The sequence below is a fragment of the Gopherus evgoodei genome, chromosome 2 (assembly GCF_007399415.2).
Source record: "Gopherus evgoodei ecotype Sinaloan lineage chromosome 2, rGopEvg1_v1.p, whole genome shotgun sequence".
Lineage (NCBI taxonomy): Eukaryota > Metazoa > Chordata > Testudines > Testudinidae > Gopherus > Gopherus evgoodei.
The window spans coordinates 52286405-53385932 of NC_044323.1; the positions used below are offsets into that span (position 1 = coordinate 52286405).

The 1099528-nt window shown below is 41.9% G+C and overlaps 3 protein-coding genes, 1 non-coding gene and 1 pseudogene across 9 annotated transcripts; 4 read left to right on the forward strand and 1 right to left on the reverse strand.

Moving 5' to 3' along the window:
• Nucleotides 1-125529: 125529 nt before the first annotated feature.
• Nucleotides 125530-712446, reverse strand: THSD7A (thrombospondin type 1 domain containing 7A). 6 transcript variants are annotated; one of them, XM_030550671.1, is made up of 31 exons: nt 712348-712446; nt 611105-611239; nt 524721-525240; nt 366592-367423; nt 331114-331362; nt 329246-329427; nt 326914-326982; nt 320613-320768; nt 310441-310653; nt 278082-278273; nt 264720-264954; nt 260436-260551; nt 255913-256045; nt 251610-251713; nt 231206-231400; nt 228420-228683; nt 204823-205001; nt 201211-201216; nt 200374-200507; nt 192880-193033; nt 191551-191692; nt 190507-190622; nt 185370-185487; nt 170035-170180; nt 165717-165891; nt 162535-162708; nt 139693-139788; nt 135779-135861; nt 135172-135382; nt 131755-131842; nt 125530-130044 (listed from the first exon to the last, which is right to left on the reverse strand). In XM_030550671.1, exons 3-31 carry the CDS (start codon nt 524878-524880, stop codon nt 129960-129962), a joined length of 5007 nt encoding a protein of 1668 aa, XP_030406531.1. In that variant the 5' UTR covers nt 524881-525240; nt 611105-611239; nt 712348-712446; the 3' UTR covers nt 125530-129959. The 6 variants fall into 6 exon arrangements, with proteins under 6 accessions (XP_030406531.1, XP_030406532.1, XP_030406533.1 ...); XM_030550672.1 differs by lacking the exon at nt 712348-712446 and adding an exon at nt 712130-712201; XM_030550673.1 differs by lacking the exon at nt 712348-712446 and adding an exon at nt 711709-711763.
• Nucleotides 712447-811059: 98613 nt separating this feature from the next.
• On the forward strand, nt 811060-838433 carry TMEM106B (transmembrane protein 106B). Its single transcript, XM_030550677.1, has 8 exons — nt 811060-811193; nt 816457-816678; nt 823983-824046; nt 828102-828261; nt 830145-830285; nt 830376-830425; nt 832180-832233; nt 833207-838433. Exons 2-8 carry the CDS (start codon nt 816459-816461, stop codon nt 833343-833345), a joined length of 828 nt encoding a protein of 275 aa, XP_030406537.1. The 5' UTR covers nt 811060-811193; nt 816457-816458; the 3' UTR covers nt 833346-838433.
• A 1290-nt stretch (nt 838434-839723) lies between these two features.
• TRNAK-CUU lies at nt 839724-839796 on the forward strand. The gene has a single exon. It is a non-coding gene; the product is annotated as a tRNA-Lys (tRNA).
• Nucleotides 839797-903167: 63371 nt separating this feature from the next.
• Nucleotides 903168-912204, forward strand: LOC115644817 (annotated as a pseudogene).
• A 151822-nt stretch (nt 912205-1064026) lies between these two features.
• LOC115644852 lies at nt 1064027-1082251 on the forward strand. Its single transcript, XM_030549306.1, has 7 exons — nt 1064027-1064054; nt 1068404-1068513; nt 1069427-1069905; nt 1075483-1075567; nt 1076815-1076954; nt 1078012-1078092; nt 1082199-1082251. Exons 3-7 carry the CDS (start codon nt 1069459-1069461, stop codon nt 1082214-1082216), a joined length of 771 nt encoding a protein of 256 aa, XP_030405166.1. The 5' UTR covers nt 1064027-1064054; nt 1068404-1068513; nt 1069427-1069458; the 3' UTR covers nt 1082217-1082251.
• The last annotated feature ends 17277 nt before the right edge of the window (nt 1082252-1099528 follow it).

Sequence of the window (1099528 nt, forward strand, 5' to 3'; positions counted from 1 at the left end):
GCTGATGAGGACTGAGTAATTGGAGACATACTGCCATAACTTTAGTCCCAGATTTGGACCTTAGCGTCCAAAATATGGGGGTTAGCATGAAAACCTCCAAGCTTAGTTACCAGCTTGGACCTGGTACTTGCTGCCACCACCCAAAAAATTAGAGTGTTTTGGGGCACTCTGGTCCCCCTGAAAAACCTTCCCTGGGGACCCCAAGACCCAAATCCCTTGAGTCTCACAACAAAGGGAAATAATCCTTTTTCCCTTCCCCCCTCCAGATGCTCCTGGAGAGATACACAGACACGAGCTCTGTGAATCCAAACAGAGTGACTCCCCCTCTCCGTTTCCAGTCCTGGAAACAAAAGCACTTTCCTCTTCACCCAGAGGAAATGCAAAATCAGGCTAGCAAATTCAACACACACAGATCTCCCCCCTGATTTCTTCCTCCCACCAATTCCCTGGTGAGTACAGACTCAATTTCCCTGAAGTAAAGAAAAACTCCAACAGGTCTTAAAAGAAAGCTTTATATAAAAAGAAAGAAAAATACATACAAATGGTCTCTCTGTATTAAGGTGGCGAATACAGGGTCAATTGCTTAAAAGAATATTGAATAAACAGCCTTATTCAAAAAGAATACAAATCAAAGCACTCCAGCACTTATATTCATGCAAATACCAAAGAAAAGAAACCATATAACTTACTATCTGATCTCTTTGTCCTTACACTTAGAAACAGAAGATTAGAAAACAGAACTACTTCTCCAAAGCTCAGAGAAAGCAGGCAGCCAGAAAACAAAGACTTCAGACACAAAATTCCCTCCACCCAAAGTTGAAAAAATCCGGTTTCCTGATTGGTCCTCTGGTCAGGTGCTTCAGGTGAAAGAGACATTAACCCTTAGCTATCTGTTTATGACACATACATATAAAGCTCTGAGACTTAAGAGGGAAGATAGACTGTCTGGGGCATAGTCAAGAGAAGCAAAGTGTTCTGTAGCTGAAACTGTAAGGGGAGAGACCTTTAAGAGAGAGTGATTTCTCCAGTGCTGCTCTCTACAAGTGGCTGAAATCTATCAGCCACCATACATTTCTGCAGCCCACTGTCTACCACAGTTCTGCATGTCTGGTTTGCTCCCTTCCACTCTGCAGCTCATGCAAGTGGATCAGTGTTTTGGAGCTGCATGCTCTGGCCACATCCCTGCTGCTATTACTTGCCACCAGATTTGCTGTCTCTGTGGCAGCAGGCAGTTGGCAATTTGATTGTTTCTGCCTTCATTTCTTCAGTTTTCTTTTCAGCTCCTGCTCGTCCTAACACTCCTGCAGTTTAACCCACTATGAGCTTCTGTACAATGTCTCCCTGCCAAGTTATCTGCCCCTAAACAGGCATGGCAGAGCAGCCAACAAAGCATTGGGTCAAATCAAGCAGTGTTCTATTTGTGAGGCGTGGCAGATGGTGAGTTGTACCAAGCCAGCTGACCCTAGTTCTGTTAGCACCCAGGGCCATGAGATGGAAAGGCATGTAGGGCTCCCTTTCCACCAAAGCAGCTGCAACTCCAATGTGGGGAAATGGTCCAGGAACCCTAGTACAGAGCAGGGAGAGACTCCAAAGGTGCACAGACCTCAGGCAGTCAACTTAGGGTGTGAGTCCCAATAGTCCCCCTCAGCCCAAGTCTTGAAATGGGTCCTGTGTGTCCTGGAGAAAGAAGCAGGGCTCCTAATCATCCCCCCTCCCTCTGATTTGACCTGGAGAGCTCTTAACAATGAGTCCTCCCCCTGATCACCACCACAGAGGCAATGGGACCCAGCACGAGACGATTCAGAGACAGATCTCTCAAGAGAGCTTCAGGCCCTAATGAAAGCAAGCTGCAAAAGGTCTCACCAAAGCTGAAGCGCAGTTTCTGTGCTCCCAAAGCATGGAAAAAGAGCTAGAAAATCAAAGAAGGCAAAAAAAGGAAGAAAAAGTATAGAAAATCCAGGAGATATGAGTCCTCCTCCTCTTCTTGCCTCTCCTCCACTGAGAAAGGTGAGCTGTCAGACTTTGAATCCAAACAGGACTTGGAGAAAAAATAGAACAGAGATTTTAATCCCTGAAGAATTTCAGACTGTGCAGTAAGATTGTCTTTGTGATTCAAATTCAACCTGAACAGACGCCTGAGAGTAAGTCTCAAAGTAAATTTGTCTCACCAAAGTCTTCTCCTGTGGCTGTGATATCCGTTCACTCCTGCTTTGAGAAAGTTCTTACGAATGAATGAAACAAGTCTGATAAGAGCAGGCATATTAACAAGAGCAACCTCAGGCAGTATAACATTGAGGAACCAAAGGGGTCTATTGTTGAAGTATCCAGGGTCGATGCTGCTGTAGTGTCCTTTGTGAAGGGTATTGCTATTCCCTCAGAGGGGGAGTTCTAACCTAAAGAACCCATGGATAGAAGCCATTCTCAAAAAGGACTTTGAGGCCTTCTCTGCCATCTTCAGGGCAACCCTAACAGTTATCTACTTTGCATCTATCTCCTGGCTTGAAGATTTTAGAGCCCTTAAGGACAGACTTTGGTTCCATTTTAAAGAACGTCTGTCTAGCAACAGCATTTTTAGCTGATGCCTCAGTGAATGCAATGAGGTTCTCAGCCTGAGCCCTGGCTTCCAGATCAGTAGCCAGGCACCGCCTATGGCTCTGACCCTGAAAGATGGATACGCACTCTAAACAGGTCCTGTTCTTGGCCAAGCTTACAGGTTCCCTCCATTTTGGAGAAAAGCTGGATAAGGTGGATAATGCTGCAAAATCCAAAAAGTCTTTCCCCTCACCACTAAGTGCCCTCATGGGAGAATATAGACCAGCCTTCAGACAGCGGCATTTGTTTCTGCCTTTGTCTTCACAGAAGTACCAGTGAAGGGACAACAGATTCTCCAAAGGAAAAAAATGGAAGGTCCAGCGGGAATGCAAACCCCCACCCACAATCTACTTTATGACAAAGACCTCATAGCCTCCACCTAGAACTGAAGCTAGGGGACAGAATTTCCCACTTCCTAGAGCAGTGGTTTACGTTGACCACGGACAAGTGGGCCAAGGAGATAGGGAGCCTGGGATACTCCCTTGGGTGCAGGCTCCACCCCATCCATTCTGCATCCAGTCTTCCATTTCCGTAAAGTGCTGTTTGATCCAGAATGAAATATCTCATTTTCTGGATTCTACTCCATTGTGCAGAAGCACATGGGAAGGGAAGGGTGATATCAGAGAGCCAGTCTTAGGCTCAACAAAAGGATGAAGAAAATGAAGTTTCAAATGCAGATTATGGCCTCTACAGTGTTATCCCTGTCTCGTTGGACCTCTTTACTTCAGTGGATCTGTTGGCTTAATACATCCTCATTACCTCATCAGACCATGCCACTCACAGCCTTGCAAGGTTTGCCTATTGCAGGAACATTATCGGTACCCAACACTCCCATTTGGCCTTTCCTGGACGATATCCTGATCAGAGCTCCATCACAGTCAGCAACTCACAGAGCCATGTCTGGGACACTGAATCTCTTGCAGGCTCATGGTTTCATCATCAATATCAAGAAAAGTTCCTTGATTCCATCCACCAGAGTAACTCACCTGGGGGCAGAAATAGACACCTTGGTAGCAAAGATCTTCCCATCATTAGAAAAGTTCAGAAAATCTAGGATCTTATCATCTTGCTCCAGAGCTACAGGAGGCTTACCATAGTACTATGCCTCCAACTACTAGGCCTCCCTGGTGTCATGTAGAGGGATTCCTCAATGAGCAGCACAGTCACACATCAGAGGCCTTCAAGCCTTCATCCTAAAGGTCTGGGACCCACTCTCCGGAATGCATGAAAGATCAAGTACAGGTTCCAACACAGGCACGCAACTTCCTGTACTAATGGTCAGCCCACAACAATGTCCACAAAGGCATGTCTGTCTGCCTTCCAGATCCCCTAGTTCTCACAACTGACACCACAAATTCACCTCACTGGCTCATCCCAGAGTGTTATAGTCAGCCCTCTGCATAGTGGTGTGATCAATTGCACAGGAGGAGAGTGGCGTGACCTTTTTTTTTTTTTTCCAGGTCAGCCCCCAAAATGTTAAGGCCAGTTCTGGCTGCTTGAAACTTGAAGGAGTGTGGGAGGAGGGGCAGGAGTTTCCTGGCAAAGAACCAGAATAGCTTCACGCTGAACCTGAGTACCCAATTGACTTCTGAGAAAAGGTGAGCAGAGAGAATGATGCCAAGTTAGGGAGTATGGAGAGGATCTTAATACAGTTGACATAGACAAAGTAGAGCACGGTTGCTTGCTGGAATGGGGTTTGGGACCCCTCAAGATGCCTACGATGAGTTTATCTATACTCAGTGCAATTGAGGGACTATTGTCCCTGTCTTGAAAAATAATCTACTTCCACTCAGTCCCATAGAAATTGATGGACTGTTTTTGAGGAGGTAAAGTCTGTGCTAACCTATACTTGTTGGTAGCTTAATAAAGGTTATATTTCATGTGAACTTCCAATTTTTGCTTGAAAAGTTACTTGGCTCTCAGCCATGTAGTTCAGAGGTTGAGGGGGTATGGATATTCATAAGCTATTGAAACCTGACATATGAAATGTAGGTGAGCTGAAGAGGCATGTTTCTATATCTTTTAAATTATATTTTCTAAAATGTACTAAAATATAATTAAATAAACAAGGCTTTCAGTAACTGCTTTCACCAAAAACCCACACAATACTTATCAACAATTAAATCCACTGCAGAATATAATATATATATAGAATATACAAATATTAGGGTTGATACCAGATAAAAATCAAACCAAAGAGTTAAAAAATATTCAATTTCAAAAATAGTAACACATCAGAAATAAGATGTCAGTTACAAAGAAAATAATCAGCTGGGTCTAAGTGGAAATATAGCAGATATGTGAAGGAGTATAGGTCAAAAATCAATCCTAGTTTTCACCCAGTGACAACCTCTTCCACGAAAATGGAAGGGAGCCACACAAAAAAACATTTTTTTCACTATGTAGAAAATCCTTTGTTGCACATAAAACAAAAATATAGATACAATTATTGGAACATATAGGTTTCATTCCTGATACCAATAATTTCAACTCTCAGACTGAATAAGCTTCACAGACTGTCTTGACTGATGTATACCTACCTTAGGATTCATAAGGATAACATACTGTTATGCATCCAACATTCTTGCCCAAGATGGGGTTTCTTCATGTCTTTGCACCCATCAAAATGAGGCCTTCTTCATAAATTGGACGTGGCTTAGTCAGCAGGACTAAAGCCTTTTGGGTTCCTTTCCAGCTTTGTTTGACACCACACATTTGGTCAAGCTGGCTCTGAAAGAGCCATGCCTAAATGGCTGTCAAACTGCGTTTCTCAATGTTACTCCTTATCAGGCCTAAGCCTTCAAGTGCTTGTTCAAATCACTGTGGCTTGGACTGAGTGTCTCAGCATGAAGTCTAGGTTTGGCCTGTTTCTATCTATACATACTGGAAATACATCCACAAAAGAAATGCTTTGGCTATGCTGAAGGGCTATCTCTGGAGGAGGGAGGAGCAGAAGAGATCTAAGGTGCTTTTTATATATCTGTATCTCTATACAGTACGTTTATATATGTCTAGATCTAGCTACCTGTCTAGTTTGCCTTATTGTGTCCTGCTTATTTCTGTTCACTCTCATTTGTATGCTGTCATTGCATTTCAGAATAAATATTATATGTTGCTCTGAAATTCTGGATACAGGACAGTAATTTTCCACACTTCCTCCAGCACCTCTTTGCACAAGACGGTGAAGCAGTGTTATCCTGTTGAGAATTGCCCAATTCTCCCATTCCTTAGCTATTTTGGGGTGGTTTTTAGGAGCGCTATGCTTTTCCTGTTTGAGAGAGAGCTGTCACACTCTTCATATTCAAGCCAACTTGTTGCACTCTGTGCTATTTGTATTGGGTTTTTGTTATTTACACTTCCATGTTTGCAACATTTGATATTACTTAGCAATTTCACAGATGTCCATAAAACTTTTTAGATACCAAAACTGGGAGCTCCATTATACATGATTTCTTTGGAGAAAAATATTTTTTTTACTCAATTACTGTAATTCATGTTCTCAGACAGTGGTTAATGAGAACAGATTCCCTGCTCTATATCCATCTGTCCAGGAAGAGTTGAGGAATTGGGTTATGTCTATTTTACCATTTATCTGAGGAAAGTGATTGTTATAGGCAATTACTGCCCTTGATACTTCGTGAGAACTCAGGTATCCACCGCTCACTCATGTAGAACGTTCAAGAGTGGGAACGTTGTAATATTGGAGTTCTGTTGCTCACATACAGTGTGCAGCTTCCCACACTCTGGAAAGTACATTGTATGTTTCATTCCTAGACATTGATGCGGAGTTGCTTATACTTTCTCCCCATCTACTAGACCCTTACATCAATATACTTAATGAACAGGTAGTAAGTGTGAGTTAACAGATTTCTCAGCATAAAATGCCTGGCATGTGCACCAAAAAAATCACACCTGTATAGATAAATAATGATAGCCATCTCCAAAAATTCACACCTGTATAGATATATAATAATAGCCGTCTCTTATATAGTGATTTTCATCCATAGATCTCAAAGCACTTTATAAAGGAGGTAAGCATCACTGTTCCCATTTTGCAGATGAGGAAACTGAGGTACATGCTCAATGTCATGCAGCAGGCCAGTGGCAGAGATGGGAATACCCTTTCTGTAGAATATTTAAATCATCTTATATAATTTAATAGAGAATTGCATTTTTCATAGAATTCTATAGGTGGCTTAAAAACTCTAAGAACAGACTTCAAATTGTGTGGGACTTATCAAAAAGGTTGAAAAGATTATACAATTAAATCTATGCAGTTATATTTATACTACTATGTGTCTAAGTTATTAATTATTATATATTATAAACCTAGAGTTAAAATGCTTATGTCTGGATAATACTGATATTCTAGTTTTAATGTCAACTGTAAAATTCCTTTTATGAGCTAACTAAACAGATTAAAGCTACTATTAAGTGTTCCTTTTACAGTACTGTTACAGTAGTTGGTATTTTGTCTGTAGCTCAACAATCACTGAGATTTTACATGTGTCTAAAAGTGCTGTGCAGATCATTTAAATCCAGACCTCTTTTGGTCTATTAATCTCAATGCTTGTGTAACTTCTTGCTCATTAAGATGATAATGTACTGTATACTGAGATGTTTGCCATCTTACTGTTAATTGCTTGGAATGTGATATTAGTATATTAGATGTATATTGCTCACTTGTGGTTTTCCTTCTGAATAGTTATTGATAACAATGCATTATCTCTAATAATGATGGCTTCAGGAGTTCGAAATATAGATTTACACATTCTTGAAATAATTTTTCTTTTCTGCTAGTTCTAAAGTGTTTTTAGACTCTAAAATGATCCACAAATAATAAGTTTTCTGAGGCAACAATGATTTTAAATGACCCACAAATAATATATCTGCTGAGGCAACTTAATATTTATGCACATACAACTTTAGAGGAAAAAACACACAGAGGCACAAATATCAATTAATCGCTGCCTCTTTCTTTTGTGCTCTTGGTTACTGCAGTCCTATAAGATACCTGCCAGTTGGTTGTTCACTCTGCATCAGGCTGAGGAGACTAACTCTTCCTGACATTAGGCTGAATAGGTTTCACTCTATGAAAAGTGAAGGTTGATTAGAAGCTGACTCTATTTCACATGACCTAAAGAAAACAATTTTTACATAGCAATGAATGAGCAAGTTCTATCACCTATCCAAGACTACAGTGTGCAATCATTGCAGGTAATAAATGTTTCCCCATGGTGAGTTCCATGTGGATTCTATGGCTGTGTTATCTGGAAAAGGAAGTAAAATGCTAAAGGCAACAGCATGAAAATGCATGCAACTATGGCATAATTCTGATTTGTTTTAGAAGAACTATTAATTTCCTTGTTACAAAGCCAAGTAAGAGCAACCCTTTAAAACTATTGAACCATGAAAGCCATTTCCTTAAGAGTTTTAAATTTGGGAACAGACTCATGAAATTTATAGCTTTGATGAGATATTCTTTGCCTGCAGTCAAATCGAGAGCCAGATCATTGGTTTCCCAGCATGACACCTATGTATTCTTGTGTGCAGTAGATATCATTAGGCTCATAATAACACAGCTATCATCACATTAACGTCTGAAAGGTTCACTTTTGACGCTTGGTTTAAGCCTTTCATTTATACCTACAGCATACTAAATAGCTGCATGAAAAGAAAAGACATACAGTACCTATATTCTACTGTGCTTCTGTAATTTAACAGAATACAATAGTTTTATTCCCGATCAATTTTTTCCCCATATCACATCGCTTTCAAAAAATGGTTATAGCAAGTACCAATAAATGAACTAGCAGGATATTGTGAATACAGCAGCAGGTGACAACACAATGACAACAATTTTTTCTAATTCACGCACAAAGGACAATGGTGTGCATTGGATGCAAAATGGTCTAATAATTGTGATTTTTTTTTACTTACTATTTAAAGTTTATGTACTATGTCCAGAACTATTACAGTGACTGATGAAGATGACTGTGTTAGAAAAAAGTAGGTAGTTGTTTCACTGTCTAAAGCCTTTCATATAAAGAAATGCATACTTTAGGGTTTTAACTAAACATCACTCATGATACACCACATCACAAAATAATTAAAGTAACCAACAATTATTTTTCGTAACTCTCAAATCTATGTATAGCTATATCCGTACACATAAATGCATTCTCCCTGGGAGCAAAAAAAACATATTCCCTTAACAACACTTCTTTCCTGATTATTGTAAGTTAGTTAACTTTCAGTTTTCATACCAATGTCAGGTGCTGCACTGTAAAGTGATTTGGCCTTGGAAAGAATGTCACTGTTCTTTGTCATAAACATCAGATAAGTGCTTGGGGTGAAAAGAAAAAAAAAAGACTTCTTAGACATTCATTTGTTCCCAGAATGTTTCCTGCCCTGCTCTTAAACCAGCATAGCCCTGATAATAAGCAGCAATTCTAACCACCCTTTTTCCAACCTACATTGATCATCTTAAGGAAATGCTCCTTTAATTGCTAAGGAGCCTCCTTAACTAAACCCTAGTAAGTTATTTTAAGAATCCTCTGTGTTCTGTTAGGCCAGACTGCTGATACACACTTTTTCTTGTGGGATTATTTGCTGATACAAAGCTCAGATTTTCCTCCCTAGTAAGCTCCTAGTACAGTCTGGCACCTTGACCTTTTCCCTTTACTTCTGATTGTTCAACAGTTTGGATCTAATCTCAACACTAAGGGCAGATCTATGCTAAAGCTGTAAATCAGCCCAAGTTACACTACTTCAGTTGCATAAGATACGTGACTGAAGTCGATGTAATTTAGGTCGACTTACAGCAGCGTCTACACCATGCTATATTGATGGGAGACGCTCTCCCACTGACTTAACTTGCGCCTCTCGGGAAGATGAAGTACAGACATCGATGGGAAAGAGCTCTGCCATTGACTTAGCTTGTCTTCACCAGAGCTGCTGAATCGACACTGCTGCATCAATCGCAGCAGTGCCTACTTAGCCAGAAGTATAGACAAGCCCTAAATAACAGATATGGCTGTAAATGAAGGTCTTTTGGACCGACTAATAAGTCAGAATCTCTCCAGAAAGTAAAAAATTGATTGTGAATTTAGCCCTTCAATTCCAAACAGTTTAGCAAATTCTTCTAACCACATAACCTCCCTGGAAAATGGTTGCAGACATTTCTTTGGAATTGCATATGTAGTTCATCAGTATGCATCTGTTCATCAGTACACACTATAGAACCTATTGTCATGTGAAGAGCCATGAACATGTGAGGAAAGAGTTGCTACAGTAAACCTATGCTTTACAAGCCTTCATCCCACCCCATTAATCATAATAAGAGATGTTTTCAGAAACATACTAGATCTATCAGCTGATCAGAAGATGGTGGTCAGTCACCTGCAGACCCTGGCAGGGGTAGATGAGACTGCTCTTCTGTGGCTTCATTCATTTCTCTTAGAGAGATGCCAGTAAGATCAGACCAGATTATCACAATTGTCCTTTCTGCCCTTGGAATCTGTTAAAGGGCAGTTGTGGGCAATTGCTCCTCTTCTGTAAGAGCTCTGAAGAGCAGGGTACCACAGGGTGCCATTCTTTAACCCCTTCTGTTTTATGTGTATGTGGAGCCATTAGGAGGGTTAATAAGGAGTCATGGGGGTGGGTGTTTTCAGTACAGTAACTCCTCACTTAACATCCCCTCACTTAACGTTGTTTCGAAGTAACATCGCTGCTCCATTAGGGAACATACTTGTTTAAAGTTGTGCAATGCTCCCTTATAACATTGTTTGGCTGACTTTACAACAAGGCTGGCTGCAGGCATGAGCGCAGCCAACAGGTGCTTGGGGTGGCCAACAGAAAGGGGTGGCACGTCTGGCTCTTTGGCAGCAATTCGGGGGCAGGTCCCTCAGTCCCTCTCGGAGGGAAGAACCTGCCACCGAATTGCCGCCTAAGGATGAAGCGGCAGTGGTAGAGCTCCCGCTGCAGTGCTGCCTATCGCAGTTTTTTTTTTCCGTCCGCTTGGGGTGGCAAAAACGCTGGAACTGGCCCTGCTTTACAAGGGAGCATTGCACAAGTTCCTCTTCTCTGCCTCCTCCCCTTCCCTTCCTCCCTCCCTCCCTCTCAGCGCTTCCCCTGCCACCAAACAGCTGTTTGACAGAGCTTAGGACTTTCTGGAAGGGAGGGAGGGAGCAAGTGGGGAAGCTGCCCCCCTCTCCTGGCAAGCAGAGCCACCTGGAATGCAGGGGCTTTAGGGGCTGCAGGGCCCTGGACTAAGGGGGCCCCAGGGCTCTGGCCTGCAGCTCTAAGGCTCCTTTTGGAATGAGGCCCTGCAAGCATGGGCTGGAGGTCTCAGGAGGAGCAGGGGTAACCATGCAGCCAGCGGCCAGAGAGAAGCAGCGCTTTCCCCTAAAGTCCCTGCATTCCGGGTGGCCCTGCCTGCTCGGGGGAGAGCAGCTCCCAGAATCACGGCTCCCAGAATCACGGCCATGGGGGTGGTGCCGCACTGCACAGAGCCACCTGCACACCCCCTGCACCAAACGGAAGCTGCCCCAGCTAAGTGCTCAGCACCTCCTGCCTTCCCCAGCCCTGAGCCTCCCCCTGCACTCCCACCCTGAGTGCCCTCATACACTCTAACTCCCTCCCAGGCCCCGCACTCCACCGTGAGCACCCTCCCGCACCCTAACTCCCTCCCAGATCCTGCACCCCCAACTGTGAGCCCCAGGGATAAGCCAGGGGCACCTCCCCACCACAGTGCAGTTCTGTACAGTATATAATGCCTTTTGTCTGGCCCAAAAAAATTTCCTTGGGACCTAACCCCCTGCATTTACATTAAATCTTATGGGAAAATTGGATTCATTTAACATCGTTTCACTTGAAGTTACATTTTTCAGGAACATAACTACAACATTAAGTGAGGAGTTAATGTATCCTGATGACATTCAACAGAATTGCTCTGTCTCATCTAACTTCATGCAGTTCAGTGTCTCAGACATGATCTAGTCAAGATTGCGAGCAAGCTGACTGAAGATCAACCCGGATAAGACTGACATGAAAAAGATGGGTTGAGGGAAGCCGCTGGAAGAGATGACAGAGGTAATATCTGCTCCATTGATTGAAGGAGTACATCCAACATTAGTTACTAGGGTTTGCAATTTGGGACTGTTTTAAACCTCCAGCTGCTGGTGGATGGTCATATTACATGAGTGACCCAGCCAGATTTTTACCATTGCATCTGGCTAGGAAGTTGAAACCTTCCTTTTGGATGCAGATCTTGCTAACCTCAAAATTAGACTATTGTAGTGTGGTCTACTTGGAGCTATGCCTTAAAGCCATTCAGAGACTGAAGCTGGTGCAGAATGCAGCAGCTCACTGACTGAGTGGGACAACTCACAGGAAACATGTAACACTGGTCTTCTGGATACCTAGAGCTTTGGATAGGAATCTATTAAAATATATTTTATAACTAAATATGTAAATAAAGTACATACATAGAACCATACTGAAGATGTTTGATTACATATTGGCATAATATAGATCAGTGCCAGGCCTTTCATGCTGCTTCAAATGGTGAATTGATGGTCAAATTTGTTCAATATCACCCATTTCATAGTACAGTGCATCAGAGCTCATTTCATTGTTATTTTATTATTTGTTGGGGTTGTAGTAGCACCCGGAGGCCTTAATCATGAACTTTGCTAGGCACAGTGCAAACTTAACAAAAAAATGATCCTCTATCCCGAATCCAAAACTCACGTGTGAACTCAACAGGAGCTGCTTTCAACGAACTTAGGATCAGGTCCATACGTTTTCTGACAAAGCTGTTGTATTTATTTCCATGTAATAGATGTCCATGTTACAGGTAAGAATATAATATGCCCAGGTCTGATCCTGCAAATTACTAGTGTCACTAGGAACTGAGAATGCTCAGCACCTTGCAGGATCAGTCGTAACATGTTAAAGATTGCTGATTATGCCTGTACTGGTGACAAAAAAGAAAGTGGCTTCAGAAAGATTAAGCTATCTTCAGGGACTAAGTCAGCAAATGGGGAAAAATACAAAGCACTTTAATATAGATACATGGAAAACAGCAAATTTTAAGGCAACAGATCAAACTAGAGAGCACACAGTACCAGAACAGTGAGGCAGTATTGTAATCGGGAAAGGAAGGTAGAAATTGTACAAAATCTCTGAACTTAACCACCCACTGTGTGACTGCTTTCCAAACATGCAAGCAGCATATTAATGCTGCATCAGTAGAGGGATATAGTACAAAGCACAGGAGTTTCAGTTAGTACATACAACTCCAGTTAAATATTGGGTAACATTTTCAGAAGCGACTGTGATGTGGGTGTCCAAGTCCCATTTTCAAAAGTGATTTAGACACTTATGAGTTTAACTGAAAGTCACTGCTTTTGAAAACTTTACCCTGTATGTCTAATATTGCTATGAGTTTTGGTAACCTTTAGGTCAGGGAGGATATACAGGGATATTAGGTTATACATTGATGTATTCAGAATGCTTGTTTTAAATTAACTGTGAAAGAGATTGAGTGCAAGGGCTTATGAGTAATCAAAATTCCTCAGAAAGGATCTGGAGAAAGGCAGAATAGATCTCAGAAGGTAACATCATGCAGATCTGAACACAAGCAAGCCATTGATTTCAGTTCATTTTTAGTGAATTTCAGTGGGATTTCTCTTGAATAAAATGACTGTGAGATTTGGCCTTAAATTAGTATATTAAGATCCAGTTTATTAATACAAAGTTTGATACTTTGATATCAGTAAAGAGGAGATTGAAAAATGTAAGGATAAAGCAGAGAGGAACTGAGAAAAACTTAAATATGTAAATGGTAGGGTAACCAGTTGTTCTGTTTTTAAAGGGGCAGTCCCATTTTTTGGGACTTTTTCTTATATTGGTGCCTATTACCTCCCACCCTCTCTCCCATTTTTTCATAGTTGTTATCTGGTCACCCTAGTAAGTGGCCATAACCTATCTCTCTAGCACTTCTTAGTCCTCATGCTTTCTATTGTTATAACTTTTTCGAAAATGCAGGGAAAGCTGATTTGCATAACTCAAGACCCCCATCTTCCCTCAACTCCTCTCTCTCTCCCTCGTCTCAAAGGTTTTTGAAAGTTTAGAGATGCTTATTTAAGGCCCACCACAGCCACCCACCTGACACTATGCCATTCTTTAGATGTGATGGCAAGTAATTTTTGTAAGGGAACAGCTGACCTTCCAGCAAAGACTGTCTCTTTTTTAGGGGTCAAGTGGCCCACTCCCTAACCTTTTGATCTTTTGCAGCAGAACCCATTAATATAATAATTTAATAAAAATAAATAATAAAAAACAGGCTTTTCAGACTTGTGTCAAATACTTTATTAATATTTAAGTCCTTTTAATTAAGGCTGTATTTGCCTCATTGCCATTTGATCAGAGAGAAACTATATTTTATAACTTTTATTTAAAAGCATAAAATACTGTAAGGTTAACTAATTTCTTATACATCCCTAAAGTACTAAACAATATGAAAATTAGATTGAAATCACAATGTGAATCAAGGTAGTAAATTCAAGGAGTTCTAATTTACATTATTGTTAACTTAAAAAAGAAAACAATTTATGTTTTACTTAATCTCTGGTTTATTTAGCAGTTTATACTTTCCCTTGTGAAAACAATGGGTTAGTGTTTGAATCTTTGTATACCCCACGTAGCTTGTAGAGATCTATGGTTAGGTTGCTTTGAATATAGGTTAATTAATGCCCCACTGTAATTTGCATTATGGACTTATATGCATGTCCTATTATGTGTATATAATCAGTAGTGATCTATGGTTAGGTTTGCTTTGAATGTTGATTAACTAATGCACAATGTAATTTTCACTTTGGTCTTATATGCACCTGTTGTTACTGGACAGATGGACACACACAAATATACACACTGTGTGTGGGACCTGGCAGGCATCCCAGCAGGCATTCAGATGACCTGTTAAAGAAAGAGAAGAGAAAAAAGAAATATGATCTGTGCTTCAGCTTGCTTGATCTGTAGAGCCTCAGAATTAGTCAGGAACTGCAGTTTTGGGAACCAGGCAATGTGTTCTGGCCAGTCAACTAGCTGGTCTGTATGTCTTTGTCTCTACTTTCCTTGGAGTATCAGCCATCTGGTTGTTGCTGTGGTGATTTCAGGAGGAGCACAAATTCTTCCTCATTTACCTTGTCTTTTATGGGTGAAACCCAGGCTGGTACTGTCCCACAGGACCTCCCTGGTGATCTTCTGATTGAACCAGGGATCATAGGTTTCTCACCTGAACTATGTTGTCCAATCCTCGTCAAGTGATCTGGTCAGTATGATTTTTGGTCCAGTCTTGTGGCTCTGGTTCCGAGGATGTTTGTTCTTTGTCATGAGTTTTCCTCAAGCAAGCAATATTAAGCAAATAACAGGAACAGTGATTCCACCAAAATTATCTCAACCCTCCTTAAGTGGCCGAATAGGGTTCTTGACTGATAGGGTCTAATACCTTCTTGGTACTTCTGACACATTGTCCTTTGACTTAGAAAAGTTGTTTCCTACCCACTCGCACATCTCATGCTTACACTTTCTCAAGGCTTACAGAGCCTCATGACCAAAGTAAGAAATTACAGAACGATTGCACCATCTAGGACCATGGGGACCTGGATGAAAGTTTATTTCACGCTATCAAAGCTCAAAGCCAAGCTGCTTCAAAGTTACTTGTTAAATCCATTAACATGAAAGTACCTCCATTAACTTATTAAAATATGACAAATTAAAGTTTATACTTACGGGCCTATACAGACATTATGTCCAACACTCCTCTACAGGGGATGCTGCACTTCTTGTGCTTAAAAAATATTGCCATTCAGACACCTCAGCACAATTTATGTCCCCATCTGATTGTAAAATCCTGATAGTGCAACATCTTCCTTCCATTTCTGCCTGATTAGTGGTTCTTCTGAGCTAAGAAAGGAGGATGTTATAAATTCACAGTTTTATAGTTTTATGGAGCACTCTGCATTTGATGACATGGGAATGAGTTAATTGAATGTTCATTATGGAGCAGTCCATTGCAATTCCGTAGTTGGGGTTGAATTGAATTTTAATTGAGTGACTAAATTTGGTCAGCGTTAGTTCACACCTCTGACCTGCTTTTTACCACTGGAATGTTTAGCTGTGATTCATTACGGTATTATCTGAAGGTTTGAAATAAGTCAGATCAAATTCCAGCCCTAGAAGCTGCTGAGAACCAGCGGTATAATCTCAGCATGCCACAGAAGACCATTTCTAGTAATTTCTTTGTATTTGTGATTCTTTTCAATGATACCACACCTACATTTAACATTAATCACAAGCACTTTTAACAGAGTTCACACTGCAAAAGTTCCTGACACCAGAGTTCTGGTTTGTGAATGATTTGTCTATCTTCTTACATGATCTGCAGAAGAGCAATTAAAAAAAATGAAAAATAAGCGAAGGAGAAGAAATTCATTGTGAAAATATTTTCCCCCAAAGGGAATAAATAGGTATGGGTTAAAACAAATTAAAAACAAAAAGTGTGAAAGTAAATGAACAAAATAAAAATAGAAAGGTACATCTGTTAAAGATAAATAGACCTATATCAAAATAAAAAGGAAGACAGGTTTCAAATATTTGGATCAGAAAGATCTAATATTTGAAAATAGACAATGTTTAAAAGATAGTTTTTTATTTAAAAAAAAGACTGAGCAATGGCAAGGGTGATCTTTGGGGATGTCGTGTGTGTGTGTGTATAAAATAGCGTGTAAATGACTTTAACAAAATTAAGTATTGGAAATAATCAGATGTGCCCCAATCACCATCCTGCCCACTTTGTTCACATGGCATGTCTCTTCCCCAACTCTTCATCTGTTTTCTGGTCCTTTTTAAGTTATTCAGGGCAGAGACTGGATCTTCCTGGATGTTTGTGCAGGACCTGGAATTAAAGCTGGTAAACAGCACAAAAATTATTCACCATTTTTTTCAATATGACACTTTTGATTGAATTTTTCAAAAATTGACACATTTTGACCATTTCTACCAACCAAGTTTGGAGGCACAGCTATAATACATATCATCATTATCAATAGTGCAACTAAAAGCTGTGGAAATGCAGAAAGAAAGGGTTCCAGTGTTTGGGGTAAAGGAGAGGAGAAGTGGTGATATCCTGTTCTCAAGCCTTGCTTCCCATGCCCGCAATCCCAGAATTCTACACACCACACTCTGTGCCAGGACTCAGCACCCGCAAGCTGCTGTTTCATGTGTGAGCATAGCAGTAAAGTGAAGTTGAGAAGATCTTTAAAGCACATGTTTCTCTGCTCAAACATGCAGTGGTGCAGAATGTAGAAAAAGCACTTCTGTGAGTCATCATAATGTGAAGGGCATGTTTTATTACTTAACCTATGTCAGCCCATTGACCTTTTATTACCAATGGCAAAGAGCATTACCGTGGAAGCTGAACTTTACAGTGGTTCAATATCTTGTGACTGGACCGCACCATTTCTTGGTATAAAACAATTCCAAAATGAAATTGGTAAATGATGTATCTTTATCTCCACTTTAAAACCTAGGCAGTACAGTTCACGTTATTTCCAAACAGAAGAATGAGACACAGTACCAAGTGATCTTATGGGACCTGTTTAGACTTGTGTGACCGGGCTCCCAGGGGAGCCAGCTGAGGTCACTCAATTAGGGTGAACTGCAAAGAATGGGGCAGACAATCCCAAAGCTGGTGAATATTCCAATACTTAGATTTACCAAACCAGCACAAACCAGCTTCCTATTACCTCACTGGTTTCCCAGAAGCCAACAAAACAGTTCCCTTAAAGTAACCCAGCCTAAGGCCTTCACCCAGATCATCATTCTTGACTTGGGTAAGATTACTGAAAATCCTTTTCATCATATAAAAGAAAAGGTTCTACCAATCCCAAAGGTTTAGACACATTATCTCTCAGGTTACTGAATATTCCAGATTTTACCCAAATACTCGCTAACAGCCAATTCTTATTAATTAAACTAAAATGTATTAAAAATGAGAGAGAGAGAGAGTATGGTTAAAAGACCAATATACATACAGACATGAGTTCAGTTCTGGAGGTTCAGATTCATAGCAGAGATGGTGAGCTTTGTAGCTGCAAAGAGTTCTTTTAGAATTTTGTCCATAGATTATAGTCCAATGTCCAAATATCATATTTAGGGTGTACCAACTTAACTTGTATCTCAGTCTGGCGACTCAAACTTCCCCTGATGAAGCCTAAGCAGATCTGAGATTTAAAAATTGGGACCTAGGGATCTTTTATACAATTTCAAGCCTTCTTTGACAAGTTGGAGTCCCTTGGCTTACAATAGGTAATTAGGGCAACTTTGAAGTAGGTCCATCACTGGTACTTAGCCATACTAATTAACATAAGGCAATTGCCTGTTTCTCCACCATTCACAGATGATTTGCTATACATTTCAAAGAGAGAGATGAATATAGTGATATCCCTTGTTTACAATTCATTTAAATGCTAGGATGTTCTTTTGATCTCTGAATTAACAGAAAACAGCATAGACAGGGACTGTTGATTACATTGTTGACTGCTACCCATATATATGTAAATATACAAAAACACAAACATTATCTCTCAATATGTCTTTAAGGGTTGAATTTGAGTAATTTATCCTGTAGGACGTTTAACCCTTTCTGGTCATGCATCACAACTTGGATAAAAGAAGTGGGTTTTTAAAAAAATTGCTAGGTATAAGTTCTGGCATAGACATTTTAACACCATCCCATTTGAGCGTAAGGGCCCAAACAGGGACACACATATCCTGGAGATAAAGTCATGGCTATGCAACTAGTGTCAACAAGAGGGCCTCCTTGACCATGGGATGTTGTTCTGGGAAAAATTGGTGTGCTGGGAAGACATGGAGTCCACCTGCCCAAGAAAGAGAAGAGCATCTTTGTGTACCAACTCACCAACCTAGTGAGCAGAGCTTTACACTGGGGTCAGTGGAAGCAGGTGGCAAAAGCCCACAGGTAAGCATGGAAAAGGCAACCTTAACACAGGGTTAGATGTCGGGATGGGAGACATGGAAAATTACTATAGGTTCAGAAGAGCAACAAAAGGAAAATCAGTGGGGGAAGCTGCTCAACAACATAGATGTTCAGACACAAACGCAAGGAGTATGGGGAATACATCAGAAGAACTCAAAGTGTTAGTACATAAGCTAAATTATGACTTAATTGGCATCACAGTGGAATAAGTCTCACAACTGGAATATTGGTATTGTCCAGGAAGGACAGGCAGGGAAAAAAGATGGGAGGTGTTGCATTATACATAAAAAATATATACACTTGTTCTCAGGTCCAGAAAGTAAGAGGCTGAGCAGTTGAGAGTACAGATAAAAGAGGTAAAACATAGGAGCCATGTCATGGTAGGAGTCTATCAAATCAGGCAGACCACAAAATCAGGAAGAGGAGGTGAATGAGGCATTTCAAGAGCAAAAAATATAGAAATCTACTAAAACAAGACCTAATAATAATGAGGAAATGTAACTACCCAGGCATTTGTTGAAAAGTAATACATTAAAACACAATGTTTCCAATAAGTTATTAGACTGTATTAGGATCAAGAGCAGTTTGATCAAGTTTATATACAGGGAGGCAGAGTGGAGAGTAGAAAACCTCTTCAGAGGAGAACAAAGGGACCATAGCAGAGAAACAGAGGCAAAGACTTTTTGAGTGAGAGGGGATGTTTTTGACTTTGACTGGTCACTCAGTCAAAGGAAGCTGACTGGGACTGGGGGGTGGGTCTCAGCTCTCAGACGAGAGTAGTAGGCAGAGGATCTTCACCCTGAAGTCAATGTCTGGATGGGGCCTGTTTCCGATCCTCTGTCCATTCACGCATTTGGGCAGAGTTCCTCTGGGCGGCATCCACTGGCTCCCTTGATGCCTTCAAGGAGCAGTGGGCGCTGTCTGGGGTTCTCTGCTTGGTGTCCCAGCCAGGTTCCCTTCCTTTGACCCTTTGACCACACACCTGTCCCTGTTACTTCATTTGTTGTCCCCCGGAATCACTTCACTCCCAGGTCCTGTGGATCCTCCCCTTAGGCTGTGGGGAGGTCCTTTAGCAGTGGGATCAGTCAATGCCTGGACTGTACTCAGACTCTGGAAGCTTAAAACACCTGGGTCTGACATCTTAGGACTCAAGCACAGCAGCAAGAAGGGGCGCTCTACTAGGTTTGTAATGCCCACCCAAAAGGGGAGTGGGGAATTGAAAATGACCAGCAAATGCTTTCTCATCCTTTATGGTTGCTTAACACAAGTTGCTAAGCACATAGTGTTAATTAATTGATAGATATCATTAGGAAAACAGCTGGACATGCAGTCAGAAGAGTTTGCATTTAAGGTATCAAGGAGACAAAGATCTTAAATGGGAATCTGAACTAAAATTAGAATTGTTTGTAAAAGAAGCGGATGAAGGTCATCTTTGTCTTTCTGTGCTGTAGATAAAACAATGCTGTTAAAAGCAACTGGAATGTAATTCACAAGGGAACCATAAGTTAGTTGTTAAATTAATTTGTCTTTCTGATGGCACTGTGCTCATGATGAGAAAGTAAATTTAACATGTGTTAGCTGCTCAGTATTTAACATGTGAGCACTAGGGTTCACCTTGATCAGCTAACAGATAGAATCACAGAATCATAAATAGGTAGGGCTGGAAGGGACCCTGAGAGGTCATCCAGCACAGCCCCCTGCACTGAAGCAGAGCCAATTAATCCTAGACCAGCCCAACAGGTGTTTGTCCAACTTGTTCTTAAAAACCTCCAATGACAGGGATTCAACAATCTCCCTTAGAAGCCTATTCCAGGATTATTGTTAGACAGTTTTTCCCAGTATCTAACATAAATCACCCTGACTGCAGATTAAGCACATTACTTCTTATGGAGGACATGGAGAACAACTGATTCTTTTAAACATATTTGAAGACTGTTATCAGGTTCCCCCCTCAGTCTTCTTTTTTCAAAACTGATCATGCCCAGTTTCTTTAACCTTTCTTTCTAGTCAATGTGCCATACCAGGGTGAAATCCAGACTAATGAGTAGCTGTGTCTCCCTTGCCCTGTAGCCTGGGGAGCCCTGTACAATACTTTGCTACTGTAGTTTCCAACCTGGACTTTTCACAAAGAGCCTCCAGCATGTAACTCACTCCCAGCCATGTCTTTCTGTGTGTTGCAAACAGACAGCCACACCTGGGCTCTTACCAGCCTTAAAAATCACCATAGGGGTCACCCAGCACACTCCCAGTCCCAAAATGTCCCCCAGAAATGTGTGTCCTGTACTGCCCAGCCCGATCCTGGACAGTACGAATATATTAAATCCATTATTCCCTTAAGAGAATAATATGCACAGAACTTGTTACCCTAAATGGAGTTACCAAGACACTTCAGTTTGAACACACTGGAATAGATTAAAAAAATCAAATATGTTTATTAACTAGAGAGTGATTTTAAGTGAGTACAAGTCGTGAGGCATAAAAGTCAGAAAGACAGATAAAGATAAAACATTTACTGGAGCCTAACTTAACAAACTATATTAGATTCAATGCAAAGTTTTCTCATCATATGCTTTCAGCAGTGTTACTGACCAAACTCTTAAGGTCAGGTTCTCTCCTCCAGGGTCCAACTGCTGCTTCTTTTGTCTCTTCAGGTGCAGTGAATACAATGGGCAGGAAGATAGAGCAGGATGGCTTGGGGTGTTTGTCCCTCAGTTTTATAATTTCAGTCCCTCCTCTTGAAAAACATTTCCAGCTGAGAACCCATAGCCAAAGAGTCTATGTGGGAGGTTATTCCCTGCTGGTTTTTTCAACTGTTTGAATTTCCTTTGTCTTCCTGCTTGATGACTCTTATAATGTCACATACAATGTTGCCACACATATTTTACCAGAACAATACTGACCAGCAAATTATGGGTTTTCAAATGATGCCTTACGAGTCATACTTTGTGCAAAGGTTATTACAATAGTGTGTAGGGTGCGAATACAGAGGTATATCCTGTCACAGGGTTTCAATATCTTTTATCATGTTTTGTTCCTCTCCTCTGGACTTTCTCCCCACATCTTTCCTAAAGTGTGGCACCCAGAAATGAGACCTCACCAGTGTTGAGTAGAATGGGACAATTACCTCTATGTCTCACATACAATACTCCTATTAATACACCAGAATATTAGTCTTTTTTCACTACTGCTTCACATTGCTGACTAATATTCAATTTCTGACTCACTATAACCCCCAGATCACTTACAGAAAAACTATCACCTAGCCAGTTATTTCCCATTTTGTAGTTGTGTGTTTGGTTTTTCCTTCCTAAGTGAAGTACTTTATACTTATCTCTATTGAATTTCATCTTGTTGAATTCAAACAATTCTCCAATTTGTCAAGGTCATTTTGAATGCTAAATCCTATATTCCAAAGTGCTTGCAACCACTCCCAGCTTGGTGTCATCTACAAATTTTATAAGCATACTCTACTCCATTATCCAAGTTATTAATGAAAATATTGAATAGTACTTGACCCACTAGAGAAACCTCCCAGTTTGACAATGAATTGTTGATAACTACTCTTTGAGTTCAGTCTTTCAACCAGTTGTACACCCACCTTATTCTAATTCCATCTAGACCACATATCCCTAGTTTGCTTATGAGTGTATCATGTAAGACTGCATCAAGCACCTTACTTAGGTCAAGATATGTCATGTCTACGGCTTCCGCCATAAGGCCAGTAACTCTGTCAAACAAAGAAATTAGGTTGGTTTGCTGTGATTTGTTTTTGACAGATCTATGCTGGCTATTCCTTATAACCCTATTATTCTCTAGATGATTACAAATGGATTGTTTAATAATTTGTTCCAGGATTTTTCCAGCTATCAAAGTTATGCTGACCAATCTATAATTCCCTGGGTTTCTTTGTTCCCCCTTTTAAAGATAGGTACTATGTTTGCCCTTCTCCAGTCTCACCCATCCTCTAGAAGTTCTCACAGATAATTGCTAACAGTTCCAAGATTGCTTCAGCTAGTTAAGTACCCTAGAATAAATTTAATCAGGCCTTGTTGACTTGAATACATCTAAATTATTTAAAATTCTTTAATCTGTTTTTCCCCTATTTTGGCTTTCCCCTTGTTGTTAATATTAATTGTGTTGAGTATCTCGTCACCATTAACCTTTTTAGTGAAGACTGAAGCAAAATAGGCATTAAACACCTCCTCTTGGCATTTTGATGTGATCAGTTATTAGCTCTCCATCACCACTAATCAGAGGACCTACACTTTCCTTCATCTTTTTCTTGCTCCTAAAGTATTTAAATAACCTCTCCTTTTATGTCCCTGGAAAGGTGTAATTCACTTTGTGCCTTAGCCATTCTGATTTTGTTCTTACATGTTTATGCTATTCTTTTGCACTCTTCCTTAGCAATTTGTTCCATGTTTCCACGTTTTGAACATAAGAACACAAGAACCACCATACTGGGTCAGACCAAAGGTCCATCTAGCCCAGTATCCTATCTTTGACAGTGGCCGATGCCAGGTGCCCCAGAGGGAAAGAACAGAACAGGCAATCAGCAAGTGATCTATCCCCTGATGCCCATTCCCAGCTTCTGGCAAACAGAGGCTAGGGACACCATCCCTGCCCATCCTGGCTAACAGCCATTGATGGACCTATCATCCAGGACTGTATCTAGTTCTTTTCTGAATCCTGTTATGGTTTTGACCTTCATAACATCCTCTGGCAAAGAGTTCCACAGACTAACTGTGCATTTTGTGAAAAAAAATACTTCTTTTTGTTTGTTTTAAACCTGCTGCCTATTAATTTCATTTGCTGATGCCTAGTTTTTGTGTTATGAGAAGTAGTAAATAACACTTCCTTATTTACTTTCTCCACACCAGTCATGATTTTATAGACTTCAATCATATCCCCCCTTAGTTGTCTCTTTTCCAAGCTGAAAAATCCTAGTCTTATTAATTTTTCCTCATGTGGAAGCTGTTCCATACCCCTCATCATTTTTCTTGCTCTTTTCTGAACCTTTTCCAGTTTCAGTATATCTTTTTTGAGATGGGGCAACCACAACTGCACATAGTATCAAGATGTGGGCATGCCATGGATTTATATAGAGGCAATATGATATTTTCTGTCTGATTATCTATCCCACTCTTAATGATTCCCAACTTTCTGCTCACTTTTTTGACTGCCGCTGCACATTGAGTGGATGTTTTCAGAGAACTATCCACAAAGACTTTAAGATATTTCTTGAGTGTTAACAGCTAATTTAGACCCCATCATTTTATTTGTATAGTTGGGATTATGTTTTCCAACATGCATCACTTTACATTTATCAATGTTGAATTTCATCTGCCACTTTGTTGCCCAGTCACCCGGTTTTGAGAGATCCTCTTGTAGCTCTTTGCAATCTGTTTGGGACTTAACTATCTTGAATAGTTTTGTATCATCTGCAAATTTTGCCTCCTCACTGCTTATCACTTTTTCCAGATCATATATGAATATGCTGAATAGGACTGATCCCAGTATAGACCCCTCGGGGACACCACTATTTAGCTCTTTCCATTCTGAAACTTGATCATTTATTCCTACCCTTTGTTTCCTATCTTTTAACCAGTTACCAACGAATGAGAGGACCTTCCCTCTTATCCCATGACAGCTTACTTTGCTTAAGAACCTTTAATGAGGGACCTTGTCAAAGGCTTTCTGAAAATCTAAGTATACTATATATCCACTGAATCACCCTTGTCCACATGCTTGTTAACCCCTCAAAGAATTCTAGTAGATTGGTGAGGCATGATTTCACTTTACAAAAACCATGTTGACTCTTCTCCAACAAATTATGTTCATCTATGTGTCTGACAATTTTGTTCTAGTTTCAAGCAGTTTCAAGCCCAGTACTGAAGTCAGACTTACCGGCCTGCAATTGCCAAGATCACCTCTGGAGCCCTTTTTAAAAATTGGCATCACATTAGTATCCTCCAATCATTTGGTACAGAAGCTGATTTAAATGATAAGTTACAGACTACAGTTACTAGTTCCACAATTTCACATATGAGTTCCTTCAGAACTCTTGGGTGAATACCATCTGGTCCTGGTGACTTATTAATGTTAAGTTTATCAATTTGTTCCAAAACCTCCTCTAAGGACACCTCAGTCTGGGACAGTTCCTCAGATATGTCGCCTAAAAAGAATTGCTCAGGTTTGGGAATCTCCCTCACACCCTCACCTGTGAAGACCAGTGCAAAGAATTTATTTATTTTCTCCACAATGGCCATATCGTCCTTGAGTGCTCCTTTAGCATCTCGATTGTCCAGTCAGTGGCCTCACTGGTTGTTTAGTGGGCTTCCTGCTTCCGAAGTTCTTAAAAAAATTTTTGCTATTACTTTTTGAATCTTTGGCTAGCTGTTCTTCAAATTCTTTTTTTGCCTTCCTAATTATATTTTTTACACTTAATTTGCCAGAGTTTATGCTCCTTTCTATTTTCCTCACAAGGATTTAACTTCCACTTTTTAAACAATGCCTTTTTGTCTTACACTGCTTCTTTTACTTTGTTGTTTAGCCATGGCACTTTTTTGATTCTCTTACTATGTTTTTTAATTTGGGGTATACATTTAAGTTGAGTCTCTATTATGATGTTTTTAAAAAGTTTCCATGCAGCTTTCAGGGATTTCACTTTTTGCGGTGTACCTTTTAATTTCTGTTTAACTAACCTCCTCATTTTTGTGTAGCTCCCATTCTGAAATAAATGCTTCAGTATTGGGCTGCAGTGGTGTTTTCCCTGCCACAGGGACGTTAAATTTAATTATATTATGGTCACTATTACCAAGCGGTCCAGCTGTATTCACCTCTTCAACTAAATACTGTGCTCCACTTAGGATTAAATCAAGAATTGCCTCTCTTCTTGTGGGTTCTAGGACTACTTGCTCCATGAAGCAGTCATTTAAGGTGTCAAGAAACTTTATCTCTGCATCCCATCCTGAGGTGACATGTACCCAGTCAATATGGGGATAGCTGAAGTCGCCCATTATTATTGAGTTTTTTTTATTTTAATAGCCTCTCTAATCTCCCTGAGCATTTCACAGTCACTATCACCATCCTGGTCAGGTAGTTGGTAATAAATCCATACTGCTATATTATTATTATTAGAAGCATGGAATTACTATCCACAGAGACTCTATGGTACAGTTTGGTTCATTTAAGATTTTTACTTCATTTGATTCTACGCTTTCTTTCACATATCATGCCACTCCCCCATCAGCATAACCTGTTCTGTCCTTCCGATATATTTTGTACCCTGGTATTACTGTGTCCCATTGATTATCCTCCTTTCACCAAGTTTCTGTGATGCCTACTATATCAATATCCTCATTTAATATGTGGCACTCTAATTCACCCACCTTATTATTTAGACTTTTAGCATTTGTATATAAGCCTTTTAAAAACTTGTCACTTTTTAGCTGTCTGCCATTCCATGATGTAATTGAATGGGACTTTTTTTCATTTGATTGTTTCTCATCAGATCCTACCTGTATTTTATCATCTTCCATCCTCTCCTTCTTACTAGGCCATAGAGAATCTCCACTAACAGATCCTCCCCTAAGTGATGTCTCTGTCCAAACCAGCACTTGTCAACTTTCCCCCAGCCATTAGTTTAAAAACTGCTCTATCACCTTTTAAATTTGAAGTGCCAGGATTCCTTTTCTAAATGTAGGATTTTTAAGTTTAAGCTTTCTTTTTGATTTTTCAGGTCATTAAAGAGCTCCTGATGGAGCTGTATTGACCGCTTCCCATTCTTCCTGTCTCTCTTTCGCATCATCATAGTTTGCAGTTGTGCCTTTAATATGGTTTCCTTGAGAATCAGTCAGCTCTCCTGAACACCTTTTTCCCTTAGATTTTCCTCCCATGGGATCTTACCTTCCGGTTCTCTGAGTCTGTTAAAGTATGCTTTTTTGAAGCCCATTGTTCTCATTTTTCTGTTCTTGCTCTTTGTTTTTTTTAGAATTATGAAACCTATGATTTTATGGTTACTTTTACCCAAATTGTCTTCCACCTTCAGATTCACTACCAGTTCCTCCCTGTTGACTGGAATCAAGTTTAAAATGGTTGTCCTCCTGTTTATTTCTTCCACTTTCTGAAATAAAAAGTTCTTCCAGTTCAGGCACCCTCCTTAGCATATCCATTTTGTATTGCCCGGTTTGACCTATTCAAAACTCAATGCGTTTTTTTTACCCAATCCTGACATGGCTATGTACCACACACTGGTTGCCCATTGCCCATTCCCCACTCCCAGTGAATGTCTCTGGAAAGAAGTTCACCCCTGGAGGTCAGGTAACAAGCAGCCCAGGATTAAACAGGTAAACTGAGTCACATAATATTTTAGAAAAATAAGGCAGAAATCTCCAACAAGCTCTACAGAAAGGAATAATATGGTGACCCTATAACCAGTTTACAGAGGAAATTGATATGGGGCATGTGTGTGTATATATAATGTGGAATTCATGATGCAGTCACTTAAAGTGATATATTTTTAACAAGGCGCTATTATCTGATAACTACTGATGAAAAGGGATATGTCTTTTAAACTACACTCTATCCATGCTAGCAGGAACACCGTGGGAAAATGGTAACTGTCTTGCCTATTATTTTGCTAAAATGAGGTCATACCTCCTAAAAAAAGACAATTGGTATGTATGTTTTTACACAGCAAGGGCAGTCTCCTGTCTAAAAACAGTTGTATCAGTCTGCTAGCAGAGACGCCTGCACCCATGCTGTGTCCTAGTGAAATCAATGGAATTGAGCACAGTCACAAGGTTCCATGCTAGCAACTGTCCTTGAAAGATCAGAGCTGAGGGTTTTCTAGTGGTTACTAACAAGCTGCTCCATGAATTCTGTGTAAGCCAAAATTATCTATCTATAATTAGGGATAAATATATTCCTGTCTAAACTGTTCCTATGAAAACTTCTGAAATAACTGGTTTTGAGGAAGCAAGAAACTAAAAGGACAATGAGGTATACAGTTATGGAACCATATGTTGTTGCTATTTATTTTTTGTATTACCATAGTGCCAAAGAGCTGCAGTCATGGATCAGGACTCCATTGTACTGGATGATGTAAAGACACAAAACAAAGAGATGGTCCCTGCCTGAAGAACTGTGTGTGTGGGGGGGTGCGCGCTTATGACGAAAGAGAGATTATTCCAAGAGATATCCTATATATTGTTCTTTGCTACTGGAATATGCTTTGCCTTTACCACTATGCATCACAACACACTCGTAACATGCATAACACCATATCATCACAGCCTGCAGTTAGTATTTTTAAGTAAATAATTCAACACCAATCTGGGTGTACAATAGTAACCTTCTCCAGTGGTAACCTGGCGAAATCTGATTCAGCAGAGACTTCATGGCATCTTTGTCCTGTGCCGAGTCAACTGAAACTAAAAGCATTGCAAAAGTGACATATGCAGGGCCCTTGAAGATTGAGCTGACACTTGTTTACTACCTTTTGCTGCCTACCTTATATCTGAAGTGCTATTGATTACTTCATGAGAAGGAGGCTGTATATTTTACCCCTCCAGCCAAAGGCAAAGTGAGTTATTTGGGTATAGGTAATGGAAGCAGAGGTGTTCAGGGAAAATAGGGCTACAAATGAAGTAACTTACCACAGACACTATGCTGTCTGGAAAGCTCTGTGATTAAAAAAAAAAAAAAGGGTGTGTGGGGTTGGAATCAGAGTAGCCGTGCACTCATCAAAGTACAACCTACTCTAATGTGGCAAGCATCTGAACCATTCAGATGACATATTTTTATAGAAACTCTCTTGTTTTGCCTTTCTAAGTTATTCTGCATCTGTGTCTTATGAACAAGCAGATTTACTGTGACATCGCAAGTACATCATCAAGGTGGAGCAGTTCTAAGGAATTGTTGGTCATACGTCTTTTTGCTGGTTTTAGCTATCAAGCTGCTCCTTTACTGCAACCTGCAGGGCAACTACATGGTCATGGAATACATGTAACAGTATATTTAAAATATAATGGAAATATAATGCTTACGAAGAGTCTCATCTACACTAAGAAAATGACTGTGGCTGTCAGCAAAGGGTGGCCCTGGGCCCCTCTGAAATGGTATAATTATTCAACATTGTTAAAAAAAGAGGCTTGAGACCATTGTCTCAGGTGTATTTTTTTCATCTCCACTTTAGAGGAAATCAGGAGGACCTGTTGCTGACAACTATTTCCAGCACTAGGTCATTTTCCTTATTTAGAAGACTAATAGCACTTAGTACAGTAGCCATGAAGCAGCCATGGTGCTTTATGCACGAGTAGTCCGTTAATTTCAATAGATCTACTCACGTTCTTAAAGCTAGGCATGTGCTTACGTGCCTTACTGATGGAAGGCCAAGGTGTGCTAGACTTGTACAATCATCCCCACAGAATAGGGTTGCCAGGTGCCTATTTTTTTGTCAGAACGCCTGGTTGAAGAGGGACCCTGTCACCTCCGGTCTGAACTGCCGACTGAGCTGCAAAAAGTCCAGTTGTCAGCAGCAGCTGGCTCCATGCTGCTCCCGGAAGTGTCTGGCATGTCCCTATGCCTTCTAAGTGCAGGGGCGGCCAGGGGAGCTCTGCACACTGCCCCTGACCATGTCACAGGTGCCACTCTGAGTGCCAGCTCTGCAGCTCCCATTGGCCAGAAAGCGTGGCCAATGGGAGCTGCAGGGATGGTGCTTGCTAACAGAGCCCCTTAGCCTCCCCTATGCATAGAAGCTGGAGGGACATGTTGCTGCTTCCAGGAGCTGCCTGAGGTAAGTGCCGTCCTGAGTCCGTACCCCTCCTCACCTCCTCAACCTCCTGCCTCAGCCCTGAGCCCCCTCCCTCACTCTGAACCTCTTGGCCCCAGCCCAGACTCCCTTCCTGCACCTCAGCCCCTCATCCTTGACCCCACTTGGAGCCCTCACTGGAGGCCTCACCCCCTGCACACCAAGCCCCTACCCCAGCCTGGAGCCCCCTCACACACTCTGAACTCCTCAGTCCCAGCCCAGAGCCCTCACCTGCACTGCAAACCTCTCATCCCCAATCCCATCCCAGAGCCCGCACTCCCAGCCAGAGCCATCCCCCACTCCTGTCTCCCCAACCCCCTTCCTCAGCCTGGTGAAAATGAGAGAGTGAGAGATGGTGGCAGAGGAGGGAGGATGGAGTGAGTGGGAGAGGGACCTTGGAGAAGGGGGTGGGGCTGAGGCAGGGGCAGGGCCTGGGGGAAGGGGCGGAGCAGGTTCTGGGTTTTCTGCAATCAGAAAGTTGGCAATCTTATCACAGAACTCTGCCATAGCACTAACCAGTAATGACTCTTCTGTTTCTGACCTGGGCTCCTTTTAAGCAGAGGTGCATTATTTTAAATGGTGCTAAATTAGTGCATGGTTTCTAATGCTGGCAAATGTACACAATGGCTTAAGATAAAACAATTAAACTTTTTGTCAACTTGATATGAAAGTAGGAATTAAACATAGGTCTCCTGAAGTAAAAGGCCACTGCACTATATCACTTAATATTAAAATTCATATATCTATCTTTATAGATATATGAAAAGTATGCTCTATTATCATACTGTTACTTATTTATACTATGAGAAATATTCTTATACTCTGTTGGGGGAGGTTTTCGAAGCCACAAATGGGAGCTAGTGGACAATTCTTTGGGTCCCAGACTGCTTTTGAAAATCTTCTTAGTTTATTATTAGGCAGTCTCTATTTGTGAATACAAGGAAATATCTCACTGTCTAGTATTCTCTTGTGGGCTGATAATGTCCTATCAAATACTTATGCACATTAAAGTTAGCTTAAAATGTAGTCAAACTGCATTTGTGTCATGCATCCAAGTTGTATTATGATAGGATTCTAATCAAATCACAATTATTTCTATTTAGCGCAACAATACATCTCTAAGTCTTCTTGTGTAGCTATTTAACGTTGCTAATTGAGGAACATGGTTTGTGTGTTTTTCACAGGGCATAAAGAGCATTTTTGAATTGTCACCTAATTTTTTAAAAGATATTTACAAGGTAAAGTTTAATAGCCATCAAAGGATAAACAACAGAGTGATTTTGTTGTGTTAAAGGCCACTGCTTTAATTTCTTTCCTCATGCAAAAACTGATTTATTCAATACTTGCTGATTCAATTTCCTTGTAATTACACCACACTGAATAAATCAAAGAAACCGAAAACAATTTATCTTAGTGTGCTAATTATGCAGAGGCAGAGAAAGACATGCAGAAGATTAAGGGCAGAATGTATTGGCTTCCATTATGTATTGTGTGTGTTTGCTTTTGTTACCCCTGCCCACATTCATATTACAGAATAATAGGGTCACTCTTATGAGAAATGAAGGCAAGTATTTGGAGCAAGCAGGGCTTCCAAAGAAGAAAGCAGCACGGTAGAGCTGCCGCTGAAGTGCCGTTGAAACTTCACAGCCTACAAGTCCACTCAGGCCTACTTCCTGTTCAGCCAATCGCTAAGACAAACAAGTTTGTTTACATTTACAGAAAATAATGCTGCCTTCTTTTTATTTACAGTGTCACCAGAAAGTGAGAACAGGCATTTGCATGGCAGATATGCTACACTGTTGCATGGCCCTTCATGTTTTGGCCATCATTCCAGAGAACATGCTTCCATGCTGATGACACTTATTTAAAAAAATGGCATTAATTAAATTTGTGACAGAACTTCTTGGAGGAAAATTGTATGTCCCCTGCTCTGTTTTACCCATGTTCTGCCATATATTTCATGTTATAGTAGTCTCAGATGATGACCCAGCACATGTTGTTCATTTTAAGAATACTTTCTCTGTAGATTTCACAAAATGCAAAGAAGGAATCAGTGTGAGATTTTTGACTGACCCAAGGTTTAAGAATCTGAAGTGCCTTCCAAAATCTGAGAGGGGCAGGGTATAGAGCATGCTTTCAGAAGTCTTAAAAGAACAACACTCCAATGTAGAAACTACAGAATCCGAACCACCAAAAAAGAAAATCGATCTTTTGCTGGTGGTATCTGACTCAGTTGATGAAAATGAGCATGCGTCAGTCCACACTGCTTTGGATCGTTATTGAGCAGAACCCATCATCAGTATGGATGCATGTCCACTGAAATAGTGGTTGAAGTATGAAGCGACATGACTCTTTAGCGCATCTGGCACATAAATACCTTTTGATGCTGGCTACAACAGTGGCATGTGAACACCAGTTCTCACTTTCAGGTGACATTGTAAACAAGAAGTGGGGAGCATTATCTCCTGCAAATGTAAACAAACTTGTTTGACTTAGCAATTGGCTGAATAAGAAGTAGGACTGAGTGGACTTGCAGGCTCTAAAATTTTACATTGTTTTATTTTTGAATGCATTTTTTTGTACATAATTCTACATTTCTAAGTTCAACTTTCATGGTATAGAGACTGTATAAAGTGAATTGAAAAAAAATTTTTTTTACAGTGCAAACACTTGTAATCAAAAATAAATATAAAGTGAGCACTGTACACTTCGTATTCTGTTGTAATTTAAATCAATATATTTGTAAATGTAGAAAACATCCAAAATATTTAAATAAATGGTATTCTATTATTGTTTAACAGTGTGATTAATCATGTGATTAATTTTTTTAATTGCTTGACAGCCCCAGTTCAGATAGTTTTTTAGAATTTTGTTTTGGTTGGTTGCCACCAGTAGCATGTTGTTTTGCATTTTCCCCATTAACTCTTAATGAGTTTAAGCTGATCATCCAGTGGTTGTGTCTTACCACCTTAAAGTCAGTCTGAATGACTTTTCTCCCCTGCAACTCTGGGAGAAGAGTCCATCTGTGGATCTGTGCCTCTCTGCTTAGCTTTGCCTCAGGGTTTGCTTGCCCTATGAAGTCAGAATATTTTGTTCAGGGTTATTTTATTTTTAGGAGAACAGCTGCTACCCCTGTAACAGAGGTTAAAAGCAGAAAAGCAAGGACTTTTCTGGGGCTGTGGTGTGTGTTAAATTTGGGGCTTGTTGATATTGGCATCTGGTGGTAGCTCACCCATTCCTTATGAATAGGGCTGATGAGATTCTCCAGATGTATGTTCACCTATGGGAAGCTTTTCTCTAGAGGAAGTCTGTAGAATGAGAGATGTAACTCAGTCTTCTCAAAAGGTGGGAAGGCTGCCTTTTGTGCCCTTATTGATTGATAATAGGAGGAGCTAGATGGAAAATTCCACTTGGGTGAGCCTCTGAGTCTGTTGCCAAGAGAAGGTAGTGTTATAAAAGAAGACATAACTTTCGAAAGCTGATGGGCTAACCCTGTTATATGGAAGCTAGAGGGGAGTAAGTATGCACTAATAAAGCTCACATATACTGTCGCTCTAGTCCTGGGATGCTAGCAGTACCCACAGAAAATAATGGCTTATTGTACACTAATGAGTTTAAGAATTGTCCATGCATATAATGCTTTAATTCCTGCACTTTCAGTTTAGTCCCACCAATAAATCATGCTTTACCTAAAATTAAATAAATAAAATAAAAGAGCTTGACCACCTAATTCCCTCTTGCACTAGAATATTCCCACCAACCCATTTGTGCTTCATTAATCACTGGCTGACACAACTATTAATAGGCTTGATGGATATTTGAAGGAGAGTTCTTGTTGACATTGCCAATCTTCCACTCTTCAAACAACCAGTTTCTACCTTGTTTGAAGATGGCTGGACTTACTCCAGTTCTTTATAACAAAACAAAAAAATAAACCAACCCATACCATTCGCCTTCAATCCAAATGTGTATGAAAAGGTGGTAACTACAAACTGTTGAGGTGTGAGACTCATTATCTTTGGATGTCTGAGTATGGATATCTTTAATTTAATTCTTCTCATATCTTTCCTCTGCTTTTGGCAGTGAATTGACCCCTGAGGATTATTATTTTTAATTCCCAGTAACTTTTGCATTGCTTTGTCTGGTACTATGGGTATTATTTAGGCTGGCTTTGTTCCCATATACTTAACTCATGGCTTTGAGGGATTTTTTTTCGTGATTAGACCCTAAGCATCTTCATAAACCCTAAAATAGGCAGCATTTTCATCTTCACTTAATTCTAGAACTTCCCAGAGTTCCTATTGTGTCTACATTTCTATATTCTTAGGCGCATCCTGGCTCACAATCCCAGGCACTGGTATGAGTGCAGATATCACCTGATACACCCACATGCGCATATATACACAGACATGTGTCTTGCTGTTCCTGCAGGGAATAGGTTGTGTGACATAGACTTCTGGATATTTGGAGGCAGATTGCTATTCCTTTGTATATCTCCAAGTCATTATTATCATTCTGTATCTTAAAGATTATATGTATCGATACATTAAATTCCGCTAGGTATGAAACAACTTTGTCTGGGGACTATGGCCACAGATCCAATCAACCTTTAAGCATGTGAGTAACGTTACTCATGTGAATAGTTTCATTTAACATTTTGGAGCTGATCCTGCAATTGGACCCAACTAGGTGGCTCTTTGTATATACCTGGAGCCTTGCTGAAGTCAATGGACTGCCTCTATGGGTTTAATTTCGGTATCAGTGTGCAGAGGGTTATTCATTTGAGTAAATGTATGCAGTAATTTATTGTTTGCAGGCTTAGGGTTTCTACTGGCATTTTAATTTTAAGGTTTCCTAGACAGCTAATTAATGTAATTGTGGTTTAAAAAATTGTACTATTGTTTACAGTATATTGATTTTGTACAACATGCTTGTATAAAGAATGTGATTTAATTACACATACTTCATAGACACAAGCCTTGAAAGATGATAAAGCTAGAGGAAGCAAGGAAAGCTGTGTTTCAAAACAACAATGGCACAAAAAGAGTGAGGGATTACTGCAAATGGTACTGCCAAGATCACTTCAACAGCATGAAACTGCTGATAAACACAGAGGAAAAAAAACTGAAGTCCCCTGTTCAGTGAGGCCTGCTTGTCCAGATAGGCTTGGATGGCTGCCAGTGGGTGAATCAGATGTCACTGGGGTTTGCACTAGAAGAGACAATCGGTTCCAGCAGCACTCGTGCCTGAAAAGAAGGAATGAATCAATATGAAGAGGTTCCCATACACCATGTCGTTTTAATTTTACCAGGAGAGCCTGCTTTATGCCAAATTACTGTGAAATCAGTATTGTGCCATTTACCTTATTGGAAAGCAATAATTATCCTTTATCAGGCATTACAGTACTCATTTTTATTCCTGTCTTTGCATTAAAGAAAGGGGTATGGGTTCTCTGGGAATACTATTGAACTGGTTTTCATTCTGCTATATTTTTGCTCTGAGGACATATACATCAAACTGTGTATCTTGTTGATAAATTGAATTTACAGGCACTTATAGTACTGTCATTTTCATGATCAGGAGGCTTTCAAGTTACCTTTTGAATCAGGTGACGTTTTAGGGACAGGTTCAGTTCTACCTTTGAGGCACTGCCTACCCCACTAAGAAACTACTACATTAATTCAAAGTAAAATAAATGTACTCTCATCCCAATTCCATGCTTTGAGGCTTCATTCTCCCTCTGTATGACCCCATTCTCACTGGTCCTTTTGGAGGGCTGAGGACCTGCAAATGACCCAGATCGTATAAAAAGGAAGGCTGGAGCCCTCATGCGTTTTTGATTATTCTCATTTTCTTCGTCTTCTTCCCAGCTCCAGCACTCCCTTTTAGGTGGGTTTCAGGATCTATAGTAATGTCCTATTTACCTTCATTCCCCTCATGAGGTGATTGGGCTGTACACATTATGGAGAACAGATGAGTGTACTGCAATACTCTTTTACTAAGGTAAGCCACTTGTCTTCACTGCCTTCTTGGACCAGATCTTGGAGCCTTTAGCACCCTTACTTCATGCTGTGAGCTCTCTTCAGCAAGTCCATCTGAGTTGGACACCTGAAAGACACTTGCATTCCCAAAGGGAGCAATGTACCCCCACTTTCACAGTCTGAAGTGACTCTCAGCTAGCATTGTAAAAGCAGTAGGATTTATCAGATGTCTGGAACACAGTGTAGAAAGTCCTTGGTTAGCATAGAGAAAAGAAAGTTACAGCACAGGTCCATTCTGGTTACCCAAAGCCCCAGCCAAGCGGTGTACATCCTTGGCTCCCACTCTGTCCTCTTTATCAGATTTCTGGGCCAGTCCCTCCTCAGTCCTTTGTGGTCAAACAGCTGGTCAAACATGGCTGGCTTCCTGCAGAGGGGTGGGACCTCCATGGTTGTTAGATGCTAGGTAGTAAATGTCTAAATGTTTGGGCTTTACCATTGTCTTCATGGACTTTCCAATGACAGGGGGCCAGGCCCCAGACAGGCAGGCATCAGTCACGTCTGTATGGTAGCCTGCCCAAAAGTAAACAGCCATTTGCCACCCACTAAATGAGAAATCCTGCATATGGAGGAAACTGAGGCTCACACAGTATTAATACAAAATATTTACAGAAAATTCCTACTCTGTCATAGTGCCAGACCAGAATTAACTTTTAAAGTTAAGTGGGTTTACCAGGAAATCTCTAGGAGAAGGTGTATGCAAATGTTCCCCCTTCAGTTATTAAAGAACTCAGCAATTTGATGCTTTGCCCTAAGAAGATGACCTTTTTCTGCTGATGACATGAGGACAAGATCAGAGGCCCAATTGTATAGAGGAGTGACTTTCAGATTCAGGATGTGCTTATTCTGAGCCAAGGTGGTTATGAACTTGTAACCACAGAAAAAAAAACCTTGGTGGGCTTTGAAGCACGGAATCCTGCCAGAACACTTGGTGGCAGTAGGGGAGATGTCTGGTAAGCTTAGTAGCATGTGTATAGGTTCTTTTATTATTTTAATATATTTTCTCTCTAATACTTTCACCTTAAGAATTAATGTGCTTGCTTAGGAAAAGCTGTGTGGTAATTTGTAACCGTGGGCAATTACTTGTAATTATGGGCAATGCTTTTTCAAGCCTCTGATGAGAAAAACAAATCAGGCTTGCTTAGGCAGTCTGACTTGCTGGGAATTTCACAGTATAGGCAGGGAACTTTGCAGCCTGGAAATACCCTAGTCAGGAGAGAGAGGAATATATACCCCCACCCAAGATAGGTGACAACTGGGGAGCTGGAAGTCTGAGCGTGGGTGCCCCTGGTGGACCAAAGAGGGTAAATACATGTGTAGCTGTGACAAAGGAAGCATCAACATTGTGTCCTGTCAGGTCTCTAATATTTAGTGTCACCACCATGCTCCCTTGTTTGCTTCATGTGTTATCAACTAAACATGTTGCTTTGGATTGTTTATTTACCAGTACAAGTGACATTACCAGGGCAGAAGATGGCAGTGGTGCGCAGGAGGAAGGAAGCAAAGCGTAAATCCCTATACCTCTGTTGCAAAATGTTCACTGCTTTTCCTCACAATGTCGATGCTTCACCATCTTCTTAGTGTGTGTGTGGCTCTCCACCATTCAATAAGTTGTTCCTCTTGCCAGGAGGTGATGGACCCCCACTCCCTCCATTTCCCCAAATGTATCAGGAGGGTTCATTATGCTACTTACCCTTTCTTTACTGAGGCTTTCTTAGATTTAAACCAAAAATATTTCAAAAGTGTCAAACTTAAATATAAAATCTATATTGATATATTTACTGATATATTTCTATATTAAGAAACCTGTCTGAAATGGCTACTCAAACAAGCTACAGTAATTGATTATTTAATGAAGATGGTCTTTTAATAGAAGTATATCCAAATTTTTATTATAACCAACATTTGGGGATATTTTGGGGTGCTTCTTAAGACAGGAAATTGCCTAATAAGGGCGGGTAGTCTTTGGTACAGATTTCATTATACAGTGTGTGATGGATTCACAGGTGCATCGGTGGGTGGATTTATAGTGAGCAGCACATGGCTGTTGTTGCACCCAACCTAGTCATGTTTACAGTTGCTGGTTGCGGTCTGGGCTTTTCCCAAGGGCAATCAAACCCCTTTACTATAATGATACCATGTATAGTGTAACTTCTGTAAAGCAGAGTACAGTACCTGGTGGGGCTGGAGGTGCTCCAGCTTTGAGCTGCAGTACACCTGTCTGTGACTGAGGGACTTTTGGCCCTGCAACACAGAGAAGGGAATCAGTAGCACCAGAATGGGGGTGGAGGGCAAGGAGGCTATGGCCATCCCACTTTTTGAAAGTGGACAGGCCTCATCCATCCAGTTTTTGGCAGGGGCCCTGCTCCTGCCCCCATCCCTGCCCTCCTCTTCCCCCTTAGGCCCCACCTCCCAGCCAGGCTGGCAGTGGGAGCTTGGCTGGGGAGCCTGGGCAGCTGTGCGGTGCCACCTGCCCAGGGTGGGGGGGGGAGTCAAGAGCAGTCTCCAGCCCGTCTCCCCACCTTGCAGCACCCCTGTCCCACAGAGGGCAGGTGGAGGATCCACAGCACAGCTCCCCGAGTGGCTCTTACCTGGACTCAGCTCCACCTGGGGGCCACAGCCTAGCCAGGGTAAGAGCCACACAGGCAGTTGTGGGGAGCTGTGCTGTGGACCCTCCACCTGCCCTGGGCATAGGGTTGCCAGGCATCTGGTATTCGATCGGAATGCCCGGTCAAAAAGGGACCTTGGTGGCTCCGGTCAGTGCAGCTGACTGGGCTGTTAAAAGTCCAATTGGATGTGCAGCAGAGCTAAGGCAGGATCCCTGCCTGATCTGGCTCCTTGCAGCTCCCAGAAGTGGCTGGCATGTCCCTGTGATCCGTAGATGCAGGTGCAATCAGGGAAGCTCTTTGCGCTGCCCCTGCCCCAAGCACAGCCTCCACAGCTCTCATTGGCAAGAAACCGCAGCCAATGGGAGATGTAGGGGCAGCACACACCGCACAGAGTTGCCTGGCCATGCCTCCACCTAAGGTTGGATATGGTGGTCACTTCAGGGAGCAACGCGGAGACACGGCAGGCAGGGAGCCTGCATTACCTCGCTGCACCGCCAACCAGAAACTGCCTGAGGTAAGTGCTGCCTGGCCAGAGCCTATTCCCCAACCTCCTGCCACAGGTCAGAACCCCCTCCCGCACCCAAGCACCATCCCAGAGCCCGCATCCCTTCATGCACCCCAATCCCACACCCTGAATCCCTCATTTCTGGCCCTACCCCAGAGCCCACAGCCCCAGCTGGGGCCCTCATCCCTACCCACATCCCAACACCTGCCCCAGTCCAGTGAAAATGAGTAAGGGTGGGGGAGAGTGAGTGACAGAGGGAGGGGAGCTGGAGTGAGGGAGGATAGGGCCTCAGAGAAGGGGCAGGACAGGGACAGGGACAGGGCCCACAGGGCGGGGGCCGGTTTTGACCCCCTCACCCCAGCCTGGTAGAGGTTCTGCGGCACGGCTCCCCACTCGGCTCTTACCATGGCCAGGATGCTGCCTCCCAGTTGAAGCTGGGTCCAGGTAAGAGCTGTGTGGGCAGCTGTGTGGAACCGTGGACCCTCTTGCCCTTGATGAGGCAGGAACACAGGCCATGGGCTGCTTTTGACCCCTCGTCCTGGGCAAGTGGAGAGTCCACAGCTCCTGGCCCACTCCGGCTTCTGGCTTGGCCAGGGGCCCCTGGGCTGTGGGCAGAAGAGGAGGGGTGGGGATGAGAGGCTCTGGCCCCTGCCCCCCCAACACACTTTTGGGCAGGCTCTGCCACCCTTGCAGGGAATACAGGGTTAGCTCTACAGAGGTAGAGTACACGGGGCTCCATGAAGCCTCCATACCCTGAATTTCCTGCTGTATATGCTCTCTGTTGTCTTAGCTACTGCTTCTCCAGACACAGCAAACCGTTAATTAAGCACATGACTGTAGGTTATTTGAGGGAGTTCTCTATCATAGCTGCATTTTTGGTTGGTTGTTTTTTGGGGGTGATTTTGGTTTCCCCCCATTAAAAATACAAAGTGGGTTTTTCAGCCAGGCTCAGGCTGGAGTGTTAAAATGTGAAAAAGGGTGAAATGTTTGGTGCTGGGGTGCTAGTGTGGTGGTGCCTAAAATGAAATGCTGTGGTGCGTGCTGGAGGAGTGAATTGCCTGGCGAGTGGTGCTAAAAATGCTGGAGGGATGAAGCAGATTGGAGATCATATGGGAGAATGATGAAATGGCTGGAGGTGAAATGCCTAGAGAGGGTGCTAAACATGAAGTGTTGGTAGGTGGAATGCTGGGGGCAGGGGTGCTAGCAAGGTAAAATGCTTAGAAGAGAGTGCTAAATATAAAATGCCAGGAATGGGGTAGGAGTTTAGAATTAAATACTGGGGTATCCTGCTCTGTCCCCTTCACTCCTTTCTGGCTTTATGTATGCAAATTCCCAGTCTACTGTTTTTTAGGGATGTTGGCAGGTATGCACTAGCCAGAGTGGTTCTGCCCTGTAAAGTTACTCTCCAAGAATAGCACAGTGAGTTCCATATATTCTGTCTCACCGATTCCATATCAAATGTGCTCAGCTTGCCAGTAAAAAGAATTTTCTTTACTTAACTGCCAGCTCTGCAAGCTCAGCCTGGATTAACTCCAGTTTGTGCATCATTCCCAGTAATGAAGAGCAGGTAGGCCATATTATGCCTTGAATGACAGCTGTGCAGCCCCATTGTCTACAAATTATGCCCTCTGGGACACCTTTGGAAACCAATGTAAGTCTAATGGGCCTGCACAGGTGTAGCTGAGGATATATGGATCTGAGGCTTGCAGAATCTTTATCACTAGTGGAAAGAACTCAGCTTGACTCTCTGGAGCACAGGGTAAGTTTGTGGGACTTACAGTTGGGGAGGGAGAGAAGGACTACTACTTTTTACTTGCCAAACTAGGAATATTTGAAATGGAAATCAGTGAAACAGTGGCTATGGAGCCACCCTAAGCCATTTTTCTAGAGTCACAATTTCTGAAATACTTTGTTTAAAAGGCGAAGATGGACTTAAGTTTACCTCTTGCTTGTGGATGAATTGCACCCACTTTCAAGGACTTTGAGGACTAAACATTTATATCTGAAAGCCCGTAGAACAGGGGCAGTTGAGAAGGTGTCATGTAAAAGGTGGTAATGCACTCTGATGATGATGATAAATTATCATCACTGACATGCTTCACAATGAGCTGAACTCTGAGCAGGGCTTACTGAAATTTTCTGTGCATAAAATACCTCAGTTGGGTTAATGTATTGTACTTTCTCAATTAGTTGTAATGAGATCTACTTAACTGTATTAGTGGAAACTTAATATAATTATTGGCTGTTGTATTGGAAAATGCATAGTAATTTGAAGTTGCTTTCAGCATTTAATGAGATTTCCCCTTTCATTCATTCAATGGCAACAGGGCTCAGTACATGTTGAAATGTGTTGGTATGAAATACTTTCTTTAAAAAAAAAATGCTATGAGAGCCCCAAGCTGTGTCTCTCAATTGCCCCTGATCTTTAGGGACAAGCTTTATTTGGTCTTTATTTTCTCCCGTTTAATCACAACATGTGGCCTGTCATAAATGATAACATTGAATTTCTTCTCCTGCTGTCAAAATGTCACCTAACATATTGCTGAGGATGTCTCTGAAAATGATATATGTTGTATATGAGAGCTCATGCTCTTTTTATACAGATTTAAAAAAACAAATGAAAAGCCACTGTGAATTTTTCTTGTACAGAGTCATATATTTGGAATTTAATTGTGGTTTGTGAACAGGTGTCCTGACCTATTACAGACTGTTTAGTGGCCCCTTAGATTAGAGGGCTATATTTTAGTAGCCACTAGCAAAAATATATTTATAGAAACATGTCACCTCTAACAAGTGCCACATTTGATGAATAAAACTGAGGTCTTCTCTTTCTGGACTGCACTTCTTAGTGACCTTTGTCTTTTAGTGAAACTTCTGAAAGTAATTGTTTTTATGTTGTATAATATGACCCAAATATTGTATTTTTTGTCAGCATGTCTAATAGGTTGCTCAATACCCTTGTTCTCTACAGGTCATTGGGCCCATTTGTGTTCAGTGATATACAGCATGAATGTTCATGGGTAGTTTGATACATCTCTAATAGAAAGTGAGTGAAATGGCACAAGTCTATTTGTGACCTTCAAGAAGTGCATCCCAGCAGAGGTGAATTGCACGTTAAATCTGATCAATGAAAAGAGAAATTCTGGAGAAGGAAGTTTATTTGCAGCAATTAAACATTTGCAAGAGTTGGATAGTCATTTCCTGTTAATTAACATTATAAAGCAGATACGTTATTGGTCAAAGTGAAAGGTCACCACAAGCATTTTTTTTTTTAAAAGGAAAACTTCTGAATAGTGTATTAGCTTATAGTTCTTCAGTTGCCTCTTCTCTGCCCTCTGTACAAAGATCTCTGAATAAGTGACTCTGCTCAGGGCCTTTGCCTATGAATATGTAGAAGAAATTAAAATATTTGATCATGGTGACAAGTAAAACTATATTGAAAATTGAACATTATGGATTCTTAGCAACTTAGAAGTGGATAAATTTGTTTTTAAAAGCTCATAATTCAGTCTGTGACTTCATGAAGAAAAAGTAATCTTGAGATAAGTGTTCTCCAGTCAATAAAATTTATATAATAGTAACCTGAAAGGGCAAAAAGGGTGGGATTCAAGAGTAAGGAAACACTGTAAGAAGTTACCAGTATCTAAGCAAGGGGAAAGTAATTTTTCCGCTTTGAACACATCATTTTGGATCTACCTGTCCAGAGCTCATTCAGGATCAGGGCCTTTCTTTCCAGCATGCATGTGGAGGCTTTGTATTGTGATTAGAACACAGGTCTTTCTAGCTATTCCAAGGAGTTTGTGTCTGTAAGCAAACTAATTAACCTCTTTGTACCTCAGTGTCCTCTATAAAACTAGATGCAAAACATACATCACCTACATGTTCTGAGAGTAGAATATTTTTAGGTCCTCAGATGATAGGCACTGTGGAAGTACAAAGTACTGTTAAAGATTTCTCATCAGTAGTACTTTGATTGTGCTCTACTGCCATGTAAGAATAAATATGGAGTTTTCAATGCTTATGGTGCAGCAAGCTTTTGGTTTTAGTATCAATGCCTTTATTGGAAGAGTGACTCGATGGACTTTTGTGGCACTGTGTGTGTAAATATAAGTAAATGGATGGGGTGGTAGCTCTTTTTTTAATTTTAAAAAAGCCAAGTTTTGGTGTCTCACTTTAATTTGTCTGCCTTCGATTAAATGGTAACTGACAACTGGGTGTCAGAGATTGTAACATTGAGAAAACTGTCTAATGGGCAGTTCTGTGGCTGGACTGATGCAAACTGAATGCTGATGTTTTCCTTTTATGAGAAATAAGGAAGGGTGGGCAGGAAGGAAAGTGCAGTAGAAAAACCATAATTCAAAAGCTGCACTGAGAATGCCAGACAACACTTAAGGGACAAAATGACCAGCTTTTATAAATAAGTGTTTAGAGCACAACTTTCCCTATTAAAATGTCTCAGATGTTTAGAGATCAAATAATAACAGTTCACTTTAAAATGCCTCATTTCCATGTTTTCAGATCTCTTACCATGAGGCCATTGGAAAGATTTATACTTGGATGTATACCCTGTAGTTCTAAATGTATTTGCACTTCTTTGATTTCAATCCCTTTTTAAAATGAATTTCTCTTAAACTCAGGGTTGTCCAGAGGATTCAGGGGGCCTGGGGCAAAGCAATTTTTGGGGCTCCTTCCATAAAAAAATGTTGCAATGCTATAGAATACTATATTCTCTTGGGGGGCCCTGTGGGGCCCAGGGCCCGGGGCAAATTGCCTCACTCCCCCCCCCCCCCCAGCCCTGGGCAGCCCTGCTTAAACTAGGGTCTTTTTTATTTTTACTCAATGATGACTTGATTAATTATGCCACGGTACATTGTAAGGTTTATATCTTGCTATGCACAGGCCAATGTTTGCTAAATTAGTCTTGTGGGTATTTGTATTAGGACTTTAAAAAACCTGAAGACAGAAGTTGAACCAGGGATTTGGCAGTCTATTTTCTGTTGCAGTCCTAAATTTAATCTCCTATTGTACGAAGCTAGTATTCATTAGAAACCTATCTACTGGTGTACTGTATGCTTGACAGTTACATAAAGATTGTCAGTTTATCAATAAAGTACAGCCAGAAAGAGAATAGTGCAGTTAACTGACAATGTACAAGTAGAAGGTGAAACAGATTAAAAGTTCCAGGACCAGGAATGAAATCCTGCTCCCATTGATTCCAGTGGGGTCAGATTTCACTCCAGGACAGGAGCCAGTGGCAATGCTGAGACCCTTATGAGAAGCAGGTGGGAGGGAGATGGCTAACGACTGCACATCCAGTTTCTGAGGGAGACAAAAATTGCCAGGGAGTGCTAGGAAAAAAGTATAGCAATGGGAATAGAAAAGAAGTAACAGGATATAAATCACCTTTTGCAATACAAAGGATTAAACAGTTTGGCGATAAGAATCCTTGAACGGATCATGGATAGCAGAATCAGGAAAGCTGCAGATGCAAGAAGTAGTGATAAGCAGTTCAACTTTAGGCATGAAGTGTCTCACTGACCTGCGGTAAAACATGAAGGAACAAATTTACATCACCTGTCATATCACTTGCTTAAATAAGGTTCCAAGGCATGTACATCAGTTCACTGCTTGGGTCACTGCCTAATACTTAGTGGAAAAACAAGGGTACTAATGTAATGTTAATTCTTTTTGTTTCTGGATGCTGATTTTGATTTAGGGACCCTTTCTTTCACATACGCAAAACCACATGATCATTAAATAAATGTCAGAATTTTTTTCTCTCCCGCCTGCCATTTATTTTTATTTTACAAGACAGTTTTGGTTGGCCACGTGCTGGGTCTCTTCACCCTTTGTAGCACTTAGTGAGAATGCTGTGGCAGAAAGATCAGGCTTATGAATTTATTTTCAGCATGTTCAAACATCTACATCATGGCTTTGTGCTGGACAAGTTGGAATTAAAATAAACACATTGCAGCTCAGCAGGAGTAATCTTGCAAAGTTACAGCTGAATACAAGAATTACATATTAGATTTTTAGGTCAGGGTAATCAAGCTGTAGGGTTTCTTTTTTCTAAGGCCTCTTGTCTTTAATGAAAGATGGTATTCCTGCCATTTTACAGACATCCTAAGAGTTATCAGCAAATAGCACTAAAATTGGCAAACCTGACCAACAGGTGTATGTGTGTGTTTTAGTGTGAGGCAAAGCTTCACCTGGATGGTGTGTGTGTGTGTTGAAAGGTTTGTGAGGACCAAAGATGGCTGAAAGTCAGTCCAGAGCTTCCCACCCCCAGTTACTGCAAGTTATACTAGAAGGTGGTCTAGTCAGCTCACTAAGCAGGGCACAAGCCTGGTTGTGATGAGGGGTTAAGGGTGTATTAAGTGAAAGGCAATATAAAAGTCAGGCACTGGGTGGATGTTGCAAGTTGTAGAATGCAGGGCCGGCACCAGCCCAGCAAGCTTGGGGCGGCCAACGATGAGGGACGGCATGTCCAGGTCTTCGGCGCCAATTCTCTGGGAGCGAAGAACCAGCTGCCGAACTGCCACCGGCAGTGGTAGAGCTGCAGATTGCAATGGTGGCTGCTTCTTTTTTTTCTGTTTGGGGCAGCAAAAACCCTGGAGCTGCCCCGGGAGAATGTGCAGGAGATAAATGAGTTGGCTCAGCTAGTTTCTTTAATTCCCTTTTCCATACACCTAATGTCCTAAGTATAAGGCCCTTCTTTCTCACCTAGGTTACATGGTGATGTCAGAAGGAATCTGACTCAAGTGTCAAATTTTTCAGCTCATTAAAGATGTTTTGAAGTGGGTTGTGTTGGGAAAGAGAGGGCAGGGACTGGAGAGCAGGAGTGGCCTTTCATTGACTTTTCTTTATTCCAAACAAACCATGGAAACCTGCTGCCAGATGCCTCAGTGCTGAATGTTTCTACTGCAATTCAATATTTGCCAAATGTTCTTCCTCCTGCAAGTTGGTAACTGGATGGCCCAGTCTTCTACAAACTAACACTGCACGCTAGGAGCCTGCAGCTGCAGAAAAGCTGTCAGGTGCTTCAGTGTCTGTAGTGGGATCAGCTGCCTAGGAGCACGTTGACTAAGCTACCTGGTGATGGTGATTAATGTTTTGTTACTTACATGGCAGTAGTGCCTAACGAGCTCAACCATATTTGAACGATGTTGCTCTAGGCACTGTACACACATGAAGTAAATACAGTTGCTGTCCCAAAGAACTCAGTCTAAAAGATCAAAGTTAAATGAGTTGATTGCAGAGTGTTTTGTGATCCTGATGGCATTTATTGGAGAAAAATCAGATCCTAGGTGAAGTTTGCATGTGCTAGGTGGCACAGCCTTGCCCTTGGTTTCAGGGCAATGACTTGGTCTTCACAGAACCAAAATGCAAGACAAGCAATTAGTGTCCAAGGATTATAGTTGTTGCCAAGCAGCAAACAGATTTGGCCTTTTAATGCATTGGTTTAAAATCTGATTGTCTTTTATTTGAAAAGTTTTCTTCTATTTCATAGACTCTAGGACTGGAAGGGACCTTGACAGGTCATCAAGTCCAGTCTCCTCCCCTCATGGCAGGACCAAATACTGTCTAGACCATCCCTCATAGACATTTATCTAACCTACTCTTAAATATCTCCAGAGATGGAGATTCCACAACCTCCCTAGGCAATTTATTCCGGTATTTAACTACCCTGACAGTTAGGAACTTTTTCCTAATGTCCAACCTAAATCTCCCTTGCTGCAGTTTAAGCCCGTTGCTTCTTGTTCTATCATTAGAGGCTAAGGTGAACAAGTTTTCTCCCTCCTCTTGATGACACCCTTTTAGATACCTGAAAACTGCTATCATGTCCCCTCTCAGTCTTCTCTTTTCCAAACTAAATAAAACCGATTCTTTCAGCCTTCCTTCATAGGTCATGTTCTCAAGACCTTTAATCATTCTTGTTGCTCTTCTCTAGACCCTCTCCAATTTCTTCATCTTTCTAGAAATGCAGTGCCCAGAACTGGACACACTATACCAGTTGAGGCCTAATCAGCACAGAGTAGAGCAGAAGAATGACTTCTCATGTCTTGTTCACAACACACCTGTTAATGCATCCCAGAATCACGTTTGCTGCTTTTTTTTTTGCAACAGTATCACACTGTTGACTCATATTTAGCTTGTGGTCCACTATGACCCCTAGATCTTTTTCTGCCATACTCCTTCCTAAACAGTCTCTTCTCATTCTGTATGTGTGAAACTGATTGTTCCTTCCTAAGTGGAGCACTTTGCATTTATCTTTATTGAACTTCATCCGGTTTACCTCAAACCTCTCCAATTTGTCCAGATCATTTTGAATTTTGACCCTGTCCTCCAAAGCCGTTGCAATCCCTCCCAGTTTGGTATCGTCCGCAAACTTAATAAGCGTACTTTCTATGCCAACATCTAAGTCGTTGATGCAGATATTGAACAGAGCCGGTCCCAAAACAGACCCCTGCAGAACCCCACTTGTTATACCTTTCCAGGAGGACTGGGAGCCATTAATAACTACTCTCTGAGTACGGTTATCCAGCCAGTTATGCACCGACCTTATAGTAGCCCCATCTAAATTGTATTTGCCTAGTTTATCGATAAAATATCATGTGAGACTGTATCAAATGCCTTACTAAAGTCTAGGTATACCACATCCACCACTTCTCCCTTATCCACAAGACTCGTTATCCTATCAAAGAAAGCTATCAGATTGGTTTGACACAATTTGTTCTTTACAATTCCATGCTGGCTATTCCCTATCACCTGTCCACCTTCCAAGTGTTTGCAGATGATTTCTTTAATTACTTGCTCCATTATCTTCCCTGGCACAGAAGTTAAACTAACTGGTCTGTGGTTTCCTGGGTTGTTGTTATTTCTCTTTTTATAGATGGGCACTATATTTGCCCTTTTCCAGTCTTCTGGAATCTCTCCCATGACTTTCCAAAGATAATAGCTAGAGCTCAGATACCTCCTCTATTAACTCCTTGAGTATTCTAGGATGCATTTCATCAGGCCCTGGTGACTTGCAGGCATCTAACTTTTCTAAGTGATTTTTAACTTGCTCTTTTTTTATTTTATTTTCTAAACCTACCTCCGTCCCATAAGCATTCACTGTTAGACATTCCTTCAGACTTCTCGGTGAAGACTGAAACAAAGAAGTCATTAAGCATCTCTGCCATTTCCAAGTTTCCTGTTACTGTTTCTCCCTCCTCACTGAGCAGTGGGCCTACCCTGTCCTTGGTCTTCCTCTTGCTTCTAATGTATTGATAAAAAGTCGTCTTGTTTCCCTTTATTCTCATAGCTAGTTTGAGCTCATTTTGTGCCTTTGCCTTTCTAATCATGCCCCTGCATTCCTGTGTTGTTTGCCTGTATTCATCCTTTGTAATCTGACCTGGTTTCCATTTTTTTATATGACTCCTTTTTATTTTGTAGGTCATGCAAGATCTTGTGGTTAAGCCAAGGTGGTCTTTTGCCACATTTTCTATCTTTCCTACCCATCGGAATAGCTTGCTTTTGGGCCCTTAATAGTGTCCCTTTGAAAAACTGCCAACTCTCAGTTGTTTTTCCCCTCAGTCTTGATTCCCATGGGACCTTACCTATCAGCTCTCTGAGCTTACCAAAATCTGCCTTCCTGAAATCCATTGTCTCTATTTTGCTGTACTCCCTTCTACCCTTCCTTAGAATTGCAAACTCTATGATTTCATGATCACTTTCACCCAAGCTTCCTTCTCCTTTCAAATTCTCAACGAGTTCCTCCCTATTTGTTAAAATCAAGTCTAGAACAGCTTCCCCCCCCAGTAGCTTTTTCAACCTTTTGAAATAAAAAGTTGTCTGCAATGCAGTCCAGGAACTTCTTGGATGGACTGTGCCCCGCGGTGTTATTTTCCCAACATATATCTGGATAGTTGAAGTCCCCCATCACCACCAAATCTTGGGCTTTGGATGACTTTGTTAGCTGTTTAAAAAAAGCCTCATCCACCTGGTTAGGTGGCCTGTAGTAGACTCCTAGCACTACATCACTCTTGTTTTTTACCCCTTTTATCCTAATCCAGAGACTCTCAACACTTCCGTCTCCTATGTCCGTCTCCACCTCAGTCCAAGTGTGTACATTTTTAATATATAAGGCAACACCTCCTCCCTTTTTCCCCGTCTATCCTTCCTGAGCAAACTATACCCATCCACACCAACATTCCAATCATGTGTATTATCCCACCAAGTTTCAGTGATGCCAACAATGTCATAGTTGTATGTATTTATTTATTAGCACTTCCAGTTCTTCCTGCTTATTACCCATACTTCTATATAGGCATCTAAGATACTGGTTTGATCTTGCCTCCCAGTTTTGCCCTGACCCTCCTTTCTCTCTGCTATTATAGCCCACACTCCCTCTTGTTTCCGACCATCTCCCAGGTCTTCATGTTCCCCACTTACCTGTGGGCTTTGCTCACCTGTCCCTGTCGAACCTAGTTTAAAGCCCTCCTCGCTAGGTTAGCCAGTCTGTGTGCAGACTGGAAACAGAGAGAAAGGGGAGGACTCTTACCTTTCACCTTTGCTCTAAGCTGATCCTTTCCTGTAGCAACCCAGAGTTACTGACTCTGACTTTTGGGGGGTAAAAGTTGGGAAACTGAGTCAAAAGTCCACCCAATTTAGGCTTAATCAATTTCACTTTTATACAATTTCAGGCAGAATAATTGTCTCACATAGTGTCTGAACATGTATCGAAGACAGACGAATAATAACAGATAAAACAGATTTGATAAATGGGCCCTAGTTACCACATTCTGGGGCACCAGGAAATTCTTTCACCTTCCATGATGATTGCTGCCTTCTCTGATCCACTGATCTGGTCCTTTGGTCCCATTCTTCAGTTTCTGGTCCAGAGTTTCTTCAGTCTGGGCCAACAGTCACTTGGGTCTTTTATACATTTCTACACTACAGATTACTTCACCTTTATCCAATTTGGCTTTTTGCACATCATCACTTTGGATTTTAGGTAACCTGTACATCAGTGGGTCTCTGGCTTTTTTTTTTCTACTGGTGACCCCTTTCACATCACAAGCCTCTGAGTGAGACCCCCCCCAATAAATTAAACACTCTTTTAATATTTAACCCTATTATAAATGCTGGAGGCAAAGTGGGGTTTGGGGTGGAGGTAGACAGCTTGCTACCCCCCATGTAATAACCTCCTGACCCCCAGTTTGAGAACCTCTCCTGTACATTATTCATGCACAAGCTTCAGTTACCCAACTTCTGTCTTTTTCCAGCTTGGTTTTGCAGTTTCTGGGTCATGTCATTTTATGTCAACCTGCCCTGGCTCTTCCCAGAAAAAGGGCAGTGGATACATGTAATGATATCATTTACTGTACTTATTTTTTCAAACACATATTATCTTTGTTCTGTCATCAATAACATTTTAAGCAGATTAGCAATTCCGTGCAGAAGAAGAATTGGCAAAACCACATTTAGGCCAACAAGGACTTGGCATAAGTGTTACCTCATCTGTACTCATTCAATATACTTTGTTACAAATAATTGAAATATAGCTAAGAAGGCTTTTAATTATACCATTTATCAGTCCTTCATTTATATTTCAAGGTTATAAGTCAGTATATGTGTATTATGCCCTTCTACTCTTGAATCTATTGAGGGCGAGGGGAATTATAGAAGACATTCTTTAATGTCAACGTTTCTTATATTAAAACTTTTTTTTTTATTTATTTGTTTGAATCATTATAAAGAAGCTTAATTAGAATTTTTCCCATACCTGCATTTTGAGGGATGCCTCAGTTTTAGGGTCTCGATATTTAGTTGCTTTTAATGGTACCCCAATGCCGGCCATCACTTCTTTACAAGGTGAGGGGTGGTAATGGAACAAAACTTTTGTGTGCTTAACTGTGTAAACTTAAAGTCAGCAAATGTGAGGATTAAGTTTGAACATACAGCCTTTATTATTTAACCCCTTCATCTTTTCTTACATATGCACATGTAAAAAAATGCTGTGTGCATTCTTGAACTACAATTTAAGTGCTCATTGCATTGTTAAAGTCAAAGCAATTTGTTTGAAAACAAGCAAACACACAAGTCCTCAGTTATGACAGTGTGTCACATTTCTTTCAGATATACTTGGATTTCAAGTTCTTTGGGACAGCACTGTCTTTTTGTTCTGTGGTTGTACAACACCTAAAACAATGAAGTGGGGTTCTTGGGTGCTATGGTAATACAAGTAGTAAATAATATATTTCTAACTTCAACAGTGGTGTTAGTAGCTACCAGTGTGGTGCTCTGCTTTTGTTCGATGATAACAGTTGGCTGTGTGCATGTTCCCTCTGTGTGCTGCCTCAGCTCTGCGCAGATAGCTGACACAGCAAACCCCGAGAGAACCCCCAAAGACCACAGATTCTAGTAAGGTATGAAGCAACCTGAGCTAGGTTTATTGTCACATGAAGCACAGTAATAGTTTCCTATAGACTCTACAGGACATACTACGAATTTGTGCCCCTTGGCAATGGGCACAGCTCAGTGTCGGGACTTTCCACTGCGCCCTAGGCTGAACAAAGAGATGCACTTTGGGAGCTACTTTTATGCAGTTACAGGACAGATTTCTCATCTCTACTGATGTATTGAGGTACAGCCTCTTGGTTCATTAGGGTGCTGTCTCTCCTTTGATCATGTTGTTTCAAACATATAGATCTATCCATCATGCTGTCCTGTCTTTAAGATGCACCTGCCTGTTCCTTGTTATGTCTATGGAGTGTCCTGACATCATCTCGGCACAAGTTCCTCTTCTCGCCACTTCTGTGAGTGAGGTCTGCCTCTGGCTTACAGCCCAGCTTTTGCTTAGCAATGCCTGGAAGTACTTTGGTTCAGGCTTTAGGCCTCTAACACGAGTTTGTTTCAGGGCCTCATCTTACTACAAGCAGTTTTTGTCATAGCTTGCTCTTTAAAAAAGTGTGGGTGGAACATCTTTCAAAAATGAATGTGTTTTTGTTTCCACCCCCAATGAATTCAGATGGATTTTGTTTAAGCTTTCTGGAAAAAAATAATTTTAGATCAGAAACGAAGCATGGAAAACTTCATCAGAAATATGATTATGTGAAAATGGCAGGGGGGGTTATAGTGGAAACCAGCTTGCAATCCACATTCATACTAAGTGTGTATGCATGTCCATATTTGTTGGACACTTTAAAATATTTATGAATTGATTTCTCTTCCCCCATTGTTCATAATATTTTCTAAAAAGCCTGAAATGAAATGAAATGAAATAAAAAACAAGAAATTTTTCTCTTAGCTGGTATCAGAAATGTGATTGAGCAATCACTTCCACATTTCCTGTCTGCGAAAGCTTCTAAAAATCAGATGGCAGGACAAAGTGCCCGATACTGAAGTCCTTACCAGAGTCAGTCTGCCTTCAGTTCACACACTGCTGATGGGAGCCCAGACCAGATGGGCCGGACATGTCGGAGAATGTCAGACGAGCGCATTCCTAAACAGCTCTTCTATGGAGAACTCACCCAGGGAAAACACTCCCATGGAGGACAAAAGAAGCAGTTTAAGGACACGCTGAAGACCTCTCTGAAGTCCCTTGAGATCAACATCGCAACATGGGAAACCCTCGCACTGAATCATCCAGCATGGCGCAGCTTCATTCACACAGGCAGTAATATCTCTGAGGAGAGGTGTACTGCTGAGGCTGAAAGAAAGCATGAGCTGCGCAAATCCAGGGTTGCCTGCACATCATCAACAGTGCCATCACGTCTGCCCGACGCGTGACAGGTTGTTCCACACCCAAATCGGACTGATCAGTCATCTTTGGACGCACAGAGCCCAGTCATCGAACGAATGAGTTGTTGAGGTCTTCGTCGACAATGATGGACGAACAGCAACAGCAGCAGCAGCAGCAAATAGGTCTGTGTAGCCTGAGAGTCGAAAGGCTTGTTGCCTATCTATTTTCCTTTCAGTGTTTGGCATTTTACCCATAGTATTCTCTGATCTGAGAGGCAACATCTGTATTCTATCCATACTTGAATTAAAAAATTGGGAGGAATAAACATAGATTAGGTAAAATTGAACTCTTTCATGAAGTTTTGTAACGTGTGTGAATAATTTCTGGGGAGCCATAAAATGTCCTCCAGGCTTAACATTTGGCATAGAATCATAGGAATGTACGGCTGCAAAGGACCTCTAGAAGTCATCAAGTCTGGCCCCCTGCGCTAATGCGGGATCAAGTAACCCTAGACCATCACTGAATATAAGAATGGCCGTACTAGGTCAGACCAAAGGTCCATCTAGCTCAGTATCCTGTCTACCAACAGTGGCCAATGCCAGGTGCCCCAGAGGGAGCGAACCCAACAGGCAATGATCAAGTGATCTCTCTCCTGCCATCCATCTCCACCCTCTGACAAACAGAGGCTAGGGACACCTTTCCTTACCCATCCTGGCTAATAGCCATTAATGGACTTAGAACTGGATAAATTCATGGAGGTTCTTTTAAATGCTGTTATAATCCTAGCCTTCACAACCTCCTCAGGCAAGGAGTTCCACAAGTTGACTGTGCGCTGTGTGAAGAAGAACTTCCTTGTATTTATTTTAAACCTACTACCTATTAATTTCATTTGGTGGCCCCTAGTTCTTGTATTATGGGAACAAGTAAATAACTTTTTTCCTTATTTACTTTCTCTACATCACTACATGATATACCTCTATCATATTTTCCCTTAGTCTCCTCTTTTCCAAGCTGAAAAGTCCTAGCTTCTTTAATCTCTCCTCATATGGGACCTGTTCCAAACTCTTAATCACTTCAGTTGCCCTTCTCTGAACCTTTTCTGATGCCAGTATATCTTTTTTGAGATGCGATGACCACATCTGTATGCAGTATTCAAGATGTGGGCATACCATCGATTTATACAAGGGCAATAAGATACTCTATCTTATTTTCTATCCCCTTTTTAATGATTCCTAACATCCTGGTTGCTTTTTTGACTGCCACTGCACACTGCTTAAATGTCTTCAGACTCCAAGATGACTCCAAGATCTTTTTCCTGATTCGTTGAAGTGAAATTAGCCCGCATCAAATTGTATGTATAGTTGGAGTTATTTCTTCCAATGTGCATCACTTTACATTTATCCACATTAAATTTCATTTGCCATTTTGTTGCCCAATCACTTAGTTTTGTGCAATCTTTTTGAAGTTCTTCCGTCTGCTTTGGTCTTAACTACCTTGAGCAGTTTAGTATCATCTGCAAACTTTGCTACCTCACTTTTTATCCCTTTCTCCAGATCATTTATGAATAAGTTGAATAGGATTGGTCCTAGGACTGATCCTTGGGGGACACCAGTTGTTACACCTCTCTATTCTGAGAATTTACCATTTATTCCTACCATTTGTTCCCTGTCTTTTAACCAGTTCTCAATCCATGAAAGGACCTTCCCTCTGGTCCCATGGCAACTTAATTTACATAAGAGCCTTTGGTGAGGGACCTTGTCAAAGGCTTTCTGGAAATCTAAGTACACTATGTCTACTGGATTCCTCCTTGTCCACATGTTTGACCCTTTCAAAGAACTCTAATAGATTAAGACACGATTTCCCTTTACAGAAACCATGTTGACTTTTGCCCAACAATTTATGATGTTCTATGTGTCTGACAATTTTATTCTTTACTAGTGTTTCAACTAATTTGCCTGGTACTGATGTTAGACTTACTGGTCTGTAATTGCTGGGATCACCTTTAAAGCCTTTTTAAAATATTGGTGTTACATTAGCTATCTTCCAGTCATTGGGTACAGAAGCTGATTTAAAGGACAGGTTACAAACCATAGTTAATAGTTCCGCAACTTCACATTTGAGTTTTGTGGCCTGGTCTACACTGGGGGGGAGGGTGTCGATGTAAGATACGCAACTTCAGCTACGGGAATAGCGTAGCTGACATTGCGTATCTTATTTCAGTTTACCTCCCATCCTCACGGCATGGAAACAATGGCTGCAGCTCCCCCGTTGACTCCGTTTCCACCGCTCGCCCTGCTGGAGTTCCAGAGTCAACGGGGAGCAAGTTCGGGGATCGCTATCCTCCGATCTGGTGGGTGGTCTGGACGTACTCTTTCAGAACTCTTGGGTGAGTGCTATCTGGTCCTGGTAACTTGTTACTGTTAAGTTTATCAATTAATTCCAAAATCTCCTCTAGTGACACCTTAGTCTGTGACAGTTCTTCAGATTTGTCACCTACAAAAGCCAGATCAGGTTTGGGAATCTCCCTAACATCCACAGCCATGAAGACTGAAGCAAAGAATCCATTTAGTTTCTCTGCAATAACTTTATCGTCTTTAAGCACTCCTTTTGTATCTCGATTATGCAGGGGCCCCAGTGGTGGTTTAGCAGGCTTCCTGCTTCTGATGTACTTCAAAAACATTTTACTACCTTTTGAGTTTTTAACTAGCCATTCTTCAAACTCCTCTTCGGCTTTTCTTATTACATTTTTACACTTAATTAGGCAGTGCTTATTCCTTTTTATTTACCTCACTAGGATTTGACTTCCACTTTTTAAAAGATGCCTTTTTATCTCTCACTGCTTTTTTTACATGGTGGTTAAGCCATGGTGGCTCTTTTTTAGATCTTTTCTGTGGTTTTTAATTTGGGATATACATTTAAGTTGAGCCTCTATTATGGTGTCTTTGAAAAGCGTCCATGCAGCTTGCAGGGATTTCACTTTAGTCACTGTACCTTTTAATTTCTGTTTAACTAACCCCCTCATTTTTGCATAGTTCCCCTTTTTTAAATTAAATGTCAGTGTTGGGCTGTTAAGGTGTTTTTCCCACCACTGGGATGTTAAATGTTGTTATATTATGGTCAAAAAGAGAGACCCACACCCAAAATAGCCAGTAGCTCATTGCTTAGGGAACTCATCTTGTATGTGGAATTCCCTGCTTTGCCTGATTCAGGACACTCACCTGGGTCTTGCACATCCCTGGGCTATTCTGGAATGGGCCTCTCTGGCTGACCAGAAATTCCATTGTGGGCTGAGAAACCTTCCCTACAAGATGTTCATAGAAACCAATATGTTTCTGTGAAAACTTGTTTGACAAATTAGCATTTTCTGACAAAAAATGTTTAATATAAAATTCCAAACCATTTCTAGTGCTGATCTACAAAAGCTAATCTTTGATCTGCAATAGGACAGAGAGGGATACGAGTGGCATAATCTCAGCTGCAGAATCATAGCAAAATGACTCATTTCCTGTTCTGGTGGCAGTTTACTAACAAACTAACAAAAAAAAAAAGTGAAGTTATTGAAAATAGAGAGAGACTTAACCATAATAATGTGAAAGTTATTGCAGAAGGAGAGGGAAAAGGGTGATATTTTAAAGTAGTTGAAATATTTTTCACAGCACCCTGGAAGATTCAGAAAATGTCTTTTAAGATTAATTGAGTACATAAAGCCCTGTTTTTTGCATCTTCATCCCTCCAACTGTGAAACATCTGGCTTTGCAATATTGGAGAACATAACTGTGCTGATAAAGAGAAGATTCTAAGAGCAGCAAAGATTTATTTAACATTTGGCATAAGGATGTAAATTGTCTGTCTTTGATAATATTTCAACTTTGACAATTAAAAAAGGGGAATAGTTTAAACAGATAATAGAGGTAAGAAAGTTTGAAATACAGACAGTGATTTCCTTTCAAGTTCTTCAGTTACAAAGGGCAAACTCTGACCATTAAATTATGTGAAGATGGGCAAGAAACTTTTTTTTATATCTAAATATCTGAAACAATCTAAGTATTTCAAACTGCTGAGCCCATCTGAGGGCAGTAGCAAAGAAAGTAGGAACGATTAGATGCAGATAAAGCCAAACTGGATCCCAGAAATTCAGCAGAATCCTTGAAGGTACCAGAAATTATTTTCAGCTAAGATTTTACCTCCAGTCTTTTAGAGAGAGACATATTTATTCTTCTATACAGTCACTCTGTTATGGTCTATCTCAGGGGTTGGCAATCTTTCAGAAGTGCTGTGCCGAGTCTTCATTTATTCACTCTAATTTAAGGTTTTGCATGTCAGTAATACATTTTAACATTTTTAGAAGATTTCTATAATATATAACTAAACTATTGTTGTATGTAAAGTAAATAAGGTTTTTAAAATGTTTAAGAAGTTTCATTTAAAATTAAATTAAAATGCAGAGCCCACTGGACCAGTGGCCAGGACCCAAGCATTGTGAGTGCCATTGAAAATCAGCATGCATGCCATCTTTCAGCATGAGTGCCATAGGTTGCCTACCGCTGGTCTATCTTAAGGCTAATATGAAGTTATTTCTCTCTCATGTAAATCATAATGTGGAAAGAGTTTTTATATTGCTCCGAGCTTCATAATATGTAACATGGATTTTATATTGCATTATGGAGACACTATCAGGAAGAGACTTAAAAGGACAATAAATATCTTCTTGAATTATAATTGATGTTAGAAAGGAGGGGGGACATCAATACCACATTTTCCTTTGCATATTGGCTTGGACTAGCCAATACATAAACTTTAGTTACATTATTTTAAGATGTGTGTAGGAGCCAAACATGTCTACGTCTCTTCCCTTGTATTCATATTGATAGAAGTACATGTCTAGATCACTGGAAACTCATCTTCCTTCAGCGTCATGCCATGTGTTGAGTTTGTAGATCATTCTTTATGTAGAGATCCTCTAATTAGTAATTTCAAAATATTCTGTAAAAATTTGAATGGGATTAACTCTACTCCAAATGTTAGTTTACATGATTTATGGAGTGATACTAAATCTATATTCCAAAATAATGTAAAATCTGTGTTGTTGAATAGCATGGCTCTCATTTGGGATGACCTGCATAACTCCTCCTTAGCATCATTTCTCATGCGCAATGGGAATATTTCAAAATTATGCTACACTGTTATGTATTCTCCTTTGAGAAGATAATATAGACATAATTAAGTATATAAAGAAAAACTGGTCTTGTAAACTTGTATGAAATGACTTGGTGTAGTGCTAAATGCTAAAATCTAATGTAAATGAACTCCTAAGGCTGAACTATCACACACTCAAAAGGCAGTACATTGCTGTCTTAACACACCCTATACTTCATTATTCACAGAGCAGTGTGCATGGGGTAAGGCTAAGGACAATCTTTGTGACTAATTTCACATGTCTATTCAGGTACTGAGAAAAGGGCTCCTTGCCAGGAACCTTAGTGTGTCATCTCTACTGGAAATGATGCACAGATACCAACGTTGCTTTGATCGCTCAACTGTGGTAGTGTCATTACACCTTCTTATTAGAGGTGTAGAGTGACTGCCATTGTGTCAGGATGTGGGGTGTGGCTGCAGATGCTCAGGAGGCTGAACCTCAGCCTCTGTTTGGAAGGCAGGGCTCTGGATGGCAGAACAGACTGGCCAGGATTTCGCTTGAGCTGATTGGGGAGGGGGGGAGTCCTGATGGGGTATGAGAGTTTTCCCCTTATACTTGGTGGGGTCAGCTGGTCCTGATGTTCAGGGCGTCTGGAAACCCTTTCAGTTCTTAAGTCTCTCAGGGTCAGTAGGTGAGCCCAGGGCCACCCGCTCCACTGTGTTCCAGCTCAGGGCCCATAATCCAGCCAAGCAGAATCTGGCCTCAGCAACTCCACCTGTGCACTGAGTAATTTCCTATCTCCCTTGGTTCTTGTAGACCTGATTGTCCTGTCTCAGGGTGCCATTTCTGGACAACTTCTCAGCAGCTTGCTGGCAGGAGTTTCCTTCTCCAGTGCTTGCTCTTTTGGCAGCCACCCTGCCCCTCTGCTTCCCAGCTGTTTTATTCTTGCAGCTGTTGAGGCTACCAATCAGCACAGGTCAGCAATACCTGCATTTACCTCTTGGTTGCCAGGCCAGTATGGAGAATATACATGCACAGCTTGATCTTCCGGTATAACCAGGTACCAGTATACCTATGGGAAGAGTCAGAAAACAGCAACAGGCAAGGGAGCTCAGGTTTCGAAGTAGGGTAGGAGAATTCAGAGATGGGGCGAGTCATAGATATAGTCTACTGTAGACTAATTATGTCCCTGCCTGCCAGTGACTAGAAATTCTCCCTCGATACCTTTTGAGGAGCGGTGGATGCTGTCCGGCGTCCTCTGCTCAGTGTCCCCTTTAGGTTTCCTATTTTTGACCCTTTGAACCTCCTTTGGTATTTTTTCTGTTGTGTCCTGGGCTCAGCGGATCCTCCCCACAGGCTGGGGAAGGGTTCTTTAGCCATGGGCAGGCTTGCATCTGCCCACTTCCCAGAACCCAGCAAGACTAGAAATCCTCACTAATACCCAGAACAGTGCCCTGTAGGCTGGTTACATGCCTTTGTGTCATGTTTTGTGTTAGATTGTTGAGTTGCTGCTTTCATTAATATCTTTCTGGAGACCACGTAGTGTAGACGTTGGCACAGCACAATTTATTTAGGTATATGTACTCTTTCTTAAGAACATGTTATGCTCTTCCCACTGCAAGGCAATTCCTAGTGACTGAATCCAAGCACTTAGTAGTGATTTCATACTGCCAGCCCCAAATATTCACAACAATGAGTCAAATCCCCCCAAAATTGAGTTAAATCTGCCAAATTTGAGAGAGTGGCTTAGAAACCATGAGGGTTTATTTTTAAGAAACAATTTTGGTTCTTTGTTTGCCTTCTGAATTTTGAATCTTTAATACACAGTTAGGTCGTGTTCTCAAGGTTTTTATTTTGTTAAATTAAAGCTGAGATTTGCACAAATTAACATCACTCCAAGAACTGAGATTTTAAGAAAAACACCAAAAACTGGGGGATGCACAATAAATTGTGAGGGTTGGCAACATCCATATTTTTCATTTTTACATCTGCCATTATTAACATTTGCTATCTTATGCTTCATTTTAAATATAAACACAAGGTCATCCATTTGGCATGTAACTGGGGCATGTGGCTCTACAGTTTTCAGTTAGCATCTGGCAGTTCTCCTCTTTCTTAAACTGTCATTAGTGCCATGACATGGGCACACTGTGTCTTGACTTCCCCTTGCCAGCAGGATCCCTGTTTAAATAACGAACTACTAGTGGTCATCATATAATGAAAGTCTCTGCAACTATATGTGCAGGTAAACAAAAAAGAAAAACTCTAACCGAAGAAGACAGCCTTATGTGTAGACCGAGGAATTAGAAAGATTGAGAGAGAACAATAAAGGGAAGAGAAAAAGAGAGAATGGAGAACTAAACAGGAAAGAAACTTTTTAAATTCATTTATTTATTTTTTTGGGAAAACAGATGACTTCTAATATATATTTTTTATATTAATACAGAAGGAAAATTGATGGTATCTAGCCTTTTTAATTACTTCTCAAGATATTGTGTCAGTGGTTTTTTTGTGTATCTGTTGTTGTTGCTGTTTACTTTTTCTACTGCTTTCCAGCTGGTTGTAGCTTTGGAGGTGACTAAGTTTTATAGCCTTTCACTACTTTCTTGTCACTGTCATATTACTGTACTGAAACAATTAGTATATGCTTTTTGTAACATCCAGTCCCACTTTAGTGCTTTTTTAAAAAAAAAGTATTCAGTGCCTCAAGTGTGGCAGACACTTCACTGAATAAACGAGTCTCCATTCCACGAAGTTTGCCATCTAAGGCCCCAAACCTTCAATTGACTATCTGTGCACAATCAATGGTAGGATTGGGGCCAAATTTTTAGACATAACTCAGTGAGTGGGAGTAATGGGAAGAAAGGAATGAAGGTTGAATGAAAGTTGCACTAAAAATATATGGCTATTTATGATCATTATATGCAAATTAACAGTACCATTGTTTCTTTCTTTTCAAAGTTCTTTCACTCACTGCTTTCCCTTTTACACTGAGGTAGAAAGAAAATAGCCCTGTTCATAGGCCTCACAGAAGGATTTGGACAAGATAAGGAAAGAGAAACGGTCTAGAGCACTGGGACTGAAATCTTATTCCAAGTATGGAGGGCAGCATGGAAAAAAGTGTAGAGAGAGAAGTCAAAAGGATGTGAAAGGGCGATGGTGAGGTGGACTTAATCTTTTGATATTTCTGATTGTATATACATCACTACTGAATGAACATGTTTATACTGGCAATTTTTACTATTTCTGTTTAATGCTAATTACAATGCTTGCTTTTACTGTTGAGACTATGTTGCAGACAGTATGTGTGCAACATTATACATTTTTTAAAATCTACAGCATCACAAAATATTATACCTCTAAAAATCAATTTTATTATAGCTATTTGAAGCTTCCACCAGGGAATTTTCTGCCAGACATCTCAAAGAAGTTCTGTTTGTTCTGCCTTGTTTAGCTTTTCTCTCTGTTTTGCTGGATAAAATTAAGACTAACTTTTAAAAAAAAAAATCACAAATCTTCTACAAAAATAAAACCAGTGGTTTCAGTTATTCCTGTGGCAGCTGGCATCTCGGAGAACAATGCAGCAATTATAAAGGACACTAATACACTATCTAATGGCTTCTGATAAGTCCTATCCAGAATTCCCTTTTCTTTTAATACCAAGGGAATTGCTTGACAAGAAGGGAGAAGAGCTGTGTGTGTTTGAGAGAGAAATAGATGTCTACCTGCATACAGGGCTCCAGCATGTGAGTGCAGGAGAGGGGATCCAGAAACTATCATAATGTATTAGTCTATAGGCATTTTTACAGCCTTTGTCACCATAATATAAGAACAAAGAACTGAACCTCATCAAAAATATTGGCAGTTCTTTGACTCATTTGAAAATCTGATTAATTTACCACATTATGCTATGGAAGTCTCATGGTCAACAATTCTGATAACAGTATGATAGACAAGAAGGCTATGATTTTTAGAAGTGACTAGTGATTTTATGTGCCTTAGTTTTTGGGCACCCAACTTGAGAAATCTTCAGGGAAGGCACTGATATTCAGAGTGTGGGTGGCGGGGAATCTAGTTTCTGACAGCTTCACCTAAAATCTGACAGAGGCATTGAAATCACTAGTCAATGTCTTGTTCTAAAGACCAAGGGGAGAAAAACTTGAAAATTATGGCCCTAAGCCTGCAATCATATCAGTGTGGGCAGACTCCTTGTACCTGTGTGGGCCTCACTGAAGTCAAAAGGGCTCCTCATGGTTGCAGGGGGATCTGAGCGCGTATATCTGATCACAAGCTCATGGGTTAAAGGGCCTATTTTGTGTCCTAAATTACATGGCTACAGCAGCTTCATTGAAGTCAATGTAATTTAGGTGAGAAGTAGGCCGGATTTGTCTTTCAACATAATGATATATTTTATAAAACGGAAGCTAGAGTACACACAAATGGCATTTGAAAACAGTGCTTGTGGATGGCAAACTAAAAGGTGCCTGAGCACAAAGTCAATTTATCAAAACATTTGGATAAATAAGTTGGGAATTATTTTGCAATATTTTCCCAATGCTAATCACTATACTTTACTTTCTGCATTGGACAATAGTCTTATTAATGGACTGAATCCTTTAGCATTGATAACTACACGTTAACAGGGCCCTGACTGAAAGATGATGATGGTGAAGGGACCATTGTATTAATCTAATCTGACCTTTGCATAACACAAGCCATAGAGTTTTGTCCTGTAATTTCTGTATTAACCACAACTAATTGAGGCTGAACTAGAGCTTTTAGAAAGACACTTAATCGTGATTTAAAGATTTTAAATGATATAGAACCTGATAAATTGTTTGAATGAAGAATTTCCATCGCTGTTTAAAAATGTGTACTCTGTTTCTGGCTTGAATTTGTCAAGTTTAGACTCCCAGCCATTGGGTCTTGTTATGCCTTTGCCTGCTTGATAGTAGAAGGCTCTCTTACCTGAGATTCTTTTTTCTTGTGTAGGTATTTACAGACAATTATCAAAAGTCACCTCTTAAACTTCTCTTTGATCAATTTAATAGACTGAGCTCATACACTGAGAGATTCTAAAATGTTTTCCAGTCCTCAAATTGTTCTCATGGTTCTCTGAATCCTGTCCAATTTTTCAATCTCTTTTTCTGAAGTGTGGGCACCAGGACTGGAAATGGTATGTCGGTAGTCTTACTAATGATATATACAAATGTAATACCTCCTCCCTACTCCTATTTGATCTTGCCCTGTTTATGCATTCAAGGATTGCAATTTTGCCCTTTTTAGCTACATCATAGCATTGGGAGTTCATATGCAGTTGATTACCCACCATGACCCCGGAGTCCATTTGAGTCATTGCTTTTCAGCAGGGCTGGTGCAAGGATGTTTCGTGTCCTAGGTGAAACTTCCACCTTGCACCCTCCCCCATCCCTGAGCCCCTGCCCTGAGGCGCCCCCCTCGTAGCGCCCACTCTCGTGGCAGCTCCCCACCCTGAGGCACCCCCCCCCGCCCCAGGTCACCCCTGCCCCACCTCGACCCCGAGCATGCCGTCACTGCTTCACTTCTCCGTGCCTCCTAGGTTTGTGGTGCCTAAGCTGATTGGCTGCAAGCCTGGGAGGCAGGAGAAGTGAAGCAGCCACGGCGTACTCAGGGAGGAGGCGGGGCAAGGGTGAGCTGGGGCGGGGAGTTCCCCTGCATGCCACAAATCCCCCTTACTTGCTGCAGGTGGCCCTCCCTGCGCTCCTCTGCCTAAATGCTGGTGACAACTGGGGCGGCCAAAGATCCGGCCGCCACAGTCACTACAGAAGAAAATGCCCCCCCCCCCCCCCAAAATCCTAGCACCCTAGGCGACTACCTAGGTCACCTAAATGGTTGCACCGGCCCTGCTTTCCAGGACACTATGTTCCATCCTATAAGTGTTACCTACATTCTTTGCTTCTAAATGTTTTACTTTGTATTTGGCCATATTAAAATGTATGTTTGTTTGCATCCAGCTTACCAAGCAATGCAGATAGCTTGGAGAGAGTGACCTTATTTATTCATTCCCCATTCTAACTTTTTTGGAATCTTCAAATGTTATAAGCAATGATTTTATATTTTCTTTTAAATTTGATAAAAATGTTAAATAGCTTTGGGTCAAAAGACACTAACCTTGCAGGTCTCCAATAGAACCTCCAAAGTCACTTAATGCGGATTCCCCATTAACAATCATGTTTTGAAATCTATCGGCCATTTTAAAATCTACTTAACATGCATTATTGATTTTTAGTAATGCTAGTTTTTAAATGAAAATGTCGCCATGCAGCACAGAGTCAAATGCCACATAGAAGTCCAAGTATATTATATCAGCACAGTTATCTTTATCAACCAAACTTGATAAACTTGGAACATCATTGAAAATTTTGTTTAGCAAGATCCTTGCATTTGGCTGAGTTGTGAATGGCACCAGACTTCAGGATAATTTGGGTTAAACGGAGCTTCACACTAGTCAATCTCCATGCCTCGCTGCTCATATAGGATCAGGCCTATCCAGGACAAGAATGGGTTTTGTTACAAATTACCATGCCATGATTTTCCTCCTACATGAGGGGCTATGAAGGAGAGTAGCATTGGGTGCACTTTGGAGGCTCTATTCCACCAGTGGATTCCTTGCTGAAGGAATCCTCCTTTTGGTAGTTTAAGCTAGTACTGTGTCCCCTTTGCACTGTTGGATCATCTCAAAGGGGTCCATAGAGGGCTGAGGGTTTGGGTCCAGATTTCTAAAGACAAAGTTTTTGCATTCACTCCCATTTTACGAATCAACTGTATATTTAAAAAAAAAAAGCTGGATGTATGCAAACTGCATCTTTAAAATCTGGTCCCATATTACTCATCTCCTTTACACAGCAAGAACATGGTCAAGTAGAGAGAGTTCAAAACTGAAATAATTTATTTGAATCCTATTGGAATGTGGGGGTTTGGATAAAGCACCTGAAACACACTCTAGTTTTATTTCTGTGTACGTGTGCACACACACGTACGTGTGTGTGTGTGTATGTAAGTAAGTAAAATTTAAACCACATCCCATGGTCATGCCTGTTTTTCCTGAAAAGTCTTTCTATTGCTTTCAGATCTGATAATCTCCATCATCAGGCATGTATACAAGGAGAGCACATAACTGTCAGTGAAAGATGCAATGACCACAGCTATGCAAAGACATCCTCTTCAGTACATTACTTGAGTGTGAACAAAGTGCAGTCCCAGCCTTCCTGGGTTAAATGAGCCACATGCCGCAGTACCTTTTAGAACCTAAAACACTTAAACTTACAGAAGTACATCATAAGCTTTTAGGACATTGAAGACAATAGAGTTGCACTTGCGTATGTCAAACCATTGTGTTAAAGAGTTGTCTGACATGAATCATAACTCCAAGTACCTTGATACTCAATACGAGGCAGGTGTATGTAACTTGCCAAAAATGATCTTTGAAAGACTACATAGGATTGCCTGCCTTGGATAAATAGGGTGAAAAAGCCCAGGTTTCATTATGTTGAGGGTTTTGGCAGAATGACTCAAGGAACAAACACCAAAGAGAACTTGTTCAGGATGAAATGTTAAATGGGCATAGTGAGTTTTAAAATATTATGGTGTAAACTAGCACATCTCCGTACTTATATTATTGATAACACCTTATTACTAAAAGTGAAAGATTTAAAAACAAAAACACAGTTTACTGATCTCTATTTATGAGCTTTGTTTTCATTTAGCATTCTGGATAATGAAAATCAATGATGGCAGCTGTCCTTTCAGGTCCTTATTGCTGCAACCTTTGGGATCCAAATACAGCAGCAGAATATTTATTTGTTTAAAACAAATTGTCTTCAATAATCCAATGAAAGAAAAAAGCTGAAATAACTTTGTTGATCTTAATGTCACTCTGATAGCTACTGTAATAAAACCTCAGGGAAATAACTAGGTTCTATAAAAGCTATTAAAGGGTCCCTTTAATGACTGGCCAGACAAGACAAGCCTACTGAAAGCCTATGAGATAAGAAACTGAGAAGTAATGTGTTCAGAACTTGGCTTAATATTTTTAACTTCATTCATTACAGTTAATTTTCTGTGAACAATGATGTACAAAAATAATCCCAGGACACTCTACTGCAGATTACACTCTCTCCAGACAAATACAATTTAAATTATATGTCTGCAGATCTACTCATGTGATCAATTGTACTTGCTTTAGTTTTAGGGGATAAATCGGGTACAATCGGTACATTTCAGGGAGAATGAGCAACGAGGAATCTGAAAAGCTCGAAGTAAATATTGATTACCCCCTTCCCCATCACCACTAAAGAAAGTGTTAAAAGCTTTAAACAAGGAATGAGATACTACATGTAATATGGGATTTAAAAACAGTTAAACTCAGAAAAACAAAGGTATCATAGAGAAAATTAGGAGAGTCTATAGAACTGATTCCCCCTGCTTTTTTTTTTTTCAATCCAATGCTAGTATTTTGAGGAACATATGTAGTGTTTAGAAATATTTGTCTAAACTGGTTCACACTTTCCTGCTTTGGGACTCGCATTCTGAGAGAAGACTAGAAGTGTGATATCCTGGGCACTTGGTGAAATCTCATTGACACATCCCATATTATTCATAGTTGTCTGATTATGATCTGATTATGACATAATTGAGGCAATTTGTACAAGATGAGTCATTTGAGGTGTCATTGGAAAAGTTATTTCTGAATATGAATATCCTATTTGTGTGCATGTATCATTTTTGTATCTGAAGTTATGAATATTGACTAGCTATCTGTTTTTCAAATGTTCTTTGTCTGGGAACACTCAGAACTAGCCTTTAAGGTACAACAATGAAAGAGCTAGACAGTTTTGATGGCCCATCAGCAAAGACAATGGGCTATGGAAAAGTTAAGTTTCCAGTGAATCTTTGACCCAGCCTGTATGTTATGGCTGCTATGACTCAGCAAGGGCATGTGACCAGACCACATGATACTAAACTCCATTTTGAATACCTATATTTTTCCAGAAACTAGGCTCTGAACCCTTTTTGGGACAAAGGGTTCCTGCCATATGTTGAAGCTATATAAGGTGAGGTGTTACATCATTTAGTGGCCTCATTCCCCACACAAGGCATTCCTGGAAACACCTGAGGAACAAAGACTGAAGTGGGGGAAGTGCTGGTCCCAGGCTAAAAGGATTTCTTGCTGCATATGGAAACCTGGTGAACTGCTTGTATCATCAGCAACTTCTCACCATACTAATTCATAACCAATCTATTTAGTATGTTAGGCTTAGTTTGCGTCTTTGTTTATTTACTAATCTAAATTTAATCTACTAATTTGTTAATCTGCTTAGATCTGTTTGCTATCACTTACACTCACTTAAACCAAAAAACAAGATTAACTATAGAAAGATAAATTTTATCTAAGCCAGTGGAGTGTCTGGGGAAAAATCTCAGCTTGGTTCATACCGACTTGTTGTATATCTTTCCCACATTGAGGCGAGAGCTAACTATTTATGAGCTTACATTGTACAGATCCCTGTGCAGTGCAAGATGGTATAATGTTGTGTTTATACTCCAACGGGGGGCAAGGGGGAGAGTGCATGCTTGTGGAGCTGGGAATTGGCTGGTGTCTGCTGTTTGTATGTGGGTGTCTTAGGTACAGCACTCAGGTAGCTGAGTTTGGGTGAGTGGCATCTCCTGCTGTTGGATGATAACAGGGCCTTGTGAGGCTGGCTGTGTCTCCAAGCAAACTGTGTGGAAAAAGGGCCAGACCAGCTGGGTGGTTAAAGGGGCACAGCAGTTCCCATGGCTCCCAGAGTGCATCTCAGGGAGGACCACCTGTCACAGGCATAACAGGATAAATGTAGGCAGCAGTTGAGCTCCTTTTGGAATAAAGTCGCTGAAACAATAGAGGCAACTGCCTAAAAGATTGGCCTCCTGCAAGGCCAGTCATAAGCTAAGCTATGTGGGCTGAATACAGGAGCTGGATATTGTTTTGATATGGGAGGGGGGAGAGTAGAAACAGTTGAAATGCCACAGAAGCAACACAGAAGGCAGCAGAAAACCAAGGACAACCAGAGAAGCACTTGTAGCATGATTCTGAGAGAAAGCTAAGAGGAGGGGCTTTTTTGAGTAGAGTTCTTTCTGGAGAAAAAGGCTTGGAAGATTGAGCAATGAAACTATCTCCTGTTTGATTCTACTATGTTCAGGAAAACAGGGCTTTGATGCAACCCTGTTTTTTATAAGGAATACCTGACTACATTAGGAAGAGAAACCGATGATGAAACAACCCGCAAGACTCCAAACGGGCTAACTGCTTGGGTCAAATAGGGTGTCCAGTGTGCACATTAGAAAAAGAACTGGAAATCAGATGTTGGCAGAGTGACCACAAATGGTCAGATTTTCAAAGCAGACACTCATCATTGCGTGTATATACATGTGCATGCCAAGCTTATTAATGCAAATACAAGATGTGAGTGTGCCAATCAGTTATTTGCAAGCTCAGATGGCCAATCATCTGTACAGATGAGCCTGAGAAATAACCAATTTGTACACCCATATCTACTGTGTGTGCGCACAAATTAGGCACATGAAGAGTTACAATCTACACAGAATGTTTAAGGCTAGATTTTAAAATCCAGACAAAATTTCTTTAGTGAATGTTTGGCTTAGCAATTTTTTTTTCTGATGATGATTAAAAAAATGTTTACGTGGAAAAATGCAACACTTCATTAATGTCTTATCTGAACTTTATATAAACATTACATGAAGAGTGCTCATACTATTAATCTCATAAGAAAAGATATAATTTATTGCCGTACATTACAATCTCACCTGCTGGTGAATTCTATAACTATTTAGCAGTTTTGATGTTAGTTTTTTCTGCCTTGTAAGGCAATTAAGTCAGTTGTATACTCTTTCTGTCTGACATCCCAGATACAAAGGTCACTAATGAATTCTATAAGGTGTCATCAAACACCAGGATTAAAAGTTGACCTCATAAGTGGCACCAAACCCTTGGCAGTATCCTCAGTAGCAGGTGTTGAACAGTTTGCAGCACATTCACAAATGACATCATGCTGTCAGCTTCTGAAGCCACATTTAAAAATCTTCATAAAAGAAGGTTCCATCAGTTTTTTACCTCAGTTTAATATATTCACTGTAATTGATATATTTGAGTGTCGGTATCTTTGAGAATTTCCTGACTGAATTGGAGACCATTTTAGTTCTCCCCATGACCCATCAAAGATAAAGAACTTGTTTACTGTAAATGCACCCCACTCCCTCATATACGCCATCTGCCACACTTAGCCATGGAGTCCTACAGTTTTCTAATAACTCTTTTAATTTTAAGAAAAATAATCTGAGATGTTCATGCTACATGCTAGGGTGTAAATTTACAATTTTCATTTTAACTTTTCATGTAACTTCATCCCTACAAAAAGTTGTAGTTCAATGTCAATCCATCATTTTATGATGGTAACTTAGTTTCCTTAATCAAAGCTCTATCATCTTGGGAAAGCAAGGAATCAGATGTTAGTTCTGCCCCCAGATCTGGCACAAATCTATTGAGCTGTATATCTAGCCCTCATCACCCTAGTGTAAGTGCCTCGTCATTAATGTGTCTGTTTTCACTCCACCCTTTGATGTAGGAGAGCATGTCCTATTTTTACAGATGGGGAAAATGAGAAATGGAGAGACTTAGGTTGTAGCCCACAAAAGCTTATGCTCAAATAAGTTGTTTGTTTGTTTGTTTGTTTTTTGTTAGTCTCTAAGGTGCCACAAGTACTCCTGTTCTTTTTGCGGATACAGACTAACACGGCAGCTACTCTGAAACTTAGCTTGTAGTGTAAATGTAGCCTAAGAGTGTGATTCCCAGCTTGTGCATACATACCCACACTAGCTCTCATTAACCTAGTACAGGTACAAAAAGTAGTGTAGCTGCAATAGCTTGGGCAGTGGCAGAGGAGGCATGGCTTAGCCATGCCAAGTACAAACCAGTCTGAACCAGTGGGTACGTATTCTGCATGGCTAAGCTGTGCTGCTGTGCATGCTACCCTACCATGTATACCCAAGTTAGCTTAATGAGAGCACGAGTATGTGTATGTGAACTGAAAATCACAGCCCTAGCTTATAGTATAGATGGAGTCTTGTGTGTCCTTGAGCAAGTCTGGGTGAGCCAAGAACTGAACCTGAGTCTGTCCTGTTCCCTTACGACTAGATCATCCTTTCTACCTTGATGGGTCATTATAGGCACACAGAGGTTTGTAGTTTTTCCCGCATACAAAATGTTGTTGACAAAACCATTGCACTGGAAGGTGATGTGAGACTTTATATATGACTTTAAAGCATTTTGTGGTGATTGAATGTACTAGCCATTGTGCCACAAGCCCATTGGTACCACCTGACAAAGGGCTCAGTGTTCTGTAATAGCAACTCTTAACAGGCCTGATAGACTCACTATACCCAGTGTGCCACTTTCATAGTATTTGTCTGTAAAGAATGTCACCTAAGGTCTCTAATAAAAGCTTGTCAGACTGATCCTTATACTCATTCTGTGATATATGTAAGGATTATATTTGAGTTGTATATACATACCGAATATATATTTTTAAAGTCTGTCACCAATCAAAGGGAAAAAACAGGCTTTTTCAGACAGGAGTTAGGACAGGGATCGGCAACCTTTCGGAAGTGCTGTGCCGAGTCTTCATTTATTTACTCTGATTTAAGGTTTCACGTGCCAGTAGTACATTGTAATGTTTTTAGAAAGTCTCTTTCTGTAAGTCTATAATATATAACTAAACTGTTGTAAGTAAAGTAAATAAGGTTTCTAAAATGTTTTAAGAAGCTTCAATTAAAATTAAACTAAAATGCAGATCCCCCCAGACTGGTGGCCAGGACCCGGGCAGTGTGAGTGCCACTGAAAATCAGCTCATGTGCCATCTTCGGCACTTGTGCCATAGGTTGTCTACCCCTGAGTTAGGATATATAGTCACCTGTCTATCTTGGTGCACACATAAATTAAGCATTCTATGCCAACACAACGAGAGCCCAATTTATATATGAAATCAACAAGAGGACAGGAAGACCCAGGAGATCAGGTTATCCTCTCTGGGGCAAAAAATCAACTTTGAAGAATGTGAGTAGAATATAAGGAGACACTTTGTAATCCATTCACCCTGGAAAATCTCTGATGGAAGAAGGGTGCCCAAAGAATGGTTGGGTCCTGTTTTGTCTGAAATCAGCTAACTCTGCAAAAGACTAAACCTTTGGGGAAAAATCTCCCTTTATTATATAGGAAAGGCAATGATCGAGAAGTGTAGATCCAGGCTTGTGTTTTATGGTGTGTGTGTGTGTATATATATAACCATTTTGTTTCTACTCATCCTTGCTCTTAAATATTAATCTTTTTGACAAAATTATGGAGGTTTTGTTGTTTCTGGTGGTGGTGGTGGTGGTGGTTTTTTACTATGACTGTACAATTACAATATCTGTATTATGATGTTAAATAGGAGTTGATCCTTGGCTGAATCAAATAATCTAGTATGTTCACTGTCCCTCTGGGGATAGCAAATCTGGTAATTTCTGTGTGTGTCCAGTGATGGGCTGGTCACTAAAGGGGAATGCTTCAAGGGGACTGGAGTGCACCTCTTATCAACTGCAAGGCAAAATAAGGGCTGGCATAGCCCTGAGAAGGTTGACATCACCACTGTTAGCTACCCAAACAGAGTGACATCCAGTTAAGCACCAGCAAGTCTGTCATCTTCTTACCCCCCTACACCGAGAGGAAATCAGTCCTGGAAACCCCAAGGAAGTGTCATAGCCATGTTTTGTTCAAGCAAATAATTTGCTGCCCACTTCTAACTGTGGGTTAAAAAATGAAAATGGGAGTCTGTCCACTGACTTTACTGGCACTTGGATCAGGCTCTATCTTTATAGAGAAGCTCATTCAAATAATATCAAACGTATGTAAACTCCCCATCACCATCTACACACTTCTCAGGATAAATAGGTGGGTCTTCATCCTTCACCATTCCTGTTTTGTCTAGGTACTACAGAGTATTAAAGACTGGATGATCCTATATGGCACTATGATGCAGAATTTACCCCTAGACTTAAGGGGACAGAGACTGACCTGAGGGAATCACAAAATCCAGAACTATAAGCTTTCAGAAAATAATTTTCAACTCTCCATTAACCCTGTATTTTTAAGTCTATAAATAGTTGGCCTAATTGAACAGTGGCTTAAATAACTCCCCTAAAGTCACTGAAGTTATACCTGTGCTGAATTAAGTCCCTGTTTGTTAATTATTTTAAATCTGAATCAGCCATCCCATTCAATTAGTTTTAAATACTGTACATGTTTTACCTAAAAATTCTCAAGAGACATTCAGAATTTTTAAAACATCTCCCAGCCTTCTCTGGATTCTTCTCCCCAATTTAATTCTACACCAATTTATTCAAAATCTCAGTGAACTAAAAAGGTATAGAATTATTTTCTTTGAAGAGTTTTTTTGCTCCCCTCCCCACTCTACCAGTAATTGTTCTTTCTCCATTTCCTTTTTGCGGTCTGCTCATATAGTCACTATGCTCTAGTAATCAGGAGAATATTGCAAAGCATTTTGGGTGCTCTAGTTCACTGAGCACATTTCCTTTATTTATATGCCTGCACTCCTAAGGCAGTTATTTCATGTATCTTTTTGCTTCACATTGTATAGGACTTTGATTTTTTCTGTGCATCACACCTTCATTGGAAGTAATTTAATTTCAGTGGTTGTGTCATGAAAGAGGTTTTTCTGTATGTCTAGTCTCTTTTTCTGTGTAGTGAAAGCATTTTGATTGTTCAGCAAATCCACCTCTCAGTATTTTAGCATGCTTGAGGACTTATTCCTTTTACCTTTTTGGCATATTTTGTGTCTGAAAAAACATTAATTTATATGCTCACAATGGACTATTTTAATGTGTTGTTTGCAGGATTCTGTTTTCCTATTGTATCTGGTCAGTATGAATGACATACGAATAGAACTTGTATCAATAATGGAATTTTATGTATGTGGTATTTATTTTCTTTTGTATTTCAGGGCCATCAGAAGCTGTAAACACCTAAAAACTTGGCTGTTTCAAGGTAAAAATGCAATTTAAGCTGTAGTGCATCTCGTATATCTTCAAGAGTCTGCTAGCTAGACATTATGATATAGGATGCCAGAGATAGAAAAGGATGTGATTTCCCAGTTTTATTGTTTTTAAATAATTATTTTATTATATGTATTTTTAGAGTACCTATCATCATAGTTTCAAACTTAGGGCCTGCTTTTGAATAGTCTACCATTGACCTCATCTCCTGCCACTTCAGGGCTGGGTAGGGCTTCTGATTCTGAATATCAAACTTAACCTGAACCTAAATGTCATGAGAGAGCATGTTACACAGGTTAGGTTGAGAACTCAACATAGGGAGGGATTGTAGGATGGGGCCCTTAAAGTTAGACCATTCTTCCTCTAAAAGGCAAACTCTTTCACCCACTTATTCTAAGCCACTTTATTACAGAAAGTTGTGTTGGTTTTCTTATGTCACTGCTGTCTGGTGAAAATGCCTGCTTGAACTAGTGCCTCTGGCAAAGTGATCTAAAGGTGGTGAAATTCTTCTTATGTATAGTATATCTAGTTGTGCTAGGCACTGTACGCATATATCATGTCCCTACCCCAAAGATCTTACAATCTAAATAGTCAAGACAGAAAGTATGTGGAGAAGGAGAGGCAAAAGTGACTTGCCGAAGAACAACCATGAGATTAATAGTAGAATTGAGTATAGAACCCAGACCTCCTGAGACCCGGTCTAATGACCTGTGCACTAGATGATGCTGGATTCATCTTGCTCTGTAATGAAAATGAACCTTAGAATCACAACATCTCCATTGGGAATGCCTGGCTTGTCACAAGTTCAAAGATGGGCTTGTCAGTAGGTGTGTTTAAGGTGAACCCAACCAGTAGGGGGAGAGATGTGGTCACTTAACCCATTCTTTCTTTGGGGATGGGTCCATAAATTCAGCAGTCCTTCATCCTGTAGGCGGCAGATGGGTGGGTTGACTCTCCAGATAACTCTTCCTACAGAAGAGCTCCTCCATATTTTTTTTTCTGCTTCCAAAAGTGATGAGTCACATTCTCTGCAGACTATCTGGCTTTTTGGACTCTCTGCTCAGACCCTATGCTACCAGCACTCCTAGCTATCTTCAAGACACCACCGACTTCCTGAGGAAACTACAATGTGTGGCTTATATTCCTGAAAATATCATCCTGGCCACCATGGATGTAGAAGCTCTTTACACCAATATTCCACACAAGGCTGGACTACAGGCTGTCAGGAACAGTATCCCTGATGAGGCTATGGCACACCTTGTGGCTGAGCTTTATGACTTTGTCCTCACCCACAGCCATTTCAGATTTGGGGACAACTTATACCTTCAAGTCAGTGGCACTGCTATAGGTACCCGCATGGCCCCACTTTATGAGAACATTTTTATGGCTGACTTAGAACAATGCTTCCTCCACTTCCGTACCCAAGCACTCATCCTCTACTTGCACTACATTGATGACATCTTCATCATATGGACCCATGGAAAGGAGGTCCTGGAAGAATTCCACCTGGATTTCAACAATTTCCACCCCACCATCAACCTCAGCCTGGACCAGTCCACCCAAGAGATCCACTTCTAGGACTCTACAGGGCAAATAAGTGATGGTCACATAAACATCACCCTATACCGGACACCTACTGACCGCTATTCTTACCTACATGTCTCCAGCTTCCATCCAGGACACCTCACACAATCCATTGTCTACAGCCAAGCCCTAACATACAACTGCATTTGCTCCAATCCCTCAGACAGAGACAAACACCTTCAAGATCTTTATCAAGCATTCTTAAAACTACAGTACCCATCTGGGGAAGTGAGGAAACAGATTGACAGAGTGAGACGGGGTACACAGAAGTCACCTACTACAGGACAGGCCCAACAAGGAAAATAACAGAACATCACTGGCCATCATGTACAGCGCTCAACTGAAACCTCTCCAGCACATCATCAACAATCTACAACCTATCCTGGAAAACAATCCCTCTCTCTCACAGACCTTGGGAGGCAGGCAGTCTTCACTTACAGACAGCCCCCCAACCAGAAGCAAATACTCACCAGCAACTACACACCACACCACAGAAACACTAACCCAGGAACCAATCCCTGTAACAAAACCCGTTGCCTACTCTGTCCCCATATCTACTCTAGTGATGCCAGCATAGGACCCAGCCACACCATCAGGGGCTCATTCACCTGCACAACTACTAATGTGATATGTGCCAGCAATGCCCCTCTGCCATGTACATTGGCCAAACTGGACAGTCTCTACCTAAAAGAATAAATGAACACAAATCAGATATTTGGAATGGTAATATACAAAAGCCAGTAGGAGAACACTTGAATGTCCAGGGAGATTTAAAAGTAGCCATCCTACAACCAAAAAACTTCAGAAACAGACTTCAAAGAGAAACTGCAGAGCTACAATTCATTTGCAAACTTAACACCATTAATTTGGACTTGAATAGGGACTGGGAGTGACTGGCTCACTACAAAAGCAATTTTCCCTCTCTTGGTATTGACACCTCACCAATTATTGAGAGTGGACCACAAACCAACCTGACTGAATTGGCCTTGTCATCACTGGTTCTCCACTTGCAAGGTAACTCTCTTCTCTTCATGTGCCAGTATATTTATGCTTGTATCTGTAATTTTCACTCCATGCCTCTGAAGTTGTTTTTTACCCATGGAAGCTTATGCACAGATAAATCTGTTAGCCTTTAAGGTGTCACCGGACTTCTCATTGTTTTTGTGGATACAGTCTAAGACAGCTACCCTTCTGATACTTGTCCATAACCTTATTAATATTTTCTTCATATTGCCTTTTTTTCTAGGTTCTGTTTCCTTAGCTCTCCACTTTTTTAGTGTGGGGTTACTGGATGTTTAAGGGCCATTAAAATTTACCTTTATGGAGCTCTGAATTGCAGGGACTTTTACCAACCTCCCTCTCCCTGCATCTACCTCCAAAATTAGACCTGCTAGTGGCTAAGAAAGCATAAAAGGAGGGTGAGACCAAGGGCATTGTCATCTGTGGCCAATTGTATTGAAGGGGAAAAGTGTTCCTTTTGCTTCCGCAACATCACTGCTATCACAGGTTAAAAAGAAGGCTGCTGACCTGTCCCACAGGACAGTATGGCAGTGGCCTCAGGCAAACAAGTGCTGAAGAAAGTGCCCAGGATATCAGGATCCAATTTGTGGTCACAGACACAGACTGGGTCCCATCATCTGGTGTCCCATCCCAGGAGGGTGCACTTTTAAAAGCCTCCAGGAGACAAAGGACCCAGGACATGGGCCCAATATGTGGCACTGATGCAGACCGAACCACATTGCCAGGTGTCCCACACCCGAAGCATTCACTGTGGAGCCCCCAGGAGCCCCAGTCAACACAACTGGTGCATGGTAAAGCCCCAGGTCCCCAGTCTTTCCCCTCTCCTCCACCAGCCCAGGCAGAGCAGAGGGCTACATATGTTGCCAGGACCACCAGAGGGCATACTGCACTCAGGACACTCCCTCCATTCCTCAGGTGTCCTGAGAGCTGCCAGCAGCACAGATACATTTAGTTTTCCTGCCTCTATCCCTTCTATCCCTTCTTCTGTTTCTAGTGGTCATTTTGGAGTCGGGGACTCATGTGCCATTGGCAGCCATTTTAGAAAAGGCCTTTGGTCTGCTTCTTGGCAGCTATCTTAGAGTCTTCTCCAGTGGAAAAGCATAGGCTTCCCTCCCAAGAGTCTTATGACTCCAAATCCTCAGCCCTCTCTCTTACTAGTCTTCCCTCTAGGCAGAATAAGGATCACAAATGCAGACCTAAAGTGTCAAAAAAAAAAAAAAAAAAACACAAACCAACCCAACAACCCCAGAGAATCCCCAGGAATCTCTGCAGTTTTTTTAAGTGTGTCTGAGTAAGGTTCTTCCTGTTTTGGGGTATCTCTCTCCTGAGCATTCACACACAAAGGATTGAAAAAGGGATGAGGAGGAGGTGGAGGTCAGAAACATAAAACCACACACACACACACACACACACACACACACACACACACACACACACACACACACACACACACACACACACACACACACACACACACTTTCCAGTGGGCTCTAAAACTGAACCTTACATTTCCATCGTGGCTTTCCTGTCTTTACAGCCTGAAGCAGAATGGTAAACCCAGCAAAGACAAAGCATCTGAGTTTATTTAATTTAAAAAAAAATAAACCTACCCAGGTTTGTACTGACAGAAGGGTGGAATCAACTCTCCGCAGAGTCAGTCTCGACAGCTGTCAGAGCTTCAGTGGAGACCATTTTTTCCCCACAAGAGCAGAACTTGCTTATATGGAGTTCCTGCTCTGACATTTCCCCCCCAAAAGAGAGAAGGACCAAAGCAGTAGAATCCTGCTTAAAGAAAAATTCCTTAACATCTGCTCTAGTTTAGAGGCTTTGTTTGAAGCTTTCAGGTCCTTCATCAGGTTGAGTCCATACAACGTGATAGCAAGAGGCATCTGTAGCTATAGCCATGGAAGGCGGATACTTCCACAAGACAGGTTTTTGGTAGCAAACCTATACTTAGGGGGGAGAATTTTTTCAGAGAACCAATAGAAAAAGTTGCATCCAATCTCATCTCTGTTAATGATACATTTTTGTTTTTCTGCTGTAGGCAGTGGTTTGGGAGTTATGACACTTAGTACAGACGTGGTAGGAGAGACAATGGATTAACTACGAATAGATGGAAGAAAACCAGGCCCATTAAACCCAGAAATGACTCATTCTCCAGGAATGCTCCTCAGAGGAATCAATTACTGCTTCCTGCCCTCCAACAGTCCCTTGGAGGAGGGGCACCTATCTCTTTCCAAGGCTGATGCTACAGAATTCAAGAGGACTTCCTCAACCCATCCAGAGGAAAGCTATGCTCAGGCAAATCAACCACCTTCTTCAAACCTTATACTCTATACTGTTCCAAGTTCTGAAGATATCAAAGGAGAACAGAGGTGTCCTGGATTTAAAGACACTCAATAATTTGATCCATTTCTGCAAGCTAAAAATGGACATGGCTCATAGCCACTATGGTAGCTATAACCCAGGGGAATTTCTTAACTTCTGTTGACTTGAAGGAGGCATATCTCCACATTCCCATGTACAGGCAGTATCTAAGGTTTGCTTATGGCACTCTGTACATACAGTACAAAGCCCTTCTTTTTGGTATTACCATTATCCTAGGATAGTGATAGGAGTAATATGGGCATCTCTATGTCAGAGAAGGGTACATCTGTACCTTTTTTTTTTTTCTTGATGACTTTCTGATAAGCACTCTCTTTCTATAGAAGCTGGTCTGAAACAACTGGAAGTACACACCCTTCAACAACCATAGGTTTACAATCAGTCTAGTGAAAAGGCAGTTTGTCCCTGTCCAGACAACAGAAAACATGGGAGTTTGACTGAATATCACACTCTGCAGAGCCTTCCTCTCCAGAAACAGTCAAGCATGGATTCTGGAGAAAACACGTAAGAGTCTTCCTCGTGCACACTCCTGCATGAAGGTCTTACTATGACTTCAAGGCATGCTCATTTCAGGCATATATCTACTCTGATGGGAAAAAATTCATCTCTGGTGCCTGCAGTACTACCTACTGAGCTTCCCTACTCAGACTCACAGTTCCAATTCTCACACTGCAAGACTTCCTTCCACAGTAAAATGTCTCTCCAATGGTGGTTACATCTGACAAAATTCATGGATGGTATCCACTTACTAGAACTGCTGAGAGATACCGTAATGACTGATGCCAGCTTGGAAGAATGGGGAGCTCTTACATCACAACATGCGGTACAAGAGCAGTGGTTATGAGCGGAATCCTCAGTGCATCATAAACTGTTTGGAAAAGCAAGAAATTCACATAATTCTTCAGGCACTTCTCCCCACCTTAAACTCAAGACACAAACTTGTGTGAGCAGTCAGGATGATCAACAGACAGGGATACTTAGCTGAGCTTGTTACAAGCAGAAGCAACAACCTTCAGGTGAGCTGGGAGTCAGTTCTAAGCATCTCTGGCTGCTGCAGCATTGAGCACTCAATAGGCTGTTGCGTGGCCGTGCAGCTTAGAGGGAATTTACATGGGCAAGTTTTTTTCATTTGATACTCTGTTAGGAAACTCCTTTCTCCATATCAGCATTCACATAGACTCTTGGATACTCAAATATCTGATTTAGGCAACTTGCTCTTTCTTTATAAATGGCTTACTCTGAATATTTTCATAATTTATGTTTAATAAGCATGTAGATCTGCCAAAGCATAAAAACCACTTTGCAATGTTATGTGGATATTCAAAATTTCATGATTGAAATCCATAAAAAGTAGTTTGTGGCCAACCATCATATGCATGAATGGTACTAGCTAGTTAGTTGGATGAGACGAGATGTCTTTAGGATATAACCTTCGTAGTTGGATCCCAACTAGTTGAGATTCATATTTCTTCTGCTGCTTTTGCCATTTATGTAGAGAAGAAAGTACTAGGAAAGCATTTTGTTTCTGGCTGATGTAAAATATCTAGAAATGACTTGGCTGTATTTATGTACTATAAACAGAGCAGTATTAGCATATATGGTTAAAATATGCCTACCACTTTTCTTCATCATCTTTTTTTTCTGTTGCTTAAACTTAAAAGTTTGTCTAACATTCAGGCTGAAATTTTCTGTGTTTGGTCTCTGACTTAAGACAAAAATGGATCAATCGGGGGTTTATCCAGTTCTAAAAGTGGGAGAAAAATAGGTAGTTTAACCACTGTGAAATAATTTTGACTGTGTTCATTTTATTTTAAACAGTTCAGTGCCTAAGGGTATTGAGAAGGAACTTGAAATTTGGCAGGGGATAGCTTTGGAGTTTGAGGAGCCTTTTAATGTTCCCATGACAATCCAAAAACAGATTTACCTCAGTTATAAGACAGAGAAAATCACATTTTGTGTGTGCTCAATAGAGCTGTTTCAATATTTGTCTCCATTTTCTGAGTGTCCCAACTGCACTTCACAGTCTCTGGAGCCTATTGCCATGTATGCAACTGCCTGCTGCAGTATATGCCTACTACCAGAGGGGACACAGGCAAAACAGAGGCCCCGCTCCTCCTGCTACTTTCCTTTGTCAAAATTTCCACTACATGCATCCAACAAAGTAGGTATTCACCCGCGAAAGCTCATGCTCCAAAACATCTGTAAGGTGCCACAGGACTCTTTGATGCTTAGTCACTAGAGCTGGAAACACATGTTAAACATTTTCTGAGTGTATTGCAAGCTTTGCAACAAAGATTTAAGGGTGAGAGTACATATATAGAGTATAAGGGCTTGTCTAAACTTGGAAAAATATTGGAATAGCTAATTGGAACAGTTATTTTGTTATAAACCCCTTTGTAGACAGTCTGATTCTGAAATAAGTGTCCACATGGGGAGTTATTTTGGAAGAAGTATTCTAGAATTGCTATTTCAATACATTTCCAAGCATAGGCAAGGCATGAGGTTCTGTGCTGTGCCTCACACCCCAGGGGGACTTAAGGCTATGGTAGATTTAAGCCACTTTTGTGCTCGCCCAGTCCTGGCCTGCTCTGTCTAAATGATGGCAGCCTCCCCAGGCACAGGCTGCCCACAATTTCAGCCCTGCAATGCTTCTTGAACCCACACCTTGCTCCTAATATGCTCCCTATGGCAGGGCTTTTGAAGGGGTCCTTGGAAGGAAGCCTGTAGCTGTCTGCCTCAGTTACTGTGGCAGGGAATCCTCACCCAACTATCTACGGGGGTTTTAGGACCCCTTTTCATTATGCTGGCCCTTTTACCTGGCATAAAGGAATTGGAGTAGGGGGTGATCTCATAAACATATATACAATGGAATGTATGTTTACAGGGGGGAGGGATAGCTCAGTGGTTTGAGCATTGGCCTGCTAAACCCAGGGTTGTGAGTACAATCCCTGAGAGGGCCATTTAGGGATCTGGGGCAAAAATCAGTACTTGGTCCTGCTAGTGAAGGCCAGGGGACTGGATTCAATGACCTTTCAGGATCCCTTCCAGCTCTATGAGAGAGGTATATCTCCATTTATTATTACATTAGTAAATACCAAATAGAAGTTCCCAGTAGAGTCAGGTATATGTGTGATGACCTGTCATCTCAGCTGATACCAGGGACTGAACTGGGGATATTCAGAGGTAAAATCATTAGCCTCTGCAGCTGAAACTAAAGTACCACATCCTGTAGCAGAGAACTATAATTGACTCTCATCTCCTGTGGATAGGGTGACCAGATGTCCTGATTTTATAGGGACAGTCCCAATTTTGGGGTGTTTGTCTTATATAGGCTCCTATTACTCACCACCCTCATCCCAATTTTTCACACTTGCTGTCTGGTTATACCCTACCTGTGGACCAGGCACTATGGAAGATAGGTGACACCCACTGAGCAGTGGGTTACATATACAGAGCCTTTGTAGTTAAATGGAGAGATCATATGGTCCAAGGTCAGTTAGGGTTTTTTTCTCTGTCCATTTGTACTAATGGAAAGAATGTTGTTTTGCATGAAAACCCTACATCTGGTGAATCTATTTTACTTTGCATGAAAAGGTGAGTTAATATAATTGCATGCAAATATTTATGTAATTGAACAACAAAATTGCCTCTTCTTCCTTCCCCCAACCTCAAAATTCTAGTCGTAGAATCCCTCAAACACACACTGCTTATTTTTTTTACTGTTAAGTATAGAAATAATCAACCAAACCAATAGGTATAAGGCTAGTTGCTTAAATATTCACCTACCCCAGAACAGACTGAGATAATCTTTTATTTTTAATCCACTTTCTATTGAGCTCAGCCAAGTCCCTTTCATTTTGTGTTTATCAGCCATACTCCCACCAGATTAATTCTGACCTTGACTTCCTTCTTATCACCATTTCTAATTGACTTGGTTTTTATGGATTGTAAACACTAATCCTTGCTGACTTTAAATTTAATTAGGTAGAGTCTAATGTCAAATGTAAAAATTCATTGTTTACTCTAAATCTAACCCATTCAAATACAGACTCATTCTGGGTTTAATGGCAAAAAAGGAAATCATAGTCTTGTGGATTGGGACCCTGGTCAATAAGACTACATAGAATCTTCTACTTTCTAACTGAGTGCCCAATCCTTGAGCTATTGTATATACACAATTGCAACACATGTTTTGTGTCACTTGGCAGTATGCTCATTGGTCTGTGCGGCTTCATATTTCCTCTAAAATTGGGTGTTTGTGCTGTAATAAATAAATAAATCTTATATAAAAATCATAAATGCCCTTCTCCTGCAAAGGCTTACACAGGTGCTTAACTTTACACACTGCAAGTAGTGTCACTGAAGTCTATCACTTAGGACTAATTACAGAACATGAAGTTAAGCATGCACATTAGTCTTTGCAGGGAATAGTACTTTTTGAATATTTACTATCAAAATTAGAGGAATATTCTTTAAAGAATATCTACTATTTTTAGTAGATTGGGGGGGGGGGGAAATCCAACGAGGAAAGGCTGTACAGAAGGTCCCTACTATATGGTAATTCTAAAAATTAGTGACAAAACGGTCCAAATCCAAGTGTTGTTTTTTACAACAGAATAGAAACGCTTGACTGGATTCATTCAAGGAACAACACACACATCTTATTTGCTGTGAGATCTACTCATGCAAAGCACTATGAAACAGCTAGGTAGTAGTAGTATTTATATTATTTTCATTCAACTGTTCTTATTTTGTCAATTTTTTCTACACCTGTGTTAATCTGGAAGCTTTTCTGTAGTTATAAAAAAAACTGGCATGTACTGTAACAGATACAAATGATAGCCATACTGATACCTTTAAAAAATTAAAATGAATTTAGTGCTGCTGAAGAGTGCTATTTCACATCTTAGGCGAAAAAAGCCTTCTATTCAGAGGACAAGTGGAGTACCACGGCAGTGCAAGCTTTTCCATAATATCCTGTTAACATGCCTCAACTATGATCAGGAGGGACCACTTCAGGGGGAAAATCATACTATCTAGCTAGCTAGCTAGATAAAGATGGGAAATACTGATTACATCATCCCATCTGTCTCCCTGCCATCATAGAGGTGACAGCACATTTTCAAGTGTTTTGTCCAGGCTAGCTTATTAATGCCTCCAAGCAATGGGGCTTTGCCATTTCCTACTGACCTAGTAAATCTCACTGTCTCCATGTTTTCCCAGACAGCCTAAATTTTCTTTCTCTTAATTTCATCCATTTCACCTAGTTATAACAACCTCTCATACCACAGGTTCTTTCTTTCTCTACTTGGATTCACGTACATCAGAAATATATAGACTTATTATCATGTTCTCTCTTAGTTGTTTCTTAGCCATCCTACCCATATTTAAATCTTTTTTAAAAATCATTTCTTCTAAATGAGCCCCTGCCACTGCCCAGTCATGTCTGTTGTTCCCTGAACTTATTCCAGCTTGTCGTGAGGCTCCTAGAGTTCATCAGTGCACCCTTCCGTATTTCGCTATAGGCGACATTAATCTTTTGTGAGACATGAGACTAAGTTAATTGTTTGAGATGCTCAGATATTATGCTGACGAAAATTGTAGAAAGCCTATAAAGAAATACAAAAATAAACGTAAATAAAGTGCCGTCACATGACAACTATATATAGTAAGAAGGGACTATCACTTTCCTGCACTGTGACATGATACATCTGCATTACAAACTATCAAATTATAAGTATATTGGCCTTTTTTTTTTTCCAGGAATATTTCACTGCAAATTCCTGTCCACTATTACCCCTACATCTCACACTATTATATTTGTGCTTCCCATTGACTACCAATGTTTCAGTTTGTTTCTCCTTAGGTGCACTAGCTTCAATTTTTGAACCTAATCTCATTGTTCTATTCTGTCCATGTTTCTAATCTCCCTAGCATCTTACTTGGGTGTATTCTGTTCCTATATACAGGAATTATCTCGGCTTGTTTACTATGGCAACCTCTCCCCAGTTTTAAAATACATTGGGACGTAAGAACACAGGAATAGTTGGCCTGGATCTGAGCCATGGTCATCTAGTCCAGTATCCTATTTATGACTGTGACTAGCACCAGATGCTTTAGAAAAAGGTGAAGGACAACCTGAAGTAGGCAGATGTGGGATAATCTGTGTTCTCTTCCGCCCCCAAAAAGTCTCATCCTAATTCCCAACACTGAGAAATTTAAACCATGATCCATGAGAATTTAAATCCCTTCCAACATTGTTAGCACTGACGATATTAATTATGGATATTCTTGTTAACAGTTTAAATGTCCAATCCAGTCCTCCTTTGACTCTTGTTAAGTTCTTGGCAATGAGTCCCGCAGTTTATTTACACAGGTGAAAAAACGTATTTGCTTTTATCAGTAGTGATTTTGCCACCTTTCATTTCACCAGATGCCCTCTTGTTCTTATATTATTAGACAGGGAGAAGAGAAGCTCCTAATCTGCCTTCTCTAGACCATTCATTATTTTGTATACTGTAATGTCCCCTCTTACTCAATTCTCCTTTCTAAGGTAAACAATCCTATGTTTTCAATCTCTTACGTGACAGTTTTTCCATGCATGTACTCATTTTTGTTTCCCTTCTCTGAGCGTCCTCTAAGGCAAGACCTTTCTGAGATGGGGTGGCCAGTACTGTTATAGCATTTCTAGATAAGGATATACCACTACATAATAGCATTATAATCTTTTCTATGATGTTCTCCATTTCATTCTTTACTCATCCTAACATCTTGTTTGCCTTTTTTTTTAGCCATAGTATATATTGAGAAAAGGTCACTGAGCTGTCCACAATGATGGCCAAGTCCTTTCCCTGAGGCAACTATTTTGAGTCACCATTGTCATTACTTTAAACCTCTATTTCAGAACTGATTACACAGATTTTTTTTAAATTAATGTTTCTTTCACTTACAGTTCTGTCAAGCACTGTTGGTTGGCTTATCCCTCAACAGTCACAGTAAAACAAGATGCTGCTTCTCATGAGGGTATTGCAATGAACAAACTAAACACAAATGGCATAAAAATTGTGTGAGGAGTTTTGGATAAATATTAACAATTTTTATTTTATTTCAACAGTTTCTGAAAGAAAGTGAATTATATAGATATTTCCAAAAATAGTGTGACTTACGTTATGCTGCTCATTAGGTTTGATTCACAAAGAACCTTTGAACAGAAGCTGGCCAATGCTTATGCCAACATACTGATTTGAAAGAGGTGCTTTGCCCATAATTCTCACCGCCTAGTGTAGATCAGCAGGGAATACTGAAAGAATTTAAAACTTAGTCTCTTTAAAAGTCAGATCTGATAAAGGCAGACTTAATCAAAAACACATTTTGTAAAATGAAATGAAGGCATTCACTGATATGAAGCAATGTACAAAAGAATATTGTCCTACTGTTATAGTATATTTTTATATCCTATTAATTGCACTTTTATATTTAACAGTTTTTTACTGTTTTTGCTGATAAAAAACTAAATATGCATCTAACAAACCAGAAGTCAGATCTAGATTCATTTTAGCTTCATTTTAACCATATCAAATGAATGCTACATGCAGGCCGGATTTCTAATTAGGCACAGGAGCAAAGTGGTCAGGGCGCCGGTGTTTTAAGGTTGCCTAGAAGTGAAAAGCGGGTAAAAAGTTTCATTTTATGTGGAAAACACAAAGGTCGACTGTAGGCGAGGGGTGCTAAAGATGCTGTGCCTAGGGGTGCGTAAGGTGTAAATCTGGCCCTGGCTACAGGATAGTAAAAAGGCTGGGTAACTGGAAAAAAGATGAGGAGAAATGACCTTGTGATTTTGGAGATCTGTATTCTATTTTCAGCCTTCACATAAACATCCTTTGTGACCCAGGACATGTCAATTAACCTGTATGTAAATCAGTGTCACTACCTGTAAATGGGATTATAAACTGGTGTGTATTGATTTTAATTTATTAGTGTTGCAAACTGCTTTGAGATCCTTGGATGAGGGATGTTGTACATGAAGATGTGCTATCAGTGGAACACTGTCTTTGGGCAGTCACTTGTTCCTGATTGTACTGTAAGTAGTGATAGATGGCAGAGATGCCAACAGTTGTCCCTTTCCCCTCCCAATGGGTAATCGCTCACTGACATTTTGTCTTTACAATGTGTTTATGAAGAAGAAAATCCCTGCAACCAGATTTATGTAATTTGAAAGAGTTACAGAAGAGGAAGGTTTTCTCTGGATTTGAGCAAAGGTCTATTTCTCCTCTTATGCCTCCCACAAATTTTTCCTCTTTTTATAAGCAAATAGTAAAGAGAAGGAAGTGTGAAAGAGGCGGGAAGTGGATGTGACAGAGTTCAACCGAGCCTACTCCCCTCCCCTTTCATATTCCTGTGTGTCTATTATTTGTTTATGAAGAAGACATTTTTTATGGGCGGAAGAGCAGGAGAAGTCGTCTACTGATGTCAGATCCTTAAGGCTCTAACTTGTACCTAGGGCGGGCAGCTCAGGATCACTGATAACACTTCTTCTTGGACAGTCAGGAATCTGGCCTTCTATGATTACATATAGGAGATAATTGGCAGGGGATTTCGTAGGCCTTCAGATATGCATATCTGCATTGATCTCTTACTGGCATAATTTTACTAAAAGTCAATATTTATATTCTCATGACAACTAGGGGGTTCTCTCTGTACCACATCTGAACTATGGATGATTTTATGCAATTTTATCATGAAATTACTGTGTCTTGGAAAGTCTCTATATGTATGTGGGAAAGTCTATATGTATGTGGCTCCACTATGAGTTAGCAGGGCTGTGTCATGTCTCTGCCAGGCCAGAGACAATGGTGAGCGGTCAGCACAGTTTGGAGATTATCTATTGAAAGTAAAACATCTTGGAATGACGGGTTTGCTCTAGCTGGGAGAAGATACTTCCTCCTTTTGTCTGAAAGGGGGGTTGGATTTAATGGAAAGTTACCTGAGCAGAACAAAGGAAGCAGATGACCCCAGCAGGAGTACATAAAGACTCTCTCCCCACAGTTCACCCCTGAGCCATTTAGTACCATTAAGATGAGGCAGGTTGCTGCAGGGGGAATTGGATCCTAACTGACAGAACATTCATGATATCCCAAGGGAAGAGTGAGTTAGTGAGGTACATTTTGTTTAGGATGTTTCATTATTTCATATCATCTGTAATCACCTGTGCTTTACGTGATTTAGGGTAAAAGAGCATAATGGTGTTAGACTGTACAACATATGTGTTTCATGACTACTGTGTGCCCCTGAGAGGGTTAAACCGTAAACCAGAAATCTCTAACCTTTTGGGTGTCTCTGGGGGCAGGGGGGATGTTTTTAAATACTGGAAAGTCTGAAAGGTCAGCGCTGTGCCCAGAGGGACATACAGTAGGGAAGTCTGAAGGACAGTCTGATGCATTTGGAGTAGGTAGCTTTGGAAAGGGTGTCCTAGGAAAGAGTCATTCATAGGTGCGGCAGAATTAAGGTTGACGTGTATGTTCATCGATGAACAGTAGATGTGGACATGGTAAGGTGTGTGGCTGGGGGAGGAAGAGTAGAGTGTTTGTATCGTTACATGTCTTATATTTTTATTTCCTTGGTTTTGTATTAGGTATCTTGCGTAACTGTAACTGTTTCACAATTAAGGTTTTGGGTTTTTTTAATTAAATTTAGTATGTGATAGGCACTCTTGTACTTATCACATACTATCAGAGATTAGATAGAAATTATGTATGTAGGCAGATTTGGAGAATCTGGCTGTAGAAATGATGAATTCTTGTTGATATTGTGAAATTATGAAATTGCTGTATCACGAGAAGATGGATGATCAAGAAAATGGATCCCAGAAGAACAACCTAGCTCTTCATAGGACTGCTATAGTGTTCAAGCGAGGGAGGAATTTATTGAATAATTACTCTTCCCCCCCGCCCCCCAGAAAAAATGAAGGACTGCAGCCTCATGGCTGAAATGAGCACAGGGTGTGCAGGCCCAGCATCCACTTTCTGATGACTTTGACCTTTTTAGATGCCAAAATTTCAGAGAGAGTTAACATTTCCTCTTAGTAAGACAGCAACCATATTTATGTTGTTGTTCAACTAAAATCTCCTTATACACTTTTTATAGTGTAGATATACTACACTGAGGGAAAGGAAAGTATTTCTCAAAAATAAAGCCAATTATGTATGATCACAATGTAAAATTTGCTGTTATTTCCACCAAAACTCAGCATTAACTTTTATATGGATCGGTACATTTATTTTCACATCTGTAGGAATGGCTGAATCTTGCGGAAAAGCAAAAATAGTCTCTCCAAAAGACATGACAACAGATATCAATAATTCCATATATACATTCAGTTGGGTGTCAACTAGGAAATGTTTGATTTAACATCTGTGTTATGTTAAGTTGTATGTTTGCTTTTCAAATGATTGCATATGTCCTTTTACTCTAGGTGTATGCACGGCTTGTTCACTGGTTTCGAAGAGTTTTCCCTAAAAGTACCTGTGGACATAGCCATGCCTGTGCCCTGGCATTCCTTTTGTTCCAAGCTAAGCATCTAAAGGATGCAGCTTTCCTGGCCATCCTTCAGTTCCTCCTTACTGTCCATGGTCACAGCATGCCATCAGCTCATTCCTCCTGGGAATTTGTTGTTAGTGGTACTCATTTTAGTCCCTTGATCCCACTATTCTTTTTCATTTTCCTTATTGGCAATAGTTTAATGGGCTCTGAACTCTGCTTGGTACTGGGGGAGCCCATGCCAAGGTTCTCTGGTTTGGCAGCCCTGCTCTGGATGTTGCAAGCTGATGCCCTTGATTGATTTGAAGTGTTTGGGTTAGGGTCATGTCAGGAACAATTGTCTGAGATCCTGGGCCTCAAGACTGGAACAAAGGTGCAAAGAGAAAAACATCTCAGATACATCCGCATAGAAGTTGCCCTTTGCTTTGCATCAGAGAAGGCTTAGTCAGATCGAGGAAGTTCTTTGACCACTCCTAGTTGCTTTGACCACTCCTCCTAAGAGTACTTCCCTAATCTCACCTGTGACCAAAAAAAAGAGGAGATTCCCCTTCACCAGGGACGTCCTCAAATAAGCGTAAGTACTCAGAGCATCCTTGGCCTCTGAAGCCTAAGAGGAGGACAACTTCAACTTCATCAAAGTCCTCCTTATCGGATTCCTTGACTGCAAAAGTTAGACCCTCTGGTACTGGAGGTAGACCATGTCCTGGCACTGCAATTTACTGGCACTCATAGAGCAGAGCCATTTACATGCAGCTCAGCATAGAAACGGCATGTCTGCAGCTCTGCATCGGACCATCTGCTTGCTGCTTTAGTTTTCTAGTTTGCTTGTCTGAGCTCCTTAACTTTACGTGGCACTGTAGTGAGTCCCTATTGTGGCCTCTCTCTGTCATGGCCTTGGAGACTTTTTCAAACGTTTTGGCATTCCATCTTTTGGAACGGAGTTATGTTAGCACGCGATCATCTCCCCATATAGCGATCAGATCCAGTACCTCCCATATGGTCCATGCTGGAGCTCTTTTTCGATTCTCTGACTGCATGGTCACCTGTGCTGATCAGCTCTCCACGCTGGGCAAACAGGAAATGCAATTCAGAAGTTCCCCAGGGCTTTTCCTGTTTACCTGGCCAGTACATCCGAGTTCAGATTGCTGTCCAGAGCGATCACAATGGTGCACTATGAGATAGCTCCCGGAGGCCAATACTGTCAAATTGTGTCCACACTAACCCTAATTCGAACCAGCAATGTCAATTTCAGCGCTACTCCCCTTATAGGGGAGAAGTGCAGAAATTTGATTTTAAGAGCCCTTTATGTCAAAGTAAATGGCTTTGTTGTGTGGACGGGTGCAGGGTTAATTCGATTTAGAGCTGCTAAATTCAACCTAAACTCGTATTGTTGACCAGGCCTGTTTCCTTCTAGGGATTCAGGATTCTTCACTGCAGAGATGAGATTAGAAAATGTTAGTTTGGCTGATACTTGATCTTAATAATGGACCTAAGCCATTCAAGTATTTTGATAGTGAATTAGGAATGAAAACTCTGGTAGTTAGCAAAACTCTGGTAGTCCTGCAGGAGCAAATTGCCAATGAAAGCATCAGGCCACTGTGTCTGCTTCAGTACAAAACCAAAAGGGAACCCTATTTTCAACCTGAAGGCTCGTCAAGGCCTCTTCACCAAGAACAGGCAAGTTAAAGTGCTATAGATTGGGAGGGAAAGCCCTCCTGCCTCAGAAGGGAGATATAATTAATTAAAGCTTAACCTGGTCTTTCTACCTCATTGCCACAGAAACAGAGATGTATTCCCTGAAGTTTACATAAGCATAGTAAGGAAATGTTATAGTTCTTAAGAAATTCTCTTCTGCTTTCTTGCCGAGGGCCACAGATATAGTACTTCTCAGAGCACAAATACAAAGTTCTAACTTACTTTAGATGTTTTAACTTTCTGTAAATCCAGATGTGCAGAATTACTGAAGTTTGTTCATATCCACTGTACAAAGCACCTCATTAATGCATGTCTATAAAACAACTGTCTCAGTTCAGGGTAACTACATCCATATTCTCCCTTTGAGTTCACCCACTCCAGGCTTCTTTTATTTTTTTTTTCCAGCCATCAGCTCTTCAGCTGAGACTTGCATTACTCTTGATCGTGATTTATCGAGGCTGCACTGTTCCTGGCCTACATGTGATATTCCTGCAAGCCAGACTTCCTAAACAGGGCAGCATCTATGCTTTGCTTTCTCTCTGAAGGCTGATTGCCCACAGTCACAAGTTACCACACAGCTCTTTATAAGCAAGCACATTTATTCTTAAGGTGAAAGGATTATAGAGAAAACATATTAAAAACAGTAAAAGAACCTTCATACATGCTAATAAGATTACGAGATATTACCCCTCAATTCCAACATGGGCTCTGATAGAAGCCAGTTCTTCAAACCTTGTAAAGGGAGTTTTCTGTGGTTACAAGTTCATGACAGTCTTAATTTGATAACTAGCATCCCCATTAATAGATTAGTCTTTCCTTTATACAACTTGGACCTTTGATCTCGTGACTCTGGGCACAGGGGATAAGTAGCTAACAGTGCTCTCTTCAGGGTGTAGCTTCAAAAGGCTTGGTTTTTTCATTACTGGAGGTGGGGGATTTGTATTCACTTCCCACTAGAGTCCCCAGGCAAATCACTTGACTTCTTTGTCCCAAAAGTCCATTCATGTCTGACACATTGTTCAATACTCTGAAGTTCATAAAACTTTCCAGGGTTCACTTCACATGTTCCCCATTGAGAGGTTACATACAGTCCTGGCCCATGATAACACATAATATTTGCATTTTAATACAATGGACTCCAAAGATACTTAAACTTAACACAGGTTTTTCAAGAAAACTGCAGGAAATTGCCATAGCTGTCCCGTCTCCTATTTCCAGGGATTTATAAACTAGCTGTAAGAAGTCCTCTCTCTAATAAGAATGGAGGGGGGGGAACTATGAGGGGAAAAAACCTAATAACAAAACAAACACTACCACCACCTTAGTATGGAAATTTGATTGTTTATTTTTTTTAAAAAGCCTTTTTTTTTGCACAAAAGAACAAGCATGACGTTTTAAGTTATTTTAATTTATATTTTGGGAGTAGCTGATACAAATTAAAAATAATGAAAACTAGGCAATTTTCCTATGAGTTTAACAGAAAAAGGGGGTGTTTTGTTTTCATTCTTAACCTTTGAAGTATAGCTAACTAAATTACCTGTGAAAATAAGGCTATATTTTTACATACCTAAATATGGATTTAAGGAACTAAGGTTTGAAAAATTTGGCACTCTAATATATTGTTAGTGAACAGATAGAAATTGTTTCCCCATTTTGCAAGTAAATATGCATTTAATCATTCAAGGGGGTAAAACACATGCAATAACATTTTAATACCCCCCTCCAAATAATTATTTTCCTTTTGTTCCATATAACTATTTTGCACTTATCCTGTCTGGCATGTCATAGCAGTCTCTGTTTGCAGAACATGGCTTTCGTGTTTCTGTTTACTGACTGTCTGGACTTGTTTGCATTCATCAGCTATTTTCAATGAACTGATAATGAAGGGTGTGGGGGGAGGGAACAAACAGCAGAAAGTGAAAATGAACGGGTCTGGGTCATTCCTATTTCAAAACTAAGCTTATACTGCTCTCTTGTGGATCTACACAGCAATCACCAGTACTAGACAAGGACTGGATATTTTTGTTTTTGTTTTCCCTGTTCAATATTGCTGTAAACACATTTAAAATCCAGGAGATAAGATTGTAAAAAAGCAACAATATCTCTGACTATTCTCAGTAGATTGATATGATCACATTTTTGTTTGCTATTCATTGCGTGTATTGAGAGAGTGACTGTTGGATGCAGATCCACAGCCTGTTCTTGGCTTGATCTTGGATACACATTAGCTTGTAAAATAATGTGTATTTGTCAACATCAGCCATTTGGCTCTTCTTTATCCTGGATGACACTGAGAGTCATGTTTGTGGCTTGCTCTGTCTTTCCGCTAATTAGTTTCAGCAAGAAAACATCTCAGTTAAACAAACAGACAGACTGTCTCTCTTCCCATGCCCCCCTCCCCCCAAGTGTTTGTCCTCTTTTTTGTGTGCTGCATGTTAATTAGGCCCAAACCTTTCGGTAAATCTTATCAAAGTCAGTGCTGAGTGAATTGTCTAGACAAACATCAAGAGGAACACAAGCACTGCACCAACAAAATAAACAGCTACCCAGTTAATGGGCAATGAGAGTCTACTCCTATCTACCCCAGCACTATTCTCACAAACAATACCACCAAATATTTATAATCTCTTTTAGCACCTTTCATCCAGGAGGATCCCAAAGTGCTTTACAAACTGAAGCTAAAATTCTGCTTTCTGGCTCACTCTATAGATCTTCTAACATTTGTTCTGTGTCTAAAAATGTTATGGATGTTCATTCCGAGAGGTTCCACGTACAGAATGTTCAATCGAGATCGAACAGCAGATTGGAGAGGAATGTTGCATCGTTTCAATGTATAACACTTGTGATGGGATGTGAAGAATCCAGTTAAACGCTGTGGAGAATTTTAGGAAGGCAGAATTTACCCAAGTTTGAATTTGGCCAGGATTTTGGGACTGGTGCCTTTTAATATTTGGGTGGGTGGGGAAATAAACAAGACCACCTGTCATAAACAGATAGCTAAGGGTTAATGTTCTTTTACCTGTAAAGGGGTAACCAGTAACCTGAAACACCTGACCAGAGGACCAATCAGGAAACAAGACTTTTTCAAATCTGGGTGGAGGGAAGTTTGTGTGTGAGTTCTTTGTTCTTTGTCTTGTGTCTGTACCCTCTTGGCTCTGAGAGTGATCTTTCTGTCTCCTGGCTTTCTAATCTTCTGTTTCCAAGTTGTAAGTACAAAAATAGTAAGAAATAAGGTTTATATTGTTTTCTTTTGTATTTACATGTGTGTAGTTGCTGGAATGTATTAAATTGTATTCTTTTTGGATAAGGCTGTTTATTCATTTTTTTCTTTTAAGCAAATGACCCTGTATTTGTCACCTTAATACAGAGAGACCATTTTTATGTCCTTTTCTTTCTTTTTTATATAAAGCCGCCTTCTTAAGACTTGTTGGAGTTTTTCTTTAGTGGGGACTACAGGGAATTGAGTCTGCAGCTCACCAGGGAATTGGTGGGAGGAAGAAGTCAGGGGGGGAAATCTCTTTGTGTTAGATTTACTAAGCCTGACTTTGCATACCCTCTGGGTGAGGGGGGGGAAGTATTTGTGTTTTCCAGGACTGGAAACAGGGAGGGTGGAGTCCCTCTGTTTAGATTCACGGAGCTTGCTTCTGTATATATCTCCAGGAACCCAGGGAGGGAACACCTGGAGGGGGGAAGGGAAATGGTTTATTCCCCTTTGTTGTGAGACTCAAGGAATCTGAGTCTGGGGGTCCCCCAGGGAAGGTTTTGGGGAGACCACAGTGCGCCAGGCACTGTATAGATTCCTGGCTGGTGGCAGCTTTACCAGGTCCAAGCTGGTAACTAAGCTTGGAGGTTTTCATGCTAACACCCATATTTTGGACGCTAAGGTCCAGATCTGGGAAAAATGTTATGACACCACCCCTGTCTCATCCCCTAACAAACAAACAAAAAACCCAACCACTCCACAACTGTTATGGAGTCTTTAGTGATTATTTACATTCAGGTTCTTAATTTTACTTATCTAAAAGATGGCACCTCCAATGCCCCTGTGGTCTTTTAACACCTTGCTGAGGGAGCATTGGCTTGTGGGATGTGTAGTAGTTAGACTAATTGAATTCTACTACTGGCAGATGGAGTATTCTGTGGCAAAAAGAGGGGGTCAAAAGAACTGAGCAATAATTAGTGTGGCTTTTGTGAGCCCTGTGAAATACAGTGGGAGAATTAGAAAGGAAAAACAAGTGGAGTTTGAGTATATAATATTTCGGGAGAGATTAGGAGAGGGCATTTTTACAATATTCTATTATGTCTCCTCTTTAGAAAGGGATGCAGCTAGGGCCAGAGGACTGCCTTCCTAAAGTGCTATTTGTTCACAGGATGGATAGGAACTGACAACCACACCATCAGAATTACTTCTTTGTCCTCAGAATTCCAAGTGTCTTAACAGTGCAGATGAGACCAAAATAACTTAGCTTGTCACTACCTGAAAGTTTGGATGTATTCAACATTTTATAAACCCTAGTGTCTCTCTTTCTCTCTCTTTTTTCCTTCTGGTTTACAATCTGGTAAAACCAGACAGTCAGAACAGTTGTTCTAGTACAGCTCCTTCTCAGAGACATAGTTTGGGTGCAAATGTTTGCTGTAGAGGTGATTCCAAAACACTGGTCTTGGTCCTGTGGTTTTACAGTCAATTCTTGGAGAAGTTCTTGAGTCAAACCAACAAAGAAAAAATATCTACTAATTTTAATGGGTCTGAGATGCAGACAATTTCTTTTTCCTTTTGTTCCTTTGTCAATTTTATTTATTTTAGACTAGCTAGATACACAGCAGCCACAGTGGCCACTTCTCACAATAAGGTAAGAAAAATCTCTACACTGGTACTGACCTGTTTTATACCTATTTTGCTTCAGTCTTAACTAAAAGGTAAATTATGACCAGATACTTAACACAACTATTAACACAAAGGGGAAGGAATGCAAAGCACAATAGAGAAAGGAAAAACAAATTAAAGAATATATATTTAAATAAGTTAGATGAATTCAAGTCGGCAGGGCCTGATGAAATTCACCCTAGAGTACTTAAGGAAGTACTGAAGCAATCTTGAAACCATTAGCGATTATCTTTGAGAACTCATGAAGGATGAGTGAGTTCCCAGAGGAGAAAGGCAAACACAGTATCTATATTTAAAATAAGAACAAAAAAGATTTGGGGAATTATAGACCAGTCAGCCTAACTTTGGTACAATCAATTTGTAAACACTTAGAGAACAATAGGGTTATAAAGAATAGCCAGAATAGATTGGTCAAGAACAAATCATGTTAAACCAAGGCAAAGGAGAAAATTAGATTACTTGCCTAGTGGATAAGATGGAAGTGGTAAACATTATATACGTTGCATTTTAATAAAGCTTTTGACACAGTCCGAAATGACATTCTCATAAGCCAACCAGGGAAATAAGGTCTAGATGAAATTACTATAAAATGAGTGCACAGCTGATTGGGGCAGAAAGGAGCATTGCAGAGATTTGCAGCAGGGGGAAAAAGGAGTTGACATTTTTGAGTTCTAACCGCAGTTCTTGGGGATCTTGCTTTGAGGTCTTGGTGAGCTGTCTTCCACATTCTTTTGCCTCAGTTTGTTTCTAATTCTTTCTCCCTCAATATTCACATCCTCTGCTCCCTCTCATATGGATTTTCTCTTTGTCTCAGTCCAGCCCCAGCTGCTTCAAAATTACTCCAGCTCCCACATTATCTCTCAAAGTGCAGATTCCTGACTCTCAATAAGTTAGCTGTTGGAATGAAAGAAACCATTGGGAAGTTTTAATCCTGAGTTCAAAGCAACTTTTTTTCCTGAGCAAGAAATGTAATGAGAGGAAGAATTTGTTTAGGGTTCAAGTGTGTGGTGTTTTGGTTTCGCACTATGGCATTAGCAGTATTGTTTGTCCCAAGTGTTAAAAATCATGTATCAGGTCCCCAAAATCATTAGAGTGGCTTAAAAAATCATTTTAAAAAATTGATATTTTTATTTGACTTCTTGTTTCTGAGCCTTTAGGGTTCAAGTTCTTAGGCTTTTCTTGCAGCCATGAGAGCAAGAAACTTTTTTTAAAAAAAAAAAATCTGAATTTCTCATGTGTGCGCATGAATCTAGGAGCTGGAGCTTTTAAGAAAAGGACCAAATATCGTGAGACTCTCAATAAAAATCACTGCTTAGTATACCACCATTGCTGATTGGGCTGCTTCCCTGGTGGCAGGCATGATGAGTAACTGTGCACATCTGAGTAAATGCACCTGGACAAATGTAATTTTCCCCTTACTCTGCCCAGCACAATTATTTAGAGGGTTCTGTGACTCTAAAATTTGAATTGTTCACATGGGGACCTCAGGCTCTCAGGAACAGCCAGGCAGAAGGTAGATTAATGTACTCCATTGTAGGAACTAACCCAAAGGACTAAAATGTTTATGGAAACCTATTTCCAGGCCTCTTTGAGTCTCCTCCTGTACTTAAGAAACTACTGCAATATTGTGCAGTAATTGCCCCAAACATGTCAGTATCAGTAATGTAAGATGTGAAGTGCTTTAGGCCACTTTTGTAGAATACTGGAGTACATTCTTTATCTGGGCTCTGTTGTTTTTATCTGTCCATTTCAAGTCCTTTTTTCTTCTCTCCCCTCTGTTTTTACTTCCTCTCTCTCCCTTTTAACATGTGTCAATAATTTTGCAGTCCTTGTTTGCAGTTGCTGCATGTCTACTGGGCCCCTGTGTGCTGTGCTGATTTTACGGAAAGGTTGTATTTACTTAGTTTGCATTTATGGGGGCACTGTTTCCAGCAGGACTGATTTTACTAGTATGGGTGATCAAAGGGCTGTGGTGGCAGGAGAGGTAAAAAGAACAGTTACAAATGAATGCAGTTGTGGATTGTCTGATATACTGCAGTCGACAGTGCAGTGCTATATTGAGAGATCAGCTGTCATCACGAGAGTAATTGAACCAAATTTGTTTCCCAACTTGTACACTCCCTCAATATTCTGTTTGTCGCCCTTGATGTTTTTCTGGTCTTGCCAGTTACAATCTGCAGATGTTTCTGGAGGATTTGAATTCTTCACTTTTAAATATATATAACACCTTTTTGTTTTTCAAAATATGTTGCTTTGTTTTCTTCTTCTTAGCACAGAAAATGGAATTTGAGTTTTTAAACTCCCTATCCTAACAATAGGGCTTCCAAACAACTCTACATTTCAGAGTAGCAGCCGTGTTAGTCTGTATCCACAAAAAGAACAAGAGTACTTGTGGCACCTTAGAGACTAACAAATTTATTTCAGCATGTATCTCACGAAAGCTCATGTTGAAATAAATTTGTTAGTCTCTAAGGTGCCACAAACAACTCTAGAAATTTTGCAAATCTGCCACCTTGTGGGGAAAAGTGGACACAATACTTCATGTTTCACTGGAAGCTGTGCATTGTAACACAAGCTACTTTGTTGCTATGAATTGCTTCTATTTCAGTATTTGCAGACTGCTTCTTTTGTGATTTTGATTGCTAGTATTCATAGAAACTGTAAGTGGTTTCTGCTGTAGTCAATGGTACTCAGAGGTACCAACAAGCAATCGATATTTTAAAGGTGACATAGGATTTGTTTAACATTGGTGTTTTGGTTTATGTTCATGTGGAATTTAACTCTTTTGTGGCTACTTTGCCAGTTCATTGCTAATCAATATATTGTCTTGTTTGTCTCCCCATTATGGCTTGATTATTTTTCTCTGTATCTTACACTATTATCAAGCCGATTCCAGAAAACTCTGATTGCTTTGTTCACCTTCTTATTAAAGCTGTAGTGAAACACATTCCTCATGCTTATCGCTAGGTCTATACTTCTTATTGGCACTACAGAAGCACTCCTCAAAGAATATGAAAAGAGTGATGCTCTGGACACAGCAAAATCACTAATCGAGTCATTGAACTCTGCCCTCCTGAAGAGATTGAGTGAGTCAGTGGAAGGTCTTGACTTCATTCATTCCAGGCACAATGCCTGGACACTCCTCCATAAGCTTGGAGCTGCTGACTTAGTAAAATGCTCTTAACCAAAAGTGACAGCTGGTGCTGTCACTTCACACTTTCTCCATAATGCAAAGACCAATACTGACAACCTGATTAGAAAGAAGAATTATTTCTAAATGTCTGACAAAGCCCGGGCACTTCACTGCTATCACTCCCATATACTACAGAAGAAATGAACAAGAACCTTATGACCACTAAAATTGGAAAAGTAGCTAGTAAGGATGATTTTTGCCCCAAATTTTTAAGTAATTTGGGATAAGTGAGACTAGCATGGCTGGCAGACCTACTCATTACCATGCATTCAATGGGGAAGTTTTTGAAAAGCTGGTATGAGGAGATAGTTGTTCTCCTCAAACATGGGAAACTACCAAATGATGCTACTGGCTATCATCCAATGTCACTTCTCTCCACAACTCATAAGTTACCTGATGGGGTGAGACAGACCAGTAAAACCTTATCTTTGAGACCATCCTTCCAAATGAAAAGGCCTGTTTTAGCCTGGGCCAAAGTTGCTGTTACTGTTTACATGGAGGCTGGCTGAAACAGCATTTATGGATTTAGCCACTGCCTGTAACACAGTATGAAGATAAGAGCTAGTGCTCAAGGCATAAAAGGTTATCAAATCCTATAGTACTATGTGACTCCTGGCCACAATGTTGAGATGCTGCATCCTCTTGAATGGGCAGATTAGTAAAGCATGGAACCTCAATAATGCTTTACCTTAAGGATCTGGGCTGACTCTTTGACTATTCAACATTTATATTAGTGACTTACCTGACACAATTTCATGTAAGTTAACTTTTATGCTGATTACGTTGTTGTTGAGGTACAAGGCAAAGACTTCACCACCATTGGTGACACTGTCTTCACTAACCTCAAGATAATGGCAGAATACTTTCAATATTGGAATTTCCAGCCCAGTGCCTTCAAAACCTTGGCACTAGTCTTTCACTTAAACAATAAAGCCACCAAGGAAGCACTTAATGTCACTTTTTGAGGTCAACAGGTCCAAAATGAGCCCTTTCCAAAGTACTTGGGTATAACTTTGGATAGAAGCTTAACTTTTAAAGCTGATCTGGAAAAGACATGCAAAAAGTTAAAAGCAATAACTTGCCTCATTCAAAAACTCACAAGCACAACATGGGGTGCACACACGTCAGATAGCAACTCTAGCACTCAATAGTCAATTGCTGAATATTGTGCACCAGTCTGGGTGGAGAGCTCACATATCAAATCTCTCTATGTGCAGCTTAATGCTGCAATGACAATTACAACAGGAATGTTAAAATCAACACCTGTTAAATGGTTGTCCACTCTGGCGCACATACCCACACCCAAGAACCAGAGAGACATAAAACTCATGACTACAAGCAGTCACAGTCAACTTGAACTTATCAATTCATTAGAACCCCTCTTCCCCCACCGTTCCTTCCAAAGACGTGACTGAAATCTCACAAGCCTTTTTGGGATTGGGCTAAAATTCTTAAAGCATCATCATGCAATCTTGGCACAGTGGAAAAAACTCTAGGATAATCCCAGTGTCCCAAACAAACATCTGATTGAAGCCTGGAAGTTCTTTTCTAGGGTTGGCAATCTACCCTGGACACACTGATCTACATTGAATTGTTTCAGAATGTTGCATGGCAGATGCTGTCATCTCTCTTACCTCTGGAAGATGAGATACAATGTGACTGTGGACACCAGTCACAAGTTATCGACAATGTTGTAAATCAGTGCCCACTTCAGTTATTTGCTGGTGTCATCCCAGGTTTACACCAAGCCACTTCCAAAGTCATTTACTAGTCTGGAGTTGGCTATCTACATGTTGCAAATCACTTCTCTTGCCCTTCAAAAGAAGAACCACCACCTCCCATAGTTAGGTATTGTAGTAAAATTGCCTGCAGATAGAAGAAAATTTTGTACTCCTCATTCCTAGGATGTCCATTTCATGCTCCTGCAGATGATGATGGTGAAAATTTTAAATCATGGAGTATAATGAACACATTCTTTATTTTGATGCTTGGCACTTAAATGGCTAATATTCTTAAAAATACAAACCTAAAATCAGGTTCCTAAAATTCATACGTTAATTCCATAAAATCCAATTCAGACACCTAAATAAGTGGCCTGATTTTCAAAAGTATTGGGCACACATTAAATCTTTCTAAAGTCCTGGTCCATTGGAAAGGCTGGGAAGCTGCTGGCCAGGCCACAATGGCCTAGCAATTTCTCCCCCTCCTGGGGAGTAGGCTCAATCTCATCCTTTACCTGTGTCACTGCAGCAAGTAACTGTTCCCTGAAGATCCTTGAATAAGTAGGTTGAGAGGGAAGTAGGACTACCTTGCTATGACCCTGAAAATTTGAGATAGAGAAATGGACCAGTTGGCTGACCCCTAAAGAGCAAGTTGAAGGCACCTACTTCTTATCAGGGTGGCAGATGCCCTGCAGATGACAGCCCAGGGGCAGAGGACTTTTTTGGGGTGTGGGAGATGAGTTGAGAGCCTTCCTCTCAGGAAGATAGTTAAAAGTAAGTTAAGTTCTAGCCCTGCTGATCGGGAGGTGATATCCACATAATTATCTAGGCTATCCTCAGAGAATCTACATAATCATATTTGAGAGTTTCCATATCATTCAGGTAATAGAGCCCTCTAATATAAATCATCATATCCAAATATTAGTGTACTTGCACAATACTAGAGTTCATCTCAGGTCTGTTTTTTCACACCTTTCTTGACCAAAAAACCAAGATGATAAATTGTTTAGATATCTATTTAGCTTTGTCTCTTGATGTTTTTTTTTAAGTCCTTTGCATTAGTTTTATTAATAAGTGCTAAATACTTCCCCTGTTCCAATTTAAGTCAATTGCACACTTCACAGTCAGTGCTGCTAGGCATAACTAGCTCGGCAAAGTTTATCTCAACAGGCATTTGCTGTAATTTGTGATGGAGATTGGAGACACTTCAGTTGTTTGACAGCTGCTCTGCAGTCAATCAGAAATAGAGCAATAATTTAATTCCCTGTTGATCCCACTAGAGAAGTACTTTTATACGCAGTCATATAAAGAGATAATGGGTCTTATAGCAGCAGCAAGCATGGAATTGGACAGACCTTTCAGTAGGGTAGACTTTATTTGATCTTGTGGCTTGCCTGTGAAGGCCTCGTCTCCGGTTTGGTACAGAACATCAATTATTCATCTGTTGTATAGAAGGGAAGTTTCTATAGCCACTGTAGTCATGTAGGAAATAAGGACTATGTAATGGCTTGTGGCTATCCCTTCCCGTCAGTCTCAGAGGGGGGGCCACTCCCCTCACTACATTGTGTCTATAAGTGAACAGCTTAATAGGGGAATTTGCAGTCTAAGCGCTGTGGCCTCTGGGCAGGGCAGAGCAATAGACAAATGCAGGCCATCCAGCCTAAGATGGGTAGGCTGCCATACCAGAGATGAGGTTGGCAGCAGAGGGTAGGGGGACCCGGGCCCACTCTGCTCCACCTAGTCCCATCATAGGGCCCTGATAGTAACAGAGGATTCTCCCACTGGGTCAGCAGAGATCCCACCAAAACAAAATGACCTAGCCTCTGGCAACAGAACCGGACTAATGTCTGGTGCCCCTGGGCTACTTCCTATTGCCCCATCTGAGTGTACCTCCATCTCCTGGGGTTTCTCTGTTTTCTTGAGGTACTGGCAAGTCAGCAGTCCCAGCACCTCCTATGCTCCTTGGTGCTGTAGAGCTCCATCTTGGATGCCGGGCTCGGCAGCAGGCGAGAGATGTTGGCTTTTTTTCCTGGCTTTCTCATGACTGAGCTGCCTTTTAAACGGCCTGTCCCACCCCTCTGTTTCCAGTGTGGGAGCCATGGCTTGCCTTGCTGCACCCATCAGGGAGTGGAGAGTGGTTCCTCCCCATCAATCTCAGAGGGGCCCCAGGCCAACTCACTGCTGGCTGCTATTGTATTATTTTACATCATAAATATTTGTAAATTTCATATGCAAAAATAAAGTAAGGATTAGTTTTCTGAAGAAATTTTCAAAGTTATTGTCCCATACATATATTTGATGTAGTCCCCAGGGTACAACCTGGACTGTGGGACTGCTAAGCCCTCCCAGACCCACTAATCTGGGTTGCCTCTCATATGTGGTGCTAATGTCAAGCTACAAACCTCTGGTAGGTACTGCACTTACACAGGCAGGTACACATCCAACTGAGTTACATGAATATTCTCCCAGATGCTCATGAACCAACAATAGAGAGTTTCCCGTCAATTCCCTCCAGCTCCTCAGTCTTGCACCCTAGAACTATACAGTCTTGGCCAGTGCAAGTTTTTCACTTCTTCCAAGGAAAGTGGACATACACCAGCCTTCGTGAGCTCAGATTTCCCAAGCACTTCAAGCAAAACACACTGTTTTAGGTAAAATATAAAACATATTTATTAACCACAGAGAGAGATTTCAGGTGATTATAAGTAGCAGGCATAGAGATCAGAGCTGGTTACTTAAACTGTGAATTTATTTGTTTTCTCTTATGTTCTACAAACTAAACAGGATTTGAATTAAGCTGTCTCTCACCCTGACAGATGGTACAAGCAGGTTATAGATCCTCAATACACAGCCTGGGACTGCCCTCCCCAATTCAAGTCTTTGTCCTCCAGATGTGTTTCCAGGTGTTAAGTTGTGGGAGTAGTGAGGCCAAGTGATGATGTCACTTCCCCTCTTTTATATGCTCTTCCAGCTTGCTGGAAAGATTTTTGCTGCAACATGGGGATCAAGCAGTTCCCATTGGTCGGGGAGTCTCCACTGCATATGTGCTGTCTCTGAGAAGTCTCTGGGATGGCCATCAGGAGAGTGGATTCCTTTTAATGAGCCATTGGCACATCTGGCTGGTCCTTTGCTGCAATTGAAAGGTTGGCTGTGGGTATCTCCCAACCTCACAGCATATTTCAATAACAATGCTTCATAACTTCACGTACAATAATAGTACATACAATCCACCAGGATATTAATATTCAACATGACTTTAAAATACCTCACAAGGTATACTTTGTGCAAAACATATCATAATTATATGATATTGGTGAATATGGAGGGTGCCAGGGTGCTGTTTTGAGGTATGGAGTGTCACAATATGTTTATGCTGAAAACTTAGTTAATTACTCAGTTGGTCATATCTTTTAGCAGAGCTCATTAAGACCTCACCACCTCATCTTGCTTGTTCTCGCTCAACCTCCAGCAAAACAGCTGTCTACCCAGCAGCCTTTGGAAAGCAATCTCTAAACACGACTCCTGGCCGTGTGGCAGCCGTTAAGTAAGGAAATTCAATGCTGGAGCATTTTACAAGGTGGAGGAGAGGAGGTCGCTCTTTGTTTCTGCCTTTTTAAAACTGCAACACATGCAGCTTTTCAGTGTATCCATCCAATCTGCTCATTCAAAGCTTTTATTTGTTGATGGTGTGCTATACCATTTTCTTAAATTATATCAACAGTAAAGTCTGAGAGGCAAAATATTTCTTAATAATAATAACTACTTTGTACCAGGGTGCCTAATCTATGGCCCATGGGCCATAACTGGACTCTCAGATCATTCCATAAGGCCCACGGCCTGCTTCAACACAATATACTAATAGCCAATTCATTAGCATATTGTTATGTTTACATCATTTCAGTTTATGCAAGTGTGTAAATAGGTTGTTTCTTTGTACAGTATTGTCTGTCTAAATACATACAAAACAAGATGAACTTAAAATATAAATCAAAACAGGTGACTTTAAATCTTATTAAAATATGTAGAATCTATTCAGCCCACATAAGTTTGTGCTTAGGTTCATGTGGCCCTCCTGTGTAATAAGATTTGGCACCACTGCTTTATATACTTCTGAGAAAAAAGTTATATTATCACACTAGTGAAAGTACACGAAGCCAACTGATTGTACAGTACGTAGAGCTAGTTGCTGTATGCATGCCCACTAGCAGAAATTTAGACACTTAAGGGATCTTACCAGTGGAAACACAGGTGCATAGGGAATTTAGGCCCCTGCAGTTGAATAGAGTTTTTGAGGATCTAAATTTTGGAGTTTGGTGCATAAAGGGGCTTTGTGGATCTAGCACTTAGTCTTTACTGCAGTCACACTCTCTTCTTCCTTCAGAAGTGCTTGGGTTATTTTTGTTACCATCCTGCCAGTATATGGGGGCCAGATTGTCAAGAGGTCAGCTACAGACAGGTCCCTTTTAAACCTCCAGATGAAATGACCAGCTTTCAAATGTTTTTGGCAAAAACAGTTACCTACCTGTAGCTGTTGTTCCTTGGGATGTGAGGCAGACCATATTCTACTTAGGAGTGTGTTCATCTAGCATGCTAGAGCCAGGGAACTTTACCTAGCCATACCTATGGGGCAGTACTCGACCCCTGTGGCCCTAGCCCTTTCGCTGGCCACATAAAGGTGGCACCGCTCCAACTCCCTCAGTTCCTTCACAGTGAACATCTGAAGTAAGAATCTGATGCACAAGGGATGGAGGGTGGATTGTGGAATACATGTCTGCATCATTTCTCAAAGAACAGCCGTTTCAGGTACTTTGAGTAGATGCGGTCATGTGTTCTACTTACATGACTTACTTAGGAGGTGGGGCTCAAAGTCTATTTAAACATAGACTGTCTTCCCAAAGTTTGCACCTGATCTGAATGCGGAAATCACTGCATGGTGGTTTGTAAAAGCATGCACAGAGGACCAAATGGCAGTCTTGCAAATGTCTAACACAGGAATGTCATTTAGAAAAGCCATTGTTGCCTGGGCTCTCGTGGAATTACCTCATGCCCTTTGAGGAGGGATAGTTATCCACCTGGAAATTGTCAGCCACATTTGAAAAGGACAAAGAAGCAATCTGGCAAATTGAGCTACTTGTATGCATGCAGCCATATGGGCCATTAACTTTAGGCATACATCGGCTATGGTTGAGATTTAAAACTGCAGTTCAAGACATAGGCGGTGAATCACGTGGAATTGGTAGGTTGGCAGAAATGCTCTTGAATGTTTAGATTCTATCAGGACATCAATGAACTCAATTGTTTGCGTTGGAACCAATGTTTACTTCCACTGCACTGATATGCTGCCTGCATGGAGACAGTTGTCACTGGCACCAACGTCATCAGTACCAGACTGGATGGTCAACCCATGGCTGGAACCAGAGTTGATGGTATGGGCTCTTGCTGATCTTAGCATGCTACTGGGGAAAAGTAGGATGGTTCTGTTCCATCCCATGTACTAAAGGGAGTACAGTGCCAGTCAGAACTCCTCTGTTTAAAAAAGAGTCTCCCTGAGCCTTGGAATGGTCCCAGTTTGTTTTATGAGACCTCTTCCTCTCCATGCCACAGAAGGATGAATGATTCCTCTTCCTCTTGGAGGAAATGCCAGAGCCTGAACACTGGGTGGCATCACTTGCTGGATCCAAAGGAGACAACTGATCAGATAAGGGCCCTAGTGTCAAAACAGTACTCATGGCCTGCTCTAAGAGGTGCTGCTTCAGTGGCTCATTTCTTGCTATTTGAGTCCTCTTTGTAAAAGACTTGCAGATGGAGCCTCACTCTTCAGTATGTGCTTCACTGAGACACAATAAGCACTTCATGTAGAAATCACTCTTGGGGATGGTTCCCCAACACAATGGCCAATACTTGAACCCTGGTGAGGCCATCACAAAGGATAGCCAACTACTCTAACTAATACTATACTAACAGTAAACTTAACCCAAGATACTACTCACTACAATATACAAGAAAAAGTACACAGAAACCATGAATGAAAGTGTGAGGTGAAAACACCACTTAGAGCTCTGCCTCTAGCCACAGGTGGCAAGAAGGAACTGAAGGGGTCAGAGCAGCTCCTCCCTTCTATGGGCAGGTGACGGGCCAAGGCCATAGGCTGTGAGTGCTACCCCTATGGGTGTCCAACAAATTAGAATCTCATTAGACAAGTCAACTTGATTTGATATACTCATATGATAGTTAATGTTTTGCAAGCTGGAATTGATTATCAGCCAATAAACCCCACAGATCTAAAAGCAAAACCTTCAATGATGCAATATACTCATAATGGTCTATTTAATCTTGGTTATCAGGAGTCTAAAGCTTATATGTTATGTTTTGGATCATGCTCTCATTGCTTCTGGGATCAACACTACTTAAAATGAGTAATTCTGTCTGCATCAGAAGTGGGTATATAAATGATTCCACAGATTTTGATTTCTCTGCTGAAAAGCGTGGCAATGGATCACTTATAAAGGAGGTATAGAATTGTCTACGAAGGGTTTTATCATTTTCCTGCATCGGTTTCCTGATCATTCTTGAACACTGTTTGGGCTTAGGTCAGAGTCCTCTAAGTAGTCCAGGATCCACTGCCTCAACACACAGCTCTCTGCACATGGTTTCTCCCCCAAATCATAGTCTGTGTGTGTGTCTGTGTCTCTCTCTCTCTCTCTCTCTCTCTCTCTCCCTTCTCTTGTTCAGCTAGTTTACTACTTCCTTTGCTGGTCAAACACTTGAACAGAACCTCTCTGCTGTGAAAGCATGCTCTCTCTTTTCTTTCCCTTGCGCAAGCTTCTTGTGTCTCTTTGAATTCCTCCAAGTCACCACTCAGTCTCCTAGGTCCTGAAGTTTTTAAGACCAACATTAATAACTAGTCTCTTTGTTCACCTGTTTGGGAATCTTCAATTCACCAAACCCCAGGTCCTGCAGCTAGGTTGAAGAAAACTGTTTTCATCTAGAATATGGCCATCCCATTGTCCCAAGAGGCTTCTATTTGCATGGCAGCCATAAAGATTTAACAAGATTCTACTGTCCCAGAGGCATTTAATGATGCAGCAATTTCATAAGATCAACCAAAATTCGTAAGTTGTACATAAACAGATTCCTTGAATTGTCGCAACTACATTAAAAGAGCATTAAGATTGCAAAATCAAGCCCTGAAAATGAAGGAAATGTCAGAATTAAGGTTGACTGTAACTTTTTAATTCATTCCTTTTGTGAGTGGATGAATTCTGATCTAGTCTTTTTAATTACATGATCACATACTATTTTTTTTCAACAAGATTCCGTCCTCATTCAGTGCATAGGATGGACTGCTTCAGTCCACTTTTCTGTTTCTATCTGCCTGTCCTGCTCCCGCTGCTCCTGCCACTCTTCTCTGCTCGCTCTTATCCCCCTACTCATTCTTCTGCCCCACTTTTTATTGTTTAGTGTAAATGGAATCCTAGAAAATTTAGCTGCCAAACTCCCAATTCTCTATTGAGCATCTGTGAACTGATATTTTTGGAGGCTTTATAACTTGACCAAACTTGGATAGATTTTTCATAAAATTGGGGAAGAAGTACATTCCTGACACAAGGGCAAATCTCTAGCCAAATTTCAAGCCCTGCTCCAAAGCAGGGAGGCACAAGAACATCTCAGTGAAATTGCTGCAAGATTTTTTTATACAGCAAAGCAACATATATTTTCCCTAACCTTGTTCTGAGAAATAGTTAAACCCTTTCAGCTGAAACTTTTCAAAACAATTCAGCCTGAGGTAAAATTCTGGCATACAGAATTTCAGCCTGAATGGTTAAAGTTTGCCAAAATTATAAACAGCTGAAAACAAGGGCTTATGATAGAAGTCTTGAACAACCTTAATTGTAGGTAATTCTATTTATAACACCTATAATAGTGTGTTATAACTAAAGAAGTATAGAAATGAAGGACTAAAAATGCTCTTTTCCCCAACCAATAGGATTCTTCTGTACAGTGTATTCTCTAGAGCTATGTCCAGTTCATTTTAAATGATTCAACAGTACTAGTTTCCCAGACAGGTTATTCTACAATCTAATAACATTTATGAATATTCAATCTGAAGGTGACTCTGCTAAATTCCATCCTGTTATTTCAAGGCCACTTCCTTGGACTATTCTAAATTCTTTTTGAACTTCTCTTGAATTACTTGTTCTTGATTACCTCATTTCCCCTTAGACAGTATTTGAGTAACTGGATATACTGGAATTTAACTGTATTCTATCTAGGTTCTTATACCACCTTCTTCATCAAGGTATTTTAGCACTTCCCCCATCAGGGAGATTGTTTGTTTGTGAAGTGGAGTGTTTTGATAGTGGGTGGTGGTTTTAATAACCACATTACTATGTGTTTATATTGGAGGAGGCAGGTTGAAGAAATGTGCATTTCTTAAATTCATTTGATCTTTCCTCATGTTTTTTGAATTAATTCCCTTCCATCTCTTGTTCATTTTTGTCTTTAAATTTCTTACACTTTAGCATCTTTCTGGGCAGAGTTGTCCTTAAGAAGAGAGACTATAATACTATGTGATTCTCTACTTATGCAACCCAAAATATCATTGCCCTTTTTGGGAGGCCTCCATATCAGATTGCAAGTTCATAGGTAGTGTGGAGTCCTCTTACCTCTCAGTTCAGATTGCATCTTTAGTGAAAAGCACTAGACCAAGTATTTTACAATTCTGTGATCCTATCAGATTTCATGGTGGCTCAGCATTTTCTAGCATATTTTCCTTTGTCCATTGTTACTACCTTGCAGTGTTCTATAGTGAGTTAATGTCACATTTTATTCACTCTAGGCACTTTTTTGTTTCAGTTACTTAGAATTTGACTTCTTTCTTCCTTTGCGTTGACTGACTGCTTAACTATTCCTTACCATTCAATTTTTTTTCATTAGAAATTCTGTCTACTTACTGCACATTTTTACCAGGTAATTGATATATAATGTGAACAAAATTAGTGCAACTGCTTATCCTTCTGACACTTCATCTGTCATCTTCATCCAGATCAAACTGCTACCTGTGATAATACATCAAATACCTTCTAATTCTAATGCCCCTGTTAGATTTTTCTTCCTAGTTCATTGTTCTATACAGGAAATACACAACACATACAATGCACAGTTTGGTAAATTGGTGGCATTTGAGGTTTTTTTGCACAGTACTGTATTAAGATTACCTGGAAGTGGTTTGAGGAGCATAGGCAGCTGGGAACACACAAAGACTCCTGATCACACCATCATCACCCCAACTGCCAAAGCTATGCTGGAAAGGACCCTGAAAGACTCCATCCACTGCCACTATGCTGAGAACCTCAAGCGAAAGCTGGACCAGGGCAAGGTGTTTGAGGTGTCCAGTAAGTGGGATGCCAGCAACCACTTCCTCCCCAGGGGCAGCTGCACCAGGTTCACTGGCTGGCAGTTCATCCACAGGGCCCGACTCAATTGCGTTCCCCTCAACAGAGCCATCCGCCACGGCAACCGGGACAATCACTGCAGGAAGTGCAGCTACACAAACAAGACCCTGTCCCATATTCTGTGTGGATGCAAACAGCGCTCCAGGGCCTGGCGGCACTGCTACAATGCCATCCAAAGCCGGCTGGTGAAAACCATCCCACCATCTCCGGGGAAGATCATCCTCAACTCAGCCAGCCCCAGGACAGACAGCAGACTGTGACCCAATGTCGTCGTGCCGGACGCAGAAAAGAAGAAGGTATGGTAGATGTCACTGGGCTTCCACAAGTCCCGAGCCTGGAAGGCATCGAAGTACACCCCACGGGGTGAGATCCTGAGAGCTCCAGGCTACAAGCTCCAGATACACGCCCTGATCATGGGAGCCCTGGGCTTGTGGGACCCCCACAACGAGCCGGTTCTGACAGCGTGTGGAGTCGGTCGATGCTATGCCTGGCTCATGAGAAGCTCATGGTGTCCGACGCCATCAAGTGGTCCAGAGACATTTATATGGAACACCTCACAGGACACCGTCAATACCACACTGAGTAATTGAGACCATCGGCCAGGGAAATAACCCACTTCCTTCCCTGATGAACCAAAGGATGCACCCACCTATGTACTCATTCGCTACACCAATACTGGCTTGGACTCCTTCAACATTCCATGGGTGGCATACCCTAGCCCACTTATCCACTGACACTAAAAACTCTTGCACCCCAATCTGGGTCTATGCCTGTTATGTGATATTTATGTATCTCTTCACCCTTGCAACCTATACCTGTAACCTCTCAGAACTCAAGCCTGACCCCAGATGTACAATACCTTCTCTCTTAACTTGTGTCTATTTAATTTTAAACATTATGTTAGAAATTTTGTTAAAGTTAAATAGTGCTTCTCTCTCTCCCATCACTCGCTTCCCCCAAAGTCGTTCACTCTCCCCTCTACTGTGACTTATGTGCTACCTGCAGAGCTGGGATGAGAGGAGCTGATGTGGAGTCTGCCAGCCTGCCCAATCGGGGCACAGCAGGGTGGGGGGAGGGGGTCAGTCTCTGGAGAGAGGGGCCCAAGAAAGCCAAGACCCTGGGAGGCTGAGAAGCAGAATGGGCTACCGGCCCTACTTCTTAAATACCATGCACTGTCAGGATCCCTCTTCCTCCAGCAGCAGCTGCTCTTCCTGTTCTCCTGGCGGTGGAGGTCGATTGTGATTTCTGCAGCAACTGGACCTTTTGGTGTCTGGTCAGTAGTACTGACTGGACACTGCACAGGTTTCCTTTTGACTGAACTTTCTGGTTGAAAACTAGATGCCTGGCAACCCTAAAAGGGGCCCATTTGTAGTCTTGCATCCATTAATTTTTGCCCTGGCAGCTTCAACAGTACAGCTATAGAATGAGACTGGAGAGCCAGTTTCTCACTGGCAATTAAAACATCTTTCTTGTGCTGGCAAAGCATGGTTTTATGTCTCTGCAAGACTGAATGAATGACTGCTGCTAATGTTTTGCTCGTTAACTGGTAAGTGGAGGCCATCACAGGCAGAAATGTAGGCTTTAGCTCCAGCGGCTGTTTCTAATGTTGCAGAAAGCTCTCTGCGGTTCATTAAATTCAACTTCAGGCAATTGCAAAAACTGCTGGCTAATTATTTCTTTTTCTTTCCTCTTAAATCTAACCTCATGTCACCACCATCCCCTAGCAGGCTGGAGCTGCACAATTTTCTTTCATACTTCTTTCTTGGGGAACTGGAAAAAAACAAAAGCTATGGGAAGGAGATTGCGTGATAAAGTGTGCTGTTAAAAATAATAGAATACCATTTATTTAAATATTTTTGGATGTTTTCTACATTTTCAAAAATATTGATTTCAACTACAACACAGCCTACAGTGATCACTTTATATTTATTACAAATATTTGCACTGTAAAAACCAAAAGAAATAGTATTTTTGAATTCACCTAATACAAATACAATAGTGCAATCTCTTTTTATCATGAAAGTTGAACTTACAAATGTGGAATTATGTCCCCCCCCCCAAAAAAAAAACCTTGCACTCAATAACAATGTAAAACTTAAAAGCCATTCAGTCCTACTTCTTGTTCAGCCAATTGCTCAGACAAACAAGTTTTTTTAAATTTCCAGGAGATAATGCTTCCTGCTTCTTGTTTACAATGTCATCTGAAAGTGAGAACAGGTGTTTGCATGGCACTGTTGTAGCTGGCATTGCAAGATATTTACGTGCCAGATGCGCTAAAGATTCATGTGTCCCTTCATGCTTCAACCACTATTCTAGAGGACATCCGTCCGTGCTGATTATAGGTTCTGCTTGATAATGATCCAAAGCACTGTGGACCGATACGTTCAGTTTTATCATCTGAGTCAGATGCCACCAACATAAGGTTGATTTTCTTTTTTTGGTGGTTTGGGTTCTGTAGTTTCTGCATCAGTGTGTTGCTCTTTTAAGACTTCTGAAAGCATGCTCCACACCTTGTCCCACAAAGATTTTGGAAGGCACTTCAGATTCTTAAACCTTGGGCTGAGTGCTGTAGCTATCTTTAGAAATCTGATAGTGGAACTTTCTTTGTGTTTTGTCAAATCTGTAGTGAAAGTGTTCTTAAATCAAACAACATATGCTGAGTCGTCATCTATCATAACCCAAAATATGTGCTAGAATGTGGGTAAAACCATGGAGCAGGAGACATACAGTTCTCCTCCAAGGAGTTCAGTCACAAATTTAATTAACACATTTTTTTAAAAAGCGTCATCAGCATGGAAGCATGTCCTCTGGAATGGTGGTCGAAGCATGAAGAGACATATGAATGTTGAGCATATCTGGCGTGTAAATACCTTGCAGTGTTGGTGACAAAAGTGCCATGTGAACACCTTTTCTTACATTCAGGTGACATTGTAAATAAGAAGTGGGCAGCATTATCTCCTGTAAATGTAAACAAACTTGTTTGTCTGATTGGCTGAACAAGAAGTAGGACTGAGTGGACCTGTAGGCTGTAAAGTTTTACATTGTTTTGTTATTGAGTCTAGTTATGTAACAAAAAATCTACATTTGTAAGTTACACTTTCACGCTAATGAGATTGCACTACAGTACTTGTATGAGATGAATTGAAAAATACTATTTTTTATCATTTTCCAATATTTGTACTCAAATCTAATATAACATGAGCACTGTACACTTTGTATTCGGTGTTGTAATTGAAATCAATATATTTGAAAATATAGGAAAACATCCCAAATATTTAATAAATTTCAACTGGTATTCTGTTCAACTGTGTGATTAATTGTGATATTTTTTATCATGATACATTTTTTTGAGTTAATCATGTGAGTTAACTGCTATTAATTGACAGCCCTAGAAATTAGAAAAGTAGAATGTGATGAATGAGGGAGCAATGAGTAACAGTGACTGAAATTAGTTATACATTTGATTTTTCACATATTTTCTATAACCATAGCACTGTCACAGTGGATAGATAGCTACATTAAAAAAAAATCAGGGGAGTGAATATTTTAAAAGACTACCTCATGCTGTGAAATACTAGGGTTAGAAGAATGGGAGGTGCAGTTGGTGTAAAGGAGGACCTCTCTCAAACCACAGAAACAGAAAGGAAAAGTTCCTGAGATTGTGGCATGTTCCTCTCCTCCCCTGCCCATTTCCTACTCTGAACGGGCATTGCAGTATTTCTGTGGACCATTAACTTCCTGCTATGTGTCAGTGTTGGTAGGCTGATCTCTGCATTACAGGAAACTCAAATATTTTCATAAAGTGGCCCGCACCATCATGGCAAGATTGCTATCTGGTCACATCCTCTCCCACTCCCACTGCATGGCATCACCATGGCAATTTTGTGAAAAGCTATATTAGCCAAGCATTGGTGTAATTGTCTGTATGGGGCCGAGTGTGGTGCTTTTTAAAAAAAGTTAATCATGCTGTTTGCTTGTGTGCTCTTGATTTCCCCACTCCCGTCTATTCTGTTTCTCTTAGATGGAAACTGAGGGGAAAGCCATTGCCATGCAGCCTGGTAGCATCCTGCACCACTCTGAGCTATAAGATTATATATCAATTTACTGAATTTGTAGAGCATGTGGGATTCTTTCTGGATAGAAAGTGCTATGTAAGTACAAACTATAATTAGCGTTATTTATTAAAACAGCAATGGATTTAAAAACAATAGCATTAGTCGGTGTGGAATCTCTATATCTTTTACTGCACAGTCATTAAAAATGTGTAAGTAAGTACTTCTGCAAGGAAGAAGAGTGTAAGGGACTGCTGTTGAGATCTAGTCTGTCACTGCCCTGTAATACAACTTTAGATTACATCCCTTTACCTCTTTCTGCCTCAGATTCCCCATTGTGAATAATTTCTGAAACTCTCCTTCATAACCTTAATCAGGAGTTAAAAGATGCAAGTTAGGATCTTGACAAAAAGAGGTGAAATGGCCAGTTATAAATATAAATACTTTGAACATCAACAAAAGCATCTTTTTCATAAAACAGATGCTGAAATTTGCTTCAGGAATCCCATGTATTTATTGGAGCCATTGATTTAAAACAAATTAACTGATGAGAAAAATCAGGGTTGGCCTGTTTTTTTGTGGGAAATAAGTGTTGAAGTAGTAAAGTCTAAAGGTTGAAATATATAATTGTTCAGGCAAGCTGTAGTATACAAATGCATTAAACATGGGATTATTTTATATTCCAGTCACCTGTTTCAGATACATTGATGTAACTGAAAGCAGAATTTGGGGATGGTACTTTTTATATCCATTAAGTGTTAATGTTGTCTGTTTGAAGTCAGCATATATATTGGCCAAAGAAGGCACCTCTAGTTCTGCATTTCTCCATCACGTAGAGCAGGGTTAGGCAACCTATGGCACTTGTGCCGAAGGCAGCACGCAAGCTGATTTTCAGTGGCACTCACACTGCCTGGATCCTGGCCACCGGTCCGGGGGACTCTGCATTTTAATTTAATTTTTAAATGAAGCTTCTTAAACATTTTAAAAACCTTATTTACTTTACATACAATAGTTTAGTGTTATAATATAGACTTATAGAAAGAGACCTTCTAAAAACGTTAATGTATTACTGGCATGCGAAACCTTAAATTAGAGTGAATAAATGAAGATGCGGCACACCACTTTTGAGAAGTTGCCGATCCCTGATGTACAGCCTTCATGTTTCAGGTTTGTGCAAACACTGAGAGCTGAGCTATGTTTTTAAAAGGAGGAATGTTGGGGTTGAAACTTAAGCAAGTCACTCTTTATAAAGATAAGTATTGACAGAGACTGACTATTGCAAGGGATTGGTAATGTGAAACAAAGCCTCTCACTTCTAAACAACTGGCCTGAATCCCACCCAGGTTGCTGATGACTGAACAAGTGGAACAGTTGATGGCTACCTGGTCTATGTAAAATGCATTCGTGGTTTCATTTCTGTTCCTAATGGTTAGTTTCACAAGAGAAACAAACACTGCAGCTCGCATTCCTGTTAGCAGACTCCCTAAACAAGCTAATGACTGTATACATGCTCATAAATTCATGGGCATTCTCAAGCCCTCAGAGGGAAGTGTGACCTCTAAGTTGTCATTGAGGTATTCCAACTGCCTAGTCTTGTGGAAGCTTCTACTGCCACAACAGTGTGTGTTCTATGGATAAAAAAGCACTTCATTCTGAGTCTGTCCTTGACATCCTTAATGAGCATTGATCGCTCACACAATTACATTAGAACACAGTTAGTCTTTCAGTGATTTCATCTCAAAATTCTAATCGATGGAGGAAAATAGTTGACAGAAGAGTTTTTCTCTTATAATATATATCTTCTTGTATAGCTTATCTCAAGTTATAGTTTGAATAATAAAATAATCATCAGGACACCCATGTAAAATACAAGTATGAAAAGGAAATAGGCTTGAATGTGAACATATACAGGGCTGAGGACTACAGTAACTAATATAAGATGGGGGGGGGAAGAGGGAGTCACCCAAGTTTCCCTGGAAACTTTTAAAAGCACCATAATAGATGCTCAAATTAAATTATGTCCCAAATTAAAAAACAGAGTAAGAGGACCAAAAAAGTGCCACTATGGCTAAACAACAAAGTAAAAGAAGCTGGAAGAGGCAAATGGGCATCCTTTCAATTTTTAAAGTTAAATCCTAGTGAGGAAAACAGAAGGGAGCATAAACTCTGGCAAGGCAAGTGTAAAAGTATATGCAAAAAAAGTGAGGGTTTCTGGCAGGTTGCTCTAACAGCAAAAATTTCTTTAGGCACACCAGCAGCAAGAAGCCTGCCAAACTATCAGTGGGGCCACTAGATAGCTGAGTTGCTAAAGGAGCACTGGAGGAAGGTAGAGCTATTGGGGTGAAGCTTAATGAATTCTTTGCATCAGTCTTCACTGTAGAGACTATGGGGAAGAGTCCCACACCAGTGTCATTCGTTTTAGCTGACAAATCTGACCAACTGCCCTAGATTGAGATGGCAATAGAGGAGGTTTTGGAACAAACTGATTGATTAACTAGTAATCAGTCACCAGGACTAAATGGTATTCACCCAAGAATTTTGAAAAAAACCTCAAATACAAGGACTGGAGGATAATTAATGTGACCTCAATTTAAAAAAACAAACAAACTGCAGAGGTGATCCAGGCAATTACAGGCTGGTAAGCCTGTAACTTCAGTGCTAGGCAAATTGGTTGAAACTACAGTAAAGAACAGAATAATTAGCCACATAGATGAACACAATTTGTTGGGGAAGTCAGCATAGCTGTCGTAAAGGGAAATCATCTCTCCCCAGAGTCAACAAACATATGGATAAGGGTGATCTAGTGGATAGTGTACTTGGACTTTCAGAAAGCCTTTGACAAGGTCCCTTACCAAAGGCTCTTAAGCAAAGTAAGTTGTCATGGGGTAAGAGGGAAGGTCCTCTCAGGGATCAGTAACTGGTTAAAAGACAGGAAAAAAGGGGTAGAAATAAATGGTCATTGTTCACAGTGGAAAGAGGTAAATACTGGCATCCCCCAAGGACTTGTAGTGGGACCAGTGCTATTCAACATATTCATAAAGGGGTAAACAGTGAGGAGGCAAAATTTGAAGATGATACAAAATTACTCAATATAGTTAACTCCAAAGCAGACTGTGAACAGTTACAAAGGGATATCACAAAACTGGATAACAAAATGGCAGATGAAATTCAACATCGCTACATACAGAGTAATACACATTGGCAAAATATAACCCCAACATTACATACAAAATGATGGGTTCTAAATTAGCTCAAGTAAAAGATCTTGGAGTCACTGTGCACTGTTCTCTGAAAACACCAGCTCAATGTACAGTGGCAGTTAAAAAAAACTAACAAGGTTAGGCACCATTAGGAAAGGAATAGATAATAAAACAGAAAATATAATACCACTATATAAATTCCAGGTATACCCACACCTTGGATACTGAGTGCAGTTCTGGTCACCCCATCTCAAAAACATATATTAGAATTTGAAAAGATACAGAGACTGGCAACAAAAATGATTAAGGCGGTGGAACAGAGTCAAATGAGGAAAGATTAAAAAGAATGTGACTTTTCAGCTTGGAACAGAGACAATGACAGAGGAGATATGATAGAGGGCTATAAAATAGTGACTGGTGTGGATAACAAGAATAAGAAGTGTTATTCACTCCTTCACATAACACAAGAACCAGTGGTCACCTAATGAAATTAATAGGCAGATGGTTTAAAACATACGAAAAGAATTACTTCACACAACACACAGTCAGCCTGTGGAACTTGTTGCCAGGCGACGTTGTGAAGGCCAAAACTGTAACAGGGTTCAATAAAAGAACTACATAAGTTCATGGAGAATGGGCCTATTAATGGCTATTAGCCAAGATGGTCAGGGATGCAACCCCATGCCCTAGGACTCCATAGCATCTGTTTGCCAGAACCTCAGAGTGGACAAAAAGAGGGTGGGATCACTTGATGATTACCTGTTTTGTTCATTCCCTCTAAAGCATCTGGCATTGGCCACTGTTAGAAGAAAGGCTATTGGGCTGGATGGACCATTGGTCTGATGCAGTATGGCTGATCTTATGTTCAGTATGTAATAAAAACTAATGGGGTGTGTTACCTTTTTGACATAGAATAATTCTTCCTCTATTGGGACTTGAAGTGTTTGGAACATCTAAACTTTATCTATTAACCTTACAGGTAGGAATTCAAAGGGTGAGTGTCATCTCAACTGAGATTTTTAGGGGGGATTTCCCAGCATCATATGGAGGGAGAATCAGTTTCTAATATGAACAAGTAAACTGATAGCAAAGTTGAGCTTTTGAAATATCTAGCAGGATGACATATTTATATCTTTTAAACTATCCTTGGCACCCCAGTTGTCATATTATGTTCTCAGAAGCAGATTAAACCTTCCTACATTTTTTGAAATTCAAGAAATGCCAACCATGCCTAAATGGTTTTCAAATGCAGTCTGCTCTAAAGAGCAGGGCCTTTGGCCCTCAAAAGAGTTCCTGGTAAAATAATGATTTTGCTCTTAGTAGGGCCTGGAATTGGAACAAGATTGTAAAGCTCCTGCCAATACTAATTTTGGAGAAAAATTGTCATAAGTTATTCTTATTATCCTCAAGAGCCTTTCCCATCTTGCTCATTTTTTATATAGCAATCTCCTGCCCAGAAAAGAGAAAGTTCTAGAATTGATGTAGAAGGCAGGTAGGGAGGTGAATGAGAGTGTGAAACTCACCCTCTGTTTTCAGTGAAATGATTTATTCTACATATGTTGTTTTAGAGATCATTATTTCAAATGATAACCACATATGAAGAAATCCCACAAACATTTTGTATATTGTAAATTGGTACATCTTGCTGAAGTATCAGGTGTCAGTCATTGCTAGAGGCAAGTTTCAGAGCTAGATATCTCAATAATCTCATCTGGTATCCTGTGTTTCAGACAGTTATCACCTTATTCTACAAAATGTTTACTAAAGTTCATTAAAATTGGCAGAACATAAGACTGGCCATACTCGGTTAGACCAAAGGTCCATCTAGCCCAGTATCTGTCTACCGACAGTGGCCAATGCCAGGTGCCCCAGAGGGAGTGAAGCTAACAGGCAATGATGAAGTGATCTCTCTCCTGCCATCCATTTTCATCCTCTGATGAACAGAGGCTAGGGATACCATTCTTTACCCTTCCTGGCTAATAGCCATTTATGGACTTAGCCACCATGAATTTATCCAGTTCCCTTTTAAACATTGTTATAGTCCCAGCCTTCACAATCTCCTCAGGTACGGAGTTCCACAAGTTGACTGTGCGCTGTGTGAATAAGAGCTTCCTTTTATTTGTTTTAAACCTGCTACCTATTAATTTCATTTGGTGACCCCTAGTTCTTGTATTATGGGAATAAGTAAATAACTTTTCCTTATCCACTTTCTCCACATCACTCATGATTTATATACCTCCATCATATCCCCCCTTAGTCTCCTCTTTTCCAAGCTGAAGAGGCCTAGCCTCTTTAATCTTTCTTCATATGGGACCCCTCTGCAAACCCTTAATCAATCATTTTAGTTCCCCTTTTCTGAACCTTTTCTAGTGCTAGAATATCTTTTTTTGAGGTGAGGAGACCACATCTGTACACAATATTTGAGATGTGGGCATACCATGGATTTATATAAGGGCAATAATATATTCTCAGTCTTATTCTCTGTCCCCTTTTTAATTATTCCTAACATCGTTTTCTTTTTTGACCACCTCTGCACACTGTGTGGACATTTTCAGAGAACTATCCACAATGACGCAAAGATCTTTTTCCTGACTCGTAGCTAAATTAGCCCCCATCATATTGTATGTATAGTTGGGGTTATTTTTTTCCAATGTGCATTACTTTACATTTATCCACATTAAATTTCATTTGCCGTTTTGTTGCCCAATCACTTAGTTTTGTGAGATCTTTTTGAAGTTCTTCACAATCTGCTTTGGTCTTAACTATCTTGAGTAGTTTAGTATCATCTGCAAACTTTGCCACCTCACTGTTTACCCCTTTCTCCAGATCATTTATGAATAAATTGAATAGGATTGGTCCTAGGACTGACCCTTGGGGAACACCACTAGTTACCCCTCTCCATTCTGAGAATTTACCATTAATTCCTACCCTTTGTTCCCTGTCTTTTAGCCAGTTCTCAATCCATGAAAGGACCTTCCCTTTTATCCCATGACAGCTTAATTTATGTAAGAGCCTTTGGTGAGGGACCTTGTCAAAGGCTTTCTGGCAATCTAAGTACACTATGTCCACTGGATCCCTCTTGTCCACATGTTTGTTGATCCCTTCAAAGAACTCTAATAGATTAGTAAGACACGATTTCCCTTTACAGAAACCATGTGGACTATTGCTCAACAGTTTGCATCTTTCTATGTGTCTGAGAATTTTATTCTTAACTATTGTTTCGACTGATTTGCCCGGTACCGATGTTAGACTTACCGGTCTGTTATTGCCGGAATCACCTCTAGAGCCCTTTTTAAATATTGGTATTACATTAGCTAACTTCCAGTCATTGGGTACTGAAGCTGATTTAAAGGACAGGTTACAAACCTAGTTCTGCAACTTCATATTTGAGTTCTTTCAGAACTCTTGGGTGAATGCCATCTGGTCCTGGTGACTTGTTAATGTTGAGCTTATCAATTCCAAAACCTCCTCTAGTGACACTTCAATCTGTGACAGTTCCTCAGATTTGTCACCTACAAAAGCCAGTTCAGGTGTGGGAATCACCCTAACATCCTCAGCCGTGAAGACTGAAGCAAAGAATCCATTTAGTTTCTCTGCAATGACTATCGTCTTTAAGCACTCCTTTTGTATCTTGATCGTCAAGGGGCCCCACTGGTTGTTTAGCAGACTTCCTGCTTCTGATGTACTTAAAAAAAATTTTATTACCACCTTTGGAGTTTTTGGCTAGCTGTTCTTCAATCTCCTCTTTTGCTTTTCTTATTACACTTTGCACTTAACAAAACATCATCAATACACAGCAAGTATAATATATGTAACAGTAAATGACAGATTTTAGTTTCATGGAATAAAACAATTTTAATAAAATATGAGGTGCATGTAGGAGGGAAAGAGGAGGTTATTTACCTGTAACTGGAGGTTCTTTGAGATGTATGGCTCCTATTTGTATTCCAAATGCAGGCGTATATGTGCATCATGCATGGGAACTAGACATTTTTCAGCAGCAGAGTCCGTTGACCTACTTGCATGGTCATCTTACATGGCCACGTGCTCCATGCAAAGTTATAAGAGGCCATGCGGGACAACGCACCCTCAGTCTACCTCTTACCACTGCACAGAGAGTCCAAAGCAGAGGGGAAGGTGGGCAAGTATTGGAATACAAATAGAGACCGCACATTTCAAAGAACTTCCTGTTATAGGTAAGTAACCTCCTATTCTTCTTCAAGTGATGGTCCCTATATGTAATCCAAATGTGGGTGAGTATGGAACAGTGATCAGCTTGGAGGTGGGTATGAAGATGTGGTCGGTAAGGTCTGCTGCAAGATTGTACATCCTACAGTCATATTATTGGCATAGTGCACTGTAAAAGCATGAACAGGGTGCCTTGTTGCTGCCCAGCCAATCTGGTGCCAGGGCTTGTACGCCAGGGAAATGGAGGTGGGCGCATGCACCTACGTGGAGTGCTCAGTGATCTTGCCCTTAGAGATCCAATTGGATATGCATTGCAAGGAAAGTGCCGGCCTTCTCAACCATTATTCAATGGCTACAAAGTGGCATGGGGAGGCATGAAATGCATGAGTCCTGTCCAAGTAGAAGGCTAGTGCTCTGCACATGTCCGAGGAGTGCAGCATCCTGTCTGTGGAAGTGGTTTAGGATGGAAGACTGAAAGGTGGATGGACTGGTTGAGATGAAACTCTGAAACAACCTTTGGGAAGAACATAGGATGAAGGTGCCAGGACACCTTGTCTTTATGGAAAACTGTACATGTGAGGTCAGCCATCATGGCCAACAATTTATTGACCCACTAGGTAGAAGTGATGACCATCAGGAAGAGGACTTTCATGGATAGGTGGGCAAGGCCGCATGTGGCCAGTAGTTTGAATGGAGGCCGTATGAGGGCAGACAGCAGGAGGTTGAGGTCCCGTGAGAGAGGGGTAAGGACTGGTGGGGAGCAGTTCCTCAGAAACCGGGTAGTGGTAGGTCTGGTTAAACATCAATTGGCCATCCATTGGAGGAGAAAGGCACTGAGGGCTGCGAGGTGGATCCGGATCAAGTTGAGTGTGAGGGCTAAGTTCTTGAGCTCCAGGAGGTAGTTTAGGACAATAGGCATAGAGATGGGCATGGAGGGGGAGGTTGTGGTGTTGTGCTCAGGAGATGAAGTGTGCCGCATGCCCTCATGGACTCCTGCCTACTGTGTGTAAGGATACAGCTGATAAGTGATGAACAGGTGCTGTCTACACATGAGCCCCATCCAAAAACCAGGACATCAGTTGGAGTGGGCCTGGGTTGGGGTGGTGAACCATGCCGTTGTCCTGGATGAAAAGTTCCCGCAAGGTGGGGAGTCTGATCGGTAGGTGGGCCAACAGTCTGAGTAAACCAGAACTGTCTGGGACAGCGCAGAGCTATCAAGATGACCCTGGCTTAGTCTTGGCAAATCTTGCAGAGGACCTGGGGAAGGGGGGGAACAAGTGTACCGAAGGCCATTGTGCCATGGAAGGAGGGCCTGGATCTTGGAGTCCTGATTCCTGGCCCACCTGAAGCAGTGAAGGGGGAACTTGCAGTTTGCAGAGGTGGCAAAGAGGTCCTGAAGGGGGCTTGCCCCAGGCTCAGCAGATGGAGCAGAGTGTGGGGTCATGGAGTTTCCATTTGGGGTTGAGGTCCTGCTGAGTGTATCTGCCAGGAAGTTCTGCACCCCCAGGAGGTACACTGCATGGGGCACAATGTTGATGTGGGGGAGACACCAGTTTCAGAGGTGGATGGCCTCTGTATAGAGTGACTGGGATCTGGTGCCACCCTGTCTATGTACACCACAGTGGTGGTGGTGTCCAAGAGGATCCGGACATATTGGTTGCAGAGCAGAGGCAGGAACACATGGCAGGCCTGGCAGACCATGCGCAGCTCTAGTGTGTTGACTGCATGCCGCCTCCCTGTGAGTCCATTTCCCCTGTGGCCAAGTGTGTGCCTGTCATAACCTATTCCCAGATTTGGACCTTAGCGTCCAAAATATGGGGGCTAGCATGAAAACCTCCAAGCTTAGTTACCAGCTTGGATCTGGTAAAGCTGCCACCACCCAAAAAATTAGAGTGTTTTGGGGCACTCTGGTCCCCCAAAAAACCTTCCCTGGGGACCCCAAGACCCAAATTCCTTGAGTCTCACAACAAAGGGGAATAAACCATTTCCCTTCCCTTCTCCCTTCCAGGTGTTCCCTCCCTGGGTTCCTGGAGAGATACACAGAAGCTGCGTGAATCTAAACAGAGGGATTCCACCCTCTCTATTTCCAGTCCTGGAAACAGAAGTACTTCCCTCTTCACCCAGAGGGTATGCAAAGTCAGGCTAATAAATCTAACACACACAGATTTCCCCGACTTTTTCCTCCCACCAATTCCCTGGTGAGCTACAGACTCAATTCCCTGGAGTACCCCACCAAAGAAAAACTCCAACAGGTCTTAAAAAAGAAAGCTTTATAAGAAGAAAGAAAAATACATAAAAATGGTCTCTCTGTATTAAGGTGACAAATACAGGATCATTTGCTTAAAAGAAATATGAATAAACAGCCTTATCCAAGAAGAATACAATTTAACACATTCCAGCAACTATACCCCTGTAAATACAAAAGAAAACAATAGAAACCTATGGTCTTCCTATCTTTGTACTTACAACTTGGAAACAGAAGATTAGAAAGCCAGGAGACAGAAAAATCCTTCTCATAGCCGAGACGGAGTACAGGCAGAAGACAAGAACTAAGGACTCACACACAACTTCCCTCCACCCACATTTGAAAAAGTCTTGTTTCCTGATTTGGTCCTCTGGTCAGGTGTTTCAGGTTACTCCTTTCCAGGTAAAAGAACATTAACCCTTAGCTATCTGTTTATGACAGTGCCTGCTAGGGAGGCATCTGTGGTGAGGGTGGTCATGGGGATGGGGTGCCTTGGAGCACTTTGGTAGGATTGGTCCACCAGGTAAAAGAGGAGCAGACCGAGCTGGTGACAGTCAAGGACAAGTCCAGGTGGGTGATGCGGGGCCTGCAGACTGAGAGAAGCCACAGTTATAGGCAGCGCATAGGGAGACGCACATTCAGTGTTGCATAGGTGCAAGCTGCCATGTGGCCAAGGAGGCAGAGACAACAGTACAGGCGTGTTCAGATGGGCACCTGCTGAGGTGTTCATGAGAATGCTTTTAGTTCTTCTTGTAAGCCTTCTCATGTCTCAGTGGTGTTGATTGATCTGGGCGTGAAGCCGAGGTGGAGCGCTCACCACTGGTGAGGGGTGGCGCACAATTGGCACTGATGGTCCAAGATCAGAGTCTGCACGAAGCTGGAGTGGCTCCACCATGAGGAACTTGCGGAGGAGCAGAAGTCAAGCACCGTGGGTCCTTGATGGGAAGGACTTGCAGATATCGCAAGGTGACAAGGTGCATCTCGCCTAGACAGTAGAGACAACACGTGTGCTCATAGCTCACAGAGAATGAGCAAGGACACGAGGTGCACTTCTTGAACCCCAGGAGATGAGTCATAATCCCCCAAAGGGGACGGGGAGGCCCCAGATGGTGCTACTATATAACTAACTTAATCCTGCTGCTGCTTCTTCCTTATGTAAATATCTATCTAGAATGAATTGTTGTTCTCATAGCGGCAACGAGCCTGAAGAGAGGATTCCGACTCTGACCATGTGGTTAGAGGGAACTGAGGGCATCGCCCCTCACAGCCTCTTATTACCTTCCATGCAGCATGGTGTTGACATAAGACACTGTGCGGGTCAGTGGACACTCCTGCTGAAAAACTCCCAGCTCCCGCACATGGTGTGCATGTGCACCCGTCTCTGGAATACAGATAGGAACCCTCACTTGAAGAACTGGTGTTTCAACATTTCAGAAAGAAATTTTTGCCAAGGATCACATTTTAAATATCAGGTAGTCCTTCTGAGTGTGGCCCTGAAGCAAACGGCTCTTGCACCAGTACTGGTAAGCTCAGATTCATTCACCAGTATATCTTATTGAGAACCAAAGAAAAGAATCGTCCCAGAGGTTCCTTATTTGCCTTGAAATCAACCAGCTGCTATAAAATATGAAATGACTTGCAATTTCTATGAGAAAATTTCAGATTGGCTGATTGGAGAAGGCTCTGCAGACAAACAGGACTGCAGTCATCGCTTGAGGAAGGAGTTTGCCAAAAAGACAAAGCAAGGTGTCTGCAAAAGGACAGTTAAGTGGGTTAGATACGTCTAATATCAACTTGGTTATGGTCCTTTGGTTTGTGACAACAAAAAAAGATTTTTCCAAAGCATGAGTATTGCATTCTGTAAATGGTTTTGGAGGGATACTTTAGGTAGTGTTAATCTTCTGGGCATTGTGACTGTTGCTATTACAAAGAAAAAAACAGAGAGATGATGGGGAGAGAGTTGCAATAAAGACCAGGAGAGCTGCAACAACGAGGTAAGGGGACCATAGACTTATCTGCAGAGCTCTCGTAGGGAACAACAAAGTCCTTTAAAGGGGAAAGAAGCTGTAGAATGATCATGTAGGTTCTTCTCTAATGCATCCCCAGCATTATATCTCCTACAAAATATACTGATTTATGTTTTTAATCAAAATTGCGCTTACCTTCATGGTCTCTCAAAGGAAGTCTTCCTCAGGAAGAGGTATGTATCCTGGTTTCAAACTGAATTACTAGTTACAGTGTGGCTTACAAATTGAGATGGAGCAAGTAGCTTCCTATCTATGAAATGTATTAACATGTCTTTGGGCTTGTCTATGTGGTGCATTAGTCTGCAGCAGACGGATGTAAATTCTAGTGCACACTAACTGGCCTGTATGGGCCCTGCTGCTGCACACTAAAAGTTCCCCAGTGCACATTAATATCCTTTTGTTTCAAACAGTACTATATTCATGTGCACTAGGGAACTTTTACTGGGCACCAGCAGGGTCCACACAGGCCAGTTAGTGCACACTAGAATTTGCACACCTTTAGTGCAGACTAATGCACTGTGTGTAAATGTTTCACCAGTTGTTTAAAGTGGAGGCATGTTAGAACACTGAAAATGGGAGCACAGCTCTTTCTACTATAAACAGAATACACCCTGAGGAATAGTCACAGTGCAACATATGACAATTTTATTAAAAAAAAGTACATTTTTTATTTTATACAGTATGTAGTGCAGCTAGCAACACATCTTGGTTTTGACAAATCCTATGGACATACAGGACTGAATTTTTAAAAATGGTCTTTGATTTTGCAATACTATTTCACTGCAATCTGAAACTAAACAGATAGACACCATGGTGGGGCATGGGGGGGAGACACTTTTTATAAAGTAGGCCTGTAATGCTGGAGGCAGGTATATACTGAACCAGTGGATAAAAATATACCTCAGAAATGGTCATTAAAAAAATAATAATTGAACTATTTTGGGGAACATACAGACAATCTCCAGAAAACTTCAGAGTCTCTTCTAAACCCTAGAAATCTGTAGTGGATTTGCTGGGAAGAAAAGATTGGGATTATTTTGGCCATCATGCATTTAACACCCACACTGCACATGACAAAGTAGTAAGCCATTATGGTGTGGGGTTTTGTTTCTGTTTTGGTCTTTTACTCAACACAGTGCCAGATCCAGTGAAATCAATGGGAATCTTTTAGTGGAAGTTGGATCTGTCCCAATATTTTTATAAATGACTTTTCCACTGACATTTCTTTATAAGAACCAAGTTTTGAGTTCAGAAAAGGAGCAGCAGAATTTGACATTGTAATATAAACTATCTATTCATACTCAGAGAGGTCCTGACACTGCAGTTTTTTCTTGAGTCATTGCACAGTTTTGCCTAAATAAGGACTTCAGGAATGGGCCTAGATGTCTGTCTTGTGAGAGTAAACAATTTCCTCTTTATTTTTTGAAGGAATAGCTTTGCAGTTTACTTTCATGTAAAAATAATATTTCAAAGATGGCAATATTTTAGGGATATGGACTTTTATTAGCATCTTCCTCCACCACAGCCAAAATCATTTAAAAACAGACACGTGAAAATGATTGTGTTTATATTTATTGTCAGCAATACATCAGTTACATAAAAAGAACCCATATGAAAATGTAAGCCTTGTTACATTTTCACATGCCATCTATATTAACTGAATAAAGCTTAGTGACAATATACACAAATTTGCAGTAGTTGTACGTAAACATTTTGTGCATTAAAAAGAATATACATAATTTTAAAAATAAAAATGCATTACACAATTTACAAATTAACATTAACCAAAAAAAAAAAAGTAAACATTCCTCAGACAGCTGCCTCTTTATTCTACAAAATAAATATTCAAGTAAATTAAGTTAGTTAGGCAAAATAAACTCTTAATTTGGGTGAGCACAATTTACATAAAGGTAAAAGACAGATTTCAGTTTCATCCAAGGTATATTTTACAGTGATTTATACAAAGTATTTAAGTGGGTCTTTTCAGATTGTTACATTGGAAAATGGACTTTATTACACTTTGGTGGCAGAAAGGGAATTTTAAAATGGGTGCATTGTAGCAAACATACAGAAGCTTGTGCAGTATCAGCAAAGCTTTGAAAAGAAACTGCTCCAGGACTCAAAGCAGACACAGTAATCTAGAAACTACAGATTTTAAAGGAAATTACAAACCACCACACCAACAAGAAAATATCTACTCAACTATTTTCTGAATGGTTTAGAGACACTTGATCACTGGAAACATTACTTTCACAAACTAACAAACTACGTAGTGGCTGCTTTAGGCACTGGATTTGTAGAAGCACTCTGTTTTTTAAAGCAAATTACTCTTCATTCTATACGAAACTTGCTTTATTTATTTTACTGTTTCATACTTATAGGACTTGACCTCCTTTTGTAACTTTTAGATTTAAAGACTTACAACTCTCCTCATGGCCGAAACATCTTTTAAAAAAAAAATGCTTTTCTTCATAAAGAAAGAATAGGCTACTCTGGCTCCAGTTTTATGAAACACAGAATTTAATACAATTGCTGATCTGTACCAGCTCTTGATTTTCTTATCTCATAAAATACTTGTATAGATTGTAAAAGCCAAACACTCATTCTTTGTCTGTGTTTTAGCAATAGTAATGGGAGCAACAGATGATAGCAAACCTTTAATTTGGAAATTTTGGGTGTTCAGGTCACACAGGCTTCACGGTGAGCAGTACAGTGGTGCTCCTGCTAAAAGACTAGCCCATGTAATTAATAGTGGTAACTTGTTGCGAGTTTAAAGAACCCTCCACACTGACAGAGATGTTAGCCTGAAACAATTCAACACCCAGAAATGGGCTTCCAAAGGTAATTATATAATCCATGACCAAGTTTCATCATCATCTTTTTAAAGTTTATTTGCAATTTGATAACTTTCCCACTGTGCATTTTTTTGTCTGTCTGATAAAGTAAGAACTAACTTTTTATTTTTTTCTCATTCAAACACTTCAAAGAACTTAACTTTGTACATAATTTTTTTTTGCCCTAAAGTCTGTATGAAATGATGTAAAATTATAGCCTCAATCTTGCAACTTGGTGTATGTAAGTGAACTACTGCTGCAGCAAGGAGCCATAGTGAGTTCTGTGGAGTGTTGGGCAGGTCTGGCAGTCCACCAACAAGTTGCAGGATTGGGGTGTAAGGTGTGAAATTGAACCTGCGCAAATGCCTATTGCTAATTGACACACTCATCTGTTCTCTTCTTACCTATGCGTTAGGAGAAGATGATCAATATCATAGTGATCAAAACACCGGTATTACCATAGTCTACTTTTGATTTTTGAACAAAATGCACTGATTTCAATGATAATTTGACATGGAATAAGGACTCATGCTGCCCATTGATTTCGGTGGACATGCGAGCCAGCCCAAAGTTGGCAAGTGTGTAGTTTTACAGGCTGTACAAAAACTGGTGCACAGGAATAGTGGAGGTTATTAAAAGACCTGAGAAACTAATACTGAACTTTAGACATTTTTTTTTAAAGGTTGCGTGATAAAGTCTTGACATTATATTGCTTGGTAATAGCACAGTCATTTACATTTTTCTTTTAGGCTACACCTAGAAGCCATTCTGATAGAGTAAGCCCTCTCAGGTCATGAGTCTTGTATGTGACAGGTGTAGACAGCTACAATGGTAGTCCATCATGCTTCATTTTGGAAGCATAACAGTGAAAAGCTCTAGGGATGTACTAGAGTAAAGAAATGAGTGGCAATGAACTGTTATACTACCAGAGTTGAGAAAAAGTTATCTGACTGTTTAGTGAGGCAAATATTTTGATATCCTTCATTAACCAGTACTTTTAAGAGTTTAGCTGAATAATTAAAGGTGAAGATTACATCCAGTTATCCTAACTAAATGGAAGGTTTTGCATTGACAGCTACAATGGCAATTATTTTGCTAGTGAGAGGAAAAATAAGCAACACATTTTCTTCTTTTTAGCTGAACAAATCAGAATATTTCATGCAAGATGAGAGGGCAACCACTTTTCTTTTTTTTTTTTTAACAAAGTTAACAAATATAAAAAATCTAGTCATAAACAGCCTTCAAAGTACAATTAGAAACCAACTGGAGAATCTACATTTGTATAAGTAGATGGGGCAAGAAACTAGACACTTATATTACTGCCATGATATAGACTACAAAATGGCTGCTGTGATGAGAAACAGTGTATACAGTACATGTATTAGCTGATTCCATCCAGTCACAGTCCAAGCTGAACTCTACTCTCTTCAGGATTCAAGAACTTAAATGCCTACTTGACACTCCTGGCACAAGATGCATCGTCATCCTTTTTGAAAAGAGGCAGTTTCTATGGCAATACTAGTTAAGTGCATATCATGCTGCACTAATATAGTGCAAAAATTTGCCTTACATGTAGCAAAAAAGATGCAGGCAACAGTTTGAGACTTAGAGAAAGTAGAAACATATTGTAACATTTACACCAGGTATTCATTTTTCCAGGCAGTAACCCTATAAAATACTGAATCTGAGGATGTTTTCTTCCTAGATACTTTGGAGTGATAATAGAACAGTCTTGCAAGAGAATTTTTGCCCTCTGAAATGCAGGTTAACACAAGCTACACAATTGCCAAGATCCTGAACTTGTTCAATCTTCTCAGTTAACATCTTATTAAGCATTAAAATGCTCTTTAACAAGAATATAATTTGACAGAATAATACATATGCATCAACTGAGTATATATATTATGCTTGAATAAAAAGAGTTATAGACAGCTTGGTACAAACTCTTCATGCTCAGTGATTATACTTGGTTAATGGTGAAGGTAAGTCTGGCATCAGGGCTCTCAACTGTGAATACTAAGTCAGCCACAGTGGTTTGGAGACTAGGGTGGTTTTGACAGTTTCAAAAAACCACATTGATGTTTCCAATCTGCCAGAATTCTCTGTGCTCATGGTTTAGAGAAAAGCAATAATGCCTTGAATATCCATGGGCATTGTGAAAGCCATTCTTCTTTGTTTTATGGTGCAGTTCTTAAAAAACAAACAAAAACACCTAAAATCCACTCTGTAGCATGCCCCTGTGCCTTTGAATACCCTCTGATTTCAACACAGTAATGTAGAATCCAGTTGTTGCAATGGAAAATTATATTTTACATATCTGCATCTCCGTCATAAGCCAGTGTTAAAGGTTTCAGTCGATTGTTCTGCCTTCTCTGGGGTTTCTTTGGCTTTTTGCTGAAACAATTAATAAAGTTATGAGAAAATAAATTCAGCTTTTAAAACCAACCTCTCTCTGTAAATGAAAAACTAATGTGGTATAGTAATTATTTATAAACTAGATGGATTGTTTGTAGGTAAAATCTAAGTATATAAGTCCTCAGGTTCATCTGAAATAACCCCTTTAAACATCCCAAAGCCAGTCTCTTTAAATACCAAATTCTCAGAGAGAGGCTGAATGTTTGAATCAAGATTAGATTTTGGTTCTGGTATATGACTATACCAAAACCATGAATGTGGTGGGAAATTTTGCAAGATGGCACTATGGTGAGAAATGCCCAACATTTTGAATAGTATTTTGTTTTCTGTGCAAAATGTTGGCTGCATCAAAACCACAACCAGGCTCCTTCCAGTTGTAGATTTGATCTGGAACCTAAATATCTTAACTTCCCTTGAAATTTTAAGGGGTTCAGATTAGAGGCTCTGGCCCATCACCGGTGGTATTCTTTCATCATTAACTTGATCTGAATATGGTGCCTGAAATTAATCATTTACATTATTGAGTTAAATACCTGTTGCTGTAACATACTATCTCCAACAAGAACTTCTTGACTAGTGCATCTTGGTACATCCTCCAAAATACATATACTGGCAGCAGTGAATAGATTAATTCTAAATGGTATCATCAGCCAGGGAATGCCTATACTGCGTGGGTACCCACACTCTAGTTATCTTTAATTTCGATTTTAATTTAATAGTGTTTTAAATACACTCGACACACATGTAACTATCTAAAATGCACAAACAAAATGTACTTCATTCTCCCGCACTGGTAATCTTAGATTAATATATATAAACTCTAACTGTTAGCTTCACTTGGGCAGGGCATGAAGATATATTTAAACCACTCTTATACCATCCCATCCCAGCTCTGAAGTTCAATTTAGAGTTGCTTGAGGGCTATGCAAAATTGCTTCATCTACCTATGTCCCCAAAAGGAGTCATTCCAGTGGTTGAGAATTGTTTGTGTTCTGGCCAAACACTCTTTTCCCTGGCCATGTCACCTTCACACTGGTGGGATCACACAGAAGCTGCTATATTGGTCCTAACCAAACCCAGTGATTCCTCCATACTGCAGGAATCCACAGGCAGCTAGATCTACAAGCTTTGCATTAGTCTTGGCACAAAGCAACCACAGAGGCTAAGATCTGGCCCATAGCATGTATGCATAATATGTACAGGCATATTATACCTCAGGCTCCTGGTAAGTTGCTATGTCAGCATTTGGTCACAAAATTTGGGCACCCCGATATACCTCTTGTACCATTCACAGGGAACAAACTTTAGATTGGCCTTACCTGGCCACGTTTTTGAGGGGGGAGGATTGTTACACCTCCAAAAACACAGCTGCGGGGGTATTATTCTGGGTGTTAATACAGTAATTCTTAATGGAGACAAACTGAATGTCTCCAATGTAACTGCCTTTAAGTGCACACAACTACTAAAGACATCTTTAACATGGCTCATTTGTAAAACAGTATTTTCCAGGCCTCAAGAAAGTTGTTAATCCACTGAAAAAGTACATATAAGTAGCAATTGCCAGTATGCACACCAAACTCTGAAGACTGCATACTCGATGTAGTTCCCATATCTGAATCAGATTCAGTGAAATGCTCAATCCACAGTCCATGTGACACTAGTTCGTTTAGGAATAATTAAAAAACTCACCAGGCTAGATAGATCATAGAAACAATAAAGATGAGTAAAACAAATGCACCAGCAGCTACACCATAAACCCAGGTCTTCAGCCTCCCATCTAAAAGGAATGAATGTTAGTCATTAGTTTACAGATTAGTCTTGTTGCATTGCAGGCTTGAATAGCAATAATAATTGTCTGCACAGGCAGCATTAAAGTATAATATGTATAAGGGTTATTAGATTACTCAGTTATAGGTTTGGTTAAAAACATTCTCAAGATGACAAGGCTGAATGTTAGAGCAGTTTTGGTTTGATTTACAAGTGAGCACTGCCAGTCGTGAGCAGGACAACCACCCAAAAGGCCCAGAATCTTGTTTCATCTTGCACTGAGTGTGCACTCATGCTGTTCTTTTTAATAGGCCGCCTGCTTATCAGGACTGAGCAGGTGGACACGGGAGAAACTGGGTGATGTGAACTGTGTTAGTTCGTAGGGGGTAACCCTGCAGAATGAGTACAATTTTAAGTGTTGTACTCCTCACTCAGGAGAAATGGGAAACACTTTAAGTGCAACTTTTATTTTGGCAAACTAATCTACATGTTCTCATTTTCACATTAATTTTTCTCTTTTCAGATAGCATTAGTGACCAATCTAGTGTCTGATATAGTCTGTACGTTGTCTTCAGTACAACAGTTTTCCTTGCTGCATACCTAGACAATGATCTTCTGATTCCTTCCTTTTTAATTGCATTGTTGGAACATCTTCCTTCCTCTCCCCACCCCTCAAACTTATTGTTGGCCTCTAGTCTAAGGAAAAGCAGAAGTATAGTCTGCTGTTATCAAGGATCTTATATCTTCACAGCTCGGTTTTACATGCCTATAATTACAAGACATATCACATCCTCCTCTTTTCCCCTGACATCAAACAGGCTCTAACAGCCCCAAATGAACACCCCTCTCTTCTGTGGAGAAAGAGGGAGAAAGCTGCTCTAACTCTCTAGTGGGTTTTGGCTGAATGCTTGGAATAAATCTTTCATAATCTGGGGTTCCCTGTTGAAGATTGAAAGTGTTCATAATGCACTGTCCCTATTTGACTTTGGGGAAACTTTGCAACTCCTGAAATGTGAAGATGGAAACTGACCCAGCAAAGATTCTGTGACCTGCTGAGCCCCAAGATGGATTTCAGAAAAGGTTAGAGAGAAGGAAGTATTTATTCACATGTCCTTTTTAAAAATAGGTTTAGGTTTGAACTGGTTTGACATTGCACTAGCTCAGAAAAAATATGTCCCACCTGTCCCTAAAGCGAATCTAATATTTGAAAACAAATTCTTATGCAGCAGGCTGACTAGAACATATATACCCACATGAATTTTCTTGTCAATGCACATGTGATATATCCCAATCACATTTGTGTGACTTATTTTACACACAAGGGGTCAAATTGTGCCTTGACTATACCATATACATCCCCAGTACTGTCAATAGGATGGTATAGGGTGTAATGTATGTTAGGGCAAAATATGCCCATGGAGGGTAGAACAAACCACTCTCTGTTCATGTGGCGTTGTTTTCAATATCATACCTAGCAAGTATAGGTGAAATTGTGAGCTTCAAGCCAACCCTTTATAGTACTTTGATAACTTTACAGAACCAAAAAGCTATTTCAGTGAAGGTTACAATGGAGCTTTTTACAGCTAAATAATGATAAATGTAGTCACACCGAGTTTGCTTCCTAAACTTCCCAGGAGCCTTCCCTGCTGCTGCATAGGTAGGTACACAGGTTTTATACTATCTAACAACCCAGGGATAGCAGTCATGCAGACTACTTGATTTAGATTAATTAACAGAAAAGCATTTTTGCTGAATTAATGTAATGGAGCTAATAAAACTTAATAACCTGAAGCAATGAAACAACTGATCCATTAAAGATGGACTGAGGCAGTAGATTTGCCCTGATTTATCCAATATTGGAAGTGATAGCAATTCAGATTTCATTATGATTAAAGTGTTCAATGTCTTCCTTACAGGGTTACTTATATTCAGCAAGGTGGTGAGGTTTTTTGGGGTGGGAGGCAGCGGGGGAAAGGAGGAAGGATCATTTACAATTTCTGATCTTTTTGTTAATCTACAACTAAAGCCAAAGTTCAAGTTGTATAATGTTATCTGGAAATTTTCAAAAAACTGTCTACGATGATTCTTTCAGAACTAGGTGGAATAATTTTTAGAGATGGGAATATTGGTTTAGATAAAATTAAGAATGATCTAAATGTTCAATCAAAATTGGAACTGAATCAAGTAAACCTATTCAGAATTCAAAACATTTGCTTGCTTTTTACTTTTGCTCCCACCTTCCTGGTTTTCACCGAAAGTGGAATGACTGAAACTACAGAGACTGTTTCCGTGCTATTCATGTTTCACTTGCGGTAACTGGTATTTCCATTTTAGCTGAAATCAGGAAGTACTGGAAATTTTGTAGGGATGAACATCCAAGTGTCTAGATGTTTATTTGAATGGAATTCTCTCTCGCTTTGGGGTAATGCTAGCTATTAGTTGAGATTTTAGGTCAGGTCAGTTAGAATTACAGGGATAGCATGTAAAAAATATGAGGCGCTTGTTTAGGGAAGCATGGTGTTTTGATTAAAGTTCTTTTCATGGTGGAGCAGTACTTAAAAGTACCGACTCTTTGGGGCAGGGACTATACCTTTTTTCTGTTGTACAGTGCCTAGCACAATGGGGTCCTGGTGCCTGACTGGGGTTACTTGGTACTACCACAATACAAACAACTACTATTGTGGAGCTCTTAAAAGATCAGGCTAGAAACGTAGTTGCATCAGATCAAGACAATCTGTTCATCCAACATGTTTCTATAGTTCTCATCACTGTAGCATTTCAGTGGTGATGCAGATACTTTTAGCTGAGATGTTTGAGAACGTTAGAAGTATAATAAAACTTTCAGATGAAAACCTGACCTGCTAAAATGTTTACATCTTCTACAAACCACAACCATACCAGTGGTATCAGTGGGGAAAAAAGGCATCCAGGTCCTTGTAGTCTTTAGAGTGTTTCGGCCTCCTGACAGTTTTATCAGTCATATTTTTTACCTCAATTGCCTAATCTGATATCCAGTAAGTGCTGCAAACTGTCACTATTTCCCAGGCCTTTCACAGTATTTTTCCTCTACAGTATTTCCAGTTCTTCTCATTGGAAAATTTCAAACAAGAAATATAAGGGAAGAAAATTCTATCCCTTCTGTAATATACAGTTTAATTAAATATACTGATGCAGCAGCAGCGAAGGGTGGAGTTACTTATGCCTCTTCCTTTTTGTTCAATCCTTGCAGATGACTGCCTCCTTAAATAAACGTTTAATGACTTTTGGCATCAGAGCAGCTTAAATGCCAAATGCTGTGGCAGTACTTAGCATCATTAACTGCTCATGTAATAACTTCACCTGGTCCGAAAGGCTGCAGAAACCAGGTCCTTCCTCGTCCTGACTGGTTACTGGATGGCTGGGTGGGGTTCACAGCTCGACTGGTTTTCACATCTCCCTTTTTGTCCTCCATAGTGGGGATCACTACCACAGGGATGAGTGTGCACTCCTCGAGTGTGCCATCAGAGGACATTACTTCAGTGTACCCTTCTTCACAACCACATGTTCTGGTCTGTAGGAAACAAGTGTTTTACACTGTGTAGCAGAAAAACACAGCTCTCCGAGTGCTATAAATCAGGACAACATTGATGACTGGAAGAGAAGATTGTTTTGATGCGCAATAGCCTGGAGGGCACCTCTTGATGTATTTGTGTGGCATCTTCTATTGAATCAAAGCAGTGCAGTTTACATATTTAATGGTAAAGGTTAATGATCTGAGGTTGATTAAAAAAATTAAACACTAGTGAGAGCTCTGAAAATGCTTCAGTAATCATGATTCTATTGTGCAAAATATTTTGAAAACTAATGAGAAGCTATGTACTATTTTTCATTTAGCCTTCATTGTTTTTGTGTTGCAGCGTACAGTAAGAGTATTGAAACAACGCCGTTCCAATGCAGTGACACGTACCTCGCTACAGTAAGAATGGGGTTGACTGCACGGCGGGTTACATGACCTGTCAGCATCTGGTTGGCGCATCACTAAACAGCCCCCTGTAGGACACAAAATCAGATTTTGACACAATAGCACCTCACCTCCAATGAAATTACTGACTTCAGCCGTGAAATGGTAATTGATACAGCATATCACAAGTGACCCTTTCTTTTTTTTAAATCACAAGGAACTTTCTTGCTTGTGTGAATTTAGGATGATATTACTGTACCAAAGCAGCAGGAAGATGTCTTTCTTAGTCCTGTATGAAATCTTTTAGGCAGATTTATTTGTATTGATCTGCACTTTAGAAGAAGGTGCTCAACATGCCAAATACTTTTATGTACCTTTTATGGATTGCTCAAGCCATAGTTAATGCTTGTGTGTGTGTTTGGGAGGGGGCCATTTTGTTTTTCAGGGGGTAATCATATTCTTGTATTCATGACTCTAACTGGTACTTACAACAGCCATGAGAAAGATTATGTAATTTTTGTACAGGGTGCTTTATATGGGGAAACATTAAAGCTCTTTTTTTTCATCGCATATTTTGTCTTTCTCCATTAATTTATCTAAACGGTCAAACTGATCTCCCAATTTGTCATTGGCTATTTGGTTTCTACCACTCCCTAATTTTCTAAACACTGGGTGGGGGGGCGGGGAGGAAGACAGAGTCACTATGTATTTGGTGCTCCCTTGCCAGTTATAAAGCAGCTGTTATGGGACAGGTTTCCTGAGGAGGAAAATGTCCTAAAGGAGTAAGGACTGAGAGCAACATAAATATTGAGCCTTTGACATCAAGAGCTCAGCTTTCCCAGTCCTTTGCTCTTAATGGAAATCTTCACTCTTATTGCTACAGGCTTATGTATAGTGCAGAGTTATTGTTATGGACCAATATACACGATCAGGCTTTCAGTATCATTTCAGCCACAACCCTTTGACTTTATTCAGAATAAATGGCTATTAGATAGCTTCCTTCTGTCCTGGAAAAGAGGGCAGCATACCAAGCAGTTTAAAATTTTTACATTTAGAGGCCACCCATTGCAACCTGCCTGCACTATGTCCTAAATCTCCCAAAGTAATTACACCCTTCTATTGGTGCAGGGGCGGCTCTAGACATTTTGCCACTCTAAGCATTGCGGCATGCCACGGGCCGCTCTGCCGGTCGCCAGGCCTGCATCTCCGGTGGACCTCCCGCAGGCGTGCCTGTGGACGGTCTGCTGGTCCCACGGCTCCACCGAAGCCACGGGACCAGCAGACCTTCCGCAGGAATGCCGCCGAAGGCTGCCTGCCTGCCGCCCTCCCGGCAACCGGCAGAGCGCCCCCTGCGGCATGCTGCCCCAAGCACCCGCTTGGCGTGCTGGGGCCTGGAGCCGCCCCTGTATTGGTGTGAAATGATGATGAAATCCTGATAAGTGACTATGGCCACTCCCACAGAAGACGCAGTTAGATGCAGTTATATAAAGCCAGGTGTTAACAGGAGGGCTGATGATGAATAAAGGAAACTTTGCCATGAGAAATGTTGTCCACCCATAAGAAATAAAATTTTACACTTTGGTGTGTGTACCAGGCACATGTCTGCAAGCACCCATGTAACAAAGTATCAGTCATCCTGAGAGCTGCAGAAGAAAAGAGCTGCCTCACTACCCATTTCAATTTGAGTTAATGAATCTGTGAAAACACCATCCTAAATGAATAAAAAACAAACAACTATTCAGAAATATATTGTGACAAACTAAATAAAATCTGAGTAAATAAATACAAATGGAAATATAATTTACCAGGCAACATTTGAATATATATGAATAAAAATAAACTATTTCAGAACCAACCAAGCAATATGGCAGCTGCAAAGAAATACAATACCAAGAACAGGTTGACACCAAGCCACATTCTGTCCTTACAAGAACATATGCAATCCTACTGAAATCAAGGCCAAGAGCAATGTCTGTATCTGAGAGCAGTTTTGATCTCTTAATGAGATCTATGGATGGTACTGCAAAGCATACCCAACACTTTGAACATATATTTGGTGGACCTAAAAGTTCCCTAACTGATCCTTAGTCTTCTGTGTTCAATGCATAAGAGGCCCTCTGGGGAAACTACTTAAGCATTCCTGAAGTACCATTGGTCAACCATACAAGTGCTTTGTTCCATCAAGGCCAGAAGCCCATATAAGAGTTTATTTAGAGCTGGGTGGAGAAAAGTGACCCAGTTTTGGACGACTTCTGTATTTCCAAATTTGGAACAAAGCTTTCTAACTATAAGGATAATTAAGTACAGGACTTGGTTAGTAAGAGAGGTTACGTAATCCCTGGCAATGGAGGTTCTTAAGAACCAGTTAGACAAACAGCTGTCAGGGATGGTCTAGGTCCTGCCTCAAGGCAGGGGGATGGCCTAAATGACCTCTCAGGGTCCCTTCCAGCTCTATGTTTCTATGATAAAACTCAAAGCATTCAGAAAGTTTCTGTGAAAGGGAACACAGCCCTGGCCCTGGGGCAGTCTGCCCCAGAGCCATGAACTTTGGAAGCCCCGTGGCTCCTGACTCCAAGACAGGCCAGCACGCAGACTACCCACAGCTTTTGACCCACAAGCCTGGGAGCTAAGCAGGTCAGCTGGGAGGAAACCAGGCAGATAATCATCATTAGCACCAGAATAAACCAAATCAAAATAATAAGATGTGCTCCCAAAAGACTTTTTTTTACAACCTTACAGCTCTGAAATGGATTCAGTTTTACAAAGCACTTTATAAGTATCCAAGGATACTAGTGCATGGCATAAATTAAGGAAAAATGTACATGACCAAATTACTGAGATTAAAAATTGCTTGACCCTAGTAGGTGCTAACACAATTTTGTATGGATTTGTAATATGCATACAGACAGGGTCTGCAATAGCCAGTGTGAAGAGGATGCATTTTTACAAATGCGAATTGACACTTACACAAGAGACTTGATGACTCCAAAACGATTATTAAGCATCTTGTGGTGACAATACACAAATTAGCGTTCCAGTGACATGACAAACAGTAACAGTTACTTCAGAATCATTCAGATCTGTCATGTCAACGATCCATGGATTAAAGTTCCATTTGTATGCATTCAGTTGACTGACACTGATCATGTGCTTATGAAATCATATAAATAGTTAAAAAAATTAAGACTAAGTAAAGCTCTGAATCTGATGTACCCACAGAAAGAAAAAAGACTACATTTTTCTTCAAGTCAGAGACCTCAGAACATTCCTTAATTTACCCTTTTGTACCTGGTTATTAAACCACAAATAGCAAAATACACACAGTAATGTTTCTCATACTACTTTAGCACCGTTGTGCAAAAGAATGAATTAAACTCATTAATTTAACTCACGGGCCTTATCTCAGATTCTTATTATTTTAACATCTTATAGACCATGAAGCTGTCTTTCTCCCTCTGTTCATGCATATATATTGCATGCATATATGCTATACATATTTGTATTAAAAGATCTTTGTGTAATATGGAAACCATTGAGATTTGAAATCCTAAAGCTGGTGGAGGATAAACATTTTGGACAAGAAGAATGTAAAATAGTCAGTCTGCAATGAGGAAGACATTATTTTATAGTTACCCTCTAGCAGTAGGTTTTGAATAGTGTCATCAGTCGAGTCTTGGAAAAAGGTCTTTCAAGTACTTCCAGCCATGGAATAATATAATGACTTGAAATAAAACTATGCCAAATAAAATCATAAAATAGTAATAATACTGAATTTTTAGTTACTTTTTATTGTTATTGGAAAATATAATATCTGATAATTATTTGCAAATCCTTTTACAAGAGCAGCAATGTCTCCACTCCTTTTTATTCTTTTATGGCCTGATTGAGTTTTGTGTAAGAAAAATAAAAATAATAGTTACCTGTAACATTTAATCCATCTGATCTTTGGCACCATACTGTCCGAGAAGATCCCTTCCATGGGCTAGCCATCCACTTGTATTCGTGACACTGACCATCTGCATGTAAAACATGACACTAACAGAAATACTGTACAAAGCCCCGGGAAAATGCAATGTTACTTAGTGCTGACAGACATGTCTACCAGCAGATCAGATATGTAAATAAAACTACAATCCAGAGAGAAAAAACTGTTTTGTTATATGCAGATCTTATTTTTATGCAGCATTGGAGACAGTTCAAATAAAACAATACATCAAATATGCTTCTGAAACTATTGTAACTTTGTTCTCCTTTCTCTCTGTTTTCGAATAGCTATCTCTATTGCAATAAATCTATCTACAAAAGAAGTATCTAGCACTATAAAAGTGTATTGGTTCTATTCTTGGATAATTTTAATTAATGCTAATGGGAGTTACATGAGCGCAAAGCAGAAATGGATTACAAATGTATGACTGTGTTCTGATTACTTAGGGCCACGGTATTGTCCTTGAACTGAGTGCACATAAGTACTGTTCACTGCCCCCAGGAAGTGCTGCACATGGCTCAAGGGCAGTAAATGGCACTTAGGATATGTCTACATTAGAGCTAGAAGGTGTAAATTCCAGATGTACACTTCTAGCTCGGACAGAGCTAGTGCACAGATGTCTCCTGGAGCTGACATGTACACCTTCCAGCTCTAGTGTAGCCATGTCCTTAGTGTTTTTAAACACTCCATACACATTTACTATAAATATCGTGCAAAGAGATTGACTCTCTTTAACCTATAGACCTGATACTCCTTACATTTGAAAATATCTATGATGATTAACTGAAATAAAGCACTTGTGAGAAATGAGAAAATGACCCTAAGGACTGCTGAGCCCTAACCTTTGTTTAAAGGAGAGATCACTGGACTGGAAGTCAGGAGCCCTCGTGGGTGAGCTTGGCCAAAAGTTACTTCATTTCTCAGTGCCTCTCTGTTTCCTTGCTCACCCTTTGCCTATTTAGGCTGTGAGCTCTTTGACACTGGGACTGTCTCTTACAATGTGTGTGTACAGTGCTTAGACAATGGGGTTCCATCTTCAGTGCGGCCTTTAGGGACTACTGTAGTAGAAATAGTCTTTAAATTAAATAGCAGCCCACAGTAATTATTTAAGTAGGGAACAAGCCATTATTTCCCTTTTAGATGCAAAATCCAGTGCTAAGTAGGTAGAAGGGCAAGAGTGACCAGTAGATGGGTGGGATGTGTGATTTTGCTTGCCCACTAAGGGTGACATATATAGTGTTTCTAAACTTGCAGCACGTACTAGTAGTAGTGATAGAAACCAAATAACTATTAGGACTCCATCAGTCATTTCAGGCTCTATCCTTCAATGTGCTCAGCACTCTGGCCCTGACCCAGCTAAGCTCTTAAGAATGTAATTAACTCTAACGCTCTCATTTGCACATGTCTATGGAGCGATAAGAAGTTGTACTCTTACTCTAATGAGGTTGATAGGTTACTCCTGAAAAAGATGGATTTATGGTTTAGGCATTGGACTGGAACTCAGGAGTAGAGCTGGGCCAATAAAGGAAGGTTATTTACCTTACAGTAACTAAGTTCTTCAAGATGTGTGATTCCTATGGGTATTCACTGGGGTGCACATGCGCTCAATGCATCTGAGACCAAAAAACTCTTCAATAGCAAAAAGAACAAGCAGCACTTGTGGCACCTTAGAGACTAACAAATTTATTTGGGCATAAGCTTTTGTGAGCTTATGCCCAAATAAATTTATTAGTCCCTAAGGTGCCACAAGTGCTCCTCGTTCTTTTTGCTGATACAAACTAACATGGCTACCACTCTTCAGTAGCAGTGTCTGTTGGCCTATGCCTGCACCCTTATACCTCCTGGTGCTCTGAACTGAGGGCGTAAGGCACATCGTGGACTGGCCATCTCTTTAGTCCCTACTCTACTCTACCACAAACAACGAGAGGATATGAGCAGAAGGGAAGGAGGATGGGTCGTGGAATACTCATAGGGACCACACGTCTTGAAGAACTCCAGTTACTATGAGGTAAGTAATCTCTCTTTGGTCCTTATGGATATTCACTGTGGGTGACTCTCAAGCAGTGCTCATTGAGGAGAAGGGTGCAAGGAAATGTTCTGCACCACAGATCGCTGGATCACTGAATCAAAAGAAACACCCTCTGCAGAAGCCTGAACCAGGGTATAATGCTTAGTGAAAGCGTGAATGGAGCCCCAAGTCACTGCCCTGCAGATCTTGTAGGAATGCCAACAAGACAGCTTGGGCTATGGTTGAATGAATCCTGAAAATCAAAGTGGCGGGGCATCAATATGTTCATAGTAAAGGAAGACGCAACTGGAAATCCATTTAGAGAGGTTTGGGAAGAGGTTGCTCTCCTCCTCATTTTCTCAGCTATGGAAATGAAGAACCTCAGAGGCTCCCTAAAGGGCCTAGTCTGGTGCAAGTAGAAGGCTAGAACCCTGTGTATATCCAGGGAGAGTTGCTGCTTGTCCTTCCTGTTATTATCGGCTTTGGGTAGAAGTTTAGGCAGGTGATACGTTTGATTCAGGTGAAGTTAAGAAGGAATCTTTGTGATGAAATTGAGATGCAACTTCAAGAATACTTTATGCCTATGAAACACCATGTAAGGAAGATTTGCCACAAAGGACTCAAGCTCACCAACTCTCCTAGTAGAGATGATTACAGTTAGGAAAGCAACTTTCATAGACAAGTATAGGAGGGAGCAGGGCTGCCCGGGGGGGGGCAAGTGGGGCAATTTGCCCCAGGCCCCGGGATCCACAGGGGCCCCCACGAGAACGGCTGAGGATCCAGCCCCAGCCTGACCTGACCCCGTCTCCACCCCTCTCCTGGAGCCTCAGTGCATCCAGGAGCTTCCCGGGACAGCTGCAGCATGGCTCCAGCGGGGCCCCTGATCCCCACTCTGCTCAGAGCCATGTGGTCAGGGGCCAGGGCTGTGAGCTCCGGGCTGAGCTCAGTTCCCTCCGCTCGGCCCGGAGCTCCCAGCCCTACCCCCTTACCACGTGGCTCTGAGCGGGGAGGGGCTCAGGCCCTGCCGGAGCCATGCTGCAGCTGTCGAGCGAAGCTCCTGGATGTGTTGAGGCTCCGGGAGAAGGGGGAGCCGGGGGTAAGGGTCCGGGGCCAGGGAGGTTGGCTAAGGGGCAGGAAGTCCCAGGGACAGTCAGGGGACATAGAGGAGGCAGAGGTTGGGGGGCCAGTCAGGGGACAGGGAAGGGGGGGTTGGGTTCTGGGGGTCTGTCAGGACTCAGCAGGGGGGTGGATAGGGGTTGGGGCAGTCAGGGAACAGAAAGCAGGGGTGGGGTGTCTCTGGGGGACGGTGAGGGGACAAGGAGCAGGATGGGTCGGGGATGCTGAGGGGGGTGGGCAGTTGGGGGGCAGGAAGTGGGTTGAGGTCAGATAGGGGGCAGGGCCAGGCTGTTTCGGAGGCACAGCCTTCCCTACCCTAAAGCTCATTCAGCAGTTTGAGGCTTGCAGAAGAGCCAAGCTGTTAGCTTTTCCATTAGGGCTACCATCTCTTTCACTTCTCAAATGCCAAATTATAGTCTATATTTAATTTCAGTGCCATAGGGAGATTCATGTCAGGGGAGAGTAGCTTCATTTAAAATTAGCCACTGGGGGAGGGATCACATGAGTGTCTGTTACAGCTATCCCCTATTCCATTTTGTTTCTTACAGCTGTCCCCAGACTCCATTTTGTTTTCTGTTCTCCTGTGGCCGCCCTTCCCTGGCTGTTAAGTTGTTTACCAGAGCCACTGCCCTTCTCAAAGGGAGGGCCCCTTAAGTTGTTTAACAGGAGCCATTGCCCTTCTCAAAGGGATGGCCACTTGTGCTGCGTGCTAAGTGGGACCACTGCCCTGTTCAAAGGGTTAGTCCTGTTATCACCTCGTTGAGCCTGGGCTTTGTGTAGGGAAGCAATGTCCAGAGCTGCAAGACCTAATGTGTTTTTAAGATCCTGGGCATGAGTCATAGGCCTCATGTGCTCTGGAATCACCTATTGCACAGGACTATGTCCAGGCATGTCTCTGGGCTTACCTTCAGTTTTTTCCCTGTGTCCCCTCCCCTGTGACAGAGGGAGCCTATCAGGATTACTGGTGGGAAACTGCCCAAGTTTGCCTTTAAAACCAGACATTTTTGAAACACACCTCAGAAAGGTTCCTGCATTGCTGCCTGGTCTGATCAGCAAGGGGTTCTGGGGGGTCCTTTCTCCACTCTCGTTTTATTTTTGAGCATACCCCCGGTTTTTTAACCCCCCTCCCACGAAAAACGAATTGCTACCTGAGAGATCTCCTGATTATTGAGACTGTACCGAGCCCTCCTTGCCTCTTCTGATGTTGCTGCTGCTTCTGCCTTTGCTGCTCCCTTGGGGACTGGTAAGAATCCCTCTGTAAAACTTTCTATACTTTTATTTTATTATTTTAGCTGCTGGCTCTGTTTCCCCAGCACACAGACTCAAGCTAAACCTTGGTCTGTGTCTTAAAACCTCTCAAACTCCAGGACTCTTTGCCGCTAAAAATAAGTTTGTGCCGCTGCTAAGCTCTGCTCCTGTGGGCTTTGCCTTGGGGCTGTCTGCTTTCAGCTGTATCCACCGCTGTAGCCACCATCCCTTGGCTTCCTTGGGAGCTGGGTCCTGGACACATACCACTCTGCCCTCTGTAACCTCCCCACAGCATAAGGTGCACCATATGTCTTGTTTTTTTTAGTTTAATAAGTCATAGTTTGTTAAGATTGTAGAGCTTGTAAGTTTCAACTGCCTTGTTATAGTTTACTGTTTTGTTGCTCCGTATAGTTGCTTGTTATAGCTTTGCTTAGAATTGTGATATTTGTTGTTTTGCCTAGTCGTTGGTTAAGATAGATAAGGTTGTTTGCTGCTTAAATTCACCTTCCTGCTGTCCCGATCTCTCCCTGAACTTTCCCGTGTCTGTTTTTCCCCCGCTCCAATCTCCCCCTCTGTGTGCTCCTCCATATCTCCCTGTTATAACCCTTTGCTGCTTTTCCCCCTCATCTGCACTCTCTCCGAACTTCCCAACCCCTTGCTGCTCCCCCCCCCCCGCGTCTGCATCACCCTCCGAACTTCCCAAACCCCTTGCTGCTTCTCCCCCTGTGAAACTTCCCAAACCCTTTGCTGTTTTTTTTTTCCTTTGTTTTTGGTCTCCGCTTGTTGCTTAAACCTCTCTCTAGCCCTTCTTTACACTTCTCCGCTGCCCCTCCCCCACTGAAGATCAGCATCACGCTGCTCCGTTGTCCTTACCCTGCAGGGCTTCAGAGTCTCTCGCTGCTTCCAGCCGCTCATCTGCATACCACTAATCACTCACCCCCCCCCCGTTTCTTGACCCAGCCTTTATATTGATATTGTATTGTTGTACTGTAACTCACATTTTACTTGTAATTATAACACCCCATTGGTTGCCTCCACTTTTCTGATATACTTTGTATTTACATTGATGCCACTGTGTTACATTGTGTATCTAGCTATTAACTCATATAGAAGCTACCATTTTATCTTGCATTTCTTTTGGGTACGCTTTGCATTTCCACACTGTATCTAGAGTTGCTTATTGACTGTACTGTATCCCATTGTGCTGAACCCCACTTGCTGTAGCCCACTATTAGAACTCCCTACACTGTTCAATAAGAAGAACCCCCCCCATCATTGTCTATTGTAAACACCCTATACACCCCATCCCATCCTATTTCATTATTAAATTCCCACCACTTCCTTTTTTTTCCCTTTAATAAAGAAATTAATTGGAACCCCAGCTGTGTGGTAATTGCTCCCCAAGATCCCATATACCTGCAGGCAGGGACAATGAGAAGAGCAATATCCTTCCCAACCCTATCAAGGGAGACCCCGCCCCCTACATTCCCTGAGGCTCCAGAGGGGTTAATTCAGTGGTTCTCAAACTTTTATAGTGGTGATCCCTTTCACATAGTAAACCTCTGAGTGCGACCCCCCCCCTTATAAATTGAAAACACTTTTTTATATATTTAACACTATTATAAATGCTGGAGGCAAAACAGGATTTGAGGTGGAGGCTGACAGCTCGCAACCCCCAGTAATAACCTTGTGACCCCCTGAGGGGTCCTGACCCCCAGTTTGAGACCGCCTGGGTTAATTTAATTTTAGCACCCTGTGTCCATTCACATGCATGTGCTAATTTGAGCATTTCAGTTTTCACAACATAGACTCATCCCAGATTCTGGAACAAGCTCAAATACTCAGTTCATGGAATATGTACATAAGCTATACTAAAGACAAACCCACAGTAACTGTCTCCAGTTTGTGAGGCACCCCATGGAGCCAGTCTCTAGGAAACAGATAAATGCATGGAGGTTAAGTCCATTAATGGCTATTAGCCAGGATGGGTAAGGAATGGTGTCCCTAGCCTCTGTTTGTCAGAGAGTGGAGATGGATGGCAGGAGAGAGATCACTTGATCATTGCCTGTTAAGTTCACTTCCTCTGGGGCACTTGGCATTGGCCACCGTCGGTAAACAAAATACTGGGCTGGATGGACCTTTGGTTTGACCCAGTATGGCTGTTCTTATGTTCTAAGCTCAATTAACCCAAAGTTATGGAGACAGATATGAATCAAGGAAGCCAGCAGAGTATCAGAAACCTGGAAAAATCTCTGACTGGATGGGCTCAGGCGTTTGGTCACAAGCTGAGGTGGTTCAAAGTTTTGGATCTTTTTAAGCAGAATTTTTTTATTGTTTCTTTAAACAATCAAACACAGCAAATAGCAAATATTTGGCCACACACTTCTGAAACCCCAAACCATATTCAGGTTTTGGCAGACTAATTTCAGCTTTTCAATTAAGAAAACCACAACAAACTTTGAAGGAAAGCAGACATTATCTGTGATTTTTTTCTGCTTTTTAAAAACCCCTAGTTTTCAATCCAGAAAAAGTTTTGATGGAAAATATTTGTCCAACCCTTTTAATGAGCGTTAGTGCCTTTTAACACTAGCTGATACTGAGAACCAGTGATACCTTGTTTTCTCAAAACTGGGTTTGTGCTGCGATGCAGGTGGTTTATTTTTCCCAAGGCCGCCTGTGGGGCACGGGGAGAGCAGGTGGGGCAATTTGCACTAAGCCCCATGGGGCCCCCATGAGAATATAGTATTTTATAGTATTGCAATTTTTTTATGGAAGGGGCCCCCTAAATCCTCTGGGTGGCCCTGGGAGGGAGCAAGAGGCCAAGGGGTCAAATGGCAGGTTCACAAGAACTGATACCACCAAGTTCAGGTCCCAGATAGGAGCAAGTTTTAATAGCGGTGGGAATGTTCTGATAATGCCTTTTAGAAACTTTATGCTCGGGATAGTGGAAAACCAAGCCGTTTTCCACTGGAGGATGAAAGAAATTAACAGCTGAAAAATGTACATGCAGTGAACTGATGGATAGGCCCAATTTCTTAAAGGAGAGAAGACAACACAGGATAAGAGGGACCCCAGACTCCCTGTGGGGGTAAGTGATGCTGCTGACACAAAATGGAGAATTGCTTTCATTTGGCAATCCATGTAGAGAGTTTCCTGATATTATTAAGGATGAACTGGACCTCTTGTGAGCACAATTTCTCTAAATTCATTGTCCATCCAGAAACCAGGCTACCAGATGGAGTGACACCAGGTTGGAATGAATGGTCCTTTCTCTGTTCTGAGACAGGAGACCCGGATGTGCTACTCCCCCACCCTCATTTCTGCAAATGCAGAGCTACCCAGCTCGGAGGCTGTGTCTGGGGCTCCATTGACTCTGCAGCTGAATGCAGCACTACCAATAGGGTAATCTGATGCGGGATGCACCAATTCCAGGTTGACTGCAGAGTGGAGCAAATTTTTCTCCCCTTTATTTAAGTAATAAACTAGTCACAATGTCCGACCTGATCCAGAAGTGCATAGACTGGATGAAGGACAATATCTTGCATGCTTCAGACACTTCCCAAACTTCAAGAAGACTGATATGTAGTGTAGACTCTTGTGGAGTCTAGAAACCCTGAGCTGTATTCTTCTTCAAATGTGCTCTCCATCCCATTAGGGAGGCATCCACAATGAGTGTTTCTGTGGGCAATGCAGGAATAAAGGCAACCCTACATAGACATTGTCCTTGGTTTCCCACCAGGTGAGTGACATCAGGACACTCAGAGGAAGTGTGACTTGTTTGTCCAGGAAGTTCCTGCTCAGAGCATAGACTATCCACAACCGTGCCTGGAAGCATCACATGCAAAACCTTGTGAAGGGGGTCACGTAGGTGCATGAGACCATATGGATTGGAAGTACCAGGCAGAACCAGACTGTTAGCTGGGGGCTGAGTCAAAGTTGGGTGATGAGATCCCTCATTGGAAAGAATCTGTCTTGAGGTAAGCTAACTTTGGGTGTTATGTTCAGATTTGCGCCAATACATTCTAAAACTTGTGCGAGGGTTAAACTGGACTTGTTTGGATTTACCTGAAGTCCCAATCAGTGAAAGAGATTGAGTAAAGAGGTAACTGTTGCCTGCACTTCCTGATACAACTGCTCTGTGAGGGGCCAATTGTCCAGGTAGGAAAAATTGGGCTGCCTCATTGACACAGGTATGCATGGACAGTACCTTTGTAAAAACCCTCAGGGCTGTCAAGAGACCAGAGGGAAGCACTCTGTATTGGAAGTGCTTTAGGTCCATTGCAACCCACAGGAGTATCCTGGGCACTGGTTGAAGGTCTATATGAAAATTGGAATCCTTCACAATGAGGATCAACTTCATTTAGGGAGGGGATTATTAGGCCCAATATAATTATCCTGAATCTTGAATGGTGAAGGAAGATATTTAGCTGTTTTAGGTTGGGTCTCCAGTCCCCCTTCTTTTGGAGAGATGAAGAAATATTTGGAGTAAAAGCCCTTCCCCTTGCGTTGTGGGGGTACAGGCTTCATTGCTCCTACCTGGGTTAGGGAGTCCACTTTCTGTCTGAGAATCCCCTGAGAACAGATGGGAAGGGAGGTTTGGAGAAGGAGCAACAAGGAATTTTATTGGATAGCTGGTTCAAGATGATGTCTGAGACTGATTAGTCTGGTGTGATATGCTGTCAACATTGGGAGGAAACAGGCCAGGTGGACACTGAAGTGGGGATGGTACAGGGAGAGATGGTGCTCAAGTGTCCCATCAAAGTGTCTTCTTGGTAGCTAGATAGGACTGAAGAGGATATGGCAGGGATGCTGTTTGTCTTCTATGCTGCATCTGCGGGTACCTCTTAAGAGTCTCGGGGCTCGTCTACACTGGCAAGTTTTGTCACCAAAAACTGCCTTTTGGCAACAAAACAGCCAGAGTATACACACTACAATGGGACTCACAGAACTACTCATGATGCTGCTCTCAGCAGCTGAGGAGGCTGTGGGAGAACTGAGAGAGAATCCCAAGATGCACAGCGATCAGCCCTTCCTTTCCACAACACTGCACTGTGGGATACATACCCATGGTGCATTGCTCACCCTGTTGATGATGGTGTGCCCAGTGAGGACATGAACTGTCAACAGAGGGAGCAAGCATGAACACCCTTTGGTGATTTTTGTTTTGTCAACTTTTGGGTGTCAACATAAGTTTTGTCAACAAAACTTGGTAGTGTAGACAAGCTCTCATAGGCTTTCAGATGATAAAAGGCTAAGGGGTCAGACAGTACCTATGAGGAAATGCCCTACACTATTTCCTACAGGTTGCCAAGGTGTATATCCTGATGAGCAGAATTTTGCAGCAGAATCCTTAAAGCAGTGATCTGTTTTCTCACTAAACAGGTTGCTGTCCTCAAAAGAGAGGTCTTCTATCTTCTTGGGGAATCCTGAAGACTGCTACCAGGAAGACTGCCTTACAACCACCAAGGTTGTCAGGGATCGGGTGCACTACATCGTGTGACACCTGGAGCCATGATCTGGCAACCAGTTTCCTTTCATACAGGATTGCCTGGAATTGGGGACTACATTTCTGTGGCAGTTTATCAGCTAATTCTGGCAGTTTACACTAATTAATAAAATCACATTTGAATATTAATGTCTGGTAATTGCTATGTGGAACAGTAGGTTGGCTGATGAAAAGTTCCTTCTGCTAAGGAGATCTAGTTTCTTTGCATATTTGCCTGAAGGGGTGGATCTAGGCTGAGGTAACCTGTTTCACTCCATAACTTTCTGGACTATTAGAGAGTGCCAGTTAGGGTGGGAAAACAAATATTCTGTCCTCCTGGAGTGAAGAAAATATTTTTTCAGTCCTCTTCAGGGTCAGGCACAGGTAGCTGGTGTGTGCCAAATTGTCTAAGGTACAACTACACAGCCACAGCAACAAGCCTCCCAGTCCAGATCGGCAGACTAGGGCTCACACTATCATACTAAAAATAATTATGTAAATACTGTGATTCAAGCTGGAACTCAGGTTCTGAAGCCCACCTGCCCCTCTAGGCTTCAGAGCTTGAGCTCCAGCCCTAGCTGCAACTTTAGCTCGGTCTACACAGGTTTTTTCTTAGCTTGGTAGTGCAAGCCTGGGTCTGTCCACCCAGGCTGCTGCATGACATGCAACACACCCTTAGTCAGCTCCAGTATGGTCTCATTAATAGGTAATGCCACCTTGGCGGCAGCTGTAGTCTGGAGAATATCCAGGAGTCTATAAGTAGGGATCTTGAATCTCTGAGTGGAATCTGAAGAATTTCTGCAATTGAACTCAAGAAGTTCTGATACTGCCGATAATCATCTAGTGGCAAGAGAGCAGCTGGTGTAGCTGACACATCTGGGGAGGAAGAAGAAAGCACTGCCAGTGGATCCAGCAGTACTGGCTGTTCTGGTTTAACAAAATGCTCTGGGGAGGACTGAGGTTCCTCTCTGGGAGGTGATCTTTGTTGAGAGCAATGCCCAGGATCCTTGTTGTGTGAGGCCCATAAGTATGAGGTGCCATTGGTTCCTAGCCAAATAGTGCGGGTTGTGAGGATGCGGAGGCCCTCTGGAAGCCCTGTCTGGGATGAGGTCTTGTTTCTGAACTGTCAGAGGAACCATTGTTACTGCTCCTGTTCATCTGAAGAGTGGGAGTCATGTCTTGTGAGAGTCTGAATTGAGGCAGGAACCAGCAACAGTGCGCCAGTGGTGTCAGAGCATCTACGGCATGTCTGGTGCTCATGATTGTCAATGATGTGCCAATGGCATACAGGTGTCCATTGACAGGATTGGATCCAAAAGGATTGGTGTAAATTGCCAGGTCCTGAAGAAGAACATATCAAGACCAACGTTCCCTCTAAGTTTTTCCATCCATGTGAGGAAAAAATTTTGTTATGTGCACTGACGTATGTGAGGATGGGCACCACCAGTAGGAACACAAAAACTAGAAATATATATTTTAAAAGTTATCATAGGGATAATTACTCCATCCAGGACAGGTTAGGCATTTTAGAACTCACTACCCAAAGAATTAAGTGTAAGAGAAATAAAGATTATGAAATGTATAGACCTGTCAAAACACTAAAATAACACTTTGAAAGAATAAAATTACAGAAAATATATGTGCATTGCAGGAAGTACCAAGAAAAAAAACCCAACAATAATAATACATGTATGTGTTGGGAGGTGAGTGTGAAAGAGAGAGAGGGTGTGTGTGTGACACAGAGACAGTGCATGTACTGGCTGCTGGGGAAAGCCATGTGCTGTCTTTTTAAGACACTCACTGAAAGCTCTTCTGCTCTGTTGTCTCCCTTCCCTGGCTCTAAGGAGATGGTGAGGGGGGGGAGGAGAGAGAGAGAGAGAGAGAGAGAGAGAGAGAGAGAGTTGGCTGCTGGGGAAATCACAGAAACAGTGCACTGTCTCTTTAAGAAAGGCACTCAGCCACTCACCATTCAGGCCTCAGCAGCTCTGAGTCCGCCTGAGCCAGGCTGTCCCCTCTGCCCTTCTCTGTGGAGATGGGATACAGAGGCGAGGGGAGGGGGACCCCCTGACATCAGCTCCCTGCTCTCCCACCCCCTGCCCCAGTCTGCCAGCCAGCAGGAGGGTCCCAGGAGCAGCTGCAGAATGGAGCAACATGGGAGGATGGGCACCTGAACATAAGCTGCCAGCTGTGCGCACTCTGCTAATCATCTGGGCAGCACTTGAATCTCTCCTGCATGGCTGCCCAAGCACACAGCTTACAGAGAACACAGATCAAGGCCTAGCAGGAGGAAATCTGGCAGGAGTCTCTGCTAGCTGCCTGGGAGTTTGGACATGACTGCCCTCTTATGGTATGGTACCCTCAGTGCTGAGGGTGAATGCTTCCTTCTGTCCCTGTGTGATGCAGATGTCAATCCTGCTCCTTTCACAGTTTCAGAATTGTGGTAGCTTTCAGTACTGTCAGGACTAGCCCATGCTCCCAGCGAGCTCTGGACACATCTGTCCTGGGGCCCAGAGCCTCCGCTGAAGGGAGAAAAACCGTCTTTTCTTAGAAGACTCATGAGGCAATTTGTTCTTCTTTTTCTGCCTCCATTTAATCAAGTTGTTGGCCTTGCTGGAGGAGTCCAAAGCTAGAGAGTGCCAGCTTTGGAGAGATGCCACTTGGAGGCTCAGGCTGGTGAGATGAGGAGCGGAGTGGTCCAGGATCAGATTGGGGCCTCAGAGAGAGCTCAGTTAAATGTCTCTGGAACCTGAACTCCTGAGACTGCCTAGTACAAGGGCGTAAGGAGCAGCAGCTATCACATTTCAGAGGAATGTTTGATTCCCCAAGGTCTTACAAACAGCTCTCATGAGTGTCACTAACTGGGAAGACCAGGGGACAGCACAAAGGATTTGAAGCCTGGAATGTTGGGCATACTAGGTTCCTCCCTGAAAGTGAAGGAACAAGGCAAGAAATCCCTCCAAACTATCTGTCTAGACCAGCTAAAGCAAACTATCTACAAAAAACTATTTAAGTCTGAGAGAGACCACTGGAAAGGCTACGGACAAACTGGGTTCTGTCCCAGACAGCAAACAGTAAACTGGTGAGGTGATTGGTCCATGCTGCTCCTTATACCTTCAGCTTAGACCAGCTTAGAGTAGGGTGCCGGCATGGACCAACAGACATTGCTTTTGAAGAATCTTCTGGTCTCATGGAGAGCATGCGTACCCACAGCATGTAGGCATAGGGACCAGTACTCTAACAAAATCTGATCTTTCAGTCTTCTGTCAGTTTCAAAAAGTAAAAAATAAACAAACAAAACATTTGGTACAAACCAAAACAAATCGTTTTGCTTTCAAGCTTTTTTAATTTTTATACAATTGAAGGAAATTTTGATATGAAAAATTGTTTTGGCTTGAAAAATCAAACATTTTATTCCAAAAGTGTTGAAATGTTTGGCAAATTCAGCAGAATTCATGAAATGCTTCAGCTGACTTGAATCTCCATTTTTTGTCAGAAAGCTTAGTTAAAAAAAATTTGCCCAGCTCTACTCAGCAGATCTGGGCTGAAACCCCACCTATGCCACAAATTTCCTATGTGACCTTGGACATGTCACTTAATCTTTCAATTCCTCTTTGTCTCTCCATTACTCATCTGTAATACTTCCTTTCTCTCTCCTTTCTCTGACCCGATATTTCGGTAACAGTTTATGGCGACCCCAGACAGGACTCTCCTAGCTCGGACATTGGATTCCGGATGGCTGAGGCGAACTAGAAGCGGCACCACCGAGGTATTTAGCCCCTCTTCCTTGCTTCACTGTGGCCCCTGGGGTTCATGCTCCGATAAGGTGAGCCCTAAAAGGATAAGGAAACGCTATCTATTTGGTTCTGGTTCTGTTCTGTTTAATTAACCGGTTACTGTTTTTCTGCTCTGTACATTTGGACGTTAGGTCTGTGGGCGGAACTGAACCTCTCGTTCGTAATTCCTCAGGATGGAAGCTATAGCGTGCGATGAAGCGCTGAGGTCAAATTGAGATCCTTCTGCCCTGTCCCCTGTAGCAGTCAGTGTAACAGAGGTAGAAAATTCTGGATTAGACCATAATTCCCTCTGCTCTCTGTGTAATTCTCTGTTTGAGTGTCAGGAGACAGATGGGTGGGTCTCTGGGTAAACCCTCTAAAGATAACATATAATCCAAAGGGCTAAGTAAATGGCCCCTACCCGGTGTTCAAAAAGGGATGTCAAGGAAGCGCTTTTTACAACTTTGCACCCAGGATTGGCCAGCCCTGGGAACTGCATGGCCCAAGTTTGGCTCCTTTGATATTCCGACTCATTAAACCTCTTTGCGCCTGATATTGGAGAATCAGGCGCCAGGTCAAATGAACTATTGGTTTTTGTGGGACGATGAGGCTCATCGTCACTTGAAGAAGGTACAAATCCAAGCCCCTCTATTCCCGAAAGTCTCTGCCCCTCGCGAAGCCGATTGTTGGGAGGAGACCCCCCCCATGTATTGTCCTAGACCGCAGCCACCCCCGGCAGTAATACCACCGGCTGTGGTGGACCTGGTTCCCTCCTCTACAGGGCCTGAGACAGCGGCCCTGACACCGAAAACTGAGAAAGCCACAATTCAAGTTGATGAATCAACTAGTGGAGCGACGGGTAGTGGGTACACTTCTTCTCTGTCCACCATCATTAGTCCGTCCCATACGAGAAAGGGAGCATTCTATGGGGAAGAAATAATTAATATCCAGGCACCCCTCTGGACCATCCCAGTTCCCACAAAGGATGGGAATATGGTAGACCGTTATGTCCATGTCCCTTTTACTACTGCAGATCTTATGAACTGGCAAACCACTACGCCTCGCCTTAGAGACGAACCGGACGTCGTTCATAGGCGATTCCGTGCCATTTTCAGTCTCATAATCCTGATTGGCAAGACGTGGGCCAACATTTAGACTATTACGTACGGAGGAGAAAGAACGGGTCCTAAGGGAGGCCCAGGAGGCTGCGGAAGCTGCCGGTGACGGGCGTGATATTATAGCTCTCACTAACCCTACTCAATAGAACCCGAATAATTCAACCCACCAGGAAAATCTTAAGAAATTCCTAAACTATATTTTGACAGGTATAAAACAAGCAGGAGAAAGAACTTTAGATTGGTCTAAGGTCCATAATATTATACAAGGGAAAGAAGAACACGCCTCCGACTTTTATGAGATACTTTGTTAAGCATTTTGTACTTATACTAACATAGACCCCAAGGCTACGGACACACAGTCCACTGTCAGGCTTGTTTATATCTCTCAGTCAGCCCCGGGCATTAAGAAGCAGTTGCAGCAGCTCGAGGGCGCTGAGGGAAAATCCCTGGAGGAACTGGTAAGCGTGGCCACCCGTGTGTATCACACAAGAGGTAAAGTACAAGAGACCAAACAGGTGAGGATGCTAGCAGCCCTTGTAAACACTGGGAGTGAGAAACAAGGGGGGAGGTGGGGACCCTCCAGGTGGCAACCGAAAGAGGATCACAGGGAGGCCCCAAGCCGTGCTAATGAGATATGTCATTAGTGTAAGCAGCTTGGTCACTGGAAAAGAGAGTGCCCAAACCGACGTACCGGACGACAGCCCCGACCTGAACACCAGATGGCTGTGGAAAGAACAAACGCTGTCAATAATGAGGAATGACGGTGACCTGGGGGTCCACTTGTTACCTATTCAAATGACTCTACCACTTATGTTTGTTCCTCCACAGACCCCCAGGTCCGTTTAACTTTGGAAGGAACCGCTTATTCTTGTCTTTTGGACTCAGGGGCTGCCTCTCTACTGTTACTGCCAAGCCAAAGAAAGGAAACCTCACAGATAAAAGCATTCCGGTAATGGGTATAGGCGGTAAGCCATTTGACTGTCCTGTACTGCAGGAGGCTGCTGTAGAAATCTCTGGTGTTTCAGCCTCCCACGCCTTTCTGCTAGCTCCTGATTCCCCAGTTAACCTTCTGGGCAGAGACCTGCTGTTTAAATTACGTGCTCAGATTTTCTTTTCAGATGATAAAATCATTCTTTGGTTGCCTCAGAATCAGCTCCCCCAGCTACGTGCCACATTAACCCAGGCTACTGAGGACCCAATTCTGCCTGCGGGCCCGATGAACCTGCCTGAACAATTCAGATGAGAGGTACACGCCTCCCAGTGGGTCACTTCAAAAGCAGACTTGGGCACTCTCCGGACAGTGTCGGTATGAATAACCCTGAAGCCAGACATTGACATTCCTCAAATTCGTCAGTATCCCATCCCCCGAGAAGATCTGTTGGGCTTCCAGAATCTTATCAACACATTCCTAGGGTTGGGAGTGTTGGTTTGCACTGAGTCCCCCTTCAACATCCCCATCCTGCCTGTTAGAAAACCTGACCTGGATCCAGAGGGAAAACCGGTATACCGATTTGTCCAGGACTTGTGTGCAGTGAATAAAGTCGTCCAGGCTAGACACAATGTGGTGCCTAATCCCCACACTATTCTTACTGCCATTCCAGCAGGTACTGCTTGCTATTCAGTAATAGACTTGTGTAATGCCTTTTTCAGTATTCTCCTAGATCGAGACAGCTGGGATATCTTTGCCTTTACATGGACGGACCCAGAGACTGGGAGGGAGAACAACTGACCTGGACTCGGCTACCCCAGGGATATGTTGAGACCCCAACTATTTTCTCCTCCATCCTGGCACATGATTTGGCTGACATCAACTTACCGGGTGGGTCTATGTATCTTTTGTATGTGGATAACGTCCTGGTTTGTTCCCCGGATCAGGTAACATGTGAAACGGATACTATTTGCCTGCTAAACTGCTTGGCAGAGAAGGGACATAAAGTATCTCCTTCTAAGCTTCAGTTTGCTAAAGATAGGGTCACCTATCTTGGTCATGTGCTCACTCCGGGGCATCGGGCATTATCCAGCCTCTGTATCCAGTCAATCCTCAATATTCCCCGACCAGACACAAAACGTGAAATGCGGGGATTTCTAGGCCTTGCAGGATTCTGCCATTCCTGGATTCCAGGCTTTGGGGAGATGGCAAAACCCCTCTTTGAACTGATCCCTCATGATGCCGAGGAACCCCTACATTGGGATCTGGGGCTATAAAAGCCTTCCAGGGAATTAAAACAGCTTTGGCCTCAGCCCCAGCCCTTGGACTCCCTGATTATCGAAAGCCTTTTGTTCTTTATGTACATGAGCGGCTAGGGGTGGCCTCCGATGTCCTCACACAGACCTTTGGGCCTAAGGAACGACCTGTGGCTTATTATTCCCAAAAATTGGATGCTGTAGCACAAGGCTTTCCTGGCTGCCTCTGAGCAGTGGTCACTGCTGGTCTACTGGTACCCCAAACAGAAAAGATTACCTTGGGCCATCCGATGACCCTACAGACCCCACATGCAGCCCAACAGCTGTTGGTTCAAAAAGGCACTCAGCATTTAACCAGTCAGAGACTAACACACTTGGAAATTTCTTTATTATCTAGGACCAAATTGAAAATTGAACATTGCCATACCTTGAACCCTGCGACCCTGTTGCCTTTCTCGGACAACGAGCATGAGCCCTCACATGATTGCCTTCAGGTAGTACAACATCAAGAAAAACCTCGCTTAGATCTTTCAGATGTGCCCATTCCGAATGCTGAACTGGAGCTGTACGCAGATGGCTCTGCACGGCTCGTGGAGGGCCAGCGAGTATCTGGATTCCCAGCTACTACTCAGTTTGAGGTATTGCAGTCTGCTCCACTGAGACCCTCCACCTCAGCCCAGGCGGCAGAATTGATAGCCCTCACCTGAGCATCTGAGTTGGCAGCAGGTCAGTCGGTAAACATATTCACTGACTCGAAATATGCCTTTGGTGTTTGCCATGACACAGGCCAACTGTGGGCAGAATGCGGGTTTATCACCTCCAGTGGCACTAAGGTAGCACATGGGCCCTTGATCCTGAAATTATTGGAAGCTATTCATTTGCCATCTAAGATTGCTATCGTCCATGTCCGGGCCCATCAGAAAGGAGATGATCCTACCATCTGTGGCAACAGACTGGCCAGTTCAGCTTCAAGAGTGGCTTCTCTACAGCCTTATGTTGCCCACCAGATGGCACTCATGTCCTCTCTTCCACCAACTCCAGTCCTGGTCCCTTTTACCCCTGAGCCATTAGAAGTTAAGCACTGGGAGAGTATGGGGGCCACTAAAACGCCAAGGGGGGAGTGACAACTACCAGATGGAAGAAGGGCGTTGCCCCGAGCTGCTTTGCGGCCTGACCTACTTAAACTACACCAGGAAACACACGGTGGAGCAGAAGCTATGGCAGCTACCGTAAATAGACTTTGGTATGCTCCTGGAGTATTTCAGGAAGCTAAACGGGTCCTTGCTACCTGTGACATCTGTGCAAAATTCAGTCCACGGGGAGAACCTAAAGGTCCCCCCGGAGCCAGGTTATGGGCATACACGCCCTTTGAACAACTCCAAATTGACTATTTTGAGATGCCTAAGTGCCAAGGCTACAAATACCTTCTTGTAATCGTGTGCCAACTGACTGGTTGGATCGAAGCATTCCCGATTAGCAACCTTGGAAGTGGGGAAAACCCTATTGAACCATATCATTCCTAGGTTTGGCCCTCCTAGGTCTATTGACTCAGACTGTCATAAACAGATAGTTAAGGGTTAATAGAACAGGAGTACTTCATGTCTCTTTTGCCTGTAAAGGGTTAACAAGATCAGTGAGCCTGGCTGTCACCTGACCAGAGGACCAATCAGGGGGCAGGATACTTTCAAATCTTGAGGGAGGGAAGTCTTTGTGTGTGCTGTTAGACTTTGGTTGTTGTTCTCTCTGGGTTTTGAGAGTGACCAGACGTGCAACCAGGTTTCTCTCCAATCTCCCAATATAGGTTCTTATAGATTCAAAATAGTAAGTACTAGGTGATAAGGCGACTTAGGCTTATGTTTGTTTTCTTTATTTGCAAATGTGTATTTGGCTGGGAGGAGTTCAAATGTGTATTTGGCTGGAAGGAGTTCAAATGTGTATTTTGCTGAAAGGATTTTAATTTGTACTTGTATACTTAGGCTGGGAGGGTATTCCCAGTGTCTATAGCTGAAAGACCCTGTAACATATTCCATCTTATATTTACAAAGATAATTTTTACTGTTTTTTCTTTTTTAATTAAAAGCTTTTCTTGTTTAAGAACCTGATTGTTTTTTAATTCTGGTGAGACCCCAGGGGACTGGGTCTGGATCCACCAGGGAATTGGTGGGGAGAAAGGAGGGAAGAGGGAGAGAAAGGTTAATTTCTCTCTGTGTTAAGATTACTTTCTCTCTCAGGGAGAGTCTGGGAGAGGGAGAGTGAAGGAGGGGGAAAGGTGAATTTTCCTCTCTGTTTTAAGATTCAAGGAGTTTGAATCACAGTGATCTTCCAGGGTAACCCAGGGAGGGGAAGCCTGGGAGAGGCAACGGTGAGGGAAAGGGTTTACTTTCCTTGTGTTAAGATCCAGAGGGTCTGGGTCTTGGGGGTCCCTGGGCAAGGTTTTGGGGGGACCAGAGTGTACCAGGCACTGGAATTCCTGGTTGGTGGCAGCGCTACAAGTACTAAGCTGGTAATTGGGCTTAGAGGAATTCATGCTGGTACCCCATCTTTTGGATGCTAAGGTTCAGAGTGGGGGGTTATACCATGACACAGACCAAGGAACTCATTTCACTGCCCAGGTTATTCAGGCCCTTGCAAAGGCCCTGGGTATTACCTGGCTTTTACACACCCCTTGGAGACCTCCATCTTTGGAACAAGTGGAAAGAATGAATCAGACTTTGAAACGTAAACTCTCTAAACTGTGCACTCAGACTGGGCTAAAATGGCTTCAGGCCCTGCCTCTGGCCCTTCTGGCAGTTTGAACTGCCCCCAGAGGCTGGCTCCATCTCTCACCCTTTGAATTTTTATTTGGCAGGCCATACACCGGATTTGCTGATCCAGGACCTGTGACTGATTTAGCCACTTGGGGTGATGAGGAACTAACCCGATATGTTGTTTACCTCTAAACTACCCTCAACTCTCTCTCTCTTTCTGGGTGGTGGTACAATGGTTATTTGCTTTTAGTTTGCCCTTTGTACATTCCAACCCCCACCCAGCGGTTGTATCTTTACAGCGACTGGCCACACCGGGACACCTGTCTGATTGCTGGCTGTGCCACCAAACTCGTTCTGAAGAAGGAATAGGGTTGTGGGCTGTTCCTGCAAATCTCTCCGAAGTACTCTCCTTGCAGGTAGTACGAAAAACTGAATGGGCGTGGGTAGGGGAATACCAGTCTGATAAATACGGGAAGGTGTCTGAAGTTTGGCATTATTACTGGGAGGCTAAGGGGGTCCCTCTTTTTGATATTCTTGGAATTGGATATAACCTGCCCCTTTGTTTGGAAAACACTAAAGGAATTGGGAAAGAGGTAGGCTACCTTCCCCTTGAGGCCTGTGATCAAACCCTTTGATTTGATGTCGGAACCGGAACCTTTTCCCCTTTAAATACTTTTGAGAATGCCCATATGCCCCACATGGGGTTTTTACTGTAAGATCAACAGGCATTCTTTATCAAGGGAAATGGTTCCCCTCATTCCTCCCACTGGGCCCCATGAATAGCACATATACGTTTTATATGGATTTTTACGCTGGTGTTGTGTTGCCTCACCCATCCCTTGAAAAGGTGTCTGGATGCCCATAACCCATGGGATCGCTTGCAAGTTTTACAGCTAATTTGTTTGCTGTTATGTATTGGGGGGGTATCCTAAATGCCACCCATGCCCTGGGACACTTAAATATCTCCCATTGGAGGTGCCAGGACTGTATAATAGGTACCCCCAAGCAGTGGGATGTGTTAGTGACCCGATGCCACTGAGTCGGGGTTAATACCCTTACCCTCTATTTGGAGACCCCTGGCTTGTATTTTATTTGTGACCATAGCGCCTACAAGGGTCTCCCTCCCGGCTGGCAGGGTCGGTGTGGTGTGGCCCGGGTGTTGCCTGATGTCCAAATTAACAACACATTAGATTCTAGTCAGATCCTCAACCTGGGAAGCTATTCTCACAAGCTTTTTGCCCCCTCCATAAGGACTAGAACCAAGCATGCCAAGAATCCCTTAGTTGTCAGGCAGACAGGATTCCATTCCTTTGTTCGTGTGCTCATTCCTGGGATGGGGGAAGCTGAACTAGAAAAAGCAATTTTAAACATTTCTGCAGAGCTTGAAAAAACAGCTAATGCATCAATAGACGCTTTTCAAAAGTTGCAACGAGAGATTGATGAAGTAGCAGAAATGGCTATGCAAAATAGACGTATGCTAGATGCCATGAATGCTGAATTAGTTGGGGCTTGTGCTTGCATTGGGGAAAAATGCTGTTTTTATGTTAATCACTCTGGCTTAATTGAAAAGGATTTACAAGCTATTAAGAATGCTGCTGTTGTTTTCCATGCTGTGTCTCTTGATCACACTTTTAGTTTTGAGGACCTCTTCCCAGACCTTGGGTCATGGTTTACTGGCCTCTTCCGTACAACTGTTAAATGGATTATTTTTTTCCTGTTCTTCCTATGTATTTTTTGGGTAGTAATGCACTGTGCAAAATGTCTGTGTAATGCTGTAACCAAAGGCTCTGCTGTTCGTAAGAAAACCCAGTATCTGTCTCTTCAGCTTGATCGCAAATTACGTAACGGGCCTGACAATTTGGGTTTGTCAGGCCCGAAGGGGGGGACTGTGAAAGTTACTAGTAACCCTCCTAACAACTATCGGTTTGCCATTAGGGAGAAGCAGAAGCCTCATGTACACAGTAACCTGAACTTTTGAACTATCTTTTCTCTTCTGCCTCAAAGCAGAGAAAACTTGCTTCAAACCAGTTTTTACTAACCAGATAACAGAGTGCGGGATTTGACACCTACCAATTAAGTGTTAACACGCAAGGGTCTTTGTCTGAAAGTGTATAAAAAGTTTGTGAAATTTGTGTGAGGCAGAGTCTTTTGTACTAAGGTACAGGGCTCTCCTTTCTTCTGCAGAATAAAGCATCTTTTCCTTATCCCTGTCAGGCTGTTATTGGCTCTCAGCTAGGCAGACCCGATATTTCGGTAACAGTACAACACAAAACAAATCCTTTTGCTTTCAAGCTTTTTTAATTTTTATAAAATTGAAGGAAATTTTGATATGAAAAATTGTTTTGGCTTGAAAAAAATCAAACATTTTATTCCAAAAGTGTTGAAATGTTTGGCAAATTCAGCAGAATTCATGAAATGCTTCAGCTGACTTGAATCTCCATTTTTTGTCAGAAGCTTAGTTAAAAAAATTTGCCCAGCTCTACTCAGCAGATCTGGGCTGAAACCCCACCTATGCCACAAATTTCCTGTGTGACCTTGGACATGTAACTTAATCTTTCAATTCTTCTTTGTGTCTCCATTACTCATCTGTAATGCTTCCTTTTGCTCTCCTCTCTCTGTTTTGTCTATTTAGATTGACAGCTCTGTGGGCAGGGAATGACTCCTGCTATGAATGGGAAAAGCACCAAGCACAGTTGGGACCCACTGGTGTTATTGTCAGATAATTAATAAAATAAATAATAGTACAAAGAATGAGAGAATATAGTGAATTTTGGTTTTGTCACTTCTGTTAAACACTGAGGCAGAAATATACTGGTTAATAAGTTTTGCTATAATGAAAGTCAATTATTGAGGAAAAAGAATTAAAGACATTTTGAAAAAAATTATCATGAAATTTAAGAATTGACTCTAGAATTAAAACGTAATAGGAGATTGGCATATATTTGTGAAGTTTTTTGGGTGGTATTACAAAGCAGCTGTCTATGCAATTATTAATATTTGCAACGTTTTTCAACCTCACAACCAAAATTTGGCCAAGAAAAAATCTTATTCATCTTACATTAAAATAGTGATCACCTATTTTCTGTTTTGGTACTCACCATTACATGATCTTGTTTCCAAAGCTTGTTCTGGACAGAGGTGTTGGTTCTCTAATTCCTGAATGATCACTGCCCGGGATCGGACTTGTATCCCTCCAAAGCCAAGATCTTCTCCATTAACACAGGTCAGCTGACAAAGGCTCCATTCTGACCACTCTTTCAAGTAACAATCACCTGTCCAACAACAATGATGTAACAAAGCTGAAGAGGTAATAGAAGGGGAGTTCTGAATACTATCTGTAAAGACCATAGAAAGTTCTGATCCAAATAATACCCTTTAACTCTGCCTCATTAATAAGTAAAGAACATTTCTCCTTTCAGACCAATACTTACCTTCATCTTCTGAAAATACAGGTGACAGAACATTCAATTTATTTTAACTTCTGTACAAAAGAAATGATTCTTCAAGGAAATTGAAGTGTTACAAAACCCTATTTATGCCAAAACATCCAAGCAACTGTAGTATTTCCATAGTATTACTAAGTTGCTCTCATTTTCAGTCTCTGACAAAAACTGCATTCAATATTTGGCTTTCACAAGTGGAAAGGCACTCTATGCTGTGCTCCAACCTAATTTTCTATATTATCTTCATGATAAACTTTACTTTCTATAACCTTAGAAGAAGCCAATGTATATATAGCCAGTTGGAAAGTAAAGGTTAATTCTTGCTCATTCTGCTCCACTTGTAGTAAACAGGCCATTATTTAAACGTATTAGAGAAGTAGACTGGAAAAAAGCTCTTACTGTGGGGAACATTTCTTGTCAGAAATGAGATTGGCAGAGGTGATTTAAAATATCTTCTCTAGGTTCTGTGATGGTAGGAACCTACACTGTATTATCTTATGGTTCAAGACTAAGGAATAAAATCACACTAACAAACATTAATTCTCACAACAGCCTTGCGAATATTTTAAGGAAGTCTGAAGCATGGTGTAAAGACGATTTTGCTAATATTGCTGTGTAAAAGATGTCTAGAAAATTAAAACACAAACAGACTCATAAATTAGCCTCTTTAGCTTTAATTATTTCAGCAAAAAAAAATTAAAAAATCATGTTACCTTACATTATGCTGACAACAAATATAATAAGCACCATGTTGACCGGATGCCTAATTAATGAAGGAATTTTATTTGCTGATATTAAGAAATCGTGTAAAGAAATGAATTATTGAAGAACTGATGTATGTATAATAGGAGAGCAGGAAGTGATTGTTGGAAAACTTAGTTAGAGTGTATCATTAGCACATCCCCACAGGGTAGTTATTGTCCTTGGCTAAATGTGAGGTTGCTCAAACAAAGATCATTGTTCAGCAAAATGCAAAGGCTGAGCAATGAACAGCTGTTTCTTAAATGTAACTAACAAAATCAACCAATTACAAAATGGAGAATCTTATACCACTTTAGTCTTCTGATTTTCTATTAGAAAGCAGAACTGTGTGTTGACAGTTCACAATTTGTTAATTAAAATATTTATTAAATTTGGGGAAACCATAGCTGTGTCTACACTGTATTGACATTAACAAGACTTGTAGTAAGACTAGTGATGTCCTTAGTCAAAATCTCTCCCTTTCACATTACTGAGTGGAGTGCTCTGTATCACTGGTTCTCAAGCTTTCCAGACTACTGTGCCCCTTTCAGGAGTTTGATTTGCCTTGCTTACTACAAGTTTCACCTCACTAAAACACTCAGGCTTTGGCTTCAGCCCTACACAGTAGGGCTTGGGCCCCAGCTTTCTGCCTTGGGCCTCAGAGACTCTAATGCCGGTCCTGGTGACCCCATTAAAATGAACTTGCCCACAGTTTGAGAACTGCAGATACAGTATATAAATCAGTATAAATGAGTCATTGTCTGTATGAAATTTTAGTTTGCACTGACTTTGCTAGTGCTTTTTATGTAGCCTGTTGTAAAACTAGGCAAATAGTTGATGTACCCCAGGGCTACATATACCCCTGGTTGAGAACCATTGCTCTATATCAGCTCTCTGCTTGCTCTCATTCAAGTGAATGGGACTTTTGCTCATGGTTTCAAACTCATAGTTTGTGAAGTGGTGCAGGACTCTTTGGGATAGAAAGTGCTATGTCAATGAAATAGCTAACTGCACTTTTAGATGAGTGCAAAATGTAGACACACCACACATCTATAACTCAAATAGCTCAACAAATTTCTAGAAAATTGCACCTTTGGACTGTTGCTAAGACATTAAATTTCAGTCCAAAAGGAATGGTTTGAAAGAGTTGTGAAGGAAGGAAAATACAGGCTTGGTATGGAATGGCTAGTTGTGATGAGACTTGCTTTGGCAGAGAAAACAGGAAATCCATATCTGAAATTTCTTGGGAACGGAAGGAGCTAATCAATACTTCCAATAATACAGCACTAATTACTTTATTAACAGCAGCTACCCTTCCCCCACCTTTGGAACTTACAAACAGGTTTTTAATTTTCAGCAAAACCTTTGCAGTTCATCTTTAACAGCTGTTATGGTCTCCTTGTCTTAATCCTTCTTAGTATGAGGCTCACAGACCTGACAAACCACAACAGTGCCTTTAGATACAGTCTGTTGGGTCAATGTGAGTGTCATGCATTTGTTGCTAGTGGAGGGCTAAGAATGATATTTTCTAAGGAAAATATTCCTTGGCCCCCAGTGTGACCTTATTTAAACCAGCACTAAACCTCCTTGATCTATTTCCTCAATTCCATTAAAAACAAACAAAAGTATTAGATTGTGATTCAGTTTAATAATAAAAGCTGTTCACATGCTTAAAAAGAACATTTAAACACCAAACCCTCTATTTTTTTGGACAGTCTATTATTTAAATATCCATGAAATGGATTCTTCTCATATTCAAATTAACACTTTGTTTCTTGTGTGGTAAAGTAACATTTATGATTTTTATGCCAATTGTTCAAAAGTAAAATTCCTAATGGGGTAGTCTATGCCAAACATTATTTTTAAAACATTTGTAAATGCATATATTCCTTTCCCTAGTAACCATTTTATTAGTATCACAAAGTATGGTCACTTTTGTGAAACTACTGGTGAAAAGTAATTCTTTCCGTTCAATAGGTGAATGTGGTAAAGACTTCACAGCCCGTTGCTAATCATCTTTTTTTCTTTGTTCTGTAGGCCATCTCAGGTTGACCAATCTTGAAATGCAACAACATATATCTGAAAAAGTTTGTTACCTGGACAAGGAAGGGTGCAGGTTTCCTCAAGTATCATCTTCTTATTGCCATCAACAACAGGCTCAATTTCCCCACAGAATTCCTCATCTACTATTTTGCCAGCATCTTCAGTGGATCCATCATAGACCACACATGAAATGTTCCTGACTCTTGTCCCCTCTCCACATTGAGCATCCTGGAAAGGGAGAGGATGCACAAATGTTGGAGAGAAAAAAAAGGGTTCAATGGCTAAGTTAAAGCTGATCTTACCTTCTGATTATTGTTACTTTCTTTTATGCTGAAGGCTTGAAAAATAAAACCAATTTAGGTCCTGTAGCATTCAGTGCTTCAGACCAGGAAAGAAACTTAGTCACTTCTATATGGAAGCACAGTGGATGTCATTAAAAGAATAATCAATATTTGCCCAATTATTTCAATTGAAATAATAATAACAATTAATAATAAATAATAATTATTATTATTTAAAGCAGCAGTCCCCTACAAGGAATAACCTCCAGCAGAATGACTTATTCACACACAACAAAATGAAATTAACCAGCCAGTAAATCAAAACAAGATAAAAATACTTTATCTCCTTGGGACAAAATGCACCTGTATTCACTCCCTACACAATACTGTAGTATGCTTTGTACAAGGTACGCCTTGTGTGGTATCATCTGAAAATTCATAACTTGCTGAGCAGTAATATAATGGCATAATGCATGAAGCATTTTTATGTATAAAGTTATACATTTCCCCTGTATGATGTTAAAATACATATTCAGACTCACATAGCACCAAAGTGGTCAAACAGCCCTGTCTTGAACAAAGGAGTGTATGCTTGTATTAATTTGCATTTAAGCAGTAAACAGAGTCATCAAGCAGAAAGGGGGATGGGAAAATATACAGCTCACACGGGCGAAAAAGCCCAACAGGGAACATCCTTCCTCCAGCAGACTGCCTGTCTCCTGGTTCTCAGCTGGAAATGGTTTTCAAAGAGGGACTAAAGAACAATAAAAAGAAGAGGCAAACACCCCAGGACCCTCCCCACCTCATTCTCTGCACCTGAGACAACAAAGGAAACAGCTGTCACACTCCGAGGGACGGATCCTGACCTGAGCAGTTTGATCAGTAATGCTGCTAGAAGCATGTGGCGAGAAACTTTGCTTGAATCTAATACAATTTAAGTTAGGCACTAGAAAGCATTTTATCTTTATTCTTCTTGTAGCTATTTCTGACTTCTATGTCTCATTACTTGTACTCACTTAAAATCTCACCCTTTCTAATTAATAAACTTGTTTTATTATTTTATATAATCCAATGTGTTTAATTTAACTGTCTGGGTAACTCTATTTGAGATAACAGACTAGTGTATATTATTTCCTTAAAGGAATAATGGACTCTGTATATTTGGACTGTGCAGGAGAGGGCTGGGCAGCACAAGACACCCATTTCTGGGGAAAAAAAAAAAAACTGCGACTGAGAGCATGTTGGTGTCATCCTGCAGTATAAAAGCCAAGTGTAAATGTTAAAAGCCAAGTGTAATCCAAGTGTGGCTGGTAGGTTGCACTTACACATAGGGTACGTCTACACTACGGGATTATTCCGATTTTACATAAACCAGTTTTATAAAACAGATTGTATAAAGTCGAGTGCACGCGGCCACACTAAGCACATTAATTCGGCAGCGTGCGTCCATGGTCTGAGGCTAGCGTCAATTTCCAGAGCGTTGCACTGTGGGTAGCTATTCCGTAGCTATCCCATAGTTCCGGCAGTCTCCCCCGCCCCTTAGAATTCTGGGTTGAGAGCCCAGTGGCTGATGGGGCAAAAAACATTGTCACGGGTGGTTCTGGGTAAATGTCATCAGTCATTCCTTCCTCCGGGAAAGCAACTGCAGACAATCATTTCACACTCTTTTCCCCTGGATTGCCCTGGCAGACGCCATAGCACGGCAACCATGGAGCCCGTTCAGCATTTTTTTTTTTTTTTTTTTTTACAGTCACCGTATGTGTACTGGATGCCGCTGACAGAGGCGATACTCCAGCGCTACATAGCAGCATTCATTTGCTTTTGCATGATAGCAGAAACGGTTATCAGTCGTTCTGTACCGTCTGCTGCCGGTGTAAATCGGCAAAGAGATGATGGTTATCTGTCGTCCTGTACTGTCTGCTGCTATCATGGGTGCCCCTGGCTGAGGTCGGCCGGGGGCACAAAGGCAAAAACGGGAATAACTCCCCGAGTCAATCCCTCCTTTATGGTTTCTAAAAATAGAGTCAGTCCTGCCTAGAATATGGGGCAAGAGTGCTAGAGAACCAGTGTATCAGAGAGCACAGCTGCTCCGTGCCAGATCCTGCAGAAATGATGAGCTGCATGCCATTCACGGGGGGTGCCCCTGCAACAACCCCACCCGTTGCTTCCCTCCTCCCGCAACCTTCCTGGGCTACAGTGGCAGTGTCTCCCCCATTTGTGTCATGAAGTTATAAAGAATGCAGGAATAAGAAACAGTGACTTGTTAGTGAGACAAAATGAGGGGGAGGCAGCCTCCAGCTGCTATGATAGTCCAGGCAGGACATTAAGCGGTGCAGGGGAGAGGAACCCAGCATGCCGCTGCTATGACAGTCCAGGCAGGACAGAACCTTTTCTTTACACAGGAAAGGGAGGGGGCTGATGGAGCTCAGCCCCCAGTTGCTATGATGAGGATGGTTACCAGCCGTTCTGTACCATCTACTGGGAATGACCGAGAATCATTCCTATTTTCACCCAAGTGCCCCCGGCCAGCCTCACCTGAAGCCAGCCAGGAGCACTCACGAGTTGACAATAAGGACTGTTACCAGTCCTACTGCACCGTCTGCCACCAGGCAGGGGAGAGGAGTGGATACTGCTCTTCACTGCTGCAGCATCGCGTCTACCAGCAGCATTCAGTAGACATAGGGTGACATTGAAAGAAGTCAAGAAACGATTTCTTTCCCTTTTCTTTCACATGTGTGGGGGAGTAAATTGACGAACTATTCCCTGAACCACGCCAGACAATGTGTTTGAACCTACAGGCATTGGGAGCTCAGCCAAGAACGCAAATACTTTTTGGAGACTGCTGTGGACTGTGGGATAGCTGGAGTCCTCAGTACCCCCTTCCTCCCTCCACGAGCATCCATTTGAGTCTCTGGCTTCCCGTTACGCTTGTCACGCAGCACTGTTTAGCCTGTAGATTTTTTTTCAAACGCTTTGGCATTTCGTCTTCTGTAACGGAGTTCTGATAGAATAGATTTGTTTCCTCATACAGCGATCAGATCCAGTATCTCCCGTACGGTCCATGCTGGAGCTCTTTTTGGATTTGGGACTGCATTGCCACCCATGCTGATTAGAGCTCCACGCTGAGCAAACAGGAAATGAAAATCAAAATTTCGTGGGGCTTTTCCTGGCCACTGCATCGGAGTTCAGATTGCTGTCCAGAGTGGTCAGAGTGGGATACCGCCCGGAGCCCAATACCGTCAATTTGCGGCCACACTAACCCTAATCCGATATGGTAATACCGATTTTAGCGCTACTCCTCTTGTCGGGGAGGAGTACAGAAACCGATTTAAAGAGCCCTTTATATCGATATAAAGGGCCTCGTAGTGTGGACGGGTACAGCGTTAAATTGGTTTAAAGCTGCTAAAATCGGTTTAAACGCGTAGTGTAGACCAAGCCATAGACACACTGGGTGTGGCCTGCATGCTGAAAGGCTGTTTGTGAGTGGCCCAGGTGGGAGCTACTTCAGCAAAACATTGTAAGACACCCAAGGTTGAAAAGCAGGGGTAACAGAGGTCCCCACTTCTGCTCTGGATTGTACCCCAGCATGACAAACTCACCCACAAACCCCCCCATCAGTGCCCTTCCCAACTCCCAGCAAGAAGACAACAATCATTCAAACTATTTCAGGGGAACAAGTGCCAGAGCCATAGTGCCTTCACAGACAATGCCCTGCTGGTTCCCTTCTTTTTAGGACCAGGGAGCTAAAATCTGAGCATTTATACTGACTAAAATTGTGGCAGTATCATAAGTGAAAACCCTTTATGGACAGAGCACTCTCTCAGATAGGCTGCTGTCAAACCATTTAAGTTACCATCGAGTTATATCTCAGATATCAGAATTTTACTCTATACTTAGGTAGGAATAACTAGTAAAAACTGTGGTACTGGTTGGCATATATGGTGTCCAATGGCAACCACTTTATGATGTTCCTGAACTGAAAGATTTGAATAAAATGACTAAAACATTTTGTACGTTATATATGTGCATATCACAAATATCCCTGGATGCATTCAACAGAATAATTGCAGATCTCCTTTGCAGCTTTTACCTCAACTTTGCATTCAGCCCAATGGCCATACTGCCATCGATAACAAGGTTTTACCGGGCAGGGTTTGAATTGCTCTATCTGAGATGGACAAGGTCTCCCATCACCCTGGAAAGGCTGATTTACTGTCCTTCTTCGTATCATCTTTCCTTTAAAAGAGAGGGAGACAGAGAAAGAGAGAAAGCAACTTTGAGATGGTCATATATATTGCCTCATCAAGATGGTTCTGTTTCAGTCTGTGATAAGCTTTATGTTAGCAATATTCTTATCTAATACAGTGGACTGCACAGCAGACCTGTTGTGACCTGTTTGATATGTGGATTGTAAATTCTCTGAGATATGTACTTTCTTTTTTTCTTATTTGCGTGGCGTGTACTATGCCTAGCACAATGAGACCCTTGATGAGAGAATCAAGTTGCTACTATAATATAAATAAATAATGCTTTTCTAGTTGAGACGCCTGGGGAAAATACAGGTGCCCTTTCCTGATCTGGTATTTTGTTCTTGGCATCCCTGTTGAGAGATGAAAAGACGGTTACTCACCTTTGTAACTGTTGTTCTTCGAGATGTGTTGCTCATATCCATTCCAGTTAGGTGTACGCGCCGCGCGTGCACATTCGTCGGAAAACTTTTACCCTAGCCACTCAGTGGGCCGGCAGGTCGCCCCCTAGAGTGGCGCCACCATGGCGCTCCATATATACTCCTGCCGGCCCACCCGCTCCTCAGTTCCTTCTTGCCGGCTACTCCGACAGTGGGGAAGGAGGGCGGGTGCGGAATGGATATGAGCAACACATCTCGAAGAACAACAGTTACAAAGGTGAGTAACCGTCTTTTCTTCTTCGAGTGATTGCTCATATCCATTCCAGTTAGGTGAATCCCAAGCCTTACAAAGGCGGTGGGGTCGGAGTGAAATATGGCAGAATAAAACTGCCGAGCCAGAGGCTACAGCCTCCCTTGACTGCTGAACCAGGGCATACTGCGAAGCAAAGGTAAGGACCGAGGACCAATGGAGCTTCGCGACAGGTCTCGTGGGGAGAAACACGAGCCAGCAAGGCGGCAGATGAAGCCTGAGCCCTGGTAGAATGCACGGTGATGTGGCTTGGTGAAATATGAGCCAAATCAGAACAAGTGGGGATGTCCGCCATCACCCCAGATGAGATCCTCTGAGAGGAAAACAAGCAAGCCCTCCCTTTGGCCCGCTACCGGGGCAGAGCTGGGGCACCTTAGGAAATGATTCTGTCAGCACAAGATAATGCGAGCACTCCACAGACGTCCAAGGAGTGCAAAGGTTATGCCCATTGCGTTGAGCTGTGGGTAACATGAAAAGCCAAAACACCTTAGGGAGGAAAGCCGGGTGCGGTCACAACTGCACCTTGTCTTTGTGGAACCTTCGTAAGAGCTCTGATCTCAGAGACCCGTCTGGCCAAGACTAGGTTGAGGCCCCAGGGCGGGGCTGGGCGGCGCACCTGAGGGTGCAAGCGCTCCAAGCCCTTGAGGGACCTCGAACCCATAGAGCGTGGGACACTGAACGTCCATCTAAGCCTGCTGGAAGGTAGGGACGGCTGCTGAGAGTATCCTCAGTGATGATACCGCCAGATCCTGCCGCTGAAGGCCAGAGGCAGGCCAGATAGAGGGGATCGAGACCTCAGCAGGAGCAAGATCGAGCGTACTGCAGCTGTAAAGGAAACGCTTCCACCTGGCTCGGTACGTTGACCAGGTGGAAGGCTGCCTGTCACCCCAACTCAGGTACGCAGGAGCCACCGTGAGGCGAAGAGGCTGCAGGTCCGAGTGACGAAGCCTGTCATTGCCCTGAGTGATGAGGTCTGGGCTGACAGGCCGAGCAACGTGGTATGTCAGTGCTGCCTGGACCACTCTGGAGTGATCATGATGACGCACGCTCCGCCCCTGCGGAATTTTAGCAGGACGTAACGAACCAGTGGGAACAGCGGGAAGGCATAATGCAGTTGGCCGTTCCACGGTAGCAGGAATGCGTCCAAGATCGATTCCGAGGAGAGACCTTGGAAGGAGCAGGACACCTGGCATTTCCTGCACTCGCGGTGAGCGAACAGGTCTGTGTGAGGAACCATTTCCACTTCCGGAAAGCGGGACGCCTCACATGGGGCAGAGTGATGACTCGTAAGACAGGAAAGACCTGCTGAGTCAAAGAGATAAGACGTTCCGAGCGCCTGGGAGAAAGGACGTCGCCAGCTCCATCGAGCGGGCCATGCAAAAGACCCGGAAATGGATGGCCTCCTGACAAAAAAGGGGGGAGGACTATGTCCCCCCTGAATGCTTATGAAGCACCTGGCCATTGTGTTGGCTGTAAACACCGAGATACAACGGCCTCGCAGCTGCCGCTGGAACCCCTGACACGCCAGGCGGACTACTCTGATTTTTGGGGCATTAATGAGGAATGCCAGCTCTCTAGAAGACCGAAGGCCTTAAGCTCGGAGGTGACCATGAGCACTCGAGCAGAGAGATGATGCGTCCGCCGTCAGGGGCAGTGAGGGCTGGGGCGGATGAAACCGCATCCTGTCCACACCAAGGAGGGGGTTAGCCACCACTCTAGGGAGCCTAAGGCGTTCGAGGGAACGGTGACTACCATGACCATTGGCTCCCTGTCCAAGCGGTACGCCGAGGTGGGCCAGACTTGGAGAGGACGGAGGCGGAGCTTGGCGTGTTTGGTTACAAACTTGCGGGCAACCATGGACCCAGGAGACTGAGACAAGAACGAGCTGAGGTCGTTGGGAAAGCCTTCAGACCTCAGATGATTGATGCCATTGCCTAAAACCGCAGTTGCGATAAGCAGGCTCCGGCTAGGTAGGAGACCAAGATAGCCCCTAGGAAGCCCAACCTCTGCGTGGGAACCAGAGTGGATTGCTCTATAGTAATCATCAGGCCTTGATCTGTGAATAAGACCGTGACGATGCCCACGGCTGAGTGGGTTGTGTGTCAGAGTCTCCTCGGATAAGCGAATCGTCCCAATACGGAAAAACGCATATCCGACATAGCTACGGTAGGCGGCGACTATGGCCGTAAACCGGGAGTATTCACCGCTGGCTATAAAGCGGAGGCATCTCCCATGCGGAGGGAAGATGGCATTGCAAAAGTACGCGTCCTTCCTATCCAGGGCGGCATAGTAGCCCCCCGGAGGCAAGGATGGAATAATGGTTCCCAGGGATACCATGCAGAACTTCAACCTTATCCCAAACCGGTTGAGTCCATGCAGGACCAGGAAGGTCTGACCTGTGGTCGAGTGGGGGACTAGGGCATAACGGGAGTAAAACCGCTAGCCCCTTTTGTCCGCTGAAGGGGGACAGGGCTGGAGCAATTTTAAGGTGGTACCTATGCTCCATCGTGCGCAGGACCCAGCGACCTAAAAGTAACTGGGGCCATGCCAGGAGAAAGCGGGATCAGGATCCCGTCCTGCGACTGGTACACCGCCCTCCGGTGAACCTTGGAAGGTCCGTCTTTGGTCCCAGTGGTAATTGCGAGGGACCTCGACTTTGGCTTTTTTAGGGGGCCTGACGTTTGTCTGCGACCACCTTGGCCTTGCCGTTTTCCAGAGTTCTGCCTCTGGCTAGGCACAGAGTATGGCGGCTGGGGCCATAAAGGCCTGCGTTTGGTCGCAGGCGTATACATGCTGAGACGCATTAGGACCCTATTGTCCAGCAGGCTTCGCAGTCTGGGGCTGTCTCTGCCGCGAAGATGCCTTTACCAACAAAGGGTAAATCCTTTCCCCCGTCCTCCAAGACGGCAGCGAACTCTAGGTGGGAGGTTCGAGGGAGAAACTCCTCCACCCAGGTGCTATAAGTATCGCAGCTAAGCAAGGCTTGTTGCTTCGCACCCCAGAGGCGCAGGGCCCCTGCAGAATACACCTTGCATTCGCCAAGGCTCTTTCCGCTTCGGGGCTGGCGCCCGCTGGCCATGATATCAGGATCGTGGTCCTGAGCATAAAATCCGCGCATATGGGGTGACACGGATGCGTGTCCGGACGGCCATGGAGGTACTAAAAGAGGGCACGGGCCGAGTCCCTGACTCACTCGGACCTTGCCCAACTCGGCACCGGGGACCGGCATCGGGAGGCGTATCGGTACCTGGAACGAGATCCAGACCCGCAACCAGAACGGTGTCGGGAGGTCGACCGAGATCTCGAGGCTCGGAGAAGAGCTACAGGAGTCAAGGTACCTGCCCCGGTGCCAGATGTCGGAACGGTGCCGATAGCGGGTCGGCGAACGGGATACCGACCGGTGCAGTGAGTGTGACCCGTACCGAGGAAAACAGTACCGGGACTGCCAGTGGTGTCCGGTGTGCCGACAGGACTTGGCGCGTCTGCGGGACCGTGATCATAGACGGTGCCGCTCTGCTGTACTGACAGGGGACAGTCCCTTGAAGAGACTGTATTACCCGTACCGGCGGTGCCCGGGTCAGGCAGCACTGACTCCGTCATGGCACTGAGAGCCCTCGCCGTTGGTAACATCTCCGGCGCGCAGGGAACAGCAGGCTCAACCACAGTGCGTACTGGGGAGCTGTCAGGCACCGGATTCGACGGCCCTCGTGGGGCCGGGATCCATGGTACCGAGGTCATCAGAGCTTCGGTAGGTGCCGGTGCCGGGAGAACCGAGTTAGATAAGCCGTCTGGCTGGGGTGCCGTCAGCACTGAAGCAGCGGGAGTAATACGCTCAACCACGGCGCGTGCCGGGGAGCCGTCGGACACCGGATTCTACGGCCCTTGCGGGACCGGGATCGACGGTGCCGAAGCAGGTGTCGGTGCCGGGCGATCCGACTTAGACTAGCCCTCTGGCCGCGGTGCGGTGGGCACGGAAGCAGCCGAAGAAGTAGCTCGACCACGGCGCGCGCCGGGGAGCTGTCAGGCACCGGATACTATGGCCCTTGCGGGACCGGGATCGACGGTGCCGACGTCATCGGTGCCGCAGCAGGTGTCGGTGCCGGGCGATCCGACGTAGACGAGCTCTGGCTGCGGTGCCGTTGGCACGGAAGCAGCCGGAGCAATACGCTCCACCACGGCGCGTGCCGGGGAGCCGTCAGGCACCGGATACTACGGCCCTTGCGGGACCGGGATCGACGGTGCCGACGTCATCGGTGCCGCAGCAGGTGTCGGTGCCGGGCGATCCGACGTAGACGAGCTCTGGCTGCGGTGCCGTTGGCACGGAAGCAGCCGGAGCAATACGCTCAACCACGGCGCGTGCCGGGGAGCCGTCAGGCACCGGATTCTACGGCCCGTGTGGGACCGGGATCGACGGTGCCGACGCCATCGGTGCCGCAGCAGGTGTCGGTGCCGGGCGATCCGACGTAGACGAGCCCTCAGGCTGCGGTGCCGTTGGCACAGAAGCAGCCGGAGCAAACGCTCAACCACGGCGCGTGCCGGGGAGCCGTCAGGCACCGGATTCCACGGCCCTTGTGGGACCGGGATCGACGGTGACGACGTCATCGGTGCCGGAGCAGGCGTCGGCGCCAGGCGATCCGACTAGACGAGCTCTCTGGCTGCGGTGCCGCTGGCACGGAAGCAGCAGGAGCAATACGCTCAACCACGGCGCGTGCCGGGGAGCCGTCAGGCACCGGATTCTACGGCCCTTATGGGACCGGGATCGACGGTGACGACGTCATCGGTGCCGTAGTAGGTGTCAGCGCATGGCGATCCGACTAGACGAGCTCTCTGGCTGCGGTGCCGCTGGCACGGAAGCAGCAGGAGCAATACGCTCAACCACGGCGCGTGCCGGGGAGCCGTCAGGCACCGGATTCTACGGCCCTCGTGGGACCGGGATCGACGGTGCCGACGTCGTCGGCGCCGGGCGAGCCATCTTAGACGAGCTGTCTAGCTGTGGTGCAGCTGACACAGAAGCAGCAGGAGCAGTAAGCTCTACCACGGCGCGAGCCGGGGAGCTGCCAGGCACCGGATTCCCTGGTCCTGGGGGACTGGAATCGACGGAGCCGAAGTCATCGGTGCCTCTGCAGGCCGGATAACGCAACTGAGGCGAGCTCTCTGGCTGCGATGCAGGTGGCACGGAAGTAGCGGGAGCAGGGGGCTCAACCACGGCGCGTGCCGGGGAGCCGCCAGGCACCAGCAGGAATCGTAGAATCTCTCGACCTCGGACGAAGGGAACGGTGCCGAGTCGACATCGGTGCCGGCGACGGTCGGTGCCGGAAGGCCTTGGTGGTACCGGCGGGGTCCGGTGCCGAGGAGGCGCTTCTGCCCGCCGCTTGAACATCGCTCCGCGCCCAAGGTGGAGGGGCAAGTGAAAGTCCCGCACCTTTTTGTTCTCGGCTTAAAAGCCTTGCAAATGGGGCACTTATCTGTCAAGTGTGATTCTTCAAACAGGAGTCATGTAGATCTCTCTTCGGCCGCGGCTTCTGGTAAGCCGGGCCCCTTTTGAAAATCTGGTGAGCCATGCATGGCTCCGGCACTGGGCTCATGGAAGGGCTACTTCCTGAACCCCGCTAACTAAACTAACCATGTTAGCAAAGGAAAAACGTATAACCATACAAATATATATATATAAAAGTGTTATAACTGCATAATTATATACGAGAAAACGAGTAGCTAGGGAAGTGGAGGTCAGCTAAGCCGCGCTCCACTGTTCCAACGACCGACACGGGCGGTAAGAAGGAACTGAGGAGCGGGTGGGCCGGCAGGAGTATATATGGAGCGCCATGGTGGCGCCACTCTAGGGGGCGACCTGCCGGCCCACTGAGTGGCTAGGGTAAAAGTTTTCCGACGAATGTGCACGCGCGGCGCGTACACCTAACTGGAATGGATATGAGCAATCACTCGAAGAAGAACTTTGGTTCTCCACTGTTTTGGAGTTGTGCTGCTAGGAGGGAATGATATGGGTATCTAATCCACAAAATTTTCCTTGTATTAAATTTAGAAACGTATCAGATTCACAAGATGCTAGTTGTCTAAATTCAGAAAGCAGAAGGAGCTTGCCACTTATCTTCTTCGTCTCCCTGGGCTTTATTATAATGGAGAATTTTCAAGGGACAGAGGATATTTCACCCAGATCTACAGAAAATTAAAATATAATAGGTTTAACTGACATTAATCTTCTGTTCAGCTGAGGGTAACACACTACCCCGGCCTGTTTGGGGACTAGATTCTATTTCAAGCAGTTATATAATGGGACAAAGAAGAGATTTTGTATTTAGTCATCCTTCGGGGTGATTCTGTTTCCTTCCTCTTAGTTGAATATCAGACTATTGGATTTTATTTCTGAGACAGACGATACAGTGAAGCCACAAGAACTTTTTTATGTGAAATGCAGTGCCGGGTAGTAGCCCCTCTATAGATAGATAGGGATTTCCAAAGAGTTCTATTAAACCCACATTTCTGTGGGGTTTTAACTTCAATGCGAATAAATACATGCACTGAGCCAAAATGTGTCAGACTATAAAAACAAGTAAATAACAACCAAGCAAAAAGAGCACAACATTCAAATCAAGTATCCAATATATTCAGATTTATAATGTGCTGCAATGAATTACACTGACCTACCTCCATAACCTCACAGTATTAAAGGGGCCACCCCCTTTCACCTATCTGTCTATTTTTAATTACATTTGTTACTATGAATTTGGAATTAAGTACCCTTAACTATCGAGAGACAAATCCTGCTCTCAGAGTAACTGGACTATGCTATGAACTGTAGCAAACCTCCCCATCCAGGCCACAAAGTGAGAACAGAGCTGCATAACTAAGTTTCTTTGGAAAATGCCAATTCGTCAGAATGAAATGCTTAGTCAAATCTAGTACAAATTAAATGAAACTAGGGCTGTAAAGTGTTTTAAAAAATTAATCGCAATTAATCACACTGTTAAACAATAATAAAATGCCATTTATTTAAATATTTTTGGATGTTTTCTACATTTTCAAATATATTAATTTCAGCTACAACCCAGAATACAAAGTGTACAGTGCTCATTTTATATTTATTTTTGATTACTAATATTTGCACTCTAAAAACAAAATAAATTGCATTATTCAATTCACCTAACAGAAGTACTGTAGTGTAATATCTTTATGATAAAAGTTGAATTTACAAGTGTAGAATTATGTACAAAAATAACTGCGTTCAAAAATAAAACAATGTAAAACTGTAGAGACTACTAGTTCACTCAGTCCTACTTGTTCAGCCAATCGCTCAGACAAACAAGTTTGTTTACATTTGCAGGAGATAATGCTGCCCTCTTCTTGTTTACAACATCACCCGAAAGTGAGAACAGGCATTTGCATGGCACTGTTATAGCCAGCATCACAAGATGTGCTAAAGATTCACATGTTCCTTTACGCTTCAACCACCATTCCAGAGGACATGCACCCATGCTGATGATGGGTTCTGCTCAATAACAATCCAAAGCTGTGCAGACTGATGCATGTTCCTTTTCATCATCTGAGTCAGATGCCACCAACAGAAGGTTGTTTTTCTTTTTTTGGTGATTCGGGTTCTCTAGTTTCCAAAGCAGAGTGTGCTTTTTTAAGACTTCTGAAAACATGCTCCACACCTCATCTCTCAGATTTTGGAAGGCATTTCAGATTCTTAAACCTTGGGTCGAGTGCTGTAGCTATCTTTAGAAATCTCACACTGGTACCTTCTTTGTGTTTTGCCAAATCTGCAGTGAAAGTGTTCTTTAAGCAAACAATATGTTCTGGGTTATCATTCGAGACTGCTATAACATGAAATATATGGCAGAATGTGGGTAAAACAGAATAGAAGACATACAATTCTCCCCCAGGGAACTGAGTCACAAATTTAACTAACACATTATTTTTTTTAACACGCATCCTCAGCATGGAAGCATGTCCTCTTGAATGGTGGCCAAAGCATGAAGGGGCATATGAATGTTTAGCATACCTGGTACGTAAATGCCTTGCAGTGGCAGCTACAAAATTGCCATAAGAACACTTGTTCTCACTTTCAGGTGACATTTAGAGAAGAAGCGGGCAGCATTATCTCCCGTAATTGTAAACAAACTTGTTTGTATTACCAATTGGCTGAACAAGAAGTAGGCCTGAGTAGACTTATAGGCTCTAAAGCAGGGGTAGGTAACCTATGGCACGCATCCCGAAGGCGGCACACGAGCTGATTTTCAGTGGCACCCACTGCTGGGTCCTGGCCACCGGGCTGGGAGGCCTCTGCATTTTAATTTAATTTTAAATGAAGCTTCTTAAGCATTTAAAAAGCCTTATTTACTTTACACACAACAATAGTTCAGTTATATATTAGAAGCCTCCTACTGCAAGACAAATCCAAGAAAGAAACCAACAGGACTCCACTGGCCATCACATACAGCCCCCAGCTAAAACCCCTCCAACGCATCATCAAGGATCTACAACCCATCCTGGACAATGATCCCACACTTTCACAGGCCTTGGGTGGCAGGCCAGTCCTTGCCCACAGACAACCTGCCAACCTGAAACATATTCTCACCAGTAACTGCACACCGCACCATAATAACTCTAGCTCAGGAACCAATCCATGCAACAAACCTCGATGCCAACTCTGCCCACATATCTACACCAGCAACACCATCACAGGACCTAACCAGATCAGCCACACCATCACTGGTTCATTCACCTGCACATCCAACAATGTAATATACGCCATCATATGCCACCAATGCCCCTCTGCTATGTACATCGGCCAAACTGGACAGTCTCTACGGAAAAGGATAAATGGACACAAATCAGACATTAGGAATGGCAATATACAAAAACCTGTAGGAGAGCATTTCAACCTCCCTGGCCACACTATAGCAGACTTTAAGGTGGCCATCCTGCAGCAAAAAAACTTCAGGACCAGACTTCAAAGAGAAACTGCTGAGCTTCAGTTCATCTGCAAATTTGACACCATCAGCTCAGGATTGAACAAAGACTGTGAATGGCTTGCCAACTACAGAACCAGTTTCTCCTCTCTTGGTTTTCACACCTCAACTGCTAGAACAGGGCCTCATCCTCCCTGATTGAACTGACCTCATTATCTCTAGCTTGCTTGCTAGCATATATATACCTGCCTCTGGAAATTTCCACTACATGCATCTGAGGAAGTGGGTATTCACCCACGAAAGCTCATGCTCCAAAACGTCTGTTAGTCTATAAGGTGCCACAGGATTCTTTGCTGCTTTTACAGATCCAGACTAACACGGCTACCCCTCGAATATTATTTAAAAATCTCTCTTGAAGTTTCATTGTTTTTTTATGAATCTTGAAGTTCCTAAATATGTCTATTTGATGTTGCTAATAGAGAGGAAGTTGATTTGGACAGGGGAGAAAAATTTGTTCTGTATTAAAAATAATATCAATTTTAGGTAGGTTTCCATATAGTAACAAAGCCTGGAACGTAGCAGGCTGATTAGCTTTTCTTCCATCCATTCTAATGTAGGTTGGTATGCTTTTGGAATGGTTTTGCACATAGCAATTGCATCTTGTGTTGGGTTTTCAACTCATTACCCTAAGGTCAGAGTTCACTTTCTTTTCTCTGTGGTGCTCCAACTGCAGGAGCTATGGATGCAAAACTATGAGGATCCACTTGACAAACCTTTTCCCACCTACTTACAGTGAACATAGGAGTAGAAAGGCCAAAACGGGGGCTCCCTTTCTGCAAAAATTGTTGAGTTATTGAGATAAAGTTTTGTCCTGAAGTGGGACAAAATATCAAAGCCCCATACATTTTCACAGAAAGGGATTTAAAAGACAAGTTACATTTTGGAAGAGCTGAAGTGCAATTTATCAACTTCCCAGCTGTCTTCAGGGAAAACACTTGTTAATTGACAAGTTGGCAAGAGGATTGCAGCCCAGCTACCCGAGAGGCAGAGTCCAGCTACTCCACCTCACAACAATCCCTACCCTCTCCCCTTCAGCCAAGGCCAGGAGCTAGAGATATCCTGCCCATCCTCAGGAGCTAGGGAGAGACGGGGACACAGAGTACCCTGATGCTATCTCAATATCCCCTGGATCTAGAGGGAAAGCAGGATTTGACAAAAGTTTCATCTAGGGCTGTTGATTAATCGCAGTTAACTCATGTGATTAACTCAAAAAATTAATTGCAATTTTAAAAATTAATCACCTTTAATTGCAGTTTTAATTGCACTGTTAAACAATAGAATGCCAATGGAAATGTATTAAATATTTTTGGATGTTTTCTACATTTTCAAATGTATTCATTTCAGTTACAGCACAGAATACAAAGTGTACAGTGCTCACTTTATATTATTATTTTTATTACAAATATTTGCAGCATAAAAATGATAAAAGAAATAGTATTTTTTCAGTTCACCTCATACAAGTACTGGAGTGTAATCTCTTTATCCTGCATTGTAAGTGCAACTTACAAATGTAAAGGTTTTTTTTTGTTACATAACTGCACTCAAAAACAAAACAATGTAAAACTTTAGAGAAGGGATCAGCAACCTTTCAGAAGTGCTGTGCCAAGTCTTAATTTATTCACTCTAATTTAAGGTTTTGCGTGCCAGTAATACATTTTAACATTTTTAGAAGGTCTCTTTCTATAACTCTATAATATATAACTGAACTATTGTTGTGTGTAAAGTAAATAAGGCTTTTTAAATGCTTAAGAAGCTTCATTTAAAATTAAATTAAAATGCAGAGGCCTCCCAGCCCGGTGGCCAGGACCCAGCAGTGGGTGCCACTGAAAATCAGCTCGTGTGCCGCCTTCGGGATGCGTGCCATAGGTTACCTACCCCTGCTTTAGAGCCTATAAGTCTACTCAGGCCTACTTCTTGTTCAGCCAATTGGTAATACAAACAAGTTTGTTTACAATTACGGGAGATAATGCTGCCCGCTTCTTCTCTAAATGTCACCTGAAAGTGAGAACAAGTGTTCTTATGGCAATTTTGTAGCTGCCACTGCAAGGCATTTACGTACCAGGTATGCTAAACATTCATATGCCCCTTCATGCTTTGGCCACCATTCAAGAGGACATGCTTCCATGCTGAGGATGCGTGTTAAAAAAAATAATGTGTTAGTTAAATTTGTGACTCAGTTCCCTGGGGGAGAATTGTATGTCTTCTATTCTGTTTTACCCACATTCTGCCATATATTTCATGTTATAGCAGTCTCGAATGATAACCCAGAACATATTGTTTGCTTAAAGAACACTTTCACTGCAGATTTGGCAAAACACAAAGAAGGTACCAGTGTGAGATTTCTAAAGATAGCTACAGCACTCGACCCAAGGTTTAAGAATCTGAAATGCCTTCCAAAATCTGAGAGATGAGGTGTGGAGCATGTTTTCAGAAGTCTTAAAAAAGCACACTCTGCTTTGGAAACTAGAGAACCCGAATCACCAAAAAAAGAAAAACAACCTTCTGTTGGTGGCATCTGACTCAGATGATGAAAAGGAACATGCATCAGTCTGCACAGCTTTGGATTGTTATTGAGCTGAGGATCCCTAACCCTAACGCTCCCACCCCCCAGCTCCAAGTGTAGACATATCCCATGTTTAATAGCAAAACACTGAAATTCCCCTAGATACTTGTGACCAATTTTTCAGCAGAGCTCAGCAACCATAAGCTCCAACTCAGAACAATGGGAGGTTCTGGGTACTCAGTGCTTTTTAAAATCTGGCCACTCCATTTAGGAGTCTACATGGGAGCTGAGCTCTCGAAAATCTGGCCCCAGTTGTGGCTGCTGAGCACTTTTGAAAATCTGCTCTCCATCTCTAACTCATTCTGTTTATGTCTAAGTAATGAAAAACTCTCCAAGAACTTCTACTGTGAATCCTACAATTTGTATGTGAAGGGCTCAGACACTGTGGTGATGAGCACAATAGAAATGCCTTCAAATAATTAAATACCACAGTAGCAAATTATTAACTATGTTATCGGGAATTTTTTAAAATAACATTAATTGTATGCTTTTTCTATTTACATTATAAGCTCTTTGGGGCACAAATCATCTTTTAGTTATATGTGTGTACAGTGCCTAGGACAATGGGGTTCTAATTCCTGATTGGGGCATCCAGGTGCTACTTCAATACAAATAAATAATGATAACAATAATTATTTCCCCCTAGTAATAACATACCACTAATCTACATACAGCAAGATTCAGAAATGAATGGAAGAAGAATAGTTTCAACTTAATCCCCTAGGTTTTTCTTAAATCTTTTTTTTCTTTTAATACTGGCGATTTGCATTTCAAATATGCAAAAAAATAACTAATTTAGGTGTTAACATTTGTCCTCATTTTCCCAAATTTGTTTCTATAAATATGGATTACATAGCAAAAGAAATTTGCAGGGATGTAGAGAGGTAGAGTCTCCTCCCTCTACCCTTACCGGGGAGAACAGAAATATCCAAAATGATTATCTGCCCAAGACTGATTTATATCATTAGCCTATTGCTTTTCAAGGCCTCTCCCTTGCTTTTTGCTCAAATAAATGGGCAATTTATATGGGATAAAAAATGGCAAGACTTGTCACATAAGATCCTTAAAACATCCTGGGCAACTATGTGGTTGCCAGATTTGTATCTACATTATCTAGCCTTCCAAATTTGGCCTGTTGTAAGGCGGTTTCTTTCCAGTAGCTCTGTATAGACACCAACCTGGCTTGAGACTGAAGAAAGTTTAGCTATGCTCTTTGCTTCCCTCTCTCTTCTTTTATATATTTTGAGAGGCTACCCATACCCTGAAGGAAAAAATCCAGTCTTTGTATCTGCATGAGGCATCCTGCAACACGTTAAGATGATTACAGCACCCGATCTTACTAATTCTCCTCTTGTACCACTATGGATTAAGGCCAACTCCACGCTTGAGACAATTTGGATAGAAAAAGGATTAATAAAAATTAATGATACAATACAAGATGATAAGACTGTCCTCGTTAGATTATGTATGTAACAAATATCAGCTACCACTGTCTCACAGTTCCTTCTTTCAGCAGCTATGCTCAAGGATTCATGCAAGGATAGGGGACAACTGGTCTGTTTCAACTCTCTCACTTCTAGAAGAACATGTTAAGAAACATGGAAACAAAACCTTGTAGAAATTATTTATAGGTGGCTTAATGTTTGCATTACCCTCTCATTCTCAGTCTTGAAAAAAGAACAGGGAAAAGAATTCAGCCTTATCATCAGAACAGAAACTTGAGAGGATATCTGGTTTAATGTGAAAGATACTTCAAGTTCTTTAATATCTTTTTCTGGAAGAAGTGCAAGGATAAACAGTACTATTGGACTCCAGAATGTTTGTTTAAGGCCTGATTGGTAACACACAGTTAATGCTGGAGATGCAAATGGCCATATGACAACCTTTCACATGTCTGTCAAAAATGGACGTGTTCTGGAATGCCATGGTCACTGCTCTCTCAATAACTTTTAAGTGTTGCTATCTTTCTTTCTACAAGCTTATATATTTTAGGGCTGCTAGAGGAGTTGGTATTACCAGTTAACATTAAGAAATGGATGCGGTAACTATTTTAGAGGACAAGAGAGATCATTTTAGAAAATGTAAATCTGCAATTCCTCCCTCACACACACCTTAGTGAGGTCTCTACTATTCCATTAATGGAAAAAAGACTCTGTTTAATAGAAGCTATGGAAAAAATATGAGCATGTCTGGTCTCACTATTGCATACTTTTGCAGTTTAGTATATATTAGTCCCCAATACTCATAGGTTATGTTCTCACTTATTTGTCTATTTAGTCACTTTAATAATTGATGCCCTGCATGACCTCTTTGGGTTCAGGTTTGTTTTTTTGTTTTGTTCTCCAGGTTTTGCAAACAATGGACACTGTATTTTGTTATTTATATGCTATTTCCATCATGTGCACGTATGTATATGTGATTTGTTTCATTGTGTGTTTAAATTCTATATAAAGTTAAAATATTACCCATTTGAAAGCAAAAGCTCCTATTTTCTGTTTATAAAAAAGAGGACGTGTGTGATGACTGTTATTATGGTGGGTTAAACTTTCAAGAGCCATGTCTTATGATTTAGCTTTTCTTATCTCAATAATATTAATGAGAGTTGTAAAGCTAAATCTCCCATTGCTGGGACATCTATGACTAATATGTCCAGTATGGTCAATCTCCTCTGGCAAAGTCAAGTATCATTTGTCAGATCTCATATCTATTTATTGAGTCAGAAATTTTTTTCAGTGTGGGCCAAATCCTTTTCATTTTAACCTCAATATAGCCTCAATGAAACCTACTATTTGTCTGAGAAAGTTAAGCCAGATTTAGGCCCCCCATCATTCTCTCTCTAATTAACTACTCTTCAAATTCCTGGGAAACTATTCGTTTTGTCGGATTTAAAAAAAAAATGCTCAGCCACAAAGATATTCCAAGAACAGTGACTAACCTGTAAGGCCACATGTTTGAGAACACTCAGACCATGGAGACCAGTCAGAAAGCTGACAGTTCACAGGACATTCCACCACACAGGAGGTATTCATCTGCCACGTCTTCTCCAAGCCAAGCTAAAAGAGGAGACAATTGTCAGCATGTGACGTGTGGTCTGTCCCACTAGCCTAGCCTGTACTACTGAGAACAGGGTGAATTTGAACTAATCACATTGGATTAAATATTTAATAATTATTAAAGAGAAAGAAAACTTCAGAATATATTGGCCTCACTGGGGCCCCAATTCAGAAGAGCACTTAAGCTTGTGCTTAACTCCCAAGTTAATGCTTAAATCCCATATTCTCCAGGGGGATTTAAGCAAGTGCTTAAACACACTTCAAAAACAGGGACGATTTCCTGAATCAGGGCCCAAAAATGGCAGAATACAGCTCTGTAATTTTAATTAATAGATTTGCCAAAATTAAAAGAATAAGGAAGCAGTATTATGGAGCTACTAGATAGATAAACAGAATATAGGGGATAGTACACATCCTACAAAGCTCCAACATTAGTGAAAGGGACAGGTCCAGCATAGGGAGCAGATGTGGAATCTGACAGGAAATCGTATGAATATCAAACAGGTCTGCAACTTCCAGTTGTGACAAGGTCTTTCCTTTATTGGCACTATGCAGTGGACTGAATTTTATCTATGGCTTTCAGGTCCAGATCCACAAAGATATTTAGGAGCCTAACTTTCATTTAAATCAATGGAAGTTAACAGGCTAAATACCTTTGAGGATCTGGGCCTTGGTGACCAGAAGGCTGCAGATAGGGATCTATCCATCTGAAGCTATATGATTAAAAAACATACAGAATCTCTTTCCAAGATACCTAGACAATGTTAAAACACATTAGAATAATGACTGCAAAGGACAAGAACATAAACCCAGTAATTAGACTTTAAATGGAAATAAAAACACTCTTTCCCACTCAAACCTAGCATGGACCAGCATTTAGGCCCATTCATGAGCACTCTATAAATATACGGCACATATGATAGCTTTCTGACCCTGACATACTGGCAGGATTAGACTTACATGTGTGGTGTCATTTACTGAGACAAATGAGGTAGGAGACCTTTGTTCTGTTTTATGGATCAACCAATGCATTCCTAGTTTTTCTCTGTTGTACAGTGTAAACTTGATTATTCAAAGCTCTCAGGGGACACCTGAAACCCTTTTGATAATCAAGGGTTGGATAATCAGGAAACCAGGCAATAGGCTTTGAAGTCTGCTCTCAGGGTCAGCTCTTCTGAGCACAGATTTCAAAGCCCACTGAGCCGATTCCATGCAATTACAGAGAACTGGCTGGCTTCCCCAAGTCTGGCCTGCTCAGCAGGACTTCAGCAGCTGGAGAAAGAGAAGTCCTGGAGGGAAGCAAAGGGTGAACAGGAGAGGCACATCCCAGATTACAGAGTGCTGGCTGGCTTCCCCACGCCTGGTGTGCTGAAATGCTGCAGACCCAGATTTGGGGAAGCCAAATAGATCACTTTAATCAGGACTCCAACTCTCTCTCATTTATCCATTGTTCCTCTCCCTTTTCTCTGGTATAAGAAGTCCCTCTGAGCTTCCTGGCCTTGGAAACCATGGCTGACTAAGCATTTGGAAAAATATATAAACTTCCCTGATCTGGAAACTGAAATGGACACGGCCTTGTGTTGGATAACAGGTGGTTTCTGATTAGTGATTTTCAAATACTGAAGTTGTACTGAACATGTAAAAGTTAAGCATTCTGTATTCTTGACTGTACCTGGCAGGGGACAGCAGCCTGCCAGACAAACTTCCTCTGCGAACTCTGTTACTTTGTGTCCATAGACACACACCTGCATGTCTGCAAGTACATCTGTAACTCTAGAAGAGATCTTTGTCTACCCTCAGCTGGAGATTTATCGTGTGAGGCTGACCAACAGAGTCAGGGCCAGCTCCACGGTTTTTGCCACCCCATGCGTCTAGGGGGAGGGAGCCATGATTGTGATTGGCAGCACTTAGGCAGCAGCTCCACCGCACCGCTTTCTTCTTCAGCACTTCGGCGGCAGGTCCTTCCCTCTGAGAGGGAACGAGGGACCCTCCGCTGAGTTTCTGCCAAACAGCCGGACATGCTGCCCCCTTCCATGGGCTGCCCCAAGCACCTGCTTGCTGCGCTGGTGCCTGGAGCTGGCCCTGGTACTATTAAAGTAGTGAAGCTTGCTGTACGATACAGACAAAACTCGTTTTCAAATTCTTCTGATTTGTAAACGCAAGTAAATGAATAACAATAAATTCACAGGTATTTGCAGGGGGTCAGGTGGGGGCAGCATCCTGAATTAGGTGGTTTGAATTTTAAAGAGCCCAAGTAAAAGGCAGGAAGAGTTCTGCGATGTGTTAATTTTACAAAAGGCAGCAACCAAGTGATCCCCTATTAATGCTCCCTGAGAGTTTACACAGAAATATATTACTTGGAAAAGAAGCTCTGGAAATTGATTTATCCTGGCAGTAATCAGGATGATTGGATAACTTCTTTAGCCGATTGACTGAAACCAATGTCAAATCCTATAGACTGCATCAGGACAGTAACCACTGGTATAGCATCAGGATGGAATTTTAGAATTTTACTGGGCTTAAGCTTGCATCTGGATATAATGATGATAACTCTGCAGAGTGTAAGGTACAGTTTTATTGTTCTCTTGGATAATGTAATGTAGTTATAACATTTTGGCTGATGATATCGCTACTTATTAAGAATTCAGATTAGGGGTGGCTATTCTGATCTCTGTTCTCTTCATCTACCTTAAGTAAAAACAATGACAGTTACCAATTTTGATGTATCTGTAAATAAACGTAGAATGAGTTTTGTGTAACTAATGAAACTGTAATATTATTTAGACACAGAAGTCTGTCTGTTTGTAATGCACCACCACACTGCAAATACGTAAAAGGAATGAGATTAAAAAGGGTTTACTACAATGCACATAGTACATATAAAAATATAAAGAGAATACTTTTAGTCAGATTAGCAAAAAGTGCATAGTACATAAAAAAGTTTGTCATGTCTTAAATCCGACTTCTTCTGATGACTTGGAACTTCAGAGTTCACTTTCACTCCCCAGAATGAAAGGTGTTTTAAGATTCCAAGACCCTGGCTTTTTTGTTAATCAAGTAAACAGGTCTTACTCTACAGTTATCGGATTAGTCTCTGACCTTGCTGTGTCACTTCTTACATCCATAAAACGATAACAAATAGAAGGGCTTGAATGGTAAGACTGTTAGTGGATCAAGGCTTTGTATCTGCAGACTACGTGAATACTCTCTGTGGTCTTGAATTAAAAACCTAGTGGATCATTATATGCTGTCCCCCCAAAGTAGGACTATATTGTTGCAGTCACTTGTAAATGGTGGTGTTGCTGCCAGGACTTCTGGCTGGCTAGCCCCTCAAGGCCAGAAGTTTTTGAAATGGTTGCTCCGCTGCCTCCACTGTCCTCACTGTCTAACCAGCCAAATACCCACTCCTTAATTAGGGAAAAGCTGCTCAAGGCTTCTGCAGTGAGATCTCCATTTACAAAGTAACAATAATTTGCCCTGTATACTTCCCAAATTCACAGTTTGTAGAGACATAATAAATGATTAATATATATGGGATGAACTGCTACAGCTTTACAGAGAAAAAACCTATCGTTACTTATTGTTTCATGAAAGGCATTCATTCTGTTGACATGTCCACGTGTACAGACCATAACTTAAACAATGTCTCATTATATAATACTCTATACGGTAATCTCCTAAAAATAGCTTGAGCACGAAATTCTGTCTTTTAATGCACAAGACAGCTCCCATTAACTTCAGTGGAGTTTGCTGGCAGGGATCCAAGGGCTGATTTTTTGCCCTGAGACTTTAGAAATGTAAATGGTCATATTAATAGGCCTGATCATACTCTCAAGATCCATGTGTAGAGGAAAACTTGTGTGCTCAGAAGAGAGGACATGTTAGTGCAGCATCCTTTGCTCAGAACATGTGGATTCAGGATTCCACATGGGTATTGAGTGAGTTGAGAAAGGAGTGGGTAGAACAGGAGGGACACAAATAGCACCAGCTTGACAGAATTTCTCTCAAATATAACACTGCCCAGTAGGTGTTATCTTTTCATAGCTCCCTCCACCACTGGCAACCTTCCCTTCCTTAAAGAAGAGTCCTGAGAAGCAGCTGCCAGCAAGGGAAGTCCATTGGAGAGTGGGGAAGGGATGCTGCTCAAATTGAGCTATTGTGGAGGGCACATGGTCTCTATGCATGTGATTCCAGTCTCCTGCTTTCCAGGTGATTTAATGTCTGTTCTGTTAGGGGGCTGAGGCAATCTCAGCCAGTTTCCATTGGCACAACTAGGGAGACTTCTCTGTAATGCAAACTTTGGTGTACTCTTCTCCATAGTCCTTCATGGTATGATCTGCACAGCATCAATCATTAATAGATACAGTCTCCTTTAACAGACCCATGACATGACCAAAGCAATAGTATTATCTGCCTTGAGCAGTCATTTAAAAACAGATTCATAAAACAGTTACATAAAATTAAGGTGATCCATCTGCTGAATATTACTCCCACTGAACATGCTTATGTAAGAAGCTCCACTTCCCTGTTAATGCAGCAAATTTTTCACACAGCTTGGATGTTTCTCATCTTACACAGCTGGGTACAAGAAGCTAGCACTCAGCCTGGCTGCAGAATGGCACATGACACACATTTAGCAACACACTGAATAAATGATTGATATCGGCAGCTGTTCAAGGTACTACACAGAAATCACATCAAATTGGAATGATTTGCATTCTGATTAAGATCTATTACCTTTATTCACCATGATTGATTATTGTTCCCAAATCATTTCCTTTAGCATATAATAATCAGCACCCTTTTGTGGGTGCGCACACAAGCTACCAGAGGAAATTTTATGAAGAAATCACAGGTGATGACACAGCCTCATTTCAAAGGGTACTTAACAGTTCATGAATAATGTTGAGAAACATCTGTCAGCGATGGGTTACGTGCAGGGCAGGTCAGTTAGCTCAGCATGAATTAAAGCTTTTAGGAAGAGTTTTCTTACAAAAGAAAAAGATCCCCCCCACTCACCACTTCACAATACTTCAGGTCAACTGATTTGCCATCACTGCGAACACAATCTAGCATTCTTGTTTTGATGCCATTACCACAGACTGCTTTCTCGCTGAGCTGACACGTACTCCAGTCTGGAAATAAGGATGACCATAAGGACAGCATGCCAATGAAACTGATGTCTGATGAAGCTTTGATTACTTGAATAATAGATTTAATTCAAACGGCCTAAAAATAAACCTAAGAATCAATTTTTACACATTCAAAAGCTCATGAAACCCATTAGCTAGACATATTGGAAATAACCATATTTCTGAAAAGTCAAATATTGTGTTTATCTGGATTTCTGGGGGCAAGTCTCTCTCTCTCTCTCTCTCTCTCTCTCACACACACACACACACACACACACACACACACACACACACACACACACACTTCGATGATTCAGAGAAAATGCAAGACTATCGAAGTCATATGATTCTCAAATTACACAGTTTCTCAAGAGCATTTTCTCTGAATCATCAAAGTGTTTCACTCTATTTTCACTACAGACTGTACAGATCACATTAGATAATACAAGAAAGCAGAAAGACCTATATTTTGAGTACAATGGATGCCTGTTATCCATTTTATTTCTTCGTACACACAACCCCCCTTCACTATTAACACCGTTTCAATACAAAAGGAGAGGGCCTAACTAACAAGAGAAACATCTTGGATATGGTGGCAGACAGGGGGTTATAGTTAGTTGCAGGGAGGTGTAGGGGCTTCTGCAAGGCCATAACTTAAACTCTAGGGGGAAGCAGCTGTAGCATAGCCAACTCAACTCTGCTTTACTACCTGCTGACAGCAACTTTAGCAAGACTGAGTGAAAGGGGTACCTCTAGCGTACTTCTCTTGGATCAGAAATAAAGGATCATGAGCCCTGGTTTAAAGCCAAGTGCTAATTGGGCAAACTTGACTCACACATTAATTTTTAGTTGTATGTAGAACTAAATTGTGAAAATAGGTTGAGCTCTTATATTTTTATAGCCTGTTATTAGATTGTAAGAACACTAATACCTGTCACATTGTAATCATAGTGGTAACAGTTTTTGTTCAGACTGCAAGGTTCTGTCTCAGTGGAGGTAGGACAAGCCTTTCCTTCATCTGGTTGTCTTAGGTGCTCCGCTGACCTTTCACGTACATTACTTCCATTGCAGGGCTTGAAAAGGAAAACAGAAACAATTGTTTTTGATATATTCAGTCACTTTACCTACAAACATAACAGCCTTGTAAGCATCCTTTTTACAAAATGCTAATGTAAAACAATGACATTGTACTTTGCCTAGAAGGGACTCTTTCCTTGTTACTTTATGGGAGGATTTAGTCTGCTATTTTATCTTGGTAATAATACCTAGGAATTAATAATACCTAACTACCTTGGTAATGCCTTAATAATTCCCTATCTAGTTCACATTTTATTGATACTGCCTTAAAGTAACTGAGCATCTGAACTTCCAGATTATGAGCTGACTCTCTAAAATCTGCAGTGCACCTACTCAGATGCTGAGGAAAAAACCCTATTTCCCCAAGCTTCTGAAATTGAGAACCCCATTTTTAGCCTCACTGGTTTTACCTTCACACCTGAGGCTCCAGACAGCCAACAACACAGGGCCGATGGAGTAAGCTATATTTAATTTCATCTAAGTCTTTTACTTGCTCTTTACAGATGATAATTCTCTCACTAAAGAACACCCAGGCCAAGTCTACACTATAAAATTACATTGGCATAACTACGTCACTCAGGGGTGTGTAAACTCCACATCTCTGAGCGACATAATTATAACGATCTAACCCACTGTGCAGATAGCACTATGTCGATGGAGGGCTTCTCCCATTGACATAGCTACCCGCCTCTCGCAGAGGTGGAGTACCTATGCCAGTGGGAGAAGCCCTCCCATCAGCGAAGGCAGTATCTTCACTGAAGCGTTACAGCAGCACAGCTGCAGAGTTTGAGTGTAGACCTGCCCCTACTGGTGTTTTTACAGAGCGCTATAAAGCCAGATTGAACAGGATCTAAGAAATGTGGGGTCTTCAGATATTACCAAAGCAGACTCATCTGAAATTAACCTTCCCTAAAAATGGAGGGCAACAGCTCATGAAAGTATAAGCCTTAAGAGGTGATTTCTTGAACAATTGCTTTTAATGAAGAAATGCTGACACACTGCTCTCTTGATGAGATTGTTGACAATCTGCTGTTGCCAATAATGTAGTTGACAGGAACTTATAATCATTTGCATCTGTGTCTATTGTTAAGTGTAGCATCTCTGCATAGTAACTTGAGGCTTACTTTTTAAAAATAAAATAGTCTCGAAACCTTAAATGTCAAGTTGTTAACATGTTTCTTACCAAGGAACACCTAGACCACTGGCCCCATTCAGACATAACACAGTCTTCAGGGCATGGCAATGTGCATCTTCTAGCACCAAGAGGCATCTCTTCAGGGTCACACAGGTAGTCCTCAACAGTGTCAGAAGGACCATCCACTGTGTTTTGCATGCATCTGGGAAAATATAAGGTTATACTTAAAACATATTTGCCATGGATTTCCTACAATAACTGCATCCACTACATTAACATAACATGACATTTTATCAGTTTGACCACAAGCAATATACAAACAGAAAAAACTAGAACATTTTTGATGTAACCCAAATAATGAACTATAAAATACCAATGAGAATTTGAAAAAGTCAAAATATCCCCCGTTTTTTTCTGCTGCAGACAGCAGTGCAGTATATCGGCTGAAGCTCAGGGCTAGGGGTGAGAAGCTCCTGAGTTCTAATCTTGCACAGCCATTGCCTTGCTGAGAGAATGTGCACAGATTCTCTGCATCATTTTACCCATCAGTAAACTGGAATTGCACAACTTCTTATGTCTGAGAGTTATGAAGATAATTCTGTTAATACTTATAAATCTCCTTCAAAATTCTAAGCCGTTTGGAATTGTTTCTTCGGTTACATGCCTCTTTTTTTACTGATCTCTTCAAAGCCTTTTGCTTTGCTTACATTAGCATCCAGAGTCCCCTATCAAGATGGGAGCTCAACTGTTCTTGATGCTTTACATCCAATATGGAACACAATCCTTGTTCCAAAGAATTTTCAATCTAAATAGGTCTACTCTTCCCAGCCCTCACAGCTCCTGCCAGAATAGGGGGCATGGCAAGGGTCAATTAACATAGCCTGGAGTTGAGTCACAACACAGTAGGGGAAGAGTCCATATGACCATTAAACCAGGGATGGCCTTACCATGAGGCAAAACAAGGTAGCCGCGTCAGGGCTAGCCAGACTGTGGGGTGGGCAGGGAAGGGGAGGGCAGAAGATGTCACTAGGACCCAAAGTGTAGAAAAATTGTGTCTGCTGCTGGTGCATATGTATTCTCTCTGCTCTAGATGCACAGAGATGGTGGAGTGCTGTGCTGGAGGAAGGAGGGCACAAGAAACATAACAGGCAGGCAGGAGAAAAAGTGAAGGGGAATAACAGAAAGCAGCAGGAGCTGCAGGGAGAGAGAGGAGGAGAAGCCTCTTATGTACCTCTTTAGCACCCCCAGGAGCCTGGACTGATTAACACCAGCTTCTCAGGAAGCTTCCTATTTCCTACTGCTTCCCTGAACCCACTTGAGGAGAACAGAAAGTCAACTGAAGTAGTGAAAGCCAGTTAGGCCCTTAAGACGCTGATATCTTCCCTCACTCAGGCCCTGCTACCAGCCTGCTTATTTGTCCCCTTCAATTGAGTGTTGAGAGCCACTATAGCTGGCACAGAACAGCAGTCATGAATGAAAGAAGAAAATGCCCCTCTGGGACAGCATTCAGAAAAAGCAAGCAAGCAAAGGAAACTTTTCTATCTTAGCAGGAAGGAGCTCTCCTGAGATACATAGATACAAATACTCATGGTGAGCCTTCCGGCCCCAGTGAGGATGTGAGTGGTGAGGAGATTCCTGATCTTCCAGTTAGTCAGAGTGCAGATGACCTGGCAGCTACTGCAGCAGCCATATCTCCATCTCAAATGGATCTAACCATGCACATTCCTGAAGAAAAGTGTAGATCAGAGAAGCATGTGGTGGAGGCACAGGAAACAGCTGCTGCTGAGTTTAGTTCCTTAAGTCTAGATGCTACAGGACTGTGGACCCACTTGAGCAGCAGCCTAAGGGACTTCCTTGTACGCATGGGCCACAGCAAGTGAAAAACTCCATGTTCTCCAAAGACAATAAAAATAGAAGTTTCCATGCAACACATTACTGGCGTGAAATCCCCAATGGTGACAAAATGGAGAGGCCATGGCTTATGTACTTAAAAACCCAGAATGCTGCATACTGTTTTTGTTGCAAATTCTTCCAGTCTAATGTTCCAGCCTGTCATAACTCTCCTACTCAGATCTGAACCTTAGAGTTCAGAACATGAGAAGCTAGCATGAAACCTCCAAACTTAATTACCAGCTTGGATCTGATATCGCTGCCACCAGCCAGAATTCCAGTGTCTGGCTCACTCTGGCCTCCCCAAAACCTTCCCTGGGGAACCCCAAGACTCAGATGCCCTGAGTCTCACCACGAAGGGAAATAACCCACTTCCCTTCTCCCTCTTTACCTCCTCCCAGATTTCCCCGCCCTGGGTACTCTAGGATATTCCCTGCTTCAAGTCCTTGAAACACAAGTACCGAGAGATCAATCTGCATACCCTCTGGGTGAGGGGAGAGAGAAAGTCAGGCTTAGTAAATCTAACACAAAGAGATTCTCTCTTCCCCCCTGTCTTCTTCCTCCCACCAATTCTCTGGTGAGCTGCAGACTCAATCCCCTTGAGCCCCCACTAAAAAAAAAAAATCCACAGGTCTTAAAAAGAAAGCTTTATATAAAAAGGAAGAAAAAGACATAAAAATGGTCTCTGTATCAAGGTGACAATATACAGGGTCAATTGCTTAAAAGAAAAGATGAATAAACAGCCTTAGCCAAAAAGAATACAATTTAACACATTACAGCAACTACACACATGTAAATACAAAAAAAAACCAATATAAACCTATTGTCTTACTATCCTTGTACTTACAACTTGGAAACAGAAGATTAGAAAACCTGGAGATAGAAAGATCACTCTCAGAGCCGAGAGGGTCATCGAACCAAGACAATGAACAAAGAACTCACACCCAAACTTCCCTCCATCCAGATCTGAAAAAGTCTTGTTTCCTGATTGGTCCTCTGGTCAGGTGTTTGGTTCCCTTTGTTAACCCTTTACAAGTAAGAGAAGATTAACCCTTAGCTATCTGTTTATGACACAGCCACATTTGGGTTCTACAGGAACAAAGAACTGGAAAAATCTGGCTAGAAATCTGGCATGCCACGAGAAGGCAGCAAATCACCAGAGAGCATTCCATAGGTGGAAAGAGCCTGAGATGAGACTAAAGTTAAAGGCCACCACAGATGATCAGTGTCAAAAAAAGATTGCATGACAGTCTGTCTACTGGCAAAGTGTTCTGAAAAGGCTCATTGCCATTGTGAGAATGCTTGCTACTCAAACCTAGCTCTGTGTGGCACTTCAGATCAGCTGTATGTGCCAAACAATGGAAACTTCCTTAAAATTGTGGAGCTGAGAGCTGAGTTTGATGCTGTACTCCAGGAATATCTAAGAAGAGTCACCACCCAAGAAATGTACACACAACACTACCTTGGAAAAACAATCAAAATGAGATCAGACAGTTACTGGCAACAAAAGTCAAATAGAAGATTGTGGCAGATCTAAAGTCAGCAAGATATTTATCTGTTATTCTGGATTGCACACCTGACATCATCCATATGGAACAAATGACTAATTGTGCATTTTGTAACAACAACAGAACCTAGTGAAAATGTCCCTGCAATGGTGACTGTCAGAGTTTTTTCTAGAATTTCTTGACACTGATGATACTACAGGAGCTGGTATGACAAATTTCCTTCCTAAAAAGCTGGACAATATAGGAATTGCGGTAGCTGACATGAGAGGTTAGGTCTACGATAATGGTGCCAACATGAGAGGAAAGAACAGAGGAGTGCAGACACGGATCTGAGAGTTAAACCCTCAAGCTTTTTTTGACCCATGCAGTTCTCATTCATTGAACTTCCTGGTGTGATGCAATGTCAGCTTCTAGTGAGACTGCTGATTTTTTTAACGAAATTCAAAGCATCTATGTATTTTTCTCTGCATCAACTCATCAACGGCAGATTTTGAAGCAACATCTGGGAACATCCTCTCTGACACTGAAACTGCTGAGTGCCACACGATGAGAAAGTCAAGTGGAGGTGATAAAGCCTTTCAAACACCAAATGAGGAAGATAGATGATGCCATAGTTGCCATTATGGGGGATAATGTTATGACAGGAACTGTTCGTGGAAGAACAGTGGCAGAGGGAAATGGAATCACTAGAAACATATATAACTTCAAATTTCTTTGTAGCTTAGTGTTGTGGCATGACATTTTCTTTGAAATAAATGTTGTAAGCAAGAGACTCCAAGGTGTTGACCTTGATATATCTGGAACAATGGAACAACTGGACAAAGCAAAGTCATACCTACAGTTTTACCAGTCAGATGAGGGATTCCAAAATGTTCTGAAGAGTGCACAGAAGTTGGCAGAGGAACTTCTCACTGAAGCTATTTTCCCACCCATTCAAGAATACAAGAGTCACCGAAGAAGACGACATTTTGATTGCGAGGCACAGGTTAATCCCATAAGAGACCCCAAATAACAATTTAAAGTTGAATTCTTTAACCAGGTGCTAGATTGTGCAATACAGGCAGTTGGAGAACATTTCATGAAGCTCAAGGAACACAGCAGTATATTTGGGATGTTGTATGATATTCCAAAACTCCTCACTGTAGCTGAAGACGACCTACACCACCAATGCAGGGCACTAGAGACAATGTTGACACATGATGACATGCGCAATATTGATGCGAGTAATTTAGGTGATGAACTGAAAGCCCTTTCAAGATACATTTCAGCAGGCTCAACTCCAAAGGCTGTTCTGGAATATGTGCACAAATAAGATGACCACCCTCTTACCAAATGCTTTTTTTGCTCTGCGTATACTTTAACACTTCCTGTAACAGTTGCCAGTGGAGAACGCAGCTTCTCCAAGCTGAAGTTAATAACACATCTACGCTCCACAATGACACAGGAGAGGCTGGTCGGCCTTGCAACCATCTCAATAGAGCATGAGCTGGCCACACTGTGGACCCTCAGGAAGCAGTTCAAATCTTTGCAACCAAGAAGGCATGGAAAGCACCACTTGGACTATTCAAACAGATAAAAATGACAGTGTTTACTATGCAGAGAAGAAAGGTTACATTTGCTGTTCAGGTGTTTGAAAGTTAAGTGTTACTTAAAATTTTTGAACAAGGCATTTTAAGTTGTTAGTTCTCCTTTATTGAGGTAGATAGCAGAGCAGTACCATGAGAAGAGCAGAACAGGAAGAAGACAGAATTGAGACCTTTCAAAGTTTTGGCCCAAGCAAGAGAGGATGGGGGCATCATTTGAGCTCCCCGCCTCAGGTGCCAAAATGTTGTGGGCCAGCCCTGCATTAAACCTTCACTTTCATTGCAATATTTTAAAACTATACCATTTTATTACGTTACCAAGTCCTATATGCCTGAAGATCTCATGCTGTCAGTCTGAAAACATTATTGTAAATGAACACAACCAACAGAGATACTGTATCTGAAAAAATTTGGTGGAATTAGTTATCCAATGAGAGTTAGTTGAACGGCAAAAAGGAAGGTAGTTTTTTTGTGTTCATCTCAAAGGTTTGAAATTCCTTTCTTTGGCATAAATAATATATCTTCTTCTCTAGCTTTGATGGTAGTGTGAAAAGCTGTGTACCTCTGGAGAGAGCCTAAAGCACCACCACCACCACCATCATCACATATTTCTTTTTTAAAAAAAGAATAAACTCTTGGTGGGACTTCCAAAATCTATTTTGGTTGCTGTTATATTAGAGTAAATTATGCACACTTTAATATTTGTGATAAGTGAAAACTAAAAATCTGACCTTCAAATAAATTGTTAAATTCAAAATGTGCTTCTATTTTAAACATAATCTTGTCAAATCTAGCAATTGCCAGAGTACTTGTGGTACCTTAAAGAGAATCTTTGGCAATTAATATAGCTGGTCCTCAAATAGGTTCTGTAGACTGAATTCATTAACTCCAAATGAACTGATTAACTCAAAATATTTGATCAGAAATGAACTGCCAGGAGTAGCTCTGTGAATTATTTTTCAGGGGGAAAATATGCTAAAGTCATCATTGGGATTTAAAGTTCAACCACCTGACACTCATAGAAGCAGTATAATCATAAAATATGGTCAAGGTGAATAGTCTCAGTCCATTTCCTAGTAAACAAGTATGCACCACCACAACTGGACTCAACTGACAACCTTGTTAGTAAACTTGATGAAGAGGTCAGGGATTGAATGATCATGGACACTGAACTACGCTTTTATCCTCAGAGATAGTCGCTCTGGATCAGTGTTCTAGTAAATTAAAGGGACAGTCCAGAGACTCTTGCACAGCATCATCCTGTGCTTAATGTGCTCTGTGCGCACAGGATTTCAGTCTCTGCACTGTAAATCTGGCATCTTTCACCAGAACTAAATGCAACTAAACAATTAAAAATATATCCTACTCCATGTGAATTTATAATGAAACTATCAAACTATTTAACTCCATAAGAATCATGCTGTAATCATGATACAGTCAGCTGAGCAGAATTGTTCTCCCTCTGGAGTTGATTAGTTTCCAGATTCAGGAAGTGTCTGAATTTGTTGTCAGGAGTTTGTTCTACTGTAGTGTGTCAGAAATATTACAGCCATGTTGGAAAACTGGCACTTCAAATCCAGTGTCCACACTGGCTGATTTAGCACACCTAGAGGACCGCTAGAGAAACAAAAAGGTGTTGAAAACCAGCACCAGATATAGGGCCAAATTCTCTTCTCTGATGCTGTGCCCATTTAATATGGAGCAGAGATTTTCACCCATTATTTTATGTTTAGAGCTTTCTAGACCAAAATACGTTCCAAATTTAAAATATGGTTAAGGACTTCCATAGCTTTTCTTTATCATTCCAAGAACTGTGGACACAGGATAGCTATTCCTACTGTTCTTTACTACACTGATATAGAGTTCTTTATTACTTATGTATAAAACTCAGAAATAGAAGGAGCATCACTAATGATAACATAAGACTCCCCACAGTACATTAATCTGTCTTTGGGCTGAGAAGCAAGTCTGAGGCACTGACCACCTGTGGTAAAGTTTTCTCAGGATTTTTAATTAACAGGGCTATTAACCACAAGCCCCAGCCAAATTCAAACTGGCGCAATTACATTCTGAATACCTGAATTCACTGTGTTTTCAGTTGGATGTGGCATCCTTCATCTTTTGCACCAAACTGTGCAGTATTGCTGTGCATTGTAAAATGGGTTGCCATGTTTCATCCCAGAGGTGGTTGCATTTTACTGATAAGTGAGAATTGATCTCTATATTAAATTTATAAAGAACTGGGGGATTATCTTGAAAGGCACTATATAAATGTAAGTTACAGTTTTATTTTTATAAAGTATAATTAATATTTAAAAAAATAAAAAACAGAAACAAAGGGCTAGATCCTGAACTGTGTAAACTGGTTTAGCGCCACTGAGTTCAATCTACACAGATTTACACCAGCTGAGGTTCTGGTCTAACGTTCCTTAGACAAACTTTTGTGAAAATGCCTTTGTCAAAATACTCTTCTATAGAATTTTGCTTCTTTAATCCCATCATAATTTAAAGGTGAGGGTTTCTGGTTTTGTTTTTTAAGAGAAGGATTACATTCTGTTTACCTCACTTTCCTGGTTTGCACACCTTCTCCACAGTTCTCCTTTAAGTCAACATTGGTCACTTTGCAGACGCTCCAGGGTTCTGTAACCCATATGTACTGGCTGCAGTCGCTGTGGCATGGGACCACCTCATATACCTGGAATCCACACAGAGTGTAAGTTTGCTGCACACAGTATGCAATTATGACAAGTATGCAGGAGCTGTCATTCTGACATAGCAGCAACACAAACATTATTGCTATTTTGTAAAGATTACAAATATATTTAATCTGAATACATGTACAAGTAGGTTGTGAGACAGTTGCTGTTACAATAGACATAAAACACCTCACATCAAAGCAAGGAAATGAAAAGTTAAATCCCTAACAGTATAAACTCTCTTCTGCACCAGTACGCATGCACTTTACCATTACCACTAACACACTCAACACACTCAACAGCCTTAACTTTGCTCTAATAGGGAAGCCAGCCTGCTCCTCAGTCTTTCCTTTTATGCTCTAAACTCCCTCACCTAATATTATTAGTTGTGGATGTTTGGTGTGTTTGGGGAGGGTGGATTCTAATGGTATCACTCCCTAAATTACACCAATGTATATCAGAGCATAATCTGGCCCCTCAACTTAAACTATTTTTAACTGCGAAGCCTTAAAGTTGTTATATCATGCTAAGATTGGAATGTTATATATAGACAGTCTGAGGTACATTAAAAATGGCATCCTATGTACCATCACATATATCTTTTTAAAGAACAATTACAGAAAAGGCCAAACAGTGCATACATTATAGAACTTGGTCAGGAAGCACATTATAAGGTTAGGTATCTATTTTAGAAACTCTTACCTGAGCCTGGAGCAGGTATTTGCCATGAACCCAAGGGAACAACCGAAGATAAATAGAAACACTAGTTAGTGAGTGAAACACAGATATTTGAATGGTGTACATTTAGTGCTTCGTTGGTTAAAAACAATCTTCTGTGCTCTCTACCAAAGCCTCACCACGTAGGCCAGATAAGATATAGCTTTCCCTCTTGTATCTCTACTAACACATTCCGCAGGAAGTCAGCATTTAAGAGAAAAAAATTTGTTTGCACATCACCTTGATGGAGAACTAGTGCAAATATGCTCACCTCTTCCTCACACTGTTTATAACATGTGGTTAAACTATTTTATTCTCTGCCTACCATGGGTATCAATTCTTTACAGGCTGGAGAGTTCAATTTCTCCAAGACTGAAGAAATGTCTGATATATCTGTTATCAGAAAGCTAAAGCCAACATTACTAGGTAATCTAAAGGAGAATCTCAATATGGAACTCTCTAGTTGTCAGCAGTGCACTTGTCAGCCAAGACAGAGCCCATGCCTGCGTTCCAGGTGTTAGTGGAGTTCTCTCGACAATATGACTGTCACTGATAGCAAGCACTCAGAGCTCAACATAGTCATGGACTCCATGCCTGCCTAGGTAGAGAATCACTGAAGCCGAAGAGAAGGTAGATGTTATTTTCCCCAGGAAACTGGGATCTGCCTCTAGCAGAAACTCTCTGAAAGCCAGAGAGACAATTTTTCAGTGAATTGGACCCAGAATTATCACCTGAAAACCTGCACTATAGCAGTGCAGATCATGTTATTTTTTTTAACTATAGATGCTTAGGGAGAAGAGAATAAATCTTCAAAAGTTAATTTCAATAATTTCCTGCTCCACAGGTAATTTAAGATATTTGCTTATCCATATATCACACTTTTCTCCGTGAACGAATTTGCTCTGCATACATCTCTGCCAATATCAGAATGTCATAAATAAGGATATTCAAGGAAAAAGAAATAGTGACACACCTTTTAGCCCCAAATGAGATACTTTAAGATGGAGAGAGTAGAAAAACAATTAATGGTTTTATTACATTTGCCCTTTAAATGGGACAGTTGACATGTATGGATATATTTGCAAATAATTTAAATTAGAAAATAACATCATTTATTAATGAAAATAGGTTTAGATTAAGGGCCAGATTGTGATCAGTTCCTGAGTGGACGTGCCAGAGGGAAGAGGCAAGGAGCCCTTCCCCAACCTTGCAACATGGGTGTGGAGTCCAGGCCCCACCTTTTGTAGTCACAACCCTGTGTGTGCCAGCTACTTGAAAGAGTGGGTGTTGAGAGTCGGAATCTGGCATGGAGAACTGAGCATGTTGCATTCTCTCCAAGGATGGTGTAGCTATGGGTATGTTTTCTGGGAGACAACGGTGGAAATTCCTGCTGAACCATCTCCAACTGTAGCATGGTCCTCTGCACACTGGGAGGTACCAATGGCAAAATCTAACCCTTACATTTTATATTACAAAATACTATTTACAAATGGCTATGCCTTTCATTCTGAAGTGTTGATATGATAATGTGCTAGTTTGCTCTGTTGATTTTCTTTGAGCTGCGGATCAGGTGTGGATTAAACAAATAGCCTTGGGCAGCTGTTTGGTCATTGTCACAGGATGGGTTTGTGGGATTTCCACACTTAAGGATTTACAGTGAAGTGTATTTAATATTAAGGAATACAAACTTTTAGTTTTATGGATGGCATAGCCTCTTCCCCATGTATTATCAGACTGCAATTTTATCTTTATTATAGTAATTTAATATTTGAATTTTTAGCAGCTATAAAGCTGCAGCAAATAAGATCCTAGGTTATATACCAGTAGAGGGCAGCAGTGCTATATACAAAAATGAGTTCTCTAATACAAATATAGCAACTTCTCCTCTGACATCCTGAAGATCTTATTATGAAATCTTGTGCCACATGAATATTACAAGCAGGAAGAGATTTTTTTCACAAACTTTTTCATAATTTATTCCTATTATAATGTATTTTCTGTAATTTCAAACAGATTTAATATGCTCCGCCAAACCAACACAGCCTTCATTGAAACTGGCATTTTGTGTTCCAGTGAACTATAAACATAGTTTATTAGCTATAGTTTAAACACTTTATAAACTAGAACTAATTATATACCCTTAAGTAGAAACATTAAATCAACACACCATTTCATTCTGTGTTGACAAAATGTCAATAAGATGGTATTAATAACATGCACCTTCTTCGAATATGCATGGCCAGATTTTTCCCCCCTGTGAATATTTATAGAAATGAATATGGGGCCATTTAACATGCTATCCACAAATGCAAATTAAATCAAATGCGAGATGAATATAAATCAAATTTGAAGAGAGATAAGAAAGCTGAAAAGGCAGGTTTTACTACTAAAAACTGCCCAACCAAACAACTTTACATGCAGCAGGTCTTACATGCCTGGCAAGGCCAGAACTTATTTTTAAAAACTTCTGTTGAGAGCCTCCTCCTTTGTGTCAGTGTTTTGTGTCCAGACACCTATAGTTTCATGAAACCCTAGTGAGGCACCCCTAAGATCAGTTTGGCTGACTGCTGCCCTGGGAAGGATTCTAACACCCAGGCAGCTAAACATTCAAGTTTCAGTCTCAATCAATTGTTTTTGAAACAAGTGCACCTGGAAGGCCAAAAAGCATGTGGATGCCAATTTTGGCTATAGGATGCTAAGGAGGACATAAGCATCACACTGTGGATTCTCTGAATGTTTCTGGTGTTTAGTTTTGATTTTGTTTTGTTTGTTTTTTGTGGTGGTGATGGGGGAGGTGGTGAAAAGGAAGACGGGCCAACACAATGATTTCACTGATTGCATGGAGTATCTACAAGAAAAAAAGGCAGAACTGGAGGAGTGCCCCCAGTCCCTTTAAAGGGTCTTTGGGGGGATTATTTTATTTCTTAGGCTCAGAATTATAACATTTATCAGTCTCACAAGGAGTTTGGGTCCCATGATATTTTTACAATGGAGAGCAATTTCCTCCTTAGTGAAGAAGTGGCAGTTTTTTTTAATATTTAGCTCCAGGTATTAATATTATACCAAAATATCTGCTTCAATGCACAGCTCTCATGATGATGTATTCAAATAGAGGAGGAAGAGACCGAACAGAATGAATTGATGTTCTTCATGGGCTGCTTATTTTGCATGTACTTTATCTATAATATATGGCAGCGTTTGAATTAAGGAGGGGAATTTCCTGTACTGTGTAGTTCAACCTCCCTCTCTGAATAATGAGAACTTCATCTCTTTTTCTTAAACGTACTCCTGAAGAGCTGATCTTGCAAGGTGATGAGTGTCTGCAGTTGATGGTAATCAAGGCAGAATTGGGCCTTGCAAGTTTTGGCTTTGTAATACAGCATAGTGCATGGACTTTTTAAAAAAAAATCCACAAGAGAAAAACCCTCACCCTAATTTTGCATATAAGGATTTTCTGTGCCAGTCCATATTACTCAATTCAAACAGCATGTGAAGTACATAGAAGGGAAGGATTCTTCACTGACTTTATATATGTAATACAAATTGTCAACACAGAAATAAAGGAATATATCAGCAAAGAAAAGTAACCAGATTTACCTGATTGACATGATCCAGCTTGGGGCAGGGTCTTCCACCATTGTAGGGTTTTTCACGGAGCCATTTGGACCTAACCTTTACTCCACTTCCACAGGATTTACTACAGCGAGACCAGTTGGACCATTCACTGAGCTTGCAGTCTGAAGGACATGGAATAATGCAGGCTTCTTCAATGTAACCTGAGAGAATGGAAATGAAAGCAAAATCTCTTCAGCATGTTGCTCTGCCACTTCTCTCTGGTGTCTCAGTCTAGTTTATTTCAAGCGTCCAAAGTCTGACTTGACAGAAGCGGGTGAATGCAGATATTTCTTTATCATTTGGGCTAAATTAAATTCTGCAGGAAATTGACACACACCCCCACTGATTGTGTTAAAACAACAGTGAGCATCCTCAATATTATCTGATTAGAATTTGTTCTCACTAGATTTCCACAGTCTGACGTTCTAACAGCTGCTAGAGTGTAATTGATGTTGCGTTAGTGTCATGCTGCAGAAATGATGGATAGACAGATGTGTTAAAAAATCCTGCCACACAGATGAGTTACAAACCTTTACATAGTTGCATCAAGCAAGTCTGCTGTAGTTATATGTATGTTAACAGTTTAAAAAATACTAACTCTAGGAGTATCAGAGGGTAGCCGTGTTAGTCTGGATCTGTAAATTTGCAGACCTTAAGGTGGCCATCCTGCAGCAAAAAAACTTCAGGACCAGACTTAAAAGAGAAACTGCTGAGCTTCAGTTCATCTGCAAATTTGACACCATCAGCTCAGGATTGAACAAAGACTGTGAATGGCTTGCCAACTACAGAACCAGTTTCTCCTCTCTTGGTTTTCACACCTCAACTGCTAGAACAGGGCCTCATCCTCCCTGATTGAACTGACCTCGTTATCTCTAGCTTGCTTGCTAGCACACATATATATACCTGCCCCTGGATATTTCCATTACATGCATCTGAGGAAGTGGGTATTCACCCACGAAAGCTCATGCTCCAAAACGTCTGTTAGTCTATAAGGTGCCACAGGATTCTTTGCTGCTTTAACTCTAGGAGGTGTGGACTGTCTCATTCATCTCTAAAGGGGCTAACTCAGGTGACAAATGATAATTTAAATGTCAACACTTATCTATTTCACTGCTCATCAAACCACATAAGGAAGGAGAGGGACTTTCTTATGATGATGAAATGTGCAATACATTCATTTTAATACTACAATTGAGTGGCACTTGAGATACACTTACTTTGTTTGCAGTTTGACCTATGAAGCCAAAATGGCAGAGGGGAACAGTGGAACCTATGGGACATTTAAGACCCACCAGAGCAGAAGGGGCTTGGCCTGTTCTGGATCACCTCATCCTGCTTCTAGAGGATGCAGTGAGACACTATGTGCAGACCCAAGTAAACATCAATACATTGGTCACACTTAGGTCATGTTTTCAAGTTTTCTTACAACCATGACCAAAAAAAACAAAACAACCTCCCCCCTCACAAAAAAAACCCTCTTAGAGTCTGACGTCATGTCACGTGATTCTGGGGGCCACGTGCTTTATTCCACCTCTGCCCCTAGATGCATCCAAACCCAGTGAGAGGGAGCCAAGCCTCAACAGCCAAGCAAAGCATGCTCATGATCACACTGTGAGCAACTGGACAATCTACTGTCAGTAACATTCATTTTAGCTTGTCTTGTAGGTAGAGCCGGGCTTGTGAGCAAAAAACCAACCAGACAACACACTACTTTTTTCCATTTCCAATTTGGGTCTGGATAAGAGTGACCAGAACTGCACACAATATTCCAAGCAACAGTACACTATTTATCTACATAATTGCATTGTAATATTTTAGTATTAATTTCCCTCCCATTCCTTTTGCATCGTAGCAGTTTCTTTGCTTTTTTGTCCACCTCCGCATGCTCTGACGTTAGCAACTCTGTTTAAAAAATTGAACTCTGAGTGAACTGTCTTCTGCCGAGATCTTTTCTGAAGGCAACTAACACCAAACAATTATGTGCAATATAAAAATGCAGAAACGTTTGATACATTTTATTTCCAAATGTATTTGTAGACACTTTCCAGCAATGTATGTTAAGCACAAGGCGCAGTAGAAAAAAAAACCTGTACAATTGGAATATGCACATTTTATCGGTACACTCAGATAAACTCTGAATTCTGTCTCTAGTTTTCTATCGCTTGCATCTGCTTGGAACTGCTGGCTGGTTAAATATCTATACAGAGTATGTCTTGAATTTGATCTATGTAGAACTGTCGTTCAGAGAATGTATCATCTTTAAGATGTCAACTACTTCACAGAAATGAATTATGATCTTGTTTATTAAGTAACTTTTGACACTGAACTGATTGACTGACCAAATGATTCTTTATGAAAGGCACATTGTTTTAGACATATTTTTGAAAATCGTATGATATGCAGTGGTATGGATTGCCATGCAGCAGAATGGGTGACATCGATTATGGATCACGTCTGACCTCAAAGCTCCATCCTACACTAAATGTTAATGCATAAAATCAAATTGTTAATCTTCTACAGGATGCAATGAGCACTTTAAGATGCCAAGTATCAGAGGGGTAGCCGTGTTAGTCTGGATCTGTAAAAGCAGCAAAGAATCCTGTGGCACCTTATAGACTGACAGACGTTTTGGAGCATGAGCTTTCATGGGTGAATACCCACTTGGCCGGATGCATGTAGCGGAAATTTCCAGGGGCTGGTATATATACGCAAGCAAGCTAGAGATAACGAGGTCAGTTCAATCAGGGAAGATGAGGCCCTGTTCTAGCAGTTGAGGTGTGAAAACCAAGGGAGGAGAAACTGGTTTTGTAGTTGGCAAGCCATTCACAGTCTTTGTTTAATCCTGCACTCCTACACTATAGCAGATTTTAAGGTGGCCGTCCTGCAGCAAAAAAACTTCAGGACCAGACTTCAAAGAGAAACTGCTGAGCTTCAGTTCATCTGCAAATTCGACACCATCAGCTCAGGATTACACAAAGACTGTGAATGGCTTGCCAACTACAAAACCAGTTTCTCCTCCCTTGGTTTTCACACCCCAACTGCTAGAACAGGGCCTCATCCTCCCTGATTGAACTAACCTTGTTATCTCTAGCTTGCTTGCATATATATACCTGCCCCTGGAAATTTCCGCTACATGCATCCGACAAAGTGAGTATTCACCCACGAAAGCTCATGCTCCAAAACGTCTGTTAGTCTATAAGGTTCCACAGGTTTCATTGCCACTTTAAGATGGAATGTAAAGCCAGACATCTGATTTCCATATTTTGGAATATTGCAATTTGAAATGAATCATGACAAGGAAGTTAAGAGAGAACAGAAAATAACTGTCTAGCAGGATTTTTTGGCTCATTATTAAAACATGAGGAGGTGTTTTATACCTCTAAGGTTGAATTTATTGACATTCTAATCTACTGGATGCAAACTTTTATCTACACTAGTTTCAACATTACTTTTACATAATTTTGCCCACATAAAACTATTTCTATTTTTATCAGTAACACTCAGTTTTAGTGTTTGTTAAGTTTCTCTCTCTCCCCAGTTAAAATCTGGAAGAAACAACTTCATCTCATTTTGGATAAATTATTCACTTTTTTCAGCAGATAACTTCAATCAATCAATCTAGAGTAGTTCAACTAGCTTATTTATTGAGACTCTAGGATAAGCCTCCAAAATACTTTAGCTTTGCCTGATTGTAACTCAAGGGATTCAATTTCTTACCATCTGTCTCAGTCATAGATTCAGGAACTTTCAAATGCGAGTGCCACAAAATACCAGTAGAAGATTGGGGGTTTGTGTGTGGAGCGGTTACTGGAATAAGAAAAGGAAACTTCTGGGAACACATTTTCCTAAATGACCTACCAGATTACCACATATTTAGCTTTGTTTCCCCTGTTTGTGTACAAAATAAGAAAATAAAGAATTCTTCTAGTGGTATAATATATGGAATACATTGTATGTATGTAGCTAAAAAAACAAGAAGTGCGCTTTCAATTTTACACTTAGATGGCACATCAGACAAAAACATTCTATGGAAGTCAGACATTTTAATTACTTTCAACTGTATTTAAAAAGTATAATAATCCCCTAAAATGGCAAATGAATCTGTACCATAATAGCCTGTAATGATGTAACATGTAGTAAAAATCTCCATATGCTTGCACCATTCAACATGAAATGTTTTAAATCACAATGCAATAAAGCCATAATTGTATCTAATACCTGAAATGCTTTACTATATTTTCACAGAGGATTCAGTAGGCAAATTACCATATTAGCACTATGTAAAAAGTTTGTGTAATCAAAGCACTACAATTCTTTACACTTCTTAGTCCGTCTTCCACTCAGAGGACACCCTTTCCTGGCTAGTTAAGTCCACGGTGCTGATGGAGACTTCTCTACAAGAGTTGCCTCTATTCTGCCTCCCTATCAGCAATGGCACCAGCACCCACAAATCTCTTGGAACAATTGGATAGTGGGGACTTTTGAACAAGAGCTGAAGGTAGAGAATAAGAGGGGACTCTTAGCCATTGGAGATATGGGAGAAGGAGGGTTTTTGTTGTCACCAGAGGGTAGAGGAGAAAAGCAGGGAGTCACCAGGGAGGAAATACTATCAAGAGAGGAAGGGAACAAGTGAGTGAAGACTTCCAGCCACTGGTGGGAGATAGAAGAGCATTTGATGGAATATAGGTCCCCAGCATTAGCAGAAAGAGGGGAAAGGAAGGAGCATTCCAGGTGCAAAGAGTTCTCTAAAGGGAACAGGGAGACTGAAGGCCTTTCCAAGGAATGAATGGAGTTTATGTTCAGGTAAAAGAGGCAAAGTGACTGCAGAGGCGAGAAACAACATAGGAGATATTAAAGGGAAAAGACGGACAGAGGAGGGAAGACAGAAACAAACAGACAGGGATGAAAGGAAGAGGGAAGGAGAGCAGACAAAGGAGGGCAGAAGGTGGGTGTGATACTTTCTCAGGGTACCAGAACTGTAAGTTACCTTGTTACCTCTCTGCCTCAGAGAGAGACAGATTTGCTGAGGCTAGACTGTGTGACAGCTCCTGATACTCCAGTGCATTAGCCAGTCCAACAAACTCTTCAGGACTCTGCCAGCCCCTGTTTAATCTTGCAGATAACACTTGGCACACTTCAGTTTCTGACTCCCCTTGTAGAACATTGCCCTGCAGTATCCAGCTCCTGTCACTGGACACTCACAGAAATTACCAACTCCACTGTCTCCAAAGAGACAAGACACTCACCAGCCTGTTGGCTTCGTGGATGATGCACACTCTTACATGGCAGTGAAAGCTCACCCTTCGGCAATAAGAGAGCTCAGAGGACAGACTGAATGGGGAAAGACAGACATGAGATAGGAAAGAAAAACAGAAAGAGAAGAAGTGGAAACAGAAGAAGAAAGAAATGGAGACAACACATCCTGCCAGAAACAGCATTTTCTGCAAAGCACACACAGAAAATGACGCCTCAAGAGCTGATTCAGGTATCTCATGATCTAAAGTAGGGAAATAAACAAAAGAACCTCCTTCCCACCTAAAAATAAAAGACAAAGAGAAGTAAGTATGGGGAGGCCATCACATTGTTTGGTATTACAGTTTTTGTAAATTGTGTCAATTTACAAAAATATTTAAGAGGAAAATCACAGGTCTCCAATTAAATTTGGATCTGAAAGTCTTTGCTGAACTAATTTGGTCTCTTTGGCATCTTTCCTTCCTCTCAGTTCTTTCTCTATTTCATCTTGAATCATCAGCTGACTCAGTGTCTAGCCAGGGCTAAGCCACCGGATCTTTGGAACCTATGCAGGAGCAGCCGTTAACATCATGATCTCCTCCAGCTCCCCTCAACTTGCTTCTGCAGAGCTCCATTCCACCTCTTGGCATCCCCCTCCTGCTGGCCTGCACATTATCATCAGATTTATCTTGCACACTCATCACAGCTCATATTCAGAACACTAGCAGAGAATAATTTGTGATTAATCCATGCTGTAAAATAAATAAATAAAAATGTTGAAAAAATGATTACAAATAATAAATTCAAGGAAACTGTAATCTGCTTGCAGATATTCATGTGACCAGAGAAGATTAAATTAGATAAATTGCCTGTAGAAAATGATTCATTTTACTCTATTCTCCAGTCTTCTTATGCCACTTTTCATCAAATGCATCTCTGAAGGCATGTCATCACCACCTACACATTTTTGCATGTTTCACATAGACATGTGCTTTCACATGTTGCTCAGGCACATCTATCTCTTCCTCCTCCCTTCTTTACTTCATTGGTACAAATATATTCAATGTAATGCAAGCAAAAAAAAACCAAAACAAAACCCAAAACAAACAAACAAACAAAACAAACAGCCACACCTTATGAAGCCAAAGAGATAACAGGTCTCCTACATTTGGAATATCCCAATGTTAGCTACCTAGTTTATAAAAGGACAATTTTAAACTTGGGTCTAGGCAACTAATTCCATATTTAAACACCTAAACAAGATCCTGTTTCAGCAAAATATTTTTGTGACGTCAATAAGACTACTCATATGCTGAAAATTAGGCATGAGCTTTGCTGAATTAGGCCTGAAGTGGATGATTTCCAGAGATGCAGAGCACCGAGGACTCCCACTTTAAGGCTATGTCTACACTTGGAGGTGGCAGTATGATTCCAAGCTTGAGTAGAAGTACTCAGGCTAGCTTTCATTGAGCTAGTGCATTAAAACTATTAAGGATGTAGCCACAGTAGCATGGTCAGTGGTGGCATGGGCTAGCTGCCATTAGCATGTATCCATGGGGTTCAGGTGGATTTCTAGTTAGAGCGACTAGCCTGTGCCACTGCTCACTGATCCCCGAGCTACTGCAGCTACAATCTTACTATTTTTAGTGTGCTAGCTCAATGAGAGCTAGCACAAGTATGTCTACTTAAGATGGGGATTACACCCACAGCTCCAAGTGCAGACATACTTTGTGTCAATCAGAACGGATGATGCTCAGCACCTTTGAAAAAACTGTGGTTTGTTGCCTAGTTTTAGTCACTCATGTTTGCAAATTTTCACCATGCTGTAAAAATATCAGAAAATGAGGAGAAGATAACTGATGCTGATTAGAGATATGGAGAACTTATATGTAGAGAGGGCTGGAAAGTAACATGTAGATTCTTCTCAGAAAAGGGCAACTGGAACTGAGAAGAGATCTAATCATGCAGCAAATTCTGATCATGAGTTTATGAAGTGGACATCCATCTACTATGAACTGCACTGAAATTACTAAACAACTTCATGTTCACGACTGAACCAACATCAACTAGCAATGTCCTTCAGCCACTACCAACCTGGATTCAAATTAGGGGTGATAGTTTGCCCCATGACCAAATCCCCAAGCCACTTAGACCACCAAGTAAAAGGTCACTTGAGGATATGATGGACAATTGTTACAACAGACTTAAGTGGACTTCATCCCTTGCCTGATGACAATGCAGTTGAAGTAGATGGACTTCAGATTCTTTCTATTTACAAAGTGCTGATGTCTGCATGTAAAGTCTGAGTCCAACTGGGTTGAGTTTGTTGCGCTGTAGCTTGGAATCATCATGGATGTCTTAAAAACTTAGTATTTGGAGATTAACACAGCAGCTAGCTAGGTATTACCCCACACATGAGAACAGTACAACTATCCTGCTTCTTACTTGCAAGTACTGCCCTCTGCTTCCAAAAGATAAATTGTGGCACCAGAGTTTTTTATGCTATATAATATGTAGAAGTATACCTTTCTTGGAATTGCTCATCCAGGACTGAGAGAAGAGCACAGCTGTCTACATTTCTCCTGGTTCTAAAAGGTATTTGTTCTTTGTCCAGGAGTGCTTATATTTGTGACTCTGTCACAATATCCAATGGAATGATAAATTGGACTACAGCATGTCCTTTTTCTTATTTTCAGGATTACCTTTCAAGACTTCAATGCCAAAGAACAACTGTTAATACTTAGCAATCTTCTGCATCAGCAGTTCTCTCTTTGGAGGACTAAATACAGGCTTCATGTGCTCTCTGGGTTAATGGATGTCTCAGTCTGACCCATTGACAGAAAGAGTATCTTGGCACCAGCAGCAGTGGTGGCAGAGGATGAGAAGGTAGCAAGGTGTATGAGCAAGAACAATCTATCCCATGACTGTTCTCTTGCCTAGTACTTGCCAAATTGCTGCTGGCTACAACATACTGTTGGCAGCTATTTTTAGACTTACAATCAAATACAGTGTCAAGGGCAATGTCTATACCGGTATTTGAGCTAAAGCTAAAGGATAATGCTTCCATCTGCCCTAAGGTATAATTCAGGTACATTTATTCAAACCATACTTACTAAGCACCTCTTTTTGAATTTCTTGATGATGACTACAGCATCAACTCAACAATATGCCTGCCTGGCCACAAAGATGTTCACATAGAAAATGTTGCAAATGCATAGGCAACATATTCCAACATAGCACACAAATTGTATCAAATACAGTACCTTACATATACCATAAGGAAAAGTAAAATACATGCCCTAATAGTGTTTATAATAGACTAAGTGCTAAGATGCAAGTACACTCGCATTGTATTAGATAGAGACTTAGATTAGAGATTGCCACGGAAAGAACATAATGTGTTTTATAAAGGTATGGTTAATGAAAAACAACAAACTTTTCATCTTTATTTCTATGTTCTTTATTTCCCTTTCATAGATTTATATTGCCCTAGAGTAGTTTAAAAAGGAAAAGACAAAGAGAAAAAGAATTGATAGAAGTGGACACAGCAAGTTATAAGCTTATGTCTGAGACCACATGGACACTTTTATAACATTTGAAATTTGGCTATCAGGCACATGAGCAGTTCAATAAGAAATTCCTTGCTTCACACAGATACTCTCAACAGATGCTGGAAAAGATATTCACTGATACACAAATATTCCTCTATAATCCCTTGCATAAACCTTGTAGCCATAGACTGCTTTGTGGAGTCAGCACAAATCAATGCATCTCATTTAATTAATGCTAAAGGGGGAAATAATCTCACACTAATAAGGCAGCAGACAAACTATCCAGGACTGGTTGATTGTGCCTAAGGTCTTAACAATAAACTGACATGAATTAAGAAGGTTAATACGACCTATATAAAAAAAATGTACAACAATTTGCCATGCTAGCATGTTGACTCCCTACATAAGAGAACATGTCTCAGTTTATGTGGATAAGGAATCATAATTACCACATGAAGGAGACAAACTAAATACTGTTGAATAAATAAAGTGATTCACATGCAGTACAGTAGCTCTTTGCTTTTCATGATCAAGATACAAATACGTGTGCGTGTGTGTGTGTGGAGAAAGTGAATAAGGAAAAGTTATTTACTTGTTCCTATAATATAAAAACTAGGGGCCACCAAATGAAATTAATGGGCAGCAGGTTTAAGAAAAATAAAAGGAAGTTCTTCTTCACACTGTACACAGTCAACCTGTGGAACTCCTTACTGAGGAGGTTGTAAAGGCTAGGATGATAACAGGGTTTAAAAGAGAACTAGATAAATTCATGGAGGTTAAATCCATTAATGGCTATTAGCCAGGATGGGTAAGGAATGGTGTCCCTAGCCTCTGTTGGTCAGAGGGTGGAGATGGATGGCAGGAGACAGATCACTTGATCATTACCTGTTAGGTTCACTCCCTCTAGGGCACCTGGCACTGGTCACTGTTGGCAGACAGGATACTGGGCTGGATGGACCTTGGGTCTGACCCAGTATGGCCATTCTTATCTTGTTCTTACAAGTTTTTTGTTCCTACAGCAATTATAATTTAAACTTTAAAGGAGTCACACAGGGATTTTGCATTTGCTATTTACTGTGTTAAATAAACCATAATAATACTTTGGTAAAAAAGTGTTCAGTTGTTGATGATGTTATTTCCTCAAACTAAAACGCACACCAAAGATGACAGAGAGGCTACAAAAACCAATTGTGTGTTTTGTAAAGAAAAGGCTGCAGTTCAACTGTGCTTTATATTTTCCTACTTTCCCAGTAAATTACTGGAACCAATATAGAAACCAAGTAGAGATCAGAGAACTAGAAAATGGAGGGTCTAAGTCCACAGTGAGAGAATTGGAAAAATCTCTCTTCTCTCTCTCTACACACACACACACACACACACACACACACACACACACACACACACACACACACACACACACACACACACACACACACACACTGATCTACAGTAAGCATTGTGAACACAGCACTTTCATGAGTGACCATAACTTACTACCTCGACCCCATAAATTTACCCTTACTCAAAGCCTTTACTCAACACCATGCTTCCCTGGTCCTTCTTTTCATGTCAACTTAGACCCCTCAATCTGAGCCACCTGGATTAAAGTATGTCCAGTCAATGGCTTCTAATAAAGAGATGAGAACTGAGAAAACGACTGCACCACAACTAAAGGTGCGGCAGAATTTGTGTGGGCTTACCCAAAGGACAGCTCTGCTTTGTGGTTTGGGGTGGGTGGGGAGAGAGGAAGGTCAGAAACTGCTGCAAGAGGTGCTTAGTGGTCAACTTTGCAGCAATGATTCACACCCCCCACACCCCCAGGAATGTGCACAAAGGCACAAAACCTGGGTGGGGCAAGTCTCTATGTGAAAGCAGCGAGGAAGCCAGCACCCACCCTCCCTCCCCTAGTAGCCAGGAAGTGGAGGTGAATGGCAGGCTGGATTTGGACCTGCTGTGGGCATTACACTAGTTGCCCCTTTTAAAGGGGGGCTGGGAAGGAATTTTTCCCAAACCACCAGAATTGGCTTCGGTGGGGTGTGAGGATGGACCTTTTCTGGTGAACAGAATAGGTCACATGTCACAACTTATTTTGTAATATTGGGCGGATGTTCAGTGCAGGTACTCCACAGGGAGGGCAGCCAGTGACCAGATAAATGGCCTGGTAAAGGACTTTAAAGGAGATACCGGATAAAGAAACAGAATGGGGGAGGGGGTTCAAGGACTCTGATGACCGGTACAGCAGGGAGAACCCCCCCCCCAGTTCTCATAGCCCTCCTTAAGCCTTTTACGAGCTGGTTGATGGTAAGGTCCAAGCCCTGGGTCGGCTGGGGGACCTGGATGGAAACAAAGGGGGGCTGGTGGAAGCCCCGCAGAATTGATGTGAATAAGCATGGATTTGCCTGCACTGTACACTTTATCTGCTGGGTAGTCCCAGACATTGATAAAATAAAGTTGGGGCCTGATTAAAACCCTTAACAAGTCTCCTCTCCTTCTTGTGGTATATCCAGACAATTAGACTCTCTTTGCTCTCCTCTTCTCCCTTCCCCAAAATATAAGCTGCACTTTCCTACCTGCTCCTGGCTCCCTGAGTCCTCCTCCCATCTCCAAGGAGAGACCTGTCCTACCTCTCCTGCCCACCCTAAGAAGTGCTAAATGGGGCTTCCTCTTCACAAAGAATGGATAGTTCTCCTGGTCCTCCCTGTAGCTTACTACTTCCTGCTCAGGGCATGAGGACACTTCCAATTTTTCCTAACTTACTCACTCCATGCCTCCTCGTCCCCTCCTGTTTCTTGGCCTGATGGAGAGGATGAGACTCACTAGGTGAGAAGACATACAAGCCATCAGTGTCACAACCTAACCCTTCTCAGAAACATCTCACTTTGCCTGGCACAGCAAGATGTAAAACACCCTTAGATTTATCAGTTTCCATACATTTTTTCTTCTCAAGAAAACATTCAGAAGTTCCTTACACGATAAACAGACTGGAATATTCTAGTGAAATAAAGAAGGGTACAATATAAGATTCTATGCAGAACTGAGCACAGAATTTGGATGTCCTACCTATATCCTCTGTTACTGAAATTTAACCAAAAATTATAATTTAATTGTCAGTGAAGTACTGTATTATTGCAAAGGAGATAACAGAATCACAAGCAAACATGGGGCTTATAAAAAGCAAATAATGCCAGACAAACCTGGTAGCTTTTTTGACTGAATTACAAAATAAGTGGATAAAGATAATGTGAAATGTGTCCCATATTTAGAGTTCAGTAAAGTATTTGATACACTACCTAAAAAAACCTACCTGTACAGGAAAAAAAATAGCTCAAATCAGTTTGAAATAGAACAAATGGGTCAAAATAGAACAAAAGTTGAAGAACTACAAAGAATCATGAGAAGATGCAGTGTATATTAAGCTGATGAGTACTGCCCAATGGGATGCCACAGGGCTCACTTAGATTTGGTGTCATTTAGCATCTTTATTCATGCTCTGGAAAAAGGAGTAAACAGCACATTAAAATTCACAGATGATACTAAATTGCAAGGCTTTGTCAATTCCACAGAGGACATGAGAACTATATCATGGGACTTAAGGGAAATCGGAAATATAGGCAACACATAAAATGAGATTCAACCTCAAAAGCACTAGCTAAAACACCTAGGGAAAAATAAACCAAAACACTGCAACATAAAATGCTAATTCAACACAGATATTCAATAGAAGTGACAAACATATATAGTAATTAGAGATGGAACAGGCCTACTAAAGTTTATTTTATCCTCTTGTAAGTGCAGGAATATAGCAGTGTATTTGCTAGTGGTACACACTGAGGAAAAAAGTAAGGCTGAAAGTAGACAATAAATTATGTAAGTCCTTAGGAAAAAGAACAGTCTCTTCCTATGCGTATGTACAGTGCCTAACACAATGGGATCGCGAAGGCACTAGTTTAAGATAAATAGTAGTAGTAGTAGCAGTCGTCCAGGGAAGCCTACAGTGCAAATACTTAATTTCTTGCACACCTGAAACTCCCAGTGAGGTCACTGGAAATTCTAGTTGCACAAGTAATGCAGGGTTAGCTCCAGCGTGATTCTCTCCTGCTTCTGTCAATGCATCACATCACTAAGATAATGATAATGCAGCTTTTAAATAAAGCTGGAGAGACCTGACCACACATAGGATTCAGCATACAGTTTGGGGCCTTTCCGTAGTAGAAGGATGTAAACCAGAGGTGGGCAAACTACAGTCCGGGGGTCACATCCAGCCCACGGGACTGTTCTGCCCGGCCCCTGAGCTCCCGTCCGAGGAGGTTAGCCCCTGGTCCCTCCCCTGTTCTTCTGTCCCCCTGCAGCTATGCCCAACCCTGATGTAAACACACTAGAGAGAATTCAGAGAAGAGCAGTCGGATTAATGAAAGCCAAGAGACATTGATTTATGAAGAAAGAAAAAAAGAACTGAAAGCAAACATGCAGGTTTGCCAGCTAACAATTGAGGCACATGATAAAGATCCACAAGTATTTCAAGGCTGTGAACACAAAAGAGGGATTCCAAATCTGTAGTAAGAGTAACAGGATGAAATTGAGAAAAGAAAAAAACATGCTGAATGTCAAGAGCATTCGGTCAATGGTAAAATCTATTAAGTGGGAAATCATGGGAGATGGGGGAGATTCCAGAAGACTGGAAGGGGGCAAATATAGTGCCCATCTATAAAAAGGGAAATAAAAACAACCCAGGAAACTACAGACCAGTTAGTTTAACTTCTGTGCCAGGGAAGATAATGGAGCAGGTAATTAAAGAAATCATCTGCAAACACTTGGAAGATGGTAAGGTGATAGGGAATAGCCAGCATGGATTTGTAAAGAACAAATCGTGTCAAACTAATCTGATAGCGTTCTTTGATAGGATAACGAGTCTTGTGGATAAGGGAGAAGCGGTGGATGTGATATACCTAGACTTTAGTAAGGCATTTGATACGGTCTCGCATGATATTCTTATAGATAAACTAGGGAAGTACAATTTAGATGGGGCTACTATAAGGTGGGTGCATAACTGGCTGGATAACCATACTCAGAGAGTAGTTATTAATGGCTCCCAATCCTGCTGGAAAGGTATAACCAGTGGGGTTCCGCAGGGGTCTGTTTTGGGACCGGCTCTGTTCAATATCTTCATCAACGATTTAGATGTTGGCATAGAAAGTACGCTTATTAAGTTTGCGGACGATACCAAACTGGGAGGGATTGCAACTGCTTTGGAGGACAGGGTCAAAATTCAAAATGATCTGGACAAATTGGAGAAATGGTCTGAGGTAAACAGGATAAAGTTCAATAAAGATAAATGCAAAGTGCTCCACTTAGGAAGGAACAATCAGTTTCACACATACAGAATGGGAAGAGACTGTCTAGGAAGGAGTATGGCAGAAAGAGATCTAGGGGTCATAGTAGACCACAAACTTAATATGAGTCAACAGTGTGATACTGTTGCAAAAAAAGCCAACGTGATTCTGGGATGCATTAACAGGTGTGTTGTAAACAAGACACGAGAAGTCATTCTTCCGCTTTACTCTGCGCTGGTTAGGCCTCAACTGGAGTATTGTGTCCAGTTCTGGGCACCGCATTTCAAGAAAGATGTGGAGAAATTGGAGAGGGTCCAGAGAAGAGCAACAAGAATGATTAAAGGTCTTGAGAACATGACCTATGAAGGAAGGCTGAAGGAACTGGGTTTGTTTAGTTTGGAAAAGAGAAGACTGAGAGGGGACATGATAGCAGTTTTCAGGTATCTAAAAAGGTGTCATCAGGAGGAGGGAGAAAACTTGTTCACCTTAGCCTCCACTGATAGAACAAGAAGCAATGGGCTTAAACTGCAGCAAGGGAGATTTAGGTTGGACATTAGGAAAAAGTTCCTAACTGTCAAGGTAGTTAAACACTGGAATAGATTGCCTAGGGAAGTTGTGGAATCTCCATCTCTGGAGATATTTAAGAGTAGGTTAGATAAATGACTATTAGGGATGGTCTAGACAGTATTTGGTCCTGCCATGAGGGCAGGGGACTGGACTCGATGACCTCTCGAGGTCCCTTCCAGTCCTAGAGTCTATGAGTCTATAAGCTAGAACAGCTTCTTAAGGGATGTTTTGCAAGGGATGAATATCTTGAATAATTGCAACTAGGCAAGACAAACCAGTTGAGAACAGGTTGAGGATAAGTCTTTTCCAGTTTTTAATTCCCGTGATTCCATGAAAATGTTTAATAAAGCTTTGATGTGGTATTAAACTTATTGCAATAAGAAACAATGCCATGGGCTGTAACTGTTTCATAATGAACATTTTCAAAAGAAAGCAGTATATTCGATTATGAAAACAAATATCTCTGCCATCAATTACTGTGTATAATACAAAGACACAAGACCCTTTGTGTTAGAGAGCTTATTCCTTCACTCGCACTCTTCCCTGGTCCTTCTCGCATGAACAGAGAGCAACAATACCCGAAGTCTGAAGGTGCAAACAATTCGATGTTTATTGGGGTGAACTTCCAGCGAGCTTAAATTCAAGTTCCTTTTCCTTATTTTTCGAATCCCAACTTACTTCCTGTTTGCCCCTAATTTATATAGTAATATTTTCAGCTATACCTTAACCAATCATTCTACTAAAATTTACCTAACCAATCCTAATGTATTGTAACATGATTAGCTAACCAATTATATCCCACCACCTTAATTAGTTTACACCTAGCAAAATTAATTATACAGCAGACATAAATAATCACAGAACCAGATAGAGAACATGCAAATAAACATACAAAACAATACAGAAGTAAGGATTTCACAACTACATCTATACAGACATAAGGGTTCTCCAGCTGTGTCTATTGATAAGTGAGTTCTTGCCAGACAGGATGTGATCAAACTAAGTTTCCTTTTACATCTTCTAGGCTCTTCCCTTTCTCTGGAGGTGATAGATCGAATCATCTTCCTAACATTCCCAGATTGCCTTATTTTAATATGACTAGTTTGGAATGTGAGGACGTGACCATACATTTCCCAGTTTATGGCTGCTAAAGAACCAGGCCTCAGACTGTCACAGTAAGAGAAGGCCACTACACAGACAGTGATTTTTAATTCTTTCTTTTATACCGCTATAACTAGCTAAGTGATAAGAATACACCTAAAGTCTTAAAGTATAGGCCTTTGCAGACAGGCCTGAATATCTATATCCTAACACTGTGTACTCAAAATGACAGTACCAAATGGAAAATTGTGTTCGGCAGGGGAACCTAGCCTCTTGAGAAAATTCTGAATTGGACCTGAAAAGCAGTGGTGTGAGGGGAATGATGTGAGAGGGAGACAGAGGAGCTAGGGGCCAGAGGGAGAACTGGCACTGGCTGGGCTAAGAGACTAGGACAAAGAACTGGGGGATGGGGAGATAAAGAAATCAGTTGAGGTGACCAGGGAGGGAAATTGGAAGAAGGAGCCAGGGGAAAGGGAAATGTGGGCAGGTAGGGGGTTGGGAGAGGCCAAGACAGGGAGAGAGAGACAGATGATGGAATTGCCAGATGTAGGACTGAACTGGGACTGACTGGTTCAAGTATACAGGAACCTGGAAGTCCAGAGGCGTGAGACTAGGGCTTGCTGGGCAAACATACTGGGACTGGTGTGGAGAATGGAACTGAGCTGAGGAGCCAGGGATGGGGAAAAAGAGGCGTGGGACAAGGACAGATTAGTGGAGAGAGGGCAGAAGGGTTAACATTTTGGGAGGAAATTGTGGAACAATGTGCCAACTGGAGCACACTCTCCTCCAAAGCCTGGAACGGAACTCAAGATTCCTGGCACTCACCATTCCTCTGCTGTCAGCAAAGAGCTGTAAAACCCACCGGAAAACTGTAGAGCTGGGGGAATAATGGATTTTTCACTTACCTGGTTATTCTGAAATTGAAAAAAAGCATAATTCATTTAGGATCAAACCAAAAATGAAATTGTTTTGAGATTTCCAGGAAAATGAAAAAGTCAAAAAAAATTGTGTTTCCAAAATTTTCAATTGAATTGTGGGCTTTTTGACAAAAACAAGGGAGGACTAGATTTACAAAATAGCTTGAGCGGGGGGCGGGGGGGGAGGAGGTGACCTTCCTTATAACTTTTAGCTCAGTGGTTAGGGAATTCACCCAGGATGTGGGAGACTCTGATTTAATTTCCCCATCTGTGTGATGAGGAGAAGTGATTTAAATATGGATTTCCCACCTTTCAGGTGAGTGGCCTAGCCACTGGGCTATAGAGTCAGTCTCATTCTATCTCTATCCCAATGCATAAACACAATGGAACAGCTTCAACAAGAGAGACATAGAGTGACCTACAGCAGAATACCTCAGAGTCCACATTTCCAAAACATTTTGATTTGTTCAGTTTGGTGAAACTATTTGGCAAACTTGACACAAATTCACAAATAGTTTCATATCAACCAAAACTGCATAGTTTATTTTCTGAAAATGTTTTGCCCAGCTTCAGCAAAATGTCCCATTCCTCTCTAGTGCTGGTCACATAGAGGTTGACAACTTACTACTGCTATCAGTGAACTCCATTAGCTCAAGTGTAAGAAGTCTCTATAGTGGATCCTAAAGGATCCAATCCTACTGAAGACCCATGTGGGTGTCAAAATTATGCTGCATTATGGAACTTCTGTTTATTCAGGACGCTTTATTTTGGTTTTAACTTAGGAAACAACCTGCTAAACTATGTTAAAAGAACATTTTTAAGGTTGTCAAGTCAACTCTCAAAAGTTAGGATGCCTGTTCAATATTATTCAAAGGCTGCTCTAGATTATTAATTTGTTCACAGGATTTTCTATGACACACATCACTATAGTATTTGAGTGCTTCACAACAGTAATGAATTCATTTTCAAGAACACCCCTATGAGATGTACAGGTATTACCACATTTTATAAATGGGGAATAGAGGCACAGTGAAATTAAGGCCAAAAGTATGCACTACTTTTGGGTGCCCAATGTGAGATACCTAGGACCTGGTTTTTCAGAGTACTTAGCATTAAATAACACGTCATAATTCAAAGCACAGAGGTGTCTTTAGGACTATCAAACTGGAACCTTTCTTAAGCACTGAACTGTTTAAAAAAATATATTATATATTTTTTTCACCATAATAAGATGGCAGCTGGGTTGATGAGGAGCCACCTTTATTCAAGAAACCAGAGAGAATCAGAAAACGGTACACGCATAACTTGGAGAGCAACTTTTACCTCAAAGTGAGTTCTGTCACTCTTAAAGTTTGCAAAATACTTTCAGAGTCTTGGATGAAAAGCATTATTTATAAGTGCAAATTATTTTTATTAAATGTAATTAACAAAACGTAAGGGGACTAAAATCAAATTAATAAAACAACCATGTAAAAGATTTGAAGGTACTTGGCCCAACCATGAAAGCTGATAAGTAGGCCACATATTCCTATTAGCTGTTCCATCTCCCTGCATTAATTTACAATGAATTTGTAACATGATATGGATAGACCTTGAGATATTTTTATCCAAGTGATGCTGTTGCTGTTCCTGTGCTACCAATGTAGATCTAGCTTCTTAAATGAAAAACAATGAGTGCTCAGCAATGTCAGCTCAAAATTGAAGTCTACAACACAATGATTAAATCCTCTGAGCATGAATCTAATGGTACCACACAGACACTTCACAGCTTACTTTATTTTGACTGAAAGATGAGAATATGAAGGCCAAGCTTGAGATCACAAATTGTTGCTGTCAAGGTTATGGGATGAACTGCATCTCAGACTCCTTTTAAGTCCCTCTTGAGTGCACCCTGTACCCAGGCCTGGCTTACTGAACCTCATTCTGGGAGGAGCCATGTTGTCCAACCATTCTCAGACTGGATCTCTGGATCGCAGCCCTCCTTGTTTCTCTACTGTATGAGAATGTCAGGTTCAACCGCATTTGGCTGCTGTAAGCCCTTTCACTCTGGGGACCTGTGACCAGCAAGCTGATTATAGTGACTCAAAAGCAGCATCTTCAGGCTGGTCCACACTACGCTGTTAAACCGATTTTAACAGCGTTAAATCGATTTAACGCTGTACCTGTCCACACTACAATGCACTTTAAATCGATTTAAAGGGCTCTTAAAATCGATTTCTGTACTCCTCCCCAACGAGAGGAGTAACACTAAAATCGATATTAACATATCGATTTAGGGTTAGTGTGGCTGCAAATCGAAGTTATTGGCTGGATAGTTATAGTGATAGCTACCCACAGTGCAATGCTCCGGAAATCGATGCTAGCCTCGGACCATGGACGCACACCGCCGAATTAATGTGCCTAGTGTGGACGCGTGCAATCAACTTTATAATATCTGTTTAATAAAACCAGTTTAAGTTAATTCGAAATTATCCTGTAGTGTAGACGTACCCTTCAAAACCATTCATCCCTCCAGAGGTACAAAAGACACAGAGCAAGGGGTAAAAATAATAAAATCTTTCACTGCAAGTTTTATTAGTTCCCCTCAGCCAACTTAACCCCCATCTCTAGATGGGAGAAACAGAGAGCATGCTGTGAGCAGGACAGTATAGTTTGCGTGTGATCCCTGACCAGCTTTGCAGCTTCCACAGACACTCTTTGTGCAGCGTCTGGCCACTCACTCAATCCTCACCCTTTTCTAGACTATGGGGTTGGGGGTTCTCTGATGTCTTATTGTTCTCTTCTCTTCTCAGCATTGGCAAAGCAGCTGTGTTGAGGCCGGAAGTTGCCTCTTCACTGCTATAAACCTGGCTGTTATGTTTGTGTGTTTGTCGGGATGCTTCTTTTTTTGGCATTGTTTTACTTTTCCTGCTTGATTTTCCTCTAACAACCCATTTTGGTCTAATTCCATAGAAAGAAATCGAACATAAGCAAAATCATCATATTTATAAAAAAAAATACAGATATTTCCTACTTTGTCACAGTTGCCAAAAGACTTACTAAGATGTTTTATATGTTAAAGAGACATTTTCAACTTGAAATATCACATTTCTGGATCACATTTTTAGCCAACTATACTTACAAGTAATCCCCTACAATTATCATAACTAAAAGAAGCCAGAGAAAAATATTTGAACCTCAGTATATTACTCTGTGCTTTTGATAGGAATAGTCAGTTACATTATTTCATTGAGAGTCATTTTCACTTCCTGACTCCTGCACTAGCATGATCACTATGGAACACTGGTCGGGGGTGGAGGGGATCACACACATGCTCCTCCCCAGAGGCAGCAGAGAGCTACCGTTGATTCTAAATGAGGGGACAAGAGGAGCAGAGAAGTAACAGGATCTGGGAACAAGGTGGTGTTAGACGGGTTTCCCCACCTAAGTCCCTAGATGGCCTTTGCATGTTGTTAGGAGGTAATGTCAGCATGCAGTAGCAAAGGGCCCCTTCTGTTAGGGCACGAACTGGGGTAACGGAAACAGGAAGGGTGTGATCAGATATTTTCTCTCTGGAACATTTTCATAGTTCCCAGGGAGCAGTGGGTGGCAGGCTTAAGGTGGGGAAGAAGGAGAGATGTCTCCACTCCCTGTGAGCCTTCTGAGACTTCCTTCCCCTGAACTGCACCCTCCCAGCCTACTCCAGAGCGCCACACACTCATTGAGGAATACAAGGAGGTGAACACTTCCCACTGAAGAGAACTTTATGGACTAACACAGTGGGAGTGTAATCTTCTCTCATTCAGACCATGGAGGAGTCCTAGGGAGAAGCTGTAGCCTGGCTATGAAGAATGTGGGTAGGGATGGACCTGGAAAAAGATCTTGATTCATAGAATCCATCAGAGAATCTGCAGCCCAACCAGGGGAGAGTGAGGAAATGAAGGATTTGTTTTTACTCCCCAGAACATGGACAAGTCCCAGTGAATAGCTATTGCCCAAATGGGGATGAAGTAGGTAGGGACCAGAAAGGAATCTTCAAGAGGCTAGTAAGCAGTGAGTGCACAAAGAGAAGGGGCAGTAGGGGCAAAAGAGAAGATGATCTCAGTTCATTTGGTATCGTGCCTCTTGGGCTTGATTTGCAATCCACTACCAAAAAGCCCTTTAAAAGAACAAGGAAACAAGTGCAAACATTGAAAAAAAAAAAAGAACCCCAAACCTCTGCCCATGCTACTGAAATGCTGCACTACTAGAAAATGGAAATGTCTGAAACTAGTCAATTTCTAAAAATTCAAGATGAGGATTTCCTAATAAGAATATTTTGGGCCCTGGTCTTTCACCACACTGTGAAGCAGCGGAAGAAGAGAAAATATGAGCAACAGAGGCAGGGCGCGTTGACACATGCTCTTTTTCCCCCCAGGCATATGGGCAAAGGAGTGTGGGTGGTGTATGGAGGGGAGTCAGTGGTGGGCCAATTTAAGTCAAATCCTGCCCCTACTTCACCCAAATATAGTGAAGAACAAATTTATTCCTAGTCTGTACCAAGATTAATCGAAGAGCCTCACTTCAAGCACCTGCTAGTGCATAAAATTCTGAGCTAGTTTCCCCATTTGTACCAGGGCAGCAAGCCCTGATTTCTGCAAGTGCAGGGTTGGGACCTTTCCCTACACTAGAGACAGCTGAATACCATCCTATTCTGTCCCTTTCTTTGCCAGTTATATCAATCATGTTTCCAAGCATTCATTGCATCTACAGATTATAGAATAACTCCTGCATCCTGTGCAAATTTTCTTTTCTAACAGTTTATAGACAACTTGACAGTATCCATCCTTCAATTCAACGATGATTGGCATGAGACCCCTCTGGCTTCTCCTGGACTCAAGATCTTTTATTGTTTTATACTTTACACTGAATAAGGTCTCTAAAGGCTCAGAGGTTTTTTATGTTTTAAGAATACCTACTTCTTAGGTTGGGTTTTTCAAGCTCTCTCAGCTTTAATTAACAGATCAGAAATAAACACATAGATCTGTGAAAATCTTTTGCAGGGTCACAGATGATGTTGAAAATAAATAATCAACTAGTGACTTGCTATGCATAACGGCCACAACAAATTAAAAACGTGACCTAACGCATCAGTAGCTGAGTAGAAAATGGAAGAATTGCACTGAGGTTAAGTCTCAATTTTATAATTTTCTAAAGATGGCTTCATGGTCAATTAAATGCTACTTCTCTCCCTCCTAAGTAAACAGACAGAAACATTCAGATAATTGGCCTAATGTGAAGAGAAGCTGAGTGCTTCCAGCAAAGTGCCAAGTGCTCTCAACTCTTTGTTAATTCAAAGAGAATTAAAAGCAGTCAGAACCCACCAGGCTCAAGCATCTCCATTTGCCACCTTTCTGCCTGACATAGCCAGGAGTTTATAATTTATCATGGGTGAAGTTTGACACAGGAAGGTATACAAATAATTATAATCTCTTTCATTCATTTAATTTTGTTGATTAGCTACTTTAAGTATCTTTCAGTAATTAAATCTATGATATTTTTGATAGCCCAGTTCTACTGTACAAACTAGAATACACAGCATAAGCTCAACCAATGTTGACATTCAAAAGAAATGCTATACCTACATTCAATCTATAGGATTTATATACTAGAATGTATATAATCCCACACTTAAATGTAGAACAAAGTACTCTTTAGCCAATGTAAATCAACACTGCTCCACTGAAGTCATGCAGTCTGATTTACACCAGCTCAGAATCTGGCCATAACACTACATATGTACAGACATTAGGCCAGCAACAATTTTGGAACAAATCCTGCCCTCGCCACACATTCAAGTGGGCAGTGTGCAAAGCAAGCAGGACACAGGAAGTCTGTGCCCCATAATGCCCTGTCTGTCACAATGAGATGTGTTGCGAAAGGAGCAGTGTATGGTGTGCACAGTTGAGCATAGCCACCTGATAAACTCCCTGTGAAGGAAAGTGGGTAAAGGATTTGGCTCTTCAGGAGATTACTACTATTTTAAGGGTCTATGATCAGGGGAAAGAATTCCATTCTTTGCAGAGCACTTTTGCACCAAGTCTTATTTGCTGAGGATTTGGCCCTTTGTAAACATTCCTCAATGCAAATTAAATTTGCGGTTGTGCATAAAATGAAATTGGCAAACTTTTAAGATACACTTGACTATATCAGATAAAGCCCAAATGATATCTGGTAACTCAGCATAATTTTTCTTGTAAACATTACACCGTAGAACCTCAGAGTTATGAACACCAGAATTACAAACTGACTGGTCAACTGCACATCTCATTTGGAACTGAAAGTACACAATCAGGCAGCAGCAGAGACCAAAAAAGAAAAAGCAAATACAGTACAGTACTGTGTTAAATATAAATTACTAAAATATAAAGGGAAAGTTTAAAAAAAGATTTGACAAAGTAAGGAAACTGTTTCTGTGCTTGTTTCAATTAAATTAAGATGGTTAAAAGCAGTATTTTTCTTCTGCACAGTAAAATTTCAAAGCTGTATTAATTCAATGTGCGGTTGTAAACTTTGGAAAGAACCACCATAACATTTTGTTCAGTTATCTCCATTCCCGAGGTCTTTGCAACTCTGAGGTTTTACTGTATTATAACAGTCACTAATCCTGGAATCTTAGTTACTTTATGAGTCAGAACAAGTTCTCAGGTAACTGAGTGTTACTCAACGTAAGTTTGGTTAGGAGATACCTCTGGGGCAATGTTCCATGTTCCGCAGCAGTTTCCTGTACTTTGTCCAACCAATAAATATTCGTTTCCTAATTCTGTCTGTACCTGTGACCAACAGAGTCTCAAGAGTTACATTTAAAGAAAACAACAAATAAATAAATGACGAAAGAAGAAAGAAAAGCTGTCTCTAAATACCGTGACTGTTGCATCGCGCTGTTTCCACAAGCCGACTATTCTGATCATAGCATGCCATGGCCTGGTAACGATAGCCTTGCCCACATTCCTTGATATCTCCTTGTACTTTCATTCCGAGTAATACTTCCACTTTGCCCTCTGGTAAAATGCAGTCTGACCAGTTCCCCACAGGCTGAGCATTGTACTTGTCACAAGGACAAAACTGAGTCTCGAGCAGAGGATACAACTGGGAATTTTTGCACTTGTCCCTCCTCTTACTTTTTCCTGCAGGGAGAAAATAATTGTTTAGAAAGCACTTTCCATCACTGTACACAAAAGCAGGCAATTTTATTTAATGATCTATAACTGTGCAAAAATTTCTCCAAGAAGCACATAACTTAAGGCCAAAATGTTCAGATTCAGAGGTGCCTAGAGTTAGGCACCCAAATCCATACTTAATCACTTAAGAAAGTGGCCTTATTTTCAAAGGTGCTATGCATCTACAGTTCTTGCTGTTCTTACCATCTTTGAAAATGAAGCCATCTATTTAAATTTATAATTTTAAATACTTAGCTTGAAACATCTGAGTTTGAAAATTCAGTGTTGTGCAATTTAATAGTTATTATGTCATACTCATTCCATGCACAACATGTGCAAGGTGGTTTTTCTGGGTTTTTTAAAAAATTCTTTTGGTATCAAGGGAGAAAAGCTACTGTCTGCTTCTGTTACACTATTTCAAATTATCAAAATCCTCAAATTTTATCAATCATGTTATTGCACCATTAGTTAAGAATCACTTTTCTTGCCCTCTGATGGAATAAGCTCCTTCTTTTTATTAATTCTAGAACATTGCTGCGTTTTTTTCAAATCTCTCCTAACAACTAATTTATTTTCCCCAACTATTTAGCACTCATTTTCTCCAATTTGCATTTTTTAATCTCCTCTGTAAAGTTTGTTTTTGTTTAATTTTTTGTTATTTGCTCTCATATTTCATTTGGTTGTCCCATTTTTAGAAACTAAAGAGCCTTGGCAAAATCCATGTTGTAAAGTAATTATCTGTCAATTAGATGATAATATAAATGAATACATTGTACTATTTTCCTTGAATTTCAAACATGTTACTAACAGAAAATGAAAGCACTAGGCAGGACATTATAGCACACAGCAATTACACTTAATACTGTTTTAGTGTAGTACAGAGACAATGTACTGTAGTAAGGGGATTTCTCATTCAGCGGCTTCATACTGAAAATGTGTGAGTTAATCCCTCTTTTTCCACATCTTTTCCCCATGAATGATTAGGGCCTTTATTCTCAACTGTGCAGATTGGGTTGGATAAGTTTGCAGTGTAGAAGAATTGATTCACCAAGGGCCAAACCATCCCCCCAGCACCAAGTTTGAGTAGATGAACTTGGCATAAGGAGATCCACAGGGACCTGTCAATGCCAAGGCTGGTTGCCAGTTCCGTTTTTCTTGTTTCTGGCTTTAAGGTAAATTTCTAGCCATTTTCTTTGTGGAAGTAACACTGATGTAAACTGTTCGCCAGAAGTATAAGATGGTCCCTGCCTGTCTTCCTGAAGATGGAGAGTTATTCGCAGTCCCTCCTACAGCCACCCAAGTGTGGCCCTTTGGGACCCATGACACCCATGGCTGTAGGCCTTCTGATTTTGGATGGTTCCTATCTCAATGGGAGGTGCTGGTGCCTACGTTGCTATTGAGCACCCTCTCTTCTGGGTTAGAGAGTCCCAGCTTAGCTAACGCCACTATGAGGCAGAGAATGTGGCTTCCAGTCACAAAAGGGGAATACTTGATAACATAACAGAAAGTTTGATGTAATGGATTAAACATGACTGTGTGTATTAAGATTCTCGCACTGACACTGACTCCATCCAGGGAACTAAATCAGTCATTTAACCTTTTCTCTTTAGTTTCCCCACCTGACAATGAACAGAGTACTCCTCACCTACCTAACTGAGCTGTTTTGACTGATTAGTTATAATGTTTGTGCAAATTTTTAGCCACAAAGAAATTTCAACAAAAAGCAGGAAAAAGTGTTTGTAAAAATGTTCATGAAAAACATTTTGCAACCATCTGTAATAACCATAAAAACTCCAGTTTTTACTGGGCTAGTAACCCCCAAGGACTCTGATTTACTTTATGTTTGTTCTGTGCATAGCACAATGGGGCATCAACTCCCTTGACAACCTTCAGGCACTAATGCAGTGAAAATAGTAAACAATAATGACAGCAGACATTATCTGTGACAATTGAGGCATTTGGAGACAAGCTGTAGAATTACCTTTTGGAAAATGGTCAATAATTCAATGATTATGCCCATTTTGGCTGGAGGGGATGATTTAGGGGCTGAACAAAAGTTCATGGAAGAACTGCCATTGACTTACAGGCCCCAGTAGGTTAACACATTGCTTTAAATATTTCAACTCTGTGGAACCTCAGATAGTGTTGACTCAGCCCTTCAAAAAGATAAATGGTCTACTATGGAGTTTATTGTGTATCGATCTTATAGAAGAGACCATGATTTCATCGGTAATTCCATGTTACTTTTCTTATGACCTAGAGTTTTCTGTAATGCTCTTTACTGATATTTTTCCCCCTCAGACCCTGCAGTATTGTGTAGTGCACACCAATTATCTGCCTGGTTGTTGCCCTGGACCCCAGAGCTGCCTGCTTGTCAATGATGTATGCATTTGGGTATCCTTCAGACTGACAGGCACTGTATAAAAGTTTAAAATAAAATAAATAGTAGTTAATAATAAACAATGTTTCAGTATTCCTTTGACTCTTACCAACAAGAGAGCGCTTTCTCGTCCTGACTGCTCCACAGTCCCCATTGCAGGAAGAAAACTTTGACCAGATTGTGAACTGACAGTCATCTTGGCAAGGAATCTGGCAGGCCTGTGTTAACGTTGGTAAAGGGCCGGCATATTTAAGGCACTCACTGATGTCAGCCAGTCCTCCATCTTGTCTGCGACAAGTAATTGCTGGAAACAAATACGTTTGGAGTTTATAAAGAGCTGTCACGCTTTTAACTAGTCTAGAACAGTAGTTCTCAACCAGGGTTACATGTACTCTTGTGGGTATGCAGAGGTCTTCCAGGGGGTACATCAACTCATCTATATATTTGCCTAGTTTTACAACAGGCTATATAAAAAGCACTGGCAAAGTCAGAATAAACTAAAATTTCATATGACTTGTTAATACTGCTCTATCTACTATACATTGACATGTAAGTACAATATTTATATTCTATTTGATTTACTTTATAATCATATGGTAAAAGTGAGAACTTAAGCAATTATTCAGTAATACGGTACCGTGACACTTTTGTATTTTTATGTCTGATTTTGCATGTAAATAGTTTTTAAGTGAGGTGAAACTTGGGGGGTACGCAAGAGTCATGAAAGGGGTACAATAGTTTGGAAAGTCTGAGAGCAATTAGGCAGGAATGCCCACATTTCAGACTTCTGCTACTAAATCATAGATAAACCCAGAACAGCCATGTGTAACACAATGGCCTAATATTTACAGATGTCTGTACACTATAGCTAATGTGTAGATTTGAAATTTCTGAGATGCTTTACTCTATTTAAATTATTTCTTTATTGATGTTTACAAACCTAAAATATTAAAAGGCAACCTCAACTGTGATATAACATTACAGCAGTAAGTCCTGTTAGGAATTGTCACCCCTCATAAATTTTCACAAAATCAAGTTATGCTAAATTTTTCCTTTCGAGATGGACCCAAACTTAGAAATGACAGTGTGTGTGCACTTTAAGAACATGGACAGAATTCATGGATTCCAAGACCAAAAGACACCACTGTGATCATCTAGTCTGACCTTCTGTATAACACAGGGTAATAGAGCTTCCCGAAAATAATCCCTACAGCAAAGCTTTTAGAAAAATATCCAATCTTGATTTAAAAATTATCAGGACAGAAAATGCAGCATGATCCCTCGTAAATTGTTCCAATGCTTAATTATTTCCACTGGTAAAAATATCCATCCTATTTCCAGTCTGAATTTGTCTAGCTTCAGCTTCCAGCCATTGAATCATATTATATATTTATCTGCTAGACTCAAGAGCCCATTTTAGAATTGTTGTTCCCTTACAAACTTTGTACTTACAAATTGTGATCAAATCACCCTTAACTTTCTCTTTGTTAAGCTAAAAAGACAGAGCTACTTGAACTTATCACTGTAAGGCATGTTTTTTCATCTTTCAATCATTCTCATGGCCCTTTTCCAAACCATCTTCAATGTATCAATATCCCATTCTTCTTGAATTATGGGCACAGAACTGTACACAGTATTCTAGCAGCAGTCACACCATTGCCAAACATAGAGGTAAAATAACCTAACTCCTACTCGAAATTCCACTGTTTATGCATCTCAGGATTGCATTCACTCTTTTGGCTACAATGCCATACTGGGAGCTTTATGTTCAGCTGATTATCCACCATGACCCTCAAACCTACATTAGTTGTTTCTAGATTTACACATTAACATTCAGCAATGTCAAAATACATGTTGTTTGCTTGTGCCCAGCTTACAAAGCAATCCAGATCACTCTACATCTAGGACCTGTCCTCTTCATTATTTACCACTCCCCGAATTTTTGTGTTGTCTGCAAACTTTATCAGCGATGATTTTATGTTTCTTAAAGGTCTTTGTAAGGATGTGGACTCACTCCTGTGGTGTCTCCTGCTGGTCGTCTCCGGGAATTAGCTCTCCAGCCGTTGGAGCACCCTCTGCAGGCCAGTGTCCTACTGCCGCTTGGCCTCCGTGTCCCTCCCAGACCAGGGTGTTCCTTTACCTGGGTGCTGACCTCTAGTAGTATCCCTACAGTTCTGGGTCTCCCCCTCACAGGGGAAGCCCCACCCACTATCCCCACTTTGCCTCAGTCTTGGCTACTGCCCAGTCTCCATCTAGCCTCCATTCACTGGGGCAGACTGCAGTATAAGCCACTCATCACATGCAAAGGCGTTTGGACCTGCTGCCTCTGGCTACCTGTGGGCTGCCCCCTGCAACCCAGTACCTAATAGGCCTGGGGCTTTCCTAGGCCAGAACTCCCCAGCTCTCTTGGCCTTTCCCCAGCCCTGATCCACTCCAGATACCTGGTTAACCTCCCTGCAGCCAGGCCATTCTCTCTCTGAATGCAGAGAGAGATTGTTGAGTTTCTGGCTCCCAGCTGAGGCCTGATTGGGGCATGGCCCAGATGTGGCTGCTTCCCCAATCAGCCTAGTAGCTGCTTTCCCTGCCCCAGCCCTCTCCCAGGGCTGTTTTCAGCCCTTCAGGGCAAGAGTGGGGTAAGCATCCCGCTACAGTATTTGATAAAGATGTTTAATAGCGTAGGGCCAAGAATCAATCTCTGTGGGCATGGATGGCCAGTGACTCAGCCGTTGGAGGAAGTTAGCCCCTGGCCACTCCCCTTCTTCCCCTCCCTCCTCCACAGGAACCCAGAGAACCTTCCCTGTGGCCCCCGGCCCCAGCGCCAGGTGGCAAGGCCCCCGCCCAAAGCTCTGGACAGTGCGGCCAGTCCTGATGTGCTGGGCAGCAGTGCTCCCGGCCCCGGTACTCTGGGTGGTGAGGCCAGCCCCAGTGCACTGTGCAGCAGCAGTCCTGGCTCCAGTGCTCCTGGCAGCCAGGTGCGACGGCCGACCCCACAGGACCAGCTGCCCTGACTCCCTGTGTGAGGCTCGCTAGCCAGCCCAGGCCAGCCAACCAAGGCAGAGCACTCTGGGAACCGCAGGATGGGTCCTGGCCTGGCCTGGGGGTGGAGTGGGGGCAGGGTCACACTAGGCTGTTTGGGAATACACAGCCTACCCCAGCCTGCAATACCCGCTGCCCATGCCAGTGGGCATAGGTGCTGGAACTAAAGGTGCTGGGGTGCTGGCACACCCTTTGGCTTGACATAGTTTCCATTATATACAGAGTTTACAGTTTGGTTCAATGGATCTCAGCACCTCCCCTATAAAAATTGTTCCAGCACCTCTGCCTGCAGGGTCCCATTGGGGGAACCCCTGTAGGATCCCACTCACTGAAAACTACCAAGTTTGAATATGGGTTTCAATACAACACATTACTGAGAAGGGTCAACACAAAGTAAGACTCCGGCTCTGGGGTCTGATTCTGAGAGCTGCAAAGTTTGGAGTGATTAGAATGAGTCATTGACTCCTCACACATGTATTGTAACATCGTTGCCTGAAAACTTACAAGCAGCTTTGGCCTTGAACAATAGTTGGTATAAAACACATTAGCTGTGTGATGAGAGTGAGATGGGTGTACATTTTACATGAGGGTAACAGTATGTTGGAACTAACATTTTGTACTTAAAAATCTGTATATTTTGATTAAATTACATGCAAAAAAAAGGGAATTTTCAGATGTACCAAAAAGAAGTTCCTGGGACACCAGAACATGATATTGAAAACCAGCTCTATCCCATGAACACCAGTATGTACGGCAACTTTATATATAATCTCCCCACTGTACCTCCTTTTCAGAATTGCTGAATGCCACTTCTTTACCACGGCCTTTTCCACCTGAATTTAAACAGGTATATCACATGCAAACATCCAATTTACTATTATGTGTTGACAGAATTATAGCATTAGTCTAAATACAGTAACCATAATAAAATACATCTCACTTCCTTTTATCCCAAGATAATTCCAATATTATTACAAGTCAATTCTATTGAAAACATGTAGCCGTGTTGTTTTCAATGGGAACAATGGCATGTTAATGTTTCTTGGTTTATGACAGCACACAATATGGCACAATATCTCACAACTGCGAAAGTAATTTGGGTTACCAATTGATAGTAGTAACATAGTATATAAACAGAATACAGTCCAGTAAAAATGTGAAGAAATAACAGAAAGCTTTATATTACATTTTACTGAATAATTCAGCAGCAATGTTTTTATGCTAACAACAATGGTTTTACTGGAGGGTGAATTGAAAAAGAAAAACTTCAATTTTGCTGCACAAAGTATGGCATAATTATGTTCAGCTGCTGACAGGGAACCATAAATAGTTTTAGATGCAAAGTTTCTAAAGCAGTACAAGTATCTATGAGAAACTAGTTCCTTCGAAAAGAAAAGGAATGAATAAACATTTGGAAAATAAACCATTCGGTCCTGCCTAATATATCTTTAGATACTTAAAAAACAAGAACAACAACAAGAAGAAATCACAGGACTGCTTTGGTAAGATGGCTTACAAAAGAAACAATAGACTGTATTTAAAATGCTCTTGACTATACAAGTAGAAATTCGTGTCTCTGTAAATTATGAGTATTTTGTTTTTAATTTAAATTTAGAGTGGTGTTATTTTATTTTTCCTGAGACCATACAATACAATTGAAGTTTCTGACTGATAATTCTGTACTACCTTAAAATATTATTAGAAGGCCCTAATGAAAAAAAAGGAACTGGGCTGAATCTTGAGCTGCACTGAGCTTCTGCATGGTGCTGCTTCAGGGGGAACAGAGGAGAATAATAATGAAAAGCTGCTGTAAGCAACCTTTACAATTCCCCTTGATCCTTGGCTCAATGAGGGGATTGAAACACCCACTCGTGACATAAACAGACTCAGTACTGCTCTGAGCTGTGCTGACTACTCATCTACTGACTTCTATGCTATCCAAGGATTACCCTCTGCTTCTTCAGGCATTAGTGTGCTCATTTTTGATGCACTTAGTTGTCTCTCTCATACACACCATTTTCCTCTTTGAAGGAAACAGTGTGAGGTTGATGAGGTCTTGTGTCTTGTCAGATTTAGATTATGAATCTGAGCTATAGGGCTAGTTCCTGAATTTGTCTACATTACACACTGTTCCTTTAGCTATCTTTTACCTAACCCTCCCACCAACAGTCATCTCTTCCTTAGTCCTCTGGTATCTCCCCAGGCATTTGCTCATCACCACCTTTTGTAACACACTTTGCAGGAAGTTAAGATATCTGTCCTTGCTTTATTGATCAAGGTGACAGTTAGGAGAGGTTTAGGATTCAGAACCTCTTTCTTGTCCTATATGTCTCTTTTGAGTTTACAGCGTGCCTTTGCTCCTTGAGGAAAGATTAGGAGAACCTTCACTGCACACAATAGCAGATTTCTTAATCAGAACGTTTGTTAAAAACAGAAAGAAAATGGAGTAAAAACAAAAAAACAGGTTGCTTACCACATCTACATTTACACTTTGCAAACGTTAAACTATGGAAGACAGTTTCAGTTACAGAAGGAAACACAAATGCTTATGGGGTTCCAATAAGTGATTAATGGCTCTCACCCCAATGTCAGGGTTCAAGCTCCCATATTGTCCTAAAAGATAAATAGATAGAGGGAGCATGTCTCTCTCACCGTATCCAGGGATCCCTCTCCTCTGCTGCCATCTTCCTAGACATAGCTCCCATTATCAAGGGCACTCAAGTCATCCCTATTCTTCAAATCAGACTTCCTCAGTTACATACCCCCACCACATGGTTTTGGACTGGCTGCTTTCTCTGGATCGGTCTGTACTACAGGCTTACATTGGTATAACTACATAGCTCAGCAGTGTGAAAAAGCCACATCCCCGAGTGATGTAATTATACCAACCTAACCCCTCAGTGTAGACAGTGCTATGTTGGTGGGAGTGCTTCTCCTGTTGATATAGGTACTACTTCTCAGGGAAGTGATTATCTATGCCAATGTCAGCAGAGGGCATCTTCAGTAAAGCACTACAGCATCACAACTGTATCCATATGCACAGACAGTGTTTTAAGTATAGACCTGCCTTCTAAGGCCATGTCTACCCTTGAAACACTACAGTGGCACAGATGCAGCACTGCAGCTGCACCACTGTAGTGCTTCAGTGTAAAGACATATTAGAGTGATGGGAGAGGTTCTCCTGTTACTGTAGGTAATCCACCTCCCCAAGAGGTGATAACTTATTCTTCCGCTGGCCTAGCGCTGTCTGCAAGATGTGTTAGGTCAGCTTAACTTTTTCTCCCAGTGTGTGTGTGTCGATTCTTTACACCTGTGAGACACGCAGGTATTCCTTTAGGGTACATCTACACTACCCACCAGATTGGCAGGTTGTGATCAATCTAGCGGGATCGATTTATTGTGTCTATCATTGATGCGATAAATTGATCCCCGATTGCTCTGTCGTCGACTCTGGAACTCCACCAGGGCAAGAGGTGGAAGCAGAGTTGACGGGGGAGCGGCAGCCATAGATCCTGTGCCACGAGGATGTGAAGTAAGTGATTCTAAGTCGATCTAAGATATGTTGACTTCAGCTATGCTATTCTCGTAGCTGAAGTTTAGATCGATCCCCCACCCAGTGTAGAGCAGGCCTTAGACTTTGTCTAGCTGAGGCTTAAAAGATGACCAGTTGACATCACCCAATGACCTTTAATAGTCCCTTTTCAAGGACTTAACTATCCACCTCAGAGCAGGGGCAGCTCCAGGCCCCAGCATGCCAAGCACGTGCTTGGGATGGCAAGTCATGGGGGGCGCTCTGCTGGTCCCCGGGAGGGCGGCAGCCAGCCAGCCTTCGGCGGCATGCCTGCGGAGGGTCCTCTGGTCCTGCGGCTCTGGTGGACCTCCTGCAGGCGTGCCTGCAGAGGGTCTGCTGGTCCCGCGGCTTCGATGGAGCCGCGGGACCAGTGGACCCTTCGCAGACACGCCTGTGGGAGGTCCACTGGAGCCGCGGGACCAGCAACCGGCAGAGCGCCCCCCGCGGCATTCCGCCGTGCTTGGGGTGGCTAAATGTCTAGACCTGCCCCTGCCTCAGAGACTGTATTTCAAAGACGAGTCTGCCCATCTAGTAAAGTGGTTTCTGTCTGGCCCTACACACTGTTCATTGAGGAAGGCAGTTTCACCAGTATGGTGGAGTTTTCTAAAACCAACTCTCTCTTGGCTACTAAACATGACTTTTCTTACAGACATCTCCAGCCTGTCACACCCTCTTTCGGAACCTTATGTTGTTTATGCATCTAACTTTTATCCAGCAGACAGAGATGAGAAGCTCCCTCTGGAGCTAATACCTCTGCTTTTTCAAGGATCAGCTGTCAGTTGTGTATTGAAGCAACCAAAGCAGGAGAGAGCTTCATCCTTGAAAACTAAAGATTTCAGCCCCATGACAATACAATATACAATGTAGGTTGTGGTACCGAATCTGCTCCTGACATTGACTCCTCCAGCATCCATAACAACGCACCATTCCATGCCACTAGGTGCAGATGACTGGCTTTTGATTCAAATGCACTGTGTTACACTACTGATTTAGGTACCTCTTTCAAAATTTATATTTAATGCTTACGAGTGGCTAAACAGTGGTTAGTTTTTCCGCTGCTGACAATACAGGGCGTTGACAACTGTGTAATTTATTGATACGGTACCTTGGCCAAGTAATAATCCACGTCCAGCTACACTTTTGCATTGCTTTTAGTATTTAAGAAGTTGTTAGAATGTCAGTCACATTTTTTTCACATAGGGTCTAATCTGGGCATTCACAGCTCTAGTTCAATTCAATGGGAGCTTCAGGTGCTCAGCACATCTGACCAAGCCCATAGCTCTTTAATTATACTCTATAAATGCCAGCTAAGATCTATGATCAACCTTCATCACAAGCAATGTTTTCAACTGCTCTAAAGGCATTCAGTGCCTGGCTAATAATCAATCTACCCAACCACATCAAATTGATTATACACATTAGCAGCGAGAGGAAGGGATTGTGCTTGTTCTGTTACTGGATTAAACACAAGTGATTGTGAAGTGTACACATAAAACACAAGAGTACAGTTAACAGAAAAATCAAATGTAAAGTGGATACAATTCACTTAAGAAATTGTTTCCCTATTTAACAATTATCATCTCCCAGAAGAGAAGTTTGAAATAAACTGCGCTCTAAATTTTCTAGACAAAGGACTTAGATGTTTGATGTAATTAAAGATTTGTCTGATAGTGCCACTTGAACTAAGCCACAAGGGGCCATGAGCGAACATGTTTTGTTGTTGTAATTAAATACGATTGGTGTATTTCAGTAAGTCTGTTGTTACGGGTAGGTCAAAACAAAATACCATTTTTGTTTCCTTCCATGTTTTTTGTTTATTTTTTAGTGAATTACTTAAGCTGCAATGGCCAACCAGCATAACAATACATTTAAAAAGTTTATAAATGAAATGGCTTTGGGAACCCTTTGCTTTACAAAGGACTTTCATTCATTTATTTATTAAATGGAACAAAACTTTGTTAATTCAGAATTAAGGTTGCCCAGTGATCTCTTATTCAGAAAAAACTCAAAATGCAGGAAATACAGAATTAAGGTAAAAAAAGGTGCAATTTTAACTCGCCCCCCCGGAGTTGGAAATAGTCACTGGGAATTATATACATTCACTCCAGCTGCATTCTCTTTCTTAGGAGTAGCTGTACTGAATGGTGGAGGAGTAAATGGAAGAGCTGTGATTGTAATATGAGAAGATCTGAGTATGAGCCCTGTCCTCCCATGTGTGTTATCAAAGGAAGGAGGTGCATAGATACCTTGAGGTTCCAGTCTGCATCATTTCATTACAGAACTGTGTAGGTTTGGTCATTATCAGGTCATTCAGGTCTACGTACCATGGGTATTGTCAGTAGTGTGGTGGGATACAAAACCAGTCTGTGGATTTAATGATAGGGAGGGGAAAGTGTAATGGTATCTTGTGGGCAAGTGTGATGTGGTTATAAAAGAGTATGAAGTTATGTTAAATTTTACAAGTGCAGTGTTATGTCAGGGGAGTAGGCTCCCTGAGCATAGTGCAAGTGGCACGTGTCCATTACAGTGAAGAGAGAGAGAGAGACAGACGGGCATTGCTCAAAGAGGGAAGAGTTGAGGTTGGTTGGCATTTACCTTATCTCTGTATGTCCTGGTTTTCAGAAGTTTGAGTATAGCTGAACTTGAGGTTCTAGAAGGGCACAAGCTATTACTGGGCAACCTTAACTCTGTGTTAACAAGGTTTCTTCCCATTTAATTTCCTAGGTTATTTTTTAAAACAGATAGAGAAATATTTGTTCGTAGGAGTTTGTGGCCAGACAGCTGAATCCTCATCTTAGTTTTCAGCTGATATGCTACTGTGGCTAAGGCCATGTCTACACTTACAGTTTTGCAGCGCTGGTAGTTACAGCTGTGTTAGTACAGCTGTATAGGGCCAGCGCTGCAGAGTGGCCACACTTACAGCAACCAGCACTGCAGTGTGGCCACATTTACAGCACTTGCAGCGCTGTTGGGAGTGGTGCATTGTGGGCAGCTATCCCACAGAGCACCTCATCCCATTTCGGCGCTGTGGCTTGTGGGAAGGGGAAGGAAGTGTGAGTGTCTTTCCGCTTCCTGTTCCAACGCCCCGTGGTGCTTTGCTACACATTCTGAGCAGTTTGGCGGCATTGTGATTCTACAGCGCTTTTTCTGCGATTTTTGTTATAAATGGAGCCTGAGCAGCTGACGACCTTATTGATGAATGTTGCCAGCACATCACGCATGGCATTGGAGCTATTCCTTCAGCTGCAAAGTGAGAGTGACAGTGACAGTGAGGAGTCAGACGATGATATTGAATCGCCTCACTGTGAAGACAGTAAATTGCTTGTGGCAGTAACAGACGTGCTCAGCTCCGTGGACCGGCGCGTTTGGGCTCGGGAAACCAGCACTCAGTGGTGGGATCACATCGTCCTGCAATCCTGGGATGACGAGCAGTGGCTGCAGAACTTTCGGATGAGAAAAGCCACTTTCATGGTACTGTGTGCTGAGCTCGCCCCTATCCTGCGGCGCAGGGACACGAGATTGAGAGCTTCCCTGCCAGTGGAGAAGTGGGTGGCTATTGCAATCTGGAAGCTGGCAACTCCAGACTGCTTCAGATCGGTGGCGAACCAGTTTGGAGTGGGAAAGTCTACAGTTGGAATGGTGCTGATGCAAGTTTGCACAGCCATTAATCGCACCCTGCTAAGAAGAACCGTGACTCTTGGGAACGTGCAGGACATTGTGGATGGCTTTGCAGAAATGGGGTTCCCTAACTGTGGAGGGGTAATAGATGGGACGCATATTCCTATTCTGTCACCACCCCACCTGGCATCAGAGTACGTTAATCGCAAGGGGTATTTCTCCGTGGTTCTGCAAGTGCTTGTGGATCACCATGGGCGTTTCACTGACATTTACTCAGGATGGCCTGGAAAGGTGCACGATGCACGCATCTTTAGGAACAGTTCCCTGTTCAGGAGGCTGAGGGCCGGGACTTTTTTCGCAGACCGCAAGATCACAGTAGGGGACATCGAAATGCCCACTGTGATCCTTGGAGACCCCGCTTACCCCTTAATGCCCTGGCTCATGAAACCATATACAGGGAAGCTTGACAGGAGCAAGGACAGGTTCAACTACAGGCTGAGCCAGTGCAGAATGACTGTGGAGTGTGCTTTTGGCCATTTGAAAGCCCGCTGGCGCTGTCTTTATGGGAAGCTAGATTTGGTGGAAAGCAGCATCACCGCTGTTATATCCGTGTGCTGTACCCTCCATAATATTTGTGAAGGGAAGGGTGAAAGATTCAGTGAGGAATGGACCTCCGAGGTTCGACGCCTAGAGGATGAGTTTGCTCAGCCAGAGAGCAGGGCTAATAGGGAGGCCCAGGAAAGGGCCTCAAGGATTAGGGATGCTTTAAGGGAGCAATTTGATGCTGAGAGCCAACAGTAATGTTTGATGCATTTGATGTGCTTTGCTTTACCTTGGTGTATATTACTTACCACTTCCAGCAATAATATAAAGTAGTGAAAAAGAAAAAAAACCTTTATTCAACATACAGTACATAACAGGCAAGGGGGTTGGGGTGGTGGACTGTACATTCACAGGTTTGAATATGTCCTATTTTGATCACTATTCAATGTCTGCTGCACTTCAGGATTACTATGCTGCAGAATAATGGGGGTGGAGTGAACAGGGTAAGAATTATAGTTATCAGGGCTGGTAGGTGATCGTACAGGTGTTGGGGGCAGCTGGGGATAATAAGGAACTGGCTGCTGGAGAAAGTTGTTTTGTGGAAATACTGGGGAACAAGGAAGACGGTTTTGGGAGGGCTGTGGGTTACAATGGTACATATTTGTCTGCATGGCTACAAAAGACTTGAAAGACTCAGTTTGGCGAGCCAGGAGGCTTATCATCTGCTTTGTGGTTTTTTTGGCAGACAATTCCTTTCTCCTGCTTTCTGTTTGCCTCCATTCATGTACACTCTGTCTCCATTCATACATCTTCTCTCTCCATTCCTGTGTCTTCCTACTTTCTCTGTTGTAGTGGCTCATAACAGATTTGATCAATTCCTCTTTTGATTTTCTAGGATTCCGTCTCAAGTTCTGCAACCTACATGAGGCCGGTGATCTGGCTGCAGTAGTCAAGGTCACTAGAAAAAAGAGAGATAGAACCATGAAATACACAGAGGCTACATTGTTTATTATCACACAGTGAAGGATTTTTTAGACTTTTGGTAGCATCCTTCTCACATACCTCACATAACACAGAGAGGGCAGGGAAGCTAAATCATGGCGAGCAATGGGGTGAGTGGTTTTGCCCCGATTTCCCCTTTGGAATGGGAGTGAGCATTGACCAATGGGTCACTGGGGTTTATCAGCAATGGGTACAGGAGGTAGCTGGTGTCCTGAAGAGGGGACAGTAGTGAACAGGAAGGTGGTGAGCTGCTTGGGGGATTGCGGGTTGTTCTTTGGTCCGCGCTCACGCCGTTCTGCTGGTGGGGGGGGGAAGCACCGCGGTGCTGGATGCCTGCTTGGAGGGGGGGTTGGGAACACCGGAGCGCACCGCGGTGCTGGATGCCTGCTTGGAGGGGGGGGTGGGGAACACAGGAGCGCACCGTGGTGCTGGATGCCTGCTTGGAGGGGGGTGCATAACACCAGAGCACACCGCATGGATGCTTACGTGCTGGGAGGGGGGGTGAGGAACACCGGAGCACACCGCGTGGATGCTTACGCGCTGGGAGGCGGGGGTTGGGAACACCGGAGCGCACCGCGGTGCTGGATGCCTGCTTGGAGGGGGGGTGGGGAACACAGGAGCACACCGCAGTGCTGGATGTCTGCTTGGAGCGGGGGTGGGGAACACAGGAGCACACCGCGGTGCTGGATGCCTGCTTGGAGGGGGGTGCATAACACCGGAGCACACCACGTGGATGCTTACGTGCTGGGAGGGGGGGGTTGGGAACACCGGAGCGCACCGCAGTGCTGGATGCCTGCTTGGAGGAGGGGTGGGGAACACAGGAGCACACCGCGGTGCTGGATGCCTGCTTGGAGGGGGGGTGGGGAACACAGGAGCACACCGCGGTGCTGGATGCCTGCTTGGAGGGGGGTGCATAACACCGGAGCACACTGCGTGGATGCTTACGTGCTGGGAGGGGGGGTGGGGAACACCGGAGCGCACCGCGGTGCTGGATGCCTGCTTGGAGAGGGGTGCATAACACCGGAGCACACCGCGTGGATGCTTACGTGCTGGGAGGGGGGGTGGGGAACACCGGAGCACACCGTGTGGCTGGCTACGTGCTGGGAGGGGGGGGGTTAACAACAGAGCGCCATGGGCTGGGGAAACGCGAACCTGGCGCCCTGCACTCAAGTATCCCTAAACTCTCAACAGGGTTTCCTACTGCCAGACATATCGCTGCTGCGTGTTACCTGGAAGAGAGGGAGGGTCTTCTACATGAATGTGGATACCGCCCTGGCCCCTATGCAGCTTGCCTGTGTGCAGCCATGGTCCCCCCATCCCTCGCTGCACAGTGGATTGGACGAGTTAGCCTGACCGGGACAGGGACCACGGTGGCTCTCCCGATCAACTTGAGAAAGCAAATTGCAAACGCTCTTGCTGCAACTTTTCAAGAGATTACTGAGGCAGATTACAGAGACGTGATAGAGAAAATCAATGGGCTATTCCACGTTTAGGCATGCATGCAGGCAGCCATAACCCAAACCCTCCTCTCCCAAAACATAAAAATCTACTTACCCCGAGCACGATCCTCAGTTTCTTCCTCACCATCAACTTCCAGCTGCTGCGACTGGCTAGCCTCCTCCTGGCTTGAGAAGAGCTCCTGGCTGCATGTGTACTGGGACTCCGGGGTGTCTCCCTCCACGCCAGTAGCCTCACTGTCGCCGTCCTCTACAACCTCCCCCACTTCTCCCTGCTCTGAACTCTCCATCGTGCTCCTAGGATTGGCAGTAGGGTCACACTCAAGTATGGCATCCAGCTCCTGGTAAAAACGGCAGGTCGTGGTGGCAGCTCCTGAGTGGCGATTTCCCTCACGAGCTTTGCAGTAAGCACTCCTCAGCTCTTTAATTTTGACCCTGCACTGCAACGCGTCCCATTCATGGCCCCTTCTCATAAAGGACTGCGATATCTGCCCATAGGTATCATAATTTCTCCTTCTGGAGCGCAGCTGTGCTTGCACAGCCTCCTCTCCCCAAACACTTATGAGGTCCTGCAGCTCTGCATTGGTCCATGCTGGGGCTCGTTTGGTGCGTGGAGGCATGGTCGCTGAGTGATTGATTGATTAATTGCACTCCACACCTGGCTGAGCAAACAGGAAGGGGATTTTTGAAACTCCCGGGGCATTTAAAGGAGGGGTCAGGTGAGCCCAGGCCAGTGGAGTTTGCATGATTATCAGAGAGGCTTCTAAGGTATGCTGGGATACCTGCTTATGCCACGGAGGTCAATAAAAATGCTGGTGGGTGTCTACACTTGCTGACCAGCGCTGGATCCTCTACACCTGAGGCTCGACCGGGTGTACAGCCAGCGCTGCAACCAGGGAGTTGCAGCGCTGGCCGTGCTGTGCAAGTGTGTACACCACCTAAGTTGCAGTGCTGTAACCCCCTCACCAGCGCTGCAACTCTGTAGTGTAGACAAGGCCTTAGTAATACTCAAAAGACCTAGATTCCCATCAGCATATCTCAGATAACTTTACATCCCTTTCCTCATTTTACAGATGGGAAACAGACACAGAGAGGTGATGTGACTAGCCCAATGTCACCCAGCAAGCTGGTGGCAGAACTACAAATAGCGTTAGTTCAATTTAATCCCTTTAGTTTGTCATTTTAAAGAGCCACACAAAGGAGCTGAGCAGCTACTCTAGGAGATGCTCCCTTGAGAATAAGAATACCTTTTAACAATGATTAATAGCTGTCTTTCAAGTACCTAGTTCAAACAGAGCATTTCACAGATCGTTTTGTCTGCCTGTGCCCAATTTATCTAGGCTTCTGTTTAAACTTTTTTTCCCTTTCAAAATCAGCTTTTTCTTGCCAAAAAATATAACTTTTTGACAAAATCCACATTTGCTGTCACATTTCTCTGGGTTTTTTTTTTAAATTCTTGTGGAACATTTTAGGTGCCATGTGTAGCAGGCTCTGCATCCTCCTATAAGAGTCTTGAATATGTCACAAGGACAACCTCTTGCCTGAGAGCATGTCTTCTTGTCCACTGTGATGCAATTGGTCCATTACAGATTTGTTACCAGAGGTTTTATTCTGACATTCAACTAAATACATCCTTTGATATGCGAGATTTTTGGCCTAGTTAATAAGTTTAATGGCATCTACGGCTTTCATATACTGTTCAAATTAATGCTGAAATCTCTTCCAGGCATTCTTAGATATACTCATAATATTTTAAGTGGGATTCATATTTTGCCATCAGATGGGCTCTGAAGATTTTTATTTTACCATTGTAGTCAGCATCACCTTCATCAAACATTTTCAGTCTGGTTTTATCAAACACTTCCAGTTTGCTCTTTTCCCCAATTTGGGAACACTCCATGCCTTCCAGATAATATTTTAATGACGACTGAAGAAGGCTTTAGGGTAACAAAAGGAAGTATGGCAACTTTAACCTTCTTTTTGAAACACATGTATTACCTTCTGCTACAGCACGCACAAGCATAATTCAAAAGTTTTCAGTTATGTGCTGATGGAGAGCAAGAGGCTATAGGGCATTTACACTGTTTTTCACTGGTGTAAGATTAGAAGGGAATTTTACCACAAGTGAAATGATGATGGTGGTCAGTCCCTACTGGAAGCTTACATACATCACAGGATAACACTGTCTGGCACGATTACCCATATTTGTTCAAGACAGACCCGTGGCCAAAATATCAATTATTTTGCAGGTCAGGCATGAAATGTTTTGGAACATCTGTATCAAGAGAAGCCAAGCCTGCACTATGTTTTGTTTTACTTAGGAACATCAGTCCATCACTTTACATCACCACTGAAGTTCATTATTTTTTTCTCTTAAAAATACATGTTGAAAGAAACGCAATTTTGTTAACAAAATAAAAAAGTCATTTCTTGTCTTTTCTCCACACCAAACTCAAGCTCAAAAATTGTGACATGCTCATTTACAGTGACATGATTTGTAATAAAAGCGTCATTATACAGTACAGCTAGAAGCAGAACTGTCTTGAAGGATGAATTATGTTAGGAGGATGATGATTCACCCTGGTACCTTTACTGTCAACTAAACCCAATGTAATAAAATAGCTGAAAAATGAATATTAGGGTTACAATATTAGGGAAGGTCATTCTAACTGTACTCATGGACTGTCAGGCCCATCCTCCTCACCATTTGTTTTTAACGCTCTCTCTCCTCATTCTTCCTTCCAGATTTAATTACTTTTTCTGACTAATGTGTATTCACAGTATAAATAGTACAGAATATTTTGTGTGAAAGAAACTGCTAATCAAACTGTACACATGGGATCTGTCCATTCTGTGACATGTGTTCCTTTGGCTTTAACATCATTGGTGCTAAATTGTATGTGATGCTGACTGCGTGTAGGCAATGAAGGCCAGAGCTGGATAGTTCTAATAATATTGGGAAACAACATCTCTTAACAGTGCAAATGAAAAACTTTCAAATTGAGGACATTTCTTGTAAATTGGAAAAACAGTTCTTGTAAACAGGAAACTGAAGTGCTGAGATTTCTTCTGTATGATGATCAGTGCATATCACTATAATAGGAAAATTATCACCAAGCAACCAAAGGATGGTGAAATTTAACACTCATGCCAATGTGTTAGAAGCTATTTAATACTAAGAACAAATATCCATCTTAAAGTCTCATTTACTCACAGATGAGAATTTTTTTCCACCAAGAGGATATCTATACACACACACACACACACACACACACACACACACACACACACAAAAAGTGAAAACCAACAAACATTTGGGCATCTTTAAATACACTATCCAAAATATCTATGATGAAATCAGTAATTGTTCTGTAAATTCATATAAACAAATATTACACTAAGAGGATCTTAAATTTGAAGGTGCAGCTTTTCCTGATTTAAGTGCTTAAAGGTAAGATTCCTTGCAAAACAGTAACCCTCCCTCTTCATAAATGTGCATTACAAAACAGTCTAACTAAATGATCACATACTACAGTAATTCTAAGATCATGTAATATCTTTCTACAACTTGTGGAACCTGGGGCTCCTTGCCTGCACACCAAGCAACTTGTGCAGCAGCTCTCCTTGACCGTCACAACTTACTGAGTCAATAGGGACAGAGCCAAAATCTCCAGTAGAGCTCTTGCTTCAGTCCATTCAAATCTGGACAATAGTTTTCAGTACAAAGCCAAATTAGCCAGACGTTTGTGTATTGTGCAGTATCCTTAGCTCAGGGATCAGCAACCTTTGGCACGTGGCTCACCAGGGTAAGCACTCTGGCAGGCCGGGTTGGTTTATTTACCTGCTGCATCCACAGGTTCACCACTCCAGGTCAATGGGGGTGGCGGGAAGTGGCAGCCAGCACATCTCTCAGCCTGCGCGACTTCCCGTAGCCCCCACTGGCCTGGAGCTACGAACCTTGGCCAATGGAAGCAGTGATCAGCATAACCTGCAGACGTGGCAGATAAACAAACTGGCCCGGCCTGCCTGGGCACTTACCCTGGCAAGCCGCATGCCAACAGGTTGCCAATCCCTGCCTTAGCTGCATACTTGGCATGAACTTTACTCCTGTGCAGAGGACCAGAACCACTTAAGTTCCTCTTAAGCCCTATTTTCAAGACTAAAATTAAAGCTTAAGGGGCGTATATGTTAACCTTCTGGAAAGAAGTGACTATCACCCTATAAGAAACTCGTGAAAACTGTGCACTGTGCATACTCAGTATGCAATTTTCAGAAGTACAAAACTCAGTTAAATTTGAACTAATTTTCTCCAGAATTCACAAAGATACTTCTACACAAATTGGGCTATTTCTGTATCAATGTTCAACTTCCAGTTCCTAGTCATTTTGTCTGTAGAGGTGTTCAAAGAATGGAAAACGTCTATTTATTTCACTCTTTAATGCCTCTAGAAGAGCTGGTGTGATTTTGCTCAAATTTGCCAATAGTTCATTGCCAGGCAGAAAAGCCTCAAATTAGTCTTTCCCATTCCTGTTAGAATATAGTACATCTGCTAATTTCACAGAGCAGGTAAGTAAAAGTTATTTTTACTCTGTTCTGCATTAATATTTTGCAGATTATTAATCCATGCAGTGATAGCTGATCTGTGAATGCACAACAGAAACAAACAAAAAAACCCAGCCCCAAAACAACAAAAAACCTCCTATGTAATTTACATAGCTTCATATCACAGGATTAACAGTTGCTTATGTGAAGCTTCTAAAGAGGTTTCCAATAAATCCATCTTCTAAACAAAACACTTGTAATGTTCTCGGACTGAGCTGATGATGCTGACTACAAAAAAGTAAACAACAGCAAAACTAAATTCCATCATATTCCTATTCTTTTTTTTCCAATTGTCAGCTGCAGCACTCACAGAACTACCACAACTGAGCCCCATTTGAATCAGAGGCAGAAAATAGATTGATCAACTTGTATCTGAGTTAGCATTGTATATGCACCAGAGATTAAAAGAAATGAGACTTGCATACATACGGTCCCATCCTATGCACAGTTTTGTCATTTACCTAAAAGGGAGAAGCCAACACTGGGCTCAGGCCTGACGGTCAGATGTGCTGAGCAGCCATAATTTCCATTGCCTAAACTGGACACTCAATTCCCATATTTGGGCAGTCATATCAGCACACAGACAGTTCCAGGGTTCCCATCTGAGAGTCCAGAGAGGGAACTGGGCCTCCACCTCAAAAGTGAGCCATTATCTTTCCCAATCTGCTCTAAAACTAAGTTTGCACACTACGTAGAATGAAACTTCATCCCTTTCCTGGAGTTCAGCTCCATTAATATACTGTAGTTCAAGCCTTCTCCTCAGGCTTGGCTACTCCTAGGATTCCTAACTCAAGACTATTCTCCGTGCTTAATTTGTGCAAGGGCTTGTCAGGGCTGAGCCCTGGCACCTCTAGGCTTGGCAATTCATAGCTCCGGCATTTCTAAACTTGCTGCATCAGTTACAAATGTAAAAAAAAATTGCTTGATGTCTGGCACTTCTTTCATTGCAAATTAAGCACTGCTGTTCTCCCACACTCCAGGTCTTCTCTCTCTCTCCAGAGAACCACTCATATCTGGCCAGGGTAACAGGCTTCTGACTTAACTGAGTTTGGAGAACCCACCTAACTTTCCTCAGACAATTCAAAACCTGCTAGCTCAGTGTGGTGTTTCAGGGAAACACAGTTATGCCAAGTTTGAAAAATGTGCCCACAGCATTTCCAAAACTATGTATTACTGTTTGTGTATATACAGTATGTAAATGGAGTTACAGGACACTAAATAAGGAGAGCTCAGCAAAACCTTCATGGTTCATTCAATATAGAAAATCTGTGCGCTACGATAATTTAGGGTGTGCTTCAGGCTACAGTACTGATGATGAGACAAAAGTTGTAACTATCCTGCAGATTTAGATGCTGTTTCTACCATGACAATACAAATGAGGAGGCAACATTTTGTACTGTCCTGAATTGCTGCCATCAAAGAGAGAAATCTTATTTTCTAGGTGCATAATCTGATTGTTTCCTCAAGAAGCTGCAGGGTCCAGAAATAGATTGGGCTAGTGGTACATCATGAGAATTACACACAGTCAGAAGATTTTTGTACTAGCAGGCAATACATTCAAGATTCATTTCATGGTACACCTTAAATTCATTTTTGTAAGATCTTTAGAATCATCTGTGGAAGCTACTAGGTAAAGATTTACTCTACAGAAAACCTAAAAGAATATCATAACCTGCTTTGACATTGCATGTAAGCTAATAACCAGAACACCTCACTTATGCTGCCAGCAACATCCCTTGCTCAGGAAGCTCTTCTGCATTCTACTGAGTCAATACTGTTACAATGGATCAGAGTTTCAATTAAAAAGCAACAGAAAAATATCCTGCAATGTGCAGGAAGTCAGACTAGATGATCATGATGGTTCCTTCTGGCCTTAGAGTCTATGAGTCTGGGAGAAAAATATCCTGAAGTTTAGGGTTCACTGGTCATTCAGAACAATTCCATTATCACAATACAGTAAGTGGGAATTACAACTACAATTTTCACACTGATTTCATTTAATACTCCTCAAAAATATCACTTAATCTATGCAATGCAGTCACATTTAGATGAATATTTTATCACAAAAAATTATCAGTAAAACAGGTGACACTGAAACCAGGCTTTTGGCTACTAAAATTATTTGCTATCATATGGAAAATGTACAGAAGCCAGATTCTCAGATCTATGCATAATGGGCATGCCCCAAAAATGTGTGCATACATGCAAAACACTATATATGTATAAGCAACTCAGCATTTTCACTGTAGAGAAGGTAAGTATGTAAGCATCCAACTATTTATAAGTCTAAAAACATAGGCTTTTCAGAGTGTAGTTACTACACCCATGTTTGAAAACTTGGCCCAGATAATGAGAATAAATTTTAGATTCTTATCTTTCTTGGCAAAAGAAAAAAGGTGAGAATAGTTCAACAAGGAGCAGCATTAACCTTAGTCACACACTGCAACAATATTTAAATAAATACTTTAAACAGATATTTTATGAACAAATATATAACTCCTGCCAGGCTGGTAATCTAGTAATTTCCCCTGATGGCTTTCATTTGTTTTAATAAAACATTAAGTCTCTAGTCTTTATGGTTGCAATGATAACCTTTAATGTGGGAGAGGTACAACTACTTCTCCCTCCCCACCAATTTAGCCATTGACTCTTAGGAAATAAAGGACAGAAATAAAGTCTCTCACCTCTTGCTTGTAGTCCAGGCCCACACGTCTCATGGGCACCTGGGCTGTCCTGGCGAACATACCATGGTACCAGTTGGCATCTGCGCCATTTGTGGGTCTTCCACCTGCAACAAGGAAAAGGATAAATTAGAAACAATACATCTAAATGATATCTGTCAAAACGTAAGTGAGGAAAATATGCTTGATTACTCCAGAAACAATAACAAATGATTACTTATTATTAGCCAAACACAGATTATCCACAACAAAAATTAACAATGGCATGAATCATGTTGAGTTCTCTTTTTTATCATCATTTTTTTTGCCATGCTCTGCCTATAGCTCCTATTAACTTAGCAGGAGTTGCAGGTGCTAAAGAGCACCAAATTGGCAGTTTTGATTCTCATCTTCATCAGCTGCTCTATATTAAGTGGCAGGACAAGATAAGAAATTAGGATAATCAAAGCTGAACCCAGAAACTGTCTCCATCACCACTAGTTCAGTTTTCTTGAAACAGACATATTATTAGGATGGAAGACCAATCAACTCCTGACCATGTTTACTAAGGAATGTCACTACATTGCCAGCAATACAGTGTTGCCAAAAGCTTTGATAGCGAGATAGGGTTTCCAATGATGCACAAAAACTGAATATCCTGGCAGACCACTTTAAGGCCCTAGGTAGAGATTGATCTGGGTGGTGCTCAATCTTTTTGAATTTGCAGTAAGATGATGGAACAGGGCCATTGTCTTCCTTCATGTATTTTAAAATACCAAGCACTCTACTAGTTTTCAACGAATAAATAATGAATATAACAGCTGTAATAATACTGTTGCCAGGATTTGTGTATCTGTGTCTTGTATACTACTTTGACATTTCACCTCAAATTTTGCAGTACTAATATGTTTAAACACTTTCTTTATAATCTGATTTTGATTACTATGACTCCGAGCATATTTTATATTTTTCATAATAAACAAGTGACTGGATTAGTGTACAATTATCCATTTAATGAAAGGGCCCCTTCACTGTGTTTATGTGTTGAGGGCATTTTAAAATTAGTCAACAAAAGCCTACTGCATATTGAAAATGTGGCTGTGATGGAGTGAGTTACGTCTGAGTCAAATTATGAACCCTGTCTTGTTTTGTGTGTGGAAATGTTGGACACTGTGATTGCACAAGCCTGACCGTGCCAAAGGCAACCTGTTGCACTGCATTACAGACAACTGCCCTGGGACAAGTGCTTGACATCTCACTGAAGGATTCTCATTGAGAAGCCATCAAGACAGCAATATGGAACCACCAACTTTGAATGACTTTCAACAACTGACCCATTCCCATGGAACAATAGTTTTCCTTATAAATGGATGAGGCATGACTTGTGGGGAGAAGGCTGGAGTGTCCCAAGTTAAGAGCATGACAAAGAGGAGACACTCTACTTAAAAGAGGGGTTCTGATCTGTGTGTGCAGGTGAGGGAGGACATTGTGCAGTAGAGGGAGAGCAGGAGGGACTCTGGCTAGCCTGAAACATCAGCAAAAGTGTGAAGTCCGACCAGTGGAGGGAGTATCAGAGGATTTTTGTTTTGTTTTAAAAGATCTATGACACTTGAGTGCTTTAAGAATAAAGGTTCTGGGGTTAAGAAATTCCTTTGCTAAGTCCATGTTCCTTGCTTTCCCACCATATTATTCCAGAAGGGGTTAAACTAAAAGTTCAGAGTGCCCTCAGACTAGGTGGAGCGCTGAGGGCATGTAAGTGACTTGGGATGCGGCTCAGAAGGTCTCAGACACTGATTTCCAGGTCTAGGATGGCTGGGCAGTAACATCCCACATCCCAAAGAAGGATGCCCACACAAGAGATTTGAGCCAGGGAGTGTATAGTCCCAGATCTGGAAACAGTGGATTAGACTCCTGCCAGATCCTGTTGGCTTGGAAACACATGGGACCCAGAAATTGGAATCACTTCCAACAGATTAGTGACTTTATAGTGGGACCTGGGACCAGGTTGTTAACGGTGGGGAAAATATAATTTAATCAAAATAAACAACAGGGATGAGGAATTTCTAGAAGATGAAATAAATGAATACTGTACGGATTGGATTATTCATATTACTCATTGCATATTTACGTCAGTTATAAACATCTATTTTAAAAAATTCTGAAGCTGCTACAAAATGTCAACCATAATACTGTAGAAGTTAGGTGTAGATTGCCCCAGAATACACAGGGCCTTGAATACAGCAAAACTTATGCAGGATGGCTGTTCTCATCCTGCTGTAATCTCAACTGAATTGAGTCAAGTGAAAAAATAAAATAAAATGCATACATAATTCATACCACCCACGTGCCGTGGCCATCAGCTGTGGTACTACAGTGATCCATCAAGGTGTGGTTTCATGTGAGACCCTCTCTTCCTTTATAACCCCAGCTTTCAGTGTAACCTGCCTTCCTTGTGCTGCCCTCTGAACTGAGGAAGGAGTAGTGAGCTGTCTGTGTGTGTGTGTCATACTATGTGCTCAGGCCAGAGAAGAAGGGTGCTAGAGGGAGTAGAGGGAAGGGTGTTTAACACTAGTCCCTTCCAAGAAAGTTAAGCTGCCCTGCCTACCACTGCTAGAAACCCAGTGTTCTCCAGCACACAGCATCCTGCATACACCAGTGGCTCAGATGAAACTCCAGGGAAATCACCTGGTTTTGAAGGTGTTAAACAGCTGAGCAACAGCCAAGTTTAAGGGATAAAATGATTAAGCTGACACTGCAAAGGAACACTTTAAAATTATATTTGGAGTGCTGCGTTTTGGTAGCTTCAAGCACTATAATCATATCCTCATATACGATTCAATTAGATATGTTGTAATCTCCTAATGGATCAGAAGTGATAATTCTCTGACACAGGATCAAGGCAATACATTAATAACCTCCATTTGTTTTCCATTCTGTGGTTGCCAAAGGAAAGGACGTTCATCAGGATCATTACGACAGAGCAGTAGCATTTAGGAGAAACAACAGGTGTTCTTTGCTACCAGGGAAGAAACAGGATATTACTTTATGAATCAACCATGTCTTTCCATTAAAAATAATATTTATATAGTACTGTCAATTAAATTCAACTAGTTTCCCATTACTGGAAAGGTCTAAACATCGGGGCCACACCTGGACTGCTTTGTGCTGCTTCGGTAGCAGCTCCTAATGTGGTTTCACCTTCTACTTCAGAATGCACTCACCTAGGGGTTCCCATGCAGTCATACTTATAGCCCAATCGTGTGGGACGCGGAGTCAGGTTACCCTTATATCCTGGTAATCCTTTCCTGCTGGAATGGTCTTTTGGGTCCTCTGGTGAAGATTACAGCAGCCATGAGGATGCTCTAATCCAGGGATCAGTAACCTTTGGCATGAGGCTCGCCAGGGCTCGCCTGATGGCGTGGACCGGTTTGTTTACCTGCCACGTCCACAGGTTTGGCTGATTGTGGCTCCCACTGGCTGTGGTTCGCTGCTCCCACTGACCGGTTCGCCGGTCCAGGCCAATGGGAGTGGCAGGAAGTGGCACGGGCCAAGGGATGCGCTGGCCGCCATTTCCCGCTGCCCCCGTTGACCTGGAACAGTGAACTGCAGCCAGTAGGAACTGTGATCGGCCAAACCTGTGGATGCGGCAGGTAAACAAACCAGCACAGCCCGCCAGGGTGCTTATCTGGGCAAGCTGCATGCCAGAGGTTGCCGATCCCTGCTCTAATCTATGAGAAGATGGACTGTTGGATAGTTGATGGATAGTTTTGGGGTTGGATTGGATTGGATGCAGGGATAGTTTAAAGCCACTTGTGTGCAAAATTTCCTGAGCTGTGGCAAAATGTCCTTTATTCTCAGAGGCTGTCATCCCCCAATATAGGAGATGACTGCATTTCAGTAATACTACATGTATTTAATTTACGAAGCACTTTTAGAACATTTAGAAAGAAAGCTTTTACATTTGACTGCTCTCACACAGTGCTCCGAAAAACTTGCTAAGAGATAATTATTCAAACATTTGAAAGTTAACCACCAAAGAGTTGATGTTGTGACGTGTATGACATTTATATCTGCAGAGGTCAAATATGAGTAATTAGAAGCAAAACACTGGAACTCTGGCTGGAATCCAGATGTAAATCCAACAGAATGTTAACACAATTGGCCAAATATGGGCCTCATGTAAATGGGTGTTACTCCATTTGAATCAATTGAATTGCACCTGCTTTTACCAGGCCTGATTTGGCTCTGTACCCTATTTTCCCTTGCACTTTACAGGAGGTGAGAGCTGAAGAGACATGAATAATTTATCATAATTTATTTGGGTTACCTGTAAGTATAGCACACAGGAGGAGCCTCACATTCCTTTTCCTCATATAACGTGTCTGGGCAGTCACGGCCACCATTTGCAGGGAGCTGGAGGATGACTCGATGGCGAGACTGTTGCTTTACTGTGACATCCCCTACCAAGAGTACAACAGTGTGTTTATTTCCCCCCCACACACAGATGATTTCTAGAATTAGGATTATACTGGGACTGTAGTATATTACATAATTGATTCTGTTGCTGTACAAGACTAAGTTATTTTGCCCATAACAGAAAATTAATGATATTAACCTAATATTACACTTGATCTCAGCCAAAGTGTGAAAAATAAGCATTGTACAGAAAGCATTTCTGTCAATAACAATATCAATACATACACGGAATGATTGAGTGATTCATAGACTTTAGGGTCAGAAGGGACCAATGTGATCATCTAGTCTGACCTCCTGCACAAAGCAGGCCACAGAACCCTACCCATCCACTTCTATAACAAACCCCTAACCTATGTCTGAGTTATTGAAGTCTTCAAATTGTGGTTTGAAGACCTCAAGCTGCAGAGAGTCCACCAGCAAGTGACCCATGCCCCACGCTGCAGAGGAAGGCGAAAAACCTCCAGGGACTCTGCCAATCTGCCCCGGAGGAAAATTCCTTCCCGATCCCAAATATGGCGATCAGCTAAACCCTGAGCATGTGGGCAAGACTCACCAGCCAGGACTCAGGAAAGAATTCTCTGCAGTAACTCAGATCCCATCCCATCCAACATCCCATCAACGACCACTGGGCACACTTATCTGCTGGTAATCAAAGATCAATTGCCAAAATTAAGCTCTCTCATCATACCATCCCTTCCATAAACTTATCAAGCTTAGTCTTAAAGCCAGATATGTCTTTTGCCCCCACTACTCCCCTTGGAAGGCTGTTCCAGAACTTCACTCCTCTAAAAGTTAGAAACCTTCGTCTAATTTCAAGTCTAAACTTCCTAGTGTCCAGTTTATACCCATTCGTTCGTGTGTCTACATTGGTACTAAGCTTAAATAATTCCTCTCCCTCCCTAATATTAATCCCTCTGATATATTTATAAAGAGCAAGCATATCCCCCCTCAGCCTTCTTTTGGCTAGACTAAACAAGCCAAGCTCTTTGAGTCTCCTTTCATATGACAAGTTTTCCATTCCTCGGATCATCCTAGTAGCCCGTCTCTGAACCTGTTCCAGTTTGAATTCATCCTTCTCAAACATGGGAGACCAGAACTGCACACAGTATTCCAGGTGAGGTCTCACCAGCGCCTTATGTAACGGTACTACCACCTCCTTATGTTTGCTGGAAATACCTCACCTGATGCATCCTAAAACCGCATTAGCTTTTTTAACAGCCATATCACATTGGCGGCTCATAGTCATCCTGTGATCAACCAATACTCCAAGGTCCTTCTCCTCCTCTGTTGCTTCCAACTGATGTGTCCCCAGTATATATCTAAAATTCTTACTATTAATCCCTAAGTGCATGACCTTGCACTTTTCACTAATAAATTTCATCCTATTACTATTACTCCAGTTTACAAGGTCATCCAGATCTTCCTGTATGATATCCCGGTCCTTCTCTGTTAGCAATACCCCTCAGCTTTGTGTCATCCACAAACTTTATTAGCACATTCCTGCTTTTTGTGCCAAGGTCAGTAATAAAAAGGTTAAATAAGATTGGTCCCAAAACCGATCCTTGAGGAACTTCACTAGTAACCTCCTTCCAGCCTGACAGTTCACCCTTCAGTACGACCCGTTGTAGTCTCCCCTTTAACCAGTTCCTTATCCATCTTTCAATTTTCATATTGGTCCCCATCTTTTCCAATTTGACTAATAATTCCCCATGTGGAACCGTGTCAAATGCCTTACTGAAATCGAGGTAAATTAGGTCTACTGCATTTCCTTTGTCTAAATAATCTGTCACCTTCTCAAAGAAGGAGATCAGGTTGGTTTGGCATGAGTGATATGCTAGATGGGTCTGATATGCTACGATGCTGTATGGCTTCATAGATTTTATCCTTAAAATTAAAACATATAAGCAGAAATGTACATAATGCAGTGAATAATAAAGCTCCATTCCCTAAAGAGCCCAATAACAAAACCTAATTCTTTTATCTCCACACTCAGGAGGTGTGTGGCAGATTTAATTTATGAATTAGTCTTTATCCAAGATTTATTTTAACTACATCTGTGTTTCCCATATGGGACTCTGACTACCCTACAATCGACTACCTTCCTCAAGAGCATGCATCATGTTTAAATGTGAAGTTTTATTTCCCTGCTATGACTTAATTTACTGGTCACACATTTTTCATTATTATAGACATTTAGTATTGATGATAAATAGTAAATTATTTCAGTAAAAATTAGATTGTGGTCATATTCAAAAAGTCCGAGCTCTGGGCAAAAAAAAAATTTGAGTGGAACCATAACTCTGTAGTCATTCCACAGCCCACAGTATTGATTTGCTTTTAAAGCTACCACAGTCTAGAAGTTTTAAGTTAAAAGTAGACATTTTTGTAAAAAATAGCCTTAAAAACCTAGTATGGATAATCGTGGCAATCTGGTCCTAAACTGCAAAGAAGAGCTTCATTTAGGGCATTAGTGTTGCTCCAAGCCATGCTGAGTGGGCTGGGAATAGCTTCCAAAAGGTCACTGCAGCATCTGGGCAGCCAGGGCTCGTAGTCAATGCTCCAACATCAGTGGCTGAGAGGTGAACAACGCAAGAACTACTACACCAGACTACACCACCTCAGTATTCTTCAAAACAGGAGGAATTCTCCGGTAGTCAGTAAAGGAGCCAGAGCAAGAGCCAGGACCTGTCTCAAGGCACAAAGCAGAAGAGACTCCCAGAGATGCTTCTGACAGAAGCAGCAGGAACAGGTGACTATTGTAAACTGAACATTGTTGCAAAGATATTGAGATAACATTTGGCTACTGAGTAGAAATGATATTCATTCCACTAATCCATTTACTATCTGATTTGCCCCTCTGTATTATTTTGTTTATAATCAGCGTGTTTCAATTTGCAGTACATGGTTCCTGAGGATACACTCAAATTATTAAGAACCTTTTTTAAAATAAAATAAAACAAGACAGTTTTGCACCCTTGCCAGACCCCACAGAAGCATCTCAATGAGAAAATTATAATATTATCCTGAAATTATAGTACAATAGAAGTGATTCTAGGGTTTCATAGTAATATTATGGTGATTATGAAATAATTCATTCCAAGTTTTAAGTAGCATACTCAACACCGTGTACTATCAAATTCAGTGGTACCAGCTATCACATTTTTAAGGTTATACATTTAATCTCCCTAATTCTTTATTAGTTGTTGTATGCTCCAATAACTAATTGGAATTACTGTAAAAGTGACTTTTTGTGTCCTTTGTAAAGCATAGTGAATTGACTTTGATGTTTAAAAGGTATTTATTTGATGCAACAGTCTCATTTTTTTATATAATAAGTGACAATGAGTAATCACCATGTTCCATGAGGGAATTAACACATATGAACAGGGAATTACATTATTGACTATGCCTATAATAGTGCATATTAGAAGAATATATCCTGTTAAGCTTAAAAGAGAAAAAGTGATAAGGCAGAAATGTCGGGGCAACAGTAATTTTTTCAATGCTTCTGCTGTAATGATGATTTCAAAGCAATAAAAATTCAAATACATCTATGCTGTGTAACTTCTTTTAAAAGCTGTGACAGGTGCATTAAAAAGACTTTGCAGTGGGCGTTTAATTCAGAACCTTAATATTAATTGGAATGTTGGTTATTTTTGTGGTTTATTTTCTTATAATTCTGAAGGTAGTATAAAAGGGAATGGACAAAAATGAAAGAGAATGACTTCTGTTAGACTTTAGGACTCACATGATAGAGACTTTTAACCTTTGTTGGGCCTATTACAATTATACACATTTGTTAAAACAAGCACAGAACCAAATTTTGCCCTAGGATACTTGCTCAGGTTTTCCAGTGAAGTCAAACGGAGCGGTATGCAAGGACAAATCTGACTGCATTTAAAATGTTTTTCTAGTTGTACAACTGCATTGCAATCTTCAATGGTGTTAGAGTATTCATGTCTATGTGACTAATGAGGTATTTGTAAAATGTCAGATCCAACAAAGAGTTTGCAATACAAAAGTAGGCAGAGTGGGGAAAAAAGCTATTACAAAATATACATAATTAAGTAATAAAGAAAATTTAGAGTGTCTGCACACAGTCCACTGGAAACAGGCAGCTGTAAGGACAGTGTTATAATGGGTTCTAGAAGGATTTGTGCAATTACTTTATGTTGTTTTAATATTCAATAAAAATAATCATTCACCATAGCAACTGCTAGGTCACAGTGGCCTCTCTCTGAAATACAAGTGCACCATCTAAGAGAAAAAACGTTGCCAATACCAATCTGTCAGAAGAAGCCTACATAGTAACTAACTAAGTGTATGGTTTATTTTTAAATAATCTGTCCTCTAATACACAGTGAATTCTATTACCTTCTTGACATGGGGAAGAACACAATGTCCAGTCACTGTATGGAGTCACTATACAGTCTTTCCTACAAGGAAGCAAACAAGGCCTCACTGTTTCTGGTCGAAGCCTTTCAGGACATCTAGAAAAAAAAGGAACATTATAAAATGAATGATCATTCTATGACCATGTTAACTCCTGAGGGATGCTGAGCGCCTGCAGCTGATCAGCACTGCCCATGACTGAGCTATGATTGGATTTTTTTTTAAATCATTTAAATGCTATCCTCTATATTTTCAAATGTTGCACAAGGTGCTAAGTGTATGAATACATTTAATGGGAGTTATATTATAATCCCTCCCCGCCTCCCGCACTGCTTTTCAGTTTAAGGATAAGGATTCCAGCTGCCATTTTCAGGAAAGCATGCCCGGCAGTTGAGATGCAAGTAATCTTGATCAACATGAGACAGAACAATCATTGAGAGAAGGTGGAAAAACTAGGGCAAGAAGCCTTTGTTATCTGTACTTCTGAAGAGCTTAAGAAAAATGATATAAAGAGACTTCTTAGGAAGGTTATTTAAATCCAGCAGTTTAGATGTTGCTTATTTTTAGGCCTTGTCTACGCTAGAAAGGGTCTTCAAGATAGTTATACCGGCACTCCCTCCTAGTGGAGACACAGCTTATACCCGCAAAAAAGCTCTTTAAACCGGGATAGCTTATTTTGTTCGGTGAACTGGTAAAAGTTATACTGATTTAAAGAACTCTTTAAAGAACCAGTTCCCCAAACAAAAGATGCTATGATGGCAAAAGCATTTTTTATTTTTATTTTTTTGCTGGTAAAACTGCATTTACAGTAGAGTGAATTTTTGCTATGTTTGCAAAACATTTTCGTATAGACCAGACCACATTTAGCACAGTTCTTCACAATATATATCAATAACTAATCTGCATTCATGCACATTATGGTTCTCTAGGATTTTAGACATCTGGGTGATTCAAATTGGCTATATGCATTCATAAACCAATACATATTTGACATGAATTAAGGAACACAGCCACTTGATTCAGAAAAGGCCATTTAGATCATCCAGTTTTCTCCCCTACGAATGCAGGATTGTTTCCTGAATTTATTTTGTCATGGAAAGGATCTTGTGCATTATGTGCAAGTGTTTATTTATGCAAAGACATTACATATTATGACCCTGATTTCCACTACGGCCAAACTATGCTTGGATGAACCGGAGTGGCAGCCGCAGGAAGCTGGCTGCACCTTCCTGATTCTCAGGTACCCAGCCCCGATGGATGTAAGAGTAGCAGGGAACCTGTTCTGTCTTCCATTATTATTATATGGGCTGCAGCAGCACATGCCACCACCTCCTGCCCACAGGAGACTCTTGACACACCCTCTCCCTCCTCTTACACCAGAGGTAGTGGGTGTGATTGAAGCACCTCTGCTAGCTTTCAACTGGCAGAAATTTCTTCTCTAAAAGAGGAGCTCTCGCCAACTATTCTGACCCTTTCAAGTTCATATTGTGTCACTTACATGGCACAAAGTAGCCTCAGCAGACTGGAGAATCAGAGAGCAAGTGAGTGTGTGCGCGCGTGCGTAATCAAATACAGTTGCCAGTTATAAAGAGTATTTGACAACAGTTACCACACAGTGACTACGTTTTCAGATTTCAGAGTGGTAGCTGTGTTAGTCTGTATCAGCAAAAAGAATAAGGAGTACTTGTGGCATCTTAGAGACTAACAAATTTAGAGACTAGTCACAATACTCCAACAAAAAAACTTCAAAAACAGACTCCAATGAGAAACTGCTGAATTAGAATTAATTTGCAAACTGGACACCATTAAATTAGGCTTGAATAAAGACTGAGAGTGGATGGGTCATTACAGAAAATAAAACTATTTCCCCATGCTAATTTTCCCACCTACTGTTACTCTCACCTTCTTGTCAACTGTTGGAAACGGGCCATCCTGATTATCACTACAAAATTTTTTTTCTCTTGCTGATAATAGCCCACCTTAATTGATTATTCTTGTTATAGTTGGTATGGCAACACTCATTTTTTCATATTCTCTGTGTATATATATCTTCCTAATGTATTTTTCACTGCATGCATCCGATGAAGTGGGTTTTAGCCCACAAAAGCTTATGTCCAAATACATTTCTTAACATTTTCAGAGTTTTTCCTGTTGTTAAAATAGGAGATATCTTTGGTAACTGTATGATAATGTTTGGCAAATACTGACTTCCTAATGACTTTTTTTTAACATAAAGATGTGTATACACACACCACAACATTTACATTGACAAAATCAAGATTATATGCAATTTGACTAATTGAGGGCTTCATTTTTCATGAAGACAGCAGGTTCCAGCCCTTACGCAGAGGCCTTTTGATGAGGCAATTGGTTCAATTAAAAAGCCACTTCTATGCTTATTAATGTTTCTGTTTGGTATATGTAGCTTAATGCAGGCTATTGATTTTCTTTCCCAACCCTTATTCAACGTGAAATGAAACAGAAGTGATATGAGCTGACGTTTGTTACTTGTAAGGTAGATAAGGCCAATAATATTGATTTTATCATATCACAGTAATCGGTTTTATTAAGGGAAGTTTAAAATGAGGTTCCTATTTACATTTTCATGTCGAATCTATGCTATTTAAAAATGATTTAATGAATTTAACATGACAGTTTGAAAGATAACCAGTGCCTTTTTGTTCTCATTTCACAGGATTTGTCTATGACAAGATACAATAGACCTGTTTTCAAAATGTTAAGGTCAAATCAAAGGCAAGCACTCTAATGGCTGATTTAAAAATCAAAGGAAAACTCTCTGTAGAATGATTTTTTTAAAATGTAAAATGGTTGCCCACTAACATTGCATGGAATGCCTATTAACAGCATTTTAATGTGGTTGCATGTGTACACATTTTAAAATGTGATGTGCTAACTATCACATATATGAGTTTTCCTCCTCCACTCTTCCTTTTAAAGTGAATTTAAAATGAGTGCCATGCTTTTGAAAGCAAGACATTGGTGGCATTGGGCAAAGGTGCAGTGCAAGTGCAGCTGTTTAAACTTTCTTAAAGAGCTCTGGTAAGCCACTTTGTTCTTGTCCTGCAAAACACCAGCAATTCCATCTCTGGACCTCTCCTGACCAGGATACATTGACCATACTAAAGAGTGACAGACTGTACAGTGATTGTGTGAGATACCATCAAACTCATTTCACTCACAGTTAATTTGTTTTCGAACCATTGTCTTACACCAAACTGGGCAATTAAACTACTGGGCCACATAGACCCCTTAAAATCTTGGTTACATTAAAAACACCTAACCCGTATACAAACTAAGATCTCTATCCTGGCCCTTCCTGGTTCCATGGTGAGAAGTCTAGTAAACAAAGATCTACAGCTGCAGAATAATACTTGGATCTTGAGGGGCAAACCGCTACCAGCCCCTCAGGGGCAGTAACATAGCAACTAAATGGCATTCAATCCTGAACCCCTCTCCAGTGGCAAAATGTGTGATCTACCTTCCCACTCCCTCAAAAATCTTGACTGCCATATATGGCAATCAGTGCTGAGGAGTGAATGAGGTGAAACAATGCCTCCCCAAGACCCAGGAGCAGCGCCAGAGTTTCTGGCACCCTAGGCCATGGGGGGCGGCATTTTGTGCACTCCCCATGGGGTGTGCAGGAGTTTCCGGTTCCACTCCCATCGCGACGCCGAAGACGGACCCTCTGTCGAAAAGCCACAGGCGACAGCGATAATCATTGAGCTGCTCAATTGCCTGCCGCTGTTTTCCGTGGCACGTCGGCAGAAGGTCCTTCTTCGGCGGCGTGATGGGAGAGGAACCAGAAGCTCCCGTGCGCCCCGTGGGGAGCGCACAAAATGCCACCCCCTCAAATCCTGGAGCCCTAGGCAACAGCCTAGGGTTGCCTAATGGAAGTGCCGGCCCTGCCAAGACCCCATGGAAGGCACAGGGTAATTCCTGGCTGAGAAGATGGATTGGACCAAGATGCTTGGAGTCGGTGTCTCTGATTGACAATTCTGAAATGAAGCGGTCAGCAGAGTCCATTGTAGTGGAGCTTTCCCATTGCGATCACCTACTCTTTGCTCTACAGTTCTGCTAGCATTTTAGATTTTGTGCTTTTTAAACATTATTTACTCATCAGAGCAGACTTGACCATCAGTTGAATTATTTCCCTTTGCAAATAAGTCCATACTGATTACCTGCATCTTAAAAAAGCAAAATAATAATAATAATTAACTAAATAAAGAATAGTTCAAAGATCTTTACTTTTTTGGTCCCACTTGTCCCACGTTGACCCTCACACAGATGATTTTTCTTGTTTGCATCCCAACAGCACAGGTGGCCTCCCCATTCCAACTGGTAGATGAGTTGAAAGTGGACACAGAGACATCTTCTATACACTGGCCCCAGGGCCCAGTCTGCCAGTGGTACACAGTGCAAGAGTGTTCATTACAGCTGCGTGCTTCCTGAAGTGCACTACTGTTTGGGCACTGAATGCCTCCTAGAACAACAGAGCAGTGCATATGTTCATACAGTGGAAAAAAATAAATTATAAATATATTTGAGATTCATATTAAATACATATTGGAATATGTGTCCTTCTAAACTCTTCCTTGCCCCTTATTCAAGTTATTAAATAGTAATGAAAAAACATACAGCATAGATCATGAACAGAAAATGAAATATACATGAGGGCAATGTTCAAATGATTAGATTGTACATCATACGGTATCTTAATCTGCTGGGAATAATGAATAACCTGTTTTTAGTTTGAGATTTGCCACCATGGAGACTATGTTAAATAGCATTTTGGTGAGGAGAGGAAGGTTGTAAGTGGAAAACAAGGTTAAATTCACTAGATATACCCCTCTGGAGACCACTGTTTATATCCAGTCCAGGGAACTACTGAAAATGAGTTTGGAGATCTTGTCCTAGATTCCAACTGATATTTTTCCACATCACATAATCACCAAAGAATTCGGTACAGTTGGAGATTTCAGCTCCAGCTTGCAATTGCAGAGATGTTGCAGTTCAAGATTAAAGTGCAGTGATATGCCAGTAATTATGTGGAAAAACTGAGATAATGCTATTATCATTATATTCAGCTCTATTTAGTGCTACCAAACCCACCTAACCTCCTTACCCTAAACAAGTAAAGGAGTGTCCTTTCTCATTAAGATTAGATCACAGCAGAAAAAGCCATGATTTAAGCATACATTTAATCATTCATGGTTTAAGTACAGAATAATGGGCCCTTCTCTGGATCTGCTTTAACTGCACATCTTCACAGGTTGAAAAAAACAACACCCTGCCCTGGTAGGAGACCATCCTGGGTGATGGAAGAAGTGAAGTGGTGCGGTTGCATATTAGTTACACAAGGAACACCTTGCTTTTCCTCTGATATCACTGCAATTATCAGCTTAATAGGATTCAGACTTTACGTGTCTAGGGGAGACGCTGTTCTAAATTTGATTTAGACAAATAGGGAGGAACTGGTTGAGAATTTGAAAGTGGAAGGTAGCTTGGGTAAAAGTGATCTTGAAATGATAGCATTCATAATTCTAAGGAATGCTATGAGAGAAAACAGCAGAATAAAAATAATGGATTACAAGAAGGCAGACTTTAGCAAACTCAGGGATTCGGTAGGTAAGATCCCATGGGAAGCAAGTTTAAGGGAAAAACAATTTGAAAGAGTTGGCAGTTTTTCAGAGACATTATTATGGGAACAAGAGCAAACTATTCCACTGTGTAGGAAAGACAGGAAGTAGGGCAAAAGACCATCCTGGTTCAACCAGAAGAAATCGCTTCAATGATCTGAAACTCAAAACAAAAAATCCCACAAAGAATGAAAACTATGTTAGATTAGGAAGCATTAATATAAAAAATAACACAAACATATAGGGACAAAATTAGAAAGGCCAAGGCACAAAGTGAGATTAAACTAGCTAGAGGGTAACAAGAAAACATTCTACAAATACAGGAGAAGGAAGAGGACGACCAACAACAGAGTAGGCCTATTACTCAATGACGGGAGAAGACAATAACAGAAAATGTGGAAATGGCAAGAGTGCAAAATTATGTTTTTCTTTCAGTTTTCACCAGAAAGGTTAATAGAGATGAGACATCTAACATAGTGAACACAAGTGAAAATGAGGTAGGATCTGAGGCTAAAACAAGGAAAGAATAAATGTCTTTAAGTTGAAAGGCCTGATGAAATACATCCTAAAATACTCAAGGAGCTGACCTAGAAGATATCTGAGACATTAGTGATTATCTTCAAAAACTCATGGAAGACAGGAGAGATTCCAGAAGACTGGAAGAGGGCAAATATAGTGTCAATCTATGAAAAGGGAAATAAGGACAACCTGGGGAATTACAGACCAGCCAGCTGAACTTCTGTACCCGGAAAGATAATGGACAAAATAATCAAGCAATCAATTTGCAAACACCTAGACAATAATAAGGTGATAGGCACCAGTCAACATGGATTAATCAATAACAAATCATGTCATACAAACTGTCATGGTATAATTCCCCACTCTGAACCTTAGCGTCCAAAAGATGGGGTACCAGCATGAATTCCTCTAAGCTCAATCACTAGCTTAGAACCTGTAGCGCTGCGACCAACCAGGAATTCCAGTGCCTGGTACACTCTGGTCCCCCCAAAACCTGGCTCGGGGACCCCCAAGACCCAGACCCTCTGGATCTTAACACAAGGAAAGTAAACCCTTTCCCTCACCGTTGCCTCTCCCAGACTTCCCCTCCCTGGGTTACCCTGGAAGATCACTGTGTGATTCAAACGCCTTGAATCACAAAACAGAGAGGACAATTCACCTTCCTCCCTCCTTCTCTTTTCCCCTCCCAGATTCTCCCTGAGAGAGACAGTAATCCTAACACAGAGAGACTTTAGCCTCTCTCTCCCTCTTCCCTCCTTTCTCCCCACCAATTCCCTGGTGAATCCAGACCCAGTCCCCTGGGGTCTCACCAGAATAAAAAAAAATTAGGTTCTTAAACAAGAAAAGCTTTTAATTAAAGAAAGAAAAAACAGTAAAAATTATCTTTGTAAATTAAAAAAAAAATGGAATAGGTACAGGGTGTTTCAGCTATAGACACTGGGAATACTCTCCCAGCCTAAGTGTACAAGTACAAATTAAAATCTTTTCAGCAAAAATACCAATTTGAACTCCTTTCAGCCAAATACACATTTGAACTTCTTCCAACTAAATACACATTTGCAAATAAAGAAAACAAACATAAGCCTAACTCGCTTTATCTACCTAGTACTTACTATTTTGAATCTATAAGAACCTGTATCAGGGAGATTGGAGAGAAACCTGGTTGCACGTCTGGTCCCTCTGAGTCCCCAGAGTGAACAACAACCAAAACTAACAGCACAGCACAAAAACTTCCCTCCCTCAAGATTTGAAAGTATCCTGTCCTCTGATTGGTCCCCTGGTCAGGTGACAGCCAGGCTTACTGAACTTGTTAACCCTTTACAGTCAAAGAGATATAAAGTACTTCTGTGCTATTAACTTTTTTTATCTGTTTATGACACAAACCTATTAGCTTTCACTCACAGGGTAACAAGCCTTGTGGATAGTGGGGAAGTGGTAGATGCGGTATAGATTGACTTTAGTAAAGCTTTTGATACTGTCTTGTGTGATCTTCTCATAAACAACTGAGGGAAATATTGCCTTGAGGGAGTTACTATAAGATGGGGGCCTAGCTGGTGGGAAAACCATTTCAAGAGACTAGTTATGAGTGATTCAGTCAAGCTGGAAGGGCATATCAGGTGGGGTCCACAGGGATTGGTTCTGTTAAATGTGTTTATAAATGACTTAGATAATGACATAGTGTCAAGGTTCCTTCCCCACTCTGAACTTTAGGGTACAGATTTGGGGACCTACATGGACACTTCTAAGCTTAATTACTAGCTTAGATCTGATATCGCCGCCACCTCCCCCAAGTACCACCTTTTTTCCTGGGTAGTCTTGAGAGACTTCACCAATTTCCTGGTGAACACAGATCCAAACCCCTTCGATCTTAAAACAAGGAGAAATTAACCATCCTCCTCCCTTTCTCCCACCAACTCCTGGTGGATCCAGATCCAACTCCCTTGGATCTAAAAAACAAGGAAAAATCAATCCAGTATTAAGAAAAAGGCTTTTAATTAAAGAAAAGAAAGGTAAAAGAAAACCCTCTGGGAGAGATTAGCAATACCAGCTACTCTCACAGACAACAGATTTAAAACACAGAGGATGTTCCCCTGGGCACAAATTTAGTTATACAAAAAAATACCCAAATACCCAATTTTGATAATTCCCTAATGGTACCAAGACAAGTTACAAAGAAAATAAACATAAACCTATTTATCCGTTTCTAAAACTTACTACTCTGATAAGAGGCTGGTTCCTTGATCTTTTTCACTCCGGCTGAAACTGAAACTTTCAACAAAGGAAAACTTCCCTCCTTCCTTTTGAAATATCTTGTTCCCCCATCGGTTCCTCTGGTCAGGTGTCAGCTAGGCTAGGTGAACTTCTTAACTCTTTACAGGTAAAAGAGGCATTAACCCTTAACTATCTGTTTATGATACACAGAGAGTACACTTATAAAGTTTGTGGATAATATAGAGATGGGAAGGATTGCGAGTGCTTTGGAGGACAGGACTGAAATTCAAAATGATCTGGACAAACCAGAGAAATGGTCTGAAGTAAATAAGATGGAATTCAATAAGAACAAATGCACTTCCACTTAGGAAGGAACAATCAATGCACACATACAAAATGGGAAATTACTGCAAAGGAAGGAAGTACTGTAGAAAGGGATCTGGGGGTTATGATGGATCACAAGCTAAACATGTCAACAGTGTAACACTGTTGCAAAAACACCCAAATATAATTCTGGGATGTATCTGCAGTAGTATTGTAAGCAAGACACGAGAAGAAATTCTCCATTCTACTCCATGCTGATAAAGCCTCAGATGGAATATCATGTCTAGTTCTGGGTGCTGTATTTCAGGAAAGATGTGGACAAATTGAAGAAAGTCCAGAGAAGAGCACCAAAAATGATTAAACGTCTAAAAAACATGGCGAGGAAAGATTGAAAAAATTCAATTTATTTAGTCTGGAGAAGAGAAGATTGAGGTGGGACATAACAGTTTTCAAAGGCATAAAGAGTTGATAGAAGGAAGAGGGTGAAAATTTGTTCTCAACCTCTGAGGACAGGCAGGCAGCAATGGGCTTAAATTGTGGCATGGGAGATTTAGGTTGGACGTCAGGAAAAACTTCCTGTCAGAGTAGTTAAGCACTGGAACAAATTGCCTAGAGAGGTTGTGGAATCTCTGTCATTGGAGGTTTTTAAGAACAGGTTAGACAAACTTCTGTCAGGGATGGTCTAGTTATTATGTAGTCCTGCTTTGAGTGAGGTCCCTCCCAGCCCTGTACTTCTATGATATGCATAAGCAGAAGATTCATATTTACTTTAGAGGAGATAAAAAAATGAAAGATATAAGCCATCCTATGTCATTAAAACAAAATTAAATAATAAAACAGTAACAACAATAGTATTTCAGGGCATAAGCCAATTATCTGTCTGGTGTTGGAAAGAAATGTCTTGTAACTATCTGGTTATTCCATAACTATCCACTAAGGGGATTCTTGCACCTTCCTCTGAAGTATGTAGTATTGGCCACTGTCAGACACAGAATACTGGACCAGTGAGACCTCTGATCTGATCCAACATATGCTTTAGCTAAATACAAACACAAGTTATTGGGCTCAATTCAGGAGTAAATGGCTGAAATTTAATGGTGTGCAATATAAAGAAGTTCTAACTAGATAACCTAATCTTGTCCCTTCTGGCCTTAAATTCTGAATCCCACATTAAAAGCTTGCTTCCCAACGCCATGCTCCGACCACTAGATAAGGGTCTGGCCAATAGTGTGGCATCTTATTCTCCCCTCCCTAGATCATATTTCTTATTTCAGATTTTTCCCCCCATGTTGCCATGTGTTTTTTTTTTCAATCTCTGTATTTTTCCCCAACCCAGCAGTACCATGTTTGTACCACAACAGATATAAAGGAAAACACCTGTAGCATCTGCATTATGCTTCGAAGAACTGCCACAGTAGTTGTGAAGTATTTAGATACATGTTATATTTGTTTCTTCACTCCCATGAGACCATAGCAACAAGGTTTAAGTTTGAGGTTAAGACCTATGCAAAACCAATCCTCAGTGCATGCTTCCTAATTACAGCTAATTTATGGGAAGGATTATGGCAAGGGAAAAAAACCCCAAAACTGCAGCCCTACATGGCACACAAAGAGAGTGTTGTTGTATATATTAAAATTGGGTATGTGTAACAGCTGTGATATGTGTAAGGTCACAGCATCATGTCCTTTACTGTCGTTTTAGATTTTCAGATAATGATTTTCCTGGGTTTCTTGTTGCACAGTGAAGATGAGTTTGGAAACACAACTGAGGTACTGCCAGGCTCACAGAAAGGAAACTTTGTAAATTCCCTTCAAGCCAGATGAGGAAAATGATTCCAGAAAAGATACATACAAATGACTGCGGAACATCTCATACTACACACAAAAATCTGTGTCTCTCTGAGTAGATTTAAACAAATCCAGCCACTACTTCCTTAGCCACTTGGGTCCTCTGGCAGTATAACTGGTGTGGTTCAGCTACTTAAGGTGGATGTAGTCCTAGATAAGGTGGTGCATACAAGAGTATGTGCACCCTGGCCAGATTCTCAGTTCTAGCAGAAGTCTGCTCAGTGCAGGAATGGACATGATGAGAAGGAAGAGTTTTATTCTGTCTCTGTGTTTCCTCATACTCAGCATAGACTTATGGGCTGTTCCTGCAGACAAAAATAAATAAGAATAGCCGGAGAGCAGCAATACACTGGCTAGTCCCCTACCTGAGACACACTCCCTACATCAGGAGCTATGAAAGGGGCCAGGAAAAAAAAAGGCTGTTACATGCATATTTTAAGCCAATTCAGTGACCCCTACTACACCAGGGGTACTTCCTGGAGGCTAATTCCACTGGTTTTATGACCTTTTTATACAGAGGCGTAGCGAGCGCCCTCCGTACCCTCCGATCGGAGGGGGCCCCACAAGGAAGGGGGCCCCTAAAAGTGGCAAAAAAATGTAAGGTATAACTAGGTAAGTGACATTTATTGACGCTATTGCACAATCCATGTCGGTTTTACTGACAAAACCATGAAGTCATTATGATACATCATAATGCTACTGGCTACATCAGTTGTCTGTTGGTCAGTTTCGAATTTTAGTGTCACCCATTCAAACAATGTGTATTTGCGTTCATAATGGCGGTCGGCGGATAAATGTTATTAATTTAGTTGTTTAGTTTTTTATCGTTTCCAACGCAGAAGTCTAAGAGAATGTATAAGAGTGGAGCTAGTAAACGAAAGGCAGAAAAAGAGTAGGAACTTGAGAAAATTCCAAAGTTGTCAATGTATTTTGCCCTGCAATCCAATGTACAGGTACAGGCACATGAAACGGACAGCGCTAGCAGCGACGAATCATATCCAGAAGTATCCAGAAGTGCTTCAAGTGAGGTCGAAGGTGAAGCCAGTTGTTCTACCAACAAACTGTGACAGATATTCCAGCTGCTGCCAGGAAAGAAGTATCTGAATCAGAACCACTGACTGATGATCCAGGAGATTGGCCGTCTATAATAGCGGACAGGCAAGTGTGTGACATTGTTGCACGTGGCCCACCGCAGCAGAATGAAAGTTACGAATTTCTATTTAACGAGGAAAGACGGAGGTTCACAAGTACTCATTTCTATCGAACCATGGCAAATGGCAAGAAAATAAGATGTTCATGGTTAATGTACTCAGTTCAGAAAGATGCCATTTTTTGTTTTTCTTGTAAATTATATGGCACTGGCGACATACCGCTACGTCGTGGAACATCTGCTTGGAAAGCACTGTCAAAAAGACTTCAGCAGCATGAAACAGGCAAAGGTCATCAAGACTGTATGGTGAAATGGTTTGACCTTCGGTCAGGCATAGTAAACCATACATCTATTGACCAACTCGAATTGCAGGCTTTTCTGAAAGAAAGAGATTTCTGGAGAAATGTTGTCAAACGCATGGTTGATGTCGTTATTTTCTTGTCCAAAAGAAACTTGGCATTTCGAGGAAGTAATGAAAAGCGCGCCGATCCTTCGAATGGCAACTTTTTGGGACTGTTTGAATTGCTTGCAAAGTATGATAATGTCCTCAGCAAACTTTTACAAAGGATTAAAAGGCAGAGACACCTGTTCAGTACCTCAGTCCACAGATCCAAAACGAGCTGATTCAACTTGTTGCCAGTAACATTCAAGAGGCCAACATAGCGCAGCTTAAAAAAGCAAAATATTATTCAGTTAATTTGGACTGTACACCTGACGTGTCACATGAAGAACACATGTCTGTGGTGTTATGCTTTGTTGAATGCAACGGTGAAGATGGTGTCAATATTTGTGAAGTGTTTGTTGATTTTCTTAATGTTCATGATACAACTGGTGAGGGCTTATTGGAAGCATTTCTTGAAAAGGCAAACAACTTAGGAATAGACATTGCTGACATGAGAGGTCAAGCTTATGATAACGGCGCAAATATGAGAGGAAAGAATAAAGGAGTTCAAGCCCGCATGCTAGAAATAAATGACCGTGCCTTGTATGTACCATGTGGAGCTCACACTTGGAATCTTGTGATCTCAGATGCGGCAAAGTCATCGAAATATGCCGTTGACTTTTTCGGTCTGATTAACAGAATATATGTTATCTTTTCTTCTTCACCTTCACTTTGGGATATACTTCAAGAACATATGCCAATATCTGTTAAAGGGTTATCGGACACTCGTTGGGAGTCGAGAATTGATGCTGTGAAGCCATTGCTTTATCACCTTGAAGAATTGTGCAATGCTTTGTCATCTTTGCGCGAATATGCGCTCGAAAAGAAAGATGGCAATACAGCAACAGAAGCCGGTGCACTTTTAGACCATGTTACTGCATGGCCTTTTGTTCTGACTGTGTACACGTGGTACGATATACTATTTCATGTCAATAAAACCTGCAAATTAATTCAGTCACCAGATGTGTCAATTGATGTACTGCAGGCAGAAGCTGGTGCTACAATGAAGTTTTTGGAAGACTATCGAAATATAGGCTATAACTCTGTGGTCACAAATGCATGTGAAATAGCAGAGCATATGGGTATTGAGCAGGTGTTTCCAGAAACCAGGGTGCGAATAAGAAGAGAATGTTTGATTACGAATGTGCTGATGATTCGAGTCATCTTTCTGCTAAAGAAAAATTCAAATCGCAGTTCTTTCTTGTTCTCACTGATCAGGCCATATCTTCTGTTTCGTTGTGATTTGACCAACTCGTGGAGTGGTATAAGTTGTTTGGATTTCTGTACAACGCTAACAGCCTGAAGCAGTGTCACAGAGAAAATGAACTGGAGAATCACAGCAAAAATTTTGAAAGAAAAATGGGAGACATTGATGCCAACGAACTCATAATGGAATTGAATCGTTTTATTTATGTCATCGAGAAAGAGAGAGGACTTGTCACTGCAAACAATTTTTTAATGTACATATACAAGAACAGCCTTCAGGAGATATATCGACTCTTTGCATTTGCATCAGAATTCTTCTGACCACACCAGTTACTGTCACTGGTGCTGAACAGAGCTTCAGTAGAATGAAACTGATCAAGAATATCATGCGCTCAACCACGACAGATGACAGGCTTTCTGCGCTTGCAGTTATCTCAATCGAAAACAAGATTGCCAGATCTCTGGACTATGATGCATTGATTAACCAATTTGCGGAGAACAAGGCTCAAAAGAAGCGCTTTGCGTAAATACGGAATATATGTACACTGTAGGCCTATGTATACATAATATGAACCCTGTATATTGTATAAAATAAATACTGCATTCCAGTTTCTGCATTGTAAGGGGCCCCGGACATATGTTCGGAAGGAGCCACGTTCTTTGTTGCTACAGCCCTGTTTTTATACAACATGAGCAGCATACGAAGAGGATGCAATACAATGAAGAACTGAAACCCATAAATAGAAGAGTCTAGTTCCATGAGAGTTGCATGTACAGCAGAGCACAGGCCAATGTTACAAATCCAGTTAAATTCAGGTTTCCTGGATGTCAAAATAATATACCACTATTCATAATCAGAGTGACAGGATATGATTTTCACTTTCTTTCAAAAAGAGAGAGTGAATGAGAGAGAGATCACAGATGATGAAGTAATAAGAAGCAAATTCAGGCCTGTATCCAAAAAGGTAGTTGCACAGGCTTAAGTACCTTCCATCAATTTCAACAGGATTACTTGCATGCTTGAACTTCAACTATGCATAAGTACCTTGCTGAATCAGAGTAAAGCACTGATGCTACTTTGAAGGACTGCAATATTATCTGAATTTATAATAATTGGATTGCATGGTTATTGTCAGAATCTCAGGATCCTAGAATTGAACTATCCAGGACCAGCTGCAACGTGCTTTTAGTCAGAGGCCCACATATATAAATCATAAATTTGTGTCTCTAAATCATCTGATGCTTTTCCAGTGTGAAGAGCATTGTCTACAGAAATAATGATGCAATCAATTCTGGAAGCATAGCTAAACCTTTGTTGTGTATTTCTTAAGGTGAAAAGTCACTAATTATTTGTCAAACAAGAAGTGACTAAGGGGTATAGTGGATTTACTGTCAGGAAAATAACAACCAATCTAATTTTAGTGAAGCCTAAAAGTTATAATCTGAAATGATATAGTTTAATCCAAGAAAAGGTGAAAACTATACTTTAGCTACCGTGGAATGGTATTTCAGTTCTGCAAGGTTATATTTTATTCATAAATCATATTTACTCTCTGTGGCCTTCATTCCACAACCACATAGTTAACTTTAAGTATGAATAATCCCACCCCTATTCAGCAAAGCATATGTTTAGGTGCTTTGGGACCTGATCCAGACCCCGTTGTCTCCAATCAGTGCCGAATCAGGATAGATTTACTTCCATGCTTACTGTTTGACTGAATCAGGGCCTCAAGTATGATCCTTGGAGGGGCTGAGCAGCAGCAACTCCCACTGGGATCGGATATCCGCTTTTTAGAAGGAAATTTAAAATTGTGGTGGAATTTTGGTAGATATTTGCTTACTGTTTTTTGTTTTACTGTTGCACACCCTGACTCCCAATGGTAGTCAGTGTCTCCTAAAATCAGGTTTATATTCTGTGGCATACATTCAAGATTTGCAGCAGTAAAGGGTGGTAATATCTGTTTCCTGTAATGCTGAATAAGCAATTAAAAGCAATTAAAAGCAAATGTCTTGAGTTACACATGAAAGCCAACAGCCCATGAAAATTTCATTTTTTGGGGGGAGATTATTAGATAATTGTCTTTTCAAAATCTAGCTGTTGTGATTTTTGAGATGTTGGAATAGGGCAAGAGAAAGGGATAACTCATTTTTAAACAGCATTTCTCTTTTCTCATGTAGATCTATCTATGTATGGCAACTACTTATTATATGAGTATTAAAAATCATCCTTTGTACTTCCAATAGAGCTGTTCAGAAGGGTAAATGTCAAAAGTGTCAGCTCTGCTAAATCTTCCCCATTTTTCTTGAATCTCCTGGAGGTTACCCTGCCAGAACTCTGCAGGACTTTTGTGGGGGAGTCAAGGGTGCAACACTGCTTGTCCCTCTTCCTTCAGATGAATCCTCCTTCAAGTGAAGATGGCCAGGATGCTTCAGTGCAGTAATGTGTAAGGTTCTTGGGACAGTTTTTTAAAGGTATCTAAGCACCCGAAGATGCAGATAAAATCCCATTAGGTACCCATCTAACATGTTTAGATGTCTGAATACTTTAAAAATCTGTCCCTCTGATGTTGTATTGATTGGATAAAAATAGCAGACTGTCTTTGATTTTGTATTCTTTAATATTCAAAAGTGGATAACAAATGAATGGTGGCAGTGATAATTACTCAAATTCTCTGTATAGACAATGCCTCTATTGATTTGATTGATGAAGCGCTTGTTTTTCTGTAAAATATAGATATTTGGCAGTGCCTATTTTCCGACAGTAAAATATTAACAAATACTGTAGGATTGCCACTTTTGTTAACACGTAATACCTACATGTTTTCGCTTTTTGAATGTGGTGTAATGTGACACGACTTGAGTTGCAATAGTACAATTCCTGATTGCTCTGGTGTTTTTTTTTTTTAAATGAGAAAATTGAACATGACATTACTTCATAGAACAATATCATTTGGAGCACAGGGTTTGGCGATACTATTGCTTAATCAAAAGCTCAAGTATGCTGCTCAATACAGCTTGCACAACTCCTATAAAATGCTGTATGTTCATGAAGCGGAGTTCTGGTGATTTTGCTGATACTATGAACTAATACATCTAAAAGGAGTAGGATATTAGATATAATTATTTTCCAGAGTCACTTTTTTTAGGCATGCTTGTGTATGTATGGTGTATTGGGAATTCAGTCTCAGACATTGTACGTTTGGGGGTTCACTGAATAAAGTTCTTTCTGGATACTGTTTGATCAGTAAATATGTCCACAACCCAGAAAATGCTGCTGCCTGACCAGTTGAGATTAGCTATTTCCTTTGCACAGTCATTTCACACAGGCTTAATCATAGCTCTAGAGATACCCATGATGGTTGGAAGGAAATCTAATGTGTCCTTAAAATTAAGTTTAATCTAATTTGGGACCACAAACACTATTGTACATAAAACATAGTTGTATGGTTATTGTACAGCATCACTCCTAGTTGGAGTTAAGGTATTTTAACTGAATATTTAACTGAATATTTCCAAATCTGTGCATGTTTGGTTGGATTTCTCTTAAGTTTAACCTTAACTCAAAATTTCTTGGATATGTAATGCTTAGTTTTGACATAATTACAACAACCTCATAATACTTTTACCCCAAGACACTGAGATGGAGTCTCAAACTTAGCTCCACTTTAATTTAGATTTTATCTGAGATATACAATAAAGGTTTGTGCCAGCATTGTTGGCCCAAATTTCCCCTGACCATCCAACTTTGTGTAGCATGTGGTTTGCCACTTAGATGCCTTGACTGTGGATATGGAAAAGCAATTTATCTGTTGTACCCACTAAAACTGTGATCCACGTACTCTCATGCTTAAGTATTTGCAGGATAGGGGTTTAAGTCAGGAGTAATGCAGGACTACAAAAGACCTGTACATCTCTTCCATTGGAGTCTGTTTATGGTAAATAATTTCCCTGGTTTAATGCAGAATAGCAAAAAAGCGCATTTAAAATAAGAAAAGAAAGAAACACTTTTACAAAATCAAAAAGACTAACTAATATTACTTAAAGAAAAGAAAAACACCAAATAACCATTTCATTAAAATAGTAGAAAGAAAAAATACCTGTACTAAAAATTAACATTATAGACTTTTCTAATTAAATAATAATGGATTTTATTTTAAAAGAAAGGATGCACTGTACTAATCTGTTCTCTGATCATGGAATTATTTCAGCATTGTTAAGTTAATTAACAATTCAGAACCAAATACAAAGACTGCTGAAGTATGCAACCTTACCTTCACCCGCATATGCCAGAATAGAGCGGGCTCGCATCTGTTTTCCTTCTGTGGTTTTGCCTGAGCAGGTGTGAGAGCAGGAGGACCATCCAGACCACATGCTGAGTACACAATCCTTTGGGCATGGAACTTCACAGACAATGGGAATTGGATAGATAGCATCTCTACACAGCTGTCTGTCAACCTCTTCTCCTGGGAAAGAAAAGGCCAGTAGCAGTCTATCATTGTTAAATTAACTTAAAATGAGCAATCTAGCCCAGATGGGGGCACAAATAAATTAGATTCTGTTGTGTAAAAACAAAGTAAATAGATTACTCATCAGAATGACTGTCTTCTATGGCCTGTTGTTAAAAGAACATGCCACAATTCTCAAATGTACTTATGTAGCAGAATTTGAACTCTGCTGAAATGGATATGGGTGTGGGTGGCTATTGTTATGTTTTCACTTGTCATAGCTACTGCAAACAAATAATGAATATGAGATACACATGAACAAAATATATAATATACCCAAACAATGTAAGTATATTAGAGCCAGGCAAGTGAGCAGAGGTTTCGGGGAAAAAAAAATCTTAATTTTCAGTTCATGTAATTTTCTCAACCCCTGAATTTTAATATCCACAACTCAGTCAAAAAACAAAAACAAAAACAAAACAAAAACCTTTGCATTTCAGTTGGGTGTCAGAATGTGTAAAGGGTTAAGCAGGATGGGAACAAAGCTTCTCATTTGGTTCTAAAAGTTCTTTGTTAATAAGCAGGGCCAACATCTGTCTCTGGCTAGGCCACAGATGTTTTGGGGTTCTCTTGGGTCAAGTGGAGATGCACGTCTAATTATATACAAAGAGCCTCATTAATGGATTTTTTTTTTCAAGGAAGTAGGGACTGGAGGGCCAATACCAGGATTACATTTAATGTCAGCTGCAGTTACAACTAGGAATCTAAAACTACACAATGGACAAAACACTAGTTAATTTACAATGTGGAACACTGCAACAAATAATTGGGTCGAAGATCTATCTAGAATGATCTTATTCTAGATCTAGATTCTCTATCATTACTTCCATGTAAGATTTGTAAACAAATCCTTCATTGGAGGTCTTTCAGTGAACTTGAAAGGAAGGGGCTTCCCTGCATAGCCCTGTACGCTGAACCAGGTATTGAGAAGAAGTCCAACTTTACCACTGAAGAAAACACAGAAGCTATTTGGGCAAAGGACAGTACAGAGAGGTGTTAATGGATGGAGGCTCCTGATTCTGCAATGTTGTGGAGGGTGAAGTCCAGGGAAAAGGTACATGAATACTGCCAAATGAGTAAACGGGCACCAAAAGATTTCACTAACAGTGACAGAAGCACATTTCTCCTGAGGGTAGATCCTGTATAGCAGAGGAAAACCAGGAATTAAGCAGTTTGGAGCCAAAATGAGTCTTCTAGAGAGATGATCTTGTCACCATAATGTGCATGCATCAAAGAATGAGAACCTAGTTATAGAAATCACTTTCAATAATTCTGGGGACTACACAGGACAGATTTCTGAGGTTCCATTTACCATTTATAACACTTAAAAATCATAGCCTGTCAATGCCACTTTAACGTACTACAGTTTGCTTCTTTCATTTCTTTTGTTTTTACTGTGCTCAACATTTTAAAATAGCTGTCTCAGAATCCCTGTAATATCAAATATCAGCATAGAAAAAACTCTACTGCATTATGATTCATCCATTGAGATCTCACTGAAATATGTACACTCTCAATGGAACTCCATGAGAGTCCATTACAGTCCATTGCATCAAACGTTTAATAGCTAATGTCAATGAAATAATTTCCCATCAAGATTTCCTATTAATTTAGTCCTTGATACAGCAAAATATTTGGTAAAAAATAGTTACTGTGCTCTTTATGTCTCAGCAGTGAAGACTCCAGTTAATATTAATAACAGATGACCTTATTGTCAAAGGTTAAGTCAGTAGGAGCTGTGGGTACTGATAATCACAAGTCTACAAAAAATTGCTTTCTCCCAAGCACAAAGTTAGCCTTTTATTACTAAAATAGAATAAAAATAATCTGAACCATTAAGAATCCATCTAAATAGAGACAACATGAATTCTGTGCAAATCGTACAGAATCTTAAAGCCTCTCTGTCACAGGCCAGGAACGTACACATCAAGTTCCAAACTTTACAAAAAAAAATTTGTGAGAAAAAATAAATTCCTGAAAATCAATTTTTACAATGGTACTGACATGTTGTTACTCTCAGCATTGTTAATGTAATGCTACAATATGACATAGAGTTAAAAATAGATTCCTGCTAAAATGGGGCAGTGAAGGGGGCTTGTTTTGATTTGAGTGCACTATTGTTTCCGAACTTCATCCCTGTCAAATCTTTTATTCACACTTGTTCTTGAGTCACAACAGGCAAAACCTCAAAACTCTCCTTGACTGAGTTAGTGATGTGCAAAGTTCTAACGCTCATTTTGTATAACTATCCTAAAGGTTGGGTGCTTATCTAAATTATCTGAACCTTAGAAATCAACCCATCAGACCTCACACAATGCTCTCTTACCCCACAACCTCCCTCAGTGAGCTCTGGCTCCTCCCCTCTACAGCTCCTTTTAAATTATGAAGGGCTAACATGGATGGTCACTGCTGTAATAGCATTGGAAATCTGGATTCCTGTTTGCCTCATCAAGATGAAATCTGATTGGGTCAAAAGGGAAGGAGTGGACAAGCATTCCCTGAAGAGGCTCAGTGTCAGAGTAAGGATACATACTATTCTCGTATTGCTCCATCTCAAGGCAAGACTCAATGCTGGAAAGTTCCAGGGCATCCCCTATATTCGAAAAAAGCGCCTACTGTCACAATAAAGATTAGAGTGGAAAAGCATAGGGCTATGTTAAAATTGCCTCATCTCTGCTCTCTTGGGGAAGTATTTAAATAGAAACTCAAAACAAGTTTGATTTCACTGTGAGAGATGAAGTTAATTACAGGATTAGTTTGGTCCATATTTAAACCAGAAAAGTTCACCCTTACAAATTAGAGTTATTTGTATGTTAACTGTCTATTATAACAGATCATGGCTCTGGGTTATCCCATTCTTTTATTGAAAAGTATTCAGGAAACTGGATACATTTAGCAAATTAAGATCCAGAAGTTGTCAAAAGTCCAATTTTTATCCCACTGGTGGCAAAAGAATGGAGAACAGTTAGAAGAAAATATTTTATTATGGATATTTCATGTATTTGGAGGTTTATTATATGCAGACTAAATTGTTTCTAACATTTCACCAATGCTTTTTTGAGCAGCCAGACTTTTGTTGCTACCTTTTTTGAAGAGCATAATATATTCAACTACCAGAAATCATTGACCATATGTTAGGAACAATGATCAGAGTAAAGACCATACCCATTTGGAAGAAATCTTACCAGACCAAAGTTGTCACCAATAGTGTAAAGTTTTATTTTTATACTACTATATTTATATGGCATGGCAGTCAAGGAAAGTCCTTTGCAGAGCACTTACCATCTAAACAGATGAAATAACAGAAAAAAAACGGTAGGCAGATTGGAATATTTTGTCAGGGCTGGGACATAGGTGGTCTGATCTAACAGTTCATGTAGAGTGGCGGACCAGGTCCCCACACCAGCCAGAGTTCAGAACCAGAAAATCAGGAGCCAAGGTCAGGAACTGAGAGTAAGATTTCAGGAATTAGTCCAGGTCAAGAAATCAAGAGATCAGGATCAGGTTATGACCCAGAGATCAGGAACCATAAATCAGACACAAGGAACCAGGCCAAGTCAGGAAATCAAGAGATCGGGACCAGGAGACAATAGTTGGTAGCATTGCATGAGAAGTCCAAAGCAGGGTATAGCTCAGTTGTATAGACAACTTCCAGTTCCTCCTTCTGGTTTAAAAAGGTGGAGCAGACTGATCAGGAGCTCGGGCGTTCTGCCAGTTGGGGGTCAGGAGTGAAGCCTCCGATTTGAGCTTGGCTTCAAATAGTCTTGGTTCTAGCTGATGTCAGTAAGCTATCAGGTGGAGGGTTGGTGCATTATGTCTCCCCTGCAGATCTGGTTTAGGACTCATGGGTTATGACACTTTTTTCTTCCCTAAATTCTACTTTTATATTTGTGTGAATCATTTACTATTTCTTCTTGTATTTTTGTTTTAATATCTCTTTCCAAACTTACTTTCCTATATTTTCAACTTTTCTATTTTCCTTTAAGGTTATTCCTTTATCTGCATGATACTTAAACTGTCATAAATTAGATGACATCCATTAAAATTCAGTTCTGAGTGAGAGCTCTTATTTTTTAAAAAGTGTCTACCTAGTTGGGCAATATTTCTATGATACAATGTATAATGCAGATGCCAAGCTAGGTTCATTTTCTGGTGCAGGGAGGTGCAAACTGCACATGCGAGAGCTGCTCTGCACAGGAGGGATTCACTCCTTACCACAGGAAAGGCAGGCTGTGTTCTTCAAGGGTTCCACAAGTGTCAAGAGCAGATTTAGTCTTTTCTTGGGCTCTACAGATATCCCATCAGTGGTCTTCCTAACCTCAACCTCACCCTCTTCCCCAGGCAATGTCATGCCAGCTCCCAGTGGAAGAGTGACTGATGACATCACTACAAGGTTTCTCTGGGCATAATTTCTGCTACTGACACACTCCATTTGTGTATGTGCCAACACCACAACTGAAGCTGGCCCAACTGGCAAGAAGCACTTTTTTTTTTAGACCAACAAGTCAGACTTCTACAGATCAATTGCACCCTGCAAACGGTAAACTCTTGCTACAACACAATAGGCTGCATGCTCATAAGTATCAGAGTAAATTTCCATGTGATGTTATTCAGCACAACAATCCCTTTTCCTGCACTCCCAAAGCAGGCCATAAATGAGGACACTGAAGACAATACAATAAAACCAGCTCTATTAAGGCAGCATATGCCTAGGTGCATTATAAAAATTGCTTATGTGAAGCAAATGGGGTGGCAAGTAAAGGAACATTTGGCTCTTTATTTTTAAAGTCCAAATGTAAAGTAAAACTTTATTGGACTCAATAAGCCGCACAAGACAACTGAACTTTCCTCTAAAATTAAAGTATAATAGGAACAGAAGCATTCCACAGGGAAAATGAAAACCTTAGTCTTGGCCCCATGTCTAACAATCAACCAGAGTCCCTGAATGGCTATAACCTAACAACTTGATGTGTACAGTCAAAAAGTCACTGCAATAAAGCTCTCCAGAAATTTCATCCAGTTTAAATGTGAACAGAACAATTTTTATTTATCACATAATTTAATCATACGGTAATAAATACTGTAGACTGTGGAAGCCTCAGATCTGCAAGAATCTGTGTGGCCGTGTTCTGAAGTTCAAACAAAAATTTATACAATCCAGCCTAGAAATTAACATTGTACACATTTTTGCCTTGGCACCGGTTAGAATCCAAGTAGGTGGAAGTCAGTCCTAATGTTTATACTGGTGCTTCTGAGGCTGTAAAACAAGAAATGTCCAAGTGGCAAATTATGGTGGTATCTTCAGATTTCTACACTTCTAGGAAATGTCATATGATGGCCTCTTCTGAGGTACAACAGATGCGATTGTTAAGTAGATCACAGGAAACATGGGCTAGATACAAAAACTGCTATTTCTTACTTAATAAAAAAATTGAGACTAAACAAATGTAATTAATATTAAAATAGGAAGGTTGATTAGGGTCACAATGCTACGGCTGGAAATCTGATGTATTAAATGCACAAACACCTCATACAAGCACTTTAAGACTATATTTAAAATCATAAGAAATCAGGAAATGCAAAATTAAGGATTCAGAAACAATGCTAATTCAAAAGCACTACATATGCTGGATGAGTTATGGCATACATTTTGGACATACAATGCAACATACTTCACTACACATATAGGTCCCAATCCTTGGGAATGCCAAACTTGCACTCATTGCAGGATCTGGTGGGAGAGAGGAACAGAGATGTCAAAGGCAACTTTATACCATCTTTGCCCTCCCACAATTTCCAGTCAACCTAAGGACTACTATAAAAGTACAGTCACCTTCAGTGCCCCCCCCCCCCCCGCCCCAGGCCATTGCAACAGCTAGCAATTGCTGGAGTGGAGCAGATGCCAATCAAACTCTCTCCAAAAATGCTTCAGGAGGAGCGATATCTGGAATTTTCTCTGTGGCACCTGGGGATTCAGCTATGCCAGGAAATCTTCAGTTGGCCACTTAGGACAACTTTAAAGCTGCTTTGTGCTGCTGGAGTGAGAATATAGCCTCTACAGAATATGTGTACAGTCCGTGAGCTATACAAAGTATATCTACACAAAGCCACTGAATTAGCATTCCTGTTGGAAACTTAGCTTTTGCATTTTCTAATTTTTTGTTATGCCAACTCTACAGGTGTAGTTAAGTATTAATATAGATTTTGCATAAAATGTTTTATGGACATTTTAAAGAAAAGATGAGAAGAGAAGAAAAAGGAAGGAAAATAGAAGCTTTAGAAGTATTCAGCTCATAGAATTTACAATCTCCTCAGGCTTTGCAGGTGGAGCTGTTAGCGCTCTATTCTTCAGTTATCTGGCTTGCAGCGCAAACAAGCTTTATTGGTGGAGTTATTAATTCATACAACTAGACACTTAAGGTATGTCTGCACAGGGATAAAAAACCTGCGGCTGGCATGGATCAGCTGACTTGGGCTTGAGGTCCTTGGGCTTCGGGACTGAAAAATCACTGTGCAGATGTTCAGGCTCCAGCCCAAAACCAAATATCTACACTGCGATTTTTAGCCTTGCCAGCCCGAGTCCATGACTCGGGCCAGCTATGGCCCTGAGTCTTTTATCTTTGTGTAGGCGTACCCTTAGGGTACACCTTCACTGAAATGTAAGCTCAGGGTTCAAACTCAGGCTCAAGCCTAACCTCCCTTCCATCTACACATAATTCGTGCTAACCCAGGGCTTGGCCAGGGCACCAGAATCCCATAGTTGTGAAAGGTCCAAGCTTGAGTCAAGCTGGAACTCTGGGTTCAAGCCCTCTTGGGTATGTCTATACTGCAATTAAAAACCTGCCGCCAGCCCATGCCCACTGACTCAGGCATATGGGGCTCAGGCTTGCGTAGATATTTAAACAGGGTGGAAAAACCCAGTATGTCTAGTACTGGAAATCATAAAACTCTGGCTTTGTATTTACAACTGAAAGCTTGTCTAGACTTGAATTGTTACAGTGGCATAGTTGCAGCGTTGTAGCTGTGCCCCTGTAGTGCTTCCGTGTAGACAGGACGGTTCTCCATCTCCTTGAGAGGTATGTGTGGTGTTGACAGAATTCTTCTGTTGATGTTGTACTGCCTACACTGGGGGTTAGGTAGGCCTACTTATGTTGCTCAAGGGTGTGGATCTTCCACATACCCAAGCGACATAGCAGGGTCAACCTAACATTTAAGTATAGACCAGGGCCTCACACTAACCTTTCCCTCCAAAACATGCTGTTGTAGCCAATAATGTTGAACAGGGAAGAGAGAGAGGTACATTACAATTCTGACAGAAATGCATTGTAAAGAACAGAAATCCATAATTTTTGCACATTAAAAATGATTTCTGCCCTTTTATGAACCTGAGAGCTGCTAGAGTCAGAAACACTTTGCTATCTCTTTTATCTCTCATTTTACTCTGACTTTCATTCTAGATTCTCATTCAGTGCACCAGAGAAACATACCTCACACTGAGACTGAAGGTTCCTTAGTAAATTCACCTTTTTTCTTATATTATTGACTGAGGAAGGCACTCACTCTCTCATTATATGCGTCTAATTAAAATCTATGCACTACCAGCGGAAGCTGACCCAGTTTTCATTCTGCAAGGGGTAGTAGAGAAGTTAATCACTGGAAACCTAATCAAACAAACCATTGTAGACAAAAGACATTTACCTGCAATTTGTCATTATTTATAGTCCTCTTGAACAGACCAGCCTTTTAAGAAGGAGTTTTGGAGGTAAAACAGCACATGAAGCAAAGTCTGAACTTTTGCTCTTACTAATTTGATATTTTCCTTGTAGTAAATATTTTTGGTTGTCGTAGAAAAAACTATACAATCTTCTGGTTACCTCAGCACCATTTATAAGTGCTGGACAATATTTGTTCCTATTTTTCTGCCTAAAGAACAGAGACTTTAAGGCAGCTTTAAAGTTAATTAAACAAAATTGGAGAGTCCTATTTACAGTAGCAAAACTATTCTTTTTCTCTGTGAAATTCTTTTCTATTACAGTTCTTGAATGATCACTTGTATGACATGGAAGAATCTCTCTCTCTGATATGCACTGACAATTTTCAACAATTTTGTGGATCATTGACTAAAGTATATATCTTCTATACATTATACTCTGATTTCCGCCTTGGTTTTCAACTATCCCTGGATGAGAAGTTAGTGGATATTATTTCTTTGTATTTTTTCCATAAGTTGAAAATTAGCGTCCTTTAAAACTTCTCCATAGTAATACATCAGAAACATCATTTTGATACTATTCTGTACAAATATATGCAAAAAGGGAAAGGGAAAGTCACAGCTAAACTGGGACAACACATTTCAAGTGGAAGATGAGTAAAATCTATCAACAACCTAGTATAGTTATAATGGGTGTCCATTCCCAAATGTCAGCATGATTTGGAGCATGGCCAGAGTTTTACTCATAGGAGTTTTACTAGCTAATAAGAAACTGATTCATTTTAGTTTTCTTTATCACAGGAATCATATTATTTAATGGCTTTCCTGAATTGATTTCTTAATACAATTCTTTGAGGATCTTTAAGGTGTGGCATTACATAGCAATTTACAAAACAGCTACAGTGCATTTGCAATCACTATCAGCTACAATAGTTCTTGCATTCCAATTTATTGCTTAGGCGATGATGTTAGCTGTGTGTATTACATCAGTTACTAATTCCCTAACCACAAACCTCTCCCTCAATTACTTTTGTTAAGTAGTATCTGCATTTAATAATGTCTTAATTAGTTGATAGTTAATATTCGTGAAGTCTTTGTCTTTTAAGAAGCCTAAGTAGAAATGGGACTGATTTCAATGAAGACAAATATTCAAATGTCTCTCGCATCTGTTGGTGACACTGAGGTTTAAGAATGTTTCTCTAATAGATTAAATGAAAAGAAAAGATTATTGTATTGAGATCAGCTGGTTTAATGGTTTATTTGCAACTTACTCTGTTATTTCAAAACAGAACTTAACACTATTAGAGTAGTCCTTTACTTTTTAAAAATGCATGTGTTTTGATAAAAGACAATAGCAATGCAAAATAAGAAATATGATACTTTGGGACACTACTTGCATAACACCAATTTAATAAAGTGAATAGAGATTAATGTTTTTAAGTAGAAGAATTGTGCACACAAACACACATGAAACTGTATCCAGTGCATCTTGTGCACACAGTTACCATGACTGTCCAAGCAAACCAGGAACTGCATATAGAAATGACCGCACAGTCACTTAACTTTCCCTTTACATGTGCAAATAACAGACTACATGCACAACTGTTGGACCTCCTACTGTTTTTAAAATGTAACTGTAGAAAATCAGATATGGTTGTTTTTGCCTTTTTAAAATAAATATTCATAATTACAGTATAATGCCTATCTGGGGCAGCCTGGAAAGAGTCAGACAAAGACCCCTTTCCTTTTCTATGATACTGGATTCGAGGACCAGGCAGAAATAACTGAAAAGCAAAGGTAGGTAGAGCTCAAAACTTACCACAGCTGGCTGCTTTCTAAGGAAGAAGCAGGGCTCACTATGGAAGAAGCAGGGCTCACTATGGAAGAAGCTTCACTAAACACAGGAGCAGGTGGTTGTGTGTTGTTGTTGAGAAGGTTTTCTTGTTAGTTAGGGAGCTGTGAAAGAGATGTGGTCTTGCAAAACCCAAGAATCTATGTGGAAATCTATCCCTAACTCAGAGATATCTACCAGAACCATTGTTCTTTTCTCCAGCCTCTCCACAGTAACCCTACTGTCCTCACCTCAGTCCCAGCTAGGGTGACCAGATAGCAAGTGTGAGAAATCGGGACAAGGGGTTGGAGTATGACGCACCTATATAAGACACATCCCTAAATATCAGGATGGTCTCTATAAAATTGGGACATCTGTTCACCCTAGTCCCAGCTGACAGAATAGCTTCTTTTTGCCAACCTCCTCACATTGCTGCACATCAGCAGCTACAGAGGGAAGCCATAAGGAGTTATCCCATCCCAGATAGTTGATTAGAAATTTACTGAGTCTGAAGTACAGTATGCCAGAGAGATAGACTACTCCATAGCTCCACCTTCTGCTTCCTCTTCCTTGAATCACCACAAAGTTCTGATCCTGGGATACTCAGGAAGAGGGGCTACTGAGAGGTATAATGGAGAACCAGAAGAGTATTCTATAAAGATGGTGTTCTCCATAATAACTATTCTCTCCCTACTGCACTAGCTCTGGATTCCCTCTATGCATAATAGTTACAGGAACAAACAGGTCCAAAGAAAAATATCTTCTCAGAAAGATGAAATCATGAAAGCAATATGGGAGGAATCTTAAAAATGCATCAGGAACACATTTAAAAACTCATATTTCCTCATAAAATTGTTGAAAATGAGAGGACTAAATTTCAATGTATACTTAGGCTATAACTGGTTAAAAATAATGAACCCACACTTTGGGGTACAATATTAATGCTTCCTGTAATCCCATTGTAATGTTTGGTAACGGGATAACATATGTATCTCCATTTATATTACAGCCATCTATCAGGATTACAGTGATGTAGATACAGCCTCTAACTTGACACAGAGGGATAAAAACAGGGAGAGAAATAGTATCTCCCCATCCAAATAGTTATTTTTAGATGTAAAATGCAGTGCCATCTGTCACATACGTAGGGAGGGCAGATTAAACAACAACAAGAAAAAAATATTTCCCATAACTATGTTAACTCAGAAATGTATTTTAAAAATGCAATATCCTCAGGTATTCAGCTGGGGGCAGGAGGGACTAAATTTTTCCCCTTGAAAATGCAAACACCTAATTCATCCTTCAATTCTCCCCTCTGAAGGAAGAGGAAAATGTTCTGTTCCTTTTCTCTTGTTACCAGTAAGAACACCAGGACATTTTTTCCATTGTTAAACAACATTTATTTTTTACTAATTAATCCAATCTCTTATTTTTCACTGTCACTTTCTAACTGTACCCTACTTCTGCCCAGACCGTAGTACGAGTTGAAAACTTAACACAGCTTTTGGAGATCATGCAGATGCCTCTTAGAAAAAAGAATGTTTCAGCTCTACTGATGTGCCATGATAACTGCCCTCTCTATCTTATAAACATGCACACACTGAGTGACCATATTGTACATGCTGAGGGCACATTTTAGCACTGCTATCACATGACCTGATGTCACTTACATTGTAGCACAGCCAATTTAATAATTGGCATGGCGGCTGACATGCCACCTTAATCGAGTAAGAAAACACAGTGTAGATATTACAAAAGGAAAACAGCAACAACAAAATGGAAAATTCCTCTTTTTATCCTGGATGTTACATTTACTGACCTTTTTCACTCATTTCGCTATCGCCTAATATTCACTGACATAAAATATATTTGATAAAAAATTTAGTCAATAGAAAATATTTAGAATTTGAATTTACTATTACAGTGGATATTGTTAAAATGTAAAAAAATACTAAAATGTTGTAATGACTTTGCCACAGTACTTCTTATAATCAAAATGTATACCACAGTACATTTAATACGGTATCATCACAAATGTTTTCCCAGAAAGTACCCACTGCACTGTAACAGCACAGCATTTCCTGCCAAATAGCAGTAGGTTTCTGCAGCACAGTTTGACAGGTAGTTTGAACATTTTCAGGGTTCATTTGTTAATGTAGTCATACTGAGAATGATAAGGACCAGTGAACACAAATGTATTGATCATAACCAAGCACAGTTGCCTTCTACAATTAAATAAACCAATCATGTCATCTTGGTTAAAAAAGAAAGTTTGATGACAGTTCCATTGAGAGTAAAATCAATTTTAGGCATGGGACTAAGTCAGATCAATATATCAGGCCAATAGGCCACTTTTAAACAGAATGAGGTGAGGGAAGATAAAGTGCTGATGGTGCTATAAGGAAACAAAAGACACAGTGCTGCTCTAAAGGGTTATATCACTTGAAAATTTCTAATATATTTATAAAAAATGTTTGACAAAAACACTAAAGTTATTTTATAAGGTGCCTCAAATTCTGATGCAAGAGATTTAAACAATATCCTAGTGACAACAGGTTTTGCCAAACCAAAATACTCTACAGAATTTCTATGAGAAAAATATATTAAAGAATATTTTATAGATAAAGACTTACTCCAATTAGTTTCTATAAAATGTTATAGAAATTCCTTAAAATATAACAGCGATTGCATAAAACTTGCTTTGACCAAAATTAGGAAAATTCTTACATGATTTTGAAAAATAGCAACTATGCCAGACATATTTTATAGATCATTCCTTTGAAAATGCAATCTGTTTTTTTTTAATTTGATGGAGGACTATAACCATATTATTTTTTCATTATTGGTATTCACCTAGCTTTTAAATCCATCAGATATAGGCAACCAGCGCAGCTGCTGGAACAAAAAATGTTCACATGCCTCTTTACTGTAACTATTGACTGGGTGCAAGGTTTCAAGTATTTTTTTCTCTACAATAAACCCCAAATCCCTCACATCAGTGGGATAACAGAACCAAGGAATGGTCATGGAGTGTCACTGAATTTAAACCAGGTTTAACTAATTCCTAGGGATGTGCCTGAAGTCTGATATTTGGATTTGAACTAGATTTGGACTAAGGATCCTGATAGTCAGGGTTATTCAAATTTGAGGAAAAATGTATAAAGGAAATAACAGGGAAGATCAGAACAAAGTTAGCCATTGGAGAGCAGCTCCCAAAATGCTGGCAGTATTCCACTAATTTCTACAGACGACGTTTCAATCAAGTGCCTAAAGTTAGGTTCTTAAATTCACATTTAGGCTGGTGAGCCGCATGCCAAAGGTTGCCGATCCCTGATCTAACCCTTTCCCACGTCACTCCTATACATAGAAAAATCCTTCCTGAACTGGGTTGCAAAGCCTTGATCCAGTGAAGGACTGAAACACATGTGTAACTCTGAGCATACAGGTATTCCCATTGAAGTCATGTGCTTAAGTGCTTAGCTAGATTAATTAGACAAGGTGGATGAGGTAATATCTGTCATTGGACCAACATCAGTTGATGAAAGAGAGAAGCTCTTGAGCTTAGTGTCTAAGGTGGCTGTCATCACTTCATTCACGTCCCTCCTGAAGATCCATTATCATGACATACACAAGAAGTGAACCAATAAGACATTTTTCATTATTGTGTATTCATATTTAGTTATGTTTACTTAAGAAACCCAAATTACTTCCAAATTACATGCAGATTACTTCAAGTAACCATATAGTATTTTTGCTGTTTGCCTACTGTTTTATAACTCTCCTTTAATGCCTCAAGTTGTTTCAGCAGAAACTCAGAACTACGAACACCAGCGTTACAAACTGACTTGTCAACCACACACCTCATTTGGAGATGGAAGTACACAGTCAGGCAGCAACAGAACCCCCGGAAATGCAAATTCACAACTGTATTAAAGGTAAATTACTAAAAAAAAAAAAAATAAAGATTTAATTTTTTGACAAGGCAAGAAAACTGTTTCTGTGTTCATTTCATGTAAATGAAGATGGCTGAAACCAGCATTTTTCTTGCATAGTAAAGTTTCAAAGCTATAGTAAGTCAATATTCAGTTGTAAACTTCTGAAAGAACAACCAGAACATTTTGTTCAGAGTTACAAACAACCTCAAAATCCCGAGGTGTTGGTAACTGAGGTTCTACTGCAGGGGCAGGAAAACTTTTTGGCCTGAGGGCCGCACAGGTTTCTGAAATTGTATGGAGGGCGGTTAGAGGTTGATGTGCCTCCCCAAACAGCCACATGTGGCCTGGCCCCAGCCCAGAATCCGACCCCCGTCCCGCTTCTCATCCCCTGGTACCCCCCCAGGACTCCTGCCCCGTCCAACCCCCCCTGCTCCCTGATGCCCACCCCCCAGCTCTCTGTCCCTTGACCATCCCTGGACTTCCGCTCCTAACTGCCCCCCGCCACCCCATCCAACCCCCCACTCCTTCCTGACTGCACCCCTGCCCAACCCAACCACCCTTTCTCCCTGTTCCCTGACTGCCCCTGGAACCTCTGCCCCTGACTGCCCCCTGCCAACCCATCCAACCCCTCCTCACATTCCTAATGCCCCCCCTGGGACTCCTGCCCCATCCACACCCTCCTCTGTCCCCTGACCACTCCTAGCTGCCCCCTGCCACCCCATCCAACCTGCCCTCTCTTTCCTGATCCCCTGGGACCCTTGCCCCCATTCAATCCCCTGGTTCCCCACCCTCTGACTGCCCCAACCCCTATCCACCCCTTCACCCCCTGACCACCACCACCGTGAACTCCCCTACCTTTTGTCCAACACCCTCACTCCCTGCCCCTTTACCATGCTCCCTGGAGAACCAGTGGCTAGTGGTGCGGCTGCACCAGGACAAGCAGTGGCGCAGTGAGCCGAGGCTGTGGAAGAGGGAGAACAGTACGGGAGGGGCCTGGGGGAGCCTCACAGACCAGGAGGGTCCTGCGGGTTGGATGTGGCCCACGGGCCGCAGTTTGCCCACCTCTGATCTACTGTATGTTGTAAGATTTTGGTAGGGGATTTTGTCCTATCTGTACTTTGAGGCATTTACCTCAACTGTGTGTCATGGAAGAAGCAGCAGCAGAAGAAATTGATAAATAGTGCATGTTATTCCAAACATCCCAGCTATTCAGTACAGTAAAAACACAAAAAAACTGACTAGATGTTTGCGCTTTACTATTTTTTTTTGTTTAATTTTACCTTTCCTTCCTTGGAAATAGTTTATAAATTCCTGCAAGTTTTCTACAGGCTTTCCTACTTTAAACTAGTCATTACAATCAGTATATCATTTAGAACTGGTCTCCTGTTTTCCTTTTGGGACTTTAATATCCAAAGAGCACTTCATGACTCAGGTCTGTTGTGATTACAATACCACCATTATGAAATGATGTATATTATTTTAGGGATTTTCAAGTTACCACTACAGTGGTCATCTTACGAAATCAGTTATTTCCTGGCAGATAAAGAAAGACATTACACTAATCAGAACTCAACACAAATTATAATCTGAAAGAAAGTTGTCTGTTACAGCTATCCCCCTATTCCGTTTTGTTTCTTACAGCTGTCCCCATACTCCATTTTGTTTTTGTTCTCCTCTTGTGGCCGCCCTTCCCTGGCTGTTAAGTTGTTTACCAGGGCCACTGCCCTTCTCAAAGTGATGGCCACTTGTGCTGCGTGCTAAGTGGGACCACTGCCCTGTTCAAAAGGTTAGTGCTGTTATCATCTTGTTGAACCTGGGCTTGGTGTAGGGCAGGCAATGTCCAGAGCTGTAAGACCTATTGTGTTTTTAAGATCCTGGGCATGAGTCATAGGCCTCATGTGCTTTTGAGTCACCTATTGCACAGGACTCTGCTCAGGCACGTCTCTGTCCTCACCTGCAGTTTTTTCCCTGTGCCTCCTCCCCTGTGACAGAGGGAGCCTATCAGGATTACTGGCGGGAAACTGCCTAAATTTGCCTTTAAAAACAGACATTTTTGAAACAAACATCAGAAAGGTTTCTGCATTGCTGCCTGGTCTGATCAGCCAGGGGTTTTGGGGGGTCCTTTATCCGCTCTCGTTTTATTTTTGAGCATACCCCCGGTTTTTAAACCCCCACCCCATGAAGAACGAATTGCTGCCTGACAGATCTCCTGATTATCAAGACCGTACCAAGCCCTCCTTGCTTCTTCTGATGTTGTTGCTGCTTCTGCCTTTGCTGCTGCCTTGGGGACTGGTAAGAATCCCTCTGTGAAACTTTCCATACTTTTATATATTACTTTAGCTGCTGGCTCTGTTTTGCTAGCACACAGACTCAAGCTAAACCTTGGTCTGTGTCTTAAAACCTCTTTTAAACTCTGTGGCGCTTTGCTGCTAAAAATAAGCTCGTGCCGCTGCTAAGCTGTGCTCCCTGCTTTCAGCTGTATCCACTGCTGCAGCCACCATCCCTTGGCTTCCTTGGGGGCTGCCTTGGGAGTTGTATCCTGGGCACATACCACTCTGCCCTCTGTAACTTCCCCATAGCATAAGGTGCACCGTAGGTTTTGCTTTTTAGTTTAATAAGTCATAGTTTGCTAAGATTGTAGAGCTTGTAAGTTTCACCTGCCTTGTTATAGTTTGCTGTTTTGTTGCTCTGTATAGTTGCTTGTTATAGTTTGCTTAGAATTGTGATATTTATTGTTTTGCCTAGTCGTTGATTAAGATAGATTTAAAAAAGCCATTGCCTGGTTGTATTCTGTACCTGTTTTATTACTTTGTATAAGCTGCTTGTAATTTATATAAGTTTGATTAAGTTAGAGGATAGATAAGGTTTTTACTGCTTGAATTCGTCTTCCCGCTGTCCCTGAACTTTCCCGTGTCTGTTTTTCCCCCGCTCCAATCTCCCCCTCTGTGTACTTCTCCATGTCTCCCTATTGTAACCCCTTGCTGCTCCACCCCCTTGCGTAACTTCCCAAACCCTTTGCCGCTTCATTCCTTTTTTTGGGGTGTCCCTCTAGCCCTTCTTTACACCTCTCTGCTGCCTCTCCCTGTATCCCCTGTATTCGTGCTCCCGCTCCTCCGCTGCCCCTCCCCTACCAAAGATCACCATCACACTGCTCCGTTTGTCTTCACTCCACTGTCTGCAACTTCCCTGAAGTGCTCTCCACTGCTGCAGCCTGTTTCTTCCCTCAGCCATCTCCCCCATTCTCCACGTGCCTTCCCATCGCTTACACATTCAACGCCCTCCTCTCTCGCTGCTCCCCTTAAGTGCGCTCCAGCTGCTCTTGTCTCCCGTACCTCCAGCCCGCAGGCTCCTGAAGACTGCTGCTCTGGGCTTCAGTCTCTCGCTGCTTGCAGTTGCACTCTCCTCTCGTCAGATACCACTAATCACTCACTCCCCTCCCTCCTCCTGTTTCTTGACCCAGCTTTTAGGTACACTCTTGCTATCACAGTCTCACAAATTAAGTCAGTAATTTTCTACATTGCATAATTTCACTTATCACCCATACTGTATTATTGCACTGTGACTCACATTTTACTTGTGGTTATAACACCCCATTAGTTGCCTCCATTTTTCTAATATACTTTGTATACCATTTTTATATAGAAGCTACGAGTTTATTTTGCATTTTCTTTTGGGTACGTTTTGCATTCCACACTGTATCTAGAGTTGTTCCCATATAAAGTTAAGTTGCTTATTGACTGTACTGTATCCCATTAAGCTGAACCCCACTTACTGTACCCCACTGTTAAAACTCCCTACACTGTTCAGTAAGAAGAACTCCCCCATCATTGTCTATTGTAAACACCTTATACATCCCATCCCATCGTATTTCATTGTTAAATTCCCACCACTTCCTTTTCCCTTTAATAAAGAAATTAATTGGCACCCCATCTGTGTGGTAATTGCTCCCCAAGATCCCATATACCTACAGGCAGGGACAAAAGTAAGGTCAGACAATCAAAAGTTTAAGGCTGGAAAAATGAGAAGAACATTTCAATTACATCAAGCCAGAAGAAATAACAGGATGCTTTGATATTCTCCATCTATCTGCATATTATTTTCACAGGTTCATAGCTCAACAACACCTAAAACAATTTAACTTAATACAGTCTGCCATAACAACATAAACACAGCATATGCCAAATGAAATAGAGCAGCTTTTCTCCAACTAGGGTTCGCGGAATCCTGGAGGTCTCCAAATGTACTTCAAGGGGTCCATGGACTCCGCTGATCAACTTAACTCCTCCCCCTCCCTCTATCTCCTGGAGGCTACTGAAGCCATGACAGGAGATTTTAGGCACTAAAACTCCACCAGTGCAGCGGGGTTAAGGCAGGTTCCCTGCCTGCCCTGGCCCTACGCCGATCCCAGAAGCGGTTGGCACAACCCTGCGGCCCCAGGGCTGGGCAGTGAGTCTCTGTGCACTGTCCCCACCCCAAGCACTGACTCCGCAGCTTCCATTGGCCTGGAACTGCAGCCAATGGGAGCTGCAGAGGCAGTGCCTGCAGGTAGGGACAGCATGTGGAGACCCCCTGGCCCCTTGCCTAGAAGCCACTGCCAGATAGACGTGCCAGCTGCTTTCAGGAGCTGCCCGACGTAAACGCCGTCCAGCCAGAGCCCACATCCTCACCCTTCCCACACCCAAACTCCCTCCCAGAGCACACACTTCTCACCCTGTCCTGCACCTCAAACCCCTGCCCCAGCCTGGTGAAAGTGAGTGGGGGAGAGTGAGCGACAGAGGGAGGGGGGATGAGTAAGTGGGCGGATGGGCTAGGGGAAGGGTGGGGCCTTGAGGGAAGGGGTGGTGTGGGGGTGGGGCCTGGGGCTGAGAGAGGTCTTAGAGGTCCTCCAAAATTTTAAATCAAAATGGGGGTCCTTGGGTTGCTACAGTTTCAGAGGTGCTGAAATAGAATGATATATAAGTACATAGCACCGACATAAATCTCTTTGTGTCTGTACACATATTTTCCTCTGAATACACATAAATTATTCTCATTGCCTCTAATGAGAAAATATCACCCCGAACAATTTAGCATGAGGTTTCAAAACTGATTAGTATTTAATTCCCAAATGAATACATTTAAATATCTTTCTTGCATACATTTTGTATAAATTTGTACTTTAAGTACTCATTCTAGTTATTTCACTAACATTTGTAGAAAAGAAGAAGTAAAAGAGATTTAAAATGCACACCCAAAAGCAAGGAATTTCAGCAATAAGGCTGTAAATCCAGCTTTATGATTCATTCTTAAATCATGCTATTATGTCTTTTTCACTTGTTTTCACAATGGCATGATTTAAAGTGACAATGGAAAGGTTGAAAAGCATCAAATCAACTATCTTTAAAAATGAAGGTTTTAAAGAATTCTCCACAATTGCTACTGTTTTTTTATTAGGATGGAGCCTAGAAGCCACACTCAGGACCAGGTCCCCATTTTGGTGGGCATTACACAATCACAGAACTAAAGATGGTCCTTGCGTCAATCAGGAAATACTGATCAGCTCTGCCTAAAACAAGCATGATCTGCAAATGTGGGTTATCTCATCAAAAACATATGCAGGATGTTTGGTGTGTCCATAATGGGAACCTCACAGTTAAACTCTTTGTGCTTTGATAGAAAAGACAAGAATATTGTTGCTTTACCCCCCAAAAAGCATAGAAGTCCTAGGCCAGTGCAAATACATCCAGTTATCTCTGCAAAGCCATATGATGGAGAGCTCCCACCCTATATTTTTTGAAAAGCACATACTTAATGCTTGAAACCAGGTAACCAATTCCCCACCCACGACTTGTGACCCTGCAGCCAAAGATGGGACAATACTCTAAATGTCATTATACACTTTCTCAACATTAATTCTGTATGTAGGCAAAAAGCATATTCTCAATTAACTGCAACTCTGTCTCCAAAAGCATTTGATAAATTAGAAGCAAAGGTCCACTACAACGTGATCCATAGTTGATTGCAGTGGTTTCCAAACTTTTTTCTAAGGTAACCCACTAACTGCATGTTCTCTTTATTTGCAACTCATCTAGGGTCCAAATTCAAGGGGGGTGTCCAGAATTATAGGCCAGTATCCTTTTCCTCTTCTGCTTTTGTTTCCTCCTCAGCTTGCTGAGGGGACACCACCACATTCCATCTAGCACCACAATTCTAATCCCACCACCTTCCACCCTAATCCTAATCCCAGCATCAATGCACAGGGGAAATTCAGAGAGCGAGTCACAGCAGTGGCTCCTATTGCATGGGACTGAGCCAGGCTCCCAGCTCCAGCCGTTGCAGCCTGGCACTCAGGGTCACAGCACCACTCAGGTCATGATAGAGGGGTGGCCAGGCCAAACCTGAGGGTGTTGCGACCCCATGCACTAGACTGCAAATTCCAGAATAGGGAGCCATGACTAGCCCAATGGCACAGGAGCCGCACGGTGGGGGAGCTCAGTCTCCAACATTTCCCTGCCTCACTCCCTGAGGCTTCCCCTCCACACCAGGTCTGCAATCCATCTAGAATCTTCCTGGACAAAACACTGATTTATTGCATCACACAGATGTAGCTTTAATTTAATTTCATTTTTTTTAAACAGAAATCAGTGTATTACTCTTCCAGATCAACTGAGAGGTGATGAGACACACAGTATTTTAAATCAGTCCACCAAAAGAAACTATATTATGGCATACAAATGCAAAGGCATCCGTTCTATTCCAGGTTTTATTGAGGATGTTCACTCTCCTAATGCTAAGCTGAAAAACAAGAAGAATTGGGTTGACTGAATTAAAAAGGATCTTTAATCAGCATAAAAATAAACAAATTTTAATCTGTTTTATATCAGTTCTATAATCACAAAGCTTAAAACAGCACTGTCCATTGAATTACTACAATCCTTAAATAAAAAGATAATATATATAGCAAAACTTGTTACCTACAAATGCTTTCACAATCCAGTACTATGAAATTTTTATTGCCATTTGTTATCATATTTAAGAGCTTTCAAAATACTATATTATCCCATCAATGCTTCCAGTAACAAATCCTTAATTACACCAAATGTCCCATAGAGAGAATCAATAACTCCATGCGGGTAGATAAATCAAGTATTTGGTTACAACTATCATGTCGTATGTGTTTTCCTTTAGAGAACCCAACCAAACAATGTTTCAGCAGCGTTCTGTATTAATGCAACTTTAAATGCAGCATGGCAGTCAGCCAAAAGCTGTCAGCCAGAAGAGAACATTCTTAATCAATTCCTTAATGATTTTACCTAGGAAACTTATCTCCAGAAACAATGACTAATGTGCACATAATCTCAGTTCCTGTAAGTCAAGGGTAGCAACCTATGGCAGGAGCTAATTTTCAGTGGCACTCACAATGCCTGTGTCCTGGCCACCGGTCTGGGGCAGGGGGCTCTGCATTTTAATTTAATTTTAATTGAAGCTTCTTAAACATTTTAAAAACCTTATTTACTTTATATGCATACAATAGTTCAGTTATATACTATAGACTTATGGAAAGAGACCTTCCAAAAATGTTAAAATGTATTACTGGCACGCAAAACCTTAAATTAGAATGAATAAATGAAGACTCGGCACACCACTTCTGAAAGTTTGCCAACCCCTGCTGTAAGTAGACCCCTCCTGTAAGTAGCTCCCTGCTGTAAGCTGAAGGTAACTGTCATTAGTTCCTGAAGTTTTCTACAGTTCGACTGGAGACTGTAGGCCAGGTTCTGATATGAGTTCACTTACACTACTAGTACAGAAAAATCTCAGTAATTCTGTGTAAATGAGCTCTGAATCTGACCCAGGGAAACTTTATAAAAATGACAATTCAAATTTCTATAAGATGGATGTTTTCTTCTTCTTTTCTTTTTAAATAACCAGCATGAACAAAACCACACATTACTTATTTTTTCATTCTATAATGCTGGGCCAATATGTATGATTGTCTGAATGACAAAATGTAGAAGCAGCAGCAGAGTCTTCATACACTAAGCACGCTTACAAAGCTTCTGCCTATTTTACTATTATTCCCCATTATGGAACTAAACCAATGCTCATTGAAATCAGTGGAAGTCTTTCCATTGATTTCAATGGGATTTAGATCAAGCCCTAAATGTATAGGAGCTAAAAAGGTTTCAAACCAGTAAAAATATTTTAAATGTAATCAATATAGTACCACTTGCATACAAAAAGGATTAATGGTCACCATAAAGAAGCATTTCACATCCCTTTAAAAGAAAACTAACTGGAAATGGTACAAAGTAAATGGTAATAGATTCAGACAAAAGGCAGAAATCAGTCATGAAGTAATAGTAAAAATAAAACAACAATACAATGAAAATTTAAGTTTGTGTATGCCTTATCTTACTATCAAAGAAAGTACCATACAATGTCATGAATAGAAACTAAATACATCAGAGAAATCATTACATTAAAAAAGTGGATTTAAAGAGTAAAATAAGAAAAAAAGTTTAAATATTTAGAACTGTCATGTAGCTTAGGCTTGTGACGAGTTCAGTCACAGAGACCTCCTTGGGACTGTCACCTGATGTGCTGAAACTACCTCTGAGCCCAGTTTCTTTGCCAGCTTGGGACTCCAGAACCCTGTTTTGTTGAGCCAGACACACAAGCCTGCTGCAATACAGACCCAGGGTCTGAACCAAGCCCCCAAAGCTGCAGACTTAACTGAAAACAGCTCAGTAAGTACTCCTGTCTCCAGCACCCAGACACCCAGCTCCCAATGGGATCCAACCCCAAATAAATCCATTTTACTTTGTATAAAGTTTATACAGGATAAACTCATACATTGTCCACCCTCTATAACACTGCTAGAGAGATAAGCACAGCTGTTTGCTCCCCCAGGTATTAATCACTTACTTTGGGTTAATTAATAAACAAAAGTGATTTTATTAAGTACAAAAAGAAGGATTCAAGTGGTTTCAAGCAATAACAGACAGAACAAAGTAAGTTACCAAGCAAAATAAAACAAAACACGCAAGTCTAAGCCTAATACATTTAAGAAACTGAAAGAAAATTGACCTGAGTTCAAATATAAATACTATCAAAATTCCTTCACATTAATGTTGTATACATAAATATCTGAGCAAATGGAATTTGATAGGGCAATTCTGCAGATGCATATAGTAAGATACTAAACTTTTCACCTCTAGCTCACTTGTAGGTCTAGCTTATATAAGTTTTTATTGAAAGTGGCCTGGGTAAAATGAGCAGGCAATTTCAGTCAGTGGCCAGGAGCACATCACAGAGATCATCACCATAACTGGTACCCAAGCGGCCAGTTTCAGTAGAAACTCCAAGGACTGAATGGACACTATAAATAAACTGCTCTTTTTCTACTATTTGGATGTATCTATGCTAGGGAATTTTGTAGCCATTTTTCAGCACTGAGGCCAGCAATGATGGAAACTCTAGTACAGACCTACAAGGTATGACAACATGATGGTAAAACTGATTGTGCCCTATTTACACTAGAATTATGCCATTAATAGCACTGGTGCATCTGCACTTGTACCAAAAAAGGCAGCAATTTTTCTAGTGTAGACAAAGCTTTCACAGGCTAAAGAAACATTTGATGGAAAAGGTTGTATTGACTGTGCTGTGCCTGATCTGTGGATAAATATAGAGGAATTCACTTTACACCACTGTCACACTGGCTCTTATCAACTGCATTAAATCCAGTTAAAATTAAATGCATATCTATTTTAAGAGTAAAAAAAGATAATCTACAATAATATTATTTAATCTCTGCACACAAGTTTAACATTTAAGTAACTTTGCTGTTCATAAAGGTCAATATCCAGCACAGAAAATTCTTCACCCCTCACCACAGACATCTAGCAAAATAACCCATATGAGATAAAATTTTCAATCAGTCTTGATCTAATTTTGCTGCTCTTGCATGAGAAAACAGTTTTCCTGAAGCAACTCTTTTATAAGTAGCACTGATACAAAGTCTGAGAACCCAAGATAAATATTTTGAAAGCGTTCCTTGTGACAGAAAAGGGCTGAAATTCCATTTTTATAATACAGTACATCAAAGTTCATTATAATCCACACAGTGACAGCCTGGAGTACTGATTGTCAGATTTTTTCAGCCTGAATGAAAATTTTGATTACTGCAATCCACTGTGGAAAGAGAATGACAATCACAGGCCTCCATCAGTAACACCCAGTGATAATCTATTGTCTTGTATTGTCTCAAAGGCTGTAATGACTCCTATCTTTGCAACAAATGGAATAAACTCATCCTAATTATATGAAACACTCCCACAAACACTGCTATTTGCTTCTAATTGTAAAATAAGAGCCCTCAAGTTGAAACATGATATTCCAGCTAATTGTATTGCATACACATTTAATGATGCAAGAATCAACAAAAAGAGAAGATACTGATATGTTTTATGGTATGGTTTATGATAAAACCATGATCTTACCATGCAACACATGTTCCTAAATCTAAAATATCAGCTCCTTTCACTGTGTAATGCAGAAGCCTAAAGAGAAATATATTTACATTTTAAAGTACTTAAGCCCCTTTGACCAATTCCTCTATTGCAGAGGTTGATTTAAGCTTTGGCTGTTTAATTTGAGTTTGTCACATTCAGCTTCAGATGGGGAAAGCTGGATGGAAATCATTAAAGAAGAGTAAGAATTTTTAAGCAAAAGGTTTTGGTTCCAGGCTGAAAACTTTGATATTGATTTAATATTTTTCCTAACGTTGTTTCTTCTCCATTTTGTCATTCATAGCTGCAAAGTTTTTTAAAGCTCAGTGTGCGCTTTTTAGGTTACATAAGAGCTAGGCAGCTAATTCACAAACAACCATGAACTTCCATTGATGTAGTCAATGCACACTTCCCCAAGCAGTGTGAGAAAATGTGTAGGGCATGGAGCTGGTTCTAGAGGCATCCACCATAGTTAGGTGATGGGTGGGGCGGACTGGAAGCCTCAGAGGACGTGGAGGTGTGGGGGAGAGGGGAAGGTATCTGCAGGCTGCTTAGGGTGGCAGGATGGGGGATATCTGGGAGAGGCTAGGTCCAGCAGTGGGCCCCTCACCTTCTGTTATAGCCTCCACTTGTTGCTTTGCCACCTCTGTTCTTCCCCTACCCTTCTACCAGAAAGGGAGGTAGAGAAGCTCCTTGCATAGAAGGCACCACAGCAGCCACTGGTGGCCAGGAGGAGCAGCTGCAAGCAATTTCTGCAACCCACCTGAATGCACAACATTTCAGGCGGATGCAGGCAGGCTGCATTACAGATCCACTTGGGAGAGTATCACAGGAGATGCATGATACTTGACAGTCTTGGTCATTACATCATGCTGCTTTACTGTAGTCACACAATTTAAAAAAAAATATGTACAAAATTGAACTAATTCTCAGGACCAAAGTGATGCAGTGTATCTTGGTGGATAAACATCATTAAACATGTAAAGCATGAGAATGGCTACTACTGAATACTGAGGAGAAATATTCATAAAACTTCAAGTACGTACATTAGGTATCAGCATGGACATTACAATTAACCCTTACCAGGAGAGCAACATGCAGCATATAAGAGGAATCAGAAAACCACAGCAAAGAGGTAGTTCCAAACAGCTGTTACCTAAGCAGAAGAAAGTCAGCGCTGGAGTACAATAACTGGGGAAAACTCCCAAGTAGCCCACCACGGTAGCATTTAATTTCCGAAAGGAGAAGTACACGCAAATGAGGAAGTTAGTTAAACAGAAATTAAAAAGTACAGTGCCAAAAGTGAAATCTCCGCTAGCTTCATGGAAACTTTTTAAAGACATCGTAATAGAGGCTCAATTTAAATGTACACCACAAATTAAAAAAATATATAGTAAGAGAACCAAAAAAGAGTGCCACCGTGCCTAAACAATAAAGTAAAAGAAGCAGTTAGTGATAAAAGGCATCCTTTAAAAACGGAAGTGAAATCCTAGTGAGGAAAATAGAAAGGAGCATAAACTCTGGCAAGTGAAGCATAAAACTATAATTAGGAAGGCCAAAAAAGAATTTGAAGAACAGCTAACCAAAGACTCAAAGTAACAGGAAACATTTTTTTTTAAGTACATCAGAAGCAGGAAGCCTGCTAAACAACTAGTGGGGCCACAGGTCGATTGAGATGCTAAAGGAGCACTCAAGGACAATAAGGCCATTGCGGAGAAACTAAATGAATTTTTTGCATCGGTCTTCATGGCTGAGAATGTGAGGACGATTCCTAAATCTGAGCCATTCTTTTTAGGTGACAAATCTGAGGAATTGTCCCAGATTGAGATGTCTGCAGATGGGGTTTGGGAACAAATTGATAAATTAAATAGTAATAAGTCACCAGGATCAGATGGTATTCACCCCAGAGTTCTGAAGGAAGTCAAATGTGAAATTGCAGAACTACTAACTGTGTCATGTAACCTATCATTTAAATCAGCTTCTGTACCAGATGACTGGAGGATAGCTAATGTGATGCCAATTTTAAAAAAAGGCTCAGAACCCATCCTGGTAATTATAGGCCAGTAAGCCTAACTTCTACACCAGGCAAATTGGTTAAAACTATAGTAAAGAATAAAATTATCAGAGGCATAGGGGAAGAGTCAACATGGTTTTTGTAAAGGAAAATCATGCCTCACTAATCTACTAGAATTCTTTAAAGGAGTTAACAAGCAGGTGGACAAGGGTGAGCCAATGGATATAGTTTACTTAGGTTTTCAGAAAGTCTTTGCCAAGATCCATCACCAACGGCTCTTAAGCAAGCTGTCGTGGGATAAGAGGGAAGGTTCTCTCATGAATCAGTAACTGGTTCAAACATAGGAAACATATGGTAGGAATAAATGGTCAGTTTTCAGAATGGACAGAGGTAAATAGTGGTGTCCCCCAGGGGTCTGTAATGTGACCAGTCCTATCCAACATATTCATAAATGATATGGAAAAAGAGGTAAACAGTGAGGTGGCAAAATTTGCAGATGATACAAAACTGCTCAAGATAGTTAAGTCCAAAGCAGACTGTGAAGAGTTACAAAGGGATCTCACAAAACTGGGTGACTAAGCAACAAAATGGTAAATGAAGTTAAGTGTTGATAAATGCAAAGGAATGCATATTGGAAAACATAATCCCAACTATACATATAAAATGATGAGGTCTAAATTAGCTGTTACCACTCAAGAAAGAGTTCTTGGAGTCATTGCAGATACTTCTCTGAAAACATTCATTCAATGTGCAGCGGCAGTCAAAAAAGCTAACAAAATGTTGGGAATCATTAGGAAAGGGCTAGATAATAAGACAGAAAATAACATATTGCCTCTATATAAATCCATGGTATGCCTACATCTTGAATATTCCATGCAGATGTGGTTGCCCCATCTCAAAAAAAATATATTGTAATTGGAAAAGGTACAATTGGAAAAGGTACAAAAATTGGGAACAAAATGGTTAGGTGTATGGAACAGGTTCTGTATGAGGAGAGATTAATAAGACTGGGACTTTTCAGCTTGGAAAAAAGATGACTAAGGAGGGATATGATAGCGGTCTACATGACTGATGTGGAGAAAGTAAATAAGTAAGTTTTATTTACTCTGTCTCATAACACATGAACTAGGGGTTACCAAATTAAATTAATAGGCAGCAGGTTTAAATCAAACAAAAGTATTTCTTCACACAATGCACAGTCAACCTGTGGAACTCCTTGTCAGAGGATGTTGTGAAAGCCAAGACACTAACAGGATTCAAAAAATAACTAGATAAATTCATACAGGACAGGTCCATCAAGAGCTATTAGCGTCCCTAGCCTCTGTTTGCCAGAAGCTGGGAATGGGCAATAGGATTGGACTACTTGATGATTACCTGTTCTGTTCATTCCCTCTGAAGCACCTGGCATTGGCCCCTGTCAGAAGACAGAGTACTGGGCTAGATGGACCATTACTCTGAACCAGTATGGATGTTCTAATGGTAAACTTTCCATCAGAGCTGGTCTTAAAGACATGTCGTGCAAACGATGGCTTGGACCCCTACTCTATTTGTGGCACAGCTGCAATTTCCTGGCTGCCCCTATGCTTTCTTACCAGCAGCAGCACTTGAGGAGAAAAATTCTGACTGTGGAAACCTGAGGCTTTGCTCTAGGTTCTGACTCCTGATTGCCATCTTTTCTGATGCTAAATATTGCATACAGTGTAAAATGTGTGTAAACTTGAATGCCACTGTGGGTGTTAATTAGAACTGTTGGAAATATCCATGAGCTTTCTGGGACCCATTTCAGATGGACTACAAGTCATATTTCTAATATTTTCCAAATTTTAAGTAGACTATTTTAATCCTTTTTTTTAAAAATTTTTTTTGAAAAATAAACTTTTTGACTTTGAAGAAAGTTTTCATTTTCAGAAATAAAATGTTAAGAAAATAAGGGTTCTCATCATTTTGAGTGCTTGGTGGACTGGTTAGACAGGGAGAGAGACAGAAAGGGGAAGAAGGAAAAAGGATAGAAACATTTGTTAAAACCAAATATTACTAGTGGAGAAGGGGATTGAACATGTAAGCACTCCTTGGATCTATAGAAGAAAGAGGGTAAATGGAGCAGGAGAACCAGAGAGAGCTGCCAGTGCCAAAGGAGAAGGAGCAGCAATGACAGAAGTGCAGGAGGAGCAGAGCTGGAGGAATTAACTTGTAAACAGTATGTAAAGTTCCTGGGAAGCCACATATTGTTACCTGCCACCTCTGAAGGTGGTGATGCAGGGACATGGCTCCTGTGGAGTCACCCTCAGTAACAGTGCCAAGTTTAAAGCTCCTCAGCTGTGGCTCAGGTCCCTCCTGATAAACAAGAGGAGTAGAAGCTACTGCATCCACCTCCTGGTTTCTCAACCACACCTGTAAGCTGCACCATGGAGGAGCTCACTTCAGAGAAGGTGAGGAGGCCTTTCAGGAGGCGGAGATGGCCACTGAGCAGTTGAAGGCAGCCCTGAAGGAGAAGGAGAAGGCAATGACAGAGAAAAACAGAGTGGTGTCCAAGTAGGAGAATCTGGTTACCAGGGAGCAGGCATCCTTCCAATGGATAGCAAGATGCAGGGCTACCCTTTCTCCTCTGGATTCTCCGGGATTCTCTTCTACAGCATCAGGACTGTCACTGAGCCTCACACAGGAGGCACGTCTTATTGATCACGAGGACAGTAGGGAGAAGGAGATCTGCTCCTGCACCATCTCCTTTTCTTCCTCTTTGGAGGAGGAAACTTCTGGGAGGTGGAGGTGGTGAATAATGTAGTAAAATGAAGTAATTAGATGATTTAAGAATCTCTCTTCTGTACTGTGTCTTATTTATAGATTTAAAAAAATTGAAAAAAAAGAGTTTGAATGACTATAGGCTGTTATAACACTACATTTACATTTATTTAGTGACATCATGCCATTTTAGACCATTTCTGTATTGACCTGTTACAGTCAAGTATCCCTCATACAAATTCCTTCTCCTATTCTGACATGGAATGTGATTGACTTTGGGTGCCTGACTGTTTCTATTAAACACGCACATCTACAAGAAGAAGCAGTCACCCCTGCTCATCTGTAGAACCATTCTCAGCTGGACACATACCATCGATACTCTGGCAAACCTGAATGTGGTTGAAATGCACACTTGTCATAGTATCTTTCCCCAATCTGAACCTTAGAGTCCAAAAGTTGGGGTACTAGCATGAATTCCTCTAAGCTTAATGACCTGCTTAGATCTGATAAGCAGCCACCAATCAGGAATTCCAGTGCCTGATACACTCTGGTCCCCCCAAAACCTTCCCTGGGGACCCTAAGACCCAAATTCCTTGAGTCTCACAACACAGGGGAATAAACCATTTCCCTCCCCTTCTCCTCCCCTCCAGGTGTTCCCTCCCTGGGCTCCTGGAGAGATATACAGATTCAAGCTCCATGAATCTAGAACAAAGGGATCTCACCCTTCTCCCTCCCTGTTAAGTACAGACTCAATTCCCTTGAGCCTCAACAAGGGGAAAAAATCAAATAGGTCTTAAAAGCAAAACTTTTAATAAAAGAAACAAAGAATAAAGAAAATCACTGTAAATTCAAGATGGAATATTACAGGGTCTGTCAGCTTCTAGAAACTGGAGAAAAAGCCTCCTCCAGCAGAAATACAATTTAAAATACTTCCAGCCAAATACACATTGGACCTCTACCAGCCAGATACACATTTGCAAATAAAGAAAACCAATTAAAAAGACTAAACCGCCTTTCTACTTGCACTTACTACTTGAACAGAAAATTAGAGTCTGTAGTACGTCCAGTCACTCTCAGATCCCAGAGAGAACAAAGCCAAACCCAAAAAACACAAACAAAGGCTTCCCTCCACCGAGATTTGAAAGTATCTTGTCTCCTGATTGGTCCCCTGGTCAGGTGTTTGGTTCCCTGTTTGTTAACCCTTTACAGGTAAAAGAGACATTAACCCTTAACTATCTGTTTATGATAACATTAGCATGCATTCTGTTGCACTTATTGTAAAGCCTGCATTAGGCCTCAAAACACACACACATTTGCTGGGCCTGATCCATGGCCAATTACATTATCATTTAGTGATAACATGCTTTCACAAATCTGTATCGCACACCTGGCAGACATTATCCTGTGACAGCCAAGAAGCACTCAAAAAACTTCTTCTCCCAGTGCTTCCTCTTCACCTCACAAAATATACAATTTCCCTCTCTCTTTCTTTGGAACATACACAACTACAGCAATGAGTAATCACCACTCCCCTCACTCAGAAGCAGTGTCTGTGCCCACTGTTCAGCCTCTACCACAAAGACCAACACAGAAGTCAGACTACTCACCGGTAATAAGAAAAATGCACTCACATCAGCAAACTATAAGTGTACACTATTTATCAACAAACTAAGCTGATCCGCAACAATTTAGAAAGGTTCAGAGAAAAATAACAGGGTTAATATCTGAAAACAAATAACCCCAACTCTCCCAACTTAAATTCTGTCCTAAGTCCCTCACAAAGGACCTGATCCAAAGCTCATTCAAGCCAGTAGGAAGAAACCCATTGACTGCAGTGGCCCTTGGAACAGGGTTAAACAGAGCAGAACTGCCCTCTCTGTAAAAGGTTAAGGTTAAGTGATACTTGCTCCCAGATATATTATAGTTACAATAATCTAGTTAGGGGACAGGAAAAGTTACACTGTTTAATCACATACTAAACTGATCAAAAGTTACAGAGTAGCAAACAAACTCTACCCTCTGCCCACAAAGAAAAGAAAAGAAAAACAAACAAACAAACCTAAAATCCAATAAAATGAAAACCAGGCTACTTTTTTTTTTGCATATTCTACTGATTTAAAAAAAAATAATAGAAAACATCAACATCAGAATTGTTAAGCAAAAATGTTAATTTCTGACAAAATTTCACCAGAAATTTTTTCATACAAAACATCTTAAACAGTTCTACCATTATTGTCAAGTAAAGGCAGAAAGGGCGTATCTTGGATGAAGGAGTGTTGCTGTGCAAGGAAGATAAGATGTAAATCATGTTTTTCTGTCATGCTACATTATTAATCTCTCATCCTGGGACATAAAAACTGTTAGGAACTAAACATGCACACTAAAATAAAAGTTACACTTTAATTCTTAGTTTTCCCAGTTGAGCCCCAAATTCAACTATGAAACAAAATCTAGGGCCAACGCTCAAACCCAGATACAGAGTCTGTATAACTAAACAACTCTAATTCCCCATGCCCAGTATAATTACAAAACTACATTTGATGCAGCTGCTAAACACTTAACAGGTGACCTCTTGGTTAATCCTATATATGGTACTTACAGGTCTCTGCTCTACTGTAGCCAGTACAATTATTTTTAATGTATATGAAGCTCTGAGTAGACTACAACATTACTAACAGATAACAAACGCTATCCCAACATTCATATGAGAGCCTTTTGTAGATTAAAATATTTTAGCTTTCAAAGTGAGTTGTTAAGACTTAATGCTATGCAAAGTTATTTTTTTCTTTCTTTCATAAAAGATAATTGAATAATAGTGGTATTCTTCTTGCCTGCTGTAATTTATTATAGCTAGAAGGGCAAGCGAAATGAGGCAGGCTGATGCATGTCATAGGCTGTCAAACTAACTTCATAGCACACATCATACTTTGTTTTTTAATATAAAGAGATTATCTAGCTCCTAGATATTTCCAGTGGCAATGCACTTTACTTTGCTCACCCTTAATATTTATTTGTATTTGGACTCAGTGGGACAAATTTATCAGTGGAATTACATAAGGGAATTCAATGAAGTTACAATGGGAAGAATTTGACCCACCAGGCAATAACTCCCTGTCTTCCTGTTCATTTTTTGTTTACTGTTTATTTTCAGCTTCCTTTTCTCAGGAGGCCACTCAAGAAGCTTCATCTGAAAAAAATCTATGGAAAGAAGAGCCCAGTGCTACATCAGTTGGTAGCCACAACATATGTGGCCTGTGTAAAGAGCAATCAATTCTAATCAAAAGGCTTTGTCTCAAAGATTGACTAACCTGAGAGAAATAAGCAATGTTACCTTTTCACTCTGAATCTGTCTCCTCAGAACAAGTGAGTGACTTAAACCATACATTTGTTGAGCAAACATCTTACCATCGCTGTTGATGCAGACCACCTCTGGAACTTGAGTACCAGGCCCACATTGCTTCTCATTGTCTGGTATGCACTCTTCTAGTCTCACTATTCGCCATTCATAGCAAGAGGGCTCCTCACATGGGATAGCTTCAAGCAAATGAGGGCAATTTCCTGTCCCTCCAGTGCCTCCTGTAGGTTCATTTGTGATGGACCGCTTCCTTAATTTAAAACCTGAAGTGAGAGTAAAACCAAAAAGATAAAAAATATAGTAATTAAATATAAAAGGTAAAATGAAAGCATTTGTATTTGCCAAAAGCTGAGTGAAGGGTTCTGTCTTTCTTCTGTAACAATCAACAACATATTTAAAGCAATAAAGGAAGCTGCGTTCTTTAAGTTGCGAAGATAGTAGATGTCACCAGCTGTAGGAAACAGTTCACTGAAACGGGGGCTTGGAATGTGTCATGGTTACAAGACTAGCTGTGCTTTCGACCCCTTTTTGTCCCTTTGAAGTGCATCCCTTAGGTATCAGGCCTGGGTTCCGGCACCTCACTCTGACTGGACCATGTGGTCCAACCACGCTTTCTTAGGTTGGGTCTCTTGGCTAACCCCCCCGGCCAAAAACACACTTTTTCCCCAGCCTGTATTAATTTAGCAGGCTCAAATGAGTTTGACACCTGCAAGCCTCCAGAAGTCCACAACAGTGGTTGATTACAAAAACAACAAGGAGTCCGGTGGCACCTTAGAGACTAACAGATTGACTTGAGCATAAGCTTTTGTGGGTAAAAAAACGCTGAAGAAGTACTTTTTATCCATGAAAGCTTATGCTCAAATAAATCTGTTAGTCTTTAAAGGTGCCACGGGACTCCTTGTTGTTTTTATGGATACAGACTAACACGGCTATCCCCTGATACTCGAGTGGTTGATTAGTGACTCAAAACAGCTTCTTCAAATCAAAGCACTTGTTGTATCACACAAAGGTACCAACCATGCATAACAAAAGGTTACAACAACCAATAGTCCTATATGCACATTTCCCTTTACCTACACCTTACATCTTTCCTTGCAAGTATTTGTAAGTTCCCCTCAGGCCAACTAACCCCCATCTCCAGTTGGGAGCAAGAGTGCGCTCCTCATAGCATGGTCTCTCTGTCTCCATGTGTCTCAGTCAGCCTGGGTGTCAGTCTCAGTCTGCTGACAACCTGCTTCTCCAGTTCTTTAGGCCAACTTCATTAAGCTTCTACTATTCCCTGTTATCCTGGGTTTTTGACCCCTCAAACCCAATCCCAGGCCATGGCTACACTAGGGAGTTGCAGCGCTGGTGAGGGGGTTACAGCGCTGCAACTTAGGATGTGGCCACACTTGCAAAGCACGGCCAGCGCTGCAACTCCCTGGTTGCAGCGCTGGCTGTACACCCGGTCGTGCCTCGGGTGTAGCGATTCCAGCACTGGTGATCCAGCGCTGGTCAGCAAGTGTGGACCCCACCAGCGCTTTTATTGACCTCCGGGGTATAAGGAGGTATCCCAGCATACATTTTAAGCCTCTCTGGTAATCCTGCACACTCCACTGCCCTGGGCTCAGCTGATCCCACCTTTAAATGCCCCGGGAATTTTAAAAATCCCCTTCCTGTTTGCTCAGCCAAGTGTGGAGTGCAATCAGTCAATCAATCAATCAGCAACCATGCCTCCACGCACCAAACGAGCCCCAGCATGGACCAATGCAGAGCTGCAGGACCTCATAAGTGTTTGGGGAGAGGAGGCTGTGCAAGCACAGCTGCGCTCCAGAAGGAGAAATTATGATACCTATGGGCAGATATCGCAGTCCTTTATGAGAAGGGGCCATGAACGGGACGCGTTGCAGTGCAGGGTAAAAATTAAGGAGCTGCGCAGTGCTTACTGCAAAGCCCGTGAGGGAAATCACCGCTCAGGAGCTGGCCCCACGACCTGCCGTTTTTACAAGGAGCTGGATGCCATACTTGGGTGTGATCCCACTGCCAATCCGAGGAGCACGATGGAGAGTTCAGAGCAGGGAGAAGTGGGGGAGGGTGTAGAGGAAGCCGAGAGTGAGGATACTGGGGTGGAGGGAGACACCCCAGAGTCCCAGGAGGCATGCAGCCAGGAGCTCTTCTCAAGCCAGGAGGAGGCTAGCCAGTCGCAGCAGCGGGAAGTTGCTGGTGAAGAAGAAGCAGAGGAGCGTGCTCAGGGTAAGCAGATTTTATGTTTTGGGAGAGGAGGGTTTGGGTTATGGCTGCCTGCATGCATGCCTAAACGTGGAATAGCCCATTGATTTGCTCTATCACGTCTCTGTAATCGGCCTCGGAAATCTCTTGAAAAGTTGCAGCCAGAGTGCGGGCAATGTGCTTTTGCAAGTTCATAGGGAGAGCCACCGTGGTCCTTGTCCCGGTCAGGCTAACTCGTCCGATCCACTGTGCAGCGAGGGTGGGGGGGACCATGGCTGCACACAGGCAAGCTGCATAAGGACCAGGGCGGAATTCACATTGCTGTAGAAGACCCTCCCTCTCTTCCCAGGTAACACGCAGCAGTGATATATCTGGCAGTAGGAAACCCTGTTGAGAATTTAGGGATACTTCAGTGCAGGGCGCCAGGTTTGCGGTCCCCCCCCACCCTTCCAGCAGGAAGCCAGCACCATGGTGCGTTCCGGTCTCCCACCCCTCTGCAAGCAGGGAGCCAGCACCGCGGTGCGTTCCGGTCTCCCCACCCCCTTCCAGCAGGTAGCCAGCACCACGGTGCGTTCCGGTCTCCCCACCCCCCTTCCAGCAGGGAGCCAGCACCGTGGTGCATTCCGGTCTCCTCACCCCCCTGCCAGCAGGGAGCCAGCACAACGGTGCGTTCCGGTCTCCCCACTCCCCTGCCAGCAGGGAGCCAGCACCACGGTGCGTTCCAGTCTCCCCACCCCCCTGCCAGCAGGGAGCCAGCACCACGGTGTGTTCCGGTCTCCCCACCCCCCTTCCAGCAGGTAGCCAGCACTGCTGTGTGTTCCACACACCCCCGCAGCAGGCTGGCAGTTCCGCGGACCGCTCCCCCCCCCCCGCCCGCCAGCAGCTCGGCAGCTTCATGTTCCCTACTGTCCCCTGTGCAGGCCACCAGCTACCTCCTCTACCCAGTGCAGATAAACCCCAGTGAGCCATCAGTCAGTTCCCCCTCCCAGGTGAAGTTGGGGCAGAAACACTCACCCCATTGCTCGCCATGCCTTCGCTTCCCTGGCCTCTCTGGGTTATGTTAGGTATGTGGGAATGATGCTACAAAAAGTCTACAAACTCCTTCACTGTGTGATAATAAACAATGTCGCCTCTGTGTATTACATGTTTCTATCAATTTTTTTTTTAGTGACCTTGACTTCTGTAGCCCGATCACCGGCCTCACGTCGGTTGCAGAACTTTAGAAAAAATCCGCGAAAATCAAAAGAAGAATTGATCAAAGCAGTTATGAATCACTACAACAGAGAAAGTAGGAAGACGCAGGAATGGGGAGAGAAAATGTATGAGTGGAGGCAAACACAAAGCAGGAGAAAGGAATTGGCTACCAAAAAACCCTCAAAGCACATGATAAGCCTCCTGGCTTGCCAAACTGACTCTTTCGAGTCTCTCGTAGCCATGCAGACAGATCTGTACCGTGGTAACCCACAACCCTCCCAACGCTCTCTTGTTCCCCAGTATTTGCACAAAACACCTTTCTCCAGCAGCGAGTTTCTTATTACCCCCAGCTGCCCCCAACACCTGTACAATCACCTACCAGCCCTGATAACTACAATCCTTACCCTGTGCACTCCACCCCCATTACTCTGCAGCATAGTAATCCTGAAGTGCAGCAGACATGGAACAGCAATCCAAACAGGACATATTCAAACCTCTGAATGTACAGTCCACCACCCTAACCCGCCTGGCCTTTTATGTACTGTACTTTGAATAAAGGATTTTATGGCTTTTACAATACTTTTTATTATTGCAGAAAGTGGTAAATACTGTACCCCAAGGTGGAAAGGAGCACAGCAAAGGCACCAAACATTACTGTTGGCTCTCAGCATCAAATTGCTCCCTTAAGGTATCCCTAATCCTTGAAGCCCTTTCCTGGGCCTCTCTAGTAGCCCTGCTCTCTGGCTGTGCAAATTCAGCCTCTAGGCGTCGAACCTCGGAGGTCCATTCCTCACTGAATCTTTCACCCTTCCATTCACAAATATTATGGAGGGTACAGCACGCGGATATAACAGCGGAGATGCTGCTTTCCCCCAAATCTAGCTTCCCATAAAGACACCTCCAACGGGCTTTCAAACAGCCAAAAGCACACTCCACAGTCATTCTGCACCGGCTCAGCCTGTAGTTGAACCGGTCCTTGCTCCTGTCAAGCTTCCCTGTATACGGTTTCATGAGCCAAGGCATTAAGGGGTAAGCGGGGTCTCCAAGGATCACAGTGGGCATTTCGATGTCCCCTACTGTGATCTTGCGGTCTGGGAAAAAAGTCCCGGCCCTCAGCTTCCTGAACAGGGAACTGTTCCGAAAGATGCGTGCATCATACACCTTTCCAGGCCATCCTGAGTAAATGTCAGTGAAACACCCACAGTGATCCACAAGCGCTTGCAGAACCACGGAGAAATACCCCTTGCGATTAACGTACTCTGATGCCAGGTGGGGTGGTGACAGAATAGGAATATGCGTCCCATCTATTACCCCTCCACAGTTAGGGAAACCCATTTGTGCAAAGCCATCCACAATGTCCTGCACGTTCCCCAGAGTCACAGTTCTTAGCAGAGTGCGATTAATGGCTGTGCAAACTTGCATCAGCACCATTCCAACGGTGGACTTTCCCACTCCAAACTGGTTCGCCACCGATCGGTAGCTGTCTGGAGTTCCCAGCTTCCAGATTGCAATAGCCACCCACTTCTCCACTGGCAGGGCAGCTCTCAATCTCATGTCCCTGCGCCGCAGGGTAGGGGCGAGCTCAGCACACAGTCCTATGAAAATGGCTTTTCTCATCCGAAAGTTCTGCAGCCACTGCTCGTCATCCCAGACTTGCAGGACGATGTGATCCCACCACTCAGTGCTGGTTTCCCGAGCCCAAAGGCGCCGTTCCACGGTGCTGAGCACGTCTGTTACTGCCACAAGCAATTGAGTGTCTTGAGCATCAGGCATTTCAATATCATCGTCTGACTCCTCACTGTCACTTTGCAGCTGAAGAAATAGCTCCACTGCCATGCGTGATGTGCTGGAAACATTCATCAGCAAGGTCCTCAGCAGTTCAGGCTCCATTTGTAACAGAAATCTCAGAAATCGCGCTGCAGACTCACAATGCCACCAAAATGCTCGGAATGAGTAGCAAAGCACCACGGGGCGTTGGAACAGGAAGCGGAAAGACCCGCACACTTCCTTCCCCTTCCCACAAGCCACAGCACCAAAATGGGACGAGGTGCTCTGTGGGATAGCTGCCCACAATGCACCACTCCCAACAGCGCTGCAAGTGCTGCAAATGTGGTCACACTGCAGCGCTGGTAGCTGTCAGTGTGGCCACACTGCAGCGCTGGCCCTACACAGCTGTACGAACACAGCTGTAACTACCAGCGCTGTAGAACTGTAAGTGGAGCCATGGCCCCAGACTGGCTGCATCCAGCCATTCTCCCAATTAATGGTTTTCCCATTAATTTCTTAAGGAGTCTTAGTATACTATATCATAGCACCTTAACTTTCTTGTTTCTTTTCTTGTTGGTTTCTCTATTACAGCTTACTTTGATTTAAGTGTCTGCCTTCAGGCAGGATAACAGCACACTGGGCATATGATCTTTATAAAAAAAATACTACGTATAACTCCCTCACTCTCCACAACATGTAAATCAAGAAGGAAACTGTTTTCAAATATGTTTATTTGTAAATGTTAATTCCACACAGATAATTTGGGTTCAACAAAGAAGTTTTTTTAATTTATCATGATTAATTAATTAATTTAAAAACAATGTATTTCAGTTCATCTTTATATTTTCTAAGATTGCTTCTGGAGTTGTGCATGATTTGTGTCCTAAAGAGGCATAGAGCTTCTGCAACAGAGGCCCTCTGGTTTGACAAAAATGTTCAGAGGAGTTTTCTACAAGTGTAGCTACTGGAGGCAACTGACAATACAACCGGTGATTCTCTAACTACTGAAAGCCCATGACTGAAATGTGTGTAGAGGAGCCTGTTCCCACTTCTGACAGTGTATCACGCAGATAAGGAGATGTGGCCTCTCTGAAGAACTGAATTGGCTTTGAGTTAGCAGGATGTCTAGTAAAAATAGCAAGAGATGCCTGAGGAGGAAGAATCTCTGACAAGAGAGCTGAGAGAGGAGGAAAAAGCAAAGAATGAACAGTGGGGTAGGAAGAAAATGAAGCAGCAAGGGGGAAGGTTAGAGATGAAACAGGAAGGGAAGATGAGGCAATATGGAAGGGAAAAGCAAGAAGCAGAAATAGGAGGAGAAGGGGAAAGGAAAAGGCTGGCAAAGGCACATATATGATTAGACACAGGAGAAGAAAAAAGGGTATGCAAACTGTAAAATAGAAAGCAGGGGAGATATGAATAGATAAGAGAGTGAATGAGGGGTGAAGAGGAAAAAAGAAGGGGAAATATGGGACTAGGAGTGACACAGTGACAAAAGGGTGAGAAAAAAGCCTTGTTTGCTTTCTACTCATGAATTCATAACACTATAATGCACAAATATTTCAATCCAAGCAGCATATGCATCTAAGTAAAAACAACAAGGAGTCCGGTGGCACCTTAAAGACTAACAGATTTATTTGGGCATAAGCTTTCATGGGTAAAAAAAATCTCACTTCTTCTTCAGATGGAAGTGAGGTTTTTTACCCATGAAAGCTTATGCCCAAATAAATCCGTAAGTCTTTAAGGTGCACCCGGACTCCTTGTTGTTTTTGTGGATACAGACTAACACAGCTACCCCCGATACTATGCATCTAAGTGTTTCCTAAAGAAGCACATATGGAAAGCAATAAGTACAAGAGAACTGGTGAAGGGGAACCTAGGATTTACAAGTTCACAATGTAATGCCTGGATTCCTCTCATTTCACTGTCAAGGTGCCTTTGCTTATTCCAATGAGATATCCATTCCTGCTATCCAGTGAATGTATGTCAGAGGGAAGGAAAGAAGAAATCCCTGTCACATTCATGGGTGAACTTGCATACAGTCCTGCATTTGACCACTGAATAGTACTAGAAATGGGTGTGATTAAGTGGAAGATCCAGGTTATTTTAAATTTGCAATGCTTGAGTTCCCTTAAATGCAGCTCTGCTTCTGACACTAACAGAAGGAAAGTTGCAGTCACATAGGGGTTAACTAGAGGAAAAAAGAGTAAGACAAAAGTAGATTATAAATATTGATACGGGAAATTAAAACACCAAACAGCACATTGCTGCTTATGCTTGAACTAATACACAAAATAAACGATCATATAGGAAAACAAGATGGGCAAATATGAACATATGAGAGATACCTCCATGTGTATAGCTGTTTACTATAGAAGGAAGTGTAGCACTTCTCCGAGTCTATGGCTGACCTATTCAGTTATTACAGATCAATTCAAGACACTAAAACAAATCGCATGAGGTAGCAAATTACAGGTCTAGAAATGGGCAGTTTATGTCATGAGACCATAGCTATCTGGGAGAAGCATAAAATGACTTACGTAGAACTTTTTTTTCTCTTTTTTTTCAGATTTGACTTTATACCTCATCCTACCACAGAATCATCAAAGATCAGTTTTTTTTAATCAGATTTTCCCACTTCAGCATTATCCACACCAGGACAAACTGGGCAGAAATACTGCAATCCACATCCACATTTGAAAATGTATGGCAAAGATTTTGAAAATAAAACAAACAGACTAAAGGGACAAATTGCCTCTCTCTATCCATCTCTAAATTGCAGCAGAAAAGTTAAATCATATCACATAAGACAAAAACAGGAAGCAGAATTCCAGAATACCAGAGAAGCTGATTTTGGGCTGATATTTTCCAAAGAGCACAAACTGCCATCCCTTCACTACAACAAAGTCATTTCAGGTTTTTTCTACACAACAGTAATCACGACCAATAAACTCAACCAACTCCAATCTCCAATGGAGAAGCTGTGGGAAATCAGATCACCATATGGTCTGATCTTCCCACCAAGAGCATCTGTGCAGGGGAAGGCCAACTCCTGTCCCTCCCCAGTCTGGCCAGACTAACAGATAGGAGCCCCTTGCTCCCAGCAGCACTGGGAGATCAGATTTCATGGGGCAGGGCTTATTTCATGGTCCATGACACATTTTCCACGGCTGTGAAATTAGTAGGATCCTAATGATCAATCCCAAGAGTAAACCCTATAATTACAATGTAGCTATACAAAACAATAAATAAGAATTATGGAACAGACTGCAGCTCAGTTCATACAAGCAGCTATTTGTAACAATTTCATGCTAAAACTATTGAACTCCACTGATCAGTGCTTCTCAAGCTATCTGATGCAGGGGACCAGCAATTTTTTTTTCCAGTGTGCCAGGGGCCGGTGCAATATTATTATCCTATTCGACGTTCTTATGAGGAAACTCGCCACGGACCAGCAGCTGATGGCTCGTGGACCGGCACCGGTCCATGGACCACCATTTTGAGAAGCACTGTTATAGATGTCATTTATCTGCTGAATAACACCTATGTACCTATGAGGGAGGAAGGGATGGAGCTGTTCCCTAGAAAGGTTTGCACATTCTCCAGAAGTATTAAAACACTTCCACGGAGCTAAGAGCCTGGTCTGTATCTGCCAATCTTACCACCCCTTAGAGCTTTTCTGTGTTGAAACTTTAATTTCCATGTATTTTAATGTATGTTGTCAAAGTGTAAGTTTCCTGATATCCATGTCTTCAGGTTAAAAAATGCCATAAAGTGAGCTGGTGGCCTCAATGTATTTTTAGCAGGCAAGTGTCCAAATCAATCTGGAACACAGACATATCCACAAACATCTAGCAAACATTTGGATGGTATAAAATACATAAATAACAAAAATAGCTGCACTAAGAGTAATAGGCAACCTGACTGTTAGCTTCAAAAGAGAAGTCCAGGAGTGAATGGACATGGAAACCGAATTGTTCTGTCACCCTTAGAAATGATCAAGGCTGAGTCATATAAACAGGAGGCAGCATTGTTTAGCTTGTACTACCCGCCTTTTTGTGCTGCGTTTGTACAGTGCCTAGCACAGCTGAGTGTTGGTCTGTGAATGGGGCTCCTATGTGCTACAGTAATACAAAGAAGTACTACCACTATCTGTGCACAGACTGAAGTGATGCTGGTTGGAGAGACAAAACAGCACTAAAATATGGTGAGGATTATGGCCGTCCCTTTAAGTGACTATGTGTGCCTGGCATTTGTTATGAGAGTTTGCAATCAAGAGGGTACAACTGGATCCTCTCTGGTGTTAGCTGATCACACAGCAACAGTGACTCGGATTTCTCTTCTCATCTCTGGATGCGAGGTGGCAGTCTCTTGTTTGGATGTGGACTTTGCTGTTGTGATTCATGCCTTTGATACCTGGAGATCTGATTACTCCAGTATGCACTGCATGGGGCTACACTTTAAATACCCTGGGAAACTGAAACTGGCACAGAATGCATCAGTCTGCCAGTTAAGGAAGGTCTGAAGGGTACTCTGCAAATGAAGCTCCTGCTCTAAGATTTGCAGTGGTTGCCTAATAGTCTACTGGTCAATTTTTAAGGTGATCTTGACTTGTAAATCCCTGAATGGCTTGAGAAGTTCCTACTTCAGAGATTGCTGTTCTCTCTTTATGTGACACAGCCACAGCTGTGATCTGGAAAGAGATTCATGCTGGAACCCCCTCAATTTAAAAGGAGGCACTCAGCTTTGTAATTGTCCTAAATTAACGCAGATTTGTTGACCTACAGAACTCACTAGAAAGTCCATCTCTTTCCCAAGGCTTCTGAGGAGGAAGGAGAATGCTGAGAGATGGTACTTCTGGGTGGGTTTTTTTGGCTGGTTATTTTCTGATTCTTGAAGGCCGTTGCATGCACTCTTGCTGATATAAGTATGAATATGTCAGTATTCTCAAAGATCCCTAGAGTCTTGCAAATATTTTTTTCAAGTATTGTGTAAAAACTAAGTAAAATAAAAATGTTTTTTGAAAAAGAGGAATTTAAAATGTGTACATACATACCCTTTTTGGCTTGCTGGTCTTCACAGCTTTCATAGGTGCATGGTCCCCAAGCTGACCAAGTTGACACTTCACATTCTATTGGACAAGGGATATGGCACAATTGGGTGGTACTAGGTACAGGTCCCGTGCACAGTTTCCGATCCACAGGCTTGGAGGCTGTATACAATAAAGACAACATATTTTTAATACTTGCATAATGTTTTGCTGCAAGTTGACACCACTACCCTTCAGCCAGAAAATCTTCTGTCTCATCATTTTAATCTGATGAAGTAAGTGTAAAACTATTCTCTCTAAAAATAAATCTAATGAACTCACTGCATGGACTGAGTCAAACCAGATTATGTGGAATCAGGAAGATTCCACAAATATTGCAGTATTCTCTAGGACCTTGCTCTTGCAGTTAATGAATGGAGAATATTATTACTGTAGTTCTTCACATTGGCCCCCATGCAAATCAATGTTCTGCTCTCTTATTGAGTACATCTTGACTGGAACAATTGAACCAACAGAAGTGTAAATTTTCATTCACCTTAATAGGGTATTGTAACTTCAAAGCCTAGTTATAATCTCATAAATGCTAACACTTCAGCTGCACACAAAATTAGAGATACTGCATTTAAATCACTGAAATAATGATGACAGAGTCTATTTGCTTTCCTTTAACAATAAAGCCCTTCCAAACACACAGAAAAGCACCCACCTACAAAAGCTGTGTAGTGGTAGCGTTAGTTGGTTCAAGGAAAACTGTATTTAACATGTATTCTGTGCACAGTTTTTTAATCTAGTACATAGGTATAATTGTTTTAATATATTACTTCCAGCAGTGTGTAATCAGTCGACATGGAAGGTATCTGTGCAGGCAGAAACCCTGTTTCTTGTGGACCAGGGAAGGCCCATAAGAGAGCAGAACCACCCTGTTCTCCTACACTGAGAGCCAGGATACAGCCTTCAGTACACTACAGCTCAAGCTCTATTATCCTCCGGGCAGCTAGGCGCAATGGGATACCTTTCCTAGCATGTTGGATATGTGTATGCATCTGTCTCCAACCAACAAATGCATTACTTTATTGCAATCCACTTTTACCAATAACTCTCCAGAGAAGTATCAGAGGGGTAGCCGTGTTAGTCTGGATCTGTAAAAAGTAACAAAGAGTCCTTTGGCACCTTAAAGACTAACAGATGCTCCAATACATCTGCTAGTCTTTAAGGTGCTACAGGACTCTTTGTTGCTTTTCTCAAGAGAAGACCTTTCAAAATTCAGCTCCTCACAAAATTCTTAAAACTAAGCACAGAATATAGATCAGCCATTCAAATTACCTCTGTCCAATTGAACAAAAAGATGTGATTCCCTAAAGTTAAACATCATGACTGCTCCTTCAGAACTGTGCTTTCAAAACAAGAGTTTAATTAAATAGAAATCTGTTCTGCTACCGTTACTCAACGTAGGTAATACTTTATGCTGCATATAGTCCCATTGATTACAACTATCTTTACAGCAAGATACTACCCAGAGGGAGTACAGGTGACAGAATCAGGCTCTTGAGGATCACAGTAACACAGCAATAACAACATAGGTTTGATGAATGAGCTGCATGCTATTGTTAAGGTAGTGGAGTCTCTTATTCACATGTATGTGTGTTGCATGCACCTGACCCTTCAGGTAATGCACATCCCTTTTAGCCACAGGCCCACTAGCGGGCGACTGGAAGCTACATTTTGAGAGGGAGGGAATGAGAAGGCGGCATCCCGTGGAACTGTCCTTCCCATCCTGATACTTTGTGCCTGGCTTTGTACTGCTTTGCTCCATGAAGCAAAGCTGCAGTGCGGAGAGGGCAAATACCTGTTAAACATACTCCAGAACTCCCATTTTCTAACAAAAGATGACAACGCTGGAAAGAAGTATTCTAACATATGCACAGTGCTATAGTGGGACCTAAACCTTAAGACACTGAAGGCTGCACTGGCAATTTTCCAGAAGCCTGAAGTCTGTTCCTAATGTGCATGATCATCTGCATAAAGTGCATAACTTGTAGCAAAAATAAAAGTAAACAAACACATAATTTGCATTAATTGTATCTTTATTGGATAGCATTTAATAAAAGCAGGAGTTAGCAAGTCATCATCACTTCTTTGTAGCCTTTATCTTGAATCTTGAGGTCCTTACATAGCTCTTACTCAACCTGCCTTTGAATTCATTGGAAGCTTGCATAAGTAACGGCGGAGTAAAAAGAAAGAGACATTTGTAACTTTAAGGCGCAGCCACACTATGGGGGCCTTGTGGAGCCCCAATAGGGCAAAGGGAAGAATACCTCCTAGAGCCTTTTGAGGCACAAAGGCAAGGTACCCACTGCTGCGTTCCTTCATAGCGTGCAACATACTCCCTCCGGTGCACCAGTCCTCCTCCTCACTTCGAAATATAAACTATTTCTTTCTCTTTAGGAATAAAGAGGAAACCATTCCTGGACTTCCACAACACCAAAAGACAGCAACTGTGTCTGGCCAGAAGGCTGTTTGAACCCTCTCCCACTGGACACCTATATGAAGACCAGACATGGTATAGCCCTGAGTAAAGACTTCAGCTTCTCTTCCATGAAGAAAATCATGTATACTATTCATATAAAACCTGTTGAAATATCAGCCACTTCAGACATTCATCTATAAGGTACCTTAAGCAAGAAATGCTTCAGGAGTATGTAAATAGTACAAATAACTCTCTCTCTCAATACAACACAATTTTATGCTATCTTGTTTACTATCCTTCAGTGTAACATTAAGTATAAACTTGTTATGAATGACCATGTCTGCTACTCATTCAGTTTTATTGAAGTTAGCCTGAGACACAAAAAAAAAAAAAAAAAAAAAAAAAAAGTATTGCAATGGTGGGTAAGAATAATTATTTGGAAATGTTTCCTGTATTTTAAGATTCAGAGTGTGCATTGCACTGCATTATTCAGAATTTCTTTTTCAGATGACATTAAATTAAGCAAATTTATCCCCATGGAATTTTGGTCTTATTTCCTTTGTAGCGATACTGTAGCACAAAGCACATTACAGTCATGCACAGTACAAATATACTGCTTATTCAGTCACTCCAACTTCACTTAGTCAAATTGCTCCTCACATGGAAGTACGAAAAAATTCCAGGTAAAAACTTTTTCTCTTTTGTGCTCAAAATGCAAATTTGGGTCGACCGAAACATTTTGCAAATTTGCATCAATTCTGGTCAATTGTTCTTTACATTAAATTAAATCCTCCCCCTCATTTTGGTTCATCAAAAATTCCAAAATATTTGGATTTTGGTTAAACCTGAATCTATTTATTATTCAAAACTGTCAGCAAATTGAAAAAAGCAGTTCTTTGCATAGCTCTGACTCCTAGTGTCCACCCCTAAAACACCGTTTTAGCTAAAAACTCATCGACAGTAATAGTTACTGACTGCAAGAAACTTGTCTGGGCTTGATCAGCTTCTCTGATACATCTCAAATAAATGTTGTGAGGAGAGTATACGGCAAATGGCACAATGCATCTCTGTGCCCATGACAAAGGGGCATTTCTCTTCAGCCATCATATCCCCAGTAATTCCATCAAGTCCCTGTGCCTATCTAAAGCCTATTTCAGTGCTGCCAAAGTCTCAGCAGAGAGTGAGTGTTGAAAAACCATCTGATAGTAGCAAGTCTCAAAAAGCAAAAAAAAAAAAACCAAACAAACAAACAGGAAAGGATTTTTTTGTTACTATTACCTTCTCATGCATGATGTGATCTCTGTTTTATATATATCACTTTTCATCCAGAGACCTCCCAAACCACTTTGCTAAATACATATCTAGGATTCATTTCAACCAGAGGTGCTAGAGTATGATAAAGATTATTTATTTTCTTTACAGTAAATTGCTGAGTTGTGGCAAGCCTAGACCTCCTATTAACATCTCAACGCCTTTAACTTCAGTGGTTTTCCTCCAGATTTACACCAGTGTAAATGAGTTCAGCATCTGACCCCTTATTGTTTGACTTGAGATGATCTGAAAGAAGAAGCTACTGGATACAGAAGTTCACAGTCAAATGATGTTTCCCCTCTTATTGCTGCCCCTTTCATATTTTCTTTTCGTGCATTTGTGGTAGAGGTTGCGAATGAGGATGCTTGGTTATTTCATTCCCTGTCAGTGGTGCTGAACATTGCGTCAATAATGTTTAATAATACAAGCTCTGTGTGGTTTTCAGATATTTTGCTCAAATTCTGGACACAAATGAGAACAAAACAGAATGTGTTTTGCTAACAAGCTCTTACTTTCCCCCTGCCAAACCAGAAAATTAGGTTCAGGTTTGGAATGGCTTTCAAGTTAGGGCTGGGAGATTAAACCAAAACAAAAAACCCAAACAAAAACACACTCACACAAAAACACCATCATTCTCTGCTGAACTGGGAACCTCTCTCTTACTGTGTTCTAAAAATCTAGAACTTCCCTTTCCTCCTAAAGTGGGATAAAAATCAAACAAACAAACTCAAAGTGCTTTTCTGTGCCCACTTATGGGCTGCTACCTCAGTGTGTCTAGTCCCAAAGAATACTATCTACTAGCAAGTGCCTGGAAAATAATTAGCTATAACCCAAGGAACCCTCTCCTGAGCGCTATACTGTCTAGACAAGTCACTGGAAAATTTCATACAGTAAGGTAGACGCCTACCAGCATGAGGACTGTAGAGTAGCTACATTTTAAAAATTATCACCACAAAAAGCACAGACTCGCCTCTCTTGGTAAACAGTGGGCTAAATTCACCAAGGATGTGCACCAGCTCCTCCTCTGGCAGAGAATCTCAGCTGACCAGTGTGGCCTCAAAGTGGCCATCATGCGGTCACAGCCAGAGTGGTGCGGGGGATGAGGTAATTCATTGCATTCTCTGGGCTGCTTCTGCCAACAGGGCCACAGTGTCACAGGAAAAGCATCTGTACATCCATGCCCCAGCAAGAGCTCACCATTTTTTTCAGGACACTAGTTGCTCTACTTTCCCAAAAGCAGAACAAATGAGCATTTTTAAAAAGCCACACTAACAAAATGGATGAAAGAGAACATCACGAGTTTCCTTCCCAGTTTTCTGTAATGTATGTGCTAAAGTTTATTGCCAAACTGTAAAACTACTAATTTACACTCTGATCCTGCAAACACTTAGGGCTTGTCCTCACTGCCAGGGAGATCGACGCTGCTGCAATCAATGCAGCAGGTGTTGTTTTAGCGGGTCTAGTGAAGATCCTCTAAATTGATGGCAGAGCTCTCTCGGTTGACTCCAGTACTCCAGCTCCCCAAGAGGACTAAGGTAAGTCGGCTGGAGAGCATCTACCATCAATGCAGTGCAGTGAAGACACCAGGGTAAGTCAACTGAAGCTACATAGCTGGAGTAGCTTAACTTAGGTCGACTTACCCTGGTAGTGAAGACAAGGCCTTACACACCTATGTATGTCTATGCATGTAAGTAGTGTCTTTCAGTTCTATGGTTAGGTACACAGTTATATCCATTTTGTAGATGGGTAAAGAGAGGCAAGGAGAAGTTAAGTGATTTGCCTAAAGTACACAGCAAGTGAGTGACAGAACACAGAACCTAGTAATCCTTAATTTTCGTTCCCTGTCCTAACTGCTACACACAATATTCCTGCTCAAATGTAAACTTGTAATTTCTGAAATGAAGATAGTAAATTTCTGAACTTGGCTTATAGGGATGTATCAATCCCAAAAGGCTGGAAGTTTCAGTTTAGATAAACATTCAAAGTTCAAATTCTTATCTTAATTGTAAAAATATCCTGAATCAGCAAAACAGATCTGGAAATAGGGCTGCCAGCCCTCCAAGATTGTTCTAGACTCTCAAGGAATTAAAGATGAATCTTTAATAAAAGGTTATGTCATGTGATGAAAGCTCCAGGAATACGTCCAACCAAAATTGACACCCTAGCTGGAAATAGCAGAGGAAAGTGGAAATTTTGGAAGACCAAAGAAATTCCCAGCACTTTAGGCCAGGATGGGAAATAGAAGTGAAAGATATTTATCAGAACATTTCAAAAAATGGATAAAGGTTTGGTTTGAATCTGTGCTACTAGTTTGTATTTCAGGTCTGATACTTGATGTCTAAGTATTTTGCCCTCATTTCTTTTATTATCTTGAAAATTATGAATGAGAGCTCACAGGTACAGTAAGAGAAACTATTTTAGAGAGAAATATACTTTTTTATATATAGACAACATAGTTCTCCCAAAGGGGACAGCACCTCCTGGCACACTTTTGATTGAAATGTCAGGTAGAAGGCCTTAATTACCTACCTGTTATTTCAAAAGTGATTGATAGAAGTGGTGCAGCACTAGACTTCGACGTGCTCTGTGACTGACTTTCTGAAATAATAGGGAAACACCACTATGAATATGTGAGAATGGAAGTTTCCAAAACAGCCTTACTGAACTGTTTATGAACACAGAGCTACATTGTAAGAAGGGGTTTCCCACTGCTAGGGTTGGTGGGATTTTTTCCCCTCCACTTCTTGAATCATTGCCTGGTTTTAAATCACACCATTTAATCACGCCAAATTGCTGTTTCTAGGGGTGCCCAGAAGCTGCTTTAAAAAAAACCCACAACACTTTTTTTAATCTGTCTCCAAAAATGGAAACATCCTCAGAGCTTTTTAAATTAAAACTCACTTCACTCCTAATTTGAGCTCTTGAAAAAAGTGTTCTCATGTTTATGCATCCAAAGACTAGTTACATTTTAAACAGCCTTATGGGGCCTACAGAGATTACCTCCTGATGGGCTCTGCATATTCCTGTCACATTATGATAAGACAGATTTCACACCAACCTAAGCCAGCAAGACTTCAGTCTACCCAAATCCTGATCATCATTCTGAACAGTAAGCTGCTGCCGATTTTATTGTTGCCTCTCTTTAGCTGAGAGTTTGTCACCCTTTACTTCTAAGACAGGGGCATCTAAACTTGGTCCTAGAGGAAATTGGCCAGGTGCCCCGGAGCTGCAACTAATTTGTATTAAATGAAGCAGACTGAAGATTCCCTCCCTCATAAACATGCAGGTGCAACCGATGGCGCATACAAATCTCAGCAAACAATGCTCCATCTTAATCTAAGATGATGTATTAAAATGGATGCTGAGACTGGTAGTCTCCACAAACTGCAGTGCCCAGATTAAAGTTGCCTCACGCTAGAGAACTCTGTAGGCTAAAATGTGGCCACCTCTGTCCTAAATGTTTAGCTATGCATGCCCAAGTCAAGGATATCCTTTCTCCTGGAGAGTGTGGTTGTATTTCTTTGTGGCAATACAAATTTGTACCATACAGCTGCATAATGCATAAAAATAAATGTCATCAGAATTGTGGGCTAAATGCACTTAGTATAATTTACTGTCTTGAAGGAATTCTAAATTACCAATGGATAAGGCGTTCCTTTCAAGTTACTTTTTGCTGCTGGGGACTAATGTATGTTAATGTAAATTACTCACTGAGGTTTTGTTCTTCAAAAATGCATATAATAATATAGTTGAACTCACTAGAAAAGTATTTTATGTTAACTATATAGAGCTTGGTGCTTATAAGACCCCAATCAATACATCAACTATTCAACTCATTAACACTATATCTGTTAAGCATGGAATTTCTATTATACACATTCTGCAGATGGAAACTTTTTCCAAGGTCACATATGAAGTCTGTGGCAAAACCAGGAATTGAACCCAAATCCCATTCCAAATGCCTTAACCACAAGATCATCCTCCCACTTTCATCTCCAGAATATTTTTGTATCCAGGACACCCTTTGTCAAGGTAAGTATTCCCATGATACCAGGAAAATAACTTCTTTCTTTGGAAAAGGCTAGGGGCCTGATTCTTCACTCACTTACACTGGTGTAAATCGAGAGTCACTTCAATGACGTTAATGCAGTTCACTTACACATATGTAAGTGAAAGGAGACCAGGGGATAAGCTTTCCTCTCTCTCTCTTCTTAAGGAACTGTAGAGGCTACAATTATGAGAAACTTGATGTTTTTAGTTTGCAGAGATTCTCTTCATATAAACCATTTTTTCCTGTTTCAATTTTGAGAATACAAATCCACACAAGTATCAAGCTGAGTTACAGTTTTACACAAAAACAAGAACTCTACATGAAAGTCAGCCAAAATCATCACCTTTTGCCTGGTTTCAAGAAAAAGCCAAGTTTAGTGCTCTTTTTGAACCTGTAAACTCATTTCACATATATATTTCCACAGTGCATTTACTTTTTTCTTTTTCTAGGTGCAACCTATAGAAGCACAGAGAAGTTAAAATAACTTGCACAAGGTCACACAGAAAATCTCTGGCAGAACTGGGACTAGAACCCAGAGTTCGTGATTCCCAGTCTTGTATCTTTCTTACCACAAGACCATCCTACAGTTAAGGAAGCCTTCAGGAAGTCTTATGAAAAACCAGTTCAGAGTAAGATACGGACATTTGCAGAATAAAGAACGAACTCATCCCTCCTGGAATTAAATATTTCCATTTAAATTAGATTTTAAAAAATAGATCTTGTGACAGAAGACAATGGAGGTCAAAAAGCTCCGGCATGCTGAAGTGTTCAGTTTTCACACAAATTCAATTGCAAGTAAATGAAATGTACCTTCTTTTTCCTTGAGGGTATTTAAATAGGAGAGGAGATTTTCATTAGCTTGCACACAGTACACCTCACGGGTTTGAATTCCGCCCCCACACAAAGCTGTCTGATTCCCTCGTCTTTTGTCCTGTTGGCTAAGTAAAGGGTCAACACGACATTCTGTCCACTCTGTGGTTCTCCAGCCATACCTAAATCAAAGTAATTGCAAATTGAGTTAATTAGTTCTTTAAAACATGTAAAGCCACACAAGGTAATATTTGATTATACAAGACAAAGTGCCCTAATATTGCTGACTCATTATCTAGAAGGATTGGCTCCCCAAAAATCTTTATCTTACAGATATGCATGAGGTTTGGTATTCTACACTGATTAAACTATTTTTCTTGTTATTTCATTTTTGAAAAGGTTACATCAGGAAGATCTTTATTTAAGTTTAATCAGTGGAATTTATTATTTTACTGCAAGGAAGAACAATAATGTTGCATGGAAAGAAATTGAGTTGTATGCTCAAAACTGCCAATCCCCAGGTTTGTGACTCTTATCACTTGTTTAGAACTAGACAGCTAGAATAAAGCAACACACAACAAAAATCAAAGAAATGTGCACACTGAGAAACATAAGACCCAGAAGAAAAAAGAAAAGGAAAAGCCTCCAATTTACCTTTGATAAGAAGCATGAATGCTCCTCCTGCATATCAAGTCAAAACTATAATTGTACTTCTTTTTTCAAAAAATTATTTCGGTGAGTTCTTTTTTCACCGTCAAGAGTAAGATGGCTTCTCTGCAGTGCTCAAGCCCCCCTGCTGAGTACTAACGAATGAAGAGAAGCTGTGAGCTTTCTCATCAGCGAGTGCATAAGAAAGAAGGTCTATGACTCCAACTTAAAACCCCAGTCAGACTTATGAATTGAAAGATATGTCACAGGCTTCTCTGCCCAACAAGTACTTTAAGGCAATATCAAGGGAATCATTTCCCGATGCTGCTGAAGATGGAGAATGATGATATTTCTCCTCTTTAAGGAAAATGATGTTCCATAGTCAAAACGCGCAGATGCAAAATGGCATAACATCAAATGCTATTTCCCCAACAGTTCTTTCCAGGCAGATAAAGAAAAAGCACAGTTGTGACTGTTAATATTCATCTCAATTAGATGCTAATGATGAAAGCAATCTCCTGAATCTAAAGTGCTTGCTTGCAGTCAAACTTCCTACACTCTAAACAGGACTAATTTATTTACTACCACTTTTAGCCTCTTCCCCGCTGATTTAGGGCTCAGTCTTGCTTTCTTTCATCAGCCTAAACTCCCAGTGAAGTCAGATAGGAGTTTGGCTGCTCAACATTTGGGTATTGGTCCTGCCTTGAGCAGGGGGTTGAACTAGATGACCTCTTGAAGTCCTTTCCAACCCTATGAATCTATGAATGCATACCAGCTTCTTACTGTGTAAGACACTTGGTATGTGATTGTGTGCCCTGTACTTCAAACAAACAATGATGGATTCTAGAACAAAGGGTCTTTTGGAAAAATCACCACTGAATCAATAAATTTCTTTTACTATGACCTTAAAGCTGGTTCAAAGTAGTGCACATAAGTGTTTCAGTGTGTACACACACGTTCACATTTTAGAAGTCAGCATTTACAAAGTCACATAAGTTATTTCTCTATATTTAGAGTTGAAGTAACTTCAGTACAACTGTAACTACATGCAAATGTTAGCTTTTAGTGGGATAGCAGAATATGCACACACATAAACCAAATCGTAATATTTTCTTTTAAATGTACTTGTATTGTCAGACAAATCATTATCAACATGCTGCACTCTCCCACAGGAAGTATAGTATTCATTTTCATGGGGTGGGTTACACATTAACACTTACGTAACACATGGTGCCACACCATCTCCTTGAGAGCTACATTGCTCTATTTCTTCTAGCTCTGGGCATTCACTTTCACTGCCAATAGGAAACAGCTTAATGGTCCGTGTTCTTGTACGATTTCCTTTAGGGGATGTCATATCAAAACATGTTTTGGAACAGGGGTTCCACTCAGACCACTCCGACACCTGGCACTCCTTAGTGATCACACAGGACTGGAAGGTAATTGGCAACTTGTCTTGTTGGCAAAAGCTGTAAAAAGAGTAATAAGATTTTAACTACCTGTGTTCACAAGCAGTTATGAATCCCTATATGAATATGCTATTCCCTGAACTGAACAATGAACACACTTAGGAAGCATTTATTTCTGCTGAGAACTGCGGATTATTCTGAGGATGTGTTAGGCCACATCTTGCAAGTCCTCACTCACACAAAGCTTCCTCTGACTTTGTCTACATAAGAGTTGGGTGAGTAAGAACTTCTGGATATGGCCAGTCAAATATAGTATAGCACACTGCTTTTTAGGGAAGGAAAAAGCAATAACCTTTTAAAGAAATACTAGGGTTGAATGTTAAATATACATTTTTACCTACCTGTCTTCCCTGTATGATAATACAATAAATGAAAATGAATCACAGTTTGCATCACTTTTTTTGTTTTTAATTCCTCCTTGGTTTGTTTGGCATTGTTTGAAAAAAGGAATTATCAGCATCAGAGATGCTCACAGTGTGAAAACGACTGGTCAGACAGTGCTGGCTCCTCCTCAGTGGCAGCGGATCAATTACTTTAAAACACAGCTACAAATATATTAAATACTTTTCCATGTAAGCAATTGATATAGTTGCCGCAGAGATGTAACATAATCTGTAGGAGTCTGAAGGGAGTTGTGGTGGCTGTATCAAGATATAGCCCACACTATGAAATGGAGCATAAATGTGGTCTTAGATTGCCTTAGGAAAAGGGAATTAATCTGCTTCAACTCTATATGAGCTTGGCTTTCCTCACAACAGGCTCTCAGGGAGTTACGTAGGCTCTCAGGGAGACTTATGTTCTTAAGTGCCTACATAACTTTTGAAAAGGGGACTTCTGCACTTTTGAAAACATTTATTCTACAAAAGAAAAGTTCTGCACTTTTGAAAACATTTATTCTACAAAAGAAAAGTTCTGCACTTTTGAAAACATTTATTCTACAAAAGAAAAGTTAACCCATTTGCTTTATAGTTTGATTCACAAAAACAAAAAAAAATCTACAGCAAAACTCAAGTAAAACAGCATCTTGACTAGACTTGTCATAATACCAACTCTTTAATTATTGTTACAATAATTCATATTTGTCATACTTGTTCTAATATAGGCTACTGTAATCAGTCAGGAAAAAGATCTACACGTCATTGTAGATTGTTCAGTGTAACATAACACTCTGCTCAGTGTATATCAGCAGTCAAAAAAGCAAACAAATGTTTTAATGTATTTAGAATGGTATAGAAAATAATACTGAAAATATCCTTCCCAGGAATAGTGTGTTCATTGCTGGTTATTTTATTTAACAAAGGATATAGCAGAAAAAGAAGGAGGGGTGTCTCAACTGAGGCCAAGATCTTAGCATGATTTTAAAAAAGATAGGACATTTACGATGGCTACGTTAGGAATGAACACATTTTATATGAATGTGCTTCTGCTTCAGCATAGAAGACAACTACTAACTGATGGGGGAATATGAAAAACTTCCCTTGAGGAAAGATTATTCTATAATGGACCATTATGAGATTTCTTGCACATTCCTTTGAAGTATCAGGCACTGAACTATATGGATCACTGGTCAGATCGGGTATGACAATTTCTATGTTCCTAACAGCAGATACATATATATTGATTCTGAATGGAAACACTTTTTAATGACTGTGAACAAGAGCCATATTCCATGTGGATTCTTATATGTGCAGTGTTTGTGAATTCTTCTGGATGAAAGGTGCTAGACTACCATTCCCCTCCTGAGTTCCCTACAGATATTTATGGGACTTTTCTTGCAAATATTAGAGTGGAAAGTATGCATAAAAGAGAATACAAACAAATATACGCTTCAGCCATGTTTGATCATAGGCGAATTTATTTAGGGGCCTAGGTTGTCATGGTTTCCTGCACAGAATTGCTGTTTAATTACACAGCAGCTTTGGTGTTGGTCAGTGGCAGGATATGATCTAATAATGTGGGAGAACAAAAGATAGACCTAAATCATATGGCTAGGATTCAGTGTTGCATCTCTACAGGGGCAAGCAGGATAAAGGTAGATTTAAGTCACGTTTTTACCTGATTATTATGGGCTTCTCCAGGAGCTGGTGTAACCTATAATAATCAGGTGTAGCTCCTAGAGTTGGGTAGAGCAGACAGAAATTGTTCTACTTCATGAATTCTCTCTTCATTCCACCACTCAAAGCTGCCTATGGGCTGATCTACAGCCCAGGACATCCAAGAATCCCCGGAGTAGTATACGCTATGAGTACTCCTCTTCTGTCCCCTTTCCGCCCATGGCACACCCTCTAAACCAGGCTTGCGGGGGGAGAGGGGAAAGAGGTCTGCATAGTTCTAGTTTCAGTGCCCTATGCAGTACCTGAGGAGGGCAGTTCTATCCCACCAGGCTTTAGGGCTTTCACAGCACCTGTATACTTCCACAGGAGCCATACAGGGGCTGTAGCATGGTCCAAAATCCTACCATATGAATGTATCATTTCAGATAGGACCCTGGACAGAGTTACACATGAGAGAGAGAGGAAAAAAATGTGAGAGAAGTATAAATATATTAAGGGTGAACTGTAAGGCTAAAGTGAAAACTGAGCTGAGCCCAGACATATATCGTGAAAGCCTATACTAAGCAGGTAGCTGGGAGAAATCAGCATCAGCAAAGAAGCGTTTTTCAGAAAGTATTTTTCTACTTTGTAAAATCATCCGGTATTTTTTAGTTCACCAAAAACCTCCCTAGAATGCATTGTCCCAGGACATCCCTGAAAACAGGTGCTTGTAAATGCACCAAGTGTCCTACTAAAATCAAGTAGTTTGGTTCATCTTTTGTTCTTCCATATTAATAAGCCAGATCCTGACACTGACCTTCATCCAAAACTTCCATAAAGTTGGAAATTGTTCACATGAGAGCGTGGCAGCAGAGGGCCCTTAACTAACTTCCCTTCTGACTGCAAGGTGAATGAACAGCAAGTTTCATACAAATGAAGTTGAATGTTTACAATAATTTTCCTCTCTGGAGAAGTGATTGTCCCTTTCTAAACAACTGAATATTACAATCCTTAGATTTGTCTTCTCTATTGTTTCACTACATTTGTTATAGCTTGGCTCCAGCTGTCATGTTGCGTGAAATGTTTCCTCTTGTGGTGATGCCAACATCAGTATCTGAACTGATCAGAGGAGGAAGCCTAAATGTACCCACAATGCATTGGCAGAATAAATAGCCTGAGCCTCTTATGGGTCTTTCAGTTGGCTTTGCAGATGAGCACCAACCCTTCCAAAATGTGAACATTTGCTTTAGAGAAAAAATATGGGAAACGTAATATCTTTTACTTGACATATTTTTGTTGGTGAGACAGACAAGTTTTCGAACTTACACAGAGCTGTTCTTCAGGTCCCCCTTCTTCAGGTCACCTGAAAAGAGCTTTGTAAGTGTTAAAGCTTAGAAGCTGGTCCACTAAAAAGATATTATCTCACCACCTTCTCTCTCTAATATCCCGGTACCAAAATGGCTACAACAACACTGCATACAACATTTGCTTTAGTGTGTTAACTTGTAATGCATATAACTGACTTTGTTAAACTACTCAAAATGTTAGCTGTCAAATCCCATATACTTTAAAATCGGAGGGAAGAATATTGTGCACTAACCCAACATATATATATATATATATATAAAACTACTGTTATATTAAACACGTTTAAAATTAGAGCTGAGAAAACTTCAGAATTTCCATCCCATCAGACATTTCAACATGTTTTTGTCTCAAACCAAGACAAAAAGTTGCATTTTTGATTTATGTTATGAAATGGAAATTCTGAAAAATTTCAGATTGGAAATAGCAAACATTTATTTCAACATTTTCAATTGAAACAAAACTTTTTGACATTCCCAAAGTCGAAATGTTTCATTTTATTTCGTTGAAATGACCCAATACGCACAGTTTCAAGTTATTTCAACATCAAGCCACGTTCTTCTACTTCAGCACATTGCCTTATGGGAGCTGTAGATCAGTAGCCTGATGCCTCAATTCTTCCCAATAGGCCAGGCACCATGGACCAGACAACTACTCACCATATAGCATATTGCATTATGGGAAATGTAGTTCCCAAGGGAACTCAGCAGAACAGACTCCACATGGGGATCTGAACCTCCTATAAAGCAATGCGCTGACAGGGAAATGCAATTTAATGTTTTACTGACCTGATTTAAAACAAAATGTTTTGGTCAGTTTAACAAAACAAAATATTCTAATTTGGGTTGAACTGATGTGAAATTAAATATTTCATACACATCTACCCAATGGAAAAAAATTTTTTTAGATTTTCCATCAGAAAAAAAGTGATTGAGCAGAAACTGGATTTTATCCTGGAAAAAGTTTCAGACAGGAAATTCCCAACCAGCTCAATTTAAAATTAAGCACTTGTTTAGGACGAAGAACTGAATCCAATGAAGAATCCATTCCCACAAGATTTCATTGAGATCCATTGCATTAAACACTGTTGACAGATCTAAGAGAATGGATATTGTACCCTTGTCCACTTCCAGGAGAAGATCAAACACTATTGACACAAATATTCTCATTTCCATATCCAGAACATGACCCTGACTGACGCAGATGAAAATATAGCTGAAGATGGCTCAACTGTAATTCTGATTCTTTTCTGAATAGACAATAGTAAGTGCATGAATAGCAGGGCTAAATGACAAGCAAGGGGTTAAGAAGAATATAAAAGGAATCTATTTTTTATAATAATTGTAAAACAGATTAGTCCTCCATTTTAATTGGCCACAGTACAAGCATCGTCAAAATTATACTGTAAGCCAACAGACAAAACTGAGAGCTTTGTACAGGCTGCTAATATTATTTAGCTAGATTTAAGAACTAAAAGCAAGCTGACTTACTAACCATTCTGTTATTTATTTACATACTAACACCCTTCTCGATTTACAAGGCTAATTACTGACAAATAACTGCAAGCATCATAAATCATGGACAGGAAATCTTTTTATTGTCAAATAAGCCATTACCTTTTGCAAGGCACTGGAGCCTGTAACAATTAGTAAAAGAAGTAGGATAAAAGCAAATTAACTGGAGTATCTTGTTTCAACATTTGCTTTTCGTTGAGCAAATTAGATAGACTATTAGAGCTAATTACAAATTGCCATTATCAAGAGTTTTTTTTCATTCTGCAAGCAGCAGGAAAAGACATATTGGATTTCAAGAACTATAGGTCTCAGTACTGGATTCTGACTGAAGGTGGGACTAATGGAGCAACATATTTAAACTTCCAAGGTCATGTAATTTTTTAAATAAGACTCAGTCCAAAACACATGTGATTGTGAAGGAGCTCTAGTCCCTCTGGAGTTAGAGCTGAAACCAGACTGAAAGACTGTTTTCAGCTTTCCACCTTCCATACACAAACATCCCAAATTAACTGAAAACAGATTACAGTAACTCCTTGCTTAACCTTGCAGTTATATTCCTGAAAAATGCAACTTTAAGTGAAACGATGTTAAGCAAGTACAATTTCCCCAAGAATTAATGTAAATAGGGGGGTGGAGGGGGATAGGTTCCAGGAAATTTTTTTTTGCCAGACAAGACATGTTTTTTTTTATATATATACACATGCACACATATATACATACACATATATACATATATATATACACACACACACACACGGTATAAGTTTTAACCAAACAATTTAATACTGTACACAGAAATGATGATTTGAAGCTTGGTTGAGGTGGCAGTGTCAGAGGTTGGGATATTTCCCAGGGAATGCCTTTCTGCTAAATGATTAATTAGTATTCGTCTGAGCCCTCAAGGGTTAACACATTGTTGTTAATGTAGCCTCACACTCTACAGGGCAGCAAGAATGGAGGGGGGAGACACAGCATGGCAGAGACAGAGAGAGAGACACACACACCCCCTGTGTGTGTGAGAGAGAGACGTGCATTGCCCCTTTAAGTACGCTGACCCCACTCTAGGTACATTGCCTTTTTTAGTAGATTAGCAAATTGATACAGCAGCTGCTGCCAGCAAGCTCCCTCCGTCCTGTCCTGAGCCCTGTCATGTTCCCCTCTACTGTGAAGATTGGGTACAGGAGTGGGGGGAGCAGGACACCCTAACATTAGCACCCCTTTTCCTCCACCCCTTATCTGCACAGCAAGCAGGAGGCCCCTGGAAGCAGCTCCAAGGCTGAGGGCAGGAGCAACACATGGTAGTTGGGGAGAAGGGACAGCTAAACTGATGGGTAATTGATAGCCTGCTGGGAGGCTGCTGCACAGGGAACTTAGGGGAGCTGATGGGGGGCTGCAGGTCCACCCTGGTTCCAAGCCCTCACCAGCTAGCTCCAACGGGCTCTCTTTCTGCAAGCAGTGGACAAGGCAGGTGACAGCCAAACAATGTTATAAAGGGAGCATTGTGCAACTTTAAACGAGCATGTTCTTTAACTGATCAGCAACATAACAACGAAACAACATTAACCGGGAGGATGTTAAGTGAGGAGTTATTGTACCTTAAATTTCATATGTTACATCTCTCTCAATCTCCATTTTCCTGGAGAATGAGCTACCACCACTGAAGAGTCAGAATTTCTCTGTCATTTGTTTTTCAAACATTTTTCTAGTACTTTTTTTTTGGTCCTTTCATAGCTCTAAAACAGATTGGCAAAGGAACTTCAAACTCTTCTCCTCTGAGAGACTTGATTGAGTAGATGTGCCTTTCATAAGATTTTGAGGGACTTATAAATATATACACACAGAGACACTTAAAAATAGCATGTATTGTACATATACATATATACACACTTCTATAGGACTGTGTATCTTTTTTAAGAGTGCTGAATATGTAATACCCAGGCCTGCTATATGTAACTATGTCACCTTCTTGCATCTGGTCTGAGAAACCACACAGCCTGCTACATAGAGATCTCAAAGGAGTTTCTTTTATTTCAACATTTACAGGCTTGTGTCATTGGTGCTGCAAATGCCAGATTTGGTCTCCACTGATGACTCATAATGAGGCTGCATTTAAGTTTATGTAACACATACATGAGTGTGTTTACACTTTGCCAAATGCTCATAGCCCAAATTTGGTTAGCCAGGATTGGATTACTGCTTGATAGGAAATAACAAAGAGTGCAGATAGATTCAGCAGTGAAGGAGTAGAAGAAAAAAAATCCATGTGGGAAGAAAGGGATTTGGTATGGAGAAATGTGAAGATGTAGGTTGCATATGCAGGCAAATAGCCTTCTGAGAGGGAAAAAAAATCAGTGTAGTCCCTATGTGGTTTCAGGCTCAACAGGGACTCCTATTTGTGAGAGATTGAACAAGAAATTCACAGGTAAAAAACCTGGAATCAAGATTGAAATAATCCATCCCTTATTTCAGGCTAAAAGCACTTTAGAGACATTTGTTTTCTCAACAGACATGAATGCTAGAAAGTTCTGAGTTAAATTTCTATTAAAAATTCAAAAGCATGCAAAGATACCTTTAAAATCACAAAACAACCTTAACTCTGCCTGTTTGACCCCACCTGAATCACTGGAAACTCTGACTCAATCACATACTCGTCAACCTCAGAAATTCATTAGCATTAAGGCCTAGAATTGTACCTAAGGGCCAGAGAGGAAGAAAAAACCTTCCTCCTGCAAGCCCCACCCCCGCTCAGCCTTGCTAGCACTGCCTAGACCATGGTGCTAGGAGCTATGGGGAGAACATGGATTGTATTGTAGATGCACACAATGAGCAACAGAGCTGGCTGGACAGTTAAGGGGCATGGGGACAGTATAATGTTGGGTCTAAACTTTTGGTGAACTTTGGAGCCAAAAAACACCCAGACTGGCCGTCTCTGCATAATCCTTTCTGAACCTTTTTTTGAACAAAGCACTGACCTGCAAACTACTCATGACACCCCCTTCCTCAAGTAGCCATTAGCCTTTTTATCTCTATGCATTTACTTGTTAAACTTGCTCTTCCTGTAAAATCTTGATTGATTATGCATGACCATTATCTTTTATTAATCACTTTGTTTACTTCTGTGTATAAATATTGATGCTCACCCCTAATAAAGGGGCCACACTTATTCTAAAGCTTTGGGGTTAGTGTGAGCCCGTTGATCAACGCATTTGTGTCTGGTCTCTGACAGAATTGTGGGCCCATATTCCAACTCCGCACAACCTCGGGTGTTGGAGAGGTGAGTGAGGACTTGCTTTATTACCTAACAATTTGGGGGCTCGTCCGGGATTCCTTCTGGTGCGGTACCTCTGTCCAGTGGTCGGACCACTCATATATGAATTGGCAAGGCGCCACAGGAGATTTCTCCTAGCCAATTCAATATTGAGGGGTCGTGTATTGGACAGCAGGGTAAACGCCAGTTGGAGGGCTCCTGTCAGACACCATGGGTCAAGGGACTAGCGTGCCTCTTGAGAGTCCGTTGGGGATTGTAAATAAGTTATGGAATGAAGGGAAACTCCCAGTACAGACAGGAATGTCTAGGAAGAAGTTGTACACACTATGTGTAAGGAATTGGACTGGGTATACCGCGGTATTGGCCGACTCGGAGATGAGGTGGCCTTCGTATGGCTCTTTCGAACAGGCTGCCTTAAGAGGAGTAAAGAGCCAGATCGAAAAAGACCATCCGGGACAGTTATGTTACTGGTTTTGTTGGGACACAGCAGCAGAGCTGTGGAAATCTTTAAAAATTATGGCAGTCAGGTACTCTCCCGAGAGTGAACCCCCTCCAGGTTATTTCGATGAAGGGTGTAGACCACGGCGTGTTTTGACTCGTCAGCTGGTCCCCTCTGCACCTGCCCCTATTCCTCCGCAGGGGAACTCTCTCCTTGTAGCAGAGGGGAATCTGCAGGATCCCAGATTGGAATTTGTGCAGAAGGATGAGGAGGAATTGGACGGGCAAACCTCGGGAGGAGTAGTTACTAGGCTTAGGTCCAAGCAGGTACAGCAGGGTGCATGCCCCCCCCCTGAGGATAGCCCAGAGGATGTCTCTGTCAAATCTCTTGCGAATAATAAAAGTATGGTTATAGAAATGCCTTTACAGGTGCACGATCAACCTTATATGAGCAATGATGGACGATTGCAACATGCTAGTATTGTGGAATATAAAGGATGGCTAGAATGGGATTTGAAAGAGTGGGGACAGTTGTCAGGGTCTTTTGGGGAAAATCCCCGAAAGATCATAGAACTTCTAGAAAGATTGTTTTTAAGTTATAATCCTACTTATACGGATGTGGATCAGTTGTTAAGTAGAGTTTTGACTGGAGAAGAACGTAGTAGATTGTGTATGGCAGAAAGGACATGGGGAGATAGCAATGCAGCTAATGTTACTTGGATGGATAGGCGGGATCTGGCCGCTGGCTGGAATCCCCTAGACTGGACTCAGCTAAGGCTGACTCAGCTGCGAACAGATAGAGAGCGATTGTTAGAGAGACTCAAGGAAATGGCTCGCCGCTCGCCTAATCAGGCTAAGTTCATGCAGATTCGGCAGGAATCTGATGAGCCGCCCAGAAAGTTCTGGTCGAGGCTATTGGAGGGGGCCCGAATGTTCACTCAGATGGATCCTGAGAGAGAAGCAGACCACCCTACTCTTATTTCATTTTTTGTGAATCAGTCGGTGCCCCCTGTAAGGGATTACTTCTTAAAGTTTCGCCCTGGTTGGGGAGGTGAGTCAGTCACTTCAGTGTTGGAAGTAGCTGATTTTGCCTGGGAGAAAGAAAGGGAAAGTAGTAAAAGAAAGAGAAAAAGGAAGAATATAAGCTGATGGCTTTAGCTTTTCACGGTGGTGTTCGAGGCAAAGGCCGTGGCCGTGGCAGGGGATTCCAGGGTGCCCGGGGAAGAGGGTCCTGGCGACCCCAGCCATCAGGAAATTGTTTTCAGTGCGGACAGCCTGGTCACTTTAAACGTGAATGCCCCTGGGGACGCCCAGAGGGTCTGGTTGCATCCGCAGATGCTTATACAAGTGAGGAATACACCCCTGCACCACCAGCTCAGCCCATCCCCCAGGCCTGGATCAACTACGGGAAACAGCAGCAGCCGCAGCAAACTCAGCCTCCTCAATGACGGTACCCCGGGGGCGAAGGCAAACAATGTGATGGTCTTATTTCCTTAATGTCTTTAGCCGGCTCCTTTCTCACTTTCTGCCCTCCCAGCAAAGAGCCTCGTTTAACCCTTTCAGTCCAGGGACTGCCTGTCTCTTTCCTCATTGATACTGGGGCTACTTTCTCTCTTTTAAATCATGCCCCCTCTCCCTGGCTATCCTCTGAGGTTAAAACTGCGACTGGGGTGGAGGGCAACCCACAGTCTCTGGGACTCACTTTGCCTTTGAATGTTATTTATGCTGATAAATGTTTTTCTCACCGTTTTCTTTTTTCCCCAGCTTGTCCGATCCCTTTGATGGGCCGGGATTTACTCTGTAAGCTTGAGGCTACTTTAACCTGCACTCCTGAAGGGGTAGGATTATTGATGACAGTATTAGGAGATTCGGCCCCTACTCAGGGTAATTGGGAAACACCTCTCTCTCTCTCCCCTGACCTCACTGACTTGCCTTCAACCCTCTGGGGAATTTCTGACACTGATGTTGGCCTGCTCCTTTCGGCAGAGCCCGTAAGGATTCAGGTAAAGCCTTCCTTAACCCCCCCGTCAGTCCCTCAATACCCCCTGTCGCTGGAAGCCCGGGAGGGCATCCGCCCCATTATCGAGGGATTCATTGCGCAAAAGCTAGTCCGCCCTCAGCGCACTCCCTGTAACACCCCTATACTGCCTGTCAAAAAGCCTCCTAAAAAGGACGGAGACCCTGTTCGTTGGCGCTTTGTACAGGATCTACGAGTTGTTAATCAGTATGTGGTCCCTCTTCATGCAGTAGTTCCTGACCCAGCTACTATCATCAGCCAAATCCCTTGGGATGCTGAGTGGTTCACTGTTATTGACTTAAAATCAGCTTTTTTCAGCATTCCTGTGCACCCAGACTCTCAGTATCTCTTTGGTTTCACCTGGGAGGGACAAAGTTATGTCTGGCAACGACTTCCTCAAGGCTACAGAGACAGCCCCACGATTTTCAGCCAGTGCCTCCGCCACGACTTGGAAGGTTTCACCAGTCCGCAGGGATCCACATTGGTCCTATACGTAGATGACATCCTATTAGGTAATCGCGAAGAAGCTGCCCTCCGCATCGATGGTAAGGCACTTTTATTATACCTACACACCAGAGGCCACAAGGTAGACCCTAAAAAGATTCAGTGGGTCTCACAGAAGGTCCGATATCTGGGCTTCCTGTTAACCCCAGAAGGAAGACAGATGGACCCAGCCCGCATAAAGACTATTCAAAACTGCCCTCTACCGAACACCAAGAAACAACTTCGAGGTTTCTTGGATTAATTGGCTTCTGTCGCCCCTGGTTGCCGTCCTGCGGGGAGTTAAGCAAACCGCTCCACCGACTCACTGCTAACCTTGCTCCTGACCCTTTGCAGTGGTCCCCGGACACTATTCAAGCCTTTCAGTTACTCAAGGACAGTGTGGCCTCCTCCATGTCTCTCCGCCCCCCCAATTACAGCAAACCCTTTCACCTTTTTGTCCACGAGAGGGGCGGAATTGCTAGTGGTGTCCTTACCCAGCTGAGCGGGCCCCACCATTTCCCGCTTGCTTTTTACTCTCAGCAAATCGACCCTGTCGCTCAGGGAACCCCATCCTGCACCCGGACTCTGGCAGCAGCTGCCCTGCTGATCACAAAGGCAAAGAGCCTAACCCTGGGTCATTTTACCACGGTTTGGACCTCTCATGCCTTGTCAGCCCTTCTGCGCAGGGGCACAACCCAAGTCTTTTCGGCCCATCGTCAGCAACAGCTAGAGGCCGAACTCTTAGAAGACACTAACCTACTTTTTGAAAGGTGTGGACCCCTTAATCCAGCTACCTTGCTTCCTGACCTGCCAGTCCCCCAGGACCAGCACGACTGTGTGGAAGTAGTTTACAGCATCTTACAGATAAGAGACAACCTGTTTGACGTGCCACTGGACAACCCCGATTGCATCCTCTTCTCGGACGGAAGCTCCTTCTATGTTGATGGCAAGCGTTTCACTGGTTATGCTGTCACCTCTGAATGGGACATTCAAGAGGCCGCCTCACTGCCAGGCAACTGGGGAGCCCAAGCCGCTGAACTCTATGCCCTGGCCCGAGCTTGCCAGTTGGCCGCTGGTAAGACCGTTACCATTTTTACTGATAGCAAATATGCTTTTGGAGTTGTGCATTGTCATATCCACCTCTGGAAGTTTCGAGGTTTCCAGACAGCTGCCGGTAAACCCATTCAGCACCTCCCCCTCATCCACAAGCTTTTGGACGCCCTCCAAAAACCCTCCGTCCTGGCTGTAGTTCACTGCCGGGCCCATACTAAAGATAGCAGCCCCGTTACCCGTGGGAATGCCCTGGCTGACGCCTCCGCCAAGAAGGCTGCCACCTTACCTTTAGCCATGCCCACATTGGCTATTGCAACCTCCTCCTTTACTCCACCGCACCCCGTACCAGTACCCGCTGCTGAACTAAAATCATGGGAAAGCCTCGGGGCCACTCTGGTCAAAGGGACCTGGCTTATGCCAGATGGCCGAGCCTGCCTCCCTCGCTCCACATACCCTGTGGCAGTTCGCTGGCACCATGATAAAGGGGGTCACTACGGCACGCACGCCCTCGTGGACACTATCGCTCGCTTTTGGTATGCTCCAGGCATTCAACCCTATTGCCTATCAATAGTGAAAGCATGCAGCACATGTCAGCGTAATGGACCTGCTCCACCTCTTAACAAAATTAAGGGTGGAAGACCTCCGCCTGCTGCTCCATTTCAACATCTTCAAATTGATTTTGTAGATATGCCAAAGGCTTTTGGGAAAAAGCACCTCCTTGTTTTGGTTTGCCCTCTGACTTCCTGGGTCGAAGCTTTTCCTACTGCTAATTGTACTGCTGCCACAGTGGCGAAGATTCTCCTTAGAGATATTGTACCCCGTTTTGGCATCCCTCTTGTGCTCGACTCAGATCGCGGACCTCACTTTACTGGTCATGTCCTTGGCCATTTAGAACAAGGACTGGGCATTTCACACTCCTTTCATACACCCTACCACCCCCAGTCTAGCGGGAAAGTTGAGCGTATGAATAGGGAACTTAAGTTTACATTGGCTAAATACTGTCAGGAAACAGGATTAAAGTGGCCTCAGGTACTTCCCTTGGTCCTGTTTCACCTTCGTACTCGCCCAACCCGCGCATTGGGATTATCCCCCTTTGAACTGCTCTATGGACACCCCCCTTTCAAAGGCGGGGCGCTACCACGTGCTGATGTTTCACTATTGGGAGGGGATCATATGACTGCGTGTCAGTTTCTCTCCCTACAGGCTCGCCTCCGTACCCTTTGGAAAGCCTCGCAGTTTTCCCAGACCGTGCCGCTGGAGGAACAAATCCACCCGTTCCAACCAGGGGACTTCGTCTGGGCCAAAAAGTTCGTTCGTGACGACACCCTCCAGCCAAGGTTTACTGGACCCCACCAGGTTCTTTTGACAACCCAGACTGCAGTGTTCCTGGAAGGACGCAAATCTTGGATCCACCACTCCCATGTCAAGCCAGCCGTAGTGGACCACAGTGACGGACCAGCAGCTCTTGTCACCACTGAGGACACTGCCTTCGACCAGTGGACCAGCTTACCTCTCTCAGACATTAGACTTAAATTAACTCGAAAAAAATGAGAGGACCCTTTATTCTGACAACTGTATGTTTTTTATGCTTTTTCAGTTTATTTTCTGCTTATGAAGATAATGCTTTTATTAGATATTCCCACGAGGTTAAAACTCGTATTTTAGGAAATAGAAGTGATTGCTGGGTATGTACTCAATTTCCAGTAAATGCAGCACAGGGACTCCCCTTCACACCCATTCCCCTAACCACTGCTAATATGACTTGGATGCCACCGACTAGAATAAAAGATCCAGTCCAACCCAATCTTACATGGGACAAAACAGAAGTGCCAATTAACAAATATCTCAGGGTAACCAATCAAGCAGGATCACTGTGTTTTGTTAAAGAAAAAGGGTCAACTTTTGTGGGAACAAGTAAATGCAACATATATTTTAATGGCACCGCCTTTAGTAAAAATCTTGGCTTCAAGCCTTGCGCATCCCACTTATTCCATATGTGGATCCCTCACCCCGATCCAACCTTTTCAACTTTTTCATGGAGGGGCAGGTTTTCAGAGTCAGTTTTTAAAAAGCCCTGCTCAGATCTCGAAGGTGTCCAACTAATTGTTAAAGGATACACAATTGCCTTCTACAACTGCTCAAGCAGTACTACACTGCCCTTTGAGGACAACACTACCAAATTGTGCCTCTGCAGTTCACACAACGATCCCTCTGCGTTACCAGGGGAACAGTGGTACAACGGGTGGTGGGTTACCTCCTACTTTGAAAAATGGAATACCCAAAACGCATTATATGGAACATACTGGGTGTGCGGGCCCAAGGCTTATTATTTTCTCTCCCCTGATTGGGCAGGGTCATGTTATTTGGCATGGCTAGCACCGCCTTCTCGGATCTCCCTCACTCCCCCTCATTTTCCCCACGTTCGTAACATCCGTGAAACTGACAGAGATATTAATCTCCGTGATGGTTTGTCCTGGCAGCGGTGGGCTGGTCACACTAGCTTGAAGGGTGCCATCATCCGTCTACAGGGACTATTAGAATCTTTGACCAATGAAACTGCAACCCTATTTGAGAACCAGGCCGGGGAAATGTCCCAGCTGCGCCAGTTGGCTTTGCAAAACAGAATGGCTTTAGATATGATGTTAGCAGCCCAGGGAGGAACTTGCGCCCTCATAAATGAAGAATGCTGTGTTTTTGTAAATGACACCTACTCTGACACTTTTCAACGTACCAAACACCTAAGGGAAATGGCTAAAAACTACTCCTCTGGCCAGCCACCTTATGATTGGTGGGGAGCCTTATGGAATTGGCTGCCCGGATTTGGGTGGGTTAAAAACCTCTTGGTGGGTGTTGTTGGGGCCATGGTAGTCCTTATAATACTGTGTTGCTGTATTCAGTGTGTCCCCTCCCTCATAAACTCATGTAAGTCAGTTTATTCTTTTCCCACTTCAGCTAAAAGCCTTACTCTCTTCGAATTGGCCCAGGCTGAAATTGCCAAGCGGCCCTTGAGATCTTGAAATAGGGTGTAGCTTTTTGATTAATAGTTATCTCAAAGCTACAAATGGAGGAATGTTGGGTCTAAACTTTTGGTGAACTTTGGAGCCAAAAAACACCCAGACTGGCCGTCTCTGCATAATCCTTTCTGAACCTTTTTTTGAACAAAGCACTGACCTGCAAACTACTCATGACACCCCCTTCCTCAAGTAGCCATTAGCCTTTTTATCTCTATGCATTTACTTGTTAAACTTGCTCTTCCTGTAAAATCTTGATTGATTATGCATGACCATTATCTTTTATTAATCACTTTGTTTACTTCTGTGTATAAATATTGATGCTCACCCCTAATAAAGGGGCCACACTTATTCTAAAGCTTTGGGGTTAGTGTGAGCCCGTTGATCAACGCATTTGTGTCTGGTCTCTGACAGAATTGTGGGCCCATATTCCAACTCCGCACAACCTCGGGTGTTGGAGAGGTGAGTGAGGACTTGCTTTATTACCTAACACTAGCACTGCCTAGACCATGGTGCTAGGAGCTATGGGGAGAACATGGATTGTATTGTAGATGCACACAATGAGCAACAGAGCTGGCTGGACAGTTAAGGGGCATGGGGACAGTATAATGCACTCTTTTAAGGGATGAAGTAATTTAGTCTCTGTCTCCACTCAGCAAGTGTCTTTGATGCATAATATTTCCTGATGCTTACCCTGAATTAAAAGTATTGCAGGGACAGGGGGGAATTAAGCTAAAACACAGATATAAAGCATGTTGTACACTTACACAAATAAATAGCCTGATGGGGCTCTCATGTTACTTACTGAACTATTTGAAGTACAGCAGAAAAAGATTAGTCGTATAATTACGGGATTTTACATGTTTTACTGGGGTTTTCTTCACACTGTACTGAACCCAACACCAATAACGAGCGGGAATAGGAAGGAAGAGTAATGAAATGGCTTTGCAGGCTGCCTAGCCAGTTCTACTGAAACCAGAACTAGAACATTAAAACTGGCCAGGATATTGGGGCTGCCTTTTAAAACTGTATTTTTGTTCTGTACCTAGCACACTGGGGTCCTGGCCCAGGCTTGGAGGTCCTAGGCACAACAAGAATACAGATAAATAAATAAATTAATAATAATAAACCTAGGACAGTTCCTGCACAATTAGGATATCTGGCCAATCTAGAAAGCAAAACTAACAGAAATGTGAGCTTCACACCAGGACATCTTTTAGCATATTCTGAGACATCATTCCACAAAATAAACATTTAATTCTGGACTATTTTCCATCACACCAACTGCCTTTTATGTTCAAATACAGGAAGGCAATGACATGGGGTTTACAAGTCTAATACGAGATTTCACAGCGGAGTACACGTCATTCACAATAAACTCAATGTATTTATCAGAGTTCAGATTTAACAAGAACTATTATTTGCTACTTCTACACACACAGAATAGCAAGATGCCTATTAAATAAAGTAAATGCAAGTCAAGCCATCTCTTTGGTTAGTGTTTTTCTCCCTCCCTCCCCCCGTCCTTTCTCCTCTTCCTATATTGCCTCTTATCAGCTTTGACTTCTTGTCATTTTTTCCCTTTTATGGCACTTTCTCACCTATTATTCCCTACTTTAATTCCCAACATACTAGAGGTCTGTTATGTTTATTTTCCCTCTAGGTGATTTCCCTTTTGATTACATTCAAATTTTTCCATTGTTCTGAAATGAATAGCATGGCTACAATTCAGCAGGGAGACTGCTGCCAAAAACTCTGGGCACTTAGGAAAAACAAAAATAGTGGAAAACTGAGTTGTTATTTCCAGCTCTTAATTCAGTAAAGCCTCCTATGTATTAAAAAGGACATTAATAATCACTAAGAAATACCAAATAAGCTATTCAGATATACAGATCTAACTGTGTATGAAACAGTGATCGCTTGGAGGAAGAACAGACACAGGGAATGTCTACCATGGCAAAAAGAAAAGTCCCGGAGGCAACAAGTCTCAGAGCCTAGGTCTACAGACTCAGGCTTGTGGGGCTTTGTACTACGGCACTAAAAACTGCTGTGTAGATGTTCCAGCTCCAGCTAGAGCTTGCGCTCTGAAGCCCAACCCACTCCCTGGGCTTCAGAGCCAGAGCTGTTATATCTACGCAATTCGTTTTATTACTTTAACACTAACCCAAGTCTGTAGACCTGGGCTCGGAAACTTGCTGCTGTGAGGGCTTTTTTTTTCTCTTTTTTTTTTACACCATGTAGACATGAAGAGACGACAGTTATTTATATTTTGCAGTATACTGGCAAATAATGTGATGCATTTTAAACTTTTATTGGTGTTAGTTTTTCCTCACTGGTTTCTCTTTCACTTAAGATTTGTTGGTTTTATTTTTTGATTGACTTCTGGGGCAAGATCCTAACTCCTGCTCCAGCCCTTTTATACACCATGAAAGGACTGGAGCAGCAGAAAAGCTTCTGCACAGCTGGTAGAGGATTCCTCCAATGCAAGAACTGTGGAAGAGCACCTCACAAGCATAGGTGTAGGCCCAGAGCTAGCTATGTTATGCTGGAGGCCCTCTAGCCCCCATAACAGCCTAGTGTTGGGAGAATAGCCCTGCTCACCTGCAAGTTCTACTCTGTGCCTCTTAGGGCTTGAAGTGTAATTTCCAATTTGGGCAGATATACCTGCAGTAGCTTTTATCAAGCTAGCATGCTAAAAATAGCAGTGTAAGTATAAGGATGGGTTGCCATCTGAAACCCTAGGTACATTCTCCTGTGGCTAGTCCATCCAACTGCTTGTATCCCTGCAGCTACACTTCCATTGTTAGTGTGCTAGCTCAGGGTTACAGTGGGCATGTCTACCTGAGTTGGAAGTTACATCTCTAGTGCAGACATACCCTCACACTAGCTACTTTGTGCTGCCTCTCTATGGATATGTCTGCCTTTACACCACTACAGCAGCACAGGTGCAACATTGCAGCTGTGCTGCTGTATATCACTTCAATGTAGACACTACCTATGCTGACACGAGGGGTTCTCCCTTCAGCATACAAAATCCATCTCCCTGAGAGGTGACAGGTAGGTCAACAGAAGAATTCCTCCATCAACCTAATACTATCTAAACACTAGGGGCTAGGCTGGCATAGTTCTGTATCTCAGAGGTGTAGATTTTTCGCACAACTGAGAGACATAGCTATCCCAGTGCAAGTTCCCAGTGCAGACCAGCCCTGAAATTCTACATTACATTAAGGATGATAAAGAGAGGCTGATCTACGAACTTAGTTCTTTACCATTTCTTGAAGTTGGCATTTTAGGGTTATCTATATGAATAGGTTGCCTTATTTTACCTAAGAAACCAAAGAGATATTGATACAGAGGAACTTTCATACTGGATCAGACCCCAGGTGCTTCAGTGAAAATGCAAGAACCATACAGTAGGCAGATGTGGGATAATCTGCCTCCATCAGGAAGGTGTTATCCTCATTTCTAATAGTTAGAAATTGGTTTAAGGCTGAAACATGAGTTTTTTATCCCTTCCAACACTTTTTTTTCCCCGTTAACTAGCACAGCTCTGGTTAGTCATGTTATCCATATATATTTGCAATTCTTAGCCTCAACAAATCCTGTGCAATGACTTTCATGATCTAATTATGTACTGAGTGATTTTTTTTTCCTTTTATCAATTTTGAATCTGCCACCTCTCTCTTTTATTGAATAACCCATTGTTCTTGTGTTGAGAGACAGAGAAAACAGAAGGTCCCAATCTACCTTCTCTATTTATTCACCTTCTCAAATCCTTTGTTGTTTTGATCTATTTTATCATGACCCCTCTTAAAATTCTCCTTTCTAAAGTAATCCCAGTCTTTCAATCTCTTTTTATGTAAGCATTTTCCTCTGCTCCTCATAATTCTCATTGCTCTTCTCTGAACCTCCTCTCTGTGGTAACCTTTTTTTAAAATGGGTGACTAATACTGCATACAGTTTATACTAGATGAGGCTGCACTATTGAATTATATGCAGGCTTTCACATTTTCTGTATTTTTCTCCCTATTGTTCCTCATGCATCTGAACCTCGATAGCTTTTTTGAATCAGAGCTGCATAGTGAGCAGAGGTCTCCATTGAGCTGTCCATGATTACAGCCAGGTCTCTCTTCTGAGTTGACAAAATTAATGTAGAACCCTGTAAGGGGTATAAGTAGTTCAGTTTCTTTCATTCCAATGTGCATTATTTTACATGCATCTTCTCTGGACTACATAAATGTGTCATGTACAAACGTTGGTATCTTGCTGCTCACCCCTCTCCCTTTACAAATAATTAACAAATATATTAAACAACCCAGAACCAGGTATGGAACCTTGAGGCAACCTGCTGTTAACCTTGCCAATGATGAAAACTGGCCCTTTACTCTTACTCTTTGTTTCCTGTCCCTTGGTCAGTTAACAATACTTTATCTCTTACCCTTGATTCCTGTGGCAGATCTCAATGGCTTCTAAAGGGCCATTCTTAGGGGAGTTTAAGAAATTGGGATTTTTTTTTAAGTTCTGTAAAACCTAAAAGTCTTACGGTACATTAATATAAAAATATATTTATGAAATTGAAAATAAATAAATACAAACTAGACCCAACTTAAAATGACAAATATATCCTGCAACATTTCCAACTGAAACATTGTGTCATTGTTCTAGTATAGAATAAATGGAAGGTGAAAACAACTTGAAAGAAAAGTGAAATTCTATTTTTATTTTCCAAGGCTGAATGAAATGCAAAACAACAAAACGATACCATAAATAGTGAAAAAGAAAAAAAGAGTTTTTTAAAAACATGTTTTAAACAAAAAAAAATTCTGCCTGGTTTATTAACCTACCCCATTAATGAATTAATAAGTAGGGAGAATAAAAAAAAGAAACACTTTAACCCCAGAAAACCCATATTTTGTCTGTGATGGGAACTGGATCAAAAATATAGTAAAAATAAACAAAACAAAAAAAAATGGAGAAAGCACCTTCTAGATGATGATAAAAAAATGTAAAACAGAATCATCCACATATTGATGACAACAAGCCAAAACCCTTTAATACCATCCCAGTGACCTCATATAAACATTGAAAAGGAGACCTGACAACAGAATCTTTCAGAACGAGAGAACATCTGGAGTATGAGAGCCATCACTCAACATTACTGCTGGATTCAGAACCACTCAAACATCATCCTGGGTCTGTAGTTCTGTTACCAATATTTCATGGCCAACTTCATCTAAAGTAGCACATAGATCTTAAAGCAGAAGGATGGGTATATGTAGTTTGTACCATAGCCAGAAGGGGCCAGGAAACATAAGGACTCTAGATAATGTGAGGTCTTCTGTCACAATTTTCACAATAACCCTCCCCGCAAAAAGAGGAAGTTAGAGGCCGGGGAGAGGGGTGTAATGGCAAAATTATTTGCATTATGTGACAGCTGTTTGAGCAACAATAGACAGACACAAATTACTTGAGTTTTTCCAGAAAGCTCATCCACAAAGCAAAACCTGCCAAAGATCAGCGAGGGAAGATGTTACATTTATTCTCACCCCCCATAACAGAGCTGCCACCAGTAAAGCAGCCAATCTGCTCTAAGTCTCAAACAATTTTATCTTCAGAAAAAACAGAGTATGCATCTGAGTATAAAGCAACCATGATTCACCAAGTGGTTGAACCATCTACTGATTGAACCTTCAGTAATACTCTGCTATATGGGAAAAAACGACAAAAACATTCTTTGCCTCAGATTTAAGCAATTATTTATGTCACTTGATCAAATTCAGGGCATTATTTCCACACTCTAGCTTCCCTCCTTTATTTTTCTCCTGACTATTAAGGAGCCTTTAAGTATGCCCCACCCATGGAGGGGTGATTTTGGAGCTAATGGATGAGAAGACAGCAAATCAATGTCCTAGCTGACTGTTAACAGCCTATTCCATCTGTCATATAGTGTTCTCCCTCATGGAGCTCTTAAAACCTACTAGGTCCATTAATTTCCAAGAGTGGACAATGAAATGCCATGTCATTCTTGAAGCAAAGGCACATATGGGCTGTGAAGTAAATTAGCATGAAAGGATCTGTATAAAGGTAAAATATTTAATGTTGTTCTTAATAAAAATAACAGGAGTTGTAAACAAATTCTCTCCCCAGGTTTGAGCTACTGTTTTAGAATTGGGTGTCAGAACACACACATGGTGGAACACTGGGCGGGATCTAGAGCCTAATCTAACCATTAATATCTCCCCAGGAGTGATGATTTGCTGGCTGGCATATATGCTTGTTTATTTAAGGAGGTTAATGAAAGCCCACTTGTTTTTCTTCCCAGAGACAAATGTCACAGTATTCATCATGAGATGGTCATGATTAATTTTTGCTACAGCTGCACTGTTTGTTATCATTCATATTGTATATTGTGCAGAAACTCTTTAGTACCTTGTAGTACAATGGGAGGTTATATTCAACAATGCCTCTTTCATTCATTTACAAATTGAGTATTGTCTAGATAAATGCTTTTCACAAGACTACTCTCCCATGATCATGACATTTAAATTATTTCTGCCAGCAACAAAGAACAACAGCCAAAATATTTTTTTGTGGGGAGAGGGAAAGCTGTCCTAATATTACTGTGGGAAGAAGTGGGGAAGAAAAAGAAAATTTCTAAACATACTAAGGAATAGATACAACAAAGAACACGGCCAAAACAACAGCAAGTACAGGGACTATTCATTTGGATTCAATAGGATACATGCACATCCAAACAAAGTGATGGGTAATCTGCCATGCCAGATCTAAAAACACTTAGAAATATTCTAAGATGATTTATTAACTTCCTGATCTCATGCTTTTCTCTGCCAATAGGAATACTTTCTTCCTGTTTTAAACCATGTCATTATAATTCTGATCTTTAATTTAAGACGACAAGAAAACATTATGCTACCATCAGAAAATTAATAGAGCACCTGGCAAAGAAAAACAATGTCTGAAACTTTGATGATAATTATCCAGTTCAAAGGTTAATGCCTCTCTGTACAAATCAGTGTAAAATGAAAGCAGAGGATACTTACTGCATTGACAATATCATGGTATTGAATCTAACAGAAGAAAGCTCTCACGCTCTCTCTGTCATTCTCTCTCTTTTTTAAGAAAACAGGATGGGAGACAGTCAAAGTTTCTAAAGAGATCTCTAGCTACAAGTGAAAACAAAACACAACTTGTGTCTCTGTATATGTAAGGATTTATTTACAAGGGTATATATGTATTTACTATGTAAAGAAGCATGTGTGTACATAGTTGTTATATGCACTTAAGTAAACCTATGTGGAAATAGTATACAAACTGTCTAGGCCCAATATTGTAGCAAGTAACTGAACAAACTTATTACAAACACTGCTACAAAAATGTTACAGAATTTAACAGAATTCTAAATCAGTTATATAAGGAATATTTATTGTTTGAAACATTTCATGAGCAAAATGGCAAAACTTGTCCAAGACTCAAGTTAAAAAAACCTATGAAAATGATTTTCATCCTGCTAGTGTATGAAAATGATTTTCATCCTGCTAGTGGATGGTTTGTATATTACTTGTAAAGTAGTAGTCCATATATTCAGTGATGAGCTGCCAAAATCTTAACAACCAGTTCCCTATAAATAGTTCTGATTTAAAGGATGTGCCACAGTATGTATTTTTTGTACCAGTAGGGTTACCATGTGTCCATATTTTCCCGGGAGGAATTTTTCCTTCTGGATGGCAATTTAAGAACCAAAAAGCCTGACATCTCTGGGAAAATACAGATGTATGTTAACCCCATCTAAAGTCCTTTTTTAAAAAGATGGGCCTGAACTAGAAATGAGCTCTGTTTCACATGTGTGGGTTCCCGTCACTCCCTGGGGGTGTGCTAGGGTGACCAGATGTCCCAATTTTATAGGGACAGTCCCGATTTTGGGGTCTTTTTCTTATGTAGGCTCCTATTACCCCCCACCCCAGTCCTGATTTGTCACACTTGCTGTCTGGTCACCCTAGGGTGTGCACATGTGTGGGTCCCAGCTTCTTCCTGCCCTTCTCATTGAAGCAGGTGTGCAGGGTTACTGCCCTGGGAACTGCAGGGTACCAGTGGATGTGGGGCCGGCTGCAGACAGGGGTGTGGGGCAGAGCTAGCTGGAGGCAGGGGGTGCAGGGCTGGCTGTGGGCAGGGCAGGAGGTGCAGAGCTGACTGGAGACAGGAGGGTGTGGAGTTGGCTGGAGGCAGGGCAGGGGCTGGCTGGAGAGGGGTGTGTGGGACTGGCTGGCTTCGGGCAGGGTCACAGGGGTGTGTGGCAGGGGTTGGCTGGAGACAGGGCAGGGGGTGTGCAGGGGCTGGCTGCGGGCAGGGCAGGGGGTGCGGCAGGGGCTGGCTGCAGGCAGGGTGGCAGGTACTTACGGGGAGAGTGGCTTAGAGCAGCCCAAGCAGCAGGACGCAGCCCAGGCACTGCAGAGCAGCCAGGGACCCACCAGGCAGCAGCGGGAGCCCCAAGTCCAGGGGTCAAGGGAGCAGCAGCAACAGGGCCAGGCAGCGGCCCACATGGCTCCTGCAGTGCAGCACCCTCAGTGGCCAGAGGAGGCATTACATTACTTCCTGGCCGGAGCCCATCAAAGCTGCAGGGCCCCCTCGCAGGGAAGCGGGTTAACAACCGGTTCTAAAACTGCTTCAAATTTTAACAACCGGTTCATGTGAACCAGTGCGAACTGGCTCCAGCTCACTCTGCATATATGTTAACACATATTTGTGTCAACATGAACAGTGTAAGAGTGAGTCTACATGTGCAATAGGAAAAGGGTTAAACATTAAAAGCTACATTGAGAGTTTACTCTTGGTCCATAGTAAGAGGAGTGGATGGTTATGCTGCCATTCCCCACCTCTGCCTGTCCATTCCCTGACCCCTGCACAGAAGTGGGAGAAGCAGTCCTGAAGAAGCTATGCACCTAAATGTGCACTGAACACATTGATACTTGTGGCACAGATGGTTGTTCCTCCCCTTCTGGGTTGGAGGGAGGCCACATCACCTCACTGCACTCCTGAGCAGTACTTCTTCTGGAAAGCTGCGACTTCAGAGTCGGGTCAGTTACAGATGACAGTACCATGGAGCTGAAGATGGCATCAGAGGCGAAGTCTACATTGATCACATAACGTTCTGTAAACATTCTGTAGAAAAATGTGGACTGATGTCCATGTTGCCACTCTACAGATCTCTGAGTTAGGAACATTCTTGAAGAAGGCTACAGACGAGGAGTGTGTATGGATCTTGTAGAGTGTGTATGGCTCGAGTCTGGAGGGGTCACACTGCGAATTTGATAGCACTTTCTGATGCAATTCAAGACCACTTAGACAGTCTTTGGGTTGATATTGCTGAACTCTTGGATTTTTCTGCAACAGAAAGAAAAAGTCTAGGGGACTTCCTGAAGGCCCTTGTCCTATCAATGTAGAAGACCAGGTCCCTCCTGACATCTAGGGCATGAAGTATAGCCTCCCTGTTGTCTTGGGGAGGCTTGGGTAGATGACTGGAAAGTGAATCAACTGATTCATGTGAACCAGGGAAGTTACTTTAGGGATGAATTTTGGATGTGGCCTGAGCATAACCTTGTCTGAAAAGAATACTGTGTAAGGGGGATGTACCATCAGAGCTGCTCTCTCCCCTATTCTTCTGGTTGAGGAAGTTGCTATCAAGAAGGCCATTTTCATTGATAGGTATGTTAGTGGACAGGTGGCCATGGGTTCAAAAGGAGGCCTAGTCAGCCCTTTCAGTACCAGGTTTAAGTCCTACATAGGAGTAGGAAGTCAAGGTTGAAGGAAGAGGCTTATTATACCCTTAAGGAACCATTTAGTGGTTGGGTATGACAGCACCTGAGTATCAGATTGGTGAAAGACTGCTATAGCTGCTAGATGGACCCTAAGAGAGTTTAGGAATAATCCTAACTTTTAAGGGTCAAAGCATAGTCTAGGATGTGTAGAAGAGTTGCTGACATTGGTGAGATTTGTTGAGATGTGCATCAAGTCTGAAACCTGGACCATTTCTTCACGTAAGTACAATGTGTGGAGGACTTTCTACTGTGTAACTGAACCTCTTGTCCATTCTTTGAGCATGAACTTTATAGGTTGAAACCAAGCAGGAGCCATGCTTTGAGATGGAGAATTCCCAAGTTGGGATGTAGGGTACACCCTTTGTCCTGCGAGAAGAGGTGTGGAATGGCTGAGAGGGAGATCGGTGGCCACATCACGAGCTGTGTCAAGTGAGGGTACCTGCTCTGTCTCAGCCAGGTACAGGCAATCAAGATGATGTGAGCTCCCTTCCCTTTTTATTTTTGGCAGGACCTTCAGCAGTAGAGGAAATGGAGGAAAGGTGTAAAGAAGGTCTTTGTACAGGGGAGAAGAGCATCACCAGAGAGTGCTATCCCATCTCTGCCGTTGAGCAGTAGCGTAGACATTTTTTGTTCTGGTAAATGGCAAACAGGTCTGTAGATGGTGTTCCCTACCATGTGAATAAGTCATTGCGTCATGAGGCGGTTTAAATGCGTGCCCCATAATATGAGTGATGCGTCGATGGTAACGAGCGACGATGATGATGTTTGAGAGAAAGGGATCCCTTTGCACACATTGACTCAGTCCTTTCATCAGTTTAAGGAGTTTTTGATCCCGGTGGCCAGTGACAGTGATTTCTCCAGCCTGTCCCTGTTAAGTCTGTAAACCGAACTGAACCATAGTTGGAGGCATTGCATGTGGGTCTGGCATGTGGTATATTAGCTGTGTTTATTGCCATATGTCCCAAAAGTTGGAGGCAGAGTCTGGCTGGTATCTGTAGACTGCACTGCATGGTGTCTATGAGTGAAACCCGGGATAGGAATCTGTGTTGAGGTAGGAGGGCTTTGGTCTGTCGGGTGTTTGGTCATCCCCTATGAATTCCAGCCATTGCACTGGAGTGAGGGTTAACTTCTGGGTATTGATCTGTAAAGCCAGTTCTGTGAACAAGTGTATTGTAGTGTTGACAGCTTGTTCATCCTCCTGCAGAGATTGGGCTCTGAGGAGAGTTATTCAGGTATGGGTAAATCATTATTCCCTGAGAGTGTACATGAGCGGCTACTACTGAGAGAACTTTGGAAAATACTCCTGGGGCTCATGAGAGCCTGAAGGGGATGACTCTGTGAAGCTGAGAAGTTGCCTGTGAGCTGGTAGGATTGAGATGTGAAAGTATGCGTCCTGAAGGTCAACGGCCAAAAACCAATCTCTCTGTTCCAATGTTGGAATAATCACTGATAAGGTGACCATCTTGAACTTCTGATCCTTGACAAACATGTTAAGAGCTTGGAGGTCCAGTATGGGTTTTCAACCTCCCTTTCTTTGGGTATTAGGAAGTAAGGAGAATAGATCCCTGGCCTCGTAGATGTTGAGGTACTGGTTCTATGGCTCCTAGCTGGGGGAGGTGAGCTATCTGCTACCATAGTAAACTCTCATGAGAAGGGTCCCTGAAGAAGGATGGAGTGTGTTGTGGAGAGGGTATGGAGGTGAAACGGATGGAATACCTGGACTGGACAATCTCTATGAATCATCATTATGTGTTTCCAGGCACTGTGGAATACAGCCAATTGGTATACAACCATGGTCACTTGTGTCAGTCATGGGAAGTGGTCTTGTAGTGCCTCGACCTTCCTGTCAAAAGTGGTTCTTAAATGCAGGGGGTTGGGATGAGATTTGCAAACCAGATAGCTTATGCTTCAGGAATTTTCTCTTTCTTCCTTTTTGGTTCATAACGATGCTGAAGTTGGTATAGAGCTGAGTACAGCCTATGCTAGGATTAGAGACTAAAACGTCTCGTTTGCCCGAGTGTATAGATTCCCAGCAACCTGAGGGTAGCACTGGAATCCTTTAGGGTATGAAGGGAGACATCAGCCTTTTCAGCAAAGAGCTTTGCACCCTCAGAAAGGTGTTCCACCATGGACTGCATCTCTTTCAGGAATCCCGACAAGTGAAGCCATGATGCCAGTCACATCACCACCACCATGGATATGGACCTAGTTGCCATGTTGGCAGTGTTGAGGGTCAATTGTAGCAATATTTTTGCTACTAATTGCCCCTCCTGTATGATGGCCTTAAAGGACTCCCAATGCGCCTCTCACATTTTTTCAATAAAATCAATGTTTGTTGTCATTCGTATCGTCATATTTGGCCGTGCGAGCCTGATAGTTACAATACAGAACTGAAAGGTGGCTGAGGAATATGCCTTTTCTGCCAAAGAGATCAAGGCGCTTCCAATTCCTATCATAAGGTGTAGCCCTGGACCGGTGATGTTGACTGTGGGAATTGACAGCATCCACCATGATGGAATTGGGTGGCAAGAAGGAAAAAAGGAACTCCAGTTCCTTTGTAGAGGCATAATATTTTTTGGAACACTGTTTTGGCTGGTTCTAAAATGGCCTAATTACTTGGAAGGGCAATCCTTGAGGATGAAGAAGAGTAGAAGATATCAAGGAGCTGATAGAGGAGGTCAAAGACATGCACTAACGGTATGTGGAGGATGTCCGCCACCTTCTTTGCCAGCTTCTGGAAAAGGCGAAAGTCATCTGCCGGGGATGAGGGAGAAGGCATGATGGCTTCAGAGGAAGAGCATATGGTCTTTGGTGTTATATCCTCCTCTGTACCAGATTTCTCCATCTCCTGAGGTGGTTCTAAGGCCTAGGTGCTGTCGCTAAGGTAGTATGCCTAGAGGGCTCTCAGGCAAGGCTTGAAGCCTGTGAGGCAGGCTGTCGGTGTGCTGCCCAAGGATTCCAATACTGCCATTGTGACATAGGGCCTCATGGGGGTGCCCACAGGTGGCCGTACCAAGATGGAGGTGGTGGAGGAGGCATCTGTGGGTATGTTCTTGGACCCGCTCATAGTGATTCTTATATGGAGCTTGGGAGGAGTACTGTGACACAACCTCCTCTGGTTCACTGTCCAAACACTCACTAGATAGCAGAGGGGCATGACTGGCTGGGGGGATATCCCCTGTGCCCAGTAAAGGCTTGGAGCCACTATGTCAGTACTGAGAAGTGGGGGCTGGGGTGCATCCCATATGCCAAGGTCTCTGGTGTGATGGAAATCCGCTAGTACTGAACGTCCCCGTGTTGGTGGCGGTGCTGAGCGGGACAGAGCCCTTGTCTGTACCGGTCTCTCTGGTGCTGGGGGAGCTGCCACTGGCTGTACCCAGGTGGATTCACATACTGGGAGCATCTTCTTTTGCTTGCTCTTGTCTCTTGGTATTGAAGAGTCAAAGCCCATGCCTATAGGGTCCATGGGTCTGTCGGCGGTACCTGTAGCCAACAGCGATCATGCATCGGTGCCAGACTGTGGTCTCCATGCCAGCGGTGTGGAGGATACTGAGTGAGATGGTGATCGCTTGCGATTGTCTCTAGGCTCCCTTAGGGGACTTCTCACACTCTTCTTGGAGGTCTTGTGAGAGGAGTCCCTAGTCTGTTTCTTCTACTCATTTTCCTTAGAAGTCGAAGGTTGTGGGGACAACTCACATCCGCTAGGAGACTGAGGTCAGAGACCTGTCTTCCTGAAGATAATCTGGCAAAACTCTCTGTCCTTGTGGGATCTTGGCCAGAGCTGCTAGCAGAGGGTGCACTTTGTTGTATGTGGCCCTCACCGAGGCAGTGAATGCACTGAGAGTGCTTACACGTGACTAGGATCGACCTGTTGCAAGTGCAGCATTTCTCGAAGCCTGGGGAGCTGAATGTACCCTGCTAAGGAGAAGGGTCCCTGGTGGGAAAAAAGGTAGGAGAAAAATAGTATTTTTTAAGGGTAGAAAAAGAAAGAAAGAACAGAAGAACAACAACTAAACTACAGCTAGGGAAAAACTACGTAACTGTGAAAATCAAACAGAAGAGCAGTAGCATTAACAGACTGCTAATGGCTCCGTCTCTAGCCAGGGGTGGTTGAGAAGGAACTAAGGAGAGTTAGCCCGTGTATGCACTGACTAGCCTTGTGATGCAGAATGAGGAAAGACAGCACTTGTGGGCCCAACGGACACTGCTACTGAAGTTATCCAATCAGCAGTGCAGGGATGCAGACACACAGAGTGGAGCACCCACAGGGACACTGCTCAAAGAAGAAGCAGAAGTTACACGAATAGTTACAGAGTAGTTACATGGCATAAATACAATAAATTCTAAATCTTAGATAGAATCTCACTCTAAAATTCTTGAATTATTTAAATGTTCAGCACTCTTGTTAAGACAGGTTGATAGAAATTCTCTGGTGATATATTAAAAAAGATGCTTGAAAGGGTGGTGTGGAAAAATCTGTGCTAAAGATCCTAGGGCCCAGTCCTGTGTATTGCTGAGGATCCTCATCTTATGTTGAAGTTAAGAGAGCACTAGGTACTCAACATTCATAGGGTTTAAGGCCAGAAGGGACTATTAGATCATCTAGTCTAACCTCCTGTATAGCACAGACCATTAAATTTACAGTTACTCATGCACTGAGACCAATAATTTGCATTTGGCTAAAGCATATCTTCCATAAAGGCATTTGGTCTTGATTTGTTTGGGCACAAATGTGACCATACATTCAAAGAACAAAACATTATTTCAGCATTTGAAAAGTCTTAAACAAATAGGATGTTGGGGGGAGAGAAGGTTCAGTGCTAGTGTTTCAGTTATTCAATGCAGAGTGTACATTTCCATCTTAAGTCCAGACTTGGGTGTGATTTGTCAAGACTTCAGTAATATTGACAGGCTGGTGTCATAACTGCAGCCTCAGTATAATGACGAAGCTGGTACTTAAAACAGAAATGAACTCCAACTGAATAACGCTATGGGCATCCACGCTTATTAAAAATATATAGGCTATGTCAGACCCTCAAATGCAAGGAAATTCACCATTGCAGATTAGACATAATGCAGAACAACAGAAAAACAGTTGATTGAATCTATGGGTTGATACTACATTATTCAAAAGGTGCCAAATGGTGTGGCATATAAACAAGTCTGGGGGTTTTCTAAGGCAAAATAATTGGTGAACGTGCATGTAAATAGAACTCAGCTGCTTTGGTGGCAAATAATAAATAACACAACATCCTGCACCAGCCCAAAGTAAGCACCTCAACCATACAATCTTTTTTTTATTTTATAAAAAGGTACTCTACAGAAACTGTTGAGCCAGAAGGGACACAGTAGTAGCCATACTAGGTGGCATAGAAGTTGGGGTCTCCCTATAAAATTCAACAAACATTAAGGAATGAAACATTAAAATTAACTAACTAATATCTATAAATACTATAATTAATTTATTAAATAATATCTATGTTTCTCAGGCAATTGAGTGCAGCATATATGGTAACAAATTTATGATGCAACTAATGCATGGAATAAAAGAAATAAAATAGGTGGAACGGTCAAGGTTATTAAACAGCACACTTATCTGAACCACACTACTGGAAAAATAAATTCGTAATATTGGGAAAGAAAATTTGCAATTTGTGAGGCTAGAAGATTCTGGACCTTGGGCACCCCATACAATTATAATTCAACTATGACAATAATGATTGTTGTTCGTGGATGGACAGGTAATCCTAGAGAACTGGTATGTTAACAGTATAGGTAAAATAAAGTATTGGACCTATAAACAGTATTATCTCAGTGTGAAAATGGCAACACAAGGAGGAGATGAAATAAACACAGTCTGCTGTAAATGAATCTAGCACAGATGGTTCTGTGAGTGCTCAGCCCAACTGAACCTGACCACAGTAGAGGGAGGTTGGGCACGACTGGTCTTTAAAGAGAGAGTGAAGGAGACAATACGGTGTGTGTACACAGTATGTGCTCTGGAATATCACAGTTTTTTGGTGGGGACACCTTGCCGGGGAACCTGGATGGGGTTTGTTTGAACTTCACCTCTCTGACTCAGATTGGGACCCATGTCCTATGGCCAAGCGCGCAGATGAGGGAGAACATGACAGAGACTGTGACAGACAACAATGAATGGAAAACATTGGTGACCCATCTCTTTGCACCCGTACATCCTCATCTGTTAACACCACTGATTTGATACAAAGGAAAATAGAGCAATTGGTGTCCATTGCCTAACAAACCGCCAAGCACTAAGCAATTGGGAATGATATTGTTCAGGCAGTGGAAACACCATGGTGGGCTATACCAGACGAGGTGAGCTTGCATCACACTGGTTTGTACTTTAAGCATAATATCAAGGGCGGTTCAAATGATTACCATCACTGTGGTCTTGGGAATGTGCTTTTGGGTAATAAACTTGAAAAAGAAAGCACAGAAAGACAGGGATATGATGCAAATGAAACAAATGCGAATATAAAAAGAAAGAGGGAAGCAGAGGCAAGTAGCTCAGCCCTGACCCAACATGAGTAATTAACACATGGAGGGAGGTCTCATTTTTTGGAAGACAGAATTAGGGAAGGAAATGATCAGGCTGAAAACAGAATGTTTGTGCTAAATAAGGTAAGGAAATAGGTCATTAGGCTACGAAGACAGAATGTCTGAGGGAGAATACCGTGGAACTATTTGCTACGAACTAGACAACAAGGGACACAATAAATTAAGAATGTAGAGATGAGATAAAGAGAAAGTCGAAGCATGAATAGTGCATGCTGCATATGGATTCGTTCCTGCAAACTAATCAGCCAATCAAAAAATGTGTGATGCAATGTATAGTAAATGCAATGACGTGTAATGTGTATAAAGGGAGCAGGTTTCTGTTTAACTTTGGAGCTGTAATTTACCCTACATCCACCCCCACTATGTTTGAGTCTGATCAACTCAGCATAACCCTGCTGTATGCCAAATAAAAATACTTGAGTGATGAAGGCTGGAGTCAAACAGAGTTCCTAGGAAGCCAAGTGGAAAGAGGTCTTGGAGGGAATCCCAGCACTAAAGTAGATAAGGTCCTAAACAGACAAATGCTTAACAGTATTCACTGTAAACTAAAATACTCAGCTAGACTAAAACCCTCCACAATAGTATGTAACATAACCAATCTGGGTCATGTCATGATGTTTCTGACCTCCTGTACGTGACAGGCCGCAACCACCCCCTAGCACCAACACTAAACTCAAAAACCAAAATTACACCAAAATATTACAGCCCTCAGGAGACTAAACTATAGTGGATGCCGCTTAACAGCAATCCCAGTAGCAGCTTAATACACTTAATAGCAACATCTTGCTGCAAAATGATCCCATCCTATTGACTTTAATGTGAATGGGATTCAGATATTGGCAACAGACATTACACTTAGTAACAATTTTTTATTGGAAGAAAGGCCTCGACTGCAAGGAGGTTTGCAGCGCTGCATCCAGGGAAGGAAGCTCTAGGATGTGCCGTTCCTGACTGCAGCTCGAGAAACCTGCCTGTGGCTGGTGCTCAGCATGTTCCAGTTCCTTCTTCCCTGGATGCAGCCCCACAAATCTGCCTGCATCCCAGGACCTGCTCTGCCAGAGTCCCAGTACTGTGGTCTGGGAAGGGAGGTTGGGAAGGGAGACTGTGAGCAGGGCAGCAGCAGGGAGGGGACTGCAGACCAGATACTGGGGCTTTCCATAGGGAACAAGGCACTGGGGGCCCAGAGAGCTGCATATTATCTCTACTTGCATTCTCCGGGCTGCATCCTACCCTGGCACTGGGGGCGCGGGTGGAGCACAACCAGGGGTGAAAGTAAGTTAAAGGATTTACTGGTACTCCGGAGTCCTGAGCAGGGGCGTGGCCTCAACCAGAAGAGGCGGGCCTTTAAATCAAGGTTTAAAGGCCCTGGGGCTCCGGCTGTGGCCATACTGTTTGCTCCTACATACATATCTTTACATTTGACAATATTAAAAACAGCCACAAAACTGTTATGTAATGCTAAGTAGTAGTAATAGGAATGATGGACCATATTATTCTAACTAATATTTGGGAGGGTTCTTGTAACTTGACATGGATATAAGGTAATAAAGAATTGATTTAAAATATTTTTTGAACTTTTGTGTTAACTGTCTCAAAACTCTACATAATTGGAAGGGTGGTATTAAATGCTGCCCTGACGGAATGGTTGAACTAATTAGACTTTTAAATACTGAATGAAGAGTTAAATGACAAAATGAAAATTCAAAATGAAATATCCACAGTACAAGTTAATCTAATGGCAGTGGGTGACAAGTTAATTCAGATAGCAGGGTCATTCATATAACAGTGGGAGTCATATTAGTTAATCACCTGCTATACTTGAGGGAAGAAAGAGGGGAGGATCAGATGACAGAAAGCAAAAAATAGAAGAGATCATGGAGGGAAGGGAGAATTAAAATGAAGGGAAACATGCTGGGGGACTTGGGAAGGGAAAGTTCCAATTGGAGAGGGAGGCCTAGGAGGTAGAACAGCATGGAAGGGAATCCAGTGAGAAGAAGGAATGGTCAAAATCTGGGAGGGTGCAGAATCAGAGTGAAGATCTCTAAGAGAGAAAGCAATGTAACCTTGAAGGAGGAAAAAATCACAGAAAAAAGAAAGAGGATAGATTTATAGATTATAAGGCCAAAAGGGACAATTGTGATCATCTAGTCTGAACTCCTGTACAACACAGGTCATAGGACTTCCCTGAATTAATTCCTCTTTGAACTAGAGCATAACTTTTAGGAAAACATCCAATCTTGATTTAAGAATTAATAGTGGTCAAGAATCTACCACAATTTTTGATAAGTTGTTCCAGTGGTTAATTACTCTCACTGTTAAAAATGTGCACCTTATTTCAAGTCTGAATTTGTCTAGCTTCAACTTCCAGCCATCGGATTTCATTAAACCCTTGTCTGATAGACTGAAGAGGCTATTTTACAATGTTTGTTCCCCATATAAGTGCTTACAAACTGTGATGCCTTCACCTTCTTCTCTGATAAGCTAAATAGATTGAGTTCCTAGAATCTATCACTATAAGGCATGTTTTCTAATCCTTTAGTTGTTCTCATGACTCTTCTCAGTCTCTCCAATTTATAAACATCCTTCTTGAATTGTGGACATCAGAACAAAAACAGAAATCCAACAGCAGTTGCACCAGTGTCAAATGCAGAGATGGTAATAGAACCTCCCAACTTCTAGTTGATATTCCCATATTTATACATCCAAAGATTTCATTAGTTCTGTTGGCCACACCATTAAACCCGAAACTCATGTTTAGCTGATTATTTGGCAAAACCTGAACATCTTTTTCAGGGTCACTGCTTCCATCCTCATCTTTCCATCTTCCACCCATCACCGATATGTAGGAGCAAACAATACAGGTCTGTAACTGTGGCCCGTACTGTTTGCTCCTACATACATATCTTTACATTTGACTATATTAAAATGCATCGTTTTTGTGCCCAGAAATATAGAAGAAAGATGCAAAAGGAAGAAAGAGAGAATAAAAACATTTGGAAGTAAAATACACATTTTTCATAGAAGTATCTTTTCGGAAGCTTAGCCATAGGAAACAAAATCAGTAACAGAAACCAGTTGTGTAAAGAGCAGCAGTACTTCACATATTTGCATTTCAAATACAAAAAATCTGGAATAGATGTATGTTGACTTTTTTCAGATTCTTTTTCTAGCGTCTGTCATACACATCCCCACCAGCCCTACTACTGTGTGCGCCCAAAGCTTTAAATACAATAATGCAGACACACCTGTTCTCAAGCATGCTTCACTTGTTATGGAGGAAAAAGGTGCCAAAATGCTAGAGAAACAGAACACACATTTGATGAATAACCTCAGGCTTTCAGTGAGCCTTCTGGGATACATATTTAGACCAAAAAAGGCTGGATGGTGTATAATGCTTAATAGGGCATGTGTAAGTGATATTTAGTACAATCAACATCACTTGTGCTATATTTTTTCAAATGTATTATGGAAAAATCTTAAACTTGACAGGGTAAGACAGAGTTAGAAAGAGATCATGTTATGCTGATATAAAAGTGCATACAACAGTACAATTATAAGGAGATTATTCATTCTTTTCTTAAAGTTCCAACTATACAGACACACAGATGTTCAAGTTAATAAACAGTGATTACCTCAAGGCAGCAGTTTTTCCATTTTTGTGAGTACATGTAACCTGCCGGGTCTGATATCCAATCTGTATGTCCCAATATTTGTTCTCTTGTCTGTTCTGTCTATTCCGATTCCTCTTTTTCTTAATAAGCTCCCGAGCTTCAGGATCCCGTACTCCTTTTTCTCGGTCCTTCTCCTTTTCTTTGTTCTTCCCTCGTTTCCTTGCTTGCCTTATATGTCTTGAGTGGGGCACTGAGCATGTACTCCAGGGTCCCACATTCAGGCTATGGATGCTTTCTTCAGTAGTACATGGGGTAGAGTGACAGATCTGAAATTCAGTCAGGTTAGGGCAGGCAGAGCCACCAAACTGAGATGGAGCAACAATGTGACGAGTTCGATGCTGAAGCCCATTGCCACAAGTCTTGGAACATTCTGACCAGGAGGAGAACTCTGCCACAATACAGTCCTGGTGGCAAGGGATGAGGCATGCCTGTTCCAGGAGTGGCTTTGGTTCAAAGTACTCGCATATGACATCCTCAGCAGAAACCCCATTTGATTTTTGGACACAAGTTACGTCTCTCATCTGGATTCCTTCTTCTCCTTTGATGCATTCCACTGTTTTCTCAAGATTCCTTGAAATAACTGGCTGGCACTGATTCCAGTTGCCCAACTGCCAATCATACAGTTCTTTGTGCCAGTCACAAACCCTGAAACAGTTCTGTTGGTTCTCAGGCCTCTCTATCTGTTTACAATTTGTGGGCAGCGTTGTCCATCCTTCCACATGAGCACACCATACTGCTCGTGTTTGGATACCACCTGGACCACAATCATCTCCCATACATCTTCCCCATGGACCTAGGAAACAAGATGAAAGCCACTGTCATATTTTACATTTAATTTCTGCTTAATTATTAAACTCAAGATACAGCGAGAAAGCACAAGACTCAAGAGCGTATTCTTTTACAATAGCCCTACAAAGTAGGATCTTTGTATGATCTGTGGGAAAGAAAAAAGTTATTGATTTTCACCTATTACAGAGTACAATCTCAGAGAGCCTATATAATAGAACAAGTGAGGGACTATCCATCTGTTTTCTGGTCTTTTTTGTGAATTTAAATGGATTTTACTACATAGTTTTCCCTTTTTATGTTGAGTAATTAGAATATTTATGCTCCTGGAGTTCATCAGGGATTGATCACAGCAGAATTACGACATTAAACAATTAATTTGTCAAGATTTGTTTTGCCAGCAAAATTGGAGAAAGGCTTCCCCACGATGTGTAAATAATCTCAGCTCCAACCTACAGGCAAACTCTTTTGGAGATCAGATTTTGGTTTTCTGTCTAGCTTTTCCAAAGCAACCCAACTTCATAGTCACATGCTACATAGTTCTCATTTTTCTAAATTGTGTCAAATAAAGAAAATAATATAAAAAAAAATCTGAAAAACAGTGGTCATTGCAGGTGATGAGAGACCTATTTTGCCAACTTTTAAATCCTCCCCATACTACTAAAAAATAAAGGAAGCAGAGTAAGTAAGCCAGTGTTTCTCAAACTGGGGCTGCCGCTTGTGTAGGGAAAGCACCTGGTGGACCGGGCCAGTTTGTTTACCTGTCCGGTCTGTAGGTCCGGCCGATCGTGGCTCGCACTGGCCATGCTTCGCTGCTCCAGGCCAATGGGAGCTGCTAGAGGCGGCAGCCAGTAAGACCGTTGGCCTGTGCCACTTCCAGCAGCCCCCATTGGCCTGGAGCAGTGAACCGCAGCCAATGGGAGCTGCGATAGGCTGGACCTGCGGATGGGGCAGGTAAGCAAACCGGCCCGGTCCACCAGGGGCTTTCCCTACACAAGCGGCGGCCCCAGTTTGAGAAACAATGAAGTATGCCTTTGTTCTGAGTAACTCATGAAGAGTCCTAGTGAAATGTATATTCAGAGATGAAATCTTACCAGTTCACGGAAATTTACAGAACGATAGAAATAAGTGATGAAAAAGAGATAGTAGGTCTACATTGGGCATACTTGTTTAGACTAATAACAAAACCATTAGAATTATCATGGATTTGAAAGCTTACAATATAAACAGTTTCTGTGGTTTTAAAAAAAGGCACAATATCCAACAGGGCAAATTCACAAATATCCACAAGTTACATAATGGGAGGACTGTCACTGTGTTTATTATGAAAGCTACTGCCTGTTATTTTCCTGAGTTTTGACAAATTGATCAAAAGTGAAAAGATGCCATTTCTGTCTGCCGAAATTGCAAATCTGAACTAAGGGTAAAATGTTATGATATTCAGGTATATAAAATCTCAGCTATGACGTTATTGTTACAGTCACAAACTGAAAGTCAGACTTTTTGCATAGATGTCTTGCTAAAACAAAGTATGAAATATGCACAAGATTATATTACAACTAAAAAATAAACCTGTGCTGACTTTAGTGTTCTCTATTAAAACATTCATGCCCAGTTACTCTACCCTGGAGAGCAAAGAAAGAAAATATAATCCTGCTAACTTTCTGTTGAAAAGCTGAAATAATACTGACCTTAATGTGAATTTACTTATGTTCTCATAAGTTATCCTATGTACTAAGTAAAACTTGTTTTTTTTAATGTTTGTTTCACTCCACCGTGGAAGAGGAGAAAGTAGCAAAATTACAAACACAATTTCTCCATAGTACAAATATCCACCACCAAACACAAATCTTATAAAACCAGATGACTATCTAAAAAGTCCTTTCTTTGACAGAGAAGTTCCAATGTCCATGCACACAATGGAGGCCAGACAATGCAATCTTTATTTATCTGAATGACCCCACTGATCATAATGAGACTATTTGCATGAGTAAAGTTATAGGATTTGCAAGGTTGAGCCCTTGTGACAGCAATAAAGAATTTTAAACTTTTTTTTTCATTTAGTGACTGGCAGGAGTTTGGAGACCTCCTATCACTGACTCCCACAGACTTCAAAAATTTCCATTGGGAATGTTGCCTGTGACTCTAATATTAACTTCAGTGGGAGCGTTGGGAGCAGATTTATGGTAAGATATGACACTTAGTCTCTGTAGCCCTTGCTAGTGTACTTTTGAACAGCCTCTCGATTACAATACAATGCACTGTAGTTGAACAGTTTGCTTATGGATATTAAAACCTGAGCATTACATATATGATAGCAATGCCAGCTGGCAGCCAGATTCAGCACATGAAAACTCCTGTACTGTTTTCTGCAGATTAAGTTTGAATTAGGGTTTCCAAGGTTTAGCCAGATACCCAGAAAAATAAATGCATGTTTTAAGTACAAATACATTTCTGTTCCCATTTCAGTAAGATTACCCTAGTTTATCTCTAACCAGCCTTCCACAAATGACATAATCATCGTTGTATTCATTTTATTCTAAGTATATTTACACTGAGCATAAAGTGATTGCATTTCCTCAGAAAATTGCATGGAGTTCTATTTAGAACACCAACCAAGTCTAAAGGAAAAGAATAAAAACCAACTAAAGCAAGGATAGTAATACAATCACAACTGAACATAAAGCTAACTCATTCAACTTGCAGACTGGAAAGTCCTGTCTTATCACATTACTGCACCTTGTATATACACCATACATATACAATTAAGAGAGACTCTTTTAAAGATCAGATCTTTGTCACTAAACTTCAGATGAAGGGTGAAATAATCAAGTATTTAAGAGAGAGTGCACCATATCTAAAAATTGTTCTTGACAGCTGAGCATTGCTGGCCCAAATAAATCTCATGTTCATACTAATCTAAATGCTAAAAATTGTAGTTAGGACATTAAATGCAAACCGCAGTAATGTAAATGCGAAAAATGGTAAAAATGCTGTCTTAGAAGGTGATAAATGGGCTCTGCATTTATCTGTGGAACAGTATGAACTAACGCCACAATTTCAACTGCACCTTCTACCACTGCTATGCTGTCAATGGTTTTAATGCAGCCAAAAAATCTGCTGTTGGATAAAAGATGGCACAAAAGGAGTTAGAATAAAAGAATATTAAGACAAAACAAAAACAACACAATACCTTGTCTATTTTTAAAAGTTCTAAGCATAGAAGACAAATGGAAAATGTATTAGTTCTATGTGGGGTTTTTTTGGAGGTGGAGGGAGAGGTATAAAATTTAAAATGGCTTCCTCTTAAAAACGAATATTTGAAAGTTTTAACTTCATCAAGTGGGTGAGAACCAAAAGGGACAACTCACATACATCAAGGGAAGCACAGCACAATGTTTGCAAGAGTGGGACCCTTGTAAATTTCATCTCCTAAACATTCAACTGCATGGGCCAGTATTTCTACAAGCTTTCATGAAAATGTATTATTAATTTGGCTAAGGAAAAAATGTTGTAATTTGTTGCAAATGATTGTATCTCAGGGCAACTGCCCTCAAAACTTCCTACATCTGTAAATATCCATGACAAGAAGTTTCACAAATTTTCTTGGGGTGAAATGATGACTTTTCACTCATGTTTATCTACCTATTAATCTTAGGCCTTAATTATGTCCAAAGGGGAAGAAAAGTACAAAATCTCAATAGAATGGGAGAGAGAAGAATCATATGAACAAAAATCATGAATCAGGTCCTCCAAATCATGAGATTTAAAAATAATAAATTTGGGTCTCTGGTTTATAAGCCTTTAAAAATTCACATATACAAGTTTTACAACCATGAGAGCTTGATATATAGTGTTTTTTATTAATATTTTTTGAAATTACCGGCTCATATACCATTATGATCATTGAGTCTGACCTCCTGTACATTGCAGGCCACAGATCCTTGCGCTCACACTCCTGTAATACACCTATAACCTCTGGCTTAGCTACTGAAGTCCTCAAATCATGATTTAAAGACTACATGTTACAGAGAATCCACCATTTACACTAGTTTAAACCTGCAAGTGATTCATGCTTTATGCTGCAGAGGAAGACGGAAAAAACCCAGGGTATCTGCAAATCTGAACTCGGGAAAATTCCCTGCCACCCCAAAATATGATGATCAGTTAAACCCTGAGCATATGGGCAAGACCCTCCAGCCAGACACCTGGGAAAGAATTATCGTAGTAACTCGGAGCCCTCCCCATCTACTGTACCATCACAGGCCATTGGAGATATCTGCTAGCAGTCACAGACTGGCCATATGCCATTGTAGGCAGTCTGATCATACTATCCTCTCCGTAAATTTATCAAGTTCGGTCTTGAAGCCACTTATGTTTCTTTGCATCCCACTGCTCTCCTTGGAAGGGCTGTTCCAGAACTTTACTCCTCTGATGGTTAGAAAGCTTCATCTAATTTCAAGAATAAACTTGTTGATGGCCATTTTACAGCCATTTGTTCTTGTGTCCACATAGGTGCTTAATTTAAATAACTCCTCTCCCACCCCAGAATCATAGACTATCAGGGTTGGAAGGGACCTCGGGAGTCATCTAGTCCAACCCTCTGCTCAAAGCAGGACCAATCCCCAACTAAATCATTCCTCTGATGTATTTATAGAGAGCAATCATATCCCCTCAGCCTTCTTTTGGTTAGGCTAAACAGGCAAGCTCCTCAAAATCTCATCCTATAAGGTAGGTTTTCCATCATTCTAGTAATTTCCAGTTTGAATTCATCTTTCTTAAACAATGGAGACCAGAATTCCACACAGTATTCCAGATGAAATCTGACCAGTGCCTTGTATAAAAATACTAATACTTCCCTGTCTCTATTGGAAATACCTCGCCTGATGCATCCGAGGGTTACGTTAGCCTTTTCCACAGACACATCATGTTGGCGGCTCATAGTCATCCTGTGATCAACCAAAACTCCCAAAGAGATTCTCCAGGAACAAGGACTTTAAAGAAAAACACCAAATATCACAAAACACATGCTAAAATCATTAAACTGGCAACACTACTTGCCATTCTGGAAGTCCATGAATCCTTCTTCTGTTAAAGGAATGTCCAATGGCTTAAATATTACTAAACTAGGCTGAAATGACTGCTGCTTCATTATATTATAATGTGACTACTTGGTGAAAGAACACCTAGAGAATCGGTGGCATGAAGATAGAACACCCCAGAGCTGAGGTTTTCTTTGATATTTTCTTCAAGTTTAGATTCGTGAGGCCTCTCAGAGTTTAATCCACAAAACATTATTGTGATGGGTTCGGTCACAGGGACTCCTTTGGAACTGTTACCTAATGTGCTGAAACTACCTCTGAGTCCATTTTCCCTGCCAGCTTGGGACTCCAGAACCCTGCCTCACTGAGCCAGACATGCTAGTCTGCTGCAACAGAGACCCAAGTCTGGTCCACGCCCCCAAAGCTGTAGCCTTTAACCAAAAACTGCTCAGCAAGTCACCAATCGCCAGCACCCAGACACCCAGCTCCCAATGGGATCCAACCCCAAAATAAATCTGTTTTACTATGTATAAAGCTTATACAGGGTAAACTCAAATTGTTTGCCCTCTATAACACTGATAGAGAGAGATGCACAGCTGTTTGCTCCCCCAGATATTAATCACTTACTCTGGGTTAATTAATAAACAAAAGTGATTTTATTAAGTATAAAAAGCAGAATTTAAGTGGTTTCAAGTAATAATAGACAAAACAAAGTAAGTTACCAAACAACATAAAACAAAAAACACACAAGTCTAAGCCTAATATATTTAAGAAACTGAATACAGATAAATCTCCCCTCAGAGATGTTCCAATAAGCTTCTTTCACAGACTAGACTCCTTCTTAGTCTGTGCTCAATCCTTTCCCCATGGTACAGTTCTTGTTAGTTCCAGCTCAGGTGGTAACTAGGGGATTTCTCATGACTGGCAACTCCCTTTGTTCTGTTCCACCCCCTTTTATATATTTGGCACCAGGCAGGAATCCTCTCTCTCTCGGTTCCCATCCTTCCTTCTAAACGGAAAAGCATCAGATTTAAGATGGATTTCAGTATCATGTAACATGTTTACATGTCCTGTGAAACTTCATTACTCACTGCCTGGCACCTAGGTATACAGGAAAGCTTACAAGTAAACAGAGCCATTTAAAACCAATTGTTCCAGTTAATGGGAGTCATCAAGATTCTAAGCCACCATTAATGGCCCACACTTTGCATAATTACAATTGGACCTCAGAGTAATACTTCATATTTCTAGCTTTAGATACAAGAATGATACTTTCATACAAATAGGATGAACACACTCAGTAGATTATAAGCTTTGTAGTGATACCTTACAAGAGACCTTTTGCATGAAGCATATTCCAATTATATCATATTTACACTTACAAACATATTTCCATAAAACATATGGAATGCAACTTCACAATTATATTTCATTGTGGGGGTGGGGGGGAAGTATTCCTTTGTCTTATATTTATTATATTTTCTGTTTGTATGATGTTGACCTTCAAGTCAAGCTCCAAGTATGCCATCCTCTACAGGAGGAAGGCTCCTTCCAGACCCCACCCCTCCAGTAATCATCTTACATCTTGAAGCATGAGTTTTAGCACAATACTATTCCAATATATAATGTAAATCTATCCACTTATTATTTATGCTTACCAAATACAGTTCTGTGAACTTCAAAGCCACTTCTTCTGCAGGAAGGAGTCTCCCCCTCCCCCCACGGAATTCACCCTGCAAGGTAAGAAATTCCCTGAGAACAGATGAAATATTGCTCCACACTAGTACTGTGAACTTCTGTGGGTTCCAAAGCCTTATTCTGTCGATTTATAATTCTACCTTTTACTCCACCTACCTCCAAAATAATTTCAAAACAGAGCTTTTCTTTTTGTAAAAGCCTGCTTGTCCCTTTCTTGTTCCGGTGGGTGGTTTTAGCACCAACAAATGAGCCGTGTAAAAAAGAAACACTATAAAATAGTTCCAAAACCAAATTATGCAAACAATAACTACTAGACATTCATGCCTACCTCCTAAAATAAGCTTGACTATAAAATATGTCTACATCCTTTAAATAAGCTCCTTTGTTTTCCCCTACTGGATTAAAAGAGGGTTGTTTATAGAACTGAAAATCCCCAGCGCAAAAGAACCATGAGCTGCACAAACCAATAACTTGGTAATGTACTGTAGCCTATTTGCTGAACTGCACTTTTCTGCTTTCATTCTGAAGTAACATACAATTTTATAAATTGATTGCTGGTGAATACCAACCAATCATATTTATGTGAACCGCTGAGAAGAACTGCTTTTGAGTGTGTTTTGGATCATAAAGTCAAAGGACATTTAAGAATGGTGACAAATTAGACCTATGTGTTTTACTTGCATCTGTTAGCAAAGTTCATGGAATTCTTTATACATTTAAAAAAAAGATTGCAGTAGAAAAAACAAACACACTCTAAAATCACAAACTTGTGTGGTTTTTGTGATAGATTGAAATTTAAAAACAGAAATAGTTTTCATGACATAGATTTCAAAGAACTGTCTCAAACAAGAGTGAGAAAATAACATTTAAATGTTAGACTAGTTTAATCTTCGGTGTAACACCATTGGCTTTAATAGAATTATTCCAGAGATGAATTTGGGTCATTTTACCAATGTTCTTTTGCACCAGGATGCAATAATGTATAGAACAAAAAAGGATACATAGCACAAGGTTGGTTGAAAAAAAACCACACTTATATGCACTTAATGTTCACACATAGGACATTTATGACTAAGTTTACTGAAAATATTGGCACCACAGATTAACAATAAATGCAAGGTAACAATGATCCATATCAGGGGAACATCTTGTAGAGAACATGTGCCTGCTGAAACATGGTTGTATAATAAATAGATCAATACTGAAGTTAATATTGCAGATTATTGGTTTAAAACATGTATACATTAATATACATTTTATATATTAGTATGTTTTGAACAAATGTGATCTTGAGTGCTGTTTTGCATAAAGGTACCAAATTTCAATAGGGTAATGGGTCAGAAAATGCTCTGTGTGGGGGAATCTCATTTAAGTGAATAGTAAATTTGTTTGTGGAGCCCCACAGGACAGTGCTAGGTTGGGAGAGGCAATCAGCACATTGCCGTTGAAAGTGCACCTAATTTATATAGGTCTGATAATTTCCATCCCTACACTGGCTGGCTGGCTCCCACTCCAATTTTATGCCCCAACACATACCACAGTGTGATGTTACAGCTGCTACGAAAATCTCTTGGAGCATGTAAATGACTCATGAGGGAATCAGGTAAATGCTTAATGTATGTATGGTACCCCCCACCCCGGTTTACTACACTGTAAATAAATAATTCACTAATACAGCACTTTGCACTCATAGATCTGAAAACACTTTAGGAGGGGCTGTACCATCAACCCCACTTTACAGAGGATGAAGCTGTGGGATAGGAAATTGAAGTGATTTGAAATTTTGTTATTAATCTTTTCAAATCAGGGTGCCTGAATGGTGCATCCAATTAGATGGATGGATCTGGCCCATGAGGAGTTCCCCTGAGTTGGAGAATCCTCTGCTGGCAAAAATCTGTGTTCTTATGCTATGATTCTGGCACCCAGCATAGGGGAAGCGTCAGGGGAGAAAAAGGGCTTGAATAAATGTGTTTCTATGCTGTGGCAGCCTCCAAATGCTGGAATAATTCCTGGGATTACTAGCTGGTGATGTAATTTAGAGCATCTCCAAGGCTGCTCTAATCTATCTGAGGGACCATCTCCAGGATTGGGAAGGGAGGTTGGAAAGGGCTTCTATGCACTTCCCCTTCTCTCGTTAAAATTCAGAATCTGCAACAGGGAGTCAGGCTTTCCCAGCATGATGTCTACTGGCAGCAACAAAAACATGAAATCCCCAAAATTCCTAGAAATCTTTATGCGTAAGTACTGCATTTGGGATGCTATATAAAAGAACCAAGAGTTTAAATGATCGAAGGGCAAAGACTATTATTTAAAGTATGAATTTTTGTGACTTCTGAAGTTTTCATGCTCCTTGTCAATGGAACGTGTAGAAAACTAAAGGCATTTGTGTAACAAATCAATGTCTAAAATTTCTATTCCTATTTGAAAATGTAAGGGATTAATGGTATGTAACTAGAGGAATGTATGTGAAAGTTATTTTTTTTTAATTACAATTAATGTACAGACTGCCTGCTATCTACATAGATATTTTTGAAAACCTGCATTTAGACATATTCTGACGTAAATTTGTCTTAGAGAGTATTACCAACCTTTGGAAACCTTTACAATCGCTCATAAATATGTAGTTAGTTTTATTTAAACAAAAATTATATCATTTTATTTATTACACAGACCACATTGGATATTAGACATTTTAGTTTTGGAATAGCTTTAATAAATAATAACCACAAATAATGTATTCTGAGGTCCTGAACCTGAATGACTTCAGAGGTCCTCTATGCTAGCGTAAGGGATCTGCCAGGGCACAGCTCACTGCAGGACGAGAGCCAAAGAAAGCAAACCTGTGCACTACTCATCTGCCTGGAATGTGAAGTGTATGATATATGTTCATTTGCCAGCTGAAATTGCCACTTTGTTGTACATCCATGGGAACTAAAGGATACAAACTTGATAGCTCATAATAGCAAAACATTCCTCTTTTGGTCTGTGAAAAGAAAACCTATTTTAAATACAGTAAGTTTCCTAATCATTAGTAAATTTAACAGGTAGTATTAATTTAGAGCTAGGTGAACTTCAACCAGATGACTCATCTCACAAGCATTTACCGACCATGACTTAATGAGAGTTACTACAAAGTTAGTTTTACAGTTAATCCTGAAAATTTGGTATTTCATTGGATGTAAGTTTAGTAGTTAATTTTTAAACTCAAACTTAATGTAGAAGAAATCATTTCAAATACATTTCTAACCTTATAAGGAATTGTGTGGCAGAAACAATTATGGGAAAATAATAAAACAGTACTTTTCTTTTGAAAATAATTTCTGGGTACCTGCCTTACTTCAGCACACTGATCTATTTTCAGTTATATGCTATTTTGGTATTTTGAGTGTCTTCAGTAACTCAAAACTTGCTTCTAAATGTGTACTTTTAATTCTGTGTGACTAATACCTCATATTAGCACACGCAAATAGAATCTGTAGATGTACAATTCTGTAAATAACAGGTAAACCACATTTTGGGCATGCAAAAGTTTGAAGGAATGTAAATGTAGAGTTTGTTTTTTTAGAAAATTGTCTCATAAGATGAAAGAGAATGAATTAATTTACTTCATCACACCTATGGGGCTTCTAAGTCAAGATCTCATAGTCAGAGTATCATAGTGATGACTTAACTAGAAATACCAACACCGCAGATAGAAAAAATTGATAAAATGTGCATATTTTGTTATAATTTTATAACATGATACATATGCTCTGGTAACCATTCTGATATGCATTATTCACAATGTGTCATAATATATTATTGTATCTGGCAAGTGTCATAACGAATGACTAGTTGTGCTATAACTGTTTTATTCACATTATACTTAAGGCAACCTTGGTTATCTTGCCATCCTTCTTGGAAACCAGAGCAGCAGATAATATTCCTGTCACTTGAATGAAGACCATATTAAAGCTGAATTGTCAATTTACAGCAGTGGGAATAAACTTTAATAATGTATGAAAAAGCCTGATAGAACAGCTCTATAACCATATTCATCACAGTAAGGGAACAAAAGCCAAACAGATGGTGAGAGGTAAAAAAAGTGAGCATCTGACTATTTAGAAGGCCACATGCATTTAATTCAAATATTGCTGGTCTGTTAGCTATGGCAACCTACTCCTGGTAACGGGATGCAAAGCATTTATGTTTTAGGATTACAGGTTAAAATCTAATAATGTATTTTTTATTTATGTAACTACTAATCTAATTGTATAATATATGCAAGAGAGAACGACATTACAAAAATAACTTCATTCAAATAACTTTATTAAGGATGTAAAGCCAAGCTAATAAATGCCAGAATTAACACCAAGCCAAAGAGACTGAAGAGATAGCACATAAAGTGCATACTATAGCATTTCTTTGCATGATGAGCCAAGCAACACTGCAGGTACCTTTACATGGGAGGAGGAGGAAGACAAAGAAAATTTAGCAGAGACTGTGAATTAACCTCAGTAGTACTATAGCTCCAGTAAAAAAAAAAAAAAAAGTATGCGAGGTCTTTGTAATCATAATCAAAGGCAATAATGCTGCATACTGCATGTGACTGATTTCATGTTGTAAGATGAAACATGAATAAGGAGGACTGCAATATAAAATGAACAAGTGATATACAAACAGATGCAGGAAACTAATTTAGCTTTAAAATAAGTGATAGACATTTGTAGAAAAATGAAATTGGTAAAATATAGCTCTATGCTAATTAATCCAACAGGAGCTAGACCATGTGGTATCATTTAAAACGAAACCTAGAAATGAAAGCAACCAAAGCAACAATTTAAATGGGAGTCCAGACTCCTGCTCAGAACAAGTTCAGATATTATAGTGATTAAAATGCTAGGAAACTGGTCTAGAGCTGCCACCATTGCTATGACCTGGAACAACAACAGTGGTGGGGAATTTTAAGAAAATATGTCTAGCATAGCCAACCTTCAGAGAACATTGTCCTACATGCTATTGGAGCTGCTCTTCGTGTACATTCTTTGGGCACTCTATGCCCTGCTGAAGTGGTATGGGGTAGCTGTCCAGATTGCACTGATCATGGTTGAGGCAATGTGCTGTTTGTGGACAAAAACATTTTTGTATTGGGGAAAAAATTGCTGCTTTTGGACACACTTCAACCACAGTTGTTTTACCGCATGGAGATGAGCATGTCATGAACAGGTCACAAAAGCACAGCTGTACTTGTGGCACTAATGTGCCCTAATTTGTTATGCAATCAGTTCATTTCATGTTGTAAATCGAGAATCAGACAGGAGATTAATAGGATTTATTTACGTGAAACTCTTCATTGTAACTGTAGTGATTTTACAATGTAATTTGTCATTTGTGATGCTTTGTTTGTTTTTTTTACAGTAATCTCTGCAGAAGACAATAGTTAAAATTCTCTCTAAGCTGTGGGAAGATTAATATTTATTTTTGTTAGGGAAGAGGGAGTTAGGTGAATTAACCATTAATGGGAGTTTATTCTGAACTTTTAGGGAACTGTTACAATAAGGACAAAGCTCAAAGATAAAGACACCCCAGGCTGACAGCAAAATGATTTGTAGACACATAACAAATTATTGTATTTCCCTAATGCTTTGGGATTGTGTTTTCCAGGTTGCGTAGATTGACATGCACTACCTTGGCATGAGCTATCGCGCTAATACGGCAGTATAACTGGAGGAAGAATGGGCAGCATCTTGGGTGAGCTACCCGAGTACAAACCTGCCTAGACCTCTGGGTATGTACCCAAGCAGATGGCCCGACCCACCATCTGCACTAGCTGCAGCTACAATGCAGTTTGTAGCACGCTAGCTTGAGCAGAGCTCATGCTTGTCTGTCAACCTGAGCTGAGACGCATGCTTCCAGCCAGTGTAGAGTCTAGTCATGACATTAGGGTGAGAATGGCATTCACAACTCCTGAAAACAGAGCAAACTACTACATTCCTTACCCTGCTTTAGGTGTTAATGTGATCAGAAATTAAAGGAGAAACACGGACCCACAAACTCAAATCCTGGATAATAAGTGCAGATGGATAAAAGGCTTTCAGATGCTTCTCCTTTCTTTAGAAAAATGTGTACATCTTTTCTGTAGTTTGTAAATCTTAAAGTATAGGGCCTAATCTTATTCCTATTCAGATGAATGAAAATTTTGCCACTGACTTCAATGGGAACAGGTTTGGACGCATACTCTGTTTTTGATTAGGGATCTCATTTTATCATCAGAAACTGAAATCTTGATGAACAAGATAGCGAGCAGCCTAGTTATTATTTAATTTTTAGTATTTAAAGAGGAATGTATTTAGTGAGCCTCTGGAAGACAGATTAGTAGAAATCTACTTTCCTTGAGTTTAGAGGGAAGTGACTATGAACCTTAAAAAAAATTGCAAAAAAAATATCATCCAAAGCCCAAGATTTGGTGGTGATGCGGGACTGCAACTATCCAGATATATGTTGGGAAAAGAACACCACGGGGCACAGACTATCCAATAAGTTCCTGGACTACATTGCAGACAAATTTTTATTTCAGAAAGTTGAAAAAGCTACTAGGGGGGAAGCTGTTCTAGACTTGATTTTAACAAATAGGGAAGAATTCGTTGAGAATTTGAAAGTCGAAGGAAGCTTGGGTGAAAGTGATCATGAAATCATAGAGTTTGCAATTCTAAGGAAGGGTAGAAGGGAGTACAGCAAAAGAGAGACAATGGATTTCAGGAAGGCGGATTTTGGTAAGCTCAGAGAGCTGACAGGTAAGGTCCCATGGGAATCAAGACTGAGGGGAAAAACAACTGAGGAGAGTTGGCAGTTTTTCAAAGGGACGCTATTAAGGGCCCAAAAGCAAGCTATTCCAATGGTTAGGAAAGATAGAAAATGTGGCAAAAGACCACCTTGGCTTAACCACAAGATCTAGCGTGACCTACAAAATAAAAAGGCGTCATATAAAAAATGGAAACTAGGTCAGATTACAAAGGATGAATATAGGCAAATAACACAGGAATGCAGAGGCAAGATTAGAAAGGCAAAGGCACAAAATGAGCTCAAACTAGCTATGGGAATAAAGGGAAACAAGACGACTTTTTATCAATACATTAGAAGCAAGAGGAAGACCAAGGACAGGGTAGGCCCACTGCTCAGTGAGGAGGGGAAATGGCAGAGATGCTTAATGACTTCTTTGTTTCGGTCTTCACTGAGAAGTCTGAAGGAATGTCTAATATAGTGAATGCTTACAGGAAGAGGGTAGGTTTAGAAGATAAAATAAAAAAAGAGCAAGTAAAAAATCACTTAGAAAAGTTAGATGCCTGCAAGTCACCAGGGCCTGATGAAATGCATCCTAGAATACTCAAGGAGTTAATAGAGGAGGTATCTGAGCCTCTAGCTATTATCTTTGGGAAATCATGGGAGACGGGGGAGATTCCAGAAGACTGGAAGGGGGCAAATATAGTGCCCATCTATAAAAAGGGAAATAAAAACAACCCAGGAAACTACAGAACAGTTAGTTTAACTTCTGTGCCAGGGAAGATAATGGAGCAAGTAATTAAAGAAATCATCTGCAAACACTTGGAAGGTGGTAAGGTGATGGGGAATAGCCAGCATGGATTTGTAAAGAACAAATCGTGTCAAACTAATCTGATAGCATTCTTTGATAGGATAACGAGCCTTGTGGATAAGGGAGAAGCGGTGGATGTGATATACCTAGACTTTAGTAAGGCATTTGATACGGTCTCGCATGATATTCTTATAGATAAACTAGGAAAGTACAATTTAGATGGGGCTACTATAAGGTGGGTGCATAACTGGCTGGATAACCGTACTCAGAGAGTAGTTATTAATGGCTCCCAATCCTGCTGGAAAGGTATAACAAGTGGGGTTCAGCAGGGGTCTGTTTTGGGACCGGCTCTGTTCAATATCTTCATCAACGATTTAGATGTTGGCATAGAAAGGATACTTATTAAGTTTGCGGACGATACCAAACTGGGAGGGATTGCAACTGCTTTGGAGGACAGGGTCAAAATTCAAAATGATCTGGACAAATTGGAGAAATGGTCTGAGGTAAACAGGATGAAGTTCAATAAAGCACAGTGCTCCACTTAGGAAGGAACAATCAGTTTCACACATACAGAATGGGAAGAGACTGTCTAGGAAGGAGTATGGCAGAAAGAGATCTAGGGGTCATAGTGGACCACAAGCTTAATATGAGTCAACAGTGTGATACTGTTGCAAAAAAAGCCAACGTGATTCTGGGATGCATTAACAGGTGTGTTGTAAACAAGACACGAGAAGTCATTCTTCCGCTTTACTCTGCACTGGTTAGGCCTCAACTGGAGTATTGTGTCCAGTTCTGGGCACCGCATTTCAAGAAAGATGTGGAGAAATTGGAGAGGGTCCAGAGAAGAGCAACAAGAATGATTAAAGGTCTTGAGAACATGACCTATGAAGGAAGGCTGAAGGAATTGGGTTTGTTTAGTTTGGAAAAGAGAAGACTGAGAGGGGACATGATAGCAGTTTTCAGGTATCTAAAAGGATGTCATCAGGAGAAGGGAAAAAGCTTGTTCACCTTAGCCTCCACTGATAGAACAAGAAGCAATGGGCTTAAACTGCAGCAAGGGAGATTTAGGTTGGACATTAGGAAAAAGTTCCTAACTGTTAGGGTAGTTAAACACTGGAATAGATTGCCAAGGGAAGTTGTGGAATCTCCATCTCTGGAGATATTTAAGAGTAGGTTAGATAAATGTCTATTAGGGATGGTCTAGACAGTATTTGGTCCTGCCATGAGGGCAGGGGACTGGACTCGATGACCTCTCGAGGTCCCTTCCAGTCCTAGAGTCTATGAGTCTATGAGACTTAGACAATTATTAGCTTTATGGGAAGCCTGAAGAGAAGGTTAAAGAGATGGGGTAGATTAAGGTGAGGCAGGGGTGGGCTAGGTAAAGTCAGAAAGATCCAGGACAAAAGTCACAGGTTACAATTCTAGGCCGAGCAGCAAATCTCAGAGGAGTCAAAAAGCCACAGATCAAGGAGTCGCTAGAGGACTCGAGAGACAAAATTCAGAATATAAAGTGCAGCCCCTGATAGCTGAACCATTCAAGCAGCAGAATAAAACAGCAGGCAGCAGAGAATGAAATACCTAGTGTCAGAGCAGCAGCCAAATCAGGTATAGATCTGGTATGTGAAGCTGTAGTAAAGTAAGCATGAGTATATTGTGGTGTATTTATACTATCTGTATTTACTTTAAATATTTGTGGGGATAATGAAGAATGAATGTTATTTGGGGCCAAGAATTTGTGTGACATTAGCAGAATGTGAAAGATGAAAAAGGAAAAGCTCCTGGGTATCAACAATGTATGTACACTGCATACTGCAATACGATGAGGGATGCTAGCAAAATGCCTAAATGCTGGATATATTCTTGATAGTTCATTTACACAAAATTTACCGTGTTGCCAAAATGAGCACAGCAGAGTAATGTTGTGACAAATATAAGGGTGCTGTCTAATAAAAGTTAATGCTGTTTGGGGATCTCTCACTAGCTGGTGTTTCTGTACAACTTTTTTGATTAAGTGCTCTCCAATAAGGGACCGTCTGGAATGGTCCAGGCAGGAACATGAAGATGGCTAATTATGGTTACCTACCAGCTTCCACTTAAGGGAAGTTAAGAGGCACTGCCAGAACTATTAGCTCTCACGACACTGGCTCAGTCACCCAGACAGCCCTCTGCAGTGGTTTGACCAGGAGAGACCAAAGCCACTAACACTTGAAGAAGACCGCAGGAAAAGAAAGAACACGTGCCAGCTTTAAAAGGATACTTTCTAGAGGATGTGGGGGGAGAACCAGACAGACACAGAGATACAGGAACACTCAGGGGTGTCAGAAAGAGACAAGTATGTCCAGGTCACCATTACGGGACAGCAGAACTTTTGGTTAAAAAAGAGATACGTGTACAGGTTGTTTTAACGTCTTTTTTACACTAATTCCTTGTTCCAGTGGAGATATATAAATATTTTAAGAATTTTATTGGTCAATAAATTGCTGGTAACAGGTTCCGGAAGGGAGGAAACACTGGTGCCTGAAACCTACTCAGATGTGCAGGATGATTGGTATACCAGGGATGGTGCAGCAAGGTCCTGGTCTAAGAAATGGAGAAGTGTGAGATCAACCCTCATACAAGTAGGGTAAGAGGCCTAACACCTGAGAGTGCTACATTTAGAAAGACCAGAAAGGGTTCAGAGATACCACTAGCCCTGTAATAGTGCTAGATATATTTTCATTATATATATTTAGGTGTGTATTTTTTAAGCATTTGTATTGTTCAATTCCACTGGAGACTCCTACAGCACATTTTTAACATGGCATCTAAGAAACCTGCTATAATGAAAGTCCAGGCAATAAGGCCCAATTGATAGATGAATGTTTACTTTTTTGCATCTCTCTCATCCTTCTCAGAATCCCTTGGATACACCATCATTTGCCGAATGTATTGTGTTTGCACATTGACACTCCATTCACCAGACATACTCCCTTACAACGGTGCCATGGATCACCTTGAGAATATCTTTTCTTTGTAACACTTCTGTCTTTCTTATCTCTCTTTCTCGTCACAGCAGACAAGATAGTGTCAACATCAAAGAAAATGGATGTAAAGCACAGGAAAAAAGGGCAAAAAGAAAGGGATTTCCAGAGTATTAAAAAGGTGGTCAGCAATTAGTAACTGAAAGCAGAATAATGCACAACTAAATATATAAATAATAATGATTTTCCTTCTAGGTCAGACACTTATTTACTGATGTGAGGTTGAGGATGCAATCAATGTTACTTTTTAAATTATTCTAAAACTTGAAGAATACAATGATCCTGTTTCTCTAGATGACAAAGAAAAAGTGATTGAAAACTAGTTCAGATAAAGATGCTGCAGCTGTTGATTTAGTTGGCCCTCCAAACTGACCATTCCTTGGATTCTAAGGGCTATATTTTTTGAAGAGTCTGACCAAGCTGTCAATGGAAAACAACGTGTGTGAAATTGCACAACTAAATGAGTATGCACATACAAAAGGTCATGTAGATTTTTTAACTAGTCACATGTGCATGCACTTTTCCACATGGAACTTACCTCTTCACTTTTAAAATTTGGGCCAAAAGAGTCTTCTAATGTTCTCTGGGTATATATATTCCTGATCCTACTGATCCTGATCCCATTGAGCCTATTAATTGTCAGACTTGTCTGTGGAACTCTTCTGACCACCCTCCCACCCCAGAATGCTACATAAAATATATATATATATATATAAAGTAATTGTTAAAATTTGACATAAAACCAAAGATGTTCTCAGATAATGTTTCCCATACTAAGTACCTCCACTAATTCCACTAAGCACCTAACTACTGGAGCAGCAATGGGCCCATATTTTCAGGACTGGCCCACAACATTTTGGCACCTGAGGCGGGCAGCTCAAATGATGCCCCCATGCCTCCTCACTTTGGACAATACTTAGGAAGAAGGCAGAACTGAGACCTTTCAGTTCTACTCCTCTGCTATCTACCCCAATGAAGGAGAACTAACAACTTAAAATGCCTTGTTCAAAAATTTTAAGTAACAGTTAACTTTCAAACACCTGAACAGCAAGTGTAACTTTTTTGGTCTGCATATAGTAAACATTGGCATTTTTATCTGTTTGAATAATCAAAGTGGTGCTTTCCATGCCTTCTTGGTGGCAAAGATTTGAACTGCTTCCTGAAAGTCCACAGTCTGGGCCAGCTCATGCTCTATTGAGATGGTTGCAGGGCCGACCAGCCTCTCCTGTGTCATTGTGGAGCGTAGATGTGTTTTTATTAACTTCAGCTTGGAGAAGCTGCGTTCTCCATTGGCAACTGTTACAGGAAGTGTTAGAAGTATGCACAGAGCAACAAAAGCATTTGGAAAGAGTGTAGTCATCTTATTTGTGCACATATATTCCAGAAAGCCTTTGGAGTTGAGCCTGTTGAAATGTATCTTGAAAGGGCTTTCAGTTCATCACCTAAATCGCGCATCAATATTGCACATGTAATTGTGTGTCAACACTGTCTCTAGCGCTCTGCATTGCTGGTATAGGTCTTCTTCAGGCATAGTGAGGAGTTTTGGAATATCATACAACATCCCAAATATACTGCTGTGTTCCTTGAGGTGCATGAAACGTTCTCCAACTGACTGGTATTGCACAATCTAGCACCTGGTTAAAGAATTCAACTTTGAATTGTTGTTTGGAGTCTCTCATGGAATTATCCTGTGCCTCGTAATTAACATGTCATCTTCTTCAGTGACTCTTGTATTCTTGAATGGGTGGGAAAATAGTTTCAGTGTGAAGGTCCTCTGTCAACTTCTGTACACTCTTCAGAATGTTTTGAAATCCCTCATCTGACCTGTAAGACTGTAGGTATGACTTTGCTTTGTCCAGTTGTTCCATTGCTCCAGATATATCAAGGTCAACACCTTGGAGTCCCTTGCTTACAACATTTATTTCGAAGAATATGTCATGCCACAACACTAAGCCACACAGAAATTTGAAGTTATGAATGTTTCCGGTGATTCTCTTTCCCTCTGCCACTGTTCTCCCACGAACAGTTCTTGTCATAGCATTATCCTCCATAATGGCAACTATGGCATCATCTATCCTCCCAATTTGGTATTTGATAGGCTTTATCGTCTCCACTAGACTTTCCCATCGTGTGGCACTCAGTGATTTCAGTGTCAGAAAGGATGTTCCCAGATGTTGCTTCAAAATCTGCCATCGATGAGTTGATGTAGAGAAAAATACATAGCTGCTTTGAATTACATAAAAAATTCAGCAGCCTCACTAAAAGCTGATGCTGCATCACTGACCACCAAGTTCAATGAATGAGAACGGCATGGGACAAAAAAAGTTCAAGGGTTTAACTCTCGGATCCCTATCGGCACTCCTCTGTTCTTTCCTCTCATGTTGGCACCATTATCGTAGCCCTGACTTCTCATGTCAGCTATCACAATTCCTGTATCTTCCAGCTTTTTAAGAAGCACATTTGTCATACCAGCTCCTGTAGTATCATCAATGTCAATAAATTCTAGAAAAAAACTCTGACAGTGACCACTGCAGGGACATTTTCACTAGGTTCTGCTGTTGTTACAAAATGCACCATGAAAGTCATTTGTTCCGTATGGATGATGTCAGATGTGCAATCCAGAATAACAGAAAAGTATCTTGCTGACTTCAGATCTGCCACAATCTTCTGTTTGACTTTTGTTGCCAGTAACTGTCTGATCTCATTTTGAATTGTTTTTCCAAGATAGTGGTGTGTGTACATTTCTTGGGTGGTGACTCTTATTAGATGCTCCTGGAGTACAGCATCAAACTCAGCCCTCAGCTCCACAATTTTAAGGAAGTTTCCATTGTTTGGCATACACAGCTGATCTGAAATGCCACGCAGTGCTATGTTTTGGGCAGCAAGCACTCTCACAGTGGCAATGAGCCTTTTCAGAACATTTTGCCAGTAAAGAGACTCTAATGCAATCTTCTCTTGATGTTGATCATCTACGGTGGCCTTTAATCTTAGTCTCATCTCAAGCTCTTTCCACCTATGGAATGCTTTCTGGTGATTTGCTGACTTCTCATGGCATGCCAGATTTTTCCAGTCCTTTGTTCCTGTAGAACCCAATGTGGCTGAAACAGACTGAAAGAATTTGCAACAAAAACAGTATGCAACATTCTGGGGTTTTGAGTACATAAGCCATGACCTCTCCACTTTGTCACCATTGGGGATTTCATGCCAGTAATGTGTTGGATGGAAATTTCTATTTTCATTGTCTTTGGGGAACATGAAGTTTTTCACTTGCTGTGGCCCATGCAGTACAAGGAAGTCCCTCAGGCTGCTGCTCAAGTGGGTCCACAGTCCTGTAGCATCTAGACTTAAGGAACTAAACACAGCAGCAGCTGTTCCTTGCTCCTCCACCACACTCTTCTCTGGTCTACACTTTTCTTCAGGCATGTGCATGGTTAGATCCATTTGAGATAGAGATATGGATGCTGCAGTAGCTGCCAGATCACCTGCACTCTGACTAACTGGAAGATCAGGCATCTCCTCACCATTCACATCCTCAATGGGGCCAGAAGGCTCACTGTGAACATTTGTGTCTATTTATTTCAGGAGAGCTCCTTCCTGCTTAGATAGAAAAGCTTCCTTTGCTTTCTTTCTTTTTCTGAATGCTGCCCCAGAGGGGCATTTTCTTCTTTCACTCATGACTGCTGTTCTGTGCCAGCTATAATAGCTCTCAACACTCAATTGAAGGGGACAAATAAGCAGGCTGGTAGCAGGGCCTGAGCGAGGGAAGATATCAGCGTCTTAAGGGCCTAACTGACTCCTACTACTTCAGTTGACTGCCTGTTCTCCTCAAGTGGGTTCAGGGAAGCAGCAGGAAACAGGAAGCTCCCTGAGAAGCTGGTGTTAATCAGTCCAGGCTCCTGGGGGTGCTAGAGAGGTGCATAAGAGGCTCCTCCTTCTCTCTCTCCCTGCAGCTCCTGCCGCTTTCTGTTATTCCATCTCATCTTTTCTCCTGCCTGCCTGTTATGTCTTTTGTGCCCTCCTTCCTCCAGCACAGCACTCCACCATCTCTGTGCATCTAGAGCAGAGAGAATACATATGCATCAGCAGCAGACACAATTTTCTACAATCTGGGTCCTACTGGCACCACTCTCCTCCCCCCCCACAGAGTCTGGCACCTGAGGCGGCAACCTCAGTTTGCTTCATGGTCACGCCAGCCCTGCATATTTTGCTCACCTAACGCATGAGTAACCCTTCTGTTTTTAATTGGACCACTTGTGTGAATAAGGCAAGGAAAATGTGTCCCATGAAACATAACTTATAGTTAAAATATTCCCCAATGGAGAATCATCACTGCTGCTGTACCTAGGCGCACACTGCTCTATTGTCTCAAAGTGTAAGAGAGCTTTATCTCTCATCTTATAACATCTTATGTTTAATTTCCTTCACTGATTAAATGGTATAGTAACTTACACTGATATTACTTTACATGGGCTCTGATTCTCTCATTGATTACAAGTTTTGACAGAGTGTGGAGTGTATAATCTGTACAGTATAAAATACAGAAAGTAATCTGCATGCTTAATAATTCTTTTAAAATATAATTCCAATTCCTTTGTTCCTCTGCCTACAAAATCTGAAAACTAACTGGTTCAGAACTTGGGGGGAGGAGGAGAAGAGCATCTAAGCTCCTTACAAGTTTATATATTTGTTGTTGTTTATAATTTTTATGTCACTCCTTTGGTTGAACTGATTGCAATTTTTAAACAAACTACATCAGAACTGACAATTTGTATATCACATTTCTGCCAACTGTAATTTGAATTTACAGAGATATAAAACTGTGATGATAAGTATTTATAGTGAAAACACTGACAGCCTCCAGAATGGCTGGTACAATACTGTAATTTAGTGTATTTGCTACTGTGTATATATACAAACAAAAGACTGACAGCTCATTGTGAAAAATGATGAGGCTTAGCATTTTTGTCACAACCTGTTACACAATCTTTTCCTTTTGGTTTGCTGTAACATAAGCTGGTTTTCAATAAAAATAATATTCAGCTTTTTAAACATTCCTTCCTCAAAAGCTTTTTTTTAGTATGAATTTGTATCCTCTAACTACATATATTTCCTACCATAAAATGTAGCCTAGGAGTAGCAGCCAAAATGAATACTGAATGCATACAAGAAAGGAATACTTAAGTTGAGTGTATAGTTTAAAAAGAGACCAAGCTTTCTAAATTTTGAAAAGCAATTACATAGCTTTGAGTTTCTGGTTATATTGTAATAAATACTCTTGATTTGTGAGATACTGAAAAAACATATTTTTCTCTTTTGGTCTGCTTTCACAGACCAAAAGCTAAATACAAATATTTTTTGGTTTAGTTAGAGATGGTGTTAAAACATATTAATGTATTAATAAAGTGCCCCTCTTCTTCATCTTTTACATTGAAAGTTGACTGAAAAAGACACAAATTTCTCTAAAAAAAAAAAAAGTTGCTTCCAGTGCACAGTAGACACCTTTGAGAAGTTACTAACTAGGCTGTAGGGCTTTATTACCCCAGTTGAATTATTATTCACTTGCTTTGCTTGAATCCCCTTCTCCCACCCTTCATCTGATTTTATCGTTTCTAAGTGTCAACACTCTGAAGCAGTGGCTGTCTCCTCCTAACGTAATACAGCACCTTGAACATTTTAGGCCAGTGGTGGGCAATAATTTTTGCAGGGGGCCACTCACAAATTTTGGTGAGTTGTTACAGGCTGCACATCTCTACTATATTAATTGAGCGGATGCGGGGTCTTGGAGGGAGTTTGGTGCAGAAGGGGGCTCTCAGAAGGGGCAGGGGATTGGAGTGCAAGAGATTGGTGGGAGGGAGTTTGGGTGCAGGAGGGGTTGGGGTGCACAACAGTGCACCCGCAAGCACTGCCCCCAAAGCTCCCATTGGTGGGTTTCCAGCCAATGCTAGCTGTGAGCACAGTGCACTGAGCCACCTGCCCACCAGCAGAGGCATGCAGAGACATGCCAGCAGCAGCTGGCTGCTTCTGGGAGTGGCATGGGACCACAGCAGGCGGGCAGCCTACTTGAGTGTCCCACCGTGCCACAGGATGTTTAGCAGACTGGACATCGCGAGAGGGCAGCCAAAGAGCCTGGTAAGCCGGACAGAAATGTTAGATGGGCTGGATCTGGCCCGTGGGCTGTATTTTGCCCATCCCTGTTTTAGGCTGTCATATATAGGTAAATAATTAATAATTATATATCAACATTACTATTAAGGTCAACTTTAGAAACATTAGAAACTCATTAGTTTGATGACAGCCAGATCTCTTTGCAGGGCTACTGAGAACAAAGACTGAATACTATGCTATGAGATGTAACAATTTTTCTTTAGTACTGCAAAGGTGGAACAAAGTTACTTTGGTTATCTGAGCCTATTTATGCACGTTTGTAATAATGATGACAGTTCTGATCTTGGCTAAGCAGTTGCAGTTTCAATTAAAGCTCCATTACAATAATAATTCTTAGCAGTGAGAAAAAAAAACCCTTATCCCAATACAATGTTGTTGGCAGCAGAACTAAAGTAGTTTGCTGCTGTAAAGGAGGGAAAGTTTTGGAAAGCCCTGTTCAAGACCCACTGTGCATCACAGAGGCTATGATTTGCTTTGCAGGTGAACTTTTTTCTTGGTATTGAGTCATATGTTTTCACTCCCCTCAACCATGAATTTTGTATTCAAACTAACTCACGAACCTCAAAGCAAAATTCAGTAGAAAGTTTCAAATTACACCAGATTTCCATAATAGAAAACCAATGATTTTGCATAATTTCCATTTAATCAGGCCTGATACACTGCAAACTGGTTCCAGATAGATCAAGATGTTCATGAGTAGAGATGCCAGGTGTCCATTTTTTTACTGGAATGCCTGGTCGACTCTGGTGGCTACAGTCAGCACCACCGACTGGACCATTAAAAGTCCAGACAGCAATGCAGTTGGGAACCAGGACTAAGGTAGGATGCCTGCCTGCTCTGGCTCCATGCGGCTCCTGAAGTGGCCTCCAGGTCCCTGTGGCCCCTAGGTGCATGGGTGGCCAGAGAAGGCCTGCGTGCTGCCCCCGCCCTGAGTGCCGGCTTCGCATTTCCCACTGGCCAGGACCTGTAACCAACGGGAGCTGTGGGGGCAGCGCCTGCGAGTACAAGGGCAGTGCACGGAGCCTCCCTTTCCACCCATGCATCTAGGGGCTGCAGGGACCTGGCAGCCACTTTCTGGGAGCTGTGGTAAGCACCACTGGGACCCTGTATCCTGAAACCCATCCTGCACTTGCTCCAACCCAGAACCCTGTCCTGCAACCCAAACCCTTCATCTCTGTCCCCACCCCAAACCCCACACCCCCCAGCTGGAGCCTGCACTCAGAACCCCTTGGCCCCAGCCTGGAGCCCCCTCCTCCACCCCAAAACCCCTTATCCCCGACCCCACCCCACAGCCAGATCCCTCATCCCCCGCCCCAAGTCCCTGCCCCAGCTTGGAGCCCTCTCCCACATCCTGAACCCCTCATTTCTGGCCCCACTCAGAGCCTGCACCCCATCCCAGAACCCATACTCCCGTGTGCACCCCAACACACTGCCTCACCCCAGAGCCCTCACCACCCTCCCACAACCCAACCCCCAGTCCCAGCCCAGTGAAAGTGATGGGGGGTGGTAGAGCAAGCAATGGTGGGAGGGCAAATGGAGCGATGGGTGGGGCCTTGGAGAAGGGTGGGGCCTCAGGAAAGGAGCAGGGTAGGGGTGTTCGGTTTTGTGTGATTAGCAAGTTGGCAACCCTATTCATGAACCAGAGATCTTGTTTACAACTGGGAAAACCCAAATTTACCAAACAGTGACCAGACATCGTAGAAGCTGCACTGGTGCTGATCTCTATGAGTATACAAGAACATGCAAGTGTTTGTACTAATTCAGCTAACGTGTATTCAGGGTAAACCCAAATTAGCTCAATTGGTTTGTGCAGCTACACTAATTGCTGGTCACTGTTTCTGAATTGGGGCTAATTGGTATTCAGTGTACTCAGCCTTGTTGTCCATCTTGTAATGAAACCTAAACCCATATGAATTTCCTTGGTTTTATGGTTCATTGTTAAAATGTTGCACATTTTCAGCTACTACTCATCTTGAAGAATATTTTGTGACTTTATGATATGCTAATCATGATCATCTTAAAAAAGTAAAAACAGCCCAATATATTGAATAAAGAAGAGAAAATACTTGTCTCAATTAGAAACAAACTCTTCAGATGAGTGTTTTTTATTTTCGTGCCTCTGTCCAGTTTTCGGTGCTTGCATTTCTTTCCTTCCTGTCCACCCAATTCCTTGCTGATAGCAATAACTGCTAGCTATTGCAAGAGTGATGCTACAACAGGGTACATCAGTCAACACAAACAACTCTTCCATAATGCCCATGCCAGCCTAATGGTTTATAATCCCAGTCTCTGTGTTTACATAAACCCATGATCAAACAAGTCATAAACAGTCTCAGCTGAAATATCAAGAAATTCACTACTACAGCTTTTACGATAGTATTCAAATAGCCTGGTAATGCCAAACATTCAATTCATGAGCAGTATCTTTGTGCACTAGAATTAAGGGTCAGATTTACTACTGTTAGTAGTAGTACTCAGTGCCCTGTTTCATCTCCCTTCCCAGCACATATTTTCCTCACACAGTCTTTTCCTTGGTATTTTCTGCAGCGGACCAGAAATTCACCCAACTCCCACATGTGCCAAAATGAACATTGGAACAAGGGAGCAGGAGACCTGGACAAGACCTGTCCCTAATTGTCAACATGGTAAAACATTGCACCTTTATACTCATTGATGCCTAAAGCCTCTTCCCATCTCCCCTCCTGTTTTCCTGAGGAGGGAAGACAGACCTTCAAGAATCAGCAGCAGTTAAGAGGTAGAAAGGAGTAAATGCTTTGTGGTTGGTTCTCTGAGGCCTCCGGCATAAAAATCTTCAAAGGAAGACTGGAACCTAATGAACATAGCGTTGATAAAAATCTGGAACTGCCCTGGTCCTTTCTAGTAGTTTATCTGAACAGAGAGAGTGCTTTCTACCTTACTTGCCAGTTTTGTAAAATTGCTTATTCTGATTATGGAACATTAAATAAAGCTGAAATTTTTTTTTATCATTTACTGCTAAATATTTCATTACTGAAATTGTCTAAGTGTTACACTGAAATAACATTCCAGTCATAAATCTTTTGAAGTACACTAAGACTTTATATCTTGCTGAGAAACATTCTCCCAAGCACATCCTCCATTCATATATTATTTACAAGCATCTCCAGTTTGCCGAATTCCTGTGAAACCCATTTTCAGTTTTTCGATGACAACTTTCCACCTAAAATCATGCTGTTTTCATCATATAGAGATAGTACTCTAATTGAAGAGATGGAAAGGAAAGGCCTCTAATCCATGCTAGAATATACAAATAGAGGCATCACAGTGGCTCAGACTAGGATAGATTTACATTAATTTTGAGGTCTTATCAGGACAACAGTGTAAAGCCATTCACTGTATCGTATGTAATAATTTCATATGAGTACTGGATAAACACATATTTTAATTCCAGGCATAACTGAGATAAGGAATTAGCTCAATAAATTCCATTACATTGCTCTTTTCCTTCTGATGAACATATAATAATGATATTAACATGAGAGAGAATATAAGTATTATTTTGTCTAATTTTTGATGGCATGAATAAAAATAGACCTGTTTATTTCATCTTTTTTTGCAAAAGAGCTTATTTTGTTTTATAAAAAAGTCAAAAATATTAATGTGCCAGCTGTCTTGACATCTTAGCCTATATCTTCATACCAGTTTTTAAACAGAACTGTCTATTAGCCTTCACTGTCGTTCTGCTTAAAAATGGATGGCGTGATCTGGTCCTTCATTATCAATTTTGGTTTTATTACAAGAGTCAGGAAGACTAATTAAAAGGAGACTACTAGGTCATCAACAAAACTACAAATACAGGACATTTCAATGTGCACCATTACAGGAATACTTAGATCTGAGAAACCTCTTGGAGGTAACTTGTAATTTCTTTAAAAGAGAATCAGAGCAACCTACTTCTGATTTATTCTTTCCTATTAGCCTAGGGAAAGTGTATGTTTCATTGTTAGTACTAACTTTGGCCTTAATCTTAAGGGCCTAACTGGTTCCTACTACTTCAGTTGACTGCCTGTTCTCAAGTGGGTTCAGGGAAGCAGCAGGAAACAGGAAGCTCCTTGAGAAGCTGGTGTTAATCAATCCGGGCTCCTGGGGGTGCTAGAGAGGTACATAAGAGGCTCCTCCTCCTCTCTCTCCCTGCAGCTCCTTCTACTTTCTGCTATTCCCTCTCACCTTTTCTCCTACCTGCCTGTTATGTCTCTTGTGCCCTTCTTCCTCCAGCATAGCACTCCACCATCTCTGTGCATCTAGAGCACAGAGAATACATATGCACCAGCAGCAGACACAATTTTCTACACTCTGGGTCTTAGTGGCGCCCCCCCCCCCCCCACAGTCTGGCACCTGAGGCAGCCACCTCAGTTCGCCTCAAGGTAAGGCCAGTCCTGGGAGGTCTGACTGAGCTGCTAGCTGCTGTGGAGGCAGAAAAACTGGAGGGAATATCAAGAAGTGGGCATTTCCCTACTGCAAGGGACGGACAGGTCTAGTTGTGCCTCCAAACTGCCAGCTGGTTGAAGTATTTGTAACAGACCTGTGGATCTTAGCATGTAGAAGAAACTAAAATATGGCAACAAGCAGCAAGGAGTGCCTTCGTGGTGCTCATTGGTACAGTAGGGATAAGCCGGGAAGAAGCTACCCACTTATTGGCCCCTTCACCCTCTAGATAACCATCCAGGATTTGAAGATAGTTGAGGCTCTACCTGCTAACCCCTTAAAGACACTGGAAGGGAGAATAGGTTGTCCATCAAAACGTGTGTGGAAGGGGACTGTTTAGGGACAGAGGGTCTTTGTTGTAATTAAGGCTAAGATTTTGTCATGAATATTTTTAGTAAAAGTCACGGACAATAAAGAAAAATTCATGGAAGCCCATGACCTGTCCCTGACTTTTACTAAGAATATACCTGACAAAATGGGGAGCTCAGCTGCGGGGTCCCACATTGCCTGCAGAGGTTGCATAGCTATGGGGCCTGCTCCAAGCTCTGGGAACTGCCACCGCCTGTGGGAACTTGGAGTGCCAGGGTTTCCTGGCTCAGAACTCTGGGATATCCCCATCACCAGCAGTGGCCAGGAGCTTTGGAGGTCCCGCTACCCTCAGCAACTCAGAGTTCTGGAGTACCTCTGCCCCCCACGGCAGCTGGGAGGCCCCTGCTGCCCGCAGAGCTGTGGCTGGCCCCTGCTGCGGCCAGGAGCTGTGGTCCTGCCACCCGCATCCACGGCTTCTGTGGGGGGGGGGGCCCCACCACCCACTGCAGCCAGGAAGTGCGGCCCCACTGCCCATGGTGGCCGGGAATTCTCGGGGGGGAACCCAGCACCTGTGGCCACGGGGAACTTCAGGGTCCCCCCACCACCCACTGCAGCCAGGAACTGTGGCCTCACTGCACGTGGCATCTAGGAACTCCAGGGGGCCCTTGGCACCCGTTGCCACTGGGACCCTGCAGCTTCTGGGCAACATGGCTGAATTCACAGAGGTTGCTCGAAGTCACAGATTCCATGATTTCTGCGACCTCTGTGAAAAAATCATAACCTTAATTATAACATGGTAATGAACATAAACACAAAACCACAATTAGATAGTAAAACATCTGCATTAGTGTAGGGCAGTGGTTTCCAAACTTAAACAACCTGTGAACCTCTTTCACTAAAATGTCAAGTCTTGCAAACTCCCTCCTAAAAATGAATATTTCCAGGGATTTTCTCCTTTACCTGAGTATAAACTATAAAAGCCGTGATCTTGGAAATATATTTTTTATGACATGCTTATAACACACTATTATTAATTATTATTCCTCATTACAGTATTTTATTACATTATGAAAATGACAACACTCTTCCAACATCTCACTTTCATAGCTTGTATCACTTTGAATAAGCCTGTTATAAGACAAGGCTCCTATAGATTCATAGACTCTAGGACTGGAAGAGACCTCGAGAGGTCATCGAGTCCAGTTCCCTGCCCTCATGGCAGGACCAAATACTGTCTAGACCATCCCTAACAGACATTTATCTAACCTACTCTTAAATATCTCCAGAGATGGAGATTCCACAACCTCCCTAGGCAATTTATTCCAGTGTTTAACCACCCTAACAGTTAGGAACTTTTTCCTAATGTCCAACATAAACCTCCCTGGCTGCAGTTTAAGCCCACTGTTTCTTGTTCTATCCTCAGAGGTTAAGATGAACAAGTTTTCTCCCTCCTCCGTATGAGACCCTTTTAGATTCCTGAAAACTACTATCATGTCCCCTCTCAGTCTTCTCTTTTCCAGGTTAAACAAACCCAATTATTTCAGCCTTCCTTCATAGGTCATGTTCTCTAGACCTTTAATCATTCTTGTTGCACTTCTCTGGACCCTCTCCAATTTCTCCACATCTTTCTTGAAATGCAGTGCCCAGAACTGGACACAATACTCCAGTTGAGATCTAACCAGCGCAGAGTAGAGCAGAAGAATGACTTCTCGTGTCTTGCTCACAACACACCTGTTAATGCATCCCAGAATCACGTTTGTTTTTTTTGCAACAGCATCACACTGTTGACTCATATTCAGCTTGTGATCCACTATAAACCCTAGATCCCTTTCTGCCGTACTCCTTCCTAGACAGTCTCTTCCCATTCTGTGTGTGTGAAACTGATTGTTCCTTCCTAAGTGGAGCACTGTGCATTTATCTTTATTGAACTTCATCCTGTTTACCTCAGACCATTTCTCCAATTTGTCCAGATCATTTTGAATTATGACCCTGTCCTCCAAAACAGTTGCAATCCCTCCCAGTTTGGTATCACCTGCTAAGTGTACTTTCTATGCCAATATCTAAGTCGTTGATGAAGATATTGAACTGAGACGGTCCCAAAACAGACCACTGTGGAACCCCACTTGTTATACCTTTCCAGCAGGATTGGGAACCATTTATAACTACTCTCTGAGTACGGTTATCCAGCCAGTTATGCACCCACCTTATAGTAGCCCCATTTAAGTTGTATTTTCCTAGTTTATTGATCAGAATATCATGCAAGACCATATCAAATGCCTTACTAAAGTCTAGGTATACCACATCTACTTCTTCTCCCTTATCCACAAGACTCATTATCCTATCAAAGAAAGCTATCAGATTGGTTTGACACAATTTGTTCTTTACAAATCCATGCTGGCTATTCCCTATCACTTTACCACCTTCCAAGTGTTTGCAGAGGATTTCCTTAATTACCTGCTCCATTATCTTCCCTGGCACAGAAGTTTAACTAACTGGTCTGTAGTTTCCTGGATTGTTTTTGTTTTCCTTTTTGTAGATGGGCACTATGTTTGCCCTTTTCCAGTCTTCTGGAATCTCTCCTGTCTCCCATGATATTCCAAAGATAATAGCTAGAGGCACAGATACCTCTTCTGTTAGCTTCTTGAGTATTCTAGGATGCATTTCATCAGATCCTGGTGACTGCAGGCATCTAACTTTTCTAAGAGATTTTTAACTTGTTCTTTTTTTATTTTATTTTCTAAACCTACCCCCTTCCCATTAGCATTCACTATGTTTGGCATTCTTTCAGACTTCTCAGTGAAGTAATTAAGCATCTTCACCATTTCCAAGTTGCCTGATACTGTTTCTCCCTCCTCACTGAGCAGCGGGCCTACCTTGTTCTTGCTCTTCCTCTTGCTTCTAATGTATTGATAAAAAGGCTTCTTGTTTCTCTTTATTCCTGTAGCTAGTCATTTTGTGCATTTGCCTTTCTAATCTTGCCCCAGCATTCCTGTGTTGTTTGCCTATATTCATCCTTTGTAATTTGTTCTAGTTTTCATTTTTTATGACTCCTTTTTTATTTTTTAGATTATGCAAGATCTCGTAGTTAAGCCACCGTGGTCTTTTGCCACATTTTCTATCTTTCCTACCCAGCAGAATAGCTTGCTTTTGGGCCCTTAATAGAGTCCCTTTGAAAAACTGCCAACGTTCCTCAGTTGTTTTTCCCCTCAGTCTTGATTCCCATGGGACCTTACCTATCATCTCTCTAAGCTTACCAAAATCTGCCTTCCTGAAATACACTGTCTCTATTTTGCTGTATTCCCTTCTACCCTTCCTTAGAACTGTGAACTCTATGATTTCATGATCACTTTCACCCAAGCTGCCTTCCACTTTCAAATTCTCAATGAGTTCCTTCCTATTTGTTAAAATCAAATCTCGAACAGCTTCCCCCCAGTAGCTTTTTCAAGCTTCTGAAATAAAAAGTTGTCTGCAAGGCAGTCCAATAACTTATTGGATAGTCTGTGCCCCACTGTATTATTTTCCCAACATATATCGGGATAGCTGAAGTCTCCCATCACCACCAAATCTTGGACTTTGGATGATTTTGTTAGTTGATTTAAAAAAGCCTCATCCACCTCTTCCACCTGGTTAGGTGGCCTGTATTAGATTCCTAGCATGACATCACCCTTGTATTTTTTTTTATCCTTTTTAGCCTAACCCAGAGACTCTCAACACTTTCGTCTCCTATGTCCATCTCCACCTCAGTCCAAATGTGCACATTTTTAATGTATAAGGCAACATCTGCTCCTTTTTCCCTGTCTATCCTTCCTGAGCAAGCTGTACCCATCCATACCAACATTCCAATCATGTGTATTATCCCACCCCATTTTGGTGATGCCAACAATGTCATAGTTGTATTTATTTGTTAGCACTTCCAGTTCTTCCTGCTTATTATCCATACTTCTTGCATTTGTATATAGGCATCTAAGATATGGATCTGATCTTGTCTCCCAGTTTTGCCCTGACCCTCCTTTCTCTCCACCATTATAGCCCACGCTCCCTCCTATTTCCCACCCATCTCCCAGGTCTCCATGTTCTCCACTTACCTGTGAGTTTTGCTCACCTGTCCCCATCGAACCTAGTTTAAAGACTATGTTTCATCAAGGAGTATCAGATATTAAACAGCATGAAGGTATTTAAGAAGCCAACTTAAAGAGTTCCTCCTACACAAGCATTCAGGTCTTGGGCAGTCCAGGCAAGCAATGCGTGTTACAACAAAGCTTAAATTTATTGTTTTTAAAATTATTATGAAGAACACTAGCTGCCCATTTAATTTTAAAAACAGCAAAAAGTATCCACTTCCCTTTCCATTTCATACAAGGAGTCTTGAAGTTTAAATCTCCTCAGCGTGATAGATATCCTTGCTTAATCTGCTTAGCTCTTGGAAGTCCAATGATTCTGGGCTGCTGGCCCTATGGGGTCCCTATGGACAGCTCTGTCCACCATTAGGGAATTTTTTTTCCCCAAGAATCTCCTGTAACATTTCACTAACCTCCAGGGTTTGGGAACCACTGGTGTAGGGGCTTTCATCTCACAGGTCCCAGAGCCCTTTACAAACTATTAGCTAACTCTAATACTCTGACAAAATACTCACTGATGACAAAATAACTGACAAAATACTCATTGATGTCAGCCATTTAGGAACATCATGAAATACAGCCTTCTCTTGTACTGACCAGTACAACATTTTACCATGGAACACTAACAAAAAATAGTACAGAATAGCCGTGAAGAATATAGTGTCTACTTGCAACAGGAAAGGAAATTTAAATATAACAAATACTACTTGGAGCTGAGCTAGGATATGAGGGGTTTATTACAAATTGTCCAGGTTCTCAGTTGGTTTTCCAAAGTTAACTCCCTCAACTACACAAAGCACTATAACTGCACTATTATCTAGAAATTGATCAGACAAGGACTGAAAGATTTTATATATGAGCTTACAAGTTGGTGGAATCTTTGGGAGAAGACAACAAGGGTTTGTTTGTTTGTTTGCTAAGGATTTAGATTAATAAAATATGTCATTCAACACAATGTTCATACCTTTCCAGGATAATCAAGACATAAAAAATAAGGAAAAAATAGGGAATAAACTTTTAATTTCATGCCTGAAATTCTGCACCGCTATTAACAGGAAGTATAATTGCTTGTGGAACTGATTGATAGGATTTACTAACTTATCTACTAAACCAGGGGTCGGCAACCTCTGGCATGCAGCTCGTCAGGGTAAGCACCCTGGAGGGCTGGGCCAGTTTGTTTACCTACCTCTCACTGGCCGTGGTTCGCCATCCCTGACCAATGGAGGCAGCGGGAAGTGGCACAGGTAAAGGAATGAGCTGGCTGCGGCTTCCTGCCACCCCCATTGGCCTGGAGCAGCGAATGGTGGCCAATGGTAGCTGCAATCGGCCGAACCTGCCAACGCGGCAGGTAAACAAACTGGCCCGGCCCGCCAGGGTATGCCAGAGGTTGTTGACCCCTCTACTAGACTGTGCCCATAAGCCTAAAATACATAGTCTTTACAATATTTATTGGTGCAAACTATCATTTAGATCATTGGATTCATAAAGCAAAATTAACTGCAGGATCAAACATAGCAGTTATTTTTTTTAATAAGGTAGAGAGAATATAGGGAATGACTTGTTTTGCTAATTGAGACTGATAAATTCCCACCAAACTTTGTTCTTGCTCTTTAAAATTTTATTTTCATAAACGAATACATACAGTGCTCGATGCTTAGTATTTCTTCACCTTTGAGATACACTTACCAGTTAAACTTAGACTTCTGTTCCACACCCAGAAAGGACAGATCTTTTCTACAGTATTTTAATTTCAGTTAGAGGAATGTCTATGGAAAGAGATATACACATCTGAGCAGGGGAACTGGTCATTTATTAGCACTGACACAGCAATAAGCTGAGGACACTGAACATGTACAAAGATGCTTCAGTGGCTGGAGTTAGAAAGGAAACAATTTATTTGAAAAACTGTCTACAGAGAAATTAGGAACAATTGATGAAAACTGCTGAAATGTCAGTTGTGATGTCAGTCTAACAGACTAAATGAGTGTCTCATGAAGTTATGTACAATAAAGCAAATGTTTCATGTCCATCAATTTCCCTGATTTGACTGGATCTGAATTACTGGAATCTAAATTTACAGAGGAATTTAAACAAGATTTGACAGTATCACCTTGGTGGTTTTACAACATTCATTAAGGAAAGAACTCAGAAAGCCTCCTGCAAATGAGTGAAGAACCATCACTCCTTGATTCATATTATAGAGGTAAAAGGAGGATTTTTGTTCTCACTAGACTAAACAGGAAAAGTTATCATTTTTTACAAAACAAAAGCTAGCATTGTAGTTCTTCTGAGGCAGCTTCTTTGGCTACATCATTTAAGATATTAGAAATGTCATTCTCTGTTTCAATTCTCCTTCAGGCAAGAAGGTTAACTCACTGGCAAGGAAATTGTAAGAGGTCAGATCCTTCAAAATCAATAGTGAATTGGGCTTTCAGGAAGGGACGAGATATCTTTCAGAAGGGATGAGTTCAATTAAAACAACCCTCAACACTGATAATAAGGAGAAAGGCAAGGTTAGTGATGGACAAAGAAACATCAGCCCTTCTTGCCAAATAAGTGATTCAAAGATCCATATCAGCATGAATTATACTGAAAATTTTCAATTTAACAAGAGAGTCTAAAAAATTGAAAGGTCACTTTGTTTCAAGAAGACTCTCTAGTGAAAGAGAGAAAAGAGAGAGGCTTGAAAATCATTTCTAATAATTTCTGTAATTCACCAGCATGAAAATATTCCCTGCGTTTAGTGAGCAGTAAAAAGAAAGAATAAGGATTATTGGGCTTTCAATGGCACCAAGGACATTTACAGTGCTCACTGCATCTGGGAGCAATCTTCCCAGCTTGGGTCCACAGACTTGTGTTAGTACATTAAAAATAACTATAGACGTTGCTTTGATATTGTGACTTGGGTTGGAGCTCAGGAACTCACTGCCCCGCCTCCCCGCCCTCATGCACATAACCCTTCCCCAGGCTTGAAAGCTACACTATTCACACATAGGGTGATTAGATGTCCTAATTTTATAGGGACAGTCCCGATTTTTGGGTTTTTTTCTTATATAGGCTCCTATTACCTCCCCAACCCGCCCCGATTTTTTACATTTGCTATCTGGTCATCCTATTCACACAGCTATTTTTTGCATGCTAGTGTAAGCCCCACCAACACATATCTATAGCCCTGGACTGGCAGGCTCTCTCCCAGAAGCAATGTACCCTTAGAGCTACTGGTCATTCTGAAGAGCTTGACATAAGTATTATTTATTTACTCAGACTATAATTGAATATCAAAAGCCCAAGACATATTGTTTTCTCCATCTTGGACCAATACTTTGGACCAACTTTTGCCCTAGGATGGGCATGCATACATCCTTCAACTTTATACCAAAAAGGAAAATGTGGTTCCTATTATTTGACTTCTATCATTTAATTTGACCATAAATCTGGAAACGTTAGTGCTTGTGCCCCCTTAAAATGTGGATGGATGGAAGTTATTTGCACCAAACTTAAAAATAACCAAAGGGAAATCAACTGTACTAAATCAGATTCAGTGGTTCACATTGGTCATGCTTACAGCAATCTTTATTACTGAACCATTGTCACCTCTGTTTCTTTCCTTTCCTTAAGCTACTTACAAGAAATCTCTTATATAGGAGTCAAAAATATCCACAGTCACATCAATGACACCACCAAAAGAAAAAAGCCAGATGTATGGAATAACAATAAAATGTACATCCAACTGCATGTACTCCATTATTCTATGCAAATCCCTTTGCTTTTTGACTAATTAGTAATCTCTGCATTTTTTATTCCCATCTAACTTTTATAAGAGAAAGCACTGTGCTAGAGTAGGAGATTACAGCAGGAAGAAAACTGATTTCTTGCCAGCTGATCAGAATTTCTCAAGAGCCAGGCAAGATGATCTTACCATTACCAAATAAGAGTGGTTTAAAATACAGTAACTCCTCACTTAATGTTATAATTATGTTCCCGAAAAGTGCAACTTAAATGAAACGATGTTAAATGAATCCAATTTTCCCATAAGATTTAATGTAAATAGGGGGGTTAGATTCCAAGGAAATTTGTATGGGGCAGACAAAAGGCATTATATACTGTACAGTACTGTACTGTAGTGTGGTTGGGAAGTGCCCCTGGCTTACCCCACACAGGCACAGCCCGCTGCAGGCAAGGACATTATGAGGCACCTTTGCAGCAGCAGCGGCAGCTTCCCCAGAGAAGAACAGGCGCTGACTTTGCCAGAGAATGCTCCAGACCCGCCTCTTCCCATCTCCACTCCACTCCAGGCCCACCTCTTCCCACCCTCACTCCACCTCTTCTCCAGCCCACATCACATCCCCACTCCTCCCCCCCACCCCCAGAAAGTCCTAAGTTTGGCAGTGCTTAGGACTTTCTGGGAGGGAGCGGGAGGAGTGGAGATGCAGTGCTTCCCCGCTCCTCCCCCTCCCTCCCAGAAAGTCCTAAGAGCCCCCAGACAGCTGTTTGGCAGTGGGGGAAGTGCTAGGAGGGAGGGGGAGGAGGCGGAGAAGAGGAACTTGTGTAATGCTCCCTTGTAAAGTTGCTGCTCTTCCACAGAATCTTACAAGCAGTGGACAGGGCAGGCAGCCAAACGAGCGTGTTCCCTAATTGAGCAGTGATGTTAACTTTTAAACAACATTAAGCAGGCAGACATTAAGTGAGGAGTAGTAAAGAATCCTGGTTATAAAATATCTGTTGAGATGGTAATATTTTACCAAGAGTCAATGCTGGAAGATAAAGCCAGACAAATTCAAATAAGAAATAATGCATTTTTTAAAATAAAATAGTGAGAGTGGTTAGCCACAGGAACAAACCACTGTGGGAAATGATGAATTCTCAATCTGTTGATGTCTTCACATCAAAACTGGATGCATTTCTGGATGGTACATTTTTTGGCCAAATACACGTTATGGGGTTCAATAAAACAGTGACTGAGTGGAATTCTTTGGCCCATGTTACACAGGAGGTCAGACTAGATGATCTAGTAGTTTTTCTGACCTTACAAAATCTATGAACATCTCAGCATACTAAAATGTTGGCTGTGAGAATTGCTAAGCAGCCAATCTTTGTAGAATCTTGGATTTAGAAATCATCAAATTAAGGGCCAAGCTTTCAAAGTGTAAATTCTTTTGACATGCAATTCTGCAAATACTACAAGCTCTGCATTCACATGAAAACGTTTTCAAACAGGCAGCATTTGTGCCCACTAATGCAATTTTAATGATCAGATTTTCTCTCAATGCATATAGTGTTGTTCATGCAAATAACTGTGCATCCTGACCAGAGCATTCACAAATTTAGAGGGCCAGGTTGAAGGTCCTTAAATTTTAGCCCTAAAAGTAAAAAGGATTACAGTATTAACTAGATGGGGAGTACCTTGAAGCCTCAATTTCAACCAGAATATTCTAATGTCACTAAATGACAAAAAGCTGTTACAGCATATGTTTAAAAGATGGATAATTGTAGAGTGAAATCAAACTCAAAAGTGTTGGGGAAAGATCACACAGCTAACTTTTGGGATTTTTTCTGTATACATATGCAACAGAGGGAATGTGATAGCATGTTCTGTTTAAGAATCACTTGCATTGGAAAAGAACTTCATAAAACATTATTTTACTATGTAAAATAATTGTGTGCATGTATACTGCCTAATATATTTGATTTTGTATATTTATATAGGAATTTTGTGGGGTTCTTTTACAAAGATTTGTTTTAGTTTTAAAAAAATCAGATGAAATACACGAATTAAAGAATGGGATTTCAGAAAACCTATTATATGCTCTTTCCTTTTACAATAATTCAAACTGTAATAGCTAACCCCTGCAACAGAAGCTCAGACAGTGACTCTACAACTCCCTTGGTGGCCTTTAATTTCAGTCACTTGGTTTCAGTCACTAATCCAGATGCTAACAGATTTTCCTCTGTTATTGGGAACAATATCAGAAGCTTTCATAATTCCTCTGGAGAAAGTGAAACACTTATCCCTTCATGCAGCGGCAATTCCATTTGAACTCTGCACATTACTGTATTAATAATTATGTGTGTAATGTGTAGTGCAGCCTCCTTTCTTTTAAAATTTGAAAAGATTGATCTAAAATCTCTCTTTACTCAATGTAAAATGAGTACATGAGAACATAAGAAAGCCCATACGGAGTCAGACCAAAGGTTAACCTAGTCCAGCATCCTGTCATCTGATAGTAGCCAATGCCGGGTGCTTCAGAGAGAATGAACAGAACAGGTAGCCATCAAGTGATCCATCCGCTGTCACATATTCCCAGCATCTGGCACACAGAGGCTAGGGACACCATACCTGCCCATTCTGGCTAATAGCCATTGATGGACTTATCCTCCATAATGAGTAATAGTGGAGCAAGATTACTTCTGATACTCCTAAATACACACAGTCTCTTTGTAATCTAGTGGTCCTTAACACCTCCCTGTTTAAACCACTCCTTGTAATATAATGTAAGGAGATTACTTACAGACCTTCTATCCCACTCACCACCATGTCATCAGAACATTTGACAAATATCAAATTTAACCTCACAACACTCATGTGAGGTAGGGAAATGTTACTGCCTCCATTTTAAAGACAGAGAACTTGGTTATACAGATGTTAATAATTTCACTAAGGTCACATAAGAAGTCTACGTATGAACCATAGGGTACTCGAGTTCCAGTTCAGGGCATCCTTGAATCCTAGAAGGTAACACATACCCTACCATGCCTAGTATATTTGCCATAACATTTCCAAAACATTTATAGTACAGAAAATAAAATGCAAAGACTCAGTTTGTCCATATTCAGAAAACGTACTTCTAGTCTCTTGCAAATGTAACCTTCCTCACACACATTTTTAATTAAAGAAAAATCATTCACCTATTATAAATACAATTACATTACCACAAATCCTGGCTAAAATGCTAAATCATGGCATTAAGCCAATGGCCACAGTAAGGTGTATGCATGCTATGAAAAGTGCCAGGGCGTGCACACATATGGCTGTTATCCTCTCTCATGCTGGCCCAACTACACTAGTTGATGGAAATAGGAAGCAGATCATGGATGTACCCTTGTCCTAGCACGGCTTCTGTTGAAGCTAGAGTCCCCCTTGCCTTGTTTTTGTGCCTCCTCATGAAAGGTTCAAGATGCTGGCTAACTAATGCCTGGCATGGGGTGGTGGTGCCTTGCTCTCTGTGCAGACTTATGCTCTTGCACAGCTCTAATAACCAGCTAGCACAATATGTGATAATGATTCCCTCAAATTGCTTCCCAGCTGTAAAGTTATTTTATAGATGTACATCTTGAAAATCATTTGTTAAATATACAGAATAGTTGTGCAAATTAAAAAAAATAATAATAAAAGTTTAGGTTCTGTTCAGATAAGCCTCAAAAGGACTCATTCAAATTGTCCAGTTTTCTTCAGTCTGAAAAACTGGGTTTATATCAGACAGATTTTTTTTTATCTCATCTAATGCAACTGTGAATGTTCTCATTATCCATATAAATATCTAGTCCTTTGAATCCTACTAAGCTCTTGGTCTCAACTATTAACAAGCTAACCCTCGGAGCTGCTTCAAACTATCACTGTTCTTTAGCACAGTCTGACAGCTGCAGTGGCATAGGAGCCAGCAAACAGATCTGTAAACAACAGAGTCTGAGTGGGAGTTTACAGGGGCAGTTTGGGTGAAGATTAAGAGAGGCAGGGAGAAGAACACACAGATTACTGAAGGGAGTGTGCAGTGTTTTAGCAGAGTCTTGGTGCTTGTTGGGGGTTTGTTTTGCTGTGGGTGGTGGGGTTTTGGGTTGGTTTGTGTTTTCCAGATTTACAGATTTAGGTGCGAAGCCTATGACAGATACAGAGGCAGCAATTGTAGTGACCCAAGCAGTGGAAGACACAATGAAGATGACTGGATGTGGAAGCTGCGGCATGTACATGATCCTGGAGTGAGTACCTGAAAAGAGTTTTGTTTGCATGAAGTGCCGCCTGATAGAGCTGATGGAAGAAAAGATCCGAGGATTGGAGATGCAGGTGGAAACTCTGGTCGAGTTTACAAGGGGGTTTGAGCGGATGATGGGAGCAAAGACATGACGAGGCTGAAGGGAAAAGCTCTGACTTGCAGATGGAAGCAGGACCAAAGAACTCTGAGGGAGATACTGCTGGGTGAGGAAAGTGGACAGTGGAAGCATGTGACTAAGTGAACCAGGCAGAGGAAAAGATGGCTAGTGAAGGAGCAATAGAGCTCAGGAACAGGTTTGTGGAGTTGGAAAATGAAGAAGAGGCACAGCAAGTGGTCGCTGAAGGTGAGAGGGCAAGGAAGAAGAGAAGAGCAGCTAGCCCTATAGAGAGAGGGGACAAGTCAATGGAGATGACACCAAACTTGAGCCCCAGGAGGATACAGGATGGGTTGCCGAGGATTGCAAGGGTGAACAGGAATCTAGAGGACTTTCAGCCAGAGAGAACAGGGGATAGACCGGAGAATTGCACTGTCACCAGGAAAAGGCAGGTCTACGTGATTGGGGATTCCTTATTGAGAAGAATAGACAGGCCTGTAACCAGAGCTGATCCAGAGAACAGAAGGGTGTGCTGTCTGCTGAGTGCTAAGATACGGGATGTGGACCTGAGGCTCAAGAGGATCCTAACGGGAGCAGGAAAGAATCCTTTGATTGTCTTTCATGTGGGAACGAATGATATGGCTAGATTCTTGCTGGGAATGTATCAAGGGAGACTATGCCAGGCTGGGGAAGACACTTAAGGAAATCAAGGCTCAGGTGATCTTTAGTGGGATTCTGCCTGTTTCTAGAGAAGGGCGACAAGGGTGTGATAAGATTATGGCGATCAACAGATGGCTCAGGCAGTGGTGCTATAAGAAGGGCTTTGGGATGTATGGCCACTGGGAGGCATTCATGAACAGAGGACTGTTCTCCCAGGATGGACTTCACCTGAGTAGGGAGGGAAATAGACTTCTAGGATGGAGGCTAGCACAACTGATTAAGAGAGCTTTAAACTAGGAATTGGGGAGAGATGGTTGGGAGACGTCCAGGTAATCTCCACACCAGATTTTAACAATGAGAGGGAAGAAAACAAAGCAAGAAAGGATACTGTAATGGGTACGAGAATGGACATACAAAAGGAAGGGTAATGTAGATACAATTCTAATAGGTGATGCTGGTGGTAGAACGTCTGGGCCTAATCGGGTAAAGAATGTGAGTGAAGCCAAACAACAAGAACTAAGATGTTTGTGCACCAATGAGAGATGCCTAGGTAACAAAATGGAGGAACTAGAGTTACTGGTGCAGGAAGTGAAACCGGATATTATAGGGATAACAGAAACATGGTGGAATAGTAGTAATGATTGGAGTACAGATATTGAATGGTATGTGCTGTTTAGGAAAGACAGAAATAAAGGCAAAGGTAGTGGAGTAGTACTGTATATCAATGATGAGGTAGACTATAAAGAAATAACAAGTGATGGAATGGATAAGACAGTCTGTCTGGGCAAAAATCACATTGAGGAAGAAAGTTACTAGAGCCTCCCCTGAGCTAGTGCTTGGGGTGTGCTATAGACTGCTGGGATCTGATTTGGATATGGATAGAGACCTTTATAATGAAAGTAAATACTATGGGAATTGTGTGATCATGGGAGACTGACTTCCCAGATAGAGACTGGAGGACAAGTGCTAGTAATAATAATAGGGCTCAGATTTTCCTAGATGTGATAGCTGATGGATTCCTTCACCAAGTAGTTGCTGAACCAACAAGAGGGGATACCATTTTTAGTGAGGACCTCATAGAAGAAATGGTTGTAGGGGACAACCTTGGTTTGAGCAATCACGAGCTAATTCAGTTTAAACTAAATGGAAGGATAAACAAAAATAGATCTGTGACTAGCGTTTTTTATTTCAAAAGGGCTAACTTTAAAGAATTAAGGAAATTAGTCAAAACCAGTAGTAAAAGTTTCTCTAGCCATATAAAGAAGAAGAAAACAAAGAAAGAAGAAGTGGGACCACTAAACACTGAGGATGGAATGGAGGTTAAGGATAATCTAGGCATCACCCAATACTTTGCCTGAGTCTTTAATTAGGCTAATGAGGAGCTTAGGGATAACGGTAGGATGACACATAAGAATGAGGATATGGAGGTAGATATTACCACATCCGAGGCAGAAGCCAAACTCAAACAGCTTAATGCGATGAAATCAGGGGGCCCAGATAATCTTCATCCAAGAATATTAAAGGAATTGGCACATGAAATTGCAAGCCCATTAGCAAGAATTTTTAATGAAACTGTAAACTCAGGGGTTGTACCATAAGACTGGAGAATTGCTAACATAGTTCCTATCTTTAAGAAAGGGGAAAAATGGGATCCGAGCAACTATAGGCCTGTCAGTTTGACATCTGTAGTATGCAAGGTCTTGGAAAAAATTTTGAAGGAAAAAGTAGTCAAGGACATTGAGGTCAATGGTAATTGGGACAAAATACAATATGGTTTTACAAAAGGTAGATCATGCCAAAACAACCTGATCTCCTTCTTTGAGAAGGTAACAGATTTTTTAGACGAAGGAAATGCAGCGCATCTAATTTACCTCAGTTTCAGTAAGGCATTTGATACGGTTCCCATGGTGAATTATTAGTTAAATTGGAAAAGATGGGGATCAATATGAAAACTGAAAGGTGGATAAGGAGGGGAGACTATAACGGGTCATACTGTCAGGCTGGAGGGAGGCTACTAGTGAAATTCCTCAGAGATCGGTTTTGGGACCAATCTTAATCAATCTTTTTATTACTGACCTTGGCACAAAAAGTGGGAATGTGCTAATAAAGTTTGAGGATGACACAAAGCTGGGAAGTATTGCCAATACAGAGAAGGACCGGGAAGTCATACAGGAAGATCTGGATGACCTTGTAAACTGGAGTAATAGTAACAGGATGAAATTTAATAGTGAAAAGTGCAAGGTCATGCATTTAGGGATTAATAAAAAGAAATATTGTTATAAGCTGGGGAGACATCAGTTGGAAGTAACAGAGGAGGAGAAGGACCTCGGAGTATTGGTTGATCACAGGATGACTATGAGCCACCAAGATGATATGGCTCTGAAAAAAGCTAATGCGGTCTTGGGATGCATCAGGCGAGGTATTTCCAGTAGAGATAAGGAGGTGTTAGTACAGTTATACAAGGCACTGATGAGACCTCATCTGGAATACTGTGTGCAGTTCTAGTCTCCCATGTTTAAGAAGGATGAATTCAAACTAGAACAGGTTCAGAGAAGGCCTACTAGGACGATCCAAGGAATGGAAAACCTGTCATATGAAAGGAGACTCAAAGAGCTTGGCTTGTTTAGCCTAACCAAAAGAAGGCTGAGGGGAGATATGATTGCTCTATATATCCTCTATAAATATATCAGAGGAATAAATATCATGGAGGGAGAAGAATTATTTAAGCTCAGTACCAATGTGGACACAAGAACAAATGGATATAAACTGGCTATCAGGAAGTTTAGACTTGAAATTAGACAACGGTTTCTAACCATCAGAGGAGTGAAGTTCCGGAACAGCCTTCCAAGGGGAGTAGTGGGGGCAAAAGACATATCTGGCTTAAAGATTAAGCTTGATAAGTTTATGGAGGGGATGGTATAATGGGATAGCCTAATTTTGGCAATTAATTCGTCTTTGACTACTAGCTACTACTACAATGGCTTGTGATGGGATGTTAGATGTTAGATGGGGTGGGATCTGAGTTACTACAGAGAATTCTTTCCCGGGTGTCTGACTGGTGAGTCTTGCCCACATGCTCAGGGTTTAGCTGATCGCTATATTTGGGGTAGGGAAGGAATTTTCCTCCAGAGCAGATTGGCAGAAGCCCTAGAGTTTTTTCCTCCTTCCTCTGCAGTGTGGGGCACAGGTCACTTGCTGGAAGGTTCTCTGCACCTTGAAGTCTTTAAACCATCATTTGAGGACTTCAATGGCTCAGACACAGGTTTGATACAGGAGTGGGTGGGTGAGATTCTGTGGCCTGCATTGTGCAGGAGGTCAGACTAGATGATCATAATGGTCCCTTCTGACCTTAAAGTCTATGATTCTATGACAAAAATATATTTTTTTCATTCCAACATATGGATTTTCTCCTGCAAAAATTACATAGGTCTGAAGTGCAGGCTGGGCAACCACCAGTACTGCACTAGTGACAGGTTAAAGATTTCAAATCTCATGACACTGCAGAGCTAGAAACGAAAGCTAGATACCACTGCAAACACGATTCTCAGCTTTCCAATGTTAGAGGCCATCTATCCCGAAAAGACCCCAAGATATTGGACCATAAAATTATGACAATTTTGTATATAGAATAGCTATATAAGATTACTTAGAGGTTTTCCAATAGCTTCTTCTGATCCCTGTAGATGTTGATTATTTATAACTAAATTTACAATCAGAGAGAGAAGAAATAAATGAAAATAAAAATGAAAACTCATGGCAAGTGTATATATAACATATGTGGGATACATAGATAAGATGGAGAAAAGTGATAGTAAGCCGGTTACTGGCACTCCCTTGGAATAACCTGCATAACTCATACACAACTTGCCACATAGAAACAAATACAGATTCCAAATTCATGCTGACAATTATATTCTTCCCAAACCATCATGTATGCATTTACACTGTCCAGCATCTAACTCAGCCCTGTACAGTGCATTCTGAAAGCTGCCTATAATAGAGCAATTCCTGATGTCCAGAATAGAAGCATTCTGGGACTGGTGGTTCCCAAGGCACATTGGAACTGTAGGTCTTACAGCAGTGCATGCGGGGAAAGGAGGAAAGGATATATGTTTTATTAATGTGATGAGAAGGTGGAGGGAGAGAAGCTGCTTGAATCAGGAGATAGAGAGAGAAAACCTGGTGGAAGGTCTTACTAGTAAAGAGAAGAGAGATTGGGAAAGAAGCCAGAGCAGTTGTGGGCCTCCATAAAGAGTTTTGGACAGGTTGGTAAACCACAGCTGAAGGGAATGCCTGGAATGGGAGTAGTTTTCTCTACAGTTGTATGAGAGCCTAACACATACTCCATGGCAGGTAAGAATGTGACTTCACAGCACGGTTTGTTTAAATTAAAACTCAAATGTTATCTCTAATACAACTCTCATCCACCCACCCACCCACAAAGTCTCTAGTTCGAGTTAAGTGGCTCTTTAAACTCCAGCTACCTAGTAATGCAGTTTAAATGGGCGACCTAGGGTATGTCTACACTTGCAGTATCAAATTTCAGACCCTGGGTCAATTGACTCAGGGTTGTGGGGCTCAGGCTGTGGGGCTAAAAATAGCAACATAGGCGTTCCCGCTTGGGCTGGAGCCTAGTCTCTGAGACATTCCATCCTCTCTAGGTTTCAGATCACAGACTCCAGCCCAAGCCCGAGCATCTACACTGCCACTTTTAGCCCTGTGAGCCATAGTCCTTTGACTTGGGCTCAGAGACTTGGTGCCATGGGTTTTTCCTGCAGTGTAGATATACCCCTGCTAGTTTTATTGTCATTGAGTCAGACTGTAGGAGGGGCAAGAATTGTATGGAGTAGGCTGGGAAGTACTACTCACACTGACAAAGGCTTTAGGCTCCCAAAGTTTGGGTGCATTTGCAATATATTACTTCTATATGCACACACATATGAAGTGGTTTAATAGCCACTGATGATTTTTTAACAAATAGGGGTGGGGGGGGGGGAGAGGAAATCAGCCAATACAGCCAACTTTTGTTCCACAGCCAATCTACTCAATGGCAGAGAGTAGAAGGATGTTACAAAATCATAGCAAAACAATATTGGGAAACAGATTCAGATCTACCTAGAGTCAGATATCTGTTTTAAGACTCCATAACATGATAAGCACTCTAACATAAAATTGCATTTCCTGAGAAAATACAAAAAATGCTCAAGGATCAAAACCCTTAAAACAAATAAAATAAAATTTGAGGAAAATAAGCCTTCCATTTTATGAAAACAAGAACTCACTGCAGAATGTGCTAACTGACTGCACACCTCATGGGTGCTAAAAGTATTTGGCCTTTCATTTCACACCGGACTTTGCACTTGAGCATGAGGTTATCACATAAGCAGTAACACACACACACACACACACACACACACACACTAGAGTCTGATTAATGTAACTAACCTGCGATTACAAAGTGACTGCAATCCACTTTGACTGGAATGCCAGTGCAAAGTTCTTGTGATGTGCAATGCCATAATACATTTTTGTCCATTACATTTAAAGAAATTGACACAGATCCTGAAAAATCAGAACTTTTCAGTTTGAATGGCAGTGCCATTTTATGACTGTTCTTTTCTAGCTAAAGGGAATATTCACTTTAGGTTTTCATTTGTGTATACATGATTATTCTTCACTAGCTTTATGATGGCATAGATAGAACTACTTTTCAGTTAGGACTTCTTCTTGAATAGTGTGTAAAAAAGAACAAACCATGAAGTTAAGGTTGATGATAAATATTTAATGAGAGATTCTCAAGTGCTAAAGCAGGTCATAATGATTTCATATGATTTCAACATACAGAAGATGCAAAGGATGCTGGCTGAAAGGCAGCAGGAAGAACACACACTTGTGATGTGTCTGGCTGTAACAATTAATGTAGACTGACCTGAGGAAGATAATAGAGGCTAAGGACTATCTTCTACACCACTAGAAACAGGAAGCACTACAGACATAAAACGTAAAGATAAAAAAAATCACCCCAAAACCAGAGAATTAAAGTCAGACAACCATGTGTGTGAAGCCTGGGCATGAGTTCAGGAGCATGAGTTGTGTGCACACTGAAACATCCAGATGGGGTGCACTGAACATTCCAATTCTTAATCCATGCAACTTGTTTTGAAGAGTGAAAATGTACACTATTGTACATCATCCTGAAAACTGACAGGAAGAAATCAGTTTTAGCAAGTATCTTTGGAATTCTTTGTGTCTAAGTATATAGATTTAAAAATATATATTGACAGTGCACCTCTACCAATTTAAAAGTCCCTGTCTAATAAAATATTATACGCAAAATTCTGTCCTTTTTTACACCATGCAATCTATTTGATGTTAATGGGATTGTATAATGTAACAGAAGGCAACATTTGGCCCTAGAATTAATTTTGTTTTTTTGTTTGGTTTTTGTTTAGTGAGAGTTGCATTAAACATAAAAAACTTTGTATTAAATAAAACTAATAATTTTGGCAGAGACAATTTGCTATGCTGCTCCACGAGCTTGGTTATTACAATAAATGAAATTGAGGGGAAAAATCTGAAGAATTAAATTTTACTAGCAACTGCAGATGAAGAACCGTATTCTTGCCTCTTACAGATGCTTCTGACACTCAGGCAATGCTAAGTGGTGTGTAGAAGAGAATCTGAGCCATACAGCACAGAAAGTAAATTAAAACTTAAAACTCTCCATTGCAGTAAAGCCTACTAAAAACCTAGCACTGATAAGGATGCTGAGGTGATGAGACCACAACCTATCATGCTGCCCATTATTGTCTCCTTGGTTCCTTGTACTGCCCCATCTGTCTGTTTTTTGTTTTATACTTAGATTGACAGCTTCTGGGGGAAGGGACCCATCTTTTTGTTGTGTTTGCACAGTGTCTAGCACACTGGTGTCCTGTTCCATGACTGGGGCTCCAAGGTGCTATTGCAATACAAATCACAACAACACGCTTTATATGGATTGTAATGTAAACGTCATAACAATTCCTCTCCAGAATTATGATACAACTGGTTGGTGAATATCTACTGTGGTTGAAAATATTTCCTTGGAGGTCACAATACCTGTCAAACTGCAATGGAGGAATGTCATCACTATGAGGCTGTGAATAAGAATTTATATTACACAATTACCATAACTCTTGCACAAAGTATATCATGTAAGGTATCAAAAAATAAATTATGAATAGCTAAGTATAGAATCATAGAACTGGAAGGGACTTTGAGAGGTCATATAGTCCAGTCCCTTGCACTCAAGGCAGGAGTAAGTGTTATCCAGACCAGAGGCAGGCAAACTTTTTGGCCTGAGGGTCGCATCGGGTTTTGGAAATTGTATGGAGGGCGGGCCATGCCTGGCTGTGCCTCCCCAAACAGCCAGGCATGGCTCGCCTCTCCCCCCCCCCCCCGCTTCTTGCCACCCCAGGACTCCTGCCTCATCCGACCCCCGTTCCCTGATGGCACCCCACCATGACTCCTGCCCCATCCCCCCCACCCCGGCTCCCTGCCCTCTGACCAGCCCTAGAACCTCCACCTCTGACTTCCCCCCACTGCCCCATCCAACTCCTCCTCTCATTTCTGAATGCCTGCCCCCCTAGACCCCTGCCCCACTCACTCACCCTTTCTGCATGACCGCCCCCGGAATCCCTTCCCCTGACTGCCCCCCACTGCCCCATTCAACCCCCTCTCCTTCCTGACTGTCCCCTGGGAACCCTGTACCCATTCAACCCCCCCGTTCCCCACCCTCTGATCGCCTCAACCTCTATTCACACCCCCGACTACCACCCCGAACTCCCCTGCCCTCTATCCAACCCCTACTGCTCCCTGCCCCCTTCCTGCACTGCCGCAGCACTGGTGGCTGGCGGTGCAGCTGTGGCTGGAGCCAGCCATGCCACCACACAGTACAGAGCACAGGGTCAGGCCGCTGCTCTGCAACTGCGCTGCCTGGCTGCCCAGAGCATTGCGCTGGCAGTGCGGCGCGTAGAGGCTGCAGGGGGGGAGGGGCCGGGGGCAGGCCTCCCAGGCCAGGAGCTCAGGGTCTGGGCAGGTGGGTCCTGCGGGCCAGATATGGCCGTAGATTTCCCACCTCTGATCTAGACCATCCCTGACAGGTGTTTGTCCAACCTAGTCTTAAAAATCCCAAGTGATGGAGATTCCATAACCTCTGTAGGCAATTTATTTCAGTGCTTAACCACTCTGACAGTTAGGAAGTGTTTCCTAATGTCCAACCTAAACCGCTCTTGTTGCAATTTAAACCCATTACTTCTTGTCCTATCCTCAGAGGTTACAAAGAACAATTTTTTTCCCTCCTCCTTGTAACAACCTTTTATGTACTTGAAAACTGTTATGTCCTCTCTCACTCTTCTTTTTCAGACTAAACAAACTCCATTTTTTCAATCTTTCCTCATAAGTCATGTTTTCTAGACCTTTAATCATTTTTATTGCTCTTCTCTGAACTTTTTCCAATTTTCCACATCTTTCCTGAAATGTGGTGCCCAGAACTGGACACAATACTCCAGTTGAGGTCTAGTCAATCAGAGTAGAGTGAAATAATTACTTCTCATGTCTTGCTTACAATACTCCTGCTAATACATCCCAGAATGATTTCTTTTTTTGCAACAGCTTTACACTGTTGACTCATATTTAGCTTGTGATCCACTATGAGCCCCAGATCCCTTTCTGCAGTACTCTTAGCTAGGCAGTCATTTCCCACTGTGTATGCGTGCAACGGATTGTCCCTTCCTAAGTGGATGTACTTTGCTTTTGTCCTATTTCATCCTATTTACTTCAGACCATTTCTCCAGTTTGTCGAGATCATTTTGACCCTCCAAAGCACATGCAACCCCTCCCAGCTTGGTATCATCCGCAAACTTTATAAGTGTATTCTCTATGCCTTTATCTAAATCACTGATGAAGATATTGAACAGAACTGGACCTAGAACCCATCCCTGTGGGACCTCACACGTTATACCCTTCCAGCATGATTGTGAACCACCGAAAACTACTCTCTGGGAATGATTTTCCAACTAGTTATGCATCCACTTTATAGTAGCTCCATCTAGTTTGTATTTCCCTAGTTTGTTTATGAGAAGGTCATGCGAGACAGTATCAAAAGCCTTACTAAAGTCCAGATACACCACATCTACCACTTCCGTCCTATCTACAAGGCTTGTTAACCCTATCAAAGAAAGCTATCAGGTTGATTTGACACAATTTGTTCTTGACAAAGCCTTGCTGATTGATATCTATCACCTTATTATCTTATAGGTGTTTGCAAATTGATTGCTTAATTATTTGTGCCATTATCTTTCCGGGGACAGAAGTTAAGCTGACTGGTCTGTAATTTCCCGGGTTGTTCTTATTCCCCTTTTTATAGATGGGCCCTATATCTGCCCTTTTCCAGTCTTCTGGAATGTCTCCCATCTTCCATGATTTGTCAAAGATAATTGCTAATGGCTCAGGTATCTCCTCAGTCAGCTCCTTGAGCATTCTAGGATGCATTTCATCAGGCCCTGGTGATTTGAAGACATCTAACTTGTTTAAGTAATTTTTGACTTGTTCTTTCCCTATTTTAGACCATGATCTTACCTCATTTTCACTGGCATTCACTGTGTTAGACATCCAGTTACCACCAACCTTCTTGGTGAAAACAGAAACAAAGAAGTTATTAAGCACCTCTGCCATTTTCATATTTTCTGTTATCATCTTTCCCCCTCTTTGAGTAACGGGCCTACTCTGTCTGTGGTCTTCCTCTTGCTTCTAATGTATTTGCAGAATGTTTTCTTGTTTCCCTTTATGTCCCTAGCTAGTTTGATCTCATTTTGTGCCTTGGCTTTTCTAATTTTGCCCCTACATACTTGTGTTATTTGTTTATATTCATCCTTTGTAATTTGACCAAGTTTCCACTTTTTGTAGGACTTTTTTTTTTAATTTTAGATTATTGAAGATCTCCTGGTTAAGGCAGCATGGTCTCTTGCCATACATCCTGTCTTTCCTATGCAGTGGGATAGTTTGCTCTTCTGCCTTTAATAATGTGTCTCTTTTAAAAACTGCCAACTGTCTTCAATTGTTTTGCCTTTAGAGTTGCTTCCCATGGAATTTTACCCACCACCTTCCCGAGTTTGCTAAATTCTGCCTTCTTGAAATCCATTGTCTCTATTGTGCTGTTCTCCCTCCGACCATTCCTTTGAATCATGAACTCTATCATTTCATGATCACTTTCACCCAAGTTGCCTTCCACTTTCAAATTCTCAACAAGTTCCTCCCTCTTTATTTTATTTAAATGTATGGATCATCTTTGTATCTGAAGTTATAAATATTGGCTATGTACTTGTATCTTAAACATATGTGGTGTGCCTGAGTGACAACCCCCAGACAGATTTACAACAGGGCTAGATAGCTAAGTATTGATGGCCCATTAAGGACACTCCACTCTCACAATGAAGAAACTCATCCTGACCAGTAGGTCATCCTGTGGATGCTTCAGACAGCCAAAAGCAAATGGTCAGCCCCTGTGATTCAGCAAAACATGTAAGGGCATGTGATGTGGACATATGACCCTGGACTCCACTTTGGGCTTTGTTTGGGATTGTAACTTTCCATGCACAGGACAGAGGATATAAAAAGATACCTGAAACATCTCCATTTTGCCTCTTTCCTACTCCAAATTCTCTGGACTGTGAACTAAAAGTAGTATATTGAACTATGGACTGAGGACCTTCTAATCTTTTGGAAGTTACCAGAGAGACTTTTGAAAGCCAGCAGTCTGTTCTATCACTGATATAAGGACTTTGCTATACCATTTATAACTCTCTTTTCTTTTATTAATACATCTTTAAGGCAGGGGTTGGCAACCTTTCAGAAGTGGTGTGCCGAGTTTTCATTTATTCACTCTAATTTAAGGTTTCGCGTGCTAGTAATACATTTTAACATTTTTAGAAGGTCTCTTTCTATAAGTATATAATATATTATTAAACTATTGTTGTATGTAAAGTAAATAAGGTTTTTAAAATGTTTAACAAGCTTCATTTAAAATTAAATTAAAATGCAGAGCCCCCTGGACCGGTGGCCAGGACCTGCACAGTGTGAGTGCCACTGAAAATTAGCTCGCTTGTCACCTTTGGCACGCGTGCCATAGGTTGCCTACGCCTGAGTTAGTGTATTAAGGATTGGCTGACAGCATAGTATTTGGGTAAGACCTGAGATACATATTTATCTAGGGGTAAGTGGCTGATCCTTTGGTATTAGTAAGAACCTCACATATGGCGAAATGGGTTTTCAATAACCTCTCACTATATTAGACCTGTTTGTCCAGATGGGAGTCAAGGGCTGGAATGCCTACAGGGGACTGTGTTTGGTTTCTTGTTAACCAGTGTAGCACCGCAGAAGGTCTTTCGGTACTGGCTTGGTGAATCTAATTACAGAATAAACCACCAATTTGGGGGATTGTCTGCCCTATTTCTTCCAGTATGGCCTTAGTGTGGTCCATCTCAGGCACCTGTTTTCCAGTTTTATAAACAATGAGAAAATGTTTAAACTTCAAACATTTTCAAAACACATTCAAACATATTTAGCAGCAGCAGTGATAGGAATAAGAGTGGAGTGAGTGACTAACTCCAAAGGGAGATTTTTATTCCCTGGTCAATGGCTGTGCCAGACATTAACTTTATAAAGCTCTCTGATCAAAGCTTCTATTGCCTGGATCTTACTCTTGACACTGTTGTCAAAATGGTTTATTTAATCAGTTTCCACTGAATTCAAGATTGTTTGGTGTTCTCTGTGACAAAGCAGAAGCAGATGACAATAAGCAGTTTCTGTTTCATCCTGAAGAAGAGAGACCTGGACTTCTCTTGCATCTAATTCCAATCACTTCTTAGTCCAAATAGTCTCTGAAGCATTTTTCATTGAGAGCTCAATTCTGTAGTCTTTACTGAAGCAGGGAGTTCTGCCTGAGTAACAACTACAATTTGGCCATGAATGAAAAGTGCTTTGGAGAGTATTTAAACTAAGACACGGGAGTTTGACACAAGAGAAGACTACAGTACAATATATGTTTTTGTCGATGCTGTAAGAGGCAAGTCCAATACTCAACACCCTGCTGGTGTATCTTGGCTGGGCAGCGAAGAGAGGAAGAATCTTCACTCTATGGGTACACAACAACAGTGGTGCCAATCCAAGGGAAATGCTCCAGTCTAATAGCATGCTCCCTCCTCACAGAGCAAGGAGGATTCAAACAGCATCAGACCCTCCAATTCTGCCCTTGCCATGGTCTGCCCTCAAATAACTTTTTACTTGGATAACAAGAAAAAAACCCAACACCAGGCTCTGTGCCTAAGTATGAATCTCTAAATGCCATCCTCCCTCAAGCAGCACCAGAATCACATGAGAATATCTGTACAGGTCAATACTGAACTAACAGCATTTTGGGGACAGAATGTACAATATTAGCAAGAAGTACTCAGACATGTTTTGGGTATGGAAATGCAAATATAGTGTTTGCAAGGTGGTCATTTGAGACCTTTAATTAATAAATAGAGATGGCTGGAATTTTCCAAATCCTGAGTTTTTGATATTAAAAAAAAAAGTTTCTGCACAACTATTCTCCCCCTCCACAACCCAAATTTTTGACACATTTTCAGGTTTTTCAATCAGTTGCATTAATGAACGAGGTCATCAAGGAGTTCTGGTGACATCAAAAACAAAATCCTAGGATGGGTTTTTATGCTAAGACATTGGTGTAGAGATATTAATTTTATATCTATTCTATGCAAAAAGCTAAAATAAAATTATACTTCAAAATGCCAACACCAGAAGAGATAGATAATATTACCATAAGATGTCATGCTAATGCCACCATAACTGTGTCATATTACTGGTCCGCAAGTTCTATGGGAAAGTTTAGAAGTTACATTTTACACTTTTTTTTCCCCCCAAAGATAGTCCAGGAGTCAGAACAGTGGTACTTACACTGCTCTAAAGTATAACACAAAATTATGGTAAGTATAAGTATTTAACCTAATACCTCTTTCTTCTTTCTATTCTTACACAAATGCAGAATGTTATTTCCAGGATTAGAGTTATTTTGAAGAGTATTTTAAGGAATTACATTGATGCTTGTTGCTGTCTTCAGAATAATAATAATTTACCAGACTTGGAAGCCTCTAATAGCATCTGATCTTTTATGATCTCATCAAATCTTACGTTGACATTTTCATACAGCTATTTAGAAACAAAATAGTATCACCCACCCACCTTGCCTCTCAGTATATGCTGGATCAGTCAAATCACCATTTATTTTTTGTGCCTAGAAAGATGGTCATTTCATTCACTGAGCTGACACTTGTCTTTGCCATAAATATGTTAAATTTAGATACATACTTATTTTAAATAGGAAGAAAATTGATTAAATTTTCACCAGTAAGGCATTTCATTTTAGAACAAACACATTTACTTTTGGCCTTTGAATTCATATTTATCGAACTACACCTCTACCCCGATAGAACGCTGTCCTCGGGAACCAAAAAATCTTACCGTATTATAAGTGAAACCGCATTATATTGAACTTGCTGTGATCCGCTAGAGCGCACGGCCCAGCCCTTCCCACCCCACCCCCGAGCGCTGCTTTACTGCGTTATATCCAAATTTGTGTTATATCGGGTCGTGTTATATCGGTGTAGAGATGTATTATTTTGCGTGCCAGCTTTCTTATTAGAGATCTGAAGTGTCGTTGAAATAAAAAAGGTACATTGATAACATACTCTTATTTATTTTGGTTATTGGAAGAAAAGGGAAGCTGAAACATAAGAAATTCTGTGAAATTCATATCGACCTCTTTTCTTCACACTATTTTTTAAAAAGAGCACTTCATGTAATGGCTTTTGACAGTGAAAAGGAACTAATTGGGCTATAATTGGCAATAGTCAGAGACTAGAAGAGCAAACAAAACAGATTTCAGAATGCATTAGCTTATCACTTAATTAGTGGTGGCTTTGAACCATAAAACAATCTTGATATTTAATCTGGGCACAACTATTTAGGGGGAAGTCTGGATGAAGCTCCTTTTAATTTATAAAGCTGCTTAAGCCTGTTGACACAAAGAATTCTATCCACAAAACTTTTTATATGCTTAACTCTGTTCAGACTATTACTTAAAAACCACAAATAACAGAGGTGATTTTTTTCATATGACAGTTAGTTCTTGTTGTTATGCAACCTGAAGTTAGACATATAACCTCAAGAGCCTTTAATTGTAATAACTGGAACAAAACGTTGTTCAATGACATTTTCCTAAGGAAGAGTCATGACAAAAGACATCCTTTGTCACACATCACATGATGAAATATCATGGACCTATAATATTCTTTATATATAGAATGCCAGATAATTTTAGTCCTCATTATTATAATCCATTGTTTATATTACAGTAATGCTTAGTGGCCTCCCCATCAGGATACAGAGCTAATCATTGTAGAAATGAAGACTAAAAGGTAATCCTAGCTCCCAAGAGATTGCAACCAAGTTAAGGCAAAACTCAACATGTGGGTGATACAATAGTGGATAAATAGGGAAGGGACTAATATGTGAAGATTCTCAGAGGATTAGAAATGTATATTTGACATAGTGGGGAAGGAAGAACCAGATGAGGGACTCAGAAGAAGGTGAGACGTTTAAACTGATGGTATAATAATGGTAAATCACCCAGGTGGAAATGTCAGAGAGACAAACTGAAATGTGGGATTGGCTGCCTGGTGACAGGTCAAGAGTTGAGAGATCATTTTACATAACAGTTGAATTTGTGATAGTGGATAATGTTACCCGAAGAAAGGATGAAGAGGGAAAAGAGGAGTGGGCCAACTAACTGCAGACACTGCCTATGTCCTTTCAGCACCCTATACAAATCCTATCCTGGTCCTCCCATCAGAAAAAACTGACACTGAGCAGTGATTTTCTTATATGCACAAACAGAAACACTTAACATCTCTCTGAGCAGCAACAATGTAAGTGAACAGTGCATATATGGTGGGTGGAGGCAGGCACACAAGGAGTGTAGTAAGTGAAACTAAATTTGATATACTTTCTTCTATCTGCATGCCAGACTTCAGCCCATGCTGAAGGTGGACGCAGGTCCAAACAGGGGTGGTGGGGAAAATGTGCTGATAAAGGGTACATTGGGAGCAGGTTTGGTGGCAGTCAGCAAAGTGGGGAAAAGGGTCATACCAAGTGGAAGGGAGTATAGTTCAGGACAGCACTGGCAACCGAGATGTGTCTCACGGGTCAATCACCCAATTTTTCCATAAATAATTAAAATATATAATTATTATGTTTGTATATAATTTATAAGATTTTAACCATATCATAAAAACTAGAATTAGTGTAGTTTACTGTAATTTGGGAAAATATGGGTGTGGCTAATCCCTAATTCTGTTAACTAAAAACACTTTTGTGCTCTATTTTTCTGTTGGTTTCATCTTTCTGACTCTCTCTTGCCTTTTTCTTTGTGCACTCAACACACTTAATACATGTACACACTCCGCAAGAGACTATACTGACCACATACAATACTCTTTGTACAGAGAGCGTGATTGTCAGCCCCCAACATATAGTACATGCAGTAATAAGAGTGAAACATATTGTCTTTGGCTCCGAGAACCAAAACAAATAAAAAACAACCAAACCTCTACTTGGGTCAAAAAAGGAGATCTGGATTGGCCAAAAGACAGAATGTCTGTCTTACGGCTGTACAGATTCACATTCATGAGCAATTCATCCAACACAGGACCATGATACACAGACCCCAGCCATGACACTGTACTTCCCAGAGAGTGAGTGTGTGGTTATAACATTTCCTAACTTCTACTCTCAGCGTAAGCATGAATTACTGTGGGGACTGAATAAACAAACATTTCTTCTTCATTTCTGTACAAACAATGCCCTGTTGAATTTAGGGGAATTTCAAGAAACAATGGCAGCCTTTAGTCATTTATACTACTGATGCTGCCACACGAGAACATGTTCTTCCAAGAGCTACAGCATGCCCCAAAGCAGAATGCCACTTTCAGTTCCCCAGTTGTGAATTCCACACCAGCCAGCCATGGCAGACAAAAAATTTCCACCTATTAGAGCTAACTGGAAAGTTTTCATTGACACAGAATTTCAATGAAACACAAGGAAAATTTTCCACTATTTTTTCTGACCAGTTTCACTTGAGCTAAAATTATTGAGCCTGATATTACTGCCTTCCCATAGAAAACTCTGATTGTCTGTAATGGGATTTTTGTCTGAGTAGAGCTCCTATGTGAAACTCTCACTGTTAGGTTTGGTACCTGGATTAAATTCTTAAAATTACATAACATCAGGTACAGGACAGCATTTTTTCTTTATTATTGGCTTGCTACAGAGAATATGCCTCTAAAATGGCTGCTACGATCTCATAATTTTAAAGGTAGCCCATTACTCTGGAATCCTCATTCAGTGAAAAACCACAAAGAATGTCAATACATAACACCCAGAAGGCAAAACAAAAGAGTCGTCGAGCGGTCTGGAAATACATTCCTTTGCACGTAGCATTTTCCTATGGCATTTCTTTTATTATACATTGTTGATTGCATCTTTTGCCAGCTATTCACTATCCTAATTTAAATCTTTGACACAAACATATTCTGTACCTCGTGTGGCAATCAAAATGCAAATCTATAGCAGATGACACTCAAAACTAAAAAGGTAAAGAGAAGTGCTTGTTACATAGTTAAAAATCCTGAGTTTTGGAACAGAGGGGTGAACCAGAGAAAAATTATTCATCCACCGGATAATGCTTATGCAAGTAGTTTCCCATATACAACAGTACTGGGTTATACCCGAGCTGTGCATGACACCTTATTCTCAGTAAGCATATATGCATTTTCTCTAATAAACTGTCTCAGATTGAGATCAGCATTCTCCTGCCTATTTCTAGCTGTAGATATTTCAGCCCTTTAAGACTGTACTGAATCTGTACAACAGGCTGATTGTATGAGTGTATGTAATTAGAGAGACTTCTGTTACTAGGGGAAAAAAAAAAAGATATGCCAAAAGATAACTGTTAGAGTCGTTAAATCAAAATGTACCACCTGATTCAATTCCAAAGGCCATGCTCAGCACAGTTGCTGTATGGGTATAATCAAATCTGTACCAAGCTAAAAAGTAATCACCTTCTGAGAAGACCATTAGCAGATTAAGCTTGGGATAAAAAAAAAATACATGTGTTTATCAAAGGACAGAAAACCAATGGCTTACATGTAAGCCATCTTTTCAATTGTATTTAGGCAAGTGATTAGTCTTCCCTTTATCGCTATCATCTTACAATTTGACTTCATCAGGCCCATACTGTGACCCAAATACAGTAGATATATATCAACAACCAGATCAACCCTGATTCTAGCTGCAGGCTTTTTAAGACTACTGATATATTAGGGATGACTGATGGCAGCGCTCTTGTTTTGCTTACAAATTACTTGTGTGCAATGTGAAGGGCATCTAAGAGAAAAATAACCCATTACACAAAACATTTTGTTGTGGTACTCTTAAAATTCAAAAGGAAAGGTATTGGCTATATACATATCTATAGCAAGCATTCATCAAACTTGTGTAGTTAATATCTTCTCAAATACTGCAGTGTTTTTAAATTATGCATGTACGTATGGAAATTAGGGTAGAAACACAGAGCTGCCTGACTGACTTCTAATCATGCAGAGCCCAATTATGCAGTCCAAACCTCCCACAGCAGGGCAACCCAAGAGAGAGAAAAAACTATATAAACTTACTCATCAGATATTCTCAAAAGCATTTTGTTTGAGGAAACGAAATGGGGACTGCCCAGATGAACTGGACCGTCGCTCAGTACCTAAGCCTCATAGATCATGGGAAGCACAACGCTACCTGCATAGAGGATCTGAGTTTCTGTCCTGACTCTAGAAACTCCCCATGCAACAGGGCTTCCTCCTGTCACTGGAACTAGAGTTGCCAACTTTGTAATGTTAAAAAACCCTGCCCCTCCTCTTCCCCCAAGGTCCCACCCTCCTCCTCTTCCCCCCAAGACCTCGCCCCCCCATTTGCTCCTCTTTCCCCATTGCTCACAGCTATTCCCATCTCTTGCATGCCCGGATCAGCCTAATGCAGCAGCCCCAGCTGAATAGGGACTGGCACAGGTGATGACCTGGTGCCCCGTGCCTCCCTCGCCCACAGCAACTGGACACTGTGTGTCCAATCAGTAGATCTGACCGGACACTGTCAGGTCCTCTTTTCAACCAGACTTTCTGATTGAAAACCAGGCAACTGGAATGTCCCTTCCAATCCCATCCCCACAATAAAAACAGGAAAAAACAGAAAAACTTTGTAAGGGGAAGAAGAGATAGGAATTACCCAGCACAGAATAGGCTCTGGATTAATGCAGTCATAAGCAGAATTAACTTTTTTAACAGATTTACCACCCACTCATAAGCTTGATGTGTGGGGAGGGGGAAATGCAGGAGGATGATGCTACAAAGGTAACTCTGTTCACATTCAGTTTTGTCTATGTTCATGATTTTATCATGAGTATTTGCACTATTAGGTGGTTATTCAGTCCAAGCAGCCTGACTGACTCAAGAGATTGTGTTATAACCAAGCTTTCAGGGGCGGGCGGGGGGGGGGAGGGCAGAATTTCTAGTCCTCATGATTGCAGAGAAAAGCTCAAGAACTTGACCTGAGTGTAACCTAAAGATTCAGAAATCAGGAAGAAAACGTAAATGACCCTCAAATATTTAAATTATTTGCAAGGAGGGGCAGGCTGAAGATTTTTGAATGCCTGTGCTCAGCAATATTACAACCACACTGCATTATAGCCAGAAAGGTTTTTACTCAAGATAGTTAAACATACTGGGTCTGTCTTGGTATGTGTGGCAAGGGAGCTCATTTTTAGGAGCTCTCCACTTTCTGGCTGGATCCACAGCATTTGGCCAGAGAGCTATTTATTCAAGTCATTGGCTTCCCAAGTGCCCTATTTTTTTTATTGAGTGTGCTGGCTTTCTGCGGAGTCAGGATCAGTCATCTTCTGGGGACTGCCGAGCATAGAAAGATTTGGTTATTTGTTAATAAACAGCATCCCAAGTGAGTTATGTTATATATTAGCCAACTGGGTCTACTTCCAAACTCTTGTATCTGTGCACTGAGCAGCACCAACTAAGCACTTCAGGCATGAGATCATTATATTTGACTCATTTAAAATATATACCCAAGCACCAGTGGCCTTAACAGCCTCAGGATCCCAACATTAAGCCTTCAGCAGCTTGCAGCATAGCAGCACTCTCTCTTCAGCTCAGTTCTCTGTGTGTTTGATCTTTCTTTGAAAATGATCCTGTTTATGCTGAAGCTGATCTTGAAAGGGAAAGGAGCATTTGAAAAAAAAAATGTTCAGCATCTGATTTGATTTCAATACTTTTTTCCCAGATGAAAAAAAATGTAGTATTTTGTTTCATGATTTTTAAATGTATGATTCTCCAATGGCCTGCAGTGTGTTAATTTTGGACATTACAAAGTTTTTAGAATGAAAGTTCATTGGGACACGAGACTGCGTCCTTCTACGGGGTCTCACACACACACACACACACACACACATCCATGTCAACATGCCAATAAAGATAATCGGAGACAATGTTCACTTGCTATTTTGTACGCTTTAAAGATTCTGTTGATATGCAGAATGGTGACACATGTCTAGTTTGTAGACGTCAGAAGGTGTGCCGATACCTTGTAACTGTGACTCTCATTCTACGTATGTATATTGTTTATAGGAGGAAAATGCAATACATTCATGTTATTGCAAATACACCAGTTTTAACTAGGTGTCTTTCGTGTGCAAGCTGAGATTTGAGAGTATTCTTAAGAACTCACAAATCCAATTTTGGTCTAAAATACCACTAATGAGTAAGCAAAGTTCTCCTATGGTTACTAAAATGATGAAAATTTGAATCCACAGTAAGTTTTGCTATTGTCTGGTAAAAAGTATTGTAGAAATTATAGTCATCATGTTGGGCAAACACATATGGTAGATTGAAGCCATAGGACTTGATGTATCCAAGTAAGAATACATAGGAAGCACGAAGTCCCTGCCCCTCCATTGAAGAAACATGTATACATACCCTATATTTGGGGAGGGGCGGCTGGCAGCCTGATCAGGTGAGACTTCCACATGCAGAATGGTGGTTTACCTGACTGGTGAACATTTTGTATATGGAAGACACGCGTGGAACACATACCGCATACCAGGTGGCACTATGCATGAGATAAATGCATATTTGGACCATTAGCTGATTTTCAATAACTTGTGGAATACTGGAGAAGTTCTAGAAGACTGACAGAAAGCTAAAATTTTAAAAGGATAAACAGGACAACCTGGGTAATTATAGGTCTGTCAATCTGGCATCGATCCCAGGCAAAATAATGAAACGGCTGATACAGGACCTGATTAATAAAGAATTAAGAGAGGGTAATATAATTAATACCAATCAGCATGGGTTTATGGAAAATAGATCTTGTCAAACTAACTTGATGTTTTATGAGATTACAATTTTGGTTCAGAAGGATAATAGTGTTGATGTATTATACTCAGAATTCTGTAAGGCATTTGAATTGGTCCCACATTTCAATTGGCACCATGCATTTTGGTTCAGATTTCTGAACAAATTAACATGGCGCACATTACAATTAATTTAAAACAGGCTAACAGGTCTCAAAATGTAACTGTAAATGGGAAATCATCATCAAAGCAGGTTTGCTTCTATTTAGGTCTCACAATAATTGATTCACCCTATTTAACATTTTTATCGATCATCTGGAAGAAAACAAAAAATAATCACTAATAAAGTTTGCAGAGGAAACAAAGATTGGGGGAGTAGTAAATAATGAAGTGAATAGGTCACTGATATAGAGCAATCAGGATTGCTTGGTAACCTGGGCACAAGGGAACAACGTTTTTTAATTCTGCCAGATGTAAAGTTATACATCTGAGAACAAAGAATGCAGATATTCAGCAGTAGTAAGGAGGTTTTATTACTCCTGTATTTGGCACTGATGCAACTGCTCTGTGATCCCATGTCTAGTTTGGGTGTCCATAATTCAAGAAGGATGTTGATTAATTGGAGAGGGTTCAGAGAAGAATCAAGAATTATTAAAGGATTAGAAAACATGCCCTAGCTATAGACTCAAGGACCTCAATCTCTTTAGCTTAACCAAGAAAAGGTTGAGGGATGATTTAATCACAGTCCATAAGAACCTACACAGGAAACAAAACTTTGATAATGGACTCTTCAATCTAGCAGACAAAGGTTTAACTTGGTTCAAAGACTAGAAACTGAAAATTCAGACTCAAAATATGGGATAAATTTTTAACAGTGAGGGTAATTAATCAACAGAACAATTTGCCAAGGTCTGCTGTAGATTCTCTATCACTGGTAATTTTTAAATCAAGATTGAATGTTTTTCTAAAAAAGATATCCTCTAGTTCACAGAGGAATTAATTCAGGGAAGTCCTATGACCTGTGCCATGCAGGAAGTCAGACTAGATGGTCACAATGGTCCCTTCTAGCTTTTAGCCTCACAATCTATGACACTGGGGAGCCTTACAACTTTATGGCCTTATGCACACTAGTACATTTCCCTGCTCCTACAACATTGTCCACTATTATGGCTCCATCAGTGAAATAGACTGTTCACTAGTATTTGATTACTGTGTTGTTTAGACCTGCTCTGAGCAAGGTTAGATGACACTGAGGTTAACCTACCAGCAGCTGATAAATGCTTGAGCTTTCACTACTTCTACACACTGCACCTTCAGCAGTGATAGCAAAGCAGATAATTAAAAGAAAAGTCTAGTCTAAAGACCCCCTGAGAAATTCTGGAGCCATATGATCAATTACATGCATCAGGCACATCTCACCTGCACTCTCTCCAATAATCTATCCTTCCAAAAATCTGCCTGGTAAATGTTTACTTCTTTATTGATAAATATGAAATTCTTCTTCCCCTCACATTCCTCCCAATTTAAATGGTCTAAAGACCATGATGGGCATTATTCAGTACTGAACCAGTGACAGATTTATCTTGCAATCTCTCAAGATTTTTCAATGTCAGAAGAACGGTGACATTCCTCTTTGATCACAGACAATTTCAATCAGAGTACCTCAGGCTTCAAAAAATGACAAATGTTTTGCCTTATTTAACTTTAAACAAGGCATGTATTGACATCTGGAAAGAGGTGAATTTAAGATTTGTGGAAGACTGGAACCATAATATTAACATACACTCTATCAGAGAGAGAGAGACACTAATATATATATGAAAAATAATACATATATAGAGACTAGATATACATATTTAAATAAATCAGGACATTCAGAATTGATGCATCTCATCAACATTTTTAAGTATGCCACTAAGTAGCAGAATATTTGGAATAAAAGAGGCTGTAATTTATTTCACATCAAAAAGTCTGTTTCAGTGAACCTCACGCATTCAGCTCCACTGAAGTTTAAACTATTCCAATCAAATTGAGGGAGTCCTTTAAAGGTTTCACATCTCACTTTGAAGTACAGTAGAAAGAAGAAACTTTGAATACTGGATTTCATAATGGATTATCCAGTGAAGTACTGAACAATACTGTGTCTTCCTAAGTGATTTGCTTAGTTATGCATTTTCATATCTTTTTAATGCTATGCATCTACTGCCATTGAGAAAAACTGAGCTGACACAAATGAAGATTTGACAAAGGCATCTAAAACAATAAACCATGTAATAATTTCTAGCCTTTCTAGACAGTGGAATTAATGCAACACACTGAAAGATTCTTTCATATACTGTGGCAACACCCCAAACTCTAGTTACTCTGGCACCAAGAAGCAACAGATTTGTAATATATTATACACTACTCGCTCATTTATTTTACATAAAGGAGTTTGCTCAAAGAACATCACAGAAACAGCTCCACTGAAGTTGAGTTTCCAACTATTCCCTAATATCAGAGAAGTTGGAAATTTCTCTCTCTCTTATGGTCTGAACTCTGCAACAGAAAGCTACACAGAGAAGCCAAACCTTCAGCTCATGTGGCATTTTAGACTATGTCTCTGAAACCTGCTCTAAGTTAATGTGTTGAGAGATGCATTAATCACGCATCGTCTTACAACATTCCCATTATCCTGATTTCCAGGATGACAGGCAGGGCCTGAGAAAGGGACAAGGAAGTTATGTCCAATAACGCTGTAACTAGCATTGTGTTCACTACCTAGGCAAAGGTAATCCCTCAGAATATGGAGTTACTGACACAGCTGTAAAGCCAAGGGGGCACATGGAAATTCCCTGGTTGACCAGCCCGAGGCTACCTTTGCAGGGTATGAGCCATTGTGCTTCAGTACTGAAAGAAAAGTAGTAAACAGAGTGAGCAAAGTGTTACCTAGCAGCTCTATGTTGTTTGGGAAACAGGGCCTGTCCGATTCATGAAAGATCTTCCCCTGCCACAGCCTCTGCTTGAGCCAAAACCAATTAGAAGAAAGACTTACAAAAAGCAATAAAAAGGCTGTAGGAGACACACCTAAACCCCTGGGATAAGGGTGACAGGATTAAGGAAACTCCACTAGCCTTATTTGCTTTGAAGATGGGACAAGGAGGCATCTCCATTAGCACACAGAATGGAGAACAGAAATTCCGAGGTAAGAACCACACAGAACTCTAGGACCAGAAAAGCAAGGAAGTGCTGCATGATGGGGGATCTCTGCTCCAGATGTTAATGAATCCACACCTGCACACACCCAGTTCAGTAATCATCAGACCAATTCTAGTAATAAATCCTTTATTGGTATCCAAAACAGTGATGCTCCCTAACTGCATCGTGAGCTCCCTCCAAGGAGAACACACACACACCCCATAGCCAGGAATGATCAACTCTCATTGTCTAGCCTGAACATACTCCTTTGAGCCATCAGTTTACACATAAATAAATCTAGTGTTCTCCCTTGAAACATTGTTGTTTCTCTACAAACCCCCTTACTCATGCTCAAGTAAGTGATCTGATGCCTGGATCCAAAATCTTCATCAATTCCATTGGGACTTCATCTTTTCCTGACTGATCATAATGGAGGCTCTGCCTGTCACCAGCACTCTGGACCTTCAGCTACCACCACCAATTGGGATCCCAATCGATTCAAGCTACACAGAGTGAGAATCCATCTCTCTCTCTCTAGGTATAGCCTTCTGATCCTGACTTGTGTGATCAGTTACAGTTTTCTAAACCTGACTTTTGTAATCAAATGTAAGTTAGATTTAATAGTATAATTGTTTTGTATCTTTGGCTCCCCTCTGGTTATTACCTGGCAATAAATCACTTTCATGGTTAAGCTGGTTGCTTCTCTCTCTCTCTCTCTCTCTCCCCCCCCCTTCACCCCCCTTGTAGGTACTTTTTTGGCTTCCCCATTCGCTCTGCAGCAACGCTCCTCATACCTAAGCTAAAAGATCCCTGCAGTGCCCAAAAATCTGATGGCATTTGCTCATCAAGTGGGTTATTACCAGAACAATTGCAGTATGAAAGTGGGGATAGGGACGTGCTGAACCTGGGATATACAAGGGTGGCAGCTTGGAAGTGCTGCTCGACCCAGTCTGCTGAATCCAGGGGCACATGAGGGCAGCAGATTGAAAGTGCTGCTCAACCCAGTCTGCTCAGGCGTACTCTATTCTGGTGCGGTGCCCATGGCATATGAGGGTGACAACTTGGAAGGGCTGTTTGACCCAGCCTGCTGAGTCCAGGGACATATGAAGGGTCATCTTGGGAGTGCTGATTAAGCCAGTCCTCTCAGACGCACTCTGTTAATGTGTGTGTCTGTCTGTGTGTGTTCGTCTGATTCTGAAGCTGGAAGAACCCAGCCCTGAGGTACCTAGGTGCTGCAGGATAGCTCCACTGGGAGGGAACTTGCAGCAGGGAGAAGTAGTGCTCTATATGAGAACACAAGTGACACAATCAGTACATAGATAGAATTACAGAACCACCCCCGAGCCCAAAAGATAACCCTAATAAATAAGCATACCACAAAGTAATGGGCAAATCTGGTAGTGAAAGGTAAACATTCTGGTGTTGAGTTCCAAGAAGTGTCCACACCCTTACTGACACCACTGGCATGTTGTGATTATGCAGGAATGCACACATGCAAGTGTGTACAAACACACACACACAGAAATAAAGAAACAGAGGTTTCTCCTGATTTAGAATAAAAATATTTTCAAACAAAACAAGAAGCTCTGAAGGACTGATTTTATTTTTTGCTGTTTTGCATTTTTGTTTTGTTTTTAAGTTTCAGTCTTCTGTCAGAGTTTTAGAAAGAATGGAAAATAAAATAATAAAATTAAAAGGAGATGATATTGTTCCTTTAGGGTGAACTGAAAGTAGCAATGATTAAACAGATGTATTCTTTTTTTCCTGTCATTGATGGATTTTATACTAATGGCCTTGATGCCAGCATAGCTAAGCACCTGCAACTCCCGCTGAAGTCCATGAGAGCTGCAGGCGCTCAGCACTTCTGAAAAAAAAATGCCATAAGTGTCTGCCAATTTAAAATCTAATGCACTTTTGGACTTGGATTAAAATCTATGACCATGGTAATTGCATAAATCCACCACTGTTTAGAATGTTCTGGCAACAAAATGAACATGCATTTCAGGATGATCCTGTAACTAAGACACGGTAGTAAGGACCACATATTTCCCAACAGTGAATGATAACTGTATTATATATGGTGACAGTTACATCTATTAGCGTCAGAATGAAACCTTAACTTTGAGATATTTTGTCCTGTAGGCAACTTCAGCCTGTGTGTAAAAGTCTAGTTTGCATTACAAGATGAATTTATTCTTAGTTTCTAACAAAGGCACAATACTTACTCACTCCTGCTTTAACCACACAAATGAACAAATTCTCCTTTGTCTCTTTTTTATATTATGTTGCAAAGTACCACTTTGTTTTAGAATTTTCAGAGTGCAAGGTCATACAGAGGTCACTCAATTCCACAGGGTCAGCTACCACCAATAACGTCAACCTCTGGAGAATACAGGCATTGTCACATTCTGTGAAGTTCAACAAGCTGCTGCAATCGTTCAGCAAGAAACTAATAAGACATTTCACAAGTTCTTTTCTCTGAGGATTAAGGGCATGCAGCCACATGGACCAAACAGTTGCCCTTATTTTCAGTTAAGTGTAAGCAACCCTTCATTCAAAAAAGGGCTTTTCTTTTAAAAAAGAGAAAAATGATAAACAAGACTTAAGTAATTCACGTATTAAAATCAATGTAGATAAACTATTTCTGATCATTTCTCAGTAGTCACAATACAGTCTGCCTTCCCCAATTGCAATGACCAGACACTGTCAGGTCTCCTTTTCGACTGGATTTTCTGGAAAAACCAGGCATCTGGTCGCCCTAGATAGCGTACACCTTTTAACAAATATCTTCCACAGCTACATAGAAATATATGGTCATATGCTATGTATAACATGCCTGCATGGACTTCATAGCTGTCAGAAGGGACAGAATACAGAATCCATTGCTCCAGTAACACAGGCTCCTACCAATTAACTTTTAGCTGCAGGAGTATTAGTACTTATAGGCTCTGGAAGGTAGCCACTAGAGCACAACATGATTGCACACCCTTGAGCAAATCTGACATGCATATATCCTAGACAATATATTATAGCCTATAAAATCTGAGATCCAACACCTAAATTGCTGTAAAAGAGAGAGAGAGAGAGAGAGAGAGGAGTGTTATCTAGTTGCCTTAGAGCAGGGAAAGTTCCAGAAAGTCCTCAATCACAATCTGTTCTCTAAAGACCCCTCCCGGCCTCAATTTCTGCGTCTTTAGAGTGAGGATGATAAGATTTAATGGAACTGACTTCACTAAAATGGTACCTGCATATCTGATGCATAATGGAGTTAAAGCTGGTGGACTGAGGAAAGCATCCAATAAGTTAACTGATCCTCTTATTTCCAAACTAGTGCTGCTCAAATAATAAAAGCCTTTATGTGAGAATTTATTAGATAATTAATTAAAAAAAAAAGTACCATTTGTTGAATTTCGACAATCTGTATAGAAATCAAATAGTAGAAATATTATTCATGAACAATTTATTTGGCAAAATTGCTTAAATTAATCAGATGAATTATTCATTTTCAATAATTCTGTGAGCTTTACCCCAAATCATTCAATTCCTGGAAGAAATATGAAGGATGCTGGAGTGTATAGATTTTTTTTTTAATTTAAGTAATTTAAAAAAAACAATACAACAGACCTTTGAGGAGCAGTTGCTCCATAAAGAAAACAAACAAGGCTATCACATGGACATCTCAAAGCTTTCAAACTTTTGCAAAACTCCTCCTCACTGATCAACATTGTAAAATTAGCATTACACTGTTAGCAAATACTGTTTGCTGTACTAGAACAACACTGGTTATTTTATCTGTGGAGAAGCTAAAAATGTGCTTTATTATATAACAAATAATAGAAATCCAATTAAGAACATATATTTGTGCGTGTTTACATATGCACATTTGAACCCAGCTAAGATGCAGAAATATTTCACTAAACGCAGCCCTGGAACTACCTGCATTACATACAGAGAGAAATTCTCCAGAGATCTCTAAAGTAAAGCATTGTCAGTTCAGCATTACAGATAAATAGTATAATGAAAATGCTACCGGCCATTATATGGCAGAAAAAGAAAAAGGCGAGGTGAGTGTGACAAAACACTTATAAGAGGAGAAAAATGTTCTTGAAATCTATCAGTCTATTAGATTTAAAGGATTTCATTTTACTTAATGAACTAAAGAAGAGCGGTTAAACTAGTTAGCAAAGTTAATACTGTATTGAGCAAGATCTCAAATTACATTCAGACATATTCTTGCTGAGAGATTTTAACTGGCCAAAATAGAGGAATCTGGAACTTTAACCTCTAGTTTTATAGTAACATTTCCACTTTTATTGTAACATAGGTGTAAGAGTCAATAAGTGTAATTATATGTAACTCATGCTGCTAATTATATGTTTTAAATATGGCTGTAGTGCAAGTTTAAAATAAAGATATTTGTAAATAAACAACAGATGTTTGGATTGGTGTTTTTAATTTCAATGTTCCTATTATTCTGAGATGTGTATTCTTTAGAACCAAGATTGAGATTCTGTGCAACATACAGAAACGCACATTAAAGTTTTATACTATCCATTGTTTAGACTTTTTCATTTGTTTTTCAGAAATAAATTATGCTACTGTTCTGATTTCAAGTATCTCTTTAATTATGCAGTATACCATTTGTGAAACATAAGCAGGAGGTGGAGTCTGTGACTGATTATTATGAGATAGAATGTATTGCTTGCATATTTTATTGGCAACATTTTCAAAAGACATGCCTAAAAGTTAGACATCTAAATCCATATTTTAGTATGTAAATTAGACACCTGTTTATCATAGCTACAGTTCACCTGAGTCTCCAAACTAAAGATAATTGGAGCTCAGCATCTCTGAAAAAAATCAAGAAAATGGGACTAGTCAAGTGCTTGAAATTAGGCATTTTTTTTACCTGCCTTGCTGACTCAGCTAGGTCCCCTAGATATGGAATCAATAATAAAATTTTCAGAAGTACTCAAGTGTCTTAGGAACTTAAGTTCCATTGTCCTTCAATGAGACTTCATCTCCTAAGTCATTTAAACGCTTTTGAAAATTTTCCCCTATATGGTAATTGTAGGTATCAGAGTACAAAAACTTTGGCCTTATTTTAAAGCTGTAAAGTTTCTTTTCATATGCAATATATTGTTAACACTGTCTTAACACAGATACAATTTTCAGGTTTTCTGATGCCGTTGATTTCCATTATTCTCTGCATATTCTATTAACTTCAGAAGTGCTGCAAGCTGATTACATAGGCCCTATTCCTTGGATGAACAGGTTTCAAAAAAATCTAACCTACCTTAGAACACACTGATGGAAAGAGACAGAGACTTGGTTTTTTTAAAGGGCAACTCAAAAGCCAAGAACATTATATTTACACTTATGAATGGGGATATAAAAATATCAAAAACATATATCAAGTTATGTTCAGTAAGTACTTTACAGTTCTCAATGTAAGGAAGTGGTGACATCATAAATTGATCTATTAAAAAAATCTTGTGTACAAAAAGAGTTGGTTGCTGTAAACATTTCACTCAAAAACAAACTTTCAAGAAAACAACAAAATATCTTGGCCATTTTCACTTTTCCTCAAAAATAAACACACAATAAAAACATCCCTCCCCCAAAACCAAAAAAAAACCTTAAAATCGCCTCTTACAATCATTAGTAATACATCGTACATATTAGTAATGTTTATAACTGCACCCAGGCACTATAGATAAGGATTTCAGGTTACTGAAAATAATCCTCCTTGTCTTCCTCTTTCACCCTCTTCCTCTAACATCACCAGCAACAATCTTGTACTTGGCTTCATGTGTATAAGCTACTCATTTCTATCTTACTCAGTTGACCATTTATATTAATCTGACTGTCGATTCCTTTCACATTTCTATTAGTAAAGAATTTTCCTCTCTCCTTGCCACTAGTACTCCCTTCCTGTGGCTCTTTAGTTATGTCATATACTCCTTTCGGGCATGAGAGTACTATATTATTAACCTACATCCCAAATGCAGAATTCAGGTCATGGAATGACCATAAAAAGAACACAAATACCATTTGTTTCACACTTTAAAATGTGTCTTTTAGCATAGCACTATATCATTTTCACAGAGTGTTTCAGTTTGATCTCATCCCAGCTTTCTCTCTCTCTTTTTACATTCATTAGATTTATACAGCCAACAAAAGACTGAAAGCACCAAGCAAGTGTTTAGGATGCTGTTGGAAGAATTTAGAAATACTGTACAGCCTTATAAATATCTGCAAATCCAACCAGCCTATCCTCACTCACAGAGCCAAAATTTAGCAAAAAATTCATGAAGACCAAAAATCATTCAACCCATCCCAGTAGTACAATCTTTATCATGCTCCTCTACTCCTCAGAAAGTCCATAAATAGATAGCCTTTTAAGATGTCCTAAATGTCAGTGGATTTGGGTTATTTCACACCAAGTTCTTTAGAACTAAATAGAACTGTTACACACTGTTCAGAAATATCATACATCATTTTGTTAATATGATATACAGATTTTCTTTTGGTTTTATGCTACTGTATTTATTTAAAAAATGTGTTATTGCAAAAATTAGGACAGTTACAATCAGAAAATGAAAATATTGCCAAAAGGAATATTAACATGGTTGCATCTGGTATAGTTTATGAGATACATATATCCATATAGAGCAGGGTTTCTCAAACAGGGGTCACTGCTTCTGTAGGGAAAGCCCCTGGCGGGCCAGGCCAGTGTGTTTACCTGCCCCATCTGCAGGTCTGGCCAATAGGAGCTGCTGAAAGCGGCACTGGCCGAGGGACATACTGGCTGCCGCTTCCAGCAGCTCCCATTGTCCCAGATCAGCGATCCGCAGCCAGTGAGAGCCGCGATCAGTTAGACCTGTGGACGGGGCAGGTAAACATACCGGCCTGTCCCGCCAGGGGCTTTCCCTACAGAAGCGGTGACCCCTGTTTGAGAAACCCTGATATAGAGAGTAATATATTAAACTACACATTTAACCAGAAATACAAGAAAGAAAAAACTATGTATGGAAAATATGTCTGGGTTAATGTTGTTGCAATCTTAGGTTCACATTTCCTTAACTTTTTTGTGATTCTTAACTGTTCAACTTTAGGACTAAATTATGCAGGCTATGTACCTGAGCCACACAGGGGAAGAGGAGGAGTCATGTTGCCTGACTAGCAGTTTCTGGAGACACTCTACTTGTGTACGGCATAATGTCTCTTGGGTGTTGTGAGTATGCAGTGAGAAACACCCTTGTTACACCTTTCAAAAAGTATAATCTGTTCCCTACCTACTGCAACCAACGTGGAACAGAGGGAGAAATTGCTAGGCCCAGACACACCTTTTTGATACAGATCAGCGCAGCTAGCAGAGTTAACCAATCCCCACTGGAATGGGTGGCTTGGAGCCAAATTATGGTTGGTTTCTGTGCAAGTATTCTCTCCATGAGAGAAAGGGCCTATTTACATCTTCCCTCCTATCTAGCTCTCTTGCACTGCAGCAGGCATAATTTAGCCAGTAATGTTTCTTTCATATTGTTTAACAAGAAATAGGGAAATTGCACATGGTTACTAAAGTTAAATGTACTTAACTTGGCTCTGGTGATTCCTAACTGAGGTGAAAGGCAGAGGGGTGAGGTGGCAAATTGTGATCTTTGCTGCTGCTGTTTGTCTCATTATACAATTTTCTGCAAGACTAGTTACAGGAGGGCAGAAGCTTATGTGCATATTTTGTAATGGTTGCATCTTCACAATGAAAGAAGATGGAACTTTTATTTTTAAATGAAAGCCTAAAATTAGCAGACTAACATAGAATACAGCCAACATAACGGAGTGTCAGAGGGGTAGCCGTGTTAATCTGTAAAAAGCAACAAAGAGTCCTGTGGCACCTTATAGACTAACAAATGTATTGGAGCATGAGCTTTTGTGCGTGAATACCCACTTCATCAGATGCATGACAAACATTACCAAGTATCAGAGGGGTAGCCGTGTTAGTCTGGATCTGTAAAAGCAGCAAAAAGTCCTGTGGCACCTTAAAGACTAACAGAAGTTTTGGAGCATGAGCTTTCGTGGGTGAATACCCACTTCGTCAAGAGATCCTAAAACTGTGTATTCTATTGGTTTTATCCTATTGGGGCTTTTGTTGTTGTTGGGTTTGTTTTTTTTTAAAGGGAGGGGTTTTGTTGGAATGTATCTATGGTGTTTCAATGAAAAATTTGCAATCTTCCTAATTCCATACTGCCTCAGTAGTAGCCAGAGAGCAGAACTTCCCTGTGAGAAAAGCCAAGAGAGAGCGCAATCACATTTGTCACAAAAGGAGTAAGGCTCCAATAGGCACTGCTAAAATTAATATTAGATGCTCAGTGGACATGCCCAGAAATGACTTGTCACTGTTCTATAACTTTTAATGTATTATATATAAATCCCACCCCCCCCAACTCTCGCTTCAGGGAAGACAAGGGGTCAGATATTCCACTGGCTGTAATGGAGCTATGACAATTTATATCAGCAGAGAATCTGGCCTTGCGCCTTTGGCAAACTTTAAAACTTCAGACTTTTTTACTGTAGCTTTTAATCAAAAATTAGTAGCTCAGAATTATTTTACAATAAGAAATGTGCCTAGGTTTATTTGCTATGTGCCCATAACCTAAAGGTTTTTACTTGAACTTTTCAGAAAAATTCAACCAAGCCTGGAAAATCTCAGCCTAAAAGGTGAATATTTCTAGAGATAAAGAGCATGTGAAAATATGGTGTTGTGATGGAGGCTGTTTTGTAACTTACAATAGGCCTTCATTGCACCTTCCATAACAGGCATATTTCATTTAAGAAATACTCAGAACTGACTGACCTAGCTTTACATGAATGAAATATCTGAAACAGTATTACAGTGTGTAGTCATTACATTAAGATGAAAAGCATGTTTTTAGCCAGTCTACATTGCTGTATGTGCCTTACTGTAGGACAAAATAATGGTTAGACACCAAGTGAAATGAACACAAAGGCGGAAATAGAAAGCAGCAAAAGATGATGTTTTACCACCAGACAAAGCTGCTAAAGAACAAATCTCATAACACTGCATAAATTAATGCATTGCATTAAACATCCTGAAGAACAGTTGACTAAGAATTTTCTTTTATCAATCAAAAATCATTTATTTTTAATGTTTAAGAATATTTTACAGATCAATTAACAGCATCATGTAGAATGTATTATATTTATCCATATAGATATAAATCATGCTGGCATCTTCCTATAACGTAAGTTAACTAAATGAAATGAAAGAACACAATGAGCCAATACACTGTAGGAAATAAATCTTTAGCACCTGTTGGGTATAAAGACACTTTTACAAACAGTTGGCATTCAGATTTTGTTGCTGGTTTTTGACAGACTTCAAGCATTCACTGTTGACAAATATTTTTATATCTACCTGACACAGAAAGATGATCTGTATTCACATATCATTTGATGGTTACATCTCTGCCTAAACCATCTCTGTTCATTCTGACAATGTTATTGTGAAACAATGAATCACCTGCAGTTGTAAAATGCACTGATTCAAAATGAAAGGTTCATTAGTCATACAATTGAGGCTGTGCTAAAGTATTTCATAATGAAAAACAGGATTTCCCTTTTGAGTACTTTTGATCCTCATCTATTTTGGCTTGAGGTCTCCTGGCAGACAGATGCTTCAGATTGATTTTTTTTTTGTGCGCACTAATGATTCCCCTCCCTATCCTTTTGCTCCAAATTGCTCTAAAGTGGACAACGACTGTGATAATATTCTAAATACATGCTGCTTTCTACATGACCTGCATACATTCTGGGAAGAAAATATTTCAGATAAGTGTCCCACAGCTAATTGTTTTTATGCCTAATGAACTATTTATAGTTCTGCAGAAGCAGTGTGTTCTTCTTGATGCCACAATGGCCTCCTGAAACTAATCATGACACTGTTCTGCTCTGTATTACCTGTGTGCATTTCTTTTCATGCATAACACATAACTGATGACAATTAATAGGCGTGCCTCAGTACTCTCTGAGACTTACTAGTTTACTAAAGTTCATGTGTTTCTTATCCACAAATACATTAGGTCCAATCTGCCCTTCAAAATGAGTAATGATCCCATGGGGGGTGGGGGCTGACATTTGACATCAATCTGAGAAATACCTGCCTTGAACAAAGTACTTCTGCTATGACATTTCATTAAACTATATCATCAGGGCAAAACAAAAATTGCATGATATAGCATGATAGGGCTGTAAACAACTCTTGGAAGTACTTCTTTCAGACCTAGTATCATTCGGGATTGGAGCTCTAAGGAATGGTGTATAAAACAATATTTTTGTGGCAACAAATGTACCAAATAGTAGTAGTACTGCATAATGGCACTTGGTTGGTTTAAATTCTACTTCTTCCAGAAAGTCATGAACAGATTTCTCCATGATTCTCTGAGTAATATCAACGAAAGGCATAACTGAGTATGGTCCGTATGTGTCTGCAATACATATATATGTCCATCTGGACCATAAATGCCATTTACACAGCCCCCTCCCCTAAGCAAGTTACTACTACACTTAGCATAAATGTAATTTGTGAGTGGAATGTGCACAAGCAGAATGCTGAAGTGTATTTTAAAACTGCTTTTTACAGAATTTGGTATAGGATGTCAGGATAAGTAAAAATATATACATAACCAGACACGTATGTATGCCCCTTTTAGTGGTGGTGAGGAAAAGGATAAGATTATGACTGTTCTCCCATATTATACAAAATTTGCTGCGTGGGCTGGATATTTGTGGGCTAACCACAGGCAGACTTAAAAGCAAATTTTCCATCTAAACCTAATCATATCCTCCCTTAATTAAATAGCCTTAAGCTGCAATTTGTTCCAAAGGCCAAATTCACCTCTGACATAACTTCAGTGGTGTTACATTAAGGATCTATTTGGCCCTCCTTATTTGCAAGAGAAGTAAAAAAGTTTAATTTGAATTATTGGTTTATCCTTATCCAGACTTATCAACCTTCCCTGCTTCTCACGCATCCACACACGGAGAAAATTTGTCACCTTTATGTTTTCTTGCCACAACCAATCAGCTCAATTTTGTTAAACCTTTTCCCTTAGTAAATACTGTAAAAATTTAGAATCGTTCTGGCTGGCTTCCATTCATTGCCCTCTTCACTTGTGCAATGACTACAGCATGAGTACAACAGAGATGTAGTTTACATAAAATAAAAGGCAAACCAAACTAACTTTAAGTGATTGATAATGAAAAATCATCATTACAAATGTTTACAGCCATGTTATATCAATATTGTTGTTGGTTCGTCATGTATGAAAGACCATATTCCTCCCCTACTTATGCTCCACCACAGCAGATGTGTGTGTAATTTACAAGAGAGCCCCATTATGCAGCTGCCATTTAAATTCAATGAAATTGGAATTCTCCTATCCACAAAATTGTATGCAACTAGGGAACATTTCCATTCATCCGGAGTAGAAGAATAATATAGGCTACCCTTCAAAAAAGGAACTGGAATCATATGAGAAGGCATGAGATTAAGAAAAAAATAAATTGTATATTTCATCCCTGAAGTTTGCACACTGAAAACAAAAAATAAATAAAAACAACAGATCGTAAGTTAAATGTTATCCCCGAACCCAAGCAGTTTTAATTAAAATGGTGAGCCTTAGACCCATTCACATCATGTTCATTCACTTAACCATTGCCCAAAATTGCTGACAAATACTGTGCAATTAGGTGATCTTGGTGACTAACTATACAGTTAGCAGAACCACAGAGTAATTTTTAAAATGTATAGAATACATTTACCATTGCACAGGCTTTGCATTCCCATATATGTTTTAAACCCATCTGGTATTACCTGACAAAGTCTGCACATAAAGTAGAGGTGACATACAGGATTAGGTCAAATTTTAAGGATACAAGGAGACAGACAAAGACAACCAATAAAACAATAATATTCAGTGTTTCTAGAGCTCTTTTCATCCATAGATCTTAAAACATTTTTATACTTTAATGAATGATCCACGCTTAGGTTTCTAACAACGCAAAGGAGAATGATCAGAACAAGGTGGTCTATAGAATTTGGTGGAATGAATTTGAAATGACGAACTCCCAAGATTATATGGGGTTAAGATTAGAGATCCATCTCAGATCTACTGAATAAGTGTCTATTCTCTCATCAGCAGGAGCATAGGTCAGAGCAAAGTAACTCACTTTCGTTGATACAGAAAAAATTTGGTGGCTTCTTAATACAAAGCACAAGATCTTTTAGAGACATATCAAGGAATGGCTCATTTGTCAGTTCTCTCATCTCAGTGTTACTCATTCCATTTCTGCATGCTCTGCCTCAACATATTAAGACATTCATTGAGTATTTTAGCATGCTTAAACAGTAGTAGAGGGTTAAGGAAGGTTTTAATATCATAGCTAGTTTCCCCAAAAATGCTAAAATGACAGATCATGTTGCACTTCCTCTCAAGTTGTAAGGTTGATTAGGAGAAGATAAATGTAGAAACCAATGAGACGGAACTTGTCTCAAAAGCCAGAGTTGATTCATTTAGATGTCTGTCATTTGCTCATTGCACAGGCTGTTCTCCGGGCTTCTCCCTTTCCCATTGTATTTGGAGGCTCCTTCACATGAAATTGACAGAACATGGTGCCTTCTACACTTCAGTTTGAAATATCTTCTATCTTTCTAAAGAGCACAAAGAACAGCCAAAGAGTAAGAGAAAGCACTCTTCTCTGAAAGACCATGAGCCGTTCCCTTTCGCTTCCTAATAAAATTACAATAATGGAACATTTTGGTTTCTTCCTTCAAATGTCTTTTACTAACTTGTCTGTGCTTCTACTTCAAATTTCTCTCTTTCACTTCCTGGTCTTCCCCTATACAGTTGTATGTACTGGTTGAATACAAAACAAATTCCTTATACAGAGTAATCAACCACTTGCCACAACATTTCAGACAATGGGTGCTAGAAAGATGTATGAGAGATGTAAGTTTCAGCTTCTATTTCTTGATTAATAGTAATTATCAATATCTTACTGTCACAATCACCCTCCTTTATTTCGATTAGGTTTCTTACATTTCCCCATTTCAATTTTATTTTTCTTAGACTCTAAAGAATATCTGAAGAGAGTCTAAAGTAATTTCCTAGAGTGTAAGACAGGATTAGCAAGCAACAATGCAGCTAGTCCATCAACTTTATCAACAAAAGTAACATATGAACAGTAGAATCATGATCCAAACAGGACCATATACTTTCAGATACTGGGCATCTGACCTTTTCATTAACTTTCTATCAGAAGAAAAATAAAGCCCAATTGGAAAGAAATAGAAAGCCTAGCCAAAAGAGAGATAATGAAGAATGACCATTTTATGTTGTGAAGAAACCTCCCAAAATATTGTGCTTTTGTTGCATCCAGTTCCAATTTGTCTTATGTAGAGTAGAGTAAAGACCTATTGAGCAATATCTTGAAAATATTAGTTGAAAAAAAATAGATGTTGATACCGGTAGACATTACACAGTTCAATAATATTACTATTCTTGCCTACTGGAGAGAATATTTAAAAGAGGAACGTAAATAACTTAATCAACAAGGGGTTGATTATATTGTCTGCTAGACAGGCTGAACTCGTATATCAGGCTCTTGGTATGAGACTAAAGTGGTATATGCCACAGAAAGCCAACCACAGAAATATGCCTCATAATATGTATAATGGAGAAATGTGCAGTATAATCCAGTACATTAAGTAACACAAATGCTCAGATTTGCTGTTCACTCTACAGAGTGGTAGGAAGATAGAGCATTCCAGGACATGGACTATCAAAAAATACATTTATACATATACACCAAGAAATCCGAAGAGGGCACATGATCATCCCAAAGTCGGTTTTCCCTTAGGTGTTTCTAAGTGTGCATCAGTAAATCATCCCATTTAACTAAAAACAAAACATTTCTTTATTTCAAGAATATAGTGCACCTTAAAGTTATGAGCAGTTACATTAGCATGACCAACTCAATGCCGATGAGCACTTCCAAGGTTAGAGTATATTCTACAAGAGACTCTGCAGTGCAAGACAGTTGAGGCTTTAGCACTTAGGACTGTGAAATTCTACTTCAATAATCGCCAAGAAGATCTAACATAAATTTCACATATTTTCAGCGAAGAAACAAAACAAAAAACCCCAAACCATCTTTGTACAGTGATATTTGTACTTGGAGTGATTGCCAGGAATGTTGAAGGTTGTTTTATTAATAAGGATCCCTGGTGTTGCTGCAGTTAGCGATTTATCACTTTCACATCAAAATGGGAGGAGGTCAGGTTGAAGAGAAGAAATCATTCATTCAAAGGTGGCATTTTTCCTTCTACAGTCAGCTGCTTAAAAATAGTAATTCATATTTAATTAATGGCTGACTATAACAGTATTATGAGTTCATTCAGGTTTACAATAAAAACTGCTGCTTTCAAACATAATTCTTCAATGGCATGACTATTAAGTATAGAAATGTACCTCTGTAATTAGAAATCATTGTTCTTCTGCCTCCCTCCAGCACAACCTAGCATGGAATATGTTTTCCTTTTTCTCATACCATATAAAGGATTATGAAATTTCATTATTTAGAATACTGGACTAAAGATTATCACATTCCATACTGTGATTTTAAATACTGGGCTAAAAGCATTTGTTTACCTATTCTGCCCAGTTAATAATTATGAAAGCTTAGCCATATTTTTTCAGCTTTATGGATGGCACACCTAGTGATTTGATATTATCTGTACAAAGCAGCTCAAAGATGAATAACTGAGGTGTTTAAAAACCAAAACCAAAGCTCATTTTTGCAAGTAGTGTGTTGTCTAATCTTTCTGATCTGAAAATGATGGTGACTTGGAAAGAACCCTATCAGTCACAAAGCACAGAAGATACAAACTGTAACAAAAAGATGTATTTATCTTGAATATTTATTATTACTACACTTTACCTATCAAATTTTACAAAATAGCCACTGACAAACATTTGTCTGCAAACATTAACCAATTAAGAGGGAATGCTTTACGTTCTCATATGTATATCACTCTAAGTGGCTCTTCAGTTTGATAACCCCTTTATTTTCTTACCAGGTTTCATTTGTTACGTCTGCGATCAGTTTCCTAGTTGATGTTCACCTGGCAAAGCATCCTTATGATGTTTTTACAAAGTGGCAAAAACCTGCCAAATACAGTATAACAGAAGGCTAGCCTGAAAAAATTGCTCCTTTGTCCTCATTGATTTTCAACTTGGAAATGAATAGAATCAAATCAACCTATTTTACAATGAACTGTCCACATGCTTATCTTTTAAAAAAAAATTGCATACTAGTTATCAGCATGACTAATTCCCAAAGATCAAATCATCTTAAGGTACTCTTTAATTTTATTAAATACAGTCACTTTCCTTTTTGATATGAGATGACATAGAAGTTGGCTTCAAAACCAGAGGAATTTACAATAATTTTAATTAGAGTCATATGTAGCAAGGTTAGCTGTGATTACAATATTTCCACTCACCTAAGACAAAATGGCTTTTCTTATAAGATTTTGGCTATATTCAAATTAGAAAATAAGAACTTTTTTATTTTGATTCCAACCAAAACATGGATGATTTCAGATCCAAGAATTTGAATGTATCATTCAACCCCAAAATGAGAAGGGGTCAGATTTAAGCTTCTCCTTCAACCCCATTCCCGCAATGTGCTGTACCCATTCACAAATCTATAAAGGTCCCTTTCCCCCTGTATGCAGTGGCAGCAGCATGCTGCACTCTCCACATCTTACCAGCATTTTCCTGCACTATGGAAAGTTCACTGTAGGTGAAAATGGACATGGCTTTCAGTAGCAACTATCAAGCATTCCAAAGTTCCCATAAATGTACATGCGTCTGATGAAGTGGGTATTCATCCACAAAAGCTTATGCTCCAATACGTCTGTCAGTCTAAAAGGTGCCCCAGGACTCTCTGTCATTTTTTTACAGATCCAGACTAACACAGCTATCCCTCTGATACTTGACATAAATGTACATCACCCTCCATGATTTTGGCAAGAGTAGCAGGAATATATACCTGTACCAGGAAATTTCATATCAGCTGGTGCTGGTGGGCATTCACCAGACACCACATTAATGCAAGAAATGGATGACGAACCTGAGGTGCATGTACAAGAAGGCCAAAGACTCCAACAGTCACCTGGGAGGCCTCTTCTGCAAGGAGCTCAACAGTCTATTGTCAAGGACCTCAGCACTGAGCCTGCCATGGCTCACAATGTTCTTCTGAACCCACGCAGGCTCATTGTCCGTCAGAAGAATGATGATTGTGAGAGCAAGGAGGCATCAAGCCACATCAAGGACCCCCCAGAAGACTCAAAGGGTGAGGAGGAGGTTTCAGAATCTCCTGAAGATGATCTTCAATTGGGACTAATGCCTCTGTAGGAACTAGAACTCCAGGTTAGTAAGTTAAAAGCAACCCCCCCCCATACCTTTGCCCCTTCAATATTTCCATTGTTGTGCTGGTAAGTCTCCAATTTTCAAATCCAGGGCATTAGAAGTGAAACACTCACATTTTTCCTCCCTAGCTAATATGCCAGACTTTGCTCTGGGCCATTGTGTGTGGGGTGTAGAGCTGAAACTATGCCATTGTCACACCCTATCCTCATACTTACCTCCCCCTACCATCCAATCCCTGCTATGCCCATCTCCGAAATGGTCCTCCAGCAAGACAGATTTTTTAAACATTAACTTTACTGATTTTTCAAGAGCCAGTATTTAAAGGGTGCATGGGCTTGCCTTTCAGACCACATTCTGTAGCCACTTTGGAAAGTAAAAATAACTGTACCCCTTCTTTATTTCCCAGTCACCTGTTAGGCAGCTAATACCATGGGGTTGCTTACAGTAGAAAGGAGTGTTGCAGTGGGGGGAGGAGGGGTTCATTGTGGTCCCTTAGGGGGAAAAGAACACAGTTCAATATAGCTTTAAAATTGTCTGAGGAAAATGTTTGCACTGCTGTGCTGGGCATCTCTGGGAAGATGGACAAGTTAAGTGTCTCTCACTGGTTTCCCCTTTCTTTCCCAGCAGTAAAGAAGGCACAAGAACAGGGCTGTCAGGGACCGATGGGGGGAGGTCATAATTTCAATCTCCTTTTGCATGACTGCTCTCCATCTAGCGCATAATTTTGTTGATGTCCATACTATTTTTCTCCCAGCCCTGGAAGCATTTTCTAGCAAATTTCTCATGCAGCCTGAACTCCAGCTGGTCCTTCAGGCTTACCAGACATGCAAATGTGTTAGGGCCAACTTCATATCTCACCAAACCATTCCATTCAGTAATGTAGGGTGGCCAGTCTAGTAAACTTCTCCCTGGCATAGACTGAGCAATCCCCACCACAGTACTCAAAAACCACTTCTTTTTTTCTATTAAGGTACTTGAAAAACAACTATATCCTCCAACAGATGTCTTGACTTACAGAAAGAAAATTAAAACTGGTAGCATAGCCCTGAAAAGGAATCCCCCTACCCTCAATCCCCATAATGAGATGAAATTTTCAAAGTGCTAATAATGAAAAAAAAATTAGTAGTATTTTTGTGTGCTTCCAGTCCTTTCTCATGAGTTGCAATGGCTTTCTGAGAACCAAGGGAGGCATATAAGTTGAAAGTGTTACATTCCTTGAATGTTTAAAAGTATCAGAATTGTGAACTTCTCATTAGAAGGCATCTTATGTGAGAGGATTTCTTCATTTTTTTCAAGGCCCTAAATATAATGCTGTCTTTCTCATTGACTTGGCAGGAACTTCAGCTCCTGAGAACAAAACCATCCCTGTAAGAGGGCAGGACTGGAACCCCCAAGATAGCAGATGTAGACATAATAAGGCCATGCAGAACCTTCTTGCTGGGATAGAAGGGAGAAATCCAGAACAATTTGAGTTCTTGAGGGAAAGGGAAGAGCACTCTCCAGCAGGAGGAGAGCCTTTTGGACCAGTTCTTGGGGGAGGAGACAAGGCACCAAAACCAAGAACACGCCCTTATAGAAAGGCTAATTGGACTGGCATCTGACGGAATGCAGCATCCATCTGCTGCAGAGGCACCAGCACCAGCTCATCAAATGGCTCCTTCTCCTCTATCTGCATCCCAGGGTAATAGTACACTGGCCACTCCTTGTCAAAGCACCACGACTCCACCCCGACCAGCCATGGGGAGAATGCTGGGTCTGCAGGAGTGCAGCGTAATAAGCTGTTGCCAGCCCCGGAAACCCCTTTCTCATAGAAACCCCTGCACTGGTTTGTGAACCATGCTGCCTTGCCATTCCCCCAATTTGAGGAGGAAGAGGAGAAATGTTCCAAGGGAATAAATTTTGGGTGTAATTTTTGGTCCACCTTTTTGTTGATAGGAAACTCTTTTGTTGCTTTGTTTCTAAACTTTTGCCTGAAAATCACCATATTTCAAATTCTACTTGGCAAATTGTGTTCCACCCGCCCCCTGGCTCTGCCTTATCTTGCCTTGAGACTATTTTTCAGCCGGTGGGACGTGAGCAATACTGTGTGTGTGCGCAGTACTCCGATGTCCTGTATTACTTATGTTTGACTTTCACATTTTCTTTTTAAACACTTCTTGAAGTTGCAGCTTTTCAAAGAGTTAGCTAGATACCTCTCGGTTTTAGTAAATATGTCTATTTGTTTCACTGTGTCTCTTCTCTTTCCTGTGCATGGTCAGTCGAATGTGTCCTTTGATTCTGGAATGCTCCTTAAATTGTCTACCTCATTTCATGGAATGGTGTAAAAAAATGTTGCAGTGATAAATGAGAAAATATTTTAGGACCTCCATCAAAGTTCACAAATATCTGTACCAGGTATCAGAGGGGTAGTCCTGTTCGTCTGTATCCACAAAAACAATAAGGAGTTCGGTGGCACCTTAAAGACTAACAGATTTATTTGGGCATAAGCTTTCATTAAGGTGCCATCGGACTCCTCATTGTTTTGTAAACATCTGTAGTTTTAGGAATATATGCAGCAGGGATGTTGAAAATTGTGGCTGTGTTTTCTGTGCTATAAAACTACTACTACTACTTTTCAAAAGGATGATGCCCTACACTCAGGCAGCAAATGGCAGATTTCTTTATTTATTTATTGAGTATTGTGGAATTTAAAAAAACAAATCTTCATAGAACAACAAACTAGGATTCACACACTCAGAGCTAGTCTACACTGGCAGCACTAAAGCTTTAATGTGCCTTGTGGGGATGTGGCGCAGCGCTGGGAGAGCTGGATACAGCTCTAAAAAGCCCACCTCAATGAGGGGTATAGCTCCCAGCGCTGCGGCACTGTTTACACTGGCACTTTTACACCCCTGAGCGAGAAAGTTGCAGCACTGTTAATTGCCAATGTAGACAAGCCCTGACTCACCTTACTTACTGTGCAACTGCCCTGTGGAGGTGGGTGTGAAACAACTGTGAATGGTAGTTAGCACCGGGACAAAGATAAGCCAAAAGTGTGTCCTATTGGCTGCATTCTTCTCCCATAATTGTCCCACTCCATAACTTAAAAACATTCAAGTTTACTTCATAACAGGGGTTTCAAAACAAGTTTGAATAGTGGCAAGCACTTAAGGCACTCAGAATGAAATAGGCCACACAGTGGCAGCATTTGTCTCCATCACCAGATAAATCCTACACCATTAACAGCTTCCGAAAAAGTGCTGAGAAGAGGCACTCTAATCGGCAGCTACATCTGCAGTTCAATGAAGTGCTTTGAAACCTGATAGTTCACAGAAGAAAATCAACATCCCTAGCAGCTGGTAACTGAAACCTAAAACCAGTGTATACATTGTGCTAAGTGGATCTCCCTATAAAGCTTTAAAATGGGATAAGGACATGCAAAGTGAAAAGCAATGCTATGTTACAATGGCTTTGTCTGTTGCCCTTAGCAGACCCATCCCAGGATTTACAGACAGTGCAACATAATTGATGAGATGATTTACATACAGGTATCAATAGTAAGAGCCACTGTGATGGGGTGGACTAGGCCCTGAGGCCCCCTGCTGGAGGTCTCATGGCCCTGCCCCAGAAAAGGGCAATAAAGAGGTCCTCCAAGCTGCCTAGACCAGCTGCCTGAGACACAGCCAATCAGGAAAGAGGTGGCTAGGAGCCCCCTATCAGGGCCCAACAGGCTCATATAAGAGGAGTTATAGGGCCAGAGTGAGTTTGGTCTCCTTGCAGCATCTGGGGGAGCAAGAGGATGTGGACCTCAGGCTGAAGAAGATTGTAATGGGAACAGGAAAAAATCCACTGATTGTCCTTCACATATGAACAAATGACACAGCTAGATTCTCTCTGGAACACACCAAAGGAGACTATGTGAGGCTGGGGAAGATGCTTGAAGAAATGGAGGCTCGAGTGATCTTCATTGGGATTCTACTTGTCCTTAGAAGAGAGTAAAGGTGAGAGAAGATGATGATGATCAACAGATGGCTTAGGTAACGGCACTATTGGGAGAGATTGTGCATGTTTGACCACTGGGAGGCATTCATGGACAGAGGACTATTCTTATGGGATTGACTCCACCCGAGTAGATAGGGAAATAGACTTCTGGGATGGAGGTTGGTACAACTGAATAAAAGAGCTTTAAACTAGGGATATGGGGGAAGACAGCTGGGAGATGCTCATGTAATTGACACACTTGGTTCTATAATTGAGCAAGAGGAAAATTAAGTAAGAGGACACAGCAATGGACAAAGGAACAGCAGAGTGTAGGAGAATAGTTATGAAGAGGAAAGATAGCATCTTGATATGCAATACTGGCAGTAGTATGACTGTACCTAAAGAAGTGAGTGAATCCAAACAGAAACAACTAAGATATCCATACACCAATCCAATAAGCCTGGATAACAAAATGCAGGAACTAGAACTCCTGGTGCAGGAAGTGAAACCAGATATTATTGGGATTACAGAAACATAGTGGAATAGTAGCATAGGTATTGGAGGAAAGACAAAAGTAAAGGTGGTGGAGCAGAATTACATATTAATGACAAGATAGAGTAAAAAATAAGTGATGTAATGGATAAAATAGAATCTGTTTGGGTCAAAATCACTTTAGAAAAGAAAACTAACAATAGCTCCACTGGGTAGTGCTTGAAGTATGCTACAGACCCCCAGGATCTGATTTTGATATGGATAGAAAACTTTTTAATATTTTAAGGAAATAAATATTACTTGGAATTGTGAGATTATGAGAGCTTTTAATTTCCCTGATATGGACTGGAAGACTAGTGCTACTAACAATGGTAGGACCCAGATATTCCTGGGTGTGATAGTAGACAGATTTCTTCACCAAATAGTTACTAAACCAACAAGAGGTGATGCCATTTTAGATTTAGTATTGGTAAGTGGTGAAGACCTCATAGAAGAACTGGTCATAGAGGACAACCTTGGTTCAAGTGACGATAAATTAATTCAGTTTAAACAAAATGGAAGGATAAACAAAAATAGATCTGCAACTAAGGTCCTTTATTTCAAAAGGACAAACTAACAAAAAAATTACCACATCAGAGGTAGAAGTCAAACTCAAACAGCTTAATGGGGTCCTGGACAACAGCAAATTAGGGGTCCTGGACAACCTCCATACAAGAATATTAAAGGAACTGGCATGTGAAATTGCAAGTCCAATACTAAGGATGTTTAACGAATCTGTAAATGTGAGGGTGTCATACTTCTGACTGGAGAACTACTAACATAGTACTTATTTTTATGAATGGGGAAAGAATTGATTCAGGAAATTACAGGCCCATTAGTTTGACCTCAATTGTATGCAAGATCTTGGAACACATTTTGAAAGAGAAAGTAGTTAAGGAAATAGAGGCAAATAGTAACTAGGATAAAATACAGTTTTACAAAAGATAGATCATACCAGACCAACCTGATCTTGTTCATTGAGAATATTACTGCATTTCCTTTTTAAAAAAACAAAAAAATCAGTTGATGTAATGGACCTGGATATCAATAAAGCTTTTCATACAGTCTCTCACAATGGAAACTACTGCTTAAACTGGAGAAGATGAGTATTAATGTGAGAACTGAAAAAAAGTGGACAAGGAACTGGTTAAAGGGGAGACTACAATGGGTTATGCTGAAAGTGAACTGTCAGGCTGGCAAGAGGTTACTAGTGGCGTTCTTGGAACCAAATTTATTTAACATTTTCATTAATGACCTTGGCATAAAAAGTGGGAGGGTGCTAACAACATTTGCGGCTGACATAAAGTTGGGAGAGTTTTGCCAAAACCAAGGAGGACCAGAATATTATACAAGAAGATCTGGACAACCTTGAAAGCTAGAGTAATAGAAATGGGATGGGTTTCAGTGGTAGCTATGTTAGTCTGTATCAGCAAAACAAACAAACAAACAAACAAGGAGTCCCTGTGGCACTTTAGAGATTAACAAATTTATTTGGGCATAAGCTTTTGTGGGCTAGAACCCACTTCATCAGATGTATGAAGTAAAAAATACAGAAGCGGATATAAATACATGAAAGGATGGGGGTGCTTTACCAAGTATTAGGTCAGTTTAATGAGATAAATCAATTAACAGCAGGATACCAAGGGAGGAAAAATAACTTTTGAAGTGGTAAGAGAGTGGCCCATTACAGACAGTTGACAAGAAGGTGTGAGTAACAGTAGGGAGGAATTAGTATTGAGGAAATTAAGTTTAGGTTTTGTAATGACCCAACCATTCCCAGTCTTTATTCAGGCCTAGTCTAATGGTATCTAGTTTGCAAATTAATTCCAGTTCTGCAGCTTCACATTGGAGTCTGGTTTTGAAGTATTTTTGTTGAAGAATTGTCACTTTGAGGTCTGTTATTGAGTGAAATAGGATGAAATTTAACAGTGCAACATTCCAGGTCATGAACTCAGAGACTAACAACAAGAGTTTTTGCAATAAGGTGGAGAATGTATCAATTGGCAGTGACAGAAGAGGAGAAAGAGCTGGGTATATTGGTTGATCATAGGATGACAATAAGATGCCAATGTGATGCAGCTGTGAAAAAGGCTACTGTAATCCTAATCAAGTGAGGTATTTCAGTAGAAATAGGGAAGCGTTAGTACATTATATAAGTATCAGAGGGGTAGCTGTGTTAGTTTGGATCTGTAAAAGCGGCAAAGAGTCCTGGGGCACCTTATAGACTAATAAATGTGTTGGAGCATGAGCTTTCGTGGGTGAATACGTGGATGCATCTGACGAAGTGTGTATTCACCCACGAAAGCTCATGCTCCAATACGTCTGTTAGTCTATAAGGTGCCACAGGACTCTTTGCTGCTTTTACATTATATAAAGCACTGGTGAAACCTCATCTGTAATACTGTGTGCAATTCTGGTCTCCCATGTTTAAGAAAGATGAATTCAAATTGGAATATGTGCAGAGAAGGGCTACTAGAATGATCAGAAGAAGGGAAACCCACCTTGCGAGATGAGACTCAAGGAGCTTGGCCTCTCTATAAATACATCAGATGGATAAATACCAGGGAAGGAGAGGAATTATTTAAGATAAGACCCAATGTTGGCACAAGACCAAATGGACATAAACTGGCCATCAATAAGTTTAGGCTTGAAATTTGACAAAGGTTTCTAATCTTCAGGGGAGTGATGTTCTCGAACAGCCTTCCAAGGGGAGCAATGAGGGCAAAAAACCTAACTGGTTTCAAGTTAAGCTTCATAAGCTTATGGAAGGGGATGGTATGATGAGATGGACCACATGCCATTGTAGGCAATCTGCAACTGCTAGTAGCAAAAATCCCTAATGGCCAGAGATGGGACACTAGATGTGGAGGGTTTTTATTTACTATAGTGAATTCTTTCCCAGGGGTCTGGCTGCTGGGTCTCCCCAAAATGATCAGTGGCTAACTGATCGGCATATATAGGGTTGGGAAGGAATTTCCCCTCAGATCAAATTGGCAGAGACCCTGACAGTTTTTTGCATTCCTTTGTAGGATAGAGTGCAGGTCATTTGCTGGTTTAAATTAGAGTAAGTAGTGGATTGTCTGTAACTTGAAGTCTTTAAATAATGATTTAAGGACTTCAGTAACTCTGCCAGAGGTTATAGGTTGATGTGGTTTTGTGGCCGATGACATGCAGGAGATCGGACTAGAGGATGATGATAGTCCCTTCTGACCTTAAAGTTTATGAGAGTCTAGTCAGGGACATTGTGTTAGGCACTTTGTAAAGTAAATGTCAGTCGCTGTCATCAAAGAGCTTGGAATACTAACAACAATATACACAAGTGGATGATAGGAACAAGCCAATTGGATGGAAATGGGAGGGTAGGGGGCAGGGAAAGGTAGTAGTAAAGTGGTGGTAACAAAATTAATTGGATGTTTTAGCACAGATTAACTGCTTACAGTACACAATTCTTAGGCAGTCAGTAACAGTAACCACAGTTTGCCACCTGCTTAGTCATTATCAGTAAGCAGTTTTCTGTATGCATCAAGCTGTTGCTTTTATGGACTAAACATTGGGGTTTGTTCTCCCATGTGTAAAAGTCACACAGGAAAAAGCACAAAGGTGCTTATGGGAAAAGTGAGTAAGAAGGCAATCAACACTGGCATTGTCAGTAGAGTGAAGGTAGGATTTGACCTTGACCATAAGATGGACAGGCAGGTAAAATGAAGCGCAAAGTGTGGAGGGCTATGAACACATGCAATTTACTGCACGAGCAATGCTGAAATTAGTGGTGCCATACAGCTATAGTCAATTATAAATTGTGATAGTTCAAAATTAATAAGAAAATTCAGTTTGTAACATCAAATTAAAAGGTTCAATTCATAGATTATGATAGCGAGTTAGAAGAACTTTTGTATCTCTGTACTTTAAAATAAAAGGAGTCCAGCAAACTTATTTTAAACAGTGCTATTTTCATTAAATAATTAGGGAAATAACTTCAGACTTATTTAGAGAGCTGTGGCTCACTCTGCAATCAAACTGCAAAATACTGAGGGGCAAAAATGTGAACAAACATTGTTTTGTTGAATACAATTCAACATTCAAGGAATATTTTATCTTATCTAAAAAAATGGTTGAGACACAAAATTTGGATCCTAATCCAAACTTCTCCCAAGATCCAAGGACTTTAGCTCCTGGGTTCTACTTCGTGGACATTTCTAGTTTTGCAATAAATAAAATCCCAACAAAACAAAGTTTTTCCAGCTAAATGAAAACCTGAAATATGTATTAGAGATTTCAATATTGTCCAGGAGACATAGTGGAGCAATGAGCGCCTGCATTAGGACAGTTTAAATCAACTCACCTTGCTCTGGTACCCACAGAAAAAACAATGTATTATAAGAGAAAATTCAGTCCCCCTTTCCATAGCTAATACAGCAAAGCACCTTAGGGGCCAATACAGATGAAATCATATCCAAACTATTGTTTTAATAATACCATTATGATCCTATTCTGTAATACTGAACAGAAAGGACCTGATCCAAAGCCCTTTGAAGACTAGGAAAAGACTCCTACCGATCTTAATAGATCTTGATTCAAAGCCTCAAAGCAGAAGGACAGCATGACAATATACACTCACAATTATGAGTTAATTAACTGTAATCTAGTTGAAACCAGGAAAATTCCAATGCTAAATTATCTGTTTTTCTTGGCACTAAATATTCAGTAACATGTACTCAACATGCATGTTTCCCATCCTCTATACACTTTATTGCCATGTACTTACAGAAATATAAGTTTGCTAAAATCAGTTATTTACATTCATTCCAAACTTTGACACTTCCATAAAAAGTACAAACAGCACCACCAGCAGAAACAAATGTATCAGAAGCAAGTAGTACAGGAATTCCTATTGATAATATTGCTCTCACCACCAGACAGTCTAACAGATCTATGTGAGGCCTTGAAACTAAGGGCGAGACAGACACTTGGGCTGAGACAGACACTTCAGTTTTTCTTTCAAATAATCTTTATAATGATAAAGAGCTCATTTTCTCCTGAAGTTCAGAACATTCTCATATGGACTAAAATTATGACCAGAAGTAGTATTTCAATAGGATGGATATTGACCAACACCCACCCACCCACACATAGAACTTTATAAAAATCTTAAAAAAAAAAAAAAAGTAAATGCAGTAGATAAACCAACTGATTTCTGTGCATTTCATGTCGTCTTAACATGTTGTCAGGAAAATTGCAGAGATGGGCCTGAAAGTATTAGCTTGAGAGAAGAGAAGCAGACACACAGTAGCCTCAGAAGTTGTATGTCATTTTTGACTGAGAATTAATGTAAGTGGGAAACACTTAAAATCTATTCTGAGAGTTTTGACCTGGGACACCGCAATCCGTCCTCGGAGAACACAGTTTTAAATGTAATTGATTGTAATTAATTGTGAGAAGATAAATTTCATTTTTACCACTATGCTATTCCCTTTTTTGATAGCTGTTGTTCGAGTAGCCCATAATCATTCCATTTTTACCTTCCTTGCTGAGTCTATCTGTAAGAGTATAAGTTTATGCCAGTTATTAGTGTGGATTGGGGTTTTACCTGGGCTATATTTGAATCAGTGCCTCGGGAGTTATAAAACTCCATCACATATTACTAATCCTCAGAGATACCTCATCCATTATGGTATTTCAACTGAACAACAACAAGAAAGTGAGGATGGCATCTACAAAGGCAAAGCTTACAAAACTAATGTCACTGCTAGACAAGCCCAGGTGAGATGGTCTGTCATTTATGTAAGCAGAGTCAGGATGAGCGCTACCCTGACATCTGGCGGTGAATTGTAGGGAATGTGGAAAGAATTCCAAGAATTTCAAAAAGTGGGGAAAGATTTGCATTGGCATCCACCCCCCAGCAGACTGGGATGGTTATTTTAACAGCTCTGGGATCCCCGATTTCTTTGTTATTGGGGCAGGAGGAAAAAAAAAGTTTGTCACCCTGATTGTGTGAATGGGGAGCTGTGGGACTGCTCTGTGACAGAGATGACTCAACCTCAGTTGGGTGGTACTTGCTAAACATGGGACATGGGTTCCAGAACCCCATGAAGGGAGAGAGGCTGGGGACTGGTGTGTGTACCTGATAGTATGGGCCCCTTTTGAGGGTTTGGAACACTAATTGCACATCCTCCTCTCTCCACTGTTAAAGAGTAGAGCTAATTTTGATTCCATTAGGAGTCCATCTAAAGACTGCTGAGCTGAATTCAGGTTGAGCCAATGGTGCACCAACATCAGGACTCCCCTACTAAGAGCTGAAATCACTGATGGGGCTGAGCTGAGCTGAGATCACTGAGTGCTGTGTTAACCTGTGGGGGAGCCTGAAGACCTATTGTTAAGCAGCTGGCAGAGCTGAGCAGTTTGCAGTATGTTTGAGCAGCCCATGGAGCAGTGAGCAGAGTGAAGTGGTTTGCACGGACAGCTGGAGGAGCGGCACAGTTGGTGTGGTGGAGCGGGTCGTGGTGAAGGCTGTAGCAGAACTTCACAGAGAGGTGGAGCAGTTGGCCCTGGCCCATGTAAGGTGCCCCTTAACACCCTGTGTGGACTCCCCCCCCTTTCCACCCAGGCTAGGGGGGTAAAACTCGGCAGATAAACTTGAATTCTGGGGTGGCACTGACCAGAGACTTTTAGGTTGTTGGACTTTGGGGTAATTGGACTTAAGACCCTAAAGGGGAAAGGACATTGCCAAATGTACTTGGAGGTGGGTTTTGTTTAGGGTTTGTGTTATAATCCTGTTTGTGGTGTTTCTCCAATGGGATGCCACATTGTTTCCTTCCTTTATTAAAAGGATTTTGCTACACTCAGACTCCGTGCTTGCAAGAGGGGAAGTATTGCCTCGTAGAGGCACCCAGGAGGGTGTGGTATGTAAGTGTCCCAGGTCACTGGGTGGGGGCTCGAGCCGGTTATGCATGGTGTTATTAAAACGGAACCCCTGGATACTGAACCCAGCCCTTGTTGCTGCCAACTCAGAGGGGCAGAAGGGATACATTTAGGAGACTTTGGCTTGATGCCCAGCACTGGCAGAAGACGACGATTGCAGGGGAACTAATGTGTGTTACATATCGAGGGAATGAAGTGCCTCTCATTGCCCAATGCCAGCTTGTTGGCTAGTAGAAGAATGAGCGAGTGGGTTCTGGAGAGAGGAAGAACTGTAGCTGCACCACAAGGCCTTAAGGGTGACAATTTCAGTGCTCTTGTAGAGGTAAGGAAAAGCAGAGAGGAAGTATCCCAATGCTAGCTGATAGTCAAAAATAAATCTTTTAGATTTGTAAATACGCTTATTAAAATATGATCATCATAGGCGCCGACCCTCTGGTTGCTCTGGAGCTGGAGCACTCAGAAAAAAAAATAGTGGGTGCTCAGCACCCAGTGGCAGCCAGTTCCTCCCCTTCCTCCCCAGCACCTCCTGCCTACCAGCAACCCACGGATCAGCTCCTTTCCCTCCCCCCAGTCCTTCCCGACTGCCAGTGATCAGCTGTTCAGTGGCATGCAGGGGGAAGAGGGGGGCAGGAAGAGGTGGGGAAAGGGGGTGCAATAGGGTGGGAAGAATGGAGGCTGGGTGGGAGTTTGGGGGAAGAGGTAAAGTGTGGGCGGGGCCTGCGTCAGAGGGGGGGAAGGGGGTTAAGCACCCCCGGGAAACTCTCATGATGACCTTTTCTAAAGGAAAACCGTATTTGCAGGAATTATCTTAAATATGCAGATTTTATCAATTTAAATGAAATTCCATTATATATTTGCTAAGTCCTCTAAAAATCCATATTTAGCACTCATTAATGAGATGCTATTCACAGAAGTTTGGCACATTTTGGTAATGTGAAGTCAGACCATACCACCTTACTGAAACCCATAACCAACAATACACATGTAAAGCCAAAGATAAATGAGTATTCCATGAAAAAAAACTACCCTGAACTAATGCAAAGTTAGGGTTGCAAATTTAAACACAAAATCAGAAAATGCAAAAGTTAAGATTCACACACTACAACAAACAGGTGCAGCGTGAGAGACCAAATAGATGGGAATAGAATTAGAATAACTAGGCCATAGGGCACAAACTGAATCTAGGGTTGCCAGTTCTTGCCTTTCAGTGTTTTTCTTATAGCCCCAGCTCCAGGATTAATGTGATACAGGAAAGAAAGAAAGCTGAGGTTTTTTTTTTTAAAGGAAAAAGAAAAAAAGTAAATTTCTGATCTTCCTGGCTTTGCATAAAATCTTGAAAACGTGACCCGAGAATTAAAGACTCAAATACCAGAAACAAATTAAAGAGCACACACTATTATTTTTAGAATTTTCATGATTTTTAAACCAAATTGCATAATTTTGGGGGGCCCTGACTCATGATTTTGAATGCTCAAGTTTGGCAGCATTGTGTATGTGAAGATATACATTTAGCAATCAACACAGAAATCAAAAAAACGACATGGACCAAAGAAAGCCACGGGAAAAATGCAGCAGAGAAAAGAACAGTGAAGTCTTTTCCTCAAGAGTTATTGTTTATAACAAGGAAGGAAATAGGTTAAGAGAAATAGGAAATTAACAGAAAAGTTCCCAATTTGGAAATCAACACAGCCCCCTAAGGAATCCCGGACAAAACCACCTCATTGTCCCTTCTCTTCTGTTTCCCAAGCAGCCACCCTAATAGACCTTCCTCTGAAAAGGCCTAATAGACCTTCCATCTGTAAAAGCAGATGGAGAGAGATGAGCTGTGATGAACCCTTTGCACTCAATGCCCTCAGCAATAGCCAAATTCTGCCTTGACATAAATAGGCCACAATTCTCTTTGATGCCAATGATACTATAATACTAGGAAAACATATGTTCCGGGGACATCCAATCTTAAGCCTTTATGAGAAGTTACAATGTAATCAGTTTTCATTTATATTATAAACAAACCACATTTTTCAGCACTGGTTGGTTTAGAATGTGTGCACATGTGCTAGGAGAGGGGCAACATGCTTTCAGAGTTTTCAATCATATGCAGCAAATGAAACAAGTTGTATGTGTTATACAAGATACACCTTTACCCCAATATAACGTGTCCTGATATAACGTGGGTTCACATACAATGCGGTAATGCTCTGAGCCGGGCCAGGCTGGGGCTGAGGGGTTCGATAAGGGGCAGAGGGTCTCGAGGGCCATCAGAGGCTGCCCCCCGAGGGTCTGCGGGGCAGGAGCTGTGGAAGGACACTTTTGAGGGGCCCGCAGTCCCAGAGTGGCCTGGGGGATTAGTGGGGGGCCAGGAGCAGCCCGTTCTATTTCTGTCGCCCAGGCCTCAGCCGTGTGGCTCAGGGATGGGGTTTGGGGGAAGGGATCCCCCTTGCACTCACTGGCAGCTGTGGAAGTGGAGCAGCCCAGCCCCAGCCTGCTCCACTCTGCCAGCTCCCAGCTGCAGCGCCCCGCTTCCCGCCGCAGATGAGTACAGGGGGCATCCTTTCCCCAACCTCCCTGCACTCACTGGTGGCGGGAAGCGGAACAGCCCAGCCCCAGCCTGCTCCACTCCGCCACCTCCCAGCCGTGGTGCTCCACTTCCCACCGCAGGCGAGTTTAGGACTTTTCCCCAGCCGCCCCCCAGCGACACGGCTGGGGCTGGGCCGAGGAAAGCGGAGCAGGCTGGGGGCCACGTCACTCCACTTCCTGCTGCAGGTGAGTGCAGGAGGCATCCTTTCCCCAACCTCCTCGCACTCACTAGCGGCAGGAAGCGGAGCACTCCGGCTGGGAGCTGGCGGAGGCCAGGCTGCTCCACTTCCCACCGCTGCCAGTGAATGCCTGTCAGGGGGTGAGGAGGGGTGGATAGAGGTCGGAGCAGTCAGGGGACAGGGGGGTTGTGTAGGGGGTGGGGTCCTGGGGGTGATTAGGGACAGAGGGCTCTGGAGGGGGCGGTCAGGGAACAAGGAACGGGTGGGGGGCAATGCAAGTTTAATATAACGTGGTCTCACCTATAACACGGTGAGATTTTTTGTCTCCCAAGTACCGCGTTATATCAGGGTAGAGGTGTACTGAAAGCTGTTATATATTTCTACTTATGAATTTATTGATTATTACTGAATTTAAAGTTATCACTACAGGAGGAAATTCTTGGCTTTTTGGAGCAAGTAATGAGTTACTAATCATTTTAGCTGCAGAGATTTAAGAATAGGGTTTGGTAGAGATTGAAACCACATGCAGTATCTTTGGGGGCTATTATATTTAAATTATGAATGGTTTATGTGTGATTGTGTTCCATATTTCATAGGCAAGGGTTACTACAATTCCTAAAGGAAGTGCAAACAGTGGGGAGCGATTAAGCTGAGTTCTGGTGCCCAGACCCTGCACATGCCACAGCAGCCCAGAGTTGCCAATGCAGGAAAAGTCCTGCTCAGCCCCAGGTAGAAGCAGTCTTTGGAGATTTTAACAGTGAAGATCTAGCAGGTCTCTGCTGAGCATGTGAACTGTCTTTCTGAAAGGCATAACTTGGCACAATTTGAGGATATTTTCCTAGGGATGGCAAAAGACACACCCCTGACATAAAGGCCATCCCCTGCCAAATTTCAAATCCCTGCTCCAAAGTATTGCAAGTCTGAGTTAATGACGACTCAAAATTGTAAAGCAGGCTCAACTGGAATTATTTAAATCAAAAGATTATCAGTCTGAGATTAGTGCAGCATTATACACAATATGCAAAGAACAGATACAGTACCACCCTTTGATGTGATGATGATAAAGAGCTGGCTATGTGTCTTTCCTTCACTGTATCTGGACGGATGCAGCAAATTCATTCTCCAACTAAGTTCCCATGCCGATGTCATTATATAGGGTTTACAAACAAAGAAAACCTCTTTGCCAAAAGAAACAGAATGTATAGAAATAATCTGATTTATGTGTGAAGGCATGATTATTTACAACTGAGAGGACTAACAATTCTTCAAGATAATATATTTCATTGGGTCTTTCGTCCCCCATAATTATTTTTCTTTTTGATTCCCCAACAGAAGACATTGGCTATAACAATAATCTCTTATTGATTTCCCAAGTGTATATATGCTTATGTAAGCAATATAGACAGATAGACAGACAGACAGACAGACGGATATAGGAAATGGTTTCACAGACTATCTGGAGTTCTATGATAGAGGCACCTAGTTATTATATATAATCTAATACATAAAATTCCTTAATAGGACTACTTATTGATCAAGGATCAGTGTTCTGGGCTTTCCAACTGAACATACTCTTCGTTAATATCAAAGATTCTAAAGACTAGTTGATATATAAATGAATCAAATATACAGAAAGACAGGACTAAAAGGGTTACTAACAGACACTAACAAAAGCATGGAGGCATGCCTTTCAAAAAAAAAAAAAAGATCTCAGGAATTTTTGTACATGGGCAAAACAACTGAGTTTTTTCCTAGCTATGTTTTTAGAAATGGCTGAAATTTTCCCCAAAATTCAGTCTAATGCAGATGCCCGCTATAGAAAAATATGGCCAAATGGTTAAAGCTTGGCAAAGTTCTGAACATAATGAACATAATTGAAAGCATAACTTTAACTGGTGGGCAACTGTAATAATAAATGGTGATACCACCTTTGCCTATAAGAGATGGCACAAATAGCAATATCTATAATTAGGGTTGCCCAACACTTCCCATAAGAATAAGTTCCAAGCCTCCTGTTCTGCATAGTGCCTCCCCGTGGATACAAAGAGGGAGATTGTGGTCAGGATATGCAGAATATGCAGTTCTTCCATATTATATATAAAATATATTTTAGGTATATGAAACTGAAAAAAAAAACGTTGAATAATGCAAAGCTTTAGGAAATTTTAATGCAGACTTCATTGCCAGTTCTGCCTATAATTTCTCTGTTACAGTATTCACACAAACATGAGAGCCACAAATTCATTCTACACTTTTTCTTTAGTGTGAAAATGCTTATCTCTTATGTTTTACTTACTATGTGTAATATTTTGAAAGCAGTACTCTTAAGTCACAAGCCTCCTATAGTTCACAAATTATTATGCAAGATGCTGTTTCATGCTTGATCATTTGGCCGTTAGCAGCATTTTATAGCATCAGTGATAAGCGAAGAAACACAACAACTGCTGCTGAAGTCCAATCTGGTATTATAACAAGAATTCAGGAACAAGTCCAAATCTCCAGCTTCAGAGTGAGTCCAACTCCGGCACTGTACCCTTCCATCCCCTATCCAGGCCCACATAAGCACAATATCTATGGATGCTCTTCTATTTGACCTACATATAGTACTGATTATTACAGCTTTCTTTAACAATAGTAATTCTGGCCTACTGTGCTAATAATTTTGCTGATAGGACCTAATTAACAACCAGACAATGTATATTATCTCTTTATTGTGACTGTGTTAATGAAATTTCTATCAAATTGCACTGTGTGATATTGAAATTCTGGTTACAATCATATCTCTGTAAATGAGTGTAGGTATATTATAGACAATAAAAAATCCTAACTACATTATGGCTTTAAAAATGTTATATATTTTATATGAAGGTGGCCTCAAAATATAGGCAACTATAAGGAAGGAAAATTAAGGTGGACATAGCTACATCCTTGTTGTACGTGATTTAGGTAGATGTTTAAACATGACAATCCAAATAAAACTCAAATCGCAGAGGTAGAAATATGTAAGTGCATGTCTGTTTCCACAGCTCAGCAATGAAGTGATACTATTAGACAGTCACAAAAATTGAACTTTTCTTAATAATGTAAATTTAAAATAAAAGAAAAAATTATTTGATAATTGATGTATTAACACAAAATATTTTAAAATTACCATGAATCACTGAATCAAAAAGTACTTCCAACCAACCTATTAAGGAAAGTCTGGTTTGTAGTATGAATACATACATTCATGTTGTCACATAGTGACAGGCTCTCACTTATGCAACTCCACCTCCTAGAAATTTTTTCTTGTAAATTTCAGAGCCCAAACTACTCTGGAGAATGGAGCATGAATGCAGAGGAAAGAGGACACACTTCTGATAGCATTTGGTTGAGTTAACAGACATGCCTAGTGTCTCTGGGAGAGAGAACAATCAAAATGCAGCAATGCCATTGGTCAGCATCAGCTCAAAGCCTGTTTAACAATATAGCAGCGTGTCACAATGGGAACAAAGTTTCTTGTTTAGCAACACATAAATGAGAGCACATCACTCCTATGTTTGGCTCTTTACTTTAACTCCCTGTCAAATCCAGATTAAGATCCAAGTGAGTGTAAAGAGAATAAATGTATATGACCAAAAAACATAGACCAAGAGAGAGGATGGAGGGGGGAGACAAAGGAGGAAGATAGTTCACCAACAGTAAAACTGGACAGTCTTAAAACACAAAAGAAGAACTAAAGAACAATGGAGTTAAAGAAGCTCAAAAGAAAAGTAAATCTCCAGAAGCGGTGGATGGCCAACAGTGAGGTAACAGAGATTAAAGAGAAGTATTGAGATTTTAGAATTGGGAAGAAAAAGTGTCAGTGACTTTTCAGAGAGATATTTCAGTGAAGTGCAAAAAACCATCCAATTGGGAGGGTATCAAGGAGGGGAAACAAAGACCACTCCAGGGCCTTAGAATTACATTGGTCCCACCCCCTTTTGAGGGAGAATGGGTGTGAAGGATGGATAGACAATAGGATGAGTGGATGGAAACATAAATAGGGGAAATAGCATCTTTTAATATACAAGGGGAGGAGATGGGGCTTAAGGAAATGCACCTAGCCCTTATAAAGGTGCAGGTGATTGTTAGGAGATGCCTGCAGACACTGCAGGAAGTAGGAAGGGTTCTCCAGGGCCCTGAATCAGAACTGGGGAAGGCTTATGGAGAAGGCTAAACTCCAGGCAAGAGGGGCTGAGCAAGCACAGAAGACAGACCCTCAGAGATGAGAGGCTGTGCCTAGCTTAGGACTGGGGCAAAAGACATGAACTTGAAAAAGAGGACAGACTCTTGACAGAGGACTGGACTCAGAAGAACCTGAGATGACAATTTTGTAAGTCTGACTCTTCCTTAGAAAGTCTTTGTGCCGCACTTAGTAAATTGGACCTCAAAAGGGGGAAATGTTTTGAATATCTGATCTATTTTGACTTTTTAAGGGGTGTTACAAGAAACTGAAGCAGGCTTCAGCAGCAGTGGGCACTACTGGGCAGGTATACTCTGACAGTCACCCAATGAAATGTTTGTCATTTTACACTGGTGCAGCTCTCCTATTGGAAATATGATGGAGTTTCAGGATGTGGAGAATTTTTTAATATTAATTTTAAATCAGATTATATTTTGAGGCTCTATGTGTATCTGTCCCTTTCAGCAAGAGTAACACCAAAAGTACATTTCTGCTCTGGAAAGTGACTACAATTTGTAAAAATTGCACCTTATTACTCAACAGATCAGCTGTCTGTGTGTATTCACTCTCAGCTGATTACTGACTAAGGCAAGCAGCATTTCTGTTTACCCCATAGAAGCAACATAGAGAAGAATGAGGGAGTTAGAATCTATTCCATCCTGGACAACATTTACAAAATTGTTTATTACATTCCAATCTGTTAATGTGTGCAAGCCCAAAAGAAGATGATAGGATTGCATAGGTGTCACAATTTAACCTGCACAATCTTTATTTCTGGCAGTGATGTCCATAAAGGAAAGAATCAGAACACAGGCTTTTAAATCCAGACGCAGTCTGCAGGGCAGAAACTTTTGGTGTGGTGGGGAGGAAGAAGAGGGCATTAACTTTTTACTTGAAACCAAATACATCTGATATGGAAGCAGTGAGGGATCATAACCATGGATTCCCACAATACTCTTTTATAGTACATTTTCAGAGACCTACCACACTTTGGGAAAATAAACAAGTCTTCTAGTCTATCTTTAATATATATTAGTTATACATTGCAAAGACCGAGCTACTTGTAAAAAGGCAAGAATATAAGTTGACCACATCGAGCACCTACTGAAACCAACTTTACTGCACGATTCACAGAAATCAAACTGAAAATACATTTGATTAATTAAATCCACATATGCTATAGAAAACATGTATATCAATAGCTTTCCCCCCTACTTTTTCTTCCTATTTTCCCCTAAATATTACAACAACTATAATTTTTGGTTATTCACATTTGAACACATTTCAGTTTTGAGATAAGTTCTTGGATAGCTGAAAAGTTTAGGAAAGAAATGTCTGCAAATCCATCTAAAAAAGACTTCCTCTAATTTTTTTTCCCCTGCTGACCAATGTGTCAGCAATTCTCCCACAAAGACACATTCAATTCTTATTGTATGGTAAATTTATATGGTAGTTTTACACTTGAACTGATGACCCCTCACAATTTTATTATAGAACTGAACAGGATTATGCAATGTTAAAAGCAAAATCTAGCAAAAAGAAAGCCATTTAACAAATATTAAACAGACACTTCAGATAGCTTAGTGCTTTATAAACATTTTTATATCATTGTTTGTCAATACCTAAACATTTAAGTGTGTGGTTACATTGTTCTTTTTTACATCTGAAAAAGAGCAGTGAATTTAAACAATCTAAAATCATGCTCTTTGACCTTCTCTTATTACTAGTGCCTGCTGAACCTTTTCAAGATGAATGGTAGATATCTTTGTCCAAGACAGCTCATTCAGCAATCACAATATTTCCTGTAAGTTAGATAAATTGAGTGGTCACTTAACGGGGAGAAAGGCCAACATCAATTGCAGCAAAGGTCATTCAGTCCAGATATCATGTACTATATTAAATTGTCATCAGCTCTGAACAGCAATTCCGTCAATAACCCATCCAACTAGAATAACTGCAAATTTTAGAAACCAACTAACTGCCACATCAAACACACAGAACATCACCTTCACAACAGCCATGGAATTCACATGGTTCTATAACATCAGATCTTATGACACAAATAATTATATAGGACCATAGTCCTGATATATCAGTTGAATTAAAAACCACCATAAGAGAAAAAAAATCTGTCTTTTCAGCTTATCATCATAATACTCTTATAACCTGATGACTTTGTATTTATTCCCACTCATTACACTTACTGTAGTCTGAAACCCTGTGATAGGGTATGTTCTCCACCAAGGTCCTGGGAGGTACAAGAGCTGTCCTAGTACAGTGAGATCCACAGAGGCATTTTCCTTCTTGGTATACAGGAGTATTGGACCATATTGATCTATGTTCAATTGCTGGGAATCAGCTAGATTTGGGCTCATTACACTACAAAGTCCAGCTGACAGAGATGAACGAAGAACAAGGAAACAAGAGGCTGAAGGGATAGGGAAAAAGGCCAAACTCAGCCTGTTCAGATTGTTGTTCGAAAATGGAGAAGAAACTGAAACTGTTTGCAGGCTATTACCATTGCTGACGAGTTCCTGCCCCGAAAACCCTAAAAGCTATGTATGCAGCACATTTGGCAAGGATTTCAGGAGTGAAATGGGTAGGTGTCTTATGATATGACACAAACACATTTTAAGATGGTATATATCCTTCTTTCCATGTTGTTAAGTCATTTTATTATATAGCAGAGCGAAAAGCAGAAAAATTAATGTCAGTAGAAACTCCATAAAGAATGTTATCTTATCCAGCACTTTTGTGCATCTGAGCATTAGAATGCATCAGCACAGTTTTACATGTTGGCCCAGTTTCTTAGGAGGACAGGAGACTTGTTACGGGTTTTAATCAGGCTGCAACTTTATTATATGGATGTCTGGGACTACACAGCAGATAAAGTGTACAATGCAGGCAAATCCATGCTTATTCAAGTCAATTCTTCAGGGCTTCCACCAGCCCCTTTTTGTTTCCATCCAGGTCCCCCAGCCAACCCATGGCTTGGACCTTACCATCAACCAGCCTCGCAAGAGGCTTAAGGAGGGCTATGAGAATGGGGAGGGGAAAAGGAGTTGGCCCCCTGTTGTACCGGTCATGGGAGTCCCTGAACCCCTCCCCCGTCTTTCTTTATCCAGTACCTCTTTTTAAGTCCTTTACCAGGCCATATATCTGGTCACTGGCTGCTCCCCCTATGGAGTACCTGCACTGAATATCTGCCACAAAGAGGCACCAGCCATTTGCTTGGCTGCCTCCCGCCCAGCCCCAACTCCACGGGTTCCCAAACATCTGCAAATGGCCTCTTGGCTAGCAGCCCTACTGGAAAGAAAGAACCCACTGTCCCATGTGCGATCGTCAAGGGACACCAGGAGCTGCCTTTTCCTTCACCTAGTACTGCAGCAACAGCCCTTAACGGAGGGCAGCATAGGCGACCCATTCTCTGGATCCTTTTATCGTCAAGACTCTTTAAAGGAAACAAAATAAACAACTTGTAAGCTGGAGCCAAAAAATCTGCATTTCACCAACCACATGACATTCCGAGATTCCAGAGAGCCCACGGCACTCTGGAAATGAGACAAGGCATCTGCTGTGCCATTATCCATGCCCAGCACGTGCTTGGAAGAAAAAACAGATGTTGAAAGTTAAGCATTGGAGAACAAATGTCCTTACCAACTTTCCAATCCTGTGTGATGTGGAAGTTTGGCGATTGATAACCTGTACCATGGCCATGTTGTTGCACCGAAGGCACACCCATATATTAGACCCAAATTAATAACCATTTGTACCTCCACAATGATACCCCCTTAAACTGACTGTGAAAACTTTTCCACACCCACAAGTCTTACTACATCTGTGTAGTGACTCATATGTAATTGTGTGGTCTAGCTATGCCAGCTGTTGGCACTGCCAGCTGGGCACAAAAAAGCCCGCCCCGCGGCAACAACCCTACAAGCAAAGTTCAACTCAAAGCCCAGGTAGGTTAAGGTCATGAAAGGGCTGTCTCTTTTTCCCTTCTCTAGAGGTTTCCCCAACTATTCAGCCACGGACTGAAATGTGTCCATCAGGTGAAAACACTCATTTGACCCAGCTTGCCGTGCAAACAATGCACTATTAGGTTTAGTCCCACTCACTGAACTACTGCCCAGTGCAACTTTGTACTAAATTTCTGAAGAGCTGCACAAGATACTGAACAGCCCATGGGCATAGCCTTGTCGAAATAAAATTGCCAGTGGTAAGCATCTTAATCAATCACCATTATTAAATCCCCAGCAAATACTATTATGTGCCTGGGGCCCTTTTTGAGCTTGTTGCAGTATGAACAAACCCCTGGCGCCATTGGTGTTATTGAACCACAATGTGTGATGCCACCTTATTCCAGTTTGTGTTGCTGCCCTTAATGGAAACTGTTTATGACATGCCCTCAAACATATTGGGTGCCTGCACAATTATATTCGTATAATTAACAAAGGCCATGGTGCTGGCTGGGTAGGCCTGTACCATAACACTCGCCAAGACGACGAGGACAGCCTCACAATTTTTTCATGTTCTTGGCACCCTTGGCCTCTTGGGCAGTTCACTGTTTGCTTGCCTTGTCCATGTGTACTGCCTGAACACCTTCCTATGCCATAGGGATATTAGATAATGTTTTCACCCCTCTTAGCCAGAAGGCCAAATTGCCTGTGAGGATTCTATATTTAGATTGCACTGAGTAGGTGAACTCTCGTCGGGGAAGCAACCCCGGCAAATAAACCATACTGCAGAGCCCTGCTCCCCCACAGGCCCTCCGGGAGTGTCTACCCTGTCCCCTGTGGTTACATGCCCTGATGGCAGATCAGTTGCCATGTGCCCCTTCCTCGTCCTGCTGCTGAAACCTGAGCCCATGCTGGGCCTATCCTGTCACCTTGTGCAGATCTCTCACATCTAGCTGCCTGAGGCGGCTGTTGTAAATGCAGATTAGCTTGCAGAGGTTGTGTGATACCATCAGTGACCCCCCACTGAAGGTGCTACCCCTAGATGGGTCTGCCCAGGCTTCTCGACCATCCAATCCTGGGCCCAGAGTATTTAATACCCCAATCGGCTGACTCCTGTTCCCCTTAGGTGAACTCACTGAGTGACTGGTTGAGCATGGTCTCTGCACCTGGCTGTGGCCCCTGCAACTGCCACCCTTTGCCAGGCTAGAAGGCCGGATACTCTCTGCCACCCATTTCCCCAGCCTCTGTGAAACTTATATTACACTCACTCCCGGGATCAGCATTACCGCCATCCCTTGTGCTAGGTGGAAGAAAACATCCTGGTTTTTCAGGTGACCTTGCACCCTTTGAAGTGTTGTAATGCTGTGGAGAAAACCTCAGAAACAATGTCACTGACCATTTGCTGCACATCTTACACCATTAATGTACACAGCCTGCTCACCTGAGTGCATGGACACTTTCCTATGATCATTTGCCTCCCTTAGTCCATGGGCTATGCAACACACTACCCTGGGCAGTAGCAGTCCATGTACCTGTGAGCCCCCTCCCTCCTGCTGCAAAATTGTCTGTCTTGGGTTTCCTTCCATTCCATGGGCTCCCTTGGGGCTGCCCTGCTTGTGTCTGTCCAGCAAAGATACAGGCACATGAGTAGTAAGCAGCACACAGCCATAAAACAGTTCAATTTCTCTTGCCTTGCTCTCTCCATCTCCCTCCACATTAATCGTCCCTTGCCTTGCTCCCTCCTCCTCCCCCTCCCAGGAGATGCCCAGCTTGCTCCAAGTGAAATGAGAGGAGGGGCTTTTCCAGCAGCTGTATGTCTATCCTCATCCCACCAGCCAGAAAGCCAGAGGTTGCTCTAGCCATTTCGCCGCCCCAAGCACAGCGGCATGCCGTGGGGGGTGCTCTGCTGGTCGCCGGGAGGGCAGCAGGCAGGTCCGGTGGACCTCCCACAGGCATGCCTGCGGAGGGTCCGCTTGTTCCACGGTCTGCTGATCCCGTGGCTTTGTGGACCTTCCGCAGGCGGAGCGGAGGGACTAGCAGACCTGTGGGAGGTCCACTGGAGCCACCTGCTGCCCGCCCAGCAACCGGCAGAACGCCCTCCGTGGCATGCCGCCCCAAGCATGCGCTTGGCATGCTGGGGCCTGGAGCCGCCCCTGCAGAAAGCATTGGCCTGATCTCCCAGGCAGCCAGAACCCACCCCCCCTCCTTCCTCGCTTAAAGTGCATGGTGGTGACTATGAGCTTTCATTTTTACGTTGTACTTGCATATTTTGCATCCTTGCCAAGTCCCCTTCCCCAACTGCAGCTTGAAGCCTGCCTACCGAAGAACTGCAAGGGAGCTGGTACACGAAATAGCTAAATTTTCTTTGCCTTGCTCTATCCCCCCATGCAAGTTGAATTCCTTGCCTTGCTTGCTTTGCAAACGCTGATTGCTTCACCTCCCTTGCAGATTCACTCTCCCTGGTTGCAGCTTCTAGCCTGCCCAGGGGGTGAAAGTACCTGGGGCAGGGGACGCTAGTTCCCATTCTTTCCACTATCCCCATTGTGTGTAATTTGCCTGTGCCTGCCCTTCCCTGTCTCTGGGGAACCGGGGGAGGGGGATAACAGTCCCCCTATTTTCCCATCCTTATCCTTCTCCATGCCCCAGGAACCATGCTGTTTGCTGCTTTTCTTGAGTCATGCTTTCTTGAGGCCATGCTGCTTCCATGTGGTCCTGAAGCCAGGGCCGTCCTTAGGATTTATGGGGCCCTATGCAGTATTATTAAACTGGTGCCCCTATGCCGGATGGCAGCCCAAGCTCACAGCCTGGTGGGGGAGGGGGAGGAGGGACTTGACAGCAAAGGATAATAAGATTCCCGGCCTGCCTCATGGTGGCGGAGAGTCACAGTTCCCCGCAGAGACTTCCATGCCCTCTCCCTCATGCAGAATGGACATGAAGAAAGTACCGAATTAACAGCACTAAAATTTGGGAATAAAAAATGTCAGTCTCAAGTGTTTTGATATGCCCTAAAGTTTGTCAGAGATTTATTTGCAAAAACTTCATAGTAAGGGTGAGTCAGCTGTCCTGCTGAATACAACATTACATATAATGGAATACATGATGCAGCTCTTCTCTATTTTACATTTTCTTAATCAGTATTTCTAAGCTGAATTTATATTTTAAACGTACTCAAATCTTAAGCCGGCATTCCAGATTACTACATATTTAACTCACTGAAACGAAGACATTCTTTTAAATTAATCAGAGAGGTTTAGTGTGTTCATAACAATGTTCATTGCTTTTAGAAAAAGGGAACAGTAATTTACTTTGTGTGATCTCCATAACAAGAGACATGGTTATGAAATTTCACCAACTTTAAAAAAATATGTTTCCAAAGATTTTAGGTATAACAAGGATTTTGTCTTACTAAGGTACTGATTTTGCTGGAGGGTTCTTTTAAAACTAGTTCGTCGGATAGTCAGAAGTAAAGAAAGGGAAACTCTTTGTCCAGCTATCTGGAAGGGAAGGACTGTTGTCCCTTTAAAAGCTCTCCTCAGTGGGGAGTGGGGGGAGAGGTGGTGAAGGGATGGACCGAAAGGACACAGGAAGACTTGGAAGCACTTTTTGAGGGTATGGCTATATTTGGAATTTCAAAGCACTGCCCCGGCAGCGCTGCGGGAGCGCTGCCACAGCAGCGCTTTGAAGTGTGAGTGTAGTCAGAGCAGCAGCGCTGGGAGAGAGCTCTCCCAGCGCTGCACGTAAACCACAACCCTTACGGGTGTAGCTTGCAGCGCTGGGAGCCCCGCTCCCAGCGCTGCCGTCCTGATTACACTGACGCTTTACAGCGCTGTATCTTGCAGCGCTCAGGGGGGTGTTTTTTCACACCCCTGAGCGCGAAAGTTGCAGTGCTGTAAAGTGTGAGTGTAGCCATCAGAGTGGTAGTCCTGTTAGTCTGTATCAGCAAAAACAAGGACAAGTCCTTGTGTCACCTCAAAGACTAACAAATTATTTGGGTATAAGTTTTTGTGGACTAGAACCCATTTCATCAGATGTCCACGAAAGCTTATGCCCAAATAAATGTTTATACTGTCAGTTTCTGACTTTACTGACAAAAACAGTTGTGCATTAATGTAATATTTACACAGAACATGTCAGTCTACAGGACCTTAGTTTAAAGTTTGCTTTAAAAATATTTCATTAGTGAGCTGGTGAAGATTATAAAATCACATTTCTAAAAAATGCTTGCATAGAGTTTTAGATGCACAATCATCTTTAGCCTTAAATGCATGGATCTTCAGACATACAGTTTTTTAAATAAATCCTTCAAAAGACCTCCCTTATCTAAAATACACATTTTAATTACTATAGTTAAACCTGTCAGTATATACCTTGGGGTTGGCAAATGCCTGTTAAATGGCTTTATTACCCCTTGAATGTCTCTTTAACAGTTTCAATGTTGTGCTAATAGGTCTGGCAGGCTGGAGGTTTTTTCACTTTTAACTACTAGATTCCCTCCCAAGGAAGACTCACCAGGCTAGAGCAGCCATCTCTGGGAGCCTGCAGGAAGGGTCAGAACAGGGATAGGAAAACAAGCGGGTGGACACTAAGACCCAGTGGTGCCCCAAATTTTCAGGTACCCTATGCAGCTGCCTATGTTGCCTATGCCTAAGGACGGCCCTGCCTGCAGCAATGCTTTTACATAGAGACTTGCCCCACCCAGGTTCGTACCTTTATGCACATTCCAGGGATTAGGGGGCAGGGGTTGAGTCATTGCTGCAAAATTGACCGAGCACCTTTTGCAGCAGTTTCTGACACCCCCACCCTCCAAAGTAGAGCTGTCCTTTGAGTAAGCCCACACAAATTCTGCCCCACTTTTAGTTGTGGTGCAGTCATTATCACAAGCTGGCAGTGGCTTGACAATCTAAAAGCTAACAGGTGGCCTTTTGCTTCTTTTAGAGGCATGGCATAAATGCTGCATTGGACTCGAGCAACTTCCATTCTGTTTCTCTCTCTTACATTGTGACAGACTAGCTCCCTGAAGCAATTAAGTAAAGTAAAGAATATTGCCAATATTATACCCATCACAGATGAAGAACCCTTATTTATGGATAAGTATATTCCAATCATTGGACCCACGTGTTCCAGAGAGTCTTTTAAATCAACATGATGTCCCCGAGTGCTATATTTTGCATCTTAATCTGTGTTTTAGCTGAAAGATGTGTAAAACCTGATATAGCCAGACTGGTCCCTATTTGTGATATATGTAAGAGAGGCTCAGGAGCATAAACTATTCCTACTGAGGCCAACTATAACTCTCTCTCACATATTTGCCTGGAGACTGAGTAAATCTCAGACAGTACAGAAATATCTTGTCTGGGAGAAATTATACTCCCGTTGATCTACCATTACAAATGCAGAAGACATGCAGCCTTTGCAAAGACAACAAGAAATCCTAGCATGCCTTTTAAATGTGGATTGTGCCATGTCTCAGATTTTACGTACCTCATATGGTCATGGGATAAATCCCTTGTTTTCCCATTGTCTCCAAAGCTTACTGCACTTTCACATTCCAAGAAGTTTTTGCTACTATTGTGTCTGACTGGAGTAATTAAGAAAAGCAGTGAATATTTGCTGCTGGCTGATCATGTACAGATCACAGCTGCATAATTACATTTATTTGCTTTATAAATATTTTCAAAAATTACTACTGTGACTTCCTGGAGATTAAAATGAAGGTAAGATGGACCTTCTACTACTTCTCCCGTTTCAGAGAAGAATTCTAAACACTTCACAAGACTTACACAATAAGCCTAGTGCACAGCAAAAATATACATACATCAATAGATTTTTCTCCCTCAAAGGCGAATACAGTAAGTTAACATCTCTTGGGATAATTATGATTTTCCTGGCAATACTGAAGCAGTCAATATTCTAATGATGTCTTCCTCCTTACCTTTTGAAAAAAAACGACAAACCTTGAAATTATATTAAAAAAAAAAAGGAGCTGATTTCTTCTCCAAGACTGTTTGTCATGCTAGTGCTACACTTTGGAGTAATACACAAACATCTGTTCTTTAAACTGTCAGACAAATAAGCTAAGCCTTGGTGAGCTAACCAACCAAACAATAGGAGCAGCAGGTTTATGCAAAGCAGAAGTCTATGCAGTGCAGAAGATAACTTTTTCTTGTATTCTGACTAGAGCTGGGAAACATATTGCAAAGTTTTCCACAATAGTTGATGCATTTTTTTAAAATGAGTTAACTTCAGCCATACTTATTCCACTTTTGTATTTTCACAAACATTCAAATTTTGCTGCCACAAATGTTACTAACTCATAAGCCTGAGCATTAACGGAAACCAAATTATAAAAGTTTATACTCATAATTATTTGTGATATAGCAGCTGGTGCTCTCATCCAACATTGAGCCACCATATAGCTTATTTGGCTAGCAAAGCTCAGACAGCAAAAATCCAAAACAGAATACTTGCAAAGAAATGTTTGTGATATTTCTATAGAGCTAACAATATGTTCAACAAATGCATCTAAAAAGCCTACAAATCTAATGATGTCTGTTACTTTTTTTTATTTAGCTTTAATTTCTGATGACGGCTATTACTATTTAAATATTGAGGTCCAGCTATACTGCTAGGACTACCTGATTAAAAACTTATTTTTTCCTTTATAATCAATTTTATTGGATTATTAATATGGAATATTTAGATGTATTTAAATATAACTAGGGTGACTAAAACACAATTGGAAAAATGACTTGTAGAGAATGAATGGCATGTTTATAAACAAATACTGTATTTATAATGCAGTTCACTAATGCACATTCTAGTTTTCATGTATTCCCTGTACTTTACAAAAGGAAGTCTTAAAACAAACAAAATTTTAAGAGAACGTGTTTCAATTCAGTATTGGAAAATCAGGCTGCATGAGTTGTAATCCAGTTGTTTAGTTTTGATTCCGTGGCTGGATGCAATCTCCCTATAATGTAGGTGATTCTAGATTAGCTTCTTCCAACCCAAAATACTTATATTTGCAATTAGAGAAACTGAAATGAATTCTCTGCGGAGCTTCCTTTCAATAAGCTGGCTTTCTAGATCATTTAAATAAAACAAAACAAAACAAGAAACAGACATATGAAACCTGAAGAGTTTCAGTTTCTTTTCTAGGCCATTTGATAAATTGTTAGGAGAAAATGCTATAGACCTCCCAGATGAAACTTGGACCATGGGAATGAATCTGTATATGAACATACATAATAATTAAACATTTTGTGCTGCTGTGACTGAAATGCCTGGAAGGAAAATTCAGAAGGCTTTAGAATTATTTTATGTACCCTTGAGGAAAAATACTATTCATTGTTTTGTAACTATCCATATGACACACTTGCTTATAGACTAGAAAGCTTGCAAACTGTTTTTACTTAGATTTACGTAAATCTGAGATGACTATGAAGATTGACGACCACCCTCTAGTTATATCCTGTAACTGTCAACAATCCGAATGTGATTGGTAAATAGGTAAGAACCAACAGTGGATTTTTTCAGCATCAGTATTATTTCACTGAAGCTATATAAGAACCTAGATGATTTAAACAGAAAGAATGAGGATTTTCTCAAAGCAGTATACATTTGATACCATCAATACACACTAAAAGATCTCGGTCAGTACTTACACAGAGGATTTCCAACATATATTTTTGAAAGAAAGTGTTGTGGATGATTTAGTAGGTGGTACTCTTCCCATGGCATTACTACTGAACCTATTGTCCAGATTGATAATAGGAGGTACTGTGCTCTTGGACATTCTTCTTCTAGAAGAGATGTTTCACCAAGGTCTTGAGCACTTGTGATCAATGAATCCTCATGGTACTTTTTATGACATTTTGGACTAAAACTGCTGTATGTACTGGATAAATTATAACTGATAATTATATCCTAGATTCCCAAGTCCCTCTTGTAGTTTAATTTTTTTCAGCCAATAATAAGTTAGAAAAAGTGCAGTATGGGGGCAAGTGAAACAATTTGTGAATTCAGGTCAAATCTAGAACTTAGTTTTGGCCCAATTAAAAAATGAAGACAAATTTTTTGAAAAAGTCAGAACAAATTGTTTTGAAAACATTGGTTCACAACCACTTGTTTCATTTCCAAATATCATTTTATTCAATCTGACCAAAATGATTTCCATTTTTCATTTCAGTCAGAAACTGACCTTTTTTCCTTCAGATTTGTTTGTTTGTTTAATTTCCACTTCTTCACTCTTCTAGGGACAGAGCTGGATAGATTAAAAGTTACCATAGGTACAGCTACTCAAAACATAATCACAGGGTGACATTATGACTGATCTTATTTCCACATTCAAATTCAATCAGGATGAAATTCACCCCTGTTTACAGCGCCAGCAAACAGCCAATGCATCACATATGTGGGACTTAATCCTAAAACTACCCATGGGAGCTGAAGTGGAACTTAAATAGGGTATAGGGTTGTACTGGTCCTCTGCAAAGGGTTAATTTCCCCATAATCCGTATTTTCAATAAACAAAAGCCATGTCTTTCTGCTGGCTCGTAGGAAAAGCTCTATTTGGCTCAGAGTAGCTACGAATTAATGATTCTACAAATGCAGTCACTCAGGTTCAGTTACAGTCAGATTGGAGAAGTTACAATTTTACTGAACCTTTCAACAAACTTCTGGCAGCATCCTAAGAAATAGTGGCCAATGAAATAAATAAAGTGAAGAAACAGTGCTGTAACTCTGCCACACAGTGCCTTCAGATGCTTGTTTTCAGCATGCATGTTTTTCTTAGCCATAGCTGAAATCATCATGACATTAGAGGAGATCAATGAGCAATGTAAGGAATATGGTAAGAAAGAATGTTTGAGAGTCTGTCAGCTGTTATAGGGATCCAAGGAAAGGCAAAGCATTTTAGGTGCAAGACTGCATCATAAGCAAATAAATTCTGTTTAAGGAAGACGACGAGGGAGGGGGAACCAGAATGACAGGAGCAAAGATTATTGTTACTAGGTAAAAGCAGAAGCTAAAAATTATGGGAAGAGGTATTTATACCCAGAGATCACAGTTTTATCATTATGCCTTGAGTTGCAATTGAAAGACTATATCATCAGATAGTAAACTATGGGAGGAGACTGAGGTGGACAGGACAGATTACATGAAAAGTATATGCTGATAAAGTGGTACTAACAGTGATACGGACTGCATTTGTATAAAAACTAAATAAAATAACAGACTTCTTCCATTATACGTACTGAACTGATTGCTTAAGTATATATAGGAGAGACCTCTGAAACAATCTGTGTTCTCACACTAACAACTCTACTTAGCGTACTTGTGTTATATATGCCCCATTTTATAAATCATTAGATAACTAAACAGAACGTGAAGCAAGAAGTTAACTTCTTTTCAAGGGCCTATATTTTGCCACTGTCTGTTTCTGCTACTTTCATGAACATTTACCAGCAAGTGATCAGAATAGCCTACACACATTGTAACTAATATTAAATAAGGAAAACAAAGACCCTCCATTTATTCACAAGCTAATAATAGACTACATAAGGCAGTGTTTTACCTTGACTCTGCATCTAAAATGCCCAAAGACCTCAACAAGAATTAAGTACACTGAAAATAGATTATGGCCCAAAGTTAAAGTGGAAATGTCCTATTGACCCAAAGGTTCAGCACATTTAAACACATAGTATCTCCACCTACTTATCTCTTGGTGCAAACCCTCCTAATTCTCACATATCTGTCACCTAGAAATTAATGGGTCTTTTCTTAAAAGTCCATCGATATAAGAACTCTAAACTAAACTCTACTTTAAACAGGAACAAAAATGCATTTTTCATGTGGATTTTCTTTTACACTTAAACTCTTACAATGCACCTACATTAATTTATCTACAGCCCAAAATTATAGGAATAGTTGGTATAATTTATAACGGCATTTGCTGCACCAGAGAGAGAGGTAGGATCTACATAATAACTTGCTAGTAGGAGTGAATCCACCTTCTCGCTGCTATTCAAAACCTAAGAAGGAAACAGACAGCAAACCCAAACCATCAGTTTGAGTCTCCTGATTAAAGACAGAGTCTGAGGACATCTGCTAAATTACAATAATCCGCCAGGGTGTCACAAATCATTAGCTTGATAGCTAGAGAAGTGGACAGCCAGAGATCTTTTAATCCTGAAAACGATATTAAATAATTCTGTAGTGTCATTATATATGACCAGGCATTTCCCAGAGAATATTTGTATTTAATTACTGAAATGTTTATGAATATTCTAAAACTATGGGAGGCGCTATGCCACCCTATCGAAATGCCTTTTCACAAAAGTGTGTATATTAGTAAGAAAACAAAGTAAAACTAAGCAGCTTACAGTTTAGCTAATCAAGAAATTAGCAACCTGCTTGGCCTGTGAAGAAATGTTGTATGTAAGTCAGCTCTGCCCAGCCCCACTTCTGTTCTTTGCTTGTAAACAAAATTCAAAACAATTAAATAAGTTATATTGCATTAGCTACCTTGAATAGCTGCCCAGCCATGTAATGCAAAATGTTTATAAAGCTGAAAGGTCATGCATTTCACTAGGGTTTTGCTCAGCTCTCTATTCCTATGGCAATTAAGAGTAATTGTCTAGTTTCTTCTGCTATAACAAAAACCTAAATGAAGATATAAAATTAAACCATATAGTATTATCAAATTAAGACTGAACAAATTCAAGCAAGCCCGACTAAAATTATCAGAAATTAATCACTCAATTACCAGTATATCGGAAAATACTGTACATCCATTACTTTTTAAATTAAAATGGGTAGTGTTTTTATGCTGCCAGAAGTAATTTCCATATCTTTATTAGCACAAGACTGAGATGCTAAATAACTGGTGCAGATAAGAGGATCAGGTTTGAATTCTATTTATCTTTTTTCCCTCTTTCCCAAATGCTACCATTACATTTCATATTTAAGTCTTTACTAAAAGTGCCTACAACAATAGGTAACTTGCTAATAAGAGTGAATCCATCTTCTCACTGCTATTCAAAGCTTAAGAACGAAACAGACAGCAAACCCAAACCATCAGTTTGAGTCATACCTCTATTGTTTTGGAGACATTCTTAAGGATTAAGTGTTGCAAATATAAAAGTTTTCACTCTTCAAAATATGGCTCAATATCATAGGAAAGTAAGATGCTAACTGAGTGGTTCATAAGGAAGGAAAAATGATGCTACAATGGAATTGCCATCCCCGTGTCCAAAAATCATGAATTAGACCCCAAAAGATAGACTGTTTAAAATCAGTATATTAAAAGTAAAATAAAATAGGGGTTCTCTTTGATTTCGTCTGAGCTTTTAGGGTTTTGTTTTCCCCCAAGCTTTTCTCTACAACCATGAGTCCTGAAGCCTTTTTTTCCCCCTCAGTGAAATTTAAAATGAATGTTTTTAAAATACAAGCTGACATTCTCATGTAGTCACATAACTCCATCACCAGAGGCTTTCAGAGAAACACCAAATATTGCAAGAGTTGGTAATGTTAAAATATTTTGTAACAAACTAATTAGTGTCATATTCTGTTGATTATCAGATAGGCACATACAATTTTGCAATTGCAAAGACTTTTCCTGTACTTTTCTTAAATCAGATGCAGTTGTCCATAAATAATTGAGCTGGTTTAAAAAGCCCAAAGCACATCTGTACGCAGTTGTTTGCGTAAAATCTCTCTCTCCAAGTGGATTAGACACTGAAATTATTCTTATGAAAATATTATTGAATACAAAGTCTATGAACTTTTTAGCTCATAAGTCTTTTGCAAAACACAGTTGTGGAGGAAAGGGAAGGAAAATATAATATTGTAATTACTAAAGCATTATTCTATATAAAGTATGCTACTCAGTCACTTATTTGAAAAACTACAAGTAACAATCTCTAGTTGTTTACTTAGTGGTGTCAAACTCACAAATTTTACTGTGTCTAAATATTTGATGTTTTTTCTTAATGTTTCTGTTCAGGTGCAAGTCTGTAGGTTAGAATCTCAGCTTTTGCCATTTCTAAAATACTGTAATATCTAACCCCCATGATTCTGGAGCAATACCTGAAAAGGAAGTGAGTTTAACCTGAAGTGTCAGAAGCTAGAAGGCAATTAAAAAAAAAAACAAGCCCCAAATAAATTATTTTTTTAAAAAATCCCATGATCTTTAAACACTTGAGGATGGCTATACTTATTACAAATCATGAAAAAGTTACATTTTTTCCCATTATTAAATACATTATCTTCAGCAGGATTTCAAGGATCTAACTGGGGGTAGAAATAGGCCCTGCAACTGGAATTTAAATTAACTACTTTAATAGAATCATAAGCTTAGTCTATGCTAGAAAATTAGGTTGGTTTAACTATGGCGGTCAGGGCTGTGAAAAATCCACGCCCTTGGGCAGTGTTAAGCCGACCTAAGTCCCTGTATAGATAATATCAGGTCAATGGAAGAATTCTCCTGTTGACTTAGCTACAACCTCTTGGGGATGTGGATTACTTACGCCAATGGGAGAACTTCTCTTTTCAGCACAGCTAGTGTCTACAGTGAAGCACTATGGCTGTGAGCTGTGCTTAGGGCCGGCGCTACCATTTAGGCAACCTAGGCAATGGCCTAGGGCGCCAAAATTTTTAGGGGGCGCTAATTTGCTGGGGGAGGCAGCACGTGGGTCCGGTGGACCTACCGCAGTCATGCCGGCAGACGAAAGGCTCCGGCGGAGCTGCCACAGTCATTTCGGCGGACGGTGCGCTGGTCTAAAGGCTCCGGCGGACCCACTGCAGTCATGCCTGCGGCAAGTCCACCAGAGCCTTTCCAGCAGCGGACCGTCCGCTGGCATGACTGCGGTAGGTCCACCGGACCCACGGGGGGCGGCAAAATGGCCGCCCGCCTAGGGCGTCAGAAACCCTGGCGCCGCTCCTCGCTGTGCTACTATAGCATTTTAAATGTAAACATACCCATAGAACTTAAGGTCAGAAAGGACTATCAGATCATTTAGTCTGATCACCTGCACATTACAGCCACCAAACCCCACCCAGTTACCACTGCATTGAGCCCAATAACCTGGACTAGACTAAGGTTATGTCTACACCATGAAATTAGGTCAAATTTATACAAGTTGGATTTTTAGAAATCATTTTTATACAGTCAATTGTGTGTGTTCTCACACAAAATGCTCTAAGTGCATTAAGTCAGCAGACTGCGTCTACAGTACCGAAGCTAGCGTCAACTTCCAGAGCATTGCACTGTGGGTAGCTATCCCACAGTTCCCGCAGTTTCCGCTGCCCATTCGAATTCTGGGTTGAGATCCCAATGCCTGATGGGGCAAAAACAATGTCACGGGTGGTTTTGAGTACATGTTGTCAGGCTCCTCTCTCTCTCCCTCCCTCCATGAAAGCTACGGGAGACAATCGTTTCACGCTTTTTTTCCTGGATTACCTGAGCAGATGCCATACCACGGCAAGCATGGAGCCCGCTCAGCTCACTGTCACCATACATCTCCTGGGTGCTGGCAGACGTGGGACTGCATTGCTACACAGCAGCAGCTCATTGCCTTTTGGCACCGGTCGTAGGTTTCACCCCTGCTCTGAACTTTAGGGTACAGATGTGGAGACCTGCATGAAAAACCCTAAGCTTAATTACCAGCTTAGATCTGGTTGCTGCCACCACCAAATTGTTTCAACACACATTCATGGGAAAGTCATTTGGAAACTTTTCTTCCCCCTCCCCACCAATTCCCTGGTGAACACAATACAAAATGATTGGATCTTAAACCAAGGAGAAATTACTCATCCCTCCTTTCCTGGCAAGATTGGAGTTTAATTTCCCTTTTCCCCACCAATTCCTGGTGAGTCCATATCCAACTGCCTTGGATCTTGAAACAAGGAAAAAATCAATCAAGTTCTTAAAAAGACGACTTTTTAATTAAAGAAAAGGGGTAAAAAATACCTCAGAGATTAGCATGCAAGCTACTTTCACAGACAACAGATTCAAAACACAGAGGATATTCCCCTGGTAAAAACCTTAGTTACACAAAAGAAAACCCAATTTGATTATCCCTCTAATGCAAAAAGGCAAAGTCACAAAAGGAAATAAACATAAGCTAATTCATTCCTTCTCTAATACTCACTACCTTGGATGATTCCTGGATCTTTTCACTCTGACACAGAACTTAATGAATAGAACAAAGGAAGAACTTCCCTCCTTCCTCTTGAAACATCTTGTCCCCCATTGGTTCCTCTGGTCAGGTGTCAGTTAGGCTAGGTGAACTTCTTAACCCTTTACTGTCTGTTTATGACAGCAACAGATGGTGCATTATGATTGGTAGCCATCGTTGTCGTATTCCTGGGTGCTCTTTTTGCTGACCTTGGTAAGGTAGGTCAGGGGTGCATGGGCAGACATGGGAGTGACTCAGCCAGGTCATTCCCATCTTCTGCCGAGCACCCAGGAGATGACGATGGCTAGCACTAATACTGCACCGTCTTCTGGTGAGCAGCCAGGAGACGATGATGGCTAGCAATCATAATGCAGCATCTTCTGCCAAGCAGCCAGGAGATGACTATGGCTAGCAGTCATATTGCACTGTCTGCTGCCAGCCTAAGATGTAAAAGATAGATGGAGAGGATCAAAACAATAAATTGACCCACTTTGTTTTGTGAAATTAACGGCCTGCTAAACCCAGGGTTTTGAGTTCAATCCTTGAGGGGGCCATTCTGTGTGACAGTTGTTTGTGTTTCTCCTTGATGCAAAGCCGCCCCTGTTGTTGATTTTAATTCCCTGTAAGCCATGTCGTCAGTCGCCCCTCCCTCTGTCAGAGCAACGGCAGACAATTGTTTTGCGCAAAACCAAGTGAGGAGGCGACAGCAGCGCGACGACGAGAAGGGCATGGTCACACTTCTCACAAAGTACAGGCCGGGCAATGTGCATATCATACTGATGAGCTCTGCAAACATGCTGGCCAAAACAGGAAAGGAAATTCAAAAGTTCGTGGGCCTTTTCCTGTCTACCTGGCCAATGCATCTGAGTTGAGAGTGCTGTCCAGAGCAGTCACAATGGAGCACTCTGGGATAGCTCCCGGAGGCCAATACCATCGAATTGCATCCACACTATCCCAAATTCGACCCGGCAAGGTCAATTTCAGTGCTAATCCCTTCGGAGGTAAAGAAATCGATTTGAAGAGCTCTTTAAGTTGAAAAAAAGGGCTTCGTTGTGTGGACGGGTCCAGAGTTAAATTGAGATAATGCTGCTAAATTCTACTTAAAAAGTCGTAGTGCAGACCAGGCCTAATATATTCCAGTCCTCAAGAAGCTAAAATATCATGTGCCACAGGCAGGGAAAAGCAAGGAGTGAGATACACTAATGTGTGAGGCCCCTGCAATGGCAGGAAATTGATTTGAGGAGATATATCCAGATGAACCTAGCAAATCTGATGATACACAAGAAATAGGGCAAAATCCTGGCTCCACTGAAGTCAGTGGCAAAAATTTCATTGATTTCGATGGGACAGGATTTCACCTACAGAATGCAGCTTTGAGTGCATGTTTAAAAAAAAGAAGTGTCTAATAAATTACTGCATTACAGGTAGAAAGTGAGATTTACCTCCAGTATACCTGTAGCCTCTGTCAGAAATCCTCATTGCTTATAGACGTGATCGATAGACTCCCTTGCTAAGACCGTAATGGTATTAGGATAAAGAATGAATCTGTACTCAAATGACCTAAGGAATATACACATAGCTGGAGAATGACACCAGATAATATCTTCATGGGTTCTTCTACGGCCAGAGGCAGAGTACAGCATCACCTGGTTTATTTTGCCCACCCTCTTTCTCTCAGTCTTTGAGTTCAAGAGGTTAGATGTAATTTTTTAACTTAGATCAATCTTTATCAGATCTATTACTTCAGTAATGTCACTTCTTAAAAGGGGCTCATGCCAAGATTAAGATTTGTATACTTTTTCAATGTAGGGTTTAACATGATTGTTTAAGCCCAGAAAATTAATAAAGAGCCTTTGACGGGTATCTAAGAGAAGGCAAAGTAATGCTACAGCTCAATGTCAGTGTAAGCCTGCCTCCCAGTCAGACATCTTTCAGCTTTTCCCCCCTCCTACACAGTACCCTTGACAGGTTCAAAGTAGACTGACTTTAATCTGCTATAAAATTAATGTATTATACTGGTATTTATCTATAATTACCTTATGTAGTAGAAAACTACCTATTTAGGCCCGATCCTTTAATTATAATGATGCAGACTGAAGTTAATGGGGCTGTATGTGAGGCAGCAGTTCACCCATGCATTGTAAATTGCAGGACTGGAGTCTTAGGCCATTTCTAAGAAGCATTTTCATATCCTCTGCTTGTTTAGGAATCATTATTGAGCCTCTCAATTTCTCTATATTTAGCTTTTCTTTTGTTTCCTCCCGCAATATGCTATGCATAACTAATACAAAATTCCCCTAATTGATCTGAAGCTCAAACTATGCTTTGGTTTTCTAAGGCTCTCATTCTGCAAAGTGCCTTGCTTGGGTGTCCTTGTGTACACATGTAGCTCCACTGGGTAGGTTTACATTGCAGCTGGGAGGTGTGATTCCCAGCATGGGTAGACAGGCTCGCACTAGCTCATCTCAAAGCTAGTATGCTAATAAACAGCAACATGGATGTTGCAGCAGTGGCAAAGGCTCAGGTTAACTGCCCGAGATTAAGCCTGTCTGATTCCTTGGGTCTGAGCTTGAGCAACTAGCTCAAGCCACCAGCAGTGCTGCAACATACACACTGCTAGTTGCAAATCTGTCTATCATTACTGGTTATACTTCCCAGCTGCAGGGTAGATGTACCACTGAAAACAATGGGGCTCTGTGCAGACACAGAGGTCTGCCTTAGCAGACAGTTGAAGAATTGGGTCTTAAGTCCTAAATTTGGCTGAGCTGATAAAATCCGCTAATCCTAAAAGAGGGAAAAAACACACCCTACAGTTTTGTGAACTTTATTAAATTCTATTTTTAATTACTTCAGCAATAGAATTAGTGTTGACTGGTGAAATTCCTACAGGTTTGGGAGTCACACAAACATCTGTAAGCTACACATGAGAAAAATGAAAACACAGACCAAAGAAAAATATACGGAAAATGGAAAAAATTAAATTATACCCATGAAAATTTAATTATGCCATGCCACAGAAATGATCTTTTAGGGGATTTGTGAGAAGAAGGTGGTCTCTTGTTCTCCACTAGTAAGAGTTTACATTTATATAGAGCATTTTATCTGAAGACTAAATTTATCATGGAGTTAAAAATGAGGCTATTAGACAAATATTTCCTCCACAAAATCCTAATATTGATCTGGGACAAATTCTGCTCTCTTTTATCCTCTTTACTTAAGCCCCAACTCAGCAAAGCATTTAAGCAAGTGTTTGATATTAAGCATGTTCTGAGACAAATATGTTCATGCAAAACACTTAAACACACAAGTAAGCAAGTGCTCAACTGTAAGTGCTTGGTTGTATCAGGAACTCAAAGACAATGAGAATGTTTGCATATAACAGAGCAGAATTTGTCCCCATGTTAGCACATGCTGTTACTTTAGGTGATTTTTCCATTGAATGACTAACATTAAAATAACTAGTGGTCACAAGAAAATAAAGGGATTATTGTTGTATTCAAACAATTTATTAAAGGAAGAATTTTTCACTGACCTGAGCACATCTGTCTTCAATGGGAGTTTAAATTCCAAACATAACTGTGCTGCTAAGGATGACATAATCATGAGGAAAAGAATGATAAGAAGAGTGGCCGGTGTAATCAGGTCTGGTTGGGGGAAACCATTCTAATTTGCTAGCCTCTATTTTCAAATCCTTCCCAACCCCTAGAATGAGAGAATTTCAAAAACAGAGTGAAAAATATTCCCTAGCAGAAAGAGAGGGGGAAGGAGTATCACTTTTTTTTAAAACACAAAACAAACAAACCTCAAGGTTAAACAAACCAGCCAGCCAACCATATAGTCCCTTCCCCCATAAATTGCTGTGTAAGGAAATCCCATTTGGATGCCGACAAATGGATCCCTGAGAAATCAGAGAGGGACTAAATGGGTAAATTCTTCTGGTTACCAACTGAAAATAAAAACAACAGTCACCATGACGGCAGTTACAATTGGCTGTATGGGTCAGTTTGATGAAAGTGGGGTTTCTATGCTGACTGTTTTGAATGTTTTTTAGCTGCAAATGTCCTCTTAAGTTAGACTTGATTTTATCCACTGTCTTGAGCAAGACAAGTGCTAAAATTCATCCATTTAAGTAGTTTGATTCAACCAGAAAGACCAAGACCTAGACTTAGACTATACATAGACTTTAGTCACATTTTGCTCTTAAGTGTATATTGAGAGATTCCAGTTTTATAAAATAAGCCAAGAGTGACATAGTTTTACATTTTGTGGCAGACATAAAGTGACTCACTATTGTGAATTTACTTTTCTTATAATTGACACAACTCTGAAAATGTGGCTTGCCTGTCACCTGAGCAGTGAGGAACTACAGAAACATCTACTGTTCCACCTATTGTCTATTTGAGACATTCTAGGAGGCCAGAGGTGAAAGTAAGCCGGTATGGCCCGGTACAGCGTACCAACAAGAGCCAGTACGCTGCTGCAGGGAGCCCCAGGCCCTTTAAATCACAGCTGGAGCCCTGGCGCCGCTACCCCTGGGAGCTGGCAGCAGGGCTGAGCAGGTGATTTAAAGAGCCCAGGGATCTGGCCACTGCAGGGAGCCCTGGGCCCTTTAAAGCGCCACCTGAGCCCCACTGCCAGAGCTCTAGGGTAGTGGCTGCAGGGCTCCCATGGTGATTTAAAGGACCTGAAGCTCCACTGTGGTACCGGCGGACGCCCCGGGGCTCCCAGTCACCTCTGCAGCTGGGAGCCGGAGCTCCAGAGCCTTTAAATCTTGATTTAAAGGGCCCAGGGAATTTAAAGGCCCTGCCTCTTCTGGCTGAGGCCATACCTCTTTTGGTTCAGGACTCCAGAGTACTGTAAATACTTTAAATTACTTTCACCCCTGACAGTGAGATTAGACTCCCTGGAAATTACTACAAAAGCATTCAAGCATTGACTTAATCTACAAAAGTGCAGTAGGATTTTCAAGAAAATTTCAGATATTGGAAACGTTACCAGTGTGGCACAAGAAGTTATTCAAAATCCATGTGCTGGTTTAAAGATCCAGGGCACAAATTTTTGAAACCCCCTAAGTGATCATTTTCAAAAGCAACTTATGCTCTTCTTAAGTCAGTTAGGAGCTTTTGATAATGTAACCCTAGTGTGCTTGCAGCATGATAAAAACTGAACATGCTTCAAGGCAAAACAAAAATGACTGCAAAACACTGGTACTAGTGAACAGGGAATAAAACATGGCAAGAAAAACGACTAATATTCCCCGAACAGGTTGAGAAAGAGCATAATAAGAACATGCAAGTTCATTTATTCTTCTGAGATAGTCTTTCTGTCACAACCTTTGCCCAGGTTCTGAGTGATTCCATTGTTGGAAGGGGAACCCATAAACAGCTACTTCAACATTTCTAATGAAAACAAGAAATAAAATGAACTCACCAATAACCTAAATCAGGGGTCGGCAACCTTTCAGAAGTGGTGTGCTGAGTCTTCATTTATTCACTCTAATTTAAGGTTTTGCGTGTCAGTAATACATTTTAATGTTTTTAGAAGATCTTTCTATAATATATAACTAAACTATTGTTGTATGTAAAGTAAATAAGATTTTTAAAATGTTTAAGAAGTTTCATTTAAAATTAAATTAAAATGCAGAGTCCCCCGGACCAGTGGCCAGGACCTGGGCAGTGTGAGTGCCACTGAAAATCAGCTTGCATGCCAAAGCTTGCCTACCCCGACCTAGACGTAGCTTTACAGAGGTTGGAAGATTATGTTTAGAGTCTGCAAGGAGAAATGCAGTACATAAGTACATCAACTATGTCTGATTTATGTAAGTAGGCTCCACAAAACACAGAAAAAGTCAAAGTGGATAATTGAGTTTTGGGAAACATGGTAAAGTATGTTCTTTTCTGCAATTAGTGAACTACTATTGATGCTTCATTTCTCATCTGGCTACAAAATGTAATCTTTGCAATTTTCTAGGTCACCGAAAGACTTGGATTTGTCCAGATGAATGTAACAAGGATTTTTAAAGGTCAAAGAGTTGCTGCTAGTCTCAGAGGAATTAATAAACTATTTTGGCAATACAGTTTGAGTGATGAATTCTTGTATAGACTGGCAACAGTCATGCTCCACATTATGATCATGGAAGAAAATAACCTACTTGCATTTGCTTCAAAGACATTAAGCAAAACAGGAAGCATAATTTGAACTGCCAAAATTGAGCTGGAAGCATTAGCAATTATTTTCACAGTACACAGTTTTCATCTTCATTTATCTAAATAGAATTCATTCATCAAATAAATCATTGCCCTCTCAATAACACATTTGGACCTTGCATGAGCATTCAATCTCTAGGTGCCAGAAAAATGTGAAGGGTAGCTCTATCCATGCACACCTACAATATCCGATACAGAAAGGCCACACAATAAGGCCACAAGGTGCCATATTGAGGTAACCTTTCCTATGTGTTTAGCTGAAGCCCTCACCAGCTACTCATTCAAAATTGTAAAGAAGCCAAAACATATACGTTATGTTCATATACACATTATAACTTCATAAATAAAAAAAACTGCATGGGTAGTCTAAACCTTGCATGAGTAGACCCTTCAATGCAAGGTTTAGACCAGGTGTTGCATAGAAAAATCAGAAGAGCTCACATGCTATCATTCCATAAGACCACAGAGGCTGTGTCAGCTTCATGGTGAATGTTACACCAATAAAATAATACCAACAGGATCTTATAAGAGGGACAAACCCAAACACACATTTATTGCAAATACAAAATACTTTTGCCAGCTGTTATGATCATTCACTCACACACACATTCACACAGGTTCTGCAAAGATGATTATAGTTACCAGCCTAAGAGTTGCTCGTGCCAAGTCACTGGCCAGGTGGCCTGGACACAAGGGTGGAGCAGAGTCGTATAAGATGCACATCTGATGCTCCTGGAGGGTGGTCACAGAACCAGACTCAAAGAACTAAATCCCCTGGTTCTGTTCTTGTAGATCCGTGGTTCAATGTATGCCTATGGAAGTTGCTTCATCCTGCTGAATTTGTGACTGGGGTAACCATTAATCAGCTTGATCATCAGATGGCACATCCATGATGGTTAGGCATTATCTTTGAGTCTTCTCTCCTTGATGTGCTTAGGTGGGTTCCAGCATGCCCTCTGGGGGTCATCCAGTTTCCTCCGCCCTGCTTTATCTTCAGCCCATTGATACTGGAGTTGTGGTTCCTAGGTTTTGGCTGGTATTACTTTCTGACCAATTATCTAACTGTCACAAACACTCACTCCCATACACTCAGCATTCTTTCATCCAGCTTTAACAGGTTTGATTTAATTCTTTCTCCCTCTTTCCATTACTAAAAGATTTACATAGGCATAGTCAAGTTCCCAAGGGATGAGAGGATCAGTGGGTCTTGCTTAAGAAAACATAATTTTTCCCCAAAGTTCTTATCATTCCTGGGTACATACTTTCTGTCCCATAACAGCATTCTTACTGGTTGCTTTGCATAGTCAATTCATGTACTGGCCTTAGATGATTGGTGTTTTGGCCTCGGGTTTGTTACATAGATCCATTCAACATAGAAACTCGTTTTGCAGAAGACAGAAATCTATTGAACAGTTACATTACTTTCTCTAACATCCAAAATCTATTCTTATATTTTAATTACTACTATAAATGTCGGAGTGATCCTCCATGGATACAGCAGTGGGGCACATGAAGGAAATTACCCAAAGTTACAATGATACAGGCCATCAAATGTGTCATTAAAAAGGCAGCAAAAACAAATGCTTGTTCCTTGAATTGAACTATAATATAGTAGAACAGGATCCCCTCTTGCCCATCTTATCATGGCATAAGCATCCACAGCAGTATACCTATGTGGTTTTTGCTGATCCTTTTGAAGGATACTTCTCATGCCTACTGACAGTAGACAGATCTGGGGGATTGTCTCTTCATTCACTGAATGTGCTATCAAGAAGTTGAATGAAACATTCAGCCAGGGTCATATTCTGCCAGAAAAGGCAATAAGGGCAATGGACCTCAGTTTGTATCTCAAGTTCAAAACATTTAAGGAGATGCATGGTGTGCAGCATAGTAAATTAGCAGTGTACTGTTCAGCTGGTATTGGTTTGGCAGAAAGATTTGTAAAAAGTCAGTATTAATTCTGTTGCCATTCCAGTTTTTGTTATATACACTGTGGTCATGAAGAAAGTTCCATCACCAACACACTGCAAGCCAGACTTCATTAATGAACAGTCTGAAGACTAGTTAATAGTCTGAAAGCCAAATATTAATGGTAATGATCATGGTTTAGGATGAGAGTGATTCTCAAGCTCAACTGAAAGTTGAGTATTTTAACCTTATTTTCTGGATAACTATCATGTAGATAGAATATATTGTGTTGCCTGGCATAGCATAAATAGGTTGATTTACCTTGCTATGCCAAGAAAGGATTTACAAAAGTTAAATAGCTATAGTTTGGCTAAGTGATAGCTGAGGGGCATGATAACAGTCTACAACTATTATGGAGTGCCTAATCATCAAAAAGGGAGGTGAATTATTTAGGGTGGTGCAAAGAGATATAAACAGATGCAATGAAATGAAGATAGATAAAATATAGGTAGAACCTTTGGAAAAACTTCTCAATAGTCAGATATGAAGGTTGTTATATAGTTTCTCAAGGGAAACTATAGAAATCCCATTGATTGGAATTTTTAAAATTAGAGGTTGAAAGCAGATCATAGGAGAGACAATGAAGAATAGAAAGGAAAATAGAGAGACAATAATAATTCAGCCTCATTAAATGGTGAATCAGTATCATGGTTTGAGCATTTCCTTTTTCATTAAAGTGCATTTTAATACTGACCTCCAACCAATTATGTTCAAACTAATTGTGGCAACATAGCTACTTTCAGAAATCTGTTCATTAATCTGAACTGCATTATTATTTCATTAAAAGCTGGAGTGTGCTCTTTAAGAAATATGGGGGAAAAATGAACTGAAAGTATTCTCAAAAAGCCCCCAGCTTCCTTAATGAGTTTCTCTTTTTCTTATTTGCAGGGAGCCTGCCTACCTTTATTTTAAAAATTCGTACTACAAAGCAGTGGTACATTCGTAGCTCATAACCAACTATAAAGAAATGAACAGCACACACTGGGAGCGGGGCGGACAATATATATATAAAATTAAAGTGTCATCTAGAGGTGAAGTGACCCATATAACAAAGTAAATTCATATTGGTTTTGTGATGGGGCAAGGCCAGATGGCTACAGTAAAGTACTGAGAAACAGGTATGTTAGCCCCAGGCTAAACAAATCCCTAGGACCCTGGTAACCAAATGGCAGTTGCTCCTGGTTAATCAAGGCACCTGGGGCCAATTAAGATCTTTCTAGAAGGCAGTAGAGATAGCTACTGCAATTAGAACACCTGCAGCCAATCAAGGCAGGCTAATCAGGGCACCTGGGTTTAAAAAGGAGCTCACTCCAGTCAGGGAGGGAGGAGCCAGAGGAGAAGGAGCGTGTGTGAGGAGCTGGGAGCAAGAAGCTGAGAGTGTACTGCTGGATGATTGATGAGGACAAGCGTTATCAGACACCAGGAGGAAGCTCCTGTAGTGAGGATAAAGAAGGTGTTTGGAGGAGGCCATGGGGAAGTAGCCCAGGGAGTTGTAGCTGTCATGCAGCTGGCACAGGAGGCACTATAGACAGCTGCGATCCACAGGGCCCGGAGTAGATGGCGGGCCCGGGTTCCCCCCAAACCTCCCAACTCCTGATCAGACACAGGAGTTGCTGACCCAGACTGTGGGTTCCACAAGAGGGGAAGATCACTGAGGTGAACAAGTCTGCCAATAAGCACAGAACCCACTAAGGTAGAGGAGGAACTTTGTCACAACTGGTGTGAGGCGTGGGATTCTTTGGTGTGCACAGCGTAGCGGGGAAAAAAAAAGGAGGGTGATTTTAAAAAAAAAAAAAAGAGGGTTTTTTTTTTTCACCACAATGGATGACGTAGTGCGGGCACTGATACAAGCCACAGCAGCGTAGCAGGAGGCTACCTGTATCCAGGCAGCTGCCCAACAGGAGGCAGTGCGGCTGCAGCAAGAAACTAATAGCCTGCTGATGGACCAGGTTTCTCAAGACCAAGCTATGTTGCGAGAACTGGTAAACCAGGTAAAGACCCTTACAGAGCTGAACCATGGCCATGATGGGACGCAGCTCATACGGGCCAGCCATTGGCTGAGAAAATGACGCGGGAGGATGATGTAGAGGCACACCTTCTGGCCTTTGAGAGGCCAGCCCTACGAGAGGCCTGGCCTAGAGATCAGTGGTCTGGCATCCTTGTCCCATTCCTGTGTGGGGAGGCCCAGAAGGCCTACCATGATCTGCCTGAAGAGGCTGCAGCAGACTACCCCTAGCTGAAAGCAGAGATTCTGGCCAGATCTCGGGTAACGACTGCAGTGCGGGCCCAGCGGTATCACGGATGGAGGTACCAGGAAGACAAAACCCTGCAGTCCCAACTGTATGACCTCATCCATCTTGCATGAAAGTGGTTGCAAACAGAGTCCCAGAGTTGGGAAGAGATACTAGAGGTTCTGGTAATTGACCGGTACATGAGGGCACTGTCACCAGATCTCTGCAAATGGGTAGGCCAGAACGATCCGTCCACCTATGATGAGATGATCACGCTGGTAGAAAGACGCATGACAGCTATGGAGTTGACTCGACTACCCAAGGAAAGCCCCTTTCGTAGCAAACACCCAACCCCACCCATGGAAGGTGGACAGCCAAACCCCTGGGGAGTCCTAGGTGGAGGAAGAGGGAGGCCGAAAACCAGCAGAGACCCCAGAAGGAAGGGATTGGCCTGAGTAGGGGAAACCCTGAGATTAAACCCCCTAACCCACATGATAGGGGAATGATTAGAAACAATTATAGATGTTATGCATGTGGGGAGTGGGGACACATAGCAGCACAGTGTCCCAGCACCAAGGAGCCTATGCAATGCAACTTGGGGGATTGGCAAGTCCCATGCTCCCTTATCCACCTTGCGGGCGTTGCATTAGCCCCGCATAACTACACCAGGCCGGTGAAGATAAATGGAGTAGAGACTACAGCACTTGTGGACTCAGGGAGTGCTATCACCCTTATATCGGGTAAGCTGGTAAAAAGTAGCCAGCTGCTACAAGCCAAACGCATAGCAATGACATGCGTGCATGGGGCCATGAGTCATTACCCCACCATCCCAGTGGAGACAGAGGTTCAGGGGAACCCCATTGAGGTGACAGTGGGTGTAGTTCCTAAACTCCCATATCCTGTGCTCATTGGGAGGGACTATCCAGGGTTTGATAATTTACTCCCCCCCAGAGAGGCTGGAGGGAGATGGGGACCCTCTTGGCAGCAACTCATCGCTGGGGGAATGTCAACCCCCAATGTTTTCAGAGTTTTCCCAGGATCTATTCTCAGCTCCCCAAAAGGCCCGGAAGACAAAAAAAAGAAAGGAAGGCCGCGAAGGCCTTGGGAACCTGGATCCTGACCCAGGGCCAGAAGACCGCACTAGTAAGCAGATGGACACGAGCAGCCATCAGAGAAACTACCAACACGGAAGGTGAGCCAGAGGCTGACCCCAGCCATGATGGTGACGAGCCGTTGGAAGAAACAGAAGCTGGCCCCTGTGAGCTCAGGCAGGTTAGTCCTGGGAGAGAGAGACTTTCAGGAGGGACCAGGCAGAGGACCCTAGATATGATAATGTCAGGAAAGAGGTGGCTGAGATAGATGGGACACCAGTGGAGGGGAAGGTCCGGGTTCCAGGACCCTACTTTATAGTGAAGAAAGATCTCCTGTACCGTATGGTGCAAATGCAGGAGCAGGAGATACATCAACTTCTGGTGCCACAAAAACATCAAAAAGCCATATTGAGCCTCGCCCACAGTCACCTGTTTGGAGGACACCTAGGGGTAGAGAAAACCGAGGCCAGGATCCTGTGGAGGTTCTTCTGGCCAGGAGTACATGAAGATGTCAGGCGATACTGCACCTCTTGTCCAGAGTGTCAGCTACACAGCCCTCGCCCACACTTGCGGGCCCCTTTGATACCCCTTCCAATAATAGAGGTACCATTTGAACGCATAGCCATGGATCTGATTGGGTCCCTAGAGAAGACAGCTCGGGGCCACCAACATGTTCTGGTTGTACTAGACTATGCAACCCGGTACCCAGAAGCCATTCCCCTATGCAACACAGCCTCCAAGACAATAGCTAAGGAGCTACTACAGATCTTCTCCCAGCTTGGGGTACCCAAGGAGATACTGACTGATCAAGGGACACCTTTCGTGTCCAAGTTGATGAAAGATCTCTGTTCACTGCTCCATGTACAAGCCCTACGGACCTCTTTATACCACCCACAAACAGACAGCCTTGTGGAAAGGTTCAATAGGACCCTCAAGGCCATAATCAGGAAAGTGATGAGCCAGGATGGGAAAGACTGGGATACCCTATTGCCTTACCTCATGTTTGCCATCCAGGAAGCCTCCACAGGTTTCTCTCCATTCGAACTACCATATAGGCGCCATCCCCGGGGCATATTGGATATAGCCAGAGAAGCCTGGGAAGAGGAGCCAAATCCCGGAAGGAACATAGTCGAGCATGTACTACAGATGAGGGATCGGATAGCTCGAGTTACACCCATTGTACGGGAACACTTGGAAAAAGCACAGGAGACCCAACGAACCCATTATAACCACCAAGCAAAGCTTCGACGGCTCCAACCAGGAGATCGAGTAATGGTCCTGGTGCCCACAGCAGAAAGCAAGCTGTTGGCCCAGTGGCAGGGACCCTACGAAGTGACTGAAGCCGTGGGAAAGGTAAACTATAAGGTGCGTCAGCCAGGCCGCAGGAAACCTGGGCAAATTTACCACATCAATCTTCTAAAACTTTGGCATGATCGAGAGGCATGCTTAGTCACCCAGGAGACCCTTCCCCAGAAGGATAACTTACACGAGCAAGTGAGGATATCACCCGACTTGACGCCAAATCGAAAGGTTGAGGCAGCAGACATGATTAATCGTAATCGAGATGTGTTCTCTACAAAACGGGGGGGGACGACTGAAACCTATCACCATATCCGCACGATCCCCGGAGCCAAGGTAACACTGAGACCCTACCGAATCCCAGCAGCCAAAAGAGAGGAAATCAAGGCCGAAGAAAATGTTAGAATTAGGCGTTACTGAAGAATCCTACAGTCAGTGGTGCAGTCCAATAGTTCTAGTGCCTAAACCTGACGGTACCATGAGATTCTGTAATGACTTTCGCCGACTGAATGAAGTATCCCAATTCAATGCGTACCCCATACCACGCATCAACAAACTGGTTGACTGACTGGGTAGTGCCCGATTCTTGACTACACTGGATCTGACAAAAGGGTATTGGCAGATTCCCCTGACCAAAGAAGCTAAAGAAAAGACAGCGTTCTCCACCCCGGACGGGCTATTCCAGTACACAGTCCTCCCTTTTGGGCTACATGGGGCCCCAGCTACATTCCAGCGCCTCATGGATAAGCTGCTGCGCCCCCATACAAGTTATGCAGCTGCATACCTAGATGATGATGATATCATCCATACTTCAGACTGGGGAACCCACTTGGAGAAAGTTGAGGCCGTACTACGCACCTTAAGGCGGGATGGCCTCACCGCTAATCCCGCTAAATGAGCCATAGGACTAGCAGAGGCTAAGTACCTGGGATATATTGTAGGACGGGGTATAGTGAAGCCGCAAACTAATAAGCTAGAGGTGATTCAAAACAGGCCCCGGCCGACCCAAAAGAAGCAGGTCCATGCATTCCTGGGTGTGGTAGGCTACTACCGACGTTTTCTTCCCCACTTTGCCAGTAAGCCAAGTCCTCTAACAGAACTGGTGAAGGCCCGAGGTCCAGACATGGTGAAGTGGACCAACGCAGCAGAGAGGGCATTCCTAGACCTTCGGACAGCTCTCTGTAATGACCCCATCCTCATAGCCCCGGACTTTACCAAGGAATTTATTTTGCAAACAGATGCTTCCGAGGTGGGGCTGGGGGTGGTTCTGTTGCAAATGATTGGAGAAGAACACTCGATCCTCTACCTAAGCAGAAAGCTGCTCCCAAGAGAACAGAAGTATGCAGTAGTCGAGAGAGAATGCCTTGCTGTCAAATGGGCCATGGAAACACTGCGTTATTACCTCTTAGGCCGGCGATTTACTGTTGTGACAGACCATGCACCCCTTCAGTGGATGCAGAGAAATAAGGAAAAGAATGCAAGGGTCACCAGGTGGTTCTTATCCCTCCAACCATTCCAGTTCCGCATACGGCACAGGGCTGGATGCCACCACGGCAACGCTGATGGTCTTTCATGAGCACACTGCCTGGCATCCCAAGTTGCCTAACCCTATGGTGTTGAGCAGAGGGGGGGGATATGTGATGGGGCAAGGCCAGATGGCTACAGTAAAGTACTGAGAAACAGGTATGTTAGCCCCAGGCTAAACAAATCCCTAGGACCCTGGTAACCAAATGGCAGTTGCTCCAGGTTTATCAAGGCACCTGGCGCCAATTAAGATCTTTCTAGAAGGCAGTAGAGATAGCTACTGCAATTAGAACACCTGCAGCCAATCAAGGCAGGCTAATCAGGGCACCTGGGTTTAAAAAGGAGCTCACTCCAGTCAGGGAGGGAGGAGCAGGACGGTGTGTGAGGAGCTGGGAGCAAGAAGCTGAGAGTGAGAGAGTGTACTGCTGGAGATTGAGGAGGACAAGTGTTATCAGACACCAGGAGGAAGCTCCTGTAGTGAGGATAAAGAAGGTGTTTGGAGGAGGCCATGGGGAAGTAGCCCAAGGAGTTATAGCTGTCATGCAGCTGGTACAGGAGGCACTATAGACAGCTGCGATCCACAGGGCCCTGGGCTGAAACCCAGAGTAGAGGGCGGGCCTGGGTTCCCCCCAAACCTCTCAACTCCTGATCAGACACAGGAGGAGCAGACCCAGACTGAGTTCCACAAGAGGGGAAGATCACTGAGGTGAACAAATCCGCCAATAAGCGCAGGACCTACTAAGGTAGAGGAGGAACTTTGTCACAGTTTCTAATAGTTGGGCTGAAATACATATTTTGCATGTTTTTCCCCCCACAGGAAAATAAAATGAATACATTATATGTCTGTCTAGGTCAAACTACTTCAGTAGCTCTGTAATGATTTAGAAAACCTTAGCCAGTGGTAACTTGTTCCTTTTTTACACTCACAAATAAAAAAGAATTTTGATGTAGCAATGAAACTCATCATAAAGTTTCATACATCAACTTTTTGTTTACTCTACCTAAAATAGGGAATCTTTGTTTTAGTTGCATTTTTCATATATTTCAAGATGCTTTCTTATCCAAAATAAATGGCTAAAATATCAGGAACTGATTTCTTAAATTAAAAGCTTTTTATAATGTTGAGCCATGCTACTCAATATATTCTATAAAGGACAGGGGCATCAGATTGTCTCTATCCTCTTAATAAAATAAATTTAAAAAACATGTAATAATTTGAGATGAAGCCATCTGATTTTTCTGTTTCTTTTAATATTTTGTTTTTTAATTTGGTTGAAACTTTTTTTTTTTTTTTTTTTTTTTTTTTTTAAGTCTCAAACTCACCTCAGTCCACTCAACGAATTATTTCCTGGTCCTCTGTGGAGCATAGCGGAACACTATTCCCTCAGTAGTATAAAAATATTCCACCTTTGGGATACTGTCAAAGGTAACACTGGGGATAAAAAATATCTGCAAGAGATATGCACCTGTATTGTAAGCTACCTTTAATGATTTTTCCATATGGATCTTCTGAACATGTTGGTATAACTATTCCTTTCAGTCTCCAGAAACAAGAATCAGGACCAGGAATTAATGCCTACCTTCCTTCATTTCTCATTGCCTTGCTTATATCCCATCCTCTTAAAATTTATATAGATTACATTACAATAGATTTAGATAGATAGATAGAATCAGTCATGGGCAATTGTCATGGTATATTTCCCCACTCTGAACCTTAGCGTCCAAAAGATGGGGTACCAGCATGAATTCCTCTAAGCTCAATTAGCAGCTTAGTACTTGTAGCGCTGCCACCAACCAGGAATTCCAGTGCCTGATACACTCTGGTCCCCCTAAAACCTTGCCCGGCGACCACCAAGACCCTCTGGATCTTAACACAAGGAAAGTAAACCCTTTCCCTTACCATTGCCTCTCCCAGGCTTCCCCTCCCTGGGTTACCCTGGAAGATCACTGTGATTCAAACTCCTTGAATCTTAATTCAGAGAGGAAAATTCACCTTCCCCCCTCCTTCTCTCTCCCTCTCCCAGAGAGAGAAAGTAATCCTGACACTGAGAGAAAATTAACCTCTCTCTCCCCCTTCCCTCCTTTCTCCCCACCAATTCCCTGGTGAATCCAGACCCCGTCCCCTGGGATCTCATACCAGAATGAAAACACAATCAGGTTCTTAAACAAGAAAAGCTTTTAATTAAAGAAAGAAAAAACAATCCTTGTAAATTTAAGATGGAATATGTTACAGGGTCTTTCAGCTATAGACACTGGGAATACCCTCCCAGCCTAAGTATACAAGTACAAAGTAAAATCCTTTCAGCAAAATACAAATTTGAACTCCTTCCAGCCAAATACACATTTGCAAAGAAAGAAAACAAACATAAGCCTAACTCACCTTATCTACCTAGTACTTACTATTCTGGACATATAAGAGCCTGCATCAGAGAGATTGGAGAGAAACCTGGTTGCACGTCTAGTCACTGTCAGAACCCAGAGAGAACAACCACCAAAAACTAACAGCACACACAAAAACTTCCCTCCCTCAAGATTTGAAAGTATCCTGTCCCCGACTGGTCATCTGGTCAGGTGACAGCCAGGCTCACTGAACTTGTTAACCCTTTACAGTCAAAAGAGACATGAAGTACTCCTGTTCTATTAACCTTTAACTATCTGTTTATGACAGCAATGGACAAAGATTATAGATAATAGTTGCCTCTTGACATACAGAGACAATAGACTCCTCATTGTTTTATTTCTGTTTTACTCCCAATCTTAAAATTTTATATATAATTGGTCTCACCAATATTAACAAACTGCATTCTACTGGTTAAAAGGTGATAATCAGGATATAGTCACAGCAAAGTTTTTTGGGGGGAAAAAAATAATTAGGCCTGATTTTTAAAATCTTAGACATAAATGAACTTGTGCAATTGGGTTAACAGTCACTGCGACTGTGCATACAAACTGAATATTTGTACATGCAAATAAAAGCCCAGTTTACCACTTGTACACACAAATACCAAAATTAATATGAGGCCTGATATGACAACATCTGGGCAATCTGTCCATACAACTTATGAATTCTGTTTGATGTTATGAAAAATTGCTGTTGAAATGTCTCTAGATTTGTGTATCCAACATTACTGACAAGACTTTAAACTTATCCCTCCCAGACCTTGGACAATACTAAGAACTATCAGTACCTACATAGCTCTTACTTGATATAACTGCATCCTACAAAAAGCTAGTTCTCTCCAACTTCCCTCAACCGGGAACTGATGTTTGGAAAATAGAAAATTTTCCAGACACAGAAGCCAAAGTGTTGAGTCCTTAGAAACCACAGAGGTGGAGAAGACACCCAAGTCACACAGGAAGTTTTGTGCTGGAGAGAGGAAGGCAACAGACCAGCCCTTGTTAGTTTCCCAAGTTTATATATGCTTGGATCAGTATTATATACATATATGTTAAGGAGATGGTTTCTAAGAATATCTGGAGCTGTACAGACATGCAGGCACCCAAGATTGTTAAAACATATCATATAATAGATAAATTCCTGAATGTTCTGTGTCTTAGAATTCAGACACATTCTTTGTTGAAGATAAAGATTCTAAAGAATAGTTAATATATAATTGAATCTAATATACAGAAAGAACTAAAAGTATTAATATTTACTAACAGGCACTAACACAATGAAAATGGATGTGTCAAGCTACTGAATGGACAAAGCAACCATACTATTTTGGTATACTAGCTGCTAGGAAACAGATAGCTCTGCTAGAGCATGGTACTTTACAATTCCCCCACTCTGTCTCTATGCAAAAATTCCTGAATCCAGTGAGAGGTGACCATTGTCCACTCCCTTCTCGGTCTCCAACCTATCAACTGAGGTGCTTCTGTCCATAAAACAGACTGATGTATGGGGAGCCACTTGTCCATGAGTTGAGGATTATAAATCAACCTCAGATTCTGTTTCTTCATGACTCTCTCTCTCATCCTCTTCTTATTCTCTTTTCCCTATGATCCCTTTAATTATTTTCCCCCAGAGCACCCAAAATTCTCTGGGAGGCTGGGTTGGGCTCCTACCTCCTAAGGCTGCTTCCTACAAACTAATGCTGACCACACAAATTAATTTCATTTAATTTAAGAGCCCAAAGCCACATAAGGTGTTTTCATGACACTTCAGCTTTTAAGGAATTCTCCCTCTCCCACCCCTCACTACTCTGCCTCCCACAAATTTGGACCATCACTTTCCCACATTCCTTGTCAGGAAAAAGCGCTAGTTAGCAAACTTCAACTTCCCTTTCTTCCTCTCCCACTTACGTACCATCTCCCTCTCAAATTTCCTTAGCATACTTGTTTCTTGGCTGCTCTTCTTCCTTCATATGCATTTGTCATGATCCCGTGTTTCCTATCACGCAATCTTGATTACCTGCTGCCATCACCATATTTCTCTTGAAAATTTTACCTCATAGCACCCCTTCCTCTACTCTCTTGTTACAAGGACCCTGTCCATAGGAGGACAGTCCCCTAATAAGCATGGCACATGCTCTTCGAAGTCTGCAGCAGAAATCCCCATTTACCCACAGCTCAACTCCATAGCGAATTATTGAACTTGTAATTTATTGACAATCTAAAACCTATGGGAGAACTTGGAGACTGGTCATCAGTTTACTGTCCTTTTCAAGATTCAGAAAGTCTCATTTCATAGTCCAGTTCAGACTTCCTTTTCAAAAACCCTAGAGAAGGATGTTCCCCAAAATGGTGCCACCTCCAGCAGCCCAGACCTCTGCCACCCTGATAGACCTGTCTTAGGCATATGGAGAGACCTTTCTTGACAAATTCATCCAGCTTGAACCACATCAGCTCCAGCTGGCAAGTCCTCCCTCTCCATCTTTGAACAGCTGACTGTCAAACAAATACTCTGGGACAGTTCCAAACAACCCAATGGGGCCTCACAGAATCCTTAGGTTCCAAATCACTGTCTTACTTCCACCCACTTATTTTACTTCCCATCATATAAATGTCACACATACCTAATGTTCTCCAAAACGTGATAACTAAATTCCCCATAATTTAGTACCTTGAAACCATTAAATATTAGTGATGATAAAAATACTTAGCTCTTAAATATCAGAGAGGTAGCCGTGTTAGTCTGGATCTGTAAAAGCAACAAAGAATCCTGTGGCACCTTATAGACTAACAGACGTTTTGGATGCATGCATCTGAGGAAGTGGGTATTCACCCATGAAAGCTCATGCTCCAAAACGTCTGTTAGTCTATAAGGTGCCACAGGATTCTTTGCTGCTTTTATAGCTCTTAACTAGTACTTTTGATTCATAAACCTTAAAAAAAACCCAAACATCTGACTCTTGTCATTATCCTCATTCTTCAGATGAGGAAACAGAGGCACAGAGAGATGAAGTAACTTGTCTAAGGTCACACAGCAAGCCAGCTGCAGTGCTGGGAATAGAATCTAGGTGACCTGACTCCCTGGTTCAATGCCCTATCCAGAGAGCCATGCTGCCTCTCCTACTAATTAGGAGCATTCACTATTATTTGTGACAAGGCAGTGCAATTGTCCTAAAATTCTCTCTCCTCCACTGCTGCACTGCCTCTCAGGGTATTTTCTTCTAAAATATTACAAACTCCAGCAAAGTGGCATAAAACAAGTTTTGATTCACAGTAGAGAACTGTATATGCTTCACTCAGCAACTAGTAAAATGTGAATCCAGCAAAGTTCATTGACATGCACACAACTATGAACTTTGCCTGCTCCCACTGAAATCAGCTGGAGTTTTGTCACTGACTTCAGTAAGAGCAGCGTTGGTCTTCTACAGCTCTGAAAATGCTGACACTTTATAATACTACTTTTACCATCATGAATACATCTCAAAACAGAAAGGAAAAACCAACATCAATACTTGCATTTCAAAACAGTTTGAACTAGAGTCCTTTACTATGTATTCAAGATACTGCACATCTTACCCATTTTATGAAAACAAAATTTTCCCCTTTTGATCTTAATCAAGATACCACACTGTAAAGTATCTAATATTCAAAATATCAGCTATAAAATTACTTGGATATCCCCTTGGAAAGTTTCTTGAACTTTCAGTCTATTAATAATGATAATTATTTTTACTTTGTCAACAGCATTCTGAGCCCTGTTTATTGATATTGTTTTAAGATGATTTGTAGGTGAGATTGCAGAGTGCCAATTTAATGAAAAAAATGTAGATGTTTCAAAATCTGTTTTTGTTCAGCAGCAGAACAAAACTGATATTGGGGGTGGGAGGGATTTGAAGAAGAAAAAAACAAGAAGAGAGAGACCCAAGCATCCCAGAACAGCCAGTAACCCAGGGCATTCACCTGAGATGTAGCTGACACAGGCTAAAGTCCTTGCTTCTCCGGATTCAGAGCAGGGACTTGATCCTGGTTTTTTCACATCCCAGATGAGTGCCCTGGATAATTGGCTGTTCTCAGGTCTCTCTGTCTCCTACCCCCATCCTTACAAATTCCATCCTGAATCTGGGAAACCTGCTCAATAAAAGTTTAGTCAAAACAGGTATTTTACATGAAAACATCCAATTTCTATCCCACAGCATTTTCCAACGAAAAATGTTTTGTTGAAAAATTTCCAACCAGTTCTAGTGGTTTGTTCTTTACTTCCACTGAAATACAGAGCTAAATAAATCTATAAACCCATTTTGTAACAGCTTTAGGAAAAATAGACTAATGTTAATAAAGCCACCTACTCTGTACAACACAGGAAACAGAAACTAATAATGTATCTCATTAAAGAAAGCAGAAAATTCTTATTCAACTAATAGTCCTCATCAATCTTTTTAGTGTATAAACATGTCTCTTGCTATATGTCTATATAATGTGCATATATATTAGAAACTGTAGCCATTTAATGTCCTCCAAATTGCTTTATACAGTACAACCAATCTGCAAAAAAACAGCTATATTATTGGTATTCTTTATCATCCCACACAGAAAACTTACAATATTTGTACAGATTTGAAGGTGTGGTTTTAGCAGCTTTCCCCATTACAGAGCACATGGGGCAAGCAAGAAAATCCCCACTCGTATGGCTGAACAAAGACTGCACAGAACAGCATTTCTTGCACTCTGGGGAGCACAGTGACTGCTCAGCTGTTTCCCCTGCCCCAGGAGAACAGGACACAAAAAAAGCCTTGGAGAGGTGGCAGAGCCCCTGCAACGTTCATGAAAAAAAACAAAGCAAAACACCTCTGTGACGGTACTGCCCTTGGGAGCCAGCTGAGGTCACTCAATTAGGGTGAACTGCAAACAAAACAGGGCAGACAAACCCCAGAAGCTGGTGGTTATTCCAATACTTAGATTTACCAAAGCCAGCACAGAACAGCCTCTACAGTACCTCACTGGTTACTTAGAAGTTTAAACATTGCAGTTACCTTAAAGTGCTAAGCCTCAGGCCTCTGTCCAGACACATACATCAGATATGATGATGATTACTGAAAATCTTATCTCATCATATAAAGAAAAGGTCCAGTTATAACTTAGTGTGTATTTTGGATAAGATCTATTAGCCAATTCTTATTAACTAGGCTAAAATTTATTAAGAAAAAAAGAGAGAGAGAGGGTTAGTTAAAAGATCAATATACATACAGACTTGAATTCAATTCTTGAGGTACAGATACATAGTAGAGATGACCTTATAGCTGTTAAAAGTCCTTTTAGAAATAGTTCATAGGTTACAGTCCAATGTCCATATTCAGGGTGACTTCAATCATCGATCGGGGATCTCAATCCTTATGGCTTAAGGTTTCCCCTTCTTGAAACCCAAAGCAGATTTGAAATGAAGTAGGATCATGTCCCAGGGTTCTTACATGTTTCAGTCAGCCTTTTGACCTGAGAAAACAATAGGCTTAACTCCTCCTCCCAAAAAACCTGCCAATTAGCACAGGGTAATTTATCCATTAAACATTTCAGATACAGGTTACCACAACCTTCAGAGAGAGACACAGACAATAATACTATTTCACTTAAGTATCTTCCTAAATGTTAATATTCCTTTTTTTGATCTTTGAATCAAAGCTATAGCAATAGACAAAAACTCGTTTGCTTACAAGACCTGAGCAAACATCTCCCCTTCTACCTGTAACAATAAAGACTTGCATTTCAAAGCTCTATTCATTTACATATTTTCCTAACAAGTCTCTAAACTTTGGCCATGGGTCAGGTCAGTCTGTGAGGTAATTAACTTTTTCTGGCCCTGTCACCTTTCAATGAGATATTAGATTAGACTCAAAGTCACACCCTCCAAGAAAACACAGACTGTGCTCCATGTGGATCTACATGTTGAAACACTTCAGAAATCTCAACCAAAGCAAAATGCATCTACTTGCTTGGTAAGGGCTGTTTAACACAGAGTACATTACACTAGTGCCCCAATAAATTGCTATGGCTGCCTGTTGACTTTTGGGTGAAGTTCTGGGATTGGTGTTAATTTTTTTAATCCCTAAATGGTTTTACTCCTTGCTAATTGAGAGGCTGCTTTTTCCTGTTTACAGCATCTCAGCAGCTGACGCTGAAGCGTCAGATAGAGCTCCCTCAGAATAAAATAATGAGGCCCCTCAGTTTTGGAATCTGCTCTCCTCATTGGTCTGTCTGAGCCTAACCTTCCAAAGTGATACAAATCCCTGTGCTATTTGGGGATAGGTTCAGGAAGGGTACAGAGCTTTGGGATCAGGGTTCCTAACAGTGGAGTTTGCAGATGAGATGGAAAGTATGTGCTGGCTATTGTCCATTGTTTGATGGGATTTTATTACCAGAGATTATGTGGTAATATGCATTTTAAATATTGTTAGGGCACCCAAAGAATTTAGATGGATGCTTTTAATGTTGGCTCACAAATTAAAGCAAGTAAACAGAATTTTTAATGCATCCAAAAAAATTCTCATTCTTGTCACTTTCTTGGGCCACTGGTCTAGCCTATTCCTTGCTCTGCTTTAGTGGCATCTTTTACACTCTTGCACCACTGTGCATAGCAGCAGCTGCAGATGAGAAAAGCCACTCTGGCTGGTTTCTACTTTATCCCATGCCAGCCCACAGATTCTCACCATGACTCAAACCTAAACAACACACATATCAATCCTACTTTTTTGTCAGGCTTCCACCACATATGAATCCCAATGCTCTTCTACCCCCTTATTGCTAGGCTAGGGGCACTATTGCTTTTCTTCAGTTTACATAGACTCAGACAGTCATGGAGTAGGAAGGATGAATTGGAGGTAGGGCTAGAGAAAGATTTTTTTTTTCTAGCATGTCACTCACTCACTCACACTAATCGGGGTATGGGCCGCCATGTGGAGGCAGATAATGGATTAGAGAAGCAGACAATGGGGGACGAGACAGAGAGAAAGAAATTGAAGAGAACTGGGGTCTACTCATGAGTATTCTGTAAACAGAAAAACAGACTAAATTTGGAGAGTAAAAAGCTAGGAATTGTTCCCCAAACTCCAATTCATACTAATATAACTATCTGATTTCATACCAGTATTAGTGTGACCTTACACTGTGTGCTGCTTTCTGGCCAGCCTTTGAGAATATTTAGAAGCCATATATCACATCACTGTGATCTCTCTCATGAGTCATGGTTTCCATTAATTACAAGATTCTTTTAATAAAAAGGAGAGACTAACTTTTTTTATTTTTTCCATGTGAGTGACTGTGTGGGTGGATATGATGGTAAAAGGATGAACAACCTACACTGAGGCACCTAGGCACTTCAAAGTTAAACCTTTAAATGTACGAAATGCTAATAGACAGTGTGATGTCAGTGACAACACTGCAGCAACCAGCCCAAAGTACAAAACAATGAATGTTTTGTGATGAATTCCCTTACAACGTGTCTTTTCTCAGCACAGCCCATTCCATGATACTTGCTAAAAACAGTGTGGACAATATCTCAGCCATATAATGGTGAATTATCATTTTATAGTGTTCTAACAGCATAACCAAAATAGTATCCTGCAATAAGTGAATTATCACCACAAAGCAGGTTACTTGATTATGTTAATTAGAGGTTCATAGCAACATCAACCACTCCTATTTTTGCAGCGCTAATTCTTTCCTCCCATATAAAACAAATTGAACACACAAGACTGGAAGTTTAAATTGGAAAACAATTTGGGGAATGGCAACAGTTATATGGAACAGTATTATAATTTATCCCTAACTAAAGAAGTAGTTTCCAATATCAATGTTGACTTAAATCATGATCAGTTATTAATTAAAGCTTATAAGCAGCTTTTCAAAAATGACTTCTCTCCCATCCCCAGTTAAATATTTTGTTCCAAACATGCAGCAAAAACTTCTTTCACATTAAGCACAGTACTTATTCTGGTTAAATATTCATTTTTTTTTACAAGTTGTCATATTAACCAACTTAACTGCTTAAAATTGGCTTTAAGATTATGATTACAATTGTTTGATGTAGGCTTGACTTCTGCTGCAATCAAATATCCATTCTGATTACTTTTTTTAAATGGAGAATAGAGATAATAACCTATGTAACCCTTCTGCCAGGCCGAGTTAATAGCAGCAAGGGCCGGGTTCAGTACATAGGTGTCTCTTCCCAACAACATAACGCAAAACCAGCTTGAGCCCCCACCCAGTGACCAGGGAAAATCTTACACACCCCTGGGCGCCTGGACAAGGCAATACTTCCCCTCTCGCAAGCACAGAGTCTCGATGTAGCAGAAAATGTTTAACATGAGGCAAACAACATCAGCATTAAATTGGGAAAAACACTACAACTCAAGTTCACGAACCAAACCATGAGTAAAGACCCACCCCAGCAAATTGGGCCATGTCCTTTCCCTTTAGTTCTTGAGTCCAGCAACCCAAGAACAACCCAAAGTCCCAAAAGTCCCACAACCCAAAAGTCTCTGTCCTGGGTCAGTGCAGCCCCCGAGTTCAAAAGTTTAGCTGCAGGGTTTTACCCCACCCCCTAGCCTGGGTGGAAAGGGAGGGCGCACAGGGTGCTAAGGGGCACATTATGTGATCCGAGGCCAACTGCCCTCACCTCTCCGTGGGTTCTGCTTCCATCTTCACCACGAACTGCTCCACTCTACCAGCTGCTCCACCAGTCACTCTGCTTAACAACATAGCTTCAGGCTCCCCCAATAGTTAACACAGCACTCAGTGATCTCAGCTCTTAGTAACTTTAGCTTTTTACTGATTTCAGCATGTAGTAGGGGAGCCCCAGTGCTGGTGCACCATTAGCCCAAAGTGAATTCAGCTCTGACATTCAACAGTGGAGAGAGGAGGAGGTGCAATTGGTGTTTCAGGCTCACAAAAGGAGACCACACCACCAGGTACAAATACCCACCCCCAGCCTCTCTCAATTCACTGGGTTTTGGAACCCATGTCCCTTGTCTAGCGAGTGCTACTTAGTTGATGGTGAGTCCCTCTGTCATAAATCAGTTTCATTGTCCTTCATTTACATAATCAGGGTAACACTTTATTCCTCCTGCCCCAATAACAGAGAAACTGGGGACCCCACAGCTGCCAAAGTGACCATTTTGGGTTGCTGTGGGCTCATGCTAGGTGGGATGGGTGTGCCTACGCAAACAGATCAGCCCCTGAAGTTCTTTTCCACACTCACCACAATTCACGACCAGATGTCAGGGTAGAGCTCATCCTGACTCTGCTTACATCTATATGGAGTGATGAACAGGACAAATTGATGTAAAATGAACACAACTCTAGTCAAACCATAGGTTTTTGGTACCAGTAGCAAGGGCTATTTGACATGTAAAATAAGTGGCTATTTTTGAAGTGAAAAAATGTTAAATTCCAATTAATAGGATTCAGAAATGGCATATTATCAATTTGTATATATTGGGCCAAATTCAGGCCTGGTGCAAATGAGCACAGCTATATTTAAGTCCATGAAGTCACAAAAGGACTGAACTTGTCTCATTATGCTAGTTCAAATCCTTTTCTTTAGGCACACATAACAGGGTAGTCACTATCACACCATTCTCCCCTCCCCTCTCACCCCCGTTATAACTGAAATTGCCACAGTCAAAGCGGAAGACTGCAAAGCTACTTTCAGGTGGACTAGGTTCAAGCTAAACAGCAACAAAATAGGGCTGACAGAATGAATAGAGCTCTAAGAATAAAATTATGAGGACAGCTACTATTACTAAGTCTAAAATGTTCAGGGGTTGTTCTTTTGTCTCACCTTATGCCATACTATATGTTTTCATTCCATGCTCAGCCCACATTACAGAGAGCAAAGTTCCGCACAAACGTAAAGGCATTCAAGCATATCACACCTACAGTGCTGTTTATTTAAACAACACTTAATCCCTTATGAATGCAAGACTAACGTGAAAGTTAGCCATAAAAAAACCAAAAGTGTTATACAGTACTTGTAGAACACCCAACACATTTCAGATTGATTGGGCATGTCTTATACCTATACTACTTTATTATTCACTAATCAAGACTATCCTCTTGTTACATATAAATGATAACTGGAGTTCTGATCCTGCTACAGGATTTGCAATTGTGGACCCACATACCCACACAGAGTCACAATGACTTCAGTGGAATTCTGTGATAGTGCAAAAATCCTCAGCTGCAGAGTCCAGTGAAACTCCAGGCCTACCTTTACTCACACATTATACTGTGTTTTACAGCACTATGGCAGAACATATCCTTTTGAATTTTTGTGCTTCTTGGTATTTTGTGTCTCAGTTCAGGATGTGAAATTCCAGTTGCTTAGTATTCTTTTTAAAATTCAGAATAGCAAAATTACAAAATATGAATTTAAGATGACTGCATTCTCCTTGTAGCTGTATTTTATTACATTTAATTATCTGTTTCTGACAAAATAATCTCCTAATATAAGATTGACATTCACTTTTAGATCTATTTTATTGCTATGTTTTGTGTTAAAATAATTTTTACCAACTCTTGAAGAAATACAGGTACTATCAAGGTAAAATGTGAAGCTTTCTTACACTTTCAAGGCAAACTGCTTAATGTTTTGATATAAAACCTCAGTGAACTCTGTCATGAAAAAACATTTTCCAGGGATGTACATGATCAGCTGATTAGTTTAATATAGAATAAAATAAAGCCAATTTTCATTTCTTATTTCAATTTGCATAATATATTTTGAAAATGTCCTCAAATTAGATCTAACAGGTCAAACTCTTCCCTAGTGTAACTAACAAAGTCGCTTACATTGACATATTGTTTTCAAATAAAATGGAGACACAGTAATTTTCTTTTTGTTTGGTGTTTCAGTTGTAGGATCAAGGGAATACCTCAATGAAATTGAAAAGCAACAAACTGCAGTTTTGGTGCAACTGAAACTATTCACAAATTTGGGTGAAATTCAAATTGTTTTACTTCAATACAAATTAGGACTTTTTTTTAAAAGAAGTCAAAAACTGTTTGCTTTCACATGTTATTTTGAATCAAATTTGTTTTGACATTTTGCTTTGAAACTAAATTATTCCACTTAAAATGTGATTTCAAAAAGTTTGGTAATACACACTTATAGAATCACTTACAGATTTACTGGAACACAGCACGTACCAACTCCAGCACACAGAGGCAGGACTGAACTTTCTGCTAAAATCCTCAGTCCAGATACAACAACATAACATATGAGACAATAACTTAACACTAAGACAATGCCACATCACCATGTCAGTGGAGGTGCTGTCTGCACTGATCATTACAGTATCGTTCAACCTGAACAATTTTTGTTTCTGATTCTTTTGGCCAAGTGCTGAACATAAATACATTTCCTCAGTAAGAATGGCCATATTGGGTCAGATCGATGGCCCATCTAGCCCAAGATTCCACACCAAAGGCTTTTAAGTGAAGTAAGCAGTCAGGCATAAAAGGGAAAGTCCTCTCATGGATCAATAACTGGTTAAAAGATAGGAAACAAAGTGCAGGACTTAATGGTCAGTTTTCACAATGGAAAGAGGTAAATAGTCCCCAAAGATCTGTACCAGCACCTGTGCTCTTCAACATATTCATAAATGATCTGGAAAAAGGGGTAAATAGTGAGGTGGCATAATTTGCAGATGATACAAAATTATTCAAGATAGCTACATCCAAAGTTGACTGCGAAGTTACAGAGGGGTCTCACAAAACTGGGTGACTGAGCAACTAAATGGTACATGAATTCAATATTGATAAATTCAAAATAATGCACACTGGAAAACATAATACCATATACACAAAATAATGGCATATAAATTAGCTATTACCATTCAAGAAAGAGATCTTGAAGTCGTTCTAGATAGTTCTCTGAAAATATCTGCTCAATGTGCACCAGCAGGCAAAAAAGCTAACAACATAAGGAACCATTAGGAGAGGGATAGATAATAGGACAGAAAATATAATGCTACTATGTACCTCTGTGACACACAGACATCTTGAATAGTGCATGCAGTCTTGGTTGCCCTATTTAAAAAAAAAATCCATCTTACAAATGGAAAAGGTAGAAAGAAGGGCTACAAAAAGGACTATGGGTATGGAACAGCTTCCACATGAGGAGAGATTAAAAAGAATGGGACTGTTCATCTTAGAAAACAGATGACTAACCAGGTGGCCAAATGGCAGCTTGTGAGCCACTTTTGGCTCTTTTAAAGTTGAAGTGTGGCTCACACAGTCCCCCATATTACCCCATTCTCTGCCTACCAAACTTGGTGGGGGGCGCTCTGGGCTTTGGCCCTGCAGCAGCATGGTGGGTTTTGGGGCTTCTGCCCCACTCCTGCTGAAGTTCTGATCCCTGAGACCCCTATGACCCCACCGCAGTGCAGAAACCTCAAGCCCCAGCAGGCACTCATGGCTTTCGAACTTCTGAAGATTATTGAATGTGGCTTGGAGGGTCAGTAAGTTTGGCCACCTCTGATCTATAATATTAAGAGTGCTGTGGAGAAAGTGGGAAGGGGTAAATAACACTTCCCTATTCATCACACAAGAACTGGGGATCACCCAATGAAATTAGTAGGTAGCTGTTTAAAGCAAACATAAGGAAGTAATTCTTTACACAGTTCAGTCAACCTACGTAACTTGTTATCATGGGGTGCTATGAAGGTCAATACTATACTGGTTTTAAAAGAATTAGATAAATTCATGGAGGCTATGTCCTTCAATGGCTATTAGCCAAGATGGTTAGAGATGGTATCCCTAAGCCTCTGAGTGCCAGAAGCTGGGACTGGACAACAGGGGATAGATCACTCACTAATTGCCCTGTTCCGTTCATTCTGTCTGAAGCATCTGACACCAGCCACTGTTGAAAGACAGGATACATGTGCACTGCAAGTTTCCATGCAGCTTGCAAGCATTTCATTGGTTCCTTTTAATTTCTATCTAACAAGCTTCCTCTTTTTTGTGCAGTTCCCCTTTTTGAAGTTAAATGCTACTGTTGTGGGTTTCTTCGGTATTTTCCTTCCCACAAGGTTGTTAAATTTAATTACATTATGGCTGCTATTACTGAGTGGGTGAGCTCTATTTACCTCTTGGACCAGATCCTATGCACCCCGTAGGATGAAATTAGAAACTGACTTTCCACTTGCGGATTCCAGGACTAGATGATTCAAGAAGCAGTCATGACTTGTATCTACAAGTTTAATCTCAGCATTCCATTCTGAGGCAACAAATAATAAGTCAGCATGGGATAGCTGAAATACCCTTTTATTATTGGGTTGTCTGTGTTTGTAACCTCTCTAATCTCCCTGAGCATTTCACAATCACCATCACCATTCTGGTCAGGAGGTCCACAGTATACTCCTACTGCTATACTCCTATTGTTCAAGTCTGGAATTTCTTTATTATAGAATCTCTATGGAAAATCATAAATGAATCAAACTGTATTTGACTCTATGCTTTCTTTTACATTATACATATTCTAGTCACATTGCGGTAAAGGGCCCTATTCTTTGCTACCACTGATGTTGACAGATCTTGATGTTGACAGGTGTCGGTACTGGGGACGGTTTTGTTTGACATCTTTATTAATGATCTGGATGATGGGATGGATTGCAACCCCAGCAAGTTCGCAGATGACACTAAGCTGGGCAGGGAAGAGGTAGATATGCTGGAGGGTAGGGATAGGATACAGAGGGACCTAGACAAATTAGAGGATTAGTCCAAAAGAAATCTGATGAGGTTCAACAAGGACAAGTGAAGAGTCCTGAATTTAGGACGGAAGAATCCCATGTACTGCTACAGGCTGTGGACCAACTGGCTAAGCAGCAGTTCTGTAGAAAAGGACCTGGGGATTACAGTGGATGAGAAACTGAATATGAGTCAGCAGTGTGCCTTTGTTGCCAAGAAGGCAAACAGCATATTGGGGCTGAATTAGTAGGAGCACTGCCAGCAGACTGAGGGAAGTGATTATTCCCCTCTATTCAGCACTGGTGAGGCCACATCTGGAGCACTGCGTCCAGTTTCGAGCCCCCAACTACAGAAAGGATGTGGACAAATTGGAGAGAGAGTCCAGCAGAGGGCAACAAAAATTATCAGGGGGCTCGGGAACGTGACTTACGAGGAGAGGCTAAGGGAACTGGACTTGTTTAGTCTGCAGAAGAGAAGAGTAAGGGGGGATTTGATACTAGCCTTCAACTACCTGGGGGGGAGGGGCTCCAAAGAGGATGGAGCTGGACTGTTCTCAGTGGTGGAAGATGACAGAATAAGGAGCAATGGTCTCAAGTGGCAGTGGGGGACGTCTAGGTTGGATATTAGGAAACATTATTTCACTAGGAGGGTGGTGGAGCACTGGAGCACTGGAATGGGTTACCTAGGGAATTGGTGGAATCTCCATCCTTAGAGGTTTTTTAAGGACCGGATTGACAAAGCCTGGCTGGGATGATTTAGTTGGTGTTGGTCCTGCTTTGAGCAGGGGGTTGAACTAGAGGACCTCCTGAGGTCTCTTCTAACCCTAATCTTCTATGATCGTGATATAGCCAGGCAGCCAACAAAGAGGGCTCTTGCCCAGATCAGACTGCCCTATTCAGACAGCACAGATTTAGCTGCTGTTCTATTCCAGTAGGCATAGTCCTAAGGCTCCTGGCAACTGTTCATTATGTCCTCAATGAGTAATTGTAAGAGGGAATGTTTTACAAAGAAACTCACAAGGAGAAGGAGCATAGTTAAAGAATGTCAGTAGCCGAAGTGAACTGAAAATGAGACCTATGGAGGCAGTGGGTAATATAGCCTTGGTAAATGCTGTTCTTGAGAACAGAAAATCCTAGTCCTCAGCTCTTTTACAACTTGCTCTTGGTGTATAAAACACTGCCTTCACATGGGGGGGGGGCGTTTAAACCACATGAAGAAAAAGCCAAAAGTTTCCCTGATGATATCTGCTTTGGTATTTTGCAAAGTGCTTCCTTTAGAATATTTTTACTCTATTCTTTCTTCTTATTATACAGACCAACTCATACCACAGCTTCATCTATACAGAAGTCTCACTGTATTATATATATATATATCACAGCTCAGGTGCCTGTAGACAAATATGATACCAGATTTCATTTTGCCTCCTTCTACATTAAAAAAAGGAAAAACAATGAAGAAGAAAGGCTACAACAGCGGCTAGAACCTTGCTCTCTGCTGCAGGATGCTGCCAAGGTCAGCACTCCATTGTCAGTATTGTTACACTTCAAGAGAATATTATGTCAGATCTCATACTTGAAAAAGACATCCTGGAATTAGATAACCAAGGGTCAGCAGAACTAGAACACATATGAGATTTTTAAAAAATGAATTCAAAACCCCTTAACAGTAAACTAAAACCCCTTTTCCCCAACTGAGGACACTTCCTAGCACCAGCAGCAATGAGCAACCCAGCTCCACCCTGCCCTGCCCTGTCACACGGGGGAGGAGTAGAAGCCAGAAAGAGGCAGGACAGAGACTGAGCAGCTCGGGCAGCCCCTGGGCCAGCCACATCAGCTGCTTCAGGGGCAGACTCAGGCTGCCATGCTCCCCACCCCCAGCAGCAGGAGTTTGGGTGTGGGAGTGGGCTCAGAGCTGCAGCAGAGGGTTCGGGCACAGGAGGGGATGAGGGCTCTGGGTGGCGCTTACCTCAGGGAGCTCCCCAGAAGTGGTGACATGTCCCTCATTTCCTAGGCGGAGGCACGGCCAGATGACTCTGAACACCTCCTCCGTCCACAGGTTCTGCCCCCACAGCTCCCATTGGCCATGGTTCCCGGCCAATGGGAGCTGCAGAGACAGTGCTCAGGAGACAAAGTTCATGTTGCCGTTTTCAGGGAGCTGCATGGAGCTGGGCAGGGAGCCTGCCAGCCTTGACAAACCCCCCCTTCCTTCGCAGCAGCAGGGGTCCTGGGCCACGTGCTGCTGCCCACCCCTGCCCCAGAGCACCCAACTTTTATTTAGGGGTATATAGTACAAGTCATGGACAAGACACGGGCTGTGAATTTTTGTTTACTGCCTGTGACCTGTCTGTGACTTTTACTAAAAATACCTGTGACTAAAATGTAGTCTTACTTATAGTACATTTGAAACCTAATAATTTAGAGAGCAGTATTTTTAGCTTCAGAATGCTGACAGAAAAATCCTGCATTAATTTCTGAGCTGCTGTATGCCTGTTAGAAAGTCTGTATGGCAAGTCACGGATCTTTTAAATGAAGTGTTATAAGTAAATCCAACTGAAATTACTGCATAGAAGACCAGAACCTCAGGTAATGTAAATTGGCATAGCTTGATTATATTCAGTGGAGCTATGAGATTCTGATACATAGTCTTTTAACAGAGATTAAAAAATAAAAATAAAAACCCACACAGACAGTGCCTTGGCTTAGTTATGACTTATTTTCTTCCAGAAATCCCAGTCCAATTCAGTGACTCTCCTACATCAAGTGCGTATTCACTGCTTCAAATTGTCAGAAGCTATTTTACAATGTGATCAGACCTCACTGATCTTCATGCTTCTCTTCAGTAATTATACCAGCAACTCGTAGACAGGCATCTGACTTGGTACTGACAGCTCATCACAGTTCATAGTGTCAGCTGACCAACGAAAACTAATGAAGTGCAAGGTAGAGAAGACTGAAGGAGAATTCTCATGTTGGCAGGAAATGCCTATACTCATTCAATTGTATGTGAGTATGGTGTGCATTAATGTATTGTTATGACAGTTTCAGACAAAAGGGACTGAATTGGTGATTACTATGTAGCAATCTTATTGGGGAATCAGCAGTTTTCACATTTGGTTCACTACACGGCATACAAAGACAATGGAGTCTTAGACTAAAATGTGTTATTCTGACCATATAAACTTAACAGAGAAACATTAATTTAGAAGTATTGCAAATTGCCTTAAAGACTAATCAGATAAATGCTGTCCTCTGTGAAACCCACATTAGGCTTGCTGAGGGCAGAATTTAGCTCAGTACTGAAGGATTACTTTCAACCCTGCAAAATATAACCTCTGCAGTGGAATGAAGCGGCTATTTATATGTAACATCAACACTGTAAAGAGAATCCAGTTATATACCCTAAACACAACCTAATTTATTAAATTGGAATTTGGCCAAGGCACAAAGATTAATATCCCTGATCTTTTAAAAATTGTCCTAGGACTCTGAAACACAAAGCATCAGGGTCTTAATTTTGCAACTTCTCCAGAATCTCCAGTTTGTTAGTATTTTGTTAGAGCACAGTTCAGAAAAGACACATAGTAATGGGTGCAACACCACATCCGGAAGCACTCCATGTTTTCCCAACAGCAAACTTCCCATTCTGTCACTGACAGGTCATTTATGACTCTAATTAACTTCAATGATCTGAAAGAGTTCTATGACCTGACGTGCTATAGCTTCTGAGGGACAGAAGACTGGATGCTATATTGACATGGCAACTACCTCCAGGATGAAAACAACAGTATCTAAAGCACTTTAGAGAAGAGGAGAGCACACAGAACATATTGTTCAGCACTGCAAAGCTAGTTTCTGAACACAGTAAAGGAGAATATACTTCAAATGCAAAAACACCCCAAAAAACAAACAAAAAGCATAAAAACACTCACACCTCACCCTACCCAGCCTGTCCAAGGAAGATAGCAATTACTAGAGTTTCACACTCCACAAGCATTTTTGGAAGCAGCTTTTACTGACTAATTGCTTTAATACAATGGCTAGTTATGTATCTGTGAAAAAGAATGGGGTTAACATTGTTGCAGCTGGAATAGGAGTATAAAATGCATATTAACACTTAAAAGAACTTCTCAAAAATATCTTCACAGACAAGACTAGTATAACGGTGATGAATTTTGACATCTAAACAAAACCATTATGGCAAATCCAATGGATGAGTCCACTGGTACCTATAAAGTCCAATATGTGGCAGCAGCTATTAGCAGATGTTTCAGAAGAAAATGAATATCCTCCATAATGCACCTAACCAATTGTCCAATGGATACAAAAAAATTTCCTCATCCTCTAGACAAGCTATTTACACTCTGAAGCATAGTCTGCATAGCTACAAATATGAAAACAATTGGTTATGGAAATATTCAGAGAAAATGGAGAAGTTAATTATTTTTCACTATACCCTTCTTAATTTTGAGTACCTCTTCTACTTTCCTTTAGAATCCTAGGTTTTACACGCCTTTATCTCATAAAATGTTCTACCAGGGCACTAAACATCTCTGGTCCTTTCAATTTCAGCTATATCTTTCAGTGAACAGTCATCTTCACAGCTACTTCAAAGGGCTAAGCTCTCCACGGATCCTCTTCCCCAATCATTCAAAGCTCATCACCATGCCTGAGTCAGGTTGACTATATTTTTCCAATATACATTATTACCTGTGATTTTCATTTTTCACTAAGTTATCCAAATGTGTTTATTGGGAAATCCAGATAGACAATCTTGCATAACTGTTACTAAATGAAACAACTTCATGTCTTAGGTAGCTGAACATTCCTGAATTTTGTGCCAATTTGGATTTCACTCCACATTCATCATCCAGTCCCCATCTCAGAATAGGACAAACCAAAACCCCAAGTCTGAATATCCCACAACTTTGGACAAGGTTAGAGCTGAATCTGAACATGAAAATTCGAGTCCATCTTTATTCATCAACAGACTTTGCTATCCCCTTTTTTCTCCAAATCTTTAATAACTGCATTAAATGCACAGGTTCTATTACAGAGCCCTTTTAAAAATAGTATTTATATATAAAATGGCAAACCCAAAACCAAACATCCACAAACCCATCTACCCTGTACCTTGTGAAAGCCCGAAACAGAAAATGAAAATTTTCACCATGCCCTGAAGGTAAAACTCAGATAATGTTTCACAAGCAGAAAGTTAAAATTGACTATTGAGAGCACTGACAGCTGCCCACAGACAATTAAATTAAAGAACTCTTAATTTGAGCACCCAACAGGCCTCATTTGTTGTGATGGTGCACAGAGAAAGAGCCATTCTCTCAAATAACCAGGTCCCATTTGGGGTTTATAGGCCATGAATACCTTGAACTACAATTGAAAAAGAATAGAAAGCCAGTGCAGCTACTGAGAAACTAGTGCAATATGTTGTCTCAGCTAATACTAGCTAACAGGCAGACTGCCACATTCCTCAAGAACTGTACCTTTTGCGTGGTCTTCAAGTGCATCCCTATGTAGGGCACATTCCAATAAATCAATCTAGAAGCCACAAAAGGTTGGATCAGACAGAGACAAAGTCTCAACTGTCCAAATAAATAAGTGATAAAAAGCATCTTTAGCTGCTGATGCCAAATGAATCTTCAGGAGTGCAAAGCTCCCCAAAATAGCAAACTTGTTGGATGCAGAGTGGACAACCCACTCCCAATAATGGATGTCAAAATCTCCACCAACAATACACTCCAGATCATAGAATCATAGAAGATTAGGGTTGGAAGAGACCTCAGGAGGCTTACTATCCACTAGTTTCATTGTTGTCTTATCCAATTAAGATCCAGGCAGCTTGCTTTCATCCACATTCCAATCTGAGTCAGGCACTGGGAAAGCTAAGACACAGATCATCTGGATCTGATGAAAGCAAGCTCTCTGAAGTCACCACTGTCCATATTAGTTTTATTATCTCTTCAAATGGTAATGCATTCCATTTTAATAGGAGGGGTATTGAAACAAATCTTTACAGCATCTCATACTAGAGATCCCTCAGGATAGAAGGGCAGCTGCTGTTTCCCATCTGAGACCTCTCCAAGAAGAAATAATAGCGCTACTCCAGAGGAATACCATCTACCTCACTGTGTTCAGAAAGCATCATGGCCATTGGTATCAAAACCTGCTCATAGATGTAGCAGAATCAGCATAGTTATCTGATCCATGTATTTACTAGGAAAAGGTGGGTAGCTGTCCTTGCCAAGCTCCAGTCAAAAATCCAACTGAAAAGCATGTGAGGATTCTAGTATGTTCCATATGTGCACTGCTATCATATTGTTTTTCAATAATCTCTTCCACAAAGGAGAAAAGATTAGAAATGGGGCAATAACTGGCAAGTCTACCAGCACCAGGAAATATTTTGTTGATCTGGGATTTTAAGCCGATAATGGCACAACTCCCCCCACAGGGAGTTTGGACAGTCTCAACCAACAGTGAACCCAATTCCTCCTCACCTGACTAGACTACACTGGTCATGTGGAGCAAAGGTCCTCTTACATGTCACAAGGAAGTTTCACTGAGAGCCTTCAGTGCTTTATAGAATAAAACTGGCCTAAATTCAGCCAGAGAAGTCATGGCTATTCACATCTCCAGAGATAGAGCAACACTTATGAAAGCAATAAGACAGGGCCAAATCAGACTGAAAGGAAACAGACACAACTTGAAAGATTTGACTCTCTTTCTGCATGGAGGCCCCTAAGATTCACCAGGCTGTCAACCACCTGTTCCTGGGTAAGAAGAAAAATATGGAGTGCCTTTCATCTACAGATCTCAAAGCACTTACAGAGTGCTTTTTTTTTTTCTTTTTCACACAAGGAGAAACTAAAGACAAAAGAGTCAAGAGCAATATCAGACAGGAAGCCAACTGAGAATAAAATCCAGGTCTTCTAACTCTCAGTGCTACAGCCTTATCCACTGAATCCTGCTGCATATTGCTTGGAATTGGCAAAGTGGTGATTTTCCCATTTTATTTTAGTGTTAGATTATTGGCGTTACATTATTAAAAATAAAGCTACCACCTTTTACCCTGTTCATGAATGTGTGAAAAGTAGTTATTTGAAGGGAAGACTATAGTGGGGCAAAAGATAAGCGCAAGACTTAATTTTCTGATACAATTCTTTAAAAGCATATTCAAAAACAGCATTAAAACCTCAAGAACTTTTGTTCTAGGCAAGTGTGTGACAAATTGTGATCATAGTATCTCATGAAAAGTTTATTTCCTCTCTGTTGCCTGAGTGAAACAACAGTAAAGCACATGCACTGTATGCAAAAATAAATGGAGTTATTCCTTATCTAATTGCAATTAACTATCCTTTGTGATTACAAAATCATATCACCAAATCGTTAAATACAGTTGTTGCTATCTTCAGTCTATCTGCTATTTTTTAAACTGCTTTAAATACCAGCTATTAAATTAAAGGACTGCTATACTAAGGGCAGGGAAAATAAAATGCTAGACAATATATTCTACAGATTGCTTTCAATTAGTTTAATCAAATATGATCTGCTTTTTAGAAAACCTCTGAAATTACTAATGTGGTTTTGCAAAACAAACAAAAAACAAAACAAAACACAGCACTTGTTTTATCCCTTTGGATTGGTGTTCTGTGCACTGAAAAAAAACCCTAGAAGAACAAAACCTCTGACTTTAATCTTCTGAATCTGTCAATGCACCAATTAAAAAAATATTGCTTCAGGAGTTTGATGGCATAACAACAGTAATAACCTATCTTTCAGTATCAAAGGATTTCTCCCCTTTCAAATCTCTCCCTTAGTATTATTGGAGATCTCGTCTTCCAGTTTAAATGAATTTCCCTTTAATCTCCTCCTTGAGCTGCTAGATAGATGCAGCCTCTTAAAAAATTCAGGATATCAGTGTAACTGTAAATTGATCTGTCTCTGTGGCAGAAGGCCAGGGGCGCTCTTCATCCAGGAAAAAGACCCAGTCTCATCAAACTTGTTTTTCAGTCAAATGATTAATATTCATTTTCTCTAGTCACAGTATTTTCCTATTAATAAGAAAGCTTTTCTGAAAGAATCATGGTACTTTATGGATGGTTTGTTCCTGGCACTATACAAAAAAGACCCATCTCCTGATCACTTCAAGACAATAAATATTTTAAGTTTTATGTTTACTAAAATAGGAAGTAGGTTATATTCAAGTGCTAAGATGTGCTAATATATCACTAGTTAGTGATAACTAGTGATTGTTAGTGTTGTGGATTTATGCACTACATTAACAAAAAACATTAATTTTTAATGAAAAGTTGAGCATGAGCATAGTTATGACTATGCAATCTTTAAAACAGACACGTAACTCATTAGTACCAGTAGAGGAAATAATCTATCTGGTGTGATTCTGAATCCACATAGCCTATTTGCCTTTGGCTCTTTGGTTATGAGATCTGGCATCACTTGGATTATTTCACCTAATCCATCATTAGCTTTCATGTGTCCTATATAAACCTAAATGTAACAAACCCAACTCATCATTACCACACTGAATACATTACATGTCAGTAAAAGAATACATGAATACACATCCTGAACTACATCTTTCTTTGTGAAACATAAATATTTTTAACACCCTGTTAATGCTGCTGAATCTTCCTATAACAATTTTTACCTTCCATTATGAAAGTGCAGTTCTGTACTGTTCTACTCTACTGACATACAATACGGAGCTTTTAAAAAAGCTAGGAGTGCAAAGATCCACTTTAAAAAAAAATTGTCACATTCCTATTAACAGAACCCTGAAAGATGACCTACTTTGTTTTCTCAGACATCTGTCCATCAATAAATGGTACAAACTGATTTTCTACCATAAGAAAAATATTGGGAACATAGATAAGATAGTAACATTCACAACTGGAAATAAATGTGATAAAAATATATTAATGTGACATGCTTCCTTACTTACCAGTCTTCCACAAATATACAGAAGTTGTTTCAAATTCACTTTGTGCTTTAGCTTCCCAGATTCCAAACAGAAGAACCACAAGAACTCCAATACACTGGATTGAAACAGCAGAAGCCCCTGGACCACCGGATAAAGCTGTGCCTCCCACTCTCACCCCCATGCCTTCAGAAGGCTGCTTTAGTGTCAAAATCTGCAGCACAAAGGGTAACCCTTGTTTGAGTAATTTTTTCCCCTTCAGAATTTCTTCATAGAGAGGGCAGAATGGAAACCTCTTCCCAGCTATTGTGCATGTCAGCTGAAAAGGAAAAACTGTTTAACACCAAGGAACAATAGAGACCTCGGTTGCTGCTGCTATTACTGCTGCTGCTGCAGTTACTAGTGTGGTTGTTGCTCCACTCTCTTCCATTCAGTGGTTAGTAGCAGTTTTCCATCAGCGGAGAGAGACAGCTGTCCACAGGGGGCTCCAGCTGACTGAGCAGGTTATCTTGGTCTGGGAGGCAGCAGCAGTTATTTACACCAGCTGGAGAGAGTGAGAGAGAGATGAGGTGAAACACACACAACCCAATGCTGTAATAGCGCTGCATATAGCAACTGCAAAATGCTGCCTTCTGTACACCTCTGTCTAAAATATCACAAGGACATATACTAATAAAAAACCATCAGGCACACTTGAGAAACAAGTAACAGCTCTTAAAAAAAAATCAATGATTTTCTAAATTTAAAATCTATGCTGATATAGATGCAGTTCAGAATATACAACTTGAGCCATATTTTATATTGGTAAAAATATATATGATGTGTTTATCATTGTGCAAACAATCAAAATATATATAAATGATTATACATGCACTAAACTGAAACCTCACAAAGAGAGACCTCAGGAAACAATGAAAACCTTTTTACTGCATATTATTCAAATAAACCTGTTTCAGATAATAACAAAGCAGCCTGTTGAAAGAATGTAAAAGGAGTACACGTAAGTGGTTACAACAGGCCTATCCTTGTGCTATCTGAGTTTAGTGTGCGCAAGAGAGACAGAAAAAAAAAATCACAGTAGCTGATAATTAAAAATTATTGACAATTTAATAAACCACATATCTGCACGTCTAAAAACAATTAGCAATGAAGTTCTTATAAATCTATCATCTGAAAAAACTAAATTGCAGAATTAGATTTTAATTATAGCTGGCCATCTGTTTTTCTTTTTGTTAATATATACACACAGGGAGAGCAGGAGAAACATCTTATACATGCACATGAAATGTATATTTACGCATGCACATGTGCGTACACACACCCCTTTTCCATCTAATCAGCATGCATATACATAGATATGCATACATGTGTACATGCACAAAATGTAAACTGTAAGTAATTCAAAGTACTTTGAAGACCCAGTTATCTACGAGTTTGTAAAGAGGAAATTAAATTATACTGAAGACTTTTGATCTAAAATTTACAGGCTATACCAGACTGTCAAGGATACAGGGAAGTGTGGAAGGTGACAAAGGTTTTATTTCTTTTTCAGTAGGGGTCTTTTTAAACAAAACTCATCCCCTACTGAACTGAAACAATAACAAGCCTGTTGGCCTAGTTCTCAACAAACTGAAAGGCAAAAGAGAAATGTTGTCAGAAGAGTGATTGTCACACACCAATAAAAAAAAACAAACCCACTATATGAATGCATTCTAACACCACAGCAACCGCAGAGTTCTAAATGATGAAGCTAGTGCTGCTGAAAGAGGAAACCTTCAGAAAGCCTCTCTTGGGATGCCTGTCATTTTGCAGAACCTTCCCAGACTCAGCCTTTTCACATGCATTAGATTAAAAGCAGCCTTGATCAAATAATTCCCAAATCCTTGCCTGTTTAAATATTCTGACATCAGAGCAAATTAGCAATGTTGAAGGTTGCAAATTTGTCTTTGTTTACTTTCCACTCTGTTAGGCCTGTAAAAGGGAATTAAAGTCCTAGAACTGTGAGGCTGTGATTAAGCGAGATAAGCAAGTGTGGATTACTGTTCCTCAGCTGTTGAAAAACAGGCAACAATCAGGAGATTATAGGTTGATAAGGGATACATAGAAAGCCATGATCCTAACAAATGTATAGCATCCTGATATAGTACTTGCATTACAGCTACGGTACTGTAAAAAATGCATGTATCTCACTCATTTTTCTTCCTCACACTGTGCTGTATGTTTATTTGCAAACCACACAGAACCACTTTACTTGTGGTGTTTGGTGCGCCAAAATGTAATGCTGCTTTAAACCAGGGAAGTCCTTTGAATTTATAGCTCAGGGCCACTTCACAGGGAAATCTTATGATTTACCTTAGGGGACAAGTACACTCGGCATATGAAATTTATATGTAACTTATTTCAAAATAAGATAGTGAATAGATTCTCTGTTTGAGAAAATGCCTTTATTATTTAACAAGGAATCTGTGACAGTAGTTTATGTTCTATTTTAATTATACAAGTAGATAAATAGTCTACACAGACCTTTTATTTTTCAAAGTAAAAATGGTAGTCAATAGCTAAAGTTTGTGCCAAGGGAGAAGTAAGACTTACAGGGCTACAAAGCCAAGAGGGGACCCTTTTCAAAGGCACTAAATTTAATGGAGCATGGAAGATTTTAACCCTGAGTTTATATGAATCTTGTAAGAATACCACTATACATATCTTGTACATGACCCTAGGGACACAGAGTAGCCATGCAGTTAGCACAGTACAACAAATGGGTCTGAAATTGTTTCTAATATAAACATGCATCTGTATCATAAATAACACACACACACAGTCATATTTCTATCTCTATAACTATACATTCACATGCTTCTGAAAATTTACAAGAAGCATTTTGGCCCCAATATGGCATACTCATTTCATTTCTGAATATGACTGCAACTTTTTTCAATTTATCAAACAAAAATATAAATCTGAATATAAATATGCAAACAAAATATATAAAACACAATAAATATGCAAAAATAATTATATCCTCAGTTTGTCCTATCTAGCTGTGATAGATTTGGAGCTGTTTGGTAATACTTTATGAATACAATATAAAGATCTGGTTTAGGGGATGTTTATGTATGAATTTACCGGGTTAACTTAACAAAGGATAGTCTGGGGGGAAAAACAAACATGAAGGTGAAGAGTAAAAATGGCTTCTGATAGATCACCCCTAGGTAAGCACTTTAGGGTTCTTAAGAGAAAATGCCCAAACTATTAGATTTGAAGATTCTATCTCCTCTCCAGCCAACCTACAAAACTATTTTAACCAGGACAGGAAAAGGCCAGCAAACACAAAAGAAGATGGGTAGCTTAAAAGAGAGGTCTTCTCAAGAGAGGGAGTAGTTGCTTGGGAGAAACCAGAATGAGAAACAGGCACCTGCTGAGGGTGCCTGAAGTACAGAGGTGTGAATTACTTGGTTCACTGACAATTTCAAATATGTCAAAATGAACAGTATGACTTGGGGGGGAGGCGGGATCTGTTTGGGTTTAGTCCGTTTTTTCAGCATATACATTTGGGCAAAACAGGCACAAACTCACAAAAAGTGTAGGGATCATCACATTTTGCATTTGTGCTGAAAAAAGACTCAGCTGAAAAAAATTCACCCAGCTCTAGCATGAATGAGATAGTCCTGCTATGCTACCATCAGGGGATGGTAACCCTTTAGATAAGACAGACATGCATGCAGACTGTTGTTTTAAAATACTTTTTTCCCTACATCCTTTTTCCTACTGCTAAAACAAACAATACTTGGGTTTTGAAAAGACAGTCCAGTCACGGTATTACATTGGTCACGTAGCTGGCGTTGACGTAGCTTAGATCAACTTACTGAGGTGTCTACACTATGCTCCGTTGATCCAAGACGCTCTCCCATCAACTTACCTTACTCCTCTCTGCCTTACTCAGCCAGAGAGTGCTCTGCAGTCGATTTAGCAAGTCCTCACTAGAACTGCTAAATCAACCCCTGCTACATCGATTGCAGCAGTGACGATCCCCAGTAAGTGTAGACATGGCCTAAGAATGGAGGAATTGCAAAATTCCATCCCAAGATAGATAAAGGCATGGAATATCTAAGAGGGCACACACACAGAGACCAGAAAAGGGACACGATTAAGCTAGCCCAGTTACTGTGACATAAGCCATTCAGAACCAATCAATGAAATTATATCTTGATAGTTAAAAAAATATTATGGAGGTACATTATGCATTTGTCAATTAATAAAGCTATGGTTATATTTGGGCATCTGTTATAATCCCTTGTAGTTACATGTTCTTTTGGGGGTTCTTTGGCTGATATTTTCCATGATTAGTCTTCACTCATTTTTGTGTTTATGAAAAGATGTATCAATTTTTCCAATTCAGAAAAATATTTAAAAGGTTTTGGCACAAGGATACCGAACTGTAGTTCACAGGAACCTTAGAAGTTGAAACTTTACAAGTTTGTATCCTATATGTTGTTAAAATCTCTACATACTTCCCTCTTGTGCCTCTCAAAAATACCCTCATTGGTAAATGAGCACCACAAAATTTCCATTAAGTTTTGAAGTCTGCATCAAACAACCAGTGGTCCAGAATTTCCCTCTCAGTGATATATGTTTATGACACTTTATTTGAAATTGAACATTTATTCTTATATATATATATATATGTGCAGTGTGGCAGAGTAAGAACTGCAACTTTAGAATTGCTGATTTTAATTGTTTCAGTTTATAACCCGAATGTAACTTTTTGTATTTGTAAAACTAGAATGGGTATTGTAATGTGCCAATTTATTTAAGATAGTCAAATGACCAAACTGTTATAGGTCAAAGAGTACATTTTAGATTACCCCTTTTATTGGATTAAGTCTTGATTAAGCTCTGAAACACAGAGAAGTCTTCACATATCCTAAAACACAGGCCCTTGACAGTGCAAAGTTGACCTAAAAGGGTACATGAATGTACCGGCAACCTCTGGTCCACTGTAGGGAACCTATAGCCAACCTACATAGATGCCAAAGTGCGTTACACTAATGAAGGAAGCGTGGATTAGGGTTTAGCATATCCATGCACAACCTCAATCACAGGTGCAGTTTAAAGCTACCCTCCTTTCTGGCAGAGGCTCTTTAGAAACAATGGTCTTAACTCAGACAAGCACATTTTGCATTTTCCTGTTCAGAAGAGGTAAGTCAAACCTTTAATACTTTATTGTTCATTAATCTAATAAAAAGGATCATTTCCATCATTTTGCTCTTTTGTATAATTGGCCAATGATCACTCTCTTTTGGTCCACAGTCCAAAAATTAGAACTTCAATCACTAGTGACGATGGATTTTGCCTTTAAGATTAAACTGCATTTAAACTGCATTTTAAGTGGTTCTCAACCTTTACCACAGTAGGACACCCTTTACCTCATAACCCTTTTCCCATCTGGCTAGGTTCTTGTTGAGACTGCCCTCCCATTTAGCAATACGGGAAGGCAAGGGTGATCATGACTCACGCTACTTGTTCATAATCCCCAGGTCAAGAAGTCATGGTCCAACATGTACACGAGAAACCTAATTTCTCATAGTTACATATGTTTTAGGTGTTCCAAAATAAATGTTTAAATATACCTAGAAAAGACAAGGTTATACAAACAAAGTCACAAACATTAGTCTCTGTCAACCCTCCACATTGTTATACTACCAGTATCATTACCACACTTCAGGACACTAACTTATGAGTCCCAGTGGAGAAAAGGTGGATATATAGTCAGAGATATTCATTTGTGCAAGACACAACAGCAATATAGGCAAACTCTATGAACTTTCCAGATAAATGATTGACAAAGGATACTGAGAAGAGTAACCTTTTGTTTTATAGAAAGCCATGTGATTAAAGTTAAAACCTTTTATGAAAATAAGCAGAATTTAACCATGGAGTATCATAAGAAGACACATAAAGTTAGCCAGTCCCACTAGATCATTGTTTCTTCGTTATTGCTTTTTAAATAAAGAGCGGTTTATGTATTAAACATTACAAATTGTTGCATGATAAAGATTTCATAGAGGTGAAGACCTGAAGGAACAATTAGATCATCTAGTCTCACCTCCTGTATATCACAGACCATTACATTTCACTCAATCCTATATTGAGACCAATGACTTTAGCGAGACTACAACATTTCAGTCCTCAGGAGACTGAATGGTTGTGTGCCACAGGCAGAGAACAAAAGAGACGGAGGTGCCACCAAATGCCCAATGCCCCTAAAAGGCAAGCTATGCCCAGATGATCCTAGCAGGCGAGCTGTGCTGCAGAAGGAGGCACACACACACAAAGTTTCCTACCAATCTGACTGGAGGGAAAATTCTTTCTGACCCCAAATCTAGCAATCACTATGACCCTGAGCAAGATATACCAAATAAGAATCTAAGAAAGGTGTGTTACTACAGAGCACTGGTCCACTCCGTCTGGTGTCCTGTTTCCAGCTGTGGCCTATCCCTGATGCTTCAGAATAAGGCAAAAAACAACAGATAATCACACCCTCTCTCAAACATCAAGCAGTTATTCTGTGATAAATGAAGGGGGGTGGTAACTCCCTGTTGTGGATGCACAATCCCTCTTAGTAAGTATTCTCTCCTTGCTCTACCTGTAAAGGGTTAAAAAGTCTCACTGCTATGCACATGTAAAAGGAAGTGAGTGGGCACCTGGCCAAAAGAGCCAATGGGAAGGCTAGAACTTTTTAAAATTGAAACAAGACTCCCCTTTTGTCTGTTGGTTGTTGTTCTCGGGGAGAGGCAGACAGGGAACAGCTATGTTGTGAGAAGTTTTGGGTCAAGTATGAAAAATCATTGGTATTATACTTAGAAACTACTTATCTGCAACCCCAGATATGAAAGTAGATCAGAACATAAGAACGGCCATACTGGGTCAGACCAAAGATCCATCCAGCCTAGTATCCTGTCTACCAACAGTGACCAATGCCAGGTGTCCCAGAGGGAGTGAACCTAACAGGTAATGATCGAGTGATCTCTCTCCTGCCATCCATCTCCACCCTCTGACAAACAGGCTAGAGACACCTTTCCTTAACCATCCTAGCCAATAGCCATTAATGGACTTAACCTCCATGAATTTATCTAGTTCTCTTTTAAACCCTGTTATAGTCCTACCCGTCACAATCTCCTCAGGCAAGGAGTTCCACAGGTTGACTGTGCACTGTGTAAAGAAGAACTTCCTTTTATTTGTTTTAAACCTGCTGTCCCATTAATTTCATTCGGTGGCCCCTAGTTCTTATATTATGGGAACAAGTGAATAACTTTTCCTTATTCACTTTCTCCACCACACTTTTTGACTGCCACTGCACACTGCGTGGATGTCTTCAGAGAACTGGATAAATTCATGGTGGTTAAGTGCATAAATGGCTATTAGCCAGGATGAGTAAGGAATGGTGTCCCTAGCCTCTGGCTGTCCGAAGATGGGGATGGATGGCAGGAGAGTGATCACTTGATCATTGCCTGTTAGGTTCACTCCCTCTGGGGCACCTGGCATTGGCCACTGTCGGTAGACAGATACTGGGCTAGATGGACCTTTGGTCTGACCCAGTACGGCCATTCTTAGTTCTTATGTTCTATCCATGATGACTCCAAGATCTCTTTCCTTATTAGTTGTAGCTACATTAGCCCCCATCATATTGTATGTATAGTTGGGGTTATTTTTTCCAATGTGCATTACTTTATATTTATCCGCATTAAATTTCATTTGCCATTTTATTGCCCAATCACTTAGTTTTGTGCAATCTTTTTGAAGTTCTTCACAGCCTGCATTGGTCTTAACTATCTTGAGTAGTTTAGTATCATTTGTAAACTTTGCCAACACACTGTTTACCCCTTTCTCCAGATCATTTATGAATAAACTGAATAGGACTGGGCCTAGGACTGACCACTAGTTACCCTTCTCCATTCTGAGAATTTACCATTTATTCCTACCCTTTGTTCCCTGTCTTTTAACCAGTTCTCAATCCATGAAAGGATCTTCCCTCTTATCCCATGACGACTTAATTTACCTAGGAAATGTCTAGAAAGACACAATTAGGTTTATTTCTTTTTATTTCTTAATGGCTTGTGGACTCCTTTGTGGACTCCTTTGTGCTAACTCCAGATGCTTTTGTTTTGCTTGTAACCTTTAAGCTGGACCTCAAGAGAACTATTCTTGATGCTTAATCCTTCTAGTGTTTTTTTAAATCTAGCAAAAGCCTAAATTTCCAGATGTATTTTCTTCTTTTCATTCATAAAATTTACATTTTTAAAGAACAGAATTGGATTTTTGTGCATAAACCTCTTAAGACACATGTTGTTAAATTAGCTGGTGGCAACAGCTGATTTCCTTTGTTTTGTTTCTCAGCTCTTCCCCGGAGGTGGGGTGGGGTGAAAGGGCTTGAGGGTACCCTACAGGAAGGAATTCTCAAGTGCGCCTTCCTGGGTTGTCAAAGGGGTGGGTGGCACTTGGGTGGTGGCAGCATCTACTAATTCAAGGTCAGAGAAAAGCTGTAACCTTGGGAGTTTCATACAAGCCTGGAGTGGCAAATACAAATTTTTAGAATCCTTGCAGGCCTCCACCTTCTGCACTTGAAGTGCCGGAGTGGGGAATCAGCCTTAACATGAGCACTGGGGGAGGGAGGAATTCCTTCCTGACCTCTGCAATTGAGTGTTTAAAGCCCAGAAGCAGGGGATTTGATTGTGGTCATTGTTCTAAATGCAGAGCTGCAAGTGTTAAGAGCATGTACAGGGAAATGCAACCAATCCTGTTCTCCCCATGGCTCATGAATGATGGGAAAGAACAGGGGGACTCACTCACAGGTTAATAGATTCCAAGACCAAAAGGGTCCACTATCATCATCTAGTCTGTCCCCCTGCCCACACAGGCTGTAGAATTTCTCCCAGAAAAATGGATTAAATCATATCTTTTAAAAGATATTTAATCTCACCTTAAAGACGCTGGTGAATTATTCCATTGTTTAACTAGCTTTACTGCTAGGAAATCATATCTTATTTCGAGGTGGAAATTGTCTAACTTCATTTTCCAGTCATTGGCTCTTATGCATTTTCCAGCAGGATTAAAAAACTCCACTATCGGATATCTTTTCCAAGTGTAAGTGTCTATTCACAGTGATCAAAGCATCTCTCCAGGCATGTATACACAGCAATTAAACGCTGCTGGCTGGCCCATGTCAGCAAAGGCGGATTAAGAACACAAAGAACATTTGGGCACCCTACATTCCAGGGGTGCCATGGAGAGGTGTGAAGTAGCAGCAGCTGGGGCTGCACTTTGTGGCAGGGTACATGATAAGGTGATCAGCTCTCCTGACATGAAGTGCAGTCCCTGCTAGTAGCACCGGCTTCTTCCCAGTGCAGGGGGGAAGGGGGAAAAAGGACTAAGGTGGGCCTTAGCGTCCTCTCACCATGGGACTCCACCCCCTGCTCCTCCTCTTCCCCCCCAAGGCCCTGCCCCATGGCCAGGCTAGAAGCCAAAGCCAGGCAGCGGTAAGAGTCACTCAGGGATCCCAGGCCACTGTAGAAAGCCCCAGTCCCTCCACCTGCCCTGGGTGGCTCTTAGGCTTTCAGCCTGGCCAAGAGGTGGGGCCTCAGTGGGAAGAGGAGGAGAAGAGAGAGGAGTCCCAGGCAGAAGAGGAGGAGCAGGGCCACAGTTCCTGCACCAGTGGCCTCCCCACTTCTACACAGGTTCCAGGGCTCCTGCGGGGTCTCCCAAATTGGCTGGGGACCCGGGGCATGGGCTGTAAGAAGGAAATTTTTGTTAAACCAGTAACATGTCTAAACCACTGCCCAGCAGCTGAAATACCAATTTTTATGCTTTTTGCTGCAAGCAACTGTAAGGCCTTTGTAGCAGCCTTAACACAACAGACCAGGAGGAGAGGGAGACATGAGTGACCACACAGAGTAAACATGACCTTGTGCCCTCCTGATTTGAGTTTTTTCCAAAGCATATGGTTTTGCAAGACGGAAATTCTGGCAATAGTTAAGTATTGCTTTGTGAAATACAGCTGGTTAACTGATGGAAAACAACAGGGTGGAAAACTCCACACTTACCTTAGCTTCTGCTCAGCAGATTTTTTTTTGTTTTCTTTGGAGTTTTATTTTATTTTAATTTTTGGATGAACAAGCTATATAATACTAACAAACTGCATATAAAAAGAGGAAGAAACCTGAGCTTGATGGACACTTGGACACCTCTGAAGTTCCTCTGCATACAGAAGGCTGGCTCTGACGTCTACCGTTATCCACTCGAGACCTCCTCAAGATCCTGGATAAATCTGATACTGGGGGTAATCTGAGGTGCTCTACTAACCTGTTGCGGATGTGCGTAAGTGCTGGAGACTAAATAAATTAGAAGATTTGAGTGAAAGCACTTTTGTTTGCCTGTTTGCATCAACTATCAGCTGGAAGGCCGTGTTCCCGTTGTCTGATTTCCTGCCACCGCCTTGCAAAGAGTAAAATTATCAAGAGCTTTTGTTTCAGCAAAAACCTGATGAACAGGGCTCAATGGGCCCATGCGTTAATCCGCCATTGCATGTCAGCTGACTCGGGCTTAGGTGCCAGGGCTGTCAAAATGAAGTGTAGGCTCCAGCCAGGAGGGAGAGTTTCTGTGAGCCCGAATCAGCTGACATGGGCCAGCTGGTGGTGTTTAATTGCAGCATAGACATACCCTCAGTGCTCCTTTTGATAAGTTACATTGAGCTCGTTAGGCCTCAAATTGTAAGGTTTGTTTTCTAGACCCTAGATCATTTTTGTGTCTTCTTTGAACTTGCTCCAGTATTTTCACATCCCTTGTGAAGTGTGGACACCAGCACTGAACACAATATTCTAGTAGTAGTCTTACCAATGTTATATACAAAGGCAAAATCACTTTGCTACCTCTACTTGATATTCTCCTTTACATACATCCAAATATTGCACTAGCCCAGAGGTTCTCAAACTTTTGTACTGGTGACCCCATTCAAATAGCAAGCCTATGAGTGTGAATCCCCCTTATAAATTAAAAACACTTTCTTATATATTTAACACCATTATAAATGCTGGAGGCAAAGCAGGGTTAGGGCGGAGGCTGACAGCTTGCGCCCTCCCATATAATAACCTCGTGACCCCCTCATAACTCCTAGTTTGAGAACCCCTGCACTAGCCCTTTTGCCACAGCATTGCACTGAGACTTCACGTTGAGGCGGTTATCTATGACAGTGGCTCTTAACCTCTTCAGACTACTGTACCTCTTCAGGAGTCTGATTTATCTTGTGTACCCCAATTAAAAACTATTTTCTTACAAAATCAGACATAAAAATACAAAAGTATCACAGCTACACTATTACTGAAAAATTGCTTACTTTCTATTTTTTACCATATAATTATAAAATAAATCAATTGGAATATAAATATTATGCTTACATTTCAATGTATAATATAATAGAGCAGTAGAATCACGTCACTGTCTGTATGAAATTTTAGTTTGTACTGACTTTGCTAGTTCTGGCTGCCTGTGGTAAAACTAGATGAGTTAATGTACCCCCTGGAAGACGTCTGCATACCACCAGGGGTACACCTACACTTGGTTGAGAACCACTGATCTACAATAACCCCCAAGTCCTTTTCTGGGTCAGTGCTTTCCAAGATGGTCTCCCATCCTATAAGTATAACACGGGTTATTGGTTCGCAGAGGTATTACTTTGCACAGGGCTGTATTAAAAATGCATTTTGTTGGATAGTGGCCATTTAACCAGATGATTCAGATCACTCTAACAATAACCTGTTTTCCTCATTATTTATTACCCCACTAATCTTTCTGTCACCTGCAAACTTTACCAGCAAAGATTTTATATCATTGCCTGGATTGTTGATAAAAATATTAAAATAGCACTGAACCAAGAACTTATCAGTGGGAGACCCCATAGTACTGTGCCTACTCATTGATATATCCCCATTAACAAGTGATTTTGAGATCTGTCATTTAGCTTGTTTTTAATTCATCTAATCTGGACTCTGTTAATTCCAAATAACACAATTTTTAAAATCAAAGTACTAAGTCAGATGCCTTGGAGAAATCAAAGTATAATATAATACAACTGCTTACATCAAACAGACCTGTAATCTTGTCAAACAAACTTGTGGTCTATTTTTTGACAAGACCTACCTTCCATTAAACTATGCTGACTGGCATTAATTATATTTTTAGCCTCAAATTCTTTGTTGATAGGGTCCCAAATTAATCATTCCAGGATTTTCCCTGGGATAGATATTATGCTAACCAAACTATAGTATCCTGGCTCATCTCTTTCACGCTTTGTAAATACTGAAACTACATTACTAGTCTTCCAATTCTTCCAAATATCCCCAATTTTCCAAGATCTGTTAAAAATTAACATCAGTGGTTCAGAATGCCCTCAGCTACTTCACTTAAGACTAGGGGTTTCCATGTCTCCAGAAATTAAAGATTAATTTTAATGAAAGATTATGTCATGTGATGAAATCTCCAGGAAAATGTCCAACCAAAATTGGCAATCTGACTTAAGACTCTTGGATGCAAGTTATCCAGGACTGATTTTGAAGTGATAAACTTTCTGTTCCATCCACATCACCTACATTTTTTAAATTTTTCAATGAATATAAGCCACATTTCCCTTCTCTCTCGCTTTGTGTTTTATCATTACTTTGACATCTCCTTTTAACTAGGATGGCTCCCTGCCCAGCATAACTTCTTTCACGTCTGTGGAATCATGGCTGTTTAGGCACCCAGTACGATTTCCTTGAATAATTCTTAGTTTTTGTTAACACTTCCCAGTTAAATTTATGTTACCAGTTATGCCAATAATTACCTTAAGCTTTGGAAAACTGACCCTTCTGAAGTTCCAAATACAGGTTACACATTACAGGTTCGTGCCATAGTCTGTTTGCACAAAGTAAATGTAGCTAGATCATGACCAATGATACAAAAGCAACCTCTAATTTTTAGGTCAGCCATTAACTCATCTTTACTGTCAGAGTGAGGTTCAGTATTAAATTACCCTGTGTTGAATGCAGCACTTTCTATGTAAAGAAATAATCTATTATTTTAGATATGTACAGCAAGTGTGCCTCACACTGAAGCCACTCATAACAACACATTTCTTCCTACATACCATGGACAGATATCTAAAGAGCAGTTCGTCCTTTACTCTAGTGAGATTTGCTGATCTGTTACAGATGACCACCTGTGCCCCTATCTTTAACTGTATTAATCTGAACTTTAATCGTTAAATATTTGAGGTCCTATGGTTCTGTATTGTCTATGATTCTTTAACAGGTCTAGATGTCAGTGTTTAACGTAAAATGGCATTTGCCTCCCCTTTTACCCATTCTATCCTTATGGAACAAGTTGTAACAATTGATTTTAACAGTTTTCCATCCTAACCAAACTTCAGTAATACTAATCGTATCATGTTACCTCTCAAAAAAAGAAGACCAGAGGCTCCACTTGTTTATTACATAGGCTCCGAGCATTAGTATATAGACCATTAAAACTGTGTTCCTTACACAGAATCACAGAATATCACAGTAGGAAGGGACCGCAGAAGGTCATCTAGTCCTACCCTCTCCTCAAAGCAGGATCAATCCCCAACTAAATCATCCCAGCCAGGGCTTTGTCAAGCCTGAACATAAAAACCTCTACGGAAGGAGATTCCACCACCTCCCTAAGTAACCCATTCCAGTGCTTCACCGTCCTCCTAGAGAAAAAGTTTTTCCTAATATCCGAACTAAACATCCCCCACAGCAACTTGAGACTGTTACTTCTTCTTCTGTCATCTGGTACCACTGAGAACAGTCTAGATTCATTCTCTTTGGAACCCCCTTTCAGGTAGTTGAAAAGCAGCAACCATTTCCCCCCCGCCCGCTTCTTTTCTGCAGACTAAACAATCCCAGTTCCCTCAGCCTCTCCTCATAAGTCATGTGCTCCAGCCCTGAAATCATTTTTGTCCTCCTCTGCTGGACTCTTTCCAATTTTTCCACATCCTTCTTGTAGTGTGGGACCCAAAACTAGCCACAGTACTCCAGATGAGGCCTCACCAATGCTGAATAGAAGAGAATGATCATATCCCTCAATCTGGTGGCAATGCCCCTACTTATACAGCCCAAAATACCATTAGCCTTCTTGGCAACAAGGGCACACTGTTGACTCATGTCCAGCTTCTCGTTCACTGTAACCCCTAGGTTCTTTTCTGAAGAACTGCTGCCTAGCCATTCGGTCCCTAGTCTGTAGCAGTGCATGGGATTCTTCCATCCTAAGTGCAGGACTCTGCACTTGTCATTGTTGAACCCACCAGATTTCTTTTGGCCCAATCCTCTAATTTGTCAAGGTCCCTCCATTTCCAACCCCTACCCTCCAGCATATCTACCACTCCTTCCTTTTTAGTGTCATTTGCAAACTTGCTGAGGGTGCAGTCCACGCCATCCTCCAGATCATTAATGAAGATATTGAACAAAACCAGCCCCAGGACCGACCCTTTGGGCACTCCGCTTGATACTGGCTGCCAACTAGACATGGAACCATTGATCACTACCCATTGAGCCCAACGATCAAGTCAGCTTTCTATCTGCCTTATAGTCCACTCATCCAGCCCATACTACTTTAACTTTCTGGCAAGAATACTGTGGGAGACCGTATCAAAAGCTTTGCTAAAGTCAAGGAATAACACATCCAATGCTTTCCCCTCATCCATAGACCCAGTTATCTCATCATAGAAGGTAATTAGGTTAGTCAGGCATGACTTGCCCTTGGTGAATCCATGCTGACTGTTCCTGATCACTTTCCTCTCCTCTAAGTGCATCAGAATTGATTCCCTGAGGACCTGCTCCATGATTTTTCCAGGGACTGAGATGAGGCTGATTGGCCTGTAGTTCCCCAGATCCTCCTCCTTCCCTTTTTAAAAGATGGGCACGACACTAACCTTTTTCCAGTCATCTAGGACCTCCCCCAATTGCCATGAGTTTTCAAAGATAATGGCCAATGGCTCTGCAATCACATCCAACTCCTTGAGCGCCCTCGCATGCAGCGCATCTGGCCTGATGGACTTGTGCTCGTCCAACCTTTCTAAATAGTCCATGCCCCTCAGTGCTTGTATTTGTCATATACATGATGCCTTGAGGCTAGTTTGCATATTTGGATGTCTGTACCATGATTTCCCATCTATGACTCTCCTCCTGTATGGTTAGTTTAAAGCCCTCACAACTACCCCACCAAGTGTATCATCCAGGAAATTGGTACCCTATTACTTAGATGGAGTCCTCAAAACCATATAATCCCCTCTCTCCATAGTAGGTCCCCAGTGCTTCCCCCTACACCACTTAACTAACTGTTCACCTCCAGATCTTCACCTTTTTTTCTCTCAAGAAACAGAAAGGATTTCTGAAATCAGATTTCTCTTCTTCAGCTCCCTTCTCAGATCCTTGAGGTCTTCCAGTATCTGTGGAATGGTGCCTGATGTGGTGTCATTGCTGCCAAAGGAGTCTCTCCTGCTGACCTCACAATCCTATTTAGTCTTGCAGCGATGTCCTTCATCTTCACTTGTGGAAGGCAGAACACTGTCCTTCCATCCCTTGCAGAATGTTCTTCCCCCTCTTCTTAGCATGGAGTCCCTAATCAGGACCGACCAGTTGTGAATTGTTTTCTTGGGTTTGTCCATCATATATGAGCTGCATAGCAGTTCTCAGTTCTTTCTTCTACTATCTGGTTCTTTCCTCTGGTTGGTTCTTGCAGAACCACTATCTGATTCTTGTTCTCTGTCTTACTGAGTGCCCGGAAGTGAATCAGTACTTCCAGCTCTGAACATAGCCTCCATCTTCTCTTATTTTTGGTGGTGACAAATTTCCAGTCTTCTCCACTGCTCTGGGGCCTACTATTGTACTGACTGAATCTGTGTATCCAGGAAATCCTCTACATTCCTTATATCTCACAAAGTGGTCAGCTGTTTTTAACAACCAGAAACCTTCTCTATCAGGACTTCCAGCTTGTACTTCATGCAGACAAAGTCTCTGCCTTCAAGCAGAAAGCAGAACATGACACATCTAATACAAGTCACAAATAGCTGACGACTCTCCATCTTTGTTGCTGGGGTGAAGCTGTACCTATAAAGCAAAGCTCCCAAAATTCTTCCTAGAAATTCCCATTGAAATTCCACCTTTAGCTGCTCCCTATTTGCTATTCTAATGTTAGCTGTTGTCTATGTAGCTATGTCTACATATTAAGCTAGGGCTGTGATTCCCAGATTGCGTAGATATACTCATGCTAGCTCTCATTGAGCCACCAGATTAAAAATAGTAGAGTAACCATGGTGGCATGGGCAGCAGTGAGCAGAAGCACAGGCTAGCTGTAACTGTGCATGTACCCACAGGGTTCAGGTGGGTTTGTACTCAGAATAGCTAGGCTGTCCTGCCATTCACCGCTGCCTGTACTACTGCGGCTACACTACTATTTTTAGAATTTTAGCTTCATGAGAACTAGTACAAGTACATCCAGGGCCAGCTCTACCATTTTTGCCACTCCAAGCAAAAAAAAAAAAAAAAAAAAAAGCCACTGCTGCCCCAAGAATGGATGGAATGCCGCCCCTTAGCATGTGCCGCCCCAGGCATGTGCTTCCCCTACTAGTGCCTGGAGCCAGCCCTGAGTACATCTACATGAGTTGGGAATCACACCCCTAGCTCCAACTGCAGGCATACCCTTAGGTACTCCCTGCAGTTCTTACATTCCACAGATGATCTCCCCGGGAGTCAAAGCGAGTCTCTCCGCTGCTTAGCCTGCTTCCTGCAGGATTATATTCCACAAGCCATCTGCCTGGGAGTTGCATGTGCCTGAACTGGGTTCTTTCCCCTGACCTAGGGTTACCTACAGAAGCCTACCTACTCCCTGCTGCTCTTCATATAGGAGACTATAACACACACTGTGTGGCAATTATGCATAGAGCCAAATCTAGAACGTGAGCACAAGACACAAATTTCTTAGCCAGCTTTTCAGGTAAGAAAAGCTGGCTTACAAAGACATCCTGCATGTGCTTGTGAAAGCTTCAGAGTCTCCTCTCCCCTGGAGATATTTATATCCATGCATGTATACATACTCACTTTACATTAAATACACACACACAATATGACAGAACCAACAAATAGAGGAAGACCAGAATATGATTGAAACTCTTTTGGATAAAAATTGCTTTCCTTCTTGAATCATATGGGAAACAGCATCTAGAGCATTAGACTTGCCTTCACAAATCACATTTGCTTCAGTTTAATTTATTTCCAAAAGCAGCAATTTTCATTTTAAATAAACAAACCGTAGTGGCATGAATGGCACAAAAGAGACAAGTGCTGCCAATGATAAAGTACAACCAAATATTTGTCCAAAAAGAGCTCCACAGAAGCAGTGTGTTTGTACATCATATGTCCATCTGGTTACAAAGTTAATTTCTAAGCAGGCAGCATGTTGTCACTTACTGATGAGACTATGCTTTCATTTCTTTTGCATCTCCCAAAATACTTATTTTTTTCTTCAGTTTTCAACATGCAATTATTTATTTTGCCACACAATTAAGGGAAGTACTGCGTCTTTCCTGTATTCACAATATTCTGAACAATGGAGTAGAAAATTACTTACAATTTTAGTCTCTCCACATCACAGTGATTACGTAACCATTCTTCTGTATATCCCACTTTGAGTGATTCAGTGTGCTAGATATTTTTTTTTAATTTTAGGCACAACCCTGAGCAAAATGTTGTACATAAGTTGCACAACCCCAGAGATGCATTTTGCCTCAGGCACTTCCCACACCCCGCACGACGCAACTGCCTCCCTGCTTCTCTCTTGTCCTGAGTGGCTAGGAGACAATAGTAATTTCCTGATGACCTATATCAATAGTAAATGATGATGCCCTCCACATGCCACCCTTCCATGTTGGTCAGCAAGTAAGGGTGTGGAATCAAGGTTCCTTCTCCAGCTTATGGCCCACCTGCTTTTGGGATGAGAAGGGAAATTAGTAGGTATACAACATTAGCTTATTTTATGTGCCCAGATCCAAAGTCCAGCTAGCCCGCACAACAGTTTAAATAAGAGTTTTGCTTTCCCTTCTTTCCTTGTGTGGTTGCATAGCCCAAGTCCCATTCTATTCCTGTAATTTGGTGAAGGTACGTCTCTCTTGCACATATTTTAGTTTAGAAGGGAATCTGCTAGAGTAGGATCTATAAAAAAAATGGCTTGGTTTTGATATCTTCAGCCTAGAATGCAGTACACTGTGCTCTCTTAGGGGTTTGCTCCAGGCTTTTACGCACTATTCATTGCTCAGTAGGAATGTATGCATCGATGTGTCTTTTGTCTCAGTGTTATTTAGCCCAGTGAGTGAAACAATAAAGAAAGTGGAATGGGTGGACAAACGTATATTATCAAAACTATCCAACAGTTATCTTTTAAAATCTGTCAGGGTCCATTTTTGAGGTCTAAAATATAATCTATTCATGCTGTCTGAATCTCATAGCCAAAGAAAGAAAAATAGTTACCCAAATGGACCAAAAGCATTATTTGAGGGATACAGTATATGTGGCCTGTAGGTGTCACACTTGACCATGTTTAGATCAGAATAAATTGTTCACAGGTTTTCCCATTAGATCATGACAGGTAAGGGGAATGCCTGTGTCATTTTTGCCTTTGAAAGTGTAGCTTTTAGCCTTTTCTTTTCCTCAAACTTGTTATTCATTTCTTCAGCTAAAAAAGAAGGCAAGCTGCTGCCTCTCTCACACTGTCATCATCCAGTTTTTATTTTGCCCTGTATAACAAAGGCAGCACAACAGCACGTTTGTTTAAATTATATGATCGTGAGAGTAGCAGGGGGTAAGGAAGGATGACAACATCCAAGAAGTGCTAGGAAAAGGTTATCAGTTTGTATATAACAACCACCATACTGGTTCAGACCAAAGGTCCATCTAGCCCAGTATCCTGTCTTCTGACAGTGGCCACTGCCAGGTGCCCCAGAGGAAATGAACCTAACAAGTGATCCACCCGCTCTCGCCCATTCCCAGCTTCTGGCAAACAGAGGCTAGGTACACCATCCCTGTCCAACCTGGCTAATAGCCATTGATGGACCTATCTTCCATTAATTTATCTAGTTCTTTTTTTAACCCTGTTAGTGTCTTGGCCTTCACAACACCCTCTGGCAAGTAGTTCCACAGGCTGACTGTACGTTGTGTGAAGAAATACTTCCTCTTATTTGTTTTAAACCTGCTGCCTATTAATTTCATTCGGTGACCCCTAGTTCTTGTGTTATGAGAAGTAGTAAACAACACTTCCTTATCTACTTTCTCTACATCAGTCATGACTTTATAGACCTCAATCATATCTCCCCTTGGGCGTCTCTTTTCCAAGCTGAGGAGTCCCAGTCTTATTAATCTCTCCTCATATGGAACCTGTTCCATACTCCTAATAATAATAATTCTTATTGCCCTTTTCTGAACCTTTTCCAGTTCCAATACATCTTTTTTGAGATGGGGCGATCACGTTTGGACGCAGTATTCAAGATGTGAGCGTAACATGGATTTAGACCCCATCAATTAATATGTATAGAGGGGATTATGGCCTCCAGTGCGCATTACTTTGCATTTATCAATACTGATTTTCATCTGCCATTTTGTTGCCCAGACACCCAGGTTTGTGAGATCTCTTTTGTAGCTCTTAACAGTCTACTTTGGACTTAACTATCTGAAGTAGTTTTGTATCATTTGCAAATTTTGCCACCTCACTGCCCCTTTTTCCGGATCATTTATGATTATGTAGAATAGGACTAGGCCAAGTACAGACCTCTAGAGGATATCACTATTTACCTCTCTCTATTCTGAAAATTGACCATTTATTCGTACTTTTTGTTTCCTCTCTTTTAACCAGTTACCAATCCCTGAGAGGACCTTCCCTCTTAGCTTTGCTTAAGAGCCTTTGGTGAGGGACCTTGTCAAAGGCTTTCTGAAAATCTAACTACACTATATCCACTGGATCCCCCTTGTCCACATGCTTGTTGACCCCCTTAAAGAATCGTAGTAGAATGCTGAGGCATAATTTCCCTTTACAAAAACCATGTTGACTCTTTCCTCAACAAATTATATTCATTTAATGTGTCTGACAATTCTGTTCTTTACTAGAGTTTCTATCAATATGCCCAGTTCTGAAATCAGGCTTATCAACCTGCAATTGCCATTATCGCCTCTGGAGCCCTTCCTAAAAGTTAGCATTACATTAGCTATCCTAATGTCATTTGGTACAGAACCTGATTTAAATGATAGGTTACAAACCACGGTCAGTGGTCGTAATTTCACATTTGAATTCCTTCAGAACTCTTGGGTGAATGCCATCTGGTCTGGTGACTTATTACAGTTTAATTTAACCATTTGTTCCAAAACCATCTCTGACACCTCAATCTGGGACAGTTCCTCAGATTTGTCACCTAAAAAGAATGGCTCAGGTTTGGGAATCTCCTTCACAACTTCAGCCATGAACACTGATGCAAATAATTCACTTAGTTTCTCTGCAAAGGCCATATCTTCCCTGCATGCTCCTTTAGCATCTCGGTCATTCAGCAGCCCAACTGGTTGTTTAGCAGGCTTCTGTCATAAACAGATGTCTAAGGGTTAATGTCTCTTTCACCTGAAGCACCTGACCAGAGGACCAATCAGGAAACCGGATTTTTTCAACTTTGGGTGGAGGGAAGTTTGTGTCTGAGGTCTTTGTCTGTCTGCCTGCTTTCTCTGAGCTTTGGAGAAGTAGTTTCTGCTTTCTAATCTTCTCTTTCTAAGTGTAAGGACAAAGAGATCAGATAGTAAGTTATATGGTTTCTTTTCTTTGGTATTTGCATGAATATAAGTGCTGGAGTGCTTTGATTTGTATTCTTTTTGAATAAGGCTGTTTATTCAATATTCTTTTAAGCAATTGACCCTGTATTTTGTCACCTTAATACAGAGAGACCATTTGTATGTATTTTTCTTTCTTTTTATATAAAGCTTTCTTTTAAGACCTGTTGGAGTTTTTCTTTACTTCAGGGAAATTGAGTCTGTACTCACCAGGGAATTGGTGGGAGGAAGAAATCAGGGGAGATCTGTGTGTGTTGGATTTGCTAGCCTGATTTTGCATTCCCTCTGGGTGAAGAGGAAAGTGCTTTTGTTTCCAGGACTGGGAATGGAGAGGGGGAGTCACTCTGTTTGGATTCACAGAGCTTGTGTCTGTGTATCTCTCCAGGAGCACCTGGAGGGGGGAAGGGAAAAAGGATTATTTCCCTTTGTTGTGAGACTCAAGGGATTTGGGTCTTGGGGTCCCCAGGGAAGGTTTTTCAGGGGGACCAGAGTGCCCCAAAACACTCTTAATTTTTTGGGTGGTGGCAGCAAGTACCAGGTCCAAGCTGGTATCTAAGCTTGGAGGTTTTTCATGCTAACCCCCATATTTTGGACGCTAAGGTCCAAATCTGGGACTAGAGTTATGATAGCTTCCTGCTTCTGATGTACTTAAAAAATTTTTTGCTATTACTTCTTCAGTCTTTGGCTAGCTGTTCAAATTCTCTTTTGGCCTTCCTAATTATATATTTACACTTCACTTGGCCAGAGTTTATGCTCCTTTCTATTTTCCTCACTAGAATTTAACTTCCACTTTTTAGCTCTCATTGCTTCTTTTACTTTGTTCTTTAGCCATGGTAGTACTTTTAAAAAAGTTCTCTATGTTTTTTAATTCCGGGTGTACATTTAAGTTGAACCTCTATTATGGTGTCCTTAAAAAGCTTCCATGCAGCTTGCACAGATTTCACTTTTGGCACTGTACTTTTAATTTCTGTTTAACTAACTTCCTTATTTTCGTGTAGTTCCCCTTTCTGAAATTAAAAGCTATCATACTGAGCTGCTGTGGTGTTTTCCCCGCCACAGGGATGTTAAATTTAATTATATTAGGGTCACTATTACCAAGCAGTCTGGTCCGGTACCTCCTGAACCAGATCCTGTGCTCTACTTAGGACTTAATCAAGAACTGCCTGTCATCTTGCGAGCTCCAGGACTAGCTGCTCCAAGCAGCAGTCTTTTAAGACATCCCATCCTGAGGTGACATGTACCCAGTCAATATGGGGATAGCTATAATCTCCCATTATTACAGAGGTTATTTTTATTTTTACAGCCTCTCTAATCTCCCTGAGCATTTCTCAGTCACGATCACCATCCTGGTCAGGTGGCCAGCAGTATAGCCCTACTGCTATATTCTTATTATTCAAGCATGGAATTACTATCCATAGAGATTCTAAGGTACACTTTGGTTTATTTAAGATTTTTACTTCATTTGATTAAACGCTTTCTTTTACATAGAGAGTGCTCCCCCACCCCCACCATTGCAACTTGTTCTGTCCTTCCGATATATTTTGTACCCTGGTATTACTGTGTCCCATTGATTATCCTCATTCCTCCAAGTTTTTGTGATGCCTATTATATCAATACCCTCATTTAATACAAGGCACTCTAGTTCACCCATCATATTATTTAAACTTCTAGCATTTCTATATAAGCACTTTAAAAATTGTCACTTTTTAGCTGTCTGCCATTACATTATGTAATTGAATGGGACTCTTTCATTTGACTGTTTCTCATCAGATCTTACCCAAATTTTATCATCTTCCATCCTCTTCTCCTTACTGGGAAATAGAGAGTCTCCATTAATAGATCCTCCCCTAAGGGATGTTTCTATCTGAATCACGTGCTCCTCTGCACCCATCAGCTTTTCCACAGCCCTTAGCTTAAAAACTGCTCCATGACCTTTTTAATTTTAAGTGCCAGCAATCTGGTTCCATTTTGGTTTAGGTGGAGCCCATCCTTCTTGTATAGGGTCCTGCTTTCCCAAAAGTTTCCCCAGGTCCTAATAAATCTGAAACCCTCCTCCCTACTCCATTATCTGATCCATGCATTAAGATCCTGCACTTCTGCATGTCTACCTGGCCCTGAGCGTGGAACTGGATGCACTTCAGAGAATGCTACCATGGAGGTCCTGGACTTCAATCTCTTACCTAGCAGCATAAATATGGCCTCCAGGACCTCTCTCCTATCCTTCTCTCAGTTACTGGCACCTGCATGTACCATGACCACCAGCTCCTCCCCAGCACTACACATAAGTCTACTTAGATGTCTCGAGAGACCCACATTCTTTGCACTAGGCAGGTAAGTCACCATGCAGTTCTCTGTGTCATTGCAAACCCAGCTATCTCTGTTTCTAATGATCAAATCCCCCATAACTATTACCTGTCTCTTCCCAATAACTTGAGTTCCTGCCCCTAGAGAGGTATCCTCAGTGTGAGAGGATACCACAACACCATCTGGCAGGACTGGCCCAACTATGGGATCATTTCTTTAAGAAATTTCTCTGATTTTTTTTTAAATAAACAATATTTGTAGTAAAAACTATCTAGTCTTCCATCCACATTTAAGTTTTATGTCTCCTTTCCACTAACTGAATACATATGCCACATATTTGTTTTTTTGGTGTAGTTCCCCAAGCCACTGTAATAATGTACCCTTTCTAGCAGCAGTTAGATGTTTGGTTGACACTGTAGGCAAGTAATAATCAACAATCCGGGCAAGTAACGATCATGGGGAGAAAATACTGAGTACTAAAAGGCTCTTTAATGTAGCAAAGAAAGGCATAATAAGAACCAATGGCTGGAAGCTGAAGCTAGACAAATTCATATTAGAATTTAGGCACAAATTTTTAAAAGTGATGCTGATTAATCACTGGAACAAAGTACCAAGAGAAACAGAGGATTCTCCATCTACTGATGTTTTCAAATCAAGACTGGATGTCTTTCTGGAAGATATGCTTTATCCAACCACAAGTTATGGCATTCAGTACAGGGGTAACTGGGTGAAATATAGTGATATATAGGAAATCAAACTAGATGATCTGATGGTCCCCTCTAGCCCTAAACACTATGAATTTATGAATGAACATTGTACTTTTTTAGTTCTCCACAATGGCACCAGCAACCGAAAGTATGAAGAGAACTGCTTTTTCAAGCGGCAGTCAAAGGCTGAAGTTCAACCTATCAACAAGCATGTTATACTGAGAAATCAAACTATCATCATCAATTCAAACAGTTCTTGTGCACTATCCCCTGGAACAGGCTTCAGTATGGTTAGAGACTTTTTGTAGTATGCATTTTTCATTAGAACTCCAAAGATGTTGGATTCATAGTATTCTGATCAAAGGGAATCTTAAATTCATAGACAACTACTGGCTATGGTGATAAATTTAGGATAAGCTGAGAGAAATCTTTGTGTCTTAGAATTTCTCTGGCCAGAGATCATACATCCAACACACTTTCTCCCTATCTCACACACAGAAGATTCACAAAGAAACTTAATTATGGGCTTAGCTGGTGCCACTCATAGTTAAGGTTGCCTGATGCTTCCCATTATAAGACCCAGTTTTCAATTGCTTGAAACTTTGTTGAACAAACCATTCAAACTGAAATTTTCCATGGCAAGTGCTTGCCTCAGACTGAATTCTTCTGGAAAGTTTCAGCAAACATGATTCATACATTTCATCTCAGAGTGAGATGAAGGAAAATATATTGTTTTATCTATGTTGAAAAACTCTTACTGCCTTTTTACGGAGAAGCTCTAGAGCCTCCATGCTTTGTTTGGAGCAGGGATTTGTAATTTGGTATGAGGTGCCCTTGTAAAGGACATGCCCTGAGCTGTACCTTGTCAAGCCATCCCAATGTGGACAGAGCATTAAGTTATTTAAAAAAACAACAACAAAACCCTAATTTTGTGCAGTGGCTGCAATGGCCAACCAGGAGTTCCCTTGCAATAGGTCCTCTGGCAAACAGGAGAGACAGTGGTTTTGGGAACAATAACTAAGATCAGGGAGGAATATCGATGTTCCTGCTGCTAGTACCCAGGCAGCAAGGAGAAGGAGGAACAACTTGGCTGAAATGGAGAGAGTTAAGGATCTCGGGGGCGGGGCAGAGAGATGGAAGGAGTAGACGGGGAGAAAGGAGTCTCATTCATTCTTAACAGCAAAAAAGTTTTAAAAAAATATAGAGGAAGTGAGAAAAAAACATCAGGATTGGTTGGGCAAGGTGACTAGGACTGGGATAGGGAATTTGTACAGGGGAAGAATGGGACTGGAAGTTGGTGATGGAGGGTGCGGGGGAAGACTGGGGCATAAAGTTAGGAGGAGACTGGAATAAGGAACCCAGGGAGGGAGTCTGAGATTGGGAGCTGGGATGTGAAGAGGACTGGGACTCAGATTAAGTGCCCAAAATGGGAGACTGGAAGTAGCTGGGCAAGGAGCCTGAGAGGAGGAGGTGGTGAGAGACAGGCTGACACAGGGGCAGGCTGGAGGAGGCAGTGCAGAAAGAGTATGACCTTGGAACAACAGAATTAAAAGGGTCAGTGACCACTACAGCACACACACCACTCCAGAACCTCAGTTCTGTAACTTAAGTTTCCCATATCTCACTAATACTGTGCTGTCAATACATATCTGTGAAACCAAGTGACAAAGTGTCTCACCCACCTCTAGTGGCTGGTCCACATAGAGGACAGCCACCTACTACTGCTATCCATTATTCCATTAGTTCAAGTGGTAGTCCGTATTGTGCTTCTAAAGGTCTCAGCCCTGCTAATGACCCATGTAAGTATCAGCCTGGCTCCACATGAAGGAATTTGTGTTCTTCAGTTTGCCTTTTAAAAATTTAGGAAATTACGTACAGAGAAACTACAATAAATGATTGTTAAAGTTGAAAAGTCAGGCACTCAAGAGTTGGGAAATACCAGATTTAAGGTTGCTTGTACAAACTTAATTCCTTCCCCTCCTCCCATCTATATGCATTGTGATACAGTCTTTAATTACATGATTACATACTATTTTTCCATCGGATGCCTGCCTCATTCAGTGCACAAAACAGACCCTGCTCTGGGAATGAATCAGTGTTGTGTAGTGAATAAGGCTGTCTGCAGGAAACCTGCCTCATCTGTTGCAGCAGTTAGAAGGTGTGTAGTGAATGTGGGAGGGTAAGAGAAACAGATGATCATATGGTTAAAATAGTTGAGTTTGCCCTGAAGAACTGCATTCTATCCCTGCTTCTGCTACAGAGTCACTCTGTGATGCTGGGCAAATCTCAAACCACAGTCAAAGGTGGTCACTGTGTTCCTTATTTTAGGGGTGTCCAACTTGGGACCTTTTATAACAATTGTAACTAAAGACAACAGAAGCTATTCTTTGAAAATATAAAGCACTCTGATAACGCAGGACCTACACATCCACTCAGTCCTACTTCTCGTTCAGCTGATTGCTAAGACAAGCAAGTTTGTTTACATTTACAGGAGATAATGCTGCCTGTCTCTTATTTACTAGGTCACCTGAAATTGAGAACAGCCATTGGCACTGTTGTAGCCAGTGTGGTAAGGTATTTATGTGCTAGATATGCTAAATGTTTGTATGATGCTTCATGCTTTGACTTATAGGAGCTAAAGTTTGACACTGTTTTGTTTTTGCATGCAGTTATGTCAAAAAAATAATTCTATATTTGTAAGTTGCACTTTCATGATAAAGAGATTGCACTACAGTACTTGTATGAGGTGAACAGAACAATACTATTTCTTATGTTTTTTACAGGGCAAAAAATCTTATGGGGTCCCAGGGGCTTCTGTATAGATTATTTAGGGTAAGCTTTCTATCTACCCAATGGCACTCATTGCTCAGTCTAGAAGATACCATCAGAGATGCTTAGTTTTGCAGTTCTCAAACTGTGGATTTGTGTCTTCAGAGATAACATGCCTGTTAACAGAAAAAAAGTTAAAAAAAAAAGAGAGAGAGAGGTGAGAAATCATAGACCTCAACCCCATTGTCCCTCTGCAAATTTGTGTACACAGAGTCAATCCCTTACCTCTCTCTAAAAGTGCAAAGTTTCAAAAAGTGCAATGAATAGAAGTTTGTTGAAGGCGGAATAGATCTGGACAAGGAGAAGAAGTCTGGAAATAAATGTGAGAAGGGAGGGACAGGCAGTAGAAACAAAAGTGAAACTGTTTGAGCAGCATATTCCAGAAGTCTTTAGGTCTTTCAAAGTGTAGCCTTCACTGATTTGAGATTTACCAAACCATTCTCCCACTAGAAGGGAAAACATATAATGGCAGCAGGCCATAAAAGAGACCCAGTTTGGGAATAAGAACCATTCAAGAAATAAGTTTGCAGCTGATGTTTTAAAGAAAGTCACACCGGTGAACTGGTGGAAGTCACTTAAGCACTTGGATTCAGAGACTGTTGAGTGATAATCTCACTTTTAGCAGCAGTAGCTTTTCTGCTGGTGAAGAAAGAATATTTTCTTCCTTTGTACTAATTCATTCCAAATTGAGAAATTGTTTGGAACCTGAAAAAGCAGGAAAGCTTGTCTTTCTTTTCTAGATTATGAACAAACAGGAAAATGAAGGTGTAGATGACTGAGTTAGCCGCAGAAGCCAATATTTTAAGTTTCTCATGTTGACCTGGCTGACATAGTCAATTTTTTTTCATTTAACTATTTTAGTTAAAAACAATTTTAACAACAAACCTGATTTTAAAAAACTTGAATGTTTAACTAAACTCAAAAATTCATATGAATGTTTTGTTAAAATATTATGTTTGCTGTTAAAGAAAAAATCCAGAATACATAATGTTGTTGTTTTAGTTAAATAAAACAATTTAAATGTCCATCTGATGATGTTCTCCTCCTAATACAGCATGACAAGAAAATCCTCCAAATATTAATGATTAACCTGTTGAATTGGAGATAGTTCACCTCCCAATGACTTCATAAACATCTGATTCAATTACTTTTGGTAAATGAAATAACCAATCATTCATTTTCTGATATAGCTGTAAAACTAATCTGAAAAGTTTTCAAAATAAATCACTTTAAAAATGTATAGTGTGTACCTTCTAAAAATGAAACCTACATCTATCTCTGAGTTGTGAAGAATATTTATTAAAGGTTATAACAACCAACAAGAATGCACTTTTATGCAGAAAACCATGATTAAATCGAGTCTTCCTGAATAGTGATTTAAATCATGATTTAAAATCAATTTGATTTAAATCAAATCCACCCTGGAAAAGATCAGTTAACACACTACCAATTGATGATACTAAAACTTAAAATTTCCACTCTTTTCCAAGCATTAGTATAGAAGATAAAATAAAAATAAAATAACTGTGAACAAGATCATTCACCAAGAATACTAGGAAAGAGTATGCAGAGAAATTAAAAAATGAGTAAGGAATGGCATTACATTAAGAAACATAATCCCCATCCTCTTCTGTTTTAAATATAATCCCCCCGAGCCCTTCCGCCTAGCTGCCTTACCTCCCAGGAAATATCACAATGAAGCATCCCCAAATGTGTTTCTTTGTCACTGACCCAAGTTGTTTCCTTGGCTTTACACAAAATGAAGACCATCCATTGCATTGCATCGCTTTAAAATGGACCATTAGCTATTTTATTCTTAAGTCATAAAAAAAAGAATTTCAAACCAACCAATAAATAAACCTAATGTATAGCTCTAAGCTGTAAGTAATTAAAATAAATAGTAAACATTTGCTTTATTGTTTGTTTTTTCCCTACTAAATCATTATTTTTCTAACATTTCTTTAAATGGCTTACATTTTTATTGCACTGCAAAAATGAGATCATATTCACTGCATGCAGTTCATTATCTCAGCTGATTGTGTTTTAATTCCTGAAACATACAGCAATGTTGGACGTGCTTTTTACATTTTGACACAGATAATGCATGCTGAGAATAATTAGCTTCACTATGGCAGAACAAATAATTTCTTTGCAAAAAAACCACACTTCTTTTTAACGAAGATAATCATAGAACATGCAAGGTATTTCATGTCTTACAGTAAAGCAGCTATTTCATTTTTTAATTAACTATTTTGTACACTGATTTCCCTAATGACCGTAATGACCCATGTACTATCAGATAGCAAGTGCTTTTAAACAGATCTAAGGAGGGGGAAAAATGATACTTTCAGTGCAACAATCTGCTATACTGAATCAGGTCAACAATGCTATTAACAGTAAGCCCAATTTAAAGAGCCTTCAACTTATTAGTTTGTGATGTAATAAAACAGGATTTTGTTTCCAATTATAATTTAGATGAAAACAAAGATGCATTCTTAGCTGCAGTTGTCAAATATGATCCGTTAAGTGGTATTTCCTACCCGAAGCAGAAAATGTCATCCAGATTTTTACAAAGATATTACTTTATCACATGCAATTATTTGCTAAATGGTGATAAACTATTATGTTGATCTCCTCACAAAATAAGCAATTTTGTTTATTTACTTAGAGATTTACAAAAATGTACTCAGACCACAATCTCTAGGATCATATATAGACATATAAAATAATAAATAACCAGTTGATAAAATCCAACTTAACTAGAATATCTTCTCAAAATGCCAGTGTAGTATATTCTTCATAATCAAACACCATCATCTCATGCAAAGGCCTGAGTAAGAGATGGGCCTTACCATATTCCCTGAAGGTCAACACATTCTGACTCTGTTGAATCAGAAGGGGAAGCAATCTACAGAGTGAAGAGATATCCACCACATTATATCTTTCTCCAGTTTATAGCCCCCCACACATTGACATCTAGGATCTCTTTGCAGAAACATCATAGGATTTCTCATTATATTAACAGATAAGAGTACAGCTCCCTCAGCCAGCTAATTCACTCGGTTTTATAGATTCATTCAGAAGCAAGTAAGATGTCAGAACAGTCTTCACAGAACTGGTGCAATATTCTCCTAATATCAAACAATGCCAAGCATGAAGGCATCTGGATATTGCACAAGTTTCTATATTTCTGAGAGGTCATCAAGTGTAACCTCATTCAGAGGGTATACAGTAATCCAATCTTCTGGTCAAAGGGATACAAATAACTTTGGCACGGGCAGTATCAGAGAGAAGTAAACACAATCACCTACTCTGGTGCACATGGAAAACAATGGTTCTGACACCAAGTTTAGCCAACTATCAGAAGCACCCTCAAAGTGCAAGCTTTCTTGACAAAATCCCATAACAGAGAAAGACACACATGCTCTTTTTAACCATTTCTTTAAATGCTCATCTCCAGCACCACCTCCATCTTGTCTCTGCAGACTCTCAGCCAATCAGGTCTCATCTGTGCTAGCTACTGAGACACCAGAAATACAGCTCCATCAAAGTCTGACTGATGGGCATCACAGCTCAAATTACCTCCTTATCCCCCTTAACATCCCCACATCGGAGGAGTGATAGAAAAAAGCTTTGTGCATACTACTGTGCCTGGAGGCCTCTTAACAGAACCTTATGAAATCTCTGAGGGGAAAGAACAGAAACATCAAAAGATTATTCTTTGTCAGGGTCTTCAGGCAAGGTAAACTCTTGCGACCAAATGTGTCAAAGGCAACTGCTATAAGAATAGGCACCAACAAAACTAGTGTAGCCTATCTGCCATTCCAGTCCAATGGCCAAATTAAATGTGGTCAGGGAAATGAGGACTCTAGATGACACAAAAGCTATTTCACTACTATCTTCTCAATAACTATAAGAGCCTGTACTGGATTTAAGTAGTGCACAGATCTTGTGCTAGCCTTTTGTATAAGTTTAACTGTCATCCTCTAATACAATATCTGCACTGTTAACGTGGATTCCAGCTTCAGCACCATGGACAGTGTCTCATAAGATTTAAAAAAAAAAAAAAAGCCTAGAAAGCTCTGGAAATGTTATTTTATGATATTTTCAACAATCTATTCATTACAAAAAGTTTAAAATTACAACTTTTAAAACATTATTTTTACAGTAAGCATTGCACTGTTTTAACTGTATGAATCATAGTCAAAAAAGTTCATAAATGGTCAAACCTGCAATTGCCCCAACCTCTGTTTTTCTACAGTCATGGAAGTTAATAGGTTCTGAGATTTCACTGTTGGTTCTCTTAAATTAGTAATACACGCCTAGGGCAGGAAGGTTCAGACTTGTAAATTTTCCATTGATTTTAATGGGAGTTAGGCACCTAAACACCTTTAAAAATCTGTCCCAAAGACTTGAAAACTATCCTACTCTACAGCCACTTAACTCTCCCTAAATTTCAGGTAATAAAATAAAGGATGCTACCTCTATTGCAGTTCCATCCTCAGAAGAGGAAGTGAATCTTCCGCTTCTAATATGCACATGCTGCATTTCTCCTTCAAATGTTTTGAATTTCTAAGATATACTTAGCTTGAATATTCCAGATGGCAACTGTCATGCACTTGCCCATTATTATTGGAAGTGGAAATTATAAGAAGATGGTGCTTCACAGAACAGTTCAACTTAGAACAGAAAATGTAGGTATTTACTTTTATTCTATATGTTTAACATATTGATAGCTTTGGACATCTCAATTCAAAAGGCAGAATCAAGTCTAGAAATAGGTCTTGTTTTTGCCCAATTTATTCATTATTTTTAAAGGCATCAAGTGGCATAGTAAAGTTGAATTACAGAATGAGTGGATGAGTGACTGAAATCATATTTGAACCAAAGGCACTCAGCATTTTTAACCTTCTCCAGTATTATATTCACCATATACTCTTTAGTAAAAGGGAAAATTAAAAAAAATATATATATCTATATCTATCTATCTATCTATCTATATATATAAAGCCAGTATGAATCTAAAAAGTGTTTTAAATGGGAAAAAATCTGGATACTTACTAGAATCCTCCTGTTATGCTGAAGTAAGTTGTTTTATTTACTGCAATACAAACTATTTTTCCTTAGAAACGCTTTTGGAAAGTACAACTGCGTTGTTCTCTTAATGAGACTATAACCAGAAATGCTTTGCAATTCATCCTGAACTTTATGATGTTTAATGTTCTGATTATTGGCTACTCAGAGATGCTCCCAGCACTCTTCAGATAGAGCTTAACTCATCAGAAAGGAGGTGCTGGCTAACCAACAGAAGAAGTCAATTTCAATAAGATAAAAGCGCTGCTTTCTAGGCATACAAGACCTGATGAGGCAGAATGTGACAAAAAAGGGAATTACAGTGTGGTATGGAGAATTCCTCCAGCATATCTTCAAGGAAAGGGTACTGGGATTTGGGTTTTTTGCTTCGTTGGCAAGAATAACTTTGTTATTATTCTGTGATAATTCCAAAGCACTTCAATATACTAATATTTATTGTGGCATATGCTCAAGATTCTAGGCTTCCAAGACAGATTTCATTTGGAAAAACCTTGGAGAGACCCATACAGACTGACATTAATAAAACCAGGCAAATAATGCTCAGAAAGGCTACCAACTATTTCATTTGTATTTGTTAGACAATTTATTTTGTTTCCAGTAAAAGTAAATATATTTCCTTCTTTATCAAAAATATTTTTATTAATCCAAGAATGTGTTATAATTCTGTGAACAAAAGTGACAATATATTAGGGTAAGGCATTAAAAAAAAGTTGAAATTCTATTCTAAAACTAAAAATAATATTTTGCCACACGGTATTCACTTATAAAACAGAATTAGTGCATTTGATTTTTATTGTGGTATCCTACTATCTATCTTCCACTTTTGTTAGCTGCAAAGCTAACAAAATAGAAAAACTACAAAACTGCACAAGAAAAGAAATTTCATTCCAGAAAGGAAAATCTGATAATACTTTATAGCTATAAAACTACTGCAGTGCTTTACAAAACTCAAACATTTATTGAGCTATTTGAAATTGTTATCCTAAAAATCAGTGAAAACTGAATAAAATTTAGACTTCTAATCATCATGTAGATTGGCCTTGGATGTAGTACATAGGGAGAATTTTTGCTGACATTCGCTCCAATAAATCAATATAAAGCAAAAATATTTATTAGAGAGAGGTTCTTAAAGGATTTAAAACACTATTGGGATCCACCTGCAGGCCATTGCAAAATGATTGCAGCTGGGGGGATGAGACAGCAGGGAAACCCATTCAGGCAGATCCAATTTAGCTATGCAAATTTTATCTTGTGTGCTTGAAAGAAACATTCTGGCACAGCATAATTTGCACCTTGAGTTGTAAGGAATAATATTTCTAATCTAATGAAAACATGCCTCCATTGTTCACTTTGCCACTCACCAGGTTTCATGTAACTTATTGTTCACTTGAATATTTAAAACCATCCTTTCATATTTTAAAACAATTAATTATTTTAGAAAGAAGTAAAAAAAAAGACATATATATTTACTACTGTAGCTGATTACAGAAGTGGCAATGTTATAATTGACCGATTGACCTAAGTTGTGGCGACAGGACTTGCACAAGCCTGGATTTAGAATGGGAATGGCATATAAAGAAAACAGTACACTCAATTCTGTATTCTCAGCTTATTTTTGATTGTTTTGGATGGTCTGGATAATGAGAAGATTCTATGTTCAACCCAAACCTATGGTCAAATTCATCCCTGGTGTTTCACCATTGAAATCAATGGAGCAATGTCAGGAATATTCTGGCCTAAGTAGTACGATTCATACTTATTACTATATTAACTCATCTGACAATTTTTTTTTTTGGCAGAGAGCAAGAGATGTCTTATAACATTTTAAATTCAGGAGCATATTTCTCTTGCTAAGTAAGACCAGTACAAGTGATGCTCATGGATTAATGCTTACTTGCAACATACTGTATCACATGCACCCGCCACCTTCCGAGGCTGGTAGATGGTCTACTAGCAGAACTGGGCGAATATGCCGTTGCCTACCTCGACGATGTGGCCATTTTTTCTGACTCCTGGCCCGAACACCTAAAACACCTGGAAAAGGTCTTTGAGCGCATCAGGCAGGCCGGACTAACTGTAAAGGCCAAAAAGTGTCAAATAGGCCAAAACAGAGTAACTTACCTGGGACACCAGGTGGGTCGAGGAACCATAAACCCCCTACAGGCCATGGTGGATGCTATCCAAAAGTGGCCTGTCCCAAAGTCAAAGAAACAGGTCCATCCTTCTTAGGCTTGGCCGGGTACTACAGGCAATTTGTACCACACTACAGCCAAATCGCTGCCCCACTGACCGACCTGACCAAAAAGACCCAGCCAAATGCAGTTAAGTGGACTGATGAGTGTCAAAAGGCCTTTTCCCAACTTAAGGCAACGCTCATGTCTGACCCTATGCTCAGGGCCCCGGATTTTGACAAGCCATTCCTAGTAACCACGGATGCATCTGAGCGTGGTATAGGAGCAGTTCTCATCCAGGAAGCAACGGATCACAACTTCCACCCTGTCGTGTTTCTCAGCAAGAAACTGTCTGAGAGGGAAAGTCACTGGTCAGTCAGTGAAAAGGAATGCTATGCCATTGTGTACGCTCCGGAAAAGCTACGCCCATATGTTTGGGGACGGCGGTTCCAGCTACAAACTGACCATGCTACGCTAAAGTGGCTTCATACTGCCAAGGGGAACAACAAGAAACTTCTTCGATGGAGTTTAGCTCTCCCAGATTTTGATTTTGAAATTCAGCACATCTCAGGAGCTTCTAACAAAGTAGCTGATGCACTCTCTTGTGAGAGTTTCCCAGAATCCAGTAGTCAAAAAGTGTTCTTAAAATGTAAAAGTCTGTTAGTTATATACTTAGTGGTATATGTAAAGGTGCATGTGTTGTATTAATCTGTTTATTTTAAAGTTCTAGGAGGAAATCGCCACCAGTGAGGTTCCCCACTGTCTGCAATTTGGGGGGCGTGTCATAGACAGCTAAGGGTTAATGTCTCTTTCACCTGGAAAGGGGTAACAAAAAACACCTGACCAGAGGACCAATCAGGAAACAAGACTTTTTCAAATCTGGGTGGAGGGAAGTTTTGGGTGTGAGTTCTTTGTCTTGTGTCTGTGCCCTCTCGGCTCTGAGAGTGATTTTTCTATCTCCAGGCTTTCTAATCTTCTGTTTCTAAGTTGTAAGTACAAGGATAGTAAGACAATAGGTTTATATTGGTTTTTTTGTATTTACATGTGTATCATTGCTGGAATGTGTTAAATTGTATTCTTTTTCGATAAGGCTGTTTATTCATTTTTTTTCTTTAAGCAATTGACCCTGTATATTGTCACTTTAATACAGAGACTATATTTTATGTCCTTTTTCATTCTTTTTATATAAAGCTTTCTTTTTAAGACCTGTTGGAGTTTTTCTTTAGTGGGGACTCCAGGGAATTGAATCTGCAGCTCACTAGGGAATTGGTGGGAGGAAGAAGTCAGGGGGAAAATCTCTTTGTGTTAGATTTACTAAGCCTGACTTTGCATACCCTCTGGGTGAGGGGGAAGAGAGATTAGCTCTCTCGGTATTTGTGTTTCCAGGACTGGAAACAGGGAGGGTAGAATCCCTTTGTTTAGATTCATGGAGCTTGCTTCTGTATCTCTCTCCAGGAACCCAGGGAGGGAACACCTGGAAGGGAGGAGGGGGAAGGAAAATGGTTTATTCCCCTTTGTTGTAAGATTCAAGGAATCTGAGTCTTGGGGTCCCCCAGGGAAAGTTTTGGGGAGACCACAGTGAGCTAGGCTCTGTATAATTCCTGGCGGGTGGCAGCAATTACCAGGTCCAAGCTGGTAACTAAGCTTGGAGGTTTTCATGCTAACACCCATATTTTGGATGCTAAGGTCCAGATCTGGGAAGAAATGTTATGACAGAAGTATATCTTTCACAGTTGTTAACCTTAAAGCAAATCATTTTTACATTCCTAGATTTGTAAATATAAATGGAAAAATGCAGGTTCCAGGTTGGCACCACAGAAAAGCAAGCAGCATTGTCATATAGGAAAAATCACATCTGGGAGTGACTGTGATACTCCTATTCTTTGTTGTTTTTCCTATTCCTTTAGTTGGGAATTGTGTTCATACACATCTGAGTTTAACATTTCCACTGTAACTGAAGTGTAACTTTAGAACATTAAGTGCAACAGAAGTGGGAACCAGCACTGAAACAGTTAGTCTGTTGAACGTTAGATAAGCTGACTTTACCATTTTTGAACACTCCCTCCAGAACAATTACTGGAACAGCTTTAATGCTGATTTTAGCTTTTGCTGCATATGCAGGCAGTGGGGTGAGAGGGAAAGCTGATACAATGGTGCTTTGGAGCAGCACAGGTTTGAGTCACAGAAGAAATCAGCATACTGCAGTAAAAATGAAAAGGCCCACCTTCCCTAGTAGACATCCAAAACAGAACAGTCATAAAAATAATTACAACAGTAAAGTACAGTAAGCTAAGTAATGCAGAAGTAAAACATGGACTCCTATAATTTGAACTCTATAGACTACTGTAATAATTGTAAAAATATGGCTTGTGAGGTATCATTTGAAAACTAATAACTCACTGGTCAATAATATGATAAAATGTGTGAGTAATACTATATGTAAAGGTATAAACATATGCTGAATTAGGTCTGAAATGTGTTTACCACACAAGTCTGGGTAAATCAGTTTCTCAAAGACAAAGGACAAACTGATGCCTGTACCCATGTGTCATCAAAGTTGATGGTCAATCACCTATCAAGTGGACATTTTTCGGCAAGGAAGGGGGGCAGGAACAAACAGATCTACAACTTAACCAACAGCATGAAACCTTTTTCACCATGAGACTCCTTATCTCATCACAATGGGAGTAAATTTTATCTAGGGATAAACCTCAAGAAAATGCCTTTCAAAGAGGGTTGGACTATTAAGTGAAGGACAGGTCACGCAGATCCAGGACACCCCATTCAGGTGATTTCAGGAGCAACCGTAGATGCACAGGGCAGGGATCACCATCCACGAACCCAGACAAATGCTGTTGACAGCAGAGAACCTTGGTGTAGGACAGTTGTCAGGGTGGTCCAGAGATCACTGGCACGACGCACATGGCATAGCTATGAGAAAAGTTTTAATGAATTCACACAATTTCAGGAGCAGGAAGGCCAGTCGGCAATGTGGTCCATTACAGAGGAACAGGTGCTGCGGTACTTGCGGTCTTTGGCAACCCATCAACTAGCGTCCTCCACAATCTCAAATCTCCTTTTGGCCATTACATTTGTCAGTAGGCTAAATGGCTAGCCAGATCCTTGCAAGGGTTTCTTAGTTCAAAGGTTTTTGGCAGGATGGTCACGTAGCAGGGGACCCAGGTAGGATTCCCATCCTCTCATCAGGGTTTCCACGCTCAGGGACCTCCTTCACATCCTCGGTGTCATCTGTCATAACTGACAGGAGGTGTCCTGTGCAGCAATCTTGACAGCATTTTTTGATGCTTTCGGGATCAGTGAGCTAGGCCCTGGGTGTATCAGGGATTCTATGGGAAAGGTTTTGGAATTTCATGCAGGGCTGCCCAGAGGATTCAGGGGGCCTTGGGTCTTCGGCGGTGAGATGCCCCCGCCACCGAATTGCCACCGAAGACCTGGCACTTCGGCGGCGGGTCCCGGAGTGAAAGGACCCCCCCCCCCGCCACCGAATTGCTGATGACGACCCAGAGTGGAAGAAGCTTCAGAGGCCCGGACCCTGCAAGAGTTTTCCGGGGCCCCCAGAGCGAGTGAAGGACCCTGCTCCAGGGGCCCTGAAAAACTCTCATGGGGGCCCCTGCAGGGCCCAGGACCTGGGGCAAATTGCCCCTCTTGCCCTCCCCCAGGCGGCCCTGATTTTGTGACATAAGTTGGCACAAGCATGCAGTAATATTACATTTGTGAAGGTCAAAGACTGATCAAGTCGGCTGGGGTGCATTCATTACCCTATGGGAGGGTGGCGAGCCTGGGGTTTGCTCCATTTGGGCGTTGAGTGCCTACATGGCAATATGGTGGAAGAAACTGCCTATGAACTCAGGGAGCAGATCCTGGCCTGAGAATTCAGTCAGCAATGTTACTGGGAAAAAGTGGTAAGGGATTTCTCCCTGAACCAAGTCTAATTTGTTACATTGGAGCACTAGAAAGCATTTTATCTTTATTTCTCTTGTAATCATTTCTGACTTTAATGCCTTATACTTGTACTCACTTAAAATCTCTCAGTGCAGTTTTTGTTCTTTAATAAAAAAGAATCCTACAAAATGTGGAAACACAGATGAATTGCTAAGGAGTACAAATAAATAGCACAAACATGGAGGGACAAAATCAGTTAGCACTAGCAAGGGACATAAAGGCAGTAAGAAGAGTTTTTTAAATACTTTAGGAGCACAAGAAAGACAAAGGAAAGTGTAGGTTCTCTATTTAGCATGAAAGGGGTACTAATAATTGATGACACCAAGGTGTTTGATGCCTATAAAACAATTAACAGTGACTATACAATCAATACAATTAATATTAAAAAGAAAGGGGAGGGAATGCAAGCCAAAACAGGGAAAGAACAGGCTAAAGAATATTTACATAAATTAGATATATTCAAGTCAGCAGGAGCTGATGAAATTCACCACAGGATACTTAAGAAATTAGCTGAAGCAATCATCTTGGAGATCTCAGAGAGGACAGGTCAGGTCCCAGAGGACTGAAGAAGAGCAAACATGGTATCTATCTTTAAAAGGGGGAACAAAGAGGACATGGGGAATAACAGACCAGTCAGCCTAACTTCAATACCTGGAAAAATACTGGAACAAATGATCAAACAATCCATTTGTAAGAACCTAGTGGATAATAGGATTTATCAAGTCAGGTCAAACCAAACTAAATTTTCTTCTTTGACAAGGTTACTGCTTTAGTGGAAAGGGGAAGCAGTAGATAGGCTATACCTTGATTTTAATAAGGCTTTTGACATAGTCCCACACAACATTCTCATAAGCAAACTAGGGAAATGTGGTCTAGATGAAAATATTATGAGGTGGGTGCACAACTGGTTGAAAGACAGTATTCAGAGTAGGTATCAATGGTTCACTGTCAAACTTGGAGGATATATCTAGTGGGGCAATAGAGGGGTCAGTCCTAGGTCCAGTACTATTCAATATTTTATTGATGACTTGGATAATGGAGTGGAGAACATGCTTATACAATTTGCAGATGGCAAAGCTCTTTGGAAGACAGGGTTAGAATTCAAAATAACCTGGACAAATTGGAGAATTGGTCTGAAGTCAGCAAGATGAAATTCAATAAAGCCGAGTGAAAAGTACTTCACTAAAGGAAAGAAAAATCAGATGTACAAATACAAAATGGGGAATAATTGGTTAGGTGGTGTACTGCTGAAAAGGATCTGGGGGTTATAGTGATTCACAAATTGAATGAGAATCAGCTTTGTGATGCAGTTTCAAAAAAGACTACTATTCTGGTGTGTATTAACAGCATGTTGTACATAAGACAAAGGAGATAACATCTTGCTCTATTCAGCCCTGGTGAGGCCTTTGCAGAAGCACTGTGTTCTATTATGGGTGTCAAATTTTAGGAGAAATTGGACAGAGTCCAGAGGATATAAAAAAGGGTTTAGAAAACTTGACCTATAAGGAAAGGTTAAAAAAACTGGGCATGTTTAGTCTTAAAAAGAGAAGACTGAGGCATGAACATGGTAGTCTTCACATATGTTCAGGGCTATTATAGAGTGTCCAGGGATCAATTGTTCTCTGTGCCCATTGAAGGTAGGACAATATTAATGGGCTTAGTCTGCAATAAGAGATTTAGGTTAGATATTAGGAAAAAAAATTCCAACTATAAGGGTAGTTAAATTCTAGAATGGACTTTCAAGGGAGGTTGTGGAATCCCCATCACTGGAGGTTTTTAAGAACAGGTTGGTTCTTTCAGGGGTGTTCTATGTTTATTTGGTCCTGCCTCAATGTAGGGGGCTGGATATGATGACTTCTCAAGGGCTCTTCCAGCCCGACATTTCTATGATTACACTTCATCTGATATTTACAAGAGTACTAGGATCCTAAGGTTGACATTAAATGATATTAAACAATACTTTTCTGAAGCTATATAAATGCTTCCATTAGTAAAAGTACTTTCTACATCAGCAACTGAAGAATTATGCAAAAAAACTCATAAAGGTTAATTATGTGAGGGTAAAAAAATGTCACTGATTTCTAGTGCCTCTTTTAAATAAAGTGTTGAGATTATTAGTCTCATCAGACTTGTACATTAGTAGCAAGAATGTCTATTGTTTTGAAGGATAGTGGCATCTAAGACTAATTAAATGCCTCATATTAACTTTAAGCAACCTGAGCAATTACTCATGTGATACAAAGTCAAAAACACTACCTCTTAAATACAGTTCCAATTATACCTGTCATTTATTTATACAACTCAGCTTACTATTTTATTAGGGAGATTAAACTGATGCACAAATACAAAGAATACCTGTGCTTCTAGAGAAAATGAATATAAGAAAACCCTGCATCTTGAGGAGTTTATTGTAATCAGTATATACATTGTGTTATATTTGATGAGTTATCCTTGCCTAACTTTAGTCCACACTTATTTTCATGCTTGTCACCCATTCTATGGTCTGCAAATGATCTAAACTGACTTATTTTCCTACATACAGTGCATAGCAATCTCTTTGTTTCTTCTCTTGAGCTAATGATTTGATCTCAGATGAGATTTTATGAAGATAAGTTTGTCCTCCGTAGAAATGCTTTCAATTACCTTCTTGTTACCATAAATGCTTTAATTTGCTGCTAGGATATAGCTCTTGTTTCCTTTTTGAGAAACTTCCCCATAGTATTAGCTTCTTGAGTATATCTTTGGTGGTTTGTGTGTGGAAGTCTGTTTTCAAATCAAAACCTTCGGAGGAAATAAATTCCTCATAACTTAAAATAAAACTTGGGATTCCTAGAATTTCAAAGTTGACTTGCTTTAAAAAAAAAAGTGTATCAAAAACCTCTCTACTCCCTCTGTAAAAAAATATTTGTCAACAGGGTTCTGTATATTCGATAAATTTCAAGATGTACACGTTCATTTATGGAGGACCAACAATGGGGTAGGAGGAAAGTGGGTCCTGCTAGTGAAGGCAGGGTGCTGGACTCAATGACCTTTCAGGGTCCCTTCCAGCTCTATGAGATAGAGCTATCTTCATATATTTATTATTTATATTTTATAAAGATAGATGCATGGCAGATATGTTTAGATGAACTGAATTCAAATGAAATTCTATGTGTATTAAAAATGTTCTGTACATCAATAAAAGGAAATATTGTCAATTACAATGTGACTCTTCTGAATAACATTTTTGTTTACTTTACTTGCCATTCTACCATTTAAAAATCATCATGAAAGACTTTTCCCCGGAAATCTTTCAGTGAATATCTATAGGTGTATATTGTAGCCTCTTGCATTAAGGATATGCTTTAGTTTTTCTAATGCAGAATAGGATACATGTTTTTGCCAGATTGAAAAGATGGTTATTTAATTAAATAAGACAAACCATTGTTGTTTTATATTTTAGCTATTTTAATTCAGCAGAACTGTGCTCACAATAAATTGCCTTTCAAATCTTTATCAGATTATCCAGTCACAGCTATATATAGAATCCCGTGCCTAGTAAATATTTGCAATACATTCTATTCTCTGCTTTGGTGATTAACAATCCATAAAGAGATTTTAAGCAAAGCTATCAGTTTAATCTAGCAAGGCTTTACATCTAGCATGTCAGACTGAATCAGACATTTATAGTAGTGAGGCAATGATGCAGCCACAATTTCTGAACGAAGACAGTGAATTTTTAAAAACCCATGGGAGTTACAGCCCCATTTACTCCATCTGTGATACACTATGGGCGGGGGGAGGGAAGAACAGAGGCAAGGGTTTTGTGTGAATTCATCCACAGAATATAATGTCCTGGCAAGCTCCAAAGATTCACCCAGAGACTACAATAGTTAGTAGACATTTGGGGACATATGTAGTCTTTGGCATAATTTATTTTGAATGCTCAGAGAAAAAACCTGCATTTACTCTGACAATGCCCACATATTGTTTCTGAGTAGTACAGACATTCTATATAACGATCTGCATATTCTGAAGGCCAATAAATCATCATTTGCACAGCAGCTGGTTGCATACTGCAGCCACAAGCCCGATATACCCTAATAAGTAGATCTACTACAGACTGCTTCTGCTTATGGTTAGGTCCTGATCTTAGATCCCCATAGTTGTCAAGAGCCAGTTTGACTCAAGGTATAGATTAGAGTAGCCTCATGACTGCTCTAACTTTCACCATTTGGTACTGCCCCTCACTGGGACATGGTGTCAACAAAGGATAGAATATGCAGTCTGGCTGCATCTTCTCCCCTGAGACATGTCTCAAAACACACACCCTACATCTGGCGGTAGAAGGTGTCAGGAGGAGCTGATGGGACACCAGCTATGCCGACCAGAGATTCCCTGATGTCGGGGGAATCCTCAGTGGCTAAATTAGGGCACCAGTTTACCTCTTCTTTACCAGAATGATAAAAAGGGGCCATTAGTCAGGCCAGTGATCTGGCCCTTATCTCCTATGAAAACCTCAGAAACTCATGGCCATGCACAAAATGTATGTGTAACTGCTTGGCTAATTTGTGTGTGTACAACCACCATGTTTGAGTATGCAAATTTGGAAATTGTGCATGCAAGTGTCCAGTTAGATGCTGAATTCCATGGCTCCAAGAGTTTTCAGTCTCAGGCCCTCAACAAGAACCTACAACAAACATAAAAACATGCCAATTCATTAAATAGAATTAGTGTCACATAACTTCTTCCTTTGGACTTTCAAGTGACAAACTAAAACTGCAAAAAATTCATAACAAAACAAGAAGATATACAAAATTAACTAGTCTTAATTCCAAGCTGAAACTAGAATTTGGTTCCCCAAGGTTCATGATGTTCATGAATCGAGGACAAGTTTCGAGTCAATTTTGGCTGATAGTTTTGTTTGTGTGGGATGTTATTTCTTAAATAGAAGCCACCTGAAACTTAATCTAATTTCACATAGCTCAACAGAGATCATTTTGATACAACTTTAGGATTCAACTTGTATCAAGAATATGAAGTTTCTCCAACCTACAAGGAGAGTTAAAGAAAATCTGAGCAACCTTGGGTTTTTTTTTTTAATTTTAGATAGAATAGACAAAATAAAGGGGGTGGTAACTTTTCAGTTATTCTGTTAAGGTAGAGACATTTATACGATGCTTCTAGTTTACAATTATTATATAAGCCAAATTTATTGAGAGGTTAAAAGACTGCAAAGTCGTCCCAGGACCAAAACTTTTTGAAGCTCATGGAGAAACTGACTTGGATATACACCATAGGTCAAAAACATGGGTTTTCTTTCTGAAATCAAGCTGTCAAAAAACTGACTTGAAGCTGAAAATTGTACTTACAAAATCAGTAGGTAAATCTCTCAGCCTTTCTTGTGGGAGTTCTGCGATATCCACTGGTTCCAACAATGATTATATCATGATGTAAATGTTGTCCAGATGGTGAAATATGGAATTTTTTTGTGACTTTCGCAAGAAGTCATCAGCATACTGTTGTCTAATACCATGTTTTGGTCCTGTAGCTTCTTTTCATGACCCAGATTACAAGGACATTTACTCAAGGTTCTTATGTATGTAACCTCTTTGGGGTTTAGAGAGCATGGCCCCTTTAAAAGTTTTTCCTGAGGGGTGAGGGGGAGAGCGAGAAAAAAGGAGGGAAACTCCAGGGGGCGGATCTGGAGCTCCAGGGAGGGAGAGAGGCAGCTGGCAGGCCCTGGAGAAGTGAAGCAGGGAGAACTTGCCTGAGGCCTGGGAAGGACAGGCCCGATCGGGGACAGCCCAGGACAGGAGCCAGGAGCAGCACTGTGCCAGGGAGGAATCACCCGAGCAGGACAGGCCGGAGCTGGACCCAGTATCACGGCTGCCCAGAGCTGCACGGGGCTGTGAGTACTGGGGCTTATGACTTTGCATTGGGAACAAGGAGGGAGGCTGTAGCTAGTTAAGTGGGGAGGTGGTCACTCTGGGTGGCTTTGCAGAGAGCGGCAGAAGGGCACCGGAGGGGTTTGCTGGGGAGAGTTCACTGGCGCCGAACACGACCAGGAGCACCCAAGATACACCACCAGACTGAAACTTTGCTCAGGCCTCCTGAACTCTTGTGTGCAGACACTTTGCTCGGTGTCTGCCCTTCCAGACTGTGCTACCATTGGGCCTGTGGGGCCTTGGCTTGGGTGCAGCCCTGTTCTACTGCTCCCTCTATATTTCCCCTTATTTTATTTCTCCTCTTATCCCTCTGTAAATAAATATCTCCCTTTGTTATATCCACTGTACTTTTCCTGTGAGTGTGTGTGTTCACTCGGGGGGGTTTGGAACAGGTACCCCTGGAATGGAAGGGATTTCTCCTGCTGCATTCCTGCACATGCCTTCTCTTGGCCAGAGCTGCCTGCAGAGCAGACTCCATCTTGGCCACGAGGGCACTAAAGTTACATGTAATCAGCACAGCTTCAGCAGATAGAAGGCAGAAAAGTCAATGCTACTTACGAATTATAACAACATCGGGGCATAAGTATTCTCCCAACCTTGCCTTTCAAATCTCACTTTAAAGTGCAGCTTACTCACCAACATCACTTCCTCAGAGGGAGTGTGATGGGGGACACTCACACCTCCTACTGGTTGGGTGTGAACCCTAACATGCTGGCTCTCTGCTCCTGGCACCCCATCAGCTGTTACCCTCATCAGGTGGGTCTTCAGTGACAGCCTCCTTCAGATAGTGTCAATATGCATGAACAAACCCCTTCCAGGATAAAAGGTCCAACAGGGCCTGTCCCTGTGCCCTTCTTAAAGTCCTTAGCTCTGTCTCTGGAGTCAGTCCTCAGCCCCTTCTGGTATAGCTTTAAGTCCATGCCTGTCCTAGTATAGAGAAGTGCCCCCAGGGTTTTCTCCCTGGAGACTCTTTACCTTATCAGTTCTTATTGCTCCAGCTTTCCAGCCAGGTCACTCCTTCAAGTTCAATCCCCTTCCAGGGGAACAAAGTCGAACAATTAGTTGGCCTTCTGCAGGGTCTTCAGCCCCATCCTTGAGCTCTTTAGAAATCCAAGCATAGGGCTGGAATTTAAACAAAACTTGTTCCATTTTCGGAGCTTTGGCACTTTGCCAATGGGAGGGGAGACCAGGGCCCACCCATGAATCTGGGTCCCAACCCAGGGATCCCATAAATAGCAGCCATGTGCTGCTTCCATAACTTGATTGCTCCTGTATTCCATGGGCTGCTTCACTCTGTCCCATCACCTTCATCCTTAGGGTTATCATCCTTGGGTTCTCTGTCTGTTTCCTGTTTGAGCAGGGTCTCTGCCCAGCCTCCTCACCTGGAGAGAGTTTCACAGCAGTCCAGTCCTTCACTTTTCTAGTCCCAGCCAGCAATTGGCCCGCTCATCCCCTACAACTCCTTTTATCTGAGCCTGCTGTGCTCTGATTGGCTGCTTCTCTGCAGCCTTTCTAGGCAAGCCTTGAGGACCCAGCTTCACTGGTCCTTTTCTGGGGTAGGGTGTGGTAGGACCACAAGAACTCCAGCAGGTGGCCTCAAAGGGCCTAGTACACCCCGTCACGGGTGGGGGGGGAAATCTGCCAACTTTGAGCTTTTTTTTTAAATGAACTTTTATGTTATTTTTCAAAATGTAGGGGTCCTCAACTCACCACGCCCTCTTCTTTCCATTTTTCAGGCAGAAGTCTTGCTTCCCACTCCAGTAGGGTCATATGTCAGAAGCAGAAAAAGTAGAGCTAGCCACAACAGCAACATTGCAGCAGCAAAGACTGCCTGCAGAGAAGAGGCTGCTGCTCATTCAAGTCATAGCAAGAATCCCCAGAAGATTACAGAAAAAAGGAAAGAGGAATAGTTACCAGCTGAGGAAAAGCACCACCCCAACAGTGGAAAGGAAAACTTTGAGGGCTGTTCTCTCCCCAATCCCATGACAAAACAGCAGAAAATTAAGGAAGTATAACTTGTATCTAATGTTCAGGTTTCTGAGTACGGGGGATGTTATGTTCACAACATACAGTGAAACTAGAGAAAATTGGAAAAATTAGAGAAATTAGAAAAATAATTCTAGGAGGCTAGATGTAACATTATTTTATTTCCTAAAGTCCAGAAGCCTAAATGCACAACAACCACCACCACCTTGTTCTAGGCTGGATCTTTGTAGACTGACTGTAGAAGATCCAGGCAATATGCTTCCCAACATAGCCTGTTCATCTGCAATCAGGACCAGTAAACCCCTTAAAGTGATAGCTTGTCTTTTTAATATAGTTTTCAATACACTACATGGGAATTAAGAAACACAGTAAAAGAACTAAAAAAGAACCACCAGGACTTAACAACCATGTAAAAGAAGCAGTGAGAGATATTTAAAAAGGGCTCTAGAGGTGATCCCAACAATTACAGACCGGTAAGTCTAACATCACTACCGGGCCAATTAGTTGAAACAATAGTAAAGAATAAAATTGTCAGACACATAGAAGAACATAAATTGTTGGGCAAAAGTCAACATGGTTTCTGTAAAGGGAAATCGTGTCTTACAAATCTATCAGAATTCTTTGAAGGGGTCAAAGAAACATATGGACAAGGGGGATCCAATGAACATAGTATACTTAGATTTCCAGAAAGCCTTTGACAAGGTCCCTCACCAAAGGCTCTTACATAAATTGTCATGGGATAAAAGGGAAGGTCCTTTCATGGACTGAGAACTGGTTAAAGGACAGGGAACAAAGGGTAGGAATAAATGGTAAATTCTCAGAATGGAGAGGGGTAGCTAGTGGTGTTCCCCAAGGGTCAGTCCTAGGACCAATCCTATTCAACTTATTCATAAATGATCTGGAGAAAGGGGTAAATAGTGAGGTGGCAAAGTTTGCAGATGATACTAAACGGCTCAAGATAGTTAAGACCAAAGCAGACTGTCAAGAACTTCAAAAAGATCTCACAAAACTAAGTGACTGGGCAACAAAATGGCAAATGAAATTTAATGTGGATAAATGTAAAGTAATGCACATTGGAAAAAATAACCCCAACTATACATACAATATGATGGGGACTAATTTAGCTACAATAAATCAGGAAAAAGATCTTGGAGTCATTGTGAATAGTTCTCTGAAGACATCCACGCAGTGTGCGGAGGCAGTCAAAAAAGCAACCAGGATGTTCAGAATCATTAAAAAGGGGATAGAGAATAAGACTGAGAATATATTATTGTCCTTATATAAATTGATGGTATGCCCACATCTTGAATACTGCATACAGATGTGGTCTCCTCATCTCAAAAAAGATATACTGGCACTAGAAAAGGTTCCGAGAAGGGCAACTAAAATGATTAGGGGGTCGGAACAGGTTCATATGAGGAGAGATTAAAGAGGCTAGAACTTTTCAGCTTGGAAAAGAGGATACTAAGGTGGGATATGATAGAGGTATATAAAATCATGAGTGATGTGGAGAAAGTAGATAAGGAAAAGTTATTTACTTATTCCCATAATACAGGAATTAGGGATCACCAAATGAAATTAATGGGCAGCAGGTTTAAAACAAATAAAAGGAAGTTCCTCACACAGTGCACAGTCAACTTGTGGAACTCCTTGCCTGAGGAGGTTGTGAAGGTTAGGATATAACAGTGTTTAAAAGAACTGGATAAATTCATGGAGGTTAAGTCCATTAATGGCTATTAGCCAGGATGGGTAAGGAATGGTGTCCCTAGCCTCTGTTTGTCAGAAGGTGGGGATGGATGGCGGGAGAGATCATTTGATCATTACCTGTCAGGTTCACTTCCTCTGGAGCAACTGGCATTGGCCACTGTCAGTAGACAGAATACTGGGCTAGATGGACCTTTGGTCTGACCCAGTACGACCGTTCTTATGTGAATGACAGAATAATTGACATCTCAAGAAATTATGGTACAAAATGAAATTATATAATAAAAGTTAGCAAAAATGCACAAAACTCAAATTCTACACCAAAGGCAATATCACGTGTACAAATAAATTGTTTTCTTTGGCTTGATAAGAAAAAAAGATCCTGATCATACTAATCAGTCCAAAGCTCTACCTTCTATTCACTTCTGTTCATATATACAAACATTTAAGAAAACACCTTGACATAAGTGATCTGTAAAACACAAACAAATGATTTTGTCAGTGCTCCAACCAGTTCACAGCCCTAGAAAGTGATGCTGCTGAATGCAACAGTGTTCATAATGAAGAAATTAACTGCTACAGAAGCCCTGGAAGAGCTTCAAACAGTGGTGTAATGGTGTAAAATCCATATTCCTCAAATGAGAAGTGAGTAGACTGTTTACCCACATTCAATCTTGACTACAGTACTTGCTTCAAATCAACATTCTGTGATGACCATATCCACCTTAGGCTTTACTTCATGTAAGAATTAAATAAGACGATCGAACTACAACCAAAGCTACAACTAAGTACTATCAAAGCAATACAATTACAGAAGAGAGTGAAGGTCAAGAATAAGTGAAGAATAAGTGAGACAACATGGTCATTCGGAAAGAAAATTCTCCAATTACATGAGAGAGAGAGAGAGGATGGATGTTTAATCTGATGTATAGACCTTAACTTTTCCATGTCTGAGTTTCCCCTACATTTGTAAAATAGGAATAAATAATCAGTTTATATTGAGAGGTTCACATCATGTTTATCATCATTACATTGAAAGTGCTATATAACAGCAAATGTGTTATTTTCAGTCAGTGAAACCATTTCATCTTAAAAATGCAAGTGGCAGACAGGAGTGCCAAAGTCAATCACTAAAGAACAAGTACAGAAATATCAGATATATCAGAAATGTCCGATCAACATGAAAAGTGAGTTGAGAAGTAGAATTTTCAAACACTGCTAAGCCATTAAGATGCACAATGCCTGAGGGCAATTATAACTTGCTCTTCCCTTCACTGTATTGATGTGCAGCTACCCTCAGTCCAAACAATGACACAGAGAAAAAATGTCTGTAGCCATGGAGTGTGAGGTAGTGCCTACTGTGTTTATGGTCACTTGAAGCAGTGTTTGGGCAGTAAAGTGCCTTCAGAGACTCTGGCCGGGAGTCCTTTGCAGCACTGTGGCACTGATGGCACAGAAACTGGAGGTAAGTTTCCTGCTGCCAGTAGCAGTGTAACTGCACCTAACAGTGCTAGAGACAAAGATGTTTCTGGTAACGCTGAAGACAATGGTCTCAATGGCCCTGTAGAGCCAGACTTGATGGTACCATCTCAGACCATGTTGGTGGTTATTAGAGTAAGCACAGGACAACTTCTTTGAAGCTTTCCTGTGGGATGAAGAGTGAGATTTCACCTGCCTCTCAGACTCAGAAGAAGATTTAGAATGTTTCAAGGTCTCAGAGAAGAAGAGCAGCAGGTTTAGCGGGATTTGTGCTTAGAAGCGAGGCAGCCAGAGGGGTGCTCCTTGTGCTTGAGTTATCCATCCTCTCACAATCAGGGTCAGAGCTCTGAAGAGGGGCTTGCTGCTTCTCCTGAACTCTGAAGCAGAAATTCATCTGTTACTTCATCCTCATCACATGGGACATTTGTCCCTCACATGCCCCTAGCCTAGATAAATTAGGCAACTTTGGTGCCTATCTGCAACAGGGATTATGGCCCTGCACATGGTACATTGTTTGAATCATGGTGAACTTTTGTACTAAATCCATAAATAAAAAGACTAATTATCTAAACTAAACTATACTAACTAGAACTAGAGCTAAGTACAAGCAAAGAAATCTCTTTCTAGAGGACGGCTAGCAAAAACTGGAGAGCAATAGGGAGCTCCAACTCTCCCCATGAATGGTAAGAAAGAACAGACACGGAGGTGACAGTCACATTTGAAAGTTGTTATGTCCCCTCTCAGTCTTCTCTTTTCCAGACTAAACAAACACAAGTTTTTCAAACTTCCCTCACAGGTCATGTTTTCTAGACCTTTAATCATTTTTGTTGTTCTTCTCTGGACTTTCTTCAATTTGTCCACATCTTTCCTGAAATGTGGTGCACAGAACTGGACACAATACCCCAGTGGAGGCATAATCAGCGTAGAGTAGAGTGGAAGAATTACTTCTCATGTCTTGCTTACAACACACCTACTAATACATCCCAGAATTATGTTTGCTTTTTTTGCAGCAGTACTCCTTCCTAGGCAGTCATTTCCCATTTTGTATGTGTGCAGCTGATAGTTCCTTCCTAAATCAAGTGCTTTGCATTTGTCTTATTGAATTTCATCCTATTTACTTCAGACCGCATCTCCAGTTTGTCCAGATCATTTTGAATTATAATCCTATCCTCCAAACCACTTGCAACCCCTCCCAGCTTGGTATCATCTACAAACTTTATAAGTGTACTCTGTATGCCATTATCTAAATAATTGATGAAGATATTGAACAGAACCAGACCCAGAACTGATCCCTGTGGGACCCCACTCATTATGCCCTTCCAGCATGACTATGAACCACTGATAACTACTCTCTGGGAATGGTTTTCCAACCAATTTTATACCTACCTTATAGTAGCACCCTTTAGGTTGCATTTCCCTAATTTGTTTATGAGAAGGTCATGTGAGACATACCACATCTACCACTTCCCTCCATCCACAAGGCTTGTTACCCTGTTAAAGAAAGCTATCAGGGTTGGTTTCACATGATTTGTTCTTGACAAATCCATGCTGACTGTTACTTATCTTATTATCTTCCAGATATTTGCAAATTGATTGCTTAATTATTTTCTCCATTATCTTTCTAGGTTAACTATCTTTCCAAAAGTTATAGGTTACTGTGACATTTTAAAGACTTTTATCCACTTTCCCAGAGTTAGCATCACAATTACAGTAAACCTGTCTAGAAATTTACAGTAAACAAACATCTGGAAATTTAAGAGCAACATTTGAATACTGAGATCAGAATAATTAACAACCCATAAAGTTAAGACAATCATACTAAATTGAGCATTTAATTTCAAGAAATGGTCTTGAAATAAACAAAGAAAATGCCTCTATTCTGGTCGACTTCAAACCGAATTTAAATTTTATGAAGCGTGGATTAAATGCCATGAATAAAGCAGAACTCCTATTGATTCCTATGGGGGGGAGGTATCCTTCAAAATTCATAGCATGATAAAACAACAAGTTTTATTACAAATCATATGATCTGTTCAGAACTATATAGAGATTCACATCTTTACATTTGTCACCTGTTACAAGACACAAGAAACAAAGCAAGTTCAACAGCTAAAACATTTAAAAAATGCACCAAGCTTTGTGTTTTTAGACATAATGTTCTGTACATACTCCTCCCTCCTCTACACAGCTCCTCCTGAAGTCCTATTTCCTCTCATTTGACCTGGAATGACTACGAGACCTGGAAAAGGAACAGGAAGGCTTGTGATTTCTCTCCCATGAAAGTGAGCTCTCTCTTCTTCTGTCTCTAGAAAGGGACCTGCTGTGGCTACAAGAAAAGCTTCTCCTTCGTGGTGATCTGCGGTGAGGAGGACAACTTCTGCAGTAATCATCTCGAGGATAGCATGATAGGGGTTCTATTAAAATATCCTTTACTTCTAAACAGAAATATTGAAAAATATTTGCAACCTTTACCCAATTATTACATCTTAGACCACAAAAAACCTAACTCTACAGTGTTGCAAGAGGTATTTTGCAAGTCCACAGAGGTAAAAATTAATAATTCAATTAGCATCAAATCATTTGGGATTCCAGTTCTTCTATTCCAATCACCAAATGAGCAGAAGACAATATAAACTAGTATCACTGAATTTTAAAAGTTGTTTGTTTTACCATCTGGTCTGGAAAATTTGCAATCACTGGTGTCTGGAAGAGATTAAAAAACAACTCCCATAAGTGGAATCCCAGTATATTCAGAGAGCTCAATAATTCACAGCACCAACCAGTCTGTCAATGTTATATCTTTTAGTTTTAATGAATAAACCATTACATTCTGTCAACTGATTCTGTCCTTTTTAAAAAACTTCATCTCTAATTACACACTTTACTTCTTAGCATTAAAAAAGGCCAGCATACACCAATCTGTATAGTTTGATGACTGCAAAAAAAAATTTCCTTTTAATTATCGAGACCTAACAGCAGAAAACCTTTTTAACACCAATTTTGAAATCTCTCTCAAATATAAGGTAATACATTAATTTTGTCACTGTTAGTCAAAATACTTTAAATAAATTATGAAAACCTACAGCTCATGTGATGCCACCAAAACTTGATACTTTTAAGTAGCTATCAAAATTCCATAATTGGTTGTCATTGGTACATATCACTAAAATCTCTACTACTACAATGCACCATGGACCCAGAGAATTAACTATCCAAGCTAACACAAGTTCATAGAATATGCTGGTTATTTCCTTGATAAAAATAAATTCCACAAATTTCAATGTTCTGTTTGTGTTTAATGTTTCTTGAGGAGGACAAGGGGAGAAGAAGAGAAATGAAGAATGGCCATAAAAATATGTAATGTCTTGAATTACTATCAAGGAACTTTAACAACAAATGCAAACAGGAATAATATATTCCAGCTATACCAGCTGATGTTACAGCTAGTCATTTAGCAATAACAAATATTCATAGTGCTTTTAAAACTGTTTTTCTAAAGATAAGTATTTAAACCCCTACCTTGAATACATACTGAAGCTTAATACATATAGTGAAAGTTCAGATGAAGTAGTCAGCATCCTTAAAATGAGATTGTCTAAATAAGCAGGCCACAATATGCTTGTCAGAAAACTGTTTCTCCTCACCCACCTGCCATCAGTGGTTTGTGCTCAGTGTTGCTGTACATTATATGGGACTGCCAGGTCTACCAAAATTAAAACAAGTCTTCTGTTTAAAGCTTCACTTTTCTAAATTATTACAATCCTTACAGTTACTCAGATTGCCTTGAAATTTGTTATGGATCAAGGGGGCACTGCCTGGGTTTAGTGAGCAAAGTTTGAGGCCATTTGACGAAGAATTGCCATGAGATACAGCCCCCTAAAAAGAGTTTTTCTTAAAATTGATATTCTACCAAAGTATTTTTGCCTAGACCTAGGGATCAAATCATAGCTTTGATCCTGGCATAAGGGTTACATCAGAAAGAAGCATGGCACCCACTAGCAAAATCCAGCAAAAGAGTTTGCTTCTCCAGATAGGGTCACACTTAAGTCTCTCACACCTGAAATTGAACATGTGCAGCAAGCAAGAGAGCCAAAGAGAGTCGAAAACCAGCTTTGATTCACATGAACTGAGTGGCTCTGGATAACCATTGTGGCATCAAACCTGACCACAGGCACTGAGAGCTCAACTCCAATCCTAGGAAAAAATCTGAAAGAAGCATGTTGCTACAATCTGCTTCTGTCATAGTTTCACCCCCCCTCTGAACTTTAGGGTACAGATATGGGGACCTGCATGAGAACGCCTAAGCTTAATTACCAACTTATATCTGGTTGCTGCCACCACCCATATCATTTAAAACAGCTGTTTATGAGTCATTCGGGAAACTCTGAACTGCACATCTACATGACCATTAATTTCCAAGAACAATTCTCTCTTCAAAACACTAGGAAAATATACGGTAAAAACGTTTGTTAACTCAGAGTTAAGGTTCCCTGGTGGATCCCCATGCCCTTCCAGACAGTTAAGTGCAGCAAAATAAACTTGTGAAAGCTAGGAAGTACAGAGTTAAATTGAAGTACATGCCCATGAAACCTTAACTCTACCCTCTTTGAGCATTGCCCCAATATGACTCTGTAAATGTCCTCACACATTGCCTTTGCGTTGTATTTAACAGGAGCTACCTACACCTGCCCTACACTCAAATACTTAGCCTACACCACAGCAAGAACATATCTGGTAAATTTTACATCCCTTTTGCCCTTATGCACGTGATGTCATTTAACACTTTACTTTCACACAACCTTCATTAAACTCAGACCACACATCTCCCACCTCACTGGTGACAATCCCTGTGGCAAGAAGACCTCTGTGCCCCCTACTGACAGAGCCTACATGCAGTGCTGAAATGAGGAATTCTGGATGTACCTCTTTCCTGCAATCACACACACAGGGGCAGGAAGAGGGACACACATGGCTTGAGAAGTACAGTCACCACCAGATTACTTCATATCATGATACAGCTCTTCCAAGCTACTCCAACTAATCCCTCCACCATTCAATATAGCTACACCAACAGTGAACACAGGTGGAGTGCATGCAGATAATTCTCATTGACTATTGCCAACTCCAGGGAGGCAGAGTAAAAGATTGCATGGGCATGCATCTTAATTCTATTTCCTGATTTTCACAAGTTTGAGTTTTGCTGAACATGAGATTCCGGAAGGGCACAAGATGCCACCAGACAACGTTAATCTGTGTTAATGAAGTTATTTGCCATTTAATATGGCCTGGGGTCAATTCCCAAGCATTAGCCCTCGTCTCTTGGATTGGCAGTGGTTGGATGGACTGAATAAGTCTTCTCAGCTTCTGGCAGGACGAAATCGTTCATGCAAATTTCCATTCTATTGTGGTGTTCTCCCTTACACAGAGTGTTATGAAACAAAAGAAAAGGTACTCACATTCTACTCTGATCAGCAATCTGAAAATTGAAAGCTAAACAGCACTTTTCAGCATTCTGATTGTAGCATGACTTTTCCTTCAAGGAGAAAACATACCATGAAAAGATGTGAAGTGTATATATTTGTATGTCTTATACACAAAGCAGTGGTGATGCCCAGGGCCAAGGTTCCCTAATGCTTCCCACCATAAACCTATCTGGTTTTAGTTCTTTATATTTTTGACAAACTTCCTGTAGGACTGAAGTTTTCCACTCATTTTCAGGTTGGGATTTTTTTCAAAAATTTGAGCAAAAACAGTTAAATCATTTCCAAGACAAAGTAGATTTAGAAACGTTAAAAATGTATTATGACTTTAAAGAAACCAAAACAAACTGAAAAAGAATCCAGGTTTGAAGACACAAAGAAATGAAGACACTTAATATTTTAACCAGCTACTATATTGTAAAGGAAAAAAGAGGAAGTGTGTCCAAGAGGTTAACTAAATAAGAAATGTTTCAAGCACAAAAGGTCAGTGAAAGAAATGCTTAGGTCTATGACATACTAAAGGTAATTTACTAACAGAAGAGCAAGAGAATGTTAAAAAATAAATGAATTCTTAGCTTTAGAGTTCATAAAAGAAAACAGGAAACAGAAGCCAGAAACAACATATAATTTCCCAAGGGAGGAAGAAGAGAAGTACTAAAGGAAATCAGTATCACATGAAAACAAGTGATCAAAAGCCAGAATTGTCTGAAGACTGACAAAGACTGCATGGCTATGCAGGATCGAACTGAGACTTACAAAGACAATCTTTTTCAGAAGTGTGTCAAACTATGCAGGAAAGAATACAAGTGTCCTACAAATCAATCAAGGGTCTCATTTTGACACTTAAATTAGACATTACTATAAAAAAATAGTAATTTCTTAGGAAGATAGTAGAAGAATTGACAGAAGATGCTATAAAATATAATAAAACTTGTCAGTTGACAAGTTTTTAGTTGTGTAGTACCTGAGGTACAGAGTCATAAAAGGCTTGACCATGAGAAGATTTTTTAGCTTGTTTAGATATAACGTAAATTGTATAGGTGGTGCAAATAGCAATACTTATATTTAAGGATGACTATGGTACTTTCCATTGTAAAGACCACATTTTCTGTTGCTTATAACTTAGTCAGACTTTAGCCACTCAGGCTATAAGAGTTTCTGACTTCGTTCAGTATTCCTGAGAACAGTTCAGCAATTTCTGAGAAGAAAATTAAGAGTAACGTGTTGTTTTTTCCCATGTTAAAACATTCTGACAATTGTTTCATTGAAAAGATATAGAACCTACGTGCTTTGAAGCTGAGACTTGAAATTTGGCAGGGAACAAAGAGGTGGCAGAGGGGAAGTTGACTTAGTATCAGGAATATGCCTTTTTATGCCGCATGAAAATCTGAACTAATTTAGGCACACAAGTCTTTGAAAATCTCAGTTTGCATATACTGAAGTAGAGACTTGTTAGGGTTTGGTAACTAGATTTGTTTTGAAGATTCTATCTACACTGAGTATGGATCCATCCCCTCACAGGAGTGTTGTGAAAATAAAAACATCAAAGATTGTGAGCAATTCAGATAATAGTGTGGTAAATACTCTGACGTTGCAACCCATAATGCTTTATAGAAATATGCTTATGAGTGTAAATATGACATAACTGAAATATGTTTTATGCTAGATATGCCATGTAACATCTCTCTCCAAAGGTTATGATCTACTGGATATATTCATCCTATTTACATGCATGTATCATTTTTATATTCAAAGTTATGAATATTGGCTATGTACTTGTTTGATTTTAAGTAGCCTCAGTGAAGAAGTTGGTTAGTCTTTTCTCAAGAAGCTGTTCTACGTAAGTGCCCAGTCAAGAAACACTTAAGCAAACGATGAACTTTGAGAGATGCCATTCACATCTGAGCTTTCCTGGGAGTGTAGCTCAGCCTGTAAAGTTCTGAGTCATGCATGGACACATGACTTGCCCATGAGACTCCAAAACTCCATCTTGGAGCTGGATTCTGCATAGGATGAGGGGAAGGGGTTTCCAGCCTCAAGAGAGAGTCTATTTAAGCCCCTGGAAACCCCTCCATTTTGTCTTCAGCTGGCTCAAGAAATAGCCTCTCCACTCTCAAAGGATACCTGAAAGAAACTGGAACAAAGGACAGTAACCACAGGGGTGAGGGTGATTGCTGGACCAGACTAGAAGGAGGCTAGTCTGTAAAAGAAGCTTTCTGGAATATCTCTGAGGGTGAAATTTCATTTGTAATCACTTTCTTACTGTATTAGGCTTAGACTTGTGTGTTTTATTTTATTTTGCTTGGTAATTCACTTTGTCCTGTCTGTTATTACTTGGAATCACTCAAATCCTACTTTTTGTATTTAATAAAATCATGTTTTACTTATTAACTAACCAAGACTATGTATTAATACCTGGGCAGGGTGGGGGGCACGCAAACAGCTGTGCATATCTCCCTATAAAAGTGTTACAGAGGGCGAACAATTTATGAGTTTACCATAAAAGCTTTATACAGGGTAAAACTGATTCATTTGGGGTTTGGACCCCATTGGGAGTTGGGTACCTGAGTGTTGGAGGGAGGAACACTTCTTAAGCTGTTTTCAGTTAAGCCTGAAGCTTTTGGGGGGATGTAGTTCAGACTTGGGTCTCTGTTTGTTGCAGGCTAGTGTGACTGGCTCAAACCAGGCAGGGCACTGAAGTCCCAAGCTGGCAGGGAAAAAGGGCTCAGAGGTAGTCTCAGCACATCATGTGGCACCTCCAAAGGGGGTTTCTATGATCCAACCCGTCACAAATACCACAGATGGTTAGAGGGGAAAAAGGCTTACAAAGGGCAACCTTAATACTGGCATTTCCTAACTTTTGAGTGTTTGACTTGGCCATCATAATCATGTTCTTTAAATGTAGTTTTTATATTCATCCTCACACAAATGTTAAATTTTGTTACTTTAATTAATGTTAACTCAAAGTCGCTACACTATATTACCTACCAACAAACAGTACAAAGCAAGGAAAAAAACAGTTAAGTAACTCAGCAACACTCCACTCATCAGTTGTTCTTCTCAGTCATAACTGTCTCTCCTCCACCACTCACAGCGCCAGAAAGGCAAGGCTGCAGAGCTCCACTGAAGGATTATGTCTCCACTGATGGACTGGCACTTAAAGGGTTCTCCAGCATACTGCTATTTTGGTACACCCAGGAATTGAAGCAGTAGTGTTGTAGGAGCCCTTAAGTGCCGGTGCTTTGAATTCAGAGACATGGCTCTTGTTCCTGGCCCTACCCACATCTTCAGTCTGCCTGTTCATATACTAATCTCATCTCTCCCACACACACATATGGGCCAATGAGACATGAGAGAGGTGAATTTTTGGGTGGCATAATACGGTATATCTACTGTATCTATACTTCCAACTTAGATAGAGATACGTGTACTAGCTCTGATCGAGCTAGTGTGCTAAAAATAGCAGTGTAGCCATGACTGCATGGCTGGGGGCTCAGGCTAGCCACCCAAACTACTTATTTAGGATTTCAGATGCAATTGTACTCAGGGCAGCTAGTCTATCTTGTTCACTGTGCAGCTGCAGTTCTTCTATTTTTAGCTTCCTAGCTCCCTCACAGCTGGCATCAGAGGTAACATAGGCAAGTCTACCCAAGCTGTAAATAACCCCACCAGCATAGACATACCTACAGTGCTAGTGTAGCCACCTGCATTCCAACTATATTTAGGACTCGACTTCGTGCAGCGCATAGTGCTCCACCTGATCCCAAGCCAGTATACCAATCCCTGCGAGAGTCTAAGGGATGTAATGAATTTTATTTAAGGCCATCTGGACCCAGTTCAGGGGCTCCGAAAGCTGGCTGAGAGATTGTGACTCAGTGTGTTTAATTATTCATTCAAAAGTGGACTATATCTGAGATGATGTATGTGTGAGATAGTGGGCAAGAGAGAAAAGCTTGGAGTTTGTGGGGATTATTACTGTGTGCTAGACTGATGTTATTTGCAAGGGTGCTATGGAATTCAAGTGAGTAGAGTAGAAAGTAACCATAATAATAGAAGGAAAGTCATTCATAACAGTTAGATATGCTTGAGAAATAACTGATAGTAAGCATAGCTACAACAGGAGTGTTGGAGTTACTATAAAATGCAAAAGAAAATATGTATGTTCATGAGGTATTAAGGGGTACTGAAGAAATTTTGACTGCCCTTCTTTACAAGGGCAGCAACAACTGTAAAGTTGGTCCAGAGAACATTTATGGTAATAAGCCTGTTGGAGTCATCTATTCCATTATTTAACATTTTTATATGACTAGGTTTTTTTTCTGTACATACATTTTAGTGTGTGTATATGTGTACATCCTGTCCTGGTATATATATTAAAATGTAGGTACAAACAGAATATAGTGACATACAAATACCAAATAACGGAATAAACCTTCCCAGATGAGTTTCTTGACATGAATATTCTGCTAACCATCTCTGAGAGAAAAAAGCAGCCACCACCACCATCCCAGAAGACCAAAACCCAAAAACTGAATCTCAGCTGACCATTTATAATATCATGTCAGTCTTATGCAGAATAAAATCATCAAGATTCTGAACATTTAAGTTTTCACATAAAAGTTGATAGATTCTTTATTAAAAAAGTGTTAATACTAACATTTGACTTTCAAATACCAGGAAGGTGAATTTGCTAATGGGTGAAGAATATATATTCTTGTACAAAAATGCCAAAGAGACACTTCCTGACTACCAGGCTGGCAATGGTTACATATTTGCAGAGTCTACTGAATCTTCTGTACCCACCACTTTAAAATAAATAAATAAATAAATAAATAAATAAATAACCAACCACTTTCACCTTTGTGACAGGATATCCAATACAGCTTTTTCTGCTATGAAAAAATATAGTAAAAAAAGCTGCTTATCAAGACTGGTACTAGCTTCAGGAAAGCTTACAACCATATAAGGGAAGCTGTCAAGGTTCCTTCCCCACTCTGAACTGTAGGGTACAGATGTGGGGACCTGCATGGACACTTCTAAACTTAATTACTAGCTTAGATCCGGTATCGCTGCCACCATCCAGAATTTCAGTGTCTGGACCACTCCCTGTCCCCTCAAAACTTTCCCCTCCCTGGGTAGCCTTGAGGGACTTCACCAATTCCCTGGTGAACACAGATCCAAACCCCTTGGATCTTAAAACAAAGAGAAATTAACCATTCCTCCTCCTTTCCCCCTCCACCAATCCCTCGTGAGTCCAGATCCAATCCCTTTGGATCTAAAAAAACAAGGAAAAAAAATCAAATATTAAGAAAAAAGGCTTTTAATTAAACAAAAGAAAGGTAAAAGAAAACCCTCTGGAAGAGATTAGTAATACCAGCTACTCTCACAAACAACAGATTCAAAACACAGAGGATGTTCCCCTAGGCACAAATTTAGTTACACAAAAAAAAAAAATACTCAAATACCCAATCTGATTCTACCTCATTTTGCATAAGAGAGGTTAAAAAGAAATAAATATAAACCTATTTATTCCATTCTAAAACTTACTACTCTGATAAGAGGCTGGTTCCTTGATCTCTTCACTCCGGCTGAAACTGAAAACTCTAAACAAACGAAAAACTTTCCTCCTTCCTTTTGAAATATCTTGTTCCCCCATTGGTCCCTCTGGTCAGGTGTCAGCTAGACTAGGTGAACTTTTTAACCCTTTACAGGTAAAAAAGGCATTAATCTGTAACCATCTGTTTATGACAGAAGCTTTAAAAGCTACATTTATTCTAGACCAGTGATACTCAGACTGAAGCTCAGGAGCCACAAGTGGCCCTTTAATGTGTTTCCTGCAGCTCTTTGCAGCACATGATATTTAAACACTGTTGTCATAAACAGATAGTTAAGGGTTAAATGCCTCTTTTACCTGTAAAGAGTTAAGAAGTTCACCTAGTCTAGCGGACACCTGACCAGAGGAACCAATGGGGGGACAGGATGTTTTCAAAGAGGGAAGAGGGAAGTTTTCCTTCGTTTAGAGTCTCAGTTTCAGCTGGAGTGAAAAAGATCAAGGAACCAGCCTCTTATCAGAGTAGTAAGTTTTAGAAAGGGATAAATAGGTTTATGTTTATTTTCTTTGTAACTTGTCTTGGTACCATTAAGAGAATTATCAAATTTGGGTATTCTTGTGTGTATTAAGATTTTTGCCCAGGGGAACATTCTCTGTGTTTTGAATCTGTTGTCTGTGAGAGTAGCTGCTATGCTAATCTCTCCCAGAGGGTTTTCTTTTACCTTTCTTTTCTTTAATTAAAAGCCTTTTTTCTTTATACCTGATTGATTTTTTCCCTTTTTTTTAGATCCAAGGAGGTTGGATCTGGATCCACCAGGAGTTGGTGGGAGAAAGGAGGGAGGATGGTTAACTTCTCCTTGTTTTAAGATCCAAGGGGTTTAGATCTGTGTTCACCAGGAAATTGGTGAAGTCTCTCAAGACTACTCAGGGAAGAAAAGTAGTGCTTGGAGGTGGTGGCGGCAGCGATACCAGATCTAAGCTGGTAATTAAGCTTAGAAGTGTCCATGCAGGTCCCCACATCTGTACCCTAAAGTTCAGAGTGGGGAAGGAACCTTGACAACTTTCTTACTTAATTATTAACTAATCAGAATGCTTTTACTATGTCATTAACAAATTGGTGAATACCCGATCAGTCATTTTGCCGTGAGACTAATATAGATAGATAGAAACAATGAATTCACCCTACTGTGGCTCTTTTGGGGAATGCTGATAGCTATTTGGCACCTGAACTACTGAGGTATGAGCATTAAAGTTCTAGACAATGTGTAGATGCAGGACAAAAAGAAAATATTTTGTAAGAAACAGAACTGATATTACTAGAACAAAATCATATCTAAGGAATTAGTTAAGTAAGCAGAAAAAACTTTTTTTAAATAAAACATGATTCAAAGCTTAATTTTACAATGTTATTGCTCCTTTGGGTTAAAAGGATATCAGAACACTTCATTATTACAAATAGGAATCATGGCATACACAGAGATGCATCTCTTTATAGGATGAAACATTTCTGCTGTTTACTATCACATAACAATACCACACAAAATAAACTAAGAGCCCTGCAGTGGGACTACGCTCAGCAGTAAATATTTATAGCATCAGAAAGCAGCCATAAGGTATGCCTAGCATGAATATGGTAGCTACTTCCCTCTAACAGCAAATCCATTATTTTAAGTTTGAGAAATTTAACCTATTTTTACTAGGGGGAAAACAATCAAGAATTTTTTTTAAAAAAGTGTTTAGGTGGTCACAAAACTTGTCTGAGTATGCTGTCCTGGGATATGATTCTCAATTGAGTTACTCCTCAACTTTCCACTTCAGTGGAGTTAACCAGTGTTAAATTGATGTAACAGTGCATAACAGGCCCATGGAGCTTTGCCATTTCATTTGTCTTGCAGGGTGAATTTCACTGGATAGAATAGAGTTTCTGTAGATGCTTTTTTTTTGTTTGTGATTTTGTAACTCCCTTTCTGCAGGCTAGGAGGAATTTTAAGGATTCTGACGAGTACAGTCGTCTTCTTTACATTTTATTTAGCCAAACAGATGCATATTCTGCATAATATTTGACTAGGTGAATATGTATGACTGAGTGGATACACACATGCAGTCAAATATTGAAATTGAGGCAGGGTTCATGTTATTCACAGGATTCTAAATAGCAAAGGCAGCCCTTTGGCTATTAAAGTGGAAAAAAGTCAATTTATAAATTCCACAGAAAAAATTAAATATTCACTTGTTGCATCAACATAACAGACACACCTGAAAAAGGAGCTCTGATGCTTCACTCCAGATACTTGTTTCTTCTTCCCTAAGTAGAGAAATGCAATATAAAAGAAACTAAACACTGCCAACTTGTAATACATGTAGAAGTCCATGTTAGGAGAATAGTTTGCATGAATATCAGAAGGAAAACATTCAGATGGGTAAAAATAGAGCCAGATTGCATCTTGCCTTAGCATGGGAGCCCTCTCTGTTCTGTAAACCTCACAAAGGACAGAAACAATGGCAATCCTTGCACTTGGGAACTGGTGTGGCAGGCATGCACACTCTCCAAGCAAGTCAAGAAATTGGACTGTGGTGCCAATGGCTCAATACCACCTACCTAAAGTTCCACCTGTCGGAGGACAGTTCTGCACCATCTGTAACATACATTTTTGCTTCTCAGGCCTGTAGCAACCATGTAGAAACAGCAGTAGCCATGGCAGAGATCCAAGCAATCCCCTCAAGAGTAGCACCAGCAGCTTTCCCCATTCTCTGCATGCACTCACTTGTAAGTCAAGAAGAAAGAATACCCTTTTAAAGTTTAAGGTGTCTAGCTTAGGTAAGTGGCTTAGGATGCACTTTTTCAATTTTCAGACAGAAAGTATTAAATATTGATCATGTTATTTACCTGCTGTGAAAGAGTCAACTCCCCACTGTTGACCTACAGGTCATACTGTTACAGGATCTTGTTTGTGAGAGTATCCATAATGCTTTGTAGTGCTGACACATACGGCCTACAGCCTAAGCATTTATCATGGCTATGCTTAAGAACTCCCACAAAGCCTTGTAAGTAATGTTGAGGGAGAGAGAAATGCACACAGAGGAAATGTACTAGCTAGATTGTTTTAAATTATAAGAATATAATATACCTCAACCTATTTTTAAATTGTGCTATGCTAAAACCAAAAGAAAGGAATAAGTTTTGCAGCATATAAAATATTCCAAATGCAAAAGGGCAAAACGAAGTAGTTGCATTCAGTTGCATTGGCCAAAGTTGTTTGGACAGAAATATAAAGCATAGTGGAATGTTTTAAACCATGTAGTCAACAAGTTGCCCTTTAGTAGTGATTGGATAATAAGTTATGATGTTAGCCACAAACAGTAATATTAAAAAACAAGAAATGTATAAGAGAGACCTTGTGACCCAAATTGGACCCAGTACAAGTAGACTGGTCTGGTACCCCAGATCAGTTGGTGTGTATCACCATTCTGTTTGTGCAGTTTGATCTTAAATGTCTCATCTTTGATTAATAAACCAAACTTGAGCTTGACAATTTGATGTTTCGTCCATTAACAATCTAAAAGGACCACTATTTACGAAAATAGTCACACTAAGAAGTGGAAAAATACCAGCTTGCTATAGTTATTAAGACAGATATAAAAACCTTTGACCTTGTCCTTTTGATTTAGTGAGCAATGTTCTAACTGCAATAAACAAAAGCATATATAAATATAATATGGTAATGGCAAGGGCATGAATAAGCAGCAGATGTCCAAATCATGTGCTATGAACATGTTTTTATCCATGATATGGAAAGGGGAACAAATGAGATTGTAAACAACCTGATTATAAATATAGCAAGGTATAAACAGTTATTAGAACCAAAGAGGCTGGAATCAGATGGTCTCATGAGGCTGCAGAATCAGTTCTAACAGATTTTGGCAATATATGCCTTTTCTGTTATGCACTTTCTAACAATTGCTTAATAAAACTCAATCAAGCTTGGTTATCTAAGGTATCTTTTGTTATTAGTAAATGTGAACCCATAAAATTGATTATAAAATTTTTACTGATTACAAATTGAAGGCACAGCTGGGATCTCAATAATCAGTTATTAATTGAATGTGATAAGGCAGGGTTGCAACCTACTTGTCAGGAATAGGATAGTGGGAGTGTAGAGCTCGACTCTGTTTGTCACAAGTTCTGTTTTGTAACATACCCAGTGGACTTTGCAACCAGGTGTCTGTGGCAGGAAACATTTAATAAATCAAAATACATAAAGTGGGACTCTAACTTGGCAAAATGCCAGAAACAGTAGCATGCTGGCTGCTGATGATAAATAAATACTAAAGGAGCTCTTGAATCATCGATAAGAAAATAGACCATTGACTATGGGTGAGCTTTGTTTGCACTGGACACAACTCAGAAATCCAACCCAGGGGTTTATATGTGTTCACTGTTCACAATAGAGGTTGAAAAGAAAGTCAGAGACAATGAGCTGAAGGGAAAGCGGGTCAGTGTCTATCATGGCATGTAAAGCTTTGAATTACAGGTTAAGAAGTTGGAAAAAAGTCAATGAAATGGATGAAACTCTTAAAAAAAAAGAATATGGAATTTAAAAATTGCAATTTGAGAATGTGAGTAGTTTAAATGTGTCCTTGGTTCATAACTTGCAAGAAATGAAAGGAAAGCTTAAAGAATGTCAGACCAGTGTGGTGAGGAAAATGTAAAGTAGTTAAATTGGCAAAAACATGTGGAGAATTTGGAGAAGTGTCTTCATGGTAACATAGAAGGAATTAATCATGGCAAGGCAGGGCATCCCAAGTGATCATACCAAGTGCAGGAAGGATGCAGACAATCTGGAATCAGACTTGTCATCAGGCTGCAGGATCAGTTCTAACAGACATTGGTAAGGTATGCCTTTTCTGTTAAGTACTAACAGTTGCTTCATAAGCTCAGTCAAGCTTGGCTATTTGAGGACCTCTAATTATCAATAAATTTGAACCTGTAAAATTATTGATTAAGCTTGTACATCCCTTTATGGCTGGACATGGCATAGCAGACTTCCCTCATGTAGCCTCCCTGCCAACAGACATTCCAGCCCTGCAGTGATCTGCCTCTTCTTGTGACTCGGCCCTCCAGCCAGGTGGCATCAAAGTCCCTCCTCCCCTGAGGTAAGGAAAAAGTCTAATAAACTAAACTCCAAGAAACATAATTCCTTGCCCCAACCTCAGCTAAGGTCTGCTCTTTCAGATGCCTTGCCCCCATCTCTGGACTTCTGCCTACCTTAGCCTTCCTTCAGGATCTTTCCCACAGCCCCTCCCTAGATTTAATGTACCTCTGACTCTGACAAGTGGACTTAGCTAACAGTCTACAACAGTTGATAATGCACCAGTCCAAAAAAATCGAGTTCATTGTCACTAAACTCGGGGGAGGGGGAGTTGCAGCGCTTGCAGTGGTAGGTAGCAGCAAAATCCCCCCCTACTCCTATGAAAACAAGCAAAAGTGAATATACACAAGGAAAAAGAGATGAATTTTTACAATCATTTTCAAAGAACTACAGTATATACTCGTTCATAAGCCACCTTTTTGTAGTAAAAATAAGGAAGCACCAGAGAAGGGGGTTGGCTTATGAATGGGTATAGAGAGGGAGAGGTGGGACACAGCCCTTCCCCCTAACAGAGGGAGCAAAGAGAGGCAGCACAGCCAGAAGGGAAGAGGCGGGGCCAGAGTCTCTCCACTTCTGGCCACGCTGCTCTCCCCCCAGCCTCTGAAGCAGCTGCAGCTCTGGGGCTGGCAGGCTGCAGCCATACCGCTTGTCCCAACCAGCTGGAACATGCTGCGGCTGCGCCATCCGGTCTGGCCTAGTGGAGAAGGCTGTGGCCACGCTGCCCAGCCTGCTGGAGCAGCTCCAGCCAGGTCAGGACATCCTCCCCAGATAAGGTGGGAAGGGATGGGATGGGAAGAGTCCCAGGCTAGGGCTGGGGTCATGTGGGGGTGGTCACAGAGGTTACTCCCCTGGCTCCCAGCTTCTCACCTCCAAAAAAAATTTCCCCACCAGTTGCTGTCCCGGCCCGTGAGGGTAAGCAATTGGCACTCTGGGACACTTTGTTTACTTAGGTTTACTTCTGTGGCTGCAGATGCGTGAGGTAAACAAACCATCTTAGCCTGCCAACAGCTTATCCTGATGGCCCAGGAGCCAAAGTTTGCTGACCCTGGAATTATAAGGTCGGCTTATGAACAGGTTATAAAAATTTTCCATTTTTATTTATCCATCTGGGGGGGGGGACGAACCAGCTTTTGATCGAATATATACAGTACTTTAAAGGTGGCATCCAATGGGATCTGCATCCCTGGGAAACAATTTTATTTTTTTTTTAAATATGGCTATAATTTGTTTTATACTTCAGAAGAATTTGTTACATAACTTTCTTAGTTTGTCTCTACTTTAATTACTCTGTTAAGCGAGTTAGGATTTTGCATATTCACTAACAGCAGATACACCAGAGCCCCAAGGCAAAAGAATGAAAAGCCAACAAAAAAAAATTAATAAAACATTAATTTTTCCCATTTAACCAGATTCCTTTCTTTCTTAATAGAAATATTTTTATCACTGGATATCATTTCTGCATTTTCTAGTAATAAGTCTCATAAAAAACATCTATTATTCACATTGACTTAGCTGCCAAATAGACACATCATCAGTCACCGAAGCACCAACTTGCCCTTGAGCTTTTCTGGTTTTATGATATTTCTAAGAGAGACAGTTTCTGAAAATGTTATTCAACTTATAGAAAGTACTGCAAGTGATTTGGAAACTATTCTCACTGTACATATTTTGAACAGGAAATCAATTAAATTTGTTTTACTGTGTTCCTGTGCCTTCATTGCTAACTCACTCTATAGATATTTCTCTGAAATGGAAGATGAATGTTCAGTTCATTTAAAAAATTGCAAGCCATTACATACATTACTGAATATGATGCGAGAGTTTTAGATGCAAGTTATGTAACTTTGCTACCACTATTTTATCACAATTTGGCAGGCAAGCTGGGCACTCTATAGTGCTTCCACTGCAGAAAGGACAGAGTAGGAGATGTTTGAAACTGACAAACCCCAAATTAAGTACATTATGATAAAAAAATACACAATATATCTACTCACAGAATATGTAGTGAGGGTTCTATATCCATTCCAAGTCTTTTGTCTAGAGCTAAGAAAACTTTAGAATTTCCATCTCACAGGAAATTCTGATATTTCAATATGTTTTTTTCATCCAAAAATTGAAATTTTTTGCAGAATGAAAATGCCAAAAAAAATTCAATTTGGGAATGTTGAAACATTTTGTTCCAGCATTTTGCTGAATTGTCTTGAAATGATTCTGAGTAAGATCAACATTAAACTGCATTTCACTTGCCTTATGGGAGTTGTAGTTCATGCCCCCCGTGTCTCCTATGGGCTGTACTGTGTGGGAGATGTAGTCCAACCGGGGATCCTGGCCCATAGGGGAGAATGGCAGCATCAGGCTCCCTAGAAGGGCTACATCTGTCGTTGCACTCAGAGTCATGTGAAGCACCAATTCAGTTAGCTGTGTCTGCATTGCATTGTGGGAGACATCCTTCAGGGCACCTGGCCCATAGGAAACAATGGGCGGCTCAAACTTCAGCTCCCATAAGGCAATGTGCTAATACTTTAATGCACTGTTGTTGTTTTAAACTGATTCTAAACTAAATGCTTTGGGGCAATCTTCTGATTTGGGTCAAATGAACCCAAAACAACATACTTCATTTATATTTTTCTGATGAAAAAATTAAAAGTTTGTTGAAATTTAAATTTTCCTATGTCAGAAAATTACTCCCATATGAAATTCCTGACCAGCTCTAATTCTGCCAACAACTTTTTTGGTATACTGCACATTAAAATGTTTGCTTTTTATTTTGGAGTTAATAGAGAAAATGCATAAAGGCCTCTAGCATCCAACAGCCCCAACCAAGATTGGAGTTCCATTGTGCCACACACTCCACAAAGCATAGTAAGAGACAGTCCCTCCCCAAAGAGCAGACAAAGAGTGGAAAAGGAAACAGAAGTGAAGTGACTTACTCAAAGTTGACAGTGCCAAAGATACAGCCCAGGTCTCTTGACTCCCAGCCTAATTCCTAATCCACTGACCCATTCTGCCTATCAGATTTCAGGATTTAGTCACCAAATTGATGCCAGTATTGCCTACTGCTCTCAAAAATGAGTTATCTAAAATTTAGTACCTAGATCAAAAGACTACAGAAAAATGTATCACAGATATTCCCATCTACCTTAGCATCACCCCCTCTCCTCCCAAAAATAGCATGTGTGTATACAGGAAAAAAACTACATATATTATTCTATCTATACTATATGCTTCTGAGAAACACATTCAGACAACACAGTTGATAAATGCACATAGTACTACATTTGGTTAGTAAAATATATACACCTAATATCATCTTTGGGTTTCCATGTTACCTTGGTAATTTGACCAATATATAGCCAAGATTACAATGAAAATTTTAAGCCAAGATACATTCCTTTTTATTTACAACATTAATACAACACATTTTAATTACTACTGCCCTTGTTACCTGAATAGTTTAATATAAAAGGTATGCATATAGTTATGATGTAGCAAGTTGATAATATATATAAAAATGCACACAGATAAACAGATCTAAATTAATTTACATTTGTGTAAAGCCTGAATAATTCTATGGATTTTAATGACTTAATCTGGCTTTGTAATTGTAAATGAAATTGACTACAGCAATATACAAATGTGTGTACATATATATGCACACATACATGACTACATATATGAACACCATACACAGAGAGCTATTGTCATAAACAGATAGTTAAGGGTTAATGTCTCTTTTACCTGTAAAGGGTTAACAAACAGGGAACCTAACACCTGACCAGGGGACCAATCAGGAGACAAGATACTTTCAAATCTCGGTGGAGGGAAGCCTTTGTTTGTGTTTTTTGGGTTTTGCTTTGTTCTCTCTGGGCTCTGAGAGTGACCACACGTACCTACAGGCTCTCTAATCTTCTATTCCAATTTAGTAAGTACAAAAGGTAGAAAGGCGGTTTAGTCTTTCTGATTGTTTTTGCTTTATGTGCAAATGTGTAACTGGCTGGTAGGGGTCTAATGTGTATTTGGCTAAAAGTATTTTAAATTGTATTTCTGCTGGAGGAGGCTTTTTTTTCTCCAGTTTCTATAAGCTGACAGACCCTGTAATATTCCATCTTGAATTTACAGTCATTTTCTTTATTCTTTTTTTCTTTTATTAAAAGTTTTGCTTTTAATACCTGTCTGATTTTTCCCCTTGTTGAGGCTCAAGGGAATTGAGTCTGCACTTAACAGGGAAGTAGAAGGGAGGGGGAGAGAAAGGGGGGAAACCCACCTGATTTCTCTGTGTTGTGATTCAAGGAGTTTGAATCACGGTTATCTCCTAGTGTACCCAGGGTGGGAAAGATCTGGGAGGAAGAAAGGAGAAGGGGGAATCCCTTTGTTTAGATTCACAGAGCTTGAATCTGTATATCTCTCCAGGAGCCCAGGGAGGGAACACCTGGAGGAGAGGAGGGGGAAGGGAAATGGTTTATTCCCCTTTGTTGTGAGACTCAAGGAATTTGGGTCTTGGGGGTCCCCAGGGAAGGCTTTGAGGGAGACCAGAGTTTATCAGGCAGTCTACTCTAAGTCCTGATTGGTGGCAGCACTACAGGATCTAAGCTGGTAATTAAGCTTAGGGGAATTCAGGCTAGTACCCATATTTTGGACGCTAAGGTTCAGAATTGGGAATCATACTATGACAGGTATCAATAGGATACTTTTATAGCCTTACCTGCACTCTGCTCACTAGTCTAGCTGCTCCTGACTCACTAATAGAGAAGCAGGCGAGAGGTTTAGAAAGTACTGCTATAGGTTTTCTTTATAAGGCTACGTTTTCATTACACACCACTTTCAGTGACGGGTAGGGTATGCGTAGCTATATGCTGCAGTGGAAAGCAAGCTGCATTGACAATGCAGCATGTAGCTACCCATGTCAGTGAAAGGCTCTGGGCAGGGAGGAGGCAGCGAGAAAAGGCTGAGCATATCCTCACTGCATCCCCCCGCCAGAGCCCTTCTCCAGTGCCAAAGTCTTTCCCTGCTGCTGGGGTCTTTTCCTGAGGCAAGGTGTCATAAACACATAGTTAAGGGTTAATGCCTCTTTTACCTGTAAAGGGTTAAGAAGTTCACCTAGCCTAGCTGATACCTGACCAGAGGAATCAATGGGGGAACAAGATGTTTCGAAAGGAAGGAGGGAAGTTATCCTTTGTTTAGAGTCTCAGTTTCAGCTGGAGTGAAAAAGAGCAAGGAACAAGCCTCTTATCAGAGTAGTAAGTTTTAGAAAGGGATAAACTGGTTTATGTTTATTTTCTTTGTAATTTGTCTTGGTACCATTAAGGGAATTATCAAATTTGGGTATTCTTGTGTGTATTAAAGTTTTTGCCCAGGGGAACATCCTCTGTGTTTTGAATCTGTTGTCTGTGAGAGTAGCTGCTATGCTAATCTCTCCCAGAGAGTTTTCTTTTACCTTTCTTTTCTTTAATTAAAAGCCTTTTTTTCTTAATACCTGATTGATTTTTCCTTGTTTTTTAGATCCAAGGAGGTTGGATCTGGATCCACCAGGAGTTGGTGGGAGAAAGGAAGGGGGATGGTTAATTTCTCCTTGTTTTAAGATCCAAGGGGTTTGGATCTGTGTTCACCAGGGAACTGGGGAAGTTGCTCAAGGCTACCCAAGGAAGGGAGTGCTTGTGAATGGCGTCAGCGATACCAGAACTAAGCTGGTAGTTATGCTTAGAAGTGTCCATGCAGGTCCCCACATCTGTACCCTAAAGTTCAGAGTGGGGAAGGAACCTTGACACAGTGACAGGCTTCAGCAGCTGGCAGGCAATGGGACACCTCACGCCTAAACATAGCAGAGTAGATGTGAAGGCACAGGTTGGGTGAATATAAAGCCATATAGGGTATATACTTGGGTACAGACCCACACCCTTCAGGCATGTGTGTACTCTACTAACCTAAGCCATACCCCACTGTCTACATGCCAGGCAGGGCTACGTGAGTACATGTTCTTCATGCCACTGAAAGAAATGTGTTGTGTAGCCATAGGTTTATGATATGTCTACATTTAAAATGTTACAGCGGCACAGATGAGCCACTGCAGCTGCACCGCTGTAGTGCTTCAGTGTAGACATTACCTCCTATGCCAAAAGGAGTTCTCCTGCTAGCATAGGTAATCTACCTCTCTGAGAGACGATAGCTGGTTGGTGGAAGAATTATTTAATTGACCTAGCGCTGTCTACATGGAGATTTAGTGTCTTAACAATACCACTCGGGGATGGATTTTTCACTCCCCGTACCAACATAGTTAAACCGACCTAATTCTCTAGTGTAGACCAAGCCTTAATTGACTGACCTTCTTCTGTCTCTCCTCAAAAATGGAACTCTCCATCCTCCAAAGACAGAACCCAATGGTTAATTTAAAAATTATTGACAAGGATTTAAATGGTAATCAATACCATCAGGCAAATATTAAAAATTTTATAGAGGGCATTCAGACTACCATTCCACTTGAGGTTCAGGAAGGCCTTCAAGCATGACAGCTAGATCTCACAGTAGCTGAGAATATGAATACTTGTTGCACATTCTAGTTTTATGATACTTATTCAGACTAGTAAGGATCACACATCTTGCATAGAACTGTCATAACCTTAGTCCCAGATTTGGACCTTAGCGTCCAAAATATGGGGGTTAGCATGAAAACCTCCAAGCTTAGTTACCAGCTTGGACCTGGTACTTGCTGCCACCACCCAAAAAATTAGAGTGTTTTGGGGCACTCTGGTCCCCCTGAAAAAACCTTCCCTGGGGACCCCAAGACCCAAATCCCTTGAGTCTCACAATAAAGGGAAATAATCCTTTTTCCCTTCCCCCCTCCAGGTGCTCCTGGAGAGATACACAGACACAAGCTCTGTGAATCCAAACAGAGTGACTCCCCCTCTCCGTTCTCAGTCCTGGAAACAAAAAGCACTTTCCTCTTCACCCAGCGGAAATGCAAAATCAGGCTAGCAAATTCAACACACACAGATCTCCCCTGATTTCTTCCTCCCACCAATTCCCTGGTGAGTACAGACTCAATTTCCCTGAAGTAAAGAAAAACTCCAACAGGTCTTAAAAGAAAGCTTTATATAAAAAGAAAGAAAAATACATACAAATGGTCTCTCTGTATTAAGGTGACGAAATACAGGGTCAATTGCTTAAAAGAATATTGAATAAACAGCCTTATTCAAAAAGAATACAAATCAAAGCACTCCAGCACTTATATTCATGCAAATACCAAAGAAAAGAAACCATATAACTTACTATCTGATCTCTTTGTCCTTACACTTAGAAACAGAAGATTAAAAAGTAGAAACTACTTCTCCAAAGCTCAGAGAAAGCAGGCAAACAGAAAACAAAGACTCAGACACAAACTTCCCTCCACCCAAAGTTGAAAAAATCCGGTTTCCTGATTGGTCCTCTGGTCAGGTGCTTCAGGTGAAAGAGACATTAACCCTTAGCTATCTGTTTATGACACGCCCCCCAAATTGCAGACAGTGGGGAAGCTCACTGGCGGCAATTTCCTTCTAGAACTTTAAAATAAACAGATTACTACAACACATGCACCTTTACATATACCACTAAGTATATAACTAACAGACTTCTGCATTTTAAGAACACTTTTTAACTACTGAATTCTGGGAAACTCTCACGGGAGAGTGCATCAGCAACTTTGTTAGAAGCTCCTGTGATGTGTTGAATTTTAAAATCAAAATCTTGGAGAGCTAAACTCCAACGAAGAAGTTTCTTGTTGTTCCCCTTGGCAGTATGAAGCCACTTTAGTGCAGCATGGTCAGTTTGTAGTTGGAACCGCCGTCCCCAAACATATGGGCGTAGCTTTTCCAGGGCGTACACAATGGCATAGCATTCCTTTTCACTGACTGACCAGTGACTTTCCCTCTCAGACAGTTTCTTGCTGAGAAACACGACAGGATGGAAGTTGTGATCTGTTGCTTCCTGCATGAGCACTGCTCCTATACCACGCTCAGATGCATCCGTGGTTACTAGGAATGGCTTGTCAAAGTCCGGGGCCCTGAGTACAGGGTCAGACATGAGCGTTGCCTTAAGTTGGGTAAAGGCCTTTTGACACTCATCAGTCCACTTAACGGCATTTGGCTGGGTCTTTTTGGTCAGGTCGGTCAATGGGGCAGCGATTTGGCTGTAGTGTGGTACAAATCGCCTGTAGTATCCGGCCAAGCCTAAGAAGGATTGGACTTGCTTCTTGGACCGTGGGACAGGCCACTTTTGGATAGCATCCACCTTGGCCTGTAGGGGGTTTATGGTTCCTCGACCCACCTGGTGCCCCAGGTAAGTCACTCTGTTTTGGCCTATTTGACACTTTTTGGCCTTAACAGTTAGTCCGGCCTGCCTGATGCGCTTAAAGACCTTTTCCAGGTGTAGTAGGTGTTCGGGCCAGGAGTCTGAAAAAATGGCCACATCATCGAGGTAGGCAACTGCAAATTCTCCCAGTCCAGCTAGTAGACCATCTACCAGCCTTTGGAAGGTGGCGGGTGCATTTCGAAGGCCGAAAGAAAGGACATTGAATTCATACACCCCCGCATGGGTGACGAATGCTGACCTCTCCTTGGCAGGATCATCTAGCGGTACTTGCCAGTACCCCTTGGTTAAGTCTATTGTAGAGATGAACTGGGCACGTCCCAACTTTTCCAATAGCTCATCGGTGCGTGGCATTGGATAGTTGTCTGGACGAGTTACCGCATTTAGCTTACGGTAGTCCACGCAAAAGCGTATTTCCCCATCTGGTTTGGGTACCAGAACCACTGGAGATGCCCATGCACTGGTAGATGAGCGGATTATACCCATCTGTAGCATGTTCTGGATCTCCCGTTCTATAGCAGCTTGGGCATGAGGAGACACTCGGTAGGGTGGGGTTCTGATTGGGTGAGCATTACCTGTGTCAATGGAGTGGTATGCCCGTTCAGTCCGTCCTGGGGTGGCTGAGAACAATGGGGCGAAGCTAGTGCACAGCTCCTTGATTTGTCGCCGCTGCACACGTTCCAGGGTGGTTGAGAGGTTCACCTCTTCCACGCCACCGTCTTTTTTCCCGTCGTAGTAGACACCGTCAGGCCACTCAGCATCATCTCCCTGGACTGTAAACTGACAAACCTGTAAGTCTCTGGAATAAAAAGGCTTGAGAGAATTAACATGGTAAACTCTAGGTTTTAGTGAGGAATTGGGAAATGCTATGAGGTAATTCACAGTTCCCAGGCGCTCTTGGACCGTGAATGGCCCTTCCCATGATGCTTCCATCTTATGGGCCTGTTGCGCCTTCAAGACCATAACCTGGTCTCCTACCTTGAAGGAACGTTCTCTGGCATGTCTGTCATACCAGGCCTTTTGCTCTTCTTGAGCATCCTTTAGGTTCTCTCTAGCAAGGGCTAAAGAGTGTCGGAGGGTGCTTTGTAAGTTGCTTACAAAGTCCAGAATGTTAGTTCCTGGAGAAGGCGTAAACCCCTCCCATTGCTGCTTCACCAACTGTAATGGCCCCTTAACCTCATGACCATACACAAGTTCAAATGGTGAAAACCCTAAACTGGGATGTGGTACAGCCCTGTAGGCAAACAGCAACTGCTGCAACACTAGGTCCCAATTATTGGAGAATTCGTTGATGAATTTTCGTATCATGGCCCCCAAAGTTCCATTGAACCTTTCCACCAGGCCATTGGTTTGATGGTGGTACGGGGTGGCAACCAAGTGATTCACCCCATGAGTTTCCCACAGTTTTTCCATGGTCCCTGCCAGGAAATTAGACCCTGAATCTGTAAGGATGTCGGAGGGCCAACCTACCCTGGCAAAGATGTCTGTTAGGGCCAGGCACACAGTGTTAGCCCTGGTGTTGCCTAGAGCTACTGCTTCTGGCCATCGGGTAGCAAAGTCCACTAAAGTCAGTACGTACCGCTTTCCTCTGGGCGTCTTTTTTGGGAAAGGGCCCAGAACATCCACAGCTACTCGCTGAAATGGGACCTCAATTATGGGGAGTGGCTGGAGAGGGGCCTTGACCTGGTCTTGAGGCTTTCCCACTCTTTGGCATACCTCACAAGACCGGACATGCTTGGCAACGTCCTTGCCCATCCCCTCCCAGTGGAAGGACTTCCCCAACCGGTCTTTGGTTCTGTTCACCCCAGCATGGCCACTGGGATGATCATGGGCTAAGCTTAACAGCTTCCCCCGGTACTTAGTTGGAACCACCAACTGTTTTTGCGGCTGCCATTCTTCCCGGTGTCCACCAGAAAGAATTTCCTTGTATAAAAGTCCTTGGTCTATAACAAACCGGGATCGATTAGAAGAGCTGAGAGGTGGTGGGGTGCTCCGTGCCGCCGCCCAAGCTTTCTGAAGGCTGTCATCTGCTTCCTGCTCAGTCTGGAACTGTTCCCTTGAGGCTGGGGTCACTAGTTCTTCCTCAGACTGTGGACTTGGGCTTGGTCCCTCTGGAAGTGATGTAGGTGATGGGGTTGTTTCTGTTGCTGGTGAACCGCTCTCCGCTGGTGCACCTGAGGGTATTTCAGGCTCTGGCTGAGCCTTTTGGGTATGGCTGTCTGTTGTTTCTGCCAGTTTTGGCTCGCTGGCGCCCACTGGTGTTGAGTTTGAAGATGGGGTTGCAATTGCTGGTGCTGGTTGCTGTTCCAGTTCCGGGCCTGGGACTGGAGGTGCTGTGGCTGTTTCAGTGGTTGGCATGGAATCTGGATCCACTACCTCTGTCTGGGTCTCTGGTAACACAGACGGGGCCTCTGTGGACGGCTCAGGAACAGGAATGGGTCTGGAAGCTTGCCTGGTTTGGCTACGTGTAACCATTCCCACTCTCTTGGCCCGCCTCACCTGGTTGGCCAAGTCTTCCCCCAGTAGCATGGGGATAGGATAATTGTCATAGACTGCAAAAGTCCACATTCCTGACCAGCCTTTGTACTGGACAGGCAGTTGAGCTGTAGGCAAGTCTACAGCTTGTGACATGAAGGGATAAATTGTAACTTTGGCCTTTGGGTTGATGAATTTGGGGTCTACGAAGGATTGGTGGATAGCTGACACTTGTGCCCCCGTGTCTCTCCACGCAGTAACCTTCTTTCCGCCCACTCTCAAATTTTCCCTTCGCTCCAAGGGTATTTGAGAGGCATCTGGGCCTGGGGATCTTTGGTGTGATGGTGGTGTAATGAATTGCACTCGCATGGTGTTCTTTGGACAGTTGGCCTTGATATGTCCCAGTTCATTACACTTAAAGCATCTTCCATCTGATGGGTCACTGGGCCGAGGTGAGTTACTGGAGACTGGTGAGGTGGAAGGGTAGGGTGTCTGTGGCTTTACTTGGGTGGTATGTGGGGTCTTTGGCTGTCCTCGGTTGTAGGGTTTATGGTCTGTGTGCCCCCTGGGGTAATCGTTCCCCTTGACAGTAGCTTTCTTGCTTTCTGCCACTTCCATCCATTTGGCTCCAATCTCCCCCGCCTCAGCGAGATCTTTGGGTTTTCCATCTTGTATGTACCGTGTGATGTCTTCAGGAACACCATCCAAGAACTGCTCCATTTGTATGAGGAGGTGCAGTTCTTCCAAGGTTTGAACGTTGTTTCCTGTTATCCAGGCCTCATAGTTTTTTGCAATGTAGTAGGCGTGTTTGGGAAATGACACCTCTGGTTTCCACTTTTGGGTTCTGAAGCGCCGACGGGCATGATCTGGGGTTATCCCCATTCCGTATCTGGCCTTGGTTTGAAAAAGTTTATAGTCATTCATTTGCTGCTTAGGCATTTCAGCTGCCACCTCTGCTAAAGGTCCACTGAGCTGTGACCTTAATTCTACCATGTACTGGTCTTCGGGGATGCTGTACCCAAGACAGGCTCTTTCAAAATTTTCCAAGAAGGCCTCGGTGTCACCTGCCTTGTAGGTGGGAAATTTCCTGTGCTGTGGAGCAATAATTGGCGCCGGGTTGTTAGGGTTGGCTGGCACATGCAGCCAGCTTTTGCCAACTCCAGTTTATGTTTTCTCTGTTTTTCCTTCTCCTCATTCTCTTTTTGTTGTTTTTCCATTTCTTTTTGGTGTTTTTCCATGTCTCGGCGGTGGGCCGCCTCTTCTTCTGCTTGTTTCCTTCGGTAGGCCACCTCTTCTTCTTCTAGTTTTCTTTTGTGTGCTGCCTCTTTGATTTGTTCTTCTCTTTCTTTCATCTCCATCTCTTTTTGTTTTATTTCCAGTTGTCGCCTGTGTTCAGCTTCTTTGATTTGCTCTTCGGCCTCAATTTTTGCCTTAGAAGTCATGATTCCTGTTTTCTTGTGTTGGGGTGCCCTCTGGTGTTTATCTTCTGAACTGCAGGTTCTCTGTTGCCTCCTGTTGCCACTCTGCCTAGCAACAGTGCCTTTAGCTAATCTTCAATGTTAAGTAAACCTGAAAAACCACTTTATTTGCATGTATATAGTGCTGGTATGACTCTCAATGGGAGTGCTATTGTGTGACAAAAGACTCTTAATAGCACCTTAATGGTTTCTTGCTTAAGATGCAAGCTACAAACTGCCAGAGAGAGCAGAAAAAAAAATTCTCTCTGGTTCCCTTTTAAAACCAACTGTTTCTCTCTGCTAAAAAGCCCTTAGCAGAGAAAAGAAAAATATAATATTCCTACTGGCTTCTGGATTCTGTCTATATCCCACCACTGCTACACCATATCATAACCTTAGTCCCAGATTTGGACCTTAGCGTCCAAAATATGGGGGTTAGCATGAAAACCTCCAAGCTTAGTTACCAGCTTGGACCTGGTACTTGCTGCCACCACCCAAAAAATTAGAGTGTTTTGGGGCACTCTGGTCCCCCTGAAAAAACCTTCCCTGGGGACCCCAAGACCCAAATCCCTTGAGTCTCACAACAAAGGGAAATAATCCTTTTTCCCTTCCCCCCCTCCAGGTGCTCCTGGAGAGATACACAGACACAAGCTCTGTGAATCCAAACAGAGTGACTCCCCCTCTCCGTTCCCAGTCCTGGAAACAAAAAGCACTTTCCTCTTCACCCAGCGGAAATGCAAAATCAGGCTAGCAAATTCAACACACACAGATCTCCCCTGATTTCTTCCTCCCACCAATTCCCTGGTGAGTACAGACTCAATTTCCCTGAAGTAAAGAAAAACTCCAACAGGTCTTAAAAGAAAGCTTTATATAAAAAGAAAGAAAAATACATACAAATGGTCTCTCTGTATTAAGGTGACGAAATACAGGGTCAATTGCTTAAAAGAATATTGAATAAACAGCCTTATTCAACAAGAATACAAATCAAAGCACTCCAGCACTTATATTCATGCAAATACCAAAGAAAAGAAACCATATAACTTACTATCTGATCTCTTTGTCCTTACACTTAGAAACAGAAGATTAAAAAGTAGAAACTACTTCTCCACAGCTCAGAGAAAGCAGGCAGACAGAAAACAAAGACTCAGACACAAACTTCCCTCCACCCAAAGTTGAAAAAATCCGGTTTCCTGATCGGTCCTCTGGTCAGGTGCTTCAGGTGAAAGAGACATTAACTCTTAGCTATCTGTTTATGACAAGAACTCATACATTTGGTAGCCTTGTCATGCATCTAACAGATCTTGCAAGGGCTGCAGGTGACCAGCTATAGTTTCTCCCCCCTGATTACAGGGGAATGTCCTAGTTTTCAGCCAGCAGAGAAGTCTCACATCTCTCCCACTGTCTTCTATCCCTTCTAGAATAGAGCACAGGCACTGAAAAGAAGGAGGTGGCATTTTCTGGCAGGAAGGTAAAGAGATTAAGGGTGTGGGTCACAGAATTAGATACTGTTAAAATGGTGTCTTCTCAAAGCACCCCACACCCTCATCCATTACCTATCTACATCTCCCATTACAGCTCAACAGCTCCTAACAGCCCATCCACATCCTTCCTTGTAGGCTGCATCAGGATCTCCTGCCTTACTCATATCCCGCCCAGGCTCTCCTCCCCTCTAACAATTCTTTTCTGGGCTCCCTCCCTCTAGTAAAACCCCCGTCACCCTTCCTCCAATTCTGCAATCAATCTCTTCCAATACACTGGTCTGCTTCCAAATGCCAAATTCCTGATTCTGAAGCATGCAAAGAATATGAGTGTGCCTTCCTCACACCTGCTCTGACTGCTGTGGGTGAACCTGAGAGGAAAGTCAAGGACTCTCTCATATAATTAGAAATGTCATACATGGAGCTGCATGAACCTTGACAACTATGCCAAAGTGTCAAATATACTCACAATGGTATGGTGGCAATAGAACACTACCAATGTTTTTTAAACATCAAGTGCTAACTTTGCTCCTCTGATGGTTAGAAACCTAAGTTCTGGAACAGTCTTCCAAGGGGAGTAATTGGAGCAGGGTGGGGAGGGAAAGCCTAACTGGCTTCAAGACTGAGCTTTATGATGGGGATGGTATGATGAGATTGCCTAGAATGGCATATAGCCTTTCCATGTCTGCTATTAGCAAAGAATTTTTTCCCCAAGTGTCTGGCTGGTGGGTCTCGCCTACATGCTCAAGGTCAAACTGATCATCATATTTGGGGTCAGGATGGAATTTTCCCCCCAAATCAGACTGGCTCAGACCTACTGTTTTTTTTATCTTCCTCTGCTGCAGGGACATAGGTAACTTGCTGGCTTGAACTAGAGAAAACAGTAGATTCTTTGTAACTTGAAATCATTACATCAAGATTTGAGGACTTCAGTAACTCAGCCAGAGTTTATGGGCCTACTACATGGGTAAGTAAGTGGATGGATGAGTGAGGTTCTGTGGCTTGCAATGTACAAGAGGTCAGACAAGATGATCACACTGGTCCCTTCTGGCCTTAAAGTCTATGACTTAGCAGCAAAAAAATAGGATCCTTTTAGCAATCTCAGTTTTGAAGAGTTTTAAATCTTTATCTCAGATACAGATGGAAAATTCACAGTAGTTATTAAAATGATTGCATGGCTCACAGCTAAATGCACAACAGAAAATATATTTTTGTAGTTCTCATTACAGCAGCATCTGTAAATTACTGCTGTTTGAAATAATCAGGTTGTTTAATGGAATTTTTACCATTTAATTGAATCCTTTGCGCCTCTATCTGACTTTTCTAATATGATCTGTTTGTTGGATCTAGATGTAAACCTTTTCTGTGAGTGAGATTCAAACCCGCTCTGGTCCCCAACAAAACAAACAAGCAAACAAAAAGATCCGCTGTTCTTAAGGATAAATTTGCACCAGCAGGTTATTTCTTTATGTTCTGACTAAAGTTCTTCCTTTCACTTCAAAGCAACAGACATATTTTAACAGCTAAGAGATAACAGCTTTCGTATTTAAATGTATGTACATTTATACATAATAAATTGCATGGTCAATAACCTTATAGCTTTCCATTTTAAAAATACACAGTTTTATTGCAGCTCCACTCATGCTTTTTTCTCCCTCCAATCTTTAAATAATTGTGCCATATTCTGATTTCAGTCAGACCAGTAAGTCTTATGCAGAATCTAAATTTTCACTAAAAAATAAAGGTTTTAGGCCTTGTTGCAAACTTCTGAATGTGATTCTATACAATGTTGTCTTCCTGAATCAGCTCCATTTCTACTGCTCATAGCTATGCCATGAAACATGCCATTATGGCAGCAACTACGAGGTGATAGCAGGCAGCTCTGTGTTCCTGGGGAACCAGGGTGCAGTATCCAGCCTGTCGGATTGCCCCCTGCCCAGCCTCTGATTGAACGAACACCAATCAGAAAAAGACTTGCAGAGAGGAGTGAAGGGCAGTGGGAGACACACTTAGACCCCTCCTGACGACGGTGATAGGATTAAGGCAACTCCCCTAGCCTCATCTGCATCAAAGATGGGACAGAGAGGTATCTCCATTACCATATAGTATAGAGAACAGAGAACCACACTGAACTCTGGGATCAGAAAAACAGGGAAGCACTGGGGGGATCTCTGCTCCAGATGCTAATGAACCTATGCCTGCCCACACCCAGCTCAGCAGTTATCAGACCAATTCTAGTAATGAATCCTTGACTGATATCAAAATACTGAAGCTGCCTAATTGCATTGTGAGCTCCCTGGAAAGAACACCACCCATAGCCAAGAGTGATCAACTCCTATTGTCTAGCCTAAAGAAAATCCCCGAGTTATCAGTTTTCCCATAACAAATCTAGTGTTCTCATTTGAACCATTGTTGTTTCCCTATAAAAAACCCTACCCACACTCCAGTAAGTGTTCTGATGCATGGATCCAACTCTGCATCAGTTCCACTGGGATTTCATCTTCTCCTGACTGATCATGCTGGGGGCTCTGTCTGTCTCCAGCACTCAGGACCCTGAGCTGCCACCATCACCTGGGAACCCCGACCAGGTCAAGCTTCAGAGAATGGGTGAGATGCCAGCTCTCTCTCGCTCTCTCTCTCTCTCTCTCTCTGTGTTCTTTTCTACCTCAGGTATAACTTTATAGTTTTCTATATATAACTTTTATAAAACTGTTACATTGGTTTAGACTCTCCTTGTGTGGTTATCACTATTATTCAATAAATAACTTATGGTTAAGCTTATGGTTGCTTCTCTCTCTTTCTCTCTCTCTGAACTTTACTCTTTTGTGTTTTAGCTTCCCCATTTACTCTGCAGCAACACTTCTTTTACCTAAGCTAAAGATCCCTGTAGCGCCAAAAATACTGTGGGGTTTGCGCATCAAGTAGGTTACTACCAGTACAACTGTAACGTAAAAGTGGGGACAGGGACATGGTGAACCTGTGACATATGAGGATGACAGCTTGGAAGTGCTGCTCGACCCAGACTACTGAGTCCAGGGGCATATAGGGATTGCAGCCTGGAAGGACTGTTCGACACAACCTGCTCAGGCTTAACTATTCTGGTGCGGTACCTGTGGCATACAAGGATGACAGCTTGAAAGTGCTGCTTGACCCAGCCCACTGAGTCCAGGCATATATCAGGGGTCAGCTTGAAAGTACTGATTGATCCGGTCCACTCAGTGTGTGTGCTCTGTGTGTGTGTGTGTGTGTGTGTGTGCGCGCGTGTGCTCGTGCCGCACGTGTGCATCCTGTTCTGGGGCTGGAGGAACACAGCGTGGGGGAACCTAGGTCCTGCAGGATAGCTCCATTGGGAGGGACTTGCAGCAGGGAGAAGTAGGCTCCATATGAAAACACAAGTGACACAAGCAGTACATTAATAGAATTACAGAACACACCGCCACCACAGAAGAGTGACTCTAATAAATGAGTGTAGCTCAAAGTAACAGGCAAATCTGGTAACGGAGGGCGAAGAGATTGTGCAATGAGCTCCTTGCAGGTAGATCACTGGGACTGTGGGAAACTCATTACAGATTAGAGCACAACTACTTTCTTCTTGCCAGTTCAAACAATTAATCTACTTTGAAATACTGTTGCCTGTGTTTCAGTGCTTAGTAGTCGATTTAAGAGTTCCCACATAACTATTTCAGTCATTTAAAAGCATTCATTTACTATTTAACAATTCCAGGAACCAAACTTCCTTCCTTCAATGTACTTGGCAACATCCAACCAAAGGATCAGAGAAAAGCACTTCAGAAACAAGTTATCAGCATCTGATTGTATATTCAGAACAAATCTGTTGCATCACAGCTCCTATTTACAATGCTACACAATGCTTTACTATATAATGAATCGACAGTGAAAAGATCCATACCAGAGTGAAGCATTATGGACTATGAAAACTGAAACACTGGATATGTTCACAGATGCACTTTTGGAAACAATATGATTGCAATAAAAATTGCCTCACTTTTTCTGTGATGAGATGATACTACTTAGTGCCGCTCATATAGCTCCTTAGTTAATAGGGCTTAAACAGTGCATTTTTTTTAACAGTGCAAGTTTAAAAATGTATTTTCTGTCAATATACAACTGCTATCAGTGACAACAACTGAGACACTGCAAAAGAATGCAATGTTTCAATGTAAGTCACTGGAGAACCCTGGGAAGAGTTTCTTTTTTAGATGCCATAGCTCTGTTTTGTGAATCTTAAAAAAAGGATTATTTGGTCACTGGGTAGTTCAATCTTTCACAGATTGTCACTTTGCCTGCAGTTGTGTAAACTATTACTGGTGTATGCTCTTCTCCATGTCTCTATTTATGATTTGGGTAGATAGTATGGACTGGTCAGAGCTCCTCTGGACCATTGAACATCAGTGAATCTTATCTTTGGGTTTTCTATAGCACCTACCACCATAGTATCCAAGCACATTTTATAACTTCATCATTTTACTGGAAAATATTTGAAAAGATAAAATGTGCTGTTCCTATATTATGCAGGAGGCTAGACTAGATATTCCCAAGGAAAATGTACTCAAAAAAATTAAGATTTCAGTGATTAAAAAATGAAATATACGTAAAAAGTCAAGATCAGTTTCTTTACATCATAGCACAGGAATACACTTTCAAATGATGTGGGATTTAGGTTGCATACTTCCCAATAGGAGTCACAAGTTAAAACCCCAGTGAGCTTTCTGAAAATGTACCCTATACTGTAATTATCTTAAGAATAACAAATTTTTGAAGAAGCGACTCCAAAAATAAAACTTTTAGTGTTTGGTGCAAACGAGAACAATACGGATAGTACATTCTGCCTCGTCCTACTCTTCGGCTGAATTTAGAGTTTTAAAAACAGATGGCAAGAAATTTGAGCGATGGTAAAGGTCCTCTGGGTTTGATGTTCACCTGTCTCTTTTCAACAGTAATGTTTATCAGCACCATAAAAAGTAACAGAAGCTAGTATTTCCCTCAATTAATACCTACTAGCATCTGCAAACTGATATGTCCTCATACGATTACTACTATTGCACTTGACCTTGATATCGTGAAAAAGAATATGATTATGATAATAAGCCAATTATTTTTATACAATATAGCAATCAAAAAGATCACCATTCCCTCCTGTTCTCATGACAATAAATGAACAGGCTTCATTTCATTGTCAGTTGCTCCCTTGCAATCATCATTGAAATATTACTGGGTTTTTGTTAATTTCTAAAATAAAATTAAGATGAAGTACAAAAAGCATTAAAAGGTCTAAGGTTTAGAGTATTCGCAGTCGTATTTGATACATGTGTTTTATGAAGGTTAGGATAATTTCTTCTTTCTGGTACAACTGCCTATTTTTACTGAAAAATAGGCTGTTTTTAATGCAACAACCTAGATTTGAACAGTAGGTATGTGCCAAACACTTATACATATAGAGTGTATGTGTGAAGGGCAATAAAGATTTAGCTGTCATTAATTTGGAACAACTGAAGAATATGCCTATAATCACAGACACAAGCCAGTGATACCTACATATCATCATATATTCTGCACATGTGAAATATTTTACAGAACACAATTTTAGGAATGTTTGAGAGGGTTTTTTTTAAAAAATGATAATAGATTATAAACCAGAAGATTATAGATGGATTTGGCAGAATTCAATTTTATTTTATTTTTTATTTTGACTATTAATATCCATTTCTCTTTTTATAATTTTAACTATATTTTTAAAGTTGTGGAAATTAAGGGGAGGCTGGATTGGAGTTAGGGCAGTGCTGACAGTGGGGCTGCAGGGGGCTCTCTGTTTGGCTAAAAGGCCCAAGACACCCAGATGCAAGTTGCAGTCCTGGCCTGATTGAGCAGAGACGCTTCGCCATGGCAGTGAGGAGAAGGTGCAGCCCCCCGCCATGAGGGAAGACACCCAACTGCTAAACAGTTCCTACCCCAGGATGGCGCCCACACTCCAGACTGGTGAGCGAGTAGGACTGTGATAGCAGAGCTGCAGAGGGCTCCCTGCATGGCTGCGGGGCTGGTGATGGAGACACTCAGCAGTGGAGTGGCCTCCTCCATGGCCAGAAGCTTGTCATCCTACTTGTGACCCCAGTTGGGGATCTTTGCTGTGCCTGGTCAGGACCACAGCTTGCCCTGCACCTGCTGCTTCCGGGGAGCCAGTCTCTCCTGCCCTGCAGCAGCTACAGAGTCCTCCCTGCACCACTGCTGGGACAGCGAGACCTGATCCCTGCAGGCACAAGTTGCTGGGGGAGGCTGCACACACACCAATGGATATTTTTTCCCACCCATTTCAGAGTGTCAGCTAAAATTGGCAATGACTGACATCTATTGATTTAAAGCAAATCCTGCCAAGCCCAATTAGAAGCCATAACTATCATCTTGCCTGACTATCCCCATAATAAAGGCTACAAAACCTTATCCAATATTTCCTGCATCGAGTCTCATATTGGTTTAATTTTTATTATTGGGTATATTTCTTGTAGCCTGCTGCCTATAAAGAACAGATACCTAAGCTACCAAGAGTGCAACTCTGCCAGGCTCAGTGGGAAAGAAAAAATGCAAACTGACAAATGTAGATGACTTGAATAGTTTCTTCACATAAAAATATTGTTGACTTTAAGATTTGTTATCCTGAGTAGAAATTGGGTCCCATTAAAAAACCCATGCCCCAAGTTCACATCTCTAGCCCTGCAGAGTCATAAGATAATGGACTTTAAAGCCATGATATTTTTTAAGTATGAAGAACTGTCACTGGGCCAGAGATGAATCTTGCCCACCAGGCCATGAGTATGGGCAATTTGGGGTATAAATTCCACATGATGGGGGGAAGAAGAGGGAAACATTTATCTGGCAATTTATTTTTTATTTAAATAGCAACTGTTTGAAATAGTTGAGGATTTCTGATTTTAGAATAAGTCTCCAGAAGATGGTTAATGGGCAAGTGATGCAGGCATACGTATGTAATGAATTGCACAGCTATGTGATCAATGTTTGAGACAACTCAAATGCACAATGGTAAATTAGCTATTTTGTCCTCTGGGGAAGGTCTCTCCTAATCATCAGTCATATGGAGCAAAACCATAAACCTGTAACACTCTGAAGTTCCAAGTTTAATTGACTCACCAATTTAAACTTTTCCTACTCCAAGCAACAATCACATTATGTCACTTCCTTTACCCCCTACATAAGGATTGGCTTATGCAAAGCAGCGTTCACAGGTATAGTTACAGTCCTACCAGTTAAGAACAGGTTCTTGCTACTACAACTCAAAAATATTTTAGATTTTTCATGACATGAAAGATATAAAGCTAGCATCCCATATAGATCTGTTCCATAAAAGAGAGAGAAAGAGAGATAGAGATAAAATACCTTTTCACAATAGGAAGATTCTATTCTCCAGTGCTGAGAAGCTGTGATACAGATGTCACTATTCCACTGCACGCTGGGACAGAAGTACATGAACAAGAAGTCAGCCAACCCCAGCATAACAATTTCAGCAACAACCTGTAAATGAAATGATAAATAGAAAAGTCTAGATTTTAACAACATACCTTCAAATGTTCCTCCTGATCATTCACTAAAACAAAAGGGTATTTGGCCTATTGGTATAGTATGGTGACTCTCCATGTAAATCATGCACAACCCAATAATGAATTTAGCTTTCTGAAACCAATATTTCCAACATATGTGCATAAGCAAGTTTTAAGGCAGGGAGCTAAATTCACTGACCCTCTTTCCAGGCTCATTTTGCCCTGTATGCCTCAGGACACAATGTAATTTTCCTGAACGACTTTGTATTTAAACTTGCATAATAATGCCTGGGAGGTCATGCCGCACATTTTTTATTGTTTATGTGAAAAATTGTTGCCAGACAACTGTTTTGAATCTTTTATTCCCCTTTTTTCCCCCCTTATGCCATCTGATCACATTACTTGCCATAGCCTGAAAGTTCTAATTTAAATTGACATTAGTTCGAATCATGTTCTGATCCAATCCCATATTTTTCAAGATAAATTGAAGCAGACTTTTGCTTTTTCAGTCTGCATTTTTATATTTTGTTTTAAATAGAATGATCCATCATCTCTCCTCCTTCCTAAACTATCCCCAAATAAATTAGCACAAACTCTTTCCTGCTGCTAAATATTAATAAAGTCCCATCTGCAGATGGGAGACACACAATTCATATGGCCAACCACTACAAACTTAACCCAGCACATATTAGGTACAGAGTATCAGTAAAAAAGGATGAGCAGAAGTGCAATGGTAACCTGATCATGCATTTATATGGGGCAGCTGTGAGACCATCAAGTTATTCCTAGCTAGGACCAGTAGCCAAGACAAAGAGGGAAAAGTATACCTATATGTCTCATATATTTGCTAATATTCTCCTCCGCTCCATCCCCTCTGTGACACACTGATGGAATCTGGCCCGATTGCCCCTGCTGAAGATTATCCCAATGTAGGAAAGCCCACAACATGTGTATCTTGCTCTTATGCCACTCTCGCCCATAGCACCCAGTGATGAGGGGAGGAATCCAGGGTTGGAAGATAGCTATCCTCAGCAGGAACCATACACCAGCTGGCACAGATTACAGTAGATCTCACTCTGCTCTATTCCTACACTGGGTCCAGTTTCGAATCAGGGAGCCATAACCACCTCCCTGGGTGCCCCCAATATCTGCTACATCAAGCAAATCTCTGCCTCTGCCTATACTTCCTCAAAAGTGGCTATTCTCAACCCATACGTCACCTCTATTTTAGCCTGTGTTCTTGAAAGTAAAAGACTGGATATGCAAGGAGCAGAAAAATTGTTTCAGCTCAGTGTGAGGAGCTTAACTTAGCCTAAAGCTCAACCTTATTCATGCCAATAAGTAGCTTCTTATCATGCTTATGTTGGAGTTACAATCTTACACTCTCTGCTGCGGGGTGGGTGCAAGGACGTTTCGCGCCCTAGGCAAAACTTCCACCTTGTGCCCACCCCACCCCCAAGCCCTGTGGCAGCTCAGCACACCCCCTCACCACTCGGCAGCTCCCCCCAGCCCGGAGAGCCGTGTGACAGCTCCCCGCCCCAGCTCACCTCTGCTCCGCCTCCTCCCCAAGCACGCCATTGCCATTCCGCTTCTCCCCCTCCCAGGCTTGCAGCGCCAAACAGCTGATTGGCACCGCAAGCATGGGAGGCGGGAGAAGTGGAGCGACGATGGCGTGGTCGGGGAGGAGGCGGAGCAGAGGTGAGTTGGGGCAGAAAGTGGTTCCCCTGTGTGCTGCGCCCCCCCTTACTTGCTGCAGGTGGCCCTCCCCGCGCCCCCCCTGCCTTGGGTCCCTCCGCCTAAATGCCGATGACAACCGGGGCAGCTGAAGATCCGGCCACTGTGGTAGGACCCGAAATGCTGCCCCCCAAATGCCAGTGCCCTAAGCGACTGCCTAGGTCGCCTAACGGTTTGCACCGGCCCTGCCCTGCTGTACACTTTGTAAGATCTTGCAGGAGCAAGGCATGGCTCTCCTTGCCGTGCCTCCATTATGCACTAGGAGGGTGCAGAGGAACGTTCAGGGGAGCATGACTGGAGCCTGGGTCAGCCCCGACAGGGGCAGGGAGAGAGCACCACCCAGCCCCAGCTGCCAGTCCACTCCCTGGGCTCCACTTCTGGTCAGGGCTGCTGACCTCACACTCAGGGTGCCAGACTCTGGCCTCAGCTCCGCTCCCACCCCCTTACCCCTGTCTGCGTCCTCTGCTCCCAGAGGTGTGGCCTCTCTCCTGACCCCGGCTCTGAGGTGGGGGGGGCTGCAGGCAGGAGTAATGGGAGGCACGAGGTAAAAAGTTCGTGCACCACTGCTGTAGAGGATGAATATCTGTCACTGAGATAATTTATAATGCGTTAATTCAAACTATGCAGTTATTCAGATGAGACAGAAAAAACTCTTAGCCCAAATTTATGGGTCATTGCTCAAATAGGCACTGGTGCAGAAAAGGGACTGACCTTAATGGGACGCTGTGTGATGCAACGGTGTCCCACAAAGATCCCTCTGAATCAGCAATTAGTCAATTTCACAATCTCTATTGCTATCAGTAAGTCACACGAGATCATGGGAGTCAAAAAGAAAAAAAGGAACAAAAACTCTGCAAAAGCATATGAGGAAATCCTATCTACTACTTAATCCACAAATTATCAGATACATTGGGACAGTCCATACTTTTAAGAGTCCTTAACTCTGTAGCATAGTAACATGATCAAATCTACAGGAGGCATTATGGCTTATGGTATCAATGGAAATGTGTATTTAATAAAATAAATATATTTATCTATAAGCTGCCTGGTTTTGTAGAGCTTCATGTGTGACATTTCATGCAAATTATGTTATTAAGTAATGTGCATATTTGTAATGCATTTCCACATACCCATAAGCTTCCATTTTTGGTCAACACACCTTGCCCCAACCAGCGACAGGGATAGAGCCTGGAACTGCACAAAACTTGGCAGCTGAGGCTAGGATAGAAAGGAGTCTGGTAGGCTGCTAGCGTACAAATGAGGGTTAGGAGGTGTGGATGGATAGGTGCTAGATAATGCTAGCTAGAATGTCTGGAGTGCTAAGTAGATGAAAGGGGTGGTGAAGAGAGTCAAACTGTTGAAAGGTGACTGATTAGCAGGGTGGGAAGCTTTGGCTGAATGGTGTGTCTACAGGCACTTGGGAGGGTACTATTTAAGAAGGTTAGGGTTAAGTTGGGGTCTGAAGAGCTTTCTTAGAGGGCAAAGTGTCTGTGGCAGGGTATCTATGAGGGAGTTGGACAGCTGTGGAAAAGTCTAGGTTTGAGGGAGCCGGCTCTCTTGTGGCAAGATGGGAGCACAGGCTGGGCAAGACTAACACAAGCACTGGGCCCCTCGCCTCTTCTGCCATTGCTGTTTCTCCTTCCCTACTGTAATCCAGCAAGAAAGCAGTGAGAGGGGAAGCAAAATTCTTTCTTCGACAGGGTAACTGGTTTGGTGGATGGAGGAAATAAGGTGGACATAATATATCTGGACTTCAACAAGGCTTTTGACACAGTCTCATGACATTCTGATAAGTAAGCTGAAGAAATGTGGGCTTGGCAGAATTATCATTAGGTGGATGCATAATTGGTTAAACAACCACAAAGAGTAACTCTTAACGGAATGATGTCAGATTGGAAGGAATTGAGGTTCCACAGGGATCTGTTCTGGGAAGGGAGGGATAGCTCAGTGGCTAAAGCACTGGCCTGCTAAACCCAAAGTTGTGAGTTCAGTCCTTGAGGGGACGGCTTAGGGATCTGGGGCAAAATCAGTACTTGGTCCTGCTAGTGAAGACAGGGGGCTGGACTTGATGACCTTTCAGTTCTATGAGATAGGTATAGCTCTGTATTTATTTAATGACTTGGATGTAGGAAGAGAGCATACTATTTTTGAGTAACAGGTACAGAGGATAAGTCAGAGATGACAAATATCTATTTTGTTTGCCCTCAACACTTTCAATTTACAAATTAAATTTAAGCCAAATTTGACCAAGAAAATTTACTTTGGGATTGATTTTTGACATGCCAAGTTTCAGCTTGAAGCAAGTTTTTATAAACCCGAAGAATGGAGTTTATAATAAAATGCTGACAAGCCCTTAACAACAGCAATCCTAATAGGTTCAGCTAGACGATGGATCAACTATTCTTGACATTTACAAATAAAGCTAAACGTATGAATTAACATTTGAAAATCAGATACATTTCATGATCAGTAACTACTTCTTTTCATGGGTTTTTTCCATCCCCAATAAACATGGGATACTATGGAGCAAACAAAACATGAAAGGCCAAGGATCTGACCCTTCCTAAGATCCCTTTGCACAGCTTCAACATTCAGCCTTCTGACAAATACTTCATATTTAGGCCTCAAATGACAGTAGTATTTAAAAGTGGAGAATCTCTTTTTGCACAAGCCAATAAGCCAAAATTGCGTTTCTGTTACCCACTTGCAATGCCATTAATGTTATTAGGGCTGCACAGTTAAGAAGTAAAGCAGATCTGGGTCACTTTAAAAAAAAAAAAAGAACTTAAAGTTCTTGGTTCATGGAAAGAACAAATGGAGAAAGTCAATTAAAGGTTCGGAACACCACCAATGATCAATGGGTCCTCTAACAGAGCATTCAGTCTAAACAGGAGCCTCAAACCCAATGGCGTGTTACTTACTGTAGTATTATCATTTATCTAAAGAATCTACAATCATGTTGAAATTAGAGTGACAGGAGCAAACAAAATAGAATAATAAATTGAGACATATTTAAAGCTAACAGATGAATGATCACAAAGAGAATCCAACTTTCCACAGAGGGACCTAAACAGATGATTCTCAGAGTCATTAAAAGAAGAAAGCCCAGAAAACAAATTAAACTGAGGGAACAAACCTCTTGGAAGTAGCATCCTTCTAGTCACAGGGGGCCAAGTTTCTACTCTCATGGAGTAAAGTACTCCTCAGAGTGGGTAAAGGTGGCAGAATCCAGCCCTCTCCCTATCCTACCCTTTAAGTCTTGATACGCTGCCAATCAATCTATACATGATGAGAATAAACATTCCCATTTTCATATTTGACCCAGGAAGACCCCCATATGCAGCCACAAACCTTTTAAAATGTTGCCTATTATTAATGTTTCACATCAGTGAATTTGCTGCAAACACTTCTCTTGAAAATAATAAAAACACTAAATATATGCTTAAATATTTTAGAAAACTGAAAGGCTCTTCGGCTAAAAGAAATGCCTCCCAAGACATTCAAAAATGGAATCATACATTTTGAATGTATATATTAGAAGAGAGCGATAGAATATTAACATTTGCTCTTGCACATCTTTATTTTTACTCGTTATTGGGTGGCATGATGAATTTAGGTAAAATTCTTACATATAAAAAAATGCAATACATTTGTTTAGCCCTTCAATTCCTGTAAACCCACCCTTTCCCACTCTCTTATACATCCCCCTTCACTGAATCCAACAAACACTGTTTAAAGTCAAATACACTAAATAAAGTTAGCACTGAAGCATTTTACTTCAGGAAATGGTAATATCTTGAGCAAATGTCTTGCAAGTGTTTTTGGTTTTTGTTTTCTTTTGTTTTTTTAAAAAGCCCAAACCTCCTTAATATACTATTTATTGTTATTGCGCCCAGGATCAAAACAATTAGAGCTGGTCATAAATTTTCTGACAAAAAATGGAGTTTCCATACAGTTATAGTTCTACAGACTTCTTGGGGAGCCAGGCAGCCAGATCTTTGGACTGTCCCATTCCTATGCCAAGCTGACTCCCTAAGTTACCTGGTAGCTTACGTGGCCAGCTCCCTGGACAGCCAGCTCCTAGGCAGCAAGTTCACGAGCAGCTAGGAATCTGGCCAGCCAGCCAGCTAGCAGGCCTGCCTGCCCACCCACCGGCCACGTAGACAGTAAAAAAGAAAAAAAAATTGTTTTGGTTCCCCTGAATTGGATTTTTTCTATCCCTTTCCATTAAAAAAAAAAAAGTCTTTTTGATTTTTTGGTCCAGATTTGGGACTGAAAAAATTTCAAAATTTCAAAGCTGTTAATGGAAAGGGATTTTCATTTTCTAGCCACTGTTGATAATTAGCCACATATATAACACTCTTCATGTTCAAAAAGCCTTATAAATGTTATTTAATTATTAGTCACAGCAGTCCTAGAATATAGTTATGTGCTCTCTTCAATGACTTGCCTAGGGCAAAGACAGAGTCAGTGTCAGCTCTAGGACTAGAACTCAGGAAATCCTAATTCCTAAACCTATAATTAAAGCAGTAGACCAAATCAATCTATTGGCAACTGATTTTGTTTAGAACCACCAGTATTTTGTAGCTATTTTTTATGGTAGTACCATATACTTGACATCTATAATAGCCTTGTGTGGTGGTATAATTCCCCACTCTGAACCTTAGCGTCCAAAAGATGGGGTACCAGTATGAATCCCTCTAAGCTCAATTACTAGCTTAGTACTTGTAGCGCTGCCACCAACCAGGAATTCCAATGCCTGGTACACTCTGGTCCCCCCAAAACCTTGCCCGTGGACCCCCAAAACCCAGACCCTCTGGATCTTAACACAAGGAAAGTAAACCCTTTCCCTCACCGTTGCCTCTCCCAGGCTTCCCCTCCCTGGGTTACCCTGGAAGATCAATGTGATTCAAACTCCTTGAATCTTAAAGCAGAGAGGAAAATCCACCTTGCCCCCTCCTTCTCTCTCCCCCTCCCAGACTCTCCCTGAGAGAGAAAGTAATCCTATCACAGAGAGAAATTAACCTCTCTCTCCCCCTTCCCTCCTTTCTCCCCACCAATTCTCTGGTGGATCCAGACCCAGTCCCCTGGGGTCTCACTAGACTAAAAAACAATCAGGTTCTTAAACAAGAAAAGCTTTTAATTAAAGAAGGAAAAAAACAGTCAAAATTATCTTTGTAAATTTAAGAGGGAATATGTTACAGAGTCTTTCAGCTATAAACACTGGGAATACCCTCGCAGCCCAAGTATACAAGTACAAATTAAAATCCTTTTAGCACAATACAAATTTGAACTCCTTCCAGCCAAATACACATTTGCAAATAAAGAAAACAAACATAAGCCTAACTCGCTTTATCTACCTAGTACTTACTATTCTGGACATATAAGAGACTGTATCAGAGAGATTGGAGAGAAACCTAGTTGCACATCTAGTCCCTCTGAGCCCCCAGAGTGAAAAACAACCAAAAACTAACAGCACACACAAAAACTTCCTTCCCTCAAGATTTGAAAGTATCCTGTCCCCTGATTGGTCCTCTGGTCAGGTGACAGGCTGGCTCACTGATCTTGTTAACCCTTTACAGGCAAAAGAGATATGAAGTACTTCTGTTCTATTAACTCTTACTTATCTGTTTATGACACCTTGACTTTCAGCGGCTGATGGATATTTGTTTTCAAAATAAACGTTGGGTGGTTGTTTTAATTTTTCATTTGTCTGTTTTCTTTATATTCCTTCTTGGTTTTCTAAAAGCTTATTTTGAAAATCTCTAGTTTCATGTTACAGGTATTACCAACAGTCCCATGGATTATACATTTTTACCTGCCACATTTCTGCAATTCCTACACAAAACACACTGACAGTTTCTGATTTAAAGTCAGTCTGAATTTATTCACGTTTATGCATTTGAGAATGTGCTAATGGAACGTGAATATTTCTAGGTTACCACATCTATTAATGCTCTTTTTCTATGGAGAACTGCATGGTTTATATAATTCACAGATTACCATAACTAATATTCCTTAAAGGAAATTACAATTTAAAAAATATATATACAGAATACACACACACACACACACAAACAATATCACAGCATTTTTGAGAGGCTAGAACTTTTCCTTTTTCCTCTTTTCTTATTCTGGGTGTAAATAGTAATTTAGTTAGAAGCATTTTCAGCACATCTGGGACTGCTACATAGTGAGTTTGTAAGTATTTAGAAACTGAATCTGTGACATTTGTTTGATAATGAAAAATAAAATTGTAATCAACCCACATTAAACGAAAGAATGAGTTAATAAATCCAAGAAGATAATCAAAGCAGGAATTCATATCTTAATTCCTCATATTTAATCCAGTCTTGTAACTAAGTGCCTGGGATATGCTACTAGCTCATACACATTTCCTGGGTCCTTTTTCTCATTACTTGTGTCTCTTCCTATATTTACACTTATCCCCAATGTTCTACTTGCAATTCCATCTAGCATTATAACCCCAGGGCTTTGGGGGGTGTCCACACTGCAATAAAACGTGTGAGTGTAGCATGCATAGGCTGCACTAAGATAACTCGACTGAGCTAGCCTGTTAAGAACAGTAGCATAGCCTCTGCAGCTAGGCGGTGGGCAGGGGCTAGCCACCGAAATAAAATTCCATCTTGGATCCAGGAAATCTACTCAGGCAACTAGCCTCTGCTGCTGTCCATGCCACTGAAGCTACTCTTGGGAAGAAAGAAAGAAAGAAAAAAAAGCTTGATCAAAGCTAGCATGGGAGGTCTACACATGTTGCAGCTGCACTGTCCAGCTGCATCACAGACATACCCTAAATGTACTATGGGAGTAGTATGATTTCCCTAGCGTGACCAGATGTCCCAATAAAATCAGGACTGTCCCAGTATTTAGCTCTTTGTCCTGTGTCCCAACCAATGGACAATCAGGATGCCATTTGTCCCGATATTGTAGGATTGCTTGCCAGGCATCCGGTTGGCACAGGGCTGGCAGGCTCCCTACCTGGCTCCACGCAGCTCCCTGGAAGTGGTGACAGCTCCCTCTGGATGCTAGGTAGATGGCCAGGGGGCTCTGCATGCTGCCCCCACCATGAGCACCTCCTCCACAGCTCAAATTAGCCTGGAACCATGGTCAATGGAAGCTGTGGGGGTAGCACCTGTAGGCAAGGCAGCGCATACAGTCGCATGGCTGTGCCTCCACCTAGGACCCAGAGGGAGATGGCGCCACTTGCAGGGAGCCGCCTGAGGTAAGCCCCACCCAGAGCCTGCCTCCCCTCCAACATCCCAACCCCTACCCCCCTCTTGCACCCAAACTCCCTCCTGGAGTCAACACTCCAAAACCCCTCCCATGCCCCAAACTCCTGCCCCATCCTGGAGACTCCCCCTTTGCAGCAGGGGCTGGAGCCAGGGCTGTGCACCCCTGATTAATTTGTGGCTTGCGGCAGGGGCCAGCTGTGTGCCCCCTGACTGACTCACGACTTGCCACGGGGGCTGGAGCCTAGGCTGTGTGCCCCCAACAGATCCATACTTGTGGTGGGACTGCAGCCAGGGTTGTGCACCCCCCCGACCGACCCGGAGCTTGTTGCAGGGGCTGGTGCTGGGACCATGCACCCCTGCAACCTGGGGGCCAGAGCCAGGGCCGTGCGCCTGACCCATGCCTTCCTAGCACTATGCGCCTCCCTCCCCCATGGCTCCATGGGGGCTGTGAGCCTGTGTCTACCCGTCTCCCATGTGTCCTGATATTTTATTCTTGCGATCTGGTCACCTTAGATTTCCCAAACCATAAATGCATCATAACAGGATAAGATCATGAACTCAAATCCTGCAATCAGATCTACATTAGCAAATCATGATTTGGGCTTTAGATTGTAAATTCTGTGGTACAGGGAGAGTGTTTTTAAATGTGCTACTGCAATCCCTAACTGTCTGGGGCCTAATTTGGTTTTCATATGGCCCCTCGCTGCTGTAGTAGCCAAGTGCTTCTAAACAATACTGTAATAGGAGTGGGAAATACTACTACTCACAACACCACTGTTCTTAAAAATTCCTCTTTGCACAGAAAAACAATTTATCTTCAGTGGAAGAAATAAGGGTGGGGATGAGGACAAAGACATTTTCAATAAGTGATTAAAAACTTGGAGGAAAACAACATGTTAAAGATGCTGTGCAGACAAAATGTAATGCCACTAAAAAAGCCAGAGCATGGGTAGAACATAGCGAGATTTTGTTGATCCAATTTTTCCTGTGGCATTTTGGTTCTTCTTCTGAGTTTAGCTTTTTTAATTCCTTTGATATTATCAGAAAGCATTTATGTCATTCTGTGGAGAGCCCCGATTCACATCAATGGTGCCAAAACATGCCCTTTTCCTGGATGTTCAAAGCAGGGCCGGCCTTAGGATTTATGGTGCCCTAGGCGAGATTATTAAACTGGTGCCCCTGTGCCTGATCTGCTCTTAGCAACACAAACATAAGCTTACAGTATTGGAAAACTTGCCACATTCACGTTATTAAAACCAGTTTAACTTAATTAAGCACACTGTAATGCTGATGGACTAGCACTAAAGAAGCATCACTATAGAAAAAATTCTGATGACAGAATGATGCAAATTTTTTTTAATTTATCAAAATTTTATTGGAAATTTATATGAAGAGGTATTGAAACAAAGATTTGTTTTTAATTAAAAGCAATCTTTCTGGCTTTTTTGGCTGCAAAATCAGTAATAATATCATCGTATGACAAAGACAAAGTCGTGTCTTGTTTGATTGCAAGAATAGCAAGACCAGTTAAGCGTTCCTGACTCATTGTAGAGCGGAGATAGTTTTTAATGAGCTTTAGTTTTGAGAAACTCTGTTCTCCTGATGCTACTGTTAAAGGAATTGTCAGTAGAATACGAGTGGCAATGTACACATTAGGATATATGTTAACAAGTTTGCGGGTATGAATAAACTGTACAATGTCCATCACCGATTTTGCATGTGGCAACATTGATGACAGTGTACTCAATTCTTCGTATAGTTCAAGTCCATTTAAATCAAAACTATCACCGTGCTTCACGAGGCTCTCTAGGTGCTTGCACTTTGTCATTAGTTGCTCTTGTTTTCCTATTTCGTTGAATTTAGTTATGTCATACAAAAATCCAAACTGTTCATGGTGTACTTGCAAGGTATTAAACCTTTCATCAACAGCAGATACTGCTTTATCCATCACAACATTAAAAAATTCAACCTCAAATTTCTTTTCTGGATCGTCTATGGGCATGATCTGCTGTACAGATTCTTCACAAAGAAGTGTCCCTGGCCTTTTTAACTCTTATTAACTATGTATTTACTTTATGAAAGTTGGAGAAAACATTGTGAAAACGTAAAACATTGGCTGCCCAACTTCTGGGCTGGCAAAAGTTATACTGACTCACAGGGAAAAAAAAAAGCAGGAGAATCTTAGTACAACATATGGTCACTCTATACCAGGGGTCGGGTCGGCAACCTTTCAGAAGTGGTGTGCCAAGTTCACTGTAATTTAAGGTTTCTCGTGCCAGTAATACATTTTAATGTTTGTAGAAGGTTTCTCTCTATGTCTATATTATATAAATAAACTATTGTTATTATCTGAGGTCTTGGCCACCAGTCCTGCTCAGGCCACTGCCAGCTGAGTAAATGAAACCCCAAACCGGCAGCGGGCCGGTGGCTGGAACCCTAGACAAGGATCCCAGGCCTTGCTCAGCCCGCTGCTGGTCTGGGGTTCTGACCACCAACTCCTGCCAGCCAGGATCCCGGCCGCCAATCCCCCCTCAGCCCGCTACCAGCCTGGATTCTGCTCACTCAGGCTGGCAGGAGGCAGAGTGGGGCTGGCGGCTGAGCTCCTGACTGGCAAGGGGCCGGCAGACTGAACCCTGGAGTAGCAGTAGGCTGAGTGCTGCTGGCACCCCAGACTGGCAGCAGACTGAGCCACTCAACCCCCCATCGGCCCTGCTCAGCCCGCCACCAGCCCCCTCAGCCCGCTGCCGGCTGAGTGAATGGAACCCCAGGCTGACAGCAGGTTGAGTGGTTCAGCTGGCCTGCTCAGCCCACTGCCAGCCTGGGGTTCCTTGGGGGTCCCCAGGCCAGCAGCAGGTGCTGAGTGGGGCCTATGGCTGGTATCCCAGCTGGCAATAGGGCAGCAGCCAGAACCCCAGAGCAGTGATGGGCTGAGCCACTCAGCCTGCTGCTGCATACCATCAAAAATCAGCTCACCTGCCACCTTTGACACGTGTGCCATAGGTTGCCGACCCCTGCTTTATACACTAGTAAGGAGATGAGCATATTACAGTTGTTGGAGGGCTCTTATCAGGAGTAACAGGCTATAGGAAAGTCAGTCAACATTTTTTGTTTCTCTGATGAAAACTGGCCCACTCCCTGCCTCAAACCAAACCTGTCACTAATAATTGTCAACAACTTAATTTTCTGTTTTTGGCTAAGATATTGATTTTTTTTTAAATAATATTGAAATTGGATTCAGGATTGTTAGTAAGAATTTTTGGCAAACAAAGTTGTTAAATGACAATCTAAATGGCAACACAGTACTGCTTTCATGCTTGGCTCACCCCCAAGCCCGCTGGTCCAACAGCTGCAGTAGAGGAGGAGATAGGTGGAAAACTGCAGGACCCCAAAATCTACCTCTTGGGGTGCAGAGTGGCAACAGCAGCAGCAAACCCTCAGGTCCAATCACACACCAATGGGCACCACCACCAGCCTTATGGACCATGGTGAAGTTAGCACAGCATCTGATCTCAGGGACAGGGCACCCATGGAGCCACAGCAGCTCATCCTGCCCTATGCAGCTCCCCCCAGATGAGATGGATAGCTTTCAGCTGCCAGCCTGGGGGAGAGGCGCTCCCCAGCTAGGGTGGCCAGATCCAGATGTCCTGATTTTATAGGGCCAGTCCCAATATTTGGGGCTTTGTCTTATATAGGCACAAATTACCCCCACCTAGACTGACCAGACAGAAAGTTTGTAAAATCAGGACAGGGATGGGTGGGGGGGTAAAAGGAGCCTATATAAGAAAAAGACCCCAAAATTGGGACTGTCCCTATAAAATAGGGATATCTGCTCACCCTACCCCAATCCCGATTTTTCACACATCTGGCTAACCCCATCCAAACCCTGTGTGACATTCCAATTCTGGCTGCCTGCCCAGGAAGTGAGTTACTTTCACTTTCATTCCTTAGCAAGCAGTCAGCCAGCCTCCCCTCCCTCCCAGCACTTCATCCAACCTAGCCCTGATGGAGGGGAGGGAGGAGAGAGAGAGGGGTGCTCCTGGGGAGGAGGGAGAAAGGAGGGGGTGCTCCGTGGGGCAGGGGGGAGAAGAATGGATGTTATGGGAGACAACAAAGGATACTGGTTCCAGAGCCACAGCCGGGGGGAAAGAGTCACACTCACAGGTGAGCTCCTTCCCCAACTCCCACCCCATCCCCTTCCCAGAGACCCCAGCAGCCAATCCCGTCCCTCAGACTGTGCTGCATTCGGCTCTCTCTAGGACCCATCAGCCCTGCTTCTACACTGTCTGGGCTGCCTGCAGAGTGGTGCCCCCAGGCAGTTGTGAGGCCCTACCCCGTTGCCTATTCTGCCTATGCCTAAGGACGGCCCTGGTTCAAAGTAAAAAATAGAGGGAGATTTCCCATAGAAGGTAACACTGAGATCTTCCAAGCTTTTTTCTTGTTTGGAGCTGTTCACAGCCCGCAGACAGGCAAACATTGACTGACACCGGAGTTAAAATTTATAGATGCATCATCATTGCAATTACTTTTAGGGTCAGTATAGAACAAGGAAAAAGGGCAATCATCCACCCACTATACCAACACTTATACAAAGCCTTTCATTACATATCTTTTTCCTTATCCCTTCACACATTTCAACATCATAAAGATGTGAAATATTTAATTTTGATCCGTTTTCATTTCCTCACATCATTGCAGTTTCCAGACTGTTATCTTATCTATTTTGTATCTGATTTTGATGCCATTAAATGACTGGCTTCAGGAAACAGCAAGAACTCCAGAAGGAATTTAGCTAATGGTTCTTTATTCCACACAGTCCTGAGGGGATTTGCACAAATGGAAAAAGTCTCAGAGATTGTTCTCTATAAAATACCAGTCATTGCATAGCAATTTGAATACAATTTGGAATTCACTGAGGACGTGGATCACAATTTATTTTTACTAAATATATGATAATTAATTCTAACGACATTAAAATAATCCCCACTGTTTTGGTGACACCATGCACCAAAAGGAAGGTAATAAAAGCCATTGCATTCTTTCTAGACTTCATTTCATAACATTTACAAAGGCAGCAGCTGTGATTAAATATCACAATACAATTCTAAGGAGGATAGAAGGTCAGCAAACAGTACTAGAGACTGAACAGTGATTCTGCACTGACTGATAAACCCATGCATTCACTTTTTAAGTTTAAGGCATATCTGTTTCAGCTATTTAAGATACATTTACTATTAGAATGTGGGTCCATGCTGCAGTTTGTATCAGGATCCCAACTTCTTCCTTCAGGAGTATTCTGGCAGATCACTAATTAACATTAAGTACAATTATTATTGCAGTTAATTAATGCTCTTAAAATCTGACAATAGTAATGTGACTGAGGAGATACAGAAGGGCTAGGTATTGAAATATGGCTAAATAGAGTGTTGAGTAGGTGTGCATGGGCACATGCACAAAGATCGTTTAATGCACACCTTTGCAATATCCTGATCCTAAGGTACATCTGTGCAAGGTAGTCATCCTGTGCTGTCTTTGAGCAGCCCCAGGGCTAATCTAAATTTGCATCACTAGGTTCCATGAAAGGCTGTAAACACAGCCAAAACTCAGCATAGCACAAGCACATCCTCTGGCCATACCTTCTTTTTCCTGCTAACTGAGCATCAGATGATGGGGATGAGAGTGTAAGAGCTTTTTTGTCATATCTACACCACTGGCACAGGGTAATCTTTCCTGGAACAGTTAAACTGACTCTACAGCCAAATTATATCAGAAGTGCTCATAAGGAGATAGCACTACCTCAGGTAATGTCGCCCTGACATTTAGAAATAATGTTCAAGGGCTTAGCTTTCTCATTGGAGTCTCATTGATTTCAAACTGGACTGGCCCTTTGGGATTTCTCAATATTAGTTACAGCCAGTCAAAACTTTTCTGGTGGAAAATGTTTCCATTGGAAAATACTGATTTGCTAGAATCAATACATTCTGCGGGAACATGTGGATTTTTATGATGGAAAACAAGACATGCAGGCTAGCTGGCCAGCCAAGCCTCTAGTAGGCAGGTGAGCTGTTCAGTTCCCAGGTATCTATCTGCAAAATGCTTTTTTTATTTTATTTTATTTTTAAAAAAATTTATAACAGCAGTTACTCTAACTAGAATCAGTTTTTAATATTCTGAGAGCTTATCTTATTTTCATGTTCAAATAAAGCTGAACAATATCTGAATTAAAAGAATTTCAAAACCAAAAAGACTCCAGAATTTCAAAGTTTTGTTTTCAAAAACTCCAAAATGAAACATTTCAATGTTTTTAAAATGAGTTTTTTAGAATTTCCATTCAGTAATATTTCAAAATTGCCACCTTTCCTGCCAAAACAGAATAAAACAGAACAAAAAAAAATCCTCTGAAACTTCAGCGTTTCCAATGGAAGGAAAATTTCAAGTTTTCACCAACTCAAATACAAGCATGTGGTTACTAGAAAGAAACCTTTTATGCCTTACTTTGTCCTTGAGTCCATATTCAGAGTGTTAAGATAATGATTTAAGCCCAAACAAAGCATAACAAATAAGGCTTAACTTTTTAAACAATGGGCTATAATTAACCTTCTCTCTCTCAGGTAGATGTGTTGAGAAAAATTGCACATTTTCATCTTCATATTTCCTCAGATATCTAAACTTAGAACTTTGTAGTAAAATTGCTGCACATTTTTTATACACGGTTGTACATAAAACATACATAATTATGGAAAACATGTTTATTAAAAGGTATGCTGCAATTATCTTTCCTCTGAATCAAAACTGAGAATACGTTTTCAAAGCAGCGTACAGGGATTTAACTGCAGGAATTATTAAAACTAATGTGAATTCTGTGGCGGCATAAAATAATACTTGTGAAGAGACAGCATAAAACTGGAAGAAAATGGGTACACCCACTGGGGCATACTGTGTCCAGTCCAATAAAAAAATGTTACCTGTTGTATAAATGATGTCTTTAATAACTGGTGCTCTTAAATATGCATTATTCTGTCTTTCATTCCATTTATCATGACAGTAATGCTGCCTCTAAAAGGCCTACAGACATCAGCATTGTAATGAAGTAAAAACAATAGGCATTTATTTAGTATCTTTTATTTGGAACTCAAAGAGCTTCACTCAAACATTTTAAAAACAAGGAGTACTTGTGGCACCTTAGAGACAAAAGACTGTCAGGTTTGCCCAATGTAAATGGCAGAGGGGCACTGCTCGCACATGATGGCATATATCACATTGGTAGATGTGCAGGTGAATGAGCTTCTGATGATATGGCTGATGTGATTAGGAGCTATGATGGCGTCCCTTGAATAGATATGTGGACAGAGTTGGCAATGGGCTTTGTTGCAAGGATAGGGTCCTGGTTTAGTGTTTTTGTTGTGTGGTGTGTGGTTGCTGGTGAGTATTTGCTTCAGGTTGGGGGGCTGTCTGTAAGCAAGGACTGGCCTGTCTCCCAAGATCTGTGAGAGTGAGGGATTGTCCTTCAGAATAGGATGTAATGTATTTTCCACTGCATGCATCTGATGAAGTGGGCTTTAGCCCATGAGAGCTTATGTGCAAATAAATGTGTTACTCTGTAAGGTGCCACAAGTACGTTCGTTCTTTTTGCTGATACAGACTAACACAGCCAGAAACTCAGACATTGGTTAAACTTCTTAATACCAAGAAGCGGCTAGTGGGCATGCGTGAATGACTTGGGAATGACTATTTTGCTCATTCAGACACACATTTCTCGTCATATGTATCATTACTTGTCAAACATCACAGAATAAAATATGAAATTGCTATGGACTGGCAGAAACAGATACTACTTGAGATTATTATCTAGTACCCAACTGTTTTTGTAACGGGAAAACACACTGTTAAACACAAGCCAGCCATAATGGGGTTTCTTGGAGCTTTCATTGATGCATCTGATACTGGCCACTGCCAAAGACACTATACTGGACTATAGTGACCTCTGATCTGATCTAGTATGACTATTCCCATGTTCCTGGAATGAAATGCTTTGCCTTACTATTATGACATCCAGAATATAACCATGTTGTACAAAATCAGACATTTTCACATGAAAAAAGTGGAAGCTACATGCAATTGCTTTCTGAAATATCTTCTAACGGACTTGCTTTTTGCACTGTCTCTCACTCACATAGTAAGAGATGAGAGCTGATTAATATTATTTATTGTTTGTGGAACAACAAAGTACTCAGAACTGTAGAACGCGTATAGAAAGCTATGGCCTGGTTTTGAGGAGATTAGAAATTAATTAGACCACACACTCAGATGCCTACAGGAAGACAACAAGTTAGAATTTAAAATGTTTTTTGTTATGAAGGAATGATATCCTTGTTGAAGTGAATTAATGTTTGTTTGCTTCCCAGACTAATTTAGTTTTAAAAAGTGTTTTTCCACAATGATATAGCCAATATTTACAATTCTCTGTAATAAAAAATAGTAATGTTATGATACTCATGTAGACTTGTACGTGTTTACCTTTTCTAATGTGAATCTCTATCTACTATTAAAAGACAAACTTAGGATGCCATATACTAAATAAAGCAAAACAGTTAGTTTTCATACAACTGTCACTTATTTCATTAAAATATTAACTTAAAGAACCTTGGTTTAGGTGAAAATAAAATGAATTGAGTATCTAACCTGTCAGAAGCTGTTACTGGCTATCACACTTGGTGAAAACTGAATTCTGGCCTCAGGGCAAGAAAAAAAAACAAAAAAAAACAAAACACCTTGCCTACTGTCCAGAACATAAACAGATAACTCTATGAGGGCATCTCTCTTTTTAGGTGTATTTATGGTGGTTAAAATGAATCTCTAAGGATCACAAGTCAAACAGCTCTACAAGAAGAAACCTACAAATTCCACTGGTGAATCTTGTGAAGACTTAAGACAATAGTTCTGGACATTTATTTTGATTTATTTTTCTTGAGAATACAGTAGCTAGGAAGTTAACTTACTTGATGTATGTTTTAATTTGTTCAATACTAAGGTTTCATACTAAGATTATAAAAAAATTTGAAGTCAGGAAATGCAAAAATTGTAAGTCCCTACATTAACTCAACTGCATACACACATATGCAGTATTTTCTATTCTTCTTAAAATATTGTGCTTATAAGGTACAGGCACAGTTTGGGGGTGGTGTGAAAGTGTACTACCCAGCAGGAGCTCCAAAAATAAATTGGACATCAGAAAGCTACAACACCACTTTTCAGAGCTAAGTAAGGTAGAAGGGAACAAGCAGCTCCACACCATTTATTAGGGGGTACAGTTTGGGTTTACTTCAGTGACCAACTAGTTCTGCTGAACAGTGCAAAGGGTAGTGGAAACATGTCCCTTACCCCTTCTGTAAGAAACAGAAAAGGAATGTAAAACAGATACTAAAAATACAGGCAAAAAATGAACCTATAGTGGCAAAGAGATACTATATATATACACAAGTACATTTAATAACATTGAAGCTAGGAATGGAAAAGATTTTTTTTATATATATATTCCTAGCTTCAATGTTATTCAGTGTACTTGTATTTAAAACCATGTAGTGAAGAGGCCTGATTTAGAACAATATTAGACAAAAAGGTTTATTCACATAAACTGAGTTATTTCTCTTAAAGAAAACTGATCTAACCAAAGTCATTACTAAACAGGAAATACCAGCAGCTGTCATTTTAAACCTATCAAATGCAGAATACTGTTCAGATATTTTAAAAACATAGATATTTTAAAAGAAAAGACTGTTTCTGTTATTAGTTTTCATTCATGGGACTATGCCTGTAATAATATACACCACTCAACAATTTAAATAAACAGTCAGCTACCATATATATGGCTATTACCATAAACGCTTTAGATTTTCAATATGCTGTAAGTAAGTAAATAACATTTTCTATAGAAAAAATGCCCATTTTGTTAATTTATATTACTTAGAAAACTTTTAAAGAGGAACATTAATTTAATATACACCGGGGAGCTCCTGGGGAACATGGGTGGGGCCACAGCATGAGTTAGAGGAGGCTTAGCCAGCCCTGGTCTTTAATACCTGCTGCCCATGCACTAATTTTGAGCCTAAACTTGTTGATGGCCACTTTATATCAATTTGTTCCTGTGTCCACATTGGCATGTAACTTAAATAACTCCCTCCCTGGTATTTATTCCTCTGATATATTTATAGAGAGCAATCATATCTTCCCTCAGCCTTCTTTTGGTTAGGCTAAACAAGCCAAGCTCTTTGAGGCGCCTCTCATAAGGTAGGTTTTCCATTGCTTGGATTATCCTAGTAGCCCTTCTCTGCACCCGTTCCACGGTATACAAGAACTGCCCACAGAATTCCAGATGACGTCTCTCCATTTGCCTTCTATGACGAGATAACTGGCTTTATGGATGAGGGGAAAGCAGTGGATATGTTAATCCGTGACTTTAGCAAAGTTTTGATACGGTCTCCCACAGTATTCTTGCCGGCAAGTTAAAGAAGTATGAGATGGATGAATGGACTATAAGGTGGACAGAAAGCTGGCTAGATCATCAGGCTCAACTGGTAGTGATCATGGACATCGTGTCAGATCCATGTCTAGTTGGAAGCCTGTATCAAGCGGAGTGCCTCAAGGGTCGGTCTTGCAGCTGGTTTTGTTCTATATCTTCATTAATGATCTAGTGCAGTGGGTCTCAAAGCTGGTCTGCCGCTTGTTCAGAGAAAGCCCCTGGCAGGCCGGGCTGGTTTATTTACCTGCTGCATCCACATGTCCGGCCAATCGCAGCTCCAACTGGCTGCGGTTCGCTGCTCCAGGCCAATGGGGGCTGCAGGAAGGGGGCCAGCACATCCCTTGGCCCTTGCCACTTTCTGCAGCCCCCATTGGCCTGGATGGGTGAACTGTGGCCAGCAGGAGCTGCAATCAGCCAAACCTGTGGATGCGACAGGTAAACAAACTGACCTGGCCCGCCAAGGGCTTTCCCTGAACAAGCAGTGGACTGGCTTTGACAACCACCGATCTAGTGGATGGTGTGGACTGCACCCTCAGCAAGTTTGCAGATAACACTAAACAGGGAGGAGTGGTAGATACGCTGGAAGGCAGGGATAAGAAACAGAGGGACCTAGACAAATTAGAGGATTGGGCCAAACGAAATCTGATGAGGTTCAACAAGGACAAATGCAGAGTCCTGCACTTAGGACAGAAGAATCTCATGCACTGCTACAGACTAGGGACTGAATGGCTAGGAAGCAGTTCTGCAGAAAAGGACCTAGGGGTTACATTGGATGAGAAGCTGGATATGAGCCAACAGTGTGCCCTTGTTGCCAAGAAGGCTAATGGCATATTGGGCTGCATTAAGAAGCACTGCCAGCAGATCGAGGGATGTGATCATTCCCCTCTATTTGACATTGGTGAGGCCTCATATGGAGTACTGTGTCCAGTTTTGGGCCCGACACTACAAGAAGGATGTGGAAAAATTGGAAAGAGTCCAACAGAGGGCAACAAAAATGATTAGGGGGATGGAGCACATGACTTATGAGGAGAGCCTGAGGGAACTGGGCTTGTTTAGTCTGCAGAAGAGAAGAATGAGGGGGGGATCTTATAGCTGCTTTCAACTACCTGAAAGGAGGCTCCAAAGAGGATGGATCTAGACTGTACTCAGTGGTACCAGATGACAGAACAAGGGATAACAGTCTCAAGTTGTAGTGGGGGAGGTTTAGGTTGGCTATTAGGAAAAACTTTTTCACTAGGAGGATGGCGAAGCACAGGAATGGGTTACCTAGGGAGATAGTTTCAAAAACCTCTTTCCTTAGAGATTTTTAAGGTCAGGCTTGACAAAGCCCTGGCTGGGATGATTTAGTTGGGGATTAGTCCTGCTTTGAGCAGGGGGCTGGACTAGATGACCTCCTGAGGTCCCTTCCAACCTTGATATTCTATAATTCTATGATCTTCATGCATCATTGTACTGAAAACCTGTTAGCCTTTTTCAGTCATACTTTTTTCACATGCCACATATACAGAAAAAAGTTAGTAGTAGTAGGTCATTATGATGAAAACATATTACATAGTTATTTCTTGCACCTCCCACTAAGCCTACCTCCAGGGAAATAGCTTGCAAAACATGTCTTTAGTGTAAAAAAAATACCCAACTGATTGACAAGCATTTTAATCTAAGCTTTTTCAGTCCCATCAGCTTACTCAAAATTCTACCAGATAATCACATTATTATTCTGCAAAGTACTTATGTGTATTTATATTACCTGGCTTTCAGATTTTCTCCTTTCCATCATTATACTCTTTGTATGCACTCAACCTCTCATTTCTTATTCTTGGTTATTATTTACTAAAAGTACTATTCAAACCCTTTCAGAAATCATTATGTACAGAATTTTGATTAAATGCATATTAGAATACATCAATAATTAGTCAGAAATTTCAAAAACAGGACAGTAAGAACACTAATCTCTACAGATGCTAAAGAAAATGTGTCCAGGTCATAGACTTCTGGAGGAAAAAAAAGCCTTGTAATAGGTTTTAAAATTGATCTAAAATTTTAGATCCCTGGGTCTGCTTTCTTCCACAAATACTCTACTTTCCATAACTTAGGCCAGTGCTTTACAAACTTCTCAGCAACAGAACCAGTTTACTAAAGCAAGAACTCACAATAAACCAGCCTCTACACCTAGGCAATGGAGTGAAGAGGGATGAGGAACTGCCTTATTCCCCAGTGAGGGCTATCCATACTGCACCAGGGGAAGAGCAGCCACCCATTGCAAACAGATCTCCCCTTCCTGGGCCAGGATCGGTAAGCAGGCAGGTACAGGGCCTTGGCGCCACCCCCCAGCTTGCTAGTTAGCATAGTGCAGATGGGCTTTAAAACGCCAGAGAAAGGGCTGGTGTAATTTACTTTCCCAATGGAGCAAAGGGGGAGCAAGGACTGAAGTGGGGATTCCTGCATTAGCATTCAGTCTCTGTTCTGCTTCAGGTCAGTGCAACTATATGCTATCACTTAATATCAATCTAGCCCAAAGAGTTCAGTTGTACAAAGTAGCATCCACTCCCTCCCATTCAATTGTATGCTTTCTAATCCACCATGGAAGTCACGTTCCCTGCCATTTCAGATTTACTTACAGTGACCACTTTTATTTTTCTACTGCCTATAAACACTACACTGCCCACTCTGTACTGCCTGCCTGTTGACTCTCAGATCCCCAGTCAATGGCCTTGTCCTTGCCTCTGCTCTGTTTCTCATGCCACTAAACTCAAGTAGAAAAAGTTCTACTCCCTCCCAGGCTCTCTCTGCAAGAGGTTTGTTCTTTTCTCCATCAACTGTGCCACACCATTCTGATCAATTGCACTTTTTTCTAACCAACATTTATGCTTCTTAATATCTAATATCCTCTCTTTGCACAAGATCTTGCTGGTTACTTCAAAAATACAGTTGCTAGCAATCAACAAGTTCTCCTCCCACACTCAACTCTTCCCATTTATCATTCACCGCTCTCGGAAGCCATCTCACTTCCTCTGTTCTGTATCTCTTCCCTCTAATCAACCCTCCCTAAACCTTCTCACATTCCTTCACTTGTCCTTTATCAACCTCTCTCACCCTTCAGAAACTCTTCTCTCTACAGTCGAATACATAGGTGTATTCTCCCTCTTGATCATCACAGACCTGATATTATAAGGTAGTAGGAGCATCCAAGTTAATTCAAGGTAGAGCGGGCTGAAAATTTTTCATTAAAAATTCCAGAGAAGCAAACCACCATTTTTCAATCAATAAAGGCTTCCTTGAAAATGAAATTTTTCACAACACATGGATAAACTGTTAACATCTATATCAACAAAGTCCTTTTCAAAGTTGTTCAATTTGTTTCAGAAAATTGTTAATCAAAATCCATTTTCAGTGAAAAAATGCACTTCATAGTATATAAAAACAGTGATTTTTGAGTTAGATAAAAAATTGAGTTATATATTCATTTATTTGTAAACATACAGCATTGAAAAGGGCTCAGTTTGAACCCTATGAATGGAAACAGTTTCAGAATTTGAGAACATTCACAAAACCATTTCCAGTTTTTCAGCCAGCCCTATTCAATGTGAGTCTGGTGGGAGGATAAGTGTCAGTATCTCATTGTACCACTCAAGGATTACAATGAAACTATTATACATATCTAACCTTTGGGGAAATATGCTAGAAAAAAATTGACAATTGTTTCAGTACAAACAATGGTTTAATGGGAAGTAATCTACTTCTTCTGGGTCCCAAAGCAGTCTGAATTGTTATATGGAGTATGTACTAACCATAAAAATGTCAGCTACCTCACATTTAACAAAACTGATTCATCATCATTCTTACAAACAAAATATCCCCACTGTTTAGTATTCAGTTTAGTGTACAGTGTACATTATGGGCCTCATTCATTGCCAAATAAGTATGCAGGTATTCATTTTTTTGCCACTGAATTTTGACTCTGGAGGCTACTTGTGCAATGAATATTTAATTAAGAACAGCAATTGCTGTTCAATGTAACTGTATATACAGGGTTCAGATGAATGCCAAAATGCTAATAAATCATTCAAATAAGCAGAAACAACCTGTTTGCCTGTAGTTTGAAGAGACTGTAGCTTTGGGCGGGGGGGTTTCATTCCTTTCCATACTTGAAGCAAGCAGTTAGACTTAATTCTACTAAAACAAACAAACCTTAACTCCATTTTGGAGGGTCCAGAACAAGAACATTATCCTGGGCAAACTCCATAAGTATAACTTTGTCTCAAAATAAATTGAAATGTTCTAGAAAATAATTTTAATTTAAATAATTTTTAAAATATATTTTATGATCCTCTATATTATAACAAGGTATATAAAAATATGAACAAAAACATCTACATAAGAACCACTGAAAAGTATGTTTGACCAACACACTGGAAAAGAATAGTGGTATAGAAATTAGTGGTATACTTTTAATAGTTTGTGAACTATTAAGTACCATTTACTGTTTTCTAGATTTCAAAAGCCACCAGAACCCCAAGGTATATATGTAGCTACTCTATGTTCAGTAAACATGGTTATCTGGACCATGAGAGTGGTTCATAAATATTACAAACAGTACATAAAGAGCAAAATACAACAATTGCTAAGGAGGATGGGATCCTAATCCAAGAATACAGCGGTTAAAAAGAGCGACTACAGACTGAAGTCTACAACCACTGGGCCTGAGTAACCTGCTCATTTGGAGAAACAGTAAACAAGAAATTGTTGTATCAATGGAAACAGCTAATAAAGATGCCAGCGAGTTGAAACAGCATTGTAAAATCTGTTCAGTAAACTAAGGGTCAAGCAGAAAGCACAACATGGACAACACTCAAAGTCTATTTGCAGATGTTTTCAACTGAAACAAAACAGAAACTACCACAGGTCTTCTTTGCTTGTTTGTTTTTGTTTCAGGTGGAACTAAAGGTTTTGTGTGGCCTGAAACGAGAGATATAATTTTACTTTCCTGCGTTTCACTTTTTTTTTTTTAGTTAAATCTAGCTAAAATTTCTAAATGAAACATCATTTTGAAATGAAAAGTCAAAACATTTTATTTAAAAAATGGTGAAATGAAACATTGATTAGTTTGGAATTTATCCTCATTTTCCTCCGATTGAAACGATTCTTTGAGTTCAGCCTGAAACTGTGTTTTAACAGACTATTCCCTGAAAAAAAAAATTGCCCAACTCAAGCACAGACAGTGACCTTAGATAAGCCCAGGGGTGAAAGAAAGTTAAAGGACTTATTGGTACACTGGAGTCCTGAGCAGTGGGGCAGGGCCTCAACCAGAAGAGGCGGGGCCTTTAAATCCCCAGGGCTCTGGCAGCGATTTAAAGGGTCTGAGGCTCCAGCCAATGCCAGGCCCTCTAAATCGCCAGCCTGGGGAAGCTGCCCCTTGCCAGTACAGTTGGCGGTGTACTGGCTCTTGCTGGTACGCTGTACCGGACCGGCTTACTTTCACCTCTGGATAAGCCCAATCATATTTCAAAGACAAAATGTGTGAATTCCTTTGATGCTTTATCTCCAGCCAGTCTGGTGACAACACCAGGCTTGAAGACAGACAGCCCTAGGAAGACGCATAAACTTGTTCTGCTCAGATGTGAGGAAGTGACAGGACTAGGAGGGGAGAGTCTTGGGGGACACAGGGAGCAAAGATGTTTGAACTTGATAAAAGATGGGCTCCTGGCTCACAGAATTAAAAGAGCTCTGGGAGAGGCTGGCTGACAGTGAGGGCGTGTCTACACTGCAGATGGGAGGTATGATTTCCAGGATTCGGAGACAGACTCACGCTAACTCAGACTAACCATTTCAATGAAACAGTTCCATTTGGGGTCTGCTAAAGTTCATTGGCAAGGTTAACTTGACAATGAGGGTCTGGTCAGTTTCACCACTGCTGTTTGAGGCCAGCAGTGAAACTGACAAACATGTCTATTTCAATCAGCAGCTGCCAGAGCTTCCAGGGCCCCAGCTACCTTGCAGACGAGCAGCAGGGCATCCTGGGTCAACATATTTCATTTAGAAACACTGTTTCAATGTTTCTGAAATAAAATATACCAGGATTTTCATTTCTGGCAAAATTTTTGAGTTTTTGGATTTTCACCTTAATTCAGGATGAGAAAAATTTGAAATCAAGACATCCCGAGAAGAGAAAACCCTTTCCTGCCCAGCTCCAACATTCACAACACCAATACTCACATACCCAAACACCAGCAGAAAACCCCAATGCAATAAACAAAAACCATTCAACCAACCATTCTTGCCCAAGAGACTAACAACAAGAATTTTTGCTATAAATTGGGAACCTATCAGTTGGAAGCAACAGAGGAGGAAAAAGACCGTGGTGTAATGGCTGATCACAGGATGACTATAAGCCGCCAATGTGATGCAGACATGAAAAAGGCTAATATGGTCCTAGGATGCAGCAGGTGAGGTATTTCAAGTAGAGACAGGGAAGCATTAGTGCCATTATACAAAGCACTGGTGAGACCTCATCTGGAATACTGTGGGCAGTTCTTGTATCTTGTGTTTAAGAAGGATGAATTCAAACTGGAACAGGTGCAGAGAAGATCCAAGCAATGGACAACCTACCTTATGACAGGAGATTCAAAGAACTTGGCCTGTTTAGCGTAACCAAAAGAAGGCTGAGGGAAGATATGATTGCTTTCTATAAATACATCAGAGGAATAAATACCAGGGAGGGAGTTATTTAAGTTACAAGCCAATGCGGACACAAGAACAAGTTTAGGCTTGAAATTAGTGCATGGGCAGCAAGTATTAAAGAATAGAGCCGGCTAGGCCTCCTCTGACCCAGGTTGTGGTCCCACCCATGTGTCCCATGGTGGGCCCTCGCTCCCCCTTTACCCTGAAGCTGGTGAGGACTCAGCTCCAGCCAGCAGCCTATAGCTTGGGCCCACCAGCAGCTAGGTGTGGCACTCAGAATGGCCTGGGCGGGGTGGGGGGGAGTTGGAAAGACAGGCCAGTGGCCCAGTCCAGCACTGGGAGGGCCGGCGATTCGAGCAGGCACTGGAGCCAACTGGCACAGCTGGAGGGGGCTAGCCAGGACTCCTCCAGAAATGGGAGGGTTGTCTTGGGGCTCCTCCAGTAGCGGGTGGGGGTTGTGTTGCAGAGCTCTGGCATATAGGGAGGTGGGGCCTCAGGCAGAAGGGGTGGGGCTGGCAGGCTAGACTCCCCAAAAGAGGGGGTTCACCCAGGCCAGCTGAGAGCAATTCCAGGCCCCAGGGCAGAACAGTCAATGGGCCCCCTATGCTGGCTGGTGCCCAGCGAATCGACAGGTGTACTGCTGGTGCCCAGTGAGCTGCCAGCTGCGCTGCTGGGCACGCTCTTCTGGCATGGCCAGGGCTTCCACATGCCTGCCCCAACTGTCTACTCAGGCAAACCCAAAGACCTTTGCCCTGCCCCCTGCCCCACCCCTTCCTTGACACCACGCCCCATCCCACTTCTGCTCACTCCATCCCCCCTACCTCTGTCGCTCGCTCTCCCCCACCCTCACTCACTTTCACCAGGCTGGGGAAGGGAATTGTGGTGCAGGAAGTTGTGTGGGAGGCAGGCTCTGGGAGGGAGTTTGGGTGCATGAGGGGGTGCATGAGAGAGTTTGGGTGTGGGAGGGGGTGCAGGGTGTGGGCTCTGTGAAGGAGTTTGGGTGTGGGATGGATGCAGGTTCTGGGAGGGTCCAGGACAGGTGTGGGGTGCAGGCTCTGGGAGGGAGTTCAGGTGCAGTCTCTAGCCGGGGGCAGGGATTGGAATGCAGAAGGAGGGTCAGGGGGTCAGCGCTTACCTCGGACAGCTCCCAAAATGACTGTCACACCCCTCTGGTAGGGGCTCCTAGGCAAGGGGCCCAGGGGTTCTCTGTGTGCCACTGCCCGCAGGTACCATCCTCATAGCTCCCATTGCCCAGAGTTCCCAGCCAATGAGAGTTGCAGAGTTGGCACTTGGAGCAGGGGCAACACATGGAGACGCCCTTCCCAGGGGCCGCAGGGATGTGTAAGCCCCTTCTGGGAGCTGTGCGGAGAGAGGGCAGCAGGAAGCCTGCCTTGGCCCTGCTGCACTGCTGGGGGTCCCCGGGCACTTTTAAATCACCCGGGCCCATGGGAAATTGTCCCCTTTGCCCCCTCCCGTCAGCGGGCCTGCATTCACCCACTGCACATGAGTGTGTGGGTGCAGTTCTGTGTCCAGCACCTGCAGCTCAGACTAGATGATCACAGTGGTCCCTTCTGACCTTAAAGTCTATGGATCCAAGTAGAGCTTTTACCCCCAAAGCAGAGAAGAACCAGAAGACCCCTGAAGCCCAACAGGGAAGGCTCTCAGATACTATGGTGAGTGACAGCAGTATGAAAGAAAAAACAAAGTGTTCCTGTTTTGGAGTCCTGTGCTGGCAGCCTGGCCCGGTTAGCAGGCACTAGACTTCCGTCCCAGTTTGAAAGGACTTCCTGTCCTTGGCCTACCATCTTACATATTTCCCTGGCAAAGAGTCAGTAACTACTGGGTGTGCAAGAGCGTGAGAGGTTCTCTCCTGTCTGTGATCACTACAAGGTTAGGGGAATCAGAAAGAGTCCTATGCATTCACTCAAACTGTGACACAGAAGAGTAGGCACTGAGCACTACTTTTCCTGCCCCAAAAGAGAATCAAACCAATGTGTGACAAACAAGGCATCCCAAGGTTTAACCCCGTTCCTCAAAAAAAAAAAAAAAAAGAGCAGCAGTTAAATCAACTGATTGTATACCATGTTATTGTAAGATATATTGAGTGAGGTTACGAGTGCTTGTGGTGCTCTAAACTTAGTAATCCCAATGAACTTCATATACAGGCGATGATTATGAATTTATGTATATAGAAAACTGTGATCATAAACTTGGGCTCAATCTCACAGCAGGGCAGTGAGTCATCTCACAGGGAGAGGTACCACCCAAACCAGCTATTTGCACAAAACCAAACTCAAGGAACGATTTATTGTAGAACCTAGAAAAAATGACAATGATGGGTCATTAGAGGGTGAATGGAAAGACACTGAGACAACTGGCAACTTCCCTACTTTGTATATCAATAGTGACTGAAGAAAAAAAATGGCAAAGACTTTTAAAATGGAAGGGATTTTGAAGTGATAGGGATCCAGAAATTGAGGGATGAACTCTAAATGCTGGATCACGCTGATAGCTAGGGGGTACATTAGGAAATTGTTCCAAGGCATTAGGTAACTTGTATTAGAAAAGGGATTTTGTCTAATGTGGAAATGTAAAGCCTGAGTTTACACCTGTGTATCTATTTTCTATGTAACTTGTACATATTGCTTTCCCTTATTATTTCATCTTTGAATCTGTGGGTTTTTGTGCGTATTTGGGTCTCTGGTGTGCCAACTACTAGGAGTGTATATGACAAAATGAGCTGGTAACTGGGGGGTTGGTTTCATGTTTTCAAGGGTGATGAACCAGAGGGGAACAGTCTGAGTGTCTGGTAATTAAGAATGTGAGGACAATGGATTTGGGGAGCCTGGGGACTGGAATGGCTATAGATGTCACCTTGCAAGGAGTAACTGGGCTGGTAAGAGCCAGGTTGAGACCTTATGCTTATGGGCAGGCTACTGGGGTCAGGGATCTGAATCACAATTACACCACGGCACAAAGTTACAAGGCTGGAGGTGATAACCAGTCTGGGTGAGCCCAAAAACATCATACAGTGACTCAAAGGGAAGCCAGGAGTTTAGCTCGCAAGACAAGGATGACATGAGAAGTGTTACAGAGTCTGAATTGTTTTTTACTTTTCTAGTCTTCCACCAAAGAATCTCAAAGTGACTTAGAAACATATCTGAACTGTGCCTCCTCTCACCCTTTCCAAGGTAATATGGGTACATAGGGCCACATTCAGATTGACATCTCATGGAACTCCATTCATTTCAGGTATATGTCATGGGGTAAGGCCAGCATACAGTATAGCCCTAATTTATGTGGCTGCCCTAAAGTCACACAGTAAAGCTGAAATGAAGCTCAGATCACCCAATTGGTAGGCCAGTGCTCCAAGGACCAGACAATGCTTTCTCTTGAGTATATCTGTAACTTTGGATATTTCCATTGCAGGACCACAGATTCTGAATTTTGGATAGTGCCTTTCTACTCAAAGCTATTCAACACTGTTTGCCAAATAATGAGTTATTCTTGACTAATAGATTATCCATTACACATTCAGAAACATACCACATCCACATACCTCTTTGGAAAGCAAACCAGCAAAGAAAAGCTGGCCAAGACACAAGTTATCCCTTATTTGTTTTGTGGAAATACAATTATGGTATGAAAAGTGACTATGTAAAAAAGGTACCTTCTGACTTAACAGATCTACTTGTGTTTTTTGTTTGGTTTGTTTTTGAGTCATACCTATTCAGTATGCATACCGTATAATTTCCAGCATGCATACCATATATCATAACTTTAAACTAGAATTCCAGTTGCAAAATCTGTATTAGTGGTTCAGATGATAGAGCCAGAAAGAACAGAGCAAAACTTCAAGATACCAGTGGGTAGTTAGAAAATCCATCTTATTCCTGTACACTAAACACATTTGAAATGGAAATTATTGAGACAAACTTGGAACTCTACAATTTCATGTTTTCAGAATCAATTGCTTTTCAGAGTATTACCTTACTTTAGCTTCCTTAAACTTCCACTTCCATGGTTGCCAGATACCTGGAAGGGATTTGGATTTAATGTCTCATCTGAAGTAAAGTCACTAATATTGAGGTACTCCTTCATATTTCAGTTTCACTTATGTTACTTTGGTGACTATGAACCCAAGTTCCGATGTAGTTGTTCAGTCCACAACCATTTTACCCAGTGATAACTGTGCTACCTAACTAGTCTGGGACAACTCATACTACTGTCACCATTTCATTTGCTTCTAATATACTTGTCTTTAAAAAAATCTTTTTCATGATACCTGCATAGGTACAGGTTTACATGTAGGTTTACTCAGTCCCATCTCAGTGCAGGGGGCTGGACTTGACTCCTTGAGGTTGCTTCCAGCCATACATTTCTGATTATATGTTAGGTTGCCGCTGTAATTGCCTCTTGAGAAACAGGATAATCACTACAGCAATATCTTGCACAATTTGTCATCAAATTAGGCATCTGGTTGGGTAGTCGTAACACTCATCCTACATTTTGATACTATTCCACAGACAGTTACTCAACATATACACCTTACACATCATCTTCAGATTTGGCCTTCCCTACAGAGATGCTGTATAATACTATGAATGCACATAACAAATCCTCATGATCATAAGGGAAATGAATGCAAAATGGGGAAACATAGTTTACATAAGTATGTAGTTAAAAAGTGTTGTACAAAGATTCTTTTAAAGTTAAACACACAGAAATAAAGGCTGTGCTTCATGTTAGGCCCTGTATATGTAAAGATCCACATTAGTAATTTGAGAATTGGATGATACATCATAAACATGCTCTACCAGCAGATTTGCACCTTTGAGTTTCTTAAACTACTTATTTAAGGAGCAAAGGTTCAAAGTGAGCTTCAGAGATAATGTAGCATAAAATACAAAGAATTAGAGTGTATTTTTCCTCTTTTGTCAATATGTAAATATAGGTCAAAGGTCTTCCTTTCCATTTTTTCTTGGGAAGGCCTAGCCATGCTGATTGTATTGTTTTTTGCTTTACCAAAATTTACCCCATGGCCATTTATTTTCATTATGGTGCATATCAATTATTGCTTCCACATTCAGCTCAGCTAATTTACTTTATTGGATCTCCCTTCAAGAATTAAATGATTAGCATGAGGTTTTAGTCTTCCTGTGGCTACAGAATTAACACATTCTTACAACTCAATTCCCTCACCGAATGGCTTTTTGTTGGGTAGACAAGATGACTTTAAATACAATTCATCTCTCATGGAAAGAAGATTGTGGTTTTATCAATGTTCACTTTAATTAAATATAATAAAATATGATTCCCAGCTTTTGAAGTAAGATATATTTTTCCATTAGGAAAAATCATTGGCTATAATTTCACCTAGCAGAACATAATGGGCCAAAGTCTGACCCATACCATTCTATTGATCTCAGTGAAGCCAATTGGACTTCACAGGTATAAATGATAACAGAATTTGGCTCACTGTCACTTGTGGCCACTGACCGATCACCACAAAAACTGTTAAACTGCAAACTACATTTATTGATAAACAATCACTCATATTAACAGTAAGATCTTTACTTACCCATCCTTTGAAGTCACTTTAATATAATTCTTAAAGTGGGCAAAATCTAGCTCCCACTCAAATCAATGGCAAAACTTCCACTGACTTCACTGGGGACCAGGATTTCACCCCTTATTTGTTCTTCTTTGCCATCTTAACATTGCCGTGCTCATACATTCAATTCTTTGCCACTCCGCCCACCAACAATTGATAACGAACCACGTTATAAAATGCTATATGAATCTTGGCTGTTCAAAAGTAACATGTACAGGTCATCGTGGATTATTGGGTGAAGAGAATCAGATGAAGATAGCTGCACTAGATTTTGCCCGTAGAGCTCTAATTTGTTCATTAACCTCTTAACAGGTTTAAAGAGGAAAAACTAAAAGTTCCATAGTATCTCACAACAAAAATGTGATATCAATTTGGCATGATACTTGCACAGTGCTAGACATATCTGTGCAAAATGCCTTGAGCTACTTAGAAAACTCATTTTTTCGGTACCTTAGAGCATAATTGTATCGATATATTGCTTTTCTGCACAACATTAGTATTACTGCTTGATATTAAGTTAGGGGGGTTGTGTATCCATGTGTTTATCATTAATTTTCAAATACCAAGCAACAAATATATGTCATCAAAATACTATTATTTCCACAAAACAAAATATTTTCATTTATGCTATAATTCCTAACAGATTGTCTAAGAGTATATACATACATTTTACACAAACATTTAATCTCATTTATTTTAGTTTATATAATGAATATTGTTAATAAGTTTGTTAATTCCTAAATGGGAAATTCCACAGGATTCCAGTTTTTCATCTCTTCTGTTCAATAGATAAGTAAAACTATTAGAGGATTTTAGGCTGCAGTGTCATCGGCACAGATGACACACTGCTCTACATATACTTTTAATTGAACCCAAGTTCTACAGTCTTGTTAGTCTCCCATTGCTTGGATCAAGTATATATGACTCTTCCAACAATGCATTACATAAAAAGACTAACATGTTACATGTGGTTCCTTTTCCATTCCTCCCCTCTGGGGAAAACTGTGCTTTTGTTTTTGTTCTGAAGTACTGTTTATTAATTGAGGAGCCAAAGAACAACTTGCAATCTATTCCCAAAACACACACACAAATTGTAGAAAACACTGACCAGTCACCAAACCAATAAAGAGTAGCTGGCAGTGAGCAGAACCTATTTTGATATATCTTTTAAACTCTCATGATTAAATAATATCTGAACTGGACTAAAAGCATCACACATAAATAATATATTATGTTTACCCTTTTTTACTCATTCATTATCATTAGGATGATGTTGTGTAATAGGTTTCCTCTCCTATACCAGTTGATTTTCATTACGGTGAGGCCCAGGAGGCAATATGAGGAACAGAAAACTGAAAACAATCAGTTTAGTCCTGTAGTTAGCTATGAAGGATACTACAACTTCGTAATTAGTACCCTGATTTCAAATTTGTTTAAAGAATTGTGGTCTTATCCCATTCAGTTGGTTATCTCAGGTACTTCAGTAATGTAACCGCTTTTTAATGGAGAGAGATCATAGAAAAGCAAAAAGAAAAACACAAAACTAAAAAAGTTGCTTACTATGAATTTAATCATTCTGCAAGTTTTTTGAAGCATCAGAGAGCTCCACACTGTCAAACAAATGGAAGAATCCATGAAAAAGATAATTATTTCTCATTTTAGAAAGATATCCCCGGGCGTCTGAATTATTCAAATACAGAATTCAGTTTCTGCAAGCTAAATGTTGAAGGAATAAAAATATTTGAACAAGAGTCATATTCTCTTCCAAGTTTAAAAAAAACAAAAACAAAAAAACAAAGATCAGCTATAGGCCACATTTTCCAAATATAATCTAAGTCTGTGTATGCACAACTTTGTGGAAATAATTTTTGCACAACATAAAATTTATATGCATAAACTTGTACATTGCATGAACAAATTGATAGCAAATGCTTTGTGGTTTTAATTGCAGTATTTGGTTGCAAATATGACAGTGTCCAAAAATGGCGACTATAAAGAACTTATGCATAAAAAGTTGTGCATAAGGCCTCATTTAAAACTTAGCCCTAGAAGAACCTACCATCTCTATAATAATAAAATGAGGCACTCTTATTTTATAAATGGGCTGAAGCCCCGAAATTTGGCTGTAGATTCCCACCACCACAAAATGCAATGCCTCACGCTGTCTGGAGTGGCGCATAACTGTGAGTGCAGACTCAGGGCAGACTGTCAGAAACAGGCCAAGATGGAGGTGTGTTCTATAATTAGATTTCACCAAGCCAGTAACAAATGTGAATTCCTGGATGACTGTACCAATCTTATCATGAAGTCACAGACAATCTCCACAGATACTCCAGTCTATCTTGCCATGCATACTATTTGAACTTTTTGATAAAAAAGTTATTAAAACCAAAAATCACACTACATCATGTTGCTCCTAGACCTACTTACCCCTGATTAATTGGTACTTCGGATCTTACACAGCTCTCATGTGGGTTTGGTTCAAGTTTTAGATACAAGCCAATCAGATTACCCTTTTATAAAACAGTACTTTTTTGACTGAATCAACTCACTTTTTTCCTTAATATATACACCATTAAATGCATAATTTTAATACAAACAGTAAAATGCTCAAACATTTTCAAAATATGAATGGGAGTAAATATTCTGGATTCTTGCTAAAACGAGAAAAACTGAGTTGGAAAGCTATAAAAAGACTCTTAGATCCCATTTTCAAAATAACAGTTAGACAACAGTTTAAGTGCCAGATACTATCATCAAATTAATGTACCTAAACTCTTCCAACTAAGTTCTAATCACGAATTTCAGAATCCTGTAATTCAGTGGGAGCAACTCTGTACAACCAAAAGAATAAATCTGACCTTCTGTATCTTGTTCTATTTTTAAAAGATGTTTTAATGTTTAAAGTTTAATAAATATTAAAGACATTGGTATACAATAAAGAGAGCAAGTGAACTAATCTAAAATAGTGTCTTAACTCATGTGGAGCCAAGTTCATTCCTTGCAAAAGCCCACTAAAGACTACAGTGTTAAACCAGGGATAAATTTGGACTACTATGTTTAGCTCTGGCTACACAGAAAAAACTTGAAAAACATGCAACCCCAAAACTGCTACAGGCAACGTAATAATTAGAATATGTAATTAAACTGACTACTTTTAAGGTAAACCATGGTGCCAGAAATCAATTTCGGTTTAAAAACCTATCCATTATAGTGAATACTCAAGACTACATTTGAAAAAAGCAACTATGGAATATAGAGAACATTGAGTCCATTTTTAGGGAGGAGAGTTTGGCAATTTTGCCTCATTTTGTAAGGTTTAACACACACACACTTCATAAGCAGGACTCTCATCTATAAAATGGTGACATTTCTGAGGGGTGGCGGAGAGGCAGATGAATCTTCATGCTTTCCCCAATGAAAACTAAGATTTTATTGTTTTCCATCACTAAAAAAAAATTGGTGGTGAAAGGTGACATTTTGCCACAGAACAAATCAGGTAGTTTTGTGAAAGTTTACAAAAATGTAATGGGACTCGTAAGGAGACACTGAAGCCTTCCACCTCACTGTAACCAGCCAAGCTTTGCAAATCTTAATACAGTTGGGACCATTTTTTCCTAAGGGATTGCCCATCAGAAATCATGATGATCACTGATAAAACAAGTGCATAATGTCATTGTTCTGTAAGAGAGCAATAGAATTGAACAGCAGCTTCATCATCACACTAAAAAAGAATTACAACTGTTTGAAACACATTTTTGTCAGTACATTGGGAAATGCAGTGCAATTAATGTTATTTTTTTATTTTAATGTTTAGTCAGAGAAAAAATATTAATAAAAATTTTAATTACAAAAATGACTTTGGCTAATGAACACACGGTAGTCTACTTTAAGGCAAGAAAGCTCTGCCAGTTAGTAAATCCAGCATTTGTCAGCTGGATTTAGATAAAATTCTTAAATACTTAGCATGTAATGTTCTGAATAGCTCACACTAATAGATTTGTTCAGTATTTCTGCTGAACATTTTTTCAATGATCATAAATCAGTGCTGAATATACTCAACTCAGTTGTAATGTTCTACAGCCAATAACCTTAATCAAACACTTAAAATTATAACATTATTCCAAATTAACCCAAAACCAAGCTAATAGCCTTGTCATCTGGTTCTAAACATTATGCATAAATGTTTTTTTGAGAGGTTTAATTTTAAATTGTCTTGATTATATACATCACTATTATTTGGCAGCAATGCTGCAGCAGGTGGCAGCAAAATGAGTCAGGCTCTACTAAGATACAACCCACACATCTGCACTTTATGTTCACTTATTAGTTAGTGTAACAAGATTGGTTATTAAGACTGTGCCTCATTCTTTTTAAAACATTTAGTTGAATATGGAATATGTAATATACAAAGGCCCCCATTTGTAATCAATCTAAAGTACAATCAATTTACAGTGAGTATAACATTAGAAATTTAAAAGGTTTATTTCACAATCTAGCCCATACCTTGACAGAGAAAAATTTTCTCCCCCAGTTTAATATTAAATGTATCATAATGTTGTAATAAGGAAGACACTAGGACAGATTCTGATCTCTGGCATACCAGCATGAAGCCAGAGTAATGCCACAGGATTTTCTCATTTACACTCATGTAACTAACTACTGACATTGGAATCTGGGTCAGCATGGCCAACAATTTAGGGACAACATTCAAGTCCATTATTTAAAAATTCTGGTTTAAGTTCTAACACCAGTGAAAAATGTCACAACTGCACACAACTCAGCACGGTTGCACCCACTTTCCCCAACAGTTAATTTAGCCTGTGAAAAATCTCAAACATAAAAGTCAGAAGTATCCTATTCCAAGAATTTAAAAGCAGCAAAGAGTCCTATGGCACCTTATAGACTAACAGACGTATTGGAGCATGAGCTTTTGTGGGTGAATACCCACTTCATCGGATGCATCAGACGAAGTGGGTATTCACCCACAAAAGCTCATGCTCCAATACATCCCAACGAAGTGGGTATTCACCCATGAAAGCTCATGCTCCAATATGTCTGTTAGTCTATAAGGTGCCACGGGACTCTTTGCTGCTTTTACCAATCCAGACTAACATGGCTACCCCTTTGATACTTGACTAGAATTTAAAAGTATCCTTCCAGTGGAGAAGATAGATAACTTGCATTATTTTCATACAGCACATAACACTAATAGGGCCATCAGTGCTACTGCAGACAAATTATTAATAATAATATTTCTAAACCAGAAGTTTATTTGCCTTCTTTTCCAAGCAGTAAGGTTCATGAAAACAATACCGTTCTAATATCATCAAATCCTCGAAATCTCAGTCTACAGAAACTTCTTAGTCAGTGGTTCTCAAACTTTTGTACTGGTGACCCCTTTCACATAGCAAGCATCTGAGTGCAACCCCCCTTATAAATTAAAAAGTATTTTAATTTATATTTAACACCATTATAAATGCTGGAGGCAAAGCAGGGTTTGGGGTGGAGGCTGACAGCTCGCAACCCCCCATGTAATAACCTCTAGTCTGAGAACCCCTTAGTCCTTTGCTTGATCAGACTTTCCAAAAAGATGAGCTGTTATTATGAAAGATTAACTTGTCTGTTGTATATAGTGCACAGGCTTATAGCCCCACACCCTGTTCTTTTTCACTTGTGTTGGTGGGCGCACACCAGGAAATAACTTTTTTTGATCCTTTAAGCAACAACTGTTTTTGCCGCCTTCAACATTCTGTTTGCCATTCCAGCAGTTTCATTACCTCCATCTTCATCTCCATTGACTGACTTCTTAAATGGAATGTGACTTATACACATGAACACCCTCGCATACCCATATAGAAAAAATATATAATAGGAAGTAAGAACAAGCATACTAGTGTCATGATCTTACAATAACACCTAATGCCAGCATGAAAGCCTCCACCTTGGCCAACAAACTGGGGACTGAACTATGGACTTCTACAGCAGAAAGCACTAGTCTATAGAATTTGAGCTTAAGAGCTCCTTGAAAAAAAGCCCCTTTTTAAGCAAGTTTTACATTCTGTCATGCTGATCCCACATGCTGCCACCCTATGTTACAGCCCTGACTGAGCTTCCCCTTTGTGGCTGTTCAGCGGGGTACTGTGCTGGACCCAAGCCATTGAATCCACATGCTTTCAAGCCTCCTAGGTCTGTGTTGTGTCCTAGCACTGTCCCTTAGTTCAGTCACTCAGGCACACCCCCAGGACACAGTAACCCATCCTGGGATGTGACTGTGAGACTTTGCAGTCCTGCTGCCCTAGGCTACAAAATGGAGGCTGACCCCACAAGACTTCTCAATAGTTCACACACATCCTGTCCAGAGCTCCATCCTTGTGGGTATCCTGGGTTACTGTAAAAGAAAGGTACACTCAGACTTTGCAAATGAATTTCTAAACAAAATTTTACTCAGCCAAAACACAAGAGACATACAATTCTGTGGCAAAACAACCAACACTTGCACATAAGACCCTGCCTCAGTTTCCTCACCCCTCCTAAGAGCCCATTGAGTTTTGGTAAGTGTCCTTCCTGAAAGTCCAAGATATTCCTACATCCCCTTCTCCTCCTTCCCAATCTTGTCTTCAGATTCTGGTCTCATGTCTCTCTTGCACACAGAAGCCCACCTGCTTATAGGCACAGTATTGGTCCTAAGTCCCATTACAAGGCATCATGCCCCAGTCATGCTGCATTCATATGCACAACATCCCTGTTGTTTCAGAAGGTTTTTAGGGCCGATAACAGTCAAAACAAATCAACAGATTTTGACTTCCACTGCCCTGATAGGGTAACGCTATTCAATTATTCATTGTCTGTCTGTCTGATTCGGGTACCAACACACAGTGCCAGACTCTTCCCCACCTCTTAACACAAGAAGGATGATGCAAGGATACAATCAAAGACATCAATATGGGTACAAACATATAGAGAGTTCACAAAGTCAAACGAATTCAAAAGTTCACAGACAGATTCCAAAAACTATCACATCCATCTCCTGGAGTCATATGATTATGTGAGATTCTTAGCTTTCATTGGAGGAGAAAATAAGAGAAAAGACAAAGCAAGCTTCTACTTTATTAGTTGATTCCAGAAGTTGGAAGTTTAGGCACTTCTAGAGTACAGCTATATCCAGTGGACAATGCTGCCCCTCTCATATATTTAATATCCATACCCAGCAGTGAATATACTGTTAATAAATTAGACTATAAAGTAAGTACCATGTGTGCCAAATCATGTCTCATGTTATAATGCAAAAAATTAATTTTCCTGACCTCACAGAAGCTGGCACATTATGTTACCATAAGCCTTCTATTCAGAGCCAAAAACCTACACACACATACAAAAAAAACACTCTACACTTTTCCTTGAGTGGTAACCTTTTCTGCCATTTTGATATATACTCTTATTTTCACACACCTGGAAATTGTTTCACAGCAGAAATTGCCAGCTAACCTCATTTTCTATGTTCATCATGCTTTGCTTTTAATTTTACATTCTAAAGACCTACATAAATATTATTGAATTGCATATTTAAGTTAACTCTTAAGGCTGGTGGTGTCATGAAGGTGACCCAAATTATGCTCAATCTCCAATGCAAAATTTCTGAAAATTAAGAATAAATAAAATTACAGTTTTAATAAAATTAAATCCAAGACTGGCTTGAAGTTATAAATATGTGAAAAGTAATGATGACTGCTAAAATCTAAATTCATGTGTTTAGTAAGCTTTGATAATTTTCTCTCTTATATGAATGACCAGGACAAGGGGAGGCCATGGGTACTAACATGTTTATATTCCAATTCTTCGATTCTGGGCTTAAATCTGGTATTTGCACAGGAAGTTGATCAGCTAACCACTTAAATATTCACATGTTATAAGTGAGAATTTTTAAGAACATTTTGGCACTGACCACCCAGATCAGTCCTCAAATATTAAATAGTAGCTATTGGATCCTACCCAGAAAAGTCCAAAAGCTCTCAGCTTCAGTTATTTATGCATTTTTTTATTCTTATCTTATAAAAGAAAGTGTTAGTAGTTCTTTCGCAAAAGTGCACAATAGTGGATTTTGATGGGGCTCAGTGGACTGAGTTCCTATTAAGTTCCACTGTGATCTATTAGGTTAAACAATAATAATGTAGCCATATACGCCAACTTTGAACAAACAATGAGGACATAGGGCCTTGAAGTCATTTAGCAACCACTGTACATTTAAATAAACAAAAGTTCTGTCCAAGGGAATGAACAAGTTCTCCCCCTCCCCCAATAATTAGAAAGTTAATAATTTTCTTTGTGTTGAAGATCATTAAATCAGAAGAGAGACAAGAGGAAAAAAGCAAATATCTAGTAATAGAGATACAGTACTATTAAGATAATTAATATAACATTTTTATTATGTTTAATGCTGCTGAATCCCGCCATTTTTAACTTTCCAAATGTCTCAGGACATATGTTCTACATTTAATGAAATGAGTTTGATTTGATCATGCCAGAATGTGCTGCATTGCCTATTATTTTTGGTATAATAATACTACTTGTCGAGATGCAATACACTCTTGGTGCTGTATTTGAAACCATGTAAAGTCATAGAATTTAAGGCCAAAATGGACCACCAGGTCACCTGACCTCCTGTGTATCACAGGCCAACACCCTCATACTAATTACAACAACTGAAATTTGACTAAAGTATTACAGCCTTTAGGAGACTAAAATATTATGTGCCACAGGCACAGAACAGGAGAGACTAAGACATACCAATGCCTTTGGCCTCTCCACTGGCAAGTAATAGATTAAGTGAGTTATAACCAGATGATCCTGGCAATGCCAAGTGATCCACACCCCATACTGCAGAAGATGATGAAAAAAAAGCCAAAGGTCATCACTACTCTGGGGAAACTTTCTTCCCAACCCCGCATATGGTGATCAGTGAGACCACAGGAATGAACGCAAGAACCAGCCAGCCAAGCACCTGAAAGGACACTTGGTACCTGTCATAAACAGATAGCTAAGGGTTAATGTCTCTTTCACCTGGAGCACCTGACCAGAGGACCAATCAGGAAACCGGATTTTTTCAACTTTGGGTGGAGGGAATTGTGTGTCTGGGGTCTTTGTTTTCTGGCTGCCTGCTTTCTCTGAGCTTTGGAGAAGTAGTTCTGTTTTCTAATCTTCTGTTTCTAAGTGTAAGGACCAAGAGATCAGATAGTAAGTTATATGGTTTCTTTTCTTTGGTATTTGCATGAATATAAGTGCTGGAGTGCTTTGATTTGTATTCTTTTTGAATAAGGCTGTTTATTCATATTTCTTTTAAGCAATTGACCCTGTATTTTGTCACCTTAATACAGAGAGACCATTTGTATGTATTTTTCTTTCTTTTTTATATAAAGCTTTCTTTTAAGACCTGTTGGAGTTTTTCTTTACTTCAGGGAAATTGAGTCTGTACTCACCAGGGAATTGGTGGGAGGAAGAAATCAGGGGAGATCGGTGTGTGTTGAATTGGCTAGCCTGATTTTGCATTCCCTCTGGGGGAATAGGAAAGTCCTTTTTGTTCCAGGACCGGGAACGGAGAGGGGGAGTCACTCTGTTTGGATTCACAGAGCTTGTGTCTGTGTATCTCTCCAGGAGCACCTGGAGGGGGGGGAGGGAAAAAGGATTATTTCCCTCTGTTGTGAGACTCAAGGGATTTGGGTCTTGGGGTCCCCAGGGAAGGTTTTTCAGTGGGACCAGAGTGCCCCAAAACACTCTAATTTTTTGGGTGGTGGCAGCAAGTACCAGGTCCAAGCTGGTGACTGAGCTTGGAGGTTTTCATGCTAACCCCCATATTTTGGACGCTAAGGTCCAAATCTGGGACTAAGGTTATGATAGTACCCCTTTGGAGCACGAACCCATCCTATCCAGTGTCCCAGCTCCAACTGTGACCATCTCTTTTGCTTCAGAAGGAGGACGGGAAAATAACCCACACACACACACAAACCCAGAGTATATTGGTAGGAAAAAAAAATCCCCTTTGAACCGCTGCAGGTCATCGGCTGAAGCCCTGAAGCATGAGATTTTAGGTATATCCAACATAAACCAGAAGCTCCCTCAGAGCTGCTGAGCCCTGTCCCCCACCATCACAAGTATCCTAATGATAAAAAAAATTCCACTCAAATTGGTCCAGCTGTCACTTCCCTCAATCTGCTGACAATGCTCCTACTAATGCAGCCCAATATGCTGTTAGCTTTCCTGGCAACAAGGGCACACTGCTGATTCATATCCAGCTTTTTATGCACTGTAACCACCAGGTCCTTTTCTGCAGAACTGCTGCTTAATCAGTTGGTCCCCAGCCTGTAGCAGTGCATGGGGTTCTTCTGTCCTAAGTGCAGGACTCTGCACTTGTCCTTGTTGAACCTCATCAGATTTCTTTTGGCCCAGTCCTCCAATTTGTCTAGGTCATCCTGGACCCTATCCCTACCTTCCAGTGTATCTACTTCTCCCCGCAGCTTAGTGTCATCCACGAACTTGCTGAGGGTGGAATTCATTCCATCATCCAGATCATTAATAAAGATGCAGAACAAAACCCGCCCCAGGACCAATCTCTGGCGCATTCCGCTTGAGTAAGCGTAAGCAAGGCTGCCAACTGTCTAATTGCACAAAACTGAAGACTCCCTCCCCTGTCCCTTCTGAAGCTCCAACCCTGCTCACTCTATCCCCCCTCTTTCCATCGCTTGCTCTCCACCACTCACTCACTTTCACTGGGCTGGGACAGGGGGTTGGAGTGCGGGAGGTGGGGGTGCAGCCAGAGATGAGGGCTTTGGGGGAGCAGGAGAGGGCTCCAGGCTGGGGCAAGGGGTTGGGGGGTATGGGCTCTGGGCTAGGAGTGCGGGCCAAGTGATCCACACCCCATACTGGTGGGGCCAGAAATGATGGGCTCAGGGTGTGGGAGAGGGCTCCAGACTGGGGCAGAGGGTTTGCTGGGGTGCACTCTAGCTGGGAGTACAGGCTCGCAGTGGAGCTGGGGATGAGAGGTTTGGAGTGCAGGAAGGTGGGGATCTGGGCTGGAGATGAACATTGGGGTGCGGGAGGGTGCATGGTCCCATTGGTGCTTACTGCAGCTCCCAGGAAATGGCCACCAGCTTCCCTGTGGCTCCTAAGTGCATGGGCGGCCAGTGAGACTCCACACACTGCCCTCGCATCTGCAGGCACTACCCCTGAAGCTCTCATTGGTCACGATTCCCAGCCAATGGGAGCTGCTTTGCCAGCATTTGGGGCGCATGATCAGATCAAAACCCTTTCATTAAATGTAGAACATATGTCCTAAGACATTTGGAAAGTTAAGAAAGGCTGAATTCAGCAGCATTAAGCTTGATAAAAATAAGTTATATTAATTTTCTTAATAGTACTGTATCTCTATTACTGGCCTGGCAACCCTGAGCGTAAGAGGCAAGCTAAGCTGCTATGAAACCAGGAAGTAGGAAGAAGGGAGCTGCGGTACAGAAAGCCTTCAATCACTCTCTGGGCTTAGATATGAAAGGAGGAAACTAGAGGGAAAACAGAAGCTCTAGGATCCTGGCCCTGAGGGAAGGATGCACCTGGGGAGGGTGGAAAAGAAGCCTGATAGAGGTGAAGTAGGAAGTAGCCTAGGGAGCAAGGTTTGGGACAGTGCAGCCCTCGCTGCTAGTTGTAGGGTCCTTGGGCTGGAACCCAGAGTAGTGGGCAAGCCCAGATTCCCCTATCAGCCACTGTGGAAGTGGCACAGACTGGAGAGTGGAGCAGACGACTGCCTAAGACAGTCTGTCCAGTAAGACTTTAATACCCCAGAAAAGGAGGGTTATAGTGGTCTGGCCAGAGGGCCAAGCCACAAAGAAGGAGCACCCTGAGTGATGAAGAGGGAGTAAGCTGACTCCAGAAAGAGAGACTGCACGAGACCATGGAGAGAGAAACCAAAGGTGGGGGGTTGTCAGACTGGTTGTGAACTAATCCATAGATGAGCACAAGGAGGCCCCCCAGTGGTAAGTAGCAAAACCAGTGGGAGGGTATTCCAGAACCTCACTCCTACAATGGTTGGAGATCATTTATTCATGGGCACTTTATATCCATTTGTTCTTGTGCCAGCATTGTCCTTTAGCTTAAATAACTCATCACCCTCTCTGGTGTTTACCTCCCAATGTATTTATAGAGATCACTCATATCCCTTCTCAGCCTTTGTTTTGCTAGGATAAACAAACCAAGCTCTTCCAATCTCCTCTTATAAGATAGCCCTCCATTCACTTGCTCATCCTAGTAGCTCTTCTCTGAACCTTTTCTAGTTTGAATTCATCTTTCTTAACCACAGATGACCAGAATTGTACACAGTATTCCAGATGAGGTCTTACCTGTGCTTTTTACAACAACATTAATACTTCTCTATCTTGACTGAAAATGCCTCACTTAGTACATGCAAACATAACATTTGTCTCTTCCACAACCTCATCACGTTGATGTCTCATAGTCATCCTATGACTGGCCAACACATCCGGGTCTTTACCCTTCTTTGTCACTTCCAACTGATGAGCAGAAATTATTATCAGACCATAAGTGCAGAACCTTGCAACTTTGTACTGTTTCTTTTAGTACAATCTTCAAAGTAATTCATATCTTCCTGTATAATATTCTGATCCACTTTCAACTTTGTATCAGCAGCAAATTTCATTAGCACACTCTTACTTTCTACGCCAACATCATTAACAAAACTTAACATCATTATCTGCCTTTCCTGCCCCCTTCCAGGTTTTATTCCAGCAGTTTAGTCAGTTGCAATCAGATGGCAACCTATATTCCAGCTCTTCAGAGTCATGTGTGAGCCTTTGTGGGACTACATGCTCAAATTACATTTACCTGCTGTGCCCCATTTTTTAAAATTCAAATTAAACAATTCATTTACAGTTCGTATGACAGTTTAATTCATTTAATTATGTTATGCGAGCAAGATCCTTCCTTGAATGTAACTATTTTTGTCAGCTATGTACAATTTAAAATGTTTGTCAATAAAGTTCCCCTATAAATTGTCTTCTTTTTTATTATTATTTTTATTAACCAGCTCAGCAAGGCTGGATTGGCAGATCCTTCTGCATTGTCACTCATTACCAAGCAGGAGGAATAATTTTAAGACAAACTAATAGGAATTGTCTCCCAGGAAATCTTCCCTTCTATATTCCACCTTGACTCTGAGCCACAGTTGATAAATAATCCAGCCGAGTGCTAACAAGAACTGTGCTGCCAGAGACACCATAACTTTTGTAACTGAAGTCTGCTTGGCATTTTTTTTTTTATAAAGAGATTCTTTTCAAGCTTTAAAAATAAATTCAGTCCTAGGGTGAGAACAAGCATAAGAAATTTCCATCCTAAAGGTAGTTGGGAGGAAATTATCTGATACTGAAAACAGGGCTTAGAATGAAGTGCCATTTCCACTTATGACTAACTTTCTTACCAATGATACCTAAGTAGCACTTTTGGTTCTGTAGAACATTCTTCCAGGGTATTTACAGACTACATATAAATCAATCTGGGTACAGTAGGGAGTTTTAAATATATAAATAGTCATTTTATGACATGGTTTAACTACTGTACAATACATTTAAAGACACCTCCCCCCCAAGAAAGCACAAATGTTATTTAAACCAAATTATAAAATGTACAATTTTTTGCTTAATTCATAAAAAGCAGAATTCCGCCATTTGTTTTTTTTCTTTATGCTTCCCAGGTTAAAAATAAAGATATGGATTACATTATAGGGCCTTCTTTAGCTAACACAATACAGATTGCATCTCAAGAGGCTTTTTTCTACACTTGATTAAAGCAATAGGAAGGGAGTGGGTTGATGTCTTAAGAATTTAAAAATAAATATAAATTCTCTATCTGAAGATAAAGTGAAAGCGCAAGTCTTTCAATCATCAAAAAATTCTCTAATTGTCTCTTGTTAATTACCCAGTTAATGATGCCATAATTCAGAAGACTACTTTCAGGAGTAAAGATGAACAGGATTTGGGCCTAAGGGTAGACCATAAACGTCTTAACAGAGTTAAAATAAAATAAAGAATTACAGAAAGAATGGACTGAGTACCATAATATATCACAGAGAAAAAAAAGCTATTTATAGCTTTAATGATTTTTAGTGTATCTAACTTACTATTGGAAATAAAGGGAGCAGCTCGAAAAGGGCTAAAAATGAGGGTGTTGAATGACAAGGGAAAATTATAAAATAAACTCCCTCTTGCACTTACGCATACTTATTAATAATGTGTTCATATAATATCCATAACTGTGTGCTGATTTTAACCTTATTTTTATTTATTTCTCTTATGATCAAATGTCAGTATTCGTCTCAGAACCATCCCTGGTACCAAAGAAGGGAAGCCTCTCTTTTTTTTATTACAGCCAGCTGTTCACAATTCCCCGCATGCTTACTTTTTCTGATTCTTTCCCAATAATCCGAGATCCCCAAAATGCAATCCTTACCCACCTAACTTTCACAGCTATATCAAGAGATTCACCAAGCAGCCATTAGAGGCTGCAGTAGTACATACTTTGACAGGTAATTATTAACCACCACCTGCAAGCTTTTATCTGTTTTGTTGCCATTTATAAAAGAAAAAAATATAGTTTCATGTTTTCTAACAGTAAACCAATATATTATGCTTTTTTGAAGACTTCCTCAATGTCAGCTCATCACTTAGACTACAAAAGAATGGCCTTTTGTTTTCAAAGTACAAAGCCTAAAGCTCAATGAATGTGTTACCAAGTAACTAAATTCACCGGATAGGAAACAGGTATGTAGTCCTCCTAAAAAAACCCACTCCGAACTCTAACAGTATTTAAAATTGTCCAAGAGACCACACTTCTCATGCAATTTCCTGGCTTACAAGAATGCCTTAGGGCCATGGTTTTCAACCATGGTCTGCAGACCTCTGTGGGTCCACAGAGCACATCTAAGATTTCCAAAGGGGTCCACATCTCCATTTGAAAATTTGTAAGGATCTGCAAATGAAAAAAAAAAGGTTAAACCTGCCCTAGGGTAGCCCACAAAAAACTGAGGTCTCCCACTCCCTTCGCCCTTCTGTCAGCCTCTTAAGGAGTCCCTTAAAACAGGTTTAACTGTAAGCATAAAACTCTACATCAGGGAATATCATACTCTTCAAAATACAAACTACATTTTATAGGAGGAATTGTCTCATGAATCATCTTCTCTAATATTTATGACTGTGTGGATCCCTTCCAGTGATCATTAGATAACATCCTTGTGCCAGCTACAGAAATGGCTTTGTGAAAAAGTTTGGTCTCAGGGAAGCACTTAATATATTTGTAGCTGTTCTTTAAGGCAAATTGGCTGCTAGAAATAAGGAAGAGTACATATCAGGTGGTCAGATGGATCTCCACAAACTAGCAGTGAGTAAATGCTCCACAGACCACAGTTTTAAAAAGCCTCTACTCAAGGTACCTCACCAATAATTCAGAATGACTGTTGTAGGTTCTACGTCTAACCAGATTTCCTCCACCATATCACATCTTCCTCATTTTTCTCCTGTGTTGTGTTGCTATATGCTGCCAACACTAGCCACATTACAACCCATAAGTAGCTACTTTTCAGCTCTGAATGAAGTGATGTCTGAATATAGCATATAAAGTAACATGACAAGCTTTGAGATGAAAGACTATTTGATGATATGCCAGATGAAGTTGAGAGATTCTGGCCCTGATACTTCAAATGAGAAAGCACTCCTAAAACTCAACTCTTTGATGACATTATATATAAAAAAAATATAAAATCACTACATTTAGTTTGCAATTATTTTCTGTTTTCCATTGGAATTATTTTGTTATGAAGAGAAAACATAATGGCTATAATATGTTTACCTAAAAAGGAAATACTCTTAGCATTGGTACATCACTCAGTTACTGTATCTGAGATCTGTTTTCCTAGATTAAAAATGAAGTAATATGGTCCCTATTTTTTATATGCTTGCTCAAGTAATGGGAACACTGAGTAGGAAAAATAACTTGGTTAAATACAAAAAACACTATATAAGCAGGAAAATATGTTTATTTTCAAGCTAGGATGAGAACAATAAACAACGGGACAATACAAATGTCATCAAAAACCTATGTGTATAGGACTATAGCACCCATTTATATATTTCTCTTTTATTAAAATTGTGATAAGACTAGCAGCAAAAAGCTCATGGTAAAATAGTCTTAAGTATTCTAAAGATCCTCCAGCAATATAATGAAAGGATTCATTGGGCTCTGAAATAGCAGAATATAAAAGGCAAACTACATTATTTTTGGAGGAGGTCCTTTTTAAAGTAAAAGGTATTGTCTAAGAAACCTACCTGTTTTAACAGTGATAAGAGGGAATAGCTAACCTTATAAATGGAACATTTGCATTACAGTGATATTTCTTGGCAACAAACCACTCCTGCAATAATGTTGGGGTCTGTGCCACAAATTGTCTGCTTCATCAATCAATTTAAAGTGAATTCTTAGTGCAGCTTCTATATCAATTCAGTGTACTGTGGTGGCTCAAAATTTCACTTCCTTTCAGAAGGCAATTTACCAGCAGACAGATTTAGAATAAACGAGATTATTGTATGTGTACTGATCTATAATTTAAACTAATATTTTTAAGAAGCAGGCTGAAACAGACAAAAGCCAGAAAATTTAGGGTTATGATTGAAACTCTGTAACTAACCCTGCTGCGTCTGAGTATTTTAGAAAATCACATGCTAGAGTGAATGAAAAACTTCCCCTTTTCCTTTCTTTTTTTAGTTTGAAAATCTCCTAGTATTTTGTGTTTGTGCGTTTTCACATCAATTTCAAAGCACAAAAGACAGGAATATTCAATACATATTTCTCTTCTGTATTCAGAAAGAAGCAGGATAATGTTATATATATTTCTATTCCAACGGTAACTAAGGAGGATGTTTAAAAGCAACTATTAAAGTTAAACATTTTTAAATCTGCAGGATTTGAATCGTAAACAGGTCTCTGAACTATTAATGTTGATGTTTAAGATCACAAAAAGTAATTATAAATGGGGAATGGTCTTTCAACTGGTGGTGTTTTGTAATGGGGTGCAAAGGGGAATTGCTCTTTCCTGGCCCAATCCTATTCACTGTATTTTTTCAATAATCTGCAAATTTACCAGAAGTGATTTTATATTTTTCCTGATGACACAAAAATTGGTGGAATGTTACATAATAATAGGGACAGGACAGTTATACTTACTGACCTGGACTGCTTGGTAAAGTGGGCTCATTTGAATAATGTGGGTTTAACATAGACAAATGCAAGTTTATACATCCAGGAAAAAAAGATTGTAGATGACTGGGCTTTGTCTTAGAACTCAGTGTTGCTTGAACGGACGTAGTGGTTGTGACGTGTTAGACCCTCCTTCTGGGAGGCCACTTCATGTACTGGGGTTTCACTGAGCCCCTCCTACTCCACCAGCCTGTATTACCTCTCCCTGTTTTGCTAAATCAGGCTCTCCAGCCTCTTGCAGCACGTGCACGCGCGCACACACACACACACAGATAGGGTTGCACCTGGGTGCAGACACAGGGTACGTCTACACTATGGGATTATTCCGATTTTACATAAACCAGTTTTGTAAAACCAATTGTATAAAGTCGAGTGCACGTGGCCACACTAAGCACATTAATTCGGTGGTGTGCGTTCATGTACCGAGGCTAGCGTCGATTTCTGGAGCATTGCACTGTGGGTAGCTATCCCGTAGCTATCCCATAGTTCCCGCAGTCTCCCCCACCCATTGGAATTCTGGGTTGAGATCCCAATGCATGATGGTGCAAAAACAGTGTCGCGGGTGATTCTGGGTAAATGTCATCACTCATTCCTTCCTCCGTGAAGGCAACGGCAAACAATCATTTCGCGCCCTTTTTCCCTGGATTGGTCTGGCAGATGCCATAGCATGGCAACCATGGAGCCCATTTTGCCTTTTGTCACTGTCACCATACGTGTACTGGATGCCGCTGACAGAGGCAGTACTGCAGCACTACACAGCAGCATTCATTTGCCTTTGCAAGATAGCAGAGATAGTTATCAGTTGTTCTGTACTGTCTGCCATGCCATTGTAAATTGGCGATGAGATGACGGTTATCAGTCGTTCTGTACCGTCTGCTGCTGTCATGGGTGCTCCTGGCTGAGGTCGGCCGGGGGCGCAAAGACAAAAATGGGAATCCCTCCTTTATGTTGTATCTAAAAATAGAGTCAGTCCTGCCTAGAATATAGGACAAGTGTTCTAGAAAACCAGTGTACTAGAGAGCACAGCTGCTCCGTGTCAGATCCCGCAGAAATGATGAGCTGCATGCCATTCTGGGGGGTGCCCCTGCAACAACCCCACCCATTGCTTCCCTGCTCCCCCAACCCTCCTGGGCTACCGTTGCAGTGTTCCCATTTGTGTGATGAAGTAATAAAGAATGCAGGAATAAGAAACACTGACTTGTTAGTGAGATAAAATGAAGGGGAGGCAGCCTCCAGCTGCTATGATAGTCCAGGCAGGACATTAAACGGTGCGGGGGAGAGGAGCCCAGCATCCCGCTGCTATGATAGACCAGGCAGTACGGAATCTTTTCTTTAGACATGAAAGGAGGGGGCTGATTGAGCTCAGCCCCCAGTTGCTATGATGAAGATGGATACCAGCCGTTCTGTACCATCTACTGGGAATGACCAGGAGTCATTCCTATTTTTACCCAGGTGCCCCCGGCCAACCTCACCTGAGGCCAGCCAGGAGCACTCACGGGCTGCTGCTGATGATGATGGATAGCAGTCATATGGTACTGTCTGCCACCGGAGAGGGGAGAGGGTGCTGCTGTTCAGTGTCGCAGCATCGTGTCTACCAGCAGCATGCAGTAGACACAGGGTGACATACAAAAAATTCAAGAAAAAGATGGTTACTCACCTTTGTAACTGTTGTTCTTCAAGATGTGTTGCTCATATCCATTCCAGTTAGGTGTGCGCGCCATGCGTGCACGTTCGTCGGAAGATTTTTACCCTAGCAACTCCGGTGGGTCGGCAGGTCGCCCCTTGGAGTGGCGCCGCCATGGCACCTGATATATACCCCTGCCGGCCCGTCCGCTCCTCAGTTCCTTCTTGCCGGCTACTCCGACAGTGGGGAAGGAGGGCGGGTGTGGAATGGATATGAGCAACACATCTCGAAGAACAACAGTTACAAAGGTGAGTAACCGTCTTTTCTTCTTCGAGTGATTGCTCATATCCATTCCAGTTAGGTGATTCCCAAGCCTTACCTAGGCAGTGGAGTTGGAGAGAGACCTCGCAGAGTGCAACACGGCAGAGCCGAAGGCTGCATCATCCATAGATTACTGGACCAGGGCGTAATGGGAAGAGAAGGTGTGGACAGAAGACCAGGTTGCTGTCCAAAATATTTCCTGAACGGGCACGTGAGCCAGAAAAGCAGCCGATAAGGCTTGAGCGTGGTGGAGTGCGCAGTCACGTGGCCCGGGGGGCGCACGCCAACTCGTAATAGGCGTGGATGCAGGACGTTTCCCACGAGGAAATCCTCTGAGAGGAGACGGGTAACCCTTTGACACATTCCGCCACCGCAACAAAGAGTTGGGAGGTTTGCGGAATGGCTTAGTCCTTTCTATGTAAAAGGCGAGCGCTCTATGAACGTCCAGCGAGTGTAGCTGCTGCTCCCTGCGAGACGAATGGGGGTTTTGGGAAGAAGACAGGTAGGAAGATATCCTGGTTAAGATGGAAACCCGATACCACCTTGGGAAGGAAGGCTGGGTGTGGTCTCAGCTGCATCTTGTCTCTATGGAACACGGTATACAGGGGATCTGCCGTGAGGGCTCGAAGCTCCAAGACCCTCCTCGCTGACGTGATGGCCACCAGAAAAGCGGTTTTCCATGAGAGGTAGAGAAGGGAGCAAGTCGCTAAAGGTTCAAATGGAGGGGACATGAGCTGAGTCAGAACCAGGGTAAGGTCCCAGGTAGGAGCAGGGCGGTGAACCTGGGAGTAGAGACGCTCCAAGCCCTTAAGGAATCTAGTCACCACGGGGTGAGAGAACACCGAGCGGCCATCCCTGCCTGGATGAAAGGTGGAGATGGCTGCCAGATGAACCCGGAAAGATGAAATCGCCAGGCCCTGTTGCTTAAGAGACCATATGTAGTCTAAGATCTGAGCAATGGAGACCTCGGTGGGAACGAAACTCCGTTCCGCACACCAGCAGGTGAAGCGTATCCATTTGGCCAAATACGTCGCTCTGGTGGAGGGCTTCCTGCTGCCCAGGAGCACTTGCCGCACTGGGGTAGAGCAACGGAGCTCAGACCGGGTCAGCCACTCAGGAGCCACGCCGTGAGGTGGAGCGATTGGAGGTCTGGGTGACGGAGCTTGCCGTGGTTCTGAGTGATCAGGTCCACATGAAGGGGCAGCAGGACAGGGTCGGCTATGGAAAGGTCCAGCAGCATGGAGTACCAGTGCTGCCGAGGCCACGCTGGAGCTATCATGATCAAGCAGGCCCTGTCCCTGCGCACCTTCAACAGGACCTTGTGGATGAGTGGAAACGGTGGAAAGGCATATGGCAGGTGCGTCATCCACGGAACAAGGAAGGCGTCTGCCACCGAACCCGGTGAGAGACCTTAGAAGGAGCAGAACATCTGGCATTTCCTGTTCCCGCGGGATGCGAAGAGGTCCATTTGGGGAAACCCCCACCTCCAGAAGAGCGAAAGAGCCACATCCGGGCAAAGGGACCATTCGTGGGACAGGAAGGACCTGCTGAGATGACCCGCCAGCATGTTCCGCACCCCCGGGAGAAAGGACGCGATGAGGTGAATGGAATGGGCTATACAGAAGTCCCAAAGTCGTAAGGGCTCTTGACACATGGGGGAGAATCTCGTGCCGCCCTGCTTATTTATATAATACATGGTCGTGTTGTTGGTGAGCACGGAGACACAACGGCCCTGCAGATGGTGACAGAACGCTTGACAAGCAAGGCGGACCGCTCAACTCCCGGACGTTGATGTGGAGGGCTAGTTCGCGAGGTGACCACAGGCCTTGTGTTTGCAGGAGCCCGAGGTGAGCCCCCCAACCCAGGGAGGAGGCATCTGTTGTCAGGGACACCGAGGGTTGGGGTGGATGGAACGGGAGCCCCACACACACCACGGAAGGGTCCAGCCACCACTGAAGGGAGTCCAAGACGTCTTGCAGAATTGTGACAATCATGTCGATTGGGTCTCTGGTCAGACGGTATTGGGCGTTGAGCCAGGACTGGAGGGATCTTAGGCGGAGCCTTGCATAGTTCGTTACGAATGTGTAGGCCGCCATGTGGCCCAGGAGGGTAAGGCAGGTGCGCACCGAGGTTAGGGGCGCTGCTTGCGGTCTCCGTATGATGGCTGCCAAAGTTTGGAACCTCGAGGGAGGCAGAGAGGCTGTGGCAAGGGTGGAGTCCAAGGTGGCACCAATAAACTCTATCCGCTGTGTGGGGATTAGCAGTGATTTCTCCACATTGATCAGTAGGCCTAGGCTTATGAACAGGCTTGTGACCATGCGGATGTGCCTGAGGACTTGCGCCTCGGAAGTCCCCCGGAGAAGCCAGTCGTCCAGGTAGGGGAATATGTTAATACGACTGCGGCAAAGGTGGGCGACAACTACAGCCATACACTTGGTGAACACTCTTGGGGCTGTAGATAGGCCGAACGGGAGGACCGCGAATTGGAAATGTTGCCGGTTGACCACAAACTGGAGGAACCTCCTGTGGGGTGGGAAGATGGCTATATGGAAGTAGGCACCTTACATGTCGAGGGCGGCGTACCAGTCTCCAGGATCCAGGGATGGGACAATGCTCCCCAGGGATACCATACGGAACTTCAACTTTAGTAGGTATCTGTTGAGTTCCCTCAGATCGAGAATGGGTCTTAGACCTTCCTTGGCCTTGGAGATTAGAAAGTACCGGGAATAAAACCCGTTGCCCCGCTCGAACTCGGGAACCTCCTCTACGGCTCTTTTGGTGAGGAGCGCTTGTACCTCCTGTAGGAGGAGTTGCTCGTGAGATGGATCCCTGAAGAGGGACGAGGGTGGGAGGGAGGAGTTAAAGCAAATTGCAGGCGGTATCCAGATTCCACCGTGCGTAAGACCCAGCGGTCCGATGTTAGCTGGGACCACACAGGGAGGAAAAGGGAAAGACGGTTGGAAAAAGGAGAGGATGGATCCATAAACGAAACTGGTACAACACCCTCGGGCGCACCTTCAAAGGAAGATTTGGGCCCGGAAGAAGGCTTGGAGGGGTTCTGGTTTTGGCCCCCTTGGTTGCCGGATTGTCTGCGGCGACCATTCCTGCTTCGCCACCTGGTGAAGTCCTGCCTCTGCCGGGGTTGGGGGAAGGGCCGGCATTGCTGCTGTGGCCGGAAGGGTCTGCACTGGGTTACAGGTGTATGCATCCCCAAGGAGCGTATAATGACCCTATTGTCTTTTAGGCTTTGTAGCCTAGGGTCAGTCTTGTTGGAGAACAGGCCTTGGCCCTCAAATGGGAGGTCTTGGATGGTATATTGGAGTTCCGGGGGAAGGCCGGAGACCTGCAACCAGGAAATACGGCACATAGTAATGCCAGATGCCAGAGTACGCGCGACTGAGTCTGCAGCACCTAGGGCAGCCTGCAGGGAAGTTCTCGTGACCTTCTTGCCCTCATCCAGGATCGCGGAGAACTCCTGACGCATGCCCTGAGGGAGCAGCTCTTTAAATTTGTCCGCTGCGGCCCAGGTGTTATAATTGTAGCAGCTAAGGAGGGCCTGCTGACTAGAGACGCGGAGCTGGAGGGCCCCAGCAGAGTAGACCTTGCGGCCGAGTAAGTCCATGCATCTCACCTCCTTGGACTTTGGGGCTGGGGCCTGCTGACCACGTCGCTCCCTCTCGTTCACAGATTGGACGACGAGGAAACAAGGGGAAGGGTGGATATACAAGTATTCATACCCCTTTGAGGGGACCATATATTTACGTTCCACGCCTCGTGCAGCAGGGGGAACAGAAGCCGGAGACTGCCAGATGGTAGTGGCATTGGCTTGGATGGTTTTAATAAACAGGAGGGCCACCCGAGTGGGGGCATCCGCTGACAATATGTCCACCACTGGATCTTGTATCTCTGAGACCTCCTCGGCCTGCAGGTTCATGTTCTGTGCGACACGCCTGAGGAGGTCCTGGTGCGCCTAACGTCAAGTGGAGGCGGGCTGGCCGATGATGTCCCAGCAACAGCCTCGTCCGGAGATGATGACGAGGAGAGACCCGGAAGGAGTGGGTCTGCAGAGGGCTCTGCTTGAAGGACTGCGTCCGACTCCGCAGGAGGGTCCGGGTCTTGAGGCTGAGACAACCCTTCCTCCGCGGTAGGAGGAGGAGGACGGGAAATCGTGGCCTCAGGGACCCTGTGCTCCGAGACATTGGAGCGTGGGGGCCCTGGCTGAAGGCCTTGGGGTTGATGGTACGCCCAAGGTGTCCAGAACCCCCACTGCTGCGGTCCATGCTCTTGGGGCTGGGGTTCGTGGAACAGCGTGGCCGGGACATCCTTGTCCGGGGCATATAGGCTATCCGCCTGGGAGGACACAGACGGTTGGCAAGACGGCCGGGGGGGGAGGGGCCGATCGAGGTTGGTACAGGGCCCTTGCCCCCATTGGTGGAGACCTTCTCAGTGCCGGAGACCGGTACCGGGAATCAGAACGGTGCCGAGACCGCGATCGGGACCTGCCACCAGCTCGGTGCCGGGAGATCAACCGGGATTGGGAACGTCGACATCACGAGCGGCTGCGGAAGTCTCAGTGCTGGTAGTGGTGGCAAGAACCGGAAAGGTGCTGAGAATACTGGGAGGTGGATCTGCGCCGCGAGTACGACCGGTACCCCCATGATGAGTGGTGCCGGGACTGCGAGCGGCGCCTCGACCGAGACCTTCCATGGGACCTGGAGCAGTGCCAGGACCTAGGTGGAGATCGGTGCCGGCTCATCGACTCCCGGGACGGAGGTCTCATGGCTACCGGTTTGCCTCTTGATTGAAGAACCCGCGCCGGCAGTGCCGGGGGTTGAGGCAGAGCAGACTCAGTCATCGCGATCAGGTCCCTGGCAGACAAAAATGTCTCTGGCATAGATGGGACCATCAGCTCTACCACGGGTCTCCCTGGGGAGCTCACCAAGACCGGACTCGACAGCCCTCTTGGGCCCGGAGTCGACGGTATTACTGGTGTCGGGGCCGCGGCAGGAGTCGGGGCCGGCGGTCCGCACGAGTCTGCGTCGCAGGAGTGGAAGCCGCTGATGTTCATCTGTTGGGACCCGGCGCCAGGGAAGGCCAGTGCCGAGGCGTCTTCGCGGTGCCGGTGCCGGCACAGTGTCGGCACTCGGTGCCGAAGGAGGGTTGAGAGCTGCCTCCATGAGGAGTCTTCAACCGATGGTCTCTCTCCTTCTTGGTCCACGGCTTCAAAGCCTTACAAATGCGGCACTTCTCGGATATGTGCGATTCCCCAAGGCACTTTAGGCAGGTGTCGTGGGGATCGCTCGTGGGCATCGGCTTTTTGCAGGCCAAGCACGGCTTGAATCCTGGTGACCTGGAAGGGCTAGGGCCTGAACCCGCTAAACTATATACACAAAAACTAATTGACAACTAAGAACTCTATACACTAACAACAACTATATACAACAAATGAACAAGGAGAAGCTAGGTACGTGGAGGACAGCTATGCCGCGCTCCACAGTTCCAACAACCGACACGGCGGTAAGAAGGAACTGAGGAGCGGACAGGCCGGCAGGGGTATATATCAGGTGCCATGGCGGCGCCACTCCAGGCGGCGACCTGCCAACCCACCAGAGTTGCTAGGGTAAAAATCTTCCGACGAACGTGCATGCACGGCGCGCACACCTAACTGGAATGGATATAAGCAATCACTCGAAGAAGAACTATTTTTTTCCCTTTTCTTTCACGGGGGAGGGAAGGGGGGTAAATTGAAGAGCTATACCCTGAACCATCCCGGACAATGTGTTTGACCATACAGGCATTTGGAGCTCAGCCAATAATGCAAATGCTTTTTGGAGACTGCGGGGACTGTGGGATAGCTGGAGTCCTTAGTACTCCCTCCCTCCCTCCATGAGCATCCATTTGATTCTTTGACTTTCCGTTATGCTTGTCACGCAGCACTATGCTGAGTCCCTGCTGTGGCCTCTGTCTGGAGATTTTTTTCAAATGCTTTGGCATTTCATCTTCTGGAACAGAGCTCTGATAGAACAGATTTGCCTCCCCATACAGCGATCAGATCCAGTATCTCCCTTATGGTCCATGCTGGAGCTCTTTTTGGATTTGGGACTTCATCGCCACCCGTGCTGATCAGAGCTCCATGCTGGGCAAACAGAAAATTAAATTCAAAAGTTCGCGGGGCTTTTCCTGTCTGCCTGGCCAGTGCATCTGAGTTCAGACTGCTGTCCAGAGCGGTCACAATGGTGCACTGTGGGATACCACCCGGAGGCCAATACCGTCAATTTGCGGCCACACTAACCTTAATCTGATACGGTAATTCCGATTTCAGTGCTACTCCTCTCGTAGGGAAAGAGTACAGAAACCGGTTTAAAGAGCCCTTTATATCGATATAAAGGGCCTCATTGTGTAGACGGGTGCAGCGTTAAAGCGGTTTAATGCTGCTAAAATCGGTATAAATGCGTAGTGTAGACCAAGCCACAGACTGAAATCAGCTCTGTGTGAGAGGATTCACCCAGCACTCTCATGCACACCCACCCCTTTTGGGGAATAAACCCAAAATAATACTTTCTTGCACTGTATAAAAAGATTTGCACAGTGCAAGCTCATAAAAATTCATCCTCTCCCTCAATGTGAAGACAGATATGCACTACTTCTTGCCCCACCCCCGCCCCCAGTTGGATAGACAATGGAGGAGACTCCAGATCCTTCCCAAGTCCTTAAAAAGGATTTACCTAAGGCAAGAATCCTTTGTTTAATCCCCATCCTACAGTGGAAAAGTACCAGCGGTGTCCAAGGGGGGTATTTTTCATCAGGTGACATTATCACCTGACCTTGTAGTGTCAATGCAGCATCCCAGGAAACTCCTTAGGAAGGTGGGAGATTAATATCTTCAGACTTCTACTGTCCTTCTTACATGGGTCATTCAGGAGGATTGCCTACTGTCTGGTGGGTGTCTCCCCCCCAAGTACACACAGTTATAATTGTTACATAATCAATATTCCTAACTTTAGAGACAGAAATGATACATACATACAAATTGGATAATCATATTCAGTAAATCATAACCTTTCCAATGATATCTTACATGAGCCATTTTGCATAAAGTATATCTTAGTAATGCCATACTCATATCGTAACTATATTTCTATGAAGAACATGGGGTGAAACATCACAGTGGTCATAGTAAATAACTAACTTAACAGTGGCTCCTGGTACAATGCTGTAGCTAAGAGGACAAACATGATCCTCAGATTTATCAACAGGTGAATATCAAATAGGACTCTGGTGATGGCATTGCCTCTGCATTAGTGAGACCATTACTGAAATACTGTGTCCAGGTCTGATGTCCGCACTTAGAAAAAGATGTTGAGGAACCAGAAAGGGCTCAGAAGAGAGCTACAAGAATTTGGGGCTAGGTTGTTTTTTTTTTCCTCTCTCCAAACTAAAAGCTCTGCTGCGGAGAGATCTGGAAATATCTTCCTACTGTAGATGTAGAATGAAAACTGGAAACTCCAGAGGGAGTCATGTCCCTTCCTGCTTGTGACAGGGTTGGTTCTGCCCGCAAAGATGTGTACAGGTTGAAAACCCACAGCTGCCGATCTGCACGATAAATTCTTATCTATAAGTCTTATAAGCCCCATGCCTGTAATAAGTACATTAATATACTTTTGGCTACAAAAATCCATCCAGTCTTTAAAGAGACACCTAAATAAGAGCTCTGTGTAAGCTTGAACGCTAGTCTCTCTCACCAATAGAAGTTTATGCAACAAAATATATTACCTCACCCACCTTGTCTCTGTAATATCCTAGGCTACAACAACACTGCATACAACTCTTTCAAAAAGTAAGAACTTGCTAATCAATTAAACAAAAAAAAAGTAAATCTCCATTAAAATCCCATCATATCACCACAAAGCTCAAAACTATAGCTTTTAATTATAGCATTTCACACAAGTTATTCTGTATGCAGTTATAAACTTAATTAGTTTCTATTGTTAATTTTGATTCAGAAGACTTAACAGTCTTCACTATACATGTTCCAACACTATCCTGTCATACCCATTTGTAAACCTCTTCATATACTGGATTTCTGCTTCATTAGACAGGAATAGTAACCAACAATATTACATCCACTTCTACAACTACATGTCTTAATCGAGTACTGATGTCATTTCAAGCACTAATTGTAAATATGCTTCTATTAATTATAATTAAAATGTACAACTTCAACTTTAATATACACAAAAAATCTATATTGATGAAGTGATTTTTTGAAGATGAAAAAAAAGAGTGAGAATGATAACTAAGTATATATTGGCTGATGACTGAGAAACTCTACAAGACATTCGACCTAAGATACTGATTTCAACCCAACATAGATTATGAAATATTAATAAAACCTGATATTATTAGCAGCAACATAAAGGTATAGTACTTTATATATAGATAAAAACATGGTTATATTAAACACGAATCAAGTGGTACGGAGAAATACCCATTCAATAAAAGCTTTAAAACCTAGTCTATTTTGTTTTGCTTACAATCAAACAGCAGTGCATGGTTATTCACACTGGCCATTTGGTGTAAGCATGCCCTGTTCTGACAAGCACCATGCCATGATTACATGATTCTCTTAAGAATTTGTGATCCATGTGTCAGGAACATTAGCAACACATCAGCAGCAAGTCTGGCATACTGCGTGTAAAAAAAAAAATCCTTCAGAGGTTCAACTTAAGTGGGGAAGTCAGTGACATACTGGGCTAGTTAAGTAACATCTTCCCCTAACCACACTGGCAAAATACTGTGAAAATCCAGTCAAAAGCTTCCATATGACAGCCTCAAGTTAACCCCTGAAAAAGCCTGGGCTTTCCAGTAAGTTTGTAATAGTTGAGGGCTGGACTAAGATGTTTAACGTGTTTCTGAAAACTGCAACAATACTTGAACAGCAGACAGTGGTCAGAAATTTCCTAATCACCCTGTTATCTTGTGCCCGCTCACTGCACATAATCCATTATTTTGTAAGAAATAATGGCTGGCCAGTAAACTCAGCTAGTACCATCATGTTATTGCAGTGTAATGGTGAGACTCAATTTGCATTGTTACAAGTCACACTGCAATTTATAAAATAAAAGTATGAGGTCTGATTCAACTGCACTGATGTAGGCAGGAGCAAATTGCACATGGCTGCAGCAAAGGACACTGCACCCCAATACGATTTATATCTCTGTCTGCACCGCCATCTTCACTTTGAAGTCTATCAGAAGAGGAGAGATTGGAAGCTTTGTTAACAGTTCAAGGGAGTCAAAATGTCAGAGGCTATTTAGGCAATATACTTGATTAGTGCACTCACAGCTGGCTTTGCCATAACCCTAACCAGACTGGTGACCTTTATTTTGGGGGCAGCAATTGCTGACTTCAGGTGGGGTGTAAGGAGCTGGAACAGCAACTGAAGATCCTCTTTGCATGTCACTAATAATAAAAAGCAGAAAACATAAAACAATAGCTCCTACCCAAAGCCCGAAGGATTGATGAAAGATGAGAATGTACAGAGAAAAATATGAACAGGCTAGACTCCGCTACTCATTCTCTCTCACGTACATTGGATCTAACCCAAAGTGTCAGAAGCACTGAGTCCATGTGCTGGGAGTATTTTTTTTTTAATTCCTACACTTGTATGACTATAGCAAAATATTAAGTGTTATTTTATTGTTAAATATATTTAAGGATTCAGTATGTCTGTTTATATCTCAAGCAGAGGCAGAAGAGGATCTTTCTGATGCAAACTAATTATTGTTTTATGTTTTCTGCTTTTTATTATTAGTGACATGCAAAGAGGATCTTCAGTTGCTGTTCCAGCTCCTTACGCCCTGTCTGAAGTCATAATCTTATGTGACATCACAATTAGTTGCTGTAGATGTGATATTATATCACACACACACAAAACAGGACTGGGCCTTTAAATGAAGTAGCAAAAACAAAAGCCAATCAATTCCCAAGACAGAGATCCTGTCTTCATGCTAGTGTCCTTGTAAACAGAAGAGAGGGAGAGAAATATCAGCAGAACTATGTCTAACAAGAATGTTTTACAACATTTTCCAGTGTGAGTGTTTATTATTACTTGCACACTGCTTCTGTGAGTGATTAATATTCTATGACAGATTTTGCCTGCTATAAGTTACTCCCAAGAAGAAACATTATATGGCATATTTCTCCTCATAGCAATTTCTTTTATTTAAAAAATAAATCAAACCAACAACTCTTCCCTGAAAAACAATATTTAGAATGGAAATGCTGACACAGACCCTTATAAGGGCAATGAAAAAAGGGCTGGTAGGCCAAAATTATGCATTACTGGCTGTGCAGTATTTTATATAAAATATGCTTTAGATTACAGGCACTGATAAAGGACACTAGGTGAAATGCTCAGCCTAGTTGTCCTCCTACACACCATGTCCTCAAGGGAATATGGCTCACCGGTGAAGAGTCAGCAAGAAGCATACATTAGCCAGAGGCATGCATGCAGCTTCTGATCAGTGGAAAAGCACAACTTGCCCATCCTGAGCCATCCTGCAATGCAGTTTCAGGAGAGCTCATGAGGAATGCACAACTAGCACACTTCCGCTCTCCACTTTGCACAGCTCACTAAGGTAATGCTAGGATTAAAACAAGTTTCTTAAAGCATTTGTAATTTGTTCACTTGGAACAACAAATTTGTTGAATTTTACAAAGAAGCTGCAGAAAAGGGATGAATGCACTACAGCTGTTCCATGTGCTCTTGGACCTCAGGTGATCTATGTTTGCAGCTCTGCCATTCAAAACACGGGAAACAGGATCTGAAGCAGGGATGGGCAAAGCTTCCTGGTTTTGCCCTCCAATAAAAATACATGTTGTTTATGTTGGGCTTGATTGTGCAAGGTGCTGAACGCTGGCCCCAGCACACCAAAGCAACCAAACACATACTTAACTTTAAGCATTCAAGTAAACCAACTTACTTCAACAGGATTACTCCAGTTTTAAAAAGTTAAGCACATGCTTAATTCTTTATTTGACTGAGGCCAGGAGGTAAAATCTGGGCCCAGTGAAGTAAACAGCAAAACTCTTATTAAGATCAATGGGTCTAGGACTGCACCTAAAGTCATTGGCACCTTGCAGGACTGAGTCCATAATGTTTATGACCAAAACACAATCAAGCACATCTAGCCGAATATCCCATTTCAGCGATAATGAAGGAGACATTGTAGGCGATAGCTATTTTGCATCAAATTACTTAAAAGGACCCAGGCAAGCTCAACACTAAGATGTTTATTTTTACAAGTTTAAAAGAAAAGAGAACACAGAGAGGCACAAAGTTGCAACCTCTTTTACCTTGTAGAAAAGAAAAGCACACCTAGAAAATAAAAATATTCTTTTCCTTTTTACTAAAACTAAAAATTATTTCTGTTCTTTGGGCTTTGCCATTCTCAGGGCCTCAGTTCAGTTTAAGTCTGCAAACAGATCACTGCTGATTTCCAGAAGTGGGAATGTAACACTGATCAGCTTGGTTTTGTAGCTGTTCCATATTTCGGTTCATGTATTTAAGGCTTTGTCTACACTATGCAGCTCTTAGCGACATGGCTGTGCCATTACAACCATGCTGCTAAAAGGCGTGCAGCATAGCTGCTGTTTGTCAGCAGGAGATTGCTCTCTCACTGACAAAAAACTTTCATCCCCAAAAAGAGTGGAACTCCTGCTGACAAAGTGCTATTCACACCTGCACTTTTCCTTGACAAAAAACTTTTGTCTTTTGGGGGGTGTTTTTAACACCTCTGAATGATAAAAGTTGTGTTGTTCACTCACTAGTATAGACAAAGCCTTAGAGAAACAAGAGAAAATAACATATGGTTCAATAAACAAAAAAGGCAATAAAAGATTTTTAGCCAAATTGTGCTCCTTTTGAAGCCAATGGAAAATGCACATTGACTTTAACAGTAGCAGGACTGGGCCCTTTACTTGCCTCTGAGGGTTTGTCTACACTTGCAGGTATGCAGTGCTGGGAGTTAAAGCTGTCTTTGTACAGCTGTGTAGGGAAAGCCCTGGAGTGTGGCCATATTTGCAGGGATGTTGAGAGTGGTGCATTATGGGCAGCTATCCCACAGAGCACCTCGTCCCATTTTGGTGTTGTGGGAAGGGGGCAGAGAGGGCGGGTCATTCTGCTTCCTGTCCCAACGCCCCGTGATGCATCGCTTCACATCCCAGCAATCCCTGTTTTTCCATCCACGTTTGGCGCCATCTTGACTCTCTCAACGGTTTCTGTGCAGCACGATTTCTGTGGGAAATGGAGCCTGAACTGCTGAGGAATATGCTGACGAGTCTCGCCAGCACATCATGTTTGGCAGTTGAGCTATTCCTTAAGATACAAAGTGATGAGGAGTCTGACGATGATAGCGAGTCGCCTGACGCATATGACACTAGATTGCTTCTGGCATTCACGGAAATGCTCAGCACCGTGAAAAGCCACTTTGGGGCTCGGGAAACAAGCACTGAGTGGTGGGATCATATCGTTATGGAAGTCTGGGATGACAAGCAGTGGCTGCAGAACTTTCGGATGAGAAAAGCCACTTTCATGGGACTGTGTGCTCACCCCCACCCTGCGGCGCAAGGACACGAGATTGAGAGCTGCCCTGTCAGTGGAGAAGCGGCTGGCTATTGCAATCTGGAAGCTGGCAACTCCAGACAGCTACTGATCGGTCAGGAACCAGTTTGGAGTGGGAAAGTCGACCACTGGAATTGTGTTGATGCAAGTTTGCAGGGCCATTAATCGCATCCTGCTAAGAAGAACCATGACTCTGGGGAACGTGCAGGACATTGTGGATGGCTTTGCACAAATGGGTTTCCCTAACTGTGGAGGGGCGATTGATGGGATGCATATTCCTATTCTGGCACCACCCCACCTAGCATCCAAGTACATTAATCAGAAGGGGTATTTCTCTATGGTTCTCCAGGTGCTTGTGGATCACCATGGGCATTTCATTGACATTAACATAGACTGGCCTGTGAAAGGTACATGATGCACGCATCTTTCAGAACACTGGCCTGTTCAGGAAGCTGAAGGCAGGGATTTTTTCCCCAGACCGGAAGATCACAGTAGGGGACATTGAAATGCCCATTGTGATCCTTGGAGATCCCGCTTACCCATTAATGCCTTGGTTCATGAAACCGTATACAGGGAAGCTTGACAGGAGCAAGGACCGGTTCAACTACAGGCTTAGCCCGTGCTGAATGACTATAGAGTGTGCTTTGGCCATTTAAAGGGGTGCTGGCGATCTCTGTATGGGAAGCTAGACTTGGGGGAAAGCAGCATCCCCGCAGTTATATCCACGTGCTGTACCCTCCATAATATTTGTGAAGGGAAGGGTGAAAGATTCAGTCAGGCATGGACCTCTGAGGTTCAACTCCTGGAGGCTGAATTTGCATAGCCAGAGAGCAGGGCTACTAGAGTGGCCCAGCACAGGGCTTCAAGGATTAGGGATGCCTTGAGTAATGTTCGGTGCCTTGCACGGGAGTGAAGCGCAGTGGTTACAATGTTAGTAGGAATATGTTTTTCCTAAGCTGATTTGCAGTGTCTGTTTCTTTCCTGGGCTAAGGTATCTTTGACTGTCTGCAATAATAAAGACTGTTTTCAAAGCCAAGAATTCATTTATTGAAAAGAAAATAACTTTATTGACAGACACACAACATTTTGGGAACCTAAAAGGGCAGGGGGGTGGGATGCAGAACTGTACAGTCACAGGTTTGAATATGTCCTGTCTGGAGTGCTGTGCAATGACTGCTGCACTTCAGGATGAAAATACTGCATGGTGATGGGGGTTGAGTGCAGAGGGTAAGGGTTGTAGTTCTCAGGGCTCGTTGGTGAACGTACAGGTGTTGAAGGCAGCTGGTGGTGGTAAGAACCTGGATGCTGGGGAAGAGGGTTTGGAACTGATATTGGGGCACAAGGCAAAGAGCTTTGGGACGGGGGCAGGGGGCCGGCACAGTAGTGCTCTGCCTGCATGGCTACGAGCACCTGGATAGAATCCACTTGGCGCGCCAGGATGCTTATCAGCTGCTTTGTGCTTTTCTTCCTGGCCGCTGCATTTTTCTGGTGGCTCCTGCTTTCCCTTTCCCTCCAGTCCTGCACTTTTTGATTCTCTGTGGCAGAGTGATCCATGACTGCTTGCAGCAGGTCTTCTTTGCTTTTTCACGGCTTCTTCTGGAGGTTTTGGAGTCTTTGAGCTGTTGATAACACAGGCAGCCAAGAACTCAAGGTTGCTTGTGGAAAGGCAAAAAAGGCAACACTTAACAGAGGCAGCATTGTTTATGTCTCAGACAGTTATTCCCACACAGTGAAGGAGTAACATTCTTCACAATAGCATAATTTTCCCATACCAAAGAGAGCGCACAACCCACAGGAGCCCCGAAATGGTGAGTAAGAGGAACTGATTGCTTCAGGGCTGTACTGTCCTCGGGGTTTGTGTGTGTTGGGGAAATCAAACAGCTGCAGGGGGCACCTACACTGAACACTCTCCCAACATTTTCCACAGGAGTTGATCCTGGAAGATATCTCGCTGCTGCGAGTCACCTGGGAAGAGCGGGAGGGTCTTCTATAGCAATGCGGATTCCGCCCTGGCCCCTATGCAGCTTGCCTGTGTGCAGCAATGGTCCCCCCACCCCTCGCTATTCCACATCTAGGTATGCATGCATGCATGCAGAACCCTCCCTCCTCTCCTGAAAAATTTCCATCCTGAAAAAAAAAGCCGCTTACCGGGGAACCCGCTCCTCTGTTTGTCCTCCTCCAAGTACCGGCTGCTGTGACTGGCTACCTTCCTCCTGGTTTGAGAAGAGCTCCTGGATGCATGGTTCCAGGGACTCCGAGGTGTCTCCCCCCACCCCAGTACCCTCACTCTTGGTTTCCTCCCCCCCCCCTTTACCCACCCTCCGCTCTGAAGTGTCCATAGTGGTCCTTGGATTGGCAGTGGGATCACCCCCAAGTATCGCGTCCAGCTCTTTGTAAATACGGCAGGTCATGGAAGCAGCGCCAGAGCGGCAGTTTCCCTCGCGGGCTTTGCAAAAGGCACTCCGCAGCTCCTTCACTTTCACCCTGCACTGCACCGCGTCCCGGTCATGGCCCCTTTCCAGCATGGCCCTTGATACCTGCCCAAAGGTATCGTAATTCCTATGGCTGAAGCACAGCTGGGACTGCACAGCTGCCTCCCCCCAAACACTGATGAGGTCCAGCAACTCACCATTGCTCCATGCTGGGGCTCCTTTGGAGCGTGGAGGCATGGTCACCTGGAAAGATTCACTGATTGCACTCCACACCTGGCTGAGCAAACAGGAAAGGGATTTTTAAAATTCCTGGGGCATTTAAAGGGCAGGTCACCTGAGGCCAGGGCAGTAGAGTTCAAACTGATGAGCAGAGTGGCTAAACAGGCATTCTGGGATACCTCCGAATACCTCTGGAGGCCAACAACAGCGCTTTTGGTGGCCACACTGGCGGAGCAGCGCTGCATCACCAGCGCTGCAGTCGTTATTCCCCAGGCTGAGGTGGAGTACAGCCAGCACTGTAGCCAGGGAGATACAGCGCTGTATGTGCCTTTCAAGTGTGGACGGTGAGTGAGCTGCAGCGCTGTAAAGCCACCACCAGCACAGCCAAGCCCTGATACTCATTTAATTCAGTTTGACAGTTCTATACTGCAGCTGACAAAGGTCAGTAAGCATAAGGCAAGCCAAAACTAAAGAGTGAAAGCTACTACAGCAGCAAAACAAGGCGAATGTGAGTCAAAAGAATATTTCTAAGTTTATGTTTATTCCTATCACCATTAAAAATCTTCAGTCATTATCTAATCACCCTATCTGTCCTGCATTCAAAAAGATAAATGCTCATTTCTGCTGGTTCGGAACAATTCAAAAAAGGTACAAATGTTTGGTTTCTTCTTCCATAAGCAACTTCCCAAAATAAATTTGAATAATATTTAGTAGCCAGAATAGTTTTCCAATAATCTCTGAGGAGGAAGAAAGAAGTCTCCACTAGAGTGATGAAAGTGATAGGTGTACAAAAAGTGAGCGACTCTTGACAAAAACTAACCCACTCTCCCAGATGGACTTATACCTACTACAGTACAAATATATTCTCATCATTACTTTTAGAAAGGAGCCATCACAGATCGCACCATACACGAGCATGACATTGTTCCCTTGGTCAGAATGAAAAACATACAAGAATATTCATATCATGTCTGAAACCATCTAGCACTATCACCAAAGACAGTGGTGGTAAGAAAGTATCCATGGAGTTGAACAAACTCTGCAAGGTTTGTTATGGGGGATACAAGAAGAGAGCCATGTAATATCCATTTACACCGGGGCAATCTGTGCTGATTTGCTTGGAGATTCATGTCCTCCCCAGTTATTATCTAAAAAAACATGCACTCAGTCTCGTGGGGCTCACTTATCATTGCCATTTTGTCTAATAGTACACACACACAAAACAGTGTTAAGGAAACTTTAAGGTTGCAAAGTGCAGCACTCAAAAGTTGGAAGTGCCAGAATTAAAATTGCCTGTGCAACCTTCACTTTGTCTCGACTTTTTCAACTTGAGTTTCATGTTATATTACATTATGATATAATAGAAATGTTGAAAGGATGAAATAAAAAGCTTTTCAATAAGGCCAAACAAAATCTTTTGAACTTCTCAAATGAATAAATAATAATTTTGCCAAAATTCTGATCATATCAATATGTTCCCTTGGAATATTTCAGTTGTTTTAAAGGAGCATTTTCTCACAGGAAAATGTTCCCCTGGGAAAGTTTTGACTGGCTCTGACAGCACAGGAGAGTTCTCCCTGCTCTCTGTTCAAGTGCCTGGACCTGACCACAGCATGGCCTGGAGAAGCCCAAGTGGCAGTTGCAGGAAAAGTCCTGATCTATGCTGGGATGGATCACATCCAATGTGGATGGACTCTTCAGAGTATTTAGCTGCTAAAATCTAAGAAGTGTCTACTGAGCATGTGCAAACTGCAATTCTTCAAACACTTATAATGTGGCTAAATTTGGGCAGAGTTTCACAGGGATGGCAAAAGACACATCCCTAACACAATGGCCATCCCTCTGCCAAATTTCAAGTCCCTGCTCCAAAGAAAAAAAAAATCTGGCAACCTTAACATGCGCAAAACAACATTTTTCCCTAACCTCATTCTGGGAATAGTGAAATGTTCCAAAGGTTTCAGCCTGAGTCAGACAGCTGGCATGGGAAATTTCAGCCCAAATGATTTAAGTTATAAGCAACCGAAAACAGGGTTTTACAATGGGAAATGTTTGGAAGCTTTAACAACAAGCAGGGCTACCAGCCCTACCTATAATCAATGGAAGCAGATCATCTTCCCCCTCAGTCCCCAATTCTATTTGTTTCCTAGAAGGGACAGGTGCTTCTGATCACCCCTCCAAAAATACTTTATCAGGATTGAGGGAGAAAGTGGCTTTATCTGTGAGCTTTCCAGATAAAGAAGAAAGTGGGTATAGCAACCATCCTATGCCCAAAAGACCTAGAGTCTCTTTATTTTTAATTGCCAAAATTTTTAATATTGGGGCCCCATTCCAGACTTAATTATCCCTGCTTTATAGTCTCAATTCAATTTGCTTCAATAGGGCTTCTCTTGATGTACATCAGTGAGATGTCAGAACCAGGCCCCCAAATAAGGATGGTCCATTATTCAGAGGGGCTCAGCACCCATAATTCCCCTTTACTACAATGGCAAAAATGTTACCTGCTGATATTAACAATACAACAGAAAACACAGCAGTGGTTTTTTGTTTCTACAACACTGGAACTCCTGCCCTCTGGTATGAATAGACTTTACTTTACTCATCTTAAACACTGTATATTTGCATAAAATGAATTATTGCTATCATGTTTTAATATAAATGGTGGTAAAATTGAAGCAAATTATAACTTAATTCTTACAAATGTGAGTTATCTAGTCTGTTACATGCTGAGCTTTATGACCCTTTTGGCATAAATATTTGAGTTGGTCTGTAGGGAGATTTTAATACAGTATAAACCCATGTATCCGAATCTCCATTATCAAGCTCTCCCTATCAACCAAACTGGTGCTGACAGCCTAGGTCCTGCCCGCTCCCCAGGGTTGAAGCTCTTTGCCCATTCTACAGATTATCCAAATTTTTGTTTATCCGATTTAACACCAGTCCCAATTAGATTGGATAAACAGGGTTTCACTATACAAGCTTCAAGTGTAAGTATTGACTTAAGACCAATTCAATTCAAGAAAAAAAAACAACAGTTCAGTAAAATGTTTGTACCTGTATATTGACAACATGGTATACTCATTTTGTATTAATATATAAAAACTCCACCATGTGAAAAGAAAGTCAAGTTTGCGAAGTTAAGCATTCAAGAGTTAGGAAATGCAAGAATCAAGCTGCCTGCGCATGCTTAGTGAAGACAAAATCTTCAGAGAATTCAGTTGCCGAACAAACACATCTCTACTGAACACATATGAACCAAAATTTTTCAGTCTTATATCTCGGCCAAATTTGGGCATTTTTTCCATGAGGACAGCAAATGGCACATCTTCAACAGAAGGGCAATCCCATCGCCAGATTTCATGTCCCTGCTCCAAGGAGCTAGAGCTTTTCATCAAAATGGTTCTAAGTTTTGTTTGTTTTAATATAGGCAAAATAACATTTTCTCCTAATCTTGTTCTCAAAAAATGGCTGAACCACTTTTACTGAAACTTTCCACACAAAAATTCAGCCTGAGGCAAACACCCAGCTGAATGGTAAATTTCAGAGTGAACAGTTAAATTTAAAAGCAACTGAAAACAGAGAGTCTGATAATGGGACATGTCAGGCACTATCAACTCTCCCTAGAATTTCTAATTATGAAATTGGGTAAGGATATCTATATTTTAAAAATATGTGCATTTTCCAGCACTCTTGTTTATGAACTCATGTAAGATCACCAAGGAAATATTTACTTATTAAAACAGTGATGCTCTATTTAACAATATTATCTATAAACTCAATGCAAAGCCAAGCAGCACCAGAAAAGTTTGAGTTCACAAAACCTAGTCAGCTACAATGAAGTGAGTGAGAGGAGAGATAGCAACGTATCCAAAAATGAGTGGAGGGTTGAGAGTCACGAAGACAGAATTCTAATGCAGGCTCAGCCACTGACTGGACATAGGCACTCTACCTCAGTTTTTCCCATCCACAAAATGGAGATGATAATAGAGATAATTCTTATGCGCTTACCTCATGGATGGATTGCAAAGAATAATGAATATTTGCATAGTGCTGTGAACATGCAAAGCACTATATAAATGCCAAGTATTATTAACAACACACAGGAGAGGCAAAGGTTATATCTCCCAAGTAAAATAGGACTGCATTAGCCTTCCTCATGGCCGCCTCACACTGGTGGTTCAGTCATCCTGTGATCAACCAATACATTCAGGTCTTTCTCCTCCTCCGGTTGCTTCCGACAGATACGTCTCCAGCTTACAGCAAAAATTCTTGCATTTAGGGACTAACAACGTGACCTTGCACTTTGCTCTATTAAATTTCATCCCATTTCTATTACTCTACTTTACAAGGTCATCACAATCTTCTTGTAGGATATTCCTGTCCTCCACTGTACTGGCAATACCTCTCAACTTAGTGTCATCCGCAAATTTTATTAGAGCACTCCCACTTTTTGTGCCAAGATCAGTAACAAAAATGTTAAATAAGATTGGTCCCAAGACTGAACACTGAGGAACTCCACTAGCAACATCCCTTCAGCCCAACAGTTCACCTTTCAGTATGACCCGTAGTAGTGTCCCCTTTAATCAGTTCCTTACTCACCTTTCAATTCTCACATTAATCACTATCTTCCACAATTTCTGAAGACCTTAAATGGAAGATGGTATTTTAATGCATTGTTTAAAATAGTGTCTAAAGCACTATTTCAGACTGCCAAGGTAATCACATCATCTACAATATTTTTATTCACTGTTTATTATAAGCGTTTGGACATGTGAAATTTCCTAAATTTGTGTCCCTCAGTGATCCCACAGTGACTTGGGCACATGCCTGACTTTTACACACTAAGTAGTCCCACTGAGTCAGTAGGACTAATCACAGTGTGTAAATTTAAGCACATGCATAAATCCTTGCAGGATTGGGACCTTACTCTTTATTCCATTGTGAGCATGCAGTCACTTGTTTTATCCTTCTCCGACCCCATTTTTTAGGGAAAATAGAGAGAGAGTTTAATGAACTTTGCAACCAAGGGGAAAAATGCAGAGATCACCTATCCTAAAAAAGACCTTGAAAATATTTCCTCGAAAACAAGACTTTTGACATTTCTAAAAATGTTCAGAAATCTAGTTAACTACAGGCTTTATCACAAGAGTAGTTAGATCAGCAAGTCAGAACTATAATCCACTGTCAGTACCAAAATTTTTCAGATCTCACCTCAGGTCAAATTTGTTCCAAGTATTACCTTTTGTTTGATAAAACCTGAAATTCAAGTCTCAGTAATACATAGTGCAGTAATCCTCCTTCAAAGAGTTATGCAGGAATTTTCTGTTCAATGCTGGTAACAGCCTATATTTTCCTGCTATTTTTCCGAAAGAGTACCACCTCAGTTCATGAAAAACAACAGAAATCTGATGGAGAATATTCCTCCAAAAAACAATGAGGAAGTTAGTTTCTAAAATGCATCAGACAGAGATTTTAGCTAAGATTATGCCTCCGAGGCTAGCTGTGTTTTAATATAAGAAATGGCAGTTGGCTGTCAGACCTAGGGATGTTGTGATTCTTTCTGTTGCTAGATTAGGAAAACATTGTACATAGAAATGCTGCCAGTGACAGGACCTTTCCTAGCTTTATTTTTTTTTTAATAAATCACAAAACGGCATGAGATTTAATTCAAGCAGCGAGCATGATCTTGTTTATTAAAAGTGAATTACACAAATTATTGTAGTCACATAAAACTAGCAATTAGTATAAAAAATTCCATGCCAGTCTTCATTGTTTAGACTCTTGCCAATTAAAATACTCCAACAGAGGAGTTAGTAAGTAAAATAAGTACTTTTTGTTTTTTTCAGGGGCATTTTTGATGCCAGTTATATCCCAGGCAACCAAGCATGTACAAAGTTAGCTCCATTAGGCTAGGGCATTACTCAACCCCTGACTCTGATGCAAGGAAGCCATTATGTCAAGTTTCCTACACTAGACTTGGGTGAAACAATTATCTTTTTTGAGACACTGGCAAAAGTTTTTGCTCAAGTTTGTTTTTTGGGATTTTGCACCCCATTTCAAATCCCTCCTCCTGCTTTGCCCCTGCCATTACTATTGTACTTTGGGATGTGCAAAGGGCTTGACCCAACCAGATGTAAAGATCTCCTTATCTCAGCAACTGAATCACCTACACCAGCTACTGCCAAGATACAGCTCTAGGAAGCTGTTGATACATCCCAGGAGCCTCAGTCACTGACCTCTGCTGTGAATAGCAAGGAGGAGGATGACGGACAGGCGACCAAGAGACTCCAACTGCACAGCAATCCACCACCTGTTTTTGACTCCAGTGAAATCCAGCCAATCAAGCCCAATACAGGGGAAGGAACCCTGGCTAAATGTGTACATACATTACAGGGATGCAACCCCGCACCACAGCAGGATATAGTTTTTGACTTTTCATTAATTTTCTCATGCTAGAAGAGATAGTGGAACAACCAAGAGAAGTACAGTTGCTATCTTCTTTTCAGTCCCCTCCAGAAAGTTAGGCAGGAGGGTTGGAATGCATGCAGAGCAGTTTATGTATACAGGGATTTCCTTGAATCATTCTGAGATCTCAGTGAAACTTTCATGGAGATACTTTGCAATCCTCTCTTGAAAGATTTAGGGGTGGCTGCCTTATTTCTTCCTCTACAGTAGGACACTTTCCCACCCCAGTCACTGATGACTTCAGCAAGCACCAATGCAATACACAGGCTAGCAGCATACTGGCCCAGATAGATTTAGGATGCTAACAGCAGCTGTGCTCTCTTGGTCTTTGTTACCCCTAGGAGTGAGATATAAGCTAAAATAATCATCGCTGTGGAAAATGGTGCCAGTATTCAATGCCAATGCCCTACGCTACTAGTTTCATGCACCCAAGCAATTCCCTATCTCTGGTCTGGTGCTGTGACTGGTGCCATGCACAAACAATCCCAAACAGAAATGAGAATGAGCATACAATACTTAAAACATTAGAGGAGCAAGCTTCACATCTGAGAGAGAGTGAGAGAGATCTGCAGCTGGGGCCATTGCAGCCTTGAGGGTCTCCCTGCTCCACACCTGAGTCAGATAAGGAGGAGAAAAAAAGAGGACTCAGGATCAGGGTTGACTCCAGGCATCAGCTCAGCAAGCAGATGCTTGGAACGGCCAAAGGGAAGGGGCGACACGTTGGGCTCTTCAGCAGCAAGTCCCTCGATCCCTCTCGGAGGGAAGGACCTGCTGCCGAATTGCCGAAGAAGAAAGCGGCACGGCGGAGCTGACGCCAATCGCAGCTTTTTCTTTTTTTTCTTCCCCACCCCTCCCCGTCACTTGGGGAGGCAAAAACCTGGAGCCGGCCCTGCTCAGGATGAGACATTCAAGTGAAATTCTGTAAGTCAATACCGCATTTGACTGTGAGCACAGGGCCTGAAGAATGAACATTGCAGACATCCTGGAGAAGGAAAGAGAGTGGAGAGGAGAAAGGTTTATCAGACTATAATGGGGCTTCTCAGGAAGCAAACAAAGATGCTGCAGACTCTGGTGGACCTGCAGGTTCAACAGTCCCGGGCTCACCTCCCTCTGCAGCCCATGATAACTCAATATCAGAACTAGGGTTGCCAACTTTGTACTTGCACAAAACTGAACACCCTTGCCCTGCTCCACTGCCTCACCCCTCTTCCCAGGCCCCACCCTCTGCTCACTCCATGCCCTCCTTCCTCTCCCGCTTGCTCTCCCCACCCTCACTCACTTGTTCATTTTCACCAGGCTGGCTCAGGGATGTGGGAGGGGGTGAGGGCTCCGGCGATGGGTGCAGAAGGGGGCTCTGAGCTGGGGGGTGGAGCCAAGGAGGGCGGAGTATTGGAAGAGGTACGGCCTCTGTGCTGGGAATGCGGGTTTTGGGCTGCGACCAGAAATTAAGGGTTCAGGGAGTGGGAGAGAGCTCCATGCTAGGGTAGGGGTGCGGGCACTGGCTGGGGGTGAAGGCTTTGTGGGGCCAGAGAGGAGGAATTTGGGGTGCAGGAGGGGGCTCTGGGCAGGGACTAAGGGGTTTGGAAGGTGGGAGGCAGATCAAGACTGGGGCAGGGCGTTGCGGTGCGGGGGAAGAGAGGCTCTGCTTGGGGGTGCAGACTCTGGGGTGAGGCAGAGGATGAGGGGGTTAGAGTGCAGAAGGGTGCTCTGGGCTGAGATTGAGGGGTTCAGAGGGTGGGAAGAGGATCAGGGCTGGGTCAGGGGTTGGGACACAGGGGCAGCTCAGGGGTGCAGGCTCCATGTGGTACTTACCTCAAGCAGCTCCCAGAAGCAGCAGCATGTCCCCCCTCCAGCTCCTACATGGTGGCACGGCCAGGCAGCTCTGCACACTGCCGTGTCTGCAAGTGCTGCCCCCGCAGCTCCCACTGACTGTAGTTCCCGGCCAATACTTGGGCTGGGAGCAGCGTGCTGAGCCCCCTGGCTGCCCCTACATGTAGGAGCCAGAGAAGGGACATGCCAGCTGCTTCCCAGGAGCCATGTGGAGCTGAGGCTAGCAGGTAGCCTGCCAGCCCCGCTGCACAGCACTACCAACCGAAGCAGCCAGGATCCTTTCTCGACCAGGTGTTCCACTTGAAAACTGAACACCTGGTCACCCTAATTGGGACCTCCCCATGCCTCCCACCCCAATATTCCAGGTGACATCAAGGGTAAATGTACTTCTCCTACCATTGCACTACAGGGGTCATTAAAGAATCACAATTTCACATACGCTCTCCTGTGAAAGCCAGGGTTGGCGTAGGTGTAGCTGAAATGGACATGAATAAGTTCATGAGTTCTGTTCTGTTCTCTTAATTGATTAAGTTTTAAATATAGCTGTTTAAAATTTCACAGGTTTTCCCCCACACATTGTATTATTTATATTATTTAAAACATAACTCATCCCTACTAGTTTACATCTGCTACCGAGTGCTTAGCAGGTCTGAAAGCTAACCAATTATCTCTTAGTCTTTAAGGTGCCACTGGACGACTTCTTGTTTTTGTGGATACAGACTAACATGGCTACCCCCTGATACTTGAAACCAATTATTTGTTACTGATCATGTGACAACTTATAAGATAAGCCACAAACAAAATTAATGGATGTATTGATAGTGTTATATTCATACATGTACTGCAAATCACCACACAACTCCTATCAGGCCACAAAAGAGCAGGGCCAGGTAGAGCACAATACAACAAAATGTGTTACCGTGGCTCATTGTTAAAATGATTTTCAAAGTATTCCTGAGCCATATAGCTCTGTGTTGAGCTCTTCTAATATCCCCGGTGTCTGACTGTTCAAACTCACCAGAGAGTTGGTTCACCTCCACCCTCTACCCCAGCTGAAAAGTTTCCCCCTTCACTTCACATATATTATGCAGCTATGACTGTTGGGGTATTTTTCTTACTAAAGGTCCAGTCTGGTGAGTAAACAATGTCAGGGCCCCTTCAGTTGACCAAATGAACATTCAAATGTCATTTTGCACCTGCTGAGCCAGTAACTGAATCGTTTGTTGGTGCTGTGGAGATGGCTGGTGTGCAGCTTCAAAGCCAGGGGAACAATGGGTAGGCTTGGTCCCCCAGGATCACTAATAGCATTTTAACATTCCCCATGATAATTCACTGGTCAGGAAAACAAGTGCTTGCTTGCATCTTTCTGAAAAGTGTTGTGTTCTTAAAGATACAAATATCATGCGCCTGCCCTGACCAGTCCACACTGATGTCAATGAAATGTTCCAGCGATCCACCATTGATTCCATAATCATAGAAAAGCAGCCCTTTCTATTGATGTTCTCTGTGGCAAGGTAGTCTCATGCCAACATAGGATATACGTGCTGTTTATCATACCACTGCAGTTCAGGAACCCCATTGCGGCAAATCCATCCGCTAGGTCCTGCACATTGCGGACAGTCAGTGTCTTATGTAGCAGGAGGAAATTAATGGCTCTGCACATCTGCATGACAACAGGCCCTGCAGCAAATTTCCCGACTCCAAATTGATTTCACACTGATCAGTAGCACTCTGGCACTGCAAGTTTCCACAATGCAATCATCACTTGCTTCTCCACTATCAGTGCAGCTTTCATTTTGGAGTCCCGGCACTGGAGGGTTGTGGCAGATCCAGGAACATGGCCTTGCACATCTGAAAGTTCTGCATCCAATGCTAGTCATCCCAAGCCAGCATTATGATGCAATCCCACCAGTCACTGCTCATTTCTCAGGCCCAGCTTTGAATTGGCTCTCGCTATGTCCCACAGCAATCTGTCATCCAAGAAATCATCATGTTCCCTACTGATTCAGTTCTTCTTAAGACTCTGCAAATACTGTGGGATCATGCACCCTGTGATTGCAATGCTCATGACAATAGTGCAGAAATGTGTAAGCTTCATGATGGTGTAAGAGATTGCAGACAAAAAGGAGGACCATGGGAGTTTGTGGATTTTGAAAAAAGGTTTGAAAATTATGGGATATAGATGACATTATGGGATGGAGACAGTTGCACACTGGGAAGTTGACCCTATGCTCCTAGTCACACCTGCACTACTTATTTTGGCCCCATCATGCATTTCCAAAACTTCCCAAAAGTGCACTGGACAGTGGTGATATCTACCCAGGATGCATCAGACTGCGCATCGATACAAGCTGTCCTGGTGAGTACACACATTCCTGACACAAGGAGCCAAGTATGCATGTACACAAGTGATGTATTAACTGTGGTGGCTTTATGTTGATAAAGTTTGCATCGATATAAGTTTGTAGTGTAGACATGGCCTAAGATTCAAAGATACAACAAGACTAACTGATTTGCCTAGACAGCACTGTGATCTAGTAGATTAGGCATGATTTTAAGAGTCAAGAGACCTGGGTTCTAAGAGCCTGCTTGATCCAATTTAAGTCTTTCCGACGACTTCAATGGGCCTTGTATCAGGCCCTAAACCTGGTTCTTACAGTAACCTGCTGTGTGACCTTGGGCGTGTCTCTGTAGCTCAGTCTCCATGTATTTAAAACGGAGATAATATTTACTTGCTTCATAGAAGAACTGCTAGACTGGGGGCATCTCTCACTCCACAAACGTGGCTGGTAAAAGATCCACCATGCTGGTACTTGTCAGACTGGTGCTAGGCATGGAGGTTGATGTTAGGTGAGGGGCAGGAGGGAAGGTGTGGAGGAGAGACTTGAGCTGGCAGCACTTCTTTCTTCTCCCCACACCCAACTACATTGAATCACTGCTTGAAGAGGTCAACACTATAGAAGCACCACTTCTGTTGGAAAAGAGCAATATGCTAGGAGAGAAGGTTGGGTGGGGAACAGAGATGTCTGAGGTGCTTCACTGAGATTAAGGGACTTAAGAGCATGGGGCACAGAGTGTAGCAGCTGAAACTGTGGGAGTGGGAACAGGAACATGTAGCTCCTCTTCTCCCTTTCACTGGCTCTTGTTGCACCCTAATAACCATGGGATTTTGCCATTTTGGCTACTGTCTTTCATATAGCAGGGTGCATCAAGGGCCAGTGCTACCATTTAGGCCAACAGGGCAGCTGCCTAGGGCGCCAAGATTTGGGGGTGGCAAAAAGCGGCACCCCCAAAAAATTTTTAAAGCATTTCAACGGCTACTGCGCTGGGAGGGAGAGAGAGTCTAAGCCGCCGCTGGCAGCCCAGGGGTTCCCCTGGGTCACAGCGCCACCGGCAGCCAGGGAGTTGTACCACACAGTCGCGGCTCCACTTCTCCTGCCTCCCAGGCTTGCGGCGCCAATCAGCTGTTTGGCTGGGGTGGGGAGGTACCGCCCGGCTCCCCAGGCTGGGGAGGTGGGGAGCTGCCACGGGGGTGTCTCAGGTCAGGGTGGGGGAGCTGCCACAGGGCTCCTCACCTCTGCTCCACATCCTCCCCAAGCACTCTAATTCTTCCACCTCCCAGGCTTGCGGCGCCAATCATCTGTTTGGCTCCGCAAGCCTGGGAGGAAAATTAGAGCAGGGGCGGCGTGCTCGGGGAGGATGTGGAGCAGAGGTGAGCTGGGGTGCGGAGGTGCTGCACAACTCCCTGTGGGGGGAGCTGCCGCGGGGGCGGGGGGTGAGTCAGGGCAGAAGGGGGCCAGGGAGCTGCTGCAGGGTTGGGGCCCTGGGTGCATCCATTAGACACCGCCTCACAATTTATTTCATTGTCATATTACATTGGCTGAAAAAATACTGCACTAGGCCATGGTGCTAGAGTCACCATCACTTTAGCCAGCATCTCCTCTAAAATTTGCACCCCTTTTTGTTTCAAACTAAAGTTTTTGTAATTCCACTGAAGTTTTGTCACCCAAAATCTGAGAAACTTAGCTTTCCACAATGAATATTTCATGCAGCTCTACCTCCAACTATTGTACTTTGTTTCTCTCTGTTGGCTAGTAAGAAGAAATACTGTCTCCAACTGTGATCCTGAGCTCAAGCAACTCATCCCCAAAATGCTTGGTCTTCATCACCAGCCAAAGCAATACTTCTTTGGGGTTCAGACATCAGAATTATGAAAATATTCCAGCTTTTTAAGAAAAACATATTACCTAAAAAGTACACACTTCCAGTGCTGAAATTATGATGCAGTGTTGTTCAGCTGTGATTGAATAGCAGAGCTTTATTGTTCACATTCCAATCATTTGGTAATCCATAACCTGCTTAAAAGGGCACATTCTGTTCTCACTTATATCTGTAAGTCAAAAGCAGGTCCATTCAACACAATGAAGTTAGGCCTTTAAGTATGGGAAGGAAGAGTTTGCAATGTTATTCTACATTTAATACACAAACTATATGAGGCTGGTGAAAGCAATGACCAAATTAGCATTATTAACCATTCTATATGAAAAATATTACCGTACTTAAAAAATTGGTTGTTCGCCAACTAATCACTAATGGCCCAATTTAACATCAAATATAGGTCATACTACCTCAAAAGTTTTTGAAAGTTAGCTTGCATAATGTAAAAGTCTGACCTAGTTTTGGATGAAATGGTTATTTAGTGAACAAAATTTCAGTGTGTGTCTGCCTTTGCATAATAGCCATCTGCAACAAAGATTTCATACATTATATGCATCATCTGAATGCCAGAGAATCTGATTGCACTGAGTAAGCATACTTTGCACTTGGCCAATTCATTACAAAAGGCTGCATTTTCTGTAAATATTTCCTATCAATACCAGTGAGCGCATTTTTAAAACCAAGATGGACAAGATAGAAAGAGAGGGATTAGAATTTTCTGTTTGGCATCATGCAGTAGTCCTCTGAACAAGAAATGTCATCTTCTTTATATTTGCCACAAGGTGATAAAATGAACAAGTGCCAGCAAGTGGAACATTCTGTTCCTCCATTTTTGCTTTCCTCCCAGGAAACACTGTTTTCTACCCACACTTTGAAAAAATATTGCCACCCGGCTGCTTCCATCATACAGGGAGTTAAAGAGTGTCAGAAACATATACAGTACATAGTATATCTCTGGACTAATTTCTCCCCTTCCTTAATTCTAGGGTTGGCTCATCTTCTCCCTCTTCCCCATCCCCTGAAATTTTGAACAAAACATTCCACAACCTTTTGGTTTTCAGCTGAAATATTTTGGCAAAATAAGTGTTTTCTGAGAAAAAGCAGGTATTTTTTGCAAAAAAAAAAATATTTTTTATCAAAAAAAAACTTTAACAGAAAATTTCTGACCAACTCTCCTTAACACCCATGCAACTCCATTTACTTCAGGATGGCAAACGAGGACAGAAATTAGCCTATCCTCTGAAAACTCCTCAAATCTAGTTACATTTCTTTCAATCTAGATTTTATAACCTAAGGTGTAAACAATGCTGGGCTCAATTTCTTAACATGTACACTGCAGATTTCTTTTGATAAGGATACCTGCTGTTAGAAAATCCAATAATGGTCCAGGGTAACAATAGTTGCTGTAGTATATGGAGTTTCATAGCCCTAACACTTCTATTCATCATCTCTGTACTTTGAGTTGTCGGCATTCTGACCACTGCTGAGAGAGACGTGCATTGTTAAGAGTGAAATACCTTACACTGGTTCACCTATGAATCTCACTTTTAATATTAAAGTGCAATTTATTTATACAGCAACTTTCATTCTAAAGGACTAGATCCCAAAGCCCCTAGGAGTTATTATATATGCATTGAGATTTATAAGAGAGACAAATATATACAATATATACCTGTGATTTCTAGAGGCAGAAATTTAATGAACAGCTAAATTAAAGGCAAAACCACCAGCAAATATATACATTTTCAGGGAGAGTCAATGGAAATTTCTAGTAATGTTATACACAATTTATAAAGATGCTAAGAGGAGATATATATCTGTTAATTTTTTCATGATTACATTTGGATCTATTTAATTGCTAATATTCTGAAATTTTAAATCATAAAATACAACCAATTCTAAGGACTAAATCATTCTTTTTACCAGTAACTTCTGAGTTGGGATCTTAATTGTAAAATGTACTATATGAACACCTTTTAGTGGTTAATAGGACCTGTCACGCGATAGGTACACCCCATCACAGGATGTCAGGTCATGGGAGGGAGGACACAAAATGGGGATTTGACAGCTCACGTGGTCTAGGATCTGGTGTCAATATGGCTCCTCTGGCTCCCAGGGCAGCGTGGACCAACGGCCAGAGTCAATAAAGCAGCCCTTCTGCTCAGGGCAGCATGGCCCAATGGCCAGAGCCAAGAGTTGTCCTTTGAGAGGAAAGTCCACCCCTTCAAGGGAGGTTGACTGCACCCTATGGTGGGTGATATTGGGGTAAGGAAACCTAGGCCCACCCTTCTCCACCAGGTCCCGACCCAGGGCCCTAAGGAACCAGTATTTTTGTGATCAGTTTCAGCCTCTTGTTACTACAGTCTCGATCTCTGGGTCCCTTCCTACTCTGACTTCCAGTGGCAGCAATAGCGCAGCCTCAGCAATCTCTTCTCCATCAGCCTCAGTGGTCAGCTGGGTGTCACCAGGGTCTCCGTACAGCTGGCTTCTGAGGCCTGGGGCTCTGGAAGCTTCCCTGCAGTGTATGTCTAGTGTCCTCAGTAGTCAGCCCAGACTGAGCTTAACTGCTCCTTTTTATACTCTGGTTCCAGTCTGAGCATGCCCAGCAGCAGCAAAGAGAAATGGCCTCTTCGCCTACAGAGTGTGGTTAACACCTACGGAACTAGTGTGTGTACACCCTATCACATGACCTCTGAATAGCGTTGCCAACTTTCCACTCACACAAAACCAAACACCCATGCTCAGGGGCGGCTCCAGGCACCAGCATGCCAAGCAAGCTCTGCCGGTCGCTGTGAGGGCGGCAGGCAGGTTGCCATCCGCGGCATGCCTGCGAAGGGTTTGCTGGTCCCGCGGCCACAGGCGCGTCGCCGAATCCGTGGGACCGGGAACCTCCCCCAGGCAAGCTGCCGAAGGCAGTCTGCCTGCCATGCTTGGGGCAGCAAAATACCTAGAGCTGACCCTGCCCATGCCCCGCCCCTTCCCCAAGCCTGCCCCCCTACTCCATCCACCCCTCGGCTCTCCCCACCCTCACTCACTAGCTCATTTTCACCAGGCTGGTTCATGAGGCTCAGGTGTGGGAGGGGGTGAGGGCTCCAGCTAAGGGTGCAGGCTTGGGGTGGGGCCAGAAATGAGGAGCTCAGAGTGCAGGAGGGGACTCCAGGCTGAGGCAGTGGGTTGGGATGTGAGAGGAGATGAGGACTCCCACTGTGGGCTCTGGAGTGGGAACAGGAATAGGGGTTTTGGCAGCAGGAAGGGGCCCTGGGCTGTGGAGTGTAGCCAAAGGGTTTGGCATATGAGAGGGGGCTCCAGGCTGAGGCAAGGGGCTAGGCTGTGAGAGGAGATATGGGCTCTGGGATGCGGGTGCAGGTTCCAGGGTGGGGCCAGAAATGAGGGGGTTCAGGGTGCGGAAGGGAAATGAGGGCTCTGGCTGGGGGTGAGGCTCTGATGTGGGGCAGTGATGAGGGCTTTGGGGTGTAGGAAGGTGCTCTGGGCTGGGACTGAGGGGTTCAGCGTGCAGGATGGGGCTCTGGGTTGGGGTATGGGAGAGAGTGAGGGCTCTGGCTGGGGGTGAGGGTTCAGATGTGGGGCAGTGATGAGGGCTTTGGCGTGAAGGGTGCTCCGGGCTGGGACTGAAGGGTTTGGAGAGTAGGAGGGGGATCAGGGCTGGGGCAGGGGGTTGGCACACAGGGGTGAGGGTGCTCTGGACTGGGACTGAGGAGTTTGGAAGGTGAGAGAGGGATCAGGGCTGCGGCAGGGGGTTGGGGTGCGGGACGGGAGTGATGGCTCTGTCTCAGGGTGTGGGCTCTGGGGGATCAGGGGCTGGGTTGCAGGAGGATGCTCCAGGATGGTATCAAGAGGTTCAGAGGGCAGGAGGGGGATCAGGGCTGGGGCAGGGGGGCGTGGGGCTCAGGGGTGTAGGCTCTGGGCAGTGCTTACCTCAAGCAGCTCCCAGAAGCAGTAGCATGTGCCCTCTCCAGCTCCTAGGTGGAGGTATGGCTAGGCAGCTCTGCACACTGCCCCATCTGCAGGTGCTGTCCCTGCAGCTCCCATTGGCCATAGTTCCTGACCAATGGAAGCTGGGGGGTGGTGCTTGGGGCAAGGCAGCGTGCACAAGCCCCTGGCTGTCCCTACACATCGGAGCCAGAGGAGGAATATGCTGGCTGCTTCCTGAGAGGCACGCGGCATGGAGGCTAGCAGGGAGCCTGTCAGGCCTGCTGCATGGCACCACCAACTGGACATTCAACAGTCCAGTCAGCGGTGCTGACCGGAGCCACCAGGATCCCTTTTCACTAGGTGTTCCAGTAAAAAACCAGACACCTGGTCATCTTACCTCTGAGTTCATTCTTCTATTATGAAATCTTCCCTCTTGAGTTCTAAGAAGTGTAGCACTTCATTTATTTTAGCATCTGTGGGAAGCAAGCTCTTCTATCACTGAATTTCACATACTTTTTCTTATTCATCTACTGTCTATTCTCACCCACCTGTGAATTAAGCCCCTGTTGAAATGACTGAGAATTCTGCACATGAGATACGAGGGGAAAATACACTCCAAGTTTGTCCGAGGGGATTTTTCAGAGCAAACCCTATCAAAAATGGACAAATTGATTTCTAGGTGGTATGAATTTGTTCAAAAACGGCAGCAAGATAAATACGCTTTATCTGTATTTCATTTCTACAGTGATAAAAATGTTGGGCTTGGTACAGTCTCATTGGTCCAGGCTCATTTTATAGCTACCAAACACTGGACTTCCAAACAGCCGGCCAAATCCTCAGCTGGTGTCAACTGCATTACTCCCTTGAAAGTAATGGAGCTACACCAGTTAATGCCAACTGAAAGTCTGTTGTTCTCATAATAGAGCAATACCCAAGGAAGACATCGCTCTTTTGTGAAATAAATCTTTCACACATTCAGGAAGGATAGGAGGATAAAGTGATTAGATACTTTCTGGAAGATTCTGCTTTGATATTGATCACCATGTAGTATTGTTGTTTCAATTGATACATGAAATGTATCAGGAGAAGTTGGGAATTACAAAGGTGCCTGCAGGAGCTGAGTGGCCTGCTCCCACTGAAAGCACTACATTGGCACCTTTGAAAATCTCAAAACAAATTTTACCGAAATAGTATTTTTAAGTTATGTGCCTCATACAAAGTCTCTGGGTACATTTGTAATTTAAATGTATTATTGCAAAAGCTATATTAGTTTAATTTTTCTACAGTCCACATGTTCTATATAATATTTTAGGCTGCATTTACTTATGTTTTTACCTGTCAGTTTTCTTCTGTACACTATTCTATACATTCTGACTGTTTTGATGAAAATCGAACCTGTAATTCTTTAATTTAAAATGGAATACCAAAAGCAGAGATCTGATAACAAGCATTTAACATGGACTAAAACTGTCACATTAGAAAAACAAAATATAAGCCAGATATTTGCCCAGTTACAAAATAGTTAGCCACTTAAATGGCCCTCTTAAAAAAAAAAAAAAAAAAACATGAGGGATAACTTGAGTCCCACCATTAGTTTAAGAATCTAAATATGAAAAGTGGTTTTCAACCTGTGGTCCATGCATGCCTGCGGGTCTGGAGACTGTCATAGGCAGTGGTCCCCAAACCTTTTCGGTCATGGCCCCCATCCCCTTACCCGGTTTGTGCCCCCCGGGGAGTAGGGCTGCCAACTTTCTAATTGCACAAAACAATGCCCCCTGAACGTGCCTCCATGCCCCTCTCCACAGTTTGGGGACCACAAGTCAGGGGGTCTGCAAAAGGTTATCATTACCATAGAATAGTGATTTTCAACCTAGGGTCCATAGACTATGTGTAAGATTTCCATCTGAAATTTGATAGGGGTCTGCAAATGAAAAAAGGTTGAACGCCACAGAAGATAAATTCCTGCTCCCATTGAAGTTGATGTGAGTTTTGCCACTGTGTTCAATAAGGGCAGATTTTCACACTCAGACTAAGAAAGGAGGGAGCAGTTTAACTGTTATGTCTAGTTTAATTTGGCCATGGAAATGGCCTAATTAAACTAGACAACCCTTTACTAGCTCACCTCTATTTATAAATACCATACCACATTAAACAGCTGAATTCCCTCATTCCTTAAAAAAAAAAAAAAAAAAAAAAATACCCACAACCTAATATATGCACCATCTTCAATATTTCATCCCATTTCCAAAGGTAGTAACCCTCAAAATCCAATACTGATCTTAGCTTTACCTTGATCAATACTAATCTCTGAGATAAATTAGTCTTTACATTGTCCTCAATAAAAGTCATTACAGGTATGTTAGTGAAACACTACAACATATGTTTAATTAAAGAGACCACTAACTGTGTGTTTTTCCCCCAATCTTTATACCTAGGATTTCTATCCATTATCCTTAGCAACAGTTTTAATGTGACTAAATTCTCATAATTACATAGTCACTAATGATTTCTCAAGACACCTTGACCTCACCTCTTTTATTTTACAACTAATGTTCTTTCTACCACACATTGTATATATCTAACTGGAGGAATAACACCATATTATAGTGTTGTTAGGTTATTAGAGTCCAATTTTGTTCTCATTAAAAAGTCAATGGAAAAACTCCTCTTGTCTTCAAGGGGAGAAAAATTGAGCCCTTAAAATTGGAATGGGCCTGGACTACTAGGTTGTGATATAAAGCTCACTGAAATCAATGTGGAAGTCTTCTTTGCTTTCAAAGAGTTTTGGAGGAATTAAAGCTGTTTTCTCAAGGAAAAAAAATCCACAGCACTTAGAAGTGTATTTATATAGAACTGAATGTTTTTAGAACACAGATTTGTATTAAGTGTACGAACACAGAGAACTGCAAAAATGAGAATATAAACCCATACATTGATACAAGTGAGTTATATTGTGGTAGCACTCCATTGACTTGAAAGATACAGGATCAGGATCTTCTTCTTCCTCCTTAGTGGTTATAACACACAGAACAATTTTTCAAGTTTACCAGTTATTTTAATAAAAAATAATAAAATACAAATATGATTTACAACTTGTGAGTACAAGATATTAGATAACAACAAGTCTTCCTCCCACAATCTTGTGAAATGTAAGATTTTGCTAGATCCCAGCTCTAGACTGTAAATTACTTGAAGCAGTGATCACATCTTCAGACTCTCCCTAAACTAAATTAAATAATAGTAGTATTCTATATCAATCTAATGTTAATGGTTAATCTTGCAGCTTGGTTGCAGCAAAGGGGTTAGCAAAAGGAGACAAGAACAGAAAAGTAGGCTGAATCTATGTTATACAGAGCCTTTAAGACATAGGCAAAGTTTAAATTTGATGCAGAAGCCAAGGGGAAGCCAATAAAGAGGGTCTAGAGGGGCAGAAAAACTTGAGGACTTTTGGAAATGCATTTTAAACAGACTGAAGGGGAATGACACAAAAAAAAAGGAGGAAAGTAGCAGAGGCAAGAAATAACTGGGAGGAGGACAGGGTTTTTATAGAGTGGGTATGGAGAGCATAGGCAGATTTCAGAGATGTAGAAAGGAAAAGATTTCACAATAGCTTCAAATGTAGGAGGAGATAGAGGAGTTAGAAACAATACCAATATGGTAAGCCTGAGAGACAATGAGTATAGTGAAAATGCCAAATGTGACAGAGTCTGGAAAAGGAAAGGAATGCTTTGGAAAAGAGATGATGAACTCAACTTTTCTCTAGATGATTCAATTTCAACCACACTCCAAAATATAACATGACCACAAAATATAAACATAGCCACACATCACAAAAATGAGTGTGCAAGTTTCCATGGAATCTCATGCTTTTTATGCTATTTTGATCTCTCTCTCATACTTTCAAGTCAGGGCATATCTTCGGTCACTCACTCACTCATGCCCGTCACCCCAATCAGGGTATGGGCCGCCAACCACATATCTCCAGAGTCCTCTGTCCTGAGCCATTCGCTCTAGCTGGTTCCAGGTATAGCCCATTTTTTTGCTATCAGCCTGAAGGTCGCGTCGCCAGGTGTTTCTTGGACGGCCTCTTTTTCGCTTGCCTTGGGGGTTCCACCGCAGTGCCTGTCTCATGATGTTAGGTGGCTGTTTACGTAGTGTATGTCCTACCCAACTCCATCTTCTCCTTTTGATTTCTTCCTCTGCTGGGAGTTGACAGGTCCTCTCCAAGAGGTGGATGTTACTGATGGTGTCTGGCCAGCGGATCTGGAGAATCCTTCTGAGGCAGCTATTAAAGAAGGTCTGGATCTTCCTAATGGTTGTTTTGGTTGTCCTCCAGGTTTCAGCTCCATACAGTAGGACTGATTTCACATTGGAGTTGAACAGTCAAATTTTTATTGCCAAAGACAGCTCTCTGGAGCTCCCGATGTTCTTGAGCTGTAGGAAGGCTGCTCTTGCCTTACCAATCCTTACTTTGATTTCTGCATCTGTGCCACCCTGCTGGTCAATGATGCTACCTAGCTAGGTGAAGGACTGCACTTCTTCCAGGGGGCTTCCATTCAGTGTGACTGGGTCCATTGCTGATGGAGTTAATCCTAAGGATCTGGGTCTTGTCCTTGTGAATGTTGAGGCCAACCTGGGATGACGTGGCTGCCACTACGTTGGTCTTCTCTTGCATCTGCTGTTTACTGTGCGAAAGGAGTGCAAGGTCATCAGCAAAGTCCAGGTCATCAAGCTGGGTCCACAATGTCCACTGGATTCCGTTCCTACGATCGTAAGTGGATGTCTTCATAATCCAATCGATGACGAGGGAAAGAGAAGTGGTGACAACAAGCATCCTTGCCTGACTCCAGTTTGCACCTGGAAGCTGTTAGTAAGCTGCCCCCCATGGATCACTCTACAGTGTATACCGTCATATGCGTTCTTGATCAGGTTGACCACCTTTGCTGGGATGCCGTAGTGCCGAAGGAGCTTCCAGAGGGTCTCTCGATCCACGCTATCGAACGCTTTCTCATAATCAACAAAGTTGACGTACAACGAGGAGTTCCACTCCATAGACTGCTCGACTATGATGCGAAGCATTGCTATCTGGTCCATGCATGATCTATTCTGCCGGAAACCTGCCTGTTCATCTCGTAGCTGTGGATCGACGGCATCCTTCATTCTCTCTAAGAGGACTCGGTTGAAGACCTTCCCTGGCACCGACAGGAGTGTGATTCCTCTATAATTGGCACAGTTGCTAAGATCTCCTTTCTTGGGGATTTTGATGAGATATCCCTCTTTCCAGTCTACCGGAATCACTTCTTCTTCCCATATCTTCTCAAAGAGGGGGTACGGCATTTCCACTGAAGCATCCAGGTCTGCTTTCAGGGCCTCTGCTGGGATGTCATCAGGTCCAGCCACCTTCCTATTCTTCATCGTGGTGATGGCTTTTCTGATCTCATCTCTGGTTGGTTTATCGCAATTAATTGGGAGGTCGTCGTTGGCTGGGTTGATATCTGGTGGATTTGGTGGTGCTGGTCTGTTCAGGAGTTCCTCAAAGTGCTCCGCCCATCTGTTCATCTGTTGTTCTATTCCTGTTATAGACTTTCCCTGCTTGTCTTTAACAGGACGTTCTGGCTTGCTGAACTTTCCAGACAGTTGCTTGGTAGTATCACACAGCAGTTTCATATTGCCGCTGTATGCTGCCTGCTCCGCTTCTGCTGCCAGTTCATCCACATACTCTCTCTTGTCCTTCCTGATATTCCTCTTCACTGATCTATGGGCTTCAGCATACTCTTTTTCAGCTTTGGCCTTTGCTGCTCTAGTCCTGCTGTTATTGACTGCTGCCTTCTTCTTCTTTCTGTCTTCTATCTTGATCAAGGTCTCTGCTGTGATCCACTCTTTCTGCTGGTGTTTCTTAATTCCAAGCACTTCCAGGCAGACTGACCTAAGTGTCTCTCTCACTTTCTGCCATCTGTTTAGTACACTGTCTTCCTCTTCCTCAGACCGATCCTGTAATACTGAAAACTTATTCTTCAGCGTCAGTCCAAAATCTTCCTTGGTCTTATGGTCCTTCAGAAGGCTGACGTTGTACTTCACTCTTCTGTCTGATGCGTCTATCCAGTTCTTTTTCAGCTTCAGCTTCAATCTGGCCACCACTAAGTGATGGTCGGACGCCGCGTCTGCTCCTCTTCTAACTCTAACGTCCTGCAAGGATCTTCTGAACTTCTTGCTAATGCAGACATGATTGATCTGATTTTCTGTCATGCCTGCTGGTGATACCCAGGTACTCTTGTGGATCCGCTTGTGAGGAAAGATGCTACCTCCTATGACCAGGTTGTTAAGTGCACACAGATCCACAAATCTCTCTCCATTCTCACTCATCTCTCCCAGAGCGTGGGTCCCCGTGACTTGTTCATATCCTGTGTTATCTGGTCCAATTTTGGCATTAAAGTCTCCCATAAGGATGATGATGTCTTTGGGAGAATCTCTAATATTTTCTGGAGTCTGTTGTAAAAATAATCTTTGTCCTCCTCTTCGCTGTCATTAGTTGGAGCGTAGCACTGAACAACATACATTATAATCCTCTTCATTTTAGTTCTGAAGGATGCTGTGATGATCCTGGGACCATGTGCCTCCCAACCAATCAGTGCTCCCTGTGCCTGCTTGGACAACATGAAGCCTACTCCCTGTGTGTGGGGTGCATCGCTCTCTTCATGTCCTGAATACAGCAACAGCTCTCCTGTCAACAGTCGTCTCTGTCCCGCTTGCGTCCATCTTGTCTCGCTAATGCCTAATAGGGTCAGGTTGTTGCTCCTCATCTCTGCTGTAACCTGCGCCGTCTTTCCTGATTCGTACATGGTCTTCACGTTCCACGTGCCTATGGTAATCCTCCTGGTTGCAAGAAGGGTAATCGGCTTAGTGGCTTCCTCACGGCTTTTACTACCCAGCGTCATGCATCTTCGAGTTGAAGACCGTTCTTTTTCCAGGGTAAAAGTCTCTGTTGTCTCTATTGTTGGCGTTTCTGTAGCAGATTGATTTTTTTACGAGGTGGAGTTGCTAGCCCCACGCCCAACAATCCTCCTCTGACTTGGGACAGGCAGATGGCCCCAAAGGACCTCTCTGGTGGAGTTATATTTTCGGTCATACTCTGTTATTGACATAAAACCATTGTCACATAAGATGTAGAATATGTTTAGTTCAGATCCATTTTACTCTTACTTTCAGATATTGACAGGTAAGAAGTTGCATGCACATGAGAAAATATGAAATAATTAAATGAGTACTGTCATAATACGAAGAGGTCTACATTAAAAAAAAAATCTACAAGGAATAGACTTTTCTCCTAATAAATGAACGTTTAGCTTCCTAGCCAGAGCCTGTACAATGTGATATGAACAAGAGTGTGCAACAGATGCAAGCCACAGATTGTATTAAGCCAAAAAGCACAATATTTCCTCCCTTAAATTATATGCTGAAAATAAATATTGGTTGAAATACTGATTGCTTAGTTACAGTTTAATACTTAATCAGTGCTGATGAGAAAGAAGTGACTTTACAGTTTTAAAACATTCTTTGGTAAAGAATTCCATGCCAGTCACAATGACATACTAGTTATCTAAAATGATCAGGAAAAAAAATGTAGACTAGACACTCAAGACGGTCCCTAGAAAAAGATTACTTCTATGTTGGCAGTTACATCCCAGATTTATCTAGACCAATAAAACTCAATCAACTACAAACCAACACACTAACATCAAGTCTTCTGGAGACACACACACATGTACATACGTTAGATTTGAACCACAACATTCTGTTACTGCAGAATGGAGCAGGAAAGGTGACAAGACAAAAGCCTTTGTGGCTGTGTGTGTGAGGTTCCTCTAGAAAGACAGGCAGTTGCTAAACATTGCCCCCCAGGATGTTTCAAAGAAAAGAGGAACAAACCAGCTGAAAGATAAATTCATTAGCAACCAGGAGTGTGATAGCATGGGTTTTAAAGGCCACCAACAGATCTAATAAAAATCAGTCTGGAGATCTCTTTGATACATAGCCAAGAGATGATCAACCATTAATATCAAATACAGCCTCAGGGAATGTCTACACTACAAACTTAAGTCGACTGCAGTTAAGTTGACATCCAGCAGCTGCAGTAATTAAATCGGTAATGCGTGTCCATGCTACACTCCTTGTATTGGTGAAGCATGTCCTCACTAGCAGCGCTTGCATCGATGCAGAAAGCAGTGAACCATGGGTAGCTATACCACAATGCAACTCACTGCAGGGGGTTTTGGGAAGGGCTTGCAATGCCTCATGGGACAAACATTCTTGTAGGGGGGAGTGAGAACATGGCTTCAATGTCCCATGATGCAGTTATCTCCCTCCTTCTCCTGATTTCAACTGCAACCCATATTTTGCACCTTTTTTCAAAAGGTTGGCATAGCCACATGTATGCCAGATCCTGAGAAACAGGGACTCCACTCAGCATTATAAAGACCACAGCACACAGCTTGTCCTGCAGTATTTCCAGAGCTGAGAGAGGAGCCGCCACACAGAACATTGCTATGTCCTTCAAGCTGGAATGAATGAAACAATTCCTGGTTGCTGCTGGCAGTCACACAGCACCTGAACACATTGAAGTGACATTTCTGGTCCCAAGAAACAAGCACTGACTTGTGGGATCACATTGTTTGCAGTTCTAGGATGATGATCAGTGGCTGCAGAACTTTAGTAGGCACAAGGCCACTTTCCAGGAACTGCGTGCAGAACACTTCCCAGCCCTGCAGTGCAGCGGAACTAAAATGAGACATGCTTCCACAACGGAGAAGTGAGTAGTGATTGCTGTGTGGAAGTTTGCAACCCCAGACTGTTACTGGTCAGTGGGAATCAATTTGGAGTTGGTAAATCCACTGTGGAGACTATTGTGATCCAAGTATGCAGGGCCATTAGTCGCCTTTTGCTAAGAAGCATTGTGATTCTGGGCATTGTGCAGGAGATACTGGATGGTTTTGCCACCATGCGGGTTCCCTAACTGCAGTGGAGCAACAGATGGGATGCATATTCCTATCTTAAAATCATGCCACTTTGCCAGAAAGGGATACTTTTCAATGGTGATGCAAGCACTGGTGGATCACCAGGGCCATTTTACTGATATCAACGTTGTATGGTCAGGGAAGGTTCATAACACATGCATCTTTAAGAACACCAGTCTGTTCAGAGAGCTGCAAGCAGGGACTCTCTTTCCGGAATGCAAAATAATCATTGGTTACATTGAAATGCCAATAGTGGTCCTGGGAGACCCAGCCTAACCCTTACTCCCATGTCTCATGAAGCCGTAAACCAGAAAGCTGGACGGCAGCAAGGATTGGTTCAACAGGCTCAAAAAGTGCAGAATGGTGGTGGAACATGCCTTTGGCCATTTAAAGGGTTGCTGGTGCAGTTTGTTTACTAGGTTAGATCTCACTGAAAGCAATATCCCCATGGTTATAGCTGGCTACTGTGTGCCCCATAATATCTGAAAGGCAAAAGGACAGAAGTTTCCACAGGGGTGGGGTGTGGAGGTGAAGAGACTGCTAATTTTGAGTAGCCAGATACCAGGACTATAAGAGGAGCTCCGTACAGAGCACTGTCTCAGGGAGGCTTGGAAAACCAGTTTCAGAAATGACTCACAGTAACGTGCTTCTCGGTATTGTGCCTTCCCGTAGTGTGAACCTTGCTGTGTTGCTGAATTTTAGTCTCCAGCACACATCTCCATTGCCTCAGTTTCCCTGTTCCTGCCCAGCCCCCCTTACCTCTATTTTAATTTAATAAAAGAATATTTCATTTTCAAGACATGGACTTTTACTGAACAAACATACTGACACTTAAAGATCACAACTAGAATTTAATTTGGGACACAGGATGAAATAAAATTGAGAGGGAAAAAACACATTCATCTTGTCTTTAAAAAGCACAGTGGCCTTACCTGTCACACATCATGTGTGCAGCTTTTATTCTTAGGACCTTTACATGGGGTTGAGAGGAAGGGATATTGCATTTTCCCATCTGGCCTCATGGAATGTTTGGGGGAGGGGAAATACAGCAATGTTGGAATGCCATTCTGCAGAGGGAGTCTAGCCTCAAGGCACTTTTCCTGATGGTCAGCCAGATGCCTCAACACATCTGTTCGTTCAGAATCCCCAGCATCTCCTGCTGCATGCTACGCTCACTCTCCTGGGCTGCTCTCCTGCTCGCAATGTCCACGCCCAGTTTTTCACAGAGAGTAATCCTCCAGGATCTCTGCTCAGTGTCTATTGTCCCAGAGGCAGTCATAATCTCATTAAACATGTCATCACGCATTCTCTTTCACCTTTGTCTTATCTGGGAGAGCCTCTACACCAGTGTGGAAGAAGAGCTAAGCGCCACACTTTCAGCTGTAAGACATGGAAAGCACAAAGCAACCATTGTCAGTACAGACCCAGTGTCTAGTACAGAGTTGCTATATAAAAAGAATCACTTCCCTTATTTCATGGAAGGTTAAGGAAGAACATTTTATTTTACACAAGGTATTCACTGAACCAGTTTGCTGTCCCAGCCATGGTGAATATGGCCCCAGGACATGGGCACTGGACCGTCAGCATCAGTGGGTGGGTAACCTGTGGCAGGACCATAGGTGGGCAAGGGGCCATACAACCTTCCCTTTGTAACATGGATGTTGTCTGGAGATCAGGAACCTGCACTGACCCTCCCAAACTGTAAGCCTTGGCAGTGACTGTGCTGGGATGGGGGTGATGCTTGCAGTGGCAAGTGGGCACCACAAAATTTCCTTTTTCCCCCTCACCCTCCAGTACCCCTGCTGCTAGCCATTGCCCAAGGCTTGCAGTTACTAAGGTCAACCACTGAGACCCAAATTATAGCCATGTTTTGGAAATCATGGGTGAAGGTGCAGAAAAATCACAATGGGTGGGCAGGAGCAAGAAAGCACAGGCACTACTGTTTGCAGTCCGAGCAGCTGAAATGAAAACTATCACCATCTCCTCTAGGTGACCCTACCTGATATTACTCTCCTGAGGGTAACAGAGGTGGCAAGGAAACAAATTCTGCAAGTGTCCAAGTGCAGACTGAGTCCTTATGCTTCTATGCTGTGTACTGTCATGATGCCACTGAAGTGGTATGAGAAAGCATCCTACTGCAGTGGAAGAAATAAGATAGCCCTCCCCAGAAACTTTCTGCAATGGACTGCAGACTACTTCCATGAAAGTTCCCTGAAGATCTCTGTGGAAGATTCCCAGGCCATCCTTGTATACATAAACTGTCTTTTTCATGGGGCACCTTCTGCCTAGTTGGTGTGGTGACTGGGAAGCAGATAGTCACTCTACTTCACCTTATAATTAAAATAGAATACAAGAACATGTGACCTCAAAATATTACTTGAAATTGCATACTCACCAGATGTTCCTTACCCAGCATCACACTCAGTCATGATGCTGTTCTGCAAATGGCTGGACTGCTCTGGGGTTACACACAGCCCTTGGCTCTCTGGGAGAATGGATCTTCCACTCGCCTGTCTCCCATTCTCCTCCTCCTTACCCAAGATCTCCTCTTCAGCGTTGCCTGCACTGACCCAGGACTCCAGCTCCTCAGAGGTATCCGCACTGCTCTTAGGGGTCAGAGTTGGGTCACTGCTGAGAATTACATGCAGCTCCTTGTAGAAGCGGCATGCCTGCAGTGCTGCACCAGAGTGATCATTCACTCCTTTGTCTTCTGGTATGCCCACCACAGTTCCTTGATTGCTGTGTGCCCCTGGTGTAGCCCTTCATCCCCACACCCTGTGGTGCTATCTGCTCATAGAGGTCTAAGTTTCTATGGTTTGTTCAAAGCTGTGGCTGCACAATCTCTTCTCCCCACAGACCAAGAAGATCCACCACCTCCTGTGTACTCCAAACTGGAGTGCATTTGGAGTGTGAAGTCACTATGATCAGCTGGGCAGGCTAGCTTTCCAAGCCAAAAAATGCAAAGGTCCCTGGTACTTTAACAGGGGAGGGGCTCTTTTTTGTGTACCTGGCTGCTGTGTAGTTGAACTGAAAATGTTTATGAGAGCCGTCACAGGAGAGCATTGTAGGATGCTTCCTGGAGGACAGGTAGACATAAGCAACACAGTGCTTCTACGTTGATCTAACATCGAATTAAGTGTTATGCCTCTCGCAGAGATGGAGTAATTAAGTCGACATAGCAGGTGAGTTATGTCAGTGAAAGGGACCTTGTAGTGTAGACCAGGGGTCAGCAACCTCTGGCACATGGCTTGCCAGGGTAAGCACCCTGGTGGGCCGGGTCAGTTCGTTTACCTGCCACGTTGGCAGGCTTCCACTGGCCGCGGTTCGCCGCTTTAGGCCAATAGGGGCGGCAGGAAGCGGCATGGGCTGAGGGATGTGCTGGCTGTGGCTTCCCGCTACCCCCATTGGCCTGGAGCGGCAAACCCCGGCCAGTGGAAGCTGTGATTGGCGAAACCTGCCGATGCAGCAGGTAAACAAACTTGCCTGGCGAGCCGCGTGCCAAAGGTTGCCAACCCCTGGTGTAGACACATTCATTATTAGGTTGACGTAACTGTGTTGTGTAGACCAGGCCTCAATTCCATACCCACACTGTAAACCAGATAGATATCAGAGACATCTGTGGAATTCAAGTGTTGCCAGAGCTGTTCGACACCACTTCCTCAACAAAATTCCCAACAAAAGCGATATTTGAGAAGGGACATTAATAATCAAAAGGTCAAAAATGTCCAACACTGGTTCTTGAGCAAGGGCCTAACCATGTGCATAAAGGCTTGCCACCTACAATGGTGTTAACAATAGCTATCAACAATGGGGCCCAAAGTCTCTCCGCTGTCCTTAACTAGTCACATAGGTCCAACTTGTAGGTGACTCATTATTGGTCTATAAGTAGAACTGGGTGAAAAAAAGAAAAAACATCGACAGCAAGAATCAGTTACTTCTCATCTTCTGCTCTGACACTTATCATAGACGCAAGCAGACTAGTCCAGATCAGTTCAGTTGTAACCATGAAACAATCTGACAACTCCTCACAGTTATAAACAGGAAGTGGTAACTGAGCTGCGGTAGTCTAGGTTAATCAGAGTACCCAAACTTCCAGATACTTATTGCACTAGCAGAAACCCAAGAAAACTCTGTATGCCACAGCACTGGTTAAGGCAAAAACAATACATTCACTATTGTATATGATCACGCTCACCGAGAATCTTCCAGCACTAGGGCTTCAGCTTTCTTCCTGCCACTTCCTGTCATATGCTTCCGTGAACAATAGCAAGAGGCGAAAAGGATGCAGCAGGGACACAACTTCTAGATGCCACACTGGTGGTGTCCCTGCCAGTACTAGAACTACACTGTGCCTCTTGGAAAGTTGAATTAGAAGCCGCTTGGGATAATGTGATGGTTGCAACAGAGGTCATAATTCCCTGCCTTAACATAACAGATGCATAATTTCATGGACAAATCAGTCAGCTAGATCAAGAGGCCTTGATCTCTCTAATACTAGTCCTGACTTAACCCGAAGTTTGAAGTCATGGGAGTAGCAGGGTGACCTCTATATTACCAGATTTAGAGCTGGGCAGGAAATAGTTTTCCTCAAAAATTTCATTTGTCCTGAATCACGACAAGTGTCAAAGTCTCAAAAGATTTCATAAACCAAAACTCTGGAAAAATAAAAAAAAGTTTGGGTCAACCAAAACATTGATAATATCAAAATTTTTCATCTCAATTTCAGCCTTTTATCTTTTTTTAGTCTGACTTAAAAAACCTTCATTTTGAAGCTTTAGTTGAGTTAAAACAACAAAACTTTTCATTTAAATAATGTCAAAACAGACATTTCAAACATTAAAAAAAACCAAACAAAACAAAAAAAACCCTATTTTCCAGTAAGTTTTCAAGCTGAGAGATTCATCAAAATAGATGCTGTTTTGCAAACAGTTTTGTTTTCACCAAATAGACTCCTTTGAGAGTATCCACTTAATAAGCAAGTAACAAATTTTCCCATTCTGGTTAAAACTGGTCAGGAATTGTTCAAACAACAGGGTTTTTCACTGAAAAATGTATCTTCAGGACTAGGCATCTCTTACACCTTAGATCAGTGGTCTCCAAAGTGGAGTGCACACACCCCAGGGAGTGTACAAGATGATCCATTGGGGGGCGCAGCAGCAGGAGCGCCACTAGAGCAGAAGGGTGGCACAGCAGAAGGAGCGCTGCCTGGGGGGGGGAGGGAGGAGGGTAGCCAGAGGAGGGAGGGAGCGAACGAAGAAGCTGCCTCCCCCCAACCCCAGCCAGGCAGGGCCACCTGGAACGCAGGAGCTGTAGGGGCTGCAGGGCCCTGGGCTAAGGGGGCCCCAGGATCCTGGCCTACAGCTCTAAAGCCCCTTTCAGAATGCGGCCCTGAGTCCTCCGGCCCATGGAGCAGCAGGGGCAGCCGCGCAGCCAGTGGCCAGAAAGAAGCAGCGCTTTCCCCTGCAAAGCTGGTTGGAGAGAAGCGTCACTTTGAAGCAGAAAGCACCACTTCTCTCAGTCTGCTCGCTGCGTGGCTGCCCCTCCTGAGTCCTCCAGCCCGTGCTCGCAGGGCCACATTCCAAAAGGGACTTTAGAGCTGCAGGCCAGAGCCCCGGGGCCTCCTTAGCCCAGGGCCCTGCAGCCCCTAAAGCCCCTGCACTCTGGGTGGCCCTGCATGCCCCTGGGGGGCGTCAGCTCCCAGAATCATGGCTTCCAGAATCGCAGCCATGGGGGCAGTGGTGCACTGCGCAGAGCCACCTGCACACTCCCTACACCAAACAGGAGCTGCCCCAGGTAAGTGCTCTGCACCTCCTGCCTGCCCCAGCCCTGAGCCTACTCCTGCACCCCCACCCTGAGCACCTTCCTGCACCCTAACTCCCCCCCAGACCCCACACCGAGCGCCCTCTTGCACCCTAACCCAGACCTTTGAATCACTGTATCACAAAGTGTTAAACCAAGATGTTCAGAAATAATGAAGCATATTCAATCACATTGCTCTCACTAAAAAGTATTATTATTATTAATTTTTTTTGTGAGGGCAAAAAGGTTTTTTGTACCATTAATAAATAAAATAATTTTAAATAGTTTTTCATCTTTATCTCATCCTTTTTTTCTCTTTTTGTGTATGGTTTATAATGTACATAATATATTAGTATAGTAATACATGTATATAATTTATACATAAATATACATATATTGGGGGTGCATGCTCAAAAATTTTTTTACTGATGGGGTGCACGATCAGAAAAGTTTGGAGACCACTGCCTTAGATAAGGAGCAAAAAATGTGGCTAACTCTACCTAGAATCATGCTTCAACAGCTACCCAACTGGAGGCAAGCTGAGCCAACAAAGCAACAGCAGATTCAGCTAAATAACTCTCAGTACAACACACAGTCCTCTTCCTCTATGACTAAATCATCAGTGGTGAGTATCTTATTGGAGATGATCATCCCTCCGTGCCATTACCCCATGCTGCCAAAATGAGGCCAACAGCAAGATCATCGGGATAAATAATGGTTGACAACCTTTGCTTAACAAATCATCTGCTATCACTAGGTTACACCACATTAACAACAGGAATCAGAGAGTTCACTACTTTGGAAACTGTCATCTTCTAAAGGCCATCTTTGGAATGTGGCCATTTTACTCTCAAGATGTTATAGTTGAGAAAAAAAGATTTTAAATTACAGAATGGCAAATGATATCTCCCTGCACTCAGACTGAACAAGCAAATAATTAAAGTGACAGGAAAATGTCTTAGGAGTTAATAGTGCATTTATAGATAAAGCTAAAGAATGACCTGATCAATACGTAAATACTGGTCAAATGAAACATAAAAGCTTAGTAAAGTGACTTTCAGATTGTGACTCAGACACAAATTAGTGCTCTGTCTCAAACTCTGCTCTTAAACTCTCTATATTGTACTTGTTTCATACTCTTTTCTCTGGCCTTCTAAACTAAACCCAAGAATAAAAGAGAGGAAATAATTTTAACTCAAGATAACTTTGTTTAGGTCAGAACCACAACCCTCACTTCTTAAAAAAACAAACAAACCATCATTTCTAGTTCTGCATTTCATTTAACAGTATTAAAAAACCTGAAAAAAAACCTGTTTCATCAGTTTCCATAAATCTCAATCTACAAAATTTCATTTGAAATTTGACGGAATTCTTACAGAACCTAAAAAGTGACACTGTTAACTTGAAGTTTTTTTAAACTGAATACTAGTGAAAATACCATTACAATGCAAAATTTCTTTAAAAAAATTAAAATCATTTTTCCTGCTTCCCTGCTGATATTTAGAAGGGCTACACAGCAACACAATCAAACATACTTGGGCCTATATAGCTTGTTCCACTTGTATTCTGTGAAGATGCTTGTTTGCTGCCATTTCAGCTTCGTCTTTGCTACTATGGCGACAAGTAAAGATACTTTTTCATAGTGTAAGGAAGTATGTGAAGTCCTCCAACTATAGTGCAAAGAGATGGTTTTGTGCTAATACAGAAAGTGAAAATGGCTACACAAAGTGCTTTCAAACAAAGTAAACAAATGGAAAAAAGTGTTTAGAAGAAAATAAGGTTCAGTCCCAGCAATCTTTTGGCTTACTTATAAAAGAACAGACAGTACACAATATTCAGATGGAAGTGTGATTTTCCAAGCTGACAGTGTAAATCCTGAAATTAAGGGCTGGTAATGGAAATGTTAATAAGACGTTTCTCTGTAATACTCTTGCTGCGCATGTGCTTCGCTTTCATACAACTAAAGTCCATTTAGAAGGGGGGAAAAAAAGCAAAGTGTGTAACCACAGCTGAATGGCCAGTTTGCAGAATATAACGATCTAAATAATAAATTTTATGAGTCCATTAACTAGATAAATCCTATGCAATTTTTTCAGTGTCACAAAGGGCAACCTTGAAAACAGAACAGAACTATTAAATGTTGTCATTGATTTGCAAATTCATTCATAATAGAAAAGCAGAAGTACGCAACACAGTGCTTTATAGCATCTTTCATATAAAGGACACCCCTGAAGAGTTAAACAGAGTGAGACAGAGCTTAAGGGATATAGCACTAAATATCCCATTTAAAGTGTGCAGTGGACAGCAACACAATCCTTTCCAGGCCTGGGAATCACCAGATTTTAGAATACCTTGCTGTGAGGAGGATGAGGAATTAGACATGCATTTTCAGTGAGACAGCTCCATCCTAGCTTTGTGCATCTCCCTCATTTCAAGCTACTTCCCCCCCCCCCCCCGCACTGTCAAGGCAGTAGAAACAACTAAAGGATGCTAATACTTCCCATCCCTGGGGCACCTTCCACCCAGTGCGTTCCCCAGCCCTTTGCCAACCTTAACTGAGCCACAAACCGCCCTGGGAGGCAGTGGTGATTGCTCCTAGTTAACAAGCAGGAGACACTGAGCAAGGGGGCGGTCAGTGACATGCCCAAGGTCACCCAGTGAAAGTGGCAGAGCTGGGACTAGCCCCGAGGACCCGGCTCCCAGTCTCCTGCGCTCACCACTAGCCAAGGATCGCTTCAAGAGTCCCCCGCCAGCAGCTTTACGGGTGTCCAACGCTGCTTCCCCGCCCGGCGCCCCCGCGGCCCGGCAGCGGGCACCTCCCCCTCAGCCTGCGGCTGCTCTGGCCCGCCAGCACCGGGCGCTGTACTCACCGCGCCTCCGCCCGGGCCGGGCTAGTCCCCAGCCCTGGCGCTGCGGCGCCGCTCCTGAACTCCGGGGGGGCAGAGCCTCGGCCAGGCCCCTCAGCGGGGTCCGGGCGCCCCCCAGGCATCGCCCCTCGCCGGCCCCCACCGCGCTCCCGCGGCCGCCCGCTTCCTTCCCCCAGAGTCACCGGCTGCAGCCGCAATGCAGCGGCGCCCGCCCGCCCCCTCCCCCAGCCCTGCAGAGGGACAGGAGCCCGGCGAGCGAGTAAAGCCCGCGGCAGCCGCCAGCCCCGCCGCGGGGCGCCCCTCGACTTCCCCTCCCCCACGCAGGGGGCACTACACGGGGCCGGGCTGCCGCTCCTCTCCCGGGGCCGCTGGGGGCGGATGGGGGCGGGGGTTGTAGTCGGGCCCCAGGCTCCCCTCAACCCACCGGCGCAGGACGGGAAGGGGCCTCCCGGCGTTCAGCACCATCGCAGCTCGCGCGTGGCCAAGCTGCTGCTCGGGTGCCGCTGCCCGGCCGCCCCCGGCGTGCGTGGGAAAAGCCATCAGCCCGCACCACGCTCCCCGCCTGCTCCTGCTGGCCCCCCTCACACCGCACAGCGCGCCACGGTCTTCTCCGGCTGACACGAACTCGGGACAGTGACTTACCTGTTATTCCCGAGGCAGCACGTCCCGAGAGTAACTTGGAAGGAGAGGGCGCTTGAGGAAAGTGACTAGTGCCTGTGCCTTGTTTGGGGTGGAGCCGAGAGAACATTTTCTCCCGCTGCTGGGCCAGCTGCCAAAATTAGATCATCGTACCACCTTCCGATCTGCCTTTATTATTCGAAAACCGAGATGGGAATAAAAAACAGAGGAATAGGGCGTTATTTTACAAGCTAATTTTGCGTTTTCTTGTCCTCATACTAATTAAAACAGACCCCTGGAAAGGTACATTAATTGCTATGAAGAGAACGATAGAAGCATTTAACCAAGAAAATTGTAAATCGTCCAGCTATTTAGATGAAGAATTAAATGTACAGTTTATCTGGGAAAGATGGCAAACAAACCACGAGATTATTTCCCATGTCTGTCTTAAACCGTTCACTATCTTTTGGGTAAAAGTTGTAAAAGGGATTAGGCAATAAAAGTACCCAGCTCTATTTCCTTGTAGCAAATGCTTCTAAAAACGAACTAATTAAAATTGTTTTCCATAATATAAGCAAATACAGTACTCACTGTAGCTGGGACTTTTGCTATTTAAATAATAATGTGGGGGGTTGATTCATGAATTACTTCAAATACTTTCAAGAGTGAAGAGAAGAAGGAGGATTCTTTACACAGTTGCCCCTCAGACATAGATTAACTGCAAAAGTAGGGCCCTGAATTTGCAAACAGGAAGCCCCTGTGTAGTCCAATGGATTGTTTCAGAGTCTTTTCTGAGGCAATCCTATATTCTATGGTATGTGAAAGCTGCAAGTGAATGAACAGGTGTGCCTTGTCATTTTCAGCTTATTTATCTTTAGTACTCATGGAAACTCTAACAAGCTCAAAATGTTATTCAAGTTTGTATGGATATTTTATTTTCATTCCTTATAAGGTACACGTGCAAACTGTCATGCAGAATGTTCATTTTATTAATTAATTACAAAAGAATATTGAACACTGTTGGGGAGCCGAATATTCAAGATGGTAACAAAGCCTCTTTCAATTAGTCTGTCCAGAATTTGTTTCATGTCACAAAAAATGAATTATGATATAAGCTTTAATCAATCTTTCATAATATCACATTGATTGAGATGTCAAAAGCTTAGCATTGATGGCTATGATAGAATAACTGTGAGTTTGATTGGATGTCTGTCAATAATGAGATCAATCTACAGTGACACCAAGAATTTTGCAGAATACTGAACTATAAATTAGGAGGTAACACAACTATTATTTTATGAAGTGGAAAGTACAAAACATGGAGTTCACTATGAATTTACACAAAAGCAATCCAACTTCTTTTAGTCATTTTTAATTTTCATTATATTTCAAAGAGGCTTTGCTTTATGCTGAATGCTTGCAAGTACTAATCCACCAGTCAACATTAAATATTAAACACTCTGAGGTCTATAGACTCTCTTCACTTACCAGTAACTGACAAAAGTTACTGCAAAACTGTCTAAACCTGGGTATTCCAGTGATATTTGTAAAACATTGCTAATCTAAGAAAAAATCAAAGTCCTTAGAAATTCTTTTTAATCTCTTCTCAGAATTTGGCATGCCTGAGCAATATGTCCTTGAAAACTTGCTTTATTTGAAACTAAGTGTAATGATTAATGTAGAAACAACACAGTTGTGAGTGTGATAATCCCTATATCCAGGAATACATAGAAAAAAATAGAAAATTTAAAAACTAACACTTTTTAGATGAAAAATCATGAAATGAGTCATTATGAGTCAGAGAAATGATTACTTTTTTCATAAATGCATAGTACTCTCCCATTTCTTAATTAACGGATAATAATGATATTGCTTGTTTGCACTTAGGACCTGCGTAGCAAAGATTTGCTGTTTGGCAAAAAAGCTCTATACTACCCGCTAGCCTTCAAGACTAATTATTATATCTCTCAGCATCTGAAGATGTACAATAAAACCTTTCAAAAAGATATTTTATGCTAAGTCATTAGGAGGTTTGATTATTCCCCTCTATTCGGCATTGGTGAGGCCTCATCTGGAGTACTGTGTCCAGTTTTGGGCCCCACACTACAAGAAGGATGTGGAAAAATTGGAAAGAGTCCAGAGGAGGGCAACAAAAATGGTTAGGGGGCTGAAGCAAATGACTTATGAGGAAAGGCTGAGGGAACTGGGATTGTTTAATCTGCAGAAGAAAAAAATGGTGGGGGAGGGGGCGGATTTGATAGCTGCTTTTAACTACCTGAAAGAGGGTTCCAAAGAGGATGGATCTAGTCTGTTCTCAGCGGTACCAGATGACAGAACAAGGAGTAATGGTCTCAAGTTGCAGTGGGGGAGGTTTAGGTTGGATATTAGGAAAAGCTTTACACTGGGAGAGTGGTGAAGCACTGGAATGGGTTACCTAGGGAGGTGGTGGAATCTCCTTCCTTAGAGGTTTTTAAGGTCAGGCTTGATGAAGCCCTGGCTGAGATGATTTAGTTGGTTTTGGTCCTGCTTTGAGCAGGGGGTTGGACTAGATGATCTCCTGAGGTCCCTTCCAACTCTAATCTTGTATAATTGTCGGGAGAGAGATGTACAGCTTCACCTCTGTAACTAATCCTTTTAGAACAAGTTTAAAGCTGTTAATAACCTAGTCCCAGATTTGGACCTTAGCGTCCAAAATATGGGGGTTAGCATGAAAACCTCCAAGCTTCATTACCAGCTTGGACCTGGTAAAGCTGCCACCACCCAAAAAATTAGAGTGTTTTGGGGCACTCTGGTCCCCCCAAAACCTTCCCTGGGGACCCCAAGACCCAAATCCCTTGAGACTCACAACAAAGGGAAATAAACCTTTTCCCTTCCCCCCTCCAGGTGTTCCTGGAGAGAGACACAGACGCAAGCTCCGTGAAGCTAAACAGAGGGACTCCACCCTCCCCGTTCCCAGCCTTGGAAAACAGAAGTACCGAGAGTTAATCTCTCTTCCCCCCTCACCCAGAGGGAATGCAAAGTCAGGCTAGTAAATCTAACACACACAGATTTCCCCCTGACTTCTTCCTCCCACCAATTCCCTGGTGAGCACAGACTCAATTCCCTAGAGTTCCCCACTAAAGAAAAACTCCAACAGGTCTAAAAAAGAAAGCTTTATATAAAAAGAAAGAAAAATACATAAAAATGGTCTCTCTGTTTTAAAGTGACAAATACAGGGTCAATTGCTTAAAAGAATATTGAATAAACAGCCTTATTCAAAAAGAATACAATTCAAAGCACTCCAGCAACTATATCCATGTAAATACAAAGAAAACAATAGAAACCTCACTGTCTTACTATATTTGTACTCACAACTTGGAAACAGAAGATTAGAAAGCAGGAAATAAAAATCCCCTCATAGCCGAGAGAGAGTTAGACCGAAGACCAAGAACAAAGGACTCACACACAAACTTCCCTCCACCCAGAGTTGAAAAAATCCTGTTTCCTGATTGGTCCTCTGGTCAGGTGCTTCAGATACTTCTTTCCAGGTGAAAGAGACATTAACCCTTAGCTATCTGTTTATGACAAAAGCCTACTGAGGAGGCAATATGGAGAGGTTTGCCTTGTCCTTACCTATGATGAGGTAATTGTTCTTTCTGCACCTTTCACATTTTCTTTTAAAATAAAGAAATGAGGATGTTATTAAATGAAAGTTGTTTTCAGTATTTTTAGCTCCACTTGAGATATGTTTCCCAATACAACACCAAAATCTATCAATGTGTGATTCAAAGGCTGAAACCATGACTGAGGTGACCACAAAGGAACAATCAACAGATCTGTTTGAAGGCACTTCCTAGCCAATTCAGCAATAGTTTTGGAACCAGAGAAATCCTTTTCCATGTACTAGAGATCCCTCTTCCATGCTTTTGCTTCAGAATGTCTAGAAAAATCTTTGTGATATTTAACTGTGAACACATCTACGCTGAAAAGTCCACTCATTTGTCAATTTCTCTAAGGGTTTGTCTACACTGCAATAAAACATCTGCAGCTGGCCGGAGTCAGCTAACACAGACATATCTTACCAGACTTAAACCTGCTATAGAATTTTCTTTTCCTGGAACATGCAATATTAACAAATCAGTTGTTCTGATCTGTTGAAAATAGAATTTTTAGGAGCTGCATTTGAAAGGAAACAGAACTTGACCTCTCCTTTCTTGTTCAAATAAACTACTTCTGTTAACCTGATAAATCTGTACAGCTGACCCTATCATAATTAAAAGAATTGACTGAAAAACTCCAAATAGCCAACAACTATTCCATCCTGTTTATGTTCCAACTGGTTTGTTTGAGAGATAAAGGCCTGATCTGGAAAATTGGCACTTCAGCCATCTTTTGAGTCATGTCTCAAAAAATATGAACAGGGGAAAGGAGATAACCTAATATTTTATATCTATCACTACTTCTAAATAGGCTGCTAAAGTCAGGTCACAAAACACTTTCAATTGATCTCTTTCTATGTCTCAAGAGCAAAGACTTAAGAAGTCTGTAAAGTTGCTTCTGCATAAGCTGGTAATAAAGCTGTCTAACACTGGATACATTCCAATGAATGATGATGATTAATCAGATTTGAATCCATTACTTCCCCTCATTCTTCCAAAATTGACTTTCACTTTATTTTTCAATGCAAGTCTGTGCTTAAAGTTGATAGTACCATAGCTCTCCATTATAAGCCTGATTTTTAAACCTAATCTCACCCTCAACTTCCCCCAAAGGAAACTGGTCTTCCTGGGATTTTGCATATCACATCTCATATTAGGATAGAATTTCACCGGAAATTTAGTAAAAACAAAAGTTTTAAAGTTGGGGCATTCTGAAACTTTACCTACATGTCATTTTAAAAAATTGTGCTAATGCTTGTTGTTCTCATTGTTACTCCTGAATAGCTTGGCCTACACATTCCACATCTGTTCTCTTTTGTGGGCCTTGCTGAAGAAAAGTGCCTTTCTGAATTTTTGAGAGTTTAAATGTATGATGACTCATTTTAAAGTGTATACAGATCAATGCTTGTAATTATAAATATTCATTACTGTAAACTGTCTTCTCACGTCAGCTGCTAAACTGAGTCTCATCTGCTGGTGGGGTAGAGATCAGGGGAAAATGTACTGAGATGGAAAAATTGGGAAGCAATATGGAGAAGTGGCAATGGACTCAAAAGCACATGGAAGGGTAGCATGGAACTATGTTTCCAAACCTCAGAATGGGCATGGATAGTGGGAGAAGGCAGGACATTGCTGGGGCATGAAAGGTGGATGCAGAGAGCTGAGGGTATGTATGCATGGGAACTAATACAAACAATACTTTCAGGATCAGGGCTAGATTCACCCCATCATTTTCAAAAAGCTGATGCATGGGGATTTAACCAAATCTCCTTTCAGCAAAATACCCACAGAAAGCAAGGACTGCATGATTTGGCCTTATGAGACCTGTGTAGCTAAAACTATAAATGCCACTCAGAGAAATTAAGGATTCAATGGCTAGTGGGCACATGCCACCACTTCAGACAATATGGAGTTGGAAGATCAGGAAACATGAAAATACAAGACCTGTTTATCAGTGTGCTATAACTCCTTCATGCCTGCAAAACCAATTAGCAGATCAGGCCCCCAGGGAATTCCTTCAAAGTAGGGGATCTACATCACCCACACAGAGGGCATGTTGGGGGCTTTCCAAGGAGCATAAGGAAATGGCAGATAGTTGTTGCAACTCATCCTTGGCACCATAGACAGTCAAGCATGAGTTAGGGCAGCCGGTAGGCTGCTCTAGCCTAGGCAGAGTGATGTCCTAAGCCACATTGACCCAAGGTAGAGAAGGTGCAATGGTGATGTAAAGCACACACTCAGTCCATGAACTGATTTCTGATCCAGTGCATGGATGAACTGAGCACATTTAAGCACATATAAGGGAGCATGGGACATTACCTACATATGTATTTAAAATATTAAATAGGAGTAGATTCTATTTTTGTATATGTTTTGGACAAACCTCAAACATATTGCAGAAACTTTTATGATATTTTTGCTTAAAAATTACTGGAGTTAATTATTCTACAAATTAATATGGATTAAACCAGTAATGTTTTATGGAAAATTATTTTTTAAAACCTTTAGAAATAAATCCTTTCTACAGAATTTTTACCTATCAGACACAATTCTTTATCATTGAATTCTAGTGGAACAATACAAAAGTCATTCTACAGGATTTTTCCATAATGGATATGTTCAGGGAGCAGGGAAAATGTGTGTTTCATCCAAATGTAGAGTTAGTAGGTGTAACCCTGAGCAGAAGAGCTGTCCAGTCCTGGAGTGATCCTTCTAAAAAGCACTCTGCACTGAACTCTAAGTGCTCTTCTTTGACAAGTACATTATAGGAAAGTTAAAACTGGATCATTTAATGCACATCCCATATACACAAAACAAAAGGCATGCCAGCTTTAGCATTATAAAAAGTGATTTCTGACCTCAGCAGAGGAGTCCTAACAGTACCATTGCGTATGCTATGGGAAGTCACTACTTTGCTACTAATAACAAGCACACAGTCACTCATATCTGCACTTCTAATTCCTGCAGTTCACTGTTCCTTCTTTATTATGGCATTCTGGGAGTCTCTTATATGGCCATATATAATCTGATCTATTGATTGTGTATTAATATTGATTATTTAAGAGTTCCCAACTAATGCTCTGAGGTTTGGTAGGATCTTTTCCCAAGATCAGGCCCTGTATTATTAGAATTACTGTACAACTGGAGATCCCAATGTGCAATACTCACACTTAGGAAAAACTTTCTGAATTTGCAGTGGTTTTATACACACAAGTAGTAAAGACACAAACACTCCAACCCAGCTAGGTAGATAGAGATAATACAGAATGTGTGTCTGAGCATCCATATACTCACACCATCCCTTGCAAAAGGACCTAAAGTATTACTCATTCTCCTCCTCATTACCAGCACCAGTGGTTGTCATCCTCACTTCTCCCAGTAATGACATCTCCCCAGGCATACCTGCTGGGACACAGCTTTTACTTTTATAATGTGTTACATGGATGCCACTATGTCTAAAGCATATTCACTAGGGGTTTCAACCTCTTTTCCTTATTTGTAGTTTCCTTAATAATGTTGGGGTGCCCTTCTCCCAGAAGTTACTAGGCCTTTTACCTCAAGCTTATTAGCATGTATGTCAATTAGTTACCATGACACTCTAGTGATCAGACATCTGCGGATATTCCTAACTTAAAATATCCAAGCTGGTATAAACTAGCATCTTGTGGTTACTTGTCAGCAATTTAATCATTACAACATTCTAACTTGTGATCTAGGGTTACTCCTAGTTAGCTGCTTATGCTAAGACTTTTGGGCCTTATGCCTTGTTTAGCTAAGTTATTGTCTTACAGCCTTGCAGGCTTATTATATTATTGCCTTAATCTAGCAAATATCTATACCTATAGGCTACATATGTGGAAGAAGACTGTGCTCTTGGAACATCTGTGGGTAAATGAAAGGTGTGGAGGAAAGATCCTTGGGTTTCCCTCTGCCCTCAACTCCAGCCATATAACTCTACTGAGAGCATTCAAGTGGAATAAATGTATATACACTCTATGCTACTACTATGAATAGTATAGGTTTTACACATACAACTTACAAAAATCATATAGGGCATGATCCAACCTCATTAAAGTCAATGGAAGTCTTTCCACTGAGTTCAATGGGTATTTTATCAAACCCATATTGACTCATATAGCCACTTCCTTGTATTAGTCTATATACATATATAATATATAAAAATGTCTTGGTATATGAAACACAGATGCCTTTCCCATGTGGGCAGTGGGGTTTCACAGATGTGACTGAGTGCAGAATTTGGGCCCCGCTGTTTGCTGGCTTTGACTGCAGGAAACAGAACTGCTCCCTGAGACAGGGATCAGAGCTGGCATGCCAGTGAAACTTAAGGATATCCTTTTGTACTCTTTGTATTGTATTATTAATTTAGACATTTTAGTCAAGTAGGCATTATTTTGATCATGAATTCATTATCCTCATTGTGAAGCAATATTGTAGGTCTGTATGGAACACTTTCTTTCATTCTTTTCCATAAATCATGATACATAATGAGCAAACACAAACTCTCATTAATTTTCATAATATTTTATTTTTTTTTGTAACATGCAGTGATCCCCTCTCCATTTTATCATTTTTTTAAATTGTGTCTGCCTACAGCTTCCAGATATGACCTGGTCAATCAGTGACACTATATTAACAATACAGTAATACCATCAATGTGGGATTATTCTAGAAATATAGGTTTTTAGTGTACTACTGCTATTCTGATGAGAATATTGCTGTGATAGTATTTTAAAATATTTTAAATGAGGATACTACATTCTGTAAACAAATGGTGTTACACAAGACAAAGAAAGACAAATCATAAAACATACTGGCAGGTAGAGATGGTTTCAGGGCTATGCACAGAGCTATGTCTGTGTCTCCTAAAATCACTGTGCATGTCTATTCACGTGACTGGGTCTTCTAAAACCTTAAGGAAATTCCCTCTTCTGCCTACAGAAATGGTCAGTGAGTTACTGGAGCTTACTCAGCCAGAATTTAAATAGTTTTAATAAAGAAAAGGGAACTAGATGTAGCTAAAGCTCAACATCTAGGGAAAGAACAGATTTAGCCAAGAGGAAGGACAGGAGTGAGTAATGTGTATGAACTAAGGGGGCAGGCTACTGGTCTCTATTGTTTTATAGTGCTGAAGTTCTCTATGTAGCTTTAGATATGAAAGCATTTCAGCAATCACTCAAATATAGACTGGAGAAAAGGGCTCAAAAGAAATTAATCACTTTCCACAGGAACAGGCTACTAATATGCAATATGCAATATGCAATTGGATACATATCCAATCTTGTACCTAGGCTAGAACATATTTTTACTCATAAAAGTGTTATTCTATCAATCAGTCGTTAGGTTACTCTATGGCTTAGGCTTTTGAAAGTTCCAGTCAGAAGCCAGCTCTTGCAATCTTTGTTCAAGCAAAACTAACTTCACTGTGAGTTTTGCCTAGGTAAGGACTGTAGGATTTGGCTTATGGAGCATAATATTTGTAGTAAAGAACATGGGGATATACATTTTCATTCAGCTTCTTTCTGTTATATCAAAAATTACTGTAAAAACACCAATACTCTAACTCAGACTGTGTCATCAATGGGATTACTCCTAAAGTAAGATACTATTCAATGAGCGTAAAGGTATCACAGTCTGACCCATTATCATGGTAAGAGAAATCGTAATGGGCCCAAGTCCTATTCCACTGAAGCTAATAGCAAAATCTCCCTTTATTTCAATGTCAGCATGATTGCCTTAATACCATCTTTGCTATATATTTAAATGTTAAAAAGTGAGGAAAGAAAAATGTTAAGGAGATCCTAGTAACAATTGTTCATATATATATATATATATATAGTTATATATATAATAAAGGTTTATATATAATATATATATATATATATATATATAATAAAGGTTTAATGATCTGACTAGTAATGGTCAGAACATTTTTATTACTAGTCAGACCATTAAACTTTTTTCAGTTTAAGATTTTTTACTTTAAATTCTTCTTTTTAAAAAAAGAAAAAATACACTTGAAAAATCCAAAACTGTGGAACCAAGGACTCCACAGGTGTGTATTTTTCAGCTTTGTAGATTTCAAATTTGGCTGCTCTTTAAATGCAAAGAGATGGGATTTTTGATATAGCCAACCTGTAAAACCACTGTGTTAGATGGGGCATGGGGACGTATGGCTTTAAGCTATATTTGTGGTCCCTTATTCTCTACTGGCTCAATCCTATACCAATCTCCCAGCCCAAATTAGAGCTGCAAGAAAGCTACTCTACACTGTTGTAAGGTGAATTTCAGAAGCTGGGGATTGCTAGAATTTAGAGGTGTCTCAGTCTCTTTTTTTTTCTGGCCACACATTCTACACCACTGAGCGATTCCCATATACAAGGGGAATACTCCACTGGCTGGATCTGTTGGCTTTAGGGCAGAGTTGTGCTGGCACAAACACATTCTGGTGAATTAGAGCAGGGGAGTCCTCAAGCAGGTTTCAGGGAGTCCCCAAGCAGGGTCAGCATTAGACTCACCGAGGCCCAGGGCAGAAAGTTGAAGCCCCTCTGCCCGGAGCCCCACCACCCAGAGCTGAAGCCAAGCCAGAGCAGCTTAGCTTCACGGGTCCCCTTGTGGTGTGCGGCCCCAGGCAACTACCTTGATTGATACACCCTAATGCCAGCCCTGGCTTTTATATGCAGAAAAACAGTTGTTTTGGCACAGTGAGCCACAGCGTTTTTATAGCATGTTGGGTGGGCCTCAGAAAGAAAAAGGTTGAGAATCTTAAATTAAAGAATCTGGCTCAAGGTTCTTAGATACGATACTCTGCAGCTATGCCATGTTAAATATGAAACAGGAGTCCCAAAGGCAATTGTACATTTAAAACTTCTTTTTTAAAAAAACAGCTTTGGCTGGAGACTAAGTACTAAAAGTTATGGTCTAAAAGTTATGAATGAGTGATAAATTGGTTCTAATAAAAGCAATCTTTAACTTTAACTGTAGTGCCTTGCCTGCTACATTGTAATAATTCTTTGCTCTTATTATGGTTTCCATCAGAATATATGAAAGTGTTCTACATGCTATTAACTCTCACATCACCCTGACGAAGTAGGTATAATCCCTATGTGGGTAAAGAGGCACAGGGAAAGGTTAAACAATTTGCCCAAGAAAGTAAGGGGCAGAACTAGGAATAGAAACTATGAATCTTGTCTCCAGATTCCCTGCTTTAAACACCATTATATTCTCTCCCACATGCAAGACATTTTCAAAAGTGATAAGATTAATATTTTGCCAATATAATACAATTGTCCTAACAGTTTCCCTTGGGAATGTATAAGGAAGGCTATAGTGTTAGGTAAAATTTTTACTTAGAAGGCCAAGTCTTATTGAAAAATCAGTGCAATGTGGGTTCTCTAGTACCTAGGACATTTTCAAAAATGGGATTTATATGCTTTTGAAAATGTTACCCCTCTAGGCAGTGCTTTGAAATGGCCTAAATGGTCCCTAAAACTGTCTGGCCTATTCAGATAATTTGCATGGTTTTTTTAACCAGGTCATGAGAAATGTTTCACAAAGCCCCTGGTGGCACTAATGAGGCTATTGCTCTTCTTGCTGAGTTGTCATTTTTCCTAATTATCATTTATATTGGGTCCTGCTACTTCTGATATTAATATTGCCACATATACACTTTGTTAGGCAGCATTATGCAATGCTTATTCATAAGAGAATTGATTGTCTGGGCTCCCAGACTTCCCTGAAGCCTTGAAATGTTGACAGATGCCTTTAAGATGGGCCCTGCTTGATGCTCATTACCAGGAGATGAGTTAGCTGTCCACAAAACCTTTCATTTGTACTTGCAAATGGCCACTGTTTGTGCAAAATGGGTAACTGAGCACCTAATTAGTGAACACCTGGCTGCACACACAGTTAGCCAATTTGCAAAAGCAGAGGCTATCTGCCCCTGTACCCATATTCAAAAAACTATCTCTACACTGACTGTGATGGTGTGATTCCTCCAGTTGTCACAGTGGAAAATAGTTGACACCTTGTCAAAACAATCTAATATAGGGCATCCTGGCCATAAGAACCTGAATAATCTAGTAGTGCCAGCAGCTCTTCAAACCTCCAAAAGCAGACTAGGGCGAGGCCTCATCATCCCCTTCCTCACAGGCACAATACATCTGGGTCAAAGCATTTGCTCAGCCCCTCTCTTCTGTGCCCAGAACGGTTCCAACTACCTCTGGACTCTATGATACTGCTACAATAAAGCCTATAGTTAATTTCTGTCATGTCCATTTCTTAAGAGTGGTTATTGAAATCTATAAGCCTCCTAATTATCTAAAGTATAATTTAACCCTGAATAAGAGTTTGGATTGCATTTTTTTAAACCCCTTCCTTTTCTCCAAAGGAAGTTTGCTGACTAGATCCTTCTACTTCTCAATCCAATCACATTCACTATTTTGACAGGTTTAGTCACCAACTGTCCTTTTACTGGGTAATTGATTTCATTATCCCTAAACAACTGAACAAAAAACTTACAGCAAAGAATTGGTAAAATCCTTAATTATTTCATTATCCCACAGAATTGCTTTGTTTATTTAGCTTAGCTGCATCTAATAGTGACATGCCAGCCTGAAGATTCAGATTTGGGGGCAGATTTGGGGGTGGTGAGAAGGGGGAAATAAAAAATTAAAATGCAGTGTTACCAAAAAAAATCAAAGTTCATTAGTGTAAGCTGTGATTTCTACATGAATGCAGGCTTTTCATTCCACTCAATTCAAGAGGAGATATTTAATAATTCTGTTTTATGACTTTGTCTGTGGACTTGGCTACACTTGCAGGTGTGCAGCGCTGGGAGTTACAGCTGTCTTCGTATAGCTGTGTAGGGAAAGCGCTGCAGTGTGGCCACACTGACAGCTACCAGTGCTGCACTGTGGCCACATTTGCAGCATTTGCAGCGCTGCTGGGAGTGGTGCATTATGGGCAGCTATCCCAGAGTTCAAGTGGCTGCAACGTGCTTTTCAAAAGAGGGGGGTGGGGTGGAGTGTGACAGGGAGCATGGGGGAGACAAAGAGAGTGGATTTTTGGAGCTGATGCTGTGTCAGCTCCCTGCCTTGCAAGTTCTAAGGACTGGAAGACACACAGCACCAACCTTCAATCATTTTAAAAGTTTCGACCCCTTCCCCCACCCCTCTCTTATTCACTAAATGCAAATTATGCACTCCTAAATAGCCTTCAGACCAGATAAGCAGCTGCTCCAAAATGGACTCCCCCCTCCCCTCCACCGTGTTGCTTCTCTCCTCAAGCAAACTGTGAACATTCCAAAGAAATTCCCTTGCCTGCCTCTGCTCGAGCAAACCGGAGCTGTGTTTGTTTTTTAAGATAAGCAGCTCCGAGAGCCCGGAGTTCACAACAAACCGGAAGAGTGGCTGAACAGGCATTCTGGGATACCTCCGAATACCTCGGAGGCCAATTACAGCGCTTTTGGTGGCCACACCTGCGGAGCAGCGCTGCATCATCAGCGCTGAAACCCTTATACCTGAGGCAGAGCAGGAGCAGGACCTGCGCTACCATTTAGGCGACCTAGGCAATGGCCTAGGGTGCCAGAATTTTTTGGGGGTGCTATTTTGCTGGGGGGGCGGCACGTGGGTCCGGTGGACTTACCGCAGTTATGCCGGCGGACGGTCCGCTGCTGGAAAGGCTCCGGTGGAGCTGTTGCAGTCATTTCGGCGGACGGTGCGATGGTCTAAAGGCTCCGGTGGACCTGCCGCAGGCATGCCTGCGGCAGGTCCACCGGAGCCTTTAGACCAGAGGACCGCCCACTGGCATCACTGCGGCAGCTCCACTGGAGCCTTTCCAGCAGCAGACCGTCCACAGGCATTACTGTGGTAGGTCCACGGGGGCCCCGGGGGGGCAGAGAAATGGCCGTCTGCCTAGGATGTCAGAAACCCTGGCACCGCTCCTGAGCAGGAGTACGGCCAGCGCTGCAGCCAGGGAGATGCCGCACTGTATGTGCCTTCCAAGTGTAGATGGTGAGTAAGTTGCAGCACTGGTGGTGGGTTTACAGCGCTGCAATTCTCAAGTGTAGCCAAGCCCTATGTCAGTGCTCACTGTGCTAAGATATTTGGAAAGAGAAGGAAACCTGCAGAATCTTGCATATAATATTTAGAGAAACCATTTGGGGCCTGTTCCCTGAAAAGAAAACAAACAAACAAACAAAAAACACTTTATTCATAGCAAAGGAATAAAATATAGGACACATATCTTAGAACGTGGCAATAGAAAGAACAAGCAAAAATCTAATGAATTTAGTTAGAGTAAACTTGACCAGAATGCAAAATTCTGTTAGACATTTAAAACAAACAATACATTAAAAATACAGCCACAATTTCAAACTTGTGTGATTAGCTCTAGGGACTTAAATTTGAAGGCTTTGGACTATAGCAAAAGGCATAAGCCTGGTCTCAGATACACAACACCAAAAATAATCATAATTTGTGTCTTTGGATGTTGTTTTTTTTAACAGAAGCTTACAAACTAAAAGCGTTGCAGAGGATTTTGATGTCCAAAAAGAGTGTTAGAGTAGATACAGGTCTTTCAGATTCTTAAAATGGGACATCAGTTGACCAAAACAGAGATATGAACTCAAAGGCCCAAACAAACATATCAGGAATAAATGTAAGTAAACAAATGATATGTTTAGTCAGTCTGGAGATCTCTACATATCTGATCGCCTGTGGTTGTGGAGACAGACAGGCTGGTCTTGCTAGAAAATCAAGATTTTTTTTTTTCTAAAAAAGGTGTGTGATAGTCATATTGGAGGTGATTTCCAACATGAATCACTACCATCAGAGAATGGCTGTAAGCCCTCCACCGTCCAAATCTCTTTCTTCTGGTTGTATTATTTGGAGCAGAGGAACTCCTTCACCCAGCTACTCTTGACTTGAGGAATTTTTTGTTTTGTGAGACAAAATGAGAAGGATTCTTTGGGCCTTAAGGTCCTTTCCTTCCTCATGTCTAATCTCTGAAATGAATGTTGAGTCTAGGCAATCCTTGTATATTCAGGGCACATCTGACTGTTAGTCAGCCAGCAAATGTCTCTCCCATTCTAGAACACTGCTGAGGTAATTTCCAGGAACACAGGGTTAAGAAGATTGGGCTGGGCTGAATCAGACTTTACTGTGAGAAGGAGACCACTACAGGAGCAGGCAGCACTAAAAGCAGAAGAGTAGCAATTCTACCGAAAGAATATGAAAGAGGTGAAAACAACAGGAGGGGAGGGATGTGTGACAGGAATCTCGTTAAAATGGGATGAGATTGAAGAAACTGGTGAATCTGGCACAACTAAAAATACGTAAGATGGCTCTGCTAAAGAGGGAATGTTTTTACCCTGGGAACAGAGTGCAGACCATAGAGGATCCCACCTTGCTAGATTGTGCTCCTCAAATACACTGTTGCTTTAGCTTGCATTAAGCCTTTTCAGCAACTGGGACCCTTCTCTCTTTATAATGGATTTATTATTTTCCTCCCAGATGATATGTGGGAAATGTCAGCTGTATTTTGCCATTTTTAAAAAAAGTGAATGTACAATAAGCACAAATGTCTCACTCTGCTGAGACAAGAGAAATTTGCTTTAAAACTACAGATATTTATGAAGAAATGTAAAGGTGCAGATGCTGTATTAGCCCACGTCCAGACTAACCCGCGGCATCGGCGGGTTAAAATCGATTGCTCGGGGATCGATATATCGCGTCTAGTCTGGACGCGATGTATCGATCCCCGAGCGCGCTTACATCGATTCCGGAACTCCATCAACCCGAACGGAGTTCTGGAATCGACACGGAGAGCCGCGGACATCGATGCTGCGCCGTCCAGACGGGTGAGTACCTCGATTTTAGAAATTCGACTTCAGCTACGTTATTCCCGTAGCTGAAGTTGCGTATCTAAAATCGATTTTAATACCTAGTCTGGATGTGGCCTCAGTCTGATACAGAAGTAGAGCTTCCCATAACTATAGCCAGTAGCTATGACTCACTTGTTACTTGTTTTACAAATACAATCCATTTTTATTCCAGATAAATTCTAATTCTGTTTTCTGCAGAGATGGTTTTACTGATTACCTTTGATTCTCTTGGAACTGGCTGAGAAAATAAGTCAATTACTCAATGAAGGTCTTTTTCTTTGTTTCATATTATCAGACCTGCAGAGTATAATTCTTTACTCTGGCTTTACTTACCTGAGGTACAGAGCTATATGTAAGTTTCTTGAAGCAATGTACAAAACACCTGTTCTATAGCAATTTTGTGTAAGAAACTAGCTTGTGAAAAAAAGACATTTTAAGGATGGCTTTAAGCTAATTCTTCTGTAGCTTTTTAAAAAAAGAAATAAATTGCTAATGCAGATATCTACACATACTGTTGTAAAAATAAAATTAAAAAATAAGAGGGGGGCAGGTTAGAATTCACTCTGACAGAAACAGCTGATGGTGAGATGCAGAGAACTATGCAGCATTGTTTTGTGGGAAATGGGTATGTTACGCCCACAGGACAGCTCAAGGGATGCTGACCTCCCAAACTGGCAGGAAAAAAAAAGCCACATGCTGCAGTGACATAAATTACTTCAGCTTGTAACTGGAAGAAGCCAGTAGGCAGACTACTAGGGACAGTATATCCACCAGCATACTCACAACTAGCTCACTGGTAGAATGGAATGGCCTATGAAGAGCACTGCCATCAGTGCCAGCTACTGCACAGCTGGGAACTTGTGAGGTAGGCAGAAGGTGAAGTTTGGATTTCCCATCCAGTGGTGCTGGTTGGGCTGGAGGGTTTTTACTACTGCCAACTTTTTGCATCAGAGGGCAAAGGAGAGAGACTATTAGTCCAACCAGCCAAGTGCAGGCAGTTTCTCACTCATATTGTAGCAGAGGGTCCTTGTAGGTTCATCACTTATGTGCATTAAGACAGACAAGATCTGGCACTAAACCACAAGATTTCATCCTTACAATGTAAAATATAAAGCCCAGATAGCTATGACAAGTGACATTTCATTTACATAAAGAGTGCAAATCAGATTTCATTGTGCTCATTGTTACAGGAAATTTGGACAGACAACTACGTATTTTATTCTGAATTCAACTGTCTTAAAATACAGGGCTTCCATGCAAAATTTTGGAACCTCTGGGCACTAGTTTTCAGCTCCTATTAGCTTCCAAGCACGGATGAACTTTTTGCCTGTTAAAAGATTCATTGCGCTGCATTTGAGGAGCAGCCTTTAGTAGGATGTAGAGTGCTATATAACTACTACTAACAACAATGCTTAGCAAGAAGTAGGCCTTTAACCACAAGCAAATATATTCTTTATACTCAACCTGTATTAAATTCGTTGAGAAACAATAATATAATTAGTAGCCTTTGGTATATCTGAGATGATATTTATGAGCTACACTTGTGTACACTTGTTAGGGAGAAGTTTTTGTATACCTTAGCAACCAGCAGAAACCATTTGATCATCTATTCTCATTATCAGGTTTGTTCATTTTTTAAAGTTTTTTTGTTAATAGTGTGCTTTCAAGTGCTGGAAGTGAAATGATCAGTATATAATGGAAAGCATGCTGTTGAATTACTAACTGGCATATTGTTTCCTCCATTTTACCTTCAGGCTTGTACTCAGCTCCACAATTTTATAGTTTTCACAGGATCATAGCTTATTAGTAAATAACAAGCAGATGTCCAGAAAAAAAAAGTTATTGGAGAAGAAGCTTTCACAAAAACAGTTCATCCTCTAAACCCATAAGGAAAGTTATATCGATCATACGTACTTTTTATTTGTTTAATCAAAATAAGATTTATTTTATGGCTTCATTTTGATTAATCTGGTCAGCTTATATCATTTAACACAAATTATTACAAAATCTAAAGTCTTCAGCAGAAAAATCTCAATTATTCAACCAGATTGTCCTGCAAGAACAATAAAACTAATCCACTAGACCCTAAGACCTCATCAAGGTCTGCAATGTATAATCACTCCTTCTAAGAGCCTGTAACACTGTTATAAGTTATTCCTAGAGATCAAGAGGTGGAGGCCTGTACTGTGTTTCAGAAAATTCAAACTATACTGATGAACCAGGGAGAAGTTTGCTATAGCTGTATGTGACAATTTGTTTTTTCAGTTTTATTTCTTTAAAATAGGAAGTTTCATAGAACTTCTTGAAAACCAAAATTACTATGGTGAAAGGAACGTAAAGGTTTAAAATGTGTTTTTGCCACAAGCAAGGGGCTTTTGTGTAGACACACCTTTGCAGGCCTAAACAGAGACTGGGAATGGTTGGGTCTTTACACTAATTGTATCTATTTCCCTATGTGAAGTTCTCCTCACACCTTCTATGGGTCATCTTAATTATCACTTCAAAAGTTTTTTTTTTCTCCTGCTGATGATAGCTCATCTCAATTGATTAGACTCTTCCTGTTGGTATGCATACTTCCACCTTTTCATGTTCTCTGTATGTATAAATATCTCCTGTCTGTGTGTTCCATTCTATGCATCCGAAGAAGTAAGCTGTAGCTCACAAAAGCTCATGCTGAAATAAATTTGTTAGTCTCTAAGGTGCCACAAGTACTCCTGTTCTTTTTCCTATCCTTCTAGTTTCCCATGAATACTTCCAGTCTCATAAAGAGTAAGAGAATGGAGAAATTAAAATGATAATTTAAGTGAACTAGAGGAATCTTAGCTGGTCACACTAACAATGCAATTTAAAGGAATTTAATTGAATTATACAGTTTTAGCATGAAATGAAAGTAGGAATCACTTTTTCATGCAGAAAATCATAAACATAAGAATGGCCATACTGGGTCAGATCAAAGGTCCATCTAGCCCAATATCCTGTCTTCCAGCAGTGGCCAATGCCAGGTGCTCTAGAGGGAATGAACAGAACAGGTAATCATCAAGCAATCCATTCAGCTTCTGGCAAACAGAGGCTCTAGAGACACCATCCCTGCCCATCCTGCTTAATAGCCATTGATGGACCTATCCTCTATGAAAGTATCCCTGTTATAGCCTTGGCCTCCATAACATCCTCTGGCAAGGAGTTCCACAGGTTGACTGTGCATTGTGTGAAAAAATACTTACTTTTGTTTGTTTTAAACCTGCTGCCTATTAATTTCATTTGATGGCTCCTAGTTCTTGTGTTATGAGAAGAAGTAAATAACACTTCCTTATTTACTTTCTCCACACCATCATATCCCCCCTTAGTCATCTCTTTTCCAAGCTGAAAAATCCCATTCTTATTACTCTCTCCTCATACGGCAGCCATTCCATACCCCTAATAATTTTTGTTGATCTTTTCTGAACCTTTTCCAAGTCGAATACATCTGTTTTGAGATGGGGCAACCATATTTGCACGCACTATTCAAGATGTGAGTGTACCATGGATCTATATAGAGGAATATGATATTTTCTGTCTTATTATCTATCCCTTTCTTAATGATTCCCAAGATTCTGTTTGTTTTTTTGACTGCTGCTGCACATTGAGTGGATGTTTTTAGAGAACTATCCACAGTGATTCCAAGATCTCTTTCTTGAGTGGTAAAGCTAATTTAGACCCCATCATTTTATATGTATAGTTGGGATTATGTTTTCTAATGTGCATTACTTATGCATTTATCAACATTGAATTTCATCTGCCATTTTGTTGCCCAGTCATCCAGTTTTGAGAGATCCTTTTGTAGCTCTTTGCAGTCTACCTGCGACTTAACTATCTTGAGTAGTTTTGTATCATCTGCGAATTTTGCCTCCTCACTGTTTACCACATTTCCAGATCAGTTATGAATATGTTGAATAGGACTGGGCCCAATACAGACCCCTGAGGGAAACCACTATGTACTTCTCTTCATTCTGAAACTTGACCATTTATTCCTACTCTTTTTGTTTCCTAACTTTTAGGCTGTTATCAATCCATGAGAGAACCTCCCTCTTATCCCATGACTGCTTACTTTGCTTAAGAGCCTTTGGTGAATGACCTTGTCAAAGACTTTCTGAAAATCTAAGTATACTATATCCACTGGATCCCCCTGGTCCACATGCTTGTTGACCCCCTCAAAAAATTCTAGTAGATTTGTGAGGCATGATTTCCCTTTATAAAAACCATGTTGACTCTTCCCCAACAAATTATGTTCATCTATGTGTCTGACAAGTTTGTTCTTTACTATAGTTTCAGCCAGTTTGCCCGGTACTAAAGTCAGGTTTACCAGTCTGTAATTGGCGTCACATTAGCTATCCTCCAGTCATTTGGTACAGAAGCTGATTTAAATGATAGGTTACAGGCGACAGTTAGTAGTCTTGCAATTTCACGTTTGAGTTCCTTCAGAATTCTGCGGTGAATACCATCTGGTCCTGGTGACTTATTACTGTTTAGTTTATCAATTTGTTCCAAAACCTCCTCTAATGACACCTCAATCTGGGACAGTTCCTCAGATTTATCACCTAAAAAGAATGGCTCAGGTTTGAGAATCTCCTTCACATCCTCAACAATGAAGACCTGGCTAGCTCAGTTGGTAGCCCATCAGACTTTTAATCTGAGGGTCCAGGGTTCAAGTCCTGGTCAGGTAATGAACTATTCACTCAATTCTTTAAAAATTATGTTTTCAGGGGGGAAGGGATAGCTCAGTGGTTTGAGCATTGGACTGCTAAACCTAAATCTGTTCAATCCTCAAGGGAGCCACTTAGGGATATGGGGCAAAAATCTATCTGGGGATTGGTCCTGCTTTGAACAGGGGGTTGGACTAGATGACCTCCTGAGGTCCCTTTCAACCCTAATATTCTATGATTCATTTAGTTTCTCCGCACTGGCCTTATTGTCCTTGAGTGCTCCTTTAGCATCTCAATCATCCAGTGGCCCCACTGTTGTTTAGCAGGCTTCCTGCTTCTGATATACTTGAAAAAAATGCTATTACTTTTTGAGTCTTTGGCTAGCTGTTCTTCAAATTCTTTTTTGGCTTTCCTAATTATATTTTTAGACTTATTATGCCAAAGTTTATGCTCTTTTCTATTTTCCTCATTAGAATTTAACTTCCACTTTTTAAAGGATGCTTTTTTGCCTCTCACTGCTTCTTTTATTGTGTTGTTTTGCCATGGTGGCTCTATTTTGGTTCTCTTACTATGATTTTTTTAATTTAGAGTTTATTTAAGTTGAGCCTGTATTATGTCCTTAAAAAGTTTCCATGAAGCTTGCAGGGATTTTTCTTTTGGTGCTGTACCTTTTAATTTCTGTTTAACTAACCTCCTCATTTTTGTGTAGTTCTTCTTTCTGAAATTAAGGGCTGGGCCACTGTGGTGTTTTCCCCACCACAGGGATGTTAAATTGAATTATATTATGGTCACTATTACCAAGTGGTCCAACTATATTCACCTCTTGGACCTGATCCTGTGCTCCACTTAGGACTAAATCAAGAATTGCCTCTCGTGGATTCCAGGACTAGCTGCTCCAAGAAGCAGTCATTTAAGGTCTCAAGAAACTTTATCTCTGCATCCCTTCCTGAGGTGATATGTACCCAGTGTGTAATGGCCCAGCAGGCAATATTGTTAAGGCTATATTATGGGGGAGTTTCAGAAACAGAACTACCAAGTGTCATGGATACAAACTCTAGTGAAGAAAGAATAAGTTTTATTGGGATAACTTGTTCCCTATATTGCTATCTTTCTCTATTTTAACAATTTTATAATGAATTCATAAACAAAAATATTAATCAAAATATATTATTTCAGAATTTTGAAATGCAATGTTCTTGGTCACTTTTCTATATCTGCAACAGAAAATATTTTTATTCCAATTTTAATTAATCTTTTCAAGAATACATTGAATCAATGAGAAAATAAATAAATGGCTTAACAAAACTATAGATACCATACCATAACAATACATTTTATACTTTGATTTCCTTAAAAAATAAACCCACATACCGTACACCACTAAATTTGTAAAATCCCTTTTTATTATCTTAAGGAATAAAACAAAATATGAATTAATTTCTACCTGAAGTCTTATTTGTTCTGCATAGGACAAACTAATTTCAAAAGAAAGCACCATCTCCATCTGTGGGCTACTCTCTCTAACTGCACCTTCACACTCAATGCCAGCTCATGGCTGATTTGCTGACCTCCTAAAAGACAGAACTAGCAACAATGTTCAGTACTCTGTTAGAAATAAAAAATGGGCCTTGATTCTGCTGACAGTTGCACACCTGCTTAACCTGATGTGTGAGAGTCATTCGGAAAAGGATAAATGGACACAAATCAGACATTAGGAATGGCAATATACAAAAACCTGTAGGAGAGCACTTCAGCCTCCCTGGCCACACTATAGCAGACCTTAAGGTGGCCATCCTGCAGCAAAAAAACTTCAGGACCAGACTTCAAAGAGAAACTGCTGAGCTTCAGTTCATCTGCAAATTTGACACCATCAGCTCAGGATTGAACAAAGACTGTGAATGGCTTGCCAATTACAGAACCAGTTTCTCCTCTCTTGGTTTTCACACCTCAACTGCTAGAACAGGGCCTCATCCCCCCTGATTGAACTGACCTCGTTATCTCTAGCTTGCTTGCTAGCACACATATATATACCTGCTCCTGGATATTTCCATTACATGCATCTGAGGAAGTGGGTATTCACCCACGAAAGCTCATGCTCAAAAACATCTGTTACTCTATAAGGTGCCACAGGATTCTTTGCTGCTTTTACAGATCCAGACTAACACGGCTACCCTCTGATAGTAGTCATTCCCTGGACTTCCCAGGAACTACTGTTGAGTTCAGTCAGGCTAATCATTTGCAAATTGAGGCATGTGTATAACTGTATGAAGGATCCTGGGTATAATTTGCATATCCTCTTCTACAATAATAAGAATAACTTCCTTATTTACCTCTACATTCCTATTCTTAAGACTTGAAAACAGACACATTAATGTATCACTGGGCACCACTTGCCATTTATCTCCTAATTACTCTAAAAGAGAAACCATTTATTGCATGGTCAGGATTTGTTTTTCTTTCTGTCACTAAGTTTTCCTTTTGATCAATCTAGGAGAAGAAACAGAGGTGATTTAGAATCTTCTGCCCAAGTCTTATCCTTTTGAGCTACTCTTGTAAACTGAAGCCTGGGTTTTTCAAGATAGCTTTAAGAAAAGGATATAATTAGTAGGTAGGTTATCACATACCATATGTGACCGGACAAGAAGCTAGAATTTGTTTATCATCAGATGAATCTCATCAAGTAGTTAGAATGCTATTTACTGTGAGGAAGGTAGAGAGAATAATTGAGCCATATAGAAATAAGCATCCATCTTTTTGCATCTCTGTGTAACAAGAAATAATGGTGACTCATTAAACCAGCAGCTCATTTCTGCATTTACCTGTATTAAATTATATATTCACATTACCTACTCTGTACAATGGTGTCTACTTAAATTAGGTCTATATTTAACTACTGTAAAGGACTGGATAATTTTATCACTAGTAAGATTTTTAGCTATGCAAGCCAAGATGGGGGTAATCACATCTTATGCTTTGGGCTGTAGACTGATTGCCACATGAGTCATGAATCCCACCCACTGCTATGTTCAGCATTGCATAATTAGCTAGGTGCATCCTGGGTGTTTTTTCCTCACTCTGTAGCATCAGTTAATATCCTGCTTTCAGCAGTAGCTATCTGATTTACTAGACTAGTGGGTATATTAGATCCTGTAAAACACATGGATTATTATTTCAAGATTTAGAATAAATGCTGGACCAGATAGCTATATAGAGCTGAAACAACAAGGTATTGTGCTGCACTAAAATTTCTATATGCATAAACTGTTATGGGCTGAGGAGGAAAAAGGGGCTGAGAAGACAGAAACTGCAGTTTACCCCTGAGATGGAAAGGGACAGGTTGAACTGGCGGGGGGGAATCCTTTTCCCTAGACATCAGAGCTGAGATTATATAAGATAACTTTTCATACTGATTGCAATCTTGGTTTGAGGAGGGATGCAGGCATTCTAGGTCCATCAGACTATATACTATCTGCCAGCAGTACAGGGGAATGGACTTACACATCACCTTTTCTAAACTAATCTAGTCTAAGAAACTTTTCTTTCATCTGTCCTCTTCCAGGATTGTCAATAAGACATCTTCCCTCTGATTGCTTTGTTTCCAATTTTCACCATCATCCCTGTCTGGGTCTGAGGCATATAACGCTTCCTATATAGGAATGATAGACTCATCTCTTTGATAAGGCCTTCATTCAGCAATGGCATCTCCTGATCACTTAAAGGGTATTTCTGAATAGCGACAAAGAGGCAAACCCATTTATTTTCATAGACTAGTAGGTATGTGCTGACTAGTAATAAAATATACTGTACATCTGGAATGGGGTACCTTTACTGTCATGTTCATAGTTCTAAGAAAATTGCAAAAGATTCATACAAATATTCTGGGAAGGTTTTATTATTCATAAAGTTCAATTTTGTATTAGATGCTTTGTAAAAGTGTGAAATGTGCTCAAATGCCTACAAATGAAAGCATTTCAGGGTTCTACGTTGTGGGCCTGCCTGCTCTGAGCATCAGAGGCAAACCTGTGGCAGGCCAAGTTTTTGTACAAGATGAGATCAAGGGGACATATACCAATTATTTATCATTTAGTATGTGTTTCTTTTTCTTGATCTCCTACTATTTAAAAACAAAACTGAATTCACTATGTGCCTGAGCTCTCTGGGTCAAATTCTGTCTTCAGATGGGTGCAAGCAACTCCCATGTACTTCAGAATAAGCTGTTGGCACATAGCTGTGGTTCTTTTGTGGCTAAAAGCATTGCAGAGCTTGCATTTTCTGTCTTATTTTAACATTTGTGCTAGATGCAGCACTGGAGCTGGCTTGCTGTTTATTGTGAACGCAGCTGCTCAACAATTCCTTCAAGTTCCCTTCAAATTGAAGTAAGGCTTCATAAAAATGAAAACTCAAATGTGTGTGAGAGAAATGCAATACAAATTGTCAGTTCATATCCAGATAGACTTCAAACCTCTGAAAATGGAATATCAGAAATCTTAGTTTACCTCAGGAAAGCAGATATAGTACAAAGCTGGAATTCAACAGTAAATACCATAAACCACCATTACTCAGATTACTGCATTATGGTGTCATTTCATTACTGTTTCTATGCACAAATAGAAGTAATGCATGCTTACAGTGTATTCTTAGAGGCTATCATCTTTCTGTCATTAGCCATGGATAAATCTACTGTATCACATACAGCATGAACAGATGGTCTTAATATTAATACACATCCTTTACTAATATTTTAGTTTGTCTTTTTTGTTTCTTTTAAGTGTAGCTGAGGCATCTTTAGCATCTTTTATGACAACCTGTAATATACATATAACAGCTTAATGCTTTAACATGAAAGTTTGACTGATTGTTCAATATGATAAAGGAAAACAATATTCTAAATTTTCGAAGGATATGCAGCTGCTTTGGGAGCCTCTGGATGCATGCCCAACAAGCTAAAGGAAAAAATTGAAGCAATGCTATCATTCCTAGTGAGAGAGTCTGCTAAAGATTCAAAGGAGGAAAAGGTGGACAGTATGTTAGGCTCAATGGCCAGATTCTCAGCCTGAAGTCAATTGGCTCTGTCATTTTACATCAACTGAGGGTCTGGCCCCAAATCTCTGCCTCAGAAATAAAGAGGGCTGGATGAACCCAATACCTAGAAAAGTAGAGATAAGATTAAGGATTTAAACCATTGAAAACTAATCCTATTGCTTCAAACCTTAATCATTCCACATTAATTTAACCCTGTGACTACTTCCCCTCTGAACAGCTTCTTGAACTCCATAAAGTTTTGCCTTCTAGTTCACCTCTGTCTTGTGCACTACAAAAAGTTTCTGACACTGCTAGAGTAAAATATGTCATAAACTATGCTTTTAGTACATGGGGCCTGATTACAGGTTGCACTAAGATCTCATTACACCACTCTCACCATGTTAAATGGTCTACGCTCAGGTCAAAGCCCTTTAGCTCTAGAGCTGGGCAAGAATTTTCATCTCTACACCTTTTTTCCAGAAAAAAAGCAGATTTGTTGACAAAGTATTTAAAAAATGTGTATCCATTTCACCAAATTGTTGTGATAGAACAAAAAAAAGTTGGGGGAAACACAAACCTTTGTTTAGAACATTCTATTTTAAACAACTGTCAAAGTTTCCTTTAATTTAAATGTTTAAAATGCTCAAAATCAAAATGAAATATTTTGTTTTGAATTGAACAAGATGTTTTGTTTGACCCAAACCAATACAAATGTATTTTTAGATGTTTTTCAGAAGTGTCAATGAACCAAAGAATCCATATTCACAAAGCTCTACCTAACACTGCCAGAGCTGGGGGTGTGATTTCCCACTCAAGGAGACATACTTGCCATAGTTCTCACTGAGTTAGTGTGCTAAAAATAGAATGCAGCCATGACAGTGAGAGTGACTAGCCACCTTGAGTGCATTCCCATCAGAGACACTAGATACATACTTGGGGCAGCTAGCTCCTCCAGCCGCCATGGCTACATTCTCTTTTTAGCACACTATCTCAGTGAGAACTAAGACAAGTACGTCTCCTTGAGCTGGGGGAATCACACCCAAGCGTCAAATGTAGAGATCCCCTCAGTGTAAGTGAGAATCAAGCCTATTGTGCGTCAATGCTGTTATTTAGTGAATACAAACCAATGGTTAACACTAACATAGTACATATGTTCAGAAACACAAATAAAAAAATGAGTAGACCATTTGAGTTTTCTTGCCATCTGTGAAGATCCCTGTAGTGCTGAGAATTGTTCAGAGGACCCATGGAGAAGGCCTCTGATACTTTTGTCCACATGCATAACAGACCTATAGCATTTAGGATGCTTTTTTTTCCCCCTTTCACAAATGTATAATACAGTTTAGGATTTTGGCTCCTAGTTGTACACCAATGATTTCTTAATCTGAATTCTAATAATGGATGGCTCTGTCAAAGATTTTTGAATCTTAATCAATTTGGAAAGGTGTCTGGACCAAAAGCAAACTGAAATATTCCTCTGAAAGATTATGCTCTACCAGGAGGAAACCCAATTAAGGAATTCACTGCACATAAAACATTCCATGCACATTTTTTTTTTGGTCAAGGTGAGGTTAAGGTTGCAAGTACCTACCTTTCAAGAATGCTAGTTAAAATCACAACGAAAGAAGCAAGAGAAATTGGAAGCCCAGGAAATTCAGAATTAAGGTTACACTTTTCAAGCAAGGCACTGACTCAAACTCTGCATGGGTGATGAACTTTCCTTCCATCTCCCCCCTTGCTGAAGCTCCTCTCGCTTCCCAGTCCTGATAGAGAAAGGTCCCTTCCCTCAGGCCCATCTGCATCCTGCAGCTTTTCAGGTCCCATACTGAGTGTCCTAGGGATTGAAGATCACCCTACCATTTCTCAAGACTCCCTTCAAGGAAAATATGGGAAATATTCTTGGGGTCACCTTCTCTCCCTCCCATTACCCCAATCTTAATTCTCTGACAACCCTTGCTTCTTCAGATCTTTTTGGGTCTAATTAGACTTTTCAGCCCTGCCATGTCAGCTTCAGCTCAGTAGGTGGCTCTCAGGTTGGGGGATGAAGACCCTCTACATGAAGCCCAAAGTGCATCAGGGAGACCTGGTAAGGAATCATTCTTTTGGTATTCAAAGGGTCTCGGGGAGCTACAGAAGATGTCAGGGTGCGAGGATGCCATTGATGCGGTGCCTCAACACCACACAGTTCTCATTCCTCACACCTTGCCGATTGCTGGAGGTCCTTAGTGGTTGTGCAGCACTGGCATACCCTTCTTGTGGGCTTCAAGCAATCTCCAGGGAGGGCACGTTGGCTGGGAGGGTAACAAACCTAGAGGACATTCTTCCAGGTACAACTCCCCAGCCATCTTTTGCCTCTCCCTGCCCTGGTCTGTGGAACTCTAGGGCCAAAGGAAGCTTAGAGCTGATAAGTTGTAGCACTTAAATTATTTCTAAAGTTAATAATGTTTGAAGTTAAGACTTCATTCAATTAAATTTCAGGCCTTTGAATTAAATGTTAGCTAGGTGAGTCCACTAATCTCAATTTCTTTACTCTCCTGTCAGGTGTATTTATGTTTTGCTACAAATTGGCCTAAATAAAAAAATAAATTACACTCCTTGGACCATGGTGTATAGCTCTATTTGTAATTCATAAAACATGAACTCCTTGCCTGATTCATTTTAAGTTTGATAGAAAATTTCTACCTTAATTACAGATCTAGCCTGCCAATTTTGAGGCTCATCTGGCTTTTTTATTATTGGATTTTAGTGGGGTGTTATGAAGGAATTTAAATTTGGCTTATGGAAACTCAGTTGCAATCTTGAGTATGGAGCAGCTACCACTTTTTCATAATGCAGAGGAAAGTCATCAGGAGAGGAAACACATTTAAACCTTTTAGAGTAGTGTTTCTCAAACTGGGGTCTGCCAACCCCTTGGGGTCCATGAGGGTACTCCAAGGGGTCTGCAGGCCCTGCTGATCAACTCTTCCCCCTCGCTTTCTCATTGCCTCCCCTTATCTCCCAGTGGCTCCTGCACACTAGGGAACAGTGGGCATGGCGCATGCTTGGGGGAGGGAGCAGAAAGAGGTGAAGGTGGTGTGGAAGTGGGGCTTTTGGGGAAGGGGTGGAGTGGGGCCTGGGGCTGCTAAAGTTTGAGAATTGCTGTTTTAGAGGAAAGTTTTACAAATTGTTATAGATATATGTCCACATATCTATCTCATAGAACTGGAAGGGACCCTGAGCGATCATTGAGTTCAGCCCCCTGCCTTCACTAGCAAGACCAAGTACTGATTTTTGCCTCAGATCCCTGAGTGGTCCCCTCAAGGATTGAACTCACAACCCTGGGTTAACAGGCAATGCTCAAACCACTGAGCTATCCCTCCCCCGTGAGCTCACTAATTAATGACATTATTAATTGGATAGATGTAATAAAATGGTCATTCTCCTTAATATAATTCTCTATTATGCAGTCTCCCTCTTTATCAGAGTTGTATTCTGCATGCATAAACCAATGGCATACATGTAACACGTGGGCTGCTCTTAGTACCTCAGGAAGTCTAGTAGAGTTAGTCCATCCTCATCCATGGGCAAGACAGTGTTACATTACATTCTGGGTGGCCTGTTTTACCAGAGGAAGGAACTGATGGCTGGATCTTGCTGTTTGAATAAGGACCTGGGGATCCCCAGGGGAGATTTTTGTACGTCCTTGGGAAAGGACACATCGTAGTGCAGTTGAAGCATTTCTAGGGATTACAGACCCCACACTAAAGTACAAGGACTGGTAGAACAGTATTAGGCCAAGAAGGCCCTACCTCTCAGCAGCTGCCAGGGATGTTTCCTGTGGAGGGCCTGCTTACAAGGGAGTTCCAGCAGTCTAGCAACAGGGAGTGTGGAGGAGAAAGACTAGCTGCAGCTGCTGAGGCAGAGCAATCAAAAGAGGAAGGACTAGGACTGTGAGCAAGACTCTGACAGGATCCTGCTTTCCCCTGGACAAGGGATGGGGGGGGTGCAAACTGGAATCTGAAGGTGAATTGGGAAGCATTGCTTCCCCCTCCCCCCCACCTTCATAGCTTAAGCTCTAAATTGTGTAAGCAGAAGGCTGGAGCCATGGCCCAAACTGCAGGGAAAACAGGGAAAGTAGGAAGCAGCCCAAGGGAGATTGATCTGGAGTAGCAGTCAAAAGAGATTGAGTCACCCTGTGCCTCTCTGCCCTTAAAGCCTGGGATGGGAGTGGGAATGGGATATAGTGGAGAAGGAAGGCCTGGGTCACCCCATCCTTCCCCTTGCCCTGCTGAGATCCCATTGGCATCACTAACAGCACTCAGCAACAGTGTTCTGGCAGTTTTGCTCCAGTACCTTTTAGCTGCTGCTACTGTTCTACTTGACAAGGAGCTGTCATTAATACTCCAAACCTTCCCTCTACATTCTCAGCTGGTAGCTTCTTATCTCCCCTGAGATTGTGAAGAACAAAGAGCTAGGATCTAAGAGAAAGTACTGAAGGGCCCTGCTTCACAATTCAACAAAGACCTTCTCTAGACAATGGGAGAGTGCATCCATTACCATTGGAGCACCCTTGTTTGTGTGATCATGTCCGTAGGAGGACTCTGAAGGACTCCTTGAGAGCCCCTGGTCTGTGATACTTCTGAAGGCTGGAATCACAAATCCTTCCAAGCCCTTTCTGAGAGTTTGGCATTGCTGCATTAGTGGATTCCACCTGCTCAAAGTGTTTACAAAAGTTGGCAGGAGTGTAATGAAATTTAAAGTGAAATTGACTACATTGCCTTTGTCCAAGCCAAACAAAAGGCAGAAAGGCAGGAAGCATAGAAACAACATAAATAATGACAAGTAAGTTAATGTTTTAAAGTTATTTCATATGTAATAATCTAAACAGCTGACAGTCTGATGAATACCTTTAAAGAAGTAAACTAATTCACATTGCCATCCTGCTGCAGATTCACTTAACAGATTTTGTGCTGGTAAGAAGGATAATAGGAAGCATAGCTATAAGTGGGTAGTTGGTTTATAAATTAGGGTCAGATAATCCCACTACAGAAAGTGTGGATAGATTCATGATTTTATTTTGGATTGGGTGATTTCATATCCACATTTACAAAGCAAGGAATCAAAAAACTTTGTTTTTAAAAATAGTCAAATGTTAATTTTTCAAGTGGCTATATCATTCTTTCCTCATTGTTCGTTCTTCCCATTCAGATTCATCCCACTGAAGATGAAAGTGTACACCTGTCTTCTGCAGTTTAAATCTTTGCTTATATACTAATGAATCTGACTAGGTGTCATAGCAGACACTAATGAGCATCACCAGCTTTCATTTAATTCTACTGCTTGCTATTATACACCTTGGAAAATCTGTTGGTTTATTCATAACTACCACTAGATATTCTTTCTCATTAGTTAGATACTAGTTTTCCCTGTTGTGCATTTTGTTTTTATGGAGAAGTATGAAATGTTAATTCTTCTCTCAAAACCCAGGGCAAAATGCTCCCCACCCCAGTCCTCTTTAAAATGCAATCACTTGCACAGCAAATGACTTCAAACATCTGAGCACCAGGAGCTAGAGGCCTTTAAGAAAAAAAATGAAGAGAAAGCTCAGTGTAACTTGGGTGTCCAATTTACTGTGTTCTCTGCATTTCTTCTGGTTAAATCAAGTAGCAGGCTGCAATTATAAAATATACAATAAACAACTGTTAAGAACTACTATGTTCCCAGCAGGGCTCTTAGATTGGATTTTGGAACAAGGCATGTCTACTTCTTTCAAGACTGTAACCTAAATCTATCATTTTTACTTTCAGCACTTCCTAGTCAATGTAAGCAACCTCCTGTCTCAACTTCCTGCTGTTCTAGGGGAACAGTTGTATTGCAATATTTGACACACATCAAATGTATGTTGGAGAGATTTATAGATATCACATGTCATCAGGCCTGATACAGTGAGATCTGAAACACCTGCCCCAGCAGGTGCTAATAGAGCAAGGAGACTAGGACTGGGAATATGGGAGTGAGGGAGAAAGAGTGGGTCTTGAATAAGGAGCTCAGAGGAGATGACTCAGCCTGGCTGAACAAGGAGACTGGCACTGGAATGAGAAGCCTCAGGAGTGGTATAGGAATAGGTAAGCAAGAGGAGTGGGACAAGGAGACAAGGGTAGGGACAGGACTGGGACAAGTATGGATTAAAGCAGGAATTGGCAACTTTTTGGCTCGCGGCCTGTCAGGGAAATCCGCTGGTGGGCAGGGATGGTTTGTTTACTTGCAGCTTCCACAGATTTGGCCTATCGCAGCTCCGACTGGCTGTGGTTCACCACTCCAGGCCACTGGGGGCTGCAGGAAACAGCAGCCATCACATCCCTCAGCCCGTGCCATTTCCCGCAGCCCCTGGTTGGCCTGGAACAGCGAACCACAGCCTGTGGGAGCTGCGATTGGCTGAACCTGTGGATGCTGCAGGTAAACAAACCATCCCAGCCTGCCAGCGGATTTCCCTGACAGGCCGCATGCCAAAGGTTGCCAATCCCTGGATTAGAGGGAATGGGGAAAGAAGGATCCAACTACAGGAGCTGATAGAAAAAAGTTTTCCATCAGAAAATTCAGTCAAAGTGTCATTTCATCAAAACTGAAACTTTATGGGAACATATTGATAAAATTTAATTTGGAAAAAAAATTGAAAAGTCATGTTGATAAGATCAAAACAGAACGTTTCAACCTTCGAACATTCATTCACTTTGAAAATTACTTTGCTCTGAAGTTTATTTTATATAACTTTATAGATAATAAGTTTCAAAATCAGAATAGTTTTGATTTCATAAAAAAAATTGTCCTGAAACTAACCGTTGTTTCATTTTGTGGGAAATTTAATTGTTTTGTTCTGAATCCAAACAAAAATAACTTTGAAAATGTCAGAATTTCCCATGAAATGGAAGTTGAGTTTCAAGGAGCTCTAGTTCCAACTATGCTGATGACCCATATGGGTGACAGTATGACATCAAAGATGGAAATTTCAGAATAGGGACTTTTGGGTTCATGTTTATGGTAAGCGTTCTTATTCTTCCCAATTTAGTTCTTACAGATTTTTTTTTTACCATTCGATGCAGTGGTATTCCTTCAGAACTTGTATCATTGCTTTCACCTTTTCATAGTTCCATTTTTAACCAGTTCAGTGCTTTGAATGATTGGCATCATACTTTGCTAGATCAGAGTTCTGCCCCCCTCCACCTGTCTTGTTTCCATTGTTTTATTTTCTGCCAGGTCATCTCTAGGGAATTTATCTTAGCTAGGTCATAGTACAGTACTTGCCAGACTCCCAAACTAATGTTTGTCTGAATATTTGTTGGAGTTTTATTTTTGTAGTTTAGTTCCATTGTGTTGCCGTGCTGTATGCCAGGAGCCAATGGAAAAAGTAACTGCTTCCCAAAGGCACTGACATTTTCATTAGGTCACGGCACTATAAAAATAGAGCGTCTAAAGGGTAATGAGCCAGATTATCTTCATTCATGTTTTAATGAATATAATTCCTATAACAGTCAGTCATCTTGTTTTATAAAATCCCACAGGTTATGATGTGTCCTCAGAGCTATCTATAAACTTCTAGCCAAATACTTGAACAAGCAATAGGCCTGATTCTATCCTAGTTTATGTTAGGTTAATCCTGGCGTTACTCCTTATTTATGGTAGTATTATTGAGAAAAGAACAAGGCCATACATCTTTTCTTCTGAAGCACTTCAAATCCATTTCTATGCATAGACTTAATGAGGTTATCTTGCCAACAAAAATGGTTGCATTATATATATTTAATATGTGTATGCAAGCATGTAATGAGAACCCTTATAGAAATTAAATGTTGCATCTTCTGATGTTACCTTGGTGTGCAATGTTTTATATCAATCAAAATGAAAGCTGTTCATTAAATGTTGATGCATCTTGTAACATGAATTATTGCCAGCAAAGAAAAATACCAAGATTTTTAAGTGTAAAAACTAGATTTCTAAATCATGCATTAACTTTGCATGTCATTACTTACCCTACAATTTTCTTTCTTACAATATCATAAGCTCTTCAGGATAGGGACCTTGTCTGCAGTATCTTTACAGCCCTGAGTGCTAAGGAGATCTGATCCTGATTAGAGCTTTTTGGGCACTAATATAAGACATTAAATAAAAAACACTTTCCCCATATCAAACTTTATATTTTTCATCTGTTTAAATAAATACTTTAAATATGCTGTATGTATACAAATGTACTTTGAAATATATTTACCATTTACACTGGATCAAACAAATGAGTACTGAAGACTAATGCAAGACAGCATCAAAACATCTTCAGTAAACTACCATAAAATTGCTTAAGTCCCAGTGAGGTACAATAACACTTGCTGCTTTTATTCTCCTTTGTTCATAGAATGCTCCCAGCTGCAGACACCAACTAGAATGAGAGACAGATTTTTCAACTTAAGAAAATGGCATTAAAAAGCAGAGAAACACTGGAAACATCTCTCCAGCTTGAATTACATAGAAGTTATCATTTGCTGTTCAACATATATGGTACTATACAGCCTTTAGGAATCTTTTGTTTCTTGTAATCAGAAATTGTTACATTACACAGCCTTAAATGGTAAATTGTATAGGCCTTACAAGGAAGTTGAGGGAATTATTTCTGAATAGATCACTTTTGCTACAAATAAAAAATGGCAAAGTTAAGAAAAAGACTACAGGTACCTAAATCTTAGCATAATTTTTATTATATGCTACTGTTTTAAATAAATTTCAAGCTTTCAACAAGTAAAAAGATTGTAGCCCTTTCTTGGCAGATACCGACTTTGCAACGCAAATTTAAAGAGCTCAATGTAAGCTCAAAAGTGAGTCTCTTTCACTGCAATGTAAACCAATGGCTGTTTGTCCTCTTAACTCAGCTTAGCTTAAACTGTGTATATCTAAAAAGAAAATATCACTTCACTAAGGCCAGAAAACAAGATTTTCATTTCATGAAAAATTTTGATGTTTCAGAACTTGTTTTCTTTCTTTCAACATTTTTGTTAAAAGTCAGGAAGAAAGACCTATCCCAGAATCTTCAATAGCTTGGTGCTTAGGACGCTGACTTGAATGTGGGTCTCCCCTGTGTTCTAAATCAGAAAGCACAGGAACTTGAACTTAGGTTTCCCACATCCTGAGTGAGTGCCCTGAGCACTGGTCTATTGGCTAGTCTAAGGTGAGTGGATCTGTCTCTTAATTCCAGCCTGGGTCTCAGACACCTTTTTATCAAAAGGTATACTTTCCTGTCAAAACAGACCTTCTGACAAATCAGCATTTTCTGAGGGAAAAACCTTTAGTTTAAAAATCCACAACCAGCTCTATAATTCACCTCTTCCCCAAACCATTCTCTTCAATGAGGTATGAACTCCATTTCATACAGCACAATGAAGTATTTAAATACTATGATTAGCACATTGGCATTTAAGGGCATGTCTGTAATACAAATACAAGCCTACCAGAGAACCTGGTTACAATGGTTATCCCCTAACTTAGTTGCAAGTAAGGCTCCAATTTGTAGTATAAATTGGACCTCATTTACAAAATAATCGCTACCTTATCTGCTCGACCAATGTTTATAACTAATTTGGGAGACAATTATATTGTAATCAGGTTCCCTGACAAGGTTAAATTTATGATATAGACAGGTCCTTAAATACAACCATGTAGGAACCTAGTTACAACACAATTCCATTTTGACCAAAACTTAAAGCTATGTTTAAGCCATGGAACATGTTTAATGCCTAACGGGGACAATTTCTGTTTCCATTTACACCTGCGGCTTTGGTGAAAAGTGTAACTCAGAACATAATTGGTCTAGGGATTTTTTTTCCTAGGTTTTTCTGGGCGAATATGAAAATTCAAATTTATGATCAGTCTGCTGGAGATGATTTTGAGTAACTGTGACACTGACAGACCCGATGCCAGCTTATGCCAAGTCCCTAGGCCTCACTAAACATTGACAAATGCATAGCTGCAAGCCAGTCTGGCTTTCCTGTGGGTTAGTCCCATTAAAATATACAATCTTAGAGGAATGTTTAGTGTTTAGACTTTATGGAATGCTTATAGGACACTGCATGTATTAATCCTACCTCTAATACCTGTATCCTTTGTTATAAGGTAATGTTTGCTAAGACTGCAAATCCCCCAGTCAGGGGAGAAGCATTACCTAGTGTGAAATACTCATTCACCACATGAGGTATCAGCACCTGCCTCTCAGGAAGGACTATTTAATCCAAATGGGGGATTGTGGAATAGAGACTTTGTTGATTACTTCCCCTATGGCCCTGAAGAGGGCCCAAGCATTCATCCCATCACAGTTTGAACACTGGGCGAGGGGAGTTAAGGAGAACTTCAGTTTCCTACACTATTGGGACTCTAAGGGGCAACGATTCCTAAACATAAGCAAGAATTCCCCAGGATTAATCTGGGTTAGCCCTAAAGGAGTTATAGAGCCAGCTTATTTCAGAAGACTAGAACTCATTTGTGTGTTTAAAGTTTTTTAACCTTGTAAATAAGAGTTAATAAATCCTTAATTTGTAGCCAAACTTATAGTAAACAAGCATTGTCTTTGATGTGAGATCTAAATGCAAATTGACCTGGAGTAAGTGACTTGTCCTTTGGGACTGGGAGTAACCTGAATATTTTGTGATCTATGGTGTAAAGTGATCATCTATCACTGAGTCAAGCTTCCCTGGATGGCAGCAAGATAGATTGGAATTCTGAAGATGGCTGTCTGGGACTCCATGTTAAGGCTATATATAGTGCCTGAAGAGTTTACACTTATTACTTGGTTGGTGGAATCTAAGTACAGGACTCACAACCAGTTTGGGGTTTGTGCCCTGCTGCTTAAATGTCTTCTCTGAGGTTGGTATTCTCAACCAAGAGCCACTCTGGACAGCATGACAATAAATCAATTATTTCTTTTATGTTGATTAGTACACCAAATAGGGATTCTGCTACATTAAGATTAATGGCTCAAGCAGCAGGGATGGTTGCTGGATGATTTAGTTAGTTGATAACCAATTGTTGACATTCAGAAGGTCATCAACTGTGCAATATGTTACAAATTTCTCACACTGGGGATGATAAGGAGGGCCATGCTTTTGGAGAATGTCAGCAGGTGACCTGTATGGCTTAAGGAAATGGAATGATTCTGGTTGCCTCTCTTCTATTTACAAGGCAACACCCAGAAAAGCACCCTTTTGTATTTGTGTAGATTTCAATCCATTCCTACCCACCCCAGTATTAGGGTACATAGCAATGTTTCATTGCTAATTTTCATCAGCTAAGGACGTGGGTCACAATATTTTCTGCAGGCTTTATTTAAACAAGAGAAAGAACATGCCTACAATGATACAGAAATAACAGCACCCAATCAGAATTTCCTGGTAATTTGAACTGCATGAGACTACTCTATGGGCAAAATAGATAGACTACTGTTTAGAAATCAGAGAGGTGATTAGCTAATCAGTGGAGTTAAGAAGTTATGGTAGTATATATACAAAGCCCTTCATTTTCAGTTTTTACTGAAAGATTTCTGGGTTTTACACAAGCTATTATTCAATTTTTAGTGGTTTCTCTCAATTTTGGACCACTCAAGCAAGAAAATACTGATTGTGTTAAGAGAAATCCACTACATTACATTAGGCAGAATAAAGTTATAAAGAATAAGTTACTCCAAGTGTGAATACAAGATGTCTATTCAAGTACAACAGTGTAGTGGAAGATTCTCACATATGCATGCATGTATATGTGTACATTCTGTTAATGTACACTTAATTAAATAAAGCACAGCATTAAACTGCTTTTACTTACAATACCTTTCCTTTTCTCTTTGTTGCTTTTCTTGTCTTCTTTTCCCCTAGTATTAACCCCAATATTTACCCAGAAAACCATGAAGTTACTTTTTGTGTTGATTTTTACTTGTTTAATTTTTCTAATAAATATTGATCAATGCCCAGGCAATTTTAAACAAAAAAACTGAAATCAAAGGACTTTGTGTATATATCTAATTCAAAGTTACTTTTTACCAATTAGGCCATTTCCTAATTCTTATAATTGAATGTTCAGTCTCAGGTTTATATGAAAAAAAAAACAAACAAACCCAACACTTTAAAAGATCCTGAGTAATTTTGTAAAAGTGTCTGCTACCAACAGCTTGCCTAGTCTGCCTTTTGCCCACAATAGCATCCAATGACTCAGTCCTGTTGGATTTCTGCATTGGATTTTCAGCCCTTTACACACTCACCTTCAGCTTTCTTTATCTTCCTTTAGGCCACAATTCCTTTCCCTCCAAGAGTATCAGCTAACAATTGCTTTAATTGCAGTCAAATAACTTAGTTCAGCTTAGACTAAATAAGGGAAAATACTTATCAGTGCATTATAACTTAAAGAGAAAGCAGAAAACATCAAGGGTAGCTCCTCAGCAGGTGTACGTTGTTATAGGTCCATTGACTTCAGTGGAGCACTGGCAATTTGCAGGAAATCTATGTGCAGTTCACAAAACTAGGCTCTAAGAAGTAAGTGGCTAAATAGAGCAAAAAGGTTTGCTCTTACTTTCCACAGAAGAGCTATCTACAAATTGTCATCTCTGCTTGCTTGATACTTCTTTAGAGAGTGTGTATTCTGTAGTAGTAATAGGGGTTTATATTATAATGTAAAGTCCCTTCACTCTAAGGTTGTTTGAAACTGATCACCATTTGATGAGAGAACCAGTTCAAGGTAATGTATTTTAGTGAGGAATTAAAGAAACAAATATGGATTTACTATGCTTCCCTTTAGTACAAAAAAATTTCAATAATCAAGTTGAGATAACAATCAGTCAAGAAATTGACAATAATGCAAGCTGAAAATCGAATGAGTGGCAAAAGACTGAGACCAACAATTGATCAAACGAATAATCAAACAGTACAACCAATTGAATGGCGTACTATTATTTCCCAGCTAATCTATTGCTAATGCAATGTGCCCAGAGAAGTTTATTAATTCCCTAATGAATGGGTTAATGTTGGAATCTTTACATAGCTTGTGATTTGTGGCAGGATTTGCTTGGAACCTAGGTTAGTTTATGCCAATTGTAACTGTCAGAGACCAGGACATGGGCAGTCATTCCTTGTGGTTTGAGCAGGAGTCAGGAGCCAGAAATAGGAGCTCAGGGTCAGAACCAGATGCCAGAGCAAAGTGTCAGAGTCAGGAATCAGAGCCAAGAGTCAGAGGCCAGAGGTCAGAGCTAAGGGTCAGAGTTGTGTACCTGGGGTGAGGAGAGATAGGGCAGGCACAGGAGCTATCACAGCTGTATGCAGCCTAATATAGGCTGGCTGCATTTGTTATGTTCCCCATAGACTGGCTCTACTGCAGGCCCTGTCTCAAGCCAAGCTCTCTCTTATGGGTTTACATGCACATGCTATTATTTAACCTGAATATCCTCACCAAAACATTGGGAAAAATTAACTAATTTGTCAGGTGTCCTTCTCCCTGTATCAATGGTCTATTCAAGTTAAAGAAATGAAAAGAAATGTCACTTAGATTACATAGATTAAAGTTTACACTTAACATCTGCTTAATTTTGCTATTCTAGACAGACCCACTGTAATGAAATCTTGATTTTATTAACTTCTGAAGAGAATCTTGCATTCAGTAGTGTACAGTTCTATACCCTTGATGCTATTCTGGACACTGGGTCACTTGGAGTGGTCCTCTCACTCTATTTCTAGTCTCATAGCATTGTCTTTTATTTGCATCTCACAAGGTTGAAACCCTGGCCTGGTGTGCCCCGGCTCTTGAACTTCTGAAGTTTGTCAGAGGGTTTATCTCAGAGGATCAGAGTAAGCTTGGCCATCCCTGGTACAGGAGATTGAAGAAGAAAGAGATAAAAGTCATTGCTAAAGAAACAACATTTCAGGGTAAGTAAGGGGATATACTAGGCATAAGGTAACTCTACATATTTGTGTTTAAAAGCCAGTTTTACTTGAGGGAAGCAGCAAGGCCCAGTTCTGCGAAACAAATGAGTTTTGGGAATGAGCCCCATTTCTTCTATGTCCTACCTTGCTGCTTGAAAATCTAATATTGTCCATTTTGTTTACAACTTTACTTACTTGGTACTCACTTTAGTCTGTCCATTTGCTGCAGTGGTCATAAACTGAGAGGAAAGTCTAATGCTGTGAGTGAAATAATACACTTGCTTCTGTATTTTGAGTTTAAACTGTTTGCTGTTGATTATTTCTTAGTCCCCCACAAATTTGTTGAATAAACACAAATTATCTGTGAAATTGCCAATTTCTGTATGCCTAAATTTTTCCCATTAAAAGAAAGTATCTACTTTGATAGAACCAAGTAGATCTAACAAACCACCCTTTGTTCTCACGCATCTGCTTCACTGTCATATGACTCTCCACACAGAATCCATCACAGCCTGAACTTGAGAGCTGGCAATCCATCAGCATTTAAAGACAGAATAACCAATCTAAGAAGGGAAGGTGGGGGGAGACATAAATCACGCACATTCCTACACCTGTAATCTAAACCCTACTCTGGAAGCAATGCTATACCCAAGGGGGGCAGAACATAATTCGTTTCAGTGCTCAATCAGTCTGGGAGTCTGGTGAAAAACAATCTGCTAATTTTTCTAAATTATATATTTACAATATTATATATTCTCCAAGGAACAGAATGGAGACTAAAACTCATTTACTGGGCCATCATGTGATGAGAGGCTAAAAAATATGCCCTGTGTCTTCACTGACACGCTAGATCAGTCTAACACATAAGGATTTGAAAATATCTTTGGTAACAGATGATAATAAATAGAAGATATCAGTTCATACAAGGAAGGAAGCTATTTGAGTTAGGCTAAGGCATGCATTTCTTGAGACAAAATAGAATTATTATTTTAAGAGCTTTAATAGTGAAAATATAATAAACTACCATATATATTCATTCATAAGCTGAATATTTTTGGTAAAAAAGTGACGCATCAAAGAGTGGGCGTCGGTTTATAAACAGGTCTACACCAAAATTTGATGATTTTAAACTCTGTGGAATCATTGAATTGGATATCTAATACATTGTCATTTTGTTTACCTGGAGCATCTGCAGGCATGGAGCCCCTCAGCTCCCTGTGGCCACAGTTTGCCGTGGGGGCTGAGGGGCTCCATTCCTGCAGACACTCCAGGTAAACAAAATGCCCCGACCCACCAGTGGTTTATTCTGACAGCCAGAGACAAAGTTTGCCAACCCATTTATTGATGTCAATACTGCAGCCTTTTAAAGTTGCAAATGCTTTGTTTAGTGGACTAGATTGGCTTGAAAGGAATACTAAAAGAGCAGTGCTGCAGATCTGCATGACATTTGACCCATGCATTTCACAAAATGCTATGCCTTACAAGCCAATCAGAAAAATACAATGAACGATAGTACTATAGCACTGGTGTCAGCCTGCTACTGTGTAATTTGATTTCTTCATGCATTTCTACCATTGGACCGCATAAGTCTTGAGCCAATATGAAAATACATTGTGCAGAATCGATGGAATCTCTAATAAAATTGAAATAGCCTGCCATCCCTACAGCCATGCCAATCTACAGGGGTGCTTTGAAATAAACAGAGAACAATAATAATTTGACAGTGATAAAGCAGGTGACAGTCCAATATAAAATCCTACAAAATCTATAACTACAATAATAATAATAATAATCTATTTTCATACTATTGAAAAAGAACAACAGTGAAATCAAAAGAAAAAGGTCTGTTTATCATGCAGCATTCAAACTTCAAGTTGTTGAATGTGCAGAAGCAAACAATAATTGCACCACTGCTCGTGAATTCTGTATCAATGAGAAGCAAGTATGAGAATGGCAAAAAAAAAAACACACTAAAAGACATGCCAAGAAGCAAGAAAAAACATCCAAAGAGGTGCGCTTCATTTCCTGAGCTGGAGAAATATCTCAATAATTGGATTGTTGAATGTCGACAAAATGGGTACATTGTCACTAGAACTGAAATCCGTCTGTGTGCTCTACAAATGTCGAAAGACAACAAATACAAGTCAGTAAAGCCATCAATGTTGGTGTACTCGGTTCATGAACCGTCATGGTCTCTGTCTTTGTCAGTGAACAAAGATAGTGCAAAAGCTGCCGAGAGATCTGGAAGAAAAGATCAAAGTTTTCCAAAGGTTTATTATAAAATATCGAAAGGAATATGCATTTGAACTGTCACAAAAAGGAAATATGGATGAAACACCAATGATATTCGATCTCCTGAGCAATAGTTGTGCCCATGAAGAGGTGTCAATACCAGGAGAGGGAAAGCTGCTTCTGTAAGAATCCAGCCACTCCTAGTCCCTATTCAAGCCCAAATTAATGGTGTTAAATTTGCAAATGAATTTGAGTTCTGCTGTTTCTCTTTGAAGTCTGTTTCAAAAGTTTTTTCGTTCAAGAATAGTGACTTTTAAATCTGTTATAGAATGTCCAGGGAGATTGAAGTGTTCACCTACTGGCTTTTTTGTAAACTTCAGAAACAGACATCAGAGAGAAATAGTAGAACTAAAATTCTAGGCTACAGAGTGATGTTTGGGGTTATTGTACAGGCTAATTGTGTTGTTATGTGGATGGTTGTGTTGATTTGTGTTGGGGGCAGGGACTGTGCTGGGAGATTTGTGTTGATTTATGCTGATGGCCATTGGGCACACAGATGTGGCAGATGGGCCAAGTAATCCACCATATATAGAGTCTTTTATACAAGCAATGAAACAGTTAATGCAAATTAGCTGCAGATTAAGGGTAGCAATTGGTTGAGTTACCTCTATCACAATGGTCTAGGACTCTTCACATGACATAGATACATGGAACATTGTAGTTGCACGGTTATAATTTGTAAAGTCAAAATGACTGAGAATTTAAAAATTGCATGGCTACTGACAGCAAAACCTAGTGATGATTAAACCTGGTGATATTCTGAACAAAAAGAGCTCTCAATCATATTTGTAACTGCTTCTATAGCTTCACAATCTGACTCAGACATTTTAGGCTTCAGAGTGACACACAGAGTGACATTCCTGGAATCTTATTGTATAGATTAATATAAAATACACTAAATAATATTTCTTTGGACTTAGAAATAAAAATCTATTTCTTTTTGTCTGCTGATATTTAAGTTGCTTCTTTCTCTACAGATGCAGAAAATTTAAATATGCTTCTTCAGGATGCTGGATACCCCGATGATAATAATATAGAAGTGTCGAGATAATATATTTGAAAAAGACATTTTAGAAATACAGGGCCAGGGGTGAAGGGACGTTAGCTTTGTTAACAGAAAAGTGGCAATATTGGTAGGAGAAGATATATGATTTTGTAGTTTCTATTAAAGAATACAAACAACGGGTGAAATCCTAGCCTCATTCAAGTCTATGAGAGTTTTGCCATTGATTTTGGTGGGGTCAGGATTTCACTCAGTGAGGTTCCCCTCCCCCCAAGAAAAGACATAATAAGTAATAGCTGAAGCTCTGCATATACCATGAGTTTCAATTCACATGAATTTTGGCATTTTCACTTCACATTATTTGATGGTGTCCTAATTTTAGACCCTATGTATATAGGGTTGTTTTGCACCAGTGATATAAACCCCCCAGTGTACATGTGCTGCACTGGTGTAAGATGGGGCTTGCATCAAAGGCCTGGTCTACATTACACCTTTATACCGAATTTAGCAGCGTTAAACTGATTTAACCCTGCACCCGTCCACACAACGAGGCCCGTTATATCAATATAAAGGGCTCTTTAAACTGGTTTCTGTAATTCTCCCCGACGAGAGGAGTAGTGCTGAAATTGGTATAGCCATGTCGGATGAGGGTTAGTGTGGCCACAAATCGATGGTATTGGCCTCTGGGCGGTATCCTACAGTGCATCATTGTGATCGCTCTGGAAAGCCATCTGAACTCGGATGCACTGGCCAGGTAGACAGGAAAAGTCCCACAAACTTTTGAATTTCATTTCCTGTTTGGCCAGCGTGGAGAGCCCACCAGCACAGGTGACCATGCAGAGCTCATCAGCACAGGTAACAATGCAGTCTCCTGAGAATTGAAAAAGCGCTCCAGCATGGACCGCACGGGAGGTACTGGATCTGATCGCTATATGGGGAGAGGATTCTGTGCTAACAGAACTCCCTTCCAAAAGACGAAATGAAAAAACATTTGAAAAAATTTCCAAGGCCATGATGGAGAGAGGCCACAGCAGGGACTCAGTACAGTGCTGTGTGAAAGTTAAGGAGCTCAGACAAGCCTACCAGAAAACCAAAGAAGCAAATGGAAGGTCCGGGGCAGGGCCGAAAACATGCCGCTTTTATGCTGAGCTGCATGCAATTCTAGGGGGGTCGGCCACCAGTTCCCCACCCCGGTCTGTGGATTCCGAGGTGGGGTTGGTAATCTCAGCCATGCCTGAGGATTCTGCGGACGAGGAAGATGAGGAGGAGGAAGAGGAGGACGAGCTTGCAGAGAGCACACAGCACTCTGTTCTCCTCAACAGCCAGGAGCTTTTTCTCACCCAGACGGAATTACCCTCTGTCATAAACAGATAGTTAAGAGTTAATGTCTCTTTTACCTGTAAAGGGTTAACGAACAGGGAACCAACCACCTGACCAGGGGACCAATCAGGAGACAGGATACTTTCAAATCACGGTGGAGGGAAGCCTTTGTTTGTGTTTTTGGGTTTTGCTTTGTTCTCTCTGGACTCTGAGAGTGACCACAGGTACCTACAGGCTCTCTAATCTTCTATTCCAATTTAGTAAGTACAAAAGGTAGAAAGGTGGTTTAGTCTTTTTAATTGTTTTTGCTTTATTTGCAAAAGTGTATCTGGCTGGTAGGGGTCTAATGTGTATTTGGCTAAAAGTATTTTAAATTGTATTTTTGCTGGAGGAGGCTTTTTTCTCCAGTTTCTATAAGCTGACAGACCCTGTAATATTCCATCTTGAATTTACAGTCATTTTCTTTATTCTTTTTTTCTTTTATTAAAAGTTTTGCTTTTAATACCTGTCTGATTTTTCCTCTTGTTGAGGCTCAAGGGAATTGAGTCTGTACTTAACAGGGATGGAGAAGGGAGGGGGAGAGAAAGGGCTGGGAACCCACCTGATTTCTCTGTGTTGTGATTCAAGAAGTTTGAATCACGGTGATCTCCTAGTGTACCCAGGGCGGGAAAGATCTGGGAGGAAGAAAGGAGAAGGGGGAATCCCTTTGTTTAGATTCACGGAGCTTGAATCTGTATATCTCTCCAGGAGCCCAGGGAGGGAACACCTGGAGGGGAGGAGGGGGAAGGGAAATGGTTTATTCCCCTTTGTTGTGAGACTCAAGGAATTTGGGTCTTGGGGGTCCCCAGGGAAGGTTTTGGGGAAGACAAGAGTTTATCAGGCACTCTACTCTAAGTCCTAATTGGTGGCATCTTATCAGATCTAAGCTGGTAATTAAGCTTAGGGGAGTTCATGCTAGTACCCATATTTTGGACGCTAAGGTTCAGAATTGGGAATTATACTATGACATGGTGTGCAGCGTTGGGATAAGAATCCAAAAGCCAGTAAGATTATTATTTTTCTTTTTTCTCTGCTAGCTGCTTATAAGCAGAGAAAAGGGGTTTTTTTAAAGCAAGTCTGCAGGGTTTTTTTTCTTTCTCTCTTCCTTCTGAGTACACTGAAGGCAGAGAGATTAAGGTTTAACAAGGGTCTTTTGTTAAACAAAGCAGACTTAAGTGGTCAGCAACAGACACCAGCAGAACACATTTGCATATCAAAGGGTTTTCTTTTGTTTTAATTTAAACGCGAAAGACTGGGTAGAAAAAGTTAAAAAAGGCACTGTTGCTAGGCAAACCCAAGGAAGCAACAAAGAAGCAGCAGTTCAGGCAGTAAACCAGCAGAGGGCGCCCCAACACCAAAAAAGCAGGAAACATGACTTCCAGGGCAAAACTGGTTGCAGAGGAAGAAATCAAAGAATCAGACCACAGGCGAGACATGGAAAAAAAACTACAAGAGATGGAGCTGAGAGAACGAGACAGAGAGGCTGCTCACAGGAGAGAGCTGGAAATAAAAGAGAAAGAGTTGGAACTCCAGAGGGAGGCCCACCGGCAGGCCCTGGAATTAGTGCAGGCTAGGCAGCATGCTCCAGTCAACCCTAACAACCCTTCTCCAGTTACTGTTCCACATCCCAAGAAATTTCCCACCTACAAGGCAGGTGATGTCACTGAGGCCTTCTTGGAAAATTTTGAAAGAGACTGCCTTGGGTACAACATCTCTGAAGACCAGTACATGATAGAACTGAGGCCACAGTTTAGTGGACCTTTAGCAGAGGTGGCGGCTGAAATGCCTAAGGAGAACATGAACGATTATAAACTTTTTCAAACCAAGGCCAAATACAGAATGGGAATAACACTTGAGCATGCCCATCGGCGGTTCAGAGCCCTAAAATGGAAACCAGATGTGTCATTCCCCCGACACATCTACCACTTTGTGAAGAATTATGAGGCCTGGATATCAGGAACAAAGGTTAACAATATGGACGAGCTGCATCTCCTGATACAAATGGAGCAGTTCTTAGATGGTGTTCCTGAGGAAATAGAGAGGTACATCCTAGATGGGAAACCCAAAACGGTAACCGAGGCGGGGTAGATTGGAGCCAAATGGATGGAAGTGGCAGAAAAGAAAAAAGCTACTGTCAAGGGGAGCGAATACCCCAGGGGGCACACTGACAATAAACCCTATAACTGAGGGCAGCCCAAGACCCCACCTACAACCCAAGGAGAGCCCCAGACTACCTATTCTCCCACCTCACCAGTCTCCAGTAACCCACCTCGACCCAGTGACCAGTCAGCTGGAAGATGCTTTAAGTGTAATGAACTGGGACATATAAAGGCCAACTGCCCAAAGAACCCCAACCAAGTGCAGTTCATTACACCACCATCACACCAAAGATCCCCAGGCTCAGATGCCTCTCAAATACCCTTGGAGTGAAGGGAAATTTTGAGATTGGGTGGAAAGAAGGTTAACACGTGGAGAGACACAGGGGCACAAGTGTCAGCTATCCACCAATCCTTCGTCGACCCCAAATTCATCAACCCAAGGGCCCAAGTAACAATTTACCCCATCATGTCACAAGCTGTAGACTTGCCTACAGCTAAACTACCTGTCCAGTACAAAGGCTGGTCAGGAATGTGGACTTTTGCATTCTATGATAATTATCCCATCCCCATGCTGCTGGGGGAAGACTTGGCCAACCAGGTGAAGCGGGCCAAGCGAGTGGTAATGGTTACACGTAGCCAAACCAGGCAAGCTTCCCAACCCATTCCTGTTCCTGAGCTGTCCACAGAGGCCCCGTCTGTGTTATCAGAGACCCAGACCGAGGTAGTGGACCCGAATTCCCTGCCAACGACTGAAACAGCCATAGTAACTCCAGTCCCAGACCCGGAACTGGAAAAGCAACCAGCACCAAAACCGTTGCCAGCACTGACACTAGTGCTTGCAAACCCATCTTCAACCCCAATGCCAGAGGGCGCCAGCCAGCCTAAACCGGCTGAAGCAGCAAACAACCACACCCAAGAGGCTCAGCCAGAAACTGAAATATCACCTGGTGCACGAGCGGAGAGCAGTTCACCAGCAACGAGAACATTCCCATCACCTACATTGCTTCCAGAGGGACCAAGCCCAAGTCCACAGTCTAAGGAAGAACTGGTGTCTCCAGCTTCAAGGGAACAGTTCCAGACTGAGCAGGAAGCAGATGACAGCCTTCAAAAAGCTTGGGCGGCGGCATGGAGCACCCCACCGCCTCTCAGCTCTTCTAATCGATCCCGGTTTGTTGTAGCACAAGGACTTTTATACAAGGAGACTCTTTCTGGTGGACACCAGGAAGACTGGCATCCGCAAAAACAGTTGGTGGTTCCAACTAAGTACCGGGAAAAGCTCTTAAGCTTAGCCCATGATCATCCCAGTGGCCATACTGGGGTGAACAGAACCAAAGACCGGTTGGGGAAGTCCTTCCACTAGGAGGGGATGGGCAAGGACGTTGCCAAGTATGTCCGGTCTTGTGAGGTGTGCCAAAAAGTGGGGAAGTCCCAAGACCAGGTCAAGGCCCCTCTCCAGCCACTCCCCATAATTGAGGTCCCATTATCCTGTCTCATTATTGGTCCCCTGGTCAGGTGGTTGGTTCCCTGTTTGTTAACCCTTTACAGGTAAAAGAGACATTAACCTTTAACTATCTGTTTATGACACCCTCCCAGCCCTCCCAAGCCACTAGCCCAGACAATGAAGCCATGGAAGTGACCTCTGGTGAGTGTACCTTTGTAAATATAAAACATGGTTTAAAAGCAAGCGTTTTTTAATGATTGATTTGCCCTGAGGACTTTGGATGCATTCGCGGCCAGCACAGTTATTGGAAAAGTTTGTTAACATGTCTGGGGATGTAGCGGAAATCCTCCAGGGACATCTCCATGAAGCTCTCTTGAAGGTACTCCAAAAGCCTTTGCAGAAGGTTTCTGAGCAGGGCAGCCTTATTCCGTCCTCCATGGTAAGATACGTGACCACGCCACGCATGTTGCAAGTAATCTGGTATCATTGCATGACAAAGCCTAGCTATGTATGGTCCCGGTGATTGCTGGCATTCAAGCAACATCCATTCTTTATCTCGCTGTGTTATCCTCAGGAGAGTGATATCGTTCATGGTAACCTAGCTGAAATTCAGGAATTTAATTAAGGGGACAGACATGGCCATTCCTACTGGGCTGTTTGCCTGTTGCTTAAAAGAAATCCTTCCTTGCAGGTAGCCAAGCAGAGGGAGTGGGGGGGATTGGCGCTGAGCTTTTTCGCGTTTGGCTAGCAATGATCTTCCATGATTCCAGCCACGCAGTGGGGGGAGGAGTAAAGCGATCATCCCAGATAATTGAATGGGGGGGTGTGGTTTCTGCTGCTGCATGTTAACAGGAAAGAAGCAGCACTGAATGGGATTTGCTTGGTATTTGGGAAAGGAGGGCACTATGTATATGAAGGCTGCAGAAGCCAAAAGACAATGGCTTACTATGGACGCATGCAAACTGAATTCTGCTGCCCAGACCTGCATCTGTGAGATCTCTAACACCAGAGCCACAGGCACTCAATATTAAGATGAAAAATGCAACCTTGTAGTGAAATCACATGTGCTATGTAAGGCGAATAGTGTTGTTCATCGTGAAAGAGTATAAGCATTGTTCTATAAAATGTATCTTTTTAAATATTTCTCTCCCTTTTTTGCCTCCCTCATGCAGCTGCAAAATTTTTCAAGTCTCCCTACTCCATCCTGAAGGCTATCTCAGATAAGGCGGCGGAAAAAAAAGACGCGAGACGAAATGTTCTCGGAAATCATGGAAGTGACCCGCAATGAAAGAGCTCATCTGAATGAGTGGAAGGACGTGGTAGCAAATTACAGGAAAGATGCCAGTGAACGTGAGGACAGGAGGGACCAATGTGAGGACAGGAGGGATGCTCGAGATGAGAGGTGGCGGCAGGAAGATCAGAGGTGTAGGTCGGAAGATCAGTGGTGGCGGGATGCAACGCTGGGGCTGCTGCATGATCAAACTGACATCCTCCGACGTTTGGTGGAGCTTCAGGAAGAGCAGCGGGGTCACAGAGTGCCACTGCAGCCCCTCTCTAACCACCCTCACACCTCACCATGTTCCATATCCTCCTCACCCAGACGTGTAAGAACGCGTGGGGGAAGGCTTTGTGCACCTGCCCACTCCACCCTCGTGGACAGTCCAACTAAAAGGCTGTCATTACTTTGAAATTTTTTTAGTGGCCTTTTCCTTTCCTCCTATTCTCCTCCCAAACCACACCCAGGCTACCTTATCAGTTCTCTCCCTCTTTTTATAATGAATTAATAAAAAATACATGATTTTTAAATGATAGTGATTTTATTTCCTTAGAAAGCAAGCTGTAATCGAAGCGGGAAGGTGGGTTGCTTACAGGGAATAAGTCAATCGGGGGGGGGTCATCAAGGGGAAACAAACAGCAGTCAGACCATACCCTGGCCACTGATGAAACTCATTTTCAAAGCTTCTCTGATGTGCACTGCTTCCTGGTGTGCTCTTCTAATCGCCCCTGTGTCTGGCTGCGCATAATCAGTGGCCAGGTAATTTGCCTCAGCCTTCCACCCCACCATAAAGGTCTCCCCCTTACTCTCACAGAGATTGTGGAGCACACAGCAAGCAGCAATAACAATGGGGACATTGATTTGACTGAGGTCTGAGCGAGTCAGTAATGTGTGCCAGTGCACCTTTAAATGGCCAAATGCACATTCTACCACCATTCTGCACTTGCTCAGCCTGTAGTTGAACAACTCCTTACTACTGTTCAGGCTGCCTGTGTATGGCTTCATGAGCCATGGCATCAAGGGGTAGGCTGGGTCCCCCAAGATAACTACAGGCATTTCAACATCCCCAATTGTTATTTTCTGGTCTGGGAAGTAATTCCCTTGCTGCAGCCGTTTAAACAGAGTAGTGTTCCTGAAGACGCGAGCGTCATGAACCCTTCCCGGCCATCCCACGTGGATGTTGGTGAAACGTCCTTTGTGATCCACCAGTGCTTGCAGCACCACTGAAAAGTACACCTTGCAGTTTATGTACTGGGTGCCCTGGTGCTCCGGTGCCAAGATAGGGTCATGGGTTCCATCTTTCGCCCCACCACAGTTAGGGAATCCGATTGCAGCAAAGCCATCCACTATGACCTGCACATTTCCCAGAGTCATTACCTTTCGTAGCAGCAGCTTAATGATTGCTTTGGCTACTTGCATCACAGCAGCCCCCACAGTAGATTTTCCCACTCCAAATTGATTCCCGACTGACTGGTAGCTGTCTGGCATTGCAGAGGGCTTCCAGAGGGCTATTGCCACTTGCTTCTCAACTGTGAGGGCTGCTCTCATCTTGGTATTCTGGCGTTTCAGGGCAGGGGAAAGCAAGTCACAAAGTTCCATGAAAATGCCCTTATGCATGCGAAAGTTTCGCAGCCACTGGAAATCATCCTAAACCTGCAAAACTATGCAGTCCCACCAGTCTGTGCTTGTTTCCTGGGCCCCAAATCGGCGTTCAATGGCTAGAACCTGCCCCATTACCAGCAGGATCTCCAAAGTGCAGGGGTTCGCGGTTTGAGGGAATTCTGTGTCCATGTCCTCATCACTCTTGTCGCCAGGCTGCCGTAGCCGCCTCCTCTTCGCCTGGTTTTGCAGGTTTTGGTTCAGCATAGACTGCACAAGAATGCGTGAGGTGTTTACAATGTCCACGATTGCAGTCTTGAACTGAGCAGGGTCCAAGCTTGCTGTGCTATGGCATTTGCACAGTTCGCAAAGGAAAAAAGGCGCGAAATGGTTGTCTGCTGCTTTCACGGAGGGAGGGGTGAGGCTGTACCCAGAACCACATGCGACAATGTTTTTTGCCCCATCAGGCACTGGGATCTCAACCCAGAATTCCAATGGGCGGGGGAGACTGCGGGAACTATGGGATAGCTATGGGATAGCTACTCACAGTGCAACGCTCTAGAAATCGACACTAGCGTCAGTACATGGATGCACACCGCCGAATTAATGTGCTTACTGTGACCGCGTGCACTCGACTTTATACAATCTGTTTTTAAAAAATGGTTTCTGTAAAATCGGAATAATCCTGTAGTGTAGACATACCCAAAGAGACTTACTTTAGTAAGCTATATTGATGTAGGTACATTGGTGCAAATTTCCCTAGGCTAGATAAGCCCTTAGTTTGAATTTCAACTGCATCTGAACAGCAAAACTCAAAGTTAGTGAATTTTGTCACTCAATAATGCAACAGAAATGGTTTCTGAACAAGACTTGTAAGTTTTGTCAATTGTTTAGCAAAACTCTTGTCAGAAATTTGCCACATCTCATTTTTCTGCTATTTCTGGATCCTGGAGATAGTATAAAGATTCAGTGACTTTCAGCCACTGTTCATTTGGCTTCACGTTTCATTATGATCACTCCTCACAGTTTGATAGCATCCCTTTATGGCTGCATATAAACATTTATCTACCATCATTATCAAAAGGATAGAGTCCTATCATGTAAACAGGATCTCATTACTTGCTAACTTTGTATCAGCTATACTGAACTATCCTGTACCAACACCTTTATTAATTGCACTAATTATGCCTGGTAGTGTGTTATGTCTTCCCTGGATACCAATTGGTAATAAGTCTTCTGATGGCATTTCCCTCATATCATTGTTTTATCTTGCTGCTCTCTGCCTCTGTTAAAATGTTTTCTCACCCACTATTCAGCAGATGGTAGCTACCAGCAAAATAGCATAATCAGTGTACAAATAAATATTTGATGCCAAACCTTAACTTGGGAGATCATTACTACAAATTGCAAATAGGAGTGGGAACCAGCTAGTCACAGGGTGGCCTGCTGAACCAACTAATAACACAAATGAATACAAGTCATTAAGAGAATTGAAACTGTTATACACAATCGTTTCCAGGTCAGGGTCAGTTTATTCAATAAATTATTATGATAAAAAATGTTAAAGGGACACCCTGAATGCTTCAAAAATTGAATTTTCATCAAAAAAATTTGTACCTACTGTTTCTACAGGTAACCCTTAACATTATTTTAACTACGCAATTAGGAAAACCACCAAATATATTCTCTTGTGTTTCTGTCTGCTTACTTTGTGCATTTCACAGCACTTACTGAAGCTGCTAATATGCAGTTTTGTTGACAGGCAGTTGCATTTCCTGTTTCATGCATTCCTATGATGGCACCACCCTCCTTCGCTGTTTTACTACTAGTAGTATTGTGTATAATTTGTACTTGTCATAAACAGATAGTTAAGGGTTAATGTCTCTTTTACCTGTAAAGGGTTAAGAAGCTCAGTAAACCTGGCTGACACCTGACCAGAGGACCAATAGAGGGACAAGATACTTTCAAATCTTGGTGGAGGGAAGTCTTTGTTTGTGCTTTTTGTTTGGTTCGTTGTTCGCTCTTGGGGCTAAGAGGGACCAGACGTACACCCAGGTTTTCTCCAGTCTTTCTGAATCAGTGTTTCATGTTTCAGAATTGTAATTAATATCCAGGCAAGGCGGATTAGTCTTATGTTTGTTTTCTTAACTTGTAAATGTGTCTTTTTGCTGGAAGGATTTTTACCTCTGTTTGCTATAACTTTGAATCTAAGGCTAGTGAGGGGGTCCCTCTGGTCTATAGAAATCTGAGTACCCTGTAAAGCATTTTCCATCCTGATTTTACAGAGATAACTTTTACTTTTTTTCTTTCTTTAATTAAAAGCTTTCTTTTTAAGAACCTGATTGATTTTTCCTTGTTTTAAAATCCAAGGGATTGAGTCTAAACTCACCAGGGATTGGTGGGGGGAAAAGGAGAGGGGATGATTAATTCCTCCTTGTTTTAAGATCCAAGGAGTTTGGATCGGTGTGAAGCTTCCCAAGGCAACCCAGGGAGGGGAAAGTCTGGGGGGAAAAGGAGGGGGATTGTTAATTTCTCCTTATTTTAAGACCCAAGGGGTTTGGGTCTGGGTTCCCCAGGGAAGGTTTTGGGGGAACAGAAAGTGTGCCAGACACTAAATTCTGGCTGGTGGCAGCGTACCAGATTTAAGCTAGTAATTAAGCTTAAAAGTGTTCATGCAGGTCCCCACTTTTTGTACCCTAATGTTCAAAGTGGGGCAAAAAACCTTGACAGTACTGCAAACAGAGGCTGCAGCCAGGGATGATTCCCACTGTGCTAGGCATTGTATTCACACTGTGCTCATGTGCATTCGCTTCCCCATGCCTTGGATGAGGGCGATTACTAGTAGCACAGCAAAACAAAAAAGTGGAGCTGAACAGGCGGCAGGCAAGCATGTGCACAGAGAAGTGGCCATTAGCTTCAGGAGAAGTTGCACAGGAATCAGTTGAACACTTGAAGCAGGCAAGAAAGATCATTTAAAAAAACACCCACTTATCTATATGCTGCACATAGGGGAATAGGGATGGCAGCAAGTAGAGCGTGAAATGGTGCCCAGCCTGAATAATGACAGAAAGGGGAAGTTGTGACAGCTGGGAGCTTTGAGCTTCCCATATACCCTTTATGGAGTCATGCACTGGAGTCAAGTTTCCCACTTCCCCCTTATGGAGTCAAACTTCTGTCTGGCATAAAGCACTTCCCCTTTTATTCACCTTAAATAGCAACTCACCCACTTCATTGGGGGCAAGTTCCCTGCAACATGGTAACTTGAATGGGCCCATATAGGAGACTAAACCAGAGAACTGAAACTCATTTTATTGGTGACAGAAGCTTAAATGTGGAATGAGTTTTTTAGAAGTCAAATACTTATTCCTCAGGTACCACTCAGGCACCCTTTCTTTCATTTAGTTATTTACTTCTATTTATATGCTTTCATTCTGGCTTCTAGGCACATATGCCAGCAATTAAAAATAAAGGCAGCAGCTGCTACTCACTCCCCCATGATAACTAACCTCAGTAAAATCAAGCCCAGACAATAACACCTCCATCCCCACAGACAGCCTTAGAATACTCTTCCCTCTCCCAAAACCTGGGTAAAGAGATGAGACCTAACATTCACACAAGATCAGCAAATATGTGATGCTGGGGGAAGGGGATTAGCTTCCAAATTTGAGCAACTCACAGAGAACACCTTACTGCAATTCTTTTTTTTATAATTGAGGGGCTTCTGCTCAAGCATGTACATTGATCTCAGCTGTGGTGTATCGCTAAGGTTAAGATTCTGTCATGGGTATTTTTAGTAAAAGTCAAGGATAGGTAGCAGGCAATAAACAAAGATTCATGGAAGCCCATGACCTATCTCTGACTTTTACTCAAAATACCTTGGGGGAAGGGACAAAAAGAGCGCTGCTGGGGGCTTGCAGCTGCTCCAGTCCTGCTGCTGCTCCAGCAACAGTGGCTAACCACTTTTGTTCCAGCCCCAGGGAGACTGGCCCAGGCCCAACTGTTGCTTCAGCCCTGGGGCTGCTGTTCTGGAGGTCCTGGGGCTGACAACAGCTCCAGCCCTACCCCAGAAGGAGTCACAGAGGTTCTGGAAACTCACAGAATCTGTGACCTCCATGACAGAATTGTATCTTTATGTATCGTCCAGGAAGAGTGGCTAGTAAAATGCCATACATATCCTTAAAAGAGTTGCTTCAGGATATTATGTTTACAGCTGGTTGCCTTACCCCTGGCAGGAGCTCCTTCTTGGAAAGAAAATGTCACACATTTCTGGCTAGTATATAAACATCCTTCTGTCTCCACCCATTCCTCACAACTGTGTCCTCTACGCTGGAGGACACGTGAGGGAGAAAAGTGTTCCTGCTGTATCCTCTGTGCCTCCATTTAAGAATCAGGAGGACGACGGGATTCTTATGTTCCTGTAAAGTCAGGGCACAGTCTGGCCCTAAACAGTTTTCAGTGTTTTGAAGTAGAACAAACCTTGTGCCTTAGCAGTTTTTGAACTGTTTTGATACTTAGGACGTCTCTAATGTATTATGCATTTTATTGTTCTGTGGAGCAGATTTTTGGTACCAGTTTTTTGTCTTTCACAGTCATTTACGGAGAGTTGTATATGCTCAAGAGATTTATATAATGTGATCTCCATTCTTCCACGCTTCAGTCCATGCTGAGAACTTCAGTCCACACTTAATTCATCTGAGTCCATTATCTACCTTCCTTCTTTTTCCATAAGTGCATTCAACCTCTCTCTCAACGAGAAAATTCCGCAGTTCAGTCAGTCAATAGGATCATTGAATTTGCATTTCGTTCCTCTTACTGCTGGTAGTTGATAAAAGGTGAAATAAATGGTAGCAGTCAGACCTAAGTAAATACAAAGCAAATTTAAACCGGCAGCCATATGCCCATTGACTTGACATATTGATTTTTCAATTGTCGCTAGGCTCCAAAATCATGTTCCAAGCTGCAGCATGGCAGCTAAGTATTATCTTTACATAGGTAACACAGGCAACTTTGATGGCTGGAACTCTTTAACAAGAAAGAACAAACACAGATGGGGCACTAAGGTGGAAGGAACATTTACAAGTGCAAACTCTGACCTCATATAAGGCACTCTAACCCAGTGTCACTTGAGGCTTCTGGAGTAGTTAAGCTGATCCTAGCATCAGGCAGCACTAGGGTATTATACAAACATTTTGCACGTATATATGTAGAGTACGGGGCACATCCAGGGAGTGATGAGAGAGAAAGTCAGTTTTTATAAAGAAAAATCCATAAAAGTCTTCCATTTGAAAAGCTTACACAAAAGCTTGGAGCACTAAGAGATGACCCGACATATAGTCAATAACACCCCTTCTTGGGATCTGCTTTATTAAAAATATCATAATTAAAATATCAACTTAAATCAAAACTAGCCTTTCCATGATTTTACAGTTTCTTCAGCCCCTTGCTGGGCTCAAAGTTCTTTCCCAAAACAGACAAACTAGTCTCTTTTTCCTAATAGAGCTGCTTGTTTGCCTTTGATCCAGAGACGAGTAATCTACAGGCTCTCACCTGATCCCTAGCCTGAAAAACATCATCTGGGAGACAGCTAATTAGTCACAGGCAGTGCTAAACCTAGCTCTCTTAAAAGGCCATCTCACCCTGTGGTAGGCATAATCATTTCAATGGATGAGAACCTCTTCAACAAATGGTTGACAAATTCCCTAATTAATGGGGGCTGAATTATTCTCTTACATATATTCAAAACCCTTTTTCCAGCTCACCAATGTGATTGCTATTAAGACGTACACCACTATGCAGTTATTAGTAGAAAATGGTGACATTTTAACTAAGATCACTGTAGCATCTCTTGTTTTGCTTGGATAAACATGCAACCAATTCACTCTTATCCAAGTCCCAGTTTGGCAAAACACCAGAAATGCAAAGATATTGCACCATCTGGGTCTGCTGAAAACAAAAAAACAGAGCTGCATGTCATCCACACAATAGTAGCACTTCAGTCCTAATCATTTCACTATCTACTCCTATGGACTCACATGTACATTGAAGAGGAGTGACAGAATAAAACCTTGTGGCATACCACATGACAGCATTCTGGGGCCAGATGAATAACTATAAATGCCACCTTTTTGGAGTCTTTCAGAGACAAAAGATATAATTCCCTAACTTAAACACTGCGAAACCTGGTCTAAATATGATTGACCTTGTTTGGCTACATCAGGACTTAAAGCAAGAGTGTGGTCAATGTAGTAACACAGGATATTAATCTTATTAAAATTCTATCCTTGTTTCAATTATCATTTAAAAAAGGAGATTAGGAAACAAATCCTAGGAAGCAAACATTGTAAGTAGGACAATTGTCTCTTTTCCCCATTGCAGTATCTAACTTCTTTACTTTCTTATGTGTAATTTGACATCCATAGAAACTTGCAAATAAGTAAATGTGTCTTCTTCTTCACCTTATCTCATCAGTTGGGGTTAGTCACTTTTGTTCTTCATCTCCAAGTGCATCTTCTAAGCTGACACCAAACCTCTTCATGTCCTCCTATTGTATGTCTACACTGCAATTAAAAATCCATGGCTGGCTTGTCCCAGCTGACTCAGGCTAAAGGGCCCGGGCTAAGGGGATGTTTAATTGTGGTGTAGAAGTTCAGGTCTGAGCTGGGGGTCCAGACTCTAGGACCCTGGAAGATGGCCCAAACATCTACACCACAATTAAACAGCCCATTACCCCAAGCACAACAAGCCTGAGTCAGCTGGCACAAGCCAGCTGCGGGTGTCTAACTCCAGTGTAGTCATACCCCTTCAGTGTCTCAAACTACCTTTTTTTCTAGCTCTTCCTTATGGTCTTTGTCCCATGACTACTAGCTCTTGTATTTTCTGTCTAACATATCCCACATCTAATCATTGCACATGACTCACTCACCTTTGTTGATATTTTCTCAGCTTTTCCAGGCTACTTGAATCATGGTTCATACTGTTTCATTGCATAGCCTATCTCATCTTACCCAGCATCCTCCAGAGCATTCTCATTTTGGCAGAAGAAGTGGTGGTTTTCTCTTCCTCATTGACCAGCATTCCAATCTATATGTCATTGTAGGCCTAATTATAATCTTATACACTTTGCTCTTTAGTTTATTTGGCATATTCTTACCATGAAGAATTCTTATTAACTCCCTCTATTTACTGCAAGCGCTCTGCATATGGCTCTTAACATTGCATCCACATTCCCCTCATGGCTCAATGCTGAACCAAGGTATTTTAATTGTTGCACGGATTAAAATTCCATACTATCTAGTTTTATTGACTTCTCTTTGTCCATCTCTATGAAGCATCGCATGTATTCTATCTTTTGCTGGCTAATTTGTAAGTCATTTTCCTCAAATGCAGCCGTCCATAGTTTTAGGTCCCTTTCCATGACACATAGGATGACCAGACAGCAAATGTGAAAAATTGGGACAGGGAGTGAGGGGTAATAGAAGCCTACTACAGAAAAAGACCCCAAAATCGGGACTGTCCCTATAAAATCGGGACATCTGGTCACCCTAATGGCACAATATAAGTCAATGAAAAGCATGCTCCATGGAGTGTCTCTCCACATACTGTGACAGACTCAGACCAGTAGGGTACAGGAATCTGGTCCTATTGGTATCCAGGAGGTGGGCGGGCAAAGCCCACCCACTTCTAAAGGATCTCCCCCCAGCCTAAGGGGAGGATCCACAGGTCTGTGATACTAAATAATTCCATGGGACAACTAATGAAAAAACAGGATCGGGAGTGAGGTCATACGGCTAAACGAAGGGAACCTGATGGGGACACCTAGCAGAGAACTCCGGACACCGCCCACTGCTCCTCCAAGGCGTCAAGGGAGCCAGTGGACGCCGCCCAGAGGAACTCTGCCTGGATGCGTGAACGGATGGAGGAGCAGAAATAGGCCCCACAGTCGCAGGAAATCCTGTCGGCCAACCTCCTTTCCCTGGTTTTGTAGATGGCTAGTTTGGCCAGGGCCAAGAGGAGGTTGATAAGGAGATCCCGCGACTTTGTGGGGCCACGGATGGGAAGTGTATAGATAAACAGGTGAGGGGAAAAGTGCAACCAAAAATGCAAGAAGAGAGCCAAGAGGAGCCGGAACAGGGGCTGTAACCTGGAGCACTCTAAATAAATGTGTGCCAGGGTATCCTTCATGCCACAAAAAGGGCAGGTGTTGGGGACAGGGGTGAACCGTGCCAAGAACACGCCCGTGCTCATGGCCCCGTGAAGGAGCCGCCAATTGACATCTCCAGCAGGCCTCAGGACCAGAGCAGAGTATAAACTGGCCCACCGGGGCTTCTCACCCTCAAGAGGTGGCAGGAGGTCCCGCCATTTGGTATCGGGGCGGGACGTGAGGGTGAGGTAGTGAAGAGTGTGGAGCACGAGCTTGTACAGATGTTTCCGTGGTGCACTCTGGAACAGCACCGGCTGCAGATCATGCAGCCGGCTTGCAGTGAAAGGGGGGGGGATTGGGTCCACGGGGCAGGGGCCCGATAAAAATGTCCATGGGGCCTGGGGTGGAGGGTGGGTGGGGCGTGCCCTCTCGCAGGACCCGGTCGAGGTAGGCCTGAGCAGCGGGCTGTAAAGTGGCCTTCACCTCCTGAAGTACGAGGGCTGAGTACCATGTGCTGAGCGAGCGTCAGGGGATCCAGCCAGTCTCTCCGGTCGTAGTCCAGGAGGTCTCCGACCATGGTGACTTCCACCAAGACCAGCTTCAGGCGCACCGCGGGGGACTCTGCCACCTGCACACAAAGCTGGGGATTGTGTAGCAGGGGCTCCATGAGGAGATCAATCCCCACGGTGGCCACAATGGACCTGGTCATTGAAAAGAGCTTCCAGGTCCGGAGGAGGTCTTGGTAGAAGACCGGCAGCCCAGAGAGGTCTCACGGAAGACCTCTCGGATGGAGGTAAAAGAGCTGCTGGTCGTATCGGAGCCCTTGGAAGCGGCGGAGGAAGTTGTGCGCCAATATGCTCCAAGCCGGGCTACCTGCACCATACAGGAGCCTCTGAGTGCATAGGCACTTCAGGCCCTGCCCCCTTCCTCCAGGGGCAGGTGGAGGACCCCTGCAGAGACTCAGTACATTCCTGGCCAAAAGAACTCCAGAATCACCGTCCGGAGGTTGGCCAGGAAATCCGGGGCCGGGACCAGGGTGTTGAGCCGGTACCAGAGCATGGACAGAACCAGTTGATTAAGCACCAGTGCCCTCCCTCGAAGGGAGAGGCACTGGAGTAGTCCTGTCCATTTCCGGAGCCGCTCCATCACCCTGCCCTCCAAACCGTGCCAGTTCTCTGGCAGAGACGGATGCGCGGCAGAAAGGTAAATGCCGAGATAGAGCAGTCGACCCGCGCTCCACCGGATGGCCTGAAGCATGGGTGGGAGGGAGCTCGCCTGCCACCCGTCCCCGACCACCAGGCCAGAGCTCTTGACCCAATTGACCGGGGCGGAGGAGGCCGCTGAGTACACAGCCTGGCAAGCCTCCACCAGCGCCAAGTTGCCCGGGTCCTATACCACGAGGAGCACATCATCAGCGTACACTGACACGACCAGCCGCAGCTCCAGCTTCCAAAGCACCAACCCCGTCAACCTCCTGCGGAGGAGATAGAGGAAGGGCTCGATCACCAGAGCGTACAGCTGGCCCGAGAGGGGGCACCACTGCTGTACTCCCCGCCCGAAGCTGACTAACTTGGTCAGGGTCCAGTTGAGCCTGACCAGACACTCTGCAGAAGTGTAGAGCACCTGGAGAAAACCCACAAACCGGGGTCCGAAGCCGAACGCTCGCAGAGTGTTCAGGAGATACCCGTGATCCTCCCTGTCGAACGCCTTCTTCTGATCCAGGGACAAGAGGGCGAACGACAGACCATCCCTACACCCTAATTCCAGAAGGTCCTGGACCAGATACAAGTTATCAAAGATGGTGTGGCCCGGGACGGTGTAGGTCTGGTCAGGATGGACCACGTCAGCCAGCACGGACCCTAGCCACATCGAGATGGCCTTCGCAATGATTTTGTAGTCCGTGCTGAGGAGCAAGACGGGACGCCAATTCCTTAAGTCACGTAGGTCCCACCTCTTCGGCAATAAGGCGAGCACGGCTCTCCTGCACAAGAGAGGGAGGACCCCGCTCTGCAAAGACTCGGCCCAGACAGTAACCAGGTCTGGGCTGACGACGTCCCAGAACACACGGTAGAACTCCACAGTCAGCCTGTCCATGCCCAGAGATTTATTAGTGGGCATGGGACGGAGGCCTTCCGAGAACTCGGCCAGAGTGAGAGGCAGCTCTAGTCGGTCCCGGTCGCCCATGCTGACCGTCGAGAGTCCGTCCCAGAGCACTCTGCAAGCGTTAGGATCAGTCGGATCCAGGGAGAAAAGAGTCATGTAGAAGGCCCTGGCCCTCTCGCACATCTCTGCCGGATCCGTGAGGGGGGGTGCCGTCCTCTGCCAGGAGGCACGTGACGTGCTTCTTGGCCCTCCTCCTTTTCTCCAGGGCATAGAAGAAGCGGGAGCTGCGATCCATCTCCCGAAGGAAGTGGATGCGGGATCGAACAAAAGCACCCCGGGCCCGATGGTCTTCGAGGGCCCGGAGCTCCTCCTGCTTCTCCCGGCACACTCCGCAGAGGGATAGATCCTCCGGGCTGGTGACCAGACGCCTTTCCAGCTCCAAGACCTCCCGCTCCAACTGCACTATCGCCGCATCCCTCCATCGGTTGGTGCCCCAGATGTAGTCATGGCAGAAGAGCCGGGCGCGCACCTTCCCCAGATCCCACCACCACCATGCCAAGGAAAAGGAGCGCCTCTGCCCTCGCCAGGCCAGCCAGAACTCCTGGAAGGATGCCACGAAGCCCGCATCCTCCAGCAAACTATTATTAAAGTGCCAATAGGCCGGCCCCGGCCTCTCCGCGCAGAGAGAGACTGTCACGGTGGCAAGGTGGTGATCCAAAAAGGGGGCCGGCCGAACGGTGGAGGAGTGGGCCCATGAAAGGTGGAAACGTGACAGGTAAATACAGTCCAGCCAGGAGTGGTGTGACTGATGGGCCTCTACCCGGACGAAGGTGAACATCAAGATGTCGTCCGGGTGGTGGTCACGCCAGACATCCACCAGGGAGTGGCGTTCGACGATCTCCCGGAGGACATCCGTGGCGGCCGGGCACTGCTCAGTCCCCGAGCGGTCCCGTTCCTCAAGGGTGGTGTTAAAGTCCCCTCCCAGGACCAGGCACTCACGAGGATCCAGGGAGTCGAGGAAGGCGGACGTGGGCTGATAAAAATGCAACCTCTCCGGTCCCGATGTCGGGGCGTAAACATTGATGAGATTAACCACAAGCCCCTCCATGTGGACCCGGAGGTGCAGCAGGTGACCCGGTACAGCTTGGTGACCCCCAACACCTCGGGCTGTACGTTGGGGGAGAACAGGGTCGCCACTCCAGTTGCGCAAACCGAGAAATGGCTAAAGTAGGCTCCATCCCCCCACTCCAGCCGCCAGCTAGCTTCAGCTGCCGGATCCATATGGGTCTCCTGCAGGAAAACCACAGAGTACCCCCACTCCCAGAGGAAGGAGAGCACCTGGTGTCATAAACAGATAGCTAAGGGTTAATGTCTCTTTCACCTGGAAAAAAAGTAACCTGAAGCAGCAACAGAGGACCAATCAGGAAACAGGATTTTTTCAACTCTGGGTGGAGGGAAGTTTGTGTGTGAGTCCTTTGTTCTTGGGTCTTCTGTCTGCCTCTCTCTCAGCTTTGAGAAGTGATTTCTGTTCCCTGCTTTCTAATCTTCTGTTTCCAAGTTGTGAGTACAGAGATCATAAAAACAATAAGGGTTATTGTTTTCTTTTGTATTTACATGTCTATAGTTGCTGGAGTGCTTTGATTTGTATTCTTTTTGAATAAGGCTGTTTATTCATATTTCTTTTAAGCAATTGACCCTGTATTTGTCACCTTGATACAGAGAGACCATTTTTATGTATTTTTCTTTCTTTTTATATAAAGCTTTCTTTTTAAGACCTGTTGGAGTTTTTCTTTAGTGGGGAATTCCAGGGAATTGAGTCTGTGCTCACCAGGGAATTGGTGGGAGGAAGAAGTCAGGGGGAAATCTGTGTGTGTTAGATTTACTAGCCTGACTTTGCATTCCCTCTGGGTGAGGGGGAAAGAGAGATTAGCTCTTGGTAATTCTGTTCTCCAGGCTGGGAACGGGGAGGGTGGAGTCCCTCTGTTTAGGTTCACTTAGTTTGCTTCTGTGTATCTCTCCAGGAACACCTGGAGGGGGGAAGGGAAAAGGTTTATTTCCCTTTGTTGTGAGACTCAAGGGATTTGGGTCTTGGGGTCCCCAGGGAAGGTTTGGGGGGACCAGAGTGCCCCAAAACACTAATTTTTTGGGTGGTGGCAGCTTTACCAGGTCCAAGCTGGTAACTAAGCTTGGAGGTTTTCATGCTAACCCCCATATTTTGGATGCTAAGGTCCAAATCTGGGACTAGGTTTTGACACCTGGCTCCTGCGGAGACCTATCCTACAGCCCCGGGTGTTTAAAGTGGCAAAGATGATCGGCGCCATGAGGAGGGCTGGGGGGCATCCTCACTGGCAGACATGCCCACGGCCTCCGGCAGGCCACGCAGCAATCCGTGACCTACCCCGTAGGTGAGTAAAGAGTCATGGAAGACGCAGACCCGCCAGTAGGCCATGGAGGCCTGCTTCCCGGTCCTCTTACCCTCCCCCATGAGGGCCCTCGCGGCCCGGAGAACCTGATGGAAATCACCCCACTGCCGGAGCGCAAGCTGGATTTTGTTATGGGAGCCACGGATGTCCTCAAGGAACTCCCGCAGCTCCTCCCTCAGCGCATGGGGGGGCAGGGTCACCGATCGATGACCATCCCCCAGTGGGGCCCCCGTCACAGCCCCGTGGCCCACCGAGGCGGGCAGGCAGGGGGCAGACCCCCAATGTGGCAGCAGATGGGCCGACGCCACGCGACCCGCCCGGCTCCCAGATTCAAGAAGGGGTGGCGGAAGGAGAACAGCAGCCCCTGGGGGGTCAGGACAAGGAAAAACTAGTGAAGCTGCTCCCTGGGGGGCATTCCCAGGGGCGGCACTGGCATCACAGGAGACGAGGGCGACAAGGACAGGGCTAACAGGAGTAGGGCGGGGATCAGGGAGAGAAGTCTGGAAGGAGGTAGAGGCAGGATCTGGAGCCTCTATAGTTGAGCCGCCGGACGGTGGCTCCTCCTGGCCAGGCTCAGGGATCTGGAAAGTGGGAAGGGGACCTCTAACAATGCCGGGCTCAGCCACTGTGGCATGTGCGGCAGCCTTGGCATCCGGAGGTAGATGTTGGTCAATGGGGTCCCTGCTGAGGAAGGAGGGCGGGTCCTCCACACCCAAGAGGGACACCCCCTGGGAAGCGGGTCTTGGCAGCGGGGCATTGGCCGTGGCCCCAAGGGGCTCGGTGGCTGTCAACAGAGTGCCACCCGCAGCCGAGTCGATGGAAGATTCCAGGGGACCCTCAGAGGTGGGAGCAGAAGCAGCGGTTAGGGGAAGGGAACCCGGGGACAGGGGGGCCGTGGCGAGGTCGCCCAGATCGAGGCCCACCGGCAGAGGGTCGTTCTCCCCCTGCGTGACCGGGGTCAAACCCAGGGCCTCGATCTCCTCGTACATGGGAGGGAGATCACCGTCCACCACCCCAGGGCCCTCCCTGCCAGCACCCGAGGCGATACCCACCGCGGCTCTCGCAGAGGCATTGAGTGGGAAGGTGGTGAGAGAGGCTCCCTCGGGGGCTTCCATGGGAAGAGACCCCGGAGGAGGGGCGGTGTCACCCTCCGGTGCTGCCACGATGTCCCCAGCTGGCACCACAAAACGGGAGTCATCAGGGGGCAAGGCAGAAGACTCGTCATCGGTGCCCCCCTTCCTGCTCTTCCGGGGGGCTTCCAAATTCGAAGGAGGAAAAAAAACTCAAGCCTTCCGCTTGCCCCTCTTCCCCTGCACTAAAGACCAGCCCTCCATGGCATCACCCAGGGGCTGGCTAACAGGGGTCGGGTCGGGGGGCAAGGGCAATGGCTCAGGGACTCGGGGAGGCAGTGGTGGTACAGCAGAAACCGGGGAGGATTCCCCCTGGGACGAGCCCTCTCCCACCTCCGGTGGTATCTCCGCTACACCCTCCTCCACAGAGGTGGACCGAGAAGGAGGAGGAGTGGCAGCTTTGGGTGCTGGGCAGCCAGGGGTACCGGCAATGACAGGGCTGGCGCCTTGCCGGGGCTCGGGGGTCCCGGACGCTCCTCCGTGCTGGGCCAAGGGGCAGTCCCTCCAGACGTGCCCCATCGCCCGGCAGAGGTAACATCGGGCCTCACCCGTTGAGTAATGCACTTGGTAGTGAGCTCCCTGGTAGGGGACCAGAAAGGACCCCTCGAGCGCCTCTCTGCCACGCGCCGCCGGCGGCAGTTGAAGCTGCACTTGCCAGTGGAACAAGAGAACATGACAGAGGGCGTGGTCCTTGCAGCCCAAGGGGAGAGGGCTGATGACGGATATGGGGCGTCCCAGGGCAGAAAGGACGGGCAGCAGGGCGGCATTGGGCAGGAAGGGAGGGATGGAGGTGAAGATTAAGCAGACCCCCAGGTCTTCCAACGGCTCCAGGGGGATGAACACGCCCCCCACCGCCAGGTCCGTCTCTACCGCCTCCTGGGCGGCGGCCTCTGATGCCAGGAAGAAGACCACCTTCCCGTACATTTTGGAGGCCGCCACGATGGCCGTGGGCCCCGCCACCCTCGCCAACGCCCGCACATAGGTCTCCACGTGGGGCAAGGCGGGCACCAGGAGGCAACGGACGCCGTGCTTCCTGGTCAAAGTGGGAAAGGGGCCCTGGCCGCTGTAGATGTTGGCGGAAGCAGCGGTCGGAGGAGCAGCAGCAGGCGGGGGGGCCGCCGCCATCTGGGCGTACGCCCTGAGAGCCGGGGGAGGGACACCTGCAGAGCTAGTGGAGGGAACAGTGAGGAGGGATGCCGCAGCCGGTAACGGGGCTGCGGCAGCGGGGGCAGTCTCTGCCATGGAGGGCCTGGCCTTTCTAGCGGGGCCCTTACCCATCTTCCCACCCTGACCCTTCCCACCGGCTGGGGGGGCTCCCCCCGAATCACAAGGGGCAAGAGACGTGGCAGCAAAGGAGGTTTCCCCAGTACTCACCGCCACCGGTGCCCCAGCAGGGGCGGTGGTAGGTGGATCGGCAGCGGCGGTCGAGGTAGAGGCTTGGGCAGTGGACACGGGGGCAGGTGGAGGAGGGGCAGTGGGAGCATCGCGAGGGGTCTCCCCCGCCACGTCCCCCGCCATAATGAGAGCGTGGAGGGGGACAAACAGCGAGGGGAGGGGAAGGAGATGAGGCGGCCACCCCTCCCCGCTAAGCTGCAGGCAGGGGAGGAGGGCGCCAGAAGGGGAAGGCTAAAGGGGTGTAGGGAGCAACCAAGGACCTAAGGGTGGGATTGTTTCAGGCACCAACGCAGAGGGGGTTCCGGCTCCTCCAGTTGCACTAGGGGAGCGGGGGGGCAACGGTAGAGGGGGGAGTGCAGTGAACAAGGGGAAACCAAATGGGGAAGGGCACAAGCGCCTGGGAGGGGGCGTGGGCGCATGGGGGGAGGACCAATCAGGGCTGGGGGAGCACAGGGTGGGGGGAAAGGGTGAGCTGGGATTGGGGTAGAGGGACCACGGGGACAGCTGCAGGACTGGGGCAGAACTATCAGGCGGCAGAGGGAAATAGGTGCGGTGGACAAATGTGGCAAAGGGGAGGGGGTCAGTCCAGGAGGAGGGGGGAGGTGGTGCACCCACAGGCACTTGTGCCAAAAAGTCAATAGTTGGCTGCTGCTGCTGCAGGCCCAAATGGTGGAAGTGGGCGTGGTGAGCCAGGCGAGCAGCTCAGACCCAGGGGCAGGAGTCCAAAGCAGAAGGAAAACAGCCAGCGGGGGTGGTGGAGGGGGCAACGATGGTGGTGGGGGCGAAGGGGGACACGGATGGACCGGGGGCAGGCTCCACGCCACACCCCCGGTGCCCCAGCAAACACAGTCCAAACCCCCACCACAAGAGCACAGTTCGAAAAAGACTCAGTCCAGAAAAGCCCCCTCCACAGTGGTCTTCACACAGTCTCCAGCAGCAGGCGGTCCTCTTCTCCTTCCTCTCCTCCTCTGGGCACCAACAGCTCCCCAGCAGCAGCCACAGTAGCCCCAGCAACTCCAGGTGGTGGTGGTCTGGCATCCAGGCAGGAGGGACCCCACTCAGAGGGTGGTGTCCTCAGCAACAAGAGCTGGGGTCCCTCATTCCTCTCCTCTCTGGGAAGCAGGCCAGCAGCCCCCCCCAAGAGGCTGTAGGTGGAGTAACAGCAGTAACAGAGGGGGGAGGGGAATCTACTAACCAGCCAGCAAACAGATAGCAGAGAGAGGGGTGGGTGGTGGTGTCTAGCCCAGCCAGGGGAGTAGCAGGAGCAGGAACAGCAGCAAAAACAGCACCAGCACCAGCAGCAGCGAGGGCCCAGTGCCCAGCAGGAAACAGCAGCAGCAGCAGCAGCAGCCCTCTCCCTCCTTCCTCTACAGCAGAGCGGTCCTATTGGCATCCAGCGGGGGTGGGCGAAGCCTGCCCACTTCTAAAGGGCCTCCCCCCAGCCTAAGAGGAGGACCCACAGGTCTGGGACACCAAGTAATTACGGGGGACAACTAATGAAAAAACAGGATCGGGAGTGAGGTCATAGGGCTAAATGAAGGGAACCTGATGGGGACACCGAGCAGAGAACCCCGGACAACGCCCACTGCTCCTCGAAGGCGTCAAGGGAGCCAGTGGACGCCGCCCAGAGGAACTCTGCCTGGTTGCGTGAGCAGATGGAGGAACAGAAATAGGCCCTACAGTCGCAGGAAATCCTGTCGGCCAACCTCCTCTCCCTGGTGTTGTAGATGGCCAGTTTGGCCAGGGCCAAGAGGAGGTTGATAAGGAGATCCCGCGACTTCGTGGGGCCACGGATGGGGAGCGTGTAGATAAAAAGGTGAGGGGAAAAGTGCAACCAAAAACGCAGGAAAATATTCAGGAGGAGCCGGAACAGGGGCTGCAACCTGGCGCACTCCAAATAAACGTGCGCCAAGGTCTCCTTCTCGCCACAGAAAGGACAGGTGCTAGGGACAGACGTGAACCGCGCCAAGTACACGCCCGTGCTCACGGCTCCGTGAAGGAGCCGCCAACGTATATCCCCGGCGGGCCTCGGGAACAGGGCAGAGTACAAGCTGGCCCACCGGGGCTCTTCACCCTCGAGAGGCGGCAGGAGATCCCGCCATTTGGTATCGGGGCAGGATGCGAGGGTGAGGTAGTGAAGGGTATGGACCACGAGCGAGTACAGATGTTTCCGTGGCGCGGTCTGGAACAAAACCGGCTGCAGATCATGCAGCCGGCTGGCAGTGAAAGGGTGAGGGGGCCGATTGGGTCCACGGGGCAGGGGCCCGATAAAAATGTCCATGGGGCCTGGGGTGGAGGGTGGGCGGGGCGTGCCCTCTCGCAGGACCCGATCGAGGTAAGCCCGAGCAGCGGGCAGTGAAGCGGCCCTCACCTCCTGAAGTACACGCTGGGGAGTACGAGGTCTGGAGAGCCCCATGCGCTGAGCGAGTATCAGGGGATCCAGCCAGTCTCCCCGGTCGTAGTCCAGGAGGTCTCCGACCCTGGTGACTCCCGCCGAGACCAGCCTGTGGCACACCGTGGGGGACTCCGCCACCTGCACACGAAGCTGGCGATTGTGTAGCAGGGGCTCCGCGAGGAGGTCAACCCCCACGGTGGCCGCCACGGACCTGGTCGTTGAAAAGAACTTCCAGGTCCGGAGGAGGTCTTGGTAGAAGACCGGCAGCCCGGAGAGGTCTCGTGGAAGACCTCTCGGATGGAGGTAAAGAGCTGCCGGTCGTATTGGAGCCCTCGGAAGCGGCGGAGGAAGGCGTGCGCCAATAAGCTCCACGCCGGACTACCCGCACCAAACAGGAGCCTCTGCAGGGCCTGGAGGCGGAAGACATGGACCTGAGCGCGTAAGCACTTCAGGCCCTGCTCCCCCTTCTCCAGGGGCAGGTGGAGGACCCCTGCAGAGACCCAGTGCGTCCCTGGCCAAAAGAACTCCAGAATCGCCGTCCGGAGGTTGGCCAGGAAACCCGGGGCCGGGACCAGGGTGTTGAGCCGGTACCAGAGCATGGACAGGACCAGTTGATTAAGCACCAGTGCCCTCCCCCGAAGGGAGAGGCACCGGAGTAGTCCTGTCCATTTCCGGAGCTGCTCCGTCACCCTGCCCTGCAAGTCCTGCCAGTTCTCCGGCGGAAATGGATGCGTGGCAGAAAGGTAAACGCTGAGATAGAGCAGCGGACCCGCGCTCCACCGGATGGCCTGAAGCGCGGGTGGGAGGGAGCTCGCCTGCCACCCGTCCCCGACCACCAGGCCAGAGCTCTTGACCCAGTTGACCCGGGCGGAGGAGGCCGCCGAGTACAAAGCCTGGCAATCCTCTACCCACGCCAAGTCGCCCGGGTCCTGGACCACGAGGAGCACATCGTCAGCGTATGCCGACAGGACCAGCTGCAGCCCCAGCTCCTGAAGCACCAACCCCGTCAACCTCTTGCGGAGGAGACAGAGGAAGGGCTCGATCGCCAGAGCATACAGCTGGCCCGAGAGGGGGCACCACTGCCGCAATCCCCGCCCAAAGCTGACCGGCTCGGTCAGGGTCCAGTTGAGCCTGACCAGACACTCCGCAGAAGCGTACAGCACCTGGAGAAAACCCACAAACAGGGGTCCGAAGCCGAACGCTCGCAGAGTGCCCAGGAGATACCCGTGATCCATCCGGTCGAACGCCTTCTCCTGATCCAGCGACAAGAGGGCGAACGACAGACCATCCCTACACCCCAATTCCAGAAGGTCCCGGACCAGATACAAGTTATCAATGATGGTGCGGCCTGGGACGGTGTAGGTCTGGTCTGGATGGACCACGTCTGCCAGCACGGACCCTAGCCGCATCGAGATGGTCTTCACAACGATTTTGTAGTCCGTGCTGAGGAGCGAGACGGGACGCCAATTCTGTAAGTCGCGGAGGTCCCCCCTCTTCGGCAATAAGGCCAGCACGGCTCGCCTGCATGAGAGAGGGAGGACCCTGCTCTGCAAAGCCTCGGCCCAGACGGTGACCAGGTCTGGGCCGAGGACGTCCCAGAACACGCGGTAGAACTCCACGGTCAGCCCGTCCAAGCCCGGAGATTTATTGGTGGGCATGCGACGGAGGGCCTCCGAGAACTCGGCCAGAGTGAGAGGCAGCTCTAGCCGGTCCCGGTCGCCCGTGCTGACCGTTGGGAGCCCGTCCCAGAGCACTCTGCAAGCGTTAGGATCAGTCGGATCCGGGGAGAAAAGAGTAGCGTAGAAGGCCCTGGCCCTCTGGCACATCACCGCCGGATCCGTGAGGGGGGTGCCGTCCTCCGCCAGGAGGCAGCTGACGTGCTTCTTGGCCCCCCTCCTTTTCTCCAGGGCATAGAAGAAGCGGGAGCCGCGATCCATCTCCCGAAGGAGGTGGATGCGGGATCGAACAAAAGCACCCCGGGCCCGATGGTCTTCGAGGGCCCGGAGCTCCTCCCGCTTCTCCCGGCACGCTCCGCAGAGGGATGGATCCTCGGGGTTGGCAGCTAGACGCCTCTCCAGCTCCAAGACCTCCCGCTCCAACTGCCCTATCGCCACATCCCGCCGTCGGCTGGCACCCCGAGTGTAGTCACGGAAGAAGAGCCGGGCGCGCACCTTCCCCAGATCCCACCACTGCCGCGCCGAGGAAAAGGCGCGCCTCTGCCCCCGCTAGGCCAGCCAGAACTCCCGGAAGGATGCCACGAAGCCCGCATCCTCCAGCAAACTATTATTAAAGTGCCAATAGGCCGGCCCCGGCCTCTTTGCACAGAGAGAGGCCGTCACGGTGGCAAGGTGGTGATCCGAAAAGGGGGCCGGCCGAACGCTGGAGGAGCGGGCCCGTGAAAGGTGGAAACGTGACAGGTAAATATGGTCCAGCTGGGAGTGGCGCGACCGATGGGCCTCCACCCGGACGAAGGTGAACGTCGAGACATCGTCAGGGTGGTGGTCGCGCCAGACGTCCACCAGGGAGTGGCGGTCGACAATCTTCCGGAGGACGTCCGCAGCTGCCGGGCACTGCTCGGTCCCCGAGCGGTCCCGTTCCTCAAGGGTGGTGTTAAAATCCCCTCCCAGGACCAGGCACTCACGAGGATCCAGGGAGCCGAGGAAGGCGGACGCCTGCTGATAAAAACGTAGCCTCTCCGGGCCCGATGTCGAGGCGTAAACATTGACAAGATTAACCACAAGCCCCTCCATGCGGACCCGGAGGTGCAGCAGACAACCCGGCACAGCCTCGGCGATCCCCAGCACCTCGAGCCGTAGGTCGGGGGAGAACAGGGTCGCCACTCCAGCCGTGCAGACCGAAAAGTGGCTAAAGTACCTATTGGGTGTCTGGGAAGTGGGTGGGTGAAGCCCGCCCACTGCTAAAGGATCCTCCCCCAGCCTAAGGGGAGGAACCACAGGGCCACAGAACCCACTGAGTGTGGGGGACAACTAATAAAAGAACAGGGACAGGAGTGAGGTCAAAGGGTCAGAAGGAGGGAACCTAACGGGGACACCGAGCAGAGAACCCCGGACAGCGCCCACTGCTCCTCGAAGACATCAAGGGAGCCAGTGGACGCCACCCAGAGGAACTCCGCCCGGATGCGTGATCGGACCATGGAGCGGAAGCAAGCCCCACAGTCACCGGAGTCTCCATCGGCCAACCTCTCCTCCCTGGTCGCGTGGATGGCCTTCTTCGCCAGGGCGAGGAGGAGGTTGACCAGGAGGTCCCGGGACTTCGTGGGGCCACGGATAGGGAGTGCATACAAAAGGAGGTGAGGGGAAAAGTGTAACCAGAAACGTAAGAGGATGGCTGTGAGGAGCCGGTGTAGGGGCTGCAACCTGGCGCACTCTAAGTAAATATGCGCCAGGGTCTCCCTCACGCCGCAGAAGGGGCAGGTGTCCGGGACAGGAGTAAACCGCGCCAAGTACACGCCCGTGCTCACGGCCCCATGGAGGAGCCGCCAACTGATATCCCCAGTGGGCCTTGGGACCAGGGTGGAGTAGAGGCTGGCCCACCGGGGGCTCCTCACCCTCCAGAGGTGGCAGGAGGTCCCGCCACTTTGTATCAGGGCGGGACACGAGGGTGAGGAAGTGAAGGGTGTGGAGCACGAGCGTGTAGAGCTGTTTCCTCGGCGCGGTTTGGAAACAGACCGGCTGCAGGTCGTGCAGCCGGCTTGCGGAGAAGGGACGGGGGGGCCGGTCGGGCCTACGGGGCAGAGGCCCGATGAAAAGGTCCGGAGGGCTTGGGGTGGGGGGTGGGCGGGGTGTGCCCTCCCGCAGGACCTGGTCGAGATAGGCCCGAGCAGCAGGCGGCAAAGCGGCCTCCACCTCCTGGAGTACGCGCCGGGGAGTGCAAGGTCTGGAGAGCCCCATGCGGTGAGCGAGCATCAGGGGATCCAGCCAGCCTCCCCGGTCGTAGTCCAGGAGATCTCCGACCCTGGTGGCTCCCACCAGGACCAGCCTCTGGCGCACCGCGGGGGACTCCGCCACCTGCACACGAAGCTGGGGATTGTGTAGCAGGGGCTCCGCGAGGAGGTCGGCCCCCTTGGTGGCCACCACGGACCTTGTCACAGCGAATAGCTTCCAGGTCCGGAGGAGGTCCTGGTAGAAGACCGGCAGCCCAGAGAGGTCTCGCGGAAGACTCCTCGGTTCGAGATAAAGGAGCTGCCGGTTGTATCGGAGCCCTCGGAAGCGGCGCAGGAAGGCGTGCGCCAGGGCTCTCCACGCTGGACTACCCACACCATAAAGGAGCCTCTGCAGTGCCTGGAGGCGGAAGACGTGGATGTGAGCGCGCAGGCACTTCAGGCCCTGCCCTCCCTCCTCTAGGGGCACGTGGAGTACCCCTGCAGGGACCCAGTGCAGTCCTGGCCAAAAGAATCCAGAACCACCTTCCGGAGGTCGGCCAGGAGACCCGGGGCCGGGACCAGGGTGTTGAGCCGGTACCAGAGCATGGACAGGACCAGTTGGTTGAGCACCAGTGCCCTCCCTCGAAGGGAAAGGCACCGGAGGAGTCCTGTCCATTTCCGGAGCCGCTCCGTCACCCTGACCTGCAAACTGTGCCAGTTCTCCGGCGGAGACGGATGCGTGCAGGAAAGGTAAACGCCGAGATAGAGCAGCGGACCCGTGCTCCACCGGATGGCCTGGAGCGCGGGTGGGAGGGAGCCTGCCTGCCACCCGTCCCCGACCACCAGGCCAGAGCTCTTGACCCAGTTGACCCGGGTGGAGGAGGCCGCCGAGTACACCGCCTGGCAGGCCTCCACCCGCCCCAAGTCGCCCGGGTCCTGGACCATGAGGAGCACATCGTCGGCGTATGCCGACAGGACCAGCCGCAGCTCCGGCTCCCGAAGCACCAACCCCGTCAACCTCCTGCGGAGGAGACAGAGGAAGGGCTCGATGGCCAGAGCGTACAGCTGGCCTGAGAGAAGGCACCCCTGCCGCACTCCCCGCCCGAAGCTGACCGGTTCGGTCAGGGTCCAGTTGAGCCTGACCAGACACTCTGCGGAAGCGTACAGCACCTGGAGAAAACCCACAAACTGGGACCCGAAGCCCAACGCTCGCAGAGTACCCAGGAGGTACCCGTGGTCCACCCTGTCGAACGCCTTCTCCTGATCCAGGGACAGGAGGGCGAAAGACAGACCATCCCTGCACCCAAGCTCTAAGAGATCCTGGACCAGATAGAGGTTATCGAAGATGCTACGGCCCGGGACGGTGTAGGTCTGGTCTGGGTGGATCACATCCTCCAGCACGGACCCCAGCCGCAGCGAGATGGCCTTGGCGATGATTTTGTAGTCCGTGCTGAGGAGCGAGAAGGGACGCCAATTCCGTAAATCGCAGAGGTCCCCCTTCTTCGGCAATAAGGCGAGCACAGCTCGCCTGCACGAGAGAGGGAGGACCCCGCCCTGCAAGGACTCGGCCCAGATGCTGGCCAGGTCTGGGCCGAGGACGTCCCAGAACACGCGGTAGAACTCCACGGTCAGCCCGTCCATGCCCGGAGACATGTTGGTGGGCATGCGACGGAGGGCGTCCAAGAACTCGGCTAGAGAGAGAGGCAGCTCTAGCCGGTCCCGGTCGCCCGCGCTGAGCGCTGGGAGCTCGTCTCAAAGCACTCTGCGAGCGGCAGGATCGGTCGGATCCGGGGAGAAAAGGTGCGCGTAGAAGGTCCGGGCCCTCTCGCACAGCTCCGCCGGATCCATGAGGGGGGTGCCATCCTCCGCCAGAAGGCAGGTGACGTGCTTCTGGGCCCCCCTCCGTTTCTCTAGGGCGTAGAAGAAGCGGGAGCCACGATCCATCTCCCGAAGGAGGCGGATGCGGGAGCGAACAAAGACGCCCCGAGCCCGATGGTCCTCGAGGACCCGGAGCTCCTCCCGCTTCTTCTCCACGCTCCGCAAAGGGATGGATCCTCGGGGCTGGCGGCCAGACGCCTCTCCATCTCTAAGACCTCCCGTTCCAACTGCCCTATCGCCGCATCCCTCCGTCGGCTGACGCTCCGGGTGTAGTTGCGGCAGAAGAGCCGGGCTTGCACCTTCCCCACATCCCACCAGCGCCGTGCCGAGGGAAAGGCACGCCGCTGCCCTCGCCAGGCTAGCCAGAACTCCTGGAAGGACGCCACGAAGCCCGCATCCTCCAGCAAGCTGTTGCTGAAGTGCCAGTAGGCCGGCCCCGGCCTCTCCGCACTGAGAGAGGCCGTCACGGTGACGAGGTGGTGGTCGGAAAAAGGGGCCGGCCGGACGCTGGAGGACTGGGCCCGTGAAAGGTGGAATTGCGACATGTAGATGCGGTCCAACCGGGAGTGGCACGACCGATGGGCTCCCACCCGGACATAGGTGAACGTGGAGACATCGTCCGGGTGGTGGTCGCGCCAGACGTCCACCAGGGAGTGATGGTTGACGAACTCCCGGAGGACGTCCGCGGTGGCCTGGATCTGCTCGGTCCCCGAGAGGTCCCGCTCCTCCAGGATGATATTGAAGTCCCCTCCCAGGACCAGGCACTCACGAGGATCCAGGGAGCCGAGGAAGGCGGACGCCTGCTGATAAAAATGTAGCCTCTCCGGGCCCGATGTCGGGGCGTAAACATTGACAAGATTAACCACAAGCCCCTCCATGCGGACCCGGAGGTGCAGCAGGCGACCCGGCACAGCCTCGGCGATCCCCAGCACCTCGAGCCGTAGGTTGGGGGAGAACAGGGTCGCCACTCCAGCCGTGCAGACCGAAATGTGGCTAAAGTAGGCCCCGTCCGCCCACTCCAGCCACCAGCTAGCTTCAGCGGCTGGATCCGTATGGGGCTCCTGCAGGAAAACCACAGAGTACCCCCCCTCCCAGAGGAAGGAGAGCACCTGGCTCCTGCGGAGACCCATCCTACAGCCCCGGGTGTTTAAGGTGGCAAGGATGATCGGCGCCATGAGTAGGGCTGGGGGGGGATCCTCGCCGGCAGACACGCCCACGGCCTCCGGCAGGCCGCGCAGGAATCCGTGACCAACCCCGAAGGTGAGTAAAGAGTCACGGAAGACACGGACCCGCCGGTAGGCTGCTGCAGCCTGCTTCCCGGTTCTCTTACCCTCCCCCATGAGGGCCCTCGCAGCCCGGAGGACCTGATGGAAATCCCCCCACCACTGGAGCGCAAGATGGACTTTGTTCCGGGAGCCACGGACGTCCTCGAGGAACTCCCGCAGCTCCTCCCTCAGCACATGGGGGGGTGGGGTCACTGATCGATGACTGGCCCCCAGTGGGGCCCCCGCCACAGCCCCGTGGCCCACCGAGGCGGGTAGGCAGGGGGCAGATCCCCAACGTGGCAGCAGATGGACTGACGCCACACGACCCGCCCCGCTCCCAGATTCAAGAAGGGGTGGTGGAAGGAGAACAGCAGCCCCTGGGGGGTCCGGACAGGAAAGAACTAGTGAATCCGCTCCCTAGGAGGTATTCCCAGGGGCGGCACTGGCATCACAGGAAGTGGGGGGGACAAGGACAGAGCCAACAGGAGTAGGGCGGGGATCAGGGAGAGAATCCGGGAAGGAGGTAGAGGCAGGATCCGGAGCCTCCATAGTTGAGACGCCGGACAGTGGCTCCTCCTGGCCAGGCTCAAGGATCTGGGAAGTGGGCAGGGAACCCCTAACGATGCCGGGCTCAGCCTCTGTGGCATGTGCGGCAGCCTCGGCATCCAGAGAGAGATGGTGGTCAATGGGGTCCCTGCTGAGGAAGGAGGGCGGGTCCTCCACACCCAAGAGGGACACCCCCTGGGAAGCGGGGCTCGGCAGCAGGGCACTGGCCGTCGCCCCAAAGGGCTCAGCGGCCGTCAACAGAGTGCCACCCGCAGCCCGGTCGATAGAACAGTCCAGGGGACCCTCAGAGGTGGGAGCACAAACAGCGGGTAGGGGAAGGGAACCCGGGGACAGGGGGGATGTAGTGAGGTCACCCAGATCGAGGCCCGCCGGCAGAGGGTCGTCCTCCCCCTGCGTGACTGGGGTCAAACCCAGGGCCTCGATCTCCGCGTAGATGGGAGGGAGATCACCGTCCACCACCCCAGGGCCCTCCCCGCCAGCACCAGAGGTGATACCCACCGTGGCATTCGCAGAGGCGTCGAGTGGGAAGGGGGCGAGAGAAGCTTCCTCCGGTGCTGCAATGGCGTCCCCAGCTGGCACCACAAAATGGGAGTCATCAGGGGGCAAGGCGGAAGACTCGTCATCGGTGCCCCCCTTCCTGCTCTTCCGGGGGGCCTCCAAATCTGAAGGATGTAAGGAGACTCGAGCCTTCCGCTTGCCCCGCTTCCCCTGCACTAAGGACCAGCCCTCCATGGCATCATCCGGGGGCTGGCTAACAGGGGTCAGCTCGGGGGGCAAGGGCAATGGCTCAGGGACTCGGGGAGGCAGTGGTGGGATAGCAGAAACTGGGGAGGACTCCCCTTGGGACGAGCCCTCTCCCACGTCCGGCGGTAGCCCCGCCACACCCTCCACCACAGAGGTGGATGAGAAGGAGGAGGAGGGGCAGCTTCGGGTGCCGGGCAGCCAGGGGGACCGGCGATGACAGGGCGGGCGCCTTGCCGGGGCACGGGGGTCCCGGACGCTCCTCCGTGCTGGGCCAAGGGACAGTCCCTCCGGACGTGCCCCATCGCCCGGCAGAGGTAGCACCGGGCCTCCCCCGTTGAGTAATGCACCCGGTAGTGGGCTGCCTGGTAAGGGACCAGAAAGGACCCCTCGAGCGCCTCTCCGCCACTCGCCGCCGGCGGCAGTTGAAGCTGCACTTGCCGGCGGAACGAGAGAACATGACGGAGGGCAGGGTCCTTGCAGCCCAAGGGGAGAGGGCTGATGACGGAGATAGGGCATCCCAGGGCAGAAAGGGCGGGCAGCAGGGCGGCATTGGGCAGGAAGGGAGGGACGGAGGTCAAGATTAAGCGGACCCCCAGGTCTTCCAACGGCTCCAGGGGGACGAACACGCTCCCCACCGTCAGGCCCGTCTCTACCGCCTCCTGGGCGGCGGCCTCTGATGCCAGGAAGAAGACCACCTTTCCGTACATTTTGGAGGCCGCCACGATGGCCGTGGGCCCCACCACCCTCGCCAACGCCCGCACGTAGGTCTCCACGTGGGGCGAGGCGGGCACCAGGAGGCAACGGATGCCGTACTTCCTGGTCAAAGTGGGAAAGGGGCCCCGGCCGCTGTAGATGTTGGCGGAAGCGGCGGTCGGAGGAGCAGCAGCAGGCGGGGGGGCCGCCGCCATCTGGGCGTACGCCCTGGGGGCCGGGGGAGGGACACCTGCAGCGCTGGTGGAGGGAACAGCGGGGAGGGATGCTGCAGCCGGTAGTGGGGCTGCGGCAGCGGGGGCAGTTCCCGCCATGGAGGGTCTGGTCTTTTTAGCGGGGCCCTTACCCTTCTTCCCACCCCGACCCTTCCCACCGGCTGGGGGGGCTCCCCCCGAATCAGAAGGGGCGAGAGACGTGGCAGCAACGGAGGTCTCCCCAGTACTCGCCGCTGCCGGTGCCCCAGCAGGGGCGGTGGTAGGTGGATTGGCAGCGGCGGTCGAGGTAGAGGCTTGGGCAGTGGACACGGGGGCAGGTGGAGGAGGGGTAGTGGGAGCATCGCGAGGGGTCTCCCCCGCCGCATCCCCCGCCATAACAAGAGCGGGGAGGGGGACAAACAGCGAGGGGAGGGGAAGGAGAGGAGGCAGCCACCCTTCCCCGCTAGGCTGCAGGCAGGGGAGGAGGGCGCCAGAAGGGGAAGGCTAAAGGGGCGTAGGGAGCAACCAAGGACTAAGGGTGGGATTGTTGCAGGGCACCAACGCAGAGGGGGGTTCCGGCTCCTCCAGTTGCACTAGGGGAGCGGGGGGGCAACAGCAGAGGGGGGAGTGCAGTGAACAAGGGGAAACCAAATGGGGAAGGGCACAAGCGCCTGAGAGGGGGCGTGGGCGCATGGGGGGGAACCGATCAGGGCTGGGGGAGCACTGGGTGGGGGGAAAGGGCGAGCTGAGATTGGGGTAGAGGGACCACGGGGACAGCTACAGGGCCGGGGCAGAACTAGCAGGCAGCAGAGGGAAATAGGTGGGGTGGACAAATGTGGCAAAGGGGAGGGGGTCAGTCCAGGAGGAGGGGGGAGGTGGTGCACCCACAGGCACTTGTGCCAAAAAGTCAATGGTTGGCTGCTGCTGCTGCTGCAGGCCCAAATGGTGGAAGTGGGCGTGGTGAGCCAGGCGAGCAGCTCAGTCCCAGAGGCAGGAGTCCAAAGCAGAAGGAAAACAGCCAGCGGGGGTGGTGGAGGGGGCAACGATGGTGGTGGGGGCGAAGGGGGACACGGATGGATTGGGGACAGGCTCCACACCACACCCCCGGTGCCCCAGCGGACACAGTCCAAACCCCCACCACAAGAGCACAGTTTGAAAAAGACTCAGTCCAGAAAAGCCCCCTCCACAGTGGTCTTCATACTGTCTCCAGCAGCGGGTGGTCCTCTTCTCCTTCCTCTCCTCCTCCGGGCACCAACAGCTCCCCAGCAACAGCCACAGTAGGCGCAGCAGCTCCAGGTGGTGGTGGTCTGGCATCCAGGCAGGAGGGACCCAGCTCAGAGGGTGGTGGTCTCAGCAACAAGAGCTGGGGTCCCTCATTCTCCTCGTCTCTGGGAAGCAGGCCAGCAGCCCCCCCCCCCCCCCAAGGGGCTGTAGGTGGAATAACAGCAGTAACAGGTGGGGAGGAACCACCATCCAGCCAGCAAACAGACAGCAGAGAGAGGGATGGGTGGTGGTGTCTAGCCCAGCCAGGGGAGCAGCAGGAACAGCAGCAGCAAGGGCCCAGTGCCCAGCAGCAGTAGCCCTCTCCCTCTTTCCTCTACAGCAGAACAGTGGAAGGAAGAGCCAGTACTAGCCCCAGGAGAAGCAGGCTTCTGCTCCCTGAGGGACCAGAGCAGGGGCTGCACTAGAGTAATCAGGAACCTGCTAGAACCAATTAAGACAGACAGGCTGATTAGATCACCTGCAGACAATCAAGGCAGGCTAATCAGGGCACCTGGGTTTAAAAAGGAGCTCACTCCAGTCATCTGATGAGGAGCCAGAGGAGAGGAAGTGTGTGTGAGGAGCTGGGAGCAAGAGGTACAAGGAGGTGAGAGGGTGTGGGTGTGCTGCTGGAGGACTAAGGAGTACAAGTGTTATCAACAACAGGAGGAAGGTCCTGTGGTGAGGAGAAAGAAGGTGTTTGGAGGAGGCCATGGGGCAGTAGCCCAGGGATTTGTAGCTGTCATGCAGCTGTTACAAGCAGCATTATAGACAGCTGCAATCCACAGGGCCCTGGGCTGGAACTTGGAGTAGAAGGTGGGCTGGGGTTCCCCCCAAACCTTCCAACTCCTGATCAGACACAGGAGGAATTGATCCAGACTGTGGGGAAGATCACTGAGGTGAGCAAATCTGCCAATAAGCACAGGACCCACAAGGTAGAGCAGGGCCGGCCAGAGGATTCCGGGGATCTGGGGCCATTGGCGGCAGGCGGCTCCGGTGGACCTCCCGCAGGTGTGCCTCTGGAGGGTCCACTCGTCCCATGGCTCCGGTGGAGCATCTGCAGGTACGCCTGCGGGAGGTCCACCGGAGCTGCGGGACCAGCGGACCCTCCGCAGCCATGTTTGCGGGAGGTCCACCGGAGCTGTGGGACCGGCAAGCGGCAGGGGGCCCCACGCACGGCAAAATGTCTAGAGCCGGCCCTGTTCGGCGGCGGGGGGCCCTTCTGTTCTGGGACCTGCCGCTGAAGTGCCCCGAAGACCCGTGGCAGGGGCCCCCAGCTGGCGAATTACCGCCGAAGCGGGACCCACTGCCGAAGTGCAGCCCGCTCTTTGGCGGTAATTCAGTGGCGGGGGGCCCCCGCTGTGGGTCTTCGGGGCACTTTGGTGGCGGGTCTCTGAACGGAAGGGCCCCCCGCCGCTGAATTACCGCCAAAGACCGGGTTGCACTTCGGTGGCAGGTCCCGCTTCGGTGGTAATGCGATGGCAGGGGGTCCTTCCGCCCCGGAGCGGAAGGACTCCCCCGCCAGCGAAGACCGGGAGTGGAAGAAGCTCCAGGCCTGGCCCCGCAAGAGTTTTCTGGGGCCCCCAAGCGAGTGAAGGACCCCGCTCCAGGGACCCTGAAAAACTCTCGTGGGGGCCCCTGCGGAGCCTGGGGACTGGGGCAAATTGCCCCTCTTGCCGCCCCCCCCGGGCGGCCCTGAGGTAGAGGAGGAACTTTGTCACAATACCCTGTATCCATTACAATCATAAATATGAATGGGCTTAAGGCAGATATTTCATGTAAGCCTAACCTTACAGTGAATGACCCACTGAAGCCACAGCTGTGTCTCATATTGTGCTGCCATCATATCTCTCCATGATAGTCTGAACATATGTTTCTGGCAGATTGCATGACTGCAGGCACCACTATAAAAATTCTCTAGGAACTTTGTCATAAACCTTCTCTAAATCCACAAACACTAACTGCAGTTCCTAGCATTTCTCCTTATACTTTTGAGATATTTGGGTTGCAAACACTGCATCCATTGTTGATCTTCCTAGCATAAATTCTAATTGGTTGTCACTTACTTAATGCTCCTCTCCTCGCAAAGTTGTTTCTCAGTAGTTTTTCCCAGCCATTTCATTGTGTGAATCACTAACTTGATGGACCAGTAATTACATTCTTGTACATCTCCTTTATGCTTGAAGCTAGGGTCCAATGTGCTCTGCCTCCATGTATCAGGCTGCTCCATTCCCCATTGCTACTGAGCTGATAAATTATCTTATAACCCTTCCCGATGTTCATGGATTTTGAACACTTCCATTTTGTTTCTTGTATATAGGCTGTATGCACTCTCCTACTTTTCAACACCTCAACAACTTATACAGATTTCCCAGTCACTGTTCCCAAGTTCAGGGAAATCAAACATAGTTCTTCGGCTTGCTTCTTTAGCCACGTGCACTCAGAATACAGTAGCCTTTTCCCAATTTCCACAAATGTCAGGCAAAGCGGTCACACATTGCTCTTAGGGGATGCCATAGCATTGTATGGTTATACTGCCTGAAGACAAAGACCCATACAGTATGTGTCATTGGCATTACTTTTACAAACCAGCTGGCCAGTCCTGAAATTCTTGCTTTGAAATCCGAGTCCCTTCTAGGTGGACTGCGTATCATAGCTAACAAGGCCCATTTTCCCAGAGCAATCTGGTTATAGGCACCAGACACCTGCCTTTTACACCACCCCTTTCTCTGGCTGCATGAGACATTTTCTAGGGCATGTGTGAGAGCTTGTCCTCATACCCCCCTCAACCATGACAGCTCTTTAGGGAGAGTTAATGTGTAAGAAAAGAAAAGAAGTCTAGTTTCTATAGTCCTGAGGAGTCAAGGGAAATTGATGCAAAATGTATAAGCAAACAATTTTTGAAAGCCTAACCCACTCTGAATCAAAACTCACACAATTTTCCACTTTATTTACTTTAGTATTTTTTCGGTGACACTATTTATACTCAGGTGATTTTCACATTTTGATGACAGAAGAGCATAGAATCATAGAAATGGAAGGGACCTCGAGAGGTCATCTAGTCCAGTCCCTTGCACTCATGGCAGGAGTAAGTATTATATTGTATATTAGCACTGTAAACTCCTTCTGTCTGGTCCCATGCTTCTTAACTCTGAGTCATATATCAGCTTTTTGGTGTCAGCTATCACAGATCAAGTGCCAGGAGTGTACATTTTAGGAATAAAAATGAATATAGAGACAGCACCTTTCAGCCTGCTCAAATTAATGACAAAAGCTATGGCATTCCATGAGATCCATGGGGTGGATCTGAAGTAAGCAGAAACTAAATCATAGAATCATAGATTATTGGTGTTGGATCAACATGACTCTGTCACAATGCATAAAGGGTGCATGCATCTAAACAGATTTCTGAAGTCTCTACTGCACATCCACATTAGTCCCCGTCGTTCCCCAGAAAGGAAATTGCCTAGCCCTTACGGGATGTTTTTAGTCCATCAGATCTATTTTTAAAAAATGTGTTAAAAATCAAATGTGTGTCTTGCAGGAAAGAACCTCTGTCCAAGAGTGCCCAATAGTCTTTGCAGTTGTCAGTAGTTGTGTGTTCACATGTTTTTACACACAATATTCAGATATAGAGCTTTGCCAATCTTAAGGTTAAAAAGTACACAATAGAAAAAAAGAACATCAGCTTGATTATGGGCACTCCCTAGAGAATATGTTCTCCAAGTCCCCATGAAGTCAGATTGGCAGCTTGCGAAAAATATAATTCAGCTCTCATATGTCTCATTCCAAGCTATGGGATAAAATACTCTTGTTCTTCACACCAGCACTCAGAAATGTCCAAATACTCAGCTCTCAGCATAAACATAATTAGAAATACAGGAGAAAATTACTATGCATTATCAAAAAAATATTTACACTCTTAGAAAGTGCTGAGAATTATTCAAGTAACACCACCTTTAGTTTTGTGCAATTTTCATCCTGTCTCTTCTTTTTCAGCTAATCTAGCTACTAACCTAATACTGTTTTAAATGTTCTTATCTGTCTATTTTATTTTCTGAGAGCCTAAATCTGCCTTTGGTTATATCCAGGCAATCTTATTGACTTGATTGGGGCTGCATTAGTGTTTTACTTGTTTTCCTTGTATTAGACATGTGATTTGTATGGCAAGATAAAAAAAAGGTTAATGATATATATGGCAGGAGCTAAATGGGAATGCATGCAAATTCCTGTTAGATAGAATTATCTATGAAACAGCAAAGGTGATCCACTGGTTTAGTCAGTCATTTTGTCTAATTACTGTGGAGACAGAGCTGGTATGAATGGCATCCTGAAAGCTATCTTATGAACTGGTGTCATAAATAGATGGTTAAGGGTTAATGTCTCTTTTACCTGTAAAGGGTTAAGAAGCTCAGTAAACCTGGCTGACACCTGACCAGAGGACCAATAGGGGGACAAAATACTTTCAAATCTTGATGGAGGGAAGTCTTTCTTTGTGCTTATTGTTTGGTTCGTTGTTTGCTCTCGGGACTGAGAGGAACGGGACATCATTCCAGGTTCTCCAGTCTGTCTGAATCAGTCTTTCAGGTTTCAGAATAGTAAGTAATAGCCAGGCATGGCGGATTAGTCTTATGTTTGTTTTCTTAACTTGTAAATGTGTCTTTTTGCTGGAAGGATTTTTACCTCTGTTTGCTGTAACTTTGAATCTCAGGCTGGGGGGGAGGGGAGGAGTCCCTCTAATCTATATCAATCTGAGTACCCTGTAAAGCATTTTCCATCCTGATTTTACAGAGATAATTTTTACCTTTTCTTTATTTAATTAAAAGCTTTCTTTTTAAGAACCTGATTGATTTTTCCTTGTTTTAGAATCCAAGGGATTAAGTCTAAACTCACCAGGGATTGGTGGGGGGATAGGAAGGGGGGATGATTATTTCCTCCTTGTTTTAAGATCCAAGGAGTTTGGATCGGTGTGAGGCTTCCCAAGGCAACCCAGGGAGGGGAGAGTCTCGGGGGGAAAAGGAGAGGGATGGTTAAATTCTCCTTGTTTTAAGACCCAAGGGGTTTGGGTCTTGGGTTCCCCAGGGAAGGTTTTTGGGGGAACAGAAGTGTGCCAGACACAGATTTCTGGCTGGTGGCAGCATACCAAATTTAAGCTAGTAATTAAGCTTAAAAGTGATCATGCAGGTCCCCACTTCTTGAACCCTAAAGTTCAAAGTGGGGAAAAAACCTTGACAACTGGTCACACAACTACTCTGGTGTCTGCACGCCTTAAAAATTCCATTTCTATTTTGAAAGTTAAGCATTTTTGTGGTACTTTGTATTTCTTGAGTTCACAAGGATGTTTCTGTTTTTCTTTGCTTATTTGTCCCTCTGAGCTGCGTTATCTTCCTTTCTACTTCCTTTCACACAAAATTGACCAGATTCTAATCTCAACTACACTGATGTACATTTGGAATAATTATACTGACTTTAATGATGTTATTTCAGATTTACACCAGGATAACTGAGATCAGAATCTTGCTCTGTTTCCTCTCTAGTTACTTTTAATTAATTACTTTGGGGGCAAATTCTGAAGTCTTTGAGTTTTTACTCAATCTTTATTCGAGTAATTTCCCACTGACTTCAATTGGAGTTGTCAATGAGAAGGAAGTGGTATAAATTGTCTAAGAATCTCCAAATTTGGCCCTTTGTTTTCTCTCCAACCCAGCTTCTATTAATTACCCATATTCTAGAAAGGTGTTTTCTTCTGATTGGAGCATTCACCTATCAATCATACTTATTTAAGGGGCAAGATTCCCTTGCATTTATTATCTGGTCTTTAAAAGGCCAGAAAATCTTTTTATGGTAGAGCAGGTAAACCTGATGGGGCATTACACTATGCTCACATATTTTGCTTTTAACATTAATAGACCATCCACACTACAACTATGACTTTATAATCAGTTAGAGGAACAGTCATTTAAAATAGTTATTTGTGACTTGTAACCAGAGGAAGAGCTCTGTGTAGCTTAAACTTTTTTCTTTCACCAGCAGAAGTTGGCCCTATGAAAGTTATTACTTCATCCACCTTGTTACATGTGTAACATGCGACAGTGTTATGTCTGCACAATATTTCTTCTGACATTACAACTATGTTTTTGGATCCACACCTACCACGCTCCCTCATTATCTTTAATGGACATATTCTGAGTCATTCCGGCTTGCTCAGAAACAACTGCCTGTGCCAAGAATGATAGCTATTTTGAAGACTCCTTTCTCTCCACACCCCTTTTTTTTCATCTAGATAGTAGGATTGCTTTGCAGCTTCCAATATTCAGATTTGTGAACAATGGTGTGAATGCTATGTTCAGTAATGGAAGATGCTGCGAATTTTAAACTGCCCTGCATATTCTATGTCAAATAGCTAGAAATGCCCTTCAAAATAGCTTATTCATGAAGGAGAGAGAATTCAACTGTCAGGCACCCGCATCACGAGGGAAGTGCACTGTGGGAGATCATAATTACACAAAATTATGGGAAAACTGGCTGGTACAGGGGCACAGTTAAGAGTGCTCCTACATATAAAATAACTGTATGTAACAGGTTACAGAAACTGAACTGTGAACCACGCCATACTAAGCAGCCAGAAAGACCAGCATATGTTTAAGATTCACTAGTTATTAATTACCGATTGTTATTTAGTTTTTATACCATATTGACAAAACCCATGTTTTAGCCAGTGTCCCTGACCAGTTAAAAGCATGGTCAAAAGTTGCTGTGTGAATGGGACCTCTGTCCTTTGGCTGGAGGACAGTGAACCTGATCCTGCATTCCCTACTTAGGCAAAATTCCAAGTTAAGTCAACAAGAGTTTTGCCTAGGAAAAGATGATGAGATTGGGGCTAGTCTTTGCAAGTCACAAGTGTGACAATACCTCCCATAAGGCTTTATGGAAATATACTTAGAATGTGTTTTATGCTAAATATGCCATGTAACATATCTCCGTAAAGGTTATGATCTACTGAATGTATTAATCCTATTTGTATGCATGTATCATTTTTGTATTCAAAGTTATGAATGTTACGAATGTTGGCTGTGAACTGGCTTGATTTCCAAATAACCTTAGTAGAGCATTTGGTCAGTTCCTGGAGAAAGGAATGTTGAAATTAAGTACCTAATCAAGAAACACTTAAGGGACAATGGATCTTGGAATGCTCCAATCCACATAAGAAGTCCACTTGAGGACGTTCAAGGTAGCATGTAAACAATGGATGCTACCTGTAAAGACTGAGAGTCATGTGTGGACATGTGACTTGCCCAGGTGACTCCAGAATTCCATCTTGGAGCTGGACTTTGCATAGGAGTGAGGAGGGGGTCTCCACCCACAACAGAAAGTCTATTTAAACCCCTGGGAGATCCCCCATTAGGTCTTCAGCTGGCTAAAGAGAGAGCCTCTCCACGTGCCAGGATACTTGAAATAAACTGGAACAAAGGACAATGTGCAAGAGGTGTGAGTGATTGCTGGATCCAGGCTAAAAGGAGATTAGTCTGTAAAAGGGGGCATTCTGGAACTGGTGAGGATCTTATCTGTATTCAGTTTGATTGGACATAGCTTTGCACATTTTATTTTATTTTATTTTGCTTGGTGACTTACTTTGTTCTGTTTGTTACTACTTGGAACCACTTAAATCCTACTCTCTGTATTTAATAAAATCACGTTTTACTTATTAATTAACTCAGAGTGTGCATTAATGCCTGGGGGAGCAAACAACTGTGCATATCTCTCTATGGCCTGGTCTACACTAGGGGGCGGGGTCAATTGTAAGATACTTTGATTTCAGCTACGCTGTTCCTGTAGCTGAAGTTGTGCATCTTATTTTGACTTATCTCCCATCCTCACGGCGCGGGATTGATGGCCACGGCTCCCCTGTAGACTCCGCTACCACCGCTCACCCTGATGGAGTTCCGGAGTTGACGGGAGCGCATTCGGGGATCGATATATCGCATCTAGATGAGACGAGATGCGATATCGATCCCTGATAAACCGATCGCTACCTGCCAATCCGGCGGGTAGCGTAGACATACCCTAACAGTGTTATAGAGGGCGAACAATTTATGAATTTACCCTACATAAGCTTTATACAGGGTAAAATAGTTTATTTGGTTTAGACCCCATTGGGAATTGGGCATCTGAATGTTAAAGACAGGAACACTTCTGTTAGCTGTTTTCAGGTAAACCTGCAGGTTTGGGGCAAGTAATTCAGACCCTGGGTCTTTGTTGGAGCAGACGGGAGTGTCTGGCTCAGCAGGACAGGGTGCTGGAGTCCTGAGCTGACAGGGAAAGCAGAGGTAGAAGTAGTCTGGGTACATCAGGTGGCAGTTCCCAGGGGGTTTCTATGATCTAACCCATCACAACAAGATTAATTAAAAAAAATTGTAAAAAAGATTCTGTTCAGCAGCTGATGCACCATCCAAGAAACTGAGGGATCTGTGAGTGTTAGGAATCTAGATACCTCTGAAGATCTAGACCTCAGTGAAAATCCTGAGGTCAGTCTTGAAGTCATTAATCACATGGCAACACAAGCCAAAGATCACTGAACATGATGCATCTTTGATATCAGTAATTGCAATAACTATACATTACATAGTTCACCATGGAACCAATAAGAAGTTAGTTCAATTCTCAAGCCATTAAGCTTGCATTCTTTCAGCCTTTGTTCACCCAAAGTGCGACCAAAAAACAAACCAACAAACAAACAAAAAAACCCCTTCATGATATTCAAAGCATAAAGTGGCTATACTTACTAGTCAGAAATGCTATTGCTGTTCATTGTAATAGTCATATTGAAGGCAGTGAAGAAGTCTAACAATGATGTTTCATACTGTAACAGTGTACGGACTGTCATTGTGCACTGATAGCACATGAAGTTTTGCAGTATGCTAGTTGTGAAACATACTCTCAGAAAATCTGGTAAGAAAACAGCTTTTTCATGCCACGAAAAGTTGAGATATCAAAAAGTGCTCCAATCCTGAACTGTGATAGAAGAAAAAATCTCAAACATTTTCATGAACTGAAAACCTGAAAAGAAAAAAAAATCAATTTGGGTTCATCAAAATGTTTTGTTTTAGAAAATGTCAATGTTTCATTTTGATTTTAACTATTTAAAAATGTTTAAACTGAAATTAACTTAAATTACCAAACAAAAATCATTTTAAAGTGGAAAACTGGAATTTTTCGTTTAGAAAATGATGAAATGTTCAAAACTTTTAAAAAATATTTTTCCAGTCAAAACAATTTTCTTCAAGGGTAGTAACTAGTCAGTCTGGCAGACTCCATACTTGAGCATTCATTTTAATAATAGATCTCCAAAAATTCAGCAATGGACTATATTAGACTACAGAAATAGAAAATGTCTTGACATGAAGTAGTAAATATCATGTACATTAATGAGTGTAATACTGAACCCTGGCTTCATGCCATGTATGACAGAACTGCTTCAATGCGTTCTGTTCATGCTGGTCCTCCTGATGCTGCATCTTTTGTTACCTCTTAATTGTCTGTTGTAGGTGCCATTTCACATGCTTCAATAATGGCTCAAAATGGTACTCCCTCTGGATCTACTTCATGAATGTCAAGATGAAGTAAATCAATGTCAATGCACAAACAGAGTAAGTTGTGCAGAAGGATATTAAACACTACGGATTGCTGTTTGGCACCTGAGTCTTAAAAACAGATGGGAGAATCCTAGAAGGACGACATTAAACATCAAGCTTAAACAAGATTCTTCACACCAGATATACACTAAGATGTTATAATAAAAACATGTGGGAAATCAAAAGTACAGGAGGGTTTTTTTGTATTGGCCAAACAAGATTTTCTTAAAGAAAGCAATAGTTGGAGATATTTGACATGGGTGCAGGACCGGTGCAAAGATGTTTCGCGCCCTAGGCGAAACTTCCACCTTGCGGCTTCCCCCGTCCCCAAGCCCTCGCTCTGAGGCACCCCCCCTCGAGTGGCAGCTCCCCACCCTCTGCCCTGAGGTACCCCCCTCCCGGCCCCAGCTCACCCCTGCCCCGCCTCCTCCCTGAGCACATTGTGGCTGCTTCACTTCTCCCGCCTCCCAGGCTTGCGGAGCCAATCAGCTTAGGCGCTGCAAACCTGGGAGGCAGGAGAAGTGAAGCAGCCACGGCGTGCTCAGGGAGGAGGTGGGGCAGGGGAGCTGGGGCGGGGAGTTCCCCTGCATGCTATCCCCCCACTTACTTGCTGTAGGCATCCCTCCCCGTGCTCCCCTGCCCCAGCTCCCTCCGCCTAAATACTGGCTTCAACCAGGGCAGCTGAAGATCTGGCTGCCGCAGTCGCTGCCAAAGAAAATGCCGCCCCCCAAATCCTAGTGCCCTAGGCTACCGCCTAGGTCACCTAAATGGTTGCATCGGCCCTGCATGCATGCCTGTTCTCTTGTGAAATAGCTGTGTTAGGCTGACAAAGTGAGAGAGACTTTTAAAGCACAGAAGCATAGGTCATATGCCAGATCTTCCTAAGGTCTTATCTAATTCTTACTCCCTGCCCCCGCAAAAAATATTTTAAAGTTTTGTGGGTTTCTTTAGATTTAAGCAAATCCCATTGCATCCCACCATGTCTTACCTCCCCCTACAAAACACGATGAAGAAGGAATGGAAGCAAAAGAGAGCTTACAAGAAGTTTTAACATTAAACATTACCACATAACCCATCTGTGTATTGGTATCAGTTCCATGAACAGTAGTAGCACTAGAATCTTATATTTTATATTCCTATTTGGCAGCATAAAATTCTCCCTTTGTAACAAAGACTGTGTGTAAACTGGGGAAAGCTGAAATTAATGAGACTACTAATAGAATAGAGTACTACTATATATAAGCAAGGGTGGTAGAATCTGGCCAGCTCTGCAAACAGGTGCTGCACTTCTGAGTTAAAGGCTCTGATCATAGTTTTTGGACTGCTTCTGAGTAAAAGGTGTTATATACATATACGTATTTCATTCAATTTGAAAAGAAACATGCTACTGTTCTGTATCAAGGGTATTTTGCTCATCAGTATTCAACCATATGGTTTTACATATGAAACATGGACATACGCAAGCATGGAGAAATATGGGCTGTTCATGAAGCACTGATAATATGTATTGCTGCGTATGAGTCATAGTTCATACACAGTATTAAAATTGCATAGTAACTGGGATAAGTTATGTTCTTTCTGCATCCCCCTCATAATACAGAATTTAATAATCTCACTCATGTCAACTGAGTAACTACTGTACTGTGTATAAATAATGAACACAAAAACTAGAAAGACCAGAGTGCAATAAGAATGACAGTTGTCATTAGGAATGTAGTATATCAAAAAAACATCAGATATGAAATGTTTATTTTTTACTTATGCAGACAGCTCAATGTACAGACATCAGACAGTATTTAGAGATGAGACTCTCTGTAGAGAACTGTATCCAAGTATTATATTGGTGCATTCCTCATAACTAATTGCAGTTCTGGAATACAGAGAATGCTACACGAGAAGACTTTGAGTGATTATTTACACTCCCTATTAGACATACCCGTCAGAAAGTGTGGACCCAACTTAGCATTGTGGCAGCCTTTTAACAAAATTCTTGTTTAATGCAGACATTGTTGAGATAAGCATTTGGAAATGTGACCGCACAACTTTTAAAGAATTGCTGCTGCACCGCACCATATTACTGAACAAATTATAGGCTACATTGTGAGTTTGTGGTGTTGTGCTGCCACTGGAGCAGCCCTGGAGAGAGACTGTGATTCTGGGAGTCACAATGTCCTTCCCAGTCTCCTTGATGCACTGGAGTGAGAGGTCTGTATTAGCCACAGCATATGCTCCTCAAGATGCCAGTGTAACTACCCTTTTTGAGCCACTTAGGGGGGAAATCAAGGCTCAATCTACAACCTCTATGCAGATAGGCACAGCAGCTCTGTGGAGCTGAGTGCAGGAAGCAGTGGTACGGTGAACTGGCACAAGGATGCATCTTATTCCCTCTTTACTCCTACCTACAACAGAGAGAATGGGTCACAAAATTGTTCCTGCAAGAGAGGAGGATTCCTGAGTCTAAGGCCATGGCTACACTGGAGAGTTGCAGCGCTGGTGATGGGGTTACAGCGCTGCAACTCAGTCTGTGTCCACACTTGCAAAGCACAGCCAGCGCTGCAACTCCCTGGTTGCAGCGCTGGCTGTACACCTGGTCTGCCTCGGGTGTAGCGATTCCAGCACTGTTGATGCAGGGCTGGTCATCAAGTGCGGACACCAACAGCGCTTTTATTGGCCTCCAGGGTATTAGGAGGTATCCCAGCATACCTTTTCAGCCACTCTGCTCATCGTTTCACACTCCACTGCCCTGGGCTCAGGTGACCCGCCCTTTAAATGCCCCGGGAATTTTAAAAATCCCCTTCCTGTTTGCTCAGCCAGGTGTGGAGTGCAATCAATCAATCAATCAATCAGTGACCATGCCTCCACGCCCCAAACGAGCCCCAGCATGGAACACTTCCGAGCTGCAGGACCTCATCAGTGTTTGGGGTGAGGAAGCTGTGCAATCACAGCTGCGCTCCAGCCGTAGAAGTTATGATACCTATGGGCAGATATCAAAGTCCTTGCGGCTAAGGGGCCATGAACAGGACGCGTTGCAGTGCAGGGTAAAAGTAAAGGAGCTGCGCAGTGCCTATTGCAAAGCCCATGAGGGAAATCGCCGCTCAGAAGCTACCCCCACGACCTGCCATTTTTACAAGGAGCTGGATGCTATACTTGGGCGTGGACCCCACTGCCAATCCGAGGAGCACGATGGAGAGTTCAGAGCAGGGAGAAGTGGAGGAGGGTGTAGAGGAAGACGAGAGTGAGGCTACTGGGGTGGAGGGAGACACCCCGGAGTCCCAGGAGGCATGCAGCCAGGAGCTCTTCTCAAGTCAGGAGGAGGCTAGCCAGTCGCAGCAGCTGGAACTTGTTGGTGAAGAAGAAGCAGAGGAGCGTGTTCCCGGTAAGTAGATTTTATTTTTAGGATGGAAATGTTTTGGGAGAGGAGGGTGGGGGTTATGGCTGCCTGCATGCATGCCTAAATGTGGAATAGCCCATTGATTTGGTCTATCACGTCTCTGTAATCGGCATCGATAATCTCTTGAAAAGTTGCAGCCAGAGCGTGGGCAATGCGCTTGCGCAAGTTTTAGGGAGAGCCACCGTGGTCCTTGTCCCGGTCAGGCTAACTCGTCCGTGCCACTGTGCCGCGAGGGGTGGGGGAACCATTGCTGCACACAGGCAAGCTGCATAGGGACCAGGGCGGAATCCACATTGCCATAGAAGACCCTCCCTCTCTTGCCAGGTAACACGCAGCAGTGATATATCTGGCAGTAGAAAATCCTGTTGAGAATGTAGGGACAGTGTTCAGTGCAGGTCCCTGCTCTCTTCGTTTCCCAGTTCAGGTCCCTGCTCTCTGCTTTCCCCAGTGCAGGTCCCCGCTCTCTGCTTTCCCCAGTGCAGGTCCCCAGGTCCCTGCTCTCTGCTTTCCCCAGTGCAGGTCTCTGCTCTCTGCTTTCCCCAGTGCAGGTCCCCAGGTCCCTGCTCTCTGCTTTCCCCAGTGCACAGAAACGCCAGTGAGCCCTCAGGCAGTTCCCCTTCCCAGGTGAAGTCACGGCAGAAACACTCACCCCATTGCTCGCCATACCTTCGCTGCCGTGGCCTCTCTGTGCTATGTTAGGTATGTGGGAATGATGCTACAAAAAGTCTACAAACTCCTTCACTGTGTGATAATAAACAATGTAGCCTCTGTGTATTAAATGTTTCTATTTATGTTTTTTTAAGTGACCTTGAATAATCCAGCACTATCACCGCCTGCCTGACGGTTACAGAACTTGAGGAAAAATCCTCGAAAATCAAAAGAAGATTTGATCAAAGCAGTTATGAATCAGTACGCCAGAGAGAGTAAGAAGATGCAGGAATGGAGAGAGAAAATGCATGAGTGGAGGCAAACACAAAGCAGGAGAAAGGAATTGGCTACCAAGAAAAGCACAAAGCAGCTGATAAGCCTCCTGGCTCGCCAAACTGACTGTATGCAGTCTCTCGTAGCCATGCAGGCAGATCAGTACTGTGGTAACCCCCACCCCTCCCAAAGCTCTCTCTCTTGTTCCCCAGTATTTGCACAAGACACCTTTCTCCAGCAGCCTGGTTCTTACCACCCCCAGCTGCCCCCAACACCTGTACGATCACGTACCAGCCCTGATAACTACAACCCTTACCCTATGCACTCAACCCCCATCACGATGCAGCATATTAGGCCTTGTCTACACCACAAAGTTGCAGCGCTGGTGAGGGAGTTATAGCGCTGCAACTTAGGAGGTGTACACATCTGCAGGGCATCACCAGCGCTGCAACTCCCTGTTTGCAGCGCTGGCCGTACACTCATTGAAACTCGTGTGTAGAGGATCCAGCGCTGGTGATCCAGCGCTGGTCATCAGGTGTAAACACTCACCAGCATTTTTCTTGACCTCCGTGGAATAAACAGGTATCCCAGCATACCAGAGGAAGCCTCTCTGGTAATCAAGCAGGTCTCCTTCCCCACGGTTTGCAGGGGGGTTCGGGGAACGCGAGAGCAAACCGCGGGGAAGCAGGTCTCCTTCCTCGCGGTTTGCAGGGGGGTTCGGGGAACACGACAGCACACCGCGGGGAAGGAGATCTGCTTGCAGGGGGGTTCAAAAAACACCGGAGCAAACCGCTGGGAAGGAGACCTGCTTGCATGGGGGTTCGGGGAACGTGATAGCACACCGCGGGGAAGGAGATCTGCTTACACGGGGGTTCAAAAAACACCGGAGCAAACCGCTGGGAAGGAGACCTGCTTGCAGGGGGTTTCAAAAAACACCGGAGCAAACCGCAGGGAAGGAGACCTGCTTGCATGGGGGTTCGGGGAACACCGGAGCAAACCGCTGGGAAGGAGACCTGCTTGCAGGGGGGTTCGGGGAACACCGGAGCAAACCGCTGGGAAGGAGACCTGCTTGCAGGGGGGTTCGGGGAACACCGGAGCAAACCGCTGGGAAGGAGACCTGCTTGCAGGGGGGTTCGGGGAACACCGGAGCAAACCGCTGGGAAGGAGACCTTCTTCCCCGCGGTTTGCTCTCGCGTTTCCCTAACCCCCCTTGAAGCTGCCCAACAGCGCTGCAGTGTGGCCACATCTAACACCACTTGCAGCGCTGGTTGCTGTAAGTGTGACCACTCTGCAGCGCTGGCCCTATACAGCTGTACTAATACAGCTGTAACAACCAGCGCTGCAAAATTGTAGATGTAGACATACCCTTAATCCTGAAGTGCAGCAGGCATTGAACAGCAATCCAAGCAGGACATATTCAAACCTCTGAATGTACAGTCCACCACCCTACCCCCCTGCCCTTTTATGTACTGTATTTTGAATAAATGATTTCATGGCTTTTAAAACATTTTTTATTATTGCAGAAAGTGATAAATACTGTACCCCAACCAGCCCTGATAACTACAACCCTTACCCTATGCACTCAACCCCCATCACGATGCAGCATAGTAATCCTGAAGTGCAGCAGGCATTGAACAGCAATCCAAGCAGAACATATTCATACCTCTGAATGTACAGTCCACCACCTTACCCCCCTGCCCTTTTATGTACTGTATTTTGAATAAATGATTTCTTGGTTTATAAAACATTTTTTATTATTGAAGAAAGTGATAAATACTGTACCCCAAGGGAAAAACAGGCACAGCAAAGGCACCAAATATTACTGTTGGCTTTCAGCCTCAAATTGCTCCCTTAAGGTATCCCTAATCCTTGAAGCCCTTTGCTGGGCCTTTCTAGTAGCCCTGCTCTCTGGCTGTGCAAATTCAGCCTCTAGGCGTCGAACCTCAGAGGCCCATTCCTCACTGAATCTTTCACCCTTCCCTTCACAAATATTATGGGGGGTACAGCACGCGGATATAACAGCGGAGATGCTGATTTCCCCCAAATCTAGCATCCCATAGAGACACCTCCGGTGCGCCTTTAAACGGCCAAAAGCACACTCCACAGTCATTCTGCACTGGCTCAGCCTGTAGTTGAACCGGTCCTTGCTCCTGTCAAGCTTCCCTGTATACGGTTTCATGAGCCATGGTATTAAGGGGTAAGCGGGGTCTCCAAGGATCACAGTGGGCATTTCGACGTCCCCTACTGTGATCTTGCGGTCTGGGAAGAAAGTCCCGGCCATCAGCTTCCTGAACAGGGCACTGTTCCGAAAGATGCGTGGATCATGCACCTTTCCAGGCCATCCTGAGTAAATGTCAGTGAAACACCCACGGTGATCCACAAGCGCTTGGAGAACCACAGAGAAATACCCCTTGTGATTAATGTACACTGATGCCAGGTGGGGTGGTGCCAGAATAGGAATATGCCTCCCATCTATTGCCCCTCCACAGTTAGGGAAACTCATTTGTGCAAAGCCATCCACAATGTCCTGCACGTTCCCCAGAGTCACTGTTCTTCTTAGCAGGGTGCGATTAATGGCCGTGCAAACTTGCATCAACACTATTCCAACGGTCGACTTTCCCACTCCAAACTGGTTCGCCACCTATCGGTAGCTGTCTGGAGTTGCCAGCTTCCAGATTGCAAAAGCCACCCGCTTCTCCACTGGCAGGGCAGCTCTCAATCTCATGTCCCTGCGCCGCAGAGTAGGGACGAGCTCAGCACACAGTCCCATGAAAGTGGCTTTTCTCATCCGAAAGTTCTGCAGCCACTGCTCGTCATCCCAGGCTTGCAGGACAATGTGATCCCACCTCTCAGTGCTCGTTTCCCGAGCCCAAAGGCGGCGTTCCACAGTGCTGAGCACGTCCGTTACTGCCACAAGCAATTTAGTGTCTTGCGCGTCAGGCGAATCAATATCATCGTCTGACTCCTCACTGTCACTTTGGAGCTGAAGGAATAGCTCCACTGCCATGCGTGATGTGCTGGCAACATTCATCAGCAAGGTCCTCAGCAGCTCGGGCTCCATTTGTAACAGAAATCGCGCTGCAGACTCACAATGCCGCCAAACTGCTTGGAATGTGTAGCAAAGCACCACGGGGCGTTGGAACAGGAAGCGGAAAGACCTGCACCCTTCCGTCCCCTTCCCACAAGCCACAGCACCAAAATGGGAGGAGGTGCTCTGTGGGATAGCTGCCCACAATGCACCACTCCCAACAGCGCTGCAAATGCTGCAAATGTGGCCACACTGCAGCACTGGTAGCTGTCAGTGTGGCCACACTGCAGCGCTGGCCCTCCACAGCTGTACTAACACAGCTGTAACTCCCAGCGCTGCACAAATGTAAGTGTAGCCATACCCTAAATATCTACATTGGAATTTTATAGCCCCGTAGCCCAAGACCTGCAAGCCTGAGTCGGCTGAGCTGGGCCAGCCGTGGCTGTGTTGCAGGTCTTGTTATTGCAATACAGATGTATCCTCAGAGACACTCTTCCTCTTAGGGTTGCCAATTTTGGTTGGACATATTCCTGGAGTTTCATCACATGACAATTATAATTAAAGATTAATCTCTAGTTCCTGGAGACTCCAGGACAATCATGCAGGGTTTGCAGCCCTACTCCTCTGTTCTCATTTTGCTCTGGGAACAGCATTAGGTCTTGTCTACACTACAGATTTAAGTTGATTTAATTTATGTCAACGACCATATGCCACTTTAATTACATTGGTTGTGCATGTCCATCCAATGCTCCTTGTGTCAGCAGAATGTGTCCCCAGTCAGTGCTCTTGCATTGACAGCGAGAGCGTTGCATCATGGGTAGCTATCCCACTGTGCAACTCTCCACCCTCTGCCACTAGAAGATCTGGGAATGGACGAGAGTGCATCATGGGGGTGTGCTCACTGTGTCATGATGCAGTTCTTTCCATCCCATCATCCATGGGCTTATGACTTGGTTTGGTGCCATTTTTTAACAGCTCCCTGTAAACTGTGCACCCACCATCTCTGCCTGATAGCATGGATCCTGAACTGCTGGCCAGTGTGGTGATGAGCCTTATGGACACAATGCGGCTGGTCCTGCTGTATTTCATGAGCTGGGAAACAGAAAGTGAATCTGTAGTGCCTGCTCTGCTGTGTGCAATGGAAAGAAACAATTCATGGTTGCTGCTGGTACTCATGGAGTACCTGCATATGGTGGATTATCAGTAGTGGGCTCAGTAAAGAAGCACTGAGTGGTGGGATCGCATCATGATATACATCAGGGGTAGGCAACCTATGGCATGGGTGCCGAAGGCGGCATGCAAGCTTATTTTCAGTGGCACTCACACTGCCCGGGTCCTGGCCATCAATCCAGGGAGCTCTGCATTTTAATTTAATTTTAAATGAAGCTTCTTAAACATTTTAAAAGCCTTATTTACTTTACATACAACAATAGTTTAGTTATATTATAGACTTATAGAAAGAGACCTTCTAAAAACGTTAAAATGTATTACTGGCACGTGAAACGTTAAATTAGAGTGAATAAATAAATATTCGGCACACCACTTCTGAAAGGTTGCTGACCCCTGATATACATGATATATGGAGAACCTATGGAGAACCTTTAGCAGAGGATTGCTGAGTACCTACACAAAAGTTTTCTAGGGATCTCTATGTAGGATTCCTGGGACATCTCAGTGTACATTAACAAACTTTTCCGCTGGACCCTCACTGCATAGCTGCATCGGCTCTGTTGATTTCTATCCCTTATCCCTCTTCTACCTTATAACAAAGTAAATGAGACCTCAGTCTCTTATGACTGTGAAGTATGAAAGCAAAATGTGTGCTTACCAGAGCTTGCCTCTCCTGCTTCATGAGTGCCAGAGTCAGAGTGCTGGGACTGGCTAGCCCTCTCTTGAGTCGAAAATAGGCCTTGGCTTACCATGACACTGGATGACCTTGTCGCATGTCCCACATCCTCCTCCAACTCCACTTCCTCATCCACCACTTCATCCTCAGGTTTGACTCCACTGGCTGCTGCCTCCAGTCCCCCCAAAGTATCCATGGGGCTCTTGGTGGTGTAGTCACCACCAAGGATGGTTTGCAGCTCCTTGTAGAAGTAGCATGTCATTGGCACTGCACCAGAGCAATAGTTGCCCTAACTTGCCTTCTGGTATGCCTGCCTCAGCTCCTTGATCTTAGCACAGCACTGCTGCATATCCCTTTCATTGGTGTTCTCTTGCATGCCACAAGCAATCTTCTGGTAGACATCAAAGTTCCTACAGTTTGAGTGAAGCTGCAACTGCACAGCCTCCTCTCCCTACAAACCCAGCAAATCCAACAGCTTTGGTGTACTCCATGTGGGAGCACATATGTTATAGAAAGCTGGCATGGTCAGCTGGAAAGATGTTGTGTGAACAGTCCATGCACAGCAAACAGGAAGAGGAAGTTCAAAAATTCCTGGGTCTTTAAATGGGTGGTGAGTGCAGGGTTCAAACTACTGACCAGAACGGTCATGATGGCCATTGTGGGACACCTCCTGGAGCCCAATTAGGGCAACATAAGGAAGCACAATCTACCCTGACATTGCATCGCTTTAACTACATCACAAAAAGCTCTATGCCGCTTGTTGAGGTGGTTTTATTTTGTGGATGTAGCAGGGGAATTAAATTGGTGGGAGGAGCATTGTTGCATGTACACCTCCACTCTTTTGTTGATAAAAGCTGCCTTTTGTCAACTAAACTGTGTAGTATAGACAAGGCCTAAGTTATTTTTCCTCTTTTGAGGAGGCAGCTTACTTGTTCCCTTGTGCATGATCAACTCTGCTGACTGGTGCAGGGGTCTCTCTCATGCACACATCTCTGCTCTGCTCACTTCCCACTTTCCCATTGTAGGAGGCACTGAAAAAAGAGGCCCTGTTTTAGCAATGTAGCTGTAGGTTGCTAAAGGAAGGGATGCACCATGCCTGTGCCCTGGGACGGCCCAGCACATGTCCGGCTACTGGGGGAGCAAGTCAGGCCAACACTAGCAGATTTTACTGTGAGTCCCCAGCTCTCCAGCCTGGCTGGCGCTGAGGGTGCTGCTTCCCCCAGGTCACGGTGCCCAGCAGCACCTGGAGAAGGGGCATTTCTACTGGGGCTTTGGCTAGAGCGAGGGTGACCAGATGCCCCAATGTTATAGGGCCAGTCCTGATATTTGGGGCTTTTTCTTATATTGGCTCCTATTACCCCCCACCCCCTGCCCTGATTTTTCACACTTGGTCTCTGGTGACCCGAGCTAGAGCAAACATGTGGACTGCTAGAGACGGCCAGTGATTGCAGTTCGGCCCTTCATACCACAGCGGACCCGGGAGCAAAGACCCCCAGGCCTGAGGGGCGGCTGAGACGCTCCTCCCCGGCGCTAGCCGCTGCGCCTCAGCCCCGCCCCTACAGACCGTCGGCCCTTAGCCAAGTGCCCCCTGCCCCCGCCTTGCCGCGCCTGCGTACTGCGCTCGCTGAAGGATCCGGGCTCCGGAGCTCGGTGTCTGTTGTTTCACCCGCCGCCGGGAGCCGGGCCCTGCCGCGCACGCAGCCCAGTTGTCTCGAGCGAGCAGCCGAGCCCGGCCGCGCAGGTGAGAGGGCGCCGAGCTGGGGCGGCGGCCGTCGGTGCTGCCGAGGGGACGCCGGGCATCGCGGCGGGGCGGGGGGCCTAGCGGTGCGGAGCGGCCTGGCCGTGTCACCCTGGTGTGGCCTGGGCGGTGGGAAGGGGTCTGGGGGGCCGGCGTCACGGAGTGCCGGCCGGTGTCACGGAGTGCCGGCCGGGGCCCCAGATCAGTGGGGTGTGTGTGTGTCTGGCGGGGGTAGTTGTGTGCTGAGGTGGGACGGGGGGCTCAGGAGCAGTGTTGTCCGTGTGTGTGTTGAGAGTGGATTTGCGGCCCAGGAGCTGTGTTGCCGTGGGGAGGCAGGGGGAGGTGTGTGATTGGATGGGTGGCCTAGGGGAGAGTGTGTGTGTGTGTGTGTGTGTGTGGTGAGGTGGGACCTGCGGCCCCGGAGCGGGGTTGTCGTGGGGGGCGGGGAGGAGTTGCGTGCTGAGGTGGGACCTGGGGCCCAGGACCGAGGTTGTGTGCTTAGCTGGGATGGGTGGCCAAGGGCATGGTTTTGTCATGCTGTTGTTTTGGTATGTGTGTTTTGTGGGGAGGTCTCTAACAGCTGATTATTTAGGTCTCTGGTGAAATTAAAGCTTCTGCTTCCCTATTCCCTTTCCTGTGGGTGACAGGGTTGTGGGATTCGAATGTAACCACACCTGGCTTCACTGAGGGGTGTTTCTCTCTGTTTTGTCCACACAATACATGAGTCTCAAGGTCCCAAGTTTCAAGTGTTTTCTTGAAACGCTTTTTGTTGTGTACTCAGCGGATAGCTGAAGGCTGGGATTTGACAAAGAGCTTGTTAAAAGCTTGTATATTGCACATCATTAGCCAGGCCTTCCCAGGCTGAACAGACTTGTAAATACCAAGTCATGTCTCTTTACCTCTTCTCTCTTATGTCTCCTGAGAGAGTTTGTAATACTAATGACTAATCCTCAGCTGATAGAGCAGGCAACTGCAATAAAATGGTATTGTCATTTTGTTTGCATTTGTGGAGTTGCATTTTAATTTTGTGTAATAAGAACTCCACCTTTGATCTGTCTTTTAAAAGAAAAGTTGCATCCATTTAGGCCATATATATATATATATATAAAAAAGTACAGTGGCGCTGCCGGTGAAGACATTAAAAAATGCCTCTGTGAGCGGCATAAAGTATGTTGGCTGGAGAAGCTCTTCCACTGACATAGTGCTGTGCATATGAACACTTAGGTCAGTGTAATTTATGTCACTAAGCAAGTGGTTTATTCATGCCTCTTCGTGACACAAACTATGCTGATATAGGCGGTAGTGTAGTACTGAGAAGTATTATGTCTAAGGAATTGACTACAGGATTAGAAGCCAGGAATTCCTATATTGCAATCTTGGCTCGGACACTGGTTTGTTATATGGTTTTGAGGTCAGGCAGCTTCCCTAATTGCTTTTTTTCTGTATTCTCTTCTACAAAATGTTATGGTTTTAAAATCCCATTGTATTGGGGTATTGTATTGGGGGGTATTCAGAATTGACGTTTATAGATTTGAGGTATAAAATATTTGTTAGATGAAATGGTAGTTTTCAATTAGAGTTGGCATTTGAATCTTCTAGCAGTGTAGCTGGACGAGTTAATTGCAGTTGTAGCATAACAGTTGCTGGGATTGAATCCACGACCTCTGGATCTAAAAGTATGATTCCCTGGGTATGTCTACCTAGAGAGTGTGCCTTCCAGCATAGGTAGAGAGACTCGCACTTGCTCTGACTGAGCTAGCATGCTAAAAAATAAGTTTGGACATTGTGGCACAGGTTTGAGTGCAGGTGACTGGCCCCGTCTGCTGCACATGTTGCAAAGTCCACGCTGCTATTTTTAGCGCAGTGCCTCCAACAGTGCTAGTGTGTCTGTCTACCTGCTCTGAGAGGGGGCAATAACCACTATTGCGTGAAGTAAAGAACTCAGGCTCCATAGCTCCAAGGCTGTGGCAGAATCATAAACGCTCTAAGTGGACTAATGACAACAGAGGGGCAGAGCCATCTTGTGTACTCAGTGAATAATTTAGTAAATTAGAAACTATTTCTGTTTTTGCTGACAAATTCCAATTATTGTAAATTTGTTCATTATTTAAATAGCTTGTGTTAACATATTTCAGCCTATAAATTGTTCACAAAATGCTTGCTGCCGCTTGTGCTGTGTATACTTTCTATTTACAATGTGTTGTGTTTTTAGTCATCTGAGTTGTATGGTATTTCAGCTCCATTATTAGCATGCCCAGATCCACAAAGCGCATTCAAAATGGTTGCAAGAATATCCATATGAGTAGGTTTCCATATCATGAATTTTCTTGCGACTAAAACTTGGCTTGTATGAGTACTTGCTAAAACCAACAAAATGGGTCATGAATATCGACACAAATTCATGATTTTTAATTCAAGCAAATGTCTGTGTTCACCCATCTCTGATGCAGTAATGCTGCTGGGACCATCAGTAAGACATCAGGGTAAGGAACTTCTGACCTTTTTCTATCCTTTCTAGTTGGTTATCCCACCTATTGGAATAATATCTTTTTAATAATCTGAGAAGTCCATACAGAAGGAATGCATGCAAGTTCTTAAAGTACTACTTTCTCTGTATGGGACACCTTATTGTACAACTGCAGGAATGGGGTTCCTTTATATTTTAGATTTCTTTTCTCTAGTACCATAGTGGAAACTAATGGCATGATCCTGCAGTTCCCACTAAGGCAAAATTCCCTTTCCGTTCAGTGGGAGCTTTGTCTGTATAATGCATGCAGGATCAAGCTTCACATCAGTGAGTTTTTCAGAATCTGAAAGACTGTAATCTAAGTCATGGTAGTTGGTGTGCTACCTTTTATTAAAGAATGATAGTGGTAGGTTATATGATCTGACTACTAGAAAGGTACAGACACTTGCAAAATATTTCACCTTGGAGTCATTTTTCTGCAGTCATAATGTTCCTACTGTTTAGCCTGGAGCATAGCCATACACCCACTATTTAGAGGGTTATTCCAGTTAGAGGTTGGTACAGAAAGTAGGGGACACCAGGAAGGGCTGAGGCTAATGTACTGGCAAGAAGTCCATGCCCCTTTACCCCTCTCCTTGCTCATCAGTTATCTTCCCTGTACTGTGATAGGTGGGGTGTGAGGTGGAGGGATGGATAAATCCATAATATATGTATCTGCCTCTGTTTTATAAGTGTGTGAAACTTGAAAACCCCCTTATCCCTAAACTGTGAGAAATTTGAAGTTCATTTGCGTTTCCCTTCCCTCAAATCTTCAGCCTCCTGATTGATGCAAGAGGGAAGTGGAGTGCCTTCATTACTCTTCCCATTTCACTGTTACCTGGTATTTGCAAGGTTAGCGAGTCCCCTAGCACTCGACCTGTCTCCTGACCTCTGTTTTTGTATCCTCCATCTCCCTTGAACATGTCCCTTGTGTATCTCAGCTACTTATAGGATTCCTGACCAATGTAAGAGTGCAAATGACACAATTCTTGTCAGTTTCACTGTGGCTGTAGGGTTCCAGGGACAGCTTTCCATTTCAATCTACTTCCTCATTAGAAAGTTAGGAGCAGCAGTTGGGGCATTAACACTGTCTTTATATATGGAAACTTATTTAGAGCCATTGTTGTAATAATGACTAAACATTTATATAATAAATGAAATATTAAATTCTGTAGAAATTAATGTCTTTGGCTCCTGTGTCTTCAAGCAAAGTTCCCTAGTTGCCCCTGGTTAGTGAATTTTTCAGGCTTAGAATACAGCTTTGTTATGCATTGCTACAGATAGAGGGCTCAACATTTTATTTGAAGGTTTTTTTAAAGCTGTTTTTTGGTTTGTTTTTTTTAAAAAGGTTAATTAGAAGTATTTTTAAAGTAAGTAATTTATAATGTGGATGACATGGTCCACCCAGTCATACAAATGTTAAAGTTGGTCAAAATTAGGGTTTCAGCTGTTGATGTGCTGATTTGAAAAGCAGGCTGAGTAAAAGACTATAGATCGGGGTCGGCAACCTTTCAGAAGTGGTGTGCCAAATCTTCATTTATTCACTCTAATTTAAGATTTCACGTGCCAGTAATACATTTTTAACGTTTTTAGAAGGTCTCTTTCTATAAGTCTGTAATATATAACTAAACTATTGTTGCATGTAAAGTAAATAAGGCTTTTAAAATGTTTAAGAAGCTTCATTTAAAGTTAAATTAAAATGCAGAGCCCCCCGGACTGGCGGCCAGGCCCCGGGCAGTGTGAGTGCCACTGAAAACCAGCTCGCGTGCCGCCTTCAGCACCCATGCTATAGGTTGCCTACCCCTGCTGTAGATTAAGGGTGTGAAGCTGATTTGTAAAGGGCCAAATTCCACACTTGGTTTTCTGTGGGTTGGGGTATAAATTTAGGACTCCATATTCCCCCTCAATCTACACCGTCCCACACTGATGTCAGTGGATATTTGGATAGAAATCCTTTTCAGCCTGTATGTGAAAACTAAACTTTTAGGTATTTATTTAGTACTTTATTATTCAGCAGTGCTCAACTGGAAGCTCTTCTCCCCTTTGTCATAATTTCTGTCTCTGCCATTGTTTTCTCATCTTTCCTTGCCTATATCTTTCTCTTCTGTCTCCTTTTGTTGTTCCCTTTACAGTTCTTCCCCTGCAGCAACTCCTAAATCCCACCTCCCTGGGGGCTTGGCTTCACTTCCTTCCTTGTTCTTTTTGCTAAAATGATCAGCACTGAAATAATGTTGTTGCTGAAATGTTATAACTGAATTTTAGAGTTGATGTCCATTTAGGATAATAGGGTCTGCGGGAATTCACACTTCTCAGTCATTGTTATGGGCTATTTGCAGACTCAAGCAGACATGACTGTAACAGTTATGCTCAGTTCATATTTGGAAACTTTCTTTTCCTTTTAGCGCTCCTGGTTGCAAATATTACTTAAAAAGCAAAAACAAATACTGTGATTTTGGGCAATCTGAATGTTGTGTGCCATATAAATATAATTGTAAAGCTGGATGGATCCTGCAAGTTATATATTTGACTTCTCCGCTGTAGAGCTTCAAAGTGAATGAACTCTGTTAATTGTCAATTGTTTAATTTCAGGTTGCATCTTGTTTTATTCTGACTTCATTGTATTATGAATTCCAAATGGATTGGGTTCTTTTCATGCCTAAGCACTGCAGTATTAATAGTGCCTCTTGGGTTTTGCATAAGACAGTAAACCATTTTTGAGTGTTTTTCCTAAAACATACTTCTAACTCTCTCTACCATCAGACATGGGGAAATCCTTTTCTCACCTGCCTTTACATACGTGTAAGGAAGATGGCTATGATGGAGGTACAGCATCTGAAAACATGAGGAATGGATTAGTTCACTCTGAATCCCATAGTGAAGATGGAAGGAGTGGGGATGTGTCACAGTTCCCATATGTGGAATTTACAGGAAGAGACAGTGTCACTTGTCCCACATGCCAGGGAACAGGGAGAATTCCACGTGGTAGGTGTTATATGCTTAATTTTAATCTATTTCCTTGTAAATGAAGCTAATACCCTGCATCCAATAGCTACAATTCTGTAACTGAAATTTGTTTTTTCTCTTCTATTCCTGTACCACAGGAAGACAGTCAGATGGAGTGTAATGAATCAACATTTTATAAATTACCTTTTTAGTATTTGTATCGGAGAAAATCAGTGCAAGACTTTAACCTTGATTTGCTTGTGCATATGTGCTCTTAACTCTTGTATCTAGGTATTTTATCCCTTAACTATATTGAAATGACTAGGCAGTTATACAGAGACACATTTTATGAGGTCTCTCACTTGAATATATACTGTGGTAATCAGAGCCTGCACCCTTAAAAATATTTAATAATGTTCTTGCTAAACTTTATTTTTAAAACATGAGTCAATTCAGAATTTTAACTGTCCATTAAGTATATGGTCTTCTAGTTGTCTTTTCTGTTAAATGCTTTCAGTATGCATTCTGTTTAACAAAAATGGTCAGACTCGTTTTGTGAGGTAACAGTTTTGATGATTGATGTGTAAGCTTGTACTTCATAATACATATTTTACAATTCTAACTTTTCAGTTTTATATAATAACTTTTTGTCAAAAGATATATCAAAGCTCTTTATAACTGGTAAGTAGTGTGTAGTTCCCATTTTTTAGATGGAGAAATTTAGACAAGGGTAGGTTTAATATGGTCAGGAACTAGGGTACAGAGAATCTGGTGTAATTCTTGCTTTGACAATCTGTACCTTTTAATTATTACACCTCGTAAAATGGCTTACAAATACTTATGAAAAATTGCTTTTATGGAAACGAATTACTGCATATCTCGATCATAAGCCGGTTCGTTTATAAGCCAACCACCTCCCCACCCACCTCCCAAGATGGATAAGTAAAAATGGAAAATTTTTATGATCCGTTCATAAGCCGACCCTATAATTCAGGAGTCAGCAAACTTTGGCTCCCGGGCCATGAGGCTAAGCTGCTGGCAGGCTTAGATGGTTTGTTTACTTCGAGCGTCCACAGGCACGGAGGTAAACCTAAGTAAACAAAGTGTTCCAGCATGCAAGTTGCTTACTCTGACTGGTCAGGACAGCAACTGGTGGGGAAATTTTTTGGGGGGAGAAGCTGGGGATCGGGGAATAACCCCTGTGACCAACCACACATGACCCCACCCTGGGGCCCCCCACATTCTCCCCATTCCATCCCTTCCCACCTTATCTGGGGAGGATGTGTCTGGCATGGCCGCAGCCTGCTCCTGCTGGCCGTGGCCGGGCGGCACGGCCACAGCCTGCAGCTGCTTCGGAGGCTGGGGGGAGAGTAGCGTGGCCAGAAGCAGACACACTCTGGCCCCGCCTCTTCCCTTCTGGCTGTGCTGCTTCTCCATGCTCCCTCTGTTGGGGGAAGGGGTTGTGTCCCACCTCTCCCTACCCGTTCATATACCCCTTCTCTGGTGCTTCCCTTTTTTATTAAAAATTCAGCTTATGAACAAGTATATATGGCACATTAGCAGCTATAGTGTTTTCCTTTTAGATGTCCTTTGCATCTTGTGTTAAAAGCTTTATTTCTCATTGTCTTTCTCTTTTAAAAAGCAGTCTTTTGTGCCTTTATTCTGTTGGACCTCTTTAAGTAGTAGCATCAATCATTCTCAAGACACGTATTTTTTTTTTAAATCATAATTGAGGGATTCAGCTCTCTGCAGGCTGTCATACTTTTGTGTATTGTGCATACTACAAGAAGAGGTTTTTTTGAAAGCCATGCATTTTGCATGCATTGAATAGTAAACATCAGTTGTGGTTTGGGAAAATCTGTTTAAATAGGTTGTCTGTTTCTGGACATGAAATGTTTTTATCCTGTGACTGCATTGTTGGATGTCCCTTGTTACTTATACTTTTCTTAAAAGAGGATGCCCTTGTCTGTGCATGTTGGTGCTCTTGACAGTATTCCTGCAAAGGTCCTCAAAGGTATTTGTGATCAGGAGGGTGAAATAGTTAATGGGACTTCATCATCTGGTGGTGTTATCCTTGCTACCTGACATTCCTTGGAGAATTTCTTGCTAGCTAGTAAGTAATGTGAGAATATGGGCAAAGTCCAATACCTAGTGCTGTTGACATTCAGCATTCTGGTTTAAAAAATATTCATGCACTTTTAAGTACCTAGTGTACACTGCTTTGAAAATAGAAACACTTTTTAAAGTGCTAAGTATTATCTAGATCTATCACAAATTAGTTTTAAGCTGTGCCCTTCATTATGGTGTATTTTACAAATTTCATTTGCAAATGTTCAGCCTCAGTCCTAAAACTGATTATGGTTAGCCTGGTCAAACAACTAGTAGATGCCCATGTCAAATCAAAATCCATCTCTTCAGTACAGTAACTCATCATTTAACGTTGTCCCACTTAACGTTGTTTCAGTGTTATGCCCCTGCTCAATTAGGGAATATGCTCGTTTAAAGTTGTGCAATGCTCCTTTATAACATTGTTTGGCTGCCTCCTTGTAAAGTTGCTGCTCTTCCACGGAATCTTACAAGGGAGCATTGCACAAGTTCCGCTTTTCTGCCTCCTTCCCCTCCCTCCCAGTCCTTCCCTTAGGACTTTGGGGAGGGAGGGAGAGGGATGTGGTATGCTCCTGAGAGGAGGTGGAGTGGGGGTGGGAAGAGGTGGGCCTGGAGCATTTCTGGCAAAATTCAAGCCTGTTCTCTGGGGAAACTGGTGCTGCAAAAGTGCTTCCTAATGTCCTTGCCTGCAGCGGGCTGTGCCTGTGTGGGGTAAGCCAGGGGCACTTCCCAACCACAATACAGTACTGTACAGTATACAGTATAATGCCTTTTGTCTGCCCCAAAAATGTTTCCTTGGAACCTAACCCCCTGTATTTACATTAAAACTTATGGGACAATTGGATTTGTTTAACATTGTTTTACTTAAAGTTGCATTTTTCAGGACCATAATTACAATGTTAAGTGAGGAGTTACTGAAATAGACTTTTCTGACAACACTAGAGTTCTTACTGTGTGTTAGGTAACAGGAGGTACAATCCTGGTGAAGACCAGGAAGTTGTAGTTTTACATGCTCCCTTTAGGATTTATCCTGACCTTCTAATATGTGTGAAAACTATAACTTCCTTATCATCACTAGCATATTGCCATCTGTTAGCTCATCTTTTTGCCTATAGAAGACATAGCCTTAGGTGTACTAGCCCCATTTTGATCAAATTCTATTTTGGCAAAGTATAGTCTTCCTAAAATTACTCTTGCATCTTTAATTTGACAAATTAGTCATCATTTCCCCTCATAAAAATGTTACTCCTGAGGGAATTCTGCACCACTGTGCATGTGCAGAATTCATGTGTCCCACAGAACTTTTTTGCTGCAGAAAATACATTCTTCCCCAGAAGTGCTGCAGTTTTACCTTTTTCCCACCAGAGGCTGCTGTGGCACCAGAACAGCCAGCTGCATGAACACAGCCAACTACTGATGGTGGGCAAAAGGCAGAACTGCAGCACTTCTGAGTCATAATATAATTTTGGGGATGAGGGGTCGGTGGGCGGGCAGGGGAGAAATTCTATGAGTGCACAGTGGGGCAGAGTTCCCCCAGGAGTAGAAGTTCATCAGAGTACTGTGCGTGCGGAGCCAAGTTAGGACAGAGTGGACACAGGTCTGCTAGGTGGGTCACAGGCTGGTGTTCAGAATGGCTCGGGGGTGTGTGTGTGGGGCAGACTGGGGCATGGGCTCAAAGCTAGTGGGGTGATAGCATTGAGCCAGGGGCTGAATGTGAGTTGGGGTGCAAGGCCCATTGGGGACTGGAGAGGGGGGCTGCTGGAATATATGAGGATGGGGGAGGAGGCTGCAGAAACCCCTGGGGCTGGGGATGCGGGAACAGGGGCAGATACGTTTGACTGTAAGGGAGAGACTTGGGGTCAGCCTGCATCTACATGGGGGAGGCTCCCCAACTCCCTAACAATTCAGCCCCAACCCCCCAAAAAACCTGTTCCATACTTCTCCCACCCACAACCAACAACCCTCCAGGTCACTCTAGGCTCCTTCCCTCTCTCTCAGCTCTTCCATTACCCCGACTCATCCAAGCCTTTGCAGTGATTCTGACAGGTGCAAGAAATACAGTTCTGTATTGTAGTTTAAATTAATTACTCAAACTTATGTATTAATTAACTTCTATATTAATTAAGTTCTCTATTCCTAGTAAGGAATCTTTGTCCAAAAAAAAAAATTACCAGAATTTTTAGGGAGGAGGGGGCGGGATCTGTATTGATGCAGGCATACCTGCTGAGAGATATTTAGAAATAAATTACCAAAATAATTGAAGCTGGCATGATTATATTGTGGTGTTTTGACAAAATATGCAAAATTTTAAAATACTGTGCACAAATTTTTTAATTTTTTGGTGCAGAATTCCCCCAGGAGTAAAATGTTGTTTTGGCATAGAATGGCTGCCACATTCTACTCCAGAGAGAGAGATTTCAGTACAGGTTTAAAGTCCTTGTTCAAGTACAGGTTGTAAAGCATTTCAGAATCTTCTGGGAGGAAAGGCACCAAAACCATTTGAAAAAATTTTTTTTTTAAAAAATAGCAACAAATTTAAGATCATGTAATTTCCAATTAATATCAGTATCAGTGTAGTTGCTTACATAAACCTAATGGATTTTGTATCATTAGGCATCACATCTGCCCTGAGTCCTTCTGTTTTTGTAGTTTTACAACCATATTTTTTTCTCTCCTGTTGCCATGTGAAAGACCTGTACAAAGAGCTATCAAATATTTCAAGTAATCAAATTAAATAGAAATGTTTTTAATTTTTCCTGTTATGGTAATACTAGGTGTTATGATAATAGGTAACACTTAAGTTGCAGATCTTTCTAATGTTAGAGTTAATGTTTAGTAAATCAAAATAGAAAATTGTTAAACATACAATTTTTTTATTCAATTTTTACATTAGGGTGACTTATTTAAGCATTTATTCGATACGCATGTCTCATACTAAACACTAAAAAAGTGAGCTAATTAAAGTCTGCAATAAAATATTTTCATTAGAACTGGCTAATAGAGTGAACTGGTATTTTTAAGATAAATTCAGTGCACTATAAAATGAGATTTCAATTTAAGTAACAATTGTGAATATTTGAGACTATATTGCCCAATTGGAATTACAGTTTACTTGGATTCATGCTTTTGTTAAACTGTAGCAATCATATGGCATTTTTCTTGTCTTTTTGCCAAATCCAGCTGTTCAACACAATGCACAGAGTAAAAATAAAAGTAGCACTACAATATTTTTTGCAAAGTTTTTGAAGAATATATTTAAACAATCACATGATTATTTTTCATATTTTTTTCAGTTTCTTTCAAACAAGAACAAATATTCCAGAATTTCTCAAACCTCTTACCATGTTTCTAACTCTTCTTGTATTGCAAACACAAAGATTTTTGCACTCTGAGGAAACTTTGTGTGGCTTTATTTTTGTTGTTTCCCCAGTCATTAGTCTATCTACAACTGAAAACTGTGCAGAGAAGGGACTGTGGGCTCGTAAGAAAAATGTAGAAATCTGTTGATGTGGACAGGAAACCAGTGTGTTTTTAACTTATTTTAACCTCCACAATACCGTATCGCAAAAGCTATGTTTGAGCTGAATGGTGCAATTTAATATTTAGATATCTGTGATTAGGTGCCACACTTTAACCCAACGGTTGTCACATGCTGTGTTGCTACATCTACCTTATCTCCTCTCCTGCTTCTTGTACAACTTGCACATTTAAATAACCTGCATACTTTCAACTTCTCTTCTATGCAGGTCCTGCTTGTACTTTCAAACTTTGTCATTTGTTTCATTTATTTGGACTTGTATTTTTTAGGGGAAAGAATACCACGTGCACAAATTACTAACCCATAGGTCTTTTTCTTTAGTAGGAATTGTATGGAAAATTCCCGCAGCTCTTAGACTGTTTAGCCCTCTGAGGGAATGTGTACGCTGGGGGTGGGGAAAGGAGACCCAGTGAACGAGATGAATCTCCGAACCTGGGTTCCAGCCTGAGAATGTTGATACTGCTATTTTTAGTCCCATAACGTGAGACCCGAGTCAAGTGCCTGGCTCTGAGACTCACTGCTGCGAGTCTCTTTGTAGATGTATCCTCCCATCTCACAGGGTCCTTGAGCCCAGGCTCCTGCTCAACCCCACACGTCTGTGCTACAGTTGAACAGTCCCTTAGCCAGAGCCCTGCGAGCCTAAGTCAGTTAGCACAGGCCAGCCATGAATGTCTAATTGCAGTGTAGACATACCCCAAGGTAGCTCTGGGCTCAGACCCCCAATGATAATCCTGTATATCCTCTTCAGACACAAACAATCATAAGTAATCTTCATCTCTCTCTTCATTTTTTCTGTCTGTCATATTAGCTACACATTGGAGTTTTTTCCTCTGAAGTGTTTATAAGTGTATCACGTGTGATAATAGTTAACGGAGCTTTCATAGATATTCAGCTCACTGCCGCAGGAATAATTTATTGATACCTAGAGCGTGTCTTGGTAAACTTTCAGGTGGTCTTTGCAACTGAGGATATTGTGAGCAAAATTCTTGTTCCTGACATTACAGGTTTGCCCCAAATAACACTCGTTCTTGTTCTTGCAAGCTTGGTTTTGGTATTAGTGATTTGTTCTTTTTCTTTTGCCGCCATACTGTTCAGATTGTTAATTTTCACTCATTGAGGATTATTCACTTCCTATGCATCAAAGGTGTGCATAGTGCATTACAAACTGGTCTTTGCTCCAGGGTGCTTACAATATTAAAAAATTCAATTGTTGAATCATAAGAGGGGAACAGAGGTCAGAAATGAATGAATTGGAAACTCTTTGGTGGAGGGACTGTGTATTCCCATGTGTTCATACAACATCTAGTGTAATGGGCCCCTGGTTCTGTTTGGTGCTTTTGGTGGCTAATGCAATACAAATACTTGTCTTCCAGAGAAACAAGTATTTCCTTTCACTGCCCTGTCAAAAAATTGCTTCTTAACCTTTCTTCTGAGAGAGGCATATGTCCCTTAATACACCCGTAGCAGAACAATCTCTGGGGAATTGAAAGAATTTTTGTGTAGTCTGTGAAGAGATGTTCCATACCTAAGGACACTTTCCAAAATGTAGTTTTAATTACTGTGTCTTTTTATTAAAAACAAAAATCCATCATGAGGTTCCATTAAAGTCTGCTGGAAAATGCTGTTTGAACTGTTTTTGTTTAGAGATAGGTAAGTCCACCTAAAGATATTTCTGAAAACTGTTGTTGTATATTTGTAGGGCAGGAAAACCAGCTTGTGGCACTGATTCCATACAGTGATCAGAGGCTAAGGCCAAGAAGAACGTAAGTTACAGTAAGAATATGAATGTATGAAATGAACTTTTCTTTTGCTGATAAATTGCATCACATTTAACATCAGAATATAGGTGGTGGGTTTTTTTTCCTCTCTAAAGAAGAAACATAAGTGATCTTTTCTTGGGCTCACTATCTCCAAACAATATTCCTTAACAAAACTAACCGTAACTCTCAAAATATTAACAAAAGAGGTTCAGGGTAGCACACACCTGTTTTCTAAGAAGTTATTTTGTAGCACAGTGCATAATGCAGTACAATATCTTTTGGGCTATAGTTATATCAAATGATTAATATTTTAGAAGACTGTGGCTGTACATTGCTTGAGAATCCAGTAGCCTTTACTCTAGACCAATGGCAAAGTAGCTTTTAACCTGAAGGCAAAAGGCCAAATTCATTGCTGACGTAAGAAGACACAACTTGACTGTCACATCAGCAGTGAATTTGGCCCATGTTGTCAAATAAGTCAACTGTTGTATATTTCTTTGGATGGTTTCTTGGTCATCAGTGTCAAGGATCAGTAAACTCGTTACTCTGGTCTAGCCCTTTTCATTGCTGCTTTCTCTGTATTAAATTTAATAGATCTGCCTATGTGTTAAAACAGTTGAACCTTAGTGATTTATGATGTATTTTATGATAGTCATCAAAAGATTTTAGATTTTTGTGTAATAGACTTTTATTTTCATGTCTAGCAGACATTAGAAATCCTACAATACTTAATTTGGCAACAGTATAATGTTAACAATAATAGCAATTATTAACAAGTGCATGGAAATATTAGTGGATACAGAGATTTTTATAATTCTTTATTTTAGGTTTGTCATTTCTCTGCTAAACCAGCCCCAAGTTCTGATTTCCAATACCTAATGTGTTTTACTGATGCCATAGCTTTTATTAATTTACTCATTTATTTGCTAGTAGACCTCATTTTATAATACTGAATTATGGCAAGATACCGTTTTTTATAGGGATGTGAAAATTGTCACATTCTACAACTTTAATTGTGAGGACTTGAAGATTATACTGAGAGGTTAAGAATCCTCTGGATTTGGTACAATGGTAGGTCAGTTGTGAAGAATTTTTTGTTTGTTGTCCAAAACTTGGAACAAATTTGCGGCTTTGTAAAGCTGTATTACAAGGTTTTATTTCATATGCCTTGATTTTTTTCCAAGAAACCAAAAGTCATAGTTCTTAGTTAAACAGACATCTAAGCAAGCTAGTAGCATTGCTATTTAGCTTTAGTGTAAAATATTTTTTCCTGTAAGACAGGGAGTTTTACAAGGCATATGGGAGCCTCATTCTCATATATTACAATATATCAGAATTTGATTTGCCTGCTCTCTCAGTTCTGGTGGTTCTATTTCAAATTAAGAGTATTTTTTGAGTAAGCGGTCTTTTTCTTAAATATATTGCGCCCCAGAATTAGGTTTAAAAATTTTAGACCAGAGCATCCATATGTGTTGAAGTTCGAGTCACTAATTACATCAGTTACTTCCGTATCTCATAGACTCATAGGTCAGAAGGGGCCAATATGATTATCTAGTCTGACCTCCTGCACAAGGCAGGCTACAGAACCCTACCCCTCCACTTTTATAACAACCCCTAACCCAGGACTGAGTTATTGAAATCCTCAAAACTGGTTTGAAGACCTCAAACTGCAGAGAATCCACTAGCAAGCGACCCATGCCCCACGCTGCAGAGGAGGGCGAAAAACCTCCAGGGCCCCTGCCAATCCGCCCTGGAGGAAAATTCCTTCCCGACCCCAAATATGGCGATCAGCTAAACCCTGAGCATGTGGGCAAGACTCACCTGCCAGCACCCAAGAAGGAATTCTCTGTAGTAACTCAGTTCCCATCCCATCCAACATCTCCCCGCAAACCACTGAGCAGACTTACCTGGTGATAATCCAAGATCAATTGCCCAAATTAAACTATCCCATCATAACATCCCCTCCATATACTTATCAAGTTTAGTCTTGAAGCCAGATAAGTCTTTTGCCCCCACTACTTCCTTGGAAGGCTGTTCCAAAACTTCACTCCCCTAATGGTTAGAAACCTTCGTCTAATTTCAAGTCTAAACTTCCTAATATCCAGTTTGTACCCATTCGTCCTCGTGCCTACATTAGTACTAAACTTAAATAATTCCTCTCCCTCCCTAACGTTAACCCCCCTGATATATTTATATAGAGCAAGCATATCCCCCCGCAGCCTTCTTTTGGCCAGGCTAAACAAGCCAAGCTCTTTGAGTCTCCTTTCATAAGGCAGGTTTTCCATTCCTCGGATCATCCTAGTAGCCCGTCTCTGGACCTGTTCCAGTTTGAATTCATCCTTCTTGAACATGGGACACCAAAACTGCACACAGTATTCCAGATGGGGTCTCACCAGCGCCTTATATAACGGTACTAACACCTCCTTATCCTTGCTGGAAATACCTCGCCTAATGCATCCTAAAATCGCGTTTGCTTTTTTAACAGCCATATCACATTGGCGGCTCATAGTCATCCTGCTATCGACCAATACCCCAAGGTCCTTCTCCTCCTCCGTCGCTTCCAACTGATGCGTCCCCAACGTATATCTAAAATTCTTATTATTAATCCCTAAGTGCATGACCTTGCACTTTTCACTATTGTATTTCATCCTATTGCTCTTACGCCAGTTCACAAGGTGGTCCAGATCTTCCTGAATAGTATCCCTGTCCTTCTCCGTGTTAGCAATACCCCCCAACTTCGTGTCATCCGCAAACTTTATTAGCACATTCCCGCTCTTTGTGCCAAGGTCGGTAATAAAAAGGTTAAATAAGATCGGTCCCAAAACCGATCCTTGAGGGACTCTACTAGTAACCTCCTTCCAGCCTGACAGTTCACCTTTCAAGACGACCCGCTGGAGTCTCCTCTTTAACCAGTTCCTTATCCACCTTACAACTTTCATATTCATCCCCATCTTTTCCAATTTAACTAACAGTTCCCCGTAGGGAACCGTGTCAAACGCCTTACTGAAATCGAGGTAAATTAGATCTACCGCATTTCCTTTATCTAAGTAATCCGTCACCTTCTCAAAGAAGGAGATCAGATTGGTTTGGCACGATCTACCTTTAGTAAATCCATGTTGCAGTTCATTCCAGTTACCATTGACCTCTCTGTCCTTGACTACTTTATCCCTTAAAATTTTTTCCAAGACCTTACACACTACAGACGTCAAGCTAACAGGCCTATAATTACCCGGATCACTTTTCTTCCCTTTCTTAAAAATAGGGACTACGTTAGCAATCCTCCAGTCGTACGGCACAACCCCCGAGTTTATCGATTGCTTAAAAATTCTCGCTAACAGGCTCGCAATTTCACGCGCCAGTTCCTTTAATATCCTCGGATGGAGATTGTCCGGGCCCTCCGATTTTGTCCCATCAAGCTGTTCAAGTTTGGCCTCTACCTCAGATGCGGTAATATCCACCTCCATATCCACATTCCCGTTTATCATCCCTCCATCATTGCTAAATTCCTCACTCGTCTTATTAAAAACTGAGGCAAAGTACGGATTTAGATATTGGGCCATGCCTAGGTTATCCTTAACCTCCATTCCATCCTCAGTGTATAGCGGCCCCACTTCTTCTTTCTTTGTTTTCTTCTTATTTATGTGGCTGTAGAACCTGTTACTATTGGTTTTGATTCCCTTTGCAAGGTCCAGTTCAATGCGGCTTTTAGCCTTCCTCACTTTATCCCTACATGTTCTGACCTCACCAAGGTAGCTTCCCTTGCTAATCCCGCCTTTCTTCCATTCCCTGTACTCTGAACTCTGCTTGAAAGCAAGATTAACCTATACTTCAAGATTTTTCTTAAACATAATATGCAGTTTAATTGTTTTCAGTTTAAATGGAATTTAAACAGAGTGAAAGTTTGAGACAGACTGGATTAAATATCTTGATTTTACATAGGAATGCTTATATACTTACAAAGAAAATAAATGGTAAGATAGAAGTGGTTTGAATTTTATAACCAATCACCTTTGTTGGTAATATCACTAGATTAACAGTTTGGTTTTTTTTCCCCCCAGAAAGCTTTATGTGACTGCTTCTGTAATAGTATGCTTACTCCTTTCTGGTCTGGCTGTATTCTTCTTATTTCCTCGTTCCATCGATGTCGAATACATTGGAGTGAAGTCAGTATATGTCAGTTATGAAACAAGTAGGCGCATAATATATCTAAATATTACGGTAAGACAATCTGAACATTGTGGTAAAGTGAACAGTAAATTTGTGTAAATAGTTTCCCCTTAAAACACAACATATGGATCCAGGCAAAAATGCTTTATTATATAGGATTTTACTAGGTACATAACGTGTATCATTTATTTGTAAGCATTCTGACAGTGTTTACCCCAACAGGCATTTTATGTGGATTATAAAGATAGTGACAACTGTTTGAGTGGTCAGATTCTCTTCTCCAGTTTGTATAATCATGGGCTGCTACCCTCAGTTTACTGTCAGACTTTCATCTGGTCTGGATCTTTGAGGAACAGTAGAGGTCTTGCAGGTAGACCTAGAAGTAGAAACTGGGATTTTTCCTCATCTGCTCTGGGAGAGTGTGCCAGGATTTTGGGTCTACTGTTAAGAAAGATATCCCTTCCTTAAGTCTATACCTGTACTCCACTAAAAATAGTATACAGAGTAACTGCAGTTGTTGAGGTGGATATCTCTTAAAATGTGGCCTTCTAAAATGTAAGTATTGTAAGTGTTCAGTACCAGCATGCTGAATTGGATAGAGTAGTGAACAGAGATGACCCCAAATAATTTGATGCAGAGGTGTCAGCATGCTGGAAGGGGCTACTCTGTGGATACAATAGCTAAAAGCTCCCATGTAGCGTCTGTATTACAGATCCACACATTCTCCTGTGAACAGGGGAAGTAGATTCAGTTTTCCTTTCCCTCACAAATCTTCTTGGAGTTGGAATCTTTGATGAAAACTCGGTTAATTTTATGTGAACAGAAATTAATTTCCTATTACTGTCTGCATAACTTAATGAGCTGACAGTGCAGGAAAGAAAATTGGGTATACTTCTACAACACTCACATTCTTGCCATTTAAGACTTGTTTATCCTAGAAGAAATGAAATTTAATAAAAATATTAGCTAACATTTGTGAAAACACCACTGTCTCTGCCTGCACCAGATGCTGCCTAGTGTTTTAACACATGGTTCTCACTACACGTTTTTTGGTGGCTGCTCAAGTATTTTAGGAAAAAAATATGAGATTAGCTTTAGGAAGAACAAAAAAAAAAAAAAAAAAGCAAATGTCCAAATCATGGTAATTTATTTATTGCTAGCTAGTAAGTCTGTTGTGAAAAGTGATATTAACTAACATAAAAGTATCACTTTTCACAGCAGATTTACTCAGCCTTGGCAAGCCTGGGGACAAATTGAACCCTGGATGGGGGTTGGGGGAGGCAGCGGGGATTATGGGCCATAGGGTGGGTGAAAGGCTGGGGGAGGCAGTGAGGGGCTGGAGCCTGAAGCCCTGTGGCCAGCTCCCGAAGCCCCACGGCTGGGGGACAGGGCCCGGGGATGGAGCCGGAAGCAATGCAGCTGGAGCCCCAAACCTGCTGCTGTCCCACCACACCAGGGCTGAAGCCCAACGCCTAGCCCAAACACCCCGGGAAAGTGGGAAACTCACCAGCTGCCTGCTCCTCCTCCAGTGTTGTGACCCAGGTGTCTCCAGAGGAGTGCAGGGCTCAACCCCTGCTGGCAGCCCCAGCACCAACACCAAGGCACAACAGGGAGGGGCCACTATTTTGCCACTTCCTCTCACCCCCATCCCCCCATCACAGCTCAGGAGGCTGTGGCTGCAAGAAAAGCCCTGGTGGCTGCATGCGGCCATGGTGACTGCATTTGAGAAACGCTGTAATTGTTAGATAATATGTTTAGAGAAGTATGTGGAGTTAGATAAAGCAAAAGTTAGCTTATACACATATTCCATTTTGATATGAGACACTTCAATGTCTTGTACTCAACAATTTTCAAAACGGTTCTTTTTCAAGAAACTCATGATGGGCAATTCTAAAGTTTTTTGTTTGTTTGTTTGTTTGTTTGTTTTTTTGCAGAACACCCTAAATATAACAAACAACAATTACTATTCTGTTGAAGTGGCAAACATTACAGCCCAAGTTCAGTTTTCAAAAACGGTTATTGGGAAGGCACGGCTAAACAATATCACCAACATTGGTCCACTGGATATGAAGCAGGTAAATGTGGATATGTTTTTGATATGAGCCATATTTGATCTTATGTGTTTCTGATCATTTCATTGAATTATTGTTGTGGGTTTTTTTCAGATTGATTATATGGTGCCCACAGTCATACAGGATGAAATGAGCTACATGTTGTAAGTGTTTGGCTTTTAAAATATGTGTGTGTCTACAACATTGTACTAATGATGCTATATAGTGGTGCCCACTAAAAACTAACACCTTACCACATTGCTGTACTTGTGCTATATTTGGATTAGGAATTACTGAATATACAGCAGTAAAGCACATACATACTGCTTTTTTATGAATGTTAGACAGGAACATGGGCATTGCTGTAGTCAATCAGACCACTGGTTTCATCTACTTTAATTTCCTGTCTCTAGCATTAACCAGTACCCAATGATTCAGAGAATGGTGCAAGAATTCTTGCAATGAGCTAATTTACAATAATCTGCTCCAAGAAAAAGTTTCTTCCTAACTAACTGTCTGGCTGGGAGTTGATTTATGATGCAAAACATGAAGGATTATAACCCTTATATTTATTCTATTTGGACTATGGATGTCACTATGGCAGTACAATGGTGATCCCTGTGGTTGCAATTGAGGAGACACTTAATTTATAAGCATTTGTTCATTTATAACTTCAAAAAAGAAATGTATTTGGTTTGAAATTTCAGTTGAATTTTGTAGTTTGGGAAAATTTAACACTGCCATTTTTGTTACCATACTATGAAGAATCTTTTGTCCATTAACGTCTTTCAGATGAGCTTTCTGTATTTAATTCAAACACAGTCAAAAAAACATTTCAACTTGATACAACTGTAGATACCAATTGCAGGGTCTAAGCCATAGTACTCAATGAGAACTAGTGTCTTGGGTATGTTTGGAAAAAAATTAAAAAAAATTATAATGTGAAATATGAACCTAGCTTACAAATGCTTAAACACTTGTATTTTCTGCACTTTTAAAAAGAATATGTACAAGTCTAATGATTCAGATATATGACTTAGCTCGGAATCTTACTACCATAATTATTTTTCATATTCCTGAATGTCCAGACTTAAAATAGATGGGCACAGTTAATCAGAAAATCCTGCCAACTTTGTTGACTCTTTCCCTTGCAACTTTGCACCAGGAGTCTGGCAGAAATCTTATGCTAGCTACATTACAGAGCTTACAGTCGTGTAGCTGCATCGCTGCTAGTGGAGACGCTCTAAACCAATGGGAGAGAGCTCTCCCTTTGACTTAGTTACCGCATCCGCCGCAAGCAGCGATAGCTATATCGGCAGGAAAAGCCCTCCCACCAACATAGCTCTGTCCACACTGGAGCTTAAGTTGATGTAACTTATGTAGCTCAGGCGAGCAGTTTATTCACACCCCTGAGTGACATAGCTTATACTGACGTAAGCTGTAGTGTGAACGTAGCCTTAGTGATGTGTTGAGGCTTTTCTGTTGTGCTTTCTTTGCTGATATCTTAAAAGATTTAAATTGCACTATTGGTTACAGAGCCCTTCTATCCCCTGCTTGAAATTTAAATTGCAAGCCTATGACTAAACACTTTTTACAATACAGACTTTCCCTTTCCTCAGTTTAAAAAAGACCAGTTAACAGGGGGGAAAAAAATTCTACATTTATATAGAATGACTTTTTGCATGTAAACTTAAAATGAAATTTGTGTGTAGCGAAGATGCCAATATGCTCTATTTGCAGCAACTTTTGACTAATAATATTTTGTAGTTAATTGACATTAATAGCAGTTCTTCATATTTATTGCTTTTTTAAAGACCAAGGAGCATGTAAATATCCTTTCAATTAGAATTTTAGTTCTGTATTTTAGCTTGTTAAATCTTACTACTTGATTACTCTAATTCTGGTTTTGTTTTTTCAGTGATTACTGTACCTTGTCATCTATTAAAGTGCATAACATAGTAGTCATGATGCAGTAAGTACGGATCACTTGTATTTGTGCATAAAAGTAATTAGTGTATCCATTCAATGTATTTGAATTTTTTTCATTTACAATGTTCTTAAACATGGGGGAAAATATATTCTATATAAAATGAATATACATGGTAAAAATTACTTAATAGTTCATCATTTCTGTGCATGGTTCAGCTTTTAAGAAATTGTGTGCAGTTTAAATATGATTTTGCTTAACATGGAGCCTGGAAGCGTGAAGAAACTTGCACAGCCAATGCCAGTGCTCTATCTGCTCTGTGACTGAAGACCTTTTGTCTCCAGGACTATTGGTCTGATAAGTCATATTTGCTAAATTAGTTTTTTAGGAAGCCCTTAAAATGAATTATGTTCACTTACAGGCAGGGTTATAGTTGGGTGTGTTGTGGATTTTTTTTTTTTTTTTTTATAAATATAATTACAAAAGTCTCACTGGGTTTTATAGTTTAAGCCTGAAACTGTCTCTTACCCATCTCTTCCCTCTTCTCCACCTGCTTATATTATCTCTGTTGCAAGCTCACTGCCAGTTTTGTGTGTTGGTGTGAAGACCAGAGGTGTTGAATATTTGGATGTAAATATTTACCTTGCCTTTGTACCCAGATAATAAAAAATAGATCAAAGTTCAAGCTTTTCCAGTTTGTCTGTATAACATTGAATACAGTCCATCATGACTATTTTTAAAACACAAAACTCAATGATATGCTAGGAGTGTGTTTTATGGATCAGATCTAAATTGATATTGGGGTAAACTCCATTGGTTTCACCATCCTCTCCAAGTATAGTGTAGTCACACACAATATACTAATGTGGAATAAAAATTGCTTAATTTATATAAAATGTTTTAAATAAAATTTTTGAAGAAAATGTATATCTGATTTTAAAATACTGATCATCTCACAAATTCCTTTTGTGTAGCCTTTACAAACCAATGTCTCTCCTTTTTTTTGTCTGTATTTAAGAGTGACTGTGACAACCTCTTACTTTGGCCACTCTGAACAAATATCCCAGGAGAGATACCAGTATGTAGACTGTGGTGGAAACACGACTTATCAACTGGGCCAATCAGAATATTTAAACGTACTTCAACCTCCACAATAAAAGCCGCACAGTGGATGATGCAGAAAGAAAAAGATGGCTGTTGTTGCTGCCAGACTTCATCTTAGTAGAACTGTTGATCAGATTTGCTACTATTTAAAAGGGTGTGTGTGTGTGTGTGTAAAGTTTAGCAACCTGAAGGTCTGTTCGCTTATAATACGATCTGTGGGAGAAGGAAAAGTGCAAAATGTATGTAGCCACAATTGTTGAACAGTGTGTTTCTCTTTCTGTTTTACTGTTATGATATGTAGATATTTCTATCAAATTGTTTCACTAGAAAAAATGCATCTTAAATTTTCGGACAGAGAACTTGAATGATTGCCTGCAGCACAATGTGGTTACAAGAATTTTAAAGTCAATGTGCATATATTTATCTGTATAGATGAAACAATGTCACTAAGGAACATTTTGTAAGAGGAATAAATATATAAGCTAAAAGTTAAATACTAAGAACTGAAACTATAACATAATACAGATCAAGGCTTCTATTTAAGTCACCAGTTTCCTTTAGAGTATCTGGATATGTCTATATATGTGGTAACTTATAGTCCTTGAGGATGCATTAGTAAACTTATGGAAAAACAGCTTTCTTTGTATTGGAATTCTGTTTTAGATTTTATTATTTCCCACTCCTTAAGCACAAACAAAACTCTTATTGACTTGAATGGAGGTTTTTGTTTTCCTTGAATGTGGAATTTTGAATCTGGTGTTAAGTTGGCTACTGTTCTTTTGTTTTTGTTTCTACCTCCTCCCTGCCCCTACCCTAGGATGGGAAGTTTAAAGAAAATGTTCATTATTCATATTTTTAAAAACGAATAATGCATATGACACAAATTCATGACTGCTTTGCAAAATTCATCAAGTTAAACAAAAATGTTGATATCTCTATTGGATAATGAAAAATACAAAATGCATAAAGTTTTATTTAATTTTTTGTTGTAGTAGCTTGGAGTACAAGTGTATCACTTTCAAGTTTACACAGAATCACTTAAACAGTGTACATAGTAAGTCTAGATATGGCTTTTGGGCAACTAAGTATAAACTGAAAATATAACTAATCATAATTGCTTTGAAATATAAAGAATGTGTACCTAACACTGACAAGTAGTTTAACATCTGTATGGACTGAATAAGCAATAGTTGCCGAAATCCTCTTAAGCCCTCACACTTCACATTATGAGATTGGAGAGTGACTCTTTTTTTTTTTTTTTTTTGTGATGTTTTTTGGTAAAAGTGCAAGTGCCTATTCAAACACTAAACTACAAGAACTCAAATATGGCTACTTTCTGATAACAAAATAATCCAGAGTAAATGTCTTCAGTGTCACTGCATGCCAGGTATAATTGGCCGTGGAACTGTGTGCTTATGCATTTCAGCTTGTGAGGAGCATAATTTAATTTCGATTTAATCTTAAAATTTCTTTGATTTTTCGAGACTACCTTTAATGTGTCTTGTTCTTTTACTTGAACCCAAATAAGGTCTTCAGTTTTAGTTAAAAGAATCCTGATTTAGTTAGTTCTAAATTGGATTCTTTACAGGTTAATGTATACTTGCCATTGAGCGATTAGATTGTTAAATTGAAATGAACAGTATTTTTAAAAAACAGGAACTGCAGCTTTAATGTTTCCACATCTTGCTAATATAGGATATTAAAAATAAGAATCCAATTCATTGGCAGTTGTTATATTCTAAAGATAACTTTTCAGTTAAGAAATAGTCTGAAAGCTTGAAAACGTAATTTTGTTGTTGTTCATTGGTTTTTTGTTTTCCCCTTAACATTTTTTGTTGTATGTAGCTAAACTTCACAATTAAAAAAAAATAAATTACGCTGCTGTAAGTGATGGTCCTGCTAAGGGTTCTGCATGGGTGTAAAGGTGTGCCTGCCTATATCCCTTTGTGTTATTGGACTTTAAATCATCACATTTCTGTAAATAGTGCTGGTCAGGTCACACTGATTGAACCAAAAGACACAATGCTGGCATTACAAAACCAAGTTACTTCTTGCCTTCTAAAAACTATTTTTGGTAATTGGTTGTAAACTTAAAAAGTGGTGAATAAATAGAATCAAAAAAGTTATACTGCACTTAATATAACCTAGTGCTGTTATATACATAAACATGTAGTTGCAAATGCCCAGGTTTTGACTATGGCTGGTAATAGCAAAGTATGTCTGGGGTGGGCGTTGGTGATTGGTGCTTCTAGGTTGGCTGTGTGGGAAGTTTGTACCAGTATTTGTGTGGAACAGCTAACTGCCAACAGTTTAAGAGAGCTGATTTCTCACCCAATGACTAGGATATAGAAAGGCTCTGGCCAGACCCATGTGCCAACAGCAGAGAGTACTGTGTGGTAAAAGTTGCTACTTTTAGAGCACTTTGCCACTGCAGGATCTTCCTAAATCATAGTATTTCTGGATCTGGCCATGCCAGATTTAAGGCCAGAACCTGCCAATGGTACAGTGCAAAACATTCTGTGAACAAAACTGGGGGTTCAGAAATAGACTGAAACTCTTGTGTAACTTTAACTTTACTTCTATATAATCTTTTTAAGTATTGGCTATTTTGAGACAATGATCCATTAATAAATTGTCTTGCTGTGGACAGTGCTGTCAGTAGTAATACATCAGTGTAAAAGCTAGTTACTTTCCTTAGGCTAGTCCAGCTAAGAAACTTTTGGTTCAAGATGACAAGAATGTCGTTCTTAATATTTAACTGCTAAGGGTATGATTCTGAAAAGGGATCTACCTGAGTGTATGATGGGTCTAATGAGTGAGTTCTTATGCAGAATCAGGGTCTGAAATAGTACAAGAAATGTAGGTTGGAAAGCGTTCTCTTTTCACGGAAGCCTCAAAAGCTGCTAATTAAGTCCATAGTGAAGCATATCCATGTATAATTTAGTTTGTAAAATACTGATTTATTTGGCCACAGAGTCTCTGAGGAGATGGTATGTAACTTAAATTTAAGGTGCTTATTTTGCTTCCATTGGAATGTTAGCTTGGAATTGACTCTGGAACTGTGATGTGGGGTGGAAGGGGAGGCTAATATAAATGTATACTGTAACAGCTGATCCTAGATGTATTTGGCTAAAATAACCCATACACTTACTCTTAACTGGATTGATCTCTTATCCTTAGGACTCATTGATGTTATCAAAATTTTTGTTGTTTTTTTTTTAAAAAGGTATCCTACAAACCCTGGAGACTGAATACATAGTAGAGGAGTTCAAAAGGCAACTTTTGTTCTGAAAGACAGAGCCCATGATATGTTATTACTCATGAATTGTGGAAGAAAAATGCCTTCTAGATGTTCTACCACATTTGTAACTTGTTTCCTCATTTGGAGGCTCTTTGATAGAAGATTACAATTTTTAAAATAATTATGCAATGTAGAGGTCAGTGTTCTTGTAACAATTTGCTATGCAGTATAGCTTGACAGTTTTAATGCACTTCTGATGCATGCGTGACCTTAATATTAACATTGCTGTTACATTTGACAACTTTATTTTAACACACACTGATTGATGTTCATACAAGTGGTCCTTGAAATTCTCCAAGTGAGTAATCTGCTAAATAGTAGTATAATTCAAAACGTTGTTTTTGTTTTTTAATGTACAGTGACTAGATCAGACTACTCTACCAGCAATGCTTTACATTTTCATCATGGACTTAGTGCTACCAGCTGATTAACTGAAATATGTCCTTGGAAAGAGTGAAACAATTGACGTGTTTGGAGGTGGTGTGTTCAGTGTTAAAGGCAAAATGTTTTTTAGTTGTCGTTAAAAGCTGAAAAATGTAACACGTCTATAACCAAAAACCATTTTGTAAGTTGTCTGCCAGTAACTTGGCACCTGCCCCTGTAACCCATTTCTTGTTTGTATATTCCTGTGAACTTCAATGAGACTACTTAATGTGCAAGAGTTAGTTACATGAATAAGGTTTTCAGGATAAGGCCCTTGGTAAACATTTGTCATAACTTAAGAAAGAAATAATCCAAAATACCACATCTGGCAACACTTCAAGATATATTCCTTTTCTAGAAGGGGAAACCTACCTTCTTTTAAACTATTAATCAGAAATGTGTTGGGATAATAAATAACTAATAGACTTTTTATTCAGCATGTTAAAAACATGAATTTAGTATGTTAAGAGGTCTAAAGGCAATAGTATTCATTATTTAGAATGATTTTTATATCAGTCTTGAACTGTCTTGCTCACTGGAATGGTAACAACTAGATGTATTACAAAAGCACCATATACTTTTTTGTTTGGGAAACCCTTAAACGCTAATTTATTTAATTGGTTATGCTGACGGTAAAGAATTGTAGTGATTTGTTGTTTGTTTGTTTGTTTGTTTGTTTTTTCTACTGGTGATGGAATTCTATTCTTGTTTGGGCGTACTTAAGATTATCAAGAACCCATCATTATTTGTCAGGAACAATTCTTAATTGGTAAGAAATGTGGAGAGCAGAGAAGCCCCAGTGTGTGGGCTCTGTCAATACCAGATTGTACTCCCTGGATTGGATTAAAATGCTGAGTTACAGCTTTAGGTATTGGTAGTGCACCAGTAAGTATACTGCCATTTCTTATGGTTGATGATTGTGAACAAGCCCTACAGTTTTGGCATAGTTGTCTATTGGACATTAAAGTTTTTACATTATATACTAATTAAGCCACTTAATTACCTAGTCCTTTACTTTTGTTTTAATGAGTCATTTTTCACCAGTTTAACCACTATTAATGTTCATTGTACGGAAAATGCATATTGCTAAAGATATGTATAGAGATGCTAATAGGTGATAACTATTTTTGTAATTTAGAAACTGTAACTGTTACTCTTGTAATTGTGTGGCAAATATAATCTGTTTGCATTCAGTTTATTAAGCATGGTAAATAAAACTTCCATGTGTCAAAGTGTATGTGGACATGCTTCTAGGACACATCGATTGTCTTAAAATGTTAGCAAACTGAGGGGAATATGAAGTTATATCACTACTTGTGTTTAAAATTCTGAAAGAGCCTTCATAATGTGGGATTTTAAAAAGAATTGTGCACTCATTTGGAAAGAATGCTATTAAAAGTTAATTTTTGAAAGTAAACTTGGATCCTGTAGCTTTTTAATAACTTCAGTCCAATGTTTTCTAAGAAAATAATTGATTTTCTCATATCTTGAGTTTTAATACACTAATGGCTTAAGTTTCATAGTGTTGTATGTACATTTGAGGCTCTCTAGCAGCAAGCCTGTATGAGCCTGAGGATCTACTTTTTTTTACCTGCTAGTTTATTTATAAAGGGAACCTAATTGCTAAATTGGATTATTTTAAAGCTAAACAATACACGCTGTCCATTATGCTTTAGTTTACCAAGTTGGTAAAGGAAAGTTATATAACACCAGTGTATGAACAATAACTTAAAGGAAATGAAAAATGTTACTTTCTTATTCAAAAAGATGAGTCTTGTGCATGGTTTACTAAAAATATATTGAAGACCCTTTCTCTTTCTTAGCACTTTCCACTCCCCTGCCCCAACATATAAACGGATTAATTTGTCACTAATGCCCTTAGTCTGGTTTCTAAAAGCACGTCCACTAACCTCAGTCCAAGAATTATTGTCCTAATGGGCCAGAAAGTGGATGCTAGAATAAATTGTGGTGTGGGAGTTTACAGTTTTAAATGTATAACGATAGGAGGCAAAGGTGACCATTATTAGGAGTCAGCTGGGATACCTTGGGGGCTGAGGGGAAGAGAGAAGTTTGTTTTGATCTCTGCCCAGTGTGGAATTACTGATATTCCTTCCCACCTCCCCCAAAAAAGTTTGAGATGTTTCTCTTTGATTCTGGAAGATATGGCCAGGACTCCAAGATCTTTGGGTGGGGGAGAAGGGAGAGTCAGTTGTTAAGCAGGAGCACTAAGTATAGTTAGTAACAAGCCCTAGATGTAGCTGATGGGAGAAGAATGGTGTAATTTGTCTGACTTGCAACTATAGCTTGGAGCCAATGTTACAAATGGCTAAGAGTATTGTTCTCTTTCATGAATAAGATTAAGAAAAGTTATATAGGCAGAATAAATGGATTATTGATGGACCATGCAAATGATTTGTAGCCTGTGAACAGAGAGTGGCTAATGTTAGCCCTGTGACTTAGTGGGTAAGTGCAAATGAATTCGTTTTGGTATGGTAAATTGAGAGGGCTAACAGGAAAAAATGAGGATGGAATTTTCAGTGGAAACTAATGCAGTTAAGTGCCTAACTCCCATACATTTTAATGGGAACTAGGTGCCTAACTGCTCTCAGAGCCTTTGTAAATCCTCTCCATCCCTCCCTCCCTTCAGTTGTGAATCTCATATTTCATGCAAAAGGGGATGTTTTGAGTATATCCCTGCTGTTAGCGAGCCTGGCTAGCTCAGTCGGTAGAGCATCAGACTCTTAATCTGAGGGTCCAGGGTTCAAGTCCCTGGTCAGGTTATAAACTACTCACAAAGATCTTAAACTGTGTTTCTGGAGTCATCTTTGATTTCTGTAGCTGTCTTGCTTTATTCTTTGAGTGATTGCACATGTACCTTCCATTCTTGTTTTGTGCATGCACCTCACAGTCGGATACTTTTCCCTCAGAGGTACATGGGGCAATTTGAGCACCTTCTGCTGCTGTGTTTCACTGCATGCTGCTATAAAAGGCCCCACCTCTCCCAAGCTCCCTTTGCTCCATCTTACTACCTGTGATTGTTGTTGGAATTGCTTGGCTTGCTTTAGCAAGTGCTCTGCGTGTTCATTGTAAATTTACAATTGTAGATCACTTTCTAGATTTATATTAGTACTTAGTGTAAGCTTTCATTTTTGGCCTCAGCTGGATTTTTTCCCATTACTCTGTATTGATGGGTGCCTTGGTCATCGAGCTTTAAGCCCTGCATCTCTTGTACTAGGCTGATGCCCATAGCCTCACTCAAGCGCCTTGAAGTCTCTAGATGAAGCTCAAATTCTGGATCATTGCCAGAACTGGAAAGACTTTAAGCCTTGGACAAGGAAAGTCAGAGAAGGCAGGCTAAAGATTTTGCTCAGACCTCCATCAGAGCTCAGTCGTACAGACTCTTGAAAGATTATAGGACAACAGGGTCAGACTCTGCATCAAATGCCTTGGCATTGGTTAGGAGAGCGCCTCCTATGTTGCCAGAGTCCCAACAGTGCTCACCTTCCCCAGTGCCTAAACGGCATAAGACTTCTACATAGACTGCTGACAAGGGAAGCTTGCTACCACTGAAGTCATCTAGGCATGGGGATAAAAGTAGAGTGCAGCCAAAGCCTAAGACTTCCTCTTCTCTGACGTTGCGGAAGTCAGCACCATTGACTCTTAACACCAAAACATATGCTGTTGAGTCCAGTGCCTGAGGGAGTGCCTTCTACATCCATAGCACTACACAGTCCTGAGACCATCTTGGTACTGACCATGCCAGAGGCATTTGCAGCCTTGAGAGATCTAAGTCTTTTGGTGCCACTTTCTCCAGAAGTGTGTAGTAGTAGGATTTTATGTTTGCATTTTGTATGATTTAGAAAGAAGGATAAAGAATGAGATGATGATGTAGTATGTATTAAATGTATTGGTGTATGATTTGATCATATCTTCACAGCCACTCTTTTTGAATACCAGAAAGGAAGGGCTTAATGGGCCATTTGGTAAAGATGCATCAGCCAGAATCTGTAATAAAGTCTCTATTTTGTTGTAGGTTTCGCATTTTAAAATAAGTAAAAGAATGCCATGATTGTTTCCTTGTGCATTGCAATTTGATGTTCCTGTTCAAAATGTTCTGTGTACATTAATTCTGTTCTGTGTGTGAATGAAGAATGTAGTTTTGGGCCCCACACTTCAAGAAGGATGTGGAAAAATTGTAGAGAGTCCAGCGGAGGGCAACAAAAATGATTAGGGGACTGGAGCCCATGATGTATGGGAGAGGCTGAGGGAACTGGGATTATTTAGTCTGCAAAAGAGAAGACTGAGGGAGGGATTTGATAGCTGCTTTCAACACCTGAAAGGGGGTTCCAGAGAGGATGGCTCTAGACTGGTCTCAGTGGTACCAGATGACAGAACAAGGAGCAATGGTCTCAAGTTGCAGTGGGGGAGGTTTAGGTTGGATATTAGGAAAAACTTCTTCACTAGGAGGGTGGTGAAGCCCTGGAATGGGTTACCTAGGGAGATGGTGGACTCCACTTCCCTGCTAGGAGATATTTGAGAATATCATCAAGAGGGTGGCCAGGCCCTCCACCAGTTCAAAGGCCTTTTTGGAATCTGGAGTTTCCCCATGGTTTCTAGGTCATACATGAGATTTTGGGGGGGGGGGCTATCATAACCTTAGTCCCAGATTTGGACCTTAGCGTCCAAAATATGGGGGTTAGCATGAAAACCTCCAAGCTTAGTTATCAGCTTGGATCTGGTACTTGCTGCCACCACCCAAAAAATTAGAGTGTTTTGGGGCACTCTGGTCCCCCTGAAAAACCTTCCCTGGGGACCCCAAGACCCAAATCCCTTGAGTCTCACAACAAAGGGAAATAATCCTTTTTCCCTTCCCCCCTCCAGGTGTTCCTGGAGAGATACACAGACACAAGCTCTGTGAATCCAAACAGAGTGACTCCCCCTCTCCGTTCCCAGTCTTGGAAACAAAAAGCACTTTCCTCTTCACCCAGAGGGAATGCAAAATCAGGCTAACAAATCTAACACACACAGATCTCCCCTGATTTCTTCCTCCCACCAATTCCCTGGTGAGTACAGACTCAATTTCCCTGAAGTAAAGAAAAACTCCAACAGGTCTTAAAAGAAAGCTTTATATAAAAAGAAAGAAAAATACATACAAATGGTCTCTCTGTATTAAGGTGACGAAATACAGGGTCAATTGCTTAAAAGAATATTGAATAAATAGCCTTATTCAAAAAGAATACAAATCAAAGCACTCCAGCACTTATATTCATGCAACTACCAAAGAAAAGAAACCATATAACTTACTATCTGATCTCTTTGTCCTTACACTTAGAAACAGAAGACTAGAAAGTAGAAACTACTTCTCCAAAGCTCAGAGAAAGCAGGCAGCCAGAAAACAAAGACACAAACTTCCCTCCACCCAAAGTTGAAAAAATCCGGTTTCCTGATTGGTCCTCTGGTCAGGTGCTTCAGGTGAAAGAGACATTAACCCTTAGCTATCTGTTTATGACAGGGGCGGCCTTGGAGAGGCATGGGGCACCTGCTCCGGAGCCCGGTACTAGGCCCAGTAGTGAGCAGCAAGAGGTAGTTCAGGATGATCCTGCTGGACAACTAGTGGAGAAGGAGCAGCCTCAGCCTGTGCTTGCCTCATCAGGAGAGGAGCAAGACTCCGCTGGGGTCATTTCACCTCCCCTGATAACTGTAAGGCTCACCAAGAGCTGCTACAGAGGGTAGCCTTAAGTCTAGGGATCCAGGTGGAGGTGGTTAAAGAATCCTTACACTGCCTTGTTGACATGTTAGTCACAGTAGGGCCTTCAAAGAGTGGCCTTACCTATGAATGAGGCATTTATGAACCCTATTAAGGCTGTCTGGCAGAAACTGTCATGCGTTCCCCCACCTCAAAAAGGGCCAAACATAAATAGATACCAGGGTTGGAAGGAACCTCAGGAGCTCATCTAGTCCAACCCCCTGCTCAAAGCAGCATCAATCCCCAGACAGATTTTTATCTCTGTTCCCTAAATAGCCCCCTTAAGGATTGAACTCTCAGCCCTAGGTTTAGCAGGCCAATGCTCAAACCACTGTGCTGTCCCTCCTCTGGTTCCAGTAGCCCCCATTGGCCCGGAGCAGTGATCCGCGGCCAGTGGGAGCCGTGATCGGCCAGACCTGCGGACAGGGCAGGTAAACACACTGGCCCGGCCCGCCAGGGGCTTTCCCTATACAAGCGGTGACCCCTGTTTGAGAAACCCTGATGTAACACATCTCTGCAAGACACTTTAAGAACACAAACCACAGTTAATTTTGATTGCTTAAAGAGTTAATGCTTTAATACTAATGGCAATTAACCATTTTAATTGCATCAAAGTGCTGAAATAGAGCAGCTTTGCTGCACTCTGGCACGATGTCTGAGGTTTTTCCATTCAACAGCAACAAGCCTAAGTAAGGTCAGGTCTACACTACTGATCTATACTGGTATAAATCTCTTGCTCGGGGTGTGTGAAAAATATGCATAATATCTTGAGGCCTGGTCTAAAAAGTGTTGGTGCATGTGTGTTGTTTAAAAGGGAATAAAATGGATATTTCATCTGGAGATGGCTTAGAGAGAGAAAATACAAAGAGTGGTTAAGCCACAAAATCCACCTCTCAGGTATTACATTTATAACAGTAGTAGGTGATTAGACAGTGTATTTTGCGTTTGGAAATATCCTAATGGTGAGATGCTAAAACAGCCTCTTGAGCTGAGAAATCAGAGGCATGGACTTTCCACCCTCCTAAGATTTCCTGTGTTGCCTCGCTGTGATTGATTCACAAGTAACCATGGCTTTTCTCCTGCTGTTTCATGTTTTAGATAAGAATTTGAAGCAGCCTGTGCAGCAGTAATATACCCACAATAACAAGCTGTGCTGTTTTGTGCACTGATGAAGTGTCATTAAAGAGTAGGGGTGATTTGCCTTAACTTGTAGGAAAACCAAAAGGTGGCTGCATGAAAAGACAATGTTAAAATGATAAACTTCCTTGCTCTTGTCATTTTTTGTCACTGTTGCTTTTAAATGTAACTAGAAGCAAAAATATCCTGTTAGGAAAAGCTATAAAATGCATCATATGTAATCAAGGAGCCAAAACTACTTCCTAGTCCATACATTTTTTTCTCTTTCCCCAGTTAATCAGCAGTCTACATATGTCTTACACAACTAATCATAATCTGTTGAATGCATTCCCAATTATGCACATTTTAATTTTAAGAATATGTAATACTTTCTTAAACCACCACAATAGCTTTAGTCCCACTATAGTTTAACCATAAAATAACTTAAAAATGGGATTTTAGTTCAATAAATGCATTCAGAAGTAACACACATGCCAATTTTTTTAAAGTGCAGTGCACCATGTTTTAGTGAAATAATTCAGTGAAGTTAATTTTTCCCTTTTTCCACCCCCCAAATATTCAGAAGGGCAGTTGCTTGTTATGCAGAAAAAAGGCCTGAAAACATTCCCATTGTGAAAAATGTATTCTGAGTTATAAAAACACAAGACTGTGTTTCAATGGCTAATGTTAGTGATGGCTGTGTATTTAAAGAGCACCTGTAGTCTGTGCAAAAAGACTTCCAGGGTTCTAAGTTTGTCTGTCTTAATGAAACTATATAAAATGTGCTCAGCTTATATGCAAAATGGTGTGTTCCCCTCCCACCTCCACAAGTGCTAGCCCTGCAAACTAAACCTGGTCTCTGGGAGTCTGGGTTCTTGTTCACTGTCACTAAAGCAACATTTCTTAGGTGCACACTTAATTTATTTGCCCTTTAATTATGTCTATAATGCACCAGAATTACTGGTGCTAAAGCCCTTATAAAAAGATGAGCCTTACAGTGTGTAAAACCAAACAAAACTATTCTAAACCAAGTAGGGGGGTTCCATACATAAATCTTGTTTCATGGGGGCAGGGGCTCCCTGCACCATTTAACACTAGGAACGCAATCTTTGGTGAAAAATCACATCGGCTCAAATAAGCTCTTGGACTTGAGCACCACTTGCTAGACTGTTCCCTGTATCTAATTCCATAACAATAAGGCAGTTCTTAGTCCCATATATTTTATCAAAGGTCATCTCTGATTTCACTACCAACCAGTTCGTCAACCTGTGATCCCTTGTCTCTGTAGCCAGGGGCGGCTCTAGGCACCAGCTAAACAAGCAGTGGTTATAGGGCTAAAATGCCAGGACAAAAATGAAAATGACTTTCCAGTGCTGCCTACCAGCAACAAAGTAAAACAACAAAAAGAATTAGAAGAACTATCTCGTACTTCAAAAAAGTATTTTACAAAAGTCAACAATCAGGGAGAAAGCTCTAAGCAATGCATTGAAGGTGATTGTTGTTCATCTTCAGCAGTTGATAAAGGTAAACTTTGGTTCGATTATTCATCAACTGATGAACAACAATCTAACTAAATCTTTGGATGCGAAGATTATCTTTACTACTCCAGATGAAGTATTTTGGCAGCGACGCCTCTGGATGACACTACTTGGCAGCATTTCGGCGGCGACGCCTATTGGCATTGCCGATTCTCGGTGGAATTTTGGCGGATGCTCGTCTGCTGCCACAGTCCTCTGTGGCTCATCGACTGGTGGCCACCAGATGAAAAAGGTTGGGGACCACTGTAATGGGTTTAATCTGCCAAAAGGGAGATTTAGGTTAGATAGATTTTGGAAAATCTTAACTGCCCTTCTAGTTGGCAAGCTCTGGAATAGGCTTTCAAAGGAGATAATGGAATACCCATCTTTGGAGGTTTTTAAGGACAGGCTGGACAAACACCTATCAGAGAGAGTCTAGGTTTACTTGGTCCTGCCTCTTTGTAGGCGGTTGGACTTGATGACTTCTCACAGCCCCTTCCAACCCTAAGTTTCTATGATTCTATGCACCTCCAGAATCCATTGCAATGCAGATGGTTCTGAGCTCATACACCAACAGGGCATAATTCATCTGGATTGTGGGCATGTATGGTTATCTCAGAATACCCCAGGTACTATGACAAGTTACTGTTCATACTCTGAAAGACCTGCAAACTGAAAATATCTCTGTGGACAAAGACCTTGAATCCAGAAAATGAGGATGTTGAGACTCTAAAACAGATGCAGATGTAACCTTAACTAAAAGTAGCGCAAATAACACCTCAGTCATTCCAAGTTATGTCTGGGGCAGAAGTAAATGATTTTTAAAAATCTCTTCTGCATTACTAGTAATCCTTGATACTTTACACCTTGCAGATATCAGTCAGTCCTAATAAGATCCCTATATGGCCAGTAGATGAGAATTATTATCCCCATTTTAAAGATGAAGTACTAAGGCAGAATATAAAGAGAATTACATTGTCAAAGCCATAGTTTGAGAGCCAGTACTTGAATTCAGGAGTTCTGGGCCCCTATTTTATGCTCAGACCATTAGGCAACACTTTATATTTAACATGGGTTTCTAGAGGCATTCTCCACTATGTGGAATGAGTGAATGTCTCAAAGAAAATTTTGCCCACATAAGGTGTGTTGGGCACTGAATATGAGGCAGTTAATTCAGTGTATCATTATCAGAAATGCAGTCTATAAAAAGATACTAAACTATGTCTTATAAAAATATGAACATGAATGTAACTTCCTAAACCTCTGATATGCAATCCCTGGATGGACTAAGGAGTAGAAATATGTTGTAAGAATTTAATATTTAGCAACTAGTTTTTAGCTATAATATTTTCTAAACCATATCAAGTAAAATGCCCAGTATGGGTCGGGAGGCAACAGTCAGTATAAAATGAATCAGAAGTCAATGCAACAATTGATTTTCTTGCACCATGCAAACTGTTTTTCTGATAAGGTTCGCAAAATTATGCAGCTGTCTTGGATAAAGATTACATGCAATACTATCACCAGAAGAACTAGATTTATAGAACTTTTGATTCACTTCTTCTAAATCCATTATTCATTGCATCTCTTTGCTTATGATCTCAAGTGGTACGTTTTAGCACTCTGTAATCTGGAACAAACAATATCTATTTAGGGCTGTCATGCTGCCTGTTGAAGGAAATATGCTGAGGCAAAATCTTTAAGCAGCCTCAGCAATAGTGTGTGTGCCTTTGGGACAGAGAATCCACGACTCTCTTTTTTCATGGGGAACTTGACTTTTTGCAGCTCTCCTATTTGGTTCCAGAATTTGAACACAGATTGTCTCATAAAAAACACTATTAATTTCTAAGCAGTTCTTTAATTGGTGAAAATTTACTCGGTATGCTGTCTAAGAATAAGAAATGGTGTCTCTAGCCTCTGTTTGCCAGAAGGTGGGAATGGAAAACAGCGGATGGATGACTTGATGATTACCTGTTCTGTTCATTCCCTCTGGGGCATCTGGTACTGGCCACTGTTGGAAGACAGGATACTGGGCTAGATGGACTTTTGGTATGACCCAGCAGGGCCGTTCTTGTGTTCTGATAGTTTTAATTTATTTTAATAATTGTTCCAGTTAATACACATTGCACTAGTACCCTTGCCTATGTGCAGAAGCACTGAAAATCTGCAGCACTTTGCTCTGGGCTTGATTCAACCCCCACTGAAGTCAATGGAAGTCAACAGTCATAGCAGGAGAGTTTTACTACTTAGTCCATCCAATGATTTGCAGGTGTGGTTTAATGGAATGAAATGTCTATTAAGAAAAAAATAGGCAGCAGCTGTACATATGACATATATATACACACACACACACACACACACACTCAAACAATAGCTTAGTCTCTGTTACTGACTGATTTTGATCATATTTCCATTGATTATCATGGGAGCTGAATCAGGCCTTCTATATCTCTGCCTAGATACAAGTAACTTCTCTGAATCCTGCTTATCCAAAATTCTGAAACATCTCTGAAACTGAAATTCTGATTTTCCAGAATTTGGACGCTAATGTTTTTTTTTTAAATATATTCTTATAGTCATTTGGATAATGGGTGTCACTAGCTTTGTATAGCAGAGCAACTAGCATGAAGAGATGTAATATGCCGTTAATGCATTTCTTCTTTAAAATTAATAAATGCAACATCTTGGTTAAAATTTTGGTGTTTTTTCTGAATGCTATTGTGAGATTACTGATCTGGGCCAATCTTTATACTCGGTGTTATGGATACTCAGTGTTACTCAGTATCAAAATATTGACAATCTGTGAAATAATCTTGCCTATGTTAATTAATGCCTTTCAGCAGATGTTTGGGTGCAGTAATGTCAAGTTAAATGATGTCTTTCCAACAATTCAAATAGTTATAAGAGAGACCTCTGCTGTGATGCCTCAAAAAAGCTCAACAATGCTTAGGCAACCCGTGTGCTGTGATCACTGCTTTTCACACATACAGTGCCTAGCACAGTGGGGGCCTGATCCATGATGCAATTGTCTCGGTGTTACTGCAATGTAAATTATTATTATAACTGTTTACAGTATTTCAGCTTTTTACCTACTATGCTAATATCAACTAATTTCCAAAATGTGTCTACACATCTGTCTTTATGGAATCTTATTACTTACTATTACACATGGTATGGTAATCCCACTGTATTTCCATGAAGCAGAAGTGACTTGTAGTCAGAATGGTTGATTACTGGTATGTGTGTATTTCCTGTGTTCCACCTCAGTTCTTCTAGAAGATGTAAATTGGGATTCTGGCCAATCTACACTGCAACCCACTCGGAATCCAACACAAATTTCATTTGAATTGTCAAGAAGAGAAATAAATTTGTGTGGCTGTTTTATATGACAGGTAATGCAATCATAGTGGGTTTTTCTTTTTTCTTACAGTGTTGCACCCTGTGGGCTATTATTCCATCAGGTTTTAAGTCTGTGCATATTATCCTAAGACTTAAAGGTACGTGAATTTATCATGAATAAAATGCTATTTAGAAAAAAAAATGGTGTCCCTTACATTTATGTTTGAAGGACACGCTTTGATTTTTCAGTAGCTATTCAATAGCTAGACCAACTATGCTGAAAATAAATCAACTTAGATTTAAAAAAAGTGAAATAGAATTTAAGGTCAGAAGAGACCAGACTAGTTTGACCTTCTGTATATCATAGGCCATTAAATTTCCTGCATTTACTGAACCCAGTATCTTGGGTTAGAATAAAACATTTCAGTCCTCAAAAGACTCAACTATTTTATGCCACAGACAGAGAACAGAAAAGACTGAAATGCCACCAATGCCCGAAGCCTCTGCAATGGCAGGGAATTGATCAGCATGTGCTTTATGGTGCATTCTCTGACAATCTTACCTGGGGAAAATTCTTTCCTGACTCCAAATCTGAAAATCACTTGGATTCTGAGCATTTGAGGAAGACACACCAGCCAAATACCTAAGAAAAAGAATCCTTTGGGGGAAAATAACCAAACCCAGAATACATCTGGCAAATTGTGAATTGGGAAAAAATTCCTTCTGGACTCCTGCATATGACCCACTGCAGTCCTCAAGCATGAGATTTTATTCTAGTCATCATTTTCATGCACAGCTGCAAGTGTTATGAGCATACTGAGTGCAATGCATAACTTTCTGTTCTCTCCGGGCACATAAAAGGATGGAATGAAGAGGGTGATTCATAGTCTCAAAGGCCACTGCATCCACCTAGCCTGAACCACCGTGCCCCTACACCGGCTGTAGAATTTTTCCTGGAAGCTACATTAAAGCATGTCTTTTGTACAAATATCTAATCTCATTTTAAAGACTTTGTGTCTGTAAATTGTGAATTGGGTTTGATACTAGCATGGTTGTGGTGAATGACTGAACTTCATCTGTTTTAAATAGTTGCCTTACTCCAGATATTGGTGAGGAGTGGGGGTGGGGTTGGGTTGCAAAACTGTGATCCACATATACGTCTGTGTGAGAGTTTTGGCTTGGCCTCATCTCACGTGGACAATTCCCTGTGCTATAATTTCCTCATGAAATGGATCAGCATTTTCAGGTACTGCTCAGGTAAAGCTGAGATTCCCTATCCAGTATAAAAGTACTTTGAAGCTTAGATAAAATTGGTATAAAGATCTTTGTTGATCTGTCCAATGGCTGGGATACCATTGTGTTTGTTTACCAGCAAGTTAGACCAGCCTTCAAAGACCTGTGGTTTCATTGTGGGAAGACAGCCTGTAAATCTTATAAAGCCTTCATCACTTAGGAAATAAGAGGTGTTCTCCTCTACCCAAAGTACTAGGAATCAAAGTCTTATTTAGCAGTTCATTTGCTAAATAGATGAAATGTCCTTATAGGAGACCTAACTGGTGTTTGTTATGTCATTCTTGTCATTGTGTGGATGTGAAATACTAAAATGTCTAGTTATAGTTGTTGTCAACCTATAATTCATTAGCTACCAAGAAGTCTAGTTCTTATTTTCTTAGTATTATTAGAGGTTCTTGATATGCTTTACTTTGCAGCTAGAAATCCACTGGAATATTGGAGTTGAGATTTGAATTGTTCATGGCAGCTACCCTAGGAAATGTTCTCTTCCAGAGAGGTTACTCATACCTGGTCACAGCTTCTGAAGCTCCAGTTAAATGAATGTGTCCCTTATAGAAATCTGCTGCTAAAAAGTTGGGTTAGTTTGGAGGCTTAGAGAATAGATTAATCGGAATCAGGGGATTTGCATTCTTTGCACACAATCCATTGAAAGAGTTATTTTAGACCCTGATCCCTAGCAAATATCATAATAAAGACACATTTATTTAAAAAGTAGCCAGGCAAATATGGCAACTAGAATCTTTCCTGTGTCTGTTTGGCTAAGTATATCAGTCCTTCAAGAAAATGCCCAGGAAGAACATGAATGTGTAGACTGCATGGGGTGTGAATGAAGTGTAAAGTCAGTTTATGTCACAAATGGGCACAAACCAGAATGCCATGCTGAAACTGATTTTTGCAAATGGCCCGTCTGTGTAATGGGCTGCTTCAAAACTCTGGAGTCAAACATCCCAGAACGTTACACAGTTCAAAACCTGTACCAAAATGTTGTTGCTTGAGTTCATCTCAATTTATTTCATGGTTTGAAATTTATACCATGATTTCTGAAATAAAGTATATGGCTATTTTGTGTGCGTGTGTGTGTGCGCGCGCGGGTAAAGAGGCCTGATTTTTCGAAAGTACTCAATGAAGTCAGTGGGAGCTGCTGGCTGTTCAGTACTTCTGAAAATTAGGCCATTTATTTAGATGGCTAAATATGGATTTAGGAGCCTAACTTTGAGCTCCTATATTTTAAGCTCTTGGCCAACTGTATTAAGTATGGTTATTTAAAACTGCAAATGCCATGTCTTTGCTATTGGCAGGTGGTGATGGAAAAAGCACAGTCTGGAGAAAATAAGCATGAGAAGACCTTCCACCAGTGAAATGACCAAAGAAATAAAGACTAGAATCAGCTTGTGTAAATCCTACAGTAGTGATTATTTGCATGGGGTGTCAGTTGAAGGAACTGAAATGCATATGTAAAAATAAACTCTAGCTGTTTTAATTAATGAAACGAGATCTAATTCTCCTCCTATTTTTCAACTATGGATTAACTTCTTTGACAAAGCTCTTTTTTCCAGAAGAAGGATAGTCATTTGATAGTTTAATTTTCTCTTGCCTGTTACAAATCCCTTGATCATTTCCTTTGTCAGCTTAATCGTTTAATTAGAAGTATAAAACAAATCATTTTAAGTCATTTTGAAAAATTGAAGACCATGCTAATGAAATCTAAAATGTGCTCTGCATATGAAATGCAATCATTTAAATATAACAAAAGGTGGAATATAATTAAGATAATTTTAATAGAATTTCCATGAGAAAAGGAGGATTTATACTGATGAGAGCTTGCATCATCTGTGTTTCCATTTAAAAGGTACAAAATAAGCTCTATAAATCAGTGCACCCAGGAAGAGTCATCTCACTTTAAAATAATTTTAAAATATGTTTGGACACTTACTTGAAAACTTAAAAGAAAACACCACCAAATTATTATTTTAGGGGAAGTGTCATGTTACAGTGAGCACACATGTAACATCTTTTGGACTGCCTGGAAGCACTGTTAATAGCATTTTTGCATTCAAAGCACAAAGTACTAAACCCATATTTGGTTTCCATCCCTGTAACATCTGAACATTGCATAGTTATTTGTGGATTTATCCTCAACACCCTTGTGACATAAGGAAGTATAATTCTATTTTACAGCCCAAAGGCACCCCAATGGTTGCCAAGGAAGTCAGTGGCAGAGCTGAATCCAGATTTCCCAAGAACCAGTCAGTGGCTTACTCATAAATATCACTTCCTCTGCTATTTTGGAATGGCCCAGCATGCTTAGGATGTTGAAAGCATCTTGTCCCATTTAAATGCCCTGGGGTATATTTGCTTGGCCCAAGGGACCAGGGAGTATAATAAAGAGTATGATAGGTGATGAACCATCGAGGCTAGAAAATCAGACTCGCCATCATTGAAAAGCTGGGGATTCAATACCATGGGTATTCTGACACTGATCTCTGTAGATGTTATTTGTTTCCCTTTGCATATTTATGCAACAGTTTAATCCGAATAACATAATGTTGAGGTCTGATGGCTCATGAATCACCAAATCCAGAATAAACAGCTATGCATCACTACTAAAGGCTAAAACTCATGACAGAAGACATAACTAATATGCATCAATGTATTGCAGCTTATTCTAGATTTTAGTGTATCATAAATTTAGACTTCAAAACTGTTATTCAGATTATACCTTTGCATAAGATTTGAATCCAGCCTACAAATTCATCATTGAATTGGATTATGCCAAGCAGTAGTGAACAAAAGTAATTGTTTAATGACTATTCTTTATCTTGCACACAATATATAGGTTGTTTCAATAGGCAGAGGTTCAGATGACAAATTACACTTATTACTAGCAACCTCAACAGAGAAGTCAATGTCTTAACTGATATTCAGACAGTGTTATCACTGCCTTCCCAGCGAGGTTATTGTAGGGGAGAAAAGGTTTCTTGACCAAATAAAATTTAAATTAATCTATAAGTAGGAGGTGCTTTTTGGTAGGTTCCCATATGGGACAAAACCCCATGTTAGCTTAGAGACACTACAAAGCTCGGGGCATTATCATTCTATTTGCTGAAGAATTGCTGCCCATATTCATTTTGGTGTAATTCCTAGTCACACAGTGCAATTACTCTAGGGATGAATGAGGATTTACATGCTAATATTTCTGTTTGCATAAAAAGAATAAATAGCACACAGGAGGCACTTCACAGATAGTAATTCAAGTGATAACATCAACTGCTTGTGTTTGGCAAAGTTAACCATATTTATTCAACAAGTTGGGTTTTTTTTGCCCCCTCAAGTCCAGATAGCAGGATATTAGTAACACACAAAATACTGTAGCACCCAACTCCTCATAGTATAGATGATGAAAATATCTGACTCCTAGGTATACATTACATAATAGTGGACTATATCTGAAAGCATATTAACTTAAAAGCTCCATCCTCCAATGAGGCTCTGTGGTAGCTGTGATATTACAGCCTGGTGGATGCTGGATCTATGCTTTGAGTCTCTGACGCACAAACAAATGAGAAAACATGAATTCATTTAAGTATTGACTATTTTTCTTGCACGTGTTTTTTTGAGACAATCAATAGAGAAGCCTGCACTTGTTCCATTTACAAAATAAATGCTCTGATCTTGCAATGTGCAAGTGGACTGCTGTGCCTACGCAGAGCTGATCAGTGCTTAATAGTTTCAGTTCATCTGTAATTGATGGGGAACAGGCAGACAGGAAATAGACCTTGAAGGAGAAAAGAGAACACCGCCTTTAGGATATTTCCCAGAGTTTTGGAAAGAAATACCTGATATTTGCGAAAGACTTTGAGGGATTTGGAGAAGAAAATGAGATTTGAAAAAGGATATTTTCCTCATTCATAAATTACTATCCTTCAAGATTCATCTCTGAGATGAGGCATTCTCCAAGAAAGTTGTGTCATGATTATATGCTACTGCTTTTCTAGTTATTGTACGTGAAATGTTTGCTAGGTATCAGGGAAAGTTTCTCCTATATTTTGCAGGCTTCTTTGCTTACTAAAACATTGTATGTATGGTATGTTCCATGCTGTGAAACTGTGTGGTGTGTGTGTGTGTGTCTGTGTCTGTGTGAGTGAAATTTAGATAAAATATATAGAGATTGTATGTATCATCATAGATGGATCTATAGACTAAATAAACACACACAATATTTGAGCAAATACATATATTAATATACAAAGTTACCTAGTAGCAAAACATAATAATAGAATCATAGAATGTTAGGGTTGGAAGAGCCCTCAGGAGGTCATTTAGTCATTGTACCTCGGCCTTCCTGCACCCCTGCAAGCTCTAGCAATGTTTTTATACTCCTCCCTAATCATCTGTCCAAATTTCCATTTCTTGTAAGCTTCCTTTTTGAATTTAAGCTCACCGAAGATTTCACTGTTAAGCCAAGCTGGTCGCCTGCCATATTTGCTATTCTAATTCATGTGTCCCTGTGAACCTATAGATTTCAGTCAGAAAAAATGACCCCATATGACCACATTCTGCTAAAGCAGAGGACTGATGAGAAAAATTCATTAACTGAATCATGGCTTTACAACAGACTAGCTCCAGACCTGATCCAAAGCCCAGTGAAGTCACTGGAAAGACTCCCACTGGCATACATGGGCTTTGGATCAGACCCTGTTTGAATCTGAGTAAGTCACTTAACCTTTCTGTATTTCAATTTACCCTTCTTTACAATGGGGGAATTAACTTAACCAATTTGACAGAATTGTGAGGCTTAATAAATGTTTATAAAGTTATTTGATATCCTTGTAAGAAAGTTTCTATATAAAAATAGTATTACTAAAAGTGTAAAGTATTACATAACTAGGTAATACTGCTCATTGGTTCTCATGAAACCAAAGTGACTGTTGCAGATTAACTGAATCTATTTGTTCAAAGTTTCTTGTGCAGTGGATAATATTCCCTCATTGCTCTACTGATAGTTTTTGGCATGATCTGGAAAGACTGGCATCTCTACGGCTGAGATAAAATTTGCTCCCCACTCTGGAAGTAGCTCAGAGCCAGACCTGTTAACATGTTATCTTACCACACCCTTTTTCTGAGCAAAAGATGCTGATAGGGCTAAATTATAACTAATGTGACGTGAAATACTGTCTTTTGGAGATTCTGACCCATTTCACACTATCTCCTGCTGCATTTGACAGTCATAGAGTCATAGAGTTTAAGGTCAGAAGGGTCCACCAGATCAGCTAGTCTCACCTGCATCTTACAAGCTACCAACACCACCTAGCACCCAAGCACTAAACCCAACAACCAAAATTAGTCCCAAGTATTACAGCCCACAGGAGACTTGTCTATTATGTGCCACAGGCAGAAAAGAGAAGGGACCGGGATGCACATATGTCTGAGGCCCCTGCAGGGATGCGATTAAGGCCTTCTCTACACTGCCACTTTACGGCGCTGAAACTTTCTTGCTCTGGAATGTGAAAAAACAGCGCTGGTAGCTACTCCCCTTATGGGGGTGGTTTTTTTACAGCACTGGGAGAGATCTCTCCCATCGCTGGTGCCACGACTACGCAACCCCATTAAAGTGCTGCTACAGCAGCACTTTAACATTGGTAGTGAAGACATACACTAAGTGAAATATACCCAGATAATCCCATCAAGTGACCTGCACCTACATGCTGCAGGGGAAGGCCAAAAAACCCAAACCTCCATTGCAAGATTTCCACCAAAATAATGTGTGTGGTGGGGGGAAGAGGAATGGTACTAATAAAAAAATCCCGGAACATCCTTCATAAATGATGATATTTCTTTATTTGTAGATCCCCAAGCAGGATCAGGCCCTCACCATGCTCAGTGATGTGGTGTGAACATTGTGCAAAATGTATCCTTACTCTTCACAGTCCAGACTGGGACTTCCAAATCACTTTGGAAATGGCCCATGCTTGCATGAGCCAAGTGAGGATAAAAAAATCTCATACCATTTTGCATTGTTACAGCAATGCGTGCTTGAATGGATTAGTGTCCCATCACCAGCCCAGGCCTCTAGATGTATTGTGGAGAAACTATAAACTTAATTTCCTTACATTAAGAAAGGCTGAGAACCTGTCTGTCCTATAGTTCCAATATTTTGAGGCCAAAATCAGAAGTCAGGCAGTGTAATTTACCCCATACCAAAGGTGTGTACACGAGTCACATTTCATGTAACTTGCATGGTGAGGTGCCAGCAGAGAGGGTGTAGCAGGTAAAACACCTGCCAAGAAGGTGTAAGTTAAAGTACGTCCTTCCCTCCTGCACACTACTTTATCCTATACTTTTCTATGGCCACTCACTGTGCAAGTTACACTGTATTAGGCTCTTTATCGCCACTTACAGATACATAGCTTATACTATGATGTGCCTTGTCTCTGTATTTGGCCATTTGTGTGCCATGTGCTATTGGGCATGAGCTCAAGTACAGTTTTTAGAGGTTGTCATACTTCAGTGGGCTTTTTTTCTTAAAAATAATTTGTCATGTTGGCATGTTTCCAACACTATGAACGTGAAATGGATATTAAATGCTGGTACGGTCCAGTAACATTGCAATGGGAGCTTCCTAGCAATCTAAGCTTCATGACTGTCAAGGTACAGTCTGCACTTCATTTCCTCTGTACTGCTGAACAGTGGAGTGGTGATGAAATACAATTCTGGGTTCACTCATGTTAAATTAAAAACAGCAACTCTTTCATCCACAGATCTTGAAGCACTTTATAAAGGCTGCTGAGTGCAAAGGACAGATAGGGAGACTGAGGGACAAGAGTGAAGTTTCCTATGCAAACAAGGTCACACAGCAAGAAAGGGGCAACACTGGGTGTCAAATTCAGATCTCCTGTTTCTCAGCACTCTGCTCAGTCCATTAGGCCATAGATTCCTCCTAACATCCCAGTCTCAAGCCCTGTGTAGGCTTAACATATAAGGCAAACACATACGTTTGGTAATTTCTTCATTTAAGGAATTAGTTTGTTTTATTTAAGTGCTTATATAGTTTGTTATATTTTATGGCCATGCTGCCCAGATTCACTGCTTGACTCATAGACTTCACAGGAGGCAAAAGAGCTCTTAAAAAGGAAGAACAGAAAGATCAATTTGAGGCATTCCTGATGTATTTGGCTCCCTCTCTGAGTGTTAAGAATCAGTAAGAACTGTATATGGCTCCTGAAGTTTCCTGATGAGAAGCTGTCTAGACAACTTTATATATTCTTTAATAAAAACATTTTCACCTTTCCAAATTCCTCTGCCCCATAATGCTTATACTGTTTTATGTGAACTCCCCACTGCGGCTCCCATCTTCATACCATATGTGTTAAGGACTAAAACAGATCTCTACACTGCTGTTTTGTAGTGTTTGTTGCCAAGAGTAAAGGATATGGTTCTGATAAGACATCTGGTGAGTAAACCACTTTTGTTTTCCTTTAAATCAGAATGCTGTAGACAGGTCTTTTCAATCTTCCCCCTCTACGGCAAGCTTAGCTGGGCTTAGAAATCTTGTGAGGAAATGCGCTCATAGGATTTATGGCACTTTCTCCTTTGGGATTCATTTTTTTAAGGGATTGTATTCCAAGTCCCAATTTTAACCTTTTCTTAAAGTTGTTATAATCCAATCGAGCAATTCCTCTCTGCATTCTTAGTATCTCTTTCTGTCAGCAAGATCTGAAACTAAAAATCAATAAGCAGTGTTGTAATAAGACCCACAATGCTTTGCACCCTGCTGACAGAGGACCAGGAAGTAATCATAGAATCATAGAATATCAGGGTTGGAAGGGACTCAGGAGGTCATCTAGTCCAAACCCCTGCTCAAAGCAGGACCAACACCAACTAAATCATCCCAGCCAGGGCTTTGTCAAGTCTGACCTTAAAAACCTCTAAGGAAGGAGATTCCACCACCTCCCTAGATAACCCATTCCAATGCTTTACCACCCTCCTAGTGAATTTTTTTTTCTTGATATCCAACCTAAACCTCCCCCACTACAACTTGAGACTGTTACTCCTTGTTTTGTCATCTGGTACCACCGAGAACAGTCTAGATCCATCCTCTTTGGAAACCCCTTTCAGGTAGTTGAAAGCAGCTATCAAATCCCCCCTCATTCTTCTCTTCTGCAGACTAAACAATCCCAGTTCCCTCAGCCTCTCCTCATAAGTCATGTGCTCCAGCCCCCTAATCATTTTTGTTGCCCTCCACTGGACTCGTTCCAATTTTATCTTTTTCTACAAAGTGCTGTGAGATCTGTAGATGAAAACCTTATATAAATGCACAGTATTATCATTACTTAACTTGTCTGCTTCAGTTTCTCTATCTGTAATAATGCCTGTTAGCCTTCCTCACGTGAGGTGTGGTGAAACTGAATGTATTGCCGTTTCTGTGACACTTTGGAGATGTGAAGCTTTAAGTTTTATCAATTATGTCATTCATGCTAGTGCACAAACAAGCAAATAACCAGAATTAAAGCCAGATTCATCCAGGCTTGTGACTGTAGCAGGAGAGAGCCTATGAGCTGTGCTAATTTTAGCTCTCTTTAAAAACACAGGAAAGAAAATTAAGTTTTGCCAAGTGGTGCAAAACAAAAGTCTGCAATTGGCAGGGAACTGAATGTTATTTTTCAGATTCTAAAATACTGTTTCAAACAATGTGGGGTGGGAAGGGAAGGAGGCAAGGAATGAGGGAGAACTATATAAAGAGCACATAGCAGTGCCACTTACAAAATTAATATTTATTTTGGGGTCATAGTGCCCCCTGTTGGTTTCACAAAACTTGAGCTGCTCAATTTTCAGGGCATGTGCTGAACCTGAGACAGTGGATGTTTAGGAGACGAAAGCTCCAGTTCTGTGGGGTGGATCCCAGGTAGACCTAGGTAGCAAATTTGTGAGAGGAAAAAAAATTGGTTTGCTGGAAAATGCCAATTTGTCTAAACTGAACCTTTTTTGTGGGAAAGTACCAGGTTCATTTAAATTGTGACACAGAGAGAGATGACATGAAAAACACCTTTCGTCACACAAAAACACATTGATAATATTTTAAAAAACTGTAAAAATTACAATACATACACAAAAAGATATGAAGAAAATAAAGCTCAACACGTCTTCAGCGACTGTTAAACATGGCTCACTAAAGTATCACACTACCAAGTTCACTCAAAATATTGTTAACACACTGAGTCAACTGAAAAGTGTCCAGGTTACAAGTCAATTTACAAAAGGTGTAATCAATCCACAGCTAGGCCACAGTCAGCGTATGGAACAGACCCTAGCTCATCACCCCGCTCTACCCCAGCCATTCTGTTCTGTTGGGGTTTCAAAGTGGCTAGTTTTGCCTGACTCAGCAAAAAGTTCGCGAGGCAGGAAACTGGCCGAATGTGAGCACTCTGTCTCACTCTGAGAACAAACAGAAGCTTAGAACAAACCAGTCTCAAACCACTGAAAAGCTCCTGCAAAAAACAAAGAGAAGAATCAAACAGGGCCAGTGTGGGGGAAAAATTAAACTGTGTCTGAAGCCAAACAGAAAGGGTACGGACACCTCCAGAGTAATATGGTGCATAAAACAATTGTTTGCTTTGATGCTATGTACGATCCTCCACTGCAACTCCCTGGGATTACTTAGGTACAAGGTCCTCCAAGTTGGGGATATAGAGTCACCCAAGGACAGAGGCATATCTCAAGCTGTATCAGGGAGATCTGAGAGGATGGCACAGTGCCGAACCTTGACATATATAATATAGAGCAGCTTCTTGATCATGGCTGCAAAAGAAACATTCCCCAAGAAGGTGCTAGGTATTGTTAAGACCATTATAGACTGTGGGGATATGTAGACAGTGTTGTTGCCCAGCAAACACAGGTGAGTGTCAAAGCCCATCCCCCAAGCATGATGGTGGAGAGAAAAAGCAAGGGACTTCCAGGCCAGCAAGAAAGCAGAGTAACTGCTGAACAGCCTGGAGGTGAAAGGCTGCCACCCTGATGACAACAGCAATAAGCCCCTGGCTTCCTTCAGCTAAAGGCAGGAATAGCAACGCAGGGCACAACCCGTGGTAACTATTTAAAAAAAAAGGTTAATGTGCTTCTGAATCCAGAGGGGAATGTCCAGACACACTAGCTGGTGCCACAACATTTAGGGCACAAGATTGTTGGCAATCAACACCTGTCCTCAGAAAAAAGTGCACAGGAAGGAGCCAGCACCGTTTCTGCAGATGGCTTTGCACCTTTTCCTCGGCCCCCTCCTAGTTCCTTAGCATATATTGTTCAGATCTGAAAAAGACCTCCAACACCTTAACCCCAGAGGTGTCCCATTGCAATTATTGGGGCAACAGCAGGGGACCACTACATTGCCAAGAGCCCGGTAAGATCAAATTCCTCTTAGCCCAGTTAATATGGGCAGAAGATGCCTGTTCAGACCCTTGTAAACAAGTGCAAAGTGCCTGCATGTCAGTCTGTCAGATATGATTAAAAACTGAGATATCCTCAGCACAGGCTGACAGACAAGCTGGGAAAGTATCCGTCACAGCAAGGCCAGTCAGACGGCTTTTGCAGATCTGCAGGAATGGCTCCAAACTAAGAGCATACAGCATCCCAGACAGGGGACACCCTGATGAATGCCTCTGGGAACTGGAAAGCAGCGGCTAATCTTTAGGACACTAAGACATTATGGTGCAATAAAGAAGGGTATGAAGAGAACATTGAGGCCCAATCCTGCAAGCATCTAACATTTTTAAAAGACAGCTAGGGTTAACTCTAACAAAGCCCTCCTGGTCCATTTGAAGTAAGCCTCATATCCAGATTACAAAGTTTGTTAACAGTAAAAACATCATACATTAAAAACAAATGATCAAAAATTGAAGCGGATAAGAATACAATATATTTGTACAGGGTGTATCAAAGAGTCCAGACAGTCCTTTGGCAGTTAGCTAAGGCCCTGGATAAAATCTTATAATCAGAGAAAAGCCATAGGACTCCAGTACTGTGAGTCACAGGAGTCCCCTTTATTGTGATTGCTGCCCTGCGGCAACTGAGCGGCAGCTCTAACTCCTGGTGACACTTCAGCACCACTAGAAAGATGATAAGATGCCAGAAATGCTTGTAACTTTCAGATGGCAGCCCATCAATACCTGGGGCCTTGCCTGTAGAGAGCTGCTGGACTGCAACAGAGAGCTCCTGAAGTGACAATGGGGCATCCAGGCACTGCTGTTCCTCATCACTCAGCTGGGGTAACCCCTGGTGAGTGCCTCCATTACTAGCACAGTACAGGCTTCAGGGAAGTACAGAGTTCTGTAAAGTGAAACAGCTGCTTTCTGCATCTCAGCAGGGTCAGCTGTCAGCCGACCATCCAGCAGCAGAGAGCAAAAAATCTACTGATGGTCCATAGACTATTTCTGCAACCCAGAAAAGAACCTTGGGGGAATGCCAGTTTTGTACAGCTGAGTAAATGGGGCCTAAACCAGGGCTCCTTGCAGCTTCTCTTCCAAAAAGCATTTCAGGAGCTGGTACTTCTTGGTTAAGGTTTGATGAATCTGTACTGGGTCTTCCACTTCAAGATTGGAGGGAGGGATAGCTCAGTGGTTTGAGCATTGGCCTGCTAAACCCAGGGTTGTGCACTCAATCCTTGAGAGGCCTACTTAGGGATCTGGGGCAAAAATTGGTCCTGCTAGTGAAGGCAGGGGGCTGGACTCAATGACCTTTCTGAGGTCCCTTCCAGTTCTAGGGGATTGGTATATCTCCAATTATTACCTATTACCTCAAGCTGTCATGTTCCAGGGCAGTCATGGCCTGATGCAAGGATCACATAGCATTCTGAGTATACTGCTGGCAGAAGGGTTGCATCTGGACCTTTCCAACATCCCACCATTGTCTCAGGGACTCATAGAAGGGCTTGTACTGCCACCAAAGCTCCCAAAACATAGCAAACATCTGGGTGAAACTTAAGTCTTGTTATAACTTGATATTAATATGCCAGTGGGAAGCACAGGCAGAAAGAAGGGGAGAGACACTGACATGGACATAATGAGCATGAGAAAAGTGAGTGGGAGACATATGAAGATCCAACAATCGTATTCACACTGGCTTTCATGGTATAAAAGAGATCCTATCTATCCCCTGAGACATAATTGGGAGTAGCCTTCAGCCAAGAGTCCTGGCTGATTGCGAGTATGGATCCTTGTGGTTCCTGTCTAAAACACAATCTGCAGCACAACTGAAATCCTCTCCCAGGACAATAACAGTATCAGGGTCACTGCCAAGCATTGTCAAGGGCAAGTGTCTGCAGAAAGGAGACACTATCTCACCCCGGAGTAGGGGAACATGCAGTAAAAAATTAAAACCAATAGTGCCAATATGTGTCTCCACTTAGAGGAGCCAGCTCTGCACAATCTCCTTCACAGAGGGGAACTGTGCCCCTGCACCCTGGGAAAAGAGAACAGCACTGACAATGGAGCCATGGCTCAAGAAAATTTCCCCTTCCCATTCCTTCAACTTGTGCCCCTGATTATCAGGTTCTGAGTGCATCTCTTCAAAACAGACAATATCAGCCCATTTTTGTCTTGGAAATTCGAAAAGTTGTGCCCTTTTATGACCATGCTTACATCCATTAATATTTAGAGAGACAAAGTTGAATAGCACTATAGAGACTAGCAGGAGAGAACAGAGCAGCAGAAAGAAACAATGGAAAGTGGAAGTGTTTTGAACAAAATGAACCAAGGGGAGGTCTTTATATCTTGAACATTCCCTGCATGCTTCCTCACCTTGCTCAACAACTTTCTGAGATGGAAATGTTTCCTATGATCAGCTGACGTATCTCTCAATGTAAGGACAGCTGAATGAACAAAGAGCTGTACATCAGGGAAATAGGCCTCTACCTCAACTCCCTGCTTCCCTTTAGTGCTATCCAAAAACTTATTAATCTCCTTCATACAGTATTCCCCCCTTCCCACCTAGCTGACTGGGTGGGACCTCGGGAATCAGTGAGGAGTCAGAGACCATCATCAGCCTCTTCCTCTCCACCAGACTCCACCAGCTCAGAAGAACATTGAGCTGCCACTGTAACAAGCTCACATATCTATTTTCCCAAGAGTGCCAGGCAATACAATCCCAGACTGAGATCCACTGTCATCGCTGCAGCATACAGGATCAGGAGCTTGAGGACTCTCTGTGCCAGGGGAAGATAGTATCCCACTGGGAGCTGCAGGCATAAAGCAACCACCCAACAAAGTTATTCTATTTCTCAAAGCACACACCTCCATAGTCAGCCACTGCCAGCACTTCAGGGTATATCCACACTGCAATGTAAGGGCAGGGTTAGTAGAACTCGAGTTATCAGACCGAGGGTATTTTGTTAACCGAGGGCTGGAGTGTCTATGCTTATTTGTAACCCCAGGTTAGGAACTGTTGAACCCTGGGTCCCAGCCTGGGACTTCAGTGTCTACATTGCCTTATTTGGGCCCAAGTATAACCACCAGTATCCTAGACTTCCTAGTGCCTTTGCAAAATGTGGCTGCTCTCACCCTTTTTCCCTGGGGCAGTGTGGGAAACGAATGTCCAGAGGACAAAGAAAGTTGGCTCATAGGATTGTGGGATACTTTTGGTGGACTTCCAGAGCATGAGTCCAGTGGGGCTGCATCTATACTGCAAAGCAATATAGTTGAACTCTGGGTCTTGGCTTGACTCAGGCTCAGACCTTCTTTCCTTATGGGGTCCTGGGACCCAGAGTCCAAACTCTATGTTAGCTCAATTTGTGTGTTGATGTAAGGGGAGTTAGGCTGGAGCCTGAGTTTGAACCCTGGGCTTACACTGCAGTGTAGTCATACCCTCAGAGGCCTCCAGAGTCTTAGCCCTTTTAGAAATAGTGCCACATAAATCTATCTTGTCAGTCAGTTCTTCACTCCCATCTTGAGAACCTGTTTCTGCTTCCTCTGCAGGGCAGTGCTCCTCAACCTCCAGAACTCACTTTTGTCCAGGCACAGTTGATCGGGTCATAGAGGGTTTTTCAGGAGGAGGGGGTGGCTGCTCCCTGGACAATGGTTGACCACATATGGTAATGGCAAGAGATTGGCACTGCAGATGGAGGCTCTGTTTTCTGCTGGTCCCTTGATGTTCCAGCCCCTTCCCCACTATACTGGGGTTCCACATTCCCAGGGATGCTTGACCCAGCAGTGCAAGGGCCGGAACCTCTCAAATGATGAGGGTCACCACACAGGAAATGTTTCAAATGTCCAGAGGTAACAAATTCTGTATAATCCGTCCCATCAGTGTGCTTTAAAACCAGGTTCAAGGGCTGTTCAGAGTTATTTAGAACCACATAAACTTGCTACCAGAATGACATAACATGCCTTACCTTTGGGTTCTTGCAACCTAATGGAATTATCCTAACAGCAGAAACTAATTTCCTGTAATGGGAGAGATCAGATACTAGCATCTGATTGTGAAGGAGGGGGCACTGGAAAACACTACCTGAGTTGCTGGAGTAAACAAGAAAAAAACTTGAACAAAATATTCCTTGACCTAGAGTCCCTCCTGTACCAAACAATTCACAAGCTGCTCCTGGGCCAGGAAAACCACTATAGATCTGTTAAATCGAGATGCAGATTTTATAGTAGCACAGCAAGTGACCTTACCTACTCTCAGCAACACGTTATAGGAGACAGCAGGCACACACGGAACCCCATGCTTGCAGATCATCCCACTAAACCCAGCTGAAGTGGACCCCATGGAGAACCGTTCCACCAGGAAAAGTGTGTGTGTGTGGGAGATGATCAACACTCCTAAAACAAAGAAACAGCAAGTAACCAAACCAAACACAGACTAACAGAAATCCAGCTGGCGCACACAGCACATAACAGACACAGCCCCACTTGCAGAAACTCCCACAATCCCAAGAGAGTGAGCACATGCAATCCACTCCAGAATACCTCAGTGATGTGAGAGACTCAGGTTCAAGTCCCTGGTTTGAATCAGGTGAGCACCCTACCCACTGGGTGGTTGGTTAGTCTGCGATAGGCTGGGCCAGCTCCAGGTTTTTTTGCTGTCCCCAAGCATAAAAAAAAAAAAAAGCAGGAGTGCCACTGCCAAAGCAAAATAAAAGAAGGAGTGCCGCCCCTTTAAAAGATCTGCCCCCGAAGGGCTGGAATGCCGCCCTTTGAGAATTGTTGCCCCAAGCACATGCTTGGAATGCTGGTGCCTAGATCCGGCCCTGGGGATAGGTGAATGGGTCTCACTCTTTCTTTCCCACTTCCCGCCCAGCTCCAGTCCCAGAGCATCTCCGAAGGTAGCCTAACCATCCTGCCCTCTTGTTTGCCTTTCTTCCTTACAGCCCAGCTTCTGCGAAACATGTCTTGCCACTGGCTTTCTCTGCTGTGGCTGCATCTGACCCCCTCCAGGGAGTGGTAATTATTTTTGGTCCTAGCATTACTAATCCCCTCTGGCCTTTGGCAGAAATGCCATCATATTGTCAGGAGAGTACCTCATATAGAGTGACTGTTCTCTGGCTCCACCCTCCGGCCATCCCACAGCCCTCACAGCAAGGTGTGGCTGTATAGACATGCCTGTGGCCTTGTGAAAGAGGGCCCACATGAACAGCATGCTGCTTTGGCTCTATGCCCCATTCTGTTGTAAGTGCCTTCCAACTAGCCGAATAGCGAGGTCCATGCTTAGTGTTAGAGCCTATGTTAGTGCTGCAGCCCTAAGCAGTTTTGCCCTGGCCTCCATGTTCAGGAAACGAGCATACATGTACTCTCAAACAAGAAGCATTTCCCCGAAAGTAACCGTTGGGGCTAGGCAAATTTTGTGGTCAGCCAGTTCCAGGAACCCGCCCCCTCCCCCCGAGGGTAGTAACAAGGCATCTGCAAATCTCCTAATTAGGAGAAACCTGGCCAAAAAACTGAACACTTCATTACCCTTATAAATTGCCCACCGTGCAGGCGGTGGGCAGGGAGAAAACGCAGAAAGCCATACCCGTAACCGAGCCTGATCAACTCGAGGTCTCCCTCGGCTCCGCGTCTTTAGAAGCCTACCCGTTTGCCGGTGGTGATGAAACTCTTGTGGTTTGTATTTGTAAGTATGCCTAGCTGCTAATTCTGCTAACTAACTGAGCCTGTAATTGTCTGTGTAAGCCGGAGATGAAAGCCGATCCTAGCTGCCCCAAGGCTCCTGCGAGGGGAAACCCACTGACCAGGAAACCTTGAACACAAGGGGGATTGGCCGGAGTCTCATGGCATCTTTGACTGTCTTACTGCCATTTTTTTTCTACTTAAACGAGTAATTGCATTTATGCTTAATAATAGCACCAATAGCACCTTTACTAACCCTTGGAAGGACCTGAATAACTACTGGGACCTAGAGCGGTACCAGGGTCAGCTTCTGTTTGTAATTGCAGTATTTTTATTATTTGTTCTAGTATTATATTGTAGGCCCAAGTTGTAACTAGTATTAAGTTGTTCCTCATCCTCACTTGTGACCCATTCAATAAACCCTCAATTTTAACCCCACGACTCATTGTTTGCGTTATCCCCATTGCTACCTTCAGGGCACTTGTCACCCCTCCAGAGGACATCCAGTGATCGAGCCTCCGCCCTATCCCAACGCTCATTACCCGGTAGATAACGGGCACCTTGTGACCATATCGGTGGAGCGAGGGGCGAAAGTAATCAGTGATCAACACTTAGGACCCTTGCTTCTGTTCTGAATTAATTATGAGACAAGTTACTGTAGGTGACAAGAAGTGTGCTTTAAAATGTTGAGGAATGGAGAGTGCAGTGTTCTCACCTGAGCAGAAAAAGTTATAGTAAATAGCTCTAAATGGCAAAGCCACATTCCCATCCCACATTCAAATAAAAATGATACCAAACTAATGTTGTTGCCGAGAGACTACATTTATTGTTTAGCATACACATGGAGTTCCAGTCTCTGAGTTTTATCTAAAGATATTTCATGCTTAGACCCATTATTCTTAAAGGAAATGAAAGTGGCTTCAACAGCTATTTTGTTTGGATGCACGTAATCTAAATGGATCCCGAGTTTCCACTCAGAAAAGCATATGCATGCAGTAAATTGTTGGAGGCTACAAAGGTTTATTCAGGAATGTAATGCCTATTTAATTGATCTATTCATAAATCAAAACAGAGAGACCAAGATTTATAAGTCTTTGACACAAGGATTAAATATGTGTCTTTTGTTTCAGAATGACATTTTCCTCCTCTCAAATTTAGTTAAAAATATAATAGCCTTTCAATTCAACACAGACTCACAAATCTCCTTTGTCCCTTTTTGGCCATCCCATTGACTTTTTGTAAAGTCCAATAAGGAATCACAGTCTTAATGGATAGTCCCTCTCTGCTGTGGGGTGAGAGAGAAGAAATAACATGAATTACTTATAAAGTTCACCGAGAGACAGCCACTGACAAAAAGACTAATGACTAGCTTCTAGGCTTAGCTACTCTATTTTTTTTCTCACATGCAGACTTTCATTACCAAACCACAAAGGTGTAAATGGGCTGACAGTGTTTCTGGTGTCCTTGTATTCACACAGTGATGGAAAAGCTATCAAATAACATGAGATATGCATTTTTCACTGCATCATGTTTTATTTTTAAATTGAGAAATATCGGCTACTGGAGAAGAATGAACCTACAGACTCGCTTACACAGCAGTGGTGCTGCCTGCTTTCATCCCTTCCTTTCAATCCATGGTCCCACTTACATCAAAATTAGGTGCAAAACATCTCCTGCGAAAAAGAACATCAGGTCCAGTCTTTAATATTTTGGTATAAGATTTTTAATATAATGAAGGAAAAGTGGTAGGTGAATTCCCAGGCACCTGAGAGTGAAAGTCTGTGTTGCACCTTTGAAAGGCATTGCTCAGAACATGCAGCTCACATGGTTTAAGGCTTCTCCAGGGGCCAGAGCAATCCCCTGTATAATATAGATAGCCCTGAGGAGCTTTCTAAATTATGGCAGCCTGTCCTGGGCTGCCCTATAGAGTAGCAGTGCTACCTAGAATCTCCACAGTGCTACGTGTTGCAGTTCCACCCCTGCTGCACTCCTCCAGCATCCCAGCCCTTTCCCCTGTGCTGGGGTTTTCAAGGGAGTGCTCTGAGAACAGCCTGCTACTCTGCCTCTCTTGCTGGAAATATATTAAAAACTGTGTGTAAGCTTTTATTCTTGGCATATGTCGAGCTCATCAAGGGCAAGATGGAGTTTTGCTGAGGTTTTCTTGAGTTTTGTTAAAGTAATAAGCAACTATTATAACTGTTGCCAGATTGTTAAACTAACTGGGTACAGCTAACCAAGAACCTTATAAGTGCAAACTTCACAGGAAAGAAAAATGAGATTATGTCATGAAATAAAGGAATTTGAGGATATTCCTGTCTGTGATAACAGACTGAGGTATATATACGGTTAGTAGTGAGTTAATATTTTTGGATCAGACTACACTGTGGCTGCATCTCCAGATTAGGTAAAATTAATCTCGACCTGTTTGTATGGGCTGTTATATGTGCACTTAGTAAACTTGCTTGATTGTAGTTGTCCGATGACTTATCAATAAAAGGAATCCTAATGGAAGCCAACAGAGTACTGCCCCACCTAGGTAGGCTAGTAGTTCCCTATGACCTATTGTGTAGAAAACATTTCACCCCAAAACAAATACTTGGTTATATATATTGAATGAAGCCAAGGTCACAGATATATTAATTAAATAAATAGACTTTAGCTGGTCTGAACCTGTGAAGTACTGAGTGCTATCAACTCCCAGTGATTTCAGTGTCAGTTGGGGGTCACGCTGGACTTTCTCGGAGGTGCTCGCATCTTGCAGGATTGGGGTCATAGTGAGGTTTTGCATATTTTATTTTCAGCCCTTGTTGGCAATGTTTATTAAGTGATATATTACTATGGTGTTACCGACAACATATATTAAATTGTAAACTATTTGGAGCAGGGCTCATGTCTTTCTTTGCTATCGCTGAACACACACTTTTGGGTGCTATAAAATAGTGAATAAATAATGTAACAAATACGGTAGTATGAAGCTATAAGTAGATTGCTATGCGATTCTGACATAGGTGTGAATCTCAAGCTGTGTGCACTTTTGAGATTAATTGAATCGTATCTCTTCTCCTTCCCCACCCCGCAAAAAAACCCAAATGTTTGAGGCTGTTTCTAGTGAATCTTGGCCATAATCAGTTATTATCACCAACTATTTTTTCTCAGTTCTCTGTTTCCTACCTGCTGCTCAACCTACTAGGAAACAGGTTTTATTTTAATGCTTATTGTCTACTTTGATGACTTGCCCACAGTAAAACATGGAACAACTGATTAATGTGGTGTTCTTTTGAAAAGGTTACACCTATATCTATGCTGTTATGTGTTAGGAGGCAGATTGTTAACCTGATTTTAGAGAGTGAGCCTAAGTGGAGTGTGTCTCCATGCATGTGTGTTGGGAATTGAAGGGATGGATATGTATCAGCCAACAACGCTTCCTGGCTTGCTTTATTAACAAATATATAACTCATACAATAAAACACGGGTCCTTCATTCTTCTGCTGGCTAGTGCACCCTCTCCCCCTTCCCAAATGATGTAAAACCACAGGGTGTTTCTCATACTTGTCAAAGTAATAAAGAAAAATGTGCTTTGACCATACTTGTCTCTATCTAATCTCAAGGGCAGAGTCTGAAATAGAACATTCTTAGCTGGGAAATAAAATTTGGAAAAAAAGGACAATGCCCTTCAATTGCATTAAAGAAAAACAAATATCCATATGAATGCTAAATCTAATGTTAATGATTCTAAATGTTTCCCTATCTGGCTGAGGGCTTTCTACAGCACCCACCCCCGAGTATCCTCTCCTCTCCCGGCTAATCTGATCTGATTATGTACCCATCACTGTGGAATCAGAATACTAAAAGAGAGACTTCTGTGACAGATACTTTGGAATTAGTATGTTGTATACTTACCTCAATTATCCCAATATTGCATTTTATATTTCATTATAAAAATGTAATGTAATTTTGCATGCAATTAATCTAATGGCTGCTAACTCATTCTGGACACTACGGATACATCTATGATGCAAGAAAAGACATGTGACATGGCTGTGGCTGGCTGGGCAGCAGGCTTTGGCTACAGGGCTAAAAAAATGCAGTGTAGACATTTGGGCTCAGGCTGGAGCCCAGGGTCTGAAACCTCCAGCCTGACCCAAATGTCTACACTGCAATTTTTAGCCCCATACCCCAAGTCCCACTACCCCAAGTCTGGGCTCCAAGACTTGATGCCACGATTTTGTTATTGCAGTGTAGACATACCCTAAATATATTTATATTATGTTTTCCAAAAGTTCAATATATATTGAATTAGCAATGGACCAAAGCAGGAACCTTTTGTTTGCATTCTCTTCCCTATCCCAGATCCTGAACTTTGACAGATTGGGTAAAATAGCACTCAAATCTGAATCACTGCTGGCTTGGGTATTGGTTCCGCAAAACCCAAATCCAGTTTCCTTGACCTATTTCTAATTTGACTACTTTAGGCTGTTGCTTTCCCATGTCAAGTATGGATCAAAAGATGCATTCAGCAAGAAAAATTAGAGGCTGAGTTCTCATCTTTCCTTTGATCTTTACTACTACTACTACAGGGCCAGACAGCTTGTTGCTCCGGTAAGCCTACCTGTTCACCCAATAAGAACAAGCAGCATATTAAGGTACTGCCTGTGGTATGTGTAGGCAGCAATAGAGGGTGCCAGGATTCCTCAACCTGCAGTAATTTGGGTGGGGGCAGGATTTGTAGGGACTGGGGGAGAAGTAACAGGGACTAGAGGGGGGGCAGAGATGGAGGGCAATGGAGGGGTTACAGCCCCTGCACTCAAAGCTCCTTCATCCTGTACCCTTCAGTTGTTCGTTAACTTGTCCCCACATCCCCTTCACATCTGACCCCAGAAGTTCACACACCCCTCCCAAGCCCTGGCTGCTAATCACTCCCTCCCTGCCACAACACCTAGGGCCCTTCTCCTTCCAGAGTCAATATTAGCAGAGGTTGAGCTGATACAACTGTTGTGAACAGTTCCTGTCCCCTGCTCTCTTCCCACTCCACGTTCTGGTTTCTCCTTCCCCATCTTCACTTCCCCAGGCTGGGTCCCTGCTTCCCCCATCAACATCATTTCCTCCCCCCCCCCACACCTCTCTGGGGTCCTGCTTCCTCTAGCCACACACCCCTTCCCTTTATACCTCTCTAGCTCCCTGCTTTCCTTATCCCAATTGCTCCATCCTGCCAGTCCCTGCTGCTTCCCTTGCACCCCCATTTCCCCTCCACTCATCTCCACTCCCTCGCCCGAGATAAAACCCTCCCTGTAAGGTTCTCTTATTCTGCTAGACTCTAGGTTACAGCAAGTTAAATGGCTGAGGTAGGCAGCAGCAGGGGGTGCCAGAGAGATTTTGGTGCTTGCAGTGCCAGGCAGTCTGGAGCCTTGATTTTGCCCTGAATCAGGCTTTTCCCATCTTGTGATGGTCTCTAAAATAAACAGGGTTCTGCCCCTTGATGCCTAGAACATTCCAGGACATTTTGGAACTGATTGGATGCCGTGTTTCAAAGTTATCAAATCATGTACAAACACAGAGATGCCTAGAAGCTGAATGTAGGATCTCATTTTGCTCGTTCATTAATTTATAATTATTTAATAACTTGTATTGTGGTAGCACCTAAAGTGCCCCATCAAGAATCAGGGCTTCTTTTGTTAGATACTGTACAAACACTTAATGAAAAGACAGTCCCTGTCTCAATGAACTTAAAATCTAGGTAACAACAGAACACAACTGATGGATGAAATAGGCAAACAGTGGGCGATGGATAAAATAAAACAAAATTTGAGCACTTAGATAAATGTTCTGGTTTTGGCCTAAAACCTGCAGTGGCTTCTGTTTTCCAAAAGTTCATCAGTTTTGGAGGATTATTTTGCAAAACCAAAACCTATGGCTGTTTAGAGCTAGCTAGGCATTTATAATGTGCTTATCACTGCGGTGCCTATGCACCATCATTAACCAATTCTCACAGCAGCCCTTTAAAACAAGTGTTAGTCTCTGCATTATACGGATAGGGAAATTGACATGAAGTGACTTGCCCAAAATCATGCACTAAATCAGTGATAGGCCTGGAATTAGCACTGAGGTTTTCATGTTTTCCAGGCTATTTACTGAGCCCACACTCAGTTTTAGCCAAATCCCCAAAGTTTTCTTTTCATTTTTGTAGGTGGAAGGGAAAGTGAAGGGTGTTTTCAGAAAAAAATAGTTTTAGTTTTGGTCCATTTCTAGGTAGCAGTCTAACTATTAAGTAGCTCTTCCTTCTGCTCCACAGCAGTTTTTGCTATCTCTGATCACATCTTCAGCTCTACATAGCGAAGATGCGCATGAGAAATTCTGTATCAGTTATTCAGGATTGTTACCTAACTTCAGAGCAAGCAGAATACACTGGCGTTCTTACTGTTCTGTACATTTTTATGTCTCTATTATATGTTGTTCAAAGTTTGCACTTCCAAAAGGTCCATTCATTATACTGTGTGGACATTTTAAGTATTGCTAAGTAGTCTTCTTGCATCTAGTTAAACGCGAACCAAATAAAAATGGATACATGTTGTTCAAATGAAGATGAGTAATACATCCGTGGCCAGCAAATGACCTAGTGCATATGGAAAGAAAAATCATTTTGGAAAAGGCAGCAAGTCACTGTTAAAAAATAAATGGCAGGAAGTCATACTTCACATGGAACTATGATAATAGGAATGACACAGTAAAACAAATGCTAATAGCTGTGCAGGCATTCTGCTGGGAGCAAGTAATTGAGAGACATAGAAATCAGTTTTAGGCATGCCATAAAATACATCACTGTTCACTATATGATGGGACATGTCAAAAAGTTGCAGTCAGCTGAAACCTAGCCCATATTTTCTGAACCATATTCCTGGGGCAGCTGGGACAATATTCCACAGATTCACCAGACAGCTGGAGCCCAGGAATGGCAGTCACAAGATAGATTTTAGGTATATACTCTGAAATTTGACTCTATTGTGTACATAAATTGTGAAAAGCTCAGGTCTAAACACAACATATTGCACCCTAATGATACAATGTGATGTACTAAATGGGCTATTCAAACTGTTGCTCAACTTTTTGTATTGCAAATCTATTCTATAATAGCCAAATGCTATGATTGCAAAGGGACAGAAATTCCTAAAGTGTCCAATTATCTCCATTCACTGCTCTGATTTTTATTGTTAGTAACTTTTATACCCTACTGCTAATATACTACGGCAGTGGGGAAAAAAAACTAACTGTGAATGTTATGATATACCTTCTTACAGTGTTTCTTAGTTCTGGAAATTGGAAATATGGTAGCATTTTTCTTTGCAAACACGCAACTATTCATTAAATTATTTTTTCCTCTCATTATAAGATAAGACAAAAGGGCAAAAATAATGTGTTAAGAAACAACATTTCCTCATTTTGCTACAATCTTCAAATCCACATTTTTCCTAATTTTTGGCCAAATCCTGCTAATTTTTTGCTCACATTTACACTCCCATTGCCTTCACTGTAATTACCCATGTAAACCTACTAATTAAAGTAAATTACACACTAGTTCCAATTAAGATAATGGGATGTATTGTTAATGTTTGGATTTAATGGGTAGTTTGCGTGAGTATGAGGAGCAGGATTTAACTTCTTGTAAATATGCTTCTCAGAAGAAGTTTGTGTCCTTCAAAACAGCAGCAATAATAACAGACATAATAGGAAGTGACTTTCAGTGTGTAACTATCATTAGAAATCACTCTTGGAACATTCAAAATCCAACTCAGAGGAGCTGGTTAAAGAGGGAAGCAATGGCTGTAATTTTTTTGTGATCCTTCAAATTATCCCATCTTCCCCTGTAAGGCCACCAAAGAGGGCACTGCAAGAAAGAGAGAGCAATGGAAAGATGTGTGATTTATAGGATGAAGGAGGAATGTTAAGCCACTTGCTTCCTTGGAATGATGATATATTGATTGTCATATGCACTAAAGTCATTTTTTACAGTAAGCAGTTGTGGTAAGATGCCAGGTCTAGCAATGCTGGGCCACAGCTTACAGAATTTTTAGTGGGGAAAAGGAGTAGGATTTTTCTCCCCTACTTTCTGAGGCCCCATTTCTTTTTAGCTCATAAGTTCATAACTGTATAAAACATGGTCATGTTGGCCAAACAAAGCAAAAATTCAGCCATCTCCCTACAAAAAACAACAACCTTAAAATAGCACTCTTGACATCTATGTTGTCTGAATATGACAGTTCTATTATATATTTGTCAAACTTATTTTCCATCTTGTAGCAAAGTATGTATATAAACCTACTATAGCTGTTTAATACAGACTTCTTGAAAGCATAGCATAAGCTTCCAAGATGTGTAAATAAATATAACAGACAAGTATGGCAAAAATTGTTTTTAGACATATGGCCTTTGCAAGTTTTTGGTGGTAAATATTATGGATGGTACGTCTGTTGCTAGTTGTCACTCCAGTGGAATGTAATTATTGATTAGAGCTGATATTTATAAATTGACTCTGTTGCCAGTGGGAATAATTCAAAAGAGAGAAAAAAAATCAGATACTATAATCTGACAGCATTAAATAAATCACATGTGTTGTTTCTTTCGATCACTGCTTAGAAAAATTGCTAAGAGCTCTAAAGAAAGTTTGGTGAAAAACTACGTTAAAAAACAGAGCACCTGATTTGGCATTCCTTGCACACTGGACTCCCAATAAAATGACATGGAAGATTTGGTAATACAGGACTGGGCCCTAAGTTTATGATTCAGATCAGTAAAAATGAAACAATTCAACATAAAGCTAATAAGCTAGTACAAACAAGACCATAGTTTTATGCCACTAAATATGTGTTAGATCATCTAACTTTCCAGTGTGTATGATTGGATTAATATAGTGATAGAGCATCTCCAGCTGCCAAAATTCTCCTACCCAGACTTGGAATTTCTCAGTGAGTGGTTGCATCTGATGGTCACCCATTGCCACTGGACTTGACAAACTTCAGGGGAGGAGAGCAGACAGTCTTTCTGAGGTGCAGTTCTGCCTACTGTGCTTGTGCTAAAATCCAGACTTGACTCATTTTCTCCAAAACACCATTCCTGCTCGGTAGATAATTTGAAGGAGGGACTTAAAACGGTTCAGGCTTATTTTGACCTTTGATGCAGCTGAACAAAAATACAAAGTCATTCGTTGTTCTGTGTCATGCCCAATCTTTAAGCTGCATTGGCTGCAGAATCAGGCTCAGAGAAAAATTGCAAAGGAACATCTTTTACAAGATCGAGTTTGATGTGACCCTGCCACAACCTAGAGATCAAGTTACAACATCCAAAGTTGCTACTAATTTCTATGGCTTTGATGATCGGGAATAGCTGCCTCTCACTGAGTTAGGAATTGTTGGGATCCAATTCTTCAATGATTCAGCTCATGAACTGCATCAACTGAAAAGATATCTAGCAGTTGGTAAGCTTTTTATCAAATTTAGTACCACACTGCCAAACACTTCACCTGTGGAAAGATTATTCAGTAGTGCTGGGCAAATCCTTTAGCCAAGAAGGAACTGGCTTCGGGATTGAGGTGTTTGAGATTATGTTGTTATTAAAGAAAAAGGCCTGTTTCATGGAATGATATGCGGTTTGCATACAATATAATTATGCACCCCCCCACACACCCATACATATAAAAAATGGAAAGGAAATTTTACAAATTTCTTTATATTTATGAGAGATTTTTTCATTGTTATTCCATGATTATTTATGTATATGACTAACATTTTATTGTTTCTCTTTTTCTTTCTCTTTCACTATGTGCTTATATCATTTAGGTAGTTGTCCATATATTGACCAGACAGTTGCAGGAAATACAGGCATACCTGTGCTTATACTTGCACTTTTATGTATTGTGACGTTGTGTTCAGGAGACCTAGCACTGTGAGTCACTGTGCTACTGCTCTGCTTTAGCAAGAGTGAGAGCTTTGGTGCTGCCAGCCTACCTGAGAGCTTCCTGGTACAACAGCCTGTCTGCATTGCTTGCCAACTCTTCAATTCTCTGCCAGTCTAAATCTTGCTTTGCAGGTAACAATCAATGAACCCCAGTTCCCAAGTTTCCCAGAAACATCTCCCTACAATATATAATTCCTCTCATTAGAAACACAAAAGTTATGAAGTTTGCTGTCTTCAAGGAGATAGAGCACACAGCAGCTGAAGACTCACACTTCACTAACACACAGCAATGTGATATTTATGTAATAAAACAAGAATATGTTCATTAACAAAGAACAGAGATACTAAGCAAGAGAAAAAGAGACAAGTATAGTTACACAGAGAACAACATAAACATGCTTTCTAGCCACTAAAATTTAATCTTAGAAAGTTGCAATCTTTGCCTAAGCAGTTTTCTTACTTACTTCAAGTTACCAGCATGTCCACACTAGGAGGTCCAACTGTCACAGGCTCAGAGAATACTGTCCCCTTAGTGATGGACAACAAAGAATTCTTTTTGTTCCCCTTGTATTAGCCAAAGGCCATTATCTGCCTCAAGAGCCAGGAAGCCTTCCTGGGGTGCAGATTCTCTGCCCCAGCGTGATTGTTGAACAGTCGTCTCCTCTGCTTGTTTAGCTTGATAGCTTTGTTTACCTTACATGTAAACGTACTTTCGTTGTCCTCTGCTGGTAACCAAGCTGGTCATATAGGTAAATACACATTCCTTTATATAGGAGCAGGCTGGGTTTATGCTGTGCCTCCCAATCATATTTTAAGAACATATTTCCCATACACATTTTAGCTCATTATGCACAACCTGTACATACATCACACAATGATTTTCAGGTCTAGTGTGTCACCAGTTTACATATAATACTTTACATGACACCTTTGAGATACATATTATTACAATAGTGTATTAGGGCAATGAGGTTGTCCAGGCATGATGTGAGTTACAGTATGAGGGGCCCTCTGCTAGGTGACACTTAGGGAAGGTCAGGGTCAGACCTATAAACACTTAAAATTTACTTCCACAGCATACTTATACTTGTACTTGGTACTTCTGTAATAGCGTACTTGGCACTTATACTTACAAGCGTTTTGTCAGCACTTACGGTAATACTGGTTAGATGATGTTAGATGGTTTTGATGGTATAAAGGTTTGTTTTAAATCTTAATATCTTATCATTTTTAACTATTCTTTCCTCAATATAAGGAATGGGACCTATGGCCTAGTCTACATTATAAACCATTAGCCTGCAACATTTTGTTTAGAAACAAGAAGTCAGATTATATATCATCAGAGGCAAAATGAGTATCTGATGCTGTTAAGCATCTGGACTTTTTATTACACTTGGTTTTATCAAGTGTGTCCAGTCAAGTTTATACAGTCAACTTTTTGTTTAATTGTCTGAAACATTTGTTTCTGGGCAGAAATCTTTTATGCCACAATTCAAGCCAAAATGATTTTAGTACAGCAGAGTCAAGAAGCTCTATTAAACAGGATTTGCAGCACTGTGTAAGGAACAGAACCATAATTGCAACAACCTAATTAGCCTCAGAATATACAACATGCATCCAACAAAAGGTCATCCATTCACTTGCATACATATTGATAAGTTATAACTCAGTTATGAGGTTACTTTGTGTTTATATGGCACCTTTCACTCAAGGAGCTCTGAGCTTTACATAGATTAATTAAGCCTCACAATGGCCCTGAGTTGGAGACTTGTTATACACAGAAATAAATAATTCTTGTCTACACTAAACTGGAAGTAGCTGTGGTGAGCATGCTAGTGTAGCTAAGATTCAGATGACTGCTAGTGTTGTTACCACAATGTTGTTTAAAACTGCTTGAGGTAATTTTTAAGTACAACAAAGGTAAACAATAGCAGTGCCCTGTCTACGCTAGTGTCCCCACTGTTGCTTCCACTGGTTGTAGTGTAACAGCATGAGATTTCTCAGGAAAATCCATTGCAGACACAATGAAAGAATCAGCCTGCACTGGGGAGAGTCCATGGCGATGTTAATTGTAATGTTCCAAGCCATATCCACTCAGGTTTTTGCTTGCAGGTTTGACATCTGAACTGGGAAACAGAGTTTCTATTGTGGTTTTGAAGAGGATTTTTATTAGTTCTTTTTAATGGTGTCAGATATATTTAGATTGCTTTAACCCTTGTGTTTTTAAATACATGTACATGTGCTGAGAGATCATAATAAACATGCTTTAGAAAATGTAAAACAAATTAAATACAATATTGCCAACTTAAATGTTTGAAAAATCATGAGTCCGGCTCTAAAAAGTGAGATTTGCTTAAAAATAATGAGATTTTATTTGCCTTCTGTGTTTTGAACTTTTAAGGTTTACGTTTATAAGCTTTTTTCATGGTCACAAGGGTTACATTAATTTTTTTTAAATGTAAACTGAGATGTTAATGTAATCGCAGGACTCCAGGAGCTCAGGCTTTATCAAAAACATCAAATATGATGAGGCTTGAGAAAAAAACACAAGAGTTGGCAACACTGTATATGCCAATTTCACAGATGGTGATAAGATACCAAGGTAATGGTTTTTAGAAACTTAGATGATCAGCATCGTGGATGAGTCAGTCAAATAGAAACATACTCTCAAGAGTCCCTGGTGTTAAACTTTAATCTAAAGTTCAGACTATAAAAAACAGATTGAGAACAGAACCGGTCCACTAGAGATGGAGTATTTAAGCAGAAACAAATGACTATGCCACAGATATTGCCTTTTCTGCAATTCTTAACATTTTCCTTATTCTTGGAGTTATTCTTTTCCTCTATCTGTTATCCATGTAATTTGTGATTCAGACGCCTGTTGATCAAACTGGTGGCTAACTAGAAAATCATGTTTTTAGCAGGCCTATGTATTTATGGTTCTGGAGAACCATAAATTGGAGAAGGACCACTTGAATTCAATTATTGGCAGGCTATGGTATTAATGGCCTCAATTTGGTCATGCACAGAATTATATTTGTGTTAATTTATTTCCATGGTACTAAAGTCACTATTCAGAGGTTGTTTTGTATTTTTGTTGTCAGCCTGAGTTTTACCTTGATATTGACCTTTGTTACACTATAATATATATAAATGATCATTTCTATCTTTAACTTTCTTGAACCAGCATTCTAGCTTTCTATAAATCCTGCATCTATGTTATTTCAATATGAATATTCATATATGTTTGTGACATTGCACTCCATATGTTTTATGAAAATATGCTAATGAGTGTAAAATAATGAAACTGGAAATATGAAAATAATGCAACTGGAATATGCTTCATGCAAAAGGTTTCTTGTAAGGTATCATTATAAAGCTTATAATCTACTGAGTGTGTTCATCCTATTTGTATAAATATATCACTGTTGTATCTGAAATTAGGAATATAAAATATAACTCTGAAGTCCTGTTGTAGTTATGCAACATGTGGGCCATTAATGGTGGTTTGGAATCTTGATGGCTCCCACTGATTGGTTGTAAATGGCTCTGTTTACTTGTAAGCCTTCATGTATACATGTGTGCTAGCCAGTGGATAATGAAGTCTCACAGGACATGTGAATATGTCACATGATACTGGAATCCATCTTAAACCTGGTGCTTTTTCATTTAGAAGGAAGGGTGGGTACCCAGAGAGAGACAAAGGATTTCCATCTTGTGCCAAAGCTTTAAAAGGGGGTAGAGCAGGACAAAGGGGTGGTCAGTCCTGAGAAATCCCCTAGTTACCACCTGAGCGGGAACTAACAAGGACTGTACCAGGGAAAGGATTGGGCCCAGACTAGGAAGAAGTCTAGTCTGTGAAAGAAGCTTATTGGAACATCTCTAAGGGTGAGATTTACCTGTATTCAGTTTCTTAATGTATTAGGCTTAGACTTGTGTGTTTTTGCTTTATTTTGCTTGGTAACTTACTTTGTTCTGTTATTACTTGAAACCACTTAAATCCTACTTTTATACTCAATAAAATCACTTTTGTTTATTAATTAACCCAGAGTAAGTGATTAATACCTGGGGGAGCAAACAGCAATGCATATCTCTCTATCAGTGTTATAGCAGGTGGGCAATTTATAAGCTTTATATAGAGAAAAACTGATTTATTTGGGGTTTGGCTCCCACTGGGAACTGGGTCTCTGGGTGCTGGAAATAGGAGTTAAGTCTGTAGGTTTGGGGGCGTGGACCAAACCTGGGTCTGTGTTGCAGCAGGTTAGGGTGACTGGCTCAACAAGGCATGTTTCTGGAGTCCCAGGTTGGCAGGGAAAATGGGCTCAGAGGTAATTTCAGCACGTCTGGTGACAGTCTAAAGGGGGTCTCTGTGACCGAGCCTGTCACAATGTTTACATGCAGTTCTGCAGTCCAATGTCTAAGCAGTGAACAATAGAATTAATTTTCGCACAATGCTATATTCACTCTCAAAACAATTTTGTTGTGTAAAGTGAATAGGATCTCACCCTCTGAGTGTGCTATTTTCAGCTCCATTTACTGACCCATTGGCATTAATATAAATACTCTCATTGACTTCAGTGTGAGTTAGATGAGATTTGTAGAGACATGTTCTAATGATTTGAGCCTGGGACAGGTAATCAGGAAGAGCCAACTTCTAGATCAGTCTCTTATATGGATTCCAAATGTGACCTTAGGCAACTAACTTCTCTCCACTTCATTTCTTCCATCTGTAAAATGGAGATAAAACTTACCCATCTCTCAAGACTGTTGTGAGGATTAATTAGACAATGCTTGTAAAGAATTTTGAACTTGAAAAGTGCCACATAAATTCTATACATGTTATTTATATTTATTTAATTTATTATTTGTGCTAAAGAATGGATACCTATTTTTCTGTTATGTCAGGTAGGGTTTCAAAAATTAAACCCGATTTAATAAACAGCAAAAGATAATGGAATATAAAAATAGCTATAAAAATCAATTTTTCAAATGAAAATTCTTTTCTATTTGTAGACAGTAAAGAACTGAGGCGAGGAAAAATGATCTGGGTGGAGGGGGGACCATTTCTCAATTGGGTTCTGATGGTTCTATGAGGAGTTGAGCTAATTAGATGCATACAGTGTATTAAATAAACTTGCCCAGGTATCTCATTGAATTAAATAAATTTGTTTTACTATTATTGATAGTATTAAGGATTAGGGCTGAATCACTATTTTTGTACATCTAAATTAATCTAAGGGCTTACCAAGTTTGCCGTGTGCATTTCTGCAAGTTAAAGGGCTTGTGTCAGACTCCACAGACGTCTAATTTAAACAAGGAACCATAAAACCCTTTTGTCTTAAAAATGAAAACCAAACACAAAAGAGTGTCTGATGGGGACTGCTGAACCAGGCTGTGTGAACAGCTAGGCGAATGGAGACAAGAAAATGTATGCAGTGAGGAATTACATTTGATACTTACTTGCAAATTGTAAAATAAAAATAAAGCTGCATATTGTACAGTACTGTTGTTTCTTATATTTTCGCTGCCAGTTTTTGTGACAGGATTTATCAGGACCTGAGTCTGGCCCATCTAATATTCCCATGCAGGGGAGTAAGACAGTGCAAGCCACACTTTTACTCCATTTTGGGCTGGCCACCAACATCACAGGTAGCAGCATTATGCAGCCTCTACAAGACTGCTATTCCCCCTTCTATGTAGGTAGGTGCAAAGTGGATAGTCAGGGAAGGAGAGTGGACAGAGCTAACACTCCATCTCCTCCCAACACCCTGACCAACACAACTGTGCTGACGGCAGAAATCTACGTTAAGTATATGGCTAGCACAGATTACATTCTCCTCCCAAGCGAGGGGGAACAAGGAAGCAGAATTTGCCTCTGAATCAAAATCTGGTTCCGAATCTGCTCTTGAAGCTGTGCAACAACATGCTGCCCCTGCTCAGTGTTTGTGGGATTAATAGTATGTCGGACTGAGGGCAAATAGTTTTCTCATCCTGTGATAAGTTGAGATTTCAAAAAATTCCATTCACACAGGGATGAGACCATGACCTTCTGAAGGAGGGACTTTAACCTGAGTCTCCTATATTCCCAGTGAGGGGCTGGTCTGGGGGTCTCTCTCAACTCCTTCCTAGACTTGAGAAACCTTTCCCAATGACTAGTTTGGTTTCAACAAATCATCATTTTTCAACAAATAAATGTTCTGTCTGAAACTCCTGAGCAGCTCTAGCTGTATGATGTAGAAATGGCTTTACATATAAAGCACTATTCATCAGGCAAAATGAGGAGAAGCTTCTTCCAACATTTTATTGCAGCTGTTTTATGGAGGGGACCTGAAGAACCTGATCTGAAACAATGATAATCATTGCCCATTATTTATTAAGGGCAAGATTCAGCTATCCTGACTCACCTTAATCATTAATTTCAACTTGTTTTGTTATGAAGTCATATACTCTGCAGCTTCAGTAAGGGTATCAAAATCTGGCTTTGCCAATGCTGCACAACCTCCATCTGCTCTCAGGGCCACAGAACATGCTAGTGGTTCCTACCTACCAGTCAAACTGCTGGTTTACAAGAAAATGCTAAACTCCCACAGAAAATGTGAAAAGGGGTCATATAGGGAAGTCACAAAATGATTATGATAAAATCTACAATAGAATTAAAGCACCTACTCATTCACAAACGACACAAGAGCTGACTTTTTGTCTATCAGCCCACAGCCACGCTAGTAGGTAGATGTTCAAATGATTTGCAGAAGGCTTTGATCCTTATTCTATCTATGATTTAGCACACCAATCAGTGGGAAATCATGCAGTCTAGCACAATTGATCATGACAGTTTTCCAGCTGAAGACCATGTCACAGCTTTCAGATCATAACGACTTATGGCCAACATCATTGTTTTGCTTGATGTCTGAATATGTTTTAATCCAACTGAGCTACAGTGGCATTTGAAATATACTGAACAATGTCATTGTTATTCTGCTACAATAAAGGAAAATTAAATATTGTCTTGTATGTGTATGGCTGATTTAGATGAGCAGAAATGAGAGACTGTACACGTGCCCATTTGCAATTACAATTTGCACATACATATCAGATATTTGTGTGCAAAGGCAAGTGCATACCAATCCCCAATGTGCAGGTGCAGAGCAAAGATATTTATGTCTTCATAGTAATACGTTTGCACAAGGCCAGACTTGGTTTTTACACACTGTCATTAATTCCTCTAACACATAAATTACAGCTAGAGGCCATAGCATATTTTGTAATTCATTCCAGGACATAACTCTCTGTCAATTTACAGGTAGGTCCAGGGTGTCTGGCTCTCAGGACCAATATGCTATCTAAGCACAAGCTGTTTTATGGGACTTATTTTAACTACTGGATGGAATCAGTCTGGTACATCCTTGTCAGGTTGGATAAGTAGGTCCAGTGAGATCAAGACCTACTATAGGTAGGATTGTGATTATTGGCACATCCTGGTCACGGCTTTCCTAACACCATCAGAGGTGCAGAAACCAGGCAGAGACAGGTTTCTACAGGACTTCCAGCTCCTGGATTCAGGTGGAGGAGCACTTGGGTGTATTCCTAGAAACCTGCCACATTCAAAGGTAAGTTAGCTGTGTATTCCAGAATGAAGAAATGTTTTAAAAGGAAAGATTCACTCAAACCTCCAAGGCAAAAATTACTTGCTGCAATTAGTTACAAATCTTTCACATTGTTATGTGTGTATGTAACATTAGAACAATGGGATCTTTCTCTCTGCTTGGGGCCTGTAAGTACTACTTCAATGCAAATGATATACTAATAACAACAGCAAATCTTCCTGGAAACAGTTCTGCTGTTTCTGCTTTTGCATGCCTAAGTCCACCTGACCACAACATCTGCAGGAGTTCTTTTTAATTCTGGAAATAAATTACTGCAAAGGTCAGAAGGTTTGTTTTTAATTATTTAAAGATAAGTGAACACAGTGATTGAAATGTATGTTATTTTCTAGTGACTCCAAACAGCTAGTAATTCAGCCATCACACTGTAATCCCTTTTATGCTCTAATTTTATCTTTTAGAAACATTTGGTGATAACCAAGCTAAGAAGCCTGCTGTGAACAGGAGGGGACTGAGACAATGGCTTTTCACCTGGTTTTAAAGTTGTAAAATAATATTGTATCATATTGGGGCAATACAAAAGAAAATCTTAATCCTGACATTACTGAAATCACTGTGTTTGGCCACTGGGAGCAGTGCTGACCCCAAAGAGATGTCAGATAATATAATGCTCCCTAAGCTCTTGGCCTGAAGCTTACTAAAGTCAATCTGTGGGGCTCCTGGCTGTGCTGGGCTTTGACTCAGGCCCCAAGGATCAGATATTCCAAAGCACTCAGTTGCCATTTGGCACATACACAAACTGAAAGATTTTCAGAAGGGCTCAGCAGGTCTCTTTGCTCTGCAGGATGCTGAGCACATTTGAAAACCTGGCCACTTCAGGCAGGTGCTACGAGCACTACGTTTGAAAACCTGTCATCTGATGTGCAGGTTGCCTTCCAATGCCCTTTGGTATTCTCAGCATGCAAGCTCAGCCCTGAAAGCTGGGAAGATTCAAGGAATTTAAGTAGTCCTTTGAAGCAAAAAAAAAAAAAAAAAAAAAAGAGGAGGGGAATGGTACTGTGAAAGTGACCTTTAAATTCCTGAGCATCTTCTGAGAACAGCCGAGTACTCTGTCGGCCCATAATGTCAGTGGAATCCAATTCTGCAGTTCTTATTCAAATAAAACTCTCAAGCACTAAGCACCAACTCCTGTTCCTCTTGAAGTCAAAGGGAAAACTATCATTGACTTAAATGGTGACACATCAGGCTCTAAATCTCTTCTAGTCCAGGGCATGAGCTGCTGAGGACTTCCATCTTTCATTGATTTGTATGGGAGTTCAGAGTGTTCAACTCATAGAACCATCAGGACCCAACTGAGAAATGGTCCCTCCTACACCCAGATCATTTTTCCTTGCCTCAGTTCTTTAGCTAATTAAAGCCAATTTTTATTTCCAATGAAAATGAATTAAGTTTTCAGATCACGATGCCACTTACTTAAGGCAACTGATTAATCTGCATTTCATTACACTCTTTCAGAATCAGGAAGAAAGTATACCAGAAGTAGGATTGCTACAATAAGGGCTCTGATTAATTTGAATGAGAATTAAACTACAGTAGTGTATAAACTATGCTATCCAGCAGAGTGCTGTAGAGTACAATTATGAGGTTTTTTTTCATTCTCTAGACAGTTTTTATCAGTGCTTTTACAAGCATTTATCATTTTAGGGTTTAAAACTCACCTTAAAAATTCCTTTTGGGGTGAATCTTGGCAAAGAACATGTGAATCTGCTCTGGGTAATATTTAAATGATAGAAAATGTTATAGCCCATAAAAGCTGTGGAAGTCATAAAAAGAGAGAGACACATTTTCTGATCATCTTTGCTTTCCTGTAACTGACAAATTATTCACATCTGAAGTGAAGTTTGTTAACAATTTGTTCGTAATATGGCTCTTTAGAAGCAGCACACTCTAATGAATAGGGCACTGGCTTGGAGACAATGTGATTTTTGGCACGTCACTTCTCTTCTTTTGCTTCAGTTTCCATTTGTATAATGGTGATAAGATAATTAACTCTGCAAGGCACTTTGAAATTGTTATATATATGGTAAGTGTAGTATTATTAACACCTTTGTATATTTAGGTGTGTGGTGTGCGGAGAAATGAACATAGGAATTGTTTAGCAAGCTGTCTTCTACCCTGCTGTCCTGGCCACTGTTTAACAATGACTAACAATCCCGCCCACCTGCTAAAATGATTCAGCTGTGTAAGAGACTCATATGAATGCTAGAAGACAATTGCAGAATGGATCACACAGATCCTCTCCATGTTAAAATGATCCTAAATTTTCCTGGTCTAGGTGACAAGTGTCCCCAGATCACTCCCAAATGGTGAGTTTCGTAGTGTTAATAAATACAAATAACACTCACTTCAAACTTCATATATTCTCAGTCTGTCATGAATTAGTGAGTTTTTGTGTCATCTTTTTAATTCATAATAAAAATCAGATAGGGACTGTTGTTTTCTTCCTACTGAAGCTCTATGGGCCTCAGTACTGAGGAGAGTAGTTACATGAGGATTATATGTTTACTGGTACGTTCCAAGGAGTTAGTTTTGGATCCTAGTGCAAGGATGTTCATACATTTCATATAATTAGGATAGCTCCAGCTCTGATTTGCGACATATCTAAAGGTGTGGAATAAGGACTACTGAGGTAGCAAAAAAATATTGTGGTGTAGCAGCAGTTCTTGTAAAGGGTTCTATAGATAGAATCACAGAATTTTAGTCATACACATTCAGATGTTCTATTTACAGGAACCAGATGCTGTAGAATTTATTGTGTTGTCCCTGGAACATATCATTTTCACTCATTTCAGACAATGAACACTTCTTTCCAATTTCTTATGGTTGGCTTTATATTTAAAGCCCACAAATCCAATATATTTGATTCTTACCTGTTGGTGAAGATACTGTAACATTGAAATCCTCATTACAAACCTGAATGATTTCTACATGGGATATCCTTCCCTGCAAGGGGATAGAGGGTGAAAGGCTTTCTAAATGTTATGGGACAAATTCAGAGGCATCTACATATTATGGGCCAAATTATGTCCTGGTGTATACTTTGTTCAGTCCCATTAATTTTAATGGTTGCACAGAACATAATACTGGGAATAATTTATCCTGTGCACCTCTGAACAAGCAGAATGCTGTTCAAGCAGCTTTGTTATCACTGCTGGTTTATTCACACAAGGTCTCTAGCCCTGATAAGCTGCCATGGCCTTCAACATGGGAGCCTTCTGCCAGAGGGCTTTCACTTTAACACCTCTTTCTACCATTCTTTACCCACGCTAAGTATATTAGTTTCATTCAAACAACACGAAATCTCATTTCATATTGCCAAGGAAGCTGTTTAGCACTCTGTTCTGACTTTCTCAAAACACTTTCCAAATATCCATTAAATCTCAGAACACACACAAAAGACGGTTACTCACCTTTGTAACTGTTGTTCTTTGAGATGTGTTGCTCATATCCATTCCAGTTAGGTGTGCGCGCCGCGTGTGCACGTTCATCAGAAGATTTTTACCCTAGCAACTCTGGTGGGCCGGCAGGTCGCCCCCTAGAGTGGAGCCGGCATGGCGCCTGATATATACCCCTGCCGGCCCACCCGCTCCTCAGTTCCTTCTTGCCGGCTACTCCGACAGTGGGGAAGGAGGCCGGGTGTGGAATGGATATGTGCAACACATCTCTAAGAACAACAGTTACAAAGGTGAGTAACCGTCTTTTCTTCTTTGAGTGATTGCTCATATCCATTTCAGTTAGGTGAATCCCAAGCCTTACCTAGGTGGTGGGGTCGGAGTGAGAAGTCGCGGCGTGTAGCACTGCGGAGCTGAAGGCCGCGTCATCTCTGGACTGCTGGACCAGGGTATAATGGGAAGCGAAGGTATGAACGGAGGACCAGGTCGCTGCCCTACAAATCTCCTGGATGGGCACGTGGGCGAGGAAAGCTGTTGAAGACGCTTGAGCCCTGGTAGAGTGCGCAGTCACGTGACCCGGAGGAGTACGAGCCAAGTCATAACAGGCTCGGATACAGGATGTTACCCACGAGGAGATTCTTTGAGAGGAAACAGGTAACCTCTTGGCACGTTCCGCTACCGCCACAAAGAGTTGGGGGGACTTGCGGAACGGCTTGGTTCTCTCTATATAAAAGGCAAGCGCTCGACGGACGTCCAGCGAGTGAAGCTGCTGCTCCCTGCTGGACGAGTGGGGTTTTGGGAAAAAGACAGGGAGAAAGATGTCCTGGTTGACATGAAAGGCTGAGACCACCTTGGGGAGAAAGGCTGGGTGTGGTCTCAGCTGGACCTTGTCCCTTTGGAAGACCATATAGGGGGGATCTACGGTGAGGGCCCGGAGCTCCGACACTCGTCTGGCTGAGGTGATGGCCACCAGGAAGGCAGTCTTCCAGGAGAGACAGAGCAGGGAGCAAGTCGCTAATGGCTCAAACGGAGGGGACATGAGCCGGGTGAGCACTAGGTTCAGGTCCCAGGTAGGGGTAAGGCGTCGAACCTGGGGGTAGAGACTCTCCAATCCTTTAAGGAATCTCGTCACCATGGGGTGAGAGAACACCGAGCGGCCATCCTCCCCTGGGTGAAAGGTGGAGAAGGCCGCCAGATGAACCCAAAGAGATGATATTGCCAGGCCCTGCTCCTTAAGGGACCAGATGTAGTCCAAGCTAATGGCAATAGAGACCTCAATGGGAAGGAAATTGTGTTCCGCACACCAGCAGGTAAAGCGCTTCCATTTCGCTGAATAAGTCACTCTAGTGGAAGGCTTCCTGCTGCCCAGGAGCACCTGCTGCACTGGGGTAGAGCAACGGAGTTCGGACCGGGTCAGCCACTCAGGAGCCAAGCTGTGAGGTGCAGTGATTGCAGGTCTGGGTGACGTAGCCTGCCGTGGTCCTGGGTGATCAGGTCCAGGTGAAGGGGCAGGGGGACAGGGTCGGTTAGAGACAGGTCCAGCAACGTGGAGTACCAATGTTGCCTGGGCCACGCTGGAGCTATCATGATCAAGCGGTCCCTGTCTCTGCGCACCTTCAGAAGGATCTTGTGGATGAGCAGGAACCGAGGGAATGCATAGAACAGATGCGTCGTCCAGGGGATAAGGAAGGCATCTGCTACCGAACCGGGTTCCCGGCCTTGACAGGAGCAGAACATCTGGCATTTCCTGTTCCCTTGGGACGTGAAGAGGTCCACCTGGGGACATCCCCACCTCTGGAAGAGCGAAAGGGCAACGTCCGGGCGAAGGGACCACTCGTGGGAAAGGAAGGATCTGCTCAGATGATCCGCCAGCGTGTTCCGAACCCCGGGAAGGAAGGATGCTGTGAGGTGAATGGAGTGGGCTATGTAGAAGTCCCAGAGCCTCACGGTCTCCTGACACAGGGCAGAAGATCTCATGCCGCCCTGCTTGTTGATATAATACATGGTTGTTGTTTTGTCAGTGAATACCGAGACACAGCGACCTTGAAGTTGAGGATGGAATGTTTGGCAAGCAAGGCGGACTGCCCTCAGTTCCCGTACGTTGATGTGGAGGGCTAGTTCGTGAGGTGACCACCGACCTTGTGTCCATAGGGTTCCGAGATGGGCCCCCCAACCTAGATCTGAGGCGTCTGTTGTCAGGGACACCAAAGGCTGGGGTGGATGGAACGGCAGCCCCGCACATACCATGGACTGGTCCAGCCACCACCTCAGGGAACCTAATATGTCCTGGGGAACGGTAACAACCGCGTCCAGAAGGTGCCAGGCCGGATGGTACTGACTGATGAGCCAGGACTGGAGGGGCCTCATGCGAAGCCGTGCATACCGCGTGACAAATGTGTAAGCCGCCATGTGGCCCAATAATGTTAGGCATGTGCGTATGGAGGTCAAAGGTGCTGTCTGCAGTCATTGTATAATGGCCGTCAAGGTCTGGAACCTTGACAGAGGAAGAACGGCTCTGGCCAGAGTCGAGCCCAGAAGGGCTCCGATAAACTCTATCCTCTGAGTGGGGATTAGCGTTGACTTTTCTATATTGAGGATGAGATCCAAGTTCTCGAAGAGACTGCTGACCATGCGGACATGGCTGAGGACTTGTGCCTCTGATGATCCCCAAATCAGCCAGTGGTCGAGGTATGGAAATACATGTATGCGGCTGCGACAGAGGTGGGTGACAACTACAGCCATACATTTGGTGAACACCCTCGGGGCCGTGGAAAGGCCGAACGGGAGGACCGCTATTGATAGTGGCAGTGGTTGATCACGAACCGAAGGAACCGTCTGTGCGGAGGGAAGATGGCTATATGAAAGTATGTGTCTTGCATGTCGAGGGCGACGTACCGGTCTCCAGGATCCAAGGATGGGATAATGGTCCCCAAGGATACCATACAGAACTTCAACTTCACGACGTATCTGTTGAGTTTGCGCAGGTCGAGGATAGGCCTGAGGCCTCCCTTGGCTTTGGGGATCAGAAAGTAACGGGAGTAAAAGCCCTTGCCCCGCTCGGCTTCTGGAACCTCCTCTATGGCTCCTTTGTCGAGGAGCGTCCGCACCTCCTGAAGGAGGAGTTGCTCGTGAGAGGGATCCCTGAAGAGGGATGAAGGAGGGGGGCGGGAGGGAAGGCGCTAAACAAATTGCAGATGGTATCCAGCTTGTAATGTACGTAAGACCCAACGGTCTGATGTCAATCGGGACCACGCTGGGAGGAAAAACGAAAGATAGTTGGAGAAGGGAGGGAACAGATTTGGGAAGGAAACTGGTGCAGCGCCCTCGGGCGCACCTTCAAAATGAAGGCTTTGGGCCAGAGGGAGCCTTGGAGGAGCTCAGGTTTTGCCCCCCTTGGTTGCCAGATTGTCTACGCCGGCCGTTCCTACTTCGACATCTGGCGAAGTCCTGCCTCTGGCGAGGTTGAGGGTAGGGCCGGCATTGCTGTTGAGGCCGGAAGGGTCTGCGCTGGGTGACTGGCATATGCATCCCCAAGGAGGCCATAATGACCCTATTGTCTTTAAGGCTTTGCAGCCTGGGGTCAGTCTTGTCCGAAAACAGGCCCTGCCCTTCAAACGGGAGGTCCTGTACGGTGTACTGGAGCTCCGGAGGAAGGCCAAAGACCTGTAGCCAGGAAATTCGGCGCATGGTCATGCCAGAAGCCAGGGTCCTGGCGGCCGAATCTGCGGCGTCGAGAGATGCTTGCAGGGAAGTTCGTGCCACTTTCTTGCCCTCGTGAAGGATTGCCGCAAATTCGTGACGTGCATCTTGTGGAAGCAACTCCTTAAATTTGTCCGCTGCCGCCCAGGTGTTGTAAGTGTAGCGGCTAAGGAGAGCTTGCTGATTTGACACCCGAAGTTGGAGAGCACCCGCAGAATAGACCTTTCAGCCAAGCAGGTCCATGCGCCTCGCTTCTTTAGACTTCGGTGCCGGGGCCTGTTGGCCGTGACACTCCCTCTCGTTCACAGATTGTACGACGAGGGAGCACGGGAGTGGGTGAACATAGATATACTCGTACCCTTTCGAGGGCACCATGTATTTGCGTTCCACGCCGCGTGCCGCGGGGGGAACTGATGCCGGCGACTGCCAGATGGTAGTGGCATTGGCCTGAATGGTCCGTATAAAGGGAAGGGCGACACGAGTGGGAGCATCTGCAGACAATATGCTCACCACTGGATCCTCAATTTCTGAGACCTCCTTGGCCTGTAAATTCATATTTTGTGCCATGCGCCAGAGGAGGTCCTGATGCGCTCTGAGGTCGAGCGGAGGAGGGCTGGTGGATGTTGTTCCAGCCACTGTCTCATCCTGGGACGATGATGAGGAAACACCCGGCAGGAGCGGATCTGCAGGATGCTCCATCTGGAGCAATGTTTCAGGGTCCTGCTGGTGAGACAATCCCTCCTCTGCAGGGGATGGGGGAGGATGAGACAATGTGGCCTCCGGAGCCCTGTGCTCTGATGTTGTTGGACACTGGTGAACGTGCTGCGGCCCTTGGGCTTGATGATATGCCCAGGGGGTCCAGAAGCCCCACTGCTGTGGTCCATGCTCCTGAGGAGGGGGATCCTGGAAGAGAGCAGCAGGCCTGTCAGCATCCATAGCGTACACGCTGTCTGTTTGAGATGAGACAGATGGCTGTTGGGATGGCCAAGGTGGAGCCGAACAGTGCTGATATGGGTCCCTCGGTCTAGACGACGGAGACCTCCTCAGTGCCGGGGACTGGTGCTGGGAGTAATATCAGTGCCGGGATCGAGACCGGGACCTACCACCAGCGTGGTGCCGGGAGGTCGACCGGGATGTCAAACGCCGACGATGGGAGCGGCTCCTGGAATCTCGGTGCCGGTAGCGGTGGCTCGAGCCTGAGTGGTGCCGGGAGTATCAGGACCACAGTGAAGTGGACTGGCACCGCGAGTAAGACCGGTACCACCGCGGAGAGCGGTGCTGGGACTGCGAGTGGCTTCCCGATTGAGATCGTCCACAGTGCCGGAATCTTGATGGGGATCGGTGCCAGCTTGGTGAAACCATAGATGGAGCTCGCATGGCCGCAGGCTTGCCCTTTGACTGCAGAACCCACACTGGAGGCACCGGGAGTTGAGGTAGCGTAGGCTCAGTCAAAGCAATCAGGTCCCGAGCTGAAGCAAATGTCTCCGGTGTCGAGGGAACCACTAGCTCGACCCCGGATCTTATGGGGGAGCTGGGAGGGACCGGACTCGACGGACCTCCCGGGCCCGGAGTCGATGGAATCCCTGTCATCGGTGCCGCGGCAGTAGATGGTGGCGGACGTTCCGTCCGCGTCTGCTTGGCTGGAGTGGCAGACGTCCAAGACCTTGCTTTGGGGCCCGGTGCTGGGGAGGGCCAGTGCCGCGGTGTTTTCCCGGTGCCAGAGCGGTCCGGTGCCGGATTGGAGCCGGCGCCCGGCGTCAAGGCTGGAGGGTTAAGCGCTGCTTCCATTAAGAGGGTCTTTAAGCGCTGATCCCTCTCCTTTTTTTGATCTTGGCTTAAATGCCTTACAAATGCGAGATATGCGATTTCCCCAGGCACTTCAGGCAAGTGTCGTGGGGATCGCTCGTTGGCATCGGCTTCTTGCAGGCCGAGCACTGTTTAAATCCTGGCGAACCGGGCATGAGCCTGGCGCCGGGCGTGGGGGAGGGCTACAGCCCAAGCCCGCTAACTATATACAACAAGTACTACAACTAACAACTAATACTATAAACTCTAACTACAACTATAACTATATACAACTATTAGAACAACGAGACAATGGAGAGCTAGGGACGTGGAGGACAGCTATGCCGCGCTCCACAGTTCCAACGACTGACACGGCGGTAAGAAGGAACTGAGGAGCGGATGGGCCGGCAGGGGTATATATCAGGCGCCATGCCGGCGCCACTCTAGGGGGAGACCTGCCGGCCCACCGGAGTTGCTAGGGTAAAAATCTTCTAACGAACGTGCACGCACGGCACACACACCTAACTGGAATGGATATGAGCAATCACTCGAAGAACTATTATTATAATCACTTGACTGATGAAGGCCAGGAGAAAATAAGCATCTTGCCCAATATCAAATAGTCAGTGTGATCAATGATCTGGAAGAAAAATAAAATCTTTGTTGCTGAAGTTTGCAGATGACACACAAGTTGATAAAGTGGTAAAGTAAAGGACAGGTCAGTTCTTCAGAGTAAGCTGATTTCATCCTTTTACACTTTCATACTTAATGCATAGAGTCCAGACAAAGGAGAATTTGGAGCCACATACAAAATAGACATGTAAAAGCCACAGAAACAGGAAACAGCAATTACTAGAATTTCAACAGAAGCTTTTTTGACAGTTTAGGTCAAGATATAGGGAGAAAGAAACCAGGAAAATAGAAATAAAGCATGTGGTGACTTCACTGGTCCCTTCTGGTTCTTATGATATATTTAATATCACAGTCAGCTTTTTAAATGCAGATGGATCCCTGCACCTCCTCTCCCATCACTGAATTGCACTATTTTCTCATCTTCTCTAGGCATCCCTTTCAGAGGCTCTGTCCAAAGGTAAACCAGCACTTACTTCCCTCCTAATCCCTACCCCTGACTCTATTTTCTTCTCAGAGAGCCTTACTACAATACAAAGCGTTTCCTGAAACTTCATCTGAGATAAATATGGTTTACAATGAAAATCTGACGCAGCTATTGAGAAGAGAGTATCTATATTCTTCATGCATTCTGCAGCCTCTTTTGTTGCTGACAGCTAAAGGATGTGCAGCATAAGCCACAAATCAGAAGCCCCATCTTGTATGGTTTGGACTATAGCAGTTTGATTATTCTTTGCAAATAAATTCTCTGATACATTTAGTCCTTCTCTTTACTCTAAAATCATTCATGACTCCATCCAGATTTTGGTGAATAAAATTTGTTATTCACAAACAAATTTCAGATTCTGGAGGTTTTGCTATTGTTCATTTTGGTGCTTGGCTATCAATTACTGATCGATGTGACTGATTGCCTAAATCACATGCTGTTGTCTCTTTTTTTTGATTAGATGAATGAAGGGTTTAAGTTGGAAAAATAAAACAGCAAATGCTGAACAGCGAATAACAAATAGTGAATAGCAAATCCTTTTGTTTGCATCCAAATGTACTTCATTGCATGTGAATACAGGTATTCAAATGAAAAACAGCATTCCCTAAATAGTAATGTGAACAAAACCTCATTCACATGAATATTAATATTTAGCAAATAAAGGACATGAACATGATTGAACCAAGGAGCCATTCATAGCAATTCAACTATTCAAACATTCTTTTGCAGTTTTTGACCAGTCCCTCCCATTCACTGGGAGCGCCTTTCAGAATCAGATTACTTTTAAAAATGTAACTGCCCAATCTGAAAAAAAGTTATATTAGCATAATTTCATATGGTCTTACACCTTCTCTGCTTATGCAGGAAGAAAATTATTTCTATTGCAGTGGTGCCCAAACAGGAGTGCATTGTGCTCAACACTATACACACATATAGTAAAAGAAAATCTTTACCCTGAAGATTTTTGACACAAGATGCAACAAGTGAGTGTAGCAAACAACAGGAGACAATGGGGTGGAAGAGGGAGGTCTCAAATGTTGGCTGTGTGCATAATTTAAGAGTTGGATCCTAAATATTTAAAAGACTTTGCTTTTCAATAAATAAATTGTCATAAAAAGATAGCTAAGGGTTAATGTCTCTTTCACCTGGAAAGGAGTAACCTGAAACACCTGACCAGAGGACCAATCAGGAAACAAGACTTTTTCAAATCTGGGTGAAGGGAAGTTTTGGGTGTGAGTTCTTTGTTCTTTGTCTTGTGTCTGTCCCTCTTGGCTATGGGAAGGATTTTTCTGTCTCATACTTTCTAATCTTCTGTTTCCAAGTAGTAAGTATAAAGAGATAGGAAGACCATAGGTTTATATTGTTTTCTTTTGTATTTACATGTGTGTCGTTGCTGGAATGTGTTAAATTGTATTCTTAGTGAATAAGGCTGTTTATTCATATTTCTTTTAAGCAATTGACCCTGTATTTGTTACCTTAATACAGAGAGACCATTTTTATGTATTTTTCTTTCTTTTTACATAAAGCTTTCTTTTTAAGACCTGTTGGAGTTTTTCTTTAGTGGGGAACTCCAGGGAATTGAATCTGTAGCTCACCAGGGAATTGGTGGGAGGAAGAAGTCAGGGGGATATCTGTGTGTGTTAGATTTACTAGCCTGACTTTGCATTCCCTCTGGGTGAGGGGGGAAGAGAGATTAGCTCTTGGTACTTCTGTTTTCCAGGACTGGAAACGGGGAGGGTGGAGTCCCTCTGTTTAAATTCACGGAGCTTGCTTCTGTGTATCTCTCCAGGAACCCAGGGAGGGAACACCTGGAGGAGGGAAGGGAAGTGGTTTATTCCCCTTTGTTGTGAGACTCAAGGAATTTGAGTCTTTGGGGTCCCCAGGGAAGGTTTTTTGGGGGACCAATGTGCCCCAAAACACTCTAATTTTTTGGGTGGTGGCAGCTTTACCAGTTCCAAGCTGGTAACTAAGCTTGGAGGTTTTCATGCTAACCCCCATATTTTGGATGCTAAGGTCCAAATCTGGGAATATGTTATGACATGGTGGCAGAGGTGGGATAGATAGAATCCAGAAGCCAGTAGAAATATTATATTTTTCTTTTCTCTGCTAGGGGCTTTTAAGCAGAGAGGAATGGTTTGGTTTTAAAAGAAACCAGAGAGAATTTTTTTTCTCTGCTCTCTTTTGCAGTTTTTGGCTTGCATATTAAGCAAAGAACCATTAAGGAACTATTACAGGTCTTTTGTCACACAATAGTACTCCCATTGTGAGACAAGTATCCAGCAATACACATGCAAATAAAGTGGTTCTTCTGGTTTACTTTACATTTAAAAGATTAGCTAGAGGAAGGAAGGGAAAAAGGCACTGTTGCTAGGCAGACCTCAGGAGGCAACAGAGAACCTGCAGTTCAGAAGATAAACACCGGAGGGCACCCCAACATAAAAAAACAGAAACCATGCCTTTTAAGGCAAAAATGATAGCCGAAGAACAAATTAAAGAAGCCGAGCACAGGCGAGATATGGAAAAAAGACTACAAGAGATGGAGCTGAGAGAAAGAGAAAGAGAGGCAGCCTACAAAAGAGAGCAAGCAGCCAAAGATGCAGACCACCAAAAACAGCTGGAAATAAAAGAGAAAGAGTGGAAACTCCAGAGGAAAGCCCACCGACAGGCCATGAATTTAGAAAAGGCTAAGCAACAAAACCCAGCCAATCCTAACAACCCTTCGCCAGTACTTGTTCCACAGCACAGAAAATTTCCCACCTACAAGGCAGGTGATGACACCAAGGCCTTCCTGGAAAATTTTAAAAAAGCCTGTCTTGGGTACAGCATCCCTGAAGACCAGTACATGGTAGAATTGAGGCCACAGCTCAGTGGACCTTTAGCAGAGGTGGCGGCTGAAATGCCTAAGAAGCAAATAAACGACTATAAACTTTTTCAAACTAAGGCCAAATACAAAATGGGGATAACCCTGGATCATGCCCGTCGGCATTTCAGAACCCAAAAGTGGAAACCAAATGTGTCATTTCCCAAACACGCCTACTACGTTGAAAAAAATTATAAGGCCTGAATATCAGGAAACAATGTTAAATCCATAGACGAACTGCACCTTTTCATACAAATGGAGCAGTTCTTGGATGGGGTTCCTGAGGACATAACACAAAATGGGGATAACCCCGGATCATGCCCGTCGGCATTTCAGAACCCAAAAGTGGAAACCAAATGTGTCATTTCCCAAACACGCCTACTACGTTGAAAAAAATTATAAGGCCTGAATATCAGGAAACAATGTTAAATCCATAGACGAACTGCACCTTTTCATACAAATGGAGCAGTTCTTGGATGGGGTTCCTGAGGACATAACACAGTACATACAAGATGGAAAACCCAAAAATCTCACCGAGGCGGGGGAGATTGGAGCCAGATGAATGGAAGTGGCAGAAAGCAAAAAAGCTACTGTCAAGGGGAGCGAATACCCCAGGGGGCACACTGACCATAAACCCTACAACCGAGGGCAACCAAGGATCCCACCTACAACCCAAGTAAAGCCACAGACGCCCTATTCTTCCACCTCACCAGTCTCCAGTAACTCACCTCGACCCAGTGACCAGTCAGATGGAAAATGCTTTAAGTGTAATGAACTGGGACATATCAAGGCCAACTGCCCAAAGACCGCCAACCAAGTGCAGTTCATGACACCACCCTCACACCAAAGATCCCCAGGCCCAGATGCCTCTCAAATACCCTTGGAGCAAAGGGAAAATCTGAGAGTGGGCAGAAAGAAGGTTACTGCGTGGAGAGACACGGGGGCACAAGTGTCAGCTATCCACCAATCCTTCGTCAACCCCAAATTCATCAACCCAAAGGCCCAAGTGACAATTTACCCCTTCATGTCACAAGCTGTAGACTTGCCTACAGCTGAACTGCCTGTTCAGTACAAAGGCTGGTCAGGAATGTGGACTTTTGCAGTTTATGACAACTATCCCATCCCCATGCTACTGGGGGAAGACTTGGCCAACCAGGTGAAGCAGGCCAAGAGAGTGGGAATGGTTACACGTAGCCAAACCAGACAAGCTTCCAGACCCATTCCTGTTCCTGAGTCGTCCACAGACGCCCTGTCTGTGTTAGTAGAGACCCAGACAGAGGTAGTGGACCCGGATTCCATGCCAACCACTGAAACAGCCACAGCACCTCCAGTCCCAGGCCCGGAACTGGAACAGCAACCAGCACCAGCAAGTGCAACCACATCTTCAAACTCAACGCCAGAGTGCGCCAGCGAGCCAGAACTGGCAGAAGCAACAGACAGCCATACTCAAAAGGCTCAGCCAGAGCCTGAAATACCCCCTGGTGCACCAGCGGAGAGTGGTTCACCAGCAATAGGAACAACCCCATCACCTACATCGCTTCCAGAGGAACCAAGCCCAAGTCCCCAGTCTGAGGAAGAACTGGTGACCCCAGCCTCAAGGGAACAGTTCCAGACTGAGCAGGAAGCAGATGACAGCCTTCAGAAAGCATGAGCGGCGGCATGGAGCTCCCCACCGCCTCTCAGCTCTTCTAATCGATCCCTGTTTGTTATAGACCAAGGACTTTTATACAAGGAGATTCTTTCTGCTGGACACCGGGAAGAATGGCAGCCACAAAAACGGTGGTTCCAACTAAGTACCGGGGGAAGCTCTTAAGCTTAGCCCATGATCATGCAGTGGCCATGCTGGGGTGAACAGAACCAAGGACCAATTAGGGAAGTCCTTCCACTGGGAGGGAATGGGCAAGGATGTTGCCAAGTATGTCCGGTCTTGTGAGGTATGCCAAAGAGTGGGAAAACCCCAAGACCAGGTCAAGGCCCCTCTCCAGCCACTCCTCATAATTGAGGTCCCATTTCAGCGAATAGCTGTGGATATTCTGGGTCCTTTCCCAAAAAAGATGCCAAGAGGAAAGCAGTACGCACTGACTTTCGTGGACTTTGCTACCCGATGGCTGGAAGCAGTAGCTAAGGCCACGGTGTGCCTGGCCCTAACAGACATTTTTGCCAGGGTAGGTTGGTCCTCCAATATCCTTACAGATTCAGGATCTAATTTCCTGGCAGGCACCATGCAAGAACTGTGGGAAACTCATGGGCTGAACCACCTGGTTGTCACCCTGTACCACCATCAAACCAATGGCCTGGTGGAAAGGTTTAATGGAACTTTGGGGGCCATGAAACATAAATTTGTCAATGAACACGCCAATAATTGGGACTTAGTGTTGCAGCAGTTGCTGTTTGCCTACAAGACTGTACCACATCCCAGTTTAGGGTTTTCACCGTTTGAACTTGTCTATGGCCACGAGGTTAAGGGGCCATTACAGTTGGTGAAGCAGCAATGGGAGAGGTTTACGCCTTCTCCAGGAACTAACATTCTGGACTTTGTAAGCAACCTACAAAGCACCCTCCGACAGTCTTTAGCCCTTGCTAAAGAAAACCTAAAGGATGCTCAGGAAGAGCAAAAGGCCTGGTATGACAAACATACCAGAGAACGTTCCTTCAACGTAGGAGACCAGGTTATGGTCTTGAAGGCGCAACAGGCCCATAAGATGGAAGCATCATGGGAAGGGCCATTCACGGTCCAAGAGCACCTGGGAACTGTGAACTACCTCATAGCATTTCCCAATTCCTCACTAAAGCCCAGAGTGTACCATATTAATTCTCTCAAGCCTTTCTATTCCAGAGACTTACAGGTTTGTCAGTTTACAGTCCAGGGAGATGATGCTGAGTGGCCTGACGGTGTCTACTACGAAGGGAAAAAAGATGGTGGCGTGGAAGAGGTGAACCTCTCAACCACCCTGGAACGTCTGCAGCGGCGACAAATCAAGGAGCTGTGCACTAGCTTCGCCCCATTGTTCTCAGCCACCCCAGGACGGACTGAACGGGCATACCATTCCATTGACACAGGTAATGCTCACCCCATTAGAACCCCACCCTACCGGGTGTCTCCTCATGCCCAAGCTGCTATAGAACGGGAGATCCAGAACATGCTACAGATGGGTATAATCCACTCATCTACCAGTGCATGGGCATCTCCAGTGGTTCTGGTACCCAAACCAGATGGGGAAATACACTTTTGCGTGGACTACCATAAGCTAAATGCAGTAACTCGTCCGGACAACTATCCAATGCCACTCACCGATGAGCTATTGGAGAAGTTGGGACGTGCCCAGTTCATCTCTACAATAGACTTAACCAAGGGGTACTGGCAAGTACCGCTAGATGAACCTGCCAAGGAGAGGTCAGCATTCGTCACCCATGCGAGGGTGTATGAATTTAATGTCCTTCCTTTCGGGCTGCAAAATGCACCTGCCACCTTCCAGAGGCTGGTAGATGATCTACTAGCAGGACTGGGAGAATATGCAGTTGCCTACTTCGATGATGTGGCCATTTTTTCAGACTCCTGGCCCGAACACCTACTACACCTGGAAAAGGTCTTTGAGCGCATCAGGCAGGCCGGACTAACTGTTAAGGCCAAAAAGTGTCAAATAGGCCAAAACAGAGTGACTTACCTGGGGCACCAGGTGGGTCGAGGAACCATAAACCCCCTACAGGCCAAGGTGGATGCTATCCAAAAGTGGCCTGTCCCAAAGTCAAAGAAACAGGTTCAATCCTTTTTAGGCTTGGCTGGGTACTACAGGCGATTTGTACCACACTACAGCCAAATCGCTGCCCCCACTGACTGACCTGACCAAAAAGACCCAGCCAAATGCAGTTAAGTGGACTGATGAGTGTCAAAAGGCCTTTACCCAACTTAAGGCAATGCTCATGTCTGACCCTGTGCTCAGGACCCCTGACTTTGACAAGCCATTCCTAGTAACCATGGATGCATCTGAGCGTGGTATAGGAGCAGTTCTCATGCAGGAAGCAACGAATCACAACTTCCATCTTGTCGTGTTTCTCAGCAAGAAACTGTCTGAGAGAGAAAGTCACTGGTCAGTCAGTGAAAAGGAATGCTATGCCATTGTGTACGCCCTGGAAAAGCTACGCCCATACGTTTGGGGACAGCGGTTCCAGCTACAAACTGACCATGCTGCACTAAAGTGGCTTCATACTGCCAAGGGGAACAACAAGAAACTTCTTCGTTGAAGTTTAGCTCTCCAAGATTTTTATTTTGAAATTCAGCACATCTAAGGAGCTTCCAAAAAAGTAGCTAATGCTCTCTCCTGTGAGAGTTTCCCAGAATCCAGTAGTTAAAAAGTGTTCTTAAAATGTAGAAGCCTGTTAGTTATATACTTAGTGGTATATGTAAAGGTGCATGTGTTGTATTAATCTGTTTATTTTAAAGTTCTAGGAAGAAATCGCAGCCAGTGAGCTTCCCCACTGTCTGCAATTTGGGGGTGTGTGTCATAAACAGATAGCTAAGGGTTAATGTCTCTTTCACCTGGAAAGGAGTAACCTGAAACACCTGACCAGAGGACCAATCAGGAAACAAGACTTTTTCAAATCTGGGTGGAGGGAAGTTTTGGGTGTGAGTTCTTTGTTCTTTATCTTGTGTCTGTCCCTCTCGGCTACGGGAAGGATTTTTCTGTCGCCTGCTTTTTAATCTTCTGTTTCCAAGTAGTAAGTATAAAGAGATAGGAAGACCATAGGTTTATATTGTTTTCTTTTGTATTTACATGTGTGTCGTTGCTGGAATGTGTTAAATTGTATTCTTAGTGAATAAGGCTGTTTATTCATATTTCTTTTAAGCAATTGACCCTGTATTTGTTACCTTAATACAGAGAGACCATTTTTATGTATTTTTCTTTCTTTTTACATAAAGCTTTCTTTTTAAGACCTGTTGGAGTTTTTCTTTAGTGGGGAACTCCAGGGAATTGAGTCCGTAGCTCACCAGGGAATTGGTGGGAGGAAGAAGTCAGGGGGATATCTGTGTGTGTTAGATTTACTAGCCTGACTTTGCATTCCCTCTGGGTGAGGGGGGAAGAGAGATTAGCTCTCGGTACTTCTGTTTTCCAGGACTGGAAACGGGGAGGGTGGAGTCCCTCTGTTTAAATTCACGGAGCTTGCTTCTGTGTATCTCTCCAGGAACCCGGGGAGGGAACACCTGGAGGGGGGAAGGGAAATGGTTTATTCCCCTTTGTTGTGAGACTCAAGGAATTTGAGTCTTTGGGGTCCCCAGGGAAGGTTTTTGGGGGGACCAAAGTGCCCCAAAACACTCTTATTTTTTGGGTAGTGGCAGCTTTACCAGGTCCAAGCTGGTAACTAAGCTTGGAGGTTTTCATGCTAACCCCCATATTTTGGATGCTAAGGTCCAAATCTGGGAATATGTTATGACATAAATAGTGTCAGTTATCCTGGACTGTCACAGCTGGTTATCACCACTTTACTAATTTCCTATATGCCTCAAAGCAGAAGAGCACCTCAAGGATTTGAAAGAAAAGAGCGTGGCCTTATTGAACCTTGATAACACTGGAATTACAGAACAGAGAGAAAGAAGCAAAGGGAAAGAGTTTAGACCATTCTGTATGGTCTTCATGGAAGATCCTTGGCTTCTCACTTCAAAGCATGTAGGCAACTCTTGCTCCTGTCAGTCTCTTCTTTCCCAAAATATTTGCGATCATCATTTTTTAGTAAGCGACACAATCATTCCAAACAGCTGGAAGACATCTGTCTGAAACTTAATTGCAGAACAGGGTAACATTTATCTGACTAGACTGTGAGGCTTGTGTTAAAGGCTAACATTAATAAGTGGCAAACCTAAGGTATCCTTAAGCATTTTTTTATACCAATGCATCTGAATGAAGGGCCTACCACTCTAACATGACTTGACACCACCAGGACTGGCCCCAGACACAGTAACACACTCTGTACCATATGAATCATTATGAAGTAAAAAAGCTAAGACAGATAAAATAATTCGTTTTAAAAACGTGATTTTTTAAACTAAAAAGCATCACTCTAAAATGACTATCCTCATTAACTATATCTCCTTAATCTCAAATGCCACTGTGGTTACACTGGGTTGGTACCTTTCTCAGAGCCATGCTCACAAGATGAAATAAGCAAAATTCATCTTTGATGTAACCTGTCCCATAATGGAGAACTGAGCTCACTGTATGGTTAACTCAGCGATAGTTCCCAAAAATGTCCTCCTTTATTTACCCCAGTTTTGAGGGATTAAAATAATATGACAGTAGAAACAGATACCACTTGTCTATCCTATCAATTTACTGTAGCAGATATATGTGAAGTAATGTACTTTCTATTCTGCCTGGAAGCTAAATGGGTATAATACTAAAGTCAGCCTCTAGTTTGGAGAAACATCTAGTTACAGCCATAGCAAATGTAACATTTTTTCATTATAGTAACAAGTATCTTGATATTTACCTCACCTCCTTTCACTGTTGCACTATAGAGTAAAATTGTGACCTCTCCACATCACAAACTAGGAAATGCTATGGATGTCACTAAAGAATCACTTTGTTCACTAATCCGAGACCATGGTGGATCAGGTAAAAAGGCTAAGGAGACAAAGTTATCTTTCCTTTGTATGTCCTTTTGTGAGAGAGAAGGAAATTAACTAATTTCAATGAGTCTCCTTGATGGGGCATGAGATGAAGGGTTTCATTTATCCAGAACTCTTTTTGCATGGATAATCTTATCAGACAAAGCATTCATTAATTCTCTTGAGAATCCTAAGCAGTTTGGTTCCATGTTATCAGATAGACAAAGTGTGTCCAACCCAGGGGGCTTGATTCTGTAGGCACCTCACAGGGTGAAGCCCTATATTAGTCTCTTCCTGGAATGCACAAGTTTACTTCAGCAACTATTTCGAACACAGCTGTTGTAAAGTTAACACTTATGTGACAACTGCCCCTTTTAACCAAAGCACTAGGCACTGAACTGGGGACTTCCAGTGTTAAAGGCGTGAGCTACCGCAATTTGAGCTGAAAAGCCAAGCCCTTGTAGCAGAGGCTGTAATATTTCATATCCTCTGTGGATCAGCACAGCAAGGTACCTTTAACAAATCCTCACTAGTGTGCTAGACATGTGACTAATCATACATTATGCCAGTCCTTAGATTCTGATTGACACTCTAGGCCAGGGGTAGGCAACCTATGGTAAGGGAGCTGATTTTCAATGTCACTCACACTGCCTGGGTCCTGGCCACTGGTCCGGGGGACTCTGCATTTTTTTAAATTTTAAATGAAGCTTCTTAAACATTTTACAAACCTTATTTACTTTACATACAACAATAGTTTAGTTATATATTATAGACTTACAGAAAGAGACCTTCTAAGAACGTTAAAATGTATTACTGGCACGCAAAACCTTAAATTAGAGTGAATGAATGAAGACTCGCACAGCACTTCTGAAAGGTTGCCGATCCCTGCTCTAGGCACTATTAATTCTATGTCCACACTGCACTGTAATGCAGACTACAGATGTGTGAATTGCACAGTGCACCAAGTTGCACTACAACTATCCCATATGGACACTGCTGGTGTGAACTAAAAGACACCTAAGTCATGTTAACATAATCTTCTTTCAAATCAGACTACGTTAACATGAACTAGGTACCCTTTGGTTTGTGCCAGCAGAGTCCACATGGGACAGTTAGAGTGCAACTCTTTGGTGCAATATACAATTCACACCTCCATAGTCTGCATAGTAGTGCAGTGTAGACAATCCCTAAAATACATATCATTGAGCCTTCAACATCCTATTTCAAAGATAAAAATGAAATCTTGTTTAAAACAAAATGGATTGAGGAACCAAATACTGTATAAATACCGTTATCCCTTCATACAGAACAAGAAATAAATTCACATAATCCGTCTTTGCATACACTGCACCTGCTTTTAACAAATACTGACTATATATAAACTGCTACACTCAGAAACCTTTGAGCAATGACCTAGAAATTTTACATGCCAAGTTAAACAGTGTAATTTAGGTGTGGTTTTTTGTGTGCACGGGGGTGGAGGTGGGAGGGGAAGATTTTCAAAGGGCACAAATGGCCTTTACAGAACTCCATTGAACATTGATGGGAGTTCTGAGTCTCCATAACTGATAACACTGGTCTACAATTTTTGAGAAGTCGTCTGCTTCAGAGATAAAATATGATATTTATTATGTATTTTGATGTGCTGAATTCAAATATGACAATTAAAACAACTGATTGGCTACTGTTTCTAAGATATTTAAGTTTTTACATTTTATGTCTATATATATTGCGTAGATAGTAGAGTTTTAATCATAAATTGTAAACCTAGGTCTTTTCATGTGTTTATGGTTGCTTTACATGATAATATTTCACCCGTTCTGTTTATGTAACACTTTAAAAATCAGCAAAAGGGTTGTATAAATAAAATTTATTATGAAACAAAAGGCAAAAAACTATTATGTACATAGTTTAGTCCTATTCAGTGTCTACTCGGCGCTTCTTGGCTTGTCTCTTGTATTCATTAAATGGAGCATCTCTTGTCACTGTCAAGCAATAGTCTGCAAGCATTGATGGGCACCATTTGCCCTGATAGCCTGCCAGGAGATTCCACTGCTGTAGTCTGGAGCCCAACAGCTCTATCTTACTCTTGGGTAGTTCCAAATCCCTGACAAGGTCATTCAGTTCACCTTGTGTTATGAGGTGTGGTTCAGAGGAGGAGGATGGGAGAAAATGTGGGTCCTGTGACATTGATGGTTCAGGACCAGAAGTTTCATCCTCTTCCTCTTCGTCGTCTGATTCAAGTGAGAATGATTCTGGTGCATCAGGAACCGGCAGTCCTTCTCCGTTGTGTACTGGGCGTACAGCTGATGGAATGTTTGGATAATGCACAGTCCACTTTTTCTTCTTTGACACACCTTTCCCAACTGGAGGCACCATGCAGAAGTAACAATTGCTGGTATGATCTGTTGGCTCTCTCCAAATCATTGGTACTGCAAAAGGCATAGATTTCCTTTTCCTGTTCAACCACTGGTGAAGATTTGTTGCACAAGTCTTGCAGCATATGTGTGGGGTCCACCTCTTGTCCTGATCTCCAATTTTGCAGCCAAAATAAAGGTGATAGGCTTTCTTAACCATAGTTGTTATACTGCGCTTTTGTGATGCAAAAGTCACTTCACCACAAACATAGCAGAAGTTATCCGCACTGTTCACACAAGTACGAGGCATCTCTGCTCGCTTTGGCTAAACAGAAATGTGTCCCTTTGCAAAATCAAACACTGACAAATAAGAGAGCACGACACTGTATGATTTCTAGAGCTGATATAGGGCAATTTGTTCAGCAGAGTGATGTAAGCTTCATTATGATTGCATCATCCATGACTTCTAGGAATAACATGATGCAATTCATATATATATATAACGCAATACCAGCTTCAGATTGCATCATTCATTGTTTTGCCTAAAAGCAAGTACTGTCCAAACCCAGTCATAGATTTATTCATAGATCCAGTCAAAGATGCATTTTAGTCATTTCTGGTTTAAATTGAGATCCCTTCCCTTTATAACTCACTTATCCTCCGCCATTCCCAAGTCAAGGGTCGTATATTCTGACCCAATAGCATATCTTGAAAACTAGAGCCAATCAACAATTTTAAGCATCATTTTCATTCTCAGTGACCCAGAATTAGTAAAGTTGGACTACATTTATTTCAGAGGCATTTTGGCTGTAGAGCAGTGTAATTTAGTAATTATTATGATTTTAATAGCATGGGCCACTCTTTTAAATCAGATAGGTCATGATATCAGAGTAAATACCATTATTTCTGGGAGCATGACATAAATTAAGGGAATATGGGATAAACTGAATTTTACTTTGCAACTCGATCTCCTCACCTGCATTATGCTCAAGTAATCCCAGTCAGGAATATTTCTAATATTTTTAATCTCTGAAAATACCCTTCAAATACATCTATTCCTAGTCAGCAAAGTACTTAAGTATGTGCAGGAAAGGGGATAGGTGGAAAGTCTACCACAAACAGCCAATCAGCAGACAGACAGTAGAACCGGAAGCACTGACTTCCCCAGTTCCCGGGGGAGTGCTCGACTTGTAGCCCGTAAAGTTAGCTTGCTAGCTTGCTATATTTCAGGGATCGGCAACCTTTGGTATGCGGCCCATCAGGGAAATCTGCTGGTGGGCCAGGACAGTTTGTTTACCTGCAGCATCCACAGGTTCAGCCAATTGCAGCTCCCACTTGCCACGGTTCACCACTCCAGGCCAATGGAGGCTGTAGGAAGCGACGTGGGCCAAGGGATGCGCTGGCTGCCGCTTCCAGCAGCCCCCATTGGTCCGGAACGGCAAACTGCGGCCAGTAGGACACTTCAGGTAAACAAACCACCTGGCCTGACAGCGGATTTCCCTGAAAGTCTGTGTGCCAAAGGTTGCCGAGCCCTGCTATATTGCATAATGTGTTTTCTTCATTGGTTTGAGTGATTATATTATTTTCTTGGGTTTTGTTTATGCCAAATTCCATTATATGTTATTCATAATAGTTATTCATAATAGTTGGCTATAATGCAAGGAACCTACCTGCCTGTTTCCTGTATGATTAGCTAGAGCAGGTCAATATGAGTGTTTATAACTTTTGGCATAGCTAAATGGCCTATCGGTTACCCCTCTTGACATTGGGGAACTGAATGGGGGAACTGAACTGCTGAATATGTTTATGATAGGTCTGGAAAAGACTGCTAACTGCAGGGTACACCGCAGAACTTGGAAGTCATAAGTTAGGCCAAGGTTTTGGGCATGAGATAATCAATGTTAATATGCATGACTATATGCCATAATATGTTAATCTATAGAGTAAGTGTACCCGAAGATTTATCTAGGTGAAGAAATAAGATTTGAGCATGATAGGTCAGAACCCTATAAGAGGGCAAACAACCATGCAGGAGGGTCACTTTTTCTTATCTTCTATCAAGCTATCAGCTCAGCTTTGCAATACAGTGTGGCTACTCAACACTCGAACCTAATCACTACCAATTTGGAAAGCCTGGGCCATCAAATTCATCAGGCATGTCAGAGACGAAGCTGGTCCTCTGTCTACCACTGCCGGCTCTTCAGGGAAGGGCATGAGTATGCTAGTTCAAGTAGGTTTTTTTAACACAGAGATGTTACCACAAGGGGTCATAGAATTGTATTACTTCTTTGTGAGTCTGTGTTTTACAGTGTTTATTATTCTTTTGTTCATTTTAATAAAGCTCTTAACAATTTGGTATTGTCCTCAGTATAAATGTCCTTACCATACAACCCAAGTGTCCTCTCACAACGTTAAGCAATCTGTGTTCTCTAACCCTGTAACCTGAATTGGGACAAGAACTTAAATATCTTTTGGTCAGATCATTGGCGAGCTGTAATAAACTAGCCCATAAATTCAGGTCAACAGACTCCCACTCTGCCCCAGGCCTCGCCCCCACTCCACCCCTTCCCCCAAGCCCCCACTCTTGCCCCACCTCTTCGCACCCCCATCTCTCCCAATTCTGCCCTCTCCCCCTGCCTCTTCCTGCCCTCACTCCAGCCAGCATCAGACTCTGGTTGCTGCTGTGTTAATACATATACCGTAAGTGTTAGCTACAAACTCCTTGTGATCTAGTACAAAGAACAATGCAAAAGAAGAATCTGGCATAGTCTGGTTGGGGAGCGGAGAGAGAGGGGAGGCTCTGACCCAAGGTATATTATGGCTAGCTATAGGTTGCCCAAAATGAATAAGGCCTGATTCTCCCATTGAATTCAGGAGGATTTGAGATCGTGCTTAAAATTAATTAATTAATTATTAATTGTACTAAGTGCTTTTCTGAATCAGGGCCTAAGGATTCAATTCTAGAGTTCTGCAAATAATTGATTTTTCACTTTGCTGGCTGATCTAAAAAAATCAAGGGGAAAAATGTTTGGGGTCAAACAAAATATTTCAGTTTTGAGGGTTTATTTAAACTTACAATTGAAGTAAATTTTGAATAAAAAAAGTCAAAAATTTTTTTCAACTTTTGTTGTTGTAGACGGAAACAATTTGGCAAATTCCATATCCATTTGCAAAATGTTTTGGTCGACTCAAATCTGCATTTTTTCAGTGAAAAAACTTTTAGATCAAAAAAATTTGACCCATCTCTGCTGTATCCCATCAGCTTTTCTCGCACTAAGTAGGTCCTTACTCTATTCTGCTAAATGTAAGGGCAGCGGAATCAGACACTATGCTAATATACATATGAACATTTAAAACAATTGGTAGAAATTCTGTTAATATTTAAGCAATATATTTAGTCTCAATTTGAATAATTATATCTTGCAGCTAAAGTGCCCATTGTGAAGCTTAAGAAAATCACACAGAAATAAATGCTAATAATTAATTACTGATGAGACTAAATATTCAGTCTGTCAGCTTCCTCAGATTTGTGCTACAATGACAAAGTGGGCTATTTAACGCTAATTATCTGCTGGATTTGTTCAGTGCCTGTGGTGGTCTTTTGCAGTAAATTGTAAAGGAGGGTGTCAGACTGGTGGGGAATGCACCTCTGCCAATGGGGCAGTGTAGTGTCTTTGTGCTTCTGATTGGACAGGCTCAAGATGCCAGGAGGGTAAATTCCCAGATTTATGTTTCATTTGCACCTGAGATAACTCAAATGCTAACAATGCCTGAGAACTGTAAACGTGCCCAGATGGCAGCCTAATTAGAGATCTGTGGGAATGAAATCTTTTGCCAGACATGTGACTGCAGTCTGATCAGACTGATTATGATTGGCTGAATGTGTAAGAAGTAGTTGGGAGCAGCCTTGTATGCCGTAAAAGCCATTTAATTTGAAGAAACAGACCTTCTCCTGGCTAAAGTGGCACCATTACTTTTCTATTAGGATGATAAAATGGAATTGGATTATACACCAGTATACGGTGACTGTAAGAATAATGGAAATGTTCTGAATGAGCTTGTGGTATAACTGCAAAGCCAATAAAAACATTTAAAAAGGAGTAATGGGCTGATAATAATGCAAATGACAGCGCTACAGTAAAAGTGGAGGAGCTGCTCTATAGCTGGTGACATTAATTCCAAGTTACTTTGAGCTACAGTGTCGTAGGTCCATTAAGGATTGTGTGACTGAACACAGGATGGGTTGCTTGTAGAACTTTTAAGTGAACAGTAGCTACAGGAATGCATTTAGATTATTCTCTTTTAAAGCTTTAAATATATAGGCCAAAACCTCAACTGAGAGAAAATTGCCATAGCTCTGTTGTGGACCTACATTGATTTATACCACTGGAAGATCTGACCCTCAATCTTCAATATTTTATATCCCACATCAGGTTACTAGTATCCTAGTTCTATTGATGCTACCATTTATGATGTCTGAGGGCAGAAAGCCCTTCTTTCCTTCTTTGTTTTTCTTGTGCTCTTAATTAATCCAACATATTTAAAGTGTAGCAAGGAACTTCTTTTTTTAACCCATTCTTCCTTTCCAGAAATTTTCCTCAGGGGTGTTGGAATGATGGAGCTTATGTGTCTCCTGGAATCTGCAGCTGTCCAGTTGGATAGGTCGGTGGATCATGGCATTTAAGTAAAATACTCTGATATTTCTTTTTTCTTTATTTTATGTATTTTATGTATTTGTTTGAACACAAATGAATGACTCTGTCCTAGTCTGTCCAGGCTACCTTTGTGTAGTGGTGCCCCCAGAGATCTAACCAAGGTGGTAAATACATGGCTTGTGTGCTTGGTAAAAGGCTATAGAGTCTTTCACCCCTAAGTTACTGGTTCAAATCCAAGTTTTGGTTGGTAGTCTCCCCAAATCATTATCTAATGCCTTTTGTGGGGCTACTTGAAATGTATTTTGTGGTCTTAGATCAGTTCCTAGTCAACAAGTTTCCACATCACAAAGAAACCCCACACTGGCGCTAGTTGGCAGTGTCATTAGAGAGGTCAAGGAGAGGGAAATGACACATCCTTTTACACTAGAGGTGTTTGCTCCTACAGTTTGACAGGTTATTGTTGGAGGGCATCCTATGTTCCTCTTGATCCAAGGGTAAATAAAGGACTGCAGTAAGTAGGGCTGTTAGTCCAATACCATTCCCAAGCGCTTGTGCCCAGATCCTCAAAGGTGTTTAAGCATCTAGCTCCCAAAGGCAACTAGACCTTTGAGGATCTGGGCCCTACCCCCTGTTGAGCCACAATAACAGCCATTCACCTTTCTAAACAGTGATTCATATAAGGAGGGAAGATTTTAATCAACTCAGAGCTGTCCCATATGCTCTGTAACGACATTGCTCCGAGAGGCAGTCACCAGGAGGTACTATCTTTGGGGAGTAAATGGTGCAGACTTCCTTCCTGCTGGCTCAGAGACTGAGAGAATTGCTCACTAGAGATTGTCCTTGAACTCAGTTTCCTGTGTGGTAGCACTCAGTGCTACCCTTTCAGTCTCTGGATAAATCCTCTGGGTTAATCCTTTTGAAATGAATGACCTAGTGAAAAGAACTGTTTATGAAATCCCAGAGTCATGTGGGCCCTGGATTCCAAGCGCTGCAGAAACACTAATGCAGCTGATATTGGCAAGGAGACCTTACAAATAAATGCTGTAATCTACTCATTTATAGGAGGGACACCACCTATCAGATCCCCGATGAAACAGCTTATCCCCTTGTTCTATCTAATGCAGGCAGACAGAGGTACAGAGGTTGCCCTGAGGTTCAAGGGTAGATGTGGGGCATTTTGTGGAGATATTACAAAATGCCTGATGCCAAAGATATCAGTTAGTTACAGTGTTGTGGAATAGACAGTGATAGAAAGGATCAAACGCTTCAAATTCCTGATTTTTTTTTGAGACTGCATCAGTTGCAGGGCTGGTGATCATTTCAGGCACAGCAGCCACCAAACCACTGTCACTTTGAACTTCACATTTGGGGCTTGTGCCAACAGCAAATTACAACACCCCCACCTGGGCTGATTTAGCTGGCACATTGCGGGGGGTGGGACCAGAGCCCTGTCTGTTCACTGCCTCTCCCTGCCCGCTTGCTCTTGGAGGCGTGCAGGAAATAGCAACTGCTTACTCCAGTATGCCCAGAGCCAAAGTCCAGATAGCCCTTAGAGCTATAACAGGAATTCTTGTTCTCCTTATATCCCCAAGCAGGCATACAGCCCAAGTTACAATCCAGCCATACAGGGAGAACTGGAGTTGTTTTATATTTTCTCTCCTCATAAGATGGAGAACAGAAAAGGGGAATGGAGTGTGAGTGAAATTAGACACAACATGGCTGGATCCTAGGGAGGAGCATGAGGCTAGAATTCAAATACAGTCATTGCTTACAGTACTACCATTATGCTTTTATTGTTATTGTCCCAGTACTGTCACTAGGGAACAATTCTGCTACTACAATGAGCCGTGCAAGAAAAATTAAACTGTGTTGTATGGTAGATGTACCATATATCTGGTGTATCATTTCAGCTGTTTGTAAATTGCCTTGTCAACATGGAGGAAAATGTGTAGTGCCAAATATATGCAGATGTCGTTTGCGACACTCTGGTCTACAGTGTACAAAGACAAGAAACAAATGAGCCATCCTCCTCTGGAGATGAGCAGTGTTGCTTTAATGAGTATGGAAGAGAGGGAGGAGATTTGTTTTAAAAAAAACAAACCCTAATTGGTCTTAAATAGCTTTTTGTTCCCAGTATTTTAAAGAAAAGCTCTTCTGTATGAAAGGGAAAGTATTTTTAAAATATTCCAGACAAAACAAATGTATATGTATCCAAGTACTTTTGTGTGCTTTATAAGTAGAATAATTTTGACAGTGGGTGCAACTGATGTTGAAGTAAATATTTCCTTTTGAATAAAGCATTTACTTGCCTTTTTTCTTATTTATTTCTCATTGGTTACCATAAATAGAAGTATTGTCACTCATCAATAAGCTTCCTACTTTAATAGCTGATAATAATAAATATTTGTGTTTTTAAAACCTTTTGTTCATCTTTATGTTCAAAAGTATATTGTAGCTGGTGATGCTTACCTTTAATAAGATCATCCAGGTGCTCTTCTCTATGGTAGGAATAATTTATAGAAGATGGAGTTCTCTGCTATAGCAGTAGTCTCCTGTTAATAGAATGGATATTACAGTAGGAAATAGAGGTTGCACTTCTTTAGGAACAGCAGCAAGCTGCAAAGCATGTTGTTGATGTGTTACTCAATCACTGAGCATTGCTTTGTGTGATTAGCAATAAAAATAAAATAATTAGGATCATGATCAGTCATAGTTTAATGTCTATTCTTATAGGTTTGGGATCCACAATCACCTTCCTAAAGTTTAGTTTTGTACTGATAATATGTGATGCCTCTAGCCATCTTAGGTGCTTACATAGCCTCCATTACCATAACACCTGAACTCTTCACACTCCTTAGTATATTTATTCTCACAACACCTCTGTGAGGTAGGGAAGTGCTGTTATCCCCATTTTGGCACACAGGAAGTCAGTGACAGAGTAGGAAACTGAATTCTAGTCTCCCAAGTCCCAGCCCAGCACCTATCCACTGGACAATCCTTCCTCTCTGAAGAACGCCCCCCTTTGATAGCAGTACGGGTGGAGGTGTCAGTGTAGCCATTGAAGAGAGAAGCTAATGAGGCTATGGCATGAGGACAGGGAGAAGCACCAGTATTCCACTAAAACAAGTCAACGCTAGTCAAAATTTTGGCCAAAATGTCTCACATTTTTTAAAGAACTATGTTCACCATTTTCCAAGCAGCAATTCCAGTGAGCATGAGTAGGGAAGAGCTGTCCAACCAGAGACATTGGCTCTATGTAGGATGAATTCAAATGAGACTTTGGGTTTGCTACTATCAACCTATGGAAGTGCCTATAGCCACCTGGAGAGTGTTTCGACTTTAACAGACACAGGATGGCTGGAGTGGAGGAAGCATTTCTCGTGCTTTCAGTTGCTTTATCCAGAGGCAGACAAAAAACAGGGGAGCTCTCTCATTTGCTGTCTGCCCCCAGGTGTGGGGCTGAGCACACTTTCAGAGCTCTCACATTCTGAGAAAAGGGGCAAATGAAGGACGTTGATATATGTGGGACATTTAGCGTGTCTGTTACAATTTGCCTTCTGTAGACTGTACCTTGGAGCGGCAAGAGCTCCCCATCTCTGCCAGCAGGGCCTCTCTCTTGTGGTCAAATGCAGCAGCCTTCTAATGAGGAGAGATGCACATCATGTGCTGTCTCCTGGGGATTTTACTCATGGTGTTTCTTGGGCTGCAGGGAAGAGAGAGAGAAAGGGACAGAGCGTGACTGCGAAAAGGGCTGTTGGCCTTGCAGAGCTAATCCCCAGAACAGCCAGGAGGACATGCTCCTAGCAGTGAGCATAGGCGCCAACTTTCCCCTGCACTGGTATGCGCTTGCACCTCCCTGCCCCGACTCCACTCTTTCCCTGCCCCGCCTCCATTCCAACCCCTTCCCCAAAGTCCCCGCCCCAACTCTGCCCCCTCCCTGCCCGTTAGACCCCTTCCCCAAATCCCCACCCCAGCCCCGCCTCTTCTCCAAGCACACCACGTTCCCCCTCCTTCCCAGCCGTGCAAAACAGCTGTTTCGCGGCACAAGCGCTGGGAGCTAGGGGGTAAAAGCGGGCACGCAGCGCACTCAGGGGAGAAGGTGGAGCAGAGCCGGAGGTGAGCTGGGCTGGAAGGCACGGAGCTGCTGGTGGGTGCTGAGCTTCCACGAATTTTTCCCCATGGCTGCTCCAGCCCTGGAGCACCCATGGAGTCAGCGCCTATGGCAGTGAATAGACAGCCACAAATATGACTCACTAGTTTGAAATGGTTAAAAGTTAGGCAAACAGTCATGTGGATGCAAAAGGACTTCACTTCTAATATTGTCAGACCCCAAAAGTATACAGGCAGAGAAAAGTCACATAACCCAATCCACAAAGAACTTAGAAAAGCAGCAGGCAATCAATGGACAAGGCACAACTGTGACTACTAAGTTTTCAAGCAAGAAATCTAAGAAAATCTATATTTAAAAGACATTTTTATAGAGATGGAAGGAATTATATTTTTAAGTATTTGCCACTGGAATAAGCTTTATTTAAAGTAAAAAATAAAATATTCTGAACTACAATAAAACATTAGAATATTTTTGGAGTTGTCGTTCAAACTGATGGAAGTCTTCCAGACCAACAATACTGAATATGAAACACAATTAGAATATCCTTCAGCTGTTTCAGGGACACATCTAAAAGAACTCTGACTTGAGACCTTTCACATCATGGAACATTTTAGCAAATGATGTGTGATGGGTTTATTTTTAGCTTGACAGGAAAGTTTTAAAATTCCCTAAAACATAAGTGATTATTTTTAAAAATATAGCTGGGATGTAGCACCATCTACTGGCTAAAGTGACTTCTACTTTTTCTGGGATTTTGAATTAAATGAATTATTATTTAATAGTTATATTAGAGTAACAACTAGGGTCCAGCCAAACTTATAGTAAAAGATAGGCTGATCCCCAAAATGTTTCTGATAATTACACTATGCCACTCAGAGATGACAGTGCCCAATTTTTATTGTTCATTGGAAGATTTAATACAGCTACCACTTCCATTGTATAGATTTCTGGAGATTGATCTATCCTCATATTCCCAACTGTGGAAAGACACTTATGTGTCTCCAACACTTTTATCATTTCCGGCAACAAAAATTCTGTGGGACAGGTTGGCAGCATCTTCTACATATATTATGGTCTGCTACATCTGTTTTATATAGATGCTCCATGTCCAGTAAAATCTGTTGTTTAAGAGCTTGTTCTGGAAAAATTATAGAGGTATTGAGCTGGCTGTATTTTTGATTTTCTGCCATATTTTTTGCTGCTTTTTCTGCCAGTTAGATACTTCACTTCCTACTTATTTTTCCCCTCCAGTGTCAGTGGGTACAACAAAGAATTAAGCCACTTGTTTTGCATTGCCTGTAAAGTTTCCTTTAACATGAAACTTCTTAATAGAATATATTTTCCATGTACTGTCTAACTACTGGTATATATTCGATTGCAGTAACTGAAAGAATGTGCCAGATGTTACTAATTACGTAAGAAATAGAAAGACTCTAATTGGTAGAAATAAAATCTTCTGTCCAATATATTTGATATTGTGTCCACCCATATTAATAGTTTTTACTGTGAACTGAAACTTTGGATTTTCTCAAACAGGGCTGAATAATGAACTTGAAAAAGCCAAGCTGGTGAGTATCTTAAGTTGTCATGATATACTCCTGGTTGTATTAATTGCAGACCCTTGAGAAAAAAAGAATCCTTTAATGTGCCAAAGGGAGCCGTTAAATCATTTTTTATGTTGAGATATGGTTGTATGTATCACCTCTGTGAAGCAGGTCATTTTACAAGTGGCACATGTGAAAAGCTAGGTAATAGACATGCAAATCTGGGAGACCTAGTGCTTTCCTTCATGAGCTCTTTAGAGTTTTGTGTGAAAAGGGTGACTTTTTTCCTCCAGAAAACATTCAAAATATTCTTTCCAAGATAGCAGAAGTTTTCATAGCTAACTTGCCTGTTAAATACAAGAGTTCAGGTTCTGTACTCATCTCTGTAATTTCAGTCTGACTAAACAGGTAACTGGAATCTGCTGTCAGAGTCCAATATCTTGCGGTTCAAAGCATTTTCGGTATATAAGAAAACCATGTTAAGTAAGTTAGCAGAGACAGTAGGATTCATGGAAGCCCAATTAATTAATTAATTCTAGGCCCCTTTTTCTGTACTCTTGCCCTTTCTGAAGCTCTCAGTTTTGTGATCCAAAGTCCATTGAAATAAATGGAAAGCCACCCACTGAAGTAAGTAGGTTGTGTGGGCTAAGGGCCATAGTGAGCTATTTTACAGGAAAGACTATAATCTTCAGCAAGCGCAGCCACTGACAGTCACTGGAGGTTCCATAGTTGTGCCTGTCACAGCCCTAAAGCCTATGCTCAAACACGGTGTCTGTTTGGCCAATTGTCGGTCAAAAGATCACATTGGTACCGTGTGCAACACCGTAGTGCGGTGTGCTACATTATAGTGCCATGTGCATTTTCCCGCTCTTTTTGCCTGGTCACCTAGGGGTGAGCTAGTGCCTTGTGCAAAAATACCAGCGTGCCGTGTGCATAAGGGTAGTGTACCGTGTGCAGATCCTGTTTATGTGGAGGGCTCCAGCTCGGAACCTGGAAGGTGAAGGAGCTAGGGACCAATCAGAAGCTGACACGAGTAACAGCCTTTGAATAAAACTATGTCTCGCACCAAAATCTGCAGGAGTATCCGCATGTTAGCTGAAAGGCCTGATTACCCTTTCAGCCAGAAGGGTCTCCTGCGGATTTAGCCGGCTCGGGTCATGTCGTTACGGATTATTTCCTGCCAATTCGTCATGCCCTTGGTGTCTGTACTGCTGGTCAGCTGTGCCTGGAGTGTGGTATATGCATTCTAATTGCTGTAAATATTCTGTCTGCTTAGCTTCTTCCTTTTCCCCCTCTTTTACTTGGTACCAAGTTATGTATATAGTATATGAAAGTTAAATTATTGTATTGATTGCTATTGTGGTTAATTGTTGTACTTTACAATATTTGGTTAATGTATATAGTTTACTCAGTTTGATGGATCTGCTCTAATTTCTGTTGAGCAGTTAATCACAGATCATTTGGTTTCCTTTGTTGGTTGTAAATAGATTGTTTCAAGTTGTGTAAATATTCTCGTTCTAATAGTATTGTTAGTTGATAAAAGCGCTTCTCCCCAGCCCAAGTTGCAACTTATCCCCTATCAATAAACGGCCACGTGGTTTTGAACTTTCAATCTGTCACGTTTTGATTTTCCTCACTCGATCAAAAAGTTAGTCGAACCTGTATTGGTCTCGGACAGTGCCAAATTCTCCTTCACTCCAAGACAGATCATGTTTGTAGGAGTCCCTGCGGCACACTAAAATAAAGATCTGTATGTCCTTATTTCAGATTATATTATTGAACCTTTGGACCCCTCTGACATAAGTCCTTTGTGCTAGTTCTTTATATTCACTTGCTTCCTCATTAACACCTTATTAAACTGCATATCTGTATCATCAGATCACTGCACTGTAGCTTTTAATTCAATTTCTAGTGTATCCTTCACAAGTATAAAATTATCTGGCCTGCTGCATTGAGATTTCATATCAAAGCAATCTATTCACTCAGTGCATGAATAATTTCTCCAATTTCTATTAATATTAAAGGGAGTCATGACTATAAATAATATCAATGGGAAAATATACTTTTCTGAGATAGTATATTTTAAATTTTTAAATCTAGGCAACCTGTGAAAATAAATTTTCAGTCTTATAACAAAGTAGGAATACATGTACACAAAAACACTTACAATAAACAAATGTTATTTAATGTACATGATTTACAATCTGGTAAAAAAAACAACCCACCCCGCCATTACAATGCAGTTTTTAAAAGTCTTGCTTATGTTCACACTAATGATTTTTTCCTTTGTAAGACACATAGCAATCCACAGGTATTATGCAGAAAGGAGGCTAAGCTCTGAGAATGCCAGCTTATTTTACAAAAGAGACTGAACAGGGCTATGTAGGAGAACAAGAATCTACACCGAGAGCTGCTGAACAGCTATTGGGTAGGTGACCACTCTAACCTGGGAGTAGACATCCTGCGACAGCAGCCCACAAAATGGCAAAATCATACCAGTTCCAAACTGGACACTGGGAAAGAGCAGACCATTCAAACTGGGCATCCCTCAGCAGAATCTTAGATCATGAAACTTCCTTTTAGTAAACATGTAATTAAACACTGAAAACTGAATTGCCTCTCCTAGCTAAAGTGAGATATGCATCATTCAGCAGAGCTCTGCTGGCTGCCCGGGAGACTAAAATGGAAGAAAATAGTCTGGGTTCCCTCAACCTTCCGATGCAGAAGACACTCCACTCCAGAACAAAATCAGAAGACCAGAAAGAATCCAGTGTTCGACAGCTCTCCAGAGGGAGAGCTTGCTGACATCCTAGAGGTTCTAATGGTGCAGTTCCTTAGCATGATGCTGAAATCCTCCAGGTTTATTGCTCTTAGAGACCTCAGTTTCCACACAGCTAATGCCAAAGACACTCTAGAATCCAATCTCTTTTCCATTATCAATACTACAGATTTCACATAGATCGTGTCCAGACTCTCGCTCTCTGCTAGTAACACACTGGGAAGACTCTTCAGCCTACGAGTATGCTGATATCGAAACCACCTTATGTCTCATTGTCCTGGTCTGGCCACCATTTCATATAGGGAAAGATCAGGGCCTTCACAGGGGAAAGGACTGGAAACTTTTCTTTTTTAAGGAAAGCTGACAGTCACTTTTAGATCCCTCAAATTAGCAGAGGAGAGCCTGCAGTCATAGGCTATGCAGAGGCCAGCACCAGGACTGGGGACTGGGCACTAGGTGTGGAACAAATGAATAAAGTCAGAAATAACTTTGATATGGACTATAGCCATGTATGCGAGATAGATACATAAATGTTTCCACAGGGAGGAGCCATCAATTCTTAAACTCTGTAAAAATGTTTATTTGAGATCGGTTTTTTTAGAAGATCATGGCTCTTTAGTTACAGTCCTCGTTTCCTAAAAAGGCTGATAGATAACTTATATCTATAACTTATAGATAACCTGAGGAAAATTGCTGAGTTGATAAGATTCTTTTACTTTAATAGATAGTATTTTCACTTATCATTAACTTTTAAAAGCATTTCTCTGAAAAGCCTATTGTTTACATTTATGGCAATTACATTCTCTTACAGATGTTTTGAAATGATGACCATGCACAGAGGCATAGGTGCAGTCAGATATAAGCATTGAACTGTTTCAACCTACCCTAACATAACAGTTTCACATTAAATATAATTAGAAATGGATGTTGAGTTCATAAATAGTCTTGAGAAACTATCGCATGTGTGAATGATGCAACAGGAACCTACACCCTTTTTCACCTGTTCATTGCAGGCAGGGGATTCTTAAAACAACAGAACTTGCTCTTTAAAATCAATATGTGAAAACAAAATGCTGTATTTCAGGACCTCATCCTGTCAGGTGCTCTGTTCCTGCTGCTAGGAAATGCTTAGATTAGATCCCAAGAAAGGACATTCATTACAGATCATTGTTCCAGTCAGTGACTACTTCTCCAGACTTTAGCTGACCAGGGATCTGGTGTTTGTATCATCGACAATACCTAAAAGTCCAATAGAGAGTCAGAGGCTGTGGTTTCTGAGTGTGAGGTAGCAATAAAATGAGGATTTACAACAGCTTATTACATTTCTGCTCTTAGTATGTTATTGTTCTACCGCTGTTTAAAAATTAATGTGCTTGGTTTTAAAATCATAATGAATACTTTAAAGGCATGCTTCAGGATATCACTCCCGTTGTTTAAATAAACTTCATTCATTATTGCCTTCAAAGCCTCTTTCTAGTTTCATGTGCCTTTTAGTCCATAGAACATGGCTTTGTAATCCATGTACTTGATTTTCTTCAACCATGATGTCTCTGTACCTTGGGAAAAATAAAAGATTTTAGTGTACTCAGAAATTGGTGGGTACTCAGAACACTCTGTGCTTTCAGCATAAACTTTAACAGTTTCCAATGAATATTTGCTTTCCCAACACACACAGAAATGGAATATTGAAGATCCATAAAGCTTGTTTAGTTTTTTGAAAAATAAGTTACCTTTCCAAAAATAGAGAGACGCATACTTGGAAGCAAATATTCTTTGCAATGGTATATACTGTACTGTTGGTATTGAATAGAAAACATTTATTACTCAGACCAAATAATCTATTTACACAATCTGTACAAAATTTAATAATAGAGTAAACTGTTCAAGATGTCCATAAAGTGGATCTTTGAATCAAAATTATAAAGAATTCACTGCTCATGAAATTATCAGGTACTAATATATAAATTAAGCTCCCTTCAAAAATTTGCATTACAGACATTAAAACCCAACAAAATAACAATACTTCACACAAATGGAGCTTTACATTTTCAAAAAGTTGTAGGAATTCTCACATCAACTGATAAATACTTTGGCCCATCCCTAGTAATTAGCTAACCACTCCCACCCCAAATGAGATTCTTTGGTGAAAATGGAACCTGGATTTGAATTACTAATCTTTTTAATTTTGAAAAACAAAATGTGACTTTCAAACAAGTTACAAAACAAGTTTTTGTGAAACCAAAACCACAGCAATTTTTCCATTTCTTTCCCCCCCGTTCCTTTATTATATTGTGTACTCATAATATAATTACCTGTAGTTTCTTTGCACAGCTGACTCCTGTATAACCAGGACGACAAGAACACACATTAGGCTGCACACGCCTACCACCAAAGAGACATTTCTGACTGCACACAGCTGAAATATGCAAAGGTATATGGCTTTAATCTCAAAAACAAAGTAACTGCTTTGTAAAGAAAATGGCCCCAATACTGAGTTACGTCATGACCTCTGTGTACTCACTCTGCTGACAGACAGGGGCCATAAGCCTAATAGATCTCTTCACTGAGGAATACTCCCAGTGTAAGGGGGATTCCATGGTGCTGTAGGGCCAGCAGAATGGCCCTATGCCACCACCCTTCACAACCCTCATAGTAGATACATACTTGAGGCATAACTGAGAGAGGGAAGGGGGCATGGCTGGGGCTTGGCCAGAACACACTGTGATCTGACTGACTGTTCTGGGCTATTGCTATGGCCCCTAAGGTTGTTGCAGCAGTGTGTAGAGCAGATCACCAAGAACTGCAATGCTCCCTGGCCATCTCCAGCTACTGTTGGGCTGCAAAATGGTACACAGCCACCTCTAGCCTTCATCCCACTTCTCCGTCAACACTGGGGCAAAAATGCAAATGAAGACAGAGGAGTCATGGGTCTGATGTGTGTCTGTATACTTAACAGTCATTAAATTTGTTGAAGCAACATCATTGTCTTTTTTTTTTTTAAGAGTTAAAAATCATATCAGACTTACGTGTTTGACACTGAACCCCTTCCCACCGTGGAAGGCAATGACACATGCTTGGTCTGATACATTCTCCGCCGTTTTTACATTTCTGAAGACAAATAGCTTCACCCTCCCAAAAGATATGTTAAATTATTGCATTCCAATATTGCCCATAATGTGCGGAGTGCTGACCCCGCCCCTCACATACCTCCCTCCCTCGGAAGACCCCAGCTCATCCCTGAGAAGTTCACTGTCTAAGGCTATGTCTACACTATGAGCTAAAGGTGTCATTCCTCTGCTCGTGTACACATCCTCGTGCTAGTTTTTATTGAGCTCGCGTGAGTATAAATAGCAGTGAAGCCTCAGTAGCACTGATAGCGACAATGGAGACATGACTGAGCCGTGCTGAGTACAAACTAGCATGAAATTGGTGAGCCTGTACTTGGCATAGGTCAGCCATATCTCCGCTGCTGCTAAAAGTACTACTGAAGCTAGACTGCTTCTTAAGATTGTGTTAGCTCAATGAGAACTAGTGCGAGGATGTGCACACAAACAGGGGAATCACATCCTTAGTTCATAGTGAAGGAGTAGCCTAAGAAGACAAGCAGTGTATAGAGGGCAGGAAAAAGGAATATAGTCATAGCACATAACATTTTTAACACATATGGTATTTAATGATTATAAAATAGTATACACTTTAAAAATAAAAGAACACTCCACATCACCAATATTCAGCTGCCTTCAACCAGTCCCTTAGCAGGTGGCCAAATTCTAGTAGGCACCCTGGAAGATGGGGGTTTTGAAGAAGGAGAAGTTCAGTGGCTTTATGGATCAGTTCAAGAAGGGTGTTCTATACATAAGGGCCAGCAGGGGGGAAGGTGCAAAGACCATTGTGAGGGAAGTAGATAAGTGAACAATCAATTCTGGCATCATTGACAGAGAAGGAGTAATGCACCGAGAGAGAAAATCTCAAGGTTTTCAAATGTACAGCAGGTTACAGAATTTGAGCCCAACTTTAAAAAACTTTTAACAAAGCTTGCCAGGGCTTTATGTAAGCACAAGGGCAATGTGATAAAGAGTCAAAAACATATAGGGAGAGAGAAGCAGAGCAATGAACAGCCTGGAAGGTGAAGACAAATTCAAGAAGCTTGAACTTTGGGGTGGGGGGAACATCACAGCCAAGGGATGTGAAGAAGTGATCTGGTGGTCAGAACAAGTAGCAAAGAGAATTCTCTTAGCTGCATTTTGAATTAACTGAAAGTGGGACAAGGTGAGTGCCAGGGAATCCACAGAAGAACAGGTTACAGTTGTAAAGATGTGAGATACTTAGGGTTTAGACAGGAGTTTTAGCTGTGTGGACAAAAAGAAAATGTCAGGGTTTTTTTAAGAGATGCTTTGTCCAATACAAAAGAACTTTTAGACTAAATTCCCTGCTGACTTGACCCTGTTAAAGTCAAAAGGGTTGTGTAGGTGTAACCAGGGGCTGAATTTGTCCTGATAGTTTTAAGAGCAGAAATATTAAGAGAATTAATATACACATGGAAGTACAAATATGTGTTTAATGATGTGTGTTTCTGAAAGAAAAGATATTTAGGGCTGGATTTTGCTCTAATATCAGTGTAATTCCTATTGACTTAAATGAAGTTCCTCCTGATTTACCCTGCTTCAATGAAATCAGCATTAGGGCCAGGACTGAAACTCTCTGAAAATGCTCTTACAGACATACTTTGGGCGTGAGCACTGGAAACATGAGGCTTTTAATGTTGACAATAATTGAAATAGAAGAGAAAAACATTACATGCTACTCTGGAACAGATAGAATGTCCTGTTTTCATGGTTTAAACTGAAACCTCCATGGGTTTGGCTCAGTAGTACAGATATCACATCCTGCATTTTGAGGTGGGTCTGTAGTCAGAGGAAAAAGTGTCCCATCCTTCCACCCCACCTCACCCCACCTGTTTGGGACTATCTTCATGTCTTTTGCTGGAAAGAACTGTCAATTACATTATTGAGCCAAATATTTCCTTTAATACATTTTAGCATGTTAGTTATAAGATACTTACGTGTATTACATTGTTTTCCTCTCCACCCTGAGGGGCAAGAGCAAATGTTTGGCCCTACACATCTGCCTCCATTCATGCACATTGGATCACAGACACCTTAAATTAAATATCATTTACTGATTAGTACAAATTCACCAATTGCTTCTGAATCCTGGAAGCATTTTGATGTTGTCTTACTTTTTTCACATCTTCTGCCAGCGTACCCATCAGGACAGGTGCACACATTATTTCTCATGCAGTGGCCACCATTCTTACAAGGAGGGTAGCAAACAGCTAAAAGATACAAATGTGGGAATAAAGCATAGCTTCAAGCAGTGTATACTATAGGAAGGAACAGCTTTTTGCTCCTTCTTATATTGCAAACTGTCCTAACAAACTAGATTGTAACCACCATTAGGATGCAAATCTATTAGGAATCTTTCTAGGATATTTATATTTAGCAAAATCCTGCCTGTCTGGCAGGAGCCATATTGACATGGAGAAGTGCCTATTCTGTAGCAGATACAGGACCCATTCCACAAGCATAGGGTAGGATGGCTCAGGGCTTGCAGCTGCACTGCAGGATGCTATGCACGCTAGTATCCCTGATAGCCAAGGCTATGATTTTGTCATGGAGGTTGCGGAAGTCACGGAATCTGTGACTTCCAAAGATGTCCATGACTTCAGCCCGCAGCAGCAGAGAGCTGAAGGGTCCTGCTGCTGTCCACCGTCGCTGGGAGCTGCAGGGTACCCGCTGCCCACGGCGGTGAGAGCCCCCCGAGGTCTGAGTCACCTTCGGTGACAGAGGAGCCTGCAGCTCCTGGCTGCCACGGGCCAGGGAGACCACACAGCTCTCGGCTCCTGTGAGCAGCAGGGTGACCCCAGAGCTCCAGACCTCTGCAGGCAGCAGGGGACTCAAGCCACCATGGGGGGGGGGTTGAACACTCAGCTGCTGGATGCCACCCCCACCTCTGCCGCAGCTCTCAGCCACCTTGGGCAGCAGGGACCCTGCAGCTCTGAGCCACAGGTGGAGGGGGACCTTGGACTTCTGAGTCCCAACAGGTGATGGGGCCCCCCAGATCTCCCAGCTGGCCCCCACAACTGCCCAGAGGTCCCCATTTTGTCACTGATATTTTTAGTAAAAGTCAGGGACAAATCACAGGCTTCCGTGAATTTTTCTTTATTGCCCATGACCTGTCCGTGACTTTTACTAAAAATATCCATGACAAAATCTTAGCTTTACTGATAGCAGTGTGCAGGCTAGCTAGCTAAGGGCCCAGTCATACCCTGGAGCCAGCAGTCCTTTGTACAATTGTGACTGGCTTTTGTATGGGTGCAAAGGCGCAGGGCAAGCAAGCATCCTCCCTCCTTGGGCATTCACACAAGAGGCCAGCCACAATCTGGCCAGTATAAACAATGAAATCTTAAGGAAATCTCTGTCTTTCACCTATGTTACTTTACTGAGAGTTTTTAAAATCTTGAGAGTGTCCTTTTAGAGGGAGGTATTTTCCTCGGTGTCTTCTCAAAAGAGAAAAGTAAGATAAAAATTATTACCATTCTGACACTGGGCACCAAAGAATCCATTTGGACAGAGGCAAACCTTTGGCTTAGTATAGGAGCCACCATTTAGGCATATGGGGTCACACACCGCTGCACAACAGCAGAAGGAAAAACAAAGCAATGAAAGCCACACAGAACTCACATATAGGTGAGGAAATAGCTTGCTTTTACTGCAAGTACAGGGTGTTGACTAATGTGATTACGATGAATCTAAAAGACAGCAGGTGAAAGAACTGAAATGCCATTTCCTGAAAAGTTCTGCAGGCTGTGCTGAGAAATGAACTAACAGTTGGAGGCACATGGGGTCGCTAGGATTCAACAGCAGTAACAGCAGCTCCTGCCCCCTACTTGAGCCAAATAGTTCAGAAGGTTGAGCAATGGGAATCCCTTCTGTTTCTGGTAGGTCCCTGAGTGTGGAACTTTTGCAAAGCAGTTCCCTTTGGAGAAAAAACAATTTTACCTGTATTGCATGTAGGGCCTACCAGCCAGCTTTACATTGGCAGACATCTGGAGTGAGACATTCACCACCATTTTCACAGTGTCTGTTGCAAACCACTATAATCCAGAAAATCAGAAAAAGAAAAAAAAACCCCATAAGGTGAGAAAACAGTACAAAAGAACTTGTTACAATTTTATTTCTGTGAGAAACCTCATTGATTTCTCAGTTCTTCCCCAGATATGAGCATGTATATTGTATTGATACTAATGGGAGTTACACACCAATCCATCACATGAGGCTTCATTTAAGAGGACTCCTGTCTCAGTGCCATATAGGATCTTGACACCAGATTGGAAGATGTCAAAAAAAGTCTGACCAGATGCTCCCGGCCTGGATTTGTCTAATAATCACCATTCTAAGTACATGCTTAGAAAAGGGAAGGTTCAAGACTGAGCAACAAATGGCACAACAACATCAAGTGATGGTTTCCTGAATAAATGCTAACTTCAAGATACTTCACTACGGTCTCTTTCCTTGCTTTTTCATTTCTTAGAGTTCAGATTTAAACCCCGTAGAGGCTTGATACTTCTGGTAAGGAGGAGCCTTTTAGGAGTAGTCATGTCTGCAGAGCGCACAAGTCAGCTCTTCAAGTCACAGTTCCTTCTTCCAGGATCTTATCATCCCAAAAAAGCAGTAATTATTGACATGGCAATTGAAAACCAAAAGGATCAACAGACTTGAGGATTCCAAGAGCAACAAAAAGAGAAATTACCTAGTCCACTGGCAAATTCACTGGGGTGTGGTTGCCCAGTAGAATTTCTGATTTCTAAGCACAGACCTTTCAGTGAGTAACAACTTCTGTGCAAATTAACCAAAATTCTGGTTTGAACACTTGGAGCATCTAAGGCCATATATAACTAATATGAAACACAGTATCTCACTTGGGACTAAACTGTTCAAACTGGCCAGCTATAATGCCCAACAAAGGTCTCCATTTTGCATTCCAGGTCAAAAGATGAGTCCATTAATATACTGTTATGTTCAGTGATCTTACATACCACTGACCTAGCATTTACTACTATCAACCTCAGAATGAGGACCATCCCAACAGCTTAAGGAAAGGCCATGTTAGGAATCCAGAAACAGCAACCAGATGCCAAAAATTACACTTGTTCTGGATAATGTCCTAACCTCAACTCTAAATCCGTCTCCCTGAGCGACTAATCATAATAATAATACATTATTTAGCACATACATAACATTTCACATCTTCAAAGTGCTGTACAAACATTATTTAATTGATGCTAGTAAGCCCCAGTTCTAGTAGCCTTCAAACAGTCATCTTGGATTTTACTATTTGCTAATAGCAGATACAGTGCATCAGAAATGTAAAGCATTGTTTTAATAAATCCCTGTGCAGGGGAATAAAAGTTACTGTATTCTTGATTTCTACATTTTTGTTTGCTTACTTACTTGTTTCACACCTGGGACCACAAAACCATAAGGGTAGGTGCAGAGATTTCTGGCCAAGCATGTGCCTCCATGTTGACACAGTGGGTTACAATGTGCTGCAGATACACAATTACGTTGTTCAAGAATTCAGCTCTAAAAATATCTATTAAAGTGGTTATCTTTTAGCTATAACTAAAGGTAACATTTGTATTAGCAAAAAGAACTGGAAATAAAATAAAGACCCGTTGATGAAATAGTGACAATGGAGCACCTCCTTCTTTCCACAGTGAAGTGCAGAAAGGGCCAACACCTGCCTGATAAGCAAATGTAGCTTGTTACAAGTATGAATGGGCATAGCTCCACTGAAATCAGTAGAGGTACACCCGTGCATGTCAGCAATTAACTTGGTCCACTGTCTTCAATGGGAGCCATCTGTGCGACTGAAGGCACAGTTTGACTCAAAGGAACTGGTCTTCATTTTATCAAAAATTACTAAACGTGCATAGTGGGGAGAGGGACAAGCCTGAGAACAACGTCCAATTTCAAACAAAAATATGAAGCCTGGTTTCTGCACTTGGCATTCTGTACATAGATGGGTGCACAAACACCTACCGTCAATTTTAAGCCTGCTGATTCGTATATTTTAAGGACATGGGAGAATGGGGTTTGAACTTTATGCATGTGTGTGTGCAGATATAATATAGCATCCAAATGTATTGATAATGTCAAATAAAAATGAAAACCAAAATTATTTTGGCCTCTACAGCTCACTAAATTTAGGAACATCTCACCACATACAATCTTCATGAGAGATTTCATTATTATGAAAGGTGCCTTAATGATACAGTTTATAAATACATTTTATTATGACATGATAAAAGTCTTCAAATATGTAAAAGGTTGCTTAAAAGTGGAGGGTGATAAATTGTTCTCCTTAACCATTGAGGATGGGATAAGAAGTAATGGGCTTAGACTGCAGCTGGAGATTTAGGTTACACATTAGGAAAAATTTCCTAACTATAAGGATAGTACAACACTGGGACAATTTACCTAGGGAGACTGGAATCTCCTTCAGGTTTTTCAGAACAGATTAGACAAACACTTGTCAGAGGATAATACTTAATCTTGCCTCAGTGCAGGGGACTGAACTAGATGACCTATCAAGGTCCATTCCAGTCCTACGTTTCTACGATTTCATTTCTATGATAGTTCTAGGAGTTGTGTAAAACAACATCCTTCCCTCCCCCTGTCAGGATGAATACTCACAGTAGTGACAGTCAATCAGGGCACAACTTTTTTGAACTCTATGATTCTAATTGTAAGGAGACAGCTCAATTACCGTCCTCACAAGTTGATCCACTGTATCCTGGGGCACATTCACAGACATTAGGCTTCGTGCATTTGCCATGGTTTTTACAGTCAGGTTGACATACAGCTGTGCAAAATCAACACATGATTTTTAGACACTTTCATTAGCACATACTAGTTAGATGTGGTAAATTCAATGTACCATACTTACCACTCTTACAGTTATAACCAGAGTAGCCACTTTTGCATTTGCAAATATTGGGTGCCACGCACTCCATGTTTTTACCACATGCATGCCTACATATTGCTGCAAGGCAATAAGAGAAATAAGAGCAGAGGAATAAGGAAAATGACAGCAGCACTTTAGCATAATAAAGTCTTGCCTAACATGATTATTTATAAACAAGTCACACTGAATCAGTTAAGACCCTTGACATTAAGCATGGAAGCTAATGGACACTGAATAAAATTTTTTTTTTAAATGCATTCATAGAACTGAACGTCTTGGTGTGAAATTCAAGCTGTACCATTTTTAATAGTGAAATAATGGACAATTTAAAGCTATTTTCTTTCCAGCCATTATACAGTAACTATCTTTATTAAAAATTATAAAAATGCCAGATTCTTCATTGTAAAACATTGAATATAATTATCAGCAATACCTCTGCAAGTGACACCATTTCCAATAACCATAAGGACAACGACCGCATATGAAACTTCCATCATGGCTTGGTTTACAGAGAACTCCAGGAAAACAAGGTAAATCAGCACAAGTTAATGCCTTAGGCACTGCTGTTGCATTTGATTCCTGATCTGTTCCGGGCACTTTTGGTGGGTTAGTGATTCCAACAAAACCAGACCGTAAAAGACTATTGTTATGCTTGAACGACGGGTGTTGAACTTTGTGACTATTTCCTCCTTTTAATACTCTGCTCATTATGGAGGGTATGTTTGTTTTGCTGCTAAGGAATGTCTCCTTGCTAGTCTCTAAAGGATTGTAGGCCTCAGATTGTGTCATTGTTGTCTTATCATGTAATACTGGACTGTTCCTAAAAGATGGTATTGTCATAGTGTTCACGGCAGAGCTTTCTCCTGTGTTATCTAGCTGGTTATTGATGGCAGTGAAGGTATGGCCAATGTATCTGGTACGCGCAGACTGGTCAAAAGTGGTTATGTGAGAATTAATTCGCTTCCACAGTGTGTTTGTTTTCACTGTGGAGGTTGAGGGGGTGCTGCTGGCTCTTTGCACAAAAATAAAACTTTCGACAGCATCTGTAGAACTGGGAGTAAAGCTTGTGGCATTAGGAACTCTCTCAATGGACTGCTGATAACCTACAAAACATCACAGAAGAAAAAAAGTACAGAAATATTATAAGATATTTTTGTATGGGGATATTCAGATTTGATAAAATATGTCCTGTGCCTCATGAACCTTTTATCTACACTTGCTGGGCCAGAATAAATACACTCAATAGGATTTAAGCCCTAAGAATGGTCCCTAAGCAGCCAGGATCAGCAAAGCACAAGGCACTCTAGCTATGTCCTCACCCTCCCCGACATGGCCTCTCTGCTGGAAGGTTAGAACAGAACAGCCCAGCTGTGGCATACAACCAGAGATTCCCCCCACACAAACACACCAGGGCAATGAGCAGCTGTTCTGTTAGGACAGATTACCAACCTCTTTGTATTGCTGGGGACTGAGTATCTGGACCAGAGAGTTTAGTTTAAGATAAAGTGATTGCTTGCTATTATAACACTGCACATATATGTCAAGCCAAGCCAAGCCCAGAGTTTAAAAAGCCAAATACAGTTATTACTTTGAAATAGCATAAGCCATAGGAAATGGTTGCCTGTAATACTCATAAAAATGCCCATGTAATTAAAAAGGTATCATATTGTTTAATGAAAAAAGTGCTATGAAATAAGAGTTTCACATTATTAAAATCCAAAGATTAATGATGTCTATATTTTTGCCTGTTATTCAACTATGCTACTACATTATTCCTACTGGTTTGAACCACAAAGATTTTGTTGTTATTGTTCCAAGTTATTTGATAGGTTTGTAATATAAAATGCTATCTCCACACACCAGTTTAAGCTTTTAATCCATCAGAAACTTTAACAGATTAAATAAAAAACAAATATTTCAGCAAATCCTATTACAAAGCTACAAAGCTGAATATGAATATTAACTTCAGTGAGGCAAAGTCCTGTATAAGACTGCTGCACCGGGCAACACAGCATAGGGAGTAGGTGAACAGTCCTCAGTGGTGAAAGAACAGGTTAAGGACTATTTAGAAAAGCTGGACATGCACAAGTCCATGGGTCCAGATCTAATGCATCCAAGGTTGCTGAGGGAGTTGGCTGATGTGATTGCAGAGCCATTGGTCATTATCTTTGAAAATTTGTGGCAATTGGGGGAGGTCCCAGGCGATTGGAAAAAGGCAAATATAGTGCCCATATTTTAAAAAGGGAAGAAAGAGAACCCGGGGAACTACAGACCAGTCAGCATCACTTCAGTCCCCAGCAAAATCATGGAGCAGATACTCAAGGAATCCATTTTGAAGCACTTGGAAGAGAGGAAGGAACAGTTAACATGGATACACCAAGGGCAAGTCATGCCTAACCAACCTAATTGCCTTCTATGATGAGATAACTGGCTCTGTGGATATGGGGAAAGCGGTGGATGTAATATATCTTGACTTTAGCAAAGTTTTTGATACGGTCTCCCACAGTATTCTTGCCAGAAAGTTAGAAAGTATGGATTGGATGAATGGACTATAAGGTGGATAGAAAGCTGGCTAGATTGTTGGGCTCAATAGGTAGTGATCAACGGCTCGATGTCTAGTTGGCAGCTGGTATCAAGCGGAGGTGCCCTATGAGTCGGTCCTGGGGCTGGTTTTGTTCAACATCTTTATTAATGATCAGGATGATGAGATTAATTGTACCCTCACCAAGTTCACAGATGACACTAAAAGGGGGGGTAGATATGATGGAGGGTATGGATAGGGTCCACAGTGACCTAGACAAATTGGAGGATTGGGCCAAAAGAAATTTGATGAGGCTCAACAAGGACAAGTGCAGAGTTCTTCACTTAGGAAGGAAGAATCCCACGCACCGCTACAGGCTGGGGACCGACTAGCTAAGCAGCAGTTCTGCAGAAAAGGACCTCGGGATTACAGTGGATGAGAGGCTGGATATGAGTTAGCAATGTGTCCTTGTTACCAAAAAGGCCAATGGCATAGTGGGTTGTATTAGTAGGAGCACTTCCAGCTGATCAAGGGAAGTGATTATTCCCCTCTATTCGGCACTAGTGAGACCACACCTGAAGTATTGCATCTAGTTTTGGTCCCCCCACTACAGAAGGGATGTGAACATACTGGAGAGAGTCCATTGGAGGACAATGAAAATGATTAAGGCATTGGGGCACATGACTCACAAGGAGAGGCTGAGGGAATTGGGGTTATTTAGTCTGCAGAAGAGAAGAGTGAGGGGGGATTTGATAGCAGCCTTCAGTTACCTGAAGGGGGGGTCCAAAGAGGATGGGACTATGCTGTTCTCAATGGTGGCAGATGACAGAACAAGAAGGAATGGTCTCAAGTTGCAGTGGGGGAGCTCTAGGTTGGATATTAGAAAACACTATTTCAGTAGGAGGTGAAATACTGGAATGGGTTACCTAGGGAGGTGGTGGAATCTCCATCCTTAGAGGTTTTTAAGGTCTGGCCTGACAAAGCTCTGGCTGGGATGATTTAGTTGGTGTTGGTCCTGCTTTGAGCACAGGATTGGACTAGATGACCTCCTGAAGTCTCTTCCAACACTAATATTCTATGATTCTATGTTTATCAACAAGGTTTATATCTGGGAAGTAGAGATGCCACCATATCTTTAGCTTACATGTCTTGATATAATATTCATTACTGATTCTCTGCACCAAGACTGATTATTGGCAAGCATATTGTACATTGGTGTTTTATAATAGACCGCTGTACTAGATAATTCCATCTGATTTAAATTTTTTGCATATTACAATTTTTCTCTTTTCCTTGTTCTTCACTACAGTGGTAAAGATTTATTAGGTCCAAATGGGCATTAAATAGGTTCCTAGCTAGGCTCACTTGGGGTATGTCTACATTTCAATAAAACATCCGGGGATGGCCCGTGTCAGCTGATTGAGACTCATGGGGCTCAGGCTGTGTGGTTATAAAATTTCAGTGTAGACGTTTGGGCTTGGGCGGAAGGGTCCCAAAGCAGAGGCTCCAGTCTCAGCTCAAATGCCTACACTGCAATTTCAAAGCCCTGCTGCCAGAGCCCTGCAAGCCTGAGTCAGCTGATATAGGCCAGCCACTGGTGTTTTATTGAGTATCATCTGCTGGCTGTGAACTCTCAAAGCCTTTCAATTAACTGAGATTTCAGTTAATTAAAATTGTCTTGATTAAACATTAAGTAGAGTAAGAAAATCATTTTAAGGTATTACAAACTGAAGGATTTGTTCATGGGTTTAAATAATATAGCCTGGGATGTAGTGTGTGTATATGTGTAAAATGTATAGTCACAGAGTTCCTGAAAACAGTTTCTAGTAACTGAATGTTTGAATTTTTCATAATACACATGAAGATAAAGGGCCAGATCCTGAGTCTCTCTGAGCTTCTCCTAGTCCCCTGTCCACCTTCTGTTAGTCTCTCTTGTCCTTTAGGGGTCAGAGATGGCATAAAGGGAGTGGAAGCGAGTACAGCCAGAGCACCAAACTGAGCTGGCAAAATGGCTTTGATGGGGCTTTTCCAGATGCCACAGCAGTCCGGAGGCAGCTCTACCTCACACTGGTGGCTGAACTGGCCCCAGGTACTCTCTAGGAGCAGGGAAGTAACACTCAGTTAGACCTAAGGATCTGGCCCTAATTCTTCTAGAATACTATTAGATGGGGAAATTTTCTGGCAAGAGCATGCTAAAGTAATTATTATCTCTCCTGTGGCTGAAAAACAAGCTATCTGCAGTTGAGGGAGAATTATCTGGTTTTGGTTATACCAGTAAGGGAGTATATCTCTTCCCCCACTAACATTTTAGAAGATTAAAGGGAAAAGATGTGGAAAGGAAATTTCCTGAGAATGTAGCTTGACAAGGCACAGAGTTGAAATGTCAGGTATAAAAGTTAAAGGAGTTCTGGAGGTTAGAATTTAGAGTTCATTTGCAATACTTCACACCTATGTATTTAGCTTAAGAATTAAAATGGCACTCAGTATAATACCATAAACCACTGTCTGTTTCACGCAACAGATGTCCCCTTCCTATTCACATTTTACCTATTTTATAGCACTAGGCAGGCACACAGACAAAATACAACATGTACATTATCCCTCATTACAGTATCAATCAGGTGACTGCTATCTTAAGTGATGTTTTAATATTGACATTTTAAATCAGGAATAGGAATGCAGCCCAAGTAATGCATATATTCTGTTTCCTTTTAATCTTAAAAATTCATTTGAATAACATAAAATTGACTGGTAGCTTTACTTGACAGATACATTCTCATCAATATGTGCATCAGCAATTCCATTTTCTTTATGAAAAATGTAATCTTCACCCTCATTCCTTCTCATTTCTTCAGTGTCATCCTCTCTTTCATCATAAACATCTTCAAAGCTTTCCAGAACCAAAATATGTGAGGGAACATCACTTGTCAATTTTGTTTCAGTTGCATATAAAACGATAGCAGAGTTAAAATGTTAGTAAAATAAAATACCTCAAGATTCTGAAAGGTCAGATGAACGGGGGATGGGGGAGGAGGGGAAGGGTTCTCCATAGTTATTGAAAAAGTACATAACTATAACAAAACCTGAATTATCCAGTAGTTGCAATATTACAAAATCTTGCAGTCACCTTGGGAAATCATTAGTATGATTTGAATAAATGTAATTAGACAGATTTCTTAAAAAATTAGGATATTTGGTCCATAAATGCACATGGTAACCAAACACTGCATGTTAATGGGAAGTATCCTAGTTCTATAATATTAAATATCTGCAAAATATTTACAATTCCTATTTCTAAACATCTGAAGAAGCATTTCATAGATAAATGGGCTGATGAAAACTGGTGTAGTTCCAATGAATTAAACAGAGCTACTTCGATTTTCACCAGCTGTGTATCTGGTCTCGCTGTCTACTGTCACATAACAGTAGGGGCATTATAAACCTAATATCTGACTTAGCAAAGATACATTCTGATGAAAAGTATACAAGATACCTGTCAGCTCTCTACTATGTTATTGTTTGAAATATGCAACAGACCAAAGACTCCTAATGTAAGGTGATTACAGTATTACAGGGAAAGGTTATTTTACCATGGCATATCTTCCTATCTCCACGTAGACCTTTTGGGCATGGACCACAATAATAGGAACCAAAAGTATTGAAGCAAAATACTCCAGGGAAGCAAGGCTTGGATGCACATTCATCAATATCTTGGCAATCTGTACCTAAATTGAAATACAGACTTTTAGAGTATCACTTTACGTAACTTTGGCTGTATATTTAAATAAAGTGGAATTTATGTGAGCAGTGAAATAGAAAACAAATTTGACATATATAAGTACAAACTGCATGAATTCTGCAGGTCTGCCATTAAACCATATTTCCATTAAATAGTGAATATTTTCCTTATTGTAGAATATGCATAGGAGGGGGGTTTTGTGGACTACAATTCTGCAAAGCACTTAAGCATGTGCTTAACTTTAAGCATGTCTATAGTCCCAATGAAGTCAAACCCACTATTTATGTGCTTAATGGCAATGCTGAATTGAGGAAGAAAGTATGAGATCATTTGCTCTTAGCAGACATTATCAGCCATGATATAAATCACTTGTTATTATATAGATAGAGTGACTCATCATTCGTACAATTAAAAAACATAAAAATGATTATCTGTTTTGTGTTTGAAATGAATAAAAAATATGAGCACAGATAAACAAGAACATGTTCCGGCATGTTCTGCCCATCCTATTTAAAGGGAGATAGAATTGGATGGTGATTTCTGGATGGATCCACAGGTCTGAGTTGGGGATCCACTGCCAAACTTATAAACCATTCCTCCATGCTGAAGCACAGGGATACCCGCACTGTGCCCCACAAGCTACAGAGTATACAGACCTCCTGCATAGAATCCCTGCATCCTGCTCCTTTGCACAGTGGAAATGCAGTTGTTCCACTGACTCTGGGACTTCTAGTTAGGTTGCAAGATCTTCCCCTAAATCCTTTGATTTCCCATACCTACTTACGCTCAGCAAGTAACTGTACTTGTTTGGGGTCAAATTGTACCCTTAGTTATATACATGCTATTCCACTGACTTCAGTGGGCTGGTGCAGGTGTAAATGAGAGAAGAATTTGGCAGAATGCTTTTGTTTCTTTCAAATATTACAGCAACTGATTCACAAAAGAAAATTTAAACCCAATATATATCAGCTTTATTAGGTCAGTCTTTTCAGTCTGGAGTGGCCAGTGAACAAGTTGTTACAATCAGAAGCATTATGATTTGGGCTTACAGATTGAGTCAGCTGGGGCAAGACTCACAGCTTAATAGTTTTTCTGATAGAATAGTGTCATATGGCCAAGATTATGCACACAGATGCAAGAAAAATATTAAAGTTGCTGAACATAATATAGTACGACATTATATCACAATAATCACAGTAAAATACTTCTTCATATTATCACAACAAATTAATTAATTTCAATCTATACAAGTAAAAAACAATTAGAAAATGTCATATTCTACTAAAAAAAGAATAATAATAATTTACCCTGCAGCCCAGGTGTGCATTCACAGTAGTAGCTGTTTATCCCATCAACACATCTGCCAATACCACAGGGATTATATTTACAATCATCAAAATTCACTTGACAGAGGTCACCTTCAAAACCAGGCAGACAGACACACAGGTATTTTCCACTTCCAGATGGGAAATGTATATTTGTCACACATGACCCGCCATTTAAACAATCACACAATTTCACATTGACCTACAAGACAAGCCCATTAAAAACAGATTATTGCTTGTGAACTAGCAATTTGTTTTGTCATTAGGTATCTTATAGGTTAGGAATTAGTGTGGGTTGTTTGAGTGTAATATTCATGACCTCTATTATTACTTTAGTCTCAGCATTGCAATCTTCTGTCAAAGAAAATGTCAATTTCTGTGAACTCTTTGCCACAGCTTTCCATATAAGGAGTCCAGAAGGGGAAAGGATAGCACCTTCAGGACCAGAGTCCAACATAAAAAGGATGGCAGAGCCTTCAGGGTCTGATGCAATAAACTGGTACACAAAATTTTCCCCATAAAATGTCTATAGTGTGCCTTGCAAAGTTTGAAGCACAGGAGGCTCATTGTCTGCAACAAAGTAGACATTTTCTCTTTTAAACAACAGTTAAAATACATTTATAAATATGAAAAGGGATAATTTTCTTCTAAAGAGTCTATTCTAACTTTGATGAATGCAATTAATTCTTCTTAACTTTAATGATACTTAAATGGCACAGAAAAAAGGGCCCTTTTATCATAACTTTAGCAAACCTTATAAGCAAATTATTTATTATATAGAAAAAATATTGCAGAAAGCTTATTTTATATGTATCTACAAAGAACCCTAAACCTCTTCAACCATCTGGACATATACTTTGATTCTCTATAAATATGAGCATAAATCTGCACTTGAATTACATTTTGTAAATGAAAGTATCAGACCCCATAAAGCCCAGAAATGGTTTACATTTTCCTTGAGAAATCTCTTATGGGACAAGAACAATGTCACCTCTTGAGCAATTAGAATGAAAAAAACTCTGCCACTAAGATCCAGGTCCACTAACATCAGTGGGAGTTCTGCATGCAGACTGCTTGCTGAACATGGTTTAATTTGAAGATGCTGCTCTTTAACTATGAGATTCTGTTAAAAAACATACACATTTGGAACTACATTTTCAGAAGTGAACTCTATTTATGTGATTGCAATTTTGAGCCTGCAGATAGCTGTGTGAATGGGCATAAAAATAGATTTCATGTCCACAGTGAATTTCATGTGAAAATAGTCCGTGACCAAATACCAGAGTGATGGGACCCTGCATGTAAAAGATAGTTATACATCCAACAACCTGTCCGAAGACATATATCAGGTAGTTAGAATTCCATTTACTATAATTTATGGTTAAAAAGTTGAAGGCACAAATGTTTGTGGACACAACTGTATCCATAAAATCTGCTAAGGCACAGGAATATTTAACTATTTGAGACCCAGCAGAAAACCGGGGCCTTATCTAAATTATTCTTTCCACAGTCACATTAGATAAAATACATAGAACTGCTCAGAATAGTTATTTTGTTAGATTTGAAATTTCTGCAAAACAATATTAATACCCAGTTCTTATAAAATACTGTTCTTTAGTAGATCTCAAAACAGAATGTTCTATTGTCAGAATGCAAGATACAAAATTAGAGTATATAGTTAGTCTAGCCGTTATGTAGCCTTGACTGAGATCCATGGCCTAGCTGGGCCCTCAGCACTCAAAGAACTAAGTGAATCCCATGGGGCAAGACCACCCATAGCAGCAGATGCAGAGCTGCCCTGCTACGACCAAATCCCATCTCATGAGTCACTGACTCTACCTCCTACTCATCTATTGCAGCGGAGGGTAGGAAGGCATGGATCAGTGTTCATGTCGGACTCCCCATCAGTACCCGGCCTGGGCCAGGGAAGCTAAAGAGTCAACCAGCAGACCAAATTCGGTGATGAATTCTAGTCATGTGCCAGCTGAGGCATGTTGCGCATATGCTAAGAAGTGGGGGACATGCGAGAGCGACATCAGGAATCTAGTGCCAACCTTGACTTTCCAGTGGGAGAGGCAGGCTCTCACTGGCTGAGTGGCAGCGAGGGAGTCAGTGAAAGTGAGGGCTCCGAGAGCAAGATCACCACACACAAAAAGACACACCAGTTGTCAGGAATGGGTCTGTTGGTACCAAAGAATTCCTCACTGAGACTGTCAGAAGATAGAGAGGGCTTAGCTCCAACTCCCCACCTATTCACCAGCTAATTTCTGGTATACTGTCAGTGTGCTCCTCATTTAATCTGGTTCCTCTTCTCCGCTCCCTCCCCCACAAGCAGCTCTAGGGGGATTACTAAAGCCCCAGGGCTGCAGTAGCCTTCATGCTCCATGCACATGGTGGGGTGGGAGAAAGAGAGAGAAAGGAGATAGGTTCTACAGCAGTCCATTGAGTGGATAAGGGCACCGCATCTTCATTAGCTCCCAGCCCTCTTCAGCAGCAGCGTGGGACTCAGTTTGTATAAATGTATATTACGTCACTATGAATTTAGTTTTCTCCTATTTTTTTCTTTTAATTGTATCTGAACACAACCAATGACAATTCTTTTAACATGTAATCATTAAATCGATTTCTATGTTGTTGTCAGTGTACATGGTACAATAGGCAAATTGTGTCAAACGTTTAACAGGTTGCTGTCCCCAAGATCATACCAGGCAGAACAAACTGCACAGAGAATGGGGAGAATACATTATTAAATAATTGGCTGATTTTCATTAAGTTGAGTGTGTGAAAATAGGCCTCCACTTACTGCAAATTTACCAGGTTACCAGAGTTGTGCACGTGTACCAATCTGGGCATGTGCTCACATGTCCAAATTTGTGCACTAAGAGACTGATCCAAAGCCCACTGAAGTCAACAGTCTTTCCCCTGACTTCAGTGGGCTTTGAATCAGGGTCATAGTCAGCACCCATTTCACATGCACAGTTTAACAGAAGTCATAATCAATATCTTGCTTGCATCAAAACAATTTTGAAACACCAACATTTCATTAGGTTTTAGCCTAATTCCTGTGAGAGGCTCCAGAACAAATTTGAACTTACTTTCAGTAACTGACCAAGTTAACTTTGAGATGTCAGGTCTGCAGAGTAAGCATGGGTTGGTAGGATTTGTATCTCCTTCCCCATAACAGAGGCCATCTATGTTGCATGTTCTCTCCTTAACAGAAATGTCAATGTAACTGATTAATGTTTATGATTTTCTCTTTTCTCAAACAATAAATCTTTATGTACTGTAAAATGTCAGAGAAAGACAATCTACTCTAACTTAACAATTTAATTGAAGAAAGTATTCATTTTTGTTTGGGAATGAATAGGAGGGCAACATTTTCAAAGCTGCCTCATCCCAATCTCTAAATCTGTGCTTATAAATTTTGTGCATGAAAAATACCCATTGTTACAACCTGGACATCTGATTTATAATAGTTACACTTTTTGCACTTTTCCCTGATAACGTCCTAATTTTTTGAAGATATCCCAAAATGCATCATTCTATGACAACACTGACATCATGCATTGCATGCACAGCCTTAAGACTTCTAGGACCAAATTTATCCCTGTTATAATGTCAGTGAAATGAACAATTGCACCAGGGATAAATTTGGTCCCTGGTCTTTGTGATGTCACAAGGTAATGTATTATTTTGCTGAAGTGGGAAATAATAAAGTGATGTCACAGAAGGAAAAATGAATTTTAATAAATTAATTTAATTAATTATCTGAACGTTCCCTCCCAACCCTCATAGCTTGGATGGTGGAGGCTTGCAGCAGATAAACCTGTGCTTCATTCAATTTCATCCTTGCTTTGCAGTTGACCATGAATTCCAGGTACACCTTTAGAGTTAGAATACGGTATGTATCTACTTGTCTTAGAAGGGCCTGGTGGTGCAGAGCGACATCCTCTCAGAGCAAGCTCAGGGGCACAGATGGACAGTATTCCTCATTGGTTTGGTGCAAAGCAGGATTGCTTAGCTTGCTCCCCTCATTGCAAGACTTATCTGGTGGCTGCTGGTCTGGAATGAGGGAGGTGCATGGCCTCACTTCCTCCACCCTTGTGGAAGCATCAGTGGGAGCTCCACGCACAGGTCTACAGCAGTTTATGTATCTAACGATTCATTATTCACCACGAATAAGGGAATCGGAATCTGACCCTGCCTGAGTAAGGCATGCAGTATTTAACAAATATTAGTCTATTATGTGAACACATGCATTAGACATCTTTTTTGGCCTTTATATTTGTTTCCTACCTCAAACTAAGATGCAAATATTCAAAATAAGCATAAATAATAATGAAGCACATACCTTTAATGTACATAACCCATTTGCCTGTGGTTCACATTTTTGACAAGCTCCATCAAATAATGTCATTGTTTTAGGGTTGCTATAAATGAATCCATTAGAAATCTGTAAGATGTTACAATAATAATGCAATGAATTATTCCAAGATGTCCAGCAAAAGGTTCTAGTACTATTTCACAAATGGCAACACATAAATACCAATTTGAATTTTAATAATCATAGTTGTATCTCTAAATTACTATTTGAAATTACTGTGGGTACCTTGATTTGCCATCTCGCAATAGGTTTGTTGTCAACCTGATCCACGACATTAGATTGCTGACCATCAGTCGGCAGTTGGCAATCAACAGTTCTGGTGTTTTGGAAGGCAGATGGCATAAACACAGGTTCTCCCAGGATCCATTTACTGTCGCTGTACTAAAATAAAGGACAGAATGCCTGTTTTTTCATATCACTGCATTCTGAAAACATGTTTATAACAGAGAACATGTACTGAACACTATTAAAATACATCTCTCTTTTCTATGGCCAGTTACCTTTGGAAAGGTGAAGTGATATGGAAGTGCTAAGTATTATTATTTATTGATTAACACATTTCAGCTTAGGTCTTCTGTACTGTGTCTAATTAGAAGTGCTAGTTTGGAACTGAAGGCCCAGCTTCATCCCTGCAGTGAGGTCATTTGGTGCCACATGTCCAGAAGATAATGGATCTAAAGCTGGGGCAGCTGGCCAGGAGAGGATCATTCATTGTGTGGGGCAGTAGTGTAGAGGTGGGATAGCAGTGCCTAAACCTCCTCTCCTCCCAGTTTCCAGTATGTGGGCAAGGCTGGGGTGAAGGGAATGGGACTGGGTCTTCCCTGAGCCCTAGTTATCATGTCAACCCCTCTGGGTTATTGGCTGTCAGCCATTAAGATCTTCTAACCTGCACCACGGAGCCAACCCACTGTATAGTTGGCCTAGGCTCGAGGATCCACAAATGCTGTTTAAAGCCACCTTTGTATATCCCTATGTTGAGTAACAGTGTGTGCTCCTTGGCCATAGTCAAGGATTTGGCCTTAGAATCCAATATAATGGAACAGAGATGATAATGCTATGGGGCCTTTTCTTGAAGTCCTTAGTCAGATGAAACTGTTCTTGACATCAGTGGGAGGGTTCTGTGAGAGAGTAATACAGAATTGTACTCATAACTGTGATGCTGGCAGACCAGGTGCCAGCTCACGCCAATGTTCCTCTGTTTCCACTGAGTGACAAATACATAGCTGGAACCAGCCTGGCTCACCTGTGTGTTGGTATTGCTAAAAGAGGTATTAAAATTATAAGAAGACTTAGACTTTATGGAATGCTTGTAAGTTGCTGCATGTAATAATTTCACTTATAATATTTGTATCCCATATTATAAGATATTAAGACTCTGTAACTGTGTAAAACACCAGACAGGAGGGCGAGACATTAACTAGTATAAAGTGCTGATTTCCAACAGAAAGTGTTATATTCTGGCTGACAAGGAAGGCCCATCAACATCTGACGGACTAGAATGTAACATTAAAGAGGAAAAAAGACTTTATTGTTTACTCTCTCCACCTCCACAGAGATGAGGCTTGCAAGTGAATTCCTTCCATCAGCTGAGTTTGCCACTCAAACAGCAGGAAGAAGGGAACAAAAACCCCTAACAAAGAGGAGCTGTATCTTTATGTTGCTTGGACTCTGGGGGGCAAGGATTACTAGGTATATGCAAAAGATCCCCAGTGCTTAGCCTGGCTTAGCCTTAAAGTACATAGAGCTTGCTTATCTAGAAGCTACTATTACTTTGGAAACTTTTTTTTGTGTATGTATGTTCACCTACTTTAAACTTGAAAATAACTCTCATAGTTCCTTTTCCTATATAATAAATCTTTAGATAGTTTATTACAGGACTGGCTACAAGCATTGTTTTACCTAGTGTAAATGATTGGTCCTTTGGGACTGGGAGTAACCTGAATATTGCCGTGATCCTTGGTATAAGAGACCATCTGTCACAAAGTTAAGCGTACCAAGGTGGCAAGATAGAGGATGACCAGAGGGGACTGTCTGTGACTCCATGTTAAGGCTATAATAGTACCTGAGGAGTTTGTACTTGATAATTTGTTGGTGAAATCTAAGTGTACAGCTCAAGAAATTTGGGGTTTGTGCCGGGCTTCCTAATCTTCTGCCCTGAGATTGGTATTCATACTTTTGAGTCACTATAGGACAGCTTGGCAATACCTAGATGCATTAATTGTATGACCAGATGCACCTATGACATAGTTTAATAAAAAATAGTTAGACACACTGAAAGAGATGGTTCACAGTATATCTGAATTAATTTGTTTTTACAAAAATATTAAATATTTGTAGGTCTGACACACACAAAAATAACCTCACACAAAGCTGTAGAGATGGAAATTTCATCATGGGTCAAATTTAACTTGACTATTTAAACAGATAACCTTTTCCCAATATAATTGGACAGTTATTTTGCTAATTGTTCTTTCCTCATGTATGCACTATTTTGGTTCTGATATAAAGATACTCTGTCTTTCTTTCTTGTCTTCCTTTTTCAAAAGGAATGTGGCAAGAATGATACTCTATAATTACATTGAAGGAAAAAAAGCTGATAGAAATATTAATAAAAGTGCAATTTTCATGCCATTTACCCTCATAATCTTTGAAATCTGAAGCAGACATTTTCCACAGTAGTCTTTTTGTTACCAATCTTGGGAATTCTGAGGTATGAATTTGCTACAGAAACATATGGTTTTTTTCTTAAAATTACAAAGCCAGATGTCAGGGGTATTGAGACAAAGTATGTTCCCAGGTTTACGTGCATGTACAATTTCATGCAAATCAGAGTGAATCTTACTTTGGATTTTGCTTCTGTGGGCTAAACTGTCTCACTCCCTACCAAAGCTGAGTAAATTTCCCCAATGTATCTGTGTAATCAAAGACTCACTTGTCATGGACCCCAAAATCTCCTGTTATGGCACAGATTGCTGCCCTACAGAGCAGTGCCTATCTGCTCCTGGGAGTATGGAATACTCCTATGCAGGCTCCCCACAGCCATCTTTATTTCCATCATGCACCAGACACACTTCCCTCCTGCTCTCCGTCAGGATTTACACTCTTGGGGAATATGGATGGATTTGACCTTCAACCAGAAGTGAGAAAATGAACAAGAATTTTTCCTGGGTTTAGCTAAATAATTCTTCTTTCATGAGATGCCTGCTAAAATGATTCTTCTAGGAGATGTGGGAGCAAGTAGGTCTGTACGAAACCACAGAGAGGCCAGTTCTAATGGACCAATTTTTACAGTGTTGCGACTCTCCTGACAACAGTGGGTAACTCTTGATTTACACTACTGTAATTAAACAGGGCAAATAGTCCTGAAAGTAAAAAAAAATTCCAATACTTGGCATTCTCAGTACAATACCTCAGGTTCCCCGTGAAGTTTGATCCTGTACAAATATTAGCAGTGGGGCTCATTTTCTAACTTAGCTCAAGTCAGTGCTAGGAGTGTCAATAAAAGTGAATTACGATAAAGATTTTCTAGCTGAGAACCAAAATGTGCTACCACAGAGAGTGTTATAACAGAAAACCTTGCCATGAGGTGAGAGTGAGACATTTCAAACTGCGATAAGTGAACTCTCAATAATTGCCTCACTGGGAGCATGATCTGAAGGGCTTTTAACCTAATGGAGTGTAAATGTGCTGTTGACTTTCTCATTTTGAACCAACATGTAGATAAGTGGATCCATGTTGTGCTCAAGAAACAGCTATAGCCTGCATTTTATAATCTGTCAAAACAATCATAGCATCTGCAGGAACTAGTTGAGTAAAAGTTTCTTGTCTCAAAAAGGAAAGTTTCCCATTGAATACACGCCAAACAAAACCCCACATAAGTGAAAAGCAATTTTACTTTGGAGCTTTCTTAGTCTCTTGTCCAAGATCAAGAAGCCAACTCTTCATTGCAGCATGACTACTTCAGGCTTTCCAATAGTTATGAATTAATCAGGTGTCCTGGGCAATTCCAGCATTCTGTCTACCTAAATTCCTCCTGTAATTTCATTAGCATGTGTTACAGTATTCTTAATTTCCTGTCCTAAACTGTTATTAAATAGCTGCTGTATTTTACCCCAGTGTGTGGCAAAAATTGCACCTTCATTTTTATAACAGAAACATTATATTTCAAAATGCCATTTCAAGCATCAGGCTCCAACCTAGAAAAATTAGGTGTGTCCTTCAGCCAGCTGCCTTACCCTCCAAATAACGGGACTCTATCCTTCTCTGGTCACTACTGAAACTCCCCAACATAGGGCTGTCCTTGTACAGATATATTTCTCAACATGCTTTTCTGATAACTGGCTGCTGTTTGCTGTTATCTCCCTCTCAACTGTTAAAAATTCCTGTTATGTTTTCTATTTCCCTTACTGTTGAGGAGATGGCAGTCTTACAAGGAGTTGAGTGTCTACTGTGAAGTGCTGAGTATATTTGATCTCAGCTTCCATTGCGCGATTGGGTTCAGGGTGTATTAACATAAATGCCCTCTATTCTGCCCAGGAAATTAGAATCCTAGTGCTCTGAAAACTTCAAAAATAAGTATTACTGTGTAAATGACAAACCTGTAGTTTGATAATTTCACATTTCAGACTGGGTGACTCCCTGAATCCTTGGCCAAAAGCTCTCACAGATGTACAGTCATACTGTCGAACATCACACAATCCATCATTCTCCAGCTCTGTAATTTCTGGAACCTGATCTTTGAAGTAAATATCAGTAAGTGAAAGTCAACAAATTAACTGATTAACACACATTTAAACTATGTAAAGTATAATGCATCTCTCTGTCTATAACTATACATATCTTAGAAGAAAGAGTAAACAATATTGTCCTGCCTGGTCTGTCTTCAGCATTTCATTTTGACTGGTTAAAATGTTTAAATGAGAATTCAAATACAATTTTAGAATGACAGAAATCTGTCATACAGCAGATATCAGAAAGAGATATACAAATACAGTACATCTTGTAAATCTAAGATAGTGAACCAACCAAAGAAAGAAATTAACTGGAACATTTTATAAATTTGAAGTTTCAAATTTCCTATTTAGCTCTACTTTTGATATTGAGTATGCAAGGAAATTTTCATGCTGCTAAGAAGTGGCTGGGCATGTGTTGGGTCTGCTTCTGATTTATAGTAACATACCTTTACACTCCTCTGGCAGTATAACGTGTAACTGAGAATCAAGCCCTAACATCACAAATGGTAGAAATGGAAATGGATGGGGGAAAGGAGTCTACAGCCCAAACCTAATAGTTTTCTTTTTGATGTAGATACCCTCCTAAAATAGTTTGCTGTCAGGGAAGCAGATCCTGCAAAATAAAAAAGTATTCTACTGCCAATTAATGATCAGGGCCCTTAAAGAAGTTACAATTAGGGAATGGATATGTGTGACAGCTCTCCTTGACAGAAGACAGTGTGTGAAATATGTTACTCTCTTCAGCTAGTAGTTTAGATTGTATATTCAGTGACAGTCGTCAACATTTTAATTCTGACATGCCAGAAACTGAGTCGGTGGCTTGCCCTTGGGAAACTAGGAGGCAGAACAGATAACACATGTAGCTGTTATTGGAATGAAGTTGTGGGATAATGAGTAGGCCCACTGTAGGGAACGACTGTCAGTGTGCAAAAGTAGGGGAGAAAGGCAATAAAATGAGCCAGTCTGGCACAAAACCCAAGAACACTGTATGAGTAAATCTTCCTGTATAGTTCTACTTACCAGACAACACACTGCAGTCATATGAGCTAAAGCCCTGAAAACAGGCACAGCCCCATTCTACACACTGTCCATTACCACTGCAGAGATTGGGGCATTTTAATGCTAAGAGAAGGTCTTCAATTGACCCTTGAAATCCTTGTGTGTTGTAATTTATTTCTTCTAAAACCCTCTTTTCACATTCATTCTCTAACAGGGCCATGCCTGCTTCTGACCAGCTGAGATCATCCTTCAGCAATAGATCTTTCACACACATATCTACTGTATCCTCTATCCGCCTGCCAAGAAGAGAAGTGCAAGACCTTCCTGTGCTGGAGTTAACTATTGTCTGCTTGCACAGTGCCAAGGCATTGGACTCAGTGAGGCCAGAAGGTGTGGGCCAAGAAGGAAAAAATTCTTGGTGTGTGTCAGGGGTATGGTCCTCTGGAAAAAAATAGGTAAACCCTTCCAGGTCCATTTGGCTGAGACTTTGGAATGGAAATACAGAACGGTATTCATAATAATGCTGACGCTTCCATCTATTTCTGACAAGCTGTCTTTTGTGGACAGCTCTGGAGGACAGGGTCAAAATTCAAAATGATCTGGACAAATTGGAGAAATGGTCTGAGGTAAACAGGATGAAGTTCAATAAAGATAAATGCAAAGTGCTCCACTTAGGAAGGAACAATCAGTTTCACACATACAGAATGGGAAGAGACTGTCTAGGAAGGAGTATGGTAGAAAGAGATCTAGGGGTCATAGTGGACCACAAGCTTAATATGAGTGAACAGTGTGATACTGTTGCAAAAAAAGCAAACATGATTCTGGGATGCATTAACAGGTGTGTTGTAAACAAGACCCGAGAAGTCATTCTTCCGCTTTACTCTGCGCTGGTTAGGCCTCAACTGGAGTATTGTGTCCAGTTCTGGGCACCGCATTTCAAGAAAGATGTGGAGAAATTGGAAGAGGGTCCAGAGAAGAGCAACGAGAATGATTAAAGGTCTTGAGAACATGACCTATGAAGGAAGGCTGAAGGAATTGGGTTTGTTTAGTTTGGAAAAGAGAAGACTGAGAGGGGACCTGATAGCAGTTTTCAGGTATCTAAAAGGGTGTCATCAGGAGGAGGGAGAAAACTTGTTCACCTTGGCCTCCAATGGTAGAACAAGAAGCAATGGACTTAAACTGCAGCAAGGGAGATTTAGGTTGGACATTAGGAAAAAGTTCCTAACTGTCAGGGTAGTTAAACACTGGAATAGATTGCCTAGGGAAGTTGTGGAATCTCCATCTCTGGAGATATTTAAGAGTAGGTTAGATAAATGTCTATCAGGGATGGTCTAGACAGTATTTGGTCCTGCCATGAGGGCAGGGGACTGGACTCGATGACCTCTCGAGGTCCCTTCCAGTCCTAGAGTCTATGAGTCTATGAGATGGCTGTCATACTTCTGTTTATTTCTTCTACTTCCCAAGCTCAATGAGCCTTGTTTTTCTGTTCCAGTGTCTTCCCTTGAATTTATAGCTGTATGTGCTAGGGTTTGTGTGTGATGTTTGGTTTGATTAACAGACTGGTCTTCCCCTGACAGAAGAGCAGAAGAATCCTTTTCATGTGAAGATGCACGTCTGCTTAAGCGCCTGATAAGATCAACAGAGCTAAAATACTCAGCAGTGACATCCAGTCCTGGTATCAAAGAAAGAAACTTAACATTTTCACTTTTTTTGCAAGATGAAGCAAATTCTGTTTGAGAAACGGAATCCAATTTATTCACCGATTGATATAATCCAGCATCAACTGTGCAACTACAGAAGGGTGTTTTCTTGGATGAACTAAAGAACCTGGTATTTTGTCAAACAAACTGTCTCCTGGTAAAATTCTACAAAAGAAGGGAAAAAGAAAAATGAATATACTGCAAGTTGTTATATCATTGAGTTCTTTTATTTTAGAAATCCACAGTGTTGTTTACACCACTGGACCCTAGATTATAGTAGATATTGAATATCATCATATAGCCTTTCAAAATTTTGAGTGACCTATATAAATTACAAAACCATGAGAATAAATGTTGACAATATGATTGAAATGCATGAATAAATGCATTGATTTGTGCGGTACACCTGGCTATATCGTTTAATAGCCTTTTAACAAATACTAAATAGCAATTAATCCTCAAGCATTAATTTGTCAATAATTAGTGCCATACGATAATTAAATTTCCATAGTTTCTTTCCATGATTAAATATCAACCTGTAAAGCTAGGAAGATTTTGAAATAAGACAAGTTTTCAAAGTACCTAGGGGAAAAGCTGAATTGGAAATGAAGAATTTTCTGCAGGGAATTGATATTTGATTGAAGTAAATGGTTTTTCTTACCTCCACTCATTAATAAAAGTAAGATGAGCATTAGAATTCTTTGGGATTTCGATCCCATTTACAGTGTGGTAGTCATTCTCCATCAAATGTGCCGCAAAGTCCTAAAGTGTTCTTATAATCGGAACTGGGTGCCCAGAGTGTCACACTCATTCCCCAGTCACTCACATTGGCACGAATGAAAGCTCCAGAAGAAAATGAGATCTAAAAATAGATTGATATTACCACAACAAATAGACACAACTAATTATTAGGTATAATATATCAGACATCAGGGGAAACAAATAGGGAAGTGCCAGGTTTATAGCAGTTAAACTCTTCATCTGACTAACCTTTCCAGAACTATTTTTATATTGTATCTCACAGTCAAATCCTACAAGCTAGTGTGGTGATTTCATGGCCACATAACCTTCATGACTGTCAGATATATTATACGTTGTAGTCCTGTAGGACTTCATGGTTGTTAGCAGGGATAAAATGGAGGACCAACTGCTCCAAAAACACAAGGAGCCAGAAATCAGCTAAGCATAGAGAAGGTCAAGTCACTCTGTGTATGCCGGCACCAGGGAAAGGGGAGATATAGGTGTTACCAGAGGATCACCTAACACTGGGGTCACCCTCAACCTGGCTGTGCTGGCTTTAAGGCCAGAATCTGCTGGTAATATGGTGCAAAATCACCTTCTACACATGAGAAGCTGGACCTAAATGTTCCAGAATACCTCAAGAGAATCTCAGAGTTTTGTTATTTTAGTTCAAACATCTCTGCAATCTATTTGAAAATGAATGATATGTTTTAAGAGCAAAATCTTCTGGATAGATGTAATAAGATATTTTCATAGATTAATATTGCCAGAAGGAACCATGGTGATCATCTAGTCTGACCTCCTCCATAACACAGGCCATAGGACTTCCCGGAATTAATTCCTGTTTGAACTAGAGCACATTCTTTAAAAAACATCCAATACTGATTTAAAAATGGCCAGTGATGGAGAATCCACCACAAGCCTTGGTAAATTGTTCCAATGGTTAATTATCCACACTGTTAAAAAGTTGTGCCTTATTTCCAGTCTGAACGGGTCTAGCTTCAACTTCCAGCCACTGGATTTGAATAGGGACAGTCTTTCAGTAGATAAGGTGACAATGCTTTACCCATAATTATTTTTTCTTCAATGCTAAGCAATATTTATGCCAGTTTAATGTGGAAAATGCTTTATTAGACAAAAAGTTGGTAATTAAATTGCAGCAAGCAGGTAAAGAACATAATCATGCTTCATCAAACTGGTTTATCTCTTCTGTAATCAGAAACATTGAGCTCCAGGCAAAAGGAAAAATAAGGATGCTTGTACATACATAGAAAAGAAAAAAAAGTGTTACTCTTGTATGGTAGGTATTAGTAGAGGAGGTGACTGGCACTGAATTAGTAGCTGAAGCAAGGACATAGGACTTTAAAACTCCTGGTTTTCACTCCCAATTCTGCCACTGACTAAATTTGGACAAGCTGGTTAACCTGTAGAATGGGGATAATGATACTTTTCTACCTTCCAGAGGTGTATTGATTCATTAATATTTGGGCTCTTCAGATGAAGTATGCTATATAAATGAAAATCTGGCCACTTTTATTTCAGTGTCTAAATGTGGATTTTGCCACCTACATTTGAAAATGTTGCTCTTGATTCTTAATTTACTAAAATTGTCATGCAGCTGGCTTATCTAAATTTATAACGCATGGACGCCTAAACATTTTCTTTGTAATTCAGGCTTTAAAGGACAATCTCCTCTTGACATGTGTATGTAATTTCCAAGAGCGGTGGTGGGACTCATGCATGTGTTCTGGGGGGATATTTTAGCCCTTTGATTCAATGGGATTAGAGTTGTAAAATAGGCTTTATGTATTGTTTCACTACAGAAGATAACACAGGATTTGGCAGTATGAACTGGCAGAAATACCTTCCAAAATGAGTAACACCACAGGAAATAATATTTGCCACATACCGTGACTTTTTTTCCTAGATAGGATTCAATGATCCTGATATTGCTTCCCGTTATGTCTCTATTCTTTACAGATAAATGTGGCAGTGACTCATATAGTTGACCGCTGCACATGTCAAATGCAATTATATCACTTCCTTCTTTGGCAACAAAGCCACAGTTACATGATGCTGGGATGATACATGATGCTGCCACAGTCCCACTGGTGCACATGAACTTCAAAATCCCGAGATGTACTCTTATAGAGCACAAATGTTCCTGTTTTAAAATTATTGTACAACCTGGGATCAAAAGAAAAGCATATGACATCATCTTCATATTAAACTATAATAAAAACCTGCAACATGCTTTGTCAAAAACTTTGCCTCTATAAGTTACAAATTTCTAATATTTTATTTGTATTGTCTACTGTTTCCCTTCAAATTATCTCCATGCTCTAAGTAAGCCAAACATTAAAGTTAAAAATAAATTTAAAAAACCATTTTTGTTCTAGAAATCAGCATAATGACTGTTACATGGAGCCAGTTGTAAATCAAAAATTTAAAATAAGAGAGATCAGAGTATATTAAAAAGTAGATTTATCTGGAGCTGCAGAGGGAGGTGAAGAACAACATCCTGGAGGGTGGAGGGATAGGCAGGTGGTGTAGAAATGGGAAGTGTATGTATGTATGGAAAGATAGCAAGGAGGACAAGAGACGATTACATCAAAGACTGGCAGCGTCAAGAGAAGCAGTTTCAACCCTTTGATATGGGAGCTGCCATTGTGTGCCTCTAAAGAGTTAAACGATTTGAAGAGGAGGAGCCTAAAGTTTCAGGTAGGGGGTGTTCCTGAAGTGTGTAAATACCACTTACAAAAATGGTTTAGAGGCTCACAGACTTGAGTTCAAACTGATCCTTACCCAACCGCAACAGAACAGCAGTGTGCATATTCTTGGAGACACAAAAAATGGTTTAGCTTAAACATAAGTCGCAGCTTTTTTCTCAGGAGGGAATATTCTGTTCCTACATGGATAAGCATTCAATTTACTGGTATTCAATTAAACAAATGGAAGATTGTTTGGTAGCTAACAGTATATCAGGACATATATTGTGTCTGAAATTTAACTAAAGCATACATAGTGTTTGATTTTTGCTATATGTACAGTGACCTAGTAAACACAGCAACATGTGGTTGGGATGGCCACCCTACTGGGTTTGCAAGGTATAAGCTAGTGATTCACTAAAGACAACTGCCCTGTACTTCTTGTTCCCAGCTTGTAAATAATGAGGTTGCATTGTTTTTTTCCAGACTATCAGTCTCTCTCTTTTTGGCAGCTTGCTTTCAGCAAGAGAATGCCATTATGAATCACAAACAAGCCCAATCCTGCAGTATCTCCATAGTTAAATTGCCTACTGAAGAAAAGTATCCTGTGAAGCTAACTTCCACTGAAGTAGGAACAACAGAATCAAGTTCATTGTTTTGTTTTTTATTGCTAGTAACATAAGGTCCTCTGTGATGAACATGCTAATAAAATCTACTACTCATGTGAGACCGTGCTGCAATACAGTTGGACTCAGGGAAGGAAACTCTAGCCCCAATATACACTGTAGAGCCATCCTGTAACTGACCCAGTCCTGGTAAGAAAAGATGCATTTCTCCCTTCCTACACGGGGTTCACTCCGTCTCCATACTATGTGCGGATGAACATCCTTGTTTGGGGGCCACATGTTCCCTTCCACTCGGCTTTGACAAGAACCAATGGGGATGTTTTTTCTGTTGTGGTCAGGGGGTGCATAGTTTCTCCTGCATGGATTCTCTTCTTCCTTGACCCTCCCCATGCAGTGGAAATGCCACAGAAGAGGGAAAAGTACAACAGAACTTGCACTCATTGAGGGCACAGAACCTGCTCTGTCCCTGTGTGAAAAGGCTTTGTGGTGATGTGTGAGAGGCAGCTGCCTCTATGACTGGCTCAAACATCATTAACCCATACAGCACTTTGCTAAGTAAATTATAGGTAGTTGCTAGGAGATTGTGCTGATGGAGTGGCTGTTCACCGTCTCAACCTCTCCCATTCAGCCAATCCTCCTGAAATTTGTGGGTTTTATTGTACACACATAAAGAGTGTGAGCAAGAGCGCATACAGGTAGCCTCCATTCCTCTGCTGGCACGCTCCACCACAGCCACACTTCACAGGGAACAATACAGTTTGCTTCACTCTATTGCCATGCAGCGAAGAAAAGCATTTTGCCTTTAGAAATACAAATAATAGAAGCATTACTATAAAGCCTGTACAAACTGAAACATGTTTATCCCTACTGTTTTGGGGATGAATGTGTGGAGGAGAGGGGGGAAATGTACAATAAGCAATTTAACAGCGTTGCTAATATAAGTTCATGAAATCACATAATTAAAAGTAGCAATCCAATGATTATCTGCCATCAAATTGAACTGACCTCATTATCTCTAGCTTGCTTGCTAGCATATATATACCTGCCCCTGGAAATTTCCACTACATGCATCTGAGGAAGTGGGTATTCACCCACGAAAGCTCATGCTCCAAAACGTCTGTTAGTCTATAAGGTGCCACAGGATTCTTTGCTGCTTTTACAGATCCAGACTAACACGGCTACCCCTCTGATACCTGCCATCAAATGTAATTATATGTGGGTCAGTAAATGAGTAGCAGTAGGCAGAGGGAATATCCTTTATTTTAATCTTCAAAACAAAGAGATTCTCAGTAAGTAACTGTTATCAAGTCAGGCAATACGTTACATAATCTATGTACTAATACTAATATCACATATTAGTTACTGATCTTAAAACACCAGTTTGCTTTATAATCAATCCATTCTCAAATCTCTTTCCAAATTTCATTTTTTGCTATTCTCAGTGGTCATGTTAGCTTTAAAATATTAATTTTTTTTTAATTCAAAAGACAAATAGTTCCATTCAAATGAAAATGTTAAGATGGAAAACTACTCCATTAGAAATTACAGTGTGACTCAACACAACCCATTGAAGCCAGTGGTGGAGGTTCAACATTTTATACCAGCTGAGGTGCTGGCCCTATCTCTTTAAAAAGATTTTAATGTGATGGTTTTCAACCTGTATGCCTTCTGGGATGTAATGGTTCCACAGGAAATTATCACTTAATATAGGTTCCACCACAATCTTGGTAACTCTGTCTCCATCCGGAGCAAAATCTGTCACAGCAGTGACATGAACAATAACCTGGCTACAGGTTCCATTAATGCAGGGTTTCTGAAGAAGATCCACATCACAAGAAGAAAGAGCCAGGTTTAAGCCTAACTGCTCTTTACCTGTTTTAATGAAAACCAATCATTAGTGACTCATTCAGAGGAAAAATCAGATCAGAAGGTTTTTTTTCACTTTAGTATTAGCCTGAGTAACCAATAAAGCTTTTGCTGGTAGTGTGTAAGTAAACAATGAAAGAGTCAGGCCTTCTACTTTCATGATATTTTGGTAATGCTAAAGCTACCTGGATCTCCATACACAGATAAGCTACTGGTCTTGGATTCTACATCTATAATCATATATACAAAACCACAGGTCCAGTCCTACAGTCTTTCCACAAGCTAAACGTTCATGGAAGACAACAGGAGTTCTGCTTGACTGCAGAAAAAGTATAACAATGGCTAAGAGTTAAGACTGCAGGACTAAGTGCTATATTAGTTAAGAGCAATGCAATGAGTAATGGAGTGAATCCTTCATTCTGAATTTTCTTTGCTTGCACTGGCTGATGTGACAAAATTAGCAATGTGCAAACACAGGGTCCAGTTCTATTCCCATTGAAGTCAATAGCAGGGAGCCTGATGAACTGCCCATAGAAGACAATTGAAAGCCTTCAATTAATTGCAGTGGGTGTTGGATCAGGACTTTGCTTCCCAAGACCTGAATGGAAGCAGATTTGACCTATGACTTTTTTGTGCTATTATATACTATATAACATATCATGTAATTTACACCACCACCAGAAACATCTGAAATCTAGAGGGAAGGTTTAGAAGTACATATTCAAAATGGGAAACATAATAAAAATTAGGACAATACTCACCTTCATCAACAGTATTTAATTTTAATGAGATTTTGCAGTTATTTTCAAGTTGGCTAAATTTGGGACAAGGAATAGGAATTCTATTTTCTATTGTCAGTCTGTATTCTTTTCCATCTTCTGATATATTGAGTGATTCAGGATGCAGCTGGCATATAAAAAAGAATGCTAAGAATGCAAATATTTACTTGAGATTATCTTATTGAGTGAATTACAGTAATAATATAAAATTGCATTTTCTGTATAACTTTTGAAAAGTTAAAATACAGTTTTTACAGCTGTATAAAACAAATATATTGCCTATAAAGTTGTTTCCTAGTCAAAGCAAAATCCTGAAGAAAACAAAACAAAACAAAACATAATCTTTCCCTTAGAACCTGTCTCTGTAAACTAGCAATATAGATCCTTGTATAGTACACATAAGAGAATATGGTTAGGGCTAATTTACAAGGAAACCTTAAATTGGGCTATCAATATAGGGTCCAATTGTGCATGCAAAATTGTGAGGAAAAGAAAATATGTTCACATTTTACAAAGCACACTGCAGAACTTCGTAGAACATGGGTCCTGATCCTGCAGAGATTTATGCATGTGCTTAACTTTATAGACTGTGAGTAATCCCACTCACAGTGCATAAAGTTAAGCATGTATATAAGTCTTTACAGAATTGCGGCCTTGCTAGCCAGTGGAACAGTCCCTAGGGGGCCATCTAGCTAGCATCAGTGACTGCAGAGCAATGGCAGCTCCAGGCACCAGCACTCCAAGCACGTGCCTGGGGCGGTAAGCCACGGGGGGCACCCTGCCAGTCCCTGTGAGGGCAGCAATCAGGCAGCCTTCGGTGGCTTGTCTGCGGGAGGTCCACCAGTCCCGTGTATTCGGCGGCAATTCGGCAGCAGGTACACTGAAGCTGCAGGACTGGTGGACCTCCCGCAGGCAAGCTGCCAAATCCACGGGACCGGGGAACGCCCACAGGCAAGCTGCCAAAGGCAGCCTGCCTGCCATGCTTGGGGCGGTAAAAAAAGCTAGAGCCACCCCTGCTGCAGAGGCATAAAAGTAGCTTAGGAGGCACCTTTGCCTCCCCCACCATCTGTGGAACTTGAGCTCAGCAGAGTTGAGGTTTGTTCCTTATTAGTTCACTATCAATCCACTTGGATTGTCCAGTGATCATTCATTTTCTTGTTGCTTACTTCGTCCCACCTTCTCTTCATTTAGCATCTTTAGCAAGTGTGATTAGAATGAAAAAGCACAAAATAAATAAAAGCATTTGAAGTTGAGTTTTTTCATCATCTACTTGCCAGAGTATTTAATAGGCAAATAACAATCTTTTAGAATACTTGCAGTATTGCTACAACTGTAATTAACAACAATAATTAGAAAAGCTTCTGTTGCAATAGAGTAAAATATTGTTTCCTTTCCAAAGTACCTTAATGCCAGCAAAAAATTCACTGCTCTCAACAGGTGGGCTTTGTATATCTGGTTTTTCCAAGAAAAAAGAAGAACTGCTACAGAAGATCTGTCAACAAAGGTAAAACAGGAGTAACAGAGCAACAGTTTTTTGGATAACCATGTGGCCTATGTAGGATTGGCAATTTACCATGACTACTAAGCAACTAGCCTTGTGATTGGCTGCTAATGCAATGTCGCTACCAAACAGCCCAGGTAAAATGGTAGGAAAATGTTTTAAAATCTTTTATTTTTTGGAGGGGTGCTGGAACAATTTGTATAGTGGGGGTGCTGAAAGCCACTGAACCTAATTGTAAACCCTGTGTATGATGGAAACCACTTCAAGCCAGTAGCACCCCAGCACCAGCACTTATGGGGGGGGGGCTGAGGAGAGAGCATTAACCCTCATTTTAACATTTATGGGTAGAAAGCATCTTGTTTTTCAGGGGTTAACACCTCTGTTCTTATAAAAATTAATGGTGGATCTGAGGGCTTGATCCTGTTCCCACTGAAGTAACAGCATTACTTCAATTGGTTTTAATGGTGCAGGGCCAAGCCCTTAATGTCGGTGAGTGGTCAAGTGTTTCCCTTTACATCTAATCAAAAAGACAGATCCTCCAACAACACACTGCCCTGACCATCATATTAGAGCAGTGGTTTGTTACGAATTCAGGAGGAGAAGTGCTTAGTGCTGAATCACCAGTACCACTTGCTGCAGTAGCTGGGCATTACAGACTCTTACCTATGTACTAATTCATCCCAAACTCACTTAATTTACAGGATTTTACAAACTCACAGTAGAAGGTAGCAAAGATGCAAGTTCAAGCTAACAGGGGCACAATGCACACTGTACATAGACTGGCAGCCCCAAGACCATGATGATAATAATCACTGCTGATGTACCCAGGAGGTTTCTGCACTCATATTGGTATCACTGATTATAAACAACAACTGGAGGCACAGTACTGCTGCCAAGAAAATGTATATAGAAAGACGTTGGTACTCTGCCTTTAACATTTACTGTTGCTATCTGCTGAGCATATATGGAATGGTACGTTGGTAAATAAAATGGCCATTGGGGAAAATAATATATTTACAAATATACAAAAAGATTCTATTAAACATACCCTGTCTCCAAGTCTGAGGCTTATGCCATCCAGTTCTACCAGTGAAAATGCCTGAACTGTTGTCTCTTGTCTCAGTTCTTCTTTGAAGTCTTCAGAAGCAAGCCTGGACCAAGTTACAATAAATCCCACTGAACTATTTGTGAGAGGAACATCAAAAGTACACCTTAAGTAAACACAGGCTTCAACCAACTCTGCCACAACTTCAAGTGAAGTAGGAGGTGGTGGTAGTGATGGCGATGGAGACGATGAAGGAGACAGTCTACCTACCACAAAACATACAATACAAATAAAAACAAAACAAAAACATAATTTGTGAATTTCATTCTGAGGAGAATCAATATCAGTTTATGTTGACTGAACTCACATTGAGAAAGTTTAAATATCAGTTATAAAAGCAAGAAATGGTTACTTTTTCCATATATAGACTTATTTTGCGATTACATTTTACAAAGTCGGTGAAGTAAAGAAAACTGGTAAGAATCACAACAAGAAAAAAATCTTTTCTTTTTGCTAGTTATTAAAATAAGAAAAGTCCTTTTTCAGATATTGATTATTCATAGACTGGAGGAAAAGGTGAAAGAATTAAAGGAGATTTGATATTTTCTTTATAAGAACATTTGGATAGCAAAACTACCACTGCTTCTTCAAGAGAGGGGATGGGAGGAAGGTAAAATTGAGTGAAATAAAAGGTAACAACAAAATCTTGCCAGAGAGCCAAAAGTAACAGCCAAATCATTTTGAATAGCTCAGAGGAACAATTACTTAGCCTGTAAACAAAACTAGGAATGGTCTAAGGCCTGGTCTACACCGGGGGGAGGGGCGGGGGGAGAAGGGGGGAATCAACCTAAGATACACAACTTCAGCTACAAGAATAGCGTAGCTGAAGTTGATGTATCTTAGGTCAACTTACCTTGTGTCCTCACGGCACGGGGTCGACTGCCACCGCTCCCCCGTCAACTCTGCTTCCGCATCTTGCTGCGGTGGAATACAGGAATTGACGGCAGAGAGATCGCGGATCGATTTATTGCATCTACACTAGATGTGATAAATCGATCCCCGATAGATCGATCATTACCTGCCAATCTGGCGGGTAGTGTAGACCTACCCTAAGTGTAGTGGAACAGTATGCAGGCAGCAGAGTTTGCAAGAAAGGGGTGTTGTTGAGAACCAACATTTAGGTATGAAAGGAATCTGCAAATCAAAGTAACTTGTAAATCAACATCATTAACCGTTATTATTATTTATTTAGTATTTGTGTATGGATTCATAATGAGAATTACATTTTACACAGCAATTACAATCTAAGGCCCTGCAAGAGATCACATGGAGAGACCTTAGGCCCCCAAGGATTTCCACTGAAAATATTGCCAGATGCACATGTGCAACCCCAGATTTATAAAAATATAAATATAATAGATTATGACTAAACAGAAATATTTACTGAGGGTACATCTACACTGGAACCCCTCCTCCCATCCCAGGCAATGGAAAGTCCAAAATATGTTGAGAGTATCCCTTTCACGGACAGACATTGAGATATGTATTTGGTATAAGTGCATGAAAAAGCACTAAAAGTTCAATTTTTACTATTAATTATTAAACCTGAAAAATAAGTTTAATATTTTAATGTTCCTTTCAGAATGTCTCAGACCCTGGGCTCCAGCCCAAGTGGGAACACTTATACTGCTATTTTAAGCCCTGTAGTGAGAGCTCCATGAGCCCAAATCAGCTGACCAGGGCTCTAAGGCTCACTGCCATAGTTGTTTTGTTTTGTTTTGTTTTGCAGTGTAGATGTACCCTGACACAAGCTGTTTTTTACCTGATCACTAACAGAGCTGTTTTAATTTTTTCTAGGCAAAAGGACAAGATAGTTCATTTACCAACAACAAATGTAAAAAATATAACGAACTCTTAATTATTAGGTCCTGGCTATAAAGAAAATCTTGAAAGTCAAGACAAAATAAATACTTACTATAACAGACACCTTGAGTTTTCACTTCCCCAGGATTACATGTTTGTGGTTTTGCTTCTGAAACAACAATAAAAAGGTACTTAAGTAGTATATCTATAAATAGATTAATTATATACCGGCTCTCTTAAAATATTGCTCCATGTTAAGTAACAATAAATAAAATCAAAACTCTAATTAAAGGCTAACTCTGGTATCTGTGAACAGATCAATCCTCACAATCAGGATGACACAGTACAGTGATGGGAGTCAGTACAAAACCCTAAGATGGGCAGATCAAATAAATAGGTTGTGTCAAGGGGCAAGGGTATGCAGCACCCACACTGCCCTCCCACACTGGCTAGTACAGAGACTCTCTTTCAGCGTGTACCCCTGGATTTTGGCTAGTGCGCACTCCTGAATAGGGATGCTTTTCTGAATAAAAGCCTAAATGCTTTATGGATTAATTCAGACCTATGACTCAGCTGAATTCCATGTAGATTAATTCTGAACAATGATGGCCTAAGAGTGGCTTAAGAGATATAGCATTTGTGAAATTACCATTGTGCAATTTGTGTAATATGCAGCAAGAAAATCTCTTCTGACTCTTAATAGGTACAACAGCAGTGGTGCCTTGATTAAACATGAAAATACTTGTACATTTGGAAACATTTTAAAAAGCAGCTAGTCAATCACAAGGTAAAACAGAAAAACTGAGATACAACCATACTGAAACATTCATGAGTTAGCAAGAATGGGGAGCAGATTATGCTACTCCATAGTCCAATGTTACAAAGTTTGTATTTGTTTCTCATCTCATACTGGTAATCACTTTTTCAAAACTGGCATTTTGCATCTGTTAAGTGCTAATGAGGAAACAGTTAGCAGACAAGGCAGCAAGAAAAGCAAAAGTAAAAAGGACTTTGCTTGTATGCTTCCAGTTATTAGGAGGAGACAGGTATTAGTAATGGATGATTTGATCATTAGAAACATGGATAGAGGGGTTTGCAATGATCAGGAGAACCGCATGGTGACTTGCGTGCCCTGGTGCAATGGTTGCGGATCTCTTAAACATCTAGATAGACTTATGTGCAGTGCTGGGGAGGAGCTGGTGGTCATGGTACATGTAGGTACCAATGATATAGGGAGGGATAGGAGAGAGGCCCTGGAGGCCAAATGTAGGCTGCTGGGTAAGAGATTGAAGTCCAGGACCTCCATGGTAGCATTCTCTGAAATGCTTCCAGTTCCACACGCAGGGCCAGTTAGACAGGCTGAACTGCAGGGTCTCAATGCATGGATGAGACGATGGTGTAGGGAGGAAGGGTTAGATTTATTAGAAACTGGGGAAACTTTTGGGAAAGAGGGAGCCTATACAGGAAGAATGGGCTCCACCTAAACCAAAATGGAACCAGATTGCTGGCACTTAAAATTAAAAAGGTTGTAGAGCAGTTTTTAAACTAAGGGCTGTGGAAAAGCTGACAGGTGTAGAGGAGCACATGGTTCAGACAGAGACATCTCTTAAGGGAGGATCTATTAATGGAGATTCTCTATGTCCTAGCAAGGAGGAGAGTATGGAAGATGATAAAATACGGGTAGGCTCTGATGAGAAAGAGTCAAATGAAAAAAAGTCTCATTCAATTACATCATCTAATGGGAAACAGCTAAAAAGTGATAAGTTTTTAGAGTGAGTATATACCAATTTTAGAAGTCTAAATAATAAGATAGGTGAACTAGAGTGCCTGATATTAAATGAGGACATTGATATAGTAGGCATCACTGAAACTTGGTGGAATGAGGATAATCAATGGAACACAGTAATACCAAGGTACAAAATATATCGGAAGGACAGAACGGTCATGCTGGTGAGGGAGTGGCACTATATGTGAAAGAAAACACAGAATCTAATGAAGTAAAAATCTTAAATGAACCAAACTGTAAAAAGAATGTATAAAATTGATAGTACAAATCTAGGCCCTAATTAAAGCACACGCTTAAGTGCTTTCCTTAATCAGGACCCTGTAGCCCATGTGATAGGGCTCTGTACTGGCATAGGGATCTGTGCTAGAAAATCTAATTGCAGAATAAGGATACTAGCAGACACTTGGTAATTTGGCCCTAGTTGCAGTTCCCTTGGGAACAAACAGGTGTTCTTTACAGGAACTCTACAAAGATACTTTTCCAGTTCTTTTACCCCCCCATTTATACAGATACATTTGTTATATGTTGGTGTTTCCAACTTTAATTTTTGTTTTTATAAAATGTGCATTCTCTTCAGAAAGAAAAACATACTTATAGCAAGACCAATAAGGTAGTTTACTAGTGGATCAAACCACTAATAACTGATATATGCGAAGCTGAATTTCTTGTATTTTTAAATACCCAATAACTCAACAAAATATATTCATACATATGTTATCTCACCATGATAACTCAACAAATTATTGATCTACACTATCAATATTACAAATAAAGGCTACAGGAAAATTTTAAAATGTGTATTTTCATTTTCAAACGTTTACACTCAATAAGATGCCAAATCAAGCAAGGAAAAACACATTAAAATAATGAATGCTAAATCAAAAAAATGATTAAGAGATATTTACTAGTACACACAGATTTTGTAGAATGATAGGATGTGCTTCTTCACCTTCTGCACAATACCCCATGCATCCTTGGGTGGACTGGAGCAAATAAACAAAGAATTCTCCACAGTTCCTCACACTGACAGGGATTCTGAAAAGGCAGCAGTCTTTTGTAGTGCTGAACAAAAACTGCTGTGTTGCACAAGCTGTTAATTGTTTGATCTCACCAGGTAGAGGCATGGATTCTGACTAAGTTAGAGATAACCACATAGGGGCGTGAGTTCCACAGTGATTCATCTTTAGCACCAAAGAAAAGCAGTTTAAAATAGTTAATACAGTACCAAGCTGCTCTAGTGTTTAATGCAAGATATATATGCTTTCAATTATTTTACTGCAACAGCTTTTAGTAAATGGGGAATTCATCTCCACATGGAAAATGTGTGTTGTGTTTTTTCACAGTTGAATGCAAATACACAATATTCATGGTGGCAGGTTTGTATAACTTTTGGTAGTACCCAGAACAGGTCCAAGCAGAGCCATCCCATCCATAGGACGGACTAGGGTAACAGCACCAGACCCCACGCTTCAGGGGGACTCAGGGTCCAGGCAGAGCCATCCCAGCCATAGGACAGACTGGGGCAACCATCCCAGGTCCCGTGCTTTGGGGGGCCCCATGCTTCAGGGGGACATGGGGGTCCAGGGCGGCCTGGGAGGTTAGCGGGGGGCCTGGTGCCGGCAGCAGCGAGCAACCCAGCCCCAGCCCACCCCTGCTCCACCCTCTCCCTGCCTCCATTCCACCCTTTCCCACAAGCCCTTGCCTCACCTCTTTCTGGCTTCTGCCCCCTTCCCAGAGTGATGCTGGGATCCAACAGGGTGGAACGGGGTGGGGAGGACTGGGGCTGGGTCACTCGCTGCTACCAGCACCAGCCCCCCTATCCCACCAGCCCCCCCGCCCCCCCAATCCCACCAGGCTGCCCTGGGCCCTGCATCCCCCTGAAGCCCCCCAAAAGCATGGTAAGCCCAAACAGTGGTGGAGCCGGGCCCACGTTCCTAAATATTGGTGGAGCATGGGCACCAGGGGCCCATATAACTCACCGCCTATGACAATATACACAAATATTGGGCAAGTCACTTAATCACTCTATCCCTCAGTTCCCCATCTTTAAAATGGGAATAATAGTGCTGCCCTATCTCACAGCACTCTTCTTAGCACAAATTCCTTAATGTTAAGAGGCACTACAGTGATAAGAGCTATAGAGAAGCCTATACGTACATTTTAAGCCATGCTGTACTTCATCTAACTAACGATTCTACTGGGCATAAACTGCTTTTCTCACCTGTGGGTCTGCACAAGTTTCACTCTTGTCAGTCCTCCTGCTTAATATACATGTAAGGCTGCCAAGGGCAGATTGTGAGATGGTATGGGCTGCCATGCCACACACATGAAGAAGAACTCCTGTGCTCTAAATCTCTGCCATTGACCTATTGTGATAACTGAGCGTACCAATTTATCCTAATTGTGAGTTCTACTGCAAAAAGTGAGTGTAAGTTAATTAGATGTTGTAATAATCTAGAATAACAAATATTGATGGGAAAAGGGGCAAAAGCAAGATAGAAAGGCCTACTGATGTAACTCAGGGACTGTGCTGACATCATGCTTGGGAAACAAGAGAAGTGGGGAACCAGAAATCAGTGAACCAAAACTGGTGTGGCTGAAACTAGGCCTAATTGAACAAAAAAAGGAGTAGATGGGCTATTCCACCCTCCACACCCTTTTGGGGTCCTTAAAGAAAGAGACTTTGAGAGAAAAATTGGCTACCGGAGAGAGTTTCACTACTTCCTGGGATCCCAGATCTTCTTTACCCTAATCCTGAGTAATGCTTGACAAGACCAGGCCAGAGAGAGGAACCACAGGAAATCTCCAACTTCACTAGCTCCAGATAAATCCCAGCCACTGGCTGGGATGCAAGACTTTGTCTCCCTCACTCCCTCATGTGTCCTTTTCCTTCCCTACCTCTTTCCTCTTTCTCCTTTTTCCTTCTGTGTTTCAAGAGTCTGGCTTAGCTGGGCAAAACTGCATATTATGCAACATTGCCATAAGTCTGTGACCAAGAAGGCAGCTAAAAACAGTGCTTTAAATAGCCTGATACTGGTACAAATTTGCCAGATCTTGGAGTGGTTGATATGACCATGTACTGAGCCCATGTTTTTTTCAACAGTGAGGTTACAAGTGAGAGTCAACATCAGAGACAGAAGCTGCTTTTTCTATCTTTACAGTTCTTTCCTCTCCCCCTTTTCAATCTGTCTTGTTTTGTCATCTTCAGAAATGGGATCGTTAACAAGAGCAACAACAACTGTGGCCCATCTCAATCAAACTTCTTCTCTTTTCCTCAAAAGGACAATTATTACCACCTACGATACCATCTAAGACTGTCAAACAGGGGGGGTTTCATTCTAAAAACTCTCCAGATAACTATATACCTTGTTCCCCTTCCCTTTAAGAATCAGGTCTTACTTTCAAGTTCGTTAACTGCTTTTCCTTCGGTTTTGTATCTTTAATAAAAGGTTAGAAGGATTTTTAATGAGTGTTTGGCATGGTAATAAGCAGATAGAGGTCTCTGCAAGCCAAATGCTGAACCTTGTTTAACACTGTTTAGTGTCGGCCAGTGACCAGGTTATGTTAACACCTTTCGCCCATGTATTCCATCTAAAGGAATACAACAGATCTGCTGTGTGATCTTGTGCAAGATACTTCACCTCTTTGTGCCTCTGTTTTTTCTTCCACCACTTTGCCTACCATGTCTATTTATGTTGCAAGCTCGGTAGAACAGTGATGATCTCTCATTATATGTTTGCACAGTACCTAGAACAAAAGGGCTCCAATCTCATTTGGGATCTTTAGATTCTAATGCCATACTCAGGCGGGCTCAGGCTTTGGTCACCCCTCCTGGGGCCATGTAGTTATTTTTGTTGTGTCAGAAGAGGGTCACGGTGCAATGAAGTTAGAGAACCTCTGCACTACAGCAAAAGAAATTGGAGCATGAGAGAAGCCTAAGCTCTTTGGGGCAGGGACCAACTTTCTGTTCTGTGTTGTACAGCACTTGGCACAAGAGGCCCTGGTCTATGACTAGGGCTCCTAGGCGCTATGGCAGTACAAATAATAATAGCAATAATAATAAAGGTAATGGTTCTGAGTTTACCAGACTAAGCACTCATGTTAAAAAGGTCCCCTCTCTATATATTGTGTGCTGTTGAAAGATATTTGAGAAGAAACACTTTGAGGACATAGGTATATTATTTTTTCTCTTTCTCCAGAGCATTCATTTTACAATTAAAATGGAAAACCACCTTGCTGCTAAAGAGTTAGTGCAGTGGTGTTAAAACTAGCACTTAGAAAAAACTCACATGAAGATCATGAACCTGAAATTCTGAGGTTTGTATAAACTTCGGAGAAGTCTCAGTCTGGTCTTCTCCAGCAGAATCTGGGATCAACTTTTACCTCAGATGACTTCCTGATAGAGTGAACTCTGATGGCCTACAAATAATTTTTTCTTATACAGACTCACAAGCCTACCACAGAATATCATGATCCCAGAAGGAAACTTTCTCCCTTGAATCTAGGAGGGCATGAGCCCAACATTAACTCAGCAGGTGAACAGTGTCCTGTGAGATGAGGTTTTGCTTTAAAGAAAGTCTGGAACAGAGTGTTTGGCAGAGTTTGAATCTCTGGCAGAGAGTTCATTGTAGCTCTAATTGAAAGTTTTCTAATAGTCAGAGGGACTGAAAATAAAAGAAATTTTCTACATAAACTTCCATTTTTTTACTTGAGTTGTTTTATTTTGGCCATGAGATTAGATATATATACACAGATGTGTTGCTGCGTGAGTGTAGAAAAACAGTTTATAAACTTAGGTAAAGAGCCAGGTTTTTTTTTCAACCTATCAGCTATGTTCTGACACTCTCTATATTGGATTGTATATGTTTTTAAAATGTGTGGTTTTTGTTTTAAATTAAATATTTGGGTTTAAATTTTCAAACTGGCCTCTGAAAATATACCAAAAAACCTGAGTGAATACCTGTTTGTTTGCATGACTACGGCAGTTAGATGTGCAATTGTCCAATCAACGTACTGTCACAGGGTTGGGGAGAATTTGGCCCAACTTTATCTGTGCCTGGTTTAACCCCACACATCATGGGAGTGACAGTCCAGAAAACATGTGACCGACAGCTTGGCCTGCTGAGAGATAAGCTACATCCTGTGCTGTGTGGAAAGAGAGCTGGCAGGAACAACAGTGTGGTGGGAGGTTATGGGGAGGAGGTGAAGAAGGAGCCTAGGTAAGTCTTGGCAGAAGGTGCCAGAGAATAGGCTTAAAGCCTGGTTACAGAAGGATCCTAGGGAGGAGAAACTGTTGCATAGGTATCTTAATGCCAGACTGGGTAAGTGACCCTTTTAAACATACCAAAGGTTATTTTTTAGAAATCATTTATTATGGAGATGCTGGTTGTGGCTTCACAGTTAAGCTTGAGTTCCAGTTTGAACTTAGAGCAAGGATTCAACTCTTTGTAATGAATGAGAAGTACAGTGCATCCTCCTCCAAACTTACAGTTGTGAAAACAGAATACAAGTACAGAGAATTTACAAGTAATTGATTAGTTTGTGTTAAACCTAATCTTAAATGTGTCCTTTAAGAAATTTAGCTACTGTCTTTTCTTTGTTCTGAATGATCTTGTTAATGGAGTAGTGTAGAAACTTCAAACATTTTACACGGTTAACATTAATTGAAATGTTGTGCACGTTATATTTGAAGAAATTAGGTTCCTAGGGTATGTCTACACAGCAGTTAAACATCCCTGGCTGGCCTGGGTCAGCTGACTCAGGCTCGCAGGGTTCAGGCTGTGGGGCTATAAAATTGCAGTGTAGACACTCAGACTTGGGCTGGGGGCTGGGCTTTGGGGCTTTCCCCAGTCGAGGGTCCCAGAACTCGGGCTCCAGCACAAGCCCAAATGTCTACGCTGCAATTTTACAACCCCACAGCCTGAGCCCCGTGAGCCCAAGTCATCTGACGTAGGCCAGCCGTGGGTGTTTAATTGCTGTGTAGACATACCCTTAGTGATCATTGTTTATAGTCGCTATGACTACATGGGCTACAGACAGGGTAAGGTCAACAGCTCATGTAAGTCTTAAGTGGAGCCACTGTGTAGCAGAGGTAACAAGCACCACTCCTCCTCCATAGCTAATTTGCACGTAACAATTCTATTGGTTATAATGAGTTAGTGATGCAAGGAACACGGGACACGTGTCAGGAGTTCTCACTGATAGATGACTTGGCTCATCTATCACTGTTCTTTACAGATTCTGTCAGCGATTCTCAAACTTCATTGCACTGTGATCTCCTTCTGATGACAAAAATTACTATGCGACCCCTGGAGGGGGAACAAAGCCTGAGCCCAACCAAGCCCTGCCGCCCTGGACAGGGGAACCAAACCCAAAGCCCAAGCCCCACTGCCCCAGGTGCGGGGGGCCAAAGTCGAAGCCCAAGGGCTTCAGCCCCGGGGTGGGGGGGCCTGTAACCTGAGTCCCGCCACTCAGGGCTGAAGCCCTTGGACTTTGGCTTCAGCCCTGGGAGGTGGGGCTTGGACTTGGCCTTCAGCCCTGGGCCCTAGCAAGTCTAATGTCAGACCTGGTGATCCCATTAAAATGAGGTCATGACCCACTTTGGGGTCCTGATCCACTGTTTTAAACCATAGTTGTATACTAGCTTGGGGATCAGGGCTTGAAAAGCCCCCCATGACGCCGCTGCTCTGGCTCTGCTCTGCATCAAGGCAGCACTGCTGGAGGATCTGAGGCATGAGCATAGGAGTCCAGAGATATCAGGCTCTGAGAGTGAGCTTCCCCTGCCCTTCCTTTCATATAACATCGGTCTCTGTAACACAGCCCTCTACACTAATAAATCAATTGCAAATGAAGAGTCAGAATCACTGTTACACTTCAGCTGCTTTGTGCTGCTCTTAAGACACATAACAACTATAAATCCCTTTTAAGCAGCCAGCATGCTATGGCTGTTTTATTCTGCATTGGTGTACTGGTGAAGTTTTAAAGTTGATACAACATATTTTCCTAATCATTAGAAGAAATATCACATAGTAGCATTCTCTTTTCTTGTTTACTATGACATTTTTAATTTAACAAGACCATGGAAATTCCAAGACAAAACTCTGTTAAGATGGAATTAAGGTTGAGAGCATCTGTCAGTAACTTAAGGATAAAAACATTACAGAGATGTTGTAATCATCCCAAAACCAAGCATTGCAAACCTAGGAAATTCAGAGTTAAGGATGACGCTTGTATCTGATGTGATTTTTAGGTGTCAGAGACAAACTAATCTTAACTCTTTCTCATTTACATTTGCTTTATTAGATCAACATTTTATGACTAATATATCTCCTTCTAAAGTGTACATTTTAAAATCAGCCCACTAAGAGGGAAATCAAGGGGCTAAAATCATGTATACTGCTTTGAATATTTTTAAGTAAACGACTAGCCTTACATTTATGTTTAAAAACCTTAATATCCCTGAATAGACTAGCATCAAGAAAGCCCGCTTAGTAGTGGCTGTAAATTTCAGCTGGTTAAATGCTATAAAATTAATTTAATTTGTTCTCCCTGCTGTTCTGTTCTTGGGCAGAGGTACATTAATGATGCGATGTCCTTGTAGTTGTGAGTCTCCTACTCTAGCCTGCTTGGCATTGCACAAGCTTTCAGCTAGCTAGATTATGACTTCACCTTTCTGTCCTATCAATAAGTATTCTTAATTATTTTCCATTTGATAGGTACCTATCCTATTATGAACATTTTAAGAAAAATCATGTGTTATGTCTCAAAGACAAAATCAGGTGTACCAATACCTCCACACACTTGGTTGGCATCTCAGCTGGTTTATCAAATATTAGAAAGCGGTACCATCCTGGTGTTAGTGAATGGTCACATATGAGATCTTGAATAGCTGATTGCTGTAGTTGTGATGAATCAAAATCAACACTCCGGTAAGGACTCTGAAGGATCTGATGTCCACCAGGGTAACATTCAAGAGCTGTGGAAACAAATATAAGATAATATTTAAGATATAATCCGTCTGTCAAATATTATTATAGAAGGTTTTAAATTATCTTAACCTGAAAACATGAAAATGCTACAGTATTGCCAGCCAAATTGTATTGCACATGGGGCCTTATCCATTGGCTTTTGGGTTGGCAAAAAAAGAGGAACAATTAAACATGAAGATATGAAGAAATCTTTGTGTGCGAAGGATGAGAACAGTTTGGTGACTAACCCTAAAGTGGTATGGAAAGAATATTTTCAAAGGCTGTTAAATGAGAAGAGAGAGTTGCTAGTCTATGTAACCCTGACAATTATGAGGAAGCCTCAAAAGGTATTGATCTCTGTAGAGACAGAAGAAGCCCTGAATAAGATGAAGAATGGTAAAGCAGCTGGTGACGATAACTATTGATATGATCAAGACAGCTGGAGATACTGGAGTAAAGTGCCTTCATGGATTACTATATGTTTGCTGGGATCAAGCTAGGATACCACATGACTTGAGAATGGAATTGATTGTGCCTCTTTGCAAGAGTAAGGAGATACAAACACCAATTGGGGCATCACCCTGCTAAGTCAGCCTCTGAAAGTCACTGAGAGAGCTATATTGCACCTTAACCTTGCCTCCAGAGAAGAAAATATAAGAGAGGAGCAATATGGCCTTAGGAAGGGAAGAAGTATGACAGATGCAATATTTGTAATGAGAGAGATGTTTGAAAGAATGATAAACAAAGAGTGTAACTGCTATATAGCATATATTGATGTTGAGAAAGTATATGATTTGGTACCACGGGAGAAGGTCTTTGGACTATTGAAATGGATGGGAGGGAGGTGTCATGAAGTGGAGAGAAGCTGTACTGAGGGTCAACAACTAAGGTACTAACAATACATGGAATTTCAGAAAATTCTGAGGTGACACTGGGATTGAGACTGTGATGGGTTGGATCACAGAAACCCTCTTGGAAGCTGCAATCTGATGTGCAAAGACTACTTCTACCCCTAATTTCCCTGCCAGCTCAGAACTCCAGCCTATCTTGCTGAGCCAGACACACCCGTCTGCTCCAACAAAGACCCAGAGTCTGAACTACTTACCCCAAAGCTGCAGGTTTACCTGAAAGCTGCTAACAGAAGTGTTCCTGTCTTTAACACTCAGATGCCCAACTCCCAATGGGGTCTAAACCCAAATAAAATCTGTTTTACCCTGTATAAAGCTTCTGTAACACTGATAGAGAGATATGCACAGTTGTTTGCTCCCCCAGGTATTAATACATACTCTGAGTTAACTAATAAGTAAAAAGTGATTTTATTAAATATAGAAAGTAGGATTTAAGTGTTTCCAAGTAGTCACAGACAGAACAAAGTAAGTCACCAAGCAAAATAAAATAAAATGTGCAAATCTAGGTCTAATCAAACTGAATACAGATAAGATCCTCACCAGTTCCAGAATGCTCCCTTTTACAGACTTATCTCCTTTTAGCCTGGGTACAGCAATCATTCACACCCCTTGCAGTCACTGCCTTTTGTTTCAGTTTCTTCCAAGTGTCCTAGGAGGTGGAGATGCTCTCTCTTTAGCCAGCTGAAGACAAAATGGAGGGGTCTCCCAGGGGTTTAAATAGACTCTCTCTTGTGGGTGGAGACCCCCTCCTCACTCCTATGCAAAGTCCAGCTCCAAGATGGAATTCTGGAGTCACCTGGGCAAGTCACATGTCCATGCATGACTCACAGTCTTTACAGGCAGAAGCCATTGTCCACATGGTATCTTGTATGTCTCCAGGAAGACTTCTTATGTGGATTGGAGCATCCCAAGATGCATTGTTCCCCAAGTGTTTCCTGATCGGGTACTTAACCTTGCAAATTCCTTCCTAAAGAAGCTGACCAAATGCCTCACAAAGCTTACTTAGAAATCAAGCAAGTATACAGCCAATATTCTTAACCTCAAGTACAAAATGATATATGTGTACAAATAGGATGAATAGATATAGTAGACCATAACCTTTACAGAGATATGTTACATGGTACAGGCAGCACAAAATATATTCCAGTCTGAAGGTAAACACAAAGAAAACTGAAGTTATGCAAGTAGGGAAGAAGAGTTGTTGATTGACGTTTCCAGTCATAAGTTGAATCAAAAGAAAGAATTGTGTACTTGGGAAGTACATTTAATGCCATCAGGGAGAGATCTGGATTACTGAAAAGAAGAATCCAATGTGAATGGATGAAAATAAAAAACATGACAGGTGTACTCTGGGACCAACAACAAACTGAAAGGAAAATTGTATGCTGTGTGTATTTATCTCTGCCTGCTCTATGGTTTGGAAACTGTGGATCTTACAGAGATGGAAGAAAAGAAGATACAGGTAGCTGAAAATAATAGACTGAGGAGAATGGCAGGCAAGCGGAGGGTATGGAAGAAATTAGAGGGAAGATGAACTTGGAACTCTCAATGACAGATAGGCTAGAGAGTGCATGTCTTAGGTGGGGTGGTCATGTGATAAGAATGGGAAAAGAACAAATCAACCAAGAAAGCATGGGAGGAAGAGAACAGCAAGAAAGGATGTGGAAGGCCAAGAACAAAATGGAAAGACTCTGTCAAGAGATATTTGAAGAGAAAAGGACTGAAACTCCAAGAGGAATTGTGGGAAACTCCAACCCAGTGTGAACAGGAAAAGGAGTTGAGAAATGAAGTGAAGTGGGGCCTGATCTATAGCCCATAAAAGTCAATTGGAGTATTTCGATTATTTTCCACGGCTTTGGATCAGGTCCCAAAACTCTGGTCTCATTAGTGCCAAATTAAGTTATAGTTGTCAAATACAGTAAAGGTCTGTTTTCACTACAAAATTAATCATGTGTTAGCACAATTCTTTGCCATGATTAATGGTATCTGTGTTATAAGGGCTGTTTTCTTACCTTTGTAGACAGCAAACATGATTTGATAACTATGTTAGTCTTTAAGCCTAGCTCAAAGAATTATGGAGTTACGTAAATACTGCAAAAAATACTTTTGCTCAAGGTTTTAACTTCATAATTCATTTGTTGTATATGAAATCTTTTAATTTTAAATAGGAGAAGGTGGTCAAGAATATAATAGGAAAGTCAAAATCTTACTCCAAAAGGACTAAGGACTTTCCAAAGATCCTTTGCACACAATCTATCATTTCACAGTGTGGTCTACTGAAACTGACATACGACAGCCAGAAACCCATATATGATGAGCAAAATTACTCCAAAGGGAACTGGATAGCTACATGCAAAAATTGCACAAGAACACCATATATGTGCAGGCAATTACCACAACTGGGTGTGGAAATGGGTAGGCATTTAATTACACACACAAAGGGCTATCTGATTCACACAGGCATGGATATATTTTTGCACATGAGGCACATTTTGCACATGTTCTAGCCTCAGAATCTTAAAACTGCAGTTACTAAAACCAACGAAAGGCACTCCACAAGCTAAATATGAAGGAAATTTTAACCATAGCTTTTAAAAAGGTGGAAACTTTTCTAGGAAATAAAACAATAAAAGCTTTGAGCTTCTGATCTTGAGACATTGGGATGTTTTTGCTGATCTGTTAAAGGTAAGAAGGTTCTTCTTGATGGAATTTCTACAGATAAAACCATATATAATAAATCTGCGAATGGCTGCAGAAAGGAAGGAAAGGAAGGAAGGAAGCTAGATCGTGAAAATATCTTAACTTTAAAAAAATTAAAACTATATTGCTTATTAAAAATACCAGATGGAGACTGTCTATTGCTGGCAGTATCAGTCTACCCACAGAAGAGGTAAAGAATAATCTTTAGGAGTGGAGCAGACTGCCTTTTGTGAAACTACTAAAAAGGGCACCAGTTGGTGTCAATTGTTAAGGTGTTTCTTATTACATGGATTCTTATATTTAATCTTAACACTAACCATACTAGAACCATAAGTCAAGCAGAACTATAAACCAAGCAAATGGAGTGGAGCTGATCTGACATTTGAATACTAGCAGTGTGAACCACAACTGTTTCTTCCGTTTTTGTATCTTTATCAGTTGAATCTTTATTTGCAAACTGTATGATGCAATTAGCTCATATATATATATTCTATATGAGATATATAGGATAAAATAATGTATCCATTTAATTCACTCTGGCATTGGTAATACAAGTTTATCATATCATTCTTTTGATAAATGTACTTGTGAGTAAGCTTCCCAAATCACACAATCCTCTTTCTAATGCAGAAAATGTCCTAGTGAAACAAAAGATCTCATCTCTTTCAAGCAGAATATAAGGATCCTACAGTCTTCCAAAGCCTGGTGATTTAATCTGTTATGCCTTTAGGCAACTCAAGCAGATAACAGCAGCTTTATCTTCCATCATCTAAGTGCAGATGGAAGTGGATGTAATGGACTATGTCACTACTGTGTTTTTTTTGTTGTTTTTTTTACACTGCTTGCAATAGCTTGTAGGCTAGTCTTGTCCATACAGGATGACCTTACTGAGAATTTATCCTTCATAGGAATTTGAGGGAAACCCTTATGAGAATCAAAGGTCAGTCATGTATATTATTCAAATGTTCTCTAAACAGGCTTCAGTGTAAGTAGCTCATGAACCATAATCAGAATTTTCATTCTGTCTTCTATGTTTTCTTACACCTACACAATGTGGCAGTACCTTCAGTGGTTCCCTTTCTGTAACTGAATCTCTTCTCTAACAAATAGTATTAATTATCTTCTCCATGACTAAGTATAATGTTTGAGTCAAATTACACATCAGACAAACTTTTCATTTTACTGAAATCTTAATCTAATATGTGTATATCATATTGATTATGCATATCATTTCTACCTCTTGGCATAGTGTCAAAGTAATTATAAACTTTTTCCTATCAAAAGATCATAGGATCATTAATCCTAAAATAAAGATCAGATAACAATGGATATTTTAACTTAGTTCACAGCATTATGCATATGGTTTTTGAATGTGACCCAGCTATTCACACACACAACTTTTTGCTGTCTTTGGAAATATGCCAACTTTTCCATATCTCTCGTTTTGAAATATTATGTTGCATGTTATAACACCTGGTTGCATTTTTCCTTGCTTTTGCCCACTCCACAATACAGCTGCAAATGACCGTCATGATCAGGGATATTAACTAGCTGTTCTTTGTGTGTGTAATGTTTGTGTTGTATAACTGGATACTCTAGGAAACCAGCATAATCAATTTTTTGTTTTTAAATTGCACATTGTGAACAACTGTCTTCTGTATTCATTGTGCCTGAAATTCACTTTTGCAACAGGCTGACATAAGGCTTATGCATTAAAAACTGGTTGAAATATTTCAATAAAAACGCTTTTAATGGAAAATTGGCTTTTTTCAATTAAACAAACGTTTCAGTGAAAAGTGCTTTCTGATGAAAATGTTGAGTTTTTATTGAAAAAAATTGGCTGAAAGCTGGAAAATTTAGGGGGTTGGGGGGTTTGGCTCAAAGTTTTCCATTTTTCAATGAAATGTCAAAATTTTCAGGGGGGATTTTTTTTTCTGGACAGCTACTAAAGAGCCACTTAAGACTTCTACGTATGGCTTACACAGTCATGCATAGCCTAGCGCTGAATCTTTGCCTAGGAGTTGGTTTCACCCTAAAGATTTTAAACTAATGGTGAGATTTTCAAAAGCGCTCAGCCCATGCAACCTTAATTTTGCTCTCTTCTGCTCACGCATTATGGTACCCCACTTAATTATATAATCACATCCTTTTTTTTTATTCCACAGGACCCCTGTCTAATTCAGTACACAGGATGGATGATGCTCATTGAATGGATATCTCTACAGTAGTTGGGTATTTTTTATCCTCATTATTCAATGTGTGGGTTCAAACCTTATTTACTTCATGTCATCCAAACCCTGCACTGAATATAGACTTATTCATTGTCTCATGGAATTTTCTATATCAATGAGCTCCATAGAAACAATAGCAGTAATTGTATGGGCAACTTCACTTCTGGCATTTTCTGTCTGAGTGTCTGACTTTGCAACATTAACATTCTTTTAACATAGAGATTAGGGTCTTGTGTATATAATTTCCTAAATTTTTCAGAAAGAAAACTGAAAAAACAGAAATTCCACCATGGGTCATGAGCAGGATTGGAACCTTTAGAGACACAGCACAGACCTTAGCCAATGGAATTAGCAAATCAACTGATAACAATAGTAGGCTGTATTCTCTATGTGGAACAGTCATTGGAAGGTAGGGTGACCATATTTCCCAAATAGAAAACGGGACACCACCAGCCACTTGACTGAGCACTAGAAACTCAAACTCTCCTATCTTGTCTAGGTACTATAGCACATATTTTCTGATGAAAAAAACAGTACAGTGAGACTCATGGGAAAATATGCAAATATTTGCTGGAATTTGAGATTCTCTTTTATATTCAATGGACATTTCCCCAAATACCTGCACACTTTCCCATGCATCCACACTACTATTTAAGAGAAGGCTCTGAGCTTCAAGGAAGATTCAGTTTCAGTATTGATTCTCATTGTTTCTCAGTTTTAATATTTATTTAAACATTTTCTTCAGGATTGCCACACTTCCTGTGCCAAGGCTTACTCATTATGGACTCAATCCTGCAAGGTGCTGAGCACTCTGGTACTGATCCAGGAAAGTGCTTACAACTGTGCTTAACTTTAAGAACAAGTCATCCCACTGACTATCCTAATAGCTGTGATATATAAAATAGAACTGTTACAGAGCCTTTATCCATAGCAGCACTGTTAGATAATGGAGATGAAATAATACATATTTCCAAAAAATTACTCTTTCAACAAACTAGAAGTGAGATATACAAAAATAGCTACTGCAATAGTTTTAATTATGAATTAAAACGTTACAGATGTTGGAACTCTTGCAGCCTATCATGTTGATAACTTACATTTTTAACATTCTTAAACTTTTATATAAGACACTTAAAGATGTGTAAACATGTTAACATAATATAGTATAATGGTTCAGCATGTAACATACTATTCTAACAATTCTTTATGTGGATTTTCCCCAAAAGAATACTTAAAGGGAAAACAACAAATATTTAAGACATCTTATAACTCACAACAATCCTTAACTCTTGGTTTTGCAGAGGTCTCAGGTCAGGGTGTGACAATACATACCATATGTTGTCATAGTATAATTCCGAAATCTAGACCTTAGCGTCCAGGATATGGGTACTAGCATAAAGTCCTCTAAGCTTAATTACCAGCTTAGATTCTGTAGCGCTGCCACCAATTAGGAATTTCTAGGGCCTGATACCCTCTGCTCCCCCCAAAACCTTCCCTGGGGACCCCAAGACCCAGATTCCTTGAATCTCACAACAAAGGGGAATAAGCCATTTCCCTTCCCTGCTCCTTTCTTCCTCCCTGGTTACACTAGGAGACCACCGTGATTCAAATCCTTGAATCATCACTTCCCCTCCCTTCTTCCCCGGAGAGAGATACACAGATAAACGCAGAGAGCAGATTTTTCTTCCCTCCTCCCTTTCCTTTCTCCCACCAATTCTCTGGTGAGTACAGACTCCCTTCCCTGGAGTCTTACAAAAGATAACCAAAAAAAAATCAATTAGATTCTAAAAAAAAGAGGAAAACTTTAATAAAGAAGGAAAAACATAAAAACTGTCTCTGTAATCAAGATGGTAAATATACAGGGTTTTTCTAGCTTATAGACAATAGAAAGAAGCTTTCTCCAGCAAAAACTCAATTTAAGATACTTCCAGCAAGTACACATATGCAAATAAGAAAAATTAAAAAAGACTATAACTGCCTTTTTTCTTACTCACAATTCTGAAGAGATAAGAGATTGCAGCAGGGAGATTGGCAGAAACCTGGTTGCACCTCTAGTCCCGTCCAGAACCCAGAGAGAACAACGCCAAACCCCAAACCCACAAACAAAGGCTTCCCTCCACACGAGAGTTGAAAATATCTTGTCTCCTGATTGGTCCTCTGGTCAGGTGTTAAAGATCACTGTTTGTTAACCCTTTACAGGTGAAAGAGACATTAACCCTTAGCTATCTGTTTATGACACGCCCCTCAAATCGCAGACAGTGGGGAACCTCACTGGCGGTGATTTCTTCCTAGAACTTTAGAATAAACAGATTAATACAACACATGCACCTTTACATATACCACTAAGTATATAAACTACAAGACTTTCTACATTTTAAGGACAAATTTCAGCCAGTGGATTCTGGGAACCTTTCACGAGAGAGTGCATCAGCTACTTTCTTAGAAGCTCCTGAAATGTGTTGAATTTCAAAGTCAAAATCTTGGAGAGCTATCCATCGAAGAAGTTTTTTGTTGTTCCCCTTGGCGGTATGAAGCCACTTTAGCGCAGCATGGTCGGTTTGTAGCTGGAACCGCCGTACCCAAACGTATGGGCGTAGCTTTTCCAGGGCGTACACAATGGCGCAGCATTCCTTTTCACTGACTGACCAGTGACTTTCCCTCTCAGACAGTTTCTTGCTGAGAAACACGACAGGATGGAAGTTGTGATCCGGTCCTTCCTGCATGAGAACTGCTCCTATACCATGCTCAGATGCATCTGTGGTTACTAGCAATGGTTTGTCAAAGTCCGGGGCCCTTAGCACAGGGTCCGACATGAGCGTCGCCTTAAGCTGAGTAAAGGCTTTTTGACACTCATTAGTCCACTTGACTGCATTCGGCTGGGTCTTTTTGGTCAGGTTGGTCAGTGGGGCAGCGATTTGGCTGTAGCGTGGTACAAATCGCCTGTAGTACCCGGCCAAGCCTAAGAAGGATTGGACCTGTTTCTTGGACTTTCGGACAGGCCACTTTTGGATAGCATCCACCTTAGCCTGTAGGGGGTTTATGGTTCCTCAACCCACCTGGTGTCCCTGGTGCTAGTCCGGCCTGCCTGATGTGCTCAAAGACTTTTTCCAGGTGTTTGGGCCAGGAGTCAGAAAAGATAGCCACATCATTGAGGTAGGCAACTGCATATTCGCCCAGTCCTGCTAGTAGGCCATCTACCAGCCTCTGGAACATGGCGGGTGCATTTCGCAGCCTGAAAGGAAGTACATTAAATTCATACACCCCCGCATGGGTGATGAATGCTGACCTTTCCTTGGCAAGCTCATCTAGCGGTACTTGCCAGTACCCCTTGGTTAAGTCTATTGTAGATATGAATTGGGCACATCCCAACTTCTCCAATAGCTCATCGGTGTGTGGCATTGGATAGTCGTCTGGACGAGTTACCGCATTTAGCTTACAGTAGTCCACGCAAAAGCGTACTTCCCCATCTGGTTTGGGTACCAGAACCACTGGAGATGCCCATGCACTGGTAGATGAGCTGCTTATACCCATCTGTAGCATGTTCTGGATCTCCCATTCTATAGCAGCTTGGGCATGAGGGGACACCCGGTAGGGTGGGGTTCTAATTGGGTGAGCATTACCTGTGTCAATGGAGCGGTATGCCCGTTCAGTCATTCCTGGGGTGGCTCAGAACAATGGGGCGAAGCTAGTGCACAGCTCCTTGATTTGTTGCCGCTGCAGACATTCCAGGGTGGTGGAGAGGTTCACCTCTTCCACGCCACTACCTTTTTTCCCTTCATAGTAGACACCGTTAGGCCACTCAGTGTCATCTCCTCCCTGGACTGTAAACTGACAAACCTGTAAGTCTCTGGAATAAAAGGGCTTGAGAGAATTAACATGGTACACTTTGGGCATTAGGGAGGAATTGGGAAATGCTATGAGGTAGTTAACAGCTCCCAGGTGCTCTTGGACCGTGAATTGCCCTTCTCAAGATGCTTCCATCTTATGGGCCTGTTGTACCTTTAAGACCATAACCTGGTCTCCTACCTTGAAGGAACGCTCTCTGGTATGTTTGTCATACCAGGGCTTTTGCTCTTTCTGAGCATCCTTTAGGTTTTCTTTAGCAAGGGCTAAAGAGTGTCGGAGGGTATTTTGTAGGTTGCTTACAAAGTCCAGAATGTTAGTCCCTGGAGAAGGCATAAACCCCTCCCATTGCTGCTTCACCAACTGTAATGGCCCCTTAACCTCGTGGCCATACACAAGTTCAAACAGTGAAAACCCTAAACTGGGATGTGGTACAGCCCTGTAGGCAAAAAGCAACTGCTGCAACACTAGGTCCCAAATATTGGAGTGTTCATTGATGAATTTACGTGGCCCCCAAAGTTCCATTAAACCTTTCCACCAGGCCATTGGTTTGATGGTGGTATGGGGTGGCAACCAAGTGATTCACCCCATGAGTTTCCCACAGTTTTTTCATGGTCCCTGCCAAGAAATTAGATCCTGAATCTGTAAGGATGTCGGAGGGCCAACCTACTCTGGCAAAAATGTCTGGTAGGGCCGGGCACACAGTTTTAGCCCTGGTGTTGCCTAGAGCTACTGCTTCTGGCCATCGGGTAGCAAAGTCCACGAAAGTCAGTACGTACTGCTTTCCTCTGGGTGTCTTTTCTGGGAAAGAACCCAGAATATCCACAGCTACTCGCTGAAATGGGACCTCAATTATGGGAAGTGGCTGGAGAGCGGCCTTGACCTGGTCTTGGGGTTTTCCCACTCTTTGGCACACCTCACAAGACCGGACATACTTGGCAACGTCCTTGCCCATCCCCTCCCAGTGGAAGGACTTCCCCAACTGGTCCTTGGTTCTGTTCACCCCAGCATGGCCACTGGGATGATCATGGGCTAAGCTTAAGAGCCTTTCCCGGTACTTAGTTGGAACCACCAACTGTTTTTGCGGATGCCAGTCTTCCTGGTGTCCACCAGAAAGAGTCTCCTTGTATAAAAGTCCTTGTTCTACGACAAACCAGGATCGATTAAAAGAGCTGAGAGGCGGTGGGGTGCTCCTTGCCACCGCCCAAGCTTTCTAAAGGCTGTCATCTGCTTCCTGCTCAGTCTGGAACTGTTCCCTTGAAGCTGGAGACACCAGCTCTTCTTTGGACTGTGGACTTGCGCTTGGTCCCTCTGGAAGCGATGTAGGTGATGGGGTTGTTTTCATTGCTGGTGAACCGCTTTCCACTGGTGCACCAGGGGGTATTTCAGGCTCTGGCTGAGCCTCTTGGGTATGGTTGTCTGCTGCTTCTGCCAGTTCAGGCTCTCTGGCGTTGGGGTTGAAGATGGGTTTGCAAGCGCTGGCGTCAGTGCTGGCAACAGTTCTGGTGCTGGCTGCTTTCCCAGTTCCTGGTCTGGGACTGGAGGCACTGTGGCTGTTTCAGTTGTCGGCCTGGGATCCGGGTCCACTACCTCTGTCTGGGTCTCTGGTAACATAGACGAGGCCTCTGTGGACGGCTCAGGAACAGGAATGGGTCAGGAAGCTTGCCTGGTTTGGCTGCGTGTAACCATTCCCACTCTCTTGGCCCGCTTCACCTGGTTGGCCAAGTCTTTCCCCAGTAGCATGGGGATGGAATAATTGTCATAGACTGCAAAAGTCCACATTCCTGACCAGCCTTTGTACTGGACAGGCAGTTCAGCTGTAGGCAAGTCTACAGCTTGTGACATGAAGGGGTAAATTGTCACTTGGGCCTTTGGGTTGATGAATTTGGGGTTGACGAAGGATTGGTGGATAGCTGACACTTGTGCCCCCGTGTCTCTCCACGCGGTAACCTTCTTTCCGCCCACTCTCAAAATTTCCCTTCACTCCAAGAGTATTTGAGAGGCATCTGGGCCTGGGGATCTTTGGTGTGATGGTGGTGTAACGACTTGCACTCGGTTGGGGTTCTTTGGGCAGTTGGCCTTGATATGTCCCAGTTCATTACACTTAAAGCATCTTCCAGCTGACTGGTCACTGGGTCGAGGTGGGTTACTGGAGACTGGTGAATGGAAGAATAGGGCGTCTGGGGCTTTCCTTGGGTCGTAGGTGGGGTCTTTGGGTGCCCTCGGTTGTAGGGTTTATTGTTGGTGTGCCCTCTGGGGTATTCGTTCCCCTTGACAGTAGCTTTTTTCTTTTCTGCCACTTCCATCCATTTGGCTCCAATCTCCCCCGCCTCTATTACTGTTTTGGGTTTCCCATCTAGGATGTACCTCTCTATTTCCTCAGGAATACCATCTAAGAACTGCTCCATTTGGATCAGGAGATGCAGCTCATCCATATTGTTAACCTTTGTTCCTGATATCCAGGCTTCATAATTTTTTTGCAATGTGGTAGGCATGTCGGGGGAATGACACATCTGGTTTCCATTTTTGGTTTCTGAACCGCCGACGGGCATGTTCAGGTGTTATCCCCATTCTGTATTTGGCCTTGGTTTGAAAAAGTTTATAATCGTTCATTTTCTCCTTAGGCATTTCAGCGGCCACCTCTGCTAAGGGTCCACTGAGCAGTGGCCTCAATTCTACCATGTACTGGTCTTCAGAGATGCTGTACCCAAGGCAGGCCCTTTCAAAATTTTCTAAGAAGGCCTCAGTGTCATCACCTGCCTTGTAGGTGGGAATTTTCTTGTGATGTGACAATCATTGGCGCAGGGTTGTTAGGACTGGCTGGAGCATCCTGCCTGGCCTGGGCCAAGTCCATTTCATGCTTTCTCTCTTTTTCCCTCTCTTCACTCTGTTTTTGTTGTTTTTCCATTTCTCGTTGGTGGGCTGCATCTTTGGCTGCTTGTTCTCTTTTATAGGCTGCCAGTTTGATGTTTTCTTCCCTTTCTTTCAGCTCCACCTCTTTTTCTCTTTTTTCCATGTCTCGCCTGTGGTCTGCATCTTTGATTTGTACCTCTGCACCCAGTTTTGCCCTGGAAGTCATGGTTCCTGTTTTCTTGTGTTGGGGTGCCCTCTGGTGTTTATTGTCTGAACTGCTGGTTCTCTGTTGTCTCCTGGATTTGGCTTAGCAACAGAATCTTTTTTATTTATTTTTTCTTTTTTTTTTTAAGTCCTTTCTTGATAACTTAGAAACAAACAAAAAAACTTTTAATTTGCATATGTGTTCTGCTGGTGTAGTTGACTCACAGCTGGAGTTCTATTGTGTAACAAACAACCCTTGTTAAATCTAATGGCCCTGCCTTAGGCAACTTCTATGCACAGCCAGAGAGAGCAAGGAAAAAAATATTCTCTGGCTGTAGGTTTAAAAAAAAACAACCCTTCTCTCTGCTTACAAGCAGCTAACAGAGAAAAGAAAGTTAATAATTTTACTGGCTTTTGGATTCTACTATCCCACATGCTGCCAACATGTCATAGTATAATTCCCAAATCTGGACCTTAGCGTTCAGGATATGGGTACTAGCATAAAGTCCTCTAAGCTTAATTACCAGCTTAGATTCTGTAGCACTGCCACCAATCAGGAATTTCTAGGGCCTGATACCCTCTGCTCCCCCCAAAACCTTCCCTGGGGACCCCAAGACCCAGATTCCTTGAGTCTCACAACAACGGGGAATAAGCCATTTCCCTTCTCCGCTCCTTTCTTCCTCCCTGGTTACACTAGGAGACCGCCGTGATTCAAATCCTTGAATCACCACTTCCCCTCCCTTCTTCCCCGGAGAGAGATACACAGATAAATGCAGAGAGCAGTTTTTCTTCCCTCCTCCCTTTCCTTTCTCCCACCAATTCCCTGGTGAGTACAGACTCCCTTCCCTGGAGTCTTACAAAAGATAACCAAAAAAAAATCAATTAGATTCTTAAAAAAAAAAAAAAAAAAAAAAGAGGAAAACTTTAATAAAGAAGGAAAAACATAAAAACTGTCTCTGTAATCAAAATGGTAAATATACAGGGTTTTTCTAGCTTATAGACAATAGAAAGAAGCTTTCTCCAGCAGAAACACAATTTAAGCTACTTCCAGCAAGTATACATATGCAAATAAAAAACAAATTAAAAGGCTATAACTGCCTTTTTTCTTACTCACAATTCTGAAGAGGTAAGAGACTGTAGCAGGGAGATTGGTACAAACCTGGTTGCACCTCTAGTCTCATCCAGGACCCAGAGAGAACAACGCCAAACCCAAAACCCACAAACAAAGGCTTCCCTCAACACGAGATTTGAAAATATCTTGTCTCCTGATTGGTCCTCTGGTCAGGTGTTACAGAGCACTGTTTGTTAACCCTTTACAGGTGAAAGAGAAATTAACCCTTAGCTATCTGTTTAGGACATATGTGCTGCAATATTTAAAGATAATAGGGCATGTTTAAGAAAAGAATGGAGAGAAGTTAAGAATGTTGCACAATTTAAAATTGTTTATTTCCTTTCTAGATGTTGATTATAACAGCAAAGTAGTGCTTAAAAAGAATTTTTCAGAATTTTTCTCCTTCCTTTAAAGTTCCCTCTTCCACTAAAGTTAGCTATTTATAACTACCAGACTTGAAAGCGAATATACATTTAAGTGGAAACAAAGGAGAAGAGGAGGGACATTACTGACTGGAGTCTTCCTGATTTGGAGTGTATGGCTCCCACTGGTAAAATAGCATTTTTACTAAGGGTCTGATTCAAACCCTGCTGAAGCTAATAAGAGACTTTATATTAAAATCAATTGGCATTGGATTAGGCTCTTAATGTATATATGTGCCTGAAGACACCATGGTGTAGCTCCTGCTCTGAAGGGGTAAAAACAGCCCTGGGAAGGGGCTATGGCTGGAGAAAGCAGCTTTTAGGTTGGGCTGATTGGGGGAAGTGGCTGCAGCCGGGGCCACACCCCAAACACTCAGCTGGCCCTATAAAGGCAGAGAAGCCAGGAAGAGATAGAGGCTTCCTCTGCTTGTAGAGTGAGATAGGCCTGGCTGCAAGGAGCTAGACCCAAGGTACTTGGGTGAAGCAGAGCTAGGGAGCTCTAGCCTGGAAAGCCCCAAGCTGCAGCCTAGCATTGGGCTAACAGGTACTGGGGGTTGCAGAGGGCAGCCTGGGGTAGGCTAAGGTGACAGGTCCAAACCCAACCTTGCCAGTGATGAGTAGGCTGATATTGCAGTCTGCCCCTGAGCGTGGAGCTAGACAATAACTGGCAGTAGCCATATACTGAGGCAAGGTGGGGCTAGAGGGTGGAGGTTCCCTGGGGAGGGGTAACCCTGAGAGAAAGGGGTTACAGCCAGGGGGCAGCACCCCATGTAAAAGGGCACTGGATTGAGGGAGGGCCAGAGGACAGGCAGATCACTAGCCTGCAGAGGGTGCTCTGGAGCTGGAATTGAGCTAATTCCCAGGAGGCACTGCAGGGGTGAGTCTGCTCCTCTACACATGGCTAATGGGTCAATTAGGCTCTGCCTACACTACAGACCTTACAGTGGCACAGCTGTACCGCTGCAGCTATGCTATTGTAAGATTTCCCATGTAGATGCTCTATGCTGGCAGGAAAAAGCTCTCCTGCCGGCATAATTAAACCACAAGTAGCAGTATCTATGTTAGAGGGAAAGCATCTCTCGCTGACACAGCACTGTCCACAGCAGCGCTTTTGTCAGTGAAACTTTCATCAGTCAGAGGTGTGTGTTTTTTCATACCTCTGACCGACAAAAGTTTTACTGAGGAGTACTAGTGTAAACAAAGCCTTGGGCATTATTGTAGTCTGCAAATCTACTTGAGTTAAACAGTATTTTTCCCCAACACTTTGGTCAGCTTTATTGCAACAGTCAGTGCTTATGCTGCCATGATGAAAGAAAGCTAATCGCTATCACACTTAACTTATTTAATAATACCCCTTAAGTGAAAGGAATATTTGGCTATTCCTCATAAATAGTCACCAGTTTAGGACAATATGTGCAACTAAAATAATTTAGATGAACTACTCTGCTAGAGCCAGGTGGGCTTATGTCTAATGGGAGAAGATGCTTCTCCTTATCTGCTTCAGTGGCTTCACTATTGGAGTCACACTTGGGCTTTGGTGAAATTAATGTAGTATATTTAGTAGAGTGTACGTTTGTCTTCATATGACTGAATCCATCCAGAAGCACCAAAGTTAGTTCATTTCCCAACATTGGAGACATAACACTCTCTTTCTCCCCCCCCCCCCCCGCAAGGAAGAACAGGAGCAAGTACCTGCCACCCCTGAACCTGCTGAACAAAGCAGAAGCTAGGTGTTTCTGGCAAAACCTGGCTTTCAGAGAGACAACTGGCAGAAGTCATGCGGAGGGGGTTTAAAATTTCTGTACAAAGTATCAAGTAAAAGGAGGGAGAAGACTAAGCAATTGCTTAGAGCCCTATGCAGCTCAAGACTCCTCCACTCGGTTTTTATGTGTTGGGGGGGGCAAAATGTTCCTGCTTAGGACCCCCAGTGGGCTGGTGCCCCCTCTGGGCAAACACCTAATGGTACAAGGGACAAGCAGCGGGGTGGAGGGTTCCCACCTGAGTGGCACAGGCCTGGGGGGCTTCAGGGTGGGTTTGTGGTCCCCCCCGCTTTAAGCTGGTCCCAGTCTGTCCAGAACTTTGGAGTCTCTGCTTCGGGGATTGCTCCAAGGCTGCTCAGAAGCCCCCCCACCCCCAATATCTTACTTCACACACCCGCTGCACCCACACACGCTACCCCTTACCTTGCTGGCAGGGCGCTGCCTTCAAGCCCAGCAACACCAGCCCAAGCCAGAGGGGCCAGGCTCGCAGCGCCGGGAGTTGCATTGCCGCCTGCGCCTGGCGGGGCGGGGGATGCTGGCGCTAAGGTGCCTCCCGAGGCAAAGGCACCGCGAGCCACCCCGGTCCCGGGACAGCCTCACGCGCCCGCTCCCGCAGGCGGCTCCCGGGAAGCAGAGCAGCAGCAGCCGGAGCTGGCGCGAAGTGGAGCTGGGAGGAGAGCGAGCTGCAGCCGGCAGGGGCTACGGGGCGAGCTCTCCTGCTGCCTCCCGGCTGTCACTGCTGCTGCTAACGCCTGGTCTCCAGACACAGGCACCTGTGACGCCGGGGAACGCGCTGGGAGCCGTCCTCTCCGGCGTGACTTTGTTCCCCAGCGCTCAGGACTCCGCAACCCAGCTGGCTTGTGAGATCCCCGAGCTGCGTGGGAAGCTGGTGGGATCCTTTCCGCTGCCCAGCATTTCAGTTCGGCAAAGGTGTCCGCAGTCCGAGAGAATGGGTCCGCCACTTAGCTGCCCACCCTGGGGCTCCCGTTTTCACAGACGTGGACCCCCGTTTTAGAATATATAATGAAATGCAAAAAAGCCGGTTTCAGATAGCTTTCTTATTAGATTTTGAACGCTTCTCTAAAATGCCAGAACGTACAACAGCAAAAGACCCGAACACTGACTAGGGTAACTGTTACAAGCTGCAGTGTTTGAGTCCATTATCTTAGACTGAGGCCACGTCCACACTACAGAGTAAAATTGAAATTAATAAAATCGATTTTACGCGTCCACACTAGGGCACATTACTTCGGTGGTGTGCGTCGATGGTCCCAGGCTACCATCGATTTCCGGAGCGGTGCACTCTGGGCAGCTCAGTAAAAGAATGGGACCAATAACCTTGATTTCCGTCCACACTAACCCTAAATCGATTTAGTAATATCGATTTTAGGGTTACTCCTTTCGTTTAGCTGGAGTACAGAAATCGATTTTAAGACCCCTTAAAATCGATTTTAAGTGCCTTGTAGTGTGGATGGATACAGCGTTAAATTGATTTAACGTTGTTTAAATCAATTTAGCGCTGTAGTGTGGACTTGGCCTAAGAGTTAAAGCATCTCCTCACGGTGACAGATTTTCAAAGAAGGCTGCAAAGCTCCCATATTTGCAAATGGCTTGTAAGTATTTGTGTCCATGCACAAATTATCCATTTTGCACAGGCAAATGATTTTTTTCTGGCAAATTCATGGGCACAGCAAGTACATACACATTTTCACAGAATATACCTATCACCTCTCTTTTGCAAATGAAACCATAAAATAAATAAATGGCTGGCACGTGTGTAGTTAGGAAGTGTGATCACTGTATACAGAGGACACCTAAAACTTAAACAACATATTGCATTCTACTAAACCTTCTGCAAAGAAAACTATTATTCTACAAGTATCAGAGGGGTAGCCGTGTTAGTCTGGATCTGTAAAAGCAGCCACAGGATTCTTTGCTGCTTTTATTATTCTACAGAGACTGTTGTAAGGCACGCACTTAGGTTTGCTGGGTCTCTGCAGAGAGGTGCTATTTGATGCTAGTGAAATTCTGTATTCAACATTCTGCAACACTGGAGCAAGAAAACCTTTAGGTGGAAGTGCAGCTTGCAGCGTTACTGACACTAAATGTTCAAAAACCATGAGCAAAGCTCTAAAAAACTCATGATGTTGGCTTAAAAATCATTAAGATTTAAAAAAAAAAAGGTGGTGTGGGGAGATTTGCCATCTGGTGTTAAAGCCTTTAGGGTTCAGATTTTCAAGTTTTTCTCATCCATGGGAGCTAAAAACTTACCTTCTTTCTAAATAAAAGCTGAAATTATCTTGTAATCACATGAATCCAAGAGCTCTAAGAACATCAGAGAGCATGAGAATCACAATAAAACCATGAGTGATGACAACACTGAATTTGATGGCCAAAAATCCAGGCACCATAAAAACAATGGGCTTCCTTTCTGATAGCTATAATAGCTTCAGTGGCTGCCTTAATCTATTTAACATTTCTTTGAGGAGGGTGTAAATATATGTCCAGACATCCTGACAGCCACAAACAATGGAAGAAGTCAAACAGAGCTATGCAGGCAGGGGCTTTACATCTTTCATGTGGGTTTGAGTTCCAGAGTTGCCAGATTTTTTTCAGATGAAATGGCTATGGGAACTATGTATAAGAAAAGGTATCAGCTGAAATTTCATCTAAACCATTTTGTTACTGGAGGGAAGGCAACCTTTTAAACAATGAGGACTGAGGGAAACAAGGTGGGTGAGGTAATATCTTTTATTGGACCACCTTCCGTCTCTCTAATATCATGGGACCGACATGCTACAACTACACTTCTTAGGACTGAGCAAAGTTCTTCAAGGTAGTAAGGGCAGGTATAATTAAGAGTAATGGGACAAAATTCAGAAAGAGAAGGGTTAGGCTCAATATGAGAAAAATCTTCCTTCTAATGAACCAGTTCATGCTCCCAGTATCTCTGTGTATTCAGTTCTTACCTTACATTTGTAAATCATAGGCACCCATCTGATGGTCTAGATGGCTGTCCCATATATTAACAATAACAACTTAAACCCAGACTGCCCATAAATCCATCCACTTCAGCCCTCCCTGTTCCTTCTCAGCAATCTGAGAGAAGAGAGAAAACAGATGGGTTTTTCAGCATGTCTCGAAGGCTAATAAATCTGGTGGCTGGAGATCAAGGGAAAGGGGTGAGTTCCAGAACAGAGTGACTCTCACAGAGAATGCCCTACCAACAGCCCCTCTTGTGTATAAAGGGGATCTTCCATGGTAGATCACCTCCGTCCCAATCTGCTTTCTGAAAATTTGGTATCTGCAAAGAGGGAGTAGGAGGGGACTGGGATAAATAGAGTGCAGACCTGTAATGGCTGGTGCTGGAAGAATGCACTTTTCGAAGCCTTCACCTCTACCCCCAACCAACTTTGCAGATAGTCACCAGGCTGAGGCTTTATTTATTTTCCTGCAAAGATCTCTGCCGTGAAGGGTCCCCAGAGCAGCAGTGGTCAGTGTGAGTCCCTGTTAGCATAGTCCCACTAGAGCTGTGCTATCAGGAAAATGAGGGGCTGTCAGGGAACAGACTCAATTCAGAGGCATAGAACTTCCATGCTACTGAGATGGTTTCCCATAGATCTATGAGACTTGAAAGTAGACCCTCAGCTCATTCTGTAAGGATCAAATCCCACCCTCCCATCTGAATGATGGGAGAGAAATTCCTTGAGGGGATTGTGACAGACTGTGCAAAACTCACGCAGGCCAGGAACGAGTTAATGAACTGCTACAAGCTCAATCAGTCCTACTTTGCTATGCCTGCAATACATGCCAGGCTTGGAAGGAGGGGTTAAAAGGGGAGCTGAGCACATAACTTATTTGGTGGCTATAGGGGAGCACACTTGTAAGTCTTGCTCTATGAGAAGTGTGACTGGGGCCAGAAACTAGAGTGTACTGCCTGCCAGAGCCTCCCTGAGAGAGTGTAGGTCTGCTGCAGGACTCTTGGTTTGATTTGCTACCTTGTCTTGCCTATTCATGTTGAGTAAGACTGCTGCAAATGTTGCCCTGTCAGAAGGGGGCAACAGCCAAATAAAACCTTTTTGTCTTTTGTGCCCAGCTGGGCATGCAGCAGTGGTTTTGTGTGAGCTCAGGTGTGATGATGGCACATGACAAAACAAGGAACAATGGTTTCAAATTGCAGTTGGGGAGGTCTAGGTTGGATATTAGGAAAAACTATTTCACTAGAAGGGTGATGAAGCACTGGAATGAGTTATTTGGGAGATGGTGGAATCTCCATCCTTAGAGGTTTTTAAGGTCCAGCTTGACAAAACCTTGGCTGGGCTGATTTAGCTGGGGTTGGTCCTACTTTGAGCAGGGGGTTGGACTAGATGACCTCCTGAGGTCTCTTCTAACCCTAATCTTCTATGATTCTATGATACTGTCACAGAGATCTTCAGTCTTCCTCACCATGGACCTCTTTCTCATGGGAAGGAGTGATTCAGTCCAGGGACAGCCAGGGTTGGTGAAAGGATGTTTTGCGCCCTAGGCGAAACTTCCACCTTGCGCCCTCCCCCATCCCTGAGCCCCCGCCCTGAGGCGCCCCTCCCGTGGCAGCTCCCCACTCTCTGTCCTGAGGCACCCCCCCCAGCCCCAGCTCACCCCTGCCCCATCTCCTCCCTGAGCACACCGTGGCTGCTTCACTTCTCCCGCCTCTCAGGCTTGTGGCGCCAATCAGATTAGGTGCCACAAGCCTGGGAGGTGGGAGAAGTGAAGCAGCCACGGTGTGCTCAGGGAGGAGATGGGGCAGGGGTGAGCTGGGGCGGGGAGTTCCCCTGCATGCCGCCCCCCCTCACTTGCTGCAGGAGGCCCTCCCTGTGCTCCCCTGCCCCAGCTCCCTCCGCCTAAATGCTGGTGGTGACCGGAGCGGCTGAAGATCCAGCCACCACAGTTGCTGCCGAAAAAAATAACAGGAGAGAATGGGAGAAAGATAAAGGAAGCTGTTGAGTGATATATTGCACAGAAACATAGATTGAAAAAAAGAGGTGTTGGATGAAAAGAAGCAGAAATGTAGGTAGTGCTGGGAATAGACTTGTGCAGCACTGTTAGGTGTGGATTAGGAACTGTCTGTAAGGCCAAATATTGTCCCTCCCCAGGTACAACAGTCAATGGAAGGGCAGCAATTTCAGGAAGTCATACAAGGTCCTTCTTTCTATGATGGTTGATCAGTAAGACTGCAGAGTCCACTCCAGCCATTAGAGGTAGCCTCTCTAAGTAATGTCTCTCCTCCTCCACAGCTTGAATGAGAGGATTCCTCCATAGTCAAGATTTACCCACAGTTAATACACAATATCTGAGATACCACTGTTTGCTGTTCCAAGTGTAAGGAAATATTGTGCTACCTGAGATATTACTGCTTAGGATAAAGTAACTGCTGAGCATTTAATAGTGACTTTATGTATTTTTGGTGCATTTATAGGGGGAAAATATATTTATATATATATATACACGCAACATGGCAAATCTTGTCAGCCCAAGTAATTGCCACAGTTCTGACCACTCTGTGAACGTGACTGGTGAAGCCTGCTTCCTCTCGGTGACTGACCTATTCTGTGGGCTGCTGCAGGGCATGAAGAGATTGGGTCGTGGGATCAGGTGAGCTGAAGGACTGTGATTGTGACCAATTTCTGAGCTGGGGGTGCAAAAAGAGAAGGCTTATTGCCCACTTCCCCTATCTTATACACTCACACCATGAATATTTGACCCTTAAACTTACATTCTAATAGGAAAAGTAATTTTCCATTACAGTAAACTGTGCGATTTTGTGTATGTGTTCTGTAAGTGAAGTGTCTTTCCTAAAATATTAACAATCTCTATAGAAATCAGCTCTGTCCTAAGAATCACACATCCACCCTTCTTTCTAATAGTGTATTAGGGCTTTTAGACTTTAGTTAGGATTCATTCTATTTTGATTTAAAGTCACATTTTTAACAAACCTGATGTCTACATCCTCAAACTTGCACTTGGCTACAAGTGCTCTAAGGCAGAGGTTCTCAACCAGGGGTCTGGGACCTCCTGGGGGGCCATGAGCAGGTTTCAGGTCGGGCCTCCAAAATAAACCAGAGAGCAAAGCCAGCGTTAGACTCCAGGAGCCCAGGGCAGAAAGCTGAAGCCAGAGCCCTGCCATGTGAGGCTGAAGCCAAAGCCTGAGCAACTTTGGCCTCCTGTGGCTCTTACCCTGCTTGCTACCTGCTAATGCTGGCCCTGGCTTTTAATCTAGAAAATCTGGAAAAACAGTTGTTGTGGCACAGCTGGGCTGTGGAGTTTTAACAGCATGTTGTGAGGGTGGGCCTCAGAAGAAAAAGGTTGTGAACTCTTGCTTCAAGGGATTTTAGTGCAGAACTGGGATCTTTGGTTCCAGATCACATTTCAATATACAGCACCAGATTAATATGAACTGAGAATCCTCATTGGTCATGCACATTTATTTACTGAATTCATTCTATAGCTAATTTTACACCATCATAAGAGGTTAAATTTGCTAATGTAGATTCCACTGCCTAGCTTTGCTAAAAATTGTAAGGCTTTTGAGTGGTATTTGTATTCCAAAATGCTTTTAAAATTTTCACAGAGGATTTTTAACACTGCCTTGTAAACGTACTCCATGTTGACCTTGTTTAACTTTTATAAATAATGACATCTTTAGTGTATTTTGGCTCCTAATTCTGTTTTATGTTTGGCCTGTTGTATATACTGTATTGGACTTATGTACTCAAAGACTTCATTACAGTAATCTAATGTAACGTGGCTTGGATAAGCAGTACAAGATTTAATCTAAATTGTGGAATACATATGTATAGTATTTACAGGCTGATTTAAAGCCAAATTAAATCAAATGGGGTCTTTTCATTGACTTCAATGGGTTTTGGCTCAGGCCCTTCCCTTTTTATGGTTCTCAGGTATTTTTCCTATTTACTACATAATGGCTTGAAACCTAGCACATGCACGTCTATAAACAGTGTATTCAGAATGTGCCAGGACATCTGAGTCTGGAAACATAAAGCCCTCTGGTTTATGGGATTCTAATTTTTATTTTTTATTAACCTAATGTGGTAGAGCAGTGACATGTGTAATTGTACCGATCATTTAGGTGTGGTATGCTCCCACACATTCATTTTATCTTTTTGTGTTTATCTTTGTGTGTGCACTCAACTTGCTTAACTATAATGAAAATAAAGTGAGGGGAAAAACAGGCCTGTATGATGGTTCTCTGCGTTCCTAGGACTGCAAGTCACTGAGGTACCCCCTGCCCCTAGCAAGAGAGACCTTTGCCTGTAGTGGCAGCCCTCATGCTACCAGCCTGTTAGCTACTCAAGCACTCGCTTTTGGTCTGTGCTAGCCCTGTTTTTGCATTACTGGTGCACCCTAGTCCCTGAATCCCTTTGAAACTTTCTCTTGTAACAACTAGCCCTTGGGTTTGGCTACTCAGAGGATTCCCAGATCCTCTGCCACAAAGGAGCTATATACCCCAGTTTATTACTTTTACCTTAAATCATCACTCCTGTGTAATGGACAGAACTTATGAGCACTTATAATAGAACAAAGATTCATTTAAGTGAGAACAAATGTTCCACAAGAAACAAGATAGCAAAAGAAATAAAAGGCTACAATATAAAACAAAATAATAAAACAAACTAGGGCCTATATTTATTACTAGTTACCTTTCTTATCTAATAAAGTAGGGTCTCCCCCCAAAGTTCAGTCTGTTGTAGAGCTTGCTGGCTTCACAGGAACTAGAATCCAAACTTTCATGGAAAACTCCTGCTCCACAAGATGTTTCCTCAGTGAATGGATGCAGAAGACCACTCCCTCCTCTGTGATACAGAAACAATTTTTTGTTTGTATTCAGAGACAGGGTGATCTCATGGTTATTGTAATGTCACTTTTTAACCTCCAAGTGGTTTTAATTGTTTGCAGTTGTCTCTGATGGTTTCCATTGATAGTCTTGGGATAGAGCAAAGCTACACAAATGAGCTTTGCATTACATCACTGGCTAACCAGGGAGGGGTGACATCTCCCTCTTTGAATGGGCCAGCACCAAGACGTATTATCCCTGGTGACTAACTTTTACTCCAAGACCATAAAACATACTTTCAATATAGTTATGTTATTCCTTAAATATTACCTGTACATGACTGAGTCTTGATAAGCTATGAGCTTTCTGCAGATACCTTACATGTTAGCCCTTATGGGTGTGGTGTAGTGGGTTTGTCATGTTTAAAGCAAGAGTTGTTTGCACAGAACAAGGGATCCTTTGCCAAGAGATCTCTGCATCACAGCCTGAGTCTGTAATCATTACTCACATGGGCCCTTATACAAGAAAGCACTTCAGCATGTACTTATGTCTTAATGATTTCAGTGGGACTTAAATATGTGGTTAAAGTTAAGCATGTGATTAAACATTCTCTTCCTGAATAGGGATGATTTCCAGAATCAGGGCCATACATTTCAGTAATGCTGTTCATGGGAGTAAAGATTAGGCCCAATATCCTTGATCTTGCAAACTCTTGTGTACATGCTTAACTTTATGCTCATGAATAGTCCCATCGACTTGAATACTAAGCACGTGTGTTTGCAGGATTGAGGCCTAAGTTTGTCCTTGTAACTTTGATATTTGTCAAAGAGAATCACATATTACTGAATAAAATCTCTTGGCTTCATTCAAAATTAACTAAATTGTGCATTCCAATATTTTATTTCTGCTCAAATACCCAGGAGAAAAAGGTATTCTGTTATAAAATACTTTCATTACACAAACTGAAGTGATGAACAAACAACATTTTATCATCAAATTCAGAATTGTCTCTGTTAATATCATAGGCCTTGATCCTGCAAAGATTTCTGCATGTGCTTAATTTTAAGGACGCAAGTTGTCCTACTGAACTCAGCGGGATTACTCATGCTTAAACTTAATCATGTATAAGATTTTTTTCAAGATCGGAGCCTTTAGTGTTTTTTTTTTAAACTGGATCCAATTGAAAAAAATATTCTACACAAAAATAATTTCCACAACAAGCATTTCTCAGGTTTAGCTTCTCAAGAAAATCCAGAAGAGAATGTTTGGTTTCACTTTTTTCCTGAAAACTATGATTCACATCATTTAATAAATGTACTAATCAGCCTCCTTTGATGCTAAAAGTGATCCACAAAAATTCCATTGTCAACTATATTAACTACAAGTAGAAAAATCCAGCAACATTTTTTGGTTCTTATTCAATGGTTCCACTGTGGTGACCTTTTAAGACTTGAGTTTCTTCTACTCTCAATAAGTGTCACTCAGGAGTATCTTGGTCTTCTCATCTTCCTTTTGGTAACCTGTCTTTGACTATGATGGCTTGCTGCTCTACATCTCCCCCTTCAGCTGGCATTGCATCTCTGATTGATATCACTTACTGGATTGTTCTACCACCAATGGAAACTTAACAAAGCACTGGTGTAGGTGCAGAATGAAGAGTGGTCCCTCCCCTAATTTCCTCTGATGGATTGGGTTCTGGCCACTGTTGGATGCAGAACAGTGTAGGTTTACCAGATTAGCCATTAGATGAATGCATGCTGTGAAATCAAATGAAAACTCTGATGTCCTTGCAGCAAAACAGATTGCTAAATTATAATTATTCATAGCAGCATGCATAACCATTGCAGTTTGTGACCAATCTGTTAGGACCTCATATTCAAATCTGAGGGTGCAAGTTTGGCAATTATCGCACTGTTTTCTTGTTGGCCTATATAGTGCCCTGGTCTTGGAAACTGGAGGTCCTGACTTCAGGGCATGCACTGGCCACGGGGAATACAGAGATGTCCTTAATTTTTTCTGTGAAGTCCAATAAGCAGTTAGCTATTGCTATTGATTTTTTTTTTTAAACGTGGAAGGCACTCAGAAACTATGGTGACAGGTGGCAGTTTAAAAGCCTGAGACAGAGCATGCAAAATGCAGTGATATGCTAAAGCAGGAGTTCCACAGATGGAAGGCTTGCAGGATCAGGTCCATTCAGTTGATTAGGAGTTCAAGTGACAAATACTCAAATCCAGTGCAGAAGATCCCAGTCCAGATTTTATTCTGTCAAAACTTATTGAAGTCAGTGGGATTGTTATCTGAGTAAATAAATGAGTAAAATTTCAGGATTTGACTCTAATAATACTTAGAATGTGTGTAGTACTTTTCCTACTCCAACTGAAATCAGTGGGAATTTGTCTAATCAGAAGTAGAACTGTAGAAACAGATGTACTCTTAATGGCCAGTCTTCAGTTGGTGTTACTTGAATGGAGTTACACCAGTTGAGGACTGGGTCCAAAGTTTCTGTTTTTATGCAAATATTGCTAATAAGAAATTATGTAATTAAAACAGAAAATGAATTACAGAGAAGCAAAACACATTCTAAACAGATTTTTCAGTTTACCATCAGGAACTGGTAAGCCTTTAAACAAGAATTTAAAGGAACATATATTCTCCCTATATCGCACCAATGGAAAAATAAGTTTTGTGTGTTTCCTAGACAGAATACAATTGTATATTTTTTCTTGGACTGAATGTAGACTTCTGACTGCAGACAACACCTTTCTTTTAGCAAAGTAAAGTATGCATAGCTCTTTTTGGCACATCTAGTTTGGCTGTGTTGGAATGATGTTCTATTGTTTTGTTAACCCTCTGTCTTTAGCTGTTGTTGGGGTCTGAGTATTTAGGTTAAAGAAATGGTGTTCTTTAAAGTGCTTAAAAGAACAGGGTATGACTTTAAAAAGGACACACATTGGTTTACACAAGAATGTAGAACTTAGCACAGACTTCATTAATCTGAAGTGTTTATTGTAAACAAAATGCTCCACAGTTGTCCTACAGGAATGCACAAAGTAACATGGTTAGGTTTTTGTATTTTTAAAATAATCAAATATGAAAATTAGCTGCTATGTTTTTTCTGAACTACACCAAGCTTGAAAGAGTTCTGCTAAATTCATTACATCATAATGGACCTACAACTTGCCTGTGTTAAAACAAATTAATATAAATTTCAGTTATTTTGCATTACAGTAATGTCTAGAAGCCCCAGTGAGTACTGAAGGGCCCACTGTACTAGATTCTGTAACAAACAATCCCTGACTTCAGTGGGACTATGCAAGTGCAAGTTATGCAGGTCCCAAAGTACTGCAGAATCAGGCTCATTATAGTACTGAGTAATTTAATTTTTTAAGCTATAAAATAAATACCGTATTCCTTAAATCTCTATCAGGTTTCTTCAGAATTATTCTATGAAAACAGCCAAATTTGTTCTATTTGCTATCTATTCAATACTGGCTGTTGTTATGTATTTTTACTGTGATGGCCTCTTAGAGTATATCTACACAGCAACTAAACACCGGCAGCTGGCCTGTGCCACTCGACTCTGGCTCGGACTACAGGATTATGTTATTGCTGTATGTAGACTTCCTGGCATAGTGTGGACCTTGGACTCTAGGACCCTTCCACATCGCAAGATCCTAGGGCCCAGGCTCCAGCCAGAGCCTGGAAATCAACACAACAATGACACAGCCCTACAGCTCGAGCCCCGCCAGCCTGAGTCGGTTGGCATGGGCCAGCCCTGGTGTCTAGTTGCTGTGTAGACATACCCGTAGGTCCTAATCAGGGATGGGGGCTCCATTGTGTTAGGCACTATACAGACATATACCTTAGACTGTAAGCCAGAGATCGGCAACCTTTGGCAGCGGCCAGCACATCCCTCGGCCCATGCCGCTTCCCACAGCCCCCCTTGGCCTGGGATGGCGAACCGTGGCCAGTGGGAGCTGCAACTGGCCAAACCTGCAGACGTGGCAGGTAAACAAACTGACCTGGCCCACTAGGGTGCTTACCCTGGCAAGCTGTGTGCCAAAGATTGCCAATCCCTGCTGTAAGCTCCTGTTATGTCTGCACTGCAGCTGGAAGCATGCTGTCTAGCTCAGATAGACAGACCTAGCTCAGCTCAAGCTAACATGGTAGAAATAACAGTGCAGCCTGGCAGAGCATGGGCAGGTATATGTACGTACCCATGGAGTCTGAGCAGGTTTATACTCAGGTGGCTAGCCCAAGCTGTTGTCCGTGCTACCCCTGGCTACATTGCTACTTTTAGTGCACTAGTTCAAGAGGTAATGCATGTCCCCAAGATGGAAAGCATATTCCCAGCTGCAAAATAGGTGTTCTCTAAGTATAAGAGCAGACAATAGGCAGATAAAAACAGCCAAAGATAACAATGTGGTGAGGTATTTAGTGATCACAGCCCACTCCCTGCTTAATCATAGTCAAACCTGCCACAGTGGCCTTAAGTTCTTGTGAATCTAGCCTCTTCCTTGATTAAGGCCTCCAATCCTGCAAACATGCACAGACTTAGATTATTCACATGCTTAAAGTCAGTCAGCCTGTTCATGTTTAAGATTAAGCAGGTGCACAAATGTTTGCATGGTTGGGACTTTACTACTTTAGAGATGAAAAGCTAAAAATGTAACTGTAAAGAAAAGAAATGGAGTTAAGCCTGGAAAATTCAAGCTAATACATACAAATCATCTTGTACATGGGCATTCTATGAGGGGAAAAAACCTACTAATCAGTATTGCCACAAAGAAAAAGAAGCAAGTGAACCATTAATAATGCTTATGGTGCTGATCCGGTACTCACTGGACTACATATGTCTTTGACTTCCATGGGCTTTGAATTAGATTTAGGACCCTGATCCTGCAAAGATTTATGCACATGCATAACTTAATATATGTGTGACCCAGTGAAGTCAGTGAGACTAGTCAAGTGCTTAAAGTTAAGTATATGAATAAGCATTTGGAGCATTGGATCCATTCCCTTTTTCTCTGTTGGTAAATGTCTAACAACTTACAATTTTCTCAGGTTTATACTTCATTCAAAATTACTCCCAGACTTTGTGACTAAATATTGGATTCACATTACTGTTGCAAATATTTTAAGCACACTTCAAAATTTGTAAATGTGTCGATGCCAAGAACATTTGTTCCAGCAAACTATGTATTAGAGTATCTGCAGAAATTATACATGGACACATTCAAAGTCAAATCTTTTAAACGCTAGAAGAAATATCTGCAAAAAACATTTTCGCAGTATTTTCACATCTCTACTTACAAATGATTATGCGGTGGATTAGATATGAACATGCAATGTCACATGATGGCAAGAAAAGTCAATGCAATTTTTGGAGTGTGGACAGGTATATTCCATCCCATGAAGGTGATCATTCTTCCCCTGTACAACATTGGTGACCATGAACCCACAGCATGTTGTATAGGTGTAAGTATCTTGGAGTCAGTAAATTAGAGGGAATTCAGAGAACAGTCATTGTTTTACAGGGAAATATTTAAAGAACTAAAAAAAGTCAGTCCCTCTGGATATACAGCCTGATCTTCCCGCTTATTTTATTGAGAATTGGTTGTACAAATGTAAGTATCTTGGAGTCAGTAAATTAGAGAGTTTTCGATTTAGTACTTTTTTAAGGCATATAGTTCAGAATTTAAATAAAATGCACAAATACAGTATCAAATTTTATCATGAGATTCTTGGGCTCCATAATTATCATCAGTGGCCTATATTAGTCAGATCCTCAAATATAGCTGTCGTGTGATATAACATCAGAGAAGCTGTACAGAGCTTTCTTTTGATTGAATTACCTAGAAAACTAGGGCCTGCTACTGCTGCTTCTCCAGCTGAAGTCTGTGGTCTGGTTTTTTGCTCTGATATGTATCTCTGTAGGTGTTACTCAACTTCAACTCTTTTGTTTTTATATAATTTGAGTTCACATTAAGGACAATAGTCCTTTGAAGAAAATTCCTCATTTTGTCTTGAAAATCAAACCAGGTTGAGATCCATCTATTGTGGGCAAGACCTCCAGGACTCTGATTTTCACCTTTAAAAAAGATTTAAAAATACCTTTGGTGTGGAGTAGAATACAAGTATGCTCACATCACTAGAGGATAGTGGGTGAGTGGTTATTTTGTGCAGTGGTGCCCATATATTATCGAAATAGTTTTCATGCTGGTTCTGCATAAGCCATCACAGAGGGCAATGGGCCAAGAGAAGCCTGGAGTAGGCCTCACAGGACACACAATTACATGGATGCAATGGCACCAGCACCCCTACACGAGGTGCAAAGAGGCTGTGGTCGCTATTCCAACCCAAGGGATGGATGAGGGAAGGAGTGCTGCATTTAAACCCCATACCCTGCCTGGGTTTAGAGAATGGTTTTCACTTCCTAAATCACCTGCACTGTCACACAAAGCCTGATTACTTTGTCTTTATTATGCAGAAGTGGAGTTCCTTCTAAGCAGAATGATCCTCTGGTTACCAAGAGAGTTTTCTGATTTGTAAGAGTGTGTGCTGTTCCTATGAAGGCAGGGCTTAAATCCTTCTGTGCAGGGTTTGTAGAATTGTCAATCCCAGGGTCGTTTGGGGTTAGAGACATAGCAAGAAACACTGGCAAGGACTTCTGTGGAATACAGAAAGCAGTCTGAGGGGCTTTTGAAGTAGCCAGGGAAAGGGCTTGGGAAGATGCTAGAAAATTGGATGGATGGTTGGGTAAGATATCTAGATAAAGGGATGAATATTAAGAGAACCAGCTTCTGAGAGGGGAATTAAGGGACTATGGCAGAGAAGCATTTTGAAAAGGAATGACTCTGACTTTTTTTTTTTAAATAACTGAATTTTTGGCTTTTTTGGGAGAAAAAAATGTCTCTGCTCTTCTCCAGTGCCTTTTACAGTGGTAAAGCATAAAGAGGATAGAAATAGAGGAGAGGAGGGAGTGAAGCAATGTAAATTTGCCAGCATTTTTTATTTTCAAAAGGCCTCTGTTCTTAAAAAATGGCTGTAATTGCCTCTGGTTCAATTCTGCCACCCTTTACTCATGCTGAGTAGTCTATTATTCACCAAGTTGTTCCACTCAGTGGGATGGCTTATGGAGACAGGTACGTGAGTAAGGATGGGGAAAAGCTGGACCTCTGTTTTGTACCGTGCTGTGCACTCTCAATTCATAATATTCTTCGCTGGACAGTTAACATTTTAGAAACAGAAAATACTGTCAACCTCTGAGCAGTCCAGGAGAGTTAGGACAGAGAGGGTGGATTATTTCCTTGCTGGGGGAGAAATTAGTAGGCTTCAGTTCAGAATATTCCTTCCTACTCCATCTTTATTTACAACTTTGACAAAGCGCTAAAGAGTTCCATCTCAAATGGATCTGTGTTCCAGCACTTTATCCAAGCTGCTTGTCTCACACAAACTGTCTCCAGAGTCCAGACATTGCGGTGTTTCTCCTTAACCTCAGGGACATTACAATCTCTTATGTTGAAGCATTCAGTCAAAAACCACTAAGTCAGGCAGTTTGTGTCACTAAAAAGCACCTAGGGCTTGGAGTCACTAGGTCTGTATCTGTGGTCTGGACAAAGGGAAACCATTTTAACCTATTACAATTCAATAGGAGCATCTGCTTTTGAAAAATGAGATGAACCAATGTGTTAATAATTAGCTAACTTCCCTGCTCCAGTGACTCAAGCAATGAATCACTACCCTAATCTGTTTGGACACCTTGAGCTCTTCTGCAATGGCCCTTATGTTTACCTTTCTTTGGGGAGGCTTGTCTCAGGTGTTTTTTATAGCATTAACACTGCTGGGTGTTTTACAGAAAGGTATGAAGATGGGCCTGTCTCCAAGAAGCTCTGATCTAATCAAATACTGCATACATGTGGGGAGAAGGATATTTAAATATAGTTATTGATTTAATGCTTTTTCTATATTAGCTATGATAGTGTATTGAAAATTCCAATACACAAAAATGTCCACACTCGCCCCCTTGGTACAAAAACTCAATTGATTTCATGTCCTGCTCTTGAGAATTCCCTCCCATTTTGCAGACCCGGAGAGCCTCAGATATGAGATTCAAATGCCAGGCTAATAGATTCTGCTATTGCATACCAAGGAAAAATGCTTTGGAGATGAACTCCTGAATTTTTTTGGTGCTTTAACAGGTCAAAGCTGTGAACCTTTTGTGGTTCCCCTGTCACTAAGGCCTTCTGATTAAAGAAACAAGCCTTTCAATTATCAGAGGGGTAGCTGTGTTAGTCTGGATCTGTAAAAATCAACGGAGTCCTGTGGCACCTTATAGACTAACAGAAGTATTGGATGAAGTGGGTATTCACCCATGAAAGCTTATGCTCCAATACTTCTATAAACCTTTTAATCTTATTCCCAAACAGACTTCCTGTTTGATTTTAAGTAAACTTAATTTATCAATGTTAATACAGTGCTTTGAGCTGCTGTGATGTAAGGACCCATAGGGCTACTAAATGTTCTTATCAATAACAGTATTCAACTGTGTCTCCAATTCCTCTTTTGAGCCTAACCTAGAAAAATATGAAACAGAATAAATGTATCCTTCTCTTGCTAATCTCCTGTTATGTCTATGGTCTCTAGCCCTGTCCAGCTTTCAATTCCCATACTGTACAGTTCAAAGACCACCCATGGGTTTGGGGAATGGTTTGAGCAACTCATTGCTGAAACTGTCAGCTGAAATCAGTGTAAAGGACACCAGGCAATCTGCAAGAAGCAGAGCTGAACTGAACAGCGTTCTGAATGGTGGCTGAGAACACAGATTGGAGATTATGGTTGAGGGGGGGAAGAGAGGAAAATGTTCATTATAATAGCCATGAATTCTGCTATATGCAGTGTTGCTGTAGTCATGTTGGTCTCAAGGTGTTAACTGCTTATTTTAAAAAATCTGTTCCACCTTTTATTTAGTTGTGACACTCTTTTGAGTACATTTCCCAGACCTAAAGGAGGGCTCTGTACAGGCTCAAAAGCTTCTCTCTCTCACCAACAGAAGTTGGTCCTGTAAAAGATATTCTCACCCACCTTGTCTCTCTAAATTCTGCTGTCAGTTAGATCAGCATAACCCCTTTGAAGTCTATGACTTTGCACTGGCGTAAGCTGGCCCATAGGGAAGGATGTACAAAAAGGATGGGCACATTCCCTAGGAAGGGTAAAGTAAGTTTAGCTTTTCATTAATTCAAAAAGACTGGTAGCTTTTTGAATGAGAAGGCTGCCGGAGGAAGGAAACAGGAAAGGGGGATGCAGTGGAACTGCTGGTGATATTATTACCATCTTGTATTCAGCTGAGCAGTTCTGCAGGGAAAATCTGACAGCAGCTCTGGGTTTTGAAATCTTTGGTTTAGTATAACAGTAATAATGAGCTGATCTTGTCGGTTACAAGAGAGCAAACAAATTAGCACCACAAGAAGATGCTGAGTTCACCTTCAATAACTTCAAGTAAATCTGTAGTCAGCCTTCATCCACTGTATTTTGTGTTGATATAAATGTTCCTTTGTTTAGTGCATATGTGTTTTTAATGCATATAAATGTTTTTCTTTTGACAAAAATAACAAAAAACATGCCTCTCCAAGAGTCTACAGTCGTCAGTTAAAAATACATTCCTCAGGAATAAAATCAAAATGGCAACAAATATTATCTACATAGAGGAACTGGCTAGAAGGAAAAACATTGTACAACAAAATCACCCATACCTTCAACATTCCCCATATGACTGTTAAAATTTAGTTTTGCAATATGCCCTGAAACTCAACAAAAATCAACTTATATAAACTTTTTTGGATTAAGTATGTGGGTAGTGAATTCCAAAGCCATAGCACCCTTGCGGAGAATGCTAGCAACTCCTTCCCTATATACTGAGGACACTTCATTTCCAGCATTTCCTACTGCTTTCACCTTTTGCAGTAGGGCATGAAGAAAAAGGCACTCTCTCAAGAAGACAAGTCCCAGGCCATTATAGGGCTTTATAGTCAATACCAACCCCTTAAACTTCACCCAAAAGCCAAGAGGTAGGGAAAATCCCAGAGGATTTAAGTCATGAACTCATGGAAATACACCAGGCTACTGCATCCTATACTATTATTATTTGTATTACTGTAGCACCTAGGAGCCGTTGTCATGGACTAGGACCCCATTGAGCTAATGCTGTATAAACAGTAGCAAAAAGCTGATCAGCTTTAGTTTTTGAATGGATTTAAGGTCTAGGCCAACCTAGAGATGACAAAGGCCTGGATCACAGTAGGAAAAACCCTATCTGTTAGGAACAGGCACATTCTAGTAGTCAGATGAAGGGAGGAGAAGCCATCCTGGTGACTGTTGCTGTTTGATTTTCTAGAAGCAGGTGACTGTCTAATAACCCCAAATTGCAAATGCTGGTGATAAATGATGAAGATAGAACCACAGGAAACCAATATAATCAGCCAAATCCTTCTGTTGTTTCTTTCAGCTCCCCTATTATTACCTTAGTCTTATCTGGATTGAGTCTTCAGTTATTCTCTGCAACCTGCAGATACAGAGTTTAGTCAAAATATGCTCAGTTTTATCTGATAAGTAATACGATATTTCTTCACACCAGGAGGGACTCACAAGCAAGTGGAGATGATGCAGGTTAACCAGACTGTCCATAACAAATCTGCTGATTGAGACTTTGCAGATGTTATGGTGGCAAAGAAAAGTTTATTTGCCTCTTGAACAGTTGAAGTATAGGAAATAAAAAAAAAAATCTGACAATCTATAATTTTCAGTGTAAGACTTCCTCTGCTAGCACTCTGTCTTGGGTTTCTAAGGGAAAAAGGTCATTTTTAAATGGCCTCAGCCCACTGATAATGGTCTGACACAATATTCTGTCTTAGAGGCCTCTGGAAAACCTCAGGTTCCATTTGCCTTCAAAAGCCTGCACCCTGACATCTCAAACAGGAGGCAATGATTGCTCTGTAATCCTGAACTATACCAGACCCAGAATGTGGCCAGCTGCATGAGATGAGCATGCACTTGCCTGGAGTAATACCTTGGTCATATGGTGGCCACGAAATCCTGGCTTGTTAGAATCATCATTACATACATGCTAAAATATCCAAAGTCCATCAAGGCTTGATGACTACAACATCACTGCAATGAAGAGCTTCATCAGTTCATGCAAGGACTTTGCAGTGCAACAGTGCAATCTGCATACCAGCACTAGTGCCATTTTAACTCTGTCTTGGGACTCTCATATGGAGTGGACCAAGTGTGAATTTTGGGGCAGGAGACCTCCTACAATTTAGGTTGGATATAAACAACACAGCTACACAACTTTTTATGCTGAAAGCAAGTTTCTTATGGCTTCTCAGCATGTTCTCTTTTGATGTCAGAACTAATGCACTATACTACCTGATTATCATTGGGCCTATTTGCTTAGGCCTGAATCTTGGCTCCAACTTAGTAAGTGGAGGAGTGTGAACAGCTTTGTATCAGTCTGACTGATCCTGGGGGTGATGGTCTGAGGAGAAAGTGGGACTCACTCTGTGGTTGGGAACACGGGAGCTTCTTAGCAGAAGATGCTGTTCTTGGCATGATGAGCATCTCATTGCCACTGCTCCCACCACCTTCCTTCCTTCTTCAGCTTCTGTCTTTCTTTACACACACAGCCTGTGGATGGAAAAAACCCTTCATGACATTACCAGTGCTACAGTGGCACAGCTGCAGCTACACCACTGCAGTATAGACATGTATGACAGCAATGGAAGGGTTTTTTCATGTTGCTTGAGAGGCGGTAGCTAATCTAGACAGAAGAACTCTTCCACTGATTTAGCAGTGTCTGTACTGGGGCTTATGTCAACTTAACTGTATCTCTCAGGTGTGAATTTTTCACACTCCTGAGTGACATAACTAGGTCGACCTAAGTTTTAGGTGTAGACCAGCCCTTAGTGTTGTGCCTTTGAGGATAATCTTCAGACCATCAGCATTTTGTCAGTGTCTGCAGGGGTTTGGCTTTTGACAGTCATCTTTTTTTGTGTTTTGTTTCATAAAAGATTGTATAACCCAAATTTAACAATCATTCTTGTAAATCATTTTCAAACTGTTTAGGTCTTCCTGTTTCACTTGGTGTTGCATAGGCCTTAAAAAAAGACTTATCAGTAATATAGTCTGTATCATTTTAAGACCCTAACCCTGCAATTTAATCACGTGCTTAACTTTATACATGTATGTAGTCCCGTTGACTTCTAATCAATCTCCATTAGGGCTGCTTCTAACATTCCAGACTTCTAAGAAGTTTTCAGTCTGCTGACTTCATAAATAAATTTAAAGAGCTAACAGAGGAATGTTCCCTTTTCTTCACCATATGTGGAGTTCCTTCCCCAGCTCCTCCCCTCAAACAAATAAGACTGGTCAGAGATGCAACTCAACCAGTATCCCTCATGAACTATATATATGAATAAACTATGTAGATACACTCTAACCTTGACACATGCACATGTATTTTCCAGAAAAATAGAATACATGAGGCATAGGCTGGTCTAAATATTTTACTGGTATGGTTTTGGATGAAGCTATGAATAAGTTATATAAATCATCCCAAACAGGTCCTCATATTGCATTCTGTCATGTTAAAGAGGCTATTTTAGAAATATCTTGTAGAGATTAAAATAAAATATTTCTCTCCTGCTGCTTGAGCTTATGTGGGTGAATAGTTGTGAGGAGGAAGGCATGGTACAGCTCACGAGGGATATGTGTGAGCTTTCTTTTTCTCTATCTGCAGTAAAAGGGGTATTGGTCCTGTCTTAAGATACAAGCTAAAGTAGCCATAAGGCTGCTTAATTGCATATGTTGGTGATAACCTACAAGGACTTCAACTAAGTACAAGGGGGTGGTATAGGAGCTACTATCCCACCTGGGCATTCTCTCATGCTGACAGTAATCATTTAAGCTGTATTTACTGCTGCTTTGCACTGGTTAACTGCACCACAGCTGCTCCAGGTTGGGGAGCACCAGTTGTAAGTTGTTTAGAAAATGGTTGGAAGTGGGAAAGTAGTGAAACTTGCACCAATTTTGCTGACTGTGCAAAGTGAAGGTAATTGCCATATTAGGGTAATTTTGTGGTGATCAAATTCAGCCCTGGTTTAAGCAAGTCCAACTTTCTTTTTGAAGTCAATTGAAACTGTTTTTCTGACCTACTTATACCACCATTTTATATCACTGACAAATTAGTATGTCTGGGAGTTAGGCTCAACACCCGTCCCCTTCCCCCCCCCCCCAAAAAAAAAAAATAAAGCTGTGTGACACATACTGTAGGGCATGTGACAATGTTGTAATCCAAAAAGACAAAAGCAAAACATACATCTGCAATATTCTACTTGCCATATAGTCATTGGATGTTGCCACAGGAAATCCTCCATGGGAGGGATTCCAAAGCAAATTGTTGTTCTCTCCTTCAGTTATCATGCAGAAAATCCTGGCTTCATTGCAAAAGCTAAGACACTGAAGGATTAATCACTAAGGGGGGAAGACCTCTGATGAGTCAGGTGTATATGTGTTAGAAAGGAGAGGTTAGTGCTTCATAGGTAATTTTCTGTTTTAATTTTGGTGTTTGGACATATGCTTTCCCTCACTGTGTATCTGAATCTCTTAGACAAAATCCCAGAAGTTGCCTATCAGCTGCAGAGTGCTGTATTGCACATGTTGGTTGATTACACATTACAGGGATCATCAGAACTCTCCTTTTTGCTGTGCTACTCTTTGATTTCTGGATGCCCTAGGAAAACTAGTATTGTGGGAATAGCTATGCAGCGTTTGAAGGGAACAGAATCCACCCTCCAACGCATAGGCAGCTGCCCAGCGCTTCTGAGGCCATTGTTCCAGCCCTTTTTAAATCAAAGCTGGAGGAAGCAAGCAACTCCTTAAAAACATTTTTAAAATTTGTTTTTCCCTTAATCAGTTTCTTTTCAAGGATGCAATGTCTTTTCTAAGAAATCCAACATGTTCATTACAAGATCTGGCACCAGTTAATCACATTACTCGTAGATGACACTATCTTGGCCTCCAAAAAGTATAATAATCCTAACAGCAGGTTCCAGGAGAACTGGTTGCAAAGTTAGTCTCTTGGATGACAAGATAATTTTTCTGTCAATCGGTGCTGCTCTTTGTTACATTTTGGCCAGTACTGAATTCACCTTAGTAGACGACTAATGTCATGCTTTGTTTGAAAATCTTAGCAAGCAGCCTATTACCTTCTGATTACTTAGCATTGTTGAGGAGCCATGAATTCATGTGATGAATCCCCAAGGTAAGGAGAATATACATTTAGATTTTCCACTGAATGTAGAAATAATATGTGTGTTTTATAACACATCTATGCACCGTGCTACAATATTCTTCCTCTTTTTTTTTAATTGACATTATTTGTAGTGCAATAGTTAGATGAAGGTTCTGTGCATGCTACATTTGAAACTAGGATATTCATCATGTTTAAACACTCATGTTGTGGCTTACGCAGTTGTAAGTTGGTTTCCTTCAGCTTACTCTTCTGAGAACTACACAGGGAAGAGGTGATATCCGCAGACTGAGTGTCCTCTGTATATGGATCTTGGGGTATAACATCAAATCCTAAAGTCGTTACTTAGACAAACCTACCATTGATTTTGGTGGGAGTTTTATCTAAGTAAAGCCAGAGCAAAGTGAACAGGCTCTTGGAAAGCAAGCTGCAGTATATGACTCTGACTCAAATTTATGAGCTATTATTTCCCCTCTCCAGTGGCTGAGGTAAACAAACTTTACATATAAAGCCTGATTTTTGTCTCAGTCAATGGTAAAACTCCCATCTTCAGTAGGAGCAGCACAGGGCTTACAATTTATATTGGGCTTAATCAATAGGGGCAAATTAAATAATGTACCACAGAAATTACTACAACTTTCACTGACTCTCTTATAACCTAACATAGCTATGCTGGCCAAAACATCTCTCTGGATTTAGCCAAACTATTTGCTTTTTACATCAAAATGGTCTAATCCTAGACCAATAGACAGGTCTAATCCTAGACCAATAGACAGCAGCGAACAGGAGCTGCTAACAGGGAGTTTCATAAGGGAGTTCTCCAGGTGAAGGAGGAGCAAATACAGCATCTATGGGGTAAGTGACTGTCTGCAGTGTGTGTGTTTGTGTTTGGGGGTTACTTGCTGTGTGCTGAGCTTGTGTTTGTCAGTCTGTTTGGTTGTTGTGGTGGTTTGTTTGTTTGAAGGACCGTGTGCTGTAGCTGGCAGTTGGAGGCTGAGCTACCAAGGAAGGTTTGAAAGCTAGAAGCCTCTGGTAATTGGCTGAGCCTTAACCAGTGGGCGGGGCATTCACTCAGGGCTTTATAAAGCTGCGCACAAGCGACCAGGGAGCTTAACGAACAGGACCTGCTAACAGGGAGTTTCGCAAGGGAGTTTGGAAGGGGAGCAGGAAGGGAGTGGGGGTCCCTTGTCAGTCTCATCTGTGACCCATTGGTCCCCTGAACCTATAAACCAAGCCACATCCAAAACCTTTCTGTTTAAAGCAGAGCAGAGCGGACAGGGAGCTGCAGACGGGAATTTGAGAGAGTTTGACAGAGGGAGGCTTACGATGGTTAGGAGGACCCACAACACCTGTGGCAGCACTACTTCTGTCTCTTCCACCTGCGCCTGTAGCCAGACAGAGCACCAAAGCATGGATGCTTTTACCCAGATTCTGGTGTGGGTTTGCAAAGACTGTAACTTGCAATTTCCACTTACTGATATCCAGGCTGGGGGTGGCATCCAATGTGAAAGGTGCATACTGGTGGAATCTCTCAGGCAGCAGGTGGGAGAGCTACAGGAGGAGGTGGCTAGGCTGAGGAACATCCGTATCCATGAGCAATTCCTGGACAGTATCCATGTGGAGTCAGCTGATGTAGCTGTCCCAGTTCACAGGACTACTGACACACCAGTGGAGGAGGAGATGGCTCAGGGTGGACACTGGCAGCTGGTTATTTCTGGCAGCAGGCAGTGCTCCACCCCTGCTGTGAACCCTCTTGCTGTGGTAATAGATAACCGTTATGCTCTTCTTGATACAGGAGAGAAGGAATCACCCCCAACGATTAAGGAGGGGAAGCCTCGTACCCCTAAGGCTGGGAGGTCTGCTGCCACCACTGATAATAAGAAATGTAGGGTAGTGGTGGTTGGAGACTCTCTGCTGAGGGGGACGGAGACACCCATCTGTCGCCCTGACCGTTCATCCTGGGAGGTATGCTGCCTGCCAGGGGCCCATATCCGAGATGTTACAGAGGCATTGTCAAGGATTATCCAGCCTTCTGACTACTACCCCATGCTACTCATCCACGTGGGCACAAATGATACTGTGAGGTGTGACACTGAGCAGATCAAGAGTGACTACAGGGCTCTGGGAGTACAGGTTAAGGAGTTTGGAGTGCAGGTAGTATTCTCTTTGATTCTTCCTGTCGAAGGTAGGGGCCCGGGCAGAGACAGATGCATCGTGGAGGTGAATGCCTGGCTGCGAAGATGGTGTAGCCAGGAGGGCTTTGGCTTCCTCGACCACAGGATGCTATTCGAGGAAGGACTGCTAGGCAGAGATGGCCTTCAACTTTCGAGGAGGTGAAAGGCCTTATTTGCGCACAGACTGGCTAACCTAGTAAGGAGGGCTTTAAACTAGGTACGACGGCGACAGGTGAGCAAACCCCACAGGTAAGCGGGGAACAGTGGGGGTTCACTGGGAGATGGATCGGAAACAGGAGGGAGCATGGGCTATAATGGCAGAGAGAAAGGAGGGTCAGGCCAAAGCTGGGAGGCAAGATCAAACCAGTATCTTAGATGCCTATATACAAATGCAAGAAGTATGGGTAATAAGCAAGAAGAACTGGAAGTGCTAATAAATAAATGCAACTATGACATTGCTGGCATTACTGAAACTTGGTGGGATAATACACACGACTGGAATGTTGGTGTGGATGGGTATAGTTTGCTCAGGAAGGATAGACAGGGGAAAAAGGGAGGAGGTATTGCCTTATATATTAAAAATGTACGCACTTGGACTGAAGTGGAGATGGACATAGGAGATGGAAGTGTTGAGAGTCTCTGGGTTAGGCTAAAAGGGGTAAAAAACACGGGTGATGTCGTGCTGGGAGTCTACTACAGGCCACCTAATCAGGTGGAAGAGGTGGATGAAGCTTTTTTCAAACAACTAACAAAATCATCCAAAGCCCAAGATTTGGTGGTGATGGGGGACTTCAACTATCCAGATATATGTTGGGAAAATAACACCGCGGGGCACAGACTATCCAATAAGTCCCTGGACTGCATTGCAGACAACTTTTTATTTCAGAAAGTTGAAAAAGCTACTAGGGGGGAAGCTGTTCTAGACTTGATTTTAACAAATAGGGAGGAACTCGTTAAGAATTTGAAAGCAGAAGGAAGCTTGGGTGAAAGTGATCATGAAATCATAGAGTTTGCAATTCTAAGGAAGGGTAGAAGGGAGTACAGCAAAATAGAGACAATGGATTTCAGGAAGGTGGATTTTGGTAAGCTCAGAGAGCTGATAGGTAAGGTCCCATGGGAATCAAGACTGAGGGGAAAAACAACTGAGGAGAGTTGGCAGTTTTTCAAAGGGCCGCTATTAAGGGCCCAAAAGCAAGCTATTCCGATGGTTAGAAAAGATAGAAAATATGGCAAAAAACCACCTTGGCTTAACCATGAGATCTTGCATGACCTACAAAATAAAAAGGCGTCATATAAAAAATGGAAACTAGGTCAGATTACAAAGGATGAATAGAGGCAAATAACACAGGAATGCAGAGGCAAGATTAGAAAAGCAAAGGCACAAAATGAGCTCAAACTAGCTATGGAAATAAAGGGAAACAAGAAGACTTTTTATCAAAACATTAGAAGCAAGAGGAAGACCAAGGGCAGGGTAGGCCCACTGCTCAGTGAGGAGGGGGAAACAGTAACGGGAGACTTGGAAATGGCAGAGATGCTTAATGACTTCTTTGTTTCGGTCTTCACTGAGAAGTCTGAAGGAATGTCCAATATAGTGAATGCTTACGGGAAGAGGGTAGTTTTAGAAGATAAAATAAAAGAAGAGTAAGTAAAAAATCACTTAAGAAAAGTTAGATGCCTGCAAGTCACCAGGGCCTGATGAAATGCATCCTAGAATACTCAAGGAGTTAATAGAGCAGGTATCTGAGCCTCTAGCTATTATCTTTGGGAAATCATGGGAGACGGGGGAGATTCCAGAAGACTGGAAAAGGGCAAATATAGTGCCCAACTATAAAAAGGGAAATAAAAACAACCCAGGAAACTACAGACCAGTTAGTTTAACTTCTATGCCAGGGAAGATAATGGAGCAGGTAATTAAAGAAATCATCTGCAAACATTTGGAAGGTGGTAAGGTGATAGGGAATAGCCAGCATGGATTTGTAAAGAACAAATCGTGTAAAACTAATCTGATAGCATTCTTTGACAGGATAACGAGCCTTGTGGATAAGGGAGAAGCGGTGGATGTGATATACCTAGACTTTAGTAAGGCATTTGATACGGTCTCGCATGATATTCTTATAGATAAACTAGAAAAGTACAATTTAGATGGGGCTACTATAAGGTGGGTGCATAAGTGGCTGGATAACCGTACTCAGAGAGTAGTTATTAATGGCTCCCAATCCTGCTGGAAAGGTATAACAAGTGGGGTTCCGCAGGGGTCTGTTTTGGGACCGGCTCTGTTCAATATCTTCATCAACGATTTAGATGTTGGCATAGAAAGTACGCTTATTAAGTTTACGGATGATACCAAACTGGGAGGGATTGCAACTGCTTTGGAGGACAGGGTCAAAATTCAAAATGATCTGAACAAATTGGAGAAATGGTCTGAGGTAAACAGGATGAAGTTCAATAAAGATAAATGCAAAGTGCTCCACTTAGGAAGGAACAATCAGTTTCACACATACAGAATGGGAAGAGACTGTCTAGGAAGGAGTATAGCAGAAAGAGATCTAGGGGTCATAGTGGACCACAAGCTTAATATGAGTCAACAGTGTGATACTGTTGCAAAAAAAGCAAACGTGATTCTGGGATGCATTAACAGGTGTGTTGTAAACAAGACGCGAGAAGTCATTCTTCCGCTTTACTCTGCACTGGTTAGGCCTCAACTGGAGTATTGTGTCCAGTTCTGGGCACCGCATTTCAAGAAAGATGTGGAGAAATTGGAGAGGGTCCAGAGAAGAGCAGCAAGAATGATTAAAGGTCTTGAGAACATGACCTATGAAGGAAGGCTGAAGGAATTGGGTTTGTTTAGTTTGGAAAAGAGAAGACTGAAAGGGGACATGATAGCAGTTTTCAGGTATCTAAAAGGGTGTCATCAGGAGGAGGGAGAAAACTTATTCACCTTAGCCTCCAATGATGGAACAAGAAGCAATGGGCTTAAACTGCAGCAAGGGAGATTTAGGTTGGACATTAGGAAAAAGTTCCTAACTGTCAGGGTAGTTAAACACTGGAATAGATTGCCTAGGGAAGTTGTGGAATCTCCATCTCTGGAGATATTTAAAAGTAGATTAGATAAATGTCTATTAGGGATGGTCTAGACAGTATTTGGTCCTGCCATGAGGGCAGGGGACTGGACTCGATGACCTCTCGAGGTCCCTTCCAGTCCTAGAGTCTATGAGTCTATGAGTTTTATAACTTCCAAATAACATCAGCATGAAGAATTCACCATTTCAATTTCTCATGACGTTTTTGTGACCATTGGTAAGCTACAGGCTGTAACCAAGTCAATTACCTAATAAAAATTGTCAAAACTGATTCAGGAAACATTTTTCAGCTGCTCAGGGATTGGTTGTTTTGTCAGCAGTTTGGTACTGAGACATGCTATCCTGACTTTGGGTCCATATTAGTCTTACACTTTTGTATTATAACCACTTGGTGCTGTGAATACAATGAAGGCATTCCATACAGGACTGCTGTGGCTATGGGTTTGTTGGCATGTGTGTTTATTTCAGTGGTGGTTCTGTATAACAGGACTTCCACAAAAGTCTCACTACAAACTGTAAAACCCACAAAGACTAGATGAGATGGCTGAAAGCTGTTGAGCCCCTTTTGTTCTAGAAAATATACAAACAACTGTTTTTGTATTTTTAAAGCTTTTCCATCAAGGGTTTTTCATCCATGCTTTCCAAAAAACATCTGGGCACTTGCCATTACCCACAGCAGTATGATAATGAAATAAAAGCAGCGTTTTGTTGTTGATATTGATTAATCAGATTTTTCTTTCATTAACTTATTGGTTTCTGTGTTTTCTTTCCTGAAATGGCAAGGATAAGGGGAACTAACCCTTGTTTCCTCCCATGGCTAGAAAGATAGTTGCCTATACAAATATTTGTAACCTAACAACATGCATAGGGTCAGATTCTGCCACTTACATCAATCTCATGAAGAAACTTGCACAAATACAGAGAGATATCATCTTCCTTTCCAAATGCAAACGGATGGACATCATACCAAATGGACTAAAGGTAAAAAATCCACTGCTATCTACATACTACACAGACCACAGTGAGAGATTATGCCATACTCTGTCAAAAAAACTGAGGAACCACCTGATCAGCATCCTATACAGCAAACAGGAAAACATCAAAGAAGAGCTCTCCAACCTGGAGACTCTCATTAATAACCAAACTTCTATACAAATGGACTTCACTAGAATAAGACAGGAGATCTACATTACTCACTTCACCTCTCTACAAAGGAAAAAGGACTGTAAGCTGTATAAACTCCTACCTGCCACATGGGGCCACAACCGTGGTACCCCTAACCCACCCAGCAATATCGTCAATCTATCCAACTACACACTCAGCCCAGAAGAAAAGTCTGTCCTATCTCGGGGACTTTCTTTCTGCCCTGCCACCCCCACCAACATGATACAGTTCTGTGGCAATCTGGAAGCCTACTTTCGCCGTCTCCGACTCAAAGAATACTTCCAGGACAACACTGAACAGTGTACTGATACACAGGTGCCCTCCCACCAACAGCACAAGAAGAAGAACTCCACATGGACTCCTCCTGAGGGTCGAAGTGACAGTCTGGACCTATACATTGAATGCTTCCGCCGGCGTGCACAGGCAGAAATCATGGAACAACAACATCGCTTGCCTCACAACCCAAGTCGTGCAGAATGCAATGCCATCCACAGCCTCAGAAACCACCCTGACATTATCATCAAAGAAGCTGATAAAGGAGGTGCCGTTGTCATCATGAACAGGTCTGACTACCAAAAGGAGGCTGCCAGACAACTCTCCAATACCAAATTCTACAGGCCACTTCCCTCAGATCCCACTGAGGAATACACTAAGAAACTACAGCATCTACTCAGGACACTCCCTACACTAACACCAGAAGAAATCAACATACCCCTAGAGCCCCGACCAGGGTTATTCTATCTACTACCCAAGATACACAAACCCGGAAATCCTGGACGCCCCATCTCGAGCCTTGGCACTCTCACTGAAGGACTGTCTGGATATATGGACTCTGTACTCAGACCCTATGCCACCAGCACTCCCAGCTATCTCCGTGACACCACTGATTTCCTGAGGAAACTACAATGCATTGGTCACCTCCCAGAAAACACCATCCTAGCCACCATGGATGTAGAGGCTCTCTACACAAACATCCCACACACAGATGGAATACAAGCTGTCAGGAACACTATCCCTGATGATGCCACAGCACAACTGGCTGCTGAGCTCTGTGCCTTTATACTTACACACAACTATTTCAAATTTGATGACAATATATATCTCCAGATCAGTGGCACTGCTATGGGCTCCCGCATGACCCCACAATATGCCAATATCTTTATGGCCGACCTGGAACAACACTTCCTCAGCTCTCGTCCACTCACGCCCCTTCTCTACCTACGCTACATTGATGACATCTTCATCATCTGGACCCATGGAAATGAGACTCTGGAAAAATTCCACCACAATTTCAACAGCTTCCACCCCACCATCAACCTCAGCCTGGACCAATCTACCCGGGAGGTCCACTTTCTTGACACCAAGGTGCAAATAAGTGATGGTCACATTAACACCACCCTATATCGAAAACCTACTGACTGCTATGCCTACCTTCATGCCTCCAGCTTCCATCCTGGACACATCACACGATCCATTGTCTACAGCCAAGCACTGAGGTACAACCACATCTGCTCTAAGCCCTCAGACAGAGACCAACACCTACAAAATCTCCACCAAGCATTCTCTAAACTACAATACCCGCATGAGAAAATAAGGAAACAGATCAACAGAGCCAGACGTGTACCCAGAAGCCTCCTACTGCAAGACAAACCCAAGAAAGAAACCAACAGGACTCCACTGGCCATCACATACAGCCCCCAGCTAAAACCCCTCCAACGCATCATCAAGGATCTACAACCTATCCTGGACAATGATCCCACACTTTCACAGGCCTTGGGTGGCAGGCCAGTCCTTGCCCACAGACAACCTGCCAACCTGAAACATATTCTTACCAGTAACTGCACACCGCACCATAATAACTCTAGCTCAGGAACCAATCCATGCAACAAACGTCGATGCCAACTCTGCCCACATATCTACACCAGCGACACCATCACAGGACCTAACCAGATCAGCCACACCATCACTGTTTCATTCACCTGCACATCCACCAATGTAATATACGCCATCATATGCCACCAATGCCCCTCTGCTATGTACATCGGCCAAACTGGACAGTCTCTACGGAAAAGGATAAATGGACACAAATCAGACATTAAGAATGGCAATATACAAAAACCTGTAGGAGAGCACTTCAACCTCCCTGGCCACACTATAGCAGACCTTAAGGTGGCCATCAAAAAACAGCAAAAAAACTTCAGGACCAGACTTCAAAGAGAAACTGCTGAGCTTCAGTTCATCTGCAAATTTGACACCATCAGCTCAGGATTGAACAAAGACTGTGAATGGCTTGCCAACTACAGAACCAGTTTCTCCTCTCTTGGTTTTCACACCTCAACTGCTAGAACAGGGCCTCATCCTCCCTGATTGAACTGACCTCGTTATCTCTAGCTTGCTTGCTAGCATATATATATACCTGCCCCTGGAAATTTCCACTACATGCATCTGAGGAAGTGGGTATTCACCCACGAAAGCTCATGCTCCAAAACGTCTGTTAGTCTATAAGGTGCCACAGGATTCTTTGTTGCTTTTACAGATCCAGACTAACACGGCTACCCCTCTGATACTTTACTTGGGTTGAATAGTACCATTATGCCCAGGTCCTGCAAAAACTTAAGCACATACTTAATTGTATGCACCATAAGCACTCCCATTAACTTAAAGTTAAGCATATGTGTAAATCTTCCCAGGGTCTGTACCATATTTCATAGGCAGTACCATTCATTACAATGGAACCTCTCATGGAGTAAAGCACTACTATAAGCCTGGAATTTTCAAAAGAGCCTAAGTTATGATTTAGGACCACTAGTTCCACTGACTATTTTGCAAATTCCACCCCAAGTAAATAATGTTGTCAAAATCTGGCCCTTAGATACTAATAATAATAAGAGAAAGATGGGAGTCAAAATAGCATCTTGAAACTTTTTTTTAAAATGTCAAACATGATTTCAGACTACTCAAGTAAAAAAGGATATTGATAAATTGGGAAGGGTTCAGAGAATGGTCACAAGAATGATTAAAGGATTAGAAAACATGCCAGATAGCAGGGATTGGCAACCTTTGGCATGTGGTTCGCCAAGATAAGCACCCTGCTGGGCCGGACCAGTTTGTTTACCTGCCATGTCCGCAGGTTGGGCCGATCGCAGCTCCCACTGTCAGTGGTTCACCGCTCCAGGCCAGTGGGGACTGAGGGAGGTGGTGCAGGCTGAGGGATGTGCTGACCACCCTTCCCGCAGCTCCCATTGGCTTGAAGCAGCGAACCGCTGCCAGTCGGAGCTGCGATCGGCCAAACCTGCAGATGCAGCAGGTAAACAAACCAGCCCGGCCGGCCAGGGTGCTTACTTTGGCGAGCTGTGTGCCAAAGATTGCTGATCCCTGCCATACAGTGATAGTCTCTAGGAGATCAGTCTTAACAAACAGAAGGTTAAGGGGTGACTTGATTGCAATCTGCAATTACCTACATGGGGAACAAATGTTTGATAATGGGCTCTTCAACTGTGAAAAAAGTTGAAGCTAAACAAATTCAGACTGGAAATAAGGCATACAATTTTGCTAGTGAGAGTAATTAACCATTACAACAATTTACCATAGATATTGGTGCATTCTCCCTCCCTGACCGTTTTTTAAATCAAGATTGGATTTTTTTTTCTAAAATATGCGCTAGAAATTATTTTGGAGAAATTCCATAGATTGCATTATACAAGAAGTCAGACTAGATTATCACAATGGTCCCTTCTTTTCTTGGAATCTATGAACTGTGTCAACAAAAGAGGTATCTCAGTTTAAATCTGTATTTGTTGTCTTAAAATACAAGGTATTTTGTTCTTTCCTTCTCAGGAATAGCTTTGATTTTGGGAGACTCTCCTAAATACAGATCTGGGTAATGGAAAAGATTTAGGCCACCAGGTTTCTTCACTACGGTAAGGTTATTTTGTATGCATATTAATCTAAACACCTAAGGTGCTGAGCACCTACAATGCCAGTAGACTTCAGCAGAAACTTAGGGTGCTCAATATCTGTGAAAATTGATCTCTAGAAGATTAATCTATTTTTGCTAAATTAGCCAGTTTAGGTCATGACATTTTAAAATTATACAATAACTTTACACACACTTTCTAAGGCTCTTCCTAAATAGGAGGAGATAGTGATGCAGAAGTTGCATAGAATGCTACATGTGTCTAAAGAGGCATGTGGCTTCTTGTAAAAGATGCCATTTAAAACAACAGCAGTAATGATAGTCTTCAGACAATAATGAAAGCTTTGAAATTACTCTGTTTTCTCTACCAAGGCAAATGTAGAATTTTGCTTCAGGGCATCGGCTTTCCTCGCTGTCCTTTTCTGCCTTAGAGATGGCTGGTCTAGTGGCAGTTTCTCTTTCCAGCAGTAATGAAAATAGCATGTTGACAAAGGACTGCAAAAAAGGATTTTGAAGATGGATGATCCTATCTTTTGAATTAAACATTGAGCAGCTGTGTAGCTTCTTATCCTGTACATTCAACTCTTATTACTCAAAATAAAGCATAGTGTCCTACTTTCAGCTCTGATTTTTGTGTGTGTGACAGAACTGTCTGTGATCATACTGGTGGTAGAATATTGTGTTCAGCCTTCAATAGCAATATATAGAACATAGAGTATAAGAAATATTATTGATGCAAAAGGAAGCTGTGTCTTCTATTGATCTTGGGCTTTTGCCTTTTCTGATTTCATTACACACCTGTAAAATAGAACTGTAATGCAAATGTGTCTGAATTTAATTTATAGTCATGGTGCTCTTGATTTGAATACTTCAGCAAATATAAATACCAAAAGATCAATACTCCGTTATTGGTCTGCTATATCAGTCAATGTAAAACAAGAAAGGCAAAATCTGGCATTCAGTCTTCCAAAGCCATTTCTTTGGGTAGGTAGGGGAGACTCAAAATAGTGAGTTAAGGATGAAGACCCAATTCTCTCTGTGGTTATGTACACACAACTGGCTAAATTTAATAGGAGTTACACTGAAATATCTGTGAACAGCTCTGGCCCCTGAGCATTCACCTTAACTCTCTCATAATATTTGGCTTGTTTTTTCCTCTTTAGAAAGTGGCTTCCTTTTTAAAAATTATCTGATGCTCAAGAATTTATTTTTGAGGCCTAGTGTAATCCTCTTTACATATGTGTGAACGAAATAAGGTTGACAACAAATCTTCAAAAAATATAAAGGAAACTTCCTTATCCTCTTGATCTACCTATAAATATGGTCTCCTATAAGTCTTTTTTTTTTTTTAATTAATGCTGGTAAAGAAGACTTTCATGAAAACTTTTTTCTACAGCAAAATGAAATTTTTTCCAGAAAGTTCCTGCTTTCCTCAAATTTTTGTTCTCATAATAATCAATAAAAAGAGAAATGTTGGTTGCCAAAAAAGAAAAATTTCACCTTTCAGCCAATTCAGTCAGATTACTCATATGATACAGGTGAATAGGATTTGGTCCATTATCTTGTTTAAGAAAAAAATTACTTAGGATCCAATCTTGCATTCCTTATGCACTATAAACTCCCAATGATTTGGATGGGGGTACACAAGTTTGGGCCTTAAATTTCCTTTAAACTCATTGATTTATAATATGCAACAGATTGGTCTACAGTGTTGATACAACATTATTCCAGTAAGACCAGTCTTGTTCCCATTGATTTCAGTGCTAGCAGGATCATGCCAATAATAATAAATGTATCAATGTAGGAAGCAGAAACTATGAAATACGTTTTGGGGGCCATGGTGGATAATCAGCTGAATATGAGCTCCCAGTGCAAGGCTGTGGCCAAAAGGGCTAATACAATCCTTGGATGAACAAACAGGAGAATCTTTAGTAGTACAGAGAGGTTATTTCTGTACTACTACTGTATTTGGCACTTGTGTGACTGCTGTAGGAATATTCTGTCCAGTGCTGAGGTCTGCAGTTCAAGAAGGATGTTGATAAACTGGAGATGGTTCAGAAAGAGACACGAGAATGATTAAAGGATTAGAAAACAGACCCAAATTGCTCCATCTATTTAACTTAACAAAGAGAAGACTCGGGTGATTTGGTTACAGTCTATTACTACTTACGTGGGGAGAAAATATTTAATAGGCCTCCGCAGTCTAGCAGAGAAAGGTATAACATGATCCAGTAGCAAGAATTTAAAGCTCAACAAATTCAGACAGGAAATAAAAGTGTATATATTTAACACTGAGGGTAATTAACCACAGTTTAACACGAGTTGTGGAGGATTCTCTGTCACAGGCATTTTTAAAATCAATATTAGATATTTTCCTAAAAGGTCTGCTCTAGGAATTTATTTTGGGGGAAATTCTATGGCCTATTATATAGAAGGTCAGACTAGATTATAACAATGGTCTCTTCTGGGTTTGGAGTCTCTAAATCTCTTAAAATGTTACAGGAATAGGATTACTGTCTACAATCTGCATTACTTACATCTTTTTGTTTGTTTTTGTACTTTCTTGGGGTAAATAGTTTTATATAATTCATCATGGATAAGGAACTGAACCTGCCAAGATTAATATATGTGAGTAAGTTTATGCATATGAGTAACACTGCTGAACTCAGTGAGATTCATCAAGTACACAAAGTTAAGTGCGTAAGAGGTTGCAGGATCATAGCCTATGAATATGTATGTAACAATAGTGTAGAATGTTTAGGTTCCTTTTTATCTGAAAATCTTTCAGATTCTCTTGAGCTATTATATGCTAGTCTATGGGTATGTAATTAATTATTTTTAAATGATTTGTTAATCTCGGTGTCCGTGAGAGAGTCAGTATTTAGAGACATTTTAAACACACAGTATTTCCTGATGAGATTTTAATGCCCTTCTGTATCGTATGTAGCCTTTTAGGAGCTTGCTTTATTTACTCAGATTACTGTAAGGCTCTGCATGTTTTTAGTAATAAATATCCAAACAATTATATGAAGCACAAAACATTCAAAATATCTTTCTCTTTTTTTTTTTTTTTAATTGATGTGGAGGGTCTCGTCTTTCCTGGGGTTTCAAACTGCTGCTCATCATCACAGTATCTGACCATCTTTCATGGAAGATTGGTAGTCATAGCACAGTGTAGTGGAATACTTGAAGTCTATGGTACTTCTTCTCCCTTTCCAGGATCAGAACTCTGTTTAGGATGTGGCTTTTTTATATGCGTAAACTAAGGGCAAACCAAGAGGCAGGCAGGGTGAATTACCAGGAGATCAGCTGCAGGTTGTAGGACCAGGTATTGCATGGGAAGCAGTCTGAAGAGAACCCACTTTCAAGGACAGTTTCCTGTTCCTGAACTTGAGTTAAATAGAGGGTAGGGACCAATCAGGAGCTCCAGAGCTCCACCATTCAGATCCCAAGTCTGGAGTCCTCTGCTAGAGATCAGGTGCTATTCTGGCAGCTACCAGCAGCCCATTGGGTAGTTGGTTGGGACAGCCTACCTCCTAGGAGCTGTGTGGGCCAGGGTTTGAGACCTGTGGTCCCTGACATCCTTGCCCCCTGCTGCCTCCAGCAGAGGGATGTACTGGAAATAAGGAAAGGTGTGGGTAGATTGGTCCGGCTATCCTCCACTAATGCACTGTCCACTGAAGACTGTTGCCTGCTGACAAATATTACAGCTACTCTCAGACTACTCTAGCATGTATTGCGGAAGTGAATTAGAAACTTAAAACCATATCCCTGATGTGTGCATATGTAGTAAGTGGTGCCCATTGGCTATGGGTTGCAATTGTTTAATGATACCCCATATAGGTTCTGGTGTGGGGTAGTGTCTGACAATTAGGGTTGTCAAGTATCAGAGGGGTAGCCATATTAGTGTTTAGGGTGCCACCAGACTCCTCATTATTTTTGTGGATTCAGACTAACAGATTCATTTGGGCATAAGCTTTATGGGTAAAAAACCCCACTTCTTCAGATGCAATTGGGGCTGTGTGGTTGGACGGGGTTTTGTTTCAATATTGAAACACAGATTCTCTCGATATATTCAGGTGGGCCAGTCCATGATGATGCAATCTATTTCTCTAGTGGAGTCTCCTTGTTTGGTGAAGGTGGTTTAAGTGTGTTGAGGTATATATCCTGGATTGTCTCCTTGGAGCACGTGCTGTAGTATCTGAGTGGCTGGCTGTAAATATCAGATTTCTTGGTGTGGCTACTGGATCTGTGAAGGTAGATGTAGTGATCTGTGGGTTTCTTGTGTATAGTTGTCTATAGAATTCTATTGCTGAAACTGATCATGTTGTCCAGGAAGCTGGTGCTAGTGTGGCAGTGTTCTAGAGAGAGTTTAATGGAGGGGTGGTGGTTGTTGAAGTTGTGGTGGAAATCTATGAGGGAGTTCGGATCATCTGTCCAGAGGATGAAAACAATACATTGATGTATATCAGTGGTTTCATGGTGCATTTATCCAGAAATTCTTCTTTGTGGTGGCCCATGAAGAGATTGACATATTGGAGAGTCATCCTAGTACCCATGGTTGTTCCTGTGATTTGAACAAAATGTTTGTTGAATGTAAAATTATGAGGTGAGGATGAAATGGATGAGTTTGATGTGTTTGGGGGTAGATATCTGAGGGCTGTCCATTGTCTTGCAGATATTTGAGGCAGGCAGCAATGGCTTCATTGTGAGGGATGTGGGAGTACAGGGAGGTGATATCCATAATGGCAAGGATGGGGTTCTGAGGGAGGCTGTTAATGGTGCAGAGTTCCTCGAGGAAGCTGATTATGACATGGAGGGAGCTGGCCCTTTATGTTGTGTGTGGTGTGAGGATGGTTTCCTTCAGTCAGAGTGCTGTGGCCAGATATGATGGGTTGGCCTGGGTTCCTTTGTTTGTGCATCTTGAGAAGCATGTAGAAGGTTCCTGGGGTGGATTCACTGGAGTGGGAGGTTGTAGAGTTACTCTTGAAGTTGTTTGGGGAAGAATTTGATGAACTCCCTAAATTCCTGGGTAAATTATGGTATAGGGTCTTCTCTGAGTTTGTTTTTTTTATAGTAGGTGGTATCAGAGAATTGTCAGTTGGCCTTGTTAACATAGTCATCATGAGTGAAGATTATAATGGTGCGCCCTTTGTCTGCTGGTTTGATGGTCGAATGCGAGGGACTGAATAGCTGTCCTCTTAGCAGTGGAGAGATTGTGGTGGATATGATGTTTAAGGATTTCACAGTCAGTCAATGTAATGATAGAGTGTGTGGTCTGACTACTGTGGGTTTCCAGTCAGATGGCATTTCTCCCCCCACGTCACTGTTAGTAGGGATATGGTAATTTGGGCAATGTTATTGTTGTGAAAGATTTCTTTGGGGTAAAGTCAGTGGCAGAATTCTAGTTCTCCACATGTTAGAATGGTATCAGGTCCTGTGGAGGACAGAAGTTCAGTCCTTTGGAGAGCACAGATAATTCATCTCTGTTGTCTTAATAAACTGATGTTGGGGTGACATGTAGCATCTATGTAGTGGGTACTGGTTCCAAAGTTTCTCATGGAGGTGGTCATCTGTGGACTGTGGAGGAGTTGTAGTTGGTTCCACATTGTTTTTGTGTTGGATGACTGTCATCAGGTTTTTTTGATAGTTGTTTTGGAGTTTTTGCATGATTTCCAGGTATGTTGCTGGTGGATTCTCTGCAGCTTGAGGTCTTCAAACCAATTTTGAGGATTTCAATAACTCGGTCCTAGGTTAGGGGTTGTTATAAAATTGGATGGGTGGGGTTCTGTGGCCTGCCTTGTGCAGGAGATCAGACTAGATGATCATATTGGTCCCTTCTGACCTATGAGTCTATGAGTCTATGTTGCCTGTTTTTTTTTTGTTTGTTAGTTTTTGTTTTTTAAAATTCCACTGTGTGGGAGCATGTGATTTCTTGTTTGTGGCAGTCTCTTCTGCATATAAAATGGCTTTTAAGCAATCTTCTGAATTTGCATTATTGTTGCAATTTATATGTACATTTGGACAAATATGTTCAGTTAAAGCAGTAACTTGTTAGGACAACTGTTCGTTACTGATTATTTTTCTGCCTTTGCAATAACACGAGCAATCAGGTCCAGGAAAAGTGCTCTTATTTATGATTAGTTGATAGTTTGATTGTGTCAGTCTGTCATTTCCTCCCATTAGTAAAGTTAGAAAAGCTGTTTTTATCTCCTCTTGGAGATTTATAGCTGTGGAGTCCAAGACAAGTCTGATCTTCCTTCCCAAGGTTTTCCAATTATATATGCTAATGACTGTTCATGTCCATAGATGGCAGCAACCTCCTCAAGCTATTATTTCAGAAAATTACATTCTTCAGAGAACTGATTGATGACAGTTTAAAATTCTACTTTTTTAATTAAACAGCTAGTGTTGTATTGGTAATGTGAGCTAACGCTGACACAAACAATGCAAATTAATAGGAAAAGTAAAGAAACAAGTACATCGCCAAAAATAATGTAGTGCACATAATGAAATTTTATTTAGTCGTTCAGATCAAAACACATGCAGGCTGAACACTAGGGCAGTTGTAGCAAAATGTTGCAAACAGCAAGGGCAACGGAGTGAGGCCACTCCAAAAACATCAGATCACTTTTATCTTTCATAAGTAGAAACATAATGGTTGCCTTAAATAGCAAAATCATATAGAATGAAGGTTTTGTTAACCTTTTGGGATATCAGTTAGAGGTCTACAGAAATTAAATAAGAAAAGCAATACAGCACACAGAGAAATGCATTCATCCACTATTGTATATTCTGATTTTTATATTTCTCTTCCAAAATAATATGTAATGGAATTTACTCTACTCTCCCTACATACCTCAGAGGAAGATGTGGGCAAAGGAGAAGGAATGTCTATGGCTCTGATCCAGCAAAGAGCTCCTGTTGGTGCAGGGTTCCACCCAATGCCAGTAAAGTGCCTTTGGGATCTACTGATGAAAACACTAGATAAGAAATATGTATTATTTGTAGTGCTTACAGTCAATTATTTGATGTTTTTAAAGAAATAATGGCAATCTTTACACCAAAAGGTATGTGTATATATACTGCTATATTTCAACATCCAGGTATTGGTTAGACATTGATGATTGACTGTAGCAATTCCTTAGGGCACAGCCCTAATCAGGGGTTAGTATGGAGCTGTACAGCCACAGGACACTGATGTTTCCTAGAGTTCCTGGAGAACACGGCTACAATGCTACCCCTTTTGAAGAGCATCGGCATATGTTTTCATCTGTAAGGTAATACAGAAGCTGAGTGAGTCCATGCTCCCTTTAGGGCAGGCTAGCTACCTCAATAGCACTAGCTCTGTACAGTCCTTCTACCCAAGGACTGCAACTGTGGCCAGATCCTGTGCAAGGGATACAATGGGTGAAATCTCCCTGTCAGCCCTAATTTGATCATTTGCACAGAGCTAGCTGCAATCTCATCTTATTTATGTAGGAAAAGCTTTGATTGTGCAAAAGGTACATGTCATTTACATGTACATTTCCAATTAAAATATAGCATCACAAGTTAGGTCTTGAAGACACAGCTCCTCACTCCAAATGACCATGGTTATAAGCCTCACTGTAGCATTCCATGTGCTGTTTTTCAGTGGTTCTCAACCAGGGGTACATGTACCACTGGGGCTATACAGAGGTCTTCCAAAGGGTACTTATCATTGAATCATAGAATATCAGGGTTGGAAGGGACCTCAGGAGGTCATCTAGTCCAACCCTGTGCCCAAAGCAGGACCAATCCCCAGACAGATTTTTGCCCCAAATCCCTAAATGGCCCCCTCAAGGATTGAATTTACAGCCCTGGGTTTAGCAGGCCAATGCTCAAACCACTGAGCTGTCCCTCCCCCACAAATAATATATGGAGATATACCTATCTCAGAGAACTGGAAGGGACCCTGAAAGGTCATTGAGTCCAGCCTCCCTACATCAACTCATGTAGATATTTCCCTAGTTTTACAACAGGCTACATAAAAAACACTAAGTCAGTACAAACTAAAATTTCATACAGACAATGATTGTTCTATATACTATATTTGCAGTTCTCAAACTGTGGGCAAGTTTGTTTTAATGGGGTCACCTGGGCCAGTGTTCAACTCGCTGGGACGCAGAGCAGAAAGCTGAAGCCAGAGCCCCACTGTGCAGGGCTGAAGCCAAAACTCGAGTTTTTAAGTGAGGTGACTCTTAGGACAAATCAGACTTCTGAAAGGGTACAGGAGTCTGGAAAGGTTGAGAACCACTGCTGTATTTAACCCGATACTGCTAGGCAACACCTTGATCACACCAAGTATATCCATTTTGAGTGGTGGAAGGCCTATTTAAGAATGACTTTATCATGAATTTGAAATGAGAGAACTAAATTCATTTGTGGGCCTCAGGGACCAGGTGCTGAATTTCTTGAACTAGGATTTCTTTTATTCCTTCGTAACTAATTATGTGTGGCATACTTAATGAGAGTGCATTTCAGATGTCTCGCTCTTGTGTTGCCAGTCTAAAATTAAAGCAATGCCTGCTTTGGGTTTAACGTCAGGAAGCTCATGAGGATTCACAATTTTTATTAAACTTTCTGTTCATTGCTAATTTATGCCTTGATCCTCATGGATTAAAGCAAATCGTTAATCCCGTAAACCACCCAGATCTCATTAATGGTATTCTTAATCATTCTTCTTCTGTTCTATGTCCGAGTGCTCTGACTGTGTGTCTGTGGTAAAACATCTGGGAGGGTTCATGGCTAAGCTTCTGCAGTAAGTTGATTATCTTGGGGCAGCAAGCTTATTCCTCCAGAATATAGTTTGAGATCATTACTAATTTCAATAAATTCTTAAATGAGAAATATTCAGCGGGCTAAATTCTTCTCTGATTTATAGCACCCTCTGTGTAACCTCATCGTCTTCAGTAAATTTGCACAGGGCATAACTCAGGGCAACAAAGGATCCAGTTTTGCGGCAAGTAATTTATAAATTCCCCTTCACTATGATATACATTTGGTATGGGGCAGGCTTGCAGGATTGGGCACCACGTTCTACTGTGTGTTTGCTTTTCTGAGTTATTTCATGTAAATTTTGTATTTTCAAGATGCAGCAAGCAGTTCACATTCTTTAAATCCAAGAATTTTTTTTTAAATTTGAGATTCAAGTTTGTTTTCAAGATGCTGTGGCTAGAATTAGATGTGCATGACCTTTACTGAGAAGGTGCAAGTATCTTAAAGCTTTTGCATGCATGTCTAAAAATTGGATGGATGCTAAGTAGAACTAGCAGAAATGTAAAACGTAGATATTACATTTTTCTCACTTGTTAGCCAGAATGAGACTTCCTAAAATTACAGAAATATCAGTAAGAATACCTTTAATCATTCCTCTTGGTTACTTATAATAATAACTCTAGGTAAATGATGGTCAATAGGACAAAAAACATTTTCAACACTTTTACAAGGAAGTTGGATTGAGAGCTATGAAACATTCTCAATCACGCTTTTTGTAAAGGTGTTTGGAAACCGTCCTGTCTCATTAGAAGTTAAACCATTTCCAACATCAGTTAAGGGAAGGACATGAGGATTCATTGTCAGCAACAAACCATATTCTTAGTATAGACTGATCCTAGGAGTTTATGTTAGAATAATTGTTACAAGGATCAGGAGGCAATTCATGGGGAAATTTTTTGGGCGAGGGGGGAGGAAGGAGGCGCTCAGGGAAACAGATCAGATTTCTGTAAGATGTGCAGCCAAATACAGAGGCATTTTCCTTACTCGCACAGACCTTTTAAGCAACATGCTGATTTTACACAATATTAGCTCTAAGTTTTCAAAGAACCAATTGTATGTACAGAGGAGACAAAGGACACATATTGTGCCCCCAGAATGACTGTTTTCAGAAGGCAGGATGAAACCTAATCCATACGAGAGTATATCCAGGATGCTGATGTTCACAGATTCTAGGCTTTTGCACAGCAAAGGTATTTTGAAATAGTTTTCAAAGTACCAGGTGGCTATATGGACAGTTGTCTTTGCACCTTTTCTGCTCACCCTTGTCTTAACAGGTCCAAGAGCAGCTGAGGCACTTATGAGGAGACCTTTTAAATTAATTTTGTACTTATGTAGCTATATATTTTTCTCCAAATTTTGAAAAATCAATTATAAAAACAAACAAGGACCTAACAGCATGTGGGTAAAGGTTTCCCATACCAATGGGACTATGAGCATAAGTGCTCACCAAAGTGAGGGCAGTTGTACAATCGCACCCCAAAATCTGTTCTAAAAAGAAGCAGATCTCTAATAAAACCACATAAAGACATTTTAAAAATCAGACTCTAAATCTGTAAACCCAAAGCCTTGCACCTAAGACTTTTCAAATCCCAAACAATGACTTGCCCAGCAAATGAAATTTGCTGCTGAAAACTGGGTAGATAGACAGACGTCTGACCACTTAGCTGATCCAAGTATTCAAACACTGTTTACACTTACAAAACTGAGTGCAATGAATTAGATGCCCCAAACTGTGTACCCACAAATTTGATGCCAAGACTGAGCCACTGTAAAATTGTGTCCCTGTTCATTAATTCAGCAGTTCTTCTTCCATATGGTGTAGTTGGTACAATTTAAGTTGAGTGCCATCTTTAAAGTAAGTTTAATTCTTTTGGTGCATTCTGGTCATATGGTAAATTTTTATAAGCGACAAGTAATGCTGCTTTATTTGCTCTCCCAGTAGGGCATGGCTGAGACAACAATATTTCACAGCGAGGTTGTCTTATCCCACAAAATATTTCACTGTGTCTTTGGAGACATCTCTTACTAATCAGATTTCCCACCGATGTGCACACCCATCCAAATCAAATGCGGTCAGTAGAGTTGGCAGGTTAACATTCTCGGAGCAGTTTAATGAATATCTAGCCATTTAATTCTGCTGAAGAAGAGCCAGCAGGGTGGCCAAACAGGGTAGGATTATTGCCTCTGCACCCTGTTGCTCTGAACTGTCGGTCTTAATTCACCATGTTACAATTAGAGTTGGTAATTGGAATCCCTGAGAACACATTTGATCTTGCTCCTTCTGGCAATGGAATCCCAGGGAGGTCCCTACTCCCAATGAAGTTTTTTTAAGCATAAATATTGCATGTCATGCAATAAGCATATCAAGCTAAACTACAACAGCTGGCATGCTGAGGATATATTCATTTGCACCCTTCTGCACTGCCTCAAGCAGAATATTGCTGTAGGTACAAAGAATGGAGAAAATGACAGATTAAAAAACATTGTTCATAGAGACACAGTTTGTTTCCACAGCTGTTTTCAGTTCTCTTCTCTTATGCCCTGTCTTCATGTGTTTTTAAATTTCCCTTCATTCCAGCTTCCAGGGTGGCAACTGTAAGTGATACAAGATTCCTCTAATATATGGTAGCATTCATTACAGAAGACTCCAATCTAAATAGATATTTGTTTTAGGAACCAAGTGTTAGGTCATTATTATTTATATGGTGCTCAAAAGTGTGCCAGACGTTCTACAGGCATATAATTGGACAGAGCTCTGGCCCAAAGAGCTTAGAATCTAAGCAGACCAAAACCAGATGAGGCATAAAAGAAGGGGTAAATTCATGCAATGAAGGTGATAGTAGGCACAGGTCACTCATTCCACTATATGTGTAGTTTCTTTCAGCAATCTTACCAGTATTAAAACTCTCAACACTCTCAACCACTACATTAAAATACCAAATACTTGGTGTGCAATATTAAAAATCACTTTGGAGGCATGTGGGGATTTTTTTAAACCTAAAGTGAATTACCAAGAGATGCAATAATCACTCCTTGTTTTTTGTGATTTTCTTCTCTTTATATTCGATAAAGTTACACTTCCTTCCACTCTATCTCCTATAGTGGTGGGATTTCAAGAATGCTACTTTCCAAACATAGTTCACAGAAATGTCTTTAACATACCATGTTGGGAATACAACACTTGCTTTGTTCATACCTAACCAACCACAAAATGAAACTTTTCAGTATGGCTGTGCTGAGGCAGGATCTTGGGCTTCACCGATTGCCAGGAAAAGTGGTGTTCCAAAGCAGCATGAGTCAAAAAATAAATGATGCTGTTGATGGGTTAAGTGTTTCAACAACCTCAAAATAGCAATAAACCCTAAGTGAACAGCCAACCGGTCCCACTGATGCTGTGGGGCTAACATAATTGGACATTCTGGAGAGAATTGCAGAGGAACTGTGTGTTAGTCACAACAGAAAGCAAACACATCCTTTACACAAATTATAAATTCAAATAGGAAACCCCATAAGCCAATGTTAGTTATTAATTATTTTATATTCTAATATCTACCAATGCCAAATCACTGGATAATCATTGTAGCTCTTTGGAATGTTTCCGTGAACTAGTTCTCTTCAATGGACTGTCCCATTATTCGGATAGGAGTTTTGCCTAGTTGAAAGTCTAAGGGAATTGTCATTACAAATCCCTTTGTTTCAAGGGCATAGCAAAAGAAAGGATGCTACATTCGTTTGGACATTAGCATAGCACTTGAGAGACTTAGGTTCAATCCTTTGCTCCATCACAGATTTCTTGTGAGGCTTTGGGCAAGTCACTTAGTCTCTCTGAGCCTCAGCTACCTATCTGTAAAATGGGGGCAATAGTACTTCTCTACCTCACAGGAGTGTTGTAAGGATAAATGCATGAAAGACTGAGTTGCTCAGATGCTATGGTAATGGGGACCATATGCCTCCCTTAGATAGACAAGCAGCAGCATGGTAGCACTAGCCATACAGAGCAAACTCGATGGGGGAAGCTGGTGTGTTGTGTGATAATTCCTGAGACAAGCTGTGTGTATTCTTTTGAAGGCAAATGTGTAGTTGCAGATGTTCCATGATGGTGTGGTTCCACTGTGCAAGAGAACGGGGCAGGATTTTGCAATATGTGAGCACTGCGTTCAGTTCTCCCTTTGGGCTTGTTAGCCACAGGGCAGATGGTGTGAAGTGAGTTGGCTAAGGGAGGGGAACCTGTAATGATTGTGGGAACCACTGTAGCCGCAAGACTGCAGTAATGGCCACTGAGTGGTTCTGAAGCTGGTCTGAATCCTCAGGGAGGGAGAGATCCCCTTCCTCCACCCAATCTTCTTGCAGAGCTACCCTGTACCTATTACTGATCACCTTTCAAGGTCTCTTCCAGTTCTATGAAATAGATATATCTCCATATACTGCACTAAGATTGTGTATTGCATGCGTTTGCCTAAGGAGCTAATCCTAACTTCATAAAACTCTGTGGTTTTACCATTGCCTTCATCTAGCTCTAAGTCACTTAGACCTGCAACATCTTTCTAGCAAACCTGCAAGGAAGAAACCTGAATATATTAAAAGAAAAACTCTGCTACTTCATTCTCTATTTTAAAAAATACCATGTGTTTTGGCATAGTTATTTGGAAGGTACACAATGAAGCAACACAGCTAGATTTCAGGTTGGTTATCATGATGCCTCCATTTTGGCTTGACAGGGACCTCGATGCAAAGCAGAGCCACATCTAGGAGCAGAACTCCATATCAATGCTATTGGTAGTTCGATCAGAATTACCCCTGATTTAGAAGATGTGAGTTTCATAAGTCAAATTTTGGAGGTGCATTGTCAATACTAAGAGCTGAAAGGAGAGAACGAGAGGTCCCTAACATAATCATAATAGTGTATATCTTGGTAGGAGTGAGATAATATCCTCCTGCACTGATTGCCACCCATGGTCTCCTGTAGCACTCCCATTTTGGAACAGTCATCTGGGAGAGTGCTGTTGTTACTGCAGGGTTCCATTCTGTCTTGCTGACAATTAGTCAGCTGGAGAAGAAACTGACCTCACAGGGAGACAGTTGGCTCTGCAGAAACTCATTTTCCCTGGTATCATCCCCCATTGTATTGGTAGGGCGGAAAAGCTTAAATGACTTTCAAAGTCACAAGCAAGGCAGGGTGAGAGCCACCTGGAAGGGAGCCCAGACAGCAACTCCCCAACAGCTGTGAAGTGGTTTGGAGTTCCCAGCAAAATTGATCCACCTGGGGCCATCACTTCATCAATCTCAAAAACCGCCTGTGAGTGGCTATTAGGGACAGACTTGGAGTAACTTGTGATCTTTAAGAAAAATCAGTGGAAAGCTTGCAGTGCTAATGATCAGCTTATATCATCTTTGTAACAAAAAAGGTTAAACTTAAAAAAATAAAACCCATTAATGAGACCACTGTAGATGTTTCTGGTCCCCCACATCAGGGGGCTACTTAATTGCCACAAGTTCTACAAGCTCTAAAAACTGGCTTTACTCAATATTTTTGGTTACAATGCTAAAGCAACTTGGTTACCCCACTATTCACCAGGCAGTTATGTCTTACAGAGAACAAAAAAGTTTTAACCAGTTAATGAATATGGTGAGACCGTTCATTGTCTCGTTTTACTGAGCTACACTCCCATCTTGCTCAGCCTCAAAAGAATACAAGAAAAACTTTCTAATTTATTTGTTCATGAGAGAATAATTCTTTAAAGAAAATCACGGCATTGCAATTGAAAAAGGAAAATAAAGATCTTGGGGGAATGGGAAAATAAACATTCATGGCCTAGTTAAGAATTTCTTTTTATCTAACCTCCCAAACCTCAGGGTTGGAGGTCACTAACTAATATGTTAAATTTCCTGGCACTGGGTAGTTGCTCATAACAGGCTAGCTAAGGGTATATTTCTTGTTCATGGAAATGCTGAGCTCCTGAAAGAAATCAATAGCAGTTTTTGTCCCTTAGGACCATTTTAGAAAGGACACCATTGAAGAGATGCTGTCAAACCTGAATGTTTTGCTTCTCAGAGCTTAAAAAAAAGACTCTTTATAATTATATATAACTTCAAGGGGTTAAAAATAATGAATATCAAAAAAATTCCCCTTCCTTTTTCAAGAGGTAAAATGATGGCAAATGCCTGGTTACGTATGGGGTCATTGTGATGTGGTTTCCATCAGCAGAAGGAAGTTCACAGAGCCAATATACAGAAGGACTGCAAGCTTTATAGCCAAATGCTGAATTCTCTGTGCGACATCCAGACAAATCCTGTTCTAAGCTATTGGGGCCATATAGCAATAATACTTTGTCCTAATCTAGCACCTTCCTTCTGAGGATCAGAAAGTGTTTACTAAACGTTAATGAATTAAGCAATACCTCTCTGAGAAGCAGATGGTTGGGATTTTCAAGGTGCCATGAGGAGTCAGGCACCCAATTCCCATTGCTTGAGAGTACACCACAAAGAGGGGAAAACTCAAAGAACAAGTAGTAGTAGGAATAAGTAGCATTAGTTGTGGATATCACAGACTCTTGTTCTAACATTGTAAGAGAGGGAATAATGTGAGCAAGAGCTGGTGTGTGGAGTTAGTCAACCTGTCTCTCTCTCTCTCTCTCTCTCTCTCTCTCTGGGCTTGATCCAACTCTCATTAAAGTGCACAGAAAGTGTCCCATTCATTTCAGTGACAGTTGGGTCTGACCCTTACTGAAGGCCTCTGAAACTCTCATGTTCAGGTAGGAATCTGACACTGGCTCTCCAGAGTCCTACCACCACCCTCCTCCCAGTATGCAGAGGAATAACCATTGGGGAAAAAACAACCATTGGGGAAAAAACAACCTTTACAAGCAATTTTCAAGTCATAAATCCTGGATCCACACACAACTCCTGCTGAGTTTAGGCATTAACAACCCTAATGAGATAATGTTTAACAACGAAACACAGGATTATCAACCTCATGCTGAAATTCACTAATTTAAAAGGGATTGCTGAGGATTAGAAAACAACTGATATAACATCATCCTTTGAAAAAACTATCAAGGGGCAGACCAGGAAACTGTGCTCCTTCATTGTTCTTGCATTTCACTAACTAGACTTATGGAGAGGATATTTTTCCTTCTTATTCTGTATCTGAAGGCTTTTAACATAGCATAAATGCTCTCCAACCAGCTGTCATCAGATACAGAGGTTGTAACTTCCCTCACCATCTGATTGGTATGAAATGACACCATCAGTCTTCTGAGAAGGATCCCTTGTGCTCTTTATCCTCCAGTCTTGTTGTTACCATAACTGTCTCTCCATATGTTATAAACCGTTGGAACACATCTGTGATTTATCATTTTGTACTAATAAATAATCTTGTTACCTTACTGGGTATCCTCAGAGCAGGATGTTGTTGCTAATCAGGGCTGGATTACCCAATAGGCAGACTAAGCACGTGCTTAGAGCACCAGCAAAACAGGGGGCACAAAAAAAAGATTTTTTTCTGAAAAAAATGATATTTGATATTTCAAATAAAAGCATCGAAGTAGTCATTATGGGAAAAATCAGAACTTTGTGAGACTTCCTTACACTCCACTACACACTCTTCCCCTGCTTTTCTGTTCTCTTTTTTGACTTATCCCCACCTAAACCAGGAGGGTGTCTTACTAACGTAGATTGAAATAATGCAGGGAAATCGGAGACTGTGACTGATCATCCTACACCTGGTGGTAAAACAGACATTGTTCTAGAAGGGATGGATGTGTCAAAGACTGAACCTGCTCATGCTGCAAATATTAGGAGAAAAGATCCTGGTATGTGAGTTGATTTTCAGTACTGATGATGTAGCTTACTGGATAGATTGTGGACCAAATGACTGTCAACACCACACTGGGCCATTTGAGAAATCACATCGAACTTTTACCAATAGCAAACAAACAAGATATTATCCACAAAAAATATTTTTTGGCATGAAAGCGAATGGTGAAAAATACACTCGAGAATGGCTACTGTATTCACCATCAACAAGGTCTGTGTACTGTTTTGTTTGCAAACTGTTTGCATATAAACCTTCAACATCCCGGTTTACTGCAGATGGATTTAGTGATTGGCAGAATACTGTTTTAATTGAACAACATGGAAATAGCACTACTCACAGAGATTCAATGTTGACATATTTAAATTGAAGACAGGGCTTTGGATTGACACAAAAATAGGAAGAACAAATTAAAGGGGAGCGTGAATACTTGCAACATGTCTTGCACTGTGTTATAGCTGTTATTCAAACATTAGCTGAACGTGGTCTGCCTTTCTGGGGATCAAATGACACATTTGGATCATTGCAGAATGGAAATTTCTTGGGACTGTTGGAGCTTGTGGCTCAGTTGACCCATTTTTAGCAGGCCATATCTCAAAATATGGGAATGCTGGCAAAGGTAAGCCATCACACTTATCCAAGACAATATGTATGAACTCATTGGTCTAATGAGTGACAAAGTTTGTTCAGCTGTTGTGGATGAAATAAGTACTGCTGGGTACTTCAGTTCATCTGTTGACTCTACACCTGATCTTTCACATATTGATCAATGGAGTATTGTACTAAGATATGTGTCTCCCACGGATGGAAAACCAGTTGAACAATTTTATAACATTCCTCAATTTGAAAAGCCAAACTGGTGAAGAAATGGCAAATCAAGTACTGCATTATCTGTGCCAAGTTTGCAAAATAGATGTCTCAAAGTGCAGAGATCAATCTTACGCCAACGCTGCCAACATGTCAGGGTGTTATCAAGGAACGCAGAAGAAACTTTTAGAACAGAACAAATATGCCTTATTCATACCATGTACTGCACCCTCTCTGAATCTTGTTGGCTGCAGTGCTGTTGATTGTTGTCCGGTGGCAGTAAGGTTTTTCTCAACAGTCCAGTTACTTTATACATTTTTTTCTGCATCAACACACCGATGGGCAGTTCTTAAAACATATTTGGGCAATGATCGTGTGTTGAAATCTCTTTCTAATACTCGCTGGGAGGCACAGGCAGTGGCAACAAGTGCAATTTTGGAGTCCTACTCAAAGATTGTGGATGCATTAGAAAGTATAGCTGAAGACCAATCACAAGCTGGAGAAACTATCCGAGAGGCAGAAAACATTGCAAAGAAGATGCAAGAACTAGTGTTTGTATTCATGTAGACCATGTGGAATGAAATTTTACAACACTTTTACCACACAAGTCAAGCTCTCCAAGAAAAAGAATTGGATTTGAAAACATGTGCAGATCTCTGTCAATCGTTAGCAGGCCACTTACATGCTTTGAGGGATGATTTTCGAGATATTTGAAGACATATCAAAAGATATCTTGCTTGATACTAACTACAAAGAAGCCCAGTCCCACAAGCAAATCAGGAAAAAACAAGCAAATGATAGCAGTGCAACAGAAACAGCATTGAATCCTAGAGACAAATTTTGCATATCTACTTACTATGCTATAATTGATACACTTGAAGCTCATATGAAGAGGAGAGGTGAAGTGTACAAAGAAGTATCAAGTAGATTTTCTTTTCTAAATGATATGGACTTATCTGATGAACAATACTCACAAGGTTACCAAAAGCTAGTTGACTCATACCCTGTTGACTTGAACATGAATCTCTGTGGAGAAGTACAGCAGTTCCACTGTTATATGCTCGCAAAATTTAATGAAACAGGAAAAATGAAATTCATTCACATTGATCTTTGTGACACAATATTGAAAGACAGAATACAATGTGTATTTCCAAATGTAGAGATTGAGCTACATATTTAACATTGATTACTAACTGCTCCACAGAATGCTCTTTCTCAGCTGAAAACAATGGAAAAAACCCTCAGAGAACAACGTGTCAGGACAGACTTGATTCACTTTCCCTATTGTGTATGAAAGCAGACATGCTTCGTCGAGTCAGCTTCGATGAACTTATCCAGAATTTTGCAATCAGAAAATCTAGAAAGAAGCTATTTCAATTTCAGCATACATGTAAGTTTTTGTGTCATTTCAAAAAATGGCGTTTTATTTTATGGCATAGTATTGTTTTTATTTTGAATTACATATGGGGGGAGCACCATAATCTTTTCAGTGCTTAGGGTCTCTAAAGGTCTTAATCTGTTCCTGTTGCTAATAGATTCCCTTGAGCATTTTCAATCTGTGTCCTTCATTAACTGGATCCTAGTGTCATGCATGTAAACATCTCATCTATAATTTCTTTGAATGGAAGTCTGAACCTCTTTTGTTGGCTAAGCAATCTCTTAAATCCTCAGTAAAAACACAATGCATTTTTACTATCACTTCATTAGAAAAGGCTTTTTTTTTCTGTGAAGGGTGCTTATCAATTGCTTAGAATTTATCAATTGTGTTTCCAAAAAGCTGACAAAGGATTATGATGATAAAACTAATTGGATGGACTCTTTATTTTTTTTTAAATGGGCATGGGAAAATAAATGACACCACCTTGACACTGTTTGTTTATTAACAGAACCTAAATAATAGGCTTTCTTTTTTTCTGAGTACATGGTAGTTTATCAAAGCCAGATCAACACTTCTTGGTAACTTCTACTAAGGTAATGCATCAACTCTAATATGGGGAATCATCACATTTCATATCCAGTGTAGATATAAAATTATACAAAAGAATCCCCTCAATTCTGTAAATATTATTCAGTAATTACAGAATAAGTGATACTGGCTATTTGGGGGCCTAATTCTGATTATTCTTGGACACTTAAAAGTTTTGAGTGCACCAAGAAAGAAAGAATTAGCTCAAGGTCTTTATTTACATAAAACAGACAAGATGGTTGATGTATTTGTACCATGCCATCCTATGACCATTTGGACATCTGGAGATTATTTTAAAGATGTTTGCTTAGCCACACTACTGCATCATGAGCCCTGGAGTGGTAATTAAAGTATCTTTCGTTTATGTGACAGTTGTATAAGTCGGTTACAAGAAATTTTCCCATGTACATAATTAATAGTGTCTTCTATGCATTCTATTAGACTGACTTCATATACAGTTGGATTGTTGAAGTCCATTCAATCACCAACCTTTTAACTGATCAATGACTGTGTATTTTCAAATATGGTTGGTTATTTCAGAAAACTGCATATTAACGTACATACCTTATTACATGATTTCAGAGTCTGTAACATCATATGCAATAATAAGGGCTAGATTCTTTTCGCCCTGACCAAAGGGTGTGCATTAGCCCAGGCAGGAGATGCTGTGACTTTCTCACCTCTGACATCAATACTTTGTTAGAAAACTTCTCATTTCCAGTCTAATTTTTTTTTTCTTCTGACTGCTCTGCGAAATGAACCCTGGTTATTGAGAATTTCTTTGCATTTTTAAGCAGCACTACCCTGATTCCGAATGGCCAATCCTACAATCTTCACTACGTCAAAATTGCCATTGGCATCACAGAGGTCTTTGGCTGAATAAGGCAGGTTGGATTGGGTCAGGTGCGTTTTTCATTGCGTGTTTTGTCATGCAGAGAAGCCCGCCAAGGATGACTCAATGAAAGGGCAGTGGCTGCTGAAAAACTCAAGGTTCTTGCTTAAAGTACTGTAGACGATCCAAGTAGGTTGGCATCAGAATTCAAGGGTAATAAGACCATGTTTTACCAGCAAACTTCATGAGAACTTACATCCTGTTTATCAGACACACTTTGCTGTTCAGAGCTAGGCTCATACAATTCAAAACATGAAATATTTGAAGTGAGGATGGTATTTTTGAACATTAAAAATCTTCAGGAATAAAAAAAATAGAGCCCCTTTGACTCTGAAAAACTCTCTCTGCTTTATTGCATCACTGCTTTCTTGTTTCTTTTGGTCTGATGTCATATAGGGCAGCAATTTTTCCCTTGATAAAACATGTCTGTGCTGCTGCAAAAACATCTTTCTTTGGTATTAATGGAACATGGTCAGTTTCTTCATGCAGAAAATATGGGCTAAGTTCTACTCAGAGTAATGCTAGAATAAATCCAGAGTAACTCCTTTCATGTCAATGTAGTTACATTGGCATAAGTCTGGAGTAATGATGATACTATAGTAATGGGACCCATGTAAGACAGATTGAAAGGCTAAGGACTGAATCAACTGAGAATGAATTATCCCTTTTCCCCCATAGGTGGCTCTTCTAAAACAAAGTTGATGCTTATTTGAGCAGTGAGGAAAAGTTTACACTGCTCCCTGTGACCATGCTCTCTTTGTTCTGTAAAGAGTTGGGCCTTAGGAAAGAGTTCAGATTTGGACTTCCACACAGTGTGGAACTAGAAGTTTAGGCCCATCTCTAAACAAGGGGACTTCATTTTCCAGACTTGTCCAGCTGACTACTTTGACAAAACCTAAATTCAGATTTTAAACTGGAGCCAATTGTTTACACCAGGGATCAGCAACCTTTGGCATGCAGCCTGCCCGGGTAAGTACCCTGGCGGGCCGGGCCAGTTTGTTTATGTGCCGCATCCACAGGTTCGGCCGATCGCGGTTCCCATTGGCTGCGGCTCGCCACTCCAGGCCAATGGGGGCTGCGGGAAGTGGCGCGGACCAAGGAATGTGTTGGCCGCCACTTCCTGCTGCCCCCATTGGTCTGGAGTGGCGAACCACAGCCAGTGGGAGCTGCGATTGGCCAAACCTGCAGATGTGGCAGGTAAACAAACCAGCCTGGCCCTCCAGGGTGCTTACACTGGCAGGCTGTGGCCAAAGGTTGCCGATCTCTGGTTTACACAATATATTGAGCATGGGTTATGGCTGGAGCGGGGCACTAGGCCTCAGGACTCCAGGGCCCGTATTTCCCTCTCACAGGACATTGTTAATTCTCTCATAGAAGTCATAATTGTTACTTGAATCTTGAGAATTGGGCTCCTCCTGAGTTTTATTCCTGGTTCTTTCATTCACTTATTTGACCCTGGATAAGTCACCTAACTTTCTCTATGCTTCATTTTCTCCATTTAGGGCAAACAACTTAATTAGTTTTAGGAAAGAGCGAGACAAATTTATGAGTGCAATTGTATGCAATTGTGATAGTGGGGGGAAGGGCTCTGATTGTATAGTTTATGTTCCTAAAGCTCATGCTTCAGGGTTTCTCCTGGCCACCAGCAGGAGAATCTTTTACCCCCAGTATGTTCTAGAAGTGTTTTTTGTTTTCTTCCATTGAAGCATCCAGGATGGCCACTTTGGAGATGGGGAGACAGGGTGCAGTAGGTCAGGGCTCTGAAATGGCACCAACCCTTCTCTGTCTTGTTTGCTTGGCTGGCTGGTTCTTGCTCACATGCTAAGGATCTAACTGATTACCATATGTGGGGTTTAAAAGGAATTTTCCTCCATGTCAAATTGGCAGTGTCCTTGGAGTTTTTGGGTGGTGGTTTTGTTTTTGTTTTTTGTTTTTGCTTCCTTCTGCAGAATGGGGGTGCAGGTCACTTGCCAAAATTATCTGGATATATCTCAGTTAATCATTTCTCTGCTATTGCACTGTGCACTTTGGTCCCTCCTATTCTCTGCCTTTGGTACACAATAATCTAGTCTCCAGCGCGTCTTGTACACTTTATTCTCGTTTCCATTGTTGGGGTTAGTGTGTGGGTGCTGGGTAGTGATGGTGGCCCGTGGTATATAGGAAGCCAGTCTAGATGAACTAGTTGTCCCTTTCAGCCTTAAACTCTGACTCTATGATTCATAAATAAGGAAAACTAAGATGTACCTGCCTCATGTCATAGAGGGAAGCTGCAAGATTTATTATTTTTTTGTAAACCGTTTGGGGTATTGTAACGGGGGAAATATTTTGTTAACTATATAAACTATATATTTTAGGGATGGAAGAATCCTATCTCTGCAAGTAATGAATAAAAAAAATTGTTTTCACAGAAAGGGCCCATAGTTTTTTGTGAATGAATAAGTAAAGGAATGGTCAGTCTTACTGTATCTACTGAGAATGAAATTTGGCTTTCTGTTTGATACCTTAAGCATGGTTTTCTTATTATACTTGTAAGCAGAGTCAGGATAAGCTCTACCTTGACATCTGGTGGCAGGAATTTCAGAGAGTGTATTTGCATAGGCACGCCTACCCTATCCCAGACTGCCAAGCTGTGGGACTGCTTGGTGACAAATGACTCACCCTCAGTTGGGTGGTACTTGCTAGACAAGGGACATGGGTTCCAAAACCCAGTGAATTGAGAGAGGCTGGGGACAGGTATCTGTGTGTGGTGGTGCAGTCTCCTTGTGGAGCTAGAAGCACCAGTTCCACCCCCTCCTCTCTCCACTGTGGAATGTCAGAGTTGATTTTTTTTTATTCCCTCAAGAATCTAAGTACAGGTTACTGAGCTGAACTCACTTTGGCCTAATGGTGCACTAGCACTGGGGCTCCCCCACTAAGAGCTGAGATCACTAAGAGTTGAAATCACTAAAGAGCTGAAATTACTGAGCTGAGAGCACTGAGTACTGTGCTAACTAGTGGGGGAGCCTGAAGCTATACTGTGGAACAGAGCAGCTGGCGGAGTGGAGCAGTTGTGGGGATGGCTGGAGCGGATCACGGGACAGCTGGTGGCAGCGGAGCGGCTGGCAGAGCAGAGTAGCTGTGGGACGGGTGGAGTGGCCCACAGAGCAAGCAGAGCCGAGCACTTTGCAGAGAGAACTGGAGCAGCTCATGGAGCAGAGCAGCTGGTGGAGCGGAGCAGTTTCTGAGGACGGTTGGAGGAGCAGCGTGGAGCGGCTGGTAAAGCGGAGCAGTTTGTGGAGAAGGCGGAAGCAGAACCCATGGAGAGGCAGGGCAGTTGGCCCCGGACCACGTAAGGTGCCCCTTTCTACCCAGGCTGGGGGAAGGAACCTCTACAGATAAACTCTCGAACTCTGGGGTGGCATTGACCAGAGACTTTTGGGTTGCTGGACTTTGGGGTGATTGGATTTAAAACCCTAAGGGGAAAAAGGACAGTGCCAAACATACTTGGAGGTGAGTTTTTGTTTATGGTTTGTGTTATAATCCTGTTTGTGGTGTTTCTCCAATCGGATGCCGCATTGATTCCTTCCTTTATTAAAAAGATTTTGCTACACTCAGACTCCGTGCTTGCGAGAGGGGAAGTATTGCCTCCTAGAGGCGCCCAGGGGGGTGTGGTATGTGAGTGTCCCAGGTCACTGGATGGGGGCTCGAGCCGGTTATGCATTGTGTTACTGAAACGGAACCCCTGGATACTGAACCCGGCCCTTGTTGCTTCCAACTCAGAGGGGCAGAAGGGTTACATACTATTTGACTGTAATTTTGCAAACAAATCCAGAGATGTCTTCAGGGAGTGAAAAATAAGAGTGCTGGCATAGCCTGATGCTCATAAAAAAGCTGGTTTTTGCAGGTGTGCCAGGTCAGGCCATTGAAGCTGTCAGGTTACAGAAAACTAATTTCTGGACTGCACTTTCCCATGGAGCTGTAAAAAGCACTTTGATGTTCACAGGGCCTAGTTATATGGATTTCAGTTAGGTACACAGATAGGCAGGAACAGGAATTGTTCAGCTGTGAACTAAAGTCAGTTGTGAACCAATGACTTGTCGTAAATCTTCTGACAAAATAATTAATTTTAAAGGCCTTAGACATATGGAAGTCTTTACTATGGTTCTCATCATGATACGTCTACAGAATTTCCAAACCATAGAAGATGGAAGGATTTTTTGGTCTGTACTGAAATACTACTTCAGTTTATGTTATGCAAAGCCTACAGTAATTAAGACAAATTAGGGCTTGTCTACACAGGATGCCAAAGTGTTCTAGGGGTGTGATTTGTAAGCACTCTAATGTGCTGCGCTCTTAACTGGCCTGTTTAGACCCTGCTGGCACACACTGAAGAATACTTAGGGCTTGGCTATACTTGAGAGTTAGTGGCTTTACAGCGCTGTAACTTACTCCCCGTCCACATTGGCAAGGCACATACAGCGCTGTATCTCCTTGGCTACAGTGCTGGTTGTACTCCACATGGATGAGAGGAATAAAGAGAACAGCACTGGTGCTGCAGTGCTGGGGTGCCAGTGTAAACAGTGATTAACCTTACTACGCTGTAACTGACCTCCAGAATTTTCCCATAATGCTTTTAACTAAAGAACTCTCTTTGTTTTGGTGTGAACTCAGAGTTGCTTATCTAAAAAACAAACACCGCAATTGTTTGCTTGAGCAGAGGCAGGCAGGGAATGTCCACAGCTAGTGTTTGCTTGAGGAGAAAAACAGCACAGGGCGGGGTGGGGAGGGAGTCCGTCAGAGCAGTTGTTTATCTGGTCTGAAGGCTATTTGCATTTAAGAGTGAATGAGAGAGGGGTGGGGGAAGTGGTCAGAACTTGCAAGGCAGGGAGCTGACACAGTGTCGGCTCCAAAAATCCCCTCTCTCTCTCTCTCTTTCCCCCACGCTCCCTGTCACATTCCACCCCACTCCCCTCTTTTGAAAAGCATGTTGCAGCCACTTGAACACTGGGATAGCTGCCCATAATGCACCACTCCCAACAGCGCTGCAAATGCTGCAAATGTGGCCACACTGCAGTGCTTTCCCTACACAGCTGTACGACGACAGCTTTAATTCCCAGCGCTGTACAGCTGCAAGTGTAGCCAAACCCAGAGTTTGAATTAATGTAGTTCCTGCTAACACAAAGTAGGTACCTTTTTAGAGCGTGCCAGTAGCGTCTACTTAGGCCCGTTAGAATGCTGCACAAATCACACCCCTCTAGAGCACTTTGCTGGCCCCACATAGACAAGCCGTTAGAGATTTTTGTGACTTGCATCCCACATTACTATCTCTTTTTTATAATTTTTTATGTTTCCTGGATTTACTGCTAAATGTAAGGGTCCAGTCCTGCAAACACTTACACACATGATTATCCCAACTGACATACATTCTCTGGGTGAAATCCTGGTCCCACGGAAGTCAATGGGAGTTTTGCCACTGATTTCAGTAGGCTTTTACCCTCTGTGTACAGTGTGGAAAGAATGACTGAAGCCATTTTAGTACAGTCCCACTAACTCCTGCCACGTCTCTGAGGCAGGCGAACAGCATCTCATAGTCAATTACATGAAATGCAGCTGAAGTCCAGCAGTAGGAGTATGGATGTGAGGTAATAAATGCATAAACCAGTCCCATCAGCTTGTAGTAGTTCTCTATCAGCATTCATATAGTACAGGTATTTATAATTGCTTTAGCAACATAAGCACTGTCCAGCATTCCTCATTAGGCAGAAATACCTTCATTTCTGGGGTGGGTAGGAAATGCATGTGGTGTTCCTTGCTGTAATTAGCTTTATGCAGCAAGTGGCTTTCTTGGGAGGAAATTCCTTTGCACATTATGGCAATCACCTTATGCCATGACACATAAGATTTGATTACCTTTATCTCTTGCACTTTGGATGGGAAGATGCTGACAGAAAAATGCTTACTTGAGAAGCTGCACAAAACTTTCCTGTAGTAAGATTGAAAGTCAATTATAGTAACTTCTCCTTATGCTTCTTAACTTCCCCAGGCAGGGCTTTCCTTCCTAGACAGAGCTCTTCTGCATCTTGATTTAGCTTGAACACCTTTGAATTGGGTTTCTGTCTGTCAGCTTCTCCAATAAAGAGGGGGAAAAACCCTGTTATGCGGAAAGCCCCAGTCATTTCTCCACACTCATTAACCCCAGTTTCTCACTCCCTGTCATATTTACAGACATAGCATAAATAATCTACACAAATAAGTCGCACAAATATCATTCTTCCAGGGCCCTCATATGCTTTATGATAAAGTTTATTTGTCATAATTTAACCAAGCCTTATGGCAAAATGCAGCTACGGTATTTGATTCCACATCCTTTCCTTTTATTTCGTGCAAATTTACCAGTCATTCATTTCATTTCATGAAATTATCCACAAAAACACCTAAGGCTGAACTTTTCAAAGCTGCTTTTTAGAGATTTGGACTCCCAATTCCTATTAGAGTTAATGAGAATTGAACAGCTACACCTCCCTGGGCAGCTTTGAAAATCTCAACCTAGTTTTTTCCCCTTCAAAAATCCCTGCAAATTCAAGACCTAATCCAAAAAATAGAGAAGTCAGTGGAAGGACTCTGACTTCAATGGGTTTTGGATCACAGTCAGAGCTCACTTGTATATACATGAAGTGTAGGATTCTGATCAATGTGTACTGCCTTACCCTATGTAAGTTGAATTTTCATCTTTTACTCTCTGACCCAAAGACTATTTAAGTATTTATCCACAGTGGAATGGTTATCGTACCAGAAAGACTCTCAGTCCATGTGTTAGGGCTTCCACGTTGGAAGTGAAAGACCCTGGGTCCAGTTCCCCTGCTCTAATGCCTTTCACTATTTATCCACAGCGGAACAGCTTCAACAGGAATATCTCAAAGCTCAATGGCTAGTGCAGTCTCCTGAGACATAGCATTTGAGCAGGGCATCTGGGTGCCTAGAGGATGAAAGCAGTGTGCATGCTCAGAGGCCAAAACAAAGGCACATGGTGAACTCTCACTGCAGCAGGGCTCTGCAGGAGTTTTGTGGATCACAGTGAAGCCAAAACTGGGACTGGGATTTAGGCACCTAAACTCCAGATCTGGAGTTTAGGCACCTAAATACCTTTTGTGGATCTGGACTGCAGTGATTAGAGCTGTGTGTGTATATCTTTGGGTAGATACGAAGCCTCTCAAATCCTTGGAAGTGATGTATTTTTATTACAGTCTTTGTAATCATGTACATTATACTTGACCTAGACTATGAATCACAGAACAAAATACCCAAGGAAGCTCAGAACTGTTAACTCTTTATAGTACAGTCTATATTCGAGTTCACTGGTAATTACGTGGATTGTCTTACAGAAATCAGTCCAGTTTAACTAAAATATGAGCCAGGTTTTAATGGAAAAATGTTGTATTTAAGATATAAAATATTCAGTACTGCAAATCTGTAGTACCAAGCATTGGATACTTGGATGTTTCATTAAACTGTTCATCACTGAAGGAATGTAATGGCCTACATTTGCCTAACAGAGCTGCAATAATTATTCTCATCTGCTAAAGATATAAGGGGATTACTGAAAAACTCATTTGAAAGAGGAAACACCTTATTATGTCATTAGAGAATTGTCCATATTAAGTAATTATTTATTTCTGGTAAGCTAAGATTTGAGAGATCCTACAAAGAAAAATATCCTGCAGCAAATTACTCTTATCTTCAGTTGACAAATACAGAACAATGTAATTAGAACTCGTCTTCATAGAAAACTCTCTGGGGGGCCTCTCCCTTGCTATTCTGGAAGTCCCAGTTCCATGGTGAGGTAATGTTGGCTTTCTGGTCCCCCAATTTCCAAGTTTGCAGCTCATGCATGATGAAGTTACAGATACTGAAAGTGTCAAGTGTAATGAGCCAGTGAACTTTTGTTATATACTGGCTATCCTGTGCACTGAATGAAGCAAGGTCCCTATGTAAAAAAATGTGGTGATCATGCAATTAAAGACTGTATCATGAATAGAAACAACGGAGTTGAATAAAGGCTGAAAAAACAATCTTAATTTTGGCATTTCCTAACTCTTTAGTGCTCAAATTTGCAACCTTGACATTCTTTTAACATAGTCTTTGCGTGTAACCTCATAGGTTAAAAAAATTCATCATGTGGCATTATGAGGACATGAGTCCTCAGCAGGGTTGGAATCCTTCAATCCACTGTGTAGATATTTGTGCAAAGGTGTTTTTCAAAGGAGAATGGCAGCAATAGAAGGAAGGATCAGCGATTAGAGAACTGGAGAGAGGAGAAACTGAAGAAACCAACTGGCAGTTTGTGACCAAGAGGGGAAAGAGAACCAGGTGGCTTTCACCCCAGACAGAAGCACTATCAGATACTCAGCAAGTCAACCATCAAGGAATCTCTTTCTGAAGGAATGTAATAGAAGGCTCCAGAGGACGTACCTGATGGGTGTCCTTGCCACTGCTTGAGTCATGCTGCAACACTCTGAAATGCCGTTCCAGCACTGTCTTTGGGAGCCAGAAAGTCATCTTATGGCACTTCTGATACTTCTTGAGTGCTGACCTCCTCCATTGTGTCCTTAAAGTATGAAGTGAGCAGCTTCAAAGAGAAGTTCTTCAGTCTTTCTGAGAAAGAAAGCAATTATCATTGGTGACTCCATACTAAAATGAGTGGACTAAGAATTCTGGAAGGGACACAAGGATGGTGTGCTGTCTCCCTGCAGTGAAAATCTGAGAATTTGTAAGATGTCAAAAAATTGGAAAAGCTATAGAGAAGAGCCCCCAAAATGATTTGAGGACTGAAGAAAATGCCTTACAGGAGAACTCAATCTGTATAGTTTATCAAAAGAAAATTGAGAGGTGACCTGATCCCAGTATATTGGAAAAAACAGAAGGTGTGTTTATTTTTAGATATGTTAAACCCTCCTGACTGTGCTTGAGATGATCGCCCTATTTCTACAAGGACGGTTTGGCCTCCTATACTTGCTGGAATTAGAAAAATAAGTGAGTTGGAGTGTAAGCATACATACCTAAGGGATAAGAGTTGCGCTTAACAGTCCAGTGACTGTAGATACATTGTGGTTATTCTTTTTGATAACTATAATTACCACTAACTTATATATCAAGGTTAACTAATGATAGAGAAATTACAATGGAAATACACTGTAGTTAATGTACCTGAACTCTAAAAATACATATATTAAGTGTGAAACAAAGAGGCAGCACAGTTAACCTTCTGATTGTATGGACTGACTAATCTGTAGGAATCAAAAAACATAACCACACTGTAATTGAAACACACAGACTAGTTTGCTATTTACTGTATCCTGTGCCTGGCTAAGCAGAGAAGTCTTGCATTGCTCTTATGCAACAGGCCTCTCTGTGAGGTCACTGCCTCTCTGTGTATACATGTAGGATTGCTCATTTGCCACAGGCCTTTGTGAGCTGTCTCAGCCACATCAGGAGCACTATGTTTGGTTGTGTGGGTCTCCCTCTCTCTTTGCAAATGAGCTGCGCCTCTCTCCTTCGTCTCTCTGCCCAGGGACATGTATTAAGGTAGATGCTGTGTTGATGCTGTGAAATGGTTTTGTTGTGTTTTTCTATGATTGAGCATTATTAATATGATCTGAATCTAGAGACTGAATAATAACTAATACTCCCATACTGGTTTGGGCCAAATGTTTAATAATTTCCAAATAATTTGACCCATGCATATCCATATAATGCAGTAGCATGCCTACATTAGAGAGAGATTGAAATGAGAAGTATCAGAGGGGTAGCCGTGTTAGTCTGGATCTGTAAAAGCAGCAAAGAGTCCTGTGGCACCTTATAGACTAACAGACGTATTGGAGAATGAGCTTTCATGGGTGAATATCCACTTCATCTTATACATGTCTGACGAAGTGGGTATTGACCCATGAAAGCTCATGCTCCAATGCGTCTGTTAGTCTATAAGGTGCCACAGGACTCTTTGGCTATGTCTACACTACAGGATTATTCCGATGTTACAGAAACCGTTTTTTTAAAACATATTGTATAAAGTCGAGTGCACACGGCCACACTAAGCACATTAATTCAGCGGTGTGCATCCATCTACCGAGGCTAGTATTAATTTCCGGAGCGTTGAACTGTGGGTAGCTATCCCGTAGCTATCCCATAGTTCCCGCAGTCTCCCCCGCCCATTGGAATTCTGGATTGAGATCCCAATGCATGATGGAGCAAAAACAGTGTTGCGGGTGATTCTGGGTAAATGTCGTCACTTAATCCTTCCTCCATGAAAACAACGGCAGACAATCATTTCGTGCCCTTTTTTCCTGGATTGCCCTGGCAGACGCCATAGCATGGCAACCATGGAGCCTGTTTAGCCTTTTGTCACTGTCACCGTATGTGTACTGGATGCTGCTGACAGACGCGGTACTGCAGTGCTACACGGCAGCATTCATTCGCCTTTGCAAGGTAACAGAGACGGTTACCAGCCCTATATCACCATCAGCAACTGGAATCCTTTTGTACCGTCTGCTGCTGTCATGGGTGCTAAGGTTGGCCAGGGGCGCATGGACAAAACTGGGAATGACTCCCCAGGTCATTCCCTTCTTTATGTTTTGTCTAAAAATAGAGTCAGTCCTGCCTAGAATATGGAGCAAGTCTACTAGAGAACCAGAGAGCACAGCTGCTCTGGGTCAGAGCCCCAGATATCCCCAGAAATGATGAGCTGCATGCCATTCTAGGGGGTGCCCCTGCAACAACCCCACCCATTGCTTCCTTCCTCCCGCACTCCTTGTGGGCTACCATAGCAGTTATCCCCCCATTTGTGTGATGAAGTAATAAAGAATGCAGGAATAAGAAACACTGACTTTTAGTGAGATAAAATGAGGAGGAGGCAGCCTGCTACTGCTATGATAGTCCAGTACAGAATCTTCATTAGACATGAAAGGGGCGGGGGAGGCGCTCAGCCTCCAGTTGCTATGTTGAGGACGGTTTTCAATCCTTCTGTACAGTCTGCCGGGAATAACAGGGAATCATTCCCATTTTTGCCCAGGCGCCGCTGGCCGACCTCACCGAGGCCAGCCAGGAGCACTCACGGGATGATGATGAGGACGGATATCAGTCATTTTGCACCGTCTGCCACCGGGGAGTGGAGGGGATGTTGCTGTTCAGTGCCGCAGCACCCCATCTACCAGCAGCATGCAGTAGACATAGGGTGACATTTGAAAAAAGGCGAGAAACTATTTTTTCCCTTTTCTTTCGGGGGGAGGGAAGGGGGTTAATTGATGACATATACCCTGAAACACCCGGGAAAATGTTTTTGACCCTTCAGGCATTGGGAGCTCAGCCAAGAATGCAAATGCTTTTCCAAGACTGCAGGGACTGTGGGATAGCTGGAGTCCTCAGTCCCTGCTCCCTCCCTCCATGAGCATCCATTTGATTCTTTGGCTTTCCGTTATGCTTGTCACACAGCACTGTGCTGAGTCCCTGCTGTCTATCATAGCCTGGAGATTTTTTCAAACGCTTTGACATTTCGTCTTCTGGAACGGAGCTCTGATAGAACAGATTTGTCTCCCCATACAGCGATCAGATCCAGTATCTCCCATACGGTCCATGCTGGAGCTCTTTTTGGATTTGGGACTGCATTGCCACCCGTGCTGATCAGCACTCCACGCTGGGCAAACAGGAAATGAAATTCAAAAGCTCGCGGGGCTTTTCCTGTCTACCTGGCCAGTGCATCCGAGTTCGTATTGCTGTCTGGAGAGGTCACAATGGTGCACTGTGGGATACCGCCCGGAGGCCAATACCGTCGAATTGCAGCCACACTAACCCTAATCCGACATGGCAATACCAATTTCAGCGCTACTGCCCTTGTTGGGGAGGAGTATAGAAATCGGTTTAAAGAGCCCTTTATATCGTTGTGTGGACGGGTGCAGGGTTAATTTGGTTTAACACTGCTAAATTCGGTTTAAATGCATAGTATAGACCAGGCCTTTGCTGCTTTTATTGGAATGACAGTAAATCTCAGCAATGTCCCTAATGGACAGTATAGTCCTCACAAGCACCAAAACTATGTAAACTTTCAGTATGAGGACTTGGTTTGCATCAGTAAAACTCCCCACTCTTCCTTTCTCATGGAAAAGAATGTTGTTGTTGTTTTTTCAATTTGGTTACAGATATTCCCTTGAACCTCTTTGTGTTGTGTAAATGTGTCCATTTCTTTGGATTGGTCATCACTTTCAGTATTTATTTTTTAATATAAATTCTCTGACCTTTTCATGAGGCAGTGAATCATGCTGCATTGCTAGTTTTTATAGAGCTAGACTAGAACCACAGAGTTCTGATCTAAATCTGTAAGTCTCCAAAGTTTTAAGGGGTCCAGATTTTGTGGTCCAGTTCAGGTTCATTGATGTTTTAAATATTTTTTTAAAAGGGGGTTGTATCTTCATTGCCCTATGGCTGCACAAAATGCTGCTGTGTCCTGCAGTACAGCTGTGGGAATGTATGTCATTCTATAGCCTTAAAAGAAATATATCACAAATGTACACCCCTAAGGAATGCAGAATACATCTGCCATGTTTTCCACATACATTTCTCATAGATGAGATTAGAACTGGTTGAGTTATTTGTTGTGACTGAGAGTCATTGAATTTAGCCCCTTTTCCCATTTATGAATGAACCTGATTTCTGTTAATGTGTGTGTCGTATTCATAGAAGGATACAGACAACTTTCACCCTAGTTCAGTTGCAAGCTGTTCTCTTGGATCTCTGACAATTTAGTATTAGAAGGGGCAAAGGGTAATTGATTTTTTGTGTTGCATGGTATGCTGGGAGTGTGTTATACTGAATTATGCTGCTGCACTTTAGCCTTTTGGGAATTAATTTTGGTGTATTATGTCAAGAATGCCAAGAGCATGTAAGTCAGTGCGTGCACGCACTGGTGTGAATAAATCTAAAAAATAAAATAAAATCATGTTTGGTCACTTAAATCACATGATGCTGTTTATTGATTAATAATTATTCTAGGGCTGTCAAGCAATTAAAAAAATCACGATTAATCATTCAATTAAAAATAATTAATGATCACACGGTTAATAGGGCTGTTAAACAATAATCAAATACCATTTACTTAACTATTTTTGGATGTTTTGTATATTTTCAAAGTGATTTCAATTACATTACAGAATACAAAGTGTACGATTCACCTTGTGCAAGTACTGTACTGCAACCTCTTTATCGTGAAAGTTTAACTTAGAATTATGTACAAAAAAAACTGCATTCAAAAACAAAACAATGTAAAACTTTAGAGCCTACAAGTCCACTCAGTCCTACTTCTTGTTCAGCCAATCACTCAGACAAACATATCCCTTGAGTGCCACCATCTCCTGCCAGACTGCACATTAATAAGGTGCTTAACAGGAGAAAGAGAGTGACCTGGCCTGAAAATGCCCTGCTTTGAATTCCCCCTGAGTCAGCAGAGAATGCAAAGACCCATCAAACAGACTGCTTTGAGTTCAGAAGAGTATCTCTAACCAGCCTATCTACTGAGTGGATGGTCATTGCAGGAAGCCATGGAGCCTATATTCTTGGCCAGAGGGAGGGGTGCTGTGCAGGCTGGCAGGCCGAAAGTACAAGCAAAAATATCCAAATTAAAGAAGCAATGAATGACTTCCTTCTTATATTTCTGTCTTTGGGACTCGTAATAAACCAACTAAGGTAAAGAATGAGACCCTAGAGAGTAGGAGTTCGGAATAAAGAAATAGTTGCCAATAAAGCAGAATGGATCATAGCATCTTGTTTGCAATGCTCTTGTTAAGCTTGTCTCAACTGTTCTGTGCATTCTATTGCTGGACATAAAGGATGAATTCCTGGCAAAAGTCCCATTGACTTCAGAGGGGCCAGGATTTCACCCAAGACATGACTCTGAAAGTGAAACTGGCTTGCAGCTGGTCAGCTCAGCCTTTTTTAAACTGTGAACAAAATCCATCCAAATGGGACTGTAAGATCTTTGGGAATGGGGACTGTCTGTTCAGCAGGTTCAATATGGTTGCTATTTGCACACTGCAGGTAGAATTGGTTAATATGACACCTGGAGCCTGTCCCCACTTCAGGAGAGGGGGCTGTGATAGAAATCACAGATTCACCAAACTCCAGCCAAGCAGACTATCCCATGCTAAAAATGTGGCTCTTGGACATCCAAATCTTAAATGCTGCTTAACGTTGTCTGAATGATCGCTACTTAGACTTTGCCCTCTTTTAAATGACTGTATTAGAATAAGTACAGACATGTTTGTTTTACTTTCCATAAAGCCTGCATCCTAGTTATCTTAGTATCTCTGGACTGATCTGGTATGGAAATGCTATCAAGTCTGAAAGTCTTTTGAGGAATTTTATTGGCTCCTTGTTCTATAAATAATAATTGCATTGCTTGGATTAGACATATATGTTCCTTTGATATCATCTGCTCCATCTGTAGAAATTGTACCATCCAACACAGGATCTCCAGGACACTTATATGATAACAAGATTTACCACAAGTTCATTCTTGGGAAAGCCAGAAACTCAGTTATATACCACAGCAGAGGGTCAGTGGATAGGCATCCAGAGGGCACTTGCTGATAGTGTTGATGGCCAGTTGGTCATATAGTGCTGCCTCTGCTCCTTGCTTCTAGCAGCTAAATTTCATTTAGAAGCAGTTGAAAATACAATAAAACTGTCCTGTTATGATTTTTCCACATATACAATTCCTATAGTTGCCATGGGATTCTTACAAGATTATCAATGTTCCATATATATATATGAGGTGGTTCCTCAAAATAATCCCTGTTAAAATGTGGCCCACACTTAATGCAGATGTTTGAGAATCCCTGGACTGTAAGGATTCTCCTGCAGAAGTGCAGCAGCTGGAAATTCTCCAAAAATTCTGCTTAATTAGCTGTAACAAAATCTACCAGACCCTAGCGTTCATCCAGTTATCAAACAGCTGTTAAATGTATGGCTGTCAAAACCCTGCCACCCAGGGAAGTCTGTATATTGAAGCATCTTGTGTGCGTGAAATCGAGTCAAGTAGGGCACATCAATCACAAGCAAAGGAACCAGGAAAAATAAGAGGTAAATGTAGAATGCTGAAGTTATTTAGCTCAGAGGAGACATGCTGAGTTCTTTAAACAAAAAAACAATAATGCAGTAAGTATATACTGAAACCCTGTCCTCTATCTTCCATACACAGTAAGTTCCAGTTTATTCAAAACCTGTGGCCATCCAAATTCCATTAGATTCAGAACACTGAAAAAAAGAATAATTGATTTAACAATAACTAATAATGGCTTCAAAGCCACAGTATGATTATGATATAGAATCACTATGTTTTAGGTTTTGTGAGCAATTCCGGTGTGCAGAATCTTATTTGCAACAGTTTATAGTTTTTTCTTTTAAAATATAGAAAGTGTATTAGGTTCAACAGCTTTTATTCACACCCAGTAGCTTAAAAACTGATTCTTCTTTTACCACTGTCTATTGTCTACTTTCTCCTGAAAACAGCCTATAGTGAATCTTATTGCTCTGCACATAAAAGCCCTTTTGTTGTTCCCCCTTCCCTGATGTCTGTCTGTCCAAAAGTCTAAGCTCCTCAGGGCAAGTACCCATCCATTCCTTTGTGTCTGGAAAGCCCCAGCATATTGGGGGATTACCATAAACAAAACAATGAAATTAATAAGCACTCTTGGGTAGGGGAGCTTTTAAAGACTTTTTCCTCTTAAAAATATGTTTAAAAAGAAGAGAGACAATCTTACAATGTGCTGAATGCCCTCAATGGCATTGAATGTCAAAGGAGTGGATGGTACTCAGCAGAGCAGGAGAAATACGACGGGTGGGGGTTATTTGTCTGAATAAAGACTTTAATTTGACTATATTCTGAATTCCTTTCATTCGCTTTCTGTAAATATTTATATATTGTTACAATAATTTATTATATATCTATCTGTGCTGGAGTAGGGGCCATAATAACTGATTGCGCTAGGTGCTGTACAAATACATGACAAAGAGTCCCTGTCCAAAGAGCTTAGTGTAAATATAAGACAAGAAACAACATGTGGATACAACAAAGAGATGGAAGCTAAGAAGGAAATAATGGAAGAATACTGCTCAGCAGTCACAGCACATCACTTTCCCAAACACTGTCAAGTCCTTTATATGCACCATGGCCGAAAAGAGCTTTTGGTTTGTGAGAACGCCCACAAAAAGGAAGAAGTGAAGGGACTACGCAAGCAATCCAGGCCTGAACTATCTGCAGATCCATCTTGAAAGTGTCTTGTCATTTGAGAGTCGTCTAGTCAGGGCAGGGCCGTCCTTAGGCATAGGCAGAATAGGCAACTGCGTAGGGCCTCACACTGCCTGGGGGCACCACTCTCCAGGCAGCCCAGACAGTGTAGAAGCAGGGCTGCTGGGTCCTAGAGAGAGCCGAATGCAGCACAGTCTGAGGAATGGGATTGGCTGCTGGGGTGTTTGGGAAGGGGAGAGGGTGGGGGTTGGGAAAGGAGCTCACCTGTGAGTGTGACTCTTTCCCCCCGGCTGAGGTCAGGTGAGGCTGTGGCTCTGGAACTAGTATTCTTTGTTGTCTCCCATAACATCCATTCTTCTCCCCTCTGCCCCACGGAGCACCCCCTCCTTTCTCCCTCCTCCCCAGGAGCACCCCTCTCTCTCTCCTCCCTCCCCTGCGTCAGGGCTAGGTTGGGTGAAGTGCTGGGAGGGAGGGGAGGCTGGCTGACTGCTTGCTGAGGAATGAAAGTGAAAGTAACTCACTTCCTGGGCAGGCAGCCAGAATTAGAACGTCACACTGCCTATATAAGACAAAGCCCCAAATATCGGGACTGGCCCTATAAAATCAGGACATCTGGATCTGGCCACCCTAGCTGGGGAGTGCCTCTCCCCCGGGCTGGCAGCTGCCAGCGATCCATCTCATCCAGGGGGAGCTGCACAGGGCAGGATGAGCTGCTGTGGCTCCATGGGTGCCCTGTCCCTGAGATCAGATGCTGTGCTAACTTCACCCTGGTCCATAAGGCTGGTGGTGTTGCCTATTGGCGTGTGATTGGACCTGAGAGTTTGCTGCTGCTGTTGCCACTCTGCACCCCAAGAGGTAGATTTTGGGGTGCTTCAGTTTTCCACCTATCTCCTCCTCTACTGCAGCTGTTGGACCAGCGGGCTGAGGGGTGAGCCAAGCATGAAAGCAGTGCTGTGTTGCCATTTAGATTGTCATTTAACAACTTTGTTTGCCAAAAATTCTTGCTAACAATCCTGAACCCAATTTCAATATTTTTTTTTAAAAAATCAATATTTTAGCCAAAAACAGAAAATTAAGTTGTTACAATTATTAGTGACAGGTTTGGTTTGAGGCAGGGAGTGGGCCAGTTTTCATCAGAGAAACAAAAAATGTTGACTGACTTTCCTATAGCCTGTTACTCCTGATAAGAGCCCTCCAACAACTGTAATATGCTCATCTCCTTACTAGTGTATAAAGCAGGGGTTGGCAACCTACGGCACACGTGTCAAAGGTGGCAGGTGAGCTGATTTTTGATGGTATGCAGCAGCAGGCTGAGCGGCTCAGCCCATCACTGCTCTGGGGTTCCGGCTGCTGCCCTATTGCCAGCTGGGATACCAGCCATCGGCCCCACTCAGCATCTACTGCTGGCCTGGGGACCCCCAAGGAATCCCAGGCTGGCAGTGGGCTGAGCAGGCCAATTGAACCACTCAACCTGCTGTCAGCCTGGGGTTCCATTCACTCAGCCGGCAGCGGGCTGAGTGGGCTGGTGGCGGGCTGAGCAGGGCCGGTGGGGCGTTGAGTGGCTCAGTCTGCTGCCAGTCTGGGGTGCCAGCAGCACTCAGCCTACTGCTACTCCGGGGTTCCGGCTGCCTGCCCCTTGCCAGTCAGGAGCTCAGCCGCCAACCCCACTCTGCCTCCTGCCAGCCTGGGTGAGCAGAATCCCAGGCTGGTAGCGGGCTGAGGGGGGGTTGGCGGCCAGGATCCTGGCTGGCAGGAGTTGGTGGTCAGAACCCCAGACCAGCAGCGGGCTGAGCAGGGCCTGGGATCCTTGTCTAGGGTTCCAGCCACCAGCCCGCTGACAGTTTGGGGTTTCATTTACTCAGCTGGCAGTGGCCTGAGCAGGACCGGTGGTCAAGACCTCAGATAATAACAATAGTTTATTTATATAATATAGACATAGAGAGAAACCTTCTACAAATGTATTAAAATTAAAATGTATTACTGGCACGAGAAACCTTAAATTACAGTGAACTTGGCACACCACTTCTGAAAGGTTGCCGACCCCTGGTATAAAGTGACTATATGTTGTACTAAGATTCTCCTGCTTTTTTTTTTCCCTTGTGAGTCAAACTTTTGCCAGCCCAGAAGTTGGGCAGCCAATGTTTTACGTTTTCACAATGTTTTCTCCAACGTTCATAAAGTAAATACATAGTTAATATGAGGTAAAAAGGCCAGGGACACTTCTTTGTGAAGAATCTGTACAGCAGATCATGCCCAGAGACGATCCAGAAAAGAAATTTGAGGTTGAATTTTTTAATGTTGTGATGGATAAAGCAGTATCTGCTGTTGATGAAAGGTTTAATACCTTGCAAGTACACCATGAACAGTTTGGATTTTTGTATGACATAACTAAATTCATCGAAATAGGAAAACAAGAGCAACTAATGACAAAGTGCAAGAACCTAGAGATCCTCCTGAAGCATGGTGATAGTTTTGATTTAAATGGACTTGAACTGTACGAAGAATTGAGTACACTGTCATCAATGTTGCCACATGCAAAATCAGTGATGGACATTGTACAGTTTATTCATACCCGCAAACCTGTTGACATATATCCTAATGTGTACATTGCCACTCGTATTCTACTGACAATTCCTGTAACAGTAGCATCAGGAGAATGGAGTTTCTCAAAACTAAAGCTCATTAAAAACTATCTCCGCTCTACAATGAGTCAGGAACGCTTGACTGGTCTTGCTGTTCTTGCGATCGAACAAGACACGACTTTGTCTTTGTCATATGATGACATTATTACTGATTTTGCAGCCAAAAAAGGCAGAAAGATTGCTTTTAATTAAAAACAAATCTTTGTTTCAATACCTCTTCATATAAATTTCCAATAAAATTTTGATAAATTAAAAAATATATATTATTTGCATCATTCTGTCATATCAGTATTTTTTCTATAGTGCTGCTTCTTTAGTGCTAGTCCATCAGCATTACAGTGTGCTTAATTAAGTTAAACTGGTTTTAATAATGTGAATGTGGCAAGTTTTCCAATACTATAAGCTTATGTTTGTGTTGCTAAGAGCAGATCAGGCACAGGGGCACCAGTTTAATAATCTCGCCTAGGGCACCATAAATCCTAAGGCCAGCCCTGAGTCAGGGAGTAGAAAAGAATGTCACACATGATTTAGGTGACCAATCACACAGCCCGAATAGTGAATTACAAACCACAAACTCTCAAAGCCAGAGTAGCCATATTGGGTAGCTGGTAAGGGAACATGAACATAGGTCTCTGGGGTACTACTCTAGCCAGCCCCCATGCCATGCAGATGTGCACTTGATTTCTAGCACAGCTGGGGATGTTGTCTTTTCATATCTTTCAAGGGTACAGTGGATCACAGCACTGTAACAGCAGCTTGCACTTCTGAGGATCAACTGAGAGACATGGCAGATTGGCTTCTGATTTTTCTTTTTCCATTCATTTCTGGCCATAAACTTAGCAATTTAGAAGTTGTGGGGTTTGTGCGCACAATACAGACAGGTGGAAAGTCTGCTTAAACAGATCTTATTAAAACCCTTTTGAAGAATGGTGGTGAAGATCAAGTCGTGGTTAGTGACATATCTGCAGTGTGACAGTTAAGGTATTCAGGAGGTCAGAGTCTGAATAGCAGCATTAAAATGTATTGCTGTGTACACAAGCAGGGAAACTCACAGGCCAGTGAGACTCAGACTACTCTCACTAGGCACAGGGGTTCAATCCCTTTCTTCCAAGTTTTGTTTCTCCAAATAAAACAGTGCAGCATATAAATCATGGCCTTTCCCTTGACCCAGGGGCACCTGCAGGAGACCATCTACTCCCCTCAGATCTCACTTCTCAGGCCATTCTCCTGGGCCTCTTGAATCCCTTCTCTTTCTTAGCCTACTCTCTGCAGGATTACAGCCCCTAAACTATCTGCCTGAGAGTCACATATAAACAACAAAAAGAACAGGAGTACTTGTGGCACCTTAGAGGCTAACAAATTTATTTGAGCATAAGCTTTCGTGGGCTACAGCCCACTTCATCAGATACATGGAATGGAACATATGGTAAGAAGATATTTATACATACAGAGAACTTGAAAACCTCTCCAGCGCATCATCAAAGATTTACAAACTATCCTGAAAGATGATCCCTCACTCTCACAGATCTTGGGAGACAGGCCAATCCTCGCTTACAGACAGCCCCCCAACCTGAAGCAAATACTCATCAGCAACCACACACCATACAACAGAAACACTAACCCAGGAACCTATCCTTGCAACAAAGCCCAATGCCAACTCTGTCCACGTATCTATTCAAGTGACACCATCATAAGACCTAATCACATCAGCCACGCCATCAGGGGCTTATTCACCTGCATATCTACCAACGTGATATATGCCATTATGTGCCAGCAATGCCTCTCTGCCATGTACATTGGCCAAACCAGACAGTCTCTATGCAAAAGAATAAATGGACACAAATCTGACATCAGGAATCATAACATTCAAAAACCAGTAGGAGAACACTTCAACCTCTCTAATCACTCAGTGACAGATGTTAAGGTAGCAATTTTGCAACAGAAAAGCTTCAAAAACAGACTCCAGCAAGAAGCTGCTGAACTTGAATTAATATGCAAACTAGATACCATTAACTTAGCCTTGAATGGAGACTGGGAATGGCTTGGTCATCACATTAATTGAATCTATTTCCCCATGTATCCTCACACCTTTGTGTCAACTGTCTGAAATGGGTCATCTTAATTATCACTTCTAAAATTTTTCTCCCCTGCTAATAGCTTCTCTTAATTAATTAGGCTCTTACAGTTGGTATAGGTACTTCCACCTTTTCATGTTCTCTGTATGTATAAATATCTTCTTACTGTATGTTCCATTCTATGCATCCGATGAAGTGGGCTGTAGCCCACAAAAGCTTATGCTCAAATAAATTTGTTAGTCTCTAAGGTGCCACAAGAACGCCTGTTCTTTTTGCTGATACAGACTAACAGGGCTGCTACTCTGAAACCTGTCATATAAACAGTCTTTCCTATGAACTAGGGTCTCCAGTAGACACCTGCCTACTTCCTGCAGATCAGACAGACAGCTGAGCAGCTTGTTGGTCTTTTATCTGACAACCTGGGAGGCAGCTGATTAGTCACAGGTGGGACCTAAACCAAATTCTCTTAAAAGGCCAATCCACCCTATAATAGGCTGGGATTTGGTAAGTCACTGTGAATTATGATGGCTTGATTATTAATTTCACTTGCTGCCAAGTCATTGCTTGTTTGTTTGCTTTTACTTTTCAGCCCTATTTTGCATTTTGGAAAACCCACCATACAGAGGTACCAGAATTGGCTGGAAAAGGACAATTTATTTTTCATTCAAATTTATAATTTTTTTAACTTCCCATAAAAATGTTTTATTGTTTGTTTGCTTGGGAAAAAAACTCCAAAAAAGTTTTTTTTCCCAATGTTTGTTGATTAAAATGTAACAGCTCAAAGGACAATTAGCGTCTGGCAGGGTGAGAGACAAGGTGATTAAAAGAGGTGGGAGTGAATAAATTAAATTCTGGGAGTTGGGAGAAATGGGCTAAGATGGCTTTGCAGTCTGTCCTGAATAGCCTCATTCTGGGAATAGCAGCTGTGGTCCTTCAAAGGCTGCCTTAAGGGAACCAGAAAGGCTGAACAATTTCTGGGAATATGGAGGCTTTGGGTCCCTTGAGCCCAGGGTAATAATCAGGGGATGGACAAGGCAGGGAAAAAACACGTGTATGGCATAATCCCAAGTGAAAATGTTTAATTTTAGCTGTGCTGCTCTTGCCTGTAGTGAATGCTCTCAAGAGGCAGAGGGGTTGCAGACAGAGCCCTCTCTTAGGTCCATGCTGTAAAATGCAAGATTAGTGGCAATGAAGTTTCAGCTATTCAGGATTTAATTAGAAATGAGGCCCCTGATCTTCCTTGTTTTACCCAAACTTGGTTCACTGACATTCTTGGGCTGGCTTGGCACAGCTGGTTCCAGCTGCATATTCAGTACAGTATCAATTTGGCCAGGAGGTGGTGTAGCCTTGTTAGCCTTCTACACACACACACACACACACACACACACACACAGAGCAGCTGGCAATGAGCAGGGATATCTTCACTTTCCCCTCTTTCTCCTGGCCACGGTCCCCACATTGGTGCCTGGGAGGGAGGCAGCCTAGAAACCACTACATTGACTCTATACCTCCTCTCTCTTCAGGATTCCCATATGCACTGGAGTAGTGCAAAGCTGCTGCAAGCACTGGAGAATCAAATCAATACCTTATAAAGGAGATGAAAAATACCCCCCAAACCCAACTGAAACCACTGAGGTAGGAGGATGGAAATGTGATATGTATGGGCTGGGTTGCAATTTACTTTTTCTGGTTTCCTGGCCATCCAAAATATTCCACTTGTCTGTTGCTCCTGAAGCAGAATCTGAGGTCATTACTTTCCTGTCTATCCTGGGAGACTGTTCTGCTCGCCTATCTCACATCTCTGGGCAAAGCATATGAGTGATCAGGAAATGATCTCCCGGGGACCTGAGTTTGGAGAGCTGTTCCCCAGAGTAGATGAGACAGTGGGCAATATTCTACTCTCAAATACACTGATGTAACTCTGGAGTGACCCTGTCTAGTCAGCAATTGGATTCCAAGGAGTAAGAAGAAAGTTTATTCTCAGGGCTGGTGCAACCATTTAGGTGACCTAGGCGGTTGCCTAGGGTGCTAGGATTTGGGGGGCAGCATTTTCTTCGGCAGCGACCGCGGCGGCCAGATCTTTGGCTGCCCCGGTTGCAGCCGGCATTTAGGTGGAGGGAGCTGGGGCAGGGGAGCGCAGGAAGGGACACCTGCAGCAAGTGGGGGGGGCATGCAGGGGAACTCCCTGCCCCAGCTCCCCTGCCCCACCTCCTCCCTGAACACGCTGTGGCTGCTTCACTTCTCCCACCTCCCAGGCTTGCGGCGCCTAAGCTGATTGGCTCTGCAAGCCTGGTAGGCGGGAGAAGTGAAGCAGCCACAGCGTGTTCAGGGAGGAGGCGGGGCAGTCGTGAACTGGGGCTGGGAGGGGGGTGCCTCAGGGCAGAGGGTGGGGAGCTGCCACGGGGGGGCACCTCAGAGCGAGGGCTCGAGGACTGGGGAGGGCGCAAGGTGGAAGTTTCGCCTAGGGCGCAAAACATCTTTGCCCCAGCCCTGCTTATTCCATACTTACACCAGTGTAACAGAGAGCAGAATCTGGTTCATAATGTCCTATAATGCTCTTGCCCAAATCCCACTTCATAGGCATGAGGGGAAAGAAAACCTTTCCCTGACATCAGAGGATTAGCATTATGCTCTGATATGTGAGGATGGTAGTACTTACGATTATATCCTGTTTGGTGCAGCTTCCAATAGTTTTCTACTAAGTGCTTAATCCTGATCTCACACTTTTGTGTTGTCTTTAACATCATTGGTTCAGTGTGGTTACTAATATTTTGCACCAGTGTGAGATCAGAATCAGATTCATAAGTATCCAGTGGTGTCCACGTGAATTTCCTGACAAAGAATCTACTTCTCTCATAGCCTGGAGAGTGTTTACAATGAAGTGTATCTGCCTTCAAAATCAGTAGTAAAACTTTCATGAATCTATGAATTTTTGGAATAAAGTTACTGCAATGGGAGTCCATATTGCATAATGTATGATGGGGGGGAGGGATAGCTCAATGGTTTGAGCATTGGCCTGCTGGGGTTGTGAGTTCAATTCTTGAGGGGGCCATTTGGGGAATGGTCCTGCTTTGAGCAGGGGGTTGGACTGGATGATCTTTTGAGGTCCCTTCCAACCCTAATAATCTATGATAAGAAAAGCTCAAGGAAAACTAAAACCAGCACATGTGAAAAGTCATTTTAATGATATAAAATGGAATAGTTTTTTTTAAAGCAGTGTTTGGATGATGTTGCCTTTTCCAAAGTGTTGACAAAACAGAATACAAACAATACAAGTAAAATAATTAAAAATAAATGGTGGTCTGGAATCGTATTGTTCGGACATTTATTTTCTGAAGGAGAAGCTATTAATAGGCATAGCTCAGTTCAATTGCAGCATGTGGTTTTCAATGTGAGATCCTCTTTACTTAATATTCCAGCCATGGTCAGTCACACACAGGTGATCTTCCCAAGATCTCACAATGATTTAATGTCTCAGATTAAAATCTTTTTAGTTTCCCACCTTGCTCTATCTGCTGTACTACATGGTCTGCTTAATCATATTTAATTGTAATAGTAGATTGCATTTAGATGCACATTTATGTTTATTTTGATTAGAAAAATATCACGCTCACTTGCACTGCAGATCTAGATCAAAAAGGTCCTTTCCTAATTTTCACAGTGCTTTACTCTTTGATATAGCAAGTAATAGGCTGCCATCTAGTGGCAATCAAAATTATTTCAAATTAGTTTAAAAATTTATGATGTGAAATTAAATTATGGTTGAAGGCATTTTCTCTTCAATGAAACTGCAGCCTCAGCAGTGCTGGTTTGCAGAAGAGTAATGCAAATGCATCCCTGATTTTAACTCAACATGCCTGCATGATCTTTCCTTCAAAGCCAAAACCTTATCACACATCTCAGCTGAAACTGCCAACTTGGTTTTGGGTTGAAGCCATGAGAAGCTGCATTTTGCTTTGCTATCTATTTATATAAACACTAAACAAAAATATTAAAGGACAAAGGTCCTGCCTGCCTGGATGAAGTTACAATCTAATGGCCAGATTCTGATCAGTTACACCAATGTAAATCTATCTGGAGCAACTCCACTGAAGTCAATGGGAGTTGCTCCAGATTGACATGTGGGTAAGTCAGAACCAAATCTGGCTGTTCTTTTGGAGGTGTGCTCTGTGTGAGAATAATAAGGCCAGGGAAGTGGTCACTCAATTTTGGTGGTAGCAGAGCTGGATATCTCCATTATCTTTTTGTGATTTTCTCACCCCCAATTGAGTCTGTTATGAATAGACTTACTATAGTTTTGTTTGGTTTCTTCCAAGAATAAGAAACTACCAAGGCTTACCAAGGTGAAAGCCATAACTCAGACCAGTCTTGCTCAAAGCTTGGCCTAAATTTGCAGTATTTTCTGGGGTCCTGGCCTGAGGTTAAAATTTGCACTGAAATCTGAAACAGGTTTTGTAACTAAATGTTTGTACCATACTGGGTTTTCCTATGTGAATTAATCACAGGACATCAAGGTAGGCAGGCATTATAATGTATTTATAACTTCACACTTTGTCATTCGCAATTCCTTATGCTGAAGGCATGCCATGAGCACACATTGCAAATACTCTGTATATGGTGTGTGTGTGTGTGTGTATTTTTCCTTAAAGTTATAAAATCTATAAAATTGTAGGATAGTGTACTTTGGAGGGTAGAGGGTGGTAATCAGTAAATGAGTTAGACTAGTTACCAACTGAAATACAAATGGAAGACTTGAATCTTTGTTACCCTGCACCTTATAGTCACTTACTTCAGTGAAAAGTGAGTGTTATATTGGTGCAAAACATCACCATTCTCATTCACAGCTGCATTGCACACACTGTGCACTACTATATGACTAAACAAGGTGCAGAGCAGCAAAGATTCTGGCTCTATGTTTCCAGAAAAAAGTGTGTTCAGCAAAATTCCATCGCTTGACGCCATACAAAATGCCACAGATCTGCTCTCCTTTCAGCTTGCTGCTCTCTCCCCCTGGATCATATTTCCTTTCTAATATCTTTGTTTTCTAACATTTGAAACAATTTCAACAAACTTGTGGCCTTGTTGCTAGGTTTCAAGTTTAATTTTATGCAGCCAACTGAGGCACTATTTTCATTTCTGAATTCTGAATCAAGCCCTAAGGCAAAATGATCCTGTTTCTTAGCAACCCAGATGGGCAGAGCCAGATTATACATTTGAGCTCTTTTGTACAACAAAAGAATAATTAGTTCCCAGAATAAACACGTGCTCATCCTCCCCTAGCACTGTAGAGAAGAGAAGCCCGGCTGTGTGATACCACACATGAAGCTGGGCAGAGAAACCTGACTTTACAGAGTGGTGAGTGGTGTCTCTTAACCTCTTCTGTTAAATTCTTCTCTTTGGGGCTGCTTTTGTGGTTGTCACCACATGTATGAATCTGTGTGCACCCGGCGATTAAGTGTGTCTGTTTCTAAGCTACTAAAACATGCACCATAAACAGGGCCGGCTCCAGGTGTTTTGCCACCCCAAGCAGCCAAAAAAAAAAAGAAATAAAAAAAGCCACTATCGCAATCTGCAGTAATTCAGCGGGAGGTCCTTTGCTCCGAGCGGGAGTGAGGGACCCTCCGCCAAATTGCAGACGAATACCTGAACCTGCCGCCCCGCTCCAGAGTGGCCACCTGCTTGCTAAGCTGGTACCTGGACCCGGCCCTGACCGTAAATCAAGAGTGCAGACTCTACAGAGCCGAGAGGGTAACCATGTTGGTAAGCGTGACTGTTTCTTTGGTGAAGTTTATGGATAATCCCAACCTTTTCCTTTTGCCCAATTAAAGCCTAAAAACAGGACCCAGAAACAGTCTGTGGCTGTAAATACACAAGGAGATAGTTCTAAGTAAATGAATAATCTAGGGAGAATTTTGTTAAGTATTAAAAACAAATGAAATATACCTGATGGTTACTCATCATGAGGCAAATGATCTATTCTCCTCGTTTCTCTTCCCATAGGGCCTGCCTTCCTGCAGTTCTATTGAGCAGGAGTGGGGCAGGACTCTGGAAGCCCACCAGAGGGGTTTCAAACCTTCTGACTACCATAAGGCCTTGCTGTGAGGGGACAAGGAAGGCTGGTTGAGGAACAGGGTCAGTAGAGCCATGACAATCTGCATCCTCTTTCTAGGGTAGAATTATCAATAATAATGCAGAAAGGGCAGAAGGATTCTATAAATATTTCTATTCTGTGTTTGGAAAACAGCCAGATGATGTAGTCATCATATGAGGATGCTCTTGCTGTTCCAATAGTAACTCATCAGTATCCTAAACAGCATTTAGACATTTTTAAATTAGCAGTTGTGGATAACTTGCATTCAGGTGTTTTAAAAGAGCTGACTGAGGAGCTTGCTGAACCATTATTGCTGATTTTTTCGATAGGTCTTGGAGTCCTGGGGAAGTTCCAGTAGACTGGAAGAAAGCTAGTGTTGTGCCAATATTTAAAAAGGGTTAGACTGGGATGACCTGACAAATAATAGGCCTGTCAGTCTGACATTGATAATGGGTAAGATAATGGAGCAGGTGAAATGAGACTTTATTAAAGAATTAAAGGCGGGAAATGTGATTAATGCCATTCAACATTGATTTATGGAAAATAGATCCTGTCAAACTAACTTGATATTTTTGAAGAGATTATAAGTTTGATAAAGGCAATAGTGATATCCAGTATTTAGACTTCTGTAAGGCATTTGACAAGGTACCACACGACATTTTAATTTAAAAAGCTAGAATTATGCAAAACTAATATGGCACACAACTAATGGATTAAACACTGACTGATAGGTCTCATAATGTAATTGTAAATGGGGAGCTATCATCAAATGGGTGTGTTTGTATTGGGGCCCTACATGGATCTGTTCTTGGCCCTATGCTGTTCAACATCATTAATGACCTGAAGAAAACATAAAATTATCAGTGATAGTTTGCAGAGATCACAAAGATTTGAGGAGTGGTAAATGAAAATGACAGGTCACTGATACAAAGTGATCTGGATTGCTTCGTAAATTGACTGCAAGCAAACAATATGCATTTTTAGTGTGGCTAAATGTAATGTATACAACTAGGAACAAAGAATGTAGACCATACTTACAAGATAGGGGTCTCTATCCTGGGAAGCAGTGACTCTGAAAAACATTTGGGGGGGACATAGTGGATCATCAGCTGAACATGAGCTCCCAGTGTGATGCTGTGCCCAAAAGAGCTAATGCGATCATAGGGGAATCTTGAGTAGAAGCAGAGAGATTATTTTTACCTCTGTGTTTGACAGTAATGTGACCTCTGCTGGAATGCTATATCCATTCTGGTGCTCACAATTCAAGGGTGTTGATCAGTTGGAAAGGATTCAAAGAAGAGCCATGAGAATGGTTAAAGGATTATAAAACGCGCCTTAAAGCAGTGTTTCTCAACCCTTTTGAGACCAGGGACTGGTTTGCTGCCTTCCTCAACTATATCACAAAGATCTCAGGGACTGGTGCCAGTCCACAGATCAGTTATTGAGAAACACTGCCTTAAAGTGATAGACTCAAGGAGCTCGATTTATTTACCTTAACAAAGAGAAGGTTAAGGTCTGACCTGATTATAAGTATCTACATGGGGACAAATATTTGATAATGAGCTTTTCAGTGTGGCAGACTAAATTATAATAAGGTCCAAATGGCTGGAAGTTTGAAGCTAGAGAAATTGAGACTGGAAATAAAGTGTAAATTTTTAACAAGGAGGATAACTAACCATTGAAACAGTTAGGAACATAGCGGATTCTTCATCAGTGACAAAAAAAATTCAATCTTGATTTCAGATATGTTCTCATTCAAAATAATTATTCTGGGGAAATTCTATGGCTTTGATGATCACAGTCAGGCTAGATGATCACAATCAGGGCCGGCTTTAGCAAGTGTGGGGCCTGATTCGTACTCACCTGGTGGTGCTCCGAGTCTTCAGTGGCACTCAAGGACCTGCCACCAAAATGCCACCGAAGACCCCCTGGAGTGCAGGTGGGTGAGGAAAAATTTAAAAGGCGCTGGCGCGGGGCCCTCTTAGGCCTTGGATCCAATTCTGGGGAATTGAGTGAATCGGCCTAAAGCTGGCCCTGATCACAATGGTCCATTCTGGCCTTTAAATTATATAAATCTCTTTCCATTTGCCCTACGGAGTGGAGGAAGCAAAAGTTGCAAGGGCAAAAGCACTGCTGCTGCCTCATGGCCTGATGCTAGGATTCTTCAGCCCGAGCCTCCAGTAATCTCCCAAGTCCAGAACTGGATACCTAGGTTGTGCACTTGGGTCAGGAGCTGCTTCATGATAAGTTTTTGATATTCTGAGGATAATTTGGTTGTGGTCAGGACATAAATATGAGACCCGATCCTGCACTGAAATGAATATGAACCTGTTCAATGGATCCTCCAGTGAGACCACTCCAGATGTTGGAGTCTAGGAATTTCTCTTACCCGACTTCCTAATGCTCTGGATATTTATGTTAAGATGAAACCTTAGTTGCTTTGGAATTCATCTGGGCCTGCTACCTATCCTTCACTTGAAGTTGTAATTGGGCACTGTCTACATTAAGGAAACCTACCTTGGAGCAATTAACACTGGTGCAAATCTCCTAATGCATAGGGCCGCACTAGTGCAGAGCGCGACTTTTGCTGGTAAAATTTTGCTCTCGTAGGTTATCCATTGAAGCCACATCAACATAAACCATAACTTGCACAGCATACTTATGAATTTCCTTAATGCAGATAGAGTCCTGAAGGTGGGCTCAAGTCACTCTGAATTGACATTCGAGATGTTCAGTTCTGGAGTTCAAATCTAGATGCAAACTACCTGTAAAATTCTGACCTGGCGTCAGATGTCGAATAGCCTCCAAAGATTTTGGGGTGGGGGTTCAGCTCTGGTGTTTTCACTTGGGCCATTCTCTACTCATAATCCTCTGTGATCTCATTCAGATATGTCCACAGTAACTGACTGTGATGTCACAGAGATACAAAGAGATACATAATAAGTAGCAAGAGCAGATGAACAGCTAAGCAGTAAGGTTCCAGTTTTTATGTAGGCTTCCTTAGTAATATGAAAGAAAGGAGTGGTGGGGGGGTGGAATCTTAACATTATGATTTATTAGTATCCTAATATGTTAGCCAAGTTCCTGATGTAATGCCATTAAAATCAAATGCAGTTTTTCAAAACTTTGCCTGAGACTCCAGGAATTTATTAAAAACTACTTTTAAAAATAGAATCTAAAAAGAAAAGGAAATTAGCTATAGAACTGTCTTTAAGATCAATGGGAATTCCTCTGTGGATGGAGCCAAGCAGTATGTAACTAGGGAGACAAGGATAAATTCTCTATTGCCCGTCATCTGATTAATGTCACTTCAGTGGTGTAAGGGGTCTATAAGAGGATTAGTTACACACTAGCCATCCTTGGCTGATGCAACAGTTTCTAGCTGGACATTGCAGCTGGGTATAAATCAGAGCAGTGCAGTGCGGGCAGATCCAAGAATGTGGAGAATCACAAAGATGGCACAAAAGTCGCCTTTATCCTACCCTAGTTCCGTTCCTGCACCAGGCAGGATGGAGAATGTGGCCATGGGCTTGATTCTTCTCAGCCTTGCACTTAATGTAGTCATTTATACTTGATCAAAGTGGGTGTAAAACTCTACCAACTCTGCCTACAGGTCCTAGCTGACATCAAGGCTCCATTGTGCTAGATGATGTACGTATACATACTAAGAGACAGAGTCTGCCTTGAAGAACCTACAATCCAAGAGCTTGTCTACATGAACAGGTAGTGCATGGCAAGCTGGGTATACATCTACAGTGCACTGCGATGCCACGTAATAACTGTCTGAGTGGACATTGCTGCTGAATACTAAAAATTCCTTAGTGTGTTTCTATCTGCTTTGAAACAGGAGTAGGTCAATATGCCCTAGGGTCCCCAGGGAGAGTTAGTGTGTGGCAAGGCTAGTATAGGGTTGCCAACTTTCTAATCACAGAAAATGGAACACCGTTGCCCTGCCCCTTCCCTGAGGCCACACCCCTTTCATTAGGCCCTGCCTCCAGTCTCAGAGTGCTCAGCTGTCCCCTTCAGCTCCCAGCCACTGCCCTGGAACTCCCAGCCACCCGCTGGACTCGACTCTACCCATTTTGTCATGGATATTTTTAGCATAAGTCAGGTACAGGTCATGGGCTTCTGTGATTTTTTGTTTTGTTTTGTTTTGTTTTTTGTTTATTGTCTGTGACTTGTCTGTGACATTTACTAAAAATAACCATAACAAATTCTTAACCTTATTCATATCCATTCACTTTAATGGGGCTGTAAGTGGGGGTTCAGCTGTTCAGATCAGCTTACAGAATTGAGGCCTATGGGACTCATCCAGGACAATGCAGATACTACGGTTAATGAATGAGGTATAGGAACCTATGTAGAATGGAATAGAATCTCTGGTGGAGCACGACATTGAACCCAGCTCCAGAGTCTCAGTTTGGTGCCATAACTACAAAATCATCCTTCCCCGGTTCCCAGCTATAACCACCCAATGATATTATTCTAAATACTGATATTGAATGAAATGTAATGAAATCCAAAGTTTTACAGACATTCATTTATCTTAACTACAATAATACTGTGCAGCACCGGATACGTAGTCAGTGCTAAACACATGCAAAACAGTCATTAATCATATGCATTTTTTTTCCAGGGGTTAAAATACCTGTGAGGAAAAATCCCATAATGCTCACCACTAGCTCCAAAGGCAAACAACCCACCTTCTCTTTTGAAAGACAAATCAAATTTTCTGCATGCCTGGATTTGGCCTTTGCACAGAATCAAAGTTTTGTGCAGCAGCTCCGAGCCACCCCACAGAGGGATATATGGCAAAAGCAGCCTCCCGATTTTAGCCACAAATTCTATAAATCTTCCAGGCCTTCACGAAAACCACCAGAAAAGGAAAAGGAAGATCTGAAGAAGGCCAATAGCACAGAATCTGAGACTAAGCAACAGCTGCCAGAGATAAAGTCCAGACAGTTCCACACTGCTTTGGAAAGGAAGAAAGAGTTGTCCAAGATTGTCACAAGGTTTCCACACGTGGGCTCATATGAAGTGGATATAATGTTTGTGAAGAATGGAAAATATAAGACTGGCATATACCAAGATCCCAAACCACATGATTTTAGGCAGGTAAGGTATGTAAGAGTACGTCATAGTGGTACGTCTACACAGCACTTTGGAGTGAGTGGGAACAAGCCTTCCAGCCAAGGTCAACAGACTTGGCCTGGTGGGGTTCAAGTTACCACTCATGTATAGCGTGCACATTGAAGTTGCAGCTTCGGCTATTCAGCCCACCCCTCTCCCTAGGCGTCAGAGCCTGAGTCACAACTTCAAAGCACTGTCTACACACTTATTTTTACAGTGCTAGCACATCAGAACATAAGAAACGGCTATGCTGGATCAGACCAAAGGCCCATCTAGCCCAGTATCTTGTCTTCCGACAGTGGCCAATGCAGTCGATCCAGGCTGGGAGGCTTGCTCCAAAATGCTGTGTAGACATACCCTTAGACTATTTGAAGCAATTTCTCTCTCACTAGCCATAAAATCTATGATAATTAACTTTTTAGGCCACTAGATAGACAAGGTGGGTGAGGTAATATCTTTTATTGGACCAATCTCTGTTGGCGAGAGAGACAAGGTGAAGAAGAGTTGTGTGCAAGCTTGTCTCTCTCTCACTAGCAAAAGTTGGTCCAATAAAAGGTATTACCTCACCCACCTTCTCTCTCTAATATCCTGGGACCAACACAGCTACACCACTCACTGCATAAGCCACTAGATGTCACTCTTGCAACAAAAACTTTGACCAAACAAGGAAGTGCAGTAGTTAACATCTAACTTTGCTGTACGCAGCTGGATATAAGCTATAATTAAGAAAAAAATAGTCTCTGAAAAGCTTTGTTGAAAGCACAGGGGTTCCCTGATGAATCTAGCTTTTTGGAGCTCTCCATGAATTTTGCATAAGAGATTGAAATAAAAAAAATGAATATGACTTGTTCATGACTAATTCATTCCCCCTTACCTTATGATTTTTCCTCCCTCCTTACTGGCTGCAAAGTCTGATTTCCAACAGCAGTGCCTGAATTCCCCAACAAACTGGAGGAGAAAGCTTATTATCACATTTATTATTTGTATTTATTATTTATTTGCGTTAGAGTAGAATGGGGTGAAAATTTTCAACCAAAACTCCTCCCTGACAAAAAAAAAATTAAAATTAAAAAAAGCCCACAGATTCAGGTCTACTGAAACATTTTGTGAATTCATGTCAATTTTGACCAATTGCTTTGGTCAAAAAAAAAAAAAGAAAAAAAAAGAAGTTGGAAATGTAGAATGAATCATTTCAGTTGTTCATGCTAGATTCACCTAGAGATTGAGATGCCAATCACAAAACAGATATTGTGGTGGTGCGGACAACCTAAGGTCTATTCAAGTATTTTATACCAAGTGGAATAGCTTCAACAGGTGAGATTAAGGCTTTGTCTACACTACAAAGTTTTGTCCACAAAGCGACAACAGCTGGGAATGTGGAAAAAATCAACCAGGAAAAATAGAAGATTTCTAAGGTGAAAAACAGCAACTTCCCCTCCTCTCTCCAAAACAATTTTTAAAACTTTGTTATAATTAACTAAGAAACCAAAAAAAGCAGCATTTTTTTCTTTGATAGGTCCCGTTTATCAGGAAAACAATAAACAACTTTTCTCCAGTTTCTTTCAGTCACAGCTATAACCCCAAGCCAAATTCCTTTGCCAAATTGCTTTCACGGGAATTTATCTTCCCTATTCTTTGTGTTTACTCAGATTAACTGAAAGCTGATTCTCAGGCCCATGTCTATACTAGGAGTATTTAAGTAATACTGGTCTCTTCTACCAGCAAAATGCTCCTAGGGTGGACACAACTATATTGGCAAAGCTACAGCTTGTACCAACATGCTGAAAGCACCACCCATGAGTGAAACAAGCTAAACTGGTGAAAACACAGCTTTACCAGTATAGCTGCATCTACAGTGGGGGCTTTGACAGTCACGGAGCGCCCCTGATCAACACAGTTGTGCTGGCAGAAGTTTGTAGTGTAGACCTGGCTTCAGTCCCTTCTTGTTGGCAAAAGAACATTGTCTAACTGAATGCTGTCTCAAGGGAAATCCCCTTGTGCTTCAACACCTTCATTCTACAGGAATCCTAGTGAAAAACTGATTTCCATTAAAATTCACAAATCCAAACTTTTCTCCTTCAACTAAATACTTCAGAGAGGAAGGTTTTTTCCTCACACCTCTGCCTCCCAGGCAAAACTCTGCCACTGACAGAAAGAAACCATATGCACCCAGCCACTCTGATTCCAACCTTGCACTGAGAGTCAGCTCATGCTAAGAGGTAAGTATCCTCAGCACACATTGGCTTCAGGATCAGGCCCAAGGGTTGGTTCCCCACTCTAACAGGCCGAGGAATGCAGAACTAAGCGTCTAAGGGTATGTTTCAGTGCTTAATTTGTGCCAGTAAGCTTGCCAGGGCTGAGCCCCAGCATCTCTAGCACTTGGCAGTTCATAGCCCCAGCACCCCTGGGGTTGCCTCATCTGTTATGAATGTAAAGACAATTGCTTGAGCCTTGGCACCTCTTTCATCACAAAGTAAGAACTGGTATGTTTACACAGAGGATGTAGGGAGGGGTGATTCCTAGCTCAGGTAGACATACACATGCTAATTCAACTCAAGTTAGTGGGTTCAAAATTATAGTGTGGCCATGGCGGCATGGGCAGTGGCTCAGTTCAGCCACCTGAGTCTGTGCCCAGGGGTTTGGGGGTAACTGTACTCAGGCAGCCACTGCCTGTGTTGTCATGGCCATGCTGCTATTTTTAGTGCACTAATGGGAGTGGAGCTAGTGCATGTCTGTGTATCCATGCTGGGAATTGCTCTGCCAGCTGCTGTGTAGACATACCCCAATTGTTAAACTTTATCATACCACCACAGTTGTAGCCAATTGGCAAACAAACTGCGCAAGTCTAGTAAGCCTAGAATATTTTTCTGGATAGTGATGCAAGTTTGAGAAATACGAAGGGTTAGTCTGCCTAGGGAATTTTACAGGCACAATTATACTGACATAATTATACCAGAAAAAATCTCCATGAAGACGACAAGCCCTTACAATCTCAGTCCCAAGTGCTCCCCTGTGTCAGGACTGCTTTGTGCATTGCCATCAGGGCAAAGCTGCCTTTAAGTCATGGCAGAATCAGACCAGCATAAACTGGTGAAGAGCTGTTTTAGTGGTTTAAAGCCACATTTACACGCTGTTCTGCTGCGTTTTCCTAGGATCAGGATCAGGATGGTTAGGCCTTATCCACTGATGTAGCTGCACAACTTTGGTAATGAGGTAAGCAACATTAGTGCAAGTCACTTTTTTACACCAGTGCAGTGCATCTACGTTAAACATTTGCAGGGGTGTGGTTATATTAGCCCCCAAACCTCTGGTGGTGACAGGTTCTGAGACAAAAGAACAAGGTACAAAATTCAGAGGCGAGGTAAATGTTGATGCAGATTATATGATAGTAAGTGGATGTAAATGGCTTTAATTTGGTGGGTTTTTTACACACTAAAAGCCCAGTTACCCTCTCTTACATGGTGTAACTCCCATTGAAATCAGTGGGAGCTGCAACCTGTAACTGAAGGCAGAATTGGGCCCCATAGGATTAGAAGCGGGTGCCGCTAATAGAGTTTAAGGTCATACTCCTATTAGTAGCTTTTCCCTGTCCTCCATTCTGACCCACTGGTGTGTATATTACACTACATTCCATCAGTTCATAGTTTCACATCTGCTTTCATCAAATTACCAGTCTGTCGTTTACACCACCATTTAGGTGACCTCTGAATTTGTCCCTGGGACTATTTCTGCTGCACAAGCTCTCACCATCTCAGTTTTCACATGTTCAGTTAACTAAGGCATAATGTCCCCATAACTTACACAGATCATTAACCCAAATGCCACTAAATCTTGTGGTTACCAATTTTCTTCCAAAATACTGGATCACTCACTGCCTAGGCACGGGTATGTTTATATCCATTACAGCTTATGGAGGTCTGAGAAACTTGTGAATTTGCTTTGTTTCTCTACCTAAGGCCCTGGTGTACACTACAAAGTTAGGTCGATGTAAGTCACCCTGTATCAACCTACTTGTGCACTCAAATTTGTCTCCAGCCGACATAAATATCCCATTACAGTGATGCTGTAAAATCATCTCCCCAAATGGCATAGAGACGTGGTTAACCTACTGAAGTCAAGACAGTGCCAAGATACAAATTGTGGGACGTGTCTACCCTAACAGTCCTTCAGCAGCTGTCCCACAATGCCCCATTCCCTGTGACGGTGATTACTCTGACCATAATTATAAACTCCACTGCCCAGGGGTCACTGTGTGTGTTTGTTTTTTTTAAATGTCTTTTCCTGATTGCTCACCTTGGCAAGCACACCTAGGAACTCATTCTTCTTGTGTGCAACTGTCCAGTCAACCATGCCAGCAATCTAATTGGAAGCAGCAGGCTTCAACAAGGAAGTGTTCTTGTTCCCTTTCTAGCATTGCTTTCCACGGATCTCCAAAATTAGGTGAAAGAGCTTACCCTAATGAAAGTCTCTTTTCCCTGCAGACTTCTAAGTCCACTTTATTAGGGCCAAATCTTGTCCTATGCGCATGAGGACTCTGTTTGGAGAAAGGTTTTTAATTCAGACAAAAGCTGCTACCTTCATGCCCTCTTGTTGCAAATTCCAGGACATTTTGTTTGTTTATTTTAAGTCTGATCTATTTGGAACCCAGAGTCCTTTTTCACTAAATATATCCTTTCGAATAAAGCATCTCTTTGAAGCTCCTTGGCTGCTTTGTTCGAGCATTGTTTCTAGCAAGTCTTAGTTCTCCTGCAACAGGATTCCCTTAAACATGCTTACTGGAGTACAGATTACAGCAGCGTGGGAAACAGTTTCCCATTCTTTGAAAAATTTTCACATTTCCAGTAATTTTCCAAATCTGCACTGGGACAAAATCTGAGATGTTTCAAAATTTGCCATGATGAGAGACCCCATCTTGGACCTGAGAAAGTTGTGTTGAAATTAATACATTTCTGCAAAAAGTTTTGGGTTTCAATGAACCAGCGTTCTTTGGTTGATAAAGACTATTTTGTTTGAAAAATCCCTGACCAGCTCTAGTACAAGATGTCTATTCATGATGCTCCTTAGGCCAACTAAATGGGGTTGATGGAGGATGGTCCTAAGTACTCCTCTGTACAGATAGCTCAACGTATTGACTCCAAGACATCCTCATCCTTAGCTGTTTTAGGACCTGGACTCCTTTCTGTGGGAAAATGCTGTGCTGTTATTATTAATTATACTGTGGTAGTGCTTAGGAGCCCCACTCATGGACCAGGATCCCATTGTGCTAGATACTGTATGAACTGAATATAAAGATGGTTCCTACCTCAGAGAGCTTATCTCTGGGCAAATAAGCTAATGACCAGATGTTTAGCTGGTGTAGTGCCATTGGCACTATACCAATTTAGCCAGCTGGAGATCTAACCCTAAATCTTTTGTTTTATGAATGGAAAAGCCATTAAAGCTATTTTTGATGTACTGGTATATCTTGCCCTTTGTCTAATTTCAGCACATAAGGGCTTCTCTGACTCTTGGTTTTAGTATGATGACATGTCTGACATTGCAATGTTCCCTTGTCTTGTGCAGTATGAAACTAATATACCAGATTTTGTGACAAGTTACCCCAGAGACCCTTTCAATTTAAAGTTCAAATCTCAGCATTCAAATGCAGGTAAGTCTTTGCTGATATGCAAACTCATTGTACTGTAGAAGTTAGCTATTGATGTGGTAACTTCAGAGGGTAGGAATAAGGCTGTGAGGTAAATGACCTTAGGGGAGGTTAAGTAGCCTCAAATGAAGCATAAGGCACTGAATGCCAATATGTCTGGACAATTAGTATACAAATTAAAGTTTATTCGCCTAATTAACATATGGGACCTGTGGCATAGACCTGACTCATGCACATCATCTCATTGTCTCAGAATACCTCACGAGGGCAGGGTCAGGTCCTCATTCTAGATCACTGGATTCTGGCAGAGGGAGTAGCATTCATATATGAAAGTAACAGTGGATGGATAAATTGCTTCCAGACATAGATTTACTGGAGATAGCAGTTCATAAGTCAGCTAAATTTCACTGTTAAAGCTAGATTGTACCTGACCCATGTGAAAGTGTATGGCAGTGGAGAGGGCACAAGAGATCTTTGAGTCACTTGCATGGCCTGCATAATGGACAGGCACAACTGCAGTCTCTGCCCTTCGGGGAGCACAGGGACTGATCGTTCTCTTCCACCCTGTAGGGGCATCCACAATCCCAGAGTGCAGTGAGGAAGCAGGGCCAGGCCTCTCTGCTCCTCAATACCAGCCCTCTAAATGAGGCCTGCTCAGAAGGGGTGCAAGCTGACTCTCTGGAGATGGATAGTTGCAGGTGTGCTTGCCTGCATGTGGGGAAGTTCAGGGAGGAATTCTTCAGGGGCACTGCAGCTCCACATGCTCCTAATGCAGGGCCATTATTACATGGCACAGCTGAGGCTTAGAATTTGAGATGTGTGGATTTGAACTCAATGTATGTGCTCTTCCTTGTGCAAACTCTGCCCAGAGTTAGCTTCTGCTATCTTATATTAAGCAGATGGAACATGAGAAGAGTGCTCTTGCTGTAATTGCCACAGCTTTCAAGTCACGTGTTTCTTATCAACAATTACACAATAGTTATGGCCACCATACATATATACCCTGTACAGTAAAACATTAATATCATCAAACATTTACAGCAATGGGACGGGCAGGGCGTTCACAAAGGATATGCATTTACACATTTCACATACTCTTTCTGGGACGCTCTCCCAAACTTCCATCTGTTTACAACTCCCCAAACCCCGATGATCCTAGAGCTCCTGGCGATAGTGATGTAAGATATAACTCCAGAGCACAGACTGCCTGTTTTATAACTGCTAGCATGTTGTTTACTTAACTTCTTCAGTTCATGGACTTCAGCCATTGAAAGACAAGCTAAAGGACACCAAGGGGAGATTCATTACATACAAGCCTTGTGAATGCAAATGGGAATCCAGGCTAATTCTGCCAAAGAACTCTTGGCCACCGAAGTCTGTTTCATTTACGGTTAGTTGAACTCTGAGCCAAGCTCTCTGTTGTACTCCATTGGGCTTCAGATCAGGCCCTTAGGGACGTTGTAGGTACACCTCTACCTCGATATAATGAGACCCGATATAATGCGGTAAAGCGGCGCTCAGGGGGCGGGGCTGCACACTCCGGTGGATCAAAGCAAGTTCAATATAACACGGTTTCACCTATAATGCGGTAAGATTTTTTACTCCCGAGGACAGTGTTATATCAAGGTAGAGGTATAGTTTTGATGCAGCTAATGAGGGCACCAGGCTTCTGGAGAGTTTAGGAGACTCAGTAGATGGATTGTCGGGTTCTCCCCTGTCCCTGGATGTAGTTTGTACCTGGTGGGGGGGTTAGGTGTGGGACTCCCACTGATCCTGGTGGAAGTTGGGAGGATAATTATCTTGGGGATGCTTTGAAAATTAAGCCCTTAATGTTAAATTATACAACACAGCACATGGCAATGGCACATACCCTTATATCTTCAAACTGTCAGAGGACCATGTGGAAGGAAGTTCATTACTGGGGTGGGGAGGGGGGTGTCATATTCTCTGTGCAAAACATTGACTATTTCCGAAGGTGTGGAGGAGGGAATGATATTGGGAAGGCTTAGAAACATAAACTAAGCACTTAAAGCTTAAATGTCTCTAAACATAAAAGGATCTCTTCTCCCAGTGCATGCACTCAACTCCCATTAATGTTAATGGAGAATGTATTGAACACGGATATTGTTTGGGTAGCAGATGCCCCAAGGTATGAAGTTGTCCTCTTGTGTAATGAGGAGAGACATTAGATCATCTGTCCCAAATCTATTTGCAGCAATAGTTTTGCTATTTAAAAGTAATACTTGTAATATTTGCACAAGCAAATAAGGTGATTGCACATACAAATGTGCCTGAATAGACATTTGGATGTCCTATTCCCTGATTCAGATGTATAAGCGTGTCTGAGATTCTGGTTCTTTAACCCTCCCATCAAAGACCATAGGAGCATTCTTATGCCGTGTGTGTCATTTAATTGCTCTAATTAATCCTAATTATTCTATTCCTAGAGACACAGGAGGCGACGTGGTGTCCACACAGCATTCCTAGATCGTGTGGATGAAAAGCTACGTACAATATGGCAGGAGGAAGTAGGTGGTGATGTTGTATTGTTCCCTGTGGAGCAAACCCAGTCTCTTCTTAGGGCCACATGATGGTTGCTTGTGCAGGGGGTAGCCAGGATACAATTATTTGTTTCTCATGAACTCCAGGAAGCAGAGAGTGCTGGTGCTGCCAGAAACACTTCATACCTCAGCAGGGGGCATGGCTGGGTAGAGTGAAGGGAGGTTAAACACAACAAATCCAACCCCCTCCTGGAGGATGGAGTGGAGAGAGCTGCAGACATCCTCAGGTGTTCACTTAGAATGTGAGATGTGCTCAGACCTGGACTGATACTGATAGTTACGATCTCACCCCTCTGCACACTGTCAGAGAAAGGGAACAACAAGGGCCACTGATGACTGAGCTCTGTAAAATGCTCTGGGAGAATTTGAAGTGCTGTGGGAGATATTATGCCTGTTGCTGTCCTACACAGGCATGATGTCTCCATCCATTAACATGTAGGCAGTGCACCTCCTCCCCTCTTGCAGTGGTTCTCAGATCCACAACGGTGCGGTTAAAAAGCAGAACTGGGTGACCTGCTGATTAAAACAGGAGATGTATAATGAGTCACTCGTTTTCAGATGCAAAGTCACCTTCTGCCAAATTGCATTCTTCTATTTCTAGCCAGAATATTATTCAGAAAAACTGCTCTTGGAGACTAGAGCGCTGCTGACATTAACTTTGCTTACATACGTGCATTCCAAACTGACAATGGGAATCAAACCAAAACCAAGGACATCGTTTATATCCTAAAACACTGCCAAGCACCACTTTAAATAGAGGGTACTTTTCTAGGGAAAGTTGAGTATTTTTATCTTATGTTGGTTTTGTGATTAACTCAATTAAAATTCTTTTTTTACTCTGTATTTCAGGTGGAAATTCACCCCAGTATTGAGGGCCTGCAAAGCCCACATCCCATTGAGCCCTTAACGTGGGTCTTGCATACTTCATAAAGCCTTATCCTATCCTGCTGGATAGAAGTGAATTTCACTCTACTGTACTAGCCTCCCCTTATTAGCTCTTGCAATCTTCTAAAACCAGAGCCACCCTAACCTAGTGCTGTGGTGAATAAAGTGTCAGAAAGGCTGGTGGGAACTATCCTGCTAATGCCGTTCACTGCAGTCTCAGTGCTTCAGTGATTCTCTGAAGTGCCAAAATGGCAGCCCTGGGAGTTGTGCTTAGCTCCACGTACATTTTTGTCCTGATCAGTTAGGGCAGCAATGCAGCACTTAAAAAATCTGTCTCCTGAGATATTTCTCCTAGCACGCCTCTCCAGCTGTGTTCCATCTGTGGACTTTTTAGGAATCCCATCCAAGTTGTTTCAAGCCTTCTCTGTCCAAATGGTCAGCACCCGGGAGGAACAGAACTTTCCAACAAATACTTGAATCTTTGAATGCAGTGCTTCGGTGTTCCCACGTAGCTGTGATCATTAACATTTCAAAAGCAAATTTTTGATCTTTCAACAGGTGCAGTCATGGAATCATAGCAATGTTGGACTGGAAGGGACCTCAGTAGGTCACCTAGTCCAGTCCCCTGCACTGAAGTTGGACTAAGCATTATCTAGAACATCCCTGATGAGGTGTTTGGCTAACCTGCCCTGAAAAACCTCCAATCATGTGGATTCCACAACCTCCTTACATAATTAGTTCCAGTGCTTAATTACATTGACAGGAAGCTTTTTCCTAATGTCTAAGGCCATGTCTACATCTAAAATTTTGCAGCGCTGATTGTTACAGCTGTATTAGTACAGCTGTATAGGGCCAGCGCTGCAGAGTGGCCACACTTACAGCAACCAGCGCTGCAAGTGGTGTTAGATGTGGCCACACTGCAGCGCTGTTGGGCGGCTTCAAGGGGGGCTCCGGGAACACGAGAGCAAACCGGGGAAGGAGACCAGCTTCGCCGCGGTTTGCTCTCGCGTTCCCGGAGCCACCCTGCAAACCGCAGGGAAGGAGACCTGCTTGCTCGGGGTTCCGGGAACGAGAAAGCAAGCCGGGGAAGGAGACCAGCTTCGCCGCGGCTTGCTCTCGCGTTCCCGGAGCCACCCTGCAAACCGCAGGGAAGGAGACCTGCTTGCTCGGGGTTCCGGGAACGAGAGAGCAAGCCGGGGAAGGAGACCAGCTTCGCCGCGGCTTGCTCTCGCGTTCCCGGAGCCACCCTGCAAACCGCAGGGAAGGAGACCTGCTTGCTCAGGGTTCCGGGAACGAGAGAGCAAGCCGGGGAAGGAGACCAGCTTCGCCGCGGTTTGCTCTCTCGTTCCCGGAACCCCGAGCAAGCAGGTCTCCTTCCCTGCGGTTTGCAGGGTGGCTCCGGGAACGCGAGAGCAAACCGCGGCGAAGCTGGTCTCCTTTCCCGGTTTGTACTCTCGTTCCCCGAACCGCCGAGCAAGCGGTTCTCCTTCCCTGCGGTTTGCAGGGTGGCTCCGGGAACGCGAGAGCAAACCGCGGCGAAGCTGGTCTCCTTTCCCGGTTTGCTCTCTCGTTCCCGGAGCCACCCTGCAAACCGCAGGGAAGGAGACCTGCTTGCCCGGGGTTCCGGGAACGAGACAGAAAACCGGGAAAGGAGACCAGCTTGATTACCAGAGGCTTCCTCGTTCCACGGAGGTCAAGAAAAGCGCTGGTAAGTGTCTACATTGGATTACCAGCGCTGGATCACCAGCGCTGGATCCTCTACACCCCAGACAAAATGGGAGTACGGCCAGCGCTGCAAACAGGGAGTTGCAGCGCTGGTGATGCCCTGCAGATGTGTACACCTTCAAAGTTGCAGCGCTGTAACTCCCTCACCAGCGCTGCAACTTTCTGATGTAGACAAGCCCTCAACTACATTTCTCTTGCTGCAATTTAAGCCCGTTATTTCTTGCCCTGTCCTCAGTGGATAGGGAGAACAATTTATTAACCTCTTTATAACAGGCATTTATTTACTTGAAACATGCCCCATCTCAGTTTTCTCCTCTCCAGATTAAACAAAGCCATTTTTTTCACTTTTTCCTCATTGGTCATGTTTTCTAGACCTTTAATCATTTTTGTTGCTCTCCTCTGAATTTTTTCCAATTTCTCCACGTCTTTCGCAAAGCGTGGTGCCCGAGCTGGACACAGTACTCCAGTTGAGGCCTGGTCAATGCTGAATAGAGTTGAAGAATTACTACTTGTGCCTTGATTTTACACTCCTGCTAAAATAGCCCAAAATGATGTTTGCTTTCATTGCAACAATGTTACATTGTTGACTCATACTTAGTTTGTGATGCACTACAAAACTCAGATGCTTTTCTGCAGTACTCCTTCCTAAGCAGTCATTTCTCATTTTTTATTTGTGCATTTGATTATTTCTTCCTACATGCAGTACTTTGAATTTTTCCTTATTGAATTTCATCCAAGTTATAGCAAACCAGTTTCTCCAGTTTGTCAATTTCATTTTGAATTCTAATCCTAGGTTCCAAAGCACTCGCAACCCCTCCCAGCTTGGTATAATCCACAAACTTTATAAGTGTACTCTCCATACCATTTCCAAATCATTTTTGAAGATATTGAGTAGAACCACATCCATGAAGATTCCTGCAGGACCCAACTCAGTATGCACTTCCAGTTTGAACCAGTGATAATTACTCTCTGGGTATGGTTTTCCAAGCAGTTGTGCACCCACCTCATAGCAGATTCATATAGGCTATATTTCCCTAATATACTTAAGATAAGATCATGTTAGACAGTATCAAAAGCCTGCCTAAAGTTGAGATATATCACATCTACTCTTCTCCCATCCTCCACAAGGTTCCTTACCCTGTCAAAGAAGGCTATTAGGTTGGTTTGACATAATATGCTCTTGACAAATCCCTGTTGACTGTTCCTTATCTTAATATTTTCTAGGTGCTTACAAATTGATTGTTTATTTGCTGTATTATCTATTGCTTCATATTTGTGCCAAAGGTACCATAGTCAAGCTGACTGGTCTATGATTCTCAGGTTGTCCTTATTTTCCTTTTTATAGATCAGTCCTTTGTAAATATTCTGTTCTTACTTTGCTTTCAATTTCATGGGGTCTATTACAAACCCAATGCAGCCTTATATTGTATATTGCACTAAAGGATACTGTCTTAATTTCACAGGCATGCCAGCCCAAATAGCAGGAAGAGGAAAAAGCAATGCAGTGGAAGTTTTCTAGCAGGATCCAAGTCATTGCACCAAGTCCAGCCTTATGAAATGCATAAACCTCAGCAAATCCTGTGAAAGATACTAGTGGTGCTTCGCTGCATTTCTTGTATGTGCTGTTGTGTCAGATGTCAAATTTCTGAGAACTCCAACCTGGAAAAACTAACTAGGGCTAGATCCTGAGCTGTTGTAAATCAGCATAGATAGCTGCATTGACTGACGAGCTGGAATATCTTTAGCACAATGCAGCAGGCATAACTTTAAATTTATACCAGTATAAAATGGAAACCCTAAATCTACTACAGTTTTCCTAAGTTTTGTGTCTTCTTATCTTTATAACTGACCATGGCAACTCTCTCCCTTATGGAGTTTTTATTCCTGAAGGAATGAAGTGATTGATACTATGACTTTCTCATCCCTAAGAATGTCTTTTTTTATTTTTCTTTCTCCTTCCTGCTCCTCAGTCTCTTCCTCTTCTCATTAACCCACATTCCCCTCATATTTACTTCCAATGCTTTCCCAACAAATCTACTCCCTCTTCTCTCTATCTAGACACCTCCTTTTTTATTTTCTCTCCAAGTTACTCTCCTTTTTCTCCATCATTTTATATGAAGGAAGGGAAGAGTGAAAGGGGATGAAGCAAGGGAACACCACATTCCTCGTGTTCTCTGCTTAATGGCACTCAGTAGATTCACAGTCTGCAACAGGGGTAGGCAAGCTATGGCACAGGTGCCAAAGGCGGCACGTGAGCTGATTTTCAGTGGCACTCACAGTGCCTGGGTCCTGGCCACTGGTCCGGGGGGCTCTGCATTTTAAATGAAGCTTCTTAAACATTTTGAAAACCTTATTTACTAAAGTCATAAGTAATCTGTGTAGTATGATACACACCAATGGTGATTTAGTATGAGAAAACTGCATGCAGGATTGAATTGCACTTTCAGGCTGATGACAATGCACGTGCTGCTTTGGAAAGACGGAGACCTCAATTTAACTCTCACCAATGATACTCCCCTGTGCGATGATCTCACAGCTCTGCATGTTCCGATTTCTCATTAAGTGTCTCTCCAATACTTCCCAGAGGCAGAAGTGTGTATTAAATGACCTTTTACATATTAAACACCAACATCTGCCTTCATGTAATACCAGGCAGGGAGCAAATTCATTATATCTCCAGACACTTGTCTGGTTTGAAATGTAGAGTTCACTGTGTAACTTTCAAGGGCTGAATCTCGACCCAGAATGAACCATATTCCAGGCATGTTTGTGATTTTTCTTCTTCTCTGTGTGCTGAATAGACACAATGCCATTCCTCCTCATCCTTTTTTTTTTTGTTTGTTTTTTAAACTTGCTTTGTACAGTTCTTAGCACTACAAGGCCTTGGTAAAAACTGAGTCAGGACATCTGGATTTGACCTCATGCTTTTATATACAATAATAAAACTTAGCACTCATATACCACTTGGCAAATGAGATCTGAGCCTTCTCAAACACTGTAAACAAAGGAAATAATATATAGTATTTGTGGTGTGCCTAGCTTTCCTCCAGCACTATAATCAAGAATCATTTACAGATGAGGAAACAGGCACAGAGACATTAAATGACATTAAATCATGGCCACAGAAAAAATCCATTTCACATCTTAGATTAGAAAGTTCTCAGCGGTCAGGATTGTGCTCAGTTCATTAAACCATAAGAACATAAGAATGGCCAAACTGAGTCAGACAAATGGTCCTTCTAACGCAGTATCCTGTCTTCCGCCAGTGGCCAATGCCAGGTGCTTCAGAGGGAATGAACAGAATAGGTAAATATCAAGTGATCCATTTCCTGTCTCCCATTCCCAGCTTCTGGCAAACCATAGTACTCTTTCTTAAAATATACCTTTTAACAGATCCCCTAAGAAATAAGGCTGAGATTTTGAGCCTATCTCCATTGCACTCCTTTGGAAAAATCCATCTCAAATCCTTTTCTTGCTTTGATGGAATTATTATAGTATGTGAAGGAGGGAGTGGAAGAACCTGTTTCTATTAAGAACTCACTGGAAAAAAGATATAGAACTCACAAAACTTTGGGTTTTTTTCCCCCAGCATTCCAACACCAGCACTGCTGTGCAATAACTGTGAGCTTGATGTGCGCTCTGGATGTTCACAGGCCAGTAAACACACCAAACCTCCCATCTAGTATCCAAATTTTCCTATCAACGTGACCAGAATTAATGGTTTTAGAAATTGAATAGGCATTACCATGGCCAGGTGTTCAGCCATAAACACATTTAACTCTGCAGAACTCATCCAGTACACTCCAGTCATTTGATCTGGGGATGTGAGATTGGAATGGTACAACATACGACCCAAACACTGGTGCTAATTGGAAAGAGCCGTCCACAGTTACAGTTGGCAAAGTGCGGATAAAAGAATGTGCTGCACTCTAGTGTTCAGCAGAATGAAAAAAAAGCATGATTTTTATAAGGTTTTCACTATTGCTTTCTGATACAGGAAAACCACTCACGTACACAAAGAACTGTGTCTGCTGTTAGGGTTTGTCTCCACTTACCGGGAGATTGACATGTGGTGACTGATCCACTATGGGTCGATTTAATGGGTCTTAGACTAAATTGACTGCCGATCACTCTCCTGTTGTGTCGACTGAGGGCAGGGCTACACTGCGGGGTTAAGTCAACCTAAGTTACGCAACTCTCCAATCGACTTATCTTATGCTTCTCATTCCAATGGAGTACTGGAGTCGATGGGAGAGTGATCAGAAGTTGATTTAGTGGGTATTCACTAGACCTGCTAAATCGACTCCTGGTGGATCAATCGCTGCATATCGATCCCCCAGTAAGTGGATACAAGCCCTAAAACAGTCACTTTGTCCTTGTACCCTAGGTCTGAATCCACTCACAAAGCAAAAGATCCTGTGATTCTATCTCAAAAATGTTTGCCACTCAAACTGACCTCCATCTCCACTGACATGCTTCAAAAAGCCTTTCAATCTCAAAGAAAATGCAATATGTTTTGTGTAGCAAGCACTGGCTAGAGCATGTTGTTCTTATGCCTCAACAACCATTGGTGCTAGAGATTCTAGCAAAATCTTTTAATTCTTTTAACTTTTTCATTATCGCTGAGCAATGCATTTTAAATCTTGCCCGTGCTGGGATGCAGTCAGCTGAAGTGCGAACACCATTTTGCACAGTGTAGGAAGAACAGTCAATATCCATTACTGTAAATCTCTTTAAAAGCATAAAGTCTGATCCAAACCCTATTATGGTCAATGACTGTCTTTCCATTGACTTCAGCGGGCTGTGGATTAGGCTCAGAAAGGATGAATTTACTCCTTTGTTTTGTTTGGGACGGTACTAGTATTATCCACATGGCATAAATCTGAGTTGGATTGCATTTTCTGGTATTTTTACACAGTGCTTTTATACAACCCTCTGCCACCTCATTATACATGTATGTAGAGCAAATCTGAGAACTTTTGGTTTCGGTCCTTTTAAAACAGGTATGTGCAAACTTTTTGGTTCGAGGACCACATCTGGGTGGAGAAATTGCATACAGGGCCATGAATCTAGGGCTGGGGCAGGGGGTTCGAGTGCAGGAGGAAGTGTGATGTGTGAGAGGGGGCGTGGTGTGCAGGAAGGGGCTCAGGCAAGGCATTGGGGTGCAGGAAGGGGTATGGGAGGGGGTTAGCGGGCTCAGGGCGGGGGGTTATGGTGCAGGAGAGTTTGAGTGCAGGCTCTGGCCTGGTTCCGCTTCCCTTGAGCAGCTTCAGGGTGGCAGCATCATGAAATGGGGCAAAGGCAGGCTCCGTGCCTGCCCTGGCCCTGTGCCGCTCCTGGAAGTGGCCAGCATGTCCTGCAGTGGCTCCTGGGGGTGGTGTGGGGCAGGCGGCTCCACCGCACACTGCCCTTGCCTGTGGGTACCACCTCTGAAGCTCCCATTGGCTGCAGTTCCCCGTTTCTGGCCAACAGGAGCTGCGGGAGGTGGCGCCTGCAGCTGAAGGCAGCACACGGAGCCCTTTGCCTCTCCCTCCCCCAGGGGCCACGAGGACATGGTGCTGGCTGCTTCCGGGAGCAGGGTGGGACCAAGGCAGGCAGGGAGCCTGCCTTAGCCCCGCTGCACCATGGGGTTGGCAATCCTGCGGCCTGGATTGAAAGCCCTGACAGGCCAGATCCAGCCCACAGGCTGTAGTTTGCCCTCCCCTGTTTTAAAAGATTGAAGAAAAATAACTTCCAGACATTCACATTAGTTCATGTTATATGGTATGAGCTGAAATATGCCCTGAAATCAGAGTGCTGAACAAGAGTATGGGCAAATCTACCTTCCAAGACAACTTGATATTTAAAAGGAAAAATCAGCAGGCTCATCATCTATTACTAATATTTGACATTTAGATAGTATTTTTTTGTAGAGCTTAACGTACTTCACGGATCTTTAATAACTCCATTCTAGAGACAGGAAAACTGAGGAGGACAGATTTTAAGGCCTCTCAGTTCAGGAAAACATCCCTATTTAGGACAGTCCTTAAACACATGTTTGAAGTAAAGCATATGCTTAAATGCTGTCCTAATCAGGGCTGGACTTAAGCATGTGTTTAAATGATTTCTTGAATTGGGGCATACAGCCCAGATCCTCAAAAATATATAGGTGCCTAACTTCCATTGATTTCAATCAGAGCTAGGAGCGTAAGTATCTTTGAGGATCTAGGTCTAAGTGACTCGTCCGAGATATCAGAGCATGTTGGTGTCAGGGTCTAGATCAGAACCCAAGTGTCCTGACTCACAGCCCATGTTTGATCCAATTTAACTATTAGAGTAATTTTATTGTTTGTACAGTATTAGTTTTCATATATAACTGACATTTAGGATCACTTGAAAGAAATTTGCTTAGTCTCTGCCCATCTCAGTCATTTTATATTTAAAAATCAAAACACGTGTAAAATTCTGTTTTCTCTATTGCTAACTACCACCATCAGTTTGTTTGTTTTCTAACTATTGTGTATTGGTTTTTGTCTGTTCTGTGCTGGAGGACAAACTGGCTGATCTCTTGAGATTGTATCCCTGTCCTAATACAGGAGAAGTGACAGCCTGCGTATGAGTCTTGGGCATAGCTAAGATTGCAGTCTTACCTCTTGAATGGTGCGAGGAAAGGACCTGGGAGAATCATTGTGAGCACAGTGGCCCAGAGCCTCAAAAGCATTTGTATCTAACTCCCATTTATTTCAGTGGGAGTTACAGACCTCAGTACTTTTGAGGATCTGAGTTAGACAAACCACCTGACAGTTCAAGAAGCCACCATCATTTTTAATTCGTTATATAATTTAGCTGAGATAAAGGGCCACTGACCAGGAATCCTGAGGGCCTAATTTGCCAAAATTTGCAATGCTGGTGCACAGTTTATTGCAGATTTTCTTGGGCGGAGGATCAATGTGGCATGGTCCAAATCAGCATTTACTTTGAGAGAATAATATTGTAATAGTGAATGCTTTGTTGCCAGTCACTACTCTAGAACAGAAAATGCCATTTGTATCTCTCTGTGTCGTACACTATTGTTGCTGGTGTTTTTCTTAACAGTTAACTTGTATCACACACAAATATGCCAGATGCTTCCTGTAAAACAGGAAGGGAGATCCCTGCCTCAAAGAGCTTACTGTAAGAGGCCCACTCCTGCACTGAGAACCACACAAGCATGTCGGGGCAGAGCTCAAGGCAGGACTGGGGCCTAAAGAAGAAATGCCTTGGGCCTGCGTCAGCTTTTACGTACACAAGTTTTACACTTTGTAACAACATGGACTTCAGAGGAGCTACTTAGCAAAGATGAGAACCAGGTCTGTTGTTAAGACCCTCATCCCTAGAGCAGCCAGTAGGTATTGGAAATACTCTTTCTGAATTTTACATATCTGCATTGCAGAGGAGGACCTGTGCTGCACTCACGTGATGCACAAAGATTTATAAACAGACAAGTGCTGGGTTTCTTACAAAAACACTGATTCTTCTTAGTTGGAAAAATATGACAAGGAAATGTCTGTCATGTAGGTTGTACTAAAATTGCATTCAGTCCAAGGCACTTTGGTGTGTGCTCTCATTGTCTTTTGTTAATCTTTCACTTTCTGCGTAACAAAAGCCACCAGTTTTCTTTTCAATTTGCATCCTTGTTTAGCTCAAGAGAATTATATCTGCGCAGTGGTCTTATATTCGGTTTCCTTCTTTGGAACACAACAATCCCATGGCACACAGTGGAAAGTTAAATCACAATGCAGTAAACAGATACATTCTGGTGCATATTTTTCCAAAGAGGAAAAGTCCCTCCTTTTGCCAGTAATGCACATTCATGAGAAAGTCCACTGTTAATAGTTAATCATAATTAGAACCAGACAAAGCCAAAGAATATAACAGAGATTATTTTTTTCAATTAAGGAAATATTCTGAGCTTGTGAAGGACAATACGTAAAAGGAAAAATAGTGGTCTGATTTATCCTAAAGTACCAGAATGATATGCACACTGTCCATTGATCATGTCTATAGCATCTGGCTGATAAGTAATACATAAAACATGGGGCTAGATATATGTCTGGATGGGTGGAGGGGGGATTGTGCAACAATTTATGATTCCATTAACTCGTTGCATCATAGTCAGTGGAAGAACTTTCACAGAATTCAATAAGAATTGGATCAGGCCGTAGTGCATTAGCTACATGACCTGGATCTGGGACACGGTCCATCCTCATGGTGTTTGTGTTGTGGTTTAATTATTGTACAAAAATACTACATAAATTTAACACGTGTATTTATTGAATTTGTTGGGCTCCTATTTTTATCACGTATTATCATAGTCATTGTCACTGACTGTACCAGAGTATCTAGGCAGTGGGCATCACCAATCCCACTGTTAGTGGGGATTTGGCTCCTTAAGATGGAGGAGCCCTGGGAAATGTAGTCCTAGAGGGAAGTCAGTAACATCTGCCACTCCATGTAAAGCAAGCATGGAGCTCAGTTTAAAAGTGATTTGGTTGGAGGTAAAATTTAGGGTTGGTTGCTTTGCAGGGCCTAGGCGGGAGGGCTTGAGGAATGGAGCCTGGAGAGCCCTAGGGGGGTTAAAAGATAGGATGTAGAAAGACTCCTGGAATGGATGATGGGAAAAGAAAAGGGCCCTGGAAGGAGAATGCAGAGTATGTTCAGACATGAGCTGACACTTGCATTCACTTAGCGACTCAGGACATGGCCTCTGGTGAGGGTGAGAGGAAGTTCCTCTTACCTATCTCTGAACAAACAGGGCAAATGAGCTGCTGAGCTAGGAAAAGGAAAAGGTACTATTCAGTGTGGAGAGCGGCTAAATAGACTATAATAGCCTGGAGAAGGCACATAGAGGAGCTGCAACCTGAGGAGGATGCACCCTGTGATGACAGGAGTAAAGAACTACTGATGGCTAGGAGGCTGTTTCATGGTGTTGGGCTTCTACTTAACTCTAGAAGGGGTGGACACTTTGGGCTTTTGACCAGATACCTAAAGTCTATGGAAAACTGAAAATGGGGGAAATAAGGTGCAAGTATGTGATGGTTACGGTAGAGATAAGTCCCTTGTTTACAACCACAAATGATTAATTCTGGTGCCTAGGTACCTTGGTAGTTGGGAAGGGTGCATTTATATAGCTGGAAAAGCCTTCACATCAGGGCTGTGCCCAGGAAAGCAGGGATGACTCAAGCAGGTATGTCCTTGTGTTCATTAAGCATTCTGATATTTGTACCTGCTTCCTGGTTATCAGCATACACAGTGAAATAGAAAGGGAACAGTCAGAACAATGGAGTTTGCTGAAAAGACAATTTATGCCCCAAGGGGTTTGTCTTTGGTAAAAAATTAGAATGTGTTAGCATATGATCTTAAGGAGATGTATCCACTAACACAAAGGGGGCAAACTACGGCCTGCCCATCACATCCAGCCCGCAGGACCCTTCTCTGGCCCTGAAGCTCCTGCCAGGGAGCGGGGTCAGGACAGGCCTGTGGAGGAGCCAGCCCAACTCTCTGCAGTGAGCGGGGTGGAGGCTAGCCCCAGCCCTTCCCTTTTGCTCCCCTGCCTCCCTTGCAGTCACAGTTCCCCCAGTACCTGGGCAGCATGGCTGCAGCTCCGTCCGCATGGCACAGCTATAGGGTCACCAGACCTGGTGCTCCAGGGCAGCACAGTTGGGGGAAGGGGAGCAGGGGGAGTTCTATGGGGGGGAGGCGAGGAGCAGGGGGGCTGTCAAGGGGCCTGCCCTGTCAGCAGGGCCCAGGGGCAGAGCAAGCCAGGGCCCTCCTCCACCCCCAGCATGCTTGGCCCCTGTGCCCAGCAGCCAAGCCCAGACAGGGAGCGAGCCTTGCCCAACTACCAGGGAGAGCAGCCAAATGAGCAGGGGAAACACACAGGGAAAGGACTGAGCCCCCCTATCTCCCACCCACAGGTAACATGGGGTGGGGAGAGCAGGGAGGGTTGGATTGAGGGCAGAAGGGGGCAAGGGGGGCAGTCAGAGGGTGGGGAGCAGGGGGGATTGGATAGGAGATGGGAAGGTCAGGGGGCAGAGAGCAGGGGTATTTGGATAGGATGCAGGAGTCCTGGGAGGCAGTCAGGTGGAGAGCATGGGGGGGTTGGATGGGGGTGAGGGTTCCAGGGGGCTGGATAGGAGGCAGGGGCCAGGCCACGCCTTGCTATTTGGGGAGGCATAGACTCCCCCAGCCTTCCCTACCTGGTCCTTCATACAATTTCTGTACCCGATGTGGCCTAAATGTTTGCCTAACCCTGCACTAACATCGTGCTAACTGTGACCTGGCAGCTAGTGCAGATAGGGTTTGATATCTTATCAGCTAATCCTGGGTAAATTGTGATTCCAGTAAAATTTACTTCTGAGTGGCTGACAGTGTTAAACATGATGGTCCCTGAATGCGAGACTGTGCTTAACATAATGTTTCCCCTAATTTGTATGTTTTCTTATTTAATTCTGGTACATGGGCCTGGAATGGAGGATGGATGCATTTTGAAATATACAAATCAAAATAAGCACTCCTAACATGCCCAGTTGTCAGTAAAAATCATCTAGTGCATTTTATAAGTTAATGTGATATATCCCCATTTGTCCTTGAAGCCTGTGAAATAAACTTGAAAAGGATTTTATTTTGATAATGTGCCTTCCAAATCAGAGCACCTTCCCCATGCTTCTGAGGGTCACTGGTAGTCAGAAAAGGGACAGGAAAAAATGTGCCATTTTCCACTAAATGTGTTTATCAGTATCTGGAAACAGGAACCAATCCCAAGCTTTGATTTAAAATAAACCTTCCTCTAGGTTAAAGTGTTTGCCTGGACCATATCCTATCAATAGGCTTGAAAGAATTAGATTTATATTGGTAAATGTCAATTTCATTGTACATGCCCAAACAAAGGAAAAAATATCTCCATCGATGATTATCAACATTTACAGATAAGCCAAAGTCAGAAAAATGCTGCTAGAGACCTTATTAGAGTTCGATTTTAAAATATTTACTTTGTATATTTTTACATGCAATGTTGACAATTTGGGTTTGAATGGTTATGATGCTTTAACTTTTTAGTCTCAATGACTTCTGTCATTACATTATTATTATCTGATCCCCCTCCATTATTTCCAGCAGCTGTGAAAAATGCTGAAAAATAAACATCTGTCAAAATTATAAAATAAATAAATAAAAATTGACTTCTGCCAAGCCGGCCTATCAATGGAGGTTTGCTTCAGACACAGCTTCCCGCAGCTCCAAGGAGTGCTGCAGAAGAAGAATACCCTTTATTGCTTCACAGAGGTACAGGAGGGGCAGTTTACCTCTAAATTATATTTCAGGCTGACTTAACCTGCAAATGGAAATGTCCATTTCTGGACTTATCTATTCTGGCTGTGGCCTACTTTTGGGCCTGACTGAAAGCCCCTGGAATTCAATGGAAGGACTCCCATTAACACCAGATCCTTGGTGTGGAAAGCTGATCAATGGGATTGAGCTCATTTCCTGTCTCAGTCCAAGTGGAATCAAAATCATCCAAAACTCAGTGTGTACATTCATGCAAAGAGACTCTCGGTTAGGAGAGCAGTGCTCACCAGAGCCGCCTCTCAACAGGCTGTCAGCATCTTGGGCATGTATAACTAACTTGGCTGTTAACACTCATTTTCAGGCTGACGCTAAACATCAAAGTTAATGACCTATCTCTACATTTTAAAAACAGTATTTTTAAATGTAGTTTGAAACCATTTTGACCTTTATTAGTTGAAGCTGGCCAAAACCACAGTAGTATTTAGTCAAACAAACATGAGTCTGAAACTAGCTTCTTTAAAATGCTGGGTGTAAGAATTCTGATGCCTTGAACAAACTGGAAAATATTCACCCCTCTAGCTCCACAGTCACCAACACATCATAAAGGGTTTCTAAGTAACTTCTGACCAAGCTCTCTGGACATAGTTGACACTGGTTTTATATCAACTTACCGCACTGACTTACTTACATCACTGAAGCCTGGAGTTACTCTGGTATAAAAATGTATGCAAATGATAACTGAGTCCATATTATTTGTGTTTCTAAAGAGATCTGCAGAAATGTAAAAAAACCTCCTAAATTTCAGAAAGGGTCACATTAATGTTTAGAACATCCCAAGTAAAATCTCTTCCCTGCCAGTGTGCACTGTGGGTCTGATCCTGACACAAGCTTTTTTCTTGCTTGTCCATGAATTACTATAAAATAGAAGGATCTGTAAACTGACTTTTCTAATTTATTTTAAGATTCATACAAATGTTACGTAAGCAGAGTCTGAAAGAGCTCTCCCCTGACATGTAGTGATGAGCTGTGGAAAAGGACTTCAGGAGCTGATTTCATTTGCATGGGCACACCTAGGTGCTCAGCATGATGGGACTGCTTCCCCAAATGATCGCTTTTGGCTGGTGTTGGATTCCCAGTCTCCTTGTTATTGGGCCAGGAGTAATAAAGCATAGTTGTCCTTGTTGTGTAAATAGAGGGGAGTAGAACTGTACTTGGCATGCCTCGATGGAGGGACTCACCCTCAACTAAACAGCTCTTGTAGGCAGGGGCATGGATTCCAAAGCCCAATGAGTTGAGAGGGGTGGGGATAGGTTCCTATACCTGCTTGAGTCTTAGACAGTATTTAACTTTTTCTCCTTCTCTCCACTGTGTAATAAAAGAGCTAATTTAGACTTAATTGATACTACAGAACTGAAATCACTGATACCTAGCTTTAAATAATAGACTGCTTTGGGGACAGTGTCACTGATGTAAGAGACTGTGCTGTGTGCACCAGCAGCTGAAATCACTGAGAACTGTTGTAAGTGGTGGGATCTGAAAACATCTGGATGATCGGCTGGCAGGGCAGCCAGTGGAGAGGTATTGCAATTGGCCTGCAAAGCAGCAGATGGAGAGGGCCAGAGTGGAACCCTGCAGAGAGGCCTGGTGATCAGCCAGCAGGACAGCTAGTGGAGAAGAGCGGAGCCTGTGGTGTTTGGCCAGCAGGGAAGTGGGCAGAGAGATGTGGCAAGCAAGTGCCCAGGCAGCAGAGCAAGTAAGGTGCCTTCTTACGCACGCCTCCACCCAGGGTGGGAGGTGAACTAAGCAGATGCACCTCTGATCTCTGGGTCCGCACTGACCAAGGGCAGCAACTGTGAGTCAGGTGCAGAGAAGGGACGGGCAAGTTAAAGGGACTTTTGGTTACTGGACTTAAGAACCTGAGGGAAAGGTGGGTCTTTTGCTCATGGTTTGTGTTTATGGACCATGTTTATGGTGTTTTCCCAAATTATTGCTGAGTTACTTCCCTCCTTTTATTAAAAGTTTTGCTACACTCAGACTCTATGCTTGCAAGTGTGGAATTATTGCCTCTTAGAGGTGTCCAGGTGGTGGTGTGTAATTGTCTCAGGTCACTGGATGGGGACTCGAGACAGTTTTGTGTTGTATTGTTGAAAAGGAACCCCTAGATTCTGAACCAACTCTGCTCCTAACTCTGACTGGTAGAAGGGTTCAGTTACAAGGGTTAAAAACAACAGATCAAAGACAACGAAGAAAAGATAAATGTAAAATAAAATACAGTGAAACCAAAAGTTAATCTAAGTGTTTGTTTTTTTGTTTGCTTGTGTTTGTTTTTTCTGCATTCAAGTGAAAGTTGCCAAACTCAGCTAGCAAGGACCTAGCCATGTGTTTAAAGGCCTAGAGACACCATTACACATTGGTTGCCCAATGTCTTTCTGGTGATGCAAAACACTTGACTACCCAGTTCAGCTGGCCAGTTAAACTAAGCTTACAACTTTGCCTCACCAGACCATAGTGGTGAATCTGGCTCAGACTTTTCAAATTGCAAATAAACTAACACAAAGAAGTTTGTTTCTTGTATCAGTGCCTTGGACTTAAATGAAACACCTACTTAATATACCTTGCATTGAAAAATGTGCAGACACTGATATAGCACTTTCATCCAGAAGGATCCCAAAACACTTCACAGAAAGTAAATGGGATAAGTCCAGCTATTACTGAAATGTAGCCACCTCTAGGGAGCATCGATACACAAGAGTTTGAGAAGAGGAAGTGAAGAACAGCTTCTCTCCTAAAAACTAAAGAGCTGTGTTGGCATCCTCCGTGGCTATTAGCATTGACACTAAGAAGTATGTTTCCCAGCATTTCAGGGTACAGTTAAGTAGGAAATCTGATATTGTTTCTTTCCTGATAAAGGAATGAGGCTCCTATTTTTCAGTAATCTCCATAACTGCTAATGCTACACTCTATCATTTTAAAATTTTATAATACGGTGCTGAATCTTGGATTAGTCCTGAGTGTGACTATTTATTTATTTTTAATCATTTGAAAAAGTTTTCAGAGAAAAGGAGTTAGACAAGAGAGATTATCATTATGATTTTCCTACAGCAAAACTAGATACAATTAGAATATTTTTCTGTAACTGTCTCTTTAATGCCTCCGTATGGCTGTATCTCAAAAACCACAGTACTGCTTGTTGGAATGAGAGTTCATGGGCTGTTGCAGACTATGAAGCAAACTGATTAGTACTAGTTGAAAACTTTTTGTCAGGAAATATGGGTTTGCTGAAAATTTTCCATTTTTTTTTCAAAATAAAAAATGTTAGGAAAAACTGAATTTTCAAAACTAATTTTTTTTAATTTGTTTTGAAATAGAGCTGCTTTTCACATCTTTTTATTATTTTAATTAAATAGTAAAAGGAGTAAACACTGAGCTTTTCTCCTCTTCCTCACACTTTCTCTCCCTTTTTTCCATTTGAGAGAAAGTAAAAAATAGAGGTACCTCCAAACTCTAAGCAACATATTTTAGTTTTTAGAAAAAAACACACCTAAATTTTGTAGTCTAAATGAAATACCCTCCCCCTTTTGTTTTGTTTTTTAAAACAAAATGACAAATCTGAAATTTTTTGGTTAAAAAAAAATTGGATGGGGAAACTTTACCAACAAGAAAAACTCATCTTGGAAAAAGAAATCTCATTTTCCAACTTGCTCTACAGCTGCTGGAAAACTCCCAAGGAAACACATTGAATCTGTTAATGTGTGTGCCAGTAATATAAGCTCTTGGGACAGAAGTTCTCTTAGATTCATTGTACCTGATGATGAAATTCTTTATTATGGATGGAGAAGGTTGCTATCTTTTTCATATTTAATGCTTGCATCATTACCAGGACTGAGTAAAGGTAAAGTAAAGTTTAGCAGACAGTTGATTTATGAGTATGATGGATATTGCATTGAATGGGCCTGGAAGAAGATTGTGCTTTCTGTAAATTGTTGTCGATTGCTGTGTAGTGTGTTTGCCAGAATTTCACTTGCTTTCCTAGGGTTTTTGTGGTAGTTGCTCAGTCTAATTCTGAAAAATGAGTTTTCTGGATGTTATTTTTATTTTGTTGTTATTTACATTTATTTATTTTAATTATCACATTGCTAAAAGCACAGCAATGTGACAATTTCTCCTTCTCTAGTTTCTAAAGATTCAGACCAATAAAAAGAGAAATAATCAAATCTATGTCAGCAGCACATCAGCTTTTCTTGGGTCTAAAAATAACATCCAGAAAACACATTTTTTCCTTTGCATAAAATACTGCCAATCTGATTTGGAATTTGCAGTGTTGTAACCGTGTTGATTCTAGGATATAAGAGAGAAGGTGGGTGAGGTAACATCTTTTACTAGACCAGCTTCTATTGGTGAAAGAAACCAGCTTTCGAGCTACACAGAGCTCTGAAGAAGAGCTCAAAAGCTGGTCTCTCTCTCACCAACAGAAGTTGGTCCAATAAAAGATATTACCTCACTCACTTTGTCTATCTAATTTGCTTTTTACCCACGAAAACTTATGCCCAAATAAATCTGTTAGTCTTTAAGGTGCCACCGGACTTCTTGTTGATTTGGTAATGTTACCTACACCTTGACTTGTCTGTTACACCTGAGCAAACTAGATCAGTAGCCAGTGGAGCCAATGGATACTGGCCCATGCCATATAATTCTGACCCATATCATATGACTGGAATCAGCCACTAAAGATCAGTCTCTTACTTGCTCTCTTGTCTGTTGCACCCTTATTACTCAAGGCAGTGAAAAATAAGGCCCCAGGTGACCCTTTGGTCAACAAATGAAGGGGAAGGGAAGCCCTCTCATAATGGGTCAAATCCTCAGCAGATGTAAATTGTTTTAGCACCACTGACTTCAGTGCAAATATGATGACTTACACCAGCTGAGGATCTAGCCTAGTGCCCTGAATCTTTCTCAAATCAGACCACTTAATTTTCCATTTTTCTCTGTTTCCTGCCTTTCCTCCAAGTTTTGTGTTAAGAAATACTATCTCATTGTATGCTTGATCTTCCCTGTGGCAAAGATCTCCAGTCTTTACCCATAGAACTTCTGACAGCGTGTCCAAATGCAGGCAAGCAAACTCCAGTCCTGCTGGGATGATTTTGGTGAAAACCTTTCAAAATAACTGCAGTTATCACCATATCTTCATGCACTACTTAGTATCAGGATAGGACAACTGAGCCGGAAACTTGTATGGTCTGATAACTTACTAGAATGAACATAACCCTATTTCTCTGCCTTCATCTCAGGACCCCATACTTGTAAACAGTTTGTCCAAGAATATTTCTGTTGTCTAATGTCTTGTGACCATGTAATGAAAGACTCTGTCATAACACATAAAAGCAAAGGAGGCAGATATGCTGGGAGGAGAACAGTGACCAAGGCAATTGTCTCTGATTCCTTATCTCTGACCTCTTGTTGTTTTAAATATTGGTATTAACATGCAATTGAATTTGTTTTATGGGTTGGGTTGAGCACAACTGTAAATTATTAAACAAACTGTTAATGTAGGTATAAAATCTTCATCAAAACAATTTCTTGGAACAGGAGGAAACTGTATAAAAAGGCATTGCTATACCATATTCAATTCCTGACACTTCATGTCTCTCTGATACAGCATTAAAAATGTTTTACCCAGACTTAGATTCAAACTGTCAAATGGTTCACATTTGTGGCAATTGACATTGTTCAAATAGATGTAGTTAGGTCTGATTATGGACAGCTGTGTTTTTTTAAACTTTAAAGAATTGTATATACAGATTAAGGATCAAATTCACTTCTCATTAAATACTACGTAGCTCTTATATAACACTTTTCATAAATTGATCTCAAAGTGCTTTACAAAAGAGGTCAGTATCATTATCTCCATTTTACAGATTAGGAAATTGAGGCAGAAGAAAGGAAAGTGTCTTGACCAAGATCACTTAGCAGGCCAGCGACAGAGCTGGGACTAGCACGTAGGTCTCCTCAGTTCCACTCCAGCACACTGTCTTCTGGGCTGCAGTACCCCTAGTGCACATCACTGAAGTCTTTGAGGATTGCATTGGGAGGAGAGTTTGCTCTTTTATACTGGTATAAATCCAGAATAACTCCATTGACTTCCAGGGATTTACCCTTAATCTACAGAGTAACCAAAAGCAGAAATTGGCCTGTGTTTTGGTATTTGGCCAAGTTCACACCTTTGACATATTTACTCAGTGTGAAACAAAGTGTAAGGTGTAACCAGTGCTCAAAATGGGAAGAAAAAAGAGGAAGCTCATGTAATCCCATAGTTTAGATTTGGACTGTGGAGTAGAGTGAAGTGGGAAAGTGGTGAAGTGGGAATGAGCCCTGTAGAACAGGCCTCTGTAGACCCTTGTGTAACCTCTGTCTTAGTTTCTCCTTTTCTTAGCTTCAAATATTATTTCCTTTTACCTTCTTGGTTCATCCAATGAATAGCTTTTCCTTATTCAGTGAAAAAAAACAACTATCAAAACAAAGCTTGAGGTGCTGTGATGGAAGAATTCTTTTGTCAACCTAGCTGGGTTTACAGTGGGGGTTAGATTGACTTAACTGCAGTGCTTAGGGCATGAAATTTTTCCCATCCCTGAGCAACATAACTAAGTCAATCTAATTTTTAAGTGTAAACCTGGCTTATCTCCAACAAGCCTGAATGGACTTTCTTAAGTAGTTTTGAAAACAGTAATGCACTCAATGTGGTAAAGCTTCCTGACATCATTTTTGATGGAAGTGTCAAGTTTGCTTGATGCTTGAGGATGAGAATACTTGTGTCATAAACAGATAAGTAAGAGTTAATAGAACAGAAGTGCTTCATATCTCTTTGCCTGGAAAGGGTTAACAAGAACAGTGAGCCTGGCTGTCACCTGACCAGAGGACCAATCAGAGGACAGGATACTTTCAAATCTTGAGGGAGGGAAGTTTTTGTGCTGTGCTGTTAGTTTTTGGTTGTTGTTCACTCGGGGGGCTCAGAGGGACCAGACATGCAACCAGGTTTCTCTCCAATCTCTCCGATACAGGCTCTTATAAGTTCAGACTAGTGAGTACTAGGTAGATAAAGCGAGTTAGGCTTATGGTTGTTTTCTTTATTTGCAATTGTGTATTTGGTTGGAAGAAGTTCAAATGTGCATTTGGCTGAAAGGAGTTTAATTGTGTATTTGGCTGAAAGGAGTTCAAATTCATATTTTTGCTGAAAAGATTTTAATTTGTACTTGTATACTTAGGCTGGGAGGGTATTCCCAGTGTCTATAGCTGAAAGACCCTGTACCTATTCCATTTTTTTTAAATTTACAAAGATAATTTTTACTGTTTTTTCTTTCTTTAATTAAAAGCTTTTCTTGTTTAAGAACCTAATTGTTTTTTTATTCTGGTGAGACCCTAGGGGACTGGGTCTGGATTCACCAGGGAATTGGTGGGGAGAAAGGTTAATTTTCTCTCTGTGTCAGGGATTACT

Coding starts and splice junctions, on each gene's coding strand:
- TMEM106B (XM_030550677.1), top strand. CDS start 816,459: ATGGGGAAATCCTTTTCTCACCTGCCTTTACATACGTGTAAGGAAGAT. Junction 828,262..830,144: donor TAATATATCTAAATATTACG/GTAAGACAATCT, acceptor GTTTTTTTGCAG/AACACCCTAAATATAACAAA. Junction 830,286..830,375: donor GTCCACTGGATATGAAGCAG/GTAAATGTGGAT, acceptor GGTTTTTTTCAG/ATTGATTATATGGTGCCCAC.
- LOC115644852 (XM_030549306.1), top strand. CDS start 1,069,459: ATGCTCACCACTAGCTCCAAAGGCAAACAACCCACCTTCTCTTTTGAA. Junction 1,075,568..1,076,814: donor ATCTCAGCATTCAAATGCAG/GTAAGTCTTTGC, acceptor TAACTTCTTCAG/TTCATGGACTTCAGCCATTG. Junction 1,076,955..1,078,011: donor CGAAGTCTGTTTCATTTACG/GTTAGTTGAACT, acceptor TTCTATTCCTAG/AGACACAGGAGGCGACGTGG.
- THSD7A (XM_030550671.1), bottom strand. CDS start 524,880: ATGGGGGTGAGAGTGGGAGGCACAGCTTTATCCGGTGGTCCAGGGGCT. Junction 326,983..329,245: donor TACCCTCAAGGAAAAAGAAG/GTACATTTCATT, acceptor CTATTATTTCAG/AAAGTCAGTCACAGAGCACG. Junction 131,843..135,171: donor TCTGCAGCCTTTCGGACCAG/GTGAAGTTATTA, acceptor CATTCCTTTTAG/ATGGGAGGCTGAAGACCTGG.